This window comes from Aythya marila, assembly GCF_965140915.1.
Source record: "Aythya marila genome assembly, chromosome: 1".
Taxonomy (NCBI): Eukaryota; Metazoa; Chordata; class Aves; order Anseriformes; family Anatidae; genus Aythya; species Aythya marila.
In genome coordinates, this window is record NC_139042.1 from 142,927,553 (window position 1) to 143,885,863 (window position 958,311).

Here is a 958,311-nt window from a genome sequence, read left to right on the forward strand (position 1 = left end):
TAAAGCTGTGATTTTATACCTATCTACTCAGAGGGGTGCCAACCCCAGTAGAGATGCTCCTCTTTATAAGAAGGGGTTATTGCTCTGAATTCAAACTCATTCCTTGTCAACCTAAGCTAAACCAAAATAAATTAAATTATAATTATAATAAGAACTATGTTACCAATTTACCTAAATTAGTTTTAAAATTATACTTCTAAGCTAAGTGATGCAATCTGCTCATGTACAAAATGCCTGAAACTATTCTGATGGCAGCTAGTGTTCACAAACCTGTGGCCTGAAAAAATAGCAATGGACAAACTATACAAATTGATCCTGGGAGCTGACCTGTTGACCACACCTGCTTGAATGGAGAGAGCTCTCTATAAAATAAGAACTTAGGAGGTACAGACCTATGATGAGAAACTTCAGCTAAAAAACAAACAAAAACCCAAGAAGCCGACAGATGAAAACAGTTATATGAAAATATGCCCCACTCAGCATTTCAGAGTCAAATCAGTGAACAATAAAAATCAAAGTTAAGTAAACAGAAAGTACCAGTATGCCTACCTTGTTTCCCAGCTGCCAGACAAAGTGACTAACAGGGCCAAATTGGGAAACTTTCCTTTCCTCTCCTCTCTCTGTTATTTAAGAACATAAGAAATATTGAGACAGGCAGTGAGACCTGAGCTAGCTAGCTGATACTGGCCAGTTGTGAGCCATAACCAGAGCACACTCAGGTTTAGGTTTTAGCACTATGAAATCGAGGCTTTCAGCTTTTATGAAAAAAAAAAAAAAAAAAAAAAGAAGCAATAAATGGCAAAGGCAAAGGCTACCCTTCTGCAACCTTATGGAGAACTAGAGCTTCTTGCATTCAGTGGATCCCCTCTTCTTCGCTCAGGAGACTTGGAAGAGCTCTGCTTAGCTGCATCCAAAATCACAATACCATCAACAAAGTCAGTGGGGAATTGGATGCTAAAGTAGAAAGGCAGTGAGAAGCTGAACACAAGCATGATTGATTAATCACAGACTGGAAGAACCTAGAGAGCAGGTAGTTTTTAGAGTATGTTGTTTGTTTGTGTTTTTTTTTTTTTTTTTCTTTTTCTTTTGTTTTCCTTGTAAAAGGTGCACCAGAAGTTTCTATTCCATTTTCTGTCTTTCACCCTCCTCTCATGGCTCCTTGGACTGACTGGGCTTGGCCACTGGTGTGCTGCTCCAGCGGGGCCAGTGGCCGAGGTCATGATGACTCCTCAAGTGCATTGACGACTTGCTCCAGGATGTCAGGGCAGTGATCCGCTATCTGCTGTAAGATGGCGTTGGCAAACTCCTGCAGCTCTGCGCTTTCCTTCTCGCCCTTTTCTAACTCGTCACGAAGCTGCAAGAAACACACAGAGCCACGATCATTCTCTGCTATTAAACACGTTCACTGCATAACAAGTCCTGCCCAGCAGGCTCAGCTCTAAGCTAAAACACCAGCTTCAGAAAGGCAGCTAGCAGAGTGCTCCATGCTGGGCACTTCCAGGATTGACGCCTTCCCTTGGTGACTCCCTCATCAGCCTGCAGACACTGGGCAAGTTCCCCTCTCTTGATGTCACTTTTTCCAGTCTGCGGGACCAGATTTGTGACCTTCCCAGTACAGGCCATGTCAACACGGGAAAACTAAGTGGCTTAACTACTCCCAGGTAGATTGTATTATGATAAATATTAGAAAACCTTCCTCTGTAGAATGTTTTGTTTTTTTTTTTTTTTTTTTTTTTTTCCTGAAAGCAACTGTATTCCAGAAAAAAATATACTATTTTGCTAGTATATTAAATAGTTTGACTTTTATTCACGAATAACAGGATGCAATTACTTAGGAATTACTTCCTATATGACATCAACAGAAATGTTACATAACTGTACGAAGTGCACTCAGCGACAACTAGAATTCTAATTTGTCTGTGGAAATAATCACTTTCAGATATGGTGCTTCCTCACTCAGTCATAAGGGTACCATACTGAACTGTTTGTTGTTTACTGACTATAAACTTCCTATTGGATTACTCTTTGTTCAGAGTAGTTGGTTCAGAATGAGACATGAAACTTCAAAACTTTATCATATGCGCTTTTTGTATCATCTACAAACTGTTTGTCCAACAAATGGTGTTACAAACCACACCACGCAACACACTGGAGTTTATGTGAACATAGCTTTTAGCTCTGAATCTAATGGCCCTGCCAGAATTAGGGGCCCGCAGCCTTAGCAAAGAGCAGGAAACATCTGCCTTCAGTAACCTGTTTATCTGACCAGCAATTGATAAAGCCCATGCTGGCCTGTGAACTGTGCAGAAGAATCCCAAGCAAGGCTGTAATTTGTGCAAGCATTAAGGGATTACTGTAGTCACAATGGTCTGAGGGTCTAACGGAGCAAGGAGACGCAGCATCTCTTACTAGCCCAGACGATATCATTAAATAGATTGGATAAGCTTTCAAGCATACAGCTTTGTCATATACCATACAGCAAAAAACCTGCTCTGTTTTATTAGTGGTATTATTTCTTCTAATTCATTCTCCATAAACATAAGACAAGTATATTTGTAGCAGGTACCTATACTTAGATTGGGTTCTGAAGTTCATTGCAAGCTGTTGCATTTAAACGTCTTTGTCATTTTCAGCAGCCGTAGTGATTACCTTATCTGGTTTTGAACCTTCCTTTAAATATTTTTGAGTTTATATTACCACCCTTCAGCCCCATAACACTTCTTATTCTTAAGTTATTAATATTTTTATTGGAACTCTACGGTGTTCATATGTGACACTGAAAGAATGTCACACTGGAATTTCTCATCCGTGAAGGGATACCTGCTCACCAGCATATTTTGTACTTCTGTAACACTGATTGCTGTAGGTTTTAATAAGGAACAATGGTCAGATGGTAGGACAACAGATCAGTTTACCCCAGTAAGAGCACAATGCAGGGGGAAAGGTTTTATTTCTACAGCTAAAATTCTGTTCAGATAGGACAGCGTGTCTCTGCTTAGAGGTGGTATCAAGGAAAGCGTAAGATTGCTACGCTGTTACTGCAAGAAATACTGCGTATAACCAAACAGCCTAAGAATGACTACAAAATAAATACAAATGCTTTTTAGGGAAGCTATGGCATACACTTCTATAGACAAAAGTGAGAGAAAGGAAATTAAAAGGGCAGGCCAGCTCTACTACTCCCTTTACTAGGCAGGGTAGCATATAGTAAATTATTTGGGTTTTGCGTGCTGAATGTTAGTTTAATGTGCTCTTATGTGCCTTGTTCCTACTGGCTGCCGTACTCACAGCACAGCTATATGAATCTGAGAGGGGCTGATGCCAAGAATCACAAGGCAAAAGCAACCCGATCCTGCTCCACAGAATGACATGAGCCGGGGAAGGGGGGAAACGAGCGGGAGGGGAGCACGCGGGGCTCCGTGAGGGCTCTCGGGGGAGCGGGGAGGGAATCCAGCAGGAACCCAGCACGGCTCAGGAACGGCACGCTGTGGTTCTGCGATTAGCCTAGTTCCAGCAGCCTGGCAGAGTTGTTAGTCGGAAACCTGCAATGGGTGGCTAAGCCTAGGGGAGGTCCATTCAGCAAGCAGGATTGAAAGAGCTGGCGCTGCACGTAAGAAGCCAGGAGATGCGATCTGAGGAGCTACGTCCCGAGTTGCTGGTTGCTCAGCCTAGTGAGATGCCAGCAGCTCACGTGGGCCCAGAAACAGCAGCCTGCAAACCACCTACTGCTGGGAAATTCATGGGGCTGGTTTCAGTACGGGACTCTGAGGCACTGCTTCCTTGGCTTCTGGGGCCAAAGCGAAGATTTCAGTGTCATTCATCGGAAGGGTGGAAGGTCATGGAGGCTAGGGGAGACAGAAGGCAATGGGAGAAGAAGCAAATGATGTCATTCTCCTTTTCTTTATCCGTCCCCTTGCAGGAGCCTGTTCTGGGCTCTGGAGTCACCAGAAGAGGACCAGGAGAGGGCAGTGTTAGCAGGGAAAGCACAGCCCGGGCTCCCCATGGGCCATGCTCCACCACCACCTTCTGAGCAGAGATCTGTCCTCCAGGTACGCCAGCCAAATCTTCCACGTGAAACCCCAAGAAAGGACAAAAAAATGTACAACATCAACAGAACTTAAAAGTACCTCGGTGGGATTAACCTTCAGAAGTGAAAGGAGGTTGGTGGGCAAGGGGGAATGCTGTTGGCTGTTGTCCTCAGCCAAGCAGCACAGCAAAGTCGGTGACTTCTCAGTTTCTTGCTGCATAATTCATTTATGTGGATGTATGCATAATACGAATATTTCTTACAAAATCAAGAGAAGCCCAACAGCATAAGCCCCCACCAAGGCTGAAATAAATCAAATGCAATCAAACAAAAGTAGCAAACTTAACCAGATGAAGAAAATAGATGAAGAAAACTTTCTCAAAAAGTAATTTTTGGGCCATCAAGAGGAGACTGCTCTGAATGCTGAAGGCAAGCAATAATACTCTGTAAATCAGCATAGACAGAAAGTCTGTGCAGCTGTCTCGCAGATGTCTGTGATGCAACATCTTTGAAATAAATAGCAATGATAGCCTTGCATCAAGTTTGCTAGCTTCAGAACATCTAGGTTTAATAATGAGATTTCTACTTAAACAAAGTCATCTTAATTGACTGTGTGGCTGGTACAGCATTTCTGTATCATCTATGTCATCTCTGTTTACATCATTCCTCTCAGAAACAGCTGTGACCAGCATACGTCACTCCTCATTCAGACAAGCTTCTTAATGGGGAACATCCGTGGTATAACTTGATTCACCTAGATGTTTGGCAGTCCAAAATTTAGAGAATTTCTTTAAAATTATTACTATCAGCTCTTCTCCTGGTTACCTAGGTTTTCTTGTTGTGAATGCAAACATAAAGAGTGCCATGCCATTTTTCTATGAAAATAAAGAAGTGTTAACAGTCTTTTTCAGTTGGTATTTTCAGCTCAGGATATGATAAGACTCATACACCTGCCTCATAGAAATGACATAAAAAGAGAAGGTCAGATATACTTTCCCGGTTGATGACAAGTAAAAATAGGCGACCTGGAAAGAAAGGGATAGCAAGGACTCCCAAAGTGCTTCATAGCATTTATGCTTTATCTAGGGACAGAAGAACAGAAGAGACATTCTGTGTCTCAGGGGGATGTAAGCTTGCAGATAACCTGCAACAGATTCAGACACTTTTCACCACTGCTGCCTTCCTGGGTTTAAAGCAAGTCATGATACTTTGCCATTTATAGTTAAACTCCATTAGTGAAAATAAATAAACAAATATATTCACCATGAAATTACCTTGCATTTGTACTTCTCCGGAAGTTATTTAAAGATTAATTGTCATTCAGAGGGAAAATAAGTTCATAGTTTTGAAATATGATGCCATGGTTTTACCCGTGTACTAGGTGAACCACAGTGCTGCTCTGCAGAGCCTCAGTGGCCTTTGCTTGCCCTATTATGTATGCAAGGCAACATTAAGCTAAGAACCTGCTATATTTATTTATATGGAGGATATTCCCTCTGGAATGCATTATTCTCCTCTCAGTAATTCTGCACAAACGGTGATGAAAAAAAGGCAAATAAAAAAAAATAATGTATCGCATGCGGATGAATTCTGCCTATGGACAGTAAAGCTGAAAGTAGGAAAGGAATTGCTTGTAGAGAGAAGCACAAACACAAATTAAGTGCAGGGCTTCTATAAGGCTACAATGTTGGGATCTGTAATCACATTTTCCCCAAAGTTCAGGTGCTTTTGTGTCAGACTATGGCTACTCTGAAAAATAGTGTTAGAGCTTAAAATAACAGAAGTAAGCAACAAAAAGAAACTCAACTGATTTATCTTAGCCTTTGCTTTGTCTGAAAATCAGTTAAACTACAGTGTACCTGGGGCAAACATCATCTTTGCATCTTTCCAGACACATCAGTCTAAATACATATGTTTGGAGTAATGAGAGCTGATTATATACTACCCTTTATTTCTCAACTTTATTAGACTTATAAAATGGACCAAAGAATGGGTTAGGAATATAGAACTCCCAGTCTGCCAAACATTTTTTTTCAAACATATATAATTTTTTTTTCTCTATCTGGAAATGTTTTATTTTTTATCAAAATATTTAAAAATCATTTAAAAATTAAAATGAGATTTCGAGGTAAACATTCTGGCTTGCCTTTTTAGAGTAATGTCTAAACTTTAAAAATATGCTTTAAATATATCTAAACACAGTTGAATAGATTTCACCACCTATTTTGAGAAAGAACACCCTTAAGAATTTGTTGAGGGATACCAAAGCATATATTTGACAAACTTTGTACATGTGATTTATCCTGCATTTCTGAGCATCACCAAGCTTTGCAAATAGCAGAAATATTATTTCTTTAGTAGTTTAGGAAATTTCAAAAGAAATGGGAAGAAGGTATTAAATAAGTATTTGTATGTTATATTTTGCATTTGGCTGGAGAAGTTTGCCTGTGAATCCTGTCCTTGCAGGTAACAAAGAGTAGTGCATGCCTGTGTCACAGGGCTACCAGTGAGGGCAAGGCGCCGCTGTACTGCACGTACCTGGTACAGGTGAACCCCACTGCCCTCATCTATAGCGACTCACAGTTTGGCATCTTACTGGGACGGTGAAAAGCAGTTAGGCAGCAACTTCCCCTGGTTTCGGTTGTTAAACATTACCTTATATGTCAGCTTGCTCTTGTGCAGCAAGATGACTAGGCACTGCAATTAGTCTGTAATCCCCGCTTCATTCTGTACCTACACCTCACCCCTTCCCTCCTCTGCTGGTGAATGGGGCTGCAGGGCTCCATGGGGACTCTGTGGGTTTATTAAAGGCAGTGACTGATAGCAGCAATCACATGACAGGGAAACTCACCTATCTACAAGACAAATCTGAAAGAAAACTCTTTTAAGTCCTTGCTTAAAACTTTAAAAAGCTAAGAAGGCTTAGGGTCCAGTTTTTGTTGGTTTTTTTTTTTTTTTTTTTTTTTTTTTGCTTTGTACCTCCTGAGTGCTAAAAACAGAGGAGAGGACAAAGCAGCAGGTTGTTAAATGAAATTAAGTTACATGCATCCATTTATTTTAGGATCAGAGCTTGAGCTCTTCCTACTTGTTTCACATTACGTATTTCTCTTTAAGAGGAAGTTCAGGACTTTTGTTTATTAAGAAGTGATGGAGAATCCTGTTAGCTCGGAAATTTCTGACAGACATTCCAAGAAAGAAAATTCTGTGGAATATTTTGTTTTTGTACAACCCAGTGAGGCCAACAAGCAACACAAGGATGCAGCTGCTCCTGCGTGTGGTTACCTTCACGCATGAAGGACACCCCGCAGACCTCCCCAGCTGTCCCTCTACGCAAGCAAACCACAACCCCCTAGCGATGTCTCATGCCAGCGGAGGCTGCAGAAAAACTCCTTGAGGACCACAGCATCTGAGAGAGGCACGGAGTAGTGGAACCTGTTACTAATAATAAAACACATGGAGAGGTGAGTTGTCTTTAAACAAATGCAGTAATAGCTCAGAGGTTGTCACTCCATCTGCTTGCAGGAACTGCTTGAATTGAGACCACACAACATTTTAGGCACTTGTCCCACCGAACACTTGACCTTATCCTGAAAGCAATGCTTTTCTCTTTAGATCTCTTTCCAAAGTATGAATAATTAGAGTTATTGACTGACAGTATATATCTCAATTAACATTAATTATACTAATTCCATGCACAAATAAAAACGGACACTGTTATATCAGAATCAACTTATGGATAGTGTTTGTAACTTCGATCAGTATTTAAGAATTATGACACTGATTCCAAGTTCTTATCCTCACCCAAAACATTAATTTAATATAAAGGCTCACGATGCTACATAATGTAATAATTTTAGAGAGTTCCCGTATCCATTATTTTCCCAGCTAACCTCAGCAAATGCATTTGCACTTAAAGCAGTATATAAATTGTTGCAATTATTACTTCTAATTTCTAACAGAGACCAGAAGTGGGCTGTTTAACTTTAACATACATTATGCATTCCCATAGGATTACAAATTAAAAATAAATGACATAAATCAGGTGGGGGAGATAACAAGCTAATGGAAGAGCAGTCCAAGAAGGAACACAGGATAAACTCTGAAGTAATGTAGTAACTTGGAAGTACTCAATGCAAAACCACACAGTAATTTCTTTACAGAAACTAAATAAGTAATTTCTCATAGATGATACAGAAGTAGGAACACGAGATGACTCTGAACAAAGAAGTATACAGGAAGTTTATAGAATAGCTGTTTGTAATTCAGAGTTAAGTTTATCCCACTTACGATATTGTTTGTATAACAAAATGTGTGTTTAATACTTGAAAAATTCAGCAGGCATATATGCCATTTTAAAACTGATTTTTAAAGCCATGTATATGCAGTCTGGTGTCCTTCTGTACAAAAAGCTTAACATTAACTCTGATGAGAGTGAAATGTGAGTCACGTACGATGTAAATTATGCTGCTCCTTGGAACTAAGCCACGACTAGTTAGCTGATGCAGCAGGTTTTCACTGATACAGTGAAGTCACATTATTACCTTTTTCCTTCCTCTATTTTGAGCAGCCAAGAAGAGAAATTCCCAGTTTCTCAGGAGAGGATTAGTAACCAGGAATCCCTAGACAGTCTGTGCTTTGGCTGAAGCTTGTACACGGGGAGAGGAGATAATGTTCCTTTACTACAAGGGCTCTTCTATGACAATGAAGTTTTTCAAAAGTGCTTCCCTCTCTCAGCTCATGGCCGAAGCTATGGTACAACGCTGGACCAGTAGTCGTGTGAGACTGCCTTCCATTGCCGGTGTCCCCTGAGAGAGTATCTCATGGAAGTAAGCCTGCCCAGCTCCTACAGGCTGCTGTTGATGCCCAGGTGACAATACAAATGGTGCTGGAAACACCTCTGGAGAAACAGGAAGAGGTCTATTGTACAGAAAAAGTGGTGCCTGGGGGTGGGCAGGAATAGCCAGGATGAAGCCTGGATATGTCAGACATGGCTGGGAAGAGCCACTGATGGCAGGGAGCTAGGGAGCAAATGCCACCCCCTACTACTTGCAGGGCTAAGAAAATTATTTTAATCAGACTTTTCTGATATATATATATATTTTCCCCCTCAGAATGACCTTCAGCTGGATTTGAAGTGATGAGAAACATTTTTTATATTGGTTAAGCTACTGGTGGAATAAATACTGTTGTCTATCTGGTTGCTGTATTAATTTGTCTTTTTAGTTTCTCACACTGCTGCCTTCCAGCCACAGTGCAGCACAGCCCCAACTTATTTAAATGATGGTTTTCAGCAAGTTCCTGTTTCTTTTCCATTCTCCCCTTTTGTAAAGATAAGAAAAAAAACAAAAACTGAACTATAAATAAAAATGTGGAACATATCATTACGTTCTTAATGTCATTTCCTTTCATATAGGAACAAAATCCCTCACTTCAAGGCAACCCACTGAAATGTGAAACGTAGTTGAAGTTCTACAGAGCCCAAGAATATTAACATAATGATATGTTTAGGGCAAAGTGAAAGAAAATATTATATTTAATAGAAATTGCTAGCATAATGCAATTATTTATAATGAATGAATGGAATTTTTATTTCTCAGTGTCAAGATTTGGAACATTCATCCTTCTTTCTGGTAACTCCAATTTTTTAATAAGAAAAGTTGAACAGGACATGAACTAGTCGAAGGAGGACAGTTCCAGCAACAGTGCTGGCTAAAATGTTTGGGTATATTGGGTCAGAACTGACTCAGAGTAATATTTTCCACCACATGAATAACTTAACGACATGGTTCGAAGCACCGTAGATTCCCTACTGCCCACAACTTAGTCTCGTATACCCAGTTTAGATTAGTTTTTGAGATACCATATACTCGTAAAATACTGCCTTCAGGACTTCATTAAAAGTGCACCAAAATTTTACTACAGTAATGCAGCTTTAGAAAATGTCTTTGAAAAAATGCCAACAAAGTTAATTCAAACAATTATATAGCATTCTGGTCCCAGATTTTGATTAAAATCAATTGAAGTCACTAAGGAATACAGTTGAACTCAATGGTATCATAAAGAAACTATTATACATGAAAGGTACCAATTATCAATCAAACTTTGAGAATCCACAAAATTATTTATGTGGCAACGTAATCCCCTTTGAACTACGGTGTTGATGCTGGCAGATGCTTTTCCAACAATGACTTGTACATTAGTTTCCGTGGGTCACTGCATATGTGCTAGAAGAGTGAAAATCTTCCATCTACTTCATACACTGGTTTTACCTACCAAAAGAAGTCACAGAAAACTCCTACTATTTGTACCCAGATCTGCCCAGCAGGTATGAAAAATCTAAACAGTATTGACTACGAAACTGATCAATCTAAAGAGTATTGACTATTGAAACACAGCAGGACCAACTTTCACCAATAATAGTTGCTGGAGTGGGAGATCACAGCTCTAAAAGCAACAGCATGAAAATGAATTCTCAGCTATTTGTTAAAAAAGAAAAAAAAAACAAACTACTATATAATCTAATTGGTGAGAAGTGGATACATTGGCATCACTCTTAAGTGTCATTGGTTTTCAGTTAAATGTATCCTCCCTAACTATGGTAACACTTCTTAACGTTCAAGAAGATTAATTTTTTCCCACTGAAGCTTGTGAAGCATTATCTACAGATCATATTAGAAGGGACAGGAGAGAATTTAATGCACTGGATTTGAAGTCATTTACAAAACTCATTAAAATTCCAAAGATGCAAAACGGGTATTCTGTCGTGGGCTTCTGCAAATCTGGAGAAATTACCCCTCCCTCCCATGGGAATACTTTAAACACAAAGGAAATTCTGCAGTTAGAAACAGAAAGGCTCCACAGAAGATAAATGAAAAATGTGGTTTGCAAATTGAAATGTATCATTAGTTTGTATTTTCCAATTGAAGCTTGTTAAATGCAATCTAAGTGAGCATGGGAAAGCAGAAGAGACTGCTACATTTTATTTTAGCAAATATTAATGATATATGGCAATCACAAATGGAATAGTAACTTTAAACAAGTGGGGGGATAGTAATGCACAATTAAGGCAATAATGGGAGAGGACAGAAAAATCTAAAGACAACTTAGATAATTTCTTTTCTCACAATTTACATTTGAATGCTTTCTTCACTGGGTAACCCATAAATGTTGCTAGTAGACTGGCACAGTTCAAATAACCTTTTATTAGACCAGTACACAGAACTGGAAAAAAACAGGTAACTGTTTTGGGTAGACTGTTTATTCAGAAGGACTTGCCAAAGAAAACCTTTTCCATTTTCTTCACCTATGCCTCTTGATTATAGAATCACAGAATGTCCCAAGTTAGAAGAGACCCATAAGGATCATTGAGTCTAATTCCTAACAGACCTAACAGAAGACATCACCTAGCCACACAGGTCTTATATTCAAAGACTGTAACAGATAGCAGACTAGCCAATTTCAGGTGTATCCAAACTTTGCCCACATACAGCCTTTATTTTTTGTTGTCAGAGATGGCCTCCCATACCAGTTTTACATTCATTGATTCATCTCAATCTGAAAGACATGGTGATTCAAAATCATGTGCCTCATGTTTTGATCTATAATGTAGAAGCTGTACCTCTTTAATATATGAGGATGGCATGCATTATACTGAAAACCTTTTAATCCTGGATCAGTGAGTACAAAATCCCAGAGACAAAAAAATGCTGACTTGGTGCATAGGGGATAGCAGGGTCTGTTGGAAAAAGGAATGTGCCAAGCCTATAGAGACAAATGTAGATATTGAGTGAGGCACACAGCACATGTTGAATCAAGGAAATGTATGAAGACAGGTAGAAAGACAGAGACCAACTGTCTTGTACCATCTAGGTCCTGTTACAGGCATATTTATCTCTAGAGGTCTGCTCTTCTTTCTGAACTGTTAGATGTGCTCCTGTTGGCTTCCTGTAATTTAGTTTCCGAGCTGCTGTCTCAAACTTTTGAATAAAAATTCAGCCTTGAATTGAAGGAAACATGCTTAAACATCACAGAAGAAGAAAACCAGAGCTGAAGTATTCAGGTTAGACTCAAGATAGTGTTCACTGACCTGCAAATCCCCTTTTAATTACATTGGCCTTGCACTATTTCATCTACATACTGGGTGTGGTGTATGTATATATATATACACACATACATATACATGGAAGTGAATAATTTAGTAAAAGAATTGGCATTATAATCCAAAGTCAGGGTCAAAAGGATAAAATTAGTCACATCTATTTCTGGTACAAACTTCTTATATTCATTTAACTAATGTGTTTGTAATATAGGAGTAAAATTAAAAATTAAAGTGTTGAAATAGGAAGGAATGAGAAAAAAGGGTTGTGGAGAATGATGGATTATAGTATGAAAACAAGAGATAAAAACTGCCAGTGAAGGGATTAAGGAAGGCAAGACATCACTAGAGTTGGGAGAAAGGAAGATTATTTCTGCAGCTGAATTATAGCTAGATTGACAGTCTTTGTAGAGACTTCATCAGAGAAGCTGTTATTAAACCCTTTCAGTTCAGTATTCCAAAACTTCTGGAAATACAGTGTTGGATTTCTGAAATCACTCTATGTGTATGTATATGTGTGTGTTCACATGTGCATGGGTGGGTTGCACTTAGCACAATGGGTCCAAATCTCAATTCAGGTATCTGGGCAAGGTGGTAATACAAAAAAGTATTGATAGAACATACTACTGCAGATGGTAACACTGGTTATATTTACGTAAAGTGTGTGACTCATAAAAATGTGCCAATTAAAATATAAATGATTAATGTCCTCTAAAAAAGATTTAAGATCCCTATCACTATGTTAAGTTATAAAGTACAGCGAAAATCTGTTAACAGGTAAAACATGGCAAAAGTGGTATCTTGTGTTAGTGGGTTAGATTTCCCTTGTGTGTAAATATATGTCCTCAAACAGGGAAAAAAGGCAAATAAAATTCCACAATAAATATTAAAGGCAATTTCAAAAAGCATTGGCTCCTTCCTCCAACCGAACAGTGGGTCTTTGCTACCTGTTTTCATGACTTAAGGAATGATTTCACGTTTTGATGTGGTGCATCACTAAGACCTACACCAACATTTCAGGCTTTTGTTCAGATCTTCAGATGACAAACTCACCTGCTCCTGGGACATATTCTGCAGCTCTTTCTCCCAAGCTGTCCGGTCATCATCCAGGTGGTAGGAAGCAGGTGGGGTGAGTCCACGCAGAATCAGGGGGTCACGGTCATGGCAGAGGGCTGTCAGATGTCCAATGTATAACTTCAACTTGCTGCGATTCTGATCGAGTTCTAAGAGGGGCTGAATTGTCTGAAATAAGAGAACAGAAGAAGTCAAGAACTGTCTGAGACACAAGCAATGATGAAGGAAAAGATCAAGGGCAAGGTTACATACTTGTTCAGCTTTATACTGAAAGAAACCTGAACACTCTCCCTCCCCACAGTATTCCTATCATATAGTCGCATAACCATCCAGCACTGAGGCAGAAAGAAATGAAGGACATCAGGAGCAGAGAAAGATGACAGCCATCTTATTGATATATGAAATAATGATGATATGGGGTGAAAAATGAAACAGTATGAATTAAATGGATTAAGTCTATTGATTATCCAGCAGCACTCAGTCAGCTATTTCCACTCCCTTCTTTAAAGAAAATATATTTTTTTGGATTAAAGGTGCCTGTCAACAGTAAAAGCAAGTGCAATTGAGATTCTCCCTCATTTTAAAAACAACCATTTCACTATTACATAAGTATGCATTAAACATGTTCCAAAGAGTGAAATTTCCAATGATGTCAAGTTGCTGGTTTCAAAGATGAACATCTCTCTATGGTAGAAAACGGAGAGATGTATCTTAAACAGAAAGTCTTCTATTAGTTTTGAAAAGGTGATGACTTTCAATTACTATTGCAAGCCAGATTCTACACAACAGACTAAAAACATAAAATCAAAGAACTCTAATAAGTACTATTTTATTTCATTATACATTACCTAATCTGAATGCTCATTGCAAGCCCTGGCATCATCCAGTTCCCACAAAAATTATCAGAAGAGCCATTTTTCATTTGCTTTACTAAAAAATAGAGTTCAAATGGATAAATACATATGTGGAAACCCTCACTATATCCCCACCCAAACTATTTCATATTGTTCTAGGTATTCATGGGCATATATTCAAAAGTGCAGTATACAAAGCTTTGACTCTAAGGTTTGCAGCTGATCAAAAATTAAAGAAGAACCAGGCACTGTGCCTCCACTCCATAAAATGAGGTGTTGAAGCTATAAGCACTGATGCGCACCAGCTACAAGAGTTGGAAAGCCTTGCTACAGTGCTGGCAACTTGTCTTTGTGTTCCCAGGCAGAGGCTGCACCTGCTCTCTGCTAACAGGCTTGGGATATCTTTTCAGTAGGACACCTCTGACCCCACTAATGAATAAGGAGTGAGATAATCTCTGAGTCAACAGAAACAGGGTGCTGGCACCACTTTCAACAAAGACCCTGGCTTTGAGCCCTTTTAATAAGGCTGTCAGGGCTCACTTATTTTGTTTCTAACACTGTTTTACATGGATTAATTTCTGTAGAGTGAGAGGATCTGAGAGCGGTGGCTAAGCAGCTAACTAATGTCAAACTCCTTGTCCCACAGAGAGCCAGCTGCGCTTGACAGCCGACAGCAGAACATCAGGGTGGCGGCAGCGAAGACAAGCCAGCAGCAGCCAGGCTGAAGGGACAGACAAGAAACCTGCAAAGAGAGTAAGCTCGCATGCCCTGTTATAAACCTTACCACTATGTGTGGCCTCGGGGCAACATCTGTTTACAGATATGAACACGTATAAAAATATGGTTTGGTGTATCAAGACTGCAAACTGCTGCAGGGCAGAATACTGTTCTCTTGTAGAGGGCAGTAGGAAGGGATATTTTAGTAACATCAGCACAGTCACACTTCACTTCCATCACCAAGTACAATGTTCTTTAACCAATTGCACCCATCAGCTTTGGTTGCTTGGTGAATTTACATTACCTATCTCAGTTTCTTATAATGTGGATCATGTGGATTATGATCTGAAAGTGCACTGCCTATACAGGTGTAAAAAAAAAACCCTGTGACATTTCTAATTTAACTGATGTCTTTCCTTACTATACCGTTTCTCCACAGGGGGGAGAATGATGGGAGATCATACCCTGAAAAAATATTGTTTCATTAAAATGTGGAAAATAAGTCGTCAATGTCTAATAAAGCTGACCAATCAACACAGTAGGTGCCTCGCATTCTCTTACAGATAACACATTCTATCAAATATCCATCCGATGTGCAAATTCCACTCTGTAAAGACCTGGACTTGCCAACCTTCCTGACTGTTCTTTGTGATAAAGAGAAAGCAGAGCTATCTGGCAAGTAGTGATGGAAGACTTTAATATAAGAGTTGAATTTGATTGCTTGGGGATGTTCTTTCTGTACCCTTCCCCCTTACCTTGAGCAGCACGTTTCTCCCTTTCTGAAGATAGGCCAAATGAGGCGTGTGAAAGTTCTTAACTAGCAGCGCTCCCAAAGCTGTTCACAGAGCAATCATTTCTCTCACTTGGGATCCATTAAACCCTGCCAGTCAAGTAGGAAATGCCCTTCTATTTGCGTTCCTGCCGTATCTACTTTGAACTAGACACTTAGCAAAAGGCACCGTGCTTCCCACGCAGCAGAGCTGCCACTGTCTTATCTCAAGAGGGTGTAAGAGCACTTGCTAAGTGGAAAGGCAGGGCAGTACTGGACGCATAAACCACATCATGCTCCCATGTTCAGCTCAGAGCTGTAGAGCTTTCTAAGAAAACAATGGGGAGACAGGCCAAGCCCAGGAATCTCTTCTGAAGCAGCCAATCTTCATTAGTTGCACTGATACGTTTGGACCATCCTCATCAAAGCATGGAATGAAGTCTGTTTAATGTACCACCTAGTTCTGAATATTGCAAATAGCCAGCTACGTGTGAAAGTTCATTTCACTAAAAAAAGCAGTCACTACAATGCTGAAGTGGAGACACAAAATGCCTTAACAAATTTCTGATACAAAACCAAAGCATCTCTTCTACCAACAGAACAGACATTTGGGAAGGTGTTTCCAAACAAATCCAACTTGGAAACAACATGCCCAGTCTTTTCTGAGATTTCACACACACAAAAAAACCTTTGAGCATGACAAATAGGAGTCTATTTGTAGCTCTGCAAGCCATTATGACAAAAATACGCTTTAGAATAAAATTAATACTGCTTCTTCAACTGTAGTTCTGCTGTTGCTGTACAATGGTCAGCTTAAATATAGGCAACTGTATTTAAAAGATTTTATGATAAAAGCCTGCATTTAAATTCATATATGCACTGCATAGATAAGAAAAGGTACTAGTAACCGAATCTGGCTGGAAAGACTTATCTAAATGTTTAGTCACGCTTATTGTGAAAGATGAATACACCTTAGATACAGAGACTGTTGTGTCTAAAAGTTTGTCTGAACAGTGTCTAATGTAAATATGCAAAAACACGTAGGTAGTTATATGAGAAAGAAAGCCAGTGAATGGGTGGTATAAGTGCAGCAGTGTCGAACTGAGACAAATGCGATATTGACTATCCGTAAATGTCTGCAGAGTAAAGTATGGTTTTAATCAACATGTAATAGGACTCAGTCACCACAACCACCAGCTTTAAATTACTGGTTCTCCAGGCAAAAGGACTAATGACCCAGTCACCTTTCTCCCTGCTAGAATTCCCTTCTTCTCCAAAGGAAGCAACCACTTTTCTTTGCCAGAACTAACTAATTAACTTTAGTTAGTTAACTTCAGAGAATATGTTTTAAATTTCTACTTTGCAATAAATCTGCAGCTCCCCATTTGGAGTGGAAGGAAGTCTTTTATGTGTCCAGTCTGTTTTTCCATTTGCATCAGTTGATCTAGAAAAAAGTTAGTTGCTTACAGAACCTCCTTACCCCTCAGAATCATGCATATGGATCAACAGCCGTAATCCTTTTTCTTACAGAAACATACCTCTGAATCCTCTGGGCAAACAAAAAGAAGAAAGTAACATCTTGACACAGCAGTGCTAATACAGAGTACCATGCATAAACTTGGCATTGGCATGACTGCTGTCATTAGCTTGCCTATGCTGCTTGCAACGTAATGTTGCATGCATTTGTATTCACTACAGAATGCAACAAGGCAGAGTAATATACATATGTGGTCTTCATTTTGCAACCAAATAATCCAGTAAACTTTTCTCCACTTACCCATAAATATTTGAGAGAATCTCTGAAGAACAGCTATACCAAGAAGAAAATGAAGAAAATAAAATGGAACTGATAAATAATCTCAGGGTCAAAGTAAATAAAGTGAGATCAAAATATAACTAGATTTGCAAAAGTGTTTGAAAGAAGTGTGCATGGAAGGAATCAGGAAGTTTCCAAGGAATTAACCGGTTTGAGTAATGCTCTAGCTTGCTAGCCTGGTCTGTGGACCTTGACTGTACTTTGTAGATTCTGCAAAGGCACAAAACCAATGACAACGATGACACCTTAAAAACTTCAGACTGGATATAGCAAATAGGCTTTGAAAAGAATCAAGTTAAATCAGGTAGCCCTTTATCTCTTATCTAGCACATTTATCATGCAAGCACAGCAAATTATTTTCAGCTCCAGTTTTTAGCCTTCGTTGCTTACAGACACTGCCCAACAAAACTTACATGTACTTCTCAAACTACCGTTACACAGGAGATGGGCTTGAAGTCTCAGTAAATAGAGACTTGATTTGTTAAAAAGAAATTATTCCAAGGAGGACCTGAAAAAGCCAACAAAAGATGGAACAGATCATAGTGGGCCCTCAGATGCCTAAAGAAAAAAAAGTCTCCTGTATCTGGGTTTTGTTACAGATATCATCATAAAAGAAAATTTTGCCAATATAGCAAAATTTCTCGTATTGTAAGATATGGAAATAAACTAAGAAACAGAATGATACAGTCTGGAAGTATTTGCATGGCAAATTGAATTATGCCTTTTCTCTGCTCAAACCATTTGTGTTTGTTTGGCAACAAATGCAAGGGTTCAACTATGATCATCGTGCAACCATTGAATGCAGTGGAGTTTTATGAGGCATGAATTTGGCTCAGAAAGTGCAAAGCTTTCCCAAATTCAGAACAATTTATCACTGATGTCTTCCCTTCATTATTTTAAATGGAAACAGAAGAAAGTTCTCAAAAAGACTCTGCCTGACCTCAGTTCAGTTCAGCTCAGTTCACTGCTGTACAGAGATACTTGGTTTCTTCAAGAGACCACAATACAAAGGCTCAAGGACAGGCTCAGTTTTCTTTAGATTTGTTTTAGAGACAAAAATGGATTTAAATCTAACCTTCATCATTTTCTCCTCATAAAACAAAACAAAACAACATGCGTGAGGAGGTGAAAGAGATTCTGGCTATTTTGACAGAGCTGTCTTACTCAGTTCATTTCTGACAGAATCAATTAGGAAGTCATTTTTATAAAGCAAATTCTTTCTGAAATTTTTATACACCATGAACAAATCCCATGGATTAATGATTTCCAGAGTTCACTCTCTTCATCTTGGGAAAAATCCAGACCAGAAGAATAGAAAAAGCACAAAACAGGGAAAGTAGATTTTTGTTCTCTCATTTAAGTAAAATCTTTTTTGCCATAATGTAGGTGAATCAAATAATTGCAGTGGGTTGGTAGGATTCCTAAAGCACTGAAAAAATATTTCGAAAATATTTTTCTACATAACAAATCCAGAAGTGCTTTTTCATAACACTGGCAACTTTTGCTTACATGGGCTGTGAAGCAAAATTTTGTGGGGAACCATGTGCGGAATAGCAGGGACTACTAGAGATCAGAACTGAAATACACTGGCAGGACTGTGTGAAGCTTATAATTGGCACATTGGGAAATACTAAAGTTCAGCAAGGGGGTACTTCAGCAGAGCTGAAAGGTTTCTCTACATACGGCGACTCCAGCTTGAATTTTACCTGTTTCACCAGTCCCTTGCTTTCAAAAGCAAGAGCATTCACCGAAATCCTCACCCACTAAATATAACTAACTGCTCTATGCACACATGGCATCTCTTTCTTCTGTAACAGCCCATATGTCTCTTTCCTAGTTGAGTCAAAGGACAGAAATTTGTGACTTAATTGCAAGATGAGATCAGAACATGCAAACTCAAATGTTGTATTTATTTGTCTAAGTTTTCTTTTGTTTTCAAAATCTCTTGGGAATCTATCAACCCAGCAACTTAACTCTCCCAAAAACAGGTGGAACAAAGCAGAGTAAGGTCTACAGAGAATCTAACATCTTCCACTGCTTTTTAATATGTCAATATCCACTTAATTTGAGAGTGTCATTCCTATAAGTTTTGATAGTTACCAGGTGAAAATTTTCAATAATAAAATTTTCAATAATAAAATTGATTACAGAAAGCTGTGAAACTGGGTAGTCAAACTTGGGATACTGAAAATTAGGATATCATCAAGAAAAAAAAAGAAGTATTCCTGTAGCAAATGAAAATGGTTCAACAAGCAAAGTGCTCACAGCTTGTACAATGAAACCGTGGACTTAAAAAAGCATCCTCTTGATCAAACTTCTGAAGATGCAATTAAGGAAGTGAAAGTTTTGATTTCACAGAACACATTTTATTCAGATTCCTTCATCACAAGAATATTGCAACTTGAGAATATGTAACATCAACCTGCTTGTATTTTTAATCTGTTAAAATTTTCTAGCACTCATTCTCTTATTAAGAGTGAACAAGAAAGCACATATATTCCTTGCTATGCTGTAGTTTGTCTATTACTTCTTCCTATTACAAGAGATAAAAGGAAACAGCAGCTAAAATGCTTTTGTTTGAAAGCCGAAAATTTTATCACATATACTGGGAGAATCTGTCCATGTGAATGCTTATGTATCAGGGACTGCATTCTTTCGTCTCCCTGCTGTCTGATACATTGTTAATGGAAAACAGAAGGCATTTCTTAAGTAGTCTACCAGAGAACACAATCAGTGCTCTTCCTGTTCAGATGAACTATAACCTCCCTGTTCATGGGTGATACGAATCTTCGTCTTGTCCCTCTCTAACACTGAGTCTTCATTCAGTTGTTTCAGCTCTCTACCTGCTACATGACACTTTCAAAGCAAAGCCACATGAAGTCACAGTCTGCCTGGTTTGTCTGTCATCAAGATTTCCTTGTGGAATTCTTTGCTCTCCATTCAAATGCAAATTTCCATCAATAAATATAAATATACACATATAAATATCTATATAAATTCTTCTCTATAAGTTGCATTAAATTAACAGATGTAGTTGGATTGCCTGTGGTGAGACTACTATGAGTTGGAACCTGGCATCTCTGTCAGTAATTACAAACTTCACCAGCCAGGAAAATATAGCGTCTAGGTTGGCTACATGCCCTTATCAGTTTTTATTTTAGTCATATTTCTCTCAAGCTTGTTTTCATAGTTAATAAATTGGAAAGCAGGTTTGGGCTTGGTTCTTTCTCTACTCTAATGCTGTTCATCCTCCCTCATTTCTTTTCTCCAAACTGCACTGGCACACCCCGGCTGGCTGCAGCTACTCCACTCCTGTCTCTATCCCGTCTATGAGTGCCAGAGCTCAACTTCACTCTCCTTTATGCTACCAACAGCATACTCACAGTGAGCAGAAGCTTCCTCCATGGTTGCACACTGGCATGTGGATGAAGGCTATAAGAAATCTAAATGACTAAGTAATTGGGAGATAGTACAGACTATCAAAAAAGTCTGTAAGTGACAACGCTCTCCTGGAAGCAGCCAGAAACAAATAAAAATGTTTGAGTATAGAATTCTTACTTGCTACAAAGAACAAGCTGTGAGTAGAAGAACATATTGAGCTGTAAATCAGAAAAGAAAATAAGACACAGACCTGGAATAATCTGATTTGGTAGATATGAATGATAGCCTCTTTGCAATTGTTTTGCTGAAAAGCTCAAATCTCTACAAAAAGAAACCAGCCATCTGTTTTGAATGTTTTAGAATATAAGTATCTATTTGTGTTCTACTTTGATCTGTAAGAATAATAGGAAGACAGTGATACAATCCAGTTACACCTCTGTTGTGAGTGCTTAATTCATCCCAGAACTGCAGATTACAAAATTCCATCTGGAAATCTTAGCCTTATCTTTCTGGGATCAGAAAGAAGACTAACAGTGTATCAAGATCAATTCTTTTGTGCTGGTAGATAAAACATTATTGGACAGAGAATATATTCTTCCAATATAAAATAGTTACTAAGATAGCAAAATAGTATAGTTAAAAAACCAAGCTAACAAAAGAACTGTTCCCAGGGAAAGGACTGGGAGCAGAACTTAATGCCTTTTTAAGGATAGCATTCTTCTCAGGCTGGCCCATCCCAGTCTAACAATACTCTATTTACTGGCTAAAAGATTGCATGCCAGTACAGGAACAGAATAAGAGAGAAGGTGGAAAGGAATGGTTTCCAAACTGGGATGACAGAACATTAATCATATAACAAAATACTAAGGTTGATATCACTCTCTCTTAAATTGGTCACTCCAACGAGATGGGATTGTTACTTACACTGAAATAAGAAAGTCACTGCAAAAGGCTTTTCATTATTCAGTCATTACAGTCAAAATGCTTGAAAAGTCTTGAAAAGAATAGATAACTGTTTGATAGGTAAATCAAACATTTTGATTTTGAACTGTACTTCTTGAGTGAACAGCTGTCAGTCTATGCACCCTCCTTGTGCCTCCTTGCCTGAGCTTGATGGCAGAGAAGTCTTTCAGTTTCATAATTAACAATGACGCCCACATAAACAGGACTCCAGAAAAGCAGGGATGGAAGGCAGGTCCTGTGATTAACCAGGACAACTGTATTCAAAGTGCTACCCTTGTAAGGATTAATTAGTTACATCATCTTATTGGAGTGCATCGCACCAGGGTTCTTACTGCTACAAGTTTAGCCCATCTGGAAAGTGGGAGTGAGGAGTCCTGACTGTTACAGTATGACAAAACAAATCTGGCATCTTATCTCTCAGTCAGGCCAAGCGATAATGTTTAAATAAAGTAAGATTATTTCATGTAGCCGCCTTCAAATTTTGCACAGTGAATGTCTCTAAGGCAAGGCACATTCTTTCACAGTGATTTTACACATATGAAAGAACTATAACAGATATAATACAGATACACCACACAATTAATTTGTAGATTTTTATGGAGGAAGAAATAACCCTTCGGAAAACAAAAGATGACAATGAAAAGGGAGAGAGCTGTCTAAAGAGCTTTGTTCAGTATGCTATAATTGGAGCTCCTTCAAATATTTAACACATGGGTTAATGGGTTATTATCCCTTTTTTTGTGAAGGAATAGGATCTTGGAAAGAAAAATAAAATAATTAATAAATCAAGTTGAACACAAATCTAACACAATTTTGGGAACAAATTCAAAATGAGGTATCAGAATCACCATTATACCACTGTAACAACACAGTTTTAGGACGTTGTGTAATAATATTACCTAGCACTTATGTAGCACTTTTCCCAAGCAGAACTTACACTTCACAAAAACTTCAGCTCATTTTACGATTACAGAATTTGAGACAGAGAGAAAGAAAAGAAGCGAGTGGTGGGAGACAATGCCAGGAAAGAATTTATCTTCTGAATCGTGGTCTAGTACCGCATCCAGTAAAGTATGTTGTAATATGAGTCAGGCATGAAAGCTTGATTTTTTTGACCTAACAATTAAAAAGACCATACTGAAAATAAATTTATTTAAAAAGCATCTGCAGAGAAGTTTATTAGCTCACAGTGTAGTAAGTGACAAGACTGAGAACCTAAAAGAATTGTGACAGTAGGATGAGCAGCCCTCTACATTCTGCAAGCATAAAATGTGCTTCATGTTGAGAGAAAGATCACATTTATGCAGTGAATGAATGTCCATGTAATCATCTGAAAATGGATCTCATCATGAATAAGATATATCCTTTGCTGAAGGAAATCAGTATATTTATTCAAGCACCAAAGAGTGCATGAAAAAAATGAGTATTCCTCTCAAGCTTCTCAAAGTACAGGCACTTTTTCTTCTGCAGTGTTCTCAATAAGAAGTTCATGGGTGTTAGCAACTGTGGTAAGGGTTGCATTAAGTCCTGAGATGTCCTATCCTATCTCCCTCAATATCATTACTTCTGTCCCTCTTACTCTACCATCATACTAGCCACAGCTCTTCAGACTACTGTCATTTGTCTCCTACTTCTGCCATCATCCTCTAAATCTGTATGAATAGCTAGGTGTGCTGACTGACTAGGTGCCCATGCTTATGCATTTCCTTTCAGCTGTCAGATGGAAATAAATAAATACCCCCTCAAAAGAAAGAAAAAGGAAATCATGAATGTTCATCTGGGGCATTCCTGAGGGTGAGAGAAAATTGGTCTTCAGACACCAGAAACATGGCTTACAAGCTTGAGCATTCAGTTGTTGTTTTTGTCTGCATCTGCTTGTATCAACTTCTCTGGGAGCATAACTCTTTCTATTGTTTTCACCTCAAGACTTTTTAATACCTTTATCCCAACAGAAGGAACACAGAAAGGTCATTCAAGCTACATTACCCTTGAATAGTCACAAATGTCTATTTAGTATAAGACTGTTTTTGGAAACAATTTATTCACAAGAGATGTCCTTTAGAATATTATAATCTAATGATGAGAAACTATACCTTAAAAAAAAATCAAACAATTCGTTTCACAAAATCACAGAATGGCCAAGGTTGGAAGGAACCTCTGAAGATCATCTAGTCCAAACCCCCTGCTGAGCAGGATCACCTAGAGCACATTGCGCAGGGTGGCATCCAGGCTGGTTTTGAGTATCTCCAGATAAGGAGACTCCACAACCTCTCTGGGCAACCTGTTCCAGTGCTGTCACTCTCACAGTAAAGAATTGCCCTCTCATATTCAGCTGGAACCTCCTGTACTTCAGTCTGTGCCCATTGCCTCTCGTCCTGTTGCTGGGCACAACTGAAAAGAGACCAGCTCCATCCTCTTGACACATTCCTCTCAGATATTTATACACATTGGTGAGGTCTCCCCTCAGTCTTCTCTTTTCCAGGCTGAACAGGCCCAGTTCTCTCAGCCTGTCCTTGTACAACAGGTGCTCCAGTCCTCTAACCATCTTAGTAGCCCTCCTCTGGACTTGCTCCAGTAGTTCCATGTCCCTCCTCTACTGAGGAGCCCATTAAACATATTGATGACTTCTTTTTTTTTTTTCCCAGTTCTTAAGTTTGGATGACTCTTGTCTACAGGGAAACCTTAAGCAAAGCCAATTACAAAATTAAAAATATAGCCTTTGCTACGCAATACATACGTAATCTGTTGATGTCACCATTATAATTTGCATTTTTTGAAAAGAAATCTATAAAATTTACTTGAGTTGACTGTTTTTCAGTTCTCAAAAACAATTTAAATATTTTCCTGTTCTGTCACCCTCCTCTTTCCACCACAGACATTAACTCTGAAATCTTAAAAAGATGTGTTAAATTATGCTAATGTCTTCAGGAGTCAACTCACAGTACTTATTGTTTCTGTGTTAAAATTTGTGAAACTCAAGTATTAGAAAAACATCACAAAAAGAGGTCTTTTGTCTTGCAAAAAAATTTTTTTTTCTTACAGTAATAGTAATGTTCTAATATTTTCATCATCTTGAAAAAGAAAATTTTATGTGCTCTAGTTTAATGCTAGCTCTTTGGCTATTACGCTGTTACTTTAATAAGCATGAAATTAATTTTCAAATTTTGTTCCTGGAATTCAAGCACAGCAAAGCCAAATGTTTTGCTCCTTAGCAGGCATATCCGTGACTTCAGATTTTTTTGGCAATCATTATTAGAAAATGCTTCCACAGAATGAGTTCCAAAATTGTATGGTGATGGCATCTCTTAGGTTCCAACTTCTACTGCAAGCCAGAGCCATGGAATATGGGAAGAGGAATGCTATATAACGGCATGCACGCTCAAAAACACAGACATAGTATGTATAAATTATAAACTGGAATAAATGTCTCAGTTCTCAAAGTTTCACTTTTGCTCTTTCTGTATTCTTACTCTTAGCACTTTTAACTTATCCTTGCTTTTCCATGTGTCCTTCATTCTGATTGCCTTTCACTCTTCTGACAGCTTTTATGTTATCCTATACCCACAACAGCCATCCAACAAAATCAGTTCTTCTTTCTGATGTGCAGAGTTAACACAAGCAGATTTCTGAACCATGCTCACACTTTCTCACATAGTAGATAGCATGGCTGTACTTAGCAAGAAAGCTAGATGAGTAGAGCAGCTTGAGAAATTTATGTATGGAAGCTCTGCTGCTTCTTTCCCAAATATAGCATATGCACGGCACATGTTTACAAGAATATACACATGCATACATACATATCGTTAATATGTATTTGATATCATAAAGTTTAAATCCCTTTTAATTTTGATAAAAGTAATAACTGATTAAGCCATTGGCCAGACCATTTTAGTATTTGAGAAAGACAAAGGGGTACCCTCATGAGAAAGCACATTTGAATATGCTTGGATATAGAGAAGCATAGAGCTCCATCTGGGGAATAAAAGGAGTCATGAGAAATTCAGACAGAAAGGAAATGAGAGAATCTGTCCTACAGAAAAAGGCTGGTATTTACACTGAACTGTAAATTACCATTCTATAAAACTACAGGTAGGGCGCATATGTTTAGAAGTAATACTGCATTTCAGTGGAACTGTATCTGATAGTGCTGTCATTTTAGCATTAACATTTTCAGTCAATTCCAGAATTTAGAAGGGAAAAGGCCTTTTGTAATATATATATATAAATAATGTAGTTTGTTACTGTACATATTTTGGTGAATTCCATTATCTTCAGTATTGACCAGAGAAGATTGCATCTTCAGACCTAAAGGAATCTTGCAAAAATAAAATTATCTCCAAGTCTTACAGTATTAGGCACTATTTGAAAGTCATTGTAACATATACATTCCATTTAACACATGAAGATTTAAGTACTTCATGGCTTAAAATCTTCTCTTTACAAAGGGAAGGAGGAGTTTTTCTCTGAATGTACGTGGAATATCATAATAAAAACATGTACTTTGTTAGGAATAACAGGCTTGGGAGGCATCAATCGGCTTTAAGCTTTTCTCTGTTGATGTATGCAAGACAGACTTGAGACTGACGTGTTTCTCAGATGGGATGCCTGTTAGGTGAGGATGCTGGGTGCCTCATTATTTTCACTAGGATATTCTGTAACACGCTTTCCTTGCTCTGCTGTCATAATGTGGAAGCTAAGGAAAATGCCTCAAGTACAAAGCAAAAGCATATAACATATTTAATTGGTATGAGGAGCACCTATTAATTCAGTAAACTAAGAAGTCATTCTCTTAGCACAGGTACATTCATAGATGAATCAGTAGATGGGAGAAAAAAAGAGAAAGATCTTTCTATCAGTGTTTGTTATATAATCTTCATTTTTGCTCTGGAATGAAAATCAGAATAATCCCTACCTTGATTGCAAGTGTCTTCTTTCTTTTCATCGTTTTCTTACCTGATCATTCCTGTTTAATTGCCATGCTTCAGCAAAACTTTACAAGCATTCTCTCTAAAACCTTTAGCATCATATACTAACACGTAACCATTACAAGAGCAGTGATTCAAAAAGAACGCAAAATCAACAATGAGTCTAGATTAATGAAGCATAGTTTTTTTCACTAAGAGATTTTCTCACTTCAAACCCCAAGGCATGAAATTCAAGTTTGACAATGCCACAGTTGGATTAAATTTTCAGATGGTTGACTTGAAAAGACATATCTGATCTATAGTCAGACAGACATATAACCCTGCAGTTAATTGAGCAAGTGTGAAGAGATGAGAGTAACTTGTTCTTTCTTTCTTTTTTCTTTTTATTTTTTACAAATCTGTTTTAAAGTAATAATTTCCACAGAGTTTTTCAGAAGAATTTTCTTACAAATAATTGATATGGAAAAATCAAATTCTGAGAAAAGCTACAAAGAAACTCATGTGGAATATTTTTTCTTAAGGATACATGAAAAAGTTCCATATAATTTTTTAAACTAATATCATCACTTCTCAATCCTTTAAAATACTTTAAGTAGTTAAATAAATTTATTTTGCTTTAAAATTGATACTACAAGGCTTAAATTAATTCTATGCACTGTAGCCTTATAATCCATATTTGATCTTTGCAGCTCTGAATCTCAAGGCTCCTGGACAGGAAAGCATGTTTTCTTCTTTGCTAGAAAATGTCTCTGTCCTGTGCACTGCCTTCTGTTCCGGAAATGTGTGTTGTTTTTTTTTGCAGAGACAATTTGACAGCAGAAAAGATAAAAGTATAGGGGCAGATATAGGGAAACAAAACGCAGTTTAAATGACAAAGAGCTACCAATTTCTTCCCCATTTTTTTTTGAAAGAATGGAAGATATGGGAGGAAGAGAGGAAGCTTAAGGGGATGTTACTCTTTACCTTCAAATTTACAGACGATTTATATTCTGAGTCAGTATCAAGAATCATCTGTTCTGAGCTGATAAATATTTGTGAGTATTTAGGTCAGCCTGCATGGCAGCAATCTCAGCAGCAGATCTCAACATGCTTAAAACCTTTAGGAGGAACATTATCTGCAGGAGGAACATTATCTCTGAGCAAATTTTTTACCAACCAGAATCGAAAAAGCATACATAGATTTGGCTACAGTGCAAACTACTTTGAAAAAGAATCTTACTGAAAACATTTCCTCCGTGAAGTTAATGATAAATTATGAGAGACATTTCCTGTTCTCTCATATGTACTAAGAGTTTGCTTTGCATATAAACTCAATTACATGCCCGGGAAAGTTTTCCCCACAACATCATGAAACAATGACATGATTATTAGAAGAAGAAAATCGCAAATGACAAATAAACACACAAGAAACACCCACATGCAGAGACTATGCAAGCAAGGGAGAAGGGGTACGCCCCGGTTTCACAATGCACGCAGCAGCAAGATGGCAGAGTGACTGTTGGAAACTTTTCTAATGGCAAGAGAAGTTGATTCTCACCGTTCTGAACAAAATGGCTGAGCTAAGAGCATCTGACTGGTTATGCCCAAATACCCTCCTCCTCATCCTAGTGGTGCAGAGGTGACATTGGGAGAAAAGCCCCAGAGCAGCGTGGGAATGAAATAAAGAGTTGGTTAGTATTTAAAGCACATATGTAAGTACATATAGTAGTAAAAAGTGTGGTCTTAATTCCTTACACAATATTCAAAGTTACACTTTGAGGTACAGCTTGCTTTGCTTTCTTGTAGGCTTTGCTAACTTTTAAAATGCCCCTATGCAAAAGGAAAAGTACAGTTGGACCCTCCTCCTGCCCTCTCCTTCCAGCTGCCCTGTCTTTGAGGCCTTTGCAAGAACTTCCTTAAATATTTAATCTTTTCATTTAATCTGTCAATGCTACACTGCCTTCACTTGCAAGCATGTACTACAGTTACACCGTGGAAATGGCTTCATTTCACTCCACACTTGCAATTCAGAAACAACAGATATTCTAATATTTCATCTAAAACACAGTTAGGAAAGCAATTTAATTTGTAGCCTTAACAATTGCAACTTTCCTGAAGGAGCTAAAACCAACATTTTCCAAAAACATTTCAGGAAAGTTAAAGATGCTCAATTTGTAGTTCTTTCTTTATCATTTAGAGGAGGGTATTACAAGGTGCAGAAGGAAGTTGCTTTGAAAAAGAGAATTTTTCTGCTTTCCTTTGCATCCCTTACTATTTTCTGATACAGACATAAAGAGAAATATTAATTATTTGTGTTGTGTTTTTTTTCAAGGTGAATATATATATATATATATATATATATACCACCCCTCCATTTTCCTCATAACTCAGTACCTTACTCAATTTCTGTATTTCACAAGGTTGGTGCTTAAAGGTCTAGAATGAGATGCCTTCCCTCAGTTCTCAACAATTTCTAGCTCAGCCAGAGGGCAAAGAGGAGTGCCAAACATTCCTTCATTTTGTCAAGGCAGTGATTAATGATCGCTAATATTTTAATTAAATTGGAATGGATGAGATTACAACATGGGATATGCAATTACGTTGGCATTCTCTGTGCTACCCAAGGGATAGATAATCTTTCTGATAGTTATCAAACACACGGCTGTGCTTCGTAAATGACACAAGAGGCTCCTCACTGCCTTGGAGATGGTAAATTGATTTTCCTTCAGTTCATGGCCCATTGAGTTTGTGAGGGAGTAGTCTGTGCTCATTTGGCACAGAGGCCAGGATTTCCTCATGGGAAATGAAGGGAACTGCTCATATGCAATGCATAGATCAGAAAGCTGATCCTGGAGCATGATTTCCTGCTACTGAAGACAAGAAACAGTCCTGGACACTCCACACATTCAAGCAGCAAACCCGAGTTATTAGATCTGAATATGCTACACAGGACTCCAGTCTTGCATTTTAAGACAGTAGCATTTCTTTCTTCTCTTTCATTGTCTGCCCCCTCTTCTCCACCCACTTAATAACAGCTTGGTACCAGGAACTGTTTGTTCACATTTTGGGAGTTTTCAAGGAAGCCGGCACAACAGCAACATCAGTTTCTGCTTTATAACTGCACTGTGGAATGCCATTTTTGTTCCAAGATACTGCAAGCATGTTGGGGAAAATTACATATAACTCAAAATAATCAGCCACCATAGTAAAATTACTTGACAAGAGAAAAAGAGAGACACTTTACCTGGTCTGGGGAGGGCTTGTGGTTGGTTTGGTTGGAATGGGATGAGGATTTGAGGTGGTCGTCCTCATAGTTGTCAGCCATCAGCTTCATACGGTTCTGAGTCTATGCAAGAAACAGAAGAATTTCAGCCTAACGTGGTCATAGAGACTAAAGGGACCATAAGCTACTTAGGCTATCCTGTATATCCAAAATCCACACGTGTAAAAAAAAAATTCAAATATACACACAAAACATTAGTAGGTATTACTATACGAATAGGAAACACATTCAAACTAGTTTACTACGAGGCAAAGTTAGTTTTGCAATTAACTGGCTCATCTGACCTTCACCTAATAAAACTGGCGCTGTAGATATGTGTACAAAGAAACCAATTACTTGTTAAAGAATCTTGGGATTAAGATTGAAACACCAGCTTGGAGAAAAAAAAACAATTAAAACATCAGTTGGATGTACTTAAGTAATTTAAAAAAAGAAGTCGGCTTAAAAAAAAGGTAAACAAGGTGATAATAGTAGGAAAGTTGAATATTGACTATTTACTGAAAAAAACATTTAATCTAAATATGCAAAACCATTTTCAGTTAATATACCAGACAGTACAAAAATCCTGAGATTACTCAGAAAAATCTGAACAATAAAAAAAACTTTCCTGTGAGGAAGTTAGGAAGTTAATAAATTAGTCTTTGGGAAGAAGAGGTGATGTAATAAAGATGTATAAAATTACAAACTGCATACAGTCAAGCAAAGAATTAACAAAATTTGAAATGAGTTTCTTTACTTTTCTTAGATTTTTTTCAACTTCACAGGAAATGTCAAGATTCAGAAGATATACATATATATTAATCACAAAATATAAAATACATATGGAATTATTGACTACTATATATATGGAAGATACATTTTGTATGAGTTTAAACACAAATGAAAATTCAAGGGGCACTTCCACCTTGTACAAGGACAACTGACTGAGTACAAGGTTCTCCTGTTCTCCTTATTTCTAGGCAATATATTGTTTAAAAAAAAAACAAACAAACAGGTAAAATAAATTGAATACTACCTTAACATTACCACTCTAGTTAAGCAATTTCAATGAACATGATAATACACTACCTAGCTTTGTCTGCAAAGGAAAAAGTCAGCGACATGAAGCCCTGTTAGTATACAACTATCCTGAAAGGAGGTCCCCAGGTACCTACAAACACACACACATTGCTTACAAGGACCATTCAGACAGAAATAACGCTCTGCAAGTAGATTTCAAAAGACAGCCGGATCTTGGGTCTTGCAATATGAACTGCTGCCTTCGTGTCAGCTGCTTCAGTTGAGGTTGTCTGGCTGCCACTGTCACTGGGCTCTCACATCTGGAGCAGACCCCAAATGGAAAGATGGCATTTCCCAGTTTATAACGTAGATGAAGCCCCACTTTGAGCTTTGTAAAATTCCTGTATTACAAAAAGCCAAAAAGGCTAGCCAGACCTGTGTTAGATATGATACATAGTAAATTATGTATAGCTAGACATATTAAAATCATCAAAGATTTACTAAAATTAAATGTCTTAAATGAAAGCTCAAAGCTCACTGTAAAATGCCAGTTGTTGATTCAATCTCTTCATAACTGAATGAATTTCTCATGGAAAAGTATAATTTTAATGAGCCTCAAAGCTAGAGAACGTAGATTCTAATTGACTGCATTCAGATCATTATAAAGAAGGTCCAGGGCTTGAATCTGGATTTGATTTTATTTTGGATTAATTTAACAAAAACTAATAACAAACTGAGCTTAAGCAATAAGCAATTTAATCACACGAAATCTTTATATTGTTTGCTCTGTTTTGTCAAACAAGTTTTGAATTCCAAGTCTGACTCATCATTCATAAATCATTACTTGAAGTGTTCTACATTAATACAACCAGTTTACTGTCAAGGTATATTCCCTATATTTATTATTTTATTACATTTAAGACTGGATATTTAATAAATTCTTCTCTGCAAGGAGACCTAATGATTTTAAATGATTTTGCCTTTCTTTGGATTTTTTTCATTTTGATAATAACTTTCCACATGACTTTCAATGTGTATGTGAACGGATCTGTTAAGAAGCAGAAGTTTACCGGAAGACTGGTACAAAACATTAACTTTTGTGACAAAAGAAAATAGCTACTCCCAGACAGAGGCAGCATGCTTTATGCTTTTGCATGTAAAAAAACCTGTCTTAGTGCCAATATAGGAATGAAAGAATATACAGATCTAATCATCTGAAGCACAACATCGCTCACAGAAAATTCTGAAGTGGAATTTAAGAGGTTGCATACCCCTGACTTTTAACTTCAAGTAGAATATCCTACTGTTAATACTTAGCAGAAAGCATGACATGAGGCTGAGAGAATTGGACAGGTTTAGCCTGAGAAAGAGGAGGCTTCCTCAATTATTTTGATAGGAGGAAAGCTACATTCTTCCTGGAGGGGACAGGACAAGAGACAGTGTATACAAATTAGAAAACAGAAGGTTCTAGTTAGAGATCAGGAAAACCCTTTTCATAACAAGGATTATCCAGCACTAGAACAGGCATCTCCATCCTTGCAGATTCTCAAAACTCAACCGGACAAGGTCTTGAGCAGTCTGCTCTGATCAGACATGCTTTGAGCAGGTGGTTGGACTAGACGGTATGCAAAAGTCCATTGCCATCTAAATTATGCTGTAATTCTTAGTATTTGGACTTTTCATTTTCAAATAATTTTATAGTTATCAAGGCTGGAGTTTTCAAAAGTGGAAAAAGCTCAGTTCCAAAATACTTCCTCTTTCCACAAATATTTAGCAGCTTAGCTCCATTACAGCCATTTGAATATTTAAGCCAGACCAATGTTTCCAACACCCCAATGACAAACATACAGAATCAGTTCACCTAGAAGGAAGTTTTCTATGTTGCTCCTTTAATCCAACTTGAGCTTCTACTGTTTCGGCTGTTATTCTAAGAGAGCATGTGTCTGATACAAATATCTTGGCAAGAAAACAACAAATTCAGCACTGTGATTTCTCCACAGGAACTAATTGACACATATATATCCTTGGAATGAGGCAAAAATTCAGAAATGGAAGAAAAAAAGTTTATTTCCTGGTGTATACTACAAGTTATTTTCCAGCATTAAAGTTCTAAGCAGTGTTGCAGACATATTTCTAATATAATGTAACAATTTTCTAATTCTCTCTATGTCAAACATGGAAATAAAATGCTTCTGCTTTAGACTTGAATGCTAACTGAAGAACTTCTAATTGGGAGATTTCAAAATAACTGGAAATACATGAACTGAATTTTCTCCTATTGCTTCTCTCCAGAAAAAAAAAAAAAAATGTTCACAAGGATGGAAATTTCTAGAGTACTGGCATATGGCTGTTGTAATGATTTAAAAACAAACCATTTACTTTACTGTGGGGAACCACTCCAACATCCTGCAGTCCTAAACTGCGTGTCATTGTGCTATTATACAATCCTCTCCCACCTTATGAGGTCATGGCTCAGATCCTAGGGCAAACATTTCTACATCACTGTAAAAAATGTGAACAACAAAGTGGTTTAACCACTGTGTCCTGTGAGAAAATAAATGAGCAATGCAGACAAATCAGTTGTGTCAGGAGAACATTTGTCTAAAACCTACAGAGCTTGTAATCAGAACTAGTGATGATAAGAACTGGATGCCAGATCCAAATTTTGCTTAAAACATATCATTTGCCACTATAGGTACCTTCTTCATGCATGTGAAGATGAAACACTAGATTGAAAAAAAGAGACAAAACCCCACAAAACTCAGTAGGTTTCTTGATTTTTTCCAGAAGGTTTCTTTCTGTTTCGACAGAGTGGATTTCCTAAACTTATTCTTTCCCCTCCAGTCACAAAACAAACAAACAAAAAGAAAAAAGCACCAAAACCCCAAACAACAACAAACACACACAACACACACACACACACACGAAACACTCCCCGTCAGAACCTTAGAAATCACTCTTCAGTCTCCCAGTAATCACTGCACAAAAGAACAGTCCCACAACCCTTTAGACTAGCGTCAATCCTCAAAATTACTGAAGAACCAATGTGCAATTTCAGGCTCCTAACTGAAAGCCAGATAGTTTGCCATAAGAGATTTGCGGGCCACATACAGTGAACTGCAGGTCTAGGGCATAACATATGACAAAAGCTTTCTCTAATTATATACGACTATGCTGAAAACAATCAGATCATGCCTGCCACCCCCTCACACTTTTTTTTTTTTCCCCAGAACTTCTGCTGTCCTTTTATCACCTCTCTGATACACATATCCTTAATGCGCTTCCTGCTTCTAGTCATTATTTAACCTCAGCCCTTGTCCTATTCCTTGCTATAACAGGTGGTTATTTTAAAAGAAAAAGCACCTGAGAAAAAATGAGATAAACTTGTTTTTAATAGTAAATGTGAATGCTCAGCATTAGCACTGCTTTTAAACATGCTCTTTTCTTCTGTTGTTTCGTGGTTCTGCACTACACACTTATTGTTAACTGTATATTCCCCATACTTTTTCTGGTTATCATACAGTTTGTTTCTGCCTGTGCATTATATTCAATAAATGTTTGGGTAAACAAGGAAATTACCATGGAGTAGAGCAGTTCTAATGCAGCCAACACCTGAAAGCTTTCATTCCAAACAGCACTTGTATAATATTTTAGTTGCCAAAACTGTAGCCATGGTGAATTTTGTTTAAGTATCATTATGTTCCTACTTCATGGATGTACTGCTTCCAGGCAAACTCACCTGCAGGTTCCTAAGAGTAAGCTATTTTATGTTCATTGCAGGCTACACCAGTAGCATGTTTGTGCACCTGTGTCCTGAAGACCAAATTAATAGATTTTATCACAGCTAAATTACTATAAGAGAAAAAAATAGACCTCAAGCTGATCCACAATGTAGGAAAGTCAGATACATATCCTGCTGGTAAAACCTAGAGGAGTGCTGCCCAGGACTGACAAGCTCTCTATAGTGGAATTCCACACATAAATTTGAAAACTACAATTTTATTTTCAGACTTTGTTTATATTTTAGAGAATAGTTTTATTTGAAAGCTTGTACTACATTGTACATTGCAATGAGAATACAAAGCTTTCTTAAGCATTTCAGTGGGATAGCTAGTGTTCTGGTAACCACGACACTGGCCAGCTTTTGAAACCAAATTTTATTTGAAGGAACAGCATACTTCTGTATCTCTGGACAAGACCTCTACTAAACATCAGATACTAGCTCATAAGCTATGCATTCCCTATATTAATTTAGGCAGCTTCATACTCACATTGCATTAACTTACTCAAAGAGTTCTTGTCAAATCTCCACCATGGGACACTGTGGAAACCATGACATCAGTGACTGCTTCCTCATTTTTTGTAAAATACTTGAGTAATGCAATTCTGGCTTTGCTAACCAGTCTAAACAAGCTTTATTAATCCTTTAATGTGGAGCTTAAAAAAGCCCCACATTAAGTAAACATTAATATAATGACTGTACTTGTGACAAATGGATATGCGGTAGAGAGAGTATGTCAGTGAGTTAAAGGAGTCATCCCATTTCTTTCATAGAATCATGATTCAGCTCTCAGAGCTGGATGTTTCACTGAGAGCAAACACACAGAACTGCAACAGTCTGAAAACTTTTTCTCTATTAATAATGTAGCAATATATATATATTTTTCTAGGTCATTAGCCAAATCCAGTAACTGAAAATCATGCTCCTGCAAAGACTTTCAGATAGTCCTTTTTTCCTTTCTGAGAACACGCACTGAGACATACTCTCTGCAAATACCCAACCATCTCCCTGCTGGAATCTGGCTGCCAGAAACAATGAGAACAAACCCTCTTCACCTCTCATTACAACGTGATGCTGTGCATAACTACCTTGGGCATAATATCCACCTTGAGCATGGGGTCTCTGAGAGACTGCATCAAGTGTTTTATTGAATGTGCCCTTTACATTCATAATATTTAATGGTCCAGGAGACATTTTTCAGGTCTGTGAAGATATGGTACATGCTGAATTGTCATTTTTATTTATAATGTTTAAAAGACACGTCATTAATAAGGTTTGTTTTTCCTTTTGGCTATGTTTCATATTTGCAACTGAAATTGCAGTATTAGCAGCAAACAAACACAATGTTCATCTGAATGCAAATGAAAAACCTTTTCATTACTGAAATTCTGTACATCCCGGAATCTATGTTTTAGCGATGGCGACAAAGAGCAAGTGCTCCATGCAGCTGACAGGAGTTTTTCAAATCCCACAGGATTTAACACAGATTCTACCTGAGATAAAGGCTTCTCCATCAACTATTGGCAATGTTACAGCAATGTTACATTATAAAGTGAATGACTTTATCAGCTCAGTTAATTTCTCTATTTAGTTATTTCATTTTTCTGTTCATCTCCCCACCTGCCATAATTACAGAGAAACTTCGTTCTGGAGAATTCATATTCAACTTCATATTCAAACTTTGAACTAAACTAATGGAGATCATTTGTATAGGAAGTCCTCTCTGAGGCTTGACATATGCAGATATATGTGGACGGATTTAAAAAACAATCTGAACTGAAACCTTCCTTGTACAGTAATGTGTCTCTTGGAGCTTTAATAGTTCCCTAGGAGATGAACAAATAACCAGCTACAGGTTTGCCTGCTGACAAAGTTCACTGAAGCCTATTGCTCTGGATCCTCTCTGGTATAGAGAAAACCAGTGGTACAACTGACAACACAAATCAGACCTTGTGCTTAGGATGCATTATTGTGTTATATCCACACGAGCATTATTCCATCTGTTCTTTTAGCCCTCTTGTACTCTCTTTAAGAGACACATCAAGCTGTGTTTAGGTCTGACTGAACAGTGGTAATATAACTGCTTCTCTTGTATTTCACAGAATCACAAAGAATCACAGAATTTCTAGGTTGGAAGAGACCTCAAGATCATTGAGTCCAACCTCTACCTAACACTAAAGTCCTCCACTAAACCATATGGCTAAGCTTTACATCTAAACATCTTTTGAAGACTTCCAGGGATGGTGACTCCACCACTTCCCTGGGCAGCCTGTTCCAATGCCTCACAACCCTTTCAGTAAAGAAGTTCTTCCTAACAACCAACCTAAAACTCCCCTGGCGCAACTTAAGCCCATTCCCCCTCGTCCTGTCACCAGGCACGTGGGAGAACAGACCAACCCCCACCTCGCTACAGCCTCCTTTAAGGTACCTGTAGAGAGCAATAAGGTCACCCCTGAGCCTCCTTTTCTCCAGGCTTTGTTTCACAAGGCCTGGAATCTACCAGACACAGATTTAAAAGATAAAAAAACTAGAAGAATAAAATAATAATAATAAAAAAACCCTTCTCATCTCATGGCTAACTACTCAGGAGTAAAACGTATTTTTGTTCTTTGGCATCTTTTCATTACATATAAGGGTCTTTGGCAGAAAGATCAGTAAGGTGTGTTTTGCTATGCCTTAAAGACATGTCAACAAGGACTGAAGTCTAAGACCATTTACCATCATATTGTAAACCTAATTTATACAGACTAGGTGACTTTAAAGCAGGATCTAAAGGCCAAATGCCATCCTGTGACAATATCCCCAAAGAATACTGGATCCCTCATCCTACACAGCCCCCCAAAATTATTTATTGAAATTGATCTGAAGACAGCAAGCAAACCAAATGAACTGCTGTTTTAATTCTTAGGACAAAATCAGAGAACTGGTTCTATATATCTTCCAGCAGTGAGCATATACAACCTCTACTTTCTAGGTTTAAAGTAAGCAGGTATTTTTTACGAGCCTGCCCCATGGTGCTGTCTATCAGGGCAAGTCTGATCTCAGCTCCATGCCAGAGCAGAAAAGAAGGTCCTTACTGTGCCTTTCCTGCCAGAGAAAGTATGAGCTGTTGCCTCTGCTGCCACATGCCCTGAAAGCAAAAATCGACTCATTTATTTAGATCAGCTTAACATCAACTGGTTGTTGCTAAATCACGCTGCTACATCCATTCTTCATCTATTGTGTAGTCCTCATTACCTCTTTCATCAGTTAAGAACTGATTTCTTTTGCAGACAGCATGGCTACTCTTGAAGAGCATAGGAGTCCACTTTATTACTCATTTTATGCTAGCTAATGAAATCTGCGTGCTTTGGATTTGTATTCTACATCTTCTAAGCATGGCCTTCAGCCCTATAATAATCTCTTTCTCCAGTCCTCCTCCCCCATGGTGTCTCCAGGCAAGAGTCAACTGGGACCAGTGTGAAAGTATGTATGTTCTGAATGCCCAGGCATATGCATATGCTATAGCCAAACAAAATACATCACGGCGCAGTTCTTCTTGCCTTTCCCTGTGTGGGGGCACTTCTTTAGACTTTTTTCTCTTCTACCCAGCTGTGGATGTTAATTAATTTCCTGTAAGTTTCACGATCTTTGAGACTTCTTTCCTTCCATCAAATTTGGTTGGAATGGTCGATAAATTCAAAAGCTACTTGGTGGGGACTACAGATTGGATAAACAAATGGATAGTGCTGTCATTTAAACTCTGATTTGCAGGACATTAAGATAAAAGCTGGTCCAAGCTAGTATGTTTTGCTCAAGTTGTAATAGTTTGTATGTACTCTCCATGTTCTGTAGTTTTCTGATGCTACTCTCCATGCCTTTTCTTTAAGACTCTGGGAGGCCAAATTGCTACAAATTCTCAAATGAAGAGCAGTGAGACTCATGTTTAGCTCATGTGTCTCCTGAATGTTTAATGTATACAGTTTATTCAGTCTCTTTAACTTACTTTGATGCACACCACTAAAGACAACTGACTTCAAGAAAAAAATGAAACGCTACTTCTATAGTAATGTGAAAGGAAATACCGTTCTTTGTCATGGTCCTCATTACTCAAACCGCTGAGAACTCCTGATTGTACTTCTCCTGCTCATTTCCTCCCCCTCATAGTGTGTTTGTGGGCCCAAGCTAAAAATCCCATTTTACATTTTATCATCTGTGAGAAAAATAAGGTGAAGCACAATTTGCTTATACATAGAGCATAAACATTTCTAACAACTGTTGGTGATACATGTAACTTACAAAGGAAAAAAATCAAAAATAGTCTCATTATGCTAATTAATTCCAAGATATAAAAAAAGTGATTACTTTAAACTTGAGCAATTTAAGTAACAAGGTTAAGCACCAGAGATAGGTTTGTCTTACAAAATCTATAAATATCTGAAGGCAAAAACTCTAAATTACCTACATAGTATCGCACAGAACAAATATTTCTATTGAAAACTAAGAAAGTTTTTGTTTGTTTGTTTGTTTTGTTTTGTTTTACATAGATAATGGGGCTTTCTGTTTTATTATAACTTGAAATTTCTCCTTCCCTTTTCACTTCAGCTTATCTCCACACCCTGGTCATTTTATTCTCTTCTATATAACTTCATCCCTCTTTCCTTCATTATTTTTTCTATTTGGCTCTCCTTTCCAAAGGAAACCCGCTTGCTTATGCTCAACACAGCTGCCTGTATTACTCCAAATGACTTACTCACTCTGCTTCTGTGTCATAGTCTTTCAACTAGTTTCATTCAGAATCTTTCTCAGTGCAGTGGTACTTATGAAAACTGATTGGCAAAGTCCCACCTAGGACTTTATATGGAAGATGCATCCTACTGTAAAATCTTAAAACCTAAGTCATTATCACCTGCTTTGACAAAATCATTTGTAGGCCATCTGCTCAAGTACTTATACCTTTCCTAGCTGATATAATTTGAGTTTTCAAATCTTTGTCTGTTGTGGCTGTGTTTTTACAGTAAATATAGTAAAAGTATTCTTTTTTCCAGATGTTTTTATTTTTTGAAGGTATATACTAGTGTTTTAACCACAGCTCTTTTAGCCTTACATATTTTCACCGTTATTTGACTCACCACTTCAATTGCATTTGCCTGCAGCTTCAAAGAGTTGTTAATAGCAAACCCCCTCTATGCATGCTGTTCTTGGCAAAAAAATAGTTATGTACAGATACAAATTCCTAGATTCTAAAGCGATGTGAGCTGCTCAGTATCATCTCAACACAGACTGTCTGTAACAGCCCAGAACCTAGCTCTGGGTGTATACATGAATGTGTCTGTGTCTACATGATATAAACAGTGTTGATAGCAACATTTATGGAAAAAAAATAATTTACAAACCTTTAAGATCATTTTGCATGTTCTGAAATTAATTTAAAAAGCTGTTGTGTATGAAAGATAGAAGAAGAAAAACAATGCTATTACTTTTTTGGCCTCACTTTCATCTTTCAATCTAGGCAAAATTCCCCATATCATGGAGGGAAGAGTTGAAAGGGCATTTCCTTTGACAGCCAACAGGGCTTTGCTGCCCTGATCTAAATTAATGCTAAGAATTTTCTTTGTATGGCCAATTATTAGGGCTGACATCCACGTAGAACAGCCCTGTCTCATAAGATTCATACAAACACACAGACATTACATTCCTGTCTGTCCGCACCATCTGTGCGTGTGGTCTGCAGACACAGAATTCCTGTCCATCTACACTGTCCCTGTGTTTGGTCCACAGAGGCAGAATTCCTGCCCAAGCACATAGCAGCATATGTGTAATACAAGGTTGCACAGATGATTCCTGTCCATCTGCCCTGCTATTGCATGCACTATAGAAGCAAGGGGAATCACAATAAATTAAAACTTTTTTTCTTTTTTGCCCTGCAGAGGTTGGTTTTTAAGTCTGCATCAATGCTTAATTAATAGTACTAGCTGGAAAACCTGAGAAACAATCAGATTTTCTACTGCATTTGTGCCAAAATTATTCTTATTAAGGAAAAATAAATTCATGGCACAAATATGCCAGTTTGGTCAGATAAGTTTCTCTAAGGTGTATGCATTTCATACATTATTCCTGCCACTGCCTTCTCTATTTCTAACCTGTTGTCTTTCTCTGGTTTATATTATATTATGCCATGAGACAGCAGTAGAGGCTCACCCCCTGGGCACCATAAAGCACACTGTAAAGCTTAGAAAAATCTTAGAAAATTCCATCTCTCCTACAGAACCAGCAGAAGGAAAAGGTCTGTGGAACAAGATGAAAAACTAGGCAGATCATACCTTTGCTGTTTCTTCCTTAATGATCATTTTAGTGCAAAGGCATTAAACTTAGAGAGGTGATGGGAAAGCAGATACGAGAAGAGAAAGAGAAATCTTTTCATCATCTGAAAGCAATGAAAAGGATAGAGATGCATAATGAGGAACTACTCTTAGCTTGTTCTCCCTGGTATCCCCCAGTCTGTGGATCCTTCTTTTTCCAGTCTGGGAGCACCCACTGATACCTTGCCTGTCTCTTTGTGAGATACAGAAGAGATACAAAAGGAAAATTTGTGCATATAAATATTTTCCTGACAAAGAGAAGAAAAATATAGAACAAGAAGGTACAGTACTTATTACTTCCACAGAGCAAATAAACCCATGCAGTCTTCCAAGTTTAAACAACTTATGTATGCATGTTTTCTTAAGGATCTCTATATTGCTTTCACTATTCCTTTTTTTCCCAACAACATTAATGTCAGCAGTTGGCAGCAGTTTGGGTTACGGGCTGAAACAAAGGAGGTGAGGCCAAGGTTTTATCTAATAGTGTTTTGGAGATGGAGGGCACACTGGCGTGGTGTCAGAAATTACAGTTAAGTTTCAGCTTAATGCGAAACAAGTGGGAAGATTCATTTCTTAAACCATTAAAAGGATCAAGTATGGTGTAACAGTGAAACCGAGTGTTTAAAAAATTAAAGTTCTCTCCTTAGGAAAAATTCCGCTGTAAAAACAAGAGATGCCCAGGTTGTTCAAATCCTATGAAGAACTTGGTAAGGGTCAGCTGTGAGAGCTCCATTTATTTTTTGTTTATTCAACTACAGGAAATATTTGTATTCACTCTAGGAAAGACAGGAATCAGTGGTAAACAGAAAGGGAACAAAAGACTGAGTTCTGTGATTGTAAAGTTGTGATCAAAGAAAGAGAACAATACCCCTAATAAAGCAGCCATCCCTTAACCAGGGCTGTATTGAAGATAAAAGACCATTACTTCCCCCAGGCACCAGTACCAATACTTAAGATCAGACTTAATATTCATTTGAAGACAAAAGCATTATGGAAGTTGGGAGACTAATATTCACTTATTGATAACCTAAAATTGTGTGACATGTTACTGCAAAGGCAAACTTACTCATATATGAAACTGAATGTGCTTTAGTACCTCACTGATCTTATCTCCATATGATAAATGTGTGATTTCACCATGTAAATTCAGATAGTAATTTTCTGTTATCTGAGTTTGAGACTTATTTGCCTTTACGCACACAATCTTTAAAAGCACTTCTTGGTACTGAAAAGACTCAAACCTTTGGTACCATGTTTTAAGGCAAAGAAAGGGCAGGACAGAAGCCATTCGTTTACTTTGTGTTCAATAAAAGTCCACTCAGAGACAGCAGAACACAAATGCCCTAACACAATCTGTCAAAATCACTACCTCGTATTTGACAGCATTGTCCACAGACATGCATTCACGGGAGGAACGGGAAGCGGGATTTCCATCAGTATCAACTTTCTCATCCTTATCTTTCAGAGTTGGCAGCTGTTAACAGAATCCTCACAGCTTCCCAAGTCAGAAAGGAGCAAAAAAATCTCCATCCTCTCCTTACACACATTTATAAATGTCAAGTGGAAAAAACATGATACCTAGGGAAAAAATGCATGCCTTTTCTTTGGTCATGAATATTTTTTCATCTCAGAGAGCAGGGCATAGAGAACATACTGTACATATCAAGGAATAAGAGTCATGGATTTACTTAGCACCAAAACCTGAATAAAGTTGTTTTTTTTTTTTATTATTTGTTTTGTTTTTTAAGACTTTGATTCTTCAGAACATAATAGCATGATTTTAACAGAACTGAGGGGAGTCTGCAGCTATCAGCACCCGTCCATTTGCAGATTCTATCATAAGTAATTGATACCTAATTTCATAACTCTGTGACTGGTTTTGATAAACCTGATATGCTATTCTACCAATTTAGTATGCAAATTAGTGAAGGGTTAGAATCAAGAAACTAGATCTAATTGCCAGCATATATCTCAGTTTTCCAACTGCAATATGAAACTTCTATTTTATTCTGCACTATCTGTGCACTAGCCCAAGATACAGTGTACTGGACTAGGTTCAATTGGATTGATTCAGAAAGGGGAATTATTTTCAGAATTTCATGGAGCTTAATACAGTATATGATGAAAAACCTGTAGACAGAGATATTGCAGGGCATAAGCTGAAAAACATCCAAGACCGCTGTTCGTCAACAGCTCACTATTTACTGAAGCTGAAGTACATTCTGTAGAGTTAAGACTTAATTTTGATTTAATTTGATGATGGGGATTACAATTCTCTATTGCCGGCTATGTATTTTTCCTTTTGCAAGCAAAAAACTCACTGATTTATTATGTTATTCCACAGCTAAAACCCCAAATATGCAACATATACTATCTTATAGATCATTATTTTTCATTGCATATTTCTAGGCGCACAATTCTTTCCACCATTCTTCCTTCAAGTAAAGAACACAATTACTTGCATATTAATTTGTACAACTGCTAATCTGCAATCTACTTGAAATCTTCTACATCTTTTGTTTATCTCTATAAGACAAACAGTCAACACAGATCTCTGACTTTCACATTCTCCTTAAATTTTTTTGGAACACATGTTGCATTATCTATCACCTCACCAGTTACAGTTCTTATATGAATTAGAACCAGTACTAAAGCTGGTAAAACGGTTTTGGCTTTCTGCCTCTACCTTTCTACCAACTATCAATATGTGAATTTGATATCAGCTGTTCAATGGCATCTTTCACAATTAATAGATTCAGAACCCCTTGGTAAGGAATATCCTCTGGAAACTCAATGCAAGGCTGCTCTTCAAAGTCATTTTTGATTATTTGTCAATTCTTTAAAAACATTTGAAGAAGTGGGGACTTCCATCACTTTTCCTGCAGCCTGATCCTTAATCATTTAATGCTACAGACAGAAAGTTGCTAATTTTTTCCTTTCAGCTTACCTCCTCACAGTTTGTAAACTAATTATGTTTTACCTTACTTAGTTATGATTAAGACAAGTTTCCAGAATACAATTTTACAATACTCTGCTAGAAAAAAACTGTAAAAATGAACTAAATTTTGTAAAAACATGTTATGCGAGCTGTGCCTGTAGCAAAGATTCTGAAACTCTAAACTGACAGAAAGGCATCAGCAAACCCACTGAAATGGGTTTCAGACAGTTGAAAGGCGAATTGCTATTTATTTAAGAGAGAACACTGAAGTGACACGTTCACTAGACTTTTCATCCAAACAGAAGTAACCACAAGTAAAGTCTTGCTTTACAGCATAAGTATGAAACTGTTCAATGTGTTGTGTCTTCCCTGTGGAATAATACCAGTAAATGTAGGAACAGATGATCATAACGTACCAAGTTGGCACATTTTGACTGGAGATGAAGTTAACAAGACATGTGTCTTCTAGACAATTGCTGATGCCAGGTAAAACAGCTTAAACTAATAAGAATTGTTATTATAGAAAAAGACACATCAAATCAATTAAATATTAAGGATGATCACATGCTCATCTTGGAAAATCACTGTATTTTTACTGCATTACAAGTCATTCTAAATTTTCCTTTGTTAGAACTGAAATTTTAGTGTTAAATCCCTTTTTATTCACACACAATATATTCCTGGGTTTGTTTTTATCAGGATGAGATCTGATCTCATCCTCTTTGTCATCAAAACTTCAGAGTTCAGTAAACAATGTGTCTAAATGACAAGACTTAAATGTAATCATAAACTCTCTGTTTTTCCGGTCAGCGTTCAAACATCATCAATCCAAATACCGAAACTGTGATGCCAAACCAGCTCAGCCACAAGAACCAGTTGTTGGAAAGTCTCAAATATTTTATCCCTGAGGCACATCCTGCCACTGGACAGCAAACAGGAAGTCATTGTGTATGGACCCTTCCCAACTACCGCACAAGCTGTAACAGTCAAGCAAAAGAAGATGCACCCATAATTTTATTCCTTGAATTAAGGACTATTGGCAATCTCGAGCGCTTCTAAACTGCTGGTTCTAAGCTTTTGTATCTATCTCATGAATTCCTCAGCTAACAGAAAGACTGTCAGAAACTGAGGGTAACTGCTTTCAACATAAAATTTACAGCACAGAAGTCTTACAAAAATTAATAAACACACGATCTGTTCCAATATCTTCTCTTTATTTAACCACAAAAAAAGGCCTATCTGATTAGTGGTTTGTGCCACGATAACTACAGAAAATCACCATGTAGTACAATTCCAATGTGAAATGACAATGACTATATCTATATTGCACCAATGTCCAGAAATAGTATTCACAGACTAAGGAATTACTATTTTTAGGTCCCAAACTAGACTTCCTAGTACAGTCTTCTGGAGCCACTGAGCTCATCCATTGTTCTTAACTCATCATTACAACTCACAAGCCAGTTCTCCCCTGTGTGGGCTTAACAAGTATAACTGATGACAAGAACCATCAGGCTGGTTGTCACTTCATGGAGAAGGCACATAAATGGGATGTAGGGTCTCTCAACTGCTAACCTAGATTTGTTCAGCAATCCTGATTTTCTAGCCAGGGACAACGATGCTTCAATAACTTAGGATGGGACTTTTTAATCCTTGAATGAGAGAGACTGTAAATGTGGCAGTGGATGCTGTCAACAATTATCCTATTAATGTATATTAATTTGTGCAAAGTTTTAGTGAATTGAAAAGCTGTAAAACCATAATATGAAAATCTTAACACATTCAATAAAATGGAGGAATATTTCTAATAGACTGAAAGAGTTTATTTTTGAAAACTGAGATCAAACTTGGGAAAAATATCAGTCTATAGAGTATTTCTGTAATGTTACAAATGTCTGGAAATAATGGTAGCAAGCGCTGCTTTGTCATCTGAGTTCCAAAGCAATTTTATAAACCTCAGTCTTTCAGTGAGGAAATGAACCTCGGCCTCCAAGCAAACCTACAGAGCCACCATTGCAATGCCCTAAAAACTGCTGACTGAAGTCCTAGTCAAGGCACAAGCAGAAAACGGGCATGGCTGTTTACAGCAGGGCCAACAGGCAGTTTATTTCTCTGGCACCATGAGGCCAGCTACAGCAAGGAACTTGCTTGAACATACATCATTATTTAGTAATACAAGAGGTAGAGGGTAAAGGTAAAAGGAGGAAGGAGAGGGGAATGAGTGTATATGTAATACCACAGGAAGATGAAATGCTGCCACAGAAGACTGCTGACACTGCACTGAATGCTGTTACTGTGGTAACTGATGATTAAAAATGATGGGAAAAAAGTCTGGAACACATGGTAAGGAGAAGGTAGTTTCTTTATGTTGTACTTCAAGGCTGTGTTCAAGGGCATGATAGAGCCTCGCTTTCTGTGCCTGCTCGGCTGTTGTCAGGTTGCTCGGGTCTGTTCCTGGCAGAAGTCCCTGCTTGACAGAAACAATTACCGAGGAGCAATGACTGGCAAAGCAAGCAGTGCCGTGATTGATAATCTGGGTGGATTACAGGCCTTCGACAAAAGCCATGATGCTTAACTTTGACAGCTGGCAATGTTTGATGAGAGCCAATTAGTGGATATACATCACTTCAGCCAGAAGTCTCTTCTGTTTCTAGTCCAATAGCTTCCCGAATAGGAAGTGCACAGAATGCTTTCCCTCACTTCTGCCTGCTCACATATATGCCAGCTACACCATCATAACTGCTAAAACCATACTATAAAAACTACATATTTTGGCATCTCTGTACATTAAAGACAGTAGATTCAAATTTTGTAAAGTTGCGTTTGACTCTTCAGATTGAGGTGGTAGAAGACCATGAAAAAAGTCACTTTACCATGACTCTACATGCCTTAGACTGTGTAATTGAAGCTGTAACTGCACTATTAAGGTAATACTTCCACTACAAGTGGCAATATTTCACAAAATGCTTCACTACTTAAAAATTTTCTAGCAAAGTATCTGTCCTTTGCTGTTTCAAGCAGGTTAACACAACACTTGGAGAATATTAGCATTCAAAGAATACCTTCTGTTTTGCCCAATACTTGCAGGAACTTTTGATGTGAAAGTTCCCTTCAAACCCTTCTGCCTGTTCTTAGCTTTCTTATCACATAGGTTTTATTTCCCCATTTTTTCATCTATTTCCACTCTTGTTAGTGCAAGCATGCAGATACTGTGGCAAAAAGATCAATAATGGAAGATGAATCCAAGTTCCCTGATCTCATCACTTATTTCAGACATTTAATTTTACCTTGTTTTCTTGGCTACGAAGAAGTCACCACTACCACACTCAAAATAACTTAAATACATCTTCCTCTATACTTCCTAAGTCCCCTTCTGACAGTGTCATGATTTGAGAGGTACCTCCACTCATTAAACTAGGTGAGCAAAATGGCACCACCAAGAACTCTCAGATGCTCTTGGAGAACAATGGCAGTTCTGTCACAGAAACAGCTACATTTAGCAGTTATCTTCTGGGATTGTATCCATATCACCTAAAGATGAAATTCTTTTGCTGTTAGGATAATCTGACATGGTTTCAAATCAGTGCAGCTAAGGCAAAGCAAAGACTAACTGCATAACTTGCAGAATCTGTATTATTTCATCAGCAGGGTGGTAATAAAAACCTACAGAAGTGTGGTAGTTCTGATACAACTCCATGGCAGTGAGAGAAAAAAGCTTGCCTGTCAGCTGCCTCTGACCCATTTTACATTCTCCTGTTACAAAGAGAAATCACGCTAACCAGTGGAACTTCACTTTGGAAAAGTTCACAGCAGAGAAGTGTCAAGTGTCAGTGTGCTGGGTTTCCAGGGAAACAAGCAACAGTGGAAAACGAGTATTTTCAGGGGGGAGAAGCTATTCTGGAATCTAAAATTCTTTCCTTTTCCTCATGATCCCACGAACCACATTTACTTGAGAAACGAATCTTTACAGTACCTTGGCCTCATAAGGAAAGTCAGCCAAAATCTTTGCAGGAAAGAAGCACAAAGTAGTACAGAAAAAAACATCTTTGGGACTTGAAAGTCTAGATTAAATATGTATTAAATATTGCGTAAATGCTGAATATTACTAGTCACGACCAAATAATTTCTCTCAGTTTACGGGAATGGTAAGTAAAGCCCCTCAATTCATGTTGGCCTCCAGAGGAAGGAGTGATTATGATAAGGAGACAGAAGCAGAACGGAACAACACATATCAAAGATTCCTCTGAATGGCAAGCAGACTTAGCACATAACCCATACTTACAATAGCACGAGGTTTCTTATCTCCCTTTGCTAAGATAGAAAGGAACTTTTTCAAAAAGTTGAGAGTAACTGAACAACAAGAGTGTATATGGGTAAAACAGGAAAGGTGAGGTGCCAGATGAAATGGAAGCACTGAGGGATAAAAAGTAGACATTACTGATGTAGATTAGAACGAAAAAGAAGCCAAAGACAATGGTTTATCTTCCACTCTGACAAAAGTGAAAGCTATCAAAAGTAAAGCCAAGAAGATCAGAATGCTCATGCCTTTTCTCTGTCTATCTTCTCTAAAGACTGTACTCAGTTGACTAACAAAATTAATTTCAATACCCAGATAATATCATTTTAGGTCAGAAAAGAACAAACAGGATGGTACTCAGAAAAATCAGATGTCTTCAAATTTACTAATCCTGATAAACTCTTTCCTACTATAGTATAATCTACTATAATGAAAGCTATTAATGGTTATTTTGGGGAACCTGGGGGGAATGGCGGGGTTTTGGAAGACTCTGTTAAGGTCTCTGACACTGTCTCACATGACACACTCACTAACAACTTCAGGCTAAGGAAAAGCCTCATTTTGAGTTTTGTCCAATTTTGGATACCACACTTCGAGAAAGAAATAGACAAATTAAATGAAATCTGAGAAAGCACAACAGGAGGGATCAGGTATCTAGAAAACAAGACATATGAAAACTGGAAGAACTGAGACTGCCCGATTTAAAGAAAAACACAGAGGAGATACCATCAGTAAACCAAAAGGGCTGCTAAAAACAGCTATGAAACAAGTCTTTTTTTATTATTATTATTTCTTTCTTTCTATGCTCATACCAGATAGAAAAAAAAAAAAAAAAGTAGTAATGTGCTTAAATTGCAGTAAGGAAAATTACAGATGCACAATGACATTATAATGATAAAGACAGATGAGCCATAGAAAAGATTTCTCAAGATTGAAAGTCTCCACTAAGAGTATTTAAGAACAGATTACTGGCATAATTGGTTCTGTTTTAAGGTGAGATGAATTTTCTATGATTAAAATATAAAAGCGTGGGCACTAAACTGTTTAGGAAATTATACTCCAAAGTACTTATCAACTGTTCACTAACAAAATGGATGAATAAATCAAGTGTGTTACATGAAGCTCTGTCCTGAGCCCAGTACTATTCAGTATTTTTTCATTAACAACCTGTGTGATAAAAGAAACTATGTTTATGAAATATGAAGGAAGAAGCTTAGGTGAGTGATTTTGCAAGCATGCTAAAGTACAGAACCAAAACTCAAAATGTTCTTAAAAGGCTGTGGAACTCATTGCAGGCAGAAGGGATACTCAATAGAGGTGTTTCCCTATCCTCTCTCCACCCAGCTGAAAGCACTAAAGGCCAATGAGGCAGATGTCCTGGTGGGCATCTGTCATAAAGTGCCTAACCAGGCCAAAGAGGCAGATGAAATATTCTACAAACAGCTGAGAGAAGTCTTGCAATTGCTAGCGCTTGTTCTCGTGGGGGATTTCAACTTACCAGATGTCTGCTGGAAATACAACACAGCAGAGTCTAGGAGGTTTCTATAGCACGTGGAAGATAACTTCCTTTGTTGGATTAAAAACTGGCTGGGTGGCCAGGCTCAAAGAGTTGTGGTGAGTGGAGTTAAATCCAGCTGGAGGCTGGTCACTAGTGGTGTCCCCTGGGGCTCAGTATCGGGGTGAGTTCTCTTAAATGATCTGGATGAGGGGATTGAGTACACACTTGGCAAGTTTGCAGATGACACCACGTGCACAAGTGTTGATCTGCTCGAGGGTAGGAGAGCTCTACAGAGGGATCTGGATAGACTGGACCAATGGGCCAAATGTATGAAGTTCAATAAGCATAAAGGCGTGGGGCAACACAACTCCATGCAATGCTACAGGCTGGGCGAAGAGTGGCTGAAAAGCCATCGGGCGGAAAGGGACCTGAGGGTATTGGTCAACAGCCTTCTGAATACAAGCCAGCATTGCGCTCAGGTGGACACGAAAGCCAACAGCATCTCTTGCTGATACAAGAAGGCTTGTAACAGAAATAGTGGGGCCAGCAAGACTAGGGAAATGATTGTCCCTCTGTACTGGGCTCTGGTAAGGCCATACCTTGAATACTGTGTTCAGTTTTGGGCCCTTCACTAGAAGGAAGCCATCAAGGTGCTGGAGCATTTCCAAAGAAGGGCAAAAAAGCTGGTGAAAGGTCTAGAGAACAAGTCTTATGAGGAGTGGCTAAGGGAGCTGGAGTTGTTTAGCTTGGAGAAAAGAAGGCTCAGGGGAGACCTTATTGTATTTTACAATTACCTTAAAGGAGGTCATAGTAAGGTGGGGATCAGGCTCTTATCCCAAGCACCAAGTGATGATGAGGGGAAATGGCCTCAAGTTGCACCAGGGGAGGTTTAGATTGGATATTAGGAGAATTTTCTTTACTGAAAGAGTTGTGTGGCATTGGAACAGGCTGCCCAGGGAAGTGGTTGAGCCACCATCCCTGTAGGTGTTCAAGAAACATGTAGATTTAGAACTTAGTAGCATGGCTTAGTGGTGGACTTCAGTACTAGGTTAAACGTTGGACTAGATGATCTTAGAGGTCTTTTCCAACCTGAATGATTCTATGATCTGAAAAGTATGTTAAGAAAAGGCAGTATAATACAAATGTACCCAGGAATCCAGTATGCACTGTAATCTAGATTCACACAACTTAGAATGAAAATTTTGAGATTCCATCATCAATAACACTGAATCAAGCTAGTTTCTGATAATTTCTGCAACAGTATATTAAAAAAGAATTGGGAATAATTGTGAAATATATATAATAGAATCACAGAATTATAGATGGTTTAGGTTGGAAGGGACCTAAAAAGTTATTTAAAAACAATTCAATTGAATAACACTCCAAGCTCAGAAAACAGACACTGAAACAATTCAGTACCTCCTAACAATTTCAACACTATTACTTAACATTTATGGCATAGTAGTGCCTCGAGATGTCGGTGAAGCTGGGCCCCCACTGTGCTAGACACTGTACTAGACACTGCACAAACACAGAAAATGACAATCTTTGCTCCAAATAACTCTTTGTAGAAAACCCCAAACTTTTGAGACTCAAAGCCCACAGACAGGAAAACCTCAGCCCATTCATATATGCCTTCCACTTAAAACTCAAGTCTACAAGAGTAGGACTTCACACTGGTATAACAAATATATCTTGATTTTTAAAACTTAGCCTGACTAGAAGATGAATAAATGGCAAATAGGCTCTTTTCTAACAGATGAGTGGTAGATGTGCTGCCACAAAAGAGGCCAGTTTGTTGGGACTCTTTCAATTCCAGCATGACACACATTGCAGGGACTTCTGTATGGCATATAATCTGAGCACACTGGCTGGCGCTCGCCACACTACATCTGGACTTTGTTAGGTAACCTTCAGCTCTGTTTTCTTGCATCAGCTCTGGCCCCCTCATGTGAAGCAGCCTCCCAACCACTCTTTCACTATGAGCTAGTCAAGGAGACAAAGTACTTTGGGAGGAAGTAAATTGGGACCACATTAGCTGGTGACCCTCGCCCTGCAATTGGCCTCCCTTTCCGATGATAGAGGAAATCCCTCATACAAACTGACAACCAATATGAAACAGGCAGCTCCATTTACTGGAAAGCCTGGTCAATGCTGAGTGCCTCATTAGGAAACGGTCTCTATATTGAGCCACATTCCTGCAATTCTGAGCCTAGAAACTCTAAATTAAAACAACATTGATGCCATATCCTCTTTCTGAAATGCCTCTCTTCATCCAAACTTTAACATACATACTTAAAGAAATTAAAGACCCAAAATGTCTTTGGCAGTACTCCTTCCTTCTCTTTCACAGTAATACCCTTCCTGCACAAGTGGCTTGGAAAGTGACAATGTTGGGAAGGGACAAAGGAGAATTAAAGCAAAGAATAACTGTGGAATCTTCCAGAGTTGGTATAACCTTTTCTTGATGAATCTGTGTGTCGTCACCTACAGTTTTAAGTGAGTAAAAATCACCTGAAATTGTGGGGCTGAAGAACTTGGACATTATTTTTTAAGATGTAAATTGAGGCTTATCAATAGACGGTTCATGTTTTAGGAAAGAACTGCATATTTATACATCCTAAGAAAGGTAAAATTAACAGTGAGTCAGTCTACTAACAGCAGAAGCTATTGTAGCCACACAATGATTATCAGCACAAGCAATGAAAAGGTATAATCTGAACCCCATGCATAGACAATTTGATCCATTCACATTCATTATTGCAGGGTAGTCAGAAAAAACACTTTTCTAAAACATTATCTCTCTCAGAGGCTTTTTAACAGTTTGCAGTTGGGTTCAGAAATAAGGTCTATGGTATGTACCACAGTATGTGTAACTCTTCACACAAACCACCCACTTCCGATATTGCTCAGCACTTCTGTTTGTGTCCTACATACGTGGAAACGGGAACCTCTTAGTCAACTGTGCCTACCAGCCAACTGGAAGAGCTGCTTTCCCACAACAAACTGTAAGCGTTTCCTAGAAATGGGATGGACTGAAATATAACATGATTATCAGGGAGGTCAACAGTTCTGAAATAGTATTAAAAACACAAGGAAGGAATTATCAAGGTCAGAATTCCAGATCTGAATCTGAAGGGATGAATGAACGTTTTAAGATCCAGAATTGATTTTCAAAGTCTTCCAGAAGATCCTGATTAACTAGGATCACTTGCCTTTCTTGAACAGCTGTGTTTAATACATCTGTAAATTTAAACGACTTTTCATTCACAATTTCTACCGGAAATTTAGGAATTTCTACTGATGAAGAAGCACAGCAAAATACAAGGCTGTTGACCTGTTTGACCTGCACTAACCAAAGAGGACCACAAGGGCCAAGTACACTGATAACTTGCAAAATGTGGAAAAATGAAATTCCCTTTGACTATATCTGTAATGAGGATCGTGGAAAATTTAATAGCCTCTCTGCTGCACAACCTTCTACTTCTGGAGCTGTTAAATTCTGTACGATTTGAGTTGGTGACCTTAGTGCAGAAAAAGTACATACCAAAGCTGCTGGTATTGAACAAATAAATGTGATGTCATCCCCTATAACTTGGTGAGTTGTCTGTTGATTTAATTACTGTTCCATAAGTAACTTTGAAAAGCTTTTCTTTTAGTAGTATTGAAGGTGGCACACACACAAAAAGGATAAAAGATAATACTTACAACCTTAAGATGTATGATAGATTTTAGGGAGCGTATGTCAAGTCTCTGTTAGGTCAAATAAATATCTCTCAGGTAGAGTTTAAATATAGCACAGATTGTTTATATATAAACATATATTCTGCCTTAGGGACTGGGGATGGACTGGACAATACCTTGCAGTACTTTTATATGTGGTTTTGTATTTGTTCTTATATTCCTTATATGTAATACTCATATCAGGCATGTTTTGAGGAGATTACGATTTACTATTTGCTTTCTTCACAGTTCTTTTTAAGAGAAAGAACAATGACAAGTCTCTACCGCTGATGGCAGTTCTGGAACCAGAAGCTTCAAAGGCATTTGGATATTCCAACAGATTTTTTGAAGAAGTGCTACTGTTTCAAAACAGAGCACGTCAGCCCAGAATTGGTCTCACTTCATGGCAAGAACAAATTCAGGTTAATCTCTTGTGCATTTGAAGTTTATTTTGGAAATGAATTATCCCACACCTATGCACAAAAGCACTTAAAATGGGCATCCTTAAGGGAAATGTCTTTTTAGGAACAGTATATATTATGGGACTTAACATCACTGAAAAATAATGATGTGAACTACAGCAATACTAAAAATCAACTAAGTGAAACCTAAGTCACTACAGATAATCACAACATTAATAAATAAATTGCATACATACAATCTTCGGTAGAAAAAAAATCCCTAAAGATCATTCTGTCTACCAGCCAAGGATAATCAGAAGGAAACTCAGAAGGACAAGTTGCATGAAGTAGCTAGCATTTAAACTCAGGACAAGAACTGCTAATAAAAATTTCCAATTTCTCTTAGAACAAGTATTAACATATACTAAGGCTGTTATGTCTACCAACAATTAAATGAAGAAAATAAGTACTTTACATTGCTGTGAACACTTCTGAATCCCATTTTAGTAGGAAGTCATCTGGATGACAAGTGAAAGTAATTGCAACTGTTGCTCAAAAGTAAATAAGTACACTGTATCTCCCACTCATTTTAAAGCTGTTGTGAAACTATACAATTACTGTTGTAAAATTAAAATTTAAATAATTGCCATCTTAAAAATACACAGCCAGTAACCTACTTGTGTTTCCTAAAGAAGCAGCAGAGAAATCCCTTATTACGGCAGAGACCTGGTTTTGTCTTAGTGTTCTTGACCTCAACAGAAATGATCTGTTTGACAGATGAAATGCTGTGCATGATAAAACTTCTTGAAGATGGAATCAGTGGTATTGAAACAGTTGATACTGGGCTGACAGCAGTATTACATGTTCTTACAGGGAATGTGGCATGGCGCTAACACAGAAGAATCCAACAAAAGTGCTGAAGTGAAAAATCTACCCAGATCCTGGATCTCTTATTGTCAGGGTTGCCTTCTGCTTCCACAGTGTTTTATCAGTAATGTATTTTTCACTTTGCATTTAATACTGAAACAAAATTTTATGGGCTTGAATAGAAACATAGTTTTTCTGATTGTTGTACTAACACAGAAAGGTCTTAGGAACAGGAGAAGGACAGAAATAGAAATGGATCGATCTCCCCACTCACGTGGCCTCCCAGATTCCACTCAAGTAACCAGCATTCCTTTATGAGCTTCTGTCACAGATTAGAAACCACAACAGAGACCGTGTGGTGTAATATGGTTCAATTTGACCTTTATGGCAAGGACAAATTTCATCCATTTATGCTTCCTCCCTGACAAGGCAAATATAGAACACCAAAAGAAGTATCACTCAATTTCCCCGAGTCTCTGGAAGTTAAGAATAAATGTCTTTTTCATTCAGTTTCCTACATAGTGTAGCACGTATACGACAAAAGCAGTGATACAAGGAAACCCCTCTGATTATGGTGGCTGTTTAATTAAAGTCTTCATGCTCAGTAGCTAGTTTGAAATTGTTATTCATGTACTTTTTGTCCCAACAGACAAAGGGATTATGCATTATTATTTCCATCAACCAAAATAATAATGTCACACCAAATTACCAACTGGTTTCTCTCCTATCCCTCCTCTACCCACCTGCTGCTTGAGCTGTTGTACGAGGCGGTCTTTCTCTCGCTTGAGTGCAGCCACTTCATCTTGGGTCTTCTTCTTGGAGGATGAAAGTTCTAGCAGAGCAATATTGGCATCTTTTTCACTAATGGCAGCAAGAAGGGCTTCCTGTCTGAAAAACACAGATACATGATTATCCTGCAAAACTAGGAGCGCTTAACAAAGAACCATAGACATACCATATACCATAAACATTGTAAGAGCATGCAACTCTGCTGGGCAGAAATAAATGCGGTTGTCCCGGTTATGTCCATTGGTGGAGCTGGAAGTCAGACCCAGCTGCCTACCCCAAGGTGATAGTGCTTATAGGATAAGAAAAACATATAATAAAGCTATAATTTTGCATTCGGCTCCTAATTTTTTTTAATAACAACCATTTATTGCTTCTTCAGATGAACATTTTCATTCTTTATAACGTTCTAAACATTTCCAGAATGGACTTTAAGAATGCATACAGAAATACTTGACTAATCGTAAGACTTCCGTGCTAAATTATTGTTAGGTTATGCTGTGTACTCATGCAGCTATTTTAGAAGGAAGGTGGCATGTGACAAGTTTATTGAAATCACTTGAGCAACACAGTGTATTCCCAGAAGCATACAATGACACAGACACTTTTGTGCTACATGACAGATGTTGAAATAGATGCCCTCAAGGATGCTTGATCTATTCTTTGACTTTTTTGTGAGCAACTAACTTAGTGATGAGCTCTTCAGATGCATGTCGGAAGGGAAAGATAGGCATGCTCTCATCACAAACCTTTTTCAGCTTTGCAAAAATGCTGTAAGCAAAAAAAATCTGTAGTAATATAAGAACTTGATATAGAAATAACTCATCACACTCCTACCCAATTGCAAAAAAATTCTCACAAATACCCTTGCAGTTCAGAAACATTTTGTAGATACTGGAAAGAGGGGAGATACAGATAATAATCCTGTCAATAAAATAGCAGTTCTCAAATGTACTCAAAGGATTTCTATATGTTAGGAAAACCAACTATTTCTGCCTTTTGACCTTAATTCTCACCTTTAGGTGCTGTGCTTAAGTAAAGATGTGCAACAGGACATAAAGGAAAAAATTGACCTTATTCTCCAATAGGGGTGGCTTGTCCCCCCTCTCACAACAGAAGTATTCACCTTGTGAAGAAGGGATAGAATAGACATCCTTTCTAACCTTTTGTGGCCATTTGAAAGATGGCATCAGGCAGGAGTGATGAAGAAAGAGGAACTTGGAACTTGCAGCTTTCATATCTACCTTTTCTTTAAAAATTTAATTGCAAATGGAGTTAAAGTTGTAAAGATCCCAAATTCCCAAATAATCCGAATTTTGACCTAATTATATATAAAAAATAGCATATTAATGTTGATAATTCGAGAAAAAAATTTAAAGAATAACCAAAGGTGCTAAAATTATTCTGCTAATCATGTCAACAGTAATTATTATGCTAATGCTGTTGCATAAACAGTTGTTTATTAAAGATATGATAAATGTTAAAGAATCTTAGTGTAAACAATTAAGATTGATGTTAATTATACCATTACATCCTTCTGTTGTCAAGATCTTTTTTTAATCAAGCGTCACCATCACAATCTGGTGATTTAGGATAACAATGGCAAACTGTTGAGGGTAGTATTGACACTTAATCTGCTTTTTCTAATTCATCTATTATCAATCCTTAAGGAGACTAAGTCAGCTTTCTCATTTCCTTTCTGTATCTCCTTTCTAAACAACTTAACTTAATTTTAATCTTAGTTAGGAATTTTTAATTGTGACAAAACAAAAATACTTGCTGGAAAAAGTACTCATCAGGCTCCCTGTGAGTGAAGAGATGACTGAGCAAATTTGAAAAGAATGGGACAAATGGACGCTGCTACCATTTAATATTGATGTCTTAAACATATACATCCAATATATATATCCACAGGACTTTGAAACTGATGGCTTAGAAAGGGAAACAATTGGTACTACTGGAATACAGAAAATTTTATGTTAGATGCTGAAAGCCTCTCCATTTTTATGACCTTGCATGAAAAGATGCATCTATTACTGCCATGTGTTTGAGAATGGGGAGTGAAATAGTTCCATCAGGGAGTTCAGGGCTTAAATCAACGGTATAGGGAGATGCATACCTAAATAAGTAGGAGGTAATCAGATAGTTTGCATTGGCTGCAGCTGAGTTTGATGAAGAATTTACTGTCCTGGATAAATACTAATCCCCCCTCCAAACTGTAAGAATAACAGCACATATATTTGCTTCTTGACCTTGCCCTTTTAAAAAGTCCGAACAATAGTTTTTCCTCTTTAAACACCCTCAACACATCATTTTAATAGAATGGGACCAAGCAATATCTACACATGCAGTTATGCTGACAGATCTGAGTAGACAGTAGCCTCTGAGAAACTCAGGGTTGCAACCCTTTAGCTGAGTGCAGCAGTAGCCAGCACAGCACTTTGGACCACAGATAAAGAAGAGTTATGTGAACGGCGTGTGCACTCCACAGCACCAGAGCAGAAGCCACTAGTTTCTGAAGCAGCTTCTCTTAGGAAGTTGTAGGTATGAGACATCCCTTTTGAAAAAACTCTTGTTATTTTTACAGGTGAGAAAAACTTAAATACACATCTCTCACTTGAAAGGTGTGGAGTTTTGCTAAGACAATAGGTGAATTGATGAGATTCATTGATGAGAAAGTTCACTGCTACTTTCACAGCAATGATAGTTGGGAATGGAAGAAGAACTTTTTCTTATGGATTACAGTTTAAATGAGAAGAGGATGATGATGTATGACCTGGCTTCCTTCTGATCCCAGTCTGTGACCATGCTCTTACAAATATTTACACCAGTTAAAGCTGAAGACCTGCACAGGCAGAACATTAAAACAAGCAAACAAACAACAAAAAAAAACAGTGCTAAGATTTGATCTCTGTTTGTCCCTTCTGTTGGTCCAATGATTACCAGTTTTGCTGAAGTTACCCGTATGCTTGCTCTTGTAAGGATCTCAACTAAAGCCATATATCCAGTATATATGTATATAAAAGCAAAGACAACAACAACAAAAACCCCATGCATTTCAAGAAGAAAAAGTGTGTATTTCAACAGACGAAATTTTTCACTATCTGACAGCAGAATGGAAACATAATGGACTTTCGGTGGCTGGAATTCATCTCTGGATTTATACAAGCATTTCTTGTACATACTAACAGAGTAAGCTTGCTTTAGGTGGACTACCAAAACATCAGAAACTTGACAAATCCTGTTTAGAGGGCACCTAGATATTGCCTAGACTGTATGTAGAAAACACAGCACCTTAAATTATTCCTTGTACTTCATGACACGATACCACAAAGTCAGGCGTTTCTAGATGTTTCAGAATATTTGAAAGATAATCCAAATACATTTATGCTACAGAGAAATACAGATATTCTGGTGATCTAACAGAAATGAGAAGAAGAAAGGAAAAGGTGCACCTCAGAATCCCAGTTTCAGCGTCAAGATTAGAGGTGTGGGAACAACTGATAATGGTTGCACTATTACTGCAACTTTGGTTCTGTTGCTTTTGCTGTATGGAAAAGTATCCAGCTTTGGATGTCTGCCTGAAACATGAAAAATATCAATAGAATGAAGTGACAGAACATGATACACGACCTCTGCTTTTTCTGGCTATCGGTGTCCTGGGAAAGACAGACTGGTTCAGAGTTCTGGTAATTTTCACTTTCTTTAGAGTAATCTGTTTTGATTCTAAAGAAACACTTATTCTTTTAATAGTAAATCCACAATCCTTGCTGATGATTCAGGACCAGAGCCAAGAATATCTCTCTAACAGTATCTATGTAGCCATTACTCTGGCATGGAAATTTGAGGTGCCTCAAATAGCATATAATGCATACCTTCTGCAATCAGATCCTTTGTTGCTCATCTCTACTTAAATGAAAACTCCAGGACCAGGACAATGAGATATGAGAAGCGATCTGTTATCAATTTATTGCTGCATAATACTAATCACAATGGCTTAGAAAAGAAGCATCCTACTATCCAAAACTTCAGTTCTGCATTGTGTGTGAAATGGGATTGTTGGTCAAGAAGTGGGGAGAAAGGAGTTGTGTCTTTCTGAATCTTTTCTGGAACTGATGCAAGATGAAGTTTGAACCAAAATAAGAAAAATATCCTCTGATGTGATACATGCATACTAGCTGTACTTTTTAATTCTACAAGCTAATTGGATAATCTTTAATAAGGGAGAAGTATAAATTTCACTGTCACCTCTGCTGAAAAGGAGACATGTCTGTAATGGTGCACTACTAATGGTGTTCAGCAGAGCCTGGAATTGCTAGAATGCTTCCAGAAGCCAGGAAAGAACAAATATCACCACGTAAAATAAATTTTTTGTGTCTGAAGAGCAATATTAATTTCTAGTAGTTTCCCTTCTCAAGTGCTGCTATCCCCACACAGGCCAGAAAAACTTATGGTAAGAGAAGGTGAGGTTGTAAAAAGGAGAAAATGGGCTGCTGTGAGAAGGGCGTAGTAGCACATGAACAAACCTAGGTCAGAAGTGCTGGAGTCAGTAGTATAGGCTCAACTTCAGCTTAGGTAGCAGTCAGTGGTATAGCCTTTGCTTGGTCTGCATCTCTAGTTTACAACACTGCAAATGTCCTAAGAGGTAGGCAAAGCATGTACTCGTTGCAAAACCCAAGATGGTTGATCTTTTACAATAACATAGGTTAGGTCGAGTTTCTGTAGCAACTGTAACTCAGCAGGGGGAACACTGTCTTAGGATTCAAGGAAATGGCCTCAAGTCACACCAGTGGAGGTTTAGGTTGGATATGAGGAAGAATTTCTTAACAGAGAGGGTGCTGTCAGGCACTGGAAGGGGCTGCACGGCAAAGTGGTGGAGTTCCCATCCCTGGAGGTATTTTAAGAGTTGTGTGGACATGGCGCTTAGGGACATGGTTTAGTGGTGGACTTGGTAGTGCTAGGTGAATGGTTGGACTTGGCGATCTTATCAGTCTTTTCCAACCTAAATGAGTGCATGATTCTATTTATCCCCCCATTTGGGCAGGTGCTGTAGCCTGTGCCAAGGCTTTACTGCCACTCATAAGCAGTAAGGAGGCAGGAGGCTTTAAAGTGGCCTAACATAGTATTATGAGAACAAGAAAATCTAGTGAAAATAGAATTAGGATGAAGCCTTTTCACTGAATGGGAATTATGACTGCTACAGACTGGAGTTGTACCAAGACAGGTAAATTCAATTCTTAAGAGACAGTGGTGGATATATTCTGAAGCTTGATATGGCAATATAGCTGTCCTCTGGCATACCTCTGGATTCACCCATCAGCTTCCCTTTTCTCAGCATTTCAGCTGGGTCTGAGAGTTCTTACACTTGATACCAAAGACACAGTGATAATGAATGACTCCAACTCTAAGATACAGATGGATTCAGAGGATTAAAATATTTTATGGAAGGTAGTGAAGACTGCAGAGGTGAGAAGTCATTGAAAATTGCCATGATTGAATTCTTCCAATGAGAAATATTCTAAGCCTATAAAGCACTCCTGATGAGGTTGTCCTGTCGCATCTATTGGATATCCTAATACTTTTGTCGAGACACAACAAAGAACAGTATGCAAAGACACATCTCTTGAATGTAAATGTCTGTTTTTGAGAAGATAGCGGGACAAGATGGCAACAGTTTAAATTTCATCTTGGTTTTCACTATGGGTCTTGAATCAAGGTAAAGCTTTAAGAATGTCCCTCAGCCACAGAAAGCATTTTTATTTTTATTTTTTTTTTGATGAAAGCTAAAAAAGAGAACAATATACTATTATACACTTACATATTACTAAGACTGTAGAAATAGAAGGCATTAAGCATATCAGTATTTTCTAAACCTCTCTGCAGCACAGCAGACAGGGCTTAAAGTTATACAACATTTAAATTAAGATGCTGAAGAGTATTATTCTTAAAGATCACTTCAGCTGCAGCGACTTTAGTAAAAATGGCAGGTGCTAGCATCTCATATACCTGTTTACAGAGGCCCTAGAAAAAGACAAACACAGCTGAGATGAGATTTCTCACATGGGTCTGGGTGAGGATAAATAAGTGATCTGCAGCTTGAGTGACCAGGTGTTTGAATGAGCCTGGAAAATGGCAAACTGCAGCTCATACAGATTTAGTTACCAAGAACCACAGCATATTTTTGCAAACGGGGACGTGAGACTTTCTAACTAGTCAGTAACCCTCAGCACTGCAGGACTAATATTCTGGATTCCTAGATAATGAGTTGTAGCAGGATAAGCCAAAGAAGATTTAAAAAGGTTCATCAACAACATTTTAAGTGTTTTAACTACCAGAGTAGCCATGCGTGTTCTCTGGCATACAAATAATAATCACATCAAGATGTCTTTAAATGGTTCCCTATAGCACTTGGTTTTGGGAGACCACGTAGTCCTTTACAGCTCTTTCCTAGTGAAGGAGAGGAATCCTTTTGGTAAAACCTTATCAGAAAATGAACTTTATAAGGAGGTTTTAAACTATACAGCACAGTTCTGAGGATGTTAACATAGGAATAATTATTAGCTGTATAATTAGGAGGAATAACAGGCTGCAGTCAACACTTGATGATGCTTCAAAGCATAAATATTTTAAAAATTCATTAAAATAATTTTACATATTTCAGGAAGAACACAAATTCCATATATAAATATTACAAACATATTATCTATGTAATTCCAAATTATGAGATTCATTCCTACATGGAATATTTCTGAAAGTGCAAACTAAATAACTTAAAAGCAGTATTGAGGCCATCTGCAGCATTGATCTTAATGCCACTGAGGACTTGGGTTAATTATATGAAACCTGATTTCATTAAACCCACTCAGGCAGGTACAAGCTCTACAAGCTCACAGCAATCCAGTCAGCTGCTTCAACGGAGACTGTTGCTCTTCTGTGAGGAATGACTGACCTGCCAGGGTTCTCAAGTTGGTATATTAGGATAAACTGTAATTATGCCTGGAATGCCTTTAGTATGCAAGGTTTAGATGTAGAAAGGTTTTGCTATTTTATAAACTGTTTAGTCTCCAGCTGTTCTGCCATCAGTCTCCACAGAAAGAAAGAGCTACTAGTTGGACAGTACTTGCTTCAGTTGTGTGATTTTAGTTCACAGCATTTACTCAAAGCCTACAGCAAATGCTGATCGAACTTCTAATGTTTTTCTATCACAGATATTTTTAAGACTTAAAATGGCAAATCACCATTAAAATAAGAACTATATTATTTGCATATGAATTAAAAACACCCTTCCCTTCAAAGTAACAACATAAAAAAATATCAGACAAAGAGATTCTGATAAAATTTCCAGTTTTATGTCAGATAGACAGTTAGGCAGCAGCTTAGAACATAGAAGTGTTAGGACACAGTATTTAGTAATTTCATAAGTTTAGTAGAACAATACTGTTTGGCTGAGTGACATTTGATAAACTATTAAAAAGTAATTACCAATATAATACACAAAACATCTGACCCAATGGGATGGTTATCCTAGCGTTAATGCCATATTTTTCATAATAAACTGTGTCAATGCATCTGCAATGGTAGTTCTAAACTCAGCGTTTTTTTCCCCACTTTTTTGTCTGGTTACAGAATATCTTCAGAAAATTAAGAAACTTAGACTGCTCTGGACCACATAGAGAGAATTCCAGATTATGACACTCTGAGGCCCTGGCAGCTGGAACCCACCATCCTGCCACTCTGTTTACTGCACCTGCAGTACCTCTTAAGGTAGGAGGCAGCTCACACAAAGTTCTAGATACTAAAGTTAGGTTCTTAAACAGCTTGGACAAATACAGACAGGAAGATCAGAGAACACCATTTTAATATACTAACAGACCAGCACTTTATTTGAAAACAGCTGCCAAATGCTGCACCAGCTATAATTTCATCAGCATTTAAGATGCTGCCATACAAAAAACACAAAGAAGGAGCACAAACCCCTATTTATCTAAAAGAAACAGTAGCAACATCATGCTGCAATAAGGTGGGAAAAATGCAATATACTACCTGTTCTTTTAATTACAGCTGGCAGTATTCAAACCTCAGGCTGGAATTAATTTGGGAAATTAATTTGGAAATGGCAAAAAAAAAAAAAAAAAAAGCAATTACTTCGGGAAATTATTTTTCCAAACACAAACATACACCCTCAATCAAAGGGATAATATTTCTTTCATTCTTGTACTTCCTTTCTGAATCAACAAGTTACCTTTGTCTTGTGTGGACAGCATTTCCACAGTCTCTCAACCCCATGATCTAGATTGTCACAGCTGCCATATTTACTCATGGCTTACAGAAAACACTGATCAAGATTTTACAGCTTTTCTATCACAGACATTTAAAATGTGATAGATTCAAATTTAAAATGCCTGTGATATAAAATAGCAAATTACAGTGATAATAAGAACTGTATTCTGTAAGAAAGAATTCAGATAAACTGAGAAAAAAAATCAGAAGTCATTTGCCATCAGCATATTGAAGCCTCCTGAATTTACACCTTTTCACTGTTCTCTTCAATGTTATCACATACAAGTGAACACAACTGGAAAACAAGAGATAAACACGTACATTCTTTGTGACTGCAGTTGTGTGGTCACAAGAGATGCTCCTTTAATTTTCTATTGCACGAATAGTGTGATAATAGCAAATGTTGCCTTTAGAAACAGGTAGCATTATCATTTGTGCCACACTTGTTAAAAAAAAAAAAATGTTGCTAATATCATATTTGGACTTTTCTATGCAACTTTTCTCTAACATCCTAAATGCTTAGAATCACAGAAGCATCATAGTCATGCTCACGTCTCAGCTCTGAGTACTCAGAATTTCAGTACAGCTCTTTACTGTGCCTGCCAATGGTTCCAGAAGAAATTTGAAGGTTTTTGCGGAGGGATTTTTCAATCAACTCCTAGTTTACTGAACTATTTTTATTGATTAATTACTCCAGTGAGAAAGGGGCTGCTACACACAGCTGCTAGACTGAGTATGAGCCTTACCTACTTGCCTCTGAAGAGTGGTAGATTCTGAAGATGGCACATTTTAGAATCCTAACATTTGATATTATAAGTGATTTGTCCTATAAAGAGTAGTAACTATCCTTGTTTGACCAGCCTTCCGTGTAGAAACCAGAGAGGAGGCAGATGTACTCACAAGGCTTCTGAGTTCCACAGAGCTGACTTTTCTGAGAGGGAATTCCTTGCACTGTCTGCCTTCTTCTATAGTTTAACAGCAGTCCAAATAGAGCATAAATTAAGGTATAATTTCCATCCAAGCAATGCAGTCCACCAGAATATGTACAGCAGATTTTGAAAAATGACGTTATAAGAAAGGCAGCTCTTGTTTCTTTCCTGTGACACAGTAAAGTACAGGTTGAGCTTTGGCTTAGCGTGTGGTTTCACAATCAGCTTAAGCTGACATAAGACAGGGCTCTTGTTGAAGAAGATGGTTCCTTTTCAGGTTCCTGCTCCCTCCCTGGTGTCAGCACTACTGACTGTGTATCCCTGAAACCTGTTGATCCAGTTAAAACTTCACCCTGGCTAAATAGGAGAAACCAAAATCTGTCCACAGGTTCCTTATCCCTAAAGGAGCTCAAGACACTGCTACAGCATCAAGGCTAGTACAGTCTGAGCTTAAGAATAAAAGTGAATCATGCTATTCACATTGATTATAACACATCAAACAACAAGAAGTGCTAAGGTGAAAACAATTGTTCTTTAATTAATTATGTCTGTGTGAATCACCCTCCAGGTGAAAGCTGGTAGAAAGAAATTTCAGCTGTGTCAGTCAACAATGATTGCAATACTGCGGTCTTGGTGTGGTCTTTGATCCTGTGAAAAGATCAAGCCATGACTTACAACATAGTTGGATGAAGAAACTATCCAACCTACAGACTTGAATCAAAGATTTTAACTGATGGAGAATTGACCTCCTTGCTAAATGACTATCATGACTGTTATTTCTGGTTGGTGTAATTATCACTTACTTTTGCATCTGTCTTGTTTCCATAATTGATTTACTCATTCCAATATGTCATCATGCCTTCTTTTCTTTATATTTTATCAGTCTGCTTACTGGAAACTAAGGTGAAGGCATTCATTTACTTTCAGTATGATATGTATAGTGCTGCTAATCCCAGCCCTGTCCCCACTGCATTGTGAGTTCCACTTCTTTTCCTGATCTTTTTATTTCATACATATAAAATGTCTTATTATTTAATTTCCTTTGGATAATATAATACAACATTAGTTATGACAATTCTCACTTTATTCCTATAATGTCTGCCTCCAAAAAACAGCTCTCTTTCTTGGTTATTTTTTAAGGTGATGTGCATACTGCTGCACACTCCTAATTTTGTTTAGATGCAGATAGACAGTCAATTAGGTTTGTAATTCTTCCTTACACTTTCTTCTCTTTGTTTGGGATGCAAAGACCTCAAAGTTTTGTTGGACTTTTCATTTATAAACTCCCTTCTTTCTTTACACTCAAATCCTTGAGTTCCTCTGTTCAATTTACTTGCAAATACTCTTATTTTTTCAAGTATTTTGTACAGCTTTTAAAAATTTAAATATATGTATACTCAATTCATGGTCACTCCAGCTGAAGTTGGTTTTGTTGATGATTTCCTCTCTAGCATCATCAACACTAATTACCATCCTGAAGTCTTTAACAATGTTACTTTTTGGTGATCAAGTAAATATTTTGTCAAGAAGTGCAGCAATTTCTCTGATTTGTATCCAGTAATTAATGTCTGAGAAAAAACATGTTTCTCCATTGCTATTTACCTCTACCACACCTCTATGCCTAAAGTCAATAGCAGGCTATCATCCACTCCTTTTATGGTCCTTAAGTTATTAAGTCCTCATACTGTCACTTTTTTTTTCTTTTAAATTTCCTCAGAATCTCCTGTATCTTTAATGTATGCCTACCATTTCTAGGTTTCCTGAACAACTTCTACACACATTCTAGCTGCGCATACTATCCTATTATCCATTAATTGCCATTATCCTGGTGACATCTGGTTTCATTTTACATACCAGATGTGTAGAGCTACTTCTTTTTGTTGTTCTTTCACAAACATCTCAATTTTCCTCTGCTCTTCAACAAATTTTCTCTCTAGAGTTACAGACTTCTTTCATTACTTACTGACTATTTGATGACCAACCTGGATACATCTCTCCTAAATTCCTCCTCCTTCTTTGAGGGTTCTTTTGTATGCTTGTGCAAGCCTTTCTTCCAGAACCACTTTGTTTCATCTCTAAAAGATATATTTCCTCTCAGGTCAAACACAGCTTATGGGATTGTTTACATTACCACTGCAAAGGGTGTCTTAGCATTTGGTGATAGTAACTACGGCAGCACTAATGCTGACATCTGTTCCATCCTAATCCTAACACTTACTACCTGTACTTCAGGCTTTTCTCGTTGCTGCTGCTGCCCAGGGGATGGATTGAAAAGGGAGTATAAAAACTGTCAAGTGCCTGGATATGGCTGGGGATAGCAGCATCAGACAAAAAAGATGATAGATCATTCAACACTGAGGCATCACTTTGCTTTCTGCTCGTGGTAGCTTCAATGACTGCTGTATTAGTGCTTAAAAAAAAAAAAAAAGTGTTTCTAAGCAAATAGAAGTTGTTGAAAGGTTCAAGGACAGGAATGGAGCAGTTGTCAGTGGTTATGGATAAAATTTGGATATGCTTAGTTCTGTAATTGCAACAGAAGAGGCCTGAGAAGTTTCATTTCCTTTCTTTTTCCAGACCAAGGTAGGTGCAGCTACTTGCAGACGCTCAGTGCAGATTTGTTTGAATTGGCATTACAATATATTCTGATGAGTTCTGAAGATAAACAATTTTCCAGATGCTTACACTAAAGCAGCTGGCATTCAACAGTACGTAGGAAGCATCCCACCGTCTTCTGTTTTTATCTCTATCCAGTCCCAGTTCTGGGGAAGAATGAGAAGAAACTGAAGCTATATGCTGTAAAACAGTTTAAGAGACTGAGTATGCATGTTCTGCTCCAAAATAAGTGCTGTTAAGCCTGATCTAAACCTTGAAAATAGACTCTTGACAACCCTTTATTATCAGATCCCTGCTCATCATGATATATGATGTTGTACAAAGCTTTTTTTTTTCACGTACAGATTTAAGGTTTTATAAACAGATTAATGAAGATCAATAATCTCAAAATAAGCTGTTATTGTCTATGTTTTATAATGAGAAACAAGTGCATAAAAATTAAGCAACATGTTGAAAGTGACAGTAAGTCATTCATGTGTGAGGGAATTTGAAGAACAAACAAGCAAACCACCACCATTTTAGCACATATTCCAGTTCACAACACCTTTTCTATTGAGCAGATTTGAAGTTGTGTTTATCCTTTACTTTAAAACTACATGAAGCACCCATGAAAATCACTTCATTGAAGAAACATTATCACATGTAAATGGACCTCTAATATCTTAGAAAAAGTAAAAAACTCAGATTTCAAGCATATGAAATAGAAAGGAATATGATTGCCTTAAAACAAACTTAAACCTGCTTGCTATCACAGAGTCCATCTCTCTAGAAATCTTGTCTGCATATAGATAACAGAAGGCATGGGAGTTTCCATTTAAATAAATTCTTGCTTGTTTTGATATAGATGCCCTTTAATTGGTTGTACAATTGCTAAGAAGTATAATTTGGCATCTGCTTAGGTGTAAGATTTGTGGCTAGGTTAATTTCTTGCAATAAAAATTCTTGCTAAATTCCGAGTTGTTTAACTTCTGTCTGCTTTACAGAAGAATTAAACATATTTTCTAAGGCTGATCTCAGGATGAGAAGGTTAAGGCAGACATTTGAGCATGTTGCAAAGAAGAGGACTGCTTTCTAGGTTACAGCTTCTTCATTCTAATAGTATTATTTACAAAATATTAGACTTCTATTGGTTCTTTATAATGTCTAAACTATTTTAAATGATAAAATTAAGACAGACAAATTTGTTACAAGAATACACAATGGAGATTTACACTCAGTTGTATAGAGATTCACAGGGAACAATGGCAGAAAATAATTGAGGCAGGGTGATATGGACAACTTTTGATCCTGAGACTATCCTTAAGTAATGAGTATTTTGCATAACACCGGGGAAAAAAATCTGAGCATTTTCTGAGGTATATGGATCAATGAATGTATAAAAAAGTATAAAGATGCTTTATGTAGAAAAAATCTTTTAAAAACTGAGATGGAAAGACCACCAACACATCTAACACAGGTGTGAGATTTTTAAAGCTAACAACTGCTAACTGCAGAACACATAAACAAGCATAGTCAGTTGAAATAGAAACATGACTAAGTGTTTAAAACAGAAATGGAGCTGAGAGTTAAGATCTATTCTTCATGCCTATCACTGGTGGTCTGACAAAGAGCACATCATCTAACCGCCTCTGTAAATACACAGTACAGTGACATCCTGAGCTGAAGAGTCAGGTGTTGTTTTTTTTTTTTTTTTTTTTTTTTTCTCTCTCTCTCTTATTTATTTATTGTTAGCATTAAGGAAAAAGGGGATTACCAAAATCTTGCACACCTAAAGCTGCCTTGTTTTTTGCTAAGAGCACCATGATTTTCACTTCTTCACAGAAGAGGCTGAAAGCGCTACACAAGGTCACAACACCGAAGCAGTGAAGAAACGCCTGAGGAGCAAGAGGATCCCCCTATCGCCAAACCCCTCGCAGACACACAGCACAGAGCTCTCGGGCAAGACAAGTGAAACTGCCCGCTCCGAGCAAACTCACTTTATGGATTTATGGCAGCCTCTAGTTAAAGCCCATCTGGGTTGGACGGGGGGGCCGGGACGACCATGTGCTGGTTACATTTTTGCCATTCCTGCTGCGGTATGGCATGAATAAATCACAGGGCTGAGGTCAGAACAGCCAGCCCATAAAGTGATTCATGGACCCAGCAGCACATTCCCCTAGGACTATGTACTTTATTACAGTAAACCTCAGAACAAGATACAATTTCCTGTCTCAAGGAGCAGCCTTTAAATCAGGACACCTGGACAGCCCTGCAACCACTTAAAGAAACAATAGGCCTCAGCCCCACCGCTGCCTCACGCTGGCCTGCGCTCGCCCCAGGCCTGTTGCGTTCGACACTAAATACAACCTCGAGGAACAACCTCCTTCCGCAACACATCACGGGGGGACGAGACTGTGGAGTAAACCTTCTGATACCATCCTGTTCTTCAGACGTAGCTTCCTCACCCAAGAAATGCACATTCTCCAGCTGTTACTTCTCTTTCCACTTGAGCTTTTAGTTCTCTTCTGTGCTGTCAGAATTTGACCCAAAACGTTAAGACAGCAAAGAAACTTGAAAGGTAATTCACTTGTTTCTCTACTAGTGAGCAGATCCTTCACTCACAGCATTACTTATTTGGAAGCTGAAGAACCTGCTGTGCAATTTCAGTTACAATACGGATGTTCTCCTTGCAGTCTAGGGCACTGATCTGACTTTTGGTTTTGGCACCTGGAAAGCAACCCAAGTGGTGACAGAGATTATGGTATTGTTAGGCTTCTGAAAACTCACAGTTTCACCTAAGAGTAATGTTGCCTCCTATGCCACAAGTTACGTTTTCAGGAGAAAGAATAACAGAAAACTCATTTTAAGCCAAGAAACAAAGCACTGGTTATTTTCTGCTCTAATTATCCTGAGGAGCCCTGTTTCTTAACACTGAAATCCCATAAACCTCTTGGCTGCAGAGGAGCAAGCTGTCACTGACCTGACTTATATTCTTATAGTCCCTTGGACTTGTCGTGCCTTGGTTAGGCACATGCTGGATGTATTTTTGCTGTTCTCCTTAGAAACAACATGAAAAATTGAAAATGGAGGCTTCCCATGTCCACACAAATTGTGGCTACTAAAGTTGGACAGAAGAAAATCTGCTTTGCTCCTTCAAATCCATAATGGATCATATGAAAGAAAGTTTCACACAGGTATACTTGTTCAGCAGACATCATTCAATGAGGAACGTGAATAAGAAAAGAGAAGGAAGCTTCCTTCCAAGCATTTCATGGCTATGGTCATTCTGTAGAATCACTCTGCAAATAGTGGAAGAGATCCTGATTATTTTCACCCATCAAGTTTCTTTCAAATCTTAAAATTGTAAACATAACAAGGTAACATTTCCTGAGAAGCTGCCTCATAAAAAACAGCCAGGAACATAAAGCTTACACATACTGAAACACACCTAAAAGACTTGATGACTTGCAGAGAATGAGACTTTAAGAGAAAGTGATAGAGGAGAGAGAGTTTTACGGAAATTTAGGGGAGAATTCAAACACAGGAAGTAAAGAATGCTATTGAAATGATCAATGTAGAAAAAAAAATCTAGATAAGGAAAGAGAAGGATCGGTAAAGCAGATGTAAGTAATACTAAACTCATCAGATTTGTCCAGGATGGAACCCTCACGAAGCTATTTGCTTCATGATTACTTTTCCTACAAGTGAAAACAGTTATGTAGAAAACTACTTCCACCACCTGCTTATTTTCTTTTATTGTACTTAAAGGATATCCTTCACTGTTGTAGATTGTTTCAGAGCTTACAGCAAGCAGAATCAAGGCTTATTCATAGATTTTATCCTATACGATTTCCTGTACAGAACAAATACTTACATCGTATTCAGTTACTCCCACTGAACCCAGTGACTTGCTCTGGAGGATAAGAAAATCTCAGAAAGACAACCACTTGTGACTGAAAGCCATGAAGAATTAACTGTTATTCCTCTGAGTTTGTCCCAGTGGTTAGTCGTTTCCAGTGTCAAAAAGTCAGGTCTCTTGCTAATCCTATTTTTTCTGGCTTCATTTGCTAGATACTGATCCTTGTTTTGACTGTTTGCTGGAATAAACATTATTTTAATATCATTATTATTTCCTTTCTAGACATTAGAACTCTACAGAATATCATGATAACCAAGAACTTACCATAAAAGTAAAATTCATATTCTATTCCTAGTCATTAATCCTACTTTTATATAGCCAAATTTCTTTTGCAGCCAATGTCACACTGCATTTTTCCATAACATCCCAGTATCTTTTCCAAGCCATTCCTCTTAAAACAGTGTATAATATTTCCGTATTATTCTAATTTATATCCCTAGTATTCAGACGCACTTTGTGTAAATGCATTCACATTAAAAGAAGCAATTTAAATTGTTATACATGACTTTTTAACATTAGGTAATGTTATGATGTTTTATTTATCATCTGCAGTTTCTACTGACTGTTATTTTACACTTATTTACAGCTCACGAATAAAATGATTATTAGCATCAAGACTAGTACCAATATTAAGGAAGCTCAAACATAAATAGCTCTACTTAATTTTAATTGTAAATGGTAAATACTGATAACGCTCACTTTAAGAATATCGTCTATTCAAAACTAATAATATGATGGTAGAATTGGTCATTTAGAGAACTCAAATGTAAGGCAAGAATTAGTTGTATTGAACAAGTGGTTTGTTTTCTTTTAGGCAAACTTTGGATATAATAAAGGAACATTATGTGTTTTTGGCATGACATATTTTACACAAACCAAGTTGACTGATATTAATTATCTAATTATTTCTTTACACTATAAGAATTCTTTATCAGATTATTCATTATTTTGCTCATAAATTGTAACAGTTAATCCAGTTAATCAACTTACAGCTAGTTAGTCATCCTGCCTCCTATTCTGCAACACTTCCACAACTTTAGCATTTCCTTAACTTCTAGAATTTCACCAGAATTCCAATATTTATTAATCTTTCAAGAAGCCAAAATTCCCTTTAGCCAATTCCTTTAAGTGTTCTTAGATACCAAAAATCTTGGCATACCACCCCTAACACATGCATAACATCTTCAGCAGTTTCTTATGTTGTAAATGGAGAGATATGGAATGCCACAGTGCTTTTCTAAGAAGAAAGGCAAAACACTTCTGTTCAATTCACATGTGATCCAAAGAAATATGAAAAGATGTCTAAACAAGTGAAATAGTAGTTTAGTCATACTACAAATACCCAAAAGGGCTTAATTGAACTGAAGAAAAAATGGAACAAATTAACTTTGCTTTTCCAGTAATCTTAATTAAGCTGACTACTTTACTTTTACTTAACCAAACCCAGCAAAGTTTTATAATTAAAAAGCTTTTTAATAATTTGAATGCTGGCATAAAAAAAAAAAAAAAAAAAAGTCCATCATTTCTTCACCACAGCATATATGAATGATGTTCTTTCTGAAATCAAAGACAATATTCCTCTTGCAAGTGGGGTGCATTACTAAAAGTGTTGCCAGCACGTCGAGGGAGATGATCCTGCCCCTCTACTCAGCCCTGGTGAGGCTTCACCTGGAGTACTGTGTCCAGCTCTGGGCTCCCCACTAAAAGAGGGACATGGAGCTCCTGCAACAAGTCCAGCAGAGAGCTATGAAGATGATTAGGGAGCATCTCTCATACGAGGAGAGGCTGAGAGAGCTGGGTCTGATTAGCTTGGAGAACACTGAGAGGGGATCTGATCAACATATACAAGTTATATGAAGAGTCAAGAGGTTGGTGCCAGAATCTTTTCAGTGATGCCCAGCAACAGGACGAGAGGCAATGGGCACAAACTGAAGCAGAGGAAGTTCTGTCTGAATATGAAGAAAAACTTCTTTAATGTGGGGGTGACAGAGCTCTGGAACAGGTTGCCCTGAGAGGTTGTGGAGTCTCCTTCTCTGGAGATGCTCAAAACCCACCTGGACATGATCCTGTGCAACATGCTCTAGGTGATCCTGCTTGGCAGGGGGGTTGGACCAGATGACCCCCAGAGGTCCCTTCCAACCTCAACCATTCTTTTATACTGTGATTTCCATTGACTTAATTTAGTAAGGGCTGTATTAAGAGAAATAATTCTCTCTGCCTTCTAAATGGCTTTAAAAAATCACTAAATACTACTGAAAAATTTCCACCATTTCAGCTACTTAAAAATACACATAAAATCAGAAAAAAAAAAAGTTGCAAAATGAAACTTGAAGAAGTTAAGAAATGTAATCATAACACTATCTACTTGTAGGTATGCTTTATGCATTCTATTTGTCTTTTATTAAATGAACATATATGGGTTTGACCAAAGAGTCTATATGTCATTCCATCTCGACAAGCTTATTTATTGTAACAGCAATATATTCAGCGACTGGCAGGAGAGCACCTTAAACTGCTTAACAAAATCAGATGAAACAGAAAGTAGCACTGGCATACTTCTAAGAATTTTCTAGCTAATCATTTGCACCGAAGTTTTAACTATGACATACAGAATGGCCTCCAAGGCTGAGTGAAAAAGCAAGTTTTTATTTTTAGGTTTTATCTAGAAAGGTATAATCCTATTTCTGAAAGCTCTGCCCAGTAATATTCTATTATCAACATAAGTCCAAACCATAACAAAGTCAAGAAGCAAAAGGAAATATAATCTATACTTTTTCTTTCCTCTCATGCCTTGCTTTTTTACTTACTGATGTGGTAAAGACAAAGTAACGGTAACTAAGATTATGGTAATTAAGTAGAATAAATTGTAGAAGTGAGGAATATCTCTTCCGTTCTCTCCATTTTATGGCAGCACTCTATATAACTTTCTATTCAAATGTAATTAATATCACATCTGCTTCTATCAAGACATTTTTTTTTTGGTGTTTAGATCTGAGAGCTCAGTTGTGCAACATCAGCACATCAGCGTGCACATCAGCGATACTGTGAAATGCTCAGAAACATGCCAAATTTACCACATTTTTCCTGGTATTTTTTGGGTTGGTGGTATTTTTTAGGTTATAGCAAATACCAAATGGACTCTTTTTTTTTTTTTCTCTAGATGAGTGTCCTATGAAAGCTTTACCCGTGGTGTAGCTTGGTAACCAAAGTTCACCACAAGCCATAGCAAGGGGATTAACACGACTAGCTTTCATGTGGCTCCAGAGCCGTCACTGTGCTCCTCGGAGAGATCAGCGCCTTTTCGTCTCACTGCAAAGAGAGCTGTGTGCTCAGGGGTCTATGAAAGACTCTCTTCCCCATCAGGACATTGACAGAGGCCACTGCATGTTCATAGCAGAGGTCACACCGAGGGGAGAAAAGCAAAAACAACCTGGCTGGAACAGACACCTTCTTCACTGAAAAGTCAGTCATTCACGCTTTCAGTCTTGTACACCTCACTGCAAAAGATTTTGAAGTAGTTCACTTAAAAATAGAGCAAGGAGCCTGCTCTTGAAGCAGAAATAAAATACACACTCTAAATATAACCTATTCCACACTACTAGAAAATACTGCTTTGAGTAATGGCCCAAAAAACTCTCTGGGAAAAGGCATGTTTTAGAACAAGAAGGCTATCATGCTGTAGCAGTTTTACAACATTAAAGCTAATGGCAGTTTTTCATTAATATGGCTAGTCAATATTATTTTGTTTAAATTAGCATTTCACAATCTTTTGATGTCCTGAGTTAGCTACCTAATTGTAGACGTTTTCTTTTCCTTTTCCAATAGCAAAGACTACTGAAAAGAGCAAAAGAATGCTACCTATGGGAGAATTCATAGTTCTTATTAAGCCCTCCAGAATGAGGAGTGCTGGAGCCATAAACCAAAGCAGTGGAGGAAGAAAAATAGAGTTGAGAAGAAATTCCATGTTCTCCAAGAACAATGAGAATGGGTGGCAGAGGTCTGCCTGACCTAAGACAGTGCATTTCTTCCTCTCTCAAACAAAATGCTGTTTATGTCCAATGAGCAATTCAACCATGAGAAACAAGACCAGACAATTTGCCTCCCCAAAGGTGGCAGATAGAAGCTGTGTTTATATTCATTGACAAACTCTCTTTTTAATTTTCCATGCAGTTGTATCACTAAAAGCTCTCATAGGCTCTGTGGAGTTTCCACAGTCATAAAAAAAATCAAAATCCAACAACATAAAATGAGTGGATCCAAATACTGTGTGTGTATGATACCCACCCATATGTGTATGGGATGTTGAATAAATACACCTAAATGACATGGTAACTCTCCATAACTCTAAATAGCGTTTTCTTAGAAAGTCTGAGAACTTTTCCAGAGTCAGAATAGGTAAAGGAGGAATGTCCAGGCTACTCAGCAATTTTAGGAGGGGAGGGTGTGGGTAGAGAAGAAGGGGGTTTTTCAGTGTAATTTGGTTACAAAGCTTGTTTGCACAAGGCTGTACTGGCCTCATGGTGACTATTCATAAGAGATCCCCAGAAGAGCTGTAAAGTCTGCCTATAGCCCAGGTGCTATAATTGCTGTCTGTCAAAACAGAGCTGTTTTCTCAGCAAACATTTCAGAATGCCCAATGCTAAGTTGATTAGTTTGGGGTTTTCTGGGGAGGAGTATAAGGATGATGATTGAGAGACAGAGTAAAACTGATGACTCGGAGACAAAACTTTGATTTCATTAAAACACTCCAGAGAGTGTTTAATTTCTCAGTTAAAAGAGAATTCCTGCCCTTTGAAGGGAAGGGAAGCAGGCAGAGAGAAGGAATTATTGCCAATAACATCCAATGTAAGAAACATGAATCAGTTCAAGAGCCAAACAGATTGAGGTGCTATCAGTAATGAAAATGGTTCAGCTGCCCCCTGAGCATAGCGTTCATACAGTGAAACTATTCCCCAGCCACAGAGATGATTCCCTTTCAGTACACCCTGCGTTCAGCACAAATAAAGCTCCTTCCTGGGGAATTTCAGACTTTTCTTGCACACAACAGCTTTGAGAGGCTCCATCTTCACACTAAGCCTATTTTGAATCCAGCCTGTTATGTGTTTGTAATGGGGAGAGACAGATCTGGCTCCCTCAGGTGCTGGCAGCAATGCTGACCACACAGAGCCTATTCAAACCACATAATGAGATCATCTACAGGATTTTTAAACAGGCTGAGCCTGTGCAGGTTCCAGACACCTGAGTATGTGAACTCTATAAAAAAACACTTCTTGCACGAAGCCTCACGCAGAAATGTTCGGGGTGGGAGAGGGGGGATAGTAGGCGGAGTTGGCACTAGGGGAAAAGGAAGGAAATGAGGAGCATATAACAGAGTGAGACTTCAGGCATCTTTTGCAATTAAAGAAACTCTTTACAGGCCCTTAAAGTGGCAGAAGGCATTACTTGTGCCTTTAGGCTGTGACTTACAACTTCCTACCTGGATAGCATGCTTAAGAAAGGCAACACAGATGGCAGTCACCTACAACCATAGCACCCTCTCGCAAACTTCTTTAGGAAGGACTTGGTGAAGCAAGTTCATAATCGCTCTTCCTGTACATTATCTGCACTTCTGTATTTTCCATCAGAAACCATTGCTCCTGAACATCCACAGTATTAAAGCAACTTCATTTGTACTGCTCAGGTTACATCAATGTCAACGCTTACTTGAAGTCCCATGGTTTTCAGGGTTTGGAATTTTGCCATAAAAATTCACTTCAGACTGAAACGTGGCAAATTAGGGCTCAGCCCCTCCTCATTTCCCAGGCAGTTTCATACAATTTTTTATTTTATTTTATTTTTACAAAAAAGTCTCTGCAAACATTTAAGATATTTTTGTTTTTCTCAAACTAGAAATGTCTTCAATTATTATTATTATTATATTTGACAAATGTTAAATGTAAGTCTCAACATGTACATTGAAGGTTTTAATTAAAAACAAACATCTTGTTAAATCCAGTTCAGCATATGTTCCTACCAGCGTGCACCTTGTTTTAGCAACAGTTGATATGTCTAATAACTATAGAGGGCGTGAGAATGGGTAATTAGAAGAGTAGCCCAAACAGTACAGGGAAAAAGTAGTAACATTTTATGAGTATTTAGAAAAAAAAATATAGAAAGGGTAACAATGCTTAAGTATAGCAGCAATTTTAATAAATAATAAATACTGCGATGGACTGATTAGAAAAAAAAATCTGAGATTTAATACTGATTAACTAATTTAATGATTTCTAACAACACCATGTGAAAAAGTAGACTAATATTATTACTGGACCTTTTCAAGCTCATGGTCATTCCCAGCACTCTGGGAATGCACCTGTGAAGCAGACATCATGCCAAAGGTCTTCAGAAAGCTCTCTGGCCCACTTAAAAAGGCATTTTCTTGTTATCACTCTCAGCGTTGCAATGCCTCAAATCTTGGAGGATCTACTCATGGAGATCTTGCTCCATGAATAGAATTCACCGCCCAGAATTAAGTGTACAGGTTCCCTTGGCAGCTAAAGAAGAATGTCATGCACCTCACGATGGGATTAATGACATGCAACAAAATGGTAAACACCTTAATCAACAGGAGAGAGATCTAGAACTTGTTTCGTTCCTAGTTTTTGGAGTTAAAAATACTGTCATGAGAGGATCTAACTGTAAAAGACAGATTCACAGCCCTCAAGTGCTCCTGAGGATACACATCTGAGACAGGCATTTGTGCGCAACCGCCTGAATCAACTTCTTTTACAGCATATATGTGAGAACTGAATGATGACAGAGGAAGGACATGGCAGTGACCACTACAGTGGCTGTCTACAGGAATCCATTTTATAACACTGCCCAGGAACTGTGAAATTCAGTTATGGTCCCTCCTCAGTCTCAGAAAGCTCAAACCCACACTGAAAGACAGCTGCTGGAGTAACCAGGCTATCAGTATTCTAGGATGTGACCTTTTTATGCAGAAGGAAATACAAAACTGTAATCTTTACTGACAATACTCAACAAAATTCCTCATTTCACGTTAAGCTATTACAAATGGTATGTCAGTTTTTTTTTATTGTTTTGGTTGTGCATTTATGATTTTTATGATCTTAAACAAGCTTGTACCAGGTAAACAGAATACCCTCTTAAAAATGTGTAGGAGACAGGTTTGTATTTAAGAACAGTAAAAGAACATGTGGACTCTGCAGAAAACCTCCAAAGCCTCCTTTGCACATCTAGCCAAAGGTGGAGTTTGAAAGTTAGGCCTCTGCACTCTGAAAACAACTGTATCAGATATAAGGAAACCAATAAAAGTTAGAGCCAATGCCAGTAAAAAGATGAAAGACCTGAAGAGTAGTAGTCAAGTTCTTAGCCAGTGCAGTGGATGTCATAAATGCCAAAGGGCATTTTTGCAACATTCAACTATGAATGTATGAATCTGTATGTTAATATAAAAAAATGGATGCAGTTATAAATACAGAATTGTATTAGACAGACTCTAGCAGGTTTTTAAGAGCAATAGTCTTACATGCTGATTTCCAGTCTAGAATTTGTTTTCCTTCTTCTCCTTTCTTTCCTAACTTGCACACAAATATTTCTCCTTTTGAATCAAGGAATTACCACATCAATGACCCTGATGACCACATCAATGAAAATGAATCACTTCTGACTCCTTTTCTATAAGGTTCCAAAATCAACCAAAAGGGGGGTGGGGGTGGGGAGGGAGCCTCATTTGCAGTTGGATAATCAATGTCAATACCAACATATCTGAAATTTAAAGTCTACAACTGATATCTGAGCTGGCAAAGGACCTTAGGACTACAGCTTTAACAGCACTGTCCCACCATGAAGTACATTCATTTAATGCAGATTGTATGCTGATCAGATCAAGACCTTATAAGACATGCTAAGAAGTTACAGTAATAATGATTTTTCTGGATGTTTCTTTCTCAAAAAACAAAGCAACAACAACAACAACAACAACAACAAAACAAACAATAGACAATTCTTGTGGTTCTCTATTAGCATCCTTTGTCTAAATCACAGGTTATTGCACAAAAAGGAGGATCACATGAATGATCAAATTAATGTCTTATCAACTAAATGGCTGCCACTCACTTCAATTTTTCTGTGTATTTCTATTTTAGTAAGTTCACCAAGTTCAATGCATTGCCATTACAGACAACCATACCATATAATCACTTTAAAATGCAGTTTAATTTTCTCCTCAGTTCACTGCATCTATCTGAAGACTTCAACAACTGTCATCAGTTTGCTGTCTAAGAGAACAGAATTCCAAGTAGAACCAGAATGGGGCCTTAGCATGAGATTTTCTTAGGCTTGATGTAAAAGATGGAGAGGTTTACAGTTCAGGATTACTCTACGGTTTGTGATTAGAAAGGATGTTTCTAGCCAAAGCCACGTTACACTGCAAGTTGTGGTAGCATCATATATAAAAAGAGGAACAGCAGGAAGGAGATTTTTTCTTATGAAGTTCCCTGAATAATCTAGATTAGTATGCCAGCAGAAAGAGAAATACTTTTAGAACTTTCAGCTGGCATGTATATGGAAGTCCTCCATATGCTCAACAAGTTACAGTGAAAATTACACAGCTCAAAATACTGTATGCAAGAAGCTGAAATACAGCCTGCAGCACTATACAATTTTAAGTACTAAAATTGTATAGATCCAGGATTGGGCTCCAGTCAATTCTGTAGCCATTCTAGTATCATGGATGTAAATTCTCATGTTCTTACACTTCAGCAGATGAAATGACCTCTGCGATAACCTTTTCCACTCTAAAGAGACATTACAAAAATATAACTCACATTGCTTTTTGCATACATATAAACAGTAGCAAACAGGATACAGTGGGGAAGTTCACCCTGCAAAAACTGAGATGTCTCATTGCTTCAGCCACAGGACAATAAAAGAGATTGGTTGAGATTTTTACAAGTTCTGACGGCCAATTCCACTACTGCTGGCTTGCTCATAGGATTTAAATATCTGCATCTCAAGTTTTATAACTTGCCTCCCTAAGGAATTACTAAGCTTTTTTCCAGAGTCTGTTTAGAAGGGAAACCATTCAGTTTGGAAAAGACAGGACTAATGCGCTTACTCTGGGGGCTCTGGTTTTGGCTTAGTCCCCTCTTATTCCCTGTCAGACACAACAAGAGTGCACTTGATTGCTGGGAGTCAACAATTTTAATCCATAAAGTTCAAACACCAGGATGCCAAGGACCAGACTTCACTCACAAGCATTACCATGTCAGGCTCTTATTTCCTGAAATTAATGGAAAAATCTGAGGTAAAGTAAGATAAAGTTACAATAAGGAGGAATGCAATCAGTGATTGCAGTCGTAGCAAAAGGGAATCAGATATTTCCACTGTAGGGAAACCTAAAGCAAGTATCACTTTTCGTATGAAAAGAACCACTGTGTGATCAAATTGCTTGAAAACTATTTGGAGGCACTTCTGAAGAAGCACCAAATCTGCTTCCTCCAATCAATTCTTGCCTTTTTTTTTTTTTTTTTAATTTCTTCCTTTTTTTTTTTTTTTTTTTTTTTTAAATTAATTGACAAGGTAATTGAAGCAATCTCAAATCCAACTAAAAACTTAGATCTGATCCACTTTGACACTTGATAATATACAGAAGCACTGTATAGAAGAATGAGGCATTCTTAAGAGAAGCTGGATTAAAGCCATGTGACAAAAAAGATCTGCAGATTTTTAATGTTATCCCATACCTACCTACAGAAGAAATAGAATTCTGCTGCTTGTCTTTTCATGTAGAAAAATATGATTTCCTTAGCATCTTCCTTGAATTATGCCACTGATTCCAAGTCTACTTGGCTCAAAGCTGTTTCCTTAATTTCAATACTTCCACAGATCTATTCCAGCTTTTTCTAGTTCTCTATTTCATATTATCTAGCAAGAACTTTTCTTTCAATGTGTAATACTATAACTCTGACTAGTACTCAGTTCCTGCTTCTTAAACAGACTAATCTTCCCTTATTGCCTGTATCTTCATTTCTCTTTCCATTTGTTATATTCCTCTTTAAATCTTTTTGGCATTCTTTATATTGACATTAGCCAATCTGGGTGCCAAAAAGGGAAACACAATGTTTTACAATGATTTTTTTTATACGATCTTTAAAATTCCTCAATGTTCTCTAATATTTTTATAATTGCCACCTCTCAGATTATGGTGACAATCACCATTGTGCTTTTTTTCTTGGTTGTATTATTTTTTCCAATCTCAAGCAATCTATAATGTAGCATAGCATGTATACATACATCTACTTGTGCAACTTCGTTCCAAAGCTTTATCTCAGCTTTCATCTTCATTAGCACAGTAACAGACATTTGCCATTAGTATTGCTGTTACTAGCAATTGAAAGATCTCATTTTGAATTTCTGGCATTTGAATTACATTTTTATTCCTAATATATTCAGTGATGTAAGTCTGGATTCTAGTGGTACAAGTTAATAAAATGTTACTGCTTATGAGAATGTACGAACATGAGAAATGCCATAATGGGGCAGATGAATGATCCATCTACTACAGTACTTTGTATTTGAAAGCAGCAACTGAGATGCCGTTTAGGGAGAGCACTAATCATTTTCTGCGGTCTATTCACCTCATATTCTGTCAACATTGAGGATTATAGTATTAAGGATATTATAGGGGACATCCCTGTCTAATCTCATTCTAGTATCCACTTACGGACCTATTGTCCATGAATCTGTCTAAACCATGTTTGAACCCGCTGTCACTTCCTCTACAGTGTTCTGTAACACAAAACTTCACTATCTGCTGCATAAAGAGGTGCCTTGATGGGTTTTAAACCAAACTTTAGTTTCACTGAGTAAAGCCCAATTCTATTGCAAATTTTGGTTTATAGCAGTCTTGCACTAAGCTTATCTGCAGGTAAGCTTTCATGAGCTCCTGCCTGCTCTGCAATGGATCCACCACAGGACACAGCTACGCCCATCAGGCAAGTTGGTGGCATCTCCATGATCTTACTCAAAACTTACTTTGTCTCAAAATTAAAAAAACAGCCTTTTTAGTCTCTCCTCTTAATGCAACTTCTCCATTCCCTTCATTATTTTATCTGCCCTCTCTATACCTTCTCTAATGCATTGCATCCTCACCTAGATGTGAAAACCAGAAGTGTCACAATACTGAAAATGAAGTCACTGAAGATGAAGCAGCTAAATGATATCATTCTTTTGTTCTTGATAACTTCGCCTCACAGTATGGAAGCTATATTCTTCTTTTCAGAGCAGGTCGTTGATATTCAGCTTGCAGATCAGCTATACACCTGTGACACACTGGTCAAATCACTGAAATTAATTTTGTTTATCCTTGATTTGCCTACAAACAATATAGGGATAATACATACCTTGATTCAAGTAACTTGATTAATATTTGGAAAATACTTCAGGCAATTTTAATTGCTTTGCTGAAATAAAGCAATGCCATATCTCAATTCCCACTAAGAGAACAGATTTCTGTAGCTTCTGGAAAGAGAAATAGCTGGAAAAAAGCCCTTTCTTCTTACTGCTAATCTCCTGAAGGAAATTACATCATTTACCCTGTAATATCACTGTGAAATCTATGCAACCTTGGCTATACATCTATGCAAAATGTATCTATTACATAAATACAACACAACAAGCATTACAGGCATCACTCATTCATAAAGGACACATAAGATAATCCTCCCAAAAAAGAAGGAATCTTAACAATTAGGATTAAAATTATCATTGCAAATACACAGCATAGAAATGGCTGAAGTGCTTGAGAAGAGACACACACACACAGTTCCTATAATTTTTAACAGCTATATGCTTGACCGAACAAAACCATCAGCTGTAGAATCTGATGTTTAAAACACCATAGGAAAATGTGAAGACAGAGTAGCTCTTTCTACTGACAACATTCTACTAAACTCTTAATGTGGAGCCTGATCCTTTTTAGCCACGTCATACAACTTAACAATGCAAAATACAGCATGAAATGCAGGGTCAGCCCACAGGAAAGATCATCTGAGCTGAAAATAGAAAATGCTCATCTTCATCTCAGTCCTCCACTTATCAGAGAAGTGCAGCCTCCACACAAGTAGCCCTGTCCTCCTATACAACATCTGTGTCCTCTTGTCAACATCTGTGCAAGAAGAATCAGAGTCCAAGGTGATGAATACGCTCTTCCTGTTAAAAGCACATCCTTCTTCACTCAGAAAGTGGCACAGTACTACATTAGTTAAGCATTGTTATACTGCCCTAACTTCCCCTATAAATACAAACTCAAAAAATAGTTTCTTGCTCTATTGGGTGTCCATGGAAAGGTGTTGGCAGTGGGGGGGCTGCAGGGGGAACCTCTGTGAGAAGAGGCCATGGGTTGCCTCTATGCCAGATGCTGCCAGCTCCTGCCTGCTCTGCAATGGATCCACAACAGAACACAGCTAAGCCCATCACACAAGTGGGTGGCATCTCTATAAAAGGGCAAGGAATGCCAGACAGGCAGAGGAAAGGCAGAAAGATATATACCAGAAAGAGTGAGAAACAGCAGTGTGAACACCAAGGTCAGAGAAAAAGGAGGAAGAGGTGCTCCGGTTTCAAAAGCAGATACCTGCTGCAGCCTGTGGAGAACCCATGCTGGAGCAGATTTTTTTTTCAAGAAGAAATGCTTCCCCTTGAGGAGAATTCATGCTGAAGCAGGGTGGTAAAAGCAGGAGAGGGATGAAGGGGCAGACAGCAGCTCTGCTGAGGATACCCATCACGTCTCTCCCTGCACCACTCAGAGAGGTGGGTAGAGGAGTCTGGAGTGAGAGAGTCAAACCAAGTCAAGACTGTTTTGCCCTTGACAGTAATTGGTAAGCAATCTCCATCTTCATCTCAACCCATGAGCTTTCTCATCCTATTTTTCCTATTTTCAGCTCTGCCATGAAATATACTAAGAATTGTAGTGTAAAAAAAAAAAAAAAAAAAAAAAAAAAAAAAAAAAAGCTTCATGCTTTCTAATATGACACTGAAGATACAACAATCAACTTTCCAGTCTCAGCAGTCCTTTTTTTTTTTTTTTATTTTCTTCCCCAAATACATTTTTTTTTAGTCAGCCAAAAGTAACAGTGATTTTGGCTCTATGTCATTAATATAATCAGTGATACCAAGAAACTTAATCACGATGACAGCAATGTCAATAAAGTCCTGGAAGAAGCCAAAGAAGTTTCTGTACAAACTTACTCAAAAGGAAACGTTCCCTAGACTAAATTGCTTCTCTGTAGCTGTACACAGTTTCATGAAACATAACCTCATGCTATCCAGATGCTTTCTGTGGATGAGCAACCACCTTGTTTTCTGAGGACAATCTTCCAGAAGGAAAGAGGCATTCACTAAACAACAGTGAGAAACTATAGCAGAAGAGAATGGTTACTGGGCAGGACCAGCAGCTCTGACACACCCTTACTCCTGAGTACACTTAACAGAAAATGAAAAAGAAGAAGAAGAAGAAAAAAGGGGGGGAGTGAATGAAAAATGATTTCTGGGCAGATAATTACTTGGTATTTTCTAACCCATAATCAAGTTTAAAAACAGTGTGCTCTGGTTTCCTTGAGAGAAAAAATATAGAAAGCTAAATATGAATGGGCTGTGAAAGTTTGGCGATATTCATCAATATAAGCTCCTTCCTAAAGCACTAAGAAGTGCTTTTAATCAAGGCATGTCTGCTTTTCTACTTAATTTTTTGTTAAAATATATTGTTATCCTAATTCTCCTGAGAGTTACAAGACATTACCTGTAGGCTAAAACCCCACAAAACAGTGAAAACTGAAAGGGAGATTAGATAGGAGACAAAGCTGATCTCCCTTATGCCTGAATACTGCCTAGAAGAAACCTGGAGATGAATTTTTACTTTTTATGCAATGCCTCCAGTTTCCAGAGTGTGTTTCCTCCCCCGCCCCAGACCTTGCATAGAGGAAGGTGAAGAAGTTAAGACTCACACAGATAAATGGACCAACAGGACATCAGAGTCATTCTGAAGTGTGCACAAATGGCTGGTCTTCTATGGCAAACATTTCTATTTTGTATTTTGTCTCCATGCTATGTAATTCCAGAATGAATGAGAGAATTGTAATTCAGTTCAGACAAGAATATTCGAACCCACTGCTCCAACTTATTTTCGGGGAAATTCTCACAATACCGACCTGATCAAAACCAAAAACAAACAAACAAAACAAACAAACAAACAAACAAAAAAAAAAAAAAAAAACAAAACAACAAACTCTTTTCTGTGACAGATTCAAGAATGCTGTTTGACAGCCTTTCATTCTGTTAGAAGAAAAAAAAAAGATTTAAAGAAATAACATAGCCAGAGTTTATTAGCAACTCTACCCAGTACAACTGCTGGCTCTATTTGAGCGAGGCTCTTGAGATAGAGTTGCAAGAGGTCAGACTAATTTTAGGGATTCATCAGTGGGCCATTTAAAAGCTAAATAGGGTAGCTATTGGACAAATACATTCCCTAAAAATCAAAAGAATGAGAAAACAGATATACTCACTTGTATATTAATTTGTTTGTAAATGCTAACCCTGCTACTTCTTCCAAATTTCTTGGGTTAAAAATAATTCCTTCCTCTTCTGAATCACAACATTCATGTTACAAAGGAGGCATCATGAAAAAAGTTATTCCTTCAGTACTGATGAGTTGTTAGAACACTGACTGTACACCATATGAGATGCAGTGGTATAGGTAACAAAGCTATATACTTCACCATTTAAGAAAGGACAAATCTAATCTGAAAGTGATTTGCTGCTTAGATGGCATAAGCAGGGCTATTTGCTTCCCCATTTTTGCTAAAATTGGTAAATGTCTATGTGAACAAGGCTGATAAAGTAAGAATTTCTGGAATTCCTGAATTTCTTCCTGTGGAGGGGCATACACAGGAATCAAATAAATTGTATGAAAATAGTCCTCAATTTAATTGCTAACAATAAAGCAAACAAGTTTCTTATGAGGTCTTTACATATTTCCCTCCACTCCCAACACCCCTCACACTCCAATCCCATCCACTAGATTTAACTTTTCTCAACGTTGGAATTTGGGTACCTACAAAGCATACCAAAGTAACTGACATACAGTCTGATAAGTGTAAATATTGTCAGTCGTATAGACATACAGAGACAATTTGGGTCTACTGAATTAGGAAAAGCAGCTATATATATATACTAATACAAGTCATATTTATAATAACAAAATTGAATTCAGTCTAAGGATTGTACAAATGATTGTGCTGAGTTAGCCTGTTTTGTTAGGGCCAGAAGGGGAGTAGGGAAAAAAAACAAAACACCACCTTTTACCAAAAGAGTTAAAATGCTATAAAAAAGTCTGTGTATGCAGCCCAGGTCTTATAAGGAAATGTTCTTAAACATTTATTTCTTGAAACACAAGGTTTCAATCAACAGCCACTGGAGACCCTGGGGTCATGATCTTCCCTGTATGCAACCCCCTCAGTGTTCTGCATAAAGGTCAGAGAGGTTTACCCTCTAAGCATGAATTTGCCTTCCAAACACTTTGACTATGGAATAAACAGTTTCTAACTCAGATTGCGAAACTCTTAGCATTGTTTTCTAAGAAAAATGCAAACCCCATACTAAGAGATTTCATATTCACTGTCTGTGGACTCTACAAATTAAAGGTCTGTACAATCTCGAACCTTTATTAAGTCTGCCAGCAACAAGTTGAGAACACTGTATGTTACAAAGTCCACTGAGTGCATATGCTGTATTCCTAAGTTATCTGAAAGTGCTTCTTACAACTTGATATGCTAATATATCCGTATTTATTAATGTATACTTATAATGAATGCTCATGCTTGCCATCAGCTGGACTTGTATCAAAATTGAAATATTGTGAGGTTACAGCTTAAATTGGAATATGATCTGATGGAAGACAGAAGTTTAAAGAATAAGTCAGAGAAGTAACACGTTTTAGCACATAAAACAGTGAGTGGAAATGCAAAACAGTGCCTTAGGAATGCATCTGCAAACCCTGATCTGAATATTTTAAGGATTAAAAATTAAGGTCAAGAAATTTCTAATCAAGCACCACAAGAAGTCCAAACTAAACTGGAAGAATTATCTCCTGAAGAACTTCATACGGTATTTTAAAGGAAGCTACATTTTATTTTGCATTTGATAAACATTCCAGCCCTGTTTCCACCATTGCTTCCATTTGATTGGGCTGCCTGGTGCCTGAACCCTACAGAGCTGCCATGCTGCACATAACACGATATATATTTCTTTAGTATCCGCTGGTGATAAGTTACATTACTGAAATTCGTCCAGGAAAGTATACCTGTTAATTTTACTTTAGATGGATTCTATTAAAACGTGAAAATCTTGGCAAGAACTGGGGTGAGACTTGCCCACTGTCTGGGTCTCTTTCCCACCCAGCCAACAGGGCAGACTTTTTAGTTCATTATCACCTCATCAGTGTTCCTGTCAGCTGCCAACAGTGAGAAAAGACTAAGCCACTCACTAATTCCTGGCCTTCCTGCCTCCACTGAAGCAGTAGTAAATCCAGAACAGATGGATGCTCTTTAACCCCTCTCAATCCAGACACCTACTTTAATCATTCTAATCAACCTGCTCAACTCAGAACAAAGATTGACTGGCAGATGCACAGTGATGGAGGGATCAACTTGTTGCAGCTCAGCTCCAGCACCGAAAGCACTACTCTATCTCCAATACACTACTGATACAGGAGGAAGCTGGAGAAAGGCACCAGTCCAACTGGGTCAAGAGTAGGATAGACCTTCTAGAGAAGAGAGGAAACCAGCAGAGGAGGGGATTGTGAAAAATGAAAAGATTATTAAAAATTAACATCTCATCACAAGAAATCATGAATGAATGAAGACCAGGAAACATTCACTCAATGCAATGGCCATTTCTTATTTTATAACAAGTCGCACTTCAAGCAACTTAACAGCTTGCTGTCAGTCTTTTCCCAGTACACAAGACAGAAGAACTACCTTGACTTGTGTCATCTCAGACTTTCCTGAATACAGATTGCCATTTCAATGCACTAAGCCAGAAGAAAAACAACTTCACAAAAATTGGAACATTTTTTGCCAAGTTAGTATGCTGAATTATACAGTGGAATTTTGTGAGTGTTGGGTACCATCATTATTTCTATAAATATTCTTGATTAAAGAGTAAAAAGACCATCCTGCCCTATATCTTTGATAAGAAAATTGTGTCCCTTCTCTTACAGTTTTGAATTTTCAATTATAAGCCATGTACTTACAAATTCTAGGCTACATCACCATAAGGTTTGAAATTTATTTATATAACCACAACATTAAAAGTTGTCAAATGGGGAATGTAAATCACAACAGTCCATTTATTCACTAACACAATGTGTTTAGTGCAAAATTTCATTCCAATAGTGGCTTTCTATGCATCATTTGATAAAATTTGTAATTTTGCTCCCTACCTTTAAAAGCCTTCAATAATGCTCACTCAAAGTTCCAGGATTAGAAGGTTCTTCTGGAAAAATCGAACAGTCAGCTTTGTGTGAGCAGGAGAAAGGCTGTTTCAGCAATTGGACAATTAAATTAGAACACAATCCCAGACTACCTTTAGGAAAACTACAAAGTATAGTAACTACAGAAAAAGATGTCAAGTTTGGAGATATTAAGACATTTGGTTATCACTCCAAGATGACCTCTTTTGGTGCTGAGAAGTTGTCTGACCAGACTGTACTCTCATCCCTTAACTGATGTCAATAGAGATGGTGATAATTCAGTCATTCCTGGTGTGTGTTTTGGGATTCAGTTACCCAAATAATGGTATCTAATGCCATGTTAGCTGTCCCAGGATATGTGAGACATTCACAAGAGGCTGATAGTGTGACACACAACATCTGGAAGGTCTATGCAATTATGAAGTGGCAATAGAGGTCCAGTGGGATATTCTAGTGCACCTGAAACGGTAATAGACACCAAGGTTCAGACAATGGATCTGCAGTACCGTTCTCCTTAAAACCAGTAATAAAGTTATCAATAGGTATCCCGGAGATATAAATTGGGTGAGAAAGGAGCTCATTTCTATCTTGTATGTACAGTGGTGGAAGTCTTGAAAAATTAATTCTTCACGAGCAGGCACACTTAGGGCACTCACTGGTAGGCAGAAGACCACAGGGAACAACACAGGTGTGCATCTTTTGGTGTCTATCCTAATCAAAAAACCTTTTATCATTAATATTACCCTTTCTACACACTTTAATAACTTTACTTTATTCACCTGCAATGGAATATAAACCATATTTATGGCAGAAAACCCTCACTTCCTAGTAAATAAAATTTTATATTGGAGTGCAAATTGCCTTTTGGAACATAGTAAAATGTCTTCAGTGTGGTCTGGAGGTCACTCTGCTAAAGCAACCCAAACGGTTTTTCATGCCATTTAATTTTTCCATGCTGAATTTTCCTTATCCATAAATAAGATAAACAATACTGACTTTTTTTGCAGAGGAGCATTTTGAGAATTAACATGGCACTTTTTAGATTTTCAGATGGAAATTGCTCTGTAATGTAAAGTAGCATGGTTAAGAACTGAATGCCATAGCATAAATTAAAATTATAGAAGGTTGCATATATATATATATACATATATATATATATATATATAAAAATCTATTCCTAGAGGTATTTTTTAAGGTCACAAGGAGAGAAGATTTACTATTCTCTATTCTCTTTTGGTCACCAAACTCTTGTTCATTAAAAGTTTAGGTGTGTATTTCCAAGTCCCATGAGGCTGCCACCAAGATCAACTGGAAGAACTGAGAAGTTAGGTAATGAAATACTTTCACTAGACTATCCTAACTCATACCTCAAAGCAAAACATACAGTTAAGACATAAACTAGAGAAATGTGTCGATGCAGTGCATGAATTGTAAGAGGAATGTGATTTTTTGGTTGTTGTTGTTCCTTCAGTTAATACTTTTAAAAGACCTTTTCTAACACTTGTAGGATCTCCTTGGGAAAAGAGCAACAAAAAAGTTAGATTTTGTCCTTCACAATACATGTTCCAGATATATTAGGATATATAACGGAGATCAAATTTTAACCAAAGATCTGTAGCTTTTGGTCATGAGAAGTCAAATTCTCAATCTTTTCCAAGCAGGCATCTCCTGACAAACTTATGAGGCGAAAGTTCTGCTTATTAAGGTACAACAGCTTCAAAATATGAATGACTTGATGGTGGGAACAAGGAGTAAAATAACTCTGAAAGAACAGTAGAGGGTTTTACTCCATGCCTCATTCTATAAATTGACAGTAATTAAATGGGTATTTAACATGCTGCAAACATGTTAAATAATCATTAAAGCATTCTAGTAAAATTATCAGAATCTCAGCAAATTAACTGTACTAATTTCTAAAATAAAAATGACACATTCTCTACACAGGTCAAACAGAACATAAGCTATGCATGTGCATCACATATCCTTGAGTTTCTGCACAAAGAAAAAGTAGAACAGCAATCGGGCTAAGCTCTGTGCACTAAGGAAAATGCATTTCATTATTAGGACTCATTGGTATGAATAAAGCATAACTTGCTCTACTTTAACATATTCATTCCCTATTGCTATTTTTTTTATTAGTCAGTAAAACAAACAAACAAAAAAAAACAGAATTAAAAGATAATGCATCTCCCATGTATGGGAATAAAGCTTTTTGTTACTCATACCACTGAGACAAAAACCAGATCATTGCCCAGAGTAATTTCTGTCCCCCTAAAACTGTACCTTTATTAAAGGTCTACAAGTTCTGGTTCAGAAATAGGTAACAAAATAAGAATTCCTTACACTTTGTTATATTTAAGTTACACTGAGAGCATATTTGCCCATAAAATGGAACAAGAAATGTAGCATTTGTATAAATAATACACTTGAGGTAATGGAGATATAAACGTACACATCACAAAGCCATCTGGAGCACAGTTTTCCCCAAATTTGGGCACAAAGAGTATAAAGAAATGTGTTGTCCGCTAGGGTTTCTCTAGGCATCTTTTGTACTTTTCAGCTTTCCGCACCGAGGAAGTGATACTCCAGTGCTCCATGTTGTAAAGGAGGCAAAAGGTCCAGCAGTTAGGACCACTGGAGTGAAGCCTTGGTAAGAGGTTGCCTGAAGTGATTCTGCATGGCTCCATAGCTATTTGATTAACATTGACTCTAGCCCACAGGCTCCTTCTGTTTGGGCCAAATGCAATGCTGACACACTCTGCAGCTCAGCACCAAACACCCTTTCCATTCTTCAACAGTTTACTTGCATTTCTGCGTGCTGGTTTCTTTTGGCTCCAAAGACAGCTTCACCTGCAGGGTTTCATTTTTCTGTTTGACACCTTGCCGTTGATTTTCCCTTATTGCACAAAAGAACTTGGTCCAGTGCCTCTTTCATAAATGCCTCTTTGTAGTAAACGAAAGCCTTAATGATCATATTTTGATTGTAGACTTGATTAATTTTGACTTTGTTTAATTTGTGACCTTTGCTGAGATCTTTAGGGCTGGGAATTAGAGAGCACACTGTACCACTGTACTTCGGACATTGCAGGTTTGCCAATTTGTTTCATGCCTCATTTGTCACAAAACCTATGAAATTGTAGTCCAAAGCCAGCTTCATATTTTTCAAGGTGAGGCAAAAATGTTATTTGTTTTTGTTTTAAATTAACATCTCCTTGCTACATTCATCTGGTTTTTCAAACTCAAGACCAAAGCCTCACTAACAATGAGAATATAGCAAGCAAGACAAATCTAAAGATCAGCTTATCAAAAGAGAACAGCTTGCTCCTCTGCAATTACAGCACTAAAGTGGTAAGATAAGCATACTCAATTTTAGGTACAGGCATACAATAAAGAAAAAAAAAAAAGGATGTAGGAAGTATTTGCATGAGAACATACTAGAAGAGAGAAGTAAATGAGGATTTATATATCATACTTGCACAGCTTTTTCTATTAAACATTTGTCTCAAGTTATTTAAAAACATAGAAACCTAATAAGATTTTGATTTCTGACATCACTGAAATTCTGTGGCCACACGATTCCTTCATGTGTGAAGGAATCACATCATGTTTCTGGCTTCAGTTTACTTCTTTGAGAAACAACAACAAAATTTCTCTGTTTTTATGAAAAAGAAGACTTTGATAAACAAGATCCTTCAGTGAAAAGAACTAAACTGCACAGTATTAAAACTTGCATTATTGATATTTTTAGAAAATAATATGGCTAGCAGAAGTCATAACGACTTTCTCCAAATACCAGGAGATATCCCTGGCATTCTTTATAAGCTAACCAGGCTTAACCCTTTCACATCTCCAACCTACTGAGGGCTTGACAGTGAAAAAGAATTTTTAGCTATCTTTAACCAACAAAGTGAATGATCTAAAAAAATGGTAGTTTCCCTTACATGAGGAATATTCAAAATGGATTACATGCTAGGACAAAATTTCTCTTTAGAAGTTGAATCTGCAAACCTAAGCTGGTATTAATAGAAAGAACTAAGCCCTCAGTGTGATATGTAAAACAAGTTCATATATATAATCTATATATTTTTGAAGAGACAATTTTGGTTCTTATAGACATCAACTCAGGGAAGTATATGATCTGTGCTAAAGAATCTGCAAGACAACACCCTCTCTATTCTGTTTCATCTTCATAAAAGCATGCTCAACCATACCTAAGCTATTTGCGATAGGTTGGTGTCATTTGTGTGTAAAAACCTGCAGGGAACAATATTCTACACCCTACCCACACCCTGTTCTTCAGTTTAGTGAGATCATTTTGAATTCTCATCTTGTTCTCCAAAGTGCCTTAATACCCACATTGGCATTTTGGCAATATGTCTTTTGGCTTGTCAGCCACATCATTACTGCACATTTTGAACAGTAGGAGACTTGGAGGAGACCTTTAAGAAAATCAGGTAATACAGGTTTCCATTTTGACAATGAACTAATTGTTCTTTTCCAGCTACCTGCTTATTCACTTTATAGTAGTTAATCAGGAACATAATCCCTACTTTGCTGATGAGACAGTTCTGAGAGATAATGACAGAAATCCTCCTGAGGTCAAAACATATCACATCTACTGTATTACCAATGGCATATGGAGACACCTTGTTGATTTGTCATGATTTAATCTCCACAAATTCAGGTTACCTGTTACTTAACACTTGACTGTTTTCTGAGTATTTACAAATAATATTTCTTATTTACTCCGACATATAGCTAGGAACTGAAGGTAGACTGATGAAATCCTTTGGTTGCTTAAAGCTACCTGCAGTTTCATAGCAGTATTGTTGGCCTCAGAGCTTTATTTATGAGATTAAACTAAATGTTCAAACTAGTTGTTTTCTAGATTATTTAGCAAATACTACTTTATCATTTAGTTCAACTTAGAATCACAGAATCATTAAGGTTGGAAAAGACCTCCAAGATCATAAAAAAAGGTTGATCCCTAGATTACAAAGTGGATATAAACTAGTGTGATCTTTTAGTTTCCAATGCTTTCTTGACGTAAGTTTTAAAGAGCAAAAAATGCTGTGAAGTGCCAGCAGACTGAAAAAGAAATATGGGTTTATGGAAAGCTATAGCATTATCTGTTTTGTGCTTGAGCAAGGGCTATAAAAAGGGATCTAGGGAACACCAAATACAACATTTTGTTGAATGTTTCAGTCTTTCCTACAATTCTGTATGTCCTAGTTCCTAGTACTAAGAACAATAGCTCTCTCTCTCCTGTAGCCTACATGAACTATAATGCTATATATTGGACTGAGAGACCTGAATAAAACAATGACAACAGCACATCTTAAAAAAGATGCTTTTAGGGTACTTATTGTTTTCTCTTAGGATTTCCAAGCAAACAGTTCTGGTCAATTTTCCTGTTTTTAACTCCTCTTATGATAGTCCCTTGTGCTGCACACAAGACACCGCCAAACAAACCAACAAGCTCTCAAACCCTCTCACTATGGGATTTTCTCAGAACTTCCTTAGACTTGCAAATGATGTTTTTTATTTTGCCTAAAGATCTCAAATATACTGTTTGAGAAGGGAGGAAAACAAAAAGATATACTGAATATTACATAGTGAATATTCACATTCAGAGCAATTTCAAAGATTATAGGGGCTGCCAACAATTTGGGTCATTTCCCCATGTTTCTTATATGACTCCCATTTCTTCTCAGTTTGTCCTCCAGGACTGTAGGGAACCAATTATTTGCTTTAGAGGTTATTTCTGTAATTAAAGTAAATTGACCTGACTTCTCTTGAAAAAGGAATTTCTGGTCGACTACAGAAAATAACATGAAGTTAGTAAGCTTTGCCTTACCTACATCCCGCAAAGCTTCACTGCTATTTCAAAAACAATAAAAGAATGACTTACATATGCACAGTGGCCATATGAGCACATCTAACCTTTGAGATTTCCCTCCTTGTATTTTGAACTATGTTGACGATGTCCGGATGGGATTTACAATGGCTCAAAGCTACTATTGTTCACACTACATTAAATCTACAATATATGCAATGAGATACCATAATATTTTCACTTGGAACTTCTATTAACCCACAACTTGACTGTATTTAATGAAATATGTAGTGCTCACAGAGTTGATTTATATGCATCACTATTTACAGTGCGCGTTTATAAAAGAGTAAAAAGCACCCTAAGGAGCTCATGGTTCTTTCGACTTTAACAGAAAGTAAAAAGCGCCTGATTTGGTTTAGCTCAGTAACACCCCTAGAAGCCCCAGAATCTTATAGCAGGATTAGGAATGGCGACAGGAATCACTGATGCAGCTGAAACAGCTAGCATAGGAAATGTACTATTGCTACCAAACCTGCACCAAAAAACACTCATGCATATTTTATTTTTAAAACAAAGACCACAGTCATATTTATGTTTGTTGCATACGTATATATCAAGTATACAGAAACAATAAAAAAACCTGCTGAAAACCAGGAAGTCCATTTCTGTCTGTGCCGTTCTAGAAATAATTGGAGTGGAGCATTCATACACCCAAGGGAAAAATACATAGATTCTCCTGAACAGATAAACCTTTACTTCTAAGAGAACTTCTGATTGTCTTTCATTACAGAAAGTGTATTTTAGAATATAGCAAGGGGAACAGTGCTTTTTTACTGAAAAATTCCTTTTCAGTATCTAGCAGAAGGTGGTATGTTGGTGCCCTCAGAGCTATTTTACAAGCAATCTGCTTTAAACATTAGTCAAAACAAATCTGTCACTGACTCCATTCTTCTGCCAATTTAACATTAGTTAAGCTGAGTGATTATATCTAGAAAAAGGGATTATTATTTTTATTCTTTTAGATAAGATGATCTGTACAATACGCAGGTTATGGTAAACACAAACTTTCCCCAAAGTAAAGTCAGTTGGGCAATGAAGAACACAGGGCACTAATGACTTCCAAGACACTGTCTTGTGCTGCACCTGCTCTAGGTTTGCAATAATGAATTAGTAAACTGAGAAAAGACAGGAAGGGTGTTCATTTGCTAATGCTAGGACTGTGTTAGCCTAAAATGTTACACATTTTAGTACTCTCTGTGTATGCCAAAGATCTCTACTGATGAGATTTTTCATCCTAATTTCTATAAGAATACTGTAATCTGTAAGTAGAAAAAAAAATGAAACCTGCGCATTGTTAACACTGAGGTTATATGCTATGCTTTTTGCATTCTGTCTTGAAAGAGGTGTAATTTCATTGCACCATCTAGAAATTGGGTTCCCAGAACTACTCAAGGGATCACCTAGACTCAACCCAGACCCCGGAAAACATCCAGTAGAAAAAACACCTCCCATGGAAAGGCATGGAAACAAGAGCACAGTGTAACTTACTTTTCAGGAAGTAAATGACTGGACCTCCTTTCCCCAACTCCACCCTATAACATTAATAGCCATAGGAATTACTAAATGGAACAAACCCCTTTAACACCACCTGGTGTACTTTTCAGCAGTTGGTCCTGCTTCCAGGCCTGTCATGCCTCATTAAGATAGCACAGTACTTTCTCTGTATAAGACTGTTCTGGGGGACCATAGAATTCAAGATAAAATGAGATATGGAGGTTTTATCATAAGACAGAATGGGACTGGGGCATATAGTGCCAAGATTTTAGTATCTGAGAAAACCACAGAAGAAAAAATTTTTCAAGGAAGGTGAAGAGTGAAAACAAACCAGTTACAAAAGACATACATAATTTCCCGATAGTTAAAGAAACAGAGGAAACCACAACAATCCAATTCTGTCTCTGCTCATATGGGGCACCTTGTTTACACAGGCTTCACTAAAGGTCTCACTTCTTTTTCTACTTTGCAGTTTATCCTTTCTACTAAACCTTAAGATTTACATTTAATAGTTCTCTCACCCACGTGAATCATATGACCAAAGAGCTTTGTACTGGTGCCCATAAATGGGTTGAGCTTTTCTGCTTCTTTCCATGATTTAGGACATTCTACAGTTGGTTTCACTGAAAACCAAGTGGCAGGCTGCCTCTGATATTACCACCTTACTGATATCTAAGGCTGCTTGAAGGCTCACTGACAGTGCAGCAGGACAGAAAGGATAATAGACATCAAAACCTTACTTGCCAAAAGAGGGAAAGTGCATAAGAGATTGTTTTCTATCAAGCTTTGAGCTGAATGAAATAATTACAGCAGAACCCACCAAATGTCGAGGTAACCGAGATCTACTGTCACATTTATGAAGAGCTTAATGGTTCACTATAGTGAGGAGAATTGTGAAGCCAAAAAAAATGAAAATACATTTTCTGGCCCTTCAGTAACCTTTATCCTTACAAGACATACAACATATCTACACGTAGCGTTTCAGCTTTCCTGCTGGCTTCTGTGGGACTCATTTTGAGATTAACAGCAGCTCCAAGTTCATTTTATTTCCAGTCATTCAATCTTAATGTCTCTATTTTCCAGTAATTAGAAATGGGCATTTTTTCACATTTCTGACTACTGCAACTGAACTTTTTACAGCTTAAAAGTCAAAATCTTACTGGGTAAGTATATCAAAATAAAATAAACATATATTTGTATGCTCAGGAATTAAAAAGGACAAAACGATGGGAACGGGATATTTTTTATGTTCATTTTTACTTTGTGTCCTCCTCTGAAATAGGCATTTTAATGAAAAAAAAAAAAAAATCTAAGCTTGGAGGGGAAAGAAGAGGCTGCTGCCATGCACTTGTTCAGCTTTGCCCCAGACAGTAAATCCTATGGACATGGAGTGCCCCCTGTGGGACTGGAGATTACTTAAAATTGCAACAGTAATTACAGGAGGAGCGCTGGCACCATTGCTGTGATTGCCCATTGGCCTGATATACCAAGTGACTCATAGACCTTACAGTCTAGTTCAACATGATGAAGACTTTGAGCTTACCCTAGAAAGCCATACCTTGCAAATGCAAGGTTAAGATATTACTAATTTGTAGCACACAGGACAAATGTGAACTCACTTCAAACTACAGAGACAACCGTTTATATACGTAGAACATACACATACTTCCTTTCTTCCTTTGCAACTAGGAATCATTCTTCTCCTCTGGAGAACTGTCATAAGACCATAGGCATAAAATACGACTCTACAGTGACTCAAACACTTCTTTAATTTCCAAGAGCACATTTTCCAGTGCGCTGACAAGCTATTGGATGGACATTGATACTTTTTTTTTTTTTTTTTTTTTTTTAAGTTTTGCTCATCATGGATATATATAGCATGAAAAAATTTTGTTTGTTGAGTCTGTTTGCTGCGTTTGAATTACTTCACACATCATTTTGAACCAGCAAAAATTACTTTTCTGGCAAATAAACTCTGTGCCAATTAATCAGTTGCTTTTGGACCACTTTCAATTTCAAACTCCTACTCATACCTCCAGACAATACTGCTTTATTGCTGAGAGGATGAACTTTTTCGAAGATAAACAATCATGGCTTTTGCTGACTTCTTTTTCTTATCTGACAGCCAGAAAATGAACGTGTGGACTTATCAACCATCTACCAAATATTTTAAGCAGACTTGCATGACATACAGGAAAACTGTAGCAGAGAAGGATGAACATAACACTGCCTAGGTTGGCATCTTGTTTTTAACAGTAGCTCTCAGCAGGCCTTCCAACTCATGGATAAAATAAAAAACAAATGCAATCGACAGCTTAATTATGCTACACAGCCCTGGTTCATTTCTGATCACCACCTACCCTCTGTACCAACAATCTTAATTAAACACTATCTGGCGGAAAAATGGAATGCATTCATGTAATCAAATAGTACCGTGGTAAATATTCAAAAGACCACTCAAATAAATTAACGAGTAGTTAAAACACATTTATGAGAGCTTGATTTTGAAACAAATTATGTTCCATTGTAACAATTCCTTTGTAATATCCTTGATTATTTTTAAAGAAAAAGAAAAGATAATAGTAAATTATTCTTGGATAAGTAATACACTTCGTGATGTGCACCAGCAGGATCAAGGATTCAACTCTGACACGCCAGCTACATTATATAAGTCTGCATCACTTGAATTATAGAGCTAGCAAAGACTTCATTTAGCAAGAAAGGGCATAATTCAGGAAAGGGCTGTTGGACAATTTTCTAAAGGAACATATTGAGAAATGCTCCAACTGGGATTTATTGACCTTGAAGCAGATGACTTGGGAGATCTTCTGGTCCTTCTGACCAAAACAAAAGGGCTGCCTAGACAAAAAAAAAATAAAAATAAAAAAGTCTCTTCTCTACATGCAGACACAGTGTCTGTTCTCCTTCCCTATAAGTAGAGAGTCCACTGCTACAGTTTTGGCAATTGCATGAACTCGGCCCCAGATTAGAATGTTTGTGCTCAGTTATTTTCACACACTGCCAAAATTTGCTGACAACACCAGGAGAAAAAAAGGGAAAGGAAAACTGGTGATTTTCAACAGTTTATAACTCAGCTCAGCCTAAGCAGGTTTTTATGGGACAAAGAACAGAGATTTCTCTGTAGACAGCACTTTATTCCTGCCTAATTTAAAAGATTTGCTGTGAATGATGGAAACATTAGAACTTAAAGAAAACATAACAAAACAAAAATCCTAGCAGTTCACTAATGTTTTTTTTTTTACAGTAGATCATGTTTGTTGATATCAATAGAGAGACCATTATCTAGCTGCTTCATAATTATTTATAACAAAGATAATTTTTTTTTAAGAAAATAAAAATATTAGACTTAAAGGCAGAGGTGTTCAAAATACATAGTACTTCTTTAAGGAGTGAAATTTCTTCCTTGGAATACTTCATATTTCTGCTGTTCCAATGCCACAGTAGTCCCTAAAGAGTGTGAAATGATCTTCTCAGAGTTACAGAGTCAGTAGTAAACACAAGTTGTACTCTAAGAAATGCTATTTTAAATGTATATTATCACTAACATAATACATAACAACTTCCTAGCACAACCCCAAGGTAGCTTTCTGGAGTAATCTTGCTGCTTTAACTTTCTTTCAGTCCACATCTAGAATCTCCTAAAGCAACATAATCTAAGCTATTCTTCTTCTTCTTCTTCTTCTCTCATTCTCCCCTACCTCATTAGTTGACTGTAGGGCCCAAGCTGTTAAACTTACACCTCTAACAAATTGCAAATTTAATCAGAGCTGCATTTGAGTATCTGAAACTCTTCCACTGAAGTGTGCCCTAAAACTTGGGCAACAATATTGCTTTATGGTAATCATGAAAAGTAAATGTACAGCAACTACTGTTTTCTGTTAAGGATATCAAAATCTGTTCAAATGCTTCACAAAATCATTCAGTTGCTGTTATTTTTTAATTGAGACAGTAGAAAACATTTTGTCAACATTAGAAACTTCTGCAAAACTGGAAAACAGCTGAGAAGAGTACTTTTTAAAAGAGGCATGGACTGGGAAAATGTGGCAACAAAGAATATACTGAGGTTCCTGTATATAAATATAAGATATTTAATTGACTGGGAGTCCTCACTAGAGACTTGTTTGCAACAGAGCCTCTCAGTGAGCATGAGTTTTTGAAGTTTGGATGCGTTTGGCAGCTTTATAGAACTTTAAGACAGATCAGCTATGTCTAAAACATGTTTAGCTAGTTAACTATACAAATGTAATGTTTTTTCCATCTTTCCGTCCATGTGCTGACAGCATTACCATTCTCTCCAGTGTTCTTCTTCTTCCTTCTGAGGTACAATGGATCTACCAGTTTATGCAGTTCCCAATACTAAATTTCAGTACAATAGCTTTCCAACAATAACTTACTTAGCTAAGAGAGGTCATCATTTAAAAGAAGTGAGTAGTTATATTGAAAGCGCTGGAGCTACACAATTTGAAATACATTTCAGGATATACTATACAATACGTTTATATTTTAATGAGAAGGTTTGGCAGAGCAGTTTGGCAGAAGAAAGTACTGCCAAGTGATTGGATATGGGATATATCTCCAGTTGCTTTGGATTCCCACATCACCTTAAGAGCTATTCTTCCCATCCCCCAGTACACCAACTCTCAAGCCAGTCAAATTTATAGCTCAATAAAACTTTTTTATTAAAAATAAGAAGTGTGGCTTTCAAGTACTGCAGTCTTCCAATGTCCCTATGCCAGGTCTAGATCAGACTGTAGTAGTTGAATATGATGCTGAAGAAGCTTGGCCCACTTTGCAGAGCACTCCTAAGTTAGAGTTTCAAGATCTAAGCCACCTCTCTTTCCATTTTGTAACAGCTGTTTTTCTATCCAAGAAAATAAAAGGAGGGGAAAGGGGAAAAGAAAAAAAAAAAGGAAAGAAAAAATGAAAGGAAAATGAAAGAAAAAAGGAAAAATGAAAGAAAAAAAGGAAAAAAATAAAGAAAAAAAATAAAATAAAAAAATAAAAAAGGAAGGAATGAAAAAAAAGAAAAAAGAAAAGAAAAAAGAAAAGGAAAGAGGCTAGTATAGAAAAGCTAAATAAATAAATAATGGCTCACAAAAACCACAGTGGAGGAACCACTGCTGGTCCTGCCAATAAAAATGTTCCTTCTCTTCAGGGCTGGCTAAACAACTGAAAGTGTTTCTAATGAACTGCTGGCAGCACTATCCATCATTGCACTAAATGGATTCATGTCTCCCTAAACTAAGGATAACTATTCATCTATAATGCACAGTCAGAAATTAGGAAGTATTTAAGCCTTAGAAGTCTAATTCCCCACTTTTCCCCATCACAAAGCTTGGTTTTATTCAGGTCTCCTTATATAAAGATGACAAGAGAAGTCTGATAGAGAAATTCAGTCTCAGTTCAAGTACTAATGAATCATCCACATGAGTCTGAAAACCACTTTAGCAGACTAGACATCTGCCGTATCATTTCAGCATTGCAACTATCTGACAATATGTTTGTCTCATCCCTCCTTCCTTTTTATCATTTGTTACATTGACTTGTGCCTTCCCTTTAAGTAGATCATAGGCCACTCTAGACAAGATGGCACATTCGTAAGACTTAAAATAATTGGGTCACAACAATTGTTTAGGAACACTGAAGATGCCATTGTGCAGATAATAGCTTTCTACTGCAAATGTTCAGAAGATGTGTTTTTGAGCCCCAACAGAAGTATGAAAGTAATGTAGATAATCCCTAGTCAGAAGTCACTTCTGAAGACTTGACTGATTATATAGATAGCTGCCTACAAAGGCATACTCGTAAAATGGTTGTCTTTAGGTCACTGGGGATCAGAGAAGAATTCAAAAATATCAATAAAACATGCTTACAAAAAATGGTAAGAAACACTTACTTCATCTCCAGGACTTCCTCCAAATGTTTTCTTCTTTCTGCTCGTAGGTTGGTCAAATGGGTTTCCTTCTCAGCCAAAGACTGTTGAGTAGAGGACAATTTTGCTTTCATAGACTCCAGCTCCTGCTTAACCTTCTCCATGGCCATCATCAGCTCCTCTACCTAAAACATTTTTGAGGAAGGCAGGAAGAGAGAAAAAAAGTACAATGTGATCACCTGGAACTTAAAGGTCACAACTAAATCAGAGTCCGAGGTTACCAATGCATGTACACTGCATAATACTGTAGACCAGAAGAAGCATCATCTAGCACTGTGGAAACTACATCTAAACTTGATGGAAGCAGCATTATATTCTGTGGCTTAATATGCTCTGCTGACTGGAACATTACCGTTATGATACCGTATTACACATCTCCAACTCTTCAATATTTCTATTTTAGAAAATGTACCACAAGGATAAATAGATGATCTATATGAATTAAATTAGCTCAGAAAATTGCTAGGTATTAAATAGAACACATGGATAATATTCTGAAAATGTTCTCTGTAAGTAACCCCTAAAAAGAAGCTACGTATGTACTTTAAGAATGAAGTTAACAATGTTTCTGAAGTAGGGAGAGGACTGGGTTACCATGCAGATGTAAGTAAGGATACTTCCCTCAAAATAAATGTTGAACAATGCTTATAACCACATTTTGTGATTTAGCAACATAAATTACCTTCAAAGAGTTGCTGATAGCAGACAGGTAAAGAACAACGCTCTTATCTCCAGGTTATTACAAGATGGGAAAGGTTCACAATTATCATAATTGTAGGTTCTAGAATAGATGCTGCACAGATGAATCTATTTGTATTGTGTTCTGTACTATGAGCAGGTTTTGTCACAGCTGCAGTTCATCACTTTAACATGCAAAATCACAATAAATGCTGAAGCATAGCTATATGTAGTATAAAAAAAATGGATATTTTAACAATAATTTTATAGTAATGTTAGATGTCACAGAGATTTCTTTCACCAACATCATCCTTATAGATTTTATCTATCATAACCAATCACTCATAAATAATTTTATAATGTGTTTCAAATGTGAGAAACTCAAATGTTACTATTGCACACGATCAAACATTCGTATAAATTTAGTATGACATTACAGCATTGTATTGCATATCCCCAGACAACAATCAACTTGTGCTTCAACCTAGAAGTGAATTACTGAAATTATATTAAGCTCAATTTCTATTTACATGGTTTTACAATGAGTTGGGAGCATTACTCACTATACAGGTACTAGAGGATGTAAGGTGTGGAGTCTACCACTGCTTGCGGTAATAAATCAAACACTCCAAAAGGCAGAGCTATTGGCTCAGGACAAACATTGATAATCATCCTCAATCATTTATAAAGCAAAACTGTAATTTAGAATTGGAATATTCATAAAATCTAGCATAGACATACACTGCTTAAGGCAAAATGCCTATCTATTTACGCTAAACTGCAGCTGACAATAGAAATTCTTGTGCCCAGCAAATTAAGAAAAATTTAAGAAATGTCATTGTCAAAAACTATTCAAAATGTACAGCCAATACTTCACCCAGCAATCAGCAGACTGAAGGGGAATTTCAGTGATGCATAGTCAAAACTGGCTAGCATGCATAAAATAACCCAGTTTTCCTGTCTTGTTCATGTGCAAAACAAGACCAGAACCTCTGTCAATTTTTAAAATAAACAAAGAGAAAGCTCCGTAGAAAGAAATGGGGAAAAGTTAGAAAAGAATGTAAAGAAAAACTGCAGAAACAATGAATAGCAAAAGTACTTCTGGGAAGAAAACTGATACCTAGAAAGAGAAAAATAGCAACATGCTGGACAAGTGAAGGTGTACTAGTATATCAACTTCTACTTCCTATGGCTGGATCAGAATTATCGACATAAACATTTTCCTTTAAATCAAGGAGAGAAGAGGCATGGCATCTATAAAATCCTCCGCTTTTAACAAAAAGCAACCTCAAATAAACAAGTCCCCAGCCAACTGCAACAACCTAAAAGGTTTGTGTCAATCTGTCAGTTGCCAAGATAAAACAATCTTTGAAGCAACAACTTTTCCATAATGAAGTTTGAAAGATTTCTGCCATCTGTCATTCCAGTCCCAGTCATCCAAATTTGTGATATTAACACCAAAGGATCCGTTTGCTTGATGCAGATCTGTAGCATAACAGCTCTGTGCTACTAAGACACAATGAGGCTGGAGGCCAATAGCTAGGGCAAGGCAGTCACTGCTGGGTGGCAAGATTAAACCCTTCAGCAAAGGCTTATATTAATTGGAGTACTGACTTCTGTGGGTATTATATTCTTTTTCTAATCACTCCATTCGGTAATTTTTTCATTCTGAGGTTTTATTCTATGTTTGTGAATGTTAACATAAAATTGATCTAATCATATATTGGGAACAGACAAAATGTGAGTAGATTTCACGTGGCACCAACAACTTTGCTTACTGAACTGTCACTACCTTCCATTCTGTCTAGAACCCATCATTTGTCATGCTACTTACTAAGGACAAAATTCACTGAAGTAGTAATGTCTGTATTTACAATAAAGACTTCATTGTTTGAATTCATCAAGCTATAGATATTCCATGGCAGCATTTCCATTAAACTTATAGAAAAGAACAACTTTTTATGTGGCAAGTTATGAATCTTAGTGCAGATCTGTTTACATGTCCCTGTAAGCAGTCCTGTGAGAAATGATACAGAAATAATCACTGGAAGCAACTTCCTTGCAATAGATGTCTAATTTAGCCTATACATGAAACTTTAAATCCACCCTTGATTTTTTTTTCCCCTGAGAGCATCTAATTAAATAACAAAGAAAGTGTTTGCCAATAACCAGAGATTTCTGAGACATGCTGTTGACGTTTTCAATTTAACTCAAGGTAAGCTTGTGTCCAATGCCTAGAAAGCTCCTATTTCAGAATGTGTAAAGAGCATACTCTCACTCCTCTTCTCTCTGTGCTGAAATGATAGTATAATGGCATGAAAGAATCCATAGTTCAAATGTATATGGGGTTTCAATCATGCAGATGGTCCAAGATGTTATTCTTGTTATATTTCTTTCCTTATTCTTTTTTTTTTTTTTTTTTTTTTTTTTCTCCTTCTGGTCAAGTATTTGAATACTGTTATGATCAAGTGAAGAAGACTTTTAATGAAAGGTCTCAAAGGGCATGACAAAGGGACTTGACTATTAGACTAAGAACCATGCATACTCCTAAACTGGAGATATGGTACCTCAGATGCAGTGATACATGGGAAACTTACAGTTTGATGTCTAACTACTGAAAAAAAAAAAAAATAGATACATTTTCATTTTTCTGACTTAGGGAAAAAAATTGTATTTCTTCCAGTATAAATACAGGTGCTGTGGGTTATGAGATAGCTGTATATGTTCATTAATGTATCTCAGAAGTTCCAGGCAGAAACAAAAAGATGGAATTTTAGAAAACAAAGATACAAGGACCACTAGGAACAATTTACTTTCAATGAGCATTTCATAAATCAATCACTAAAGATCTTGTTTTCAAAACCACCTCAGGAAGCTAACTTACATATTTAAAATTATTGGCTTTCTGAACATAGGCCTTTCTTGGATAAACAACGGATTAGTATTACAAGACAAAATGTACTAGAAATCTGTACTTCTGTCCAAAATGAATTAGGCCACCAAAACAAAAGGTCTTGAAATTACAAGTCAGTAGTAAGAATACTACAAGTCCTGAAAAAAATAATTAACATTTCTCATGAAGTTCTACTCAGTGTCTCAGAGGACCCTCTCCAACTTTTTTTCAGATCCTGAGTTTTTAAGCTATTTTTCATTTCACTGTGTACATTAATGAAATGATAAAGGGACTGCAAATTTCTGCATTATCTTTTACTGAGCTGAACTGATTAGACTGCAGGACAGAGAGAAAAGAAAGAAACAGACATGCAAAGAAAGACAAAGACAAGAGTTCTGGCTCCATGTAAACTTGTTTGGATACCAGAAAATTTTCCCAGAACAGATGTTAAGACATGGAAAAAGCACAGGCCAGACTTGGGACTTAAGTATGTAATTTAACTGCCTCAAGTAACATATTACAGGGAGAATGCATTGAGTCTGACATAACCTGGATTGCCAGCAGGACCAGATGGTTTGCTTAAATCACGAGCTAATAAACCTTTACACAAAATAGAAGGAAATGAATTATGGTTTCATCACAGCCCCATTTTTGTTAAAGCAGTAGGGTGGCTTTAGGTACTCCTAAAGACCATAACCAAGACACTTAACTAAATTCTTGGCTATTCTGAATTGAGGGAACAACTTTCAAATTCTTATAGCTATTGGGACAGCTGATGGGTATAGCTTTTTGAGAGCTAAAATATCAGGGGAGAATGAGAGAAATAAGTAAGCAGTAAAAGGAGAAATCTTAGTTTTCAGTAAAATTAGAATGTTATTTCTGGTTTGTATATTAACGACAGCCATTAGCTGAAAGACCTGTTTAAAGCTCTGCCACACTGGCAGCGGAGCAGAATGGCACAGAGCAGAATGGCCCTGCCCCTACAACATGCACAGCTCTGGCTCTGCATCAAGCCCCTCTTACTCACTACCACTGCAAGAACATGCATATTCTGGAAGGCATACAGAGAAAGTGGGCGCAGCTATTGGCTTCTCTGTCACGACAATGCTGTCACATTGTCACTAATCCTTTTGAAGCACGTATGTGAGGTTAAGATGCTTTACCTCCGCTTTTATTCTGTAACTGTAAGGATACTGTAAGGATATCCTAAGGTGAACAGATGTTCATCACATAAAGAGAATGCTCTTCCCTACACTGTACATGCTCCACATGGTCATTGTTGATGAACACTATCATGAGATCCTACACAGACAAGTGAAAAAAATTTTTTTTTGAATGTTGGAATTCCTTAGCTGAGATCCTGCCTAAAGAAACTGGGAAATAAACATAGCAGAATGTTGTGCAACAGTTACAGTGTTTCTGCATATCACATTTTCCTCCATCCCAGAGGACGTCAGATTCGCAGCACCCCTTTTGCCAAAGTCAACTGTGTATAGTATTACAGGGCTGTGGCAGACTGCATGTACTAAGAAGAACAGTTTTGTTTTTTTCACAATGAAGAGAGGAGTTGGTGTCAAAACTGAGAAACTGGCTGGTGGATTATCAGTTCTGAGACAAGGCAAGGTTTCTGATTATCTGTAATATATAGCAATAATTTTAGTGCTAAACTATATATACAACAAGACTTTTAGAGATGAACTGCGTGTTTCTTTACATTAATGTGTATCCTTCTTAAGTCTTTGAGTCACTGATGACTCTAAGCAATGAAGACTAATAGTCAGACTGACCAGAAGATATCTGACATTACAAAGTCACTCCTGTAGTACCCCCAGAAACACAGGAGTACTTGAGTACCATCGGGAGTGATTTTTGCTCATATTCTGAGAGCCTTGTGTTCTTGGTGTGAAGGAGAAGGAATCAAAGCTCACATATGTTTAGGAAAGAGAAATGTCTCCTGAGCTTAGACGTTAGGACTGAGGAAGTTACAGCTGTGTCCTGTTCAGATGTTTGGAGGTAGCTTTGACAGTTGTATCTCCTAAATGAGGGCTATAAGCCATATAAATAAGCAATGGCCGGCTGCTGGGACAAGAGCTCTTGAGAAGGAAGCAATAATCCTCTCTGCTTAACACACACACACTAAATTAGTCACACTAGGAAAAAAAAGCGAAAGACTGAATTCAGATTTCTGTTAAGGACAGAAGCCTGTTGCAGTCTCCATCATCTGAAGACTATAATAGGTTAAAATTGTATTTTTTACACTGTATTGAGCTAGAACCTTCATCTGATGAAGTATATTCACTATGCTTTTTAACCCTTGCAACCATACCAAAGGAAGCTGACCAATTTTATTTTACGTGGATCTACAGTCATATAGTCATATGTCTTGTGTTCATCTTCGTGACTAGCAATGAAGTTCTCCAGTCCCTTGAGAACAGAGCAGCAATGACTACTTTGAAAGATAACAAACAATCTTGACAAAAGTTGGATTTAAAAACTGGATTTAAAAATTACTACGTTAGTACCATTTAAAAATCACTACAGAGGTAGACAAAGTAGAATTTAGCACACTTAGCACTTTCTGCAGAATTTTGCACATACAAATTTAGCACTATTTGTTAATCCAAACAACTCCTTCAGAAAAGTGGCTAATTCATGATACTGCAAGCACAGCTCTGAACAAAGACATCTTCAAAATAGCTTGACCTTTCTTAGGGTACATCTGTGATTGCTGCTAAGGTGGTAGTAGTAGTAGTAACTGGGCCAAAGGAAGCATTTCAGCTCAGACTTATTACCAAAGGATCTAAGCTCACAAGGAGTCTGCAAACCACACTGGCTTTCCTTTTGTTGCATTTTAGATAGTTTCATGTTAACTGGGGTATGTCACCATGGCAGACTTAAATTTAGACATACCCTAATAATATTCAAAGTAAATATTTAATGCTGTGCTACACAGCACAGATTGTCAATTTATATAGTTACAGATTGATTCTCCAAAGAGAAAAATTCTGGGATGATATATTAACTCACTACATGTAGTGAAAAATGGTATGCTAATTCACCATTCAGCTTCAACACTCTTCCCAGAAGATGTTAAGGATTATGAACAGTTATTATGTGAAAGCACATGCATTTACATGAAGGTTGAACATATGGCTAAAGTTTAACTGAAGAAGTACAGTCTCATTGGCAAGCTCAGGAAAGTTTCCACCTCTGCTAACTTGAGGAAGCAAATCTTTAGCATTGTAGTTAATAGAAAACAAAGATCAGAATCTAGCCACAGCAACTAAAAAGTAATCCCACTGTTCTGAGCCAACTGAACTAAGGCTACAATTCATTGAAGGCTTTGAAGGAATCTGATGATAAACAGCAGTACAGCAACGTCTGGAAGCTTTTGCGTCAATAGGAAATGTTTCAGAAAGAATCCTCAATTAAATTAACCTCAAATCTCTCTCTGTCACTCTTTCGTGTTTTTCTGTATAGAAGAATGGTCCAGAAATGAATACAATTTCTTTTCTTGCATTTAATGTATTTTGATGAAAAATCAGTTGTCACAAAAAAGTGTGTGTTTTTCTAATTTATAAATTTAATATACAAGTCTTATGATTTTTTCTATTGCTTTAATCTACATATTATTGTATTAAATTGCAACCTTAGATGCAAGTGTAAGATCACAACTGGAACATGGAAAAGAAATTCCAATTGGAAAAGTCACAGCACTAGCTTTAAGCAAATATTAAAGAAAGTATTTGCTCCAGTCCTTACAATTCCAAGTGAGCTTCACTGTAAAAATCTGCACGACTTTCTCTTTCAAAGCAGACTTAAAGGCAACTCAAGACTTTTTTTTTGAGCCAGAGCAAATACAATACTATGTAGAATTAGGCACTTGAGAAAATACCATATCAGATAGAGAGGTGGCAAGATGGAGTTTTCTCTAGTATGCTTTACTATATTAAAGGAGATAATTTGAGATCAATACTTGTCTATTAAAAATTTAAAAGGAATAAAAATCCAGAAAAAAACATTGTTAAGATTCCTCTTTGCACCAAATTTCCATGAATCAGTTTCCATCAATATTTCTCATTTCATTAAAATGGAAAGCTGATTTAAATGGAGAAATGCTCAATGTATATTTTGAACAGAAGCTAGCTATAATTTCAGTATCCCCAATTCTCTTAAAAGTCATCAAATTTTGCTCACTTTGCAACTGGGCAACAAGTTTAATAAAATTAAAAGATTTGGGTTTGTTTTTTCCTCTATAATGTTAGAAAAAGATTTCTGTCCGAAAGTCATCTTTGGTTATGATATTCTATTTGATATTACAGAATCACAGAATCACAGAATTTCTAGGTTGGAAGAGACCTCAAGATCATTGAGTCCAACCTCTGACCTAACGCTAGCAGTCCCCACTAAACCATATCCCTAAGCTCTACATCTAAACGTCTTTTGAAGACTTCCAGGGATGGTGACTCCACCACTTCCCTGGGCAGCCTGTTCCAATGTCTAACAACCCTTTCAGTAAAGAAGTTCTTCCTAAGATCCAACCTAAACCTCCCCTGGCGCAACTTAAGCCCATTCCCCCTCGTCCTGTCACCAGGCACGTGGGAGAACAGACCAACCCCCACCTCGCTACAGCCTCCCTTGAGGTACCTGTAGAGCGCAATAAGGTTGCCCCTGAGCCTCCTCTTCTCCAGGCTGAACAAGCCCAGCTCCCTCAGCCGCTCCTCATAGCACTTGTTCTCCAGGCCCCTCACCAGCTTCATCGCCCTTCTCTGGACCCGCTCAAGCACCTTGATGTCCTTCTTGTAGCGAGGGGCCCAAAACTGAACACAGTACTCGAGGTGCGGCCTCACCAGAGCCGAGTACAGGGGGACGATCACCTCCTGGTCACACTGTTTCTGATACAGGCCAGGATGCTGTTGGCCTTCTTGGCCACCTGAGCACACTGCTGGCTCATATTCAGCCGACTATCCACCATCACTCCCAGGTCCTTCTCTGCCTGGCAGCTCTCCAACCACTCATCTCCCAGCCTGGAGCTCTGCTTGGGGTTATTGTATTTCTGTTAATTATTCATTGAAGAAAAAAAATCCGTAAAGACCCCCAAATAGGTACAGCTGAACACACCTATGACAAGAATAAAAACTGTACTCTGTAACACCTCCTGAAAAGTACATTACTGAAATCAGAAGGAATTCTATATTTTCCCTGACATACTGAATCACCCCTCCCATGTATGCAGTGTGACTTGATACCAATCTGGATATTTGTAAAGGGGCTACACAATCCATTAAATTACTCTGGGAGGACAAGGTAAATTTAGGGAGAAGCTTCACGTCTGTGAAGCTGGTGGCAGTCATTTTTACCATGCACTATGTCCATTTTTACCATGGACACAGTGCACCTTACATATCCAAAATACTTCCTCTAACCAAACAAAAAGAATCAGACAAAAGAATGAAAACATTCTAGATCTTGAAAAACAATTGCAAGACTTCAGGCTAATCATTTTGTTAAAAAGTTCTAAAAACCATTTATATCAGTACAGGAAATTTAAACCTAACTTTTTAGTACATATTTTAACTTAATATGAATTAAATACACATACGACTTTGTATGTGTATGTATATACATACTCTCACAAAACAGATTGAGTTTGGCAGACTGTTATAGAAAGGAGTTTTGCAGAAAATATTCAAGAGTTCAGCCAAATAGAGTGTAGACTGCTTAGACAAATCAATGGGAAGCAATCAGGCTCCAGCAGCTTCACCCCCAAACCATAGCTTGGATAACTGCCTTGATCTTCAATCACTTGGTTTACCAAACTTCTCAATAAGAGATAGAGAAGAACAGATGAAAACGTTAGTTAAAAGCAAACTATCCAGCATCTGTTATAGAGGAGACAAGATTCTGACATTTCTACTGTGCTCAAAAAACAGCTGTAGGTAAGTAGCTCGTGAGAAATTCCACTTTATACCTTCCACTTACAGAGACCTATAGGAAGTAACTACGTGTAAGAATTTGGGCTGTGAAATAACTCCTACATTAGACATATTTTAGAAAATATTTTAGATCTGTTCCAGTAACAGAATAGCACAGCAAAAAGGAGATATGTTTAAATTTATTTCACATTTTTAGATGATACTTGATTATAGTCAGTGCTGAATGTTAGGGTCCAATACATAATAATTATGCTGTAAATGTATTTTCTATTCTTACAAGAAAAATAGTTAAAGCAGTATATGTTAGGAAGTTTAAACAGGATCAGAACGGTGGTCTGATGGCAAGTGCAGATGAGGAGTATCATCCAAAACTTGGGTAGACTTTTTGTATAGAACCTTACAGATACAACAGAAAAGGCTCTTGGAGGCTGAACTGTATATTCAAACCTCTGCAGACCCTGTACTTACAATAGGGAAATCCTGATGAACAGGAGGTGGGGAAAAATGAAAGAACTGGGGAGGAAGTTCTAGCTGACTGACTTATTAACCAATTCCATATTTTCCTAATAAACAGATGCAAATTCAAAGTGGGCACATATGACAGAGGATTTCAATAGTTTTGTTATCAACATATTTTACACATCATATTTACATGACTGAAGATTAAAACCTGCTGAAATAGCTTATAAAGACATTGGGAGGAACAAATTAGTTCCTCCCAACGTATTGTTTAAACGTACGTTTAAACAATACAGTACTATTACAATATTCAGTGTTTTGTTTCTTCTCAAAAGGCTAGGCAGAGAAACCTGCCATGTGCAGGATAAAAAGACACAGTGTATGACCACAGATAAAGCTATTTATAGCTATAAGTTTATATACTTAACCTAAGTTAAAATTTCCCACTGAGAACTGTAACTTCAAAAAATGTTGATGGAAGGTGTCAAAATCAGACCGCTAACTCAGCAATTTCAATTTAAGGAACTACTTAAGGAAGAAAGCAGAGAATAAGCAATGGCTAGTCTTTCATGTGTTTATTTGCCATAACCTCTTAGGGTAGCAAGTTGGATGTTAGCTGACACTGTATAGAGTGAGAGAGCACTTAAGCAGGATTTGATATTCATGAGAGAACAGAGTTACCATATTATCAGCAGAGATACTACTGAAAACTCTGAAACTATCGCTTTTCAAATTTGAAGGAAATAAAATAGGACAGATGATAAAATGTGATGTACACATTTTACAGTACACCACATTTGGCAGTACACCATCACACTCTTAGAAATATCAGCCTACTGTAAAGGCCACAATAACAGCTTTTGGTAAAAACATTTTTGTCAATAACACTAATACAATTTTGGTAAAAATAATACTAAGTAATTCCTGGCTCCATTTCTGTGTCTTGCTCCCACAATTCAATGCCTCCTCAGGTGTGCTTCTGTTCTGTGTGGGGATCCATGAATGAGATTAGCAAATAAGTCCCTGTGAAAAAACTCATTCAAAACTGTAAGATAATTACTAATGAATTAGGTCATTCCTCCATTTCACAACATGGCCCCAGCAAGACTCAGGCTGGTAAAACTGAAGGGATGGTCACTGAAGCGAGGGGATAAAAGTGAACAAAGAGAGGGAGGGCACAAGCACCTCAGATTAGTACAATTGCTAATTTCCTCTATTTGTGAACTATGCCCTCCAGTAATTAGGGATCAAAATGCAAGTAACTGTAATACTGTGTTCCATGAGCCAAGGACCTGACACTACCTATTATTGTCACTGAATTATAAAATCTGAACTTCTGTTTCACTTTATTGCACAAAAAAGCCTTATTTTTTTTAATGAAGAAACACATTCCAAGTATTGTTCTGGGAATGGTACTGATTATGATTTAGATGATATATACAATAAATTTCTGCCTCTTACTGCAATCTTATGGAGACTATTAAAAAAAGAAAAAAAAATATGTGTCCATATATCCGTATACTTTCAGATTTCAGTCTAATGGGTTGAACTAATGGGATCAGGCACAGTCTATAGCTATAAGTAATTTACAGTAATATTTACATACAGGATTCAACATGTGAAGCAACAAAACCAGCTGAATATACTGGAAATAAAGAAGTTGTTGAAGAACTTTCAAACTTTCATATCCATGAAGCTTTTGTCAGCTGGAGAAATCTGGCCAAATATAAACAGTGTGTTAACACACTTAACCCTAACCCTTCACACACATGGTCAGGATATTCTCAAACACTGGATTAAAAAGAGCAAGGTTTTAGTCTGAAATGGGTATCTGAGGACCATGAAATCCTGAGTAGCTTCACATGCAGTGTATTTCAAATCTGAAGCCTGTAAAGTAGCAGGAAACCACATATCATAAGATGATGGAGGGTAGGATTACACAACACAGGACTACAAGAACAACATTAAATATTGGGGTAGAGGTACACACAGATGAGATGTCCTCATACCTTGAACCACTTAAAGCCAAAATGGTTGACCTCATGCACTGATTCATTAAACAGCTTCAGACAGGCAGTGAAGTTGCAGAATGGTAGAAAACAAGATAAACAGAAGAGAGGAAAGAAAAAGCATGCAATTAAAAGCAAATTATAATCATTTTGGACAATATTAAAATTTCAAACACACACCATTCATATTTGGTCTAAGAATGTTTCTAACCTATTATTATCACTTGTAGAGATCAAAAGATTAATATCCTACACAAAACAAAGCCTTGCCTTTGTAAAACTGTAAAGCTAAGAGTGTTTCACGATTCTAAAAAAAACAAAGCAAAACAAAAAAAAACACCTCACCAGAACATAAAACAAAGCAAGCATTCTCTTAAGTTATTGAAGAAATTAAAAATATTTGAAGGAAAGTTCCTTCCTCACTTTTGAGGTGTAAAACAGACACTTGCTATCAATCTGTTACTTGACTAATCAAAACCAAAATCCTATCGTACCCCATTTTGCCCATCAGCTCTCCTGATGCTGACTGGAACAGGACACTGGTTACTTTTCCTTTGTGCTGCATTGTTGGTCATATTCTATAAAGCACAGTGTGTCACAGCTGGTGGCTTAGTTCTTCTGCTGGAGTAAGACACAGTTGTCATAATCAGCGCTGGTACGGACTAGAGCTTTTCCTCTTCTGATCCCACTACTTTCAAGCCACCCTTCTTCCTCCTCTTCACTTCCATCCTAACTACTACATTTCTTTCCTGTTTACGATGCTATTGCCCACCATATTCCACCAATCTTTTCCCACACATCTTACTTCTTTTGGCTCCCTTCCTGTACTCACAGCCTCTCAGTGGTCCTCATGGCTTATCGACCCTCAGACTGCACAGTTCCCTGCCTTGCCTCATCTTTCACATTGTAGACCCATTCAATCTATTTACCAGTTGCCCCCCATTTTCTCCAAGCTCTGACCATCTGACCTCATTGTTTGCCTCGCATCAGGCTTTGCTGGTGAATTGTTTGGAAAGTTTCCTTGCTGACAAAACTGAAATTTGTGGATATTCCCTAAGCACTAATTTCTTTCTATATTTTAGTTTTAGGATGTCTCAAGTATAAATAAAATTTCACTTCTATAACAGTTTCCTGTTTTACTAACCCAGACTTATCTCTTCTCCACAATAAACCTGCTGCTAACAGCTCACAGTGGACAGACATCCATAAGGAGCTCATGCTAACAGGCTAAAAATGAGTCCCTCCTGTCCCTCCTTTCCATCCTGTGACTGAAACGTTCCTCATTATTTCATTTCTTTTCATCTAGGACGGAACAGATGTCACATTTTTGTTAATCTTGATATCTTTGACTCAAACATCCTTGTACAAAGGTTATTGTGAAAAACTTACTTGCAGAATTTATTTTATGGAATATCTCTAATACCTGTTTTCCAATTGCACTATATTGCTATAATTCTTTGGCTGGGTTTCTTTTGTTTCTGAGTCTGCAGTCTTGTGCAGATTGAGACAATTTGTGCAGTAAACTTGTCTGTAGCTTTTACTGCGTTAATCTTAGTAGCATGCTTCTTTGCTAGGGAATCAAATATAAGTTACCCATCATCTACAAACTGTACTTCACCCACCCTTCACTTTAAATACTGAGATGACCTGTAATCAGCCACTAATACAAGCCAACACCATAATTATATTTGTGTAAATTTACAAGTTACATTTACCTTTGTAATTATTTCCCTAACTTCAGATACTTCTAATACCTACAAAATCAGCCTACAACCTTCTTCAGAACTCTCTCTCATAAACTCACTAAACCCTAGATGCATCTTGTTTTGCGTCTATAGCATAGCCATCACAAAAGGTTGAATTCTACATGGCTTCTGTGTGCCCAAAAGTACAATTGTCAATGTCCTCTAACAAAGAAATTAAAACATTATGACACCCTAGGTAACAAATTGCATGCTATTTTGGTTAATTTGCATCTCAGCGTAGAACTTGCTCCTTAGTGAGATACATATTTTTCTTACAAGGAGATCTATTCTTTGATGTCCTATTCACTACCAAGGTAACATTTCTATAACAACTAAAAAAAAAAAGTTTAGAAAGATGGCAGTCTTTAAAGTGAACTCCATAAGGTTATCCAGAATCTTTTAAAATGCAGTTAGTCTGATCTTTTTCATTTAAATAACAAACAGAAAAAGTCATTGCAATGTAACTGACCAAATGCTCCTTGTTTGCTAATTATGGTCAAGTGAGGAACAGTGTAACTGTGGAAAAACACTGAAGAGGTTCACAAAACACACAGTAAGAATGCCAGGTTCAGCTTATTCTACTCAAAAGCTTTATCAAAAGCTCACAGAAATTTTATTCACTACATATGTTGTGGTTTCTTAATGACTACTTACGGAGGTTAAAAATCTGACACATACATGATACTTTTATCCAGTCTGTGGCACAGAATAAATTAATGCATAGAAATTTACACCTGCAGCTTCAACACACAAGTGTCTGTTTTCTCTGTGTATTCTTGCCTTAAATCAAGAGAATTGTCTCTCTATCCTGTAGCTGTGCAACTGTAAATGACACGAGGCTGCGGTCCACACATATGGCCATGCTAATAAAAATAAGCTTCTTCAAATATGTGCAATGAACAACACAGTGAGTGTAAATATCTTTACACGTAGGAAGATAGACATGATGGGGAAGACTGGTCAGAAGAATTATTACGGAAAATAATATCTTAAAGCACAGGATACCTTATATTTCTATTTTCAAGAAAATAGTACTTACAAAAAACAAACCATCATGAATGCTTTGCAAACTTTATGGGTTCAGTTATGGTGTATTTGAACAGAGATAGCTGATCATCAAAGAAAACCATCTGTGTTTCACAGTAAAGCAAGGGAAACAGTACTTTACTGTCTGGTTAGTTTCCTAAGAGAACTACCGTTGACTTTATGAGATTGCAGACCTGTTTCTCAGCATTGATCCTGGCTGACTCCTCTTGTGCTAGCACCATTTCCCGCTCTGCAGTTATCTGAACACTTTCTCTGAGTGCCTCTTCCAATTCTTCAATCCGATCATCCTTTTTACGTAGATTGTCCTGGAAAATGACGGGAGACTAGGTGAAGAAGACTTGTTTGGAATGACAGCCTTTTAATCAACCAAGTTTTATGCCAAGCAAAATGTGCTTCTCCCTACCAAGGCGCAACTGCAGGCAAGTTATCTTCACACAAGGGAAAGAAAGATGAAGGAATGCAAGAATAGGAGGAAGATCACAGTAAAGAGAAGGAAAAAAGCTAGCAAAGCAGGTCCTCAATGCAAGAGTGTTTGCCCTCTGCATCAGACATACCAGTCTTGTCAGATCACCAGCGCAGCGTAGCTAAGCAAGGTTTGTTTGTAAATAAAGATTAGTATGGAGTTCCAAAGAAGGAGAGTAGCCAGAATTGGTGGGAAGGCAGCAGGCACGCAGAATTGCCCATTTGCTCACACATTCAGCAGCAGTCATGGTACAAAGGGAAACATAGCACTGCGGTCTTGCAATTTGCCATTTCCAGGTTAAGTGGGAGAAAAGTAAACATTAACCCAACGGAGTTTTCCATTGGGTTAATTTAAAGACTTATTTCCATAAGTCTTTAAGGAAGTTTTTCATTAATAAGGAAGTATGAAGGGTTCATCTGGGAAGTTTGAACCTCAGACATCCAAGTATCAAGATAGTCTTAAAATACATCCTTCAGTTAAGAGCATCTTCACAGTTGCAGGTTCAGAAGTCCAACCCATGTACGAAGACCAGTGAAGAAAACTGTAACTCTCCTCAGAAAATATACTGTTCAATTGGTTTATACACGCAAAATAAGTTCGAAAAATTATATACAAACTAAACAGCATTCTTATTTGTCTAGAAGACCCTCCTTATTAGCATTGCTAAGGAAATAAATGTCTGTCTCCTGCCTCTGCTATAGTGGCTTGGACAAAAGATTGCAGAACAGGCTATCCTGACAGATATATGTGAACATCTTGGAGCATGGCTGCTTAACAAATCCATCAGAAAGGAGCAGCTTGACAGAAGATTTCTGCATTTCTCATCTTGCAGATCAGTTTAGATCATATGGTTCAGATCAGATATTAACGCATGTTTAAGTTAACACAAAGATTTTTTAGCCATCTCAGCAACAGTGGAGGAATGAAATATTTTTCTCTTTGGTTTTTGCATTTCACTTTTTGCCAGATTTACCCCTTAGTTTTCTGTCCTTACAGAAAGTTTCCACTCTCTCCACGTTTCACACCATATAAAGAATAAGGAAAAAAGACATCTAGCTTGGAAGAAGTTAACTTCGCAACCTTCGTAACACTAAAATCAGTCACTGGAGTTTAAAGAATGAACCTTATACCTTAATTGCTGCTTCCTAAAACTCTGGATACCAGGGATACTGTCATATGAACATCATTTCTGGCAGTCTCGTGACTATCACTTCTGAAGACAACCTTTCAGCTGAGATGCAAAGCTTTGTATCAGACTAATGCAAGACCCCTGGCACCCCTGCCCTTATGTAGATGAAGGCTAGCATTCAACCACTAGCAAAGGCAGAAGAAATTTGTTACACTTTGCAGACGGACCAGCTTTCCGCTGTTGGATACTTTCCAAAGTGGACCACAGGGCAAGTAATTGCTGATTTCTAAAGAAACAAATGGAGAGACTTCATTTCAAAAAATCAGAGTTGCAGAACATGTTTTCATACTTTCTGAATCCTTCTGAAACACTGCTAAAGTCTTCCAAAACCGCTTCATGGTTACGATTAGCCTAACTGAAGATTCAAAAAAGTTTACAAAACACCCAGCACAGAATACTAACTGTGCCAGACATGAAAACTATTTACTTGCCAATCTGCATTCCATGAGAAATATCAGCTGTACTTCTTGATGTATTATTCATGGACAGACAAGGAAGTGTGAAAGTGCATCTCTCCATTTCAAACAACTGAAGTGGGAATGGTTCGTTTGAACAGCTGCATGTAAAATGGAAACTTTTAAAATAACATTGCAGAATAAAACATAACGTGTACTGTGTGCCCACTTTTCCTCATTACAGGCAAAAATTTAAGAGGATAATTTGACACAGTAGAGCGCTCTGTTCAGACAGATAAATCCTTTAGGGACAGGGGGAAGAGTAATTGATGGTACCAAAACTGTTCAAGACAGTACTGCACTACCTGCACTTGAAAAATCAGTAGTCATATATAATAAATTAAATGTGATTGTACATATAGGCTCAAGATTTGCAAGTTAAAAAAAAAAAAAAAAAAAAAAAAGACAAGTGTTAACTTAGAAAAAAATGCCTACAAGTGATGATATTAAACTTCAGTTTGATATGAATTACCCATCCAGTAAGGTAAGTTTAGTTACAAAAGTTCATCTTCCATCTCAGATAAACAAAAGAGCTCTGAGAGCATACGTTTTTGGTGCCACAATAGGTCTACCCACCTTACAAAATGACATCCATGTCTGGGTGGAGCATAAGATTGCTGCTTAGCCAGACACCAGAAGGACTCCAAAATGCAGAATAATTTCAGGAGACTTTTAAATAATTAATTTGTTTCCAACTCTTTTTTTTTTTCCATGCTTAAATAATCAGTATTTGATATTTTTATTTTTAATACAAGCTGCTGTTTCAAACCAAATAGAGAAAAAGTAAAGAAGAGCATTTGCCTTTTAATGTACCAGCAATATTTTCCCAACTGTTTGGCTCTAAAATCTAAAACATGATAGGCTCGTGTTAACCTTCAACCTGTGCTGCTGCTTTCCTCTTTTTAATTACATTAAATATTTTATCCTTATTGTTACAAGTATTTGGAGAAAGAACTGGGCTAATCATAATGACCACTGCCTACTAAGTTATACTGAGAGTTTTCTATGGAAATAGAAGATTTTGATTTTTAATTCTACAAATAGTTCTGGCAAACTCAAAAACAAAACAAAACAGACCAAAAAAAAAAAAAACCCACAAAAAAACACACCCCACCCTACCAAATAGGAACAAAATAACAGCTTTAGAATGGAACAGAGATCTGAAATCTTTCAACATGAACAGGATACAAATACGCCCTATCCAGATGACGAGGTTGTGATAATAAAGTTTTTAACTGCAGGAAAAAGATAACTGTCATCTCATGATTTTTCATATGCTGCTAAAGTAGGTAACCCCAATGGTGAAATGGATTGATCCTCTGAAGTAGAGGATTAGAGTACAACTTGTGTTGCTTCATATATACAATAGTCGTGACAAAGAGGGCAAGTTTATTTTAATAAAATTGCAGAATGATAGATCATAGCAATCTCCTTTCATGAAACTTATACATGTGACTACAAAGAAAGAAAAAAAGTGTTACTTACCTGTAGACTACCTGGATTCTTCATGATGTATTCCCTACCCTACATCTCAGTGACTCTCCCTTAACTCTGCTCCCAAGTTCCGTAAGTGTGAGAGGCCATGGCAGAGAGGGAATTAAACCAGGACAGGGGAGATCGCTCTGCCTTTATGCTCATTGGTAACACCACAATGAAAATGAAAAACCCAGTCGACACTGTGGGATTGCCAAGAGTTCAGCTCCAATACACATTTTTGCTACAAATTACTATGATCCCGTAGCTGATTTGTAAGCAAAACCCATTCCAATACGTGTCCATCTTAGGGCCTGAAAGGAAAAGGAGGTGTGACTGACACACATTTCTGGGCTTTTTCTTTCACTTCAGGAAGGAAGTGGTAGGATGTCCAAGTGATGCATATTAAAAGAATGTATCAATTTAATCTTTTCTGCATTCATGTAATGTGTAATCTGACATGAAGCTTTGTGAAAATGCATGAAATAGGATGGAAGTTTTCACCAAAGCATTTAGGTTCAATGAAGTATGAGGTATCCTGGCAAACTTCTTCGTAATCGTGTCTTGAACTAGATTCACAGAAGTCTTTATTGCTTAATTTCACTCTTTGAATTGAAATTAAGACGGATTTCTCCAGTTAACTCTTGGGAAAGATAAGTTAACAGTTTGTGAAACCAGTGAACTGCTTCTTTTGACTGTTAAAAATATTTCTAGGACTAGCCAATCACCTAGTCAGGGCAAGACCATTCTCATATAAACCCATAATATGTGTAATCATTCAGATTTTGCCTTTTGGGCTTTCATAGATGAGAAATGAAGAACACAATACTGCAGTGCTGATTGCACTACCGCATTGCCAAACCCAGAAGGAAAGATGCTATGACAAAATCAGAAGGCTGAACTCCAGAATTTTGCAATTGATAATCAATTTGTTAATGAATCTTTACTGGTTTTTTTCTTTGAAAAAAAATATTTGTAAAAACCTGCAGGCCTTTTCAAGAAGGACCTGAACCTTGAATTGAACATACAATGCTGTAGTACCAAAAGAAGGTATTACAGTCTCATCTGATTTCAGAAGCAAATAATCATAGTTACTTTAAAGCTCAAGAGTACATGGTGAATTTCCTTCATTTGGTTCCACATGTTGATAAACTACTTTTAGAAGTCTCTGAACAAGAAAAGCATGAAAAAAAAATGTTGCTCACAAACGGAGAAATCTCTCTTACACTGATTAGAAAATATTTTGACTTAGTAGGCTTTCAAGCAGATATATATTGGGTAAATGTTGAAGGACAGAACACCATAGTACATTATCTGAATGGTAGTTATCATAGAATACAGTTCAAAAAGAGCACTTGGGGTCCTTGAGCAACTCATCCAAAGCAGGAGATGCCCGTGGTGAATTGTTTCTCTCTGTATTCATTATCATTTGCTGAAGAATATGGCAATAAAAGAAAAAAACACGCTGTCTTGAAGAGTGGAATAAAAGAAGACTTTGTAAATTCCAAATGAGGGAAGCATGTCTAGGGTAGTTTATAGCTTTGTTCAAGGATGTTCATGAACCACAAATAAACACAGACCCGATATTAAAGATTCTGAAAACATAGCAACAGAGATGCTGGTACTTTATATATTGCTGGACACGAGCAAACAGTGGATTTGACAGAATGGGAACTACAAGTTCTAATGCTAGTATCAGTGTTGCATATAGCTGCCTCCCAAGTCCCTGTCTCTCACAAAGTGAGCCAAAAAAGAGTTATTTGGAAGTATAGCAACAGCATATACATGTATAGTTACCGTGAGTTTCTGAATGAAAGGAGAAGTCTGAGAGCTGAAGAGAACTGCCAAGTAGGAGATCCTCAACCAATGTTTCCGTATCATTGGTGAGATCAGGGACTGAGATGCAGAATGACCGATTCATTAGGACAACATATGTTGACAACTGAAAAATTATGTCTGCCAAATAAGACATGTGGATTAGAAATCAAGCCTGACATGTTGCGTAAATGCAGAAAAATAACTTCAGGAGACAAAAGAAGAAAAATTGCAGTAGAAGAATTTAATTCCACTAGGGGTTGAGAGGGAAGTGTGATGAAGCTAGCCACAGCCTTACAAACATGAGGGACAGCAGAAGGGGTTGAACACATTCTCTTGAGAGTACCATAACAAAAAATGAGAAGACACGTACATCTAGAGCATATGTACATTTGCGGATCATCAGTTGCAGAAAGAACAAAAAGTATTTTTCTTGCAGAAAGAGAATATTGATGAAAAATTATTTCCAACACACAAATGATAATTGAATTAGTGCACTAAAATTCACTGTGAAAGGAAGCCAACAGTTTGTGAGAAATGGCCTGTGATTTTTTTGTTTTGAAAGAGAAAGGTAGTAGAAAAATGGAGTGGTGTTTGGACAGCGTTGTCCTTTGGGTATCACTGCTGCAGAGTGGGAGGACACAGAAGAGTGATGTAGAGCTATAAAAGATGCTGCTGACAATATCTGCTCTTGTACATGGGATGATCGCACAATTTAAGTGTTACGTGTACGGACAATCACTTGAAAGAAAATCATTAACTTCTGTGCTTGAGCATATTTTATAAAATGCACGGTAATGAAAACAGCCATATGTCTGTTCTACCCTGCACAAAGTCCTCATGAATGTCTACTTCACGGCTCTTAAGGAAGTCCTCATGGCTACTAAGGAAAAAATAAAAATATGTACATAGTAAAATAAGTCTGTAAGACATCATGACAAGTTTATGATGGGAAGCATATTGGGTGTTAAGATTACTTACGTAGAAGCTGACTGGTGTGTTAGGCATCTGTAAGAAAAGAAACACACCATGCTCTTCTCTTCACGTTAAGAAAATGAATACGGAACTAATTAATCTATTGGAAGTTATGTGCACTTATTTCTGTTCTTAAATGTTTATGTCACAAAGAATCAGTAAAACAAATACAGAAGTGAGAATGCTATACAATGGTACTAACACTAAAAGATATTGAAAGCAACAATTTTGAAGTATATCAAGATGTAAATAGTGTTCTGTATGTAACACATTTACAATTGTAAGGGCAAAACAAGCACACCTTGTTCCCTACAACACATTCACATGGAAGAAGAACAAAAGCCAAGAAAAATATCAATGGTAAAGACACATCGCAACAGATAATACCCAGATACATATTACTATTAATGGATCCACTTTAAATGAATGGGAAACAAAAAGTAGGAAAAAAAGTTAATCAAAAGAAAGCTTCGCAAGGAAAAAAACTTAGTTAAGAGAAACTTCTCACATTGTCTGTTTCTTGAACACATATGAAGTGCTTAGTAAAACTCGTACCTATCATTATTTCCTGAAAGGGGCTAGAAATGTTTCTGAGCACTATACATGTACACAAAATGTGTGAATGGTGCCAGCCATTCATTTTTTTTTTTCTTCCAACATATTTTATGTGCTCTCACTCACAGCTGTGTTATTTTCAAAAAGTGTTTCCAGTATATATACAGCAGTTTTGTTCAACATCAGCAGCAATCTGAAATACATAGAGCTTGTGGGTTACAGTAACAAAGGATCTTATCAATATTATTTTATTATCTAATAAATCAATATTAGTTTAATTATGTCCACCCTAAAGCTCTGTACTTCCAATCTCTCTCTCTGAAACTGAAGTGGAATTCCACTGCAGTCTAGATTATTTATACACTACTTGAAGGAGGATGGAGAGGAAGAAGAAGAAAAGGCCCAACAGACAGCATTACGCAGAGAGGCCTAAAAGTGAAAGGCATAAGAGATTAAATCTATGAGAAACCGGCAACTTCTCTTACTGATAGCTACCACGCTTTTGACACTTCTTTCCTGTTACTACTCTAAGTCTGGCGTGCCAAACGCAGTAATCAGACAGGTATGTTGATTTTGTATATGTACTTTTCATTAGTAACAACCTAGACAGACTAAAGAACCTCGCCAATATTAACAACCAGGTTTACCATTTAGCAGCTTATGTAGGGTGCCAACAGCTTTAACATTTACTTCAGCTGTTGCAAATTACCACATTTGTATTTTTTAAAACCTACAGAGTCTATGCTTCTTTAAAACCATGGTGGGTCACTGCACTGACTATTGGAATGAGACCTGAGGCTGACAATACTGCTGTGAAAGTGTTTTGAAGTGAGCAAAAGCAATACATTTCTCTTTTATTTTTCTGTGAGAGGCTAATTGGGGAAACGCTACTACAAAAAGATTTCTTCTTCATACACAAATCAATATTATGACTCAAGGCACCTAAATACATATGAGATTACAGCAAAAAACAGTGACAGTTTTAACTAACCGCACTGTTAATATGAAGCTTGAACCTGTAAGTTATTCCCTTGATATACCTTTATTCCTCTGAACTCTCCTTCACAACATCAGTCCTGTCATCATAATTGTACTAATATATCACAGTAGCTGTAAAACCTGCCTTTCTTTGCTCATTTTCAATTATTCAGCAGAAAAGAGCAGCGGAAGCAGCATGCTTGGACAGCCAGCCACAAGAGCACGCTTCTCTCTTTTCTCTTTTTCATAGCTGAACATTCGACAAAAAATGCTAGTGATACACCACCACTGAGGAAATGTTTACCCAGCAGTTGATTCCACTGAAACTCTCTCTTTTTTCTCAAATTAGAAGGGAATTCCTGCAAGTTACCTCCTGTCTCGCACATTCATTTTAGTCTCTGATACCCGTTTCTTGATTTTCATCAGAGTAGAATAGCTATTGTATTTGTGCTCTGACTGCAGAACTGTTTCCTTTAAAGCAGCCATCAGTTCCTGGATAGGACTAACAGTTTAGTGAGATGCAAATGCTAACCACTATTCATTTTACTTAATGTAAAAAAGCTGTAATTACTTTCACCCCATGCAGACCTTCTCCTACCTCCCCAGCTTCAAACAAGAGATGATCAATACCATTTCACATGTCAGAATTAAATCATCAGTGGGTCTCACACCATCTGGGAACACAACACCCCAGCCTACCCGCAATCCCTCTGGATGCCAGATGCACCAAATGAAGTTAATTTCAAGGAAAAGATCTGTCTCAGTACATGCTGAATTCAGCTGCTAACCAAACATATATACTGATTTAGGGAAATATTTGCTTAAAATATTAAAAACTTATTTTTCTTCTCTCTTCTTCTTTACCAATAACTGCACAGATCAGCTTTATCGCACATGAAAATCTAAGGATACATTTGCAAACAGGAAATGAACATGTTTATGTATTTAAAAAACAAATCTGTCATGTACTTTAACCTATTGTTTATTACACAACTCAACAATAATGATTAATACTGTCCCAAAATAAACAGTTTTTCAACTTTAAAATGACTAGGTAAAGAAAAGAGAAAAACATAACAGCTCATTTAAAAAATGAATTTCTTATGTTCTTTTCTGAGAAAACAGAAAATGATGACTTTTAGTTAAGTTTTGTTCTGTCTGAATCCTGGTCAAAGGTCATCTAAGTCAATGTGAATTATGCTACTAACCAGAAACCCTTTAAAGAATGATTTTCAGCCTATAATCTTCATGACAAAGTTAGGTATGACCTCATCTTTATGTGGAATTCCAAGATGTTTCTTGCTCACTGGTACATCTTTCTGACTTGGATACAGTAACAATCTTTAAAAAAAGAATAGGCAAGAAAGACTGAAGAACTAAATGACTATTTAGCTGCGTGGCAATAGTCAATTCATATGCAAGTATGGAACACTAAACCAGTTAGATACCGCAGATAAAAACACAATACTGAAAAAGATGAAAACTGGAATTTTAGGTATTAACATAATGAGAAAATCATGAGTTGAAAATACTGAAAGTGAAGTATTTGAAAAGCTTCTTGTTGATATATTTTCACTGCTACACTCCTAATATGATTTGAACAGGCAACAGCACCACAGCATGCAGAAAAATTGCCACAGCAATTCAGTTGTATAAAAACCAAAAGGATGAGAAAGTGTAAATTCTTCACATTCTGAGATATTCTTCATTTTTGTATGACATTTTTACTGTTTCTATAAATGCCTGAAGTAGATCAGAGGAAGGAGAAAAATAGTTATTATTTTTCTTTAGTCCTAAATATTCCAAAATTATCTATTGTTCTCAGCCTGCAACGTTGCAAAAAACCTCCCTGGCTCCTGACTTCACTCATTTCTTTTCCACATTCAAGTGTTTAAATTTATTTAATATCTGTTTGAATGGAAGCTTGTTCTTATGTTGGTAACTTTTCTCCTTTTCTTTAACTTTTCTACATTCACTATGTGCTTTCTGAGGTGGACAGCCCACATCATTACCCATTATTCAAGAGGTGAATGCACTGCTGATGTACTTACTGGCATACTGATATTTTTTGTTTTGTCCTTTAGTACTTCTCAACATTGTTGTGTGTTTTTTTTATTTTAATAATTTTGGTAACCAATATTTTCACGAAAATTTTTATTCTAATTACAAGATTGTTGTCAAATATTAACACAGCTAGATCAGAACCTGCCATTGTACACCTATACTTAAGATTGTTTCTCCTGACATATTAATACATTCTCAAACTGAATTACACTTGCCAATTTATTGATGACTTATAGTTATGAGATACTTGTGGAACTATACAGTTTATCTTTTATATAAGTATTGAGAATCAATTAATATAACTCAGAAATTTAGCCTCCTTTACAGAAAATGTTACATTAGCCATTTTGACCAGGTACATTACCTCAACATAAAGAACTGTACCATATAGATCTAGGACATTAAGACATATGAACTTACAATGCAACAATTGTTTACAGTTTAAGAACATTCAATGGTTCTTCAAAAGGAGGAAGAGAGAGGTCCAAGCATGGTGATTGGCATAGAAAAGAAAGCTCTGCATAAGAAGGGCACAGATGAGTGTTGTTGGGACACTGAATTCCATTAGCTTTTACTACCTCTCTTCATGCCTGGCTTTGGAAAACTATCTGAGCTCAAGGACATCAAGACTTAAGATTTAGAGCATCAGCGATAAAAGATATTGAGTTGCTGGAATGCATTCAGAGAAGAGCACTGAAGCTGTTGAAGGGACCAGAAAACAAGACTCAGGAGGAGTGGCTGAGGGAACTGGGGTTGCTCAGTCTGGAGAAGAGGAGGCTCAGGGGAGACCTCATCACATTCTACAAATACCTGAAAGAAGGTTGTAATGAGGTGGGTGTTAGTCTCCTTTTTCAGCTGGCAAGTGATGTCAGGTTGTGTCAGGGGAGGTTTTGGTTGAATATCAGGAAGAACTTTTTCACAGGAAGGGTTGTTAGGCAACAGAAAAAGCTGCACAGAGAAGTGGTGGAGTCCCCATCCCTGGAAGTATTTAAGAGATGTGTGGATGTGGAGCTTAGAGGCATGCTTAGGTGGTGGACTTTGTAGTGTTAGGTTGAAGGTTAGAATTGATAGGTCTTATCCAACCTAAATGATCTTATGAAATGATTCTGTGGGGAAAAAAAACACAACATCCTCAACTGAATTTGCTGGCAAATTTTAACTGAACAGACATTTTCTAGAATGTTAAGAAGATAATGCTTTAATCATCAGTAAAAGACTAAGTGATATGAACAGAGGTGTGATTTTTTCCCACCACCTGTATTCAGATCCCACTGTATCTCAAAATTCAATAGCTGAAAGGACTGATGCTAAGTATTTCACAGCCTTCTGTCAATTACGAATACATGACTTGCAGCCTAAACTTCAATGCCAGATAATATTTGCACATCACAGTAAGAGTAGTTGTTCATATATGTATGTAGAGTGTGTAACATTTCACTGAAGAGGAAAATTCAATAGGGAAAGTGCTCATTAAAGGCAGAATAGGCTTATTTCTACAGGAAAACAAAGAGTATTTTAAGAACGACAGCAATTTGGGCACCTTGCTAAGCAAGATTAAGGAATAATACTGAATTAGAATGAAATGAATCAGGTTTATTACTATGTGAAATCAATCAGAGGAAATGCCAAAGCACTTGTTGCCACAGGTACAGATCATATTAAAAAAATAATCCATGTATATCATTATGATTTTAAAATAAATTATGAACATTGTTTTTAGGTTCCCAGCATCACCTTATCCCCACTTCTTTTCTGTTGGTCAAGCCAAGTAAAAGGCAGAATTGCATCTTTACTCACCAATGAGACTATGAAATGAGTGGCAGCAATTGAACATTTTTTATTCCCAGGCAGAGATGAATTAGAAACAATTTTCAACACAGCAAGTAAAAAAAAGCCTAACAGAGAAAGAATGAGGAAAAAAAAGAAAAAAAAGGAAAATGCAAATTTATTGCCATTTCTCAGGCTCATGAAATAAAACACCAAAGTGAAAAGAGAGCTGTTTTTCCCCTTGAATGTACTCCTATTGTTTGGCTTAAATCTGGCCCTCAGTGTTTTCTGCTCTCAGGAGAGACCTCCTCACAGGAACCACACCATGTTGTCAACAGTTACATTAATCTCTCTGACAGTTTTTAGGAAAGGAGTTTGAACTCAGATACTAATCTTGGAAAAAAAAAAAAAAAACTTGCAAAAAACATCTAGTGGTTAAGGTTGCTGGCACACACTCAGCAGTCCAGTCTTCACAGTACTTAGTTTCTGGCATATTATAATGGGTACCAATGCTGCTCTTTGCCAAACAGGCAACAAGAGTACAAATAACAGGTTTCTTCTTCCACTGACACCTAATGTTTCTGCAGTAAGGACTGGGTGAAAGTGTGTCTGGAGAATAATATTCCTGATGGATCACAGGGAAATGTAAGGATGGAGGGAGTCCTCTTTCCTCTATGAAAAACTCTCAAGCCTTATAATAGCTTTCTCTCACTACAAATCTCAATTTGCAGTTAAGGAAACATTGGAATAATTGGGAGACTGCCTAATTCAAGTTGTAAGTAGTGACTTTCAGGACTTTTTTCCAGCTGTCTGTTCAAAACTGCAGAGCATTTTTACATTATATAAGAAGACAGAGTAACATGGTTCATCTTTTTTAAAGAAATGAAGGCAGTGTGTTACATCTAGCCTGAACATAATAAATGTATGGTAAACTAAACTGTAAAGTGAAAACAAACAGAGCAGATGGTGGAGTGTCTGTCCAGGGAGACACTGATCCATTCTAAATGTCAAGTCTGTTCTCAGGCTTAGTTTCTGTAAACTTTACAGTAACAAGTACTCTGCAAGGAGTGCTCTCATCTGGTCAAATACAGAAGAAGGCAATTCCTTAACAATTCTTTAATGGCATAAACGTCTATTATAGAGAAATGACAGATTCTGTCTCTATAAAAACTGCCATAGCAAATCTAAGAATAAGGCCATATATGTATTCCAATATTCAAAAATGTATAATCAATTTCAGTGGGAAGAAAAACACACATCTCCCTCCTTTAACACAAACAATTTGTATTGCAACAGAGAAATACATTCCTGAGACAATCATTTTTCTGTTCAAAAGTATATTATTTCTGTTGTTGCTTCAACGTGCAACACTGCACACAAGAGCAACAATAAGGTTATTCAGACCTTGTAAATATTCATCAGAAAAAAATGTTTTTCCTAGAACTTGACTAAAACTTGTCACCACAATTTGCTCATGGCTCATAGCTCACATTGTAAGAATGCTAAAACATCAAATCTCAGGAATACTAGAAAATTCAGAAATGGGATAGATAAATTTACATTTTTTAATGGTCACCCACACTACCATATACTCTGTCTGTATGCAGTGATTTGGAAATACAGATATCAGACTTTTGTACAGAAAACCGGGAGAACTAGTATTATAAACAGACACAGATAAATACTCCTGAGGCTTAATGAGCATTACAGGTTGTCTTGATGAGCTTCCTTTTAGTAAATGAAGACCCACTGTCTTACAAAGTCCTTCAGATCTGTGTGTAAAAGTCTAAGAGTTGAATAGTACTAATGCTCCTAATAATGGGACCTCATCTGAGCAGATGCTGCAGAACTTGACTTCAGTCCTTTTTGTTTATCAAGATGTTTTTGCTACCTTCTCCTGTTTTCCTTCTGACAATGTTAGCAAGTCTTCATGATCTTCCTTGAAATAAAGTTGTGTTTCATTACTTCAAAAGAGAAAATAGAATTTTCCCATTTAGCTAGAAGCTCATTTTTATGTGTACTACTATTTTGATGCAACTGGAATCCAGGCATGCCTAATTATGAATTTTTAATTCATGAAAAAAGGCTAAAATTCAAAGTAATCCCCAAATAGAAACTTCCCCTCACATTAAGTCATGACAAGCTTTGCTAAAAGGTCATCATTTTTGGAACCTCTCCCAGACATCCAGGAAAGTTAGGAAAAGCTCTCTTGACAGAGAGAGTTATGACATGATAAGAACAAGACCTAGTTTTTCTCCAGGCATCTGCCAGGGTTAAATGTTTGCTTGTGTCTACAACAACTGTACAGTGTGCTGAAAATTAAAACCCTAAAAATAATCAATGTTTGTGGAACATTGTATTTTCTGTAACATATTGTAAAAGCTGACGGAAATTAAAATTACTACTGGAATGTTACATCACTAACAAAGCATGATGCATATTAAAGTGGCTACTGCATAAGCATAGTTGGTTTTCTAATGCATAGCCAGCTGTCACAGAATGTGTCAGAAAAAGGGATGGAGGGTCAATTGATCCCCAAGCTACTTACTGGCTACCATTGCATAGCCCAAATCTAAAAGGAGAAATAATTTGCATACAGTCGTCCATTAAGATTTTTATGAGCCATGATTGTCCTTTAAATTAAGTATTTGTTCATATCTGTTGTGTTTTCATTAACAAAAGTTCTGTGTAATACTGGAAGCCAGACAGTACAAATCCCATTCAGACTATGTGTGAACTTAGAATCATGGTTTTGCTTTATTATAAAGAACTCAAAACAATGTTAAGTTCCATCCTTTGTGGTAAGCTGTGGAATGATACAGTGACTAACAAGAAAAGTTAGCCCTTCAAAAATGGCAATGAATTTCTTAAAAACTGAATTGCAAAGGGACTTCACATTCTCTCAATGCTTTATGTGCTAGGGGCTCTGTTCTAGAGGACAGAAGGATAACCTAGAATTGAATATACTATTTAATGAGACTTGAGACACCTGAGTATGTGATAATGACACCTAGTCAGACCCAGGCAAGAATGACACCTTCAAAGCTGGGCAATACTGAGAACCATCCACTAACAGTGGATCCACTAAGGCCCAGACTTCTTTCTGAGGAGGCACCTAAAAAATACTGGGAGAGGAAGGGAAAGAGAAAGAACATTTTGATCTGAGTAATTCACAAAGGTGGACCTGAGCTCAGTGAGAAAATACGTCTGATAGGTCAGATTGTTTTTTGTAATAAAACCTGTAGATGCAAGATGGCATGAAAAATGGGTTTCTACCAGGCTGAAATTGAGTATCTGACAGTTTCATGGGCCTTAACATGTTGAGCTGTACTATCCAACGGATAAAGAAAGTACACTCCACTTAGCTGGCAGGCTAGGTTGGAATTCGATATGTCAGCGGTCTATATGGAAGAGAAATTAGCCAGGAACTCAGCACTTGAAATTCACTTATCCTAGAAAAACATGTAACACCATTTTACCTAGCATAACCAATTTGCTTCAAAGCTGATGATACCTACTAAGTTATGGAGGAAATCTTGAACTTCAAGTTTGGAGAGCTTTTCTTTAAATCTGTTTAAATTGTTTCTTCAGTAGCTTTATATATACTGTCCAAAAGCAAGTTAATTGATTAATTAGGGAAGCATGATCTCTCTTTACTAACAACTGAAAGAAGACAAACCATCTTCTCCTTCATCACGCCATGTTACCATCAACAGATCAGACTAAAACACTTTAGCTATCTACCCTCAAAATTCAATAAGCATGTCAGGATGAAGTTCTCCAGTAATTTAAGACCAAATGCATTGGGCTTCACTTGGCTTTCCAGAGTTTTGAATTCTATACCAACTGTATGTACATGCTATGGTGCCTCATTACAAACAGTTCCTGATATGTGAAGAATTCAGAAGGTTCATTTGGTGAGAAGGCAATTTGATTACTATTCCATTTTATCCAGGTAAAATCATAACTGAACAAAAGGTTCCCCCTCAAAACTCCAAATCTGTTTAGTCTGTAATTCAGTTCTTTTCACAATAAGTATATTTTTTCTTATTGAATACTCAATACATAAAGGAATTATATAATCACGAGAAAAAAAACAACAGCATATATTTGCCTCTTTGCATATAAATTGTGGATTATGAACTATATATTAAATTATTCAAACATGGGTGTGTAAAAAAACAATTACTAAATTTATTCAGTGTTACAGCTGTGTATTAAAGCATCCAAATATATTTTACACAGCTTATGGATATGCAGTTCATCAGCAGCAATTTGCTTGATTGCTGGATAGTTGCTGAAATATAGATACAACAGTAGACAACTCCAGACACAAAATATTTTGAAAATTCCTCCTGAAAACTCTGGAAGATGCTGGAGGGATAGGACACGAAAATACACATACTACCTTCCAAATATTAGTTTCAAGTTCCCATTCAAGTATCTTGAAAATTCAGTAAATGTTACGTCTCTACAAAAAGATAGCATATCAGTTCCTTTTCACAATAGCCAAGCTTTAGTTTCTTGAAGCAAAAATTTTCTACACCAGCCCAAGAGCCTCTTTTTTTATCCTGTTTATAGACCAGACACTCGTTAACCTCTCAGATCCCTGGAGAATTGAGGTTTAAGGGAACCCAGGAGGAAAAGACAAATTTGGAAACCCATTTATCCAGCTCACTAGAATTGAGACATTATGGTTTTCATTCTTCCCCCACTCCCCAAAATACCAAATTTCCATCATCGGAGCTTTCTGAATAAACGAACATTTTGTTACTGGACTCAGGAAGAAAGAAACCACATGCCTGTTAGGGACAGAGAGAGGAGGAGTGGAATATGTGCTTGGGAGCGTGTTTATTTGACTGGATTGCAGACGGTCAACCAAAGAACATGCAGATCATATATTTTTAAGCATTTCATAATGTCTTATTATTAATTCCAGCCAAAACCACCAAGACCAAAATTATCTGAAATTGGTGCTTGTGTGTCCTGACCCCAAAGCCAACAATGGTTGCATAAAAAAAAATCTATGTTCCTCTCAGGTTTAATTTTTTGTAATCAATTAGAAAGCAGTGCCCTTTAGAGTCTTTAGAGAAGACAGGTCTCCATAACTAACAAATTGCAATGTGGTCCTGGGTAAATTTTACTTCCAGGAAACCAAAATGTTGAAATCCTTGAGAGAGGGAGGCTATAAGCAGAGGGCTCTTCTAAAGGAAGGAGTTTTTATTGAACCTGTCACTTGTCATTAAACACTCCATATTTTACCATAGCCTGATATTTTCATTAGAGCATACAGACCTTTTTCATCCGTGAATGAAAGCATTCCCTTCAGCCTTATGTTGAATATGGGGAAAGACTCTTTAAAATTGAGCCCACCCAAATGGGACAATTAGGTTCACAAAAGCAGAAAAGGAACCAGCAAAGGTCAAGTAATATTAACACCATGATAACTTATTCATTTTAATTTGGGGTATCACATGTTACTTCAATCTTAAGTTCTTATTTGCATTTGTTAACATCTATTTTTATCTCAGAAATACTTACATATGATTATAGAGAAAGCAGCAGAACTACCGAAGACACCAGTGCAGAATAAAACACAGCCTAAGCAAAGTGGAAAAAATGCATATTGCTGTATAGAAATATCTGATTGGAAAAACCTGAATGTAAAAGGGTAAAGATAATGAAATTACACACTTTGACATATTTGTTCTCAACTTTACCTTCCCTTTTAGACCTCTAATCTGCAACAAAATAACACTAGAGAAAAAGAAAAAAAAATCAAACTTGGCTTCCTCAAAAGAGACAACTGTTATGTGTCTAGTTTCTAGATTTAATATGGTTATTCTGACATTGATATTAAAAAGAGGAAATATTTACAGCAAGTTTATGCTATCTATGCTACTCCTGGTTTTATATCTATGATATCTCTACTGCTAAAACACTTTGCAAGTAAAGAATTGGATAGTACATTCAAAGGACAAGTGTACATTCTTAAACAACTCTGATACAAAGCAGTGCTGTTCATTAACGTGACAATTTCCGAGTAAAAGCTGTCTCACTGCTGTCACCAAAGCTATAAAATCTCATTGAAGTATCAGAAATATGTCTTAAAACTTAACTAATTTTAACAGGACTTAAAGTTCAGTAACCCGAATATCATTGTCTGTCCATTTCTATGTAAAGTGTTTGTACAACTACACATAACTTATTGTTCTAAAGAAGGGCAATTTTAATATGCTAACAGGAGCTGTGAGAGAACAAATTTCAGGCTTTTTTTTTCAATGCATTCCATTTGTGTAACAGAAAGAAAAATGAAAAGGGAAAGAATAATGTTGGGGAAAAAAAGTCAGTACAGAAAGCCTTGCATTTTACAAACTGGAAGTACTACATCAAAAAAAAAAAAGATCTTGTGGAATAGTATCACCTGACAAATACAACATGCATAGAGCTGAAAGACAGATGTCAAGTACTACTTTCCTTTTCAAACTTAAAATATAGATTTATACAATACAGATCAGAAATCTAAACAAATATTAGATTATTTTTAGAAATTTTAAGATATTTCGCTAATACAAGGAGGATTGTGTTATTTCTATTGAAGCTGTCACATAACAAGAGCCTTTTGGATTGCCATAGCATTACAGCCACAAAACCCATTAGCAGATGTAGAAAACCCACATCCCAGCCTTTTATAAAAGTCTGTAGTTATGAAATCATTTTCATACACTTGGAAGTTAACTATTTCAGTGCACTGCACATGTAGGACTTGAACTGAGGGGGAAAACCACAAAATGTTGCATCTGAGAGCATTCCTCATGGACACGTTTCTGCGGTTCTTTCAGAAGTTCTTGAAGAGTTGAAACCACCCCACCGGAATTCCACAGAACAGAGTAAAGAAGTATCTGTTTAAATTAAGGAGGGGATTTGCCTCAGCTAGTGAGCTCTTAGGATTTATTCTACGTCCTTAGCGTAGATGTAGTAAGAAACATAGCTGGTAACAAGAACCAGGATTTAATCTAGGATAACAAAGAAAACACCTATGAGAAGGCTTGCTCTCTAAGGATTTAGAAAACAATTTTAAAGGTCTTAAAGGTAGATTATGATTTCCATGTTTATTTTCACTTACCAATAGGAAAGTTATTTTTGTAAATTTGAGAAATCACAGGCGAAATATTTATTATCTCTTGGCATCGTGGGATCTTCGTTTTATTTCATGGCAATAGTTTAACATTTCTATGAGAACACTTGAAAACTTAACTGCTTGATAAACCATCTAGAGCTGACATCAACATAGAGGAGACTGAAAAATATTTCACTTGGTTTCATGGTGGTGACTTTCGTATGCCTAGATATATTTGAGATAACCAGTTAGTTCTGAGTGGCAGGAGCATGTTATGATTTCAAAAATAATGCAAACTGTCTAGTAAGCATACTGTGAATTCATGGAGTAGGGTTTCATTGTCAAGCAAGGCTGAGTAAACACAGAAAACAAGGTCCTTCAATTACCCCACAACAATTTCAATTTACTATAAAAATACTTACTTGGTTATCTTTCATTTGCTGAAGAAGAGGCACCAATATAAGGCAATATCAGCTTGGAAAACACACAAAATAGCTAAAGAAAAATGCTATTAGAAGAGCAGTGAAGGAAGAAACATCACACCAAACTCAATGTCAAAATGATCAAACTATTTCAATGATACACTTCATAACCAAGTTGGCAGAAACCTTTCTTCTTTTTCTGAAGATGGAATAAGCTATGAAGAAAATGGGGAGGCTTCTTTCTTTGAAGTGCTCTGGGATAGATGTGTCCTTTTAAATAATGAATAACAAACTTGTTTGTAACAGCTACGAAAATAGATCTGGGAGTGATGTAGCTATGGCTGATTGTCCATACTACTTTTATTCAATTCTTATGTTACCTGAAGCTGTTGGGAGCTGTCGTTAAGATTATCCTCCCGTCTCCTGGCCTCCTCCAGCATCTGTGCACTCTTCTTCTTCTCTACTTGCTCTTTGTGCTTCAGATTTGCTACCTTCTTATTTTGATCTTTAACTTGCCTGTAAAAGAGAAGAATACTCAGAATGCAGTCCAGCGTATGCTTCCAGTCAGGCCTGGTGCTTGTGAGTTGTACTGATGAGAAGTGGTACCCTCAAATGTGGTGACTTTGTTTGCACGCATTGTAAAAACCAAGTTTATCCTCAAGTGTTAACCTCAACTGTTAAGTCAACCTAAAGAACACTTGAATTTACTCACTAGTATTAACTTAAATGTGGAAATTTTGCAACAAGAACCTTAAAATGATTATATAGTATATAACCTATTAATCAAAAGACACATTTGTCCTCTTATGACTATGTGGTATGGGTTACACAGAAATATTTTCTCTGTTCATACACATGTGCATATAAAAAAAATGCACACATCTAATAGTGTGTTTTGCTTTGGCTACCACTGTATCTAATGTAAGGATAATAGGAGGATTGAAAGGAAAAACTACTGCAACATGATTTAAACATAGAAGAGTTTAAAGCCTACAAGACCTAGGCAGTTTGTTTCCAGAACTAAAGCTATTTATTTCTTTTCAAGCTCAAGTTCTACTTGTTTACTAAATATTTTGAGGAATTTTATTATTATTTTTTTTTAAAAAAAAGGACCAAGAAAGAGCAAGTAAGAGCAAACTATTTCAGAAGGCATGATAATTTCCTTTTCACTTGCATCTATGAATTATTTTTGATGATCCTGGCAACTACCATTGCCTGCAGACAGGGTTTGGCCTTTCTGGGCATTAAGACACATGGAGTATTGAATCTAATTACAGACCCTTTAATCTCAGCCTCCTGACCACAGGGAACTTAAGTTTAAACTTTTAGTCCAATCAAAACAAAACAGGCTAGCTTTGCTTCCTCAGCCCTTTTCTCCATAATTATACCTGGAGTTCGGATTTTGGAATAAAAGACAGATTCTTTGGTTGCAAGATTTCCCCAAAACATCATACAAGTAGTAGAGACAACTCTTTAATTTACTGTTTAGAAAGCAGAATGATATACTAGCTTCCTATCTGGTATGTTATCCACACAGAGAAGGAAGAATGTTTCTTCTGTATTTCAGAATACTTTTAGAACAGATCACAAACAACTTTGCTTTAATATTTTCTCCAGAACTCGTAACAACAGTATCATCGAGAACATATCTTCACTATATATATATATATATATATATTCAAATTATGTGGCATATGGCTAGTCAGTGCTTTAAATTCTCGCAGAAATGTAGTTTCAACACTGAGCTCTGCTTTTTGCAATGTAGGGCAACCGGAGCTGGAAAAATTGCAAAGATAGCAAATTTTCCTTGGTGCTAAAAAAACTTCTATTAGTGAGAAAAAGTGCTGACATCCTCCAGAGACCAAGAAAAAAGGAAACTCCTTTTCTGATGATGTTAAAAAATTATTGGCATACTTAACTACCTTTTCCAACAGTTACAGCTGATTCGAGTCAGAATGCTTTTTAAACACTACTAGTATAATTGTTAAGTTGCTCTAACCCAGTGTTACACACTGGTAATGGGCACACTGCCCAGTTTGAAAGCAGACTTGCTCAGTGATTAAACAACTTATTGGAAATATTATGTTGGCACCAGCTCAGCTTGTACAATACATGGCTCTAGCTGTCCTATAAAATAAACAGAGAAAGTACAGCTAAGTTAACACAGAAAATGAAAATATGCAAGCCTGACACATTCAGCTCCACATAAGGATTCTTATTCAACACCTAAATTAAAAGTAAGGGAAATGAGTATTTTTGATATACTTGCAAAACGCGATTCATCTGCTGCAAATATCATATTTGTTACTGTAATCTACTGGTTAGATAAGAGAAAACAATATTAATAAAGCTATAACCCTGATCAAAACACGTATAGGGAAGATCATCTCCTGCACAGTCCAAAAATGTCTTCAAACAAAATATGCACTTCAAAGAAAGGAGTAATTATAAGGATCTGTGCTATTATGTATACCTCCTCATGTCTGAACCAAATGTCTTCCTAACAATGTCTTCCTAACAATTAGGTAGATATTCTGAGACAAATTCAAGCTTTCCTAAAGCAGTTTGAAAGATGTAGTCTTGAAATTACCTAGTGCTTATAATACTCATAGTAATGTTGGTAATTGCCATATTCTTTGGAAACTTGAATTTATATTCAGGATACAACCATCACTCTGTTCCTTTTTCAAAAAGCAACAAAAAGTTGGAGAATGAACCTTTCAAATGATACACGTATCCACAGCTTTATCTCACTGCTGAGTAGTCGTGGCATTGCTAGACCAAAATTTTGGATAACAACATTTTTTGAGGTATGGCTCCTAAAAATATTCTGCACTCAAAAGAAAAAAATCTTTTCCAGTGCTTAGAATCTTTCTCCATTTTTGCAATATGTCTTGCCAAGTACTGGTAGAATGGATCTATTGGAGAAAACAAAGTAGAATCAAAATCAGGCTTCTAATATAAAAAACAAACAAACAAAAACAACAACCAAAAAAAAACCACAAAAACAACCACAACCCGCAGTCTTTCAACTAAAGCTGGGCCAAGATTTTCAGAATTAATAATTTTACAACTTTTAATTCTAGGTGCCTAATTTGTGATAGTCCTGCTGGAAAAAAAATAATAAAATAAAATAAAATAAAATAAAATAAAATAAAATAAAATAAAATAAAATAAAATAAAATAAAATAAAATAAAATAAAATAAAATAAAATAAAATAAAATTTCTGAAACTCGACAATGAAAATAACTATTTATTTCTATTTAATTTTCTTAAGTGAAGGATAAAGCTGTATCACAAACAAACAGAAATCCATGCTTTTCCTTTATGAAATTTTTGAATTTCTAGCAATGAGGAATTGCTTTTATCCTAAACACCATGGGAAGTGAATTAAAATACTCAAAATAAAACATAAAAATTTTCAAATGAGAAGATTCCACATTTTCAAAGACTTTTTATATGGGGAGAATAATTTAAGCAATGGAAAACCAACGGAGAATCAAGTATTCCTGAAAAGTGGAAAGAAGACTGATCTAATTCACTTTACTACCTGCAAGTGCTTTGGCATATTTTCATTCCTTTAAGATTCAATTCCGGTAAGATTAATTGCTTTACAGGCCCTATTATTTATTAAGGTTTTAATGAAATGAATTTATTCCATGCTAAATTGAATATTTTTGCATTTTAATACTAATCTCATCATCTTTTACTGTTATGCACACCAGCATATATAGCTGTTAATTCTTTCCTCATATGGATTTTTCATGCTACATGTTAATGTACTGTAAGTTGTTATCCTCATCTGGCTGTCTTTTCTGAGGTAATTTCAGATGTTCTTCTTGTGAAACAGAAGGTGACAAAATCTTAACTGAAAGTATGCAGAAGCTAATTTTGAATTTTCTAATTAAGTTTTAATGTTGTTCTTCAGTTATATACCTAAACCGCAACTGCTTTTGTACTAATCCAAGTGTAAGTATACATTTACAATGCATTAAAACCACTACAGGAGCTTATCTTCAAAATAAAATGCACATACATACTGTATTTTGAATAATGAATGCAAGTATTAAGAAAAAATGCACTGATTTCATGCACACCTAAAGATATTGCCTGTTTTATTCATCTTGCTTAGGTTCTTGGAAAATATTTCTACATTAAAAAGTAGACATACTGTCAGTCAGCCATGTCAGAAATACTGTGTTTAGCTAGAGCCTTCATTGATGTAGCATTACCACCACCCACAGGACAGTCCACAGTTGCTGCAGCTACTAATCCTGATGGACAGAGGAACTTCACTGGCTTTAAAGCACACTGCTTCCCAACATAATCAAAACGGTGCAATATATATATATATGTAATCAACATTACAAAAAATGTAAAATGCCTGTATGCAATGAATGAAGATCATAAGCACAGTGATATAGCTGAGGTGTGGGATTTTTTATTTGATTTTTTTGTGTGTATAGTCTTGGTGCACAAATAAAAATGTTTACGTTTTGGAAAGTATAATAGAAGGAAAGGATGAACTATTCCTAAAAATGCCACTTAACACGGAATAGAAGAAAAAATATTTTCAAAGGTGTTGCTTTAGCTTTTAGTTGCTTAAAACTCACTTTACCTTACAAGTAGTTGATCACCTAACCACAGAGAAGAATGGCAGCATTTGGAAAGGTTAATTGCTTAACCTCAAGAAAAGGAAAATGATGAATGAAAGCTAAATAAGCGATGTAGGAAACAGGACTGACCGCATCACACAGTCTCATCACCACAGCTGCATGTCTGATTGACAGTCAAAGCAAAGCTGCCAAAGCTCAAACAAAGCTCCCTATCTTACCTATTGAAAAATTAGGATCAGGGAAGTAACATACTGCTGAAGATCTATATGAAAGCTAGTACATCTGGACTTTTTCTTTAGAGCCTAAGCATTATCTGTGGCTGGTCCTTTGCTTTGTAGGGCAGTATCAACAATCCCAGCTTCTAAAGTAGTTCTACTACTGTTAAAAAAGAGGTGCATTAACTTACAAAGTAAAGGAAACAATAATTTCATTACAGTTTTCAGACAGCTTGGTCTAATGTTATTAACTCTATTCCACTTCGTGTCTGAGATAAAAGTCCAGTCAACATACTTTCAATGAGCTGCTTTTGTTCAGATTCAGAGCTGGGCTAACTCCAGCATGCAATGACTTCTTCTGCTTGTGAGTCTCCTTCAACAACCTCTCATCATTTTGTTGCACTGTTTCTTGCTGTTCTGTGACATTTATATGACAAGCTAACACATGCCAATGAAAATATTAACAGACCCTGTGAATTTAACTGGTCTGCTGTATGTGAGTCAAGAAGTCCCATGGTGGCTTTAAGAGATGGAGAGGGTGGACTTCATTTCCTGAAGCTAGGAAATTTGGGTTTTTAAAACAAAGTGAGTGTTCAGATCAGCACTGGAGGGGGCAAGAACACCAGGAAGGCTATGGGAAACCATCTTACCCCAAATTTTCAGAACAGGGGCCTAACAGTGTCTGAAACAATAGGTAGGGAAGTCAAATACTAGATGAAGATCTCAACTCTACACAGGTTGTCTTCCTTCCTCAAAGTTATGAATCATATACATGGTATCAATGGATGCTTTCTGGTGCTCAGCAAGCTAGTCATCTCACCTCTGTCTCTAGCTTTTAAAAAAAAATAAAAAATAAAAAAAAAAAAAAGAGCAATTTTTTTTTTTTTTCCCAGAAACAGCTGATGGGAAGATAGGGAAAGCGAAGAACATGGCATATAGATTGGGCAAAAGTTGGAGAAACTCTGTATAATCAGAAACACAGTCTAAAACCCTTATATTGTTTAAAACCACCTCTAACAGAAACCCACTACCTGACACACAATCAATACATAAAGCTTATAGATAACACATTCTAAAAAGTGAGATAGCACAAGTTATTAGTGGTATATGGTATGTTTCATGGGAAGACGTAAGCAAGTCCTAACCAGATCACTCTATCAGCCTGCAGCAGAGATAACAGCACCAACATGCTACCTTGGAACATTATTTCTCTGAGTAACGAAAGGCCTTCAAACTCAGGTCCAAGCTTCACTGAGGTAAACGCATCAACCGTCAAACACAACCAACCTTCTGTATTTCTCCATACAATGCATAATTACAATATGCATTAATACATAAAACATATTAATAAAATAATACAATATATATTATGTATTAAAGTTTGCTTTTCATCTTGTTGTTCTAAGCTCTCTGACTCATTCTAGCAGAAAACTAAAAAATGTAATCAAAACTACACACACTAAATCTGAATGTTACAGGTGCTTCCACTGTGAAATGTTATTTCTCAGTGATCTCTAGGGAACACACATTTATAGAAACATGGAAATAATTTTCCTCATGAAATGATGCAGCATAAACAGCCAGTGAATTTAAAGAAAGGTATGTAATAAATACAAGAACAAATAGAGAGATTTTACTAAAGATGAGAAGCACATGTGTCTCCACTGCATACTCTAAGTACTATCAAGCTATTCTATTTCAGAGAAAATAGATTTTTTCCTTTCAATCTCTTGACTGAACGAAAACATAGAATAAAGCAGGCTATTCTCCAGTCAGGAGGTAGCAGCCCAATTACATACAAACAGTGAAGTGTTGTCTTAGTATTCTCAAAACAATTGGAAGAAAAGAAAAATGTGCTTTAATGAACTGGCTATAATCGAGGGATAAACAGCAGAGATTAACAGGAGATCCTTCATTTTAGTTCAACAAGTCCATAATGAATTAAAAAAAACAAATGTTCACTTTTAGACAGGGACAGATACAACATGCTAAAGAGAAGACTGAATCAAAAAGCTTCAGCTAAGCATCTATTGCACTGCGTGTTTTCATTCATCTCTATCATCTATTATTGTTGTAGATATAATCTGCAACACGTAATCACACCACTCTTTTAAAACTAAAGTGCAGCTTCCCAACTATTTAAACTCTCAAAATCTACTTAGTAGGAAGTAAGTTTTGTGATATGGTATGTATAATAAATACATACCATAATTTCATAACTGATGATAAATTTGAAATTAGGTTTCAGAGATTAAATGTCAAATTAATTCAACATCAAGTTCTATAATTACCCTTAACCTTAAACCTTGCATGCTTTAATTTTTATTGAAGTTAAGAGCTTTAAAAGTACAAACTCAGAGTAAACCCTAAAACAGAGCCATAAAATAATGATAGGGGTACACCTTTGTTAAGAAAAATACTAATGCTTTAAGACCTTATGACCTGTTATGACCTTAATAACAGTATTCAGTAGTTCAACAAATAAGTTTGTTTTGTTGTATTTTTTCTTCTGCTTTTGTTAATTGAGCAAACAGATGCAAAGCCAAAAATGACATTTGCAAAATGGTTGATGAGGCCTCAGTGTGGATTCCTTCTCCCTGCTACATGCTGAGTTAGTTGAATTTGGCCCTAGCAGTGCAGGAAGAACTCCCAAAAGTGCTGTTCTTTTTACCTTCAACTCCAAATCATGAGCCAACCACCCTGTGAACAGATCACACACAGCCAGTCACTCTCTGCTCAAGAGACCTGCACGATTTGGCGGAAAAAAAGTATTTTCTAAACAGCAATAAAATCTTCCTTATGAATGGCATTTTATTGAGGTTTCAGAGGGTATTTTTGTGATCTAAGATCACACACATCTCTTTTAACTGCAGTCCCACTAGCCAGAAAAGAAAACAAATCAAAACAGAGCAGTTGTTTTCTTTCATAAGAGCATGCAATCTTTTCATTCCTGCTAGAATAATACCTGATACATACAATAAAAATAAAAAAATGGAATGTAAAAATCAGTCATTGAAACAAAAACAAGAATTAAATATAATGTAGGGGGAATAAAATTCTAAAAGCAAAGCATTAAAAAACTAGGCTAGAGTAGCTTATGTTTATTTTACTGCATATATTGAACAAGCTATCAATAAAGAAAAGTCCTCTTCTAAAAGCTTTCATAAATGTGGGATAAGGGTTGTATATTATGCTGTTATTTTGAAATAGGTCACATTAAAGAATCAAAATACGTCTTATAGTTTAAAGCTGACAGCTATTGAAAACACAGTTTACAATGAAAGATATTAAAACAAGCAGTTGTTAAGGACAAAAAAATAAAGCAAAAGGAATGTACCAATTCAGTGGAAAAGGATTTCTGATATCAAAGAAAAATAAGCATGAGAACATTCAGAATCTTGACTGTGTAGGGAAGAAAAAAGTTAATAATAGCTCCATGGAAATGATGTGAGAACAGAGATGCTAGCAGGACCATTCTGAAAAAAATACAAAATGGTTTGCTTCAGGGCTAAAAGCCTGCTGATTTTTACTGTACTGGGATGCCCAAATAAAGATAACATTCTTCATCTGTTCTCCTTAAAGACAAAATTGTTTTCAAGAAGAATCTTCCAAACAGACTCTCACTATAGATGTAAATGGATAGGTGTTTATCCTGCTGGCTACAAAGAAGCAGTACCAAATCTGATGCTTCTGACAAGATCAAACTCAGCCATGCTCAGAGACCATACTGGGAAAAGTATGCAAAAATGATACGGTTGATTGCAAAGCAATGGCATCATGGCCATCAAATTGTATTTTGCTACAGGGTCTTCATTAACATCAGAATTTGAGATGGGGAATATATAGCTCTATTTTGGTATCCAGTGGGTGAGACTGATTGCTGGTATGCAATGCAGACTACAATCTCTCAGGACTGCATGTTTGGCATATTTCCTTCTGGTGCTTAACAAAGAGATTTATTATTAAGAGGTAACTCCTCATATGAAATACATTCTGTAGCACTGGCTTTGACAGCTCACATCAGGTTAATATGAAGAGTGCCCACAGAGATCATTTGTTACAGACTTTTGATTGCTTAGAAAATGGGGAACAGCAGCATTATTTGTAACAGATACACCACATACAGGGCTCAATTGCCTATCTAAATAGTACATATGGCTTAGTTCTTGTTCCTCTAATATAGCTGTAATACTGTCTTCTCAGTCTGTAGCTCTAGGTCTCTGGAGTTCAGATAGGAGAACTTCACAAGCCAAGTGAATGCCATGAAGTTTTTGGAGAACTTAGTGAGTACAGAACCTGTGTTGCAAGCAACACTTGAGAGCATCTTTTCATCAGAGGTTTCTCGTCTTGGTAATGTGTGCGCGCAATGTTACTGGCTGTGCATTTCAGGACTTCCACCACTTCATAAGTGGATCTTCTGCAGAACAAGTACGTCCATGAGCATTTTGAATAAATACATTCCTTTGGACATTATCTGCATGAGCACAGAAAAAAATCTGCTGAAGTGAGTCCACAGTTACAAGACATGCCATGCTCCAGATTCCAAAGCATATCGTCACTGATATCCTTAATGATCATGACATTTGTTAATTAAGTTATCTCTAGTTTAGAGTTTCTGCTGAGGAAGATCAATTCTTTATCTAGAAAATTATATTACTCCAGTGAACTATTTTTTATTCCATGACCTTGAGACAAATGAGACAAAATGAAGATTTGAATTGATTGCATTTGATCACTTTACTAAGACAATTGCCTTGATGCAGCCTGTCACTGAGTTACAAGCAGGTATGAATCATTTATGACTCCTTCAATGAATTAATTTTCCAAGTAATCAGGAAACACTTATAATCTTAGGAAAGATCAACGAACAGCCTTTACTGTCAAAAGGAATATTCCTAATAGGAATCTCATGTGTTTTCTGTAAATTAAGCGTCTCTGTATATGAAGTTATATGGTGCAGGTTGAGACTATAACCAGTGTTGAAAATTTGACAAAAAATTATCGAGGCTATGGTCAAAATGGGATACAGAAAGACAACAGAAGCATTCAATAATCTTTCTACTTCAAAATAATATTAAGAATTTCTTTATCTGTTATTCAAAAAGCATCCTCCACTATTCTAAGATGCAGAAGAAAATATGCTCCTTCACCTCTAGACAATTCAAGAAACCAACTACAATTCCTTAAAAGGTTTTGGTGTTTTTTTGTTGTTGATAGCTTTCAGCATGTGCAGGTAGGTATAAATAAGCATAAATACAAATGTATTAGTGGACACTCCTTTTTAACCTAATTAAATTAAAAAGACGTGGCACTTTAATCAGAAAATCACTATCTCTTGGATTAGGGCTAGATTTTCCCTGCTGATATTTTCAAAATAGTAAGAGATGTATTTTTGTCCAATTGAAATATATATATATACATATAGGGAAGATTATATCTGTAACTGAAAACTATTAGCAGTTCATAAGCACTCCTGAAACTATTTCACATCCTTCAAAGGAAATAAGACAAACATGCTGATTTGCCATGCTGACGGGATCTCAACTGCAGCTAATTTTCAGTGAGACCATTCTTTTTATTTTTATTTTTTTCCTCAGCAGGTGTTTATTCTGAGGAAAACAAACTTCAGCTTGATAGCAGAAATGGTTCTGAGTTTGGGGATCTGCAGTTTCTTCAGAGACATGGAAAGGAAGCAAATAAAAAAATTGCATTCAATAAAAGTCTGAGGTACCCAAAGTGTAACAGTGTTTTCTAATTTGTTAAGCAAACAGTAGAATTATAAAATGTGAACTGGTGTTCTAGGCACTGTGTAAAACACTATTAGGTCCTGAATATAGAATCATAGAATCATAGAATATCCTGAGTTGGAAGGGACCCTTAAGGATCATCAAGTCCAACTCTTGACACCGCACAGGTCTACCCAAAAGTTCAGACCATGTGCCTAAGTGCACAGTCCAATCTCTTCTTAAATTCAGACAGGCTCGGTGCAGTGACCACTTCCCTGGGGAGCCTGTTCCAGTGTGCAACCACCCTCTCTGTGAAGAACCCCCTCCTGATGTCAAGCCTAAATTTCCCCTGCCTCAGCTTAACCCCGTTCCCGCGGGTCCTGTCACTAGTGTTAATGGAGAAAAGGTCTCCTGCCTCTTGACACCCCCTTACGAGGAAGTTGTAGACTGTGATGAGGTCTCCCCTCAGCCTCCTCTTCTCCAGGCTGAACAGGCCCAGTGACCTCAGCCGTTCCTCGTACGTCTTCCATATGTGAATTGTGAATTAACACATATGTGAATATGTGAATTAATTTCTGGAATGTAATGACAATTATTGTTTTTATATATTTGTTTGTTTTTAATAGCGTCTGCCATCACCCAAAGTCGCCTGGAAATAACTTCAGGTTATCAACCGCATCTTTACCAGTGCTATGAATAACAAAGAAATAACTGGACAAACACCAACCGCTTTGTTCCTGCACAAGAGAAAGGTGTTCTTTCTTTGAGCTTTTTGCACTGGAGAAGACATGGGTAGTGAAGGATGGAGCAATGCTGTACTTTGCATTGCAGAACATAAATCACAGCCGATATCCCATGAGAAGAGTATGACTACACTAGGGACCATAGGAGAGAAAGTGCTGCCGCATCTCAGTTCCTTGGACAGGACTTTTCTAAGCAGTTCTAAGACAATTCATTGAGGGATCCTCTATGTTTAATGATATTAACAATAATGTGTCTACTGAAATATGTATTTCAGGTGTTGGTATCCAAATCAAGCACTCCTGACAAATTGAAAGTAAGTTGCAAGGCCTTGCTTCTAAAACAAATCTTCAAATGTAGCATGGGAAATGTAACCAAAACAGACTGCTATCAGAAGCATCACATAACTTAGGAGAAAAATTAGAATAAATTGGGCATAGCACATATTTATTCATCCTATTAAACTTTAACCAACAGAATAATACTTTAAAACAATCCTCTAAATATTAGGATTTTGTTTACACTATAAGGTTTTTGCCCAAGTTACAATAATTTTTGAAGCTTTAAGCATTAAATAATACAAATCAGACTCCTTCAGATACATTTTAGCTGTCATTTGTTCATGTGATCCAAGTATACCCATAAAAATCATGGAAGCAGGCAAAGGAAACAAACAATCAATTACTGAGTGCTTTGACCCATCCTTTTGAGCACTTGCATATTCCACATTAAATGTGAAATTCGTGCTGAACGCAAGAGATATGAGAAAGGGAAGAATGAATATCTTAAACTAAGAGTAAAAAACAACAATTACTTGCATCTTCTATGATCTAAAAAGATCTTCTATGCAAACTGCTGGAGAACAGACAGCAAGCAATGCTAAAAGGAATAACAAAAACCACCTTATCCTAATTAATGATATTATCATCCTTTAAAATATGTTATGTGAAATAATGAAGAAATATTTGCTTTTATATTCTTTATATATATTGCTACAAAGAGTTAGTACGGAAAATATTTCTTAGCTGTTTATTCAGATCTCTATATGACATTGCCACCATGTTCTGCCAGTAATATCAATGTAAAGTTACAGAATACACACTGAAAAGTAAAGTGAGGGTCTATATCTATGTAGTATTCGGTTACAAGAAAAAGCTATTAACAACATTACTGCTGGTATTTATTTGGTATGATTAGCTGAGGAATTCAAGTACATCCAGCATAACCAACAATACCACCAGCTGAAAATTCAGATTAAACAGGCATACTTTTTCTTTTTTAAACACTGCAGACTAAAGGAACTAAGGCTTTTGGTTTATTTGTTTTTTCGGAATATTTTGAAATTTGTGTCTGTTGGCTCTTGTCATATTACTGAGCAACATGAAAAGAGTCTGGCTGTCTCCTCTGTACCTTCCCATTAGATAGCCAACAGACCACAGCACGATGTCCCACAAGGCTTGAATTTAGCCAGTTCTCTCTGCCTCATCTCATATGTCACATGCTCCAGCACGTGGTCAACCGTGGCTGGGCTCCCAGCTGGACTCACTCCACTATCCCAACATCTTTCTTCTACTCAGAAGCCCAAAAAGTCTTCCAGGTGCAGCCTCAAAAGTACAAGGTAGAAGGAAACAATCACTTCTTTTGACCTGTTGGCCATGCTCACGGTAATACAGCCCAGTAAGCATTTGGCCTTCCTCATACCAACATGATACTGTTGACTTGTTCAACTTGTCCTCAACCACACTTCAGTCCCTCCTTTCAAACCAGCCTTCTCACCGGCTGGTCCTCAGCATGTACAGATGCAGGGGTTACTCAACCCCAGATGCAAAACTTTGCACTCACCTTTATTGAACTTCATGAGGTTTCTGCCAGCCCATTTCTCCAGCCTGTCAAGGTCACCCTATAAAGCAAGCCCTGCCCTCCAGCAGCATATATTCCCTGTAACCACTCCCCACCATTTGCTATCATCCTTGAAATTTTTGAGGACACAGAGTCTCATCATCCACATCATTAAAAAAACATTAAACAGTGCTGATTCCCCTCTGAGCCAGTAATCTCATCACTGAAGGCAATCAGGTTGGTCAGGCATGATTTACGCTTGTAAAACCATACTGCCAGCTCCCTATCACCTTCTTGTCCTTCAACTGCTTGAACACGGCTTTCAGGAGGATCTGCTCCAAAAACTTCACAATGACTAAAGTGACACTGGCTAACCTGTAATTCCTGTAATTCGCTGGCCACTCCTTCTCATCCTTTCTGAAAATAGGCATGATGTTTCCCAGACATCAGGAACATTCCCTGACAGCCATGAGCTTCTGAAGATGATAGAAAGAGTCCTTGCAATGACATCAGCTGGCTCCCTCAGCAGCCTTGTATGTATCTGATCTGATTCCATCAGCCTGCATATTCCTAATTTGCTTAAATAGTCTGTAACTTGGTCTTCCACTTCTGTGAGTAATGCTTTACTCCTGTAGATCCTGCCTCTAGGCTCAGGGACTTGGAAGACCTGAAATCAGTGATTATCAGTAAAAATTAATGAAAAGTTACTGAACTTCTCATCTTCTTCAGTAACATTTTAAGAAAGTCTCCTGCCCAATTGAATTCTCTGTACCTTTAGTAGTGTTTTCTTACTGTTATTGTTTTTTCTCTGAGTCCAGGATCTGCTAAACCTTTTGGTAGTCAGTAATGCAAACATTTGTACCAAGACTAATCTAAAACACAGATTCACTATCTGTCCATATACCTACCTACCTTTCAGAGTTATTGCAGAAATAAAAATCTAGCCATTTTCAAGGATTTTTTTTTTTTTTGCACAGAAGTAAGCCATTAAAGAAGAAAAATAACATTCAGATTTTATTCCTTTGACTAAATGTGATGTGACACATATGGGTTAGTCAAAATGTTTAATGTTGCATGAAGTTTGAATGATAATTTCAGCTAATCTTCTGATGATGACATGCTAGACAATCTATTAACTTTACAGTTAACATAAAGACATGTTTTAAAATGTATTCTAAATTATGTCACATTTTGATTTTTCAAATAGTACGGTAGGAAGCTATCTTTTCTGTTATATATATATATTAAAAAAAAATTATGAGGGGCTGCTCTAACTGCATTTGACTCAGAGCTCCTCAGAATTCACAGCCTACTGTTGCCATAAGAACATCCCACCAGTGCCATATGCAGCCACATGTCTTTCTGAGCTCCTTCAGTTCTAATTCCCACAGGAAAGCTGCATGCTTTGGGAATACACGTACTGAAAACAGTAATAACACAGAAGAAAAACAACTCATTGGCTAATTAATTAAATTGATTTCAGCAGGTAATAGGAAAGAAATCAGATCATACAAGACTGCAGAAAAGGGAGAATTCTGAGATGATGAACAGCTGTGGATAATTGCGCTTTGTTAAGATGCAATCAAATGAGGCAAGAAAAAAGGCCCTTTCAGAAAAGCAAGATTCCTCTTCAAATGGATGATGAAAATTCTGATAACCATTATTCCTAAAGCAAATGCTAAAGACTATGCCAGTGAACTGTTTTAACAAAAAACATAGTTCTATTTTGTGCTCTACCCAACCTTAACAGCCAACAAGTCTGACTCCTTCGTTTTTTCTTTTCCCACTATCATCTTGTGGATGCTGTACTTCTTTTCCTCACTCAAAAGGAATGGAGAACTTCTACAAGTAAAGAGTATTCTTCTACATAAAGAATTCCATAAAGCCATTACTGATTTAAGTAGAATTAAAGGAAAAATATGTTAAATTGAAAGCAACTATTAGAGGTCATTACATTTTAAAGACAACCAAGGAAATTCAAATGGAAACTCCTTTGAAAACAAAACTCTGCTGACCTAAAACTAACCACTGCTGATTCTACATGCTTGACATTTTTATCACTTCCTGCTGTGGTAAATGACCAGCATCATGGCAGAATAAAGACCAGAGTCTCCTGAAGGTAAGAAATTAAAGAGCCAGCCAAACTTCCAGTGAAATTGGTCCAGATTGCCCTGGCACTTTCTCAGAACACAGAAACACAGCTTCCTAGAGATACAGTATATGACACAGTTTATAAAGGTTATTTCCATAAGAATGAAAAACCTTTAGCACCTTAGACTATTCATTTGTATGCCTCTAATCGACTACTCAGCATTTATGTATTATTTTACAATTATTGAGTAGTATCCTGAATTTTCTGAATTTGCATAACTTTCTATGAAATATTATCTATCATTTTCTTACAGAAGGATGCTACGCTTTGGTGGTTAGATATGTAGCAGAAATTTAGGACTCTGGAAAAAGGACCGAAACATTTCTTCGCATTTATTACTTTGTTTTTACTTTAATTTTATAAGGCTATAATATCATTGAGTTGCTATACAGACATTTAATTTTACATGGACACTCATAACAGGCTTCTATCTGGATCCATGCCACAAGCCTGCACTTATCTAATCGCCAAACCACTCCGCTGTGTGGAAATAAGGTTTACAGTAGTTTTTATTACTTCCTATTGCATCAAATTCTCTTTGGTATAGCAAAGATTCCAGAAAAATTCTGGTTTTCTATATCTTGCTATCTTTTTCTATTTTATAGTAATACCATCTCAACTTTTGTGACATGTATCTGTAAGGACTGCTTGAAAGTACTGTAGCATATGACTTCATGGTGTTTTTCTAATTTTTCCACTACTGGGGCTGATGACACCAGAGTAGTTTTATTGTTTTTCTTTTCTCTGGAACTCAGCATTAGATAGTTCTTTAAGTAAAACTCTCATCAACAGAGATGCTTAGCAAAAAAATCCTTACAGAAAACTGAGTTAACACCCATGCCTTCTAAGTCTATTTTATTTACTATGAACCATTGTGAAATCCACTCTAGACCCTCAGAATTTTAAACAGTAAATACGTGTCATAACAGCAATGATGATGTAGATTAAACTACTGTTCTTGTCCAACAAGTTTATCAACAGGAGAGCTTAATAGATCAGACAATTCAGAGGTTTTGCACTGGTTACAGTAAGCAAAGCTGTTCTTCTTCATTCTTCATTCAAAGTATTTCTTCCTGTTTCTAGAAAGCACACATACCTAATGTATTTTTGCACATATTTGGTTCTTTTTCAGGAAGACGCATCTGCTTTGATGTCTGAAAAAAATAAGTGCTTTTACACCATTAGGAGAAAAATAAAGTTATGATTCCCATAGTAGCTCTCAGTATAGGATGGAACTTTATGGGATAGAATCTTAGAATCATAAGTAAGCTATGTCTTCATATCTTGCAGCTAACAGTAATTAGGCAAACAATTAAATGCATAGGAAAGAAGAAGTTCTGCAACCCCTGTAATTTTCCTGTTGTCCTTAGAAGAATCTTTTCATTGTGTTTCTGGCCAGCAGGGATTTTGTTGTTCCAAGAGCAGTCACTCCACATATTCCCTTACACTCCACGTTTATTTTAACAAATACAGGAAAACCTCAGCAACTAGCCATCATAGCAATCAATTAAAAATATGTATCAATAATAAAACCACTAAGAAACTATGTGGACTGAATGGAGAATCTCTTCAACACCAGTCAGAAAACTTTCCATCTCTTCAAAGATCCTAACGCTTGGACACCTCAAACTGCAGTCATATCTCCTCTGGATATATTTTACGGTATGTTCTGAATCAGAAAGAAAAAATCACCTGAACACCCTAAACCCCTCTTTACCACAAAGTCCAGTATACGTGCAGATTCGATACAAGCCTATAGTACTGAAGCCGAAATGTCTTTGACAGATGGCTTTTATAATATTTAGGATTCCATCAGCCAAACAAAGCTCATCAAACTCCATCTTCAGGGGCAACCAGAAAACACACACTACCCTACTACTACTACTACTCATGCAAGAAAAAACATGGTATGCATTTCATGATGAGAATGCTCACAGGGCAGAAAAGCTTCCTGGCAGTTCTTTTCTCAGCGAACTGAAAAAAGAGGGTCATTCAAGGATGGTCCTCCTCTCAACAGAAATAACAAGTATGCCAGTACAACACACTAAATACAGAAGGTATTGATGGACAACAGCATGATGAACTTCCAATCTTTTTCCAGTTTGTGGGAGGAAGGAAAATGTGCAGCCAAGGCCACAAGTGCACCATCTGTGCCAAACCAAGGTCAAAACACTGACACAGTTTAAAGGCGTCAGCAGCATCACGCCATCGTGGGATTCCATTAACCACTGCATTTTTCACAGTGCTAATCAGGAATAGAAAAGCCTGACATCGGTCAGTAACTCGGAACTTTAGGCTTTAAAACAGAGGCTTGCTGGGCAAAGACAGTGCCTGAAACAATTTTAGTCATTCTCTCATCAAGAGTCATGGATGCTTTCTACCAAACAAACTTAATCAGCAAAGTCAAGAATCCAAAATGGTATTTTGATTGTTTTAAAGGTAACTAGGGGTTATAAGGTCATGCACTCTGGCTTATTGTATTACATAGATCATAGAAGTTTGTTCCTAGCTGCACCTCTATTGAAATTCTGAATCTATGTTCAATGACTGCTTAAAAAAAAAAAAAAAAGACGCAAAAATCTCATTCATGGCCACAAGACTTCAAAAGATTGTCTCTTGATTTTTTTTTTTTTTGTAGCTTATAAATTTTTTGAAGGCACAAAGTAATCTTCTTGCTAATTTATGTATCATCTTTAATTTCATTCTGATAACACAATGCACTGAATATGCAACAATTATAGTATCAAAGTTTCTAAAATTTCAGTTTCTGTTCTGAAACTGCACCAAAACTAGCTCTACAACAACAAGATTTCAGACACAGATGCAATGGTAAAAATTCAACAGTTAAGAAAGCACACTGAATAGTATTTTAAATCAACTAGTTTTGCAGTCAACAGCACATATCATGGCCAAGAATATGGTGATGTTCAAGCTTTTTTCTTCTTGACACGACAGATAAAACCACAGATATTTAAATTGTTTTACGATCTTCTCCCACTTCTTCCCTGTGTACTACAACATTGATACACAGTGGCTTTAATACATTTTTTTCCTTCAAGCACAGATTTCTTCTGAACATCTGCCCTATCCAACCCATCCTCCTACATGGACTTGACCAAATCTCTGATTTTTTATTTTGTGGATCATGCAAATTAATGTGCAATCTTCTGTGAGATCTCAAATTTATCTTAATAGACAATAGTGTTATAAACAACCTTATTAAAAATCAATACTGACCTTGATGTGAGACTGAAGGAAGCAGCAAATCCAGGAAGGAGATGCGAAAGAAAAAGAGTTAGAGTTTGTGAAAACAGTGTCCAGAGATAAGGCAGTTCAAGAATTCAGGACTAAACAAGCAGATCTACATAAGGTAAAGACACAAAGACATACAATCCTTCACAAACACAAAGAGCTGCATGTTTTATAGACACTAAAAAAAAAAAAAAAAAAGAAAGAAAAAAGAAGAAAAGGACACTTAGATTACACCATTTCACTCAGAGGAAATTTTCTGTAGACAAAATAGTCTATAAGTCTATAATACACACATCAATTCTTGGAAAAAGGGAAAAAAAAACTAACTGTAGAAAACTTTGGAATTACATCACATCACTAGCAAGTATCCTTCTTCCAGAATTCTTGCTAACTTTTCAAAAACATCAAAGTTGACTGTCTGAGATGAGCCCTAAGATGTTCCTTAATGCCATCTTCTTCCAGGGGCTTATTTTGTCTCCATAATCAAGAAACATTTTTTTAATTTTTCCTGCTGATGACCCAGACTTGTCAAAAGGGAACAGAAGGTAAAAAATACATGAAGTCTTCAAGTCCTGAAGACCTGTCAAAGCTAAAAGTTCATCTTTCTTAATGTTGACATTGAAGTCACCTTTCCAATGGCAAAAAAAGGAAGCATCTGCCTCTTCCTACAATGTTCTGTCTCAACTCTTCCATGTACGGTGCAATCTAAAAACAATAATGACCGAACAGGCATATCTTTGACAGTTCTCTCCAACATTGTTCAATAGCAGGATTGGACAAACCAAAATGCTGGAGTTCTCTGTAAAACATGAGACCCCATAGGTTCATTATTGCTTCTTTTCATATATCTTCAATATCTTTTCATAGGCATCTGCTGTCAATTTCACTGATAACAGCAATGTAAGTCAACAAAGAGCCATGAATACATATTATTTTAATCTGATTTTAAATTTTATTCTTTTTCAATCACCGGAAGAGAAAAAAAGTAAACGTCCTGCTGCCCAAAACATCAATTTGCCTTCTACAGCACATGTTGTGCTTTACCGATGGACAGATTTCTCTTTATAAAGGCCTAAAGGTAGGCTATTGTCCGGAGAAAATATTTCTATAGAATAGTCTAGTTGCTATATGCCTTATTACTCTGGCTATAAGGAACTACATAAATGGAATTTAAAGTCCTTACCTCTGGCATAAATTTTACAACCAGCTATGTTGGATATCGAATTTGTACAAGGAGCAGTTTCAAAGTGAATTTCAAAGTGTATTGTTGTTCCATAACGTATAAACTAGTGTAAAGATATATTTCTTAGGCTTTTAAATTCATATCCTTCAAATGAGTTCTTCCAGGATTGCTCTTTTAAAGGCTGTGTTATTTGGGGACTTCAGGAAAGATGAGACTTGGAAAATGCCAAATACTACATACTCAGTGTTTGATCTTCAACTAAGTCATAATGTTCCAAGAGCCCCAGTTAATTTATATAGAAAATGGTGCAACTGTAATTCTGACTGAAATCCAAGATTATGCTCTCTAGGATGAACTATAGAACCATGTCTGGTCAATTAAATTTATCAAAAGGGAACAGAAAAGTGAAAACAACGGCTTGGCTAGATGTGGGACTAAATAAGAAAGGGAAAAAAAAAAGTTTGTCTCTTTTTATAGCTGTTACTGAATCCAGATTGTGAAAGCTTAAGAATTCTCATTTGTGTTACAGGGACACTTTGTAGTTACTGTTTCCATTACGATTATATTATGATATTGTTTCTTCAAAATAACAGCGGAAAAAAACTATTGGATAAAATTCAGAATAGTTCTGCAGTATTTGAATTAACCACAACGTTCTTGCAACTGGTATTAGAAGGTAGTGTCTTTTGTTGGCATAAGATGAAGGCAAAACAGTATCTGAAAAGCTGTGCTGAGGTCACTTGCAATTTTCTCTACAGTACAGAAATATTATTTAGCCAGCTGCACAGGATTTGAATGGAGAGTAATTATTGCTACATCTTCATTTTGCTATGGAATAAATTATTTCTTAGTAAGAAAAACGCATTTTGTGTAATCACTAGTCCCTTTTTCATGCTTTTATAAGGGTTCAAAATATTAAAAAAATATATGAAATAGGATTTCAGGATAATCGCAATATTTATCCAAACAGAAATGAGGAATGTGTCAGTTGCCTTTGAAAGCACATTACAATTAGAAATAAATTTGGAACAGTGCTGGCACTCAAACTAACAATGAGGCAGGCAGCTACAGTCGCCAGCAATATATTAGGAAAGTGAAGGGCGATCTGCAGCAGACCAGGGAAGCCCCCAGTGCAGGGGCCACATCAGTGAAATTGATCAGCACAGCACAGAAAGCACCTGCCCCATGGAAGCAGCCCAAGCAAGCAGACCCAACGCAGGGTGAAACACACTCATGACACGGCGAAGAAGTACTTTTTGGTTGGCACTATTTCACTCTGAACAGGAACACACATTTGCAGCATTCCTTACAAGATCCAGCAGCAGCTCTTCAGTCCCGCCCCATTAATTGCGTACCCTGATGCAATTAATGGGGCGTCATACAGGGACACAATACATCAACTGGTAGTCTCAGAGAAATCCATTTTCTTTTAAGATGCTAACTGATTAATCTTAAAGATCTAGCCAATTTAAATATGATTTCTGGGTACAGACCAAAAGGTCGTGAAGTGTGAATATTCAGTATTTTAATTAATGTATATATTTGAAAAGCTGTTTATCATCCCAGCTATAATTTTTTCCTTGAGCTTGCGTGTTATTAAGTGTGGAATAGGTCTGCCTTGTTAATTTCAGATGTACTTAGGGAGACATTTGTGTAATGATTTCTAGTCAACCTTTGAATTCTACTTGGCAGTGAGTGATTGTGTACATTTACTACTTCGTATTTCCTTCAAAGTAATCTGACAGATTTTCAAGAATACACACTTGATTTTCCTTGTGTCAATTTGGACGTAGAAAGGCAATTTATGCTTTACCACTTCTGAAACCTTTTCTTGGTAAAAAAGAATGATGGTTGGTCTTTTCCTTTCTTTTTATCTGATATTTAGAGGGATGGAGAAGAGACGGAAAGAGGTTTTTTTGCACACACATAAGCACAAATGTGAGCTTGGTTGTCCCTGGGAGAACTACCATTATTTCACTGGCATAATGGTTATTTCTGTGTTCCAAGACAACGTGAGGATTTATCACTTTTATCCTTACTGTGTCGGTTGTACAAAAAGGAATATTTTTTTTACTCTTTACATACTAGCATTGTGAGTATGGGTACCCTCAGAGTGCTTGAAGATGTTGACTTAAACAATGCAATACAGCTTTTTAAAAGGTGTAGCCAATGCAGGTAACAATGAAACACTGATACACACACTAGATTCATTATTTACATAAATTTCTTTCTCCTCTGATTTTATAATTATTTTAATTATATCACAGTTCTTACACTCCACTGATCTACCAGTTGTGTTGGGAGGTATTTGCTAAATAAACCCCATCACTGGTATAATGCAGGCATCATCAGATGACAGCTCCTATATTCATTACAGTGAATAGATTTGGGCAGGAGAGGGAATGCTTAATAACAACCCTGATTTAATGATAAAAACAATCAGAACTTTAATGCTACAGTAAAGCTGTAGAAGCTTTCTAAAAAGCTCACAATGGATGCTTCTCCCTCCTTATAAATATTGCTTTAGCATAAGGTCCTCCTTGGAGGGCACAAGATAAGATGCTTAGTCTGGGAAGACCAGATTAACTAATGCTTTTAGTCCATTGCTGAATGTAATCAAGGATACAGTCTGCACATAGCTCTGTAGAGACAAATCGCTCAGTTGAAGAGTATCATTCAGGAACAGGCTGCCCAGGGAAGTGGTGGAGTCACCATCCCTGGAAGTCTTTAAAAGACGTTTAGATGTAGAGCTTAGGGATATGGTTTAGTGGAGGGCTGTTAGCGTTAGGTCAGAGGTTGGACTCGATGATCTTGAGGTCTCTTCCAACCTAGAAATTCTGTGATTCTGTGATTCCTGCCTGCCTGAACATGGAATTTCATGCTTGAACACTGGATTAGGAGGTTCAGTGATGGGGTACCATAGGCAAGCTCATTCAGCCATAGCCTGCATCAGCTCTGACTTCCTGATGTGCCAAGGGCTGGGCTATTCTGGGTTCTGTGGCTGTGTATTTTTAAGCAGCTGCTTCTGCAGTAACACAAAGTTTCGGTTTCCCACAAACGAAAGGAAAAGGGAGAGAATGGGAAATAAAGGACAGCTAAATAAACAACAAACGAGAAAAGTTTATACTATTATAAGAAAAAGGTGAGGATGGATTGAGAAGTCACTATAAAATCATTGTGAGGGCTTCTTTATCTGATCCTCTCTACAGTTACTGGCAATCTCTCTCTCTCTCATCCTTTCTTAGAAGTAGGTTTCAAAAGTGATTTCAGTGTTGATCTTAAGGCATCTTAACAAAGGTTGACTTTCTGAAGGCAGACACTTGCCTTCTGAAAATCAGAATAATTTCAAATGTTGGAATTTAAGTACCTATGAGTAAAACTGTTTGTGTCTTGTATCCTTATCTGTTTACAGCAGTTATAGTGTTATAAAATCTATTACTTTATCCCTTGTGAAACTCCATGTGGGACTTCAGGCCTAATGTTCATTTTGTATGATGACAAAACAAGACTGAAAAGAAAGGATTTCTTCATTTCCAAACTTGGAAATCATGAAAATCTTTACTTTCAACAGATTTGTGTAGTCATTGATGGAGCTGGACTAATTATGGGCCTAACTACTTCTTTCTTTACAAGACCTTGTTCTCAATTTCTTCTCAGGTATTAACAAATTCTGCTGAAATTGTCCATGACAGGTATCAGTCTCACCCTGTTTTCTGGGCGACAATTACAGATGTGCCCTTTACACACCAAAGGCAACATTCTTATGGAAAAACGTGTTCATGTGGTTAAAGACTGTGTCACTTCACTGTGATATATAAGCTCACAAAGGAGGTGAATTAACGTTATATGGCAATCTTCATTTTGGAATGTCTGAAATTTTGAGTGATTAAACTTAGAAATTTAATACTCACTTAATCTAGTGATTTTTGATGGGAAGCAGATGAAAATCTTTAAATTTTGAAGGAGGTGAAGAAAAAGAGATAAAAAAACACTAGTATGCACATGCATGCATCTGAAAGCATAATTAACAACAGAGAATTCTGCTCTGTATTCACACCATTCAACCATGACATAAAAATACTCAATTTGCCTTTGTGATTTAAGGTACCCAAATGCATTAACTGTTTTAAATTGATACTTAATTATTTCATTTTTTCCTGTGCCTGAATAAGAGTTCACATTATTTTTGGATTACTTTAACAAGCCTTCCCATATTATAACATAGAATTATAGATATACCATCTCTTAAGGTTAAAATTAACTGTGATGATTATGACTTTATCAACACCTTCCTGTTCTTTAATTTGATACCATCCCTTTCATTTTAAATTCCTTATATGCCCTGATGCAGTTCTTGTTTAGAAATTCTCTTTTAAAAATCTTTTAAAATGCACAGAAGCAACTTGAAAGCCCTGGACAATTATTGCAAGATATCAGCAGTAGTTTGAAAATATGTATTTCAACTTCAAATTGTTGACTTAAGATAAGCTTAGGGCACAATTTACTACTATAGTTTTCTTTATACTAATTTAGAAAACCACAAATCTGATGGAACACGCAGTTAATTTCTCTCCTCCTCTACCATCCACAGATGCAAACATATTGCCATCTTATAGGCAGAGTAAGATACTTCCTCCTACTGTCCGTGTTTTTCAGCATTCCTTCTGTATCGCCCTACATTTTTGAATCTTTTATTCTTTCTTGAGAAGAAATTTTTAAGATGAGGAGTATCTTTTAGCTTTAAAAAAGCTATACATATCAAAAGATCTAAGGTTTCTTCTTTAACAAGGCATCCTTAAAGTCTTTCTAGAAAGACTCACCGAAATCTCTCCCTTAAAAGTCATCATCTTCAGCTGTCCTTAATGGGACTGCTGGTACTCCAAAGGTGGGCACTGTCTTCTTTTGGTCCCCAGTCAAAGTCAAGTTTCCTTCAGAAAAAAAGTGGTAGTGCCCTATGTGCTTACAAGGACTACCTATCCAATACAGTGAGCATACCAAGTTAAAATCTGGTTGAAGTCTGTAACTGCTATCATGACTTCCATACATACAGTGCTTACTTCTGAAACAACATCTACATATGTATTTACTACTGCCTCTTAAGTACATACTTTTTGTTTTCTCCTTTTTTTTCTCTGTACAGGACAGTAACCACAAAAAAATTAATAACAAGGCAATACTGACCTCTATTAATGGCACATTTTAGAGCACTTGTGTTTTAGATGGTTAGCAGAACTTATATCGGAGATTAGAACCAAAGGTAAAACACAGCAGAAAATTAGACTAAAAAGTACCAGTTTCTACAGAGTTTAAATCAAGAATAGCAGCAACCCTGCTTTGGACTGTGGTCATAACCACCGTGGCAGGACTTGAACGCAGAGACTGTTAGAGCTTGTATTTGGCATAACTAGTTCCTGTTTAATCTAAGAAAACAAGCGTAATTGCAGCAGCCCCAAACAGCAGCAGCAGCAGCAGCAGCCAGCAGTGACATTCCACCCCGTACGGAACAGTAGCCTTACAGAGCACTCACTTTCCCAGGAAGTCCCACACAAACCCCCCTACGTGTTGCGGTGCAGGGACCGACACCTGGTAGGGAGGGTGCAATTTGCGGGAGGCGTGCTTTCTGAGAAAAGGCATAGTCAAAAAACCCCCACACGTACAAAACAAAACAACTCGTGGAACCAGGACGTGACAATATAAATGGAAAGAAAAAGTGAGGAAGGAAACAAGACACAAAATGAAAAGTTACAGAGAGACAGGAGGTTATGGAATGGCAATGCAAAAAGCAAACAGTTCATTAGAAAAAAAGTGAATAACCAGACAGCTACAAAACCTCTACACCACCACAACTGGGACAAAACCAAAACTTTTTGGGCTGTTCACCCACAAAAGAAATGGAAATTTATGGCCCACCTCCCCATAAAAAAAAAAAACAAAATCCTGCCCACAGAGACTATAAATTAGTGAGTTTGTGCTCCAAATCTGATGTTGATTCCAAAGTGTTTTTCAAAAGTTTGCATAGCATGCACCACATTTAATACATTATTTTTGGAAATCTTCCCTCCCATTCACAAGTGAAAAACAAAGTCCCCCACCCAGTAATTGCAACAGTTACTAAAGAGTGGAAGCATTTCCCTATTTTTTTTATTATTATTTTTTTTTAATCTGAACTAAAGGCAGTTTTGCAATCATTGAAAAGGTTCATAATGACAGCCTTCTGCTTTCCACTTCATCTTCCTCTCCTCCTACCTTTTCTCCTTCTGCTTCACTGTACATACCTCTCTAACAGGTGTTTCATTTCTTCTCTTCTACGGACAAAACCAAGTTATTATTTCTCTTCTCCTCCTAGTCCAGTTGTCACATATAACTAGCATAAGGAAAAACTCCAGGGAGAGACTGTCTCTTTTGAAAAATCCCATTTTCATGACTACAGTTACTCTCTGAATGTGACTTATTTCTTCTCATGTTGCCCTACATGCTAAAATAACAGTTCCTAACAGACACAGCTATATTCACTCCTGTTTGCTGACAAATGCTTCTGCAAGCATCAAAGTTCTTATTTACACAGAAGAGTTTGAACAGCTGTAGAGGCATTAGAAGTCATGATTTCTAGCTTACTCTGCATGGACTGGTTTAGGAAGGACTCTTACAAGGCAACATTATCAATTCTAGCCTGGAAACCAAGACTGTAGCTCTAGAACGTCCTCATAATGTGCCTGGATATATCCGTTTAGCATGAAACAATAATTTATAAACAAACATGGTAAACACCTATATTGTATCTATATATATTAAAAAAAAAAAAAAAACAACTATATATTTAATAGGCATGTTAAAATCTCTGCTTTATGTAAAAGCTCACAAGTAGAAAGCAAGCGTTCAGAAAACAGAGATGGGGGGGAATTGAAAAGAACTAAGGCAAAATAGAAAGTTCAGCAATTATTCAGATGAGAATGTACTCACTTTGTAGTCATGTAGTCACTACAAAGTATCTGAAATGATACTTTGTAGTATAAATGATATTTATAAATAAAGTGATTATATTGCAGTTCCACCTGAAAAATCATTGTTATTTTGCTAATTTACCACACTAACAATATGTACCTTGGGTCTCCAGAACTTGAGGACCCTTTCCATTCCCACTTACAGTGGTTAATGAATATGAATATTTTCAGATTTTTTTTTCCTTGATTTACATAGCTGCAGTAAATCACATAATAACAAAAGTAGTCTCCTCTTTGACACAGCTGAAATACATGTTAAAATTACTAGAAGCAAAAGAAAAGAAATATTCTATCTCAGTACTGGCAGAAAAGAAAACAAGCTAAGAAGTGAAGAGGGCACTCACTATATATCTTTTAATAATAGCAGAGATCAGTTGGTAAGAAGGAATGGATAGCAGCAAATAGTCAAAGTATTCCACAAAGTTGTTATGGAATGATATCCAGTCACTTTTGGGTTTTATGCTTTCATTGACATAGCATAATTTTGTTTTGTGACTGGTAAGCAGCAGCAAACAACCACTTTAGCACAGAAAACTTAGTAACTGCTTTGCTGATCTCTGGAATTTCATCTTTTCAAAGAAAAAGAGTCTCTATAACTCTTTAATGCCTGGGTGCCAGTGCTTTTATCTATAAAAGAGAAAAAGGTCTGGCTTTGTTTCTCTTCTTTGCTATCTTTTTATAGACTATAAGCTATTTTGATTATAAGCCATTTATATGTATTCATTCAGTTTTTGACACTGAAAGTCCCAATCTGGACTGGAATTTCAGAATGCTAACATAATTTTAAAAAAAAATAAACAGTCAGACATATTAAAACCACGCATAAGAAAATTCTCTTCCTGCCATTCCATTCTCCTCTACGAATCAGATTGTAAGGAATGATTAATATTTCCAATTCGCTTTTCCTGGTCAGTAATTCCTTCTGCATACAGAAAGAATTAAATCACTAAGAACAGATTTCTTCCCCCTACCTTAGTTCTTTTTGATGTTTGTTGCTCCTGACCCCCTCATCAACTCGTAATACTTACATCGGGAATTCAATGCCTGAGATAGACACCTGTAAGGGACTGAAAAATCCTGCAGGAAAACATGACTTGGAACTACTATTTATATTTCTTTAGCTATACTTAATGCACCTTCTCTACCAATCTATTGCCCAAATGCTCTTCTGAATACATGATATATGGAATGGGCTGAAAGTTAAATCATTCAGAAAAAAGGGAAGATGGCTAGGAAGTTCATTATGTTCACTTTTGAGTGTTTGAACTTATACCACAGTTATAAGAAGTAACAAAACAAGATGATCCGTACAACCACAAAGAGAGAAGAAACCTAACTGACAACCTGAACTGCTCTATAACTTTCAAGAAAATAAGAATACATCCTACAGTGAAAGATACAGCTGAGTAAAGCTATTCAGTCCAGTAGTTTCACTGCAGTACAAGCAAATTATTTGAAGTTAGTGGACTCAGAGGATCTTCTCCCCACATGATTTATCACTGAGATTTTCTTACACAAGATGAAAGAAGAAAAATGAAGGCACACAGCAGATGCTGCGGAAGTTAAAATCTCACCTTCCTGTTAATGCTTTCTCTGAATATCGTGAAAACAATCTCAGATCCCTAGGGTGGCCTTTCTATTAGCAGAGCTTCTTAGAACAGAATTTTTCAAATCATTCAGAGGAGCCCATTATTTGACTATCATCAACTCAATGAAAATCACTATCGCCCTCATGAAGTACCTGAAATATCTTCTCTTTAATTTCTCTCACTTCTCGGACACTATTCTGGCACAAGGCAAATGCAAAGGGGAATAATCAAATTTCCATTTTTCTCTTCTAAGTAAGTGATTCTTTATCATGAATGGTTGAGTAAAAAACAAAACAAAACAAAACCAAACAGGTATTTCTGCTTAGAAAATCTCTCTCAAACCATTAGAAGGTGAGAAAATAACAGAGAAGAGAATCTGTTTCAGGTCATTCTCAAGATCTACTGGATTGTGATGCAAATGTCATGGAATCATAATACACTACCATTTTTGTTTGGGACACTCAAGAGTAGAAAAAATATCTCAATATCCTGTCTCCAACACAAAGATGGAAAATGTTTATTACATTTGGTTTGGACAAAACCTAATCTATTCATTCAGCTTTACATTAGCCAAACTTCACCTGTGTCTCTACCATAACAAAGAGTTTCAATGCCATCTGTCAGAAGAAGGTAACCATCATGAGTTCGTAAAAGTCATTTTTCCTGTTTGATTTTTTTTTGTGTGTGGGAGAACCATACCCGAGGAATTTATTAAACAAAATGAATAAATTGTTCTTCAAATACACTACAGTGTTGGCAACTTTTCCTACCATCTCCACTCCCTGACAGTTCTATCTACCCTTCTAGTTCTATCTTATCAGCTCTGCTTTTGAGGAACTAGTTAATAAGAGCACCCAGTAAGAAAATTTTCACTACTAAAATTAAGTACTGAAGCAGAAAAACACTAATGAGACTTTCCCAAAATAGACACTCCAAGGTTTCTAAGACAAGAAAAACGGAATACGTTATCTCTAACTTTAGGCAGCTCTTTTGTGACTGTAGTAAATTTATACCGTTCTCACCTTTCCAGTTCTGCAATCTTCTTATCCTTATCATTCTTCTCATTTTCCATCTCTTTCAAGATTTCCAGAAGACGATCCACTTCAGCCTGAGCCTTGCCAGATTCTTCCCGATACCGTGTTACCTCCCGTTCCAGCTGCTGCATACGATCACTCAGCTCTGGACTGGCCCTCGCCTCAAGAGTTGCCTCATGAGCCTGTGAGAAAAAGAGTCAGGAAAAACACTTTACTCACACACATACTTTACAGATATTACAATGACTGCAAAACTATATCTACTTCAAAATGAGAAGATTAATTATTAAAGAGAAATGAGCATAGTGTGCATATACCACTTTAAGTATGGGAAATATTTTCCAGGAAGAGAAAAGTTCAGAAATGTTTAAAAAAAATATAGAGAGAGTTCAAAAATTTTAAGTGATTTTTTAACTGAAACAGAACTGACAAAAAAAAAAGTAAACATATGAAAAACATTAAATCTCTTTGAAAGGAAGGAAAAAGAAAATTCCTAAAATACACTTCTATAACAGTGACATAAACATAGAATTAGATATCTGAGATATTTTTTAAACTGGATAATCTAGAAAACCAAATCACAGGTTAATAGCTTCCAACTACTAAATCTGTATGTGAAATTTCAGATAGATTTGCACAGACAGTGCTCTTGAACTGATGTCCTTGTTAGTTATCTCAGAAATACAGATTAATATGAATATGGCTACATAATGAAATTATCTTTGACTAGTTGTTTAGGAAGCATGTTTTAAAATCAGGCTATGAGCACAAGAAGCCTCAGAGGACTGAGGACAAAATGGCTCCAGCTAAGACTCTTTTAATTAATTAATTTAATTATTTTAAGTGGCCTGATTTGTTGTAAAAATGACTAATTTATTAGTAAAATGAATTCAATGGTTCCCACACATAGCAAAGGAAAATAAAAGGCAGTATTTATGCTTGAGTTTAAACCAGCAGACTGAGGACTATCTTTTCAGGGTCCTAAGGGTAGTTGTCAGCTTGCATCAGGAGAGCTGGGCAAACCATACCTTTGTAAGACATTCCCTCCCTCCCCCTATGCCTGTGGATCTTGAACTGCTATTTGATATTAATCAAAGCTCCTTCAGAACTGCTCAAATTTGCTTCAGTGAATAGCAGGTTTGGCGGAGCTATTCCGCCAACCAAGACTGCCTGTGAACTCAAGGCCTTGCTTTTCCCTGGAACAAACCTACAACAGAACATAAAACTATTGACCTTTCCCCCTGTTGTGTAGCTTGGAAATTTATTTTACAAGCTGCAAATGTTCTGCTCCAAAGCACAGTAAGACTAGATCCAACAGGATAGGACTCTGTTACTTTTAAAGGCAACTGGACAGAACTGCAGCAACATAAACGTCTGGGTTTAAGCTGCTGCTTCCATAGAACCAACCAACAGCAAAGACACGCTTGAAGAAAGCAGTTTAGTTATTCAGCAAAATGAGACTGAAGGAAAATACCTATTCACTGACCTCAGCATTTTAACCTTGGAATCTCCTGTTTTTAATTAAAACTGTTAAAGCCCACACCCTGTTCTAGTGAAATTCTGCTGAATCTCAGAGCAGAGTGGTCCAGGACAGAAGCATGCCTCAATGCCGCTCTTTACTGGGACTGTGAGACGAATCTGGGTTGCTCGAATACTGGAACACAGAATCACCTAGGTTGGAAGAGACCTCCAAGATCACCGAGTCCAACCTCTGACCTAACACTAACAAGTCCTCCACTAAACCACATCACTAAGCTCTACATATAAATGTCTTTTAAAGACCTCCAGCGATGATGACTGAACCACTTCCCTGGGCAGCCCACTCCAATGCCTAACAACCCTTTCGGTAAAAAAGTTCTTCCTAATATCCAACCTAAACCTCCTCTGACGCAACTTTAGCGTAGACCAACCTCCACCTCGCTACAGCCTCCTTTATGATACCTATAGAGAGCCATAAGGTCGCCCCTGAGTCTCCTCTTCTCCAGACTAAGCAACCCCAGCTCCCTCAGCCACTCCTCATAGGACTTGTTCTCCAGACCCCTCACCAGCTTCATTGCCCTTCTTTGGAAAGGGCACACTCCAGCACCTCCATGTCTTTCCTGTAGTGAGGGGCCCAAAACTGAACACAGTACTCACAGTGCGGCCTCATCAGAGCTGAGGAGTGCCAGAGCACTTCATGTTGCAGAGCCTTGGCCATGCAGCAGCCTGCCTGAGGGCCTATGCTAAACAGTCTGGGGTTTGTTTTATTCGAAGCAGGAGTTCCAGATAACTGGATAACCTGCACAGTATTTTATCCTAGAACAAAATGCCTGACAACTACTAGGTCTCTGGGGCTGGGCTCTCTGCAGGACTGCCCAACAACCACCAATCCTGGAAGAACAGAGCCCTTTCTGGAGGCCGTGTGTTTAGGCTCCCCATTTCTGAGAGACTTCCATGTCAAACCTCCCCACTCTGTCACTGAGCTGTAAGTCTGAAAATCCTGCTTCTGAGCTGCTGAGCCAGCTCCAGCTCCAAGTGCGTCCCTGGTGAGCCTGAGAACTTTGTGAAACCTTTTGGAGTTAGGGCTGCCTACGTTTCCACATTCCTTACCGCCAAATAAGCAGTATGAATTAGAGCGCACTTTCCAAGGGTTTATGAGGCAAGTGGAAGTCTAAATAACGTGTTGCCAACACAATGTTGAGGCTGGGAAGACCTTGCAGCAATGAGACAGACAAGTGCATCAGTTCCACTGAACAGCCACAGGCATCAGGGAATGTACTTCGTTTTTGAAAGAGTATCATTGAGTGTTCCTGAAATGCTTTATCAGAAGAAAATGCAAGAAATCTGAAATGTTTGATCTCATTTCCTTTTCAATTATACCTACATTTCAGACAAAAACTCCATCATTCTCTCCCACTTGCTGGTTTGCAGGAACTGGGAATACTGTTTTTGAGGGGTGTCTATGAATAGATGCCTATGGAGGCATCTATTTTTTCCTAAGAGATACTGTGTATAGAGTTAAGTCTAGTTTTTCACCAGAGGCACAGCCTGAATTCTTCTATACTGGATTTGGGTATGTTCCCAACATCTCAAATTGTTTGTTTTAACAAATACTCCTCCAGGTTCTTTAAAGTCATCCAAAATACATACTCAGACAGTCAAGAACGGTGTTGTTTTTGTGTGTGTGTGTGTGTGTTTTTAATAAAAAAGCAAAGCTAGGCTGTTAGCATGGATTACAGAGTTCTCTAGTTCCAAAGAAGTTATAAGACCTAATGCAATTCTACAGTCAAGACAGTTCTGATTTATATTACTCCATGCTAATAAAAGCATCTCCACAACAACCCAAGAGACACTACTGAGAAGAGGAAATCAATTTTATTTTATAGAAAATTAGCCAACAACTCAGTGTGTCTGGTTCTTATAGAATGAAAGAGCTATTTACACGACATAAATTATTAGTTAAGACACGTAACACATGTTATTTGTATATAATGCACATAAGTATGGATACTTTCACCTAACACAAAGAGAATGTTATGTGATATGGTGTAAACTGGAGACCACTTCCTGAGCTGTGAATTACTGACTGAGTGACTTTGGTCCATTTTGTGGCTTATGTACAAAATACGTGTTACATGACCATATCTACAATCCTACTGGATTCATTTATTGTATAGAAGAGAAAACCAATGCATTTGGAGGTTTCCCACAAACTCGTATCAAGATCTGAAACAGATGAAATTGGCTGCCTTCCCAGTGTAACATTGTGTGAAATAATTCAGCAGTATATTAAAAAAAAAAAAAAAGTTGAACAGAAATAATGAATTCCTATATTCATAGTGGGGAAAAAAAATCTAAAATCATACACAAAAAACTTCCCTGGCCCACTAAAGGTACAAAAATTCCAAATACCATTTTCAAAACAGAATAGATATGTAAAGTGCCAAATGAACTAAGACAGTTTCTGCTGTATTAAGAGACCATAAAAAGTACATATTGATAGGTCTGCTTCCAGCTCTGACTGAGGCTTGCTTGTAAATCTGCAGCCTCTTAATATAGTTACAAGCAAGTACGAAAATGTATAAATATATGATTAAAAAATAAATTGAAAAAACAACTTGCTTAGGGTGAAGGAAACACTGTATTTTTCTCTGACAAACGAGGTACATAAGTGAAGGTGTGTCTACACAGGCCATTGAGTTTACCTGATTACAAGCTACTTTAAGTCACTGTTACTATTACTGTTGGCCCTGTCATTAGCTTTTCTCATCTGATTCAGCATGGAGTCCAACAGGTGATTTCAACCTACTTTCAAGAGTGTTTTAAGCTTGTATGTTTCATTCTCCATTAATCTGTATGAGAAACACACACACAAATTTTAGCCAAAATGCAGCACCTTCTTAAACTATGCTAAACTATGGTTAACAAAGCTCATCTGAGCAGTTTTCATCCCTTTCAGTGTAAATTTAATTCCAAATTCAAAGTGGTTCGGGACTGAGAATAGTTGATCTTAACACTCTGGATTTGCTCTCAAAGTTCTTAAGGGTGAGTATAAACTAAGAGGTGGTTTAACAGCTTTCTGCTTTTCTGCTCTTAGCCATTTCCCATCTGGAATGTGGTAAGTGATGGGGTGAGCACTTCGGGTACCTACAGAATAAAAGAAAGAGTGATTGTTCTTCAAATAAATGTACTATAGCTTCTATTGCTTCCACAGAAAATCATTGTATAAAGCCAATTTCTGCATCTAGAGCAAAGACGAACAATTTTTCACAGAAATAACCACTATTTGCAGATGGAGAGGAGAAGAAGGCAAAACACATTGAAAAGAATTTTGTAAGCTAGCATTTCTCATGCCAAAAAATTCTTTACTAAGAGGAAAGGTGATCTTACACAGCTTAATGTATGTCAGAGGCAAGGAAGAAAACAATAGCACAGATCTAATTCTAAAGTCCTAAAATATAAGTAAAAATTCCAAACATTATGACTAAGATTCCAAATCAATATTCCTAAAAGGTTAGCTAAATCAAACAGCAAATAATTCACAGCACTTTCTACTTTTACCTATGAATAGAGACAGTAAATTCAGTTTAACATTTCACATACAAATGTTGCCAAGAACTTTTGGCCACAAAGTAGAAGTTCCCAAGAATATGAAATCCCTTTTTAATTCACCCTCATACCTCCAAGTGTGCATCACATCTCCTGAAAACAGTAAATGCATACACAAATATGAAAAAAATATCATTATTATTTATTGAAAAAGACAAGCACATATAACGATTCTTTTCCTATTGTGATGGCAGCAATTTAAATGATGAAAAATTTGCACTGACTTCCACCATGCCTTTATTAGTTTCAACAAAATTATATATTTGAAAGCAATCCTTTAGCTTCAATGCTCTACACAACATACTGTGATGGTTTTTCAAAAGGGTTGTGCTGGAAGTAAAAGGCTTAGCGAACTCTCTGATATACTTAGTACCAGAAAAAACTTTAGTCTGTCACAAGAAGTTGTTTTTTTATCTTATTTTTAACAAAGTCTTTTAAATCCCCTCCAGGAACTTTATGATCTTTATTAATGTGAATGTAAAATTTTGACACTTGAAAAGCAAGTATTTGGTTGGAATAATTTTATAAAGAAGACAGAAGGTCTAAATGAGAGGAAGATGTCTCAAGAGAACCCATTACTCTAAAAAAGAAAACAACTATGGGAACTTGCATTTTTCTGAAGAGATCAGAAAGACACGAATTCCCATAGCTGATACCAAACATTATCAATTTGCTCTCTTTGGAAATTCCACCAACACAAAAAGTATACAAGGAAAGAAAAGAAATGTCCAAACTATGGTTGTCTTTGCAAGCATACTTCGGCATCCTTATGCATTCCTCTTCTGAATCAGGCTTTAGTGACATGGCCAAAACCTAGTATTTTAAGAAACAGTGTTTCATTCTCTCTCTTCATGCACAGAAGAGATTTACTCAAATAATCAGCAGATACTCAGTATTTGTGAGGATTTGGGGGGCTGGGAGGGTTAATATTCAGTGTGTGGCTCTATGCCTTATTTACTCTGAAGTATACAAGCCACACTTTAAAAGAATGTATTTTCCCAGTTTTCTATCATGCGAATCCTGATATTCACTTAATGCTTTCCTACTATTAGATATATATATATACATATATATATATATATATATTTTTTTTTTTTTTTCTAAATGGCAATCTTCTTCCTTATATACCTCTGGCTCATTCTCATAATATTTTTCACTCAATACTGAAGATTGCAAGAGGCTGGTAGACAACATTTTAGTTATGAAATACTATAACAACCACCTCATAATCAAAAATTAGGAAGGCCACACAGTGTTGCAATGGCCATTTCTTAGCTTTTGGATGTCTAATTTTTTAAAATTAATGTTATATTCACAAGGCTTTTGGAAGGGGAGATAGAGTTCATAAGTTTAATTTTTTAGGTACGATAAAATCACACATGGGGAAAAACACCTCCCTAATATTATTTAAGATGATGTTGATAATATCATCATCCATCAACAAGGCTTGTACTTTAAAAAACACCCCATAGCTTCTGCCAGTTCTCTAAAGGGAATGCATCACTTGTACTTTAGCTTCTTTATTGGTTATATCATAGGTGGGAATAAAACACAAAGTTTGTTCAAACATTTTGTATTTTCTGACTTTAGAGTAATGGAAATATTAAGAAATCTTGCATTTTATTAAAGATTTCACAAAGAATATGCTCTCCTGGGCACAGATTCTCCTGCCTATTTGCACTAAGTACAATCCTTTCGTGCTATAATTCATTTCTCCAAACTTTTGTCAGTGTTATTTGGCCAGGTTCAAATTCCTCTTCTCCTACCCAGGCAGATTCCACTGATCTGCCAGGTGTCCCCATCTTTCTCCTTTGTCCCCATCTTTCTCCTTTCCACTTTCTTCAGGTTTGGGGACACAACCCCTTCCTCACACCATGTGCTCCCTGAGTCCCAGGTTCAATGCAATTTTCCTGGTAATGTTATCTACTCATTCCCTCAGCAAAATCCAATCTGTTTTTCTCTTCCCAGGGGCTAAATTCCAGTACTGGCTTCCAATCCTAGCAGATTATTTGTCCTGACCTGTTCTGCACAATGAGATGCTGCTTCTTGCTTCTGCTGTATTTGTATCAAGCAGTTGCTTGGAACCAGCAAGTTATTCGTTGAAGAGTCTACTTAGCACTTACTGCTGCTTGCTCAAATGACCAGACATAGAAGGCATTATGGCAATGAAGAGAGAAAACAATAAGTTCTTCACTCCACGCCAGGGCATAATCAATGCAGATATAACCTCTGGGAAGTTCAATTGCTAAATCTGTATCTCTACTGAGCACGTGCAATTAGGCAATGCAATTAACTGTTAGCCAGTTTAGGTAGATTTAAACAGGGGCCTAATAAATGCCTGGTATAAGGACCATATCCTTCCATAAGAAAAAACTACTGGTCTAAAAAAAAAAATAAAGATTAAAAACCAATCTATTATATATTTTGTTCTTGAAAACACTCAACTGTTATGGCTGAGAGATTCTTTCAAGAAGACACAATATCAGACAAAGTCTCACATTGAATCAAACAAAATCAATTTCAAATGACAGCTTTTACAAAATCATAATTAATTATAGAATCTATTTAATAGGATGCATTAAACACATTTAGTAATAGATTGTACCTATAGCCTAAGCTATAACAGAAGAGGATGGCAAATTCCTTGAAAGTGAATAAATATATTAATTTAACAGAAAATTCCAGAGTGCCTGTTTTTCATACCTGAATGCATACTACCTTTGGGAAAAAAAAACTCTCTGTCATGAAATGCTAAATAATGTAAAAGCCATATACACTAATCGTATATCATTTAAGGACGTTACTCTAACCTGTATGCATCAAATACCTTAGAATACTTATTAATGACTTTTTTTTATGTGTAATAAAAATTTCAAAATGCAGCATAGTAGTTTTTATGCTCTAGTTGACACTTTGTTGTTATTTCTGATACTTCTAGCAACTACTTTACCCTGTTGCACATGTAACTTTTTTTCTAAACCTAGTCACATAAAGGCATACTAGTGTCCCCTTTACTAAAACAATTTTTAATACAGAATGCCAGAAAAACTGGGGAAAAACAAACAAAAAAAAAAGCACTGAAAAAGCACTGGGAATTTTCTAACCTTCCAATAATTATTGTCAGGATAGACAGCTACATTTTCCCTGAACACTGTCAAAAGTAACAGCCTTCAGAAAGTTTCGTAACATGATGTTTTATGCATGCATTCACAAAAGAAACCTCTGATGAAAAACACCTTGGATTACATAATCTGCAGCACCAAGATATTATTATACAAACACTCCTTGAAAGGAGTGCTCTTTGACATCAACCAGAAAGTTGGTAATACAATCCAAAAATAAACTGACATAATACCAGTGAGCTTATTAATGATTTATATTTTTATGGAATCTTTTACTTGCTCTATCTTAATTATTATTCCTAATGTGATTCTGTACATGGTGTTTCAGAATACTTTCACACAATAAGCTTGATTTGCATGGAAATTCCTCTGCTTTTTTGGTCTGAAAATGCACAGGCAATGGAGATGAAAGAAAAGCTACAGGACATCACTGGCAGCAAAGGGAAACAAAAACATTGGCACAACATTAAGTTGTCCAAGCAAAATGAATTTACTAACACAGCCAAAAATTAAAAGCATCTTAGAAGACTTTCCTGAGCCTGACTAGTCAGATGTACCATTGCATTTGTTTGTATCCCACTACATTACCCATACCCACAGCACTAAGTAATTCACCGATATACGCTGTGGTAGCCCAAATATGAAAGCACAGGTGAATACACGTCCAACACACAAAAACTTAAATGGAATTGACAATGGCCTTACAGCCATTACAATGGCCTTATAGCCATTACTAAACAGCTTTTGTAACAAGGAGAATATGGAAAGGTACCCTTGTGCAAGTTCTAAATATGATAATGTTTTCTTGCTGTAAGAGCTTTGTTCAGTCCTCAAATCTTTAATGTAGTCCAGTGTTTGATGACAAATGACAAACAGCATCAGAGCCTATATAAAACTAACCAAACCAGATCTTGGGAAAAATACAATCTGGGTCAATACCTCATTTAGTCTGTTTTTCCTGTCTTTTGAAAGATATTACCCTCTTTAACTTGAAGGAAGAACACCACAGCAGGAAAAAATCCTACAAGTGAGCCTGTTGAATCTTGAGGTATTTTCCTGGCAGGGAATCACTGTTAACATTTCTCTTATGAAAAGTACCCAGAACAGCACCAAGGGGAAGTTTGTTAACATATGGTTTGGGACTCTTTCCTTTCTCTACTCTTGATCCCTTTCAAATGAGCAAAATATCTAGAGGGAGAGGAACTATTCACTGGCAACAAAGACCTGCTCATCTTTGCTGGAACAAATTCTAATATTAGTAGGTCTCTCCCAGATTAGAAAAACAAAATGAAACAAAGCATATTGGCTGGGAAAGATGAGAAAGAAAAGGCTAGGAAAAGACGACATCCTGAAGACAACACAACTAGAAGAAAACTTTGTCACTAAAAAATATTACCAACACACTTCAAAAAAAAAACATCTTAGAAAGAAACACTTGGAGAGAACCTCCCTATGTTTGGTTTCCCTCTAATAATTCCATCTCAGCATAAAAGGAGACTGTTTAATGTATGACATCAAACCATGTAAACTCAACAGGGATTTATGGCTAGCTTTCAGCACGCAGAATGTCCTATAGTATCTCCTGGTGGTAGGTTGAGTGCAGAGGCAATGGCAGTAGAATAGTAAGAACATTTAGCACAGAGCTTTGCATGAACATAATGTTATTACTAAAGAAAAAACATCACCACCCACAGCAACCCTTCCAAACAATATAAAAAATACTGAAGTTCTATTTGCTACAAAATAGTCATTAGTAAGAAAAAGAAGAGTAACGGTAAGAACTAGACAGCTAGAATCAGGAATTGCAGACTGCCTACATGGAAAGAAAAATAATATCAGCAACTTTTCAGCATCCCTGTGCTGCACTTGGTTAGTAATATTTCACTTTAGTATAACGTTAAATATCTTTTACAGACAAGGTGGAAGCTTGCACTTCTCATGATTTCTGAAAGGCTCACTTTTTAGAGATTAGTGAGAATTTTTTCCCAATGACTGCCCAAATCTTATTTACCTCATGGTTTAACAGTGCTCCAGTTCAATCTCTTTTGAACTTCTGAGGCTAATAAAGTTAACTGAAAGTACTCAAATTGTTCAGTAGAAATAAGAGGCAATGGAACCAACAATGATATTAGACATATCTCTATTCATACTGTAAGGGAAAGAACTTAGAAGGAAAAGCCTCTTGCCATTTACTGTTAAGAGCTACACATGTGTCCTTCATTCATGTGTCTTATGCAAAAAAAAAAAAAAAAGGCACTATGTTATTGCAATAAAACTTAACATAATAAAATTCTTCTGATCATTTTTAATTCAGTTTTAAACTGAATCTCTTGTGTAGCCATTAGTAGTAAGGTGACAGTCATCTGCAATGGTTAGCAACGCAGATGTGTAAAACTGGGTTTTTATAAAAGTTTTAAATTGGAGCTGGATTATCTATCATATAATTGTTTCAAGGATGACAAGAAACTAATCCACCTTGAAAACGTCGAACTGCCTGAATAGCTAATGCACTTAAAGAGAGAAACCTTTTAAAAATATTTTCTACTTTTCTGCAAATGACAAAAACCATTGGCAAATTAAAAACAGCTGGGAAAAGATTATTAAAGAAATACCTAAACTTACTCATAACTATAAAACATATTCAAGTGGTTGTTAACTATATTTTCTGCTGTAACAAAGAGAAACAGTAACTTGATTCTAGAAAGCAAGGAGGATCAGTGGTAGAAGTGGGCTCTTTCATCCAACATGAGGAAAGCAGGAGATAGTTAATTACATGAAAGCACAATGGGGTCCTGTAGCTGTAATTCCTTTCTAAGAAGCCAGACTAGAGTGACATTATCACCAAAAAATCTTTCCTTTGAATTTTCCCTTGAATCAGAAGGATGCAGCTGTTGAATCAGAAGGATGACAGAATATTTTTAAAACTGAAAAAGATATTGATACTTTTGTCTCAGCAGGACTTCAGAGAGCATTTTAGGCACTCTGGAAATAATTGCCTGAATGTCCCAGTGATCAGTAATGCCTGAAGCAGAGGAGATATCCCGAGTATTACAGGAGTATATACAGACAATATAACGAATGTATATCATTTTTCTCAGAACCAAATAAAGAATACAGTTATTTGTACCACAGCTGTCTTGCATAGTTAAGAGTGATCTTTACATTTGAACTATTTTCCTATTTTCATCCTTAGGATAAAGGAGAATAATTCATTCTCCTAATTATTTCCTGAAACAAAGAGAATAGATTATAAAAAGATAGGGTCTTATGAACTGGCTCAGTGTCCTCATGCAACATTATTGGATACCAGTTATTAAGCACAATCTTCTCTAAAATAGAATGAGCAGAGGTAGGCCTGAAAGTACTATAATGTAGAGCTGTCACTACAGTGCAAAGTAAGTGCACATTCATCTTCTAGATAGCAGTGCTTCACCAGATTTTGCTCACCCTTCACAGGTGCTTGCTTATACTATAGAGATACTTAGTGCATATAGTGAGAAAGTGATCTCTGGAGAAGCAATTAAAAGCAGTACATTTAAAAATGCTCAATATAAAACCACATTCCCTAAATAATTGAATTTCCACAACTGTTTTTTCATTATCTAACTTTGTTATGTACTCTCCCAGTTCATACTATATTTGTTATTTAAGTAATTGTAACAACATTCTCCACTGCATTTGTGTATCTACAAACTATTACTGTTATCCAGATGCTATAAGAACATCTGGCTAATCTTAGGTACAATAATATATTCCTCAACTCGTTATCAGTAACACACTGACAAGGCATGAAACTGCAACTCAAATGAAAGGGTCCTTCAGGACTTCTGAAGCACTCACCCATTCTGCGGTACATTGAAAACAACCTGTAAGAATGATCAAATGTGCACAACTATTTATTCTCGCTAATGTACATTTCTGAACAATAGAACTGTTTCTTGATGATAATAGAACTAAAAAGAAGGGAAAACTTCTTTTTCCACTTGCCCAGGGAAGTGGTGGAGTCACCATCCCTGGAAGTCTTCAAAAGACGTTTAGATGTAGAGCTTAGGGATATGGTTTAGTGGGGACTGTTAGTGTTAGGTCAGAGGTTGGACTCGATGATCTTGAGGTCTCTTCCAACCTAGAAATTCTGTGATTCTGTGTGATTCTGTGAAAACATGAGTCTAGATATGTATATATGGAGTTTCACTCACAGAATTCTTATGTGCATTACTGTTGCGTCACCTTGCACTCACACAAAAGTACTGCTAAACAGCTCTTAATTGTTGCCTCAAAATTTAATCTCATATTCATCTGAAAAATTAGGACAGAGTTCCAGACTAGAGAGAGCACACGCATAATCTAAAACTTAAATTTCTTTCAAATGTTGTATTAATATACAAATATAAATGTTTGTCTTGTTCTAATTTTATGAATAAAACCATTATCACTAGTTCGCTTACTGTGTTTTGTGTTTTTTTTATTACCTACTCTTCTAAGTTAAAATCAAATTAATATTTCTCTTAAAATATAGTATATGGGCTACTCACATCTAAACTAAAGAATGCTTGCAAGGTTCTGTTCAAATAAATTAGCTTGCCTGTAATGGTGTACTACTCTGCTAAGCTGCATATTCCTGCTTATCTACTGCAACTGGCAATGAGATTAAAACAAAAGATTAGATACTTCACTGGTGACATTCTTTTCATTTGTTTTTACACATTCCCATGTGCCAACCATGCACCTGTATTTATCACATTAACACCTACATGTGCTGATAATTTATAAGTGAAACGTTAAAATGTTAGCTGTTACACCAGTTTAATGGTACAATTACTACAGGGAACTGTAGTGAAGCAAGCTATGTGTCTAACTTCTAGTACCTGTTAAAATATACACAGTCAATAGCACTGTTGTTGCATGAAAATGAAGTCCAAAATTAGCACCGGAGTCTGAAAGTTACCTTCTGATAGGCTTAACTTGCAATATGGTTTGCATGGACACAGCTCCAGAGTACTTGCTGAAAAGCAACTCACAAACCCAAAATCTTCTGTGTAGGCATGGACAATTTGTCTAACACTTGATGTTTATTTTGCATATATAAATATGAAGTAAGATTACCTTCTTCAGTTGAGTTTCCATCTTCAAACATTCTTCCTTTTTCTGTTCCAATGCAATTTCCAGTGTCTTGAGCCTTGAATCTTTCTTCAGTCCCGATGAAGCTAAGGATGAAGCATGTTCCTTCAGATCCAGTAACGATGTCTAAAATAAAAGATGCAAAATAGCTATCAAATAAATACTTTCTTTGTGTAACAGCTAGTTTTTCTGTCTTCATTTTCTTCCTATCCCTTCACATGATTCTCAGGATCCAACTTAGAACTATGTATTTTGTTGGGATGTTCACTGGATGTTCACAGAGCTGATTTAAGACAGCTTGATTTAATTCAGGTTCTCAGGATCAAAATGAAACATTGTCTAAATTTGTTCCAAAATCATTTTTAAAGATGGAAGATTTTGCAAAGATTTTGCAAACTAGAACTAGCTCTTCAGTGATAGTCATATGTAAGATAAAAAGCTTTTAAATAAAACCATATTCAAAAGTCATATGTGTTTAGCAGATTTGGTCATGTATCTAAAACTTTCAAAGCTTTTTTTCCATAGAGCTGCTATGGATGAAACTGATTTAAGCCACCTGTGTCCAGAAGAAATCTCAACTTCTTGCTTTCTGAACTATTTTTTGATTATTTTTTTTTCCTGTAAATGTTGACTTCCCTGTAGCATTTGTAGATGCATTTTTTTGTATCATTTTAATTTGATAGTTTTGAGATAATATTGTAAGTAGACTTGAATGTTATTATTCCAAGAAAGGAACAGAATACTTTGATGTATCTCTGATATAGTCAGGCTATCTTTTCTAGCCAGTTGGTTCATTAACAATGACTAACCTAGTTACCAAAACCAGGCTCTTGTGAGTCAAAAGAACTACTTATATTGTTGGCAAAAAGGCATAAACACTATCTACTATCTGTATGCTTTCTGTGCCCACAGCTTTGATCTACCTCTGTCCTTCCCCTTCTATATTTAGCTAGGAACAAGCTCGTTCTCAGTCTTCTATAAGCACTGCTCCAGTAAATGCTATCATTGACCACTGGACATTCACTGGTATAATTACCTGCTGCTAATAATGGGACTGTGTACTATCCATAAAAAGATCATTCTGAAATGGTTATGATTTGAAAAATTCTCTAACGATGTATTTTTACTTTTGAAGATTCCTATAAAGGAACCTTTCCTATAAAGGAACGGTTCATTTTCTTCACCTAAGATACAACATATACACATGGAACAAACAACTCAAATACAACAGATTCATTTCGCTGGTCAACCTCTTTCTCTGTGAGATCTCCTTGCAAAATGCCAACTTTCTCTTTCAGATCCTTAATGTCTTTTTTGTAGTTGTCAATCTCTTCCTGTTTTTCCCGTTCATCTCGGTCACGTTGCTCCTTTAGGCGCTCAATGGTCCTTTCCTGACAAAAGAAAGTACTCTGTGAGGAAAATCCCTCTTAGTCATTCAAATTCTGAGGCTTCTTATCACAACACTTTACATAATGTAGAGAATGATGAGTGTAGGATACTGCAATTTATTTTTATTTTGTATAACACATCCTCAAGAAGGAGAAAATTTGTCTTGAAAAATCTATGGATTCATTGCTAAAAAAAATCAGGCTTTTTGTACCTAAAAGTTCACATTACTGCTACAGTGTAACACAATTTATCTGCTTATGATAAATAAAATTACCCTAGACTAGAACATGTTATGTATTGCTTCTTTATTTATTTAAGTCTTATTTTTGAAGCATACAGTTAAGCCTGTGGCCCTTCAGATAGAAAGGGTGTAGTGCCTACGTGACATAAGGATCAATGTGTGCTAAGAAAGGCAGTAAAACAACTTTTCCGTATACCAGATACCAACAGAGCCTTGGTTATCCTGGAAGCTGAAGAGGTGCAAGTGAATTCCCCAAGCTCAGTCAAAGCTTTACCATAGCTTTAACATTTATAGAATCTGACAGGTGCTGTAACCCTGGTTCTCCAGGGATCAAGAAAAAATATACAGTAATTCTACGAACCACCCCACCAAAACAGAATAGACAAGGTTGTTCCCTCAGTCAGCTATCTCCTGAGAACTGGGCAAGCATACAAAAATACAATGAGAATAAAAAAGCTGCAAATGAAGTGAGACTGAAATACAGCTACATCAGGATAACTATGCATTTTGATTCAATACTTGGAACTAATTTCATATAGCTAAACTTTATTTTTAAAGTTATTAAAATATCTGAGGAATGAACATAAAATGAAATTAGATATTGGCCAGACTTTATAAAGAAAGAAGGAAAAAAGCAGATGAATGCACAGCTGCAATGTAGCGCATCCCACAAGAGCATGCAAACAGAGGACAGCATGAGCAGTACCCAAGCATATAAGATGATATAAAGAACACATTTTTCTTTCACAAAAAAAGAAAAAAATATGGTAAGTAGCTAATGACTAGAGAAATAGCTTGTGGCTCAGCTCTGTCCTCAAGCCTTACTCGTAGTACTACAATCGCACTGTGGGATGCTATACAGGACGGCAGCCCAGGCTGCCACTCAGAATATCCTACAGTGCCCTCTAGTGAGAGATGCACCTCAGCAGAAACATCACTCCTGATGCCTCAGCTGTCACCGACAGAAGAGTTGGTATTGCACAAAAGGCTTCTTTTATGCAGAGCCCAACAAACACATAGTAAAGCTGCCTATAGAGAGGTTATTAGTAGAAGGACCTTTATTCACTCAGGGGCTTAGGCGTCAAACTCACTTTTTCTGCAAGTGCTTCTTCCAGCGTGGTCAAGGCAGTATCAGTATTTGTGGTGTCTGCCTGCAAAGATTTCACTCGATCCTTTAAGCTGCTCATTTGCTTTTCCTTGTCTCTTAACTGTTCTTGAAGATTTTCAATCTTAAAGAAGAAAATTACATTTTAAGAAAATAGTGATCAAAACCATTCAAATCATCCAAAAATATTACATTTTTAAAAATGCTCTTAAAACAAAGGAAGTAGGTGAGGGCATCATTTTTATAATCCTACATGGAAACATCAAGCAATGTAATCAAAACCATCAAATATTAACAAAGAATCAGCAATTTTTTTGGAAGCTGGGATAGAACTCAAGGCAAGAAAGTCTAAATATTTATCAAGGAAAATAAACTGAAATGAAGAAATGGTATTATACCTAATTTCTGAAGACGTTGGGCACAGTATGATTGAAGGAAACAATTAGGTTTGATATTAAGGAAAAGCTGTTGATATAATAACAATATAAAAGAATAAAAGCTGATAAAAACATTATTGCAGATATAAACAAACAAACAAACAAAAAGGTTCTTAATTATTACGAATCTGTTAACTATTCTCCTAAGTATTTCCTTTGACACTGCATTCTTCACAATACTGGTATGCTGCTTTTTCATCTTAAAGTGTTTTGCTATATGGTATACTAACACCAGGCATCATTCTCTGGGTAGAAAATATATCATCCTTGTTTTCTCCAGGAATAGAATTCAATTGATTTATGAGATCTGAATATATCTTTTGACAGACCGAGAAGACCCAAAGGTAAGCTCATATTATACACACACATGCATCACAAAGAACAGACACATTAGCACATTATCATTGCCTGTCGAAAACAAATTTATCAGCAAAGGATTAAAGTGGGTATAGATTTTCTTTCTTTTGTTATTGCTGACAGGTTCTTCTTGCATCAGCAAACATAAATCATACACTGGAGAATGACATGTGGCAAGTAAGGTGCCTGTCTTCAAAACAATTGTAGCAGGATATTATTTGAAATCAATTTATAGAAGACAACCCCAAGGACTATCTAGTCCATTATTTAGTAAACTTTTTGAAAGCATTACTAGCCTTTTTGCTTCACCTGTCTAACAGCAGTTAGAAGCTCTTCAGTTACGGGAAACACATCAGATATCCCCACTTTTAACTGCTCTACCCTGGAAGAACTGAGACATCGTGATCTAAGAGCAAACAGGTATTTAAAGCCATCAGCTACTACTTTGTTCTCTATTAAAATCACCTCTGGACCACTGTTTTGTGAAACAGTCTAGATCAGTAATGATATATTTAAAAGATTCTGCAAGAGGCTGAACATTTAGTCACAAAAATGGGAATTTATTATATGTGGAAGCTAGAAGGAAGAAAGGAAGAACCACCTAATTCAGGGAAACCCTTGCTAATGGTCTTCTGTTATTCAGAGCCACTGAAGAAATCTCCTGGTATAAGATTCTCCATACTGGGTTGGGTTTTTTAATTTTTCTTATGTAAGCACATGTAAACCTATGATCCAGCTTTATACACAATTTATATATTACTGATAGCAGTAGAATGCCATACATGTTTTGTTTTGTTTTTCCTTCCAGTTTTTAAGGAATGTACTAAAATTGTTTTCAGTTTATCTTCCTCATCATTTTATCTTAGAGGAAAAGTATTAGGCCTCCAAACTATGCTTAAAATTTTAAATTGAGCACAACAGAAATGACTTCATAAATTTTGAAGATCACCAAAGAAGCATAACTTAGTAATATCTCATGTGACTTGGAAATTACTGAAAATTCCAACTTTTTAATGCACTCCTATCTATTATTTAATGCCCTAATAGCATATGCATGTAGCACACGGAGCCTGAGAGAACTCCAGCAGTTGTGAATGGAAGCCCTCACGGTGCCCACACATGCAGTTACCAACTAGGTAACATCCCTGAGAGGAGCCTACGTGGCTGCTTTCGACCTTCGGAGCTTTCAGTGTCGTCAGCTGTCTAGACAGACTGGCTGTTTAGACAGCCAGCCATGAAAATATACTACAAAGAAGCTTGAGCTATTCTTAGACTCATGTTTACTTCTGGAGGCGAAACACTCCAGCAAAGGCTCCAAGTGGCTGGAGAGGGGAGAGTGCAGAGTGACTTTCTGCTGTGAGCAAACTGCACACAAGAGAAAGCTAAATAATTCACACCAGCTACGTTAAATGCTTGCCTGGGGAGCACAACCATTTGCACGAGCACAACATGCATTTACACGTGTGACAAACACTAGTTACTGTGATGAGAGTAAAATGACAGCTATGTAATAGTACTGTGTATGACTGAAGCATCTTCCCATTACAAACGCACCCTGTCATATATACATGTATATATATATTTTTAAAAAGGTTATATGCAAAGAAGATGAACTTATCTATTCTTTCTGTCTACATACATGCTTTGCCGTCTGAAGTAATGGATGTTTTCTTGCTCTATCCTTCAGGGAACAGCAGGTACAATAAACTGTTCCAAGTCACACTAATACCTAGGCACTATCAAGAAAAACAAACAAACAAACAAAAAAATAAAACAAGAACACACACACACACACAGACACACACACAAAAAAAAAAAAAAAAAAAAAAAAGCTACCTACAAATGTGCCTTTTGCAGCATGGGATAACTGATGGTTCCCAACAAGGATGTGCCTTTCAACTACAGAAACCTGGCTCAACTCATGAGTCCAAATTTAAACACTTACACAACACCAGATGCAAAATTTCCTTTACAAAATCACAATGAACAATAACTGAATTTCTTTATTCCATTTTTCTCCCAAACCTGCACCACTTAAACAAATAATAGCTAAACTACAGGTTATCCAAAACTATATAATCAGAAGAAAAAAGCAATTAATATTCTACACTTAGCCTTTGTAGTCAGTTAATATAAGTGACGTTGCTATTATGACTTTGCAAGTTGTCTGAGATCCTTCATTGAAAAGAATATATGATGTACCTCATATTTGTTTTACCATCCTCTTTTCCTATACAACAGAAAAAATGAAAAAGTAACACCAAGCAAATTCACAAATAGCTGATAGAAATAAAGCAGATGACCAAAATAGGGTCTTTTTCCCCAAAGAAAGATGAAATAAAATGCAATGGAATCTCTCTGTATTCCTCTGGAATACAGAAAGGGACAAGAACTGAAGGAGCACTGTTTAGTCTTGAAACAACCACAAAGTGACAAATTTTCCCTGAAATGTTCTAGAAAACTAGGAAATATACATATTTATGTACAAAAATTTTTAAATGGGAAATATATATATAATATCATTAGATCATTAATAATATTTACTCTTCATATACATACTTATTTTGAAGGGTAAAGACAGGGATCTTCTAGAAGCTTAGAAACACTAAGCTTGCCGTAAAGGTATACATACATACACTGGAATGATCTGCTCTGCATAGCAATTTCTTTATCAATAAAAGATATACTGAAATCTTTTTCTCCAATTTTACCTGGTGTCAGGCACTATTTTGTTTCAACCTGGATGATTTACTCCTAGTTTTGTGAAACCAATTATTTCACTTCCCGGCCCTGAAGCACAGGAGTAGAGGCAAGAGAAGTTGCCTCTAGCATGCTGATCCAAAGGCAAGGAAGCTTCTACTTTTTGCAAATAGTTGTCCTACTGAAAACCCCATACAAACGCAAAGAACAAACAACAGCTCAGGGAATTAAATTAGACATATCTAGTTTAAGACTCATACAGACCATTACATTCCCTAATTTCTCTAGTTACAGGTTATTAGTAGATCCTTTGTACTATGCTTCAGCCAAGAAAAACTTTTGTAGAACCCCCATAAACCCTGAGGTGTGGATAAATACAACACTCGAGAAGCTGAATTCTACTGTGCCAGTGACTTCTGCATCAGAATAAATACAGTGGGTTTGTGAATTGGTAATTCAATTTCTTTTTCTCTTGCTTCCTGTTACTGGAAAATATTTTTATCCTCCTTCAAAATGTTTGTTTTTATTCAAAGATCAATAGCTTCCTACAGCTTCTTTCATTGACTGAAACATGATTTAACTGTATTTATGTTTCACTTCCAACTTTTTATTTTCTCTTTGCTATTTTGTTTGTCTTCTAAAAGGAACAAAGTGATAAAAAAAAAAAAAAAAAAGTTTTAAGAGCCCTTTAAGTTAGATCATTCTTTGGCATATTCAAGGTCCTTTTCAATCTTGAGACATTTCACATTTCATTGCGTATTCTGTTTGTAACTCCAATATCAAATAACTAGCTATATCACTTACCTACAGACAAATCTTTCACCATTCTTTTTTTGTATAAACAGGGGAAAATGCTTATGTTCTGCACTTCCCCAACACAGCTCAGCAACGTGATTGCTTTCATCAGTAATATTTCATCTTCATCTTAGTGTACACTGAATATATAAAAGACAATCACTGTAACATAGGATAATATTCCTTGATTGTATTACAAGAGCAGATGTACATGACAATCTCAGGGGGCTGCTAAGCCTCCCACTTTTTTGATCCCAGGTTTCATGCAGTGCAAGCAGTACTGTAAAAAGGACCTAAATAACCAGGTGGGACGAGAAGTTTTCTCTTCTATTCCTATGGCAGAGCTGCACAAACAAATAAAAACTTAATATAAGTTGCGAGTTTTCTGAACAATTCTTCCATAGTTTTATAACAGCACTATTGGCCAGGTCAGCTTCAGGGTCATTGACTAGAATATGATGGAATCTCACCAAGTACAGGCAGAGGTGAGTCTGTCCGTGTCAGGAATAACAACATGGAGGAGAAAAAAATAGTGTGGGAGACAGAGTTGGCAGCTTAGCAAGCATGTGATGATAAAACAGCTCCAATTCTTTCTGGCTGAAGAGAGGTCGCTCCCTTCAATGGCAACGTAAGAATACTCATCCATTGCAAAAAGTTGATAGTCTGTAGTCATATTTTATTTTGCTATAATCTCATGATATCTGAGAAGCTGAGAAAGCTGGGGTTGCATCAGAATCAAGATGAGAACAGAACTGTTAAAATAGACAAGAACACATCATTGTGTCTGACATATGCAAAAAAAAAAATGTTGCTTCAGAAGGGGTAAGGCATTTACACCAAAAAATTGAGAGGGAACTGAACTCATAAAATTTTGTTCCTAAAATGTGTTGGTCACCTCAAGTCCCTAGAGATTGTTAAAGGAAAATACACTATGAGTTTTATAAATATTACTATGCTCTTAAAGTAACTTTTGGAGACCAAAATGACAGCACATAAGCAAAGATTAATGGTCAGTTTTATAAGATTAAGCTCTAGTTTTATAGATGTCATACTAAAAACCTCATCATTATGATTGTCTTTCTATTGTGGATGGAGACAAAATTTGATCTTTTGTACGTGTATTGGCTCTGTTTCAACCTCCAATATAAGGTGTTGCTATTCAAATCCAGAGTGAAATAATGTATGTCATTTGCGAATATCAATTGTATCATAGAGTTGTATCATTTAGACTGAAAGTAATATTCTTGCTATTAATTTTTATGGTTTAATTTTGAAGACTAGCAACAGTGTGCTACGCTGAGGTTTCAGGCATACCATGTCTTGTTCCAAGGGTGAGATTTTTAACCTGTTTTGAAGTTTAGTATAGATCAAAGAAATTTTTCTTTTTTTTCACTAATGTTTTGGCAAACACAAGTGAGAGTTTCTTCCAAAGTTCATCCGCATTCAATATGCTCTTTTTACTTTATGATTTAAGCAATGGATATAAATGCAGTTAAACTATTGTAAAGTAACACTCTTGTTCCTGAACAAGAATAAAAATGAAGAAGCTAAAACTGATTCTGGAATACTTTGTATATCAGTTAATTTCATAAAATCTGTGAAGCATTAAGTCAATTAAAGACACTCTAAAAATGCAAGAAACCAGTGGTGGTCTCTCTCTTTTCCGTTTTCTCTACAGATCAAATTCTGGAGTACCAGTTAACACTTCAATGTAGAGATGGTGAATGTTCAGTTAAGTGCTAAATCTGTTTGTTCAATTTACATTCCTCTTGCTACTCGTTGCAGATATGATTACTTTTTATTTTGCCTCATGGGTAAGATGTTTTTTTTTTTTTTAATTTTTACCACTCTCCTACTTCAGTGCTTACCTGGAACATCGCTCTCTTTGCAACATATCAGAATATCAATTCAAAATGCCCTGATGTTGCTGAAACTAGTATACTGAGATTCTGGGATGTACAATGGGATTCCTTAACACCTTGATCTGTATTGGTGTAAGAAAGAGAAACAGGCTAAAAGGGATGGGGAGAGCATGGAGGAGGACACAACTGAAAAAGAATTTGTGATTGGGAAACTCCAACACAGGGGTACATCACATTGACTTCTACCTTCAGGGCACTTCTACTTCAGGGGTACATTCTTATTGACTTCTACCCAGGTCCAGTTATAATTCAGAATAACTTCCATGGGTGGAGTAAAACCAAACCAAACCAAAACAAAAACAATTGTTTGCTTTTTCAGAAGATTAAATCTTTTTGTCATTTTTATTCTCATGATCTCCAATCTGATGAAAATCCTTAGAAATCAGCATGATGATCTTACAGTATTTAGTTTTACACACAAAAAAATTTGTAGCTATGCAGCTTAGAAAGCACAAAGAACTTATTATTGTGGTTTCTGTTTAAACAAACAAACAACATCAAATAAATCTATGGGCCACAAACAGGCATGTTGCTTCTGCTTCTAAAGGAAGAAACGGTTACAAAGTGAAAACAATGCTTAAAAAGAAATCAGGGAACTGCTAATCGAATCAACGTTTTATTCTTGACCTGACTTTGTATTCACATTTATGCAATAATACTGACTTGAGAAAAGAATGGTATGGAGAAAGAAGAGCTGCTACAACAAAGCCTGACTTAATAACTTGTATAGACAGTTAATTATTTTGTACCTGTGATGAAGGAGTTACAAACAATTGACACTGATCCAAAAGACTATTCTCTTTTCAGTGTTTTTTGTTTGTTTGTTTTGTTTTTGTTTTCCACACAAAGGTGCTGTGCTAGTATATTTATATCTACTAGAAAAATAGTTCATCTATGTTTACAGAAATAATCTCCGAGGACATTTCCATCCCTTTGTTTTCTCTTGTTCTCCTTTCCCTCGCATACTTAATCACCCTCTGGTAGCACCGGTTTGCTGACAGATCCCTGCAAAATAGAACTAACGAACTGTCGCCATAAGCTGAGTTACAATTGTAGCATCATCTGAATAGAAGAGAATTTTTCCTGCGCTATTGTATTCCCTATATCAAGCAGCATTTAAAACAGATGTTTCAGATCATACTCTCAGAATATAACTATTGTCTTTGTAGTCTTTCTGTCCTGCTAGTAAATAGATTGAATTTCCTTCGAACCTTCCAACACAATGTTATTACCAAACTTTTCAGTTTCTGAAAACTTACGCTGAGAAGCATTTTCCTTACAAGCTTCTAAGGAGAATCTTGCAGAGTTCAAGTCAGAAAAAAAAAAAAAACAAAAAAACAACAATAGAAGGAATGAAGACCTACAGACTGTAGGCTGACTCTTGAGTTGGCAAATAACCTGAAATTCACATTTTCAAGGGAGCTAATTTACACATTCTTAAACATTGTCTCTGTTCCAAAGTATTTGCTTAGAAAAAATTACACATTAGCAATGAGTCACGTCCTTAGACGGCCATAAAACAGTTAAATTTACTTAAGAAATTACTTCATTCTGAGGAGGTTTAATAATATCAATAGCCCAATCTAGTCAGAAACAGTCTTTGTACTGTAAAAATCCTTCCATGGTGTGTTGGCCAATACAAGAGAGGTTTTTGAAGAGAGGGGTGCAGGAGGAGACACTCTTTTTAACCCACAGATATTGGTTATATTGCAAAGCATACAGGTTTTAATATGAACGGACAATATTTAAAATGCAAATTAAATAATGAAAGTATAAAAGCTGATCATAAGAGATTTGTTTCAGCACTATCTGAGCCAAGTGGTTAACTACATAAAATCAAAAAAAAAAACACATCTCTATCACTGTTTTATCTTAAAGCCTCACTTGGTGACCTCTTGTTTTTGCCAGTATTTATCAGCTAAAAACATGTATGCATTACCCACTAATATCAAGATTTCAAATTGGGTTGTTTGTTAAGACAATTCATTGTTTCCAACTTCAGGACAGTACTTTCATTCACCCATGTAATTTATTACAGAACAACGCTATCTTAAATAGCAAAACAAATTCATTTAGACTCTGCTTCTCTTCTTCTCCTAAAATGAAACGCTAAGCTTATGTATTACTCATTTATTTCACATGTGCTAAAACGTCACTTATACTGAGAACCATAATCGAAATCAGCTGGTAATTTGTTTCACAATCTAATTATGGATGACATACATTTTGTTAAAATCCTGGCCTAATCATGAAGAATAGCATCATGCTAATTTCCCTTTCAGCTGTGTCCTGACATTTTGAAGCAATGTCTGTGACTGTGCTTTCTAAAGATTTCCTCCTAAGAGCCACCAAATACAAATACATTGGGAGAAACAAACAAAAAAACCTGAACAACAACAAAAACACCAACAACTGTTTTGGGGATGTTTCCTCATTCCTGTACCAAGTCCCAGGAAGGATTTTGCTGATATATATGCAGATTTGATTTAGGAAAGTTCCTTACAGAAAAAAAAAAAAATACTATAATTAGGAGAATTTTTCTATTGATGGTATCCAAACATTCAAAATAAAGAAAACCAAAACTACGTCACTGTGGAAGAGAAGAGTCTCTCCCTTTCCTACAAAAGTCTGATAAATCAAGGAAAACTTGGAATCAGTAAATGTTAGCATAGATTTTACATTCTGTTTTATAAGAAACAGAGTAAAACGAAGAAATTGTGACATTCCTTTTGGAGTAGTTCAAGCTTTACAAGGCTACATAATGCTTAAAAAATTTAAAGTGAAAAACTTAGTAAATTATGAATTAAACCTCTACACTTGAATAAACCCCAAGTGCAGTGTTTCATTGAGTATTATTATCAAATATTCTTCATTCTATAGCAATTTGATCTCTCATACTCAGAAATACTGATGCTATTTTCTTGATGTGCTTTAGACTTTGATTTTGGTTCTACATAGAGTACGGATACCATAACTAGTGAAACACATCCACCTAGTAGTATAGTGCTACAAATCACATACTCATCACAGAAAAAAAAAAAAAAAAAAAAAAAAAAAAAAAAGAATGTAGAGGCTTAACTTGCAACTACACTGCAATAGCTAAGAACGGAAAATGGAGAGCAGAGAAGACAAACTGAGGCAGTGGAAAGGATGGGAACATGGGGATTTAATGTTGACTAAAAGGAAATCCTCACTGCAAACTAAACTTCATTTTCATTTACATTATCATTAAGGATCACTCAAGCAAGACAGCTCTACACCTTGAACAAAGATTTTAAATGAGATTTAGACAGTCAATTACACTGTCCAAATCACTGATTTATTAAAATGATCAAAGAAATACTGTAAGATAAAACTGCCCTAAACCAGTGAGGAGAGCTCTGGAAAGGATAGATGTTTTTAATTCCATTATAAAACATGCCCAATCCACTGCCATTATCCTGCTTCATTCTCCTTGAAAGGAAATATAACGATGAATAACAAGGGAGGAGTAAGGTACTACTGCAAATACTAAACTGAAGAGTACGTATGTATATTTTGAGTATTTACCTCTTATTGCTTTTACTGAATTTCTTCAGAACACACAGTGACAGCTGACAAAAATATCAAACTCCCAAATAAAATTCTTTCATGGCCTGTGCTCCGAAGATGTATGAGCCTAAGAACTCAATCTATTAAATTAGTATCATCATTTGATAACATTGTTTTCCATTTTATACACAGACTGCTTTAGGCAAATCATCACTCTACTAAACTTAAAGGCTAGAAGAGTGGTTCTCTTTATGCAGAAGTTCTGTGTTTACAACCATGCTCTTCTCATCTTTGCTTGAAGGTAGGTAAGACCTTCGTCATGCAGAAGAGCATCCTAATTATCAAACTCATGTTCTAGGACAACGCGATCTTAGTTGCTCCTTGTGACACTGCTCCATAGTGACCACACACTGGAATGAAGTTTTCTTAACCTTTGCGTTAGAAAAGTCACAAGCCTGAAAGCTATTCATATACTTGTGCCTTATGTCAGTCCTAATGACTGTATAAATATTGAACAGACACCCAACCTAGAAGATTACCTAGCCTAGTGGATTCAAAACCCACTCTTGAAACCAGGAAATATTGATTTATACTGAAAAATTACTCCTGCCCTGTTGTAGTGAAGATCATTAAGTTGGCTAGTTGTATCAGTAATGTCTGTTCCAGACGTAGCTCAGACAATCCCCTGAGGAGCAGAAAACGCCTGGACAGCAATTCAGCGGTGACCAAAGTGTTGGAAATTGTGAAGTCTTGCAACCCAGAGAGCAATGAAAAGCCGTGTGAGGAACACTGATGTAAGCAACCTCAAAAAAGGCATACGCCCTTGCTTTTCCTGTCTCTTCAATCATAGGGAGCTTTGTATTTGTCTAGCATGACAGGGAACACACCAACAAAGCTTATTAGCTTTATCTTGCCAGAAAAACTACACGTTTAATTTATAATGAAACCAAGAGGCCCCAAAGTTGGCTGTTTTCCCAGATCCCTTCAAGAAACCAGAATTTGTCAGTCCCACTACCTATGAGTAATGTTCTGTCTTGCCAATCAAGAGGTTATCTCAAGGCACAAGAAGGATGTAATATTAAAATGCTCCTCTTTGAGGGATACTCAAAAAAAGATCCCTTCTGTATATGACAGATTTGCTGAATTGTGGTTTCAGTTTTTTGGAACATAGGAGCAGAGATAATACCAGAAACCCCACTGAGTTTTCTTGTAACATTGCTGGTGCTATCAATCTTATGTATAACACTATTACAGCAACGCATATCAGTTGAAAACCCTATATTAGCCAGCTACAACAGCTGAACTACAGAACCAAAATCATTAACCCCACAGTCCTGTTTTCCCTCTCTCTTTGAAATTACCTATCTAAAAGGACAAGTGAATATTCATTATCAAAAAAAAAAAAAAAGGCAAGTACTCTAGTTACCAAAGGCAACAGGCAAGATTCTTTAGTAACATCAGCATACGTCAAGAAAATGTTCTGTACATTACTATATCTCAGAATAAGAAATTGGCTTGCTATCTTTCACACACATCAGAACAGCACCTGATTTTTGAAAAGAGTATTATCATTCATCTGGGAATACAGGTACATATGTTACATATGATCCAGATGTTTTTATTTTTACTGTGGTATCACACAGTGCTCCAAGCAAAAGAGGGAGCATATATTAAAGAGAGGGCTGTATAAAAAGAAAGCAACATATGCTCCAATTACAAATTCTAATTTATAAACCAACCAGACATAATATTTGTTGTGAATCCAGTGGGTTCCTCTAACATAGTTGCTGCATTGGCAACCATAACTATACACTAAAAATTACTGAATAACATAAAATGTGTTTTGTTTAAAACTGTTTTTTCAAAAAAATGGTCAAAATGCTCCATATAATTTACTAAACAATCTCCAAAGTGCACAAGTAAATTCACTTACATATTTCACTACACTGAAGTTTAATAAAAGTGAGTTTTATGCAACTTTCAGATTTATTTTTAAAATGTGCATTTAAAAAACACATTTTTTGAGTTATTTTTCCAAATCCATGCAGTATTTATTTGGGATTCTCCATCCATCTTACATTTTAGGCGACTAGTAATAATACTTATTTAGGTTATAATGATAGCATTTTCTGAATGATTCCACAAGGCAGCCTAAAAAGAACAAGTCACAAATCACATAATCCTTGTGGCCAACATATCAAACATCATGGCCACTGTTGGTAAATTACCTTTTTTAATGCTTTTTAAGAATGACCAGCCATATCATTATTATTTTTTCTTACAAATTTCTTAGAACTCATACATGTAGAAGTTAATAGGTGGCAAATTGCTTGAATAATGATTACAGTGTTAGGGTGATCCTACTGCAGCTGCTACCCTTATGAACAGATAATTGCAAGGAAAACAGCAGGAAATGCATGCACTCTAAGTTCATATATGAAAACCTAAATCTAAATAAATGAAGAGAGCACTATTTGGATAATTTTATATAAATACAATTCTATATAAATCCTAACTGCCCTCTGATTCTTGAAAAAATTCCATGAGAAGCTTAAGTGCTCTGGAATAATTATTTGATATTCAAATATACTATTTCTGGTACACTGTAGAATCAAAGAATGTTTTGTTCTAACTGATATGAAAAAAAAAAAAAAGGAAAACACCAAGAATAAAACTGATATATGTTGAGCCTAGAACCTGTATTCAGAAAGATTTTTTATGAGGCTACAGAGATAATATTCAAAAAGAAAACTGGATAAGCTCCAGGTTTCGCCTACTCTCCTGCATGATAAAATCACGATCTGTAGACTGATAAAACAAGGAACTAGATGCTAGTGACTTGAAGAGGAGATCCACAAGAGTCCCAGATACAAAATTTATCTCGCAAGTAGAAGAGGAAACCAGACACCTGAGGGATGCTAGAAAGAACAGATATATTCTGCAGAGTGCAGTCTGCCATCTCCAGGATATAGTGCAGAATATCAGAGACACAGCAGGAAGGATACATCTGTGGAAACACTGAGGTAGCAACTTGGCCAATGTGCCTGGTGCCATCCTGTTGGTTAGAAAGTCCTTTCTTACAAGACAAGTGTGCTTTGTTCACAAAGCTACTAACATCCATGCTATGTGATACAACATGGCCAGGTGCCAGAGTGTGTTAGAAGTTTATGTAGGTCTGGGAAGAGGGAGTAAGTAGCTGGACTTGATAATAATATACCAAGAGAATCCTTCCACTAGAACTAAACCATGGTCAGATCATTAACACTTTTCCTAATCAAAATTCTTAGAGCAAGGAATGACAAGAAAAGGCACAAGACATTAGGAGGAGCTCTACCAGCAGGTCAAGGAAGGTGACACTTCCCTCTACATTAGCACTTGTAAGGCCATACATGGAGCACTGTATATGTGTCACCCAACTCAGCTGTGAGACATCTGTTCCTTTGGAAACCAAAAGCCCTTAAAATGAGAATGCTGGAGTGCTCCTCAAGCTACAACAAGGCATCTGCCGTGACTAATCTGGATTAGGCAAAAAGATCAGAAATATATTCCTTGCTGAGTCCCTGAAGAATACACTGTCACCTCCACCAGCAACTGTAAACTAAGGATACCCGCCACTGAAAAGACTGTCTGAAGCTATGCTTGTGAACCTTCTAGGGCCAATATTCCAAATCAGAAAGATATGTGTTATTATGTGGCTAAGAAAGTATTTTAAAAGATCAAATCTCATGGGCTAAAGCCTTTCCTGAGAGGTATATGATATCTTGCTGACACTGAATCTGAAATGGTTTTAATAAACTCTAAGATCTTTTTGGTAATCAGACATCTTTAAACTTATACTAAAAACCCACCCTAATAGACTCTTACTAGCTACGGTATATTTAGAGAAAAACAACAAAAAAACAAAAACCATCATGCCAGCTGAGCTGGGCTGCAACTGCTCAAAAGCCTCAGTGGATTCTCAGAGAAGTAGAAAGTCAACGAATAAGGGTAAGGGATCATATTTTCAAAGTGTTCACGGCTCACTGTCAAATGAAAGTAAATTGTGTTTCATCCTCATTTCCCATATGGGAATTAAACAACTAATCTCCCTGAATAGTGGAATTAAGAAAACCCACAGGATCATTATGCTAAGAGGGTGTTCCTGAAAAGAACAGGAACTATACCTCTTGTAAATTTCTAAAAGCCATACATTTCAAGTTTTCTGTGTTCAATGATAATCAGTCAGCCTGTAACAGAACGGTTGGAGTGAAGGAAAAAGCAGCAGAGGTCTGATATCCCTTCAGGGACACGGAGGGACAGGTTCCCTCATGACCCTCCAGGACACATCTTTGAGGTCACGACTGTCAGTTTTTTTAAACAAGCTGGCACAAGCCTGTGGGGACTCTACGTCCTCTTTGTGGTAGTTGAAATCTCTAAATTGGGTTTGGAACCAGTTCAGTGACATGAATAGGGACATGGTGTAAAATGAGTGGAAGAATGGCTTTTTCTGTCAGAAAAATATTTATGGAAATACGCCCAATCCTTGCTTATTAAGGCACATTGTTCCCGAAGAAAAGTAACTATTTTATCAATCCTGTCTGAGCAAAGAACACATCAAATACTTTCATTCTGCCTCCCTGCAGAAGCTGGGCTGATTAGCAATCTAATATGACCGTGTAGCACTGTACAGTGCTCCTCCTTACATGCTCATAATTCAATCATGTAAAAAGCAGAGAATAAGCTTGCCCACAGGTATATTACCAAGGCAAAAAATTATCCGGTCTTAAATGAGAGGCCATATGATTACTCACTCTGTAAACATACATCTTTGATGGGACATTCTTACTTTGTTCTTTTCTACAGAGAAAGCAAAACCTGAAACTCAGACACACACTGCAGGTTTGAACAGGTCATCAAGTGAAGTGTTAGTAATACAGGATTTTTAAGCATTAAGTGTCATCTTAGAAAATCTCAAAGGCATATCTATAATTCCACCCTACATTTTATTAATTCTTAGAAAATCATATACATGTATTCATTAATCTGATAACCAACATGAAGGCCACACCAGGGAAGATGAAACTACAATAAACTGAATTAAGGTTTGAAAATGCAGTTCCTTCTCTATGTTCTCTTGTCTCTTCAGAGTTGTATCAGAAGAGATGCTTGAGGAGGTGAATCTACTTCATGGATGAGGGAATGGAAACAAAATTACCCTTAAAGTAAAAACACTGAACTTTAGAAGTTATGAATACTAAACCAACTCCGTTCTTGCAGTAAATATGACCAATACTGATTTTAAACAACTGAGTTATAAATTCAATTTGTAGTCTTTCTCTCCTGCTATGTAGTATTTCTTATCATTAAGCATAAATATTTGTTTTGATTTCTAAGCTTTTTGCAAAGTAGACAGAATTTATTTTCCTCTGGGGAAAGGTAATGCTTCTTACTCAAAAGAGCAGGAGGAGTGCATCTGGAGTCTTCCTGAATACTGGCTAAACAAGTAACATCACCATAGCCACAAAAAAAATCCGTGTTCTTCCTCTACTTTATCACAGGTCAATTACCACACTATGTGTGGGGAGCTGCCAAAAAACACCCCTATGTTCAGACACTAGAACTTTATTTGCCTGCAGCTGCATTACACAATGAAGGAGTATTAACTACACTCCCAAAGATGAAACATGCCCCTCCACCAAGCAAAGGGTGAACAATTAACTGCTTTTATATAGAGATTTTTTTTTCTTCATTGTAACTGTTACTTACCTTTTGTCGCAAATGATACTTCTCTAAAAAGATTTGATTAGTAAGCATTGACTTTTTTTTTCCCCACTCCTCTCCATTCTGGTCTACCAGCACTGACAGACAGATATGGCAGAGAGAATAATGAAGCACAACTTAATCTTTTTCAGGTTCAGACTTGCTCTGAATGCTCCTCATTTTATTTTCTGATGTTTTCCCCTCATTTGGGTTTCTAACAACTGAAAATGAGATTTTATGCTAGACTTATTTTCAATGAATTAAAAAACAATAATCCCAAAGCTCTACGAAACAAAGATTTTGCATGAAATTTTCAGACATAAAGACCATTTCTGTAATGTCCAAATTTCTAGCATTTCTACTGCTTCTCTTGTCTCAAGTAAAGATGCTATCAACCACCTCCACTGTAGAAGCTTCCCATTTTGGAAAGATTCCACAACCGAAGATATGAAGCACGTGTTTTTCTCAGCAATTGGTACCTATTGGGTATCAGTAGCGATGCCCATTGTCATGTTAATTTTTCAGATTTTTGTTGCTCATAATCTTCTTCTGTGTCTTTTATTTGTTTGTTAATCAGCCAGTAAACATTACTTTCTTCATCTGGATTTCAGAATGACCAAAAAGTATACTTTATTATATTAATAAAAGTGGTGAACTAGAATGATACTAACAGTTCATAAAACAAACCAGGCAATGACCTATGTCAATGAATCCAAACAGAGACTCAATATTAAAGGGTGTATTTAAAATAATTTTTGTCTCAACAATGGAAATTGCAGAAATTTAGCACAATGCAATTTTGGACACCATACCAAAGTATTTCTTGTCAATGTCATTAGAATAGGTGATTACACATCTAAAACAGCCACAGAAAATATAAAAATTAAGAACAAAAGTCCAAATGCCATGATAGGCATCATTTGGTTATGCCTATGTTATTAGTAGAGGTGCCCTATGTAATCTTAAAAGAAAGTAAAAAGCTTTTCCTAAATTGATGACATGTAAGTTAATGATTTTCCAATAAATATTTTTCTTTGAATGTCTTTATGATTTTAGTATTTGATACAATTTAATTTTTTTACCTAGCATTAAAAATATGTTAGAGTTCAAAATCTAGTTCATGAGAGCACACACTTCAAAACTAACCTCAATCTGAGCATATGCTGAAGGAAAAATAGTTGGTAAATTCTGATTAAATAGTATCTATTAATCAAATACTTTATCTGGTTACATTCCTTCAACATGCCAACACCTGTACCCCATTCTTCCTCATAACTGCAAGTAGTAGTTTTATGCTGCTGCTGTTTTCAGAAATCCACAGAAAAACATTTCTTAACACTATACAAGATGAACACTTTTTTGTACCACACAGCTTTCATAATCATTCATTGTATTCACTTAAAATGCCTAAATACCGTTTAAATCATGCTGTAAATTTAAAATAAGCATTTAATAACAGATAACTACGCCAGCAGAAAGATCTGCTGCTACCAGATCATCCAGATCTTCAATTAAAAATCTGATCTTTCTGAACTTACCAGTTTATAATCAGAGGGACAAATAAAAAAACTTACTGTCATTGTATGGATGTGAATGTTTAAAGGCTACACATTTTTTAAATGTAAATAAAATTCTGAACTGCCACTAGAGGATCTGAAAGCACGTGTATAAAGCATAAAAGAGGCTGTGCACTTCAATAAAAATGTGTACTTAAGAAATGCAAAAAGGTAAAAAAAAAAAAAAAAAAAAAAAAAAATAGAGGTTTTTTTCCTCTTTAAGAGAATAACATTCACATTCACATGAGAGTAGATCCAGGCTTATGAAGTTTCAGGCAGAAGGCTGACATAACTATCTGTAGAGTCAAAAAAAGGAAAGACACATGTACCAGATAAAATGAGAGTTCAAAATTTTCTCTAGCACTTTAAAGTAACAGATTTTATGCAAGAAAGTGCAAAGCACAATCTATAGAGATTCTCAAACTTAGTCTTAAATTTCAGGTCTGAAGTAACAATTAAGAAAATCAGTTGAAAGTTTAAAGGACTGAATTTATGCTTATTTACCTTGGACCATACAAACCAAAAATAAATTCCATACTGCTTCAAAAACCTCAGGTTCAAGGATTGTCAGCTGAATTCTCCATAAAAATATTCTAGGTTTGCTAATGATAGATACTGAAAACAATATCTTTGGATTTAAAAACCTAACAATTTAACAGTTCATGTTAAAGAAAATGATTCCAACAACTTGAAGGCTAAAGCAAATTCAAATCTGTGTGTGATTCTAGTTAGCAGCAGGAAAGAGATATTTTTCTATAGACAGAGTATATGTTTCTTTGTTTAAGAAGCTCATAGACAGGTTTTCAAAAACAGCTCAAATTATTTTTACAGTAATATTGTCCTTTGTTGAGCTATATAGGAAAACAAGAGCTCAAAAACTCCACATCTAAAAGTTTGGGACCTCACTTTCTTATCTGGAGAGATCAAGTACTTTTACTTGAAAGCAGCAGCAAACAAACCTCAAAAAACAGGGTAGCCACATGAAGAGGTAAGATGAAACTGTCTTAATAATTGTTAGAGTGGTTTCAAGAAGTACAAGTAAAGAAAATGAGCAAAAATAGAACCTTCAGCACTGCTTATGAACGAACCAATAAAAGACCATTCTAAAGAGTTAAGTAGAACAAATAAGAAGAAAAAGCCAACAATGTAAGAGTAAACAGAAGTAAAATAACCTTGCTGACATTTAACATTTACAAAAATGTCTGATTCCCCGCTTCTTGGTTAAGCATTCTGCTGGGATCTCAATCAATGTTTGGAGTGTACATGACCAATTTTGAAAACAACGAGAAAGTACAGTACAAAAATTAGAAGTCTTTAAGTGTACCACAAAGATTAAAAAAGTCAAAAAGCGAGACCATGAAGACTGGGAATAAGGCAGTTCTAGAATTATTAACAACACATATATGGCTAAACTCCATGGCTGAACTTCCATTCCCACATGAAGTTGGCTGTAATGGAACTGATCATGACCTAAACTTTCATGATTTATAGATCATAGTCAAAGAAAAGGCATTGTCCAGGCTTGAGAAATTAATCAATATTCTGAACTATTAAAATTACAAGAACTCCACAGATTGCTAAAGCGTCTAGGGAAAAAAAAAAAAAAAAAAAGCACATTCAGACCCTAATACATACATAACAAGATCCAAGAACATCTTATGTACAAATGCAAACAATGAGAAAAAATTATTCTATAAACTAATATATATATACACATATTATATATATATATATATATATATATATATATATATATATATATATATATATATATATATATATTTTTTTTTTTTTCTTGCCCTAGGATTCTAAGTCCTTTAGGAAACCTCTCTAATTTCTGTGACAGGGTCTACATCTTTTTTTTACCCAGACCTCCCTAGTTTCACTGACAAGGTCTACATTTTCTTATCCAGAAAGTTATGTAGGATAGTCTTAACTCTGATTATCCTTTTCTACAAGTTCCTGAGAAGAATTTAGTATGATATAACAGCATTTCTAATGAAAGTTATACCTACTGAATTCTTCTGAATTTTTCTCAGTAAATTACAGAGGAATAAACCTAATTGCTTCTACTGAGACAACCCTTCATTCATTCATTCACATACTGGTATCAGTCACACTGTACCCAATGCTTCACATCAGTGCAGCTTTAAGGTGATTGGTGTGAAAGGATTGATTTTCCATGAGACATGCCTCCTACAAATACTTCAGGCATTTTTTAACAGTGCAGTGGAACCAGAAGCAGCACCTGCGCCCACTGAAAGGGAACATTTGCTTTGAATTTTTTTCTTTTTTCTTCACAACTTTAAATTGAAATTCATCATTCACCATCTTCTCATTAAGTGAACAGACTGAATCACTAACATCCAAAACGTAAATTCTAGTTCAGACGTCTTGACAAGCTTAGGAATGAGGTTGTGTCAAAGATGGGTATCTGACTTAGACGTCTACAATCTTACCTTCTTCTGAAGAACGTTAACTTTGCGCTCCTTCACCTCTAGCATGTCCTTCAGGTCATGGATCTCTCCTGCTTGTGTCCCTTTCTCCTCTGCTATCTCCTGAATCTGCTTTGTCTTCTTATTTAGCATAGTCTCCTTCTCTTCCAGACGTAAGCGTAATGCATCCACCTAGATTCAAACATACAGAAACGGTTTGTTTAGCAATGAAGGAGAGAACTTTTGAAAAGATAAACTGCTCTTCCACAAGGAAGTGTGTGCTATCAAATTACAAATAGAAAGGGGACAAAACACTGAAAACAATCATGTTTTAATTCCCAGTTATATGACATTAATGGTCCTTCCTGAAGTATCTCGAACTATACTTCAGACATAGCTCAGTCTTACAGGATACAAGTTAGGCATTTTCCCCCCTCAAAGTAGAGGCCAGAAGAATAAGTTTCTTCTAAGCTGCAGAGGTTCTCTCATGCGTAGGAAAATCAACCCTTTTATTTGAAACACTAACAATGTTCAGAGATTCAAATGTTTACTATTAGTACCAAATAGTCACTTCGTATTCAGGTTTTAATTAAAGTATTAGCTCAGCTTGGAGGTAATGAAAACACAGGTCTGTGTGGCCACTTCAGATAAAAACACGGAAAGAGGGTTACTTTACAAGGGCTAAGAATATTTAGTTTAAATAGCAATAAAACAGTTTGAGTATTTTTTTTCTGTAGGATGCAGCTTTGAATTAAAGATAAAATGGAACAAATTACATGCTATAGAATATTGTGAATGCAATTTGGACACACAAACATATTTAGAGTCTCGATAACCTTAGAAACACTGAGAATTCTGAGGTACCCTCAAACTTCAAAACTGCACATTGAGAAGCTTTTGCTTTTCCTTCTACAGTTATCTTGCACAAATGAAACACAGAGCTCACAAGACAAAAGAAATGGGAGAAGGAATCAGAGCTACCCGAATATAAATTTGATGAGAAAAAAAAGGTCACCACAGAGCACAGACTAATCTCAAACACCATTGTAGAATACGAAATCCAACACCAGCAACCTGCTCAAGATAGCAAAAGAAACCCACTGACCCCTATCCACTCAGCATTCAGACAAAGCTCAAATCTGCCAGCTTGGCTGCTAATCTTATTTGACAGTATCAGATTTGGTTCCTGTTAGCTGAAGCCATTACAGGACATCAGTCACACAGAGTAAACAGGGTGATTACTGAATTTCTTGGTCCTTCTGCACAGTGGAAACATGAAGTTAAAAGACGACATGGACAACTCCAGCTAGGGAAAGAGTTTAGGTAGTCACTTGCTTACGGCATTTTGAGCAACGTTTAGTTTTAATGAGTTATTCTAATTCCACTTTATTTCAATTTGCTAATGGAAAGGTTGCCTCTAAGGCTCTACGTTTACAGTATGTTACGCCCACAAAAGCCGTTGTTGTTTTGTCTGATTCTTTTTACATGGAGCAACAAGTCCTTGCCAGAGGGAAAAGAACTGCCCTGTTCTTCCAATCAGCACTGCGGTCCTGCTGCCACCTCGATGTCTGGAGCCTTCTCACTTACACATACATTATTAAAAGCACATTCCTAACCTCTCACCCAACAGGCAGTGCATGGAGTATATTTTGTAGTGATATTACAGGAACAGGTACTACCCAAATGTGATATATGGAATTGACACTGTTTGTAATGAAAAGTTTAGCAGGTGGAGCAGACTGCCTTCTTTTAAGAAACAGATTTAGAGATCGATTAGGTATGTCCTTCTCTGCATATACCTATTTACTATATAATAGTAAAACTAATTGTCATTTTCATTCATACTTGAAGGGAAACTGAAAATCTCTCTCACAAGCATATCTATATACCCTCAACATTTGTGTTACAAAATATTTGAGACACTCCAGATGTCTACAGCAAAGTATTACGTGAACATAGAACATCTGCAAACAGAAATTTATCCACAAAAAGCTTTCAATTTTCTGATTGATTATCCTGTTTGAACTCTATATTAGCTTACGGTTTGGGGTAAATTGCATTCCTGGTTTTATTTGTGTGAGGTCCCTGCCTAGGAAACCACAGAAAACACTTTCAGGAATATTTTCAAAGGCTGGCAGGATACACAGTCATCACCTTAACACTATTCCTGGCAGAACACTGCACTTGTTTATTCATGTCAACTCAGTTTATGTATGGCATCCTCCCACAGTGACAAGAATTGAGGTCTGTGGGAGTCAGGTGATGCCAACTTCAACAAAGCCAGCTTAAGATTTTCTCTGCACATGGAAACGACTAGGCAAACAGCTACTGAGGTGCTGACGCCCCTTCTCCTGACTTCTGTGTCCTGGATGGTGTTGTCTTAACCCAGACTTAACCCAACTGCTTTCACAGTAATAGTCTGCTATGTCTTTAATTACGCATGGCAAGTAAAATCTTACAGCACAGCTCAGGCAACTGCTAGTTCCTCGTATAACAATGTGCTTGCTAACTTGGCCTGCACATACCATCCAATTTCCCAAGAAGCTTTAGTAAAACAAGAACATTTCTGGCTGCCTTCAACACAATAGCCTTCCTAGACAGGCACCTCTCTTCAGCTGCGTACCATACATAAGATTTTTCAATTTCTTCCTTGTAAGAAGCACGTACGAAAAACACTGTTAGGAGCCACAGAATTTTCCTGTAGCAGTAAATAATACTCAATGACTGTTCCTAATAGCCATATATGAAGCATGCAGAATTCTGAATTTCCAAGAAAAACTAGAACATTAGTAACTCCAATAATTACCAGAATTAACATAAGAAATTACATAATATTTAAACTAAATTTATTCTTAAGCCATTTTTTTTAATCTTGGGTTTTATAATTAGTCTTAACTTTAAGAAGCAAATAACCAATTTATAGCTTGGGGAAATCATTAAAATTTTCAAAAATCCACAGAAATTTTCAGAAGTGAACAAGGAGCTTGAGACAACAGGACTTAGGTTCCACATATTTTTTCTTATTTTTCCCATCATCTCTAGTGTGCACCAGCAATCAGGCTATTATTGTGATGCTGGTGGTTTGCACTTGGGTTTATGAAGATGTTAGTGATGCCTAGAAAAAAAACATACTTTACTCTGTTCCTTAGACTGAGTGACTCTTCGCATCTGACTGCAATGTGATCAAACCATGGTTGAACCATTCATTTGGATCTGTGAATGAGGCCATGCTCTATTCAGTAACATCAGAAGGTAGAATCCCACAAACATTTTATCTAAGGTCTGATTTCCCTCTATTGGCAAAATTCAAAATATTTGTTCTCTGTTGTTCTTACTACACTGTTGGCAGCAAAAGACACAGACGGAGTATCAATCCTGAAATGTGTTAAGAGCTTGCTCTGACTTCTAACTAGAGCCAGCTACTTTATAAGGTAGATGTTGAAGTAATTCTCTCCTATCTATGTCAGCACTCAGAACACAGAAATAATTGAGAAATGCACAAAGGAAGACATAAAAATATACTTGGTGTGTGAGGTGAAATGTTATTTTTATGCTGCCACGGATAATGCTATATAAAGTATCCAAGTACCTGAAATGAAAAACGACACTTTAAAAAGGATCACTTTAGTGATATTTTACTATTTGATTTGTTTGAAAGACAGTAAACACAAAATGAGTTCAGCTATTTCCCTGAGAGCATGGTCAGGAGTCAAACCTTAAAAGCTATGTTTACTGGCTGATTTTGCATACTGTGGCAGTTCACAGGACTTGATTCTCAATTTTTGACATTGATTATCTTAATAATTAAATTACATTTGACTCTTCAACTTGCTGTACCAATTGCAGCAACATCCATTCTGGCATGCAGAAGTGAATTTGTTATGAACATGCAGCTCCCAGTTATCTGGGCCACTAAGATGACATGAGTACCTCACAGAGCTGAGGCACACACACTGGGCCGAGCCTGTTTGGTTCTTTCTAGGCCTCTAAGCCCAAGGCAGGACTGATGTACTTACTATTTTCAGGGCCTGCTCAGGTCAGAAAACAGTTCCAACTCTTCTTCCACAATCTCTAGTACATGGTATTAAATAAACACAGTGAACACAGTTTTGTGAACTGAGAACATTTGCAGGTGTCTGCGTAGGTATTAATGGGGCCTGTGCTAACAAGTCTTGCTGGAGACACCCAGCTCCTGTTCATACACACCTCATTAAATGTGATCCACTCCCTAAATGCCTCTGGTTTGGGAGAGTCTACTACTATAATTCCAAAATGCTGGTAAAAGCCCCAGTAAAGTAAGAACTGTAGAGAATTCTGCATTCTATTAAGACATTGAGAGCAAATAACATATGTCCTGAGGACCGAATTCATTTTTCTATTGAATATAAATCTGAATTCACCATCTGGAATAGACCAATTACAGTACCATGCCAGCATGGGCAGTATATAAACGGAAAGTTCTCACTGATTAATCTAACTTCCCATTGAAGTCACATACCTGCCAGCAATGAACTAAGCTAAAGGGCTCACTGGGACATAATACTAACTTTACATGGAAAAAATCCAAAATAAATACTTACTTTTTGTTTTATTTACAAAAGGATTGTACACTTTTAGAGCTATTTTTAAAGGCTCCTTCAGAAAATGAAAAGTTAACCACAATATCCTCTCCACCCAATAGCCCTCAAGATAAACACCCCACAAATAGGACACTGTTCTTTGTAGTTCTAGCAATGGCAGGTGTCAGATGCACTTTTGAGACATTTTACTAACATCTTTTCCTCATCTATCTGCAGTTTTCTTTAATAGAAGACTAACTGGCAAAGGCTCTTTTCCCTCAAAATGCTTATTTAAATACAACCTTAAAATACCTCTTCCCTGTAAGTATTTCTGCCAATATATGGCAGAGAATGTTCCTTTCCTCATCCTCCTAATTTCCTCTAGGTGTCTAAAGAGAAGGCCTAGAGATATTTTAACACTGACTGCTGCTGTCAACAACTCAGTGAGGCCAAGCAGGATCTCGTGCTCCTACCCTGCTGCTAGTGAAAGTTATTTTATGGAAAGATACACTTTCAGAAACAGTTGCATCGCAGGATGCAACAAACATCTCAACAGTGTACTTTATCAATGCGTTTCAATCTTATGCTTGAGGGGATCACTCCTGAAAACAGAAGAAAGGTAATGTGCATGGTGATTTAATTGTTGAGCTTTCTGTCAAGTACATCAGCAAGGATGAAATAGATGTGATTACCTTTCAAAAAGTATAAATATCTTGGAATTACATAAAAATTCTCATGAACATAAATGGATAATTCTAAATATTCAACTTAACTCTGACACAAAGGAGTACTCTGATTAATCAACAGCACTTTTTATGTGTTCAATCCATGCCACATTGCTACATTTTACTATGGAAAATACCCTAGGCTGTATTTGAACTACTCTTCTAGAGAAGTTACATCATTTACAACTCCATAATCCATTTAACTCTGTCATGGAAGCATCATTCTAAAACACTACTGTTAATGTTTTAATTCCACAGCATCTGCTTACTGAAAGACAAGGACAGGAAGACAGACAGAAAATCATCCTTCACTGTTAGTGCAGTTATTTCAGCTAAGTTTCAGTTATGGTATCTGGAAGCAAACTATGTGAATAACCTAAAAGCAGAGAGTAGAAAAACTCTCTTTTCAGGCACTTTTTATTATTAAAGGTGTTCTCATGTTTCAGAGAAAGTGAGATTTGGTTTTGCATTCTAGTGCTATATGAGAAACCTATTTGGAAGAAACCAGCGATGAATAGACATTATCAGTGATTATATAGAAATACAGCAAATCAGAGAATAGAACATAAGGATTTTCTACAGTAAAAAAAGAAAAACAAACAAACAAACAAACAACTGTGGCCTTCAGCTAAAATGACATCAAAATGTTTTGAATAACTATCATGAGTGTCAAAAACATCTTTTTGTTTTTAAATAATTTAAATTATGCACATTTTAGTTGAATAAATACATTTACCTCCCATAACAGCTGAAATAATGACAATCAATGTTAAGACATTAACTTTAATAAAATCTACCGAAGCCTTTTAACTTGTTAAAAGTTAATTCTTCCAGGAACTTCATGTCATGAGCAGAAAAGTAGTGCTTTTTACTATATATAAGGAAGAAGTGAAATGTTTTTCTAGCTTTGCAAGTTTGCCACAATACTCAGTGATTTATTTGTAATACTTTCAAACATTATAATGGATTGAAACCTACTATTTGTATTTTTTTAATTGTTTGCTTACCTAATATCTATATATCTATATATTAGGTAATAATAATATCTATATATTAGGTAAGCAAACATTATATATATTATATATATATATATATTATATTATATTATATATATTATATATATATTAGGTATAGATATATAATATCTATATCTTTCAATAATATTCTGAAAGGTAATTTCTATTCTTTTTTAATTTTTTTTTTTTATTTTTCCTAAATAAACATATACAAATCCAGGGTACATTCCTGACTAGCAAAAAATAATGAAGAAATTTTAAAAGGATTTTATGATCATAAACTAACACATTTTCACAGTTACACCAACGAATACCAATGAACCTAGTTACAATAATCTAGAAGTATCAATATAAAATAAAAACAAATGCAAAATTAAGGTTTCTAGCTTGTAGAATTAAACCACAACTAAAATGGTCATTTAAATTAACTCACTCTATTTCTACTGCCAACAGGAAACTAGAAAGGAAAGGGTTGTTGTTGTTGTTTTTATTTAATGCATTTTAAAAAATAAACCAGAGAAGGTTTTGAGTGCATACTTTTCTCTTTTTGTTCCAGAGAATCTTAACAGCTCTTCATCTGCTATCTCCTCGGTCAATCCAAGTTATTTACCCATGTCAAGTTGTCTGTTAATAAAATCAAGTTTAAACACAGACCTTCATTTTCAACTTGAGCTTAAAATTTAAAATTGCTGCCTTTGACCTGGAGATTATCTTTGTGGGGTCTCTTTGCATTTCTTTCCTTATGTCAGTTAAATTTAATACCTAAAGATATTCTCTTTCCTGTAAGACTTGGATCGCTTATTGATGTTATGTTATGACTTTTATAGATGCTTTTGTTATGACTTTATAAATGTTACTTATGACTTTCACTGTTATATCTACAACACTACTGTGTTAAAGGAACTACTATTTCAGCTCTCACATAAACCTGAGAACAAACAGAAAAGCCATCTTAGAACATCAAAGGACATTTGCTGCGTAACTTGATTTCTGCAGATAGCTAAGGCCCCGTGCACCCATAGAGTTACTGAATATGGCTAAAGGAAAGCTACATGAGGGTAAGAAGTTCAAATAAATTCTGTCGCACTCCTGTATTATGAAATCTTTCTACCAGCTTTAGCCACAAAATTTCTGCATGCCTATTTCATAGCTCTTAGCTTTTTGCTATTTTAGCAGTAACAACCCAAAGATTTTTTGATGCATGACCGCCATCTTTTGGACTTCTCCTATCACTACAATTTTCCACGCCAGTGGATTGAAATGCTGTCTTCACTCAACACGTCACGCTTGTTTTTCAAGAATGTCCCGTCATGTATATATTCTACTTATTGCTCATTTGCTATTTAAATATGCAGTCATCTTACACAATATGGGAATTTATTAAGAATTTGTTAGCAGTTTTGAAAATATTATTCCTTTATCTTTGAATATGCTTCGTAAAGCATGAAAGCCTGTATTTCAGGTATAAGCACAGACTCACATGCAAGAGTTCCAGTACATGCTGATAGTAGTAGTAAAGCCACAGGAAGTTGTATACTTCCTTTCTTTGATCTCTTTTAGCTACGAGATCACTGAAAATAATTCCCCCTGGCTCAGGCATTGCAACTTCCACTTTAGCTGTGCCTTGGAAAAATTATTGACTATATGTTAGAGGAGCATATTGTACAAGTGTACATTCATCCACAGGTACATATATTCACTTACACATACTTTCTTTACCATCAAAGCTCTGGAAAGAGAACCCAAGTATGTAAGCAAAGAAACAATGTGCTCAAAACAAGCAGTATCGCATCATTATGGAATTGTATAACCTAAGCAAGAGGAAAAGAAATAATGCTGTTCATCTCTTGATCTATAGAAAGTCATAAAGTACAGAAAGTCATAAAGAACTGCCCATTTTACCTCTGTTTGCAGAATGGCAGCTCTTTGCTCTTTAGCTGTAAGAGACTCTTTCAGGACTTCAATATGCTGTTTGCTGTCAGAGAACTGATTTGTGAGGGTCTCCAGCTTTGTCTGCAAGGCTAGCAGCTCTGTGTCTTTGCGTGACAGCTCCTGTTTTACCTGACCGATCTGAAAAAGAAAGAAAAGATGGGTAAAGGAAAAAATAATGATCAATTTGTATCATTGCTTCAAAAATAGTGTTAAATTCACTTAAGTACCAACAAAAAGTATTATACCCTCAACTTGTCTCAAATAATTTTAAAGCCTTCAGTTATCTTGAATGGAGAGCCAGCAAAAAATTGTGTCATGAATAGATGGTACAAGGAGAAAGAGAGGAGAGCAATAACATTTTTTTAAGAGATGTTCTTTTTTGACAGAGTCAATCTATTCTTAGCCATCTTTCAAAGGACTGACCAAAACCAGTTACTTAGCAGGGATAAGATTTTAATGAAGATGAAGCAAAACTGTAACAGGAACGTACCCTTACCCTGCTGCATCAGAAAAGATGAGACAGCTACAGGTTTCTCTTCAGAAGCATGACATTTGCTTTCAAATGTCAAACCACTGAGCTTTTCTATCCTCAATCCAGACTCATATTTACAAAGTATGTAAAGATGCCTTTATTTTTCACACTCTTCAGGAAACTAGGATTTCTCTCGTCTAAGAAACACTTTTAAATTTAGGAAAGATGCTTAAAGCAGATGCAGATATACTTCAGAACAACATAACAATGATCAGAGGGCTGGAGCACCTCTTCCATGAATAAATGCTGAGAAAGCCTGGGCTGTTTAGCTTGGAGAAGGGAAGGCTCCAGGGAGACCTCATTGCAGCCTTTCAATACTCTAAGAAAAATGTAGGGAGATTTTTAACTAGGGCCTGCAGTGAGAATTTTAAAGTTAGAGAGGGAAGGTTTAGATTAGATATTGGGAAGAAATTCTTCCTTATCAGCGTAGTGAGGCACTGGCACAGGCTGCCCAGAGAAGCTGTGGCTGCCCCATCCCTGGAGGTGTTTAAGGCCAGGCTGGATGGGGCTTTGGGCAGGAAGGTATACCTGCCCATGGCAAAGGGGGATGATCTTCTGGGAACTTTCCAACCCAAACTATTCTGTGATTCTGTTAAAACCATTTTCAGAACCACATGATGCTGAGAGCAGTTTCCTATGTTTAATTTAGTGAATTAAATCAGTATGGAAATTCATATTTATTTTAACAAATGTAGGTTGGATTATCATTTAAAAATATAAACAGTATGAAATTTAACAGTAAAGCACTAAAATGAGATGAAATCTCATTTTCAGCACAATGATCATTCAGGACAATTTTGATGTAAACTTGGAGAGTTATGTGTTTTTAATTCAAGAGGACAGGGAACTCTGAAGGTAGATTTTGTCCAAGTTTATAACCAACTTTCTGGCTTGTGTTTGATACACCTCAGAATAAAATATGAATATATTACTCTTGCATATTATACAGTAGAGATGGGCATCTCTCTAAAAACTAAACAGTTTTCCCTTTTTTAGCTTGAAAATTCTGTGATACTAAAAAAAAAAACCATCCACCTCAAAATTGGTATTTCTGGGAATGTGTCAAGAACAAAATTAAATAGATATAAGCTATAAATTGTATTTCAAATCAAAATAAATGCAAGTACTACTAGAAATTACTGAAAGGCTTGGGTAAATGTGAATTTATCTTGACAACAGTGTTTCAATAATGGACAGTTCTTTAACAAAGAGTAATCAAATAGCAACAAAAGATTTCATCAAGGACTCTTGTATTCCAGTACGAAATGGCACATGGAAGAAGGGGAGAGACAGAAGGAGGACATGTATCTCTTTAAAAAAAAAAAAAAAAAAATCAAAAAACAACCCCACAAACTCTGTCTTTAAGATGGAATTATGTGAAGGAATATGAAGAATTTAGTTTAGAGAACTATTAGATAGTTGATTGTTCATTTAATTCAGATATTAATTGGTTGTTTTTTATACTTTTACTAAAAGCAAATATGTCCACAGAATGATTTCACCATCCATTTAAACAAGAGGATACAAAAGTATTGATGCTACCAGGACTACTTCTGCTGTCAGCTACTGACCAATACGACCAGTTATAACAACTTGTTATGTTTTCTGCAGTATCTAAGTAAAAAAAGTCTCTTTAAAAACTTCAAATGACATTATTTTTTCAATTACTAGGTTTGCTAAAAATATAGCAAACCTTTCTCAACCCAGTTTGGTCTTTCTTTTTTAAAATAAATTCTCTTTGGAATAGGCCATTTTAGAAGAGATGCTAACCCTAAATATTTGTGTTTTGATGAACTGTTCTCATCTGAACAGAACCACATTCATTTACATTAAAGTCCTGAAGTAGCACCCCAACATAATTATATTTAGAAATCCCTGTTTCGAAGAAGTAAGCCCACACTGCAAATGCATTAAAGTTCTTTTGGAAGAATGCAGTGCAAAGGAAGTTAAGGTAGTAATGGGTTCTCCCATCTCCTTGATGGGACATTATGAACACTCAGCAAATGCACTACCTTCACAGCAAAGGAAGAGCCTAAGTTCATGCTGCTAATATGAAAAAGTCAGTTTTAAAAAGTGTTCAGCATCCAATTTCTGCCATTTTCTTGTGAAAGAATGTTAAGAGGATTCAGCACATGATTTTGAAATGTTATAAATTATTTTTATTCCACTAGGGAAAGTGAATCTCTTTGAAAGTCTGGCCCCAGAATGGGTGCTGAATGCTTTTGAAAATCTGTTTCAATAGAGAAAAATAACTTACTGATTAAATGAATCATACCATTAAAAAACAAGCAATAGAACTAATATAAATGTTCAGTTGAAGAGTGATGTTATGGACACCAAAACCACGTGAATAAAATGCAGCTACAGGGCTGAGCAGGCTGTTAGTTCTATGGTTATATAAAGTTTTAAGGAAGGTAAGAGAAGAAAAGTTACCCCGAAAGCAAGAGAGCTAGAAAGCCCCAGTGCATGGCCACTGCACACAAAAAATAAATCTTACGGCAGAGACCTCGGCCTGGAGACCAGCCACTCTTTTTTTCAGGTCCTCCCCTTGAACCTCTTTGGCACTTAGCTCTTCCTTCAGTTGCTCTACCTGTCACGACATTGTTATGCTTTAAATGTTTATCATTTGCCATCTTCTAGTTAGCCTGTTTCAAACAAGTAACTAAAAGTGACAAAGAACTGAACAGAAGGATCAACACTGGTCACTCATTTTCTCGTCTATTCTTCATTAAGTCTTCTCAAAACAGAATTTTATGTCTCTGTGATTTCACATAGGCTGCCAGACAAATATTTGGTTATGAAACAAAGATGTATAGTTATGGTTATGTTTATATATGTCAAATATAGGGCACTTCACCCAACAGTTTTGAAACTGGAATTCACCAGGAAATCAGGACAGGAAAAGGAAGGTTTTACAGTAAAAAGAAAAAAAAAGTTAATTATCAAGATACAGTCACATATGACTATACAATACAATATTGAAAGAAAACCCAATAAAGTTTTGTGCATTTAAAAACCAGAGCAGGATAGCAAGATATAAAGAATGGAGCTGGTTATGACTCATGAGCGAATGGTTACCAAAAGGGAACAAATTTTCTGCAGGAAAAGTAATGAGCAGATGCAGTAGACAGAATAGACCCAGAAATTAATCAAGTTGCTGAACAGACAGATCTGTAAGAACACAGAGGGAGAAGAGAAGGAAAAATAAATTGTTGCTAATAAGGGAAGAAGAAAGGAAGGAAAGAATAAAAGAAATTAAAAAGAACAAGGAATTTTTTTAAAAAAAAAAAGGATAGAAAGAAGAAAAGCATCTCCCCCATTCCTAATTTGGAAGGGGGTATCCTTCAGTTCCTAGAAGCAAAACAGTAGGATAAAGGAGGAAAGTGTAAAAGAATAGATGTGGTTATCTTGAGGTAAATCAGTGAGCTGATGTGAGGGAACTGGAAGAAACATATACTTACTTAATGTTTCTTCTTTAGGGCAAGTAGTAATTTTCCAAGAAACTTTCTCCAGCATTCTTTATATAAGACAAGTAACTTAAAGCACAATAAATGCAGTAGGTCGGAACTGTTCAGGACATGGTAATTTTAAACCTCTGTTCCAGAGATTTGTGCAGTGCTTTTAAGGAGTATGCACAAGTTACTATGAAAAGCAGGGCTGCTGACAAGAAACCTAAATTTACCGTGCAAGGGAGCCTGAATCTTTATTAGAAGATGTTAGGGTTCCCTACCTAGAAGACTGAGAAACACTTCTTTGAGAGAAACAAAGAAGCAATTGATATTTATCTATAGTACAACTTTGGCTATACACTGACACTGCAGTGTTCATCTTTATGTCTGAGGACCAACATATCTCACTGTTGTATTTGTCCTGAGGCACAAATATTCCCAAGTGCATAAATTAATAGTGGCATGACCACTGTTGTAGGATCTACTCATATTCTGACTCCACTACAAGAAGAGCATAATGGAAAGCTGTTACACTGACAGTTCATGTTCTTTTTAGCCTTTGCATAATAAAACATAATTTATTCAACAGGTCACAAAAAGAAACACACTTTTTTTTCTCTCTCAATAGACTACATTTGAGAAGACTATAGACAAAATAAAACTTGAAACTATAATGGATTATCAATAGTCTAAACATAACCACAAAATACTTCTGAAATAAAAGAACTATCATAATGCTATTTTGAAATTTGTCTTTAAAATTCTCTTAATTATTTTAAAGGTATTTTATTGGCTTAGGACAACATACAAATAAACTCTGACTATTTGCCAGCACTTGAATGGGAAACCTGATAACAGGTACTTTCCTTAAGATTTATTCTATCTGTTTCTTAAGGCTCATTTTGTCTTACTACTGTCACAGTTTTCTCAATACCTTATTTTTCATGAATTTGGAATGACTACGGTACACCTCCATTTGCTTCATTTCCTCTTCACGCTCCTCTGTACTCAGAGCTCCATTTGACTTCAACATCTGAATCTCTTCTTCCAAATCCCGGAGGCCACGCTCCATGGAAGAAATCTTTGAATCCTGAAAAGGATTAGAAGAAACAGATAGTGACATACAGCTAGATGATTTGATAATATATCTTAAAAGTAAAATATGAAATGATTTGTTGGACATGTACCCACCCTTGAAATCTTGTCCCTAAGTTTTTACAGAAACAAATCTACACCTCCTTGCATAACATCTGTCTGAGTGCTCAAATACTCATTTTTCTTTTTTTTTTTTTACACCTTTCAAGGCAAACAAGGATTTAGTACTGAGAGGAAACATGGCTAGGGGCTTGGACACACTATACCTAAAATAAATAAAGGACTACGAAAAAAGGTTGCCTTGTAAGGCTAAGCCAGCATAAAACAAAGAAATTTAATTCTAACTGAATGAGCAGCATAACATGGCTGCAAAAATGGGGAAAAAAAAAAAAAGAAAAAAAGAGGGGGGGGGGAGAGAAGGAAAACAAAAGGTTTGTGTTAATAGTAATTTGTGTGCCAGGTCACAAATGGAGAACATAAAAAGCACTGTAAGCAAGGAAGACGTGCAGCAATCTTTTTTTGTGTATATAAAGCAGTAAAGGATGTTCACGCATTCTGATTCATATACACAACATATAAAACATGTCCATCATTTAAAAATATACACCTGGAACAATGAGAAAGCCTATCTGCCATTATCTTCATGGTTCTACAGAATGAACAGAGGCTTTCAGTTTACCTGATTTACTGTTTCTTTAGAAGTCTTACATGTTAGGAACAGCAAAACCTGATTCATACAGCACACAGAGTTGCACACACATTTTCTATTACATGCATATGCCTTTATGAAATGCAATCCATTAGAGTAGCTTTTTTTTTTTTTTAAGTCAGTGTCTTCAAAACATTTTGTCTTTCCTGAAATACAAGATTTCAAACTATCCCCCATTCTTATATAGACCAATCCTTCATTTTTTGTATGTGTGTGATAATCAAAGCATAGCTGAATAAAAGCTTAGAAGACCTTTTTTTTATTATTATTCATAAGATATGATTGTTCTAAAGGACCATTTTGAAGATGTAGTCTGATTCCCTGCTTAATTTTTGATGCTCAAGTTAAAATTGGAAAAGCAGACTTTTGCTACAAAAAATAACAGAGGTATCGAGGTAAAGTTCTACACTGTAATTTATAACAGTATCTTAATTTCAGCCCTCATATAATTTCCAAGAAATACCTGTGTTTCTCTTTTGATAATAAGACTGCTTATTGTTACCAGATGGTAAATTAGTTCTCATTGCTCTGAACCATAAAAAAAGACTAATAAAAGAATGACAGTAAAAGAAAGGCTTTGAAAGCACAAAGATGGGAAATGACTACAGAAAACACTGAGATGGAATGGACTGAGTTGGAAGGGAAAAAAGGAAGGAAACCAAAATAATAAGGTTCAGACAAAGAAGGAGGGAGAAAGAGAGGAAAATTCATCCAGAAAAGCTGCATTTAAGATGGCATACAGACATCTTTCTAATTGTAAGACCCATTCTTTAAGTGGATTTTGAGGTTGCAAATTGCTAACATTATTAACACATGGAAGGTGAAGCAATGACATTTCAAAGGTTGATAGTGTAAAAAGGAAGTAAACCACATCATCACAAAGAACCACTAGTACATCACACTCATCTTTGCAATACAATGGACTATTAGTTAACTGAAAGAAATCTCTATATGCTGTTGTAGGCAGGCAGTAAGCAGTTTTCATTGTGTTGTGAAGCAGTTATGTGTCTTCCCTGATCAGTAATATAAAATAAAATAATAAAAAATAAATATATTTCTTTTAAATTAAATTATTGAATTAAATTCTCTAAGAAGACTTGCAAAATATGGTATTTGATACAGTCGCTTTTCCTATGAGAATCTGTTTTACAAAGCATATGCTCTCCTACTGGCTATATGCAACCATTTACCTTCATCTCAATAACAGTTTGCAGAGCCTTTGTCTTGGCTGAGTCAGGAGCATTTTCAAATCGTCGATGTATCTCCTGTGTCAGCAGAAAACAAAGCAAGAGTTAGCCTAAAGGCATTTTGAGCCATTTATCAAATAAAAACAAAATTACTACAGCTTTCTCTTTCTAATTCACGGCATAATTCAACACTGCTCTCTGATGTTACCAGTTCCTTTATTTTGTTTTATGATCTCTCATATGAGAGAAAGGATACACAAATGTTCATTCAACAGAATCACCATCTCAGTTGAAAAGGCACAATACTTACCATGTACTTACTCAAAATAAACTGCTAAAATGACAGATGAATCCACTAAAAGAAAACTATAATCTACCTGGCAAGCTAATCTAAACGGATACTATTTTCACATGGAAGTGTCTACATCATTTATTTGACTAGATGCTTACTGAAAACAATAATGCTGTAGTTCCTGTTTCAGCAAGCTATAGGGTGCAGCTGTGTTGATAAACCTTTTTCAAATTTTTTACTCCAGAGTAGCAATGCTTAATGATGTAGGATGAAAATCTTTCTCCACTGGGGTTAGAATTCAGCCAAAAGTACATGACTGGCTATCACATTGCTCTAAAGATTGGAGTTTGCAAACAGGAGGATACAAATGTCCATGTGATATTTCTGTTGATACCAATTCACAGAAGCAGTATGCTTCAGAGAGCTCTCTATGAAATAAAATGACAGAAAGCAGAAATAGCTTGTTCTCCCATATGCAGTAGGTAGATGTTTCAAAACAACAAATGGAAATACAAGAGAAACATATTCCACTTTTTCATTATTTGTGTTAAAATAATATTGTCCTTACAACAAACACTAATATTAAATGTAGGCATGTGAATACGTTTAGGATGTTAATATTATATGACATGAAAGTACTTTGGTGCCCAAAGGCGCCAAAGGTTATGAACTGTGATACCAGTTAACCTAACAATCTGAGTACACACGCATAGTTTAGCCACCAGTCCCCTGAAACCCCTGGAACACAAATCCAAAAAGCCATCCACAAGCCTGAATTTTCAATACAGATGGTGAATGAAGAGAACATACATGTATTATATGGTAGTCATACATGCAACTTGCTCCATACGATCAATTACTTGAATGAGAAAAGTAGAGTTGTATAGTGTTTTAAAAACACTGAAAACATTACCTATTTTTAAGTTTCCAGAGTGGACACAGTAACTCTATTCATGCATTCACCAAACAGCATATTGTTGGAAAAGCATCCAGATATTTTACTTCTCTTGAATGGCAGTTCTGTAGTCTTTGATGAACTCTCAATGCATTTACTACCTATTTGGTTGAAGTGAACAGCATGGCTTGGAATGATCTATTGTGTAAGAATACACAAACATTTGAATGAGAGTGACTTCTAACTATTCTTCAGCAGGGACTCACATATCCCACATCCTCCACACCCTCCTTAGATTCTCAAAGTCTTTTCCTGTGATTCTCAGATTGAGAGGAACCAACAAAGTAAGACACATGGTGGCCTTTTTGTAAAGGCACATGTAGCACACTGAGTGATGTGGTATTTGAGAACACTCTTTGTAACACACACCCTATGTGCTGTAACACCAAATTATTCTGTAATCTTTGCTTGACTATGAGAGCATCAACTGAAAATACACACATAAAACAATGCCTCTCAAAGAATGACACAGCTTCTCTTCTGTGTCAAAGAATGACACAGCTTCTCTTTTCAGAGAGAAAACTAGTAAAAACTGTCCACAGCTGAAGACACCCCAGTCACATGTTGTGGACATTCTCAAATTCACATCCACTTTAAAAAAAAAAAAAAAAAAAAAAAAAAAAAAGGCTATGGGGGAGGAGAAGAAAAGAGGGTTTGAGTAACACAAAATACATGTATGGGCAAAAAGGAATCATTTTGAAAATGATTCTTCACCATTTTAAGCTTTGATAAATCAAAAAGGTGAAAAGTATACTATTCAGAATAGCATGAACTTTCACTAAATGCAGAAAGTTATGTCCCCAGCTGTTCCTGTCACGTCAGCTGTACAAGCATCCAAAGACTGTTATTGTAGAAGAAAATGAAAAAGCTTGATAATAGAAAAGAAAAACAAACAAATTCCTGTGAACTTTTGGAAACTGAGAAAATGAAAGATAAAGAGGTCAAAAACGAATATGTCAGAAATCTGTTTTGAATAATATATTGTTTTTATTTTAGTGGTGCATTTATGTACTAGATCATTTCCAGTTGTGCAGAGACATGGTCTCTGACCTTAGACCATACAAGCAACCTACTACGGAAATGCAGTAGATGAAACACCCAGTATGAGAACAGCATGTCATTAAAGGGATGCTGGCACAACAGCATCTGCTTTTGACATTGCACAGCATTTTCCCAAATAGAAAATTATTTTAGGCTTTTTCTTTAGAAAGGCTGTCTCTCCACTGTCTGAAACGATGCTTTGCACAACAGCAAACGATGTGTCCTACTTCTATCATCTTAAATAGCTTCACTGTAATTTAGGTGAATTATAACCTGCAGAAAAACAACACCTCCCACCTCTCAAGTGCATAGTAAGGACTTGATTTTGGCAACCTGCCTATGATTCTGACAAGACTGAAAATAGGGCCACAGTCACACCGAACCTCCCTATAACACAAATTTAAGTACGGCTGCTAGAAGAACATCATGCAAAAACATCCTTCTTAACATTGAAATATAAGTTATGCACTTATCCTTGTGGCAGAAAGGAGAAAGCTTAGTATCTCTCCGACATATTCAGATTATATTGTGGACAAATGCCACATAGAAGCTTGAAAATTAGTACTTTCATCATCAAAACAGGACACTGCACAATAATTAAAGTGCAGGGCCACATGTAGGTATCAGGGTCAAAAAAATACAAAACTAATCCTTTTTTCTTGTGACTTATCCATTCTGATCAAGTAATAAAACATCCTTCATTTCTTCTATCTTCATGCAGAAAGAACTTTCATATCTAACTGATACTGTTCCATAACAGATTGGTAAGATTCAACATCGTCCATCCTTTGAATCAAACTTAAATTATAATAAGGGATGAATTTTCACTTCAGCATTTCATCACTACCAATTTCTAATTAAGAATAGTTATTTTCCTTTTCTTCGAACAAGATATAAACTAAATGTTTGTGTCTTATTACCTTGCATCTGCCAACTAGGTCTGCAAGGTAGTACTGTATCCCTGTGAGAAATAATACCATAACTTTCTATCTAGCATAATTACATAGAACAGCTGATCAAACGTACTAAGAACATTAAATATGTAAAGGATATCTGTGATAATGTAATTTTAATGCACCCCAAAATATCTGAAGGATGTCATATTTTAAATGTATTTAGTTTGTTGCTTTTTTTTTCCTGACCAAGAAGTGCAAAAACAATTGGAAATTACAGACTATAGTTCAGAATTGAGGGAGTCCTCAATACTGAGCAGTATCAGCACTACATCTAGAAAATATTAGCAACTTATAACACATGCACATGATGATGAAGGGAGGAATTTATTCAGAACCTTTTCTTCCTAAATATCCTGGCCATATCATTCATTGCTACTCCCCCAGTTACTCCCACATGTGATTTTGCAAGGAATTTCTCAGAAACATGAAAGTGCACTTTAAGTGATGACATTTTCAGGGAAGTAGGCTTCATGCTTAAAAATACAGCAACTTATCTTTCAGTATTACCATGAGATAAGCACTTTCCAAATGCAGAAGAGGACACGCCTTCTATTTCCTGCAGAACCCACCTATAATCAGGCAGCATATATCACATGGAGAATGAAGGAGAAAAATATTTGAAGGTGCTCTTCCATGCATTAATTTGTTTTTAGTAAAAAATTGCTAAAAATGATACAATGTGCAATTCAAAACACCACAGGAAAAAAAATAACTAGCCTAGCCATGCCTTTATATGGTCAAATACGATGTTCTGTGTAGCATGATCTTTGCATCATTCAGCAGACTGGGTAGTTATCTAATGTTTGTTTTTATTCTCCAACATGTAGTCCAGGCCTTACTCAGAGAACATTACACTTGTACTTAAAGTTTATTTTCCCAGATGGCTTCTGTCAATCTTTCACGTTTAAATTTTTGAAAGAATTTAGCACCCTGGTTTCTATTATAATGAAATGCAAATATTATAAACCAAAAGAAAATTTCAGGAATGTAGTTCAGTGTCAGCATAAACTATCATTGTTACTTTTAGAAGCTATTTAATGTACCAAATGGATCTATAATTGTGTAGAAGCGCAAATTGTACCTGACTAACCTGATTTTCCTCTACGATGAGATGACTGGCCTCGTGGACAAGCAGTGAACAGTGGGTATGGCATATACTGAATTACTGGGGCCTTTGACATTGCCTCCAAACATCCTTGTAGCCAAATTGGTGACATACAGACTGGATAAGTGGTTTATGAGGTAGGCAGAAAATTAGCTGGACTGTCAGGCTCAAACTGCGTTTGGTGGACAGCAATATAACGTCCAGTGGGCAGCTGCTTACTACTGCCAATCCTTGGAGCTTGATACTGTGGCTGATACTGTACGGTGCTTTTATTAACAATCCAGGTTATGGGATAGGTTGCACTCTCTGCAGGTTTCCAGAGTATATCTAATTTGGGGAAGACACGACTAGTGTGGTCTTGCTGGAAGGAAGAATAGAAAAAAAGACAACTGTATTCTCCTGGGCTTTATTAGCAACAGTATAAATACCACGATGAGGGAAGCAGTTATTTCACTCTATCTGGCTCTTGTGAGACCACTCCTGGAGTATCGGGCCCGCCCAACTTTGGCCTCCCCAGCATTAGGAAGACATTGAAAAGCTGAACAGAGTCCAACAGATCAATATGGATAGGACCTGGAACATACGATGTAAGAGAGGATGAGAGAACTGGGTTGGTTCAGCTGAAAAGAAAAGGCTTGGGGGGTGAATCTTGTTGATGTCTAGAGCTATCTAACCAGACACTGCAGGGATGATGATGACAAACTCTTTACAGAAGTGCACAGTGGAAGGATGAGAGTCAACAGCAAAAGATGTAAATTTTGACTTACAATATCACAGAATCACAGAATTAGTTTGTAAAAGACCTTTAAGATCATCAAGTCCAACTCTTAATCTAGCACTGCCAAGTCTAACCACTAAAGTGTGTCCCTAGCATGCTGGAATAGGACTCAGAGCTGTTGCAGAATCCCCATCACTGGAGAGTCCCAAACTGAGCAGGAGGTTGCATGAAATGACTATTCTGCAGAATCCAATTATCTCTACTAATTGGGAGCAGAAAGCAACTGAGTATCACAATTGTTTAGTTTCAGGTTTCCTACGAGTATTTTTTAAGAAGTGCTCAAGCCCAGTAATTTGATCTATATTTCAACAACACATAAAACTGGACTGAAAAAAAGAATGTGCAGTAAGAGTCCTCTATAATTTATCTCATTAGTATTAGAGTTTTGCTACTGAAAAAATACAGTTGTAGAAGTTTGGAACCAATAATCACAGTAGTTTCTTCAGAAATTACTTCTGTATGTCTCATTTCCTGTATTTGTGAACATAATCAATGTAATTCCCTGAACAATAAATTATTCATATTAGTAATGAGCATAACTTTGAATCATGTGCTGGAAATTCAACACAAATCAATAATGGAGGGCGACAGTTGCTTTGAAGCTCATATACTCCTAGCTAAAGAAATTCATCTTGATGTTTTGCAATTTGATGAATACATTCAGCCAGTGATTTCAAAATCCAACCAAGAACTAAAATACCAGCACACACAAAGGTATCACTTAAAGTGATAACTAGCACACAGTTTCTAGTTCATCTCAATGTTCAAATCAGCAGAAAACAAACGCAAAATCCTCCAAAACTTCAGCAGTAGATTAAAAGCAGGAGACAAAGATGAGAGAGACCAATTCAGACCATCTTACTAGTTTTAAGTAGTAAATCATTGTGTTGAAGTCTTGGCTACAGGAGTATAAATTCAAAAGCTAAAGAAAAGTTGATTAAAAATTAAAATACTGTTAATTTATAACTTTATTTAATAGATGTGCTATTCAATCTTCTCTCCTATTTAAAGAGCAATAAACCTATGTTTTCTACTTGTTTCTTAAATTAGCTTCCAAATTGTTAATTGTATTTTCAAATTTTACTTTTATACTTTCCTGTACTGAGAAGTTTCACACTTACAGAAACGAAGTTCCACAAACATCAGCTCTGCTGAAGAAAAGTGTAGGATAACATTAGCACTTCCAAAGAAAGTATGCCTGAAACTGTCATTTGTAAACAAAGACAGTCATGTAAAATATACTGACAAGCAAAATCTTTGAATATAAGGAGATATCAACAGGCTTTAAAGCTTAATTATTTTACTTATAAACCTCAGACTGGTTTCTGCCTCTATAATTGTTTCAGATGGTTTTAAAAATGTCACCTAAGGGAATCAGAGGTGCTAAAGTGAACTATTAGTCAGAAATTTTGGCTTTGTCTAAATAAAAAAAAAAGACATACCTATTTGAAGCTTCAGTAGCTCATTCATATAGCAATAATTTATTTGAAATAAGTGTATAACACAGTAAATAAAAAAATGTAAATTCATAATTTTAGGCCTGTATGCTGAAAAAAAATGTATGAATAAGCACATTGAAATTTTTGTAGATTATTTCATGTTGATGAGATCACAACTATTACACAGAGAAAAAAGCTTCATGGATAGCTGTAGTTCTGCTTTTTTCTATTCACTTAATTACTGCCGATTATTAAATAATTAACTAAACTCCACAAAAATCAGAGATTTTCTATATAAGAATTGGAAGGTGTTTATGATTTCTTTGTAGTCTGGAAAGACATGAAAGAAAGAAATAATTTTTCACCCTAATTTTTCAACCTATTTTTTGGGGTTGGAAACTAGTTCTGCGAAGAAATGTCATGCAACCAACCCCTAAACCAAGGAAGGATGAAAATAATTACTTTAAAAATATTTAGCCATCATTCTTTTATTAAGACCACATAACACATTCCAAACTATAACAGGATCAAATAAAAGCATGCATAATTTGTTCTTTGCACATTTTGCTCTCACGTTGCAATAGCCCAAATTCTCAACTTTTGTTCTACAAAATTTCAATATGCTTGAAAACTAAAGAAATCCAGTGATTCTATCCAACACAGGAACTATTTAAATTATCTTGATTTAAATAATTTCTCCCTGCTATCCTTGGCTAGAAGAATGAAAAAGCAGCAGAACAAAGCAGAAACTTCATTTTTTAAGTCATTAGAAAGGTGTTCTGTACTACAATGGCATGAAAGTTCCAGCTTGTGAACCAGGCTATATACTACTGCTAACCTCTCTCTAGAAGTGTGTCTTATTTATGTTGCAAAATCTTGGAATAGGACAAAAGCGTTCTTTGAGATAACTCTAATTGCTCTAATTAAAATTGCTAAATCCTTCTCTAAGCCTGGAGCAGAAAAGGGTAAGAATTTTAACACATGCATGGAAAAAGAACTTCTTTGCACAACTTGTCACAGTTAATTAAAATCTGCTCAGATAAGGCAAACAACCTTTCTTTTCACAGGGCATTTTAAAATGGCAAAATCACTGTTCAGCAGTCCTCAGATGGTATATTCACACAGCACAGCCTACCTACCCTTCTCACTGAGCTCTGTGCTCCTCCTGTTTAGCTGTCACTGCATCAAATTAGATAATTTAAAGCTAAGCCAGCTACATCTGTATTATAGCCTAGTAGGTCTGCTCTCTGCTGTGCCAGAAATATACTCTAAGTGGAGACACTGGAATGAAGGCTCACAGAAATGCTGTGTTACTTCCTATAATAAAGTAAGCACTGTTTGATTTGAGAAAGCTACAAATACGGATCAGTCCTTGTAATAACGCCACACTAGGTTACCATAAAATAGTTCACAAAGTGGATGTTGTGGGGTTGCCATTTCAATGCACTCTGAAGATGAAAACAAATAATAGCTTTTTCTGCCATAACCTCTATCCTTAAGCCCATTTTAAATGTCTACCCCTATGAATGATCCATTTCAGCAACTACCTTACATACAAAACCACCCTTTACCTGTTAAATACTGTATTCCTAACTCCTTAATTTAGTTTTGCACTTGGAAGTATTAAAAATGCATCATTTGAATAGACCCAATTATTTTAAAAAATCAAAATATCATTCAACTAAACCTGCAATTTACTAACAAACAGTTTTTGTGATGCAAAATGCAAAGCTACTGCTGCTTACTCTTTCCTTGTTCCATACCACGCTATTATGCAAACCTTGAATCTAGACCTGACCCAGGAAGAAACCTTCTAGGAATATTGCCTCCGTTCTCTTTTGGAATAGAAGGCGATAGCCAGCCATCTGTCCCAGGGCTGGATTCACAGCTTTCTTTCCTATATTTTTATGTCTAATTTTTGTCAATTAATTCAAACGGCTGTTTTCCTTCATTACGATGAAATACATCACCACTCTGACTACTACATTGGCATCTTAATGAACGCCTCACCCCACTTTTAATGCCTGCTTGGCCTCAAAGTTTGCACCAACCACTCCCCTCTCCCAGGAGAACCCTAAGGCTACAAGATCACCATTTGACTTAAACGGAGAGTTGCTTCTGATCTCTTGCTGAAGGTGTTGACAACAGCCTCATACAATCTCGGCCACAATTCGTTTGCAGGACTTACATATCCTTCATTGCAAGGACAAGTTAGAACTTCTATGCAGTAAGAAGGACTAACACTGTGCATGACTTCTGTGGCACCTTTTCAGGAAAAGCCAAAGGTCAGGGCTATGCATGTTGTCAGGACCCTCAATGCATATTATACAAGGTACTATGGGATTAAAGGCTTCGGAGGAGGATCAGGTAGATACCACTGAGCACAGTGGCCAATGAAAAGAGAATACATTTGGGAACTTCCCCTCATACACCCTTCTCGGTCCTTAGGATAGCAGACATCAAAGGCTATCCCTATCTGAGCGTAAGGAATGCAGTGATGTGTGAGTATATTCTGAGGACTCCAGTGAGTGCATGCCATAGCACTGCTGTGAGCAAAGACAGATTCGCTTGGTAGCGCGTATGTGCCTGGTAACAACCCAGAGACAAACAGCTCATCATCACATGAACTGCTGTTGGAAAGTTTGTCCTGATATCCCTTGTGAAGGAACATGAAAATGGGACAACACTGCTGAAGTCTACTGTATCTGACAATAATACACACTGAGCAGCCTATTTTTGTTCCCCTTGGGTAGAAACAATGCAGATGGTTTTGTTTTTATTCTTTCTTCTAGGCAGATGGGAAATTTGGGCCAGGTTTTTTTTTTTTTTTTTTTCCAAAAACTCTCAAGAAGTTACTCTTTATTGGCTGTGACACCATTACTGTATAATCACAGGTCTTTGTTCAGGTAAATATATTCCTAAAGACAGATAGTAATGAACAATTCAAAAGAGAAAGGATTAACCAAGTTGGTGTAATTGTGTTGGACTGTCCTTATGAAACTTAGTTTGACCGTAGTAATCCTAGTCTCTAGAACATCAGATGTGGACACAATCACACAATATTCTTCCATAAATTGCACTGATATTTGGTGTATCTATTACTCTGTGTAGTGGAGAAAGGACATACATCTACTCAGTGCATTTAGCATTTTGGGAGGAGCGGGAAGGATGTCCAAAAGAGCACAGCAAGCTTCGTTATCTTTAGAGCTATGTGCTGTCACTGCCATCAGTGATCATTCCGCAGCAGGTGAGTTTGGAACAATAAAGTGGCAGTTAACGTCAGTCAGGAGCTATTCTGAAAGTTGCAGGTCCAGCTGCTGGATTTCATCAAGTATTTCTTGCTGGTATGATAATAATCTTGTTTCTGAAAGTTAGGTCTAAAATACCAACAGCAATATGAATAATTTTCACTAAGACTTGAGGGGTACTCAAAATAGCAACATCTTTTTATAAGCTATGAAGCTTAAGCTTGTTTTCCAGGGAAGAGGAATGTGATGCAATCGCACTGTCATCTGCTGAAGTCACTGCATCCAGATGTTCAATAAGACATTTAATTTTTCGTTATTTTATGTTCATGAGAGACTGCCGTCTGTATCAGTGAATTGCCAAATACAGCCTACATTATGCTTGATACAGGATCTTTCCTTTGGAAATGTAAGGAGAGATTACTTGAGCTTCATGGTATTCAGGACAATATTCGGAAAAATTTCAACAGAGCCAAAATGATAAGAGATACCTCACGCTATCTGAAGGAAAATCCGTTTCATAGGCTGGATATGGTAAACTGAGACAGTTCTCCGGGAGATGGGAAAAGACATGAAATATCTTCTGTATGAGGAACAACTAAGTAGCAAATGACTTCAGCCTGCAAAAAGAGAGAACTTGAAAGGGATATGACAAAAATCCAAACTCACAACTGGCACAGAGAATCCCAGTAGCGATCACCTGTGCACTGTCTTCCAGTACACGAACAAGGAGCCATCTATGAAGCTACTGGGAGACAGGTTCAAACCCAAAGGAAAAGAGGCAGGTTCTTCCTGCAGCAGAGAGCAGAACTACAGAACCACTTACAAGATGATGCCACAGATGCAAAAGTTTACACAGGCTGAGTAAGACACTAACCAAGTACTTATATGGCAGATCCATGGAGGATACTTAGCTGACAAATCACAAGTTCAGGAAATACCCAAGGTGTAAATCGTTTGGAAGATGGGAGAGTGTTAAAGAAAAGTAATGTGTTTACCCTGCTCTTACCTTTTCCTAGATGTCTGTGTACGGTCACTATTTGAAACAGAAAACTTTCAATAAAGTGATCCTTGGCCAGAACCAGTACAGCTATTCTTTAGTTGCTTTCTTAGCTCAGACTTGTGGTTCTGTTAAGAATTTCTTTTCCTCTGGAAATTAGTGCAAACCTTACTTTAATCACAGTAATAGCAGTAGCTGAAGAAAGCAATTAATTTACTTTTGAAGGTCAGACTGCTGGCCGCTGCACCCGCACCATCTGAGAGACCATCTGATGACCTTGAGTCAGAACATCACCATCTGAATTACACGTAAGCCTCAAAGCTGGAAAATGAAGGGATACCTTTCCCTCCAGAATGCAGACTTCTATTACTATTCCTAGTTTTTTTAATTATTTTTTTAACCAACAGCGTAATACACATGCAACCCAGTACCTGTGAATTCTGACACCTCAGAACTTGCTTTGGCTAAGATGGTCTGAGCTAAGATGCTACTGAAGTTTTTCTCAGCTTTTCTGATGTGTTAGGACATAAAGTATCCACAGTGACCTCCCAGCTCTTGCAAATCCTTTGGGGATATTAGTGTTTCTTTTAACAGCAGTATTTAAAGAAGAGTTTAGCACACCTTTTCAGATACTGGAAATACCAGTTAAAGAACAATCAAGAAAGTAGATGGCTTTCTTCAAGACAGCTCAGAAACTGCATAGTTAGTATTTGGGGTATCAAAAGGCTAAAATAACTTATGGATTTGGAAATACAGATAAATATTCAGATAATGGAAGATTAAGTGGGGAAGGTGATGCAGATAGACCTAGGAAGATCTGCACGCAGACCACTTCCAACTGTGGGACAGTGATATTAAATATGAACCGGATCTCACAGAACACAGCAGCATGGTGCCCAAGAACTCTTCAAGTTTACCAGCTTGAGTCTATAAGCTTGAGGTAGTAAACTTGCTTCAGAGGCAGTCAGTTACAGTTCAGCAACATACCCTAATTTTTCCCAGCCTTCTGGACCCCCACACATGAGACTCATTGTCATGGTTTTGGCTAAGATAGAGTTAATTTTCCTTGCAGAGGCTTTTATGATGCTGTTTTGGATTTTTGATGGAAATAGTTTTGATAACAAACCAATGGTTTTAGTTGTCGCATAGCAGCCCTTACACCAAGTCAAGGACTTTTCAGCTTCTCATGCTGCCTGCCAGCGAGGAGGCTGGGGGTGCACCAGGAGCTGGGAGGGGACACAGCCAGAACAGCTGGCCCAGGCTCACCGAAGGAATGTCCCATACCACGTGGCATCATGCTCAGAAATAAAAGCTGGGGGAAAGAAGGAGGAAGGGGGGGATGTTCGGGGTGATGGCATTTTTCCCAAGAAGCCATTATGCGTGCTGAGCTCTGCTTTCCTGGAAGTGGCTGAACTCCTGCTCGCTGATGGGAAGCAGAGAATTAATTCCTTGGTTTGCTTTGCTTGCATGTATGGCTTTTGCTTTACCCAGCAAACACTCTTTATCCCAGCCCATGAGTTCTCCCACTTTTACCTTTCCCATTCTCTCCCCCATCCCACCTGGGGAGAGCGAGTGAGTGGCTGGCTGGTGCTCAGCTGCCTGTTGGCATTAAATCACAGCTCTCGTGCAGACAAGCCTGAGTTGTCAACGTAGTCGAGCTTGGAGCTCAAGAATAACACATGGGTGCTAATAAGCCCTTCGTGATAAGGCCCAGTTCATTATGGAAATAGTTTGGCATCTCCCACATAGCACCATGTCTCTGAGGTTCCTACAGTGCTCATCTCCAAGGCTGTTTTTTACATCATATCAACAGCTTGAGCTACAAGTTGCAAAATTCCCGGCTTATCCTTCTCAGTGCATTAGCCATGGGTTGGCAGTAAAGAGTAATTAAAGTATGTTAGATAAATGGCATTTGCACTTAGAAAATCAATGTCATCTCTACCTTCTCCAGGAAATCATTTACCATAAACATTAAGATTTAAATAATTGATGATTTCCAGACGTGTGAATGAAGTGAGAATTCTTATCTTTCAACATCTACTCATCATTGAGCAGAAACAAAAGAGACCGCATTCCTAAAAAAAATTACACAGCTCCCGCCAGCTTTTCATTTACGTTGCCGGACTTAGAGCAGAAACAAATGGAAGCCATTTGGGGCTCTTCCTGAAATAGATACAAGAATTGGAACAGAATTACCATTGGTCACTAAATAAAGGAAAAACTGTAGTGTAGAAACTCTGGAATCATATTATCTTCACTCCAGACACTCAAGAGATTACTGCTCTAAAAAAAAATAAATCTGGCCTAAATCTGGCTCAGAAATGCAATGGGGTCTTGCTTTCTTATATAAATGCTTACAAGAGCACTAGTACAATGGGTTGGGCCATGGAAAACATATAAATAAGAGGTATTAGGAAGTATTTATTTGCTCACAACACTCATTTCAAAAACCTTTTTGCAAGACCTTGCTTCCCCACCTTCTTAGAGAGGGGGCTTAGATCTTGCGTATATGTCAGGCTTTCAAAAAAAATGCTGAACCACAAAACAGAGATACAATGTACAAAACCAGTCATAGATTCACATGCATACATTATACATACATCTATAGCCATCAATTCATGCATTCAATCTGGAGATGTATATTAAATAATCTTTACAGAAAATTGTACAATTAGTGAATACATGCATATAAGTACGTACCTGTGCACATACACAACACACACTGAATTACTAGCCTTTCAGAAGCATAGCAATTAGAATGCTTTAGAAGGCTGGTTGACTACAAGTGGAAAATGCACTTAACGTCAAGGAATTTAATGACACTGGCTACACCATACCTTATTTATTTTCCTTTATTTTTCTAAGACGCTCGTATTATCTGTATCCTATATTTTACTGTAATCAGTTTGGGATAGTGAGTAGTGAAGAACGCCTGTCATCATACTCCCCTACTGTGCGATACAGACGTAATAGCACGTTTTCTTTTCTGTTTTAAGAGAGGTGGGGGAAGGGGTTGCAACATTTGCAGCAGTGTCCCTTTAAGTAATCTTTTTTTTGGCCGTGCATCCAGGGCAGCTAATAGTTTTATCAAATACCCTTCACAGCAAGACGACTGTTTCCATGGAAACTGTAGAGCAATCATCCATTACTCCTGCAAAGATTTCTCTCAGCTCTCTCCTAAATACAGGTAGCTACTTTCACTGAAGCTAAATTTGAATGGAAGAATACATTTTACCGTCCACGTTTCAATTCACTTCCAGAGTTTCACATGGGGGCAATGGGGAAAGTGGGGCCTAAGGCACAAACCCCAGGAAATCACACACAAGGAAGTTTTACGACAGGGAAAAATTCTGTTGTCTGCAATATAAAATACAGCTTATAGATGTAAAATTCTTTCCTTACAGATGTGAAATGGAAAGGATGGGAAATTGAGAACTAGAAATGAAGACCGGAGATGAACCCAGAGCTTGGTCACTTACCTCTCTCAGCATGTTGTTTTCTTTTTCCTTCTGTTCAAGAAGGCTCTCCAAGTGGTGTACGTGCATCTCTGCTTCAGCCAACCGTCTTGTTCGCTCATGATCTTCCTCAGTGGCTTTTGCTGACAGACCTTTACTTTGCAGCATCTCCAGCAGCTTTTTGATGGACTCATCACGTGCATTTAAGGTCTGTTTCTGCGTCTCAATACGCAGTTCCATCTCTTCTAAGGTTTTACGTAGCAGGAAGAGTTCCTTGGCCTGGCGTTCATGCTCTGCATGAAGCCGTTGGAAGTTCTCCTCTGTCAGCTCTGCCACAAAGGGCTCACTGGTTCTAGTGCTGCTGTCCTGCTGAAACAGTTGGTTCAGGTCCCGCTGGATCCGCAGTTCATCTTGGAGAGCCTGGATAGTCATCTGCATATGCTGAAAGAATAAACAAACAAAATCAGAGGATTCCCTCCACTGGAGAAATAAAAAGGACAATATGAACCACTTCAGTCTTCCTCAACTACCAACAAAGAGGAAACTTCAACACTGACAGAACAATATTGTTTTTTGAAAGCAGAATTTTAGAGAAGAAACCGGGTTTTCTATAGTACTTTCAAGTCCCTCCTTTTATGCATGGTAGAGGTTGCTTAACACTAGAAATCTTCTTGAGTGATACTGCCACTTCCACCAACCTGAGTGAGTCACCATTTCAAATCCAAAAATCCAGATTTTGCTGGTAGGCAAAATCTGAGAGCTTCAAATATTCTTCTTCCAAGTAGTTGTCTATGCTACAGGAGAATTTTGCATAAGAAGTCCTGGATGAAAATTACTCTCTTGGCAAAGCAAAGGGACACATAAAAATATATGTACTATTTAATAAAATGTAATCAGCCACAGAGGCTCCTCTAGGTCTTCAGTACTGACACTATATATAGTCCAGATCTCAGTTGACTTACAGATGAGGCTTTATCATGTCAAAAAGAAATACAACTACAGAAAAATGGGTATATGCTGACTGGGGGGCATACAATTTTATGCACGAGGATCTTAGTAGAGAACAGAGACTGATGTCTTACAAATAAGAAAGTGCAGTCAATCCAATGATCAGCAGTAATTTGTGGTTGTGCAAGACAATAAATCCTATCTCAATGACTATGAATACAGTGAGATAAGTGCGATAAAATAGGAGAAGCACAGTTTGCCTGGGAAAAATCTTTACTTCATATATAGATAAACATTTGTGTTCCTCTCTGTAAGACAGAAGTATTAAGACAATAAGAAGGAAGTACTAAGATGCTGAACAAAGGTCTGATTACCAGGGATGAGATACCCACTGTGTGATATATCTCAACTCGCTTCTTGAGAGTGGCAGATGTGCTCTCAATTTAGTCTGAATGTGAACAAGTCAGATGGCTTGTTCTCTGGGGTTTACTTTTGTATTACAGAAATCAATATCTGCAATACAGCTATTTCCAGTATTCACCAGGACTAAAGTATAAGTTAATAGTATAAACTGTTACCAGACTTGATGCTGTAAAGACACTGTTAAGGTCTGTAATGTAAAGACGGTGCCAATTTTGTATGTTTGACATAAATTCAAGTAGCTCATTTCACTCAAACATTGTGCAAGAGAAGATGTAAAAAGATTTAGGTTGAAGTATTACTTCAAGAATGTATTTACCACAATTGCTATATAAAATTCCTTAAGGATATTCACAAACTGTCTGGACACAGTCCTGAGCAACCTGCTCCAGGTGGCCCTGCCTGAGCAAGGGCGATGGACCAGATGGCCTCCAGAGGTCTCTTCCACCCTCAGCCATTTTGTTATTTTATGATACTATGAAAATACAATAGCTAGATATATGTACTGCAAATACTATATTCTCTCTTTAACTCGTTTTAGATTTAACAGTCAGTTTGGTTGTAGGGAATAATGCATAAAGGCAGTCAAATCCCATTTTCTTTACAAAGGTCAAAACTCCAGAAGTACTTCTCCTTTTGTGTTCTGGCCTGTTAGAGGACAGTTCAGTTCTCTTAAGTGGTTGTCACTGAAAACTTGGCTGAAAACCAGCCACAGCAACAGAGTCTTTCCAGCCAGATCTCTGATGCAGCTGTTGGAGTGACTACACCAGTGCTGATCCTGGCACAGTGTAGGGTTGGGAATGTGCAGCCAAGGAGCTGGTAGAGAGAAAAGTGGAACTATCCCTTATGTTATCAACATAAACTGAAATCAGCTTAAATGTGTAGCTTCATGACTGATTTAAGGTGCTCTAATTGCCTTTTCTTCTATTTCAATAACACAATTCTTGGCAGTTAGTCATGCTATTAATCTAAAAAAATAGGTCACAGAATCTGTGTGATAACTTGGCATAGGTTTATTAGGTTAGGGGATAATTAATTACTCTTCTTAAATGTAGATTGCATTTATATATTGGTAGGCACTTGGATTTATTTTCAAGTTGACATTCAGTAGTACAAGAGAAGAACAGAAACATCTCAAAGGAATCAGTTTGGATTTGGAAACCTTTTTAGCCAACACTTTTTTTTTTTAAATGCAGATTTCCATTTTTATTCCTTGTCATTCCTCCAAACCACAGTCAGAGTAAGAATGTCAGAAAACCTCCAAGCTTTCAACCTGAGGCACTACTACAAGTGTGCCAGTGTGCAGGTAGGCAATCAAAGCTACTACAATCTGTTCAATTAACGTACAGTGATCGAGCTGTAAGAAAAAATCCACTGTGCTCATGAAAAGGTTTGCCTTATCTGCACCTATATAACATGAATAAAACCAGTAGACCTTACCAGCAGAAGCAAGAGAATATCCTTCTATTTCCTTAAACTTAAAAATGAATTACCTAACTAGATACAACTTTACAATTCCACAGGAGTTAATTCCATTTGTAAATATGGCTTTGAGAAGCCCTACTTATACAGAGCCCAGCTGTGTGTTGTTCTTCCAGCTAACAAGCTCCCACATGCTTCCACCTGCCTCTCCACATACTGCCTCCTCAGCGTTTCCTTTCTTCCAAGCAAGAAAAGAGCTTCTTCTGAGCAACCACATCATCTACTAAATGAGATGACTTCCTCTACTCAGTGTTGTCTCGGAATCAAACTTGGGTTATTTATAAACATCAATGGACTAAACCACCACAACCAAATTCCTGCATTCAAATTTTAATAATTTGATCTGCTGTGAATCTCATTGCGGGTTACACAGGCAAATATTCCGTCTCATAGACCCACAGGAATTATCTCCCCCAAAGCTGGGAAAGACCCTATTATCATTTCTGGGCCAAAGAACCAAAATCTGTCATACAATTCAGAAACAGGATGTGAAATAAAATTTAAATCCAATGACAAATGGTACACAAGGGAATCCATCAGTTTTAAGCAAGGACAGAACTGGTCAGCAACTGCAATGAATGCAGTTTCCCAGGGAAAATTAAGAGCTATGGAAGAGAGGAGGGGTTAACCCTGATCACTGTTCTCCAGGCTGCTCAGCTGAAAAACTTCATTATGTGCAAAGGAGCTGGAAAACAAGCCACAGAATATTGTTCTGTGCTTTAGACACCCACTCCTTTCTAACATGAAAGAGGTATGCAAAATGGGTTCTTTGCTCAGCTTTCCAACAAATTTTTACGATTTTCAGAATAATGAAACATTATTTAACCAACTTTTATTAGTTGGCATCATAAATAAACCAGTTTTTCAGTTATCATAGCTCTCCTTTCACATCATTTCAAAGAAAACATCCTTTTCCCTCTGAAGGAACAGACAAGTTTTATCAGCTTCTCATCCATTTCTTAGACTTCACTTTTAAATCAGTAACTACCCCAGAAAGGCAAAATCTTTTCCACGTTCACATAACATTAGCCACTGATGTTAATTGGATTTCTAGGACCTTCAATCTGACTTGAAAAAATACTGCTGAAATGATCTCATCTAGGAATAGACAAGTGAAAATACCTTTAATCCCACTGAGCTTGGTTACATCCTGCTGGGTAAAGTACCAATCTCACTCCTCCATAGTTTAATAAAGATAACGTAGTTAAAGTCAAAGCAATTATATTCAACCTGTACTTTGCTTGAAGCTTATTGCTTATTTCAGACCTTGGGGATTCCCTGTTTTTTTCCAGTAATGTAAGTTGGTCTTTAAGCCTCACTACAAATTATAACTACATCTGCAAATTACAAAGATATTTTGGGGAGCACAGCTCCCTAGTAAGGGTATTTCTGGTTTTATCTAACGTACTTCTGTCTTTGCAGTACTAAGCCCCTTTTGGCTCATCTCAAATGTTAACACCCAAGGTGCAAACAACCTCTTGCCAGCTGTTCTTCTGCCTACACTACCTCCATGGGGCAGCTTTAAAGTTTGCTAATTGGGCTCTACACAAGGGCAAGGGCTGCTTTTCATCCAGCAGCACAATATTTACATCTGCAAGCAGAAGAACATGATTCAATCTCCTACTCCGCCTAGCAGGATTCAAATTCACATGTCCCTCACCTTGGCAGATTAGTCAGATGAGTTTCCAACCTACAGTATGAATCCAGTCAATGATACAGAAGTTCCTTGTACTCGGTTCACCAAAAATCCCTGTTGTTGTGGGCTCAGGGTAATGCAACACACCTCTTGCTACACTGGTGAATTTGGGAACCTTGCTGCAGGCAGCTCTTTTCATCTCTCCCCATTGAAGCTTTTCTACTTTGCATGAAATATTTAAAGATTCTGTAGGCCTGATGGAAAATACTGAACAGAGAACAGCTTCATATTCTAATTGGTTGCACACACGAAAACAGAAAGACCTGAAGAGCAATTCTTCCAATTAATTTGAATGTTTATCATCTTACCGTTCCAAAGGCAGTGGAAGAAGTGGATTTTAACATCCTAAGACTGAAAAGGGAATTTAGTCAATACTTTACAGCCAAGATCTCCATTCTAACCCTAAATTTTAGACCAAAAGGAGGCAAGCATTGCTACCAGCATGATTTTGATAGAAAGAATTAAATTGTGACATACTTCTAAAAAGAAGGATTTCCATACTCACACTGGCAAGACAGAGCTTGACCTACCAAGCTAAGGTGTTTCAGAGCAGTTGTGTGTTTGTTTTTAATTGCTTGGTTTAGGTTATTCGCACTGCAGATACTGTCTTTGCAACTACCTTAATGAGATGCATAACTCGTCCCATCCTTTATTTGAGAAGGCTGAATGCCTAAATTAGAACTGTAGGATCTGCAATAGAGGCAAGGCACCTAGGCTTTGAACGCTTCTGTAGTTAAGTTCTCTTTAATCTTCTGGATTCTAAGTAGGTTAAGCACAGAAGATTCTAAGTAAATTCTAAGTAGGTTAAGCACAGAAATCATACTTTTTAGAATACCAAGAAAAAAAAAATCAGTATGTTCAGGGGATACCTGTCAACAATCAGGAAAGAAGATGCTAAGAACCTACTCTTTCCCAGAAACAAGGAAAAACATGACACACAATTATACAACACTTTGTCACAGAAATGTGTCACAACGGGGCGGGAAGTATTTTTACATTCTGCAAAACACAATGCCATACATACATATACGTCCCCTTACTCTGGGAGAACACTGAGGCCTCTCATGTTCAGGAGCAAGGAAATACGGGGTGATGGCAAGGAAAGGGAGGAAAGAGGTCCCACTAAGATATATGTGGAGTATTAGCAGAGTTTCAGCCTAGGAGATAACTATTTAAGCTCTTGTTCACCATCTTCATGCATCCAAAGCACGTATGTTTGCTCAGCGGACAATAAACTGGTTTGGGGTGGATCTCTAACAAGGTATTCTTACAGAAATGACTGAGAGATTCTACTTTGTATAAGTATCTGACTAGTGACTGGCTTAAAAATTTGAACCTATGTCTCTCGAATTGAAGTGCCATAAAGGGAAGCTGAATCTCAGCTCAAGGTCTTTGAATTAGGCAAGATGCCCCTTACAATCTCTCACACTCTAGCGTGCATCCCTGAATAAGTCTATTTCCTGCTCAAGGGTTGATCTCATCTCACTCTTTTCTAATTTTTAATCAGAAATTCCACTCCAGAGTGAAGAAATCTTTTCCGAACACAAGTTTTGCTGATATTGGCAGATTCAGTAAATTTTCTCATTAAAAACATTATTGACAAACTTAGCTACTGAAAATTTCCTGATTACTTCTACTGTAAAACCACAATGCCAAGACATCCTGTACTGAATGACAGCTTTATGATGTACATGTATTTGGCAGTTTTCTGTGAATCTGCTCAGCGATCAAGCTGTTCTGCGTGTAGAAAACAGTAAGTGCTTGGAAAGACATAGGACAGGTTTGCATTTATTGTATCACATATTTCTGGGTACAACCCAGGGCTGAAGGAAAAAAAAAAAAAAAAAAAAAAAGAAGAAAGAAAAAGACAGATATAATGTGCTAATTGACCAAAAAACAGGTTTCTGAAGATGCCAGTTTATAGGTAATCTCTTTTATTCAGCCACCTATTTTTATAGTTGGGGGTGGGGAGAAAAAAAAAAAAAAAAAAAAAAAAGAGACAAACCTAATGCCAGGAAAGCCCTTCAAGGTCTGAAATAGATACACTTGGAGTACCTAACAAAAACTGCCTTATTTTTATCTTTAGGTCATCATGACTACATTGCTACTACTCTAAAAATAAAGAAACAGTAATTAGAGTATGTTTTATGTCCAAAGGACAATTCAGCAAGGTCTACCTTCAAATGTGGAGCAGCAGCAAGTGACAGAACCTACAGGAGCCCGTGAATGCACTTTTCTTGCCAGTAAATCTGCATGCACAATCACAAAGTTTTGTATTATGACGATTCCTTTAGTGTTCTTCACAATGAAGGCGTTTCAAACTTTTGTAAGAGGATGAACTCCATTAAGCTCAAAAGCGATCCCATGCCAAACGCTAGAATAGAGTTTGGTCACAATGGGAAATCACTCTCTCCCATTCTCAAAGAGTTAATGTTTTGGCAGCCTTTCTGGGAAATGGATTCTGCTGAATGCACAGTAGGAGCAAAGGCCTGGCTATCTGAGGGAGTCCCTGCTGACATTCAGCTGCAGCCCACGCAAAGAAACTGAAAAAAGGGCTAATGTCAGGTGTCCAGCAGGGCTGGGATGAAACAGAACTTGTCAGTTCCAGAAATGCTACATATTCCCTTCTAAAATGGATCAGGGGCTTCAAAACCCTTATTTGAATGGAAATGAATGGATGATTTTTATAATGTTTTGCTCTGATAGAAAATACAGCTATGACTGTAATAGGATTTAATTTGTGAGAGTCAAAGAAATAGACTTGTATGTTAAAGACAAACATACATTGCATTACCTCGGAGACAGCAGAAGGGCAAAATAATAAAAAATGCTATAAAGAGCTTAAGTTGTCAGCAATACATTTTTCAGCTGAACTAGACTGACATGAAGTGACTCACTTGGTTTAAGGGGGCAGTGTGCAGCAGCCTAAGTCCTTCTCCCATCTGTACAAAAACAAATGAAAAACCCCTACATGCACACATACAAAACAGCAGAAATGAATTTAAACTCCAAAAGTAAGCAGACCAGAAACAACTGGTAAACTTGTAGCCACAGAAGAACCAAAACTGCAATTCATTAGCTTCATACTAAGTGTACAGGTAGATGGCATCAAAATAGCTGCAAGGTAAAACAATAAACACAGTATACCAGTTATTCAGTGGCAAATGCTCACCTGAAAAATGTTTATCTACAGTAAATACAAAGCAGCTTATCTGGCAAAGGAAAAAAGTAAGCTATTTGTATTTTCAAGGAGTAAAACAAGTGTATGGGAAGTTTCTATAGAATACCTGATGCACTAAAAAGCATAACTTATTTTGAAGCAATTTGTGCACATACTTTTTTTTTTCTTTTTTTCTTTTTGATATTGTTTTGAATATTGTTACTCTGTGTTGATGATTGAGATTCCAATGAGCCATCATCGTACAAATTTCTTGACCCATCTCTAGAAATAGATCATGATGTTAGGCTTTTCACACAATCTTATTTTATGGGGAACAGGAGAAAAGAGATCACTTAAATGTATTATAGACAACAGCAGAATTTCCATTTGTTTTTGTTTTTTTTTTTCTAGGTATGCCAATATGTTCTCTATAGTCACGGGGTATAAACCTTGTGATCATGATCAAGAGATATCTGAAAAGCTGAAGTTATACTGCTGCAAGCATCATCCTGAAAAAGGGATTACTTCTTCTGACTAATAAGCGTTATCATCATACTAGCTAACAGTTTCCAGGTTCTGAAGATGAGTTCAGTTCTTAACTGTATGGGAGTAAAGGCCAAATATTTATTGTAAGAATCATAATCTATCAGAAGAAAATGTAAGTCCAGTTATCAAGTCCTTGGTTTACAAGATTCTGCCCAAGTCTAGTTTCAGAAGTCTACAATCCTGGGCATGGGAGAGGGGAACTGGGTGGGTAATTATCTACTTTCTCATGTGCTTCTACACAGAAAGTGACTGCAGAAACCAGGAACATAAGATGCACTTCTTCTGTATGAACATAAGCTCTATCCTGCACATGCTTTACCAACACATAGGGCTACCAAAAAACAGCAATGAAGAGTGAAAATGGGTAAAAGAAAAAAACAAAATGTATTTTTCCCTTTTCAGAAGTGTGCTTTTAAATGCATTTTAATATAGAAAGTCTTTAACAACACGTCTCTGTACTATCATAAACTATATTTTTCACCATGCAATACCAAGGAAAAGTAGATTCGAGGGTTAAGGGATAACAATTGTCTGGTTAAGAAAAGAGGCCTGAGAATTAATTTTCCTAGTTGAATTGTCTCAAACATTTATTTCTGCCATTTTATCACTGTCCAGAACCTCAGAAGATTCTGATGATGACAGTCTTCATCCCTAGTTCCCCAGGTGGAAAAGAAAGCTCATCCCATTCTGGGTTGTGATTTCTGTATTCTTCTGTATCAGGGAAGGGAAAAGGAGATGATAAGAAAGAGTAAACAGCGTAACAAACACACCGGGAAGCTCAGCAGGTAAGGTACGCTGGGGAACAAACAAGAGACATGTATTAAATACGTCAGATACTATTGAGAAAATCCCTGCCCAGGATATATTTACATGTATTTGTTCACATTGCTAGGATTGAGGCATCTAAAGCAAATAGCTAATGAAGGTAAAGAGAGTGCCCTATCTATCTACTTCAGCTTTTTAAAGCTGCAGTTTTGCTGTAAAAAAGGATCGATAGTAGATAAGCCAAGCAAACGACCAATACTGCTAAAATTAGTGTGTCGGGACTTATTATTGCCTTATCTAGAAGAGTGGGTGCACAGAAAAGCTGTTTCTCAGGGCCAGAGAAACATAATCTGAGAAAAATCAGAGAAAATCATCTTTGACGGACAATAAAAATAAACCTGTCATCATATGGACTGATAGAAAACATAAGAACATACGGAAATAAACCACATTGATTTCATCTGGTCCTGTATCCTACCTTCAAAGTTGCTGAAAGAGAATACCTGAGGAAAACCATAAGGGGGTGAATATACAGTAATAGTATAATAATTCTTTTCTAGTATACTCTCCCAGCATCTGTAGCTGAGGGATTTCTTAAATCTGAGATGGTATCTTTGTGACAAAGCAATAATAAAAATAAAATATAAACAATATGAACTAGCTCTATCCCTACACTGATTTTCACCCGGAGAAAGACTGGAAAATCAGAAATGGTCTACCAAGAAGCTACTTCGATGGTATACCAATGTCTGCACAGCAGAATGAAAAATCAATTCAGTCAAATGTAAACATGTTTAATTATTTAAACAAACAAAAATTTCTTATGAATGAACTGTCATTTGACAAAAAAAAATGACATTCTACAAATGAGCAACACTGACAATTTCTGTACTGATTTTAACCTCATTTAATTTCCTGTGAGACTACCCAAATTGGGTTAGTACTACACCACTTAAATATCATCTTTTATTTATATCCAAATACAAGCTTTGATTATTTGCTTCTGTGCTGACAAAGAAGCAAAGCCCTTACGCATATGTAGTTTTATACATTACAGAATCACAGAATGGTTGAGTTCGGAAGGGACCTCTGGGTCCATCGGGTTGGATCCCCGCACAGAGCAGGTTGCCTGGGACCACCTCCAGGTGACTTTTGACGGTCTCCAAGGAGGAGACTCCACATGCTCTCTGGGAAGCCTGTGCCAGCTCTCTGTCACCTGCACAGCATGGAAAGGCTGCCTGGTGTTCAGAGGGAGCCTCCTGTGTTCCAGTTTGTGCCCACTGCCTCTTGTCCCAGCACCAGGCACCACTGCAAAGAGCCTGGCTTTATCCTCTCTGCACCCTCCTTTCAGACAGCAATAAGATTCCCCCTGAGCCTACTTTCTCACTGCAGCAAGATAATTCATTGTAAGTTCTGTCTCCTTTATTTGGCAAGCACCAACCTCCTTTGTCACAAATTGTGGTGATTAAACGGATCTTAACGTAAGAGGTTTCTGGAGGAGGAAAACCAAAAACCAACACACAAACATCAGACTGATCCATACTCAGGCCAGCCACGACACATCTTATAAAACTCCATCTTAAGGAGTTTTGCAGGGCTATACAACACACTAGAACTCAATTTCCATTCACATTATAGATTACTTCTAAATATTGCATGAACTGAAAAGGTGGAACAGGTGTTTAAGTGCCAAATACAGATTTTGTGAAACCCTCAGCCCATGGAAGTAGTTAGAAATTATAATGGTACTTGAGAGAAAGAGAATATTAACATCTCCATATGTAGAAGTGCCTAATATTTTCAAATTAATAGCTTCTATATGAAACATGACTCATTTTGTTAATAGGAGCTCTTCTGCAAAAATGTATTCTTATTAGCCAACTGTATTAGGGAGGTCAGCAAATACATCCTTCCATTAGCTGATGCAAGGAATCAATCCAAGATAAAAGGTGCTCTGCTACGGAACCTTTGATCTCACGTTCAGTATTTTCCAGGATATGTGCACACATCAACCCTGAGCTCTAAAAAGGAAAAACAGCTGATCATTGATAATGAAAGGATAATATATAAAAAAAAAACAAATGCAAGGAAAAACAGTTGACTGCTTTATCCATATCAACTCCTGTGCCATCTTCTTCCCAAATTTAAAACCTTTTATACTAGCTGATTTGGGGAGAGTGCAGTATAAATATCAATACACATTTGCAAGAACACACAAGAATATGACCACAGTATTTTGAATAACTAAATCTGCACGCATAAACCCTATTCTTCTCATATAAAGATATACCATATGGAGTAGCCCTGATATTTAAAACTTTTTGAGCATTTCAAGCTTGTGATTTCTGTGGATTGATGCACCATTCACAGGGTAAGCTGTAACCAGTATGTTGATTTCAAATAATTAGTTTTAATATCGAACAGTAAGCTTTTCAATTTTTGCTTACCCACACACAGCAAAGCATTGTAAGCAACTCACTGCAGGCAAATACAATATTTACTTCTTCCTGTCAGTCTGGAACACAATGTAGTGGCATCCTACAGCTGTAAGTAATACTAGAAGATCTCATGAGCTATCTGATGCTCACAGACTATAATTAGTGACCACAGCAGTATTTTTTCCAAACGTGTGGCATTTTGGTGGTTTAGGAAATACTCTCTCCAGATGACAGGATTAAGGAGTTTTCAAACTACAGCAGATTAATAAAAAGCATTGCTGTCCAGAAATTGAGTTACTGAGATGAGATTTCAAGAGCCCACTACCCAGTTGAAGAAATGAAAGATTTGCTAGCCCCACCAGACCAAATCATAAAACTTGGACAGAAGCTGACCAGCACTCTGAAAGTACTGAAATTTGTTGTTTTTAAAGAAGTTTTCTTGAGAAAGAAGAGCATCAAATGACCAGATATGGCCACAAATATGACTCCATGAAGGACTTGATTCTTTGATCCTGTCAAATGTTAGGACATGTAACACCCAGGATCTCATAAACAACAAATGGCTGGTACTGTGCTGAAACTATGACACATGAAAAGTTTTTGCCAAGGTTGTCTTTGCAGTGTTCAACCAAGACAGGGACAGAACCAACGGCACAGAAGAGCTGCTGTCTCTCGGCTGCTCAGCCTGTGGGCAGAATGAGGTTTTGCCAGCCTGCTCACATCCTACCCTGGGTCAAGCAGTTTGCAGCCACTGGGTGCAAGTTCATTCCATGGCCAGGAGATGGAATTGGGAGTGGGAGCAAGAAAAGCATAGGAGATGGACAATAGGAATTAGGACATTGGCTGCTTATAATTTTCCTTGTTCCTTGGCAGTGTTGCAAGGGAAAAAGGGAAAAGTCAGCTTACGGTGCTGACTTTTAAGTACAGAGTGCTGAGACACTGTGTGCCCAACACACCATCCCACTGCTTCACAAGAAGATAGGACCAATTTAGTTACATCATGGTAATACTTCCATTCTTGCTTTGCTTGCTCATGGTTTCTCCAATATGCCTTCTTAACTGCTTGCTATCCAATATGTAACTGTAAGCATTGCATCTTCTCACATTTACAATCCTGTCAATTCTTCAGCAAGTTTCCTGAAAAAGCATCTATGTGTCTTGCTTGTTTTAAGCTGCAGTATGAAATAATTGAAGACTTCCACCCTCAACTGGCCCCAAAATTAGTCAGTCATTCTCCCTTCTCAGAGCAGGAAGTATGGGCTTTTTTGACTTATCAGTGCACCAGTCAGCCACAATGGCAGCAATCACTTGATGTCCATCTTGCAAGATTAGGAGATTAGGGCTTTTAGTTCTCACAACAAAATCACCTCCTTGCCAAATGAAATATATGAATCCATTCCATCCTCATAGTTTTTCTCATTTTCTTCCAAATACATGAATGAAAAAAGTAGAAATTCATTATTTGTGACAGAATTTACAATAAAAAGCAACAAGCAGTGAGCCTCAATTAAACCTTTTCAAACCTGTTGCTATTTGATACTATACATGTTATCTTCTCAGCTCTCTGCCACAAAATATTGGCTACACTCACTAACTAAGGGACTTGAAAATGTTTATTCTGGGTATGTCAAGTCTCTTATGCTGAGTGTAGTTTTGGGAAGACAGGCAGATGAAATGTGTTACTGGAATTTTGGGATAAATTTAGAATACGGTTACAGTAATCATTGTCCCTGTGAAAGAACATATTAAAAAAACACTGATCCCGATGTTCTGGCACTTACCCTCCTGCTGAAATGACAGGAGTGCCTTTGAGGGCAAAGCAGAGTGCAGCACATTGCACTACGCTATAAAGGAACTTTCTGTGACCTATAAGAGGTAACACAACATCCCTTTGATTGAGTTCAAGCAATAAGCTCCCGTGCGAAAAACATGCGGTTCAACCACGCCAAGTGCAAAATGCTGCACCTGGACATTGCACTGGGGCATTCAAATTCCTGCTGGATGTATCGTGACAGCGATCGATGCTTGGCCCACATGCTGCTTTGGAAGCACAATCAAGGATTGTCATTATGAAAATCTTTATTGGATCTTTTCATCTGTGATGAAAATAGCAACTCAGCAAAGTTTTCCATGTAGAAGAGCAGTTCTTCCCTGTAGACATCTTCCCAGCACTCAAGCCATGAGGTGCAGTAAGTTGGGTTCTCAGTAAGCATCAGAAATGCATCTCATCAAAACGCGAAATGGATGAGCTAAAATGAACATCTGCGATAGGACTGACAACAAGAATGACTTTTGTCAGTGGAAAGCTTTACTACCATCCTGCCTAACCTTGCATATCACTCAAGCAATCAAGTAAACAGATAGAAGAACAAAAATGAGATCTGGGTTCACCATAATAAACATTAAACTACCAAACACTGAGAACTGTCTTGCATTTCCCATCAAAATGGATAGTTGGTGTAGACTGTGTTGATAAAATTGTTTAGAGTAAAAATTGCTCTCCAGATGAATATTGGCCCTTAATACATTTTTCAGGAACTACGTATTCATGAATCATTACTACATGGTCATTCATGCAGTATATGTCATGCTCTTAGGCTTCCTGCAGAGCAATGACTAAAGTCTCTTGCTTCTTTATATACCAGACTGAGAACATAAATGTTCGAGATCTGTAAAAACAGAGATAAAATAGATAGAAATACTGTACAATCTAGCTTTTTGGGTCTGGTTCAAATGCATTTATGCAAATTATCTTGGAACCAAGTGTTTTGCACTTAGAAATGATTCAGAGAAGCATCTTCATCTGTTGATACATCTCTATGAACAACTGTCAAGACAGAAAGGAGAATGGAATTCCCTGCTGTGAGCATGAGGTGTCAACCCACCGACTTGAGCAAGAGTTTAAGCATGGCACAAGCATCTGAACAAAGATACTAATCTCAGAGTCTTTAAATTCAGAACTATGAAAAAGACTAGAAAGGGCTTGTAACATTGAGAATCTCTTAACCTCGTTTGTCTAGTGTTATGCATCTAGCTTCAGGGAGACAGAACAAGAACAAGGTGGCTTCTGAAGTCTAGCATTCCTGTCTGTTGGGTGTGTCCTAGGACCTAGAAAGAATTAGGGAATGGATTTCCTCTAAGCCACCTCACTGCAAGATTGAAGGGCCAGTGCTAGGATGTATTTACAGTTTAAGGTACACTTCAGAATAACTGACTGAACTTTCCCTGAGAAATAAATATCCTCCCTCCTTCCCAGCCCCACACACTCTCTTGGCTTTACAGAGAGCGCTCATTAATCAGGAAACAGAACAAAAGTAAAACGCAGCAGCATTTAATTCCTTTTTTTTTTTTCTTTCACTCAGAAAAAAAAACAGATGCCTAGACCAGCTTTACTAGACACAAGACTTGTACATCTAATTAACACAGACACCCGGAACATATTACTAAGGAACCACTCCACATTCCTGAACTTTATAGTCCTTGCATTCCTTTTAGATTCCATCTAACATTACCATATGTTGTACAACGCTCCTGCTGGTGGCACTGCTTGGAGATACCCTTGATATGGAGATTGTCAGCAGACAAGCCACAAACTCAGGACTGAAATGAAGTGTCCTGAATTATTGAAGATGCATGCACATTTTTCCCCTCTAATTAGACCCCCAAACACCCAAGTCCAGTAGAACAAACTTCAATTTCCATTAATGCAGCTGCAGCACAAACATATAATTTCCAATAGCTATTTTTAACTAATGAGCACAAGCAGATAAGTACCTAAGCTTTCAGGGCCATTTGGTTTTGGTGTCATGGCAAAACTGGGTTTTGCATTGTTATGTTTTGCTTTTTTTTTTAAGAAACTTTTTTTTTTTTTTTTTTTTTTTTTAGAAACTGCTTACAAACATGCTGTTCTTGGAGATCAAGATATGAGAGAACAACCTTCTGTTTCCTTTATGCTCTTTGCTACTGAGAGTAGACAGCCGTTTGTCATCTTGCTCTGCCACCAGATTAATTGACTACTGTTTATATTGTATCCCTCCAAACAAAATTTTGAGGGATAATCTACCTAAACTGGTAACTGCGTAACAGCTAGCATCAATAACAAACTCCAACAGACAGCAAGGCTAGAAGCTAACCTATACGGTTTTACAATTACCTTCTGGTCAGAACCTAGCTATTACATTCAGGCAGGCATGTGGTGGTTTTACCCTGCTGGGCAGCCGAACACCACAACCACTCCCCTCACTCCCCCTCCTAAAAGGAAAAAATGGGATAAAATACAATGGAAATGGCTCAAGGGCTGAGATAAGGACAGGAAGATCACTCACCATTGTCACAGGCAAAACAGACTCAGCATAGGGAGATTAATATGATTTACTGCCTATCACTGGCACATTACTCACCTCAATTTCCAGACTAACAGGGCCTAATATTGTTTTAGAGGAGGCAGAACTGATTTTAGAAGATCTCAACACTTTGATGCCTAGGTAGAAGACCCCAGAAACTGATTCTCTGAAACACAGAAACTAAACACTAGTCCAGCAAATGGAAAGCAAAAAAGCATCATGCCAGAACATCTGTACCTGTATCTAGCTACGCACACAAAATTCCTACAATTCTAGTTTCCTAACATGTACTTCAGTTTAGCTAATTTTCACAAAAGAACATCTTTTATGCCTGTAATTTAAATTTCATAGCTTTCATATCATAGTTATACCATTCTTTTTAACTCACCTACCATGCTATATCACAAAATAAAAGCCATTTTTGAAGTTCAACATTCAGCTGCAGGCATTGTTTGAGTGTTTTTTGGTCACACTTGGTAATTTATTTGATTTTTATTCTATTTTTCTTATCCTGAGAAAAATCTCATTAGATATTCTGATATAAAACATTCAATAAATGTTAAAGGATACTGGGTACCGGAATATGCCTTTTTAAAAATAAAACACTGTTATTTGACTAGGTTTACAATTAAAGGACATAACAGCTTCTCTTAGTTAACTTATTATGATCAATTCAAGAAAAAAAAATCAGCATCAATTTAACCTGAAAATAGGTGACTAATTTAAGTGATAGGAGTTGAAAAAATAACCAGTTATTAAGTGGCTTGAAATTGTATATTATGCAGAATATGTGACAAAAGTGCTATTTTTAAAAATCTCTACTTCAACTAGAGAAGAGTGACTTAGATCCTTAAAACACAGAAGCTGTCAAAAGAACAGAATATATATAATAGGGGAATAAAACCATGCAAATGTAACCTTTCTTTAGTCCATATATAAAACGTAAAAAATAAACATCTCTGGAGAACGTGCAAGCAAATGATGCAATCAGACTTCTATCAGTCAGAAATCATGATCATTTTACTATCATGGCTTTCCTTGAACCCAGATCATCAACTCTTCAGGCAGCACCTGTCATTTTGGTGCCTGTGCTTGTACATCATGTGGAACAATGCAACGCCAACTGTTACACACAATCACAATATAAACAGTAAGTCAACTTACTGTTTATATTGTGAAAAAAAAGGACTTAGAGCAATAAATAATGAATGAATAACGGCTTTCACAAAAACATTACAGTTCTCGTGGTCTAAAGACCAGAGCACAAGACTTATATAGATAGGCAGTAACTCCAGCAGCTGATAAACCAAAACCAGCTTTCACAACCCTAGTCCTGTTTAAGGCTTTGCTGCTTTTGTATTAAATATTTGCAGTTATACACAAGCAAATATAAAACCTTGATTATATACTATAAAAGCAATATTTTATCTAAATTATGATTTTTAGAATTGAGTATTGCATATTACATTCTTCCCATACCATACCCATCGTTAATTCGTCACTATCCTACAGACAATTCTCTAACTCATGAAAGCTCGTTACATTAATAAGGAGGGGATATTATAAAGTGAGTTTATCTACAACTACCAGCCAGAACTCTTCTCTACTGAAACTGAGAAACATTACTCAGGCCAAAATTTCTCAATTTCTTCTTAACCTAAAAGTGGCTATTTTCTCCACCTACAAAAAACCAACCAACCAAGCAAACAAAAACAAAGAAACCAAACCAAACCAAACCAAACAAAACAAAAAAAAACACGGGAAGTTTGTGTCCACAAATTTGGTCTTCTCTCAGCTACATCAGTCAGTACAAAAAACTGTTACATACTCAAAAATTCTTTCCTATGAGGGTGGTGAGGCACTGGAGCAGGTTTCCCAGGGAAGCTGTGGCTGCCCCATCCAAGGCCAGGCAGGATGGGGCTTTGGGCAGCCTGGGCTGCTGGGAGGTGTCCGTGTGCATAACAGGAGGTTGGAACTTTAAGGGAATCTTTAAGGTCCCTTCAAACCCATACCGTTCTGTGATTTTATGATTCTCTAAAAGCAAAATAAATAATTAAATAAATAGGGAATAGCAAAATAAATAGGGATTATTATATAATACCTACATAATAGGGATAATAACTTAGTTCTTCCTTGCACCTGCACCAGAAAAGGTGAAGGTATTGCTACACAGATAATAAGGGTATCTTACTGTAGCCCCCCAAAAAGGAGAAAGTTTGCCTACAGTAACATGGACTTGAGTAGAGCAAATTCATGACAATGTCTAGCATCTATTTTAAATTAAGTATGGTAGCTCAACCCTGTAGCAAATATGGTTTCTGAGTTCTCTTCTGAAAAATAAAGAATTTCTGTGGAAAAAAATCTGCGTACTAGTGATGTAATAGTTAAGTAACAGGCATAACAGCACCTAGACACTAAATAGACCTTCATTTTTATGGAAGACTATCAGATCGCCTTACTGGGACATTCGACAGCATATTTTGAGGAAGACTTTAACCCTTAACATCTATTTGCATCATTTCCCTTGTAACAGAAGTATCCATGACTCACTGTTGACACCATCCCATGGCAGGACACAACAACCTTCCTGTGCTTCTCAACACTGTGGCTGGCGATGATTCACCAGTAACTCACTCCGGCCAAGATTTCCTGTGATGCAGACTTCTGTGTGCACCAGTTCTTCAGGAGCCTTGCTTATTCTCAGTTTAACATATCCAACATCCACAGCAAGGTAATAAAGATGATGCCACGTATCTTGCCTCTATTACATAAAAGCACCTCTATTTATTCAGCCCAAACAAAAGCTTTGGTTACTTTCTAAAATTAAATGCAATTCAAATGCTCAAAAATACTAAGACAATTATGGATTTTTTTTCCTCCTCAGAACAGTTTGTATTGAAGACCAAGTTCAAAAGATAATCACTTGTCTTAGCCAACTGCATTTAAGATTTTCCATGAGAAGTTTTGAGAAGATTCAACCTTTTGTTGGTTTGTCTGTTCTCCAGATGTTTTCAGCAATAGGAAAATAAAATGAACAATAAGGCACTAAAAATAAACAACTATACTGCTACAGTGTCTTAAATGGAAAAGTAAGTACTCTTGATAGGTGATTTTAGGAGCAAAAAGATGTAATTATCCTAAACTACTCTGACTGAAAAAATCCATTTATTTCTTAGGAAAGAATAACACAAGAACCTTGATTTCCAACAGTTCTCCTGCAGCCAATAGATGGTTATTATGTATGTTAATTTTACATTATGGAAAATTAATGGATAGCAGCTAAGTAATGAAACCAAAGCTGAACTATTGATCCATTTACTGAATCCATTTATACACTTTCATAACTGAGTTCAAAAGGCAGTACTAAAATTTATGGAGAAAGCTTTTCCTTTCCTAAGAATGTATGAATAATAAAACTAGAAATAACTTTGAAATAAAACTGTTTTCCACAAATTATAATAGAAAAAAAATCATTGGTAAAGACTGATTATGTATTTCAGAAATTAAAATTTAAAAGTTAAAAAAAAATCAAGGATGCTTTTAACAGACGTGAAACTTCCTGAGTAGTTGTCTTAAACAAGAAGAGGTACTCCATTATCCTCATTTCCCCTATTTCTATCAAACTTTAAGAAACAACATCCTTCAGAGATGCTCTTCAGCCTCATACTATATTTTAGAAGCATTTGTAACATAAGCTTGTTGTCCACGTACAGTATTCCTCAGTGGCAAGACCAGCTATAACTTAAACGAACAAAAAAGTACAGAAATATCCAAATGTTCAGAAGCTAGTATTCTTGATTTAAGTAACAAAATCAACCCTAGAAAGCATAGATAAAGCTCCTTAAACAATGAAAGGATTTTCTTACAAGAAGTACCAAAACAAGTGGTTCTATGCTGTTCTAGAAAGGATGGAAACTGTATTTCCAACCAACTTGTCTCTCTTCTCCAGGAGCCTGACTTTACTTTAAAATCCACCAATCTTTTTCCAGAGAAGACATAAAGGCTAAATTCCTTGCTGCTCCTTGCCAATATAACTGCATGAATATTAACTTTTTTATTGAATAGCTATACATTTACTAGTGAGAACATTCTTGTGCTTCTTGCCAACACTGCTCTGCATATAAATTTTAACAGACGACTAATCACCATTAACAATTTTTTGTACCAAAGCATTGTCTAATGCACTCAAGACAGAGACTGTTAGCCCTAACAGTACCTCGTTAGTACATGCCCAATCCCTCCATTTCCATGACATGTTTTATAAATGAACTCCCCATGTCTTCCTGTCACCAGTTTCTCCTCGAACACAAGGATACCCTACTTTAAAAAGAGTTACCTTAAAAATAAGGTAAGGGCTCCATGGAAGCAGGCAAGACATACAGGATGTTAACATAAATACAGACTTTCAAATAATCTCCATTTGTAATGTTCCTTCTCTCTTTAAATGATAGTCTACATGTCATCCCACTGCTGATGATCACGCAGTACCTGCATATTGAATGGATTATCAGAGAACTCATGGACTGTAGCTAGTTAAAGCTTTTTTGTTTTCTAGACCCCTCAGTTAGTGGCATGCTTAACAAATGTATGCAGAGAAGTCCAGTCCAGTTATGAGAAGAAACTGTCAAAATCAGATTCTGTCCATCAGGGAAACAACAACAACAAAGACATACTTTCAGAAATGCCAAGTTCTGTATAAATATGATGACGACGTCCTTTACAAGGTAGCCTCTGTAACGTTGTTCCCAGTAAGGATGAATGGATTATTTTGAAAACAGGCAAAGGACGATACTCCACAAAAACTACAGCTCAAACCACATGGGCTAAAGCCTCCGCAGACGTACAAAACTCAACTGCATCCTGAAAGAACAAGGCAGCAGGAAAGAGAGAATCAGTTCTCACATGCCTGAATTTCTGCAGTCCTGCCTGCTGAGGTAACAGCTATTAAGAAATCCACTCCTGTGGACAGATAGAGAGGAAGACAATAACCGCATATGGTTAGCCTAACGTTAATACTTGTTTCCTGTTCTGTTGTGGGTTGGTGTTACTGACTTGTGGTATTCACAAACAAGTAGCACAAGAAGACTTTCTTTAGAAGAAAAATATCAAAGGTTACTCCAAGACTATTGTTATTTCATAGCTGAATTCCATCTGGATGGTAATCAAGAGTCAGTAATCAGCTACATTCATTTAGGACATTTTAGATATTTGTATCAAATGTCTTCTTTTATGAATATATTGAATACAAACATAAATTTCTGGGCATGGAGACATTTACCAGGTGCTAAATCTCCAAAATAAATGTTGGGAGGAGTACCTCTTACTGAGTCAGTCAGTTGATCAACCAATCCAGGACAAGAGACAACATCTGGTCTAAAAGTGAAATGAAAAGAGGAAAATGAATGGTGCTTATTTTAGTCAGACAAGTAGAACTTCCTCGGAAGTTGTAAATAAATTTCTAAAGGAAAGAATGTGCAAGGAAAAAAAAAAGTCAAGCTGTCTGGACAGCACATAAAACTTCAAGAAAGCAATTATAAAAAGCAAATGCTATTCCAAGATGAGGTTCCCTTCAGTGTATGCACATAGGGGCATCAGGTATGCAGAGAAACTACCCAGCAAGGCTCATCTCACGGAGAGGCATTCAGTGCAGGAGCTGGATGTCCTTTGAAGGAGGTGTGGGGTGGAAGAACTTCGAGATTCAACTTTGGCATAAATAAATAGTACTGTGTTCAGTTTTGGGCCCCTCGCTACAAGAAGGACATGGAGGTGCTTGAGCGGGTGCAGAGAAGGGCGACGAAGCTGGTGAGGGGCCTGGAGAACAAGTCCTACGAGGAGCGGCTGAGGGAGCTGGGCTTGTTCAGCCTGGAGAAGAGGAGGCTCAGGGGCGACCTTATCGCTCTCTATAGGTACCTCAAGGGAGGCTGTAGCGAGGTGGGGGTTGGTCTGTTCTCCCACGTGCCTGGTGACAGGACAAGGGGGAATGGGCTTAAGTTGAGCCAGGGGAGTTTTAGGTTAGATGTTAGGAAGAACTTCTTTACTGAAAGGGTTGTGAGGCATTGGAACAGGCTGCCCAGGGAAGCGGTGGAGTCACCATCCCTGGAAGTCTTTAAAAGACGTTTAGATGTAGAGCTTAGGGATATGGTTTAGTGGGGACTGTTAGTGTTAGGTCAGAGGTTGGACTCGATGATCTTGAGGTCTCTTCCAACCTAGAAATTCTGTGATTCTGTAATAAAGAAGCTTCCTCTTCCATTTCTGTGTTGCTCTTTTATAAGCCATTTGTAATGGTGTACTTCCATGTTTATTCACAGTGTTTATTTACTGTTAACCAAGCATATTTGAAAGGCGTCTTCAAGATAGCTTAGTTACAGGACTTTTGTAACTCCATGGCTGCAAGAAATTTGTAAACACACCATTATTTTAAGTAGTGTTCAGCCTTCAGCACACTGCTCTGAGCACCCAAGCAATGACAATGTGCTCTCAGAGAACATGAATGGACTAAGTTGAGAGCTGGAAGAAACATCTTCCTGTGAGCAGTAGTAGCAGCAAAGCTCTCCAGCATGGAACGAAGCACTGAAGAACTCATCTAGAGACCAAAATTTTTTGAAAGCTCTTCAGATTGCAACACTCTTTCATTCATGTGCAAAGATGCTGTACTAAAACTGTTTTCAAAATTACTTGGATGAAGCTAACAGATCCACGTTCTTGAGACCTATTTTAAAATGATACAGAGAAGTACTTTCAGAACAAGGGACAGGCCCAGAAACCCAAAGAAAACCTTACCACATCACATTCCTACTAACGTGTGTATGCTTTCCCGTCATTGATAAAGATTCAAGAAAGGAGCCTCTCTGCAATTCTGAAGCAATCCTACTAAAAACTTGAGTAAACACACCGTGTGATGCAGATTTTCCATCTTTGGCCAGATTCCCTGCACTGCAAGTTCCTAAAAAGGAGCTTGCTTTTATGAACAGCATTCAAGACATCAGCATGAATATATGGAAGTTTCAAATCCGTGAGTACCCCAGAAAAGCCAGTACAGCTGAAATCACATTAGACACAACCTGTGCTACCTTCTGCAACACTGTGGGGCTTACAGAAGAAGAGATACATTAGCTGATCAGACTCACAGAGCAGAGATAAACTCAAGACAATCCTGGAAGAAAAATCAATAATATTCTCCTGGAATTGAAAGAGGCTGATCTCAGGTCTTCCCTATTTAGCAGATGGAAAAAAAATATCACCCCGTGAAAGGCATTCTGAATGCCTCAGTCATGATGTGTCACTTAAAATGTCTCATTGTACAACTAGGATAATGACTGTTCCCTGCAAGCACATTGCCAACTGCTAGTCCCCATTTTAGATATATGAGAAGCTAGTGAACCAAAGCCCAAAAATGTTGTAAGAGGGGGAACTGGAAATTATAATTTACTGAAAATGCTTTAGCCATCACCTGCAAATGATGCTTTATGACAGAGAGAAACGTCTGGCATGCTTCCCACACTCCTTGTATCTTAAGAAGATTTATGCAAGAGAAGCATCTTTAGCAGACCAACAGTCCCATGAAATATAACTTGACCTAGCAGGAGGTTTATTTGCCTATTTCTCTGACACCAGATAAAAATAGTACCCTTCATATAACGTGATTCAGACTGTGTGGATGGGAGGGGTCCCTGAAAAGGGAGGGTGAAAAAGAAGCCGGATATTATATGCATGACTCTCAGCATCCAGCAAACAGGGATCCAAAAGCAAGGCATTTCAGCCAGACACATGACTAACCAAAAGTGACTACCGATGGTGGACAGAGATTGAGGCAAAATGAGTCATGTGCTTCTCAATGAACACACAAAATATGCCAATGAGAGAAAACAAACTGAGTATGTGGCTGAGTTATAGCTCGTAGCCTGTACATAAAGATCACCAAAGATGACATTTAGATACACTGCAATATCTGCCCAACATTTAAAAGGTTAAAGTAGGAGACAAAGTTGGCTTCTCTATGCAGTCAGCTGCATAGAACTATCTGCCCCATCTAGAACTAGAACCGCCTCACAAGACCAAGCACTCGGTAAGTGCATATGTATGAGGAGCTTTCACAGCAGGGGAATCATCCAGGAGTGCTTTGAGCTGATCCCAAATTGAAAATAAGTACAATCAGTCTGAAGAGCTTCATGTTTTACAGTCCTACACAGGATGATGTTAGAAGAGCATGTTCCCCTTCCATTCTTAACACATCTCGTCCCTTACAGTCCATCCTGTCAGACTTGCAAACCTAGTGAACTCCCTGTAATCTCACCACTGCAACAAAATAATTCAAGGACACGTGAAAAAAGAAAATGTGCTTCGATGCCAGGATTTAATCACACTCAAGACCATATGGAAGCAAGAATATCCCACAGGGAAAAAAACAGTTTCTGCATGGTCAGCTTGTCTGGTGAGGCACACAGTTTAGAGGAAAGGTGCAGAGTATTTGTCAGAGCAGCATGGAGGGGCAGAGGGCAGATTTCTGTACGGACTTTGAGGTAACTAGAATGCACTGACCACTTGCTATAGAAGATCCACAGGAACTGAAAACACACATGACAAGAGATACAGACATCCCCCTAAGCCCTGAGCACACAAGAAAGATGGTCTTTATCATTTAATAAAGCTATAAACTCAAGTAGGAACAACCTGACACAGAGCGCTAAGTAATTCTTTGACTCACCTCTTAGACTTGCTCCTGTACAGGAAGAGATATGAAAGATTTCAAAGACAAAGGGCTGAAGCAGCGAGCTCAGCACCCAAAGAATCAAGAACAGAAGTGCAGAAGGCTCAATGGTTTGTGACCAGTGGCCCAGTAACCAAACAATGGAAACTATAAACTCATGCCAGTGCCCGTCTCCGTTACTGATGATATTTAGTACAAGAGTTGCACAGCAGCAAACAGCCTGGCATTAGACTGTTGAGAAAGAGAATTTCTTTCTCTAGCTTATGAGATTCCAGGAATAGAACTGTACTGCTGGTAAACCTGGCATTTACTCTCTTGGCCTGTGCCTCCAAGCAGAAAATGTAGAGGCCTATGGCCAGGCAGTCTTTTTGTATATTTTCAACACCTGTATCAGTTTACTTAAGATGACTGGAGGAAAAGATGTTAGAAGGTAGTAGAAGACTTCAATGAAATAGGCATGGTTTTGTGAAAGGAAAACCCCAGTGCTTTAGAGCAGAGGATAGTCTAGAAGTTGAAGGCAGATCACACGCAACTGGAGGCCATTATTTGGCAAAAGTAGCAGCTTTGTACTTTCTATTATCCTCCCTCTATATCACTCAAAAATGGAGCTGATTCTTTCAGGATGGAAGGGATCTTCGCTCGATGCCACAGGCCTTAGGAACAAGACTATATGGAGACACTATCAAAGGACTAACTTCATGCTAGACTTGCCAGTTATGGTCTACAGATTGGAGGAAAAATCAGAGTTGAACAGTTATATACACCTCAAACATTTAAGATCGTTCTGGTTCAAGGCCAAAGCTGATGGATGTTTCCTGCAAATAACTACGTAGCGTTCCTTCCTTTCCATGAAAGGTATTAGACTTGATGCCTTTGTAAAACAAAGGTTTTCTCAGGAATATGGTCCTCCAAGAAAAAAAGAAGTATTTGTAAAGCAAAGAGAAAAAATGACTTAGAAACAGGTAAAAGCATGAAAGTAGAGTATGTGATGCCAGCTGTTGGTCAGCCCTGTGCCACTAAAGATACTGTGTCAACTGGAAGCAATATTTCTTTTATACCTTACAGATACATAGAAATGTTGTTCATAGTCTAACTCCACCTCCCACTTAAAGCAGGGTTAGTAGCAACACTAGATCAGGTCAGCTCCTCTCATATATTTACCATCATTAATGGGTTGTGCCATAAAAACATGAATTAGAAACTTCAAGCAATCATTGACATATGCCAATAGATTTTTCCTTTTAGCTTGTTTAAATAGAAAATAATTTGTATAGCATTTGTGCATAATCAGTCTTGCTCATATACACAAGCAGTATTTCAAGCTAGAAGTCTAAATCCTGTATATGTGCTACACGTATATATATATAATAATACTGAGCACAGTTTATATCTGTTCAATAACAACTTTTCAACGTCACCATAAAAAATTTAAGCTCTATCCTACAGACCTGTATTACAAAAGCATATAGCATAGCACAACTGCCTCTGTCTCAGAAAAGCAAGAATTCTCAGAGATCATCAAGAGTATTAAAGTAGCAAAACTTTACAGTACTGAGTTTTCAGACTCAATTATTTTCCCGCCTTGGTATTTTTCACAATTTAGTTTGATTAAAACTAAACCAAGGCAAGAAAAAGCAGTGAAGATAATCCATGCATCAGTGTTCATAAATCCCTAGCAACAGGGCTAAGTCCAATTCTTCCCCCCAAAAAAAAGAAAAAAAAAAAAAAAAAACAGTTTATAAAGATTTACGCCTTCAAGACCACAATAATGCTGTACTTTTCACCAAAGATCAATAATACCACATCTTTCAATGCACCATCTCCTTGCTTTTGTAAAAGCCGCTGCACTCCCTCAGGCAGCCTCATTTCCTTTTCTATTTATCTGTTTGGAACAGTGGCCAACTTCTATGCAATGGAAAACAGAAACCAGCTTAGCAAAAGACAGGTTTAACCAACCTAACAGGCAACAGCTGGAATAAAAAAAAAAAAAAAAAAAAAAAAAAAAAGGAAAAGGAAAAGGAAAATAAAAATAAAAATAAAAAGAAAAAGAAAAAGAAAAAGAAAAAAGACTTTAGTTTACTAGGATAATGGTTAGCAATGTTGGGATTTGTAGAAATATATGGGCACATAAACCAAGACAGTGCAAAATGAAAGTTATAAAAGCTTCAATATATCAAGACTTAAAACACTCTAAAAGACATAAGAAAGGATCTTTGCTTTCCTTCCATTAACATTTAAGGTTTCTTGTTACAGATTAATGTAATATGTTGAAGACCTTGCTGCTCCCTCCCTCTCCTCATAAATTGCTCTTCAAGAAGTGTTTTCAGACAGCAAGTGAACAAATTATGTTTGTGTTGTGGCACACTAGATTAACTTGAAGGGAATCTAGCAGGCCAGGCTGCACACAGTTATTTTTACAATAGCTATTTAGAAAAGCTTACTTCAAATTATCAGCTTTTAAAAAATCTGGCAGCCCAGACTAAAAGTACAAATGCAACAAAACTGGTCTCAAGTAAACTGCTTCCTAATCAAGGGTCAATAGTCTCTCTGCATCTCCCATCAGGAGCAAGTTAATTAGTAAGCAGTGAGCAATTAAAAACACATACAAAATACCATTCCGTCCTGAGTAGGGTCTGACTCCACCATCACTGTGACCCTGAAGACACTGTTTTTTCAGAGTTCAGAACATTTCTTCTGTGAGACGCTTTGTACCTTTGGAAGCTGATATACCACTGATTGCAAATTGTAGCAGTCATGGCTGTTAGTAATGCCATAGAGATAGAGCATTTGGGACGGCTTCCTTAGTCTTTTTGGTGTTTATTGTTTTGCCTACATGCCGCTTCAAGTTCTTTTACTCTTCAACTGTTTCTCATACACAAGAACAAACAAAATTCACATATATATGTGAATAAAAATACGTTGATAAAAGATATCATTAGAGAACTTTTTTTTTTTTTTTTTTTTTTTCTGAGAAAATGATGCTCCAGAGCATGTTATATTTCCAGTCCTTCGATTAGACAGGTATTTTTTCTGAGTCAAGACAGAAACTGAACACCTTAACTGCTCCTAACTTTATCCCTGAGGTATGAAGCTTCATTTCTTCTACAGCTTATGCAAAAGAAGTAGCAGTTAAAAGAAATATTCAATTTTTTCCACCAACAGAAGTGACAAGAAGACTTTATTGGAACTCATTTGCTTGTGAGCACTAACTTGGTATTACTGCCTGCGGTATTTTTGAGTCAAGCTGATTCTGTGAGATTAAGTACTTGGCTGACAGGATTTTTTATTTTAATTTTTTTAAAAACCTCATAGTTTAAATTTTAACCTCAGCAAACTAGCCTGGATTCCAGAAGCTGCATACTCCTACGAACACAAAAAAGGACATTACCAGTTTCTTTGGATATCAACCTTCTGAAATGTACAGTTACTGAGGCTGCCCGGCATTGCAGGTGCTAGCTAAAGAGCCTACCACTCAGACTACCACTTCAGTGGCAAACAAGGAAAATAAGTGCCTGTACATAAAAAAAAAAAAAAAAAAAAAAAAAAAAAAAGCAGAACAAACATTAATTTGTTCATGAATTCAAAATGCCCTTCATAGCCAAATCGCACAAACTCAGCAGAGACCACATGCCCTGTAGATCTCATTCAAAAGCCACACAACTTAATGCACATCTCCTTTTCTCTTCTGCTCCCTTACGGCATTAGAGATACATATTAAGATAGGCAGGAAAGCTTTAGGTTTATCTCCAACTTACCAGACTAAGAGGGTAACAGCTAAAAACTTCATATGTTTTGTTGAATATTTAGTTCTGTAATAGGAATTGAAGTGTAATATCACTAATTGGATTGTATATTTAAAATTCACAAGCATATTCTAAAATTCGAGTAAACTAAAGATGCACGTGAAATCTAGGCCTCAGTGTAAACAGTCATATTTCCTACATATCCATTATTTTATGCTGTTTTTGTTAATTACTGTCATTGACAAGCATGTCCCTTTTAATTTTCTGCCACGTTAGCAGAGGACAGGTGAAAAAAAAAAAAAAACAACATCAACTTTTAGGTCACTCAACCATGTTCACCAACACTAAAATATTAAAATAATGCAGTTAGACCTCTGGAACACCAGTTTGTCAGAACAACCATAATCGTTTGTCAGGGGGTACCTACATTTCTCCAGACCTGACGAGCACCCTGATTCATCCATATCTGCAGAACATAATTCGATTACGTTGTTATAAACTTACATTTTACCACTCTACATTGAGTTCCTCCCAGAGAAAGATATATTTAAAGACAAAAATGTCTGCTGAAATTCAAATTAAGCTTTAGCATGCAGCACTATTTTACAGCACTGAAATGTAATTTCAGAGGCTGAAAATTTCCTAGCTGAAAGAGGCACTCACTCCTTGCCAATTAAACACTTGCATCTGTCTAAGAGATCAATCCGTCCTCCAGACTGTATTGAACAAAGACCCTTAGAAAAGCCTCTGCTCACGCTATGTAGTACTGAAAAAAAATACTGTAGCTTTGTGAATTAGTAAACAATAGCAGTTTGAAGCTCACACATTTACTTTTTCTGCAGCTTTGAGTATAAATTCCTGTATGTCACCTCTTTGAGTTTAAACATTTTCTACAATAAATCGTGTCAATAATTTTTCATTACTGATAAATGTAATATTGAAGATTTATATTTTTTAAGTCTTGAACAGCCAAACTCATACCTAAAGTTAAAGAAATACAGAATTAATAAGTCAGTGGGAGCCAGACATGTATATCCACAATTGCCTGAGATTGACTTCCTTAGGAGCATCTGAAGAATATTCCAGCTATAACAGAACAGAGAATATCTTTTTAGCTACGTATTTTAAATTATTATTTTGAAGTCTGCAAAATGTTTACTATACCAGAAAATGGCACTTTTTTTTTTTTTTTAAAAAGAGTTTATATATGCCATCAAGGAGATGAAATGAGAAGCCTTAAGTTCATTTGAGACTTAAAATAATTTTTGGAAATTATTTACTAGCTAAGTTTTTCTTCTTGCAATATGACTTTTAAGATCCAGAGCAATATCCACTAGTATATTGCCTATTTTCAGGACAGTCAAATTCTACATGAGATGTTTTTTTTCCCCTTTTTAAACCTCAGAGTTCTCTGTAAATTCGAACCACAAAGCTATACAGCCTAGCTAAATATAGCATATAACAATATCTTGTTTATATTGATAAACCATCAACAACATCAAACATCTAGATCACAAGATACTGTAGAACGGTTTCTCAATACTGAAGTGTCAGTTATTTCTCCCACCCCTTGTCAATTAACAGCTAACAAAATAAAAGTTTTATTTGTGGATATTATTAATTTGTCAACTAGATTCTGCAACTGCTTCTCAGATCTCTGTCTGTTTCTATATGGGGTCAATAAAATTACAAAAGCTATGGAGAAAGTGTGTAGAGAATAAGGAAAACTATTAATTTGTTTTTGTAATAAGAGAAATAAATACCATATAAAGTTGTTAGCCAGTATGTTAGAAAACATACCAAATGGGATGAAATGAGAACTGTGATACACATTGTCACATGGTATCAGAAATTTACACAAGTTCATTCATGATAACCAGTAATAGCAATATTTACCTAACCACAAAATACACAAAATGAAGATAAAATGGGTAGACTTTTTAAGCTGCTTATGAACATTTCTTTCTATGGCTAAAGGTGGCTCAAGAAATATAAGCTACATATGTAATAAGAAAACAGTAATTTCTAAATAATTGCAGGATCCAGATCTGCTAACCCAGTTATCTAAGGTGTATGTGTATGCATATATGCATATATATATATATATATATGAATAAATATATAAAGTTCCTAACGAGTCACCAAATGTTTACCAGCATATTAGAGGAAAAAGACTAATAATGACAGTAGTTAAATGCATATTCATGTTGGAATATGGCCATTATACTAAAATCAGCTACTGAAGACATTAACACAAAAAGAATAATAATATCATTTGTTAAATCAGAAGCCAATTAATTACTTTCTTTCAGAAGCATCAAAGGATTCATTAAGCATGAACATGAAAGGTACAGAGAAATCCAGATCTTGCTTAACGTGATTTATTTCCATATTATTTTGTTAACTTAAAAAAATCCATTAAATTACTAACAAATTAATTAGCAGTTTGTTTTTCAGGGCAGGGAGGTTTTAGGCTGCTTTTCAGAGACCAATTCGTTGTTCTTTATACATGTCCAAATTCTGCTTTTTCAGATTTGCTTGATTATACCACCTTATTCCATTATTTACTCACTGTGATATTATTTGCAGCAAAACCACTCTTATGAAGCCTTAGCCAGGCAGACAAAAGGCACCAGAAGTATTTTAGAAACAGAACCCAAGAGTTCAGCCACTAAAGAGTTCTTCAAAAAGGCATTTTTTGAAGATTGAGGAAGCAATCCAGACTTACACCGAACTCCAAGAATGCTGAAGGCAGCATTAGCTTCTAATGAGGAAGTGCTTATCACCAGTTATTCGTAATATTTAGCACAGCACTCCCTTTTCCACATTCCCGGGATGTTATGGACTAGCCAGCAATACGAGCAGTTCCAATTACAACTGCAGGGTGTGCAGGTGTCAAGGTGCTGGCAGCAGGGGGGCTGCAGGCAGGGAGGAGGCCAGAGGCTGCCCTGTGCCCAGTGCAGTCAGTTCTATGGGGTCTCAGGTGGACCCACCGTATTTAAGAAAGGGCAGAAAATGCCAGATGGAGAGAGGAGGAGGAGAGAAGAGAACAGCAGAAGTAAGAGAATAGCCAGATTGGAGCTCCATGCTAGAGCAGATACACCCTAAAGAGACTGAAACCCATGGAGAACCCATACTGGGACACATGAAATGGGTGGGAAGGAAGGAGCAGCAGAGAGAAACTGCTCTGTCCTGGCCCCAACCCCTGACTGCCCCCTGCCTTGCTGAAGGCGTTGAGTATAGCCTGGGGTGGCAACAAGCAGTTGGGTGACTGGGGTAGTGAATTGGAGAGCAGAAGGGGGGGAGGAGAGGTGTCTGGAGTGAAGCTGAGCCTGGGAAAGGAAGTCAGATGTCTTTCCCCAAGTACTTTAATGTTTGTCTTTTTTTGTTCCCCAGTAATTAAATATTTATGTTAATTTGCAACAAATTAAGTTAAATTCCCCACGTCAAGTCTGTTTTACCAGTGACAGTGATTGGTTAGTGATTTCCCTGTCTTTATTCCAACCCACAAGCTTTATTGCTCCTTGTCTCCCTATTTTCTCCCTGTCCCACTGGAGCGGAGGACCAGGAAGGCAGCTGTGCGGGTGCCTGGCTGCTAGCTAGAGCCAACCCAACAGGGTAGCATGGTAACAAGGTAATGCTAAAATGCCACAGCAACACTATCACATTTCAACCCAGTTCTACATCACTGAAACTTACTATCCTTAAAATCATGTTACTTGATTACCAAACGCATGGCCGCTAAAGATCAGCACTACTTCAGCTGGGAAACAGTACCAGATAATGGTCATACTTGTGCTCGCTTTCTGAGAAATCTTTGTTTCGCTGAACCATGACTCCAAAAAGAGGCCTAAAGATTTACGTTCCAATTTCTTCACAGTTAACACAGCATAAGCTGCAGAGGAAAGATATGCACGTGGTAAAGTGCCTATGACAAACATCGCCAAAAAACATTCAAGACACTAGTGAACAAATCTGTCTAAACTGACTAGTTAGAGTAAATAATGCACAGCAATCAGGCAGCTCTATTTCCACTGGTTTGGCATAAGCATGAACCTGCAATAAAAACACAAAACCAATTTTAAATTTCTTTAATAGTTTTATGATTTGTGAAATCAGAAACTATAATTAAAAAAGCCAGAGCAAAATTCTACCAAACTGAAGGGTCACCTGTTTAGCATCTACACAAAGCATTATCGACATAAGGATGATTTTAACTTCTACATAATCCAAAGAATTGGATTATTAATATTGCTGTTAATATTGATGATGAATATTAATTAATATTGTAAATATTAATATTGTAATTGTTAATATTGTATTATAAATATTGTTGTTTACTAGTCTTTACTAGTGGTCTTTATGTACAGTCACACTCTGGGTATCCATACATCACTAAAACTGAAGATGAGAGTTTTATCAGATAGTGCCTGGACAGTGAGCACCCACATTCTGAGAGTACAGATATGTAGAGCCATAAAGTAATATGGGCTGAAAGGGACACCTGAGGTTTATTTAATCCAATGTCCTGCTCAAAGCAGGGCAATGAAACCCATTTGCACAGCAGTTTGCCCAATCAATCTCTGAATGTCTCCAAGATCAGAGAGGCTGGTTAGCTTCTTAGAGTGTTTAATTACTCTAATGGTGAAAACTGCTGTTCCTTTTCTGCTGCACACCTCTGAGAAGTCTGCCTCCATCACGCTTTCCCATTGGGTAGCTGAAGACCACAAAAAGATGCCTGGAGCCTTATTTTCTCCAGATTGAGCAAATTCAGTTCTTTCAGGCTCTCATATGCCCTACAGTTCCCTAATCATTTTGGCTACCTCGCTGACTCGCTCCTGAACACCACATTCCTTGCTGTAGTGCAAAGCAGAAAACTGGATGTAGTACTCCAGATGTGGTCTCAAGTGCTGAATAGAAGCAATATTTGCTTCCCTGAATCAGCTGACCATACTCTTGCTAGTACAAAACAGCATACAGCTGGCCTTCTTCACCACAAGGGCACACTACTGCTCTACATTCACTTTGAGGTCTACCTGGACCCACAGGCCCCTCATCAGGACTTTGTAGCCAGTCAACCCCAGATCATCTGAGTGGATGGGGTTTTTCCCATTCCATATGCAGGACTTTGCACTCACCTTTACCAAACTCTGTAAGGCTTCTGCCATTCCTTTTTTCAGCCTTATGAGGTCCCTCCAAGTAGCAGTGCTGCCCTTTGATATAGCAACTGCTCCCCATAATGTGGCATCTGCAAATATGCAGAAAGTACACTCCCATCCTATTATCCAGGTCATTGATACAGACACCGAACAATACTGACCCAAGAATAATACTAGTAATCCATCATCAGTCAGATTTTTTGTTGTTGCTGACCACCCTTTGAGCCTGGCAGCCCAGCCATGTAAACGCACTCATTTGGTGCGTATTTTGCCAATTCGGCAATAAGCATGCTATGAGAGACCACGTCAAAGGCCTTGCTTAAGTGCAGGTAAACATCCACATGTGTGGCTTCCAAGAGGATCTACTACGTAACCTTTCCAGAGACTGAGATTATGCTAAATGACCTGCAGTTCGCTGTATCCTCTTTCTTTCCCACATTGAAGGTGGGCATGGTGTTTGCCTTTTCCATTATCAAGTACTCACGTGTATGAGTTTTTTCATGTGGCACTGACCCTTTCATGTAGAACGATCCACATGGGATGAGGCACTCAGAAGTCCTGGCAGGTAGATGGCTGACAAATACCACGTCGGATACACTGGTTCTGATACTGATTGTCTCTCCAGAGGGAAGATAGCGATTCTACACTTTATTTGTTGATATAAAATGTGGTGGCAGTGGTGTCTTTATCTAACATCACAGAGGTGTGCATATAGCAATAGTCAAGAACAAACAGGGCCAGGGGGATGACACACAACATGACAACAACTTTCAAATCCCACCCCATCTCTTGAAAGAGATCGCTGGGGGTGAATGACTGAAGGGTCTGGAACTACACAGTAAGTTCAGATACTTACAAATATGCTGTCTCGCTTGCTCACATTCCTTACAGAATTGGTCTGGCTCTTTTTTATTATTATTATTATTTTATTTTTTTTGAAACAAAATTCTATTTCCCAAACAGGGATTTTAAGTGGGACAAAAACAAACAAACAAAAAAAAAAAAAAAAAACAGAGAAAAGAGTTATGTTTCTTGGATACACTAAACACCCACTTTGATGCAGAGAAGTTAGAAGTCTAAGCATTTCCACCATTAGAATCTCTGGCATTGAAAATGAAGCTCTCTGCAGAAAAAAAGTAAGGATACCCTCAGTGTCAATGGTATGACCTCAGTGCTGTAGGGAATGGAGAAAGTAGGCTCTTCTAAACAGATTCACTACACTGAACTGTTGAGAAGATCTCAGACAAATATTTAAGCAGGTGCAGACAAGCATGGGCAATATACAGAACGGGTGAGATTGCAACAGTGTGTTTGTACTTTGGTGCTAATGGTACACGAATATCAACAATGCAAAACTGAGCTATCACTTGAACAAATTAAAGACTATGAATGCAAGAGGAATTCAGAAGTGCTAGAACAATAAAACTTGTATGAACAAGCTGAGTAAAGGAACTGAAACTGCTTACCTACAAACCAATTTCATAAAATACAGTGGAACTACGAAGGGAAAAATCAAAAAGGAACAAGCCAGACAGAGATGAAAACATACAATTGCTTTAATGATGAGACATGCTAAACAGATTTTAGACTTTTAAAACAAATGCATGTTTTACACATAATATGCATACATATGCGCACACACATATAAACATATTTAATAGAAAATAAACAGAAAATGTCTTGATATATCCAGAAGACGTATTTTGAGTCAGTCTCACAAAGAAAATTAAGTAGAGAATGCCTTTAAAGTCTGAAAATAAAAGAGAAGGGGAGTGGAGAAAAAAAGAAAAAAGAAGTTTCAGGACAGTAGTTCCTGATCAAGATTCCCAGATCTAAATGAATGCAAGAGCTGGGAAGAAGATATCCATATAAATGATTGAAGGTCAAGTAAGTGATCAAAGATCTTTCACAGCATAAAACCAGGGAAGGTTTAATACTTGCAAGGTACTTATGCAAAGTACCATTTTTACAAGACAGTCATCATAAAGAAACTGAATCAATAGGCACTTGAAATTAGTGGTGAAAGATGTAAAAATCAGATTGATTGTTGAGTATCTATTTGATAAACTTGAGAAATGTTTCTGACAGCATGAATACACTGTGCAGCAGCTGAGAGGGACAGGATTGAGGAACACGCAAGAAAAACAGCCCTGCGGACCCCAAGGTCAGTGCAGAAGGAGGGTAGGAGATGCTCCAGGCACTGGAGCCGAAGCAGACATCCACGCCACAGCCTATAGATACATCCCAAATGATACTGCAGCTCACAGGCAGCCCACACAGGAGCAGCCTTTTGGCAGGAACTGTGGCCCATGGAGAGGAGCCCACGCTGGAGCAGGTTGTCTGGTAGGAACTGCAGCCTGCGTGGGACCCATGCTGGAGCAGCCTGTTCCTGAAGGACTGTACCTCATGGGAAGGACCCAAGCTGCAGCAATGTACATAGGACTGTAACCTGTGGGAGGGAATCCATACTGGAGCAGGGGAAAAGTGTGAGGAGGAAGAAGCGGTGGTGATGAAGCGTTATGTACTGAGCACAGCCTCCCTTCCCTACCTCCCTGCACCACTTGCTGGGGACAAGAATAAGACTCAGGAAGGAAGGAATTCAAGCCTGGAAAGAAGGTGTGGGTCGGGGGAAGGCGTTTTTTACTGCTGTCTGTTTCACACCATCCTACTCTATTTTTAATTGGCAATAAATCAAATTAATTTTCCCCAAGCCATCTCTGTTTTACCCATGACAGTAACTGGTGAGTGATCTCCCTGTCCTTACCTCAACCCACAAGCTTTCATCTTATTTTCTCCCCCATCCTGCTGAGGAGGGGGAATGCCAGAACAGCTTGATGAGCCAGCCCACCACAAGAGGTGATAAAGAAGGAGCTCCTTTCGCTATCCTTGTTCTGGCAGGATCAGGATGAAGTAAGATGACTGGTTAGAAAATAAAGCAGAGGGAGACTCAGCATGGTTTATGCCAATTGCTACAAGTTAAACACAGTTTGTATCTTCCATGGCGCCCACACACTGCAAAACATGACAAACACGAAGGTGACAGAAACTGGAATGGAAAGGTTGTTAAACAAGAAAGACAAAACTCACCGAAAATAACTGAGGAAAATAGATCATCTAGACAAGAGTAAATTTAAAGGCTTTTCGCTGATGCTGGACAAGCTGTTAGCTTATGTATTATGTACATTCAGCTTATGTATTTATATACATTCAGGGGTGCTGAGAAAGACTTATTTTCCAACATATAGAAAGTAATTGTCATGATAACTGCTAAATCAGTTTACTACAAAAACAACAAAGTTAAAATTTATTTTTTTAACAAAATGTAATTTTTTAGCAGATAAAATGTATACATGATATAAGAAGTTTTTAAAAATTCAGGTCTTTAATATTTAAAATCTGAACAAAGGCATAATAAACTGGCTAAACTGATAGCGAATGAAGAATTACTAAGGGTAAATCAAAATAAAATGGCTAACTGTACTCTGAAGAATTAATCTTTAAGGCTATCCTAGGGAAAACCCTCAGGAGACTTGCAAGGCAAGGCAAGGCTACTTGAAAAGGCTAACAGGAAGATGGTCTAACCTGAATTGAAATTGAACAGTGAGCCAGAGGCAGAGCAGCTACGGAACTGCCATGCAGACTGAGTGCTCTTCTTGAAGTTAAAAAAAAATAATAATGTGACAACCTAAAGCTCACCACAAACTCATACAGATATGCCTCCATGTTGATTAATATTTTAAAAGTACCGTCACCATCTGTACCATGAGAATATCTTCCTCCCTCACAGAAATATTTAAAAAATAATGATTGTCATGAGCATTTGTTCAGTGCTATGAAACACATGAGTTTTGTGCATAGGTGTTAACACTAAAATCATAAAGAATCTGAGAAACAAATGCATCTAGTGAAGGTATTACTCAACATTTATGAAATAAATCTGCAACAGAAGCAAAGCCAATGAAAAGCTGGGAGACAAAACAAATCAAAGTGATCTATGTCCTGAACCCGGGATTTGGAAAGATAACAGTCATACTTCTACAAATAACCTTGGATTTGTAGGAATACTGTCAAACGTAAGACCTGAAGGTCAATCTGGATCTAATGAACCTGGACTAAGACTCCTCCCTGGAAAGGCTGAGTGATCAGTGAAGAAAATGAACACAGCGATAGCAACAGCACAGAAGCAATCATCATACCTGACATGTTTTCATTTTACCTCTAACAAAAGAATGGATGCCCTTGACTGTCAGGACAGAGGAGAGCACTCCAGTTGCTGACATAGAGAGTCTGCAGCAACCTTGTAAGCCTGGGCAGCTGATGCTCTCTCAGCACCAGTATGTCCAGCAAGAACACATCAGTGATACTGGAAACAAAAGCAGGCAGTCTCATCAGTACCAACCTACTCAATACAGCTTGGGGATGCAACGCTTTGGCTGTCTGAAAGTCCACCTAGTCCTATTATATTTTATGGAACGTTTTTCCAGCTAAACTGATATGGGAAGCTCAGTCACTGTGGAAGAACAGGAGATTTATAAAGGCTATATAAAGGTTACTATAACGGCTTAGACAACCATAAAACCTAGATCACAGTAATAAATGCCCCAGAGACCAATACCTTCTTTCACTGAACATTTTACAGACTTTTTTCTATCGTCTCATGAAGGTGAACCTAGCACTGCTAGATGGGAGCCGTACACTTCCTTTTCAGACCCAACCTAGGTCTATTCAGAAATTAAAAGGAAAGATGTCTTTTCAAAATAATCGACAATTTTTGTACCTGCTTAGAAAAAGACTTCCAGAAAATCATAATCATATAACGGCCTGGGTTGGAAGGGACCCTAAAGATCACCTAGTTCCAACCCCACTACCATGGGCAGGGATGCCACCCACTAGCCTCAAATACCCCACATGCCCCAAGCCCCATCTAGCCTGGCCCTGAACACCTCCAGGCAGCATGGGGCAGCCACAGCTTCTCTGGGCAGTTTGTGCCAGTGCCTCACCACCTTATTGTGAAGAAATGTATTTTCTGTATGCGTTTACATTTGTTCTTTAACTAATGATGCTGGTGACTGTTAGTATCCTTACTGGAAGGCATAACTGAAACAGAATAAGGAGAGCTTTCAAAGCCTGTCAATTTAGTGTACAAACAATTACACATAACTCGATACTGTATTTGTATCATATTCTTTCCACACCTTTCTGAAACAAGATGAGTACAGGAAGTCATCTTCATTTCTGATTTAGACTAGAAACGCAAGCACACATAAGACACTATACCAATCAGTGTTTCAAAGGAAAATTATGACAGAATAATCCCAGTTGGAAAGGACAGCAGGACGTCATCTAGTTTAACCTCACGCTCAAGGCAGGGTCAGCTATGAGATTATATCAAGTTTCTCAGGACTTTATCCAGTCAGATCTTGAAAACCACCAAGGTTTTTCTCATATCTGAACAGAACTTTTATGCCCATTGTTTCTCACCCTTCCACCATGCAACACTGTGAAGAGCCTGGTTCCATCTCCTCAATAACCTCCTTATAGTACAGACTGCTATTAGGTCCAAAGACCTTCTCCAGGGTAAGCAAGGCCCATTTCCTCAGCTTTTTCCCACAAGGCCTGTACTTCAGCCCACTACCCAGCTTGGCACCCCTTCAAGGAACTCACTAATTTGTATTTTCTTTGGATAGGGCAGCCCAAATCTGGATACAATATTCTACATATGGTTTCACAATTGCTAAACTGAAGGAGATAATGACTTCGCCTGTTCGTAATAGCCTCCTCCTCCACTGCCAGGGCACACGCCTGGCTCACACTCAACTTGCTGTCCACCAGGCCCCCCAGATCCTTTTCTGCAGAGCTGCTTCCCACGCAGCCCATCCCCATCCTCTGTTTCTGCAAGGAGCCTTCTTCCCACTCATTGTTGCTGAATCCCCAAGACTCCGGCCTGCTCATTCCTGCAGATTAGGTCTCTCTGACCAGCAGCTTTGCCCTAGAACATATCAACTACTCCCCCTGCTTGGTGTCATCAGCAATCTTAATGAAAGTTGACCATGTCACTTTCATCCAGGTCATTGATAAAGATTTTAATCAAGACTCAGCTCATTACAAGAAGTGGAGTAGATGTTAACTCATTAATCACTACCCAGGATCTGAAGACACTAACAGCTTTTTACCCACGTGTCTGGCCAACCACTCTGACCATAGCATTCTAATCAGAATTATGAGAATATTGTGGGAGACTGTGATGAAAGCCTTGCTAAAGGCAATGTAAATGATACCCGGTTCCTTATTCCACAAATTCAGCCATTTTATCAGAGAAGGCAGGGAGGTCAGGCATTATTTACTCTTGGTAAATTCATGCTGACTGTTCCCTTCTTGTCTTTCACTTGTGCTGAAATGTTTTCCAAAGGAACTCATCCCGCAGAATTCCCAGGGACTTGCCTGTGATCCCATGCCTTATCTTTTGACCTAGGCTGAAGACCAGATAACATCTACGTTTCCCCAGTTGTTTGAGACCCCTTCCTCTCATCTTTAAAAGAATATGAAAATAGGGAATAAGCCTTCCACTGGCATAAGCCAGCAATCTCAGCACCCTCAGTTTCATCCCATGATCTCACACAGCACAAGTACTTCCAAGTACTCCCTGACTCAATGTTCATTCAATTCACTGCTGATAGGTCTCCTTGAACCCAGGTTCCCATCAAAAAGGCCTGCTAGATCTTCTAGAGTACCTCAGCAGACTTGCATAGCACAGAAAGATGCAACATTTTGTTCAGATGTGTTCTCTCTCTATTTGCATACTGTGGGAGAATGTAGGAAGCCAAGTGGGAAGGTTGAAGAGATTGAGTAATCGATCTAGGGGCTCAACACTAGTCTGCATTTCACATTAAGAGTTCTTGAATAAACACCTCAGTTCCACATCCAGGAGTAAAGAAAAGAATTCTTCATTCCTTTCCTCCACACTCGCCCAAGAATACTAATTTTTCAGAAACCGAAGCTTATTTTTACTCTGTTTATAAAATTGAAAGGAAAATTCTATCGTGAATTCTCCTGCTTCTGTCCATACGCTGTTTGGAAACAGAGATATTGAGTAGGAAATAAGTGAGATTTATCTTGTTCTAGAGTTTTTTACAAAACATGTTTTACAGTAATAAAAACATCATTATAGTTCTAAGGTTATATCTCAAATTTATTTCTTTCAGCCTTGTTGTTTAAGGAACAAAGTCAGATGAAAAGGAACCCTTTTTTCCAAACGACTCCAACCAGAACAGTTCCCTGACACTCACTTCATCTGAAGCTATATAAAACCAGTACAACCAAGAGGGGACAGCCATGCCAAGTTATATAAGGTTAATGATACTGGAAACACAGCACTTTAAAAAGCAAATTCCATCCAAGAACTACATTAAAAATATGTGCTAAGTTCAGGACTTCCTAATAATTGGATGGCTTCATATTGAACTAATTCTGCTTTATTCTACATATGTTGAATGTGTTCTCACATTATTATAATACCAACTGTTCTCCATTTGGAACAGAGACTGAATGGTGCTAATTAGGGGACTAAAATCGTATTGATTGTAACCACTGGTATTATCCACAGCATGTGGCAATTAAATATCCACCAAGAACAAGCAGAAAACTTAGATCAGTGAGAAAATATAATTAGGGCAACAGCTATTTTTTGCTTTTGTTTTTGTGTTTATTTTTTTTTTTTGCCCAGAGTTCTTGTCAGGTGTCAATCATCAAATTGGTCAAACATTTCCCTACAATTTATGACACTCACACTCTTCTGTTGGAGACCTTACTAATGGCCATTCAGAAAATGTACAAATCATAGTCAATATAAAATGTGCCTTGAACATGAGGTATTATAAGATCTCCATGATACAAAGGGCTCCTCTTGTTTCCATGCAGACCATTTAGATGTGTAGCTTGGATACACATGGGTGTGCACCTTAGGGCATAATCTGTTGCACAAAAAAAAAAAAAAAAAAAAATCAACTTGTGCAATTTAAACGATTCCAGTATCAAAAGTGATGTAAGAGCAATTGTGCTACTCACATCCTAACAGCTAGCCCAACTCTGAAGGGAGGAAAAAAAAAAAAAAAAAAGAATATGTATTTAAAAAACAAGTAAACAGCCCCAAAGATAACAAATCAAAAGACAAAGTACTTCGTGGGGAAAAAAAAGAAAAAAACAAAAAAACAGTTTTAGCTACCAAGTATTGCATATGAGGCTGCAGCTAATAATTACTATTTACTTCATTTATCAGTACATCTCTCATGCCTTGTGCTTAATGTTTTCCATAGGTTTCCTCTTCTCATGATTTAACATTGTACCGTTTAATATCACCTTTCAGTGATGAAAAAATGACATGACAGACAATAATTCAGAACATGTTAAGAATAGGTTAGTAAGGAAGAAGCTTCCTACTGGAAATTTAATCAGCTTATGACAGTAGTAACAGTTTTGTCACCTGAAGAAATCTAATACAGCATTGCTCATGACTTGTACTTCTGGTTTATGACTTATACAAGGGAACGCATAGTATAAGTTACACCTGGCAGAAGCTCAACCAGTTACTTTAGGATTAATAAAGACCATAAGCCACCAAATTCACGTAGTCACGTGCTACCTTTTTAATTATGAAATATCTCACTACCTATTCTGATTTCTATTGGTTAAATTAACCAAAGATACCTATCGGAAGGGGACACTAACGGCAGAAATATTGTCCATCCAAAAATAATTTTCACTTAAAAAAAAGTTCCCTCTTGGAATGAAAAAGCAATGAAAATATAAAAATATTGGAGTTAATATGACCCATTTTTCTGGAATAAATGTTATTTCTGCATTTTTGTAGTCTGCTATTCATGAAATACTCACTGTCTGATCAGATATGAAGTCCAAAAAAACTGCAGTGCTCAGCAGCAAAATCTCATCTCATTACATACAAGTCTGTATTGCACAGTGACCCATCCTGTTACTGATACACTACTAAAAATTGATACCTCCCCTTACATGATTAACAAAATTAACTGTTACAGTTGCTCAGTTACAGAGAAATACATGTTAACTCTGCAGGACAGATAAAGCTCAACACATTCAAGAAGAGGTAGGAAAGAAAATATGTCCTGCTTCAAACCTTAGTTAAGGATATGGCAAAGCTCCTATGAATACGTATCTGAAGAGCTCACAACACTCGATACATCCAATTACCTTATGAAGAAGGAGGCAATTTTGCTGTCTAATGGTTAGCACTGAGGACAAAAGTTCTCCAATGTCTCAAACTACAGGAACCACTAACTGCATGATTTTGAATAATCACATTATATCTAACCCAATTTAATGGTTTGGAAACATTTTGCAATATGCATTCACTGACAGAAATAACACTTATCTTCCTGAGTGCTGAAATACTTAACTTCATCAGTATTTAAGTTCCTCTGAAGGCTCAAGCATTAGAAATTATACAAATGTGACTATATCCACAACAGCCTTTTATTTGGCAGCAGTGGCACTGGCTGAAAGATCCTCAGATAGTCCGTACTTGTCACGTGTTGGCTGGTTTCACACAACAGTTTTGGTGCACATGAAGTATATAACAAAGGAAACTAAAAGAGCAGCTCTGCTTGAGATGCATACCAAACGCATCCCAGTCCCTAATGGAGAAACGAAGTGAACTGTGTATCACCCCTTTGGATAGCATAAAATCACATGTGCAGTGGGTTTAACAGCCAAACTGCATGCAGCATAATCTATAATTGGGTGTTAAGGTGTTACTGCACCAAATAACTTGCTAACACATTCAACCTGGGAAGTACAGACCCACTTTTTCCAGACCAGCCTTCAAAGACTGTCTAGCATTCAGCACTTCACAAGGAAACATTAACATCTGTATTAACTGTAAAGGGAAGTGAATTAATGATTTCTTCCACAGGTTCCCAGTCTTTCAGATTAAAGAAGTCTGACATGAAACACTATAAATGGTTAATTAACAAAAAAGTGATGCTAAATACGAATTCATGATGATTCTCACAAAGAAAAGAGAGAGACCTCAGACCTCTTAAAAGTAGACAGATTTGAGCTGATTCAGCCAAATGGAAAGAAGAATCATCATTTCTGAATAACTATATGCTAAATTGATTCTGCTTTGGGAAAACAAAGCGTGCAGTTTTAAAAGGCTAGCCTTGAATGCATTCCCAGCCCTAGCAAAAAGTAAAAGCTTTTGCTAGATAGAAATGCTAACTTGGAACTTTCCTTAAATAGCAAACATTGGATTTTGAATCTTTTTTCTAGGGGGATGGGGAGGTAGAATGTAATGACAGTGTAACTATCAAATTCATTCAGCTGTTACATGTGAGGTGCAAAGTCCAATTTTAAAGTCAAATTGTGAAGATATTTAGTGATTTAAAACCACAATGCACAAAAAAGCCAGGTTTTGTAAGAGCAATTAGAAGACATTATTTCCAGCTATAATAGCTTATAAAGCACTAATTGTGGAACTACTAGTAGGATTTTGTACCAGAACACAATTGCCAAAAGCAGACACCTCTGACATTACATACAAACCATAACCTGAGCACACAGCAGTACCCACATTCACTTCAACTCTTGGTCAAATATGTGCACAGTACTTGAATCATGGCCAAAGCACACTTATTAAATTTTTTCTTAGCGTCAAAACCATCTGCTAGTTCAAACCAACATGAATTTGTTGTTAAGAAAAGTTTAGATCAAGTCATTTTATTTCAAAATAAGGGGGGGGGGGGAGGGTTGTTTTTGTATTTCCCCTCCAAAATACAGCACTGAGGATAATTCCATTCCTTGGAACCTTCCGCACAGCGAATGAGACCGGAGTAAGTCCAAACACTCTGCAAAGAGGATTACAAAATGGTTGAATGTTTCATTTTTCTTCTTTCACAAGAAATGCTTTTGATTGCATATACATAGCATAATATTTGCTTTATAATATGAAAGTATATCTATGCTTCCTTAGAAAGTTCCCTCTTTTGAGTAACTAGGCTTAGGGATCTATTAAAATGGTTACACATTAACAGACTCAAAACCATACGGCCAAACCTGACCCATCAGATACCAGCTGAAGGAGAAAGCCTTAAAAATTGTCCTCCAAATCAAAGCATAGTTATAATAATAATTTGATATTACTCAACTGATCTACTGGCCAATAAAGAAAGACTGGGAAATTCCACAACCCTCAAAAATAAGCAGATCCTGTGGGTTCCCATAAATACACTTACTTCATGCTGGATAGAGCTAATCTTCAGAAACAACTGCATCCATTAATTTTAACATATACAGAAGAAAGTTTTCAGATATGCACATGTATTTGTTACCCTAATGTAGAACACACAAAGATTGCCATGCTTGGTCAAATTAAAGAATTATCTAGATTTTTTACGTATGCCCTCTCCCAGAGCTCTTCTGTCCTTCCTCATCAGAATCACTGAGCGGAACTACCACAAAAGCACTGAAGTCTTGATTTTATGCTCTAATCTATTACTGTGCTCTACATGGTAAACACAACAAAGTTATTTGTATTCTTAAACTCAATGGGGACAAATAATGAGTCACTTAACAGTCTGATTCTCCGCATTTAGTCAAATGAAGGAGATAAGCCAGTTGCTTCCTACCACTCCAGTGCAGGGCATAGCATTTCCTAACAATTACCTAATTAAAAGCTTTTACTATAATGCTATTTTTATTTGTTCCCATTTCATTTTTCTAGGATTCTTCTGGGGTTTATCATTTCACTTAATCCTAATCCTTTTGTCATCCTCCGCATGGATTTGTTTCTATCATGCAGCAAACACTGAAACCACTTGCCAAAACCATTTTAAGGAACTTCATATACACATTTCTAGTCATTGTAAAAGCCAGACCCATAGTTAAGTCTTACTATGAACTGAGGGATTTCTTGTGCATCAGATAAAAAACTGTCCCATAAGACTTCCATAAAACAAACCTTAGCCTTAAAAGAGAAAGGAGCAAATCATGACCTAAATGTTCCACTCCTTCTATACCTAAAATGCAAATAAAACCCCCCTTTTTCTTCTGTATAAGAGAAAAACAAATCCAAGTCCCATTCTATTTGTGTGCATAAGATGCACCTTCTGGCTCTTGAAAAGGAGGAAAAATACTTTCATTTTGTACTCTACTTGCAAGAAATAATTTAGTTTCAGCATGATATACATGTAGAAACCTTCAACCATAAAATCTAGCTTGCCACAGGGGAGCTGAAAGGATCTAGCCCAGGTTGCAGAAGTATGACCTCTCTTAAAGCCATGGTCTGTCATCAATCTACTGCTTCTTTAGATCCGTTCTAAGGTGTGAACTGATTACAGAACATCGGCATCATCTACAAATAAAACTTTATTTTCACAGCACGTTGGAGTTTCTTAGCTCTGTTACTTCTGACATTTCTAACATTTCCAGTAAAAGCTTAAGTAAAGTTCCAGTAAAGCTTTGGCACAATGCTCCAAATCCTTTAGCAAATCAAGTGTTTAGTATTTAACACTTCAAATTCTCAAAAAAGACGTAGCCAGAAGAATAAACCTCATGGAGGCTTATAACTAAGACTGCATGCTGCAACAGGCCATGTGGATATCTTGTCTCACTGGTGAGGCAAGCTCTAGTTTTCTCAAGTTGCTTTTGTTGATTCATGGTTTATTTCTGCTCATCTGAGAATCAGAACCTGTACACAGTACCTGAAGAAAAAAAGATTTTCACCTCTGAATGGTGGCAGTTTGGGTGCTGCCTTGGCTTAATGGTCAGGAAAAAGCAACCAAAGTGATCAGAAGAAATACATGACCCTTTATTCTTTGGAATCCATATCAGTATCTAATTAGAGGACCATCTCAAAAGTCACCAAGTAGCTAGGATCTGGCAAGGATCAAAACCCCATAAACTTAATGTCAGTCACTGCTTCCTCATGTAGAAATCCGCGAGGGAATCCATGTAGAAATCTTGTGTCTGTGAAATGCTCAGATGGCAAAGGAGTTATTTAGTGAAGTGCCTACTCCTTGATACTGCTGCTCCTAAGAACATGAAGTATTTATTGGCCAGGAAAAAAACACAACCATATTTGGCTTTGATACAGATACCAACGAGACTTAGTTAATCTTGAACTATCATTCATTACTTACTTGTTTTTCCCAAACCTTAGGCTGTGTCCCTGTCTCTCTCCTCAGCCAAATGGGGTAGAGATGCAAGGGGTAAAAACATAAGGCAAGAAGCAGTAAATGGCTGCCCTGTAGAAGAAAGGGATGGCATTGCACTATAGAACTTCAAAATAATGGAGGTACACAGCATATGTTAACAAAGCACTGTCTTAGAAAAATATAATTTATTGTAACTTCTCTGCTTATTTGCAAAGCATTGAAAAAGATCTTTCTATTGGACAGCTGACCTCCATCCCTTTCTCCCTCCCTCAAGAAAAAGCATGTTTTTCTTGTATTATGCATGAGATTACAAAAGTCATCACCCCTGTGAACTAGTTTTACCTTGCATGCTTGCAATGAACTGCCTGAGATTACTGGGAAACTATATATTGCCTTTAAATTGCTTTTGATGTTGTGGAATCAAATCCTGGAAGAATCTAAATGCCTCTGAACAGCTCCTCACCCTTGCTGACTTACAGTATTTATTTTCCAAGACACTGACAAGAATCATTAGATCTCAAAAGCAATCCACACAGGAGATGCAGGCAGCATAAAACAGCAAGGACTCAATCGTTTTCCTCTGTTTCAAAAGGATTCTTGACCAGCAGTCCCTACTCAGAGAAAAGCAAAAGAAGACCAATGTGCACACATTTAAACCATTTAAAAACAATAGGAAAAAATAATGATACACGATCTTTTTTTGTAAAAAAAAAGCTTATATAAAAGCAAGTAGCAATTTTTAGCATAAACATCAAAACTTAGGTTTACCAATGATAATATATTACTTTGCATTCATGAAATTGCTGAAATTAAACTGAAGAAGTCAATCATACGGTATTTTTTCCAGTAGCTATTATACACTGCTGGAAGCTGAACTTCTCTGATTTCTGATGCCACGACCCCTGAAAGAACTCTTAATAGGTGTCCTGTGCCAGTATTTTGGCATCTGATTAGGTTAATTTCAATTAGCATATATGCAATAAGAAGAGTATTTTATGCTTTTAATTAATTCATTTTAAAATAATGCAGTCTCTTCCAAAGGTGAAACCATAAAATTAGTTTCTTCATGGAGTTCAACTGAAAAAATTCAAATTATCATAAAAAATCCTCAAGTATCGATCTGGATATTGCTAATGAATCCTTTCATATATTCTTTCTTTTTGTTATGATTGAAATGTAAACACCAACTCTGCAGTTGCAAACTATGATTTATACTGGTATGCTTCAGTTTCTCCCAATCAGGGCAAAAGTTTTCAGAGTTTAATCCAAGGCAATAAAAGAAATACTGTCATTCCCTTAGGATAAATACAGGAAAACTATTTAAGAATTTTTTTGGAAGCGAAGGTGGTGACCATACAGGACAACACAACAGGGCATGACTGAGTTGCAAAGCTGTAAATGCACGAAGAAACTACTTGCACTTTGCAGTCTAAGGTACTATTGCAACCACTAGGGAGGTCAATCAGATTAACTCACATAAACACAGGATGATACTAACCATGCTTTTCCTTGGATTTTGTTCACTACAAAAGGTGACTATGGTCCTTCCAAGAGGACCCATTATAAATATAAAAATACTGTCTAAAGATACAGTTATGTATATCTTGTACATTATGAAACTAATTTTTGCTGAAAACACTTTCTTTTCAAGGTGTAGTAATTATCTTCAGGGGAAAAAACAACTGAGGTACAGTTATGACCCTCTGCATTTAGAATTCTTGCCTTTGTTCATTAGATTATGCTAAAATAATACAGAAAATGTAGGAAAAACAAATCTGTAGTACCAAATAGCTATGCATTCGTGCCGACATGCCATTGTAATTTGATTTCTGTCAAGAAGCTCAAATCACCAGAGATCACTACTACCTTTGATAACTTATCCAACACAGTAATTTCTTTCAAAGTACAGAAATATCACTTCTAAACTCTTTTGCTCTATAGCCTTTATCAGAGACTATCATATATAGAGAAATGTATTTACACTAAATACATAAAGCTTCTGTCTTACCAATGGCTCAAGCATTACACAGACAGTTAACAAGATCTCAGGTACCTACTGTGCTTAAAAAAGAGTATTCCTTCCAACCATGAGCTTAGGGATGGTGGCCCACTCTACTGTGGGCCACCTTCAAGTCTGTGAGACTTTCTAAAATCACCAGATTGGGGGAAAAGAAAAAAAAAAAAAAAAAAAGAAAAAAAGCTGCTCAATTTCAATTTTTGGCCTGGAAGGCATACATGAAGACTGGCATGCGTATAATCGGTAGCGCTTCAACCCTTTTTCCATGGACTGGCATTTCCATCAGAAGTGCTCCTCTCCTTTCTACTTAAATCAATACCACACAAAAAAAGACAGGACAGACACACAATACTACATTTAGTATTAGAAAGCTCTAAGAGCAGTACAAGACATCTACTAAAATGAACAGGAATGTAGAAATATCTCTGTGCTACTGCTATCAGTTCTCACTGTTCAGCTGCTCACTGAGTGACGAGCAGGAAGCTCAATCTGTTCCAAACCTGAGCCTGACACAGTTTCAGGATATATACCACATACTTTAGATAAAGAAAGAACACTTTAGGGGAAAAAAAAAAAAAAAAAAAAAAAGGGAAAACGACTCAAATACCAGAAGTAAGATAATAGAAAAAAAAAAACCAACAACAACTTCTAGAGAAACCTAGTAATTCAGATATGATTTTTGAAAAATATTAATACTGAACGGTGAAATAATATGCCCCAACCCCAGTTAGGAAGCTGAACAGCCTCACTGCACAGCAAACAAAGAATTTAAATAGCAGAGTAGGGGAACAGTCTACTATACGTTACTTCAAGTAACTCGTCTTCCAGCTTAACAGAAAAAAGGCACAGGCAACCTACTAAAGAAATTCAACTGATGCCACCCACTTTATTAAAAGCTGCTTTTAAGCTGGCAGTGTTATTCCCCCCCCCCCTTTTTTTTTTTTAATGAAACAAGTAGGGACCAGCTGTTCAGCCTATGCTAAAGTTAAAAGCAACTCAGGGATGACTTCAGATCAGTAAGAAACATGGAAGAAAAAGAGCATTAGGGAACTTTGATAAGTGCAAAACATCTAATTTTTCTTTCCATGTAGAACTGCAAAGAGGCAGAACACAGAAGGCCCATCTCTTAGTAGATTACGTGATTCAGTAGATTTCTGAAGTCACTACACAGTGCTGCAACTTCATAAATGCTTCATACTAAGCACTCCTCAGGAGATAGCTTTGAGTCACTCCAAAAGAGAATTAAGTTATTATGTCAAGTTTCAACTGAGGAAAGACAGAGGGAACCTCAAAGCTAGCAGTGTTCTAGAGAAATGACAGATCTGTCATTGCCAAAAAATATCTAAGTGTGATACAGATGATGACTTTAAGCAATGACTATGGAACTGCACATGGCACAATTAAAGATCCATAAAGGGAGAAAAATCTAGCTTTCTATTAACTAATAACCAACTCAAGAATGATACTAGTATTAGAAAGATACAGTATGAGGACAAACAAATCAAAACTTTCAATATATAATTAAACAAAAAGTAAAATTAATGGAGAGGGAGAATGAATCTGATTTTACTCTTTAGAAGTTCAGCCAGTCTGACAACAGCAGCACCCAAAGCATTTAAGAAACTAACTTATGGATGACCGTGTTAAAAAGTGAGATGCCCATTCCACACGGCTGTTAAATGGAGACTGCTTCTGACTGCAAGGATGTGATCACAAAGATCTGGAGAAGACTGCTGGAGAATGCCAGCCACACTTTTCCACCTCAATAAAGTAGAATATTCTGTAAGTGCTTACCCCAAGTAAGGTGAAATTCCTTTCAGACGTATTTTCTTGGTTAAATTCTCTCACTCAGACATCCAAGGCCTCTAACCACAAAGAGACCACAAAAATACATCAAAGTAGAAAGATGTTTTCAGCCGTACTGCACTATTTCAGCCAAAACATAAATCAGATCTCAAACGGATCAGACAATGTGGTTAATTTCAATGCAGGGTGCTAGACATCAAGTTTGCACTGCACTAGTTATTTTTAAGGACAATGACCTTGGTATATACAAGCTTCAACTGAAAGGAGTTCCTTTTTTCTCTCCAGTTCCACGTAGTCCATCACGGTCCAGTTTTTAGGGAAGTTATCAAAGTGCCAAAAAAACCCTCTGTTTTTCCTTCACTCTTCTGGCTTCTAAGGAAAAGATTTTCAGGTAGCCTTTAAACCACACTCACACTAAAACAAACAAACAAACAAAAAACACTACTTTTCAACTCAGAGAAATATACTTCCTATGAAAGCATGCTGAGGAGAGCAACACCATGCCAAAAATGAGTTCCTCCCTGGATATGCGTGTGTTTGTTAACCTTTGAGAAATCATCTGGACTCTACTTCTGGCTTCTTGCAAAGCATAGCTGGATAACTAACCCACACCAGACTGCAAACTACTGTATTTTTCCAAGAACCTGCTAACTCCAGGAATATTTCCATTTTAAGCACTGAGCTCCTCAAAATGAGATGACAATGACATTCCCCACGTACCAAAAGAAAGTACTTTGTCTCTTCAAGATCAGTAACAAAAGGATGAAAATGAAGTTCAGCATATGCTGTGCTCCACAGCTGTTAATACTTCCTCAGAGTAGCCGCTGAATACAGCTGTGCTGCATTACAGCTGAAAACACCTCAACCAAGCAAGGCTTAAGCAGTCTCAAACCAAGAGAGGGCTACATGGATCCATGTGCATTACATTTTCAATATTATATCTAAGTTAGCCCTGCTAAGTAACATACTCTTTAATCTCCCTGTTAGTTTTTTTCAGGAGTTCTGTTCCAATAATCACCATTTATTTGCACATGTTCACAAGAAATAGGAAAGAAAACTCAAAGACAACAATGCATATTTCACAGGAGACTGAGGTAGCAATTAACCAAAGGTCATGTTTTCACATTTTTAACTTCCAGGACTAAAAGACAACAAAGTCTTTCAAAGTTGAGGTGACAAGAACAGCAGTAAAAAAAATCCAATCAGAGACAATCAAGTGTACAGAGAGGAGTAAAGCGCCAAGATCACAGCAAAGAGATGGTGATGACTACCAGATAATGGCATGAGTCAGCCAGCATCCTGGCTCCGTGAGTCAAGGCAGTTTTTTAAATAACGCATTTGTCCTTAGCTAAACTTAATATACCACACAAGTCCTGCCCATGACAAAAGGCTTTATTGAAAGGGATGTGCCGAAATATTGGTGTACAGATCTAAAATACTAGTTCCTGCAAGTACACTAAAGATAATATAGCAGGAATATATTAAACTTGTTTGGGGGAGCGTAGGGGGTGGTAATGAACAGATTTTTCAGGTCCCCAACAGACCAGAGAAATCCCGTGTCTGTTTAGACACTGAACAAGTCTGTTTAATTACAGTAAATCCTATTAAACTGGTCTTCCTTATAAAGGCTGAAGTGACCAATTCCAACAGGCTATAGAAGACATAATGAATTCAGAGTTTAATTAGGACACACTGTTAGCTAACTATAATCTATTAATTAGCATTCTTAGTTTTTACAGCTCATTGCAATAATACCCTTTTACTTTTAAATTGCACCCTTCTCTTTTTGGACCAAAGTTATACAATTCTACCAGTGTGGTAGTAATTATAGTGATTGCCTAGAGAACAGCGGCCTGGAAATATCTGTAAATGTTTAATTAGGGGATAAAGCAAAGACAAAAAAAAACCCTCAGATAGCAAAATCAGTGTTCTCCACTCTATACATATTCAGTAACCACTTAATCCATTCTAAACCAAACACTCGTTTCTCTTGCCAGATTTTCCAAGCATCCTCAGGTGTCAAAACTGATTTGATAAAAACATTGTCACTTTCAAAGGCATTCTCTTCAACATGAAAACAGAACTTTAAAACCACGAAAAGGGAGTTTGGGGCTTTAAATACCCACCTGCAGCTGAAATACAAGCAGCACCAGAAAGCTGAGTGAATGGCATTTCATGTTTTCATTACACATTTCACATATTTCATTATACTATTTTCGTTATTACAGCAGCATCCTGGTTTTGGCTGGGATAGAGTTAATTTTCTTTAGAGTAGCTGGTATGAGAGTTAATTTTCTTTAGAGTAGCTGGTATGGTGCTGTGTTTGGACTTAGGATAAGAATAATGTTGATAACACAGGGATATTTTAGCTGTTGCAGAACAGTGCTTACATCAAGCCAAGGACTTCTCAGCTTCTCGTGCTGCCCTGCCAGCAAGGAGACTGGGGATGCAGCAGGAGCTGGGAGGGGAGGCAGCCAGGACAGCTGACCAAAGGGATGTCCTGTGCCACGTGGTGTCATGATCAGCAGTAAAACTGGGAAGAATTGGCTGGGGAGACTGCTGTTGCTCAGGGACTGGCTGGGCATCAGTTGGCTGGTGGTGAGCAAATGTATTTTGCATCACTTTTTTTTGTTGCTGTTGTTGTTTCTTTTCTTTGTGTGTTTGTTGTTTTTTGTTTGTGTTCCTTTCTTACTAAACTGCCCATCTCAACGCACAAGCTCTCACATTTTCACCTTTTTCAGTTCTTCCTGCATCCCAGTGGAGAGGGGAATGAGCAAATATCTGTTTGGTACTTAACTACTTACCAGTTTAAACCACAACCACTAGTACAACTGAAATTTTCACTGGGCTACTCCTAAGAAAATACTTTTGTAATAAAATTATTTAACTTTAGGTTTTCTCCAACATGACATGAAAGTGAATAGAAAATATCACACACATTAACAAATACCACACTGTGGTACTGTTACTCAGTAAGAATACAGTTATAACTGCATAAATTCATTACATTGTTTCATGCAAACTCAGAAAAAGCAACTTACTGTATTCAATTAGGTTGTTAGAAAATGTGAAGAGTCGAGACAGTTTCAGTGCAGCAGATTATCACTAACCAAAAAGAATCTACTATTTAAAGTCACAGGTCACCTGAAAGTATAGTGTAATGTGTCAAGTACTACCAGTACTATTTTTTTCCTCCAGTACTTTCCTTCTCCCTTTCATCTTCCCAAGCAAAACCAAAAAAAGCACTGCCTAAAATAGTAAATATACCTAAACAGCTTCAAAAACATGACCATGCTTGAATTATAGAGGCCATTTCATTAAACCTTCTTGGATACTTTAAAAAAGGGAAAGTAATTTTTCCATGGTGAGGACTGACATGCATTTCAGGGAACCTTTCAGAACTGGACACTGGGCCTGTTTTCCATGAGGGTGGTGAGGTTTCTTACTGTTTGGCCACAAACAACTATACAGGAGTATACCAGTAGCTACTACAGTATTAAGCAAGCAAAAAGGTCTAGATGAGAAAACCAAAAAAACTTACAGTAAGTAGAGCCGACTACAAAGAGACCTCAATTTTAACCAACATCTCGGGTTTATTTTAATCTAGAGATGCTTGTAAGACAGACAAGACAAAAGATGCCCAAGATTCTCTGTTCTTCTGCCTATTCTCTAACTAGCCAGACCACTACAAAAAAGAAAACGTGGAGTGCTTTATGAGTTGCATAACAAGATATGCACTGCTTATGACAAAAGATGAACAGGTATTAAACAGTATTACTTAAATGTAGCCAAGAACGCAGTTTATGTATTTGTGAAAGCTGCGGGACTGTAGGTTTTAACTAGAGATCTAAATTAAGACCAGCGTCATGTGAAGTTTGTTTTACTGGCAAGATGTCAACGTTCAGCACCATTCCGCTGTATTTGGGGTCAGCAGTTAGTACATTCTGCCTCTCAGAGAATGCTTCATGAGGTAAGCACTATAGAAATGATTATGAGCAGGTTAAATTACTTCCAAAGGGAAAGCGAGTGGTTAGCATCAATCCCAGAAAAGAAGATGATAAACAAAGAAAAAACACAAGAAGCAGAAACCAGCACTGAAGAGGAAGCTTACAAGTCTGACAAGAAACATTTAAAAAGAGGCTTGCAAGTTGAAAACATTTTAATCATACCAATTGCCTGGGAGAAGCACCAAAATAATTTAGCTGTCTGTGTGACATGCAAGCTTATTAAACTCATTTAAATCATGCTACTGCACTAACACAGCAGTGACATTAGATAACAAACCTGGTTTTCTTCTTGCAAAACTCTATACTGTTCCTTCCAAATGGTGATTTTTGAAGCTTCATCTTTCCTCAGAGCTCTCTCTTTTTTTAGCTCAGGACTCCAGAAGGTCTTGATGCTGTTCATGGAAGAGCTCAGCTTGCTCTCTTTCACCTCCACATCCTTGCGAAGCAGATCATTTTCCCGTAATACTTCTTTGAGTTGTGTCTGCAGATCCATTATCGTGTTATCCCTGGCCTGGCGCAGCGAGTGAGGCACGGTGGATGCCATACTCACTGGAGGGAGATGGTGCTCCCCAAACGCAATAGTATCGCTGGCAACTCCACTGCTGGCAATGTTAGGGCTGCTACCCATTGCAGTCATCCTAACACCGTAAGGCAGCCGCCCCCCAGATCGGCCCAAAGTCATGGTGCTTTTCGGGGTGTCTGCACCCACGTTCTCATGGTCACTTAGATACATAGGGCCAGACGTAGCATAGGCAGCGTTTAAGGACTGGATATTTTCCATAGAAAGGGTTTTCCCACTGCCGCCCCCAGTACTACTCCCAGAACTGCCTCCTGTGCTGTTGGTTCGACGATGGCCCAAGCGTGGTGACCGTGGCAGCCTTGGTGAACGCCCTGGGCTCTGGTTGCTTGGCTCAACCTTGCCAACTGACCGAGCACTTCCATACATGATTACGCTGGTGGTGTGAGGCAGTTAGACAGGCATAAATCAGGAATGAGAGAAGTCCTACGAAGTTCTTCAGTGGTTGTAAGTCAGCTTAAGGCCAATCACAACTTATAAAAGATCCATTTGTCCATCTTTGGAGTCACATGCTCACGATGTTCAGGACCATATCTGTGCCAAGAAAAAGAACACATTAAAGATCCAGTTTATCAGAAAATATTTCATCCCATGTTAGAATAAGAGCATATTCTACCACCATTGTATTCCTCCAGCATCCTTTTAATTCCCACCAGCAATAAAAGCGATCTTTTATTTCAACCCTAACAGTTGAACTCAAAAAGGAACTTCTTTTTTCCGTTGTCATGTTATAAAGGTAAAGAGAATGAAAACCTCATCAGTTTTCAAGCCATAATTTTGTTGATCATGATCTAAACTCTACAAATGTTGAGTAACTTCTTTTTTTCCCTGCTATTTCTAACTCACCCTTTCCTTCACCTGTTACTTTTCTGAGTAAAAGAGACTTAACCAAAATTTAAACCTCATTCGGTTGTATTTTTTCTTTCAAGCACTGCTAGCTCCTATAGGACAGTTTCTAAATCCAGTGTGTACCTACACTGGAAAATGGTTCCAATCTCTTATTTGTTCTCTAAACAAGACTTAAATCTTTGTTCGGGTTAAATAAATATTTTAATCGAAATATACTTCTCATTTATCAGCTCAGATTAATTTTATTAAATGCTATCATTCCAACAGCAGGGACCTCTCCAAAAATAGAACAGCATGACAACACCATGCTGCAGTTCCCCCTCCCTGTTATTTTTGTATTCCTTATTTTATGCATATTTTGCCATTTTGTAAGTGTGCTAGCAAGTACCTCTTTGGTACAGGCACTGGGCAGACACCACAGATAGTCAAGATCTATCACAAGGGCAAGAAACAGGGATGAAATCTATTCTCATGACTGAGCTACAGCACTGTGGGACTATTCCCACCACTACCCAGTTCTCACTTTTTTTTTTTAATTTATTTGTTTAGTAAAAACTATTTCAAGCTCAACTAAAATCAAAAATAAAACAAGACTGAAAGATTTCTGGTCTGATCTCTCCCAGTTTGATGAAAGATGACCTAGTGGTGTCCAAAGTCACCACATATATCGTAACATATCTCCTTTCACACTGGCTTTCATCCAGCCTCACCTTCTGCTAGGAAGTTTGGTTTGCCAGATATTAGGAACCAATCAATATTTGCAGCTCCTATTGCTGAGGGCATGTTTGTGAGTTGGGCAAGCAGATAAAGTATTACAGTTAAGAGAAGAGTGCACTTACAAAAAAAATGTAGAACTTGGGGAGTGTGAGGGGAAGGTAGAGGAGAGTTGAAAACAGATTAAAAAAATATTTGAAAAGTACTGGATGAGGGTAGAAAACAAGGGGGAAGGTAGAAGTCTGACGAAGGAAAGACTCTCACAAGAGTCACTACAGGAACACAATGCAAGAAACTGTTTAAACATGGAGTTTTAAATCACAAAACAACATCTGAGTAGAACAGCTCCATTTACACGCTATTTAATGGAAAATACAACAGCATGAGTAATTTCACAAAGCCTACTGTGTAGCTGCTACTGTGCTTCATGAGCAGTGCTCAAGAAGTTCAAGTGCTCATTCTGTCTTTTTTTATAAATGACAACCATAGTTACCCTGCTCAGTCTACCAACAACATTGCTATGGAGCATTTTAAACACACATGTAAAGTAAAAAAGGGCATGGAAAGATTGCTGGTGGCATTCATAATTAAAGTTAGCTCCCAAAATATCATCTACAGGTTTGTTTTTTAAAAGCAAGTTACAGATAGGAAGTTTCTCATACTTCAGCCAGGTATCCTTATGCAAAGCAGTACAGAAATACAAACTAAGAAACAGTGCCGACTTTGTTGCACTGAAGTCACTTCAATAATCAAGACACTGTGCCCCAGATCTGGAAAGAAAACACTTTTTCCAAATAGAAAAGCTAGTTCAGACTAATCTCAGCGTTTGAGGCATCAAAATGCTAAAAATGCTGCCACAGCACCCACTGAGCACTCAAAACAAGTTAGATATTTCTTCGACACTACAGAAATTACCTTCATCTGAGAGCTTGTCTTTATGAGGATTCTCACAAAAATTAATCCATAGTACTTAATTTGCTAGAAACTCGCCACCATAAATCACTGTGAATGCTCATTCACTTCAACAGCTTTAAATGTTTCAGCCCGAACCAAAACTGTTTTATTTCATGAGTTTCAGCTAAAGCAATTTCCCCTCCAAAAACGTGAAGTTTTAGATGTTGCTACCAGCATGTTACTGAGGCATGCAGAAGCATCACCTAGCAAGTGCTTAACAACACACAAGAAGCATGCAAAAGATTTTAGATCATTTCTAATCAGCTAATCACCCCCAAAAAGGGAAAAGGGGAAAAAAAATAATGAAGAGTTTAAACTCATGGAATTACTCTTTGGTTTAGGTAATATTCTGTCAAACTATTAATAGCTTTTGAATGAATGAAAGCGACTAGTGTCCTTGGCAGGAAAGTCACTTCCCACGCAGCTGAGCAGAGCTGGTCGCACACAAGGCGCGGTTCCGTGGTGATGTTCCGACACAGCAGGCAGCAGATTAATCCTCTTCCAGCGCAGCTGAAAACACCAGTTCTATACCAGCTCATCTCCTACCCCTTTTTCACAGGCAGGCATCCTCTCTATTAGTCCAAAAATAATAAAAATAAATTAAGGAATTCATTCTATAAATAGCAACTAGTAGAATTTGCTACTGAGTTAGAACATCATCAGAAGTAGAGGCAGGACTCAGAGTGGGCACGTGGCAGCCAGGAAAAGACACCAATTCCATACATTACATGGCACTCACTTTTCTAAACAAGCAAACAAACAAACAAAAAAGTCTTTGGAAACAAGAAAACTTAACCCACCGCTACTTCTCTTCAAATAAGAACTTTCACTATATAATTTTTAGACTTGAAAATTGTGACTATTTCAAATACTAACTAAATACACCTTTCCAATCACGCAGCCAGTTCCAGTATTTTCACTAACACAGAAACTTGTCATAGTTCAATGAGAAAGAAAAAAAAAATCACATTACAAGATAAATTATCTCAATTCCTCTTTTTGATTTATTTTTTTTCTAGTAGCATTCATCACTGATTATTTCATTTTACTGCTGAATCCAGAAGCAGAAGTAGTTAAAGAGAATTCACACTAGCGAGAATATCTTTCATCCTGGAAACAGCAAAGTGAAGGAAATGACAGAAATGCCTCCTCCCATTTGCAATAGCAATTGATCAGGAAGAAGGAAGTTATAGATCTCTTCCAGTAAGCATGGAAGACTTCAGAAAGCACCATAACCAGAAAATGTAGCTTTTCAATATTCTGACCCACACTAGCATTTTATTAGGAGTCTCAGAAGTAGGGCCTCTTATCTTTCATGAATCCAAGATGCAGCACTTTCTTTTTTCCTCTGTGACTTGAGGTTTACTTGCAGATAGATCATCCCTTAACCTTACAGGGTGGTCAAAACCACAAGGAACACTGTTGAGCTGTGACATGAATGCTTTGCAAATTCCCCTGTTGGTTTTAAAAAATTTCAGTCTTTTCTGTCAATACAGGAAGCCTCACCTATGATTACAAAGAAAGATTATAAGCTGAAAGCGTTTAAAAAATAATAATAAAGTGCTGAGGTCAGTGCTAAACCATTTTTCCCCTCAAGGTACAACGCATACTTCCACAGCTACAAAACAAAACTCTTTTGTTCACTCTTCATTAGTGAACAAAAGCTTCCAAAGGGTATCATATCTGCAAGCTAATTAAATATAATCCTAAAAAATTAACATCAGTCAAGCCAAAAACACCATACAGGTATCTAAAGATCACCATAGCAGCTTTGCCAGAACAGAGACATGCAATCAACCTGCTTTAGGTGTTAGTTGTAAATGCCATCTTGTGATCATGAATGAGATGAACACCAAGAACGGTTTAAAAAAAAAAAAAAAAAAAAAAAAAAAAAAAAAAAAAAGTATAGTCTGACAAACATTTAAACATACTACAGTGTAACTCATGGCAACAAAAATGAAATAATTTCATTAATAGAGCCCAGTTACACTCAGTGAAAAGCAACAGAGGATCGAGTCGCCACCTTCAAAACAGCAAGGCAGCTACTTCTCCAAGAAGTCTATCATTATCCAGAGCCATGCATCAGTACAAGTGGTTAACTATCTACTGCCCCAGAAGCCAGCATGCTGAAAACGCAGCCACACCAATTCTGCACGGCTTCATGGAAATGGATGTGTACGGCAGCTACAAAGTGAGGGAAGGCACGAACAGGTCGTCTTGTGAAAAGATCTAGTGGTTTTCAACAAAAGAGCTGTATTCGGGCATTCCAGAAGTGTAAGAATTGCTGGAGGGACCAGATTAATATCAGGTTCAGGATAAAGAACCCAACAAAATGAGATGCATTTACCAACACTGTCACACTCAGCCCCTATTTCTAGCATCAGATGTGGACCAATGGCTCAGAAAGCAGACGTTCCTGGCTACACCTATCAGAAAACCTCTGTTAATGGTGCTTCGGTTTTGTCAATCTCCAGAGAATCTTTCTTATAAATATATAAAGCCTCTCACACTCCTTCCCAACTCCCAGATCTCCAGGAACAACAGTAATAACACAGTAACTACTTTTAGGTAAGGAAGCAAACCAAATACAGAAAAATGTATTGCGAAAGCATAGGAATATCCCTGCTTACATTCGCTAAAACAAAGAGACTTTAAGGATAACCTTTGCTGCCTTCAGTAGGTAATGCTTCCTCGGAACTGGTTTGCTGGAGTTTCCATTCAGCACTGCCACAAGCTGATGGACAAAAGCACATACAGAGCTAGCTCTGTAAGAGCATCACTGCCCGATACTCAGGAACCAAGCAGTCCAGCAGTGAATGAGGCAGGAAAACCCATCTTACAGCACAGTGACGCCTCCAGTGTCTCCCATCAGTCACATACTCAGCTTCCAGAAGAATGAACTTGCCTGTTCATTCCCTGTTTGCAGAAGGAGAGCTTTGTACGTCAGTTCTACTACAGCAACAAAGAAGTCAGCCTTTCCAAGGAGCAGCCTGAATCTGACAATGCAGTGAGGCAGACACACTGCACTTCATTAACAAAGGTATTCATTTTTCACAATTAATACCCTTACAGTTAATCAAGATATGCAGTAGGACCTGGACTTCCCTGTTACTTTCTGGTGTGCACCACAAATTACAAAAGCCAGAGTATGCACTTTTTATAAAAAATGAAGAGTATTTATCTTACAGTTTGACTTGTTGGCTTGGAAGTTATTAGGTTTATCTGTCCTCTAGGCTTTAGATTTGCAAAGAAAGCTTGCCAATTTTCATAGCAAATTAGTGACTACTACACAGAAAAAGGGCAGAAGAAAGTTATCTTGCAAATTGTTTGCAAGCCAGCCAGTGTTGGATACAAGGCACTGAACCCGTGGAATTCAGGGTTGTTTATCCATATCAAAATACTTTTATCCTCACAGCCCTGACTGCAAGAAAGCAAAGGAGATTAACAAAACTAAGACAGAAAGATGACAGAAAAGTTACTGTTCATATTATGATTGATTCTCATTCCTAGATGTGTATGAATAGATGTCAAAGCACCAACATCTGTTTATGTCCAAGCCATTTTAGTGGTGGTTTTTTTTTTTTTTTTTTGAGTTCACCTACTTGAACATCTGCTGAGTTGACTGAAAGTCATAGTGCCCTTATTCTGCTTCAGTGAACACAAGAAAATGTAAATTGATGTGTTCTCCCTCACAAATGCAGACAGAGAAATCTTCCTAAAAAAAGAATCTCAAAAATCACTGAGAACGTGGCTTTGACATTTTGAGAACCACGTTCTGTAAATGTAGGCATCCGTGAACGCTGACCCTAACATTCTGAGGAAAATCCCAACAGTTGCACATTAAAGGTGCGTTTTGTTTCAGAACCTAAACTGCCACTCCTGTTACAAATCTTCTGAATTGGGAAGGTTGGCATAAATGGTATGCATGCACTTTAAATCATGGTGTAACACAGAAGCATCTTTATTATCTGTCCTTTGTAGATACAGTTCTGTTTCCCATTCTTCTCTTCCATGGTTTCAAGGTATTACATCCAGAACACACTGAACACAAAGCAGAACTATGCACTGGCTTCCTAGTGAAGTCCTGCCTCCCCAGCATACATTTCCTTTCAGGAGATCTACTTGCTCCGCAAGGAGGACATGACTAGGACAGCAGAACACGCCCTACCCTACAGCAGCTTCTCTGCAAAAGCAATTTCAATTGACATCAGGTTTTGCTGCTTATAATTCCAATTATTATCGGAAATGATAAAAGCACAAAGGGTACGTTTTCACCATCACAGCTTCAGACAAAGCTCACTATTATTAGAAAGATGCACATATTTCAGCTATGGCTTTGTTCACTCCTATTTACATACTGTGTGATACACCACTCACTTATAAGCATGTTTTCCTGCAGCTCTGGAGATCAGCCTCAACCAGCAAGGGAACACAAGGTACTACTGATATTTCTAAAGGCCTTATCTCATTTTTCAGACTAAGGTGGCTCTGCTCACAACAAACTAAGAGTTAACCTGTCACTTGATTTGCTTGCACAAGCAAATTCTTCCCCCTTGTCAGGGGGTTGTGTGCCAGTAAAAATTTTTCTGTCTTCCACAGGAGATTGGGGCACAAAGTTCTTAAGACTATCTGGACACCATGCTTTAAGGTTTCACAGGTACGGCACAAGTCTTGGACACTGTTCAAGCACCTATTCGCTCCTTCAGTTTTGTCTTTCACTAGCAGCTTCAAATTTGTTACAAGGTGACTGGCACATGGTGCAGATACCATCACACACCGTGAATCGGCCTCAGTTGCGGCTTCTTTCCTGGGTTTACCAGAGATTGGACCCAACAGTCCCTCCCAGCCCTACCTTCTTAACACAGAGGTACATCGACAGGTCCGCAGGCACGTCAGGATTTGTGCTAGGCAATGAACTGGAGCTAAGTCCCTAACTTTAAAGCAAGTATGAGATGAAACCAACAAAATTTGGTATGTCTTTTTTCTTTTTAAAGACGCTACGATGAGAAGCAACAGAAGTCAGAGCATGCACATAAACTTACTAGTGATGAAACAGCCTCGATTAAAATAATTCTCACTCTTCAAATTACCTAGAAGGTTAAAGACCTGTAGACATGGATTTGCTGTGTATGGCTAAAGAGTTTATAGCCTGATTTTCAAGCATACCATCAATAAAAATCATGTGCATGTAGTACACACAGCTGTTTCTCTTTTTCCCCCAGGTGGCACGCAACCAACAGCCAACTTCCCAGTACTGGAATCAGTAAGAAACAACCCTGGAAGTGATAGAGATGCTTTAAAAACCCAGAAGTACCTAGAAGCACTGCTGAATCTGCATAGACAGCTAGCCTAGGCTCTCCACAGGTAACATCAGCACAAAGCATGCTCCTTCTACAGAGTTAGAACCACAGAACGGGACCTTAAAGACCATCTGGTTCCAACCCCCTGCCATGGGCAGGGACACCACCTACTAGATCAGGCCATCCATCCTGGCCTTAAACACCTCCAGGGATGGGGCAGCCACAGCTTCTCTGGGCATCTCTGGATCTCTCTCTTAACATCTCTAGATGTTTCCCTTAGGAAATATCACTTTTCTTAAATCAACACCAGATCTTCTAGGCTCTCTTGATCTATTGCTGCTATACAGCAGCCCAGGAGGTGACACAGTTACTCCAGCTTAAGCAGATGCCAACTGACAGACAACTCCTCAACTGAGTGCTCATACTGCAGGGTGGCCAGCAAGGATCACGAACATTATTAATTCTAGCAACTGCTTTGATTATTTGAACAGCTGCATTCATACATCCATACAGTTCCGGGCGTACCATGCTCAGATAAAACAAGCTAGACCTGGTGAACCTACCTACAATTTTCAAAAGCCTTATCCAAGGAAGGATGACAGGGAGGGGTGAGGGGAATAACAGTGGGAGAGTATCCCGGGTATTAACCTGATAGTAGAGATGAGACAAAATGTGGACAAAATTTCATAAAAGGACAAGCTCAAAAACCTCAGTGCTAAGACTTAGGAAAAACATGATGCCTTCACATAGCCCAGGTAACACAAACCCAAAGAGAAAGAAAACTGCTAACATCTATGGAGTGACCTGATTACAGCAAAATTGGCAATGTGGAGAAAGTTCAAATTATATCAAATATGACAGACTCAGGTTTTACTCAGCAGATCCGCAATTTTTCTAGTTGAAGCCTTTTTTATGGCTAGGATAAGATAGATAGGAACCAACAATTGCATTACCAACTCTGCTCATGTTAGCATGGGCAAGGTGGTGATTTCTCTCTTCTAGCCTCGCTCGATACGCTGTAAGGGTGCTGACTCATACGTGACCCCAAACTGGGGCACGCATCTGAGCTTCTGCAGTTCTCAACCCAAAATACCAAAGCGTGCCTTACAGGGATCTGTCAGGCTGCAGTAACTCAGGAGGAGAGGTTACGTTCAGCCACCTACAGCTACGGATGCAGCGCTCGCTGGGAGAAGAGGAGGGCAGGCAGAGGGTGGAGGTTACCGCTTCAGACATCCGCGCCGACCATTTCCTAAGAACCAGCGCTGTGCAGTCCAACCAGACAACTTCTTCTGGCTACGACCTGTTGGGTTTGAGGCAACACACTGCTCACCCCACCTCCCCCACCGTGCCCCACGAGCAGCCTGCCTAATCCGCAGCGCACCCCCTGCCCTCCCCACCCGCTCGGTGCCGGTGCCCCGGCCCCGTGTGCCCCCGGGGCGCCCCCCGCCGCCCTCCCAGCTCCGCGGCCGCTCCCTGACACCTCCCCCGGCCCCCAGCCCCCCCCGGCTCCACGGGGCTGCGGCTCGGAGCACACCCGGGGGGGCCGGCGGCAGCACCGGGCCGGCTGCGGGGACAAAGCCCGGTGCCCGCTGACACCCCCTGGGGCCGGACACACGGACACGGACACACGGAGCGGGGCAGCGGGCGGTGACAGCGTGCGGGGCCCGGCAGGGGCGAGGCCCCGCTGCCCGCTCCGCTCCGCTCCCCCCCCACACCCCCACCGCCTCCCCCCGGCCCTCGCTCGCGGCCGCCCCGCCGCCCCCGGCCCCACCTGAGCGGCGGCTCCGCGGCCCCAAGGCCCCGCCGCAGCCCCGGCACGGCCCTGCCCGGCGGCTGCCCGCGGCCACCGGCTCCCGCAGGCCCCGCCCCGCCCCGCCGCTGGCTCCCCCCAGCGGCCGCTACCGAGCAGCGGCGGCACCGACACCACCAGCAGCGCCCCCGCCCTCCCCGTTAGCCCCCGGCTCCCCCCGGAGCCCCCTCACCTGCACGGCGGCTGCCCCGGCACCGGCACCGGCACCGGCCCCGGCAGCGGGGGGAGGAGGCGGCGGCGGCGGCGGCGTCGCCCCGGCACCCCCCGCCCCCTGGCGGCCCCCCCCGGCGCTGCGTCAGCCCCCGCGGGCCGCTTGGCTCCTCCGCCGCGCCGTACCGCCCCCCCCCCCCCTCCCGCCCCTTCCTGCGAGCAGGCGGCGGCGGCGGCCGGGCCCGGCACAGGTACGGGGCGGGAGGGGAGGGGAGGGGGCGGCCGTTGGTGGGCGCGCGGGGCGGCCGTTGGGAGGCCGTTGGAGCCCGCCCCGCCGCGGGGCTCAGCCCCTGCGCAGCGGCTGCCCGCGAGCACCGTCACGCAGGGGGTGCTTCCCCGCTGCTGAGAGGAGTTAAAAAGCCTCTCCTCGCTTTTCTTTTCTTGAAACATGAAGCAGTCTGGCTGCTTTTAGAAAGAAGTATCCCTACATAAATAATGTATTCTTAGGTATTTGAGGAATATTCTTGCCAGATCTTTTCTCCAGAACGAGCGCCTTTCTTTCCATAGAATCATTTACGTTTAAAAGCCTCCAGGACCATCTGGCCCAACCGTCCCCTACCACCAGTGTCACCCACTGACCATGTCCCCAAGCACCACGTCCAGCCTCTCCTTGAACACCCCCAGGGACAGTGACTCCACCACCTCCCTGGGCAACCCGTCCCAGTGCCTGGCTGCTCTTCCTGAGGAGAAATGTCTCCTCATTGCCAGCCTGAACCTCCCCTGGCACAACTTGAGGCCATTCCCTCCAGTCCTGTCACTAGTTATCCGCAAGAAGAGGCCAACCCCAGCTCCCCACACCTTCCTTTCAGGTACCTGTAGCAAGCAATGAGGTCTCCCCTGAGCCTCCTCTTCCCCAGACCAAACACCCCCAGCTCCCTCAGCTGCTCCTCACAGGACTTGAGCTCCAGGGCCTTCACCAGCTTCACAGACCTTCTCTAGACACGCTCCAGGGCCTCGATGTCCTTCTTGTAGCGAGGGGCCCAAAACTGAACACAGCACTCGAGGTGCAGCCTCACCAGGGCAGAGTACAGGGGGACGATCACCTCCTGGTCCCACTGGCTGCACTATTCCTGATCCAAGCCAGGATGCTGTTGGCCTTCTTGGCCACCCAGGCACACTGCTGGCTCATCCGTCTTTACAAATGTGAAATGAGTTGTTCAGGAGTGAATTGTTCACATTTTGTTTTTGTAACTGTGAGGTGTTCAAGTTTCACACCCGGAAAAAAGCTTGTGTGCCAAACAAATTGTTTCTCCTTTCCTAAAGTTCTGTCTGTTGTCACAATAAGAGATCGCCTCTTGTAAACCTAGCTCATCATTTGTTATAAGAGATATTTTCCTTTATAATTTCATTAAAAGATTCTTTGGGAGTGAGTGCCAGGTAATTCATTCGATGAAACATCTTCTTACAAAATTATGTAGTAATGCAAATAAAGTGAGAAGTGACATGAGGTACCTATATTCTTAGAAAGCAAATAAATGACAAATTTAGAACATTTTGGAATGGTCTGTGCTGGTATTGATGTATTTTTAACCAATAAAACTTTGTGGATCCTTTGCAGGCAAAAGTGACAATGGGGCACAATTTTAAAACAGTGAACAGAATCGTGTAGGAGTGAAGTAATTTATACCTAACATAGCTATTAAGAATGCTTAATAGTCATGCATGCCCTAAAACCAGAACAATATGCAGTCTCAAGCACAGCAACACATACGTTAAACTAATCCGTTTGTATTGGAAGTGGGTTTGTAATTGCAGGGGAGGTAGGGTCCTATAACTGCTTTCAACTGATGTATTGATGTTCACAAAGGCTGTCATAACAGGAAACTCACCATAATGGGGAGATAATTTTCTTATCCTGTGTTCCAGAAATGCAGGAATTTACTGGATAGGCTTCATTTCAGATATTGGATGGTTTTGCATATTCTTAAAGAGAAACACTCCCTCACAAATTTACCAAGTTTATATGCTGAAGCTGGATAAAGGTTATAAAAATCTTTATGAATTATTGTGTTGTGGTTTGTGCAGGGAGGGTGTCATCATCCCAGACATTCCAGAAGTAAACCCAGTCCTGTCTGATAAACCTGAGGGTTAAAGGGATTTGCTTCTGAAGACACACACACAAATTCCACTGAATTAACTGGGACTGCTTGAAGGTACGTCAAATCTGAAACGTGCGTAACTGAGGAGAAATTGTTAACATTGTGTTCCTATGCCTTGAAAGCAAATATGTTTTAACTACTGCAGACAGCACAAACTTTCTGTGTTAGATGTTTTCATTCTCTTTTTGGAGTGCTTTTACTGTAAAACATAGCCTAGGTCAACAGCAGTGAGAGGCATTGATAGGGTATAGGCAAGCATCAGAGGCCAACACCCAGATTTTTCTCAGCAGCTGCTCCGTTCACTACCCCCATACAAACCAATACGCTCTTTAGAGTGCTGCTGAAAATTAATATTTCATAGCTGGTTTCCCCAAACAGCCTTTTTTTGATTGAATACCTAATTTGTTGAAATTTTAAGCTTTTGCTATTGACGTTTTTAAAAAGCAACATTAAACACAATAGTGGTAAAAGCTGTTAAGATTCTTTGCCTGTTCTAGCCTACCAAGGCTGTGTTCTGCAGCGTTGTGCAACGTCTGTAGTCTTATGTGTGTTTTTCTCAGCGATAAGAAAACTTTCTGAGAATATTAGCAGTTAAAATGAAAACAATTCCCCGTAAATACTAAACAATGGTCACAGATGTAATAAATTATAATTACTAGGTATCTCTAAACCATCCTCTAAATCATCTCCATACAGGGCAAGAATACATGAACTTGAATTTGTAGTATTTAAAGGCAGATTGAAACTATGGCTTTTTAGAACTGGTTAATGCATCAGGAAATCTCCTACCGCTGCCCTGGAGGGTATTTGAGGCTCTTTTGTTCTCTAGTCAATAGCTTATCCTTATTATCTACTTCAATATTTTGATGTTTCATGTGAGTTAAAATATACAGCAAGAAGGGGAGTGAGGAAACAGCATCCTACTGAGGAGTGGAAATCTTGCCTTTCCTGGTTCCGGTGTCGAGGGAGATTTATAATTCCATTTGCAGAATTAACATTTCTTTCTTCTGAACTCCTGCTCAAATAATTTTGAAATTGAAGTCCTGTCACTTTGAAATGTTCTGAGAATTGCTTGGAGGCTTAAAGCCTTGCTGTGCTGCGTTTCACCAGCTTGAAAAAAGAAATCACATTACTCCAGTAGAATGTTTGGCTTAAACAAGATTCACAGCTGAAGCAAACTGTTGGTACAAGCAAAGCCTGAAACTAAACCAGCATCAGCTGTCTCATTCACACAAGCTGTACAGTAAATCATAACTTGAATACAAACCACTGACATGTTTAAACTGTTTATTGCAAAGACGTATACTGCTAGAATTTTCTAGTGGAATCCGATCCATTAGATTAAAACCATATGATGTGATGCTATTTTTAGTGGAATTCTGTTTCCTCATTCTCATTCAAAATCAACCCCCATACCTTATTCAGAGTTTTGTTAAAGCTATATCTCGTTTTAGAATTTAAACTGACAATGGTGCACACCTGATAAAAACTTAAAGGGTTTAATACTGATTTCAGTTAAAGCAGTATTACTTCAAACTGGCACCCACCTGCTGTGTATATAGATTTGTGGCAAACTGCTAACAGGGCTGTGTAGGCACATGCACACATTTCTTTCATTGTTTTTTTCTCCCACAGGCTTTATACCGATTAGGATCTGATTTAGGCTGCCTGGAGTGAAAAAATATGCAGTATTATTCAAACTTTGATTTCCTCCACCACTCCCTCACCTCTTTTTTTCTCTCCCTAAATGTCTCCCTGCTATGGATGCAGTGGACTCTGCTTAAAAAGGCGAATAGCCTACTTAAATCACGAGTACATCTCCTGGTAATATGAATTTCTATATGTTCTGTTCCAAAACCAAATATGCTAACCACAAATTGCAGCTAACCTTTGATTGCAACATATTTAACTGTATAAGCTCTGTGCAATTACACAACTATGGGACAAAAGGTAAATAATTGTAGCCAAGCAAAATTAAGGAGAAGTTGAGCTACACCTGGTATAATTATCGGTATTCACACTTGCCGAGGAAACGGCTACTATCCTTTTTTTCTGAAAACTGTTTCTAAGTTCTTACTAAAAATTTGGATTCCTTGTTTAGAGATCAGAAAAACAACTTGTTTGAAAAAATGCTGAACGTAAAGTACAGTAGCAAAACATAATATTTATTAGGCTCCTACTGACTGTCAAATATCACTATCTGTAGAGGAATTTAAACTTTATCCAACTGTTTTGATATCCCATCTGTCCTGTGTGTAGATTGACTTGCCTTATATTTGTGTTGTATACAGAAGTCTTACGGACTGATAGACTAAAGCCAGCTGTACTCAGCATTTGTGTAAATACAATCGGGATTGCCTCTGTGGGCTTATACCAAAGTGTTGCTGTATAAGGTCAGCACTACTTCTCCAGCAGCACAGTGGAGTGGAAGCCCAGTTACCACTGGGCAATTGTTGGATACTGACTTGGAAAAGGGTGCCATCTACTGAGTTATCAGCACAGCTTCTTAAAATGTGTTCTGTACAGCTTCTGTATGATTTTCAATTCTATGTGGTTTATGTGATACCGTCATAACCCAACGCAGTTATAGTCAAAACAATCTAAAATGGAGATGAACAAGTCAGGGTATGGACAAGTACAATTTTAGAAAGTTCTTCCTGCTTTTTATCAAAGTATTGGTGAATACTGAAAGCAATGTAGGAAGACAGTGGTGAAGGATCTGAAAAACTGAGATGTTTTGGTTTTCCTTACCTAGAATGGTACAATGCATTCACGCTTATCTAAAAGGAAAAAAATATATATATACATATATATGTTACCAGTTTCATATTCAGAATAATGACTCAAAACATTTTGCTGGTGTTGTTCTAGTCTGATCTTATATGAGATCCAGATGCTGTGGAATTTTTACTTATTTATTTTACTAGCAAAAATAATATATTTGTTCTTTAAATAAAATAATCATTTAATTCAATTCAAGCTCACCCTCATTGTTTTTAATGAAGGACCAGAGCAGCACCTCTGCTTCTCGGATGAAGCTAGCTATTTCTGCCTACATGGTATAACATATTTAAGAAGAAGAATTTCAACTGTTACAAAACATCACAATTTCTAATTGGTCCTGCAGAAGTTCCATGGAGTTAGAATTATAACATTGATGTCTAATCTATTGCAGTGGACTCAGCGCTTGCTGCGCATTGGACTTCAACACCTTTTTGACATGTCTTCATATGGACTGTTATTTTCAGTGTTTGTATTTTCTTTTATCTTCAGGGATGCCTGAAAGTCAAGGGAAAGACAGTGAAAGCCACATCAGCAGCAGCAGTTCCAGCACTAGCAATTCAGTTGCTCACTTTGGACAGGTCAGTTCCTTTGTCCTGAGAGGGAAGTGGAAGTTCTGTGCTTGCACTTCTGGAAATCTGCTCTACATATTTATTTTCTCCTTTTAAAGTTGGATGCTGTGCCATAAAATGGCTCATTTTATTCTCTTGTATTGGAGGCGGCTTGGCTCATGTTCACACACATTCTCAGTACTGGTTCAGAAAAGTAAACTGTTTTCATTCACCTACTTAAAATAAATAAATTGGGGAAAAATGTACAATAATCAATTTTCCTTTTTGGCAGTGAATTCCCTTTCCCACGATAGGCATTTATATGTAGTTTCTTAATGTGCACGTACATTCTCCATTTTTCCTTACATCTTCTAGTAACAAGTTCACATTCTAGTACCAGAAAAAGACCAAGTTATTCCCTTAAGTTAAACAGAACCAAAGATAAATGCGTGAGGTTTGGCAGGCACTAGAACTAAATGGCACATACACACTGTCAAATACTGTTCTACTGAGTGATGAGGCAGCCAATATATGAATACACAATACTTATGATACAGGTGGTGAAATCTTTGTTCTGTCCCACATTGTAGTGTAGCAGCACTAGCTTTATAATGTTTGAATTCTTAAACATGCAATTAGGCCTCTCTAACCTTTGCAGAACGTAAACTGTATTTCTGCTAACACATACAGCAAAAGTTACAACACTCTGGGCTTCCTAATGATACCAATGATGCTGGAGTTACCCAGAGGACCTTCCCTGCACTAGGGGAATATGCTGAACACTACTCAATAAATTTCTAGTTTGACTGGTTGCCTGAGCTGCTGTCCTCTTTGCCTTTGATGGAATATGGTGATAGAGTAAGGTTAAACGTTGGTTTTGTTGGAGTTTTTAGAGATACTTTTCCTGTGAAGAATTATATTTTATTTTTGAGAGGTATGTACAAATATATACGTGTATGCTTATGTTAGGCAGCCATGACTAAGACTATGACCACATTAAGATTTTGATAGGACACTAACAGACCTGTCTCATTTAAGTTCTTCTAATGTAAGTGATTCTTATGAAAAATGGAAAAAAAAATGCTACAGTTTAATAATTAGTGCTTGTATACATGTGACCCCAAGAATAAGGGGAAAAAAAAAACAATATAATGCACAAGTGTGTACACACACCCCAACTTGTCAGTTACACCGTGATTCTAAAAATGGATCATACACCTCTTAAAAGGACAGTATTTGGAAAAAATGGAATTAAGAATTGAAATGAGGAGAAGAGGGGGAGCTAATATGGAGGGAATGAGAAATTTTGTCTTTGTTTTTATCAAGTGTCAATATACAGCAAGTGAGTATCAAGCTATCCAGCATGCTCTTCGTCAGAAACTGGGTCCGGAATATATCAGCAGTCGACAGGCTGGAGGAGGACAAAAGGTAGGAATAAACTTGCAGAGATATTTCAACTCACTTTTTTCTTTTCCAGAAGAACCACTGTAAAAATAATAAATAAAATGTTTTTGAAATTAATTTCCCACTGGTAGTGCAATATGCAGATATTAACGTAAAATAAGGATAGAATGAACTCTGGCTTTAACTTAGCCATAGGTCCTTATACACTTTAGGAAAAGCCACTTTTTAGTGCTTCATCCTTTAAAAGGGAATATTTGTCTACTTGTAGAACGTTAAGTTTTTTTTTTCCAGAACTGGAATATATGAATCATTATATGACATTAGATGTATTTTTACCTCTTTAGCACCTGCTACCTCTACTTCCATTAATTCACTTCTATTTTCAGTCATTTCCCCCCACCACAGTTGTTATCAGGAGAAGGTGAACCTAAATCTGTACCATCATTCACATTATCCTAAATTTAGCTGTGGTTCTTCAGTGTAAGATGATCTGTGTAATTTCTTTTTAAAATAAATCATGTATGTATGTGTGCATATGTGCATATATGTACGTGTGCCTTTCTTTTCAGGTCTGCTACATTGAGGGTCACAAGGTGATTAGTCTGGCTAATGAGATGTTTGGCTTCAATGGCTGGGCTCATTCAGTCACTCAACAGAATGTTGGTAAGTACCTCTTTAGGATTAAAAAATAAATAAAAAATCTGTCTTGTTTCACTATGAACCCCTGAAGGAAAAGTCTTTCAAATAAGGACAATGGTATCTATCCAAGAACACGATCACTTATGTGTTTCTTGGTATGTACTTTAAGTGTTAGAACCTGGCAAAAGGCATGTGGAATTTTCAGGTGTCTTAGTAGCAGGTAAGAATGAGAGAAATTTAATTATAATGTAGGTTTTCTTTTCTGTTTAGCTCTTACACAGGAATATGTCAAATTAATTATTCTAAGGGTGTTGATTAGAATAGCTAATAAAGTTTTCTGATCTCTGTGGGAACACCCAGTCAAGAGTTACAACAATTAAACCATTTGTTTTAACACCCAGCAGCCCTGAGCCTACTGTCATTCTCACCTGGAACGTTTACATTCTAAAAAGTATCTCTGAGTTAATATTCCCCTAATCTTTAGTGACTTTTTCTTTTTTCCCTACCGATTCCTCTTCTATATTTGTAGCAGAAAGCTTTGAAAAAACACTTTCTAGGAAATGATATTCGGATGTTCTTAAAGCTTAAGCTTCCCGTCCTGAAAGTTGAAATAGTGGCTGCTAAAGAAGCATTGTCCTTGCAGATCTGTTATGCTTAGGCCCAGGTCAAGTTGTTGAAGTAGCTCAAGCCAGCTGATTGAATGTACATCTTTGCTTTTCTGCCCCACTCACTGCCACCCCATCCCCACCCCACCGCATGCCACCCCCCAGACTTTCAGGAATATTTCATATTCCTTTCAGGAATATTTCATATATCTGGCTGGTAGATTCTAGACATAGAACAGGTTATTTCTTGTTTTTTCACCTAGTATGTACCACTTTATTTTTTTCTTTTCAGTCAAGATAAGATTGATATCGTTCAAACTTTTTTTTTTTTCCCCAAATTATCTTATAATAAGTCAAGCCTTAGCAGTTCAGAGACAGAAGATTGTTATACTTGTTTATAAACCCATGTATCAAAAAGTGATTGCACCTTTGTCAGGTTTACAAAACAATTGACCAAGCGGACTAGATGAGTGCAGAAGTTTATATGCATAATACCAGGGTGCAAGTGTTTGGCAGGTCTAGATGCTGATAACCAGAAAACATAGCATAACATACAGCATATATTCAAGTTATTAACTGTAGGCTGAGAATGATATCTTGTAAATCATGCTCCATTTTGTAAAAGACACAGTATCTCGGGCCCATTCAGCGAGTGTGCTGCAGGTTTACAAATATCCTGAAGAAATAAATTAAGATCTACATGTGGATCAGAAGTCTTTTCTGTTATTTAGGATGTTACATTTTTTCCCCCCAGATTTTGTTGACCTCAACAATGGCAGGTTCTATGTGGGGGTTTGTGCGTTTGTGAAAGTTCAGCTTAAGGTAAGTGGCTTTTTGTTTACTCTGGCTATAGCTGAGCAATTGCTTAAGGCTGGGAAAGAAAGTTGATGCGTTGGTCAGGCTGTGGTTCTCAAAAATATTGCTGTATACCAGAGAATATAGCAGCGCCTATAACATTGACCTTGTTATAGAATATCCAGCTAAGAGTGAATAATCAGGCTTAGGAAAGCACAACATCTAATGAGAAGTGATAGATGTGCAGAATCTCCCTTATACTTAGCTGTTTGTTGCTTTGTGTTTTTTTTTTAAATCTTACTGCAGGATGGGTCATACCATGAAGATGTAGGTTATGGAGTCAGTGAAGGCCTTAAGTCCAAGGCCTTGTCCTTAGAGAAAGCAAGAAAGGAGGCAGTAACAGATGGACTGAAGAGGGCGCTCAAGTAAGTGAAGATCAGTACTTGTACATTTGCAGAAGGGAATTGAGAATTAACTTGTTTTCAGTGACAATGAACTGTCTTTGTTTCTCAGGTGCTTTGGGAATGCTCTTGGGAACTGCATCCTAGACAAAAACTACCTACAAGCTGTGAATAAGCTTCCACGTCAGGTGCAGTACATGGACTTTTACAGCGGGGACTGTTAGATATTGATTGTTCCTGATCATTCATGTTAAAAGGAATGTAATAACATAAATGCAACTTATTCCTGAATATTTCCTGATATGACACCCACAGCCTTTCTGTGCTAGTTTGATTGCATGAACTCTCTCTTACTGAGTTGTTCCCTAGCATTTTACCAGAGCTACTCCAAAGTTTAACCATTGGCATTAGGCAAGCTTACTGTGGTGAGGAAACAGTATTCTACTCAAGATCTTATTGTGCCATTTGGTGCCATGTTGTTTGAGTCTCTCTTTAGTGCCAGTAATGCATACAGTTACATCTGTGTTCATAACACGTTAAATGCTACACCAGCAATCGTTCACTCTTTAAACTAGCTTTTTCTAGGTGTCATCTCCTACACGAGCCCATTTAAGCTTTCTCAGTTTCACCAACTCATTTCATCACTCTCATCCAGCCACTTGTGCTTGTTCATCAGCAATGATACCACTGTCATTCATAGACATATCACAAATGAAATTGAAATCCTTGGGAGAATAGTGTTTGTCAAGGTAGCATGCATGTTATTTTGCCCTGTATAAGACAAGAGGCAAAACTGTTCTTTGTTTGTTCTCATTGACAGTGGTAGCACAATCTAATTTATTACTTACTTGGAATTTTAAAATCAGATTTATATGACATATTACTCTCATTGCTGGACTTTTTCAGGAATCAAAAAAAGGATAGGAGTTGACTTCATACAGTGACACAATAGGCAGTTGCTGGAAGAGGTGATAAGAGGTTGTAGGCAGGGCAGAAGAATAGCCAGACAGTGCATCTATTATCTGCATGACCTACCTTCAAACAGATAAAGCTCCTGTGTGCATTTCTGCAAAATCAGGACAATTTCATTTAGTCCTGAAGTCTCTCAAGGTGACAGCCTGTATGTCAACTGGTGATCAGCAGGCAGAACTGTTCTCTACATTTTAGTGAGCTCTGGCAGAAAATAAGGAGTTTTTCCATAAGAAAGACTTCATCCTTCGAATAAAGTTACTTAAAATTAAGTAAAATCCACACAGTAGCAATATCAGTATGTGTGCTGATGGTTATCTTGTCCCTTCACTAATCATTATTCAAACCTCTGCAAAGCTCTAATGCACATCACCAGCTAGATAGAAGCTATACTTAGCATGCTCATTGCAAAAAAAAGTTCACAGTGTGCCTGTATTTTAGCTCTCAGAGGTCTGTTCATTGTTCTGTTTAGAATAGTTAACAAGTAGTTATTTTGGTAACAGTATTTTTGTACCGTGGTCTCAAGCAAAGTTAGTTTCAAAAGGTGATTTCAACTTTCAGTGTAACCTAGTTGGGTCCTTCCCAATAGAACACTGCAAAATACTAGATGCATTTATGTTACAAGGAACCTAAACATTTAGACTGGATTCTAAAAAACCGTGGCTGTTTCCAGTTGCTTCAAAGTTGTACCACAGAAAAGCAAAAGAGGTAACTGTATTTTCTTCTCATGATACATTAGCAGCACACAAGTGTCCCTGAAACTATCCTCTGCTTGGCTTCAGAATGTGTTGGTACCCAAAATTTGCAACTGAATGAGGAAAGCTGGGTGCATTAGACTTGGCTGCTGGAGAAAAGAGTAGTGTTAGGAAAATACACATTCTAACTTGCTTTAAATGCCTCAATAGTATATACTACTTAGCAAATGGTGTCTCTTTAATATGAGAATAGTTAGCTTGTACAGCTGATGGGTACATGCCGTTACTTTCCCTGCCATCGCTACAGTTGTGAACAGTACGGGTCTTTCTGAACAGTAATAAGCCACGTTACTTCTTGCTTTGCTTTTCAGGCTCCTTACTTACCTTTAGGTTTCAGTTTGCAAGGAAGGAGCTGCAGTTACTCTACCCTCTGAAGTACTAGGTCAAACAGTGAACCTTCCGAGGTAACCAACACCCAGGAGAAATGCCTCTTTTGGAGGTCTCTGATCCAGAGAGAGAAAAAAAATGCGTTGTACATTCTGTCATTGACAAGAGTACTGTAAGCCTATTCTTTCAGAGCTATCACAAAGCATGCTTTGGTATAACATAGCAGCCCGTATTAGTATTAAAGGTGCCCTGGCTGTTAATTAACATTAATCTTGTTAGCTCCTGATGTGTACCAGCTGGGGGCAGTAGGCCCCTAGGCAGTAACCTACCTTGCACGTTGGGGAACAAGCAAGCCTTATACCGCTGCTAATCCATGGAGCTGCATAGGAAAGTTACCTTCATCCTAACGGGATCTACTAAACTCTGCTGGTCGGCCTGGAGCTCTAATATGGCTCTGTCCAGCGAACTTAGGCTGTAGGAACTGGTCCAAATTAAAGATGAAACAGATTTCTGTTTTGCCAGGGTCATTTTCTATTAGTGGCATTGCCACAAACTTATAAAATCACAGAGACAAACCATTCTGTCTTTAATAGAAACGGAGTACCATACCTTCCTCAGTGATCACGTGCTCACAGAGCTATGCAAATGTCTGCCATTGCCCTTTATACACATGTGAAAACAGAACTGGCAAAAGTAACAGACGCCAACAACAGACTTGTGAGACTGAGGAGCTACAGAAGTCTTCCTCTATTCTCAGATGCAGCAAGCACAATATGGGGAGACATGAAATATCTGCCCTGAAGCACTCAACTATTAAGCTGACACAAAGTTGCATGAATTCAGTGATAAACTACATCAGTGATGTATTAAAAATGCATTTGGGTTTCCTATCTTACTGCTCCACTTCGGGCAAACAGAATAAGATTTCCTAACAGTACCATATAGAAAAAGCCTGTGCGTATTTCATAAGTTGATTACAGAAATTTATGAATATATTTCCTTTTTTTTTTTTTTCTTTTGTAGATGCCCCCTGAGTTAGATTTGGACAAAGCTAAAAGACAGGACTACGAGCCTGAAATTGAGAAAGCAAGATACAACAGCTGTTTGGAAAGGCAGAACACAGGATGGAGACAGCATTGCGAGGCAGCATCTACTTGCAAACCTAGTCACACAGAGGCTTCTGTAGTGACAGAAGATCAGAAACAACCAAACAGTTCCAGGTGAGACCACTGCTATAAATTTATTTCACAAGATATGTTTGAAGTTACTGTCCCCTTTAAAACATGGGGATGGCCCAAAGTGGAAGATGCCATAAAATACCAGTTTAGTGGATTTTGCTTGCTGTTATTTCCTTATACAACTTTCTTCATAAAAGATAGTTGCTGGAATCCTATTTTAACTAACTTTGTGCTTACTTGGGGGAGGAGCAGAAATTCAGATTCCTTGGCTATTGAGTGCGATGCCACTTACCAGCGGAAATTGCGCCAAAAGCAGCTACAGCAACAGTTCCGGGAACAGATGGAGAAGAGATGTCAGGTTACAGAAGTCACTCCTGGCAGCAAACAGGGTAAGATGTGGCATTAAAAACTGACAGTTTTAATGATAGCTACTGGCAGGCACGCATTATTCTTAACACAGGAGCCTGACCAGTTTCTTTTGCTTCTGTACCGTACTATCACACACCTTTGAGACCAAAAGAAAGAAGATCATCGTGCTCGTTTCCCCAAATTCTCAAAGTGGCAGGAATGTCATCTCCAAAACTGCATAATTAAAACTGTAACTCTACAACCACTCTAAAGCTTCACGTAGCACAGCCACTGATACCTCTACCATTAACATGCTGCATCACAGCTGAGGCTGTGGCACTTCATTGAGGCTGGCAAACAGACCTTGCATTAACCACTAATATGTTGGTCCTCACTCATGGGGAAGTCTGGACAGCTGTGTTGTAAGCAGGAACTTGGGGGCAGGGTAAAATAGGCTAAAAAAACAGCTTATAGTAATGCAATTGCTCTCACCAGTCATCATCAGCATCTCACCATTCCACATACTGCTTCCAAAATGTAAGCAGCTGTGGGAAAAGGGGGTGCCTGGTGGAACTGGTGATGATCATTTCAGATTATGCTCTGTTAGGGAGGAACAAGAGTTCTTCTGCACTTCTAACTTTAATCCTTGTGTTATCTCTGTCCAGCAACAGCCCATCCTCCTGTAAAACAGGACTCTCCAGCAGCAGTACAACAGGAACTAGCAATAGAAGAAGATTTCTTTGCAGGTCAGCCAAAAATAATTAATAACAGCATGTTAAATCATTAACATTTACATTAACGCTTCAAAGTAGCATAAAGGTAAAAGTTGTGAAGAGGTTGGAGTAATAGAAGTGTGAGTCTGATCCTGAGAGCTTAGCAGTAATAACCTAGCTTGAATAGCAGGAAAACGATATTAAAAGGTATGAAAGATGAGATGCCCATCGCTTTAAGGGGCTTCACAGCATGCCTTTCAGTAGAACATGGTTATACACGTTTGGTAAACCCTTTTCTTAAAGCAGTGCTGCACAGAAACAGAATATCTGCAGGGTCTGGGAGGAAAGTGTCTTTGCTTAACATAACTGGCTGTTTGAGTTGCATACCACAGCATGTGGACATTGCTTAAGTTCAGAGCACAGGGGGTAGTACTGTTCTCTGGTAGTGCACTGACATTTCACTTTTATAGTGGCCACCACGCACTACAGGAGAGTGGGCTGGTCCTGCAGTTATTGTTCATGTAATACCACGCTGTTATCTGTGGTTTCATCATCTTTTCATTCATTCTAGATGATCCTGAACTTTGGGACATTTCCTTGGAGACCACTGATCTGAACAAGATAATGGGTCACAAAATGGCAGGCCCATTAGCTGGACACCAGTCACCAAAAACACCCTGTGGACGTCATCAAATGATTACTCGTAACAGGACCCCTCAGGGAATGAATTACCACAAACCTTCTGCGAGACCTGCACAGCTGCAGCCGTCTGCTGCTCGCATGAGCAACAGCCACGGTGCCGACCAGCACACACCAGGTACGTGCTGTAATAAAATGTCCGTGTTCTTTCTGTCTTACAAACAGCTCCTGACTTTGAAAGCATTGCTAGATTGCTTTGAACGCACTCGTTGGATTATTAATCTGGAGAGGGAGAAACACCCCTCTTTTTTTGGACCTGGCTGCAGACTGCTGTGATAGCGGGCTAGGACAAATATTTTTTCCATCCAACTGTCCTCTGAAGGAAGAGCTAAAGAATGAATCAATGAGCACTTACAGAAGCAGAGAAAAGCTTTAAGAAACTTGCATTTCTCACTGTCTCCCTGTTTCACAGAGCCCAGCCCTCACAGAAGAAGTCAAAGCTTGAAGAAAAGGAGGCTAGAACCTACATAGGACACCTGATGGTATCGTTACCTACATACCGGGTTACATCAGAAGACTGCAGCTGGCTGTTCAAAGTATGTGAGGAAGACTATTAATAGATTGTCCTGTGTGTTACAATGAAGCAACACAGAAGAGGCTAATACAACCAGCAAGAACTTCACCTGCTTTTGGGTTGTGACATGTATCAGATTTTTTCTCTGAACAAGTAATCATTTGTGCCTCTGCAGTATCGACTTGTGGCTCTAGTACAAGCTGGAGTTCCAAGTAATTTGCCTGAAACTGTACCACAAGTAATCCTTAAAATGAGTTGCCATTCATCATTTCTTTCTTCCTCAGTGTTGCATTTCAGCATAGGGGAATGTTTTGTCAATAAAATGAGGGGGTGGGTTACAGTCACACGAAAGCATACATGCTGTGCTCTCCTGGTCCGTGTGGCTGTTTGCAGCTGTGGCAGTGCCTGCCTCCTGTGGAACCCAGCTGTTTCCCCTGGGCGGTCAGAAGCGTTGCCCTGACACAGCTCTGCCTCAGATTCTTCCTCAGCCAGACCCGATTCCTGTCCAGCAGCAGCAGTGCAGCACCGTTGTTCACCTGTGCCAGGGCAGCAGCGTGCTGGGATTGCTGCTGAGGAGTGCATAAAGCATCCCAGGCTGTTCCTTTGGACTCTTTGTAAAATGAATTGGGAGCTGCAGGTTTTTTAAATAAGCTTATAGTCATATTTTTAACACAAAAATAAACATGAAATTTGGAGAAAAAACAACTCCTTGCTCTTCGTGCCTCATTATTATTCAAACAATGACAACTCCTGTCCTGTTTAACGTGCTCAAAGAAGCTAATGTGCTCTGACCAGGTGTGAGCAGGAAGGTAGAGACACCACTGCACACAGCATTTGCTTCAACAGGGGGCAAAGTTTCCAGTGGGTTTTAAACAGAGCAAAGCAGCAGCTATTCCTTCAAATAAGGTCAAAGAAAAAAATTGAGGCAGTGTTTCAGAACTACTCCCATGCCCAGTGTGAGAAGCCCTGCTCTGGAGGGAGCAGTTCTGCTGGGCAGGAACCTGGCAGCACCACGGCAGTGTTCAAGCTGGCACCTGCGCTGGCTGCACGCTCCCTGGCAGGTGGCAGTTTGAGCTCCCCACATGCTGAAGCTGGTTCTGCATTACCCGAGGCCCGGAGGATGGATGATGATGATGCAGCATGGCTGGAAGCTCGAACTGCACCAGGAAAATTTACAAATGTTGATTAATCCAACCCCAAAATTGATGTCAGACTTGAAACAGGCCCTCATTCCGGGGCTTTGCCATTCCTGGGTTATCTGGACGTGCCTCTTAAAGCAATCTGTTACATCTGAGGCAGTAAGCATTTATTCCTGTTCCTCCTGCTTCCCCTTCGCCACTTTTCCTTTTTCCTTACGCAGACTATTACCCACTTAACTCCCAAACAGGACAAAGAACAAGCATTGATTTAACTATGGAAATAGAAGACAAGTTACAGTTAAATGTAACGTATTGTACTTAGAAAATAGTTTCAGATTTCACCAATACTGGTTTCTCTCCAACTCAGGGCTGAGGCTCAGGAAAGAAATACATACCACATGTTTGAGTCATGCACCCACTGTTGAAATAAGATACCTGTAAGGAAGGGAATGCACAGACATACAGCGTTACTGCATTCAACAAAGCCTCCCTCTCCAAGCTTTTACAAGAGAAAAACCTAGAAGTCTAAAACAATTTCATCAGCTTTCTTGACTCCAGAACACTGCAACTGTAGATACGCCTCTGCTAAGAGGAATCATTGCAAAAAAAAAAAAAAAAAAAAAAAAGAAAAAGCAGCGAAGATTATACTTGGAGCTTTTTCTTTAAGGACTTGAGCAGCGTGACTCGTAACAGAAGCCTTTCTTAAAATGGAAAGAAATGCAGCAGTAATTAGTGTTTAGAAATGTCAAATAATTCCTGCAAGTTACAGCTGCTTGAGAATGACTCTGTAAAGTGGTTCTCCTCTTATACCGTACCAGTAGAGTCTCGTATTTGGAGATGGAATTCAGATTAGATCTGGACTACAGTTAGCCCCCCGCACCACAGGTGCTGCTCCCTTCCACCCAAGAGGAGGAGGGTGATGAGCCCAGCAGAAGAGGGAGTGGGACTGTTCCCTGCCAGGGCAGGGGCTTCCCCAGCCCTTTTAGCACCCCTGCTCAGGCTTCATTGCCAAAGAGGAAGCACAGAACCACAGCTGGGCACATTTCACCTGTGCTGCAGGCTGGGAGAGCAGCCAAGTCCCCGAGTGGCCCAGCTATGCGCGGATAACTGCGCGACAATCTCAGCCACGAGCGCTCCCCTACTGCTCTGGGCATTATCCTGCACACCTTCTCCCTCCCTCTTCCTTCACCTCTGGGACTCCTCCTCTCTTAAAGACTCATTCTGTGAACGGCTCTTTGCAGTACCTTGTTCCAGAGAATTTTATCAGAAGGTCCAAGGCTCACTGATTGCTGCTTTTGAGATGTTAAGGGTCTCCTTGGAATGGGTTTCTTGCACTTTCCTGCGATGAACTGGCTAACAGTTACATCACTCCCGGAGCAAGAAGGAAAGGTTGGAACCTGCTGTTCTGCAAGAAAACCCGCCGCTCAGCAAAAGCAGGTTGGGATTATTTCAATGACTTTGTTTGATACTCTACAAAGGTAACAAACGGCAGCACAAAGCGCAGTCGTACAAAAGCGCAGTGCCTGGGTTTAGTGCAAAATATACAACTAACTACTACGGCCAGGGAAGCCCAAAGTTTCAATTCTTTTTATTTTTTTTATTTTTTTTATTTTTTTACAGTGTACATTGTTAAATAATGTAAAGAAAACGCTTGTAATTCAGAAACAGATTTTATGTGGAAAAAGATACTCAAAGTGTAATATTAAACAAAATAATTTAACAGTTCAGTAGCATTAGTTTATTCCTCTAGACTTCAGTTATTCATCCACAGGAGGGGAAGGGGGAATCAATGGTAAATAAAACCAGTTCTTGCATAACATGAAGTGAAAACGACCTCAAACTTATTAGATCAAAATTAAATAACCACGTGCTGCGTTCAGCTGATTACTTCCCCTGTCATGAATATTCCCCTTGTTTCATTACTGCCGCGGGTTTGCAAAACTGCTCCTTTTCCTCCAGCACACCTCTCCCCTCACACTGGGTGTATTCAGGAAACCTCTGCATCCCGTCAGACCAAAGAGCAGAGGTTTTCTCTTCAACTTCAGCAGCAGGAACCCCTGTTTTCTGCCCCCCTTTCCACCACACTCACGCCGTGAGCCTTGAGCCTCCTCTCCTGTAGCTCCAGTCTGCACTTCAGTTACAAAGAATAAACCCCCGAACCTAAGGAACTCGGAGCCCAGCCTCCTTGCCACTGGCTTTCACCCTCAGGCATTCCTCTCCACCTTGTACATGCCCTTGCTGCCAAAACTGCTGTAAAAAAAAAAAAAGTGACAGGAAAGGAATGGATCTTGCGTGTTTCTTTGTAAAAATAAAAGCGAGAACATCCACAGACAGAAAAAAACTCCCTATTAAGGCTCCACGGGGGAACAGCACTCAGGGAAAAAAAAAATAATCAGGCAAGTAACATCTCCTTGATGCACCACCTTCCAGGATACCACTGAGCTACTCCCAAGTACCAGGAAGCAGAACTCTGATCCTTCACAGCTTTTTGCAGCACTACGTAAATACTGGCTGGTATTATTTTTACTTTGAAGAGGAAACCAGTATTTTTAAATATGAAAAGGGAAAATGAACAAAGCAGAAGGTACAGTACAGTTACTAAGAGGTGACAGTTAGCTACAGTCCTGGTACCAGCTTGGAATTTGTTAGTGAACAAAATCATAAATCCTCCAAAATGAGACTGAGGAAACTTCTTGATGCCGGCTGTTTCAAGTGCATCCATTGCCGGCAATGGACGTTGCACCAGGACAGTTTATTCCTGGCTTAAATGGATTTAAAAAAAAAAAAAAAAAAAAAAAAAAAAAAAAAGGAAGAAAAGCAATCCCAGCAGACAAGCCCATGCCAACGAGCAATGGCACCTCTCCCTCAAACCACATCCTGACCAAACATCTTCACCACTTCGCAGGTGGAGTCAAACTGCATCTGAAATGGGACCTTTCCCAAAGACACACGTTCTCCTCAGCCTCTCCATTTCTGATCCAGACCTCCTGCCTCTGTAGACAATATTGGTTAGTCTCAATTTGGCGTCACCCGCAACCCTCCGTCCCACCCCCACCTGGCCCTCATCACACCAGCAACTTCAGATCACCCCTCGGACAAGTTTCCCCCACACGCGGCACCTTGTTCCCATCCCCTGCCTCAATGACTTCGCCCTCCACGCACCTACTCTAAACAGCAACGGTATCGCTAAGAAAACTGCAATGTCCCGGTCTCTAGGTACCAGTAATCCATCCATCCTTCTCTGAACTTGCCCTCCGTCCGCCTCGGGGTCTGCTGGGAAGACGATGCTAACTGCAGAAGCAAGAGAAGTCCAAGGCACTAAAATATCCAGCAAGCATACTGGGAGAACAGACAAGTATTCAAGTACATTAATTTATACAATTTTACATTCACATTTATTTATCTAATACAATGAAAATACAAAGGAAAAAGTTAAAGTGTCTCCAATAAGTATAAGGATATAGCTAGCTTTTTTTCCCATTTTTTTCTTTTTAACTTTTTTAACCCTCTATATTCCACTCATTTTTAAACTACTGTTGTCCAACAACATTTATATATCACAGTGTTTCCACATCAAAACTGATGGTAAGTACATGTCCGCAGGGAACTTTTAAAATTTTTAAACAATTTAAATTGCTCTAATGCTGCAGTCAAAGCTGTTAATATCTTACTTAAAGCAGTAATGACCTATCAAGCACGGGCTGCACTGCAAGTCCATTCATGTGCCCCACCATTCTGGAGCCAAATACAATTGACTGGGGAGAGGGAGAGGAGGGGGATTTGGACAGCTTTTCTCCTGGTCTTGGTTCTTCAGGGAGAGAGGAGAAGTGTGCTAAAGCCTCATGCTAGGATTCAACTCTCCCAATCTCAACACGCGTGGATTCAGCCTCAAACCAGAGAGAAATTTTACAGCAAGACTGCGTTAACTGACCCCAGAACTGATCTTCACAGCTCTCGCTCCACACAAGAGCGGGACCCCTCGAGTCAAAAGAACTGTCCCATCGTAAGGATGCTGATCATCCTCCTCCCCCTTGCAAGCGTGTGGGGAAACCCCCTTTACATAGTTAACAGCAATGGTTGGAAAAGAGAAAATCATTCCCAGTCTGGCAAGCCACCAGTTCATTGCAGCACTAGGAGCTGATACAGGGCCCCGTCTCCCTCCCCATGTCCTGTCCCGAGGTCTGGCCAGCACGGTGTCCGAGCGCGGCTAAGTGGTCCGCAGGTTGGAGCCTGGAGGGTTGCTGATCGATTTCTGCAAACTGCTGATGTTGAAGCTTTGCAAAGATGCGGCACCTACGGGCTGGAACTGGCCAAGTGGCTGCTGTGCTGGACCACCCGTCCCGCTCCACGGAGCGGTGAAGGACGCGGCCGGATAACCATACTGCTGCGGAGGGCACATGGCCTTCGTGAAGGGACCTAAAGAGGTAGCTGATGCTGCAGAGATGGGCGTAGCACCCAGGGAAGATGTCATAGAGATACAGAGCTGACCTGGAGCCGAGAATTTTCTTGCCATTCCAGGGCCCTGAAAGAAAATCCAACCCTTGAGTTACACAACTGCTTAAAATCCACAGGCTATCCCCTCAGCCCTTCCAGATGGATGTTTGCAAGGACACACTATGGCCTTACTCTCCAGTTATCCCCCTTCCCTTTCACAGCATGTAATAAAATGCTGCACGGAAAAGATATACCCAACATTTTTGAGGCACAGTTGTCCATGCTACGTGGCAACCATACTCTGTTTGACACACTAATGAGACAGCAGTGACAGTTGACAGTTTCTTCTTATAAACGTTAAATCTTGGGTTAAATCTTACCTCATAGTTGCTATGCCCTTTGCCAACTTTCTTGCCAGACAGGTTCATGGCATCTCGGGCCCAGTTATCTACCAGCTTGTGCAGGTCATCTGTGAAAGTCCCTTTTCGGCTAGAGGCAATAGCAGTGGGCTGAGACTGGGGTGCTTGGCTGTTGACTGTCGCCCCGACTGTGTTAGTGCTACTGGTCCCTAGAAGTACAAGAAACAGGAGTCAAAACTCAGGTTAAAGATCACCTTCCTCTAGTAAATGTAGTAATTGTGGCAGTGGTACAACAATAGAGAGCCAGTTAAAATGCCATGCAGATCAAGTCTACATTTCAATTCCAAGGCACGCTGAAGTAGGAACTACAAGGACTCCTACAGGCACATCTGTTTCAGGGGTATGGTTGCTTTTCAAGAAGAGCTGCAAGTAGTCATCTTAAGAGGGGAATGGTAGCAGCCTCTAGGTCTTTGCAGAAGAAAAAGAAGATTAGATTTTGGCACCAAATGACAGAAATCACATCATTCTCTCATCCTATGCCTTTTAATCAGCAGCAACCACTATCAGCACAAGTCAACGCCACCTTGGAGGACACAATGCTGGATGCTGAACAAGGAGCAGTACAATCAGCATAGCCAGCTGCTCTGTAGAAAATTATCTCCACTACGTAAAATGAAGAGGAAAAATTCACCCAGATTACACAAAAAAGCCACAGTGAGAAACAGCCACTGTTGTTCCCAATAGCTGCCATACTTCTGTTCTTGAGAATAACCAGATGGGACTGTCTGCATCCACCAAAGAGCCAGGATCGGCATGGGAAGCCTGCACTGCATTACATTTTGCTTTTTGCCTCTGAAGGCATTTTTTTGCCATTATGTTCACATTTCCTATGTCAGAAGAACAAGCATTTCAGATGCAAATGACTAATACAGCTTAAAGAAGGCAGAAATGAGAATTGTTCCTTGGCCTTGCTGTGAAAAGTTTTTCTGTTCACTGGGCTGACCGCAAGAAGACAAAGAGAAACCTTCACAGAAATACCAGGGCTTGGTTCTGCTACAAAGCTTGCTTAACAGCAGCCTGTAGAAAACATCACAAAGTGTTGTTTTGGATAGCCTCCCTGCCCTACCCCTCTCTCATAAACAAGCAACTTCACTCAAGTTTGAGCTTTCCAAAGCTACCAAAATGGTAATCAAAGCTGTATACCATCAAGGAAGCTTTCTGAATTCCTAGTGGTACTGCAAAGTGTCTTCATTTACAGATGTGGAAATTATGGTTAACCACTAGGCCTATAGTTGTGGTTTTTGTTTTTGTTTTTTTCTGAAGGACACAGTAAAGGCAGAAGTAATCTAGATTTCTCAAACCTATTTAGTACAAAACCAATTAAAGCATCAAAAATAAGCATCCTGCCATTGCGGTGCACACCCCCTCACCTGTTTGGTCTTGGTTCTCAAAGCTCCTCAAACCTTTCTACTGACTTGCTCTGAAGACTGCAACCGGCAAGTCTAAAAAAACTTGAGTGTATGGCAGGATTTCTGAAGAAAACTGATTAAAATCAGAGCACGAAAAGCCCCAACAAGGCAAATCACCTCTGCGTTGTAAGGGCCAAATGAGAGTCCCTGTCTCCCGCCTGACAGCTAACCCACCTCCACCTGGCCACCTGCCCCATTGCTCGCAACCACGGTACCAAAGCGAGAACTGGCTCCAAACCCCTGCAGGAATGCTTCACGTTGAGGAGTGGATCAGGAAGGTGAGGTACTTACTACGCAGGACAATTAAGCAAAGTGTTACTGCCTCTAGTGGTGCTGAAGAGGGAAGGATCCGCATCCCTCCCACCAGTTCCAACTCGAGCATGGGCACTCCCGGGCACAGGCAGGCAGACACATGCACCAGTACCCGCGGGAAGGAAAGCGTTAGGTTCCCTGACCAGGGCGTGCAGCTGCAGCTCGGATGGACAAGTAACAGAAATTCACTGTAAGGCAGTAAAGAAAAATCTACAACAAAATAACGAGACCCTGAAGCATGCAGTGCACGGAGAGTGCTCAGAATACAATTATTTCATCAGAACTATGACATGAAAGGTGAAATTAAAGACAAAACAAGCAAAACCGACAAAGAGGTACTCAAGAGGAGGCATCAAAACCAGTAACAACCACATTCCACCACGAGGGTTCATGCAGAGCTTGACACACTCACTCTCACACTCTTCATGATGGCCAATATCTGGGTTTGGTATCTCACATTTCTGCTGTGATCAGTAAGCATACAGCTTACAGCCTAGGCCCTAAGCTGAGGAGCTTCTTCAGGCCACAGGAAGAATAGATTTATTCACGAAATATAATACTGTGCATTCATCTGAAAATGTGAGAAGTCTTTTAGGGAATCTCAGGGGCTTTGGAATGGATTGGTTTAGGGTTTGGTTCAGGGTTTAAGGCAGGTGGGAAAGGTGAGAGGCAACGAGAGCCTTGTCTACAGAATGATTTTGTTTCGGAGCTGCAGCCCCAGGTCACAATGTGAAGCAGACCAGCCCGTACCATTAGAGGCAAGCTATAAAATTACTGCAGCTCCCACAGTATCAATTTTAAAACTTCCCTCTCAGGAATTTCACATTTTAGCTCTGATGTATTCACCACCTACCAAAGCTGCCATCCAGAAGAGTCTGAAAAGGAAGTGTTTCAAGTTGTAGCGTTCAATGGGAAGAGCCCCCCGCATTCCTGCTCGGTCACAGCAGCCGTCCCCAGTTCTGCTCTGAGGTGAGTGATCAGAAGTGAAAAGGCTTCTCCCTCTCCAGCCTGCTACCTACAATGCCTTTATTCTACTCTTTTTATTTTTTTTAATCTCCCCATAAGCCAGCAGTGAAAAGGCACCTTCAAAATCTGAAATGGCACAACCACATCCAGGCTTTTCTCAACGTCTCTCACTTTCAGACACAGACTGGAGATCTGGGTCTGATGGCTCGCTCTCACTCTTAAAATGCTGAAGGAGTCTCTGCAATTGGAGCTGTCACCGAGGTGGCAGAACCCAGCAGAGAGGCAAGCAGGCCAGCTGCTCAAAGGTACGGTTTTAGCACATCACAGTGAGCTGCTGCCCCTGATGCTCGATTCACTGTCATTAGCAGTGAGCAAAGAGCTCTGCAGTGAAGGTGAGGCTCTGCCCGCCTCCACCTTCCTGCAGCAGTAACAGCCACGCTGTATAAATATGCTAACAACAGAGTAGACATTAGAGGGCACAACAGAGACAGACAGATGCTGTGCTGGAGACAGAGTCAGGGAGGTAAGGCTTCGGTGACCAGAAAAAGCCAATGAACAGCTTCACAATCAGGAATTGGAGATAACAGAAATAAGATAATTACTACAGAGCTGGTTGCAAGGACAGACTTTTTTCACCATCTTCCCTGAAGCACAAAGAGAGAGTCGTTTGTTAAAGATAAGAGAAACAGTGAGAAGTGTTTAGTATCAGCAAACAGTACAAAAAGCTTGGGGAGAAACAGAGGACGCAGCACAGCATGGCTCTGGAAGTTACCACTGGGACATTCTAGGAACAAATCCAAAGGCTGGTCTGACAGCTTTATCAGTTGTACTTTCGGAGAAAGAAATGGTTCAGCCTCCTGCTTTTATTCTTCAGAATTCCCAAAATAGTGAAGAATGGCAGAAAGCAGCATTGTTATCACAAAAGGAAAAACAAGCTCATCTGCCATTTTTTTCAGGACATCGAAAGCGTTTCACAGCTCTCAAGTTCAACCGTGTCACAAAACGAGCAGAATTTGATAGGCCAAGTGCTTTCATAGTTTGTCACCCTATTTCCCCAAGTCTTCCCAGCTCCGTGGAGCAGTTCAGACTTTCCCTGCCAAGCTGTACCGCTCTGTTTCTCCAGCTGCACAGTGAAAAGCATCAATTACCGCACTGTTTCCTCAACACTGCTGATTTTAACCCAGCATCTTTTCCAGTTGTCACTCTCCACGACAGTCTGCAATAGCATTTCAAGGACAAGACTCCGGGAAGCAAGCAACTTGTAAGAAGCCGGGAGCCAGGCCAAGCCGTGCCATATCTTTACAATATTACCTGCTTTTACAGGACAGCTACAAAACACTTTTCAAAAGGAACCCATTTCCCTTAGCACCAGTCCCACAGGCAAGGGATATACATGCCAAAGTACTCTTCTAGCCAGATGATGTGCAATTTGCAGCAAGCCAAGGCCTCGTAGGCATATGACACTAATATAGTCAATTCACTATCAAGTCCAGAAGCAGAATGGTCATTTTTTATACTCTTTATACTCCCTACCCCAAAAAGGACAGGCCAAACCAGAGAATTTTAAAAAGCTAGCTTTGGTAAGCATTCCACTCCTTCTAAGAAAGGAGCCCTGAGTCTTTGGATTGCAGATGTTAGTTACTGCACACCTGCACAGTAACGTACCTAAAATCCAGTGCAGTGGGCTAGAGGTGTAATTACAAAACTCAGCAGCCAGGAAAAAATCTCCCCTCCCTCTGACTCACTCCTGTCTCAAAGGACTGAGTTGGTTGCATTGCAGCTGTCTCTGCAGAAGGCCAGGTCGAATTCCTGCACACGGTTCTCTGGCTGCCAACTGCATCGAGACAGATGCTACAGATGCGTGGTACCATTGTGCAGTGCAGCAACTGAAGGTCTCTGTTCAGCACTTAAAGCTTTCTCACACCAAGTCATTCCAGAGGGTGGGAAATAAATGTCAGAGCATTCGAAAGGTCGAGTCTGCAGAAGCAGCATGGGGGATGTCACAGCACTCCCCATCAAAAGCATCACATCAGCAGCCTCAGCTCAAGCATGGCCTTACTTCAGAAAATCACATCAGAAGTTTGAGGCTCTCATTTTAATCTGGCCTAATGTAAGCACAAGCGAAAGGATTTTGAAAAAGCTGCAAGATAACTTGTGAGTGCTGACAGGATGTCTGACGTTGGCTATTTCCCCACCTTTACTGCTATTTGTGTCATATTTAGTCTGTCTCCAATTCACAGTAAGAACTTCTAAATCTGGGGCTCATCCAAGTGTGCCTGGAAATATCCTATGAATATTTTTAAAACCCTCAGCACTTCAATCTTTAGCTATCCATCTGCTAATGAACACAAGAAGTCACTGCTAACTGCCTACAGGTGGCATCAATGCTCTGCACTGCAATCAACACTAGTGCTGACAGCATGCAGGAACACCCAGCTTGCACAGTAAGCACACTACTGGAGGAAGACAACACAGGCCTCCTGCGATCAGTTATAATAGTGCCCAACAAAGGAATAATTTGGAAAACAAACCTTCCTCTGTGTCCCACTAGAAAGAGTGCTTCCCCTCCAAGTCTTATGTCAGCTAATATATGCTGAAACATAATTACTAAGCAGGCCAGAACAAAAGGCCCAGGCACCAACGTCTTACAAGCTAACCCTGATTTCTGGTATCTCACTGAACTGAACAGAAAAGTTTCCACCAAAAGCTTGGAGAAATCAGTGTTTGTTGTTATGGGTTTAACAAGAGAACACCTGAGGTGAGAACCCAAACTTCTAACGGCGTGCTAAGAGCAGCTCAGCTGTGCCATGGAATGGGAGGGAATACAAGGTGGCAGATGAGGATGGGCTGCATGAAACAGATCCAGGCAGCAGAAGAAAACAAAAAGACGAAACAAAAAAAAAACAGACAAGGAAGGAGTAAAGGTGTTACACACAAAGAGCCAAGCAGGGCGTACTCAGAAATCGGGTCCTCCTGCCACCAGGCTTGAAGGTCACTCTCTCAGATGCACAGTTAAACTTCGCACAGCCTGTGAGAAAACAAAAACGGGAAGAACAGAGGAAGGAGAGGAGAAGAGACAGAACACCACTACAAGATGTTAGCAACTTGAGGTTGGAAGGGTGAAATGCATTAACATGGCACACAAGAATAAGCCTCAAAAGAGTGGACCAAAGAGTACGCAGACAACATACGGAGTGGAAAGACTTGCCTTCAACAGCTGCAGACATTAGGCCAAGTTTGCTGGGTTAACCTCCAGTACATAACCCAACAATAGGGTTTCAATCAAAGCCAAATGCCAGCAAACGTATCTAACTGTAAAAGATTCTGTACAACTCTGGATGTAGGGAGATGAAAGTAGCTCCAAAACACTTGGAACAGTTCATTAAAAAAAATCTCTAAAGAAAATTCTTCCAAAAAGTCCATTTCTGTTTTCCATTTTTACTTCTCCAATTTCAACAAAAAGTCATTTGATTTGATGCATTCAAACAGTCTATGGTAAAGCTTTTCAATAAGATAATAAATCAGAAATAATGGGAGCAACTAAGTTCACAGAAGTAAAAGAATCCCCTTAATGAGTGGCAAGGAAAAAAAAAAACCCTTCCCAAATAAATCAGGGCTGAGTGAGAAATGCTTTGATAACATACTAACTAATTACAAGCCATTCTTAACTTGAGTAAAATTAACAATTTATTATTCCTACACCATTCCATACTCCTACACTCTTATCCAGCATATCTCTAACCCATAATGCACAATATGGGCCTCTTTCCTTTTATTGCTTTTATCATTAACAGAAACAGCTAAAGCAGTTAAATCTAAAAGGACTAAGTCTTCTGAAGTTTCCTACCATTTCAATCATCTCTTAACACCAAAGCTGTTCTGCCCATTCCTCAGTCTCACTTCACATCTGCACATACCTCCCCCCCGGCTCCTTCTAATCTGTCTCCTCCTCATCCTTCCAGCCAACACCTTTTCCCCCAGGTCAGAAGAATATTGCTTGCTGCCATCACACTGCATTCTTTGTGTCCTTCTTAGTGTTTTCATTAGGGCAGATGGGGCCATATGCTATATATTCACTACCTCAACACTCTCAACATGCCTTACTTATGTGAGAAGCTAGAAAATTAGTTGCAAAAAAAAAAGTCGTTATCAGTGTCCATGCATATGGGTTAAATTCCCTGTCTGTTTCACAATATGTATTAAATACCAAGTGTCATCAAGCTGACCATTCTCTCACCAGCAGCAAAGGTGCAAGACTCGACGCTAAGTCCGTTTAAAGTCTTACCTTGGCCTGGTGCAGAAAGGCTTGGTACCGAAAGGGCACCGTCACTGGTAAAGGCAGAGTAGAGATTTTCGCTAGAAGGTGAAGGTTTGAGGGGCTGTAACAGATGGTTCTGTCCAGTCTCTGGAACGCTACCAGGAGGATGAAGAGTTTGCTGTGGGGGTAAGACTGATGGTGCACTCTGAGCTGATAGATTGCCTATAGGAAGAACAAAGGCAAAACACACTGAATATTTCAGTTTCGTCACGTCATTTTCTAAGCTTTTGTCATTGTTTCCAAGTGAGAGGAAAAAAAAACAACAGAGGAAAGTATGAGTGAGCTATTTTGTTAGTAATGCAGAAAGAAATGCAGGGGCAGGTTGTGGGGGGAAGGATATCACCCTCTGGACAAGCATGACACTCCCAGAGAGAGAGAGGTGCAGGGACTACAGCAGTTTGTAAGAAAGGAGTTAAGACTGGAATAATTTTATGTACTTTGGTCTTAAGGGAACTCAGTGTTAGCTCACTGTCACGCTCACACTCAGCCCCTCTACCAAATAACAAAACAGAAGTGAGCCCACAGTGTGACTGGATACAGACCCTGCTGCATGACATGGGGCTGACCCTCCAATGCTGTTTACTCAGTGCTACAGGATTTGAGGGACATATACGATTACACAGCAAGCATCTGACAAACACATCAATCAGTCACAGAACTATTTTCCAATTTGTTATAAATACTGTTTTAATGAGAAAGGAAGCCTTGACAATTGAAACTTTCAATTTGGTAAGTATAAAGAATTGTGACTGGAGATGAGTGAGATGGTGATGAGAGACCAGTCCCACTATACAAAATTATTTTCAGGAGAAAATAACAACAGTTTATGAAAAAAATCCCTGGTACAGTAAATTTACACTAATCTACACTTTTCACTCTGGATAGGAAGGATTCCCAGTCCTCTTAACCAGACACATACCACTAATATAATACAAAAAAAAAAAATCTCAATTTGATAACTGCTCTTACAAAACTACATGATATACTTTCTGTATGTTTCAGTAGATTGCAAAATCCACAAGCAAGACCATCAACTAGCAAAAGCGATTTAAGACTTCATAGTCCAGACAATAGAGGAACTTGGCGGGAGAAGGAGAGACAGGAGAGAAGGAGGTGGACAAATCACATCCATCTGAAAGTGACAGACAGCACCATGTCAGTACTATCTTACCTAGAAAAAATGTAGAAAGCCTTACCTGATAGTTGAGGGCTCTTATTTCCCTGGGAACTGCTACGGCTGGACTTGCTGCCTTTTCCTTTAGTGGGTCGTCTTCTCCTTCCTGAAAGGGGTGCAGCTGGGGGAATAATTACTGCAGGCGGGACCTTTCCTAATTTTGTGTACAGTGATTCAATCTCCTGCTTCTGGCGACTCTGCAGCTCCTGGATCTCTTTAAGGTGCCTGACAAGTAACAAAAGAGTATGACTTAAAAAAAAAAAAAAATGTATGCATGTGTGCATACAATCCTTCCCAGTTTGTTTGGTCACACTTCCATTAACATTCAAGAACAGAGGAAATAAATCCCTTCCACAAATAACCACTGAATGCATATGGCAGAAGGCCTGTCTTTTTCTATTGTGCTTTAACGCTGACTAGAATTCCAATACAAAGCTCCCAGTGCTGTATCATAAAACCAGAATAAACAGATGTACCAACAAGAACATACAGCTACCATAGAAGATCAAACCATATATCATAAATGTTGCAGGAACAGTTAGATTACTCATTTTATGGGCCTTGGAGGCCATACATTTGTATTGCACCATTCTTTTCAGATCAGAGCAGTTGCCAGCTGTTCTAAAAAGCCAGCTTTCAATATAAATTAGGAGGTCATATTCCTTGATTTCTGAGTTTTTTTTCTAAATTAACAGGGATTATTCAGGAAAAGGAGAACGAATACCAGAATGCATATTAGAAATGCCTAGTTGTGTGTCATTTTCAAGTGACACCAATATTTCTACTAACCACTGAATTTCAGTCCTATGCAAAAACTTCCATGCATCTGCATAGATTTACCCAGTATGGCAATCAATCTATATATAAACACATGCAACAAGATTACAGGTTATAATATTAAGCATAACAAGTGTGTACACCCATTGTTTGGAACTTTTTAGTTCCCACTAAAGGATTTTACTTTCCATATAAACACCAGCAATGGGACCTGATGTTTAGCGAAGGTTTAGTGTTTTAAAGAAGTTTACCTTTTTTCTTTGTGAAAAGTAGAGTCCAGAGGAAATGAAAAGATATTCATACTGAGCATCTGCTACACGTTTCATACACACATAAGACAAAACAAAGCCTTACTTCTCCCGTAATCGACGGAGTTCCAATTTCAAGTCTTCATCTTCAATATCCGACTCGTTGTCACTGCTCATGTAGGAAGAATTGAACGAGTTGCTAAGGCTCTGAACAGGGAGGCTGATCTTTGACCCCATGGGCTGGAGAGAGTCTGGGCTCCCTGAGCCGTCATCCACATCCTTAGCCATTCCACTCAAGAAGGCGGCCTCCAGCTCAGAGGATGGACCATTCAAATGTGGGGACTGCCTTAACTCCAAGTCTTTCTTAGGAGCTGCAGCCGAAGAAGCAACTTGTTCCAAGTCCACGGAGAGAGGAAGAGTCATTGGCTCTTTCTCTGCACAGGTGACCTCATCCTGAGTCTTTGACACTGAAAAGCGCCCCACTTGGTCTGTTGTTGTTGTTACCTGAAAGCGTCCAACCTTCGTCGGCTGACCAACATCTACTGGCAACTGCAGCACAGGAACTGGCTGAGGAACACCACCTCCCACATCCACAGAAGAGTCAGTGACAACCTCACTTTTCCGACTGCCAGCCTGCTTTACCAGTGTACTCTCTGGACTACTGCCAGAAAGAGGCGAAGAATCAGAGGAGGTGGTTTCAAATTGCACCGGCTTAGTTTCAAGTTTGTCACTCTCTTTTAGCACATCATCCACTGCCACAGATACCTAGAACAGAAATGTTATCACACAGATCTTCTTAGCTCTTCCTCAACATGATGCTCTTATTTACCTTAAATACTTAAAACCATATGGGGGGAAAAAATAACTAGTTTCCCCGGAATGCCACAAAGCAAGCTTCTTCCCTCCAAGTAACACATGACCACACAAAATAGCAGGTCTAGATAGGCTGGATGATTAACTGCCCAAAATCCCAACAGATTCAGAGGGGACTTGCATCACAGTCAGGACTTCGGTCACATAAAGGCCAAGGCCAACAGATACGCAATTAATCCTTGACATGATGAAATGCTGGATTCACAAACTAGACTTTGTATAATCTAGTGCAATCCCTGCCAAGAATAAGAACAGTATCTGCACAAAACCCTCCGATCACAAGCTCATTATGGGTATTTTCTCCCAATAGGAAAGCCTTCCAAGAAGCACACTGAGCTGGCACTAGGTAGTAACTGCTCAGTGAGGATTCCATATCAACAACTACATCAGTTTAACATCTCATACCTGAAATCGTCCCATCTTAAGAACACCAGCTCCTGCTGCAGCAGCCATACCACTGCTCTCTCCACCACACGATGCTGAAGCTAAGAAAAAGGAGAATGGGATTGAGAAGAAAATTAGCAACAAGCTATTTACACTTCAACATTTCAAACTCAACTATCAGCTGAGTATTTATGTCATGCTTTTGAATTCATGGAACCTGATCTCTTTTCTCAGCTTTGACATATAGAATTTTAAATTTGCATTTTGATATTAAGTATTTTTCTATGAAGTTTCCCTGTGCAGTACACTTGCCACAAGTGCACTTTCTGATTGCAGTAAGAAAGCATACTGATTTCTAAAAAAGATGTGAAGTAGCCAAAGAATCAAGAACAACTGAAATTTATATAAGAACACACTTACTTTTAGTTCAGTACCCACAGCGACTACCTAAATTTCAAATGCTGGAGATAATTTCTTAATAGAAAAATGGTACGTTAAAGAAATGCTATGAACGACGTTTACTCAAAGCAGTCTGAAGTCTGCAGAGCTGGATCCTTATATGTTGGCTCCTAATTTTATTGTTGTTTGCACTGGCAGCATAAGGTTACAAAGAAGCTGAGAAATAGCATTCTATATTTAAACTAATTCTATTGGACAGCTTGCTGTGTTTATTCAGCAACTTCCCAGTTCTTTACTTTCACCATCTAAACTTCACCAGGCAAAAAACATTCATTTTCTAGCAGTAGAATGACTTCTATGGTATCGTTACCTACCGGCATACTATAATGGGATTATTTACTATTGTTTTTATTAGCTTTTGAAGGTTTGTCATTGAACATGAGGCATGTGCAATTTTAATACTATTTACTAAATTAACCAGAAATAATGTTAGTATCACATTAGCGGTTTCTTTTTTAAAAAATGAAGGTTTTTTGTTTTTGTTTTTTAATTGAGATGAGTAGGAGAATACTGATTGGAAAGCCTCAGGCTACTTTTGCAGTTTGGGTTGTTTGATTCTACCCCCTAATTCCATCCCCAACAATAAAAGTCATTTAGATTTGAAAGTCATTGATCATCCACTATTCAATTGCTGATCATCTAGTCATTCTTCAGCTGTTCTAAAGCAGCCAGAAGAATCTTTTTTGTTACCTTGTTTCTTTAATTTCTAGTTAACACCAATTTCTCTAACTAAATAGAAATAAAACGGTGATTAGGAGGAGATATCTCACATGCAGAACAGCATGACAACACAAAAGTTCTTACTGTTACTGCAAAGAATATAACGAAACAGAAAGCAGTTCCTTCAAATCCTGAAGCTGTACCTCAGAAGCATACTGGACATTCTTTGCAAGTCTTAATTTATTATTTTGGTCAGCTTCGAATACTAAGTAATTTATTATAATATGCATGCATCATTCCCCTCTCTTCGTCTGCAGTGGAAAAGTTCAGTTTAGGTACTAAAAACTAATACAATTCTTAAGGAATTGTCATCGTATGATGGCTATATCCTTTCAAATTGCTAGTCTGTTCAATTCTGTATTATATCTCTGTGCTAAGAAACCACCTGAAATAACAAAGGCTGTCTTACCTTCTTTCAGAGACTGTGTGGCTGTGGACACCAGCCCGGTAACCGTTGTAGATGCCACTGAGGGCACAGACTACAAGTTCAAGGGGGGAAATAAAAATAAACTTATGAGAATCACAGTCTGATTGAACCCTCAACAAATCCACCATATTGCATGTTACTGAATCTTTTAGTTCCATCAGGGCTACAGAATAACCCATGATAGGACTAATGCAAGATCTTTTAATCTGCAAGACAAGCAACACCAGCAACAAATTTTGCATGCCTTACAACCCAAGTCTGTCAGCAGTACCTCCCTTTTTACTCTGCAGAAGTAATGCGTAAGTAGCCACCTGGAGATCATAACATTAACCACTATCATTATTTTGTATCAAACTTCCACTATAGTCATGAGCATTCAGATCCACACGTTTAACAGCCCTCCCAAATTTAGACTGACATAGCACATACTGCTTCTTTAACACCCTCTCTCCCCTTATCCCATAGTCACTTCCCCTTCTATTTCAGTGATATTAATGACTTTGCCAAAAAGCTATTAAGAACTAACACCAAAACCAGCCTCAAGAAACACAGTATCTATCGTGATCTATGGATTTTCCCTATTTTGTTTGACTCAGTCTTGCAAGCTGAAAGATGACTCTTCATTTTTATTTTTAAAAGTCTATGGACTAGTACAATGATATTAAAGGCAGTGATCTAAGTGCATGAACTTGAGAAAACACTGACGTTACTCAGGACTATTAACTGCTACCATTGCAAACGTACACAGGCAGGAGCAGATGTCACTGGAACCGTCTCTGGACTAAGGGTTCTTCTCAGCTTAGCATCCAGATCTTCCAGTGGCTGCTGGGACTGATGAGAGAGGAAAAAAGTAAATAGGTGTCCCAGCTCAAGAGAAAAACATGTCACATTTCAGAAAACAGCCGTATTTAACATTAAAATTTAAAGTAGTCAGTACAGCTTCCATATTTCTACCACGTTCTGTTCCTGTATGCTCACATTTCACATTTATAGCACAGTAAGACAGGGAACAATTTAAGCAATACATTTGGTAAAAATAGAAAAAGAAATGTCAACAGGAACTTCTGTTTTTCCTGAAGACAGAAGTTTGCATTCTTCCCTTAAGAATTTTGTAAAGATGCTGTGATCAAAATACTTAACAGATAGGCAGGCTAATTTAATTCAGTAATACTGTAAAAATGACATTTTGTCTGAAATACTGTATAGTTCTCTTCACTCATGCTTACAGGAAGAGATTTGATTCAAGTAAACAAATGAGGAGCTGAGATATCAGAACAATCAGGAGATAAAGATTTCTTTATGAAATAATAGTAGCAAAATGAAGCTTGAAATATTCTAAACACACCTTAAAAAGGCTTATTTTTATTCCTTATTAAGGAATAAAAAGAACAGGTATTTAAGACTGAGGCACAAACTGTCCTAGACTGGTCTTGGGATGACACACATTTGAACTGCAAATTAGGAATCTGATACTAAGGAAAAAAAAATAGTGTAATGAGCTATTGACAGAATCAGTAAGGAAGGCAAGCCTGGCTATTCCAAGACAAGTCCATAATTTTCCAGACAGTTATTGTGTGACAGCAGCAAATGCTCTTCACAGTCAACTAGATTTGATCCAGTAAGTCTTCTCCAATTCTGTCTCACGCTCCTAGACAGGCTTTAGAGTTCAAATGAGAGGTGAAATTAGGTCAACTGTTTGCAAAGGACAAGCAAGAGATCTCTACTTATACCTTTTTTACCACAGACCCTACCAGAAAGACCTATGAGAAACCTCAGGAAGCCTTTTGGAGTAGTCCTGTGGTTTGAGTCACTAAAGTGGCTACAACTGCTTTGAGTTTGGGCAAATGATTACTAAGATACCCAGTTCCAAACAATGACCAAAAAAATTACTGTGAACTTAATGGGACTTATTTTGAACCAACTGTTTTCAGATCCATTTGCTAGCATTGCTTGTGGTAAGAACACCTAAGAATTGTCACCAAATTGGCATCTCCTCTTCAGCAAAATCATACTTCAAAAAGAACTGGCTGACAGGCTCATAAAAAGCTTCTGCCTTGAGGTAGAGGGGAAAAAAAAGTTGCTTGCTAACACTACCACCTCATAGCTCTACATAAGATGACCAGCTTCTCGCTCAGTTGGAGACAGAAGATACCCATGCCCGATTACTCACGTTCTGCTTGCTAGTAAGCATTACATAAAACAAAATACAGTACCAGTCTCCTTTCTGTTACAGGTTTTGAGAGCAATGCCTTCACTTTCATAGTCTTCTTACATACAGAGAACAAGCATTTGCCTTCTTACACTGCATAAAACTCTCCCAAGCAGTGGGCTGATCCTCATTGCTTTCAAAACACTGAAACATACTTTTTGGAGGGAAAAAAAAAAAAGAAAACCAAAAAGTAACTCTGGACATGAAAGCCATCTGCAAGGACTCATCAATTAAAGCTGGATGTAGTACTGTCATTGATTTGCATGTGCTCCATCAGGAGGACTGAGAAGGTGATCGAGCAGGAAAAGATAGGGCGAGATGCCAACTTTCAGCATTTTGCAATTTAGGCCTTCTAGGCCGTTCCCATTCTAAACTCTAGGACATACTCTGTGCAAACTTGTCTGAGAGATTCCTGGGATCACAAAATAATTACATTTACTGGGAGAACTGAACAAACTATTGAATAAAGACAGCTGCTGCACAGACAGCACTGAAGGAAAAAAAATGGAAAACAGAGGGACAATTAATGTCATAGCCGACAAAAAACACACGAAAGCAGCTAACACCCTGCTGTTCAACTCTATTCATGCCCTTGGAACCAGGGAATACCATATTTCTCACATTTGAAAGATAGAAATGAAAATCCAATTAAAAAAGTATCTTTGAAGATCAGAATCCTAATACATATAAATCTGTTTTTACAGTTTTAGTTATAAAATGAGTCATGATAGCTCATTAACCAAAGCCGCTTTAACAGCTTAAATTATTTACAATTTTCTAAAACTATTCCTTTGTATGATAGTCAATTTAAGTCCTTTCAGATAGAGAGGTTCTCACAGACTATTGTAAATCCCAAAAAGGAACAGCTTGCAAAGAACTAAAATGACCTTTACAGTTCATTTTAAATTCTCTTCCATAGGTGAAACTTGAATTTGAGAGCTCTATTTCAAGAGATGAGAGGGAGACTGTTACCAGGGTGTCAAGGAGCAGGACTTTATCAAGGTTAGCTCACAGTCTGCATTAAAATTCAGTGGTCAAGGAGATAAATCAGACCATGATGCTCAGAAATACTGTACAAGCTTTCATGCTGTAGTTATTTTATTGGAAATAAGAAATAAAATTTAAAAATATTTTTTTAAGTTATTGAAAAATAATTATACTAATGACTTAAAAATAATCCCATTCTATGAAAGGACAGATTCCAGTTCAAGTGTAGCTTTAGGACACGTATTCAAGGACTATTCCCTGTGGACCAAAGCCACAGATGGAAGAGGTAAATACTATAAAAAGTATACATACACAGGTAGTGCTAAATTTACAACAAACTTACTTTGAACCTTAAGCAGGCACCACTAGGTACACACTGGAATGAAATATCGATCAAATAAAAATTGAATTTAAATTTAGGATCGTAATTTTCAATTTGAATAGAGTTCTATAAAAAGCTGTCTGTTTATTCAGTCTTTTTTCTTTCACAAGTAGCATATCGCCATCTCTTGATCTCATGGGTTTTGTCTGGTTATTTTTTCAGCCTTTCTTTGCATATTGAAGTGTATTCTTCCCATGTGACGTTTCCTTGCACAGCATTTAGAAGATCCATAAAACAATTTTGCCTTAATTTTTTTTCATCTAGCTTTTTCTTTTTTAAAGAAAAGTGAAGACATTTTATCTTTGTGATCTTGAGTTGACCATCTGTCCAATTCACATATAAAACACCCAAGCTAACTGTTGCACACAAGGACAGAAACTGCATAATGTTAAGCCACTGTTACATTTCAGCTCTTGTTTTGGTCTGGAGCTTCACAGACCTTTTACAACTCTGAAAACCTACTGAAATAAGTGTCTAGTAATAACTGCAAAAAAAAAAAAAAAATAAAACCAGGATTTCTCAAAGCCAGGAATTTTGTTGTGTTGTTTTTTTTTTTTTGTTTTGTTTTGTTTTTTTTTTTTCATTAACATTTAATTACAGTATATAGCTATTTAGGGAAGCATCTTTTCATCGTAAGAAGAAAACAAGTTCAAGTTTATGCACGTACTCACCTGTGTTACATTTAAAAAATAAATTTAAGGTTCAGGTTAAAACACTAAATAACTCCAAGCCTGATTCAATTGCTTTTGTACTTCAGACACTGCGTACAGCATCCCAAAGGGCAAGCTGTACCTCTAGTGCTGAAGCAACTCTGGCCACTGCTCCATTTACACAAAAGGGGTTACTCAGTCAAAAGAACAGAAAAACAGACATTAATAACATGCAATGGAGAGTTTAATCGAAACATGCTCTTTGAAAGAAAAAGAGGCAGATAAAAATCTGCTGAGTCGTGTAGCACCTGAGTTAGTGAAGGTCCCGGAAAAGGTGGCAGCGGCTCACTGGACGGAGTGCCAGCTGGAAGTTCAGAGCCTACTGGTAGCACCTATGATGAAGAGGAAACGCGAGTCCATCAGACACGGCACAACAGGAGGATCAGACACCACGTTACAGTCAGTCGTGCTATATGACAGAGGCCTCTACATTTTTTCTGTGGAGACTTCCTTCCTGGAAAGTTAGCATCGAGTCCTTGGGGAGCTTTGTGACAGCTGAAGCGTGTGTGTCAGGGCTGGGAAGGTTGTCTGGTTTTGTTGTTTTAATTCAGGCTGCCTTTGACTGGCCACAATTACCAGTTGAAGCAAGCTGCTCTGCCCAGGAGCAGAGCATCTTGGCAATTGTATTTTCAAGTCTGCGAGGAATGCTACAACAGCATTTCTTCATAAATAAAGCCTCTTTGAAACGTTTTTGGAAGGGTGCAGGAATGCACTCAACCTCCTCACAAAAGATCTCTTTTAATGGCCCACTAACAACACCAAGCCATGTGCTGCTGGCAAGCTGTTCCAAGCAATGACTTGATCAGAAACTGTCACACTTGAGGATGTCTCCACTTGTTGAAAGCCCATTCGAAAGTTTCTTACACCAGTCTCCTGATCCATTACTGGCCTTGATCCTGAGGATATTGATCACCCACAGAAGATGACTAGGCCATGCAGCTGAATAAGGGGAAGTCATCCAGGTTACATGGAAGGGGTTAGAGAGACCGGAAAGGTTAGAATGAGGGATCAAAGCCTCCCAGCAAGGTCGGAGAGCACATTCCAGTTAGTTATGTCCATTGTTAGGGAAGTGGGAAGTCCTAGGAACTAAGCAATCCATTACACAATTTGCAATTCTTATTCTCAGCTGTAACCATGAAGGTTTGTCCGTGACTCTGAAGTTTCAGAAACACAGGATAGCCTTATGAGTTCCAGCGCTGGTCAGCCAGCTTCCCATCTGTGACAGGAACACTGCTGGGTACGTGTCACCAGCCCAAAGTCTGCTCTGGTCCTTGCAAACAGAACCAGTTCTCGCCTGCAGTCACGTTACCACAGCTTACCTAATAGTTCAGACTGCAGAAATAACTGTCCAGTGAGGATACCTGCCATAATTATCCACCCTTCCCCAAATGTTGGGGTAGGAACTTAGCCAAGTTGTATTACCTCAGCTTGTGTGCGTGTGCTACGAACATACACATGGGCATTACTGTTTCTGATGCATGTTGACTTGTTCAGCTGTGGTAAATTAATCACTTTGTTTATAAATAAGAGGTAAAACATACTTTAAATACATTCGTAAGACAACTCAAAACATATTTACCGTGCAGGCTAACAGGCTGACCATAAACAAAATCAAATACACCCTCACCCCCCAGTTTAGTAAACCCCAGATAACTAAAGCATTAAGCTCCTTAAAAACAACACCAAGTGAAACTAAAGTTAAGTTTTGGAAGAAAAAAAGAAAAAAAAAGAAAAAAAAAAACCACAAAGTAATTTAGAAGTGAAAGACTCAGAAAGGAGCTAGTTTTCCTAGAACAGACATCAAAAACCCCAAATATTTACTACATTTAAATCCAAGCATTTTTAATTACAGGTTTGCAATTAGCAGGTTTCTAACTATTCCCAACTGTTCCTGAACCAGCAACTAGGTTTTACAGTTTTTTAATCTTTCTTTAATTCTCAGCTTCATTTCAGTATAAATGCCTCTGCATCTAGATTTCTTCCCTAACTTCCTTGGCATTATTCATGCGCCTCCACAGCAGAAATTTCCTACTTTGCATTTGAAAACAATCTAAAAGGGAAAGAAGTGCCCCACTGGGCAATAACACAATTTTGCTTAAAATGTAACTTCTGAGTCCAAGCTGGTGAATCATTTACAATTCAAGGCAAGTGTTATACAGACATGACCTCCACTAGGTAAGAGAAAAGATGCCATTTCTAGTATCTGCTGGGGTTCAGGGAAAAAAAAAACAGATTAGTCTCCACAGTCTTAGCTCCATTCATTCAGTATCCCCTTTTACATCTCCATCTCTTACTTCTCCATTAAGTTTACTCCAGTGTGGTCTTTGTTAAAGGTGGATTTAGAGGTCAACGTGTAACCCATGGGATAACTGTAGACTTATACTCTCAGTAGCATCAGTATGGTTTACTTAACCTTCAAGGAAGAAAACCCAAGGTAGGGAAACAGAATATGAATGCAGCTGAGAGTAGTATAGCAAAATCAATCAAATAGAAAGGGATTCCTAGAAAACTGTAACAAATAAAATAAGGAGAAATCTTGGAGAGGCTGGTGAAATTCTCAAAGGTTATTGCTATAGCAGCTATAAAATTCCCTCAGGCCTCAAATTTTACATGTTAGTCTACTAACACACTATTATGATTAGCTGTAACTTCCTTATCCAATATAAAATTAATGAAATTATTTCACCAATTCTTTTCAGTGATCACATCTGGTTTCGTCCTAGAAAAATATCTATCTCTACACAGGAATGGTACCATATTCATACCCCATCTGTTCCTTCACCTTTGTAAAAACAGCTGGGAAAGTAATAACATCAGCCTGGTTGGCAAGGCACAGGAGTTCTGCTCTCTACCTCACCCTAGAAACTTAATTTATTTATCGTAGGGCAAGGCAAGAAGCCTTAAGTTTGTTTTCTGTTGCCTTGCTCCCCTGAACAGAGCATTCAAGATTCCCCAAGGGGGAAGTATTAATGATTCTACCGCTAGCAGAAAAATACAGCAGCATCAGTGTTTTACAGCATGGGAAAGAAGCCTCCAAGGACTTGGATGTGCTTCTCAGAGAAGCACAGAAACATAAAAAGGGGAAAAAAAATACGTTTTGGTTATGAAATCAGTGTTCAAAATTAGAGATAAATAAACTTAGATTTTCAAGTCCCAAGGAAGTACTGGCTAAAATAGTAAGGGAAGAATCATTTTCTACATCTGCTACATACACAATCACAGAGGCAGTGTGAGGAAGCTGTATTAGTAAGAGTACAAGGGAAAGACTGCTCATAAATGGAGATGGTAGGAGCATTAACTCAGTTAGAATGCCTTGAACATTAACCAGCTTCAGGTCATTTGGGTAACTCTTAATAACGTGCTTTAACTTTTGGTTAGCCCTGAAGCGGTTGGCCAGTTGGACTCAATGATCTCCGATGGTCTCTTCTAACTGAACTATTCTATTCTAATAACAAGGTTGGCTGAAGACAATGAAGTGTTGGTGAGTGGGAAAGAATGTTACAGAAACAGAAGTGCACATTAAGGTTTTTCATTTGTTAAAAACCTGAATGCTTCTTCAACCATTTGCACGTAAGGTTTGAAAAGGAAAGAGCTAACTATGGTTTCAAATACTGAAATGCACTGGCAACAATTCATAAGATAATCGCCAGCCTAATTTGACATACCTACACTTCTGGTTAGTGAGCCAAGTAGCAACTTCATGACATCTCAAGTTGTTACTATACAACGTAGCTCAACACTTTATGAAACAGTGCTTGCAGAGCACAATTCAGAAAAAAAAATGCTGTTTATGTTTCCAGATACTCTCATCTCTTCAAAATTTTTCAGAACCCTGTTTTCACAAATCTAGCATTTGGAAGAAAGAGACTATCAGACTATCCAGGCACTATGTAAGGAACAGAGGACTTAAAAAAAACAACAAAACAAAACAAAAAAAAAAGCACTGTCAGATTCATCCTTGCTTTCAAAGATCAGGCTAATGATAAGAAGCAAAGCTAAGCAATCACAACTACTTTATGAAACATAAAACCTCCCTGACTTGTTTTACCTATTATGGATAAAATAAAAACCTATTTAAAGCAAGACTCTCAAACTTCTATTTGGAAAAAGATAAACAAAAAAAACACACACTTCATGGTGCTTCACTCTTCATGGTAGGAGTAAGAAAAACAAACAGTGACATTTGATAGCTCAGACACGATATAGAATTGGACATTTGTTTCAGCATGGACAGAAGAAAACACCTCTTGGGACAAATAAAACAAGATGAAATTTTCCTTCTGATCTTATAACCAAAGACATACTTGTCTAAATAAATACTTTGCTGTAAAAAAAGGGATTCTGTTCAAAAAGGCTGTTTTCTACAATACTTGAATATTCACACAAACGTTGCATTTCTTACCGGTACCCTGCTAAGAGGGGGCTTCGAAGGAGAGGTGCCTGGTTTCACTGCTGCTGTTGCAATGCTGCTTGGTGCCGAAATATAGCTGACTGGGGTGATCACTTGCCCAGGGGTGGCAACTGGTGTCAGCACTGGCAAGCCAGTTGGTCCAAGAGGCAAACTGCTTGGAGGTATACAAGTGCTAACGGACGTCAGGGGTTTAGTTGGTGCCACAGCGGTGGTTGGTATCCCAGGAATAACAGTAGTTTCCATTATCAGCGATGTCTCCAGAGATACTGATGGATGTGCTGTTCCCACGTTACTGTGCTCACTGAAGAGAGACCGTAGCTTTTCTTCCAGGGTCTTGATATCGTCAATACCAGGTGCTTTAGACTGAGCATCAGCATCAGCCTCCATACAGTGAACGTGAGGTTGGTTGGGTAACGGAGCCGGCTGAGGCTGGCTGTGTATCAATGTTTGCTGTACTGCAGGCAAGTTAGTGACTGGCTGTGGTAAGACACCAGGTAAGGGAACCTGGGGCAACATAGGTGTTGCACCCGGAATTTGGGGCAGGACAGGTGTTGATGTAATTGCTGATGGGATGAGTAAGGGATGTATAACGGGCTGAGTGACGGAACCACATACACTTGTTGCTACAGAGGATGATAAAGGTGCAGAGACTGGGAGAGGTAAGCCAGCTGCACTGCAAAGCTGTGATTTATCTACAGGCTGCCCACTCTCAGGTAGTGACTGTGGAGCACTGACAACTGTTGTTTCTGCCAGACTGGAGACAGAGCCACTAGTACTAAGCTGAGGAAGCTGCAAAGCCACATTCTGAGCCAGAGACAGGGCAACAGATGTCTGTGGTGCTGCTACACTACTCACAATTTGAGGAGCAGACTGAGATGTCACAGCTGGTGCAACGACACCAAGACCAGTGACACCAGCAACCTGGGTAGCTGGCAGTGCCAAAGAAGCCGGTGTGCTGATGCTGGGGGCAATGTCTGCAGTTACTGGCTGAGCAGGCTGGGACGTGACAGTTAAGGAGAAAGAAGCAGGGGCGCTCACACTGGAAGCCACACCACTGGACTGCTGCCCAGACTGTGAGGCTGGAGGAGGGGAAACAGAGCTTGGCACACTTGCACTTGGTGCAACTCCAGCAGCTGCACTTTCTGAAGGCAAAGTAACAGAACCTGGAAGAGAAACACCTGTGCTAGAGGGAACAGATATTGAAGGAGCAGCTGCAGATGTGGGAGGTGCACCACTGCCTGCCATGGTAGAAAGCGCGGGTGGAAACGGTGGTATTGTTTGGTTGAACACTGGAGGAGCTGTACTAGGTCCTTCTGTCATCTGAGCATGCCCCATCTCAGAGAAAGCTTGCTGCAAGCTCAGTGATGATGCAGAGTGGGAGAGATTCATTCCAGGACCATGTAGTGGAGATGCAGCAACTGAAGGAATAGAAAAATATCAACACTGTAATGAATTTTACTAAGTGAACTATCTCCTACTGCTAGACTAAGACCAAGCTTATCTCTCTGCATAACTTAGAAAATATATATATAAATCCAGGAACAAATTAAAACCACTGAATTAAGGTTTCAAAGTCTTGCAGACAGCCCATCAACAATTTTTCCTGCAAGAATCCTGCATATCATCATCCAGATTATAACCACTCCTTACCAGCCCAGTCACTTCCCTACTTCCAAGTACTTTAAGTGTTTAGGAGCTTGTCTGTTTAGTCAACTAAATTCAGTTTTGAAGAACAAGTCTTAGCCTTCAGATTTTAAGAGTTTAGATAACTTACCCATATCCGGAGTTTCTTTTGCTCCAGGAATAGCAGAGGTGAAAAATCCCTGTTCTTTTAACCGACTCTCAGGGACAGGGCTGACAATAAACCGTCTTCCTGCAGAATGGACAACCTGGGTAAAGGAGCTAGGAGGAACCCCTAAACAGAAAGAAGTTGGATATTCAGTGATACAGAGTTGCAACAAAATACATCACCTGCAATATGGAATGTGAACTCCATCATACAAAATAAAAACCTGGCTGCACCCATCCGCTGAAACAGAAAAGGTAACTGTCGAAAAAAATCACAAAAGACTTACCTATTCTTTGTGGCATGGAAGATGTAGGATCTGGCTGTTTGAACTCTAATTTCTGTAAAGTAAGATAAAATTTAAAGTTCTATTCTGAAACAGAAACCCACAAGATAGTTCTTAAAATGCTAGCTTACTGAAATGTGGGCATTTAAGGTATGCAGTGCCATGGACCCAAGCACCAGTACTAGACCAGTAGAATTTTACCTAGACAAATGTCATCTAAGCGCTTTTATAACTTCGTGGTTTAGTGACTGTCAATGTAACAAATTGATCTAAGCATCTTTTTTTTTATAACAGGAAGTCCAGCCTATTTCCTTAAACAATCCATAGGTAAATAAATGGATGTTTCAAAGTAGTTCTAGGTGGAAATAAGGCAGAGATTCAGGAAATATCACCCCTTATGATTCCCAACAACCAGCTTCAATACTTGTGCTTTCCAATTGACCCATCCAATCTCTTAGTAGCTAACTGACCACAGAGGGCCTGAATCCAAGCTCTCAGTGTTCATGGAGCAGCAGAAGGCTAGGGATTTTAGTGTCCTACTTTACAACAACCTCAAACCCAAGAATCCTCAGCATTTAATACTGTCTGCCTAGCAGACATTTGGTTAATTTCCTGTTTGGAAATTCAGCACCTTCAGAAGCATTAGAACATGTCAAAAAACAATGGTTTAAGTTATTTATCTTTCTAAATGAATTTTAGGCTTTCATCCTGATCTGAAGCTCTGGTTATCTTTTCATTTCATTTTTAAGCTTTGATATTTCCCATGAAAGGATGTTTCAGTTCTAACTAGCTCTGCTCACAAAACAATACCACCCAAAACTGAAAAGGTGAATAGCTAAAGCAATCCATCTTTTACATACCTGCGACCCTGGAAAGAAGCCATCATCTTTTGTCCGCATACTCTCCAAACCCTGATCACCTTCTGGCTCCACACTTACATCCTCACTCAGCATTTCATCTGCTTTCTCAATGATCTCTCGCACCTGTTCTACAAATGAGTCTCTCTCAGTTGCTAAAATAAACTCATTCTGCACCTGTAAAGACAGCAAAAGAGCAATATTTTTTATTTATCACAATTTATTTCAGAACTATGTATTGAACATTGAGTGACCATAATTTAACTTTCAGTGTTACTGTTTGTCCTCCCTTCACCATTCTTATGCACAAATTAAAGTTGATGACATCCTGAAGGGAAACAATTGTTTCTCATCATCTCCAGCACTGAAATACTTGCCCTTGTTTTCTCTTTACTGTGGAACAATATTCGATCTCATTTTCTACCTGTCACCTCAATCTTTCCTTAACACAGTGAAATTGAAAATTAGCAACCCCGTTTTACTGGCACATTTAAAGAAAGATATATTAAAAAAAATAAAATTCTATATTGCAAGATGGATTCTGTGCTACTCTATTTCCATTGTGTACTGAACTAGCTCTTGAAAGTCTGACTGCAGTACATAAACACAATTATTACGTTCCCTATTTGGTGAGAGGAAGCACATTCAGCCTATCTAATTCCAACACACTGTACTGCTTTATAAAAATACACACTGCTGCTTATGTTGGGGTAAATGAGATTAAATAAGTACACTGTGCATTTAGACAAAAATTCTTAGTTTGTTAGTCTGAACCAAGAAAAAAATCTGTCTCCTGAAATACTACACAGTAACATCCTCCCAGAGTCGGTTACTCTACGAAACCTAAGTAAAGATGTCAGTCAGAGTATCTCTGTGGGGAAAGAAAGTGCCTTAGAGGTAAAGCATGAGGCACTGTTCTCAACAGGTTTTTGGGATGCTGGTTCAGAAACCCAAGAAACAGGCATGATGTACTTATATCAGCCTTTGCAATGCAGAATACTTACTAATTAAAAAAAAAAAAACTTCAGTACTTTACTTAAAGTAGTGCCAGATACCTAGGAGGTATGTGGAATAGACCTTGTAAGTCTGACTGAAATTAATATTGAAAAGTCTTATAACGAAAAGTTTCCTCAATATTCAACAAGAAAGTGGCAAGCACAAAATTCTAGATTAGGTCATGTACTTTTGATGACGTGACTGTGCTTTGGAAACAGTTCACTTACTTTGCACTCGTCAACCGTCTGCTCTTTAATCAAACATACCGTTTTATTCCTCCATAGGATCAGTTGAGACATGATACAATGTAAGATCTGTATCGCCGGCATATTTCTTGACACTTAATATCATGTAACTGACTTGTTTACACTGTCAATACAGGTACATAGGCAAGAACCAACTTCCTTTCCTGGAAAGGCTTTCTCTCCTGAGTCTCTAGTTTGGTTCCTTCTGAAAAGGTAGGAACCCAGCACAGACCACCTATTATTATTCTGCCACCTTTCTGTGCCAAACAGTGAATACCACACAAGTGTCCAAGAAGCTGGGGAAAAGATACTGCTTTTTGTGTTACATCCCGCTTCAAACCACTTCTTCACTCCATTTCAGTAACGCTAAAGTGATCTCAGTCTCATTCAGATTGTGCCAGCACGGGAATATAAATCTAAATTAAAATAATTGTGGGAGGCTCTATTCTACACTACATGGTACTTGCATTTAAACATGTCCTATATAAATATGTGTGTGTGTGTTTAAATGGTAAGTTCTTTTCTATGTTTGACCAGTATCTGCTGAATGAGAGGCTTATTTTTTTATTTTCAGAGACATTGGCTAGCTTAGTCAAAAGCAGCAGTCATTACTAACTTTCAGAAATGAGAAAAAAAGTGATTTTCATTCCTTAAAGGGCAGAATCTTGATGTTTCAGTTAAGAACAACAAAAACTCAAACCTTAAGCAGAAGTTTTAAAGATTTAGCAATGTTGTGGCCTTGGAAAAGCAAATGATTTATTTAACTTTGTGGTGTTTTCAAAAAGTTGTCTGCAGGTTTTCCAAAAATTAGACCGTGAAGAAATGAAAGCAGATAGACTCAGTAAAACCTGAAATTTTAGGATTAAAAAAACCTGACTCAAATGCTCACATGAATTAAGAATGCAATATTAACTGTCAATTTCATATTCCACTCATATTCCAGTCTCTAGCTGTACTTACAAACCAATAAAGTGAGCACAGGAAAAAGAGGAAGCAGGCTATGCTACATGGAAAGAAGCAAGTGAGAAAATAAGACTGCTTATATTATTACTGTGATTAAGACTGGATTCAATCTTTTATTTCTGAAACGTATCTTACCATAATCGAAGCAATTTCCTCAGGGTTGTCACCATCCAAATCAAATTTGAAAGTAACCATTTTCCGATTATGTGTCTCTAGCTGGCATTCCACTACCCGATCACCTTTATTTGAAACCTAAAGTAAATAAATTATGAAAAGCATGAGAATATAAGGCTTGAGTTTTAAAGCCCATGGAGGCAAACCAAAAGTAGTGCTTTAAGATGAACACATTCTCTTTTTCTAGACTAATAAACGGTGCAATTTACTGCACTATTTTTCTGAGGATCTGCCAATTATTCAAACATCCAAGGTTACCTTGTCCACGTTTCTCTAGAACTCCTGATGCTCCCTTGTTCCTTACTAGCTTACAGGTCACTGGCCTAGCTTTACTAGTAAGATTAAAGCAAATATTCAGGAATAGTCTGTGGAATCACTAGTGGCTAAGCAAGCTGATTTTGCCATCTGTAATGCTCCCAAAAGCTCCTAGTTATGACTTTTGGAATATTGACTCCAGAAGCAGAAGAAATATAGTGGATAGCTTGTGTGCTTAGAGGTGTCTGGGGGGAACAGCAACATACCAAACAAGCACACAGAAGACACATATTCCTCAGAAGAAAAGCAACTTCTGAAGTTCAAAAACAGGCATCAACATTACCAAACTGTCACTTAAGTTAAGAACAAAAACCACAACACTCACATTTAGAATTCTCAGTTTTGGCCTAGCAGTCTTCTCATGGCGAGAGCGACTACGGACAGACCTCCGCATGTGACGCTTGGTAGTCCTCCCTTCGTGCCTCCCACTAGAAGCTGGAACATTCTCATTGCCATCACTCAGTCCTGAAGCAACATCAGAATGTGCACTAAAAAAAGCAACTCTGTATTAGTACCCGTGCACTCCATAGCTGTAACAACAATACCGTTTACCCTGCCAGATGATATTCTCCTCAGGATAGCAGTGGCTGCCTGTTAATCACAGAGCAGGGGAGAAGAATCCTGTCAACCAATAAAGCTGCTTGAATAGTAATTATAAGAGTAATTAATTATGTATTTCTTGTAAGCTGAGCTGTACATCTTCCAAATATGTTTTCAAGCTGCTTGAATTTTAAATTCTGTTTAAGTGCCAAAAGGACAGAAAAGCATCCCTTATAGTCAATACAAATGATTAGAAGTCACTATGCATGAACCTATTTACTCCCTTCATAGTCTGCTGTAAAGCAAACCTTTCTTCAACTCTCATAAACCTATTTTTCCTCTACGAAGTTTATTTCCTCCTGTCCTCAGAGAACACCTCAAATGAAAAAGAAACATTCCCTGATGAAAGAGAGGTATCTAAAGATTTTTCTTCCTTGGATAATCTGCCACATAAAGTTGAAATTCAATATGGTGAAAAGAAATCCATGCTTACCTATCCATAGAGGAAGCCAAAGGAGTGGACTGGGCAGGCTGTGTTGATGGCAGCGACTCTGAAGGAGCAGTCTGTGAGACTCCTTGAGTGCCCTATGGATAGAAACCTGCATCAAGAACTCCAAAGAATCCCCATCCTTTTGAAGTCACCCCTTAGTTTTCAATTTTTCCTCCCAAATCAGTTATAAAGCTAAAAGCACTGCCTTTTTAGAACTTCAAACAGCTGGCATCTAGAAAGCTCTAATTTACAAAAAGATTGGAGAGCAAACTGCAGTGAAGCAAATTGTCATCCTGGGGAGGAGTGGGGGAAGGGCAGAAAATCAGCCATCCTTTCTGCTGCTACGTGTCACTACAGTTTGCCATGCAGCCATAGTCTTACTAACAGAATGTGCAAAAGGCAAGCCAATGCAGAACTCAAAGACGATTCAAATTCTCCCTAGCAACATCAACGCTGCAGGGAACGGGCATAACGAGAGGATCTCAAAGGCTATCAGTTGCAGTTTCTCATTGATATGGCAAAATATTCTACAGTACTAGCAAGAAGTGAAGTGTTAACAGGTTTTTGCCTGTAGGAGGCACACTCACTTCCCAACAGAACAGCCAGTGGCAACAAGGTCCCCACATTGGCATGACATTCTGCTGTAAGAAAAAGGTTATTTGAAACATTAATTTCCATCTGAAGACAAGCATGGAAGGGATTAGTTCCCCACACACGTACATTGTACCGTAATTTAAACACCCTAAATGTATCGTTACATTATATTCAACATAATTACCTCCACAACTGCCTGCTGTGAAGAGGCTGACGAGGCCTGTTGCGCTAAACTCACTGTAGGCTGGGGCACTTGAACCTGTCCTCCTAGGTTGCCCATAGGAACTAAAACATTTTGCTCCACATACGGCTGCACAACAGGGGCAAGATAGCCTGGCTGAGCCACTACATCTGTGGGTAAGGGAGGGGACAGTACAGCAGAAGGAACGCTAACAGAAGCCACAGCAGAGGAAGGTGCAACACTTGAGTCTCCTGGGTACTGAGGCGGCAGCCGAGATGGAAAGCCCTGCAACAGAAATGAAGGAGTCAAGTTAGCGAGTATCAAAGCTAATTAGGAAAAAATAAACAAACAAAATAAAAAAGTGTCAGTTTCAGGGGCATTTTCTAACTTTCCTTTCTGTATTTATTCAAGTTCTTCCAAAGACCATCCTTCCAGAGAAGCAGAGCAGCTGCTCAAGTAGCCAAAGCTCAGCTTACAGGTCATCATGCTACAACGAGCAAATTCCCACCCAAAATTTCAAGTCTCAGTTGAAACAATCTTCATCTCCCAACTCTCTCCAGTTGCCTATGTGACTTAATATTTTAAAGACCTGAGACTTGAAATTAGTTTGAAGAATTTTCAGGCTGAACTGCTCAGACTACGTTATGCAACTGCTGCTGATTCTCGAGACTATCAGTACCTCAATGCAACTTTGTTCTAAAAGAACAATCACACGCCAAGTCATAATTTTTGTCACTATTCATATTGCCATTTTTACAATGATTGCACAAAGTAGATTGAAACAGTCCTTGCTGACCAGTCTAGCACTTCATGATTAGCATCAGGTACTTACTTTATATTCAAGATCCATGTTGCCTTATTTCTAGAAAATCAGTGTAAACCCCTCCCCACCTCCCTTCCCCTTCCCAGACTTGGTATGAAATACTGACATTGCTGAATATGCTGCCACAGATTCTCTTTCCAAAACAAGACTCCCATATTTAAATCACAATGTTTTGGGTCTCTTTTTTTATTCAACTTGGCAGATCTCTTGGATATCCTCCTTGACACAGTTGTTTTCCAAAGTCCTGCACTATGTTTGTCATTTTAGACAAATTCCACTGCCAAATGTAAAAAATAAAAATAAAACTCAAAACACTAGGGTGTTGGAGGACACTTTTTCCTCTTTAAAAACGTCCTTGACCACAAAACAGAATTCATCTTTGTGGCTCAGTGGCTCTCTTCTGAGAAGTGAGTTGGCCAAGGCACACAGTTCTGAGCTGGCTCCTTAGAGCAGGTGAATGTGGAGGGCAGGGGTGGGGAAGAGCTCTGCTGGCTTGCAACAATACCTGGTAAAGAGCATCTCCAGCAGGAAGTGAAGCTTCAGCAGCTTGTCCAATGCTGACTGGCAATCCCACGGACTGGACAGCCGGCTGTAGGAGCTGCGGGAGAACCTGGCTGGGCAACTGAGCCACAGGCTGCATCAGTGTGGGAAGCTGGCTAGGGACAACAGTTGATCCTACAGGGATAGCAGTTGCCGCAGCAGATGTTGCCAGCGTGAGCAGTGGCTGATTCATGCCACCTGGCATTGAAATGGGCAGCGACTGGAAACCCGGCTGAGCCACTGACACGTGAGGAGCTGCTATGGGCAACTGAGAGACCGAGAACTGGGGAACCATGGAAGTTGGCAAGGGCTGTCCCATGGGTAGAAAGTGAGAGCCAATAGGGACTGATGGGGCAACTGATGGTTGAGGGAGAGAAGGTGCTGCAACAGGTAATTGAGGCTCGCCTTGGATGATCGACACTGGTTGGGAAACAGGAAGCTGGGGAGGTAAAGAAAATAGAGATAGATTTTTTTGTTTTTTAAGCAGGGTTGCAGAAAGCAGAATTTTTATGCATTAGTCAAAGAAAGAATTATTCAAGTTACAGCACTCTGTTAAAGTGGGTGGGGAGCACAGTTGGCAGAGTGGCTGGGAAGTTGTCTGGAGTCCCAAAAGGTCCTCACTTCGCAACACTTCCCCTGAAGAACTCCACAAGCTCTTGAAACAGACACCCACAGAGGGTGAAAGAGCAACATTAGAATACCCTGAAGCACTGACTTGTGCATAAACAGAATCCAATTCCCCTCAACTCTGTCCCCAGAGCCAAGCCTGTCCTCTTACAGGAAAGAAGCACAAATCTTTCAACAAATCTCTTAGCTTTGGGTATGGGGACTAAAGCAATGGAGAATGAAAAGCCACTGTGCCAGCATTCAGAGAATGGCAGGGGATATGTCAATTAAAGCCAGCAAATGATGCAACTTGAGAGACAGTTTAGATGAACAAGCAACAAAACAATAATTATAAAAACAAAATCAAGGCTCACATGTTCAAGATAGAGATATGAGCCAAAATGAAGTAATACTCAGTAACAGAAGCTTCTTGATCAGGGAGTAAAGGAGAAGAGCTGAGTAAGAGAGATGACAAGAGTGGAGAAGGCAGTCCTTATGGTTCACTACCTAAATATGTGAACATGTGTTTTACACACACAATGGTGCAGAAGATGTACATTCTATGGGAAGCAGAGAAATGACAAGTTCCTGAAAATGCATTCATAGTACTCCATTCATCAAAATGCCTCATGATATTTTTGACAGTTTAAAGATCTTTGAGCATGGAAGCGCTATCCCTCCCTCAAATAAATTATTCATGACTGCCATGTGTGAAAGAAAGTTTCCAATACATATTTTCCAGCCAACCCGACAGTTGTAGTATACCAAGAACACTACTATCTGGATGAATGTTTTGGAACTATTCAGAGAAGACAATAAAAGTGAAAGTAGCAGCATATTTAATTTGCCAGCTGTGAAGACAGATCTTCTGCTGGAAAGAAAAATACTGCTTACCTGTGTCCCAGCTGCTGCCTGAGGCATTGGCATAACCTGTGAAGTTTGAGTTTGAGAGACAGTTTGTGGGGGAGTGGCACCAGTAGAAACTGATGGCTGCGGCGCTAGGTATTGTCCAGGTTGCTGAGAAGAGGCTGGCTGCTGTGCATTCTGTAGCAGGGAAGAGAGGCAGAAGCTATTCTTAACGCCCCAAAAAGGAAGATTTAACATTATATCTATTTAAATTTCAACTTTTATTCCCTGCTAAGCGACCTTAATGGTTCTTCTGAACATACTGAGTGAATTAAACTTTAACCTTCCTTAGTATTACTAATAAAATTCCATTATCAGCACCAAATCTTGCAACAGGATTTTTGTTTCAGTGAAAACAAGAATGCAGGTTCTATAAAGGGAAAGAGACAATTAAGAAGATACTATTTCAAGTTGGAAGAACTCATCAGAATGAGGTCTGTCTGTCTAGACAGTCCATTGCAAATCCTGATGTGCTCTTCCTTGCATAGCATCTCCACTGCAAGCTTAGTTAGGAGTTGGGGAAGACAGACATATGAGAAGAAGCATTAACATGATTCTAAAAATAAATTTCAAAAAGTCAACGAAATTTGTCTCAGAGCATGTTAAGACTGTATAACAGACAGAGGATTCTTCTTTTCTTGTCCAAAACTATGAGTTAAAGAGTAGACAGGGAAAGGCTGCTCCTTAAGGAGTCATCAAGTTCCCACACTGAAAATATTTTAGTTCCAGGTTTAGAAACTGATCATACCTGCTGAGTGTGTTGGGTAGGCTGAGAAGGTACCGATGCACTACTTGAAGTAGACTGGCCTTGCACTTGTGTCTGGAGGGGAAAAAAAGAATCAGCTTAAAAAAACATATGGTTTCTGCAGCAGGCAGTTAAAATCATTTCTGCCTGGAACGAGCTGGTTGTAATAGGTTTCTAGCTGTTCTTTTTGGACAAGTAGTTCATTTGGCCAAATTCCACTACGAAAACCAGAACAAAGTAGTGCCATCTGGAAAAGTACCAAACTCCATTTTAAGTCTTCCAAGACAAACAAAGTCTTTGCAACCCAGATGCCCCTTGATTTGAGACAGATCAGCCTACCATCTTCTTCCTCCACTGATGATGTGTTAAGATCAGGATGCCTTGGTAGGTATAATAACTGGAAATAGAGGCATTAAAGTTTACCTTTTCGTGTGTTCTGAACACAGTTGGAGGGGAGGGGATAAAAGAAGGCTAGAAGAAAAAACTGTTTAAAAAAAAATCAACGATATACAGACTTCTAGACCAATAACGAAGTACTCAATACATGTATGTATCATTTGTTCTTTTTGAGAGGCATGTCAAAATCCAAGCCAAAAGTCATTTCCAAACTCACTACCAGCCAAGAATTAGATTTGGAAGAATCTGGAGGCCCACATTCTAGCTGAGACAGAATTTTGAATGAATAAGCAACAACAAAAAATGGCTGAGTGGCATACAAATGAATGTGAAAGATGCAGAGGAAAATGGAATGGATTTTCACCGCTGTTTTTGTGAGTGACCTTTTTGATCAGATTCTGGAGACAATTAGAAACCTCCAGATAAGTTCCCTAAGCACACACCGCTTTGGTGAACTGCCTTTGTAAGAAACATCTGGTGCATAGGTATATCAGGAATATCTACTGAAATGTCTTAATTCTCTGAATATTTAGCTTGCAGAAGCTTATTGGGAAAAAAGTTTATTAAAATCACATTATTTTAATTATAAAGATTTGGGGGGAAAGATGGCTGCCATTGAAAAAAGCCTTTTTTTTCTTTGCAGTTTTAGAAGCTTTTTGAGGCCCTTATTGGCTACAATATAAATATAATCTATAACCCATTGCGATAATATCTTTGTATTGACTCAGCTTGTGTCTTTTAGATTCTGATCTTTAGTGAATTAGATAAGAGCTCCTGGAACTTATATTCTGTAAAACAATCTGGATTCCTTATTATGTTTTCCAGGTGTATTTTTCATCTTCTGAAGTTCAGCAAGTTGTTTATGGAGAAACAATCTCAAAGTAATTTCAAACTGCTTGCACAGAAGCTTCACTCCACAAGTTCTCCTACAGCACAGACGTTACTATCTATTACACTAGTGATTAAGCTGTTTCAGCTTTAACAAAACACCTTTATATCCCATACGGAAAGGCTTAAGTACTTAGCTCTAGATCTTATCACAAAAAACATAAACATTCTCCTCTTTCATCCAGAGGAATCACAAAATTGCTAATACCACAATAACTGAAGCGTCAGAGTCCTCAATTCCAAGAACACCAGAAGGAACAAAAGAGAAGCTTACTTAAAGTAAATCTTCTCTTTTCACCAAAAAAAGAATAATCTCGTGAAAAGTTTCAGAATACAAGCACAGACACAAAACACATACTCCTCACATCCATCGTGTACAAACACATTACTGAAGGGTATTACACTCACTACTCACTACTGCAAGGACATTTACCATATATTGATAAAACACACACCTCCAGCTAAGCTTCAGGTCTCAAATTTTGCTTTTTCAAAAGGACACCACGTTCTAGGCTTATAAGGAAGCAAAACCTACAGTAGCAGTCATTTGTGCCACTAGTTTACTACTCTGCTTGTTTCCTTTCTTTAGTGATCCTGCAAATGCACTTCCAAATCCATGTACATGTAATATATACTGCGCTCCATTCCATTTTCTCCCCACTTCCTTCCCCCAAGCCTACGAAAATCTTTCACAGCTTTCAACAATCAGCAAATTAATTCTTTTCATGCTGTTGTCCACCATAATATTGTCCATACAAATGCTCAACTCCAGATAACACATTGTCATCAAACAACTGAAGAGCAGAAACAAAATACAAAGCAAATTTTACTATCAGTACTGACTCAAACTGCATGGAAGATGCATTTCATTAAACCCATTGGTTAACAGCCAGTTTGGTACTACAGCTATCTCCTTCCAAAACAGTAACTGGAACAAAAAACACTGACCACTCATTACCCTTAACACAGAAGCCCTACCAATATTTCACCCGAAGCTGAACACAGACTGAGGGGTTGCTGATGCCTCATTATTTAATAGCAACCTGTTCAGCTAAAGAAATCCTAGTACACCACTGACTTCATAGAATCATAGAATCATAGAATATCCTGAGTTGGAAGGGACCCTTAAGGATCATCAAGTCCAACTCTTGACACCGCACAGGTCTACCCAAAAGTTCAGACCATGTGACTAAGTGCGCAGTCCAATCTCTTCTTAAATTCAGACAGGCTCGGTGCAGTGAACACTTCCCTGGGGAGCCTGTTCCAGTGTGCAACCACCCTCTCTGTGAAGAACCCCCTCCTGATGTCAAGGACTGACTTCTTGTAAAGGCACCCCCAATGAATGCTAAAATTTGAACCACATGGAGCAAGTGTAAAAGCAAGGCTCCCCTTTAAGTGCAAAGTATGATTTATAAAAAACAAAGAAATTCTGGAAGGGTTTGCTCCTGTAACCTGAGGATAGAGTGCAGGTGGTCCTGATGAAAGCGAGGTGGACAAGGCCTGCTGAGTCGAGGCTCCCTGTTGGAAGCAGATGAAGAGCTGCGACTCTTGCAACACCTTCTGAGGCAGCTGAACAATGGGCAATGAGAAGTCTGAACCAAAAGCAGAAGATGAGCCCCCTGTAGGGGGAGGAGACTGGAAATCGCCAGTGTCAGAGGAAGTCATCTGTGAGGAATCACTGGAGTATTCTGGGCTTCCTTCTGGCCAGCTCCGCCTGGCAGAGCCCCCTCCGGGACCTGCTAACTCAGGACCAAGATAGTTATACTGCTCCTCTGTCACAGGCTGAAGCCGACCGTGCAACCCTACGCCTTGAGTGGATTCCTCTTGACTGGTCTCCATAGAGCCCCGGCGACTTCGGTAGACCCGTTGGGTTAAAATTGCCCCATCTGCTGGAGCAGAACTCGGTGTGTGCACATGGAACTCAAAGACACAGCTCGTTCTGCCATCCCCGCTGTGCGAGAGCACAGCTGGGGCCGAGTGCGGAACAAATACCTGATGGAACGTCATCTGAGCAGGGTCTGCACTCAGAGGAGCTGAAACACTGGACAATGGAGAAAGGGGACTCATCCCAGAATCCAGCCTCAGGTTCTGAACATGTCTTGCCAGGAATGCTTGCCCCGACTGATAGTCAAACCCAGAGCTTTGTGGAGGACCACCTTGCACATGCTTTGACTCAGGGACCTGCTTCAAATGTTGTTCAGTCACGTGAGAGTTATAAGCTACTTGATCATACTGCTCGGATACCTGTGATGGATAGTGCATGCCCACCAAATATACAGCTTCTGGATGCATTCTGTAGTGAGCATCCTCTGGAGGCGTTGGTCCAGATCTATAGTCACTGTGTACAGGAGCTGGCTCAAACACAGGATTAACTTGCACATGCAGAGGCTCTCCAGCGACTCTATGAGCTGTTGTGCCCAGCATAACCAGTGCCTCTGGTGTCCAGTTGGTGGGACTACCACCAGGTGGAACTAAACTCTGGCCAGTCTTCAGCAATGGCTGGAAGTGGCAAGTTTGGGCTTCCAAAAATGAAGTGCTCTTGCGCCGCTGAGCGACTGCCACCTTCGGCGGGCAGACAGGTGGTGGTGAGAAAGACACCGGCCGTTCATGAACGGTTGGGAAAAATATCTGTGAATCTGGGAACGTTGGTGTTCCCCCACGCGGATGCTGAGGCTGTATCGACATGAACAAGACAAGTAATTCATACATTAAAAGTGAAGCACATTAACATGCACAGTTCACTAGGCAGTTCTGTGAAGTAACTTTATAGAATGGCTACTCAATTCATGGTCAAAAACATACAATACTTAGGAAACTTAGATGAGTTGTAAATATCCATTAAATACATCCATGGCAGGCATAGCTACAAATGGAAACATTTGCTTGTGTTAAAGCTGCTTTTCCAGTCCAAATCCAATCATCCACTAAAAACTAGCTTTGCTCATGACAATGGAATGAGATTTATTGTCGTGGGCTATCCGTTGTGGTCATTGCTTGAAATCCAATATAACTCCTGACATTACTGCCATATAGGCATATAAAAATTCAGAGTTTGATAGCAGCAACAGTGCAGAGCCTCTAGTTTGCATTTAGAAGACAAAGATGACATGAAATCTTAGTATTATCTAATGTAAAAAACACGGCGCTAGTGTCCTGTCAGTAGTGTTCTCTGTATGATATCCAGAGAGCTAAAGACAGACCTTTTATGAGATAAGATTGAACCATTCCAGCCTACAGCTGAAAAAAAGAAAAAAATCCACTATAAAACTGCATGGTCTTTGGATTCTACCAAATTCAAACATCTCTTTTGATCACTTTGATCCATTTGCATCAGACTTTTTCATATAAGATATCATCAGTCATTGAAAAAAAACAACTTTTTCCTGGACAATATGACACTCACGGGTTTAATAACAGTAAAGTCCTTAAGCAACTCCACTCCATATGATGTGCTATTACAGGTTAGACTTATGTTAGTCAACACAACACAGGGAAAATTTCATTGGAGAGAGTTCTGTATAAGAACACTAAACAATTTAGCAATGCTGCCTTTTTTCATCTTTGCCTACAGTATACTGAGAGAAGGCATTATCAACCCTAAAGGAAAAAAAAATTGTTAAACTCAGCAGCAAATATATTATCTTTAATACAGGTGCTACTTAAAACTTTTTCAAATTGCCATTTCCACATTGTTCTGTTTCTTTTCCCCTCCCATCTTACAGAAAAGCAGCAGCAAATTTCCATATTGACCAATACTAACAAGACAGTCCCTACTCTTGTACTGCTAAAGAATTCTTCCTATGCTTTGAAAATTAGTTCCATATACTTCAACTACAAACGAAAGTTTTCCAGAGCTTATTTTATGTAAATTAAAGCCCCAAACTGAAAACAGACTACCTCCTATCCTGCAAGCTATATTGCATCTGACCTTTTGAAACACATGGGGGTTTTTATGGCTTCTCTCCATCATGCACCAGCCAAAGTGTCAACTCCAATTAAAACTTAAAGAAAAGTCCTCAAAAGTATTAATATTCTGAATTTCTACTATCACTACACTACCTCAGCAAACCAAAGCTTCTAGAATAACCAGCCACAGCAACTAAGCTTTAAAAGCTGTCTGGTTTGTGCAAGGCTTAACTAACATTGAATGCCTGCTTAGAAGTTTGAAAATAAACAGTCTTCTGACATCAGGGGATAAGAACTAGTCTTCTCTTTACCTTCTGTGGTACAGCTGAATAATTTCCATTTATTTTTACTATCCTATCCTAAAATACAAAATAAAATGTTATCAGTGTTTGACCATTTAAGTGTACCACTTCTCAAGAAAACAAAACAAAACAATAATCTAGCAGCACAGTAATTAGGAATGAAAAATTAACTTTTCATTTTTTCATTTAAAAATGCCCGAAGCCCAGGATGTATTTAATGATAACTTATCTTACTGTGCCAGGAGGCAAATGGCAACACATACAGGACTGACAGAGAGGGAGGGCAGGCTGGAGCGTCGATGCTTGCGTGGAGAGGCAGAGTGCATGGGCAGGACACTTTCCAGGGCTTTAGAAAGCTTTTCTGCAAAGGTTTCTTCAGGGACAGTCCGAAGGTAGAAAGGAGAAAGAGGTGCAGACAGCGCTGGTGGTGGGGTGCAAGGAGCACTGAGAGGGATGCAGGACATAGAGGGAAGAGCAGGAAGGTGGGGGACACAAACTGACATGCTACGACCACGTTGAAGCTAAAGGAGGGAAACAAAAGTTAAGAATTGAACACTTAAAAAAATAAAAACAAAACTAGCAAAAACTCTAATGAGATAGAAAAGAAATGCAGACACACAATGATAGGCCCAATACTGACTACTATGTGTGCAAGAAGATATGAGAATGCTGAATGAATGCCAACATACACCAGGAACAGGATATGCACCCCTAGGAGGGCTCAAGTTTGCCTTAGGTTACTGAACAAGGAGGAAAGTTTCCTAGCACCCTCACAAGAGGCGTGTGGAAGGCAGAAAAGACAAAAGAATGTTTTCTCTGGAGCCATCAGTGTGGTCCATACTGTGTATTCACTCCATTTGGGAGTTTGACAAATCAAAAAGCCCTTAAAGTTACTGATGAGCTTTCGTTTGTTCTTAGTTTAGCGAGTGGATGTGTTTGTACTTATCACCTCACCAGTCTCCCTGCTTGGGCACCTCCCTGAATTAAGTGAACTGTTTACAGTTGGCTTCTTCATTAACTAAGATGTTACCATAAAAGCTTTAACATTACATATTCTACAGCAAAAGTTGTGGAAAAAGTTGTTTTAAAATGTGGAAAATTTAGGAAAAATTAGTCTCAGACTAGCATTTTCCAGACAGTGGGCCAATAAAAGCACCAAGATTTCGTAATATTGCCACAATCCAGAAGGCCATAGGGTCAAAATCCAACCAACCTGGAAGAAGCAGAATTAGACTTTTGACTATTTGTTTTTAGTGTTTTTTTTTTTTTTTTTAGGGTGAGTGGAAAGGTTATGTTTTAAAGAGACAGCCTTCAACTGCAAGATCTCCTCTAATTATATGTGCTCCTCCTATGGATGTAATTTCTTAAGGTAATTGAAATCAAATACACAACTCCAACAAAAAAAAGTCAAGATCTCTAGTGGAGATCTGATTTTAAGTATTTCTGATAAAAGAAATATTGCTAGACTGCTCAAGATTTTGGAACAGAGGCATAAGGAACCTCAAGGAATTAAATATTTTACCCTTGTTACCTGTTCCAAGTCAGTACTAGTTATACATGTAATTCCTGACTGATTTATCTAGCCTGTTCAGAAACCTCTCCAGTGATGGTGTCTACAGTATGTCTTCGCTGGTTAGAAAAAAAACCTTTCCCAAACAATAATTCCTTGCTCCTATTTAAGCTTTTGTTGTTGTTGTTGTTGTATCTGACAACAGTGTTGTGACCTGATTAGCCTCTTCTTGTGTTATGGAAGCCTTTACGGCATTCTCTCTCCTCAAGCTCATCTTCCATGGACTCAACTCAACTCCTTCAGTCTTCTCACACAAACCCTGTTTTCTGTGTTCCTAGCTGTTTTGTTTTTGTTTTTTTGTCACTCTCCTCTGAATTCTCTCCCAGTTTACCCTCAACTTTCTTCATCAGGCAGGGTGTCCAGAATAGACTTACCAAAGGCCAAGAGCAACAGAACTACTTCACATAACATGACGTTTGCCTTTTTCACAACAGCATGATGTTTTTGACCATGTCCAGCTTGTGGTCCAATATAATCCCTGACTTTTTTTTTTTTTTTTTTTTGGCAGAATTGCTGCCTAGTTGGTTGTTGCTCATCCTGTACTTCTGTAGCAGATTACTCCTGTTTAGGCATGAACCTTGCTCTTGTCCTGATTGAACTGCATTCTACTTCTTTTTAGGATTATTTCTCCAGTTGTCAATATCATTTTGACTTGTCATCCTGTCTTCCCAACAAACTGTTAGTAGTTCTTGCAGTGTTCTACTCCGTTCTGTCAACCTTCTGGTACCGTGGTCGTCACCATAGAGCATGAGCACATTTTAGGAGTGAACTAAGCAGCTTGACTTTATATCTGTTATGTGCTTGTTTTCCCATCCCTCTCAAAAGATCATGGTCTTTCAAGCTGGAAGCTAGCCATCCCAAGGCTAGTGGTCCAAGACATGCTCGCACACCAAAATATGTCTTATCCAGAGCAAGAGCTTATTTAGAGGGCTTGAAAACTCATTTGCTCAGGGACTAGCAGTACCACACAGCTTCAGGCTCTGACTGAAACCAGGATGTTTTCCAAAAAGATATGACCACTGATGATTCTATAATGGAGTCCGCAAGCACAAGTACCAAAAAAGTGAGGACCCTCAAGTCTAAAGTATCACATCATCTCCCTGCATGGCATTACCACATAATAACGTAATGTCACTGCCTCAGGTTTTGATTTAAAAAAAAAAAAAAAAAAAAAAAAGACAAGGGAACCACTGAAGACAATGTAACAGTAGCAGAAGTTCTACTCCAGAGTCGGAATAGACTTCTGCATGGTCTCATACTCTTACCTAAAACATACCAAGGAAAAAACATACCAAAATAAAAGGGCAACACAAATGAACATAGTAGGAAAAGTATTTGTGCCCAGTGCAGACTTTCCAGGGTAAAGGAATATGCATGGCAACTGATGAGCAAATCAACGCAAGCTAGAAATAAAATTGGGAACAAGGGCATGGGGTCTTTTCAGTCTGGAGTTCTCACATGCAGCATTCTATAACAGTTAAAAAGATCTTACCTTCAGAATCTGTAATAAAGTCTCACAGAACATACATAGCAATTTCATATTTAAACAGCAGCTTAAATTGTTCTAGCCCCTCCTTCAAATCAAAGTAACAGCTTAACTTTAGCCCCAGTAACTTCACATACACACAACACACCTTCCCAAGTGAGATTTAATGCTTGTTTCCATAGTCTTGTACTAAGAATGTTATTTACATCCATTAAAATCTTGATCCAAAAGCTTTTCTTTTTAAGAAAAAGCTTTACTTTAAAGACAAATATACCCTTGTATTTTAACTAGACTCGGTCACCCTATAAAAACAGGCCACTAATTGCTCCCATACAGAGTTTGTATTGCATGCAAACCAAAACATACATGGAAGATTGCCTGACAGACCTTCCTCTCACCTTTAAAAAGAAGGAAAAAATCACAACCAAGTAATTCCATGCATTTGCAATACTGTAAGTTCTGGCTTACCACTGCAGGTGGCTGATATCCTCCATGCTGTTGTGACTGCACTTGGCCAACTGAAGCTGCGTACCCCTGGACTGCAGCTGTTGAGATTGGCTGGTCGTGTTGGGAACCATAAGACACAGTCTGTTGACTGCTCACGCAAGATTCAGTATAAACAGATGACCCTTGGCCACTGTCAACTGTCCCATCAGCTGCAGAAATTAAAAATAAAAATCCACATTTCAATAACTGCAGTCTTGTTTCGTAACTTGAATGTATTATAATAGAATACTAGATTGCATTTGTTTCATGTCACATAGACTTTATAAGCATTTTACCTCTGCTAAAAGTTATGCTGGTAGAAAAACTGAGGTATATTTTTCCTTTCTCAGTACAGTAATTCCTTACCAGTATGCCTTCACCTAACCTCTGAAAATCAGTAATTTCAGGAGTTCTTTGGAAAGATACTTAAAAGTAAATTATGCTCCCTATTAAAAGCTGAACTAGAAATGAAAACTTAAATTCCATCCGTCATGAATGATCTTTCAGTTTTGTTTTATTATTTTTACTTATTTTTATATAGAAGCATAAAACAGGTTAGTTGTGCTGGCTGGTAGATGCACCTGAAGTAGGCATAATAGAGAACTTAAAATCTCTACTTCCTTAGGGCAGATAGCAATTTGCTAATTTCATCACTCTAACATGGAGCTTATCTAACTTTATTATTCAGGTAGTTATTCAAATGTCGGGATGCCGGACAACACTCCCAACTTTACCTCATCTGTTCACGTTAAGTATGTGGAATAGGAAATTAGACTTTAAAAAAAAAAAAAAAAGTTCTGATCTGAACTGCTTGCAACAATCTAATTATCACCTTAAACAAAAGTTAGTGACAATTCGTAGAGTTGTTTCTAATATAACTGCACTGGTGCAAAACTATGCAACCTTCTGCACAACAATATATTGCCCCTGCAGGAGGGCAGCAAGAACTAGAACATACGTTCATACTTCAGGTGCCTGAGTTTGTTTAGTTTATTAACTTATAACAAAGGAAAATTATTTTGTGTTAAGACTGAACTGCAATTTGCACTGTTGACTTGGCTCAGCTAAGGCACACGAATGCATCGTCTTTTGATGTACATTCCAGTGGCCTTATTTTCTTCAGCAGACAGCAACATCGTAGATTAATTAGTGCTATATCCACCAGAAGTTCAAAACTCTCTAAGGGTGGGGGAAATAGTGTAAGTGCAAGCGTTCCTAAATAAACCAACTGACACACTTACAAAGAATAGATATACTGGGTTGCTGGAACTGCAGTTGTTGGTGTTGATCAGCTTCTGGTTCTTCAGGCTCCACTTGTGTAGAAACTGATGCTGAAGTAGTGGGGACAGGAGTAGTACCACTGACAGATACAGGATGCTTTGACCCTGCATGGGAAGCACTTGAGGGTTGCTGTTGCTCCGGCTGCTGCTTCTGACTACCTTCTTCCTGAAGCTTCTTCTCCTGTTCTTCTCGCACCAACTGACGCTGTTCTCGCTTTCGCTTAATCAAAGATACCCTGTCCTTGATAGCTTTCGCCATTGTCTTGTGATCCCCTTCACAGACATAGCCAGATTCCACCTGAAGGAGGATATATTCACAGAATTCAGACTGTCATAGACAGCCACTGTTGCAGCACTACAACATAAGCTATCACTCTCTTGCACTAACTTCTCAGTCACAAACTTCTGAAGTAGTTTTATTTCTAGACATTAATGGTAAATGCAGAGGCTGATGGGCAATATTTCACTGTCAGAGAATGTCAATACCTTCAATGTTTTGCAAGACCACCACCACTTACCATTTCCTGTGCTACATCCTCTGGGACATCTCTCTCCAAGTCAAAGGAAAACTCTATCGCCTCATTATCTTTATATTTGCCCTTAAGTTTTTTGATGTCTTCAATTCGCAGCCAGAGTTTAATGGCAATTTTTTCTCCATCATCTTCCTCTGCTAGTTCTACCCGTACTCCAGTCTCTTCTTGGAAGAAAGCATGATTCAAAAGGTCCTTAATAGCATACCTAGCGCATTGGGAAAGAATGTAGAAAGCACACAGTTATTAGGTTTTCATAAATTATTAAGGAATGTCCCTGCCTGGTGATCCACTAAATTTATTGTCTACATTTCATGTTTCCTCCCATTAATCCTCCCATTAACTTGACAGCTTATCATCCAGATTTCTATATAAAATCATGATAGAGAAATAAAGTACAGATGCAGGAAAAAGTCACACATCGGTCAGCAGAAATGCCCACAGATTTTACGTCAACAAAACTGAATAGGCTATGTGTTAACTAAAGAAGAAACAGTTTGGCTTTACTGAAGATTAAGATCTAACACAACCCACAGTCCCCAAATCAAATCAGTAATCACGAAGCATATATTTCAGTCTATTTCATGGTATTGTCAGAAGTCTCATCTAGCTAATTCACCACTAGCTAAGCACTACATGATTTCTTTCGTATTCTGTACTATCTTGAACCACTTCGACTTGTATTGTTTGGCACAAATACCTTTGTCCAGAAGGTACCAAAGGTCAATTATGTTCTTATATACACAGAGTAACAGCAGTAGTCAAAAAGCTAATTGTTTAAGCTAAATGGCAAGAAAGAAGTGACATGCAGCCACAAAATTAACTCAGAATGGAAAAAAAAAAAAAAGATAATTATTTTAAACAGCTTTTAAGCTGTTGTTTTATGAATAGAAATTAAAAATACACAGCAACACCATCAGATGGAAGACTTCAAGAATGAATAGAATGAAATTAATCTACATCCATAAACTGACAAAACAGGCTCCAAACGCAATAGTGGGAAGCTATAGAAGGACAGAAGGCTGAGGCATTCTTAAACTCAACACTCAGTAAGCAACAACTATATAAATGCAGAAAGTGAAACAAAATCCATCAAATAAGCCATTAGAGCAGCTACAGGTTTTCTGTAACGCTACAAGCTAATTACTTCAAGTAGATGTCATCTTGCAGAAAAATTCAACGGAAGTGAGCAGCAAGAACTTATAAAATAAAGAGCCCTCGAAATAACCAGCTATAAATACCTACAGAATCGAAGGGACAACAACAACAAAAAAAAACAACACAGGACTATGGACTGATGAACCAACCAAATAAACCCATTATTACCTGGTAATGTGGAAAGACTGTCATACACTATTTTACTGATGAGGTCAAAGCTTTAAAGCAACAGTAGAATTTGAGTAAAACAACTTGGGTGGTTACCATAGCTTTTGCACTTTTTCTGGCACTAAGGCTGTAAAGCAAGTGTTCAATAAGAACCTACCAGAGAATAGATCCTGCAGAAGTAAAAATAGCTTCCTAACTTTCATCAGACCCCAACAACTAATTGTATCTGGTATTAACACAGTTACAGAGTCAATGGTAATACCTCTATCTGGACTAGAAAGAAAACTTACCTTTCGCCTTTGTTTTGCCGAATGCATCCCTCAATAATCTCCTTCACTTCAGGGATTGCTACTTTATCAAAGCTGGCTGGCTTGACACCCTGGAACATACAAGTAACAACAGAAAAACTGAAAGGCCCACTTGATTTAACTTTCAATTGTGCAAAAGTTCACATACAAACCAACTATTTTTATTCAACAGGTAACTGGCCCAAATTGCCCACTAGTGGAAATTACCATGAAATCTGCCCCCAATCTTATCGTTCATCTGTTTGCTAGTGATTTTTTCCAACATGGATTTTTTTTCCCCATTTCTTAATTAGACCTCCATTACAGTAGGAATTGGCAGTTAGGTGCCAAGGTATGTTAAGCATACCATTTAGTTTCTACAGAAGGCACGATGGTTAGAGGAGCATACACACACTAGACCGGGAATGGAAATGTTTCCTACATAACACTAATGCACAAACCCACATGATTAACTTAACAGTCTTCAAAGGATTCTGCTGCTTCCCAGAATGTTTCCAACATGCCATTATATGAACTAATTTTGGCAGAGTGATTTTAGGGGAAGAACATTAGCCCAGAATGATCTGACTGAATCATTAAATAACTTGGTCGGTGTTTAAAAAATAAAAAAAGACTTTCTTGTATCTTAGCTCTTCCTGGATCTACTAATCTCCAACCACACCCTTGTATGATTACTGCTGAACTCTGGAAAGTTAACAATATGCACCTTTCCAATTGCTCTTCAACAACACATGACAATTTCTCCAATACATGTTAAAGCCACTGGGGACAGAGGGAAACAAAATTTAACTTCAGTCAACTACTCATTTCAGTCAAGTAAATAAACCATAAGATATGCTCAGTTGGGTATTCTGCAATCACTGCAGGCACAGAAAGCCCAACTCCATCATTTAATCATGTCCAAAAGCTCTATTTCAGGAGGTCAGTTGTCCAAAACAGCAAAATTTGGCACTCAATTTTACTTGATTCAGCCTTTAGCTTCAAATTCTGTATTTTAGGACACAAGAGAGGATGGAGCCATCTTGTTTAAATGCTGTTATTTGAAGTGCCCAAACTTTCAAACCAAACAATCCTGAAATCAGTACAACTTGGCACACAATACTACGTTACACGCCTTCAGTTCCTACCTACCACCTACACAGGACACATCTGACGCCGTGTCACTGGCGAGTTGCAACTAAACAATTGAAAAATCACAGAGTGTAAAGTGCAGATACACATGAAGCAGTAATACAAGCAGCATGATCTGTGTCCTAAGAAGGTAGTATTTCTCTCAGCGTACCATTAGATACCCCTCTCACCATTCCTCTATTGTCAGTAGCAAGGAAGGCTTGAAATGGAAAGGGTCAAGTCTCTGAACCAGAGCATTTGCAACTGCAGACCATCATTTAAGGGAACATGGACTTAATATGATAGTAACTTTCATCTATATTCAGATACTGTTTTTCTTCATAATTTTCATCTACATTCAGATACCGTTTTTCTTGGCCAAGCATTGCATTACATTGAATTCAATATGCTCACTACCTAAGATACTCTCTACCACACTCTTCCAGGAGAGGGCACAGTGGACTTTAACAGATGGAAATGCAAGACTGGAGGTGCACAACCACCCAGTCATTCAGTGAACAGTAGCATTTGTCTTTATGTTGTACAAAGGTGTTGTGATCACATCTGGAATTTAAAAGAAAGGACAAGAACTACAGAAAGACTTTCTTTCTGTAAGAAAGAAAGATCTTTCACTTAATAAAAACTTCCTGTTAGAACAGCATTCTGGATTTTCTATTTCTTTGCTCTAACATTTGCTCCTATGAAATTTTAGCAATTGAGATTCACGGAACTGAGGAGTATATTGTGACAAGAGTAAGCCCTGAAACACAGCCTGTCAGTGAACATTAATTTAATTCTTAAAAGCTTCAGTGAACGTAAAACTTCTGAAGATCAGTGCCTCAGCTGGTAAGACAACAGAGCAAAGTTTGTCCAAGTAAATTTTAATACTGTAACCAGGTCACATCATAAGTCTCCAGCTACATGTCACAGAGCAATGCACTCTAAGAGATTCATAAAACTTGTTTTTGCATTTACTACTTGCATCAAGTACCTGTTGCATTTGTCTCTGCTCATACAGCAATGATGAGTCGCACAGACATCACCTTTAACCATGGCCAAGCTTAAAATGGTCCCAGCAGTTCACGTTCACATATGTACAAGATAGATCTTTCTATATAGAGTAAAATGCTCACCAACGTGCATATATATGCAGGCACAGTCTGTGCAATAGTTATTTGTGTGCTTGTTGAATAGATTTATATCTAAATTTGCCAGATTAGTCGCCTAAAATTTACCACATTCGATACTTCTAAATAGCCCAAGTTCCAGCCATGCCAGCAGCCCACACGTACATTCATTTATACTGTGGCAGTAAAAGGAAGGTGTCAGATCTGTGCCATGATCTCATGTCAGAAAAACTGAAAACTAAGATGAATACAAGACAACTGGTACAACAATGTTATTAACGTAAAGAAACCAGAATGTGAGCCGTCTTGTTGCCCATTTGACTACAAGCTCTGCTCTTGCACAATGCCAGGGTGGAAAGAAAAATAAATAAAATCTGTGATTCAGTCTGATACTATGTGCATCTGTATCCTGAGAAGTTAAATACTTGTGCAAAGTGTTTGGGACCTTCCATAGAGGCCAGTTTGGATTATTCCAATTTGTGAGTTCCAAAACAGTAGTTCAGTTAAGAAGAAAACCCCTCCAAGACTCTTCCAGCACACCTTCCATATTCCTAACTGTTACTCAGAAAATCTGGGAGACCTTCAGACTAGGGCCTAAAACCAATGCAGGACTAGGTATTCAAGCACTTTTCTTAGCTTCTTCCACAGAATTGCTTAACTCCAGCGCTGGCCAAGCATCCCTTATGCTAAAGTTTAGGCTATTTAAGCAGCATCACACTTAAAAAAAAAAATTCCCCTCCAAGTGTTGCAAATGTTAGACTACTTCACATAGCAAGAAAGAAGATAGTAGTAATGATAATTAATACCTCAACCCAGAGATGCTTTTATACCTTCATCACACCATCACAGAGAAACCAAAGGGGAGCCCTACAATGCAAATAACCTTGATGTGTCCTTAAAAGCTGAGGAGCTGGGCAGCCAAGCATACTCTCACTAGATTCCAAACGCAAAGGCGCTCAAGTACATACTAAGCAACTCAGTGCTCCTGGTTTTAACACTTCACACTTACTGCAAGACTGTCACGTTCTTACATGCTTCTCCTCATTCTCTCCCCAGTCTCCAAACTGCTTAGAAAAAACACATAATCCAATTGTTTTTTAATTTATTTGTCCCATTAATCAGAGCTAAATACCCAAATCCTACTAGCTTTTTTTTTTTTGTCTTAATAATTTGCTAAGGAAATGAAAGGAAGAGCTCTTGGAAAGGAAAATAAAAGCGTAAGTAGGTAAAACAGGCACACATGAAATCAAACATTTTCCCAAGCTATTATCTACAACAGCATGAACTGGCACTGGTGCTGAAGGCAGCAGCCTCCTGCTCTCCACTGCCCATTTCCACATCCATGTCATTTCCCCACTCTTGCTGGCACAAACCTTTATACAGCTGCATAATGAACCAGATCACAGCACTTATCAGACTTGAAACAAACTCAGCCAGGTTCACTACATCGTGGCACAAGCTCTGAGGCTTACAAAAGGAGAACTAGGGCTATAGCTAACAAGGGCAGAATCGCTTCCCTTGAAAGCAGTGCAAACTTCAAGGAAACTCACTAATTTTTACGTTTTGTAAAATGTAAAAACCTTTACATTTAAACCTTTAAAATATGGGCACGTATGTAAAGTAGCACAAGGTGCAACTGATGCAAAGCTGGGTATTTACTAACACTTATCTTAGTCTTCATTTTAAGCACAGGAAATTTCACGTTTCACTTAACTTAGACATGATAAATTTTGTGATTTTATCACATTTTAATCAGGTAAAAAAAATGAATTCCAAAATTGTAACATCCACATTTGTATAGTTATACGATCTGCTAAAAGCAAGTTCTATAACTCTAAAAAATTCCGTATTTTCAAAATATTTTAAGCACAAGAACTCCTCTTCACAATTTTTGCCTAGAAACATGGTATTTTGCATCAGTGCTCACCAAATAACTGAATCAGTGGTTTAACATCTCATTGTAATTCAAAAGATACCGAAAATATCGTAAAAGAATATACAATCAATGCTGTATTACTTATTATACCAAAAAAATGAAGAAAAAGCATCATGTACCGTCAGCAATCCTAATTATATAAAAAAAATGAAAATAGCAACACAGCTTGGAAATAGCAGGAGCAACAAGTGTTCTGGCTTTGCTGTTCAGGATTTTAACGTACATTAGGAAGTTGCAGAAAAAGTATCATCGAGTTTAAAAGCTGAGGAGCGATTCCATGCAAAGCAGTTCAGACTTGTTGAGAATTCGGATCCACCACCCCCCAAGTCCTTCACTGCAGCTACACACAATTCTCCTGGAGCTGACACTCTCACCTACCTCTTTAGCGCAATCCTTGTGAGAACAGCAACAACAGTGGGAATTAACAATTACAAACACGGGACAGATCTCTCTTTTTGTAAAATCCATCAGGAAAAAGAGATGCACACACCAAAGAGTTAGCTGGCTGTTAATTTCCGAAGGGAATCCGTTAGGCTGTGGACTTAACGCACAGCGGAGGGAAAGCAGACATCAAAGTTAGAAGGAAGCATTGTTTTCTGTTTGATACCCCTTGTACTTTTCCAAGTCCAGTACATGAGGCTGCAGAGGTTCAAGCTCAATATCTGCTTTTGCCACTCAAATTCTGAATGGAAAGAATGAATATAAGCAAGAAGTAAGCTTCTCCTTTCCTGCCTGCCCAGCTAGCTGCGAGGAGGAGGAAGAGGAGGCAGCACAGGGAGCCTTTACTTCCTGCATGTCCCCGCCTCCCCGCTTGGCTGTTCTCCTATTCTCCACCCAAGTTTTCTACCATAGTTTAAGGCTGCAGGAGGAACATCACCCAGCTCCACGCTGGCTGTGGCAGAAGTACACTTGGGAATGGATCAGTCAGTATGTTGCTCTGACCCAAGCTTGCTGGCACTTATTTTGTGCTAGGAGGGAAGGCAGCTGCTGTTTCTCCTCTTCTTTCCATGGAGCTACATAAGTGTACTTCCCAATTTAATCCCAAAAGAACATAAACTTGCACTAGGATAACATAGGATAGCCCATCTCCCTCTTCCCTAACAATTACATCTGCTACCAGTGCTACCATCACCTGCTCTTCTTTTACTAGGTTCTTAACGTAAGGGAATAGGTATTTAAGGAGATTCTCAAACTGCCGGACAAATTTAGAAGGCTGTGTTGTTGCTTGTTTTACATCACGTGCATGAATATAATCTGGAGTTATATTTCCCAATGCCTTTTGCTGTATTCCAAACCCAACATGAAGTCTGTTGCTTTTTTCTTCCCCTGGTATCTCGTTTCAAACAGCTATTGCAGAGCTTGCTTTCTAATAAAGTGAGTTGTTCACAGCTTCCAGGCTTTTTTTGGAAGGACAAAAGCAGCAATGGTAAGAAAGCTCACATGCACAGCTTTAAAGTGCAAAGTGAACAAACACATTTTGATAGCTAGTGGGGATCATTTAAAACTGAATATAATAACAGTTTATCAAGAGCGCTTCTCAACCCACAAAACGGCAGACTCAGTTCCCCAAGTATACCAAAATTATACCAATATTGTTATACCACAAACACCAACGTTGCAAAGCAACACCTTCTGATCCTTCACTGGGCGTTTCAGAAATCCCCTTCACCAGCTGCAGTGAAAGTTTAGAGCTATCAAGGGAAAAGAGGCCCTCAAAGATACTGCTATGTTGCGTGGCCTTCCAACTGCTTAGCTCTTACACCCTCGCATCAACTATTGATTATCACCTCAGTTTTAACGGTGCTTACTGGTATCTTCAATAAAGCACGTCAGAATTTCACTTGCCAGTGTTTATGATCTGTTTGTCACTGTTACAGTGGCACTCAAACCCAATGACAGCAGGTTTTGTGCAGTCAAAGCCAATCTTCTTCCCAGGAACAGCACCAAACATTCAACACATTAAATTAAGGCTGCACTTCTCTGGGGTGCACCGTGTGAGATGTGAAGAATATTGAAGCCTTTCAGCTTTTAGTATGCACACAGTGTACCTGTCCCAGTCTAACCATGATGTTTGCTTGGCTCTTTGCAGAAGTACTTTAACTGCAGAGCTTGAGAGGAATTCTACCGTAACTGATTAATCTTCTCAAACAAAATGTTCAAACTCTGCAGTCCAGAGGCTAATAGAATCAGTAGCAAAGTCAAATCTCAAAAACAAAGTAATTAAAAGTCTCTATATTTTCTTTTTAGCTAAGTTGGTACCACGCTAGTTTGAGCCAGATCCAGGCTGCCACAACCCATTAATTCAAGGAAACTTGACAGAGCATATGATTCCAGTGGAAAACAAGCCAGGGATCCTACCTCCTTCCCATAGTCTCACAGAAGCCCTTGGGCAACAGTATATATAGCATTTAAATTACTTTAACCCTATGATCTTCTAAAGGTCACCACTGGCTATTAGTTACTCACCCAGCCCTCAAAACCTACAAGTTTAACTATTTCACCCCCTTCTCCACCTCTAATCCCTCATCCCAATACTGTTCTATCACCCAGAAACGATCTTTCAGATTTCTTTCCTTATCTCACAGAGTATATTTGCATCATAATTCTCATCCCAGTTCAATTGAATACCTGCATATCTATGACGAAAAGACCTCACTTAGCATTTACTCAGCTCAGAAGAAATACAGGTTGCCTACAGAAGCTGCATTAAAAAGAATGAGATACAGTAGAGTTCAGACTAAAATTGAAACGATGCAGCACATTTAATGGAAATGAAAATTGAGCTTCTCTGATTTCAGTATTTCCATAGTAATTAATTCTGGACAATTGATAATTCTGTCAGGAATGAAATCGGTAAATCCTGCAGAATAAGCTCTGCACAAGATCAATATCCTAACAGGGTAAACAGTAGTACTGCAGTACAAGCAACAGAAGCCGATGAAGGCTTTCGATGAGCTAGTCAGCTCACAAACCTCTACTTAGACCATTGTCTTGGGATAATTTTGCCCTGTTCTGAAGAGAAGTAATGACTGCACATTTTGAACCTGATACCTTTTGAATTTGCCTAATCTACCAGCAGCCAGACCAGAATTCCCCTCAACTATTTAAGAAAGCTCTACACCACTAAAATAGCTCAACCAGTGTCTTCAGTCTGCAGAGGCTGGAGATACGACATTCACCCCCCTCTCCCCTCATCGTACTGGCATGCAAGTAATCTAAGTCCCATGATTCTTAAATTTCTCCAAATCAGCAGTCTTCAGACTTGCAACAGATAACCGCGTATGTCCAGATTTCATGCTCAGTTACGAAGGCAGTGGAGGCAACGCTGTATTTATACAGGCCTGCTTGCCACAACCTGACTGATCAGTTTGGGAACTGTTTTCTCCTCAGTGTACCAAGTACTCTCAAACAATTTGAGATGTTAATAAAAACAAAAGGCTCGTCATATATTTAATAGCAAAAACATCCCATGCATACATGATTGAAGCTGTTATATGCACAAGATACATTTCCAATATAACCATTCTACCCACACTGACTGTTACTCTTTGAGTTGTGAGGTTGCGTAAGAGCAGCGTCTAGTTATTTGTATGATCATCTTTGGTAAAAAGAATAAATACATATTCCTTGTCTGAACAGCTATAACGTCTTGCTGTCATCTCCACATCCATATTCTACAACTTATCTCCAAGCCCACAAGCTGCAGGACAATTACACTGTCTCCTTATCCAACTGCTCTGCCAGCACCTCCATACTGTACATTTTACTTACAGCCAGAGAATTTAGTGTTAAAAGCCTTACAATTCCACATACTTAAAATCCATCCTATCAGCAAATCTAATTTAAGAAGCTGAACTAGTACTAGTCTTAACTCTTTAGAGAAATCCCTGGTTGTGTTTCTTTCCAGCATTCACAAGTAAAAGTTTGTAACAAGGTAAAAACCACTGTATTTGTGATAATATTGAACTGTAATTTAGACTATGCGCTACTGCTAGATATACTTCATGCCTTACAATTACCACATTGACTAGTTACTTAGCCCAGCACACAAGGCTTTTTGATTTTTCTTAAATATGCAAGTTCTCACATCAGAGCCTCCAGGTAAGTACAAACATCAACCTATTTCAAAAGTTTTAAGAAACTGGAGCTCTTACAACTGGTTGAACGGAAAGCTTTAGTTAAGAATCAGATGAACTGATCACAGCACCTCTCGTAGCTGCAGCATCCCTTTCCAATGAACAGAAGAAATCACAATCTCTAGAATAGGAAATTTAGTAATCAAAAGGCAAAACACAATTCCTTAGTGTACAGTTGTCAAACCATTATGATATGGCTGTGTGAAATGGTGAAAAGGGCCTTGTTTAGAAACACACACGATAAGGATACAAGTTCTTCCAAAATGACAGTGACAGCACAAGCAGACTGAGAACAAACTTGGCAGTTTTTATTCTTCCACACGAGTACAAAGGTAAGATCAGCTTAATTTATCACACAGTTGTTAAACTTGACACTTAGAAGCAGGAGTACTGCCTTTGTTATCTGAACAAGAACATGCAATGGTGCACATCTTGAGCTAGCTAAATGAGCCGTCGTTTTGCTGGGATTTTAGCTTGGAAACGGCTTTCAAAAAAAAAAAATGGGGGCATGCCTAGACACACATCTCAATGCTATAAATATAGAAATACCACAGTGACACAATATCAGAAACAAAAATGTCTTTCTTCTATTTTCAGTATGGAAAATATATTTTTGAAAAATCAAATTATATTAGTTGCATTCTCTGCTTTAATTAGCTATCATTCTGACAGAAAAACATCATGTAGCACTCAGTTTAAAATTTAAGTACAGCAATAATAATTCTAAAGCCACAGATAAGGTCCAGTGGACTTGGAATTGAATTAAAAAGAACAATCCAACATTGAATCTTTTCCATGGGGCATAAAACCATATTCACTGCCAGAACTACTGCTTAGAAGATAACTCCTAAAAGGCCTAGGATAATGTTGCAAACTCCAAAAATAGTGCACAATTCAGACAATGCTCCAAAAGTCACTATCTCACTATCTCTTTTATTTTCTGACTTACTAGAATAGGAGCGAGGGACTTCTATTTGTGTACCAAAAGACTCAGTTTCAGAGGAGGATCCTAGGAAGTATAACTCTCTGCTACTCAGAGAATTATGATGGTAATAGGTGGTAAGGTAGAAACATCTCTGAAAGGTGTTTACCTTCAAAAGGCACAAGCTCGGTGTTAGGAAGCAGCAAAACACCTTCACTGGAGGGAGAAGCAACAGTCTTTTTCTCCTTTAGCACAAAAACATTACGCACAACAAGCAATGAATTTTCTCATAGACGCTTTCAAGCTTGGTGTTTCTCTCATCAAAATTAGTGTAGGCAGGAAGACCAGGGAAGAGATCATCCCCTTGTACACAGCACTGGTGAGACTGCACCTTGAATATTGTGTTCAGTCTTGGGCCCCCTCACTACAGGAAGGATAGCGCATTGCTCGAGCATGTACAGAGAAGAGCACTGAAATGTCTGAGCCCCCCAGAACTGGGGATGTTCAGTCTAGAGAAGAGGAGACTGAGGGGAGACCTCACTGCTCCCTACAACTACCTGAAAGGAGGCTGTAACAAGGAGAGTGTCTGTCTCTCTTTGCAGGTGAGAAGTGATAGGATGCAAGGAAATGGCCTCAAGTTGCACCAGGTAAGATTAAAATTGGACGTAGGAAGAATTTCTTCACAGAGAGGGTGGTCAGGCATTGTTATGGACTGCCCAAAGAAGTGGACACATCACCATCGCTGGAGGTATTTGAGACGTGAATGTGGCACTAAAGGATGTGTTTTAGTGATGGGACAGCAGGTCAGGTTGATAGGTGGACTTGATGATCTTGAAGGTCTTTTCCAACCTAGACAATTCTATTATTCTCTACTTTTGAGAATAAACTACCTGCAAATTTTCATTCAATTTTGGTAGCCTTCACTGTTCTAATATGGGAACAAAACAAAGCATTCAAATAGGCATATATGCTCACATGTTCTTGTCTGTTCTGGGAACAGCTCGGAGTAATTTTTAGAGACCTATATAGGGTTTCCATACAATTTTAGCAGAGTTCTGGCCTATGAATCACATAACATCTCAAAATAACTTCTTTTGTTTTGTTTTTAAGCTCATTGCCGCTGTGAGCTTCTGCAAGACTAAAACTTTCCTGAAGTCAACCCATTTCTACCCCAGTGCAACTATAGCAGCACAGTTGTTCGGACAAGAAATAGAAGCCCATCCATTGTTAACATCAGTACTTTTGACTAGTGGCACTATGCTGACAAAAAAACTATCAGTCTCCCCATGGAAATCCTGAGTTTGCGACTTCAGTGATTCATTAATGGTTCTTGTAACACTGCAAAGCCAGGCACTTTCAAATACTGACCACTTCTCTGTTCTTAAGAAAAGAGTCACCTTCCCATCTTCGGGTAAATTAAATTAACCACAGTTAATGTAACAGCTATATAAATGTCTGTACAGGACAATTTTAGATATTAGCATCACAATTTGACAAGGCCAGATCCTTTAGAGATACTGAAGTGTGTTGGTTTTGTGGTTGTTGTTTTTGTTCTTGTTTTTATATATATACACATTGTTTACTCAATATACCATGGGCTAATGTAGGCTTATAAAAACACATATAAGAAGTCTGCAGTATAACCAAATTTTTGAATTCCACATTGAAAAAAATGTATTAGATCTTCATTTTCTGCACCTCAGCTGATAGCCTTCCCCCATTTTAGTTCCTGATCATTTTAAAATCATACATAATTTAAAATTAAGGCAGATCCCAAGCTCAGCAGAGATCAAAATAAGAAAAATCCCCTTTCACTTGAACTAAATTTGTTTTAAAATACCAATATGGACATAACAGTTTTAGTTGTAATCTAGGCACTTTTGATGCTAAATACGACAAATGCCTCTTAAGACAAACCCATAAAAGTGATCTACTTTTAGAAAGGAATTCAGCTGAATGAGTCTTTTTCCTTCCAACTTCATATATCTACCCCAGTTTTGTAAACTGTGTAGCATGTTACATCACAGTGTTCTGTTTCCTGTTGTTTCTTACTTAGATTGTTGTTTTTTCTCTAAAAAGAGGGACTTAACTAAGACAAAACTTAAGATATTATTAATGCTTTGAGACCTAGTATTCCTATTTTGTCCCCCTTCCATTTTTAAGGCTATGTATTTCTGAACTGATGAGTCAGTGACTGTACTTCCACTCAGGAAGATTCCTCACTCTTAAAGAAGTGCTGTTTAAAACGCTTGCAACTGAGCTGAATGGCTACAGAAGACGAGCAGCAGAAGCTTACATACTCTTTAATCATAGGATCGTATCACACAACAGCTCTTGTTGGAAGGAACCTTAAAGATCATCCAGTTCCAAAGCCCTGCCATGGACAGGGACACCTTCCACTATATCATGTTGCTCAAAGCCCCATCCAACCTGGCCTTGAACACCTCCCTCTACCTGCTGGCCACTACTCTGTTGATGCACCCAGGATATGGGTGGCCTCCTGGGCTGCAAGCGCACACTGCTGGCTCATGCTGAGCTTTTGATCCACCAGAATCCCCAAGTCCTTCTCTGCAGGGCTGCTCTCAATGAGTTCTCCCAATCTTGCACAATCTTCTCTTGTACAGGTTGTCTAGACCCAGGTGCACCTTGCACTTGGCCTTGTGAACCTCATTAAACTCACATGGGCCCACTTTCTAGCTTGTCCAAGTCCCTTTGGCTGGCATCCCTTCCTTCTGTTGTATCAACTGCACCACTCAGCTTGGTGTCCTCTGCAGACTTGCTGAGGGTGCACTTGATCCCACCATTTGTGTTGTTGATAAAGATACTGAACAGTACTGGCCCCAGGATGGACGTCTGAAGGGCGTCACTGGCCATCCAGACACATTTAATTCATTATTTAATTCATTTAGTGTGATACGGAGGAATTACACCTGGTGTGCTTTTTTTTGTTTGTTTTCCATTTGATACTTAAGTGCCTGAATTTTCTTCCTTCAGTCAACACAATTACAACAATTTTCCCTTTCTTACTATGTTTCCTGTGCTTGGTTGAAGGCTCGGGGATTTTCAGTATGTGCTTTAACAAAAGACTACTTGCTTTATTTGAGGGTTCCCTTTCCCTGCTTTTCCAATGTTCCTTACCAATGCTTTTTGCCTGAGAACTTGGTAGGAAGGGTGTCTCTATGTATATGAATGAGGCTAAGAAACCAAGTTATTCAAGGTAAAGGAACAGAGCTCTATGTACACTTAACAAATCTCAAATTCCTTCTAGAAAGTAAAATAGGATATTCATCAATATTCATTAGACAAGTAAAACTAATCACAAGTCTAAAGGTTAAACATTTATATTTGCTGCCTAGGATTCTTAAGGGAACAAAAAAGAAGACAGAGGTAGGATGACTTGACCATTTCTTCTCTAAGGAAAATAAAGAATTTAGTTGATTAAGTTAGGCAATTATGATGTCTAACTTTTAAGTCACTAAAGAAGAAATTAATTTAATCTCAATTGACCAAACTGCAGCAATTCATAAGTGACTGGTTTCTAGCCAAGACAATGACCTTCACTCTAACCAGTAAGCTTCAGTTCCCACAAGCTAGGGAAATTACAGCTTTTCAAACCAGTTAGACACTGCCTGGTCTGGTTACTCATTATGTACCTTGTTCCCTCAGGCCTTTTTTAAGCTCAGTACAACAGAGATGAAAAAAAGCTGTGCCCATTCTGTGGAACATTTCAGTACAGAACATTTTGTGTTTTGCTTTGTTTTCTTAAGTCAAAATGCAAAATGTTTTTTTTCTCATCCTAAGGCTCAGAAGGCAGATATTTATTTAGAGAAGAGACTGGACTTTTGATGAAGGCAAGGATGAGTATAAAACTTCACTTTGTCCAACTAAGCGTGAAGAAAATTAAGTACAGAGAACAACACTAACGGGAAAATTTAAAAGGTAAGTTTATATAACGGGAGGGGGCAAAAAAAATGTTCTGCTCACACTCATGTTAGATGATCAGTACATTTAAAACTGAGGATGGTCTTAACTTTTTTTGGAATTAACATGTTTGGATTTATGTTAGTGATAGTCATGCAAGAATGAGATGAATCTGCATAATAAACCCCTTTAAGTGTCATTTTACTCATCCCAGGACTAGTCAATCATCTAGCAAATTTCAGACTTAGATATACAAGCATTGGAGATGGAGCAACCAGTACCTCTATGCACTTAGAAAAATAATCTCTGTGCTACAAAAAGAAAGCTTGCAGGAGACAGAGAATAGAAGTGGCCAAGGTCCGTACCACATCTGTGAGTGGAGAGCAAATGTAAGCCAAAAAAAAAAACAAACTAGCTTTTGAAGCAACTGCATGGGTTACATGTCACACTGAGACAAAGCAGCTGCACCTATGCAGTTATGCCTCCATTGCGTTGCTTCCCAAACAGACTAAATTAAGAAATCATACTTAAGATGTCTGTTCTATAAATATCTGTTTTCATTTAAATACACATATAGCCCGTTTCAAATATATTATTGTGACAAAATAATTGAAATATGCATGAAACAGGTCAAAGAAAGAATACCAGTTGAGAGAGAGGAATGGTGTCAGACATGAAAATCTTCCCAAATTTTACCAAGATCTTATTTAACTTTTTTATATATATATATAAATAATTACGTGACAATTAAGTACCATTATCACATTTTGTATTAAACTGCCTGTATTGCTTGATATGGTTTGGACTTGCAAAAAAAGGCGGGGGGCATTGCATAACCTAGTACTGCATCATGCAGTTTGACACAGCTGTGTCTGCACAACTGGGCAGGGGCAAAAAAAAAAATCACAGGAGCTGACAACACTACCTTCATGGGTAGCTTTAATTAATAGGTAGCTTACTTTCCAATTAAAAGCTTAAGTGTGTTTTTTCTGAGGTCATGTAGACAGCAGTAAATGCCCACGGGGTGCATTCAGTCCCAGCTGAAGAGACTTACTGCTTAAACCACAGATTTTTATTTTTTTTTAATAAGATAATCCTCAAAATCATAGCTTCTTTAAGTACTCACTACTCATTTATTTAGAACCATTTCCAAAGAACAGTAGAGGATAGCTTCAAAGAGGGATATATGCTTTTGGTGGAGACAAAATTACAACATTACGTTCTGGTGAAAATAGAGGGAGGCTAGACTCTTATACCTGAGCAACAAGACATGCAGGTATTTTCTATTCTAAAGAAACTGCTAGTGATAACGTCTGGACTGAATGTGGTAGAGCATGCAAACACAACCGGAGGTAAATACTTTGTGTTAAACTCCTCCTGATTTCTTTACCAGAACGGTAAAACAACGTAACACCTTGGCCCCTAAAAATTGCAGACAGGTTTTTTTTGTTTGTTTGCTTTGTTTTTTTTTTTTAAAAAAAGGGGGCTTTTACTCAGACTCTTCTACTAAAAGAATTCCTCTGAACAAAGTCAAGCCAGAAAACCAGTTTAACAATTGTTTTCCATGCCAGGGAAAATTCAGGATTTTTACCCCAGTGCTCCTTTATTAAAGAAAAATAAGAATCTCTCAATGAGCACATAGACAAGATGGTCATCCAGCAAAACGACAGACTTGTGCAGCACTGCTGTTGTACATGATGCAAAGCAACAATAATCAGCTGGGCCATAAAGTCTCATCACAAAGACAAACTTCAGCCTTTAGATCTGATATCTAGGTCTCTGCTTACCTAACTACATTACTTCATCAGAAAACTGCTTCCAGAAAAAAAAAAAAAAAAAAGAAAAAAAAAAAGAGAAAACCCTGAAGAGGTAGAACCACCACATATTCTGAGCAATCTTGGCAAATGCCTCAAGCCAATGCTGCAGAATCAGGCATTGGCTAGAGCCATCCTAATCACAAAAGGAATAAGGTCAGAAAGCAACACAGCTGAAGGCCATCCTAGAAGAGAGAACAACATACAGACAAAACAGGAGAGAAGAATGTAAGCTGGCAGTACCAAGTCCAGAGCTGACAGGACACCATGGACATTAAGACTCCTTATACAGGTTTCTCTCCTAAGCAGTAGTTAGGGTCTAAGCTAACACAGCAACTGTGCTTTTTACCAAGCCCAAGAGTTGCTGCAAAAGGGTGGAGGGAAATCAAACAATTTAAATACTTATCTCCTGCACTCAGTGTCTGTACATTTTGTCTTATTGCCTTTGGAGTTTCAGTGTTTATGATCTTTTATGATCTTTTTTCACGATCTTTCAATGACAAACTGCCATTAGTATCTTCCCCTCTGGTCTTTGTGTATGCATGTAGATAAAATAATCCTTCCATTTAAGGCACAAGCAGCACTACAGCTCCTACCTCGACTGGTCTAAACATTCCTAGAAAAGCAGCAAACTAGAGGTTAGAATTGGAAGTGCTAACCACCTACCACAAACCACAGTCACCTTCTAACCTAAGTTAAAAGGAAATGTTTTGGTAAGTACCTTTGGATGCATTCCTACAGGAAGTTTTCCCAATCCATTCTGTTATTGATGGTTCACACAATGTCCTTCTAAGTGCTGAATTTCTCTGCTGGTTCACCCCTCAACCATAACTACAGATACTGTCAGAACTCCTGAAGTATCCTTCAAAATAAGAGTAAGAGAATCTTATTTTCTTCTACAACGAGTAAAGGACAAGGGTAGAAAACTGTTTGTATTTTTTTTTTTACCAATGTGAAAAGAGCCACAGAGTATTTTATTTCGCTTTCATAACATGCTTGTGCTGCCCGTGTTATGGAAGAACCACTGAATTCTCCATTGTCATTTAAGACAGGTTTATGCTTCATTTCTAGATAATATCATTGTTTCTTCATTGAAAGTATTCCTTGAAAGCTAATTCAAGTGTTTGTTTTGGCTTTTGTTCTTTTTGTTCGTTTTTAAATAGACTGCTTTGTGACTGTAATGCAAAGAACAACAAACCCAAAGATACCAAAATACACAGCCTTTCATTCTCTGCCTAGAAGCAGAGAAATGTACATTTCATTTTATTTTCTTGTCCTTTACTCCTTCTGAAATCAAGTAAATATTTTCTTTCATATAAAAATGCATTTTAGAGATACCAAGCAGCAGATGAAACAGCAGGAAATAAAATCAATGAAATTCAATCTGTGAACCACCAAGAGCAGAGAAGAGTAAAAAATGTGTTAGGACAGACCAAAAAATTACCATTCAATGTTTCTTGTCCACTTAGAAGATCAACAGTCAACCAAACACAGTGGGGAGAAAGAAGTATCAAGTTTGTTAAAGGTACAAGAAACAAGTGGTAAGTAGAAATCCAGTAAGTCTGTATATAAGTAAGTCTGCTACAAACCCCTACAAGGCTTTCCAATTGCTAAGTACTTCACAGAGCAGGGAAATGACAGACCTGGGGACTTCCAAGCCTGGGACTGTCTCAAAAGCTGATTATTCTCACCATAGCCCAGTTCCTAGCACACTTTAAGGAATGAAAGGGCAGCGGCATCAGATACCCGTTTGATATAAAGTACCCATCCATACTGAAATTATGTTTCTTTGGCTCTGGTCAATATACAAACCTAAGCATACTGGAAGATACCCCTAGAACTGTTTTGCTAAACTAGTTTGTTTTCTTTCACTGATCCAGATAGCTTACACATCAGAACATGCACAGTTAACCACTAGATTTTACCCTTGTTCCTCTTGACTTAGAAGATTACAGCTAAGTTCACCATCATACTAAAAAATATACATATATATATATAAATAAAACATACTCTTAACACCTGTTCAAAAAAACACCTATTTTTCCTCTTCCTCCTCCTGTCCCTCTCCCACATTCCCCTTCAAGCAAGAAATCACATTTTATTTTACCAAGCCTTCCTTCAAGAATTTATTGCTTCTGCCATGAAGGCCCTTTCTCCCCTTGTCTGCAGTCAGCAATTATATCTGCCTTTGATACTCTGAGGTATCAGGAATAAGCATTTTTTCCAGCCGTAAGCAAGCCATTTGTTATTAAATCCTCAACTTCTCAAAGATAATACACACTAAAAGATTAACATGAGTAACTCTTTCCTCAATTTGTAGACTAGTGAAAGTCATTTTCTCCCTTTGCATGTGTGCACAGATATTCTGAAAAAAATCAGTGCAAGTTTTTGCTTCTCCAAATGGCCTATGTTCTTTCTGAACGCTTAGATAAGAAGGCTGAATGTATGCAGTTAGTTTTACTATGCCGCTGTACTTCTCATGGTACTGTTTTAGAGACCATAAAGTAAATCAGCTACAACCACTCTCAGAATTTCTAACGTTAGTCTGCTTTGTATGTTCAAGGTCTGTAGGCTCTACTTAGTCTAGTCAAATGGGCAAAATTCAGCTCTTGGTCACCTTTTCACCATTATTTGGTTTCGTTAGTAACACTACTACCGCATTTACCAGCACTTTTCACAGTGAAATATCTTCCTGCTATTGATTAAGTACTTCCACTGCATAATTATGAGAAGTGCACCTGACACAGTAGCTAAGAGCCATCTGGTATTCAGTAAACTTAAAATCATTGTAAGTAACAATTTATGATTTGTCTTGGCAGGCTGCTACAGCAAAGTGCTCTGAATTTGTGAACCAGCTTTATTTTAGAGAACAAAGTTGCCAAGTAGCTTTCAGGACTAAAATACTACCCCCAACCCTTCAGTCGCTTAGAAAATAATGTTATTCTAATGTGTTTTCTTGTTGTTGTTGCTGGGTTGTTTGTTGTTGCTGTTGTTAAATCCCAAGCTATACCTTCTAATATACTGAAGGAGTATCAACATATGCAAAATTTTATTTCCATTCACATATTTTACAGGCTTCTGATCAACCGTTTGTACTCCCTTGCTAGTGGCCATAGCTTTAGAATCAGAAGCGGGGAGGAACTTACGCTGGTCACTCGACGGTAGATCTGCGCAGCATTTTGGCACTCAGAATAAGGATACTCAGACGTTGCCATCTCTAGCATACACATCCCAAAAGCATATACATCAACGGATTCATCATATTTCTCCTCATACATCTCGGGGGCCATGAACTCTGGGGTACCTTAAATTAAAAGAACGATTCAGACTCTAAATGTCTCAAAGCGAGCAGAGGCTGCTGGCGTTACTCACCGCAGGAGGAAGCAGTTGGGCAGACCTGTGAGACAAGAGAAAGTGGAGGCAAAAAGAAGAGGGAGGAAACCCTTAGTCACTCTGTTCCATCAACATACTTTGTGAGTCTTCCATTGCAAGGTCTTTATGGAATAAGAATGGCATGAAAGGGCTGATGTAATTCTTGTTTGATGCATGTTAGTGTAAGAATCAAAACAGACTGGATCAGGCATCAAATGGAGGGAAGGGGGATAAGAAGAGGGGAAAACAGTCAGACTAGCCATAGGCTGCAAACCAAATACTAAAGAGAGTTAAGACACTTACCTTTTCTCCCTGTAAGAAAGGAGGCACATTAAACCTGTTTTCAGGAATTACCTGACTGCCCTCTGCTGCAAAAGAAGTAGTACTGGTAGGAGCCCACAGCTAGTCTCTGACCTAGTGCTCTCCACCTATTTTTTCAGGTAGAATAGTTCAGGAAAGGCCTTGCAATGAAAAACTCTGTCGTTAAAACATAACTCTTCATGAAAAAGGATAAGAAGTAATTTTCTGCAAAGGCCACTCACCAGAGCCCTCTTCTTCATATACTTACCTTCCCACCTGCAGTATATTTATAGGCCTACTGCAGATACAGGCATTAGTGAGGAACATCCTACAGTCAAAAATACTTAGAAATACAGAGAGATTGAGTTACAGGCATAGAGCGTGAGATTCAACAAGTCCCATTTAAAGAGTTTGAAGAGAATTTTTGCTCAGGGAAGCATCACTGCACCCTCTTTGCAGTCCAAAGGATTGCGTTGTATGATCAGATTTACTTTAAGCCAGAGATGCAAGTTTGCTTGTAAATTTAAACACAGAAGTATTTCCTGCAGACACCAGATTCAAGACAGTTTACAAATCGTTCAACAACCACATTGCTCCTTTTCACCACATGAAACCAGAAAAAGAGAATGCAGTTGTAGCCACTTATCCAAAGGCTAACTATTAACAGCAAAATACAAAGCTGTAATTTTTTAAATAATAAGAGTATGTTTAAGAAAATCTTTTTTTTTTTTTTTTTGGTATGGAATATTTTTCATTCCTACTAATACTATGACCTGGTTAGGAAGCAGGAAATATTTCAGTGACTACTTGCAAGATAGTTTACAGGTATACATCATTGATCCCATCTGGGAATCTAGAACAGGACTGTTGAGCAATATTGCATTTTAGCAAGCTGAAATACTAGGAATAAAAGCAACTTCATTTCCTGCAGCCTACTCACCCAACTACAAGAACAAAGCTGATAAAACCAATTCTATACAGAATTCACAGGAAAGGTCATCCTAGTTCTTATCAGCCCAATAGTTAATTTCTCAAAAAAAAAGGTCATTAGGGGATACTTAAGAACAGACTAAGTACAGGACTACACTTCCACGATGCATCCCCTTCCACTGTCTGGGGACTTCCTGAGTAAGACATTATACCACAATTTGCAGTATTTTGTGTTTTTTTTGACACATCTTAGTTTTTGATTACTCGCAAAATGCAAGAGATTTAATATTAACACCTGGTGACAATCAAAAATATTGGTCATACAAATTATTGCTAGACTAAATATCAATGTTGTTTAGTCACCAAAATCCATTTGGACATTTCTTGAAGAGGCATATTAAAGGTGAGGTTTATAGTTAAGAGAGGTTTTATCAACAATGTTACATGAAATTGTTGGGCAAGGCAGTATATCTGTACTGAAATACTTAATGTTAATACAAAAAAAATCAAAAACACAACCAGCATTTCAACATGTAATCTCAACAGACGGGAAACCCAGCCTGCACATCTACACGCTTTGACCATGTACCTTTGAAACCATATTTTTAAGGAAAGCTCTTAATATTCAAGTTCCCAAGTATGTAGACTGGCTTGCCAGCCTTCAAAACAGTAGAGGCTTACCTATCACACTTTTGGCAAAAGAAGCTCGCTTCAGGGTTGCCAGACCAAGGTCTCCAATCTTGACTGATCCAGTGGGGCCAGTAATGAAGATGTTGTCACATTTCAAGTCTCTATGAATAATGGGAGGAGTGCGTGTGTGTAGAAATTGTAAGCCTTTCAGTATCTGACGGCACCAGCTTCGTAGTACTTTGATTTTCATCACTTTAAATCTTTTCAAATACCTAGTGAAAAATAATAGTACATTAAACAGGTTCCAATGTCAACCCAGTGTCTTTCAAAATCAAGTTCTGCTACCAAGTAGCAGATTATGCTGTACCATTTGATGCTCTGAAGTGAAAAAGCAGTAATTAGATTCAAAAATTTCAGCTTCACCCTCTATTTTAAAAACTACCCGTGCATTTCACAATGGAAGAGCTAAAGATGCACCCCCTTCCTAAAACAAACTGCCGTATTGAGAATTTCTACCCAATTCCTTCTAACCAGGAGACTATCATGCTGAAAGACAAAAACACTTAGATTGCTAAGTCTCAAGGCACTGCTTCCCCAACAAAGAGTTAAAAATTTCTGTATTACACCTCCCTTATCTACTTATTTGAGAGGATTATTTCCCCCTACTTTTCATCCTGTAACCACTTACCACTATAAATAGTTATAACCTTTTCCTTGACGGAACAGGGGGCAGGGGCAGTAGAGCCAAAGATGCTAACAAAGAACAACCAAGTACTGAGCTGTTGCAAACTGTGCATGAGCTATGAAGTCATTATACCCCGGTTATCAATATTAGTCCAAACTTTTTGACCAAGCACCCCAGATTACACTTTAAATCTGATACAAATTTACTTGCTGAGTGGCTAAGCAAATCAGAAATTCTCAGAGATCACCTCCCTAGTACTATCCCACATGAGATGTGATCACCTGAATCTGAGCAGTTGCTATTTCAAACCTACAGACAGGTAAGAACGTGAGAAAAAATCTTTTAAAATGTTATGGCAAAGAATTGATGGGGAAGAGTTCGTACATAATGTCAGCATCCCTTAACTGTGCTAACAGCCTTAACTCTTCTAACATTGCTGCTTTCTAAAATCCATGTCAGAAGAGTCAAAAAATCTTTTCCAATCTTTTCCAATCCTTGTGACAGAGGAGCGTGATCTTATCCTACTCCTTGACTTCAACAGATTAGAGATGCCACAGGGTAAACAACCTATGACAGTATTCAAGTGTTTTCCAGCTGTGTAGTCCCACTATCCCTCTCCAGGTGGAAGAGTTTAAAGTGAAGAGTTCCTTTCTTTCTCCTTTTTAAAAAATGCAGGCTGAAATACATTTAGAGAAGGAGCTGCTAAAATAGCTGCTGCATACAGCAGTAACTTTATTCTTATGTAGCCAACGTTACTCAGTTAAATCTGACCAGTTTTACACTGCCACAAGACTGGTGGTAAATTCCGTGACCAGGATGGAATTCAGCAGACATATTCTTAAAACCAAGTCCGGTTCCATTATTCTGTGGCAGTGTTCAGTCTCTTCTGCATATCCACTTAACCAGGAGCATAAATCTTGATAAAATTACTTAAATCAATGCCAACATAAAAATTCAATATATAAATCCCTGTTACTTTAACTTCTCCAGTTCAAAGGAAGATCTGGAAAGCAAGTTGCGAGCAATAATTCTGCTGTGAAAGCAGAACTGTAAAAGCAATCAGGACCTTATTCCAGAAGGAGTCTCAAAACAGAACGTAAAGACGGACAGGGGAAAAGCCAAGCCAAGGAAGGAGACAAGCTGAAGGAGGTCCTGGATCACATCAGCTACCACTTGAATTCTTGCTATTGACACAATCCTCATTCATCTCTCTTGAGCCTGTTCCAAAGATCACATGGTAGGGGCACTTCAGTTCAGCATCTGGAATCCCTAATTACATTCTTGGTTTCAACTATGCTAGCCTACTGCCAGCTCCTCACTGTTAAAGGACCTGGGTCCAACCATCACCCAGCATCCTGCAGTGTTGCTATAATTTTTCCATAACACTGGCATGAACTAAGGCACGTGTCACTTAGGGCAGAAAGCATTTCAAAATGGAAATGTATAAATACTTAAAAGTACACGGACAGCCATATTAGCCAGTATGCTTTCAATTTTCCTAACGTTATATGGTAACTCGGGTTAGGAGAGACCTCAGGAGGTCTCTGGTCTAAGTGCCCTTTCCATGCAGGGTCAGCATGAAGTCAACCAGGTTAAATTTGGGTTATATCCAGTCAGGTCTTGGGAATCTCCAAGGATGGACTTGGGGCAACCTGCTCCATGGCCTCAGTGTAAAGGATTTTTTCCTTATACCCAGTCTGAACCTCTCCTGTTTCAATGTATGCCTGCTGTCTCTAATCCTCCTGCCACGCACTAAGGAAAAGAGCCTCTGATTTCTTCAGAGGCACTGGAAGGCTGCTTCGAGGTCTCCCCCAAAGGCTCCCCATCTTCAGGCTGAAGACGCCCGGTTTTCTTAGCCCCTCCTCAGACAGTAGGTGCTCCAGCCCCTGACCATCTTGGTGACCCTGCACTGAACTTGCTCTTAATGTCGTTCTTGGCTATTTTACATTAAAGACAGGTATTTGATCTGAGCACAGAACACTCCTGATAGTTAACTACAATGAACAGAGAAAAACAGGAACTAGAGCTTGGCTGTCTCAATCTTTTCTTTTTTTTTTTTAAACAGGAAGGCTCGTGACCTATCACAGCATCTCATCTCCAGGAGCTAGAGGAAACCCTACTAACTTAGCAGAAATAGTTACGAAGGCACGTATCCTATCAGATAATTAACACTTTCTTTTTAAGTAGATCAGAAGCACATACTACAGTGTCCTCAGGAAACAAGACTAGAGGTTGAAACTTAAGTCTGGTCATTATTTTTTTTTTAAAACAAAGTGGCAACGATGGCTATGTCCCTAGTCTCAAAATGAGGAAGATACCACTTACATGAAAAGCAGATACTATAGACATACTGAAAATATACGGAAGTTATACTTCGTCAAATTTCATATGCTAAAACAACTGCGCAGTACAAAACCAGGAATATGACACAGGTAAGCGAAATATGATATTAATCATATTAAATTTGGTGTTTCAGAAATTTCTCATACAATTTACCTGTCAGGTCTTAAGTGAAGTGGACAAGAATAAACTAAAATATAACGAAGTACACAATGGTGAAAAAAATGAAAGTCTACAGTTTAAGAGATAGCAATTAAAAAGAAAAATAGTTTTTTTTTCTGGATAAAAAAAAAAAAAAAACATTTAGAGTAGAAAATAATCCCATGGCCAGCAAATCTAAAGTATTTCTTCCCATCAAAACATTATCTTATGTCTGTCTGTTACTACTGTCTTATGTTGCTTATGCTACTACACAACAAGACAATCCAAACATTACATTTGTGAGGGAAAGAACAGGCTAAAAAAGGGAGAAAAGAAAGTTACATCTAACACTACACAGACTATCATGAAAATAGGTAACTGTAAATAGAAGCACCTGTCCAGAGCTGTAAAACCTTTATACTGCTTTAAGTACAGGACATAAAGCAATTGATCTATTACTTAATCTGAAATACCTTAAACAACCTTTAGAAAAACAAAAGCCTTTCCCAAACATATGGAGAAAGAAAAAGTTGTAACATCTTTAAACCTCCAGCACTATTTCAAGAGACAAACACTTCCATATAGTTACTTCAGACTCCCGAGAGCATTTTTTCCTGCTTTAAGCATGTCCATTTGTGGCTATCAATAAGCATCACAAAAAAAAAAAAAAAAAAAAAAAAACACAAAAAGTTCACAGGCTATTTTAACCAAATAGACTGCAAATTGTTTCCAGCTCCTACAGTCTGCTCACATATTTAAGATCTGAATGCCTCTCCAAGACTTAAATGGGCACCAAATTAAGACAATGACCCACAATATATGAATTTCAAATCCTGGCAACTTTAATTCCAGTAGATTTATGACAACTGTATGCTTCTGAACAAGCTCACATCTCTGCAAGATTGTACAGTGCAAGACAAAGGCATGATTTCTGTTTAACTCCCTCCAAGCTTTACACACCACTAGAGGGCCCTCACAGCAGTTTGATTTGCTGGTGTCTGACTTAAAGACAGATCTAGCTTCACTCAACTACTTTACATGGCAAAATTGCGAATACTTTCAGGTTTTTCTCAGGTACTACTTCATGAAGTTTCAACTAAATAAAAAGGGTGTTTTTGGTTTTGTTTCTTTTTACATCCAAAGCCTCACACCAAACAGAAGTGAGCTTGACAGGAAAGGGAAAAGGTCTGAAAAGTAAAAATCTCATTCTATGAGACCACAAAATCTTACAGTTCTCCTGCATGTGCTTACTGTCACAAAGAAGAATCTGACAATTTTGCTAACCTGAAGAATAATCCATTGTACCCTGCAGTACCAAGACTCTTCTTAAACAAGAATTTCCCTACAGAAGTTCAGTTCCCACTAAAAGGGCTTTGTTCTTATCTATCCTGAATTATCAGCTGCTTCTAGTGCTCTAATTTTGTGCTAATGTTTATCATATGCTTTGACATGGTTGAATTTACTTACGTTTTCAACGTTCCAGATGTCATGAGTTCCGTCACAAGAACAATACATTTTTTTCCTTTGACTGTAGACTCCCAGGAATCATAGAACCTGACGATATTGGGATGCTGAAGCCCTTTTAGCATCCCAGCTTCCTCTTTAAATCTTTGTCGCTCTGACTTGGACAGTTTCCGATCCTAATGAAAAAGAAAAGAAAGCTTTGCTTTATTGCTTAGAAAAGCAACAATCTGAAGAACAATTATGTACAGGCAGTGAACAAGCATCAGCATCTTTTAAATGCCATTTTGCTCGCAGTTACCGTTAAATACTTTATTTAGAAGACATTCTATTATTGCTTGTTTAAATCTTAGTTTCCTTTAGAGTCTGATTGCTCTCAGAGGTAAGTCCAGGGAGACTGGGAATTTTCCCTTCCTGTTTCCCTCCCACACTCCAAAGAGGTTGTCTGACTTGAGGTAGAAGGGGAACTTAACGTCCTAAAACGTTTGAGTATTCAAGGACAGGCAAAACAGGATCATTTGAGGCACATTTCCCAGATATTCTTTTAATATATATATATATAATATGTATTGTATATAATATATATATGCATTATATTATATATAATATATGATATATATTTATATTATATATATGTATATCTATATTATATATGTATGTATGTATAAAAGTTATTCCTTTGTTTATAGAATCCAGACCACTGGTAAGAGATTGCATTAACTCTCCATGAAGACAGCAGAGCAACAAACCTAACATGTTGGATGCACTTACGGTAGACAAATGAATTTGGGTTAGATTTTCTTAGATTAAAAGTATGACCTCATGATTGAGCAAGTTTCCTGTAATCTAGCATCAAGGAAAACAAAGACATAATTCACGTTAGAGAGACAGCAAGCTTTTGGCCAGAGACAAACCATGAAAAAGCATTCCTGGACAATATTACTGTATTATCTACCAACAAATGGCTATCCAATATCTTCAGGAGTCTGACCAGCTATTTCCAGAACAAGTTGCAAGTCTCAAAAGAAGGAGAAAAGGCCTCCTTCCATCTTTCAGTTTTGTCAGTTTCCCAAGGCATAGTCACACCAGTCAGCCTGATCAACTGACACGAATTGGATCCATATGTAGTATTCAAAACATGTCAGGATACACTTAAAGACAAGAATTTTACAATCAGCATTTCTACCCATTATTTACGAATAACTTAGTGACCTTTGTCAAATCTGGGCAATGATTTTAAGTCACTCCATTTCATATTTCCTTTTCAATTAGAAGGCTGTATAAGCATGCAGGGTTTACTCATACTGCTCACAACCTTCTATTGTCCACCAGGCTGTAACTCCTTTTCCTTTGTTAACAGTTAATGTGTTTTCTCAATATAATTCAGCCACGTTAATATCTAAAACATCCTCTAGTCACTTAAATTATCAACATTTTCTAAGAGGCCCACAGAGTATCTTTGTGCACGGACAGCCTACTTCATTTCTAGGTGAAGCTCCAGTTTTCAGGTGTGTAAAAGTCTTCCAGGTGAAAGTTTGACAACAGGTTTGCAATTACTTCAGAGATCAGTGCTTATAACTGTCAATCACATATATTTCTGTGTTTGGGATTTTTTTGGAAGATGCCAAATTCATGTCACGAATTTAACTAATAGGTATCAAGAGTTTTCAATCCTGAAACTATTTTTCTCTGCAGAAATTAGCGCTACCACTTCCCCTCTGCAGAAATTAGCACTACCACTTCCCCTCGCGCCTAAAAGAAAGCATCCTTGAGCAAGCGTAAGTTTTGCTAGATCATGTTTGCAGAAACACTAAGCAAATACGTAAATACTCACATCTGATGAGATTATGTTGTGTTTTTATTTTCAATATGGAAGGAATGCTTCCATTTGAGCCACCTTATTCTGCTAATAGTTTTCCTTTCTTTACAATAAGCAGCAGCACAAATTCTGTCCAAGGCCAATTTAATCCCAACTGTTACAAACAGCTGCGATGCAGAAAAGCAATGAGCTGCTACAGGTACTTCAATCAACAGATCATATGCACATGCCTTAAGAAACTCAATCCTTAGAACATAAAATTACAATAAAATAATATTTTTACAAGGGAAATGAAGCAAAGTGTTCTCAGCCTCTGCACTTGGCTGCAACAATTACTTTTTTATATTACTTAATTTTAGCTATGTAATATGAATACTTGCATTTATGTTTGTCTAAAAGAAGTAGACTGTGGATGTCCATTTGGATAAGTTTCCTTTATTTTGTGCATTTTTGTGCATGTCATCTACCTCAAACATGACTAACCAATTTTAACCCACACTTGACATTAAGTTCTCATCTAAACCTGCGTAAGCCTGATCTCCCTTAAGGGCCTCATTCAGTCTTCCCTAGCACTGCACTGCTAGCCCCAAATAGAAACTAACAAGTGCTAATCACTCTTATCAATGAACAGACTCCTAATAGGCACGCATATTTTGAGTCATTTCTCTTTCTGGTCACATTAATGGTAGCATCGTGTTCCTGCAAGCATATCTGTGACGTTTAAAGCAGACACTCAACACTTCAGTGCTGGCGTTAATAGAAGAAAAAAAAAATCCAGACAACGACAATAGACTAATTCAACACTTCTTTGAAAGTCATAGTGCCCTAATGAACTCAGACAAGTCAGGACGCAAACACAGGCAAACAAACACAAATCCCACCCAGAGCAAACAGCTATGTTTTTGCAACCAAGGGAACATCACACCTTCCAGGAGTGCACTGCAACAGCAAAAGTTAACATTAAACAGAGCTGTAAGAAAAGGACAGAGAGGCCACTTGTTTCATAAGTCTAGCAATGCACACTGCCTCTAACTACCCTCGTTGCCTTGGATCCCACACTCATCCATGACACGTATTTCTATTTCTTTCCCTAAAGGAACAACTAGGTAGCAGAAAACCATGAATGCACCTGAAAAGGCAAGAAAACCAGCAATCAAGAAAATACTAGACCTCATGTACAATTATACCAACCAAATTAATCTGTATACACAGACTGGTGCTTATACTTGCACAAACTACCTTCCAATGCAAGCTGCAAATAGCCTACAGGCTAAGCAAAAGGAAGGCAGTGGAGCAAGGGTGGCTCTTGCACATCTCCACCTCTAACAAAACCATAAAAAGCATCATTGTGTATCATTTAAAGTAAGCTATTACCTTTGATTAAATTGTATTAAAGGTGAATCAAATAAGATCTATATCCTCTGCAGCCTTTTTCCCTGCAGCTTGAGGTCTAAAGAGGTATATAGAAAGATCAGAGCAGCATCTATTTGCTGCTTCCATCCAAAAGCAAAAACAGATTCCACAATTTGACACTTCAGTATCACAAAGCATAAGATTGGGTAAACAGTTTTAATGTTTTAACTTACATTTTTATTTTTAATAGCCAGAAACAAAACAAAAAAGGCATAAGATGCTTTTCTTAAGTCTGAGAAACAAATTTATAAAGAAACCACTTTAAGAACAGCTAATAATATATGGCTTGTTATCCTATCCTTCAAAGACCAATTTGTTTTGGAATTTCAACTAAAAATAAAAAAATTGGATATCCTCCCTCCTCCCTCAGTCATTCCTTTTTTACCATATAATGAAGCAACCCCAGGCAGACAAGACGAACTCCTAAGCCTAGACATTAGCAAATCACATTCTCGCATCTCAGTTATAGCATGTGCTGAGCCGATATAGCACAAATATTTAAAAATATACAAGCTGTCAAACTCGAGGAGAGCTTGCTTCCTAAAATGGACTTAACTATCCCATAAATTGGGCAGCATTGTTCTTCCTGAACCGATAGCTTCCCCGAAGGACTCAAGTGCCACATCCCAATCACTGGGCTGCCCTTCCAACAAACTGAAACAGATGCATCAAGCCCACTCTGTTCATTTCATTCATTCCTTTCCACCTACATTAAATTGTTTTGACAAGCCAGGACAAACAGCAAGGCTTCCCAGCACGTGACCCACGGCTCTGCAGTGCCAGGGGCCTGAACAGAGAGAGGCAGTAAGTGAAACAATTGTTTGGCTCAATACCATTCAATAACCTTTCCTCGGCAGTTTTCATTTATCCACGTACTTCCCTCTGACTTCTTTTGGTCAGGAAACAGCTATCAGAGGTACTTACATTATTCTATGTAAGACAGAAATCTTGGCCATTCGTGATAAACCAGGTACCCCATCTGGAGGAGCGTGACTTCGAACTGTTACTACCTGCTTTCTATCCCCATGCCTAGGTACCTTATATAAATGAAGAGGAAAAAAGAAAAACAAGACACACAACTAAAAACACTCCCCCACATAAATTAGCTGGTTTGCCAAGCCACAGAAAGTGAGGCACATCAGCAGAAGTTCTCTATATTCCCTTGGTGACTTTTTCCAGCCAAAGCTCAATATCTGTTCAGCATCCTTCTGAACAAGGAAAGGAAATGCATTTGTCACCTAAATTAATCTTAAATTTCAGCTGGGTTGCTCATATACCAACTTCCTGCAGAATTTTTCAGTGCTGTCCCAGAAACACAGTGACGAGAAAGCCCACCTACCTGCACAGCACACCTGCAGCTGCCTTCAGGAGGCACCATGCTCCGCTCCGGCCACCCTGCTCTGCTCACAGCGAGCTCAAGGAAGGGTCTCACCCTCTGTCTTGCCTCTATGTCCATTTTTGCTAACTATGAGCAACCCTACGTGATATTACAGACAGAATTGACACACTCAGCGGGCCTTAAATGGACACAGGTAGGCACTAAAGACATACCACGCTGCTCTCCAGCACATGGGCACAAGAAACCAAGCAAGTGGACAATGAGAGAAATACCCCACATGGCAGCAACTAGATCCACTCTCTGCTCATGATATACATCTTAAAAGTTAATTGTACGCTGCTAAGGAACTGAAAGAGCTGCTCCCTCTTCCACAGTATGAGGAAGGTACCCAACAGAGGAAACAGACTAAGCACTTTGCCTACTAGAGACAGGTTTTGCTAGCTTTCTGCACGTCGTGCCACTAGATCCAGAAATTCTGCATTGTTACACTGCTCGCATAGGCAGTGGGCTTCGGCTGGTTTGGGGTTTTGTGTGTGTTGTTTTAAGAACTACTCTAGAGCTGCACTGTCTAGATTTTATCTAGGAGAGATGTGCTAGAAAACACCAGGCAAATTAGTAAGAAATTCCTCTTCAAGTGATGTGCTCTGACAATGTACGGTCACGTCAGCTTTCAAAGCATTGTTGAACGACAGATAAACTGACTAACAACCAAGGTGAAATATCCAGCTCTGCTGAGGTTACACCAAGTGGTATTTTGTCAAGCTTTCCAAATGGCTGAAATCTGGGGGGAAGTTACTGCAGCTCCCAGCCTATTATTCAAAGGAAGAAGTAGTATACAGAACAGACAAATGTTCTTCTGTGTGCATTTGTGCAGCATATGAGAAAGGCTTTGCAAGCCTTTTAGGCAAGGTTAATGAGGGGTCATCAGAGGAGAAGCTAGCAAGACAGTGCTCTGATATTCAGCGCTGCTAATGGAACCAAGGCTTTGTAGGCTGCAGTGTTCTCATCCTGAAAAAATCTAGCAGTTAAGAGGAAAAATGAGTACAGTGACCATTAAGCTAGATTAACAAAATATCAACAAAGAATCCACTGAGCTTAAAAATCATCCAGCGTTATGCAGTCCCTACCTAGAAACGGAATTCTGGCTGCACAAGAGCTGCATCTACTTTTCTGTGTCAACAGAAACCACTTTAGACTTCCTAATGTTAAAAGACTAGGTAGAACATGAGAAAGAAAAAGGAAGGGGGGAGATACTGCTTAAAATGCATCTCTGTACAGCAGCAGACATGAAGATTGATTAAGGATCTGCACATATCCTTCCACCAATGTACCTTTCTACAAGCCTCTGAACACAAAGAACAGATTAAATGCAGCTGAGCATCTGCTGTTGTAAAAGCATGCAAGAGGTTTTTTTTTTGTTGTTTGGCATACAGTTTCTCAAATGTTCAGAGCATTTGAGCACCCTGTTTGGAAGCTTAATTGTATAACATGATGTTTATAGAGTTACATAAATCTTTAGCTAACCATGGAGCTACAAATCAGGTCTGCAAACCATTTGCTGTTCAAGCAACTCCTGCTTCTTTGCACAGCTCTCCTACCTTCCAATAGCCCAGCCTTTCACAGGCAAGTCTCTGCCATGTAAGATAGTAGGGGTTGCTTCCAAAATTTGAGTTTGATAATAATTTGGGGGCTCTGAGCACACGGGGGAAGACCATTAGCTGCCAAGGTTGTCAGCTGCTGAATAAAGCATTTAGAAAGGCAATATGTTAACACTGTGGCTACTGAGGACAGTGAGTGCCACATTTGGATACCCCAACACAGTACACAAGAAGTCACTGTATCAAGAATTGTCAGAACACAGCTCTCAGTGCTTCCAGACTGCACTCCGCACACGTGGAATAATTTATTAAAAACAGACTGTCATCTTATACACACTGGTTGTTCTTCAGATAAATCAAATGTTATTTCTGCCAAAAAATATAAATACATTGGCCAAAAGATAAGCTAAGGAAAAAAAAAAAAAAAAAAAGCTGCTTGCCAAAACAGACAAAATTAAGAAAAGAGTCAGGCTTCCTCGCCACAAAGCAACATCTAAAATTCTCTTAGATTTCAGAAGGCTAGGCATCTCCCAAACACAGAACTCCTTAGCTGTCCCTCCAACAGCCCAGGCCATTCATCCCCAGAAACAGCTCTGCAAAGATTTCTGGAAAGGTTTTTGAAAGAAAGGGTTTCCTTGCTACTTCAGTGTTGCTTCCTTGTCCACACTTAGAGAAATTAGAAACCAAGATCAATCATCAATCTCTGTGCTTGCATGAAGTCACGTGGCTTGCTGGAAGGGAAGAATACCTTCTGCTTGATTATTAGGCTGCAAGTCCCAAAACAAAGATGTGTAATGGCAGAAAAGCAGGCAGTTGTATCAATACAGAAGGATTAGTTAATAAGTAAGTAAACCTGAGGAATTTAGTACTCCTATATTCTGGATGCTAACAAGCAGCAATTTTCAGTCCCCTTCCTCCTCATCCTCATCTTAATTTGAAGACTGAAGACAAAGCTCCTGGGATGGGCTGCAGAATGAAAGGCAATGCCAAGGTAACGCTTGCTCTAAGTACCATTTCATGTCCCTGCTTGGCAGGTCTCCACAAGAAGATTCAACCTTATATAAGCTACAGACAGTTGAAGTGAGCACGCAAATAATCCTAACACTAAAATATAATGTACATACTTAACACAGTGGAAGGGAGGATGGTTAAAACATCTACTACACCTTTTAAACTTCATGATTACAGGTAAATAGTTTTATGTAGACTTCTCCCTGCTCAAGTGAAGTATTCAAAAATGCTCTGAATTTGAGGCAAAAACACAAGTCATCATCCTAAGTGAAAGGTCAGGGGATTACTCACGCTAAGTTGTATGGTTTCCTGGTGAAAAGAAGGTAATGTATAGGTTATCTTCTGCATTTTCATTTCTAGCATTTCAATGCACAAATCAGAATAGCACAGCAGAAAATAATCTTATAAGATTATAATCTTACTATAATCAATAATCTTACAATCAATAGAGAGAAGCAATACAGCAAAGATGTGCAAGTTTAGTGCTGCTACCCAAAGGTCAGAACTCAAGAAATTGTACACGTTATCTCGACAGAGATGATACTTGGGTGAACTGATTGGGGGTGGAAGGAGAGGAGGCAAATGCAATTTAATAATCAAAAAGGGAGCAGACAAACCTTCATCAATCAAAATTTAGACAAATTTCTCATGAGAGTTTAACTGTTCTGGTGACTGGATGGAGAAAATAGGTCAGTAAAAAAAAAAAAACCTCTGGGCTTTCCTTGTTTATTTTTCTTTCCGAGGTGATTACTGATTCAGGGCTTGATTCAATAGGGTTCCTCCATTCATAAGAAACCACACCACACAAGGAAAAAAACAACACAAACACAAAGAATTGGCAAACAGCAGACCACACAGGTCAGAAGCAGTCTGCACCATGGAGGTACTTCCATGTATCTTTGCACAACTGACCTTTTCTGCTAACACACTGAATACGAAAATGTACGACTTGGAGGGGAGCTTCCAATTCTCTCTTGGAAGAGAATTATTTTTCCTGTTGTCTAAGCTTCACGGCAATAAATCCTATACAAATCCAAAGCTAGATTTGAAATAGTTTGGTGATTTACTGAAAGCACCGGTAACTTTTTACTTTGTACTTAAAGACAGAATAAAGGGTGTTGTATCGTGGCGTTTTTTTTTTAATGTTTGTGTCAGAACTAGCAATATCATGCACACAAAAAAAAATATTGCTGTCACTAAAAGGATTTAGTCTGAAGTCAATTACACATTTTTGAAAGAGGTGATGTTGAAGCTTCAAAAGGTAAGAAATACAACTTCATCTAACATTGAAGAGCGAGTATCCACAACCAAAGCCTACACATATGATTGAAAGATACTAGCACTGCTCCCCATTTTTCCTGCAACTGCTTGTTAGTTTTGATGAAGCTATGATTCATCAGCATGGGGGAAGCAGGGAGAACACTACCAATAATTATAGTCCTCTGTTGAGGTCTTTTTCCACTTTCATATATGCAGCACCCGTGCCAGCAGGCACAGAAGCAGCATCTAAGACACCTGGTGGCAGCAATGTCATAGACTTGACCTATGCTTGAAGAGCCATCCTCACTGAGATACTCTGATAACAAGGCATTAATAGTGACCTATGTGCTTGTTGGTACCAAGTTCTAGCATTGTTAAACACAACTGACCTGTAACTAGTCACAATTACAAGCTTCTTCCAAGTCTTCAGCTAGAAAAAAGAAAGTTGGTTTCACAAGGACACTCAGAACAGGCCTAGTTCTAATACAGCTATTGCTGTACAGGAAGCAGTCAGTACAGGAATAACTGCATCATGCAAAAACAAAGGGCTTAAACAAAGGAACGCTGCATCAGAGCTGATCGCACTGACTCAGGTAGATATGAAGTCATTCTGCCTCACTTCCTCACGCTGAACAAACAGCAGAAGTGGAATCAGAAGATAAGGAGCGTGTAAATAAAACATGCATCAGGAAAACAGCAGCAGCAAACAAACTTTTGCCCCTCTGCAGGGCAGCAGCAGTTTGGAATGTTTCCTCTTTATGTAAGGTGACAAAAAAATTGCAACACTACCCTCAGAGTTTATCTTTTCGGACAGCAGCACTTGGAGGAATTTGTATTTCCAGCAGTGCCAAAGATGGCACACCAGTGCACTTCGATACCATGCTCACTGGAGACAGAGGAAAGCATGCTGCTTAAAGGCTGGGACAACCAGATACATCCCAGGTCTCTCCAGAAAAGATACTGATGGAGAAAAGACCCTATACAGCTCCAAAAGAGCTAGAACAGGGCTGGCTGACAGGCTACCAAGATAAGGACGCTGTCTGATTTCTTAGCTTTCCACTTCAATTTTAAGAAACATGGGCATGACCAGGCAGTAAAGCACCGAGCTTTTCCCAGGAAAAATAAAAATAAAAAAATCACACCACCTGTGAGGTTGCTCCAGGACTGCCCCGTGTGTAAACACACATTAATACAAGTCTGTGTTACTCCTCTCCCCTCTTTATCTTGCCAGCCTGAATGTTTACAAGCAAAGTAAGCAGGCTGGGTTGAGGAACTGATCCAAGAACCAAATTCTAGTTTTGCTGAAAATAATGACAACAAATCGATATACTGCCTAATCCCACAGTTTCCTTCAGGAAATCTCAATTATTTCACTTGCACTCTTCACAGTGCAGAATACAGCTACGACAACTACACAGTAGCTTCAGAAAACTTATATTCATACTTTATCAAGTCAATTACGTGTTTTTTCTTTGCTCTCCTCACAACCAATAGGAGGGAAAAATAAAACAGCAGATATGAAACCTACAGCTTAGGCATGACCTTCTCTGGAATCTCTCAGGTCATTGAAAATGTGGTCTAAAAATGGCAAGCAACTGTTTAGGCTTCAGTCATTTCTATTCTAGGATTTCTCTAGGCAGCATTTGTGTTTCCTTACACAGAAGTCTGGGAAAAAAAATGCTGAAAGTTTTAGTTAGTTTGTTCAGCCTCAAAGGATGAACATAAGGGACAGTAATCAAAATGCTGTGCTACACAGAAATAAGCAGTACTAGAACAGAAAACTCTATTTATTTTCACTTTAACATTTCTATTTGATCCATGGAAGATAAAGGGGTAAGTTTGCTATCTGATATCAGCTCACAATAGGGCTTATGTCTAATATATATAGCTTATTAAAGAGTTGAAGTGCTAGCTGAACTGAATTCTTGATGTGCTATTAACAAGCTGGACCATCTTATCACTTGGCTCAGATGGCTCATTAAAACTTTCAGAGCCCGTGTCAATTCTCATTTTGTGCTGAAACGATTGCTTTGTTAGAGAGGGGGAAGTTACATTCAATCACCTCAGTTTAGCTTGACTGGGAAAACCCAACTCTCCATTTAGGGGGTGACAATACTGCAAGAAAAAAGCCTCCTCCGTAACCCATTCTGTTTCCCTTACTCATCTATTAACTCACGGTACCTAAAGAGCAACTGTCACTATTTTCATTTCACATATTTCTGTATGACCATAAGAATCTTTCATGAGTAGGCAAAAGCCTGGAACAGTAGGGTGAACCCTTACCCAGTTCCGATAGAGGCCAATCAATTTAGAGAGTCAAAAGCATAGTGCAATTCTTCATCCTAAGTATTTCACAGAACTAGTGGACAACGGGAAGAGTTCTCTATCTCCATTTTCCATTTTTCTGTATGGTGCCAAGCTGCACTGATACGCTGGTTGGAAATGATACAGAAGTGAGAAGATGGCTCCCAAGATTTATAAGCCATACTTAAAACTACAGAAGATCAGCAAAGATGGACACACACACAAACTAGTAACATTCCCGTGCCACTGACTAGTTCCCTTACAGAAATCCCAGCACAAAACCAGAAGTGACAAACTTAACCTGGCTCAAGCATTGAAGTTTTCCCTACGGGCCTGCCCATGTTCTTCCAGTCGTAAAATTAACTCACATCAGCCAACAACACACATTAGCTTCAAGTTTATATACAACGTAGGTACATACCCTGCATATGCAGCCTAATTATATCTTCCTAGCTTTGCTGCTTCTTCTGCAAACACATCCAAAACGAGTACTTGAAATACTTTACAAAACTGGGGATTATCAGTTATGACATACCAGGATGACACATGAAGTATAGGCCAAGTACTGGCAGTCAGCAGAAAATCCTTACATAATAGACAGAAAACTCCCCGACAGATCTTTCATTCAGTATTAGATCTCTCCTCCAGTGTTCCTCCCAGGTTCATCACAACTCCCCCACAAGTAAGGGGGATGAAATCATAAAGGGATCTCGTGTAGGGAAAGGTTAAAGAATTCCACCATTTACCAATGGAGAGTTTTATGAGGTGACCAAAATTTGCATTCCAGATGAGGTCTTAGAAATGAGTTGCTTCCATGCTAGTATTAGTGCTAGCATGCCACAAATATCAAAGTCCTAAAATGAACTGGAGGAGCATTATCTTTCAGTAAAAATAATAAAAATGCAACAATAATGTCATCTTCCTATGATCTAACTTAATGCACATCTTCCTCTCATGAAAGAAAGCAGAAAGCAGTAGTAAGTCTTCCATGGATACCTAGCAGGAAGACTTAGGAAATCATGTTCTTCCATCACTCACATCTTTACTAGACTCTTGTGATGATACCACATACATAAGACACCTGTGTTTACAAGTGACAATCAATATCAAAAATAAATTTAAACATATCAAATATAAATTTACAAATATGCATATCACCTTTCATAGAGGAAGGTAAATGATCAACGCTGAGCCAAGAGAGAGAAAACACTCAAAAGTTTAACAGTGGGAAAGCGGTAGGAAGAAAAACTACAAATAGTGGTGGAGTCGAGCATACTAAGTATCCAGAAGTATAGCTGGCTTTACAGTGCAGCTCTGAATAACTTTATAATGAGTTAAAATACAAAAGAAAACAATGTAATTGAAATGCAGCTGGACAGAGCAGTCAGCTTGTATCCTCTAAAGCAACTCAAGATGCAATACATAAACACAGTGACTTTGCAGAACGATAAATCAAGGACTAAAATAAGTTGAAAAATACTTAGAGAGTTGGATTAACCTCCAGGAAAAGGTTTCAACAACTAAAATGTGGTATTGTAAGAGTTGAGATGAAAGATTATCAACAGAGTAATCTCCCAGGTGATTCAAGGCAGACAGCTAGAGAAAAATACTAGAGGAAGTTTAGGATGAATATTCCCAATTCTTCTTAGCATTTGGAGAATATATATGGTACTACCACCATGGGCAGGGCTATTCTGTATTGACTAAGGCTTTCTCTGAAGAACGCTACTGGGAACATCCTGCATTGCTAGAAGGTCAAGCATGACCTAAAAGACCTCAGATACTCACCACAACCTAACGTATGAATCAGCTATTCAAATTTTTACAGCTTATCCAGAAAGTCCGTCATTATATTGTGCTTTAGTTAAATACTGTCCTTGGTCTGGTGCCATTATTTCAATTGTTTGAACAGCAACACTGAACAAATGTCAAAGTAAAACCGTGAGATCTGTGGATCTTGTGGTCCAAAGGGTCTACCTTAAATAGAACATCAGAATCTGTAAAAATGTTTCCTTGTTTTCAACATACCTCCTCTTTTGTCACACTGAAGTGTGAACTTTATCTGCATTTCAACATTACTTGTGGTTGTGAACTGAAGAGCATCATCCCCCAAAGAGTTAAAGCTTTACTCTTTCCATACACTGAAATATCTGATGTTCTGCACATCATGCACCAAAGTATTAACAACGTTAACACTGAAAAGGTTCCCTTAGCCAGAAAGTTATCTGGAAACATTTTTAGCACCATGGCTCCATCTAAAAGACATTCCTGTGTTCAGCAAGTCTGCATACACAAGAAGCCACAGAAGTAGGAATTCAAATAGAAGTGGTTTGTCAGAAAAGCTGCACAAGTGTTCTGGTACTGCATCCCTTGCTCCAGTGGCAATAACTACATTTCTGTGGGTAAGAGAAGTTAAGTGGATTTGAGGCATCCCGTATTTCTGTTTAAATTAAATTCCGTGCTCTATTTCACCACCCCTTGCAGCATCCCAGGAAGGCAATTTTAATGAAGCTACAGAGTGTCATGGAGACACTAGACACTCAGAGCTGGTTTTAGTCTCAAGTCTAGCAGTTACTGCTTCATCAAGTACATGGGCTTACTCTTGCTAGAAAGGATTATCCTTCCCCACTCCTGAGACAACCAAGGCTACCCAGGAACATTATTTATCACAGGCAGAAACAGGATCTGGATGGATCTCAGGATAGGTATCTTGCAGAGCAGCTATACTAATTTCCAGAATAAAAGCCTTCTGTCCAATGGGATGCAAGTAAAAGCAAGAAGAAATCCACATAAGCAACAGTCCAGGAGCACCCCAGAATCAGGTCCTGTTGCCCTTCCCACACATTCAATTAACTCAGAAATGACCCAAATGGCAAGATGAAGTTTCTAATCAAAACTGCTGGTGTTTGAATGCTTAATATCTAGAGATATTAACGAGAACCTCAAAGATTCTTTCTGAAGCAATTTCAGGTAGGTTTGTACTTTTTCTTCCATGAGATGCCACGACAATATAAAAACTTCTGCACAGGATGGCTCTGATCCAAATAGAGACTTAGTGCTTCCGATGGACAGCTGTGTGAAACAGTCCCTCGGGGATCCAATTTTAAGACTGCTTTTGCTAGGGGATCAAAAGTGGAAGCATCATAGATTTACCTCCTCAAAACACCAGGAAGTTCTTGAGAAGACAACTGTCTCCTTGCCACCACAGCACTTCTGTGCTTAGAGCTTCCCATCTCAGTGCACTGTAGAACACTTCATACTAATTAATACTAATTACTTACAGCTTGGGCCACAAAATTGGATCCTTCCAGGAGGGGCATAAAGGAAAGGAAAGTATCTGCTTCTAGTTTTCTCTGATTACCAAAAAACAAGGGCCAAGCACAAGCACCTGCTGCAGCAGCACCTCAGAAATATGGGAAATAGATTTCAATAGCCAACAACAATATTAGAGTACAGAGTAGCAAGTTTTAAAACTCTAAATTTATGGTAACCGCACCAGCATCAATACTTAACAGCCTGTAATTGTGAAAGAAGAACAAGACCAAGAGGCTGCCCAGTAAGCAGGACTTGGACAGATAGATTAATCACAGTCAAGAGTTACAGTCCTACCTTCAAAGTTGTTAGCAGGCTGAAAAATTTATGAACAGGCTTCTTCAGAATCAGTTGCAACATCTCTGTCCACCAGAAACAGACATTCCCCCTTGTGATTTCACTTTGCAAGTAATAAAATCCAGACTCCGTTGCAAACAAAGGGCTGCAGTTCCACCCCTGCTTGCTCTTGCCCTGAGCACTTTGGCTACAGAGGCTGCTAGTTTTTTGATGCTATTTTAATCTCTTCTGTGCTTCCAACACATATTGAACCTCTCAAACTTTCTTGCGACTTGTCATTTTAAAGCATGCTTTCTCAGACAGACCCAGTGCCCGCGTTATCTGCAGCTGAAGGTCTGCATAACCAATCATTTGGATCTCCATCCGCACAGCAAATTAACATACAGCGCAAAGCAAACCAAGATAGCCTGAGTACTGTCAACTAAAATGCTGACTCAGTCCAAACAACTCCAGTTCGGAATTAGTCACACACGTAAAGCTGTAAGGTAGAAGATGAAATTTCCGTGCCACTATGAGCTCTTATCTCACTTGATTTCACAACTTTACACCTAAAGAAGGGCTTCACGAGAAATCTACTGGCAGTGATCACCTTTGTAAAAATTGGACACTTTTCTCCAAAATTCACGTTTTTCCAAAAAATAAACAGTGGAACAAGATGGTATTGTAAGAGCAGGGTGAAACCTTAGGACGGTAGAAGAGACAATGGCTGCAAGCATCCAGAATGAGGTAAGAGATGGAAAGGACCAATTTCCAGCTAATCCAAGGGATAACTGCCTCTTCCTACTGCAAGCTCCTGCCAACCCTTCCTCCCAAAGCACCTTCAAGTTTCTGCTTCCCAGGAGGGGCACACAGCATGAGACACAGCACAGACCTGACTCTGAGCTAATTAAAAAAGCATTTCCATACAGCGTGCTAGATTCTAAACACTAGAACAAAACTAAAAGTAGGCAAGTACTACTCCGGTTGTAGCTATGTTTAGCCTGTTTAGATTTCTTGCACTTGTTTCATTTACATACATTTCTTTCCGACTATTTTTCCTCTGCGCAATCATGACAACTCGCGTTACACAAAAATCAAAACATCTCTACAACCCTGCAGCCTGTATAGCAACAGTGCTCGCTGGCAGCCCTGCTTGACTTAAACCCTGAATTATCTAGTCCAGTTTGACGTGAAAAATCCAGAAGGTATTTAAAAGGCCAAACTGCAAACATATGAACTCCTCTATTTTACAAAATATATTGGATTGAAAGGATAAAGAATCTAATTGCCAAATGCAGTAAAAACATATTATCCAGAAACATCTTTCTCTCAGGCTTGTGGGAAAGCAGATGGATTTTAACAAGAGCGTTTGCTTTTAAAATAAAAATTACTTTGCAAGATCTGTATTTCCTATAATTAAAGCTATTTGAGCAGTGTATTTTCACAGATGTTTGCATCAGACCATCTACAACATGCCAGGCCCACAGCTAGCTCTCCATCACTGGAACTAAGCTGCAAAGACTGCTGCTTCTGCAGAAACAGAGGCTGCTGTTCCACAGAAGATTTTCTACTTGGAAACTTCAATCCTTATTCCTCAGAGGAACTTATGCGCTGATGGAGTATGCCTTTCCTGAGGATATCAAACTTTAATAGCTTAAACATCTGCAACAGAAACACGGGAACTGAATTATATCATACAGCCTACCTTGTATTTCCCATGCTGAGTTTGGCTTGTGCGTGCTATATAAAAATAATTACGCCACGTGCATTGGCTTTATGATTTACAAATAGATGCGGAACAAATTCCTTCAGAGGGCATCAGAGACACTACCACATACCACTGGTAGACTGTAACATGGATCAAGACTTGGAGTTTAAAAAGATAACAGAGGTTCCAGATAAGTCTCATATCAAAAACGCCATCTATTTTGAAGCAATATTCTCAAGAATATTTATTTGGAAATACTTCCTCAGAACAAAGGCAGCTCACCTGTCTCAACGCTGCTTTTAGGTCCCCGCTTGACAACTCTGAAGTGCAAAAGCTCAAGAAGGCACTGGATGCAACAGAGTAAGCACTTCTCTGAAGCACCTGCACCACCTTGGCTGAAGCTTCTGAAACAAGCTTGAAACAGACACTCAGCTTGAAATCCTACAGCCCAAGTGGTTGAGCCATGCCAGTTGGGAAACAAAGCAGGATCTTATGACAGGAATCAAGTGGTGCTACCTGATGTATTAGTCCCACGTGTGCTGGTAAAAAATTGAACAGGAGATGACCATTATGTAAATACAGAGCATTAGCTACGCGTTTCTTCCAAAGTCAGCTGGAAAGTTATGTATTTGTGCTACAGAGCTGACTTCTCAATCTGCTTGACTGTACAGTCCAAAAAGTGCAGTGAGGAGGGAGTTCAAAAAGCAGCTTCTAACACTGGATGAGAGACCTGTATTCATGCTGTCAGAGGAAAAAAGACCTGATTGACATTCACGTTAAGCACATGCATCACACGCAGTGCACTAACTGAGAGCATTACAGCAAGCATACTCAACTGATTTCTCAGTTCTGGGCTCTCACACAGAGACTCTTTTCATTGCACGGCAGCCTGGGTTCAAACCAAACAGTTTTATGGCATTAGAAAAAATATTGCAGTAGTATTTCTAATGATTGAAGAGGATAGAGCTCATCTGGAAAGAGATGCATGTTGTCCTTATACTAAGATCAGAGGCTCTACTGAAGGAATCCAGCCTATCATGAAAGCAAAGCGAACCCATTTTCATACTTTTAGAAGCAGCAAAAGATAGCAGCTTGCACACTATGCAAGCAATGCCTAATGGTAAGGCAAAGAGTTTCAACTATATACAGCTTAATAACCATTTGGACCATCATTTTAAAAATTGTCACGAAGTCCTGCTCTGAACATTCAAACACTAAATCATTGCGGTGGGAGGTTTGCCAGCAAGGTCCAGAGGAGCTGCACAAGTATGAACCATGTTTCTTCATGCTGCTCCATCTCAAGAACTCCCCCAAGCTACTCCTCTGTTGCAGCTTCTGTTCAAGACCAAGAAAAGACAGAGAGGCAACAGCTATCCTTGCTGTTTCCAAGAGCACGCGCTGATGAGTCCCAGACTCTCAAACTGAAAACCTGACACTGAACTAGAAGATGGCTGTTCAGATGAGACTCCAGTCAAAGGCTGGCTTGCGCTCTGATACCAGAGCAAGAGGTCACCCCGTTATATGGCTAAAAAAACAGACATTTATCAGAATGTGACATTGCAGACAACTTAGCCATTTTTAAAAAGTCAGAAAACAGTAAGAGCTGAAGTCCATCGAGATTCTGAAGCGAGAAAGTTGCAGACTTGTTTAAACATATCCATCTTCTAGCATACCCATAAACACTGTCCATATGACAGAGAAAAGCATGCTGTTTCCATCATCTAGACCAGCCATGAAGATTCGAACAACAGGCGTTTTTGCTGAAGGACAGCTGCAATTCAAAGGCCAGAAAATTCTCATTGAAGGAGTCTAGAACAGCTTCAGCCTCCTTAGCTCCCGTTAGATCTCCCAAACCTCTCGAGCTGCAAATCATCTGTTTCGTACTGGCTGCAAGGGCTTCTATCCCACAGACACTGCATTAGGGAGCTCTACGAGCCGTGAGAAAACCGTTTCTAAAAACAAAACATGAATGCAAGAAAAAGCCAGATCTGTGTAGACAAAACAGCTCAACCAGACAAGGGTTGAGGTTTGGGTTGGTTGTCTTTGGGTGGGTTTTGTTGGTGTTTTGTTTGTGGCCTGTGAAGTCTAGAAGCTCACATTTATTGTTCCATTTTACAAAAGGGTTAACCATGGACATTCAGAATGCCTTAAATACCCCTTGGAAACTGAAAGCTTTTTAAAGCAAGGAGCGCAACCCCTCTGAAAGGTCTGAGCAGCAGGTAGTTCAACCAATACATGACCGATTTCCATGCTTTTAGCAGAAGCCTGTAGTTATTGCAAGTTTTTGTTTTATTTCTAATTCCATTTCCTTCCTATACACTGCAGTGCTCATTAGTCAAGAACTAAGATCTCACTTTACAGAAATTTGCTGCAGAGAAGCTATTCTAAGTTAATGGCCATGCCCATTCTCCCATTAAAGTGTTTTTTTCAGTCATGTACTTAGCACTCAAGTTTTTTATGGCACTTTGTTTCACATTATGCTCAGTAGCCCATGCAACACATTGCATTTTGCAAACACATAGCCAATGGCCATTGGCAGACTTCCATCTCCCCTTTCTCAATATTATTGGAATAAATCAAGGCTCATTTACACATGGATAGCAGCAAAACCCTCTGCAATCTGCAAAGTTAACCCTCTTAATTATCAGCATCAAGTAGATTTATTATCAACCTTGTTACTCTTGATTCATCGTTAGCTAGGATCACAACAAGTATCTCAGGTTTTTCCACTAGAAATCCAGATCACTGGCCAGTGGTCTGGATAAATGTTTTAACCTAATAAAACTACAAAAGGAAAGGAGGCAATTAGAAGGTTTCAGAGCAATCCTTTTAGGAATGGCACCACTAAAACCCAGCAACAGTGGCTGAACCATCACCATCAGTGTAAGATTTGCTTATACTCTAGGAAAAAAAATAAAATAATAAAACTTCACCTGAAAAAGAAATTCAAACTTAAATGCTCCAACTTCATTTCTTCTTCTTTCCATGAGTCTAGTGCTAAGATAGTTCCTAAGAGAGTCGTAGTACAGCTTTATTTACTTCAAGTTGGAGTAATGCTTTCAGCCCTCTAAACTAACAATTTGGTCACCAGCTTGTGATCCCAGTGACTCCTGATAAACTCACAGCTGTTGGATGGAGTATTTATACATGAAACAACTGACGTATTTCCATCTGGTCTTCATGACAAGAGGATGACTATATAGAACAGCAAATCACGACCGCTTCCAAACAAAACTCAGGGAAGAGGAAAGGGAAACTGCTGAGCTGGACTGCCCTTGACCCACGGCACAAACAGACAACTCAGCTGTCACTTATGTTTTGGTCATCTGAGAAGCAGCAGAAAGTGTATCTGAAATGAGACACCCTATCCAGCTGAAGCTCATGCTAGTCCATGGGTCCCCCCCCCCCCCTTCCTAGAAAGAGATTTGGCTGGAAGAGGGGGAAGAGAGAAGGCAAGAGTAAAAGACAAATTCCCAAGAGAACTGTAAGCACATTTCCATAAGACCGATTTACCAGCTGGAAAAATCTGTTTGGAAGAAGGCAGCTCTGGGAGATAAAATTGAAATGCAAGTTTTTAACTCTGCTCATCGCTCTTTTACATATGGCAGCCCAAACTCAGGCAGAGGTACAAAATCCACTTCATCCTGGAGTAGAAAGGAAGCAAAAAAAAATCCATGTTTTGCCAGACAGTGTCCAGAGACCACAGGACAACACAGGAAGGCCGAAGCTAGGAAATAAAGCAAAGTGTCATTGGCAATGACCGACACAGTGTTTTGTTTGGAGGGCAGAGGAGTGGTGGGGAGGAATGAGAATACTTCCTGAACAGGTAAGCAGCAAGAACAATTACCATTCCCACACGCAGGAACCAGAAAAAAAAGATGCTGTTTCCGTGCGCGTTATTGCCAGAGAAGATAAGGAAAGAAGTCAGAGGGAAAGTGGAAAATACTTTTGTACATCGTCAACTCATTCTTTCCATTCAAAATTCCAATGCCAACTTCCTCAGATTTCATGCTCCTTAAGTGACAAAATATACTTAAAACATCACCATGCTTACAGCCTGCAGTTTTTAACAGCACCCACCCAAACCTACCTAGTTGATGTCTACCAGTGGAGTCATTAGGCGGTAATTATCAGTGATTTTATATCGCAGTTACGCCCCTTCACATTTTACAAGTTTACCCGAGCCATGTGGTTTGTTGCAAAAAGTCACCGAGATGAGAAGTTGAGCAACATATACCCTTGGATGTGATACAAGAGCAAAATCACAGAACGCGAGCATAACTTGGGAATTCAGAACTGTCTTATAAGCTGCCACAGTAGAAGCCACAACTGTTTTTTGACAGAGGTCAAACCACCAAAGAACTCGAGCGAAGCAAACCTTCAGCTAAACCATTCAGTACGCCAACCAGCAATCCGCAATAATCGTCAAATAATGTCTACCACAAAAAGACTTTGGGGCGCTATTCTGCTGATGTTGAAAGTACAAGGATCTGTTTTAGCAGGGTGGATTCTGGCACACTCCCTTTGTTTACCCCTTCCTAATCTGAAGCTGCTTGAGCTTTTTTTTTTTTTCATAGAACTGGACCATTTCTTTACTTCACCGTTTCTGAGAATTACCGTTTCACTTGTGTTAACGTTCACACATGAAAACAGGACTATCAGAGTTCTTACAGATTCTTTTGGACCCGTTTATCAGCAATCTAAAACTCAAAACACTACCACCATGGTCTAAAAACTAAGACTGCTTTGCTTTCTCTGAAAAAGAAGACAAACAATGGGATTTCACAGCGTGGCTTTATCCAACAGCAACACTTTATTATGTTGGTAACATTAGCAGCTTTCCCACATCTCTACGCTTGCTGCTGCAATACAAAATTGCACTTTTTTCCCCAGTCATGTTCACGTTAATACTTTACAGCTCTTCATCTACAGACCTTAGCAGACAGATCCAGGAAGCCTTCTGAAACAGCTAGTTGTTCACCACTAGCCAAGCCACAGGTGCTGTATTTGGGATAGATCGCTCCAAATCCAAAAATGGCCTTCAAATATCAAAACTCTGATCACATTTTTTACCTTGGAGACAAAATCTGCAGGAGCATAATGTATTACAAAATACTAAAAAAACAAAGAGCAACAAAATGTTCATCCGTACTGGCTGCTGCCATTATATAGCTCAGTCTGAATACATGTATAAAATGACTTTACATGCCCAATGCAATTAACACAGATACTTAATTCACAAGTCTCTAAAGAACTGAGAAACCGAGGCATGTTGAAATCAGGTGACTTATTAAAGTGTTAGTAATTTAATAACACAAAAGGAGGTATTTTGGCAAAATAAATCCACAAAGTACTACATTAAGACTACTTTCATGAACTAGCCATTCAGAGCAATGGCAATTTTCAGAATCAACTCACCCTTTTAAACTTGTATAGTCCTAAAGCTTTACAACTCATGCCACGTACAACCCAAGAAACAAACGTTTTTGCTATGCCCCACCTATCTTGCAAAAGCCTCTTCAATTCTCAAAGTCCTGTAGAAGAAACCACTTAAGTCAGCCATAATGACAGATTTAAGCACCTCCAACACCAATTAATCATGGTTCAATTCCACCTAATTTTCTGAGATTTACACAAATTTGAGAAGTAAGATTTCTTACAGGGTGAGAAGAGAAACATTTTTGGATCCTAGTTGCAAAATACATGCAAGAAAACTGGCTATCTTTCTCATTTGAAATAGATGAACACTATCACATATATTTACAAACACACGTCCACCTAATTGGTCCAATTAGTCCTGTCCAGTTGCATTGATATGCTGCAATTTGTGCTGCATTATGCTTTTTTTTTTACCCTTACCATATACGCACACTTCCACAAACCCTATATCCCATACGATGCATCCATACAGACACCCTAAAAACTGCAAGGACACCAACTACAGGGAAAATGACCAGTCCGTCAACAAAATGAAAGTAGAAGTGAAAAGTGTGTGACAGAGCTGCATTAGTACAACCTGACTACAGGAAGTTTTGGTTGCAGGCGTATTGCCTCCATAAATCGAGAAGTTAATTTTGGACATGATAGTTTTCATTACTCATACCCGGATAATAGAGACAAAGTACTTGGACATTCTGAAATACCTGAATTATACCAGAAAGCAACTGGAAAGATTTCCTCTTTTATACAGACAGAAAAGATGTAGTCCATAAACAACCAGATGTTCACTAATTATTCGTTCTGTACATGAAATTTACTTCAGCCACGAATGTAACTCAAACCAGAATTCCCTGGGATCTTTTCCCTTTCTGCAAGCACAAAATGACTGCAACTGCAGGCTGAAATTCCTTCTTCTTCCCCCTCAGATTTCTTCCTCACAAATTCATTTAGTTGCCACTACCCCGAGAAGTGCTGAACGTTCAAGCATGCAAAAGGGCCACAAAAGAGACAAATACATATTTTCCTAGAAGAATACCTATTAAAGGCAGTTATTTTTAGGCAGATCGTCAGATATAGACCACACACAATCTATTAATATACTACAGTATTTAAGCTTTCAGCAGCAACCCAGAGCTGCTTCTCTTCCCCTGTCCCTTTTTTGATCCCACGAGTAAATACTGAACCTCTCAGATACGTTAAGGCTTGGGTAATGAGAACTGCAAAAGAAACCCTACCATCACCTGAGCTGGCTCACAGTTGCCATCAAGAGGCAACAAAAATCAAATTCAAGTACCACGTGAGATTTTTTTTCCCATGTGCTGACAACCTGCATTTCTGCTTTTCAGCTGCTTATCTGCAGACAAAAGCTCAAGCTGCTTGCAAAGGAAGTAGAGAAAACCACAGAAGAAATATGCTAACAGTGAACTTAAAGTCTTCTCCTACCAGACGTTTTTGCAGGTTCTCCATTTTCAGCACACTGTTCCTAGCAAACCTAACAACACACTAACCCTAAAGCAAGATAAACACAAATAAAGACCATGCCCTCACAGGACATCCTACACATTACGTCCAGAGATGACAACATAACAATAACTCAATCTTTTCAGACAGCCTTTCTTACTCTAAGATCCTTGTCTGAACAGACTGCTTTCTAAGAACCCTCCAATTCAAATTTAGTCTCACCTACCATAACTTTTCCTTAGGGAATACCCAAAAGCTCGGAGTCCGTATCGGCTATAGAATAATGGAGCACAAAAAGTTACCGCCTTGCATTTTTATATAGATACACAACTTACATTTCCTGAATGAAAGTACAGTGCAAGCAGCTGAATAATGAAAGATGCAAACCAAAAATAGTTTCGTGTTGGAAAATAACTGTAAGAATAAGATAAAGAAGCAGATTTGAGAAACAGACATAACATTTTGCAGTATTTCAGCAAAACCTGCTAACAGTTCAAAAATTGCCATTAACAGATGCGTATTACATAAGTGTATACAGATTTGCAGATCCTTAAGATAATCAGCCTGGATTGCTGAAGCTCTTAATAGCAATATTCGTGGGTTATTGTTTGTGTGTCATTAGTCTTCGCCAGGATAGAAGCTGTTCTCATAGCAGGCAAACGCATTCATACTGGGGTCATAAACTTGCCAGCAACAGTCAGCAAAGAAGAAACACATCACATGGTTACTCAGAGGAAAACGTCCAAGGAAACTGGGTAACACTACCAGTTGGACAGACATAAGCCATCATGAGACTCTTATCGACCAGCCAAAACCAGATAAAACATACATAATTGTTGGTATTGCTTTGTACCATCTTCTATTTAGCCAAGCCCTACACAGTTGTTTCAAATCTACCCTATTTACATGGAGAGCAGGGTTCCTATTCTTTTCATGTTCTTCTAAATGGTGGTAATAACCCGCAGTCACTTAAATGAGAGTGTTGTGTTTTTTTTTTCCATCTGTATTTGCTTGCTTTCTCTCGCTAGCCCCCAAATCTGCTATCAGAACCCACCATCTCCAGCCACTGATGCCACGAAGTTAGGAATGGCTGAAACCATGCAGATAAAATAGATGATCTGGGAGAACTAAACAGAAACCACTAAGCTTGAATAAGGAGTCTAACAAAGCTTGTTTTCCATACCATCTGCTGTCCTACAAAAAAAAAAATAAAACACAGTGCGGTAGGTGGCCATCAAAAGCTTCTATCCACGACCTCTTATTAACAAAGGTGACAGGATCCAAAGCATTCTGGAATATGGCTCGAAACACAGCATCCACATCACAAGTTATCAGTTGTCAAAGTCTCCCCTTTGATTTAAATCTTACTGGTAACATGCTCGGAGGAACCCTGCCAACCACTGCAGAAATGAGACTTGAAAACCACCATACCGATCTCGTCCTGCAAACAGGTAACTTCAGAGAATTGCTGCTCAGACTATGACAAATCATAGACCGGATGATTTCAGTGCCACATTCTTGGGCACGCCAAGTACAAAAAGAAAAAGGAACCTACATTAAAACACCCAGTCAGGTCCAGGGTCGCTGACATTGCTTGAGAACTCATAGGTATTTTGTCTAAAGCACAGATGGCCATCAAGCATCAAGCTTTTTGCAAGATTTCTACATTCTGAGCAAGTATGCAGGTAGCAGCCCCAAAGATTCTGCTTAGACCTACAGTGATAAATCTAAAGGTTGTAAGTTTCTCTGCCTGAGTGATTTAGAAGGATTTAGAAGGCATTATTCTTGTGAAAAGTGCTTATCACTTTAGGTGAGCAATTCTTAAACTGAATCCGGAAGACAAAGAAAACCCCAACACAAGTACAATTTTGACCAAGCTGCAATTTCCTTTGCCAAAAAAATAAGTATGTTAAATTGCCCGTGATTCAGGCAACGTAAAATGCAGTGCTGCTGGGAATTACCCAGGCAAATCTGGAAGCGCTTTAGAACAATCTGGATGTGCGTAATGCATGTGTCATCACCAGGTGAAAATGACAACCGAAATGATGTTCAGAAGTACGTTTAAAAATGAATCTGAATGCTTCTGCTCACTGCATTCCCTCCCATTTTGTTCTGAATTATTAAAAAAAAAAAATATTTAACAACATCTGTGATGATCTTGTCGTGAGCATCACCTTTTAGGGTAAGAGGAGAGCATCACACGACCTACGACATTATTAACACGCAGTCTGTCCTTTGTAAATTGGGAGTTCGGGAGTAGCCTGTAGGTTGTGCCCATAAAACAAGGAAGTGAGCAAACTGCCTTTCTCAAAGCTGACCTCAAGTGCCTATTGCCTGAGGCCACAGATTCAATCCTCATCACCTCTCCTGCTTTCCCAAAGGGAATAATGAGGGAATTTTTTAGAACTTGCAACCAAACCCACACATGACATTTCTAAGTTTTTTGGAAATTCCTAAACATGCTGTGGAAACTACAGGTAAAGTAGAAAGAGGATGCTCGTAGTATCTTGACCATAGACATCTGAACCCTGTTTAAGTTTCGGTACAGAACCTAAACTGTTCTCAAAAGCATTTAGAAGAAAGCCTTGGGGACTGCAAGCAGCCTACACAACACTTACAAGTGCCGGTGTGAGTTGAGTCTCATTGGTTAGGACAAGAATTTTCACACCTCACTTGAAGAGACTTTCAGATGCCCCAGATTAGGTAAAAGCCCTCAACTCCTCCAAGAACTCAATTTTCAAGCAGCACAATAAATCCTGCTATTTAGAGGAGGAATTGTGTATTAAATACACTGCAGGAATGTTCTTCCAGACATTGTACATGCACATCATGATCAAGTTAAAACCATGGAATCGTTATTTAAAGTTTAAGAGTCAAGAATAGTAACTCAGTACCATCTGCTATTAAAAAAGCACATGCTCTGCCAAGAGAAAGTCTTATGCCCAGCTGCAAACTTGCGTGGCATTTATTATTCCTCTTAAAGCCCAAACATTACAGCCATTATGTCTGCATTTCCCTTTTTCAACAGTTTATAGTCCTCCAGATCAAGACAAGCTTAAAAATGTGAATCTGAGGAGCGGAACATAAAAGTACTTGGCTTTTATTTCAACTCAGTTGTGATTCAGGAGAAATAGTTAGTAATCTCTGAAAAGTTGCTAGTCTTTACAGGATGTGAAAGTTTCTGAAGACATGCATGACAGGAAGCACCACGGCTGCCCCTGCTTAGCACAGGCTTTGTCACATCCAGCATGGAGAAGCCGGGTAACAGCTGGAGCTGTGCTGTTTAACAAGCCGCTGGTATGAAACAAAACAACAAAATGAGAAAGAGGACATGTGGCCCTGAGGGAAGTTACTAACCAAGAAGTACTGAAGCTGCGCTGCACCAGGCACTGCATCCATGGAGACAACCAGATCTGTTACTGCTTGTTTTATTTATTACTCTGCTAGACAGCTCTCAAAGGACCCTACACAGGATGTCTCCAGGGAGCTTTAGCAGGTTCCCTCCCCACTTTCAAAGATGGATTATGGCCCCAATATTTTCCCTTTAGCCCTCAAAAATTAGTTACAGAGCCAAGTTTTTATTTTAAGCCACAGCAGCCCAAAACAAATCTTCTTTAAGAGCATTAGTTCCACAGCTCTCCAACGCACATGAACTGACAAACATGACATTTCCCTAAGAAACACTGCATTTTTCAGAAGGTACATAGCTGGTTGTAGTTATTGTCTCGCAAGCAGCCAGCAATAAATTGAACCACAGCCATCCCCTAAAAGTGATATCCCTTTGAGGTAAGATTATTTTCCTAAGTAGAGGTCTCCTAACAGCTGCAGCTCCAGAATGCACTTTAAAGCCCCCTTCTCTCTTTTCAGGGTCACCTTTGTGAAGTCTGAAGGAGTCTGTCCACTGTTTAGATTTCTGCAGGTAATTAGTCTGGCTCCTTTCCCATGTCATTTATCAACTTGTCAATTGTATCAATTACAGCACAAACACTCAGGAATATGGCTGGTTTTGTTCTTTAGCTAAAGGAGGAGTTTTCAAATCTGAGACGTGAAGGCAGTAAGTACCAGTAACTTGTTCTGTGCCACAGCAGGGAAAAACAGCTGCAAATAAATTTAGAGTTGATTGCAGAAGACTTCAAGCTCTCTAAATGTGCAGACTTAATGAAATCCAGTGTAACCTGAAAGTGTCATAGTTTTACAGCTTTTGCTTTCAGTGGTTTGGACTTTATTAGCTCCTCTCTTCTTAGCTCTGCAAAGCCCCAATGATATTCACAGGAATTGTCATGTACCTTCGTTTATGAATATTTACAACAATCACACATCTAGCACAAGTAGTAATGAACAGGATACATTACAATGACTGTAACAGAAGCATATAACAGTTATGCTCACAGACCACTGGAGTATTTTAAACACTGATTAGAAGTACAGGGTAGGAAGAGGAGTCACAATACTGGATTAGATTCAAGTTTGAACTGTTTCAGCAACAGTTTTGTTAAATATAAAATATTCAGAACTAGAGCACAGTCACAATTGTCAAGGAATGCACATTTATTTCAGGCTGTTGACTATTCCTCCACAAGCAGAATGTAGTTGTTTTCTAGTAGCATGTCAACAGTCAGATGACTTCCAGGTTCACACTTCTCAGCTTCCTCTCACTGCACAGAGGTTTTGATCTCGTTTTCCATTTTGTTTTAATGCAGCTACATGTGCATCACAGCTAGCATCTCTGCACTCAGGCTGGCCAGTGAGCAATATGCAACCAGCTTAAAAAAAAGACTACAGGATGCCACAGTTATGTGATACAAGACCTTTTTTGGTTGTCAGACAAACATGCAGCTTCTGAAACATTCCCAGCTCAACCAGTTGAGAAAGCAAAGAGATTTTTTTTTTTTTTTTTTAAAGAATTATTCTATCAGTAAGCTGATACTGCTCATGGTGAGCCTGCAGTCAAGTGGAGCCTCCTGAGTACAGAGGCTATATTCCGTCATTGTCTGCACAAATAAAACTCATTTCTAAGTATAGCCGTAACTAAGAAATAAAAATGGGTAGAATTAAAACTAAAGTGTCACTAGAAGTGAAGATGTACCTCATATATAAGCTCAAAATACAGGAAGTTGCTTAAGTTAACTTTTGCACATTGCTACAGTCAAAAAAAAAAATCTGACATATGGAAATATTATTCAGCACCTCACTACTTCCTGTAATAAAGAGTGACGAGCAGCTGCATTATCATTCCTACCAGACTGCACTAACAATCTCATGGTTCACATTCAGTTATGTTTGTTCTCAACTGGTTTTCATAGCTCTTGCCTATGGAAAACTCCACTGGTAAGCCAGGACATTTCATACATGATGCTCAATCTGTAACTTACAGTCTGCAACAGAATTGTGGTTCTTGTACCCTCCACTAGTTTATTACCCAGAAGATTCATAACTAAAGGTAACCAAATTCACATTTGGCTTCCCTTCAAAGTATATCTAGCACAACATAACTCCTTGTACCATTCACCTTTCAAACTCACTGCCTAGCTTCAGCAGCTCTGCCTTGCCTAAGGCAGCCAGCACTCGGCCTCCTTTCCCCCCCAGCAGCTCAGGCACCCAGCATTAAGCACAGCAACCTGACTAATGCTGCTCTGATGATGGAGTAAGAATGGTAGAGACATCAGCAAGATGTATTTCCTCTCAGAGAAGGGAAGGCTGGTCAGGCACCAGATACAGTTCATGAATACAAGGGACAGGAGTGATACAGCACTTACCAGACAAGCAGTGCAGTTCTACACATGCAGTTTACACCAGCAGTGTTTTCAACCAATGTAAATACCATTCTAGGAACAATTTCTAGATCATGTTTCCTTTAAAAGGAAACCCTGTCCAAATGAAAGAAGGCAAGACTTCAAATCCCTGACAAATACACAGTTCAAAAAAGAGCTCAATTCTCCTCCCATACTTAAGAGTTAAGTATTTGATTGACAGCACCCAGCGCAGTAATTCTGCACAAAGTTTTGCAGTCCAGCCAGTGACTGGACTGGCCTGTATTGCTCTGTGAACCAGAGGTTAGGTGACCACCTTTAGTTTAACACTGACTCAAACTGAAATAGAGCCTCAGAGAATGACACATTACGCCTAAGATTTGACTTTTACGGTCAGCTACGTGACTACCACCTTTGGCATAAGCCTATTACTTAACACAGATAATACAACAGGAAGAGGCAGCACATTTTAGCCATATTACCTGAGCTGTATAGAGGTATAAGGTGGCTCACTGCTCAGAAGTGTAACTTTTTAAAGACTGAAGAGCAACACAATTGTACAGGAAGAGATTTTAAATTAAATGGGAACAGTGGCAATAAGCACTTTTGCCTGCTTCTGCCTACTTAAAGACCATTAAAGCAGGAATCTTAACTACTACTTCACTAAATTTATGAGATGTGCTAATGACAACAGTAGGAGGCACACTTGACTCAGAATAACTAGAGCCAAGATGAACATATACAATGGGAATAAAAGTATGTTAATTCAGTGTGAGCCTTCAAATTTTCCTTGCAGCAACTGAAGCTGAGCACTGGCCCTAAGCAGTTCCTGCTGAGCTCTTCACAGCTCCGCCATGCTCCTCTCCATGCAGGGCTGTATTTCAAATTTGAATATCTGCATCCAGTATTTAAACTGGGTTCAGCCACAATCTGGTAATACAGACAGCTAAATTTAAACTAGGATTGTCTATCACTCATACCTTCCTTAGAATTTTATTAGACATCTATGAGCAACCTTTAAACACTTAATTCCTTCAAGTCAAGCCTTCCCATCTTCCTCAAATGGAGGAAAATTAAGCCTTGGCCAGGACCTCCCATGCTGAAGGCACTAACACCATAAAGCTAACCCCAAAAGTTCATTCTCTCCTATTTCCACCACAGTTCAGTACATCAAGCATAAGGGGCATTAGAGTGCCACTGAAAAGCCTGCTTTTGGATATGGAGCAATATAATCCAGGGAATCATCAACTTGGGAACCTGAGCTGCATGTGGTACACAGCGCCCAAACTCCTTTTTGGTGAGATGGATATTGACACTCTGATTTTATCCTTTATCTCTGGAGAACACATACACAAAAGTTAGATCCAGTTACATTGTCCATCATTATAGTCATTCTGCCAGAGACCACTACAAGTTGTTCTATGCTGTCCTTGATCCACAAGGTTCCTACTACAAGATTTGCTCCAATGTTTAAATGCTAATTCACCTGAACTGAAAGCGGCTGGCATATTCCTGCCTTCCAAACAGCAGAGAACTTAAAGAAACTGAAGCAAATCAAGGTGTGCTAGAAAAGCCTGAAAAGAACATACTTCCAGAGAACTGTGATATACCTCTATCAACTTCGGGCAAGCCCAGAGAGGGACAACTCAACCTGCATAATCCTGCCAAGCAGCCTCATCCTGACAGCGCTACAGTTGTACTGTAGAAGGCTCTGGAGAGGTGGGATGCCTACGGATGCCTATGCTTGCTAGCATAAACCCTGGTAAGAAAAGATGCTTTATTGGTAAAGAACACACTTCAAGGCAATTAAAAATAAACAAAAGTCAGTTATGGCTGCTATAATATAGCATGGAAGAGTCATTCAAAGAAAGCAATTCACGTTTCCAACATAAAATAAACAGGCTTTGAAGGCTCACCCATCCTTGAGCCATGGCATTCTGGAAAGCCAGTATGACATTTAAGTTTGTCTATTTTTGTGAATCTAGATTTTATTTTGATACAAGTCATGCATAAGGCATTTCATCACCCTGTCAACAGTTACAGTTTTCCTAGATAAAAAGGAGAGGATGTACCCATCACACCAACAACTCCCAAGTTCCTCCTTTTATTTCTAGATGCAAACAATAAAACAGGACTTTATCTTAAAATATTCTACTAACTGTACAGTCTAGCTCCTCTGGCAAACACTTTAACAGCTATAAAACTTGTATTCATGTTTCAAAGAGGCATTTTGTATGCACTCTCCTTATGAGAGAAAAGCTACCGCCTTCAAAGTAACTTAAGCCAGAAGGTACTCTAATATACTTAGTCTCCAAGCAAAACACCAAATATTTCCCCCCTAGAAACATTTTCATTTGAGCTTTTTGCAGCCTCACTGTCACTTAAATTATTCAGTTCTTCAATCAGCTGAAAGCTCTGCTACACAGTCCCTAAAAACAAACTTCTTTATTAAGTTACTTCAAAGAAGGTGCTTCTTTAGGCAATGCTTGCATAGTACTGAAGATGCCTAGGACACTTCAGAGGTAGTGTTAGTTGAAAGCGACTGATGCCAAGCTGACATTAGTTTCTGATCAGTAAGTACGCTGTAAAGATGAAAACAGACCCAGGGGTTAAAGTCACAGAACTCCAGAACTGCAAAGATTATGATTTCAAATAAAAGTCATATCATTTTGGTGGATTACTAATCTCCTCTCAGGTCAAACTGCATATGAAAAGCTTAAGCAGAGCCTAGCACTTTTTATTTAAAATTAATGCTCAAAGGACCACCACAGCAAGAACATAACTAGCATGTAGGAAAAGTGCGTGCTGAAGTGTCTCAGCGAAAACTGAAGTTGATTCTACACTCACTGACTGTGGAAATAAGGGCAACAATATAATAATCAACCAAGGTATTGCTGAAATGCTTGAGCAATCATCCAAAAGCAAGTATCAATACAAACAGAGATCTTTTAATATATTCTGTCTGTTTCACTGGAACAGACACAGAATTGCTTTTGAGGGTAACAAAGTTTTGGCCTAGTACCACACTTCACCCCACTGAGCTACCTGCTTAGAGCCTGCTCAGAACATCCTGGGATTTTGACCCAATGCTCTTTTGTCTGCCCTAAATTGCATGAGAACACACACAATAATAAGGCCACATTACATGAGTCTCCCTATAGATTGCACTGAAGCCACCCTAAAAACAAGCGCTATCCTTTTAATTTAACACTGAGGCTTCGAAAGCCAAATACTGCACCAGGTAGTTGTTCCTGGTACTCCAGCTCTTCCCACTTCTTTTAAGGTTGTTGCACAGCAACCTGCCTCTCAGTTACACAAGCTCTGACTCGCACGAAATAAGGGTGTTCTTGTCATCATCAGGCTGGGCTTCTGCAGAACGCTGGCTCTGCTCTGGCTAGAAACTTGGTAGAAGAACAGCTTCTTACTCAGTTTGATCCACTAGTCACTTGCAAACTTTAAACTTCAGGTTTTGCAAAGCTTCAGAAAAGAGATGATTATTTTCCTCCTTGTACCTGTATTGAGCAAGAACCCTACATCTTAGAATGAAACAGTAACTTGCAAAACTAAAGGTGATGAACTACATGACTCTGGGTATATCCTAAGGTTACCTCCTACAAGGATCCCCTGCCACAGGCACATTAAGTATCTGTGAAATTTACACGTTAATATTTTTCTAAGAAAAGCACCTAAAGAAATTGTGAAAAATTAATTCTAGCTCAAGTGGACATTTCTTTACATTGCAACAGACACATTCTTCTTCTGCCTCCCTGATGCTATGTGCAAGTATTTCTACGATCCTCCAAGTTTTATTTTGTGGGTGTAAAATAGAATTATATTTCTTATAACATTTTGCAATGTATTTTCTGAAGATAAAAAGCTAAACAAATTATTCAGACTCTGAGGAAAGGCTGCACCACCTTTCTTCCACAGGAGAGGCTCAGCTGAGGTCTGCAGCTCCCCGCCTAAGTCAAGCAGACCTCAAAAATCAATGGATTTTGTCGTTGTCAAGCATGCAGCCGAGCACCTGGGAGACGGAGCACGCTTTGGCGATGCCGAATTTTTATTTACATTACCTGTAGCTCGCACCAGGCGACTTCCACAGTGGTGTCCGTATCCAGCCCTTTGTACACGGTCTTGAAAGAGCCTCTTCCGATCTCGATGTCGAACTTGAGGAAGCGGCCGTCGGGGGAGATGCCCACCGCCTTGGTCTCCAGCTCCTCGATGTCCTCCTGCTGCGTCCTCCGCTCCTCGAACTCGCGGCTGGCAGCCGAGGCGCTGCCGGCGGCGCTGCTGGGGGGCAGCGCGGCGGCCTCGTCCTCCTCCTCTTTGGGCAGCAGCGGGGCGGCATCCTTGGCGGCGGGGGGCTCCTGCGGGCACTGTCCTTCCCCGGGGAGCGGGGCAGGCGGCGGCTGCTGCTGCTGCAGCAGCGAGCTGGGCTGGGCGGCGGCGGCGGCGATGCCGGAGGTCCGGCCGGCGCACTCGGGGGGCGACACGGAGGGAGCGGCGCTGCCTCCCGACACGGGGGCCGAGGGGGCGGCGGGCTGCAGGCTGGGCAGCTCCAAGGCCGTGGCGTTGGAGTCGCAGATGACGCTCCGGCGGAAGAAGCGGTGCTCGGTGGCGGCCGCCCCCCGGCTGTCCTTGTCCATGGTGTGGCGGCGCCGCCGGTACTCCTCGCTCCGGCCTCCGCTCCCCGCTCCGCCGCCGCCGGCCCCGCCGGCCCCGGGGGCTCCGTGCTCGGCGGCGCCCAGCTTCTCCCCGACGGAGCTGTCCGAGCTGGAGCCGTTCTTGGGCGGCGGCGGCGGCGGCGCCAGGAAGCGGGGGGCCGGGGGACCGCTCTCGGCGGCGCCCCCCGACATGGCCGAGGGGGAAGGGGGCACGAAGGGGGAGAAGGGGGGAAGGGGGAGAGGGGCCGAGGCCGCTCAGCGAGCGGCGGGCGGGCCGGGCCGCCGCCGAGGGAGCTGCGAGGGGAGAGGAGGAGGAAGAGGAGGAGGAGGAGGGCCCCGGGGGCTCCTCACGGCGGGGCTGGGAGGCGGCGGGGTGCGGCCCCGCTCAGCGCCGGCATCCATCGTGCGGCGGGGCGCCGGGCAGCGGGGCCGACATGGGGCACCGGGGGCGGAAAAAGGGGGAAGGGGAGGTGGGGAGGAAAAAAAAAAAAAAAAAAAAAGAAAAACACAAAAAAAACCCCGAGCCGCGGGGCTCAGCCCCGCCTCGCAGCGGCGCCCATGGCGGCCGCGGCCTCCGCCCGCCGCTCCACAGCCTCCGCCCGCGCCAGGCCGCGCTCCACAACGGCGGCGGCCTCGCGGGGAGCCCCGAGACGAGCCCGGGGCCGAGCCCGGAGCCCTCCCGCTCTCCTCCTTCCTCTTCCTCCTCCTCCTCCTCCTCCTCCTCCTCCCGGCCCTGCCGCCCTCACCGCAGAGCCGCCCGGCCGCCGCAGGTGAGCCCCGAGCCGAGCCGAGCCGAGAGGCGGCGGGGCGCGGAGCGGAGCTGCCCCGGGGCCGTCTGGGCGCTAAATGGCGGCGGGCGCCCGGAACCGACACACGGCGGGGGGGGCGGGGCGGGAGGGAGGGGAGGGGAGCGAGGGGAGGGGAGGGGAGGGGAGGGAGGGGGAGCGCCGCGCCGCGCAGCCCGCCCCCTTCCGCGCCCGCTCCTTCCCTGCGGCGGAGGGTGAGAGGGGAGATGGCGGCGCTCGCCGCGCGCGGAGCTTCATGGGAGTTGTAGTTTTTTTGTGCGGGGTTTGCGCATGGAAGGCCGCAAAGGGTTTTGTTGGTTTTTTTTGGGGAATCCCTTTGTCAGCAGGGGGAGGGAGCGGCTCACAGCTCGCCCTCCTTCATGCAAGGGCAGCGCTCACCACGCTGGGTGGGAGCGGGTGGTGGCACCACCGCGGAGCAGATGCCACAAGAATGGCGGCCAGCCATGAGTGCCACAGAACCCATGTTGCAAGCCTTGGGAGCGTGAGGTGTTCAGCTTCACACCACCTCCTCGCCTCCCCGCTTCGAAATTTCGAGCAAAGATAACCCCCTTAGGTGCATGCACAACATATGCATGACATAGTCTACTTTGGGCCCTTTTTTAATCTCAGTTTACATCACCCGCACATGCATCAATTGGCCAGGTAACCTAAAATGCAAATAACCGGCATGTAAACCATGCTCACAGTTATCTGAAAGAGACAGCTTTTGCAGACTTTGCCCTCAAAATGATCATTTGAGTCAAGGCTTTGGCAGCTATAGCAGCATAAAGGATGTACAACAGTCAGAAGAGCAGGAAGAGCCCACGTGAACGCTGACACAAATCAGGAACTGTCAGGTTAAAAAAGCCTGGGTACACTCGAGTCATCTACTTATTTATATCATGTTCCGCTTTCATAGTCATGTACCAAAACCAAGCACTTTCCTTCTTACGAGAACAGCCACTTGAAGACACTGGGAATGTACTGGAGGAGGCGTGAATGATTTGGTACCATGCCTTTTAGGCAACTGTAATTTAAAAATACGTCAAGAAATAAAATGTTAGGAAATCTCCCTATGAAAATAATATGTTCCCAGGAGACACTCTGGCACTTCAAATACCTTAAAAAAAAAAAAAAAAAGTTACTTCTAAAACAGCAGTTTAGAGGAAGTTGTACATGGTGTGGCTGGTGTGAGGCCTGAACTCATCCTGCACAGCACAACACAAACAGCCCCTACAGAGCCCTGCAAGCCCCCAGTCACAAAATACCAACTGAAGCAATTCTCATATGCTTGTACTCCTCACCTAAAAAATGCAGTACTCCACACTAATTGGAAGATTGCTGTTTTCCCTGTATCAGCTACTCTTTGTAACAGGAAACAAAATAATGATACAGTCTTCACAAAGGGGACAAAACGTACTTTGTTGTACAACTCTTCAGCAAAGACTTCTGCACTGTGTAAGCATTCTAGAGCTTGCCTTCGCTGCAAAAGCTGATCTGAGTTAGTATATTCTTTGTGCTCCAGTAGAACTGCGTTGGCACAAGTGAGTAGATACTCTCCAAAACAAAGCTGAACTAAACAGCATGATTTGATTAGCAGCAAAGAGTGACTGGATCAAAACTGATTAACTCATAACTCAATCTGCTGTATCTTCACTGCCCTGCCAGTTCCAACAATTGGCCATTAACATCTTTAATATCAAGCAGGGGTCAGGTTCACTCAACACTTGCCTACAGGTATTTGTGTATCTCTTGATAAATGAAGATTTATTTGTAGTGTCAGCAGGCACATCCATGGAAGCTTTGCACTATTAAGGGCAGTGGGGCATAGCAGCGGGACTCCAGCAAGGGTTTGTAGCCAAGGCCCCATTATCCACCCTGGTCCATGCCACCCTATCCTCACTGCTGTTGTTGCCTTCTGGAGCTACATTCAAGCAGAGGTCTGCTTTCCTCCCCTGCCTGCTACGTTTTTGCAAACACTTTGGGTGGGATAAGTGGCAAACTCAGGAGTACACAGCAGACCTCACTCCAGCCTGATGCCTGTTGTAACTTAATGAGCATACACCTAAAATAACACAGTGATAAATCATGCCTTGTGGTGCAAGCCTACAGCTTTCTTCGGTGAATTCCACTTGCAGTATCAGTCATCTTCGGCAGGCAGCTCCCAGGCCTGCGCCCAGCCACATACCTACCGTATGATCCACTGCAAAAGGTGCTTGGGCTGCAGCTGGGGAACCACCTCCCTGCGGTCTACACGAGTGGTTTAAATGCAACCTCGCATGCAGCCCCTCTCTTACCCAAGTGCTTTTCACCCATTGTTCTTAAATATATTTTCTCTTAGTTAATTAAGCAAAATCTTTGTAGAAGAGACCTGAAGCCCTAGAGTGCATAGCCACAGGGGGCCCGAGGCAGCCTCCTACCAGAAAATTGTGGTAATTATGCAAAAAAGCACCTCCCCAGTGTCTGATCCAGCACATTCCTTAGTGCTCTTGAAATTCGGTAAGGTTAGGCGTCTGGGCACAACGTGTTCAGCAAGGTCCCTAACACCCAGGTCTTCTCACTGGCTCCTCTTCTGGGCAGAGATGGGTATAGCAGTCACCCTTGGGCAAAAATTAAAAAAATAAAAAATAAATGGTTGAGCAGCTGACCTGGAGGTGGGAATGATGTATTTTGCCTTCTTTGACTCACAGAACGAAGTGGAATGATTTTGGCAACTAAATTTTATGTGGGTGTTGTTTTAATTTTGTCAACCTAAAAAAAGATGAGTATAATAAAGAGCGTGGGGTTCCTTGCCCTTCAATTTTATTTCGTCTTTTTTAGTCTGTAAAAATGTGTTTAGGCTAAATGGAAAATTTCAATATTGCAGCAAGATTTAATAAAGCATTAAGTAAATTCTATTTGTATTCTATGTTTAGAAACAAGTAATTAAAATAGTTTTAATGCCAGAGGTCCTCAGCCAATTAAAAATGTCCTTTTCTCCTGTTGCTGTAAGAAAAATACACTGAAATAAGGAGTCTGACTGTACTTGAGAAATTACAGGCAAAGAGACTTAAAAGATCTTTTGATTAAATCCAAAGGGCTGACACTTGACATAGTAAAAATATCCTCCTTCTATCAAGCCTCTTTTAGTTACTGTCATCGTGCTTGGATCAGTAATAGTTTAAAATATTACTCTGAACAAAGCGTGATTTTGAAGTTGACTGAATCAGAAACTTTTTTTTTTCTGTTTTACTTTCTACAGTGAAATTTCATTCACCGTTAGCATTCCCGACCTGCCCATGTGACAAAGTATTAATGCGAAACAGCTATTCTCTATTTTCTCTTATGCAATGCATTATGCAATACAGAAGGCTATGCCATAATTTTGATGCATGTGATTTTATTCCAGAACCTAAGTGCTTTGCAAAGAAAACTGTTCATGTCAGTTTTATTGCAGATTACAACGTTGCAGCTCCAGTGCCATATAACAATAGTGACAAGCCAAATTTTTTGAGCAGTTTCTTCTTTTTTCTTGATGCTTCTGGAATCTAGGCTTATGCCACAGTGTTCATTTGTGCTTCCTGATGCTGGAAGTTAGTGAAACCAAGTGTTTCAGGACTCCATGTTTGAGAAATTAGAGTATTTAACTTTCCAGATAATCTGGTTTGTTTTGTTTTCCCCCAGAAAAGCCAGCTTTAATTGGAAACATTCTAAAACCTTCCATTTCTTTTATTCTTTTATCTTTAATGAAATTTTGTACTTTCAAGTAGCTCTGGAAGTCAGGTCATTGATTATGAAATCATTCATTCTGAACTTTGGAAACATCTCCCTGATCCCTGGGTAGATTTAATTCTTCAGACTCTGTAATAGGTGATTCATCAGATGATGTTGGATGGTGAGTCCTGCCAAAACCTCTGAACGTGGGTAGTCTCTCAACAAGCAGAGAAGATGGGAACTGGAAAAAAGAGCAAGAATTACCAGTCTCATAGGGCTCAGAAATATGCATCTCTCCTGAACTCTCCTGACCTGCAGTCTGCTACTTCTGCAGCAAAGGCAAGAACACGCCAGGACCAAGACACCTGAGCAGAGTGAGCTCTAACTAAAGGACCAGTGAAAGAGGCAGCCAGACAGCATGAGAAAGACTCAATTCAGAGATGTTGATTTTATGTGATGTTTCTTATGATTGAGAAAATGTTGACAGCCCTGCCATAAGCCTGGTGTGGAGCATGTTTTTATTCATCAAATGGAAACCTGGATTTCCCTTTCATACCCCTCATCCTAGCTGCTAGAACAGAAAGCATAACTCTTTTTATATCCTTTCTTTCACCATTCTCTTGATCTAGGTTAACAAATATATTCCAGCCACGTGAAAGTAAATCAGTCAGAGAAACAGTTGACAGATACATTGCTGGTTTGTTATCTGTGTTTTTTAGTGACCAAAGTACAGATTTCAGTTACGTTAGTAACCATTTTTAGTCTGGAGCTCATCGTAGCCTGTGCTGCAGGCTCCCTGTTGTTTATATCTTATCAACTATTGTATATTTTATTAGCATATCTATTTGTCTGTGTATGCTCTCTAAACATAATCCCTTCAGATAAAGTCAAACAACAGGAACATGATAAAAAGACATTAAAAAAGCCTCAAATATTAAGTTTTACCAGAGGTGAGACTCAGTTATTATACATGCACTATTTCAAACGGCATCAAGCTGTAATGAGAGGTGCTGTGGCCAAATTTAATGTCATCCATACTGGGGCCAGTGGAAAATGTCTGTACATTTTGTTCTTTATGTCATCTTTGGGGCTATTCTTGCAAAATTTCTTTATATAAAAAGTTTGTTGGGTAGCCTAATAGTGAGTAAGCGTGGAAGCGTGGCCATTTGCTGAAATCAGCGTTGTGTTCTCCTTTTTTTCTGTCTGTAGTGATGGCTCAGGATGTCTCATTTATCTTTTTCTCTCTGAAGCTTTAGGGAATTCTGTGCTTCACAGCAGTGTCATAACACATCTAAAGCAAGCACAGAAGCAGGGGTACTGCTTTAATGAAGAGGAGCTCTTTGATGAAGGTAAGCGGAGAAAAGTGTGAAAAAGATGATGATGCTGTGTTTGCGACTGAATCTGCCCATGATGCTGTGGCGTGGCTAACCTGTCTTGCTTGCTGTTTGCCAGCCACAAGCTGATGAAAATCAATCACTCACCCAGCAGGCCTGATCCTGTTCCTCTCTACAACAAAGTACAAAAATCAAACACTACTCATCTCGGTCAAGGGAAGAGCAGGATAATAGTCTAGCATAAAGAATTTCTTCATGTCCTTCAAACGAATACTCTGGGCCAAATGCAAAGTGTGACCTCTTTCTGTCCTATTTAACCCAGAAGCTCCAGCACTGTAAGGTGCTCAGAATTTCTGAAAGATGTCAAACATTCCTGAAGGATAATGACTGCCCTCCAGCACCACTGATGGCAGGGAACAAGAAGCACTTGGTGCCTCACAGCAGGGCTCAGCACCCTGCAGAATTGAGCCTTGGCTAAGGCAGAAGTTCTACAGAAAAAAAAAGGAACATGATGATTTGACTGAAGAGACCAATATACACCTGGAGTTAACTCCTCAGATGACTTCTCTCCTTGCAGAACAACAGTGTGAAAACACCAGTGTGTTGTGCACATGGCAGCACTCTGTGCACAGCCCTTACCACTTGCAGGCTCACTCAGCTTGCTCCTCTTGCATGCTCTTGGGATCAGGAGTGAAGGCACAGACCTGAAACGTAATGCTGGCAATCTTCAGCCGATGCATGGCCTACTACAGCTTTTTGTCAGTAGTGAGGGGGGTTATTGGTGATACACCATGCTGGTATTAAATGTGACTTACAACAAAGCCCCTTACCTGTTTGAACTTTGTTACACGTGTAAAGTTTTCAAGCTCATGTAGTTTCAGTGGTGTAATTACATTCTAATGAAAAAATACCCAGTGTAAACAAGCTCTTGGGGACCACTGCCAGATGACACAGGTCAGAGAAGCTCTCATGTTGCTCAAATCTGTGTCCAAGGCTGGGCAGAGAATCAGGGAGCTGCAGCTGACTTGCACACAGTGATGGATTTTTTGCTGCACTTGGTCCTAGTGACATGCTCCAGGGAATCTACCTGGTGTTTATCAGAGATCTTGTGAGGCTGATGGGTGTCTTAAAGCTCCAGGTGAGAATCCTGCTGGAGAGGATATTTGGGTGGATTTGAAAACCAACATAAGCTAGAGAAGTTCTCAGTTTCCTTTGCATCCATGTGATATTACCTTTACGCAGACAGCCCTGGCAGAACTGTCACAAATTGCTGGTGGATGACTCTGTCACAAAACACCAGCCTCTCCAAGCTAATGATGTACACAAGAACTTAACAAGTAGCTTCAGATGAAGCAGAACTGAAGTCCATAGTATGACCATCTTTGAGATGTGACACATTTTTAGAACTGTTTAATGTACATATATATGACATCTATATTTCAATGTTTTTCTCTCCGAAACAACTCGTTCAATTCATCTGCCTCTGATATCAACACAGTGGTTCTGCTGTTTCAGTCCTGAAACCTCAGCCTTTAAAAATATTTTTATTTCATATTTTTTCTTTGAAAACAACTCCTCCTCTCATACACCCCTCCACAAACTATTTACTGCCACCAATAGGTGGAATGCAAAGGTTTTGCCTTGTGGGAATAAAAGCCAACATCACAGTGAAGACCAGACTATGCCTATAGTAAGGGCGATGTTTTTCTGCTCTGATAACTCCTCAACTGCCTTAGGTAGACAGGACAAAGCCTCAGGAAACAGGTATCTTTAGACACAGCCTTCAAAACTTCAAAACTTTCAGCTACATAAACATTAAGGAGGCAGGTTGTCCAGAGAAAGGTCTGTATAAAGGGCAAATTATTAAAGCTTTCTGATGAGTCAGGCTCATTTCCTCTAGCTGGTGCCACCCTGCCTGGGATGCAGGGCTTAACTACTCCTGGTGCCTCCAAAGGAACCATGAGTTGTTTATTCCCAGCACCTTCTCCCCCCATCATTACCCCCTCCACTGTGTCTGGAGACAGGATACAAATCTGCAAACACTTCAGCTGGGAAACAGTACTTAGTCCTATGAACAGTCCCATTGACAGTTTACATTGCAAACAACAGTAAGTGTCTGAAGGATCAGGTTCCCAGTGATTATGTGATTACAGGGACAGCAATTAAGATTCAAAACAATGCAGGTCATGGAAATGCAAATCATTCTGATCTCTCCTAAAGTACAAAAAATCTCCAAATCAAACATCAGTACCTAAAATTAGATCCACAATCAAGTGACAGAGATTATACAACATTCATTACAAGGTTTGCCAGGATTTTCAAGCAAAAAGCAACCCAGAAGGAAATATAGATCCACACATTAGGACTCCTAATATCACAGTAAGTAAATTACTTTTTAAAAACATCTTGCATTACAGGGGATATGTAATCTCAGGGGAACCAAACAGTCTCTGAGCAGCTTACACTTTTGGCTGGGGCCCAAGATACCATGAGGCACAAATCACACAAATGTCTCAGTTTGTGTAAATTCTGCACTCAGCATCTGCAAGAGCTTTCTTCTTAACTGTAAAAAATTCCTAGTTGATGCTTTGTTTCTTTGCCCAAATTTCAAACATGATATATGTTGTCAGACACAGAAGAATAAGAATTAAGAAGAATAATGGTTATTCCTCAAATACGATTTTTTGTCCCCTCACTGTACCACGTATGTAACATATCTCACACGAGGTATCACGTATTGCCAGTCAGTTCTAACACAAAACCATCAAAAAGGAGGACAGCTACAATGCTGTGAAGATTTCTTCTTAATGAAGCCATCATTTACCTCCTTCAAGGGCTTAAAGCTCTGTTAAAATGTAGGTAATTTTAACATACAATTATTCTTGAGGACTTGACATGTGATTATTTGGGCATTATAGCAGTCTATAAATATTTAAAGCATAAAACCACAGAGAGGGTTCATGTAATACAAGAAAGTAATATTAGAACTACCACAGTGAATTGTGGAATGGAAAAATGGAAAAGTTTGAATATGTTTGAATGTGAAATAATCTCGCAGTAAGACAGAGCTGATAGTGCTTTACTTGACATTATTTCGGTGGCAATCCCAAAACAGCATTCAAAATCTCCTGAATTAAAACACATAAAATGAGAGACACATTGGAACGTGAAACTGATTATTTCTGTAAACTGAATCCATCATCCTGGTTGTAAGAGTAATAAGTTCATCACTGTCAGTAAGTGGTATAGTTACAAATATTTGCTTAAAACAGCAACAACAACAAAACACATCAGTTTACACTCTGAATATGGACACTTGGTCATCCACCCCTCCTGTTTCAAAGCCAAGATGTACAGCCTCTTTAGCACCTGTAAAACTGGTAGCACCTGTGCACTATGCCAACGTATTAAGCTGTTCATATCATTTTATCAATGTTGCTGAGGTCTTTGTGCAGGAGAGAGAAGTAACCACCACTATGGCATGGTTTCTGATCTGCTTGTTAACAGCTCAGCTCACTCAGCTGGCTGGTTCAGAGTTTTTAAAAATGCCAGCTGATAACAATATGCTCTAAATGTTGGAGTAAGCAATTGCATAACATATATTTAGCTTAGTGTCTAGATTCCTTTTTCTTTCAAGATTGCTTGTTAAAAATAAAATGTTTTGGAGAAGAGAAGAGAAGAGAAGAGAAGAGAAGAGGAAGAGAAGAGAAGAGAAGAGAAGAGAAGAGAAGAGAAGAGAAGAGAAGAGAAGAGAAGAGAAGAGAAGAGAAGAGAAGAGAAGAGAAGAGAAGAGAAGAGAAGAGAAGAGAAGAGAAGAGAAGAGAAGAGAAGAGAAGAGAAGAGAAGAGAAGAGAAGAGAAGAGAAGAGAAGAGAAGCTGACCTTAGACAGACAAGCAGCATTTATCTAAATCTGTACTATACAACACTATCTAAATCTGTACTATACAACGCAGGATCTGCTTGTGCAAGGGACACTCTTAGGCCAGACACATAATGTTGGGAATGCTAGAATCCCAACTACTTTTCATTTGATTCTCTATAAACCCTCCAGAAGTAAACCAGAAGTTATTATATATGGGAATTTTTCTTGTTAAATCCTCTTTTACCACTCAGAAATTTACTATGTGGATTTTGAGAACATTATACTTGCTTGAGGTCTGTCCCATATCCCTAGATGGTTTCCTCCCACCAAACTGGCTCTTGTAACTCCAGGATTTTGAGAAGAGCAACAATAAAGACCTCCAGAGAGAGGTTCGGTATTCCAGGTGTTATGAATTCAAGAGGAGGATGAAATAATGAGGCAGTAAGTGAAAAGCAAAAGGAAAAGGAAAAAGGAAAAGAAAAAGTGTTATTGAAACCCTCACTAAAGCCTCTGTATTTTTTTTCTGTTTAGAGAATGTGGTTTTCATAATATGAATAAACATCACCACCTTAATAATGGGTTTGACACTACATGGTAGATGAGATTTCTATCGGAACAGAAGATTGCTGAAGGCAGATCACTGAACGCTTACGTGAGAAAGGAACATGAAGAGCTTAGCTGAGCACAAGTAACCCACATTTTCTCCAGCAGTGTCAGCTTAGTAACTTCCAGTCTAAAAACTATGCCTTGTTGTTCTTCACACTTGCCAGCATGAGGTTGCCCTACTAACACATTCAACCTTGTCCCTTCTCTGTGCTTCTCAAGTAGATCACATCTTTGGATGGTTGAGACACACGCTGCCTCTCTGTTAGCCATCTATGGATTGTTTTTCTACCTGGATTCCAGATTGCACAATGGGTACAGTTATTGCTTACCTAATGTTTGTTACAAAATCTGTGACAGCATTTTTTCCTCACTGCTCTGCAAGAGGAAATAGCATTTTGTTTGAAATGCTGTGCTGAGTGTCAACATGAGAGGTGTTTTAAAAGAGCTGGGAAGTATGCTGTCAGGAAAATGTTTTCAGGCCTACCTTCCTCCCACATCCAACTGTGATGAAATAATCAAATGTTATACCATTCGTACTTGGGAAGAGGATGACTAACAGCAGCTAATTACGGCTCAATCTGTTGCCCTCAGCAGCTATTGGTCTGAATCACACCTGTTGGCATGGAGGGGCACAGTGTGCAGTGTGGTGCTCTGGCGGCAATTTCATTTTCAGGGGCAGTGACTGGGATGAGGACTCCACATGTTAAGAACCCTGCCACAGAGGTGGCTAATACTGTATCTGACGCAGCAGAAGACCCGATCGCCCTGCCTCTGAGCCTCTGCAGGCCAGCCATGTCCTGCTGGGGGCCCTGGGCCAGCCCATGTTGTGTTGTGTGGAAAGGAGAAGGTGGTTACTAATTTCTTCCTGCTTTACCCCCCTCCAGCCCAGGCTGAACCTAGCTCAGTGGTACTGGATATGAGATCCTGCTTTCCTCACCAGTTTGCTGCTGCAGTAGCAAAGAGTTGGCAGAGGGCCTTCTGTATCATATTTGATCTGTTGACACATGCAGCAGTGCTGGACTCTAACACTGTAGGAGTTTCCGTCTGGAGAAATATGGTAGCCCTTCCTGCCTCCTCATTCCACTCCCTACGGAAAACCTCCCTCTTGTTTTCCCAAATACTGGGCCAAATAAAATATACCAAAATAACACTGGAGACAGAGAAGGAATCTCTTGCCTCAAACTTGGCCTTGGAGCAACACATGCAACCGTGACTCGTCTCACAAGTGAAGTCAGACGGGTGGAAGCCAGGCAGGGTTTCATCAGCGGGGACTGCAGGTTCACCCTGGCTGCTATGCAAACAGATACCCCCCTTGTTTGTGGTGGCCAGAATGGCCACTTTTGTCTGTTTTAATGCTAGGTTGAGTTCATGAGAGTTCACCCATTATACACTTCAGCTGAATAACTTAAAACTTTCTAGGAAAGAAGGGGCCAGCAGGTCTTGAACCATGGTGGCGTAGCTGCCTGCTGGCCAACGTGTGGTGACGCTTCACCATTGCACACAGAAGAGGCAGGAAAGTGATACTTTTATCAGTGTTAGAGATTCTGCCTCACCCTCAAAGCTTTTTATTGCTTCAAGGGCGTTCTCCTGAGTAATCACATAATTCTGCTGCACTTGAATAATGTATTCAACATCTGACATGAGCCAGAGGCTGGATTTCTATAGCATTACCCACCCCTCACAAAGCAACCATTATTATCCTGTCTATGCAGAGCACAGCTCTCTTCTAGGAAGTCTCTTGCATGTGGGGCAGCAAGGCCCCACACAGAGTTACTACAGAGCATCCTTTTTAACGTAGAGCTCCCCAGTATCATTCCAGGCCTGAACCGTTACATCATCTCACCATCAGGGGCTGGGATTTGGCCCAGAGCTGGTGATGTAGTATAGCATTGTTCTTAGCAGTAAGATAAGCATTATTATCAAGCCTCTGTCATCACTGTCCAACCTGGGACACCTTTAATGCATCATACTCCTGCACAGTTAGATTAATGGTGCAGTCCCTTTAAGAGAACCAGAGGCAGGTTTCTCTAAAATGCAGCTTTTCTGTCAATTTCTGTTAGGATGTGTGAGATGTGTGTTTGAAAAGCATATTAGGAAGTAAAGCCATATTTAATTTACCTTGTCTTATGTGGATTTTCATTTCTGCGTGCAGTAAGTGTCAAGACAATATGTCCAGTGATAATGAATGACCACGTACCGTGTGCTGTAACTTCAGCTCTTTTTAGAGAGTTTTAATCTCTTCCTGATTTCCATCTGCCTCCTGTTCTAATGAAGGCCATATGGCTCTTCAGAGCCACCTATGTGCTAGCTAGATTGGATGTGAGTGTTTGAAATATCACTCTTCTTCTGAGGAAATTTCCATTCCAGGTATGAGCTGGCAAGTATGGGCTTACTGACTAGTAGCAGACATTTCTTGGATTCGTGAAATTAAAAGTTGGTGAAAAGGGATCATCACCATAGTCTCACTGGACACCCTATTTAACTTGAGCTGTTCTGTGGGAGAACCTATTCTCCCACATGACATCCCTAACTGGTGAAACCACATTGGAACCGTAGAGGTGTTCAGTATCTAAACAAAGTCCTGAAGATACCATTCTGCAATTTATCTCCATCCCTCGGTGAGTGATATTGTGTTGGCTACGACAGGCAGCAAACTAATTTACACCAGGTGAAGTTCTCAGCCTCCATTTTCTCCTCCTTTCTCTTACTTTCCTCATCTGGTACTGGCCTTACTGTTTTCAGGAGATTCAAGTTGCTTGTAAAAATGTATATATGACATTTGTGTTCTGAGGAAGAAGTTTTTCCGGATGGCTTAACAGCCTTTCAGTGGTAGCATTGTTTGGCAGATGCCCAGGAAAGAACTTCGTGTCACTAGCTAGGTTTTCATACTTGACTCTGTTGTGCTCCCACCTTTATGTGGAAACACTCCAGTGCCAATCACGAGACCCTTCCTTGTGGATCTGGCGGTTACAGCAATCACCACGGCAATACAGGAAGAGTGCTCTGTTCATCTACAGAGACATCGAGTTGACAATTGCATGAATATACATGTGATCACTGGTGAAGAAACAAGAAGAGTACTGTTAAAAATAAATAAAAAATAATAATAAAATGTGCAGGGAATCCAGCACTAGTCGATATTTCCTGCTACACAAGCCCTTTTCCACTTACCTAACTTCCTCCCTTGTGAACTCCACGTTTCCTCACCTAATTCCTGACAAACAGCTTTGGCTTTCCTATTCTATGCCCCACATTCTTTGGATTTTTCTTATAGATGTTATGGCTGAGATTTTTCACTTTCTGCTCATTTTTAATCACACTCTCTCGCTCTTGCACTCAGCTCCTCTGGTCAGCTGGTTCTCCACCTCTGCCCACCTTTCCACCTCATGTATCATCACCACCTGCCCTCTCCTCTCAGCCTGCAGAGCCTCTGTCAGTGGAGGCCTTTAAGAACAGGTTCGACTCACACTTACCAGAAATAGCATAAGTACAGTTCATTCTGCCTTCAGGCAGGAAACCAATTAAAGAACTTACTGAGGCCCCTTCCAGACCTGCATCTTTCTCATTCTATTATCCTTCGCATTAGTGGGAGAGCAGTAATGGAGCCATACTTCTTGGCACAAGTGTTCCCAAGTGATTGTTATCTTGGACTCTTGGGTTTGCAGCTGGAGCTCCCCTTTCAGCTGCCTGCAGGCTGCAGCTAGTGCCAGCACTCACGCTTGCCATTTCAGCTTCTCTGATGACTTAAACACCCAACCTTCTTTCCGCACAGTTATCGAATTACTTTCATTTTCAGTCATTCTACATTTTCCAAGCACAACATCCATAGGTACTTCTCTTATTCTACCAGGGGTCTTTCCCTGGAACTTCCCTGTTAGTCATCAGCGATTCCCTCCCACTCTTATTTCAGACCTTTTGAGGCAACCATCACTTGTGTGCACTAAAACCATGCAGCCCCCACAGAGATCAGTTGGACTGCGGATCTGTAATTGAGAATGGTTTCATTCTTTTTGTTGTGTGGTTTTCTTCTCATTTTCATGCCATTCTGATGATATTTGTCTTTGCCTTTTCTGGTAATTCTGCAGGTAACCTGGGCAGCACACAGCACTCTGCAATACATCCCGCAGCCGTCTTGATTGTAACTACTCTTCCCATCAGCAGCCAAATTTGCTGTCAGGTAGGCAAAGAGAACATCCCATTCCAGGAATCCAGCCCTTCCAAAATTATTAATTTTCTCTTACATTAAGTTCCTTGGTAAATACGTTTATAAAGAGTAAGAAATGGCTTTGCTACATGTAAAAAGATTTCAGAATAAATACCGCAGTATAGCCATCCAGCTGCAAATTGCTGGTATCTCTTCAGAACAATTAGCCTATTATACATCCTCTTAAAACCCGATCCCATCCCGTAACCTTGGAGCCCAAAGTATGAAGCCATCCACTAGCTTCCTTATACTTTGGATCAGCCTGCAAAAACAGCTTACTGTTCCAGGATCCTTCGCAATAGGGTTGCTCATTATCAGCCCTCAGCTATTGTGCTAACTGTTCCACACTGAGTACAAAAAGCAGCAAAAGGGTTTGCCTGTGGTTTTCTATTATTTTAAGCACTCTGGACTGAACTTACATCAATATTGTTATTGGTGTACTTAAAATAATAGCCAAAAGAATAGATGACTGGAAAAAGGTGAGGTGGTTTGGGGAGGAGGAGGAAATGCCAATGCTGCTGGAAAAACAATTTATTTTTTTAAAAAACAGCGTTTCACTGAGGCAGGTTTTATGACAAGCACCACTGACTTCCATGGAATTGCTCCTAATTTGTACTAGAACTCAGAGAAGAGTAGAAATTTTAAGGAGGTAGAAAAAAGTTGAAGCATATAAAAAACTGGAAAAAAAAAATAGGGATCTTTGAAACAATCAGAAATTTCCAGAACCCTCATACAGAGTCCAAAGCTCATGAGGTCTTTGAGCTTGTGCAGCCCTCTGAAGTAAAGCCATGCAGCTCGCTGGGGAGGGAGCTCACAAAAGGCATTTTCAAAATCAGAAGTCTGACTGCTATATGGTTTCCTTAGAAAACCAGGGTTGTCCCTGTGCCATTAGTTAGTATTTATTCACAACAGAGTACAACATGATGGGTACTAGTGGGTCATAATAATTCATTCCTTTGATTTTTGCCTATTCCATAACACTATTTCTGGCTAAACTTCAGTCTGAGAGGGAATCCGTGAGTATAAAACATGACCTTTTTTTTTTTTTTTTTTTCTTTTAGTTGTGCTCTATTTTATTTCTTTACATTCTTTTTCTGTAGTTCAGTTTTCTAACTGTTTTTATTATTGATTTGATCTCTGTTATGCTGGAATACAGGAGCACCTCAGATGGTCAGGTACATTTAGTCAGGGGTAAAAAACAAAACCAAAACTGAGACCAAAATTCTGTGATGTGAACGGAATTTCTCTTTTTCTCCCTATCATTTCCAAAGAAAAGCTAGTTGTTGTCACACCCTGCTCCTCACAGGAGACAGCTCACAGCAGGCTGCCCACACCACGAGGGTCCTCCTCCATGTCCCAGTGCTTCTGGTAACACCACCACTCTCTGGGTCCCCTTCATGTCTGCTTTAGGGCAATTGGAAGGCAAAAGGCAACTTCCTCTTTGGGGTGGGCGCTGGCAGAAGGACACACCATCCTTCTCCCCTGGGTGTTGCTCCAAGCAAGGCTTGCTGGCCCTCTGTGAAGCTGGTGGAGCAGCTGGTCCAGCTCTGTAATGAAAAATGCACAGGTGCCAGGAATTTGCCCGAGGGTATGGGTCCCAGATGAGAGATGCAAATTAGGAGGAGTAGATGCCACTTCAGTCAGGGATGGATGGAGAGACCTGTCCAACACAAAGACAGGCCTTCCCCTAGGGTATCTGGCGCTTCTGCTGGGGCTGAAGGAAGACAGGGATTTTTCTTATTTGATTGAAAATCCACTTTCCTTTGATTTATTATGGGAAAAAAAAAAAAAAAAAAAAAAAAGGAAAAAAAAAAAGCTTAAAATGAGATGCTTTCAGGCAAGTACTTATGCTGTTCATTATCATAGGCTGGCAGGAGGTGAGATGGGCCTGTGATGGTAAAGAGCTGTGCCTTTCCTTTATCAGCTGCACTTTATTCAAACTGCTTGTAAAGCCATTCCTATTTCTCCTCACTGACTGAGGGATGCACGCTGCCAGCAGCCCCTGGTGAGAAGGGAATACATCTGGTTGTGGTATTTGGAACAGGAGAACAGGTACTGAAGGCTCAGAGTCTCAGTCTGCACAGGTGACCAGGATAAAATACAAGTTTCTAAGTAGGGTGTTTTCATTCAGGGCTGATGCTGCCTGACAGGAAAAAAATCTAAACCTGTTCTCAAGTAAGCAGAATGGCACCTGAAACAGAAGTTTTACTGTTGTGTGTAAATCAGGATGAAGTTTGATACTTAGAAATAGCGGATTTTGGAAGTCCTGTTTCAGGTATTTGTAAGCAAGATGGTTACTTTACGATGCTAACTCATTATCTCCCAAACACTTTGTGTTTGCTATGGATCATATATTGGGTGAGGCTATGATTTTCCTTTGTCTGTAGAGGTCACGGTGCCCTTGTAACTCCTACATGATGGGCAGTCACAGATGCCTGACATAATCAGGTACCATGGCCAGTATTTCCACAAAACTGGTGATGTTTGTGAGAAATGCTTTTGTTATCATATTTCTTGGCTCCTACAGTCAGGTCTTTTTTTGGCAAAAGAAAACAAACAAAAAACAAAGTACCCTTCAAGTTAGTTAATGGGCATGTAAAAAAAAAAAATCCTTTGGGAGTAATTTTTTTTCTAGCATAGTGATAGATTTCACTAGGGAAAAAAAAATATATTTATTCCAAAGTAAACTGTTAGCATTCTAGGCCATTTTTATAGGTTTCTATCTATTATAATCTAATCACAACTATTTTTAGAACACTAGTGAATAATAACATTAGACGGCGCTGATCTCCGTGAGACAATTTGAGGCTCCCAGTCGAGCATCTGCTGGGGAAGCACATCATAAATAGCACCATCACAAATTTGCACCTTTGTTACAGAGGCTGGCAGGCAGATCAAGGACTTGGAGGGCCTGCCATCTGAAGTCGCTTCAGCAGGAAGATGTACTGTCAGGGATCAGAACGGAGGGGGCTTTTGTTCTGCTGCTGGAGGAAGTGTTTGTAGATAAAAGGAGGATGCTGTGCCTGGGCCATCAACCTGACGGTTTTCAAGACATGAAATTCACTTAGAAGTAAGCACGGGATGGTGGGCTGGAAAATAAAACGCATGTATTTTTACATTGCTTCCTACCTTAAGTAGCATCCCAAACACCTTATAAATGAATACTGATGCTTAGTTACCTCCTGGAATGGAGGATTCACAGCATCATGATTAAACAGCTGAAATTGCACAAGCATGGTAGCAGAAGTTTCAGGGCTACATGATAGTCGCTGGGGATGTTTCCATTACCTTTACTGTGTTTCAGTCAAGTTCTCAAGACTCCTAGAGTGCAAACATTTGGCCACCTGTCACAGATTCATATTTACAGACCCATCACACCTTTATAAACCTGAATACAGGTACAATGTCATCTCTTATTCCTTGAGCAGCCCCTTCAGATCCCAGATGACATATACTGGGTAAGACATTGGAAAGGGGAAAATTGTAAAGCCTCAGTTCATCTTGTGCTGTGGCTAGAGAGATGATTTTAGCTTTTGAACATCTTTGCTATCTTTTACATATGCAATAGAAAAAGCTTTTTAGATGCACTTTCTTTTGTATCTCTGAAAAACAAAGAGTATGAAAAGAAAGAGAAGAAAGGATGCCTTACAATAAGCCTTCAGCTTCCTTTGTTCAGTTCTCAACACTCCTGGAATTCTCACTTTACCCATCATCCGTAGCCCACCTATACTCCTGCCATATTATATTACACATATTATATCCTCCATCCAAAGATCTCCAAGCACCTAGTGAAATTCAGCAGCTGATTATTTACTATATAGACAAAGAACATTTTGCTCACTACTGCAATTTAGACACATCTAGGACGGGACTGTTTTAGGCAGAAAGCAAGTATTATTTGAGGCATATAGTGGCAAATACCATGTTCTCAGTGAAAGAAAGGGGGATTTTAGACAGAAATGAATTAATTGCACATCAAAGATGTTACCAGGATAAAAGAGATTTATATTTTGATAAAGTCCAGAAAGTGATACAGGATTTTAACTGACACAATTAGTTAAATCCATGGTTTTACTTCTGAGCTGCAAGCTGCCACTTTGCAAACCATTCTCCTTACTAATCCAAATGATGGAAATTGGCTGAGAGGAAAGCACTGCCAACACAGTTTTCTAATATTTTTTTCAGAGAAGGACGACTAACCGCACCTATATTTTGAGTGTCTCACAAGAAGAGCTTGTGCCTGGAGAAGCAGACACAATAAATGACCACCCCGATACAATCCCACCCGTAGGTCTCTGCCACAAGGTCTCTGCTTTCTGCCAGAGGATCTGAGTCATTTGCGGATCCCTTGGAAGCAAGGCTGGTGTCAAGGATTTCACCTTTTCCCCCTCTCTTCTATCTTGGCAGGCCCCTGCTTCACAGCTCAAGCAGGATGGACATGCTGTCGCTTGGAAATACCAATGCTTTTGTTCATGCCCATGCAGGGAGGGGCTGGGTCTTATTCCTCTGGCTTCATTTGAATGCAATTTAGTGGGTGCAGCAAGAAGTGGATACTCACTCAAGTAGAGATTCTGGCATCATCTGTACCAGTGCTAATTTAAGGTAAATTTCTGACATCAAGTGATCAACTCCAAATATACTGCAGTATACATGAGAGCAAAACATGTCCTTAAAATACTAAATTTACTGTTGCTGCCTGCGTGACTGTCAGTGCTATAACAAACATTTCAAAACATTTATCATCCCCAAAGGCTAATTAAAGGTAAGCAATGCTTTAGCAACAGCTCACCCTTACAAACTGAACATTAATTTCTGACAGGATACATGGCAGAATATCACTGTTGATGCTCTCTGGTTGTTGTTTGGTTGGTTGGTTTTTCCATTCATTCTTTTCCCTTACCTACAGCCTGGTCTTCAGTGACAACAGTGAACAACTTACCTCAAGATGGGAGAAAACAATTCCCTGCAACTTCCATAATCAGCAAGGGTGCCTCAGACCTTTCAAGTAGATGACTTTGTGAGTAGCTAGCTATAGCTTGGCTATCGTAATCAGATCCCAGATTCAAGCACGAAACATTACAGGTGATCACACACAGCTGTGGCCTCCCTGCTCACACAGGGCTTGGCTGTGCAGGTTGAGGAGCAGATGGGTGTTCAGTCCCATTACTCATTCACCTAAAGCTCAGCATTTTGCTTAATGCTTTGCTGTTTGAGATTGGAGTGGTCAGCACTCTGCAGATTTGAACCTGCTCTTCCTACCACATCAAAGGGTACTGGGGCAGATCTGGATCTCCCACCAGTTTTAACTGGTATAAACTATGTGATAACAGATATGAACTGTGTTATTTAATAGGTAACTCACTAGTGAGTTATGCCCCACTTAGCCTGTAGTGAAAGAGCAACAAAACCCATAATGGTTTGGAACCAGTAAGTAATATGACTGAAACACTAGAAAAGTGATTGGAAAGCCAGAATTAGTACACACTCTGTGGCCAGCATTGTATATTTAAGCATCAGTTATTACACAAGCTAATGCTGAGCTTAGCACAATGATCCTGATAAGGAGCTACTGTAACAAAACTCCTTACACTAGGAAGGATTATAACTTCACTTCCCAGCTGTAATCAGAAACAGCCCTATAGAAATGAATGCATTTATGCTGGTGTAAAAGCTCAGTATTAAGACTACAGGGCAAAAGAAAATCATGCTTTGTTTAGTGAATCCCTGCATCTTTTTTTTTTTTTTTTTCTGTATTCCCTCATCTCAGAAGCACATCTGGTGTTTTAGGAACATTGTATTCAACAGTGGTAAAAGGACACTAGGGCCAAGAATAACAAATGAAAAATGAAAACACTGGGGCCTCATGCTGATCTCATATGGGTGTAAATCAGAGGGATTCCAGCAAAGCCTTTGGAACCACACCAATGAAATACTTGTGTCTGATTCAGAGTGAAAACTGTAGAGACTAGTGATTTTCATCACGACTCACACTCAGGCCTGAAATTCTCCCATTCCACCAGGAAATGTTACTGCAAAAAGACCTCTTAAAGGGCTGCTCACAAATATCACAAATGCTGCGGAAGTGATGAAGCTAAAGCAAAAACATTTCAGTAGCTCTTGTGTCTGCACCTCGTAACTTAAAATACCTGTCAAACCAGATTAAGCATAAGTTTTTGATTAGCAATTTGCAGCCCAAAAAGGGCGTTTGTCAGCAAATAAATACATATTTTGCACCTAATTACTGCATCAGTGTATGCTTGCTATTAAGCCCTTTAAAGCCAGAGAAAAGTCTTTCCCCTGACTTCAGGGTGGGTTGGATGGCTCTCCAAACACAGTCTTCAGTAACATGACCTTCCGAATAATATACATTATCGAGCTTTGCATGTGGGGTCTTGACCTGAGGCATTGTCCTAATGGCAGCACTTGGAACACGTGGCAATTTAACTAAATAGACTGTCTTTAAAGTGTCAACAGGTCTCAGCTGTTGTTGATAAAACTGTTTGAAGACAGCAGACATTAAGACCTCTTCATCCCCCATTTGTTGTGGGGGAGATCTTAGGGCGGGGGAATAATGTAATCATAAATGTCTGTACAGAAATAATCTGTGAGACTAAAAAATCTATTTTCCCCTAGAACCCAGCAGCAAGAAAGCAAAAGGACGTTCAAGACACAGATATGATAGCAGCATTAAGTTTCCTAATCTTACTTTGCACTGTGAAAATCGATTATTTTATCTTGTTGCAATATACTTCCCGGAGATAAATCATGTCAAATCAGAACCATTATAAAAACATGGGTCTTCCCAGACACAGGATGCCAAACACTCAGTACGTTTTGTGCAATTGCCAGGTGCTGCTGTTTTAATTCAGTCCCATTGTACCTGTATTTTTACCTCCCTAAATAGCTCCCTTCCTCCATCCTGTTTCAAAAGTAGGTGGAATCTCCCCCTCCCCTGCTCTGTCCCTTCAGGGCTGCTTTAAAGCTCGCTGTAGACAAGAGGACTTTTTGTGGATTTAAGGGGGCTTTGTAGGAGGCCTTGGCTTTAGCTATCCTCCACATGTTTTGCTCTTAAAACAGCTCTTTGCAAATTATGGCTTTCATTATCTTGTAGTCTTTGCTTTTGGAGTTGTCTGCAGTTCTTCAGTACCTGGAGGCAAAGCAGCCCAATGCTCCAGTTCCCACCATACAAAATCTCTCCTTATTTTTCTCTGCTGTCCTCCAGGTGCTTTCCTACCTGAGGATGCCCTTTTAACGTCCCTTTTGCTGGGAGTCAGCATGCTGCTTGCTTTGTAAACAGAGGAATAACCTACTTAGGCTTGCCCCTTGTTTGACTTTGTATTCAATGAACATCAAGCCAAACAGCAGCTCAAATACCTGACCTTAGAGACTGAAGTTCAGTAAGAAACACTAAGATCTTGAGACAGAGGGTTTCATATTACTGACTCCTGTGTCTTTCATTGATTAGGGGTTTTACAACTGATAGTGGGTTTCAAGGTTTATTTGGAAACTCTGTCAGGAGGGCAGGGGTGGGGGAAGGGAGAGAGCAAGCAAGACTGAGGGTTGCTTTTATAGTTAATGTGCGGTGTTAAAATGGGAATAAGCAAGGATGGCAGAAGGGAATGCCTTTAACAAGCCATTTCCTGACCTATCCCTCAACTTGTCCTTAGGTCAGTTCTCTGTGGGGTCATGGGGTGGAGGACTGGACACTGGAGGGAGGGAGGCTACAGGAGAGGGAATCTGAGAGGGGTTCATTGTAGAGGGTTGGTTCACTTTCTGCAGAGCGTATTTAGCTCCAGATGAAGTAAATGGAAGTGATCTGAATATTCTGAACTAGTCTGTATGAGTAAGCCACTGCTGGATTTGAGTTCCCAATTCTCAGCCGTTGGGAAAACGGCATACAGGTGAAATGCTGTTGCCACACAGGGAACTTTGCAGCATTTGTTCGCAGAGTGCAAAATGTGCAAATGGCAAGATCTGCTGCCAGGGACAGGTTTGGGAAAGATTCCTTTCAAGCAGAGAGGAACATCAGAAAAGGTACTAATATGGAAAGGGGCAAGAAGGGCGAGCATCCTTAGTTTGCCCATTTCCCAAGAGCCGTGTTCAGAGAAGAATTCCAGAAGAAAAGCAAAGGAGCATGTACGAGGGAGTTTTAATTAGCTGAACTTTCCAAATTTTACCCTGGAAAATGGCTTCAAAGCTGCCAGGTCCAGCAAGGCTAGGAAACACTGCTGAGGCCCACACGGACAAGTCACATATGGACCGAGGCCATAAGCACTGAAGTCAGTAGAAAGATCCACAGGGAAATTTAGATAGCAGCGAGTTTTAGGTTGAGAAGTGTCACAAAGGATGTTTAAGTAATCACTGGAGGACTCAGAAAACAAGAATTCATTATGACTCCAGAAGACCACGCAATGTTAGCAGTGCTCATGTAACAGGGGTGTGTGCCTCGGTGTGTGCGCACACACACGCGTACGTGCCTCCTGACCTGCTGCTGGTGAAGTTTCAGGTATCCATCTGTCCTGAACTAATGAGATGAAAAGAGAGCATGAAGCAACCTGTAATTTCTGCAGGCTGCTGCTGAGGTGCAGCAGAGAAGGGGTGTAGACTGGAATGCACATAACCCCTTCCTAACCTTTCACGCCTTCCTCTGGAGGAGATAAGGACTGACATGGGATTTCTTTGTCCAGGTGAGCTCCCAAAGAGCTCAAGGAAACACCAGTCAGGCTGGAGTTTGACTTGGCTCCCCCTCTTTGGAGTGGTATCTTCTCCTGCCAGGCCTGTGGTTAATTAATGTTCTTAACTCACCTCTGCAGTGGCAGGTGTTTGACTAAGGAAGATAAACGCCAAGAGTTCAGCACCCAGGAAACAGTGCTTAGGCTTCAGGAACCTCTCTCTGAATGGGACGTGGTCTCATCACTCCAAAGCAAGTCTGGGCTGCTAGGATTTCTGGGAATTATCAGTAGCTTCTTAGCTATACGACCTTCAGCTGGTGGTCAGGAGGTGACCTTGGGCTCCCTACAGCCTGCTCTACCTTTAATCTATTCTCACTTTCTGATTGTGGCTCACCACAACATTTAAAAAATGTGAAGAGTGTGCTAGAAGAATCTTTTTGGTCTAGCATCTGTCCTGGCTGTCTAGCTGGAAGTGGTGATTTTCTTTCAAGGACAGACAGAAAATTTGCTCTTAGTCAAACCCCACAAAAATTACAGTCTGTGCCCCAGACTCCTATTATCAGTCCAAATCCACAGAAGGTTATTCTGCTATTATGTCTCTCACTTGCACCCCTATGACCATTTTCACCTGTGCTGAATGAATGCAGACTGCCAACAGTTCAAACCTCTCCAATTATTCAACTGAAAAGAGTTCGGAGAGCAGCAAGAGTGCTCGGAGATCTATGAAATATAACTTATGAGGAAACTGCAAAGGAATTTTTGTTTTCTTAAATATAGAGAAGACTGAACAGAGACATGATAACAGTCCTCAAAAATGTAAACGACTTCACTAAAGAGGAAGGAAATAATCTCTTCTCTCCCACATGGAGAGGATAAGAGTAACAGTGTAAAAATTGCAGCAAGGGTTTGGATTTTTTTTTTTTTTTTGGGGGGGGGGGGGGTCAGTATTAACAAAACCATTTCTAGCTGTAAGGGAGGTGATATAGAAGCACTGGGACAGGACACCTTGGAAATCTCCACAGCTGGAATGATTTTGGAGCAGGCTGGGGCAACATGTGTGCTAATGGGACAGGGACCACTGACCTACTGGTACAGAAAAAGCAATCTGTGACCACTTAAAATCCCTTCCAGCCTTGCTTTCATATAATTTAGTGATTGATTGGATAAGTATACATCCATTTGTCACCCTTTGGGGAATTTTAGAAATATGCTTGCACCTTTGGGTTCTTAGTTTCTGGAGCCTTAAAATTATTCCCCTTCCAACTACACTCTGTGGTTCTCTCCTGCTAAAGGTGAAACTAGGCCTGCCAGCCGGGAGCTAGAACCCTACCACTCATTGATAGACAATGGGACTATTGCACCTAAATAAGTTGCAAAAAAAAAAAAAAAAGGTCCTTTTGGCCAAAGAGTTGCTTGCCTTCGCTTTTGAGGTGGCATGCACGACAGCATTGCCGAGTTGTGATCTTCAGAGATGACCACCAGTAAAACACAGGAAATGGGATTTGGGCCCAGAATGGTTAACGGGTCCAGTCTCTGGCTGCCACTGGCAACCACATTGGGTAGTTCTCTTGGTAGGCTGAGCAAACCCCATCTCCAGATGGGTTTGGTTGCTCGTCCTTGCTGCTTGCACTGTCTGGCTTCTCCAGCGCCTGCACTTTGACAGCTGAGAACCTTCCTCTAATTTCTAACCTTGCATATTTTCTTGGCCAGTTTCTTAATTAGGTCCTGTGCTAATGCTGTGTTTCTACTTCCTTGGTGTTTTCCAGCTTAGTGGGTTTGTAGATGACATCAGTATCCCTCTTGTTTTTCATTTTGTTAAGCTAAATAAACCTAGCTTTTTTCATATCCTCTCAGAGGCGCAGGTGAATGCACCCATAACAGCAGCATACTCCTTTTCTGATATAATGAAGAGGTGCCCCAAAATTGTAGGGTGGAGAAAGGGTGTCTCAGAAACAAAACACAACCACTTTCATAACACAAAATGAAGGCCTGGGAAGGGTTAAGAAGTGAAGTTGCGCTGTTGTTTGCTCTGTTAGAAATGTAGTTGTCCTACAGAAACTCTTGTGGTCTTGGTTATGGTTCCCTCTTGAGCACCACAAGAAATCTGAGAGTTATGGGGAGGAGTAATTCTTGCATCCATCTTTGCACAGCACAGCCCACTTTCTGCTGCTGGCAGTCTCCGCTGGCCAGAGCTGAGGCCTGAGAATTGCAGCTCTTCCTCCCACATCCCCCTTGCAGAGGCCAGCCCCACTGGTGGCACCAGCACTGCAGCGCTGTGGTTACACATCCAGCAGCAATGCTGCTTGAACCGGCTCGTCCCCACCCTTCTCCACTCCCAGCTGCTTTTTCCATTTCCCGCTGGGCGCCCTTCTACTGCCAGCATAAGTGTTTGTGCAGTTATGTGCAGAACCAGGTCAGGGATCTGATCCCAGCCAAAAAAATAGCCTGGCAAATTTTATTTATTTATTTATTTTCCCCAGCTGGAATAAGTTCTTCTGTCTGGTTTCTTGGGTGGCTGCGCAAGAACTTTGGCTGGCATATGGGAGGGAAGAGGACGGGGGTGGAAATAAGCAACTTTGCCATGCGTGCTCCTCCCAAGTGAACGCGGCTCTTCCACTGAGCCTCCCCTCTACTCTCAGCTAGCGTGGGCTGATCTTGCAAGGGAAATCATGTACTCGCTCTTTGTCATGCCCCAAGAACTCCCCACCCTCCTTTCAAGGAACGCTGCTCTTTCCCCATCCATCTGTAGTACATATTGCCAAAAAAGACTCTCTAACCAAATCAACATCCATTAGAACAGACGGGTTTTGGAGGTCTCCCGCTTATCTCATTTAATAAAAGCAGTCTGGAAGAGTCAGTGAGCGTAGATCTCATGAGCGGTGCCACTCATATCACACAATCCCTTTTAGATGTTGTGCTGCACTTTCTACGCCTTCGTCCTTGGACCGCTGTAATAGTGCATTATGGCATCATAACAATTACTAGAAGGACAGTTTGAAAAGTTTAGCTCTTTGCCATCAGATTTAGCAACAAGTAAATCTTAGTTATATCTGTGTTCATTAGGCATCCTTTCTTGGTAAGCTATTACGATTCAAGTTAAAATAAACCCACTTCATTCTTTTCTTTCATTTTCCAGTTCTGAGCTTTGCTATTAGTGACATACACAAAAAATTTCCAAGAAAAATGTTATTGTTTGAAGTTTTCTCGTTCTAATGTGTTTGGCTCCAGACAGTTCAAGGGAGGTTGATACAGCCATTATTGCTAACATGCTTTGCAGAAAAACTCTTTCATGCTGTCTTGGGAGAGCAAATTGGGAACCTAGCTTGACTGAAGTGATGGACACAAGGATTACTGTAAAGTTTGACTGATTTCTGTAGGTATTCTGAGGACATAGTGCAAGACTATTACTCTTTGCAATACTTCTTTGGAGAGTGTAAGGAAAAAACACCCTATTATAGCATTTAGATACAGTGCTAAGAAGAACTAGTTATAAAAGGGCATATTGTTATAGATCACGCAGTCTTGTCTGAAGATAGTTCACTGGTGTTATTTGTTTATCTACCAAATAAAGTGACAGATACTTCATTCCAGTCTGCCTACCAGAAGCTATTTTGGACTTGTTTTTATGCTCATGACATGCGGAGACTCTGAAACTTTGGCCAGACTTCATGGGTCATTCACTGGAGATTTGTCCACAAAGAACCTGCACAACATGAACTCCTTTTGATTCCCAGGAACAGCCTCAACAAACACAGTATATGCAGTATAAATTATCTATTAATAAACCAGACATATTTATTTATTATTTATAAATAGAACAACCATAGATTTATTTATTATTTTTGCATAGACTAATCTAAGAAAAGTATTTTAAAACAGGTAACTTTCTATATGAACGTCTCTGCAGTAGTATACTTTCAGGGAGTTGTTTTTTAACATACAGACTCCCATCAGCACAGCAAGTCAATGGCAGCAGATGCCTGCATTTTGGTTTAAGTGCTCCTTAAAAAAAAATAAAAAATAAAATTAAAAAGTCATCAGTTGCTGAAAAGTAGCAATGAATGGCCTAACATAACATTCAAACAATCACTTAACTGACAGCAAGACACGGGGATCTTAATTCTCATTCAAGAGTAGAAGCCATGAAGGTGGCTTTCATTGTGATTGCAGAGTCAGCCTCACCTAAACTTGCGTAAGCAGGGCATATCTTTTAAATGAACCAAAATCTTTTTGTCTCATTCTCTTTCAGAAGACAACGATAAATCTGAAAACTGACTGTGTTATAGAAACAAAAGAAAGCAAGAATACAGAAGCCAGTTGCTGTAGCTGCTGCTACACATTTTAGAAGGGAAGTTGTTGGTTTATAGAGTGCATGTCTAGGTGTTGGACAGGGGCCCAGATTTGGCCCAAACGACAATTCTGCCTTATGTTTTCAGCAGAAGAGTTATTGCTTTATCCCTTACTGTAAGTCAGGATTGCCAGGGATGTGGAACCTCCATGTGGCCCAAGGAGCTTGAGGGGAAAAGGATCTGAACTATGAACTGCTGCTCCCCAGTGAAAGAAACCTTGACCCACTGCATGTAGACACGTCATGGAGCAAAAGAGCTTCTGACAGTAGAAAAAACCTTTCTCCATATGAATTGTATGGGTACGCCCCTCTCCTTGCCCCAGATAAGCCTGTGGCTGGGTCAGCTCCCAGCTGGTTGGTGTCAGCCCAAGGAGAGGCCAGAGGTGAGGGGTAAGCTGGGCAAAGCTGCAGCATCCCTAACCAAGGTGGGCTTAAGCTGCTGTGGAGCCACAGCCCGAGGGTCAAAAGAGCTGTGTCCTAGTCCTGCTTTTCTGCATGGTGTTGGCCACTTACTGGACATATCTCACCTCTTCATCTCATACATCTGTAAGGAAGAAAAAAAAAAGCTGGTAGAGAGGAATTCAGGCAGAGTAAGTTCATCAGCACTTTGAAGCGAACTTGCAGTACTAAGCACTTGGTATTATCACTGCAAACCTAGGCCTTTGCTGGGAAGCATCAGTGTGACACGATCGTCTACTGACAGAGTTGTCAGCACTTTTTATAAAGCTGGACTACTAGGACATACATTTGGTTAAGCTGTTTAAACAGAATATATTACTTAGCATACATTTTCCATGCTACTGTGCAGAAATTGTCCTTCAAAAAGCCAAACAAGCCTACCTGATCTGCAGGCAGTGCAAAGTAGCAGAATTTATCTGAAATCTAGAGAATTGCACTGATTTTTCTGAGCATTTCACCTAATACTTACTTATTTTTCTACGGTATGACTTGATTCTGGCTGTATAAATTTCCATTCCAGTGTCATTTGTAGATGTTTTTAACTTCAGCGAAAAGCAGGATTTCATTCCAGCTGAGACCAGCCATATCAAATTCAAGCTGGAAAATGTGTTGAGGAAGGGAAAGGAAGGGCATTTTGGCTGGGGAGAAAAATGAGAAGAAGTGACTACAAACAGAGTGAAGTGGAAACTTCATCTCGGCTGTAACAATATCTTCCGTGCAGCAGCAGCAGCTAGCTGGCACAACTTTCTGGACCTAATCTCTTTACCCGTTAGTTTTTCATCCGTACTCTCTGCTGCGTGCTGGTGAGGGAGGGCGAGCTGGGTATCGCTGCCGTGGCCGCACAGCCCATGCCAGGAACCTCTTGGTACACCGTCCGCATCACCGCGTCCCAGCCCGAGTGAGCTCATGAGGCTCAGCTGGGCTCGGAGGTAGCGCCGACACGTAAGGAACACAACTGTCATGGAAAGTCTAAGAGGAACACTTGTTCCACATGCTGCCTGGACAATGAAGAATCAGCGTGCCACCCCCTCTCAGCCCCCAGCTGATGCCAAGGCGGGCGGCCGGCCGCCGGCAGATGAATAGCAGGTCTGTTCCAGCAGCTGCGCGTCCCGGTCCAGCGAGGAGAGAGGCTGCGGGAGCACACAGAGTGCCCCGCTCCTTGCGTGGTCCGCCGAGGAAGGGACCTGGGGGCAGCAGGATGGCCTCAGAAGGGGAGAGCATCAACCTGCAAGTGAGTCCATCTCGGGGAAATACCCGGGGGAAGGGGAAGTGGGAGGGAAGATCCCCGCTTTGGGGGAAATATCCATCCCTCCTTCCACTTGCTCCTCAGCTTTCGCAGCTGATTTCACTTGAAAATGCAGTGCCGCTTTTTTCCTCTGCTGTCCTTTGAAGAAAAGCCAGTGGCAGGATCTCTTCCCTTTTTCTGGCAGGAGTTATTATGAACCTTTTTCCGAAAGAGTCTGGGAAAGAAGGGGGATATTACTAAGAAGGGCTGCTTTTTGGGGGGAATGAGAGGCAGCAGGGGCAGAAATTAAGAGTTTAGCTCTCAGAAGGAGGCAGCACATACTTTACAAGCTGCAAAAATCTGTGCCTTTCCTCATCTTACAAAGCCTTTCTCTGTTTGGCAGAAAGTGCTCCTGATCTGGAGAGGAGGAGAAGAAATAAATACAGAAAATGCTGAGGGAGCGCAGAGGCCAGGGTTTCCTATGTGGGGTTTATAGAAAACAAAACTTCTTGATAAAGCTCTTTCAGTTCTCTGTGTTCCTCTTCTGAGTGTTTGTGTTTTTTAAGAAGGGTGTTTCTTGTGCTCAGCATGTGTTTTAGGAAAGGGCAACTGCCCAAGGCTTTGGAAAAAGAAACTGTTAGAGATGAAATGGAATCAAAAGCCCAGATCACAAACACCTGTCAAACATCAGAACTTCAAGCCCAGATTTGCACTTCAGCCAACTCCAGAGAAGGGGAGACCACGAAGCTTTGCCTGGGTCACAGCTTCCAGCCCTGGGAAGGTCAGCAGCAGTGTCCAAATTCTGCAGCTGATTTTTCTGTCTGTAATGGTCTTAACAGCCCTCAGACTTGAAAGTGGGGAAGTCTGTCTCAGTTTTTAACTCTTTGGCCCACGTCACAGAGGCCGTAATGTAAGATTAGAAACCTTTGGGAATAACCACATTATCCCAGAGATAGGTAAGTGGTCTAGAAAGAAGGACCAAAGATCTCCGATCCTGCAGAAAATAAGGCTCACGTCCCCTAAGATACGAGGTGCAGAGCAGTTTTTTAAGACCTTCTAGCAGTTAAGTTCAGATAAGAGATACCATAGCTGAGGAAAATATACAGGTGGCTTTGACAATTGTTGAAAATGTATTCTGTGTAGCACTCAGAAAGAGAGAGGTTAGGCTTTTCTAGAACTAGGTAAAAAGGCAAAAAATATAGAAATCAGTAACACAGAAACTGGGGAGAGAGGGCACAGGGAAAAAAAAAAAAAAAAAAAAGGCTAAATAAAAAGCCAAACTAACTCCTTGGATATTAAATATTTCCGCACAATGGAAAATTTCAGGTCTATATTGGATTTTTATCCCAGGTTTTATAGATGAAAAAATCAGCTTTGCAGATTAAAATGCTCATAAACTATGGAAAAATCTGGACTTGAGATTTTTCTGCCGTCAGACTTTTCTCTTTCAACCCATTTTGACATTAAATGAGAGCCAAAAGTGATCCATGGAACCTTCAGCCAAAAGCAGTCTTTACGATACTCAGAAAAGGTTGGTAAGCCCTAAAGGTCAATGTTCCCTTGAGTTATAATATTGAAAAGAGCATACAGATCTGTTTCTAGAGCTGAAAGATACAGAGTGTTTCTATCTACCTCTAAACAGGTTGCCAGAAGAAAAATCATGCTACTGAGATTTTCGTAGTGACACCTTGCAGGGATGAAGCTACCAGAAAGAACAAAACACACACAAATGCACACAGATTTCTGCATTCTTAGGACCAGAAAATATGCAGGGCTGGAAGGGGAGGGAAAGAGCATGGCATACAGCTGCACAGCTGGGACAGGCAAAGGGTCCTGGCATGACATGACTTGAGAAGTGGGGGATGTGGGGATTGATGGAGGGGGGTGGGGAAGAAGTCTTTCAGTAGAAAGTAAATTTAAAAGCCTCTGTTGAGTCCCTGCTCTGAGCACTGCCTGCAGAGCAGGTGTTTTCCTGGAAGTTTCCAGCTGTGGGTTTACGAGGAGCCGGTGGGAACGTGTGCTGCACACTCTGGGGCAGTGACGTGTGACTCGCTTCTCCTCAGCTCCTGGCTGGAGTGGCAGGCACAGTTACGAATGTTAACTGTGATACAGTACAGAAATAGGGATTTTTATTTATAGGGTCCCAGAGCAGTTGCACCGTAACTAAGAGCATTTCTTACACAACACTCACATAGCCAGGCTGGAGAGGTAATGAGAGAATAAAAATCATATGAGCCTCTAGCCTAGCACAGTGGAGAGCTAGAAGAGATCAAGATTTAAGACATTTCTAAGGATGATTGATCGGTCACCCACTTTTTTGCTCATCCTAAAAGAGGAGAACAAGAGCTGGTTTAGCAAAACTAGAAGTCTCCCTAACAGGAGGCACTCCCTCGCCCAGCGTGTCATCAGCCTGTGGAATTTGCCATCTCCTGGAGCAGGTCAGAAAGACAAATATTGGAGCAACATTGAGAAGAGGTCAGGAAAATGTTATGACCAGTAACAATATTTACAGTTATGCAAGTTAAAAATGGTACCTTCAAATCCCATAATCCAATGGCAGGATAAAAATAAAAACCCTTTTCAGCTCCCTACAGGCAATAGTATGGTTGCTGACCAGACTGCAAGTGGTGTCTTGCATTAGAGCATTAGAGAAGATCTTTGCCAACTGACCAGAAGTGAGACCTGGAACAGGTCTTTACCAGCAAGAGGTATTTCCCATTAATCCACTTTCTCCCTCACAACATTTTTCTTGTTCAGCGTGTTTCAAAGGAGTCTCTTTTCCAGTTTTGACTTCTAGGAAGACTAACAGAACCTCAAATTGCACAGAGAGATGCTAAAGGGAAATGAGGCTGAAAGGAAAAAAGAGCCACAAGGCTGTACAGCATCCTCGCCAGATCTACGCTAGCCAGCCAAGTGCTAAGACAAAGCTTAAATTAAAATCTTTTATTGGAAAGATTAGCTTACCTGTTAAAAGATAAAACTTTAACACGAATTAATTTCAATAATGGATTTTTCTTACCAGACGTTTTTATTTGTGGCTTCCAAGCAAAAGTTTCATCTTCCCCTATTTAACATCTGCCATTGACAAGAAACTGAGCAGGCAGACCAATAACGTGATGAGATATAACAGAGTATATTCCAAGATAGCTGGGATCAGAAAAACATGTTTGGGAGAGAAACAAAAGAAAAAACATACAAAGTCCTATCACCCATTCTTTTTTGCTTCGGGAAACAAAGGCTTACAAATCAAGATAGTAGTACAGCTTTGACAGTCACATTCTGGCTGATTTATCTGCACCTCTTTATGCTATTACTCCCCCTGACTCTCATCCCCTCCCCTTGCACAGAGATTTGCAGGGGGAGTGAGAAAGAGAGAGCCATACAGGGCCATTCTTTTCAGCAGCAAAAGACCCATTAAATCTGTTTAGCTGTGTACCTCAGCTGCTGCAGCTCATGATTTGGCATCTTAACACAACCCTATTTCATTGGTGATTTAAAGTAATATACCAGGCTTTGAATGGGAGCAACTGCGATGACATCCGTTCGACCACTCCCTCCGCAGTGGCAGTAACCAGGGGAAAGTCTGTGGGCAGCTGAAGTCAGTAACACTCACACGCTATTGCCACAGCTTAGGTTTGTCAAAGCCCAGGATGAACACTGCAAAATGAGGCAAAGATTAATGTTGAATATAAATGGCTCCAGCATTTTATTAGGTTTGGATTTTTATATTTTCTAATTCATGAATGAGTGTTATGTTCTGCATAAACGAGCGTTTAAAGGATGTGCACTGGATGAACGCCATCCACATTCATATTGCTAAAGAGACCGTGTAGTGTATGTTGCTTCTTTCTTTTTATAGTTTCTTACTCCTTGGTTTAAAAAACTTACAATCCTCTGGGATGAGAAACAGAAATAATACATCACCATTTACGGAATCATTCATACATCAAAAGTAAAAAGAGTAAACAGATAAAATAATCACTCCGGAAAACAGACCCTATGCTAAAATTTTTGGCAGAAGCTGTTTGGTGAATGCTTTGAATGCTATGTACATCTGCAGAAATAAAGACAGGTTTATAAGCAACTTGCAAGGGATTTTTTTTTTTTTTTTTTTTAAATCATTGGATAATTTATTTCCAGTGCTCAGGTTTTGACCAGGTCAGCAGCAGGAAAATTTTAGACATGCAGACAGATTGAGTTAGCTGTAGGCCTAACAGGAGGGATTTTTCTAAAACGCCCACAAAACAAATGGAAAGTCCCACTTACTGCTCTAAATCCCATCTCCCACATCCCACTTTTGGTCTAGGCCTGATGAGGGAATGCAGTGAGTGTGTTAGACTTTTGGTTTTGAATTTTTTGTTTCACGGCTTTAGCTTGTGCCTCAAGGCTGTGACATACTTACAAGTTCTTGGCTTGGGCACTTATTTGCCTGCTTCTGCAGCAACAGCCAGCTTGTGCTTTCTAGTGCTGTAGGACCTTTACCCTCATTTAGCAATTTCCTAGAATGATGGCAATATAACATCACCAGCCAAGCAGTGTCCCTGCCCCAGTGGACTTCAGTAGTGTTGTTTGGGTTCTGGGACAATCTGTGTGATTTGTGTTTGTATAACACCAGTCTGCAGTGAGAGAGAGAGAAACAAAAATCTTTCAGAAAGAAAATCTCAAGTGCTTCTAAAATAATTATTCCTGTGACATACATCACTGTAGTGTGTGCAATTCAATCATCAAGAGTTTGTGGAACTTACTCACCATGTTTTTAACAAAATTAGTCCAGTTATTACAGCCCCTCTGGCATGATCCCACTCCCCACTGCCAGGGTGCACTCCTCCTCCTGTGCCATTCCTTTGACCATGGTACAGCTGATTCTCAGGGAGCTAAACTCAGAGAAAACTCATCTCTCTTTGTCAGGGTTTCTGGTCTGCTGTGCTGAACTGGTTCCTGGCAGGATCAGACAAGGGCTGACACCCAGGAGAGGTAGGTCTGTGTGGCCAGGAGAGCATGGAGAGGTAGCAGGTTCTCTCCTTCCAGCAGAAGCTGCCTCTCATTTCAGATCAGTCAGCTGAAGGTCCAAGTCTGGGTGTAGCCAGCAGTAGGAGTAGGGAAGGTCCAAATGGTAGCAGTGATTGCTTTCACTAGTGCACATCACTCAGAATGCAAGATTTCAGATTGCTGCTCAAGACTAAAGCCTTTATAGGGCATGCTAGAGGTTAAGGTGAAGAATCACCAAGCGTTAGTCAGTCGACAGGCAGATATGAAATATGCTATCACACTTAGGAGTGAGAATGATCCTGTGCTCTTCTCCCTCGGTTGCAGTGACCTGCAAAGTCTGTGTAGCATTACCCGTGTTGATTCCAGAGACTTGTAACTCCGACACTAGCAGACAGACAGCATGACGACAGGACACTGAGAAGAAGGAGACTTTTTCTTAAGCCTGTACTAATGGGTCCTTTGTTCTCCAGCCAGATGTGGCATTTCTCCTCTACCCTGTACATTCCTCCCACCAGCTCTAACTGGTCCAGACTTCCCACGTAGAGAGCACATTCGTTTATGCCCTTCCCAAACAAGGGGATTTTCTCATCTTGAGCAGCTGAACCTCACATTTCAGGGTATATGGGGAAAATGAGGCAAGTGGAGTTGATCAGATCCTTGGAGTTATCCCAGAGAAACCAGTGGCTTTATGCACTGGAGGCTGATCCAGCCCTGGCACTCCACCTTGTTGTGGGGTGGCAAAAGGCAAGTACCAATGTCTTAGTGAGAGAGGGAGTCTGATCCCATGCTAGCAAACCACGTCCACAGTGAAATTCTGGGTGTGAAGGTAGAGAAGGGCAAGGGATGTTGATAGGAAGCATATCAAGTAGTGAATTAGCCCGACTGACCACTCAGTAAATCTGGTCTCACTGAAACAATAGGCATACAGAGGCTTCCTATGCAAGAGTATGAGGGACTCTTGTTAGCAAGGGTTCTTACACTGGGTTTAGGGCTAGTATAGGAGTCTGATAGCACTGCAGCAGAAAGAAAAGGCAATGATGTGCCATGAGAATAGCAATTTCCTTTGATGTATCTAAAACATTGCCTGCCAGGACTTGGTGAGAACCTGCCAGCAGTTGAACATAGGTCCACAGCAATATTACGTGCCAGAGCACCTCTTGGGAGACAGATTCATCTTTGATATGTCTTCTCTGAAGTCACGAGAGGCTCACAGGAAGAGACCTAAGTTTTTTTATGCCTGTTGTGGCAAGAATTTCAGAGTAACCCAGCTTAACTGGGCAACCCAGCTTAATTCATATCATAATCTTTGCTAGGGTTGTTGAACACTCATACTGCCTCAGGCCCATACTGAGGTCCCACTGTGCTCTTTGGTGACAGTCCTTGCTCAGAAATGGTTCAGCAGTGGCCAGTGAATAAGAAAACAGGGCACAAAGTAAGGAGACAGAAGAAATATATTACCTGCCTGTACTGCCTGCTGTTGGACAGGGGTACTGCCACTTCCCTGAGGTAAGGGGAGAGGACCATGGAGGTCAGTGGCTACAAAAGCATAATACTTATAACAGATTTCTGTGCCTACTCTATAAATATAATACCACTGAAGCGGGGTAGTGGAGAGGGAGCAGGCCTGGGAAGCATGGGTCTTCCTGGGGGGGGCAGGAAGGACATGAAGCAGTTCAGGAGGTGACAAGATGGCGCCTGTGAGTGCCAAAGGCTGAGGGGATGCTCTGAGCTTTGCATGGTGGTGGCCCCATGCCCTGCCAAGAGAGGCAGTGAGCCATTGCTGCTGCACCCCATTTAGAGGACAAGGTCAGCTGGCAGCTGTACTAAACCAGTCCAGGACAGCCCTTCTGCCACCTCCTGTGCATCAGGACCCCTTCCCCCTCGTCCTGCAACCTTCCCCTCAGCAGCAGTCTTTAACGGCCCCATCTCTTCCCCTTTACCAGTTTTACACACTGAGATACAGACAAGTGTCTCCCACACCTGCACATCACAGATTTGATGGCACAGCGCATGGGTTTTATTTAGTGAGTATTCATGAGCCTGGTTATGGTCATGGTAACATACACTTCTCCTGGCTGGCCAATGTCAAACTCTTCCACTAAGCCATCTTTGAGTGTGGGAGTCCTTTACAATGTGAAGCACCTGCTAAACCATGGATAAACTGATTTTTGTGTCTTTTGTCAAAAAGTTGCCTCCTTTGGCTTCATTCCATCCCATGCCTGAGAGCTGAGCCATGCCTCTGCTTCTCTGTTCACCTCCATCTGACAAACAGGTACAGTTCCTCCACTCATTTAGCCAGTAAAAATTGAAGCCTTCAGCCCAAGCTACCATTTCTCAGCTCTTTCTGAAAAATACATATTCATTTGTCATGTCTTTCCTTCTGAGAGCCAGCAACAGGTGATGCTCCATGCATACAATAACCCCCCCACAAAAAAGTGTGAACTTCTCTAAGTATGAAAGGACATGTGGGTATTTTCACTGCCATTTCCCCATCCCTGGTTTGTGAGTCAAATGTTTATAAAACTCTCTCTGAGAGAAGGGAGTACACGAAAGGAGCTCCAAGAAACTTAACACTACTGTAATCTGGATTGCCCCAGGTATGTAAACACGCAACAGAAACTTCTGAATTGTACACCAGAATGATGGAATAGCCTCAGTGCAGATGCTGCAAGATTCACATCACCAGTTACCATACACCTTGACACACACCTTTGAAGCAGGCAAGTTATAATTCCTTGTCAAATTACATGAATCAGCTGTGTGATTCTATAATTATAGCTGTGAAAACCTTTATACTCGGGATCTTAGAACTTTCTATCCAAAATAACCCTTAGGGAAGAAATTTCTCATGAAGCTTCTTGGGTCAAGGTTCAGCGAGTGCTGGAAATTCTGGGGGAATCCTATCAGCTACTTTAGAGAAATGAGAACAAGAAAACGAGATGTTGTGTTGTTTTGTGGATTGTTTGGGCTCTTTTCTTTTTCTTTAGGTTTTTAATTTTTGTGAATATTTATGCATATCTGCAGGACTCTTCTCTTTGTAGCCACACAAGTCAAAGTAGTATTTTTGGGGAAACGAAAAAATCCCCAAACTCACCACAAACCCTAGTTATGTGAGAAAAATATCTGCCCCAACCATTCTGAAAAGAGTCAAAGGGCAATCAACCATTCTTTTGTAACCTATGTTTTTCTGAAGGAATGTTTCTGCAGAAATTAAATACACTGAAATAATACGTACACGGGACTTCTGTGAGAACCAAGTTCTGTTGTCCTTCATTCTCCAAGCATTTTGTGAATATCAGTGGATTTAATTTCACAGTCCCTACCAGAAGAAATAAGTGCTTTCCTGCTTATTTTGCAGACGGGTAAGTCAAGGCAGAGGCAGTTAAATGACCACTGATGTATCCAAGAACATACAAACAGAAAATGACAGAAGCAGGAAGGAAAACCAGATCATCTCTGACTGAATACATGAATTGCCATGCAGCAGCGTGGTCTGTGGTTCCATCTGTACTTTTCACTGACTAAAGTCTTAATCTCCACTTTTCCTTTTTTTTTTTTTAAAAAAAAGAAATTGTTAAAAGATTGTTGTATTTAGTCATCAGAGAGCACTCTGTTACTTCACACAATGTAAAGTAAAACATTAATTGAAGAATTGAAGCAAACACAATTCCTACCCTGTTGAATGTAACTTTAACATCAATTGGAAACAAATTTTGTTGACAAGCTTTCAAAAGTACAGGCACACAGCTGTGTTTGCACCTCTTTCTTGGTGGAGCTAGAGTCATGTTCAACCATGTTGGTGTAGGAAGCAAACCCCAAAGCCAAAGTGAAGCAAGCTAAATTAAATTAAACATAAATTCTGACTCAGAATGATCACACATGCTCTTGATGCCTCTATTCTACTTTAAGTTTGCACCCTTTTTTAGCTGATTCAAGATTAAATGTTCCTCCACATCCCTGTGTGACTTCAGGCTGTGTCTACGTATTTTTGCTGACTGGAGCTGAAGCACTGACTGTGGGGAGGTTCATCCTCACCACCACCACCAAAGCAACTGCTCAAAGTAATCACTCTATCAAGACTGTCTGGGCTAGGAAACTTCCATTACTGAGTTTCTAAGCTAACCCAGATCATTGTGAAAGAGCTTGTTTAGGGAATGCGCAATTATGTCTTCTTCCAAGGAAGAATTAAGTCCCCTGTCCTCACGAGTCTGGACAGAGACAGAAATGGCAGCTCCTTTAGACAGGCCCTCATCCATCTTATTGCAATGGAATAATTGTTCCCTTTCTTGGATTTTTCTTGGCTGGTCATCTTAGAAAAAGATCTAGTTCTTCTGGGATGATTTGGGAAGATCATAAGATTTACAGTCTGGGTTCTTTCTATCTTAAAAATAAAGAATAAGGAAAATAGATACAAACAGAAATACAACCCAAACCATTCCTGCATAACACCAGTGCTTGTTTTTCCTTATCTTTAGCCCACGGCATACCTCAACTGGCAATCCACACTGATCAGAGAGACATCCAGCAAAGAATTAATACGCCAGAAGAAAATATAATAAGCTGCTGTTTTCCTCTCTTTTAATAGAAACAGATTTGAACTCCATTTTCATCTTCATGTGCTAGATTCTTGGGAGTTGATTCTGGACCAAATCCTTAGCCAGTCCCCATTTCTGGCATGTGGCTGTGAAAAAGTTGCCCAAGGGAGTTGTGTCAAAGGGCTTTTACTTTGCTCTTAATGGCTCCACGTAGGGTCTGAAGGAATCTGAAGTGCTCACGAAATGTGGTTTCCCCTCTGGTGTTTGCTGTTCAGCTTGCTCAGCAGCTCAGTCCTTTAAAACCATTGTGAGTGGATTTAGCACTTGTGAAATAATGCTGGCCTATTCAGATCCAGAGAGGGATGGGCAAAATCCACCAGCACAATAGAAGCCCCTCTTCCCTCCTCCTCAGATGAGAAGCAAGGGTGCAACAGAGTTCAAGGGAGAAAACTACTCATACCCAGGTGCTACACAGATCCTGGGGGAAAAGAGATATGGGCCTAACAAAATAAAAACGCTAACACGCGTTCAGAGGAGGTAAAAACCTCATCCTCATAGAAAAACAAACAAACAAACAAAATCCTTACGTATAGAAAGCAAATCATGAAGGAGAGGAAAAAAAAAATAGGGATAAGGTGAGTCTTATCCCTGATTAAAGGCCTGTCCCTCCTCCTGCCCTGCAGCCAGGAGAGCAGACCCAGAAGAGGGCTCCAGTGGGGTGTGGTGCTTGGCAGCACAGCAGGAAAAGCTGCAGCTCATCTTGTTTTGAGTTGCTTTGGTTGTGCAAGGATATTGATTTTCTTCTTTTGTGCCCGTGATTTAAGAAACGCCAGAATCCCACAAAGCTCACAACATGGCATGATCATGGAAAGAAAGAAGGAAAATCAGCACTCAGAGACCTATTACCTTCCTAGGGACACAGGTAAAAATTCAGCAAGGCTCAGAGTCCACAAGTGACAGATTATGCCTGCTAGTAAACAAAATGGGGTGAATGGATAGAGAAGACTGAGAGTCATGGAAGCCTGTCCCCAGAAATCAGAGAAGATGGAGCCCTCCGCTTCCTCCTAGCCTGAGCTACTAAGTATAGCAAGAGGCATGTTTCATCTCTGAGCCATCTAATGCACAACTGTTCTGCTGAGAGCTTGAAAAAAAAAAAAATAAAGATAACTAATGTTATCTCTGATGTGGACGGCGTGGCAGGCATGCTATAGATCTGTATCTGTATGCAGAGATTTGAACTCAGGACCAGGCTCAGACAGGCAGCTCCAGAGCAGATGGCAACAGTGCTTGGTGGCTACTAATTAGGTTAGCTTTTGGTGAGTGATGTGGAGCTGAGCAGTCCTCTGATTCATTTCCAGCCCCCTCCGTGCTACCTCCAGCCACAAGCCTCCGAGCGCAACTCTGAGTTACTGAGCTGGGTCACTCTCAGGGCAGACACTTTTTGGGCCATGGCGAGATGGCAGTTCTCGAGGAACCCCAGGTGGGGAATGGGCTTGGGACTCGGACACGGGCCAGCGTGGTGGTGGTGGTGAACTCAGGTGTTTACAGCCAGGGTGGGGCAGGGGCTGAGCCCAGTGGGTCGTGTTAAAGCACTTCCTCTTGCCTCACTTGCACAATGTACAAACAGGGACATTATCTCTCCTGTGGGAGCAACTGACTCAGATGCTTGGCCAGCTGCAGGGAAAGGTGTCTCCATAGCTGCCAACAGCAAAGACTATTTAAAAAAAGTAAATCCATCACTCTGTGGCTGCACATGATAACAAAACAGCCCTCTTTTTTTGTGTGTGATCCAAAAGCATTTTTTTTTCTTCCTTTGCTCTCCTCCCTGTTTTTTCCTATCTAAGAGCCCAATCTGTCTGTTTTTGGTGTGCCTAACATATGTTTTTGGGCACCCCCGCCACATTTTTTTAATTTTACATGTTATCAAATGACGTATGAAAAGTAAAGTTCAGCCAACTAAACCTCGAGAGAGTTATGCAAGAGCAAGTAGCACTGATACGTATTTTCAGCTTTACCATGAGCCCTGTACAATTAGCCATGTACGTCCATGGACTTCATACATCTGTTATGAAGCACATTGTGGGTGCATTGTGCTGCAGATCTGGCTGGAGCAGTTTGAGAGGATGCTGTTTCCCAATGGCATGCTGCTATCCTTCAATCAGAAGACAATGCCTCTAGCCCCATTCTCCTCACCCCCTCTGAGAAATAAGGGGACAGCAACTAGCTGAGTAACTGCTCTGGCTATCTCAGCCGTTTCCACACGCATTCTGTATCACTGCCCAGCACACGATGAGGCGCTTCTTCGTTTGTTATCATCTGCCCAGTGGGCGTAATTGTAAGGCAGATTCAGCAGAAACAAGAGCAACGCTTGTGGGAAGTTTGTCTTAGGACTAGCAAAATACAGAGACTAAGAGAAGGCTGTGATTTACTGATCACAATCTCTGTTTGGGAGGATCTGTGTCTTTTGAAGGGCTGCTTGTCCTCCTGGTGCGTTGTGAAGGGCAGGTAGGCCTCTGTGAATCCTCCTGGTTGCATTATAGATAATATCCCGTGGGCCCAAAACTGTGGGAATATTGTATCTGTTACCAAGCAGCTCTGGGTCTGCCTTTTGCCCAAGGCACCTGTATTACACACACAGTCAACGCTAACATGTTGATACCTGCGAGCAGAGGGAAATTCACATTCTGTGCTTAAATGCCGCAGGAGCTGAGGTGTTAGGATGTGCGAAATTAAGGTAGGGAGGGCAGGGAAGGAGAGGAAAGGCTTCGCAACTACAGGCAATGTAATAGGCATAGCTGAATGAAGGCCTTCGAGATAGAAGAGGTATCCTTTGAGGCAGCCTTTCTGCAGAAGGTAGATTATGAGGTAAAGCCTTTTCAAAAGGCCCAATGAAAACAAGAATATTTGGTGCCTGGGTCGAGAACTGAGAAGAAAAATTGTAATGATTTCCCTAAATATTTATCTTCCTGTCAGGTAAATATTGATTAAGAGTCCCTGGTCATGATAATCATGTTAACAGATGGAGAGGAGTTTCTTTTGCCCATCTTCTCTGGTCATCTCATCATCAGCATCAAACATGGTATCAGGATGCTCAGACAAGACATAAACTGTGAATAAGCATAAAGGGGCAAACTTGCATTTATTTTCAGTTTTGCAGAGAAACTGACTCTAATGAGCGCACAGAAAGGCACCACAAAACATCTTCACATAAAGCTGATCTGCTGCAATGACAGTGAGCTGTGCTGCAGGAGGCAGTAACCAGAAAAGGAGTGTGATCAAAAGAGTGCGATCAAAATTGAACAAACTTTGTGTTAGGTATATGCAAATGTCAAAGCACACAACTAAAACTGGGAGCTAATGAGCTGCTTCTCTGAGCCCATATCAATTAACGACAACTGCAACAACCATGGGACTCCAAAACACAAGCACCCAGTGCCTAGTCCATCCTGTACGGTCCTTTCTTTTTTCCTACTTCTCCCTACACTTAATTCTCCTCAACTCTTTGATCCCTCCTCATTCAAGAGTCCATTTGGGCACAGTTTTATGGCTGCACTCTTACAAGAACCCATCTGCAGTACAAAATGCAGACTGAGTGAACCCAAATGAAGTCCAGGGCATTTGTTCCGTATCAGCAGTTCCCACTTATTTTGTCCCTCAGCCATCTTGAAGTGAGAAACGACAGGATAAACACCAGAAGCAGTAACAAAAGAATCATAAGAAACTTGCAGTTCATACAAAGTTTTGTTTCCCACTCTAGGGACCTTTGAGGGTGTTTTGTGGTCGAATGAGAGTGCTTTTCAGAATACAACTATATTTGCAGAATTTGGGCATTAAATTGTCAGAGAAAAGGTTATTCTGCTTTAATCTCCTCCCATTCCTATTCTGGCCCAGAGGCTTTTGCTTCCCCAACATAGTCTCCTAGGAAGCCCTCATTTGCTACACCCCTTCCCAAAGGTCTCTCAAAGCAACATCCACCCAGGAGATCTCTGAAAAACACAATTGTCACTAAGGGGATTTGGGCCTCTCTTTAATTTCTGCTATGCTGTACTTTAGCTCCTCATTATAAAGTTAGCTCTTTAAGGTTCTTTGTCTCTGCAGGGTTGAAAGTTGCTGACTGAATGTCTGGGTCCAATTTTCCACCATTTTTCCTTTAACTGGCATTCACAGCTAAGCAAAATGTTTGTATAATGCTATAAGATCCTTCACACTAAACTTATTTAACATTTTGAACCTGTTTTTCAAGGAGTTCATTTAAAAAAAAAAAAAAAAAAAGCACGAATAAATAAGAAGTCACCAGAAGAAAATGCTAGCCTAATCTTTTAGTATAGAGCCTGAACTGTGGGTTGTTTTTTTGTTGTTGTTGTTGTTGTTTTTTTTTTTTTTTTTTCCTTTTTTTTTCTCTCTTTTCATGGATAGAAGAGGACTGACATTTTTCTAATCTGAGAATTTAGTTCCCAGGGACAGTGCATGAGAAAACAGCAGTAATATACAGAACACCCAGGAACAGTTGTTGAAAGATTCTCAGGGTGTTACTTCTGGCAGGACATCAGGTTCCAATAAAAAACACTGAAAACACTAGACTAACAACAACAACAATAATAATAATATTTTACCACAGATGAAGTGTATTTTATCTGAGGGTCACAAAAGGCTTCTGGAAACAGCAAATGAGCTCCTTCAGGAGGCGTAAATGAAATTAATGCTCTGTGGATGTTTTCATAGGTTCACTTCTGCAGAAGACAGGCTATTTTGTGCAAAATGTTAGAGGGTGCAGAAAGAAAAGAGTTAACATGTATAGGCAAGCGTGAAGCATTCTTTGTAGTGAACTTGCATAGACATAGTAACCTATTTTTTAATGTTTTCAGTAAATCAACTGCTGACATTCCACACACACAACCTGAGCACCTGTCCACAAACCAGGTAACCAAGGGTTACACTGTGCAAATACACAAAGTACTGGGTGAATTCATGCACATCTATTTGACTCTAATGTGAAACTCTATATGTTATGCTTGCAATTCCTGCTTGGCACCTTTTGTATGTTTTCTGGGACCAGTTTGAGACTTAAAAATATAAAAATATGCACATAAAAGTATGTGAAAAGTTAGGGACTAGAAGTAAAAGTTCAGCGTAGATCACCTGAAAACTGCTAGAAGCTTTGGACCCAAACCCACACTCTGCAGCATTAGGCTACCTCTTCTAGGGAACCTTTCCATGGTGCAGCTGCTTTTCACAAAATAAAAGATGCTGCTTCACTCTGGGCTACTGGTGAATCTCAGCCTGCACTTCATATATGATACTGTGAAGATGTTGCTGGCGTTGTTATACTGGCAAAACTCCCAGTGGAAGAACAGCTTTTACCAACTAAATGAGTTGTTCATCAGTTTCCACAAAGAGAAGACAATGTGACATAAGCAGTCCAGAAAATACATTGCATCAACAACAGCTTTTATAGCTTAACTTGATTGCTTATGACTTTTTAGCACAAACATACAATCAAATGTTGCTGCACTGACCTTACCTAGGTGACCGTAAAAGGAAAGGGTATATTGAGATTAACGGCACCTTTCCTCAGGGTCTCTCAGTGCATATTTTCCATCAAGATTACTTCTCGCTCTTTGTAGTCATTTTCATGGTCACCATTGCCCTTATTTCCCAGCCCAGCACTCTCACCAGACAGCAAAACCTGTTGAGAAGTCACTGGCTGTGCCCCTAACACACAGAAACACAAAAGTTGTAGTCACTGTTTACACGAAGGAAATTATGTGAAACAAGTCATGCTTCCTCTATGTCATCAGGTTAACAACAATAGCAATGAAGGTTTTGTTATGACACCCCCAGTCCAAGGTAATGACTAACAGACAGAAAGCTTGCATATCGGGATGATCTAACAGCCTGCTGCTCCCCAAAAGGGGAGGTCATGCTCTTTTCTTCAGCCTGGAACCCCTTGCTCCCTCCTTACCTCCTGCTCCCAGACACATCTCTCCTTGCTTTTGTGTGGCGTTTGACAGACCTTTCCATCAAACTATTCAGCTTATTAAAGTTGGAGGAAATGGTATTTTTGTTTTGTTAAATTAGCTTGGCTTAATGAGCTACTTTGTCTCAGAACACGGTCTTATGAAAGCCAGAGTGTAGGAGAGCAGAAGGCCCATAGCAGAAACATTTGCTTTGGACTCTTAGATCAGCACAGCTACAAGGTGCAACCCCCAGAGTTTGGCAAACAATGCTTTCTTGTTGGTAGAATCGTTGAATTACTCAGGTTGGAAAAGACCTCTAAGATCATCTAGTCCAACCTCTAACCTACAACTAAAGTCCACCACATGCTATTAGTTTCTATAGAATCACTACCTTATCACAGTGGTAGCTTCACTTCTTCTACATAGATGACCATAGCTGCTTTCTGAGAGAATTTGTTCAAGCCAGAAGGGGGATTAGGAGAATAATTAGTATAATTCAGAAGCCACAAATAGGGCTACAAATGGACGCCTCAAGCTGTACCGTGCAATCCCACAAAAGAACGAAGAAAGGCAATTAGAGCTGATGACACGTGACTGGAATAGCCTTCGTGGGTTGAATATACCGTGATGGCAAGACATCACAGCCACTAGGAGCTGTGTAATGCTTTACTCACTATCAGGTATACCCACGTCTTCTCTGTGGATTGAAACAGTATCTGTGACTATATGACTAAGCTAAAGCATACAGAAGGTCACCAGCCATCACAGTGCACTGCAGAATTCAGCCCATTTTCTCTGTCCAGTTTTGCTTGCCCTAGACCCGGAGGGCACCTTGTCAGAATCCTTAAATAAGCTTCAGTGCTACCCCACTTGAGTGTTTTCACCTCCCGACAAATGCATGTGCGTTTGTTCCTTTCAGCACTCAGTTGCTGCACAGAGGTGACAGAAGATGTGGATGTGTAACCGCTATCACTGGACATGGATTAAAAGTTTATGAATTTGTCACAGCAGCTGTATTTGGAAGCTAAGTTCTGAAAAAAATAAACTGTTGCATCTTTCCAGATTTTGGTTTTGAACAGCTCCATAGTTATGGTCAGAGATTAGAAAGATTTTTGTGGTGTGAAAAGAATGGTTTGGAATTTCTTGTCCGGCCCTCTGCCCTCAAAACTTCGGAGATGACTCACTAGCACTCACCTCCATTTGTTACTGAGCTAAAACTTATCTTCTCGGTTTCATTTAAAGTTCCACTCTGTGCCCTTTCAGAAGCAGAGCCTGTTCCAATATGAAAGAACAAACAGTGTTGGAAGTGAAACTCAGAATTCAAGTTTTCAAAAGCCCTCATGTTAAATTCCGGCTGAGCTAACATGCACGTATGCACAGAGGCATTTGCACACATAAATCATGGCTTGCTTACATCTGGCACACGCAAAGAGCACACTGCTTGGCACACTGTTTAAATGTACCTCAGCTACTGGACTGCATTCAGGTCCGCAGACAATTTTGAAAAAGTTCCTTTCTAGACAGGAGACACTACGCCTTACTGAGCATTTAGCTGATATTTGCATGGAACAAAGATGGTTGCTGTTGCTCGCCATTTCCTCATAAAGTCTCATAAAATCCCTGCATCCATGGGATTATTGAGATGGGTGCTTTTTGCTCCTGGGAAGTAGAAGAGCTGTCACCATATCCCAGGTGTTATTTACCCTGCACAATTTAGAAGCAGCATTTACAAGCAGTCATACTTCTGAAGCTAACTGCAGAGCTTGACCAAGCCCCAGTTCCAAGTAAACCTATCTAAAGGAGCAAGTAGCTACACCAACGTACCCAGATTAAGTAGTTTATTGCAGTCTCACAGAAACTGCTCACCATTTTTGCTTGCATGTTGAGCCCCAACTATAGAAGATAAGGCCAGAAAAGTCCAAGCTAAAAATATCAAACTGGTGCCATACCTAGATTGCTTTTACCACCTTGTACCAGATTAAGTGCATGTCAAGTGAATTTTCCAGAGTGGTTTGTGAAAACCCATTAGCCAGTAAAGCATTGATCGCAACTCTTTAAACTACTTTTTTGCTTTTTCCCCTGCAAGTGGGTCAGGTTCCTGTTGTATCCTAAATCTTAGCTTCTGAGAAAGGAGTATTTCTGTTACTCTTAACCTGGAAATCTGCAATCTGCTCAGAACCGCTTTTGAGTTATGCAAGTCCAGATCTGTACTTCTTTCATAATTGTCTGCCATGGTAACAAGCAGGGCAGTGCCACGGCTGGTCCCTCAAGCTCTGTACTCATGCCAAAGATAACCAGTTATGCTAGCATAATTAATTTTGAGGCATTAAAAACCCAACAGTTTTTGTCTTCACTGGCCAGCATATTTGCCAGAAAGATTCAGCAAATGTAATTTTAAAAAGTTCTTTCCTCTGCTGAAAGGGAGAGCAGTCTCTGAGTTTAAAGAACAGCTGAAAGATCCTCATTTAAGGATTAATCATCACTTTATAACTCCTGCGAAACCTACACTCCAGGCTCTAATTTAGTTATACACGATATCTGTGGCTTGCTAATTAAGAACAACACAGGTATTAACCTTTTTTCTTTTAGGCCCTTAAATTGCTGATTTAAAACTCCTCTCAGTGTGAGAAGCAGTTCTGAATATCTGAAGTGTGAAATAGCAAGGACATTAGCATCTTCAGCCAAACCCACAGAGGCTGGAAAGAAAGACATGATTTACATTTAATACCTCAACCTGTAACCTGGAGGACATCTGGAACTCCTCAAAACCAGACACTGCTCTATGAAAGGGGGACTCCTCTCTTGTGGTGCAAAGCAGATTCACCACTTAATGCTGTTCGTTGCTGGGGGCTTTAGCCTGAATTTCTCCTATACTTTGATAGTGCTTCTGAGTGCTTGGGATCATGGAGTGGTAGCTCATTTAGAGTGACTAAGGCAACATTTCTTCTGATCGCATGATATTAAGAAAGATATGATTAACTTCATCTTCAGTACTGTGTAAAAAAATTTTGACTTTTCCTATTTATTTGAGCCTGGATTTGATAGCAGTTTTGAATAACAAAAGTTGATGTCCACTCTGGTTCAGTTGCATAAATAGCTTTGACTCCTCTTGCAGAACTTTCAGTTTGTTCAATTCCTTTATGCTACCAGGACTTGGTAATCACTTTGTAGCTGCAGAACTGCTTTCTTAAAAATAAAAGGATTATAAACCCACGAGATCACATGCTGGACCAAATCAGAGTTCTCAACAATACACAGCACCATGGACGAGGATATGAGTAAGAGGAGATGAATGATAACCCTGGAGGTACTGGCAGAATGCAGCGTATGCACAGGAGCACAACAAGAGCAAGGGCAGAGCTGGAGACAGATGTTAGGTAAATTAGACACATGCAACCACGTCTCCATCACGCAGGGACGCATGTGACCCTTCTCCTCTTGACTTTGATGAAGGGATGCCATAGACAGATAGTTCAATCACTCTGGCTGTGACATTCTGCAACACACAACGGAGGTTCGCACTGGACCAGTCTGCTCTTACAGTTTCCTCAGTGTCAAGACACGACTGCAAGTAGACTGAAAACTCCTCCTAAAGAGGACTGTGGTATATAGGGGTTTGGGAGCAAAGGGTGGTGGGGCAGCCTCTACTTCTATTCCTCAGGGACTTCCAGACATCTCCGAGGCACATTGCTTAGCCCCATGCTGCACTGACAGAGACAATCTGGGGGTCTTTGGAATAGAAGGGAGTGAATGGAACAAACACCATTTGTCCTGAACACTACTGCTAGTTGGCATCGTGACCTTACTGCTTTCTTTGTAAGGGATCTTGGATTCCCAAAGGAAAGTAATTGCCAGCAAGGTCCTTTCTGTGCATTTTCCAGGTAGCTGCAATCCTTTTTGTCATACAGAGTTGTCACTTCCACAGCACTGTGATTTCTCAGTCAGTTCAAGGATATATTCCAGAGGGTACAGACTTGCAAGCTTTCCAGAAACACCAGGTAGTCCAAATGGGCTGCTTGCTCATTTAACTGTCAAATATACAGCTGAGGCAAGCAGTGCTTTCTCTGCTTTCCTCTCCATTTCTAGATGCACTCTGAGGGACTAAATGCAGTTGTAAAGGTGCAAGAGCATTTATGATCTGCCTGTAGCAAGTAGTAGCCATCCCTTATCCTAGCTGGAAAAGCTCAGACCCACTGCAGTGATTCAGCTAAGATTCCAGTGACCTGACTATTCACAGGCACAGGGTATTTTCGATAACAAGCCCTTAATTCTTCATCCTGCAGGCCCAGCTGGTCCACAGAGGCTGACATCATTTGACCACATACTGTAAGATACTAACCACTTGAGCTTTTGCCAGAGTAAAATTTGATAGCTGAGCAACAATCAAGATCTCTTTTGGAATCAGCATCAACTATATATGGTACTATTCATCAGTGGCATGCATTCAGTGTCTTTATGGAATTGGCCAGTAGTCTTTTTTTTTTCCGCCCTCCTACAGATACATTTGCCAAGATTAAAAAAAATAATGAAAAAACGTAAACAATTTCCAATGTGTTTCCAAGTGCTGAACTATGTTTTCTGAACCACATTGTTGAGTAGTGATATAAACTTAATGAATACTCTCTTGGGCTGCTATTCAAACAGTGATTCTCCATTTTCTTTTCCGATTATGATCTCTAAATCACCGAACATTAACATTATCAAATGGGGCTATACACAATCCGGGTTCATTACAAAGTAAGCACATTCCTCTCTCCAGGTTTAGAAATCTTGTCTGAAACAATTTTGACTGTTTTGGAATGAAGAATACTCTAGAAGCAAAAACTGTCCGTCTTTCCAAATATGTGCTGGTGTTGCTATTGCCAGTTTGACTCAACTGTGACATATGCATATTTCACAGGAAAGGTTTTTTTTTTTTTTGTTTCCCTCCAAGCAACTCAGTGTTCTCTAAGTTCTGTAAGATCTGATGATGAAATACTGAACAAGCTTTGTTAACATTTACTTGGGGCATTATAACAGCTTGGCCAGAAGTTTTAGTCAGAAAAAAAAAAATCATGATACAGGATCATTCTGTTGGAAAAATAGAGTTCTAATAAAACTCTCAAAAGTTATGTTGATTCAACCAAATTTGTGAAAGTTTTCCACCTAAATGTTTCACAATGAAGCATTACATCTTTTCTTCTTGAAATGGCTGTCTATTTTGGATTTGATTGTCCTGGTATTTTATGTTATGAAGCATTTAAAATGTTGTTGAGATTAATCAGAACGTTTTCTCTTAATATATATATTTCATTTATAAAGTTCTTTTCTCCTCTTAGACTTTTCTTTCCCAGACAATTTTGAAATGCTTAGCCATCATTCCTGATCAGAACAAAATAAACTGAATGTAACCAAGTAATCAGTGCATATTACGCACTCTTTTCTGGGTCTGAGCCACGCAGGACCTGGATAAGTTACAGCTTTCTGCAGAAAAGCTTGGCTCTTTGGCTCAGGCTGCAGGGACCTCCATGCTCAGCTTTGGATGTTGTTTGGTTAAAGATTTCGGCATCGGTGCTGGCTATCGCAGCAGTTATCTATACTCACTGGATTTGGTAATCCTAGTGCAGTAAAACCCACCGACTGTGTGGTCTTAGTAAATACAGAGCAAATTCCAAACTGTAGTAAGATATCTTTGTAGCTTTGACAAACACTTTATACTACTAATACACTGATTAATAAAATAGGAGAGGTCAGGTTCTGAGTGTGGCATGGAGAACTGAGATTTTCTGCAAGATGTATGTTTCCTTTTCCTGATCTTGGAAATTGGATGAACAGAAAACTGTCAGTTTTCTACTATGTGTTTATTGATTATGTATCTACTGGGTAAAATTCAAGCTTTCTCCAGCTGAATACAACAATATTAACTACACTGCGAGAAAGTCATTTACAGTTGTTAGGGCATGTAATTCAGGTTGTTGCAGGCAAACCCTGGAAAGAGTTGGAAACTTACCAGCCCAAACCAGCTAGTGCTCATGCTGTTCCAGTATATACCAAGAATCAACACCTCTTTCTAACCCATTCTCAAAAGGCTAACCTCTTCACACATTGTCTCAGACAGTCGGGATGTAGAAGCGTGAAGAAGAGGAATGTTTGGTTCAGCATTTAACTCAGATATCAGCTATGTCTCTGACTGCTGTCTTCTTACATTACTTCCAAATATGCAGATATGTTTGTAGATGTTTGCAATCTATAGTTCTGAAAGCCAGGATTAGCTGCAGCCTAGCAGCCAGACAGATTTTATATGCTTAAGTCTGCCCTCAACAAAGAGATGTCCCATCACATGTAACAGTATGCTGTGGGCTCCTCTGTAACTATTCAGATCTTCATAATTCATCACTATCTTCAAGTGATCAAGAAATGATTACGTGCATGGAGCCACACACACAGCCCTCTGGTGCTTCCGATTATTCATACACTTGAAAGATCCTGCACAGAAGGCCACACACTGCTGACACCAAGAGCTGGACAAAACACCTTCACATGCTGTTCTGTGTTGCATGGTGTCAACGTCATCATTACAGAAAAAGTCAAAACAGGAAGGTCCTTCAGATGATTCAAGAGCCTGCCAGCTTGTCGTGCACTTGCAGTAGTATTAGTACAGCTTCACAGCCTTTCTCAAGAGATTTTAGGCCTTGCATAACTCTACTGACCATCTACGGCTCTGGGATTTCATTAAAATCTTGGTGAATCTGTTACATAAAATAAACTTTTGATGTCAAGATATGACTGGATCTGAATGATACTCCACCTTCACTGTATTGAACTCTGCAGTTTATTGCCTCTTCAGGTCATGCTAGATTGTTCATAGAGAGGAAGATATACAAATATCCTGGAGAGATTTTAGAACATGTGCTGTTCTCTGGCAGGAAGCTACGCAAAAGCAGGCAGGAAGTCAGTACAGGGAAACTCACAGAATCACAGAATTTCTAGGTTGGAAGAGACCTCAAGATCATCGAGTCCAACCTCTGACCTAACGCTAGCAGTCCCCACTAAACCATATCCCTAAGCTCTACATCTAAACGTCTTTTCAAGACTTCCAGGGATGGTGACTCCACCACTTCCCTGGGCAGCCTGTTCCAGTGCCTCACAACCCTTTCAGTGAAGAAGTTCTTCCTAACATCTAACCTAAAACTCCCCTGGCTCAACTTAAGCCCATTCCCCCTCGTCCTGTCACCAGGCACGTGGGAGAACAGACCAACCCCCACCTCACTACAGCCTCCCTTGAGGTACCTATAGAGAGCGATAAGGTCGCCCCTGAGCCTCCTCTTCTCCAGGCTGAACAAGCCCAGCTCCCTCAGCCGCTTCTCGTAGGACTTGTTCTCCAGGCCCCTCACCAGCTTCGTCGCCCTTCTCTGCACCCGCTCAAGCACCTCCATGTCCTTCTTGTAGCGAGGGGCCCAAAACTGAACACAGTACTCGAGGTGCGGCCTCACCAGAGCTGAGTACAGGGGGACGATCACCTCCCTAGCCCTGCTGGTCACACAGTTTCTGATACAAGCCAGGATGCTGTTGGCCTTCTTGGCCACCTGAGCACACTGCTGGCTCATATTCAGCCGACTATCAACCATCACTCCCAGGTCCTTCTCTGCCTGGCAGCTCTCCAACCATTCCTCTCCCAGCCTGTAGCTCTGCTTGGGGTTATTGCACCCCAGGTGCAGGACCCGGCACTTGGCCTTGTTGAACTTCATGCGGTTGACCTCAGCCCATCGGTGCAGCCTATCCAGATCCTCCTGCAGAGCTTTCCTACCCTCAAGCAGATCGACACATGCGCATAGCTTGGTGTCATCTGCGAACTTACTGAGGGTGCACTCGATGCCCTCGTCCAGATCATCGATGAAGATATTAAAGAGGACCGGCCCCAGCACCAAGCCCTGGGGGACATCACTAGTGACTGGCCTCCAACTGGACTTGGCTCCATTCACCACGACTCTTTGGGCCCGGCTATCCAGCCAGTTTCTAACCCAACGAAGCATGCGCTATACTTATATATATAAACTATAGCTTTTTTTTTTTTTTAATTTTTTTTAAATAATCCAGTACTAGCAGATGTAATTTACCATCATCATGTGGCAAGATCTTTATGAGCACCCTTGTTTTTAGAATCTCAAACTCCCACTTTTTGGGGTCAATATCCAGATCCCACAGAGCTGCTTGAACAAAGCCTGTTACACACATAACTTGACTAAATACTTGACTAAGTCTTAACTATACCTCCATTGTAATAGATTGATAGAATAACCACAATATTAGCTAGCACCAAAGGTGACTGAAGTTTGCCGGTGTACAAAAATACATTTCAGAAGTTCAGGAAGAGCAACACATACTCATGAGTCTTTAGGGATCATTAAATAATGCAGGGTTGCCTCCTCTGTAAGGCTAATGCTATATTAATTTTCTTCTTCTGCACTGAATCCAGTAACTGGTACTTGACTAGAGCATATAATATGCCACATCTTCATTTGAAGGTTTCAAGAGGTGGAGATTTTACCTTGTCTCTTGGCAAGTTATATTACTCTCTTCATTTCTAATTTAAACTTACCTAGATTCAGCTTTCTGCTATAGGTTTTTGATGTTTCCTCCAGAAATAATACACAGTTGCTTTAAAGGTAGATTCTGCTTCTTAATAAGTCTGAATCAAGATTCTCTTAGTTTCCTATTAGAAGGCTTTTTTTTTTTTTGTAGTGTTTTCATAATTTTTATGGCTCTTTGCCTGTGCACGGTCCAGATTTTCTGGATTTCTCAGCTACAAAAAAGCTTATTTCCCAAGTTATTCTGGTATTGAACTAATTAATCTTACAAACACAGCTCTGCTCCTGTCATGAATGTAGAGCTGCTATGCCCCACATCAAGCTCCTGTTCAGCTCTATTTTCATTAGGACTCTTAAATCCATTTCAGGATTATTGCCTTCCATTTGTGTAGTTCTTAATGCTCATAAACTGTACTTCATTTGTATTGTATCTAGACTTTAAAAAAGACCCAATTATAGTTATGGATTATAACTGATTATAGTTACCTTTATCTACTATTTTATGTCAAATCAATGCAAACTTGCCAGACAAAACTACCTGCCATATGACCACGTTGATTAGAATCGAGACTTAACCATATTGGATATACTGAGGCTAGTTTCACCTTGTGGCACACAAAGTTAAATGATCTGCTCTTACTTTTTCTACCTCTACAAATAAAATCAACAGATTTTTGTTAAAAAAAAATTTAGTCCTTACATACTCCCTTAGCCACATGCATAGCCTCATGGCCCACCTGCCTTTCATCACAGGCTACCTGTCATATATTCTGTTCTCCAGGCTTGCAGTGGTCTTTTGTACCTCTATTTTAAGCCAGCTTTGGTCTCAAGAAATGACACAGGCAAAGAACTCTTTCAGCAGCAGTCAACAGGTTGACCCTAGCTTGGATGGTTCCAGCTCTAATGCTCAAGATCTATGCCAGATCCAGCTATAGCACAAACTAATCCCAGGCACCAGACCATTCTACGGGAGCTAGTAAAGAGCTGTAGATGACAATAAATCTGCTCAAGCAGGATAGCATATAAAGCAATACATGTTTCTGATTAATATTTTCTGAAATAAAAAAGCCAAAAAAAAGCCTCACATTATACTAGGCACAATACAGTATATCCTTTTTCCTTCTGTACAAGTTGAATACAATATCAAACTTTCACACGATTTGCCTCTACTATCAAGCTGGATCGCAATTACCCAGGTTATCTTGCCCTACAATTGAGTTAACTCTCCTGTAGACTCAAAGTTCCTTAGTGCACAAACACTTATGACAAGCTAGCAAGAGAAGGACACTCATCTCACAAAACTCTCTTCTGCATAACTGGTGCTATCTAGGCATGCTTTTTTTAAAAAAAAATTCTTTGTGGTTGCTGTTTAACATCTTTCTTAGTTACTTGGGAGGGTTGGAAAGTACTTCTGCATCCCCAGGAGGCATGATTACATCATCTGGCTTGTTTCTAAACACAAAAGAGAACTACCGAATATTTCTGCCTTTCCTGTATCGTTAAGACTTTCACCATCTTCTGCTAGCAAGCAGGCTATGTATTGTTGGGAATTATTTTATTTCTGTTATCCTTTAAAATGCCTTACTGTCCTTAGGCTGAGATAGAGGTTTTATTTTATTTTTTTTGTTCTTGCTCAAGTCTCTTCTCTTTATGTTTCCCCAGTCTCTAATTTACATAATTGTTGCCTCCTTCCTCTTTCTCCTCTTCCCCATCTATTTGATATATTTTTTAATAGCTGCCTTCACTTCCTCACTTAATAAGAAGGTGCCTTTAACCAAAGCAGTCCTTATTCATGATTATGAAATTGTTTTTAGTAAACTTTTCTAGAATAATTTCCACCTTCCATTCATATTTTCCTGTCCAAATCAGTTCAAGTTTCTCTTCCCAGTCACTTTCATTCATCATTTTCCTGGTTGCTTTGAGAAATAACCCATTCAGAAACACGGAAAACTTGGCTATACAGAGAAATAGTAGACAGAACAGAAATTAAATCTTGTGTCTTTGCTAGATTTTTTGGGCAGGTATGAATACCATGCATGATGAAAGACTCTTAGTTAAACATTTCAAAGGAAAAAAGATTTTCAATGTCCTTTCAGAATGTGCTGGGGTTCAGTTCTTGTTCTAATTTAGTCTAAGTATTTAGCCATTAGCAGTTGCTGCCAGGCTTGCCCTGGCAGTCTCTTTTCTGGGAATTAACCAACTCTACTCAGCTCAAAAATTATTGGAAATCTGTTAGGCATTATTTCTGGAGAAGTGAAAAGTTACAAGGAAAATCAGATTACAAAGACTAGAAGTTCAAAGATGCAATAAAATACTGAGTACTTAATGAAGAACAAGCTTCTGAAATATGGTTAACAGTAACGATGATTAGATCGTGCTCTTAGTGAACTGTGTTAGATTGACAAGTCCCAGGGGAAAAACACTAAAGCATGACATCAGTTTACCAGATTTTTTTCTAAGTACATTGGTGAAGAAAACAAAATGTGTAGCATATCCAGAAAACTAAGAACAGATGAACATAGTTGACTAGATGCTTTTCCTTCCTGTTAAACACTGCTGTTTGAGAAGTATAGGGAAGCAAAGAGCAAGCATTCCTAATGACACTGTAGAAGTTCAACAGGACTGAAATAGCTAATGGTTATGAGATTAGGGTCTTACTCACTACTGAAAATTGATGTAGCTAAGATGTGGTATGAATATAAAGACTATGAACTTTATCCAGATAATACTTAGTATACTTTCTTTTATTTTATTTGAGGATAAGTGTGATAACACACAGGAGTATTTACCCATGAGCTCCCAAATAGCTTTTCTGTTCTTCGCTTAATTGAAACCTACTGCAATAGCTGGAAGAGAGACTATTGTTCCCAATTGTTCCCCCCTAATAGACATTATACAAACTTTGCTACATCATAGCTACTTACTTGATATTAGTACCGCTATTCATGAAGAAAATAGAATAAAACAGGAAACTGGTATGAATGGCTGTCAGCAGGAAATATTTAAGTACATGTTGAGGGGAAATCAGGGCTTTGGTGTATGCACAGATCAGGGATCTGTCGGAAGGAAAATGACAATCCTCATTCTTAAGAAAAGACTGATTCATCCCAGGCATGTCTGCAGTTATAATGCTACTTCAGGCAATGTAACTGCTGCGAGGGCTGCGTTTTGTATTTTATATGGGGTGTTACAGGGACAGTAATTCCATTGGAGGAATTAAAAAAAAAGTGGATATTTCCCCACCACCACCAAGGCAGCCACCTTGTATTAGCTCATTTTTATGTTTATAATCTTGGATAAGAAAGAGATTCAGGAATTTCGGACTTCAATTTTTGCCAGCCAAGTAGACCAGTAATTTAGAGATTAGATTACACTTTTCAGATTCAACTAAAACCCATAGTGTCCTATCTCCACTGAAGTCAACTTAGTCATCTTAAGAGCATGATGTTGAAATAACTGAGGAAAAAGTTACACTGTTATGATGAAACAGAGAAAGTTTTTATCAAAAAATTGGTTTAACTGGGGCAGAGAATGAAGCTAGCTACTAAATATTTTACTACAGAAAGAGATCTGGAACATATACAATTTGGTGCAGCAACGTGTTTGTCTCCTATGTTATTGGCAATTCTCTTTAAAAAAATAGGTCACTGTTTTAAGAAATATTCGTAAGGAGCATATGTAGAGATAATACATTGCAGCTTGAAAGCAGTGTGCTTTTTAATGGTATCATTATTTCACATACTATGTAGATTGTTTTTCAACTTAGAAGATTTGTCAAATTGAGTGGCTGTACTTAGCCTTATGTTTATATTTCTCTATAGTTGAATGCTGAATTAGAGCCATCATTCTCTGTAACACATTGTTGCTTGACTTTTTTTTTTTCCCCCATCGCTGCTTTACATGTTTCTTCAAGTCACGGGGAATTTTACATGGGATATAAATGGATATAAACTTTTTTTGGTGTGTTTCCCCACCCCACTTCTGGGAAAGGCTCTTCTGAAAAAAAAAACAAACAAAAAAAAAACAGGTAATGCAGATGACTATATAACACTTGTTCTCTACCTAGACTAATACAGATTTGTCCTTACTTAACCTTCAGTATCCATTTTTAAAACATACCTTTAAAACCTCTAAGGAAAGAAACAACACTGATGGTGCTCATACATTGCAACAGGTTGCTCAGAGGTTTTGGGCAGTCTGTCCATTTAATACTTCAGTGATATAACCTTCAGCAACCTAATGTAATTTCACAATTGGCCTAGCTTTGAGCAGAGGTTTGGACCAAATGGCCTCCAAAGGCCCTTTCTGTCTTACGTTATTATCTCTTACATATGAAAATAAGCAAATATTTCTTAAAGTGGGGAAAAGAGAATACTTAGGAAGCAAAAGGAAACATTTTAAAGTGGTCTCCTGTTCAACATGCGCATCCTGACACAAGTGTTTCTGTCAGGACCACTTGCTTCTCCAACAGTGATGGTGAAAGATGACAACTGGCTTTAGTAACAGGAGCAAGAGCATATCATGCTTTGATTTGAGTCCTGTTGGCAAAAGTGAGATGGTGCACTCTCACACTGGTGGTGACTGGAGTGCATCTGGAGCTTGGCAAGGTCAGGACTAACAGCAGAAGTGCAATGAGAGCTCATGTGGAAGGCAATGCTGATGGGTGCTGATGCTGAAAGCGTCAAATATGCATGCTGTTGCATTGAGTTCTTCCATAAGACTGGCCACAGAGGCATCTTTCCCCTTGACAGAAATGTTGTTCTTCAGTATGTGAAATAATTATGAGATGAATATGAATTGAGTGCACTTCCTCTTGACCTACTTCCCAGGCAGGGAAGCAGAGCTCAATGCCCTCCTGCTTAGAAAGGTAAAGTTATCTCTCCATGTTCCCTAGGCTCCACATAAGCCTCTACTGCCTGGTACCAACCACATGGCTAATTATCATACCTACTATGCAGTTTCTTCTAATGGTTTCCTTCCATCTCATGTCAACACCCAGGCTGACTAACCAAACTGGTTTCTTCAGAGAGAAGGTGTTTACTCCATCAATAAATGCACTTTTTAACTGTGAAGGTAAACATCCAGAATGATACCATGAGTTGGCTTTGAGAAAGTAGCAGATCATCCTGGAGTGCTCCAGGACTGTGTGCATGCAAGTCCTGCCTCATTAAGGGAATAGAGGCTTCTTTACTCACAGGGTTTCAGGAGGCATCTTTTTTACTTCACCACAAAATCAACTACGTGTTCCATTAGTGCTGGGAGTCTGGCTGGGGCCCCAGGCCTTCATGTACAAGTCCCATGGCAGCTCTCCAACACCCTCACCAGCCAAGGGCTTAGAACAGGGCAGTAATGCCTCTTCTCTGAAGATCTCCTTGCATGAGGAACATAAGCTCCAGAACTGGTGCTTTTGATATACAGATCTTCCTGTCCCTTCAGGTGTCTGTGGCTCTCATCCTGGTGAATAAGAAACCAGAGGATGCCCCAGCCCAGCTCCTTCTGGTGTTTCAAAGCCAGTGACTGTGCTGGCAGACTTTGTTGGGTTTGGTCTTGGGGGCCTTTGGGCTGACAGGCAATTATTGCTGCCCATCTCCTCTTCCTGCAGAGTCACTCAACAGTTCTTGCATCAAAAGTAACACTGAAAAGGTAGAAGTTGCTGGGACTTCCTAATCTGGATAAGCTTCCCACAAAATAAAGGGTGTATTAAAATAAAATACCCATTTGCCAATAGCAGTTTGTGCTTTTCCAGGTAAATGTCATAGCTGACAATTTGCTGTAGCTGGGCATTACTGCGTCCCGGTTGTGAGAGCAAAGACTGCGGGTATAAGAGAAAAGAAAGCCGAGGAACACAGCAGACAACATGCTGTGGGGATTCCTAAATGAGCGCCTAGCCAAGTCTGCACAGCCCCACGTACCAATTTGGACCGGAAGCAGCAGAAAGCTGGGTTTGCTAAATGATTGCTTAGTTAATCCATAACCTGAATAACCACCCACAGATAAGTGAGAGCTTATGGCGTGTAAATTGCCAGAATGTGACCTCGATTCCAACTTCACAGGCAGCAGAGCAAATCAGAGGTCTGCAAGTCACAGAGAAGAAAATTGTGCCAGGGAAGAGTCTGATTCACAGGTCCCATCCCCCCTGCCCTGTATGTGACACTGGAGATCATACCTTTGCTGCAAGCTTCACCCAGGATGAAATGTGAATCAGTGTACATGAATCACCTGCCAAACCCTCGAGTACGTCAGTGATAAGATAATGCAAGATTCAAAAGTGCAAGTACCGTATGAGCAGACAGCACAGCTAGAGACAGTGACCATTGCTGAAGTTCTTCCTGGACACGATTTGTGTTTTTCTTCTCACACTCCACACTAAGTTACGAATTCTCTCAGCTTGTCAGCAATGACAATTTCTTTCAGTTTTGAGCATCAATAGTTGCTACTTTAATATTCGACATCACTAAACTTCCCATAACTACCAGGTTTGTCCAGAGACTAAGTTAAAGTCCTAGTTTTGTTCAACTGCAGTCTTGTTCCATCCAACCCCCATACTGAGACACTCATCCCCAAATGACAGTTCTGTTGTAAGCATGGATATTTAACAGGGAATCTCAGATTTATTTGCAATAAACTGTTTCAAATGCATTGTTTTGGCTGTGAAAGCAGGCACAACTTCAGCTGAATTGGGTTCTGAATTTCTTAATTTCTACAGCCTAATTAAATGCACCTTATCTAATTACTTATACAAGGGAAGATTGCCTCAAATACACATAAACCCCACCTGACTTGCAGAAGTGCTCAGTATGTGCCAAATCCAAAGCCAATAGGAACTATTAATCAGTGCCCTTGGACAGAAAACCATGCTCCAGCACTGCCCACTGAGTGCCTGCTCCTGTTTCCCCCAGGGAGGTCAGTGGAAGCTTTCTTCCCCACCACTTTCAATACAAGCACAGCTGGCCATCAAAGCAGGTACATGCCAGACAGGTCTTTCTCTGAAGCTGGCTGCAGCCAAAAGACCATTCCACAGCCATTTGCTTAAACGTTGCTTTGGCTTTCTTGACGCAAAACACTTTACGCTGATATCTAGAGTGTCACAATGAATCTCAGAGTTTCTAGTAGTCACTTGAAAGAAGGTGGATGAAAATAAAGACCTCAGACGGTATAATTTTCAGATACCAGCATTTTGCTATCCTGTTGCCTGGAACAGCTACCTAAGCCATGTATTGTGGCTGAGGATTTCCCACCGGTTATACTAGAAGTTCCAGCCCTGCTAGGCTCATTAAAAGGTATAGCACTTAACTGAATGGATAGGAGAGACCACTATTAATTTTGAAGTGGAAGAATCATAATTCAGTTTTTGCTTCCATGAGTCTGATACAGACTATGTTGGACCAGATGGGCAACAGCAATAAGGTCTGATGTGCTGGGATTGACCCATCCAGGACATGTTGGCAGGTACCTGCCAACTGATCTTCCTCCCCATGCATGCCTATCCATAGAGCACTCTCACAAGCACAACTTCAGCCACATGAGCTTTCTCAGCAGCCTGTGAAGGCCAGCACATTTCTATTCAGTCATCTAGAAAGCCCTCACTGCTTTTGAAAGCATAAAACCCCATTCTCTGGGATGCTTGAACACTCTGTTTTGAGATACTGTTCCCTTCATTTTCCTGTCTCAAATTTTTGTTCACTATATGTTGGGGTAAAAACTAACAGGGTATGTTCCTGCTCTTGCTGGATTTGAGACCAGGTAGGCATTCACCATTTAAAACCATGTGGGAACACTTGCTTCAGAGCAGGATTGTTCTGAATCATTGCTTTGGAAACTAAGCTGGACGAAGTCTATCATTGCTTGCAGTCTGCGCAAGAGTTGCACGGGATTTAGGTCAAGGACAGTTTTATTTCTAAAACATTAGATAATTTGACCTTTAGTGTTGCTTTTACCTAAAGCTGAACAGCAACAGCTGTATGAAGAACTGGGCCCAAAACATAATGCTTGTCCCAGTCTACTGCAGCTTCCTTTCTGTGCTGCAGGGAAGAGAAACTTAAGACTCTGGCAGGTTGCTATTGAAAAATCATAGCATATAGTATTAAAGCAGGACAGGCAGTTTTACCTGAAGAGAAATATTATTGGGAGAACATGTGCCAGTTAGGTGGTTAATATTAGATATCAAGAAAAAAAAAAAGAGGCTACATGAACCATTAAAAAACAAATCAAATTTAATAAAATCTAGTTTTACATGCATGACCATCTTCTGAAGTAGCACTTTTTACAGAGCACCCCTTCTGAGCTTTGCTGTACACATTACTACAATCTTCCAGGCGCTTGTTTGTTATTTTAATACAACAGAAAAAGCACAAGATGAATTCTGAAATAGATTGATAGAGGGGAGAAAGAGAGAGAAACTCTACAGTTGCTACATATTTGTTTTTCTATGGATTCCATCTGGCACCGTATCTTAAATGAGTTACATGAGGCATTTTTGAAGCCCAAATGATTAGGGCTTTCTTGAATTATTTGCCCTTATTCCAATACCTACATTGCAGCTGGTCAAAGAAGTTTCCAGATTATACAGTGATATTTTGCAATACCTCCTCACCTAGAGCTCTATCTAGATAGCATATAACCCATTTTAGTCATCATTGTATCCAAATTCATAATGCACTGGAAAAGAAATGCGAGCATTGGGTAATTAATGGCACTGCAAAAATTCTTGCTACCATCTTAGCGATGGAGCAACCCTCACGTTTACAAAGGAGCACCACCTGCTGGTTATCTCGGTTCTCGTCTAATCCGTCTCTCTCCTGCCACCCTCTTCCCAGTAAGTACTGAAGTCAGATCACAGCTTTTAGGGAGACTTGCTGATGGAAAAGGGGCTGGCTGCTGTGACACGGGACCTAGAGATTTCAAAGGTGAGCCTCTGAACTCCTCAAGGCCATGCCCAGCAGGAAGCAGCTGTGATGGCACAGCTGGAGCAGAGGGGGACGAAAATCCCCCTCTTCACCACCTTACTCCCTGCTCAGTCTCAGAGGCCTGCACCGAACAGCTCCCATGTGAAAAGGAAAGACAGGGGTCACTTCCTTTTCCAGTTCCTGAGGGCCTTTATCCATTTTATCAAGCTCTTTCCTTATTCCTCTCACTTTGACTTCCCTTTAAACACATGACTTTGCCTTGCTCACGGCAGCACCTGATGGTTGAAATCCAAGATGTTGGGTTTGTGTCAGTTATGCCAGTGTCCTGGTGATCACCCAAGTAGTTTACTATTATCTACTTAATGCAGTTTGCCAAGTAGAACAGCCATACTACCTAATATTAAAAAAAAAAAAAAAAAAAAACACACACAAAAAACAAAAACTGGTCCTGGCACTCAGTTTTACCACTTTGTCTGATCTTACTTCAAGGGGGATGCTTTCAGAGCCACACTGATGGAGAATAATTTAAAGTTGTGAAGTTCATCTGAAATGGCCGAAGATAAGCATTTTATTGTTTAACTTTTGATGAACTCAGTGTAAGTTGGATAGGAAAGTCCCAGTACCATTTTTCAGAAGTGGGAGAAGTTACTGGCCACTGGCTGTTTCAGTTCTGATCTCTGCCCAGCTGCGATTCCCAATTTATGTGCAGTATTACCGATTTACCAATGGCCATTTTTACAGCACACTATATCACTGCCCTGACTTTAGCACGGCTAGCTTTTACAGCACCATCAAGCTGCACTGAAGGATGGAAAGAAAAAGAAAAACAACTCCATCCTATGAATCCTTCTGTCAACATAGCAAGCTATAAACCCAAACAGCAGGATGACCCCACCCTTGAAATTACTCCAGGAAGAGAAGGGTAAGCCAAACTTAATATTTCTAATTAAGGAAAGTCATCTACTCTATTACCACCTTAAATCCCCTCCCTGGACTTTACTGTTTGTCCTACGCCATAGAGCTGGCCCAGCTCTCAATTATCAACAATATAGTCAAAGCTTCCCAACTCAGATGCCTCAGACTGGTAAACCCTTATAAAGCAAAATGATATCAGAAGCACTAATCTCAGATTGTCTTTACAAAGCCCTGGGTGCCCAGGAGGACAATGTGTTGGGTCTTTCATCTGTTCCTCACAAAGGAAGGGCTCCACGGTGACCTGGTTAGCTGTGTCCCCACATCCTAGTTCCCAGTGCCCTCTAGTGATAACGCCTTGCCCAGGATGCCAGGTTCTCCATGAGAAGTGAGCCTTTAGAGGGGCTTAATTATAGGGCTTGAACCCTCTGCACAACATTGAGATCCTACTGGATTTATGTAGTTTGTGAAAATCCACACTAAGAAAAGATTTTAAAACCACTCTTGCAATCTTCTGCCTGCCTCCTGCCCTGTCACCCTCTCTCATTGCCAGTGTCAGCCTACTAAGGAGCTGCCTCCAGGGCCCTGCATGGGGTATGAGGATATCCCACAGGGCCCACTGCTGCCTTTCCACAAGAGCACTTGTCCTGTGGGTAGATGGATCTGTACAGGGCCTTTTTTCTCCCCAGAATAAACTTCCAAACGTTAATTGTAGCAGATGGCACAATTGCATGGCTCTGTTTCTTCCAATTTACTGGAAAGAGACTAAGTTGCATACTTCAGTAAAAAGGGCATGGCTGGGACACTTCTCCATTTGGGGAAGGCGTGGGAGAAGGGCTGCCTGTTCGCCCTGCTCCTCTTCCCTCAGCCACTGGAAGGCTCTAGAAGAGGGGAAGACACCCAGAGCATACTCCACAGGGCTATGCAGGGAGAAGAGGGTGAGCAACTCAGCAGGAATTGGGGAGAAGGCTCTCCCAGTGATTTAGTGAAGGCTGTCAGGTTTATGTACACCAGGAAGTCTGTGGAAATTGCTGGGAGAGGAACCAAGACTGAAGGAATGAACTCACCCTGCAAAGGCACTTTGTTTTAAACATTAATGTGTCTCACCCAGCAATTCCCCTAATTAAAGGATTACCTGTTTTTAGCTTAATAGACTGCTCTCATAATTCCAGCTTTACACACTGATGCCTTTTGATGCAAGGCCATTCCACTTCAGGGATCTGTCTGCTTCAGGTTTCCCTCACACATGGCCAGAGTACAGGTTCTAGCATAAAACTCACATTGAGCCCATCTGGATTTTCCTGGTGGTTCAGAGTCACATAACTTTACCTAACATCTATGGATAATAATCACACGTGTACAGTCTGCACAAGCTAACTGTCAAATCCATCATGAAGTTTAACTTCAGAACACTTAAAATCTGATAGAGTTAGGATAACAGGCTCTGACTGAGAGCAGTTAGACTCGTGGAGTGCCCACAGGGAGACCAGAGCCCCATGGTGTTAGTTACTGTACATATGCAGAAGAGGAAGGATTTTCTTGTACCAAAAAGCTCTTAATGTGAGATGTGAAACTTATTTTTACTGAGAATCCAAGACAGATATTGTACAACAGCTCAGGGCCAGGCTGAGGCCTCACGGGCTCCTGGAACTGACTTGACTCACACGATCCCATTTCTCTCCATTTTAGCAACAGCAGCATTGAAACCCTCTAGAATGCAGCTAACTGACTCGCCACAATCAATCCAAGAAGGAGAGCAATAGCCTCAGCTGGACAACAACCAAGCCACAAGCAGAAATGCTAATGCACTGGCCCCACACAAAGCAACACCAGGCACAAAGCAAACAAGCACGGCAGTTCCTCAGCCAGGCTTGGAGATACAAGCCATGGATGTGCTCCACAGCACTCAGAGGTGCTCCCTCTCACCCCTCAGAGCACCTTTCGAGCACAGCACCCTGCGCCTGCCCCAGGTCACCCCAGCCCTGGCAAGGCAGCAGCAGCCTTTCCTGGCACAGCACACTCCCAAGCAAGGTGCAGCCCTGCCTGCCAGGGTTTAATGGAAGGGTGTTAACACTAATTGAAGCCGAACAGCCACAGCCATGCATCACTTGGCATTGTCTTACGTTAAAAAGACACAGCCACTTGGTAGAACACCCCTAATGTGTTTAAAAGTCTTCCCGGAGACAGATGATGTTGTTTCTACGTGTGACATTCCCAAGCAGCCTAGCACAGACTTGAGATGCTGCTCTGCATACTTCACTGCCCATTGCTGACTACACACATCTTTCCCTGTAACCCAGCTACTGGCTCACGAGTTTCCACATTCACTACCTAGTTTGGCCAGCCCTGAAGGAAAACAAAACACATACAAGCAATTAGGATTAAGGGCTTATGAATGCTTAGATTGGCAGCAGCACCTTTATTTTTCCCCTTCCTCCTGATGGCACAAGGCCTCAGCTGGCACACAACTGAGTGTGCCTGTTCTGAACAAAAATCTGTAGATTTAACCCTTTTAGATCAAGAGATTGGTTCAATTTCCTGGCAGAGAAGGAAACTAAGCCTGGCAGAACGTGAAGAAAGAACAGCAAACATCTAGGTGAGACCAAATCAGCAGGGTATGTTTGGAGCTGCTGGTGCAATAGCAGACAGACACAGACCCACAGGACAAGGCTGTTGTGTTAGCACGTGAAGCTGGAAAAATGCACTGCAGATAAACTTATAAATAATGGAGGCACCAAAACCCCTGAGTTGCACTCTTTATGGATGATTTCATCAGCTCTGCCTCTCCTGAAACCCTCAGATTCTCCTCTCCTTCCAGCCAGACTGTCACAGCTCCCTTTCCCTGGGGAGCCCTGAGCTCTCAGAGGGTGACCGGGGGCATGTACCTGTCAAAACCTGCAGATGAACCTGAACCCCAGAGTGGCTTAAAGGGAGGTTTGTCTGCAAAAACACTAAGTAAAGCTCTCTGAGAATAAAAAAATCACCTAGTTTCAAAAACTTCACTGGCTTACCTGATGAATCCAGCCCATGTGTATTACACACCCAAACACGGGCACATATCATGCTTCTACAGTAATCTGTAGCCATGTCTCTCTCCAGACATGCCCTGTGTGAGCCATCTCATTATTTTATAGACAGGAAAATGAAGATCCAGGGAGAGCATGTAAAATGACCTAAGCCTCATAGCAAAGGACAACACACAAGTTAACCTTGGGCTTCCTCACATGGAAGCCAACATGAGCCCAGGGCTGGGGTAGCTCTGTATTGAGTTGCAGGTCACCAGACCACAAAGGATCTTTGCTATATGCTTGCCCCATCCTAAGAGTTTTACCTGAGGCATCTGTTACCAGCCACAGTCAGAGGGGAGCTAGCACTTTGGTCCGACCCTGCACAGCTCTCACCATCCTCCCACAGTTACAGAAATCAACCTGACCCTCAGCAGCGAATGCAGACACCCTTAGAGTTGAAAGATGTTCTGATTTAGGACCTTGCCCTAGGAGTGTTTTGAATTAAGATGATCAATATAAACTTATCTGCTCTTTGGATCTGGCTGCAGCCTGAGATCAGAACCAGCTTTTCTTAATATTTTGTGCCATAAGCCACCCAGCTCGGGGATTCATCTTAACATGTTTAGCTTTGTAAGCACAATGCAGCGGTTACTGTTGTGCCTCCCGGCTGCTCTTCCATTTTTTATAAACTCATTTTCTCTGCTAACCTACTTTTAATTTTTTCTCCCCCCATAAAGCTGTTTTTAGCCTCCACTTACTTTCTTCTCCCCACCCCCCAAGTCACCAGGATAAGTCTGCTCTGGGTGCTAAACACAAGTGACTTGAACAGGCTCCAGCATCTATATCCTGGCTTTGGAAATAATTGCTCCTGCTAATCCTTTCAAGTGCACTCCCAGCTCTGTGCATTCAAAGAGGTGTCCCCCCTCTGCCGCACGCCCACACCCAGTTGCTCCTGTTCAGCAGCCAGGGATCACACATCAGCACATCCTAGCTGTTAGTGCCAAGAAATACGTGTGCCCCCAAGCCCACTACTTGCTCCTGAGCTGGTGAAGGAGCCTTCATCCACAGTGTCGTTGCCCTTCCTGCCTCTTCCTCAGTCCAGTTTACCTGGAAAAGAAACACTGCCTTCTATTCCAGCTCAGCTCTGCAGCCTGCCAGTCATTTCCTGGATCCCTTCAATTCAGTATCATAAATACGCTTAACGAGGGGGTTTAATATAGATTTGGTAAGACAGTTATTTGTGCAATACATAATTTATGCTGCCCTGTAGCACGGGAAGCCGTGTGCAGCATCCGAGAGTGAACAGATTCAAGGAACTTGCCGTAGAGCAGCGCAGTGTGCCAAGGGGAGGGCAGGGCGAAAAAGGAGAAGCAACCTGAGTGAAGGAAAAAGGAGCTGAAAAATGTGTGAGAGAAAGGCAAGGAGAGAGGCACAGGTTGAGAAAACCACGGAGAAGACAGAAGGAGGAGGAGAGAAGGAGGCAGATGGGGGCAGAGCAGGTCCTGCAGGATGAGCAGAGCTGGGGAGAGGGAGAAGGGGAGCGCGGCGCACGCATGCCTGATGCGACAAGCAGGTCTCTGCAGGCTGCAAGTGCCGCAGCCAGCCGGGAAGCAGAGCCTGCTGCCGTGTCAGCCGCAGGGCAAGAGCAAGGAGAGGCACTCATCTCGTGGGGCTCTGCGACCTCCTGACTCGCCCCGCTCCTCACCTCTGCTGCCAGCCACGGCCAGGGGACCTCACCACTCACTTCCAGTCCTTTAGCTCTATGTAGGTTTCCCTGTTAGCCTCCTACATGGCCTCATTTCTGAGCCACAGTGAGAACACGAGGCCAGCCTTTCAACTGGGTAAATCCAGGAGGCTCTGCTGACAGTCTCACAGCACTTCATGCTCATCCCTTTACCCGTATTAGTGTCCCACCTAGAGACCCGCTGGCTCAAGGGTGAGGTCCCAGCACCGTAGGTGCTGCACTGTGGTGACATCTCTGCCTAAGAAAGCTCACTGGGTTTGCACGTGGGTGTGAGATGAGATACAGAAGGTGGGTAAAGCGAGTGGAGAGTTCAGTGAGACTGGAGAACATGAACGGTGCTTACCAAGCAAACAGGATCTGTGCTGGCCATTTGCCTGGGTTTCCACTTCTGAAGAGGCACCGGCCCTCTGCACTGGAAGCTACTTTTGGTTGAAGAAAGCTCATCTAAAACCACTGGGGTCAGTTTTACACTGAGCAGTGCCCTGTCACAGAAATGTGGGGGCATCTCAGAGAAAGATCAGAAAGGTCTTGATCAGAACCACTCCTGCATAGGGGCAGAGCCTGAGATACAAGGAAAGCATCCCTGACTTATTTTCTGGGGTTCATCCAATGCAAATCAAAGGCAACACAACCATTTGGCTCTGGACAGGACTCCCAGCAAGCAGAACAGATTGCTATATTAAAAACAAAAAAACCCTAAGCACAACTGGACGAGCTGACAGACCCTGCAGAGGCCGAGGAGGGGGACTGGCCCTGAACGCTCAGCTCTCGTTTTGCCTGCAGCAGCCGTGGCAGGGTTTGCTCTAACTTCTGCTTGTGGAACACAGCCAGGGTGCTTGCTGCCAGGCTAAATAGGAGATAACCAGTCCTGATCTCACAGGGTCTGCAAGACAGTTGGTATTGACCAGAGTGCTCTCTGCATGTCCCTCCTCTGCAGACAGACATACAAAGGTACAACCTGCTGGGGGGCAGGAGTCTGGCCATCTCTGCTGCTCCCCATGCTGCCACCAACACTGCCAAGTGCCCAGACGTGGCATGTATGCCAAAAAATATTAAAATTGGCTCCCTTCATCCCAAAGTGATTTGGAGCTGCAGGAACTGAGCTGGAAAAGCAGAGCAGCTAATAACCGTGCACACACAAGCATTGACTTAGAGCAGGGCTTTCCATCTCTGCCTCCTGCATGCAGAAGGGAAACAGTGCTCCTCTCCTGCCTCGCAAAATGATGAGTTTCTGTGTGCTTTAACCTTCAGCAGCTGATGTTTACAAAGTACTTCTGCAGCTGCCAACTGGCAAATACTGTGGAAAAACACCCTGGGTTTTCCCTGGTGCCTGATGCCCGGTGCATGCCTGTGTGTGCTCGCCTGTGTGCGGCTGTTTATCAGCTGCCATCCCCACAGTGCGAGCCTACACCTACCCCTCTGCGTGCAGGGCCTGCCTTCACGCCTCTGTTTGCTTTGGCACCCTCCAGCATTTCCCTTGGAAAGGATGGCCGGTAATATAGCTGCTCCTCAGACAGCCCCTCTGCCAGAGCGCTCCCACGAAGAGGATTATCATCCACATACTTCTCAACCTCACCCCGTCCCACTGTCTCTTTCAGCCTCTCCTCCCCCAAGGAGAGGGTCACAAAACCCACAGGTTTTGCAATTAGATCTGCTCTGTGTTCCCCCCCCCCTCCTTCCCCTCGAAAAATACAAGAGCAACCATAAGTTTTGCAGAATTTTTCCAAACAGCTTTAAAAAAATGTTCCAGCCCCTCACCCCCTGCAGCAGAACTGCAAGCTTTGGAAAAAAAAAAAAAGTGTAGGTGAACCTTCTCCAAAGGTTTTCATAATAAGGTAGCTATTTCTTGAAGGAAAATAAATAATAAAAAGCAAAGAATTTCCTTGAAAACTAATTTCAGTGGAAAGTTTTCAGGTAGATTTAGTTAGCAAAGCGGCGCCGGGCAGCTGTGTAGGCCAGCATGCCCTCTGGTGCCAGAGCCAGGCTTCACAGGCCCTACTGCCTGACAGCTCCCCATGCAAAAAGTGGTAGGCCCCACACACTTGTGGTGATATTCTGCTCCTCCTTTGTAAACCAATTCCTAAAAAAGATAAAAATAAAAGTAGAAGTTGGAAGCTAAGTATTAGCACACGTGTCTGTAGGGGAGTGCTTGGAGTAAAAATAGAGCCTGTTATAAAACATCGCTGGGTGCCTCACTCAGCCCCTTCAGTGATCTGCGTGACTGTGCCACATTTACACAAGAGAAAACAAAAATGATTTGCCTGAGGTCAGACTGAGGCTTGCCCAGGCTCTGTAGGGGAATACAGCTGTCTCATACAGAAAGCCAAGACATCCAGAAGATACTGCAGTGATCCCCACTCCCAGGAGGGCACACTTTCAACACGACTAGAAAGACACCAGCTCTGCCCTGATGACCTAAGGCACATTAATAAGCCTTCAGGTACGTCCTGTGCCTTGCCTTAGGTCTCTGCTTGCCAAAAGGGAATCACAAGCTCCCCAGCGATCCCACATAACCCCCTGCAGCTCCCTGGGCAATCCTGCTGCGGGAAACACAAGCTGCTCATGAATCAGCTCCTGGACCACAGCCATCAGAGGACTGAACTTTGAGGCAAAGCAAGAGCAGCATCGGTCCCATTTCGAGAGCTTTGCACACACAGCAGCAGCCCAGGAATAAAACAGGAGAGGCAGTCACAGCTTTCTTACCCTTGCCCACAGATGCAGTGGTTAGCTGGTGCCAGCTACAGCACTGGCACCCCATCAATGCCATCCTCCCACAGCAATTGAAACACCAGCTCTCTGAAGACTGCTGCTCTGCTTAAGCCTCATGCTATCGGACACTCCAGGTCTGCATTTGTGGCTGCTGGGCCAGACAGAGCACTCGGTAAGGGCAGAATCCATAGAGGAGCTGGATTGCTCTAACTTTAGCTGCAATCAATAGGACTTCTGCAGTGTAAGCACTTCTGCAGACTGGTTGATTGCTTAGCTGCCTTCACATCAGCCTGGCGCCCAGCTTTCACTATCTAGTAACCTTTTGGCCACCTTTGTTGATCTACCAAGTCAGGGCCAACAGAACCTCATAACAGGAATCAAGTGGTTTTTTTTTTGTGTGTTTTTTTTTTTTTTTTTTTTTTTTTTTTAAACTGCTCAGTGCAAGGATTTCCCAGATCCAGCAGCTCCACATAGGAGAGCAGCAGCTTTTTCTGCCTGCTGTATCATCTCCTGAACAGAGGTGCATGCCATTATGCTCACTCATATGAGAAAAGACCACATGAAAACTACTTCCATAGCCTGTTCGTCTGTGACACAGCTCAGCACATTGCAACTCTGCCCCAATTCTCGCTACAGGTAAAGGAGCTGGCAGCTCAGGAGGAGGAAGAGATTTTATTCAAAAAGGACTGACTTGCCTTATTTGTCTCCACATAAGCTGCTGGGAACAGATGTCTCAGCCTCCTTGTGCCAGTCACTTGTTTGACAAAAGCTTTGTCTGGTTTGTACAGAGTCCTTGTTCTGGCATCCTTAACTCATCATTACACAGAGATAAATTGTCAATGCCCAGCATTGTAGCGCTGCTGGGCAGAAGGCAGACCTCAGAGATGAGGATGAAAACATGCTAAAAGAGACCAAATCTCAAACCTGGCATTACTGGGCGTGGGCGTCACTCTGTTGTGACAGGCTCATATACTTGTAAGTCAGCTAAGAGCAGGTCATACCTAAATCTAGGATTTTAAGATTATCCCCACAGTCAGACCTTTTGCTGGCCTCCTTTTCCCAGACATGATACCTCTTTTCTGTTGCCCCAGACATCAGACAGCAATGTTAAAAAGCCCTGAACCCCTGCCCCCCCACTGCCTTAAAGTTTTTACAGGCTCCCCACTCTTCTACTTTTATCTCCTTCCAGCATCCTTTACCTTCTGATTTCCACAGCAAGAAATACAGGCTCTGCAAAAGAGCCTCTTAACCACAGCTGCTTCAGGATTAGAAACCACAAGAATTATGTGCTTGAAACTATCAAAAAAAAAAAAAAAATCCCCAAAAGCACATTTCTACTCCCAAAGCTGGCCCCTTCATAGGTGACCACACTTCATCACTCATTCCAACAGGACACAGCCCTTCCTGCACATCTTTCCTCACACAAGGGCAGTATCTGGCATAGCCACAACCCCCCTCTGAAACCTGGTCCCTATCGCAATGACAAACCCGGCACAAGGCTCCCCCAGGTTCGCTGGCTCTGCTCAGCACAGGAAAAGCCAGCGTTGCCCAGGGACACACAAGGAGACCAGAGACAGCAGCACGGAGCACTAGCCATCATTTTTCTCTAGTGCTCTGCCTGGAGGAAAAGATTACATTTTGTGCTTTATCAGAGACAAATGGACCAAAGGAGCACTCACCACTCGACAAAGGCACAGCCCTACTTCCAGTACACGCCTGGAGACATCTCTTCTGCCACTCTGAACAAAAGAGGCCCTTCAGAACCACACCTGGCCCTTTTCTCCAGATTTATAGGGTCGTCCATCAGCACTGAGGGCAAGGCTGCCAACCCTCACTCACTAACAGCTGACAGGAGGCTGATTATCCAGAACTGAAGCCTGTCTGCTACATTGGCATATTGTTGTTATTGATTTTTTTTATTTCTTTTTGACAATGATCATAGCTTGCTGCAGATATATTCAAACCTTTTGTTATTGTTGCCTTTGCTGTTTTGTTTGTTTGTTTGTTTGTTTGTTTATCAGCTGATGGCACTCTGAGTGAGCTGAAAACACTTGTCTCATCCATCTCGTTGTCCTTTCATCATCTGGGGCAAGGCAGCTGATAGAGGAGCTTACTTAAGGGTGATAGAGAAAAAGTGGATGGCTAAAAGCAGCCAAATGACCTACACCTTGTAATTACGTTAAAAGCAACCAGATGACCTATCCCTTGTAAATACCTGTTTCTCTCCGCTGACAAAAACCATACCTGAATGGTTAGTTCAGGTTAGTTGTGATGAATCCCACCCCTTGTCTCCAAGCATTTTGGTGCCTGATGTTTTGAAGAAATGGGTTTCAGAAACAGACAAAAAAAAAACATGGATTGTCACATCTGCTCTAGTATTTTGTCTAAGCTAGTAGCTAGGAACAAGCATTTAGAGAAGATCCAAAGCCCAGCCACTGACAGCCCTTTGAACACCCGACTGGAAAAGAAGATCTCTCTTTAAGCCCCCTGAAGTTTGAAGCTTGTCTGTGCCCTGAAGGAAGAGAATTTAATATTGCTTGTAAAATCCCTGTCTCTGGGTAATCTATGCTATTTTATCTCTGGACAAGCTTGTTTTCCACACAAATTCCCAGTGTTTTTCTAGCCTTGCTGAGATCTTGATCACTGCTTGTGTTTTGTGCCTATTAACACCATGAGACGACTGAGAGAAATTTGGGTGCTCTCACCAGGTTTAAAACATGAAGCTGTAACTTTCCCAGGCTTTCTAGATAAACCCCATGTCAAGGCAGAATAGAGGGTCCTGTTGGCTTAGGAATTGTACCAGTTCGTGTGGTTTCTCTCTCCTCCCCAGGGCACGAATCCTCACCTCCGGATGAGCGGCCCGATGAACATCAACCACTACGCGACGAAGAAGAGCGTGGCGGAGAGCATGCTGGACGTGGCGCTGTTCATGGCGAACGTCACCCAGCTCAAAGCGGTGCTGGAGCAGGGGGCTTCCTTCCAGTACTACATCACCCTCATCGTGCTCATCAGCATCTCCCTCTTCTTCCAGGTGGTGATCGGGATTCTCCTCATCATCAGCGGTAAGGTGGCTGTCGAGATGTGCATGCCCTTGCACGGTGCTGCTGGCAAAGGGGTGGGAGGGAGAAGCCCCTTTCCCCAAGCTATTCATTCATTAACTCTTCATTATCCTCACATTTAACCAATCCCACAGTTCTACTGCCACATAGACAGTATGTTAACACCAGTGTTTCAGATAGGCTTGCCCAGTGCTCCATCTGTCATGGGAGTTCTTGCATTGAGTCTCCAACATGTGCCCACTATTAAAAGTGAGCAGAATGCTAACTTTTCCTGTATATCCTACGTGCTTTCTTATAGGGGATATGGGATCTGAGGCCACAGAAAGTCCTGAGGCCCAACCACAGCAGGATGTTTCCAGCCTTGTCCCCTGCATCACCCAGCCTTACCTTGGCACATCCCATGGCCATGCAGTGGGTGTCTCGTGCCTGGCCAGCATGCAGCAGTGACTCGGCTGCTCTGGGTTGGCCATTGTAGGGCCATGGCATTTACATGGCAAAAAGAGACAGGTTACATAAAAGGAAGATGGTTTTCCCCTGCTCTGTCCTCCTACCTTGTTGTAGGGAAGGCTGTGGCCACTGTAAAGCTCCTGGGACTATTCCCCCAGCTCTGTGGCTGCTGTGCCCAGGGCCATAACAGACGTTTACCAAGCAGGGAAGGTGTGCAGGGGCTGGGGGACTTGAAGTCAAGACACAAATCACGTTTTGTTTTTGCACCAAATCACACAGCTCGCCTGAACCTGAATGACGTTGCAAAGCAACCCCGCCTGAATATACTCAACAATGCTGCCACGGCTCTCATCTTCATCACAGTCATCATCAACATCTTCATCACAGCCTTTGGGGTGCAGAAGACAGGCCTCTACCCTACCAGGAATTTTCGACCTTATTAAGTCAAGGGGCAATGGAACCAGGTAAGAAAGGGGTGTGTCCCCATCACTGCCAGCCCCTGGAGGGGCTCTCAGCATCATTGAAAGGTGGAAGGCAATGCTGCATGGACACACAAAACCTTCCCAGAGGCATGCTGTTGTCCTGCGGGCACCCAGGGTCATTGAACAATTTCCTTGTTCAATGGGAGAAGGAGGATTTCCTTGCTTGGTCTGTAAAGTGAGAACACCAAACACCCCGGCTGATGGAGTTTCAGAAGACTGTGGATCTCATGCTAGATACTGATAGCAGTTGTGATCTAGAGCTAAATTTGGGAAAGACAACCGGGCTCGTTCTGGGAGATATCCGAAGATGCAGCATTATCTGAGTAGAAAAAAGGGAAGGCGCTTGGGAGGCAGTGGGGAAAGGGGCTCTTAACCATGATCAGTGTGGTTTGGCGGGGACCATTTTAAGAAGCTAACTCTTATTTTCAGGAGAGAGCCTTGTGAATGAGTTCAACCAAACACTCGGGTTCAGAAGTCAGGTCAGATGAAGGAATGGCATCTTCTTAGGTCAAAAGTCCTTCAGGTCAAGTAGCAAAGTTTGAACGTCTTGCTTACTTGTCATGCCATGTGTAAACACAGCTTAGAAGGAATAAACTGGGGCAACAGCCAGCAAGAAAGCTTGATAGACGCATGACACAATGAGGGAGGAAGTGTTTGCGACTCACCATGAAGGCCCAAATCCTGCATAAAACACCGCTGCCTTGGGGCCTAGCGGGGTGGGAGCGCTGAGGAGCTGCAGCCCCCACACACAGCGGTGGCCGTGGTGCCGAGTGACCTGCTCCATTCTGTGTGCCCCCCTGCCAGTGTGGCATGGAGGGGCCTGCCCCGACCTTACAGTGTTTCTGTTTGTCCCACAGGACCTGAGCCACGTGCCTGGAGGTGGATGGAAGCTCCCCTCTTTGTTTGCACCACCTCGGCAGGACCCCGTCAATGAATGGAGAGAACTGGGTGAAACTTTCAGAACCTGTCCGCGCTTCCTGGCATGGCAGCCCCTTGCTGTGACGTTCACACAGTTCTGCAAGGGTGAGAGCTTCCACTGCTATCTGAAACTAGAGGAAACTTTGCAGTGATTTCTAGAGAAAGCTGCAGGAACAGCAGCAGGTACACGATTTCAAAGCGTACTTCTGTAAATCTCATCTCGTATTTTAGCTGCCTGCTTCACATATCCAGCATTGGCTCATTTTGTAGAGAAGACCGGACAATTTACTTTGTAGGATAAATAAACATAAAATGTCCAGCTTTTTGGCTCAGGCATAATTTGCTATATTTAAAGCAGTGCTGTCTAATAGTTTACCTCCCAAACGTAGGAACGGATTTCTCAAACTAAAAAAAAATGGTTCTCATGGGAGGATAGGGAAGTGTGTGTATGTCAGCATGGCTAAAAAGAGTTCAACTATTTTCCTAGTTGTTTAAAAATAAAATTAAATGAGAAACAGTTATGAAAACAATCATATATTTCCGGCATTGGGAAAGTAACAATGACAGAAAATATTATGATCTGATGTCATTGCCAGGGACCCATCAGGAATGCTGTCTGAGCAGCCTGACAATAGGTAGGAGAAAAACATTATACCTAATGAGGCATCCTAGGCTTAATTGCCACGATGGGAAATGACAAATGAATAGTGTATTACTTTATAAATAAATCACCATCATATAAGGTGTTATCACTAACATATATGTTTTCAAATATCTAATCTTCACATTAACAATATTGGGAACTCTCTTGTACTGCAACATTTTTCCTTATAAAATGTCTTTGAATTTTCAGATTTTTTGTTGAAAGAGTACAAATGTTGGATCCTAAATTTTGTAATTACGTAATCATGCTAAAATGGATATTTTAGTAGCCTGGCTTAATCCTATTTAAATAATGATATGCTTTTCTGATTATTAAATGATTTTTTTTTCCTTCGTATGGCAGAATCAATCTGGCTGTTTCATTTTGCATGCTCTTACCACCACTGGGAAAGAACTGACATGGAAATTTCCACATACCTGTCTTCAGGAGCTACCAGGAGTGACTGACACTTCAAAAAATATTATATGATAAGATATTTAAAGATACGGGCAGATTCCATTTATACTCCATATCTGAGTTCACAGAACAAGATTTCTGCTTAGGGGTGGCCCTTCTTTTGCAGGGAGATCATGAGCGACCTTGCCAACAACAGCACCTGAGTAAGGCTACAGGCAACATCAGGTTGTGGCTGCAAATCACAGGGGCTTTTTTGCAACTGCAGGGCAGTTGTGTAGAAAGTGCAGGTGGCAAAGAATAATTATGTTACTTTCCAGAATTTTAATTAGTGAAGTTGAGCACCGTCCTAGTCTGTTCTGTGCATCAGGCAAAGACTCGCCTGCCACTTTGTCCCGGGGAAGACAGGTCTGGGGTGGCAGGAAGTTTGCTGCCTGTCTTGGTCCTCAGTCTCTGCTGATACCGACAGCAAATGGGGGTGGGTGTATCTGAGATGCCTCTGTTATCCTGCTCTCCTCCAGAGAGACCCTTCACTCCAGAGACACCCTTCACTGGAGAGGCAGAAATGCTGGAAAACCATCAGCAAAGGGCCACTGCTGGCCAGCTGGGTTGATGAAAGGGCAAAAAATTGTGTACCCTGTCTGCAGATCCCAAATCCTGTGAGTCACTGCTCCAAGCAAAGCAGTTAGCATTGATGAGTGAATGCAACAAAAATAAAGGCTCATCTGAGAAAGACGCAGCAAGGGGAAATTCATTACCAGACCTTTAACTTCAACATCACGGTCTCAGAGAGCTGCCAAGTCAGGTACGGCGGCGAGCGAGGCTGGCCCGCGTGGAGAGGGATTCCCGATAGCTGGCAGAGGGGAGCAGAGGACTGGCAGCGTGCTGGAACGCTTCTCCCCTGTCACCTTGAATTACCGTTTCCCATTTTAATGGGATCGGAGTCATTAGCAACCTTGGCTGCCTTTTTCCTTCTCTCTGTCTGACCCCCGTTTGTGCCAAGCTTTTTATACCCACAGGAGGCAGAGCTGAAGTAAAAAGGGGCTGAATTTTAATCCCAGTAAGCAGCTGCCATTAAAGAGCTGGCTGCCCATTGGCACAGGTGGTGCCAAGCACCCGGCTTGGGTCTAGGCTCTCACCTGCAGCCTTCTGCAGGAATCGTCCCCTGCTTGCAGGAGAGACAATTTAATTCTCTGCACAATTGTCCACAGCACTGCTGCTTTGCTGAGGCATGCATTTGTTCCATGTTTCTACCCCGCTCCATGGGGTAAGGAGACAAGACAGGAGAAAATCTGTTTTGTTACCATCCCCTTCTCTAGGGCACCCTGCCTCAAGGGGTCTACAAGAGGTCTTGCTCCTGGCCAGCCTCACTGCAGCATCTCATTGCCTGCAGCCTCAGTGACGTGAGGCCACAGGAGCAACATTTGGTTCCTAACCTCTGCTGTGGGGTGATGTGGGTGTGCAAGAAACACGCAGACAGAACTGAGCTCTTGTAGGAAGACCATGTATTTATAAAACGTGGGGGAGAACCGGTACATCCCCCCAGTTCTGACAGAGAGGTGGCCCAGGGGTCGTCTTGAAGGCACAGAGCCACTTTAAGGCAGATAATTCCAAGGTACAATCTCAATTTTTAACACAAGGCATCCGCATCTAAAAAGTGAACAACATCAGAAGTTTTTAGGCAATGAAAAGAGGCGAGATAGATATTCATAACAGGCAAACATTAACGATGAAACAAGTCACATTACTGTTTTCACACAATGCAGCTCTCAGTCCTTCGTGGTTCCCGTTGCTGAGCCACAAAACAAACCTCAGGCCCAAACACACCGGGGAACCAAAAAGCCCTGACGGTGGAGCTGGCTCCTGTGGGCAGAGCCACCTTGCAGTGCCGCCCGCCCTTGTGCCCCCAGCCTGGCCACATCCTGCTGCGGGGAAAGCCTGTTCCTGCAGCGTGCCCCACCATTTCCCCAGCCGGGGCCCTACCGCAGCAGCTCCCTCCCTGCCTGTGCAGCTGGTACGAAGGACACGGTGTGCAACCCATTTCCTCCTGCCTCCCAGACAGGACGTGGCCAGGATGCACGCGCCCCGTGGAAGCCAGGCTCCCTGTAGCACTGTGGGGGCTGTGCCGACCCCCAGGGCGAGCCCTCTCTGCAGCAGCAGGGAGCCCACTCTTCATCTCTCCATTTGGAGGGGAGAAAAAAGCTGCAGGTTGTTTAGGAAGAGGGGCAGCAGCCTGGCACTGCTCCTGCAAGATCACTTGTAGCCCGTCGTCTGCTTGCAACCCGCAGCACTCTCTGAGCTCCTGGGCTGGAGGATGGCTTCTGGCCCCATGGGCTCTCTGCAAGCTCCTCTGCGGGGGCTGCCAAGTAGTGCCAATTAGTATTTACTAATCGTGTTCACCACTGCAATGCTCAAATACCAACGAAGAATGGCCATTGTGCTAAGAACAGAAGAGCAGTTGTGATGGCAGTTTTTACAGTGGGGACACCGACCCTTAGGAAATTGGACCAGACCCCAGTAACTCCTTCCATGTCCACCAAGGAGCCCCTACGAGGTAAGAAATTCTGCTTGCTCCTGGCCTGGGTTACAGGCGTGCAGGATGGAGCAGTCACCTGGTCAGCTAAAGCACGGGGCCAAAATCCTACAGCTCTGCTGGCTGTGCTGCAGTGAGGGTTGCACCCTACTTTCTAGTCCACTCTTTGCTGGTTGTCCTCCCTGGTGAGGAGGAGGAGTTACTCATTATCATATATACTATATATATATGACCTTCCCCGCACCTGACATCAGGGTTGCCACCAAATCCACCATCTCCCCATCTGCAAAACAGGCAAAACACTGTTCTCTGCTTCACGGGGCCAAGCTGCTAAGGCCTGGCTGCGTCCCCACTACTCGCCCCCTCTGCCAGCCTCTCCCCGTGCCTCAGGAGCTGCCTGACAGAGCCAGCCCGGACAAGCTGTGAGCACAGCCTGGGTGTCTGGAGAATATCTCACTTGCGTGCTCACGAGGTTGTGCCTGTGTCTGCGAGTGAAGCACAGGCTCCGACACGAAAGCGCGACCGACACGGCGTGTTCCAGGCAGAAACAGAGCTTATTGCAACACTACATCCCCGGGCTCTGGCCTCCTAAACTCACATAATGCATTAAAAAAAAAAAAAAAAAAAAAAAAAAAAAAAAAAAAAGTTGATGGTTGTCAGCCTCTTCCCCCTCCACCCAAGGGCAGCATTTCGTTCCTTAGTGTCTCCATAGGAAAAGTACCTTCCCTCATTAAAAAGACTGCTCTGGCTTGTGCAGAAGGCTGAGGCTGCCTCCTCTTAGATATTCAGTGTCTACATTCTGGCAAGGGCTCCATGGACTGAGAGACAGAGCAGTCTCTCGCATACTTCTCACCATAGCTGCACACTGAAGCTTCCTTAAATCGGTTTGACTCCATCAGTCCCGCAGCCCAGGCTGAGGCAACCAGATGATTTGACAGGATTTACATCTCACGTGCCAGGACTTGCATGTTCAGCTTTCTGCTGCAATAGTGGAACCTGATGGGCTCGCCAAGCACCACGGAATTAATAACCAGTGAACACCAATTCCGAATTGGCATCCACTCCATCAGTCTGAACACAAACAACTCTAGTGCCGTGTCAGCATCGCTCGTATGCTGCATACCTCCACCGCTCGCTTTTCAACAGCTCCCCACAGAGCTGGGAGCCGTCAGCAGCATCCTATGCCACGCTCCCTGCTGAAGGGTGAGATCAGCAGCAGCCTTTTCAGCATCGTGCAGGGACCCTGAAGCTCCGGTGCAGAGCGCTGACTGTGCTGCTGTGGATCTTTGGGTTTCTGCAGTCCTGTAAAATGGTTTTAGGGGTAAAAATCTTGCCTTGCATTAGTGGGAGTTTTAGGGGCTGAGAATTCGCTCTAGCATCAGGCTGGGTCTTCCCACAGCTCTTTTATTGTGCCAGCAAGGGTCTGCCCATCATTTTATTCACTCAACCCTCTTCTGCCCACACTGTTCCTTGCACCCAGCACAAATGCCAAGGCCTGAGGCCACCTCCCCTGTAGCAGGACAGAGCTCCCAGGGCTGCTCCAGAAGTGAAGCTGTGCCAGTTCTTCCACCAATGCAAGCAAGTCTGCTCTTTAGATAAAAGCCAAACTATGCTCAGACCTCACTCTGAGGCCATAACTTATTAAATTAACCTTTAGATGCTGCATAAATGTACAGGATTTAGAGAGCAGAATAATCTGTCTCCTCTTTTTTTCTAACAAAATCACAATATCTCAATTAATAAAATATTGCCACTTCTCCCTGCTAGGGTTTCCCTGATATTGTAAGGACAAACACGCATGTCTGTCAGATAAGGTTGCAAAATTCCTCCTGAGATGCCCTCCTAGCGTCTCTGTATAACCCCTCCACTATCCTCAGGCAGTGGATCAATAATTCAGGGAGAGCTGAAACATCAACCCCTGCCACCTTGCTCAGCTGCAGGCAAATGTGGCTCTCCTGGGAACTGTATCTGGGTCTCAATCCACAGCCCATAATTTACTGAATGAGCACAGTTTCTCATAATGATTGAAGTGAAGAGCACAGAGAAATGTCTAAGCACCAGCAGCCTAAAGTGCCTATCAACTCCTCCTCATCCAGATCTTTTTGGGGTCAGCACACGGGCATGTGGACACAATACAGTTCAGAGAAACTATTTTGGTCCCCTGTCCAAATGTATGGATACCAGAGAGATGGGGCAGGGGTTGAGAGGGAAGGAGAGGGGTTTTTTTCCCATTTTATTTTTTTCCCCTTTTTTTCTTCAAGTATTGAAAGAAAAGCTGCATTCCTGTAAATAAACCATTCTGGGCTTAGCTGAGAGCTTTGTTTGTTTGCTCTGCACCACGCCAGACTCGACAGGAAATATGGCACCTCTCCCGCTGTGCCATCCACCAGGCCGCACGGCAGGGAACACGACTACTTCACTGGGCGACAGCTTCCCCACACGGCTTCCCAGCAAGACGTGGATCCCGTGTTTTGGATGCAGTGGCTCCCAAGAGAAGCTCCTCATGCCTGACCGTCCCTTCTTCAGCTGGGCCGTCCCGCCGGAGGGCTCTGGGGGCAGAGGGAGAGTTTGTGCGCTTGGCTGTGTGCCTTGATAAAGTGCACGCCGGGGCGAGACGGTGGACGGTGCTGCCGGGCAGCTCTGGTGTTGAAGGCTACAATGTCTTCAGCTGGCGCCGGTTCCACATGCCCCGCTTCGAGTGGAACCAGTGGAAGAAGTTTCTCAGGGAGAGGCGCTCCACTTCCAGCCCAGCCTGCAAGATCCTGGAGGAAAGGAGAAGGGTAAATGCAGGGGAATCTTGATGACAATGATACCAGGGGGCTTAGGCGTCGGAGATCTCCTTTAAGCAGTCCTGTTGTCAACACACCACAACCAGGCTCAAGAGTCCAGCATAGCTCAGGGTATCTCCTACCCACAATCAGGCATCTAATGACACTCGATGAGTGTTTATAGACCCCTGAGAGCAGGACTGGTTGGGAACAGGCACAGGCCAGCTGCATGTGCCAGGCAAGGAGGAAATCCTATCAATCCAACATGGGACTGCTCAGGGTGTTAGACTTTTCCTCAGTGAGCTGACAGAAAAGACATGAGAGGTCCTGAAACCTACAAATCCAACCTACAAACCCCGAGGCCTACGATTTGTACAGCACAGGTCCCACATCATAAACTTCTCAGAAATCGTAACCCTACTTCATGATCCTAAAATGTCTCTCTGACAATCAATTCAAGAAGACGGAGTCTCCATGATCACCAGTGCCCAATCTGCCCATGGCCAACCAACAGCATGACTGGAAGACATCAGGAAACAGCTCCTCTCTTATCACTGGCTGTATTTTGGGTACACTCACATGCTGGTTTTGAAGTCAGGACTTCCTCAAAGACTCTCCCTCACTGCCCAAGCTGGTGGTGGCATTCACCACCTCCATCTCCTCATATCCCCGCTCCCTGGTCACTGCTCTTCTGTAATCTAACACGTCTCCCCTCCTGAGCACAAGGCTGATGACAATGAATACTTACCTGTCCAGGAGTTCCCAGTCTTCTCCTCCCCAGCGGTCCCGAAACTCTTTCGTGTTCATCCCTCCGATCTTGTCCAGGTCAGACTTGTATATGCCCAGAAGACCGAACCCATTCACCTCCCAGTAGCCTGAGGACAGCACAAAAGAGGCACAGGCATGTTGGTGCTTTGAACCACCAAAGATTCAAGGGTAATTTGCTTCTGTGGGGGCTCAGGATGACCACCTCTGTCTAAGGGAAATCCTATGCCCCAATGATCGATGTCACTTTCCTCCCCCTGACTTGGGTTGCTTTCCTTCAACCCAGGGCTAGCAGCTGTCCTCAAGAGGGCAGGCCATGCCCTCTAGGAGAAAAATTGATGGAAAGAAGTAAAAGAGGGGCTTTGAGGTACTTAAATTCACTGAGAGCTTTAAGAGATGACTAGGAGAAATATCATATAAAGGGCTCTTTTGGCTCTGATCTCAAATGCCAAGTACCCAACACAGTTAAACACCATCCTCTGATGCACTCTCACCTGGTGGCCCAGGTAGGACATTAAGCTCCAGACCTTGACAGCAATGGAGAACCAAATCTAGAGTTTGCAGGCACCCTCCTCCTTCCCCCATTCCCCGAGGTCTGAGCACAAGGGGCTCCGCTCCCCTCTTACCGTCAGGCCACTGCGGGGAGGTGCCGCAGTGCAGCCTCATGACCATGGGCGCGAAGGCCATCTTGCCTTCCACACAGTGCTTGCGGACAGAGTCGATGATGCTGGCCGGGAAGTGGATGTGGAGGTCGCAGAGGAAAATAATGCTGTGCGGATCCTGGAACCAACCACGTCAGTTAGGAAAAAGCAAGGTGACTTTAAGCAAGGCTTTCTTGGGGGATGGGAAGACAGAGATATGGGAGTCAACCGAAGAGTCACTCATTGCTAGTTCAGAAACTGAAATCCTAGGGGCTGGCAGAACTGCCTCTGGCTGGCTGTTCAATAACAGTATGAGATTTTATGACTATGATCTGGCAGAGCCAATATCATGAAGCTGCTACTGATGATTTCCCTCCTGTCTCATGGTCCATGCAGGTGGGCCAAGTACTGCATGGACCACAGGGACTGGTCTCCTCAGAGAAAGGGGCGAGGTCCTTGCTCCAGATGGACAGGAAACACACTATGTTTGATCTGTTCTGTTGGGCTATTCCCTAAAAACCAGCATGTTCAATATGAAAGGCAAGAGGTAGTGCTGGACACATACCAGAAACCCACCGATCCACCCGACAGCTCCCCAGGCTTACCGTCACGAGGTCTATCCCTGCCTGCAGCCCAGCAGAACGCTCGAAATTCCCTGTCAGCTTCAAGTACCGATAGCTGGGGGTCAGACAGGAAAGAGAGGATCAGTGTGTGCAGGTTGATAAGCACAGAAAGCACTACTAGCAGCAGTACACCATGGGTGCCATGCTGAGGAACCGTCCCTCACCCCTGTGCACCCTCACGAGGAGGACAGCCTTTGGGCAAGCACGCAAGCTCAGCACTACCCCAGCTCCCAGTGTGCCCTGAGGGTCTTCTCACATATCCAGCAAGGATAGGGCAGTCCTCAGCAAAAGTCCTGCCAGCTCTATTTGTTGGGTATCTCTGGGACCCCCTAGCACTGGAAAGGACCAACCAAGGCTGTTTCAGGTCAGAATACAATAAACCACAGAGCTATTCCAGCAAGAGGAGTCCCTGGAAGTCTCCATGCTCATTTCTTACAGCTTTCTTGTCTTCTCTGGCTTCCCTCTCCCCCATCACTGTACAACTTGCTCTCTGTTCTCTCTTGCAAACTTGAACAAAACCCTGGAGAAAAGAGATGTACCTGGATGGATGACTGCAACAGGTATTGCCTTAGAGATTTATAACAGTATTATAGCAGCATACATGTAAGCACATTATACAATATAAGCATGTACACATGCAAGGGTATCATCTCCCAGTTTCCAGCTGCAGGAGGCTGTGGATGGCCAATGCACAGAGATTTGCAGATGTGCTGCATTTGCAGGAGTATACTTGTGAGTAGTTTTATGTGATCAGCCAGCACCCTCACCTGTGCAAGCTAGACCTTTTCAGAGCCTTCTCTACATCCATGTCATCACTGCTGTAGTCCGTGATGATGACGTTGAAGTAAGGATCCTTAGTGACTTGGAACAGCTCTTCCATGTCAGAGATGAACTGCAGCACCCAACGTGCCTGGTTTTTCACTGGTTGTATTGCAAGAGGGGGAGAACCAAAGGAAAACTGATTTCAAAGATGGCATGGCTTTCAACAAGCAAGGCTTCTTGCCTCAAGCCCTGATAACATTGCAGGGATGCTGACATAGGTCCAGGCTGAAAACTTGGACCAAAGAGCCCAGAAATTTGTATGTTTTTTTGTTGTTGTTTTTTTTTTTCCCCAAGGTGTGACAGGGATTTTCTCTGAGCCTTTTAAGACCCATGAGGGTAGGTTCCCCTTACCTGGCACCACAAAGTGAACCACAGCACGGTGGTTCCAGGAAAAGCCCTGGGGCCAGCACAGCTCTGGCTCTTTGGCCACGGCCATCAGGTGCCGCCGGCGACCCCATGCCAGGTTCCTCATGTTCCTCTCCTCCTCCTCGTCACCGCCAATGCCCTGCCAGCCCCGTGCAAAGATGTACTCGGAGAAGCGGACCAGGCGCTCTCCCTGCTCCAGCAGCTCCAGCTCCAGCAGGTAGCGGCTTCCCCGCATGCGGTCCTGGCGCTTTTCCACGTTCACAATCCGCTGCAGCTGGAACCGCCTGCAGGAGACAGGGCCAGGGTGAGCACGTCCCCTGTCCACCAGCCCCTCTCCCACCTCCTCCCTGCTCGGCTTATTTGGCTCTGCCAGGCTCTTTCCTCCTGGGTTAGAAGTCCCATGGGAAGGCTTAGCACCTGTTTCCTAAATCCACAAGCACATGGGATTAGACCCAGGATCCCAGCCAAGAGAAAATAGTTGGCAAAGGAAATGAAATAAAAGGTGACACAGAAAATAATAAACACGTCTGAATGATTGTAGGGCTGGTAAATAGTGTATTCAACACCTCTTTCAAAGACCTTGGCACAGGAAGTATGGCTGGGTTGGTGAAATTGGCTGATGACAGCTTATCAGCCAATACCATGGACTAAGACTGAGCAATCCTACAGTAAAGACTGGGATGAACCGCAGGTCCAGAATGGCCAAAATCGAATGAAATGCCAAATCGTGTCCTTTTAGGTAATAACAAGAATTTCTGCTGTAAAATGGATGCTCGTCAGTTAAAAATGCTAAGAAAACCTTGAGAGTACCTATCATTTACACCATGACTGCGACTGATCTGACCCTGAAAAAACAAACACAATTGTAAGAGGTAGCATGAGAGCTATTTCCAGCAGGGATTAAGAACTAATAACTGCATTCTATAAAAAATCCAGAATATTGGCCATTTATGGCCAGGAAAGCTAACCCAGACTGAAACAAGCATGGAAAAGTATAGATAAGAAGATCATGGAAATAGAGGCCAACTCATCAGAAGGGGGAGGAAAGCTGGACGCTTATAGAGGATCACAGGAGGTATGTTTGTCTGCCAGAAAGGCAATCAAAATGATAAGTCTCAGCAAGAAGAACCTTATCAGGGCAATGTAAATAGAGAATACCAGAGAAAGCTGATCTCCAGTGGGTCATCAGAGCAGTGAGAAGCTGGGACATCTTCCCAAATCACTGCTAGGATCTAGAAATCTAACTAGTTCTAAGATGGAGGTACAGATACAGAGTAAGATACTTGGTTGTTTCTGAGGTCAGTGTACTGATCCACAATATCTGACTGCTCCCTTCTGGTCCTATGCCCTAAATGGTGCTGGATTCGCAAACTGAGGGGTGACAGGCATTAAATTACGTGCATAAGAAGCTCCAGTCCTATTTCATATCAGCAGGGTTTCTTAATCATCAGCTGGTAAAATGCTCCTATGCGCTCTCAATGCCTACACTGTGCAAGGAGGAAGCCAGCAAAGGGTCAGTGATGCCAGCTGGACTGAAATCTTTCACCTTGACAGCCACCAGTTTTTGGAGGGTGATATTTAGCCCCCAGACATGATCTGGTGTCCAATAATTCTGATTTTTCAGCTCAAAGAGGTGTTTAAAGCCCATTTTTTTACACAGAATCCTTGCCTGCAGTTTTAATTTCCAAATCTAGTTTATCTTCCAATTCATTCTAGCTGCTCACATCACAGGTGCTCCCTGTGCAGCATGGTTCACAAGCTCCAGGACACTGTCCCTTGGCTTTCACACTGTGCCTTACCCTTTATTCTTTTGGTTGAGCTTCTTGAGGAAGACACGTGTGACTTCCAGGGCCTCCCTCTCTTTGAGCAGCAGGTTTCCTGACGTGTTGCACTTGAGGTCAATCCAGTCAGTGCGCAGCATGTGGAAGTCCAGGTTGCTTGTGCTGAAGGTCTGCTCCCAGTTCACCGCCTGGTCAAACACTGGTACGTAATCAAAACCCTCCTCGTCCTCCTCCTCTGGCTCCCCATCCACCTCTTCCTCTTCCTCTTCTGCTGCCCTCTCCACAGGCCCTGACTTGCTCTTTTCCAGAGGTGCCATCTGCGCCTCTCTCTCACCCATGTCCTTGCCACCAGCCACCTTCTGCTCAGCCACGTAGGCCTCCACTTGGTTCAGCCACTGTGCCAGCCGTGCCGGCTCCTTGCTGGGGCCAGCAGTGGCCACAGGGTGCCTGCCAGCTTTGCCTGGGCCTCCTCTCCCAGTTTGCACAGTGCCTGCAGGCTGCAGCCTGTCCTCCACAGCGTCGAGGTCTGCTCGAGGTCTCAGCCCTTTGGGAATCCTGAGCCCTGAGTCCCTGGTGTAGCTGAGAGGCTGCTCCCTTTGCGACCTGCTCCTAGGAGGTGGGTTAGGCTTTTTAGCAGGTGCTCTGCCCTGGACAACCCTGGCATGCTGTGGAGGGCTCTTGGAGTTGTCTTTGATGCCAGCTTTTAAGTGGGATCTCTTCATCGCTGGGTTCCTCTCTGTGCCAGCCCGGCTGAGGCTTTGGTTGGCAGGGGCCAGTGGGGCTGTCTTGACACCAGCCCTTTTCATCCCTCTCCTCTGAGGTGCCTCTCCTGTGTCACCCACTGAGAGGAGCCGCCGCCGCTCCCGGAGGGAATAGTCCTCGTAGACATGCTCGCTGCCCACCACGCTGCTGGGAGTGGTGCCTGTCGGCTCTGCCTGCCACGTGCCAGAGGGTGCCGGGGGGCCAGTGCTCTCCACGTCCTGCTCCCCGTACTGCAGGTCGTCCAGGTTCCCCTCCTGGAAGCCTGCAGGAGTAATCGCAGTTACACCTCTGGCATCCTCCTTCCGCTTCCCAACCCCACACCCAGTGCTGTTGCCAAAGGCCGGGGAGATGTCTGGCTTAACCTTCAGCTAAAGGTCTGGCCACAGCTTTGCAGGGCAGGTGTGAGCACAGGCTGCCACACTGCACATTTGGCTCTCTCATTTCTGCCCACATTTTTGCTGGGATTGCTCCTCAGCTACATTGCAGGCCTGAGAGCTAGTCACCACGTTGTCCACTAGAGCCCACTGCTTGTTGGCCTCACAGTCTGCCCTTAAAAGTGAATGTGACAGCAAAAATCTCACAGCCACAGCGCTCTACCAGGGAAAGGGTGTGACTTGCTCAGCATGGAAAATCATCAGCTTCCTTCAGCTGGTGCTGGAGGATCACACACACGCAGTGACAGATAAAAGGATCCTCCTGGCTCTGACGCTAGGGCCGGCCCCTACCTGGCTGCTCTGTCTTTTCTCCAGAGTCCAGGTTCTTCTCTGGACGGTCCATTTTCATGTACTTGTAGAATCCAAATCTGCAAAGGAAAGGACAAAACACCAGTCTGATCAAAGTTGCTTTGCCCTCTCCAAATGAATTCTTGCCACTGCTACAGAGGAGATGGCCAATTACTCTGATCACATCTACCCATCCTCTCTAGACTCTCCTTTTGCAGCAAGTCATCGGCTATTATCATCAGCCTCTTTCAGATCTTGGGGCAATCAGATCTTATTCTGTACTGTCAAAGAAATCAGCTTTTCTTGATTATCATCCCAGTTTTTCAGACGTTTTCTCGAGTGCTGCTGCATGTGCACAAGAGGAAATTCCAACACAAGTACACTGAAACACTGCTTTAGCCTCCCTTAAACTGCTCCTTAAAGTTCACTTACAATGTAGTACCTAAGGCATTGTGCTGCAAGCCTGGCTCAGGCAGATAACTGCAATGATCTCCCTCTCTCTTTTCTCCCTTTCTCTTTTCACACTGTCTGTGTGCTGTCCCATCACGTGCCTGTGTTTTGGGCTTTTGGGAGGGGTTTCCCTCCTTGGATTGTTTCCATACCTGCTTGATGCCAAGCAGAATGGACCCACGCTTCCTGAATTCTGTTATAATACAAACTGTTTGTCAAAGCAAAAAACTTGTGTGGCACCTTCCAGCCCACAGCAGCCACCTTCTCCATCCTTCACAATGAACCCCAGTCCCAGCAGTTCCCTCCCAAGCCTACAATAAAATCTATCTTTCCAGCCCTCAAAACAGACCTGTGGGAAGGAAGATGATCCTGAACACAAGGAGGCCTCCACCAGCTATCTCACTGGAAAAGCAACTCTCTTTATTCTGCTGCCAATTCCTCCTGAAAGCAGAGGAATCCTCACACGAGGTATTTCCCTGTGGCCGGGGAACATGCAAGTGGTGGTTCCCTTGCAGAGCCATCACTGGAGCCAGACCTCGGTGAGGATGAGCTCCATGTTTTTATCCCTCCAGAGAGATGCCTGGTTGTGAGCATGGTTTGGCTTCAACACAAACAGTGACAGCCATCAGGAGGCTCCAGCTGCTGGCATGCAAGGTTTGCTGGCAAATATGTTCCCTGATGCATTGGAACAAATATGCACTGACCCAGCTTCCTGGTTAATAGAGCAAGAAAAGTGGCAGCCGTTTCCCTTCGAGACCTAAACATAATTTCACGTAAAGGAAGCACTGGCCATCCAAAGAAACTATAAGTGCTTTAATGTTTTGCAGGACTTCAGCGATCTTTAAGTTGAGTCCTAAAGAACTGAATATGAAATTCCACCTTAATTCCAGCCCTCAAACTGCCTCCTCCCTCCCTGCTAGGAAATGCTGCCTCCCATGCACAGCATCCTACCTTTCCAAGTAATATGGGTTTTCCTGATAGAAGCATTTGTTGTCTTTCTCCATATGGCTAAGGCGGCTGTAATCATTTGGGTAAACAAAGGATAAGTGAACCTGGGAAGAAAGATAAAGCAAAACCCCTGTCAGTGCCAGATACCATTCATAAGGTGACCCAGCCATGGTTGCAAGGTGCCCAGCCCTTTGTGCTTGAGGTCTGAAGGGCTCTGTAGGACACACACACTTGTACCCCAGTGAGACCAGTGAGCAGCACATAGCACCCACCTCCCTTCTCTTGCCATTGCCCTCTGGCACGTACTGGGATGCTGCAGACCTGAAGAGTAGATGGTCAAATCTGCCCAGGAGCTTCAGGTGGGTGGCCCATGGTTAATAGGGTCTCCCTCCTTCCTTCTCTCATCCCCCTGGGCAAATACCAGCTCACGGAATAAGACTTACAAACTGGAGGCCCTGGTAGCGCTGCAGAGGAAACCCATTCACCAGGTAGCTGGGCTTGTAGGGGCAGTCTGGCAGGGCTCGGCGCAGGTGGGACTTGCTGAGCAGAGGCACTGAGAAGAAGAAACAGGTTGGCAAGCGTTGCTGGAGGGACCCTGCTGCAGCTGATGCATGAGCATAGATATTTCTGGGCCTGCTTTCTATTTATCCACGTGAAATGCTATCAGATACATACAGCGAAACAGTTAGTACAGTACATTTATTCACATTGCTCTACGGCACTTAGACTAAAATATGCTTGGGGACATTGTGTGAGCTGGACTCTTAAAAAAAAGAGGAGAAGGGTTTACTCTGTGCTTTGTCTCTTAGAGTGGAGGATGTTGCATGCTCCTCCTCTCTTCTGTGGGGAGGAAAAGGGGTGGCCTCTGAGAGCCACGGCGTAGGAGGACAGCCTCTGTCAGCTGTTCTGCACGTGCTGGGGCAGGCTGCAGCTCCCTCCTCAAGCCCTCTGCAAGCCTCACCTTTGTAAAGAGTGTCCCGGGGGTCAGGCTTCAACATGTCAGCGGGGTGTGCCTTGCCGCCCGCGCTGTCGGCAGGCCGGCTCGCGTGGCTGGCCAGCGTCTGCGGGATGTGCCCGACCTCGTCCATCTTTAACAGCGTCTCGTCTAGAAGCCAGAGAGAGAACGGAAGGGGGAGGAAGGGCTAACTCGTCCCCTGTCTCCAACAGAGCCCTACCCCAGCCCTTTCCCAGTGGTGCTGCAAAAAAAAAAAAGCTGAATGGGAGGAGAAACCTGAGAAAGAGAGGTTTCTCCTGTGCTGGAAAAGGAGCAAGACCCTGGAGTAAGGCCTTCAGTGGCTGAAGAGGTTGATGCTCCAGCAGGGGAACGGATGCCCACAGTAAGCCAGGAGCAATGGGAAGCTTAAGCTCAGCACTGGGCATTGGTTATGGTTTTTTTCTTGAGCGCTGCTGCCAAAGGATTACATATCTCTGCTGATCTGGCTCTGAAATGAGCAGAACTGAATAAATATCTTAGAAGGAAAGGCAACATGCTGCCAAGGGCATTGGGGTTACTGTCAGCAGCTTTTGGGTAGAGAATAACACAGGAAACCCATATAATGTGTGGTATAGCCAAAGGCTGGGGTGAAAGAGGGAGACACTGTATGGGCAGAAGGCACCAAATAAAGATAAGACTGAGACTGGAGCACTGTGCCAGCCATGAGAGGATCTTATGGGCTGTGAGCCACCTCTTCAACAGGGAATTAATAAGCAGAAAAGAACAGAAGAAAAAAGAAAGGGGACAGAAGACATGACTGAAGACCTAGTCCTGGCGAAATGGTGGGTTACAAAAATGCAGCAGCAGGCTGTAATCTAAGACACTGCAAACAGATGTCTGGATTACATCAGGGAGTCTCCCATAGGCAAAAGTGTTAGCATAGGAAAAAAAACACCACCACAGAAATGTTGGAAGGCAACAGTGGTAGATAGGGAAAGGGGGAATGTTGGCAGGGGAAAGTGATGCTGACAAAGCTAGATAAGGGAAGGCAGGACTGAGGAGCTCCTTAACTGATAAAGGCATCACTTGATGTGCTAAAAAGGGTTTTTAAAACAGGAGGGACTGGACTGATGTTCTTGCTGCAATCCTGCAGCAACTTGAAAAGACTTGAAGGGGGCACAGAAAAAAGCAGCAACGTCTGATACCACTAGATGTATCCCATTGTGTCCCATGTCCTGAGTGAAATTTGCTGGACGTCAGTGAAATCAGCAGCCCCTTTGCCCTAGTCATGTCCAGCTGCCAGAGCAACCCCATTGCTCCCATGCTGTGGGCTCCATGTCCTCCTAGCTCTCCGCACAACAGGCAGGCAACCTCCACCCTGTGATCTCTCTCTCACATCTCAAACAGTTTCCTTCACCCTTGCAGACTCTCTTCTCTTTCCTTCCTTCCTGACTCTAGATTTCCCTAAAATAATGTTCCAATCCTTCTTCCAATTCTCCTGTATTTAATAACGAGTCACATACTCATGTCCAGAGGTCTCTCTCCTAACCTGCCTCCACTTCTTTCTTGCAGTGATCTATATACATGGAATTTGGCTGGCTAGACTGTGATTCACGGTGAAACACTGATGATAAGTTTTGGAAGAATGGGGAGGTGCTCAAGGAGACCTGTGGTGAAGATACTTACTAGCAAAAAGGGAGAGGTATTGGGAGTCAATGACTTTGAACTTCACATCTGGGTCATTCAGTCTCCACTGGAACAGAGAAGCACATTGAAACAAGGAATTTATACATTTAGCCAAGCCTAGACAAAAGGAATAAGCACACGTTTTTTGTTGTTGTTGATGTTTTTTTCACCAGGTGGGCTCACAGCTTTCTCCTTCTTACTATGACAGTCTACCTAACAGCAAAAGACTCGCAATGAGCTGAGATCCCCCAGAACTTGTTCAAAGCAGGAAAGGACGAAGAGCTGCAATAGAGACCAGAGAGAGAGCAGAACTGTCCCGAACAAACAGAGAAAATGGTCCTGACACAGCCAGGATTATCCCACATAGAAGCAGGTAAGGACTCTGGACGGGATTAGATACATCTCCCACAAAGAGGAGCTGGGGCCTGAGAAGGAAGGAAATCATTACAAACTTCATTCCCAAGCTCTGAGGGGACGAACACACCAGTGCCATTTGCACACAGCATGGCCATTTTCATAGACTCACTGCTACTTCCACATGGTCTGTTCCTTTGTCATCCTGCTTGTGCAGCACCTCAAAGTAGTACCTGCCTGCAGCTGACAACCTGTGAAGAACAACATGTCTGTCACCAACAGCATTAAGGAACATTTCTTAGCTTGTCAGCAGACAATGAGCGGAGAGCAACCGCGCCCACGAATCAAACTAATTCTCAGGGCAAGCAGGGATAGGGCTGCCAAGAAAATCCAGCTGCCGACAGCTAGATAGGTAACTTCCCTCGTGCACCTGGAGCACTTCAGAACCTTCTCAGTAACTCTGAAAAACTCCCTTTCAGTCTCATCTGCTGGGTTTTGGCCTCTGGGAAACCTGGCCAGTTCCAAGGCAGGAAGCTTAGGGTACAGTTCATAAAAAGAAGTCTGAATTTGCTGACGGCTGCTATCTCCAGGGAAGAAAAAATCCGTGTTGCCTTTCTGCAGTGAATCAGCAAAGCAACTGGCACAGGTATGGAAGCCTCACTTCAGCTTTGGTGACATCCCAGAGCATTTCCTTTCTCCACATTGCTAAATTCTTCAGAACAAGCCTGTGTTGTTTTCCCCTTTCCTTGTCATTTCCTGGCCATGTGCAAAGGTGGCTGGGAGTGAGGGACTCTGCTCACTCACCTCACCACCTTTGACTGCTGGCTTCGAAATTTTCCAAACTCCCCTGGTGCTGTCCACTCCTTCCCTGTCTGTGAAGAGACAGAAAATGCTGTAATTAAGATGAATTTCTTCCCTGGTTACTGTGATGGAGCAATAAATAGGGAAAATTGAGCTGCTTCTCCTGGTAAGTCATCTGTGAGATTCACAACCTGTGAACAGATTTAAGGTCTGTAATCATGAACCTGGGGCTGACAGCTGCAGTGCCAACTGCCTTAGGTTATGTCGCGTTGTATTTGTCTGGCAACTGTGGCAGTGGTGCCTGTAGCAGGGCAGGAAAAGAAAATCGACTAGTCCAAGGTGGCAAGTTAGACGGGAAAGCATCCACCCCCACAGAAACATTCAAGCCTTTGTGGAAGCAGTCACGCAGCGCGCACTGTACCTTGCCTACGCTGGCCAGCAGCTGGAGGCCAGAGGTCTTTTCATCCAGACTCAGCCAGAACTCAGCGTTGTCATCCGCAGCAATGGCAAACTGAAACTCCCCTGTCAAGAGATGGAGGGAGTAAGTAGGGCTCTGGGGTAAGGGCTTGTACACAGAATGGAGTATGTTCCTCTAAAATGCTGTCCTTACCCCTTTTTTTTTTTTTTTCTGGTAATATCAGGCTTAGCCTTTGGACATTAACCTTGCCCCTTCTGACCTTTCTGAATTCTCTAGTTCTTCTGTGATTAAAAACCAAACATCACTTACAGGTGCAGCTGGTTCCCTGTCCCTCCTGCGCTGGCTTCACCTGACATCTAACCTGGAAAGCTAAGAAGTCTATGCAAGGGCAGCCTTGTCTTTGTTCCCAGAGCAAATGTTTTGTGTGAAAAGCCACATCTGAATGGAGGAACGTGCATGTGGTGCCATGAAGGGAGACAGAGACGTTTGTGTCTGGCTGTTCTGGCCAGGCTACAGGGATGGCAGTCAAGGGCCTGAGGACCAGGAGAAAGGGGCGAGTGTTAGCACGCTGCCCTGGGCAGAAGCACGTAGCTGGGTGACACAGATGCTGTCAGACAGTGTTCACGCACCCGGGGAGCAGTAGGAACATGATCAATGTCACGTACAGTCCTGTGCATGGGAGGGAGGGAAGAAAAGCTTACAGGCCACTCGCACCTACGTACACGTCATGGGGCTGTGCACTCACAATGGCATCGTATTGTAGCTATCACTTCCAATCTCTTTTCTTATGTGCTACTCCTTTCCACTCTACAATGGAGGCAGACGTGCTTCATCCACACCAGGGCCACAGCCAGCTGGGCTGCCTACATGAGGGGCCTCACAGCCGGTGGGTGAGGGCAGCCCTGTGCAGAGCCAAGCAGGGACACAAGCAGTGGCACAGCAGCCTCAGGACCCTCACCGTCAGTGAAAGGATGCAGGTAGCCAAATATCCGGAGACCGTAGTTGGTCCATTTTGGGGACACTGCCAGTTTCTTCAGTGTAGTTCGTGTCTGCAATGGAAGGTGAAAAAAAAAATAAATAGATGTGATAGGAACAAGAGGGGAGAGAAGTGGTGGGGGACAAAAAACATGCAATAAGTGGGTGGAGGGAAGTATGAGGTTTCTTTTGGGGGAGGATGGGGGACGGTGTGTGATGGATGCAATGGGAAAGAGCAGGTGAGATGAGAGAGGAACTGGAGCTGCTCAGGAGAGGGAAGAGCCGCATAGGGGATGCCAGAGAGATGCTGGGAATGGGAGCTGGCATTCATCAGCCACTTGGAGGGAGAGCACTGAATGCAGGGCTCCTTCACGCCGTGTCCCAGCTCTGGCAGGCCAGCAGGGACCAAATGAGCCTCCTTCCTAAGGGCCACTGAACCCCTGTGAAAGCTTCTCGCTCCCCCAGGGGCAGGAAGAAAGAGGAGGTGATGGAGAGGGATGGGGACAAGATATGAAGGGAGCGAGGGTGATCCAGATAGGAAGCAGAGCTGGGAACAGTGGGACAGAGGCTGCTGGGGTCTTACTCACGTGGGGGTAGAGGGGGAAGTGGAGGTTCTTCCTGAGCTGCTCGGTGGAGCTGCCACACCAGTCCTCGAACACGTGCAGATTGGCCTGGCCCTGGAACTGGGGGGCAGAAGCAGGGCACCATGAATTGCTGTGTCCCCATCCCCCGGCATCCTCCCCACCTCCCTCCCCTGCCCTGCCAAACTCAGCCCCTGCCCCAGCACTGGAGGGCTTGTGAGAGAGAAGAAAGCTGCTGCAGGTTTGAGGCCAGGCCAGGTGACAGTCTGAACAGCTCCAGGGAGCTGTGATAATGCCAGGGAGAGCCCAGTTAAATGGCTGGGGCTCAATCTGGAGCCATCACGGAGGTGTTAAAGCAGAGACCAGTGCTGTGAGGTCTGGGATATGCTGTGGCGCGGCAGCAGCCATAATGATCCAAGCAAGGAGACTGTAGGGTCTTACGTCCTCCATGAAAGTATTCTGGGCTCCCCCACCATTTCAGGGCTGTTTTCCTGACCCATGGAAGAGGGGACACCCTCAGGACGGGAGGTGGCAGACCTCCTCGAAGCCTGTCTGCGAGGTGAAGCTCAGGGAGGACAGCGGGGAGAGGCAACTGCTCTGGGAGACGGATGTATGAGCAGGGTAAAGAGCAGCAGCACATGGACAGTGTGGCCTCTGCGTGCCCACGGGGACACAAAAACACTGACAGGAGCTGGGGTCCAGACAGCAGAGGAGGGTGTGCAGGGGTGGCTGTCCCTGCTACCCCACCAGCCCCACGGGGAGAGGCTTTCTGTGCCTGACGGGGACCTGCACCACAGATCTGCTGGGAAAAGCCTGGTGGCTTGGCTGCTGTGGGATTGGAGATGCGTGCTCCTCGAGGAACAGGCTTTATTTTGTCACAGCCAACCGTAAAGGAAGGGCTGGCTGCCTCCCAGGGCAGCCCAGGCTCTCTGCGTGCAACCAGTGGAGCGGGATGCTGAAACCTTCCTTGCGGGGTTGGCATCCAAAAGCGGAGAATAAATAAGCTGGAGACTGTACAGGCAACCTTAGATGGGGAAATGCTGAAGAAAGGAATAGGTTGCCTTGGGACTGGGGAGGTTTTCCACAGCTGTCTTGCCTATATAAGGAGCTACAGAGCCTAGCCAAGGCTCTGCGAGCAGGGCTTGGAAACATCTGAATAGCACCCAAATGTCTACAGATGGCAGCAAATTTCTAGTTTTGGTCAGGGAAGTCTCTCGAGCAGGGCTGCAACAGCGTGGTGGAGGAGGATCTAGCCCCTCTGTGCACTTCTGGCAGAGAAACCATTTCGCAGAGTTATTTTTCCCAGGACAGCAGGTTGGGGTTTGGTTCTGTAATAAACTGGGGCCTGAAGGAAGGACGTGGAGCAGACTTGGCCAGGCCCCAGCTTATGCAGTAATGCTCTTTGTGAGCTGTGGGCTTTAGTCATGCACGTGAAAATCATCTCTGCGTGCCAGGCAAAACACATTCATAACCACTGCTGCTCTCGAGTGGTCTCTTGTCAGCCTGCTCTCACTGCCGGGGCTTGGCTGATGTCTGGATGTCCCTTTTGTTCCCCACCGCCTCTGCTGACATCCCTCAGCCCACACTCTGCCCATCGGGCAAGAGAAAAAGCAGAGGGACGAAGCAGATGTAATTTCCCCAAGTGATGCTGCACAGAATGAGAGAGGAACTGCGCAGAGGGCTCAGGGCAATGGCTGTAGCCAAGAGAAACTTGGGGCTCTGCAGGGAGCTGCAATATGAATCAATCACTGCCAGCATGACACCAACTTGGAACCTAATTGCTGGTCAGTCCCATGCACCCTGGTGAAATCCAGGTTCATACCCAAGGGTCTTACACTGTTTTCTCCCCAAAATCAAATAACAGTTGCTGTTTCTTGTGGAATATTAGCTGAGGTGAATAAGCTGGGCTCCCCCAGCTAGTCTCTGCCAGGAATCGAGTCTTGCAGCAGTGGCTTTGTTGCTATCCACAAGAGATGCTGTTTTTTCTTCGGAGAGCACTGTTTGCACACTGCAGATAGCAGCCTCAGATCTCTATCAAATGCAGCACAACACTCCCACACCGTGGACAGGCTGGTGCTGCACTGCCTTCCTGGCAAAGACACCCAGGAGATGCTCCCGAGACTCAGCGCTGTAACGGAGCTACCCTGGCTTTGGAAAGGGGTAGCCCAAACACCAAAGCAGATCTGTACGAGGGAATTCCCAAAAGAGTGCCCAGATCTGCTCCTTTGCAGGGGAAAATTGGAGCAGTCCCTCCTAATGCAAAACTTTACTGCAGAGCTTTGGCAGTGGGCAGCCTAGTAAAGGTAAGGCAGACAGCCCCGCACCAAGTGCTCTGTCAGTGCTGTGAGAGATTTCTAGCCCGACATCCCCACCTCCAATGTCTTTACAAAGGCACCTAAGAGGAGTTTCTCGCAGGAACTAACGTGACTGCTTCATTTTCCTGTACTCACAACATTTAGAAATAATTAACTGGTAAATAATAAGCATTTCTTGCACAAATATAATCTTAGAATGGCTCGGGTTAGAAAGGACCTGAAAGATCACCCAGTTCCAACCCCTGCCAGGGGCAGGGATGTAGTTTCAGTCTTTTCTAAAGCGGTTCTTCTCCTATTCTGCAGCAGCCTACTTTACTGTTTCCTCTGAAGGGAAAAAGAAGAATGTTATTGACAGATACATGCTGGCTGCCCAAAATGCTGCTCTGGAAGTGAAAACTGAGCTACGCTTTAATTTTAGGCCCCCAGGAGTCATGAGTGCAGCAGCTGTTTTGAAACCCTATCACCTCTGTGCCTCCAGCTCGCCTCATGGCTGCCCAGTGCAGGCAGCTGAGAAATTCCTCTGTTTGCTATTTGGGTCCCCTCTGGAACAGGCAGAAAATAATCTGCTTGGGGTGTTTGCTGCAGTTTGCAGCAATAAATGACACCGTCATTCACAATCCATGCACAGAGCTCCTGAGAAACATTGATGGACTTTTTCTGAGTTTGAAAATTAGTTGCAAGCTGGGAAATCAAAGGGTTTGAAAGTTACAGCGTGGTAAATAACAAGTTAAGTTGTCCTGCTCCCCGTAACAGCATCTGCTTTGGAAATTTTGGACAGACTTGCTTGGCCAGCACCAAGAATAGAAGCCCAGGGGCTGGGCCATAAACGGGAGCTGGCATTACACGGTCTGTGCCTTCCCACCTGCTCAGGCTCCTTCTGCTGCTTGGGTCCCTCCCTTCCAGCCCCACCTCCCCACTGCTTATCTCCACCCCACTAACACAGCAGCGTTGCAAGAACCCAGCTGGGATCCAAAACGGCCACGGGTCATGCACCAAGGGCACTGTTGGCACAGCACATGTGCTCCACGAGCACGTCCCCGGGAGCTGTTCTTCCCCAGGAGGTCTGGGCAGGCCAATTCCCCTGAGCACGGCGTCATGGGCACGCAGCGAGGAGTGCCAGGAGCCCCGGGAAGGAGCAGAGGCTGGTGCCATGCTGGGACAGGATGGGGAAGCGAGGTCTTTCCTAATTTAATCCTGGCCAGCCTTGGCATCTCAGAGGCAAATCAGCTGCGTGCAACCCCAGGAATGCGCAGCGCCGGGGATGATAAATGCGGCACAGAGAGGGCCTGAGCTGGGGAAGAAAGGCGACGTTGTGCTGCGAACCCAAACTCCCGAAGCTGAGTTCATAAGCCTCTTCTGTCTCTGTAGGGTGGCTGCTGCCCCTCCTCCAGCTGGGGGACGTTCAGCAGCAAGCAGCTGGGCTCTGCTGCGAGCTCTGCAGCCACTTGTGGGAATCCATCAAGATGAGGCAGCGTGTAACACTTTTAGGGGTTCCCTACATGTGCACTTTCCCACCACATTATCCACATCTGAAGATTCAAACCACCTGTTTCATCTCCTGATACCGAAAGAGGAAAACTGAAACCTGTCCTCCTCTGGTCATGCTGGCTGTCAGCGCTCCCTGCGACCCTGTTAATTATTCACGTTTGTCAAGAACATACCTCTGTTCACACAAAGCCCAGCTCCATGACCTGTGGGAGGCAAACTGCCTGCCCTCGCCCCAGGATCCAGGATGCAATTAAGTGCTTAGAGATGCTGCCGGGAGGGCACAATGGGATCATAGGCCCCAGGTAATTAATTTGGGCAGAGTTACAGGAAAACTTAATCCCTGGGTCAGGAGAAATGTGCGCTTTGCTCCCCAGCCTGCAGCAGCAGCCCTCTACCTGGCAGGGCTCTCCTCCCCAACAGGGAGCAGTGTGGGACCAGGCACGCAGCACCTTCACAGGCACATCCCACCCCAAGTCCTGCCCCTTCCCCTGGGGCAGGCAGGGCACCAAGCTGGCACCCAGGCCTGGTGCCAAGCAGGGAGCAAGGCAAGCTGCTGTGCACAGCACCCACCTTCTCCCAAGCCACACTGCTCACCCCACCAGGTGCATTTCTAGCCCAGAAACAGCTCACTGCACACCACAGCTGGCAGATTTCAAGGCTAACAGGCTTTTGAGAAATCACCGGGAGGTGGAAATCAGAGCCAACAGGCTAAGCCTGTGCGAAGCAATGGGGATGCCACGCTGAGCCTGTAGTGCCCGGTGCTGTGGGATGAGGGAGCAGTAAATGCACCGTGTCAGCCCTGTGTGCTGCAGCAGCTTTGGCCCTGAGTGAGCTCTCCATGAGCCCACTTGTCTGGGAGGCAGCCCCTTCTAATTGGTGCTGGTCTCTAATCACCTCGAGGAATTTAGGCAGCTGACTCCATTAGCCAAATGCCCCCTGGCTGGTGTCCCTCTCATTATCGTCAGGCTGCATTGCTCCCTTATCTGAAGAGGAATGGCGAGATAAGGGGACAGCAGAGGAAAGAATAAATGAGGCGTGAAAGAAACAAAGGGAACATTTGCCCCAATCTTCAAGGGTCACCAGCGAAGGTCTCTGTTCATCAGAAGTGTCAGTGAAGTGGAGAGACCTCTGTGTACATCGAGCAGGAGTTGGGTAATACGCAAATGCCAGAATATGAGAGTAGCATAGCCTCTGTGTGCCACAGTCAGGTGTTTGCTTGTTGAATACTTGGTCCTGTGCACTCCCAGATCTGAATAAACCTCACCTTTTGGGGACAGCAGACTGCCTGCTCTCAGGGAATTATGGGCAGGTGCTTGATGCCTTGATGGCTGGGAAAGACGCCTAATTATCAGGAATCTGGACACTCCTGTCTTTCCAGATGATTACTTAGGTCTGTAAGTGTCATTAACCCAGGAGGGAGCGATAGGGAATAGACTGTTAGTGAAGCAAATGCATTTTCAGGCAGAGGTCCCTCCCTTCCAATCTCACAGGTCTCTAACTACAGCTCCCTTGTGCAAAAGGCTGGAGAAAGGCACAAACCTCTGGCATCCATGGGACGGGGTTGTCCACAGCTGCATAATTAGACTTATTCCTCCCACCTCTTTGATGCTCCTGGTTCTGAAATACAAGGAGAGGACAATCAAAGTAACCTGACAAGTGACCAGGTACTGACAGCTACACAAGAGTCTGTTTGCAAGAACATGCACGAAAAGAAGCAATTTCCCATAACTATTCCAAGGAAGAGGCTGGCCACTGGAGACACAGGGGAATGCTCCTTGGCTTTCTTGACACCAGCTTTCCAGAGTTCCCCATTAAAGGGAAGGGATATCAGCACTTTATAATGACTGCTAGTACAGAGCTAAAACTTAGGTCATTATCCCTTAATTATTTTTTTTGCCCACCCTCATTTCAAAGGGTCCAAGCAATAGTTCTTCCAAGCAATAGTTCTTCCAACACTTCCTTCAGACAACAGCAACAAGATGTACTTCGCTGGAGCACTACAACCTCTCTCCTGACCTTTCATTTCTGCTTCCATTTCTTCCTGTGCCACATACCCAGCCAGCTTCACATCACCACTGCAGCTGAGCACGTCTAAAATAACTCAATTGACTACAGTGGAGTCTTTGTACACTCGCACTGCTGTGAGCCAGCTCAGATTTTGCTCTCTGGCATGCTCTCTTTTCTTCACGTAGAGAGAGCTGTCTCGTGGGGCCACCATGAGAAAGGAAGGCTTGTCCTCCCAAATGTTCAGAAGATATCCCGAGTCTCCTCACCTGCTGTCCTATCTTCTGACGATAGTTAAATGGGAGGCTTGGGTCCCCACCCGGGACATTTGTGTCTGCCAGAGCCTTAGCCAGTTCCCTCCAGTCTTCATATCCTGCACAGCGGAAACAAAGAGCTGTCAGAGTACAGGCTAAAAAAAGAAGCTGCAGCAGTAACCAGAATAAAGTGGTTGGTCCCTCTTTCGGCTGAGAGACCTCCAACACTCTTGCATCACCCAGAAGAGACCATGAGTTTATGTGACATGGATCTGGCAGACCGACACAAAGAGAGAAAGAGAAATCACCTTTGTCTTCCTCAAAAGCTCTTCCCTTGTTCTTATTAATTTGTTGTACTAAAGATTTGTCATAGTTCTAAAATGTATTTCAGAGATTTCAATAATCATCACAGGACTGGGAACCTCTTTGTAGATCCTTCAAACAATCCCATTGGTCAAACTAAAGATGACCAATTTTTTAAACTAATAATCCCAAAGAAAAAAAAAAAAATAAATAAAAAGACAATAACCAGATTCCTAATTAGTTCAACCATCAAAAGAATATTATTCTGATTATGCACCTTTTTGCACAATAACATTTTTCAATCTTCTTTTCTTGAAGGAAATACTGAATGACCACAAAGACCAAACCTGATAGGACATTCAGCTGTAACACCTGAAGTACTAGCACTGATGCATCACTACATAAGTGAAATCAGCTTTCAGGTTCAACTCAGCTTTACTCCCCTCCCAGTCTGCTTGAGACAGGATCTGGTTTTGGATCCTTCTGCAGCTCCGTTGGCCTCCTTGCTCTCCCAAAGGGCAAAGACGAGCAGATGCAGTGTGTATAACCTTGTACCTCTGCATAACCACCATTGGTACCACTAGCAGGAGGTGCTGGTGAGCACAGCTCGTGCCTCCCAGCAGCGTTACGGTGGCTCACGCCGTGTGGTTTTTGGAGCTGCTAAACATTTTGGCATTGATTCAGCAACTAACCAACCTGCCAGCAGCTCAGCACTGTGCCCACAGCACATCAGAGCTTAACTGCAAAGAGCACAAGTACCCAAGCTTCCACCAACACTTCTCCCAGGCTGGTAGCAGAGCAGCTCAAAATCCACATACTGCAGAGCAGGGTGCATTTACAAGTGACATGATTTCAATCAGCTCAGTTGAAACCAAGGCAAACCCAAAACAACCCCAGGAACTAGAGGTCACAAATGACCCCTTGACAGCTTCCCTGCCTCATCTGTGTTAAGCAATTGGCCTGTTATCGCACCTACAGAGTTGCAAAACACTGGTAGCTTGTTCCTGAAGCTGGGCGCTGCAGTGTCTGACAAAGGTGAGTAGAAAGCAAAGATGTTGATCCCGCCCCCCGCGGTGTGTGGAAAAAAATGGGGCAATTAATGAAAAGAAAGTGCAAGAATTGTGGAAAATGTGAAAGTAAGTAGTCAGAGATGCCACTGAAGAGACAAGGCTCAGGGGCAACTCAAGTGCCCTGCTCTTCTGACACGAGTGTTGGTTTAAGTGTTTGGTTTTGATTCGGGCCCTGATAGATGCTGTTCAGCCACAAACTTCTGATCGAGGTCTTCCCACCAGCAGATTCTGAACTTACAGGGTTAGTCAAAGACTAAAAATGTGAATTATCAATTTTGATCTTCTGCATATTGTTTTTCGGTCAAATAGTCTGGGAGTCTGGGTGAGTAATCTACTGATTAATGCAGCTAAGCATATCTCATGCTTCAGAGATTGCCTGTCATGGGAAAGGAGATTTCTATGTCTCCACATAAAATAGCATGTGAAAGCTTCCACCTTGTTCAGAGCAATGAGGCAGAAACCACTGTTTCCAAATGTCCTGCAGTTGGATTTACAGTCCCACTCGCAATGGGGCTGGAACAGTCTTTGGAGCTGACATAAAGTTCAGTGCTCACTCCTTCAAAGGCTCATTTTGCTCTTGGGAGACAGGGGCACACGTTCCTCAGAGGAGAGAGCCAGAAGAGTGGGCCTGGCTGGATCAGACAGGAAATAAATAAAACTCAAAAGAAAAAAAAAAAAAAAAGTGAATAAAACAGTGAGTTCACTGTTGGAGACTCATTGAGGGAAAAAGACACCAAGAGAAGCAGTTCTTTCTCTTTTGCAGAGGGGAGAGATTATTCAATTTTGTTTTTAAACGCAGAACTTTGCCGATCTATGGAATAAGCTCAACATGAGATGCCAGGAATCAGCCTCTGCTGGAAACAGGATGCTGGCCACCACCGCCTGCCTTTTGGGCTGGTCCTCCACGGTGACTCCTGGGCTCGTCTGTGCTCGAGCTCCTACGCACGACTGGCATGGAGCCCACCTCGGAGCATACACAGAAGCTTGGCTGGATACGAGTGCCAACAGCTGACACTTCTCTGGCCCTTGGAAAAGAGAAGAAAGGGGGGCAATTCTCCGTGTTGTACAAATATTTACCTAACGCTTACATCAGCCAAACGCAGAAGAGACAAAACAGGTAGAAATTAATCTGGAGGTAGCGTTCTCCTTGCTGGGTAATTTGTACTTTGGCAGGCACATGCCCCGACGTGGTAGAAAATGAATTTCAGAAAATAATAGCATAAACGCTCCCCTTAGAGAAAGTTCCTGGTGCTGCAGCTCTTTGCTGAAAGGTTGTCTTTTCCACCTGGGGATTTCCATGGAGTATCCCTGGAGGTGAACCTGGCTTTCCTTGCTAGGAGGAAGGAGGGAATGATAGAAAGTAGGAGAAGAGACAACGCTCCTTCAGCATCCTGCAACCAGAAGACCTGCTGAAGCCAACTGCTGCCTGAGGGAACAAAGATGGTCTTCTTGCCAGCTCCCTGAGGAGCAATGAGATGTTTTCAGGGGCTCTGTGGAAGGGTAGAAGGGTGGATAGGTTCATGGCAGTGATGGAGGGGAGGGAAGCCCTGGCCCTGTCAGGTGAGCAGCTTTCTCTCCCAAGGTTGATATTTGATTACCCTGCTGTTGCTACTGCTGCTGACATAGCTGCAAATGCTACCAATGCCCAGGTGCTCACCAACCCTGTTGTAGCCAGGCTGAATGCTTTCGCTCGGCAGCCTCAGGTAGCAGCAGGTCCACAGGGTGGTTTGCTTGGGAGGCTTTTTCCTTCTGATCTGACACCATCCTGCTCCTCTGCTGCTACAGGGACAGGGCCAGAAGAAACGGGCAGGTGTAAGGCAGGGACTTGTTCTTCATCACCCACACTGTCCAGCAACCCCCCAGCATGGCATGACACTTTAACCCTCTGTTTGGTGATCCTATTTCTCCTCTCCCCTTCTGGCTGGATGTTTGCAACTTGCTCTCATCCCAAGGGATGTCAGTGTAGTTAGAGGTCTTTCCTGGTGTTATTTCTGGCTGAACAGGGAGGCAGGGGCAGTGCCCAATACCCCCAAATATTACCATTAGGTGCCTTGAACACGTAGTAGTCCAAACCATATTGGGGAAGTTGCCTGAATGTGACAAAGGAGCCGAACTTGAAGCTATCTGCAGTCTCTCACATGCAAATACATCAAGCCTCCTGCCTTGAACACAAACCTCACCTCCACCTCAGTCACTCCCATTTAGCTCATAGCCTGCTCACAAATGCAGTGCGCTGGGAGTGCTTTCACCCTGCTGCCTGAGGTTTCGGCTTATAGACTGGCAGATCCTGGGGACACGCTGCCACGCCGTGCTGTGCATCGCATCCCAGGCAGCATGGTGTCACGGCTGCAGCCTGATAGCAGCCAGCTCCTGGTCACCTGGCCGAGGCAGCGCTGCTCTGGGGAAGCAACGCCAACCTCCTGGTCTACCGCACACACGTCTGAGGTCGCCAGACACCAAGGGTATGAAGCATGCAGATGAGGTGTGAACTGACCTCTTGAAACTGAAATGCAGGGGAAGGATGAAGTGAAAAAAACACAGCCAATGGTTTCTGGCCACGGGGTTAAGGGAAGGTTAGGGCAGATCATGAATCAAGGGCAGGGAGGCAAAGAAACTATTAAAAGAAAAAAAATCATTCAAGCGTACAGCTTGATCAAGAGAGATTCTCTCTGGTTACTTATTTAAGTCAATAAAAGCCATAGGCAGTGAACTCCTTGCCTTCAGATCAAGATCAGAACAGCTCTCCTGGAGTTAAAATGAGTTAGGAAACCAGTTGTTGCAGAGGGAACCCGGCAAACCTTCCCATTTCTGGTTATCACAGAACCCCACAAAATACAATTGCTGACCTTCTTCAGGCATAAATCACGAGTCAGAGACAGCTTGTGCAGACAGGAATTACTTCATCCTTCCTCCAGTTACATCTCTTACTCACTGCGTTGCGAAGGTGCATGGCTTTGCTGCCCATCAGTCTGCAAATTCCGACATCGCGCTGTGGAGCATCAGAAGTATGTGGGTATGACTAAGGAAAAGGCAGAGTGCTCTGCACGAGAACAAGAGAGGGAAAACGAGTGGCTGTAACAGCCCAGGGCACTCACGCAGTCTTACCTGCAGACTTACGTGTCAGGTAACACCTTGCTGCTGATGCCTTCTAGTTATAGGAGGAGTATTTCAAATGGGAAGGAGGGAACTGATAGGCAGTGGCTGGGGCACTAGCTTGTTTTGTGGGGGATAAAATTCACATCTTGCCTCTGCCCCTAAAATTTTCCATTGCTCGAGTTAAATCATGGGATATTCCTGTGCCACAGGATTATCTAGCAAATATTGCTTACCCCCTGTGAGTTCAGCAGAAATACACACATGGAGATGCAATGCTGGATGTGACTCAGACAGTCCACGTCATCACCACTAGCTGCACTACCCTTCAAAATTACAGGACCGAGCTCATAGATCGACTCCAGAAATGCCACACGTTGCAACCTGGTGTATGCTAGAACAAACTGACTCCTACCACGCTGCTTATGACGGAAGAGATGGAGGGGGGTACTTTGAATTTCAGCGAAAGAATGTGGACCCAGCTGAGAAGAAGAGCACCTACTGCCTTTTTTAGGAACATATGATGGAGACTGTGATTTTGGCACTGCTAACCTCCACAACAACGGGGCAAGAAATCCTTTCTACTCTGCTTCTCTTTGGCAGTAATCCACGGGTCATCTTAACCACTCAAAACACACACAGACACATTCAGATAATGAAGTATTTGTTATCAACATTATACCCATAATAGCCGTGCAATTAAAGTCGTAAACTGCTGGCAAGTTCGGAGCACGTGGCAGTCGTCTTGCTGCTACAGCATGCTTGGCCCCGAGAGGTCATGCTGCACAGGCTGGCTCTGTGTATGCCTCCTTGTAAGACCTGGCTGTCAAAAGCAAGCAGTCTCTCACTTTTTACATTGTTTGTGCATCGTGCTCTGCAACAGATTTTTCAAAACAGCCGCAGCTCACGTTAAAAAGAGCAGCTTCCAGTCACATGGAGATTAAAGGCATTTGAGTAATTCACATTACGGTATTGCAATTAGGGAGCCAGGCTTTCACCAGTCATTGTCTTTAAAACATGGGATTTGCATCAAAAACATCTACTGACGGAGATCAGGATGTTTGGCTTGCTTGAACTACAATATTTGCAGTGCTTGTAAAAACTGGCAGGTTGACAGAAGGGCACAAAATCAGGTGTCTGCATATAAGTCTAAATTTTTATTTTTATTCCTGCTCTTAAGATCAAAATCATTTTCTACTTTGTGGACTCCATTTCTTGCCTTTTTTTTTTTTTTTAATGGTAACATCTGACTTTATTTTTGGAACAAAGATACCTTTAATCTTGGAACATCTACATGGGTTTCTACCAATTCACTGCCAGTGACCACATCCTCAGCTGCTGACTCACACTGCAGCTCTACATACAGTCTGCCTTCTTTTACAAACAAAAAAAAATAATTAAAAAAAATCCCTCTCTGGCCCTCAGGGTGACTGCCATGAAAAGCAGATGTTCCACCTGGTTACGATCAGTGCAAGTTGTGTTCTTGGCCCTCTCCCCTTCGTCTGCAGGCATCGGTGAGGCCATGCCCTTAGAGACACCAGAGGCAACGAAGGCTGGTTCTGCTGTGGTAACAAGTTAAAGCTAGCGTTTACCTCCATATATCACCAGCTCAGTGGGGTAAATCATAGGCACTGCACCCAGAGACAGAACTGGGTGGCTTCTTACCCACTTTTATTGCCACGTACAGTGTTGTCATTAGCAGCAGTAAGAACTCCTTGCAAAAAGGAGCATGCTTCTGAATGCTTTCAGCCACCAGCTGATCTGCTCTTTTGATGCTCCTGGTATCTGAATAAACACAATGGAAGCCACGTATGTGTGAGGCTTCTCTCCCCTGAGCACCGGGAGGTACCTGCAAAAATAAATAAAGAGACTGGCAATTCTATACTCAGCGATCTTTGCCATCTCATTTTCTTTTTGCAACATAATTGTGCCCAAGGAAGTTCAGCAAGTCATTCACATAGCTTTCAGAAAGCTTTGAATACATTTTTCTCAACTGATCCAAACACCGCAGCATGCTAACGCTGCTCAAAGAGCTTTCCAAGGGTTTTTTAATATAGGAGCTGTCTAGGATGTGAAGCTGAATGCCAACTGTGCCTTTGAATCAACCTTTCTTATTTCTTCACAGAATATAGCTAACCCATTATTTCTTCTATGTTGGATGAGGATTTTCACAATGACTCAACAGCTTACCGCCACTTCCATGTAGATGCAACATTCCCAAAATATCTGCTTGCTGCTTGATTTTCAGTCAAGGTCTGTGGATCTTTGCACTGTAGAAAATGTCTTCCACTACTGCCATGAAAATATATATTCATATATATTTCTCTACTGCCATTTATATTTGCCATTTTACTCAAAATCACCATTGCCATTTTCTTCCCCTGAATTCATCTCAAAGGCAGTAATCCACTCCAGCTCAAACATATTGCTTCTGTAGCCTCTGTGGCCAGTATTATTGTACTGCACAGCCTCGTTCAGAGGTCACTGACTCCAGTCACCTTTGGGACAAGAGACAAGAGTGAAGGAAGAGAGGAATACAGACAAAGAACAAGCTGGACAAACATCCACCAGGAATGGTGCAGGTAGGGTTGACCTGACTTTAAGAAAAGGAAGCAAGCTCAAGAGGCACTCTGGAAGGCCACTCCAGCAATATGATTTATTATTAAATAATATATTATTATATTATATTATATTATATTATATTATATTATATTATATTATATTATATTATATTATATTATATTATATTATATTATATTATATTATATTATATTATATTATATTATATTATATTATATCAAATGCAGAGAAATATAACCCTATGTCCAAACCAGACACCACTTTGTGTTGGGGAAAGGGAGAGATCTGCACCTCCAGCCCAGGAGAGCAGGACAAGCCTGTAAGAATAAGGAGAGCTAGGAACACATCTGATGTGGAGCACAGAACTCTTCTCCCATGACTCAGAAAAGACTGTTATGAACATCGCAGCACAGAGATTGGGCCACTGGTGCTCAAGGACGCTCCAGGCTCCTTGCAGCCACCCACAGCAGGAGAGCTCAGCTCCCAGTACTGAGCCATCAGCAGGTCAGGAAGCACCCCATCAGACAAAACGGGAACAACTCTACTGAAAAGTTATGAGATGGGAAAAAGCAAGAATAGAGTTAGAACATCTGGAAACAGTACAGAGTGAGACTTCTTTTTCTGCAATAAGGACTAGCTCCATCCTCATATTAACAGTAAGCAAATCATCTAAATAACAAAGAGGAATTGATGGTGCAGAGGCTGAGGTATGCTTTGGCACTCATTGGCAGGTACACCAGAATAGAGACTATCTGAAGCTGGAATTTTGAGTCAACTGAAGCCCTTCTTCTAATGTTAATGGGTTTTAAATGAGGCTCTAGGACTACTCCAAAAATTTCAGGAACTTGGATGCAATCCCTGTGGGCAAGCTTACTTCCTCGATTCCAGTGCAAACCTCAGAACTACAGCTTCTGTTCTAGCTTTGCACATGGTCAAGTGCCGTTTAAAGTGGCAGCAAAAAGCAACCGGAATTTCAGGATAATCTTCAGGAATGTCTGAAAATCCTCATCAAAAGGTGGAGAACACCAAAAGCTTCATTTGGCCTTAAACCCTAAATGCCAGCTTTCATCTCTCTTTGTGAAGGATGTGTGTCCTGAACCCACCACCAGCCCTGTTTAGCAAAGGAGCTAAATTTGTAAGACTGTCCTCTTCCCTCTGAGTCATCAAATTCTGCCTGCTAGCCAGAGCAGACAAACATGCAAGACGGACTAATGATTTGATGTGTTACGGAAAATCCTAAATATCTATGTGCTATACCTTAAAAAAAAACTGTTAAACCTCTGAGTGCCAAGGGGCATACTCAGGTTCCTCTGGGACACAGGCTCATAAATCCCGTGGACAAAGCAAGCTGCCAGCCCTCCCTCCGGGCAAAGACTCAGCACGAAACAGGAAGGGCTGCAGGGCACAGACACTTATTTCTTGGCCGTCTTCATTTACCCAACAAGGGTTGCTATGGGGAAGAGCCATGGCTGCATACAGTCTCTTTACAGCACTCCTACCCAGTGATGTAGAGAATCCAAACCACCAACTCCTGAAATACCGCTCCTCCTCTTCCTAGGCCAAATCCCACACCGGTGTCAAACCAGCCTGCGCAACACGCCTGATGAAAATCACAAGGAATGCAGGAACCAGGAGGCGTTCAGAGAGATGCTCGGAGTCCCAGCAAGAACAAACCTGGAGCCATTCCCAAGCTGGGACGTGGCTGAAGCTTTCAGAGCACAGGCTGCGGGGCCCCTGCTTTCCACAACAGGTCCCTGAGGCCATCATGCGGCCCTGAGGGCTTCCAGGAGGTAATCCTTCACCCAGAGGGGATGGCTGGGTTAGGCACCTTGGAGCAGGGGCCGCCCGCATTACAGAGCTATCCCATTTCAGCGGAATGTTTAACCAGGCGACAGCTTTCTACCAGAGTAATAAAATTGCCCTGCCGGCTGCTTAAGGTGGCTTGCAAGGACTGAGTGCAAAGTTGCAGCTTACTTTCAAAGGGGTTGGAAATTTCCGTAGGACAAGGAAGAGGGGTTCCTACTGCCTTGCCCTAGTCCAGCGAGTTCCTAATGAACTGAAGGACAACCGAAGCCGCAGCGACTATCCAGTCTGCCTCTTGTGCAGCTCAGCACAGGAAATTCACACAGTAATTCCTGCGCTAGCTCCAGCATAAATATCCAATGAAAACACGGACTGACGTTGGTTATTTACACACTGACCTGAGATTTCATCCAAACTCTGTTCTCAGTCCCTTCATTAAGTTTTACTGACCTTTTCCACAGGCTCTTGGTACGATTCCTGCTGAGCTCCAGTGACTCTGGTCGACTCCATTCCAGGACGGGATGAGTGTACCACCTTATACAACTTAACCACATACATGAAAATACCCATTTCTAATGTGTTCTGCCAAACTGAAGGGGAGTGAAAGCAGCTGGCCTCTTTACTGCATTTAGCCCAAGGACTAGTCATTAAATCATCCGTCCTTTGCGTGCCACTGACCCTAGTAACTCACAGAGCTCCAGGTTATGCGCTGTTGGAAGAGTATCGGGCCTCAGCTCCAGTGCCCTGAAAAACTTCAGTATGGTTTATATGCTATGTAATGTTTTATGTGAAAAGCTCCCAATGCTGTATCTCCTGGGATGGAGATGAGGACTGTGTGTGCATCTGGCTTTTTGGTCTCCACAAATAGCCCAGGGCAGTCCATTCTTGATTAGTCTTTTAATCCACTTTTTCCCCTTGCTAATACAGAAATGCAGAATTGCTGAGGTTGGAAGGCATCTCTGGAAGTCATCTAGAACAAACCCCTGTCCACAGCAGTCACCTATAGGGCCACTTCTAGTCAGGTGTTGAATACCTCCAAAGGCAGAGACTTCAAAACCTCCTGTCAGGTATTTGTACACACAGATAAGATCTCCCTGAGCCTTCTCTTCTCCACACTGAACAGCCCCAGCTCTCTCAGCCTCTGCTAGTGTGAGAGGCTCCGTTTCTGTAATCATGTTGATGGTCCTTGGCAGGCCTCACTTCAGCATGTCTGTGTCTCTCATCTGTGGAGCCCAGAACTGGACAGAGGGCTCCAAATGTGTCTCACCAGACTGAGCAGAGGGGAAGGATCATCTTCCTCAGCCAGGCCTAATGAAGCCCGGGAGGCTGTTGGTCTTTGCTGCAAGGGCACATCTCTGACTCACAATCAACTTGGTGTCCGCCAGCACCCCATGGTCCTTTCCTGCTCCAGCTGCCCAGTCCCCAGTCTACTGGGGCATGGATTTATTATTCTCAGGGAGGAAGAACTTTGCATGTCCCTTTGTCGAATTGCAGAAGGTTCCTGCCAGCCCATTTCGCCAGCCTGTTGCAGCCCCTCTGGATGGCAGCACAAACATCCAGTGTATCAACCATTTCTCCTGGTTTTATATCAACAAATTTGCTGAAGGTGCACTTTGCCCTATTGCCCAGGTCACTAATGAAGATGTTAAACAATATTTGCCCCACTGTCACTCCCTGGCGTACACAACAGATTGGTTTCCAGCTGCCTTTTGTACCACTACACATTTGTTTTCTTCCAGTCCTCATGGACCTCTGCCAGTCACGACAAACTTTCAGCGATGATCTAGAGGGGCCTTGCAGTGACACAGGCCAGCTTTGTCAGCACTCGTGGGTGCAACACATCAGGTCCCAGGGACTTGTGTCTGTCCAGTCAGCTTAAATGTTTCCTAACCTGATCCTCTTCCACCAAGGGTAGATCTTCCTTGTGGTCTTTCCCTCTGGCCTTAGGGGCTTGGCATTCCTGAATACCAGTTTTACCAGGCTCACATTTTCCCTTGTCTTCGTTTTTGATACTGATATACCCGTAGAAGTCCTTTTTGTTGCCCTTCACATCTCCCTCCAGATTCAGATGTGCTTTGGCTTTCCCAACCCTACCCCTGCACATTCAGACAGCATCCTAGCTGAGCTGACCCTGCTGCCACCTCCTGCACACTTCCTTATTTTGTTTGAGCTTAGTCAGGCATATCCATCCATGAAGACCTTCTGCCACCATTACTTCTCTTCCTCCATGCTGGGATGGAGGCTTCTTAAGTTTGGAGGAGCTGATCCTTAAAAAAACACCCAGTTCTCCTGGATCCCCTGCTCTCCAGGCCTATCTCCCATGAAAATCTTTGAGACAGGTCCTGGTGCATGGCAGTCTGCTCTCCTGAAGTCCAAGGCTATGATCCTGCTTTTTGCCCTGTTCCAAGTTAACTCTGACCTGTTCACCACGTGAGGCAAAAAGCAGCCGTGAAAGCAATTTTAAACCAGTCATCTCAATACATTGATAACTCTGAACTCCAAAAGTTTACAGCTTAACTGCTTTTGCAAGTTCTGCCTGTAAATACCTGGAAAGTAGAAGTCCCAATGGAAAGTACTGGGATTTGAGCCAAGCCACGCATGTGCCTTTTTAAAACCTGTCCTAAAATGGCCATACAATTACCTACTTTAGAGTTTCCAACATCGCTGTGAACCTTTCTTTCTCTCCCTTTCTGTGCTCTCAAATACTTCATTGCCCCATTAGAAATCCACCTTATCCACAGCAAGTTTCAGATCTGTGATCAAGAGTCTTTGTGATAGGGAAAAATGAGAATAGGAGGACAAAAGAGAATAGATCAAATGATACAAGGAATAATGAAAGGTCTTGCAAGCTAAGTTTAGTACTTATGTTCTCTCTGTATTTATGAGATCCTGATTTTTCATTCAAATAAAGCAACCGCAGTATAATATCGAGGTTACCACATCAGCATTTCACAGGATTTAGAAAACTTGGAGCAGAATGTAAATCCTGTTTGCTGCAGGATATTAGGGCTTTGTCTATTTTATTTTGTAATACACACAACTGCCACTGTTAGACACACTGTTCTACTTGGATGATTAATGCCAAAATGAGGCAATTAGATTCTAAGCAGCCTATTGTCTGGGAGCTTATCCATCCACCCGAAACCTCCCTGTTGTGATGCAACACACTAAACAGGTAAACTGGAAAACCAAAACAAAATTGTTCACCTCTGTCAGGTTCATTTCTTTATTGCTGTGCCTGGATCTCAGCGATATTTATGCCAGAAGGACAATCTGGCTTATTACGTGAAATGAAGTTGGCACAAGTTCTGAACAGCCCAACAAGTCACTCTCAAGCCTTTGTTCTTTTGGCTGACACCATGAATGTATATCATACACATAATTTTTATTTGCTTTTAAGGACGTGGTGTACCTCACTGACTGTCCCAGTGCCCGACCACCCTCTGGGTGCAGACCCTTTCCCTAACCCCCAGCCTGACCCTCCCCTGTCCCAGCTCCATGCCGTTCCCTCAGGTCCTGTCGCTGTCCCCAGAGAGCAGAGCTCAGCGCCTGCCCCTCTGCTCCCCTCGTGAGGGAGCTGCAGGTGCCATGAGGCCTCCCCTCAGCCTGCTCTGCTCTGGGCTGAGCAAACCAAGGGACCTCAGCTGCTCCTCATACGTCTTGTCCTCTAGACCTTTCACAATCTTCACAGGTTTCCTTTTCAAGGCTTCATCACCTCGCTTTCTAAACCACCAAAAATAGCAAGGATGAAGAGGCTGATGCAGAGGGTCTGTGCACCCAGGTTCACATGGACTTGTTATTGAACTGCTAGTGGTCCTATCAGAAACATCAAGCCCCTGGGCACTCTGATCTTCATTAGAAATTAAAACCAAAAAGCTTTCTAGTGAAACAAAACGGTTTTCATCTAGGGATCTCTGAAGCTAGCAAAGTCTCCCTGGATTTAACTTCAAATGCTTATAACTTTGCATAATTGGGAAATGTCAGAGCAACGTTTTAATGCATCTTCATATACGATCAAAAGCACGGTTGACAGAAAACCAGATGAGACACACAGCATGCCCCAGACCCTTAGAGAAATCTGGTTGCTAAAGCATTCTGCTGCTTTAAGTGACCCTTGTGTAGGGATGCCCTTGATGAACATCTCTAACTATTTTGCACCATCTCATATGAAAGAGTTTAATTAGTAACTTTATCCCTGTTGCAGATGTTAAGGAACAGTTACAAGAAACACGGAGAGCATGCATAATTTTCCACTGAACTTTACTGAAATTTTTAGGATGCTTCTAAATTTGAGTCCTGTACTTAACCCTAGAAACTCCTAAAGGTCTTCTCCATAAAGACAGAGTCTGCTTGTGCTAGCAATGTAGCAGAGACTCTAAAGCTAAGCCCTCATGCAGCAGCACTTCAAATGACAGGAAAAACATCCCAGACAAAACCCTATCCTAAAATTATTAGGACAGGACAGAGATCACAGAAGAGGAAAAAAAATGTTTGTTTGTTTTTCTTTCTTTCTACCAACTCTGCAATAAAAAGGTGACTATCCATCTTCTCCCGTCCCTTCCTAGTTGGCTCCCCACACATTCTATTTGATTTCTTCTCCCCTGTCATTCCCTTGCAGTCAGATACTTCCAGCCTCTCATATTTTTGAGGTAGCACTCAAATGCTCCGATGATCCTCTTGAGACTCCTTCAAGTCCTCTCATGTTTCCCTGAGAGCTCTGTCTCCTCTTTCATCAACTGCTTGCAAGTCCTGTCCTGGTCTTACAGCACTGGAAAGAAATGCAACTCGATAGCATTAATAAAAGATAGCTAGTTTCCCCTCTCCCTTTCATCTCCTCTCCTCTGGCCGCAAGCAATTTGCCTGCCGCAGAGGCAATGAGTGAGTGCCTGCCTGGGCTGGCACTGCCACGTCGAGCTCTGGGACCCACTCCAGGCCAGGTTGCCACCCGAGCAGGATGGCGAGCGAGCCAACATGTTGCCCCCCTCGGCTGCCCCAGCCTCTTGCCAGCACCTCAGGAGGAGAAGACCCGACAGGGAGGAGCCTCCCTGACACTCCTTGGCATTGCCTGGGGATATTGCCACCATATTATGGTGGCACACCAAAGGCTCCCACCCAATCAAGCACCCGTATCTCCCCACCCAGCTCAGCATCCCCCTGGGGACACCTCCACTGAGTGGCCTTCCCCAGCAGCCTCCCACACAATCACAGCTCAAGACACCTCCAGTTTTCATCTAGAGGCCTCAGATAGCCCATGCTCCTTCAAGAGCCCCTGAGAAACCAAACACCACTCCCTGGTCCTTTCCTGCTCAGTGCCCAAGGCTCTTCTCAGAAAAAAACATCAGGTTTTGTGACTCATACCTCACACACAGGTAAAGCTAAGAAAACAGACAGTGACTAGATAGAGAAAAGAGTAATTAGCTGTCATATGAGAAAAATTTGTAAGAGATTCTTCCCTCCCAGGACTTTCCCATCTAAGACGTGAGAAAAGCACCAATTACAATCTCCCAGCAGACTCCCAGAGCTGCAGCAAGGGTTGGGTGTGATGGACACTAAGCAGCCCTGCTGTCTATTGGCCTGCTGCAAGGGCAAGGGGGAACTGTTAGTGCTAATGTCCTTACAGTGTAGGGTCACATTTATTACAGCCAAGTCTTTTTCCCTTCCTGATCTGACAGGGGTAGCACCAAACTCGAATGGACTGGTGGGAGCAGGACTCAGTACTTGTGAACCTGAAACAGAAATTAAAATCCTAGTGAAACCCTGACGGCTTCAACACCACGAGCACGAGAAGAGCTGCAGTGGAGCGCACTTGCTCAGCATCCTGAGGTGCCTGCTTTAATCAGATCCCTTGAGACACCAAAACACAATTACAGTTGAAGAGGTGACACAGGACAGCACCTCAATAGCCCACATTTTATCTCTTTTAGTAGCTTGCTCCAGTTTTTAAATCTAAAAGGAAAGTTTCTAACTTACAGTGCAAGCTGAAAAAACAAGCCAGGTTATTTTTTGCTCTTTAAAAAAACAAAAACAAAAACAACTGGGATCTTGCCCAATGGTCAAAGCTGCCCAGCAGCTTGTGTATACAGCTGTATACAATTTGTATGGGGCTGTACAGCTACGGGAGCACAAGGAACAGAGTAAAACCAATTTGCCACAGACAGTTATATTATAAAGAATCTCTTCACCACTCATCTTCCCAGCAATTAAAGTAGCTTTCTCCCAGTTTTCTCAGCAATTGAACCACCCTGGAAGAATCAACCCCAACATACTTTCAACCCATGCTTTTGTTTACTTAAAGAAGGCCAATTTTTAATTCACTTCTTAAGAGAACTCAGACCAGGGTTGGATCATCAAAGAGCTAGCCTTAGCCAAACCAGGAGGAAAAGAAAAAAAAGCAATGCCCATGTAATGAACTGTTGTTAAACAACATCAAATACATCTGAGGAGAGTTTGATCTGCTCCTGGAAGTTCCACGAACACACACAGAAAGTGAACTAAATATGTTAGGTTATTTGTTGCCATTTCTTCACTCAGCTCAAAGAACTTCTGCCAGAAATACAGTTACTGTGCATGGAAGAAAAACCACAGAGGCCCGCCTAGGGCTACTCAGCATGCAGATGTGGTCCAAGCTTACTGAATTTTGCTGGTTTCAATTAGGGACCAGAGCTGGTGCTTTAACCCTGTGCTACAAAACTCCCCTCTGAAAACGCATAGCGTGTGCACAGTACCTCACTGTGCATGTAATAAAAGCCTTGCATAGGAATTTAGTAATTAGCAGATCAGATCAAACCATTGGTTCATCCCATCAGATAATCTCACTTTGACCAGTGGCCAACATCTAATGTTTAAAAGGCAGAAGGGAAACAACCTTCAGAAGTACCTTTAGCTGTATTACTTTACGGAAGAGAAAAAAAAACGTCCTCATGACCTATGCAAATAGGCAGCTTATGCCCCGAAGCACAAATTCTGATTACTCTTCTCTTACCACGCGTAGTTGCAAATATTATTAGTCATAAAATTATCCAACCCTTTAAAAAAATCCATCCACACCATTTGCATCATTGGCTCCCGTAGCACTGAATTAACGATGCTGAAATTACCCTGCACGTACACGATAGATGTTATTTTATAAATAATGCTTTTTAATTTAAGGGAGTAACGCCCTTACGCTATGGGGCAGGAGGCAACCAAGAGACCGATTTCATTTTTGGAGCTACTTTGAATTCTGCTGTAGGACTGCCTTTAACTCTTTTCTCCTCGTGGTAAAAGAATTGAAAAAAATCTCACCGCCTCCTGTCACAAGGAAGCCTCTGCTGCCTTGACCATCTTTGTCATTCCTCCTCTGTGGTCCTTTCCAGCCCTGGGCCCTCACCCGAATTAAGTTTCCATCAGCTGCAGGCAGATTTGTTGCTCAGCCAATTTTTACCATGCAGCATTAATGAATAACTCTGGGGTCACTCGCCGTCCCCTAGTGCCCCCTACGTGCCAACATCTGAGAGGTCTGTTTGGATTTTTCAGGTCCAAGTAAACACGATCTGGTGTCACAGTCTCCTCTCCAGACAACTCTGGTAACTTGGAGGGATCCAGCCATTCAGATTGAGGAGGCAGTGGTTTGACCATAACACGTCTCATACTGGCCTGACTTTAATTAGCTCATTGTGGCCTGGTTTTGACCTCAGAAATACCGTGGTCAATCTGGAACAACTTCCCTCAGGGGCACAGTTTTGAGAGCAGAGTTTGGGCCTTGCCATGATATTCAGATCTCCTCTGCACTCCTGTGAGGATAGAGCATCAAGCAGTTGTGAGAACATCTCTGGTCAAAACCAGACCACCAGGTTCCAGCTTTCAAACCCCGGTGCCCAAAGCCCAGCAGGTTCAGCCATGCCAAGTGGGGCAGTCATTGCAGCCAGCACCTCCCTGCAGCATCCTACGCTCCCCTTCAATACAAACTCCTGGGGACATGACCGGCTTGTCTAATGCCCAGATCCGTGTCTATAACCGGAGAAAACCCAGGGGAAACCATGGCATTTCAGCCCGGCTTGACGACAGTATAGGTTGCTTGGCTGCTGCCATGTCCTTGTGCGCCATAAATAGCCTGGCTGAGGTAAGGCCCTGCTGAAGGCCTGGAAACTACATGAGGTTCTTGGAAGCAGCCGATGGCATTTGGCCACTCATATAGGAAATACACTTGTACAAACACGCTTGCAGACAGTTCCTCATCAGCTCCACATCCCAAAGGGGTGCCAGAGGTTAGTTCATCCACCTCAGGGACAGCATTGACCTGCTGTCTCTGACTATCCCCATGCAGCTGCCCCATCTTAGTCTTTTCCATTACCCACCCATCCCAACTGTTCTGGGGTTGCTTCCTTGGATGCTTATCTGTGTCCCTAATCCTAGCTCACGTTCTGGCTATTTGCCATTGAACCCAAGCCTCCCTGTGTCTTGCGGTGCAAGGAGACACAGTCCTTCCAGGAGATGCTGTCCAAGCATGGCAGCCTTCTTCTCAGTGCCTTCCCCATCAACACTACTAGCAATTTCACTTGTTTGAGATCTCTATCACCTCTATCTTCTCCCATCCCAACTACACAGCTCCAACATCATCCTAATAAGGGTCTCATTCAAAATTAACCAGCACTGAAATGCTCCTGTGTGAGAAAAATCTCAACAATTTTATTCTTAGTTTCTCACATCCTGCATGGTGGATGCAAATGATTTTCTCAGGTCCCATGATGCGTGCTAGCAGCCAAGTGTAGGCTGGGGGAAGGAAAAGGCTCCATACTGCTTTACTGGCCCCCTCCACTCCACACAAGGCACTGAAGAATCAGCTGCAGCAAGCAGCTTCTTGAGCTCAACAGGACTTTTGCCACTAATGTCCAGGAGAAAACTATTTGGCTTATACTGTTTTGCTGAAGGATATGCGTAGGTGCCTGGATATGCGTATTTATCACGGTGTGTGATGGCTTCCTGTTCAGCTATAAGCCCTTCTCACACCACACTTTCTGCTAAACAATGCTAACCAAGTTAGCCTGTGTCTGTACTGAGTCCTTGACTATGTGGTTTCTCACTCCACCATTGACAGATTCCCAAGCAAAGCGCTTGGGATTGTTGCCCAAGTCCCTGCAGACCTCTGTCAAGCAGTGATGTGGCACAGGTAATGATTTGCTCAGGCCAAGTACATGGCAGGGTACCTCAGGGCTACTGCTGCTTACTGGCATGGGCAGCCTGGGGCAGTACAAGGAGTTTTCCAGACACTGCTCCCAAGGCAAAGCAGCCCATGCCACCTGATAGACCCAGCACCTGCCCTTGGAGTGAATAAGTGGATAAAAACAATCACATGTAGCCAGGAGGAAGTGTAGCCAGGCTTCCCTCACACTTCTGGGTCATTCGGAGATAAATGCAGCTCCCAGAGACACAGCAGCCACTCACACTGTGCCTGCCTGGACTCTCCCACCTCCACACCCTGCTGCCATCTGTCCTCAGCCAGCATCGCCCACTTCACTGTTAGCTCCCTTGGCCATGACCCTTTCAGCCTCATCTCTGCAGCACCAAACTGAGGTACCACATTGAAAGGCAGAGAGGGTTTGACATTGTGGTTTTGATTCATGAGCACCCCTGCTTCTTTTTATCGTGGACTTCCAAAGCTAAATTTCTTAGTGTAGGGCTAAGAAGGCCCGTGGGCTAGACCTGGGAGACGGCAGAGAGATGTTCCACAGCACCCCAGGCTTGGAAGTCAGCTCAGCCTTTCCTGGTGAGCAGAGAGACAGCATGTGATGCCTGACACCAGCTCCCCGTACAGACCTCCACATCAAAGCCTTCCTGATGGAGAGCTATTGAGTCTGGCCCTAATGGGCTGTGCCTGGACAGGAAATCTGGTAATTGCTGCAGAGCCAGTGGGCTTTCAAGGAGACCCTCTGCCTCCCGGCATGAGTTCCCTTAGATGTGGAAAAGGCAGGCCTGGCCCTCTGACATGCATCAGCAAGGCAGGACACAATCCAGTTTTGAAGTTCCTGTTAGAAAAATGTGAGAACGTGTTACAAGGTTGAAATTTCCAGATCCTCACAGACTGCCTTGGTGCTGTTTGTGTGCTACCTTCACCTTCTAAGCTCAAGGAAGTGACCAGACATCTAGTAATACCTGTTATCTTGGCTACGAGGACACAAGATTCTCAGAGACTAAGAAGGATTTCTCAGAATTTTAGACTTAAAAACAAAAACAAAGCAACATCAACAACAAAAATTTGTTTTCACCTTGGTGAGCTACAAGTGAAACCCTTTGGATCGTTGCTTCCTCAGATATAATGGCTTCTTTGTGCTTCCCTTATGAAGGTGTCCAGCACCTCCAGGTACCTGCATACCTGCCAGCACTGGAAAACTACAGAAACATCCAGGGAGAGGAACAGGAAGGTCTTGTAAATTTGATTAAGTAAAAATGAGATTAAGAAAGCCTCTGAAAAAAACAACTGAGGAACAGGATACTAAAATGGATACGAGTATGCTCCCCTGATTCTCTCTCCTTTGGGAGAAGGATGCTCCCTCTCCCAGCTTCACTGCTCCAGCCCACGTGGCTGATTGCAGCTGAAACACACCGCATGGTGCACAGGGGGAAAGGGAAGGCCAAGAGGGGGGCCTGTGCAGAGGAGGAGGATGGGGTAGGTGCAATAGCAGAGGGGACTGCTCGGCGTGGGGACAGGCTGACAGAGCACTGGGGAGGCTGCCGTTCTCTGCTGCACGGCATGAAGCAAGTCAGCACGTCACTGGTGTGGGATGGGGTCAGAACTTGAAATGGAAACACACGGTCGCAACCCTAGAAAGGAAAATTACAAGAGCCATGGCTGCAGCATGCCTTATTTATTCCGGGATCTGACCTAGCACCTTCACGGCCATTTCTCTCCACCTTAAGGAAAGCAAGAAGGGAAAAACAATGTAAGAGAGCAAGCTGTGCAGGGGGGAGCTTGGCAGCAGACAGCAAGGCTTTCAAGGTCATGCAAACAGGCAGGGAAACACCAGAAGAGCAGGACATAGCCGGGGCCAGTGACTTGCAGGTACACGTGTGCCTGGTGGGGACGGGTAAGTATGCAGGGGGTGAGTATGTGGGGAGCACATCTGTGCACCCCAAGAGCATGGGGGAGCATGCAACTGTGGGTGGACAGCCTCGGAGATGAAGGGATGGATGGATGGACAGACGGACGGATGGACATTCTGCAGGAAGAAGCAGAGCAGCACATGGCCATGGGTGTGCATCTGTAGCCGTGCAGGTGAGGTGTGGTAGCATATAGGAGCGAGCTTGTGCTGCAAGTACTGACGCATGCTGGGGTTACCTGGAACTGCCGACTTCCTCTGGGCAGGCAGCAGGCACAGAAATTACAGCCTGCATCTGTGATGTGCCTGTATACGTACAGCACTTCCCTAGGGCACTTGCATGGGGCACAGCAGCACCTGTTAGAAAAATATCACTTCCTGCAGTCTCTCGCCTCTGATGCTTTCAGTGCATGGGTATTCTACACAGAGAGGATCCTAAGGTGAGAGGGTAAATGAGAGAGACCCCGTGCTGGAAAGGGACAGACACCAGAGGGAAAGCTCACTGACAGTGACCGAAACCACTCGCTCTTCCTGTTGCCCACAGCCCGTGTCACTTGCGGTGTTTTAACACAGCACCCTAGTCTGTGATCCCATCAATCCCAAGCTGGTTTTAACATCAACCCTAACATGAATACATTAGGGAAGAGCATAATATAGAGTCTCACACCTTGACTCTGCACAAAGGAGACTGCCACAGCCCACGAGCCCATTATGCAGGACAGACGCATCGTAAAGCTGGCCTGGAAGACATGCCTCAGGTCTATAAATCAACACACCAGACACCAGCAGCAGGGAGTTTAAGAGGAGAAGCACATTGCTTGGCTGCTAAAACCCTCACCTCACCTCACCTTCAACCCACAGCCACCTCAGGCTTGGAGGGAGGAGGAAAGGGCTGCGAGCAGCTCATTACAGGGCAGCTCCACGCAGGCCACCTTGGGTCAACCCAGCGCATGTGAAGTTGTCCAAGCACTAGCCCAGCTGTCTGGCATCCAATTCCCTGGCTGCCCAAAACAAGACGAAGTGGAGTACACGTGCTGCAGTTCTCCTGTCGGGAAATACTACTTAACCTGGAGCAAAGAGGTTTGGTTAGGTGTGCTCAGCAAACAGGAGGAGCACAGCAGTGTCGTGACAGAGCCTTGTAAATATCTCCATACGTGATGCAAAATTAGGTCAGGCAGCTGTTTTCTTGGGAGATTCGGCTGCTGGTGTCTGTGCTCCAGGCTGGCTTGGTAGTACAAAGCCTGCTCTAAGTGGAAAATACTGTACATGGAGATGGCTTGAGAACCTGAGTGTGCGCACCTGCAGAGCAGTGATGCAAGCATTTCTTTACAAAGCTATGGATCCAGTCAGTGCTATCATATATACTAAAAAAATACTATCTGGAAGCACCATTCTCCCCACCCCTCCATCAGCAAACGATGACTATGAGCAAGGAGGTCCCTTCGTTGTTGCCAGCAAGCACAGGAAAAAGCCACTTCTCCATCACAGAGCAGCCTTCAGCTGGGAAAAGACGAGAGCTGAAGTGATGTGACCGGCTCACAGCCTGGCCCCAGCAGTGCCTGTGCCTGCAGGGTTACTCCAGCCTCAGTCCTTGTGTGCTCCTGGGGCCAGCACAGAGCTGCCTCCTCCTTCTTCTTCACCCCAGGGCCACAAAGCAGCTGCTGGGAACGGGGTGTCAATGCGAGGAAGCAATCTTGTGCCAGAGGAGAAGAGGAAGAGGAGGATGCAACCTCCTTCTCCCCCAGCCTCCCAGCCAAGTCTCCATCTGGTGGTGCCTTCTTCACCACGCTGGGTTTGGGGCAAACCCTCACCAGCAAAACCAGCTGACGGAGCTGGTCTTGACACAGAGCAATTCATGTTGCAGCTGTCCCAGCCCATATATTTCACCTTTCTTTACCCATGCTAAAAATACCTCGATGGCCTTCACATGGATGCTCCTCATTCCACCTCTGGCAGGGAAAAAGGGAAGCCAGGGACACGCTGGACAGTTTCATTTCCCTTGCTTCACCAGAAGCAGACACAGAGTGGTGCTCACAGAAGGCAGGCACCTGTGCTAGGTTGGATATTAGGAAGAACTTCTTTATTGAGAGGGTTGTGAGGCATTGGAATGGGCTGCCCAGGGAAGTGGTGGAGTCACCATCCCTGGAAGTCTTTAAAAGACGTTTAGATGTTGAACTTAGCGATAAGGTTTAGTGGAGGACTTGTTAGTGTTAGGTCAGAGGTTGGACTCGATGATCTTGAGGTCTCTTCCAACCTAGACAAGTCTGTGATCCTTGGTGCACACCTGCAGACAGCCGGAGAGGCCACCTGACAAGTTATCTGGTTGAAGGTGTAACGCACAGCCATGCCAGCAGCACTCATTTCTCCACTGTTTGTATGAAAAGGGGAATTTCACCTGCCTTTCAACAAAAAGGGTCAGCAGGCAGCCCATGAACATACCTCCCTAGGTTTTTACTTCTTGCAGCAGCTGGCCTGGCTTTCCCCATGAGTATCCCTTTAGCTTCTTGCCACTGAGGTGCTGTGGAAAGGGGGTTCCCTGAGGACAGACCTTCCCAGGGCACACCGAGCAGTCCCCATATCTCTACCACGAGACCTGGCTCTGCTCTGCTCCACCATTTCCAACCCATCACTGAAAATAAAAACAACAACAACAAAAAAACTTGATTTAAACCTAGATTATGCTTATTCTGAGCTTTATTTGGGTGTCAGGGGTGCTTGTTGTGTTCCACCACACACTTATGGATCAAATCCCCATCTCTGCTGCACCCACCCACCCATTTCTTGCCCCAGGTTGTGCAACTCAGGTGAGTGCAACGAACGGGAAATGTTAAAGGTGGGAAGCTGTGAGGTGAGACGTGCCTGGGGCAGCCAGGCCAGCTGGATCATACCAGCAGGTCTGGCTGGGTCCAGCGTAATGCTCCCTAGTGACACAGCATGTTTTCCCCTTGCACTGAACTCCATGGGAGCCCAATTCACGCTTTTCCTTTGTGGAGATCGAGTACATCAGAAGGGTAAGTGCCCGCTGCCATGGGCATCGCAGCTGACGTGCCCAGCAGCATCCCCGTTCCCCCACACCCCGATGCTGCCTGACGCTCCCCATCCCTTCAGCATCCCCCCGATGGGGCACCCCGTGCACCGAGGCACCCAAAAAGCCAGCAGCACGCCGTGTGCTCCACCACGGGGGATTCAGGGCTGCTTTCCTCTGCCCTTTGCCAGCCCCAGCTATGTCAGACGCTGCGTTTGGCAAGAGCAGCGCTCCCTGCTAATTTTAGCCCCCGGCTCTCCACCCAGGCAGCTCGAGGGCTGCGGGAAGCCGGGCAGCACCGAGGTGAGGGCTGGGAGATGCCTTCAAACAGCCTGCACGCCACGGCTAAATATAAGCCTGTGGTGGGCGGGGGACAGGAGCTGGGCCCTCCCCATCAGAGGCCACAGCACAGCTCCCCCGGGAACTGCTGCCAGGGGCTGCTCCTGCCCAGGGGGATCGCCAGCGATTTGGGCTGCAAATCCCAAATCCCTGAGAGGATCCCATGTGCCACACATACTTCCAGAGTTTCTGGATTAAATGCTACCTGACTACAGACTATAGAAAAGGATAACCATCTTTTTCATTGATTTTCAACAGAAAAAAAAAGGGATTTTGTATCCCTAGTAAACAAAGAGGGACACGTGAAAGATTCCTGGCTGGGCTGGCAAATCCTTTTTCTGCAAATAAAAAGCTGGCAAAGTGCTGAGTGTTTGCAAGACCGAGGAAGAAACAGGTAACCACGCTCTGCAAGCCATGCAGAGCGGCTGCAGCACCAAGCACTGTGCTCGGTACAGGGAAACCAGAGGTCTTGGCAGGCACCACCACAGCAAAAAGCCACGGTGGTACCAATTTTCAGGGCACCAAATGCCCCTGTGACACCAAACATGTTCTTAACGATCTCAGCAGAGTTGCTTACGGTCCCCATCAGCTTCTGTAATAATCACCCCTGCATTTTCCTCCACCCTTTTTAAAACCCAGGGTCAGTGGTTTACTCTGTGCCTTCCAACTCCTTCCCACATCTCCTCTTTTCAGTCTCTACACCCAATACCTTCCAGACTCTGCTCCACTAAAATCCCAAATGTCTAGGTCTAGACTTTACTTCTGATTTCAGTTCCTTCTGCCTCACAGCTCTGGGGTGGCCAATGGGTTTTCTGACCACCCTGCTCCAACGCTCATCTCACTGTGCCCCATTTCAGGCTTCTCCTTACTTTGCCACGTTATCCCTGCTGCTTCTTTCCTTCTTTACTCTTCTTCCAGTTTCCTTTTCTTTCTTCATCTGCATGAGCTGCAAGACAAACTGAAACTTTTTTTTCCTGCTCCCCAGCATGCCTATGCGAGATGTCTAATTAAAACAGAGTTACAAGAGCAAGGTGAAAACAGTTGACAAGGAACTGTGGCACATTCAGAGAAATTTTAGGTGTTGAGCACAGCAAAAGGCAGCAGCAGCAGCGCTAGCATCATTAGGGCTTCTTCAGAGTTGTGGTGGGGATGAGGACAAGGACTCAGTGGGAGGGGAAGGCGCAAAGAAGAAGGATTTATCAGAAGAATTATACACCTTTATAAAGGTGAGCGACTTCTTACTCAGGAGAACAGTGATAGGACAAAGGGGAATGGTTTTAAACTGAAGGAGGGGAGATTTTGATAAGACATAAGGAAGAAATTATTTCCTAAGAGGGTGGTGAGGCACTGGCACAGACTGCCCAGAGAAGCTGTGGCTGCCCCATCCCTGGAGGTGCTCAAGGCCAGGCTGGATGGGGCTTTGGGCAGCCTGGACTGGTGGGAGGTTGCAACTAAATGATCTTTAAGGTCCCTTCCAACCCAACCCCTTCTGTGATTCTGTGATGAAGAGACTTTTGTCTGCAAGGGCAGAAGAGAACAATCATTACTCACGTTGGAAGGGAACAATGGCTAATACTAAAGAATTTCTGATGCTTAACATGCTCACAGAGTGGTCTGGCCAACAACATGGGGCAAACCAAGCATGAACTTGGCAAAAACTTTTTCCACAGACTGATGTTTGGGCTGTGTTTGGCCCTGAAACTCTTCCTAGGACCCAGGTGAACTTAGACCCACATGGGTATTTGCTTTGCGTGCAATCCTAGAGGGGCATGACCTGAGGCTCTGGAAGAGCTGGACCTGCTGGCTTGAAGCAAGAGAGTCTGAATAACCTACATGTTAAATAGAAAAAGAAAAATTGAAGGCGAATTGAAAGGAAAAAATATAAATGGTTGAAAAAATGGTCTGCTGAGCATCCTATAGGTACAGGGCTGAAGTTTCAATCAAGAAACTGCAAACCAAATGAAGAGGACTTAATATTATGAGAACAAGCACCGATTCAGTGATCCAGAGATCCACATCGGTTGCTTTCGCAGTACAAGCCCACTGTGCAAACTGAGAGCCTGAGGGCAAGACAGCGACTGCAGACACTCCCCAGAGCAGGCAACGGAGATAGAGCAGCGCATTATGCCATGGTCTGCCTTGATTGAAAACAAATTAAAACCTCTCAGCCGGCCTGCTTCCATCAGACCACAGCAGCCAGTGCTGGTGCTGGGGGCGAGCTGCTGCAGCAGGTGACGGAGCCCACTGGTGCGTGGCAGGACAGGCAGGATGCTCGTGGGATCAACCCTGTGGCGTGGTCTAGATGGGGTTAAGAGCACCCAGCCACGGCTGCTGCAGTTTCACAGAAAACAACGTTATTTAATGTAAATAAAGCTAATTTAGGAAGCAAAGCATTTGCGAGGAGGGCTGGAGATGGCTCGACCAGGCTCCAACAAACAGCGGGGCCAAGGAAGCCGCCGGAGCTGCCAGCACCACGTACACAGGCCAAGCCAAACAGCCCACACTCATGGCAGGGAAGTGAGCGGCTCCTTGAAGCAAGGCAGAAGCCGACTTACTTAAAATGAACAAATAAATAAAATACCATAGATCATGGATGCAGACAGCAAGAAAACAAGCCGCGTATGAGGCAAAGGCCGGGGACACCCGTTGCATCTGCCATGGAAAACGGGGGCATGAGAAGCAGGAATAGCACAAGGTGCAGTACTGCAGCCATATAAACGCACCAGATGGGACTATGCCACAGAGGAACAGGACAGCTTCTGCAGACTGTAGAAAGAAAGGAGGTAAGAAGCCACGCTCACCCTTTTTCCCTCAGAATAAAGGAGGGAGTCTCAGACGGGACACAGCCGCAGCAGGCTGGAATACCAAAGCCTTAGGAGATGACAAAAGAAGAATTACCAAACTGGTGAGAGTGGTGCTGATGCTCCAGGGAGACTCACAGGTCTACCCAGCAGTTTTTGGATCATATGAAGCAATCCCACATTTTACAGACTGAATCGTGTTGCCCAGCATAGGGAATTTAAATCCTTTGTTGTTCTGAGGCTTCCTCGGAAAGAGCTGATTTACTTAGCAGCAACGCTCCCCCAGATATAACCCTAGTACCCCAAAGCACAGGGGATTCTCCCCAAACCATACCAAAGCCTGGTGCTGCCCTGGCACGGGGCAGGTTTCTCAGGCAACCAGTGCTGCCAGGGAGCTCTGACCAAGACCAGTGGACAGACCTGGTTTCCTTCGCCCTTCTGCTGTGCATACCTGCACTTTGGACGCTGCTTGTAGTTGTATTTTTTATTTTTTTAAGCTCCCAGAAATCATTCAGAAGTGAGCTTGGAAGCAGAACAAGAGATGAGCTCAGACTGCAAAGGCCCAAAGCTGGAGGTGTATTTTGGCTGGGCTGATTAAAGGCACCGACTGCAAACGTCTCAGATCATAAAAAGCAGAAGTATGCGAGGACCAGGTTCACACCTGTTTCAACCCAAGGCATTACGTGGGTCTTTCCTTAGATCTCACACCACATGAAATGAGGCAGTGCATTTCCTCTTCTGGAAAGCCCTTCTCAGCTCTTACTGCAAGCCTGAAAATAGCAACTGAATTGGGAAGTGGCTGGAAAAGGGAAAAACTCTTCCTCCACATCTGCCTCAACTTGCAGGTGAGAGACGTACGGTAGAGCCTTTGTGCAGCTGTGCCAGATCGCCCGATGCCAACCACAGGCAGAAATGCATCTCCAGAAGACAACGTGACTCCTCTGCCAAGCCCCCAGCACGGGGAGATGCTGAGCAGGGCACAGCTTGGTGGTATCCGAGCCATCGCCATGCAGCCTGGCTCAGAAGGGAGAAGGTGTGGTGCGGGAGCACATGCTGCGCTGGCACACGTCCACGCCAACCTGTCACCGTGACGTGTGTGCACACAGGGATGGCACAAGGGTTTCTCTCTAGTGATGATACATCCTCTGTCTGGCCCCAGAATGTCCCGCACCGTCTGACCACCCTGCCAGGAGACCCGAACTGATCACCTTGAAGCGATGACTCAGCACCCCTCGGAGCTCTTCGCTGAACGAGCAGCTTCAGCTTCCCACCAGCTCCCCTCCTCACACAAAGGCAGCGTCTGCCCGTCCAAACCAGGGCTCGGCCAGGTTTTAAGCAACTCGTGCTGCTTCATAACAACCTGCAGATCCGCGAGCCGCGTGTCAGAAGCCCAGATAGGAAGATAACACGCTCCCAGTCCTACTTACACACAGCGCAGAAATGCGGAGGAACAGGGGTGGGTTGGAACAGCCAGCGGGAGCGGCTTGAAGCAGGGCCCCCTCAGGTCCCTCGTTCCCACAAGCTGCACCTCCAAGCAATTTCATCTAATCCTGCACACCCTGCTCTTGCCTGGCTCTGTGTCACTCACACCTGCAATAAAGGAAATCAGTGCAAGCTCCCCAGATACCACGGGCTTTGCAGCAAAAACAACCACCAACCCAGTCTGCAGAGCAATGGCTGGGAGTGACCTCCCCTCTAAGCCTGCTCAGCGCTTGAGATTCACTTTTATGATGTTGACACAAGATTTTAAAGCATAGAGGGATTGCTGCACATCCTCCCTGCTTGCCAGCAACACTCCCTGGCACCAGCCTTGCTCCCTCGGAGCCAGCCTGGGGAAGGCGAGGAGCAGAGGGAGGTAGCAGAGGAGGTCCCCGATGCACCAGCTTCATCCAAGCATCGGCCTCGTTGGTGCTTTCTCCCTCCCCAACTCCTCGTTCAGCTACAAATAAATAAATAAATGAATAAACAAACTTTTCTGCCTCCAGCACTCGCTTGCAGGAGCAGCGCTTGCTGTGTGGCACTTAGGAAAAAGGACAAAACACACTCCTGCTGGAGAGCCCACTCCAAAAAGGGTTGCGCCTGTCGGCAGCACACAGGCTGCCCGCAGCTCCCGGGTTTCTTGGCAGGGAGGCAGTGCCCTGTCTGTTACAACTTGTTTGGGATGACAACAAGCCACATTTCAGGGGAGGAGAGCTGTGCCCATCTTCGACTCACATCAGCCTGCTTGTTTTTCCTCCCTCGGCTGTAAACATGTTTGTTTAGGATTCCTATAAATACCTACTGGGCAGCAGACCAGCCACATAGTCTCAATTAAAAAAATAAAAATAATAAAGAAAGAAAGGAAAAGAAATATGCAAGCCTCGCAACAACAGAAGCACCCTCCTGCCCATGAGGTACGAGTCCTGCCAGTCGGGTTTCCAGGGAAGAGCCTGTAGGAAAACCTTCACGCAATCACTTTGCAAGGAAAAATGATTTTTTTTTTCCTTTTTGTACCAGCCTGACTGCTCCTTTCAGCAGCACCTTCCTAGGAAAGGTGTGTCCCTCGTGTCACTCACTTTCACCTCCCCCTGCCCAATCCATCCCAAGCCAGCAGCCAGGGAAGGGCCTGGATCAACCCAGGGGCCGCACGAGCACAAACCCTGCAGCTCAGCCAGTTCCTCAGCCCTTGAATTTGAGGAGACAGCACAAGGAACCTCCCGGCCACAGCCTCTTCCAGCAGGTGGTGATACTCTAATAAGTGGTACCCAATGGCTTCTGTGGCGCTGTATGTTCCGCGAGGCCCTTTATTTTCTTGCAGCCAGGCTTATCTGCACGCTGAGCCTCGCTGCACAGTGGAGCTGCACATACATGAAGGGGGAGCAGCCAGGGACACGGTTTCTGAGCACGGCTTAGGCTATCGTCTATTTGGGATTTGCTTCCCCTGCCCCACAGCCACCCGGTGGGGGAGAGGAGCAAAATGCTGGGGAGGAAGGGCCATGCCTGAAGAAAGAAAAAAACCCACTTGCTGCTCCTTTCACAGGCTATCCGGCAGTGCCTTTTTGGGAGGTGAGAAGAAAGCTCAGCTGCAGACGCAGGAGATGGAAACAGATCTGCTTTAGCTCCCTTCCAAGCCCAACAGCTTTCTGTCCCCAGAGGAAGGAGCTTCTTAGTCTTATGCCTGGAAAAATGACCGAGCAAACAGCCTTTGTATTCTGCCAGCAGTAACTGGGGAGGCTGTTGCATCAGATGAGTGGGGACGGCAGCCCTTGCTTGGTCCCCAGCTGAGACTTACCGTAGGGTTCCCACCTGGGACACAAGAAGGAAAACAAAAACAAGAGGGGAAAAAGGAATTAATTGCTCTGAGAATCACCCCTCAGCTCTGTGGGATCTCCAGAAAGAGCCCCCACGTGGAGCCCCAAATGCAGCCACCCCAGTCCCAGGAGAAGAAAGCGCTGCTTGGCTTAACAGCCAAAAGAAATCAAACACTGTTTGTTTTTCATTCCAACTTCTGATTTCTCTTAAAACAGGCTTTTGGAGGTATGGGGTAAGAGCGAGGGTGGGGAGGGGCACGGCTTAACTCCCCTCCTGCTGGCACTTTCCAGGACGCTCCCCAGGAGCCCAGGATGCCAAATGCCCGGGGCAGAGCATCAGCTCCGGGCGTGCACAGGCTCTTTTGTGCCATGGAGCCTCCTGCTCGAGGGCTTCACCCCACCAGGCTCGCCAGCAGCCCCTGCGTGCGGCCACCGGCGACGTCTCCGGTGGCTTTGGGAGCGCCTGGAGCTTTGATTCAACTTCAACGCCGTGCTCGGGCTGGTAGGGACCGCAGCCGTGTCACTGTTTCCAGCCTCAGCCTTGAAACCGGACGATTTTTTTTTTAACAAAGATGTAAAAATAACTCCTGCCTGGAAGCGGGGAGGAAGGCTCCAGCTCACAGCACAACCCGCGGGCATCCCCTCCGCCCGCTGCTCCCCGTCCCTCTCCCAATGCAGCTGCACGCACCTGTCTCGGCCCCTCTCCCCCCCATAACCACGGCTTAGATATCCCAGATATTTAAAGCTTAATGCTTTTAAAGCTGTCTCTAGGGATAGCAGGGGTGCAGCAGGGGCCACAGAGGACGTCCCGCCGAGCGGGCTCTGCTTTCCCCTAGCAAAGCAGTCAGCCCCCCGGCACTGCTGCCCCAATATTCCTGCATTTAACCTCCAGATCTCGCCCCAGCTCAAGCTGTGGTCCCGCGGAGGACTTCGTAAGCAGGCAGAGGCTGCGGGAGCTCCTTGCCTTGAGCCGGCGCTTTGCAGACCACGGACCCGAGGCACCGCCGCCGCTCCCCCCCACCCCACAAAGCCCCCGGGGCTGCCCCGAACCGCCCCGCTGCCGCAGCCCGGCACCCCCAGCCCTCTCCCCGGGGGTCACTCACTGCGGTCCGGGGCCGCCCCCCCGCCGGGGGCTGCCCGCAGCTCCAGGTAGGCGGCCCACAGCCCCAGCGCCAGCGCGCCCAGGGCCAGCAGCAGCCGCAGCGGCCGCCGCCGCCTCAGCCGCGCCAGCAGCCGGCCCCGCATGGCGCCGCTCAGGGCGCCGGGCCCCCGCCGCCACCGGCCATGCTCCCCTCGGCTCCCCTCGCCTCGGTCCGGCCCGGCCCGGCCCCGTTCCCCGTCCTCGGGGCGGGCCCAGGTGCGGGGCGGCGCCGCGGCCCCGCTGGGGGCAGCTCCCGGGCGGGCTCGGGCTGAGCTCGGGCTCCGCCGCCGCCCCCCACACCTGGGGCCGCCCGCACGGGGTCGGGCCGCGGGCGGAGAAAAGCCCGGGCCAGGGGGCAGCCCCCGGGGTGGGAGCCTGCGGGGCTCGTCCCCGGTGTCCGGGCAGCACCCTGAGAGCCTGCGGGCACCCGAACTGCCCGGGGAGGAGAGCTGTCCTCCTTCCGAGCATCCCACAGAGCTACCTCCCTCCAGCTCCCCGCTGGAAAGATTTCCCTTCATTCCAAAAAAGCCCACCCGGTTTGGTATCTCGATGTGACCTTTCCTAAGACAGAAACCAACCCTGTGCTGCCAGAGGCATATTTCCTCTCAGCCCACAGGCTTCCTCAACCTCCCCGAGGACCAGGTCCGGCCTGACACTTTCGAGGACACCACACTCGCGTTCCTCGAGGCTGCACATGGCCTTGCTCCAAGCCTGAATTTGCCAACACACAGCGCGACTTCCTCGGTGCTGCGAGCACGCAGCCACCCCCAGCACCCAGACAACAAAAACACCTCGGAGCTGGGCACCGGGGCGGGCACCGCGAGGCAGAAATCTCCTCTGAAGGTAGGGCAGTCTCTGTTGGTTTTTTCTTTTTCCAGGCACGAGAGATGAAACAAGCTTTTCATATTCATTCAAGAAGAAAATACTACAAAAATATGTAGTAAATACGCATCTAAATTAAACTTTATTATTTGAAGATTGAGAATCGAATGATGTGTGGATTGAATGGTAGAGCCATGCTGTAATGAAGACGCTGAAGCTGTCTCTGGAGTAATAGCTTAAGGAAACAAAGGTGGTGTTGGCGTCTGTCACAATACTGAGGAACTGAATGAACCTGGATGTAATGTAATGAGGAATCTGTCTAGCCTTACACTGTACTTAAATTATTTCAGACTACTTATTCATTACAGAAAGCACTGATACCCAGGGGGTAAGATCATCACTTCCAGCACTGTCTTAAAAATACCTCACTTAAAATGTTTTTATCCTCAGTCTGCTGGAGTGTCCCGAGGCACACAGACTGTGTCCGCAGACCTGCCCGCCTCTCATCCCAGTGACCAGCCCTAAACATCAGACAGATTGCTGCCTGCTGCGGGATGTAGCTACTCTACCCTACCCTGAGTGCCCTCTTCAAAGAGGGTATTCAAGCTGATGATTTGCCAAATGAGCCAACTGGAGCATTTTTTTTTGCTTTGTTTGGGGTTTTGTTTGTTTTCTATTTTGGTTAAGTTTCCTCATGATAAAAGCGGCCTTTGATATGAGTGCTGCACTTAACGACGGCATCTTCTGTTCCTCTCTGGCTACATCCCTGTGCATCCCTGCCTCTTTCTGTTATGCTTGTGCTTCTAGTTATCTAACAACTGTTTCTCTGTTCTCTAAATTACTTTTAGCTCTGTGCCAACATCCTTCCTCTGCAGACTCCCCAAAGGTTCAATTATCTGCCTCTTGCTTCTTCCCTTTTCTTCTTCTTGTGTAATTTTCATCTTCACGCTAATTACCAGCTCCACACCAAGTACACCCAACTGTCCCTAGCTGCTGCTAACCCTGGCGACTCCAGAGCCTTCTTCCTGACTTTAGCCATGCTCTCAAGCACAAACAACGGCTTCATCTCGACATTAATTGCAATGGCTCAAAGGCAGAAGTGCTTCTAACAGGAAAAGGCAGTCTCCAAAAATACCATTGCCCATTCTTTCCCTTTCTGGCTCCTCAGGACTGGATTCTGAAAAGCGTTACTGGTGGAGCTATCCCCGTACCCATCCACTGATGCTTCCAACACTCGTGTGACCGACCCGAGCCTGCCCTACAGGTGACCGCCCAGGTGATCGCTCCCTCAGCTCAGACTGACAGCAGCAGCATTGTCTTGCCACAACTCGGGTGGAAAATCTCATTCACGCTCCCATCTTTTCACAGCATCACTCCTCTTTCATAGGTCTCCAGCCCTAGCTGTCCAGACAAAATTACACAGAAGTGACCCGTCCTCCCTTTTCAGCTGTAAAGAGGACAAGTTTTTCCATGAACTTCACCTGGTACCTCTCGGAGCGCCTCCGTACTGCAGGTCCTACCCTGGGAATGGGCAGGAATTGCTTTCTGTGCTTCCAAACTCCCTCTCAATATCCACAGCACATTTACACTTCCAGGAAAAAAAAAAAAAAAAGAAAAAGAAAAAAAAGTTTTTAACTAGTTCAAGATGAGATCTTTCAAAACACCTTTCAGGACATAGTTGTTTGCCACAATGAAAGATATATCTAAATCTGTGATCTTTCTTGAAATCCATATCTTTTTGAATCTGACTAAAATCTTGCCCGAACTTCCCCCTTCCTCTTAAAAGCAGCAGTTCTTGCTTTATATTTCAAGTGATGGCGCTCATCATGCTTCAAGTTGTTTGTTGAAGCTATGTTTCAAGTAATTTTATTAGGGATAATACTGAACACAAACCTGAACAGCTTTGCCTGTGATGACACCAGCCAGGCTTTTATCCACCAGAGCTCGCATTGAAGGAAAAAATGTTTAACTGGGCAGTGCAGGAGTGACTCTCTACTGAGCTAAGTGTTTGCAGTGAAAGTAAGTCAAGTTGAACCCTAAATCAATACAGGTGAATTCAGCACATCCTGGATATGTTTCACCAGGGTAGATCCAGGTTTTTTATTAATTCATAGTGAACTCATTTCAACAATGAAACCCTTAATGTCTGAGTAATTTAGCATTTTCTTGCTTTGACATTGAAATACTACCGTGTAGAAAGCCTCTCTGGACTTTCTGAATAGAAACCGGTAACGCATTTTTACTCAGTTGTAATTTGTCCACAATCCAAAAGCACTGCAATTTGTAAAGCACGCAGTTTGGTCAGTATAAGTGAATACTTGATCCCATTGAGGGCTCTGTTTATAAAGTTGCGTTTGGAGCTTACTTGAAAGGCAGCCATGCTGACTCATATTCGAAGACACCCATTCTCCAAACAGTTCACTTGGTGCTGCATGGGCAATAGCACAAGTCCACCCCACCATTCTCAAACACTACGGCATGCCAGAAGTGTTTCCTTCCAGCAAGTTAAATTCCAGTTACTTCTGATGGCACATTTCAAAGAGAAAACCCTAAACAACTGATGCAACTTCAGAACTGAAACAAATTTCATTCTTTACACTGTGCCCAAATCCTATGAATACAGCAGTCCAAAGGAATCGTTACACTTTCACCTCTCACACCTTTTGAATCTGAATGTTTTGGTATGCAATTCCAGTCCACATGCTAAAAATTTACTGCTACAGCTAGACTTACAAGTTTAAGAATACCTGTTTAGGGGGGTTAAAGGGGATATGTCTTACAACTCAAAGCAATTTAGGAATCTAAAAGCAAAATGTTGCAAAAAAGTAAAGAAAACTTAAAATGTCCCTTGTATACAAACAAGCTATTATAGCACTTGGAATGGGGACAAAGTGACATCTTTATTAGGCTTCTGAGCAGGCATGAATACATTCCGGTGTAACAGAATTAGATGCATTTGTGAGCTGTAATTAGAAGTCTGAAAGACATAGATTTCCATGAATATGTATAGATCTAACAAAGTACACAGGGATATTGCCTCTAGCTAGTCTTAAAAAAATGTGGCTCATTATTTATCAAAGAATTACTTCCTGGCCTACATACACACACAGTTCCAGTTTACATTGTCCAGAGAGTCCATCCACACTGGCAAAATGTGTGCATTTCTGAACAAACACTTATGCAAGCAATTTGAGCACAGCTCCTGCATACAAGCATCTGTTCCTATTAGTTAGAGCCATTCTAATAGCTGTCAGAACTGTTGTTACAGTTAATTTGCCTAAGCACAGTCACAGCTTCAATTAATTTTGGAATTATTGCAAGTTGTGGTATAGGAAAAACATGAGGTTTTGTGGTGTGTTTCCCCCCTTGTGTAACCTTGCTGTGTAGTTTGAGTCAACACAGTTCCTTCTTCTATTAAGCAGCTTCATGAGTGCCAGAAAACTCTTACTGATATTGCCTATGAAAAAAATCATAGGTTCAAAGGTAAAAGGGACCATTAAATAACTTCCTGTCATTTCATGTTGTATTTTATTAAGTTCTAATGCATTGAGCCTAGTAACTTATTAAAAGAAGCTATCTTTTCCAGAGGTGCAATCATTTTTTTTTAATTTTAGGATAGAGAAGGAAAATGTTTTCTCTGCTAAGTTTGTTATAATGAGGGGAAAAAACAAAAACAAAAACAAACAAACAAAAAAACTAATTCTGATTTAAAATGTATGCTTTTTTTGGTTGTGTTTGTTTTTTTTTTTTTTTTATTGGGCTCCAGGCTTCGGCTACTGGTTTTTGCTCGGCCTCTTTTCGTTTGTGTTGTCGCAATACACGTATATTAATGATACATGTGTGTTAATCAGATCTAATGTAATACAACATGAGCTCTTGCACAACTTTTTCTCCTCTGCTGAATCATCTGTAGTTCTGTGCCTTGCCCAATATTTCAACATCCTTTCTGAAACACATGCATTCCTTCCTTGCCTAAATAATGCTATACAATTAGTTTTCCCTTACTCCTCACGTTTCCCCTACACAAGGAACAATTTACCATCCTGTTGCACAACGTTTGTCCAGTTCCAACCTTTAATCCTTGCCAGTCTCTGTATTCCAAGAATCAGCCATTTTAGAGAGATGTTACCAATTCCTCGTACCTATGTATATAACATAGCATTTAGTTGTGTTGAAATGACACAAGTCACACGTTATTAACTGCAATTAGCAAAAAAGAGACTCATTCTTTAGACTGAATGACTTTTTTTTTTTTAGTTTTCTTCACAACAATTGTGGAAGAAAATTGACTAATATGGGGTCTTGGCACCTTTTTCAGGAAACCTTTAGGAAATGCCAATGGTGCCTTACTGACATCTTAAGAGCAGTTGTCAGTGGCAGAAAGCACTTGACTTTTTAAAGTAATTCTTGGCTGGAAGGTCCCCGTTTGTTTTGGCAACATGAAAGCAACATTTCACATGATCACGTGATGTCACAGAAAAAGCACGTACAATACCTTGCACTTTCTGCCCTTGGACATATATTCAACCTTCCAAATAAAATGGATTTACAGATCAGCACTACTGTAATTTCCTCCCCTCCTCTAATAGAAAGGGTTCATAACCTAATGACAAATGAAAAATAAAGTTCAAGATGCACTTTGATGTGGAAGCACCAGCAGAGATATTGGGAATGTCACCATTTTATTCTGTTCAATCTTGCAAGGTATAATAAACATCAGTAAAGAAGACAGGAAATTAAACATTTACATCCTTCTTCCCCCAATACTTCCTCCCAGTCTTACAAATGTGAATGTCCAAGCCTACAGCCTTTGTCCAGACACACTTTGTGGCTTTCAGGTGAGGAAAATCAAATTTCAACAGCAACTTCTAGCTTGGAAAAGTTGAAAATAAGCAGAACACCATTTATTTCTACCAATTCAAGAGGCTTTTTTGCTAGCTACCCATCAGCTGAATTTAAGGTATGAGACTAAATGATGGATTGCAGTTTAATAATTTTCCTCAGCTGTCCACATAGTGTCAGCACCTAAGCTGTTCATCAATCCATCTCTGCACCATTTAGCATTTTCAGCTAAACCTGTCAGCGACAACACTTTCAAACAGCCTCTTGTAGTAGCAGTTGAACATCGAGGTACAGATTGTCAGCCACCCACACCGAAGTCTGTCTGTGATGAATCTGACTTCAAGCTTAGATGTGCCCAATGAGAGCCAAAGAACAGGACCATAAGAGACAGCAAGCTTTTCACAGAGAGGTTACACAATTGAAACAAGCCCTGACTTTTCAAAGGAATTTCCCCACTGCATTGTTTCAGCTGGTACTATAAAAACATTTTTTCCCCAAATCTTCACAGCACAGGAAAAGCAGTATATACACCTCTCCCAAATGCTGCGTCAGGATCTCCATAGCCACTACCACGTCCAAAAGAAACTGCCTGTTATTGCACACCAAGTAATTCTCAAATGGGAAGGAACTGCTGGTACCCTCTAAGTATAAACTTCAGAAAATTATTCTGCTTCCGTCACATTTAACAAGTTAGGGAATGTACATTAGGAAACGAAGGCACTGAAATCACTTTCCAACACAGATATGCTTTCCAAGGTGGACAAGATTTGCTGACGCTACAGTAAAAATACAAATACCCCACATTTATAAAAGTGGACTGAAGCCTCATTGCAGCCCTTTTCACAATTTCATCTGTTTTCAAGAACAGCATTGTCCTGATGATATGAAGATAACCACTACATAGCTAGAGTTATATTTATCATGTAGCAACTAGGCACTGGCTTTTCCACCCCAGTTTCAGTTACAGTTCAGTGACAGCTGTACCACAAGCTGACCATGACCTGTTGGTGCATGGCCATGGTATAGTTTAAAGCTACAAAGGTAGATAATAGGAGATGCCTTTTATTATGAGCTTCCTCTGTGTGTTAAGATAAACTGGGAGAAAGGGGACAGGAAGATGAAATTAGATAGTGCAGTATTTCCCTCCCCTCCACACATTCAAAGCAAGAGTGGAGGTTGCTTGTTCTTGCAGATGAGTTCTAAAAACAGTTACCTTTTCCCAACATATTAAAATCAGTCAGGTTTGTCCTGGCTGGGTTAGAAATGAACAAAGGGAAGACATTTTAAAATAGTTGTGATATCAAGGGTAGAGTCAAATGTAATAGTACATACTTTCTACACAAGGTCTTTTTCGAGGAAAATTTGCAGTCACATGCTGAATTGCCTAGGCACTGTAACAGTAACCATTTAAAAGTTCCTTCTCACACAGGGTAAGGTGAACCAAGCAAACTGGATTTTGAACTAGATCCTTCAGTGATCATTAATAATACATCTGGTTTGTCATCTGCTCCAAATAAAGTTTAAGACCAGTATACATTGCCCCCTACACCACAGATACGAAGGCAGGAAGTCATAAACATATTCCTAATATAAGTCATCTGGTACTTTCTGTACCAGTCTTATCAGGTGCCATCTCAACTGAACGAGCAACCTCATTTGGCTTGTTAGAAATGGCTCACAGACCACTGATGGATGTTATGACACTAACTGCAGATTTCCTCGAGCCTTCTGTCACTGGATGCCATTAAAGAGGCAACGTCCCCTTCCTCAAACTATGATGCCAGCTAAAACCTCAGCTTCAGCAGACCCGCAGTTCATTCTCTAAGCCATAGATTTTTGCTTTTAAGTTTTTTAGTTCTCCTTGAATTTTACGGGTTAGCCTGTTTCCTTGACGGACCTCACGGAGGACTTCAAGATCCTGGTCTGGCCCAAGAGTCAGAGTCACCTAAAAAGGAAAAGAGAAACAGATTAATACAAACAACATTGTACAGAACACAGTTTAGAGAGTACAGTGAGTCTATCTGAAAGAGAACTCTAAAGGAGATGCTTTGTAGCTAGCAAAGAGGATGCTTAAGCTATCATCACTGGGCTAATGCATATCACCAACAGAAAAGTATTCCAGAACCAAAAAAAAAACCAACAGATAAAGCTTTCATACATTAGGGTGTTACAGTATTGGTGAAAAATAAATCTGAACAGAATATTATTAAGTTTACCTATAACCTTTTGGGTTATTTTTACTTCCTGTATTATCTGGAGAGCCACAAAAAGAGGCAAGTTAAAATACTTATCAACTTTTATATGGCTCTAAGTTTCTCTTTTGATAGGAAGACAGTTTATCATCTTTTGCTGTTAGAACTAGAAGTGGTCTAACTTCTGTGGCCAACCCACCGCCTTCTGAACCACATACGATTCAAGTACAATTCCTAATCTCAGGCCAGGTCATATAGTTGATACCGAGCTGAACAGAAGCTGCCAGGTAATCATAGTTCCTGATGGCAAACTAGGAAGGGCTGCCATTTCCTGTCACCCTGGAACTGGATAGTCTGCTAGCCCGGTCACATTCAACATCACAGCAGCACAGACGTGGAAGCTGCTCTCAAAGCTCTTTTCTCTTGACCCCTCAGGGTGTCTCATTGTCATTGTGTAGTTCTTGGTCAGAGAGTTTAATATACCATTCAGGAAATGTAGTCATCTATAGTTATTTTCACTTAAGAAGTAAGGATTTAAGTATCACAGGGTAGACTTCTAACAAGCATTTTATTCTTCTGCCCTCTTGTGGCTGGAAGTGTAAAGAAATTAGGAATACGATTAAGAACATACCCAGAGTAACAAAATATACAGTTCTGAGTAAAGATAATCATAGGCAATTTTTACCCCATCCACATATGGTTGAAGTTTAGACCTCAAAAAACAAAGTTAAACCCAGAGCCAAACAAAAAAAAATCCAAGCCTTTAGTGAAGACAAATGTATTAATCTAAATGAACCGAGCTGTGTGCCAAAAACACAGAAAACAAGCAAGTCTGTGGTGCTGCCAAATAGACGACTGAAAGAGTCAGTTGGACAAAAGCAATGCCTAGTGATCCTCTCAAGCATATATTAGATAAATATCACATTGTAAACTCCAGAAAACATCAAGGCTGTGGCTTAAGGCCCGTCTAAGCTGTTCTGATATTCATCTGCACATCTAGAAGGTGCATCTTATCTCAAAGTTACACAGCTTCAGCTTCAACTTCAAGCCATTGTTTCTGCTGTGATTTTTGCAGTTACAAATGAGACATTTAAAAAGGAATAACAGAATATTCACGATACTTAAGTCAGTATTCTACCTCTTACTGGAACAAAACCCAAAACAATGGCCCCAAGGAAAAAAAAAATCAACATCATATTCTTTGCAGAATATTCTTCTACAACAGACTATCGTCCTGTCTTGGACTTTTGAGACAGCTCAGACAGCTGGAGGTATCAGGTAACTTTCAGAGCTGTAGTAAAAAGATATCGCTAATGTAGAAACAGGACAGTCCCTGGACAAACTTGATGCTTGACTGATTAACAATGACAAACCATTTTTGCTGAATAAAATACATAAGAGGGCAAACTTTATCAAGCATTAATATCTAAATGGCCATTTAGGAAAGTAATTATTTTCCTTAACTCTGGGGAAATACTGCATTTAAATACTGAGACTACACCTCTATTGGGTAAGCCCATAATGATCTGCTTCAGCAATGAGTTGTTACCTTAAACAGCTGCTTCTCTACGTCTTTCAGCTTCTGTCGAAGCTGTTTAATGTCATTATTAAAGCCTTCCACTTCTAAGTTACGCCGTTTTTCCAAAGCCTCATATCGCTGAGTCATCAGCTTCAGGCGCTTCCCCATCTTTTCTGAGCGTTCCTATGGAGATGAAAACTCAGTGGGGTAGTAGAATAAAGGCTGAAAGATCATCACATAGCTGGCTGATGATTACAGACTAATTACCTTAAAGAGTTCTCTGCCAACATCTCCCTCCTCACGAATCCTAGCCAGCTCACTTTCCAGGGTGATACACTGCTCTCTGTACATGTTTGAGAGCCGCTGCTCCTGCATCAGTTGCTCTTGCATTGACTAAGATGCAGAAGGAACAGAAAGAATTAACTCTAAAGCCAGTGCTCACGACATTTCCCCTGCTCTGGAAAATCAAGTGTGACAGATGGACAGTAAGGTTAGCAAATAACAATAACTGGAGCCAAAGTTAATGGAATAACTAGGTAAGGACCCCTCCCACAATATTCTAGAGCCCCTTCCATCATCAACACATCTTAATTAGGTGATCAGTTCTTCATGACAGTTCAAAGAACTCTCTCCACTTCCCCTTAAAAATAATAACCAACAATAGTGCTGTAGTTCCTGTTTCCTCAGCTGCTTGCCCAGTACAGCACTTCAGAACAATCTGCATTCAGTGGCAGATGAAAACAATTCCCTATTGTCTGTTTACTTGCGAAGTCCTTATTGCTTATTTACCTGCTTCAGATCTTCTCGCTGGAAGCATATTAGAAGTAGAAGAAATCCTGACTGCTGCAGAAGTGCTACGGGACACCAACTGAAAGGATTTTATTCTCCCCTAACAACAGGGAGGAACAGACACCACATTCTAAGTCCATTAACTGGAAGCATTTATACTTAAACAAGAGCACGTGCAACAAGCAGGTTAAGAACTGTTGGCCCATGTACCATGTGATTTGCACTGGGCATAAGAGAAACCAATAGTGAAACACTACCATAAATATTAGCTATACCTTTCACCTGAAATTTAAAAACACTGCAGCAGGAGAGCTGAGTTGTTGTTTTTTAAAAAACCACAGTAGTGCCAGCAACAATGCAGCTTACAGCAAACGTGTATAGCTTGGCAACAACTAGCTACTGCCTATCTCGTCAAGATCCAAATGCTTGCAGTTTTCCAAAGACTGTTAGAAAGACCTCTCCCTGTGTCAAAAATTTACCTTTATTTCTCTACTGTGGAGTTTCCAAGCTTCATGACCTGTTTGAGGCATCTTCTTGGTATCTCTCTGCTTCTTCTCTTTTTCTGACTCCCTGCTGATAAGTTGATCTGGATCTTTGTCAAGTTTCCTCAACAGACTGTCTTTTTCTGCCATCCATGCTTTCTCATTGGCTCGGGCATCAAACTTGAGCTGGAGAAAGTCACGGGTACTCTCATATAAGAGATTCTGAGTCTTATGGAGTCTGTAAAAAGGGATCCCAGTGGAGTTAATTCACTTTTTTCCTAGTTCCTGTCCTAATTTCCTCAGTCTTCATTGCAAGTTGGAAGAAACATAAAACTTAGGTAGAGGTATTTTCCTAATACATTTAGTTCCTCTAATGGAAAAAGTGATGTTCTTTCTATGTGAAACCGTATTTTTGATATGTTGACTACCCTACCTCCTTCCACATACTGCCAAGCAGATGGCTGCATAATTTGCTTTTCTGCCTGCTGCAGCAAGCAACATACTGAAAGCCAACATATTTTTGTTGCTCCCCCTCTTCTCATCTCATGACTACATTACATCATGGTTATTCTCTCACACTCACTTATCTGTTAAAGTTTTAATCTTGTCCTGGTCCCTCTGATGCTGGACCTGGGCTTCCTCCATATGAATCCGCCTGTCCTCTAGTAATGCCTCAAGCTGTTCCTTGGATAATCGCGTCTGTTCTTCTAGCTGAGCTTGCAGGGCCTCCACCTGAATAGGCATGCAGAGACATTACTGAGGAAGCTCTCACAGCAGGCCTGCTCCTGTCCTTGCAAGTCCCTTTTAAATTACAGAATTCAAGTCAAAGACTCTACCCAACAATAATTTCTAGAGTTTGGAATTCTCATTTTTTGTTTTCATTTTAACATTGTTTTTCTCAAATAACTAAAACATTTTAAGAAAAATATTCATGCCATGAGCAAGACAGGTATACTATACAGCAGGAAAAAAATAGAAACAACAGACAACAGAAGCAATAGATAGAAGATAATGGCAAGATTTAAACTGCACACAGGATGTAACAAATCCTGTGGAATATGCAAGCAGACTTTTCTCCCTCTGCTATCAACTTCCAATGGAATGGTGATAATTAAACCCAAATTCCAGGAAGGCAGCAATTCCTTTCATCTTGAAGAAAAGAAATTGCTCAGCTAGAATGAAGCATTAAATGCACATGAGATGAGTGAAGGAGAGAGATGCAAAGAGTCTTGACCTGGGTCAGGGAGACAGATTGGAACAAGTATTTGAAAAATGTAAGTATGTCCTATTATAAGGCACTATTTGAAAAAAAACAAACCAAAACAAACAACTTGACATGAGTTTAAATTGCTTATTTTATTACAATTTTCTATGATGTTTTTACTCCAGAGTAGATGTTATTATGACAGGCAACTGCCCACTAGGTCAGTGACTACTGTTCTTGAATGAAAATCTTGATCTGCTGTACAAGTTTGCTATTTGCTTTTCTTGACTCATCCTTCCTCATGCTTTACATCTACTTTCTGCTATCTTCCCCAGTTCATGATTCTGTACATTTCGTCCTTCACTCTGTCATGCTATCTATACTGTCTTTCACTGAAGTCTAGCACAGGGAACTTTTTTTGCTGTACTAGTGCATTTTATTGTGGAAGACTAATTCCATCTGAGACCCATTCCTTTTGTCATACTTCCATGAACCACCCAAACCTGCAGATTTTTCATGGATTTAATGTAAATTGATAGCTGATCAAGGAAATTATGAGAGTTAACATCACTTAAAAATTCTGTATTTAAAAGCACCATATTCAAGTTGGCTTTCCTGGAACATATGCTTATGTAAAGTTTCCAGAATCAGACCCAAGCTCTTAAATCTAAACCATTCATCACAAAGAAACAGCTAAGTAAACTGACAGAAAGTGGGAATCGTTAGTAAGATGTGGGACTAATAAGTTGGTAGAATCTGTATCTTATGTAGGCAGACAGCACATTTGTCTACCAATTTCCTGGATAGCCAAAAAATATGTCCTTCGGTTAGTGAAAGATTTTACCTGAAGTAGGAGTGTTTGGTTGTCCCTCTGATACCTCTCAGGACTTTCTGGTTTCTCTCCTTTTGCTGCTCGTTTTGAAGAGCTCCTCTTGGTGCCTATTTGCAGAAATCAATGAGAAGTGGAAAAGTGTACTCCAGTCTAAGTGCAGTACCTTTCCAAACACGGCGTGCTGTATGCACTGGATGGCCTACAAGAACAGGAAAAAAATTGCAACTGCGACAGTCACAAAGACTTCCAGAGGGCTACCTGGATGAAAAAAGCTTCAGAGCTTATGGCTCATAAACTTTTATCCCACACTATCACACCTCAATATCTAGGCAACCTACCTACTGATTTTCTTGGCATATTCAGAAAGTGAACTTCACAGATTTTCTTAAGTAAAGGATGAATAGGCAGACAACACAGCTGCACAAGCATCAAACCTTGAGTGAGTTTTGAGCTCAAGAGCAAATCCCTAAGTAGACATACAGACCCAAACTACTGTCTGCACTAAAGACAGGCAGAACAGCACATCTTGGAATGGCTTTGGCTAAGAGTGCCCATCCAGTTCGTACCTGCATGGGCCCAGAACAGCCATTCCACAGTCACACCAGCTGCTTCTTTAGCTGAGCAGATCGAGGACATGAGACTCAGCTCAGGTTATTTTAAAAGATTTTGAAGGGAAGCCTAGAGTACTGAATGCATAAGGATGCATTACTGAATCCATGGATACATTTAGGGAACTTAATGGAAGCATACCAAAGTACTCAAAGCACATAATTGTTTTGATAGACTGGACAAACACACAAGTATCAAGAGCTGAGCTGCTGTTAGACCCTTGTGGTACAGTACCTGTTCTAGAAGCATCATATCCTTCATGTGGATCTCTGGATTTATCTGGCCTTTGCAGAACAGTAACCTATAGAAACAAGATCAGATATCTCAACATCTGACTTCTCTAAAGTTGCAGTAATCAAGAACAAATCTTAAAGATGAAAACGGATAAAGATATCCAAGAGAACAGCAGTACCGTACTTCTGTCACAAGAAAAAGAAGATATTCACGATTTGAACGGACATGTTGAAAAAAGTTGCCTTTGTAATGGCTAACTTGCCATTTCTGCTTTTTTTTTTCCCCCAAAAAACAACTGGAAAGTAATCCTGCCCTTGATGGCTTCATTAGGATGAAAAACAGCACCCTCAACAGGAAATAGAGCATTTGGGGGCAGACAAAAAGAGAGAAGGTGAAAATGAAAATTATGTTATTTCCTTCTTTCATATTCCTTCTCTTAGCAGCCCAAAGAAACATGAAGCTTGATTTATCAGCACATTCACTCAAGCTACTAAATAAGCCTGGGATAAATACTAATACAGCTAATGAAACAAACCAACTGTTGAACTGAAATCCACTTAAAAACAGGAGGCCACGACGGAACAGGTTATAACCCCAATGCTTATCTCACAGCAGATACTGTATAGCATGCCTAATTTTAGTGCTACTCTGTATTACAGAATTTTAAAGCTTCTGCAAGATTTTTGCACTGCTTGAGCAGTGCAGAACAACAAGAGGATGCAGAGTCCAGCCTCTCTCCCACACCTTACTCCATGAGAAAGCCTTACATTCCATCATACTCTCCGTATATTTGAATCCTGCAACTTTCTTGACAAGTAGGTTCAGATACACTGTTCTTCATATGAACTGCCATTTAACTGGTTTGATACTATTTCTTTATTTCTGAAATATGCAACACAGTATTGACTAGAGGGGATGGCTCTTCTGCAGTCTCCTGCACAGGAATTTGCAACAGCCATCTCAGCACTGCTTTACTCTTTACTGAGATCCTAATGCTACCTTACAGTGGTAGTCTGAGATAGCTGATCTTAAAACAGCAATACCAGGTGATTTTCTGCACTTCCTTTTTTTTCTTTTGTTTTTGTAGTCCTCTCTCCAGCTTCTCAATAACCATTAGCCACCTGGCTTCAGACTCCTGACATTTAGGAGGCTGATCTGTGGGTGTTCAGAAGGGGGCTGATGCTAACAAGACCTACCTTCAGTATGCCTGTTCCCATTTAATATCTCAGCAGCTATACTACATCCTGGTGTTGTTATAGAGCTACAGATCTCTCCCACTTCGGGCTTATTTAGCAACTTTTGACATGTGGGACAGATCTGGTCTCTGGTCAGTCTCTCATGTACAGATCTTCATGTTGCAATTAAAAGCACAGATCTGTAGAAAAAATGAACTTGCCTTATGTGGTGGCTCCTTGTGAAAATACGTTACTTCTCCTTTGTCTGTTCCCACTAAAGCCAGGAGGTGCTGAATTTTTTTCCTATCCTCCAGTTCCCTAGAATTCAAAGAAAGGTATAAGTGCTTTACTATTTTTAAACACATCAAGACGTTGTGACACGGTCTTTCTAGTTTACTCACTAATGTTGTCTCCAAGTTTTCCAAACTGTTCAGCTCTTGAGAACACTTCTTCAAAAAGGAACTCCCAAAGAAATTACCGACGTGGCATATTTACAAAGGAAAATACCAATTCTGTTGGCATTGGGAGGCATTCTTCCTTCCAAACATAACAATACTAGGTCGATAACACATGGTAGCAAAGAATTTGCATTCCAGAGTTATGAACTACCTAAAAACCTTGCAGATACTTCATTCAATAGATTGTAAGCACGTCGTTTTTTAAAACAAACTAGATTAAGTGCTGTATCACACTTCTGTCACACTCCTGAGAAGTGCCACAACACATCAACACATTTTTTGACTTAAGATCTTAAAACTTTAACAGAAAGCTTGGTATCACCCACACAAGTTCTTAAGAAGCTTGGAAACTCCTTTGCCACTGGCAGCCAGTCCCATAGAGCAGCGTGTACTTCAGTTCAACGGCTACATGGCAATAGAATGGAGTGGCTGCCACCATGATCCCAGCAAGTCAGGAATACTATTTGTTTTCATCTGTGTTTTCTACTTGAGTTTAAGTGGAAGACTGAGGGAAGACATTGTGCCAGGCAGGTGCAAGGTCTACTTAAATCAAAACCTCCACTGGCCAGCTTGATTCAAACATGTTCATACGTTCAACTTCTACTCTTTTTTTTTTTCCTGCTACTGGTATAGGATGTATAAGTGGAAACATATTTAGTAGCCTGACAGATTGTATTCCACCTTCAAGACTGGTATGATTTCAAAGAAGCCCTCCTTGGGAAGTGTGGCCTGACTGCTTCTCTGAAAACTCTGTATCTGGGTGAGAACTAGAACGTAATGCACACTCGCGCTACCACCAGTGACCCAGTCCACAATCCAGACACACCTGATTTTCAGCCGGTCGTTCTCTGAGTAAAGGCGGAGGACATGTTCCCTCTCCTGGAAGAGGTAGACTTGCATGTCACTCAAAGCCTTTTGCAACTCCGCAATTTCCTCTTCTCGCTGACGGACTTCCCACTGCAGTTTGTGCTAGGTAAAGAGAATGAGGTACTTGAAATGATGCAGAGCACTGGGCAGCCCTCAGAAAGTACAAACTGCTTGCGCCAGCCCCTGAGCCTGTAACTGGAATGTACCAACCGTCAGAGTAATTTATTGATCTCTTAAAAATTTGACCAGATGAGGGCAGTATTGGAAAAATTTTAAGTGGGTTTCAATAGGGAGCTCACAGTCCCTGTTGTCATCATGGTCAGTATCCAACACCAGTAAAAAGGCTCGTGCTGAGGGCCTCCAATTTCCAATGGTTGTGCTTCCGCACTGGCAGCCAGAGTGGCGCAGGCAAGAGGAGTCTGACTTCAACAAGAAACTAACAAAACCTGTAAAATAGTACCTAATCTTAAAAGCAGTTACTGAACAATAAACACTAATCTGTATGGCTTAGCAGTAGGAAATTTGTCTAGTTACTATTTCATCAATGTTTGTCTACCTGGAGTGGAAAACTGACAAGCCCTACAGAAGACTGTTCCCATAGGACAGAAGGCACTATTTTGGAACTTCAGACCTCTTTTTCCTATATCTTGAATTAAAGAAGTTTGGATGTTCGAAGGCTTTAAGGCTGCTTCAAGCATGGCCAGTAGCTGAGGAAGCACCTCAGTGGCCATTCTGCTCCCAAAGGGATAATAATAATAATTATAATTATTATTATAATAATATAATAATAATTCTGTCATTCAGAATTACAAAGATGCCAGCTATAGAGAGATGTATGCTGTTGAGGCGTATTAGAACACAAATTAAAGATAGCCTCTAAGATTTTTTTTTCCTCTTTAAATACAAAGATTTTTAAGTTTTGGAATTTCTTTTAAGTTTCTACTTATTCGCTGTGTAGTACTCCTGCTACATATAGCCTATGGCCAAGCTTATGAATTCCACTGCAATAAATACTAATTGTATCTGTATATCAAAGCTCATTAAATTTGCACAAAAGCACACTCGTTCCTCACATTAAGAGGCAAGGAAATTAAACTGGATGCCATCTGAACTGAATATCTAAACTCAGGCTTCAATTTAAAAGTAAAAAGAACAGGAACAACCAGTATGGAAAAAAAAAAAAAAAAAAAGCAAACTATAATAAATTAAGAATAGAAGAATATCGTACAAGTGTGTTTCCCTTTGCTTTGACAGAGGGCAGACAGCTAGATTTCAAAATCAAAGCCTGAGATCCACTTATTTCTTCCTAGCTCAGTACTTCCCTATTACTGGTAACCCTTCAGACCAGGCGTGCTGAGCTCTGAAATGAAGAAAAGCATTAAGTCTTCACAAGTCAAGGAGTTTTGTGTAACAATACGCAGCCTATCAAAAAAAACCCACAAAGATCTTTTCCTAACCTGCTCATCGTACGTTTCTTTGTATCTCTCCAGCCTTTTTACCAAATCCTCATGCTCCTCATCGAAGTCAGCAATCTTCTTGCGGTAGTATTCCAGCAGCTCCCGGGAAGGGCGGAGGAAGGCCAGGCGCTCGTTGATGGACGGGAGAGGAGTAGAGTCCTCCTGGTTCTGAGGCTGAGAACTAGCGTGTCTGGATGAGACATGGGGCGTTGCCAGCCTGGACAGAAACATTTTCTAATGACATGTGAGCCTCAGATAATAAAATAAAACATTAAAAAATATATATATAAATTAAACCATGAGATTTTTGCTTTTAACACAGACTCGATTTTAAACATTGGCTTGTCTGTGCTCCAGGTATTCATGGGAAATCACAGCATTTAGGGGAACCAAAACGTTCAACAAAAAGAACAGCTGGCAGGCTTACTATATTGCGGAGATGGGGCACCTTATGGAAAAGGGAGAAAGACAAAAATGTTAGGGGAGGAAAGTCTGATGGGTTATTTGGGGAGGGTAAATTTGAAAGGAAGAAGAGGCAAGAAAAAGAGGAGAGAGAGGAGAGAGCAAAGATCGCAAAGTCTTTTGCTTTGGCATTAAAAGCAGCAGGCACTATAGGATAAAGACAATCTGTCATAGTTTCTCTGATAACCAGAGAGAAAAACACTTTCTAAAGACTTCTGATTAAAGAGAACAATTTCAGGTTAGCTGATGCACAAGCCCTCATAACTTAAGATGTAGGTTTAGGAGTCTATGTGCTTTCCTTTTTGGTGTTATCCACAGAGTTTGTCAACCCTAGACAGTGAAATGGAAAATCCCAAATCACTGAATTTGGTGTCGAGGTAGTAGGAAGAGACTGTGTTGCTATTACATAAATCACATTAAGAATACGTATGTGCATTTTAAGCAACAGTGACTGCATTCAGACATTTAACGTGCTCAAATGACCATCACATTTGCTTATCCATAGCTGCACACAATTCAAAATTCTCTTGTGTTTTTTTTTTTTAGTTATGTTGAACTGACACACCATCGTTTTACGATACCATCAGTATCAGAATTAAAGCTAAACAGCTTCTTTAGAAAAAAACTATTTAATGCTGTAAGAGCTCTCTCCAGAACCTGGTTCTGGAGTCTGAGCTTCGATCAGAGGCCTCTGGCGGGTGACACAGAAGCTGTGGTGACCCTTAACAAATACTCATCAGGGCTTACAGCAGAACCCCAAAACATCCATAGAAACCTTACGTGTGCCAAGCTCCTTAATTCCTGTCATTGTAAGAAAGCGATAATTAAAAGCATCCTGATTATTTTCTGTAGGAACTTCCCCAAAAAAAACTGTGTGGAAAAGAAGCTGGACAACAGACACGCTTGAAAAATAACAGCAACAAGGGAAAACAGGTGAATACTTTATTACTGGAGCAAAGGACAGCAGAAGTAGGCAGAAGAAGGGAACAGGAAAGCAGAGCAGCGCAGGAGCGGGCACAGCAGCGCCTCGCCTGAGGCAAAGCCCGGTACAGGACACGGAGGGGAAAGGCGGGCGGCAGGGCCCGGGGTAGCGGCCCCTCTACCTTGCGGAGCGCGGCGAGGTGCCGGCACAGCGATCCGCGGCGCTCATGGCGGCCACGCTGAGGGGACCGGCCGGGAGCCGCCACCACCTCCCTCACGCCGCCCCAACGGTCGCCTAACGGCCGCCAACCGCCCTCCGCCGCTTGAACGGCCGGCCGCCCGCCGCCTCCTCCAATCACGGGCAGCCTTCCACGCAGCGCCGGTCGGCTCCACCAATCAGCGCTGGCGACACGGACGGCCCGCGCAGGAGCCTCTGGGAGTTGTAGTGCGGCGGGGCGAGGGGGGGCAACCCGCGTAGTGGCGGGTGCCGGGCACGAAGGGGTCGCGGGGCTCGGTGGTTCAGGCGGCCTCTCAGTTCGTACCTATGTTTTTTAGATCATCGAGGTGCTTTTTAGCCCCATCCTTCCCCTGTGTGTCTCGCCATAGCCAGCAGCACTTCTTACAGTTTATGCAACGCAGCGTTTCCTAAGCTAGGTACCGTGTCTGCTAGGAAAAACCATGCACATTAACAAGATTTTTTTTTTTCCTAGGCTTACAAAGCTATGAAGTTCTATTTCAAATTTCCCCAGTTATTTCCAGGAAGCTACATTTTGCAGGTGAGAAGAATTTCCTCACGTTTCAGTGAACACGCAATACACACAGGTGATGGTTGATAATTTTCAGGGCGAAGTCCAGAACGCGGTCCGTTATTAGCCTTGGTTAGCCGAGCTGCTTTCTCCACTTCACATAAAGCAGTTGGAAATACAATATAAGAGGTTTAAGTCTCCTCTCAGCAGGGGAGTGCTAAATAGTTCCAGATGACCAAGAAGAACAAAGATTGACTTGAGGTCCACAAGTCACAGCAGGCTCCAACGTTTCAGAGGCTAACAGTACCCAAACTGGAGAAAGTAACCGAGAAAACATAATATTTGATCTCATAAAAGGAAATTTGCAGAACTGATTAAAAAAAAAAAAAAAAGTTCCCCTAAGTGCCCCTTACATGTAATAATTTAGGGCTTTTAATCTTTTTACTCTCAGGAAAACCTGCACTCTTCCCTCCAGTGCCTTCCAGTACTCTCCGCTAACCAAAACACACAAATGAAACAGCCTTGACTAGCTGAGAAGGAAACCAACAAGGGACTAGTTCTCAAAACAAAAGTTTTGCACCGATTAGGTGCTTTCTAGCATGGAGTTTTTCCCCCCATACTATTCCTGGCTAAATCATTGCTTATCTCAGAAATCAGGTATGTTGGTGATTCAGCTCTTGGGAATAGTGACTATACACATACATGCCCTCAGGAGAATCTGGTACAGCTCATCAGAAAAAACAGGTACTACCAAAAAATAAAAAAAAAGTTGGCAGGAGTATGTAGAAATACAATTTCTAGATGCTGGTGAGGCAACATCTGCACTCCACATGCTTTTGGAGTCATAAAAATACCAGGCATCCATGTCAAGAACCCCTTGCAAAAATATGTAAGGCTTTGCAACAACACAATCTGCACTGGTAAACTCACTCAATGTTTTATAATATCAGTTTGCTGTTACCTACAACTTTTGTCCAAACTAACCGTTTGCATTCAAGCCGTTTGTTTCCCATATGCAAAACGCGGGCAACAGCTCTTCAATCTAGCAGGGAAATGATGGAGATAAATGTATTTGTCTGCGTGGAGCACATGTTGTGACAGGGTAACAGGGGGAGGAAATTGCATGTTCTGAGACTGAAACGGTACGCCAGGATCAAGGCTGTGACAAAGCAATAAACAATTGGTTGAAGTGTGAGGTATGGTGAATGCTGAGATCAGCCTTGGTTAAAAAACAAACAGTATGCACTTCTTTTTTTGAAGAGTGTGTGATAATAGTTAGGTAAAACTATCCAAGTCCTAAGGTGTGAGTGCTTGACTTGGGAAGGAAAACGTTCTGCATGGGGTGAGTGCAGAGTGCCTACATGTAACAAGGAGGTTGGGGGTTGTTTGGGGACTTCTTCACGTAGCCTTGTCGTTTAGAATTATGGAATAATTAAGGTTGGAAGAGACCTCCAGGACCATCTATCTGGTCCAACTGCTCCCCAACCACCAGTGTCACCCACTGACCATGTCCCCAAGCACCACGTCCAGCCTCTCCTTGAACACCCCCAGGGACAGTGACTCCACCACCTCCCTGGGCAACCCGTCCCAGTGCCTGGCTGCTCTTTTTGAGGAGAAATCTCCTCATTTCCAACCTGAACTTAGCACTGATCAGGCTTGCGGGATCTTAATTAAGAAGCACCAGGAGATGCTGTGGGCTGGTGGAGCTGCCAACGGGCACAGGTATGTGTTATGCATATGGACAAACAGACAGATACGTGTTACAGATACGTGTTACATGTGGACGTACATGTATGTGTCATGCACACGGATGCAGATACGTGTTAGCACCGGGTCATTTAAGCTCAGGGCTGCCCATCCTGGAGCCCCCCTCAGGCCCCAACATGGCGGCCGCCCCCTCCCGCCTCAGGGCGCCCCCTCCCCCCCACGCCCCCTCCCCCCCCGGCTGCCTGGGGGGGCGTGGCCTGGCGGCGAGGGGGCGTGGCCTGCGGGCGGGGGGCGTGGCCGGGCCGTTCCCTGACGCCGTGCTCAGACAATGGGCCGAGCCGGCCCCTCGGCACCGGAAGCGGATGGCCGCGCTCCCCTCACGCATTCCTCCGCGGCGGAAGTCGGCGGCGGCGGCCCCCTCCCTGCCTCCTCCTCCTCCTCCTCCCCCCGCTCCGCTCCCCGCAGCCGGTTTCGGGCCGGGCTCTCCCCCCCCGCTCCCCCTCCCCTCCCCCTCGGGGAGGCGGCTGAGCCCCGGGAGCTGAGGGGCGGGCGCGGCGGAGGGACTACTTTTCCGCGCGGAAGCCTACTTTTTCCCTCCCCCTCCTCCTTCCGGGTGGGAGTGCCGGCGCACTTCGCGTAACTTCCGGCGGGCTGGAAGGCGACCGAGAGGGGCTGCGGTGGGGGGAGGCGGCCCCGGGGGACGGGGCCACGACGCCGCCGCCGCCGCCTTCGCCCGGCAGGAGCCGCCCCCCCGCCCCGCCTCCGCCGCCCCGCCGCCCGGGGATGCGCCCCGGCCCCCCGCACAGCCCCTGAGGGCCGCCCCCGGCCCCAGCCCCAGCCCCAGGCAGCGGCGCCTTCCTTACCCCCCCCCCCAGCCCCAGCCCTCAGCGGCCATGTCGGGGCCCGGCGGCGGGGCGCGCTACGCCGCCGAGTTCGTGCCCCCCCCCGAGTGCCCCGTGTTCGAGCCCAGCTGGGAGGAGTTCAGCGACCCCCTGGGCTTCATCGGCCGCATCCGCGGCCTGGCCGAGAAAACCGGCATCTGCAAGATCCGGCCCCCCAAGGTACCGCCCGCCGGGCAAGGGGCAGGGCGGGGGGAGCCCCGGGGCCGCCCCCCCTCGAGGGGCTTCGTGTCCCTGCCGGGGGCCCTGTGCTGGGCTCCGCCGCCCAGCTCTGTCTGTGGGGTGCTTTGGAGGAGGTGGGGGTGTAGGGCACGGCGGTGCCCCGGGGCTCGGTGCTCTGCTCCCTTTAAAAGGGAAAAAAAAAAAAAAAAAAAGCTGCAGCGGTGCTGGGGGAGGAATAAGGCGTTTGCGCTGGGAGGAGGAGGAGGAGGATGTTTGGTGTAAATGGGTCACTGTTTATAAACACAGGCTTCGAGCTGTTAGTGGAGGTGCGGCCAGCCCGTGGATGCGCAGGATTTGCATGTTTATGCTTGGTAGCAGAGAAGGTAAAGCTTGGAATCTCCTCTGCCTCGACGCACGAGCCATTATTTCATGGTGACTTGCCCTACGAGCCGGTAAAGCGTTTAGGCAAGAAGATCAGGCAACACGGGAGAAGGCAGTCAGAGCCCTTCGTAATTAAAGTACAAACAACCCTTAAATGTAGCCATAAAACAGGAGATTGAAAACAGCAGAGGAGGGAGAAAAAGAACGCTGGAAGAAAGAGCAAAGCACAGCTTGTTATGGGGGCTGCTGATTAGATTTCATGATCCTTCCTCTCCTGCCTTCTCCGTGTTGCTGGAACCCGTTTCGTTGCTTTGATGACACGGTGAAAACTTGACCTCCGAGTCAAGTTTAGAAAGGGGCTGCCCCTTCTAAAATAAGCAGAATGGCTTAGGCTGGGAGGCCACGAGAAACCGAGCCAGATGCTGTTCATTGAGAATAACTGGAACTTTCCTCGCCGCTGAACGCAGCCGTGCTGCTTCCCCGGGGTTGCCCAGCCATTTGCACTGCAGCGTCCTGCTGGAGGCGTGCGGCGGGTTGATTTGCGACCTGCAAGGAGGACTAAATCAGGCGGTGTTTACCATCCTGGCTGATTTGTTATTCTTTGCCGTTATTTGGAGCTATAAATGTTTTACAGTTGTACTTGGGGCCTTTATTTTCTGCAGCAGCGCAGATAATACGTGCTTAGCGTGGCTTGTCCATCTGGATTGTTGTGTCCTTCCTCTTGTTGTATTTACTGCCCGGTGGGCTATCACCATAAATTAAGCTTTCTTAAAAGGTACTAAAGAGCTGAATTGTACTTGTTCTGATGTCAGAGCGCAGTTTTGAGAGATGGGGCTGGGAGGCACATGCGATTGAACCAGCGACTGACTGTTCAGAATGGCGTTATTTAGGATTGTGTTTCTGTGAAAGCCCTGGACTCCTGACTGGGAGTTAGTATCTCTATTGAAAGATGACTGGAGACAAAGAGGAAAAAAGTTAGATGTCTAATAACGTGCTTCATTTGGTGTTTGCCGCTGTTGACAGTGAGAATTTTGCGTTGTGTAGGAAATATAAAACTTCATTTCTTTTAAGTAAATAAATGCCAACGAGCAACGGGATCTCTCGTACGTGAGCTCAGTATGAGGTAGGTCATACTGAAATGCTTTACGCCTTATTTTCTTTTTAACTTTGTGAGGATCTCTTCCCACGGAATTTTCGTTAGATGAAAGAACAATATTTTAAAAACATCATAATTGTATAAAAGTAGAAGATATTATAAATTGTAGTGAAACTCGTTTACTAGTAGGAGCTTGTTTATTCAAGTGATTACTAGGGCTTTTGTGCGTTTTTTTGGCAAAGTTTCTTTAAGCATTGAAACGTCTTTCTGTCTTTTTAGGACTGGCAGCCTCCATTTGCCTGTGAAGTACAAAGTTTTCGTTTCACTCCACGAATTCAGCGCCTGAATGAGCTGGAGGTGAGCTTTTCCACTGTTGATACAATTTTGTGTTTGCGCTGAAAGCTGTAGGTCTCTTTGCTCGAGATTTGCATCTTGGCAGGTTTCTGGATGGAGAGACTTTAGAAACCCATAGACCACATCAATGTTTATACTTGGCAGTGGCAGACTTCATATAAAATAACTCTCCATGGCTTTGAGAAATGTCTGGTTTTTATTTTATTACCCAAAATAACCACAAGAGTCTTTCACATTCAACTGCAAATGTCTCAAATGAATGTCAATTACCATGTTGTGTAGTAAGAGCAGCCAGTGTCTAGCCTTCAGTGCTCCACAGGCGATGTTTGATTTATTTTTCTTAAAATATTTACTGCTGTTGTGAAGCCCCTGGTGTATATTCAACCTTATATTCAACTATCGTGATAATGCCTCTTCAGCATTAAAATTAACTGCTTTGTTTTTATAGGGCTGGTTATGCTTGGTTAATTTTATGTTTCAGAAATGTACGGGAGCTTTTTTGAAAGCAGTGTGAGTCCCGTTCCGTCCTGGTTTTCCTTTTCCCTACAGCATTTCTCAAAGCCTTGCTCTGTTCAGATACCAAAACGTCACGTATCATTTGGCTTGTAAATGGGTCTCCTTATGGAAAGTGATTTGAGTACTCCAAAAATACTCAAGGGAGGAGGTCCTTCTGCATGGTGAAGGCATACAGAAAAGCTGTTTCTAACCCCCCTTACCCTCATAGGCTTTATTAATTGCTCTTAGGTTTCTCCCTGGAATGCTGATTTATTTATTTATTTATTTATTTTACAAGTAGGCATTTTGGTTTCAGAATGAGAAATTGTTAGGTAGGAATTTGGCTTATGGGATCTTAAATGCAGAGAGCAAAAACGTGTAATTTTATGTTTATAAAGATCCTTCATCTTACTAATATTTTTAATTCTACTTTTTTTTTTTTTTTTTTTTTTTTACCTATGGAATATTTGGCCTGCCAGGTTGCACTTTGAAAACGTAAACACTATAAAAACTTACGATATGTTTTCCCAGGACTATAAGGTACCGTCATGCTTGTTTTGGGACATGTGCATTTGTCTTCTGTTACTGATTGCAGGCAATGACAAGAGTGAAGCTGGACTTCTTGGATCAGTTAGCAAAATTTTGGGAACTTCAAGGGTCCAATTTAAAAATCCCTGTGGTGGAGAGGAAAATACTGGATCTCTATGGTCTGAGCAAGGTGAGCAAGCAGTTGCTGGATTTGGTCAGACAGACTTTGTTTTTCATTCTAGCTTGGGAAGCCAAGTAACAGGGAGGGCTTGTTTTATGGCATTAATCTCAACATGGAGATTAAATCTCATTGGGGAAAAAAAAAAAACATAGTGAAAGAAACTTTATAAATCACCAGGTTGTGGCAGATGTGTCAAGCATATTTACATCAGCTGTCTTCAGTTGAATTGTATACAGCTTGTATTTGCCTTGAACTGTAGTGCTTGAACATCCTGCTGTCTGTCTGTCTGCTGTTTGCCTTTGGCCTCTTTTATGTATGGCAGAGCTGCAGGAGTTTGAGGTGGTCTCTGAGAAGGTAGTAGAGATTTTCCACGTGATGTAAATGTGCGTCCTTGAGAGTTTGTGTTGTTAGCTTCTGGAACAATTGTTTTAATCTGTTTCCAGTACAGCCTATGCTTAAGGCTGGCTAAAAATTTTATACTGCTATAGTTATGTTGTTTTTCTAGATTTGTACACAAATAAAAAGCCTTTGCTGGAGGTGGCCATTGCCCTGGCAAAATGTACGTACTGCTATAAACTTGCCTGCAAGAGAAGGATCATTAGTATAAAGAGGTAGATTTCTTTAGCAAGGTGAGGAACTTAGATATGGAAGTTGTAGCATTTCTATGCTAACGCACCGGTTTCCATTCCCCTGTTAAGACTTCTTCCTCTTTGATAAGCAGAAATGTAAAGAGGTGGTTAGAGCAGCTCAAAGCCCTTAACTTTTTTTTTTTTTTATGTGTTTCAGATTGTTGCCAGCAAAGGAGGCTTTGAAGTAGTCACTAAAGAGAAGAAATGGTCTAAAGTGGCAAGTCGGCTTGGCTACCTGCCAGGAAAAGGCACAGGATCGTTACTCAAGTCTCATTATGAACGGATCCTGTACCCCTATGAGCTCTTCCAGTCTGGCGTCAGCCTTATGGTGAGACACTTCTTTTCCAGGGTGTAAAGATGGGATCCGAACTGCCCCTAGAATGCTGTTTGTTACTGCACATGGAAGTAGAACATGGCCTACGTTTTTAGAAGCTGCAGCTCTGTAGACGGACACACAGCTGCCCTCATGCTTACTTGTGACAGAATAGTGCTAGAAGTTGTAACGTGACCTTGTGTAGTTATTTTTCTGGTTGCAATTTCTTTATAAGGCTGGAGCCAACCCTACAGAGAAGGAAAATAGGGCAGAAGATGATGACTGATCAGAAAGCTGTCTTTGCCTCTCTTGATAAGCTGGTGGCTGAGATTCAAAAAATCATAGAACGGTTTGGGTTGGAAGGGGCCTAAAGACCCTCCAGTCACACCCCCTCTGCCCTGGGACACCTCCCACCAGCCCAGGTTGCCCAAAGCTGTGTCTAGCCTGGCCTTGAGCACTTCCAGGGATGAGGCAGCCACAGCTTCTGTGGGCAGCCTGTGCCAGTGCCTTACCACCTTTATAGGAAATAACTTCTTTCTCTTCTAAATCTTCCCTGTTTTAGTTTAAAATTATTATACCTTGTCCTTAGTACTACACTCCCTGATAGCCTCCCCATCTTTCTTGTAGGTCCCTTTAAGTACTGGAAGTCCACTTCCCTGCAGCCTAGTCTTCTGGGCTCAGCAAACCACAACCTTCTCAGCCTTTCTTCATAAGAGAAGGGTGCCAGGACTAATAGCCCCTTGTACAAATGGCACGTGTGATGTGATTTCACAGATTGGCCTGCTTCTTAACAAAGTGAATTGGTTCACAGCCAGTGGAACGATCAGCGCTGCCTGCTCAATCACCTTGGTGTCCTTTTGTGCTCTGATCCTCTAGGGCATCCAAAAGCCAAACTTGGACCTTAAGGAAAAAGTTGAGGCTGAGGACCTCAGCTCAGATGCCCAGGCTTCCCCAAAGCAAGGCTCAAGAATGAACGTCGTGCTGAAGAGAACCAGGCGTGTCAAGTCCCAGGTACCCCTCTTGCTTGGCTCTTTCAGACAGGATGCTTATTCCTTGCACCAGCGGAGCAGCACTGGAAGTGCATCAACAGGTTGCCTGTGGGAGCCTGCTCGAAAGTGCCGTGAAGAAGCAGTCTTTGCTTAGTAAAAATCCGGTGGAAGATGTCTCTCTGAGGCTTGGTTTTCTTATGGTAGATGTGCTTTTTACTGAAAAACATCTAAAAGATGCTTTCTGTTTAGTTACAAGTAGGCTATGTACCTTGGTAGTGTGCGTGCAAATGAAGCAGATAAAAAGCCATTTGTGAAATGATGTTGAAGCTTATGCTTTTGCAAAGTTTGACACTTCTTTATTGTTTTCTTAATATGTCTTTTAGCTACCTGACTGTAATTGTGTGTGCATAACTCTTTGTTAATTGTGAAAGTTAACAGTGTGATGCTTGGGACTAACCATTTTTGTGAAGAAATGAAACGGGTGGGAGGGTGGGTGCTCAGTGATGGCATGCGAATTCCACAGGCTTTCTGCTGAGAGTTGGTTTCTCTTCATCTGCATTACCAGTATTACAGGAACATCTGTTAATCCACTAGGTGATATTAAATCCTGGGAGCACCCCCCTATGTCTCAATTCCAACGAAAAGACTGCTACTTTATATGCTGCATGTTTGGAAGCAGTCTTGGAGGCTTATGCTGACAGCTTCATTCCTTTTATTGCACTGTTTAAAGCAGGCCTTCACCTTTTCACAAAGACTGCTGTTGCAGGCAGCATCTGAAGCTTTTTCAGATCAGCTCTAGTGGCTCCCTGCTGGCCAGTTGGTGGAACATGGGTGAAAGGTGGATTTACATGTAACATTCTTACTCCTTGCTTCATGCTGTTCTAGACTTGGTTTAAATGCCACAATGTTTTGTCAAATGCTGTTTTTACAAATTTATTTTTTCTTGACACTGAGATTTTTTGAGTGCCCTTTTATAAACTTTCATGTTTTTCTCTGACATCATGGCTGACTCAGACAAAATTGTCCCTTTTAGCCTGTTCCCTCTACTAACCGACACTGACTTGACTTTATTTATTGTAAACATAAAACAGTGCCTCATGCAAGCAGTCCCAGGCTGTGATCTTACCAGATCTCTCCACTCCTGTATTGTTAGCGAGATGCCCAGGAAAACAGAATGGTGCAGGAGCTGCAGCAGCCATTCATTAGGTGGAATTCGGCTTTGGATTTGACCCAATCTTCTAGGATAATACCATGTAGGAGGAAAGAGGTCACACTAGCATAAAAGCGTTATGAAGTTATTAATGTCCCGTGGGATCTTTTCTCCTGCTGATTTTAGTATAATGATGATACCTCTCATTTCTTATTGGAAAAATCCTTCTGGGGTGATCCTGGGTACAGCACAGCTACTTCATTTCACGTAAAGGTGCTGCATTTAAGAAGTGAGAGAGAGGATTTTTACTGGAATGATCTGCAAAAAGTCAGCATATATATATATTTAAATGCCTTTTAAAAGGCCATCAGCCACATTATCATTTAAGCATTACAGTTACTAAAACAGGGAGAATGAGTTCTTAAATACAGGAAAAACTCAGCCTACTCACGTAGCTTCCACCACAATCAAGAAATACTTATTTGGCTATGTATAAATATGTAAAATCAACACTGGAACTGTATTTAGAAATAGAAATTTGTCCTCAGTTGCCCCAAACCGTAGAGGCGTAGATATCTGGGGAATGCTTAGAAACTGTTCAAGATTTCAGTGTAACTCACTCTGGACAGTGCTCTTCATGTTGTTTGAAGTGCATACCTGGAATTTTACCAGAGGTTAATTCAATAGTCTTCAGAGCAAAGACTAAAAACAATGTAAAAAACAACAACAACAACAACAACAAAAAACACCAACAACCTGCTAAATAAATGCCATTTTATTGCTAACTACACTGAACAGTGCATCTCAGAAGACTTTCCAAGATCTAAAAGTATTTTCCAAAGGCGCTCTGTCTTTTTGCATGTGAATTGGAAACGAGTAAGAAAGCATAATCAGAATATCCCGAGTTGGAAGGGACCCATAAGGATCACCGAGTCCAACTCCTGGCACCACACAGGTCTACCCAAAATTTTAGACCATGTAACTAAGTGCACAGTCCAAACACTTAACCTCCACCAGGCTTGGTGTAATGACTACTTCCCTGGGAAGCCTGTTCCAGTGTGCGACCACCCTCTTGGAGAAGAACCTCTTCCTGATGTCCAGCCTAAACCTCCCCTGCCTCAGCTTGACACTGTTCTCATGTGTCCTATTACTATATAAATATAGTAATTGGAGATTACTGAAATAAACAGATCTTCAGTAGTAGGAGATGGCACATTTTAGAGAAGCAATTTTTTAATTTTTTTAAAGCAAAAAATGAAAATAGGGAATGACAATTCTCCTTCGTGGAAGGAGGAATTTTATTTCCAAAGAGAAAGAGGACAATTTAGGTATGAGACATTCTGTTCAAAAATAAACGGAACGCTTCATTCTCTTTCTCCTGAAGAAAGCTATTAAACAAAATGTGGAGAAGGGCAACTGAAATACTTACGAAAGGCTTGTAAAGATACAAACAACAAAAATAAAAAGGCAAATTCAGATTGGGACAGGGGAATATCCTTCAAGATAAGTTAAATTTAAGGGAATCTTACGGGGAAAAAATCTTCACAAGTTATCTTTTAGGATGTATTTTAACTGACAAGGGATTTGTCTAATGAGGTTACATCATGATGAGTTCTGGTGAGGAAATGCAGTGCTGGAAGAAAAAGATAATTAAGTGCTGTCTGGTCAAATATGATCAATTTGGATAAATAATAAGGATATTAATATCCAAGCAAATTTGGGAAAAACTAAAAACAATTGTGGATGGTTTTAGAACAACAATAAAGCGATTTTTTATTTTTTTTTTAATTTGAGAGATTTATTTGATGGCAATAATTAAGTAAAACAAAAGAACTCTGAGATGCTGACAAATGGGCAAAGAACACACATTTGAATTCTTGTTTGCAACTATTCTCATCATTTTACGTGATTTGCCCTTATACAAGAAAAGCCTTTGTATTGTGTTTTCTGTTGAGAAAGTAAAAAAGATATCTTCATCAAGCACCCTTCAGGAAAAAGAATTTCGATTTAATCGAGTTAATTTTGCTTTTCATTTTACAAAAAAACTAATGCAAGAACATGAAGTTTTGTACTATTAATAATGAAAAGATGGCAAGGAATGTAAGATATCTGTTTTTATGTACTCATGGTTTTGAATTGGGTGTTGTTATACTATTGTGAAGGATACCGTGGAAAGACTCCTCATTAAGCCTTGTGAATGCTTTTGGTTTTCACAACTTACAATATCAACAGCCTTGCAGCATTTGTAAGGTTATACAGGAATCTGTTTTTTTAAAAAAATGCTTATGTTCTAATATATAATCTTTTTTTTTTTTTTTTAATAGTATAATTTTTTTTTGGCCTGAGCATGGATTATATCCACTTAGTTTTAGTGGAATCCAAATAAATAAGGTCAAAGGTGTTCTGAAAATAGTATTTAGGCAATGCAGTTTTAATCAAAGCTATAAAACTGAAGAGGATGGTAGAACATCAGTGATTTAATTTTAGTAAATATAATAGTTAAATTATTTTTTGGGTGTCATTGAGAAATTTAAGTCACAATAGCAGGAGGGATATTTTGGAGATTATTAATAAATGTTGCTCAAGTGATGGAAAATCATACTGTGATGAGATGTGTGATGTGGGCTGATTCGGTCAAGTTCTATTCATTGAGAAAACGGACAAAATATGAACAAATTTCAAATAGGAACAAGCCTAGGTTGTAGGCTTTTCCATACAGCAAAAATAAGTCTGTATTTCCTTATGACTTGTTAGCCAAATACTGAAGAGTTTAAGAGGAAAAATTTGCTAGCTGGGGTGCAATTTCAGAGTGGACTTAACAAACAAATAATAAATATATATATATATATATATAAACTGAAAATAATAGTAACATTGAATTCATAAATATTCAAAATAAGAATATTAGCGATAATCACTTTGGCAAGATTGAATATGCAGTTCAGTGGGAACAGGGCCTCTAAATATCACTGAAATTTCCCTGGGTAATAATGACTAGGAAAAGAGATTTCTTTCAGTGTGTTCTGGCAACAGAAAACAACAACTGATTAAATGGAAATGGATCTACTTCCAGCTTTGCAAAAAGTACACTTGAATTTCTTATTTTAAGCACTTTCTGGGAGAGGTCATTTTGGTTGTTTTGATTGAAAACTGTGAATATTTCTCTCCCCATTTGTCATATGGGACAAATCAGGTCTCAATTCTGTGAAAAATAACACGAAATAACATGAGTAGGTTATGTGAAGATAGCCACTTCAGAATTAGACACTGATCTTCTAAATTGATAGACTTGCTGAGATCTTTTAAGATCAGCTAATTTCAGGAGGAAGATTGTGAATGGTGACAATTTGGTGGCTTTACCAGTCTTAGAAAGGGTTTTCAACATGCAAGGCGACAACATAAATACAAATACCAAGGTGATTGTGTTGTAGATAAAACCAGAAAATTGAGGTTCTTTGTGCTGCTAGGTTAGCAGATGTGATGTGGGAGAATGAGATTGGTTGTTAATGGGGGCAGGAAGAAGTTCACTTGAACGGAATGCTTCAGGAATGCTACAGGTCCCTGGAGGTGTGTCATCTAACTTAATAGGTCTTTTCATCTCTGATTTTCAGGTTGCAAAGGCACAGAGAGTAGCTGTGATCTCAGTTATAGCTTGCCATCATGAGTAAACCCAGGAAATAGATTGGAACTTAGTGCCATATGTCTATTCAAGGAAGCATATAAAAACTCTTGTTGAAACATGATTTGTGTTCCCTTCCAAGCACTTCATGGTATTATGGCAGTCTTGGAGGGATAAAAATGCTGTCTTTTACTCCATCTGCATTCACTCGTTGGCTTTAGGAAAAGAAAATCATGTTTTTTCATGCCTCTGTTGCCTTTTGTTTGAAGAGCTGATGTTGGGTGTTACGAGATTGAAAAATAAGCAAATGACGGGGAGAGCTGGAGGAGAAGCATCGTTAGTTTGTGCTGATGTGGTCTTATTTTTATTTTTAGGCGGAGACAGGAGAGATGAGTAGAAATACTGAACTCAAGAAGCTGCAGATCTTTGGAGCTGGACCCAAGATGATGGGACTGGCGTTGGGAGCAAAGGATAAAGAGGGTAATTAAATATTGGGCTCATTGCTTTGTAAAGTAGTAAGGCTATTAAATCTTTCTGCATGTCTCCAGAGACAACATTAAGAAGTAAGCAAATCATTGTAACTGGAAAAAAAAAAGCCAAGTATTTTAGATTTTAATTCGTGAGAAAGATTTACAGGGTGCTTCATGTAACTTGGCAAAGTTTCATCTCTTTATGTACTACAGAGTAACCATAACAATTAAGCAGCTGTTGCATGAACTGAATGACTGAAAGGGAAAACAGGATTTGATGATTCTGAAACTGATCCCACCAGCTAAGTGCACAAATTATGAGTGTAATTCACTCTGTTTTGTCAGGCAATTGGGATGAACCGGGAGGCTAAGCGAAATATATGTTCCTAATCCCTGTTTAGGTGGTGAGGTTACAGCAAGGCATTTTGTCTTTCTGTGGACCATCGGGTAGTTTCTGATCTGAAAGGCAGGACACCCAACTGGACACCTGTGGTTTTTTTTTTTGCAAGTTGTGTCGTGTGATATTAATAACATTTAACTTTATTTTACTTAAAGATGAAGTGACACGAAGACGCAAGGGAACCAGATCAGAAGCATTTGGAATGCAGATGAGGCAACGCAAAGGAACTCTTTCTGTCAACTTTGTAAGTTTGATTCTATTACTGTGGTTTCAGGTAATAAAAAAAATCCTCGATTTATTGTTTTTTTCCCCCTGAAAATCCCTCCCATATAAATAAGTGGATGGACACTGCCAAATATGATACAGCTAGTGTGGGAAAAATGAACAGTATTTTGGAAGATAATTTCTGCATAGGTTTTAGTTTTAATCTTCCAGACAGGAAGGGTGTTTCAACATGAAGGTACTTGCTGATTACAGGTTTGAGGACTTCCTTTGCTGTGCACTTCTTGCATGTCTTCAACAGCTCGATTGCAAATTGAGCTCCCCTTTGTGAAGCAATAATACAACTTCTCTTCCATCAAACGTGTGATGCGCTCCAGTATTTTGATATTAGCATTTTTAGCTGTTTTTATCTTGTCTTTGCTGTTTTGAGTTTAAACTAGTCATTATATAAGTCAGTGCAGGAGGAAATGAGGAGAGAACCCAAGGGGAAAAATGAAATGTTAAGCTCTCTGATGTTTGACCATGGAAAAGTAGTGTATTGCTGTTCTTAATATCTTTAGTAGCACGATACTTTTCAATTTTAGTGCAATAATTTAGCATGTCTACACAACAGTGAATGAAGACGTGCTTTTAACGTCTTAAGAAATAAACTCATTCACTAAGAATTTAGCTGTTTTTTTTCTCAGCCCAAGAACACTTAAAAAAGTTTATTTTAAGCTAGACCATGGAAGGCCAAGGCAGCCAGAAGTCTCCAGTAATCATATTTTTATATGCGAAAATGCCTTCTGGGGAAGAAAATGTGGGAGAAGTTGGACACTTAAACAGATCATTGTGCCATTGTAGCTAAGTTAAGAGACTTGAATTTTCTTTTAAACTGTGTCACTACTGAGTAGATGGTATTCCTAGGCAGTGTAAGTATTGCAACCATTTTGTTAAAGTATGCTTTCATTTAAAAATATTTTATCCAGCATCTGTTTCTGTATAGAAGACTATATTTGTATACGTTCTGTTTATTCCTGTCTAAAAGAGAAAATGGAACTACTGTAGCAACAGAACTGCTATTTTGGAATGGAATTCCTCTAACTAGAGTCTTCTGAAATAACTGTGACTTAGTACCATTTGGTTCCATGCCTTTTTTTTATTTTTTAATGTGATGAGAGACCTTCAAGGAAAGCAGTTTTGAAGTGCACAGGTGATACATCAGCCTTATATAACTTGTCTGAAAAATACTGTGCTGCAGTTTTGTTTATACTTCTCCCTCAGCCATTTATGCTTTTGTGAGAGGCAATAAATAACATATACCTTTTTTCTTTTTATCCTCTCCTCCCCCCTTCTGAAATCTATAATCATGTATCATTATAGTCTTACTGTGTTTTAATTCCATGGCTAGGAGGCTTACTTGTGGTTACTGTGTAACCACAGGTCTGCATTTTGTGAACACGTGTTTCAAGGCAGTCTTTGTGTTTGACAAATCATCACTAGGGTTAACAAAAAGTTACATTAGTTCATATGAATTTTGAGGGAAGAAGGTGTTAGCAGCAGCAGGTAATGTTCAACTAGTGAATATCATAGGATAGCCTCCTATTAAAACTGCTATTTTAATGCATTTTCAGTTTTGGGATGAGAACCTGGAAATGTTAGATAGGTTGCTAAGGTGCCTTTCTCCCTTTTATATACTTGCAAGGCAAGTAACTAGTTATTTGTTAACTCATTTAAGATAGATGTGATCTTCCATATTCAGGTCTTTTTTGGCCTTAAAAAGGGGAAAATGCTGAGTTTCTTGATAGAGCTGCATTATTTTCTAACATTGTTTCTTAAGATAGTTATTAAGCAATCTTCCCCTAGAGAAGTTTCTTATTGCGTAGCTAGGAAGTTGCATACTTAACCAGGCTGGCATAACTCAGATGGGGTTGTTTTCATGTGTTTGACATAACTCTGTGAGTTTAATGACCTGAAAAGCACATGTTTTTTTTTGACAGCCTGACCAGAAAGAAAAAATGACAAATCCTTCCTAGCCCCCCCCCCAAACTAAACCCACCCCTTCTGGAGGATTTTGAGCCGTGTGAGGAAAATACACAGAACCTGAGTTGCTCAGTGACTGTGAGAGTAGTACTGGCAGAATTTGGAGAATTTAGTGGAATTTAGTGTTATTTGTAAAGTTCATATTATTGTTAGATGTTTATATTGAAGACATTTTTTTAGTTGTGGTAAAGCAATACACAATTTCTTCATTTAGATTCCATCACAGATCTTTGGTTCTGTATTAAATGTTTAAATTAAAAGTCATTTGGACAGTGCATGAAGCAATAGCAGAGAGAATTTGAAACCTGATGACGTCCCTGAGACACATCTCCCAGTCAGTGTTCTTGTTGAGAGGTGATCTTGGGCAGACTCCTGCTATTTTTTTTCTCTGTTGTGTTGGGTTTAATACTTCTGTCATTTGGAATTTATATCCTCTATTTTGGAGAAGGCAAGAAAGGGTTTCCTACCTTTATATCAGTTTCCTCCCCTTCCCCTTGGAATTTGATTTAAATGTGTAGGTTAGTTCTTGTGTCCTCTTTTCTTGTCCATTGCAAACATAATCACCGCTCTGTTGCAATTGATGGCATGGATGTTTCTGAAACAGCATATGATTGAAGAATATCTCCAAAAACAGTCCGTAGTGATTTCACTTTGAATTGTTCTCAGTGCTTGAAGCTCAAAGAGAGGGAGAGCATGAAGCATTAAAAACGTAACCTACTGTTTTGCTACTGTTGTTTTGGGATAACAAGTGAGATGCTACTTTGAATTATCTAAAAAACAATTACCCAACTGAACTGGATAGTTATTTCCAGCAGCTATTTCCAGTTATTCTCCTCCACCCCAACTGAAGCACGATCAATTGTTATCGGTGCTTCTCAACAACCAGAGAAGGTTGTGTTGATGTTTATATCGAACTTCAGGATTACATCTTTTCTTTGTTAGGAAAAGGAAGGCAGGTTCTGGGTGAAAAAACTTTTATAACAACTTTTCTTTTTTTCTTCTCTACGCAGGTTGACTTGTATGTTTGCTTGTTCTGTGGCAGAGGAAATAATGAAGACAAATTGCTACTATGCGATGGATGTGATGACAGCTATCACACCTTTTGCTTGATTCCTCCTTTACCTGATGTACCTAAAGGTGATTGGAGGTGTCCAAAGTGTGTTGCAGAGGTATGGCTGAAGAACTACGTGAGCTTTTTATGTATGGTTGTGGTCCAGGAAACATCAGAAGAGCTGCAGTTCAGCTCTCATTGTTGTTCCATCTGAGTAGGAGCTGTACTTTTGTTTGGAACTTTGTCAAGATACAAACTGTGAATCTCCAGCTGTTCTTGGCTGATGAGCTTTAAGGAGAGAGAAATATTCCTTCCAGAGCCTGGGTATAACTTTTGTTTATGACACTGCCACATGAAAGCTAAAACTCTAGCCTTTATATTTTAAGAGTTGAAACTCAATTTGATGAGCTGGTAGCAGCGAATTAAGTGAAAATGAGGGTTGTGATAGGTGTTTCAGCACAGTGATGAGAGGTTTTCTAAGCAACAAAGTAATCAAAGCATGTGATTTGGGCATAGCAGGGAGCTTTGATTATTGAGAAGTCATTATGACATTGTTCAGAATAGCATGTTGCAGAAAGTGAAAGAACTAATTTAAAAACTAGCTATTTTAGGTCTTGTTTAGACTCAGAAAGCAACTCAGAAAACTCTAAAAGTGGAAGCTAGTTTGAATTTCTTTGCTTAAAAAATACCATGTTCAAAGTGACGACTGATCAGCAGCCTAAAGGCAGCAAACATCAGTTTATTGGCTTGGTATTTGCCTTAAGAAAACAAATTTTTCAAGCTCAGAAGATAGGTAGATGTAGAATTCATATAAAAAAAGCTTGCCATTTCTAAAGCTGTAATTTTGTCACTGGCTTTAACTTTTTAAAAAAGACCATGTTTCTAGACCATGTTTTTTCCAGAAAGGGGCAGTAACACGTGCATACTTATTTATACACTCATTTCCCTGAAGAAAAAGAAAGTACTGATCTTGAATTCCTCTTTAGTCTGGTTTCATTATGACTAAACACTGACCATTAAGTCACTAATTTTTGTGCCGTGTTAGTGCTCAAATACATCTTGTATACATAAATACTGTGTGAAAAAGACATTGTAGAAATGGATGGGAACAAGAGCAGAAACGTAAGTTGGTCTTTTTGGACTCTTGGTATGATTATAAGACAGTGGCAGATTTGAAGATCTTGTCAGATGGACTCTGTGTTATTAGATATTACTAGTCAGCTGCTTTGGTACGTGTTGCATTGTTTTGATTTTCTTCTTCCTCCTTCTTACTTCCAATGTGCTAAATCAGCTGATGTTATGCTGTGTTAAGACTGAAGCACTGGCAGGATTACTTCCTTTGCAGCTATTCTGCTTGTACTTGAATCCAGTGCGTCTAAGAAATGTCTTCAACACTAAATTCATCTTGTGCACAGTCACACTCTGCTGCTAGCAGAACCGATGATGACACTTAGCTTGGACAGGCAAGCAGGAGTGTATAGTGTTGGGGTTTACCATGTTACATTAGCTTCCGTACAATCAATTCTGCTGTTTCCATTGAGGTAGGACTTCCTCAGCTAAGAAGAACACTAAGAACTGATAGCTTATTGTGTTTGTTAAGGACTCAGATGGACACAAGTGTGGTTTAGAGAAAAACAGGAAGTGTGACGGTCTACCATAATCTGCAGGGGACAATATTTTCATGTTCTGTCTCTTAGGAATGCAACAAACCCCGTGAGGCCTTTGGATTTGAACAAGCTGTCAGGGAATATACTCTCCAGAGCTTTGGTGAAATGGCTGATAACTTCAAGTCTGATTATTTCAACATGCCAGTCCACGTGAGTTTCAACTTCTGTTGTCATTCCTTGTAGGGGAAAAAGAAAAGATGTTTCAGCTGATCCTGAATTTCTGCTGAGGCATCTTAGGTTTGTATAAAGAGGCACAATAAGCTTCAAACATGTAAACAAATGATTTAGCTTTCTGGCATCTGGTCTTGCTTCAACTTCATTTCACCCTTTTCCTGTGATGGATAGATAGCTTTATTGCTTGAAGGGCTATACTCCATTTAATTTTTTTCCCTTTTTGATTATTTAAACCAAGTATAGAACTGTTATAGTTTGTCATAAGGGTCTTTCTCCCACCCTTCCTATGGCTTTTGTCTTGGTTTGGTTTATCAAAGGATTGTTTTTCTCCCTGTTACAGTCTTTCCTTGCAAACAAGTCAATAAATAGACTGAGTCTGTCAATCTTTTGTGGGTTGTGGTTTGTGTGTTGTTCTGCACCTCAGCAGCATTTCCAAAACTGGCACGTCTGTTTTGGCACACCTTTGTTATTCCACTGTCACACATACTGTATGAAACACCAAGATACTTCTTCTCAGCGTTCTTTGGTAATTTATGGGCAGCATTGTCAAAGCTTCCAGCTTTTAAGGACTTTGATTTATTGTATGGCTTTGGGACACTGAAAATAAGCTTTTTTTGTTATTTTGTTCTAACAAGCTTCATAACTAAATGCTTACAAGTATGGGGGTGTAATGAGATATATGAAGACTACACTCTTGAACGCATTTATCTGAATTTTCTTGCTGTTATTCAGAGGTTTTGGTTATCCTCTGAAACAGTTTGGAATGTGCATGCTATTTATTCTGTTTGCTGCTTGGCTTCTGCTGGTTGTCTCCTTCTCCCTTTTTGTCTGTCAAGAATTAACCTTGTTTTAGCTGCGCCTCTGGTAACCTCATCTTTCTTGTTCATTCCATCCCTCATGGTGTGGCATTCTCTTTCTATTTCATTGCAGCTACTGTTAGGGAATACAAACTAAACTGCCAAACTGTATGACACTGAAGAGATGGTGGTTTGAGGGGGAGTGGCCTTAGTATTTGGAGATACGTGGGGGATTCAAAACAATGTATTGCTTAAATAGTAGCTTTTAGGTTGGATCTTGTCTGCACATACCCTAACTTTTTTGCTTTCAGATGGTTCCCACTGAGCTTGTGGAAAAGGAATTCTGGAGATTGGTGAGCAGCATAGAAGAAGATGTCATTGTAGAATATGGAGCTGATATATCATCCAAGGACTTTGGAAGTGGCTTTCCAGTGAAGGATGGCCGAAGAAAGTTGATGCCAGAGGAAGAGGTGAGGAACAGGAGATGCAAACCAAGCCCATTCTTTGTGCTACATAAAATTTCACAATAAGAATACAGGTCTGGAGTCAATGTGGTTTTTATCATGAAAATTAATAAACTCTTGCTTACACTTAACATTCTTTTTGAGCAGGGCATTTATCTGACAGTTTAGGTTCTTTGCCAGATGAGGTTGCTGATAGCTAGGCTGTTTGTCATGATTGAAGTCACACCTGTTTTATATCATTTAACAACTTGCGCATCTTTGCCCGTATTATGGGATATCCAAGTGTAAGGAAACTGATAAGATTTTCTTTTCTTGTTCTGAAGAGTTATCTACCGAAACATAATTCTAACCTCCTCAGGAGGTTCATAATAAATAAAACAGACTAATCAGATTTAGCTTGTTTTTCTGGCTGTGCATACTGTAAGAATGAAAAAAAAATGTAGCATCCTATTATGGAAAATAAGATAAAGAACATCTGGTAAGTATATTACCGACTTTTCCTGAGACCTTACTGTAGCATATCAATTTTATGGCTGCTTATATGTTTGAATTCTTACAAAATGAGATTAAGGGTGTGTTTTCATGATTACACAGCACCCAAATCAATTCATTGCAATCCCTGGAAAAGGTAATCCTGCTCACTGTTGTCTTCCACCCATGTCTGCACCTTCCTACCTGTGCCTTTGGTGGTGCAGTGATTTTGTAACTGCTGGGTGAGTCAGAAGTGCTTGTTGATCTATTTGTATGAAAGTAGTAATTAAAAGAAAATACTTTCTAGCCAGATCATTGTACTCACTGCTTTATCTTTAGTGTCAGTGTGACGGAAACAACAGTAACATGGCTGAAGTGAGGGTGGGACCATTCCTTTCAGCAATTGTAGGATATGCCTAAGCTGACTGAACGTGTGCTAACAGCTTTCGTTAAGGTTAAGAGTAGAATGGTAGCAGCAGTCTGAGTTTTCATTTTTTTTTTGTACAGACTTGAGCACATTTTGAAGTAAATGTGGAATTGCTTAACTGGTGGTGCTGATTTCTGTGAAATAAGTTTGGGAATTTCTTCTCTTGAAAACCTGCTGAAATAATTTATGAAGATCAAGATAAACTGCAGCATAGTAAAGCAGGTCTCTCAAAAGCTGAAATAATACCATGAGTTTCATTGTGGTATTAAAAATTATAAGTTACCCCATTTTATTGAAGACTTCTATCATTTGCTTTTCTGGTAGTGTTGGTATTTTTTTTTTCCTTCAGAAATGCATGAAACTTGGGGGAGGATCAAAGTTTAAGTAGATGAGCGTTGATCCAAAAAATAAGGCCAGTTCTAGTATTTCAACGTACATAGCCCATAGTCTGATTAAATGCCGACTAAAGAGTTTAAGGAAGTATTTCCTAGTTCAGGTGCTTCATTGTTGGAGAATACTGTGCAATGTCTGCTATAGAAATGGATAAGCTGATCTTTCTTTGTACTTCTCTTTTCTAGAGTTAATGTCCTTATGGTCATCTGCTTTGTTGAGAATTTTCTCCTTTTCTTTCTTGCAGGATTATGCACTTTCTGGTTGGAATTTAAATAACATGCCAATTCTGGAACAATCAGTCCTTGCTCATATCAATGCCGACATCTCTGGCATGAAGGTACCTTGGCTGTATGTAGGGATGTGCTTCTCCTCGTTTTGCTGGCATATTGAAGACCACTGGAGCTATTCCATCAACTACCTGCATTGGTATGGGCCCTCCTTTGCACATCTATCTTACACTTCCTTGTTTGCTTTTAATGATTTTGTTTTTTTTAATTGAAAATACCTGTGCTTCCTGATGACTTTTAAACCAAAAGCTATACAGCTATAATGAGCAGTCCCTATTCTTAAACGAAAAGGAGAACACAAATACTGTTTTAAGCACTTCAGTATTTTTCATGATCTGATTAAATATTCTTGTGTTGCCAACAATCTAATATCACTGCAAAATCATGGTTTAGAGGCTAACATCTTTTCTAAGCAAGTTTTTGGTTTTGAACTGACTTGGTGTTCACTGGTGTGGAATATAGTGTGGAATATCGACAGATTAACTCCTTGCATTGCAGTCTTCCCAGTTTATCAGGGGAGTAGGACAAGGGGAGGCTGTAGGAAGCACCCCTTCAGAAAGGGAAGTTTGTCGTACATCTGGTAAGGATAAGTTGATAGCCTTTAGACTGTGACTGCATGTTTCTGGAGAACTGCTTGCTAGTAAGATCTCATCCACAGGCTGAGGAGGAGGATTCAGTTTGTTTAGAGTTCAGTTATTGTCCTCAGCATGCTATTAACTGGATCAGTATGTGAGGAGTTTGTGTCAGCTGGTGAGTTCCAGCAGCCCAGGCAGATATAGAGCAGTACATACTTACTGGGGCTTGCTAGCTGTGTCCGACCAGCAGATGTCACTGAAGCCTGTAGGAACCAAAGAAAATGCTACACCATTCCTTATCTAACTTTTGGGAGGGTTGGTGATAATAAGGTTATTAGTATAGTTATATAGCAAGTGCTATATAAATTGATTCAGATATTTCAGCAGATATTGTACTTCTTAATAAAACAAAATTAATAAAACACCAAAATTTCGATACTATACATGTAGATTCTAGATCATTACAGTTTATTTTGCTTAACACAGGACTGGGAAGACTAGAATGGTATGTTCTCAAGTAATTCTATTTGGTTTTGGCCCTGCATGTTCTTTCTTCTCTCATACTTAACTAACTCATTTTATTAAGTATCTTCTGTCTTAAGGGTCCAGTGAAACACTGATTTTTAATAACTGGTTATGTATATTAGAGGGATTGATTATACTTCTTCACACTGGTTCATTCCACTTTCTTTATGTGGTATTCTTTGCCACTGGTTTCAGACATAAGACTTCTTCAAGACTAATTGAGAGAATGGAGGAATACCGTGATGTTTGTGGTTTTTTTTTTTTTTTTTTTTTTTTTTTTCTATTAAACAGTGGCTGTAATGGCCAAGATTTTGCTTGATGAATTTTCTTTTCTGCTTCCTAAAGGAAAAGGATTGCCCATTTTATCCCTTTAGAGCATGGTAAATGACAGTATCTTCCATCTTAGGTTTGTCATGGCAAATCTGTCAGGCGTGTTGAGAATTGTGTCGTAGAGTAATTGTTTTTTCAGATGAAAATTATACACGATGAAAAACGACACACAACATCAAATCGTTTTTGATTAAAGATGATCTTGTGCCTACGTGTAAAATACTTGGTTTGTGTGCACTGTGCTGTTAGAAGTACGCTTTGCAGTTGGTTGGCATCATTGCTTCTCTGTAAATAACATGTTGATTATTGTGGTTCTTTTATTAGGGGAGAGCCAAAGACGTGGTATGGCGTGCCCTCTCATGCAGCAGAGCAACTGGAGGATGTGATGAAGGAGTTAGCTCCTGAGCTATTTGAATCCCAGCCTGATCTCCTGCATCAGCTGGTCACTATCATGAACCCCAACGTACTGATGGAACATGGTGTACCAGTGAGTAGAACACGAGTGTTTTATCCTCTCACTTTGTCATTCTGTGCCAAATCTCTGTAACAATGGTTTGACATAACTCTGAAGGATTTTTGCAGTGGACGTTTACATCTCCAATTCATTAGTTATGGAGTGGTTTTAAAATACATTTTTTAGAATCCTTCTGTATCATCACCATGAAATTTTAATCATCTCACATCAGAAGAGCGTGCCAAACTTCTTACAAAAAATGTCTTACAAAACAAGAGTACATTGTGTTACATTTCATTTTTATTGAAAATAACTCCTGCTATAGCAGCACATTTGTCTGTGAATTGGTTTTAATATTTTTTGACAGTGAAACATTTATGTTTTATAGAAATCTCAGCTTTACAAACTGTTTTGACCAAACACTATTGACAGCAGACCTTTAAGCAGCAGTCACTATCATTTGCTTTTTTGTTAAGATAAATTTCTTCTCTGGCAAATACTGTAGAAAAGCAAACCATAAACTGTTTCCAAAAGCTTTTGCACTTTGTGGTCTGGTGGATTAAATAATGATAGAGAAACATCCCTTTTGGGATTCATAAAGAGAGTTTTAAACTGTTGAGTTACATATCTAGCTTTTTTTGAGTAAGGCTATGAACTGAGGATTCACTTTGAGAAGACAGAACCAATCCTTAACGCTTTTGAGATGGCTGTTTTGCCTGTGATGGTTCGTAGGTAGAGAAGGTGTTGTTCAGACACCGCATAATAATGTCTTAACCTCTGTTGCAAGTTTCTTTTTATTTTTTCCCTTTTATCCTCACTTTTATTAGGTATACAGGACCAATCAGTGCGCTGGCGAGTTTGTTGTGACCTTTCCTCGTGCCTATCACTCTGGGTTTAACCAGGGATACAACTTTGCTGAAGCTGTGAACTTCTGCACTGCTGACTGGGTCTGTTCTTTTGTATTTGTTTCATATGACTCTGCTAGGTGACCTTTTGCAATGAGAGTGTTAGTAGTTTTTATGCTACACAGTATGTTTTATGTTTCTGGTTCCTGGTACAACAGTGAGATTGATGTCAATTTACATTACAGAAAATGATTTTGAGCACATAATTTTAAACAGCTTCAGACTGAAACTTCTGCATTTGATCTTCCTTTTCAATTATTGATTTTACAGTACCTTTAGTTAGTATTTCTGTAATGCATCTTTCTGGATTTCATATAGATTAATGTACTGTATTGAACATCTGTTGTCATTTGCTTGTTGGAGATAGCTATATAACTGTCTCTTGTTCTCATTTTGAGCCATCTCATTGTATCTTTTAATTATATTAGCCCACATTATGATAGCCATGGCACGGCAGAGCATAGCTTATGTGGATTCTCTTTCAATAAGATGTCAATAGTGTGTCCTATCACTATCCAGAGTTTACAGGTGGAAGATAAAATCACATCTCTAGTTTATTTATCTCCAACTTCTGTTTTAATACATTTAAGTACGACTCCTGGTCGTTAACCAGAGACGTTTGTTCATTCATCAGAGAAATTGTCTGCGGGATTGTCAGTGGTCCCTTTTTCTGTGCTCATGATGTGGTCTGTGTATAGCCCCTGGGAAAACTTCTAAACTGACACGAGGCATGTGAAACTTCTTTTCTTTATGCAAAATGTAACCCAGAAATCTGTAGCAAATGTATCTAGTATTTATGTTTTTTTTTTTTTTTAATTTTTTTTTTTTTTTTGCTTTAAAGGCCACAAAATGAGTGGTACCAGTTTCAGTTAACTTTTAGTCCAAGCATAGTAATTTCCAGAGGGCAGTGTATTTCACCTTAACAGAGACCAGGTGATTTTATTATGGTTCCAGTTCCCTTCACTGAAACTAAAAAGAGCTTAGGAGAGCTCTTAAACTTGTATCTGAAAGTTAGGTTATGGCAGATGCCTGCCTGCCCCCTAACATGCCAATGGATATCTTGTTTATCCTCATATGTGATATGATTTAACGCTTTTATATTTGTCTCTGTCATGAAAGATACAATGGTATCTCTGAGTGTCAGTCTTTCCCCAGGTTTTGTGAAAGGAAGGAAAGTTGGGGTAAGAGATGATCTTGAAATGTCTTTTCCCAAAATGACAGACGTGGTTTTTGCTTCTGTTTTTTTTTGTAGCTTCCAATTGGACGTCAGTGTGTGAGTCATTACCGAAGGCTGGGACGTCATTGTGTTTTCTCCCATGAAGAGCTGATCTTCAAGATGGCTGCAGATCCAGAGTGCTTGGATGTTGGGCTGGCTGCCATGGTCTGCAAGGAGATGACATTAATGATAGAGGAAGAAACACGCTTAAGGGAATCTGTTGTACAGATGGTGAGTAATAAAAGGCAACTCTTTTACTTTGTTTGCAAAAGGAATTTTGCTCCCCCCTTCCCTTCCTGTCTTGCCTGGATTAGAGTTTGTAGCAAGTGCCTTATTTTTTTTGTTAGGGAGTGTTGATGTCTGAAGAAGAGGTGTTTGAACTTGTTCCAGATGATGAGCGTCAGTGCACAGCTTGCAGAACCACGTGCTTCTTGTCAGCTCTTACGTGTTCTTGTAATCCTGAGCGTCTGGTGTGCCTATACCATCCATCTGATTTATGTCCATGTCCCATGCAGAAGAAGTGTTTAAGGTACACAAGTGTGTTTTTTTTTTTTAAATCTTTTCTTCTTGTAGTGTGCTGGAGGCAGTGGCCAAATATAACATTTGGTGATGCTTTTCTTCCTTTAATCAAAGAGGTTTTTATCCTCTTTGCTTGGTTCTTGCATTCAAGGCAGAGGATATTTTGTGTTTTTCTGGCTTTGTAGCTGGGAGAACTCAATATAAGCAATATCATGGGTTTTGTATGAGCATTAATACTCTAGCTTGATTTTCTTTCTGCATCTCCAGGTACCGGTACCCACTGGAAGACCTTCCTTCCTTGCTGTATGGAGTGAAAGTTAGAGCACAGTCTTATGACACTTGGGTCAGTAGAGTTACAGAAGCTCTGTCTGCCAACCTCAACCACAAGAAAGGTCAGACTTCTGTTGTTCATTGCAGGAGTTTCAGGACGTCCCACTTCCTTTTCCCCTGTGTTCTCATTTTAATGAGGGAAAACACTGTGTATTGTTTAGTGGAAAAAAGAAATGAGCTAAACTGAGAGTATAATACTACTCATCATTGTGTGTTTCAAATTGAACTAGCCTGTTGGAATGTTGATTGAAGGCTTTGGAAGCGATCTAAAATGTCTTTTGTTTCTGCATACAAACTATACGCTATTATTACAGATGTCATTGAGTTGAGAGTGATGTTGGAAGATGCTGAAGACAGAAAATACCCAGAAAATGATCTCTTCCGCAAGCTGAGAGATGCAGTGAAAGAAGCAGAGACCTGTGCTTCAGTAGCACAGCTGCTTCTGAGCAAAAAGCAAAAACACAGGTAGGACAGACTTTTTCTTTAAAGTTTCTAAAGTTGTTATTGGGTTGGACTTGGAAATATGAGAGCCCTGAGTTTCTCACTTCCTACCAACTTCTCTTGGTGTTTGCCCGTAGTGAGGGGTTGGGGAGACAGATACAGTGACACAAAGGGCCTAACAGCTCTTGGAGTGTGTCAAACATACTGTTTTCCACTGACCTATCTACTGAAACATGAAATCCTTCAGAAAAATTGTTTGATCGCTGATCAGGTATTTTTCTGAATTTCTGGGGACAGAAATTAACCACAGAAAAGTAACCACCTTTCTTGTGCCAAAGGTTGTATGATAAACTTTTCTTAACTTGGATTTCCTATGTTGAATATAAGAGTTGACTCTGTATTTTTGTATGCATAGTTTTTGGTGTAAAATGTAAGGCTTATTTAAGGGAGGGAGGTGAAAAGTAAATATGTTGTGAATTATAATAGCCAGCTTTGCTACACAGGACATAAAGCATCATCATTGCTTCAATTTGAAAACTGAAATCTTAGAGTTATGCCACAGGCCTAATTACATCAGGTATTACACCTTGAAAACTCTTCTTTGGAATAGAGAAGCATTTTTGCTGAATCTGAGCAGGGGAAAGAAAGCCCATGTGTTTATTTTATAATTGCTTGTAGGATCCTGCTAGCGCAAAGGTACGGTCACTTAGAACTCTGGTCTGGATGGAGGAAGCAGAGCTACAGCTGTTGTATTGCCCTGTTCCTGGTAAACTTTAATTATTTTGGTAGTTCCCAGATGTTTCGGATCTGTTGCTGCTGCTTCCTCCTCCAGCTGTTGGAGTATGTCAGCCTTCTCTCCAGAGACGTGCCTCCAGTTAATTGGTGCATTTCCAGGCCTTTTGCAACAAGTAGATCCGTTAGAAAGAACCAACAGTTGTCAGTGGTGTATCTGAACTAAGATGAATCCCAGGGGTCAAGGGAAGACTTTCATAACCTAAGGGTGGTTGTATGCTAAGTCGCAATGTGATACAAAACTGAGGTTTGAGAAGTTTTCCAAAGCAAATATTTTGAATCCTCCTTAAATGGTGTTAGGAAGTTTAAATATGGAGGTTGCCTTCAGCTTGTTCTTTAACATTTATGCTCATATTTAATACACTGAGGTGGGTCACATTTACACAAAGGATAAGGTTATAAATAAATCAAAAATGGGTGTTGAAACTGAACTACTTGGCAGGGAATAAAGCAGCAATAAAGCCATGATCCAGGTGTAGCTAAGGATGTAGCATCTGATGGTATGTAAAACAGAGAAATAGGTGACACAGAACCGTGGCGATGGGTTCTATACCCCCACGCTTTTTCTCTCCCTTAATGCTGAAAGTTGTGAGTTTTCATAGGCAGGGGTAGTTGTACCTTTTTGTGCGCCACGCAGTGCTGTGGCAGTCTGTGCCTGGACTAGGGACAGAGCACTAGGGTGCTGTGGAAGGAGAGCGAGCCCTCCTGCAGGGGTGTCTCTTGGAGCTCTGTGCTCCGTTCACTGTCACACACAAGAGTACTGGAGGCACAGCGGGTCCAGTGCAGCTCCCTCTCCTTCTCACTGTCTGTCATAGCAAATCAAGCCTACAGTATTTTTTTTTTTCTCTCTGAGACTTAGATAGCATAATTACATGTGATGATTCATCTAAATTTTATATTTAAGACCATGGGTTGAAAGACTGAATGTTGTTTTTCTTTAATGTAATAAAATGTAGATTGCTTAGCAGGGAACAGCTCTTCAGTCTTTAAAATCTGTCCTGCTAGCGAGACTGTTGTGCCTGCCAGTGATAATTTATACCAAGTGTTTAATTTGTGCAGTGTCACAACTGCTGCATTCATCTGGTTTGTGATACTTGCTTCAAGTGATACTTGATGGAAGTGTCTTTGCAGGACATGTTCTACTCTGTAGCTGTCTTTTCCTGTTGCAAGGCCAGTTTCATCAGTTCTCTGGCAACAAGTGAGACAGCTTTAGAAAATAAGACTTCTTTCCAGAGCTTATTGCTGTTCCATATCCAAGAATTCTCATCAGTGCCTGTCATGGCAGTCAACTGCTTGAGCAAGTACATACCCCACATGGATCTTGGAAATAGCTCTGTCCCTCAAGCTAACTACAAGAGAGGATCATTGCTGAAATTAGTTCCTTGGAAATGTCTTATGCTATCAACTTAGAGACAGGGAATCAGTGTTACTTCTTTTTCCTTTATTTTTTGGCCCATACGGTTTCCTGCATACCATTTTGCATGCCTCTTGCTCAAAATCTGAATTGATGAGAAAGATTCTGCAGAAGTCGTGGCATCATCACCACTGATGCTGTTTAACTCCATGCCCTTCACTTCCAGAAATGTTTTTTACAGTTCCCACAGATTTGTTAACCATAACCTCAACCAGTATCCTTATGGGTAGATACATCCCTTGCTGGAGGTGCCCAGGAGTTGAATTCTGAAGGTGTTCATGTATCAAGTGTTCTGAGACTTCTTCCATTTCAGTTTTTTTTTTTTTTTTGGAATAGGTTTCTATGCTTGAGTGGTGGGTTTCTTCAGGTTTTGTTTTTTACTATATTCTCTCCCATATGACATGGAGACCCTTACAAAAAAAGCTTCTGCTTTCATCTGGAGGGGGTTTTGAATGTGTCTTCCAGTGCCTTGAAGATGTGTAGGTCTTGTGCTTCAGAGCAGTCTTGTTCTTCATTTCTGTTTTCATCAATTCCTGACTTTGTCCTTATCTGCATCTGATCAACCTGAGTAATTTTTGAAGGGGTTCCTCCTTTTCTTTCCTTTTCTGTTTCCTCACATTTGAGGCATCTTGAATTACTTTATATTTGAAGCACCTGGGACTTTATATAGTTCATGTAGCTGCATAATGGATTTGTGTAGTTCATTCAGTGTTTTTTCCCTTACTTATTTCAACCAGTGGCATTTTGTGTCTAATCCATTGGCTTACAGGAGGAGAGAAAGCAATTCTACCTGCCATTTACTTGCCCTGGTTATCTTATGAAGCTGTGACCACTATTCTACCAAAAACAGTTTGGGATTTTTGTTCTAATCAGAGTTAAGTAGTTCTGAGGAAAACAAACAAAACTCCCCAAAAAAAAACAAACACAAACCAACCACCCAAATTCTATTCATGCTGCTTTTTGGGGCTATGTTCTTTTACTTATTTGGAATAAACAATTGGAAAGTCATCTAGACACTCCTGCTTCAAAGAATAGGGTAAATTCTCTTGAAGATGGTTAGAGGAATTACATTAAATATAGTTTTTAAGATACTGGAATTCTTGGGAAGGCTTTTTTTGAGTTTTGAAGTGAAGAATTTTTTTGTAATTTCTCAGTAATCTTGATAGATTTCTGTCAATGGGATTAAATCCAGGGATCATTGTCCTGTCTCCCATATAATACTAATTTTGTCCATTCACGCAGCAGACAGAGCCAAGACAGTGGAAGGACACGGACCAAGCTGACGATGGAGGAGCTGAAGGCATTTGTGCAGCAATTGTTTAGCTTACCCTGTGTTATCAGCCAGGCCCGACAAGTAAAGGTAAGTTTGCATCTCTTCCTTGGATATACTGTAAGTGTGATGTGCCCTTTGCTTTGTTCAGTGTTTTTTTTTAACAGATAACATTGCCTGGTATAAAGGACGAAAGACGTTACTTTAAGGATTAGTCCTGCGCTGACAGAGATGAATTGAATGGGGTGTTTCATAGCAAGTAGTTGCTTTGTAGTGAAGTTCGTAAAAAAGTAGAATACTCTGGATACATTTAGCCTGCCTTATTGGGTAATCTTAGTGTTACTGAAGTTGTGCTGATGACATGTTGCCATCTGTCCATGCTGGAATGGCGATGTGTATTTCCTGCTCATCTGCAAGCATGTCTGCAAGTGGGCAACAATGGTGTTCGTGCTATGCTAGCGTGCTCGTGTAGTCCTAGCAGCTTGATATGTAGGGTTCAGTTTGGTCACCTAAACCTGGATATCTAGTGGCTCTAAGCTGTTCTGTCTGGCCTCCATTGCCATTCTGGAAGAATACCAGAGATCTTGTGTGGCAGTCTCAGACAGAGGTATTGCATGGTGGCCAGCACTTAGGCAACTGAAACAAAGCATTTTATGTGAACATATATTTTCAAGGTGCCTGTTGCACCTTGACACAGTCAGGTGTGATGGTCTTATAGCTACACCAAGATTAAAAGATCCCTTCTACCTGTCACTGTCCAAGCAGCCCAATTTTATCTCAGTCAGGCAGTTACTCTTATTCCAGCATCTTTAATGCTGTCTATAGTAGTGGAATTTCCTATTAAATCATACCCTTCATATGTTCTGAAGGTTATCCTGGTGTGCTCCTTTATGGGAGCAGGGAGGCAGTAGCACATTGGCAATTCTTCACATCACATCCTTCTCAGCCTTTGCTTTTCAGGTTATAGCCCACTTAATCTGTATGCGTGGCCTGCATTTCTTGTCCTTCGTATATATCTGTGCACCTGTCGTTGAGTGAATCTAGACTAATAAGTGATCCAGATCATACTGATACCCCTGGCTGCCATTATCATTTATCACGCTGGCAGTTTTTATCACAGCAAGTGTTTTCAGCAGTAATTTTAATTTGTTTCTGTATCACTGATGAAATGTTAAATACTGTTTGGCCTGCTAACCAGCCTCTAGAAAAAAAACATTCAAGAAACATCCTTTTCTTTTTTTTTTTTTCTTTCTGATAAACAGTTCTTGATGTATGTCAACCATTTATTAACTCATATGATCTCTGTTGATACAGTTTTAAGAAGAATGTTTTATAGTGCTAAACTCAGGCCCTAAAATTCTAAATATTACCATTTGTGCAGCTACTTCTACATAACCAATTATCTAGGTTAGAACATAATCGAGTTAGTCTTGTTTGAAAAGATTTGTTTTTCTGTCAAAGTGTTTACTATTGTTGGTTAAGACCTTCTTCATCCGTGATTCTTTGATATTGATACGACAGAGAGACTTAACATTGGACTTGTTTCTTGTCTTGATGATATTGGTGGTGGTGTTGCTGAAAACAGGTACCGTCAGTAAGCTCTGTAGGACTGCAGGATTCTGATTATCCAGGCCTGTTGACTCTAATCTTTATCCTTCAAAGATGTTTCTGAATGTGTTTCCCAGCAGTTAATTGAGTGGAAGGTATAAGATAGGAAGATCTTAGTGCATTTCTTTCCAAATACAAAACAAAGTACAAAAATGCATTTTCTTGTCTGCCTTGTGAAATTTTATCATCTACTAATAGACCCGTAAGATTGTTAAGAGCCATTTGATTATAATGTCTTTAAAACCTGCTTCTACTTAAGGCATAATCCGTAGATGACAGAATTGAGGACATCGTTATATTCTTTGCCAGTTTTCTGATTGTCACTTATTATATAGCAGTTCCATGCTGTTGCATCCTTTTTCTGGGTGGCTTATTAAGGCTTTTTATCCATTTTGTAAACTCTTTTAAGAGTTTTAAATTTAATTTTTTGCCTAAATATTTTCTCCCAGCTGGTCTCTCTCTAAAGCTGTGGGGTTTTTTTGAGCACTAGGGAACTAGTTTTGTTGAAGTACTTTGTGCAAGTGCGTGTCCTTGAAGCTTCAACAGTCACTAGCTAGTAAAATGGATAAATATTATCATTTTGCGGGTTAAAAATCATAGTCTTAGTTTTTGAATGAAGTCAGATAATGATCATTTATGCCTAAGCACTCGCTAACTTTGAGCATGGCATTTGAATGCAATTATCCATCATAATGAATTGCAAAATAATTATCATGTTGGATGATGAGTATTTTCTAACACAAAAGCCATTATAATTATTAGACTGTAATAATTTACTGTTGTAGCTATGGAACGTTCAGCATATGTTCCCTGCATCAAAATCCTTATAATGTGGGTCTTGTTCTTTTTTTCTAAATGTCTTCTGGTTTCCAGACAGTCGTGAAAAGCAGCATCAGACAAAAAGGGCAATAAGCTAAGGGATAGGAAATGCAGGTTTTGCTCTTCATTCTGCTACTGAATTGCCATCAGTAATATCTTTCTGTAAGAGTCTCGGGAGTGAATCAATTGAGTGTACTGGTTGAATGTCCTTGAATAAATCTCCCACAGAGATACTTTCCTGTCAGTTTGCTTTCTTTGATTTTTTCACTGAAGTTCCAAAACATGAGGATGTGGACAACTGCAGCAGTGCAGTTGAATGTCTGTGAAGTTCTCCTTTCATTAGAGGGTGCTTGTATTTTCATATCTTTCCTTTATAAGCTAAAACCCTGACGTATTTAAGTGGTGGGCATACTTTTAAAACCTGACCATTGTTCTTTTAATGATATTTTGGTTTTCGTGTCCTTGTACGACTCCAGCTTGTTCTTTTTCCTCAGCATGTTGTGTTTTGTTGTGCGTTACCATCAGCAGTGTAATGCCTCCAACACTAAATTGGAAGGATGAGATGTTTGCAGAAGTCCCTCCTCAACCCACTATTTTGAAATTAACATTGACTGGGCAGTCCATAATATTCTGTTTTGTTGGGATCTGTAGTTAGTTGCAGCCATACTGTTTTAGGTGCAGAGTTTGATGTAACTAATATGCATAGTGCATGAAATGTTAGGTCAAATGTGTTTAGCTGGTCCCTGACTTATGTCAGACTTGATGGCTGTTGACATTGTTTGTAGAAGCTTTGGCTGATTATATAATGATCCCATACAAATTCACAGCTGACTGATCCTGCAGTCAACTTTCTGTTCTGATTCTGTTTTTTTTGTTTTTTTTTTCCTAATCACTCTTTACTGTACGTTACTCCAGAATCTGCTTGATGATGTGGAAGAATTTCATGAGCGTGCCCAAGAAGCTATGATGGATGAGATCCCAGACTCTTCCAAGCTGCAAGAGTTGATAGACATGGGCTCTGGCCTTTATGTAGAACTTCCTGAACTTCCAAGGCTGAAGCAGGAACTGCAGCAGGCACGGTGGCTGGATGAGGTGAGGTCCACCCTCTTGGATCCCCAGAGGGTCACCCTAGATGTGATGAAGAAGCTGATTGACTCAGGCGTGGGCTTGGCACCACACCATGCTGTAGAGAAAGCCATGGCTGAGCTGCAGGAGCTGCTGACAGTCTCAGAGAGGTGGGAGGAGAAGGCCAAGGTCTGCCTGCAGGCCAGGTGAGTGTTCCCTTGCAAGCTGTTCTTACAGTTCACACACTGCAAGGATTCTCAGCCTCTTTCCAGGAGTGTGGTGAAAAGTAGGGGCTGTGAAGCTGCAGTATATTACTTTGATTGCTCAAAAGTTGGATTTCAGGTTGTTAATGAGTTGCAGAAGAGTTGACTCCCTGTTGTATTGTACGATGGCAGGAGGGTGTGAGTGTTGCTGCTGTTTTTGCTGTTTACCCCTCTGCCCCTCAAATGAAAAAAAAATACCACAGAGTATGCTGCACAACAGTTTCCTCAATGTTAAGGAGTTCTGATGCTGTGCCCTTTTGAACTTGATTGTGCAAAGTCCAGCAGCTTTCTGACCTCTGCTGTTACTTGGCAGCCTGTAGCACCCTCCCAGAATAGAGCCACGGTATCCTACACTGCAGTGTAGTGATGAAATTGCATCGCCAGCCTGTCAAATTTATGGCTTTAGTTGACTGGCATTTTGAGAGAAGGCTGGAATCGGGTTTTTCTTACTCTAGACCACGCCAAAGTATGATGGCTCTGGAGGGGATCGTGAATGAAGCAAAGAACATCCCTGCTTACCTGCCCAATGTGCTGGCACTGAAAGAAGCCCTGCAGCGGGCTAGAGACTGGACAGCCAAGGTGGAGGCCATTCAGGTAGGGGTTACAGCAGGGACTGGAATCTTCTGCTTGCATCCTTTTATTTAGACATGCTCTTTATTCCTAGCCCCTTTACCCACAAACGTGACCTGAAGGGAAACCTTGCCATAGCTGTTAAATATGCTTACCGTAGATGGTGTGCTTCAATTTCTTTTCTTCTTTTTGTGCTGCTGTTTCCCCGTTGGCTATCCAATTTCTATTTCCTTTTCTTTTGTGTGTTTCATGGGGGATGTAAAAGCTGACAGTTTTGTTATGATACAAATGTAACTCTAGTGGGGCCTTATTTATTATTGAAACTGTTCTACACACCGTCGCTGGAAATACTCAGCTGCAGTGGAGGAGATTCTGCTTAAAGGTTTTCAGTTTTGGAGTTGGCTATGGAAACATTTTTATTTTTCTCCCCTAAATGTGTTTAATAAATTTTTGTGGTGTAGGATTTAATGGCACTGATGGCAATTTTCTGTCTTGAAATAGATGAAGTTATGGCATCATTAGTTCAGTAGAACACTCCACTTTTCTGTTGTTCTATCCAGATAACTTGGTCCAAAAGAGACATGGTTTCTGTGATATTCCTGTATATTAATCTCTGGACTGCAACTGTTATTCTTGTATCAGGTATTTATTGGGAGCTGAAGCAAGAATCTCAACTGACTTCACATCAGCCCCTCAGATATTTAATTTATCTTGCTGTGGAGCAGATAGGATTTAAGACTGCCATCTAGAAATGAAATGTCTTACTCCCTAAGCCAGCTGGCCACGTCAGAACAGATGTTAAAATAGAAACTGAGTGAGATGGAGTTTTTAAAGTAACAGTAAGATTGAAACCCCACTCTCCTTTCCATTCTGTTCTTATTTTCATCAGTGACTAAAATAGTGTATAGCTTGAAATTAAACCGGCCAGTGATAAAATTGGTAGAATCTTTGGATTAGAGAATTTTCTTTTACCCCAGAATGGGAGCAACTATGCCTACCTGGAGCAACTCGAGAACTTGTCTGCCAAAGGCCGCCCGATACCGGTGCGTCTGGATGCCTTGCCACAGCTGGAGTCACAGGTAGCTGCTGCACGGGCTTGGAGGGAGCGCACGGGAAGGACCTTCCTGAAGAAGAACTCAAGCTACAGTCTGTTACAGGTAAGCCATGGACAGTTCAGTGTCGGACTTCAGAAATGGATCTTGGTAGTCCCCTGCAGTCTGAATGGTTTGGTTACAAAAGATTCCATCTCCTTTTGATAATACAGTGTAATAATAAGCTTCAGCTGTACTCAGGTGAAAATGGAAAAGGCAGGAAGCCTGTGTTTGGTTGGTCTTGTTTTATGTGTAGACAGCTTCAAATGTTCCTTTTGAAGGAACGCATTAAAACTATTTCTTGGGACTAACTGACGGTGTAAGTTTTCTTGGTGGTTACAGGTTCTGAGCCCTCGGACTGATATTGGTGTTTATGGGAGCAGTAAGAATAGGCGGAAGAGGGCAAAGGAGCTGATGGAGAAGGAAAAGGAGAAAGATCTTGACTTGGAATCCCTAAGTGAACTGGAGGATGGGCTGGAAGAGGCCAGGGACACTGCAGCTGTGGTAAGGAGCAATGAAAGGTAGCGTCTCCTGATATCTGGGTTTAACTTGTCTCTAATCGGTGTAGAAATCTTATGGAAAAAATGATAAAAACCTTGCTGAAACAAACATCTCATAGTATGTATGGCACAACAATATAGTTCAGCTTTAATTGCAGCGAAAGTAAAGGGAAGCACGGTTCAGGGTATAAGTGCAGGTGTGTAATGTGAACCTGGCTACATGGATGGCTTACATTCTCTTGGTTTAAAATATGTGGCTGTTCATCAAATACTACTAATATTATTTTGACAGGATTTCAATGCATACGGAATGAGCTGTATCTCTCCCTTAAGCCGTATCACCATTTATTTGGTTAGTTTTATGCAGGATGCCAAATCGAAGTAAATTCCATTTCAAGTTGTTTTGGCTGTCATCCCTTTGATTATTACGATTGATATTAGTGGTTTACTGACATGAGTTAAAAAATGTAAAAAGTCAATTCTAAATTTGCTGACCATAGACGGTACCCACCTTACTGTAGAAAGTCTTTTTACTTCAACATTGTCCTTCCCCATTCTTGTGTAAAAAATGTCAGGCAGTTTGTAAGCACTTGGTTCTAGTGCATGGAGAAGAATGTTACATTTAATTCTTCCTTGTTGGGAGGATATTGATGCAGCTTGTCACAATATTTTGCTGTCATTTGTCTGCCCTTCTTCCGTGAACAAAGAAAACACATGCAAGCTCATTATTGTGGCTTATGCACAGTCAATTTTACTTTAGTATTCTTCATTATAGTTACTTAAATGGAGATGCTGAGGAAATGCAAGTTACTTCTTGAAGATCTGTGGTCACTCAGAAGCTCCTACTGCTGCCAGCATTAAAACTGTTCTCAGCTGCATAGTCTTCACAGGCAAATAAATGGAACAGATTTCCTGTAGACAGAATCTGTTCTTCTGGTGTTCTTATGACAGATTTAATTAGGAACTTCAGAAACTTTCTGGATATGGTGAATGTGAGCTAATGTTTATCTAGTATCTGTCAGAAGGATTCATGAGCGTAGCGGATAACGGAGGAGGTATTTTAACAAGAGTTTTAACTAGATCACAAAATTCCAAACTTTTGGGCTAGTTTAACTAAGAAGATCTCTTGGTATGTCTTTTTTCTTTTTTCTGTGTTGCTAATAAAACATAAGCTCCTAGCTGTGAAGGTCATGACCTGTTTTTGTCTTCGGACAGGTGGCTGTATTCAAGGAGCGGGAACAGAAGGAGATTGAAGCCATGCATGCTCTCAGGGCAGCCAACCTGGCCAAGATGACTATGGTGGATCGCATCGAAGAAGTCAAATTCTGTATCTGTCGCAAAACAGCTAGTGGATTCATGCTGCAGTGCGAGCTGTGCAAAGACTGGTTTCATAGTGGCTGTGTGCCCCTTCCCAAAACAAGTTCTCAGAAGAAGGGCTCTAGTTGGCAGGCCAAAGAAGTGAAGTTTTTGTGTCCACTTTGTATGCGTTCTCGAAGGCCACGGCTTGAGACAATACTGTCTCTGCTGGTGTCCCTGCAGAAGCTGCCTGTACGGCTGCCAGAAGGGGAGGCACTGCAGTGCTTGACAGAACGTGCCATGAGTTGGCAGGACCGAGCACGACAGGCTTTGGCCACTGATGAGTTGTCATCTGCTTTGGCCAAGCTTTCTGTGCTCAGCCAGCGAATGGTGGAGCAGGCAGCACGGGAGAAAACAGAGAAAATAATCAGTGCAGAGCTACAGAAAGCAGCAGCCAACCCAGACCTGCAGGTAGGGATGTGAATATCTTGCTCTTTACCATGCTCATCCTTCTTCAGTGTGTTAAAATCCTTTATCCTTCTTGGAGAACCTTAGAGGATTAGTCTGAGAATTAGAACTATTCTAGTTCAGTACCTGGGTTGTGGTTAGCTTGTTAGCAGTCTGTTACAGGCTTTGCCAGGAGCAGGTCTGTTACTCTGAACTCAATGTCACTGGCAACTGTTGAAGGTGTTTGTAAGAAGCAGTGGTTCAAAGGTAGCACCCAGCTTGTGGCCTGAAGATCGGTAAAGTAATGGCTGCTTTGATGTCCAAAATTCCGTTTTCTTCTGACAGAATCAAAGGTGTCCATATTTATAATTTCTAATGGATTCCATTCTTGGGATTTCGTTACCTTGTTTGGAAATTTCAATGAGTACTCTAGGGAATCACTGGCGCATTTTACAGTTGGCTATTCATCTTTGAGACCAGTAATCAATTGTACAAAAGAAATTTGTACAACTACAGGGTGATGTAATTTGGTAGCACTGAACAACAGTAGCTAGATCCTTCTCTTCACTATTACTCTAAAACATGGAAATAAAGTGTGAAAGAATCTATTTCCTTGGATATTTCCCAATCTTTCCACATCTTGCTGTGAGTGGGCTTTTCTTTCACTGTTCAGGCAGTTGTCCTCAGGCCAAAAGAATCACAGTTTTCTTAGTGACTATGATTTCAACTTCTTTTTTTTACAGGTTTTTCTGGAAGCTTTATTGTTTCATTCTCATATTCCATTTTTCACTTAGGGACACTTAACTAGTTTCCAGCAGTCAGCCTTTAACAGAGTGATAGGGAGTGTGTCCTCATCCCCACGGCAGACTTTGGATTATGACGATGAAGAGACAGACTCCGATGAAGACATCAGGGAGACATATGGCTATGACATAAAGGTAAGTAATCCAGTGTGGCTTGTCTGAATGGAGTTAGCTCAGAACAACTGTTTTCAATTAATTCAATTTATACAAGAATATCTTAAGCTATTCTTAAGTACATTCTGCCCTGGCTTCTGTTGCAGAAGAGGTACTTCTTGGTTTTATCTAGATGTCTGATTTCTGGCATATTGGAAAGTTTTGTAGTGTTTTCTTTCAGAATTCCCAAATGTCTTGTGATCAAGTTTCAAAAGGTTCTTTTTAGTGCCAAGGAAAAAAAACTGTGCTTCTCAAAGGATTTGTTTTTATAATACCATTGAGGTTGAACATTGTCTTTATGCCTTTTTCAGAGATATTATGAATCATAAATATGAATAAGTGTCTATGGGGAGAGCTTCATCAGTTTTCACTATAGCAAAAAAAATAGTCTTTGAAAACTTCATGCTGTGTAGAAAGTTTCCTGATGTCAGAGCTTCTTTTCACATTTTCATACCATTCTTTCCTTTCAACTCCCATAGAAAAGGAGATACACCTATTCAACTTCGTGTGTGGGAATATTCAGGACTTGATCTGCATCATATTGTAAAACTAGTTTAGTTCAAAAATCATAGCAGCAGTTAGATTTTTAAAATATTTTAGCTGGAGAGGAACAGTCATAAAAAAAGGCAGTTACGGAGATGGCCAAGTGTTTTCAGTGTAATGTATGTCATTTCAAAACTTCTGAAATGTCCTTTTGTTATGCGTAGAGACAGAAGCAACACCACTGCTTCTTTCTGTGCAGTGATTTCTTTTTAGTGATAGTGTCATTTCTAGTTTAAAAAATGCTAGTTTAATACTCAGCGTGGTCATGGAAATTCTTCTAAGGCAGACCTTTCAGCTCTCTGGAGCGACAGCAAATTTTTCAGCTATGATCTGCCTCAGTGTCCTGTTTTTAGTATTTTGTCTCCAAGTAGCTTTATGCAATCATATGCATTTGTCTTGTTGGCATTTCACAATGGACAGCAAGAGTGCACTGTAACTGGGTGCTACAACTTTTAATTAGGTTAGTTCTTTTTTAATAAAACTGATAACGGTTTCTTGTGTTGGAAGTAATAATAAGGTATTTCTGAAAGATGTGGCACATTCTGAGGCTGTGATAAAAGAAAGCGTATGTCAAGAAAGGTGGCATATGCTTGTTAGGATCTGAAGGTTTTGCAGAAGTGTAATTTAATTTCTGTTCAATGTATTTTGTGATGACTTCAAAATCCATTACTTACCCTTTGGGTTTGGATGTCCATCCATATATGTAAGTGTAAAAACCTGAAGTAAAAGTATAGCAAAACAAAGCAGGAAGGGACCAGAAGTGTCTTTTGTTAGGTCAGGTGTCACAGAATCACAGAATTGTCTGGGTTGGAAGAGACCTCAAGATCGAGTCCAACCTCTGACCTAACACTAACAAGTCCTTCACTAAATCATATCGCTAAGTTCAACATCAAAACGTCTTTTAAAGACCTCCAGGGATGGTGACTCCACCACTTCCCTGGGCAGCCCATTCCAATGCCTCACAACCCTCTCAGTAAAGAAGCTCTTCCTGATAGCCAACCTAATCACAGTAATGTGATTGGAAGAGAAGACAACCACAGGCAACCACGCCCTTCAGCTCTAAACTAGAAGCAGCAGAGTTCAAAGGAAATAGGAAAGTTGCTCAGAATTTAATTGTCTTTATACTGTTGACTTTCAATTTTTTTTTCCAGTTTATGGTCTATAAATGTTTTCTACTAGATTGATGTGTTTAAAAAATAACGTTTATAGATTATGACGCATTGTGTGTGAATGTGTTGTTAATTTACTGTGGACCCCATAGAAGTAATCCTTGGTTTCCTAAGGGTCCGTAGACTGTAGTTCTACGCTTCTGTCTCTTACATCTCAGGTACAGCAGTGGTTACAAAAACAAACATGAAAAGGCCTATTTGGTTATATTGTGCTTCTTCTAATTAAAACATGATTATAGCCAATGAGTACTTTGTTATGAGTGCAATAGCACTCATAAAAAAAAAATCTTCTTTTAAGATTTGTTCCAAATGGACTGATTCAGTCATCAAATTGACTGTAACTTTCCCTCACATTTCATTGCCTTCATTTTTGTGTTGTCTGTAGCAACCAAATATTTATTTATTTATTTCCTTGTTGACTGCACTTTCTTTAATCTGTTGTAATATAACTAGAAGATCCGGGCGGGGACATGACCTTTACTATGTAGGGAGAAGTATCTTTTATTCATTCTGAACATATATATTCTGCTTTTTCATCTGGGCAATATAAATCTGAACGTCCCACTTCTAGTTATGAAATCAGTAGAGTGTACTTCACTTCCTTCTAAACATGTGACCGAAACCCAGAGAGAGATTACCATTCTTAAACTCCCTTTTTATGTCATGAAATGACAGGGTCTGTGTGGTGCGATGTCCTGAGTTGTCCAGTTTGGACTCACGTAGCTAATCTTCACGTAGATAGTGTCATTAACTCCTCTACAGCCTTTTGATTCTTTTAAATCACCTCCTTGGTTTTTGTTGTTTTCTGAAAGATTTGAGTACTACACGGCATGCTGAGTGTGTTTAACCTGTTGGCCAGTTTTATCACAAATGTATTAGGGTAGGTACATTCTGGAAAGTGCTGTGGAAGTAGATAGCTCGTTGAAGAGATTATCCTTATTAATCTCACCTCCAGGGGTGAGGAAGAATTGAATACTAGTAGACATCAGGGTATCTACTCAAATGGACTTTTCTTCTCTGGATTCTCTGTCTACTATAATACAAAGCCAAAACAAAGCATTTTCCATTTTTAAGGCTTTCCTAATCACTCTTCTGTTCATGAGTCCACCTGCTGCATGTAAGGCATGTGTAATATTTGTCTCTGTAATTCAGTTAAGAAGTCAAGTAGCCATCCTATACAGTGCGTTGAGCACAAGCCAATGCCATCATTATTCTGTTCCTGAAAATGTTCACAACTATCTTAAGTATTACAGCCCTCTTCTTTTTGGCGTTTGTATCTAAAAATAGTTCAAAATTGCCTAAAAATCCTGATCCCAAGGCAACATTTTATTTTTTTGCTATTTAGTGGCCACCTATCTGTTGATACTTAGTTCCTCTGCTGGACCACACTCTGTTTTTAATTCACTTGTAGGATCTTCAATCATTTCTTCCTACGGCAGCCATTATTTACTCTGCAAAACTGTGCCAGTCTTTACGGTCTGGCAGTCAAATTCTTCAAACAAAATTATCTAGGCGAAGTGTAAGACTGTCATTATGCTGGCTTCTGAAGACCTTGCATGAAGGACTGCTTAGTGGGGAAACTCAACCAGTGTTTCTCACACACTGGCTATAAATCTGACTTCACCTGTCTCCACAGTTGCTACATTCTTCCACTGTTTAAGTAGGGGTCTAACTTTTACCTTTTTCTGGTGGTCTTGGTGTCTGTGGTGGAGGTGCTTCCAAGAAGGTGTTTGGGAACAGCAGGACTGGTTGGTCTTCAGCAGGAAAATAGGAAATAGGTATTTAGTAGGAAATAGGTATTTGCTAGATCCAGATATTTCATGTTTTCTGTGGGTCTTTTTCAGGACAATGCCAGTGTAAAATCTTCTAGCAGCTTGGAGCCCAATTTGTTTTGTGATGAGGAAATCCCTATTAAATCAGAGGAAGTGGTGACACACATGTGGACTGCACCCTCGTTCTGTGCCGAACATGCATATTCATCTGCTTCTAAAAGCTGCTCTCAAGGTATTTGCTTTTCTATGCATTGATAGAAATTAGAACAGACAGCTGGGATGAGCAGTCAGTAAAGAGGGGAACTGCTCTGTTACCTGTGCTAATTGAAGGAGATGCTGTCTGTAAGAAGGATACAGTAACATTAAGTAACATTTAAGTTCTGTTTCCTGATGTCTGATATATAAAGCTATGTCAACATTTATTTTCCTCTGGAATTGTCTCCCTCCTTAATTACTTGTATGAAACGTGTTGTTTCTTTTTTGTTTTCATCCCTTCCTTTTATCCTCATGCAACTTGCCTCCGATCTGAAAGGTTCTAGCACTCCAAGAAAGCAGCCTCGGAAGAGTCCGCTGGTACCTCGCAGTCTGGAGCCCCCTGTGTTGGAGCTGTCACCTGGAGCAAAGGCTCAGCTGGAAGATCTCATGATGGTAGGAGATCTGCTAGAGGTATCACTGGATGAGACTCAGCACATCTGGCGGATTTTACAGGCTACTCATCCACCCTCTGAGGACAGGTTCCTTCACGTAATGGAGGTACGAACTTGAAGAAATACCTTGGCATAGGGAAAAAAACAAAAAACAAAAAACTTTTGGATATAATCTTGGATACTCGAGTGTTTAGCTACTTGACATGTTTGGGTTATAGCCAGGGAATAGGAGATTCCAGAAAACAACAGAATAACAGACCTGGAAATTCAGTCCTTGATCATTCGTGCTGTGCAGCACTGTCCTCCACAGTTAACAATATTTGGAACATTTTTTTCAGACAGGCAATTCCAAATGCAAACTTTATTCTAGAAAGGCTAATGAAATTCTGCTCTTGATTATGCTTGGAATCAGAACTGATCTGCCAAAGAGACGCAAGTATTTCCTGCAAGATAGACAGCTTATACTTATATAATATTTGTGTGTTGCCAAGCTTTTGTTGTTACTGAGCAAAGAACATTGTTTTTAATAAAACATGATTTGGTAATATAAGTAAAAAGATTCTGGTTCTCCCCAGAATAGCACAGACACTGCATTTTTTTCTTAATATTCTGTGAAGATGTGCTGACCTCTTTGCTCTGCTGACAGCGAACGAGGCAGGTATATGTGCTGATTCTAAGGTCTCATCCAAATCACTTATGCCTCGTTCATGCGGTGGCTAAATGCTTTGTGGAAATGAGGGATGTGTGTTAGATGAGAAAGTAAAATCTTGCGTTGAAGCTGTATTGGAATCCATCCTTCATTGTCTGTCAGCTGAAGATAGGGGTCAGTTTGACCGTGTGTAGTTATGGAGTGTGGGATTGCTTTTTGAGTTACTAAACAGCACAGGAAATACACTGCTTGACCTTCTGGTAGCGTACAGTAACATCAGGTGGAAGGTTACATTCTGTGAACAGCGCGGTTACGCTGGCGTTATGGTCAATTGTCTCGTTTTTTCTGTGCCCTCCAACACAATGGGTAAGTCGAGACGTTGCCAAGCTGCCACAAGATAGGCCAGAGGTACAAAGCAGAGCCTGCCTCCCAAGAAGTACCGCATTGCCCTGCTTTGACCTACGTACTTCACTTCATAAGCTTAATGCTCTTTTAATGTAATGGTTTGGGCATGGGATTTTTTTGAAGAACAATTTGAATGCCAGCAAGTAGCACTCTATGAATAGCATGCCGCAGTCTTGTATTAATAGTTAAGAACAGCTTTATGGCAGGGGATAGGGTTCAACATTTTCTGGTTAACCCCTGTGAAAGCTTGTTTGGCCAGAACTGCTCGTGTTGAATTGAATGCCTTTTACATCTATTCATATGCAAGATAGGTAGAGTTCTGTAAAATAACTGTCGGAGGATTTGGTTTAGGGTGCTATGTTTTAAGTCATGTACAGTAAACAGATTCTGTCTGTACCGGCTTACAGTATGTCCTTAATCTCTGAATATTGTTACAGTTAACGTATATAGCTGGGTTAACTGAAATCGAGTGAGGCTTGTTTGTACAAAGGAGCTATACATGCAGATCTTGCTGATATAAATAGGACTTGTCACTCTGGATGCGGTGACAGTTTGCCAATTTTAAATGCTATTTGTGATCAGAATCTGCTACTTACGAGCTGTTAATGGCACCAGGATTTTTATAGTGTGTGTCAGTTTGGGAGCTATTCAAATAATGGATCTGCTACATTCTTCTCTTGCTTGAGCTGATAATACATTTTAAGAATTCAGCAAATGTTCCTTCTTAATCTCCAGGATAGCAATTGCTTTCTCTCAAAAATAATAAACAAGACAGACTTGGGATGAAAAATAAGCAAGAACATCTAACAAATGGTTAATCTTCTTAACTTTTATTGAAAATCAATATGAGAAGGGAGTTGTGGTTACTGCCTATTTTGTCTCCTTACTCTTGCTGATATTTTACTTTTTCCACTGGAGATTTTAAATTCATTAAACTTTGACCACTGAGGGTTTTCTAGTATAGTGAAAATAAAGTTGAGCCTTTTTTTGTTTAGAATTTGTTACAGGATGTTGTTGAGCAAGTTTCTTCCACCATACCAAGGTGTAATGGTGGAGTAAGCACATCTCGAACAAAGTATATGGAAACTTGTGTTTGGACAAAAGTAAATCTCTTTTCACCCTTTCTCTGAAGGATGACAGCATGGATGAGAAACCGCTGAAGATGAGAGGGAGGGACTCTTCGGAGAGGAAGCGGAAACGAAAGCTGGAGAGAGCAGAACAGTTTTTTGGAGATATGAAGCAAAAATCTAAAGAGCTGAAAAAACTAGAAAAACCCAAGAAAAAGAAGCTAAAACTGACCATGGATAAGACAAAGGAGCTGAACAAGCTGGCAAAGAAACTGGCTAAGGAAGAAGAGCGAAAGAAGAAACGAGAGAAGGCAGTTGTGGCAAAGGTGGAACTAACAAAGGACAGCACAGAGAAGAAAAGAGAGAAGAAGGTTCTAGATATTCCTTCTAAGTATGACTGGTCAGGAGCTGAGGAGTCGGATGATGAGAATGCTGTGTGTGCTGCACAAAACTGCCAGAGGCCCTGCAAGGACAAGGTGAGGTTTTTTGCTTAGTTCTGTCCCAGGCAATTTCATGCAAAGACAAAAACCCCAGTGCATTTTAACAATTAGGCTGAACAGCATGAGCAACAAGAAGAGTGTTACCTGAAATGTGAGAGTATTGAGTCGTATTTGGGTAGGTCCATCAGTGTAAATAAAACTTTGCAAACCTATCTCATTCTCTTTAGCTGGTTTAAAACATCTGATGATGAAAAAATAGAGTCTGGGAAGAAGCACTCTGCCTTGGTTTGGAAGTTTAACCTCTGCAAACTGGGCTCGGTATTGTTATTTGCTGGTAATGTGAAGCGTGCCTTGTCTGATTCAAAGAATTCATTCTGTGCCTCTGCAAGAAATGGGCAGTATGTAATTGAAGTACATTTCCTGTATTTCTTGCATACTGACTGTGAACAGTAGTGCTGCAGGCTGAGGGATCTGCACACTGCAGTGCTTCGGCTTTCTTGGGAGATGAATTAGCAGTAATTTTAGACCCAATAGGATTATGATTTTAAAAAAAACAACAACAACAAAAACACCTTGATCTGCCTCTCTGTGGCAGTGCCTGTCCTGATTGTCAGCTTTTAACACGCACTAATTGATGATCAAACGTCACAAAATATTTTTCAGAATGTTTTTTCTGCTTTAAAGAAAACAATCAAAAACCCTACTCCCAGTAACTGTGGGATTCACCCTAAACAGCACTGGCTTACACAGGAGAGTAGGATCAAATATAAATATCAAAAACTTGGTCTTTTTTGCAGAGTTGAAATGTGGAATTCAAGTGTTCAGATAAGTGTTAGAAGACCATTTCTGAAGTCTTTATCTAAAGCCAAAGTTAGAAATTAGACTGGAAGATAAATTGCTCATAAGATGATAAAATCTTGATACAACTGTTCTCTTTACAGATAATTTGGGTTATGGTAGCACATTTTAAAAAGAATCGAGATTACAAGAGGCAGGAGAGTGCCTTTCAGTTCACCTTATAAAGAGGGTCATACCAGACTCATCAAATTCCCATAAATGAAACTGGATAATATCCTTAGTTATATAATCAAAGCTTTTATTTGAACACCCGTCTGTCCATAAAGTTGGACATGTTTTTGCACATTCAGTAAGTGAATGCAGTACAAGTGCAAAATGGTAGCTAGGGAAATGTAATGACTGAAGCTGCAGCTGCAGTTGTCTGTTCCTAGTCACTTTAAAAATATGTTCAGGAATAGTTTTCCTACAAACTAAATTTTAGCTATGTTGCCAGTACTGTTGTTTTTCTAATATATTTTCATTTTCACTTTGACCTGCAAGGCAAAAGCAGAACTAGAGCAGTAACAATCTTGGTAGCTGTAACAGAACGTTAAAGAATCTGTGTTTGTTATCCTGCAGGTCTCAGTTTCTGCTCCTTGACTCAAATTAACATGCACTTTTTTACTTGGACAATTACAGAAATTTAGTAATTCATCTTAATTTTTCTCCTCCTTGAAGTTTAATTTACTTTTTATGCCTTTTCCTGATTGCTCTACAGAAAATTCAACCCAGATTGAAATATTTTAGCTTAAATTTTCTGTGGCTTTAGAGTTACAGTTGTTACGTATTTTGGGTGTTCAGAGGCTTGCTGTATGCCCATAGCGTGCAGCTAGTGGAATGACAATAAAGTTGCTAAAGTCAAGTGGCTTTTTTGTGGCCAGCAGCAGTAATCAAGTCCCTTTGTTTTCTGTAATTTTGAAGTTGCAAAAGCCACCACTTGACAATGCAGTCTGAGGGAATATATGCAAGTTAGCGTGCGTATTTGTAGGAATTCACTTACACTGAACTCCTTGAGCATGCTCCTACCTAAATGTGTTCTGGTGTACCTGTCTTTTGTTTTAGGGCAGCTGAGCGTCTTCTCCCTCATTAGTAGGAGTCTTGTAGCTGGGCTGGACTAAGGATGCAATAGGGACAAGCTTTGTTGGAAGAGTATTGCTTCCTAAACTGAAGCAGCTTGTTAAAAACAAACTCTGTAGGACATCACTTTGTGCCAAAACCTGTTCGTGTTCTGAGTATATCAGGTGGGTTTAACAGAAGGTATTTTCTTCACAGAGCCTGTGCCTAATGCAGCCGATACAATCTCTTGCAGGTGGACTGGGTGCAGTGTGACGGTGGCTGCGATGAGTGGTTTCATCAAGTTTGCGTTGGTGTCTCTCCCGAAATGGCTGAGAACGAGGATTACATCTGTATAAACTGTGCAAAGAAACCCATGCAGGGACCAAGTAGCCCTGCTCACGCACCACCTCCTCCTTTCTTATTGAGCTACAAACTACCATTGGAAGATCTTAAGGAGACAAGTTAGCAACTACTCGGTGGCTGGAACTTGCTGGGCAATGGACCACTGAAACCCCTAGAGAAAGAGAGGGTTTGAAGCTGATGTAGCCACTGAGCTTCTCTTCCAAGGATGTACAGACCTGCAGCGGAGTTGGTCCCTTCCTTACAGCTGGCTTCCTTCATTCAGTGGGGACGTCAAGGCACAGTGGTACCGACTCATCTATGCAGACACCGCCTCATTAGGAGCTCCAGCCGGTGTTTTGACTCGAGTATTTCCATCTTTGAGAGCGGCTGCTGCTCTTAAAGACTGAGCAAACCCGAGGCTGTTAGATTAGACGCTTCAGGGTGTTAGAAGTACATGTTGGCAGCGGAGCTGGCCTGGAATTGGTGGGCTCAGGCTGGAGCTTTTAGCCCCACCAGCTTGCCCAGAGGAGGTGACTTTGGAAGTTATCTTTTGCCTCCCCATGCCACCCCAGTGAGAAGGGCAGTGTCTTAGGAGAGTTAAGTTGCCTCCGTATCCAGGCGGCTAACACTACACTGTAAGGATGGGAGCAAGTGGATGAATTACTTTTAATTTCTGTTTAGTAGCTAAAGGGCAGAGGAGCTCATGATCTCAGAAATCAGCAAAGGTTCTGTTTACCAAAAAGAAACCCAACGCTACTCCACTAGCAAATGTTTTTCCTTAGTGGGGAACAGCTGATCTTCCTGTCCTGAGGAGGGCCAGAAAACAAATTGATGAAGATGCCTAGCTAGACCAGAGCTTGCGAAAAGCAGAGCGCTTCCCTTTCCCCAGGGGTGCCCTCTCCTGTTCTAGGCTTTGCTTAGAGTTGTGCACTCCTGCGCATTAATGTTGTCTCACGCAGGATGGAGCTGGCAAGGAGGTGCAGCGCCCAGGGCGCCAGCTTCTGTGATCTGTACCAGGGACGGGAAGGAAAGAAGACAGCCCACTTACCTCAGAGGTTACACTGACATGTGCTTCTGTGAAAAGTTTCACTCACAACTATTTCCAGTATCACCAGGCTACGGGCATGGCCTCAAGCGATACCAGCAAGCAGTCTGCAGATCCTGTTCGCAGTGCAAATCCCCCTCCCTGCTGGCTTTGCTGGATGTGTACCAGTGTACAATCAGCAGCAGTTCTTGGCTGAAGTTGCCCCTGGCTTTGCCAGAGGACCAGAGGGCTTGGGGTCATCCTGGGTGACAGTTGTTTTAGTAAATCCATTTTTAAAGAAGGACTTGTTTTTACTTTTTTCTAAATGTCTCAGACTACTGACTTGTTCTATAAATAGATTATTTTTCTTTGATTTTTTTATACTTACCACTGTTAACCAGCAGCACAGACAGAGGTTCACAAAGCAAAAACCTGCCCGTGGGCTTGGGTTTTTTTACTCCATTCCTTCCTTGTAGTACAAGGAATTAGCAGTTACCTTCCCCATTCTAGCCTGACCAGCTGCCTGTGTTTAAATAGGTAAATACATTTCATGTGCTACCTTTGTGTTTGGGTTTGTTCCTATTAGTGGGGCATCTGGGCCTTAATGACTCCAGTCAGTGCTGGCTTTGTGTATGTGAATGTCTGAAGCCAGCCGCTGGGCTGTCTTGTCCCCCCCTCCACTCGCTCCCTATTGTGTTTCCATTCTTCTGCAGTTCTAGGAGTGTTGTAAGTAGTGTCCAGTCTTACTAGGAGCTGGATTGGGATTTAAAAAGAAAAAAAAAAAAAAAACATTGACAAAAACAAAAGTGTTCTGTCTTGACTGTTCTGTGTCCCTTCTCTTGTTCTCTAATATTTGGGAGTTTATTTATCTGGCAGAATTGTCCACCCCTCCAGAAAAACTCAGCTCAGGTAGATGAACTTTATTGGTTTGTTTTATTTGTGCCTGCTACCTGGGAAGAGGAAGTCATACAAGAGAAAAGAACTAGGACGAAGGGCAGAAGGTGCAGGATCTTGGGAGTTACTTGAGTGCAAATTGGGCACAGACTTCTAATTCCTGTTCCTTAAAGACTAATATGGTATTAAAAGCAAGCTGTGGTTAAGCATGTGGCTGAACAGGCACCGTAGAAGACTTACGAGTATTATTTGTTTACTTATTTATGAAGGAGTATATGCCATAGCTAGATATACCCTCTTTTTTTGCCTCCAGTTATGTTTTTTCTTCTCATTGTACATTTAGTTTTGGTAAACTGGTTGAAACAGATGTTCTTTTCCTTCAGGCTTTAACTGATGGTACTACATAAATGTTTCCCTATATGGAGTGGATAGACTCTCTGTCACAGATGTTTAATCGTTCCAGAAGTAGACTAGCACAAGATTTCATGAAGAATCCCAGTGTTCTGTATTCTTTCATGACTCCTAGAATTCGTGACACAACAGGGAAAATATGGTCAGCGTACCCTGTTAACCGTTGAGCATATCCTCTTATTACGTTCTCTGTCGTGATAAAAGTCCTTGTTATATGTAATTTGCCACCAACTGGAAAGAGACCTTTTAGTAAATACGCGTTGAATATTCCTGTTTCTCTGAGTAGAAGGTGTGGTCACAACCAGAAGGAAACAAACAGCTGTACGATACAGTGGTCGATCGTTCTGCTTGTAGCGGGCATAGGAGAAATGTGCAAATAATGTGCAAATAGCCACATTCTTAGTAGCTGTTTTTCATGTAATGGTATTAGGAGGCTCTTTTTGTCTTTTCCTGACACTTTCAAAAGGAGGTTGCCACACTTTCTCAGTTAGAGATCTCCCATCTGCTTTCGGGTAAGGTGTTCATAAACTGAAGAGCATTATTAGCTTTACATCTTACTGTTTAAACCTTTATTTTTAAAAGCATAATTCTGCTCAAAGGATTGCTGATAGTATAAACTTTTGAATAAATGTTGACTTTTGGAAAAATCTGTAGAAATGTAGTTAGTGGTTTAAAAAAACTTGAAGTTTCAGCTGTGATATTGTCTCTAGACCTTAGAGTTTTGAATTTTTATAAAAACATGCAAAGAAGCTAAACATCCAAAGTTAAGCTAAGGAAATTATTTTCTTAAATGTGTGCTACAGCTATAGGAGAAAAATCTCTCATGCTTTGGAGATGAAATTTCAGTTTATATAAAAATCTTAGCTCTCGTGTATCTAGAACAGTACATGACTTAATACTATATTCTACGAAGGATATTAACCACTGTTCATGTTGTTTCTCTTGTGTCTGACACAGAAGGTCAAAGAAATGACCGGAGCTGTTGTGAGGAAGAAAAAATGGACTTGAGTTGTGTATCTTATCCAAACCATGTGGTTTGTATCTTTTCAGGAAGAAGCACCTGGACTGGGGTGGCTTTACTTGCATAGAGATAAAAGTCACTCCTGAGCTTCAGTACCATTGCTTTTAGGATTTACATTTTTTACAGAGTTTCTGTACCTGAATATGTATGTAGCCTGGACTACGTGATAATGAGGGCTTAAGGTAAAATTGATGATGTTATGAAAACTAACTTGAGTTATTTAGAACACCGTGTCTCACACAGCACAAGGTAGCAGAAACAGATGTCTGTGTCCTCTGTTAGCCACACTGTGAAGCTTGCATTCATATTTTCTGTTTTTAGAATCACTGCATAGTTCAGGTTGGGGAGACTTCAGAAGGTCATCTGGGTCAACCTCCTGATCAGAGCAGGGCTGATTTTCACAGCAGGTCACATTTTTCAAGGCTGTGCCCAATTAAGTTTTATGTATTTCAGGGGATGAACATTTGACAGTCTCTTACTTCCTGATACAATTTTGCAGCATCTTTGATGTGATTTTTTTTTCTAATGTTCAATCAGACTCACTTGCTGTAGCTTTCCAATTGCTTCTTCTAATTTTTCTTTTGAGAAAAGTGAGTCTCTTTTCAATAACTATCCAGTACATATTTGAAGACTAAAGGTCCTGCAGCCTTGATCTCCAGGATGAAGAAACGCAGCTCAGCCTCCCTTGAGCCATGTCACATGTTAGTTTTCTAACCTTTTTTTTTGGCCTTGTGCTGCACTCAGGTTTGCTATCATCTCTTTGTGTACAGAGGAGACCAAAACTGGCCATGGTACTTCAGGTCTGCTTAACAAGTGTTGAATACAGGAGGCAAAATCCCTTCCTTTACCCTGCTGGCTGTGCCCTTCCTATGCAGCCTGGCATGGGATTGGTCTTCATGGCTGCAAGGGCGCGGGCTGCTGACTCCTGTTCAGTGTGCCCACTGTTAGGCCCACGTCCTTTGGTTTATTGTTTCTCAGGTACAGACCTGATGAACTTAATTTTTGCTGTCAGCCCATCACTCCAGCCAGTTGAGATCCAACTGAATGGATTTTCCTCCCATGTTTCAGATTGTTTTGCTCCCTTCCTCCCCTCATCATTCAATTTGGTGTCCTCTCTACTCTGTCCCATCACTCAGGTGAGTAAGACATAAAACAGCATTACTCCACTACCAACCCCCAAGTATTCCACTCCAGTTCACCACCTTCTAGATATCAAACTACTGGCCACAGTTCACAGCAGAGCACCCGTTTTTTCACCCACCTTGTAGGCTGTCCATCCATAAGTGCTTGATTTCATTATAAGACAGCGTAAACGACCACTGCTCCCCAATTATCCCCAGGGCCCTTCAGAGAAGGCAACCAGATAGGGCTAATAGTATAGTGGTGACTATCACTGGTCACCTTAACCTTCATGGGCCTGGATGTGACTTTTAGGAGGATTTGCTCCGTAATCTTCCCAGGCATTGGAGCGAAGCTAGCTGCCCTGCATCCTCCTCACGTTCCCTCTTCACTGAGTACGGGCATGATGTGCAGAAGGGTTTGTCAAAACCCATCAGGAAAATGATCCTCTGTACAGACATTTCCTGGGCTCTTCATTCATCATCGTGGCATGTAAGATGAGAAGGAAATAAACGCACTGGAGTTGCAGTTTGTAAGATGCACGGAAACCTTTAAATGGCAGGGCTGAGTTCCTGCCTCAAGTGCTGCTCATACCCAAACTGTGTGGGCTGGTAAGCAGTTACATCAGCCCCACGTATCCAGACACACGGTTCCAAGCTGGTTTGGTTGAGGTCAATGTTACTGATGCATAGCCCTTCACTACACAGCCCTTTGCACTAAAAGAAAGGCATAACATGAGTGAGAATGAATGAGGACAACTAAGCTTTGCTCGAGGAGAAAAGATGAAGCCCACCTCTGTTCACTCAGCAGTAGGCTGTTTACTGGGTGGCTGCCCAAGGGTAGCTATCACCTTCACTTTGTGTTGTAACAGTTATTTGCAGATTTGTAGCAAGGTGAAGCCAAAACAAGGTGGGTATTCAGCAGTTGCTTACCAGACATGCCTTGCTGTCATTCCAGGGCCATTGCATGCCTTTGGAAAAATGGTGACTGGCTGAGAACACCCTAGGCATCAATGGGTGTTTCATACCCTGGAAATGAAAGGTTTATAAAAGGTGGAAGAAGCTTCTTAAAATCATTCCCTCTGAAATCAGCTCCTGCCTCTGTAAGAAGTTGAGAGCTACGGGCTTGCTAAAAGCAGGGTTTGAGGCTTTGTCCCATTAGGTGCAAACGGGCAGCAGGGAACTCCAGCTGCAAGCACTAAGAATGTGTTTGGTCAGCCTGCCTGAACCAAACAGGAACTCTGCTTGGAGCGCCAATAGTCACGGGGGAGATGCAATAAATTCAGCCCTTATCGAAATTCTAGCCACGCTGGCTTTGGAGGGGTGATAAATGCGTAGGACAGCTGGGAACTGCACAGCCAGAGATTTAGAGCACTGAGCCTTAGGTAATGAGATGTCTTGGTACAAATGAATGCTAAGTTGCAAGGTAAAGGCATTGAAAGTCGCGAGGCTTTGTAAAAAAAAAAAAAAAAAAAAAAAAAAGGCAGAAATATGTGTAAGGATGTGTAAGGAGACATGCTCTGAATGCGTTCAAAACAAAAGCCTTGCTGCGGTGAATAGTTTTAAATCCTAGATGGGGCATAATGTCTAAATTGGAGCTTTTTCAGAAGCCGATTTTTGGCAGTTAGCATATCCCCCCTTACACCTCCGCAAATAAAACAAAAAAAAAAAAAAGGAGAAATCCATTAAAGCCAAGTGCCCAAGTAACTGCTGTGGGTATGAGGGTCTGAGGAGAGCAGCTGTCCCTGAGACAGCCGATCACCTTGGCCAGCCCAGCATCAGCTTTTAACAGGCTGGTGATGTGCCAGCAGATCAAGCGGCTGCATGGGTCAGTTCCCAAGTTGCTGCAGTCCCTGCTTGATCCCGGAGCAGCTCGGTTGCCTGCCAGGCACCAGGGGCAGCACTCTCCTCCCTGGGGTAGGAGGGTATTTGCTACTGCTGTTGCACGATAATACCAACAGAGCCTCCACAAATCCAAGTGATGAATTTGAGAAACAGCCCAGATTTTGGGGAGATGCGAGGCAAGTAGCACAATATTTACTTCTGTCAACTGATAGTTCAACTTTTCCCTTTGTACAGCTGGAAATGTTGTTAGCTGGCTCTTAACACATGTCCCTGCAATGGCATTATCAGCGCACAACACTGTAGAGATCGATATCTAGGCGTTATCAGTGCACTGATAGCATTGCATCCCATTATTTCCTTGCCAGCCTTCCTGATAGCCTCTTGTGCAGGAAAGAGGCAGGAGATGGATGCTGTAACCTTGCCTAGAAGCATTCTTGGGAGCCTGTAGGGAAGGAGACCGTGGAGTAGCTTGCCAGAAGGAAATGAGTCTTTGCCACGAGGGGCAGATTCTGGTCTGGGGATAGAATTCCCCAGAAATGGGAATGACTGGGGATGGACTTCCCTGATAGTGAACACACACGGAGAGCCTGCTGATGGCAAAGGAGGGAAGAACCTAAACAAATCTGTCACTGACACCCTGATCTCAGGGAACGTAGGTGCAGAAGAAAGGGGATTGTGGTTCTCAGAAGAAATTAAGGGATTCAGGAGAGTTCTCCCTGTTTATTGTGCTTTAAGTAAAGATGCAATTGAGTGTTTTAAAAGGATCCTGCACTGTTCCTAGACATGCATGTGTGCACAAGGAGTCAGAGACAGGAGCACTGATTGCCCCTGGCTTCTGGTAGGAACACACTTGGAATGGTTTGCTTAGACCTTGCACCCCAGGATTCAGGGGTGTTAGGGAACTAGAAAATACATTAATAAATAATTAAGAGACTACCTGGCAGCAGTAAAGTTCCTAACTTGGAGCATTTTTTTTTCCTCTTACTGAGTAAGTAAGGCAAGTTTAGGAAGCCAGCAGATCAGATTCTGGTTTGGAAGCAATCCCTTCACATGCTTTCTTCCCTCAGGCCTTCCCATTATGCCCTGAGAAATCCCAAGGGAGGTGAGGCCAAAGGAAATGGGGCTGGATTTTCCTTTGCAGGCAAGCTGTGCTCCTCCCCGGCTGCTTTCCCTCCCTGGTGGGGAAGAGCTAACCCCTAACCCCTGGTTAGGGTGAAAATCCACAGCTCCTGCTCTAGCAGTAGGGTGTGTGCTGACACTGCTACACAGTTTGAACTTACAGGGAAAATAGGATCAAAAACTAGCCTTCCTTTTCCTTGTGGATCCCAACTATAGTAAATACCAAGATTTAAGGTTTGGTTGGCTCCATATTTTTAATTATTTCCCCCATCTGGGCATGTCACCATGGAGTCTTACATCTTTTTCTCTGATGGCCATGCAAACTGCGTGTCTGGCCTGGGCCTGACCTAACGAAACCCATGTCCTGCACTCCTCAGACAAGCTAAAGGAGATATTAACCTATGATGGGAAAACCTGTCATAAGTGTGGATTTCTCTCTCTCTCCTTTTCGTGCAGCCCCTGCAGGTTTTGTTTCATGTGGGCTTCCATATTTGCATTCATGCTGGCAAGAGAGTAACGTGACTTGGGGTCTTATTGAGAAGGGAGAGCAGTGAAGCACGGGAGCAGCAGCAGTACCCCTTCTGTAGGTTTTGGAGAAGGCTGCTCCCAAGAAGCTGCCTGCTCCATGCAGCACGTGGCTGTGCTAAAAGCTCATCTCTATGCCTTGTGCCTGGGCACCAGCCCTCTGCTCCACTGCTCTTCCTCCGCCTGGCTGGACGGGTTACCTTTCACAGAACAGCTCGGGTTGGAAGAGGGACCCTAAAGTCATCTGAACCAGCTCAGTAGATGAGTGATAGGGAGCACATTTGCAATAGGTGAGCTCTGTTTTCCTGTCTGCAGTGGTACTCTGTGCTCCGTGCCTCCACGGACTGCTCTGCAGAGGCCTCAGCAGCTTAGAGACAGAGGCAGCACAGGGCCCTCCGGCCCTTCGGGGCTGGCAGCACCTGCAGGAGCAGACAAGAGGCTCAAGCCCCTTCTGAGGGGCAGCAGCACCCTGCAGGGATGCTCTGCACAGCCTCGCAGGGCTGCCTTGCCCAGGCAGTGCTGTCCTGGCTCCCCTCCTGCTGAAGCCGGGGCTGCTCAGGATGTTTTGAAGAGGTAACACCTCCTGGCAGCACGGGTGCCTTAGCAAAATTGGCTGTATTTGATTTTTGGGGCTATTTGACATTTGAGGCTGGGAAAGCTGGGTGAGAGCTTTATTTCCTACTGACCTCTTTGCAATGCCAAGTTTTCTGCTTTGTCATCTCTTGCTTAGAAAACTTACATCTGAGAATCTTTTAAATTAGTCACTTGTGGACAAAATGAGACAGGTCGCTGGATTTCCTCCCAGAATGGAAACTTTGCGTTCTGAGTACTTACCGGCCCTGTACAGCTCTTGAATTAAATATATATATATATTTAAAAAGTATATAGATAAGTATGGACAGATGATGTGTGAACATTGCTCAAGCCTTGCCTATTTAAAACCAGGTCGTAGGTTTTCTGTGAAAAAATCAGTTAAACAGGTACGACCATGTCTCACCTCTGAGAAAAGCTTTCCCTTTTCCCCTCAGAGCATCCATCTTCCAGGCAGAGAGCAGGGGCATCTAAACATCCCAGCCCTGTCAATGGCTTTGATTTTGTTCCTACTGCAGTCTGTCAGACTGAAAACCTTTACCTCAGAGGAATAAGGTGTGCAGAGCACAGGGAGAGTGCATCATCCCCAGACCAACACCCAGCTTCTCTGCCCCCTGACCTACACTGTCAGGGGGCATCTGCTGGTCTTTCGTCTCACTTCTGGGCCACTTGCACAACACTGCTATTGTTAGGCTGAAATTATGCTTTCCTTTGGCATATGGTTCGTGATGTGACAGTGCCCTCTAATTAGCTCTCTGGCTGCAGCAGCCAACTGCTGAGCTTTATTTTTCCACGCACAATACCCATTTCCACACCGGGAGGTAGATGGCCGGTCCTCAGGAGGGCCGTGGTTCCTATCCCCTCCCTGATCCGAGCTCGGGCTCTGCTGCTGCAGCTGCTCCGCGGGTGTCTGCTCAGGCTGCCCAGCCTCTGGCAAGCTGCAAGAGACGAGCCCCAAGGAGCTGCTGGAGGTGGCAGCAAGGAAGGAGATGCCAAAATGAATGAACACTCCAGTCTCAGGAGTCTTTGCTTGCTACTCAGCTCTTGCTTATATTGCATGTTATATTATAAGGACATGCACGGTGCTGTCCTGCCTTCGGGCTGCTCCCTGGGCTCTGCCCCTTTATCTGCTGTCCGCAGAGCCACCTATCTCTGCCACCCCGCAGGTGCCCAGTGCAGACATGGGTTTTCTTGCCTTGAGGCCCTGATCGCTCAGGTTGCTTGTCAGAGCAAGTGTCCTCTGAGGAAGCCACGTTTCTCTGGGGCTGGCCAAATGGCTGCAGCAGTGTTTTCCCTCACCGAAGGACCCACAGGCTCTTTGTGATGACTTCTGGCTTCTGCCATGGCTATTTCAATCTACACGAACCTTTCTCTGAAGCCGGCTGAAGCAGGAATCAATCCTTTGTGCTTATTTCGGCTTCTTTCTCTGCAGTATCAGTCTCTATTATCCCTGTGTGCGCGTACTCGTGCGAGCTGGGCTTTCTATACAGCCGTTTCCACTTCAGCCTAATAACGTTTCCAGGCTGAAGAGGCCGGTGGCCCGGTGGTTATCAGATAGAGGAAAGGCATCGTATTTGCTCTGGCCTTTGGTTCCCAGATAACACAACGGCAAATCGTGTTCCTGGAAGCAGGGGGGTGGCTCTCGAGATTACAGGGCGCTGGGGCGCTGGGCAAAGTGGCCCCACGTGGAGGGGAAGCAGAGGGGGAGGTGGGGCTGGGGGCCTCTGCTTTGGGATCTCGGCTAGTCCATGGGGCCAGCAGCTCCTGCACCTTGGGGACAACTGGGCAGCAGTGGGGCTCCCCTGATGGTCTTTTGGTGGGCTGGGGTGTTCCCCTCCTCTTGTCCCCTCATCAGTGCCCGGAGCTCTGCTGGCTGCAGAAATGCATGCACCTCAGCTAGGCCGGTCCCCTCCTCAAAGGCTCACTTCATTCCCTATCTCTTAATCGTTTCTAGCAAATTTCCTAAGCTTTTAATGCTGCTTGTCCTAGTTCTTCTACTTTTGGCTTAGATATCTGTATGGGTGCAGAATCTCAGACAGCTAGATGGATTTCATCCTTTGCATTTTTCCCTTTGGATTTTCATTGCCTCTGACAGACTGATTAAAGCCCCCCCCCCCCAGTTTCTCTGCCTTCTGCAATTTTAAAAATGTGTATTGAACTCATCTTTTTCTGTAGTCTTAAACGATCCTTTGTGATATGTGTTGGTCCTCTTCTCATCTTTGGTAAAAAGATACAATTATTTTGTAAGCTCTCAGCTCTCTCAAGTAACATCTCCCACAACCATACAGACTTTTTCCTGTTTCTCTGCAGAAGACTTGTAAAGGGAGATTTTACTTAAATTCACTTTATTCAGGATTTTCTGGCTTTCTTTTACACTCATAGATTTAGCACTTCTCTTGGCTGCTTATGTTTCTGCTGAACACTCGTTTTCTTTTTAAACTTATTGTTGCTTTCAGCGCAGTCCTATCTGACCAGGCAGAAGTTAAATAGTTTCTTACTGATTACACCATTTCCTATCATAGTCCATTAGTGCCTGCTAATTAGTTTGTTTTCTGTTTGAATTGTTGATAAGAACATTGTCAGTGGTGCACTGTAGTTATCACTGTTATCCAGGGATATTTGTGCAGTGATGCTGGTGCCTACTAGAGGTTTAAGACATGTTCCCTTATTCACTTTCCTCTCTTTTTTATGCAAATCTGTTGCACAAGGCAAGGCATTATTTGGCTTTGCTTTCATTTTTTAATCCACGTAGCCTTACCCTTACTGTTTAACAACTATGCTATTGACTGGCAGACGGCTTCCTTTCCACAGATGTTCTCCCATCCTCTCCCTCCAGCATTAACTCCCCTCTGCGGTGTTTTCCCCGTTTTCCAGCAACCTCTGGGTTGAGGACTAGAGCTGTTTTTTTATTTGGCCCATCTGCTTAAATCGCTGCAGCAGCAGAGTCCTGTGTGAATTTCCCTGGTCACTTTCTGAGTGCTGTGCCTGTGGCAAGAGCCACGGGTACTGCATTTCATCCATTATGCAGCGTACCTGTGTTTTTGTGTGGAGAAGTGTGTCCTTTTGTTTTAACTCTCAATTTCATCTGGTGCCGTAAGTTGCTGCTCTATGAGATGTAGTGAGTGATGCATCCACCTCCTCTGCTATGTCCTTGTTTCCTAGACCCCCGTTGCCTCCCTCCCTATCTCATCCTTCTCTCCCCACGATGAGGAGTTGTGGTGTATGTGCTCACCCCTTGGCTGGATCCAGTCCTGTTCCTTGTTCCCTTTCCCTATTTCTTCCCGTGGGAAGTCCAGTGCCGTGTGGATGTGGGCCCACCATAGATTAATGTGGTGTGGCTGCACTATTCCTCTCCTTTACCTAATAACCCTACACGCCTACAGCCCAGGCTCTGCTGCTGCTTTGCAGGCCTGACTCTGAACCCAAAAAGATGATACTTTTTTCCTCTCTTGCCCCAGATATTCAGCAGCAGATGTAATAAAAATATTTTAAAGCCGTGTCTCACTTACATCCTTGGACCATCACAGCTGTAGCATGCCTTCTGTGAACAAAATCCAGCTCTGTTTGCCTTATTTATGGCCCCCAAGCACGGCCGTAATGCCTTCAGATAACGACCGGCAGCGGTACCAAGACCTCCTTCCTGCTGATGTTGCAGCCCTGTGCACCACCAGGGCTGGTTTTTATCCTCGTGCATGGTTTTCCAGCTGCTGCTTGGCTCTGGCTGCTGGGGCGATGTGCGGCTGGGCGCTGCCCCCTGCCCACGTCCCCTTCTCCCAGGAGAGACCCCGTTAAATGGGGTTTCGGCTCTTACCTCAGCCCTTGGTTTTGGCTCCCTTGGGTGCTCCCGTGCTTCTGTGGCCAGCGATGGGGAGCAGCACGGCCACGTGTGACCCTGCAGCAGCCAAAAAGCCACCGGCCAGCAGGGAGGGCGAGGGACGGGCGGCCCCAGCAAGAGCTGCGGGCAGGCAGGGGGAAAGAGCCCCTTCGCCCTGGCCATGAAATCAGTCATGTGTAGGTTTTTGTCCGGCCCTGGGGGGTGGGGGAAGGAATGTGGGTTGGGCGAAGTCTAGGATTACACCAGGGCTGAATTTTTTCCCTTTCCACGCTTTAAATCGCCAGCACCTTTGGGTCCTGCCTTCGCCTCTCCCGCCAGCTCGCGCCCCGCCGGCCCCGTCCGCCAGGTAACCGCTGCGCGCCCACCCGCCCCCCGCGCCCACCCCTGGGCCCGCGCTGGATGAGAGGTCACCGCGCGCTTTCTGCTCGTTTAATCATTTTCCAGCACCCACGGTTCCTCCCGATCCGCTGCTGTCAAACTCCTGCCAGTGCTTCTTGCTCCTCTCCACCTCCCCGAGGGCTTTGCAGGGGGCTACGCAGGGGCAGGGAGGGAGGGAGGGGGTCAAAGTGCTGCTTTGCCTGTTTTTCTTTTTACTTTTTTTCCCCTCCCCGGATGGGGGAAGAGTGTCCTTTGCTGCCGGTGCCTTTTCCTGCTCTCCTGGTGTGAATGAATGGCCAAAGTTTCCCACCGTAGGCTGAGCTCGATGGGCTCAAGCTCAGAGTGCGAGGGTCAGCGGCAGGCACCACGCAGAGGAAGGCTCCCTCCGGGGCACGAGGGTCTTCGGCGCTCCCAGCTGTGGGATGGGGTTTGGTTGGGTCGCCCTTTGCCCCCAGGGCTCTTCAGGCAGGAGGGCATCCTGCCCGCAAGGAACAGGCCCAAACACCCCCAGCCTCCTAAATGGCAGCTGCAGAGCCGGGGAGATTGCTCCTAACAGCTGCCATCACTGACAGCAAAAGCTTCTTCCCTCCTATTTCAGTTTGCCCCTTTCCCATATCCAAGACTTTTGTGTCCTTTCCAGCTTTCACCATACAGTCTGTAACACCAGACCTTAGTAAACAGCAACAGGTGAGAGAAGTCCTTATAAAACATCTCTTTATGTATTTAATCCCTTCTCTCACCCCACTCCAGCCTCAACGCTGTTTCCCGGTGCGTGCTGCAGTGGGAGCTTCTGTAGAAGGATGTGCTTCCACAAGCATTTTGAGATGGGTCATTTAAAAATAATGAAACTGGGAATGGCTTTTTAAGGACTGGCACAGCCAAAGCTCACACGTGGCCTTGGTGCCCTCCTTCTAGCAGGAATCATTACAAACAGCCGAGTAAGGGTTCGGCACATGGGTGTCTGTGCGTGTCCTCTCCCCTCTCTGGCCTTCCATAGCTCGGGTTTTGGCCTCGTTGCATGGCTTGTTATGAGCATAACAAAGGAAACTCCTCCTGAAGGTGGGATGGATTACAGAGTCCCTGGCGCCGTTAGCAATGGCGAAACGGTGCCCACGCGGCCTGGCGTGGAAAAGGAGAAGGAAGAGGAGAAGGACCAGACCCTGGAGCGAGGGCAGTGGAACAACAAGCTGGAGTACGTCCTGTCGGTGGCTGGGGAGATCATCGGCCTGGGAAACGTCTGGCGCTTCCCCTACCTCTGCTACAAGAACGGCGGAGGTGAGTGCGGCCCTGGTGCCACCAGCATCTCCCCGGTGACATCCCTGCCCAGCCCCAGTGCACATTTTCTTTTAGCTTGAGGCACCCTTTTCGGAGAGAAAAATGAAAGCCCAAAGTTTTTCTCAAGCTCGGTTCGGTGGCAGGTGGGGAGGGAGCTGCTCTCCCCGTTTGGTGATTAATTGCTAATTGGGCTCTCCGGAAGGGCAGGGCTGGGGGAAGCGGCACTTGGCTGGGAGCTGGCGGGCACTGGGGACCAGGGCTGAAATCCCCCAGCGTTAGCTGGAGCTGGGGGCAGTCTCATGGGCCTCACTAAACTGCTTTCATGCCGGTGGCATAAAAGAGGATTAGCCGCTGTTTAGCTACTTTCACGCTGTGCTTTGCCTGGTGCGTGTTGCTTTTCACCAGGTGCTTGGGAATTTCATTCCCTTTCGAAAGGCAGCTCGGGATTGCTTGGACAGAAAAGAGGTTTCTCAGCCTTTTTTTTCCCCTCAAAATGGGCCTGAGGCAAAGCCCCGTGAAGTGGCAGAGGCAACGAGGAGTTTGAAGTCTCGGGCAAAGTTTTCATCCTGTGAGGCAGGGGAAGGATGCACGAGACTGGGGCACAGAGGGCAGCAGTTCTAGGGGCAGTGAGGTGAAGTGAGGCCAGGCAGCAGCAGGGGCTCTGCCCTGCCTCCAGAGCCCAGCCCTGTCCTGGCACCAGATCCCTCATAGTGCATCGAGATTTATTTTAAAGGCTGCCAGGCTTTTAAAACCTGGTTTGGTTCTGTGCTCCTTGGGGAAGGCTGGTCTAGCCACTTGCTTCTCTGGTGCTTAAATACAAGTGAGGGGCCTTTATTTAATTTCCAGTTTCAGGGCAGCTGTGGCCAGCCTGTCACCAGTGTTACCATGCAGCTCCCAGTGACTTTTGCTGAAGCGTTTGCAGGCAGTGGTGATAACTCTCCTCAGCTTGTGCTTTGCTTGGCTCAATGCGCCGGGCTCTCCGCAAAAGAGATCTGCAAAATCTGAGTTATGTAAATAGGGGCAGCCTGTCACCTTGTCTTTCTTGAGGGATATTTCCATATAGCAAAGAGTCTTACATATTTAGTACTCCGTGTGAGATACCAAGGTCCTGTATAGTGGTGGGAAAAACAAAACAAACAAACAAACAAAAAAACAACAAACAGTAAAAAAAAAAAAAAGTTATTTTCACTCTCGTTCGTGCTTGCTTTTGCCTCCCATGACAGGGTCAGGCCTTCCCTGGGCAGGCTGGCCCGGCCGATTGGGAAATACTGGGGAAGCCTGTCTGGTGGTGCGGCTGCTGGCGCCGCAGGGGAAGGGGAAGGGGCTGGGGCGACACTCGGCACACCTTCCACGGGCATTGGGGTCCCTGCCACAATGTCCCACCACGTCCCTCTGGGAAAAAGGCACCGCTTTCATGGTGCTGCCAGGAAGCTCTCTCTGTGCACTTTTTGGGTCACTTTTTTTGCAGAAGGGGAGGGCTGTGGCTCTGTTTCCTGACGGCGTGAGCATAGGGTGGGACTTCTGGCCCCAAAGAGCCTTCTCCACATTCATCCATACCAGCCAAGCTTCTTAATGAAAAATCTTGGATTTTGAGTTTACTTCTGCTCCAGAATTGTTATTTCTCCTGTACTCCCACCAGCCTGACCCAAGAGCCAGTTAATATCTCACTGTCTTGGAAAAGGACTAAGTGAGGGAAAGGCAAGGCTTGAGCAATTTCCACGGGGTATTAATGAACCTGGGATCATCAAGCAGCTCATGGGGATGTCTCTCAGGCCCTGCAGGGTGAAAGCTGTTACTGCATTGAACACTAACCCTGGAGTAACCAAATGCCTGACACATTTTGTCCTGGTGTTGACATCCAGGCCTTATTTCTCTTGTATGCTGCTTGAATCTGCCAGGTGCCTTCTTCATCCCCTACCTCATCTTCCTCTTCACCTGCGGGATCCCCGTCTTCTTCCTGGAGACGGCGCTGGGGCAGTACACCAGCCAGGGAGGGGTGACAGCCTGGCGCAGGATTTGTCCCCTCTTTGAAGGTGAGTGGGGTGAGACTGGGGCGACCCTGGGGACCCATGGGGTCTCTGTGCTCATCTTCTGCCCATCCTTGTGAATCCCAGCCCTTCCCAAAATTAAGCCAGAAAAGTTGATCCCAGCTTCCTTCTTCATGTCAGGCTCTGGCTGGGAGCTTTGCACCCAATAAAAATCCCTCCTAGATCTAATGATGAAAATGCTCCTGGCAGTTATGCAGAACCTGAAATATACTGTTACCTTTCTAAGATGCTATGTAATTTCCCTGAGTTTGTGGAGGGCTTAAAACGTTAGTGGTGAAAGGTGTTAGCTGTCATTAACTGTCAGATCCACTTCTACCACTATTTCAGCACAATCATCCACTCTCAAGTCACTTTCCATGATTTCTCAGGACTGAAAAGTCCCAGTTGCCTGAATTCCCTGTACCAAAACCTTGTAGATTAAGGCCCCAGGAGCTGCCTACCAGCCAGTGGTTTTGTGTATTCATCCCACCTCAGCTGCCCTCCAAGCCCATCTGCTGGTGCAGGTTGGGTTAAAGCACCTGTGTAGATGGTGGGATTTTGGGGGGGACTGACACCTCGGGTGGTTGATGTGCTGGTGTTCCTCCAGCAGCACTCACCATGCAGAGCAGAGATGAAGCTCTGAGCGAGCACAGTGGGGGACAAGCTGGGTGGCGAGGTGCTGACCCCTTGGTGGAGCCTGGTCTTCAACAAGTGGTTCACCCCCTCTGGGGGCCTCCTCTCCGCAGGAATTGGCTACGCCTCGCAGGTCATCGTAGTGCTTCTGAACTTCTACTACATCGTCGTGCTGGCCTGGGCCCTGTTCTATCTCTTCAGCTCCTTCACCATCGACCTCCCCTGGGGCAGCTGCAACCATGAGTGGAACACAGGTGGGTGCGGAGGCCCTGCTGCTCCCCTGGGTCCAGGCACTGCTGAGCCCATGAAACCCCAGCTCGGGTCGCACCGCTGCCTGTAGGGGTGGGGAGCCCCCAGTGACCACAGTCCTGATGGTGCTTTTGGGGATGAGGCTGCAGCCACTGAGGGTGTCGTCCTCCTTCCTTCCTTCCATCATCCTGTACTGTGTGTTAGCTACAAACCCAGGGATGGCTTACCATGCCTGCTGGAAGGAAAAATTAAATGTCATCTTCTTAATTGTCCTAGGTTTCTTGCCCTGGAGGGGACTCCTTTGGTGCATCAGTGGGACAGTACAAAATTTGTCTCTGAGTCAATGTCACTGGGTGTTGACCCTGTGGATGGACAGGGAGCGGTTTCCTACGGTTCTCCAGTCACTGCTACTCACGCCCCCTCTCTCCCCGGGCCTCTCCCGCAGGGAACTGCATGGAGCTCCAGAGGGCGAACTCGACCCTCAACGTGACCCGCGAAAACGCCACCTCGCCGGTCATCGAGTTCTGGGAGTAAGTAAAGCACGGCCTGTACTCCTCTTCCCTCCGAGACGTGGTTGTCTGGGGCTGTGCTGGCATGCCTCAGCCAGCTGACTTGTCCTGCCCTTATGCCTTATTGCTATCCCCCTGGACTTTTTGGGCTCCTCATTCTCACAGGCCTTGGTGATGGCCAGCTGACTCTGTAAAAAACTTTACCTCGCTGTTGCTTTACTTCCTTTGGGCCTTGACATTTCTTCTTCTCCCTTATTCCTCCTCTGTGCTGCGTCTCTCTCTGCTTCCTCTCATGTTCCTCAATTCCACCCGTGAACTCCCTTGTACAGACATTTCCTCCAGCAGTGTAGGTGAATTGCTTTATCTTCCTCATCCCCAAACTGTGGATCAGGCTTACCCAGGGTGCAAACCTCATTAAAATTAGAGTTACTACCTCAGGATATGGTGACCATTGCCCTATGGCTTGGGTATGGTTTATGTGTCTGCTGGATTATCTACTGCTCTCATTCTGTCTAAGCACTCTGTGTGTGCAGCCCTTGACCTACCTGTTGGCTACATCCACTGTAACCACGCTCAGGACACAAGAACACATCTGTGAGTGTGGTGCGATCTGTGGTGATCCACCATGAAGCAGCTCTCTGTTGGGTCTTTGTCTGTAAGCTTTGTAAGCTTTAGAGTATTCACCTGTTTAAGAGGAGACCTTAAAACCCTGTGAAGTATTGCAGGAGCCCATGCTGGTGATGCAGTGGGTGATCTCTTTCCTTTGGATCTATGCTCCTGTGTTGTACCAGCATGTTTCCAGGAGGCTGTGTCATGGTGGATGGTGACTTTTGTATGCAGGCTAATCTTCATCTCAAAAATAGAAAAAGAGGTGATGCTTTTACTTCACTGTCTAATATGATAGCTATACTGAGGGGAGAAGCTCACCGAAATCAAACTTGAGTGCTGGGTTCAGCTCACATCATGGTGATATTCGCTCCCTCATTTTCGTTGTCTTTTTCCTTTGTGCGTTGGTTAGCCCAAAGCACAGAGTAGCTTGATTTCTGGCACAAAGGCATAGGCTGCAGGCGTGCGATCTCTGATGATGCTCAGCATCTCCTGGGAGAATGGGCACTGCCCAGCTCCGAGTCCTGGCTGACAGACCAAGAAGGCAGCCTCTGCTGCCACCACGATTTTCCCTCGTGAGCTGAGGCTGGCAGAGGGCTCTGCACACTGTGGCATCCCTGGGGCAGCACAGGGCAAAGCCCTGTTCTTGCATCTGCCCATGAGCAGTGATCGTTACAGACTGCAAGGCGCTGGGTACATACACTGCTCCTAATGAGCTTATGGTAATTCCTTCCATAGATGGGATTTTTCTTTTCTCCTACAGTGCACTTGTATTTTTTCTTTCAACCTGCTTGCATGCAGTTAGATGCTGGCCTGCCTCAGACTGCTCCTCCTGAGACTGGCAGCTGGAAAAGTTGGTCTTCTGTGAGCATCCCTGTGTTTCTGGGGAACCAGCACACAGGACTGGAAATTTCCACTGTCTGTCCCTTTTGATGCAGCGTCTGTTCCTGCCCTCCTTGGGCAGGGGTGGAGGAGGCAAGGGTTTCCCTGAGATGCACTGACCTGCCACTGGGGTGATGGCATGCTTCTGGCTGCGGTACAGTGTCCAGTTAGTTATGGTCTGTTAGCATCCTTCCCCAAAGGTTACATAGTCCACGTGCTTAGAAGCAGGGAAAGAGCGAGATAACAACAAAATACTCAGAGGAACAGCATGATTTCTTACGATTCCCTTCTTATCCTCTTCTTACCATCTTAAACTGTGGTTCTCCAGGAATGTAGCCTTTATTTTGGGATAATTGCAGCCTTTTACAGCAGGGCAGGCTTGTGAGCATGCTCCACATGCAGCTGCTGGGGCTCCAGCAGGTCCCTCTCTGCCTGTCTCAGGTTCAGGACTGCACCATGGTATCACTCTCAGATAAAGGGAGTAGAAATGTCTAACCCAACAGGCCAGCGCCGGAGTAAGTGCAGAATCAGGCTGGTGGTACTGCAGTAGCAGTCTACGTGTGGGGTGCTGTTTGACACCTCTGTGGCTTGCAGCTCAGAGCTAGGCCTTGTTTGTAAAACATCCCTCCTCCCCTGAGCTGTCAGGTGCTCTGGTGGTGGGGTGAGTGAGATATGGTGCTGGGAACACTGGTGGCCATCTCTGGTGACACTCAGGTGCTGTTTTCCTTCCCTCTGTGCAGGAGGAGAGTGCTGAAGATTTCCGATGGCATCCAGCATGTGGGCAGCCTGCGCTGGGAGCTGGCTCTGTGTCTGCTGCTGGCGTGGATCATCTGCTACTTCTGCATCTGGAAAGGGGTCAAGTCCACAGGCAAGGTGAGTGCTTGGCTCACGTTGAGCTCCTCCTTTGATCACAGCTGGGGTGTTTGACCCACCTGCTTCTTGTGTGTTTAGGCAAGTCCTGAAAATGCCTTTCTGAGGCAGCAGGACCCTGCAGTGCTCACTGTGCAGCACCAGGCTCTGTGCTAGAAAGGATGGGAGTGCTAGACAGAGGTGGGAGGCTTCTCAGAGCATTAACTTCCAAGATTACCTCCCACCTGATCCCTCTCCATCTGAGGCCCAGGAGAACTTGCTGTCTTTCTGCATAGTGGATGGCTGCACATTCCCTTCCCTTCTGCCACAGCATGAACAAGCAGTGTGGTTTTTGCCTCTGCTGGCAGGTGCAGATGGAAAATCTTCAAATTCATTAGATAGTTACGAAAGTAACACTGGTGATCTCAAAGCCCTCTCTGCCTCAGCATCACGGGGATATTCTTTTTGTCTTTTTGTTGGTCCCAACTCTTGCTATATTTGCTCATATTCCCCAGCAAGAGTCTCCTTTTTTTACTCACTCTGGTCACCACAGAGATATTTCTCCAAATTCTCCTAGGAAGGGTTGGTGTGATGATACAGCTCCATCCCAAGCTGCCCCATCCCTGTCTTCTCCCTCTGTTGCAGCATGTGCCACTGTTATTTGCACTGACACCATTACTTAGTTTCTACTACTGCCTCCTGACCCATTCCCAGCCAGCAAGAGCAGATGGAAGTGAAAAGGCTTAGTCTGTTATCTACATGGTGTCTTCTCAGTGTGCTTCAAACAACATGGCATGTGTGATGGGATATAAATTGTTGCCGCATCCATTTCCATCAAGTTGATGGCATGGATGTTAGCAGTTTCTCCTACTTCCAGAATGGTCTGGAATTATGAAACATGAAGGGGAAATCAAGCAGCTTGCAGAGATGATGTTTTCTGGTTTCCATGGAGTAAAATTAGAAGAAAAGAGCAACTGCTTGCTGTGGTGGCCTAGTAAAAGAAAGCAGAGGCAGTATAATAACAGCAAATATGATACTAAGATACAGCAAACATAGTGTGGGAAGTGCTGAGAACAAATTCAATCTATTTTAGATACAAGTTCTATGTAAAATGCAGGCGCTTCTTAGCTAAAAGGACAAGCGATGATGAGATCTTACCACCTGGAAAGCAGAACCCTTCTTCTTATAGTGGAGAATCACTGCCCACTGGTCTATCAGCCCCTGAACTGACATTGCCCTGGACAGAACAGTCCTGCAGTGGTTTGCATCCTCAGATGCAGGGACTGCATCTCCCCGGGGAGCACTCGCAGATGCAGGAGGTTGTCACAGATGGAATCACTTTGCCGAGGCATGTGGATCAGGTTCAAATAAAACCCTGGATGTTGCTGACCAGCATGTGACAGAATGATCACACTGATCCCGGCAAGGTTCCTGGTGATGTAGCTAGTGCTAACAATGCCCAAGAAATAAAAAGATTGGGTCTGAGCCAAGCAGTGAGTAATATCTCATTGGATCCAGATGTTCGTGTTGTTAGATAGAAGTTTGGCACTCTCCATCCAAGAAAACATTCTCCAAATTCAGGATGCTGGTCTCTGCAGATGTGAGTGACTGTTGAGTGACGAGCTTAACACGCGAGTTCTTGCAGGCACACGGGGCATTACCAAGATCTGAACCGTGCACCAGAGAACAACCAGGTTGTGCACAGAGCCCCTGAAACTGCTGTGATGTAGAGATCCATCTGAGAACGTGCAGCCTGCCATCCTGGAGGAATATGCACGAAGGTTCAAAGTCAATGGGTTGTCTTTAAGATTTTTGCTTTTAATCTTGCTTTCACAAGCTGAGAAAGATTAGACTTTCATCCTGCCATATCCCAAAGCAATAATTCGGTTGTGTGGCAAGTACAGGGATGACTGTTAAACTCTCAGGACCTGTAGATTTGATTAACTGTCACTGAGAAGCTCTAAATCAGAGTCTTCTTGAAACTTTGAGATTGAAATGAGTAATGGCATTTGCTGGTGTTGAAGGATGATGTCCCTGGGCTCCTTCAATGTCCAGGATGCAGATTCAGAGGGACAGGGATGGAGCTGCTCACACAGACGTCTCAGGCAATCATGAGCCCCAGCAAGGAGATGTTTTTCACCTCTCTCTGTGGCATTCCCCAAGACTGCTGTGATATATGCAGCAAGACACATGAAGTGCATGGAGATATTGGGGCTGTAGGCTGAGGTGATAACCTAGTAAATTGTTTTTTCAAGGGTGGGATCTCTCAAATCCTTCTGTCCTTCTACATCACAAACCTGAGTCACCAAGTCTGTATTTCAGCTTAGACCCATTGCAGTGTCAGGTGCTTTGGATGCTTTACTCAGATGGAGTATATCAGGGTGGGTCCAGAAGAATCTCGTTTTGATTCACCACTTGGATCCATGAGGATTATCCAGGATAAACCTAATCGTGTTGTCCAGGCAAATCACCCTCCCATTGCTGGCAGTACCTCTGCTGCTGCAGAAACTGCTGTAGCAGCGACAGACTGCCACCACCACTATGGGGTGGTGGGCTTTAGGAGGATTTGGGAACGGCTCGTTCTGGATGGATGGGCAGGCATGAGGAACAGATCATTTCACAGCATCACACATTGCAGCTCCTCTAGAGATGTGCTTTAGCTCTTTGGTATGTAACTGCCAAAGCTGAGAAAAGAGCTGTTGGGTAGCATTACGGTGAAGGCAAAACCTTGCTCTGCACATCCACACGGGAAAAAAACTGAAGGAGCAGCGTTTCTTTGCTGCCCCAGTGTGATACAACAAACTCAACTAGTGTTTGCACGGTGGTCAATCAGTCTTGAAGGTGTGGTGGCCAAGCAGAGGCATTAATGACACTACCCAAATTGCTGGTGAGGCCACACCAGCCCTCAGCTTTGGTTTTTACTGCGTGGGAAACAGGCCGCAGTGCGGTGTTGTAGCACACTACAGCAATTAGCCTGAGTAGTCCTGAAAACACCTCATTTGTCCCCAAACAGGAGGTTACGTTTATGTTCTGTGTGTGTGACTCAGCCCTGTAATCAGGGTGGAGGCGTGCAGGTCCTCTGCTGATGCACACAGGGATTGCTGCTGCCTTCGGTGGAGCTGCTCCGGTGACAGGCTGCTGATAGCCTAGCTCATGCTCTGTGTCTCTCCTAGGACTAGAAAGGTCTTCTCTGGCTCCAGAAGCACCATGCCACGACCCAGGTTTCCTGGGCACATTCAAAAATGTATTTCTTCCCACTGCAGGCTAAAGCAAGGCGCTTGGTGCGCTCACACCTGTCCTCTCGTCCTCCTCCCAGGTGGTGTACTTCACGGCCACGTTCCCGTACCTCATGCTGGTGGTTCTGCTGATCCGGGGAGTCACCCTGCCTGGGGCATCCCAGGGAATCCTCTTTTACCTTTATCCAGACCTCAGTCGCCTCGGGGACCCCCAGGTAAGGACAGTGGGGAGCCAAACGGCTGAGCTGTGCTTGCATGGATGCCTGGGGCTGTCCTCTTCACCTCTTTTTCCTTTTCATAGAATCAATCATTGAGGTTGGAAAAGACCTCCAGGATCATCAGGGCCAACCACCAGTGTCACCCACTAACTCTGTTCCCAAGCACCATGTCCAACCTTTCCTTGAACACCCCCAGGGCCGGTGACTCCACCACCTCCCTGGGCAACCCATTCCAATGCCTAACCAATGCCTTCTCGCTCTTTTTCTTCCAGTTTGTTCTGTCTGTTTCCTCTTTCACCCTGCTGGGCATAAGGCAGAGCTGAGATATGGGTAGATACTGTGGGTCCCCATGCTCCCTCACCCTCAGCCTTCACCTCTCCCTTTCCTGTATTTTCTAGCCTGAGCTGGGTCTGAACTACCCAGGGGCATGGGTAGAGGTGGCAGATTAACCCCTCTGTGAGAGCAGTTCCAGCTGAACCCCCCATTTCTTGAGGAGACCCCTGTGCTGCTGCAGCACTGCGGCACGTGGGGAGGAGGAGGAAGAAGAGGAGGAGGACGGTTCTGTGCACCCCTGGGGCCTGGCTGCCCTCCTCGCCTCCCCGTCCCCATCGAGAAATTGCTGCCTGCAGAAACAGAGGGTCGGCACCCGACTGCTGCTGTTAATCTCTTTGGGACAAGTTCTTCCACGTTAAATCCTGGCTCCAGCTGAGCTGCTGTACCAGTCTTTGTGCGAAGGTGTTTCCAAAGGAGATTAAAGGGTGCCTGCCTGGAAAATAGGCCAGCAAAACCCCTCGTAACCCTGTTAACTCTTCCTGCTCTCACCCCGCTGCTGCCTTCGGTGTTAATTTTGCAAGCAGGGGCATCTCCAGCTGACCCTGCCCTGCCTGATGTGAGGTGCACAGGAGGGTCCCTGGGGTGGGGGTGTGCCAGGGCTGCTGGGCACCCCTGGCCTTGCTGGTGCCACTGGTGCGGTGCGGCTCCGGGTGATCCAGCTTGACGTAGGGCGTCCCATCTGGGGAGCTAAGCGCCAGTTTCTGCTTTGCAGCTGAAGGTGGTCTGCTTTGTGTCATTTGTGCAGTGCTCAGAGCTCCTGCTCAGCTTTCTGGCAGTCGCTCTCTGGCCAGCTGTGTGCCTGAGCAGTGGCTGAAAAGCTTAATTTTGCAGTGCTGGCTTCCCTTGCGCTGTCTCCCTTGGCCGTGGGGAGGAGGTGGGTAGGACAGCCCTTCCTTTCTGGGAAAGTGCAGCACGGTTGGAAGGGGCTTTTCCAAAACACCCAGGAGCACGAGGACAGGCCAGTGGTAGCACTGTGTGTGTGGCTCCCTTTGTATTGATGTTGTATGAGGGCTTTCTGCACCGAGATGCCATTTTCGAGTGGTGCTCCCCAAATTACACAAAGCCCCGTGGTCTTTGTGGCTGCGTCCCCCAGGGGACAGCACTGAACCCCTCCGGGCACGGCGTGGTCTGCTGCTGCTCTGTCCCAGTTACAGCCTGACCTTTGGAAACACGGCTTCCTTCCAGCCTGGGTGGATGTGGTTGTGCTGTGACCCCTCAGCACACGAGCTCTGCTCCCTCCTCCCCGACACACCACAGATGCCATCATTCCCTGACCAGTGCTTTGTTTCTGGGGAAGAAAAGGTGGATTCAGTAGCAGTGGTTGCCTTCATATACTGTGGTTTATTTGTCTTACCAAGCCAGGTAGCACAGCTTGTGGTTTCTCCTTTGTTCCCCCATCGGGGAGGGAAGGTAAGGGTGAGTGCCCCGCGTGTGCACCGTGCAAGGGCGGCACGAGCCTGGGCCAAGTCGATGATAATTGATTTGTGCCCACAAGGCAGCAGGCTGTGGTTGTTTACCCGCAGTCCTGGAAAAAGGCAAGGTTCTGCAGTTCCTGGGGAGGGGTGTTGGAGGTGGGAAATAAAAATAAAAATAAGCAAAATAAGCTCTTCGATCTGAGCCTTGTGATAAGGAGTCTTAAGGGGAGGTTTAAGCGAAGGGCGAACGATGCACAAGGGGACAAAAGGGTAACTCCTTAAAAGTATATGAAAACATATGTCAAAAGAGGGGATGAATTATTTAGCAGGTTCTACTAGGGGAGAAGGAGCTGAGATATGATGAAGTGTCAGTGTGTGGAAATCATTGCTTATCACCTGCCCAACGACCTTGGACAGAAGTGTGAAATCCTGCGCAGGAGAGCTGATTGATAATGGTCTCTGCTGGCCATAAAGTCTGAAACTCCCTAAATCTTCCCGCACCTTCATCTTCTCACTTTATAAAACGTTTGTAATTAAAACATCAGATGCAAAATATTTGATGTATAGGAAGAGCGGATTATATGGAGAACCTGCTAACCAGAAGTTTTGCATATTGGAATCCAATTCTGCTGAAATACAAGCAGATAACAGCAAAACCACCGGAGAGAAAATTGATTTTGAACGGTATGTCGCAAAATTAAAATCCCCCCCCCCCCAAAAAATAATAAAAAAAAAGCAACCTCATATATATATATATATTTAAGTTGCATAACATCTAGTATTTTTGTGTTAGTATGCTAGCCAATGACTAAGCCCAAATCTTTTTCCCCCTCCCTGACTGCATTTTTGGAGCTCCAGAAACTTCCTACGTTTTTCATAGTTCAGGCTGTGGTTTAACAGAAAGGGGGGTCTTGGGATTTTTCACCATTTCCACATTTGCTCGCTCTGCCCTTCACAAGGAGCCTTGTGGCAATTTTATCAATTGTTTATTTCAGTGAGATAACACCGGGGACTTCCTGATGTGATTATGGAGGGAGATGCACAGCGTGATCCACTAGCAGGAGGCTGAAATGAGAGGAATTCAGACTAAAAATAAGCGTTAAGTGTGAGAAACTTGTCATTGGAGCAGCTTTTTCTCCAGCGCTCTCAGGCTGGCCATCGCTCGATGCTTTTGTACCATGACCAGACACCAGTGTTATGGACAGGCCTGGGGGGAGAGCTGATGGGCTTGGTGCAGAAAGTGCTGGCAGTGTGCTTGGGCTTGCTTGAAAGAGAAGAAATATAATGGTCTCGTTTTGCTCTGGTATCAGTCACAAGTGTTTTTGGCTAAATCTCATTGTGTTTGGTGAGTGAGAATGAAGGGGTAAAATTCCCCAGCCCCTGAGCATCTCCCTCTCTGCACAAACAGCGAGTGCTTCTCACAACATGCCCAGGACCTCCCACTCTTGTTTTTCCCCTGCAATTTCCAGAAAACACGCTGTCTTGCTGCGTGTGCTTGTGCTTTACTCCGAGAGCTTCAGAAAGCCTGTGTGTAATGTAATGACGGAGCAATCTTTACAGAGCCACTTCCCCTGTGGCCCCTGGGGCCAGGAGGCAGCGGCAGGGCCAAGGACTGCTTGATCGTGGGCCCCCCAGCCATGGGAAGGGGTCAGAGTCCCCAAACCCCTTCCAATTCAGCCCCCTCCTGCTGCTGCTCCTCTGCCAGCGAGAGCCGCTGCTTCCCAGCAAGAGGGGAAGGCGACTGTGGGCCTGCTAAATATTATTTGTTCCCCTTATTTGTTTCCTTTCCCAGCAAGCCTTTAACTCAGCTCTGCACACCCATGCCGTGCTGCTGCTGGCCCCCCACGTCCCCTTTCTGAAGGCAGCGTGTTTGTCTTCGGGCAGAGCCACAAAGCCTGGGGGCCAGGAGCATCCCTCGCCCCGCTGCACCCCCCAGGGTGGGCAGCTGTGCTTTTTGGGATGAACCACAACCTGTTGTGTTTTCTTGCAGTGTTTAAAGGAAGCCCAGCAGTGGGGGAGCTCCCCTGGGTGCAAAAAGTCGGTCGGCAGGGTGGGTGCAGGAGGTCGGGGCAGGCTGGTGGTGTGTCGTGGGGACCCTGAGTGCTCACGTGCCAACAGAGGAAGGCAATAATCTGGGAAGAGGTGCTCAATGTGCTGCAGGTGGAGGCTTACCTGGCTTTGGCCCTGGGCGTGCTCTGTGCTGAGTCCCCGATGGGGGCAGCTTGGCACTGGGCTTCAGCAGGATTTTGCTCTGCAATGGTCTGTGTTATTATCTGTAAGTGCTTTGAGGTCTTCCTGAGGAAGGATCTGTCTCAGAACAGGGGGGCTATTAAATTCTAGCACATATAATAAAGTGAATATTGCTGAGAAAATTAAGGGAGGAAGGAAAATGTCCTCTGATAGGCCATAACTACCTTGGATAACTGCAGCTCAGGTGTGAAGGCTTTGCTTAAAAACAGAGAGTAGGAGGTTATTACAGACTGGAGTAAACAACATGTTCAAGGAAATTGAATTATGAATTAAATAAACTGGATGGCTTAGAAAACTGCAGACAGCAACCACATCAAAATACCCAGGCCACCAATGTGCTGGTGAAATCTGAACCATGGGGCGAGCTTCTCCAGTTGCTTCGGGAGCGGCGGTCAGAGAACAGCAGCAAGATTTTCTGCAGGGGAAAGAAAGAGCCCCCTGTGACCCCATCAAACCCCTTCAGTCAGAGTGGGAATATTAAAATAATGAGAGGATGCTGATCAGCAGTGTGGGATGGAGGGGGGGGGTCCTGGAAGGACTGAAATGAGCATTTCTCTGAGACACAGCAGGGAGGGGACTGAGCACAGCTTGGGGAGGGAAGATTTGGGCTGTTGTTTCCAGGGGTGGCTGCTGTGTATGGCCCCCGTGAGCCTGCAGGGCTGGGAGGAGAGCAGTGCTTCTCATGAGGAGCTTGAGGAGGAGGCTGGATGAGAGGTGGGCTGGGGGCTCTTCCAACCCCAGGTCCTGCGTTGTGCTGCTCAGCTCCGTCACAGGTGGGTCAGGAGCACCCATGGCATCAGTCCTGGTGGAGCCTCTCAGCCCTCAAGGAATTTAGGAACTGCCAAGGGGCTGGGAAGGAGGGAAAGGTGACTGGTCTTTGGCCCAGGAGCCTCAGTGGCCTCTTAAAATAGGAAATAAAACCGCGTACAGCCTAGGCTGGTGTTCACGGTTATGCTGGTTATGGACCATAAGCTCCACAAGCCACATTTAGCTTTATTTACACTGGTTCATGTGCTGCCTTGCCTCAGGTGGGAACAAGTGCTGAGGCAGGCCCCGCACTCCCCACAGATATCCCCTCGGATATGCACCCCGGGGGTGTTGTGTTGGAAGGAGCAGGCAGCAGAGCAGAAGCCTGCAGACCCCAGGCTGGTCTCTGCCGCATGTCAGGGGCATTGCTGGCTGTAGAAAGCAGCCTCTCCATGAGCCACAGAGCTAATGAAGCTCGCTGTCTTGGTATTTGACTTCTCCCATGTCTGGTAAAGCACCATTTCTTTTCCTGCCCTTGGGATGTCTCTGGTGTCTCTTGCTTGTGTGATTTGTCTGATATTTAACACTGGTTGACTGTTCCTCCCTGCAGATTCCCTCTCAGAGGGGATGCTGAGTCTTTCCCGTTCCCTGGTTGCTGTGAAATTCATAGGTAGTTGGTTTCTTTGAGGCTTCTGCCCACTGTTAAATCTGTTCGAAACTGGGCAACTGGGTCTGATGTTGTGGCAAGGGCAGGGGGGCACCATTTGACAGCAAAAGTCTTGTAAACTCAACAAATGAAACTAAAAGGGCTTCAAAAAAAAAAAAACACAAGAGAGGGGGATTCAAGTTAGAATTTGATGAAAACAAAACAAAACACAGAGCCCTAGGAAGGAACAGCAAAATAAAATTAAAAAAAAAATAAACCTAATAAAACTTTCTGCCCTATCCCATGAAAAGATGCTTACATTATTGATGCAAAGGTGTCAGCTGGGCCAGCCCACATCAGTGCGTTTCTGTGCCCCAAAAAGCAGCAGAAAAGCAAAGGCCATGCCCTGGCTGCCCACAAGCACAATGATTCTTTAGGAATTATTTATAAAAAGCAAAACAAAATGCCCCATTTATTCCCAATGCTTTTGAAATGCAGTAACGAGCTAACATTTTGGTCTCTAAACCTGCGTCCCTATTCCACCCCTCTAAAACAAGTAAAATTCACTGAGATCAATGACTTTTTCCAAATCCTCGTGCCCAGAACTAACTGTTCCTGTCCAACCTCATTGTCTGCCTCTTCCCATTCTACAAACCAAAGGCGTGATCTGACTCCCTGTGACTGACAAGAAGAAGGTAGGGCTGAACGTTTCCCAAGCCGCTTGCAGGACGGCCGGGGAAAGCGGCTTCCCCGGCCTGCCCTAGCTGCTGGCACTGCTGGCTCATGCACCCCATTGCCCCTCGGGACACGAGGCCATGGATGGCAAGGTACAGGTGTTACTTGGAGCCACTGAAACCATTGCAGTGCTTTCTGTTGGCTTCTGCTCTCCTCAGGAGACGTCTTAGGGCCCTGAGCAAGGCAAGTGTTTGAGGACTCACCAGCACTGCTGCTCCACCTGGAGACTCTTCGCATTAAGCTTGTCCCCATAACAACTTCCTTCTGCTCTCCTTTCCTGACTGCCTTCCCTCCTGTCTCTAGAAGGTGGCTGCACTTCAGCACTGATTGAATGATTGCCTTATCTCTATTTTATAAACCCTCCAGGAAGAAAGATGTTAGACAGTGGAGGGGTTAATTAATAATCTTCGTCACTGCTTCGTTCCTCGCTGTTGGCTCCTGCTTTTGCTGCTCTCTGCAGAAGACGGTGGCTGTGGCTGCAGCAGTGACTGCACACAGCAGGGCTTTCGAATCAAATTTGGCACTGACAAATGTCAGCCTCCGAGCACCGGGACATGCTCTTGACAGAGAGATCGAAGTGGAGTTCAGAGGGGCTTCATGGCACTAACATCACTCTTGTATTTGCTTTTAGGAGCCGTCTTGGGCAAACAACTCTGTCTGTTTCTTATACTCCCCTCCTGTCTGGTTAATTTGCTTTTACATTTTGGATCCTTTAAAGTTAGGTCTTGGAGCAAAGGGCCACCATCAGCATGTACCTGTGCCACCCAGTGGGAGACCAGGCCTGCCCAAATCGTGTCCCCTTTCTCTGCTGGCAGTGAGGGCTCCTTCAGCTCAGATTTGTCTGAGGAAGACAGAGATGACGATGAAGAGCTGTATGTGCCGTGGGTTTGCAGGGCTCTGGCTGCGTCCCTTCCCCTTGGCACTCTTATCACCCCCAGGGCGCTTCACAGAGCACGGGAACTCTTGGCACTGTGTAGCCTGTTCCTAGCAAAGGCTTGTCCAAGCGCTGGGTATTGCTGACCACCCCAGCACTGATCTTCCTGCTGCTCATGGTGGCCCCGGGGGCTCTGCCTCCTCCCATCGGTGCAGTGTCTGCGCTCTGTGCTGGCCTTGTCTTCTCACCTGTGTTTGCATCTCCCTTGCAGGTCTGGATGGATGCAGGCACTCAAATCTTCTTTTCGTATGCAATTTGTCTGGGATGCCTGACAGCTCTGGGCAGCTATAACAAATACCATAACAACTGCTACAGGTAACTGGAGCACGGCTCTGCTGCCTTGAGCCTTCCCCTCCCTCAACATCAGCACAAACAGGCCGGTGAGGTGAGCTGCTGGAGGCTCCTGGCCTTTAGAAGTGTCTTGCTTTCCATTTCTACTCAAGGCATAAGGACACTTTTTCCACGTGTTTTTTCCTCAAATCCAGTTCTCTGTGCTTTGTACCCAAGGGGAATGCCAGGAACTTTCTGTCTGTGTCACAGATGACAAATTCCCTCTTCCACACTGCATAAAACCCATCAGAGCCAGATCCTCTTAACTGGCTTTGTGACCCCACACCATGATGTCCCCTATTTACATAGGTGCTGAAGCAGAGCTGTCAGATCAAGTGGCTCTAGACTGGAGTCCTTCCACCTTGCAATTTATCCTCCCAAGGTTCATTTGGACCTACTGTCTTGCACAGCTATCAGTGCTCTGGGTGCCTACATGCTATCTGTGGTCTGTATATAAACCTGCAGGTGTGACTCCTGTTTCTTGTGTGCTCTGCCCATGCTGAGCAGCCCTCGAACAGGGATCAGTCAAAAAAATAGTGTGAGAGGAAGAGCTCAGAAAACCGACCTGCCTCCCTTCTCACCCTTTCTCTGCTGGCCATATTGCTCTTAGTACTGGGTTCTCCCCACACCTTTTAAATCCAGATTTGTTGTCCTTGCTGTGGAAGGTCCTGGCAAACCACCATGTGGTCCTAGCTTGGCATCTTTCTCTTCGCCTTAGAAGTTAACACCAGCTGTAGGGAGGTGTTAGCCCACCCTCTCCAGCAGCGGGGCTGGGACCTTTCTTCCTTTTCGTGTCCCTTCTGTCAGGTGCAGTTCTCAGAGAGAAAGCTGTGGGAAGAGAAAAGAGAACAGATTGACTCTGGCCTGCTGCATGGCCTTGGGCATTATCTGTGTGCATTTCCAGTCTGGTTATGTGACATGGAGGGGCTGCTGAGCAGCAAAGTTGTAAAGAGGCTCACACAGAGGCCATCTCCAAGTTGGCACCAAAGAGCAGGGGCTGTTTCTCGTTCTCTGGGATGATAAGGGACATCACCAGATCTCTCCAGCTTCCTTTAGGGTGAAAATCTGGGGTCTCCTTTTTGCTCTGGCCATTTCCCACGTCTCACTCCCCAGCATGATGCCCCTTCCCACCTGCCAGGTGACTGGAGAGCACCTTCCAGCCCATGCTTTTCCAAGGAGGCAAAGACCTCATACATACATCTGGGAGAGGGAAGGAACACTAGGAAGGAAGAAAAAATATGTGAAATAAATGCAAGTTAGTGTAAAATGGTGTTAAGTGATGGGCAGTCCTTGACCATGCAAAGTGCTGTGGTTTGGGAGGAATAATCTGAGCTACACGTGTGGTGTGGGGGTTCTGTGTGAACTCTGCTTTATCTCCAGAAATGTTTGCAGACCGTGACTAGCTCTAGTTCCTGTGCAGGGAGGAGCGTGAAGCCCCCCAGATGCTAAAGATCTACAGAGTGGCAAAGAAAATCACACTGGATTCGCAGAGTAGCATTTAACAGAGTCAGAGTAGGCCATGAAATGCCGGAAGGGTGTGTTCAGTTTAGTGCAGACTATTTTGGAAAGACGCTGCAAATGTTAGTGTTGTCCCCAGGGCTGCCGCCACAGGAGGCCCGGGGAGACTGGAGCATAAAAAAGAATTGGATAGATAAGCAATGTTTAGTTTAACAAGTAGATGGATGGGAATGAGATGAAACAGAGACAAAAGGGAATAGATCAGAGGAAATAAATTGGATGGCTCTGTTCATCTTTTCCTCATAATGCGAGGACCAGGAGATATCTAGTAGCGCTGAGAGCCCAGAACATTGTAACTGGTCTGAGAAATCTATTAAGGAAAAATAAATGCCCCCCTCTCAGACAGAAATAATCTCTGGCACTCTCCCCCACAGGAGGGATCAGAAGAGAGAGAGGGAAAAAAAATTAGGCGTTTAGATGTGCAGCAAGTCTATCTCATGGGTCAGTGCCCAGGGTGGGGTGTGGGTCACCCCTGGCCCCCCGGCTGATGCTGTGCCCCCTCCTCCAGGGACTGCGTGGCCCTCTGCTTCCTCAACAGCGGCACCAGCTTCGTGGCCGGCTTTGCCATCTTCTCCATCCTGGGCTTCATGGCGGGGGAGCAGGGGGTGCCCATCGCCGAGGTGGCCGAGTCAGGTGAGTGGGGCCGTGGTGGGGTCATGGGGGGGCTGCTGGTTGTCCCTGGGGCCAGGTACTCGCCCCAGGCTGAGTGTTGTTGCACTTCACGTCCCCATCTTGGTGGCCTCCCAGCCCTCACAGCAGTGATGTGGCTGTGGCTTGCTGTGCCTCCGTTCCCTTCCTGCCCTCAGGACCTCCTCTGCGCCGTGAGGAGCTTGGGTTTTCTGCATGGCTCGTGGACGTGTGGTCCTGCACCAGCCGTGCCGTGTCACTGCCTGCTCTGAAGCCCTTCTCCCCGCAGGGCCTGGCCTGGCATTCATCGCCTACCCTCGTGCTGTGGTCATGCTGCCCTTCTCCCCGCTCTGGGCCTGCTTCTTCTTCCTGATGGTGGTGTTGCTGGGACTGGACAGCCAGGTAAAGGCGCAGGGCCACTGTCCCTTCAGGACGGGATTGAACTTGGCCGGTGGGAGTGCAGGGGGTGCTGGGGAGGAGGTGCGGGATGGGCTGACAGAGGTGGGGTCTCTGCTCTCTGCAGTTCGTCTGTGTGGAGAGCCTCGTCACAGCCCTCGTGGACATGTACCCCACCATCTTCCGCAAGAAGAACCGCCGGGAGACCCTCATCCTGCTGGTCTCCATCCTCTCCTACCTGGTTGGGCTGGTGATGCTCACCGAGGTATTTTGGGCTCAGACCACCCGCATGGTGCTCACTGGGGGCCTGGCGGGTGGTGGGGTCCATGCTGGGGCCAGATACTCACCGGTGAGCCCCATCCTGCTGCCTGGTGCCTGGGGGAGGCTGCCCTGCCCTGCCCTTCCCCACATTTTTGCTTCCAGCCCTCAGCCCTTGTGCCAGTTACAGCCCTGACAGCTCTCCTGCCAGGACTGATAATTGGAGCTCTGGCCAGCCAATATTTTGGTTATAGATTTATCTCTATATAAGCCAAACCTTTACCGCTTTGGCCTGTTGCATGGTTCGGGGAGAGCCTTTGTCCTTCTCTTCCCTCCTGTATAGACCTAGGTGGAAAATGGATGGAAAATCTAGTGTGACTGAGCATGTCTTGTATCTATTACACTGTTTTCATGTATATTCCCCTTGTGATTATTTGCCTCAGAGTTAAAACTGTTCTGCTCTAAGACCTTTGACTCCTCCTGGCAGTCTGTGTATCATGGGGTTGGTGCTGCCACGATGCCCTTTACAATTTGCATCTCCTGTGTTCAGAGGACAGCTTTTTCAAAATTTTGCCCGAATAATGTTTCACCTGCAGCCTTGTGCCTGGATGAACCTTCAGGCCCAGTCTGTAGACTGGTTTGTGGCACTGGGTAGTGGAAACACCTGTCTTGTCCTAAAATACCCCCACAGTCTCTGACGGCCACTTCCCCTCTCCTGTCCTGCCCTGGGCTGAAGGGCTGCAGAGGCTCCTGGCAGCAGGGAGCCTCCTAGGGCTGCCACGTCTCCATCAGGCCTTGGGTACAAGGGATGTGGCTTTGCTGTCAGCTCAGACGGTGCCCCAGTTAGAGGGAGGTGTCCGCAGCTCTGGGGAAGATGCTGAGTTCGTTTCCTGCTCTGGCTGGAGCTCCTGGCCTGTGCCTGACTCCTTTCCCCTCTCTCCCTCCCCACCTCGCCTCGCTGCCCGCTTGGCCCTTCCCAGGGTGGGATGTATGTCTTCCAGCTCTTTGATTACTATGCTGCCAGTGGCATGTGCCTGCTCTTTGTGGCCATCTTCGAGACTCTCTGCATCGCCTGGGTCTATGGTGAGTATGGACCGGGAGGGCCCCCAGATCTGCTCTCTCAGTCTGCTTTCCCCATCCTCAACGTGATGGTCCGTAACTCCTCTTGGCAAGTGCTTCGCAGTGCAAGGCAGCCCTCTAAACACGTGCTTTGGTGAACATGGACTCAGCTGTGGGGGCTTCCTCACAGCAAAGCCCTGGGGGATCTGCTTGGCAGATATCCCCAGTGTGTTCCTACGTGCCCCTGCTTTTGACGCCCTCCTTCCCTGGGGATGTGGAGCTGGTTGTGAAGTGATTTCCCACCCTGTGCGTACAGGCATCTGATATTCCCCCAGCATTTTTGAGCCACCTCTCTCAGTCCTGATATTCACAAGAGATGGCCACACTCTTCCTCAGGGAGCTCCCCAGCAGGGTTTTTGGCTATGCTGAGGTTACTGCCTCATCTTCTGGGGAGCTCCCAAATGGTGGTGAAGCAGGGCCCCCACTCGCCATCCTCCCTGGGACACACAGACCCTGCTGCCCTTGTTCCTGGTGGCAGTGAGGCATCCATCCTTCCCTTCTTCTACAGGTGCTGAGCGTTTCTACGATAACATTGAAGACATGATCGGTTACCGGCCATGGCCCATCATCAAATACTGCTGGCTTTTCATCACTCCAGCAGTTTGCATGGTGAGAGCCCATGGGAAGAGGTATGGGGAGGGAGATGGGCAGAGCCTGGTGCCTCTGAGATATACGTACATATATATGGAGGTGTGTGCATATATGTAGAGGGTTGTGTAGCCTGTTCTTCTGCACATGTTTGTGACATTTGGGGTCGGGTGTGGGGCAAAGCAATGGGCAGAAGGGCCCAGATGAACAGTGACAGATGTGTCTACTGCTGGGACGAACTCCTTGGGGCTGTGCATGGGGACTGCCCTAGCAAAGCTGTTTTGACTGGTGTCTCCTCTGTTGCTGTCCCAAGGAGCTCTTTGTTACTATAAAACTGTGCAGGTATGGAGCCTCCAGGAAGACATATTTTCGCTAACAGTTGCTTTTCTGGCACTTCTCCTCTTGGTTTCTTCCACCCTGCCAGGCGACCTTCTTGTTTTCTCTGATCAAATACACCCCACTGACCTACAACAAGAAGTATGTGTACCCGTGGTGGGGGGACACCCTGGGCTGGCTGCTGGCCCTCTCCTCCATGGTGTGCATCCCTCTCTGGATCGTCTACAAGCTCTCCACCATCAAAGGTTCCCTCAGAGAGGTGAGGCTGATGCGCTGGGATCAGGGCTGTGCTGCCGTGGTGAAGTCCAGCCTTGCAAGGTTTTTTCTTTGTGTGTGTTGTGGGTTAATTAGTAAGGAGCCTGGAATAAATCAATTGAATGAGTTCATTGCTACAGTGAAACTGTTGGTTTTATTGAGTTCTGCCTGGCTGCAGGGCTGCTCCAAGCTGGCTGTTGCCTCTTGGTGTCCTTACTTTATTGCTTTTGTCTCTCTGCAACCACCATTAGGAATAAACTCATTAGGTGGTGAGGACAAAGATGGTCTCCAGTGCCTCAACTCAATTTGGAGGCTGCCGTTGACTGCAGCCAGGAGTCTTGCTCCAAGGAAACTCCCAAGCCTGCCTGTTCTCTGCCTCCTGCATGTGCTCGGGAATGGGTTGTGATAGCTGGCTGAATGAATGATAACCATGACTGGAAGGGGAGGGCCCAGGTTAGCTTTTGCCCTTGTGGCCATACTCAATGCTTGCCTTTGCCTTCCAGAGGCTCCGCCAGCTCACCTGCCCACTTGAGGACTTGTCTTCCAGGCTGAGCACAGGACTGCCCCTTCCCTCCACCAGATCAAGCCTCCTGATGCTGACAGAGCTGGAATCTCACTGCTAGGACCTGTGTGGCTCTCCCTCCCTCCCCCCAGGACGGTTTCTGTGCAGCCTTTACTACCTGTCGGAAAACACAAGGATTCTTCACCCACCGAGGAGAGAGGGATTTCTGGGTTCTGCTCCCTTCCCTGGAAGATTTGAAGGGCTGAGGGAGAGGCTGCCATGGAGATGGTTTGTGTGGAGTTCGCAATGCACCTTAATCCTCTCCCTAGAGAGGGCTCTGAAGGGGCAGATCAAGCACCAGTGGTGTTCCTGAGCATCCCCAGCCTTCTGGTAGGCAGAAAGGAAGGACTGATCATGGAGTGGAGAGTGCCAGAGAGTCTCAAAGCTGTGGCTCTGGTCTGGACTTTGGGAGCTTCTCCGTTAATTCCATTAAATCCTTGTATTTCCCCTCTAGATACACTCTGTCTCAGTTTTGTCTGACCTGCATCCACTGCTAGGGCACGCCTGGTGGGCTGTTAGTGCAGCTGTGCCGGGTGTCCTGGTCTGCATCTCTGTTGCACTGGCACGTTTGTGCAGCAGCATGGCCAGAGAAGAGGAAGCTTGGTTAGGGTAGGAGGGGAAACGGGGAACATTGATTAGGAGGCCTCCGTAAGCAGCATGCTTGGGGTTCTTAGGTGGAGAGCGTGATGCCACCTTCTGCTGGAGCCACTGCCAGCTCCCAGCCAAAGGAGTCACCTGGCTGGGGAGTCACTGGGGCCTGAGAGAGGTGTGTGGGCTGGCGTTTCTTCACGCAAGTGAAGGACCACGGCAAACTGCCCCTGGCATCTGCAGGTCTAGGCAGTTTCTGTGCTGACTGGCTTCGAGGTGCTCTGCAGCCAGTTATTTTGTTTTTCCTGCGTATGGAAAAAGGGCTGCATGGCTGAGACAGGACCTGTATGTTATGTCAACACTGCCGCTAACAGGGCCCCTCATTTCCACAAAAAAAAAAAAAAAAAAAACAACAACAAACAAACCCACCAGGCATCAAAGAGCTGCTGTTTTAGATGGTGTAGCCTCAGCATCTGAGGAGGGCAGCCAGAGGACACGTAGCCCTGGGAAGCTGGATGGCTCTTGGGTAACCCTGAGGAAGCCGGAGCCTAGGAAGAGCTGAGTGAGTGAGCAGAGCTCGTCTTTCCAAAGGATCCATGGACACTGGTGGGCACCACAGGTATGGCCTGGTCTTCTGGAGCACCCATCACGGGGAGAGGAATTAAAACAATCCACGCAATTAGCCACCAGGTGGCCCCAGGACTTCACCTACTGCTGGCAGCGGAGCAGTGAGGTGCCAGGCTCTGTCCCTCCTCGGGCAGGCTGGTGGCACTAGGAGAGGTGGCCGGGTCTCCACATCACCCGCTCCTTGCTGCAAGGAGATGAGGAAGAGGAGATGCTCCAGCTCCCTGCCTGATAGGGCTGGGGCCATGGGGCTCCTGGGCAAGCACGAGGTGTAGGTGGTGTATGGATTTCTGCAGGAAAGGGTGCAGGAAGGGTTGGAGGAGACCCTTTCCTTTGGCACAGTGTCAGCTCTTGCCTTCCACACATAGCCAGCATATAGATAGTTGTCTGTGGGAGGTAGTGCTGATTCCTGTGCTCTGGGGGATTTCTTCCCTGCCCTTCTGCAAAGATGACGATTGACCACAGCCAGCAATTGGCAAAAACCCCAAATCTGTCTCAGAAACCAGTCTCCAAAGCAGATCAGGAGATCCTCTGAGCTGGGTGGCTGGTGGCAGGCAGTTCACCAGTGTTAGGACCAAGGAGGGGATTTTCCCTCAATCATGATGATGGGGGCCCTTCAATCCCTGCTGCCTGTCGACATTTTCCAAGCTGATGCTCTGCAGTCAGCTCCCTCCCACAGGGACCATGCTCCTCCCAGCTGTGGCACAGATGGCTTTAGCCTCCTAAGGACCTACAGGTTGGTGCTCATCTGTGAGCTGAGGGTCAGGAATCATTTAGAAACCCGGGAAAAGGCCCTTTTGGAAGAGACCTGCAGTGTGATGGGGGATGGAGCCATTACACTTGCATGCACTGCTGGCTGGTAGAAATGACTGGTAGAAACGAATGAATGGAGTTTAATGCAGAAGATATTTTTTCTGTTGGCTTTCTGTGTGAATCATATTAGAAGCTCCAGCAACAGATATTTTTATATGTGTCATTCTAATTTCAAACAAAATTATGCTTTCATTTTCCAGTAACATCCATAAGAGGTTTGTCCCACTGGGAAAGTAAATTAAACCTAACATAAAATTGTCCGCAGCTCTCTCCAGAATATAGCTGAGGTAGAAAGCCTGCTCAGCTGCTTTTAGGCAAAGTGGGAGCCTGCTGAAAGGCTTGTGACTTGCTTTGTTTCAAAATAGTTTGGTGTCCAATGAATTGGGCATGTGGTTTATTGATCTGGTTATGTATGAGCCAGGAAACCTCTGAAGCCTGTGTTCCTAAATGACCTAATTGCTGTAAAGCTTTGGATGAGCTAGGCAGGTCAGATAAGCAAGAAAACCAAAGGCTTTGTTGGATATTCTTATTCATGATAGGACTTCGGGATGAAATATTGGAACCTGTGATGCCTGGCTTGAAATACGACTCAGTATATTCTGCATTACTCACTGAGCAGACTGATGGATTAAATCTGAAATGAGTACACTTGAAACTTCCAGATACGGTATTTTTCACAGCACTTTTTTAAAGACTCTGTGGTTAGATCACAGCAGCACAACCTACCACTCACCAATTTATGGTGCCTGGAATTTTGGTGAATATGGTGATTTTTGGTGATTTGGAATATAGTGAGAGGAGTTTATGTTGCATTCAAGAGAAACGAGTTTATATTGCATTCAGTACACACCCTCCTGCAGTCTGTGGCATGTGCCCCTACTCAGCATCTCCCCAGACAGAGAAGGCACGATGTCTCTTTAGACAGGAGACATGTAAATCTTTGAAATTTCCCCCCAACCTTCAGAATCCAAAATTTGCATTGCAGCCTGAGAAGTCAATCCATAAGTTTCAGGAATATGGGGATGAGATTAAAGACACATTTTATTTTTTCATAGTGTTATTCTTCTATTATTTTTTCTTTTGGTTTCAAATGAGAAAGGACATAGAAATAAAGGAGTCCCTGAGATTCTGCCTGGCGTCATTAGCGCTTGGAAAGACTGCCAGGGTCCATCTGGCCATGAAAAGCAGGCTCTGCTTTTCCCACTGCGGTGCTTGTATCAGTGGTGCCTGGGGAAGCATCTCAGCCCCCTGGTCAGGTGAAGAAGTACTGGTGATGCTGCTGTCCTCCATGGACCAGGATGCATCTGATCCCGTGGGAAGCAGCCTGAACCTTAGATCTCCCCAAGGGTTCAAATGGATGCCCTGAGGGATCCTTATCCATTAGCCATGGGCTGTGTATAAGGCAGTTTTTCTTTGGCTACTGAAGAATCGTGCAGTGTGAGTTATATTGGATACTCAGGTGACAGGGAAGGTGGATGTGTGGGGTGAAGACAGGGCATGGTGTGCACACGGAGAGAGCAGAGTAAGATTAACATCTTAATATGGGAAATACTTAATCCTGTGAAGCAGACATCCCCAGATAATCTGCTAAATGTGGCCTACAGGCCAGTGCAAATGAGCGTATCCCTCGGAGCTGGGTGCTTGGCTGAGCCCTTGTCTGTTAATGTGGTTAGCAGCCTGCTGTGAGGGGATCTGCACAGCGCTGATAAGGCAAGTGCACGGCAGGAGCACGAAGAAGCACAGGGGAAGCTGTTGCCTCTAAGATATTAGCAGTGACTTGGTTGCCCTCTTTTTCCACCTGACCTGTCCAGAGTTACATGCCTTCCTCTGTCCCCACAGCCCGACCGTCTCCTTCACATCCTTGTGACAATCCGAGGTGTTTGCTGTCACAGCGTGCGCCCAGCACTGGCAGGTTTGGCTGCCTGGAGGAGGCAGGGAGGACAAGCAGGAGCAAGCGAGCCTGCACCTGGGTCCTCTGCCTGAGGTTTTCCGTCATCCTCCTTGGCCTCCGATCACCAGTAAGCACTGGTGTTAGACTCAGAGAGGCTGCTAGACCATGGACATCACCCTCGCATCTCTAATCCTCCCCACTGCTGTTGCCAACACCAAGCTCCTGAGCCATTTGCCCTTGCCTTGTCCTCTCCCTTGCCATGGGTGCTGTGGAATAAGGAGATGTCTCTCCCTTCATGTGCTTCCAAAGGCCTTCCAAAAGCCTTCTCCTGAGCCCTTGGGAGAGTCCATGGATAGTAGGTGGCACTGAGGAAGGCACAGCGGGGCCCCGTGCTGGGGCGGTGCTGTGGCTGCTGAGCCCATTACAGTTCTGTAGGGCCTCATTAGCACTCGTTACTTTGGTTATGTTCACTTGCGATTAGTTACGCTGGAATTGTTGTAGGAAGTTGCAGGCTTACTTAAGCAGAAATTAACCATAAACATAAAAAATAAATTATAAGAATGCCTAGGGGAAACTCCTCTAAAAATATAGCATTCAGCCGGCAAGGCAAATTCCTGATTAAACAAGCAGCTGCTCTCTGTCCGCGGGGGAGGCGGCGTTTCTTCAGTTTCATTAGCAAAGGTGCCAAAAGGTTGGATCATTGTGGATGAGCAAGGACAGTGGTGGCTTCTCCGGCTGGAGGCCCAGTGAGGTGGAAGCCAGGTCTGCACCATGCTTTGTCCTCAAAGGGCAAGAGAAAAAGCGAGGTGAGGGTGCACTGCCAGCCAGCCGGCAGTGAGCAGGGTGGGAAGGGGGAGACATTTGCTGGGGTGTAGGATGTGTCCTCTGCCCTTGACCATGGTGGAGGAGGAAGATGGGACCTGAAGAGACCCATTTGCTGTGCCAGCTGCCTTCCTTGGGGGTCCCAGGTGTGGAAACCCTTCACAGCAGTGCAGCCCAGAGTACCTGGCTGGGGCTGGGGCTGCCAGCAAGCACGGCAACTCACCAGGGAGCCTGTCACCCTTCCCTTGTCCTCTCCTGGGCTTGTACCCCCCTAGCTGAGCTGGTCAGAAGGTGATTTCTGCTCTTTGATCTGGGCTGTGACACCAGGGCAAGTCCTCAAGCGGAGGCTGCCATGGCGGGATGAGGTTGCCCCATGTCCGTAGCAGGGTTTAAAACACGATGAATTATAGCCTAGGGAGAAACTCCGAGTGTTTGTAACTTCTGGTACTCTCTGGGCTGAGAATTGGAAATAGCATTTTTTTTCCTGATGAAGAATGATTTTCACCCATTGATGGATAATGTTTTCATTTAGGTTGGCTTTCTTCTTCTTTTGCCTGAATGCTGCAGGTCATTCCCATCTACAGCTTGCAAAAAGCTGCGATGTTCTTGTGAAATACTTCAGAGTCATAAATCAGGTTTTCAGGTCAGCTCTGCTTACCTAGGCTTATCTCAATCCCCTCTTCATATCAGGTTAACCTCTCCTGCCCCTCTTCCCAGCTGCCCTGGCTGCCGCCAGTGCTCTGTGACAGGAAGGGCAGTGGCACCGTCCTTCATCAACAGGGACCAGGGCAGTCCCAACCCACTCAAACAGCCCAAGTGGAAGGTGGAAACAAGGGCTTTGAAACATGACACGTTCGGAAAGTTTAGCCCCAGAGATGGGGGTCATCTTTCTATGTCTTCATGCGGCTGTCCATGAAGAGACTCCACATGCCCCAGCAGGACCGTGGCCTCAGGGCTGGGCGTAGGCTGTCTCCAAGCCCCCAGCCCTGGGGACATCCCCCAGAGGTTGTCCTGAGCCCGCCTCGTGTTCCCCAGCAGCAGGGGCTCGGAGACCAGAGCAGAAGGGGAGGTTTTTGCCCCACAGCCCCCAGTGCAGGGCTAGGCCCTTTGTCCCGAGGATCCTGCCAGGCATGAGGGTGGCTCCCATAGTGCTCCCTGCATGTCTCAGGCACGTTATGTCCCTGGGGCAATCCAGTATTGCTCCAATATGACATGATTCACTGGCTTTTGGCACCTAGGAAGGGTTTTATTGAGAGACAAGATGACAAACAACCTCCGTGGAAAAGGCAGGCATGTAAACCTACTGCCCCCACCCCATGGTGGCGAGGGCTGCTGTCAGCTCTCAGGTGACCAGAGGATATTCATCTGGTGAGTGCTGACACGGGTGAGAAGACCGGATCATGTGGTGGACACGTCCTATCTTCGATCCCGCACGCTGCTCCCGTTTGACCGCGTGGGTACACGAGCACGTCAATAGGAATTTGGCAGGCACATTGGCAGGCAAACCAACAGACAAAACCGAGCTGAACTGTCCTGAGAAAAGCAGCAAACCCAGAGTGCCTGCTGCTGGCACTGCTCACGAGAAGCACTGAGATGGATGCAGAGCCGGGGTCCTGCCATGGGGTCTGTTGGGGCACAGCACCCTGCTGCCACCTCTCCAAGGCCCCAGAGCCACCCACGGGTGGCTGCGGCTGAGCTCTGCGAACCTGGGGCCTTTGCCCTGCCCGACTATGGCTGCTTTCTATTCTTGCTTCCCTGTTGGGGCCACAGTTCAAGGGCTGGGGAGGTATGTGGTAAGGGAGCCAGGGAGAAAGTTCTCCCTCCCCGCTGCACCTCCCTTGCTACCGCCCTGCCACCCACCTGCCAGCCGGGTGGCAGTGTGCTGGGGGAGCTGGTGGAAGGGGAGGGACAGGAGGAGGAGAGAGGGGAGTTTTGGCCTTAACTCTCGCTGTATCTCTTTGGCTCCTGCTGGATTCCCTGCCTGGACGCCGGTGGGACGGGACGGGCTTGCCCGGCAGAGCTCGCCGGGTGCAGGTGAGCTGGGTGCAGGTCTGGTGGCTGTGCTGGTGTCTCCTGTCCAACTCTGCCAGGGGAGAGCTCCCAGCACCACGCAAAGGGAGAGAGGGTGAGAAATAACCAGCTTGGAGCAGCCCGGGGAAGAGGCACTGGAGGCTGCAGCAGAGCAAGAGGAGTCCTCAGGCTGAGAAGAGAGCAGGGCAGAGATGGGGATGGAGGGCAGCGATGGCTGGGTGCGGGTAAATATGGGAGGAAAGGTGCTAGGGCAAGCAGGAAACAGAGACGTCCTCTCCCCCCATCCTGCCCTGCAGAGGTGCTGGCCCTCTGCTGGCACATGGATTTGGGGCTGTGGTTCCTGGAGGTGTGTTCGGCAGTGTGCTGCTGGTTCTTCCTGCTCTGGGTGTCCCCACGTCTGTTCCTGGTTCGGGGTGAAGAAAGGGAGGGCATGGAGAAGGCACAGTCTGTGCATGTGCTAAACTCTGGGCATCAGCGGGTGTGTTTGTGAACAAACCCAGGCAGAGCGCAAGGGGGTTTCATAACACCTGACCCACATCTCCTTAAATCAACAGTGCTTTTAAAGTAATCACTGCTAATCAGGGCTTTCATGCAATGTCATTGGAAATGTTATTGCCCCGCTTCTTCCTCTTTGACAGCCGCTGATAGGAGAGGCTGAACTTTGGACCTGACCTCTGCAGCTCTGCAAGAGCCCAGCATTGCTGGACTCACGGGCACAGATGCAGTCCTCGCCGAGGGCTGGCTGATGAATCCCGTGCCTTGTCCCTGCCTGCCAGTGCTCCTGGGCAGGGCACCAAGCCCACAGGAAAGGTGTGGTGCCCTGCGGTGAGGAGCAGGCACATCTCCTCTTGCAGGCGCAGGATGCCGTGGCAATGGGTGGGTAGGATGCATGTACACATGCACTGCCGCAGGCACTGCTGGCAGCGGGGCACAGAGCCCTCGAAGTCACAGCCAGCAACCTCCTCTCTGCCTGCCCTGATTTTGTGTGTTGTGCCTGTCCTGAGTCTACAAGGCTCAGATTTTAGGTGCTGCAGAGGTTAGGGTTTTCATGCACAACTGCATTTGGGCATGCTCCCCAAATTTGCAGCCCCGGTGAGGTGGCTGCAGGGCTCCGTTTCCATTGCCCAGGACTGTGTCCTATCCCTGTGGGGTCCCCCCCAGCCTGCACATCAGGTCACTGCCTCCTGCTCCTGATCCTGCTCTGGTTGCGTACTATGGGGTCTTGTGCTACCGGGCAGTGGGTACGGCCAAGGTATAAGCTAAGCAAAGGTCTCAGGTGTATTTGATTCAGTGTGAAGGCAGAGAATGGTTTCTGAACACGTTTACATCCTATTTATGGACTTCATTGGTTAGTCTTGAGTTTTTTCTAGGCTACGTACAAAACAACCTGTATATCTGTCCTCTACAGCAGGGACAGTGAACCACGGGCATCGGGAGACTAAGCCAGCAGGGAGAACAACAGCCTATGCTGCTTTTAGCAAGGGATGGGATGCGGGCAACAGGTCCAGCCTCTGCTGGGTGCTGGGCAGGCTCTGGTAACAGAGGGCCGGGCAGGAGCCATTTTGTGCTTCCCGATCTGGGGCTGTGCTCTATGAAGGACAATGCTCATACTCCTCGCAGCTTGCATCACGGATGTATGTGTTGTTAGCATACCCGCAGTCACTCCTCATCTCACTCTTGCTGGTGTCAGTAAGCAGCAAACTCGCCAACTGCAGGAGCGTGGCCCTGGTTTCACACTGGAGGGAATGGAAGCAGGGTCTGAGCCTTGTGGCAGCCTCCTGTGCCCTATGAACCTTGCTGAACAGATGCTTTGAGAATGCCCCGTAGCCCACGCAACCTGCAAGTTGATTAAAAGTTGTAAAGAAGGCAGCTAGCTTTCAACAGCTTGAAAAGCAAGGCATTTTAATTCTGACTGCTGTCCTGGAGCTGATCATTTTTTTCTCTTGCTACACCTTTCCTTGCCCTTCTCCTTCTTGCAGCTGCAGTGAGCAATGCCCCAGCAGTGTTTGGGTTTGGGAGCAGCTGTCCCTATTCATGTCGCTGCTCTCAGACTGTCTGGGAAGCACTTACTGCTAATATTTTCCTGTCCATCTTGCAGATATGACCTACTCCAGCAGCAGCCCTCATGCACTAATCCAGCTGGGTTTGTTCCCTCAGCTGTGCCCTGGCTCTGCTGCTCCTCACAGAGCCCTGACTTTCTGTCCCTGCTCCCTCCTCCTGCCATCAAAATGCGATGCAGGCTTTCAGCTGCTGACCAGCTGCCAGCTCGTATCGTGCAACCAGTGAATTTTCTGCGTCCTCCTGCTCCTCCTTGTGTAACGCAACCTAGCCTTCCTTCTTTCTGATTCCTCCCTCCCCACCTCAGACTGCAGTTTCTGTGCTTGGCTGCTGCTCGTTCCACAACAAACCCAAGAAGCACAAATGCAATGCAGCTGTCTGCAGCATCGCCTGCAATTCCTCCTCCTGCAGCTCAGGCAACCCCTACGAGTGTCCAAAGGTGCTTTAAGTTGTGTGTCATCTGGTAAGCGTTATCTAGTGCTTGTTAGCAATGTCTCAATTGCTGTTTCATTGTTTGCACATAAGATCTTCCTCCTCTCATTTGCCTTGAGATAAAAGAGCAGAAGAGGTCAAACAGACGGCGTTAGCTACCCAGTGGTAGGAGCTCCTGTGTGATGGCACTAGGCTTGGGGGAAGAGCTGCTTCAGGAGAGTCTCTGATGGCTTCTTTCTCCTGCAACAGAAACCCAAGCAGCTTCTTTCTCTTGTTCCTCATCTCATATGAGCAGCCCTCAATAAGCCCTTCTTGCCCTAGGAGTGGTTGAGGTGCCACCACATTTTGCTTTCAAAAGACATTTCATTCTTCTCTCTTTCCAGTTCCTGCCTCCTCCCTTTAATGATAGCCTGCTCCCAAGGGAAGCCAATAAATGTTTATCTCCTGCATCATGCTTTTGGCATGTTGCACTGAAGAGGTGAGCATCCACAGTGCTTCAGGTGTGTCTTTGGCCTTGCTTGCCTTGGGTGGCCATACCTGATGGATCCCGTGCTGGTAGGTGCAGGACAACACGGCCCAAAACTTGTGACCATGGACAGACAGGGCTACCTCCATCAGCTACTGAGGAAGGGACTTGTTTATGACTGCCTGCATGCTGCCTGCCTTTTTTTTAGAATCCAGGTGGGTTCTTATTTTTGCAGCATTAAATCTTGTGGAGAAAAAATTGGGCTGCCTGCATGCACCAAGCCTGTTGCTCTGGGTGGAAGGGAAGCCCTCTCTCCTCTGTGGGAAGAGGACAGGTCATGTCTGCCAGGGGTACTCCAGGCTTCTCAAAGCACTGAGGGATGAAAATAAAGCAAGGCACCTCTGAAAGAAATTGTTGAGGTCTGAGAGAGCTGAGGACAGAAGATGGAGGTGGTGGCTGAATGGGTCCAGGAGAGGGTCAGGATGGCATTTTAGCCATGGGAAGAGCTTTATAGCAGAGGAAAAAATAGGCTGAGAATTAAGAGGATTTTTCTCCAAATTTTGGTAAAGGGAGAGCAGTAAAATCACAGGCAGGCAGTGAGAGGCAAAGTTTTTTCTCCAAACTTGTGTGTTAAGGACAAGAGAATCGAAAGGGAGATGAAAATGCCTGCGTGTTGGGGAGGATGTAACACGGCGGGTGGCTGGGCTGCTGTGGGAGATTCAGATTGTTCCTAGCTGGAAACAAGAAGTTATTTGAGTCCCCATCTGGCCTGAGAACGTATAGGGCAGGAGCACAGTAGGAGCAGACATTCAGGAAAAGAGGCAGGAGGTGTGTGAATAGGCTTTCTCAGAGAAACAGCGGGCAATGCAGAGGAGGGAGATAATGGAGAGGTGTAATGCTGTGTCCTGCTTTGCCTGGGAGGGGAGAAGCTGGAGCTCATGCCACAGAGGGCCCAGATTTTAGGCTCTGGTTTAATCTACCACCTGTACACGGTTTAAAATAGGAACATAAATCCACCAGCACAGGATCTCCCTCTCCGGTCTGTGTTTTCCCAGCCAGTGCCCAAGCTTCTGGCTTTGTGTTGGCCTGGTGTGGAGCCCGTGCTGGGCACAGAGTACCAGCCCTGCTCCAGACATCCCGAGGCACTCGCTGCCTGGAATGGGTGAGAGGAGGTCTGAGCTTGCTCTCCCTCTGCCCTGTGTGAGACAGGCCTAACACAAAAACAGGAAAAACACAAATATTAGCAGAAATAGGCTGGCTCTTGGATCCTCCTTGCATTAAAAGAATAAAAGCAGAGAATTAGCTAAGTCCTCTCCTGTCAGCTTCTCATGACATCCTCAATAAGCCCAGACTTAAGCACCATTGTGCTTGATAATGTGCCCTGGACTGCAGCAAATTGGAACGTGCCAAGGACTGTGACAGATCAAACACGTTTCATTAAGTACGAGTTATTTTTTCTCTCCCATTTGACAGCGCGTGGAGCTCTGCTCCTCTCAGAGACGAGGAGGCTGTGCTGCAGCATCTGAATGAACTGATTAGCCAGCTGGCAGGCCGTGCAGCAGGCGGGCTCCTTGCAGGGGCTGAGAAAAGACTGGCAGCAGGACCTGGTCCTTCCACCTCCCCACCCAGCCCGGCAGGAAAGCTGACTGGAGGGGGCAAAGCTGGGGCCGAGAGCACCGCCGTGCTGGTGAGCTGTTGATGCCCCGCGAGCTCTGCACCAGGCAGCACTTGGTGCTCATGCCCAGACCTCTTTAAATGTGGGGCTGGAGGCCAGAGGGCTGACCCAGCATCCCACTCAAGTGCAGATCCACATGTGCTGTAGGACCTGGTGGGATTGGGGCAGTGCAGGCCATACCTGTAGATAGGTACTTCCTGACATATAGAGCATAAAGGGCTGGGGAAAGAAGGGAGGTTGCTCCCTTAGCGCCTCGGTGCATCTACATTTGGCTCTTGAAGCGGTGGTGCCTGCAATAGTAGTGCCCTATATATAACATTTTATTGGAAATAACTCTAAAAAAAGTCTTTCAGATTTAACAGAGGAACAGAACCTTTCTGTTTCTTTTTTTCTTTTTTAGAACATGCACCTTTATAGCCAGGAAAATGGTTTTCATTGACCCCTGGCTGCCCTCCTCCATGCTTTATGCTCCCCTGCTCTTGCCGCAGCTCCTCTTACTGAAGGCAATGTTAATGCCTTGCGTGAGATTCAGCCACCTGTGCTCAGAGCCTATGGAAACGTGCTGCTGATGTCAAAAGGAATAGGATGGGGTCATCAGCACTAAGGGAGAGGGGGAAACAAAGACCTGGGCACTTAGAGAGCAATTGGTGTATTGCAGTGTGAGGTCTGGTTTCTTTTCTGTGCTTGGATGACAGGCAGGAAGCACACCTTCTGCCAAAAGCTGCTTGCTTTGCTGTGAACATTTACTGAAAGTGGTCTTTTCATGTGCAAGTGTCTTTCTCTGCCCCAGGGCCTGATGTATCCAGCGGGTTAGCATTTAGAAAATCATTCCATTTGCACCGAGCACCTTACAGACACAAATGAGATGCTGATAACGATGCTGTCTGGTGTGGAGCAAGTGCAAACATGGCCCCTTTGGAGGGAGAGGATGGTGTCCTAGTCCCACCTGAGGGTGCCAAAGATTGTTGCATAAATTCAGAGGTCCTATAAAGTGGAGGAAGTCAAGCGTGGTGAGGTATTGCTCATTCAGTCCCTGGGCTGAGCTACCTCTAGACCCATGCCTGGACTTCTCCTGGGACAGAGCTCACTGCAGTGGTCCTGAGGAGACCCAGGGGTAGAGGAAGGGTTAAGCAGTGTGAGTGATGCAGATTCTTGTCCCTGCTGCTCCCTGGTAATGGGGATGTCCCCTTAGGATGCGCAGAGGAAATTATAGATGTGCTATTAAAATACCTATCAAACCAACAGCAAGCTAATGTGAAGAGACAAAGCCCCGGTTTTCTTGCACTCACAGCTGGTGGCAATGGAAGTCTTTAACAGCGATGTTGCTGCTTTGGAGAGATTTATTTCCAGTGTAGCTTCCTAATCCCAACATGGGAACATCTATCCCTTGCTGACAGCAGTCAGGCTTCCAAAGGCTAACTTCTGCTCAGCGATGCCACCAGCCAGAGGCAGCTACAGTTCGGAGCTCCCTGGCACCGTTCATCATCTATCCTCCTTGTGCTAGGTCTGTGCTTTCCAGCTGGACTCTCACGTGCATCCTTACATGAGGTAGCTCATTAGAGCAAGCTTTTGAGGGATATTCTTGTAGCTAAGTCAAAGGGAGCTTCCTGTCTTTACACTTCGGCTTCAGCAGATCAATGTAAAATGTTGTCAACAAGAAGTTTTGGTCTGGCCGGAGTGAGTTTTGGCTAGATTTAGATTGACTAGCCACTTAAAAGGACTCTTTATATGATACAAAATTATATCTTGCAACTAGCAACCACTAACTTGCTTAGTTAGGATGACAAGAAGCATAATTCGTGGTTCAGTATAGGCTGGGGAATGTCTTCCTTCTGCACAGGAAGCACCTCACAGGCCCAGCCACATTCAGTGTGCTCCTCAGACAGAGGATTTGCTCCGTGCTTCCACATCTGGGCTTTTCCCTACTAACCTTTTCATTGCAGGAACTGAGCTTGTCACAGAAGCACAGAATCACCTAGGTTGGAAGAGACCTCTAAGATCACCAAGCCCAACCTCTGACCTAACACTAACCAGTCCTCCACTAAACCATATCACTGAGCTCTACATCTAAACGTCTTCTAAAGACCTCCACAGATGGTCTAAGCTTAGTACATCCCTGCCCAGACCAGAAGCACCTTGCAAGGATGAGGTCTTTTTGCTAATCTCAGGGGTGTTGTTTCCTTTTTTTTTTTATTGTAGGACTGGGCAAAGAGGTGGAGGTTTGATGCTTGTGCCTGTTACCGAAAGGAGCCCAGGTCAAATAAGTACACGTGCATTTTGCTCAGGTGGCAGGCTGCACTGTCATGTAATGTGGTGGCCAGGGGTCTGAAGACGGCACTTCTGGCAATGTGCTGAAACAAGATGATAGGTCACCCTTAGTCAGGCTATTAATCCTTAACATTCCTGTCCTGCCCTCTGCAGCCACTCCAGGAGCCTGTTCAGAGGCAGTTGCTGTATAATACACACGGGGAAGACCAGAGACCCTTCCCCTGTCCCTTCAACACAGGATTTTTGTCCCAGGGAAAATGCTTCTTGCTGATGCCAAATCAGCCATTTTCCAAAGGATGAGGGGAACCCCACGGTGATAGCAGGGACAGATCCATCATGATTGCTGGTCCCCTCCCTCTTCCTCCCAGCAGCAGGTCCCACAGCAGCTCCCTGCATCCCGTGCACTATTTCTCTTTTGTCCCACAGAGCCATGACAAGAGCTGCAGCAAAGGAGGCAGGGCCCAATGGGGCCATTGCAGCTCCCGAAGAGATAAAAAAGGAGCAAATGGAAGAGCGAGGCCAGTGGAGCAGCAAAATGGAGTTTGTGCTGTCTGTGGCCGGTGAGATCATTGGTCTGGGCAACGTGTGGAGGTTCCCCTACCTCTGCTACAAGAACGGCGGTGGTAAGTTCGCAGCATGCATCAATTGTTCTTGGTCTGTGGGCACTGCAAGACACACTCGTGTCCGGATCTATTTCTCCTACACATTTTGTGCCCCCATATGCAATCCCTTAGTGGCTCCTCCAGCAAGTTGGCTCCTGCCAAAGCCAGGAGCTGAGCAGCACTGGGAGGTGAATCCAGCTCCCCGCTGGGTTCTGGCTCTCAAAGCAGCTCTCCCAGCTTTGGATGACAGATTGGTCTTTTAGGGAAGCCCTTCCTGTAACTCTTCAAGGCTCTTGGGCATTTAGAGACACAGATTATCTCCTGAAATGACCAGAAAGGTGTGAGGGTTCAGAAAACCAGCAGCAACCTCCTTCTACATCAGTCCCTTTCCCACCCTGTCTGCCACCCCAACTTCTCTTGTGCCCTTGCTGTGGAGGAAGAAAGGCTCTGGTGGTGCTGGTATACTTGCCAAAGCCTAGTACTGCCTTCCTGGCACCTGGGAGCCTGCTTCCATCTCCAGGGCACTTATCTCCCACCAGCTCCTCTCACTGTGCTGGCTGCCCTGTGGTTATGAGGGAAACACAGCGTTTTATTGTGTCAGTGTAACTCAGTTGACTCCAGAAGCAACAAAGGGGACCAGATAACCACAGCTGAAGGGAAGGATTTTCGCAGAGGATGGGAAGAAGGACACTAATGCCTCTTCCCGAGGAGCAGCTCTCCTGGTTGTCAAACCACAGAAGGGAAATTTATTCCCAGGAAGAATCTGTTCCTCTTCTCCATTTTTTTTTATTTCTTTCTTGTGTCACTACCCCTTTCATAATAACAATGCAATAAAATCATTGTGTGGTTAAACATTATAATGTAACTGGGAAGTAGGAAGGGAATAACAGACTGTCACCAATTTTTCTTAGCCCGTTCCCCCTCCTTTAAGCATCTTTTCCCTGCGGGCCATGTCACAAAGGCCCTTCTTTCCCAAGGTGCTGTGAGCTGTCACCAGTGGATTACTGACTCAGCTGTTGTTCAGCCCAGGACTACCAAATTCCTGTCCCCTGCGCTGTTACTGGAGTTTTTCCAAATCAAGCTGGAGTCAATACAATGTCTCCTCTGAGCCAAATGGGGGTTGGATAGGAAGATGGTTTAAGAAAATTAAAAAAGTTTTTACGTGAACCTGGGACGTTTTTTAGCAGGTCCTCCAGTCTCCCTCTCTGAGGTTTTGATGACAGGCACTGTGGGCAACAAAAGCAAGTCGGAATGGCACAGGAGAGTAAACACTGGTGTTGCACCTCATTGAACAGCCCATTCTGCAGTGATGCCTTGAGAGAAATATTTTTTGCGTGGAAAAGGCTCCCTGGGCTCAGATGATATCTTTGCATAGTGCGTGCCTATGGCATCTGGTTCAGTAGTCTTTGCAACTTCTATGTTAATTAGTGTGGAAAGGCTACTTTGTTCATATTAGATGTCCATATGATATACATATATATATATATTTAAATTAAACTACTCTGGAATATCTAATGCTGACATTCAGAGGTCATCAAGGCTAGGCTTGGGAAAGATTGGGATGGGAGAGTCTTTCCCTCCCAACTCACACACTGCCATTGCAGAAAACAGAAGGCGTATTTCTCTCTCTGGTGCTCCAGAGAACTAGTTGGCCAACAAACTAGTGTGGGATGATACACAGTCTCTCCCATGCCACTAAAAGATATTCTCACCATAGGTAAAGTCCTTCAAGTTGTTGCAAAAAAAGGCATTTGCCATCTATAACTGCTCCACCGCTCCCAAACTGGAGAATGGCGTCCTGTCACCTTTCTCCACCTTCAGGTGCAGTGAAACAGTTATAAAGCTGTAAAGACAGATGCCATAAAAGCAGTTGTGCTACCTTTTTGTTAAGCAACCAAGTGTCTGGTTTCATTTTCAGGTTTGATCTAATTGCTCAGCATTATAGAGTCATAGACTCATAAGGAAAGAGGGCTCATTTCTGGGGGCTTCAGTCAGGGTTGAGCCTCCTCCAGTGAAGCAGAAAGCTGGGGAAGAGATTGCAACCGGAGTTTTAGCTGGTGACAACCCTGGCAAGGTTAAGGGAGACAAGACAACAGAGGTGTGAGAAGACCCTCATTGCTCAGAGACTAAAGTGGATCATGTTCTGAAACTCAGTATGAGAGGAGAGGGTCCGGGCCCTGCTGAAGGGCTCGTCCATGTGCAGGATAATAAAGCTGTCTTGTAGATTTGGCATGCAGATGCCTTGTAACATCGCAGGAGCAGCTGCCCCTGGTTTATCACAGGCAGTTCCCACTCCCTGCTCTGCAAACCTGGGTGGAAGCTGTGAGCTGGCCTCCCTGCCTCCAGCCCCAGGTCCCCTGCAGCTACGGCACAGCTGTGTTTAGGGGAAATCTGGATGTTGCTTGTTATTGTAACATTGCTGGCTTAAAAACAAGAGGAAACGTTCCTAATTGCTAATTATCCTTCATGGGAGGGAATTTCAGCATGAATGGCTGTGCTGGCAGGGGAGGAGTGGGCCTGGGGACAAAGCCTGGTCCTGCTGAGGAAAGGGCCCTCCTCTCTGCTGCCCACACCAGCGCTGCTCCCCAGGCACTGGGGGTGGGAGAATGATGGGGAGAAAGTCTGAGAGATGACAGAAGGGAGGAAAGCAGAGAGACTGAGATCTCAGGAGCAGTTTTGAGCAGAACAACAAAAGTGCTGGTGGCAGCATAACCAAAAAGAAGAGGAAAAAGGAAAAAAAAAGTTGAGCATAGCATAATAATAATAATAACAACAATAAATAACAATAATTATTATTATTAATTATTATTATTAATTATTATTATTAATTATTATTTTATTAATATTATTTTAGTCTTTTTTTTTTTTCTGCAGTGATTTTGTTGGCTTTTGTTTCTGGGAAAACAACTGCTCTCTCTCCGTTACATCAAGAGTTAATCCAAGGGTCATTTCAGGCCAATTTCTCTTGAGCTGTTTCTCTATATTGTAATGAGAAATTGAAGAGAGAAGTTAAACTTTTTAATTTTGAAAATGATGGAAAAATGCTCTTTAGCCATCCCCCTACTTCCATCCTTTCAGTGCAAGCTACTTGTCAAATTTGATGTGAAATTTGTCTCAAGCAAATCTATACCCCAGCAAATTTATTATTTACCAGGAAATGTCACCATCCCCCAATTTCGTATCCTCTGGGCAAGTGGGAGTTTTGCTGTGACTCCCGGGACAGGCATAACTAATGTGGTTATGTGAAACGAGGGCTCCTTCTGCTTTACCTGGCTCCTGCTGAAAGCCAGCAGGAGGTGGGGGAGTGACGACAGGGACAACTCCTCCAGCGTGGTCTTTTCCCTTCTCCTCACCCGACTACTCCCTACCTCTGGGTTCTGGCCAATACCAAACACCAAAGTACCGCAGTAGCACAAGACAGGTCATTTTTCCAAGAAATGAGGGAGTTAGAGACCTTGCTCTTTTGCACGGGCCACGCAGTTAATTCAGAGAAATATTTGTGTTTATCTAGACGATTCCAACTGTGGCCACAGGTACCTGGCAAGGGGTGTGTGTGGGGTAAGGTTTTACAGATGTTCCTGAGGCAGCATCTCACCCATCTCTGCAGGAGCCTTCCTCATCCCTTACCTCATCTTCCTCTTCACCTGCGGGATCCCCCTGTTCCTCCTGGAGACGGCGCTGGGACAGTACACCAGCCAGGGAGGGGTGACTGCCTGGAGGAAGATCTGTCCCATCTTCGAAGGTGAGTCAAATTGCAGGAATTGCTGGCAGCACTTTCTGGCAGGTAGTGACTCAGACCTCTTTTGGAAATCTTCTTATTCTGGTTCTTCTTATTTTCCTTTTTTTTTTTTTTTTTTATTCCTCCTTATTTTATTATTTTTTACTTTTTTTTTTAATTTATTTTCCCCTCCCATCCTCTCTCTACCAGCCTCATTTTCTCTCCTGGTGCCTGTGCAGGGGCAGCAATACCACGACTCTTGTAGGTGACTGAGGGCAAGTGGTGCTGGCTCAGTGCTGACAACCAGTTTTAAACAGATGTATTTGGGCTTCCTGACCCAATGAATTTTCTGGTGTCCCAGTGAGTGACAGGCCTAAGCAGGACCAGGGGCCAGAGCTCAGCAGTATCTGCACTTTTGCCCCAACTCCACGCTTTATGCATGGTGTACATCAGCACTATGAACCCTTTTTCCCTGAGTCTTTCCAGAAGGAAGAAACTCACCTGCATTTCTTCACTGTCAGGGCTACAGCTGGTTTTCCTTCAGGAGACACAGTGCAATACAGTAACACATTAGTACTACAAAAATGTTTTCTCGACAGGGAAAGGTTTTCTCTCTCTGTTCCACCATAGAGCTGTCTTAGAGATACCAACAATGTTTCCTGCCTTCATGCACAGTCATAAAATGCTTTCCCTTTCCCAGAGGTAGGTCTCATCCTGTTCTCTAGGGACCCATGTGGTTGGCATTGCACCCTTCTTACCACAGTACAGACTGTGTCTTTTCTGGGGCTAAGCTCGACACGTAGCTGGTTGGCATCTGTCTCAAAAGCCTTTGCTTTCCTTCACAGGACTTGGATATTCTGCACAAGTCATTGAGTCCTATCTGAACATCTATTACATCATCATCCTGTCCTGGGCACTCTTCTACCTCTTCAGCTCCTTCACCGCAGTGCTGCCGTGGGCCAGCTGCAATAACCCCTGGAACTCAGGTACACTTTCCTATGGATGGCTTCTGGTGGAGCAGGTGGAAACTTGCCTTTCGAGCTGAATCCCCTTCCCAATTCCCCCAAATTATCTGGATTTTGTAGAAAATGTTTTTTATTTGTCTAAAAAAATGTTTTAGCTGTAGATGAATGTCATGGTTTCTGGCATTGCTTTGTAGTTGTAATATGGGTGTCACAGAGAGGTGCCCAGAGGTCTCATGAGGTGCTCTGTGGTCAGGGACTCCAGCGAAGGCAGCTGTCGTCATTCACCTTGGGCAGCTGCCAGGAGTGACAGGTCCGTCCCTGTGTTTAGCAGTAGGGGACAAAACTGTTTCTGCATGGAGATATTTTGGTCATTGAGATTTCACTGAAAAACCCACATTTTCTTGAAAGTGAGAGAGGTGGATCAGGAGGGTTTTTAAACGAATCTAGTGTCCTCCTCACAATGCAGGAGCATTTCATTAGCTTTGGCACAACAATTTATCTCACAATTGCCTTATGCTACCCTGCTACTTCAGAGCTACTGGAGCAGCTGCTGTCACATACCAAACTGTTTTCCTTCACATGCTCAGCTTTTGGCTGAGTTGGTCCAGGCCCTTGTGGAGGATTTGCCAGTACAAGTCTTCCAGTGCAGGAACCAGGAAAACAAAACTCCTAAGGCACTCTTCTTCTGGATTAACCTCATTGTGCTGGCCACAGTTCACAAAACTGTGACCAGCAGTGATAACCTGGCTTTGGTTTTGTTCAAGGCACTCGGGCTGTGAAGATGGGGTAGATGTGAGTCAACCTTCATGGATCAGATGCCCTGATAGGCCTTTTTTTTTTTTTTTTTAACCAAGTTGAACAGGTTGTTTTGTTTTCAGTGCAAAGCCAAGCTGGAAAGGGCTTTTGCAGCAGTTTAGTTCCCTCCCTTTTTCTCTGGGCTGTAATGATTCATTTCTGTGATGTGTTAAACTTCCCCGCCCTATGGGCCATTCACTCACAGCTTCCTCTGCCCCTGCATCCCAGGAGAGGTAAGCAGCCTTGTCAATAGAGGATCTGATTCCTTCAGCTCTCCCAGCATGGTTTGGGTGTGAGGAAACCACAGATGTTCGCTTCACGTGCAGAAGCTTCCCAGCCACAGCTGGGCTTCTCCTGTTTTCCTGTGGATTATCTTTTGCTTGCCAAATGCATGACGAGGTGCATTTCTTGGATGCATGGCATGTCCTCTGTTTTTAGCAGTTTTACGCTAAGTGACAGGGTTGGGGGTGGGCTAGCAGGACACGAAGGCAGCTGTGGTGCATGTGTGAATATATACCTGTATGTGTGCATAGCAGGTGATGTGTAGTTCAGGAGGTGAATGGGATTTTGTATCCTGGTTACTTGTAGTGGTTATCCCACAATAATATACATCTTGCAGCCATCTGTTTTCCCTTTGGCTAGGAATTGCTCTCCCCTTCCCTCTCTCCTTCCTCTCTTTGGCTACTCCTGGACTGGAACTTGCAGCTGGGTAGAGCCAGTCCTTTATGAGATGCTTAATGAGATACAAGGGTTTAATGAGATGCTCAATAGCATGGAGTGAAGAGTCTGTGTGCAGTCAGCATGAGGGTTAGGGTGCAGAGGGGAAGGAGCATCCCTCATGGAGGAGCCTTGGAGAATTTCTCTGGCTCATTGGCTTCCTTTTCTTTTGGTAGATCTCTGTGTGGACTTTCTGAATAAATCCAGCTTGGACAACAGGACCATGCCTGCGAACGCCACCTCCCCAGTGGTTGAGTTTTGGGAGTATGTGATCACTTTCCCTTGATTCAGGCTCCACTCTCATCCAAAGGCTGAAGCTGTAGGAATACCCCAGGGTGGGGGGTTTCCAGTAAGGCCAAGTGAGATGCCATGGGTCAGACCCAGGGGAGCACAATGCATGGAGCTGCCAAGGAGATCATCACAGATCCCAGGGGCATGAGGACTAGACGCACCCCAGAGGCTGCTTGCACTGAGCAGTAATGTGCACACATTCTGGCACTGACGTGCCCAGGTGAAAAAGAAGCCCCAAAAGAGGATGAGGACTTGCTGTAAGGGTGTGCTTGCGTTGGGTGCAGCAGGCTGTCCTTGGCAGGCAAGCACGAGAGGCCAGAGCAGACTGAACAGTGAAACAGAAAGGGACAGAAGTGCCATTTCACTTCTTCTGTCCATGTATTTATTGGTGCCAAAGAAAAGAGGTCCATCGGGCTGCTCAGGGAGGTCTGACTATGGGCCTGGAAGCCATAAAACACCTCTGCATGCCATAATACACCTCTGAAAGAGGGGTCGTGCATCAGGCCAGACAGGGTCCCAGAAGGGCTCCTTGCTGCATCCCAGAGAGGCTGAAATGGCCACAGAGCCATGCTGCTCCTTCTCACTGAACTGAGGAAGGTCTCATAAGGGAGGGGGTGCCAGAGGCTCAGCCTCAGCAGGGATTTTTTCATCTATGGCCCTTAAAGCACCTCTGAGAGGGGTGAGTGCCCTTAGTCCTTTGCAGCCAGCACAGGGCACAGAGGTGAGGTGTTGTGGACAGTCTGCTAAGTCTCTTGATGGGGGTAATTTGGCAGAGGTCTGTATGGATTAATGGGATCTGGGGTGTTAATGTTTCTCTCCCTGTCCCCGGACACCGGCAGGAAGCGAGTCCTGGGGCTCACGGACGGTATTCACAAACTGGGCACTGTGCGCTGGGAGCTGGCTCTGTGTCTCCTGCTGGCGTGGATCATCTGCTACTTCTGCATCTGGAAAGGGGTCAAGTCCACAGGCAAAGTAGGAACAGAGACTGTCCTCCTGGTCCATAAGCCTCCTTGTATCCGTCTTACATTTCTTTCCCAATCTCTTTCCCCTTTTCATGAAGTAGAGGCAGGTGACAGCACCAAGGTCAAACCTAAAACCTCATTTTTGACTAGGTCTTCTTCAGCGTTAAGCTTCCTATCCCTGGCAATAATTAAACACTTAAGCAAAATAGACAAGCCTCCGCCTGTAACCATCTCAGTGAATAGATCGTGAATCTCTCCTGCTCCTTCATCCTGCAAAATAATGGGGTGGGAGGGATGTCTTTGTGCTCTCCTTTTATTCTCCCCTGTGGGTTTTGGCTCAGCAGGTCACTTTGTGCATACTGCTAGTGAGGCTGGAGCCCTGCTGGTGTTGATCTCATAGGTCAGGTGAACTGGTTGTCCTTTTGGGGTCGATGAGTGTGGTGTGCCTTGGGGTGGGTGTTAGGGACGCTGCTATGGCCTCAACTTGTTTGGGACCTCCTTTCTTCCTGGAGATGTGGTGGGATGGGTGGGTTATTAACTAAGGGTTGAGTCCTGTGGGTGGCCAGGGGATGTCTCAGGAACAAAGGGAGGGGAACCAATTTTTTTCAGCAACCTTTTTCCTCCAAATCACTACACCTAATATTGGCAGATATTCCCTGTAGTACTGGACACCCACATTTCAGTGTCAAATCCCCCTTCCCACCTTCAAACCACACAAGGCACCTATTTTAACAGGGCAAGAATAGAGCTTGCTCTGCTGGCTAGGTTTCTCCTAGACTGCCAGTGCCTCTTGCTGATGTTGACCTGCTCTCCACCACTTCCGAAGGAGGAAGAGCCAGGTTCCCCATCTGTGGGGCGAGGGGGTGCTCTGCATCAAATCTTAAATCTCTGATGCTCCTTGTAGGCTGGTCTGGAGATGACAGTGCCCTCTTCACAAGAGATACCCTTCTGATATTGAGGGGATGGGTCTGAAAGGCTGTTTGATGTGCACGGAAGTGTCATCGAGTTGTCCCAGGTTCCCCTGAGCTCTCAGACCTCTCCCCAACGAGTCTCTCCTCTGGAGATATGGCCTTGCCCTGTGGGAGAAGGCTGAAGAAGTTCATTTGGGCTGGCTGGGCCAATTGGTTTCAGCAGGCAGCCCAGAAGGTGAGAGGAAACAGTGAGCGCAGTGAATAGCTGTAATGCTTTTCCTGGGACCACAGGGGATTTTTCCATCACAGGTTTTGGGATACAGGACCTACTTTTTAATAGCCAGATGTTATGGGCATGATGCAGTAACACAGGGGTGGGTTTCTCAGTCATGAGACATGCCTCAGGCGAGACAGGGTAGTTGTCTCCTCTGCAGGTAGTCATATTGAAATTTGCAGGGGCACTGTCAAAAAATGCAGCTCCTTTCTACTTTTTCCTCACTGACAGCGTAGTAGGATAGGCAGTAGGGAGGTACCAGAAGCTCTATGTGCATAATTCTGTTCACCAGTTGCAGAGTAAACAGGACGCCGTGGTTGACTGCCAGGCTGCACTGATCTGATAACCCTTCCAGACCTTGTATTTGTGCTTCTGTGATTTAAGGAGTCTGAGCTTAAAGAAACAATGGTGACCTCTGGAAAATAATTGTGTTCAACTCCACAAAGACTCATTTTCATTAAAACCCTTTTCCTTTCATGCATTTTGCCCACCCTTGTACTTTTTCCATGTTTCCTTTCCTTATGCATCCAGCTGATGTGTATAAATGCCCCGCAGAAGTGATTTCTGAAGGTAGATTTTCATACTTGTGCCAAAAGTGCTCATATTCTACTTCAGTAAGGGAACAGTAAGAGTGCCACACACTGTGACTTATTTGACCAACAGTCATTATGCAGCAGCAACTTTGTTTTAAACCCCTCACTATGAATCCATAGAGTAAACAAGCCTGCGTATTACTTGGATGAATTTTAGTAATGAATACCTGTTAGGAAGTTGCAGCTTGCTTGCAAAGAAACAAAAATGTCAAGCTAGTCAATGGATTAGAGATGATTAATTCTGATTTAATATTTGTTTACTTCACACACAAGATGTGAAAAGAAAGCTTTACATGAGCAATGGTCCATGTCTCCTTGAAAAGCTTTGAGGTTCTTGGTGCCCCCATTTTTTACCTGTGAGCTCAGAAGCGATGAGGGAACCACATGAGCATGCTCTGGAAATGAGGTGTCTCAAATTGGACACAAAAAGTTGCTATTTAATTTGGAAAGCCCTTGCTGGGAATGGGATCATTTTAATAACTCCTCATTAAAACTCCGTGACAGGAGGAAACCCAGGTTTCTTTTGCAGCTCTAGAAAGATGAAGAGAACAGCTTGAGAGCAGGGAAATGATGATGGCTGGAAGGAGAAAATAGCAAGAGCAACCAGTGGCACAGCCTTGGGTGAGGAACAAAATGCAGATTAACTAAGCCACTGCTGAGATCTAACCTTGATTAATCCCTTCCCTACCCCACGACTACATCAGCAGTAGCAGCTAAGGCCGGTGGCAGAGCCAAGGCTGGTGTGTAGGGTGGGGGCTGCAGATGAGAGGAGCCGATACCTGCACCCCATCCCCGCTGACCATCTCCCCTGTGGTTTCCTCACATCCACAGGTCGTGTACTTCACCGCCACCTTCCCCTACGTGATGCTGATCATCCTGCTGGTGCGGGGAGTCACGCTGCCAGGTGCTGCCGAGGGGATCATCTTCTACCTGAAGCCGGACATCTCCAGGCTGGCAGACCCGCAGGTGGGTGGGCGCGGGCCCTTGGGGCTGCTGCTGCGTGAGGATCTGGCTGTCTGCCCTGAAGGGGGACCTTCAGACCTCTGCAAAGAGCCGAGAGGGGTCTGTCCCCCATCCAGCACAGCCTTTCTGCTTGGGCGCACAGCACGTGGGTCGTTTCCACTCACAGGCTCGCCGAAAGCAGCACAGCACATGAAATATTCAGCGCGGAGCAGATGGTCCTGCTGGTTCTTAAAGACAAATAATTAGGGAAAGGTGGGGTGAAAACAATTTACCACTTCTTGTTTCTTCTGGTCCTCTTAGAGCATTGTTTGGCAAGGACAGGGCCCTCCTGAGACGCGTTGCACGCTGACAGTGCATGCTGGAGCCGGGCAGTGGGTTCGCTTCCCCTGTCCCAGCTGGGCAGCACCCTTGGGGGCTGCAGACCCCCCTCCAAGGAGCCCCTGGTGTCTTCTCTCTGCCTCAGCAGGCTGCCTCCCATTCCCAATGGGCTCAGCAATGCCCCACATGCCTGTGCCATCCCCGGGAGGTGTCAGTGCAGCCCCCCCGCCCTCGAGAAGAGCATTTAAACACCGCCGCTGCTAATTATTCCACCACCAAATTTTCTCATGGTGGCTGCCAAGCAATATGCTTAGCCCACAGCCCCAGCTTACCTCCCGCATCTTCCCAGATGGCCGAAGCCCCAACTGCTCCCAAACCAGCTGCCAAACACACTGTCTTCCCCCAAATGGCTTTCAGATGCAATTATGTGTTGTCAATACAAAATCTGCAGTGCACCGAGCGCGAGAGCCAGCTGAACATAAATGGCATTTTAATATCAAAATAAATAACAGGGGGGCGACGGGGGCTGAATGTGTTTTATTCATGGCCAGAGCTTATTCAGAGAAAGCCTCCCTGTCTTTTAAAAGCTAACCAAAGCTGACATGGTCTATCTAGGCTGCTGCAAGGCAGTGCGGCAGGGGTGAGGGATTCTGCTGCTGATTTTAGGCAGAGTGTGAAGTTTGGGTGTAAAGGAGGATGTGTGCGTGTGCCCATGCCTAAAGGGCTCCCGTGTATGTGTGTATCTGCTAAAGATTCATGCAGATTCAAGTGCAAGCACCCAGGCTGGGATTTTCTGAAGGCTGCCAAATTGCAGCTGCCTGCCTGTTTGCAGCTGGAGGCTGCTTAGAGGGAAAAGACAGCGAGGGGGAGCGCACAGACAAACAAAGAGGTGGGCTGTTTTCCTTCTTGCTTGCTACCTTGCAGCTCGGGCAGGGCCAGGTTCACCCTGCAATGCACCAGGACAGCAAGGGACCCTCCACAGGGCACAGGGCTGGAGCAGAGGTGGACGAGCCCACTCAGTTTTCCCATGCAATGCCAGGGCACCCCTCAAACCTGAAATCTGTTTGTTCTGCCCTGATGGAGAGGTTGTTGCCAGACAGGGCACAGCCACTTGTTTAATTTTGTTGCCAGGTCTGGAGACCACTGCCCTTCTCTGTTCCAGGTCTGGATGGATGCAGGCACTCAGATCCTCTTCTCCTATGCCATTTGCCAGGGGTGCCTCACAGCTCTGGGCAGCTACAACAAATATACCAACAACTGCTACAGGTAAGGGGAGCCTGGGCTCCTGGCAGCCTTCTGGAAATTTGCTGCACCTGAGGAAGGCTCCATCCCCAGGGGAGACCTTGGGTCGTGCTCTTTTGCATGAGGAGGTGCTCGGAGTTTGGAAGCTGCAGAGAACACAGCACAGGGATGGAGAGGGGCTATGGGAACACAGAAAACCAGAAAATTGTTTTAGAAGTGCTCCCTTGCATGAGTCAGCTTGGAAATGGGAGGGATTAGAGGAGGAGGAATGGAAGTGGAGAATGTGTCCAGCCAGCGTGGAGACACCACGGGCTGTTTTGACAGGGTGAGCGAATGGTAGGTTGCGTGGCCAGCTCTGCTGTCCCTTGCTGGGCAGGGGAGATGGTACAAAGATGATGATTGCTGGGCCCTCTGTCTCCAGTGCTTTACTAGCAGCAGGGTAATGTACTACCAGTGGCATTTTGATCCTATCAAGGAGATTAACTGAGCCTGTCTGGCCTCCTCCTTGCCCTTGGACTGTTTTCTCCATGGCCTGACATGAAGCTCAGTGAAGCCATCAGGACCATTTCTGACACATCCCCAGAGCTCCAAGGAGCTGGATCTCTGCTATTCCTTCAAGTATTGCTCCAGCATGGATGGAGAATTTAATAGTACTCTGGATGGAGACATCAATCACCTCTCCTCTTCATCCCTTCCCAAATAGGTGCTGCTGTGGCTGCTGGCAGGCAATTATTACTTCCCCACGGCTCCTCAAACTGTATCTGTCACCAGTGGAGCGGCGCACTGACACCTTCCTCTAGTATCTTCCTCTAGTATCTTAGGTGCCTTGTGCTTAGGTGCAGAGGGGTACGATGCTCTCTCTGCTCTCCTCCCACAGGGACTGCTTCATGCTCTGCTTCCTGAACAGTGCCACCAGCTTCGTGGCTGGCTTTGCCATTTTCTCCGTGCTGGGCTTCATGGCTCGAGAGCAGGGTGTGCCCATCGCAGAAGTGGCTGAATCAGGTGGGTTTTCCCGGGAGGCTTCAGAGCCTGAGGAGGGCAGTGGGGGCCTTTTAGAAGTGAAAGCCAGCACGGAGGGAGCCCATGGTCATGCTACTGTCTGTTGCCAGGTCCTGGGCTGGCTTTCATAGCATACCCCACAGCAGTAACGATGATGCCCGTGTCTCAGCTCTGGTCCTGCCTCTTCTTCCTCATGCTGATCTTCTTGGGACTGGACAGCCAGGTACAGCAAATAGCTTCTCCATGTCTAACTCCCAGAATACTTGTAACCACACTGAGCACCTCCTGACAGCCATGGCAAAGGACGAGGTGGTGTGTGCTTTGCTAATACCTCACATACATCCCCACACTGGCCACAGCACTTCCACGCTGTGGGTGCTCAGAGCCACGGCCAGTGGCTACGTGTGGTGGCATCCTTCTCCTCAAAGGATAGGCTGTCCCAGCTACATCCCCAGCTACAAAGGGGAATGGTGCTGTTTTCCACTGCTTGCATCTCACTGGAGCAATCCCCTGTGTGCTCCCCTCAGCACTGGGCCCGTCTCTTACCTTCCTGTACCCTTGGTACCACAGGAGGAAAACCCAGTGGGGCAGTGTGCAGTCTCTGTGTGCTGGTTGGAGGGGACAGGGGGGTGTCCCAGCATGGCTGCCAGGCAGGGCGCTCTGCTCAGGCTCCACTTTGCAGCACCTCAACCCCTGAACATGAAGAACGAGGTCTCACACCTCCATTTCTCATGTGTCCTGGCTCCCTGTGCTTCACAGAGGCAAGGGGAGCTCCCTTCTGTCCCAGCGCTTGCTGGTGCCATCTCAGATGCTTCCTCACCCTGCTCAAGGGCAGCATCTGCATGTGCCTGGGGAAGGAGAGACACTGGGCTTTCTGACCTGCCTTCTCCTGCAGTTCGTCTGTGTGGAAAGCATGGTGACAGCTCTCATTGACATGTTCCCGGCCGTGTTTCGGAAGAAGGGGCGTCGGGAGCTGCTGATCCTGACCATCGCAGTCATTTGCTACCTGCTGGGCCTGCTGCTGGTCACTGAGGTAAGAAAGGTGGAGCTGGGTTACAACAAAGCACCAGAAGCCCTGCTAGACTGCTCTGGAGGAGCACTTAGAGGCAGCAGGCTTGTCTTTGATGCTGTTATTTATCCTTAATTTCCGATGCATTAGCTGGTGTCTCTCCCAGCCAGTGTGATGCTCCTACACCAATACAGAGCCACAGAGCCCAGCCTGACACAGCGACAGTCCTGCAGCCCCGCGAGGCTGCCTGACGCACAGCCCTGTGCAAATACCAGCTTGCTAAAATGAGCACTGTTCACGTGTAGAGGCTGATCAGCAGGCGTTTGCTGGCTACTTTCCACAAGGAACAGGGCAGCAGGAGGGAAGGATGGGGTAATGGCTGCATCACCCCCTTTCCTGGGCCAGGGGAGAGCCTGTCATCCCAGGACCAGAGGCAGCAGAGTCGTGTTGATGCAGTGTTGATGCTACGGACGTGGTGTTTGTCCACAAAATGTGGTGCTGTGCTGTGCCTGCACACCACACGCGTGGGCAGGGGGCTCAGCCCTCCTCTGCGCTGTCCCCACCCGCTGTGTGGTGACAGCTAATTCCTGCTAAGCCTCTTAGCCACCGCTGAGCGATCCTCCAACGGGATCCTGGCTCAGGATTTGCTGAAGGCAGCTCCCACTGTGATCAAGAGAGCTTGGACTGTGAAGCTGGGTTCAGGGATCCCACGGCTTTTGTCTGCCCCCTCGCACCAAAGTGCCTACGCCCACCGCTGCAGGACATCGCCCCACATGTGGTGGGATGAAGGGTTCACTCTCCTGCTGTTGAGTCCTTCAGCACTGTTGGAAACATCTGCTCGATTTCTAACAGAGCAGCTTTCTCTTTGAGAAAACACATGAAAATATGAGGGAGGAGTCCACTGAGCTGCCTCAGAGGTAGCCGACAGCAAGTGAGAAGGCTCAGCCCGTGGGCAGGGGCAGCAGGGGAGGGGTGTGCTTCTGTCATCGTGCTGCTTGGACCTTGAGCAATGCATAAAGATGAATAGAGATAAAATACGGTATCTGAATATCCTAATCCTCCAGATCCCAATTTCTTAGGTACAGAGATTTGCATTTTGGAATGATGCTGGTCGCTTGCTATGTGGTTAATAAACAAACAAACCAAACCAAAATGAAACAAAACCAACAACAAAATGTTTTCCACTCCTGTGGGCATAGAAACCTGACACGACTCCCTCTTCTCTCCCTCTTTCACAGGGTGGGATGTACATCTTCCAGCTCTTTGATTACTACGCTGCCAGTGGCACCTGCCTGCTCTTCGTGGCCATTTTTGAAGTCATCTGTGTAGGATGGGTGTACGGTAAGTGGAAGACAAAAGCCTGTGTTGCTCCATCTCAAGGCAAGGACTGGGAGTAAAGAAGTGGAGGTGGATAGAAAAGATCCATCCACTCCCTTAGGGGGCAAAGAAATGCTGCAATGACCCTCTTTTTTGTCTGTTTTCCAGTGTTTCCTTACAACATTTTTTAGCTGCTCCACATTTGGAGTAGGAATTTTCCGTCTCTGAAGCTTCCTCATCTTGTGTATCTTTTCTTCTCTTCCCAGCTGTCCTTTGAGGTAGAAAATCAGTTGCAGAGGAGTGACTGCTGCTCTTCAGCCTCTGTCTCTGTCTCCCTATCCTGGGCCTTTGGTCTAGTCCTGCTGGTTCATTTCACACCAAGTGCTGGCATGCCAACTTGCTATGTGTCACATCTGTGACGATGCATGGTTTTTGTTTGCACAGGCTGTGATGGCATTCGTAGAAGCATGTGGGACTTGGCTCTCAGGGAGCTGTAACTAGACCATGCAGGAGCAGGATTAGGCTGAGCTCCATGAACTATCAGAAGGAAACCAAGGGCAGGCTTCTGCAGGCACAAGCACCATACCATATCTCTTTTGATGGCCAGAAGCCTGTGCTTAGGAAAGAGTATAGCTGTGGAGTTTTCCAACAGGAAATGATTCTTTCTGGGAATATTCTTCCAGCTTCTAACAACTACTGCCTCGGGGATTGTTAGAACCAGAAGTAAAATCTTTCTATTTATTTCACTTCTGTGATTTTTTTCCAGTTGGGTCAGACAAGCATTAATCATCCACAAAACCCCATAGCAAGGAGCTCTATGGCTTGGTGTGGTGTTGCATGAGGAGTCACTAGCTTTTGCTTGTTTTGAATCTGCCACCTGCTAGTTTTATTTGGTGCCACCTGGGTCTTACTTTAGAAGAGACAGTGAACAGTCAGTCCGTCTTTGCCCTCTTCGCCACCTGCAGCTTTACCGAGGTTGCAGTAGCTGTAGCTGAGTAGCTGATGAAGTTCTCCAAACAAAACAGTTCGCGTTCTCCAAACACTTTATGTACAGCAATAGCCAATTTCTTGTCTGGATGGGCTCCCCTCTAGCTGAAATGCGAGCAGGTCCAGCTGCTTGTGCTTGACCTCCAAGGGATGCAAGAAAGGCAGGTCTGTAGGAGAGATTATTCCAGTGAGATGTCCTACAGGGGAAGCTCACCTGAGGGCTTGCAGTGCCAGGTCCCGGCCAGCTTTAAATTTAGAGTCAACTTCTACACATCCCCCATGGGATTTCCAGGGAGAAGGAGACATTCCTGCCCATGCATGACAGGGCTCCACTATCAGCACACTGAGTTATGTGAAACTTACAGTGCAGTTTGTGCATCCTGCCGCCCCGCTCCTCATGGAAAGTAGCCATCACACAGGCCTGGTTCTGGGCTGAGACACAGTCGGCAGGCTGAGGTGGGCCATCTTAGTGGAAAAGATGTGCCTAGTGCCAGCCACTGCTTTTTTCCCTGCCTCAGATTTGGCAGGACCGAGCCTCTTGCTTACACTGTGAAGAATTACAGCGTTTCTGCTAACACAAATATGCGCTCCGAGTTTCCCCTCTCCCAGCACATACGCCAGCCACCCACCGCTTGGCAGCTTCCCTCTGCTGCCAGGCAGATGCTCTTGCTGAGATCTGAGGCTTTCCTCACGTATCACCCTCTGCCCATGCAAGGATCTCAGGCATCCCACCTGCAGTGAGGTGCTGGAGGTGGTTTGGTTTCCCCCCCACACCTCTGTCCCTTCCGTTTTGGGAGAGCCAGCCTTCATACAAGCAAGCACACTTTTTGCATGCTGGGGTTTGCAGCATGATACCATGGAAATGTGACGTGGAGAGGACGTTTTCCAGGCAGTCACAGTGTGCACATTAGGATCAGCAGGAGAAAGGGAGGGCCTCCATCGCTACAAGAGAGATGGGGCTGAAACTAAAAGGACTGTTTACAAAGCTAGAGCAAACTGAGGACAGCAGGTACCTGTGGGTGGCCCCAGGGTGAATCTGTGCCCTGCTGGCATAAATCTTTCTCTGTCTTTTTACTCACATGCAGTGTGGCTACCAATAGCAGCAGGCTCCTCCTGGCTGGATCCTGCCCATTGGGCTTGCACTTGCTGGGCGTGCTTTATCCTCTCAGGTGCACCTGCTACAGGCAGCCTTACATGTTTATTTATGGACAGCAAGGGCTCCTTAAAAGCACCTGATACCCAAAGGGCGTGTTGTTCCTGCAGTGCCCCAACACCTCTGCTGCTGGCTTTGCGCACAGGTTTGGTGCAGGGGTGGGCGCTGCAGGTTTGGGACAGCGAGGGAGCAGATACAAGATTAGCTTTATGGTATGGAGCCAAGGACATCACCTATTGACATCCTGTGCATGAAATTTGATACACAGGAATGCAAATAAATGTAGCTTTGGATAAAAGATTTAAAAGGGGGGACTTTTTTTGTATGTTCCAAACTAAAAATTTGAACAGATTGTATTGAGAAATATTTCCCAGAACATATTATTGATCTATGAAACTCACCATTTCTGGATGTGGAAGAAAAAAAAATCTTAGTCTCTTTCAGTTTGGGTATCACTTGCAGTTGTTATAAGCTACTTAAAATGAGAAGGGTTCCACAAGGACAAAATATAAGGATATAAACAAATCTACAGTTGGGTTAATATGAAATTTATTCCAACAAATTTATGTAGCAAAATAAAATGAGTTGCCAGGAAGACTGCAGCATCTGTGAAAGCATGTAGGACTGGTCAGCAGAAGAGAAGTGATACCGGTGTGCACGGACAGCTGCCCTGAGCCTGCACAGCAGCTCCCTTGTCTTGGAATAATGGGGATAACAGCAAACATCTTTGTTCAATCCAGCAGCAGTATCTTTGAGGAGGCTTAAGGATTCCCCTTCTGGAGCTTTATCTAATCCTGGGAAGGAAGCGGGACTGCACATGGCCTCCAGCTTCTAGTTTGCTCAAAAAGCCAATGCTGAGTGACTTCTTAAGCTTGATTACCTCTTCATGTGCCTGTGAGATGCAGAACATGTAAAACCTCCTGTTCATATACTCTCTGAGGCCATTCTTGTCAGGGCCCTTTGTCTTTCACCACTTCACCCCCTGACTGCCACAGTGGCCGTGGAAACACAGGACCTGATGGCTATACTACAGGGAATAGGGATAAGGACGGGTGGAGGCACACAGCAGCTAGTGGTGTAAGGCTTGTGTGGTTTCCTTGGTGGGGAATGGATGTCTGTGTGTCTTTCTTTTGGTCCGACACCTTTGTGTTTCCTGGATCACTCTGTCTCTTTCACTAGCTCCAAATTTGCAGTGGAACTGACTTCAGCCACCAATGTAAATGAATTTATCCGTCGTGTCTCTGACATCACAGTGTGTTTCTGTGGAAACACTGTGTGGTATAAAAGACTGCACTGTGCTCAGACTGTAAACTGCAAGTCGGATCATTTATCATGCTTTCCTTTTTTTCCACCCTGTGGAAGATTTCAGTTTTTTGGCAGAACACGTGTTTATACCATCTCCCTTTCATCCCCAGTATATTTTCAGAAATGCTATCTGAAGCCTCATGGGATTTACCGCTTGGAAGTTTTAGGGTTCTGTTCTCTGATGTAGGCTGTGCTCCCACACGAGCCTGCGAGTCCCCTGATATGCCACAGCTTGTTTTTGCTCGAGGCTACTTGTTAACTTGCCAACTCAAGATGGGAGCCATGAGGTATTCGAAGAACCTGCTCCTCCCCATCCTAAGTACTTCAAAAGGCTGGTTTTAAGAGGGCTTTCCTGCAAACATTAGTCATGGGATACAGAAAATTACACAAAGAATTACAGAAAAGAAAAGCATACATAATGTGCTTTTGTAGAACTCACATAAAGGAATCATAATACTGGGGCTTAATTCTAGGACAGAAAACCCAAAATAAACCCCAGCAAACCCTAAGCACTTGCAGGTGTGGCAAGTCCTCTGGGTATATTTTTCACAGCCTTCTGCTGTCAAGATGCAAAGAAGCATGGTCTCACCACACTTGTATGTGGGAAATGTGGCATGGCCATGAGTTCAAACAACCCTAAAGGCAGAAGCCTTTCTTTATCAGCTAAGCACTGTGATAAAACATCAGTAAGATAAATGTTATTTCATCCCAGAGATACTTAAGTGGTAACCCTTTCTCTGGAGAGGTTAGCTCGAGCATTTTGTCTCATATTGTTACCCTATTTAATCTAAGGCTGTCTCACGTAGTACTTCTAGTAGTTAGGAAGATGATAGGGCATCTTATGAATGACTTTTTGATTCTTCTTCCTTTTGCTTCTCTTTTTGGCCAATGTAAGGATCTTACACCTTGAAGACATCCTAGCCTACAAGGTCTGCTGAAATCCATTTGCATTGTGTTTTTTCCTCTGCATACTATTGCATACATATTCAATTTATGCTTTGGGTTGGGAAGAGTTAATGGACAGGGTATTATCAGTTGAAGGACTTTTAGATGATCTTTAGAGGTATATTCCTCTATGTTGCATCCAAAGGTTCAGTTGGGTGAACTATTATGGACAACGTAATCTAGCGAGTGAAGCTAAGGAGAGAAATAAGAGATCAGACACCCACAGTATAACTCAAAGCTTTCCAAAAAGTTATGGCTGAAGTTAAAAACTTCCCTCTGCATTTAGCCACAGATGGGCTTTCTGGATGCCAGCAAAGCTTGTCAACTGTTATTTCACTAGGAGAGCTATGTGTTTTGCCAGGAAGAGATACTGAGGACAGAGAAGGTTGGGATCTGAAGCGAGTAGTGATTGAAGGGAAGAGCAATGATCTCACCTCCTCACCTCTGACTTTGTCTCCATGCTGGCCGGTGGTGAAGGAGCCAACCGCTTCTACGACAACATTGAGGACATGATTGGTTTCCGGCCGTGGCCCCTGATCAAGATATGCTGGCTGGTCATCACCCCGGGCTTGTGCTTGGTGAGTATGTGCAAGTACCACAACACGACATGTTATTCTGGGTCCCTGCATTCTCTGTTTGTTTTCAAGGTGCTGTGTAATTTTATCAAACCACTATGGAGAAGCACAAGCTTATCCATAGCTGAGGTGGCAACTTGTTTCCTTTGTAAAGCTTTATCTTTTGCCTGGAAAATTAATTAAGCCTGAAGAGCCATTTGTTTACTGCGCAGGCAAAAGAAAATGCACACTCAAAGTTTGAAGAGGTTTGGTCAAATTTTGAATAAAAAGCTGGTGAGTATTACCCTATTCTGAAATACTCACTTCAGCCTGTGTTCCTGTGACCTCCAATGACTCAGAAATGTGTTTTTATGGCCATTTGCTTTCCATATTATTAAATATCTTTGAAAACTTCTGTGACAACTGTGTTTTAAAATCAAGGAAACCCTAAGTCAGACAAGTTCTTGCCTGTTTTATGTCCAGTTTTGCTCCACCGGTGTTTACATGTTTTCTGAGGCAAATTCTGCTCCTGTGCTTGATCTTGTGAGCTGCTTTCTTTGACCTCAGTGGGAACATAGACAAGACATATACCCACGGATTACAAAATATTTCTGGTCCCTTGTCCTTGGACTCCACGAGGAGTTGAATATTGGGGGAATCTTCAAAGCAAGCCTGATCCAGCCCAAATAATCTGAGAGCTCTGTGGCCAGAGACCCCCTAGAGGTATCAATCTGGGCCCACACAGTACTTCTGGAGGGCTTCTGAGGTGGACAACAACAATTCCTGACCTTGATATGACTAATATGCTGTCTCAGTGTTCATGGACTCAGAGTTGCTGCCAGCCTCGCATAGGTTGCACACAGGGAGCCTGAAGGCTTTGCACTGCAGAGAGGCCTGGACCTGGCTGTGAGCTGACCCCACGTGCAGTCAGCAGGCACCAAGCCCTGCCTTGCTGCAGCTAGCAATGTCTGTGCCAGGTCATGCAAGGCAGCACACTTATTGCCACCTGGCACTTGTAGGGTGACCAGACTGCTGTCTGGCTGTGTTCCCTATCCTTGGGCTATGTCTGTTCTCTGCTCCTCAGGCTGTCTTCCTGTTCTCCCTCATCAAGTACACACCCCTGAAGTACAACAACACCTACGTGTACCCAACCTGGGGCTACGTGCTGGGCTGGATGATGGCACTCTCCTCCATGGTCTGCATTCCTCTCTATGCCATCTTCATCCTCCTGAGAACCAAGGGACCTCTGAAGCAGGTACTGAGATGGTGGTCGCTGGGTGAATTGCTGCTGCTTCCCCATGATGGCGCATGGCAAGGGCACCAGGGAAGATGCACTTAGCACATTTCTCCACGGAGAAGGTGGCTTTTCCCCAGAGTGTCCTATAGCTATTGCTGGCAACTTGTGGGGCTTGGAGGGTCTCTCTTGGAGGGTCCTCTTCCTTTACAGACTCACACTAGTGCATGCCTGGTACAAAACCAGGATCTGTTTTGCCTTTACTTCTCATCCCTTCCCCTGCTCCCCTTTTAGTGCTGGGCAAGAGCTGTGTTATTTTCTCTGAAGAAATTGCACACGGGCTATTGAAGAGGAGATGCTCACAGATCTGTAGAGGTCTGCCCTATGCCATGGCCAAGCCTGCTCTCTTTCACTGTAGACCCCTTGGCCTCATGCTAGGAAGACTGTCTAGAAGTCGTGGCTGGCACCATGTCTGACTCCCCACAGCTCAGAACTTTTACATGTCTGTATAAGGACGTGGAGATGTCTGTGAAGTAATTGCCCAAATGTCCTGCTCGCTAAATAGGTAATATTTCTCACCTGTTGCAAAGTGCTTTGAGCCTTTGGGCTGAAATGCAGCTGTAAGTGGTGCTAATGCTTATGTTACAGCACATCCAAGGAATTGATTTGGCCAATTTCAGACTGAGGGTTTTTCTATTTGCCCTGGTTTGAATTATATTAGCTGTAATTTCTAGGGACTTTTCAGTTACATTATTATGAAGAAACTTTCGAGGATGTGCTTGAGGCATGCACGAAGGAATCAGCTGCCAAGCTCGGGCTGATTCAGGGGAGAATCAAAGCCAACTGCATGACACCTCCCAGAATATTTGCTCCTGTTTTGTAAACAAGTTTTCTCAAAATATACCTGTTCCATTTTTCCAGTCACGCCCCACAAATGTATTGAATTAATTTCCCGATACAGCTGCTTCCAGGTACGGTTCCTGTTAACTGAATACTGCAAACCTTTCACTGAAAGCAAGCATTTAATTGGTAATTATGATCAGTTGCTGCAACAAACTGATTCCCCTTGTTACACTTGACTGATCAAGAAACACAAATGTTGTTTCTTAATGTGTCTGATTAAGACAGCTCAAGTCCCAAGCACTGAAAACTTGCAATGAGCTGCTGATAGAGTAGCTCCAGGCCAAGGCTGGTTTCATAAATCATGGGGCAAATACTTCTGAATAAATGACTGAAATCCTGAATCCTGGCAGGCACTTCACAGTGAGTGGAAGCACTGAAATTAATCAAATGGGTCATGGATGAGTTGCCTGCTCTCCTTTTGATGTGCTTTGCAAGGAAGGAGAGTACCGTGGCCTGAACAGCTCACGAAGGGACAAGTAGCTGTGGCTGTGGGTACTCAGCAGGGACATCATATCCCAGCCCCCACCAAACTCAAAGGGAAGCAGGGCTACTCGGCATAGGGAAACAATATTGGGCTTTACTCTTTCTTTTCTTTTCTTTTCTTTTCTTTTCTTTTCTTTTCTTTTCTTTTCTTTTCTTTTCTTTTCTTTTCTTTTCTTTTCTTTTCTTTTCTTTTCTTTTCTTTTCTTTCTTTTCTTTTTTTTTTTTTTTTCCCTGTGGCCATAGAAAAATGTCTGTGGGGTAATAACTAGCACCTTTCTGCCAACAAGTACATCTGTGAGGCCCTGTATGTCAGGTGTCAGTCCACAGGATGGGTCTGAGCCCAGGGGTGGAATATTTTTTGCTGCAAGCAGCTAAAGAAAGCCTTCCCTCCTTCCTCCCCCATCCATGGCCATGCAGCAGGAGAGGAGTGGGAGCTGCATGCATTAGCTCTCCGGATGCCTTTGCCCCCAGCAGTGGTTGCAGATCACTGTTTGGTGTCACTTTGTTTATCAGCTCAATTAACAGAGACTTCCCCTCCGCAGCGGCTCGTGCAGCTGATTTCCCCAGCAGAGGACCTGCCACAGGTGAAGAAGCACACAGCGTGTCTGCCCGAACTGGAGCGCAAGGAGCAGTCCCCTCCAGTCCGGGAGGTGCTCAGCATCACAGAGAGAGAAACGCACTTCTGAGGCACCGGGGATGTCGGCTTCGTGCTCCGGATTGATTCGCTCTCTCTCCTTCCTGAAGTAGTTTCTTTTCTCTCCTGGGCTCTTCCCTTCTCTCCTTCACGTCTGAGACACCAGGGACATCTCTCCTTCCAGCTTCAGGACACCCCACGGACAACTCTCCCTGCTGGCAGCTGGGCAGGGAGCAACACGCTTTTGTCAGAGGTGTCCTCCAGTACTGACACTGGCTGGGGCGGAAATAAATGTAAAAAAAAGTAATATGTTAACAAAAAAAAAAAAAGGAAAGAAAAGAAAAGAAAAAAAAATGAAGCAATGATGTTGGGAGGAGGAAAGGAAACCACAGTGGTGAGAGAGAGCAGAGAATAAAGGTGTGCAGGAGCAAAGTTAGGGATGCAAAGGCACAAAACGATGGGGCGTTAGCACAGGAAATAAGTGAGTGGGCTCAGAAGTACATAAGAAGCGTGAGGATGACAAAGGAAAGTGTATTGCTAGGTCACCTACATAGGAGGGAGAGGGAGCCAGTAATGTATCACAGGCAATGATGAAAGGAGGCTGCAGTGTGAGCAGTTACAGCCTCGGCTCTTGCTGAAAGGGACAAGTGACAGGGCGCTGGATGCAACCACAGTTACTGATGATGGATCTCATGGCAGGTGCAGGGTGGGAAGGGGATGAGGGATAGCTATCCAGGGGATGTGCTCTCAGTCAAACCCACATGGCCCAGTGAACATGCACCTGAGAGTGAAACAGCTGAGTCTTAGTTCTCTCAGAAAAATCATGGAGCGAAGGCAAAGTCTCAGAGCAGTTTGGTTAAAAATGAGCTGCAGCACAACAGAGAGAAATGAGACCCCAGGGACTGCACGCCCACAAATTTAACTGCACTGCTGGGGCATCTTATAGAGGAATTAATTGAAGGAGTTGATGGGCCTGATTCTGCGCTGCAGAGCAGCTTTGGGGCGAGGGTGGGAGAAGGATTGTGCTGTCTCGGCTCTACTGGTGACCACTCAGGGGAAAAGGCAGGCAAAATTGGGCACAACAGTCATAAACTCAGGCAAGATAAAGGGATAATTAATAAATAAATGGGTTCATTGGCAGCAGATTGTGTTGAAATAACGGTGTCTCATTGCACGGGTGGTCGTGAATGGGAGAGATTTCACAGGGATGCAGCGTTCGGTGCGGTGCCACACAGCCCTGTCCTGCAGAGGCTGGGACATCACACGCGTGGCCCTAACGCTTGGTGCCAAAACCCACCTGAATGCCTATCAGGATTTCACGGTTAAAACCAGAGGAAAAGCCAGCAGCAGGATCTCCCTGGGAGCCTTACTGTAATCCAGGGCATGCACGGTCATGTGGAGCTGTCTTGCAATAGTGCCGTATCGCACCTTGCAGGAGAATTGCCATTAAAGAGAATCACGGGTGCCACAGGCTCCTTTCTCTTGTTCCACCTTCCAAGTAATTGCTTGTCCCCATGCTGTGTGGAGATAAACTGCCAGCACTAAAAGTAAGTGGGAAAATCAGGCCTCATCTGTGCCGCGCAGTACCTTTTCCAATTGCTATGGGAACCTTATCTTTTGCACTCTTCTGTGAGTTTAACTGGTGAATTAGCATAGGGCAATTTTTTCCCCATTTAATTTCCTTTCCTATAAAAAACTAAAAACCATCAGTGAAATGAACACTGAAAGTCAAGTATCAAATTTTTTACCTCTCTAGGATGTTATCATTTGATTGGAGACGATTTGCTGTAGAAGGTAGAGATAGCTGGCAAACCTCTTTCTTGTTCGCTACAAAGGAGCGCAGCACCACATAAGGCACCATTTACTTTATTTTATTTTTTAAGAGCTAAATGTCACTTTGCTGTAATAGTCCTGGGAAGAGCTTAAAATCCACAGGCTTGCAGCCATGCCCTACGGTAAGCATTTTGACGTTTTCCCCCTCCCTTCCAGCAGTGCTGCTCACAGTTTGGTGGGGTGAGCCACCCTGCAGCAGGTCCCTACCTGCAGCCGGAGCAAAAACTGGTGGTCACCACCACTGCAAGCCCAAGGCACATGGTGGTGCCATGGGGGCCCAGCCTGATCGTCTGGCAAAGCCACCAGCCCCATGGGTCTTGAGGGTGCTTGCCCTCCATCCACCACCCAACAGGAGGGTTGTTCACAGGGGTCTGGTTTTGGTGGTAACCACCAGCAACATGTCAGTATTGGTCTTGAGGAAGATATCAGCCTTCTCTTCTTTAAGCAACATAAATTTAAATAGCAGGACTGGGTCTTGCCAACCAGGTTCAGTCTTAGGTATTAACATGGGCTTCTCGTACAACCCTCGGTAGGATGTTTAACCCTTTGGCTCCTCTTGCCATGCCTTTAAGGTGGAAGATAGTGTCTTGCTGCCAGAGAGGTGGTGATGCGTCCACTTTTCCTGAGGTAGCCTGATAATACTGCAATAATCCTAGATAGAAACTAATCACAGTGGTGGTTATACTCAGGTGGGCAGCTGAGCTCCACCAAAACCGCTCTCTCACTCCCCCTCCTCAAAGAGGAACAGGGAGAAAATACAATGAAAAGGGCTCAAGGGTTGAGATAAGGACGAGGAGATTGCACAGTAATTATCGTGACAGGCAAAACAGACAGCATAGGGAGATAGTAAGTTTTATTATTTATTACTAACAAGCTAGAGAAGCGAGAAACAAAGGAAAGAAACAAAAAGCACCTTCCCCTCCCATCCACCTTCTTCCACCTCCTTCCCCTGAGCAGTGCAGGGGAACGGGGGAATGGGGATTGTGGTCAGTCTGTAGCGCTTCTTCTCTGCCACTTCTTCTCAGTCACTCTCGTCCCCTGTGCTGTGGGGTCCCTCCCACAGGATTCAGTCCTTGATGAACTGATCTGGCATGGGCTGCCCACAGGCAGCAGCTCTTCAAGAACTGCTCCAGATATGGGTCCGTACCACAGGGTCCATCCCTCAGGAGAAAACTGCTCCAACCTGAGTCATAGACGGGCAGCAGCTCCTGCCAGGCCCCCTGCTCCTGCGTGGTCTCCTCTCCATGGGCTGCAGCTCTGGTCCAGGGGCTCTGGCTCCAGCAGGGGTCCTCCACAGGCCACAACCTCTGTCAGTGCAGGTCCACCTGCTTCACTGTGGTCTCCTCCATGGGCTAGAGTGTGGAGATCTGCTCTGTGTGGGACCAATGGGCTGCAGGGGCCTGCTTCACCATGGTCCTCACCACAGGCCACAGGGGACTTCTGCTCCAGCGCCTGGAGCACCTCTCCCCCTCCTTCTTCACTGACCTTGGCACCTGCAAGGCTGTTCCTCACTCCTCTCACTCTCCCAGCTGCTGTGTGGTGCAGCGTTTTTTTTCCCCCGTCTTAAATCTGCTCTCATAAAACCTCAAACAACATAGCTTATTGGCTCAGCTATGGACAGCAGCGGGGCTATAAACTAACATGAGGCAGCTTCTAGATTCTTCTCACAGAAACCACCCCTATGGCCCCCTGCTACCAAAACCTTGCCACATAAACCCACTACACCAGTTCGGACCTGACACCGTGCAGGATACAGCTGCTCACCTGAAGAGTTTATTCAGATTGGGTACAGTTACATAGCACACCTGCAAGTATCATCGCATTATTGTCCTCTTTTGTAGTTTCAGGTAGGCAGTGATGAAATAGGAAGAACTCCTCTCAGGACTATGAAGAAGGACTTCAGAGCCTTGGGGAGACTGGTCAAGGGTTCGGGAGCACAAGTCGTGTTCTCCTCTATGCCTCCAGTTATAGGAAATAATGAGGGAGTGGACATGATGAGCCAGCGGGTTAATAATTGGCTCCGAGCCTGGTGTAACGGGCAGGGTTCTGTTTTGTTTTGTTTTTTGTTTTGACCTTGAGTCAATTTAGATGGGACCAAGCCTGCTGACAACAGACAGGAATAGGTCTTTTCACTGGCAGAAAAGGGTTTTAGGATGGCAGTTGGCAGGGTTCATGGACAGAGCTTTTAACTAGGTATGGAGGGGGCAGGAGTGGAACTGAGGGCACCAGAAAGGAGCCTGGAGTAACATGCCAGTTCTTGTGGGTGAGGAATGTGCTAGCAAGACCTTGCAGTCTTGTGTCTCGGTGAAGGCTGAGGATGACACACCATTGTGCAGGAAGGACACGAGGGTTGGTGAGAGGTTGGTTCCTATGAAGACACTGAGTATGGTCGAGAGGGTATGAGGGCTTCTCCCTCCCAAAAGGTGGCCCAGCTGGTGGCCCAGGGTGCCAGAGCACTGGAACAGGCTGCCAAATGACTTCTCATCCCCACGTGTCCCTTGGGGACCCGCCACCTGCAGCCGTTCCCCATCAAGAGCAGACATCCCCACCCGAAACAATGTGTGGCACAGGCAGCGGGCAGCCAGAGGGGGCTGCGTTCACCCCCCCTTCCCCTAACCAATGCGGGAATAAGTGCAGACAGAGGCTTTGTGGGGTGGAAAAGTCAATTTAATACTGGGGTAATTGTGGCTGCCACCCCCAGCCCGTCCCCAGGTGAGGCCCCTCTCAGTCCTCGGGCCTGGCGTCGCGGCCCGCGTGGTCGCCAGACCCCGGTTCCTCCAGCTGGGCCCTTTGAATCCAGCGCATGTCCCCGATGTTGTCGTCCTCGCGGGACCGTAGCAGTCCGCGCCCATCGTCCCCCGAGTGCCAAGAAAAGCTTCGGCGAAGTTGTCGCTCCATGGCGGGGCTGCGCTCCGGGCGCCTGGGCGAGACGCTGCGGGACCGATATCTGGAGGGGTTCCTCTGGCGCTGCCGCCGCCCCAGCTCCGCATTGTGCTCCGATCTTCTGCGGAGCCAGCGGGATAAGGCGTCCCGCTGGGCGGGCGGCACCACGCGCACGATGGCCACGATGGGCCCGCGGCACATTGGGCAGCGGAGTCTGCCGGCAGCCCAGACGTGGATGCACTCCCGGCAGAAGGAGTGCCTGCACGGTGCGACGCGAGCCGGGTCGGTCATCTGGCCCAGGCAGATGGGGCACGTCTCGTCCCCGGGGGCCTCCTCTGGCTGCTCCTGCTGGGACCGGTTCATGCTGCTTGCAGCCGCCCTGGCGTGGGGATGGTCGTCCCCTGGGATCTCTCCTGGTGCCAGGCGCTTCTCAGCAGCCTGCGGTCCTCAGCACCTCCCTTGATGGTCACTGACGGGACCTCAGGGCCTCCTCTCGTGTCGCTGGCTGGACCTCGACGTGTCGCGTTCCACCAGCAGGACCACTACAGACAGAACCAGGCAGAAAATAGTCTATCAGCAACTATACATTAGCTTGCTAGGTTCACCCAGGTTGTCTACAGTACTGTAGCAGTGAACATTCTTAGTATGGATTACAAACATTGCTACTGGAGTGGCAAATATGCTCATGATAGGTTCTGCTTCACAAGACTACACTTAGGACAGAGGAGGTACATATCCGTATAGATATTTGATAACCTTACCGAAGGAGTTCGATGGATCGTGTGCAACAAAAAGGGCTTCGCGTGAGCTTCCAGCTACACCTCCGCCTCTCTCCTTCCAGCAATGGCACCTCGAAATCTCGAGTACCAGCAGCCGGACTGGACTCAGGCGCGACGCTCGGGGCTCTTATAGCCTGCCACCCTTTGTGAGGTCACAGGGTGACGGTGACTCTGTGGTGGCATCACAAGGGTCTGGGGGTGCCCCTGATGGCAGCGCTGACAGAGGGCACCTGCCTGTGGTGAGGAAGTGCTGAGGTGAGATGGCTGCTCCACGCTGACAGGAGCAATGTCTGCCAGGCTGGGGTCCAGGCCAGGAGGGCGGCCCGCGGCCTGGATCTGCCCCTGGGAGCCAGGGGCGTCCTGGCATTATCCCCCACATCCCCGGCGCTGTTGATAAAGAAGACCTGCTTTCTAATTTGCTACTCAATATTGTTGGTGTGGGGAATTTTTTCTCTTTTTGATGTAAGGCAAGTTTGTGAAGATTGTGATGGTTGTAAAGGGAGAGTATATTGTGATTATTCTTAAATACGCTTTTCATAGAGGTGAGGGGGGTGACGTAGCGGGTTTGCACTGGTTCCTCTGTTGGTTGTGTATAATCTGATAGCAGCGTCCCAGCCCTGTCAGGAGGCAGCGTGCTTTAACAGTCAGGGGAGGAGCTGCTGTTCCCACTGAAGAAATTTCAGAATTCCCAGGACTGGGACTTCCATCCAGACCCTTTGGATGGGATTGACAGACTCTCAGCAAGGGTTCCCCTCTGCTGGGTTCCCCTAACACAGCAGAGGAAGTTTTTGAGAAAGGAAAGAAAATAGTCCAAATCCTTCTGAAAGCCGGTTTTGCCATAAAACAAAATAAAGTCAAAGGACCTGCACGAGAGATCCAGTTTTTAGGAATAAAATGGCAAGATGGACGTCGTCAAATCCCAATGGATGTGATCAACAAAATAACAGCTATGTCTCCACCAACTAGCAAAAAAGAAACACAGACTTACCTAGGTGTTGTGGGGTTTTGGAGAATGCACATCCCAAATTACAGTCTGATTGGAAACCCGCTCTACCAAGTAACCCGTAAGAAGAATGAGTTTGAATGGGGCCCTGAGCAACGACAAGCCTTTGAACAAATCAAGCAGGAAATAGTCCATGCAGTAGCCCTTGGGCCAGTTCGAACAGGACCAGGTGTAAAGAATGTGCTCTACACTGCAGCCGGGGAGAACGGCCCCACCTGGAGCCTGTGGCAGAAAGAACCTGGGGAAACTCGAGGTCGGCCCCTGGGGTTTTGGAGTCGGGGATACAGAGGATCTGAGGCCCGCTATACTCCAACTGAAAAGGAGATATTGGCAGCATATGAAGGAGTTCGATCTGCTTCAGAGGTGGTCGGTACTGAAGCGCAGCTCCTCCTAGCACCCCGATTGCCAGTACTAGGCTGGATGTTCAGAGGAAGGGTCTCCTCTACACATCATGCAACCGATGCTAGATGGAGCAAGTGGGTTGCACTGATTACTCAGCGGGCTCACATAGGAAACCCCAGTCGCCCAGGAATCTTGGAAGTGATTATGGACTGGCCAGAAGGCAAATACTTTGGGATATCATCCGAGGAGGAGGTGGGTCGTGCTGAAGAAGCCCCACTGTACAACCAGTTACCAGAGAATGAGAAGAAATATGCCCCGTTCACTGATGGGTCCTGTCGTATTGTGGGGAAGCATCGGAGATGGAAGGCTGCTGTATGGAGTCCTACACGACGAGTTGCAGAAGCTGCTGAGGGAGAAGGTGAATCGAGTCAGTTTGCAGAAGTGAAGGCCATTCAGCTGGCTTTAGACATTGCTGAAGGAGAAAAATGGCCAGTTCTCTATCTCTACACTGATTCACGGATGGTAGCAAATGCCCTGTGGGGATGGTTACAGCAATGGAAGCAAAACAACTGGCAGTGCAGGGGCAAACCCATTTGGGCTGCTGCATTGTGGCAAGATATTGCTGCTCGGGTGGAGAAACCTGGCTGTAAAGGTACGCCACGTAGATGCTCATGTGCCCAAGAATCGGGCTACTGAAGAACATCAAAACAACCAGCAGGTGGATCAGGCTGCTAAGATTGAAGTAGCTCAGGTGGACCTGGATTGGCAGCATAAGGCCATCAAGGTAGAGATGCAACGTACAGATGGGCTCGTGATCAAGGGGTGGACCTGACCATGGACGCTGTAGCACAGGTTATTCATGACTGTGAAACATATGCTGCAATCAAGCAAGCCAAACGGTCAAAGCCTCTTTGGTATGGAGGATGATGGCTGAAATATAAATATGGAGAGGCCTGGCAGATTGATTACATCACACTCCCTCAAACTCGCAACGGCAAGCGCCATGTACTTCCAATGGTGGAAGCAAGCACCGGATGGCTGGAAACATATCCTGTGCCTCATGCCACCGCCCCGAACACTATTCTGGGCCTTGAAAAGCAAGTCCAAGGCAACATGGCACCCCAGAAAGAATAGAGTCAGACAATGGGACTCATTTCCGAAACAACCTTATAGACACTTGGGCCAAAGAGCATGGTATTGAGTGGGTGTATCACATCCCCCCTATCATGCACCAGCCTCCGGGAAAGTTGAACGATACAAAGGACTGTGAAAGACTACATTGAAAGCAATGGGCGCTGGGACATTCAAAAATTGGGATACGCATTTGGCAAAGGCCACCTGGTTAGTCAATACTAGGGGATCTGCCAACCGAGCTGGACCTGCCCAATCCAACCTGTTACGTACTGCAGATGGGGATAAAGTTCCTGTAGTGCATGTAAGAAATATGCTGGGTAAAACAGTCTGGGCTACTCCTGCCTCAGGAAAAGGCAAGCCCATTCGTGGAATTGCTTTTGCTCAGGGACCTGGATACACTTGGTGGGTGATGCAAAAGAACGGAGAGGTCCGGGGTGTACCTCAAGGGGATTTAATACTAGGTGAGAATAGCCCATGAATTGAATTGTATCATGTTAATTACTATAGAATATTATTACTGTATGTCATCACTACCATGACTACTATATACCCTAGATGAAAATGGTGACTGATTAGAATGTCTGGAAAAGAGTGTAACCTGAGCATGGCATAAATGGTATGGAATAAGGGGTGGATAGATGTCCTGGTTTCAGTTAGGACAGAGTTAATTTTCTTCCTAGTAGCTGGTAGAATGCTCTGTTTTGGCTTAGGATGAGAAGAGTGCTGATAACACCCCGATGGTTTAATTGTTGCAGAGCAGTGCTTCCACCAAGCCAAGGACGTCTCAGCTTCTTACTCTGTCCTGCCAACGGGCAGGCTGGGGGTGCAGTAAGAGCTGGGAGGGGACAGACCCAGGACAGGTGACCCAAACTAGCCAAAGGGGTATTCCATAGCATCTGACGTCAGGCTAAACAATACATAGGGGTGGCTAGCCGGGGGAGGGGGGCCGGACTCCTCAGGGTTAGGCTGGGCATCGGTCAGCGGGTGGTGAGCAATTGCATTGTGCATCACTTGTTTGTACACATTAGTAGTAGTAGTACTATTATCATCATTGTATTATTATTATTGTTATTATTATTATTATTGTTACTGTTATTATTATTCTCCTGTCTTATTAAACTGTCTTTATCTCAACTCACGGGCTTCACTTTCCATTTCTCTCCCCTGTCCCAGAGAGGGAGGGAGGAGGGGGAGCGAACGGCTGTGTGGTGTTTAGCTGCCGGCCGGGTTAAACCATGACACCTGGGTGTGTGGCAGGAGGGGTTTGGTGACATGTTTTCCTGACCATGAAGGGTCGTGGCCCTTGCCTGGGTAGAAATCAGAGGCAGTAGCCATGTGCCTTGGGTGCACAGCAGCAAGGGCAGGGGAAGAGGGAGCTCTGCATTCACACACGCACAGGGAGCATCTGGCCACCTTGCTGTTCTTTGCTTGATAAGGCTGCATGTGTTTACAAACACCTCACCTCTTACTAGTTAGCTAAGCAGGGCTTGAACAGGGCAAGGGGGAAGTAATGATAATCAAAGGAGAAGAAAATAATGTAAGATTTCAGAAAGTAAGGATTAAGACTTGAGACTTGAGAGGCTGGGGAGATGTGTATGCTGCTATCCAGTTGTGCCACGCTGTGCCACGGTGTGGGTAACAGTCTCTGGAGACGGGTGAGTGATGACAGGCAGTCTGGTGCCTCTCACAAGCTCCTATTTCAGCAGTCGATGAAACGAGCTTCTTTTTCACGGAATCACAGAATCACAGAATTTCTAGATTGGAAGAGACCTCAAGATCATCGAGCCCAACCTCTGACCTAACGCTAACAGTCCCCACTAAACAATATCCCTAAGCTCTACATCTAAACGTCTTTTCAAGACTTCCAGGGATGGTGACTCCACCACTTCCCTGGGCAGCCTGTTCCAATGTCTAACAACCCTTGCGGTAAAGAAGTTCTTCCTAAGATCCAACCTAAACCTCCCCTGGCGCAACTTAAGCCCATTCCCCCTCGTCCTGTCACCAGGCACGTGGGAGAACAGACCAACCCCCACCTCGCTACAGCCTCCTTTGAGGTACCTGTAGAGCGCAATAAGGTCGCCCCTGAGCCTCCTTTTCTCCAGGCTGAACAAGCCCAGCTCCCTCAGCCGCTCCTCGTAGGACTTGTTCTCCAGGCCCCTCACCAGCTTCATCATCCTTCTCTGGACCCGCTCAAGCACCTCCATGTCCTTCTTGTAGCGAGGGGCCCAAAACTGAACACAGTACTCGAGGTGCGGCCTCACCAGAGCCGAGTACAGGGGGACAATCACCTCCCTAGCCCTGCTGGTCACACTGCTTCTTATGCAAGCCAGGATGCCGTTGGCCTTCTTGGCCACCTGAGCACACTGCTGGCTCATATTCAGCCGACTATCCACCATCACTCCCAGGTCCTTCTCTGCCTGGCAGCTCTCCAACCACTCATCTCCCAGCCTGGAGCTCTGCTTGGGGTTATTGCGCCCCAGGTGCAGGACCCGGCACTTGGCCTTGTTGAACTTCATGCAGTTGACCTCAGCCCATCGCTGCAGCCTATCCAGATCCTCCTGCAGAGCCTTCCTACCCTCAAGCAGATCGACACACGCACCTAACTTGGTGTCATCTGCAAACTTACTGAGGGTGCACTCAATGCCCTCGTCCAGATCATCGATGAAGATATTAAAGAGGACCGGCCCCAGCACCGAGCCCTGGGGAACGCCACTAGTGACTGGCGTCCAACTGGACTTGACTCCATTTACCACGACTCTTTGGGCCCGGCTATCCAGCCAGTTTCTAAGCCAACAAAGCGTGCGCCAGTCCAAGCCAAGAGCAGCCAGTTTCTTGAGGAGAATGCTGTGGGAAACGGTGTCAAAAGCCTTGCTGAAGTCAAGGTAGAGCACATCCACAGCCCTTCCCTCATCCACCCAGCGCGTCACTGTGTCATAGAAGGAGATCAGGTTCGTCAAGCAGGACCTGCCTTTCATAAAGCCATGCTGACTGGGCCTGATCGCCTGCTTGCCCTGCAAGTGCTGCGTGATGACTCTCAAGATAATCTTCTCCATGAGCTTCCCTGGCACTGAGGTCAAACTGACAGGCCTGTAGTTTCCCGGGTCAGTCCTCTGGCCCTTCTTGTAGATGGGCGTCACGTTTGCTAGCCGCCAGTCGCAGGGAGAAGGGGGGCCCTATGGCCCCCTGCTACCAAAACCTTGCCACGTAAACCCACTACACCAGTTCGGACCTGACACCGTGCAGGATACAGCTGCTCACCTGAAGAGTTTATTCAGATTGGGTACAGTTACATAGCACACCTGCAAGTATCATCGCATTATTGTCCTCTTTTGTAGTTTCAGGTAGGCAGTGATGAAATAGGAAGAACTCCTCTCAGGACTATGAAGAAGGACTTCAGAGCCTTGGGGAGACTGGTCAAGGGTTCGGGAGCACAAGTCGTGTTCTCCTCTATGCCTCCAGTTATAGGAAATAATGAGGGAGTGGACATGATGAGCCAGCGGGTTAATAATTGGCTCCGAGCCTGGTGTAACGGGCAGGGTTCTGTTTTGTTTTGTTTTTTGTTTTGACCTTGAGTCAATTTAGATGGGACCAAGCCTGCTGACAACAGACAGGAATAGGTCTTTTCACTGGCAGAAAAGGGTTTTAGGATGGCAGTTGGCAGGGTTCATGGACAGAGCTTTTAACTAGGTATGGAGGGGGCAGGAGTGGAACTGAGGGCACCAGAAAGGAGCCTGGAGTAACATGCCAGTTCTTGTGGGTGAGGAATGTGCTAGCAAGACCTTGCAGTCTTGTGTCTCGGTGAAGGCTGAGGATGACACACCATTGTGCAGGAAGGACACGAGGGTTGGTGAGAGGTTGGTTCCTATGAAGACACTGAGTATGGTCGAGAGGGTATGAGGGCTTCTCCCTCCCAAAAGGTGGCCCAGCTGGTGGCCCAGGGTGCCAGAGCACTGGAACAGGCTGCCAAATGACTTCTCATCCCCACGTGTCCCTTGGGGACCCGCCACCTGCAGCCGTTCCCCATCAAGAGCAGACATCCCCACCCGAAACAATGTGTGGCACAGGCAGCGGGCAGCCAGAGGGGGCTGCGTTCACCCCCCCTTCCCCTAACCAATGCGGGAATAAGTGCAGACAGAGGCTTTGTGGGGTGGAAAAGTCAATTTAATACTGGGGTAATTGTGGCTGCCACCCCCAGCCCGTCCCCAGGTGAGGCCCCTCTCAGTCCTCGGGCCTGGCGTCGCGGCCCGCGTGGTCGCCAGACCCCGGTTCCTCCAGCTGGGCCCTTTGAATCCAGCGCATGTCCCCGATGTTGTCGTCCTCGCGGGACCGTAGCAGTCCGCGCCCATCGTCCCCCGAGTGCCAAGAAAAGCTTCGGCGAAGTTGTCGCTCCATGGCGGGGCTGCGCTCCGGGCGCCTGGGCGAGACGCTGCGGGACCGATATCTGGAGGGGTTCCTCTGGCGCTGCCGCCGCCCCAGCTCCGCATTGTGCTCCGATCTTCTGCGGAGCCAGCGGGATAAGGCGTCCCGCTGGGCGGGCGGCACCACGCGCACGATGGCCACGATGGGCCCGCGGCACATTGGGCAGCGGAGTCTGCCGGCAGCCCAGACGTGGATGCACTCCCGGCAGAAGGAGTGCCTGCACGGTGCGACGCGAGCCGGGTCGGTCATCTGGCCCAGGCAGATGGGGCACGTCTCGTCCCCGGGGGCCTCCTCTGGCTGCTCCTGCTGGGACCGGTTCATGCTGCTTGCAGCCGCCCTGGCGTGGGGATGGTCGTCCCCTGGGATCTCTCCTGGTGCCAGGCGCTTCTCAGCAGCCTGCGGTCCTCAGCACCTCCCTTGATGGTCACTGACGGGACCTCAGGGCCTCCTCTCGTGTCGCTGGCTGGACCTCGACGTGTCGCGTTCCACCAGCAGGACCACTACAGACAGAACCAGGCAGAAAATAGTCTATCAGCAACTATACATTAGCTTGCTAGGTTCACCCAGGTTGTCTACAGTACTGTAGCAGTGAACATTCTTAGTATGGATTACAAACATTGCTACTGGAGTGGCAAATATGCTCATGATAGGTTCTGCTTCACAAGACTACACTTAGGACAGAGGAGGTACATATCCGTATAGATATTTGATAACCTTACCGAAGGAGTTCGATGGATCGTGTGCAACAAAAAGGGCTTCGCGTGAGCTTCCAGCTACACCTCCGCCTCTCTCCTTCCAGCAATGGCACCTCGAAATCTCGAGTACCAGCAGCCGGACTGGACTCAGGCGCGACGCTCGGGGCTCTTATAGCCTGCCACCCTTTGTGAGGTCACAGGGTGACGGTGACTCTGTGGTGGCATCACAAGGGTCTGGGGGTGCCCCTGATGGCAGCGCTGACAGAGGGCACCTGCCTGTGGTGAGGAAGTGCTGAGGTGAGATGGCTGCTCCACGCTGACAGGAGCAATGTCTGCCAGGCTGGGGTCCAGGCCAGGAGGGCGGCCCGCGGCCTGGATCTGCCCCTGGGAGCCAGGGGCGTCCTGGCATTATCCCCCACATCCCCGGCGCTGTTGATAAAGAAGACCTGCTTTCTAATTTGCTACTCAATATTGTTGGTGTGGGGAATTTTTTCTCTTTTTGATGTAAGGCAAGTTTGTGAAGATTGTGATGGTTGTAAAGGGAGAGTATATTGTGATTATTCTTAAATACGCTTTTCATAGAGGTGAGGGGGGTGACGTAGCGGGTTTGCACTGGTTCCTCTGTTGGTTGTGTATAATCTGATAGCAGCGTCCCAGCCCTGTCAGGAGGCAGCGTGCTTTAACAGTCAGGGGAGGAGCTGCTGTTCCCACTGAAGAAATTTCAGAATTCCCAGGACTGGGACTTCCATCCAGACCCTTTGGATGGGATTGACAGACTCTCAGCAAGGGTTCCCCTCTGCTGGGTTCCCCTAACACAGCAGAGGAAGTTTTTGAGAAAGGAAAGAAAATAGTCCAAATCCTTCTGAAAGCCGGTTTTGCCATAAAACAAAATAAAGTCAAAGGACCTGCACGAGAGATCCAGTTTTTAGGAATAAAATGGCAAGATGGACGTCGTCAAATCCCAATGGATGTGATCAACAAAATAACAGCTATGTCTCCACCAACTAGCAAACAAGAAACACAGACTTACCTAGGTGTTGTGGGGTTTTGGAGAATGCACATCCCAAATTACAGTCTGATTGGAAACCCGCTCTACCAAGTAACCCGTAAGAAGAATGAGTTTGAATGGGGCCCTGAGCAACGACAAGCCTTTGAACAAATCAAGCAGGAAATAGTCCATGCAGTAGCCCTTGGGCCAGTTCGAACAGGACCAGGTGTAAAGAATGTGCTCTACACTGCAGCCGGGGAGAACGGCCCCACCTGGAGCCTGTGGCAGAAAGAACCTGGGGAAACTCGAGGTCGGCCCCTGGGGTTTTGGAGTCGGGGATACAGAGGATCTGAGGCCCGCTATACTCCAACTGAAAAGGAGATATTGGCAGCATATGAAGGAGTTCGATCTGCTTCAGAGGTGGTCGGTACTGAAGCGCAGCTCCTCCTAGCACCCCGATTGCCAGTACTAGGCTGGATGTTCAGAGGAAGGGTCTCCTCTACACATCATGCAACCGATGCTAGATGGAGCAAGTGGGTTGCACTGATTACTCAGCGGGCTCACATAGGAAACCCCAGTCGCCCAGGAATCTTGGAAGTGATTATGGACTGGCCAGAAGGCAAATACTTTGGGATATCATCCGAGGAGGAGGTGGGTCGTGCTGAAGAAGCCCCACTGTACAACCAGTTACCAGAGAATGAGAAGAAATATGCCCCGTTCACTGATGGGTCCTGTCGTATTGTGGGGAAGCATCGGAGATGGAAGGCTGCTGTATGGAGTCCTACACGACGAGTTGCAGAAGCTGCTGAGGGAGAAGGTGAATCGAGTCAGTTTGCAGAAGTGAAGGCCATTCAGCTGGCTTTAGACATTGCTGAAGGAGAAAAATGGCCAGTTCTCTATCTCTACACTGATTCACGGATGGTAGCAAATGCCCTGTGGGGATGGTTACAGCAATGGAAGCAAAACAACTGGCAGTGCAGGGGCAAACCCATTTGGGCTGCTGCATTGTGGCAAGATATTGCTGCTCGGGTGGAGAAACCTGGCTGTAAAGGTACGCCACGTAGATGCTCATGTGCCCAAGAATCGGGCTACTGAAGAACATCAAAACAACCAGCAGGTGGATCAGGCTGCTAAGATTGAAGTAGCTCAGGTGGACCTGGATTGGCAGCATAAGGCCATCAAGGTAGAGATGCAACGTACAGATGGGCTCGTGATCAAGGGGTGGACCTGACCATGGACGCTGTAGCACAGGTTATTCATGACTGTGAAACATATGCTGCAATCAAGCAAGCCAAACGGTCAAAGCCTCTTTGGTATGGAGGATGATGGCTGAAATATAAATATGGAGAGGCCTGGCAGATTGATTACATCACACTCCCTCAAACTCGCAACGGCAAGCGCCATGTACTTCCAATGGTGGAAGCAAGCACCGGATGGCTGGAAACATATCCTGTGCCTCATGCCACCGCCCCGAACACTATTCTGGGCCTTGAAAAGCAAGTCCAAGGCAACATGGCACCCCAGAAAGAATAGAGTCAGACAATGGGACTCATTTCCGAAACAACCTTATAGACACTTGGGCCAAAGAGCATGGTATTGAGTGGGTGTATCACATCCCCCCTATCATGCACCAGCCTCCGGGAAAGTTGAACGATACAAAGGACTGTGAAAGACTACATTGAAAGCAATGGGCGCTGGGACATTCAAAAATTGGGATACGCATTTGGCAAAGGCCACCTGGTTAGTCAATACTAGGGGATCTGCCAACCGAGCTGGACCTGCCCAATCCAACCTGTTACGTACTGCAGATGGGGATAAAGTTCCTGTAGTGCATGTAAGAAATATGCTGGGTAAAACAGTCTGGGCTACTCCTGCCTCAGGAAAAGGCAAGCCCATTCGTGGAATTGCTTTTGCTCAGGGACCTGGATACACTTGGTGGGTGATGCAAAAGAACGGAGAGGTCCGGGGTGTACCTCAAGGGGATTTAATACTAGGTGAGAATAGCCCATGAATTGAATTGTATCATGTTAATTACTATAGAATATTATTACTGTATGTCATCACTACCATGACTACTATATACCCTAGATGAAAATGGTGACTGATTAGAATGTCTGGAAAAGAGTGTAACCTGAGCATGGCATAAATGGTATGGAATAAGGGGTGGATAGATGTCCTGGTTTCAGTTAGGACAGAGTTAATTTTCTTCCTAGTAGCTGGTAGAATGCTCTGTTTTGGCTTAGGATGAGAAGAGTGCTGATAACACCCCGATGGTTTAATTGTTGCAGAGCAGTGCTTCCACCAAGCCAAGGACGTCTCAGCTTCTTACTCTGTCCTGCCAACGGGCAGGCTGGGGGTGCAGTAAGAGCTGGGAGGGGACAGACCCAGGACAGGTGACCCAAACTAGCCAAAGGGGTATTCCATAGCATCTGACGTCAGGCTAAACAATACATAGGGGTGGCTAGCCGGGGGAGGGGGGCCGGACTCCTCAGGGTTAGGCTGGGCATCGGTCAGCGGGTGGTGAGCAATTGCATTGTGCATCACTTGTTTGTACACATTAGTAGTAGTAGTACTATTATCATCATTGTATTATTATTATTGTTATTATTATTATTATTGTTACTGTTATTATTATTCTCCTGTCTTATTAAACTGTCTTTATCTCAACTCACGGGCTTCACTTTCCATTTCTCTCCCCTGTCCCAGAGAGGGAGGGAGGAGGGGGAGCGAACGGCTGTGTGGTGTTTAGCTGCCGGCCGGGTTAAACCATGACACCTGGGTGTGTGGCAGGAGGGGTTTGGTGACATGTTTTCCTGACCATGAAGGGTCGTGGCCCTTGCCTGGGTAGAAATCAGAGGCAGTAGCCATGTGCCTTGGGTGCACAGCAGCAAGGGCAGGGGAAGAGGGAGCTCTGCATTCACACACGCACAGGGAGCATCTGGCCACCTTGCTGTTCTTTGCTTGATAAGGCTGCATGTGTTTACAAACACCTCACCTCTTACTAGTTAGCTAAGCAGGGCTTGAACAGGGCAAGGGGGAAGTAATGATAATCAAAGGAGAAGAAAATAATGTAAGATTTCAGAAAGTAAGGATTAAGACTTGAGACTTGAGAGGCTGGGGAGATGTGTATGCTGCTATCCAGTTGTGCCACGCTGTGCCACGGTGTGGGTAACAGTCTCTGGAGACGGGTGAGTGATGACAGGCAGTCTGGTGCCTCTCACAAGCTCCTATTTCAGCAGTCGATGAAACGAGCTTCTTTTTCACGGAATCACAGAATCACAGAATTTCTAGATTGGAAGAGACCTCAAGATCATCGAGCCCAACCTCTGACCTAACGCTAACAGTCCCCACTAAACAATATCCCTAAGCTCTACATCTAAACGTCTTTTCAAGACTTCCAGGGATGGTGACTCCACCACTTCCCTGGGCAGCCTGTTCCAATGTCTAACAACCCTTGCGGTAAAGAAGTTCTTCCTAAGATCCAACCTAAACCTCCCCTGGCGCAACTTAAGCCCATTCCCCCTCGTCCTGTCACCAGGCACGTGGGAGAACAGACCAACCCCCACCTCGCTACAGCCTCCTTTGAGGTACCTGTAGAGCGCAATAAGGTCGCCCCTGAGCCTCCTTTTCTCCAGGCTGAACAAGCCCAGCTCCCTCAGCCGCTCCTCGTAGGACTTGTTCTCCAGGCCCCTCACCAGCTTCATCATCCTTCTCTGGACCCGCTCAAGCACCTCCATGTCCTTCTTGTAGCGAGGGGCCCAAAACTGAACACAGTACTCGAGGTGCGGCCTCACCAGAGCCGAGTACAGGGGGACAATCACCTCCCTAGCCCTGCTGGTCACACTGCTTCTTATGCAAGCCAGGATGCCGTTGGCCTTCTTGGCCACCTGAGCACACTGCTGGCTCATATTCAGCCGACTATCCACCATCACTCCCAGGTCCTTCTCTGCCTGGCAGCTCTCCAACCACTCATCTCCCAGCCTGGAGCTCTGCTTGGGGTTATTGCGCCCCAGGTGCAGGACCCGGCACTTGGCCTTGTTGAACTTCATGCAGTTGACCTCAGCCCATCGCTGCAGCCTATCCAGATCCTCCTGCAGAGCCTTCCTACCCTCAAGCAGATCGACACACGCACCTAACTTGGTGTCATCTGCAAACTTACTGAGGGTGCACTCAATGCCCTCGTCCAGATCATCGATGAAGATATTAAAGAGGACCGGCCCCAGCACCGAGCCCTGGGGAACGCCACTAGTGACTGGCGTCCAACTGGACTTGACTCCATTTACCACGACTCTTTGGGCCCGGCTATCCAGCCAGTTTCTAAGCCAACAAAGCGTGCGCCAGTCCAAGCCAAGAGCAGCCAGTTTCTTGAGGAGAATGCTGTGGGAAACGGTGTCAAAAGCCTTGCTGAAGTCAAGGTAGAGCACATCCACAGCCCTTCCCTCATCCACCCAGCGCGTCACTGTGTCATAGAAGGAGATCAGGTTCGTCAAGCAGGACCTGCCTTTCATAAAGCCATGCTGACTGGGCCTGATCGCCTGCTTGCCCTGCAAGTGCTGCGTGATGACTCTCAAGATAATCTTCTCCATGAGCTTCCCTGGCACTGAGGTCAAACTGACAGGCCTGTAGTTTCCCGGGTCAGTCCTCTGGCCCTTCTTGTAGATGGGCGTCACGTTTGCTAGCCGCCAGTCGCAGGGAGAAGGGGGGCCCTATGGCCCCCTGCTACCAAAACCTTGCCACGTAAACCCACTACACCAGTTCGGACCTGACACCGTGCAGGATACAGCTGCTCACCTGAAGAGTTTATTCAGATTGGGTACAGTTACATAGCACACCTGCAAGTATCATCGCATTATTGTCCTCTTTTGTAGTTTCAGGTAGGCAGTGATGAAATAGGAAGAACTCCTCTCAGGACTATGAAGAAGGACTTCAGAGCCTTGGGGAGACTGGTCAAGGGTTCGGGAGCACAAGTCGTGTTCTCCTCTATGCCTCCAGTTATAGGAAATAATGAGGGAGTGGACATGATGAGCCAGCGGGTTAATAATTGGCTCCGAGCCTGGTGTAACGGGCAGGGTTCTGTTTTGTTTTGTTTTTTGTTTTGACCTTGAGTCAATTTAGATGGGACCAAGCCTGCTGACAACAGACAGGAATAGGTCTTTTCACTGGCAGAAAAGGGTTTTAGGATGGCAGTTGGCAGGGTTCATGGACAGAGCTTTTAACTAGGTATGGAGGGGGCAGGAGTGGAACTGAGGGCACCAGAAAGGAGCCTGGAGTAACATGCCAGTTCTTGTGGGTGAGGAATGTGCTAGCAAGACCTTGCAGTCTTGTGTCTCGGTGAAGGCTGAGGATGACACACCATTGTGCAGGAAGGACACGAGGGTTGGTGAGAGGTTGGTTCCTATGAAGACACTGAGTATGGTCGAGAGGGTATGAGGGCTTCTCCCTCCCAAAAGGTGGCCCAGCTGGTGGCCCAGGGTGCCAGAGCACTGGAACAGGCTGCCAAATGACTTCTCATCCCCACGTGTCCCTTGGGGACCCGCCACCTGCAGCCGTTCCCCATCAAGAGCAGACATCCCCACCCGAAACAATGTGTGGCACAGGCAGCGGGCAGCCAGAGGGGGCTGCGTTCACCCCCCCTTCCCCTAACCAATGCGGGAATAAGTGCAGACAGAGGCTTTGTGGGGTGGAAAAGTCAATTTAATACTGGGGTAATTGTGGCTGCCACCCCCAGCCCGTCCCCAGGTGAGGCCCCTCTCAGTCCTCGGGCCTGGCGTCGCGGCCCGCGTGGTCGCCAGACCCCGGTTCCTCCAGCTGGGCCCTTTGAATCCAGCGCATGTCCCCGATGTTGTCGTCCTCGCGGGACCGTAGCAGTCCGCGCCCATCGTCCCCCGAGTGCCAAGAAAAGCTTCGGCGAAGTTGTCGCTCCATGGCGGGGCTGCGCTCCGGGCGCCTGGGCGAGACGCTGCGGGACCGATATCTGGAGGGGTTCCTCTGGCGCTGCCGCCGCCCCAGCTCCGCATTGTGCTCCGATCTTCTGCGGAGCCAGCGGGATAAGGCGTCCCGCTGGGCGGGCGGCACCACGCGCACGATGGCCACGATGGGCCCGCGGCACATTGGGCAGCGGAGTCTGCCGGCAGCCCAGACGTGGATGCACTCCCGGCAGAAGGAGTGCCTGCACGGTGCGACGCGAGCCGGGTCGGTCATCTGGCCCAGGCAGATGGGGCACGTCTCGTCCCCGGGGGCCTCCTCTGGCTGCTCCTGCTGGGACCGGTTCATGCTGCTTGCAGCCGCCCTGGCGTGGGGATGGTCGTCCCCTGGGATCTCTCCTGGTGCCAGGCGCTTCTCAGCAGCCTGCGGTCCTCAGCACCTCCCTTGATGGTCACTGACGGGACCTCAGGGCCTCCTCTCGTGTCGCTGGCTGGACCTCGACGTGTCGCGTTCCACCAGCAGGACCACTACAGACAGAACCAGGCAGAAAATAGTCTATCAGCAACTATACATTAGCTTGCTAGGTTCACCCAGGTTGTCTACAGTACTGTAGCAGTGAACATTCTTAGTATGGATTACAAACATTGCTACTGGAGTGGCAAATATGCTCATGATAGGTTCTGCTTCACAAGACTACACTTAGGACAGAGGAGGTACATATCCGTATAGATATTTGATAACCTTACCGAAGGAGTTCGATGGATCGTGTGCAACAAAAAGGGCTTCGCGTGAGCTTCCAGCTACACCTCCGCCTCTCTCCTTCCAGCAATGGCACCTCGAAATCTCGAGTACCAGCAGCCGGACTGGACTCAGGCGCGACGCTCGGGGCTCTTATAGCCTGCCACCCTTTGTGAGGTCACAGGGTGACGGTGACTCTGTGGTGGCATCACAAGGGTCTGGGGGTGCCCCTGATGGCAGCGCTGACAGAGGGCACCTGCCTGTGGTGAGGAAGTGCTGAGGTGAGATGGCTGCTCCACGCTGACAGGAGCAATGTCTGCCAGGCTGGGGTCCAGGCCAGGAGGGCGGCCCGCGGCCTGGATCTGCCCCTGGGAGCCAGGGGCGTCCTGGCATTATCCCCCACATCCCCGGCGCTGTTGATAAAGAAGACCTGCTTTCTAATTTGCTACTCAATATTGTTGGTGTGGGGAATTTTTTCTCTTTTTGATGTAAGGCAAGTTTGTGAAGATTGTGATGGTTGTAAAGGGAGAGTATATTGTGATTATTCTTAAATACGCTTTTCATAGAGGTGAGGGGGGTGACGTAGCGGGTTTGCACTGGTTCCTCTGTTGGTTGTGTATAATCTGATAGCAGCGTCCCAGCCCTGTCAGGAGGCAGCGTGCTTTAACAGTCAGGGGAGGAGCTGCTGTTCCCACTGAAGAAATTTCAGAATTCCCAGGACTGGGACTTCCATCCAGACCCTTTGGATGGGATTGACAGACTCTCAGCAAGGGTTCCCCTCTGCTGGGTTCCCCTAACACAGCAGAGGAAGTTTTTGAGAAAGGAAAGAAAATAGTCCAAATCCTTCTGAAAGCCGGTTTTGCCATAAAACAAAATAAAGTCAAAGGACCTGCACGAGAGATCCAGTTTTTAGGAATAAAATGGCAAGATGGACGTCGTCAAATCCCAATGGATGTGATCAACAAAATAACAGCTATGTCTCCACCAACTAGCAAACAAGAAACACAGACTTACCTAGGTGTTGTGGGGTTTTGGAGAATGCACATCCCAAATTACAGTCTGATTGGAAACCCGCTCTACCAAGTAACCCGTAAGAAGAATGAGTTTGAATGGGGCCCTGAGCAACGACAAGCCTTTGAACAAATCAAGCAGGAAATAGTCCATGCAGTAGCCCTTGGGCCAGTTCGAACAGGACCAGGTGTAAAGAATGTGCTCTACACTGCAGCCGGGGAGAACGGCCCCACCTGGAGCCTGTGGCAGAAAGAACCTGGGGAAACTCGAGGTCGGCCCCTGGGGTTTTGGAGTCGGGGATACAGAGGATCTGAGGCCCGCTATACTCCAACTGAAAAGGAGATATTGGCAGCATATGAAGGAGTTCGATCTGCTTCAGAGGTGGTCGGTACTGAAGCGCAGCTCCTCCTAGCACCCCGATTGCCAGTACTAGGCTGGATGTTCAGAGGAAGGGTCTCCTCTACACATCATGCAACCGATGCTAGATGGAGCAAGTGGGTTGCACTGATTACTCAGCGGGCTCACATAGGAAACCCCAGTCGCCCAGGAATCTTGGAAGTGATTATGGACTGGCCAGAAGGCAAATACTTTGGGATATCATCCGAGGAGGAGGTGGGTCGTGCTGAAGAAGCCCCACTGTACAACCAGTTACCAGAGAATGAGAAGAAATATGCCCCGTTCACTGATGGGTCCTGTCGTATTGTGGGGAAGCATCGGAGATGGAAGGCTGCTGTATGGAGTCCTACACGACGAGTTGCAGAAGCTGCTGAGGGAGAAGGTGAATCGAGTCAGTTTGCAGAAGTGAAGGCCATTCAGCTGGCTTTAGACATTGCTGAAGGAGAAAAATGGCCAGTTCTCTATCTCTACACTGATTCACGGATGGTAGCAAATGCCCTGTGGGGATGGTTACAGCAATGGAAGCAAAACAACTGGCAGTGCAGGGGCAAACCCATTTGGGCTGCTGCATTGTGGCAAGATATTGCTGCTCGGGTGGAGAAACCTGGCTGTAAAGGTACGCCACGTAGATGCTCATGTGCCCAAGAATCGGGCTACTGAAGAACATCAAAACAACCAGCAGGTGGATCAGGCTGCTAAGATTGAAGTAGCTCAGGTGGACCTGGATTGGCAGCATAAGGCCATCAAGGTAGAGATGCAACGTACAGATGGGCTCGTGATCAAGGGGTGGACCTGACCATGGACGCTGTAGCACAGGTTATTCATGACTGTGAAACATATGCTGCAATCAAGCAAGCCAAACGGTCAAAGCCTCTTTGGTATGGAGGATGATGGCTGAAATATAAATATGGAGAGGCCTGGCAGATTGATTACATCACACTCCCTCAAACTCGCAACGGCAAGCGCCATGTACTTCCAATGGTGGAAGCAAGCACCGGATGGCTGGAAACATATCCTGTGCCTCATGCCACCGCCCCGAACACTATTCTGGGCCTTGAAAAGCAAGTCCAAGGCAACATGGCACCCCAGAAAGAATAGAGTCAGACAATGGGACTCATTTCCGAAACAACCTTATAGACACTTGGGCCAAAGAGCATGGTATTGAGTGGGTGTATCACATCCCCCCTATCATGCACCAGCCTCCGGGAAAGTTGAACGATACAAAGGACTGTGAAAGACTACATTGAAAGCAATGGGCGCTGGGACATTCAAAAATTGGGATACGCATTTGGCAAAGGCCACCTGGTTAGTCAATACTAGGGGATCTGCCAACCGAGCTGGACCTGCCCAATCCAACCTGTTACGTACTGCAGATGGGGATAAAGTTCCTGTAGTGCATGTAAGAAATATGCTGGGTAAAACAGTCTGGGCTACTCCTGCCTCAGGAAAAGGCAAGCCCATTCGTGGAATTGCTTTTGCTCAGGGACCTGGATACACTTGGTGGGTGATGCAAAAGAACGGAGAGGTCCGGGGTGTACCTCAAGGGGATTTAATACTAGGTGAGAATAGCCCATGAATTGAATTGTATCATGTTAATTACTATAGAATATTATTACTGTATGTCATCACTACCATGACTACTATATACCCTAGATGAAAATGGTGACTGATTAGAATGTCTGGAAAAGAGTGTAACCTGAGCATGGCATAAATGGTATGGAATAAGGGGTGGATAGATGTCCTGGTTTCAGTTAGGACAGAGTTAATTTTCTTCCTAGTAGCTGGTAGAATGCTCTGTTTTGGCTTAGGATGAGAAGAGTGCTGATAACACCCCGATGGTTTAATTGTTGCAGAGCAGTGCTTCCACCAAGCCAAGGACGTCTCAGCTTCTTACTCTGTCCTGCCAACGGGCAGGCTGGGGGTGCAGTAAGAGCTGGGAGGGGACAGACCCAGGACAGGTGACCCAAACTAGCCAAAGGGGTATTCCATAGCATCTGACGTCAGGCTAAACAATACATAGGGGTGGCTAGCCGGGGGAGGGGGGCCGGACTCCTCAGGGTTAGGCTGGGCATCGGTCAGCGGGTGGTGAGCAATTGCATTGTGCATCACTTGTTTGTACACATTAGTAGTAGTAGTACTATTATCATCATTGTATTATTATTATTGTTATTATTATTATTATTGTTACTGTTATTATTATTCTCCTGTCTTATTAAACTGTCTTTATCTCAACTCACGGGCTTCACTTTCCATTTCTCTCCCCTGTCCCAGAGAGGGAGGGAGGAGGGGGAGCGAACGGCTGTGTGGTGTTTAGCTGCCGGCCGGGTTAAACCATGACACCTGGGTGTGTGGCAGGAGGGGTTTGGTGACATGTTTTCCTGACCATGAAGGGTCGTGGCCCTTGCCTGGGTAGAAATCAGAGGCAGTAGCCATGTGCCTTGGGTGCACAGCAGCAAGGGCAGGGGAAGAGGGAGCTCTGCATTCACACACGCACAGGGAGCATCTGGCCACCTTGCTGTTCTTTGCTTGATAAGGCTGCATGTGTTTACAAACACCTCACCTCTTACTAGTTAGCTAAGCAGGGCTTGAACAGGGCAAGGGGGAAGTAATGATAATCAAAGGAGAAGAAAATAATGTAAGATTTCAGAAAGTAAGGATTAAGACTTGAGACTTGAGAGGCTGGGGAGATGTGTATGCTGCTATCCAGTTGTGCCACGCTGTGCCACGGTGTGGGTAACAGTCTCTGGAGACGGGTGAGTGATGACAGGCAGTCTGGTGCCTCTCACAAGCTCCTATTTCAGCAGTCGATGAAACGAGCTTCTTTTTCGCAGGGAGCATAAACCCACTCCGAAACAAAAAGCAGCCTGTCACTTCCCCACGTCCTGGAGAAGGGCCATCAGCACCTCGTCCAACGTGAGCCTCCCTCCCACACACAGGCTTCTCTAGCTTTGTAGTGGGGATGCCCTGGGAGCTGGAGGCAGGTGTTTCTCAGCCAGCATCTCTGGAACCACAGGGCTCTGTGGTTGTCCTGCCCCTGAAACCTCACTCTCTGGGAGCAGCAGTGAAAGGACTCAGCATTTAGAAGTTATTTGGTACATGAATTTTTACATAACTTACCTGTATGAACCAAGGGACCCTCACCACAGCCTCTTTTGGAGTTCAAGACGGGGAAGTTGGGGTTTGATATTTCCCTGGTATTTGGGGGTGGGATTGCTCAGTCCCACTTTGCTGCTTACCTGGGCTCTGTGAAGTCAGAGCTGGGCTTTTTTTGTAATGGGCAGGGGGAGCGTGCTCCAAATGCCTCTCCTTTCCCGCTCATCTTATGGGCCCAGGCAGAGGTGTCAGCAGCACCTTCAGCTTGTTCTGGCCAGAGTCCCTCGGACAGGCTGACGTACGTATGGCCCATCGAGTGACGGCAAAACAATTTCCCAACGTCCAATTCTATCGATAGGAGCAAGTCCCCCGAGGGGGTGAAATACAATTGCTGCGAACAAGGGCTCGCTTTGTGTGTGTGCATTACGTGGGCAAGCAAAGCTGGAGATGCTTTCCTTAACTCAGACCTGCTCTGCTCCATTTCTCCTGCTTGCGCTTATGCCAGCGTCACCCTGCACATGGGTGCACATGCCGACCCTTCCCATGCTGCTGTAAACCAGATTTCATCTGTGTGGCACTTTTTTTTTTTTTAATTTGTGTGAAGTCCATCATGATCAAGCTTAAGCTAAATTGAAGACAGGTTACTTTTCACACTGCTTTTGGATGGATTTAGAAGCGCTAGAGCTAAGCCATCACAATCCCTCGTGAGCACAGTTTCACTGATAGAAAGATGTTTGGGTATTTTAACTACATTTATCAAAGCAGCCTACAGACACAGGCATGCTTGCATCAACATGACTATGCCCACCTAAATTGTTTTTAAACTGCTTGCAAAGGGGGCTGCTCTGGTTTGATTTAGCCTAGCTGGTTTTGATTTAGACAGGCAACTGTGGTTACTTATGCAAAGACAAGGCCTAAGAGAGCTCCCCACTCTTTCTGCCCGTGGCTAGGTACCAGAGTCCTACCCAAAGTCCTCTCCCAGCAGAAATCCCACAGCTGGTGTCTGTCCTACCTATTGCTCCTGGTTCCTGGGGCCTGGTGCCCCTTGCCATTGCACTGACCAAGAGGAGCACATCACAGAAACTGGAAACCTGGGTCTGACACTGTGCTTTAGCAGTTAATGGAGCCACTGGCACGTTACCCCTCATGCAGCAGCGTGTTTCTCTTCTCTCAGAAGCTTCCTTATGTACAGACATTTATTTCCATCAAATGGAAAAATTGGTCACATACCTATGTCCCCTGCTGAAACAAACTGGATGTGAAAGCTCTTCATTCAAAGGAATAATAGGGAAAATGCCACTGTGACCTTTCTGAATAAATGGATTTCCTGCTAATGACCTCGTATCCCCCTTCCTCCCATAACACATCTCGGGACCTGTCAGGTTGATCTTCTTCATTTTGTGCTGGAGGATGCTTGGTCCTCCAGGTCCCACCTGCTATCTGAAATCTCAGTGGTTATAAATCTTTAGCAGAGGCAGTTTTTCTCCCAGGTGTTTCTTGACCAAATGAATTAAGGTGGTATGCACAGGGGAAACAAGAAAAAACGCTGAGCTTAAAAGAATCTGGCTGTTTCACAGCTGATGAATTCTTACTTGCAGTATCTCCAGCTGACATTATCTCACTAGTTCCCTGTGTCTTCAGAGTATTTGAGGGAGAAAAACAATTTGGCGAGTCCAGAAAAAAAATGTCCTCCAACCTAATTTATTTTGCTTTTGCAGGTCACCCTTAATCTCTGCCAGGGTGGAAATTCCTTTTCCTTTCTTGTATTTTCATTTTTTTTTTCTTACTGTATTTCTTTGTGGTCTTTGGTTCTTCCACCATGTTCTGCTTTGTTTCTGCTGCTGGCAATGGGAATGATTTAAAAATGCCTGTTTTGAAAGAGGTGGTTTCCAAATGAAATCTCTCCCCAGGGCTCCTAGCAGCTGCAGGGGCAAGTGCCATAAATGCAGTTTTAAGACCAGTGGGTGAAGGCAGTTGTAAATAACAGTGCTAGCTGTGTCAAGTATTGAACAGGTTTCCGTGGGAAGGGTTTCCAAGAAGCTGTGTGTCCCGGGAGGCAGCCTGTGAAGAACTATTAATGTCTGAGGCAATCAGATACCCTGTGCCACGGGACTGACTGGTCACAGATCAACAGGGAGAGACCCACATGAGGTGCCCGAGATCAGGGGGAGCCCAGGTCCTTGAAGCTTTCCTGGGGAGAAGAGGTGCCAGGAGCCAAACCAGTGCTGAGCACTGAGCCTCCTCGGGGAGGAAGGAAGGAGTAGAAGCAAGAGTGGCCACAGCACAGGCTGGCAGGACCCCTAAGAGGGCCATGCTTCCGAGTGAGCCCCAAAAAGCAATGCCTGCCAGACCTGCCGTGCTGGCCAGCGTCGCTTCCCTTGGAGCTGGTGGGCTGCTGGCCTCAGCCAGAGCCAGGCAGCCTAACAGCTCGTAGCAGCTCTTTTCAGGGAGTGCAGCCCTCTTCCTCTTTGCAAATTATCCTCAAGTGATTATACCTCTGCTTATTTTACAATTATTGTGCTAATGATTTTTGCAAATGAATTTTAAACCAGGAGATGGCTAGCCTGATTATCTGGCTGCTTTTACTGCTGTCACTGCATCCAGTGTCTGTTATTCAGAAAACACTCTTCGCACTTGTGTTTACTCACCCAGATTATACGGTGGGGCTGGGCTCTTTCTCTGGATAGCTCCCAAGCCACCAAAAGCTTTGGAGGTGGCAGCCCAAACGCTTCAGATGCAAATACTCAAGCCAGCGAGTATTTGTCTGAGTATCTGCCAAGCTCCCATTTTCTGTGAACATGCTGGCGAATCAAAATTTAGTCTCATGAATGTTTATGGACAACAACCAAGAGAACAGCTCCAAATCCCATCATTCCAAGCAAATCCTGCTTCTCCTCTACGGCACGTTCCCAAATTCATTTGGGCTCACCCGTCCGTGTCTCCTTCTAGCCAAGTATGAAATATCTCCGGCCTCTCTTCTTCTCTTGATCCCATTTCCCTTCCTTTTGGGAAAGAAAGGGGTTGCTTGTGTCAGGCTGAAATTCATGCTCCCCGGTGTCTTTGATACCGGCTGCCTGCTTCTGCCTCTAACTTGGACAACTAACCCTTTGCAGAAAATGTGTTGCTTTCAAACCCTTTTTTTATCCCTTCAGTGGAAATGGCTGCTTTGCGGCCTGTTTGCTCTCCAGGCCAGCAGTGCATGAGGTGGGGAGATGGTTTATTGTGCTTCCAGGGAAAGGGCTGCATGACTTTGCCTACAGCACCCGGTGGTTGCAGTTGAGCCACCACTGCTCTCAGCTGGTCCTCAGCTGGGGCTGCGTGGGAAGCCCTAAAAGCACCTTTGGACTGATGTTTCCCTGCTGCAGTCCCAGACCTCAGGTCTCTGCCCACCCTGCACAGCTGATATGGTCTCTCTCTGCTTTTATTTTGGGAGGTGTCACACCAGCAACAGGGCTTGAGGAGACTGAAGACCAAGAAGGAACGGCAATGGACAGGCTAATGCAAGGCCTGGAGGTGGGTAGTGCTATCTGTCTCTGTAGATGGGTTTTCATTCCTTTCTGCAAGTGAAGGCCGGGGCTTTGCTACGGGCTGCCCACTGACTGCCATTTGCAGGTAAGTGCTCTAATTTGGTTTGCTCAGCCAAAGTAAATCCAACCTGGTCACACCCTGTTACATTCAGAAAACTCTTTCCCAGCCTGAGCCTCATGACTGGTACAAAGCAAGCTCAGGCCAGAGCTGAGCCTCCTGCCATGACCAGCACCCTCCCTGCCGTGCCCACACACCGCCCAGGAGATGGGATTCGCCAGGGGCTGCCAAGAAGCCCTCTGAAAGACTGAGAGCCTGGGTCACAGGGGCAAAACACCCCATCCTCCCCGATGGCTTTTGGCAGCAGGCCCTTGGCCAGAGCTCCTACCCATGCCCTTGGAGCCTCGTCTTTCCCAGCACCCGGTGTTTTTCCAGTGGCTCCGGGTGCCCCCCCGGCCGCGACATGCCGGGTGTTGATTTGACTGGACGTGAGCGCAAAGCTCATTAAGGGCTCATCAATACGGACGATGAGGAGCTGTGTGGGGCGAGGCTGATAGCTCCCCTCTGCGCACAGCAGTGGGTCACTACCTGCTTCCCCGGGCTGGTGGCTTCTGGAGAGGCTCTGTGAGGACCCGGTGGGCATCCGGAGGTAGGTGGGACAGCAGGACCTGGGTGTGGGAGTGTGGAGGTTGGGGAAGGGACCATGGCCATGCAGCAGCATCACTGGGGAAGGGTGGCTGCGGGCATTGAGCTCTGCTCCATGCACCTTGGGTTGGACATGGGGCTGAGGGAGCACTGCCTGGAGGAAGAGAGAGCTGCAGCCTGCCCTCCAGGGCTCCCCAGCTGGCTGGTGACCATGCTGCGACTCCACCAGTGTCTGGTGGACACCTCCAACACGTTTAACTTGGGTTCTCCTCGCTGTATTTCCCTCCCTCCCAGAGAAGCTCTACCATAGCTTGAGGAGAATGAGAATAAAGCTGAAGTCAGGTAGCTGCACGTGTGCTTTCTTCTTGAAGAATTTAATGGCCACAGGGAATGAATGACCAATGTCCTTACACTGGGACAGAGCTCCCGTGCTGCTATGTCCTGGGGATACAGCAAGTGACCACCGTGCCCAGCCCCTGCAGTCCCGGGCTGTGGGGGAATCCCTTTCATCTCCTCCTGCAATAAAGGCTGAGCCTGGCCCCGGAGGTTTGGGACCTACACCCCATTAGGGCCAGCCAAGGCACGCAGTGACAGCCTTTCCTTCCCCAGCCTTATCTCCTGGTATCACAAGCCCTGGGGGAAGAGCTGGTCATTCTGCACCACTGTATAGCACAAGGTGTAGGGAGAGGAGGAGGAAGCTCTGAGTGTTATAGCAGTAGGAATTATAATGCCCAGCCAGCTGAAGGCTGATCCTAGACAGCAGGGGATGATGGCCTTGCTGGGTTTGTGAGCACGTTTTCTGGGCAGCTTCCAGGAAAAATGCAGTCAAAGGGCTGCCAGCTAGCAGTCCTTATGTGTGGCTCCTGCAGAGAGGGCTGCCTCTGCCATTCTCTGTTTTCCAGCCCCAAAAAGCACATGAGCAAACTGAGCCTCACAGCAGCCTCGGGGCTCTGGGCCACGATTATCTCTCTGTTTTCATGGGGAAGGAGAACAAAGAGTTTGGCATCTGAAAGTGGGACACAGATTTCCTCTCCAGCGTGGCTGTGCTGCAGCAGGAGAAGGCTGCTGTCCTCTTTGTGAGGGAGGCTATGCTCTTTCTCAGAGCTGCGTGCCCAGGTGATGCTGGACAGTTTCACAGGGGCTACATTTTGAAAGATCCTGGCCTGGATGGGTCTCGTGGAAATGTGATGAAGTGCTTGGCAGCTGCCACGTCTCCTCCTCCCACCCTTGCCTATCTCCCCGCCATGCTCTCAGATGAGTGTAGCGAAGGCTTTTGGGGCAGGGCAGGGTTTTTACCTGCTCACCCCTCTCCACAAGCAGTGGGTGCTGTCCTCGTCCCTGCCTTTATGGACAGGCCATGCCCCACCTGGGAGCTTCCCAGCTGATGGGGACATGCAGTGCCAGACCTTTACTCCTCAGCCGCACAAGGAGAGGACAGATTGCTCCCCTGACAGGCTGGAAATGGGGGGGCGGGCTCTGGTCACCCTCACATGTTTCTGCTCTTTGTGTTTCCTTGTCATTTCTTTCTTCTTTATTCATCTTTTCGTTATTAAATTGTGACAATGAAGTCCAGGGTGATCTTTTCAAGTGAAGGTCAATGCTTCCAGCTGCAAGACCAATTTCACCCAGAGCTCTGCTCAGTGACTTCATTAAAAAAGAAAAAAAAAAAAAAAGAATGAAGGAAAGAAAACCAGAAAATAGTATCCCAGCAAATAACCACTGAAATTACCTGAAATGTCTCTGGGGATTTATGAAATCTAGTTCTACGCATATGAAGTTATTATTTCCCCCCCATGCACAGGGCAGCCGTGCCTTTCACAGCAGGTGTGACTCCTGGTGAGATGGGGAAACACCTCTCTGAAGGCTGCAGCTCAGGGTTGGAGCTAAAATCATTGCTTAGAGGCACGGTTTGGGCTGAGGGAGGGGACAGAAGGAGCTATGGGTGCTGTGACACCACAGCCCCTCTCTAGGAGAGGGAGGGGGCAGTGGTGGTGGTGCTTGGGCATGGTGCTTGGCTGTCCGGAGACAGGAACAGGAATAGGGCTCCAAGCAGAGCAAAAAAAAAAAAAAAAAAAAAAAAAAAAAAAAAAGTATCAAAACTGTATAAACTTCCAGTTTTGTGAAATTGGCATCCCAGTGTGCCAGCTTGCACTGTGTAAGAAAAGGAAAACGCTTCCTAATTTAATCAGCACATTTTAAATAGGCAGAAATGGGCCTTTAATCTTTTTAATGCTGTAGCTTCGCCGGGGCGGGTGGAGGCAGGGGTGCCTTTAAGCCCCTTGTCTGTCTTTCCCAATCTGGAAGCCAGATTCTCCAGGGGCTGGAGGATCTGCTTGCTGCCTGCTTGGAGGCTGCCACCGTGGCTGTGCGACGTGGCCACCCAGGTTGGGTCTGGATGGCCAGCAGGAGCTGAGGGGTCCCCACGAGGTCCCAGTCCCCAGCAGACACATGCCACTCATCCCCTCTTCACAGCTGGGGCAGATCCTCAAGCAAGGTTGCTAAAACTGCTCGGTGCTGCTAGGGAAAAGTGTGTTGCTTGTGTCATTTGGTTGTCTTTTAAAAATAAGGCACAAAAAACATCCTTTCCTTAGTGGCACCAGGTAGCCCAAGCCACCCAAGGTGACTGTAGGTGGAAGCAAGGGCAGGAATGGGGGATAGGGTCTGACCCTGCTTTCCCTGTGGGAAGAGGAGCTAGAGGAGGTTTAAAATAGCGTCCAGAGCTGGGTTGGAGGTTGCAAGAGCTGACCCAGCTCTCCCTGCTTATGTAATGTAAAAATAAAGGTGTCACTTGACAGAGTGACCAGGCAGAGGGCTGGAGCCAAAGCCAGCAGCTCCATGGTTCTTCACTTGTATTTTCAGGACCATGAGGGACTCCCAGCGCTCCCCCAGGCCTGCAGCACAGGGCAGTGAAACATTTTCTGTCTCCCGTTGACATCCTGATTGCTCAGTGGCTCCCAAAACACAGCCCACAGCCCCATTGCCCCCTCTCTCTGCTGGAGGGGGTCATGGCATGGTGCCATCCGGGGCTGTCGGGTGTCACTTGGGTCACACACAGCTGCTGGCAGAGCAGGAAGGGTGGGCCACAGCCATGGTGCAGACCTGGACATCAACAGCTCAAACCTTGTGCAGGAGGCTGTGAAAGAGGCATGGAGGTGGCTTTTTCAGCCTTCTTCAGAAGCAGCAGGCATTGCCAAGTCAGGAGACACGATACTGAGCAGGGGGCATTTTGGAGAACGGTACCAGACACCTCCCCTGCACATCCTGCCTGCTCAAGGGCAGACCTGGGTTCCTGGGGGGCTTTTTTCCAGTCCTGCCAGTTTTTGAATATCTCCTAAACCATGCAGCACTCTCCCTTCTCCTTTCTGTCAGATCATTTTTGGGGGCGATGGGAGAGGAGAATTCCTGCCCCAAACCCCCAAATTCCTGTGTGATTGCAGCTTTCAGATTTATGCTCCCCAAACCGGTGCTGTTTTTCTCCTCTACTCTTTCTAAAGATGCTTGCCATGCAAATGGTGTTTTTGCTCATAAACCTCAGCATCACCTAACATAAACAGCCTGGCAATCTTGCTGTGAGGATTTTGGCCAAACCCAGTTGCAAAACCTTCACTGCGCTAGCTCTTGGCACTCACCCGGCCACAGACTGGTGTTTGACCCCAAAGCCCTGTAGATCCGATGTGCAGATCCATCCCCGTGCCCCCAGAGCAGCTCAGTCACGCCAGGGCTTTCGGAGTCGCAGGAAGCCCAAGCATATGCTGCTGCCGCAGCCAGCCGAAAATCAGCACAGAGCCTGCCGTGGCCTGATCAGCTGGTCAAGGCTCCAAACAAGAAGCAAGAGCCTTGGGGCTACTTGGCTGTCATTAAAATGGTGTGGATGGAAGGAAAAGTCTAATTGACTGAACAACAGCCTGTGCCGTGTAATTAAACTAATTGTGGCTCTACCTGCATGGGTCAGAAGTGATTTGTGTTGCTGTTACGGCCCTGACAAATAAGAAGTGGGGCGGTGTGAAGGCATTTTTTTTTTTAACACGCGTTTCCACAAGTGGTTATGCTGTTTCATTTCAGGCAATTTTACGCCCTTGAAATTTTGGTTTCTGTCAAATTTGAGGAGACTGTTAATATTTCACACTGAAGCAGGGGAAAGCAGAAAGGTCACCGTTGTTAGCGGTTTCAGGTTGCAGCATTCTGAGCAGAGGTAATATATTTTCAGGGCTATTTTCTTATTTTCTCTGAAACTCTTCAAAAATGAGATAAAGGACTGTTTCCAGAAGGCATTGCAGCCTGGCTCTGCACCCACTGGAGACCATGCCGTTGTTCCTATTGACCTGACCAGCAGAACACCAGGCCTTCTGTAGGGCTCTCAGACTCAGGTCACTGCTTTGCTGCCAGGGATTTATGACCCCAGCTTTTAATGATTATTTTGAAAGCCTTAGCTTCAGTTTATGATGTGTTTGGAAGAAGCTGAATGAGAAACCTGCTGCACAGTCATGTTTTGACCTCAGACTTTTCGACCTTGTTTTCAAGGCCTTGCCGAGCACTGACCACCTCCAGCTGGTAACTCTGCTCTTATTGATTATCATTCTCAGTCCTTCGGGCTTTTTGCTGTGCCCAAAGCACCGTGTGCTTTTCAGAACAAATAATGTGACATGACAGAGAGCCGCTGCACCCACTCTGTTTTCTCCAGGCTTTCATCACAGGGCAGAGGCTCGTACTTGTGCTGAGGATACCACGTAGCCAAACGTGGTATCTTGTCCTGGTAGGACCACTTCTCTGGTGTGTGAGCTCACGTCCCAGCACAAGAGTCAAACGCTGTGCCTAGGAGCAACCAATACCTGTGCCTAGGAGCAAATCCAATATCTGGATTTTTCCTGCTCAGAGGTGCATGTATGCATGGGAAGGGCATCGCGTGGCCAGGCTGCAGGACACACGTGGACCCTGCCACCATAGCTGGTGGGCAGATCTCACTGGACACCACAGCTCTGCGGGGCATCAGGCTGCTCTTCTCAGCACCTCTCAGTCCTGAACAAGGTTGCTTTTTAAGGCTTCTGTGCTTTACTTGAGTACTGATGGTTGGAGAGATTCTGAGACACCTGAGAGCAGATGTATGGGAACCGGAGAGATGGTCATCCACAGCCTGGAGGCTTTCTGGAGATTTCTCAAGAGAGGTTACATGTCCTATTGCTCACCCCCCTCAATGATATCACCTGTGTGCTGTGGAGAGGGACGGTTGGAAAAGGACACGTCCCAAGGCTAAATGTCTCTCTGATGGATGTCTCTGACAGATCTCTCTCTGACAGATGAAAAATCTATCAGACTCGATTAAATCTTAAAGTGCAGGTGCAAAACCTAGCTTGGGAAGCTGGATACACTGTGAGAAACACCATCTCAAACTTCTCGTGCTCCTGTACACTTTGCCTAATTATCCATCACTATAAGAGGCAGGACAGTAGGTAAGATGGACTGTCAGTGGGTCCATTTCACTGTTTTTCTGCTAGGTCTCTTGGCTATGGAGAAACATTATCAATCTAGTTACAGTCTGGCAGAATTTATTCGTTCTGAGCTTTTGATGAAGGAAATCACTTCTCAGGTTAGAAGAAACTGCCAGTATGGTCTGCTGCCCCTCTAACATCCTAGCCCCAAGCATATGAAGTATGGATCTAGTAAAAGTATTGCTCCAGCACTCTGGCAGCGAAAACATAGTGAAAGAGCACAGGAAGAGCAAGATTTAAGAGATATATATTTATCTCATACATATAAATATATAAGATAACAGCTTACCTACTGCTTTTTTTTTTTTTTTTTGGTCTCAGAAAAAGAAAAAGAAAAAAAGAGTCAAAATGGCTTCTGCTGAGCCTAATTTGTTATGTCTTCAGGCATAGCTAATTATCCTGACTTAGCCCAGCTCTGAATTCTTCCCAGGGGTTTTGGTGCTATTTCTTCTGTTTTGATTTATAAATTGTCTTTATTTTACCTTCCTCCTACATGCTCTGTATAATCTTTGTGCTCCCTGCCTCACTGAGGAGACGGGAGTTGGTGTGACAGTGCTATCACAAAGTGTAGGATGGGAAGAGGATCCATTAACTGAAGCCTTTGTGTCAGGTGTCCAGAAATGCTTTCTTCTGGTATCTGCGTCATGGGCTATTTGAAACTGTCTCTTCTCCCCAGGAGGCTTCTGTGTGCTGTCATTTACTGCTGGGCTTACCTGCAACCATCCTCGGGCTAAAGGAGTTGTGTGGCTCTGGGCTGGCTTTGAAGCTCTGAGGGCTTTGGCTTGCAGCCTTTATTCTGCAGCACGGAGTATTCTGGCTTCTCTGTTGACGTAGCAGAATAAATTATAGTTATTTTCTGGCTCAGACATACTCTTTGCAATTGGCAGTTTTTCTAACCTCTGTGACAAATTCTGTGGAGGAAGGAAATCCATCTGCTGTAGTCGTGGGGCATCACTTCTAGTAAGCAGGATCTGATGCTGCTGTTCAGCCTGGCTGGGAGGGTGTCTGTTCAGAAAGCTTTAGAAACACCTGTTAGTGAGTACTCACAAGTATCCTGTGGGGCAAGTGGGTACTCTTTGCTTACTAGATGAGACTGGCAAGTATAAGTAGCTCAAGTAAGGCCAGCTTTGACTACTAGACTATGCCACCTCTTCATAGTATGCTTTTGTTTCCTGATAGACCCACCTGACATTTATTTCTGATCTGTGTATCTGGCAAGGTTTTTGTCAACAGACTTTTTCTGGGAGACTGTAGCACTGGCTACTGTGATGGCCCCTGCTGGATATTCACTTGTGAAGTGAATATATAATATTCACTTTTACGGAAAATGGCCTGGGTGAGAGCCAAGGCCATGCTGGCCCCAGGCCCCATCTTCTGCCCTGGCCAAGGGCAGATGCTGAGGGGAAAGGGAACAACCAGGAGAAGTATGGAGTAGTGCTTCCCTAGAAGAGCCCCTCAGCCTCCAGCAGCTTGTAGCTCAGGGATTTCCCGAACTGAGGTGGTAACTCCTCAGTTCTGGTGAAAATCCTGGTGGATTCTACTCATGACCATCGCCTGATCATCATCTGGTGAGTGCAACATCACATGCATCAGGGTGTAGAAGGAGGCACTGAACAGACCAGGGATTTCCTTGCCAGGTATTGCAGTGATTATGGCTGAGTCGCTGCCACCTTGTGCAGCCCAAAATAGATCCCTCTGCCATGCTCCAAGGAGCTGGGGAGTGTGTAGGTGCTGCAAAGGCTGCTCTCTCCCTCAGCTGGGCATCTCTGCCCTGTCTGGGCCTCAAAAACCTGCATGGCTGCTGATTTGGCATGTAGGCCCTGGGCCCTGCTTGGACATCCTGTTGGGGTGCACATCACAGCTCCAAAGGCCTGCTTAGATGCCTTCAGGGTACTTCCACAAAGTACTCATGAAAATCCCTCTTTTAGGGCAATGAGTAGCAAAGCAGCATGTGTCCATAGTGGAGGTGCTGTTGCAAAGCTACATGGTTACAGCCATGCATGGATGGCTGGGCCACACCATCTCAGGTGGCTCTGTGTACTCAGGTTTGGGTCCTGGACATGGGGGATGTGGTACTTCTGGTGTGCCCTTCTGTCCACTGTCTCATGGACATGCCAGATATACTTCTCTGCTCAGACTGCTCACACTGCTGTGGTGTCCCCACATGCACACTGGTCCCAGAGCTTTTCACAGAGCAAGTGTTGGGATGAGGAGGAGATGAGAGGTGAGAGGTGTGCTATATGCTGATAACAACCAGGTCTGAGCCCATTGTTAGCAGTCTGTGTGACCATGGCTCCTCAGTAGAGCAAAATTTCCCTCCTGGTTGCCTCTGATGAAAGCAGAGAGGCATGTCGAGGCTGCCCTGATATGTATGAGCCTCACAGGTCCACCTCAGCCCAGTGAGGTTCTCCCTTGAGCCTGACACACTAACTGGGTAATTGTTGTTTTCCTTTCTCATCAGGAGATTTGCCCAGCACTGCCCGTTTCATCCAAGCTTGGCCAGGACCAAGGCTGCCCTTTCTGCTCCTTCAGCCCCTGAGCAAGAGCAGCCGTACACCTGAACCACCATGGGGAAGATGGACAACACCTCCGTGGAGCTGAGCTCTCCCTCTGAGGTGAAGCAGGCAGCCCTGGAGGAGTCAGAGCCCATCGCCCCTGAAGCTGTGAGCACCAAGAAGAAGAAGGAGATCCCAGACAGGGGCTCCTGGAAGGGGAGATTTGACTTCTTGCTGTCCTGCGTGGGCTATGCCATCGGGCTGGGCAATGTCTGGCGCTTCCCCTATCTCTGCGGCAAGAACGGAGGAGGTGAGAGAAACACACCTCTGAGCAGCCTTGTCCCCTGGATGGGCTCTGGCTTGGTGTGGGTCTGTACAAATGGCTGGTGGGCATGTGGAAACAGCACTGGGTTAGAAATCAAGAGAGATGGGAGGTCAGCTCCCACCCCAGCTACAGACTTTCTCCATGACCTGGATCAAGTCATTAAACACTCCCTTGTGTCTCAGCTTGCGTATGTAAAATCATGCTGTTCCTTCAGCCTCAGCATGAAGATGCTTTGGGGGGGATGGGAATATGTGCTGCTTTCACATCCATAGAGCAGACAGCCTTTTCTTCTCCTCCCCCATGCCCATCTCTCTCAGTGTTTTTGTCTATTAGTAAAATAGACTTCCCTTCCTCTTTAACATGCTGCTCACCTCCTTGGGCCATTCCTCAGACTTCTCCACAAATCTGAACTCCTCCGCCTCACCTTGCAGGCTGTACATATAATTATATCATCATGTTAGCCTTCCCGTGTTGGTGTTGCTTCCTTCTTAGCTCTTGGTTGCCCGGAGTCCTCATCCCCAGGGTAATATTTGTTTGTGCTGCTCTGAGGGTCTCCTCATTTATCTTCTCCTCACCTTTTTTCTTTTCATATTGCCTCAAATTTTATTTTCAAAACCTGCTTCATCCCTGGTTCTCATGAATTCTCATGTCTCCAGCCCACCCCTGCTGTCCCTGGCATAGGGAGTGTAGGTGGACCTTCTTCCCGCCTGGGAACCTGCAGTGGTCTGCCTGTGTAACTGCGGGGCTCTTAGGGGAATCACAGCCCTTTATCTGAAGCCTGTGGAGTGAGTCCCAGTGGGAGACCAGGCAGTTTTCCATTTTGAAAAGGTGATCTTGGTTTTGGTGTGTCATTTCGTAGGGATGCACAAGTGAGTGTCTGAGCTGAATGAGGTTTGTGGGCATCAGCCAGGTCTATGCAGGGGAGCCATGGTGCAGGTTTCCTGTGTTTATCCATCCATGCCCTGGCACTGGGCTGTGCTGCCCACCCTCATACAAAGCTAGCCCAGTCTTTGCCCTGTGATGGTTGCATGATCTCAAACACACCGTATCTATGCTGCCTGTCTCTTTGCATTTAAAAGTTAGGATGGCGATACCTATAATTAGGTGAGAGGTTTCTCTGAGCTAAAATCAATACAATTTATAAAGCCAGCTGAGATCCTAAGAGGGATGGTGCAGCAGAGGTGCGGACTGCTGTAATTAGTGCCAGCAAAGTGGGGTAACCTCTGACCTGGCAGCTGCAGGCATGCTGAGGGACCAGCCAGCTGCCAGCAAAAATGCTGTGAAACGGGGGAATCGGTACCTCTGCTCTCATGCCTCGCCTCACCTGCTGGGTTGTGCGGCTGGTGGCAGCCTGTGCTGCCTGTTCCTCCAGCTCCATCCCATTCTGGCTGTGCCCACAGCTGGCAACAAGGAGCAGCGAGCAGCTGATGCCTGGAAGAGGCAGAAGTGACGCACACAGGCGTCAGCGGTCCCCGGTGGGGAGCAGTGAGGAAGGGTCATGCTGCATCTGATGGCAAGACAGTGGGCAGTGCCTGGGCATGGCTCCAGCAGAGCAGACAGAGGGTAGGATGCTAATTGTGGCATCCTGCATGTGTGCTGTGCAGGGCACAGGCTGCTTCCATCACACACAGGACAATAGGACTGGATGGAAATGTCATCTTACTGCCATCACGTTGTATCAGCTCGTGGCTGATTTGCTCTGCATTGTAAATGGGCACGCAGTTAGGGGATATTCACCCTGGGTATGGCAGCCCCATACAAGCCCCATCCTCTGCATGGAGCAGGCTTCATCCAGAGAGATGCCCGGGCTCCCTGCTGGCTCTGCGCGCAGGTAGATGAGCCCAGCGATGACTAATGCTCAGCTCCATGCAGTCCTTCTGATGTCAAAAGGATTTTACTGGACTCTAAATCGACTCTAAATGTGGCTCAGTAGGTACTAAAAATTGTCTGTGAGATCCTGAGTTTGAATAACTTGAGAGAGGAACGTTTCTTTAAATAAGCATCATGCACTTCTCATTTACACTTTGAGATGCCAAGAAAAGGCACATAACAGCTTGTAATGCTCAACTTCTGATTCGTGAGCAGTGTTCACTGGCTTAGAGATTAATTGTTATTCCTTGCTGTATGGCATTAGGAGCTGGAGACTGCAGATAGATGTGGGGCTGCATAGTGAGGCACCGGCATGCAGATTTTAGGTAAAATTTTCCAGACTGATTTCCCCTCTGGCTGTACAGCCCCTTGGGGGTGTTATCAGTGCCTGCTGGGGAACCTGATCCTGCAGAGTAGCACTGTTGCCAACAGCCCTCAGTTTAAGTCTGTAGTCTGGCTTGTAGATTTTCCCCAATTCTAGAAGATTTTTGGTCAAGCCAGGATAACTGACCTGGGTCCAAAAGTTTGTCTGTTTCTGTTTGGTTGGTTGGTTTGTTGGTTTGGTTTATTTTCTCTCTCAGTAGTCTAATAAAACCTTTTACAAATCCCCCTGGCCTGCTGCAGATGAAAAATGCAGGACCAGGCAGTGGCCAGATTTCATCAGCTGCTTGCACAGAAGTGAGCCAGACACTGTGTCCACCGATAAGCCCAATCCCCAGGCTCTACAACGGTACCAAGGCAGCATCCATGGCCTGGCTTCTTGCGGAGCTCCTGGGGCTGGACCTGTCCCACGGGTAGGATGCTGTGTGGGTAGCACTCCTGCTGCCATGCTCAGAGCTGTTGGCTCCTCCTCACCAAGCTGCTGTCGGAGCCGAGAGCCTGTGCTTGCATGCCAGCTTGCAGTTCAGGCTGAGGACATTGAGCTGCTGGCCTGCAGCGTTTCGTCCCCACCACCTGCTGCCAGCTCTGCTTGCATGGTGGCCCCTGCCGAGTCCCACGCCGGGTGCTGGCACCCGGCTCTCCCAGCTGGGTTCGGCTCCTCGCTTGGCACGCAGGAGTCCTCAGCTGGGTGCCCCCGGGCCAGCGGCCATGAAATCCTCTCTGCTTTGCTGCCCTCGGAGAGCAGCTGAGGGAGCCCGGCTCTGCCAGGTGCAAGCTGGGCTGCAGCTCTGCAGGTGTCTCTGCTGGCTGGCTCCATGTTTGCTCTCCTGATAACACCTGCAGAAGAAGACATGGGCTGACTGCTCAGCCCTCCAGCTGGTGCAGGCATTAGTGCCACCCTGGAGACAGCCAGCTGCTGCTGTGCATAGTGTCCCCCTCTCTCCGTCCTACTGGTATCTTCTGCAAGACTTTGTCCTCCTCAGGGACAATGCACATGCACAAGGAAGCTGGGAAGTGAGTTTTGTGCCAGGTCCTAGAAGTCAGGATGACCTGCACATGTACACCCTTCAAATCACATGGTGAGGCTCACCTATTGTATTTGCTCTTCTAATATCAGGGTGCAAGTAATATCTCTGTTGGACGGCTGCACTGCCTCCCTTCTAGTGACAAGATGATTTCCAAAAGGATTCGTAGAGAGGAATAATGTTTTCACCAGTGACTTCAAGGGTAAAACCTAGGAGAAGGGTGGTGAGGTATACAGGGCTGATAGAAGAGCAAATACAGGCTTAGCCATAGTTTTCTTAAGAGACTGAAACAGCTGCAAACAAAGAAAACGGTGGTCAATGCCAGATATTCCTATGCCCTTTTCCTCAAGGCGTAAAATTGTGTGCCACTGCAAGACAGAAAACACCCACAAGAACAAGTCACCAATGTCAGTACCCGGGCATTTGGGTTCATTGTCACACTGGGCTTAGCAACACCCCAAAATCTATCAACTAAGTGAGACAGGCATCATCTAGCTATGATGTATGTATATATGTATACATGAGATACAAATACCCATAGTGGTATGAGTACACAAGCAGAAGGCAGAGGTGCTCTCAGTGGGAGACTTTCCAAACTCACCAACACCCGCTGTTGCCTCTGAGCAAATCTGCTCATCATCGTGTAGGTGCTGCTAGAGAAACTGCAGCTGGAGACATTTACTTCTCAGTAAAATGGGGAGCCACCTGATAACACTTCTCCTTCTTTCAGGGGCATTCCTGATTCCCTATTTCCTGACACTGGTGTTTGCTGGGATTCCCCTCTTCCTGCTGGAAACTGCTCTCGGCCAGTATACCTCTGTGGGTGGACTGGGGGTCTGGAAATTAGCACCCATGTTTAAAGGTACTGTACTGTAAGTTTGTGGAGTGGGTGGCATGTGGCTACAGAAAATAAGTCCTCTAATGGTATGGGAAATAAATCCCTGGGGAGCTGGGGTGGGATGCCAGGTCAGCAGGGTTTTTTCCATCTATATATATCAGGCTGTCCTTGGCCCTGAAGCCTGGAGTCACTAACATCACCGTGCAGTCAAGCAGTCTTGTGTGGTGACAGAGCTCTTCAAGAGCAGCAAGGACTTGATGGAGGGGCTCTGGCTGCAGAAGACCTGCCCCTACCCTCCCCATGTGGGCTCACTTTAGTTTCCTGGGAAGGCTGTAGATAGAGTTTGTGGACCTACTGCCATGTCTGGAGTCACAGCCTTCTGGAAGGGAATGACAATTTAGAAATGCCTTGGATGTGGGAAGGAGAGGTTCTGCTGGGGAAGTGGCCAGATATTGTTTTTGTGGAGCTCTGTCCCTAAAGTATCTTTAGCATACTGAAATTTTCACCCAATGGAAATGAGTGGGTGAGAAATATAAGGGAATAAGCCTCCCTTGCTGACCAGTTCACTTGAAGGCACAGCGTCCATTTTTTTCTGGCTCTGCCACAAAGCTTGTTGTGGTGCCCAGGAGCTCAGCTGGGCACCAGAAACCTGGACTGATGCTGTTCTCTGCCTTCTTTTCCAGGAGTGGGCCTGGCAGCTGTGGTTCTCTCCTTCTGGCTGAACATCTACTACATTGTCATCATCGCCTGGTCTCTCTACTATCTCTTCAACTCTTTCACTGCGGTGAGTCACGGGCATTTCTGTGCTGTGGTGTTGGATGTGCAGTCCTTACTCGATGTTTTACCAGGAAGAGTTGCTCATGACATGAAACACACACTAGCTCCTTGTAGTGTGTGCAAAGAGATTTTCTCAGCATCCTGCTGGACCCTTCATGTAGAGGTTCCTCAGCCTAGAGGCAGCCCTGCAGTGCCTATCACTGATCACTGTCCACCAGAGATGATGGTCCTCCTGAGGGGATGGTCTTATCCACTCTCTGCAAGCCATTCCCTACTCACACTGGTCTTTAAAACCCACCCTGTGTCTCTGTTTTATGTCTAGAGCTATGTGAAACCAAGAGCTGCACGTTCCCCAGCTGGGTATTGTTACAACATGTTCTCATTACGTGGGATTTATCTAAGGTCCTGACCTTAATTAGTCCTCATTTACACTTGTCTTGATAAATTAAATCCCCAGAATTTCTTCTGCTTGGAACATGATTCAGACAGCATTTAGACATGGGGTTGTGACTGTCCCTTAAGAGGTACTTCAGCATTGTGGTATGTGGTGGGCTCCTCTCCTGCAGCACGGTATTTTACCGTGTGAGGTTCCCATGTTAACACCCCATGTAAATTTCTTGGTTTCTGAGTGATTTTTTCTGGCCTAGCAGCTGGGAAGAACTCCATTAACTCTCTGAGCAACCCGCAGCCTTAAAGACATCAAGTCTATGGTTCAAATGGGATGATTTTCATTTAAACATAAGCCTGAACTGCTGTTATGAAGGTTGTGCAACCACTTGCACTTTTTGTTTGATCAAAAGATTTCACATACCTCTTAACACTTTAGCTAAAATGTTCTGTCTGACATTCCCAGCTGTACTTATACCACCTTTACTCACTGTAGGCTGCTGGGTCCTGAACAAAATTGTCAGCAGTGGATGACTAGTACACCCTCATGGGATTCCCAAATGAACAAAATGCTGGGCAGGATGCATCTTAGGATGTGTCCTTGGCTTGTTGAGGTGTCACAGACCTTGCTGGTGACAGTGTCAGTGTCTCCACAGGCAGCTCCAGGTGTCTGCTTTCACCTGAGATGCTTCTCAACATGCCAATCGCAAAGCCAGGCTGATGCATGACCCCTGCCCCTCCTACATTTGACTAGGAGTATTTGGAAGCTGAACAAGGGGCCCAGCTTGCCTTGTGCAGCTTCTGTCCTCTGAGATCCAAAGGAAATAGAGCAGCAAACAAGTCCCCCTGCCCACCCCTCCTGGAAGAGCTGTGCAGCATCTCTGTCATGCAAACCACTTGGTTGAAGGGCTGCTGCGTGGCTCTGCTTACAGGCGCTGGTGCAAGAAAGCACTTGAAACACAGATCATATTTTTTAATGGGGTCTGCATTCATGGATGGATAGGAATGGACACAGACGTATTCCCAAAGGCTTTGTTGAGCTAGAGCCCAAGGTCTAATTGACAAAGGGAAATCATCCAGAATAGCCCTTCTGCATCCGTCTACGTGCTGTGGACGTGCCTGCTCTGCGCTGGGGAAATGAGACTGCTGCACGTGGGGATGTGTCTGAGCTGCTCAAGCTGGGCTCCCTTAGCCACAGCACTACGTGGCAAGGGCACGCTGCCCTGTGTGCTCATACAGCCCGTGCTGCTGCAGCCCCAGAGCTGATTGCATTCAACCTGCAGCGGTGTGCTGCTGTCACGCTGCTGCCCACGGTGTAAACATATCCCGAGAACCCCTCTGCACTGCTTGAAATCAGGGGAGGGGACAGCACGAAATAACTACTGCGCTTCACGTTTACTCCTGAGCTTATGCTGCAACAGTTTATTCATACAGACAAGCCCTTAGCCCCCAGTTCTCGATGCCACATTGCTTTTTACACATTGGAGCCTGGTATAAATAGGAGATAAGGAACAAAACAGAGTTTATCCTTTGTGCAGTAAATTCCAACCTCTTGTTGTGTGAAAATAGCCAAAAGCTGAAGTGATTATAAACACAATATCTGCTGGTAGCTATTTTAATTAGTAGCTATTAATTACCAACAGTTAATTGGAAATTGCTTCCTATCCAGGGAATCGCTGCATTTTATTAGAGCTATGACATTGCCCTAATCATGTCTTGATATTATTTCCTGGAAAAGCCGGCGTCACACTTCATTGTTATTCTGGAAAACCATTTAGTGCCTTTGGCTGCACGGCTCCTGCCCATCCGGATGAACCACCCATCCTCTTTGAAATAAATAAATCATTAATAATGGGTTTGCAGTTTGAAAGAAGGCAGAGGTGGTGCTAACTGCAGCCGTGCTCCCCAGGACCTGCCGTGGCAGAGCTGTGGGAACGCCTGGAACACCGACCGCTGCTTCTCCAACTACTCCCTGGAGGACACCACCAACCTCACCAGCGCCGTCACCGAGTTCTGGGAGTACGTCCACAGCTGCCTACACCAGGTTTCTCCCTCGCCGTGGCCGTCCTGCCCGCTGGGGCTGCTGCCCTCCCTGTCAAGTCCTGACCCTGGAAAGCCAGCCCTCGGCTGGGGTGGGCATGGACATGGGGTGTGATGTGTAGTCAGATAGGGAGGGTAATGGCCTCCCTGCATCTGTTCTCCTTCCCTTAGGCCCTCACGATGGGCTTCAGGTTCTCCTAGGGGTTTGCAGGCCTTTGTGCATGCCTGCACCTGGCCCTTCTCTCTCTAGCCACCTCTGGGATCTCCCACCCCTCTGTCCCCAAGGGCTGAGCCTCCCCTTAACACAACCTCTCCCACCCCTAGGAGGAACATGCACCAGATGTCTGGGGGCCTGGGGGAGCCCGGCTCCATCCGCTGGCCCCTGGCCGGCACGCTGGCCCTGGCCTGGCTGCTGGTCTACTTCTCCATCTGGAAGGGCGTGGAGTGGACGGGCAAGGTACGTGTGGTTTGGCACAGTCGCAATGTCCTCCAGCCTCAATTTACTCTGAGTGCCTATAACTACGGTTACGGTGTTTCAAGGTAGAATCACAGTAGATGCTATTAAATTCTTGACATTTACCTTACACGGCTGTAAAAAATTGCTACTGTGTTCATGGGAACTTTCAGTCTAAGCATAGAGAATTCATAGAGTTCCCTGCAAAGTCACAGGTCTGAGCACTCAGTCTTTGAAGGTTTGGGAAAGAAATTTTCAGAGCTGACTTATGCTACCCACCTCAGGACAGTTCAAGAAGGTGAGGTCAGTTCTAGGCTCCCCCTTTTTGAAAATCGGGGTCTCTTAAAATGCTGCGGGCTGAAAAACACTCACTGCCTGGTTTGAAAATTTCTCTGCTGCCCTTTAGTTATTGGTGGGAGACTTACAGATGAGAAGCATATGGTTATTCACTGAGCAGCATTTCAGCCCAGCACAGCGGAGAGGTAATTGCTTAGTTTAGTGAAACGATGATGATGAGATACTGAGGTGTGTTATTTAGAGCACAGCGTGTTGTAAAGGGACAGCATTATGGAAGGAATAATCTAGAGGGAAGATCAGAAAGAAACACTTCAGGGGTAGGTCACCTCCACTGCTGGCTCCTGTGGGGGTTCTCGGATGGGGTTTTGCTACAGGGCCGCAGCAGAGCCCCATTGACTGCTGTTATGTGTTGATTGATGGCACATGTTTGATGCTCCAAAACACTGCTGAAAAGAAAGCCAAGATGGCTAATGTTTCTTGATGCGTTGGACTGGAGGAACACCAGCTTTAGCTCTGCAAAAGAAGGATGCAGTGACTTAAAGGGATTACTTCTGTGAACTAAATTTATCCCTCTGCAATTCCCTCGACTTTGGGCAATCCATCCAGAATTTCGCCTGCTACTTTTGCGATTAATTCGTCCTTGTATGTCATTGGCAGAGAGGAACAGACAGAAATGATACTTGCATGGGAGTGGGAGATGGAAAACACAAGGAATCTCTTGGCCAATCTCTTCTCTGGGGGCTGTGTGGGCTGCTCTCCCGTGCATGGGGACCCTGTCCCCCCTCACAGTGGGACACAGTGGCCACAAAGCCACCAAGGGTAGGAAGAGAAATGGCTGATGGCCTCTCTCCTGCTGTGTCTCCCGCAGGTGGTGTATTTCTCAGCCACCTACCCCTACTTCATGCTGTTCATCCTCTTCTTCCGGGGAGTCACGCTGCCGGGGGCCAAGGAGGGCATCCTCTTCTACCTCACGCCTGACTTCAGAAAGCTCTCTGACTCTGAGGTTGGTAGCCTGGCTGTATGTTGGGAGCTCTGACATCCCAGCTATCTCCCTGTTAGTGTACCCTGGGATCTTCCTTTGAATAATTTAAGAAAGAACTGAAAATGAAATGGAAGAGCTGCCCCCATTAAAGTTGTCACAACCCTCACAGTTTGAGGCAAAACTCAGGTCCTTAATGGGTGGAAAATGAGTGCCGCAGGTGTGTTGTAATTAAGTGATATTTAAGTGAGAAATTACCACAACAAAGGGGCCTCCCCTCTGCACCAGGAGTGCCTCATTTCCCTGATTGCCCTGGGCTGGTGATTTGGCCCTGCTCTGGTGCTCCCAGGGAGAGGATGCCATGGTGGCACTGGTGTTGGGAGCTCAGAAGTAGCACAAGCACAGCAGGGCACACAACAGCAATTCCTGGAAGTTTTAGATGGAGAGTGATGATGTGCTGAATGGCCAAGCCACCAACCCTGATGTCTGGAATTGGCCCCCTCGGTGGCCCTGCATGGAGCTGCTTGCAGCGTGGAGGCTGGGCCATGCTACCTGGAGGTTGGGTGGTGGTGGGCCTCACCCACCCAGCTGGCCACACGGGGCAGGACAGGCTCGAAGCTGGCTCTTCCTCCACAGGTCTGGATGGATGCGGCCACGCAGATCTTCTTCTCCTACGGCCTGGGGCTGGGGTCCCTGATCGCGCTGGGGAGCTACAACGCTTTCCACAACAATGTCTACAGGTCTGTTGGGTTCTCCTGTGTCCCCGTGTGGTGGGCACAGAAAAACATTGCAGCCACCACCAAACAGCCACCAAAACCCCTCTGCCCTGAGTGTCTGTGGGGATGGAGGGGTCACAGTGAGTCAGGGAGCCCAACCCCTGTGTCACCACGCAGCTGAGGGGCATGCTGCCACCTCCCCAGGGGAAAGGCTTCGTCTTCTGCTTGCCCACCCTTTGCTTCTTGCCTCTCTGGTAGGGTCTTGCAGCTGGTTTCTTCTCTTACCTTCTCTTTTGCAGAGACTCCATTATTGTCTGCTGTATAAACTCCACAACAAGCATATTCGCTGGATTTGTTATTTTCTCTATTGTTGGCTTCATGTCGCACATCACGAAGAAGTCGATCTCAGAGCTGGCCTCCTCAGGTAAGCAGACACAGCAGCACTGCCAATAAGGCTCAGGCTGTGTTTCCATCCCTGCTCCTCCAACATCCCCTCTGTGGGCTTGCATTTCTTTGCTTTGATACTCAGGGGGTGTCCTTGAGTGAAAATGGAGAAGAATCAGATCTTAATATTTTGCTGGGAAACCTTTATGCATTGTGTATGTACAGAGGACCGGGTCTTTCTCTGTCATCAGTGTAATGACACCACTTTTATTGGTGCAGCCAACACCACTTCACACATGGGATGCTCCTGTCTTGTCCACAAGCCAAGCGTGCAACCCTCTTTGCGTGTCCTCCCGCCAAGATGGGCCCAAGGCACCTGTGGCTGTCATTTATTGCACACCAATTCCTGCTGCCAGGGGCATCCCTGACGGCTTTTAATGTTCACCTCCTTTCAGTGGTGAAGTTTTATGTGCTTTTGCTACAGTGAAATATTTAGGCTGTTTGCTTTCTGAAACCTTCCTTGGAGAATAGATGGCTCCTCACACATTGCCTGTGTTCTCAGCAGATGTGATCAAAACTTGGAGTCCCTTTTCCATGTGAAATTTAAAAATTGTAATCGCAGAATATTTTTTTAACCTAGATGGGACTCCGTCTTTTTGCCCAAAGACATATTTTGAAATTGCTGTCTTCTCAGAGAAAGCTTTAATCTCAAGCAACAGCATTTTGTGATGGGAGAGAGAGAAAAAAAATATATATATATATCAGGAAAGTTACATCCAGCTCTGAACTTCATTCTGTGTTTGTTGTTTTTTTTTTTTTTTCTAGCAAAGTACTCCAGCTCCATTTGGTAGCAGTAATTTGATGACTTTCTTTCTGGCAGGAGAAGAAAAGGCAAAGCATTTCTGCAGTCATTGCTGCTTCCCCTTCCCACCACTGTTCACCCCATGGGGTTGGTGTGTCACGGGTGAAGGCTCAGGTTGTTCTAGCCTCTATCTCAGATTCCTGCACTCCTTGACTGCCATCACTGACTCTCTCTCACTCTTGCTTGTCACTCAGACTTTCCACCAAATGCATTATAAACATGGGCTCATCTTTCTTTTCACTGCTGCAGGCCCTGGACTGGCTTTCCTCGCCTACCCACAAGTGGTCACACAGCTACCCCTGTCCCCGCTCTGGTCCATCCTCTTCTTCTCTATGTTGATGATGCTGGGCCTGGACAGTCAGGTGAGAGAACCCAGGGCCAAAGCGGGGTGAGGTACAAAGATTTTTTTGGATGTGGTGGTGATTTTCCCTTCTGCACCTTGGGTCAGTGATGAGTAGCTATTTGATAAATAGCGTCATTGACGCTATTTCATTTTGTGTCCACGTGATAGCAGTTTGTGGTTGTTGCCATTCTTGGTATTTAGTGAGAAGCTAATTTTGTGTGCTTTGGACTTCCTTACCGTGTCATGGAGCACCATGACCAAACTGCACTTCTGGTGATGCACTGCCAAGAAAATGCAACTACTTTGGCTTACTGGCATGGGCTAGGGTAGGAAGACCCCCAACTTTTCCTCTCCCAGGAACATCTCTGTGCGACACGTACCAGTCTCTAGTCAGACTGCAGTGCTCTGGTGCGGCATCACCAGATTGCACTGAGAAAAGCAGTGATGTGGCATTTGAAGCAGGGCTCCCTCGTGGCGATGGGGGTTCAGTGCAGTGTTTTGGCACTGTTGTTAATAACAAGTGTAGTCCTGTTAATAACAAGGTGGAGAGTTGTGCAGCTTGAGATCTCTGACCAGCTTCCTGGCAGAGGGAGGGAGCCGTGCCTTGGGAAAGGCTCCCCAAACAAAACAGCATGGGCTCTCTCTGTTTTTTACAAGTGATGATACTTTTCTTTCTTTTTTTTTTTTTTTTTTTGTTTTTTTTTTTTTTTGTTTTTTTTTTTTTTTTTTTTGTTTTCCTGGTAGTTCAGCATATAAGTAGCTACCCATGCGAAGTAACCCCTTTGGGGAGGGATGTGCACTAAAACCAAAGGCTCCTTCAGAAGAGTGTGTTTGGTCTACCACATCCTCTCCTGTGCCTGCATGGTCTTCCCTTGCAGTGCAAACCACTGGCACAAAATGGATGCTCTCCCAGATTACATGTAGCCGTCATAAACCCGAGTCTAGCTCAGAATCAGACATATTCCTGAAATGTCACGACTGGTTTCCAAGAAAATCTGATCAGCCAGACCTAGTTTTCAATTATGGCACACTCCCATAAACACATCATGAAGCTCACAGCTGCATGACCACAGACATTATTTGGCAAATAATTTCAAATAATGACTAAATGTTCCAAAAGAAGCTCCATTTACAGAAAAAAAAATGTTCTCCATGGATTATTCACTCGGCTCTAGTAAATAGTTCGAGACATGACAATAAGCCCTCAAAGCACAGCGTGGAATTTATTTGCTGCATTTGCTTCTCAAATACCACTTGAAATTCTCCAAGTCCCCTCCGCCAGCTGGTCTCAGAGGGCAGGCAGTCTGGGGGGGGCTATCGCTGCCTGGAGGAGGAGCAGGGGGGGAGGAAGCATCAGAGAACAGGCTTTTAAAAAAGTGCAGATAAATAGATGGGGAGAAGCTTTCCATGTGCATGCTGGAGCTCTGAGTCGATCAAACGCATGATTTAGAGAGTGGCAGCCTGTGCATCTAAACCAAATAACATGCACGGGCTTCAATAAGAGCTGCAATCACACATGTGTTTTGAAGCATCTATTAAATAAAAAAAAAAAAAAAAAAGGTGGGTGGAGGTGTGCCTGTGCCCACGAGCTCAGCAGAGAGCCTTCTGCAGCTGCTGCCCAGCTCCAGCCGCCTCCCTGCCGTCGTGCTCCTCTCCTCCGCGGCGCGATGAGCGGAGCCGTGACCTACATCGGGGCACATGTGCCTCCCAACCGTGCCCCCAGTTGCTGCTCGTGGTCCTTCGTGTTCGCTCTGCCTCTGATCTACCCCGGCTCAGCTCTCTTGCATCTTGCATAACATGTTAATGCTTTCTTTTAACCTACCAGTTTCCAGGTCAGGCGTTTTCTCCCCAAGGGAGCTAGCAAGCCTTGTGACTGCACGCCCGCGTCTGTCCCATGTGAGGCCGCCTCTTGCAGGTTATCCATGAGGATTTGCTGCTGAGAGCAGCCAGACCCACACTCAGGGCTCCCTGCTGCACAGCTGGCAGCAGTGGTTATACCACCCCCAGGCCCTGGTCCTGGCCGGGTCAGGGGGCTCCTTCTGGCTGGCATGGCCGAGGGGGACTAGCAAGTCTGGGGTTAAGTGTCTGGGCTGGGAATTTTGGACAGGGAACCAAGGTCTGAGATTTGAGCCTCCTCCAGCCCCTGTAGCTACATCACCTCCCAGGCCTGAGGCAATGAGGTGACAAGGCAATCTTCAGTGAATGGTGTGAAGGTCACTGCCTCTTTTATGCCCAGAAAAAAACAATGTACCACCATTTGGTTCCCCATTTTGTCTAGCTAGCTGGACACCCCTGACATCCACCCTCTCTCCCTGGTCCCAACCTCTCTGCCTTGCCTGGTGCCAGGCTGCCCAGCACTGGCCACGCAGCCACATGGAAGGAATAGCTTTCGACAGGGTTGTTTTTGTCACCCTGGCGCTTCACACCGTGGTACAGCTCAGTCCTGACTCTTCCAGACAGCAAGCCAGGTGGGATGGGGATGCAGAGCTGGCTGTCAATGAGTATAAAGGCAGCTTAACCCCTGCCCAAATGGAAAGGATGCTTTAATAGCACTTGTGTCCAACACAAAAGGCTCAGTTCATTATATTTTTGAGTCAAAGCAATAGAGCTTAGGCTCTCTGGGGTGCAGCCTTCCACACTACAGCGTGTAGAGATAAAACCCTGGGCAGCAACATTGCTCTTTGCCTCGCTCTGTGCCCCAGAACCAACAGGATGTGAGCTCTTCCACCGTCCATGCCCAGCAGCAGGCATGACTCAGACACCCGGCTTTTCTCCACAGATTTTTTCTAGTGCTATGCTGCTCTTTTTAGGCTGTGCATCTCTACCCCTACCTCCACTGATTATTTTTTTTCTTCTTGTCTCAAATATAAATCTAGATTCTTCCTGTTCAATCTTCCTGATTCAATCTCCCTGCTCAAACCTAAATCTAGAAATGCCCCCTTCTTTCTAGAGCACTCTCCCAGAGACAGAGAAGTCCCACCCGAGAGCAATGAAAGCTCTGTCATTGTCACTGGCTTATGCACTTACTGAGGGTGACCAGGGGAATGGTCTCATAAGCTTCCCAGCATTTTTGCTACAGCTGTGATGTGCTCTCTGAGAGCTGTGCGTTACCAGCGGTTTCTGGGAGTAAGATGTAAAAACGAGCCTCAGAATTTAACAAGGAATAGGCGGGAAGGATACACTGTCCATATATACAAACTGCCCTCATGCCATGGGACAGGAAGGTCACACCCATGGGGCCTTCTTCATATGTCACGGTGCAGGCAGCATTAGCACACTGTGCCCAGTACAGGACCACACGAGCCAGCCAGGTGCCTTCAGATCTAGAAAGACTGTGTGCTGTGAGGATGGTTTTTTAAGTACTGTGTGCTTGCAAAGTGAAATAAAGCCAGCAGCGGACAGACACACTGCTGTGACAGACAGACCGGCAGCTCGGGGAGCGGGGCAGTGGTGGGTGGCCCTCGAGAGGTCGGGGAGGAAAGAGGAAGCTTTCCACGGGTGGCAGAAGGTGGAGATATATCCCAGCTAATTTTAGGCATTTAATTCAGTCCTTTTAATTCCCCTCTATGTTCAGTGAAGGGGAGAGACGCTTTCAGAAGATGATGAAAATCAACGTTGTGCAGAGCCTTCTCTTCTAGTGTCTAGAGATGACACTTGAGGAAATGAGGCTCTCAGCACTGAGGCTAAACGGAGGTGGGGGTGGTGTCAGGCTCAGATACTCACAGAGATGTCCTTGGTGTATATCTTTTGCCACAGTTCTGCACCGTGGAGGGGTTCATTACAGCCCTGATGGATGAATATCCTCACGTCCTGAGAGCCAGGAAGAAGGTCTTCATTGCGATAGTCTGCTTCATCTCTTATCTCATTGGATTCTCCAACATCACCCAGGTACAGACAGCTTGTACCTCTGCACTTTTCCAGGCACCTTTGCCTACCACAGTAGCATCAAAAGCTTTGGGAGAAGTGACAGCACTCATAGGAGCCATCCTAGTGCTGAACAAATGGGCTTACCATGACTGTCGTGTCTCAGGTGGCTTAGGATGCCTCTGTAATTGTCACCACCATCTAAAGCAGAGAAAAATAAGAAATCCTAGTGAATCCCCGCTTTTCTCCTCACCACTGGCCATGCCAGAACAAGCTGGCTAATTGTCTGCAAGAGCACATCGTTTTTTCTTCTGGGAACCCGATTCCAGTGGAAACATTGCAGTGCTCACTCTGCTGTCCAACGAAATTATCATTGAAGCCAGCAGTTGTAAACAGTAGCAATCCAAGCAGCTGGCTGATATTGTCAAGCATAATCTATAACTAAACTCCTTGACCCTGGCTTTGTCTCCTCAGGGTGGCATTTATGTCTTCAAGCTCTTTGATTACTACTCAGCCAGCGGCATGTGTCTTCTCTTTCTTGTCTTCTTTGAGACCATCTCAATTTCTTGGTGTTACGGTAAGCACAAAAGACCATGTTTCTTTCTTGTCTCCACGGGCACACACAGTGAGAATTTTCAAAAGCATCCCACGGTGAAGCCAATGAAATATTTGCAGCTGAAAACAGCTCAGGCAGATAACTCCAGAAAATCAGGAGCAGGAGGCTGTCATCTCACTTCCCCAGGCCACCACAAAGACCTCTGCACAAGCTGGCAGATGCCTAGGGTCCTGCCCTCTGGTCCCTCCTGAGGGCACCAGGACCTTGAAAGCTGCTAGGATGAATCCGTGTTTGAGTGCTCATGTCCTGACTCCTCCAGATAATGATTCTCATGCATTGTCACCCTCTCCCTGTGGCTGGCCTTTGCTCTGTCATGAGAAGAGGTGATGACCGTGGCACTGAGGTGGGATGGTTTTCTCCAAGAGTCATTTCTTCTTGTAGGCGTGAACAGATTTTACAGGAACATTGAAGAAATGATTGGCTACAAACCTTGTATCTGGTGGAAGATCTGCTGGGCCTTCTTCACTCCTCTTGTCTGCCTGGTAAGAACAGAAGGAACCTATCTGCAGGAGTGGGTCCAGATCGGCCTCTTAGTTTGGGTGGGCTATAGGGGAAACACTGTGTTCTCAATCCACTCTAGGTCTGTCCATAACTGCAAGGTGCTTGGTAGGCTTATCTGAGATGGACGACGTAATACAAAACCCTCTTTCACCCTGTCTGCTGGAAATCAATAATAAGAAAAGATCAAGAGTGATTGTTTTAATCTACACTATGTTATCAGTTCTTCTTTCTGAGATGCCAAGAGATAAGCAAATAATGTACTGTCTTTAGAAGCTGTTACTGGTACTGGAGAAGGTTCTCAGCTGCTGCAGCTTCTGCCTCAGTGCCTAATAGGCTTGTCAGAGCTCAAGACACCAGCAAAAACAGTATAGCAGACTGTGGAGCAGTTTTGCCTTTGCTGGTTCCCACATTTCCAGCAGGAGTAGTACAAGGAATGGCATGAGAAGGTCAGTGACAGAAAGCTGAAGGATCCTGAGGCCAGTTAGTAACCAAGTTCCTGACTCGGGTAGGAACTGCTTACGGGGGCACTGCTTATCTGAGCAGTCTGGTGGAGAAGAAAACCAGGGTCATTCTAGTTCCAGCATTTCCCATAGGATAATCAGGGGAGAAATGATATAACATTAAGAGGTGATGGGCTGAAAGCATCTGAAATAGTTTAAGGAGCTGCTGGATTTCTGTAATACCGCTGTGAGCTAAGAGGATGATGAAGGAAAAAGATGAACAGATGGCCTCTGATTTTGCACACCCTCACCTGCGATGGCTGGTGCTCTTTTCCCAGGGCGTGTTCTTCTTCAGCGTGGTGGAAATGACCCCTCTGACACTGGGAAAATACGTCTATCCTGCATGGGGGCAAGGTATTGGCTGGCTCATGGCTCTGTCCTCCATGGTGCTGATTCCAGGATACATGCTGTACTGCTTCTTCACCTCAACAGGGACTCTCCGGCAGGTATGAATGGCTTTGCCTCTCCTCTTCTGCTTTCTGCTTAGAGTTAAGCCTCCTGCTGAACCGACCTGAGGAGAGCCAAGCAGAGACTGCTCTGACAAAGGCAGTTGTGCCAGAGCTTTTTAGTTGGGTGCTGCAGGAGCCCTGAGCATCCCCTCCTCCAGGAGGGTTTGGATCAGCCCCAAGTCACAGACCAGCCTCTGGCTACGTGGGCTGGCTGGAGAGGAGTTCCCAGCACAGCTGGGCACTGGAGCCCTGGAGGAGATTGAAAAAAAATAATAAATAAAAACCCTTGAAATTTACTAACCTAGAAAAATCCCAGTTCCCACCAGTGCCCAGCCATGAGCATGGCTACCTGGCACTTCTCAGCAGGGAAATCAGCATCCTCCAAGCACAGAGCTTGAAATAACTCAAGGCTAAGACCTGCTAGTACAGAGACATATGTGCTGTGCAAATGGCAGCCAGTGAATGAGGGGGATAAGAAGCAAGGCAGACTTTTATACGGGAACTAAAATACCTGCAACTCTTCAATCTTGTTTAAAACTTCTTTGTGTGTGTGTGTGTGATTTGAGCAAGGTTTTTATATAGCGGTGAATCATGAGTCTCTGTATGTCCTACCTAGTGATTGCTGTTAAGATCTCAATTACAGTGTTGATGCTCAGTCTTGCGAGCACCGTGCACCACGTCCCCGGCTCGGTGCACAAGAAGTCTCTGCAGGGGTGCTGCTGATTTACGACTTCCACAGCTCAGCAGCAGCAGCCAGCAGACGCCACCTAAACCCCTTGAGTTTACTTCGTGGATGACGTATCTTGAATAATGTATAATGTGGAAATGTTTGGGCTGGATTCACTGGGCTGAGGTCAGCCTCAGGCTCCCTACCTCTGAGGTCAGATGGATCTGACTCTTCTTCCTCCCAGCTCTTTGTTTGGATGGGCTCTGGTGCAGGAACTGCGTGGGTTTGATGTCTCAGATCCGCTTTCCATTTCTGGCCTCTCATCTGAGATCATTTTTTGATTCTTGCCATTGGGCTTGAGGCCAGCCTTGAGGTTCCCACAGGACTCGAGCCACTCAGGTGATTTTGGGTCAGTGCAATTCCAATAGAAGATCCTTCCTCAGATGTTTAGAGGGCTCCTTACCACCTTGTACTAAGAGCTGAAAAGGGGGGAAAAAAGAAGGGTGCAGATACAGATATGGTTTTAATCCTGTTCCCAGCAAGGATGGGGATAACACGTCTTGGGGTCTGGGGGAGCCCACGCCGACTTGTGCCCCCCAGGAGTAGCCCCACTCCTTCTGACCACGGGCTTGTGCTCCCCGGTGCCCATAGATCCAGCAATAAGCAGCAGATGGCAGCAGGAAGAAAGCAGGCTTTGGTGTGCGTGCGTGCGTGCGTGTGTGTCAGAGAGACAGGGAGAATTTTTGGCCTCTTATATGCGCAGATCCTGGATTAGTTTGTAATAGAGCTGAAGCTGGAGGGAAATTAGATGCCAATGCTGAATAAAGTGGTTATGACAGACAGGGAAGATTACAAGTCATTTTGATCCTACCAAGCATGAATGCGAGGGGAAAAAAAAAAGACCATGAATGGCAGAAGCAGCTCAGTGAACATTTCAGGGACTTCACCCAGCAACAGCCTCTTCAGCTGTGTTGGAGAGTAGGAGCTTGTTTCTCTTTGCTGGAAGGAGCCTCTTCCTGACTTAGCAAAGCCTATTCAGGTCAGGCTCGATCCTCCTCTGCCTTCTCTTTTGCAATTTGAAGCATCAGTCCCTCCCTGACAGGCAAAAGTGATTCATTTGCTTTCATCACTCCTGATGCTCAGTCCACACGCCTCCAGTAATGACTTGCCCCTCCGTATCTTCCTGGGTTCTTGCTTCTTTTTACTTTGCTCTGCAGTTTCCATTTGATCAGTTTTAGGGTGACGGGAATCACTGCTGGCGCTGAGGTTTGTGCAGGGGGACGGGTCTGATCTGCATCAGAGGCACGGACCGTGACCTTGTCAGCATGCTGCAGCTAGCTAATAATGTTCCATAATAAACCCTAGCTGCAAAAAATAGGGGAACTCGGAAAATGGGTCTGCTCTGAAGTCTGTGACATTACAGCTCTCTCCTGTTCCTGCTTGCAGCGGGTACTGCCTGCTAGCAGTGTACCCGTGTTGTAAAGCTGCTCCCTGCATTTCAGGTAAAAGCAGGCGCTGCTGTGCTCTGCACAGCACCAAAGCTGCAGGAGCAACCCCTGCCATGCGCACTGTCCCCTCGCGCTGTCACCGGGACCACCACAAGGCTGGTGATGGGGGTCCCAGCCCTCAGCTGCTGCCGTCTCAGCATCTGATGAGCTCTCTCTGCTTGTCCTGCAGCGTTTGCAGCAGATGACACAGCCCCAGCCCGAGGTGCAGGTGCAGGAGAACGGCCTCCAGCCGAAGACGTCCTTGAACGGGAGGGTCTCGGATGCTGCTGTCTAGGAGGAGAGCTGGAGCTCCTCACCCTGCCCCGTAGCTGCCCGCGCCACGCCGTCCCTCCAGCTCCTCCAGCACAGCCCGCTGTCCCCGGCTCTCTGGTGGCTTTCCAGGAGGAGAAAGGACCTGGCGGAGGAGCCCCTCAATCTCTTCCCCCCCTCCTGGCTGACCACGGCTCTGTGCGAGGTGCCACCAGGGCGCTGTGCGGTGACCGTCCTCATCGTGCAACGTCCTGGCCCGCCTGGAGAGAGGCGATGTTCTAGAGAGCTTAGACTGATTGCCCGCCACTTCTCTCTTCTCCATCTTGCCTTTCTGCATGATCCCACACTGAGCGTCCTGTAGCACACAGCTGTGCTGCCACCCCAGCAAGCCACCAGGTTCAAATCCCAGATGATCATCAAGTGATGTAGCATAAAGCAACTCTAGCAAACACATTGTTAGAGGGGATGTGGCAGGACAAGCAATTCCAGTGAGGGGCCCAGCATGCTGATAAACACCACCCTAAAATTTAAGAAGGAATCAGGAGAGGCTGTGCTGCCCACAGGTGCCATATCTGAGCCCTGCATGTCCCTAGCTGTTGCCACCCCATCCATCGGGCTGGCCCCATGAGCCAGAGCTGAGCACAGAGGCAGCCTTTCTCTCCTGGAGCGCCCTACCCTTTGCAGCTGCATGCAGTGGCCAACCCCTGACCCTAAAAAGCAATTAAGAGGGCTCTTTGCTGGGTGTTTGCCCTGGTTCCTATGCTGACTGTGTTCTGCTCTGTGTGGAGGCCAGTGGTCTGCTGTGTCACAGGGAGACCTTTTGGCATGGTGCAGATCTGCCCCCAGGCTGGGACAGGGCGATTCCTGCCAAGCAGCCTCCTTGGCTACGTCCCCGGGTGGGAGGCAGCAAGATGCAGGGTTGTGCCCATGGGTAGTGTAATCTTCTACCTGTTTGGGGAGGTGGCAGCACCAAAACCCCGGGCTGTGGAAGACGGGAGCTCCTGGTAGGATGCAGCCAGCAGTGGGCTCCCCCGTGGAGCGGTGCTGACTTCCCCTGGGGAGCGCCTGCACCAGCAGCACAACCAGCACAGGGCTGGGAATTGCTGGAGCTGCTGCAACACCTTGGAGCTCTGGCTCCCCAGGCAAGGCGGTGGAAGCAGCACGCTGAGTGCACGGCCCTCATCAGGCCTTGGGGGAGTTTTATGCAGCCTCCAGCAACAGGAGCTGAGAGCAGGCCCCATCCCGCATCTCATCATTAGGGTATTTGCGTCCAAAAACTCACAGCTGAGAGAGAGACACCAGGGAGCTCTGGGTGTACACGCTGGGTCTCATAAAGCTGAAAGCCAAAAACTAGGATTTCATAGTTCAGCACAATTAATCTCAGGTAGTTACAGAAATGTCATCTTTCCCTGCCCTGTGATTTCAGGCACTCATGTATCTGACAATTTCTATTCCACTTTCACCTGTCTTTATAAACTGGGTGATGAAGGAGCCCAGAGTCCTCAAATCCTTTGAGAGGGGCATCTGTGTTAAGACGTTACTGTCTGATCTTTGCAGCCATGACCTTTACTAGAAACCTGCTTTTGCTTGTGCATCCTTGTCACTCCCTCCCCTTAAACACAGCGTGGGGACTTCCAACACGGGTGATGGGCAGGAGTCAGTGCTTGGGTGAGATCCTAAAACCGTGGAAGACCTCGGCTGTACAAGGGCTGTACATCCAGGCTGGTGTGGAAGGAAGGGCCCAGAGAAGGCCAGTTCCCAGTAAGGGCTGCTCAGTGCCATCCACCAGCAGCTACTGGTGGCCACCTCCCTGCTCCTTCTGCCCCCAGCAGGTCCTGGGGCAGATCCTGCTCCCCTGCTGCTGCTCCTGCCCGCAGCTCTCCTGCCTCTCCTCTGCCCCGCAGCTCCCCAGCACCTGCTGGTGCCTCCCGCCCGCCGCAGGCGGCCGCTTACCATAATCTGCCGTGAAACCTCTTAATTTTAAGGAGCTATTTAGGGAGCTGTGCTCAAATCCCTTCAAAATCCTCTTTTTCCCGAGGGCTGTGAGAAATAAAAATGAACGCCGTGCCCCCACCCTTTGCTGCAGCAGCAGGAGCTGAGGGGCGATGCAGAAGGCAGGATGGCTCCGATACTGCCCAAGTGCCACGTCCCCCAGCAACACGGGCACAATCCTCTCCCCATTAAATAATGAGTTGGGTGCAGTTGTGCTGTGCAGGGAAAAACGAGGCCATTCGGGACGAGCAACCTTCCTGCATCGTTGAAGTGGTGCTTGTGGGCAGCACCTGGGCTCTCCGGCTTGGTTCACCCCATCCAGAGCAACCCTATGGCTGCTGGCTGTCCCCACCATGCCCCTGGGACAGAGGTAGGAAGGGGGCAGGGGGCAGGGGGTGGTATCGCAGCACCCTCATTGCAGCACTGCCGTGGCAGCGTGCCGAGGGCAGCGCTGGCTCCTGCCCAGCCCCTGTCCATCATCCCCATGGTGCCATCAGCCGGGAAGTATCCGTGTCTGGAGACGCTCAGGAGAGGTTAGTGCTCCTGCACCGATACCTGCCGGCCGTGACGCTGATGGAGATGTCTCCTGACAGCCCGGTCTGCTGCCAAGAAAGCGGCACCGGCCTCACCGGGGCCTCAGGGACCAGCCCCAGACACTGTGCTTGCTGCCGGCCAGCCACGGGGCGAAACCACAGCACCTCTCGGGTGGTATCTGTCCCCTCTGTGGTCCCTGAGGACCAGCAGCCCTTGTCCCCGCTGTCACAGCCTGGCGTGTGTCACCACAATGTCCCCGGCCCTGTCCCCGGGTCGCCACCTGCCCAGCCTGTGGCACCAACACTTGGATGTGTTCTTGAAGCGGTTTTGGTCCCGCAGGAGGGAGAGAAACGGAGCTGGCATCTCCGTCCCCTGACTGCGCTTGCTGTCAATGAAGGGATTAGGAATTATAATCCACGATTTGCATTTTAAAGCGGCTTTTCAGCTCTGCGTGGGGAACTTCAGCCTGGTGCTGCTGGGGAGCTCGGTGGCAGAGCCCCAACCACAGCAGCACAGACCCTGCGGCAGCGTCCCTGGGGCTCCCCATGGCAGGAGCTGCTCCCGGGACGCCGAGTCCCAAATTGCACCAACCCCAAGCATCCTGTGGGCCCTGGGCAGCTCCTACCCCACACCTCCAGCATCCCCTGCCCTTGCAAGGCACTGTGTGCTTCCTTTCCTTGTGCTTTCCCCCCTGCTCCTTCCTTGCACTGCGTTCATGGCAGACCTGCATGAAATGTCTTTTTCCCTCGGCGTCTCTGCTGCCTTTCCCTCTGCTAATTACCACAGCAGTGCCTCTTCTAGGGCAAGCTGACAGATGGCCGGGGGTTTATCTTTGAACAAGCTATTTAATAAGAGCTCCTGCTTTTCCCTTGCACATTTCTTTCCTGGCCACATGTCCTGAGCTGCTGGACGGGGTGTCCTTTGCACTGGGGATGCCAGAAGATGTGATGGCCAAGGTCAGAGCCCAGGGGATGTTTTCTTTTTCTTTCCCTTTTAAAGGGAAGATAATCCTGTCTGGGCCCATGTGGCCCTCTCTGAGCGAGGCTCTCTCCCTGCAAAAAGGCAGAGGTGAGAAGTGTCTGAAACACTGGGGCAGGTCCTAGCTGCACAGAAAGCTGATGCAAGTGCTGAAACCAGCATACTGCCTGCTCGTCCTGGCAGAAATCTGGCTGGCAGGGACCAACCTGTGCTCCTGCTTGTGCTGCCATCACCTGCACGGCCCCACCTGTGCCCCCCATGCCATCAGGTTCATTGCAAATTTCTGTTTTGCAATGAACTTGTTGCAGTTTGGGAGGATCTGCCCTTCATGAGCAGGAAGGCCAAGGGACACAGGACTCTTGTTTTCAAGAAGTCACCGATGTCTGTGCCATCCTGCCAGAAGGCAAGGCTGGAGCATGGGTGATGCACAAAACCAGACCCTACTCTACGTGTTTGAGAATAAGCCCAGCTCATGGATTGTAAGCTTTAAGGCAAAAAAAAAAAAAACACACACACACAACTCCTCAGCCAGTTTGTAACCTCAGTTGCTCTCATTAGCTGTAGGAAAGATGCTTGAAGACCACCAAATGTTTGGGCTCGTGGTAACCCTGCTGCCACCACGCTGCTCCCTCAGGGCTCCACTGTTTGTGTGTGCTTGGGACGAGCACCTCACTCCAAGAACAACAAAGTGCATCTCAGACTTCTCTGCGGAAAAGATTGGCATGTTTTGATCAGCTCTGAATGTACAGTCGGTGCATTGTGCATTATCTACACTATAGATATTATGTTGTACAGATGCAATACGACAGTTGTGGTATATGCTTTCCAGGTTGTAAACTCTGTATTGGCACTACCTATACGTGCCTACACTGTATCCATCATAAAGGCACCTGCCATCTTCTCAATAGTAGTAGTGTATGCACATCAGAGCAAGGTAGGAGTATATCACATATAGACAATCTGTTTTTATTGCTTTCATCTTTACAGCCAGGTGTGTGATCTAAACATCAGGCAGAAACTTCTCCGGATAAACTCCTGCTACAAAACATCTTAGAAAATGGATGTGTTTGGGATGGACTGATATATAATATATCCGTGGCACACAAAAACATAAACGGAAGCCTCTGAATCCCTGGGAAATTTCCTGTCTGTGTCCCGGAGGGATTTCTGTCCTCCCAAGTGTCTCACCGTGGGCCTGGGGCTCTAAGGGATTCTTTGAAGCCAGCAAAGAATTTGCAACCTACAGACTGCTTCTTCAGCAGGTGCAGTCTGACCCCGCACGTGTTGGACTCCCAGCTGCAAGAATGTAGGTTGCCTTCCCCCGGCCTTCGCAGAGGAGAGCTTGCTTTGTGTGCACATGTTTGTCTCGGATCATGCCTCTCATCTTTGCACACAGCTTTGCAAAGGTCGGTTTCATTAACCTCGGGGTTATGCTTTGTGTAAATATGCACGTACATCTGATTTGCATGGGAAATGTCATTTTCCTTACGTGTCCCCCATCCAAATGTTAATCAAGCCTGAGCCTACGTAACTTAGGAAATGTGCTGTGATGGTAACTGCAGCCAGCACAGCTGTCCCGCTCAGACAGAGGATGGCTGCATATGCCTGACATTTTTGTATGGGCATGTTCGGCTGCGTGGATAGCAGTGGCGCCTACATATTCTCTGCCATATAGCCTTATATGCTGGCAGATGGTGTGTGCATTAACACACGCTGTGTGCCGATGTCTCTGGGTGCATGAGCTTCTCTGCGGCCAGCTGGCGTACGACACATGCATTGGCACATGCGGCATGGGAAGTTGCTCTCCTCGCCGCAGCGTGCGTGCATGGCAGCACACACCTCGCACGGGTGCAGAGCTGCACCACTGTGGGCAAGAGAGGCTGGGGCTGGCTCTGCTGCCCGCCAGCAAGGTGTAAGGAAAGGAGCTGCAGCATGGAAGGGCCTTGCCTCCCCCCCGCCCTGTTTTTTGTAGTCATAAGCATTATACCTACGGATAACAGGCTTGATCTGGGGCTGAATTTCACATTGCATTGCTTTCCCTTGGACAAGATTATTTCATCCCAATTTCCTCTCGATATGGGCCTCAGAGAGCCTGAGCACTAAGCTAGCTCCTGCTGCAGCCGCTGGGCAATCAGCAGTCTCGGCAGAGGGCTGCCCCCCAGGCCTTGGGAGCACAGCCTTGGTGTTTCGCCCCTGCGCCTGCGCACACCGACGGAGCCCAGGGACACAGGAGGGGGCTGAGGCAAAGAAGACATTAGCGCACAAGTGACATATCTCAATATAATTTCTAAAACTCTATTAATTGAACAGATAAAATACTTCTGATCTATTTTCGTTGTTTTGTTACAAAATATTCGCCATTTGGACTCTTAGCTAGGTGTGACCACACCACTTTTCCCCGAAGGAAGCTTTTCTTGGTGATATTTACAGCAGAAAACAGGTACAGACAGACAGGTGCTTTCAACAGCCTACACACAGGTAACACTTCTGTTGTTAACTTTGTTTTTTTTTTTTAAAAAAGACACATTCAGATGGGATTGTGACTAGTGCTGAAGAGCTGGGTGACTTCAAAGCTGCTGTCCCAGGCATGGCTGTGAAAGAGCAAGCAGGACAAGGACAGCTCTAGCTCACGAAACACTGCCGGCAGTCCCTGGAGCCTACACTAGCACAGTGAGGCAGCTGGTGGACCAGGAGATGGGGGAGCTTGCTCAGCAACTCTCATTTCAAAGCAGAGACTCTCCCAAGCAGCAGATTTCTTGATTTAGGGCTCAGATTAGTTTCGGAAACCTCACAAATAGTTGCAAGTTAAGCCTTCTGAAAAACATACAGAAAAAAAAAACCTCAAACTCTTGCAGGTCAGGGGCCCTCAAATGCTTGCAAAACTGGTGGTGGTTTTTTTGTTTGTTTTTTTGTGAAGAAGACTGAGTATTGACAAAACTCTACTTGTGGACCACACCCACAACTTTCGTCTACAAGGAGGTGAGACACAAACAGTGCTTTGAAGGCCTTGCAGAAAGCACTAACAATTGCTACTAGAGTAGCCCAGTCTTCAGCATTAGAAGTACTACAGAAGCGGCCAAACACTGCAGTAAGCCCAGCTTGTTTGCGCTAAGCTTGATCCCTCTGTCAACCTTTTTCACCCCTTTCTAAGTGGTATAAACTAACCAATTTCACTGGACCTGCACCAGCAACCTGGGCAGAGCCTGAAGATCTGTGTACCACAGCTCTGCAGACCGCAGTAACACCTCGCTTTCTCCATCTTCTAGCAGAGCCACCTTCCTGTTTGGCCACTGAGCACCAGAAACTTACTGCAGAACGCTCTTTATTGGGTTTCTCTTTCCTCCTCCCCTCCTTTTCTTAATACAGAAGGCTAGGAATTCCGCAGCCAGCAGCCACAGGTTCTTTAGAGTTGATCTGATCTCTGCCACAGCTCTTCCTGCCCGATCCCACCTCCTGAAGGATTGTGCTAGGTTCACGATTGGAATCACTGCTGTCAAGAGCTGGTGATTTTTCTGTGGTCTGCTCCCTCCAGGAGAGCTGTGGTATACATTTAGTCCTTCATCCGATCGTCACTGACACAATCTTTCTGGCCTGCTCCCTGCCAATGATTAGGTTGTGTGCACGGGTGTCTACTCACAGTACTACAGCTACACCGAGCCTGTGTCTTCGCTTGCATGTGGGAGGGTTGTGGGAGCAGACAACACAATAGATCAGATGAGATGTAGACATGCTTTAAAGTGCTTGTCATCCTTCTAGACCAACCTTCAAAGGAAAAAAAAAAAATCTACATTTTGAAGTGAAGTCCAAAGGGCTCAGCTACACAGCAGAATTTAGAGAAACCTGTTTGATAGACCCTGGAATAAAGCAGTTTGGTATCTCTCCGGCCAACCCCAATGGAAGATGCTGCATCCAGCAGGCTAGAAGATGGCAAGGGTTATCTATGTTTGCTTCTCTGTCCAAAGCTGGAGGCCAGCATTAGCCTTTGCAAGGTCAGGGGACGGGAGCCAACGTGCCCTGAGAGATTGTTGTGCCTCAGGTATTTTGGCACTTCAGGTAATTCGCTTCCATCCTTCACCCAGCGTTATGGAGTCTCACAGAAGGTTCCTTGCTTCTTTTTTACATTCTTCTTTGCTTTCCCAATCAATTATTAAAGCAGCAAACCTCTCTGGTAGGAACTTCACAGACATTGCTATAAATATTTCATCCCCCAAAATTATTTCATCAAGTACCTTAAAGTTTTTGTTGTTGTCACTTCGTGTTAAATGTCAAGTAAAGCCTAACTTATTTATTTTAACACACACACGCACACGGCCCCTCCGCGGCTCCCTGCACTCTGGGGGAAGATAAACGAGCAAGTGCTGCCACTGCTCTCAGGCAAGGCAGCGACTGCTGAGGAGGACGGGCAGCGTCGGTGCCTCTCAGATACCTCCTTTTACCTCAGCAGGGAGCACAACGTGGAGCCACACACCACAGGGACCAGAGAGGGGCAGGTGCCACACGTAGGGTTTCCCAGGGAGCTGCAGGCAGGTGGGATGAGGCCGCAGCCTGCCGTGCCATGGTGTGGTGCCACCTCGGATGGAGCCAGCAGCAGATCAGGCCAGCCACGTCTCAGGGTGAGGGGCTGAGCCCTAGCTGTGGCCACGGGCCTGTGGAGCGGGCAAGGACCTCTCCTGGGGCTGGCTCTGGAAAAATGGGGCGTCCTCATCGCCCCTGGGGACTGGGGAGGAGAAAGCTTCTCTGGTCTGGAGGGAGACTGGGCTTCTACTCAGGGTTTTGATATGATTTTTTTCTGTCTTCTGCTTCCACAGGCCTCCCTGAGGCTATGCCTTTGGGTTTGTGGTCAGTACCTCTGCTACCGCATGCAGAAGCAGCAGCCTGTTATCTGGCCCCACAGCAAAGCAAACAACTCAGACAGTCCTGTTGGCACAGCTGGGTGTGAGGGTCAGGCTCAGAAACCAGCAGACCCAGAGATCAGCAGGCTCCTGCCCTGGAGGGCTGGCCAAGCACAGGGGAGCCTTCACCTCAGCCCCTGCCCGCTTCCCTGACCCCATCTGGGCATACACCCAGGTCAAATAAATGAACTCCTTCATCTGAGTGCTTCAGCAGAGCCAGTGGACATCCAAAGAGCGCTGAGGGGTCCAGACCCTGACGCACCGTGTTTTTTGTCACTGGCAACAGCCCCAGAGGTGAGCATCCTGGAGCAATGCTGCTGTGTGGCTTTTTCCACACAAAGTAAAAAAAAAATAAATATTTCCTGCTTCTGTCTTCGCTGACCCCCTTTCCCTCACATTTTGCACATCCACACCACTGCCAGCCATCCTTACCTCTCCTCACCCGACGGCTGTGTCATCAGCACCCGGTGCTCATGCCTCAGCCTCGCGCAGGAAGGAAGAGCATTTCTTTCTTTCCCTCTTAAAATAAAAATGAAGGCCCTAAAAGGTATTCTGTCCTATTTTAAAACCCTAAAGTTGATCTTCTTAAGCATCGAAGGGAGATACAGCGAGTGAGAGAGACCAAAGCCTTTAAGCTAATTAATACCTTCCCTTCCCTACTGCTTGAAAATACTTTTCTTCTAAAAATACAGCCATAGCTCATTTTTAATGCTGTCTGCCTTCACATCAATGTCCCCAATAAAGAAGAGGAGCTGAGCTGTCATCTCTATCTCAAAATCTTACCCTCCCCTCACTTTGAAGCAGAGATAGGGAGGAAGAGAGGAGAAAAGGCCTTGGCAAGCAGCTTTCCTAGGGGAAGGGCTGATGGAGGAAAAAGCATAGCCAGGTGGGAGATACAGATGGGAGCTTATGTTGGTGGTCTCCAAAAGGCCCCTTCCCTCTAGCACGGAAGGAAGAGCCCAAGTGAAGGGCTCATCCACCCCAGAAGGTGAATGCAACACTTAGCTTTGCTTTCAGAATATAAAAAAGCAGGTGGGAAGGAAACACAAAGCCAGCTAGAAGGAGAAAAGCAGAGGGGTGTCTGTTTCATGCTAGAGAAGACAATCTTTGTGTGTGTGTATACTGAGGTGGGAGGGCACCTCTTGGTGCCATCTCTTTGGAAAAGTGCTCATCCATCCCAGGAAGATCCCTGGGCTCAATCTCTCATTTCTGCTCCCTCAGAACTGCTTGGTGTTTCCTTTAGTAAGCATGCGCCGTACATACTCTACCATACAGGTGTATTTACACGTGATGAGGTCTGCTAGGTCTCAGCAGAGGTTTCTGGTACAATGCTCATATCAGAAACAGTTTTCGTGTTCAGAGTGAGGCGATCTTTGTCTCGTACTGCAGCTTAGGACAGTCTCTCCTCCTCTCGAGCTCTCTGTCACTTGTGCGCTCCCTCGCGTGGAACCGGCTGCTGCAAGGAGATAATATCTGAAGAGCGATGGAGGGGAAGCATGGCAAGTGGTACAAGTTCTCAGCTCCAGCTTAGCAGGCAGCAGCAGTGGAGGCGGGGGAACTCCACCCCCAGGAGTGCCCCAAGGTCGGTCCTTGGCACGGGTGAGTCCGTTTCTCTCCGAGGCTGGCGAAGTTTTGGAGGGGTACAAACCTATGGCCGGGCAAATGCAAGGCAAGGGAGGAGGTTGAGGAGTAGCAAACGGAAGACACAGTGCCTAGAAAGCAGCAGGTCATCAAGCCTCTCAGGAACAGGGCAACAAAGTGCTACATGGGGACGGTGTGAGCACGGGAGGCCAGCAGGGCTGGCAGGATGTGAGGATGAGTGAGCATGTGGGTTGGCAGTCCCTACAGATGGCTCCTCACAATTAGCATCACCTTGAGGGGAGATGGGATAAGAGTTAGGTCAGTCGGCTTTTTTTTTTTTTTCTTTTCTATTTCTTTTACTAAAAAATAAATCACAAACTAGATCTCTGTAGGCAGAAAGGGTCCCAGGGAGGCGGTGGGGCAGGGAAGCGGGGAAGTCTGTGCTGTTCTGGTGCTGGTGGTGTGGCTACACGAGGCTGCGCGAGCCACTGGAGTACCTGCGCCTCTGAAGCAGGGAGCTGGGGGGGCAATACTGGTGGGGGTGGTTGTAGGGAGGAGGTGGAGGTGGCAGGGGAGGCTGATGGACCAGCTTCATGGGGGTCCCAGGGAGCCCGCTGCCCACACCGCGCCAGGGGGTGGAGGTGCAGGAGTCGGAGGTGACGTAGCGTGTCAGAGTCTGGTTGAGGGCCGGCTCCATTCGAGCGAGGCACGGCTTGTCCAAGACAATGACTTTGACAATCTGCTGGCACTGTACAAGTGTCCCCGCCGAGGCGGGGTGCGAGGGCACCAGTGCTGTCTCCAGCCGCTCCCGTGGCATGTTAAGACGCATGCTGGGCTGCATTCCACTCTCGGGCCCCAGGGCGGAGTTGTGCTGGTACGTTTGAAGCCTGTTGTGAATTGACACCTAGTTTAGAAACAGCCAAAGAAGCATTAAATGTTACAAGACTCTTCCCATCTGCTGCTACTGGCTGCCCTGAACCCCCACCAGCAGCTGGCCTCACATGCATGAAACCCTCCCCTCTTTAACAAACGGAACAGGCACAACCCCTGGCTGCACCCCTCTCTCCCAATTGCCCCGTCGTCCTGTCTAGGCCTTAGTGCCCCTGTCCTTTCCGTCACAGCAAAGGCAGTAGGGCCAGCGTTCCCAAATGCAGAGCGACTTTGGTTGTCCAAACGGCACAGGGAACAAAAATCAACTCTATGAGTGGAGGCGTCCATGAATTCTCATGATGATGAACAAACCTCAGAGGTTATGCCCTTGCCCCCAGCTGCAAAAAGGAAGGGGAAACTGGGTAACAGAGGTTCAGATAATCGAGGTTGTATGTTTCTGCAAAAATGACGGTAGCTGAATCTGAGAGAGAGACAGAGACAGAGAGACTCAAGCCTTTCGCAGCTCCCTGCCTTTCTGAGTAGGAAGGTACACCACATGACTGGCTAATCTGTTTACAAAGGAAAAAGCAGAAATCTGACATACTCTAGGAAAAGACAGCTCCCTCTGATCCAGTTGATGGTTTGTCAGTGAGAGGAAATGATTTTCAAAAAAAAAAAAAAGAAAGAAAAAAAAGAAAGAAAAAATGTCCGTCTAGCTCATACAATGATAAAAGAAATTTATGATGAAATGGCAGCAGATTAGATAACCTCAAAGAAATGGAAATGCTCCTCTGCTGGCAGAGTATTGCTTGGGCAGTTGGAAGGGGGAAGGGAAGGAGGAGGTCACCAGGGTCCCCACAGAGAGATGCTGATAATAGAGTAACTCAAATAAAAGAGCTCACTGAGTCCAGCTTGAAAAAGGGAGCTGGCCTGGGCTGGAAATCCTCAGGGAGGGAATGCAGCAGCAAAATGGGGCTACCCGGGTGGTGAGTGAAGCCACAGTTCCTCCTGGCAAGGACGTGGGCTGATGGAATCCCCAGAGCACAGCTCAAAACTCAGTGTCAGTCAAATGACAAACCCTGGGTAGGAACCTACAGCTCGCAGGTTGTCACGGCACTTCCAGCTAGGCAGAGGTACAGATGGGCAGATGGGGCAGTAGGGGTGCCCTGACAGTCTGTATGTTGGGCAGCAGAGCCAGCAACCATGAAGGAGAAGCTGTGGAGTGGCCCAGCTTTCCACCATGTGGGAAGAACGATGAGATGTTTGTCCCTGCCCAAGCATGGAGGTTGCTCGGGCTCACTGCACAGCAGGACATAACACCGTGTCAGTATTTATTCAGGCAGTGGAGCTGCCTCAGAAAAACTGGTTGCTGGCCCGTGAAGTGCTAATGACATTAAGATAAATGGAAGCTATTCTCCACAAAGAAACATTCCTCCCAGCAGAAATTGGAAGTTGGCTGGGAGAGGCACCTTGCCCAGAAAAGGGGAGTCTGTAGGGAAATGGGGTGCCCTCCAGGGAAAAACAGCAGCACCCACACCCCACAGAGAAGCTGAACTCTTCAAGTAAATATACTATGACAAGAGGGGAAAGAACTACCCCGGAAAAGGGCAAATTCAGAGCAACGGAGATATTCCAGACAGGGAAAGAGTAGGAATTAGTAAATGAGGTTTTCAGCGTGAAGACTGCATTTTCCTGTTTCCTCACAGGCAGTGGGAGTAAGGGTGTCTGTGAAGAAACAGGCAACCCACTGGCTGCTAGACATCCCTGCTAAGATAGAAGCACACAGGACAGCCAAGCTCCCTACCTAGGGAGGTGAAGCTCTAGGGAGAGTCTCTGATATGCAAAGGCCATGCTTAGTCCCCTTCAAGGGGGGATGGAGAGACAGAGCTGCAGAGATTGTGCAGGAAAGCTGGGCTGCAGGGGAATTCGCATGTGATGCTGCATGGAGTTAGCATGTCAGGGAAGTCTTTAGTGTGGTTCTCAGTCTCCCCGTAAGCAGTGGGGTGGGTTAGTCTACAGCGTTTGGGAGCTTGGTCCATGAGGGATGTTACAGTTATAAAAACGGATTGAAAATGCTTTGAAGTTTAGTTTGGATTTGAAAGTTGTATTACCCGTCCTAGCAGTAACTTTTAATTGTATCTCTGGAAATTGGTAAAATTGTCAGTCTGGCTGGGGAGGCATTGATTAAAACCTGAGAAAAGAAACAACAGAGAATGTGAGAAGAGCTGAAGTGAGAGAGAATTACTTACCTCAGCTGCTTCGCACTCTACTTACCTCCACTGTGCTGTCCGAGACCTTCTCCCCCAAATCCTTCTTGCCTTTGAAACAAAAGAAAAAATCTCACTCATGGGGTCAGTGCCTCAAGTCAAGAGCTGGCCCTCATACTGTGGACTGGAAAGCCCAAGGGAGAGGTAAAGGGGAGAGTAGGACTCTACTGCAAGATAAATGCAAGCCTTCCTGCAATCCAATAGCTGCTCAGTGGTTTGGAGGGAGGCCCCTGTGGGGTCCTATCTTTAGGTCCTGGTTTTCATGCAGTTCTAATGAGCTCATAGCCATTCACCACTGCACTTGATTTTTGCTGGCACGGAAGCCCAAGAGCCCAACGCAGACAAAGCCTCTGCTACAGAGAAGCTGGTCTTGCAAAAGTGATGGTGAAGACTCTGGAGGAAGTTGACAGTGCAGTTACTGTGTTGCATGAGTTCAGGGGAGAAAATGTGGCCATGTCCTCCAGCAGTTATCTTGTACCACTTACTAACCCCTCTTTGCTGGATGTTACAGCTACAGACTGGGTAATGAGCCATAAATGGCTCTTCTAGGTTATTTGAAAAATGCATATCCTATTCAGTGAAGGCTACAGGATACAAAACTGATCACTTCTTTTCGCAGTTATTTTTACAGGAGAACACATTGGCAAAGGCAGCACTGCCTGGCCAAGAGAAGCTGGGTGGCCTCTTACCTGTAGGTGAGCTTTGCTTTGACTGTGGTTCCATCTGGGCTCCGTTGGTCCTTAACGAGAGAGTTTTTGCCCCTTGCTGTTTCTCCAGCTCCCCTACAACAGAGATGTGCGGAATTGAATGAGGAATGGGATGGATGGAAGGGCCATAGCATACTGAAGGAGAAATGTGGGAAGTCAGCAAGGAGAATTAATGCAAGAAAATGACAAGAATGTCAAACAGGAAGGAGAGAAGAATAGCTAAGAGAGAAACTGGAAAGGATGTTACATGTGGAGGAACTTACGTATCTCCACAAGACCTCTGTGTATGACCTGCATTTATACAGAACAGGTTATTGCTGCGCAGAAAGGGACCACTGATGCCGAGCTACTTGGGCTCATACGTTTGTACAGAATTATTTGCATAGTCAGAGTATGGGACGTAGGAGTCTAAGCTTCGCCATTTCAAACCACTGTACCTTAAACTCTATTTCATAAGCACCATAAGCAGTTACTCCCTTTCTACTACTGGTGGGTACTCACAGAACCTGACTGCTTTTTCACCCTGTTGCTGAACACAAGAACAATCCCGTGTAGATTCTGCTACTCATCCTCTTTGTCCTTTTTCCCGAAGAACCCACTGATTTTACCCTTTCTGCCTCATAGACACATGCAGTGTGATGGCATTGGAGTCCGAATTGTATTAGAGGCCCTTACATTCAATTCGTATCTGCTCCAGCTCTGTCACTTCTGCTATTGACTCTTTCAGATCTTCCACAAATTTCTGCATTTCCTCAGCACCCAGAGCACAGAAGTGCAGTACCTGTTTCTTCTCTGAGCCCGAAACTGGAGTCACCAGTGTGATGCCATGGGGGTAATCTGTGAAGAAGACATGTCAACACAATAAATAGGCATTAGGCTTTCTTGCTGGAGAAGTTGGCTGCTTTGCTGCCTTTCCAGGACAGAGAATTTCTAACATCAGTCCAGAGGAATAGCACACTTAGAGTCTGTCACACTGCAAACGGCAGGAATTTGCAGCATTGCAGCACTCCAAGGGAACAGAATGGCCAAGCTGCAGTGGCAAGGCAAGTAGTACCACAGTGGTGCCATAGCCAAAAAACTTTAGCTCTCAGTTACAGTCAGTGTAACCTTGACTCTGAGAACCTGAGCACAGAGGTGGGACTGTAAAGCCCTCCTGAGTCTGTAGAGGGGCTTATAGGATACACGAGACCAATGCTTTATCCTGTGGAAGTTGCAGCAGGACAGGTTGGCTCCTGGACTCAAAGCCAGAACAACCATTAGCACCCACATTGGCAGGACCTCTCCCCGTCCTCTACTTTCATCAGCAGGCCCTTAGCAGGGGTGTTAGCACTGCATGTGTGGGGAACTCATTGTGCTGTGCAGAGTGGGAAAGAGAAGGATATGGTTTTGCAGGTCTCTGCTTAGTAGTCCTCAACAGGCATAACACACTGTCAGGAATGCAAATGAAAAGAAATGTCCATGAGGCGTGCAGGGAAGTTGCTAAGCTTGTGACTGGACTTTTCTGTCTTTTGATCATTGGCCAGTGGTTTCAGCTCCTTTTCTCCTTCCCTCTCTCCTTTGTCTACATTTAATTTCTCTCTTCCCCTGTCCTTTTCTCCACTGCTCCTCCATCTGTCTGCCTTCTCCACCCTATGCCTTTAGCAATCTTTACTAAACAAGTTAAAAGATCAACCTGCTATTTTCTGCCAGCCCTCAGCTCCCTCTGTTTGTGTCCCAGGCCCCTTTTCCCACCCTGTGTCTTGTCTCATCTGTTCAGATCACGAGTTCTTTTGGACTTCTGCTTTTCTGTCTCTGCAGAGGATACACAAAAGGATTCCTTTGCCAGAAGATCCTTGAGCACCCCCAGGATAGTCACCATACCCCTGAAAGCTGATCTCAGCTCTGATAGTGCCTCCTGGGGATGCTCAGTTATGAGTGGCTCTTCTGTACGTACACGGATGTGAAAACCACTGCATGCTGCAGAGGGTAGGGGGTTGAAATGATGGCTCACTGTCAATAGGACAGAGCGAGGGTGTAAAGAACTCAGTGAAGACACAGTAGTGCTTCCTGGCAGCATATTCTGCTGGTGCTCACAAAAACCCCAGTGGGCATCAGCCGCGCTTGCCTGGGACCACTGTGCAGCCCCTCTGCCTGTGCCAGCAGGAAGCCTGCCTGTTTCTGGAATCCCTCTGCTACACAACCAGCCTCAATCATGACACATCGTGGCTCTCTTCCCAGACCATCAAGGTCAGGCTGACTAGGGCTGGCCTCCCGCCATGCTTTGGTGGGTGCTGTTCCAAGGGCTCTGCTTCTGTCTCAGGAAGCCTTCAGCACGGCACAGCATATCTCAGTGTGGGGAGGCTGCAGCAGCACCTGAGCTTTTATCAGTGCCAAAAGCAGAGGTGAGAACTGTGACTTTGGGCATGAGTGGAGAGGGGCTAAAGCTGGCAGCAGCAGTTTTGTCAGTGAGGTTCTGCACCCACTGTTGGCTCCTGAGAGCTATGTGGGGTGTATCTTGGGACTGATTCCCTCATGAATCTACACTAGTACCTTCCCTGCCACCGCAACAAGTCAGCCCACTTCAATGAGCTGGAAAGAGGGACCAAGAGCCTCTTCCCATGACACTGAACCTTTTCTCAGCACCAAGTCTCAGTTTTGCCTCCCTTCCCGTTTTAACCTTGATGGAATCCCTCTTCTGATGTACGATCTCACTGGGCAATGCAGTCCCTTCCTTCCTTCTCCTTTTCCATACCAAACCCTTCCAGGCACCCAAGGAGAATCAGACTTACATTCATTCTCAAAGAGATGGAACTGCATCCCCAGCAGGCCAACTGACTTGCAAAACGTGTAGGTTGAGGAGCTTTTCTTCTTGGGGCAAAGCTTGAGGATCTGTTGGAGGAACGGATGCATCATCGGGCAGGGTGCTGATGAACAGCAAGTCAAGAATGATACAAACTACTAAAAGCACATAGGAAAAAGCTTTTTGCAGGCTCTGCTAATTGCACATGGGAGTAACACTTGGTGACGGACAGGCTCTTTGCCCAGAAAGCTGCCTGGCACACTGCACTTGTAACAACACTTGAAATTCTGTATGCATAGCCCTGGGGCCCACTCGGGTTCTGTCCCCTGGATGCTGATTTTTTGATGCCCTTATTTTTGATGTTGCAAGGGTAGTTCTCTTCACTGAGTGCCAAACTGGAAGGCTAAGGGAAACCTGTCAGAAATACCTCAGGTCGGGAAACCAGAGCACATGCGCATGCAATGCTGCCCTTGATCCCTCAGCACTAGTTCTCATGGATCTGATTTATCGCATGGGATGGAGGGGCAGCAAGGAACAAACCCATTTGCAACATCCAGCTTCCTTTTTCCATTAAACTCAGGCCTTTTCTTCAGGTGCCTAAAGCAAAACTTCCTTATTGTTCTGCATCCTTCCAGTCTCAGTGAATCTGTGCTCTCCTCCCTTTTGTACCTGTCTGAACTCTGTTGCAAGGTCCCTTGGGCAGGACACTTTAAAAAGTACTATATGTGTTTCAGGCTCCAGTAAGTTGGATGTGCCATGCTACAGCCTCTGCAATAGAAGGTAATGGTTTTAAAGTGTCTGGCAGGAGACTTTTAAAGTGCATGGGAGCGCTCTGCCTACCATAGTACAAACAGCCAAACCAATGAACTCCCCTTTCACAAAATGAGTTTCCCTAGTAGCAAAGGGATGAGAGAGAGCGATGACATTACTTGGATGTCTGTGGGATGCAACAGTTTGCTTTTCAAAGGTCAGAGGAGTTTTAGGTTTGGTATGTTTTTAACAGGGAAGATTCAGAGCTGTGTCTTGCAGTGTGGATGGACGAGGAGATGGTCTGTCCCTAGGACCAGGGGGAAATTGATGTTATGGACTGCTTTTAGATTACTTTACAGACACTGGGGGCTAGTTTTATCACTGCAGTGCCCAAATGCCAAAGCACACTCACCACCAGCAGGTCATTGAAGAGAAAAACTTCCCTCTGGTGAGCTGCCTGCTTCTGCACTTTGTTCACGTCGGTAACTTCGTACAAACGGCTGCAGCAGACCAGCCGGCGATGGGGCACGGACAGGACCTGCGGAAGATCCACAAGAGCATGTGGGGGTTATGGGAGGTGCCAGGGAGGGTCTCCACCACCCTTAGCCCTTACAAACCTGCCCAGTCACAGAGGCACAAGCCAGTTCTGCCCAGTTTGCCCACTCAATCACCTCACGACCACTCCTCTCCACCACTCATCCTGCTAGCCCAGTAGCAGGGAGCCTTTGTGACTTGGATTAAATCAGAGGAGTAGAACAGGCTATAGGCAAGCCACCTGCTTATGCATCCTGTCTTCATGTTCCTCTGACTTCAAGTCCCTGAGCTCATCCTCTCTCAGCGCACTGGACATCTGCATGTTTCCTGGGCACTGAGAAATGATTCTGCTCATTCTGGGTGAACAGAATGTTTCAGATCAGTTTCTGCTAAAGAAGCAGTCTCTGCATTTGGAGGTCTCCTAACCCCGGCAATCCTTGGAGAACTCATTAGACAGAGGTAGGTGAAATTGTTTCCTATCACTTTGGCTTTCACATCCTACAGGCTCACGAGGCCTGAAAGTTCAGAGCACTGCAGGGCCATCACTGAAGTATTGGCAGTCAGGACCTGCACTGGCAAGCAGGAGCTGCAGTGAGATTTTTGGGCAAACAGTTACTGCGTTGGATAAAGCAAACTCTGGCCAAGAAGATCCCAAAGAAGTAGGAAAGAAAGAGAAAGCAAATGAAGGTGTTTGGATAAAAAAGAACTAATGCATCAAGGCAAGCAAGGAAATTATGATGAAAGAAAAGAAACATAGAGGAAAAAGGCAGAAAAGAGGGACAGTGAGGGAGGTGGGTGTGAGCAGGGTGAGCGGGTGCCAGAAGGGCTACGGGTGCTCACTGTTTTCATTCCAACTATGGATTTCTCCACTTTGGTAACGTAAGTCACATGGTCCTCATTGGATTTTAGCTCTTTTTGCTGGATCCTCTCATAGATCCCCACCACCAGTTCCCGTGGGATGTCAGCACCATCGTCCACTCCTGCAAAACAGAGAAAATGTTGGGCAGAATTGGCAGGGAAAAAACAAAAGGGAAGAACTGGTGGCCCCTGACAGGCAGATCTCTGCTGTGTGCAATGATGGGAAGGCAGAAAGAGAAATATTTTGCTTTAGGCTGTCTTCTTTCTTGGTCTAACACACCTAAAGCACCAGGAGCAGATACTGACTTATCTAAGGCCAATGCAGAAGATTTCATCATTCCATTGCTCTGCATGGTGGCTCCTTTCCATTTGTTCCCTAAGGTTTTATGGCTACAATTTCACATTCATATATCTTGGGCCACTCAGCAGCAACCCCTGCATTGATTTCATATAAAATTGCAAGTTCTAAATGTGGAGGAGATCTACAATAGGAACCAGCTGCTCCTCCTGCCAATGCAAGTCTCAGCTCTCCTAAATAAGAGAAACTAAATAGTAAATACTCGTTGGACTCCAACATTTGTTTTTTGTGATGTCTCCTAGGGTTAATACCTTCCTGCTAGTCTGCCTGTAATTTCCCTGTTTGGGGTCTGTCCCTTCCCTCTTTTATGTCTCCTTAAATAATTCTACAAATTTTGCTGTCCAGCCTTTGCAGAACCTGGTAGAAAAGTTCCCCTCCACCCCTCCCTGAGCCACACACCACAAATTAAATTGCCAGTCTTTCCTTCTGAACTGAATTCCTTCAATCATTTTCCATTGATTTTCTCTGCTTTCTCTCCAGCTCCCTGGTCTGAGGCATACTACACTGATTGATGTCCTGCAAGTGAGGAGGTGTTGAGGAATGGAGAGACATTGTCATCTCCCGACTCCCTAATTCATGACTTGGAAATATAGCCTGAATACTTTTTTTTTTTTTTTTCTTTTTGGTTGTGTTTTGGTTTTGGTTTTGTTGCTGTTGTTGCTGGCTTGGTTGGTTGATTGGTTAGTTTTTTAAACACAGGCCAGTGAAGCTCCAGGCCTATGTATAGGGCCAAAGGTGAGTCTGGAATGAACTGTCTCTCCTTGTCCACTACATGATCCTCATGTTGGCTGAATTCCTGTTGTGATGTGAGCTGACAAATTTTCTAGTAACTCTAAGTGAAAGTTAACATTAAAAAAAAAGAATAAAGAAAACCTTTTGAGTTAGTTGCTGTGATACTGAAGGGGATGATGACAGGTATCAGCTCCATTTTCAGAAAATAACTTGAAAGAAGGCTTCCGTGCCACATCATACCAGTCTGAAGTGGATGGAAGATTGGAGAAGGTGGGAGGGGCTGGAACAACATTGTCTGAACAGCCATGAGGACAAAGAAATAAGTCAAAGGAACCCATCGTAGTCCAGGCTCTAGACTGAGATTTACACTGGGAATGCCTTGAAGGAACTTAAACTGAACTGTAGATGTGGAGTCAGAGACTCTTGGAAGATGGCTGACCAAGGAGCAAACACAGTTTGGAAATTAGAGTTTGTCTAGACGTCTTGTCAAAAAGGCTAAACAATACTAGGCTGCATTAGCAGATCTGAAAAGAAGGAGGAAGCAGTAGTTCTAAATATGAGTATGTTGTGACCACATCTGAAGAAATGCTTTTAGCAACCTATTACTGAGATGGGAAGGACCTTGAAAAATAGAAGAAAATTGACTTGGGGAACTGAAGTATCAGAAATTGCAAAGAGGTAATGTATGCATGAACCTTGTCAGGCCTGCAGTTACTGCAAGTAATTGCAAGCAATTAAGAAAGGGAAGTTTTAGCCTGAATAGAAGGAAAATGTGTTCATACATTCAAAGCAACAAGGAGGGCATGGGCTTGTTTAGTGGAATCCAGCAGGGTCTAGGAAGGACGGAGCTGAACAATAGAAAAATGTAATACAGTGGACTCCTTCTAAACAGAGAAATCCATTAAAAAGATGAAACCATCTCTTAAGGAAAAATGGTTTATTTCTGAAAAGGCTGGACAGCTTTCTGTGGAGGACAAAGCAGAGATTTGCCCCTTCCCCAGCAACCTACAGGACTCTTCAAAACACCCTCCTCCACGTCTGGATCACAAAGACCAGCAGCAGCCCTGGCGAAAGGCAGCTCCACTAGGTTTTTGCTGCCTTCACCTCAGTAGGATTTAGAGCAGCAAAGAGGGCAAAAAAAGCAAAGTAGGATTCTCACCTCTCAGATTGCGAATGAAGTCCTCCAGCATCATCTTCCTGTCAGGCTTGATGTTGGGGCTGTACATGTCCGTATTGAGGAGGATGATTGCAAAGGCCAAGATGAAGATGGTATCTGGGTTGTGAAACTGCTGGACCACATCTGGGTTACACATGCAGTACCTCTGGCTGCAGCAGGAGGGATAAACACACTTAACATGGAATATTACTGCAAAGTCCGCTGCTCCAGGGTGGCAATGGCCTCAGCACATGTGGATTGAATTCCTCCTTTCACTCCAACTCTCACACGAATGAGAAGGAATTGCCTGCTCTCTGCAGGCCAAATTACCCACCAGTGGCTGAAGTTGGCCACTAAAACTTCAACCTTTTTGTTCGTAGAAGCCAAAATAGCAAATGACAGTAGAGACACCACCCAGGCTGGGAATGTAGTGGTAATGCAGCACAGGTCTACTCGAGCCTGACTTGCTAAATACAAAGGACTCCTCTGGATGCACCGAAGGAACAACCCAGCACCCCTGCAAGCCACAGGACTGCTCTTCCTGTCAGTCACCAATGAACAGGGAATCCTTTGCTGGAAGACATGTCAGGGCTGGCTTACTCTGGCCCTTCGTGCCCGTCATGCCACTCAACACCCATCAAGAACATTGATCTGCAGCAGTGGGACACAAGACTGTGCTTCAGAAGCCCTTCCACGATCAGCTTCTTTAGGAAGAAGATCTCTGGCCGTTCATTACATTGCTGCTACATGTTTTCTGTGCTGGGTGTGCTCTCTGCTTCCAGATAGTTGCAATAGTGGGGCCACAGAGCTCGTTTTCTTACCTGAAAGCTTCAATTAGCCGCTCAACCTTCTGCGCCTCCCCCTGCACGCGGATGTGGGCCTGGAATTTCCGCAGTGCCTCATCCAGCTCCATGCCTGAGAAGTCCATCTCATCCACCACGCAGCTGTGGAAAGGGGACATGGCCTTCATCAACACCTCCTCCTGGGAAGGATGCCAGGCAGGCTCCTTCATTGCAGTGCCCAGGCTGAGATCCCAAGGGAAATGACATGGGAGAGGCCCTGAGACATCACTACAGATGCCCAGATGGTTCTTAAAAATGGGAAAGGTTTCAGACAAGCCATTCCTGCATTTTACAGAAGGTAGGCAATTCTTGTGCCTAACCACATACATATGTGTGTGTGTGTGTGTGTATATCTATACATTATAATTCATATATATTATACCATACTCAACATACATACATATGTATACAATATATATAATTCACATATCTGTATTGATATTTACTGTATCTATATAGATATTTAGGTAGTATATTGATATAGATATTTAGAGACCTATATATGAACACCAATATCGATACAGATACAGATCCATCTGTTTCTGCCTCTCCTGTCATCTGGCAATCCTTTTCACATTGTCCATGCCTCCTTTCCTCCCAGCACAGGCACTTGTTCACTGCCCGTTTATCCATTTTTCTCTTATCTGCATTCACTGCACTCATCCTCTCCTCACCTTCTATTCAGTCAAGCATACATCCTCGTTTGCAATCCGTACTTTCTTCTCCACTCTTCACCCCCACCCAAATGCTGCAGCAACAATATTCACTGTGTCTTTAAAGGCCAAAGCTCACTCAAAGTAAATGTGAAATGGAAGCTCTTGTCTAAAAATAACATGACACCATTAGCTGGCTTGTAATATCAAGGCTGGGTAAAGCTCTGCTCATTTAGTCAGACACCAGGAGTCCCCATCAATTAAGTCTGTCCAAAGCACTATTCATTTTGCACATTTCTATCCGTTCCACACGATGTTTTCCATTTCCTCTATACTTCAGTGCCACGATTCCCTCTTATCACAGGAAATCCTTCACCTCTCACATCTGGTATTGCTTTTCCTTCACAGCAGACTGGTAATTCATAGTCAACTTAAATCCTCAAAGAGAGGGATCCCTTCTCTCTTGTATCCCACTAAAGTATTCTCATTTTACAGAAGTCCTACTGCTAGTCTCCAAAATGTACTGCTACAGTTCTTCCTGTTTGTATTAGTTAAATCCTCTAGTTCTTATTCTTACTGCATGATATTTTGGTCTTCATCTGTAATGGCAACACCTTCCCCATGTGGCTTCAGCACATTTTGTTAGCATGCTCCTGGACCAGTTCTGTCCAGGTCATTGCTGCAAACATTCATCAAAAGACTAGACTCGGAAAACTCTGCTCATAACCTCCCTTAAGCCCAACTTCCCATCTCAGCAGAGCATGTAGGCACTAATGTCTGCATCAGCCAATTCTCTGCCCTGTTTATGATTCCTCTGCTAATATCTTTCTCTTCCACGCTCAACTAAGAATTTCTCACACCACATGCTTTACTGAAGTCTAGAATCATTTTCTGTATGTTCTTTGTCTAGAAAACCATTTTTTTATCAACGAAAGACTGAAATCAGAGGATGAATCTACTCTCTACAGGCTTTGGTATGTACCATTTACCTTCTTGTATGCCATTATTTCTTTCCCATAAATGTATTCTTAAATCTGACATTCTGATAGACCAAAAAATTAACAGATGCAAAAATCCCATTTTCTTTACACCTTCCTTAAGTATGAAGTTACTAGTATGCTAGTATTCAGTCAAATAGTACCACCTGGACATCACAAACATATTAAAAATTCAATGAATTCATATTTTCTGCCTCCATATCCTCTGGATGCTAATTCTACTTTTCATTCCATTGATCTTATCCTCTACATTGTGTTTGGTTTGCCTTTCTCATGTTGCAAATGATATACTGACCCCAAATTTAGGGTTAGGAGGAAATTTTCCCATAGACAGCTTGTCTGGGACTGCATGAGGAATGTGGAAAATGAGGTAAGTGGAAAATAGAGGGGGAGGGGATTAGCTTTCTTCTGGATCCTTCCAATTCCTAGTGTTCCTGGAAATTTTACCACCTGAACCTTTGCTAATAAATGTACGTGCTCTCATCAGTTTCTTCTGCTTTTGCTGTGATATCCTGGAAATTTTGCTATTAGTGTTTGCAATCATTCTGCAGTTTGCTGTAGGCAGTGTTTTGTGAGCTAGGCTGTTGAATACTATGTGCAGCCTTGCTAGAACAAAAAATTGTTGCATGATGTCTCTAATGGGTGAGGGATACGGTTCAAATGCTCTGAGACCTCCTTCTATTCCTGCATTCCCCCAGTGGTTCAAGAGCTGAGATACTGCTAAACCAGAGTAACATCCACAGAATACCTTACCAAGAGCTCTGGATGAAAGGAGGGTGTTCAGTATCTTCTAAGGCTGGAGTAGTTATAATCTCAACAAAGAAACATGGTCTCTTTCCCCACACAAATTCCATATAATCAAATGTAGGTGGTCAAGAGCAAGGGCAGAGAATCAACAGGTCTGCTCTCACAGGAAATCTTATACAAAATCTTTTTTTCCCTCTCCAGCAGGTGGGCTGCAGAAGCACTTACAAATCGTTTCTGGCAGCAGTGAAAACTTCCTCTACTGTCCCTTTCCTTTGTTATTTTTATTTTTTTCATACTTGCACTCACTTGTCCCTTGGGTTGCCATCAAGGCATTCCGCTTCTTGGAACTTATCTTTGATACTAAGAAAAGTTTTTCTCTGGTTAGTTATTATCGTGTTCATAGCTGCAAACACCTCTGCAGTTGGACCTTTGTTATTATTTTGTAATCCTTCCTGATACATGATGTTTCTCAGCATTGACCCCAGTGATTTTGCTATTACTGTCTGCTTCCAGACGCATGAAAGCAAAGTCCTTGCACACACAGTGAGATCTGCTCAGGTCATCCTAGTAAGCCCAATCCACCACCATTAAATCATGTATCTTTTCCTCCTTCCCTCACTGATCAGTCCATCCCCCTCCACGCCGTCTAGTCTAACACATCCTCTGTTTTATGTCTGATCTCAAATAATAAAGTCAACGCTCTTGATACAGAAGGCATCAAACCTCGATGAGGACAAGTAGTGCAAGGCGGCTGTTTATAGCTCTTTTCAAACTCAAACAGGTATTGCTACATGAGTTATGCACTGCTTCTCCTCCGAGAGTTTTGTGCACAGAGTGACAGATGGGGGTTTACCTTGTAAATTCTAAGCTGAAACTCCTGGGGGTCCCTTATGTTTGTCCCTCAGCCCAAAGAAGGGTGTCCCCTTGTCCTAGTTCCTGAGAGACATTGACCAACCTGAAAGGACAGGTTAGGAAGAAAGTTTGACTTTAGCAAATCTGAGCTTGCATTTGATTTACCTGTCAAAGCCTGTGCCAAAGGCCTGAGAAATAGCTCCTAGAGGAGCCACCAGATATGCTACTGCTTTCTGCTGCTAGGCCGACAGTAAAATGAATGGTGGATCATAGTTTCAGATATTTTTTGTGACAAAGCGACGTCCATTCAAAGGGCCGGAGAGCCTTGTGCCTTGGGGCTGCCTTGTTCCTGCTCCTGTTCTAGGTGGCTACACATTTTGCTGTCTTGCCTGACCTCAGGTTCCTGTGCCAGCTCCCATTAACTTTCTGAAGGCGCTGTCATGCCCACGTACGAACTCCCCTGAAATGTAATGCAATTTCTTTATGGGAGGTCTTTTCTTCCCAAAACAGAGACCTTGGAAGCTGACACACAATATATTGGCAAACATACTGCAAAAAGCACATTCATCTCATCAGCCTCCAGGGCTGCGATGTCAAAGGCAGCAGAACCACATGCATGAGGAGGCTGTCTCTCCCCCAAACTGGATTTGCCAACGTAAAAGACAAAGGATGAGCAGAGATCCTCTCTGCATCCAAGGAATAAACCAGCAGCTTATGTGTATGTGCCAAAACCAGTGCTGAGTTCATTTTTCCACAAACAGCAGCATGCCTGTGAGATGCCTATTCCAGGACCACCAGGAGGCCTGAAGGATAAAAAGCAGGGGTGGAGGAAATGCCTTATAAAATCTCCTCCTGTTTTAGTTCTTTCTCTCCCATGGACTTGCAACAAGCAATGTGAGTTTTGCTCACAGGACACCTGTAGATGTGTTTAGCCCATTACCTGCAGGACAGGACTTTGGACCTTCGGTTCATGTTGCTGAAGTGAGGAAGAAAGGTGCTGGCACCTTGCCTCATAAACAATGCAGTGCCAGCTATCCAGGGGGAGCTTGGTCTGTCCCAAGGCACTCAGCAGACTGGGACCTCACAACTGCAGAGAACTGCACTCCCAGTGTCAGGTGATGGGACCAAATGGTGGGATCCAGTTGCACCATTTTGCCCTTTAATGTCCATGGTGGCTGTGCTGCCTCCGAGGCTGCAGGGCATGGGTCCCCCCAGCAGTGGGTGGACACGGTGGCATCGGGGCTGTGAGGATTTAGCACAAGGCTAAGCACGGCAAAAAAAAGCCTTTCGGCAAAAGGATTTAGAGAAGGCAAGAAGCAGCTGTATCGTGTGGGGCTGGGATCTGCTTGCCCAAGCGTAATGACCTATTTTCCAGCTTTTCCACTCAGGTGACAATGCAGCAGGAGCCGGGCTGCAACTAAAAGCGTCCGTGCTGAACCTGCAGCCCATGCTCAGGGAGGGGGCAAAGGGGGAGGCAGTCAGGTGGAAAGTTTAAAACCACGAGGCTCAAAGATACTAATAAAAGCTGTCCCTCTTCTCAGCATCCCCACCCCTCTGCTCTTTCTGAAGACAAACCCAGCTTAGGGTGAGCAGCAGAGGAAGAGGTCAGCTCCCTGGGAGAAGGCTGCCCTGCAGGGGTTAACTGGGGCTCACAGTAAGAAAAGTGAGTGGGGCTCACTGACTACAGTGACTGGTGTCCCAGTCCTGCCCTCCACGCAGCACCTCTCCCTGCCCTCCTCGTGCTACAGCAGCCTCTGCAATGGACCCCATGGCCCACACCCTCTGTAGGATGTGCTGTGCTGCACGTACTGCATGCTCCCCTCTGGGGCTGCTGTGCCAACTTGTCCTCCCAGGACTGCTGGTAGCCCACATGGCTACTTACTTCAGCATCCATACCTGCCGAAGTGAAAACTCGATGCCCTGACTTAGGCCAAAGCTGTCTTCCGAAGTGGAAAGCTGTTTCCAGAAATGTTGGCTGTGCAGAGAGGGTTCTGCCCATCTTTCACCTCTCCCTCCAGGGGACATTACGAGCCTCTGTGCAAGGAAAAAACAGCATTTCCCTGGGCAGCCAAGCAGGTTCAAGCTGTACCTTCAGCCCTGGCAGCTTGGCATGGGAAAGCTTCTCTTGTTCACAAGCCTGATCTGTGCCTTGGCTCTGCTTGCAGCAGGAGGTCAGAACTGCCTAACATGTTCTTCCCTCTGTTCTCTGTTTCCATTGCATTGTTATCTACGGCTCCACAGCACAAGCAGCAGCACTGTGCTGCTCAAACCCTCCTGTAACACAAGTCCCCTATTGATCCTCTGTAACATCCTTAGTGAGGAGGGGAAGGTAGGCTAGTTTGGGCCTACCTGTCAAGTTCACTCTGCCAGTCAGAGGAATCTAACGCTTCTTTGAAAAGACAGCCTCTTAGCTGGGTTTCCAGCTCTGAATTTACACTCCTAAGAGCAGTTTTTCTCTCCCTGACTTCCCAGGAGAGAAGGAGAAGACACTACCAGCTTGACAGACACGAGAGCTGCTCACCCGCAAGGAGAGTGTGTCTAACAGCAGCTCAGAGTCTAACAGCAACCAGCCCCGATTCAGCACAGTGCCTCCTCTGCCTGAACCCCTGCCCCTTTCCACTCTGACAGCGGATGCACCAGGACAGCCACTTCTGCACTTGCAAGTGCCACGACCTGCGCACAGACCATCCAACATCACCAGCACAGCCGACTCCATTCATGGCATCACTCGTGTTACCTTGCTCATGAATGAACGATAAATGGAAAAAAATCCTGAGTCAGAAACATGTAGGGGAGGAATGAACTAAGGTGAAAGAAAGGATGAAGGTGAACAAACACAGAATGAAGAGTGTGCAAAAAGAAATAAACAAGACATCTGAGAAGCTAATACAAACAAAGAAAGAAAAGATATAAGGAAGATAATGTGCCTCATTTAAAAAGCGTTAATGCATTGGCCCTGACTTTTTCAAAGTAACAAAATGATTTTCCCGCAACACTGGGCAGGCAGATTGGATAAAAACTGCTCAGTACCAGAACAGTGCCCTAACAGCCCAGGCTACCTCTCTGCAGCCGTATTCCCTGGGCTGACAGATCCTGAAACCCTGGGGTAGGTCCCCAGCGACTCCTCACAGCTGGCTGCAGGGCAGGTTGTGAAAGCAGGTGCTCACAAGCAGAGGCTGGATCTTGCTGTGCGGTGCTTGACCACCATAAGTGGATCTTTCTGCGGTTGGATGCTTAAAATTGGTTACAGATGGGATTTACTCCTGTTACATAAAATATTTAAAGCTAGATGTCCAGCCTAAAGTAGCACAAAGAGAAAAACAGCACTCGGGAGGCCTGTGTCTCTCCATTGACTAAAGGAATTCATAAACTGAGAGATGACGCTGAACTTGGTGGTAGGTAACAATAGGATACATCCTGCTTGTAAAGATTGAAGCCTTGTCTGCAAGGGAATATTACATACTGCGTCTCCCTAAAAAAAAAAAAAAACAACCACAGTTTAGGGAGATTGAGCAGTTTAGTGTTTTCAAAGGAAAATTGTAGTTAGATACTCTTGAAAATCCCCTACGCTCTCCCTTGTTCTTCTGGTTAGTGTGTATAATTACCTGTGAGTTATCCAGACACCTTTTCTGGGTTCCAAGAAAATCAATTAAAGTTTGAAAGATAGAGTAGGAGGATGAAAGGGAGAACACAATTTAAGGATGTTTAGGGGTTGGACAGCAGGTGTGGGAAGCCAAAACAGCATACCAAAAGGCTTAAGCCTCTTACTGTGTTTATCCCCACTCACCCCCCACCATGCCCATCAGAAGCTTTGCAACCAGCCTGATGCATCTCTGGAGTTTTGCATTTGCTAGGCAGGATCTTCACAGTGCCAAATGCCACTGTGCACTCCTGAGCTCGGTTGCCTGACTCCAGGAGCAGAGATCAGTTGTCTTGTTTGTCATCCAGCACCGCTCCAATACCCATGGAAGCCAAAATAAGTTTGCAGAGCAGAGACTAATGGCTGGACTTACAGCTGAGTCTGGAGTTTGTAACCCAGGCAGCTCTACCCAGCCTCCATATGCACAAGGGAGGCTGAGGCTTTTGTAGATGTTTTAAAAGCTGTCCTATTATTTATTCATGCGCTTGAGTTAATTCAACCTGGCTGCAATAGAAACAATGCTTACAATACACATTTCTAACACAAGTTTTTGCATCAAGCGAAAGCTAAACTAACACAGCAAGTGGCATCAATAATTGAAATTGCTTTCGGGGGGGGGAGAGGATGGGTCAGAGAGGCTCCAGGGCCAGGCCTGGGATGTGAAGGAGCAGAGATGTGTCCCCCTACACACAGGTTTGCTCCCTGCAGGTGGTTAGTGCCTGTCCAGTGGCTACAGCCTGCCAGTGGCCATTCTGCCTGTGCATTTGAGCCTGCCCAGCAGTGCCTGTTCTCCTGCCCAAGGGACAGAAGAAGGGTCACTTGCACCACAAAAATGAGAGTGGGATCGGGCAAGTTGTGCAGAAACTACATTAGGAGCTATCCTGACTGCCAGATGCTCTCAGGGGAATACCACACATCCTAATAAAGTGGGTAGATGTGGGGACTGCAAGACAAACATTGCCGACTCCATTCTCCCAACCTGTGCCAGTGCTCCTGAGCTAGTCTGATACGGGACTTGTTCTTTATTCACACCAGTGAAATGAGAACCAAACTAGGTCTTAGCCAGTTCTAAAATGCCAGAATGTCTTTGAGCTGCCTCATGCACACGCACAAGCAGCTCAGAAATAGTGACTAGCCCTTGAGCTATAGTGCACTGGAAAATGCCAACACACTGCACAGCATTCCCAGTCCTCTTCTTCCTCCTGCAAAGACAGCAAAAACGTCCAGGGTGATAATCCTGGATGAGGATTTCTACTGGCAATGCCTTGTTTCCATGAATGCTACACCACTGTGTGTGCAGTCATTGCCCAGACAGCTCTCACAAGCAGCTGATGAAAATTTGCTTGCAAAACCCACCAGCCATTTCTATCTGCAAGCTCAAAACTAATACACAAGAGAATAAAAGTAACTGCAAACAGCACAGATGCAACTAGCAGAATGCGTTTGGCAATCTTTCTGTCTTTTTTCCCTTCCTGTTGTAGAACATTCTGTGTATATTTTATGTCTACTTTTACCTTTGCCTTTAAGGAAGACAAGTCAGCAATTTATTGTGAAGAGGGTATGGCAGCAGGAATTGTTAGTGCAAGAACATTATCTGTTGCTTGGAGAGATCAGATACAGGTCTGAACCCAGAATTCAGACTATTCAGACTCAGTTGCTTAAAAACACAACCTCAACAACTTCTTACCTCTAAGCTTTGCTTTCTCCGTCTGTAAATAGGACAGCAAGTGCAGTTCTTTACAGTACATTTGGCATGCTATACTGAGAGACACAGTGGAAACTGTGAGTAATGAGGATGATGGAGTAGGGGCACAGTTTAAAATGGCTCTCCTGCAACATCCAGAGACAATAGAGGCAACTACGCAGCAGCACCTGGGCATTGAGGCTGGGAGGCAGACAACAACCTTTGTGAATCTGTTCACAGGAGCTGCTGACACATCTGTAGTCACATGTGAAATGGAAGAACATGATCATTTGCAGGGATCAAATTTAGGACTACAAAGAAATGCCAGGCCATTGCTATTGCAAGATCTCCCTGTCTGTGTAAAGGCAGGCTTTGGACTTCGGCACAGTATCTGTCAGGGGAAGCAAGCCCATGCATTGCTTGCTGGAAAAAAAGAAGCAACAAATTTTAATTGTAGCTCTCAGCACGATGAGACTGGAGAAAACGTGTCTCATTGCTGGCCAAATCAATACCCATACAGAATATTAAAAATAGGGCTGGACCAAAGGTGAGGTACCCGCAGCAATAGGTAGCAGCAATTGCAGCAGGAAAGGATTTTGAAATTTGGGCCCAAATTTGGCTGCTGAACTGGCATCCTCCCCACATGGAGCACTGCATTTAGCTCTTGGGCCCCCAACATAAGGACACGGAACTGTTGGAGTGAGTCCAGAGGAGGGCCACAAGGATAATAATAAAAGGAGTGGAGCACCTCTGCTTTGAAGAGAGGCTGAAGAAGTTAGTGTAGTTCAGCCTAGGAAAGAGAAGGCTCCAGGGAGACCTTATAGAAGCCTTCCAGTACCTAAAGGGGGCCTACAGGAAAGCTGGGGAGGGACTCTTGATCAAGGATTGTAGTGATAGAGCAATGGCTCTAAAAGAGGGTAGGTTTAGATTAGATATTAGAAAGAAATTTTTTACTATGAGGGTGGTGAGGCACTGGAGCAGGTTGCCCAGAGAAGCTGTGGCTGCCCCATCCCTGGAGGTGCTCAAGGCCAGGCTGGATGGGGCTTTGGGCAGCCTGGTCTGGTGGGAGGTGTCCCCGCCCAGGGCAAGGGGTTTTAATTAGATGATCTTTAAAGTCCCTTCCAACTCAAACCATTCTATGATCATATGATGATTCTATGATTTTTCTGTGGAGTAGAAGTGGTGTGTGTGTTGGATTTAGGGTTTTTGTTGGACTTGTTCAAGAGAACCATCAAGTTCAAGGGAGATGGAGTTAACATCTTGGAGAGTGGGAGAATACTACAAAGGACTGCCTAATGGAAAGGAAGCTCTCCGTAAGAACTGTGCTACTGCCTAAGGAAAGAAAGATTTAGCCGAGTGCTCATCATCTCTAGAAATGGGTCTCTGAATGAGCTTGTTGCCCCCTGACCACACACATCACATCACCATGCATGGCAGCCCTCACACTCACGCTCTAGCATAAACTCCCCTTGCCATCACTGCTGTGGCTCACAGGGTTAGGCAGAGGCAGTGTACCAGTGCTTTTTATCATATAGAGAGCTGTGCTTTCTCCTTCTCCCTCATCTGAATGGCAAGAAGTAGATCAGGACCAAGCAGCAAATGAAGGCTCATCTTGGTTCCCCAGGGCTGTCTGCAGAAAGCATGTCATCTTGGACAATGCTCAGAAAAATGGGTTAAGATGCTTTTCTTCCCAACGCTTCTATGCTTCTCCTGTGATGCTCACAGCAGGGGGCTGACAAGTTAGCAATAGTTAGCAACATGGAAGGCAGAGCAATACGCAGGCACTGAAGTAGCATGTATGGGTCGTAGGTGCTTCCAGGATTTTGCAGCCCAGATTGCAAGGCTTGAAAAAGTCTTCAAGTGTAGGCTCTTCAGGTGTAGGCTGAGAGATGCATGGCTTGTGTGAGCAGGAGAGGGTCACAGTGAATGAACTGAAGGGAACAATCCAGAAAAGACAGCCACTGAACAGAAGCAGGGAGGAAACCTGGCATCTTGTTTGGAATGGGAATGTTCCCCAATGCCCAGTGACTTACAGACTAAACCATTAGTAGCAGGCCTCTTCATTACCACCAACAGGATGAGCTCCTTGCTTATTTTCTCCATTGAGTGGCTGGAAAAATGGAAAATCCCACCCACTGCAGACCCGGACAGCGAGAGAGCCAGCATTTGCTGTCTTGCTGGACTCACAGCAAGGAATAAATGTTCTTCATCCTCTGCCTCTCTCAGCACTTCCCAGAAAGTATCAGAGGTGCTTTATCTGGATGGGGTGAGACTCCAGTCACAGAGTTCCCCAGCCACAAAACCTCCCAGCATCACTAGTCTTACCCCTGATGGTGCTGAGCTACTGCTAGCAGATGGCAGGCCCTCTGGGAAGGATAAACTGAAATGAAAGACTTGCTGATACAAAGGGGCAAACACATTGCTTGGAAATGCAATGAGGGGCACCAGACAGGGAGTGGGAATGGTGCAGCCAGGGGCAAGGTGGGCTGGCGACTCCTTTATAGGGCAGGGAGGAGAGGAAGAGGCTTCCACACTTACTCCAGGACATCTCTGTTGAACTGTTTCTTGCTGTTGCCCAGGAACTCCCCAATCATCTGGCGGCTGAGGCCCTTCCTCTGGAGCAGGAAGTGTGCCACTCCTATCGGGGTATCCGGGATGAAGCCTCGGGAGATCAGGAACTGGATCCCTTTGTCTGGGTTTCTGAAAAGGAAGGACAGGGACATGGTGAGTTAGCAGAACGCCTTTGAGGCATCATCTCATGACTTACAGCATTGCAGCCCTCAGGGTGTGCAGGGACCAGGGATGAGATCTGGGCACAAGTCCCTTTGCTACTGTCTCAAGGAAGCTGGGGTTGCACCTTGTGTAGGGCAGATGAAGGTGAAGGAAAGCCTTAGAAGGCATTGCTGCCATGGGCAAACGAGGTTCAAGACACAGAGGGGGATAAGCAAAGGGGAGGGTACATTTTCTGTAACAAAAATTCATTCTCTTTTTCATACATTTTTACTGCTCAGCGTTGAGTGACACTTTCTGCTTTCCTTACTTGAAATCCCATGCTCATATTTGCATTATTTCTTCCTCTAGTCTTCCCCACCCTTATCTGTGTTTTTCTTCCCTTCTCTATTGATTTGCCCCCTCAGGCAGAAATCTGTGCTCGTGTGTAGGTGGATGAAAGCATGCACCTGGAGAACGCCTTGTCAGAGCTGGGAAAGAGCTGTGCACGGCTCTCAGACTGAGGGCTTTTCTCCCTCACTGGCTGTGGGTGTCCCTCTCAGATCAGGCTGGGTGCTGAGTGGGCCCACCTGCCTGTCTGGGGGAGCTTTTCTGCTTGGTGGAGTGCCAGTGTCTGTGCCTGCCTCTCAGGGTGTAGCATGTCTCTACCAGTACACACATCCATGTGTGTGCGTGTCCCCTGTACATGCAGATTTCTTTTGTACCATACATGTTCCCAGGAGCCTGTTGTGTCCACACATTTTGTCTTTTTCCATATGTCTCCTATAAGGACACATGTTTCTATGCATCCTGGGAGTGGCCGTGAGTCCATGGGGGTGCCTGTCCCACAGCACACACCGGAATGAGTGTAAGGGTGCATCATGCAGGGGGGTTTCTTCCTATACCTCAGTCTGTCCCACTGAAGGGCCTCAGTCATGGTGCACTATGGCTGAGGGGAATTAGTGCAATGCCTGGAGGATTTCCACATTCTTTTCATTCTCTGAGCTGGTGAGTGGGGAGAGGTAAGAGGGTAGCACCCTTATGAGATGGAAGAAAGGATGACATACTTCCACCATTAACCCAAATTCAAGGATCTTTGGCAAGGCTCAAGGACTGAGTTTGCTTAGGCAGTTCCCTGGGGTGAGGAAAGGATAGGATGAGATCTCCGAGCACGTGAATGCATGATATGTGCAGGCACAGACTGTGACACTGTCAGGTGGTGAAGAATGTGGGTGAACAACATATGTCTAGCTATAAGGGGATCAGCACTCAGGAGAATGGCCTGCTCCCTACAGGGGCTTCATGGTTATACAAAAAGTAGTTGGGCTTAAAATAGTTCTGCTTACTCTGTAATGTCACAAAAAAATAATATCCTGCAGAGTGTGGCATCCTCAGGAGAAGTGTCTGGGAGAACAAGTCAGCCCATTACATTTACAAACAGGAGAGCTGCAAGATCCAATGTTGAAAAACCCAGCCCTTCTTCAAGGAAAAGCAGCAGTGTCCCTTCTGTATTGTCATATAGATCTCCTGGTTCACCTCTGAAGAGCACAGGCTAAGTTTTCTGCTAAGTGCAAGGGTTAGAGGGACATGGTTGAAGTCAAGCTCAGCAACACAGGTTCATAAAATGGACCTTCAAGTGCATACTTCAGTGTTTGGCAAGGATCAGTATAGTGTTCAAGGCAAGAGGATGTTCTCAGCTTCACCAGTGTGACTCCAAAGCCACTGGACTGACTTTGGATTCATTCCAGAGGAACCGGGAGCTGACTGTGGCTAGGAAAATGCAGCTCATATACTGGCATAGATATGAAGATTTCAGAAGGGATGGCACACACATAGCAAGAGGATGTAGGATAAAGCAGGCCAGCTCTGACAGCCCTCCTGCACTCCCCAGAGTGTAACTCAAATATACATGAACATACAAATCTTTCACTAACAGCAGCCTTACATCAGCCATTCCCCAAATTCAAGCTGTTCCCCACAAAATCCTGATAGTGATACAGCACCTCTGCAACTAAACACCTGCAGATGTATCTCACACACTGCAGCATGTGCCTTTTACCAGATGTGAAGCAAATAGCTTCATTTCCCCCCCTCCTGAGCTCCTTGCCATTTCCCTTCGTGTTGCAGGGGTGTTAAGCGCGGCCAGCCAATGCTGCGGGATTCCTCACGTCCTGCTGGCTTTCCCTCTGCCCACGCAGCCAGCTGCCCACACACGCTGAGTTACTGCAGCAGTGCTGCATAACGAGGCACTCTCCCTCCCAGGGAATCCACCCCCTCGCTGTGGAGGGGGCACAGGGAAAGTGCCATAGCAGTGCAGGCTCTCAGGGGCCTGCTCCGAAACAGAGCGCTGCTCACAGGAAACACTGTGTGAGGCCGGGACTGTGGCAGAGGGATTGGGGTGGACTATAGTGTCACAAGGGGAGCCATGTGTCCCTTAGTTTTCCACCCTTTTTCCCTACCCTCCGACGTTTTGTCACGATAACTGAGCCTCACAGGTTACTGGCACGTTATTTCAGCAGCTAGTTTCAAGGCAGCAGGGGAGGCCTGGCCAGAAAGTTGTGTTTTGTAGCTCTGCAGTGTTATTCAGTCTTTCATCCCACAGGGGCCTGCAACATGCAGTGAACCCAGGTCGCTGAATGAAGGAGGACAGCAAAGCCGCTTCCCCAAATGACCTGGTGTTGCTAATCTGTCACATGAATGTGTGCCAGGCAGGCTTCGGGAGGAGGAGTGGCTGGGAAAAGACATTTTCACTCCTGTTTTATCATCACATCAGTGCTCGTGTCAGCTCTGCAGGAACCAAAGAAAAGCACATTGGATGCAGGAACTCCTGCCAAGCATGGCTGAAAATACTGAAACACATAGTTTGCAGAGATTTGAGCCCCATGTCCACCTCCAGAAGGACTCCTATTCCAACACAAACACTACAACATCTGTGTGGGGCTGGAAATATCTCTATCATAATCAGCCCCCATCTGTCCCCAGTGCCTACCTCCTCTCATTCCAGCCTGCCTGCATTGTTTAGGCAAATCTGTGCACGGCCAGAGCCTGACTTTGATATATACACGTGAACCCACCTGTTCACAACCTAATCTCAGAGCTAGTAAAATGTTCTCCTCAGTATTCTCCTGAGCTCTCTATAAGACCCAAGTCTGTCCTTACAGCATTTCAGCTCTGTTATGTGCTCTGTGTCCAGCCCTCTCATCCAGATTCCTTCCTCCTGGAGTCCACAGCCTCCATCCTACACATATTTAATCCCTTTATTGCTTCTTGTCTGTACTAAACTTTTGTCTGTAACTGTGTAAACCTCTGTCCTTGCTCTGACAAAAAGGCCCATGGTACTGCATGATAAAACATTTTGCCTGTATGTATGTGTTACATTCCCAGCACCTTCCTCAGGGGACTCAAATGGAAACGAAGACAGCATGAGATAAGGGTGTGATGATGGGGCAAAAAAACACTATTTCTCATGGCTTGGTTTGATGAGAAATGTCTCATTGAAAGACAAAGTGCAAATCTAAAGCTCCTTATTGGAGTTCAGCTGCTTTCTGCCAATCTACAATAGGTTATGTGTAACCCTTCGAGTTCACCTCTTCTGAATATACTCTTTGAGCTGCTCTGCTTTTGCTTTCACACCTACAGCCTTTTCATAGGGTATCAGACTCAGATGTGTGAGAGACTGAGATGACTAAACCTGGTCTGTCAGGTGAAAAAAATCCACCCAAATATCAGAAAGAAAACAACAGCCAGAGCATTCATACTGGAATCATTAAGATCAGCTCTTTCTTTTTCCTTGGAAATGCCCCATTTTAAGAAACCGAGGCTGGTTTTACATCCACAGCTATGCTTGTGGCTTTGCAACAGAATGGAGCAGGATGCCAAATGGACAGTAACTGAAGCAACTGAATGTAGGATGCCAATGGACAGCAACACAAGGTTCTGAATTCAGGACAGCATGGAGCACTGGGCTTGTTCCCTTGTCAGGCAGAAGATCGGAACAGCACTGGGGAAAATTTAGGGAAAAAGCTACTGGGCAGCCACCATGTGGTCTGCATTGGATGCTGAGAGGTCCATGCCCTTGAATATGAAAGAACTTCCCCAGAGACAGACCTAGCCCAAGAGCCTGCCATCATCTATTCTTGTGAAGCATGAAGTAGTCTGGGAAACACAAAAGATGAAGAGTCACTTACATATTGAAGAGATTCAGCCCAATGCGGTAGAGGCGCTTCCTCATGGTGTCTGTGGAAAGCGTGGGGGACTTGCAGCTAGCTGGGTTCTCACAATGGTACCGTGGGAGGCTGAGGATCATGGCTTGCAGTGCTTCTTTTGAGGACACCTCAGAAGCTGATTTTGCTGAAGTGGAGGTGCTACTGCTGCTCAGCTGTTCTGAGTTGTCTGCATTCTCAGACTCGGAGCCTTTGCTTTGCCCTGTCTCGTTGTTAGCATCGAGCTGGAGCTTCTGCACTGCCATCTGCCCAGGTTCTGCACTGCTGTCTCCTGTGCCATTAGTGTTGACATTCACCTCGGTGAAAGTGTGGCTGTTCTGGAGAGTTCTGGACTCAGGTAAGCTCTCTGGGGCAGCCTGTGGTTCACTGGTTTCTCCCTCCCCTTCTCCTGGGCTTTCTTCAGCCTTGGTGGCTTGAGAGAGCCCAGCCTGGGCATTGCTGCTGAGGCAGTTTGCCATGGACACCGAGGTAGACGATGAGACAGAGATATTCTTGTTGTCAATCTGGACCGTGACATCTCGAAAAGCCATCATGAGAGTGCTGCTGCTCTTAGGCAGGGTATCTGGCAGGAGCCCTTCCTCTTTCTCCTTGTCCTGCAGCTCAGCTTCTAAGTCTTGGTTTGGCTGCATTGAGCTGGCGCTGAAGGTCTCTCTTATCTGGTATGAGCCTCCATCTTGTAGCGAGCACATGGTCTTCAAGCTCCAAGTGCTAAGGGCATCATCAATAGACTTGGCCAGGGACTGAACTTGTTCCGTGAAGGAGTCCTCCAGCTCAGTCAGCGCCCCGCTGATTGTGGCTGGCAAAGATGGGGACCTCACCAACGGGATGCCCACAAAGTTGTACCCTTCTACTAGGGCTTTCTCAGCAGAGAAGCTCTCGGAGTTCTGGACCCGGACTTTCCTCAGGGATATGCGGCGTGGCATGCGGCTCTCCAGCAGTGAGTTGCGGATCTTCTCAAAGTTCTTGCTGAGCTGGTATTGCCGGAAAGCAGTTTGGATGGTGCAGGCTGCCCTGCGAGACACCAGGTGACCTCCGTATTTGTGCTCTAGCATTTCGATCTGAAAGACACACAAAGAAGAGAGGTTTTTTGTTAGTTGACTTGTGATGGATTCCCATGACCCCACTTGCTACACTGATTTGTCTGTAATGACTGTCAGAGGAACTTCTAGTATTGAACTAGCCTTTTCCTACATTGCTCTGCCCTTGATATCAACAGAAGGCCTCTGTTTAGACATGGCTGTTTCAAGCATCAGCATTGTGAACTTTCTTACAGCTGTACCATGATGATGTCCCCTCCTAGAGCACTACCTATATGAGCTAGAGCCTGGCAGTGCCCTTCCTTTGCATTCCCACTTCTGATGGTCTTTAGGGCAGGCTCATCACTTCAAATACACTATTCCAGCAACGTGTCTTCCTGCTCAACAGTGCTCCGTCAATGTCAACCATCCCTTGTCTCAGAGTGCTACTATGCTCCTCCCATCCTTAGTCACCTTTGAAAATACTCCCAGAAGAAAGGAGAACCCATTCAGAAAAAAGGAAAGAATAGATGATTTCTAAAAGCAGAAAATGTTGGCTTGATCATAGCAGCTAGCAAGAACCTTCAACTTCCACAGAAGTCAGTGGAAGTTGGGTTTGTTCTGTTTCTTTTAGAAGGCCCTCTAAATCCCAGCGTGTCTTCCTTTCTGATCTCTGACTTTTTTAAGTGTTAACCAGAAGTGAAATGGAAACAACACAAGAACAGAAACACTCTCGGTTTTGAAAGGTAAGAAGTTCTGATTTTAAATGTTGAGACATGATACTAAGAACAACTGGTAGGAGGATTTACTCCTTCCAGAGCTGGTAATAACATATGCACGTGTAAATACACATACATACAGCTAAGTGGCATCTGAACAGGCTTCAAAAAGCAAGTATATATGGCCATTTTTCTTTCATAGTCTAGTATTTGTACTTCCTGGGAATGCCTTCACTCTTATTTTTCTGCTGGGCCTTCACTAACATACTATAGGAAAATGTTTGCTGTCTTGGTTCCAAAGGAGTGACTGACAGTGGACATGGGTGGCAGTATGAAGATGATGGTGGATGATGAAATTGGAGAAAAAAGAAGGACGAATTCAAATTAACTTCACTGAGGCTTTGTCTGAACTATTAGTTGAACTCTACATTGTCTACACTTCATAGGGCAGGGCACAGGTGCAGACTGTAGTGTACATATGGTTGTGCACATGTAGAAAAGAGTGTAAAAGGAGAAGAGCAGGACTGAGATACTGGCAAACTCTGTCCTGAATTAACAGAGGATTCACTACATTGTTCGTGTGAAGAGTATCCCTATACACAGATACACACTGCTGCCCCTCAAGCTATGCCTTGCTGGCCCAGTATTCACAGGGTGAAGAAGGACTGAGCTCACAGAAGATCTGAGGTAAAGTGCAAACTACTTTTGTAGTCACAGCCAGAGTGAGACATGAGCCCAGCTCTCAGAGTCATGTCATGTCATCTGCTTCCTTCTTCTTCTTTTTTTTTTTATAACACTATGTAAGTTGCAGATAAAATCACCAGTGAGTGGTCTGGATACAAGTGAGGGCCTGGAATGACAGCTGTGAGAAGTGCAAATCACCCCTGGCATCTTTCCAGTATTAATTCCCCTGCAAGTAAGGGAAGATGATAAGACTTCAGGAGATGACAGCAAGACAGGAATGACATGAGCCCAGCCATTCTGCCCCTGTTCTGGCACCCTGGCTGCTGGAATAAGAATCAAAGTCTTTGCCCATTGGCACCCCATCACCACAGGCAGCAATAGGTCTAGGGATCCTGTTACACTGGATGGGAGGCTGCCATTTCATGGGCAGAGCAAGGGGATAACATCCTTTCATATTTCCCTCTGCGGAAGTGAAGAAGGGCCCCTTTGTCTTGCACTTCTGTTTTCTGTTTGCCTTCCTTCTGAATTCGTATCTGCCCAAAGGAAGGACCAAAGGCCATCACTGACAAATACCAGCAATTTGCTTAGCAGTAGGGTCAGTCATGCAGTTGTAGAGGCATCTGGCTCAGATCTCTGCATACCCCTAAATAAAAAAGTATTGGCATAGTATTTGCCCTACTGCCCTCCCAAAACATATCTACAGAACTGGCTCTAAAAAATCACCTACACGATGATCATGGATTCAGGTTCATTTACTGCAAGACCCATCAGTAAGTTTCTTTGGAAAACCAACATCTCCACTTATCCCCAGAGTCTGTTTGATGTAGCATGAAAGGGGAATGCAGGGACAAGAACTGATTCTCGGTAGTCAGCAGAAGCGTTTTGCTAAGTTCCCTGTCCCTAGTTCCAAAATAACCATCTGAAATCCCACCATCAATCCAGCACTCCTGCCACGCCGCTTCAAAGCTGGCCTCCCTGGAAAGAGAGTGAGCTATCCCTTGGCCCTTTGTCTCCAGGAGGAAGCTTCGTGTAAATAAATGCAAATTAAACCAGTAACCTGCACAGGCCCAACCCAGACAGTTATTGCTGACAACTGACCATGAGCACTTAATATAATGGTCTGGTTAATCAAAATGTAGAGCTAATTGTGTTGGGAGGGAAAGAGGAACAAATGGGAGGGACAGACACAGCTATTTGAGGAACAGAATAATAGTAAGAGACAAAATAAAGCAGAAGCAAGAGCCTTATAATTATCTGAGGTTTCCAAGGAGGTGACAGCCATTCTGAAAATGTGAAATTCATATGCTCTGATCTTATTAAAGGCCAAGACAAGAAGTCACTGCTGATCTGAAGTAAAAGGCCAGTTTCTCTCATGCAAGGACAGTTCCCAAAAAGGCAGATTTTAACAACTAAGAGGAGAGATCCTTCTAAAAATCTAAAGGAAAGGTGCAAGCTGTCAGTGCCTTGACAAAACTATCACAAGTTTTTTTGCAGTCCGTTATCTCAGTCTTCCCAAAGGACTAGGGCATTAAGGATCAGAACAACATGCAAAGTGAGAGGACTCCTAGCCTAGTCTGTTCTCCAGTTCATACCAGAAGTGCAAGGGCAGGTTCTGCATGTGGTGTGCTGCCATCCAGCCCTGGCCAAAGCAAGGGGCATCTTACAGTGTCTTGCAGCTGGCATAACTAAGTCCCAGGGACTGTTCTAAAGGATGCTTGAGATGACTGCCAAAGCCAGAAGCAGCACACCCATAAAGCAGTGCCCTCCTCACCTGTGCTCTGCAGGAATGGGTCTCTGTCTCGCTCCCCTTGATGCAGCCCAGCCATTTATGGTTCACCGATGTCTGAGACGTTCACATTTGCTACCAGGTTTAGCTAACTGACCCTCCAGAGGAATTAAGGATTTCACACAGCTGTTGGTCTGTTTTCCTCCTCTCAAGAGGAAGAAAGGGCATCCATTAGCACACCACAGCAGTCACAGGTAATGGAGATGTATGTCTGGCTTGCTGCAGGAAGCTTCCCTGCCCATTTGAGGGGCGAGAAAGGCCAGACATGATTGGCCTTCTCTCACTCCTAATAAACCCTATTAATCACAAGTAATTGCCTACTTAAAGCTACTCTTCTCTGGGGAATGATCCGACAGCCGGCGCCAAAGGAAGGGAAAAGCAAGAGGGGGCAAGGGGATTTCAAAGAATAATTAGCTTAATACATTTCTGGGCCTCAACACGAACACTCAGTCTGAGCAATTCAAGCCTTGTGGCTGAATTATAAATGGCTGGGAAATATCCATTGCCACGAGAGATTGCACATGAAGGGAGATTTAACAAGGTCAGCCTAAGGCAAGCTAAAGTGTCAGGCCTGGATGTGGCCAAACAGTTGAGGTACACACCCCATGGCTTTGCTTCCCATCGGCATAAATGCATAAGTTTGCCAGGAGAGAATGGGACTGATCTTCCTCTTGGTTAGCATCAGTTTTCCACCCAGGTTGCCACTGAACATGCCTACATGCCTCCATGTTAGCAAGAAGAGAATCAGGCTTAGTGACAGAATCTGAGATGCTTGAGTAAATGTATGTACTGTCAAAAAAAGAAAAATATCTTGATGATATTTCTCTATCACCCTTTTTTAACACCCCCCCCAAACACACACCAATACCAACCTCTACAATGGAAGGACACTGCTATAAAGGTCATGTGCTAATGGGATGTTTTCCTTCATACATGAGACATCTGTCAGCCCTTCAGCACAGAAAGCTCATCTCTTCTATGATTTCCATTTTACCAACAAAGCATAAACTTAGGAGAACTCTCAACCCGCTGGTATAATCCTGGGGGACAACGACTGGTAGATGAACTGCACCTCCAAGCTGTGCAGAGGAGGCTTTATGCTGCCCTCCTTTCTTAGCAGCACTCAGTCCTCTCTCAAGAGCTAAATGTGACCTCAACTACACTGTGAGGCTAAAGATCTCTCTTTCCACCTGTTTATAATATATTAGTAGTACTTATAGGAAGAAAATTCATGCTGTGACTAGGGAACTACTGTCACTGTGCTGTGAGGGTCTTGTCACCCTTGTTCCTGTTCAAGAGAACTCCTCAACAAGTAAATTGATACGAATACCTGTGAAAACACATACTACAGACTGCAAGACTGGAGGAATTAATACTTTTCTCTCCTTGGAAATCTCCCCTTCCAGAGCAGGAGGTAATCCACGGAGAACATCCATCAGGCTGGGGAAGCACATGTACTATAATCCCCCTTCGCTATGAGAAAAATGGTTCCACCTATGAGACAGGCAAGGTCCCTGCAAGGTCAGTACTGTGAGGCAATGGAATTTAATGAACAAGCAGCTAACATGTCTCTCTGTCTCACATGCATCCAGGGCAGGTCTGGCCTCTGCTGCAGCAACAGTGATGGGACAACGTGACCTTAAAGCTAAAATAACACAGGACACACACTCCCCAGGACAAATCGGAGCATCTCTAGGACATTGAGGAGGCTAAGCCCATATATAGCAGCCAAGATCTGGCCCACCCTGAGGATATGTCACATTAGTCTGTGAAGCCAGTTAATTAGTCTCCCTTGTTTCTTTTCCTGGTGTGAAGCAAAAATTCTGTTTGAGCTGGGTATGCAGTATCTGAGAAGGACAGAGCTAAAGAACCAAGGCCTCTTTTCTGCTCAGGAATTTAGTGAGCCAACGATCTGACATATCTGTTTTGGGACAGCAGCAATGCCTTGAGGGAAATGGCAGAGAGATGTCCCAGAAGCAGCAGTTTCTTCTGTGGGAACCTCATTAGCCAAGACCCTTCATCTGCAATAGCACAGCTCCCACTGAGTTCTCCCACTGAACATAACCTGGACAGTGTTGCTAGCACTTGCTTGTCCACTCCATCTCACATCCTGCAGGGTCTGTGTATTAGACAGCCTCTGGTTGAGCTGCCATTCCAGGGAAAAGTCGGAAACAATTCTTTAGGTCTTGTTTTGTACAACAGCTCTCCTGGGCTGTAATCTGCAGAGACAAGGGGTGGCGAGGGCACATTCCACCTCATTGCCTTTGAGTGAAGAGGCCAGCTGCTATTAGCCCCTGTCCCACTATCCCTGGCTGAGAGCCCCATTGGGAAAGGCAGCTAGAGATGGGTTGACTGTGCTCTGGAGCTAGGCTGTAGCCTCAGGCACAGGAGGAGAGGCTTGCAACTTCCAAGACTGAATGATTTTCTCTCAGCCTGGTAAACCTGCCTGTCTCTTCAGCACCCACCACTGGACTGAAGGATGTGAAGGTAGCAATACATTAACACTATGGTAGATAACTGTGCAGGACACTTCAGAATAAACCACACTCCCCCTAAGAGCTCATGCTTTGAAGAGGCTAACATGGAAGTGCACACGGGTCCTGCCCAGGGTGATCCAAGACAGCAAGATGGCTATTGGAGACTTCTCTTATGAGGGAGGTTTTTTGAGACAATCATTTGCTGGGAACCCTACAGGTACCATGCACTTCTGTGCAGGCAGCATCTCTGGATGCCACAAGCCTCATCTGCCTACAAGTCAACTCTAAACCTACAGTCACACCTGAGTACAATTTCGGACCACAGAACTCTGGCAATGAGGAGCAAAGCCCAGCAGGCTTGGGTGAAAGAAGTGTTGCAGCCACAGGTGGTGAAGTTACTTCCTCTGTCAGCCCCACACAGCCAAAGGGCCAGGCCTGCTCAGGCAGGGCAAAAGATCCGAGCGAACAGGAGGCTAAGGAATTTGCAGAAATACGGCACACCATGGTGTGAATGCAGTCCCACCCGCCCCATCCCCTTCTCCCACAGCCTGAGGAGGAAGCCTCTGTACCTGTTTATTCTTTAGGTCAAGGGAGAGCTCATAATCGGAGGCAGCTGCATGGGAACACGAGGCCGTCCCTTTGCTGCGCTGCACTCTCACTGGGGAGCCCGTGTGGTGGAGGCTCGCCTTCTGCACCAGAGGGGAACACCCCGCTGCCTGCTCTTCTTGGAGCTCCGCATGCTGGGCTTTTAGCGTCAAGGTGTCGGACCTGCCTTCCTGGCCACTCTGTCTGCCGGCCTCCTTCGGATCCTCCGATTCACACCCGGCTTTCTTGCTTGAGGAACCGCTGGGATCGTCACTGTGAACAAAACGCAATGTATCTCTTTTTTATTTGTTTTTTGATTATTATTTGTATTATTATTACTTGTATTATTCGTGTTATTGTTCACTATACTCTTTCACTGATCTGCATTTTCAATGCTTAGGGAGTCTGCGCTGCAAGGGGTGTCTTTCAGGGATGGAGCAGGACTGTGCAGCTATTCCTCACTCCCTGAGAGCAAGCACACCAGTTCTGCACACACTGCAGCTGCCTGGCTGCTCAAGGTGCTACAGTTGACGGTCAGGGGCCAAAGAGGGTGTCACAGACGAAGGACACCCCTCCTGCCCCCTGGAGCAGCTGACAGTCACCTCTGTGCCCTGCTGCCGACTGCTTGCTATCTCCCTGTGCACCCCAGAGGCTCATCTGTTACAGAGCCTGGATCCCAAGGATCCAGCTTTCCCCTGGAGCTTCTGTGGGCATGTGAGAAACTGTGTGAGGATGGCTGAATGCTGCAGACTTTCCAGAGAAACTCTGGAGAGCTGAGAGCATAACACTGCAGCAGAGCCAGCCAGCCAGCCCTAAGGTCCTGACTCTTTAAAGCAACTCTGCGACACAGCCATAGCAGGCTGCAGAGCTTCCATAAAAGAAGCCGTTTCTTTCTGAGCCACAGGACAGATTGCTGTGCCACCAAGGTCTTGTGGAGAAAGCAAAACACCCTTTTCTCCTGTCAGCCACGGCAGTAATTGTATGGAACCAGGCTTGACAGCAGTGCACTTTAAGAGGGCTGACATGTTGCTCCGAACAGGACGGGATTAGCATATACCCCATCCATTGAAGTACCAAGGAAGTCTGCTGTTAACCTCTCTTGCCAAATGTTTTCTGAAATCATCCAATTTCAAACAAGGCTTTGGGGGGCTGCTTGAACTATGGGAGTGTTTGTTGCTATGTCAGTCTCCTTCCAGTGGCTACAGATGAATAATTTACAATTTCCCAGAGTGGGCAGGCCAGCCCGCATGAACTCTGGACTTTGCTGCACAGTGTACACCAGATACAGCTCCGCTGTTTTCCAAGGGAGCACTTAGTCGATAGCAACATTGAGTTTGGAAATAATTGCTGCAGAGCCAATGCATTTAATTCCATTGAAACCAAAGATGTGTACTGCCTCCCATATTTAAACACGATTATGTTATTCAATTCACTTCTGAATCATATTTCTTTCTCTTGGATTTGCTCCATATATGATCAGTTCTGCTGTCACCTAGATATCAAATCGTTTTATGATTGGTGTTGATGTCAGAGCAAAATCGGGGAAATTAGATATGATTTTCTGTAGTTCCCAAATTACTTAGAAGCATTTAAGACTCATTTGCAAAAGTGCTGTAAGCTCTTAAGAGCACAAGTCTTCTAAGTAGACTTTACCTCGTAAGCCTAGAAGCACTTTTGAATACCTACTGTTACTTTAAAATGAAGTTTGTTATCTTCAATGGCAATTTAACAGTCAAATTTAGAAATATTCTACAAGGGCTCTATAAAGTTTCTGTGAGGACTCTAAATGTGATGAGTCAAACACAGTACCACAACTTCAGAACTAAGAAGGTGGGATTAAAAAGTAGAAAGCTTCTCCTTTCATATGCATGCATGTATTCACCAGTCAGACTTAAAAAATAAATTCAAATAAACCAATCTCTTACATTAATTCTACATAACCAACTTGGTCAAAGAGCATTAAGATGACATAGCTGTGCATTCATCAATCAGGAAATGTTTCCATTAAAATGAAGCACAAAACTGTCCTGTAGGGTTGTATACCTTATATTTTGCTGTTGTACTCCTGACACCATATAATTCAACATGTTTTTTTCTAAACCTGAAGATGTACATGTAAATAACTCCCCATTTCTAACTCCTTCTGTTCTATGTCCAGCCACATTTTAGGAAACATTTATAAACTTTCGCCTTACAATTCTCACTGTAATACCTTCCTTGGATGCCTCTGTTCTGTCTGCTCTCCTTTTAGCTAGCAGGGCAGAAATTTTTGCCCTTGGCTCGAGGGATGACCAGGTGAACATAGATTCGATCATGTTTTCTTTGAAATGCATGCCAAAACCCACAGAACTGCTTTGGTGGGAACTGGATTGTATCCTACAAAGCAAGTTCAACTAGATTCACAAGCTCTGATTCAGCAAGCCACGTACCCCAAATTGCTTTGCTGAGTCAAGGCCACAGTGCAGTGTGCTGTCTTAAGGGCAGGTCAGAGCCTGAGGCAGTGGACTAAAGAGTTAGCGGACTTGTCTGGGAGCATGAATGGACTGTAAATGCCAGCAAATATTCCCTGACATGATAGTCCTTTAAACATTCACATATGTGCTTAACTATATTTTTCTGAGAGCTTCCACTAGCTGCCATAAGACTGCTCATGGTAGAACATGAAGTGTGTGCATAAGATTTTGCAGCATTCAGGCCCATTGCTCTGTGAAGCTGTACGTCACCTCTGGTGTCATTGCTTTGTGGGGCTGTGTGTCACCTCCAGTGTATGCTGCCTGCTTGGTTTTCTGTCACACACAGTTTAGTCTGAGTAACATCTGTAGAAACGGGATATCCTGTATACCCAGCTAATATAGAACAAACAGTAGGCTTTATAGAATCACTGAATAATCTGGGCTGGAAGAGAAGTCATGACCTCTCTACTTCACTGTATGCTCAAAATGGGTCCATTTTCAAAGACGTGGTTGATCTGGGCCTTCTCCAGTCAACTCTTGAGCACCTCCGGAGAAGAACATTTCCCAGGCTCTTAGGAAAGCCTTGTCAGGGCTCTTAGTGCACTAGCAGACTTTAAAGGCCTGACCAGCCTCACCTGGACCCCCACCAATATCTCCTGACCCAGAATCCCATTTCAGCCAGCCCAGGGCCATTGGTCCCTGCACTAGCAGCACCATAAGGGTGCTGATCTCCAGCCCCACCACAGCTTTCCCCTTTCCACAGCCATGGAACTGCTTGATCTGGACTCTGACCTGGAGGCTGACTCCCTAGCCTGACCTTGGACCTGCCTCGTCACTGTGAACCTACCCAGAGATCATTGATTCTTGATACTTTCAAAGACCTGATCCTTACCTTGCCCAATCAGGCAGAGGATGTCAGCCCAATCCAAAATTCTCAGAACCTCTTTAACCCTCTTGGACCTCATTAGACCACCAAGGTATTCCTCAAGACAGAGGAGGGCCCTAAACTGCAACCACTGAGTGCCTGCATTTGGTTAGAAATGCGTGAGAAGCACCACCAACCTCAGTGCTCCCACGTACAATGCATAGCTGAAGCAACCCCCTGAAGACGCTTGGCTAAGATAAAAATGTAAGCTAACCACACGTACACATATAACCTTGTCTTCCTCTTCTGTGCATGCGCTGAGCCCGGTGAATACACCCATACAGAATGCACTGCACTTATGTGTGGAATTTTCTGAGGGTCAAAACTCGGTCAAATCAAAATCAGATTCCACTGAAGCACTCAAAGGCATTTTTCAGCTAGATATTTTTATGCTAACTATAAACTTTTTAACCCCCTGCTGGTTTGGCTGTTGTGCTGTTCAGAAAGAAACAGCAAATACTCATGCTGAAGTGGGAATACTGTCTACATGCTCTTTTGTGAAAAAATGGCTGAACCATTTTTATTTAGTGGGGGAAAAAAAAGCTCCAAAGAAACAGACAATCCTACTTCACCTTCAGGTAAGAGACCAAACCTGGGAAATTTCAGCTTGATCTGGGAAACTTCAGTGACTTACAAGAAACGGATTTTGTTTAGCTTCCTGAATGTTAGCATGTTAACAGCAATGGATGAGGCCCCATATGGGAGAGACAAAACACACTTCTAAAGATCCAAACAAATACTGCAATGAAATCCAGGCTAAAACCATAATGATCCTGATTTTTTGACACTGTCCTGAGTGACACAGTTGAATTGCACTGGTAGATAAGTTTTTATTAACGAGTAAAGGCTTAGATGCTATTGTAATCATAGTAACAACAACAACAAAAATAAGAGTAAGAAACATAAATAACGACAGACACTACAGTATGGAAAAAATGTTATTAAGCAAATTATGGGTATATAGATGCTTTCCCTTGCCCAGTGGACAATCAAATGTTCTAGCTGTGTGATGAAGGAGAGGAATGGTCCTATTGCACATTTGGTTTCTTGGATTAGATTTTTTTTCTAACCACTTGTAATAATTAAAAATCCCACACAGAGTCTAAGGTGTGAATCCCAATGTCCTGGCCAAACTCCAAGTAGGTTAATTTAGTTCTGTATCCCAGCACCACTCCTGCAGTTTCAGCTGTAATCAGTGTTCTTTACTTGCTGTCCTAAAGTATCATATACCACTGTTTCCCACATTTTTTACAGCTACTCTTGCATGATAAATGAAGCAATTTTCTGCGCATCATGCAATCAGGTAGGGAAGATTTGTAATGTCTTTGAATTCTGTTTGATCAAAAGTGGTAATATTAATGTAAATCACTTGCAATCAGATAAAAAAGGAAGACTAAAAATTCACCTGTTCTCTTCTTCCTGAATGTTCCTCTATGACTTTTGTGATCCACAGCAACTAGCTTAGTCATTATTACAAATAGATTTCATCGGCTGCAGAAAATCTCTCTCAATTGTTTCAGGTATCCCCTCCTCCTTTTACACTGCTGACGTGTATACTCCTGATGCAGACGGAGACCAGTTTTGTTATCAAAGATGGTGACTACAGACGATATGATTCAGGTCTTAAATGAAATGGAACAGCTAGTCTAGCATAAACCACATTTCAAAACAGGGATATCAGGGTTTTGGAATGAATCTTCTTTCAAGAAAACAGGATTGTGAAAAAGCTCTCACTGAGACAATTCAGCTGAGCACCCATACATATTTTTGTCAGTGTCTAGAACAGGTAAATGAAACTACTGGAATTTGGCTTCTAGGTACAGATTTCTCAGAAAAGTTTCCTATAATGAATACACCAAGAGATGAACATACCATCATAGAGGGATGATAGATGAAAAATCAGTGATACCAGCTCAAATCAGTAATAACAGACTACTAAGCCAGAGATGCCCACCAGCCCATTCCTAGTAGTATCAGCTCCCTGTGTCTGTACAGAGCTGTTGTATCATCCTGCATCCTGGGAGACATCTGACTGCTTTTCAGTTCTCACTGATCAAGAAGCTGCACTTCCTTGCGTTCTCCTCACCAGCTACTTGCTGTGGGAAACATATATTTCCAGCTTGGCAAGGATCTGTGCTTCAAACTGCCAGCTTTAGCTGAACCATAGTTATTCATTGGATCCTGACTGCCAGGTTTAAACATTCCCATACTTGAGAAAGAACATGCAGCCCATTGTCCCCAAATGTTTCAGGACAATTTCAAGCTAAATTTCCTGTAAGCAGGAACACAGAATTTGGGTGCTCCAGACATTACATTCCTTTGCCCTTGCTGTCAAATATTAGAAAACTTTCGCAGTCTGAGATTAATTTTCAAATTTCTCAGAAATATATTTACAGGTAGCTGAGTGACTAAACAGGACTGTAGGGCAAGGAGAACAACTGTTCTCAAGGACAGTAATGTTAGACCTGTAAGAAATTAAAACTGAACTTTCTCACTGACCATTCACTCCATAGCTACACAGCTCCCATGTGGTCAAGACACAAAAGACATCTCTTTTCTCCTGCTCGCCTACAACAAGAAAAAAATATTGCAGATAAATAAGAGCAATAACAGTAACAGAAATAGCAACGTCTCTCCTGGACTTGACTAGAGATGTAAGAAACCAGTCACCCAAGAAGAGGATGCTCGGATGCCCTTTTGACAGGCACAGTGGTGATGAAAGAAGGTCCAGCTAATTGGGTAGGAGGAAGCTGTAGCTGTGAGGTGCTACTAAAGTACTAGAGGGGCTGATCTCAACTCCTCTTTGAGTCTCTCTGGCACTCTGGGAAAAGACTACATTGCAGTTTCACATGTGTAACATCTCCCCCATGGTATTCAGGGTCAGTGTACATCACTCTGCCCTGTAACTGAGGCAAAGACTAGGGGGACCAGTTGCAAAGGGCCACAACAATTTATGAATCCATTTCACAGAGCCTTTCACAAGGATCAGTTGGTTAATGCATATATGCTGCTCTGAAGTGCTGTAATTGATTAGTATTACCATGACCCAAGCACCATATAAGACTTCAGAGTTTCAGAGATACCAGAACAAAAACCTTTAGAAAATATCATATGGAGTATTAGAAAAAGAGTTCATTAGCATATGCAGAGAGAAGTCCAGACCCCAAGTCTGCAAGAAATTATTCTCACTCCGTCTTAAGACATTTCAGCATTTCCCCTGTCCTCTCTCCTCTCCCTCCTCAGGAAAAAAAAAAAAAAAAAAAAAAAAAGAAAAACAATTGCTGACTTAGCAGGGTCCAAAGTGCCTTTTCAGTTTATTTCATTTCAGTGTTCCCTGAGGACACCCATAACATATGGTGAATGGGTTGATCAGAATTCAATGAAAAATGGCTGAGACAGGCTTGGTAATATATTATGGGATCTTTTCAAGGTTCAGAGATTTCTGACATGCTGGGTGTCTGAGTGCAGAAGAATTGCTTTTGATTTGCTTTTAAGTTCAGGTTTTAGGGTGACTTGGAGGCAATGCTCTCTGGGAGGATGCTGAAAATGATGGAAGGCAGAAGTGTCTCCTGCCAGAGAGGCAGGGAACTTGGAACTTGATCTTGGCAAATCATCCCCTGCCAGCCAAGCTGCAGCTTTCTCAGACAGTCTCCCCCAACACAGCCCAAAATAGGAACAAGATTCTGATTTTGTCTACATTCACGTAACACCTTGCAAAGCAGTGGCACCAAGCCATCTTCTCACACTAGTTTTACCCAAGAGGAATTAATGATAATTAACCAAGCTCATTACCCATCCCAGAATACATTACTTGTTTCATAAAAAGGCTGGCACACATACCTGTAAAATAGACTTGACAGTACAGTATGCTTAATATATTGGAAATGAATTAAATTTAACATCCTTTAGCAGAGACTGAAACTGGCAACATCTTTCCAACATTGCTTGAAGTGGTTTTGGCAAGATGTATATTAAGCAGGTAGAATATGTAATAATACTAACAAACGTCTTGAACTTCCACAGGGTCCGATGTGCCAAAATTAAGACCTCCGCTTCAGATTTGGTATTTAAACGTGATACCCATGTACTGGGTAACTTCCATGTTGTTGTGTTGTTCCGTCTATTGCTGCAGGAGTGCAGGACTCAGCCTGGAAAGTTCAGCCTCTTTTCCTCAGCTGCTCACCACACCTTGGTGCTCGACACCCTAGGTGGTGGCTGCAGTGCTGTCTCTGCAGGTTGGACTGGGAGAAGGTCCCACAGCCTGTCACTGCACAGGGGTTACCTGTGGCTGAGTCAAACAGGGCACCTGTACTTATTACTGAGGTGTGAAAAGCACCAAATGGACACTGAAGGCACAGGAGGCCCCAGCCCTACATGGTTTAATTACTTTTACTTTAACCCCAGACCTCTGTTGCCTCTGCAATGTTTGGTAAACACGACCTTTTAGAGGAGGAAAAAACAGATGGCATCCTGCATTAGTGTAACTGCCCGCTCAGCACCCCGGGAAAGAGAAACTTGGCTTCTCAGCAGCAGTCTTTCTGCCACTTCGACTCAGATCTCTTGGCTCCTCATCCCTGAGGCAGGTTTGAACATCACCAAATTCGCTGACAAAAGCCTGCCGGTGCAATCATGCAGAAGATAGAATTTCACTGCTAAAATGAGATGAATTCAGGGCTGGGAGGCAGCAGAGCCTCTACAAGGGAAGGAAACCTTGCATATCCCCTCAGCCCACTGCTCTCCTATTTCAGCTACCTGTCAGGTCAGGCACACAGCTCTTGGGATTTATAGACCTAGGCAAGGGCTTCCGTGGTTTTCTTCTTCCACCTGTTGTGACAGACCGCCAGGGCTGGACTGCCCCTCTTGGTTCTTTCCTAAGAGACTGGGGTCACTGGCTACTGAAGGCAGTGAGGGAGATGGTTCACAAGACCTTTGTGTAACCCAGATACATTTTGTGGCCGTTCTCAAATATCTCAGCTTTTTCGCTCTTGTGATCACCACAGCCCAGTAGAAGGCCACTGTTTGTGTCAGACCAACATGAAGGAAGCCCAGTTGTCCTCCTCAACATAAAGAGTGACACAGACTCAGACCACCATCCTCCATACAGACACTCAAAGCATTATTCATCAGCTTCAGGAAAGCAGATTTGATCCAGATTTTAACTTCTCCAGTGTGTTCAGATCTGGGATTTGGGGTTAGCTTATAGCTGAAGACCAAGATAAAAACAGCATGTTTAGCAATCCTTCCCCCTTTCCCCAGCCAATGGCTATCATCACAATCTTGTGCAGCAGGCACAAAGCTCCACTTTCCCATACTCTAACCTACCGTGTCACTGCTGCTTCATTCATACCCCGATCCTCTTTATGTGACTTCTCTTTTCCAAGGCCTTAATCCCTTTTCTATCTTTTCTCATTCCTATTTGGAACACAGAATATCTTAGCAACTTACACATCTGGACATACAAACTCACATTCCTCCAGGGCCTCTTCAACTTTTCTTTCCTCTGAGGAATAAAATGTTTCCCATCCCTATACTTTATACTCCGACTTGAATTTTTTGGGTCAAGATAGTGAAGAAAAACAGGACTTTGTCTTGACAGTCAGTCCTGTTGTGTTGAGCAATACTATGGCTGGTGCTGAATGGTGTTACACCAGAGGACTGCACCAAAGTCAATGGAGGATCTAGCCCTGTATGCTGTATTTTTAAGACAACCCGTAATATGACTATCAAATCCAGTTGTGCTGTAACAGCACAGCAATAATTTTCACAATGCATCTCTGCATCTTGACCTACCACTCTCGCATTAGTGTATCCTGGGAAATTACAAGCATCTATTATATCTTGCCACTCACACAAGAAGACATATGTGCAGAAGAGTACCAGCAAAATGTACATACAGCAACCTATCCTTATTTTCCCTCTTTCCCCAACAGCTGGGATGAGAGAGATTGCAGTCAACCCAGATACACAGGCAATAATAACAGCAGCACAACCTATTTATGGGAAAGCAGCAACTTACCATTATGGGACATGAAAAAGGTGACACATAGTTCTTGTCACCAGGCAAATATAGCTCCCTGTGGGAGAGCGTTACAAACTGTATATGGAAAGAACCAAATTACCAACGAGAGACAGTTATAAGTTGTTAGAGTACATTTCCAAACTGAGTGGCCAGAGTCAGGTTCCTCAATCTAGAAAGAAAACAGCCTAATTTGCAGTCATGCAAGCTGGTCTTTAACTTACAACTCACCTCAACGACATTTGTGTGAACTTGACAGCCCTGAAAAGCAGGACCACTAGGTATGGACTAAGTAACCTACATACCCTCTTAGTGACTTCACTTTGGATACCCAGGAGAGTAAATTGAAGTCTCATGGGAAGTGAGATTTAAATCTATAAAATTAACCCAGAATTGAACAGTACTTCTACTTGCTCTTATACAGCATATTAGTAGTTCCTAAGGCAGGCTTGCTGCACTAGTACTGCGTGCTTATACAAACAGCTCTGGGAACTGAAAAAGGAAAGGTAAGTCTTGTCCTACCTAATGTTGTCTCCTCAGTACCCTCATTAGACAGCTTACGAACTTCCCTTTAGCTATTAGTCCTGCCTCTCTCCTCATTTTCCCCTCTGCACTAAGTTTCCATCTAGCCAGTACAATTGCAAGTTACCATGTACAGCAATGAGAAAAGGTTTGAGCAGAAGGCTTTAGGAAATGGGCTAGGCATTTCCATTTTTAGGACATGTACCGGTGGGAACCAAGAAGCCCCTTTCTGCACACAGAGGCCTGCTTGCTGCTGTCTTTATCCCATCCTCCGCTCCTTCCACCCTACTAGCAGTATCCTTGCACTACACTTCACCTTCTAGGCCTCATCCAGATTCTGCATCCACAATCTCTGAATGGAGCACGAGGGGATTAAGCACCCAAATCTCACTCAGTCTCAGTTCCTGATTATGTCTTGATGCTTTTCTTCAGGATGGTCTTTCCTCACAGAAGATGGGGTGGACCCCAGCTCTTCTGCAGTTTTGAGGTGGGACAGTCCCAAAAATCTCCCACCATTTTTAACCCCTCTCCCTCAGCTATCCAGCTATTTGCAGAAACCAGAGAAAGTTGGGCTTGAAGAACCCAAAGAACAGCTTGAAGCTGCAACAGGGGAGTTTCTGACTAGATATTAGGAAAAGGTTCTTCACCCAGAGGGTGGTCAGGCACCAGGACCGGCTCCCCAGGGCAGTGGTCATGGCACCAAGTTTGCTGGAGTTCAAGAAGTACTTGGGCAATGCTCTCAAAAATAGGGTCTGATTTTTGGGTGGTCCAGTGTGGACCCATGAGTTGAACTTGATGATCCTTGTGGGTCCCTTCCAACTCAGGATATTCCATGAAGTGATTTGAGCAGTTGTATAGTGTGCTCCTCTTCAGCCTCTCAGACCCCTCAGTTCTTCCTGGAGGATCTGAAAGCCCGCCAGGCAGAAGAAGGACCTCTGGAGCATAGTCATGTGTTCCCAATAGGGGGGCTTATTGTATTCAAACACAGAACCTACCCCACAATGATGAATGTGCATAGGAGCAAGTTAGTATTGTGGAACACAGAAAAGACAACAGCCCCTTGGTTCAACATCACACTGCAAGAAAATGTGTGATAAAAAGAGCCTCATTCCTATCACTGCCAAAGAAGGTTGGCATGAACAGGAATATTCTGGTCAAAGGACTTGCTCATTATCTTCTGTTCTTATGTTCTGGTTCCCTCCAATTTCTTGCATTTATGTTGTTGTTGTTGTTTTGTTTTTTTTTTTTTTTTAACTTTCTGCTTTTTCTGCTGCCTTCTCTTCTGTCATTCTCCTCCTCTGTGTAGCATGGCTGCCATCCCTTTTCCTATCAGTCTCACTGCTTTCTTTCTTGAGCTGAGTATGTCTCCCTTTCTTTCTCAGAGGCTCTTTTCTCATCACTTTGCCAATTTCTCAATATGTACTTGCCTCACCTCTCTCTCTGCCTTGTAAGCCATGAAGAAGTGTGTAGACAGGGTCCACAGAAATAACCTCTTGAGTTCAACAGAATGCACCTTAGTGCACAAAAGATCTGAAATGGACCGGTTTTAGGGGTGGGGATAAGATCTTGACTGAAGCAGATCAGGTCAATTGATACCAGTAGGGGATTAGAATGAATGGTGTTAGCTCCACCACAGTCCATCTGCTATTACTTTATCAGCCGTCTGCCCATTTTTCAGTGCTAGATACAGGACTATTTCCAAAGCTGTCATTGCTTCTCAAGCAGCTCTGTGGCATGATCACACAGAAAGAACAGGATCCAGAAGGTGTTAATGTTGCATTCCACTGGTACTGAGAAGTTGCCGTGTTATGGACAGGGAATTCTTTGCAACACGGGGGAGAGAACATGAGGTTCATCTGCAAGTCATGAGTAAATCACTCAAAATTAAAGAAACAAACTGATAGCTTAATAGCTCAAACACCACTTAAATAGCTGCTGAAAGTGGCTCCCACAACTGCAGGGTTTGGCTATGCTCAGCTCTCACTGATATTACCACTCTTGTGGACCAAGAAATGGAAAGTGCTGTCACATGCAGGAGCAGAGTACTTAAATCCACGTCTGAATTCCTTTAGAGCAGGATCCACACAGACAACAGAAGCAACAAGGGCAAAGGAAGGAGTGGAAGGACGTGAGGCCAGGAAATGGCTGGATACAGCCTCAGGCTCTCAGCAAACACAGGTGTCTGAATGGTATCTTTGCAGTTTCAAAACAGGATACTTCAGACTGGTTTCCTTTGACCTTTCTCCTGCCATCTTCTTTCTTCCTTAAGAAAGGTGTCAACAGAGGTCAAATAAAGCAACCAATGTGACAGAAATGCTCCAACTGCTGTCAGAGATTGTAGTTTTCCTGTTGAAGAGCCCATCTATTCCTCACTTTAACCCCACCACCCCCAACATGTTCTCCAAATTTTCCTGAAAGTGGTTGCACCAGCTGTTGGAGAGAAGAAGCAGAGAAACATCTGCATGGAAGACAGTGCAAAAATGTTCCATCCTGGTGAATCTCCTTACAGGACTGAGCTACTGCATCTGAAACTCACCTCCCGTTTCTCTGAATGCTTCCAGAAAGGGCCATTCCTCAAAGGTCATGTACCAGAATTGCCAACTATTCTTCCCTGAACGAGATTCCCAAGGTTGTTGGTAGCTGTGATGTTAGGGATGTTCTCTAAAACATTTTTTTGCTTATAATTGTGTTTCAACATTTCTCCTAAATCTACGTGCACTAAATACCTTTGCAGTTCTGGACCTAGGTTTCTACAAAGCAATTGAAGCTGCTGGTTCTGACTGTACAAAATGCTCAAAAAAGCAAGAATCTATTCACTCTCACACTTGGGAAGAGTTCTGATCTGGGTCCAGACATTACTCCTGGCCCACATCTCTGTGTCAAGCTGAAATCAAAACTCAGACAACTGTGAGCCTGGGGAATATTTATGTGAACTTTGCTGACCCATCCCTGCCTGTTCGCAGCATCTCCACAAACTCCAGTTGTAATATCTTGAACAGAGGATTATTAAGTCTACAGGGAGGAAAGAATAAGAAGTAGATGAGCTGTTAAGAAGCAGAAAAAATCCTCTCGTCATGCCTGTGACCTCAATAAGGCACAGAAATGAGAAAAGAAGCACAAACGGGATGTGCTAACAAAGCAGAAATGTTGCTCAAACTTCTCCTGTGCATTTTCAAAAACGGTGCTGTGGATAGCTTCAGCAGGAATGAAAATCAGGCTGAGGAGTGTTGTATATAAAGTCTCTTGTCCTCGGAGCACACAAGGCACAGAGCATGGTTGTGGAGGCTTGCTTTACACTGGCATGTCCAGGTACTGTAAGCCTGACCTGGAGTGTCCTCCATTACGAATCAGATGAGAATTCAGCCTCTGTGTTCCACTAATTCTGGGAGCTTGCACTTGACACTGCAAGCTGGGGGCCAATTAGTCAGAGTTATTGTGCTGTTTTGTGTGGTAGGTTACAGATCTGATTTGATTCAGACTTGAATCATTATCGTGCTTCACACCTGGGCCACAGCACTGAGTACCTCTGAGATGAGAAGAAGCACTGACCTCCAGGTTATAAATCCAATATCCTGCCACCAATATCCTGCCAGCAATCCTAAGCCAAAAAGGCCAATTTCCCATTTCATGAACTGGATTTGCTTTCTTTGTGTCAGGCAAGGTCAGTCTTTCGCAGGGTCCATCATAATGTGCAGCTCATCTGTTTTTCTGTAGTGGCTATAGAGTGACAGATACTGGTGGAAAATCATCATTCCCCACCAAATTCAAGTTGTGTTTTGTTTGTTTGGTTGGTTTTGGTTAGTTGATTTTGTTTTCAAGATGCTTCTGTGGTATCTAAGACAGGTAATTGACTTGGAGAACTGGTCAGTTCCTATCAACTTCATGGGCCTCAGTCTTAGGGGTTACTGCATTCACAAACCAAATACAATCTTGTGGCTTTCTTTGAGGATTTGACTGGTAGGGCATCTAGCATGACCCGAGGGCAAAGTTAGAGCTATTCTGAGAGGAAAAATGCTCCTGGGCTACAGCAGCGGGGAATCAAAGAAAGACATGATGCTGTGACAGTGCAGTGGATGATATGCATGGCTCTTTTGTGCCAATGTCTTGTAGCATGACTTCATAGGGCACAGAACGAGTGCACGTTCTCTCTCTGAACAGAGTTCAGATAAAGATATATGAAGAGTCAGAGACAGCAGACTTCCAGAAGTAAAGGAAATCAGATTTTGTTTTTAACTGTGCGCTTTTTAAGGGCAAGGGCATACTGCCATGCAGCTCAGAGAGCTGGAAAGAAAGGTGTTTGAAGGTTTGATTTCAAAGAACTGTCCAAAATCTGTCCATCCACTTTTCACCCTCCCACATGCAACAGTGGAGCAACAAACACAATTCCTCTTCCACCAAGGACAAGGTTATTCCATTTGAGTACTTTGGTAAGTCAGAAACAGGGCAAAAGGGAGTTTCACCAGAAATGTAGGGAAGGCTGGCTTGGGGATGTAGCCAAAGGCTTACATGTCTCCTTGCTGCTAATGGGTGCTGTGATGCCAGGCAGTAACCAATTTGTGACGGTGACTAATGCAGAAGGCACTTTAGAAATGAGTACACAGCTGTTTGAAGTTTAAACTATATTGAGTTACAACTTAATTGGTCCATAATCATGAAGCAAACACTTGCCAGTTGTACTGATCATATTTCAGCCCTGAACTAAGCAGCACTCTCCATACTGGAAAGTTATTTCTCATGAGAAAATATTATGTGCAAATATGAGTAGATCCAGCCCAACTTTTCAATAGACATTTCAGACCCTAGCTCTCCTGCTCAGTCCACATCCAAGCCCTTCCACACGACAGTCTTTAGAACCCTGACCTCTCCCTGGGAAGACTCTTTGTCTCCTTTGCCTTAAAAGCAGGTCAGGTCTTACCTGCTCTTTTTCCAGATAGGAAGGAGAATCTCTCTCACAAATACAAAGGTGAAGCATCATCCCTTCCCAAAGAGTTATCTGAAGTCTGATCCTGCCCTTCACACAATTATACTTGGATCCCATCTATTCTCCTTTGTGACAAGATCATTCAGCACTCCAGTGACATCCCCATGACCACTGCCAAAGTGAACCTGCCCCAGGTGCTTAATGTTTTATGTAGAACTTTTCTCACCGCTGGAGCAGAGGTGATTTTCTGCTGATTTCCTATTCAGCATCACAGGCGAGCCAGAGGCAGGCTCCGAAAAGCCTCTGAAAGGCAATTGAATGAATATACTGTTCCCTCCAATTGTGACTCCATCATTTCCTCTCATTACTCTAATAGAAACAAATCTTTCTCATCTCAGCCCTATTACCTCACACAAAGGCAAATGGTATGTAATCCTGTTAGAGCTGGGCTGCTGCTGGACACATTTTAAGGTCATTGTTCTGGGATGCCAGTCTCCACTGTGAGACTGGGAGAAGCGGGAAATGCAATTACGAGGCTATTCAAATCCCTAAAATGAAACCCTGCCGTTAGCAGGCAGAAGCCAGCAAGAAAAAGAGCAGTTGCTTTATGAAATTATAGGGTTTGGCTAAATCACGGTCTAATCAGCACCTCAGCAAAGGAGCAGGGTTAGCTCCTACTGCCTTCATGGAGTCTCCTCACTCCACTCAGCCTGATCTTTGGCATCCCCAGTGGAAGCCCAGCCTGAAAGATGGGCTGTGATCGTGAAGCCAGTAGTGTACAGATCCATGGTAGAAAGTGGTGGTTCTTGTTCAGGGCTTGCACTCTACTTGGAAATGGGGAAGCCCTAAGCAGAGCTCAGCAGCAGGAATCTGCCTGCTGCTGCCAGCACCACATACTGTATTTTGGCTCTGGGCTTCCTGGGGGCAGAAGATGTTGCATCAAATCTGTCTCCTAAAGCTCCTAGCCAGCAGCACCAGTCTTGCTGACCACTGGTGCAAGCCAGCACAGCAACCAGGTGGGAAATTCACATTGTTAAACTCATGGGACTGTGACACTCAGGTCCATCCCCATCCCTCAATAACGAATTCACTCATGGGAGGGGAGAAGGGAGAAGAGGCAAAGCAATGCTAGTGGCAGTCAGTGAAGCAACGCTGAATGGTATGGGAGGGAATGATCACAACTGCCTCATCAGGTTGGCTTCTGCTGAGATGTTAGACACCAATCTGCTCCCAATTATTCACACCTAGGTGAAGCCAAGGCCTTTTCAGCTGGATGGATAGCAAAGAAAGATTCAGAAACCTGGCAGGACAAACCATAGGGAAGATCACACAAGAACAGACAATGACCACCAGAAAACACAAGCAGAACCATATTTTTTTTCCCAGGCTGATCCCAACAACTGACCTCCTACAGTTTTCCTTCTGCCCCACCAAAGCTGTGTGGCTGCTCTCTCTGCGCTGTCCTGCAGTCAGGCAATTGCTCTTCTTACTGCCCTGAATTAGATACCCCTCCTTACGTTCACCTTCCCTGCTGCCCATGTTCCCTCTGTCGCCCAAGATGAGGCTGGGTTCTCCCTGAAAGCAAAGCTGTTCTGGCAGGTCCCAGAAGGAAGCGATGAGGGCTGAGGCAAGGCTCCTGGCAGAGGAGGAGACAGCAGCCGATCACTGCTGGAGTCTCCAAGTCCCTTGAAGAGCCGAGAGTCACTTCCCTGTTTATGCTCTTTATTAGTCCCTATTCTCTTTAATCGGCTTAGACTGATGAGCCGAGGCAGTGGTAGGGATCAGCCGGGCTGTTTAATTAAAGGATTGCAGCTCAGCCCTGCAGTTTGGGGGTTTGTGTAAATGAGCTGCAAGTACATTATTTAATCTGCTGTGCAGAGAGGAGTTGGGGCATTAATGAAGCAAACTCTAATTAAAACTAGACGGTTGATGGTTATTAGTGGCATCAGTTCTGACAGGATTTATCTCATTTAGGGAAACGCTTGATCATGGAGGGAGAAAAGAAAGAATAAACCCAAGCTGGTTTATCGAATTCACCAAAGCACCACTTGTGACTGGTTGTCCCTTCAGCGGTGCTCAGGAGAGCTGCACAGGGAGCTCCTGCATCCCAGGCTCTCCCATCGGGAGTCCCGATGAGCTTATTTAGGGATATTCCTGGCTCACCCAGGAACTGATTGCCTATTCAGGCTCTCTGACCCACATATTTCAGTCCTGATTGATTGACTTTTGTTCTGCCTTGGTTCAACAGGGAGCCTGCTCCTGATCTGAGCAGGGTGATGGGCTCTGTAAATGATCTGATGAGCTTCTCTCAGCGGTGCATTGAGTTATTCCAGAGCAGCACAGCTATCAGCTACAGACGTGAGCTCCATGGTGACCCTGTGGTTTTCCTGCTCTGCGTTTCTCTTGCCCTCCTCACTGCACTGTATACGTAACTTCAGAAATGAAGGGTGCCCATGGAAGACTGCAGGACCTAGTGGAGGCTAGGAGGTGTGGTCCAGCCAACATAAAGCTGACCACTGAGCTCAATAGTCCTCTGTGTTCTCTACCTTTCCACTGGCACAGTGTGGGAAGCAGGAATATTCTTCTCAAATGACACCATCACATACAGAGATCACATATAAATGCTGCTCTCTTCAAAAAACAAAAGACTTTTTGAACATTTCTTGTCTTCAAATAGCCACTGTGACTTCAACCATCTCTGTCTCTACACAGAATAGTGAGTCACACACAGACAGGCTCAGACTGCTACAAGGGTCTAGCCTAGGGGCATTAGAAATGGCAAAGAGAAAGCTGTGTAAAGAAAGTAAGGAAAGCAGAGGGCCTGCAGAGTGGGACAAACCACAAAAGACAGTCTAGGTGACATGGAAAGGACAACACAGAGCAGTGTGAGAGGGCCCTCAACTGGAAGCCCAGATGTAACATGCTGGGTCAACAGGTCAGTGTCATTCATCTCCGCTTCTGACTTCCTGCATATTTGAATGCAATTTGCCAAGTTGTTAAATTAATGGAATAAATGATTGTTTTCTCTTTGATTTACATGCCAAATCCCAGGTGAGAAATTTGGTGGTTCCCAGTACACAGAGGGCAGGTGAACTGAGGCTCAAGGGATAGGTGGGGTCTTTGGGAGTCACTAGGCTGGAAAAAGAAAATCTGACACATGAGCATGACAACAATTCGCCTAGAGCTTAAGGCACTGTGGGAATGACAGCCTCATAGGATAAGAAAATGCTACAAACTAAGGGATAGGAAATAAGATAGAGGCTAGGACAGGAATGCGGCAGGGGCAAGGATCAGGGTATGATGACAGATAGCTATGGCAAAATCGAGCCTTGGTTTACACAAAACAGAGAATGTGATCAAAACCCTCTCTCTTGAGAAATGCAAGGGAGAGGTGGCTGTCCCTACCACAGCAACCTCTGTTGTTTCCTTTTCCTTGCCAGTACCTCCCCATCTGCCACTGAGATGCAGCTGCAGACATCTCACAGGGCCGTCACACAAACTTTACCAATCCTTGAGAGCTCTCAGCACAAACATCACAGGGTCCTAACCCTTCCATCCTCATACACAAATGGGAATGAAGGGTCCTGATCCTTTACCCTCTCTTCAAGTGTGGCTGAAGCCTATTTTGAACATACATGTGCACATATGGCTATTCTCTTTGTAGTTGTCTAGCACTTACACTTTTCCTTGGAAGGAAATCAGAAATCACAGCCTGCTCTGGTGAGCAGAACAAGCAAGAGAAATATCATTTCAAAAATGATGTAGCCTCACTACTGCAATTCAGCTGCCCCGTTCTGCCCAGAGCCCTCCCCGGTAACTTGGGTTTCTTATGCTGATGCCAAATGCCAGATGTAAAAGTCCTGCACTGTGATGAGGGAAATCTTTAAAGAGAAATCTGTTTACTGTTGACAGAAGGCTGATGAAGCATGACAAAAAGGAGCAGGTCTGTGAAATGGTGGTATAAGAAGCTGTGAGGGGAGAAGCAGATGGCAAAAATGGAGGAACAAGGCAAGCATGGAAACTATATCCAGTATGTGCATCTCAAGTAATTTTGATGTGCTCCTTGGACCCCTCGGTTTTGGCACTGATGTCCTCCACTGATGAAGGACAGCTGTGATAAGTGCTGGTGTGCCCAACCCTACCTGCACTGAATGCAAGTTGGTAATGGTTAATAGCACCAGCCTATAACTGTAAAACCGTACCCCTCTGCTTCAGGCTGCCTCAGCCCCAGCAGTTGTTGTGAACAAGTGAGATCCCAGCGGGGCATTTCTGAGAGGTCATCTCTCACCCCAGGTGTGCATGGGAGAGACGAAACAGATACCATGTGTGCCACAGTGCTAGGCAGAACTCTGACTTTGTTGGTGACTTTTGCTGGAGGATAAAGGTCTATACCACTGTGCGCCTGGGTACCTTATCATGTGGGGTAACTAATTTAATTTTTTTCTGGGGCAGGAAGATCGGTGATGGGTGATGAGAAAGCAGGAGAGGATGAACACGAAAAGACCTCGCTGGCAGCAGTTTCCCACCTTGGAGAGGAGTCTGGAGATGAAGGCTTCTGCTCTGCGTCAGCTGCTGGGCAACAGAACTGGTGTAAAACAGTTTCATTCCTGTAAGAAAAACAAAAACAAAAAACAAACAGGTTAGTGTTCAGCTCACTCGGCAGAAAACTCAGGTCTGTTCCAAGAGGATGGTGACATCCAATGATGTTGAAAGAGAAATCTGATTATTAAATGAATATTTTACACTCTGAGATGTTGTTTAGCAGGAGATAAGGGGGCTAGCAATTTTATACCTCTCCTTTACTTTTCCCTCTGCTGATGTGAAACTGTAGAGAACAGTCAAAAGCACACAAACAGGAAGTTGTTTTTTCTGTCAGTATTTGTCTCATGATCCCATACATTTCATGAAAAATAGGTTCACCAGTCTCTAATGTTTATTTAATTTGGGACACGAACATCTCCTTAGATGTGTTTCCTTAGATATGTTTCCTATGCATTTTAATGCAAATAAGTTGATTTTTTTCATGGCAGTGGCTGAATTAACTCTGCAGACATTTCTCCCGAAGCCACTCTTAAGCACAAAAATGGCCCCAGCACATCAGTACTGGGGATTGCCAATAATAGTAGAGAAAAAACTGACATGACAAGCACAAGGGGGTGGGCTGTGATCGTGAGCAGAATAGAAAGTAGGAAGAGATCACAGCAAAGAAAAACAAAAACATAAGTAATGAACCTGAGGAAAATAGGAAAACAAAAGGCTAAAAATCTGTTTATTAGATGAGAAAGGCAAAAGAACTCATCCAGAGTAAGAAATGCAAGACTGAGCTTTCCAAAACTGTTCACTAATCTTGGTGACGTGCTCTTGGGTCTCTTGCTGAAAACATTTGTAAGGAGCCTCATCTTCAGGGATGCTGGGCACTTACCATAGCACTGGAGCCCAGTAAGACCTGCTCAGCACTTCTGAAAATTAGATCCTTTAAAAATAGTTCCTTGTGGACCCTTGAGGAGTCAGAGGCAGCACAAATCAACAGCCAACTTTGAACACCCTGACCTTCATCAATGAAAAGGAGTCACTAAAAAGAGACACAGCGGCAGGCAAAAAAGTAGTAGATGAACGGTATTGAAAAGAAGAAGAGGAGAAGAAAAGCAGGTGACACAAAGCAGGCTGACCCCTCAGATGGCACAAATCACCCTGTCTCCAAGTCTGTGGAACAGCACTTAGAGCTCTGTTCTCAGCACTACTGTGGAGACCCAGGGCTCAGATGGGGTCACCTCATTTTAAAAATGTTTTTGTAGCTTCTAGCCCAAACATAAGCAGTAAAGTCTCCTGGCTTCTCATAGGGACCCTTATTCTTCCATTGGTCATGCCACACTTTCTGTCACTCTGAAATGTGAATTTTATTGCCTTTGTCTTTCTCAAAATATGACAGAGATTGGCCACAAAGACAGCTAAATTACAGACAACAACGATCCTCCTCACAACCACCACATTTCAGCCTCTCAGCTAGTTCAGTATAACAAACTGCTCAGTTCTTCTGCTTCCTTGACTTCCAATGCATTGTCAAAAGGCATCTTTCCCTAGAAGCAGCAGGATTAGTAGGAGGAACGCAGCAAGGTGAAGAAGAAAGTGTTAGCTTTACCTCTGTGATCTCTGTCCAAGCCCTAGGTACCTGCCTGTGACATGCAGCCTGCTAGAAAAGAAGGGATATGTTTGTGTGACATACCACATTCATCTCCTGATCTTCCATTTCTGTAACTACCCAGCTCACATCCCTTCTCTCCTGCCAGCCTGGTTATTGCCGAGTCTCACTACATTTTTTTTAAATTTAAACTTATCACGTGGCAAGTACCTGTCTGTCTAGTGTGTACATAAACTACCTGTGTTGTCTTTTTACTGAAGAAGGTGGTAAGGTCACTTTTGAGCCTTACACTCAAGCAGACTTACACAAATACTCAAGCTCCTACATCTTGCCGCTCTGCTTCCAGCTAGAAGTGTTTCAGAAAAAGGAATTTTCTGGTAAAATCTTGTTTTTGCAGAAAACACTGAACCATCACACTAAAACTATCTGGTGACATCTTATGTTTGACAAAGATCCTTCAAATCACAGAGTTTAACCTGGACTTCCCAGCAAGCTGCTGACAGGTCCATGCCTCCATATCCCAAAGCTCTAGCACAGCCATGCCATACAGGTAGTCCCTTGGACAGGGGCCATCAGGTTTCCAGTCTTCCCATTCACCTGGCTCTTTGTTCTGCCCAGCTCCCAGAGCAGTCTGCACTGTCCTCTGCCTAACATCAGATGCACCACTCAGCTTGCTAATTACACATAAAGAAAGGAAACAACAGGGAGGGGAAACATAGGGGAAAAGAGGACTGAAAAAGTACAGACAAAAACCTGAGAAACAGAAGCAATTCCTTGTTAGGTAATTATCAGGACAGAAACAAAAAGAAAAGTACTGGGGAAACAGGGACGGGAAGAGTGGCATTAAGTTACAGGACTTTAGGCTCAGTGTTCTGTGGGCATTTTAAGAAAAAACATCTTACAGGTGCTCTTTAGAGAATCAGGATGCTCTGAGCAGTGCATCTGCACAGTCAGCTGTTGACTCTGGTTCTCATGGTTTCTCATGCATGTTTAACACTAATCTTGGCTATTTTCTGACCAAACCACAGTCCTCTTGAATCTCTGAGATCCCAACATCTCTGAAGTAGTCTCACAGCTTACATACCACTACCAGGTATTGATTATGCCCACAGGTAGAAATCTGCCTCCAGGCCATTTGGGATCCATGAGTCCAGGGCCCTGACACCCAAGAAGTGCCCAAGGAGGTGATGAGGAGCAGGCACTGCCCAATAGATACACAGTGTAAATGGATGCTCCAAGAGTGCTGAACTTTCTCTTCCCTGCAGGCAAGGAAGGATATCTTGTTTCTACATATGAGTTCCCCAAATACCCAGGTGCAGTTGCAACTTTGGGTCTACTCACATTCTTCTTTTACAACTTGCATCTCTTCCTCTTTTGACCTACTCAGGCACACACCACAGGAAGTGGCTTCCATTTTGGAGCCTATCTCCATTCATTTTCCTCTTTCTTTCCACCTCTTGATCCTGCATATATCTGATGCTTTGCAAATCTGTGTGAAAAGTGAGCCCCTTGCCTTTACAGCATGGCATGCATAGCCCAGGAAGGAGCTGGGAAAGGAAGAGCTGACAGGCTACAAAAGAAATGGACCTGTTCTCACCCTGAAGAGGCCGTATTAATTGCCGTCTGGACAAAGAAGCTCTTATCTGGGTGCAAAAGGCAAGTGTCTCAGGGCCCTGCTATCACTTCTGAGGCTAAAGTAAGTGTTCTAGCAAAGCAGCTCTCTTTTTAACTCTGTGAAGTCTTCAGGTAAGATGTTATTTTTGATGCTGTGATTGAAGAGGGCCTGGCAGGATTGTAATGGCTGGTGGCTACCAGGATTTCATTCCCCCGTGGCGTTGTCAACCTTTGCAGCTTTAAAATAAGTCTTGAGATATTTAGTACCTCTCTGAAGTCAGTGTAAGTCTTTTGATGTTTTGTTTTTTTCTTTCTTTCTTTCTCTGCTTTCTTTTTATTTAGCTTTTAAACAAATCTGACTTCAGAAGTCAGAAATGCTACATAAAATTTGAATGTGCGGCCTCTGAGGAGTTAAACACCAGAAAGCATACGGTTTGTTTTGCCTTTGGAAAACAGGGAGGAAGGCAATGTGTCGTCAGTCTGGTGGCTGTTGATTCAGACTCATTACTTTGGGGTGTTATCTGTAGTTTCTTTCTTTTTAAATATTTCATAGCTGGTAATTGTTTCTCAGTTAAAAGGGTAGGCCTAGAGCTTGCTTTTTGACTTCCTGTCTTTTCCTCTGTGTCCTCTACATTGCATTCCTCAGGCTTGCAAACCATTGCAGAGACTGTTGCTAAAAAAACAATGTTTTAGGCAGAGCAGACAGGATATCAGGAAGAGAGATGATTTCTCCTGTCCGTCAGGATACAGTTAAGTGTTGTGTTTGCAATGTATTGCTTTAAAACCAATCAAATGGTCATCGCTTGGCCTGCACCCGAAGAAAAGCTGGAAGAGAAAAGCCAGCAAGAAGGGAAGGTGTTTTGGGAGAGAGAAGATGAGTCGGATGGTACAAAAGAGAAAAAGGCAAATGGAGAGGGGGAGGCATGTTGAAGTGCCTATTGAGGTAAATGCTGCCAGCAGTATGTGAGCGGTGTGTGGAGGAGCAGCAGAGTACAAAGGCAAGCAAAGATGCAAGACGAGGACTGGGAACAGCCTGAGCCTGTCAGTGCCTTGCTCTGTCTAGCTGGGACGCATGCTCCAGAGGCAAGGATTTGACAGTCCAGACCTATCTTAAATGCAGAGAAAGCTGTATTTGACCCAGTAGCAACCTGCGTTGTCAATTGAAACATCAGCTTCCTCTCCTCTGAGAGAAAACAACTGACTGACTTTTATTCAGTTGTCTCTAACATTGCTCCTGACAAGAGGTATCCTCCAGCCAGCTGCCTCCAACTTCACTGGGGATATCTGTGGATGAACAGCTTGGCCGCAACAATTTCTGCTCTGTGACAAACTTTAGAGAGGCCTGTGCCAAACCTTCTGGCTAGCATGAGCTGTCTAGTTGGCGCAGGAGTTAGCTCTACCTTTCTGGCTTCTTAGAAAGCTGGATTGTGCTGCAAAGAGATCCTCTGACTCATGTTACCTTGGCCTTTACAGCTGTAGATCCCAAAAAGCCAAGCCTCTTTTCTCTTAAAAACTGGTGTTAGAGAGGGTACAAGTGTTCAGCTCTAACAACTGCAAGTCTCTGTAGCTATCTAGATTGCACACCACAGGTCCAAAGGTGTGCAAACTTTCCTAGAATTGCCATAATGCTGTATCTGCTCTTAAAACAAGCACCTGAGGCTTCACATAAATTCAGTCTTGTTGACCATCCAAAGCAGCAGTGCTCACTAGTTTGTTGCTGATGACAGCTGCCCCAAAATAGAGACCAATCTGCTGAGAGCTGTATTAAGGTAAAAAACTCTAACCCCTCTTTCATCTTCTCCCACAGTGCACAAAAGCAAACCCCCAGCCCAGACAGCATATAGAAATCTGTCGTGCTCCCTGTTCTCCATCAGTCAGCTTCAATTAAATACATATCCAATATGGTCCATTCCCATAGGCAATCATCTATGAATTCACCTGAATGAACGATTTTAGACTACAAGAAATGCCAGAGCAAGGCAGAGCAAAAACTGCTCTCACTGTGAGCACACAGAGCATGCTTCTCTCTAACATGCTGCATCACCCCATGTTGATCGTGACTGCTGTCCTCGCCTGTTATACTGCATAGCTGACGAGTCCCCTGCTGCAAAGACAGTGAAAATCACTGGGTCCCTCAGCTGCCAGTGGGTGCCTAACTTCTGTGGCTTGGTACTTGGGCCCTACAGGCCTGCATATTCAGTATCTTTGACCTTGGCACAAATACATATCAGTCTAGAAATCTGACAATGTTGAAAGGCAAATGGTGCTCCCTCAAGCAATGTTGTATCAGTAACTATGTTGTCCAACTCACATAGCCTTTCTGGTTTCTCTTTAAAACTTCACTTTTTGAAGAAAAGCTAAAGACTGGCAAAAGTAAGCTTTTGTAGTGCTGGATATCTCAACTTTCCTAGAGTCTTTTGCTACTTGTCTTTATCTTGCATTTTTTCATATAGCTGGCATGAGAACAGATGGAGTCACAGAAAAGCATGGCCTAGAAGGGGAAGATTAAGGCAGAAGGAGTCAAAGGAGAACTGAATTCATCTCAGATGAGGTTTTACTGGCTATTATCTTTCCTAAGACAAGGGCTGGAGAACAATAAACAGGAACTATTCAGCAGTGTTTGAGTTTTTGAAAGTTTATAAGTTTATGAAAGGTCAGTTGCACAATCTTACTTCTGACTCCCCCAAAACATATAGCTCAGTGCTATCCCTACCAACAGAGCTGTGATACAACCCAGCTAAGATTAGCTGTAGGTCTTACTCCTTCTGTCACCTCCCTCCTGTGTTAGATCTATTTCTGACTTCATTAAACCTGTAACTGCATAGGTGAGATCTGAAAGAGGCTGTGTTTCCAAAAGAAGAGTACCTTTCAGCAACTAGCTGTTTCTTCCCCATCCTACACTTTTCTCTCCAAAATACCCTCCACTAAAAGTTTTTAGCTATCTTATTTTCTGGTCTCATTTGTAGGTCATTAGACTGGTACTTTGGAGGAAGTTCAGTATGGGCAAAGTTTACCTCACAGAGGAACCATGCATGGTTAAAAAATAAATTGAAGGTAATTTATGGAGTTCAAGCTCTTTAACTCCTTCTAAGCCTGATGGACTCCACTCTACTGTTTTTATGGCTGTAGATCTACTTTGCTCTGCAAGTCATCACTGCTTCCACACCTTCATCAGAAACATCTCGTCAAATAGCAGTGGCTACCTTTAGCTCCTTAGCTATCTGGAAAGTCAGTGCTATATTTGTAGAGGGTTTACATTTAACATTCTAGTCTCTGTGGAACCACTTTATACCTGCACACCTGGCATTGGCTCCCTGACCATACTCTTTTAGCATTGCTATATATCTGTCTTTCTAGTGCTAGAGGACAGGGTGAAGAAGGGAGTCCCACTGACAGAGCACTTCCTCTTTCTCACCAGAATATGTTGATTTTAGAGACCCCATAGAATATTTTAAGACAAATTCACCTCAGTAACATAGAATACCATACACATATGCTACATTTGAGAAGTGAAAATTCAATATGACACTCTGACGCAAATATGTTTTTGAGCTATTGTGGGTTCTTCGGAACAGCACAGCTTGTAAGGATAAGCACAAGGCACCGTGCTGAGGAAATGGAATTTCCTGTGTTGAAGGAAGAAGATCTGAGCCAATGCTGGTGTGATCTGATCTTTTTTTGGTTGGGTGGGTGACTATAACAGATATGTCAAATATGTCGTTCACTTATCACCATCTGCTTCTAGGGATGGAGATATTAATGCCATATCTTCCTGAACAGAAGCTTTCTATGGTTACTTTCATCCATATTTGTGGCAGGCATTTCTCCTGGATATAGTCATTCTTACCTTGAAGAAGCTCTTGGGAAAAATGAGGGCATGACTGGCAGATATGGGTAAGGATTTGGGGAAAAAAAATGGGTCTTTTGCACCAATTTCAGTTGAAAGAACATGTCTGGCAGACAATGTGTGTCGATACGTACTAAAGGGGTCTGAGCATGAAATGAGAGCGTGAGCTGGTATCTACAAGGCCAGCTGGGGTCAGAGTCGGTAATGTGCCTGGGAGATGGCAAATATGAGCTGTGGTCTCTTGTGTTCTAACTCAGTGGGGTCTGCTCCTCTGCTGTAGACTGAGACACTCTCCTTCTCTTTTCTCTGTTGGTGACAGCCTACTTGACAGAAATTTCCTTCCCCAAGGATCTGGGCTCCAGACATCACTAGCAAGAGAGGGGAAGATTGGAAAGATGTCACCTGCAGATTCACTTTATTCAGGGAAAATTGCTGCTGACAAGTCCATTTTGTTACCCTGAAACAGTTGAAGAAAATCTAATCCATTTGTTAAGCCCACAAGGAGTGGCTGGGCTGACTGCCAGGATTTCCCTTATGTGCTAGAAATGGGCAAGAGCAGCAAAAGGGATAAGGAACAGCTGGTATTCATGCAGGCCCCAGGAATCAGATGATGAGGGAGAGTCCAGTCTGGCTTCTGGGTCCAGTTTGTGAAATAGCCTCATTGTCACACCCAGAAGCAAAGCCTGGGGACAGCTTTTGGACCCACTTCCATTATTTCTCTTGGTAAGTGGTGCATTACTCTTTGTGCAGTTTTGTGGCTTTTGGTGCTTCTGCTACAGTCGTATGAAATAATCTACTTAAGGTGAGATAAGAATGATACACTTGCTCTCGATTATCTATGGACTAACTTCATTATAACCAGAGTCAATCTAGGTGACAGGAATTGTCCAGAGGAAGAACTTTGAGATCAGGCATCTATTGAACAATGAAAGCCTGTTCCTTAAAGCAGCAAACATAATGTATTGCATACACATGCTGTGCTTTTAATAAAAGGCAGCAGTCTGAGGAGATTTGGAAAAAATAGTCTACTTGAGCTGAACAAAACAGCCTGGTTTGGGACATTTGAATGGCCTGGGAGAAGGTAGGATGCTGGCACTACTGAAAGATCTTTGGATAGGGATACTTTTATCTCTGATGTAGCTATGTTGGTGTCTCTTGCAGAATTATTAACCAAGGAAATACTCTTAGGTTTATGGGGATGATTCTCATGCTCTCATATTTGCTCAGCAGAAGTGATTCACTCAGAAGCTTCCTTCTTGCCATTAATTTATTTCCTAAGGCATAGTAGGAACTAGGATGAGGGAAATGATCGTACTTGCTAAGCAGTACCCAGGAAGAAGTTTCCTGGGTAGAAGTGAGTTTGTCACCAGCTGCCAGAGGGCTTGGGGAGCTGCCTCTCCTGAAGTATCTTTGAAACACACGTCAATGGGAAGTCCATTCACTCCATTTAAATTAGATTTTTCTCCTCAAAAGGAACACCAGTCACACAGAGCATGGTTGTCTGCTAATTAGACTGGTACTCTGCAAGCATTAGGAGGAAGAATGCAAAGCAGCTTTGGTGGGAGGAAATGCTGTATATTGGACTGTGCCAAATGTGCACTACCAGTCTTGTTTAGATCTCCCACCAGGAGTGGAAATAGTTGATGACTTACTGTGATAGACAAGCCACGATACCATTTGCTCTGGCTAACAGGGTGAATAGTGGTATCCAGGAAGAACAGCTACTGTATAAAAGAGCAATCCGATACTCTAAATGTATGTGTGCAGCTAACCACATGGAGGGGATCCTCTAGTGACACATGTAACACTTCCTGGGAGTGAAGAGAGGTTTAATAAGTTGTAGCCAAAACTATACTTCCAATATTGCAAATAGGAAGCTGCTATATAAATCTGAAGCGTATGTGAGGGGGAGGTTATGTAAGTTCCAGAAATCGTTTCAATGAAATAATTACCATAAACAGAAGTAGTATGGATTAATTTCTTAATGGAAATATGGTGTATGCATACAACACTACATTCAAGATAGCATCTAATCTTTTCCAAGACAGTATTCCTCAGTTTCAACTGCCTTTAATACCATTATTTCTTTTAAAGGTTATACATGTGATGAAATAATTACATGCCTGCAAATGCATGCTGGTAGCATCCTTTTGTAGGTTTGAAACATTTTTTCATACCTCTTCTGTTTTGTACTATACAAAGGCCGTCTCGTCTTTGTTCAAATAATAGACTTAAAACCATATAAAATGGAAGTAGCTGGCAAAAGCTCACTTTTAATTACACTGATGAGCATTCTCCAAATCGCCTCCAGTTCTTCATATAGTAATTACAGTTTGTCAGCCTAACACCAATGAGTATGTGGTCCTCCTAAAGAGATCCAAAACTAGCACTCCGCCTGAATGCTCTGCTAGCAGACTAAACACCTTTGTCTCCTCTCCTATTCTGGGCTAATATGTAGGAACACTGCAAAAAAGCTGAGGTTTGTGTTAGTGGAATTGGCAACCCTTTTCATAATTACTGGGACTGCAAGATATAAATGGATTTTAGGTCTCTTCCTCAGTAGGAATAAATTATTTTTACTTTTTGAATAAGTGTCAGAATTGGACTCTGTAAAAGGATTTTTGTTACGACTGAGTATTAGATCTGTTTGTAATCAGGCTTAGACTTTTACTGGCTGCTCTCTCATGCGGCTCATTTTAACCCCTTAGTGCAGGAAGATGGCCCTGGAATTTTCTAGAGGCTGAAACCAAGCTGCCCCTCAGCACTGGAGAATGACAAATCTATATGAAAGACTCCTGCCCAATAATTCAGAATCCCATAAACATGCAAATTGCACACACAGAAATGGCTCACCACTGAGCTCTTCATGCATCTTAGCAACACTGCCTTCTGTAGACTTGCACCAGCCTGGAAATAAAAATGCATGGACAGATTTGCTTCTTGCAGCACTGCAGTTCTGTGCCCTTGCAGGCTACTCTGATTTTAGTGCTGGATACCAGACTAGGATGACAATGAATTGCACCAGCAGCATAGTGACTAGGAGATTGTTACTACCACATGGAGCTGATACACTATATTTCCATAGTGGTTTTATTCTGCATACTCACCAAAGATTATTAAGGTTGTTCTGTGGGGTACATCTTTCTGCCTACTTCTGAGCTGCTCAGACCCTCCTGTACATTGAGGCTTGACACAAAACAGTATAAGAAGAGGAGTGCAGTTGAATGCAATGAGAAAGAGGTGTGACAAGGCTTGACTTGGCCTGGCCTGGCTTACAGAAGACTATTTCAGGCCCTTGTTTTGGGGTCCTGGCTTTGGAAACCCAGTGGCTATTATACCTGCAGTTACCTGGGTCTTATCCATGTTGCTTCAATGGCACCTACAGTTGAAGGTGGGGTGGTTTCCTGGCTGAGAAGCACAACAAGGAGAATTAAGAATGCAGAACTCGACATAGGCTGCTTGGTGGCACGTGCAAGACTGAATTTTTCTGTTCTACAGATATTGCTTCAAAGCTGAGATGCTTCTGGTGTGGGAAGGGGAAGAGCAGAGGACAGGACAGAACCAGTTGCACAGCTGACTCTAATGTCTCAGATGCCAGGAATAATAACCATTGCTACAGGGGAAATCTAATTTCCCCATTTCCCTTCCACACAAACACATGAACTTCCATCAGGGTTTTGACATGGAAAACAGGTAGTGCTCAAGACTGTTTGTGGAAACAGCAGCTGGTTGACACCAAGAGCAGCTGAATTTGCCTATGTAGTTGCACTGGAAGGAATGCATCATTTGACACCAATACAGGTGGGAAGGGGACAGAACTTGTATGCTCAGCACTTGAACATCATGGATCCTTACTTTTGGGTTAAGAGGAGACTTCCCAGTGTCTTGAGGCTTTATAAACTACTGACCTTGCCAGGAGAGCAGAAAAGCATGTGGGATTAATGAAGTATTCTAAGACTTGGAAAAGTTATGAAATAACCTTTCCCCATCTTAACTGCTCAGTAATTCCTAGGCTTTAACACTATTAGGACATGCTGTCGAGTCAATTTATCATGATGATGACAGCTTAGATTGCTCTTAGTTCCAGGAGTTGAATTATTTTATACTCCCCATGTGGTGGGGCAGCATTTGGAAAAATTCACCACAAAAATGGAGAAAACATCACTGTTTCACCTGATGCCTAACATACACTAATTATTCATCCATGCCCTATCTCAGAACGGAGACAAATGTCAGCTTACACTCATGCACCTGACCAAAAGAACAGTGCTTCAGTCAGTGATGACTGTGGAAACCTATGTAGCCTGCATCTGCAACCACATGTAGAGCTCATTTTCATGAGCTGATCATGTCTGTCTATACCGCTGGATCTCTCTGCAGTGCCTTACTGCAGCTGGCTTGTGCCTTGTGGGGAGTCTTCACTTACAAAAACATCTGACTTACAAATCCATTGCAATTCTCTACATAATACAGCTTTGAGATTCCCACTATGTGCTGGAGTCCTTTTATCTTTCCCTTTATTTGGAAAAAATATATATAAGAGTGGTTCTGGAAACATAAAAGATTCTCCTGAACTATAGGAGCCTGACTTCCACCAAGATATTCCAGGAAAGCTGCAAAAACAATTACTGGAAATCAGAGCGAGAAGCAGTGGGACTGATTGTTCTCCTGCTCCTAAAACAAGATGTCCGATGCCGACCCTGTTGTGGTACTTACAGCTGTGCAATCTCCTCTAGCAACTGAGATTTAACAAGTTTGCTTCAGTACCCTGGTGCCAACAGGGCGGTAGCATAAGCTGACACCATGTGGCTCAGCATAAGCTGGCAGTGCTATTTGTGCTTTCACACTTCAGCTGTGAAGCTACATCAGTGATGGTTCCAGACCCTATATGCTAGGAATGTGACAATACTTCCCATCTTGGGGAGAAGCAACAGAAGTGGCAGCATCTGCATCTGTGGTTACTTTAGCATGAAGAGTCGTTGAAATCTTGATTCTGGTGATGAACAGATTCTGCTTAGACTCTAGTTTAGCCTTGGAAGCTGTGTGGTGGGGGAAATTCCACTTTTGGCAGCAACTGTTCTGTATAAAAAATGTGTAGTGCGTGAAGAGCTCCAAAAGCTGCAGAAAAGGTGGTGGGAAGAGACAATGCAGCCACTCACAGCAAAAAACAGCCTAGCACACAACAGATTTTAATCAAATAGTGAGAAGCCCAGAGGTAAGGACAGGTATGAAGGGGGAGAGCAGTTATCACACTTTTAGGCTAGGAGGATCAGCCTTGCTTGCAGCTGAAACAAAGCTCCTTGTGTCCAGGACATATCTACACACAATAGTTGTTCTCAGGGTGACTTCAGATCAAACAAATTGTGACAGAGATTCATTAGTCACTGCATTATTTCATGGAGATGAAATAGAGTTTGTACAATGTGCCACAGAGACTAAATACCCTCCCTACCATGCTAGGAAGGGTACTCTGTCCCCAGGGTCATTCACTTCTATGCTGTTTGCATGCACCTCTGCTGCCTGACCCCAGTCCAGCCCCGCAGGGAGATACGATTCTTCATACTGTGCATCTTTACTCTGGATTGCCACAATTCCTGTCTTCCCATGGCTGCTGCATCCTCTCCTAAAGGATTAGTACCTGATTCCCTACACAGTTAGCAGAGACCAGCATGCTCACACAGCAGACGTACTCTTGAAATGTATGAAGAGGCAGGGAAGCAGTCCTGGGCTACTGCCTGTGTGCCTTTGAGAAAGGCAGAATTTGAGCTGCAGCTGCAGACCACTATGTAGTCTCTACAGGATGTGGCATGTAAGGTCATTTGGACAATGATCTTGGGACCATCTGTAAAGAGAGGATCTTGCTGAACAGTCAGCAGTCACCTGATAATAAGAATCAAAAGCAATTTATAGTGGAAGGCAAGTAACACTGAATAGCATCCATCTTCACAGCAAGCATAAAAATTCCTGAATAGAGTGAAGAAGAGGCAATCTCTATTTTTGAGACAAAAGTTGCTCTGCCTCACTTGCAAACCCAACAAGTAAATAGCACTAAGAAGCAAATCTACCTTTTATAATTCACCTTCTATTTTAACTAGAAAACCACCTCCCTAAGACTTTCATTACCTCTGCCTCCTTCCTGGTCGTGGTTACTTTGATACACTGGACAACAGCATGTCCAGATTAGGTGAGAATAGCTCTGTTGATAGTTCCTCAGCTGACCTCTCCATCATATAACAGATCTCCAGCTCAGTAAAAACTTACCTTTCACTCCATTTTACTCCTCTTCTCATTGTACCTCTCCTACCAGTTTTCTCTCAGCTAAAAGTCAGTGCTTACTCATGCCATATAAACTCTGACTGAAGAAATGTCATTGAAAGTATTGGTGTGAGCCCATATGTGGCACAAAGAAATGTATTACAGCCCTGAGATACAGGCACTTCATATAAAGCTGAATATAAAAATAATAATAATAATCTTGCGAGTCAGAAGCATCTCTCAGTGATGGCATTCTTAAATTCTGCTGCTGCGGAATTCCCTCTGCTGGTGCCAGGCTCCCTTGTTCAAGGGAGCATGGTGGAGTGGGAAGGCTGGGGATAAAGTGGATAAAAAGCTTTAGGCTTGTCTCTTCAAAGAAAGGGCAGATCCTAAAGCCTGTTCTCTTCCCCTTGTAAATTTATCCTCTAGTTAGCTGTGGTATTGACTGCTTTGCTATTTCACTCCATGACTGTCTGTAAAGGGCAATGAAATACTTGGCTGTGTCTCATTTATTGTTTCTGCTTTTCTCCTTTATCTGAAGCATATCTTCCAAATTCCTGAGCTCAGAGTTATTGATGCCACTGTGAATTTGAGGATGTTTTCTTGTGTTTTGCACCCCTGTGCAGAACGATTGAATTCTTCCACCCTTTTAGGCATGTTGAAAACCCCGTGAAGCTCACCACCATCTCTTTTTTCACAAAGTAAATTAAAGCAATAACTGGAGTTCATTAGACATTTCAAACACTGCTTCCATGTCCTCAGTTACTGGGTGCTCTAATTCCTTTATGTCTAGGAGCAATGACAGCCTTAGCAATTCTCTTCTTGTGTACTACTTGTCACTGCACTATGCAGTAATCAGACAGTGAAGATCATACTGCCAAAGTTTTCTTCCAGCACAGACAAAGCTCACTGGAAGAGTATGCTGGGGTGTTCCAGGGGGATGCTATTTTGGAACCTGCAGGGTTTTAGCATAGCAAAAAAAATCGTATCTTGCCAAAGGAATGCTCTTCAAATAACTTAACTGGAAGAGGCTATATTTCTCTTCAGGTCTTATCATGGCAGGACTTGGATTCTATTCCCAATTTTACATCCAAACTGTGACCCATTCTTAGTTGGATAGAGAGAGAATTTTCTATCTAGAAAAACACGTTGCATTATAGATTGAAGGCTCATGGTTAGGTTGCACTTGGAATGGATCACCCTTTTCCAGCACTTATGGAGATTTCACAGTGATTACTGCCATAGGACAGCTTAAGCTTCTTTGCAAAAAAAAGTGATGAATTGTGTAAGAGGCATCAATGGAGAAAAAACAGTGGGCTTATTTTTCTGCTTCAGCCACTGTGTGTAACTGTATGCCACGATAAAACTGCATGGTTCAGGTACCATTGTTAAGATGCTGTCTGGAGTAGTCAGCTTTCACTACTTACATAGCTGACAACACTGAGCTGATCTGTGTGCTCCTGGAGATGAGGCTATTTTAAAAAATCAGTAGTCAAAACCAGTGTAAATTTGTGTTAGTGAAAAAATTCAGGTATCAATGGGAGACTATATTTTGTGGAGAAGAGTCATCTAAAAGGACGCTTTAGGCAAAACAGAACATTACTGCAAATTTATTGGCATCAATAGCACGTACAAATAGCCTATGCACAGATATATCTGGTTTGGAGACTTATAGCTCCTATCAGATCAACAACTTTAATGGAATATCAGCTCTTGGTATCAGGAGAAGCAGCTCTTGATATCACAAGCTACTACTCTTATATATCAGAAGCTACTGTTCTTATACAGTAGCTAGGTAAATGACAATAATTGAGTCATTTTATAATTTGGTTTTTATTCATTCTGTAGCTGAGTGAATAAAGTGAAAATGGATGAATGATGTATTCAATGAGCTTTGTGATATTCCTCATTCTAGAATCAGTTTGTCCAGCTGTAATTATTAGAAAACCTGATAGGTTCTGTGGCAATGTTCCTACACAATCTGCTTACCAAGTTCTGAGACAGGATCAGAGATTCCAGCAAAAGGTAACCATATTCCAAGATTCCCCATTAAAAAGAAACGAAAAAAAAAAGAACCAAAACAAATAAACAAACAAGATTCCCTATATAGAAAAATGCTGAAAGGATTCCAGAAGTTCTATAGCTTTCCAGTGATGCACAGAGATACCTCTGAGGTATGGAAAGGTATGGAACATAATGGGCAAGTTTGGATGCCTGTGTACAATTTTTACTCTTTTCAGAGGAAACGTCGTAACTGTTATCAGTATGCTAGCCAGAAAAGGGTAAACAAAGCTTATTATATCTTTGGCCACTTAGTTGCTTGAATAAGCTTCAGTTCTGCATCTAATCATCCTTTGTCCCTGAAGTTTTCTCAAGGCAGAATGGGTCTGACTGAAATAGACTGCACCCTGGCTATATGCAGCTCTTCAGCATCACACTCTCAGATGCTGAACCTTAGTCTTATTAAAGTGTTAGCACTGCTGGTACAGGGAAGAGAGTCAGAGAATGCCCCAGCACTGGGGTAAGGTGCCACATGAATACTGTTTCCAAACTTTTTAATCTTTCACAGCACATACAAAAGAAGCAGCTGGCCAAGAGTAAGGGTTGAAATGGAATCTAATTGTTATTCATCTGGGATCTCCTCCAACTCTCACTAAAACACTATTTCCACTGAGTTTGTATATGATCTGATTTCAAGTCCCATGCAGTGAATCCTAGCCAATTCAGCTCTTAAGGGTTGTCCTGACTGAAATGCTAACTATCTGCATTCAAATTAAGGCTCTTCCTACTTGCGAACAGATCTTATTCTTGTATCTGTTGCATGAGAAATGTCATTTATTGCCATTTCAGGCAGGAGAACCGGTAAACAATATGGCTTCTCATGCAGCAGCCTCCCCTAGCAATGTCTGTATTGTCTTCTCTGTCTTCACATCTAATTACATTCAATCCTAAACACTTTCAAATGGGATTATTTTTCTATGGCTAGCAGAATCAGCAGCCTGATCCTACGAGCCCCTAATGATTCTATGCTGAATGCTTCTTGAGCATGGGTTTAGAGTGAGGATGCAGTTCTGAGGAATCTGTGGCTCACGTATAATCCACAACATATGATCCAGCAAGAGCCACAAAAAGACTGAAGCAACAGCAAGAGAAGTGTGAATTATCCCACTTATCTGTACAGACTGTGTGCCAGCATCACAAAGTTCTACACGACTTACTGTGTCCCCTTAAGATGATGCTGAGAGCAGGCATAGCCTGCAGTGGAATGAGGTGTGTGCTTCACTTTCAGGGAAAGCAAACAAACAAACAAACAAAAACACTGGTACTTGGCTGCCCTGCCTCCTGAGATCACTGAACCTCTTTCAGGTGCTAGGCACATCATTTAGAGTGATGTGAAAAAAATGAAAAGCCCTTTGACATCCTTGGGCTGAAGATGCTTTGAAAGAGTGAAGTGGTGGCATGCTGCAAGTATACTACCCTCCTGAGGCACATCCCTTTGGGTGAAGGATGAAGATGATTTGTTGAGGCATTCCATGGAAGCCTGAGCTGCCACAGCCTGTGCTCTGCTTGTTTTCTGAGGTAAACAGGGAACCTCAGACCTCAGTAACGTCAATTCTGAACTTCTCACAAGGGCTAAATCCTGTCTGAAGGGAAAAGAGCAGTAGGAATGATCTCTGTGTTTAGTTATCTCATCTCTTGTCTTACATCCTCCTCTCATGAGTGTGCCAGAAGGCCAAAAGGAGACCTCTGATTGTCTTGTATGACCTGCATAACGGGCTCTTCTGGTTGTTGATACCGTGTGTGGGAGACTGAGTGCGCTGCATTCCTGTTCTACCTAATTCACCGTGACTGGAGAGGAAAACCTTTGCTCTGAATCTACAGGGACTTGAACCTATGTCTCTCTCCCTTCCCAAATGAGCTCTGAATCCAAAAAAAGTTACCTACAAAAATGCTAGGCTGGATCTGAGTTTCAGTCTTCAAATCTTTTTCTTAGTCTTCTCACTGGAAAACTGTACTATTGCATTTGGAATGCCATAGCCATCATCAAAACATATTTAATATAAAACATATTATTAACATCTGTAAGAGACTAGCAGAACACTATCACTGCTTTTGTGTTCTTTGAGCTTTCCCAAGTAACTCCTGCCACTTTTCAGGGTCCTTCGTTGCTTAACCTACCCCAGAACACTTGTTGGGATAGGAAACCACAGCTCAGTGCTGGCCCTGGGGCAGTGCCTGTTGCCCAGGAATGTTCCAGCATGGCTGCCTGACTCAGCCTCTGCTCTAATTTTTGAAGTTGTCGTGTCTTATACATGTCTAAATTAAAATATACTCTTGCATTAAAATGATATATAGAATTCAGCTTCAAAAGCTGTCTCAGAAACTGTCTCCCCTTTGTGACAACAATGCACAGTCCCACTCATTTCTTTGCTCCACAAAGTGCTGTCAAACATGTCCAGTCATCGAGCACTCACTGCAGCAAAACTGTTCATCTTTCAAAGGCAGCAGTCTCAAAGCTCTTTACAAACCCCACTGGCAGACACCTCGTGCTACCCCCTGCAAGGGAAGTGAGTAACACTCCTCTAGTCACACAGGGGGAAGCTGAGGTAAAGTGAGACAATACAATCTCCCTGCTGTCACACAGCAAGCCTGTCTGTAGCACGAAGCTCCTGCCTTGCTAATGCCTCGGTCCTGGTTTCTAAGCAATAGCCCAAGCTTCCTCTCTATTCAGCTGCTCAAATTGCTGCAAGGAATTAAGAAGGTACCAGGAACCAGAAGAATTAATTTCAGAGGGGAGGAAGAAACCGGCACAAAGAATTCAACAGGTTACAGGGCGGTGGGGCGGGGAGTGGGGGGAAACGTGTATACTGATTAAGAGACAGAAACAACCTACGCTTAGCCGCTGAAGCTTGCAGCTGTCAAATCTATCCCTCCCATACTGCTTTCCCCTGCCCGGATTTGTGACAATCTGCAAAGCAAAAAGCCTTTTTAGATGAGGGAGAAACTTTCTAGTGAACAGGGTGCAAGTCGCTTCTGCCATAGCTCACCCAGTCAGGTGCTCCCCTAAAGGCCACAGTAAGTTCCTTTACTGGGAGGCAGCCCCAAGGAACAGAACTGAGCACTTCTTGAAATGAATGGCATATTAATTGTTAATCCTGGTGCTCCTCTTATATCCTAAACTGTGGTCCCAAAGCAGTATGTTTGTCCTAGAAGTAGTATGCTGTGCCGATTTGAATTGAGCATCATCCTTGCTCCAGCAGGGCTAAAAAGAAAAAGACAGACAGAAAGAACGACAGACAGAACGACAGACAGACAGACAGACAGACAGAAAGAAAGAAAGAAAGAAAGAAAGAAAGAAAGAAAGAAAGAAAAAATAAAAAATAAAAAGGAACTTGAACCTGAGGAACATACATGTAAGCCTGGTTGTTACAGACTAGGCAAACCAAACCTTTACAGAAAATGAAGGCAACAGAAAATGGGAATGGGCTCACATCACTAATAAATAACAGGAACAGGAATGAACCTAACCTGTATTGCCTGGTTGTTACTAGCATGCTAGCTTTACAGGTATTCTAGCTACTCTCCTCCCCAAAAGACAACATATATCCTCACTAACACAGCCAGAACCTCCAGTTGTTTGTCAGCACACCACCTAAGCACCACCTTTCTGTTGACATCACCTCTAAGGCTCGTAAAAGTCTTGCAGCAGCATGCAAATGGGCACGGCAGCACCTGGCTAAACATCTGCTTGTATGTTGAGGGTAGAGAAATGGAGCCCCTGATGTTTTCTTACAGAGAAAGAACCCTCTCTGCTTGAGCTAAAAGAGGATCTTCACGAGAATGCATAGGTGTCACTGGAATTATTTCCTCCAGTTTCCAGGACTACTTAAACAAAACATTCTACATCTTCCTACTATAAAGCAAAAAAGCAGATGGCATGTATGCATGAAGAAACTACAGATAAAGGATATGTCTGGAACTTGTATCTATTTCATGGGATCATTAAAAATGGTAACTTTCCCCAAGGCACACATTAACAGTCTACTTGAGTTCTCACACCTCGCCTGCTTCCATTCAGGCAGAAGGTTTATCAGGAGGTGGGAAGTGTGCAGCATAAGCAAGATATTTAATTTGGGTTGATTTAATAAAATAACCAGACTGAAAAGTTGCAACATGCCCTAACGGGCAACAGTATATCTCTTTTACTAACTGATTGTCACTAATAGGCACTGCTCTCAAAGGAAAAAGGAAGAAGGAGAGCCAGCAAAACGAGAGTCTTGGACAGGCAATGGGAACAATTACCAAAAAACTTTCATAAAAGCATTTGAAACATTCTCTCTTCATCAAACCACATAGACAAATAAAATGCAGACCCCACAAAATTGTATTTATCTTCTTCCATGGCTGATCCTAACACATAGTCCTGTATGCTGAATTTCCAGTATAATGAAAGAACATGAGAGTAAACAGCCATAGGATGCATGCAGAGTGGAAAGCAGCCTTTTTCTCCTTCCGTGGTGATCTAGCATTGTGCCTCAACTCTGGTTTTAGGTTTGAGAAGGCTGTCAACCTTTGCAGATTCCCAGAGGCAGGAGTTCTGCTGAGCCTGCCAGTAGGAAGGCCACCTCGCTATGCTTGTATGGAATAGTTAGGAGTCCTCAGCACCCTGCAACTTGTGTCACCAATCCTCAACACCAATTCACATCTCTGCTGTGCAGGCTCCCTTCTTCTGCCGACTAATCTTGCTGCTTGGGAGAGCTTTCAGAGTTGAGAAGTATTGGCACATTTGAAATTTCAGCTAATCCCCTCTCAAAAGGCATTGTTGCTATTCTCAGAATAATGAGTAGGAAGTTTCCTTGCTCTGTTAATGGTACAATTAGAGGCAAAATTGTTGCGTCATTTTCTGACAGCTAGCTCCAAAGATGCCATGACCAATATCACTTCCGCTTGAAGCCAAAAGAAGTCAAAGCAGTCACGATTTTATCTGAATGACAATGCATCAAATGACAACTGGTCAGAAATAGCTAGAGTCCAAACATTCTCCTGAAAACAAATGCTTATTTTGCCCAGAAGAAATACTTTCAGATTTTTCATGTTGGTCTACTTTTTTAAAGACCTTCCACATGAAATGGAAAATCCTTCCTTTTCCAGTGGAAAATCCAGTAACAAAACCTAGTCTGCTGACTCTTACGCATCAAATTCTGCTGAAAGACATAGGTTCTCGTGAGACCTTATCATATATTGAAAATGTGTGGGTGGTTTCTTTGCCAGTTTTAGTGTTCATATATATTCTCAAATGGTGCCAGAGAAAAATTACAAGAAATCCTTATGCTTGTGCTCAGTGGAAAGGGCTTCTGAATTCTAACTAAGTCATCTTACTTCTTACAACGGAGGAGCTATTCTCTTGGAGAGTAGCCAACAGGTGCTGTTATTCTGGTAGCGCAGTTCCATCCTCATGAACTAAGTGCAGTGTTTTCTCCCTCATTTGGTAGCATCGTCTCTCTCTTTAGCGTGACTGAACTTTATCTGAGAAAACAACATCCCTGTGAAATGGTGCTAGCACTGCTCAGAACAGCCTGTGAAGACATGCCCCTGCACAGACACATGCACACACACCCTTGCACCCCATCCCCTGGCATTATGTCTGCTTTCTTGCTGGAGCTGTGATAAAGACATTGCAATGTCTTTATCATTGCAATGAGGGACCCCATGGGGAGCAGGGACAGGGAGGGACCATGAAGGAGCAGCAGAGACCAAGCTTTAAGGACTGACTGCAGTCCCTATTCCCTGCTCCCCTGCACCACCCAGGGGGAGGAGGGAGAAGAGGGTGAGTAGAGTAAGATAATTTTAGTTTTCTTCTAGTTTCTCACTGCTCTAGTCCGCTAGTGGTAGGCAATAAATATATTAATCTCCCTATGCTGAGTCTGCTTTGCTTGTGATGGTAATTGGTGAGTGATCGCCCTGTCCTTATCTTAACCCATGAGCTCTTTTTTTCATTGTATTTTCTGCCCCCCACCTTTTGATGATGGGGAGTGTGAAAGCAGCATAGTGGAGCTGAGCTATCTACCATTGTGAAACCACCACAAATGTACAGCAGCTGTTCAGAAGAGGAACGATACACAATTTTTTAACACGTTATTAATCTTCTAAGTGTTTTATAAGGGGGGTAGGTGAAAGAGAGACAGAGAGAGTGCCATTAATTTGTAGCTCTCTCTTAGGTGGGATTTGGCAGTCAGTACACTGCACAGCTGTGTAAGGAGAAGCTCTGAGCCAGGGATATCTAAACAAACCCCCTCTCTAGCAAAATATACTGGAAGATCATATATGGTTTCAAGTCTGCCTGTGTGATTACAAACAGGGAAGTTACCCCTTCACTTGTGTTTGATAATTTAGCTTTCTCGCATCAGTAGAAACTACAGAATGAGAATCCTTTATAGAAGAAAAAAATGTGAAAATATTGAGAACAGGTGCACACTGAGGCTCATCTTGTTCAAGACTGGCAGATGGAAATGTTTTAGGAGCAAAACTGGGCATTGCTTGTGCTGCATTCCTGCCACCTGCAAGGGTATGTTTCCCTCCTTTAAAAAGAATCAGAGCGAGATCTTTGTGTTTAGGACAACAAAATTCATAGCAAAACCAGAATCAGGGTGACTCCAAAGGAAACAGACTGTGACAAGTTTTCGTTGCAATTGCTAGACTTCCTTCACTGAGCTCAAAAAGAGTCTCTTTAGCAATGCTCAATGGCCTACAGCTATGCTTCTTCAGGCTGCACGCATGTCACCTATTATAAGCTAAGTGCGTCAGTCTAGGCACAGAGTTGAAGACTTCCAAGACAAATGGAGGGGTGTGCTGCGGTGGGTGCCACTCTTCCATCTGAGCCTTCACTGAGTCAGTGCCACGGCACAGTGCTCTGAGGTCTAGTGGGCCTCGCAAGATGTACTGCCAAAGTCACTTGAACTCCTAGTACGGCTAAATGGATGCTTTTTCAGCTCCATGCTCGCACGCCTAAACCTGGAGTCTTCTGTCAAATTCCATTTGTTTACCAGAAATCACGGGGGCCATGCTCCTATGCACCACCTAATGGCCTGGTCTCAGCTGGTTAGCCTAACACCTGCACGGCAGTTTTTGTGCAAGAAATGGCAGTTCTGATCACAGGGGACTGCTGCCTTCTGTCCCACAGGCAGCCGTGTCTCGGTGGCAGGTAATGGTCCGTCTGAGTACTCCAATGTAGAAGGGTTCTGTAAATGGAAATTAATATTCCTCTGGCTTGGAAACAAAGTACATTGTCCCTCAGGGCAAGAAGGGAATTCCAGTCTGCAGCCATGATTTGATGGAACTGTTTCCAATTACATATCCTCTGAACTCTTTAATTCACAAACTTCTTTTTTCTGAGTGGGGGAAGGCTTCTGAAAAGCCTCATTAAGGTTGTGTATGGAGGGAGACAAATTTTTAACTGCTTAAGCTAGTGCTTCAGTGTAAGGTATGAATGCCAAAGATCCCTCCGATAAAGTTCACTGTATGCAACTGCCACAAACTAATGGAAATTTAATTGCACTGCACTGTAAGAGCCCCTGTGAAAAGCACGCCAAAGCCTCTAACGGACCGTGGAACTGGGATTTTAGAGGAGAAGTAGACCCCTTTGGAATGAGCACCTTGAGGGCATGCCTGGAAGAGGCGGCCTATGATAGTTGCATCAAATGGATGCTCTGCAGATGATCTGTGGGACTGGTCACTGCTAGGGGCCATGCACACTAGGGAACTGCATGCCAGACATTCCTCAGGAAAATTAAATAGCAAAGTGACTACAGGATGAGCTAAGGTTTCATATGTGTGTACAGTTCTGCATTACACTGATTCTGGAAATCTGCCCAGAAATCCAACGGTGGCTGGCTGCAATGGGTAAGATAATAGAGTTTGGCAGGATATTCCTCAATATTCTTTACTCAGCAGTTCAGTGTCATAGCCTTGTTTTCCTTCACGAGCCCTAAAATGGGAAAGACAATTATTTGTGTCCTTCTTTATCACCTTCTACTCCATAACCAAAAACTGAACTCTTAAAGGTCTGAAAGTATGTCCATAATTAGACTGACTCCTCAACTTCTAGAAGCTAAAACACAGCTGAGGGCAGGAGGTGCTAATGAGACACTAGTAAGCAGAGAAGGGGTGATGGTGATTTGAAACACTCTGGGTTTTTTTCTCCTTTACATAGTACCCAAACTTTGGTAGTCTCTATGCAGACATGAAAGATACAGACCATTTTAGACCAACAAAACAGCTTGGTCTTCTCATGTGCCAAGTGCTCTGAACAAAATCATGGAAATGCCTAGAAAAAGACTTATGTTCCTTAATCACGGTCCCTGAGGTGTTATGGCTGGGGAGAGAGGAGTTTGATTATGTGCATTTAAGTCTTTGCCGCTGTTCTTTTTTTTTTTTTTTTCTTTTTTTTCCTTGAATATTCTAAGCCCAAAGAATTTGTTATATTCTTTCATGCCATCCCTCAGTCTCATTATCTTCCGATCATCCCTCTTTCTAGATGACACCATGGCTTGCTTTCTATGGTCATTGAGTTTTATTTATGACATCTTACTTCTGCAGTAATTAAACTTTGTGTAATATTCTTCATTTCCTCTGCTCTCTTTCTGTGTCATTTTCAAGTTGTGCTTCTTTTGTTCTTTTGCTCTTTTGCTAGAGGCTTCAAGTTTGTTGGAAAGTGTTTTGCTGCCTGCAGTGCAAATAGAATAAAGGTTCTGTGGATTTTTGTGGCTAGATATTGACTGCACAGATGCTTCTGTCTGGAAAAAAAAAATAGAATCAGTGACTTTGTAGAGGCTGGTACTGAGAGCTCCAAGTATCAGGATGAAATCAGGAGGTTCCTGCACTTCGCTCCCTTTCCACAGCCCTCTTGTGCTTGTAAAGGCACAGGAAGACTGTGGCAGCCTCAGCATCTCACAAAGATCAAGAGGATGGCACTTAAATTTATTGTTTGACCTCAGACAAAATAAAAATTCTCTCTTTCTCACAATGGGATGCTTTTGACCAATGGGAGACTCCTAAGAAGAAAAACCTACAAAGAGAAAGACAAAAAAGGAGATGGATGTGGAGTGGCATCATGGGTTTTAGGCATCCCAATTCTGCCTTGGCAGCTCATTAAGTCAGGGCTTTTAAATCAATCCAGGGAGTGCTCCAATGAAAGTAAAGATGAGAAACTGTTAATAATAGAAAGAGATGGAGGATACAGTCTGGAAGAAAGAAAAAAGAGAATTGTACAGACTAATAGAATTGAAATTCAAATGCATCTGGAGGCTGCTCCCAGACGAATCTGCAGACGTCTCCACGGCTGGGCTCCATTACGAAGTACAAGAGGCTGTGAAGTAATTGCAAACCTCCAGGATCAAGCCATACTAACACATTTGAGAACGGGAAACTTGCCACATCACCCTTAGCTCTCCATGAAGCAGCAATGCTGGCATCTAAGAATAGATTGCTCAACACGCTCCAGCAGTAAGGCCATCTGGCCCAGAAGCAGCAACTTTTGATGTCCAAATGCCATCCTGCAGAATGCGCCCAGGCTTTGTGACTCCTGGGTGGCATGCACCTCTGAATTGTAGTAAGTCTGATCAGTTGATTAGCTGCTACCTCATGTTCTCTTTCCAGTTGTTTATTATTTTGCTTTATTTGTTTAATTAACCCAGCCTTCTGCAAGAAAGGCCTAGGCAGCAGTCAGGCTTCTGTTTAACTTCCTTCATAAAAACAACTGCTGTCAGGCAGTTTTGGGGCTGGAATGACTGCAAGATCCTTTACAAATTCACCAGCATAAATCACTCTCCTGAAACTCATTTGTCTTAACAAGTTCTTCTATCAATGTTCTCCGTATTAGCTCTCCTTGGGAAAGCTTTCAGTCTGTCTCAAGACCCTCAGTCTGTTAAAGAAGGAGGTAAAATGATGGCAACTGCGTAAGTAGATGAAAAACTATGCACGTTATAAAAGGCTGACTGTTGCACTCATGTGTACCTGTAAATGCTTTCTGGGGAAATGCAAGGCAAAATAACGTGTTTTGCTTCTTTAGCATTTATAAATGCTGCCTTCATATGGCACTGAGTTTTAAATTTCAGTCCTCCTTTCATCTCACAGTTTTTATTCAGCCTTACCACCCTTCTCTTTTGTGTCAGATCCTTACTGAAAGGAACCTGGTAGGGCTTTTGGTCTTGACAGTGGGTATTAGGGAAGAAGATGTGGATGGGGGATGAAAGTAGGGTAACTTCTGTTCTGTTTTGGAAGGGTTTTGGTGATGATGATTTTTTTTAATTATTCTTATTATTCTTAAAAAAAAAAATAAAAATCATGGGAGTATGTTAGGAAAGCAGTTCTGTCAGTGTTGTCTTCCTGTAATGTTCCAATCTGTGGGTCTCCAATATCCTGACTGTATTCTCCATCAAAAATGAGTTAATAGGGGAATGAAGACTTCATGCTTTGAGTGTTTGGAAAACAAATATCTGTTGGGCCTAAAAAAGGTAAATTAAAAGAAAAAAAAAAAGTTTCCTGGTATTCCGTTGTCTCACTGGTGATAAACCAGAATGGGTTTGGGAATGAACTTTGAGACATGCAGTAGTGCACAGAACAGCTGCTGTGGCACTGGGACCCACGCCACATCCATTACCACAGTGAATCGTTCTCTTACTGACTACAGGCATTGTTGACTAGAGTGCAACCCTTCTTTCTTGTTTGCTTATTCAAGATATTTTTTAGTTAGAATGCAGCCTGTATTTCTACCAAGGCTGAAACAGTCTTCCCTCTTGACTGCTCAATCCAGCTACTAAAAGTTTAATTAAATCTGCATCTGTTGCCTGTGGGCCCTATAGAACTCCAAGGGCCTCTGCTCCCTCCTCACTTACATGTACATCTGTTCATGGCATGGGCTTCCACTGGGCTGCTTTTGTTGCGTTGAAGGGTTACTCTCCATTTACGTCAAAGTAAACAGAACCAGTATTATGCACTGTGTAGGAGACACTAGGAACAGACAAAGTATGTGAGTAATTTTCTTTTTTAGATCTATAGTTAATTCTGTAGAAAATCTGTTTTGAATGCTGCTTGGGAGATGGCTTGATCTGTCTTTTTCTTGAAAACCTATTCTTATGTAATTAATAATTAAAACAACATCAGAAGCCTGATTGGGAAAATTGGTTTGGATTCTTCATAGTCAAATCCCCAAACAGCCAATGAATGCATACACAGAAAACCTGTGTCAAGGAAATTCAGCATGTTTTTCTGCACAGGAGATTTTCAGCTGACTGTGGAATTGCTACCTCTTTCTACCATCACTGTTATAATTTGGTGAGCAACATGGGGCATCAGAAGCTCTCTGGTGAACAGATTGTGTGTTAACATGAGTTACACAAAAAGGTGCAAGCATTCCCACTTGTGCACCAGCATTGTGCCATTGGAACAGCATTCCCATCCTGCAAAGCTGGCCAGAAATATCCTCAGTGGAAGGACCTGCTTTTATTAACTAGAATATCTATTAGCAAATGAGGTAATTTCTGTCTTGGTGCTAGTGGAATTCACAATGCTGAAAAGACAAAGACCAGCCCAAACCATTCAGTGAAAAGGAGCTCCCTGACGTAGAACCTTACAAAGCAAGAGAGAACGGGAGGGGTCAGTAGCAAGTAATCAACCTACGCTGGCACTCATCATCATGATGAGCATGATAAAATTGAGATGCTACTTGTCCAGATTCATATCAAGTTCTCTTTTATCTAAGTTCATAAATATGAAGCTAAAGAACCTCTCCTGCTGCATTTGAGGAACCTTTTTTTCATAATTTATACAAGTATCAGTGCTTGGGAAAGTGAAAGATTAATAACAACTGCTTGGTGCCGAGCACAGAGCAGGTGAGGCTTCCCTTGTGCAGCTCTGCAGTTTCTCCCCACTTGCAGTATCTACACCAGCCCAGTCCTGAGCACCTGTGCGACTGCCAGCACAACTGAATCCTGCTAGTCATCAGGACCAGTCATCTCAATTCTGACCAGCAGCTCCTACCTTGTAAATGAAGTCCTGGACTTGCACAGCGACACTGCTGACCAAACTGGAGTTTGCTAGTTGGGGGAATACCTATCCTACAAGGATAGGTATTGACACAAGTCACTAAGCTCGCTTCAATGAGCAAAGTCAAGGTAGCCTCCGGGCATGACACCTACTTCATGAACTTCTTGCCTTCAAAGCTTTCCCCACACAGCAGAGGGTAGTGGCAGCAGCCAAAATGCACTGTTTCAGTTTAAATAAGAGCATCCCCTGCTATCAACAAAGACACCCATAAAGTTTGTGATGGAACAAAGCTGCAGCTGCTGAGGATCTCACAGCACCTGCCAGATTGCCTACTAAAATGCCTTAGAAATGGAGTGCCAAGGAACATTGAACCATCTTTTAGCTCTATGGCCTGTGGTCTGGCAGTTGATACTGAGGAATGCTACATTTACTTTTAGTAGTATCAGTTCTCTGATATGCAGCTATGGCTCTTTGTTTCAGCTGATAGGAGGAACTGGGTGACGGGTCAGCATTTCATTTGCCTCTAAAGCCCACCTGTTTTCTTCTGCACTGCCTGAAGTTCCCAAAGCTCAACTCCCTCTTGCTTAGAAGCCTCCACTTAGTTCTTTCCTTCTTCACAGAATCACACAGAATTTCTAGGTTGGAAGAGACCTCAAGATCATCGAGTCCAACCTCTGACCTAACACTAACAGTCCCCACTAAACCATATCCCTAAGCTCTACATCTAAACGTCTTTTAAAGACTTCCAGGGATGGTGACTCCACCACTTCCCTGGGCAGCCTGTTCCAATGCCTCACAACCCTTTCGGTAAAGAAGTTCTTCCTAACATCTAACCTAAAACTCCCCTGGTGCAACTTAAGCCCATTCCCCCTCGTCCTGTCACCAGGCACGTGGGAGAACAGACCAACCCCCACCTCGCTACAGCCTCCCTTGAGGTACCTATAGAGAGCGATAAGGTCGCCCCTGAGCCTCCTCTTCTCCAGGCTGAACAAGCCCAGCTTGTAGCATGAATCCCTTTTTGCTTATTCTAAAGCTGTCTTCTAAAGCTGTCTCTGAAGCCTTCTCAGTCTCATGTTCAGAATGTGGTCACTTACTCTTTGAAGCACAAAACACAGGTCAAGAGAGAGAATTTTTTTCCTGTAGTCATCACCATACCATTAAACAAAACAGTCAAATATAAGCCATTTTTTAAATGATTGGGTAAATCCTTTTTTCAATCTTTCCTTACTTTCAATTTTGTTAATTCACTGGATTCCTGAAACCCACGTAAGTTTTCAGATGTAAAAACAGGACATGAAGTACTTAAGGCTGTTCACCCTCATTCCTTCAGACTTCCCCTCTCTGCACAGAGATGTATGTCTAGAGGGAAGCACAGAAGGAAGATGTATTCTCTTGGGGATTCAGGTGCATCAGCCACGTGCCCCTTCAACCTACCGATTCACTATTTGGGCCCTGCAGACGTGCCATGCTCCCCATCCTCCCACCAACAACTATCTTGGAACCCAGCACCAGAACCTTCATCACAGCCGTGCTCTCAGCAGTGCTATATTCCTCTTCTGCCTTCATGGCGTAGCTTCTATCTGCACTACTGGCCTCTCGCAGCTGCAGAATGGAGATTTTGTGGGGGAAAAAAAAAAAAGAGGAATTAACTGCCAGGAGGAAGAGGAGCAGGCGCCAGGCAAGTAAGGATGAAAAGGAGGCACTGTCTGGAAGGAGACTGAAGTTGTGAGAGGGGGTCCATATTCTCTTCCTGAGGGCAAGTTTTATTCTTTCTGGTATCATTTCAAATGCTGCTGTTGCTATCAGAAGCCACACAGGTCCTAACTATTCTTCCTAATGTTAATAAAAGGAGTAATAATCGAGAAATGTCATGAGTTGGTCATAGTTTAGCTTTTATTTTTTATTTTTTTGGAGATATCTCCAATTATCCTGCATCCCAAGGGACAGTTACTAATTGTGCCTCCTGCTAGTGTTCACCCCAGGGAATTCAAAACAGCAGCAAATGAAATCAGAATGGAGAAATAACAAAAAGAGCTGGAAGATAAAGGAAAGAGAGTGACATCCTGATTCTCAGGTGCAGAGTCCTTTCAAGTTGAGGAAATCATTATTCTCCTACAATGCAAGCTGAGAGGAAAAAGCAACCAACATAAATAACTCCTTGCTGGTAAGAGAAAGGAACTCCAGAAAAATCCAAAGCACATTTACATCCTGAAGGTATTCCTGCCCTTGTTCCAGATCTCTCTTGTCATCTCTTTTCATTCCCAAATGCAGGCTAGGTCTGTACCGAATACATCCCCTGACTGTGGGAAATGGATTCAAGCCGCAGAAAAATTCCCCAAATGTGTACATGCATGACAGTGTGCCAAAGAGCTTCGCCCTTCAGATTTGTGAAGTGTTGGAGTCTGCCCCAATACGTACTGAAAACAAAGGCAGGATGGAGGATTCCTGCCAAAACACCATGTTATAAGACAAGTCCCTGTACAAAGGGACGGTAAGAGAAAACCAGACTGCGCTAATGGAACTTTGTTACCATCAAGCACTGTACCACAAAGCAGAGGGATGGGAGAAGGCGAGTGCTCCTCTTATTACTGGAAACGAGAAGAACCCTCAGCCCAGCATCCATTAAGCTACACATCTCAGTCATGCAAGAGTTCTCCTTGGATGAGGCAGGAAGAATCTGCCCAAGCAAGGCTTTGAATCTGTCTGCAGGACTAGCTGTTTGCACGGACTGCTGATTGCATCAGGAGAGGAGGGGACGAAGGCAGCAGACCCCAGCATGGCTCTGTATTTAACAGAAGAGGGAGAGGGAAAATATAGCTGTGGGAAGAAGGAACTGGATCTTGCTAGGCAGTGGTTTCTGGAGAAGGCACTCTGTCAACTTATTCATATGCACAGCTGTGATAATTACTTTCCGCTTCCCTAGCTCACATGCAGTGCCTACCTCTGTGGGAGGCTTTTCCTTTTGCTCCCACAAGAGGAATGATTTTTGGTGTCTTCCACGTGCTTACTGAGCTGTCTCCCATTAACCAGACTGAAACAGCAGAGACTGTAGGCTCTCAGACTACCCTTGTAGCACTACCCCCTCCCCACATCATTCTCTGCAATCTGCAATTGATTGCTGCAAGAAGCAAAACACTCCAGCAAGTTAGACATCACCTTTTGACTCAGCCACACTTTTTTTTTCTGGACTAGCTGCCTTTGTAAACCTTGCTGGACTTTCAGGTAATGCACATTCACAGCCCTGTCAACCTGAAACCATGTGTCTTAATTGCTCACGTTCAAGACTCAACCTTACCTCCAGCCTCCACTGCTCATTCTTTCTAATAAATATATATATTTATTAGAAATGTCATATATATATATATATATGACAACAATCATGAGTGGCTGTTAGGGATTTTTGGCCAACCTCTAGACTGTTATTTGGGCAAAACTCTTCCTGATATCAAGCTGTCCAGAGAGTGAATCAGATTTCAGCATTTAGGGCAGTGTTATTTATGCCACAGAAGTGACCTCATAACATTTAACACTTCTTGTCCTGTTTGTCTCCTTCTTTCAAGGCACTACAGCCTACTTGACAGATCAGAGCCCTGGGACACAGGTTTTACTCTCAGCTTTGGATAGCTGGGTGAACTCAAGCAAAACATTTTCCATCTCTTCATCCCCTTTTGTAAAATGCGGGCTGCCTTTGTAAGCACTGAAGGGTCTACTGATAAAGAGTGATGCAGAAAAGTCAGTGGTATTATTATTACTTATTCTTGCATGGTCTTTCTATTATCCGTCCTGCAGCAAGATCTTGTCATGGGGAGAGATGTACTAGAGGAAAAGCTTAAATACTTTCTACTTGCTGCACCTTTAGATATTGGTAGGGACACACACTGGCAATATCCCACCTGCCAATAAGTGCATTACTTCCCTAAGCAATTTAGAAATCGTAACATTAGTGTGTAAATGTGCTCATCTCTGAAATGCAGCTGTTTCTGGTGCTAGATATGAGAGCTGGCCATAGCAGCTTGCAATGAAGCCTTGAAAAAAAAAAAAAAAAAATGGCAGCAGAAGAATGGCCCTGGTTCCTTAGTGTTTTCTAAGTCATATTATCATCTGTGCTTGAGGTACTGGAATGTGAACTGCCCAGTGAGGATTTGCTAGCGTTTCAAACCCATGTCACAAAAGAGAAAACAACTTCACAGGAGGAAGACAATGAAGAATGGACCCTGCTGTCAATTAGACAAAATAGTGAGAGGAACACGCTGACAGATTTACACCAGCATGTGGACAGGGATAATGCCCTTGCTCTCTATGTGCATATCCTATGAAAGGATGCGGGCGGCTGTGGTCCCCAACATCTAGTCTGAAAAGCAGGTGCTAATGTCAGGCGGGGGCATCCTGAAAGGGATGCTCCCTCCAGCCACTGTTTCCTCCTAGCACTCCGGATACCTCTTGGAGATCTCCCACACAGTGACCAGGCTAAACTGCTTGGTCAAAATGCCCGGTGAATTTCTGCATGAGGTCCAAAAAACTCACATCCCACAGTGATGAGAGCTAGCCACACATACTCTGGGCATACAGTGACGTGCTCCTTGAGCACAGGAGCTGCAGACTGTGAAGGTAGCTTCAAGCAGTCAGTATCTGTTAAGGGTAATGTTCAGTGTGTGCTGTTTATTAATAATTTCTCCTGAGTAGGAAGCCTCATAAAAATAGAACATAAACCCCTGTCATTCCTTCCCTCCCCCCAGCTACATTAAAGTATCATTACAGTCACACACATAAAAGAAGCAGGCATCCAAGCACTTCACAGCCTCTGCAGGGTAAGGTTACTGAGGCTCCTGGTACTCCTGCAGTCTAGTTTCCAGTTTCTCCTTACCCTTTGAACTCCTCTGCATTGTTGTCCACTCCTCTGCTGGCCTGTATCTCCGTGCACAGACAACCTCTGCAGAACCCAGAGGCATGGTATACCTATTCTGTGACTGCTGCGCAGGCTTTGGAGAGCATGCAGATGCTCACACCCCTGGGATGCAGTCCTGAGGCAATGCCACAGCCACGCTTCCAGGCTTGGGATATGAAGAGCAGGTTAATACAGACTTAAAACCCGCCTGAAGGTTGCCCTTAGCAGAGAACAGAGACACACAGTAGATGCCTCTCATCCTCCTCTTCCACTCTTCCCATTACTAATATTTCCTTTCTTCTGCTGACCAGTAAAATAACTTGCTGAAAGCAACTAGAGTCCGGCAGAAGTCTGATCCCTTCCTTAAAAAAGGAGTAGATTCTTTCCTCCACATTTGGGAGGATAAAAACCCTCAAATGTCTGATAATGTGGTGTGGGTTTTTTTGTTTGTTTTTTTGGGGGGCTGGGGGTTGCCAATGCATCCATCAAGGACACAATCTGGTATTCCCTGTCTTCTTGTCAGCATAAGAGCCATGGTAAATGAGGTGACAGAGGTGATATAATAGTTCCAACCAGAGCATGTCGACTAAGTCAAATATTTATGTATTCAGCTTGACAAACACTCCTTTCCTGGCAGAAACAAGGGACCAGCAGTGGATGTTGCTGCAGCTAACATGGAGATCGGTATTTTCCCAAATGAGTAATAAAGAATTCTTGGGGGAAACATTACAGCAGTTGGCTGTGCCATCCCAAATGAATGGCATGGCAAGCATGCACAGAAGCTGATAGGCTAACAGCTAACTCAAATGAACTAGCTCCAGTGGTGGCACAGAAGTCAGTTCAAGTAGAACTGTTAACGTTGATGATAAGTACGAGTGTTATCTCACATCCCTTCATATATGTTAAGTGAGTTCAGCCACTTAGTTGCATTTAATTGATAACTGAATCTGGCTCTTAGACTTACCTGGATTTTCAAACAGTGCAAATTACTGATCAGAGCCATGCAGTCTATCTATACTAGGAGTTTGACTTGATATAGATTTATTGGCTCAAAACATTATTGAAGAAAACTGCTTGTAGAGAGGTCTTGGGCATGAGAACCAAGGAATTCTCAGAGAAAAGAGCGATTCCTCAGATTCTTTGCAAGTTCAGATGAAGGTTAGTGGTCCAGTGTGCATGGATATCAGCATGGGGCCTCAGGACAAATTCAGATACTCAGTTACTATGGTGAAGGGGGCCATGTGAGCACCTAGGCAGACACAGGCAATTTACTGGTGTCCTACTGGGAATGGATTTGCAAATTAAAAACCAGCAAATGAAAGACAAGGGCATTTGTGAGGATGCTGAACTGACTGAAGAGATGAAACTTTTCCTGGAGCAGCCCAACAGAGTTTTTCTCAAACGGTATTTCTCATGGAGGGGTAAAAGAAAGGAAAGAAAGGTCTGAGCTTGGTTCCATCACTGAAGTAGAAAGAAAGGTAATAACCTCTACAGATCTGCAGAGGTACCTCTCTTTTGAAAAATCTCTTCACGTATAGAGTCCACTAAGGACCTCAGTGCCAAAACCACACCTCTCCAGGAGGCAGATCCAAGAATGTTGCACAGAGGCTTTGCCCACGCAGGCACAGCAGCAAGAAGATGCTGGATGCTGAGGCTGAAGGAGGTGCCGTCAGAGCGACTCTCTCACTGGAGCAGAATAGTGTGAACCGCTTTGGAGGACTGCCTGGAAATCAACATGAGAGAGACAAACAGATCGACAGCAAGGTCCTGAATTTTAATAGAATGGTCAGAATTTGAGAAAAACATCCAAAGCACAGAAAACCCCAAGCCTCCTTAAGATCCGTAACATTCGAAGTGTCAATTTTCTACTGGTCTTGAGAATGACAGAGATGCTTTAGTGCAAATGTAAATCAACCTCTTTAGTACTCATTGTCTCAGCAGCAGCCCATGACCATGACCATACAAATCCTGGCAAGTGCATTAAGATGATCCACCAGCTTCATGTGTGAAGCCAGGAGGAGTAACAGGGAGGACTAATTTGCCAATGGTAAACCTCCACCTAGTGCCCACTGAATTCCTACAGTAATTTCCCAATCCTTTGCAATTTTAATATTCCAAGACTTTTAAAAGGACACAGAACACTAACCCCAGGAAAATGTCACAAATTTGGAGTGGACTGCCCAGCCACTTTCAAGTACAGGAGAGCTAATTTTTAAAAAAAGGTATTTAGGATCTTAATTGCAAAATAGGTTTTCTGTGGCCATATATTCTTTTCTTTTTTCCTTCAGATCATGTGTCTCTGTCTTTCTGTGTGTGCATGTGTGCGTATGCGCCTCTATGTTGGTTCCTAGTCTGTAACTAAGCCAAGTTTGAGTGAGTAATCGTGATCTCTGAGAGATTAACCTCTTACAAGTTCCATGAAAATAGCTGGTGGTGTGGAACAGAGAGAACTTTGTAGGTTCTCCACTGAGGGAAAGACTTCAGAGTGAGCTGAACTCATTTCACACAGAAGTCTCCATGTTGGAGAGAGATGTTATAAAAGCCTCAGTACCGGGAGAAGTGTAGATCAGAACTCACATCTTGTCAGGCATTAGAAAACGTCACCATGACACAAATCTTTTGGAAGCCAAGCTTCATTAGCTCTGCGGCTCACAGACCCCCTTGTTTTCACCTAGAAGAGGGCAGGAAGGATAAGGTTTGTCACTTTTTCTTTCTTATTCAAAATCAGTTCAATTTCCCCAAAATACCCTTTCTCAGATGTGACTAATCATGGAAAATATTGATTCCCTTCTATCCCTGTCAGAAAGTTATAACTTCAGAGCACATGAAAATAACAGCTGATCAATGGACATCATCTCAGCAAAGGCAATAAAAATAATACCTGTGTGAGAAGCAGACTGTGAGTGTACACAAAAGGTAGAGCGCAGAAAGAGAACATTATAAAACAGAACAAATATATATTTATAAGCCTGCAGCGGCAAAACGCCTAACTTAAATTAAAATACCATATGAAAATATTACAAACCTACTAGATGAAGGATCAGAACGCTGTATAATGGCTTTCTCATTGTTCAGTGTTATCTCTGTGATCAGTTGCTATCTATTGCTATTGTCAATGCTCATTTACACTAGTGGATGCATGTGTATTTGTGTGTGAGGACAGATGCACAAAATCTGGTGCAGATCCTCAGGTGATGTAAATTGCCATGGCTGTATTGACGTCAGTAAAGATACACTGATTTCCTCCAGCTGACAATTTGCTTTTCTGTATGTAAAAGGCACAGAAGCTAGGTGCTGTTTCAACTTTGCTCTTAGACACATACAGTAGGCAAATGCTCATGCAAATACATTCTCTCTCATATGTGCAAATACACATATTGCTTTGCAGTACACATTGCAAGTAACGACAGGAGATTTATACTCCTTCCTATGCTGAAATTTATAAACAGGATTGTTCCTGATCTGTCTGCCCACTCTTATCTGTAACAATATATCCCCACTTGCTTTGCTACAGATCTTAAAAAATACAGAGATGAAAGGGACTGTCCAGCATCAGAAGGCTGTTAAAAATACATTTAGGAAGGATTGAACTTTGATCTTAAGACCGTTAGTCCACTACTCTAACTAAGACCTTTCTGCCTCTTAAACAGAGCCATTGCGCAAAATAAATCCAACTCTCATTTTCTCACCTAGGGCTTAGCTAAATGAAATGACAAATTCCAGAATAGATAAGAATATTATTACCTTGTTTCAGGATACTACTCTTTGGGGGGAAAAATTTAGATATATATATATCTTAAAGGTATGAAAGGAAAGGAAAAAAAGGTCACATTTCAGGCTTTGTCTCCATAAATGACTATTTTCTCGTTTGCTCATTTGTTCCTACATGGTTCCATGGAATGTGGACCAAGCCATGATTACAGGCTACAGGTAATTTATGTCAAATGAAATATTTTCCATCTGTTACACAGAGGAATATTTCTGCCTTTCTATAATGTTTTCCTAAGGGAGAAACAACAAAAGGTTTCATACCAGAGAATGAGGGTGGAAAAAAAGGGAAAAAATAATGGAAAAAAAACATCATTGAACTAAAAGAAATGGGGAAAAAGCACCAAGACAGTTATAGGGAAAACAACAGCAAAAGCAGAGGGTCTATAAACCCTAGGTATAATAAGATTGAGACAGCTCTTTTTTACTCTTTCTACTTGGATTACAACACAGAAGGAAAAAAAATAGAAGTGTAAGATAGGCATATCACTACAATCTAACACATCCATATATCTATAGGTACTTATAGATAAGTATACTGCATAAATATTTTTTGTTTTATCAGGCAAACACTTCCTTTGAATGAATAGAGAGATGCCGAAATTAATCAAAGACCAAACTGCCCGCTAGCAAGCTCCAGTCTGGCCTCATCCAAGGACTAGAAAAGCATCCCAAGGCTAGACTTCGCTGGCTTGCCCCGAGTAAAAGTGCAAATAATTTTATGTTGGGTACAGGTGGAAATGTGTACAGTCTGTGCCTCATATAAGTAGCCACTTGCTGCATGCATAAGCTGTATGTACCATGCCCAAACTGTATATTCCCATGTGCACATCTTTTTGTGAAGGACCGGGACGTATCAGTCACTTGTTGCAATCTCAGAGCCATGGGTGTCCTTCCGTGCTCTGTGTGTTGCAAAGAAAGGGGCAGCCGGCCCAAGAGTCACCTGGCAGAAATTCTCAAAGGTGTCTTTAATACCTTGTCATTTGGGGTATTTTTACATGCATACAATTTCCAAACAGCTATGCATGAATTCTTCTGTTTGCTAACAGTGTTGCCGTGCAAGCCCATGGCTCCTGAAGTCCCCTGGTGATCCTTAACCTCGGATCTGCCTCGGAAGTGACACCAAGCGGGCCGATACAAAGCATGTGCAAGAAAGGTACCCTTGCCACCAGAGAAGAGCATCCTGGCTGCAGCAGAGCATACAGCTGAGTGACATAAAAATATCTCCAAGCACAACAGTCAGTTCTGCACACAGACTCCTTCCCCAAGCTCCCAGCCAGCCAGTAAGACTTTCCATAGCAGCATTTTTAGGCTTTAATAGTGTGTTTCTCTGGCCAGGACATTATATAGCACCATATTGCAGTCCTGTCCCCGTGGGGGGAATTCCTCATGCCATCTTCACTACGCAATTTTGTACCTAGAATTTCATCCTGAACTCCTCCTAAGCTGAGACTTTTTCCTTCTCTTGCCTCATCTGTGATCTCTTGTAATATTGTTATGAATCATTAATTCCATATTCCTTCGCCTGGGACTTTATAGGCCCTGATGCAGATATGACGCAGGTGTGTTCGTACCGTAAAGAATGTCTCAGGCTGATTACCATGTGAATGGAACCAGTACAGATGTATCTTAAAATGGGACACAGTTGCAGAGACTCTACTTTTTCTCCTCCCATTGTAATCTTTATTTCATTCTCGTCTGAGCAGGGCTTTGGTATCCGTGCAGCTACCCCAATGCAACCCCCTGTCATTTGAAACCGGCTTACAGCGCTCTACTCCAAGTAACTTTTGATGCTGAAACTGTGCCTTGCTAGCAGGGATTTTCAGAACCCAGGGCAGCCCCAATGCAACTATTTCTGGTGTGTGAAAGCTCAAGGGAATCAGACTCTGAAATAAGCTGGGGGAAATCTGAATCCAAAAGAGCGAAAGCAGAGGGCATATGTAGCACTGCTTGTGCACCCAAAGTGAACGGGATGGGTATCTGGGGTACATGGGCAATTCAGAGTTGCACTGGCCTTTTTTTTTTTTCCCTTTTTTCTTTTTTTTTCCTTTTTTTTTTCTTTGTGTGTGCTGGTGCAATGCGCAAATATAGCAAAATATGTTAATAGTAAGCCATAATATTTACAGTTATTGTTAGTACCCATTGAAATCTGTGGGATTTTGTCTAATGCCTTTACCCTGGAGATAATCCATAGAATAGAACATTAATGCATAGTTAAAAAGAAAAATTATGGAAAACAGCACCTCTGCATATGCAATATCTTCATTTCAAAGTTACATAATTGAGCTTTTGAAATTAAACAAAAATACAGCAAACAGCCTCAGACCACAGCACCGACTAGGTGCCTCTAACAATATCTTTTAAAACACGCCTCTTTAATAAGATAAAAAATACTGTCCTAAATTAGTACAAAATAAAATAGAATAGGTTTCAGCCTAATGCAAGTCCAAATGAGCTCTAAGACCTCTGGGAAAACGTGATTTTAGCAAATTTCTTCCAAGAGTCCTAAGAGTTTGTTTTGCATGATGAGCCGATCTTGCAGAGCAAACAGAGACTAATAATTTAAAGGATCTACTTAGCTTCTGTAAGTCGTGCCAGACAAATACTGCTTCTACACCTGCTTTCAGTGTCGGTGACGTGGTTAAAAGAAGACTTGAATGCTACGCTGAATGTTCGTAAATTGCACCTACGCCTTTCGATGGAAGAAACAGCAACTGAATGTTAACTATTATTTAATCGTATTAACCAAAGTCAGTTTTCCAGATAATGCACGGGCTCAAAATCTGAAGTCCTTCCATAGGCAGAGCTTCACTGAGAGACTTTCACTGAAAGAAAGACGGCAAGATTCAGGCCATTTAGACTTAATGTGCTAAATTCAACCCCGTGGCGTTCCTCTGATACTCAATGAAGGGTACTGAGGACTGGAAGAGAAGGCAGTTTTCTGATAAAGACGGGGAGGAAAATTTATACTCACGGCGTTTGACGATACGTTCGGGTGGTCCCTTAAGACAAGAGGCTGCCTCCTAAGGGTGATCTAAGCCATGCTAATTTAGCAACCTGTATTTTTGAAGCAAAACATTCCATGACGAATGACCTTATTTTTTTGTTTTTAAAGCTGTGAGGCACTTATGCAATAGATTCCTAAGGTAGAAAGAGACAGATGCCACAGAATAATAATCAGCCTAATTCTTGCTCAGAGTCTCTGCAAAGATCTTTCTCCCTGTCTCTCCTTTCATAGGTAAGCTCAGGGCTACCTTTTCTCAGGCAACATGCGGCAACAATTAGTGTGCCTCTGCAAAACTCAGGAATTCTTCCCTTCTAGAGGAGGGATTGCTTTTTTCTTCTCTTTAAAAATGTAATTTTCTTATTAAAAAAACACACACACAACAACAACAAAAGATCTATTAGTTTTAAAGAGAGCTAACAATGAAAGTAAGACTGAACTTCTCTTAAAAAGATGATTCTGTTGTTTTTTCTTCCCAGCCCCTTGCAGAAGACTGCCCTACTTGACATGAAGAGTCACATGTGTCCAAAAGCTCAGCTCTTCACTTCTATCCAGGGCTTGAGGTGAGCTGGGCTGCAAAAAAACCTCAATCCTAGATCAAATGGAGCAAAATCCCTGGGCTGTGTCTGAGGTGAGACGGGGCACCCCCAGTACATTTAAACACGCTGCCAAAACCTCCTGTTTTGTGAGAGGCAGAGGAAATCCCATCACCGGGCTGTGATTGCTGGGCACTGCCTGGGTGCTGCTTTAGCCCTTCATTTCAGCCACTGCGTCTTGTCATGCTAAAACATCATTTCTGTTCTGTTTAGAGTGGCCATTTTCTGTAGTGAGCAGCCAGTTCTTACGCTCTTGGCTAAGGGGGAAGAAGCAGAGGACACTGAATTTCAGGGTTTATACTACAGGGAAAAACACGTTCAGATTTGCGTAGGAAGGAAGGAAGCGCAGACACCTAATCTGTGTAGGTATTAAAGTACATGTCCCCTGCTGTCACGCAAAAGCCAAAATACAACTCTCAGGTTGGCCAGCTGGATCACAAGGGATACTGGGCATGCTGTCAAAAAGGTGGTGAAAGATCCTCTACATTCGAGTTGCCTTTAAGTTAGGTTTTGCAGTCCCTTTGATTTCCTTCTGACAGTCAGAGATGAGAGAGGATGAAACCCGGTGTACACAATCAATGGGAAAAAAGGGAACCGGCAGGAGTGGGAACTGTAGACTGTTTTGCATCTTTCCCATTTCCCTTTCTATACAAAGACTTCGGTTTGCCTATGCTATAGAAGGAAACAGAAGCAGTCTATTTCAATCTTCGTGAGTGAAGAGCGCTGCAGGGATTGCTCTGTTATCCCCAGCAGCAGCCCTGACTTTCCACAAAAAGGCTACATCTATGTATCTAGCTCTCTGTTATTTATAGATTGTGGTATGATCTGTCAGCGATCACCTGTGTTCTTAACGCGCTTCTCTTTGTGCCTTTTGATACGAAGAACTGATCCACGATTCTCGTCCCAACCAAACCCCACTAGAAAAAAGCTCAGATAAGGAGGAGGCATTTAGACTTCTGCACCGAAATTGATTCTTCAGTCTGTGTAATGACATATGTTAGAAACTCTGCTCGGAAGAAAGGAAAGCCCTTGCTAATACGACATTTCTAACAGAGCCTTCACTGCAGGGGTTCACTATTTCAAAAACAATGAGGTTGATTATGCATTTTTATATGCATTTCTCACTGTTTTCAACCGAGTGACTTCAACCAAGCCATTCTGGATTTAGAGCAGCATGAGCTCAGGATCTGGCCCCACGTCTTTTTAAAACTTCATCCACTGCATGATGAATAAGGGCCAGATCCTGCAAATGCTTACTACCTGTATCAGCACCCTGTGTATTTTAATACACACACTTCCTTTAAGGTGTGATCGCAAAACTGAATCATTACAGTGCAGTATTTTAGGAGTACGGACCCGTCTTTTGGGATTCAAGCATGCCTTGACCGTACGTAGTCCTTTAATAGTATTTCTTTTAATAGTAATTTCTCTACTGATTTTCACAGAATCATGTGGTAGATGCCTTGCTGTTGTGAAGTGGTGTAACTCTACTTACACCGGCTGAAATCCAGCTCCATATCATAGCCACGCTTCTGTGCTCAAAGCCAACATGACAGAGAAGGGGCCCTTTGTTTTAAAAGTGCCAAAAGAGATAAGGAAGACGTCTGGGGCCATCCACTGTCCTGCGTACTTTATTTTGGCATCACTATAAGCAAAACAATAGGGCCCATTCTGGAAAGGAAGAGCAGCTCTAGTTGTACTACTTACATTACCAAATTCCTCACGTGAGAGAAGCCACGCCAGAAGCTGAGCACCTTCCCTTCCCGAGTTCCCTAACCGGCTTCGAGCAGACCACATCCCCCTGCTTTCCAAGCGCCTAAACCAAGGCCAGCACCATGCCCGGTGCAGTTGTCATGACCAGCTGGTGAACTGACGGCATAAACGGGACACAAAACCCAAGCAAATGAGACTCCAGGAGTCGCCTCTTCCACCAGCTCCAGTGCAGGAATGCTCATCCTTGTTTACTACACACGCATGCACGCAGACCGCTATCAGCATTCAGCACTAGCAGTCACGCTTTCTGCGCTGCTAAAAAACACTTGGTCCTTTTCATGAGCTGGGTCGGCATCGGGTACCACTCACCAAAAAAAAAAAAAAAAAAAAAAAGGCAACCCACAGGCGCGTGCCATACGCATCCTAAATGTCAAACATATGCACGGCAGCTGTACCTCCGTGAACCCCCCGGCACCATGCGCAACCCTCGCAGCGGGGAGAGGAGGAGAAGCCCAGCTCCCAGGGAGGAGCGGGGATTCTCCCTGGCGGGTCGGGGGGCTTTTTGGGGGATGCCGGTGACTTAGGGCAAGCAGGAGGAAAGCCTCCCCACCGCCACGCCGGGCTGGCGTTTGCTCCACGACTCGGGTACCGATGCCAGGCGAGGAGGGCGCGATGCTGGGCTCAGGCTGGCCACGGACACTTGCCCCTGGAAGAAAAGCGGTCAGGGGGGAAGCAGCACCCTGAAGAAGGGGCGCACGGAGGAGGGGGAGGAAGGAGCACGGCCCCCCGCCCACCCCTCACCCCTCACTCACTCCGGTCTCCGGCCGAGGATGCCCTTGCCGATGGGCGGCGGGGTCTTGTGGTGGAGCAGGGCGCTGCAGCACCCCTTCTCCCTGCCCTCCTTGTCGGCGGGGGGCTGCTGCCCGCCCGCCCGGCCGCCCCCGGGGCCGCCCCCCGCCGCCTGCTGCTGGGGCTGGGGCTGGGGCTGGGGCTGGGGCGGCTCGGGCTGGCCCGGCGGGGGCGGCGGAGGGGAAGGCGGCGAAGGCGGCGGCGGCCCCGGGGGGTGCTCGGGCGGCGGTCCCGGGGGGACCCCAGCCCCAGCCCCGGCCCCGGCGGTGGTAGGGGGCTCGCTGCGGGGCGGCCGCTGCCCGCGCAGGCTGCGGTTCTCGGTGCTGAGCTCGTCCAGCCGCCGCTCCAGCTCGTCGATGCGCTGCCGCTGGGTGTGGATGAGGCTCTGCTGGTTCTGCACGATGGCGGTCAGCTCCTTCAGGTACAGCACGGCGCGCACCGGGTTCTCCAGCAGGCTCTCCATGCCCGCCCCCCCCACCCCGCACACGCACCCACCCACCCACCCCCCTCTCCCCTCTTCTCCTTCTCCTTCTCCTCTCTCTCCCTGCGCGGACCCCGCGGGCCCCTCTCCGCCCGCCGGCCCGAGCGGCGCCTGGCTGCGGGGAGGGCGGGCGGCGGGCGCGCTCCCGCGGCCGGGCACCCGCCGGAGCGAGCGCGCGCGCGCCTGGGCACGCGCCCGGCCAGCGGCCGCCCGATGGTGCCGCGGGGTGGGGGGGGGGGGGTGGGGGGGAGCGAAGCCGTTCCTATGGGGGGGGGGGGGGGCGCCGCCGAGAGCCCGCCCATGGCCCCGCCGCGCAGGCGCCGGGGGATGGAGGGGGGCGGGCGGCAGCTGAGGGGGCGGCTGAGGGAGGGGACCATGAGGGGAGCCCCCGTCCCCGTCCCCGTCCCCGTCCCCGTCCCCGTCCCCGTCCCGGTCCCGGTCTGCCTCCCTCCCTCAGTGGCCTTTCTGCGTGGTGCCTTTCTGTGTTATGTTTATAAATTCCCATCATGACTTAGTGGTTTCTTTTATTTTATTTTTAATTTTTAATTTTTTTTTTTTCTGTTGGTTGCGCTTAAGCAAAGTGGTGTAATTCGAGGTGGTGGTGGCTGCCCTGCTGGTGGCGGTGCTGTTTGGTGGTGTCAGCACGCAGCGGGCAAGGAGCTCCCCAGGAAAATGGGTGTCGGGGGAACCGGTGGCACCCCCATCAGCTTGCCGCTCCCCCGAAGCCTTGGTCCCCCGAAGCCTTGGTCCCCCGAAGCCCTGGTCCCCAAAGCCCTGGTCTCCTTCAGCTCCTTGGGAAGCAAACCGGACAAACTGTGGGGCTCTGCCTGGGTGTGCAGATTGCATTTCTGAGCAGATGCTGTCCATTTCTCACGAAACGCCTTCCCTTGCCCTTCCTCATGCACATCTCTGAGTTCACAAACTTACAGACCTGGGTCTGAGGAGACAACCCTTGTGCTTTCTGTCATGCGAAGTAGCCTAGGTAAAGGCAGCACACTTATTTACAGGGACTCTGGTGCAGATCTGTGAAGAGTTTTGGTCACAGAGCAGCAACCTCGTCAATCACCGTTGGCTCTGAAGGTCCAGGAGGGGCAGCAAGCAGTCACACCTGATTTTAGGCAAGCCCATCAGTAGATCTGACCGAGCATCCAAAATGTGCACGTCCACAGAATGAAAAGCAACTGTCCTTAAGCAGATTGCTTTGGGGGTAGAGCTACTTTCATTTTGCCTTTTCAGATCAGCAAAAACCGCACCACAGCATGGAGCTCCTGAAGTGAGGGACCGAGAAATGTGAAGGAGAATCTCAGCCTCAGCTGAGCGGAAAGGTGTATTTCCAGTCCTTTCTGTTCACAGATAGCCTTGGGAATGTAAACTGATGCAAACAGGATCACCAGGATTAGAAACTGTTCGCAGATTCCTTCTAAAAAGGAGCTGCTATTCACAGTTCTCTTGCAAGCACTTAGAGGTGGCTTTGGGGGATCGTGAAGCATTGCCGTATGTCCCCTGTGTCAGGGGAAGACCCTGGAGTGAACTCTAAGAGCACTCAAATCCCACACACTTATGATTTTAATGGAAAAATTTAAGAGAGACCTTTCTCCACCTCACTGCCTGCTGTGCCATTAATGTCTTGTGAGGGGGGGCCGGCTGAAGAGGAACCGGTGTTGTGTAGCAAGGTGAGAGATGGTTGTAGGGGAACGTGAAAAGGCATACGCAGAAACACAGGGGAGATGAAAGCGCCTAAGATATTTTGGGGTAAGTGTACAAATGATCATTTTGGAGACTGTGCTGGTATGCTGCCTCCTTTCAAGAGACACTGCTGAGCAGCGTCAGCTCAGTCCTACCTCACAGGAATGGAGTCCAGGGAAACCAGAGGAAATAATGTACTTTTGGCATGGGTACACTCTGGGAAGGAACATGGGATGGCTGTGGGTACATTGGTGTATACACACGCACACACACAAAGATAAAAGAGCTTCCTTGTCCTCATTAGGAGAGACTTTAGGCAGGGATTGTTTCTCTTGCAGGATGGAACAGGCTGTTTCAGCACTTAGGGGCTAGCTCTGTGCGCATTTCTATCTTCGTGTTGGACATAAGGTTCCTTTTCTGCCCACCTGGGTAAAAGCAATGACGAAATAAGGGCCATAAACATCGTGCTGGCCTATCCATATACAGTACGACAGGCTGCGGTACGTATTCATAAGGTAATAGTAACTAACGAGAAAATGTGTCCTGGTGTGGAAGACCAGGGATGAAGCCATACAGCTTGGAAGTCCTGTGTCATGGTGCTTGAATGCTCATCAGGCAACGTGAATTTTACTGTGTGGAATGGACTTGACATATTTATTCGCTTTTTTTTGCAGCCTTTATTTGCTTGACCAGCCTCATTAGCCCAGTTTCTACTCTTAATTTTTTGTCATAAATAAAACAGACAAGGACCCACAGCCATAGATTGGTAAGTTTAAAATGAATGAGCTAGGAGAATCAGAAAGAAACCAGTTTTCTGTGTGGGTCTAGGAACTGGCAGACAAAAATGGTAAGACCAGCCCTGACCTTCCAGGTTTCTACAGAGAGCGTGTGCCAAAGGGAAATGCAGCACAATGCTTTTGTGCCTAACATGAAAGACTATGCAGGGATCTACTTACAAAATTTCAAGAGGTAATAGGGTTGCATAATCCTTCGTAATAAGAAAATTCAATGAAGAGAGGGTATTCATTCAAGAGGAATCTGCAAGGATATCAGAAGAAATTGAATGTCTTCTTTTGCTCGGTAAGCAAGAATCCCGCATAGCTAGGAAACGCCTCCTCTTTTATCCAGCCATCATTGTGTCCCTTTGATTACGCTGCCACAGTACCTCGTATATATCATTTGCAAAGCTCTGCACATTAGTGAAGTAAACCTTACTGTTCCGTTGAAGGTGAATGCTAGGATGGCAGCCACCAGAAACAGGGAAATGGTGTCACAGAGTGATTAAATGACTTGTCCAAGGCCACGCAGGAAGCGGGGCAGGGGACAGGGTGGGGGGTGATCTCTGATTTTGAGCATCCTTGGCATTTAGCCCAATCTTCAGGTCATTAAATGCTGCTGCTCCTCTGTTTAGGAGAGATGATATCAAGAGGAAAACAATGGTGAAGATGATGAAAGTATGAATTCTGTTAAAATTATTTTCTCTGTAGATAATTTGTTGGTATTGTGTTTTTCAAACTCCTGATTCTTTTCAGTCCATTCCAGAAAAAAAATAATAATGAATAATAATGGATTAATTATGTTATTATGGAATAAAGTGCTTCCCTTATCCACTTAGCAAGGTGCTCGGGCATTGCACAGAGAATTACAATTAAAGTGCAGCAATAGTAATTAAAATAAGCATGCATTATATAAACAAAGCAAAATGCAAATGAGTCAAGCCCTTGGATTTCATGGAAAGGTCTAATATTACAGGATTGAATTTTATATTTATTTAGATATTTACTTCAGTCAGAGTAGAGTGAAGCAATAAATTAGTATATTAATAGGCATACATGACACAGAAGGTAGTAACATCTTCAGGTGTTTCATCTGCAGAAAAAAAATACTGCAGAGTGTTCTTGTAACTTTTTTCTGAGAGGTTCTAATCCCTCTTCAATTTGCAACAGCTCACCGAAACTTGATGCAAGCAAATTGCTCCAGCCTTCTGGCCGGTAGGGACTTCACGTGTTTTTCCATTTGAGATTTTGTTCAAGGCATTTCCTTTCTCACAATTACATCTTCTCCTGGACAGGAGCTTCTCACAAGAAACCCAGGCAGTTCTCTCCATTTCTCGCATTGATCTCGTTCCCCAGCACGTACCTGGTCCAGGGCTTGCAAGGTAATGACTTTCTACCGGTATTCAGTATCCAAAGTATTATCAGTCAGAGAAGCAGGGAACACAGCTTAGGTTCCCAGCTATGATTTTGTGGTCTTATTATCATAAGTTTATGATAGTTTTGTGGTTTGTTTGTTTGTTTTTTCATTGGTTGGTTGATTTTTATACATACTTTTATAAGGCATTTATTACTATTGTCTCCGTTTTAGGAGGAGAATTTTAGGAGGAGAATACAAGGATACCTGAATACAACATAGACTGTTGGTGTTCAAGGTCAAGTCCTTGGAGCTCAAGGAATGGCAGATTTAATGTTGGCCAACCCACCTTAGTTAACCTAACATGTTCTCCCCTTCTTTCTGTTGACCTTAACCTGTGGCAGAATTTTGAGTGAAAGCACTACACCCAGTGGTGTTTCCCACTGTGTCCATCCTCATCCAGTTCTTAAGAAGGATAAGAAGAACATACAGAAGCATAACATACTCTTAAAAAAAATGAATTAAAGAGGGAAGGGAAGGGAAGGGAAGGGAAGGGAAGGGAAGGGAAGGGAAGGGAAGGGAAGGGAAGGGAAGGGAAGGGAAGGGAAGGGAAGGGAAGGGAAGGGAAGGGAAGGGAAGGGAAGGGAAGGGAAGGGAAGGGAAGGGAAGGGAAGGGAAGGGAAGGGAAGGGAAGGGAAGGGAAGGGAAGGGAAGGGAAGGGAAGGGAAGGGAAGGGAAGGGAAGGGAAGGGAAGGGAAGGGAAGGGAAGGGAAGGGAAGGGGAATGATCACAGTCTTATGTTGACACCTGTCCATTCTGCTTTCTGGGGGGGAAGATGGGTCTTTTCCACTCCCACCTGGAAGTTAGCAGCTGCTTAAGTAGAAATTCTCAAAACTACTTGCAAACAGCCTACAGACCAAAAATTTTCTGAAGGAATTAGATGAATAATTTCAAAATAGAGGATAGAATCAAGACAATCACAATGTACTCATGCATAATTCATGGGTGGGGAAAAAAATCTGCATCTCCTAAATGCTTCTTTCAGTCAGGCTTCTTTCACTTAAGGCCTCATCCAAAACTATTCAGATCAATGAGAGATGTTTCATCATCCTGAGTCTAAGCCAAGTCAGTATCTACTTAAACCTGTTAAATAGATGGATAAACGGAAGCAAAGACCAAGTCAAATGTGTTGCCCATGATCACATAGGACACTGCTGTGGGGCTGTAAGCAGAAAGCACAGAGTCGAGAGCAGTGCTCCCTCTACTTCAGACGAGGATTGCCTGAAGGCAGGAGGAGCCCTCTGGCAGCCTGGGTTTGCTTCTGCACCTAAAGGCCAGGCGGTATAGTCAGCACTCTTACCCACGCTCTGTAGCCTGAAATCTGTACCAAATGAACCACCTCTCTCATGTTATGGCTGTCAAATTGTTAATTCACACGGGTATCAAAAAATCAGAAGCAAAGGGAAAATATCTTGTTCTATAAATCAAACATAAAGAGCCGAGATGTGATAAGTTCAGTTTCTTTCATTGCTTCTTTTTTTTTTTTTTTTCTCTTCAGTGGAGTACAGCTAAGCCGACATATAAATATTTTAAAACAGCTGCTCATCAAGAAAAAGGTACAAATTCGGTATTGTAGCCTTAGCTGAGATGTGTAGTTTTGACACATTTTAAAATCTTGAGTATATCTGAAATGTGCTATTGCAACCTTGCATTATTTACTGCAACTTAAAAGGAATCAAAGTCCCTCTTAGGAATGCATTTGCCTTTTTAATGTTGCTGAATGTTACATTATCTCCTGTCTTTTTCATGCAGTGAAGCTTTGCCCACTTAATTGATTAATTTTAGAGAGCAAAAGCTATGCAGAGACATTTATTCAGTGTCAGTCAGGTTTTTGTTTGAACTGACAGTTTTTGAGTCTTTTGTAAATACTGCAGTAAAGTGAAAAAGGTGGAATATGAGCATGATTCTCCAAATCCTATCTGACCAGTCCCACTGAATTAAACAGGGATTTTCAGATGAGACAAGTTTGTGTGATCTGACCTTGCATAATATACACGGGGGGGGGGGGGGGGGGGAATAAAAAAGAATGGAAAAATGTTAAGTCGAAACTCATAGTCCAAGTAGAAAATTTTTCTGCAGTAGCAGAGATCAAATATAGTCAAGAAAATAAAAATTAAAAAATCCATGAACAGAATAAATTTCAGTTAAGGCTACAATATAGCATTTTTCTGATGAGCAGCTGTTTAATATATTTATATGTCAGCTTAGCTGTACTCCGCTGAAGAGAAAAAAAAAATGTAATGAAAGAAACCGAAGTATTCATCCTTACCACATCTCAGCATTTTATGTTCGGTTTCTAGAACAAGATATTTTCCCTTTGCTTCTGATTCTGTGATACCCGTGTGAATTAACAATTTGACAGCCATAACATGAGAGAGAAAGTTCACCTTGTTGCAGATTTCAGGTTACAGAGTGTGGGTAAGAGTGCCGACTATACCGCCTGGCCTTTAGGTGCAGAAGCAAACCCAGGCTGCCAGAGGGCTCCTCCTGCCTTCAGGCAATCCTCGTCTGAAGTAGAGGGAGCACTGCTCTTGACTCTGTGCTTTCTGCTTGCAGCCCCAGAGCGGCGTCCTCTTTCACCTTGAAAGAGTGGCTTGTTTGGTCTGTGCTCCTGTTACGTAACAGGGGTAAGCAGATGCTGACTTTTCAGGGAAATTAAGGCCAGGACAAATCAATAAAGCATCTGGCCTGACGCGCTACATGCCATGTAATCCCATGCAGCCATTGAAACTGGAACTTGAGTGTATGAACAATCTATCTCCAGAAATGCCCCTGGTGCAACTATGAAGGTAGTAAAAGGTAAAGAACCTGTCTCATTCCTTGATATTGTGTCCCAGTAGTTAATCCCTGTCAGTATTGACAAGTTGGAATGTTTTTCTCATTTGAATCTATGCTTTTTACTTTCCTGCCATGAATATTTACACAATTCTCCTCTAGGATAAAGAGCTCTCTAGTCCTAAAGCTTTTCTCTCCTTGAAGGTGACTGATCAGATCACCTGATATCTACCTGATATATAATGAATAATATCATTATTTTTAGCAAGCTAAACAGACTGAACTCTTTAAATGACACCATTTTTTAAAAAGTTAAGTCATTCTTTTGGATTTTGAGGTAATTCTTCATATTTGCTGATGAACAGTGTGGTCCACCTAGAGGCAGGCCAAATGTTTGCTGAAGAGGTCTCTGTGTTCCTGACTTGCTGCTCATTATTTATGGGGTCAGGCTTCTGCTCAGGTTAACCTTGGCCTTCAAATTTGCTTATCAATAGGATCGCTTGTGCTCAGACATGCTGACTTGTGATAAATATTTCTGTGGTGTATTTTAGCGTCCAAAAGAATTTTAAGGAGCAAATGAAGAGCCAAAAGGGAGAACCTGTGACTCAAAACTGAAAGAACTTGCTTCTGACTCTTCTTTCAGGAACATGATGGAATTGCTTCAGACAGCTGCCACCATCCACACTCCTGCAACTGACTCCGTACAGCCCAGCCTCTGACGGCACGGCCTCTGGCAAAGGACACAAGGGACCACTCTGCTTTGGAGGGCCCAGCTGCAGAAGGCAGGAGGTGGGTCAGATAATGGCAGAACACAGCTCTAGCTTTTGTGTAGTGTGTCTTAGCTTAACACAAGGAAGGTGTGATGATTACACACGGGCTCTGGGTGCATGCTACTTGGTCTTGTGAATTTCTTCACAAGTGGTGGGATTCTGGCAGTGGTTGAAGTGAATCTAGTAACAAAGCAACTGCTATACTGCTATAACCTTACAATATTTTAATTTGGCCAGAGATAAATTCCCTGCTGATTTGCTGGTTACTATATTTGCCTGTTTCCCCACGTAAAAGCATCCTATCAGACCTTTTCAGAGAGTGGGCGTAAGTATTTTCTCAAACAACACTACACTCATTTTTAAAGGATGGAAGAAAATAAAAAAAAAAGAAAAAGGAAAAACAAAAGCTCACAGCAGCTCTGCTCCTTATTTCTGTCCCATGCAGAGATGACAGTTGAGTTACTTCTTTGCCCTGCAGCACTCTCTGCAGCACTAATCTTGGGAAGGTGCAGAAAGAAATGGCAAAGGAAGAGGAGTTCTCATCAAAGGACAAGGGAATGAAAATTGATGGGGATTGGGAAACATGATACATAGGGAAACATGCAGAATTGATAGGGTGAGGGATGAATAGCCTGTTAGTCATCGGGGTGAGCAGAACTAGGCAGGGGGCAGGCTGATGTTTGGTCTGCAGGGCAAGACTGCTGTAGAAGCTGTGCAAGAGAAGTGAATGTTCAGAAGCAGGCAGGGAGGGGTGAGGACAGGAGGTATCTGAAGTGTTTCTCGGTAAACTGGAGAGATTGGCTGAATGTTTGACATAAAGACATGCAGAGTGTGGTTGAAAGGAAGACTCAAAAGAGTTAATAGTTAGGTTGAAATCCACTGTGTAAGACCTTAAGAACATATAAATTATCAGCCAAAAGCAGATATCTAGGAAAAAGAACTACAGTGGGAGCAGCACAAAGTGATACTTACCCCAGATATGCCTCCAAACAGAATTCCTGAGCCGGAGCTGATATCCGTGCAATAAAAAGCCCCTCAGTACATTTCTACCAGCTTGACTGGTCTCCCTTTGAGCCTGTCTGAATTTTTAGCACCTACATCACCCTGTAGCAGGGAGTCTCAGAGTTTTGTTCCAGTTGTACTTACCTGGCACGCTTTCCGTACAGAACTGAGGAATGATGGCAGCATCACATACCTGAATGAGGGATCGAGGCCACATGTGCAAACAGCACCTTCCCTCCACAGATCTCACAGCACAGGAGCCTGTAGGTACCTGGCCCTGGGTCAAAAGACAAAACTAGTCCTTCCATTGACTCTGTCTTAGTTTCAGGTCTGTATCCCAAAGTAGCCAGTGTCATTTGCTGATGTCTTAAGTTATGTTTTGTTTAAAAGCTTCCCATCTGCCTAGGTTTGTACTCTGTTTCATACACATTTAAATTACTGCTGGATGGATGTGACACAGCGATGATTTTGGAAACATTCTCATTGTTTTTTAATTTCCTATGTGCTGTGTTTTTGTGTTTTTTTACAGAGATCAGCACAAAAAGGCAAAACACAACCAACTGTGACAGAATATATAAAACAGCATGAGCTGCCTACAGATAAATGAAAACAGTCCAAAATAATAGAGACCGATGTGAATCATGACCAATAAGCCTATTTGTAATAATAAACATGTCATCTATGTCAGATAAACACATCACAAATATTTATTAAGATAACAAACTGATTATTAATAGACAGACATCCCAAATTCAGATCGTGTCTCTCAGTCCTAGTACATATGAATTAGCAGCCGAATCTCCCCAAATAAATCCAGCTCTCTCATGCAGGTCATCATACCTAACAGGTTTTTAAGAGAGAGAGAGAGAGAGTAGGAAGAAGGAGAGAACAGACGAACATATTTTCCTTTTCTACCAGTATGACAGTTTAGAGGGATCAGGCTGCATTAGTGCTACTAAAGATGATAGAAATATGATGATCATAAGAAAAAAATGGAGGCAGGGCTGAGGGAGAGGCTTCCCCTGGTATCTGAAACTCTGACCCCAATCCTATAAGCTGCTCCAGGCAAGCAGGCACATGAGACATCATTTTGAAGTCAGTGGGTTCAGGCCATGCACAAAAGTCTGTCTAACTGGAGCAGCTGCCTGCAGTTGTGTACTTTTATCAGTCTTTCAGATACAGATACACTCTGTTGATACTCCATGAGCTTTGCTCTCTTGAAAAAAAAAAGGGGGGACATAGTATTCTTTCACCCTGGTGGTTGCAGAATGAAGCCAGTGAGGTTAAAAAGTGACATCGAGTCCGTTTTCAGGAGGAGCTAAATAAAAAGTTGTTTCTCGTTGCAAACCTGGAACTAACGCATCAGGCAGGTGATGGATATACAGTCCCAAGCTTCTGGAAATGGAGAGGCTGGGCTGTAGCAGCAGCAGGAATTCTTCCATAATGTACACCCTGTGTTTCACAGCATAGATTTCAGGACATAAGCAGTATTATACCAAGCTGAATAGAACAGGGGTAGAAAACAAACAAACAAAACAAAACCAAAAAACTGCATGTGACTGAAACAATGTGGTTTGGGGCATTAATTTGTTGTATTTCCATCCCTTCCATGCAGGCAATGCTGCATGCTTAAGGCCAAGCAACCTGGTTGTATTCAGAGAAACCGTAACACTCTCAGCGTGACAGTCTGCCTGTCCTGGCTGGGGCTCCAAAGAGGAGTAGGAGCAAAAACTACCTCATCATTGCTCCTGCAGGCTCAGCTAAACCCAAGGAGTTACTGTGATGGGAGCCCACGTGGAGATGAGATTCTGGCAACTGCTGGCATTTTTACCGCCGTGCTAATTAACCCTCTTCATCCTTGCTGGCACTTCCAGTGGCGTTACTGCTGCTTCAGCCGAACTGGTAGCTAGCTCTGACTGGGACGTGTCCCTGCTTGAACAGCAATGCTGCAGCCATCAGACTGTTCATTCAGCAGGCTCCTGGAAAGTGCAAATGCTCTTTTATGGGAAATGCAGAGCTAAAGGCAATGGTTCGCTACATGACAGTAAAGCCAGAGAGTGAAGCTCTCATTGACTCTAGTGGGAGCCAAGCTCTCGCCCTGAGTGATGTCTGCGTTGCTTTTCTAGTGGTTCTGAAGTAGCAGTGAGTCAATGTGGAACAACGTGCCACAGTTTGCATGGCTATCAGGGATAATGTCCTAAATAAAATCAGGAGCCGTCAGCTGTAAATACTACTCAGCACAATAAAGAGAAGGGGCTGCCCCTCATCCCTGCTGGAGCCAATGCTCCATAACTGCCAGGTCAGTCTGAATTTTAAGGGATATTCTTGTAGCTGTTTTATATTTTTATTTGCTTTCTGGTAAGTCCTCCTCGCTCATTTCAAGCTACCCAAACAAATTCCTCCTCTTCCTCTGTGATCATCCATTCTCATCCTTTCAGATATTCTTTCCTACTCACAGCTGTTTTGTTTTGTTTGTTTGTTTGTTTGTTTTGAAGGTCCTGAGTCCTTTGCTTCTTTTCCTCACAGGCCAGCTTCTTGCTCCTAATGCTGTTTGACTTGACCTGTCCTGGCCCTCTCTGTGCTTAGCCTACTTCCCTGCCTGCTGGAAAGGTCACGGCTGGAAGGCCCCCTCCCCGTACACCACCACATCCATCAACGCCTGCTTTTAAAGGCAGGACTACCCCAAGGCTCTTGCAGGCAGAGGAGACCTGTGCGGTCTCGGCAGTCAGAGCAGGATGCAGCTTGTCACTGCAATTCCAGCACAGCATCCCTGCCTGGCAGCAAAATGCTCTGACAAAAACGGATAGAGAGGGCTGCCTGAACAACCTGATTGGATTTTGGGGCTCAGCCTTGATTCTTGGCATCCAGCGGGACATATTCATGATCAGTATGGATTTGAGATCATGTCTTTGGTTTTGATTGAAACTCAGCCTAAACTGAGAGATTCGGAGCTTGGCTGGCATCCTATCTTCCTTCCTGCTGAAAATTCTTTGTTCCTGGCTCATTTTAGTGGATGTGCTCACCCACTACAGAAGGTCACAGTGAAACTGATGTAGTTAATTGTTTGTCATAAATTGTTAATTTGCCAAAATAAGCACTCAGTCAATGCAAAATTATTTGTGAATTTTAAATGCTCTCACTGAACATTATGGACATTTAAAACAATGAGGACAAGATAGGAATGCCAAAATACTTTTTTTTTTTTTTTTCCCCAACAAATTGTTTGGATATCCCAGTTTCACAGATGAAGTCCTAAGGCTGGTAGGAAGAGAGGGGAGAGTCCTGTGCCATCACCCAGGTACAGCCCTTCTGTTTCAGCAGTTCCTGATCAGGATGCTGAGATGGACCACAACAGAACCGTGTCACATACCACAGAGGTGGCACGGATGTAGTGTAGTCCACAATGTAGGACGCAAATGTAGTCCATTTCTCAGGGAAGAAGCATTAGCACTGGAGCACAAACCCTTTTCCCCCTTTCTCGGGCTCCAGTCTGTATGAAACTCTCCAGACTTGTGAGTTTTGAGGGTGTGTTTTTTCTAAGCCTTCTGTCTTCTCCCAAGAGCAGGGAATAAATAAATACAAGGGGTAGTTATTTATTGATGCTTAACCTTAAAAGAAGAATGAGCTACACAGTTTAGCTAGCACATAAAAGCACTGTTAGAAATATTTATTAAATAAATGCACTGATTCTTTTATGGAACAATGACAAGATTCTCACTGTTAAAATGAATGTCGTGTAGCATACAATATTATTTTGGCTTGTTGACATATCCCTAAAAGGGAGGAGTGAGGGAGAATTAAAGGCTGAGGTGAAAGCATATCCTACTGCTTTGTGAATAAGCAGGAAGGTTATACCTGTAGCTCTTCAAAACAGAGCTAAGAAGGACCTGAAGTTATAATGCAGATTCAAAATAAATTCATTATTTCTAGAGAAGAATGTTGTGAGATTAACATGGCACCTTGGCATACAGTTATTGCAGTGCTGTTAATACAGGACCACCAGGAAATTTGGCCTGCAGCATAAAGGAATTGTAATAGCCTAATACCGTCGGCTTTGAAATGAAGTAACTTCATGTGAATACTTAAGAGCAATGGAAAGGCTCTGAAAGGTTGAAATGCAAGAGTAATAACACCACTGGAAATGTTTAATATGTATTTCACTTCTCATTCAGAACTAATGTATTTCACATAAGAATTCCAAGTTTTCACTAGGTCACCAGTTGGGTAGAAATTGGAAAATCTTCTCTGAAGAAGGTGATGCCTAAGTTCTCCTGTGATTATAGTCCTTTGCTTTGATTACGCATATCTGCAAAACAGTGGGAGAATTATAGTTAATCCCAAACAAACAGACAACTAACAATTTACCCTAAAGCTGTGTTTGTTTGTTTTTGATTTACCAAATGCACTGATAAGTTTGTTTGGGGGCTGACTTGGGGTAAAACCAGACTTTAATTTTTAGGTGCAACAACTGCATCAAATAAACAACTATTCACCCAAACCAGCCATTTGAACACCCACTTAAATTCTTAACTAGGAGCTTGCCGCTGAGAGCAAAGAGTTTGGATGAACTTCTTCTCACAGAGGTGAGTCTTATTCCCACAGATTATTGATTTCTTTTATTTAGTTTTTATATTTGAAAAGATGAAAAATTGTTTCCAGCTTGAAACTAACTCTGCAGGAACAAGCTTTTATTAAAGGAATTTTTTTAGTGCTTTTTTTTTTGCCACATATTACTTCATTTTCTGAAATATGCTTCTGGGAGGCAATGTCAAAAGTACAATTAAATGATGCAGGACTGAGCTCTAAATGGTGGTGACAATAATTAAAATGAATTATTTCATCAAAGCTTACTTTTTTTTTGCTTTTTCTCCCTCCCTTTCTCCCCCTATTCTGTTTGGAACAAAAACAGACTGTCCTATAATGTCCTGCTGTCACTATTTCAACAAACATTTGTCAGTAGACTCTTAATATATACTAATATTTTGAGTAGGCTTTTAATGTAACATCTTTCTCTATCCAGTTATATTTAACTATAATCTTTAATGTAGGGTCTTGCATCTCTTTTCATGCTTCTCGTTTTTATTAACTTTCCAGATATATTCAGAAATCCCCTAATTTGCATCCAACAATGACTTATGTCTTGAAGCATTAAAATGTACATTTAAAAACATTGGAGCTAATGCAGGAAGCTGATAAAATGCTATTAAAAGTTCCTGGTTTAAATATACGTGATTTGAAAAATATGAATTTTTAAGAGAGCTATTTAAAAAGAGGAAGAAATGTTCTTGAAAATTCCATTCCTTTTTTTTTTTTTTCCTTTAGGAATTGAAAGTCCAGCAGATTAAAAAAAAAAAAAAAAAAAGAGAGAGAGAGAGAAAGAAAGAAAAGAAAGGAAAAAAGAGTCAGGTACAAAGCTGTGTGGGAAGAGTGCAGTGAATTTTCATCAGAATGCTGATGTTTATTTGAGTCTTTCAGAATAGCCAAAAAAAAAAAGTTTTTTGGAGTAAGGTCTAATGTTTAGCACCCACATAGCTCTAAAGGACCTTGGTAGAGATGGTCAGAATCCAGAGAACAATGTTAATGATGGCTTGCTAACATGGTGAATCAGTAGATGTAGCTGGCTCCTTAGTTCTTGGGTTAACCTCTTCTTCAGGTAGCAGAAGGGGATTAGTCAGGTCATGGCAAGTCCTAACTCTGTTATAGCAATGTAAGAGCGGCCCAGCAGTGGGCTTGGGAGCCTGAGCCAATGTTCAGTAAGGTTGGATTGGAAAGAGTTTGTATGGGGGATAAGGTGGAGAAGGGTTGGTGCTTCAGAGCATGTGTAGCTGCTGTCAGTCTCGTGTGTGTTGACTTCAAAAACCAAGTCCTTTGGCCCTTTGTGCCTTCTAGGGGCATGGTTATGGGGATGCCTTAGAATACTTGTTGCTTTTCTCTTATGGATGACTGTTCTTAGTATTTCTTGCCTTTTTTTTTTTTTTTTTTTTTTTTTTTTAAGGCCTGGTATGGGATGTTTGATCTCTTGCCAGGTGGCCTAGCGGGAATACTCTGTTCAGTTACGCAAGAAGCATGGATTTGATCCCTAACTCCTGTTACCACGCTCTTAGGAATACATGGTTACAAAAATAAAAGCATTAGCCTGCAGCCATCCTGCTGTGTGCTGTGCTCTCGTCAGATCTCACATGTTCAGCAAGGTCAGCCCTGCTCAGGACTCACGTGGTTGGGGGGTGCCGTGGGGATGTGGAAAGGAACCACAAAATAAAAGACTGTGCATGAAATGCCCTCCTCTTCTGTGCTCCACCCCAAGGATTTTCTTGTATATTTTTGTTTACCTTCTTTCTCAGATGTACCATTATTTCATAAATGTGCTTTTTTTTTTTTTTTTTTTCCTATTCTTTTTAAGTGAGCTAAGGCAATTACTGTGAATATGCAAACTGCCACAGCCTGAGCACTGCACACAACACTGCAGCACTTTGTGCCCTGGAGAACCTGCAGTCCAATGGACAGCGCGGGCACAGGGTGCCAGAGGGGCTTTGGCACTTAGGAAGAGTAAGTAGTGTGATGCTGGCAAGTGGTGCTTCAAGCTGTGAGATTGGGGTGAGGAGGATGAAAGTGAAGTAGAAGCAGAAGTGGATGAGAAGGGGACTATGACAGGCGCGACATCTTATCCCAAATCCACCTCAGTAGGGTAAGGCCACAAGGTTGGGGGGAAGTGTGTGGGAGAAGCGTCTCCACAAATCTGAGTCAGAAGAAAGCTTGTGCAGAAGGGTAAGTGTTTGCTCCCTATTTCAGCCCCCTGCAACAAGAACACCTCAGAGATAACAGAATTGCTGAATGTTATTCTTAGAACCACAGAATCATAGAATCTTTCAGGTTGGAAAAGACCTCCAGGACCATCTGGCCCAACTATCCCCTAACACCAGTGACACCCACTGACCATGTCCCCAAGCACCACGTCCAGCCTCTCCTTGAATGCCCCCAGGGATGGTGAATCCACCACCTCCCTGGGCAACCCGTCCCAATGCCTGACTGCTCTTCCTGAGGAGAAATGTCTCCTCATTGCCAGCCTGAACCTCCCCAGGCACAACTTGAGGCCATCCCCTCTAGTCCTATCACTAGTTATCTGTGAGCAGAGGCCAACCCCTAGCTCCCCACACCTTCCTTTCAGGTAGTTGCAGAGAGCAATGAGGTCTACCCTGAGCCTCCTCTTCTCGAGGCTGAACACCCCCAGCTCCCTCAGCCTGTCTGTGTAGGAGAGGTGCTCCAGCCCTTTGATCATCTTTGTGGCCTCCCTTGGACCCACTCCCACAGGTCCCTGTCCTTCTGGTGCTGGGGGCCCCACAGCTGGACGCTGGGCTCCAGGTGGGGCCTCACAAGGCAGAGCAGAGAGGCAGAAACACCTGTTTCTCCCTGCTGGCCTCGCTGCTTTTGATGCAGCCCAACAGACAGTTCTCTTTCAGGGCCGCACACATCGCTGGTTCATGTTGAGCTTCTTGTCAACCAACAACCCTAAGTCCTTCCCCTCAGGACTGCTCTCAACCCATTCTCTGGCCAGCCTGCATTTGTGCTTGGGATCCCAGCCCAGAAGCAGGACCTTCACGTATCCTGCCTGCTCTCTAAGGCAATATCACAAAGAAACATTAAGAGTTGAGCCTGAAGCAACACCTGAGCCATAAACACTTCTAAATATTAGGTGAGCTCAATCAGGTGCTCAACTGCATTAGCAAAACCTTTCTCAGATCCAAAAAACTGCAAAAATCCAAGGAAGCCTAGAAGACGATCTGATCTGTTTTCTGGCCCTCCACTGCCCTTGTGCAGAAGCAACTTAGCCAGCTTTGCTCGAATGTTTGACAAGTGCTATTCAACAGACTACGAGAAATTTCCGGCATCTTCAAAATACAGAGTCACAGCAGCACTCTGTATTCTGCTCACCTTCCCTTTCTACATTTTCCCTTCAGGTTCTGAGTTTTATGTTGTTAAGTTCGGGTGTAAAACATTATAATAAATAATAAGTAGCAATATTTTCCATCCTAAAGATATCAAAGGTGGAAAAATATTATTGTTTCCATTTTTCTAGTGAGGAAAGTGAGGCACTAATTGCTTGCCCAAGGTGACTTTGCTCAGTAAAAGATACTGCAGCAAGAGAAAGAGCAAATTAATTTAATGTTTTGAAGGTTGGGTGTTATTTTTTTCTTGAGAAAAAGCACTCTGGTGGAAAAAGGCAGTTTCAGAAAAGTGAAAATGAGTTCAAATATAATGTGAAACTAAAAGAGCTGGCTCTTGCACATAAATTTGTGGCTGTGCTACAACAATAGATGAGTGATCAGCGTCTATTGCAATGAGGCTAGCCTACAGGAAATATATGCCTTTACTCAAGGGTTCTGCATGTAGCGGAAGAGCTTGAATGTTACTGTGATGGAAAAACTAACAGACAGAATAAGCACCCTAGAGGGAGAAAACAAGTGCCCTGAGCTGCTCTGGATCAGCCCCACTGCTCACAGTGAAGACAGCTAGCACGGACAGCAAAGCTAAGCACGCAAAGCATCTCTGCAGCCTGTAAGAAGAGTGGTAGAAACATCTGCTTTCACTTATTCCACAGGCCGAGGGAAAAAGCAGGTCTGCACTGAGGTTGAGGGAGGGTATGAGCTGCTGCCCTGCCATGGCAGAACAAAGTGCCTGAAAGGATCTCTTTGCAGGAAGCCTGACCAGTGTCTCCTGCTGGTATCAGCTTGGGCAGTGACACTGGGAAAGACAAGAGGCATTTTCCAAACCAGCAGTGATTGCATTTCCTAATTGCAAAGCCCATGGGATGCTGTCATGCATGACTTGACACACCACTAGGTGCTTCTTTTTGCACGCTGTGACTGTATCTTACTGACTCGATGAGAAGGACCTCTGTCTAAATCTTCCCTTCCCTGGGCAGCAATGCCTGTGAGCATTCCTTTTGTTAGTGGAGAAAAACACTGCCCAGTTTTATTTTCATTTGCTGCAACTTGCTGATGCAAAGCAGAGAAAGGGAGAGCGCGGCGGCCGTAGGTGTCAGTCAGCTCCCTGAGGGCAGCACTTGCTTCAGCGCAGGAGCCTGTCCTCGGGAACACTGAAGATCACGCAGCAAAATGTTATGAAATGCAAACATTATTAAGGAGAGAAAAGCAATTGCGCCCATTGTTCCTCTGGCCGGGGACGGCGTCGCTCAGCCTCCAGCAGCCAATTGTGTGGGCTGAGGCGAGCAGTCAGCCGGAGACGTGTCCCCAGCCTGCCTGCGCGGCTGCACAGAGCGTGGCGCAAAGCCGCCGCTCTTCTGATGTGCCTCCAGATTATTTCAGTGCCGTTAACACCTACTCATTCCCAGTCAGTTAGGTCTCGTCTGCACAGCGAAGATGTTTGATATGTGACAGGGTTACGCGGGAGTTCACGACGATTTACAGCACCTCGCCCACTACCAGGGTCTCCCTGGTGGTTTGTCCAGTCCACCGCTATACCCTGCTGTCACTTCTCGTGTTGTACCCTGCTGCTCTGCTGCTCATCCATCTCTTTGTCTTTCCTTTGTCCACTTCTTTTAGCTCTCTTTCTGCCTCGCACTGAGGGATTTTGCAAACCTGCTGTTTCGTCATCCTCAGCATGGCTGGGAGGGAGGACATGGGAAGGGGCCGCATCAGCCTGCCATCCCCTCATGCTTCCTCTTGAATTTTATAAATGCACTGAACTGGATTTTTTATCTGAGCAGCAGAAAGCATTTCGAGGGCTTTCCGTCAGCAGTATATAAATAAAAATGGATCAGAATAGATTGGATTGTTCCTTCTTACATCCGCTTCCCTATTTTGTTTCTGACAGGTCCCGACACCCACACACATGCTCCTTGCTCAGACTCCACCACATCTCCTTTTTTGTCTGCTTTGAGTTTTTGGCAGGATTTCACATTCCCAAGAACCTCCTTCCCTTACGGAGAGTGTTCAAAGCTCTTCACCGGGTTCTTAGCTCTGAGGCCATGCGCCCTCACGCTCTCCATGCCGATGGACCTGGCCAGGCTGCTGATCGCCTTCGGAGGTCCGTGTGTCAGACAGCCCCTCCGCCTCAGCCTGCAGCAAGCATTGCTGGCTGTGCTTACCCTGCAAAGGAGCGGGACCAAGCCAGAAACCTGCACCAGGTAATTTAAGCAATGGGTTTACCCTTTTTCGAGTTGATTATGCATGAGCATAATCATCCTGCTTGAGCATAAGCATCCTGCTTTCTTCAAGCATAGCCACTGTTTGAAGAGGCTTACCCATTCTTTTTTTCTTTGCGCATTGTTTTTAATGCTATAAATGTTCCCTGGGTGCATTCAGAATCTGGTATTTGCTATTCAAATGGCGCTAAGTTTCAACTGTTTGAGTAAATCTCTAAGAAGCGTGGCTGAGCAGGCAAACACCTCCATCATGTGCAGCACACACCCCTTCAAACCATGGTTGGGATATTTACTGATGCAGGACTGAAATCCACTTGCTGTATTTGTGCAGCTCGCTTGAATGTTTGCATACAGGGGAGTGAGTATAAAAGGGACACTGGAACAGACTAGGAGAACGTACTTTAAAAAAAAAAATCTTTATTTCATACAAATCTTTGTTTTATACAGTCAAAATGTGAATTGCCCAACGCTAAACGTGAGCTCTGGAGAGACAGCGGGCACAGGGACGGCGCTGGGGGCCCCCAACATGGCGGCCGCCCCCTCAGGGGTGCCGAGCGCCTCGCGCCCCTCGCCCCACCCGCCCCGCGCGCGCGCGCGCATGCGCGCAACCCATCAGCGACTGAAGGAAATGTCCGGAGCCGGGCGGAAGTGACGCGCGTGTAAGGGCGGAAGCGGGGCAGTGTCGCCGGGGTGTGGCCGGCTGGCGGCAGGTGAGGGGCGCGCCGGGCCCTCCCCCTCCCCCCTTCCCCTCCTCTCAGCGGCGGTGACCGTTAACGGCCGCCCGGTGCCGGCGGGGCCGCTGCTGACAGGAATCGGGCTCGGTCCGTCAGCGCTGGGCTGTGGGGCGGGCTGGGAGCCCTCAGGGGGGGCAGGGCAGGGCAGGGCGTGGGGGAGCGGCGCGTTGGCAGCCAGCCCTGTGAGGGGCTCCCGGGGTCAGCGCGGAGCTGAAGGGGAAAAAAGCAAAAAAAGTCGTCCCAGATGCAGGGCTGGAGGGCTCCGGGGTGTGGGTTGAGCGATTCTTGCTCAGAAAGTTAGCTCACGGCTTGTGGATGAGTCGTGGGGGGCTCTGCCTCCTCCCCAGCACCAAATATTTAGGTTTATTAGCTAATTCAACAAACGCCACAGACCGTATAGAAAAGGCTTCTGGTCCAGCAGGGCATCAGCGCGGCTCGCTGCCTGGAGTGCTGCCAAATCCGTTCAACTACGTGTGGCCTTCAAATTGCACGAGGGCAGCCTGCCCCGCTCCCGGCCCGGTGAGCTGTGCTGGTGTGATTATTTGTTAAATAAAGCCGTGTTGTCGCTGCTTGCAAGTGAACCCAAATGCTGCTGTGATAAATGCACTTACTGTATTAATTTTTCTGTGTTCAAAATAAAGAATGAGTCAGGCAGCGGTAAAAAGACCACGGGGCTGTTACATCGAGCTGCACGTACAAAGGAAGGCTGCTGGTGGACGCAAGGAGCATTGTGAATCCACATCCAGCACTGATGAGTGTTGGTATTTATTTTAGTACTGAACAGAAGCCCCGTCGTGATGGGGTTTTCCCAGTTTTTTATGGCCTGGTTTAAACGTGGAGTGGTTGGGCAGCACCTGGATTTTCCCGGGGGCTTCTCACCCCTTCAGGAGAGGAGGCTAATTCTTGACCCCGCTCGCTTCCAGTCTGGCTTCCAACGAGGAGTGTAGGATGGTGCCAGCTGTGGCAGTGGCACTTCACGTGGTTCAGGCAAATGTCAGTGAGGAGTTGGCCAGAGTTGACCTATTTCTTTCAGCTGGGCTGCGCAGTGGGTGTTGCTGGCGGTGCTTTGCAGACCTTATTCCTGGAACAGATGAGGCAGAAGCTAAAACTAACCCTATTTCGTGCCAGTTCTCTGAAGAAGAGAGGCTTCCTTGAGCAGTGAAAAGAAACAGAGTGGATGCTGCTGCTCTTGCCAGGGGCAAGGGCTGGAGGCAAGCTGACTTTGGCATGTCCTTGTAGAGGCTTTCTGCGTTTTTGCCTGTCCTGGGAGTCAGAGGTGCTCCAGTCAAGTGTCCACTAGGCTTTCTGTTAGGAAGGTTGGCAGGGGGCTGACAAGCTCTCCTGGTATTTAATTAAGTCTGTCTTGTCTGAGCAGCAAAGCTGGGATGTAAAAGCTGCCCAATACCCTTCTTTATTCCTGAAACGCTTTGGTTGGGGGAAATCACCGCGCCTCCAGAGCCCTCAGGCGGAAAAATGCCTGAAGCATTCCCAGAGCAGCACAGCCTGTTCTACTCCTGTGTCCTTCTTCTATCACTCCGGATATCTAAACTGAGTTTTTAATCTTCATTCCTTCAGATAAAAAGTGCTGTTCTTTTCTCTCAATTCTGAAGTTGGTTGGCAGGAAAACCGACAGCAGATAATCTCTGGGAATTACTCTGCAGCCTGGCTTCTGGGTTTGGTAATACCAGGTAACTGTAATCAACGCGTGCCCAGCCTGAGTGGTGAAAGAGAAGGGCAGAAATTGAGGGCTGGGGTGAAACAGTACTGAGATAAGCCTGGAAGCAAAGCAGATTATTATTATTGTTATTTTTAAGATTAAAGATAGTGTGTAGAGGAAGAGGAAGATTATGTCCGAAATTGTGATATTTCCCGTGGCCATGGTGTACGAGCTTGAAGAGAATCATTTTTATCACTCAAAAAGCAATTTCTGCAACTAATCAGCTCTGCTCAGCCCCCTTCACAAGATAACCTTTGCCAGAAAATAGTCCATCCAGCACTTTGTTTAGCGGGCCATTGATTTTCCAGGTGGTTCTTTTGACCCAGATTTTTGTCAGCTCTGGTCATCCGGGCCATCCTGTAGGGATATTCCGTCTAGCAAACGAAACCAGGCTTGATTCCTTACAGTGAGTGAGTTCCCCTCCTGCCATCTTGCAGTTCCCTTTGCTTCTGAATGTATAAGCCAGGCCGGAACTGCTGTACTGAATTTGCTTTGATTTGGCAGTTGCTTTCAGTAAAAATCTCAGGATCTGTGCTAACACAGTGCATATGGGGCCTGAGTGCTGTAAAACTCCGGAACTTTGAGTACTGAAAGTGAAGGAGGGGAAAAAAATAATAATAAAATTGCTGGTCAGGGTTTGAGGGAGCAAGATATGGTGGTAGTGGTTAGGGCTGCAGCAAAGGTCTCTCTGTAGGTGACTTAAGTTGAGTTTTGTAACAGAATTAGAGGGAAAATTAACAAGAAAGTGCAGTGCTTTTGGAGTTATGTACTTGTTGCTGTGGTCTGATAGTTAAATGGAGTAGCTCTTCTTTTTTTCTGAACCAAGTTTTCTGCAGGAAGCTCTCCAGCAGTGCTTGAGCTAGCCTGCTTGTGGAACACTCCAATATTTTAGAGATCTTACTGCAGGGAAATGGCCCTCAAAGGGACTTTTGGCACAGCCAGCAGTTTAGGAATACGAAAACGAAGTGCTCCCTTTTAGGAAACCGAATGGAGAGATGCATCAGGATGCCTGGGCTGGGACTCTCAGCCTTTGTTTCAATGTCTGCGCTGTAGGTGTAGCTAAGCTAGCTGCTTAGCCTCCTCTTAGAAAAGGGGAGAAAGAGAAGGCAGGCAATTAGCGAGCGCGGTCCTTCTGGACAATTTTAGGTGGCTGCCTTAGAATAAGAGCAATTATTCATTAGAGCACCTGGTTATCTCCATTAACGATGAGAGGCAAGGATGACAAGAGCAGGGCAGGTTATCTGACGAGCCGTAGCTATCAACGTCTGTCCATCAAAGTGAGCTGTATGAATCTAGATGAAGGAAGCTGTTTTCAGCCTCAGCGTAGAGGACAGGGCTTCCTCAGCGAGATGATGCAGCCGCCAGCTCGGTGCCTCGTGGCAGTGAGGACCGCTGGCTGCTCCTCTCAGAGCAGAGCCCTGCGCTGGGGGGAGAGGTTGTTGTGAAGGCACCAGTGGCTCAGAGGCCATCCTCGCTTGTGGAGCTTAGAGGATTGAAGTGCCCCTCTGAATTCTTTAAGTCCTTACTGCTCAGGTTCTATTTACAAAATATTCCTGTATAATAAATAGCGTTTCTGTCTTCTGGAGAGTTAATATCATTTGATTTTATTTTATCCAACTTTAAATGTCAAGTATTTTGCCATTTGCCCAGGAGTTGCCATACGCTATTATAAAGCTGGACTCCGAGATCTCAAATCTCGACTCTTTCTCATTATGCTAAGTGGGATAGGGCAGAGCAGCATGTAGGAAAACAGCAAATATAAGTGTCTCTGAGTAGTTTTTAGGGGAGGAGGGTGTCTGCATTTGAGAATGGTCACCAGGCCTGCTAATGGATTGCTTCAGGCCTGTGGTTGTCCCATCCAAGAGACGATGCTGCTGGTGGGAAACCAAATCCTCCAGTTTATGTGTGTTTAGTTACTCAGCAGTAACGTCTTTACCTTAACATCACGTTGCTCCAAGCCTTTTGCAGCTGCAGTAGCTCCTGTTGCTTTCAAATCAAAGTTTCTGAGCTGAAGCTACTAACGAGCTTTGGCTTTTTGAGAAGAAAGCCTTAAGTACTGGGATCAAGCTTTCTGAGTAGGTTTTTGACGGGCTGGTGCTTTTGCTTTGATAGCTGTGAGTGCTCAGGAAGGACCACGTGCAGATAGCCGTGTACTCCAGGAAGAGCAGAGTGGGACAAACACAGAAGCAGCCGCTGGTGTTTGTTGGGCTTTGACATTGCCCGTGGTCCAGGGAGACGTTTTCCTGTCAGGCACCCAGTTCACAGAAACCATGTCAGCAAGCTGCTGTTTTGTTCCAAAGCAGCCTATTTGTTGTGTTCTGCCTCCGGAAAGTGTACAGCTTTGATTTTGGGATGTAGACTTCGTACCAGAGGCTCCCTCTCTGCTTGCAGAAGTGAGTATCTTCACAGCATTACCTTAATACCTTTTTCTAGTAACGTGTCAGTGGGCTGGGCAAAGCATGTGCTGCACACTGAATGGATTCAGCTCACAAAAAGGCACCAAGGGCTGTAGTTAAGGCTCAACGTGTTCTTCTGGTGGTGCCTGGATGTGCAAGGTACCACGTGTGTGCTGACTGCCACGTGGATGTGTGGAACCGTGTGGCTTTTATCACTGGGCCTGGTGGTTAGCAGGGGCCTTGTACCAGTGTGGCAGAAAAAGCTTTTCCTTTTGCCACAGCTGCTGCTAGGACAGAATCCCAGAATCATCTAGGTTGGGAGAGACCTCCAAGATCACCTGGGTGAGGTTCCTTCAGTGATGGAACCCACTGCTGCCAGTTCCTAGCAGGATAGTGGCCACAAGGCCAGGCTGGAAGTGGGAGGCTGATGAACCTGAGTAAGTATCTTGCCCTCTAAACCTGGAGCACAGGATTAGGTGTGGCTTTTACAGCTGAGTTAGCTTTGTCACACAGATTTGGCCATGATGTCTTCAGCTCCTTTCAGTGGGAGGGAGACTGAGATCTTCTAAAGCTTCTCAGTTTCTAGCACCACCTGGCAGTCTTTGTGGCTGGGGATCTCTGGCTGGCCACTTTAATTCACTGATGGAGAGCAAGCAGGGTGGGCACAGCTGGAACTGAGAGCTCTCTTGCTCCAGAAATGGCACTGGGAAGTAAAATCCTAATGGGAACCAAGCCCTGCAAAGATGGAGAAACCCCACTCTTTATGGCTTTGTCTAAAATAGCTACTGGAGGTCCTGAGAACCAAAACAGTCGTGTCTGCAGTGGAGTTTGAGGATGCTACTATGAGAGATGTCTAGTAACATGAGCGCCCTGGTGGAGTACAGCCTGCTACGGGGCCTAATTACGGGCTTATTAATGCTTTCTTTCATCACAGCCTTCCAGCCTTCAGCTGGTGATTAGACCTATTTTTAGGGGCAGAGTTCCTTAATATTCAGCACAGTGCACCTCTCACCAATCAAATCAGTACCATCTGCATCTTTGATTGCTGCTTAATAACACTGTAGAACATGTTTAATTAAAAAATATAAATAGACTTTTCATCCTTTTAACTTAACAAAGTGCTTCTCTCCTCCTCCCTTCCCTGCTGTTCCAAACCTTCCCCCCCCCCAAAAAAAAAAAATAAAAAATAAGTAATGTTGACTTACCACAGGGACTGTGGTGAAGCTCTCACCTCACTCCTGGAAGTACCTCCTGCTCTCCTAGCCAGGAGCACTCAGTCATCTGCCCTCCGCTGTGCTGGAGGACCAGATTTCAAGTCCTGCAGTTAGTGCCACCACAGGGCAGAACGGTCACTTGCTGCTCAGTAAAAGAGGGCTTGCACCTAGGCTCTTGTGCTGCACTTACACCAGAGTGGAGGCAAGTCGCAGCTTTTATTTCAGTTGTGTGTTTGTGTCTGTGAGTGCAGTGCACACATCTCATTCTGTCCATATGCTCTGGAGGAGCAGATGCAATGACACGTTTTTTGTCATATAACAATGACATGTTAATTTTTTTTAGGGCATACTCTAGGCAAGCTTCTGTTACAGCCAAGGTATAGCTTGAATATACCAGCAGACTTGCTCATGATTTGAAATTCTCTGGGAAGCCTGTAGAGCAAGTAGAAAATGAGGGCGAGGTAGTGTTGGAAGTACGCTGCAGTACTTCAGTCTGCCACAAAGGAAGAGATCAGTGGTAGAAGTTCGTGATGAGCCATGCAGCAGCCACTGTAGCTGCTGAAAGCTTTGTGAGCGCTGAAATCTGCGTGGGGTATTGAGAGCCATGAGCTGATGTGCGCAGCGTTAGAGCAGGTGAAGGTAAGAATCCCCCTGAACCAAGTCACAGGCATGGCTTTCCTCTGCCAAAGGAGACAGTGATTGTGCTAAGCTCTGCCCAGCGCCCGTCTCTATTCCATCTTTTGGGTGTTTAATCGTAGACAAGTCACAAATAAACTCTGGGTTGTTCCCAGCCTGGAGCCATCCCGGTGGTGGTGCAGCAGCACGCGGTGGAGGTGTGCTGATGTGTTTCACTGCGTGCTGCTGGTCGCCGGGTCCTTGCAGGCGGTCATTGATCTTTTATTAGCGCCCTACAAAAGAGAGGCATAGGGCTGGAGAGAGCCTCTCAGTTCTTCTTGGAGCTGCTACTGCATGCGGGAATTAAAGGCTGTTGGTTCGTGCCACCGTTACAGTGCAGTGACAGAAGCAGCAGCACAGTAATTGCCGAAACTGCTCTCGCATCTTTGAAGAACACACATTGATTTTTTTAGTTTCTTTTTCCAGAGTATTTAAGCACTATTCTTCCCCTGACCTCTCGGAGCACGTTAAGGAAGCAAGTATTGTTGGTGGCTTGCTTTTATTCTCCCTTTATTTTCACTGTTAAGTATGCATCTGCGAAGTGCTTGTATGTAGCCTTACAGTCTCTGCCAGCGTTGAGGAGAGCCCAATTATTAATACCTGCCTCTGTTTATATTCCCTTGAAAAATTAAGCTTTTATAAGGTTGTGAGGTTTTTTTGTTTGCAGATAATCATCTCAGAGAGCGGTCCTCCACAGTGCATTACTTTCTGAAGAACTTGGAGGAGTTTTCTTTCTTTTAGAGGCTCTGTTTGCTCTGTAACAAGTTACCTTGGGCTTAGCCACAACGTACGGAGTTTTATTCTTGGGTCCAGGGGGAAGTAATGCAAGGGGTTAGCAAAGCAGGGGGGGTGTTTCTCTGCTTCAATTGGATGCTTCCTTCCCTGGCTTCAGAGAAGCAAATCTGTGTGCCATTGGAGTATTAGATGTGGCTGTGGTGGCTGAACAGAATGACTGGTTGCTGACAGCTGGAAAACCTGGAGTGCTCAGCCCTTCCCTGTCCTGGTGTCGGTTTTCTTGGGGAGGTGAGGCAGTCTGTGGGAGGATGATGTTGTGTTTCCCTTTGCTGGTGTGAACGTTGGAATCAGGAAGGAGAGACCAGCTTTGAGCACAGAGGATGGAGCAGCCCTGACAAGCTTTATCCCAGCTTCGTTGAGGTTAAAGGCACGGACAGCTTCAGGCAGAAGTGCAAATGTGAGCAATCCTGAGCTCCAGTCAGAACTTCCAAATCGGGAGCACGTAAGCAGATGGTGCAGTGAGAAAACAACCTCTTTCTCTTCCTTTGCAACTTAATAAGGCAAATGAGGTTATTATATAACACCAGAACACATTTGTCTTGATCATGAAACTTGACGTCGGAAAAATAATTGAATGAGAAGTGGCTGGTGCCCCAAGATACTGCAGCTCTTCTCCAGAGCCTCTTTGATCACAGAAAAAAAAAAAAAGTGCCTTCTTGCTGTTTGTTGTGCTTTGTGTGACCCACAGGTGGTCGTAGCACTAACGATTAAATCTCCTGGGTGATCTGACATCTGCTTTTCTGAATCGTGCTCACTTTGGGGTTTTATGTGCCTGTTTCTGACTACAGCATCAGCGTTTCATGTTGTTCTGCCTTCCTAAATCCAGGATGCAGGGCTTTCTGATAACACACGCTAGCTCCCTCTTTGAGATTCTGGAGTGATACTGAAACCAGCTTTAGGAGATGCTTCCAGGTGTAAGATACAATGTGTGCGTTAAGCGAAGGCTTGGCTTACCCGTTGGGCAGGGTGGGAAGTTGAGCTATTTCTAACCTACAGCACTTTGTTTTTATGTAACCCCTAATTCTGATAACGGAGCGAGGAAATTGGCTGCTTCCTTCTCCCTGCGCTGAAGGCTGAGATAAAGGAAGTCAGTCTTGCTGAGTGACACCCGGCCTTTGCTCTCCTTCCTGTCTTCAGCTGGTAATGCTTTGAATCTTTCCCCTTAAATCCTTCCTTGTTCCTGCAAGTTCCTTCTGTTGGAGGAAGCAATCCCACTTTCATTCGAAGCACACGGTCAGTCCTTTACTCCCAGTGCTTGTAAAACTGGCTTGCCTCCCCGCTTGCTTTGATTGCAAACAGCAATAAATAACATCTGTACCACAGGCTTTTGCCCTCTCGTTTAGTAGGCTGTTGCTGGTTTTGCTTTTTCTTGCTTTAAATCTCTTAATTTGTTACCCTGCACAGAAAGAATAGTCTCTTGGATCTGACAGCAGTTCCCACAGAGTCTGCCACATCTCTCCAGCGTGTTGTTTTTTTTTAGGAAAGGTGAGAATCTGGAGCTCATGTGAGAGGCTGTGCTGAGAGCCTGTGAAGCTGAAGTTTACTGACAGCCAAAGTGTGACAGGAACACCCTGGGTTTTTCCTGCTTTGCCCCACTCGAGCGTGTTTGTTTCTCTGCAAGGGAGCGCTGGGGCCTGAAGAACAGTCTGTGGCTTCTGAGTGCCAGGAGAGAAACGGCTCGGTAGGGGCCGGGGGAGTGCTGCTTCTGAGGAGCTTGGCTTCAGAGCAGTCACTGGAGAACCAAAGATTGGTGAGAATCTGGGCAATGATACTGGGCTGGGTAACCTCATCTGGCCCCAGGGGTGAAAAGCTTGCCCTTGGCATCCTGTGTGGCAGGATGCCACGCTTCTGCTAGTCGAGGAAGTTCAAGAAGTCCCCTTCTCACCCCTGCTTCCCACCCAGCCTGGCCACAGGGCAGTTAGAGCAGTTTATCCAGCTGCAGGAAGCTGGGGCATGGATCCGATCTGCGTTTAAAACAGGCATCCCCAAAATCAGCAGTGTCGGTGCAACGAATGCGTTGTGGCTGGCGACAGAACGGATCACAGCCTCATTTTGCTGCCCAAGCCAAAGTACCTTGTAACTGCACGCTCGCTGATTTAGCCTGCCTCTTTGTTCCACTTGGGCAGTCCCAGAACAGATTTGAAAGCGAAAGGATTCAGGCTTGGTTCTGGTCAGCAGATCAAAAAATGCCATCACGGAATTAGCTGTCCCCCTTCTCAGATTAACTTGTATGCTTTGCAAATCAAAATAATAATTTCCCGTCTGCTGAATAGGCGCAGTCAGAAGTCTAATCAGCGTGCAAACATTGCTGCTAAAGAGTATGGATTCAGAGCCTGCGATGCGTGAAGGGAAGCAGAATGGGTTTGGGCTTCCTGCAGCAGCACCGGGGCTTTGGCTGGCTGGGCTTCATTCTGCAAACGTTATCTGTGGGAAGGCTCCTAGCCTGCCTCGTTCTTTTCCCCTTCGGATGATTCTTTTGTAATGAAAAACAAACAGAAGTGACCCGCACCGCATTTACAGGTGGTCTTTCCTCATCTGCTGTGGTAGGATCAGAAAGGACAAAGCCAGAGGGTGAACGGTGCCGCATAACTGCGTGGGGATGGCTGCGGGCAAGTCTAACCTGATGGCTGTTCCTTTTGTGACAGGGAAATGAAGGAATGTGTGAAGACCCCTGTAATTCTCACCTGTTAAACTGCTGGGTTGTGCTCTAACTCTCTCTTCAGCCTCTTGTTTTGTGAATTCCTCCAGAATAGCTCGTGTTTGTGTTTCCTAGCCCGCTCTCCATGCCCTCCCTTGGGAAGGGGGAAGGCTTCCTCTGTCATTATCGGTCTGTTTGCACGCCGCACTGTGCCCTGGACTAGTGCCTGTGAACCTCCAGTGCCACAAGGGGGAATATTTTGCACCATGAGACAGATCTGCCCATTTCTCCTACTTTACTTCTTGCTCTTGCTTTGCTTTGTTTGTATTCAGCTTAACGAGTATTTTCCTGTGCTGATGTACAGCACCCTGCATGATGAAACCCCATAATGAGCAGCTGTAGACGGTGGCTTTTTTAACAGTCTGAGTGAGCAAGACATGCAAAGAAAACAACTTTGAAAGGGTTCATGTCGGTCTGATGGCAAAGCTTCAGTCAGAAGAACGTACGGGCGCTCTACCCGTTAGATCAGGCTGTCCAAACGTGTGTTTTTGTGAGCTTGCGCTTTCTAATGTGCTCAGAGAAACACGTTTCTTTCCTATGCCCTTCTCCGTGTCTCGGGAACTTGTTATTTTTGTGAAAGAGCATGGGAGGTAGGCTCGGGGGCCACAACTGAGGGAGGTATAAGCAAAGCTGTGAGGGTGACACGCAGCCTGTTCCTGACGCCTCATGGAGCAGTGCTCTCGGCCCAGCCACATCAGGGAGCGCACATACTGCTCTGGTGTGTGTGTTGAAGGCGACGGAAAGATTTCAGTGCCTGCTTAGTTTTTTTGTGTGAAAGGCTCCTGAAATGAGGAGGCTTCTTTGAAGGTGGTTACAAAAGAACAAGGCGGTCACCAGGAGCAATGAGCTACTCCTGGGGGCCTCGGCGTGGAAGAAGTCTCATTAACCTACTTGGAGCAAGGGCGTGTGTACACATGCATGCCCTGTAATTCTTTTCGCTGCTGTTCTTGGAAGGGAGCAGCGGTTGTGTTTCTTGGAGCAGAAGTGTAAAATGAAATACTGCATTTTGCTAATGGGGTTGAATGACCTGAAACATATCCATCGCAAGGGCGAGGAGGGGAGGAGCAGACAGGGCTATTTGTGATGAATCCCATCACCGGCCTGAATTGACTTTGCTCCGCAGCGTGGCATTTGTTTTCAGCATAATACCGAGCAGAGATTTGTTAATTATCACACTAAAAATAAAGCTGTGGCTCCCAAGATCCATTCAGGCAAGCAAAAGACTCCCACTTCTACTGTAGCTGCATTAGATGTCTAAAAAATAAAAAATAAAAACCTGGTATGTCAACCTTACTGTGGGCTTTCCTCTTCAGCTCAGCAATTCGCTTGTAAGCACTTTCCTAAAAGAGTTCGGGGAGCAGAGGATGAAGTCCCTGAGTACAGGCTGTGATAAAAAATGGAAGTGTGTGTGCTGCAGTGACCTTTCTGCTCTTTCCTGTAGGCATGATGACCGCGGTAGCCCAGAAGCACTACCTGGAAGGACAGACCTACTCCGTGCCCCTGATCCAGCCGGACCTGCGCAGGGAGGAGGCTGTTCAGCAGGTGGCCGATGCGCTTCAGTACCTGCAGAAGGTGTCGGGAGATATTTTCAACAGGTACAGTTCTTTCACTCCGGGGTTTGGGGCCCAGCATTCAGCAGTTGAAAGTGGATTCCCATGACAAGGCTGATGCAGTAAAAGGGCATTGCGTTGGCAAGCAGTGGAATTTCAGAAAAGGGATAAAGAAGAACCAGATGCACTTCAATAAAGGTTTCCATGGTTCAGGTGCCTTCAAAGTTGAGCACAATCAAATGGCTGCTGTTTAGAAGTTGTTGGTAGATTTTAGTTCAGTTGCAGATTCCCATAAATTACATTGCTGCTTCTGGGGTTATCTTTGATTCCGTCTTGCTCGTGTTTTAAATGGCAGACTTCTATTTAGAGGAGCTTGAATATCTGTCTTTTCAAGTCCTAGTACTTGGAGCAGTGGAGTACAAAATATCCCTGGTCTGATCTCTGGACTTGTAAACTGCTCTCTTTGGGCTTCTCCTGTTTTGTGCTTCTGTTTTTGTATTTGGGGAGGAGAGAGAGCATGAGAGTGCCTGTTCTCAGCATGGTCTCATAATTACCTAAACTGATCTCTTGAGGGATTCAACCCAGGCCTGCCACTTCCTGCATGCAGTTGTTGTTAGGATTAGATGTATAGGACTACCTACACAGCAGGTCAGAGAGACTCTTGTGTTTTCTTGCAAATGGTAGTTAAGGCAGTACCTTTTTCATCTGAAACCATTCCTGATGTCTCAGTGCCCTGAGACAGCATGTCAGATCATTGGTATAGAAAAGGAGCTCACCATTTATCTTCTCGTAGACTGATAAGTGAAAGTGCTTGCTTTGGTTTCAGTAGGGATCTCGACTGCCTAGTATGATTTATTGTGGCGTGAGCAGGGCCACAATGTTCTTTCTTCTTTTGAGTTTTTTTTTAAGGGCAGATTGAAGTTCTTCAATTTTTGATAGCAATCGTTTGAAAGACAGCCTCGAGGGAAAGAGTAATCGTGAAAGCAGAGACCAGGTCATTGAGGTAAATAAAGGCTTTTCATCCGAGTGATCTTTGTTTGTACAAGGGCTGAAGGGCTCCTGGACGAGGGCCACGTGCAGACTGGACTGAGTTGAACACAAGGCCTCATTCTTTTGTGTGCTTCTCAGTATGGGAGCTCCTCGTGGTATAAGGATGGGAAAAGTCTTTCCAGAGCTTCCAGAAACACGGGGAAGGCCCCTCTCGAACTTGGGACGGCCTGGCAGTGCTGTCGCTCTCTGTGGGGCACAGCAAGCTACTGATAAAGCTGGAGTGGTTCTTTCTCCATCCCACCCCCTTTTCTTGTACTCTCTGCTTTGCAATGCAGTCCTCTGTAATTTCCCCAGGGAGGCAAGCCTGCTGTTTTGTATGCAAGTCACTTCTGAGTCCTGAACAGTGACTGTGATGCTGTTCCCTCGCTCTTCGGTGCACTCATGACTTTTAATTACCAATTTTTTCCAACAACAGAGGAGGCTTCATTGGGCTCTTTGTTTGCTTTGCCTTTCCTCCGAGGTCTTGCCTCTCTGATATAATTAATAACGATTTAGTAATTATGCAGGCGTCTGATTAAAAGTTCCGTGACCTCAGTTGTTCCGTGCCAATCAAGGTGCGGAGCTTTCAAGGTGAGAACTTTGCCACTTAGTGAAGAGTGACCTTTTTTCTTTCCTTTCCTGAGATAAGGCAGCTCTGCCTCCCATTTCCAGGAAGGAGCTGCCTTATCTGGGGAAGCCGACCGTTCCGACCTGCCGAGCAGTTCTTGCAGTGTTGACAGAGAGGAAACTTGTTCCTGATGGCAGACTCAGCCGAGTGTGTCCGGCTCATTACCTCAGGACTACAAAGATGCGGGTGTTCTGCGGTTGTTTTGTAGGAACTATCAGCTCGGTGCTGTGCTTTTGAGAGTGGCAAGCCGGTTTGTAATTTGGGGAAGGTGGCGTGAAAGAGTCTCCCTTATGCTCTGAGGAAAGAGGAGTGTTTCCACAAACCTTTTTTCTATGCTAGGTGATGAAGGCTTCTGCTTTGAGTTGTTGCTGACATGAATATTGAGCATGAGTTCTTAAAAATGAAACTGTCCATCCATTGTGCAAGGGAGGGGAGCTTTTATTCCATGTATTTGGAAACCAGTTGAGGGCAACCGTGGCGTTCTTACGGTTATAGAAGTAATATTACCTGGGCTTAGCTGTGGCAAGATACATGTATGGTGAATGGGGCACTTGGGAGAGTTCATTATTTTGTAGAGACTGAGGGGATGTGCAGAAGCAAAAAACCAAACAAACAAAAACAGGTAAACTGTGGCTGAGACCCAGAGGAGACCCACTGAAAGAGCCTCAGAGAACAGATCTAGACCCCATAGCAGTTAAACCTCCTCTGTACCTTGCTAGAGGTGCACCTAGGTTGTGGTCTGGAGTTGCTAAGAGCGAGCTCTGCATCTCCTGTCGTACCCCTAACCCATGGGAGCAGGGACCCATGCAGCAGGGCACCCCGTGTGCAGAGGGAAAGCCCTGACCTAAGCAAGCTCTTGGTTTCTGAGTGGTACAGGTAGTAAGAGAAGACATCGACTGCTTACAGTCTGCTCCTCATAGGGGCCCTCTTGGTGCTGGTAGCAGTATGTGAGGAGATCAGGAGGCTGTGTGTGCTTCCTAGGGCTGCGATTTGGAGGGATGGGAGCTCCAACCTCGTGTATGTTAACGGAATTCTTGTAGGGAAGCTGCACTAAAGACCAGATTCATCACCTGCAGCTATTGAGATTTTAATACATGTCGTTACTGCTTAAAACACAAATATTCTAACAGAGCCAATCTGACATATCTGCATGAGTTTAACTCTCGGACATCCAAGGAGGGCTTTTGACACAGGTTGCGGTAGGCAGGATGACCAGTTTAAACGCTCAATTAGCCAGCGGTGTCTCATCCATTTGTTTCTTCATTACCAGCATTTTCTGGGTGAGAGCATGTGTCAAAACCGTGTGCTCTGGATTTTTTTTTCCAGAGATGTTGTTGCGATAAGTACCTTACAATATGTGATGGGTTTAGGTTTTCTGAGGTGGCCCCTTGGTTAGCTAGGCCTGCCCTTTAGCATTTCTCAGTTTCTGAAGAGTTTTTGTTGCCAGGAGCTGGTGGTAACCTGTAACATGTCAGTTCATTATTGGGACTGGATACTTTTGTATAACAGATCTGTGGAAAATTGCCTGAGTTATCTCATTTGGTGTGCTAGCAGCAGCAAGAAGATAAATACTTGGGGTTGAATGTTGTTATCAAGGTCATGGTCTCCTTTGCCTATAACCAAACCATAAAGTGTCCGGTAAATGGAATTTCTCATGGGCAACAGAGCCTTAGCAGATGTCTGGGACAGGAACAGGGCTGAGATGCAAATAGGGAGTGCTCCGTGAGATCTGTGCCCTGCACAGAGCTTTGACAGTGGTTGCATGTCAGCCTGGCCTGACATTGAAAATGCAGACAAAGCGTCAATCATGAGGTACGTTTGGGTGTCCCCCCACTTCTTTTAAACTTGTTGTGATTAATTCAGGGCATCAGCAGTGGAAATAGATGACTGAATATCTTTGTAAGAATATATTTGATGTAAGAGTATTTGAAATGTATTAGTTAAGCAATTGTATAAACTTGCAAAGAAGAGTTTCACTATGAGCTGTATTGTCCTTTGCAGCACACCGTGGCTCTGGGATGCATCTTGGCTTGGACACTGCACTGAATTTGTTGCTCTGCTGGCTGTAAGGGTTTGATCTTACAAGCAGGAGACATGCCAAGCAGGCTCCGTTGCAGTAGGCCTCCATTCAAATCAGTTCCCACCAGGAGACTGGCTGTAAGGCAAAGAATCATTTTTTCCTCCAGTTACTTTGAGTGACAGGACTCTTGTTGAGCAACGTGTCACCTCGTCGTACTTTGGCCTTGTCCAAGAGGCCATTTGGAAGAGTATGCTAGGTCTTGCTTGGTTTCAGATAGCTCTCTTGAGAGGGGCTGTAGGAGCAGGCATTCATTGCTAGGAAGGTTAAGCAGGAGTGGTAATGTAAAGAAGTGGGTGGACAGCCTGCAGATATTGAGATAAAAAGTGTGAGGGAGACAGAGGGAGGAATTTTTTGCCTGCAGGTGTTGATTATTATTGTAGAGGTGTATCCAAGTAATGTGGATTTTTGTAAAGGTAGCATACTCTTCATAAGAAACTCCACTAGTTTTAGCTCTTGTGGTCCTCTAGAAGCTGAATTTGAAAGCTTGTAAAGGTGGAGCTTGAGAGAGCTGCCAAAACTATGGGGAAAACTTCAAGTTGGTGCATGGGGGTCAGGTCAGCATGCCTGGTGGCAGCTGGCAGTAGCAATCCTCTCACACGCTCGAGGAGTGGAGGCATAGAGAATGTTCTGCAGGAGTCCAGATTACAGCTCTTTCCAGATGCTGCTAAAGTCCCTAAGTTTAAAATCTTGTGGGGTCTGAGACCCAGCCTTGACAACTCCATGGAGAGCGGGGTGGGGAGCACAGTTACAGCTGTCAACTTGAAATGAAATTGGACTAGGAGGAAAGAGGAGACTGACTGGTGGGAAGTCATTAGCAGATTATGCCATAAAAATGAAACAAACGTGATGGAGAATTAGCAAGACAGGATTTTTGCTCATTTCGGAAAGCGCTGAAAATCTGTGTCTTTGGGACTCTTGGAGATGAAAGGCGTCTTTTTGAAGAACAGAATGCTGAATTTGACTCTGCAAGATGCTTTTTAGGGCATTGTCATTGAAATGTAGTGATGGTTACTTAAGCCCCTGCTCTAAGTCTACTAACATCAGCCCTTCCACAACAGTTCCTATCGCTGGCAGGCTGTTTATCTTTGAATCCCATTCCCCCAAAGGAGGATGATCAATCTGTTCTGCCTTAAGAGATTGAAAGGCAGGCTTGAACTTGATAAGAGAGCTGTAGCCTTCTTTATGCTAACGAGGCCTTCAGCATAGTTTAAAATGAGTAATTTAAAGGGATGATTGAAGTGCTTCACCCGCAGTATCTTCCTCTAAGCAGACTTAAGCTTGTTGCACTTAATAGCAAGTCTGCAAATAGAGGTACATTTTAATGAATAACTGAGAGACTTAGCGTTGGCATTAATGCAAAATGTTTCTCAAAGCACGAGATGACTTTGCATTAGCTACAGAAAACATTCTTTGGGGGAAGAGGGGTGCTTAATGCTTGATTCTCCAACTGAAAATAAAATGATGGAATGGGGCATCCAGGCTGCTGAAGTGGCTATCCAGGAGCACAAAAAGAAACGTGCCTCAGCTGTATCCTCAGTCACAGGAAAGAAAATGAGTGGGTTAGGTGCAGTCATGCTAACCTGCCAATATATCAATTGCCTGTAAGTAGTTTGTTGGTTTCTTTGTTTGTTTGTTTCTTTGTTTTAAAGTAAACTAAAGCAAAATGCAAAAGTTGGAGGAGAAGTGTTTTCCCATTTCTGGAATTTGTGTCAAGGCTGCTTAGAATAAGGAGGCAGGCAGTAATTTCAGCCTTAATGGAGCTCCTGAGAGGGTTCTGTCTGTGCTTACACGGCCCTTCATGGTAGTAGAATGTCTAATGGAAATGTAAAATAATTTGATCAAAACAGATGGCATGTGCAGTACAAAAGGCAAACAGTAAAGAGAAGCTTAAGTAACTTTGGTACATATGGTTTGTTATTTTGCCTTTTTTTTTTTTTTTTAACCCTGACAGGATGGTCTCTTGTTTGTACTGTGTACCTCGTTGCAGAAAACTCAATTATGAGCAGCAGTTTTCAAGTTCTGATGAGCTAATTCGCTCTCTGATCCTTAAAGACAGGACAAGACAGACTCCCTGAGAAAGCATGTGGGAGATTCAAAAGCAGAAAGAAGTGTAAGGTACAGCTAACTACAGAAGTGTAACTCGGTAGCTGTAAAAATACCAGGCAGGATATGTATGATTGTGTCTTGCTCATTCTGAGGCCTGAATCTGTTCCTTCCTCTCTTGACAACTTGCGTTTTTTCTGACTGTGGGCAGGTCAGATCTTTCCTACTCAGAACTAGGATTTCTTCTCCTGAAAGGGTGAAGGAGCAACACAGAAGGAAAATGGGGGGCAGGCAAGGTTCCTCTTTTAGTAGTCTAAAGCAGAGCTTTGATTTGGTGTTGTTTGGTTTATTTTCTTTGTTCAGGCATGAGCATGGAGAGATACCACCTGAGCTTCTGTAGGGTTAATTAGGACAATGCTAATCATTTATAAAAGGGATGTTTTTGCCTACAACTGTAGGAGACAGATTTCCTGAAAAGAGGTGTCCCAGAAGTTTGTGATAATCTTCACACGCGTTAAAATTAAAATAAAAAAGTACTTGATAACATGGGAACTTCTTGCTCTGAGGGTTCTGTTCACACAGCAAAACTGCATCTTGAAGAAAATGATTAATCAGAAGAATATTCAGTCTAATCCCATGCAGATCATACTGGCTTTCTGACTTAATTTCATTTGCTTTTTATTTTAACAAATTTTTAGGTATCTGTAGGCTAAAATGGATTTACCACCATCTGTAGATTGCTTATGACTCAGCACAATCTTTCTAAACTTTCTTAGGAGATGCGATTTTAACACGGGAGATGCCACATGTGGTAGCTACCATTGTTTATTATTCAAAGGGCATCTTACAAAACAGATAAAGCCGATTTCAAAACCATCTATGGAAATGAAGTCTGTGGCAGGAAGAGCAAGGGAAGCAAACATTAAACCCATTTGTGAAGGTGAGAAGTGATTATCTTGATGAGCAATGCTTTCTTGCACCCAATATTATTTAAAGCTCAGCCAGTGTAAGGACAGAGCTGTGGCTAAGTTGAGGGATGGATCACTTCATATACCCCAACTGCTGTAAATAGGATTAAACTTTTATGGAGTATCCTGTAACAAAAAGTGCAGAGGTGTAATTCCCCCTGTCCTAGCTGCTTTAAGAAATGGAAGCTGAAGAGAAGCTCTCTGCTACTGACAGGATGTAGCTTTTTGCTTACTGAACTGTTTCTGGATTAAGCAGGTGGTATGAGGGTAGCCTGGAGTCTGAGCACTAGGAATTCACGGTGGTGCTTGCGGGAGACTTATGGATTTCAGAAATACTGTCAGATTCATTAATGCAGTGAGGTTTTAAATGCCTGGAAATCTGAATTTCCTTGAGCATGAGAGTAACGTACCTAGAAATAATAATGGTTTGTTGTATCCATGATGCTCTCAAGTATGTGAGGAAAAAAATCCCCCACGGAACCCTAAAGCAGAAGGCTTTTCTGTGTAGCAGGAGCACTGAGAGCCTTTTGAGAAAGAAGTCAAGAAGTTTATTGGCTCAAGACTTGTTCCAGTAAGTAATGCAAGCCTTTACATTGGGACCAGATTTTCATGTTTGCCTTCAGTTAATTCTGAAGCCAGAGCTGTGTGGCCTTGTTGATGCCTTTTCTAGGCTCATCTCCTCAGAGTTGCTTCAGGGTTTCCATCCAGTTGAGACATGCAAATATATGAATTACTTGTATGAGCTGTTTTTAAGTGTGAGGAGGTGCCTTAAAAGTAGAGCTGGGTTGGAGGGAAATTGCAGGTCAGTGGGAATGAGGGGATGGTGTGGCAGGAAAATGAGTTTTAGAGGGGAAGGAGTGGACGAGTTGTGCTACAGCATGTCTCTGACTGTGTTTTTGCTAAGATCCATGGTGCTGAAACCTCAGTAGGCCAATGGAATGAGAGGGACTGAAAAATATTTTGGCTGAGTAGCGTGGGAGTGCTACGTGTACTTCCCTGGTACCTTCCCACAGTTCTTGAGCACTGAGAACTTTTTCCAGGAGTGGCCCCAGCAAAGCTTGTGGCTGTGATTTGTCCAGCAATAAGTGTATAAACTACCAGGGCAAGAAGGTGCTATTAATCAACAGAGATTTGGGAAAGATCTGATGAACTTCCCCAAGCAGAGAGGCATTCCTTCCTCCCCTCATACCCCAAGAGGCTGTAACTATTACTCTCCTTTGGAAATAACCAAGGCGAAGCAGATCTTAACAACAAACCAGTGCGTGCCTTACAGCAAACCAAATGTTCCCTTCTTTCTTAGCGGGCGGGTGTGGCAATATTGCTGAATTTGCCCCCTCCTGCTCTTCCTGACACAACTGTCATGTTTTGCTTTTCTTACACAAAGCGATAGCTCTACCTTCCGAACCACCTTCAGATGCTGGACTCCTCCGCTCTCGCTCTGTGTTGGAGTCATTTTCTCCTCCTATGGGTGAGTTTTGTCTACTCAGCCATCCCTGGAGGAAGAGATGCAAGCAAGTCACTTTGTTTTACAGGCATGACTTCCGTCAGGGATCCAGCGTGGAGGAAACTGTCTGGAAAATAACACTGAGAGCCTTGAAATGCATGTTACAGAACCCCTCCTCTATAAATGGGAGCGTGTGCACTGGGGAAGGAGTTGGGGGAGGAAGCAGAGTGCCAAAGGTCTGTTCTTCACACTTGGCTGGCGGATTAAATTTGCTTTCCATGGTCCTTCTTTTTGACTAGCTGTGGTGCTGTCACTGGGCTTTATCAGAGTGGGTAGGTTGGAGTTTGGGTGTAAATGCAACTGACAGTTAAGACAGACCAGCACTTTTGCAGACAGGAGATGCTAATGAAGGGTTTCCTATTTTTCCTCCACCTAAATCCTCCAGGTAATCACTTTATTGAGGGAATCTACCATGCTGTGCCATCAGGGAGAGGAGGGGATGAGGAATTTAGACGTAAAGTGTGTTAAAGAGAAACCCCGTGTGGGTAATACAGCGTCTTCTGAGCTCAGTAAGCTTAATTTATCCAAGAATACGATACTTACTCTGAATTAATACACATTTTAAAATGGAAATAGCTGGCTTTATTTTACTTGTAGGAATTTTGGGTGTACCATCAAAGCTGCATAAGATGATGTGCTTGATGGGCCTAAGAGGCGTGACAGGACGTTCCTTGTAGAAGAGAAGGTAAAGCTGTTGCACTTCTGCTCTGTGGTAGTGCAGCAATAATTGCCTCTCTGATTATCAATGACATGTGTCTAATATGCCAGTCACTCGGCACCAAACCCAGCTAGAACGTGCTTGTTCTCCCCACCTCAGTTCTCTCTATCACTTCGGCCCAGTGACTGGGTTTCTTTGGTTTTGCTTCAACAGCAGCACTTTTGGAAGTGGCATCTTGGATGTTGTTGGTTCTGAATTGTTCCTAGACCAAATCCAGACTTTTCTTTGTGACTTTGAGAGAGGGAAGGTGAAAAGCTCCCAACTCCTGCTGGGCTGCTGGGCACCAGGCAGGGTTTTCTTTGTTCTTTCTAGCATATGGACAATTCAGGAAAAGAAATAAATAACAAGCCACAGCCAAAATCATGCCCTTCATTATGCTTCATGCTTACTTTGTTATCTGGGATGAGAGGATTAACTGCTGCTAAAGGCATTGGGCTGTGCGAATATTTACTGTGTTAGGATTTCACAAATAGGCTATCAGAATGTCTGAATTTCTGGTCCTGGCAGTTTTGTGGTGGGGAGGGAGGTTTGAAAAGGATACGGTACAAATTTGTTCAGGTGTTGCTGTGAAGTCAGTATCTCCCTGCGTGCTGACTATTTGCAAGTCAGCACTTAGGGAAATGAGTTTAAAAGGACACTGAGGCAAATGAAGTCATGGATCTGGAACTGTTCTCAAGGTGCTGTCTGATCACTGCTGTGTCACAGGCTGTTGCCTTGAAATGACAGAGCAGCTGTCAGTCTGAGCAGAGAGGTATCTGCTCTTTGATTCTGTTTGGAGAAGAAAAAAACTCTGCCTGGGGCCCAAAGTTGTTTTTTGGAAAAGTAACTAGATTTTTTTTAAGAAGTAAAAGTGCTGTAATCACTCAGGAAGGGTGTCAGATGGATAACGTCAGGAAGAGTTACTCTCATTTGGTGAAGAAGCACTTGCACTCAAATTAGCTTGTTAATGGGCATATCAGAGAAGGTACCTTTTGAGCTTCGAGTGTGAATGCGATTGATTGTAGGAAAATGAAGAAGTAACACTAAACAGCTCCTATTTCTCAAGTGCAAATACCGTGAAATGAAAAGCTCCATTGACAGAAAATGAGGAAAGAAATCTTTCCCTTAGGAGAGGGAGGCCCTTTTTTGAATGAGAGGGGTCTGTTGTGAGAGGAACTTCAAATTGGAAGCATGGGTGAGAAAGGGAAAAGATGTAATTAGCAATGAGGTTTAACTAGCAAAGGGCTAGTAAGTGTTGCTGAGAAAGCCCAACAGCACAAGAAATGCTTGCTTTCTTGGTAGGAAAATTTGGGAAGGATCTTGGGAATCAGTAGTGGTCCTCACAGGATGGTGAGGAGGATTATTAATTAGTCACTTGATCATGCTCTTGGGCAAGTACAAGCTCGAAAGCTTTAAGTATCTGTTATTGAAAGGAAGACCCAAGTGTTCAGCTTGTGGCACGGAGGCAGAATTTGGTGTGATTGCCGTCAGCTCCTGCTAAGTGGGGAGAAGCTTAAGAAGCAAGCTTGAAGGTAAAGGTTTCTGCATTGGCTTTAATGTGGGAACAGGGTTTGGTTTTGATCCAGAAAAGAAATGTTGATGAAGAAAATGGCCAGTCTCTTGCATCAGTGCTTACTGGCTATAGCAAAGCTGAAAATTCAGCAGCTACTGAAATACATATGTGTTAATTCCTGTGAGCTAAAGCAAATATTGTTCAAATTAACGAATGACAAACTGAAATCTGGTCTGCGGGGACTGTACTGTGAATTTCCCCACATTTCCTTTGTCACTGGGAACAAACGATTCCACTCTCGGAGTCACAAGCCACCGAGACTTAATTAACGCATAGAAATTGCTTTGAGATCTTTGGCTGAAAAGCTGTGGAGTTCTAATAATGTTAGATTAAATGCGAAGGGAAGCAGTGCTTTTCTCAGAGAACGGGGGGGGGTTTGAATTGCTATCACGAGGAATCGTTTCTCCTCTGGAGGTGGCTGTGTTTCCATCAGCATTCTTGTTCTTGGGGACGAGGGCTTCTGTTGGTAATGGAGATAACCAGGCTAGGAGCACTGCTGTGTTGGTGTAAAAAGCCTCCATCACAACGAACAGGTGGATGTTCAGCTTACCTGGTAGGTTCTGCTGTGGTGGTTTAACACCGATAGGGAGCTGCTACTTCTTCCTACCCCAAGCAGCACAAGGGATCGGGGCCTGGGGGTTGGGGTCGGTTCATAACCGTTCAATACACGTTTTCTGCTCTGGGGACAGAAAGGAAGATCTTTGCTCTAAGAAAGGTGCTTTAGTGAGAGAAAGGAGCAAGAGAAACGTAATGTTTGTGTACACAGCTGATTAATTCAAGATTACAAGGTGCCAGAACACCTTCTCAAGCTATTTGCCCAAGATGATGCATAACTTCAAGCTGTGTGGAAACAAAATTTGGTGTTTTACTTTTGACAGTCTCATAAAATTCTGTCCAAACAGGAAGCAACTTCCCTGTCGATAGCAATTTACACAAAGAAACAAAACACTGGAGGCTATTACTACAAAAGATTGAGCTTTGGTGAGTGACCACTCATGAGGAATGTGCAAGGAGGAGTGCAGGCTGTACAGGTAATAAAACAGTTACTGCAGCATAAGGCATCTCCTGCCTGGCATCTCAGAACTCGCCATGGCTGTTCTGGGAAACAGCCCCGTAATCTTGTTCAGTATTTGCTTCCACAGTGCCCGTGGGAGAACTCAGCAAGTCACCTCTAAAACTCCATCAGTACTGGCAGAAGTATCTTTCTTTTCCCCGTTCCTTCTTTTAGACCATCCTTCCCAAATGTTGGAGAAGAAGTTCGACCAAAAAGTAGCCTCTGTGGTTAAACTAACAGAACTAATTATGTGATTTATTTGCAAACACAGTCTTGCAGGTTAGCATACAATTCTTTGAAAGAAAGGACAGGCTGTTTACTTCCACATCAGTCTGTGCTGAGAGGCAAGTATAAAGGCTGGAAGGTTAAAGAAGAACTTGTTTGTAACCTTTTTTTCTTTTTTCTTTTTTTTTTTTAAAAAAAAAAAAAAAAAAAAAAAAGCTTTTCTAGGAGGGAGAACAATGCTGCAGAGGAAGAGGGTACAGTGGTGATAGGTCAAAATTCAAATTGTTTCCATTTTTATATAAACCTAATTCACGGTAGTGGGAGCACCTTGTGAAGCAAGGGATTAAAAATCAAAATGAAATTATTTTTGTGGGAGAACATGACCTCTGAGGAGCGGTGCATAGCAGATCACGCCGAGGATAACCTGACAACCTTGATCAGCCTCTAATCTGAAAAGCTGTTAGGCATTGCAGGAGTGGGGCGATGCGCGGTGCTGAAACACCTGCAAATCATGCTTAAGGAGCAATCAAAGTGTGATAAACATTAATTAGTATAATACCCAAGCCCATAATGGAGGAAGGAACATTGATTGCGCTGTCTCACTTGGGATTTCTTTCTGTCAGAGATGGTGTGTGATGACAGGTTCTGATTGCACTTACTCAGACATGAAATAAGACTATAAAAAATGCTTAAAGATGAAGGAGAGAGAAGAGCAGAAAGCAAACAAGTTGATCTTTCTTTGAGTGGTTGAATGTATTTGGCTTTTTGTAAAAAGCACGCGTTTTTCCTTTTTGCCTCTCAGACTTCGGAGGTGAACTGGTTTTGAATGCTCCCCTAGCTCGCTGTAAGCCGTAAATGGCTCAGCAGCTTTCCTCCGGCTCTCTCCATCTCGATTCTGCGACGTCGCTAGCAGCTGGGTAGAGTCATTGTGTGGGGGCGGTGGGAGGGGAACTCGGGCTTCTCACAGCCCGTTTGTGACCGCTGGTCACTGCGGTGAGGCAGTTTGGGAAGCACACGCTGGCACACTCAGAAATTCTAGCCTAGTCTCTAGGCCTGTTTCGGTCTAGTGGCAGAGCACCGAAGCCCTGAGTTATGGGCCCTGGGGGTGATAACGTTGATGTTTCCCCACCACTTCAGCAGCCTGAGGAGCCATAAAAGCCCACGGCTTTGTTTCAGCAAGATTCTTACGCAAATTAGAAGTTGAAAAGTTTGAGATTTTATTATTCTCTGCAGCATACAAATGGAGTAGGGTAATGACATGTCTCTGCGTCCCAGGAAAGAAGTGGGCCCTGTAGCCCGAGAAGACTGCTTTCATCACAGCAGTAGTTTCTCCTCACCTCCCCGCTTGTCCTCTCACTTCTGGAAACCTGCTGGACCTTGTGCTATGGCTCTGATGGTACCTCAAACATCTCTGGTGCTATTGTGCTGGTTTTGCAGTGGTGTGGAAGGAGGAGCGGCAGCCAGCACTGATATCCTTCATCATTGCCCTGCCTCATCACCAGGCTGCTTGTAGAGTCTGGGGATGTAACGAAATGCAAGAACCATAAACAGCATCCCTTCTAATTCACACCTCCTGCAGTAAGGGAGGGATTTAATGAAATCACTGTTTGTTAGGAAAAAAAAAAAAAAGCTTGAATTTTAGGCAAAAAGCCAGGGGTTTATAGAAAAATTTACCCTACATACCTAGAAGTTTAGAATAACACCAAGCATTTCCCTGCTATCGCTTGGGGCTGGGAGGAGACCAGGAGTCTGTCTGGCTGTGATGTGTACAGTCCTCATTTAAGGAAAAGTCATTTAATACTTGGGCTGCTTATCCTCCTGTGCAACTTAGTTTCTCATTCTGCTCCGTAATGTTCTTTCTCCTTGGTTGATCACTTACTTTTGTACTTCAGACATGAAATTGAAGTTCTTTGGTATTCCAGAGAGGTTTGCTCCCAGACTCCGCTGCCTTGTCTTTCTCATTCACCTTGATGTGGAACTCACCTCTTCTCTCTTCCAATTCCCAAATTTTGTCAGCCCTGTCACTTCGGGGTGATGCGTGCGCTCAACGTGGACAGCACAGGCCCCGCTTCTGCTGTGATGCTTCCCTCCAGCTGAATTCTGTCTTTTCCTCAAGCTGCTTTGCTCAGTCACCTTTCTGATAACCTGTCAGCCTACCTTCAAACCTGCTCGGATTTTAAACATTTTTCTGATGCTGTCTGATCCCGAGAAAGTATAGGTGATAAAAATCACATTTTTTTTTGGCATTGTGAAGTGCTTGGAGACACTAATAGGAAGATGGGATTATTACCAGTGCTGGCAATTGACAGGCAGAGTCCAGTGTCCTGCATGCCAAATTCCTAACACTTCGTGTCCTTTTCCTGAGAGAGTAAGAGAAAAATTGTTTTTCCCCTCTGAGCTTACACAGATGCAGCTGGGGAGGTCTTTCAGTAGGTGCTGGATGTGAGGATTATCAGAGAAGTTATAAGGAGATAATCGGAAATGATCAGCTCTGCGGCTGCAGATGAGACAGAAGATACGGGGCCAGGAAGGGCAGTGGTGAGGTGGGATAAGTCTTCCTGAGAACCACTGGGGGTGCTTTCAGGGAGTCACCTCTAACGTGGAGTCGAGCACAAGGCAGCAGGGGGAGGGCTTGAGGAGAAAGAAGCAACGAGATCTACATCGAGGGCAAGAAGGGGAGCTCGAGTGTAAAAAGACTTGAGAGGGACAGAGAATGTGAAAGCTTGAATCAAAGCAGATGAAAGATTGGCTTTAATATCTGCATAGACAAAAATAAAAGTCTGTATGGATTATGAGATAATCTACTAGATAGATTTAATCTGCCGCATGTATTGCTTCCCCAAAGAACAGCACTGGGCTGGGAAGGCTGCTTTGGCTCCGCGCCTGGCTTCTGAAGGCAGGTGATGCATTCTCCGTGCTTCTGCAGGCTCCCCTTTCGCTCGTCCCAGAGCACGCGTGCTGCCCAAGGCAGGGGGGCTGCTGCTCTACGCCTCCTGCTTCTTTGCTGCTCCAGTCGCGTTGAATCTAACCACAGGAGCTTGTGAAGCAGAAAAGAGCACCGAGAGCAAAATCACACAGCAGTGACTGATAGGGTGGGCGCAGGGCAGGTCCAGGTGCTGGTGGGATTCTCAGCTGCCTGAGTGCAGAGGGGCAGCAAATGGAGCATTTTGTTAACACTTCTGCTCATCTTGCCACTACCTTTCAAATAAACACCACTCAGCCACTCACTCCTTCCTGAAGAGAGGCTGAAGTCCAGCTGCAGCCCTGCCTCTAGCACTTTGCTCTGGAAGCCCTTGGGTTTTGGCTCCTTCAACCCTTCAGGTTTCCTTTCTTTATAAAGACCAATTCAGCTCCTGCAAGTAAGCTCAGTTTCCGCAGCAGGAGAAATACTGAAGTTGCTGGAGGATGCTTGAGCAGGATTTTTCCAGATCTTTTTTCAGTGCCTGTATGATGTATTGTCCCTTATAACCAATGTATGCAACTGGAACTGTGCATACATAAGCTATGTGTTTTTAGGAGCTTGTACACTTGATGGATTTGTTGGATTGAGGGGGTTGAATCACTGTTTTGATTTGATTTTTGAGTTTCTGTGCTCGGCAACAAATAAATCCCTTCTGCAGAGCGGTGGGTGTTGCTTCTGTGTTGTACGCCTGCATCTGCACCGCCTCAGGTGAAGGCTTCTGGCAGATCTCCTGATGTCAACGGGTTCAGACTGGCAAATCTTAGCATGGAGATCCCAGGACAAAGCACAAGGAGTAGCCGTAATGGTTTGAAACTCCTGAGCTGGCACTGGACAACTTCCCCAGCTCGTGCTGGGAGCAATCAGTCTGTCTTCTGCTGCCTTTCAGTGGGTGAGTGTAATCCCTTGATTATTTGGGGTTAGGAGGGAAAGGTGAAGCTGTAGATAGAGAAGCTTCCTCCTTTCCCTTCTGGATGCATCATTTCTGTTGCAGCTAGGGCAGTGTTTGCCAGTCATGCCCTGGTTTTAGAGATGCCTTCTTTTTAGGAGAGGTCCCAGCAGACCTTCCGTGAGGAGGAGGTGTGCAGCACTGTGGGTGAGAGGTGCTTGTCTTCCTGGTGCCCTCCTGCACTGCGGGAGGGACCCCGGTACCCAGAAGTGTTTTGGAGCAGGTGATGTGTCTGCTGTGGATGTAAAGGGAGGGGTGGAACCATTCCTCTGCCACACCAGGGATCCAACAGGATGAATGGGAAACGTGGACGTGGTTAAGCATGAAAGCCAAGGGTACCTGGGACTCGTCAGCCTGGTTGAACCCTGGAAGAGGACAACAGTAAGCCTCTATAAAGAACAAATTAACCAAGCTATTTCCTCATTTCTCTGCATTAAAATGCACAGAAAGTTCTGGGAATGACTTTCCTAGAAAATTTCATTATGGGCTTTGAGGATTGAGCCCAAGCTAGCAAAATCCTCCTTCAGTTCTCACTTCCCAGGTTGCTGTCTCATGTTCATGGAGTAAGAGGGAGAAGGGTTACAGGTTTTCAGGCCTCAGCACGAGTATTTGCTTAATGCTTCGGTCTGGGAGAGAAACGTGTGCACTGTTGGCCTGAGAATTAGCAGAGTGCTGGCTGAAAGGCAGTAGAAACCTTGCTTCTATTTAGAGCTTCAGGAAGGCTGTGTTGCTTTCTTCTAGGACAGATGTCTGCTCGCAGGTGAGAGGCAAAATTACATCATTGATTTAAGGGAGAAAGGCAAAGCAGAAATAAACGACCTGTTATTTTTTTCAGTTTTGAAGGAAGTAAAAATAGGCAGGTGGCCCCAGGAGCAGCGCGGGGAATAGAGGCGGTCAATACAATTATGAAACATCTACAAAAGAGGTGAACTGTGAAGTAGGAAAATTTGCTGGGAAGGCCAGTTAGGGAAGGCTTAGGGCCTTCAGAGGCACTTCACGCTTGAACAAAACGAGGCAATGGGACAACCCTGTGACACGGGAAATTTGCTGCAGCCAGCTGCTAGGAAATGTGTGCTAAAAGGAGCAACAGAAACTGCTCTGAGAAGCATCCAGGTTATAAATGATGTGGACATCCTCCTCTGAGACAGGGAGGGTGTGGGAAGGACACCATGAACAGATTCGCTCTGGGTGTTGGTACAAAATACAAGCTGTTAGGCTCTATTTAAAATAAAAGAATGGAGAAGTGGGGAATAATACGGAGAGGCAGAGCCTTGTGAGGTTTGGTTTCGCTCATCTCCCTCTTGAAAAAGAGTAAAGTAGGAACCGGCTGTGTGCTCCCCTGGCATACGCATAAGAAAGCGTTTTCGTGCCCCCAAAAAGAGGGGTGCATGGTTATAAACAAACAACTCAGCTGGTTAGAGATGGAAGCAGGGGTCTTTTAGAACAGTACAAGAACAGGCTGCTCGTACTTAGAGGGGTTTTTTCACTTACTGCAGCCAGCAAGGGGCCTTTAGCGGAGTCTGTTTCTGTACTGGAGTGGAAAAGGCGTTGTACCGAGTGAAAGCACTTGAAAAGACAGGTTTGGGACAGTTGGAAAAGGAGAATCGTGGATCACTGCTGATGTCAACTTTGTTGCTAAAAGGAATTACACAGACAGGGTGAAAAAAGCATGGAGTTCTCTACATAATTGCAAAGAGGGGTTTCGAATGAAATTTAAGGGCAATGCTTGAGATTGATTTTCACAGGCACAGAACGAGCCGATGGAACTCACTGCTGCAAACCAGCACCAAAGCGGAGTGCTGTGTCTCCTGCTAGGTTGTACAGCCATAAAAACGTTCCCTGCTGGTTTTGTTGAAGGGATGAAGTTTCAGAACAACTGTCAGCTTCTGAGCTTGAAGCTGGGGCACACGTACGAGTTACACACAGGGAAGGAAAGTCTCTGCTGGGCAGGTGACTCTAGTTACCTGCTGCTGCTGCCCGGTCCCAGTTCCTCTCCTCTGGCTGAATTGGTGTAGCAGTTCCTCCAGCGTGGTAGTGACAGTGCTGGAGGTTTGTCACACTCCTGGCTGCAAGGTGCCTGCTGTAAGCTTTGTGGGAACAGGGACGTGTCCACGTGGTGAACGCAGAGGTACCTAACCAGCAATGCTGTCCCCTGCTGTCACAGAGCGCTTTTCTCCCCGCTCCCAAAACATTTGGATGCTGATCTAGTCATGCAGACGTTACACGAGTTAGCAGACATCATTGCTCCAAATGAGGACCTAATGTTGCTTAACTGATGCAGGCACTGAATCGCAAAGCAGCAAGGAGGAAGTCACGCACCACACGGCTGGTGGAGAGGACAGGATAAGCCTTGTGAGTTCTCAGCTCTGCGCGGTGGCATGTGATGCCTCTTCGTTCTTAAGAAACTATTTTTATTTAAAATACGTTGGCAGGCGATAACTGGCTGTGGCTTTCTTATTAGCAGGCTCTGCGATGAGGTGTTTCTGCAGGCTGCTGTCCTGCAATTCTACAATTTTCTGCGCTGTGCCTCAACCAGCCAGACGAATGTTGTGCTGCGAGCCACAGACCTGACTTAGTTTCACATTGGACCGAGAGAAGCACTTCTCTCCCAGTACTATTTTGTCCTAGGAAACAACCCAGACACTGCGATTCACATCCTTGCCCTCGGCCTGGGCACTGGCTCTTGCCACAAAATCCCTGCCTTTGGATTCTGACCCTTAAGCACTGTGCTTACTCCTCAGGATCTCCCAGCGGGTGGAGGCCAGCCGGGCACAACTTCAGGCCATCAGTGAGAGAGTCACCCTCGCACAGGCAAAGATTGAGAAGATAAAGGGCAGCAAGAAGGCTATTAAGGTAGTGAGGCTGTGTGGCCTCCCTTCTTCCTTCTGTTTCTCTCTTTACCCCAAAGCAAGCTCTGCAGAAGAACAGATGCTTAGCTTCTGCTGCTGCCCATCCACCTCTCTACGCCTTGCTTCTGAGCAGGAGCTGCGCTAAGAATCCTCTTCCTGACAAGGCCAGTTAGCGGTCTCTAAACCCAGAGACCACCCAGTTCCTGGCCTCGTGATGCCTGGATTTGTTGTCGCCCCAAATACTTCCTGAGAAATCAAAAGGCACATGCCCTCCGTTTAATGCAGTTAAATTTTACAGTTCAATTCCCCTTCCTTCCCGCAAGTGGAAGCCTTTCCACCCGTGCCCTCCTGCTGCTAAGTTCCACTTTCAGAATTGATGGTTCATGCATGGTGGGGTCTGCACAGGTAGCCCCTAGGAGCCCGTTGACCCCAAGGCTGTCCATTCCCGCTGGCAGCACAGATGCCGTGCCTTAATCCACCCCCTGTGTTTCTGTAGTGCAGGACTGCTTCATCGCTGGGAGTTTTAATTTCCTCCTTGTCTCCCCCCAGGTATTTTCCAGTGCCAAGTACCCTGCCCCGGAGCGGCTGCAGGAGTACAGCTCAATTTTTGCTGGTGCAGAGGACCCAGCTAAACAGAAATGGCCAAGACACAAGATTCAGAGCAAGCACCGAATGCTGGATGAGAAATCTCTGCAGGTAAGGAACAGGAGAAAAGGCCTTGAGAGGAACACATAAAGCAACTGGGAGGCCGTTGGTCTCTTTGATGAAGCAGACTGGGGCTTTAGGATGTAGGAGGGGAGCAGGATCTCTGTTTGCAGCTGGGAAGGGAGCTCCTGGTTAGCCTGCGGGCCGAGTGGCAGGGAGAGGCTACCTGGGGAGGTCTGAGAAGCGGTGGGTTTGGTGTGAAATGCTGCCGAGGAACTCTCCAGCAATCTGGGTCAACACAGAAGCAGCTGCTGGCAGAGCGGGGCTCAGCGTGGCCCCAGCAGCAGCCAGGGGGACGGGGGGACAGCCCCTTCTTAGCCACAGCCGAGCAAGGAGACTGACACGCCTCGCAGTAATGAAATGTGACAGAGGGAAGTCTAATGTTTGCATTTATAGCCTCCTCAATTATTCAGGGCTTTCAGCAGAGGCTCACCGCCTGTTTTCACTTCTAATGAGGGCCTCTTTGCTGGGAGCAGTCACGGTGGCCTTTGCTAACTTCACTCACGCACACACACACGCACAAGCCCCACCAGGAAGGCAAGCTCTCCTCGTGTCAGCTTGAGAGTAAGTGGTGGCAGCCTGTGCTGAGCACTTAGGGTTTGTGCTCTGGGGCGAAAGCAGTTTGGTTAGAATTATGTGTGGTTCTGCAGTTTTATTTAAAAAAAAAAAATGTTTTCCTTCTGGGAAACTCTCCTTGGCCTCTCCACACCCCAAGCAGATGAAAACTCGGCTGTTGAGAGGATGCTTTAGGCTGGTAGAATAAGCAACGGCAGCTACCAGCAGAGGTGGTATCCTCGCGGTAAGCCTGATGCCCTTGCCTTGCACGTGGCCGTGATAGCAGCTGGCGTGGTTAGAGGTGAGCTGCTCAGCCCCTCGGGCTTCTGAGGTGCTGGGCACTGCCTTCGAGGTGGGAGCTGTGTCCCAGTGCTGCAGGTGCCCCTCAGGAGGCCAGAAAATGGGATTTTCCATTGAAGCATGGGAAATGCAGTCCGTCTGGGATTGGGAAGAGGTCCCAGTGAAAGTTACAGGTTACTGGAGTAATCTTGCTGGGCTTTAGCAGTGCCAGTAACCTGGGATGTCCTTGTGAGGTCTGCAGAGTCCGTGATGGGCAGGGGGAGGCTGAACCAGCTTTTTGGCACCTCCTAACCTTCAGGTGCCAGCTCACCTCGGCGTTGGATATGTCAGGCTGCCGACCCTTTGGCTTGAAGCCTCAGCGTTGCTTTGAGAAAACTCATTTTTAAACGACGTCTGAGTTCACAGCTGCAGGAGATGTTATTGATGGCTGGTGCCTATTCTAAATTACAAAACAGATCCAGGTATTTTGAGTAAGGCTGGGGCTTCGGCGGCATTCAAATTAAAAGGATTTACATCTCAGAGTAATATGCTCAGTGCTTTTATAGCTGCCTTAGCTTATAGGAGTAGAAGTGAGGAATGGCTGGCTTCTTGCTCCACCCTTACGGTGATGCACGGTCTTCCAGTGCTAATTGAAATCTACAAAGAGAGACTTAAAAAAGTATATTTGACTTGAGGGCTAAGTGTGTGAACAGTTCTAGCAAAAACATCAGTATTCCCTCATGCTTAAAAAATTAAACATTGGGCAATGAATATTAATAATCAAAAGAACTTTTATTTCTGAATCTCTGCTTCCGTAGTCTCTAAGTAACAAGTTATGTGGTTTTGCCTACTTGCTGGTGCAAAAATGCAGGATGTTTATTGCAGGGTCCTTTTCACAAGTTGGAATGCAATATCTGGGGGGAAAATAAAAGATGAAAACCTCCCTGTCTTGTCTTAGAGCATTTTGAAGTCTCAGAGCATTATACACACTTCCAGTGGATTTGCTGAGCTGTGAGTAAGCCATTTCCTGGTATTTCTGGCTACCGAGCCCAATACCTGAAGTTTCGAGGAGCAGAAACTGCTTGTGTTGCTGAGATGTGCTCTTAGAGCCGAACCAAGAGTGGTCTCCTGTTCCCCCGTACAACAACAACCGGGGAAGACGGGCTCAGAGCGGGGCAGAGCAGAGCCGCTGGGAGTAGCGAGGCGGCAGGAGGCTGCAGGCAGCGTTTGAAGTGGCACGTTTGGTCAGCGGCTGGTGGCAGAAACAAACCACAAGAGTGGGGCCAGCTGTTTAATCTGACAGGCTGTCCTGGTTAGCTCTCTGGTGTCCTCTCATCTGCAGCTCTATCAGCTCGGATCTGCGAGGCTGCTGCTTGTCCTAGTTTGACTGAGAAGAAGAGGGATTGCGAAGGGGCTGAGGGAAGGTGCGGGGAGGGGACTGGGATGAAGGTTTGTGGTTTCAGAGGCTTTCTGTGGGTTCAGGGACTCGGTGCTTTCCTCCCCCTGGTGCAGTGCGTGCAGCAAAGTGCGTTGTGGGCGCTGAACATCATCCCCCAGCGTACCCGGCAGTGGGTGCTGTCATGCTAGCTGAAACGCTGGTCTGATCTGGGGTGGCAATTCCTGTGCTCTATAAAAGTCGAGCAGCTCAGATGTAGTAAGTCCTTTTCTAAAGGGAGCTCTATATATTATGCATGAAGTTTTAGAACCAGGAGAGAGGATATTTCAGTTCATTAGAGTTGAAAACTCCTGCAGATCCCCCAGGCTTTGCAAAACCATCTGGCACGTTCCACCCTGCGCACTCCCTTCTGCCTGATCAGCCTAGCGAAGGCACGCGGTTCTTTTCCTAACCTCTTTTTCCTTTGTCTCCCCTGCCTACCCCCCCAGTGGGGTCACACCTCCTAAAACATCAGCTGAAGGCAGCAGAGGGGAGGTAACAGACGTGTTTGGGGGGGCTTTGCCTGCATGGAAATGTCTGCTATATCCCGGATGGAGGCACAACAGCAAATGCCTTTTGGATGGAGGTGCTCGATCCCTGCCTCTGGCTACAGAGCCCCAGCGGTGGTTTTAGGAGGAGGAGAGGAAGCGGCAAGGTCCCCAGTCCTTGCAGTGGATGCAGCAGCGTGGATGGGGTGGCTGGGCAGAGCTGCTGCAGTGGCTGTGCCTTTAGTTTCTTGCCAACCGGTGTCTGTCTTCTGGCAGGAGAAGCTCAAGTACTTCCCTCTGTGCGTGAGCACCAAAATCCACCAGGAGGATGATGCAGAAGAAGGTCTGGGCAGCCTCCCCAGGAACATCAGCTCCCTCAGCTCCCTGCTGCTCTTCAACACTACAGAGAACCTGTGAGCTGCCCTGCTTTCCTTGCACACCTTCTTTAAGCCTTTCTCGAGCTTTCCACTGCTGGATCTCCTCTTCTTTTTGTTCCCAAGCTGATCACTTTCCTTCTTTGTCAGTCCTTCCTGCCCCTTGAGTGGCAAGCCACCAGGAGAGGCTGGTGTCCTGCTGCGCGCTGTAGGGCGTTCTCAGGCCAGGAGGTGTGAGGGGAGAGTTGGGGAGTGGCGGCAGCGTGGGGGGGCTGTGCTGGAGGGACGGGGAGCTCATCAGCTCCTGGCTGTGGAGGAGCGAGGCAGGAAAAAGGGGCTGGAAGGAAACAAACTGGGAGCGTGAAGGCTGTTGGGAACTTTTCCTCCCCCTCTTGGCTATGCTGCTTCTCCTGGCTGTGACTCGGCCTCACTGAAAGATTCATCCTCCGCCCGCAGGTACAAGAAGTACGTTTTCCTGGATCCTCTGGCTGGAGCGGTGACCAAGACCCATGTGGCTCTGGAAACGGAGACGGAAGAGAAGCTGTTTGATGCTCCTCTCTCCATCACCGAAAGGGGACAGCTGGACCGGCAGGTGAGATGTAGCTGTGGGACCGCAGCCGCTTCCCCTGCAAGGGGTCGTACTGAGTTCTGTGAGAGGAAAGGGCTTCTGCAGGGCGGAGAGCAGGTAGGGGAATGCCCCCCACACGGGGCTGCGGGGTATCCTGCTTGTCAGAAGGACCTTGCCTGGTTTTGTGCCTGAAGTCCTGGTGTAGGCTTGATGGGTGACACAAAACCCTCAAGCTTGGTAGCCTCTGCTCAGGCATTTGCAGGATGGTGTGACAAGGGTCATCTGATACCGACCAGCCTCGCTGCTACACCTCAGAGCTCTGGAGGAGTTCGGAGGCTCCATCACTCGATCATCCCCCTTGTGCTAACAGAAGGGACTGCCCTGTGTAGGCTTCTTCCCAGGGACAAGAGCAGAAGGTAGCAGGGCCAGCAGAGGGGCAGCTCTGGCTGCTGCTCTGGCTGTTCCCTGCAGTGCCCCTACTCGCTGCCTTACCTTTTTACTCTGGGTTTCTTTTAGGTAGCTGAAAACTATTTCTATGTGCCAGACCTGGGCCAGGTCCCCGAGATCGACGTGCCGTCCTACCTGCCCGACCTGCCCGGCATCGCTGCCGACCTCATGTACAGCGCCGACCTGGGCCCCGGCATCGCGCCCTCCGCGCCCAGCAGTGCTATTCCCGAGCTGCCCACGTTCAACACCGAGTCGGTGGAGCCTTTGCAACCAGGTACTTCCAGCCCCTGTTCCCAGCCCGGGGAAGGGTGGAGCAGAGCAGGGTGTGCGAGGAGAAAGCGGAGATGAGGAGGAGGTCCCTCGGTGGGGATGGCAGGGTGGCCGCAGTGCCCAGGGGGATGGAGCTGGGGAATCTCAGCCCTCGCCTCCCCCGTGTGCTGCACGAGATGCTGCACAGGCTGCGAGCTCCCTGCTGCATGCTGCATGCGGCAGGGCTCGAATCTGTTGCCGCTGAAGCTCTGAGCCTGGCTCCTCTGGGACTCTTCACACACGGCTTCTTTCGTCTTCCAGGCCTTCAAGATCCCGGGCTGCTGCCGCCCCCTCCGCCGCCGCCTCCCCCCCCACCTCCCGTTACGCCAACAACCGTGCCTCCCCCCCCGCCCCTGCCCCAGCCCGCAGCGCCCTCCGAACCCCCCGGGGCAGCGAGCGAGGAGAGCAGCACGGCCGTGCCCGCAGGTAAGGCTGGGAGGCACCAGCAGAAGCTGACCCCGCTCCTTGGCTCCAGCAGTTCCCTCCCCGGCTTCCCAGCGGGAAGGGGGAGCTGCTCCCGCCCGCAGGGGCGCTGAGCCAGGGCCCTTCCCGTCCCTGCAGCTGCGGTGCAGGGAGCCCCCAAGGAGGTGGTGAACCCCTCGACCGGGCGCGCCAGCCTCCTCGAGTCCATCCGCCAGGCTGGGGGCATCGGGAAGGCCAACCTGCGCAGCGTCAAGGAGAGGAAGCTGGAGAAGAAGAAGCAGAAGGAACAGGAACAAGGTGCCGGGGCGCTTCCTGCAGGGGGATGGGGGGTGGAGGGCTGGGGGGAGATCAGCAAGCCGGGAGCATGAGGAGTGCACAGGGGTGGCAGAAGAGGCTGGCATAACCGGGCTGTGGGGGGAGAGGAGGTTAGGAGCATGACACAAGACTGCAGGGTGTATTTTTTCCCCTCACTCTAAAGACGGTGTTGCAGAACGCGTCACCCCTGTGCTAGGTTCACACTGACTCCTCTCGTCTGACCCACGGGGTTTTGCTGTTTCAGTGAGAGCTACGGGCCAAGGCGGCGATCTGATGTCAGACCTCTTCAACAAACTGGTGCTGAGGCGCAAAGGTACGTCCTGCAGGGTGGCTGCTTCTCCCTCCAGGGAACAGCTCCAGCCATTTCTGGCTCCTCACTTGTGCCACAGCCCCAGGAACAGGCCCGTGCGCTGCGGCGTGGCTGGGGGCAGTTAGAGGACTGTCAGGGGAACACCCTCAGGTCCAGCTGGAGTTGTGTGATGGGCTGATGGTGGGCTCTGAAAGCTGCCAAGGGGGAGCACTGCAGAGCGAGGGAGGCACAGGGGTACCTTTTGGACTCATCAGTGGCAGGGAGCTGGTCCCCTTGCCCAACAGGGATCAGCTTCGTTAATCCTCCGTGTTCTCCTGCCCCCATGTGTACCCCACTCACTGGTGCTTCTGCTTCCCTCGCAGGTATTTCAGGGAAAGGCCCGGGAGCCGCAGGAAATGCCGACGCTCCTGGAAGCCCCGCTGGTGCCTTTGCTCGGATGTCAGACTCCATCCCGCCCCTGCCACCCCCACAGCAGCCCCCAGGGGAGGAGGATGAGGATGACTGGGAGTCATAGGTGGCAGCAGCTGTGCTTCGGTGTGGATCCCAGGACTCCAGAGCTAAGCACCTTAGAGACACCAGGAAGTATCTCCCAGAGGGTGGGCTCTTGAAGAGGAGCAGGAGCTAACACTGCTGAATCGTTACCAGTGAGGGTTTTTCTTCTGTTGTCTGCCGTTCTCCACCCCCAGTGCTACATTCCATCTCAAACGCCCTGCTGCTCACAGCAGCTCAATAAATCCTGCTGTAGCTGGAGGGCAGTAGGGCAGCTTGTGCTCAGAGGATCAGGACAAGCCCTGCTCTGATTTAAAGGGCCCCTGCTCTTGCCCAACGTGACTGGTGATGACTGCGAGAGCCTCTCTGGCAGGCTCGCAGCCCCTGCCGCATTTGTCTCCGTGCTGCTTGCTTGCTGCAGCTCCTCTTTGTTTGGGTGGTGCTAGCTCTGAGCTCCTGCAGCTGGGTGGTGAAGAGCAGGAGAGAGGCTGTCAGCCCCTTCTTGCTGCGTGGGGTCTGGTTGCTGGTGCCTCTCTACCTGATGGTTTCTTTCTCTGCCTGGCCTACAGCAATTGTTTGGCTGTTGCTTTCTGAAAACTGGCAATAAAGTTCAAGAAAGCAGGTCCTTGCAGCCTGTGCTCTGTTAAGAGGGAAATGTGCTCAATTAGGGTAGCTGAAAGGAGCCCCCCACCCCCTCTCAGCTCAGGCCGGGGCAAGCCTTACAGCTCAGGGCAGGAGCCTCAGTCAGGAGGTTCTCAGCAGCAGCTCTGTTCTCCCTGGTGGGGCCAATTAACATAGAGGGAGCAGGGACCAGCTCTGCGTCTAGTTCTAAGTGCTTTCTTCTCTGTGAAGAGCCTTGAGAGGTAGCAGCCAATTGCTGGAAGTGGCAAGGAGGCAAAACAGCTCCTTGGAACAGAGTTGGTGACAGAAAGAGCTGAGACTGGCTGTGGGATTACACAGCTGTAGGGTTACACAGCCATCCCTGTTGTTATCGGTGCCCACCAGCACAGACCCATGACAGGAAAGAGCCCCAAGAAAGTTGCACCAAAAAGAAAATTCACCATTTTCCACAGAAAGTTGTTTGATCAAAATAACCATAATCCCCATACTTAAGTGGGTTAAAAATATTTAATCAATTTAAATAAATCCTAAACATCTGTAAACAACTAGGAGCCTCCTGTTACCTTCCCCAGCCTCAGTCCTACCACCAGTTTCCCTCCTGGTTGTGGCGGTAAAGACCAGGCGCTCATACAGAACAACGAAGAACAACGAACATCCACAGAGGAGACTCCCAAACTACTTCAAACAGAAAGGCAGGAACCTGCGTTGCTTCGGGCGCTCTTCAAAAGGCGCGCATCACAGAGTTGACCTGCAGCCCCTTCTCTGTCTGCATCACAAAGCATCCGATTTCCCTCGATGGAACTAGGAACACATGAAGCCAGAGAGTTTATCCCTGACCTTAGCTCTGAAGGGCCAAACCAAAGGAGGTTTGCAAGAAGTACAAATGAGTACAGCGGGGCAGTTTCCACAACCATGCATAGGAAAATGTGCTGACCTTTCTCAACTCCGCAAAAGCTGCTCCAAAGGCAGGTTTGACCTGGGTTCTCTCCCTGATCCACTGCGGCAGCTTGTTGAAGATGGCAGGGCGGGCGTACCGGTGGTCCAGCAGCAGGATGCTCGCGAAGTCCTTCTGATGGCGAATGGCTCTTCCTGCACAGAACGTGCAACAGCATTAAAGTGGGGCACTTGGCTGTCTGCTCTCAGGCAATTACGCTCCTGTTTGCATCAGCTGTAATCAGCAGGATCAGTCCTGCTTCCCTCTTCCTGCCCTGCTATTTCAGTGCAGTCACATTTTGTATCCCCCAGCCTGTCCGAGGCAGAACAAATTACCTATTGACTGGTTTACGGCCTTCATGCACAGGTTTTCAATCAGCGCTCTGCTAGGTGCAGGGCCAGCAGCTCTTGGCTGGAAAGGAGAAACAGGTTAACACAAGGCAGCTGTTAATCAAACTAGGGAGTCTCAGTGAAAAAGCGAGGTAAGTAAATACTTTTTATCCCTGCAGAGTGAGTGGGTGGGTATCCGAGCAGACCCCAAGCTGAGAGGAAGGAGGGACAGAAGAAAGGCTGCAGTTCAAGAAGTATTTTGAGCAGTCACTGAGAGCCGGCCTAAAGCTGCCTTGAAAGCAGAGCACTTGTCCCCAGCTGCCCAGGAGCAGCATCTCCAGTGGGCAGCGAGCAAGAACAAGTAAGCCAAGAGGAGAAGGGATCCTGGCACGCACCTCCTACACCCCGCCACCTCCTCTGGAACTCACTTCCCACCACTGACCTCTTCACCTGTGCGTAAGGCTTTCTGTACACGAGCAGCACGCAGAAGGCTGTGCTCTCAGTGCCATGGTCTGGGCAACAAGGGCAAGCTCAAAGAAAAGAAAGTCTTTGAAGGCAGCCCTGGGACTCGCGTGCCAGGAAGGACGTATGTACTAGAAATCAGAAGTGAAAGAAGCAGAGGCGTTAAGTGTCTCTGTTACCATTGTTTTGTCAAGCCAAGTCATTTTCTCTTGAAGCTCTGGAGATTTAATGTTGGGGTAAGGCATTCCCACCATAATCACACACCTGCAAGGGGCAAGGGAGGGCTGCATTACTCTTAGTGTCTCATCCTGGAGCACTTTGCCAATAGACTGATAAATTAGAGGTCACTGCACCCCTGAGAGACAGCCAGCCCTGCAAACCGAGGGCGGCAGTAAAGCACAGCAGCCTGACAAGCACATTCTGAACCAAACGCTGCAGCGGGAATCAGGGAGCCAGAACAAGGAATTACCCAGCACAGCAAGCCTCGCTGCATTACTTGCCTGAGAAGTGTGCCCCAGAGGTGAGTTTCATACCACCCAGCAGCCTTCCCCTCTCACTGGCTTATGCGTCAGCCCAAGCCATGTGATCTCCCCAATTTTCTAGCTACACAAGCACTGATGTGTCCATCCTGTTGGAGGCACTGTGCTACAAACCAGGCGCTTACCCACAAAGCAGCAGCCACCTTACCTTCCCAGGTCGTCAGAGAAGTTGATCCCTTCGCTCATTTTGCCTCCCACTACGGAAAGCAGCAGGGCTCCTGTCATCTGGCCTGCGGACTGGCTGCAGCGCTGCAGGAGAGGGACCGGCACCTCAGACCAGGAGGGTTCAGAAACACACCTGGGCTGGCGCCCTCTGGCCGTGTTAGAAGCTGCGGCGTCCCCTCTAGCAACACTCCCGTCTGCAGATGGGTGTCAAGCTCCCCCCACCATCAGCTCTGCTCACCTTTATGCACTTGGCATACTCCGCCAGCACCTGCTCCACCTGGTTGGCCTTCTTGGGCTCCTGGAAGATCTGTCACAGGCACAGTGCATCAGTGGCAGCAGCAGGCAGCAGACAGTTCAAATTAAACAAAGTGTTTCACTCTGATGCTATTACAGAGCGCATGGAACTAAGATCAGGGAGAAAAAAACCACCAGCACCTTTCCCCTCCACCCTGGAAAAGCGCTGCGTGCCTACTCCAGCACTTCACAGCTGGGTGCTGAAGGGAGCAGCAGCTGCTCCTTTCTAACGGTCCCCTCCAGCTTAGGCAGCTTTGCCTAATGCTGCAGGAAGCTGGAAGTCGTCTGCGAGCTGAAAGGCAGAAAAACGTGTGCCCCTCTTCCACCTGCACATAAAGGCACAGCAGGACGAGCACACCCGCCAGATGCAAAATCTTGGAATTTTAAAGTAACAAGTTACTGAAGGCCCCTGCAGTGAACTGAGCTGTGTCTTGATAGGTGCTGCACCTTGGCCTAAATCATAAGTTGTTTTTCTAGTAAACCAGAAGTGCAGTATCTGTCTTTTCTGTGACAGTGAAGAACCTAAAGGACATGTTTCCTCTTGGTTAGCAAGAGCTACTGTCAGATTTTACCAGCCAGAATCAGTCTTTCAGTGGACAAGTAACTGGCAATTACAAATATATTCCAAAAGTATTTAATTTATCGAACAGTAACTATTCAATCCTCTGATTTAAATTAATTTTCCTGTGCAATTTATATAAAATCTCAGTGTGATCTCACCACAGCCACCTCAGGAAAGACTTTAACCTTCCTCTTCTATGATATGATCTCGCGTGTATGCAGCTGAGAGTCACACTCGGTGCGCTGCTACCGAATTGCTTTGCTAACGCATATCCAATATGCTGGAAACTGCAAAGGCCAAACAAGAAGAAATCAGAGCTGAAAGGCAGAGCAGGCTGCGTGGTCGTGGCAGAAGCCTTGGAGGTACTGGGCAGAGCACGAGGACCCTGACAGAACACCCCAGAAAGGCACGCTGAACAAAAGCGCCACAAGCACGGGGAGGCTGAAGCACGGGGCTTCTGCCCCAAAAACCTCCAGGCAGAGAGCCACAGGCCAGAGTGGGCCACGGCTTTGAAATACCTGGGACTGTGCTCTGCTGGTTCGTGCTTTGGCTTCTGGTAAAAGAGAAAATCACAGCCGAGATAGCTGTGGGTCTCTTTTTTCCCTTGGTACATAATCCAAGACCCCCACCTCACCCCCCGAGAGGGTCAGACTGCCTGAACTTCACTACCCAACCTTCCAGTACCCATGGCAGTCACTGCAAAGCTTTCCTATTTGCAGTGATCTCCCCACTTAATGTTCCCTGTTTAATGTTGCTCATTACTCTTTCAGCAGGAGTCACCACGGCTAGCCTTTCAGTTTCCAACTCTGCACTTCTACCAGAAAAATACTGACATCTGTCTTACAAATTTCAGGCTAGTACGATGCTGTTCACCCCTTAGTAGTGCTGGTCCGCGTTCAAGGGACTCACAGCTCAGCCTGGGAAAGGCAAATTCCCCCAAAGAGCTCAACCTGAACAGCCCCTCGGCTACCAGGGGACTGGCTTGCTGGCTGCAGAAAGCGCGGACTGTCTCCCTCCACGGCCCCCGCACAGACGGTGCACTTAAAGAACCTATAGCTGCATTTAATCTAATTCAGATCCCGGCTCAGCGATCGGCCGCCCAGGAAGAATCATTTATTCATTACTAGAGGGATTGGCTAGATAAACATCCGCTCTGCTCCGCTGTGCAGAGTATGAGAGCAACTCAGCGCGAGAGGCCGGTAATGCACGGATAATTGTTTGACTTTGGAAGCTGCCATTTAGAGCAGCGAGTGCCCCTGGCTGCACAATTACCTTCTTCTTCGCTGCCAGGCGGGTGAGCAGCCCCGTCTTCTCCCAGTGCGTGTGCACCTGCTTCTCGTAGTCGTAGGAGGGGAAGAAGCACACCACGCCCCCCGGGACCACGTTGCACAGGTTGCAAAGGATTCGGCCCGTCTCATCCATCTGCCAGAGAGAGGAGAGCAGCTTGCTGCTGACAGGAGCTCAGCGAATGCCGCTCCAGTTCTGTGCCGATCCCAGATCACACCTCTCCTGTGATATACCCCGGGGGAGGAAAAACGGGGGGAATATGCAAGCTCCACGCTGTCTGGGAGAGTGGGGAATCACCAAAAAGCTGTTCACTAACCCCAAGTTTCCATTACCACTGTGGAGCAGGGTAAGGGAAGGGAGGGTCTGTCCCAGTGGGTGGGAATTGCCACACTAGCACAGCTGGTGGGGGCTGAGCAGCAGTTACCTGGTGCTGGCTGACCAAAGGAAGGGAAGAAACCACATTCCTCTCTCCCAATTGCTTCGCAACAGACCTGCCCCAAGCCCCGTGCATTTCCCCTCCCACCTGTCAGAGCACAGCGTCCTGTGAAACACAGGCAAGCGAAGCAACAAAGAGAGGGAGGAAGGGAAGCAAGGCGGCACTGACCATCTGGGGCAGGTCTCTGGTCTGGTAGGTGAACTCCAGCTGCTGGTTGGAGGGCCCGCTGCAGAGGATTATAGGCAAGATGTTTTCGGGAGGGATCACGTGTCCTGGAGACCAGACCAAGCAGAGTGTCAGCGCGCCTGCTGTGTGCAGACACTGCTGGCTGGACAGCAGCACCTGTGCGTACTGCTGCAGGCACACGTTTGCCTCGACAAGCCGAAGCATACGAGTCCCCCTGCTGCTCCAGCCTCCTGTCCCTAAGCCCTGGGAAGACAGCAAGGCACGCGGCCTGCTGCCTCTGCCCAGGGCACTGGGGGAGTCCCGCGGGGGAAGACCCAAGCACCCTTTTGTGGCCGTGAGTTCCCAGAAGGATGCCAGGCAGCTGGATCGTCGCCCCACCCTGCTCCCGCAGCACACTCACCGCAGGAGAACTCCACGACTCGCGCGAGGTCCACGCCGGCACAGGACAGCAGCTGCTCGCGGAAATCAGCCACCTGCGGAGGGCGAGGCAGAGAGAGGTCAGGCCCCAGGAGGCGCTGCAGCAGCGCCGCTCCTTCAGCACCAGCACGGAGGGAGAGCTGAGCTCAGTGCGGAGACAGGCGGAGGAGGTGGGCTTCCTCCACGATGAGGACATCAATCAGGCCACGGGAGTGCTGAGCATGCAAGGGGTGGGAGGTGTGCAGAGCTCCAACTGCAGACTTCTCCAGGTGCAAAAAAATATCACCAGGACTCCCATGCACTGCACAGACCACACCTTGCACTGCAGCAACATCCTCTCTCCGAGGTGCAGTCTGAAGGGTTCAAAGTTGGAATGGGGGCCTTCCAAAAAAGGAGGCCACTGCCTCACCAAGGCCCTGTGCTTTGCACCCTTCTTCCCTCCCTTTGGGAGAAAAATCTCGATAATTTTCTCAGACAGGGTCTCCTCAACAGCAAAGAGGAGATGCCAGGACATTCCTGCCCAGAAACAGGAATAGAGGAACTGTGTAAGTATAACCGAGATGTCTGACACACCCCTGTGCCTGCGCAGTACAAACAGTCTCTCTGGAACTGTATTCAAAAGCAATGGGGTCAGGATGTGAAGCTGAAGAGATGGATCCTGCCACCATAAAAATACTTAAGTCCTGATTTTTCTGTAAAACCCCTATGGGCTTTTTTTTTTTTTTTTTTTTTTTTAAGGATCCCCACAGGAGGATCCCTATCCCTTTAGAAGGCCAGCTGGCTTTACAATGTCCACTGACCGCTACCCATGCTAGCTCCAGCCTACCATGAGCTCAGCCTGTTGTTGTCTTGAGGACACGAAAGGTTAACAAGGGCAATCCTGCCCCTGCACCTACAGCATTTTGCATAACCAAAGCATGACACCTGTACAGGGAGCCTGCAACAAGGAGATAAAAGTGGAGGTGGGAGAGCGCTTCCCACACACACCACAGGAGGTGAGAAGAGCATGTCCCAGTGGAGCCAAGCTCTTATTTTTCCATGCCTGCCTGTAGATAGTGCCAGAGATGTCCCGAGAGCCCAGCCCAGCATCCCAATTCCCTCACCGGCTGCATGGTGCCCCCAGCAATGATTACAGCTCGGCATTCTTTCACCACCTTGGCAAAGTGGACAGCTGGATTCAGCAAGAGGAATTTGAGGCTGCTCTGACCAACAGTGCCTGGGGAAAGGAAAAAAAAAAAAAAAAAAGAGAGAGAGAAATGGGATTGGAAATTATCTGTGACAAACATGGATGTGAGAGATTCTCCCTCCTCCTGCCCTGGGCAGTCTGGCAGATCCCCAGCTCTCAAAACAAGGTGCTGCTATCCTAGCCCCAGTGCCCTTGTTAGGAATTCTGTTGGGTTCACGAGAGTCCTCTCGCAGACTGAGCCTGCCAGCCTGAATCATGGACTGCACAGATACCCTCTGGTAGGGCAACCCCAGCCTCCCTTGCTGCCCGTGAAGCATCCTGCTCGCAAGCCATGTCACTGCCCCCGTGCCCTACCTTGCCTGTTGAGAATGACTCGGCCGTCTTCGTTTGCATTTGTGAGGGCCGAGAGAAATCCTTCGATCTGCATCAGCGGGGAGGCCGCTCGGAGCTGCTCGTTCTCAGGCTCCACAGGAGGGCTCTGGAGAGTCCGGGCTGGCCAGGAGGGAGAAGGAGAGGCAGGCAGCTTAGGCTACGTTTCTGAAGATAGGACCTGAGCGCTAAATACAGATGGGTCCTTTCTCCAGGAACACGATACCCATGTTCCATCTCATTGCTAAGGAAAAAAATGCAACAAACACCTGGCTTTCCTAGCTGGCACCATTTGCCTAAGCCATCTACTCAGATCCATTAAAAAACACCTGTGCAGTACGGCTTGGGCAGCATCTCACCCTTCAGTTCTGCCTCTCCCCTTCCCCACGCAGATGCAGGTCCCACATCCTCCCTTTGTCCACAATCGCACAAGTGGAGGATGTCTGAACTCACCCTCTTTATCGGATCCCTGCTGGAGGGTCTGCAGGAAGTTCTGCAAGCCAGCCACCTTCTGGTTCTCCTTGTTTGTCCTCACAGCTGTGGCAGGATTGCCGTATCGCTCCACAAACCCGAAAAGCTGCCAAGCAAAGGCCAGAAAGACTAAGACCACCAACAGCAGCAATCAGACAAGACAAAAACAGGCTGCTGCGTCTTCTCCTTCAAACACAGCGTGTGCAACAGCATTTGAAGGCCGTGGGCCATGAAGCCAGAGGGCAGTACCTTCCTGCTGATGAGGCTCCTCTCACAGTAACGCTGAACCTGTCGGAGGAAGACAGGAAGATGTACTGGCATCGTTCATTTTCCAACCCTCTCCCATCCCGCTGTCCTCGAGCCTTGTCCAGCAGCTGGTTTTGCTGCGCTCCTGGGGAAGGGCGCGCAGTTCTTTGTGCGAGCTCCCCCCTAGACACCATTTCAGAGAGCAGGTCCTGCCATGTGGCACCTGACTCTACTTCCAGCTCTCACACAGGCTTCCCGATAACCTTGACCAAGTCACTTTATGCCCTACAGAAGACAACGTTTGCACTACCTTGAAGAGGTTGATATTATCAATCTGGCTCTGAAATAGGAAGTCATTGATGGATTTTAGCACTGTCCCTAAAAGAAAAGGGTGAAAGGGAAAAAATAAATATATTAGCTGCTGAGCCTGCAGCCCCTCGCTGCCCACATCCAAGTCCCTGACTGATGGCGTTCACTCCAGTCTTACCTGTTTGGGAAACTGCCTGGCAACTGGGATTTTGGTTCACATTTCCTGTAAAACACGAAACCATTACAGTGGGTCTGTCTTACAATTAAGCAAGAGACTAACAACTGAGCTGAAAGGGGCACAGCACTAGGAAAAAAAAAGAAAAAAGACAAAACAAGAATCAACTTGACATCTGGAAAAGGTACCAGAGAAAACAACAGCTCTCGCTTGCTTTGTCTTTCCCCTGTAGGATAGCCCTACAGTGTAGGACAAGTGTGCTGCTGCATCCTGAGGAACACCACCTACATTCCTGCTGAAGCAAGAGGCAGCAGGTAGGGTGGGTGCATGCAAATGCTCACACACCATGCAGTCCCCGTGCTGCAACGCTGAGGGGACAGGGACTGCAGAGCATCCCTCAGCCCTCCTCACTGCAGCGCTGGGGAGCTGGCAGGTGATCGGGAAGAGGGGAAAACCCCAGGACAGCTCCACACAGACCCTGAGAGCCGTATTAATTACTGCTGCTCGCTGCGCTGCCTGGCCTAGTGTTTAACACCCACCTCACATCTCACTTGGCAGCCTCAATCAGGAAGCTGTGCACAGGCTGCAGTGTCTAATGAAAGCGCTCAGCCACACGTGGCCACACGTGGGGAAGAGGAGACCCTCAGGAGCAGGGGGGAAGAGAAGCGCGCAGCTGAGAGAAGGGCAGGGAGCGCCTACAGGGCCCTGCACCACAGACCTGCCTTTTCCCTGGGCAAGGAGAAAGTTCTTTGGGAACTTAATGACAGGTTCTCCTCACGGCACACTGATATCTAGCAAAAAAAAAGGCATTGGAGGAAAGGAGAAAAAAAAAGAACTCATTCTGCAGAGGTACGCCTGCCACAGAGAGAGGTCTTGCCACCAGATGACACAGAATCACTCTGAGCCGTGTTTGTGCTGTGCTGATCACTGTCACACATCTGCCATACTCCTCACTTCGGACCCTATTGCCTTCCCACTCAAATCAGATCTGAGAATCCCACAGAAAGAGAGGGGAACTGCTGCTACCCACTTCTGGCATCACCTGCTGCTCCTCAGCTGATCAGAAAGGAGAGGGGTTCGGGCAGACACCGGTCCCCATCCCCATCTTACAAATCAGACAGAAATAACCTAACTGGTGCCCACACCTAACCTGAGCAACCCTCCCCGCAGCCTGTGAGGAGGGCGATGGGACAGTGCTCCCAGTCCACAAGCACCCACAGGGGGAGGAACGGCTTGCTTACCTCCCAGCATGGCTACAAACTGCTCCAGCAAATACAGGATCTGCTTAATGTACATCAGGTTCTTTGCCTTCAAACGTTTCCTAGGAAAAAAAAAATAGGCAGGAATTAGGCCCCAAAACATCTTCAGGAACTAACTCACACAGCTTCCCAAGCTGCAGAGACAAGCACCTGAACTCCCCTTAATTTGGGGGAGGCAAAAACACAGACAGCAGCAGCAGAGATCTATACATTAGGGAAGTGTGTAGAAGCTGCTGGAAAGCAAAGTTGGCTGTGAGGTGCTTTCATCTACTTCCAGCTCTCACACAGGCTTCCCGATAACCTTGAACAAGTCACCAGCTACGCCCTAGCAGAAGACAACATTTTGCTCACGTTCCCTGTTTGTAACAGGGCATACACCCCTGAATAACCTACCCCAGATCACCCCAGAGCACTCACCCCTGCAGCCCAGGCACTTCACTGTTCCTACAGCCGCCCTTCTGCTCACACACTAATTACAGCTTGTTTATTACGATGGCAGTGATGCCCCAAGTCCCTCTTGCGATAACGCTGCGCCAATTCAGTTATTAGCACTGAGCACAATAATTGAGCACTGCAGGGATGACAAGATCCTAGATCTGGGCCAGCATCAAAAAAAAACATCCAGCTTCCTCCTCCTCAGAGCTCACTGCCTCGGCCGCGATGCCAGGCAGCACATGAGAGGTTAAGGTACAGGAGAGAGATAAAAGGCTGGAGCTTTTGAAACTCTGCCTCACAAAGCAGGAACGATTAGAGAGAGAGATTGGGAAAGAAACAGAGTAGAAGGAAAAGGCAGAATCCTCAGGGTACCCCCTTCTCACTGCTTAATACCAGCCCCAGGAGTCTGACTTAGACGGGTTCCAGACAGAGATAATGAAGCAAGTGGCTTTTCATCTGCAGAAGGATTAATGCAAATAGCCTTCTGCTGGGAAAAAAGCAAGAGAGGCCCTGCAGACATGAGACAAGCCACGGCATCCACGCTGCCTGCCACCGCTCGGCCGTGCTCCTCCGAGATCCTCACCTGTATCGCTCCATGTACTGCTGCAGCTGGGAGTGGGCACAGCACAGCTACAAGAACAAAAAGTGGAGCTGGTGTTAGAGGAGAAAGGGCGCTCTGCTGGATGGAGAGCTCATTCGTGGTTAAAGGGCCACCCGTGACTCACCTGAGAACCGCTGACCTCCGCGCTGTGGATACAGGTGATGGTGTCTATGAGGTTGTGGGCCTCGTCAATGATCACAACCTGGTCCTTCAGTTTGATCCCAGCAGCGCTCCTGGTCGCCTCATGCAAGAGCATCTGGTAGGGCAGCACCACCAGCTGCAGGAGAAGCACACATCACCCTGGTTCCAGCTCAGCCTTACAAACGCAGAGCACGCACCAACTGCTCAGCAAAAGCTGTTTACAAACTGCCTATTTACAAACTGCTGAAACATTGTGCGGCACACTACTGGCAGGAGCAAGTAATGGGTTTATTTATTGTTAGAGACCCCTAAGCAGCATGCAGACCTTACCTGAGCAGCAGGAATGGCGTATCGACTCCCATAATACGGGCAGGCTTTGGTCTCCCTCCCCAAAGCCACCAGCTGCTCGATATCCTTCACTTCCACCAGAACTTCATCACGGAGAAACTGCATTTGTTCATAGGAATAAAACGGGCACGTAGCACGACTCACACGTCTCTTCTTCCCTTCCGTCTCTTCACCAGACTTCTTTTCTGACAGCAGAAATCAAAAGAAAGACATGAGCAACACACTCATATAGTCTTAAACCACTCCTCTGCACCCTTATAGCACTTCCTCCTGGACTTTAAAGCAGGCTTTGTCCTGAGTATTTTTGACCCATCATCTATTTAAAGAGTATTCAGCAGAGACATTTCCATCCCCTAGTGGATGCTGCTCTTGCTGCTTAGACTTAGTCACATCAAGTTAGAACAAGCGTGCTCCCATGCACGAGTCCTGACCAACGTTAAGACACTCAGAAAATACAGACCTCAGCATCCTAACCCAGAGGACGAGAGAAGTAAAAGCAGTAAGGAGAGGAAACTCTCTTGCTAGAATTGATTGGCAGAGAGCCTCTCTGCAGACTCTCACAGCAGCTTTGTCAGCCGTTGCCTCCCCAGGCTGGAAGTGTTCTTACCATGTTTGTTCTTTTGCATCTCCGTGCAGCGGTCATTGATGAGCTGGAGAGCCCCCAAGCGGCGCACCTCCTCATTCACACACAGGTTCTTCGGCATGCAAAGAGAAGCACGAGATGGCCATTAAGAACAGTGTGCACCCTTCACTGTAAAACAGCTGTAAAAGAAGCTTCTGTAAAAGCTTCTTCAAAGCAATCATAGGCCAGAATCCAAAATAGAAAAGTCAGACATTGTGTGCGCTAGCTGATACAAATATGCTCAAAACCCCTAAGAACTTAGTAAGGAGAAAAAACAAGAAAAGGTGCCCTCAGATGGCTCGCTGCTACACAACAGTTCCTAAAAAGATGCTAGCAGAATTAATAGCAAGAAGGGTGCCTTCTCAGTGACTCAGGCATCTGCAATCTCCCGCATCAGAAGAGGGAAGACAGGCTTTTGCATTTGCATCAAAGGGTAAATAGCCAAACAGCTCACAAAAAACGTACCCCACGCAGATCTGACCCATAACTACTTTAGTTTTTCCAGGGGAAGATCCTGTCAGTCCCCAAGATACCTTCTGAGGTGTCACATCCACACAGCTCTTCGCAAAGCCCTTTATACTAAATTAACACACACCCGGATCCTTTTGTGAACATACCACATACCTGCCTGGATCCCAAAGAGACCAGACGCGTGTCTTTGCCAAAAGGACTTTTTTGCACTTCATGCACAAACTGCGACAGCTGGGAGTGTGTGCGGCTGCAGTAGTAAATCTACAGTGAGGAAGAACAAAGTGAAGATGAGAACATGGAAACCAACCTCCTATCTACAACCAATCCTGCAAGGAAGCAGCCAAGCACGTCAACGATGTTAATACTGCTCAAGACTTCAAAACACAAGGGAAGGCACATGCTTGAGCGTCCATCACCTTGCTACTGTCAAGGCCAAAGCCCTACCTTCGTGCTTTTGTCCTTAATTTCCACTGAATTTTCCAAGGCCCTTATAATAACAGGGACTCACCATTGAAGAGTAATAAAAGAGTAATGAAGAGTAATGAAAAAACGTTTCTTGCAGCGTGTCTTTAGAGCAAGCCACAACAAAATTTCAGCAACGTTAGCAGAGCAAACTGCTTAGGCAACCGGCACAGTCCAGAAGGAGATGAGAGCAGCAGAACTGGTTGCTATTATCGACAAACTCGGCAGTTACTGGATGCCACTTCCCAAATCCCTCTGTACTGCATTGCTGGGTGCAAAGAAGCCATAACTCTGCTACACTGTTCTGTGAGGTGTCCTCCTCTCACCTTCGTCACATGCTCTTCTTCCAAATCATCATCATCATCTTCCTCCAGCCTAAGAACAGAACAAGTTACAATCAGTGATGCTCTACCACAAGACAGCAGTCTCAAGAGAGGTGCTTGTATCATTAGGAAGTAAAAGAAAAATTGACTTAGTTTTTTTCTCAGTGAAAGAAAAATTGACTTAGACGCATCGAATAGTTTAAGTGTGAGTGTGCACAATCGAGTCAAGCCTTGCTCTTTAAAAGAAATACGTCTGTAGGGCTGTGACTTTAGCAGCTTCAAGAAGCTTTTTTTTTTTCTTTTAAATCTGGTGCTTCTAAGCCCCAGGCATAAGCTAATCAGTGCTATACTATTCTTCGGTGTGCTTATTTATTTATTTTTGTAAAACATTCCCCTTAGAGACAATTTACCACCCTCAAGCTGTTGCATAAAGAAAAGTTTCAGGAAGAAACTGCTATACAATTCCTCAAAGGCAATAGCAGTTTAATGCTTAATAACTACTTCATTTATATGTAGCTTAAATGCTTTGCAATTTTAAGGCAGGAGGATCTGTCTACATACTAATTAGTAAATTTGTATTTTAGATGTATTTGACTTTTATTACCAAAGTATGGCTTCTGGCTTTCTGCATAAAGCAAAAGAAACAAATGTGTGATAGAGAAAAGCGTGCCCTGGTTTTCATGCTGAAGCTCCAGCCTTTTGGAATGTGACCATCTCTTCCCATAGAGTATCAAAAGATGCTACTGCTAACCAGCAGGACTGGTAGCTTCCTCTGCTGCCCTGAGGGGCATTTTGCTTTTCTAATGCAAGGAACTCGAGTCATTTACCCAGCATCCAGAGGCATTCTCTGGGAACCAGGCATGGATAAAGACAGGAAATTGCCCCACATTTTGAGAAAGATGAACTTTCTTGGAAGACACTCTAAGTTCCTGTGATCAGCCTCAAACAAGCAAACAAAAAAAATCCCCAACCATGTAAAAACCAAACCCTCCAGAACAAGTGCTACCCCAGCTTGAATGGGGGAGAAACTCCAGATCTTCACAACAGAGAGGCCACCTTTATACCCAGCATGATAAACACCCAAAGAATCCCAGAGAAATCCCAAGAAAGCAATCACAGCCAAAATCCCTTTAACTAAGGCAATCCTAAAATGATAGAGAAGACATTTCCTTGACATAGAATCACCCAATATCCCAAGTTGGAAGGGACCCACAAGGACTGAGTCCAACTCCTGGCTCTGCACAGGTCTACCAAAATATCAGAATTCAGACCATATGACTGAGAGCATGACTGGAACCCCCTCAGTCTTTGTCCTTACCCAGATGCCGCTTTCTTTTCCTCGTCACTCTCATACTCAGCAAGGATCAGCTCCTCCTCGTTGTGATCCAGCTGCTCCAGAACCTCTGCTCCCGCTCCCTCCAAAAGAGCCTCCTTGCTGAGCTGAAGAAGGCGCTTCGTCTCATCCTCCTCAGATCTCTGAAGCGAGCACATGAGCACGTTATTTCTCACACAGTGAAGTGGCACTCGCACCACTTTACGCCACGTAGCGCAGAGAATGGCTTGCTGGGTACATCCTCAGCAGGACAAGCAAATGCACCACTGGTGTCTAAAATGATCCAGCCCTGCACAACGCAGATGGCAGCAACAGACAAAGATTTAACCACACAGACACACATGAAAGGGAAACATAAAAACCTTCTAGGCAAAAGGCCTTCTAAACACCACCTAAAACTTGAAGTGACAACATCCGTGTAATCCCACATCAGTCACTTCAATTGGTCCATAAAAATGACTGCCTCAGAAAAAATAGTGTGCAAAACAAAAGCAACCCAGCAAATGTATAACGATATAATCAAATAATACCTCCACAGTTATCTCAAGACTAAGATGAACTCAGTAATTGTTTTGAATACAAAGCCCAAGATTTTTCTCTGCTTTTTTTTCTTCCCCTGTTATGTGGTTCTTATTCTCTAACAGCCCTATCCCTCCAAAGAAATTCTATTACAATGTTGAAGAACAGTTTTCTTATTGGTTTTCTGTTCTGATAAAGAAAAGTTCCTTCCATCTGTACCTTCCAACTTTAATGAGCATTTACTCTGGCATTATGAAGAAAGGCAGTTTACAAGTACTACAGAGTAGATGAATCAGTTGCTCTTCCAGATCTCTATAACTTTTCTCCAATTTGCTTTCTTCCTTTTACCATGCTTATTATTTCCCATGCTTTTCATTCTCTTGTAAGGAAACAAGTTCTTTGTTCCACTTGTTTTTGATTTGCCGTTCACCTCGGAACCTTTGCTATTTCTGCTGGACCCTTTTGACAGGAGTTGAATAAAACATAACACAGCACTTGAGATGGAGCACACTAAAATCTAATAGCCTGGCTGCCTTATAAGTCTGTCTCTTTGGGGACCCAAAGTGGGGATTTCTGGGAAGTTTAACTCACACCATCAAAAAGCTTCGGGTCAAGGGTTCTGGGGCCAGTTCACCCATCTAAATGGCAGGCAAATAGATCTGTCAACTTCCTACATGTAGAAAAGGGACACTTTGTAGAAAATATGGCTGTATAGTCCAGAAGGTAAACAAGTCCAATTGTTCCCTAGTGGTGAGCAAAGTACAACCAAGGTCTAATCTGCCTTTCTTTTGGTCTTCTGTTCCCATGCTCTTAAATTGATTCCAAGATCTATGGGTTTTATTCCATAAGTACAGTGCTTACAGATAATCATAAAACAAAGAGCTTCCAAAAAAAAACCAAAACCTTTTTTTTTTTTTAAAAAAAAAAAAAACACCCTTTTTTACCTACACACAAATGCTTTCAGGAAATTCTCTACACACAAAGTGTTTTTCACATCTGTACTTAAAAAAACTAATCTAACCAAAAATTTCAGAGGGCCGATTCCAAAACAGATGGGTCAGAAAATTTAGAGTCAAATGACAGGCGTAAGCAAGTACGAACAATACTTGAGATTATGCAGAAACTTCTAATCTCTGCAGGACAACTCACCTTCCTCTTCGCTGCGTATTTCAACTGCACATTATGGCGAATTTTCTCAAGACGTTCTTCTCGCTTTTTCCTCCTGATCTGCTCTTCCTGAAATAAAGGGAGAGTGAGGGAAGGATGAATTGTGTTTAGTCCTAAAAGCCAGGTATAATTACTTCCCTATTCCCTGGGAGTAGTCAAAACAAAACAAAACAAAAAAAAACCTCTGAAATATAATTGCCAGTAGGTCCTTTTCTCCTTGCATGCCTATTATACGTTATTGTGTTGACAGTAACATAGTTTCCTGTCCTATGCAACCTGTACAGGAATGCCTCATCCCTCTTAACTGAAAAAGTTAAGAAGTGTTGTGAATGACAACGACTGCCAGGTTTGCATCATCTGCTTTTCCAGCCATCACCCATGATATCTCCTATTCTGATTCTCACACCTTGCTGTTTTCCCCTTCCTCTACACATAACATTTCTTAACCTTTAGCTTGTTCACCATGTCCTGTTCTTCTTTCTTCTGCACAAACGCCGTAATCCAGTCTGGTTCCCCAGATGAGCCTTTGCTATCGGGCCGTCCTGGCTCATCAGAAGCCAGAGGCTGCTTCTCCTCCTTGTCCTCGAGTGCCAGAAGCCGTGCCTCCTCCTGCTTCTTCTTCTCCTCGAAGTCTCTGAGCCAGGAGAGGGCCCCGCAGATGAGACTCAGCGACTTTCCCTGGTGAAAACAAACGGGACAGGGCCACACACCTGATACATCCCCATCCCTGACACACCACAGAGAAGACCCGCTTTGGAGTGGGACCAGGTCAAGCTCATGTGTGCGCAGACACAGATGTGGCACTCTGTTCTCCCACAGTGCCACTTTATGTGGTGCCTGCTTCTCCCCTGCACCTGCGCAGGGTGCACCAGCACCACAGACGGGGCTGGCCCACCTCTGAAGCGGGACCCCGGGCTTCACACTTGTGTGGGGACAGAGCCCGGCCACCCCAAGCACCACCCGGCTGGGGACTGCTCCCAGCACCCCCCACTCCCCCCCCATTCCCCGTCCCGCTTCTCACCGTGCCCGTGGGGCTCTCGAAGATGCCGACCTGCCCGGCCTGCAGCGCGGCGTACAGCGCGGCCATGAACCGCTCCTGGATGGGGTACGGCCTGTAGGGGAACGGGAACGGGGACGGGGGCGCCCCAACGGCCGCCGCCTCAGCGCCAACGGTCGGCGCCTCAGCGCCAACGGCCGCCCGCGCGCCCTCCATGGCGCCGCCTTCCCGCCTCGCAGCGCCGCCCGCTGCCCATGGCGGCGGCCGGGCGGGGCCGGGTCCCGAGCCCTCCCCCTGCCCTCAGCGCCTCGCTTCGCCTCAGGGCCGGCCCCCGGAGCCCGGCTGTGGTGCTGGGGCCCCGCCGGTGCCGGGGGTCCCGGTTCCTCAGCCCGCTGCCAGGGGTCGCCCCTCAGGATGGGTGTGGGGGGCTCGGTGCCGCTCGCTGACAGAAAAAGCAGAGCTGTAGGCACGGAAAGAGCACCCGGGGGGTTATGTGAGGGGGGAAACGCGCACCCCGTGATAAAACACGGAGATATAAAGCGGGTTTGTGGAAAGCACAATCATTAACGTACTGCTAAATGTAAATCTGGTGGTTCCTCGCTGTTAACGCTGAGCTGTACGTGTCAATACTTGACAAACAGGGAGGTAAAAGAGTTCTCCAGCATAAAAATAACTTTTAAAATTGCAAACAGTCTCTGGACTGCCGATAGGAACCCATCACGTCTGCTGCATACAGCTCAGACATCTAGGAGGAATACTTATTTTTTGGTTAAATGAGGTAAGGCCACGTTTTTGCCCAGGTTTTGTTGCTGTCCCCAGTCAGAAGATGTACCAAGCCACAGGACACATTTTGGGGAAGCTGCCAGAGACAGCAACAGGCGGTGTTACAACAAGAAATGTTTGCACAGCCACGTTTTCTGGGAGCAGCCGCATCGCTTGTGCTTTGCTCAGGTGTTGTACAAACCAGACTTTGCACATGGAGGTAGCAATTCGTTGTCAGATTGGGAAAAGAGGAAGCAAAGACAAACAGGCTGAGGTTCAGGTCCCAAGTCTCAGACTGCAAGAATTCAAAGTGCCTTGTCAAACACTGAGTAAACTTACCACAGCCATGGAAAACAAGAAAGTTTCTAAGACTACTGCAGCATCTAACAAGCCAAAGTTTTCAATCAGAGCCAGCGTGGAACTTTTAATTTTCATCTTTTATTTAGCAGAAAAGTTCTTTTAAAAGCCTGATTCTTCCATTTGTATTCTACCACGTATTCATAGTCAGCAAATTACCCAGAACTCGATCCCCCTTCCTCGGGCTCTCAGCACTCGTCCTAAATCACCAATATGCAGCTCTTCCGACTAGCTCCATGACCTCCTAATCTCCTGGTGGTTTTTGTACCACAGGGATTAGGCACCCAGCCCAGATAGTAGAGCTGCAGGTAGTCCCCAGTCAGTCTTTTCCCACTGTTTCTCAGCACCCACGCTGTCCATGTGCCCGCAGACACAACCAAATACTGATTTTGGTTCCCGCTCCAGCCCTACGGGAGAAGAGATCGGGCAGAGAGAGTTCTCCGACCCAGCGTGCATTTATAAGGCTTCTTGGCCACGTGGATTTTCAGGTGCACTTTCAGCGTCAAGCTTTTCCGGAAGCGCTTCCCACACTCACCGCACTCGTAGGGCTTGGCTCCTGCGTGGATCCTCAGGTGCGCACCGAGGGCCGAGCTATGCCGGAAGGTTTTCCCGCATTCCTCGCACTTGTAGGGTCTCTCCCCGCGGTGGATCCTCAGGTGGACGTTGAGCGCCGAGCTCCGTCGGAAGCTGTCCCCGCACTCCACGCAGATGTAGGGCCGCTCCTCCGCGTGCGTGGTCTGGTGCTTGACGAGAGTGGGGTGGTCGCTGCACCTCCTGCCGCACTCGGCGCACTGGTAGGGGCTGGGCAAGAGGCCCCCGCGGTACACGGGCACGGCCTTTCCCCCGTGGATGCGGCGATGCGTGGTGAGCGCCGAGCTCTGGCTGAAGCTCTTCCCGCACACGGGGCATTTGTAGGGTTTCTCGCCCGTGTGCGTTCGCATGTGGGTGACCAGCGAGGAGCTCTGGCGGAAGGTTTTGCCGCACTCGGTGCACTCGTAGGGTTTCTCTCCAGTGTGGATCCTCTGATGCCGAATGATGGCCGAGCTGTCCCGGAAACGCTTCCCGCACTCCTGGCACTTGTGGGGCTTCTCTCCGGTGTGGACCCTCCGGTGTATGATTAGGGAGGAGCGGTCGCTGAAGCTCTTCTCACAGCGGGGGCAATGAAACGGTTTCTCGCCCTTGTGGCTCCTCTGGTGGACGATGAGATGGGAGTTCTGGCTGAAGCTCTTCCCGCATTCGTTGCACTGGTAGTGCCTCTCTCCCGTGTGGGTGCGCTGGTGCCTGATCACGTTGGACCTCTGGCTGAAGGTCTTCTCACACTCGTTGCACTGGTAGGGCTTCTCGCCGGTGTGGATCCGCTGGTGTTTGACCAGGTCCGAGTTGCGGGTGAAGCTCTTCCCACACTCGGAGCAGCTGAAGGGCTTCTCTGTCAGGTGGATCCTCTGGTGCTGGCTGAGGTATGAGCTCCGGCTGAAGCTCTTCCCACACTCGGGACACTCGTAGGTTTTCTCCCCCCCCTGCTGAATCCAAACATTCCCACACACAGCAGGGTCTGGCTTGTCCCCAGCAAGGATAACCTTGCTGATGGGGCTGCCACCACCGTCCTCACACTCCCACACTGCCATCACACAGGGAGTTACCATTCCCTGCCTCTTTCCAAAAGAGGGCTCCACCTTGTTTTCTGTCTCCAGCTCCTGCTCGCAGCCTTGTCTTTCATCAGCGTCCTGCAGGGTATCTCCTGTGAGCCTTCTGGAGGGGAACGGGTGCAGTTCAGCTCTCGCAGGACTTCCCTGATGAAGCTGGCCCTTCTGTGCGTCACCCATGGTCCTGCCACCTGCTGGAGTGAACAGAGGAACTAGCAGTGAATAATCCCTGCAGCTTCTCTGAAGGAGAGGACCAAAAGAGGCAACCTCCAGAGACCTGCTGCACGTCAGCCACCGCTAGCCAACAGCTCAGCAGCCGGCCCCTCGGTTTCTTCTCTGGGCAGAGGGAAGGCACCGAGAGGGAGAAGCACGGGAAGGGAGCGTGACCTGGGAACAGGCGGCCACTGTGGCATGGGTTGCAAAGAGGGTCCTGTGCCATAAAGTCACAGCCCTAACGGATGAGCACTATCACTTGCTTGTCCAAAAGCTTCCTACATCTAGCGACGCTAGGGAAATATCATCACTGCTCTCCTCAGCAGCCCCCAAGCACATAATTCTCTTCCCACTTCTCTTCCTGTTGCCTATGAATCATTGCTCTTCTCCAGCATTCCCATGCTTAATCAAGGAAGGAAGCAGACACCACCACAGGAACACCCTCCCCTGCTAAGCAGACTATTTTTCTTTCCTCTTTCCAGCTGTAGACCTTTTCCTTAAAGAGAAAACCCTACATATTCTGCAGCAAACTGTATCTAGGTTTTGTCTACAGGACAGGCAATTGAATGGAATGATCAACTGTTTTGTTAATCAAGCACGGAAACGAGACTGAAACATTTCAAGGCTCCTGGCTTTTTATTAGTTACACTGCTATGGAGAACACAACTGGGAAATGAATCCTAGCAGATCAGCTGGAAGGCACTGCTTGCAAAGTTAACATCCTCATCTTACGTGTGGGAGGTCAGAATCTGGGAAGAATGCAGCAGGATGAACCCCTCCAGTTTTGATTCAGCTGATCTGCTGATTTTGGAAGACAACACACTGGTTATACCAATTTCCAAAGTTCTGCTTACAACACGCAGGGCTGAGAAGCATTTGCAGTACAAATAAAACAATAGCGCTGGCCCAAGGCATGGACCTCAAGACAGCTAATTGACCAACAAAGCATTAAAAATATTGTCAGAGTGAAAGGAATAGAAAGCCACACTGGTTATTTTTGCCTTCTAAAATTCTGAGTATAGTTCTTGCTGAAAAATGCACAAGATTTGATTTCATTAAGATTCCCTAGGACTGTGTTTCATCTTTAACATACCCTGCCTATGAATCTTCCCGAAAGCAGAGTCTATATAATACAGGAGCAAAAGAAACTGGATGAGTGCAAAGTATGCAGCAAAGCACACGCCAAATTTCCAGCATTCGCTTTTTTCTTTCTTTTCCAGACATGCACTATTCAATTTCTCACCTTGTGAGCAATATCTCTACTGCCTCAGTGTGTAGTTGCTCCTGGCCACGAAGCTGTTTCTCTTCACTCCATCCAGGAGGTCAAAGCAAAGTCAGGGCTGGCAGCTCCTGATCAGAGAAAGAAAACAGATGTAACAAATAACAGTCCTAACAGCAGTGTTGTAGGCTGAGATTACAAGCAAGTAAGTATTTAGGAAACAAAAGCAACCTAGGCCGGAGGAAAATGATGCTCAGAAGCATGAGGCAGAGACCCTGCCTGTTCTGCCACAAACGCCGTGAGGCCGGCGCTCAGGTCTGCTGGCCAGGGAAGCTCACACAACAAAGACAGGGTTAACTGCACGTGCCACAGAGGGCTGCCCGGCAGCTTGATGAGTTTTGCATAATAAAATAGAGTTGCCTCAAGCCATTTTCCCTCTGTCACCTTTCTTTCCTGTGAGCTAGATGAGAACACGATGCAGTCCCATCCTGCAGGCAGAGAGCAAACGGCCGCGCTGCTTTCTGTATCTGCCCGGAGTCCCCTGCCTTGCTTCACCAGAGGAGGATTTTGCTCGCTCACCCTCAGAGGCTCAGCCAGGCACAAACAGGGCTGGGAAAGAGAAGAGATTTCAGTCTGCTCACACATGGTGTGAATTTCCCATCCTGTGCTCCAGCCAAATGGCAGTTTGCTTGCTTCACTCCTGGCTGAGCCGACGGGGCTGGCGGCGAGCACCGACGACCCGCCACACGCACCTGCTCACGCATGAGCAGTGACACAGGCTCGTTTGGACAGCTCTGAGCACCAGCATGCTCTCCCCCTCCTCAAGGATCTCTTTTCGGAGCAGAAGTGTGCTGTGCAGGAGTGGGTGTCATGGGGTGACAAATTAGGTCACCTAGATAGCTTTGCACTACGTGCAGCAGCAGAAGACAAAGGCATTTTACGATGCTGACTTCTGGACACCTAGAAAGGTACGGGTTAGAGAAAGAAGACGCTTAAAAACTGCAAAGGTGAATACCAGCTCTGTAACGGCATCGCGCCTCTTTAGTCACGAGCAATCCCACTGATTTTAGGAGGGGAGAGATGTCCTCCTGCTTCAGTCCCTTTCTGCTACCATCCCAGAGCAGCTCCAAGCCAGTGACAGCAAAGGAACTGCCCTGTGAAGGACACGGCTGGCCGAGGACAGGTGAGCCCCCAAGACCACAACCCGTGGTGAGGCAGAAGCGTGGAGAGAGTATTCTGACAGGAACCCAACACAGGGCGGGGAACAACAGAACAAGGAACAGAGGTGTCTGTGACACAGGGAAACCAGAATGTGCTCCCCCAGCTCCCCTGGGGCAGGAGGAGGAGGAGGAGGAGGAGGAGGAGGAGGCGACGCCTCTGTCTGCTCGGGGGCCACCTCAGGCAGCGCGCACGGGGCCATGTCTGCCACGGGGGCTTTCCTCCTCCTGTCCGGTGAGTAGGAAACGTGAGTAGGAAACGTCTCCCCTGCAGGTCACAGCCTAAGTGAGGATTTCCTTTGGAGATGCTACTTTGTTCATCGAGGAGAGCCGGGGATTGACGGAGGGGCCAAGGGAGGGGGACTCGGAGCTGGACACAGCTGGGCAGAGGCTGGAACAGAGGTGGAGGCTGGAGATGTGAGGCAGGCTGGCATGTAGACCAGAAATGGGAGCAATGGCAGGGATTTGGGTTTGAACCACCAGCCAGGAAGGGAAGAACCGGCCAGATGAGTAGGTAGAGGAGGCAGGAGAGCTGAGAGACGGCCTTGGTTAAGGACAAACATGAGCTGGAAGAAACGGACAGAAAGGCCTGGCCCTTCAGGCCACATCCTAGCAGGAGGCTGTGGCGGGGTCCCATATTTCCTGGTCTCCTCAGCCCCCACTTTCTGCAGATTTACACAAAGTCATTTAGCAAAGTGTCTCATTCTCATCCAATGTTGTCTCACAGAGGACTTGATAACCTCTGGGACCATTTCAAGGCGGAAAATTGCACACTTTTGTGTGATCCTGCTGCATCTACAGGTACACAGATATTAAGAAGATGGCACAGATGCTAACAAGATAGAGGCGATGAGGAAATCTTTAAGTCTGCTTTTACCAAAAAAAAAAAGGAGAAAAAAATAAAAGGGACATGATAGGTTAACAGACTACTCTAGAGAATGCTTAGTGCGTGCCTAAATCACATTCAGTTTATAGCTTTAGATGTGTTCCCCCTGTGCATTGACATAGTAATAGCTCTTTAATCCAGCTTCTCTTTTTTCACACGGGTTTTGGCTTCTTTAGACCCAAGATGGCCAACGCCTTTGTAATGAGCAGCTATTCGTTAAGCTATTCAGTGAAGTTAAGGGTTATGTCACCCTCACTGTTCAGTGTCTGACTGATTTATTTGCTGATCCCATTTGAATGACTCATTTCCTCGTGAACTTTTCATATACTCTATGTTTCAGTGCTTCACAGCTATTAATTGGTTTATAGTGATTTTGCGAATGGCAAAATGAGGGCAGAGAAGGATTAAAGTTAAAAATACCCACTACTTCTAGAATCTCACTTTGAGATGCCTCAGCCCTGTCTTCTCCGAGCACGCATGCTAATGTAGCACTAACACTCAAAATACAGCACATGCAGATTCCAAAACTGCAAGAGACTTCAGCCTTCCTATAAATGGCAACCCACAAGGTAATGAAAATGCCATTAATGTGCTGAGAAACCTGGTACTTGCCTCGCATCACACACAAGCCTCTGTGGTGTAGCCAGGAATAAAACCTCCTTCTTGGGAGAGTCCCCACAAAACCACCCCTCCTCTTCCAGCCTTCTCCTTTTTTATACACCTTCCCAACCGGGGGAAGTGAGGCAGGTGTCTCGAATGCAGCATGAGCCTAACCTGGAAAACTCTGAGTCCCTGTCTGGGCGGGTCCAATCTCTGCAGTGAAGGAACTGGCAGTCCTAAGGATAGGAGAGTAGCTTGCTGCGTACTTAAAAAATGTACAAAAAACATATGCACAAGGAGATGAAACTAAGATTGCACACAGCAGTTTCACTTGGGCACATGTAACTTCCAAATGTTTGATTTTGACAGCTTTCATGGTGTTCTGTGCAGGGAAGAACTGGCTTTAAGTTTTGCATATGGGTTCAGTGAATGCTTGGACCGTTTCAAGGGTATACACGTATCTCTTGGGGCATGCCCCATTAACGCCAGGGGTCAGGATACACTGACCCAGAGGAGGAGAACTTGCAGACACAAAAAATCTTGAAAGGAAACCATCTCCTTGCTCCAGCCCTGACAGCAGAGCTGCATTCCCAGTTCCAGCCATGACTTCCAAGACATTTCTCCCAGCTCAGGACTTCAGCCTCCAGAGGTTTTGGTCAAAGCCCTTCAGCCACGCACTCTCTCTTAAGTACTACCCCTGTGTTAGCAGGGGGCTGACGATGTCTAAACCCCAGATCTTGACCCTGTTCTGCCATTTCCAATGTTCTTTACCTCCCACCAGTGCTCTCAGGCTGGGGCTGCGCTGCCGGCCCTCGGGGTGTGCAGGCACAGCAGCCAGGAGCGCCGCTCTCCAGCCACGAGTACCGTCGCTTCTTCAGGGCCCTGCGGGTCGCCCACCACGCCGCCACCGCCTGCCACCTGCGCGCGCTGTACGGCTGCCAGAACCCCCTGGTCCGGAGGCTGGATGAGTACGAGAACCACGGATTGATCCCCAAAGGTAAAGCCAGCTGTAACTGACAAGGGCTGTCGTTTGACAGTGAGGTTGCTGCTGGTGGGACCTCAGCACCGGAGTTTATCACCAAGGCTGTGTCTTCATTTGCTTCTTCGTAGGGCCCGTATGCTCTGAGCTGCCAGGAACTCCTTTCTTCCCCAGCTTCTGTGCCTTTGCTTCTTATCGCTGTACTATGAAAAGGTACTTCATTAAGGTGAGTGAGTTAGCTATTTCCTGAAGATCCTGGTGTGCTCTGGGCAGTGATCGGGTGAATGGGAGAGTCCTGAAAATGAGGACGTGGGAAAGCAGGAGGCCAAAAGACAGGGAAGACAGAAGGGGGCTGTGGGCAGCCCACCTTCCAGGGGCACCCACAGCAGGCTGACCAGCTTACACAGATGGCATCTTACACAGATGTAGACACTTGCCAAGGTGGAGACATTGGGGAAGGTATTGTTGGAGAAAACGAACCTCTGAGGACCATCTCGGCCCTTATGTCCAGCTCTCAACCCCCCAGCAAGGTGAGATAACCAGGCTACTGCAGGGGAAAGGCTGACTTGTGCTGGCTATAACAGGCAAGGAAAGAGGAAAACTGGGAGTGACAAAAGAGACTTATGGCAAGGAAAGGTGATGGAGGTTTCTCCCCTCCTTGGGCCTGTAAAGAAGCTCACCTTTCCAACTCATCTTTGCATGTTCACCTCACAGAACAGGGGGGCAGCTGGGGGGCTGCTCCCCAGGTGCACTGCCTCTACAGAGGTACATTTCTCCCCCACAGAGGACTGCATGCCCAGGAGAAGGCAAGGCTGAGCTGGGCAGCACAGGAACCTACAACGTGACCATGAGCAGCGACGCAGTGTTGTCTAGTATCTTCCGTTCCCAGCCCCTTCTTCCCACCTCTCCTACAAGCGCCCAGCCAGCTGGCTCCAAACTCGACATGGAAGTAGCTGTGGTCTCCAGCTCCTTACCCGAGGGCTCACCAGAGCTGACGAGCATCCAGCAGAGTCCTTCTGACCCGCATGCCTCAGAGGTGACAGTCAGTGGCCAGCAGCAGGGGCAGCTGCCCATCAGTGACATCCAGGATCTCCTCCTGAGGCTGCAGGATACCCACGTGCAGAGTTTGATGCAGAAACTGCAGCAGATGATGGCCATGGGGAAGGCGGTGGGGGAGGAGGAGTTGCAGGCTGTCGCCCTAAAGCTGCTGGTGGCCCTGAACAACGCAAACGTGTCCTAGGAAGGAGTCCTGAGGCAGCAGCAAAGTTGATGGTGCTTCCCCAGGCCAACAGTGTGGGAAGCAAGGGGAAAAGGCGCAAGGGAAAATCCAGGCACCCGAAATGGTATCGCTCGGGATTCAGAGAAAGACGTTATCCTCTTGAAAGTAACTGTACTGAATGTATATTGTCCTCTCCCACACAAACTGCTCACCCACCACTGCTCAGTCTGGGAGATCGCTATTCTTGGACAAGGCAAGATGGAAAAAAATTGCTCTTTTCGTACATGTGGCTGTACCACCACCATCGCTGGGGTTTTTATATCATGCAATGAATGCCACGGGAGAACACCGGCCTTCCTTCATCAAGGACAGGTGTTTCTGCTGGGCAGCATTACGGGAAGAGCCTTCTTTGGAAACGCGTGTGTGAACACCCACACATATACACACGAGGGGTGCTCTACATGCAGAAGGCCTTACCCTGCAAGGGAACTGCTTGTTCTGGTTGTCTATTTCTGAAATAGATTCTGTTAAATGCACAGTAGCCATAGCGAGAAACTCTTGTCTCTCAGAAAATAAGTAACGGAGCCACACTATTAAGCAAAACCCCGTGAAGTTACCTGCTAACAGCAGAGTGGAAACTGAGGGAACCACCTCGGGCTTTCTGCACCTCCACTCGCTCGCAGTTCAGAGCCACCATCCTCTGAGGGCAGTCCTTAGATCTCCTTCCTTTTTATTTTTATTTTTATTTTTATTTTTATTTTTCTCCCCAATTACCCACCAAAGCAGCCTAAACACCGCAGCCCCGCTTCCCCCTGCCCCCCCAAGCGACCCCCGCGAGCATCTCCCCCCACCCCGAGCCGTGACAAAGCCCCCCCCGCTCCCCCGACCCCACAGCCCTCTACCCCCGGCCCCCAACCCCACACCCTCGATGGGGTCCCGGGGCCGAGGGCAGGCACCCCCACAGGGCTGAGGCACCCCACAGGGCTGAGGCTCCCCCCCAGCAGCGGGAGGGCTCCGCGGCGGCTCCCTCAGCCCCGGGGGGAACCGCGCTGCCTCCCGCTCCCTCAGCGCGGCCCCGCGCCCGCTGTGGCGCCACTTACCGCGGGCGGGCGGCGGCCATGGGGCCGGGGCCGTGTGAGGGGCGCCTCAGCCCGGCTCGGCTCGGCTTGGCTGGGCTCGGCTGGGCTCGGAGCCGTGTGGCCGGGCCCGCTCGCCGCCCTTAGCCCTTGGCTGCGCCTCCGCAGCGGGGACGGGAGAGGGCGTGCGGCCCGCGGGCTGCTAGGGGTTGGTTGTGGGGCTGAGGGGACCCCGGGCGGCTGCCTGGGTCCTGGGGAGGGGTCTGAGCCTCGGGGGTGGGCAGGCGGCTGGGAAATGAGCTGCGTAAGTCGGGGGGCTTAATATAAAATAAATACTGGGTAAATAGCGGGCTGTGTCCTTGTGTCTTACCGCCACGCTGCACCACCGAGCGGGCTCATCGGTCTCAGCACCTCTTCCAGAGGGGTTCCTGGGTGCACAGCCCGGGCTCCTGAGGTGCCCGACACACGCAGCTTGAGCAAACCCAGACTTTGCAGCCTCCCTGCTGCTCAGAAAAGGACTTTGCACAGGCAGCACGTTGCCTCTCCTCAGCCCTGCCCCAGCTGCTTTCATCTGGAGATGCTTCTCCCTCATGGGGCGGGCAGGTGATGTTAATATCTCTGTTAGGGGAAACCTCCCCAGCTGTGCTCAAAGCCCAGCTACCAGAGCACAGCTTCACACAGAAAGGGGCAAAGCTCTCCTCTGCCTTGCACTTTTAAAGATCCCCCTCCAGCATAGCTCTGGTAACAGACCTGAAGGGTCTGGGGAAAAAAATCTGCTTCAACAACATTTTCTATTAAAAGCACATTATGGAAGACTTAAATTATCACTTGCTAATTTGTGCTGATCGGTATTTCACAGTAAGAGCATTGGTATTATCAGAGCTTGCCATGTGATTTACAAGCCCAAGCCTAGTTATCGCCCATGGCCTCTGCTGAAATCTTCCGCCGTCTGCTTTTCCCCAGTGTGTTGTTTTCTGCCTCCTGAGAGCGTGCCTCAGTGAGCATACTCTGTCTGGCTGCCTTGCATCTTAAGCAGAACTGCCAGCTGAATTTTTTTGAAGTAATACCAGGGCATTAGCTAAATGTCCTTGATCAGTTTAAACACTACCCAGAAAACCTCCTATTTCAAACTCAAAATAAGGACCTTATGGTCCTACATCTTACTGTTCGCCAGAATATTGTCCCAGTGTGCCCTGTGAGCCTGGTATCAGACTAAATCAGTTGCACCCTTCCTTTGGCAGCTGTGAGCTTCAGCAGCCCAGACATTGTCCGTACAAATGAAACAACGCGGCAGGCTTACATAAAAGCAGAAATTGTGAAAATGCAACAAGTCACCCCCTCACTAGCCCCACAAAGTCCCACCTCTTTCCCCATAGCTGTTGTCAGCTACAAACGAATGTTAAGATGTGCTGAACTCACTCCATAACCAAGAGATTTCACTGTGCGTTCGGGTGGAGGGCATCTCCACACCTTTTCAACACAGTTTCTGACAGCAGTCCCACAAGAGGCACGTAACCACAGGTCCCACCGGTGTGCAGCCCAACCAAGCAGCTTTCATATCTTCAGCACGCTGCTGCCGGTCCGTTCCCTGCACTGGCAACAGCTGGGTACAGCAGGTGGAGATTTTCTTCACCAGGGGATTCAACAGCAGCTACAAAGCAGCCTTCCCGAAGTGCCATGTATGGCACATTAAGCCTTTGCAGAGGTTTATGCATCTCTGCTTTCTGTAACTCCTTCCTCTGCACCGTGAGACACCTGCGGACAAAAAAAAAAAAAAAAAAAAAAAAAAGTAGAGTTCGCCATCAGACAACAGAAAATGGCTTTTCTGATCCATATTACCTCTCATTCCTCCTACCTTTACCACAAATCAAGTCTTACAATATTTTATTCTGAAACTGAGGGCAAGGGCTATTAATTCCAGAGAACAGCGTGTCACACATCAACTTTCACAGATTTTCTCTCTGCCTGAAGGTTAATAGCAACAGTAACTGTATTTCACTGTATAGTAATGGGTGAAAAAGACACTTTAAACATTACAATTTAAATATAAAAGAAACTGGAATTGAGGAAAAAGGCTAACAAGCCTTACTCTGCTTTTTCATGACTAGACAGAAATGTCCAGATCAGCCTCCTCAGCCTGTACTTCACAAAGGATGCCCATCACAAGTTCTCACCCATTATTTGCTTTTTTTTTTTTTTTTTTTTTTTTTTAATATTTCAGCAGTAATAGGGTCACTATTTTCTAGCTTCCTTGATGGTGAAGGTCTTTGGCAGTCTCACAGATCTTAAAAACACCTCCCTTCATTTAAGGACTCCAGTCTTTAAAAAAATCTTTTTTAATTATGAGGTAAAAAAAGTCCAACCCACCATGCATTAGAAGGGAATACCTTACATCGTCTCAGACATGAAAACAGAATCAACAATTCCCAATGCAAGGAACCTGATTTCATTAGCATTTTTTTGCCAATATTCTGAAACTGCTGTGTTTTTTTTTTCAAATCAGACTAAAGCTGGGTCAATTATTCCAGCTCCCTCTGAAATGAACAGTTCTGTGTCTGAAGCTGGCTACCTTAAGGCTGGAAACCTTAATTATTTGTTTGCCCAGTAGGCAGTCTTTCAAAGCAGACAAGATCTGATTTAGTATTTTATAGGTATGTTACTTTAGAGATTTTCAGAAAACCAAGAGATATGTAGATGTGTCAACAAGGAACTCTGGTGTCTTTGCAGATAACTTTCAAAGAAAACAGAGCACTAAAACATTCCGAAATACACAGTAAGAAGTCTCTCAGAGCCCTTGCTCTGCTCCTAGAGCAATGCTTTGAGGACTGTGAGAAAGAGTCAGGTTTACTTTTCCACAAGCTTAAAACAAAACAAAACAAAACAAAACAAACAAACAAAAAAACGTGTTTTTCCTAACTTCCACGTGCATAGCTGAGGAGTCCCATTACTTTCACAAGCAATAGAAAAGTAAATCTCTGACTTGTCGATGAGGCATTCAGATTCTGCCTCTCGGTGACCACGAATCTGATTATTCAGGTCTCAGCAGCCAAATGGCAGCAGTTGCTTATAACGAACACCCAAATGCATGGCATTGAAGGGCTCCAATTGGGAGAAAATGGTGCTGAAGGGCAACCTGTCAGCTTGCAAGTAGTAAACCCAATTACTGTGATTTATACTCATCACCTGCAAAACTAATGATATCATCCTCAATTTTAAGTGAAGGATGAAAAGTCGTGAGTCCAGGTCTCAAAACCCTCTAGCATGTTGTCTCTAGCAATAGTAGGTAAGGAATATGAGGCAGTTACATGCTGTAAATCTCCTACAGGCGTTGCAAAAAACATGAAGTGGAAGATTAGGGCAGGGTAGAGGGAAAAGAGATCATTTCTTTTAGTGTTTACACCTGTGAGGTGCATCTGCCCTAAGAAAAGCTTACAACCAACCTTCAGCTGTCAGGAAAGGGTTTCTGAGGCCCCAAATGGTTGTGATACACCCTACAACATAACCACTCCAAAGAAAGGGAAGAGGAGACACAAGACAGGACAGGGAGGTTAACAATCCACTGGAGCTCACAAATAACACATCAAAAACCCTATTAATCCCCATATGCTCTGGTACAACACAGTGGCCATGGAATTCATCTCTCAGCAGTATCAAACAGGTATTGTCCAAGTGTGTTTCCTGGAAATACAGCCTGGTACACATGGACATCACTGCTTTTCTCCCAAATAAATGCCCAGGGCAGTGGGCTGTGAGCTCGTGAGCATGGTGAAACTCCAGCCAGAGGAATGGGGCCTTGCAGTCAGTCAGTCCCACATCTGCTGGGACGGACACCTGGGAGCTGTTATCCTCCACCCAGAAGGGCAGGAGCTCTGCCGAGGTGTTGCTTGTGCCAGAGAGCACCACTGGGGATAGAGATGCGTTAGTGAGAATGGCATAGGTGGGAAGATACAGGCTTGTAAACACTTGCAAAGTTACTTTCAGCTGTTCTTTAAATGCTTGAACTAAAGTTTAAAAATAAAAAATAAAAATCCCAGACTAAGAGCATCCAACCATCAAAGTTCAAAATGCAATTTCAGTAGGGTTTGCAGCAGGAAAAGTTAATGCAAGTATATCATACAGAAGGCAAGCAAAGTATAGGTACCAGAACAGGCCTCTCTGCCCCAGTTCCTCTTAAATCCAATCCTCTCACCTTAATCTCACCTTAATCCTTTTAATAATAGCGCGCGTTACACCTCCATCTTCCTTATTTTGTTGTTGCTGTGTTTGTTTATTTGTCTTCCTGTTATGGTTCTTACGCAAACTAAAAACAAAATGGCATTAGCTGCCTTAACAGCATGCAAAATGTCTTTCAGGAGCTCCTACTTCTTCTGCCCATTCTCAAAGTCGTTTTTTTTTTTTTCAGACACTACATCTGCAGGTTTCATCTTCATCTTCTTGGCTCCCAAAAGCCCATCCTTCAGGAGCTTGTACTCTGAAGGTGTAAGAAGCAATCTCCTTGTCAGGCAGAGCTCTGTGAGTCCACAAAGCCTCGTTCTGTATGCAGACTGTGTCTCTTTGCATTTAATACCTTTGTTCCCCATGAACTAGTGTGACTCTTGCACAGCTTCATCTGTATTTACAGGCACCCAGATGAGCTATATCTATACTATACCTATACTATTAAGCCTGCTTCTCAACCGCCTCTTGAAATAAAGGGAGATTGACCGTGTTTTAAAGGCACTCTCTTTTAGATCTGGTAGCTTTTTAAATAAATCTCAAGTATCTTAATTCCATTTTTCAGTAGACCTTTCCGTACAGGATATGTGGGACTAGATGTTACAGGGTTGAATCCTCCCTTGTCACCCCTTGCAAATGGTTTAAAATCCCATCCTTTGAGCCATGGTCAGTCATTCAGCCCCTTCCACTGCTCCCCACATGGCAAACGCAGATGCACTGGGCATTACAACATATACTAATGCTAAATTCCCCATAGCACAGCCGCGGGGAAAGGCGAATGGTGATCTGACTCTGCAGTGTAGTCTCTGCCAGCAAAGCAAAGCCTAAATATATCTACACTTGCTTCAGACCATGGTTGTTATTTGCCCTGATCTATCAGCACGAGTTCTATTCTTTTCCAGGTCGATATTTTGAACAAACAGCTCATTCTTACAACTTCCTTTATCTCCGAGTTTTTATGAAGCTGCTACTTGTACATACCTTATACTTTCCATTTGCATTTTCCATACCCACACGAGCCCGCTGAATTCTCCAAAGAATATCAGATTTCACTGCACTTTGCACTGCTATTGTTACCTCCAAAGACCAGGCCATTCTTCACAGCAAACCCTGGTTTGAATTGGTAATGTGAGCTTGCTGTGTAATTCCCCAACTCCTTTGCAGTGACAACCTTAATGCCTTTTTACAATCTCTCATCTTTTACTTGTGCCTCTGCAAATTTATTCCACATTTTCGAGAGCGAGCAATTCCCTTTTCTCATATTTATATGCATTGTATTTCTGGTTTCCTTTATCTTATATGTCATGTTTTCAAACCTAATATTGGCTCTTTGTTTCCAGCAGCTATAAAAAACTAAATATACAACATGGAATATATGAGCAGGGCAAGTATATATCTGGGCTGGCTTGCTCAGACCTGTTCTCACTGCTCCTCCAAAGGAGGCAATGTCATCTTCTTCACGGCCCACTTATTCTTTCCATCCCTGGCACCAGCAAGAAATTAAAGTCCAGGGATCAGACCTAAGCATTGCAGTGAGAAAGTGAGAAAGGAGTGGAGGAGAAGCACTGCCAGAGGACAGGTAAAAATGGAATATTAGAGGGGAAAAAGAAGCCCTGCAGAGGCAGGAAAGGGCAGATCAGGGCTCTGCTGCTGCCCCAGAGAGGTCCCAGATTGCAGAAGCCCCTTGCAACCGACTCAAGTTCTTGTGTAAAATCACAGAATTTTCAGACAGACAACTGAAGGAAAACCTCAGGTCTCACAAGAGAAAAGAATCCCAAAAGACAGAAAGCACTGCCTCTCCACCCACACTGCCAGCTGCTTGTAGTGACATCCAGTCCTGCAGTCTGATCTTCCTGCAGCCATTGGCTTTATATAGGGACAAGGTGGGTCACTCTCTTACCCTCTTGGGTCACTCTCTAACCAGCCAGGTCCAAACTAACGCTGCGCTGTACCCACCCTTTGGGAAAGGGAGGTGCTATCTCAAGTTTTGCTTTTCCCAAGTTTTGCATTATCCCAAAAAACAATCATTCTACGTGGTGTTACAGGTCTGCTATATAATTGACACATGGAGCAGTTGATATCAATACAATTATTTGATGCGTAGGTATTATCACAGCTGGATGCAAGAATAAACTCAGTCTCCTGCTCGTCAGGAAGAGCAGCCTAGAAGCACTTCCCCATCTGTGAATTCTGTGAACAATTTTCCAAGATCCTCCATGGTATTTTAAATCTGAATTTTATCAAGGTGAATGGTTAAACTAGCAGTTAGGATCTTGCTCCTAAAATACTTAATTAAGTCTCGCACATAGCTTAATGAAATTACTTACTTTACTGTCTCGGAACTAATCCATAAGCCTAAGGAGTTTACAGGTATATTTTGTAATCCAGCCCCTATGAATTCTCAAGGACAAAGTGGAATGAACCATTTAATTTTCTCGTTAACGTGGAGGATGTGCTTTTTGTACAGCACCAGGGTTGAACTTGGAACTAGAACTGCCCTGAACACACGGGTAAAGGTTCAAAGGCCACCGTACAGGTCTAAAATTGCAGTCAAAATGTGTAGAGTAACTTGATGTCTGTGATACCAGGAGCCTCTCTGTAGTCTTCAAACTGATATATTCAGTAAGTCCCATCTGTATAATTAAAAATACTGGTACAGTTTCATGTTCCCAATATTGCAAGTACACAGACAGATTTTCCTTTTCCATGCCAGCATCAAGTGTGAAATCCAGCTTCTTTCCTTCAGTCTGGTATCTGCGAGGCAGCTTCATGCACGTCCTGCTTGTACGCAGCTCTCAGAGTGCACCACCTCTGCTGCATTTCTAAGGTGAGCTTTGGCATGACTCCTTCTGATTGCTACCAATCCTAATCCTATTTTTTTTTTTTTTTTTTTTTTTTGCTTTTGCAAAGCAGAAGACACAGCTGGATGCCAGACTTGCCACAGACCAGATGTACCCCACATTCTGACTGTATTATTCTGAGATCATCTAAAGCAAGACCAATTGCTTACCGAGGGAGTTCCCTTCAACTTTTTCTCTGAGCTGGGACATGAGCTTACTCTGCACTGTCTAAAGGCAGCTTTGGTAGGATTCATGACAAGAACCAAGTCTTTCCCTACAATTGTGAGCTTCTTTACAATTGATTTTCTGTTTAGAGAAAATTTAAGGTTCATTAGTCTATACCTTCTAAAATTTCCCCAAATCCCCTTTTTTTTTCATAGAGTAGTCTCCAGTTCAGTGCACTCCAACGGTGATATTTCATTTCTATTCACAACTTGACCTGTGCCCAATTAATGCCTTGTTAGGAATTTGGGTGTGCTTTACTCCCATTTCATTTAGCTAGATTCAATCCTACTGTTAGTACAGTGATTTTCTCTGCTTTTATTATAGATCTTTTCAAACGTAATAGAGGAATTAAGGTTCCTGTTGGGACCATGCAGTCAGAGGTGCCTTACATTACTATTAATTCAATTATTGCAATTATTTTAGTATCAGGTTTTATAAGAGCTTTTATAAAGTCCTCCATGTTGCCCCTACAACCAGTGCTGGGAACATTAGGGATTTTATTTCATGTGCATAATATGAAATGGTTTTCCTCCACACCTGAAAAGTTTTCTTAGCACATAGCACTGTCATTCGTTTACCATGGTATATTTTCTTTATTATTTGAAGCACAGTAATGACTGGAATGTAAAATTACAGAATTTTCTCAAAGTTATAGGGTGCATCTATAGCCTTTCATGGCAGTATATAATCTTAGACCACAAAAGAGCAATGCATGGACTGAAGCAAAAAATACCATGGCAGGAGTGCAATGTTCTGATTCTTATTTATACATACCAGAGCAATCTCATTTTCTTTTTAGTTATTCAATGGACTATCTACAACGGCTTACTGCCTGCTGGGTAATGGTTCCTTTCTAATCAATTTTAGATTATTTTTCTCCATATTTACTCATATCTTCCTTCACAGTCCTTTTAAACCAAAATCAATTTCACTTTTGCCTCAAACTGCCATCCTGGCTGTGCAAGGATAGACTCTTCAGATGCGTTCCTGGAATCCCAATTAGAGTCTGTACCCTGTTCATCCTGGTCTTAGGCAGGGGCGCACACAACACATTCAGCTCCTCTGGGAGCCTGGCCAAGGCACTTCATCACCACCCATGATTAAGTTCACAACTGTAACATCTGCACGGGGATCCCAAAAGACTCTGGGGGTTCAGGCATCTCAACTATGCTCTCACACCCAGCAGGACGAGCCCATCCCCAGGTGCTCTTCCAGCAGTTCTGTGCCCAGCTACCACATGCACTGCTATGCCAAGCCCAGCTATATAGCAGTGTCCTATTGTGGCCAAAATGCACTTATTCCTACCCTGTCTTTGCATTGCACTGAATGAGAACAACATATAGGTCTGGGAGTGGGTTAACATAAGGTGAATGCAGGTCCTCCTCTTGCAGCAGGGACACCCCATGCCTTCTGGAGGTGTCCACATGTCCATCACTGAAGCCCAGTGAAGAGTGGACTGTCTGAGGTGATAGATATAAACTCATGTAGTCTCTAATTTATTTATGGACTCTCGGTGCTGTGGGATGGAGACGTACATTTGCATGAGTTTCATCCACGCAAGAGCAGTGCTTTTTTTAAGGGTGCAATTTTTTAGATGAAACCAGAGAACCCCCCCCCCCCTCCCCAAAAATAGGTTCTCCTAAAGATTAGGAGCTCCTGGATGTCTCAGTGCTGGACTTCTGTCCAAATGAAAGCCACTTTCTTCTCTGCAGTAGAGAAGTTAAAAGAAATAACTGCAGTGTGAGGGAAAACAATGCTGTTGTAAAGAAATATGAAAGAGTCTAGACACCAGCACCAATGCTGAAAGAGATGAGGCAGATTTCACATAATGGATGGGGAGAGATATAGAAAGGGGAAAAAAGCCAAACCTTCAGAGGTCTGAAAAAGTTAGTAGCAGGTATGTTATTTATGTGTATGCAGGTAAATCCTGTTCTTTTCCTCCCTCAGCAATTTATTGTAATAAATTAGGGGAAACTGCTGATAAGGTTTGAAAGTACAGATATCCTCGGTTGTTTTTCCTGGCCAGGCATAAAGCTGACTGCATCCTGAGATAATGGAGGTGAACTGGCTTACAGGTGAGAAAAAATTTAATGTTGACTTTTCATCACCTTACCCACCACTGGGCTGGCCTGACAGCCCACGGAGTCTGAGAGCTCCTTTTAGGACTCTGATGTCTGCCATTTGGGCAAGAGAATGGAAGAAGCTCAAAGGCAACCTTAGAGGTCCTTAGATAGCCTCAGAGGTCATGCTGCTTTTGTACGGGTATGCCACAAGAAAATTGTGGTTGTGTGTGGATCCCCTAAACCTGCCCTGAGAGCAGCCAGCCTTAAGAAAATCCCTGTCACCCTTTCAGACTGGAAGCATTGTGAATGAGCCGATGCTCCCCTGTGATGATGTTCCCCAAACCATCTAAACATACACCCTCTCTCACCTTCCTTGGTTAATCTGTCTTCAAGTGATCTCCCTAAATGTTCACACTGTGATTAGTCTTTCAAGATCAGATTCCATGTAATTTGAGTATGTCCCTTAACATTACCAAATCAAGATAATTTCATTTTATTACTTCGGTTTCAGAGTTACTTTTTTTTTTTTTTTTAATTGAAGTTTAAAAATGTGAAGAGTGCTTTGCAGACAAGAAAGGCATAAGAAAAACTATTTTCTTACAAGTATGATGCAGTAATGAATTTGTATGTAAAAAAAAAAAGAGAAATCACCTCTCTAAAGGGCTGTTCTGTGCTTGTTTGGACAGTAACTCCTGGGGAAGCCAGCAGGTTTCCATTAAAAAAGAAGTATGATGAGGAGAGATAAGCCCAGGTTAGTGGTACTCAGGTGGATGCCTGTTTGCTTAAGCATCTTTTCATCTTAGAGATCCTCAGAGAAGAGGAGGGATCATGTATAAGAATAAGAGCAAGTATCTGAATGTAGTGCCTGGTGTGAGGAAAAAAATCTGTATGAAAGCTTAAAATCTGACTTCTCTGTAGGAGTTCTTTTTTGAATGGTTGGATGTCATCTTCCACCTAAGGGAAGGACAATGAAAATAGAAACAAAAGAGAGAGAGAGAATAACAGAAATTAGAGAGGATAATTGTGAGGATGCAGGAGGGAAAAAAAAATGGGAAAAAAAGACAAAAGTAGTTTAAATAGAAAGCAACTAAAATGGAGGCAGCAAATAGGCAAAAGAGGAGAAAAGGAGGATCAGCTTCCCAGGACAAGAATGGAGGTGGCCGATATTTTTATGAGGCCACTCTAACAAAAACGTCTATGAGGCCACATCATCAAAGGTTCTGGAGCTCAACGAGATTCCTGGTGACTGGAAAAAAACCTGTATCACACATCTCCAAGAAGGGCAGAATCTCCTGAATCTCGGCAGTGAGATGTCAATGGTGCCTTTCATAACGTATGTTAGTAAACATAGGTCCCTACATTTGATTTACGCAACGTAGTGCAATTCTTGCCCTGATGAGAATAGTTCTGGATAACTAGAGAGTAAAAATCTGTTGTAAACTATTGGGCTTCTACACGTGGTAAATAGATCATGTTTTATTGGGTGATTTTTACTGTATATTTGAAAAGCGCCATATATTATAGCAATAGTTCTCAGAAAGGTTAAATGTGTTGCTGTGAAGAAAATGTATTACAAACCTGATATTGCTGGAGGGGCAAGTGCTCTTTTCCAAGAAACCAAAAACAAGCTAAGGTCTTGAAAAATGCCAGGCAGGAGCAGGGCACTCACAGTGAGATGCACATGCTCCGTCCCTTGACGGCAGAAATAAATTTGAGGAGAAACAGAATTACTGCTTCAGATGAGGCTGGGCAGTTCTCAGAACATCACAGCAGTGCTAGCAGCTTGGTGTAAGTATGCCTGAAATTAGGTCTTCAGCTAAATGAGAAGCTGGAAAACTAAGTTGCTACTACTTAGGCAGGCCTCATTTTTGCATGTCTGTAAATTACGGTTCCATTAGGATAAAAAAAAGAAATTTAAACAAGTCCTCAGACACCTTCTTCACTACTTTGCTGCCAGTAATGAAGTTAAAGCTGATGTTGTAAAGCAATTTAACAGCACTTTACAATCTGAGATGCAAGGTATTTTACAACCCACCACACTTTCTGCTGCTTTGACGTGCTAACTGCAGCTCTCACAGAAATGCATACTACAGCCCTGAGGTTGTGACTATGGTGTACTCCCGGAAGGTTTGGGAAACTATTTATAGGAAGTTTTCTAAAGAAAAAGATGCTCTGTCTTTTTAAGAAAAAGAACCATCTGAAAGTATCTAAATCCAAGGAACTATCAAGCAAGTTTATGGATGGCTGTTCATTGATGACATTTTCACGGTGACTGAAAGCATTAACCTGTCACGGGGAATCACTTATCAAACAAAAGACTACAAGGGTGGGGTCATTCTTTGTTATTTTTACCTCAAAGAATCATGAAGCACTCGTGACAAACTGATTGATGTTTGCTGGACTGGAAGAGTTGCACCTCTAAAAACAGAGAAGGGAGAAGAAAGTGTTTGTTGTTCAATTGATGGGAATGGCTTCCTAAATCCCACACATGGGAGGCTATTTCCCATGTCTGCACACATACTTTCTGGAAAAAAATATGTAACAGGGAGGTTTCCATCACTCTTCCCAGCAAAGCACCTGGGTATTCCCACAAAACACCAATGTACAGTTAGTTACACCTTGGGGTCCCTTGGGAAACCAGCGTAATGGAAACACACCGGCCCTATGACAGAAAGCACTATTTTTCCAGATCTCTTATTTGGGTAGGAAATAGATAGACTGTGTGGACATGGCTTTCATTTAGTCCTCCAGGTATTGCTGTTCTGAATTTTATCATGGTGGCCCATAACTTCCAAGCTAGCCCTGATGGATGAGGTGCTTGGATATAAACTAACCCAAAAGCTTTGTGTAGCATTCAGACATTTTTCACCACATTATCCAATGGGCACCAATACATTGCAACATCCTTTTTATCCCTCTTTCTGCAGACATGTCCAAGCCATTCAACTTCTTGTAGCCATAAGCAGGCCATGAAGAATGGCAGTGCTTTAGAGGTCATTTGCATTGCATACTTACCCAGGACATAAAAAGCCAATGGGTTTGTTACTGCTGCTTACAACCATTCACATTTTATTCCTGTGAGTGAACATCCTACTGGCACCATGTCACTGCAGTAATTCCAGGCTAGAACTATTTCATTGTTATTTTGGCAAGGTGATGATTGAACTGTATCTCCCAAAACCTCTGAAGAAATTTTAAAAAATACTTAGACTAGTAAGTATTGTGATGGTGAAAATTATGGAGATCCCAAACAATTGTGTTGCCTGGAGGGAATATTTTTCCTTAGAACATGGGATTCTTTGTGATCTATGGAGGAAGGGTTACTCTTTGACAAACTGCCCCTAGGGGGAAGAAAGATGTGGAGACTTCTAACTGCTCTGTTAAAACAACCATATAAAACACTGCCAAAGATGTTGCAGGGTGTGTTTTCAAAACCATTTTCAGTAAGGGAGTGAATCTGCTATACAGAAGATTTTAAGAAGTCTTGTAGAAAAACACATATTAACCCAACACAGAGGATATTTGTAAGCCTCACAGAAACAACGCTGTGAAAACATCCAGTCTGCCACAAATTAAAAACTTAGAATAAGCTGGGAAGAAAGACGAAGAGCTCTCCTGAGGGTGAAAGGGATGGTTAAAGATGGCTTCTCTCACCACAGGTCTAAAGAGTGCACTAAATCTAAAACACACCTGTTCCAAATAACTCCCATGAAGACCAGGAAAGAGAAAGAAAAACCTATGCATAGAGGCTCCAGTAATCAAAACGACAGCAAAATTTAGCTTTAGTCCAGTATATCTCCCATTATTCCATCAGTCGTTTTTTAGACAATATCTTCTATTACACATGCTTTTTTACAAGGGTCCTATATTTTTTAGGGGCTTTGTCAAAAGTATGCTTCCTTTTAAGACAGCGAAAGCTGCTTCTGAGATGGCTGCTCCTAAATTGTCTAAGGCAGAACAGAATATAGCTTTCTTCCATCGGGGGAGGGAGGGGATGAGCGGGTTTAAGAGGGTCATATTTCTTTTAATGTAGCTGGACAGGTTTTCTTTCAGCAGAAGTAGATTTAAAAAGTGTTTGTTGCTATATCATCTCATTTCATACTCAGAAATTGCTTTTTAGAAAATATAAACCAGTAGGTAATATAGGAGGGAAAGGCAACACTTAATCTCAGACTCCAGGGCGTAAAAGCATTTAACTCCAGTGCTGCATATTTGCAGCATTTGCTGTTCGCATCCTCAAAAGCTTCTAGAAGGAACAGAATGACGCAGGTTGTATTCCCACAAACAGTGACTTCTCTAGTCCAAAATAAGTTTTATCAAGGGAACAGATATAATACAGGTTGCAGAGATGGACACATCTAGCACAGGCTGCGGCTTGTTTCCAAGAGAACCAAGCACTGTTATCATGAATGCATTACATAATGAAATCTCAAGATCTGAGGAAAACAGCCAGTGAAAGAGCTCATCAATATCTCCCACACTAGCTGGGTTGGAAGATTTATCCCTCAGCCAGCTTCCTCTCAGATGGGAAGCCACGGAGCTGTTTGTCGCTCAGCAGGCTCCATCCCTATCACACGGTTCTGTTAAAGCGCCTCATCTCACTTACTGAAACCAACAGCAAGCTCATTTTCTTTTTCCTCGATCTGAGCACTACCTGGGACAACACGCAGCTTCTAAAATAGATGCAGGATTATTTGTTTGTTTTCCCCCTCCAGCTGGAGGCCAATCCATAGCAGTGTCCCCAGGGGCTGACAGTGGGGCTGGTACTGTTTAACATCATCACTAATGACCTGCGTGAGGAGGCATTCGAACCTGGGAGGAGTGGTTGATACACCAGAGGGTTGTGCTGCCATCCAGAAGGACCTTGTCAGGCTGGGCTTGAGAAATGGGCTGACAGGAACCTCAGCAAGGCAAAGTGCAGAGTCCTGCACTTGAGGAGGAACAACCCCATGTACCAGTACATGCTAGGAGAAAGAAGGATCAACAGGCTCTTATCCATGTGTATAAATATCTCATAAGAGGTAGTAAAGAAGACAGAGCCAGGCTCTTCTTGCATTGGAACGATAAGAAAAAAATGGGCTGAAATACAAGAAATTCTACTTAGAAGTAAGAAAAACTTACTTACTTATTTATTATGAGGGTGGTTGGACACTGGCACAGGCTGACCAGAGGAGTCATGGAGTCTCCACCCTTGGAGATACTCAAACCTGACTGGACTCTCCCCTTGGCAACCTGTTCCAGGTGACCCAACTCTGAGCAAGAGCTTGTTCTGGAAACCTCCAGAGATGCTTTCACACCTCAGTAATTCTGCAGTGATCACGGTCAGCCTGACCCCAGGCAGCCAGACCAACCAGGCTAGCTCTCAGGGAGACTTCTGCCTGAGGCAGCAGTGAGCATCGACCTTTTTAGAGCACTTCTGTGCCAGATGCTAGTCCAGAGCTACAACAAAGGTTAGCCCTAGAACAGCAAGTAAACCTCTAGTAGGCTTTCAATGCACCAATCTTTGATGATCCTAATTCTCAAGATGAGTCAGAGTTGGAAGTTTTGCTGAACTCTAGATTAGGGTGTCTCGGGAGACCAAGAGAAACTTTATGATTTTATTCTGTTGGCCAGTAGAGGGAGGAAAGAGAGAAAATGGAAAGAAAGTCATTCGTGATTTTCTGAAGGCTGAATATCAATTCTCTTTCATATTGGCACCAGGACTTGGCAGCCTCAGGGCCAAACCCTTGCTCATCAGAGCTATGATAATAGATAAAACCACAGGAGTTTTAGTCATTCTTCAGGCACTCTAGCCACGTGGAACAACCTGCTAGGTGGCTAATCTCAAGGAGTGAATCCAGCTGTAATCCTTGCTGACAGTTGAGTTATCATTGTGGACAAGTGGACTCAGCACAGGTTTCCCTACACCTAGAATTGCATTTGATGCATTAAAGCCTGCCTCATTAGTTTTTTTCCCCCCTAGCAAGGTTGTGAAGTGATCAAATACAACCCCTCTGTCCTTTTACAAGGATGTTCTCTGATAGAAAGCGAGGAGAAAGTTTCCTCCCAGCAACTACCCCGAACTGTGTCCCGGACTGAATGGGGAGGGTAGCAAGATCCCCCTCATGCCCTAAAATGCCTGTTGCTTTCACCATCTCTCCGCTGTTCTCTAGCCTTCTGCTACCCTATTGCAAGGCAAAGGACTTGCTAAGTGTTTCATTCACGTTATACATAATACTAAAACAAGTAATTTTAGCCTGGGTCTGCCCCCCAGTTCTAGCAGCTACATTTATATGCTGTGTTTTGGGATGTTATTTTTCACCCTGGCTACATAGCAACAGCTTATAAATGATAAATTTAATGATGAGTGCTATCGATGGAAAAAAATAGGAAAATAAATTATAATTTGATCTAAAATTAGACCATCCCTGTCTGTGTCTGAGTTCAAATACTGTTACTCACTTGGTTCTGGCCCCAGCATGAATAGGACACAGGCTGCACTGCTGCACCAACGCTATTCTGAAGTAAAGCTGTATGAGCTGCACCAGACATGTTCATTAGTCCCTCTTCTCCTCCAGAAGTCCACGCTGGCACTTTTAATAGAGTTCTGGTCACAAAATAGCATTTCCAGGAGCGCATAAATGGTGTAGAGTCCCAAGTGCAATTTTCAGAACCGAATGTATGGCACGTAAAAGCCAGTCAATCAACCCTCAGCAACAGTTTCTCCTGCATATAATTGCCTCGTAACTGGCCCTTTGGAAAAATCTTGCTCAGGCTTGAGCCTGGATCCTGACTGAGATGTCTGTGAAACTGCTGCCTGAGATTTGCAACTTGCTCTGCACATTCAGTTACTCAGATAAAAACCTTTTCTAGAGTGTGAAAAATGCATACCCTTTGGAAATCTTTCAATAGAAAAATGACGAAGAGTCTCTCTCGGTCCTTGCTTTGTTGTTTTAATGGGTCAAAAGTTCCTCCCAGCTGCATTTCACAGCAAATGAAGAAACGTGTGTTGTGTGGCACAGTTCAGAGGTGTGACACAACCAAGGACGGAGCACATCCTTAAAGTTTGATGTAAACTTCAGATGAACGCAGAGCCATGTCCACGTGGTGGCAGCAGAGGAGGCAAGTGAGAAAGCAGCCGGGTGAAGTCTAAAGATTAACTAAGAAATGCTCAGGCCACTAGCGTTTATCACACAGTGGCGTACGCATCTTCAAAATGAGGTGCGATATTCCTGGAAATAATACAGTAGGCACCCACCTGCGCCTACCCAAATCCACGCAGAAGCCTAAGAACCTGTCACTGTCAGCAGGTCAAACTGTATTGCTATGCATACAGTACCCCATGCAGCCCTAAAAACCCCTTTTCCCTCTCAGTGTCCAGCAGCATCTAGAAATGAGGAGCAGGTTTCACCAGGTGGAAAAGGGCAGCGAGAAGGGGCAGAGCTTCCCTCTGTTCTCTGGAGGCACAGCCACGTAGCTGCGTAGAGCCTGCGCCCTGTGTATTATCAGTGTGACACCCACCCATAAGGGGAAGTTTGCTGTTGCCCATACCTCTGGGAAATTGAACTAAAAATCTAAGCTTTACAGAAGCCTGCAGCTCACTTGCCTTCACTCAAGCAGCATGGAATAGCTGAGAAAAATAAAAAATTAAGAAATAAAATATGGGGGCTGTTTCGACCCACAGCCTTGTACAGGAACTGCAGGACAAGGGTAAGCTGTGTTGAACCTACACTGTACAGCATCCTTTACACAACAAGCTGGCCCTACAGTTATTCCCCAGCCCCTTGCCATGTGCGTGCACACACGCCTCATCTCTCTCAGGAAGGCTGTTTCAGCTGTCACAGATCAAGGATAAAGAAAAATGAGCTTAATAAAAACAGAGGCAGACACGAAAAACCCTCAAGCAACTAAATCATGGTTTTCTAGTAGCAGAAATAGATGGTATAATTGAGTCTGTTGCATCCTTTAACAAGTCAGCTCTGCTTCACCTCTTGCAAGCCAGCGGGGTGCATCCTTTCTCCTGCCCCACCACTATGAAAGGCTCTAGTAGCTAAACAAAGCACCCAGCACTCCCTAGACTCCTCTCCAGCAGGACTAGATAGGTATTTCAATTCAGGTCTCCCCTGTTCAGATCTCCAGGGAGCTACAACGTATGCTTTTGCTGACATTAGCATTTGGGGTAGCTCTTTGTCATGGAGATCTGAAGCCTGGTTTCAACATGATCTGTGCTTGCCATTAACTAGGATTCCTCCTCATAATCAGTGCAAGAAAGGGAGGACTTGGCAGTGGTTAGGGACCCTGGGGCACCTGTAATTGACTGTCTTCACTGATGAACTGCAAGTCTTCACTCAGGATCCATTTCTACTCTCTGATCTAAGTGCTAGGGATTTGCCACTCCAAAATGAGACTTCCACTTCCTCCTCTTCTGCTCCTCTTTGCAAACATAAACATGGACACTCATGATTTTAAAGCAGGGCTTGCTCCTGGCATCACATGTACACGGTTCAGGTCCTGTTCTCTGCTTATAGCACACGCTCCTCAGTTCTAACCTCCAAGATCACCCACCATACCCTGTGATGACCTCTCTGTCCCATCCCCCTTTGGGTACTAAATCTCATACACAAATAGAAGTTATATACAGCTTAGGGGCCACACTGGAAACATTTATCTGAATGCAGTGGGAAGCAGCACATCACTCGCCAGGAGCTGTCCACTACAATTTGTCGTAGCGAGCAGACACCTACCCACAGCACACTGATTTCCAAGAGGAAATGTGAAGCACTTAAATCTAGCACAACTCAACCTTGTTAGTCAGAGCTGGCAGCCTAAATATCTCATAAATTACCACAGACTTCCTTATACATCAGTGGGGATGATACAGGGTGACAATGTTTCTACCAGGTACCTGAGACAAGGAAGAGACAAGATCTGGAGCCTTAGACCATGCTTTAAAACCACACAAGAGTACAACAAGGATCAGCATAGCTAAACACGGGATAAGTCAATTAGCCATATCAATACTCACAGCCAATTTCAACAGGCATTTTGACTACAAGAGAAGCCAGATCCCACACGCTTTGCTGAAGTCCCAGCAGATTTCCCCCTTTTACCATCATCCTTTTCAATAGACTGGTTAGAAGTTAGTATTTATTAAGCCAGAGACCACTATTCTCTCTCAAAGAAATCAAACTATTTATGCTCCCCTTGATACACATGAATTTCAGGATCTGCTAGTCAGCAATAGATTTTTGCTGCTTTTCACAGAAATAGGGCATTTAATGGGTCCATTCAGGAGTAGCAGCCAAGCAACTGTAAGTTCCTCTTGAGCAGGCAGGCCCAGCTAATTTCAAAATGGATTGCTCTGCAAAGGAAGGATAGCACTTCCCAGATCACAGAAATGGTTTACAGGGCCAAGCCTCCCATAAAATAGTCTCTTGGTGAGCGCTAAAGAGTTTTAAAGTGTGTCAGAGAAACCATTAGGCGATAAAAATTCACAGAGCAATTTTGCCAAAGAAAAAGCATAAATAAGAAGTGCATCATTTCTCTCCCAGACTTTCTCACCAGTCAGCTGCGTTCAAAGAGGTATGCCACAGCTAGTCAAACCAAAGGCAATTAAAAGTGTTGGCTGTCTTATGTCAAACTTTCAGCTTGTGCACTTTAATGAGAAAGGCAGCAATTATATAAATGGCTCTACTAAACACAGGGAGAGCAAGGAGTACAGCAAGCATGGATTCAATCCTGTGCGTCTTGAGAGGAAAAATAGCAGCTCATCCTTATTTGTGTGTGGGTGCACTCACTGTG

At 43.1% G+C, this 958,311-nt stretch overlaps 14 protein-coding genes and 2 long non-coding RNA genes across 45 annotated transcripts; 9 read left to right on the plus strand and 7 right to left on the minus strand.

Moving 5' to 3' along the window:
* Positions 1-1,051: 1,051 nt before the first annotated feature.
* On the minus strand, positions 1,052-295,375 carry ERC1 (ELKS/RAB6-interacting/CAST family member 1). 11 transcript variants are annotated; one of them, XM_082767805.1, is made up of 21 exons: positions 295,302-295,375; positions 285,203-286,036; positions 230,529-230,945; positions 216,242-216,316; positions 214,182-214,337; positions 212,305-212,388; positions 209,237-209,404; positions 201,059-201,226; positions 181,549-181,686; positions 180,078-180,218; positions 178,813-178,953; positions 165,488-165,681; positions 136,531-136,666; positions 123,251-123,277; positions 117,048-117,179; positions 114,083-114,136; positions 102,072-102,232; positions 55,472-55,616; positions 29,845-29,946; positions 13,176-13,364; positions 1,052-1,354 (listed from the first exon to the last, which is right to left on the minus strand). In XM_082767805.1, the coding sequence occupies exons 2-21, from the start codon at positions 285,869-285,871 to the stop codon at positions 1,217-1,219; spliced, it is 3,435 nt and encodes a 1,144-aa protein (XP_082623931.1). In that variant the 5' UTR covers positions 285,872-286,036; positions 295,302-295,375; the 3' UTR covers positions 1,052-1,216. The 11 variants fall into 11 exon arrangements, with proteins under 11 accessions (XP_082623931.1, XP_082623930.1, XP_082623927.1 ...); XM_082767804.1 differs by lacking the exon at positions 295,302-295,375 and adding an exon at positions 295,091-295,176; XM_082767801.1 differs by lacking the exon at positions 295,302-295,375 and adding an exon at positions 294,428-294,560.
* A 127-nt stretch (positions 295,376-295,502) lies between these two features.
* Positions 295,503-310,836, plus strand: RAD52 (RAD52 homolog, DNA repair protein). Of its 2 annotated transcripts, XM_082751682.1 has the most exons (13): positions 295,503-295,530; positions 297,365-297,492; positions 300,712-300,800; positions 302,097-302,198; positions 302,744-302,837; positions 304,173-304,240; positions 304,520-304,638; positions 304,727-304,802; positions 307,689-307,885; positions 308,096-308,232; positions 308,857-308,937; positions 309,476-309,721; positions 310,016-310,835. In XM_082751682.1, the coding sequence occupies exons 3-13, from the start codon at positions 300,714-300,716 to the stop codon at positions 310,072-310,074; spliced, it is 1,266 nt and encodes a 421-aa protein (XP_082607808.1). In that variant the 5' UTR covers positions 295,503-295,530; positions 297,365-297,492; positions 300,712-300,713; the 3' UTR covers positions 310,075-310,835. The 2 variants fall into 2 exon arrangements, with proteins under 2 accessions (XP_082607808.1, XP_082607809.1); XM_082751683.1 differs by lacking the exon at positions 308,857-308,937 and having other exon boundaries at positions 310,016-310,836.
* Positions 310,837-312,825: 1,989 nt separating this feature from the next.
* LOC309877587 (serine/threonine-protein kinase WNK1-like) lies at positions 312,826-419,313 on the minus strand. 9 transcript variants are annotated; one of them, XM_082759062.1, is made up of 31 exons: positions 417,989-419,313; positions 385,232-385,404; positions 380,650-380,870; positions 378,513-378,670; positions 360,383-360,471; positions 358,755-358,974; positions 358,198-358,534; positions 356,939-357,126; positions 347,926-347,997; positions 347,166-347,315; positions 345,631-346,104; positions 344,306-344,587; positions 344,115-344,168; positions 343,531-343,622; positions 342,823-342,985; positions 342,144-342,260; positions 339,808-339,981; positions 338,951-339,002; positions 338,650-338,790; positions 336,867-338,293; positions 332,713-332,796; positions 328,921-329,007; positions 328,159-328,228; positions 326,592-326,671; positions 325,420-326,078; positions 324,311-324,513; positions 323,082-323,276; positions 321,753-321,824; positions 319,399-319,440; positions 316,071-316,258; positions 312,826-315,778 (listed from the first exon to the last, which is right to left on the minus strand). In XM_082759062.1, exons 1-31 carry the CDS (start codon positions 418,769-418,771, stop codon positions 315,464-315,466), a joined length of 7,362 nt encoding a protein of 2,453 aa, XP_082615188.1. In that variant the 5' UTR covers positions 418,772-419,313; the 3' UTR covers positions 312,826-315,463. The 9 variants fall into 9 exon arrangements, with proteins under 9 accessions (XP_082615188.1, XP_082615187.1, XP_082615191.1 ...); XM_082759061.1 differs by having other exon boundaries at positions 321,732-321,824; XM_082759065.1 differs by lacking the exon at positions 332,713-332,796 and having other exon boundaries at positions 321,732-321,824.
* Positions 349,920-353,917, minus strand: LOC309891747 (uncharacterized protein; the record flags this gene model as incomplete). Its single annotated transcript, XM_082784571.1, has 3 exons — positions 349,920-350,000; positions 350,659-351,879; positions 353,678-353,917. 3 exons carry the CDS (start codon positions 353,915-353,917, stop codon positions 349,920-349,922), a joined length of 1,542 nt encoding a protein of 513 aa, XP_082640697.1.
* On the plus strand, positions 373,390-378,579 carry LOC309877618. Of its 2 annotated transcripts, XR_014317389.1 has the most exons (4): positions 373,390-373,570; positions 375,938-376,079; positions 376,836-376,907; positions 378,441-378,579. It is a non-coding gene; the product is annotated as an uncharacterized lncRNA (long non-coding RNA). The 2 variants fall into 2 exon arrangements; XR_014317390.1 differs by lacking the exon at positions 375,938-376,079.
* Positions 419,314-447,703: 28,390 nt separating the features above from the next.
* Positions 447,704-494,740, plus strand: NINJ2 (ninjurin 2). Its single transcript, XM_082752066.1, has 4 exons — positions 447,704-447,774; positions 491,926-492,157; positions 492,881-493,065; positions 493,941-494,740. The coding sequence occupies exons 1-3, from the start codon at positions 447,742-447,744 to the stop codon at positions 493,042-493,044; spliced, it is 429 nt and encodes a 142-aa protein (XP_082608192.1). The 5' UTR covers positions 447,704-447,741; the 3' UTR covers positions 493,045-493,065; positions 493,941-494,740.
* Positions 494,741-499,791: 5,051 nt separating this feature from the next.
* B4GALNT3 (beta-1,4-N-acetyl-galactosaminyltransferase 3) lies at positions 499,792-550,745 on the minus strand. 2 transcript variants are annotated; one of them, XM_082784918.1, is made up of 20 exons: positions 550,532-550,744; positions 520,065-520,168; positions 519,331-519,408; positions 513,995-514,090; positions 513,391-513,481; positions 512,436-512,536; positions 512,018-512,085; positions 511,386-511,464; positions 510,860-510,926; positions 509,201-509,344; positions 508,683-508,792; positions 508,243-508,343; positions 506,845-506,921; positions 505,376-506,381; positions 503,562-503,860; positions 503,156-503,309; positions 502,371-502,443; positions 501,751-501,904; positions 501,108-501,234; positions 499,792-500,353 (listed from the first exon to the last, which is right to left on the minus strand). In XM_082784918.1, the coding sequence occupies exons 1-20, from the start codon at positions 550,671-550,673 to the stop codon at positions 500,245-500,247; spliced, it is 3,180 nt and encodes a 1,059-aa protein (XP_082641044.1). In that variant the 5' UTR covers positions 550,674-550,744; the 3' UTR covers positions 499,792-500,244. The 2 variants fall into 2 exon arrangements, 1 of the variants encoding a protein (XP_082641044.1); XR_014319573.1 differs by lacking the exons at positions 499,792-500,353; positions 501,108-501,234 and adding an exon at positions 502,825-502,908 and having other exon boundaries at positions 501,884-501,904; positions 550,532-550,745.
* Positions 550,746-558,030: 7,285 nt separating this feature from the next.
* Positions 558,031-569,729, minus strand: CCDC77 (coiled-coil domain containing 77). Its single transcript, XM_082764396.1, has 11 exons — positions 569,617-569,729; positions 568,052-568,268; positions 566,554-566,696; positions 565,491-565,587; positions 564,095-564,161; positions 563,264-563,358; positions 561,799-561,947; positions 561,213-561,453; positions 560,212-560,337; positions 559,975-560,127; positions 558,031-558,178 (listed from the first exon to the last, which is right to left on the minus strand). The coding sequence occupies exons 1-11, from the start codon at positions 569,661-569,663 to the stop codon at positions 558,032-558,034; spliced, it is 1,482 nt and encodes a 493-aa protein (XP_082620522.1). The 5' UTR covers positions 569,664-569,729; the 3' UTR covers position 558,031.
* A 2,609-nt stretch (positions 569,730-572,338) lies between these two features.
* Positions 572,339-621,023, plus strand: KDM5A (lysine demethylase 5A). Of its 2 annotated transcripts, none has more exons than XM_082765381.1 (28): positions 572,339-572,948; positions 574,705-574,782; positions 575,870-575,992; positions 576,770-576,940; positions 577,802-577,936; positions 583,058-583,163; positions 583,709-583,797; positions 586,808-586,966; positions 588,546-588,665; positions 589,798-589,956; positions 591,486-591,667; positions 593,283-593,445; positions 594,240-594,359; positions 595,570-595,764; positions 595,881-596,062; positions 596,320-596,444; positions 596,697-596,847; positions 600,275-600,389; positions 603,642-603,997; positions 604,510-604,648; positions 605,602-605,781; positions 606,058-606,219; positions 607,431-607,982; positions 608,753-608,896; positions 612,471-612,630; positions 612,931-613,151; positions 615,232-615,642; positions 617,753-621,023. In XM_082765381.1, the coding sequence occupies exons 1-28, from the start codon at positions 572,781-572,783 to the stop codon at positions 617,963-617,965; spliced, it is 5,079 nt and encodes a 1,692-aa protein (XP_082621507.1). In that variant the 5' UTR covers positions 572,339-572,780; the 3' UTR covers positions 617,966-621,023. The 2 variants fall into 2 exon arrangements, with proteins under 2 accessions (XP_082621507.1, XP_082621506.1); XM_082765380.1 differs by having other exon boundaries at positions 572,340-572,948; positions 600,272-600,389; positions 617,753-621,022.
* A 9,505-nt stretch (positions 621,024-630,528) lies between these two features.
* LOC309878128 (sodium- and chloride-dependent GABA transporter 2) lies at positions 630,529-654,545 on the plus strand. Of its 3 annotated transcripts, XM_082760311.1 has the most exons (15): positions 630,529-630,570; positions 631,662-631,877; positions 633,776-633,910; positions 634,651-634,791; positions 635,232-635,316; positions 637,524-637,656; positions 640,949-641,083; positions 648,358-648,461; positions 650,503-650,627; positions 650,911-651,023; positions 651,145-651,282; positions 652,256-652,358; positions 652,903-653,003; positions 653,407-653,577; positions 654,077-654,545. In XM_082760311.1, exons 2-15 carry the CDS (start codon positions 631,667-631,669, stop codon positions 654,194-654,196), a joined length of 1,815 nt encoding a protein of 604 aa, XP_082616437.1. In that variant the 5' UTR covers positions 630,529-630,570; positions 631,662-631,666; the 3' UTR covers positions 654,197-654,545. The 3 variants fall into 3 exon arrangements, 2 of the variants coding, with proteins under 2 accessions (XP_082616437.1, XP_082616436.1); XM_082760310.1 differs by lacking the exon at positions 630,529-630,570 and having other exon boundaries at positions 631,498-631,877; XR_014317489.1 differs by lacking the exons at positions 630,529-630,570; positions 652,256-652,358; positions 654,077-654,545 and having other exon boundaries at positions 631,498-631,877; positions 653,407-653,511.
* A 6,179-nt stretch (positions 654,546-660,724) lies between these two features.
* On the plus strand, positions 660,725-692,784 carry LOC309878138 (sodium- and chloride-dependent betaine transporter-like). The gene is made up of 15 exons (XM_082760338.1): positions 660,725-660,907; positions 668,230-668,426; positions 672,013-672,147; positions 672,969-673,109; positions 674,777-674,864; positions 675,731-675,863; positions 678,463-678,597; positions 680,075-680,178; positions 681,032-681,156; positions 681,264-681,376; positions 682,049-682,186; positions 683,401-683,503; positions 688,347-688,447; positions 689,508-689,678; positions 691,586-692,784. The coding sequence occupies exons 2-15, from the start codon at positions 668,234-668,236 to the stop codon at positions 691,727-691,729; spliced, it is 1,824 nt and encodes a 607-aa protein (XP_082616464.1). The 5' UTR covers positions 660,725-660,907; positions 668,230-668,233; the 3' UTR covers positions 691,730-692,784.
* Positions 692,785-729,139: 36,355 nt separating this feature from the next.
* LOC309885843 (sodium- and chloride-dependent GABA transporter 1-like) lies at positions 729,140-749,123 on the plus strand (the record flags this gene model as incomplete). The annotated part of the gene is made up of 14 exons (XM_082776178.1): positions 729,140-729,377; positions 733,398-733,529; positions 734,189-734,289; positions 736,579-736,688; positions 737,034-737,166; positions 738,329-738,463; positions 739,076-739,179; positions 739,455-739,579; positions 740,651-740,763; positions 744,501-744,632; positions 745,083-745,185; positions 745,606-745,706; positions 746,504-746,671; positions 749,019-749,123. The coding sequence occupies 14 exons, from the start codon at positions 729,140-729,142 to the stop codon at positions 749,121-749,123; spliced, it is 1,800 nt and encodes a 599-aa protein (XP_082632304.1).
* A 4,486-nt stretch (positions 749,124-753,609) lies between these two features.
* Positions 753,610-855,717, minus strand: IQSEC3 (IQ motif and Sec7 domain ArfGEF 3). 4 transcript variants are annotated; one of them, XM_082781021.1, is made up of 15 exons: positions 855,215-855,717; positions 813,065-813,145; positions 793,686-793,974; positions 786,399-787,492; positions 782,041-782,202; positions 770,908-771,030; positions 770,090-770,256; positions 767,823-767,962; positions 766,861-766,986; positions 765,688-765,787; positions 763,595-763,756; positions 762,902-762,994; positions 762,220-762,263; positions 762,057-762,136; positions 759,833-759,962 (listed from the first exon to the last, which is right to left on the minus strand). In XM_082781021.1, the coding sequence occupies exons 1-14, from the start codon at positions 855,712-855,714 to the stop codon at positions 762,062-762,064; spliced, it is 3,156 nt and encodes a 1,051-aa protein (XP_082637147.1). In that variant the 5' UTR covers positions 855,715-855,717; the 3' UTR covers positions 759,833-759,962; positions 762,057-762,061. The 4 variants fall into 4 exon arrangements, with proteins under 4 accessions (XP_082637150.1, XP_082637147.1, XP_082637149.1 ...); XM_082781022.1 differs by having other exon boundaries at positions 759,840-759,979; XM_082781024.1 differs by lacking the exon at positions 762,057-762,136 and having other exon boundaries at positions 753,610-759,979.
* On the plus strand, positions 855,585-865,845 carry LOC309888657. Its single transcript, XR_014319165.1, has 3 exons — positions 855,585-855,672; positions 863,027-863,172; positions 865,771-865,845. It is a non-coding gene; the product is annotated as an uncharacterized lncRNA (long non-coding RNA).
* A 2,874-nt stretch (positions 865,846-868,719) lies between these two features.
* WASHC1 (WASH complex subunit 1) lies at positions 868,720-911,968 on the plus strand. 3 transcript variants are annotated; one of them, XM_082781057.1, is made up of 12 exons: positions 878,975-879,161; positions 879,446-879,601; positions 885,988-886,141; positions 904,547-904,658; positions 905,204-905,350; positions 908,393-908,529; positions 908,947-909,082; positions 909,575-909,779; positions 910,076-910,240; positions 910,376-910,534; positions 910,797-910,865; positions 911,225-911,968. In XM_082781057.1, exons 2-12 carry the CDS (start codon positions 879,592-879,594, stop codon positions 911,374-911,376), a joined length of 1,446 nt encoding a protein of 481 aa, XP_082637183.1. In that variant the 5' UTR covers positions 878,975-879,161; positions 879,446-879,591; the 3' UTR covers positions 911,377-911,968. The 3 variants fall into 3 exon arrangements, with proteins under 3 accessions (XP_082637184.1, XP_082637185.1, XP_082637183.1); XM_082781058.1 differs by lacking the exons at positions 878,975-879,161; positions 879,446-879,601 and adding an exon at positions 868,720-868,738; XM_082781059.1 differs by lacking the exons at positions 878,975-879,161; positions 879,446-879,601 and adding an exon at positions 874,998-875,027.
* Positions 911,969-912,086: 118 nt separating this feature from the next.
* On the minus strand, positions 912,087-929,157 carry DDX11 (DEAD/H-box helicase 11). The gene is made up of 26 exons (XM_082781087.1): positions 929,042-929,157; positions 928,468-928,698; positions 928,003-928,089; positions 926,320-926,477; positions 925,005-925,053; positions 924,370-924,477; positions 923,731-923,818; positions 923,106-923,308; positions 922,759-922,911; positions 922,617-922,663; positions 921,581-921,660; positions 920,343-920,387; positions 920,166-920,233; positions 919,859-919,897; positions 919,592-919,715; positions 919,124-919,261; positions 918,687-918,799; positions 917,567-917,639; positions 917,149-917,252; positions 916,530-916,679; positions 914,640-914,708; positions 914,385-914,485; positions 913,877-913,961; positions 913,242-913,317; positions 912,907-913,061; positions 912,087-912,773 (listed from the first exon to the last, which is right to left on the minus strand). Exons 1-26 carry the CDS (start codon positions 929,105-929,107, stop codon positions 912,744-912,746), a joined length of 2,640 nt encoding a protein of 879 aa, XP_082637213.1. The 5' UTR covers positions 929,108-929,157; the 3' UTR covers positions 912,087-912,743.
* Positions 929,158-958,311: the final 29,154 nt, after the last annotated feature.

Excerpts from the sequence above, each read along its gene's own strand:
- RAD52 (XM_082751682.1), top strand. The coding sequence starts at position 300,714 with ATGCCTGAAAGTCAAGGGAAAGACAGTGAAAGCCACATCAGCAGCAGC. Across the intron at positions 304,803-307,688 it reads TGAATAAGCTTCCACGTCAG|ATGCCCCCTGAGTTAGATTT; the intron begins GTGCAGTACATG and ends TTTCTTTTGTAG. Across the intron at positions 308,938-309,475 it reads AGAAGAAGATTTCTTTGCAG|ATGATCCTGAACTTTGGGAC; the intron begins GTCAGCCAAAAA and ends CATTCATTCTAG.
- KDM5A (XM_082765380.1), top strand. The coding sequence starts at position 572,781 with ATGTCGGGGCCCGGCGGCGGGGCGCGCTACGCCGCCGAGTTCGTGCCC. Across the intron at positions 572,949-574,704 it reads GCAAGATCCGGCCCCCCAAG|GACTGGCAGCCTCCATTTGC; the intron begins GTACCGCCCGCC and ends CTGTCTTTTTAG. Across the intron at positions 583,798-586,807 it reads GAACTCTTTCTGTCAACTTT|GTTGACTTGTATGTTTGCTT; the intron begins GTAAGTTTGATT and ends TTCTCTACGCAG.
- NINJ2 (XM_082752066.1), top strand. The coding sequence starts at position 447,742 with ATGGCCTCAGAAGGGGAGAGCATCAACCTGCAA. Across the intron at positions 447,775-491,925 it reads GGGAGAGCATCAACCTGCAA|GGCACGAATCCTCACCTCCG; the intron begins GTGAGTCCATCT and ends TCTCCTCCCCAG. Across the intron at positions 492,158-492,880 it reads GATTCTCCTCATCATCAGCG|CTCGCCTGAACCTGAATGAC; the intron begins GTAAGGTGGCTG and ends CAAATCACACAG.
- B4GALNT3 (XM_082784918.1), bottom strand. The coding sequence starts at position 550,673 with ATGCGGGGCCGGCTGCTGGCGCGGCTGAGGCGGCGGCGGCCGCTGCGG. Across the intron at positions 509,345-510,859 it reads ATACCTCTCCCTTTTTGCTA|ACGAGACGCTGTTAAAGATG; the intron begins GTAAGTATCTTC and ends TCTGGCTTCTAG. Across the intron at positions 500,354-501,107 it reads GACTGGGAACTCCTGGACAG|GATCTTGCAGGCTGGGCTGG; the intron begins GTAAGTATTCAT and ends CCTTTCCTCCAG.
- LOC309878138 (XM_082760338.1), top strand. The coding sequence starts at position 668,234 with ATGACAAGAGCTGCAGCAAAGGAGGCAGGGCCCAATGGGGCCATTGCA. Across the intron at positions 672,148-672,968 it reads GATCTGTCCCATCTTCGAAG|GACTTGGATATTCTGCACAA; the intron begins GTGAGTCAAATT and ends TTTCCTTCACAG. Across the intron at positions 678,598-680,074 it reads CCAGGCTGGCAGACCCGCAG|GTCTGGATGGATGCAGGCAC; the intron begins GTGGGTGGGCGC and ends TCTCTGTTCCAG.
- CCDC77 (XM_082764396.1), bottom strand. The coding sequence starts at position 569,663 with ATGAGCGCCGCGGATCGCTGTGCCGGCACCTCGCCGCGCTCCGCAAG. Across the intron at positions 564,162-565,490 it reads ACAAGGAGCCACCACATAAG|GTTACTGTTCTGCAAAGGCC; the intron begins GCAAGTTCATTT and ends TTGTTTCTATAG. Across the intron at positions 563,359-564,094 it reads ATATGATGCTTCTAGAACAG|GCACCAAGAGGAGCTCTTCA; the intron begins GTACTGTACCAC and ends TTCTGCAAATAG.
- DDX11 (XM_082781087.1), bottom strand. The coding sequence starts at position 929,107 with ATGGCCGCGCTGTACGCCGCGCTGCAGGCCGGGCAGGTCGGCATCTTC. Across the intron at positions 924,478-925,004 it reads AAGAAGAGCATGTGACGAAG|ATTTACTACTGCAGCCGCAC; the intron begins GTGAGAGGAGGA and ends TCCTCACTGTAG. Across the intron at positions 917,640-918,686 it reads CTGGGGGCACCATGCAGCCG|GTGGCTGATTTCCGCGAGCA; the intron begins GTGAGGGAATTG and ends CGCCCTCCGCAG.
- LOC309877587 (XM_082759061.1), bottom strand. The coding sequence starts at position 418,771 with ATGTCGGGGGGCGCCGCCGAGAGCGGTCCCCCGGCCCCCCGCTTCCTG. Across the intron at positions 344,169-344,305 it reads CACAGCAGGCAGTTGTGGAG|CAGAATGTCATGCCAATGTG; the intron begins GTAATTATGTTG and ends TTTTTCTTACAG. Across the intron at positions 343,623-344,114 it reads ACTGGCTGTTCTGTTGGGAA|GGCACTCAAGGAGTCTCACA; the intron begins GTGAGTGTGCCT and ends TTCTATCCATAG.
- IQSEC3 (XM_082781024.1), bottom strand. The coding sequence starts at position 855,714 with ATGGAGAGCCTGCTGGAGAACCCGGTGCGCGCCGTGCTGTACCTGAAG. Across the intron at positions 770,257-770,907 it reads CGGCTAATTGAAGCTTTCAG|CCAGAGGTACTGCATGTGTA; the intron begins GTAAGAAAACGA and ends CTCCTGCTGCAG. Across the intron at positions 762,264-762,901 it reads AAAGCAAAGCTCACCTACAG|GCAAGAAGGATTTGGGGGAG; the intron begins GTAAGAGGCCAC and ends TTTGTTTCAAAG.
- ERC1 (XM_082767805.1), bottom strand. The coding sequence starts at position 285,871 with ATGTATGGAAGTGCTCGGTCAGTTGGCAAGGTTGAGCCAAGCAACCAG. Across the intron at positions 114,137-117,047 it reads GGATCAATGCTGAGAAACAG|CTGTTTAATGAATCAGTGCA; the intron begins GTCTGCAATCTC and ends GCCTGTCTGAAG. Across the intron at positions 1,355-13,175 it reads AGAATATGTCCCAGGAGCAG|CTTCGTGACGAGTTAGAAAA; the intron begins GTGAGTTTGTCA and ends TGTTTCTTGCAG.
- LOC309878128 (XM_082760310.1), top strand. The coding sequence starts at position 631,556 with ATGGGTGTCTGTGCGTGTCCTCTCCCCTCTCTGGCCTTCCATAGCTCG. Across the intron at positions 637,657-640,948 it reads GGGTCAAGTCCACAGGCAAG|GTGGTGTACTTCACGGCCAC; the intron begins GTGAGTGCTTGG and ends TCCTCCTCCCAG. Across the intron at positions 651,283-652,255 it reads GGCTGGTGATGCTCACCGAG|GGTGGGATGTATGTCTTCCA; the intron begins GTATTTTGGGCT and ends GGCCCTTCCCAG.
- WASHC1 (XM_082781057.1), top strand. Across the intron at positions 905,351-908,392 it reads TGGATGAGAAATCTCTGCAG|GAGAAGCTCAAGTACTTCCC; the intron begins GTAAGGAACAGG and ends GTCTTCTGGCAG. Across the intron at positions 909,780-910,075 it reads GGTGGAGCCTTTGCAACCAG|GCCTTCAAGATCCCGGGCTG; the intron begins GTACTTCCAGCC and ends TTCGTCTTCCAG.